A 1,133,782-nucleotide genomic window follows, 5' to 3' on the forward strand; every position below is an offset into this window, starting at 1 on the left:
GGACCTCCGGCATCGCCAGGGCCAGAGGAGCCCGCGGGGCCCGCACGCTGCGGGAGGGGGGGGGGGGGGGGCGCCGCCCGCAGCTGCAGACCAGGCGAGGCTCTGGAGAAGTCCTGCCCGTGCGCGGGCGACGGAGGAGCGCTGGAGGCTTGGAACCTGAGCCTCGGCCGCGTCCCCGCCGTCGGCACACCCCGCGGCCCGCGCCCGGGAGCAAGGGGCCAGGACTCCGCGACGGCGGCCGAGGAGGCCCACGCGCGGGGCCCGGGCGGATCAGCGCCCCGCCCCCCCCCCCCCGACGGCTGTGCGCGTGCGCGCCTCGGGACGCCGAGGCCGGAAGCCGCGTGTGGTGCGCGGTCCGCGGGCCTGCGGTGCGGGGCGAAGCCGGGCTGCGGGGCCGACTCAGCCCCTGCCGTGGCGCACCCGCGCCGGGGCCAGCTGCGAGCGCCCCGCGGAGAAAGTGGGCCGGCAGGACCGCGTCGGGCCGAGTGACTGGCTGCCGACTTGGCCTCTGGCGCGCCCCTCGCCTGTACGCGCGCGCTGCCGGCGCTTCCGTCACCGAGGGGTGCAGGGGTGGCGAGGGCGGGACGAAGAGCGAGAGGGGAGGATGTCCTTCCCCATCACCCGCGACTGCGAAGAGCAACCCCTGCGCTCCGGTGGCAGCTCCGGTTGTTGTGCTTGTGCTCCCTCCTCCTCTCCCTCTGGAGGATCAGCTTCTGGAAGGCTGTGCTGGGGACAGCTTTACTTGCCCAGAGACCGGTCATTTACGACATTTGCGCTGTTCTTTTAAGCTACACGTTGCAAAACATTTTAAAATTTATTTATTCATAGAGAGAGAAATAGAGAGGCAGGGACACAGGCAGAGGGAGAAGCAGGCTCCCTGCAGGGAGCCCGACGTGGGACTCGATCCCGGGTCTACCAGGACCACGCTCCGAGCCAAAGGCAGGTGGTAAACCACTGTGCCACCTGGGGATCCCGCAAAACGTTTCTTGATACGGCTGTATATTCCTTATATTGTATTATATTCACTAGTTCCCCTGCTAGAGGAAAGAAAATAGTCTAAGGTATATGTATGAAGAGACTCTTCGGAGAAGTATTAAATGGTTGGGGAGAAGGCAACTCACCAGACAGCCAGCATTATTGCATGAAGAACCGTGGGAGCAAACATTAGACTCTTAGGGATCATGGTTGGGTTGTCAGGCTTTTTCTGTTAAGTTATGGTAAAGATGTATTTGTGAATAGAGGGGCCCATTTTACATCTTAGGAAGAAGACTGATGGACTACCCAGTTATGTTTTAGGAAGTATGAGCCCATTGTAGTAGGCTGAAAATGTACCAACCCCCAATATACCCACATCCTAAGTCCTGGAACCTGTGAATGTCACCTCAATTGGAAAAAAAAAAAGTGAGTTTGCAGCTGTGATTAAATAAGGATCTCTAGATGGAGAGTTTATCTTGGAGTAGCAGAGTGGGCCCTAAATGCAATCACAGGTGTCCTTAAATAGAGAGAGGCAAAGGGAGATTGGACACAGGAAATAGAGAAGGAGGCCATGTGAAGATGAAAGCAGAGATTGGAGTTTTATGGCCACAAGCCAAGGAATGTTGGCAGCCATCAGAAGCTGGATGGGCTGAGGACTAGATTCTTCATCAGAGCCTCCAAAGGGAGCAAAGCGGTGCTTTGCGGATACCTTGATTTTTTTTTTTCTTTTTAAAAATTTTAGTTATGTTACAGTGTAAGAGTGTGCAGGTGGGGGCCGAGGGGGGAGGGGCAGAGGGAGAGAAAGAATCTCAAGCAGACTCCCTGCTGAGCAGGGAGCCAGTGGTTCCAGGGCGGGATCCTAGAACCCCGAGATTATGACCTGAGCCAAAATCAAGACTCGGCTGCTTAACCTACTGAGCCACCCAGGCACCCCGATACATTATAATTTCTTATTTAATTTCTCATTTAGTGCAAGTTCTTTTCCTTATGGAAATTGCGGTCTAGTGGGGTATCACATGCTAGAGTTTATAGGCAAGGAAATGACTTTTGAGTGTGTAGGGATCTGGAAATTATTCAGTGTTCAATGTAATTGGAACATAGAGGGTGAGGGACTAGACTAAGTAACCAGGGGTCAGGTAATAGAACACTCTTGTTAAGGAGCTTTGGCTCCATTTTGAGGGCAGTTGTGTTTTTAAGCAGAGAGTGACATCATCATATTTGTATTTTGGAAAGAAATAAGCATTGTAGAGTAGACATAACTAGAGGCAGGAGGATCTTGCAACAGTGCAGGTGAGAAACAAGTGGCTAACTTCTGGCAATGGTGGTGGAGGGGGAAGGTATTTAAGTGGAGGTTGCTTTTTAGTTGGATGTGGAAAGTCAGAGAGTAAGCTGAAGGGTTTTAGTTAAGTTTCTGGCAGCAGGATAGATTGTACAACTATTTCTCAACTTATAGAAAATGTAAGATGGAATGGGTTTGGGGTGACTTGAATTTGGGCCTTTCATAGTTATGATTATCACCTGGGTGTTGAAGAATGAATAGACTTTCACACGGACAGGGCTTCAAACAAGAAAAGATTAGAGTTCTACTGCCCACTGATGTTTAGGAGGTAGGCAGAGGAAGAGGATGCTGCCAGGAAGTGACACGGGGGTCTAAGAAGAATCTGTTGGAGCTGTTGACAAACAGGACATTGGTGATCTTTGTGAGTAGTTTCCATGGAGTGGTAGTAGCCAGATTTCATTAAGTTGAGTGGTTAATGGGAGTTGATGAAGCAGGGTCAGCTGGCATAGACATTACTTCCAAGAGGTTTGTCTTTGTATCAGCTCCTTAGAACTGCTGTATCCAGAAGTTTTGTGTCAGTTTCTGAGAGCACAACAAACCAGGTGGCTTAAAACAACAGAAGTGTATTCTCACAGTCTCAGATCAAGGTTATCTATGAAGCTATGCTCTATCTCAGATCTTGAGTAGAAATCCTATCTTGCCTCTTCCTTTTTTTTTTTTAAAGATTTATTTATTCATTCATGAGAGACACACACACATACACACACAGAGAGAGAGAGAGAGAGAGAGAGAGGCAGAGACACAGGCAGAGAGAGAAGCAGGCTCCATGCAGGGAGCCCGATGTGGGACTTGATCCCAGGTCTCCAGGATCACGCCCCGGCTGAAGGCAGGCGCTAAACCACTGAGCCACCCAGGGATCCCCTATCTTGCCTCTTCCTAGTTTTTGGCAGTGGCTGTCAATTCTTGGTGTTTCCTTGCTGGTAGACACATCACTCCAATCTCTCTCTGTCCATCATCCCATGGCATTCTCTTTGTGTGTTTCTGTCTTCACATGGCATTTTCTTCTTATAAGGACACCAGTCCTGTTGGATTAGGATCTACTCAACGATATCTTCTCAACTTGGTTACGTCTGCAAAGACCCTACTTCCAAATAAGAGCATGTTCTTAAATATTATAGGTTAGGATATCAACATATCTTTTTAGGGGGCACAGTCTAATCCATAGCAGTCTTTAAAGGGAGGCAGGGAAGAGTGTGCTTAAAGTAAAAATATAGACTAGATAATCCAGGAAATGAACTGAAGACAAATTTCCCTATATAACAATAGCCAGTCTTTTTTTTTTTATTTTAAATTATTTTTAGAGAGGGAGAGAGGGGTGGGGGGTGAGAGATGGGGCAGAGGGAGAGGGAGAGGGGGAGAGAGAATCCCAAGCAGGCTCCATGCCCAGTGCAAAGCCCAACATGGGGCTTGATCTCACGACCCTGAGATCATGATCTGAGCCTAAATCAACATTCAGGAGCTTTACTGACTGAGACACTCAGGTGCCCCAACAATGGCCTGTCTTGACCAGAAAGGTGGAATTTCAGTTCAGGGTTTATCAGCCAACCCTTCTTTCTGTTTCACATCAGGCCTCACAACCCAGACAACCATCATTGCCGTTCAGTGATTTCACCTCCTCTTGGTCAGATCTAAGGTTTCACTTCTTAGAACACAAAGTGTTAGGTTTGTCCAGAGAAAGTCCACTGCTGGCTTTCCCTGGAATGTGAGAATACTGTGTTCTACCTTTCCCTGATCAAACACATAGCCACTGTGCCTTGAGTATCATAAGTTTTAAATAAGTATGAGAGAACCATAAGAAATCTAGCATTTTTGTTTTCCTTGCACATTTTCAAATAGAAATTGTGTTGCATCTTGCTATAACTTGGAAGTGCATGCTTCTGTACAGGGACATCACTGCAAAAGTGAAGGGGTGGTCACTGCAAAAGTGAAGGGGTGATGGTTTATTTTCTGGCCCACCCTCTCTGACTCCCTGGCACTTTATTCTGGTTCTCCCGCCCTCCCCAGTGTTCCTCACTTTCAGGCTGCTCATGACCTGCAAACAAGGTACATCCGTACAATATTTCTTAGGATGCCAGGAGCTGTTATGGTAACCAGGCACCAAAGACTAATAAGCCAAGCTTTATCTTAGGGAGGGCAATGTGATAAGCCCTAAGGATATCCCACAGTTACTCACTAGGGGTTATCTTAGAGAAGAGGGGATGATGAATGTGCCTGAGGACTTGGGGGCTGGAGAAGGAAGCTCCTTATTCTTTGGGTTAGGGTATTCTCTTAAAAATACACCTGATTTAGAAAATGAACACCTTGGTTAATACTGAACTCCTTGGCTACTAAAGCATCAAGAGGCACCTCATTGTGAGCAAGACTCTTTGGAAATTGTTATGGATTGAATTATGTCCCCTCAAAAAATTCATATGAATCCCTAGTGCCTCAGGATGTGACTGTATTTGGAAATAGGGCCTTTAAAGAGGTAATTATGTGAAAATGGGGCCTTTAGAGTGGACCTTAATCCAGTATGATTGGTATCCTTACAAGAAGAGATTAGAATCCACAGAGAGCCTCCAGGGATATGTTTTCATACAGGAAAGACCACATGAGAACACAGCAAGAAGGTGGCCATCTGCAAGGCAAGGAAAGAGGTCTCAGGAAATCTAACCTGCCGGCACCTTGCTCTTCTAACCTCCAGAACTATGAAAAAATGGATTTATATCATGTCGTCATGTAGTTTGTGGCATTTTGTTATGGCAGTCCTACCAAACTGATATGAGAATGGGTGTTATTAAGTCTCCTGGTGGACAGTCTAGAAGCATGGCCTGCCCCACAGTTTCCCTAGACTGTAACCCATCATATGGTCATAGCATCCTATGGAAAGCTGATAAGGGGCTCTAAGCTGGGTATGATATGGAGAAACATAGAAAGTTGAGCAGATTTAGTTCTTGGTCTCTGCTACCTGGGTTTATGTTACTATTCATCCAGTTAACATATTTGCCACAAGTGATGCTTCACTTTAAAAATAGAAATAGGGGAAGAAGGCTAACTCTGGTTCATGTGCTGATTTCCAAGTGCAATTGAACTCATGAAATGTTCCCTTTTCAGATTCATCCAGGGAAGCAAACCTACAGTTGAGAGGATGATAGTGAATCAGAAACAAGCTGTTTCATGGCACATGAAGCATGGGCATCACTTCACCAACTGATACTCTAATAACTTAAATGCTGTGGTAAGAAGACATGAAAAGTGTACATGCACATGTGTGGAATTTACCTGGAAATGATGGGGCACAGGAAGAGGATGAAACCTAAATCACCTTTTTTAAAAAAATAAATAAATAAAAGAGCTATAAAACTTCTCCTGTCCATCTATGGCAGATAGCTTTACCGAGTAATCTGTCTTTTGATTTTTTTTTCCTCTCATGAGTAATTTTTCTTCATCTCCTGACTGCATGTCCATACTCCTCACTTGCTTGTATATTTAATGTTTGTCCCCTACCCCCAAGCCATCTTCAGCATTTCCAATATATTTCCTTGAAAAACTACATATTGGAATTTATTTTGTATACATTTTAATTTTTTTTATGTGAAGGATATTGTGCTATGAATCTCATTCTGCTAACTTTTATAAAATGTTAGGTCTTCAGGACCTATTCATGTTACTTTATAGAATATGCTTCTGACTGGTGTATATTCTATTGCATTCACATACCATAGCTCATCTTTCCCTCTACTCATACTTAGCAGCCTTGGTGAGTCAGAAGGACAAGAAGTGCCACAGCTCAGCATTGTCTCAGGAGCACCGTGCAAGGGCAGTGCTGAGCCAACTGTCAGAATTTCCAGAGGCAAGCTGGGAAGGTTACAGCTCATTCTGGGCCAAGACTGGGGCCAGGTCCGTCAGGATTAGGGCTGTTGGTGCTAAGTGAAGACATTCAGGATATTAACCCTAAAAGGCCAGTTTTCTGGTCAAAGGTGGTGTCGCCAGCCTGACTGGTGAGTAACTAGGAAGCCCTCTATTTCAGGGTGTGGCCCCTTTAAGCAGCAGCTGTGCAACTGTTCCAGTAACTGAACTCAGCTCCATTCTCGGATGTCCCAGGCTCATCCAGGGAGCTGTTCCTTCCCTTTCATTCTAGGGTCTTGCCCTTGAAATTTTGTGGAACAGGTGTCCCATACCCTAAATGGCCAGAGAGGCAGTAAACTGAGATGATAGATTCATATGTCATTTACTTATTGCTTAAAAACGCTCTAGTGGTTTGGACTGTCACTGTTTGGCAGATGCCAATGCAGTCAGGCTGTGTGATGTATGTCAATGCACGTGAATGAAATTCAACAAACGTGTATTTTCACCACACAAAATAAACAAACCTATATATTTATATCATATATATATATTATATAACTATACATAGCATATACTGTATAACTATATATAGTATATAAACAACCTTATATATATAGTAATTTTTGTTTTTAAATTTAAATTTTTAAAGAAATCATTGGAGATAAGGCAAAGCAAAAATCACCTTTAACCATTATCTCAAGGCTCAGTCCTCCTGTTCTCTTCCCTCTGCCTCTGCTCCAGGCAATTATTATTCTATGTTGTGTATGATTTCAGTGGCTTAAAAATACATTTATATACTTACATTTATAATACATTTACATTTACAAATATAGAGCCATAAGCAAGATACAATATTGTAGTTATGTTTCTGAAAAGTTTACATAAATGATTTAATAGAGTACATATATCATTTTCACATCATTCTTAGATTTCTGAGCTCTATCTATCATATTGATCACCTAGCCATAGTCACTCTTTTAAATGTCTCCACAATATTTCATCATATGATTAAGATGGGTTTTATTTAATTGTTCCTCTACTGATAAGTATTTAGGTTTATCCTTTTTTTTTTTCATGGTTACAAACAGTGGAAATGCACATTCTTGTTCACACCTCCTTGTATACATGCACGAGATTTTTTTAAAAGCTATAATTAGAAGCAGAAGTACAGTAGTCCACTATTAACCACGGTTTTGCTCTCCACAGTCTCAGTCACCCCCGGGGAGTCACTCACGGTCCAGAAGCAGGTGATCCTCCTTCTGGCATATGGTCAGAAGGCCAATAGTAGCCTAACACTAGCTCACAATGCCCACATCATTCACTACACTTTGTCTTCTCACACAGGCATTTTATCATCTCACATCATCACAAGAGGGTGAATTACAATACTGTCAAGATATTTTGAGAAAGCAACCACATTCACATAACTTCTGTTACAGTATATTGTTATAATTGGCCTATTTTATTATTATTGCTGTTGTTCTCTTAGCATGACTAATTTATATATATTAAACTTCATCATAAATGTGTAGGTATAGGAAATAACATAGTGTTCATAAGGCTCGGTACTCTCTGTGTTTCCATACATTGACTGGGGGTCTTGGAATATATCACCCATGGATGAGGAATGACTACTGTACTGGATTGTGGGACACTGAAGTCTAAACTTAGACTCCGAAATGGTTGAATTAATTTGTACTCCCACCTGTCCTCTACTAGTTTCTAATTCCCCATGTCCTCACCAGCCTTGGCTTTGTCATACTCTTTAGTATTTAGCTTTAGCTTGATTGAACTTGAGCATATTTTCATGTATTGATAGGCCATTTTGCTTTTTTCTTTCTATAAGTTAATCACCAATTTGTATATTGATCATGTTTTTATATTTTTTATTGATTTGTAGGAATTCTTTAAATCATCTGGGTAGAAAACCTGTGTCAGTTATATACATTAAAATATATTCTGGAGGTATGTAGTTTTTTTTTTTATGTAGTTTGTTTTTAATTCTATTTCACTTTTTAATGTACCAAAGGTTCTTTATTTTCATGAGGTAAGTCAGATTAATTAGTATTTTCCTTTATGATTTGTGCTTTTGAACCTTTTTTTTAAAATTTTTTATTTATTTATGATAGGCACAGAGTGAGAGAGAGAGAGGCAGAGACACAGGCAGAGGGAGAAGCAGGCTCCATGCACTGGGAGCCCGAGGTGGGATTCGATCCCGGGTCTCCAGGATCACGCCCTGGGCCAAAGGCAGGCGCTAAACCGCTGCGCCACCCAGGGATCCCTGAACCTTTTTGAAGTAATCTTTTCCATACCTTGATATCACACTGATTTAATTAATATTTTCTTTTGAATATTTGAAATTTTACTTTTCATACTTAGACATTTAGCCTATCTGAAATGTGTTATTTTATTTTATTTATTTATTTGAGAGAGGGAGAAAGAGAGAGAGAGAGAATGTGAGCAGGGAGGGGGGTGGCAGAGAGGGAGACAGAGAGAGAGAAAGAGAGAGAGAGAGAGATAGGCAGAGACACAGGCAGAGGGAGAAGCAGACTCCATGCAGGGAGCCTGACTTGGGACTCGATTCCGGGTCCCCAGGATCACACCCTGGGCTGAAGGCGGTGCTAATTCTCTGAGCCACCTGGGCTGCCCTCTACTTCACTTTAATCCTGAGATGAATCTGTGTGACTATGGGGTTTTCTCAGAGTCTCCTCCACTTTGGGCACAACCTGAGCTTTGACTTACATTCCCCCCATTTCCTCACAGCTAACTTTAGTATTAATTGGCAGATTTCTTCAGGAGGAAAGTGCCTTTTGAATTTTTTGCTTACTTCTCTTGGTTTTTGTTTTTGATTAAAATTTGACTTGATAATAACTATCTTGCCTAATGAATTTAAAAAGCTTTTCTTCATCCTTTAAAGTCAGCATTTGAAGCTGTTTCAACAGAAAGTTTGGTCACAATACGATGGCGTACCATTATCTAAAGCCTTGTTTATATATACAAATAAATCACTGGTTTCTACATCTTGTTTATCAGCTTTTCATTCATTTCTTGACAGGATATCTGAGTCTCCTGCTTCTAGCTTGAATGTTTCAATGGTGATGTCTGAGTATGGCCCCAATATTCCCTCTCTTTCCAACCTTCATAAATGATTTGATTTGTCTTATAATGATTTTTTTCATCATGGTTAAAGTCTAATAAACTTTGCCAAGAAGTGTCTTGGCATTTATTTTGTGTCAGATCTTTCTTAGTTATGTTCTCATTAAAGAAAGGTCTATTTCACCAATATTTTTGTTTTATTTTTTATTTCTTGTTTAAGGATATGCATACATTAAATATCCATTGTCCCACATCTATAATTTCTCTTCAGTTCTTTATCTTCTGTGCTCTTTTTCATTTCATTTTGCTTAGTTTTCTGTGGTCTGGGCAGGACATCCCTCTTTCCAGCTGTTTGTTATTGTAGTTGCTTCTAATGTGGCTTTCTTTTTTCTTAAGATATTTCTCTTTCATTTCTCTTCTGAGCTCTTTCAGGTCACGTTAAAAATTCTTCTGCAGTTTCATTATCACTTTAAAAAATAATTTTGTATTTCTTTTTTTGACCTCTTGTTTCATAATGGACATATTTAATATCTTTTACAGGAAATGCATTTTCTGTGAGTTTTGTAAGAATTCTTTTGATGTGCAAACAAGAATTTCCTTTGTCTTTTGTTCCTTATACTTTGTCTTTTTTTTTTTTTTTTTTTTTTTTGGCAAATGGCAGCATTATTTTTTCATAGATTCTATGCTGGCTCATTTTTTACTATTACTAAATTTAAAGGGGCCACTCTAACAGACCAGTTATTTGTTGAAGAGACATGTTAGTGTGGCAAAAAGCACTGAGTATTTGAGCTGGGACATCAGCTTAGGCCTTTCAACTAGGATACTTGGCCACCAGCATCCTTCTCTCAGGTAGCAGGTCAGCAGATAGCCTTGAAGATTCTAGGTCTTTAGTGAGGTGATTTGAGCATTATATTCATCAGCATCTCCTTAGTTAACTAACACTCACCTTTTGTTTCTTCACCCTCACACATGGATGTGTTGTTAGGGAGGTGCTTGAAGAGAAAATAGCTAAGCTAAACATACAATAATGGTCAGAAAGTTCTTTTACTCAAGGATCTGAGGAAATTTGAGCACATGGACTCTAGCACAAAGATGCTTTTTACTGTTGAGGACATACTAGCCTCTATTTCTCATCAAAAACAAATGAGACTTTCCTTGGCCCCTTGGTCAAAAATCTCATTCAATTTTGTCTTAAGAGATATCAAAGTAAACATTGCCTGGGCAAAGTTAACCAGACAAGGAAGACTTTATTCAAGCCTATTGCAATAGGGGAGAGAAAATGAATTCACCTCAGCTGAAACAAAAGATGGGAGAATTTATAAGATATGGGGTGGGGAAGATGGGGATTGTCATTGGCCCCTTGTGTCTGATAACTGACTTCACCCAAAGAATAAGTACATTTTCTCTTATCTTCATGACAGGAGGGGGTTTTACACTTAGAGCAAGGCACCCCCTGAAGTTAGGCTCCCACCTTACCATGGAGATCTTTGATGATTACATTTCAGAGATATCCCAGGTCCTTGAGAAAGGCATTCCCTGGATCTTAAAGCTGGCAAGGGGCTTTTAAGGATGTTTATATACATTCCAAAGAGAGTAGAGTAAAAATTTACAATTATGTTTTATAAAGTAAATGTTTTATGTTAGCAAAAAAGTAGGGAATTTAAGGGTCTATAGATAAGACCTCTGTTTAAAATTTAGTCAAAGTGAGGGGAATGTTAAGGCCATCATGGCCTGGGGGCTGCTTTCTGGTCAGGGAACTATTGCTCTTCAGCCAAGATACTCTCCCCAGCCCCTCCCCTCCCCCAGCCCTCTCTACTTTCTCCCCTCCTCTCTCTTCTTTCTGAACCCAGCTGCTGGGACCTATATCACTGTTTGGTCCACTGTCTCCTCCTGGGGCAGAATGTCCATGCCTACCCAGAGCCTCTGGGGCTGGGGAGAGTGGGGGTGTGGGAACTGTGAAGGAACTGGAACTGCCCCTCCAATGCAGGGTGGCAGTGGAGACCTAGGGTGTGTGATTTCTGGAGAAGTGGATCCGGCAGATGAGGGCCTGGGGCTAGGAAGCAATCTGACTCCAGGGGACTCACAGAGACTAAAGTGCTGAACCAGAACACACAGTGCATTTCCTACTTTCCCTGGAGCCTGGCTTCATTTGCATTTCTGTGTAACATCCCAGTGCCTTCTTGCTGCAGGACCTGCTGATTTCTCTGTGGGCTGTCAGAAGGTGGAGGAAAAGATGGGCTGGCAAAAGTCTCTGCAAGGATCAGAAGTGTCCAAAGCCCGCACCATTTACCTCAATGAACCCCTTAAGAACAATTTCTGCAAAAACTCGATCAGGTGAGAAGTGTGTGTAGCTGGGAGGAGAGAAGGAGGAAGAAGATGTGGTCCTCACTTGCAAAAAACACTTGTGGATGTGGATGTTTCAGGCTATAATAATTGTCTCAAACCTTGAGAAACTGAATTCTCAAGTTCACTACCAAGAATAGGCTGTGTTTTCACCTCACCTTCAAGGTTTCTGTCTCTGAGTTGGTTTCTCCTCTCACTGGTTCCTGCTCATAGCAATATTATGCAGCCCTCTGCCATTTGAGAGCTTTGTTTAGTAATACCTACCTATGAGGGAAAGTGCTTTCCAGTGGAACCTCACAGATCTGCTGAGCTCCCACCAATATCCTATATTGGAGAATTGAGCATTAGGCTTTTTTTAAATTGAAGTATAAATAAAACTGTGTTATATTAATTTCAGAATTAAAATGCGATGATTCAACAGTTCTATACATTATTCAGTGCTCATCAAGATAACTGTAACTCTTAATCCCCTTTACCTATTTCACCTGTCCCCCCACTCGTGCCTCTCTGATAGCCACCAGTTCATTCTCTGTATTTGAGTCTGTTTGTCTCTTTTTTTCTTTGTTTCTTAAATCCCTATATGACTACAATCATATAGTATTTGTCTTTCTTTGACTGACTTATTTTACTTAGCATTATACCCTCTAGTTCTATCCATGCTTTTGCAAATAGCAAGATTTTATTCTTTTTTATGACTGTGTAATAATCTGTTGTATTTATACACCACATCTTTACCCATTCAACTATGGATGGACACTTGGCTTGCTTCTATATCTGGACTATTATAAATAATGCTGCAGTAAATATAAGGGTGCATATATCTTTGTGTATTTGTGTTTTTGCTTTCTTTGGGTAAATATCCGGTAGTGAATTATTAGATCATATGGTATTTGTATTTTTAATTTTTCAAGGAACCTCCATGCTGTTTTCCATAGTGGCTGCACCAATCTGCATTTCTACCAACTGGGTACCCAGGTTCTTTTTTCTCCACATTTTTATTATTTCTTGTGTTTTATATTTTAGCTATTCTGACAGGTGTAAAGTGGTATTTCATTGTGGCTTTAATTTGCATTTCCCTGATGATGAGTGATGTTGAGCACTTTTCATGTGTCTGTTGGCCGTCTGTATGTCTTCTTTGGAAAAGTGTCTATTTAGGTCCTCTGCCTATTTTTAATCAGATTAATTTGGGGGAGGTGTTAAGTTAAATAAGTTCTTTATATATTCTGGATGTTAACTTCTTATTGGATATGTCATTTGCAAATATCTTCTCCCATTCAGTGGGGTGCCTATTTGTTTTGTTTATGGTTTCCCTCACTGTGCAAAAGCTTGTTATTTTGGTGTAGTCCTGATACTTTAATTTTACTTTTGTTTCTCTTGCTAGAGAAGACATTTCTAGAAAGATGTTTCTACATCCGGTGCCAAAGAAATTACTGCTTATGTGTTCTTTTAGGAGTTTTATGATTTCAGGTCTCAGGCTTACATCTTTAATCAATTTTGAGTTTATTTTTGTGTATGGTGTAAGAAAGTGGCTCAGTTCCATTCTTTTGCATTTAGCTGTCCAGTTTACCCAGTACCATTTACTAAAGGAACTGTCTTTTTCCCATGGTGTATTCTTGCCTCCTATGTCATAGATTAAATGACCATTTAAGTGTGAATTTATTCCTGGGCTCTCTGTTATGTTCTTTAATCTGTTTTTGTGCCAGTACCATACTGTTTTGATTACTATAGCTTTATTGTAAATCTTGAAATCTGGGACCGTGACATGTCTAGCTTTGTTCTTCCTTCTCAAGATTGCTTTGGCTATTTGGGATCTTTTGCGGTGGCTTCATACAAATCTAAAAACTATTTGTTCTAGTTCTGTGGAAAATGTTGGTATTGTGATAGGGATTGCACTAAATCTGTAAATTACTTTGGGTAGTAGGGACATTTAAGAAATATTGATTCTTCCAATCCATAAACATGAAATATCATGCCATTTGTTTCAGTTTCTTTCATCAGTGTTTTATAGTGTTCAGAGTAAGCTCTTTCACCTCCTTGGTTAAGTTTATTCCCAGGTATTTAATTATTTTCAGTAACTGGGATTTTTTTCTTGACTTCTCTTTCTGTAACTCTGTTATTAGTGTGTAGAAATAACAGATTTCTATATGTTAATTGTGTATTCTGCGACTTTACTAAATTCATTTCTCAATTCTAGTAATGGGCTTTAAGAGTGGAGCTTTAAGAGGTTTTTCATATATGGTATGTCATCTGCTAATAGTGACAGCTTTACTTTTTCCTTACCAATTTGTATGCCTTTTCTTTTTCTTTTTTTGTCTGATTGCTGTGACTAAGACTTGCAGTACTATTTTGAATAAAATTCATGAGAATGGACAGCTTTTCTTGTTCTTTATCTTAGAGGGAAAGCTGTCAGTTTTTCACTGTTGAATATGTTAGCTGTGGGTTTTTCATATAAAACCGTTAGTATGTTGAGGTATGTTTCCTCTAAACCTATTTTATTTAGCGTTTTTTTTTATCAAGAATGGATATTATATTTTATCAACTGCTTTTTCTGCATCTGTTGGGATGATCATATGGCTTTTATCCTTATACTTATGAATGTGATGTATCATACTAATTTGCAAATATTGAACCACAGTTGTTTCTCTAGAATAAATCTTACTTGATCATGGTGAATGATTCTTTTAATGTATTGTTGGATTCAGTTTGGTAATACTTTGTTGAGGATTTGTGAATCTATTCTCATCAGGGATATTGGTCTGTCATTTTCTTTTTTAGCAATGTTTGCCTGGTTTTAGCTTTAGGGTAATGTTGGCCTTGTAGAATGAATTTGGAAGCTTTCCTTTTTCTATTTCTTGGAATAGTTTGAGAAGACAATGTATTAACTTTTTTCAAAAGTTTGGCAGAATTCACCTGTGAAGCTATCTGGCCCTGGACTTTTGTTTCTTTGGAGTGTTTTGGTTACCAATTCAATTTTAATACTAGCAATCTATGTGTTCAAATTTTCTATTTCTTCCTGCTTCAATTTTGGAAGGTTATATGTTTCTAGGAATTTATCCATTTCTTCTAGGTTGTCTAGTTTTTGGCATATAATTTTTTTTAAAGATTTATTTATTATTTATTTATTTATTTATTTATTTATTTATTTATTTATGATAGACAGAGAGAGAGAGAGAGAGAGAGAGAGGCAGGCAGAGAGAGGCAGAGACACAGACAGAGGGAGAAGCAGGCTCCATGCCGGGAGCCCGATGCGGGACTCGATCCCGGGACTCCAGGACCGCGCCCTGGGCCAAAGGCAGGCGCCAAACCGCTGAGCCGCCCAGGGATCCCGGCATATAATTTTTTATAATATTATCTTATAATCCTTTTATTTCCATGGTGTTGGTTATTTCTCCTCCTTCTTTCTGATTTTATTTATTTGAGTCATTTTTTTCCTTGATGACTCTGGTAAGCATTTATCAATTTTATCTTTTTTTTTTCAATTTCATCTTTTTAAAGAATCAGTTCTTGGTTTCATTTATCTTTTTCTAATGTTTTAGTCTCATTTTATTTATTTTTCACTCTAATCTTTATTGTCTCTTTCCTTCTACTAGCTTTGGGCTTTATTCATTCTTCTTTTTCTAGCTCTGTTAAGTGTAAGGTTGTTTATTTGGGATTTCTTTTTTTTTTAAATTTTGTGAAGTAGATCTATATCACTATAAACTTCCTTCTTAGAACAGATTTTACTTTGTTCCAAAGATTTTTGGATCATTGTGTTTTCAATTGCATTTGTCTCCATGTATGTTTTGATTTCTTCATTGATTCATTGGTTGTTTAGGTGCACTTTATTTAGCCTCCATGTGTTTGTATTTTTTCCAGGTGTTTTTTTTTGTTTGTTTGTTTTGTTTTGTTTTGTTTTTGTAATTGATTTCTAATTTCCTATCATTTTGGTCAGAAAAGATGCTTGATATTTTAATCTTCTAAATTTATCAAGACTTGTTTATGTGGCCTAACATGGTCTATTCTAGAGAATATTCTATGTGTACTTGAAAAGAATGTATATTTTGCTGTTTTGGATGGAATATTTTGTTTATATCTGTTAGGTCCACCTGGTCCAGCAGCTGCCATTCACAGCTGCTGTTTCCTTGCTGATTTTCTGTCTAGATCATCCAACCATTGATGTAGGTGGAGTGCTAAAGTCCCCTACTATTAACTGTATTACTGTCAGTTTCTTCCTTTATTACTGCTAATGTTTGCTTTTTGTGTTTAGGTGCTCCTATGTTGGATGCATAGATATTTACAATTGTTCTATCCTCTTGTTGGATTAATCCCTTTATTATTATGTAGTGACCTTCTTTGTGTCTTGCTACAGTCTTTGTTTTAAGGTCTATTTAGTTTTATATAAGTATTGGTACCCATGCTTTTATTATTATTATTATTATTACTACTACTATTATTATTATTTTGGTTTCCATTTGCTTGGTATATTTTTTCTTCTCTTCACTTTCAGTCTGTATATGTTCTCAGATCTGAAATGAGTCTCTTAAAAGCAGCTTATAGATAAGTCTTATTTTATTTTTATCTATTCAGTACCCTATGTATTTTGATTTGAGCATTTAATCCATTTACGTTTAATTGTTGATAGGTATTTACTTACTGCCATTTTGTCAGTTTCTGATTGTTTTTGTACTTCTCTGTTAGCTTTCTTTTCTTACTCTCTTTCCTTGTGGTTTGATGGCTTCCTTTAGTGTTATGCTTGCATTTCTTTCTCTTTATTTTTTGTGTAACTATTATAGGTTTTTGATGTATGGTTACCATCAGGAACCTATATATGACATCTTATGTATGTAGCACTCTATGTTAAGTTGATAGTTGCTTAAGTTCAAATACATTCTAAAAGCACCACATTTTTACTTTTCTCTCTATGTTTTATGCCTATGATGTCATATTTTATGTCTTTTTATTTTGACTACTTTTTTGTAGGTAATCTTACTACTTTTGTCTTTTTTTTTTTTTTTTTTTTTTTTACTTTTGTCTTTTTTTAATAAAGATTTTATTTATTTGAGAGACACACAGAGAGAGAGAGACAGAGACAGAGACAGAGAGAGCAGAAGAGGGAGAAGGAGAAGCAGGCTCCCCCTGACTGGGGAGCCTGATGCAGGGCTTGATCTCAGGACCCAGAGTTCATGATCTGAGCCTAAGTCTGACACTTAACCAACTGAGCCACCCAGGCACCCCACTACTTTGGTCTTTTAATCTTCATACTCACTATAAGTCATTAATCTACTACCTCTACTATATGTTTGTATTTTCCTGTGAAATTTTTTCCTTTCATAATATTCATACTTCCAATTACGGCCTTTTCTTTCCATTTAAAGAATTTCCTTACACATTTCCTATAGGACTGCTTTAGTGGTGACGAATTCCTTTAACTTTTGTCTGGGAAACTCCTTACCCCTTTTTCTATTCTGAATGGTAATCTTGCTGGATAGAATATTCTTAATTGTAGGCTTTCTTTTATATATACATATATATATATATATATATATATATATTTTTTTTTTTTTTTAAGATTTATTTCTTCATGAGAGAGAGAGAGAGAGAGAGAGAGAGAGAGAGGCAGAGACACAGGCAGAGGAAGAAGCAGGCTCCATGAAGGGAGGCTGATGCGGGACTCAATCCCAGGACTCCAGGATCACGCCCTGGGCCGAAGAAGGCAGGTGCTAAACTGCTGAGCCACCCAGGGTTTTGTATTCTGAATATATCATATTTCCTTTTGGTCTACAGTTTCTGCTGAAAAATCACCTGATAGCTTTATGGGAGTTTTCCTTGTATGAACTCTCTGCTTGTCTCTTGCTTTTTAAAAAATTCTATCTTTATCATTACTCTTTGCCATTTTATTTTATATGTCTTGGTGTCGATATCATTGGGTTCATCTTGTTAGGGACTATATCTGCTTCCTGTATCTTGATGTCTATTTCCTTCCCCAGATTAGAGACATTTTCAGCTATTATTTCTTCAAATAAATTTTTTGCCCTCTTCTCTTTTTCTTCTTCTAGGATCTCTATAATGTGAATGTTATTATACTTGATGATGTCACGAGTTCCCTTAACCTATTCTCATTTTTCATTATTGGGTTTTCTTTTTGCTGTTCCGCTTGGTTGCTTTCTACTACCCTGTATTTGGGATTGCTAATCTGTTCTTCTGCATCCTCTAATCTGCTTGTTGTTTCCTCTAGTGTATTTATTTCTGTTATTGAATTCTTCAAATCCCACTGTTTTTTTTAGATTTTTTGTCTCTTTGTTGAAGTTCTCATTGAGTTCATCCACTCTTTCCTCAAGTTCCATGAGTATCTTTATGACAATTATTTTGAAAATTTTTAAAAAAGGTTTATTTATTTATTCATGAGAGACATACAGAGAGAGGTAGGGAGAGAAATGGGCTCCCCATGGGGAGCCTGATGTTGGACTTGATCCCAGCACTGCGGGATCACTCCCTGAGCCAAAGGCAGACACTTAACCCCTGAGCCACCTAGGCATCCCTGAAATTTTTTTTTTATTGGGCATATTATTTTGTTTCATTTTGTTTTTTTTTCCTGTGATTTCATCTTGTTCTTTCATTTGTGACATATTCTTCTGTCTCCATTTTGTCTAGCTCTCTGTGTCTAATTTTGTGTACTAGGTAGGCTACTTATGTCTCCTAGACTTAAATATAATGGCCTTCTGTAGAAGAGTTGCCCTATAGTGCAATCTCCCTTGGTCACCAGAGCCATATCCTCCAGGAGTGTCTCCTGACTGGGCTGCTTGCACCCTCCTCTTATGGTTGGGCCTCAATTACCCTTAATTCAGCCAGCTGCAATGACCCACTTTTCCTTCTGTTTGTGTACTGGATAGGATTTGCTCCCTGCACTGTGGAGAGGCCTATCTGTGGCTACTGTGGGCTTGTTGGTGAGCGAGGCCAGAAGTCAGCCTAGCTGTCTGCAAATAGCCTCTTTGCCACAGCTGCAGATGTACAGTACATCTTTCTGTGTAACCAACTAAGAGGCCTGACTGCAGAAACTGTGGGTATGTTAGTATGTGGGGTTATCTCTCCCTCTCTCCAGGGTAGGAGTCACTTTGAAGTGTTGCTGTTCCCTGTGGGAGTTGCTTGCAGAGTGTGGTGGGGCAGGAGTTGTTTTGGTGGGATGCCTGCTGAGGAATCAGGCTGGCTGGATAGGGTGGGTTCACAGGGGAATGCTGGGTTGGGGCACCAAATGCTAGTAAGGTAGACGAACAGTATTTCTGGCTCCCACAAACATCTGGCTACCTAGGCTAGAAAGAGAAATGGCCTCCTCCAGCACTCTTATTCCCAGAAAACTCTCATGCAGATTCCTGTTCCTGCAGCATACCTTCTAACATTAGTAAATAAGTATCCTTCCTGTATACTCCCTGTGCTTTTGAAACTGATGCTTCTGTGTTAGGTCTTGGACTGAGTTTTTTAGTATACTGGCTCTTTAAGGGCAGGGACTCCGTTTTTTCTCACTCTCTGGCTCTCCCACAGTTTTGTCTGCTGAGTTTTACAGCCCTTGGATTGAAGCCCTCCTGGTTTTCAAAGCCAGATTTTTGGGGACTCATCAGTGTGGGTCCCTAGGTCTGGGGGTGCCCTGTGTAGGGTCAGACTCCCTCACTTCTTGGGGCTTATGCTGTCTCTCCTGTTTGTGGCTACTTGTGCAGGGAATTTGGTTTCCAATTACAACTCTGCCCTTCCTGCCCTTTTTGGTGTGGCTTCTCTGGGATGGAGCTGTTATCTCAGTGTCTTTGTGGGACAAGTTGAATTCAAGATCCTCCTATTCTGCTGGCTTCCCAAAACTCCTGGTCTTTCTGATTTAAAAATATAGTAGATTAATTAGAAAACACGAAACACACTGGTGATGATTTTCTTTGTCCATGACATGGCTTAGGCATTTAAGATAACTTTTAGTGATAACGAGCCCATGAGGGAGAGAAAGGAGAAAAATTGGTGGCTCTTACCATCCTTGAACTATAAGAGAAATGTTACTTAGAAGTTTTGTTACAAGAATTATAGACCACTCAGGACACCTGGGTGGCTCAGTGTTGAGCATCTACCTTCGGCTCAGGGTGTGATCCCGGGATCCCAGATTGAGTCCCTCATTAGGCTCCTTGTGAGGAGCCCGCTTCTCCCTCTGCCTATATCTCTGCCTCTCCCTCTCCCTCTCTCTCTCTCGGTCTTTCGTGAATAAAATCTTAAAAAAAAAAAGAATTATAGGCCATTAGAAAATGTGGAATACATCTTGCTTATCTACTGTATCTACTGTTTCTGAAATGGGGAAAATTCTTTATCCTAACATTGTTTTCAGATAACAATGAATGTTTTTAAAAATGAAAAAAAATCTTTAGAAAAGAGTCAGTATTTTACAACAATATTTTATCCACTTCTGGGTTTTTCTTTGATGTTTTTAGAGTTCACAGTGTTAATTGACAGTGGTATTTTTCTTTTTATCTACAGCACAGCCAAGTACAACATGTGGTCATTCCTCCCTCGATATTTGTATCTGCAGTTTAGCAAAGCTGCTAATGCTTTCTTCCTGTTCATTACTATATTACAGGTAATATTTCTGAACACATTACTAGAATAAGCTTTCTAAAAAAGAAAATATAAAAAGCTCACTTAGCTGAAATAAGAATTTGATATAGAGAATAAATTCAAACACTGTAAGAAGAGAACTCTCTTCTTACAATTATTAAGTTATTCAGTAAGACAACCAAACTCCCATTTTTGGCCTGAAAAACATGTTGATGCCCAATATATGAACTGGTCCACAGTTCTTCCTGATTTATATCACTAATTAATTATTATTGGACTGACTTTTATAATTTATGCCACCTCCATGATAGGACAATTTTAATATTTTTAAAGGAATAGTTTGAAGAAAGTCCAAATGCCAGTTGAAAATAACTAATTTTGTTTTCTATCTCTTTTTTTTTGTATTTCAGTAAGAATACTTAATGTGAGATTTACCTCCTTAACAATTTTAACTGTATAATACAGCAATGTTAACCATGGACATCTGTTGTCCAGCAGATCTCTAGGATTTATTAATCATGTATAACTGAAACTTTATGCTTGTTGAATAACAACTCCTCATCTCTCCCTCTCTCCATCCCCTGACATCACCATTTTACTCTCTGATTCCATGAATCTATATTAGATGTGTCATAGAAGTGGACTTATGCAGATTTATCAATCTGTGGCTAGCTTATTTCACTTAGCATAATGTCCTCAAGGTTTATCCATGTTGTTACGTGTGGCAAGACTTCCATCTTTTTAAAGTCTGAATAATATTCTATTATATGTATGCCACATTTTCTTTATCCAGTCCATCCATTGATAGACATTAAGATTGTTCCCATATCTTGGCTATGGTGAAAAATGCTGCTATGAATATGGGAGTGCTGCTATCTCTCCAAGATCCTGATTTCAACTCTTTTGGATAAATACCCAGAAGTAGGATTGCTGAACCATATGGTAGTTCTATTTTTAAGTTTTTGAAAAAGCTTCATATTATTTTCTGTAATTTCAGCACCATTTTCTATTCCCACCAGAAGTGTACAAGGGTTCCAATCTTTTCACATCCTCACCAGCACTCGTTAATTTTTCGTGTTTTGCTAATAGCCATCCTGACATGCATGTATGAGGTGATATCTCAATGTGGTCTTGAATTTCATTTGCTTGATGTGTGATACTGAGCACCTTTTCATACATTTCAAAATGTACCTCTTGGCCATTTACATGTTGTCTTTGGAGAAATTCTATTCAGGTCCTTTGCCCATTTTGATTGGATTATTATTATTTTTTTCCTGTTGGGTTGGAGTACCTTAAATATCCTTATCAGATGGAGGATTTTCATATATTTTCTCCTATTATGTAGGTTGCCTTTTCATTTTGTTGATGGTTCCTCTTGCTGTGCAGAAGCTTTTCAGTTTGATGTAGTCCCACTTGTCTATTTTTGCTTTTGTTGCCTGTGCTTTTGGCGTCATATCCAGGAAATCATTGCCAAGACCAATGTCTAGAAGCTTTCCCTCTATGTTTTCTTTTAGGAATAACATCTTTTCAAAACAGTTAAATTCAAGGCTTTCTATAATTTATTTTTTTCCTGTTTATTCAACCTTATTTTCATCATGAACCCTACAATCCAATGCAATCCAAGAGGCAAGTCCTCTCACAATTCTCTAATTTTCTTCCTATCTCTAGACCTTGGTTCATTCTATTACCTAACCTAGAAGGCACTCATCTGGCTATACTTTACACATTTTCTTAAAAGCACAACTCAAAATCACCCTCCTCTCAACTTCACCAAATGCCATACTCCATGCTGATTTCCCCCATCTTTCTCTTCTGTAGCAGTGATCTATTCTATACATTATAATTGGCTTTATTTTTCCTGGCAAACTCTAAGTTCCTAGAGAATAGAAAAAATGCCTTCAAAACGGCCAACTTTTGAGATAAGAATTTAATATATTGGTTGAATTGAACTTAAACAGAAGATGGCATTAGTAAACATTTATAGAGGTCCCATAGTATGTACCAAAGTCTGTGCATGGAATTAAGAATTCAAGGATGAATTATCAGACATAGTTCCTACCTTTGGAGAGCTGGTAGTCTTAACATACAAGTACTTTAAGACCTATTTATAAAATGCTAGAGAAACAGAGACTACTTTGGGTTTGAGGGTGAATGGTTCAGGAAAAGCTGCTGAAAATGAAGATGACATTTGAGCCAAAGAATAGAGGAGGAGGAGTTTAACAGTAAGCAGAGGGGCAGTGGAAGAAGAGAAGGTCTTTTGGGCTCAGGAGACTGTGAATATAGCCACAGAAATGGGAAACACTGGTTGACCAAGGGGGGAAAGGAAAGAGGTAAAAATTTCTCTGGGAAGCTTTTATAGATTTTGAATTGTGAAAATTTAAAGTATTAAATTTTTTTTCTAGTGTCTGAAATGTTCTGGAAATAGGAAAAAATTTGTTTGGAGCATAAAGTAGAAAAGAGGCTGAAGATGTCATCTGAGATCAGGTTATAAGAAACTTAGCATGTTACATTCAGAAGCTCAGACTGTATTCTAGGGACAGTGAGAAGGTAATGACAGGAGCGAAAGTGAAGTGACCAGCTCTGGCTAGGCTTAACTGAGGGAAAGACAGAGAGAGGCCTGTGAGCAGCAAGACTGGCTTGGAGGTGCATTGCAGAGAGATAGAGAAGAGGGACAGATAGAAGTTATTTGAAAGACAGATTTAATTGATAGCCTAAGTGATCTTAAAATTTCTCCTCTTCTTCCTCTGGTTCTCAGATTGCTTTAAAAGTAGTTGCAAGAATTATCAAGAACTTCACAATAGACACTGTTTTGCTTCACATAGAAATAATAAGCCAGCAGGAAATAAGGCAGCATAGAGAGTACACACAGGCCCACGCCTGGAAATACAAGCCTAAAAACTGGTCTAAATCTGGAAAACTTAAAGGGTCCAATCTAGGACCTTACCTACCCTTCCATCCATCAGGAAACTGCCACAGCCTGTTTACCACTTTATTTCTCTTAATTAATTAATTAATTATTGAGTGTGAGCAGGGTGGGGAGGAGTTGGAAGGGGCAGAGGGAGAGATAGAGAATCTTAGGCAGGCTCCCACACAGAGCTTGATCTCACAACCTCAAGATCATGACCTGAGAAAAAAATCAAGAGTCGGACACTTAACTGACTGAGCTACCCAGGCACCCCACTGTATTTCTCATATTTTAAGGAGTGGCAGGTAGACCTATAGCAAGCACTCTCCACAGGTAATTTGTTATTACAACAAATGTTGTTCTCATGTGCCCCCAAAAAATTTCTCTTCTGCCTCAAAAAAGAAGTAAGTTTCAGTTAACTGACCTTCTGGATTTAACTCCTTTGAAAGGATGCTATTTTAGACACTTAAGTTCTGAACTAGTCTCTTCGAAATGTAATAAAAGTATTCTATTGGAAAGGTGACATAAGGACTGAAGTGTTAAGCAGTCACACTGGTGACTTTTCCATAATGTGATGTTTAGTATCATGCTTAAGGGTGGATTTTGATGTTCTAAGAGTCTCATTTAACACCGTGTGTTGTTCTTATGTCCTGAGTATGTCACTAGCTGCCTGACTTTTAGTGTTAGCAAAATGTAAGAAAGATTTATCATAAGATTCATAGTGTAACTCTTTTTGCAGCAAATTCCAGATGTGTCTCCAACAGGAAAATATACAACTCTCTTGCCTTTGATGATTATTCTTACAATTTCAGGCATCAAAGAGATTGTAGAAGATTACGTAAGTTTACTGTTAGTGAAATGTTCTCAAAACTACTGTCATGAGTAGAAGGGGTATGTTTTTTGTTTTTTGTTTTTTTTCTTTCAAGCTTCTAGTTGGAGTTGGTATAATTCTTTAAATCTGTAGTTGATGTGAAAAGCACATTAAGGTTTTAAGGTTTCAGATTTTAAATTTTGTGTGTGTGTGTGTGTGTGTGTGTGTGTATGTTTGAGAAATCAGTGGCACTTAATAGTGACCATAAGATGTATCTTGGAGGATATAATGCAATTAGAAAGTCCTAACTGGCTAGAAAGTTCAGAAATTGTGCAGTGACTTCATTTCTTCTTTAACCTTATCACAGATACAGTTTCACATGAGCCTACAGATTTTAGCAGTGAAGGAAAAGAAGAGAGATATAATTTATTTTTTTCCTGTTTATTCAACCTTATTTGTTTTCTGTTTGTTCTGACCCTCCCAGATATAGCTGAGGTCACTCTAATAGAGTCCCCTTCCTCCTCACTCACAATCCTAATGCTCATTTTCCAAAAATTGCTTGCTATTGTTGTTCCTATGTTTCTGCCTCATTCCTATTTTATAAAGATAGATCATCAGTATAATCTCTTTGGTTGCTGGTCTTTTGATTGGTTTATAATATGAAAGAAAATTTTCAAACTTAATCAAAAGCCCTGGGCTGAATTGGGGCAAAATTCAAGATTGCTAATTAGTGTTTAAAGCAGCATATAATATACTGGCATTTCAAGTAGCGCTTCAGTATGTAGGAGACCCTGTATTTTCTGTATTTATATGTCTGTATGTTTTGTGTGTGTGTGTGTGTGTGTGTGCGTGTATCCATTTAAACTGAGGCTCAGACAGGTTAGTGACCTGACACGGCTGTATTCGTAAGAGGCAGAGCTGGAATGTCAACCAAGGAAGCTATTGCCATAGGCCACACACTTAACCACTTTGCTATACTCCCTCCCTTAGATCACATTTCAGTGTAGAAAGTCAGATAAGGGCAAAACAAAATTGTAATCAATTATAGTAAACAAAACAAAACAAAACAAAACAAAAAACCCACCCTTTACAAGTAGGTTTGCTGCCTCTATTCTTTAAACCTATGACTTGTATTATGATGTGAATTATTCACTTTGAACTTTTGACATAATGGATTTTTTTTTCTATAACAGAAACGACATATAGCAGACAAATTAGTTAACACAAAGGATATAATAGGTAAGATACTAGATTAAGTTTTTATCCCTCTTTACTATTAAAAAAAAATGCCCAAATTGACCAAATAGATACATGTACTTTGTTTCATAATGTTTTATTAAAGAAATATAGGAACAAAGAACAACAACCATAAGGAAACTGTTTCTTATATGTGAAAATTGTCAGTTTTGCTAATTAGAATAAAAGAAAAGAAAAAAGATGGGAAGCTGGAATATTTGGGATATGAGCAATTCTTATATTGATAAAAACAATCTGGGTGTTACATAGTCTCTCTCAGTCCTAGCTTTGAAATGTGCTATTCTTTGTAATTGATTAGAAATGTATAATGTTGCTTTTCAGGCTATCAGCCAGTATTTTAGCATGTAATAGCAAATGGTTTTCTCTTTAGAATCAGAAGTAACTTAATGTAGGGTCACTTGGGTAGCTCAGTTGATTAAGCATCTACCTTTGGCTCAGGTCTTGATTCCAGAGTCCTGGTATTGAGTCTGCTTTGAGCTCCCTGCTCAGTGGGAAGTATGCTTCTCCTACTACTTGCCACCGTGCCTCCTTGTGCTCTCTCTCTCTCTCGCTCTCTCTCAGTCTGTCAAATCAATAAATAAAATATTTTTTAAAAAAGAAGTAATTTAATGTAGCTTTACCTATGGGTCATCTCTCTATCATTAAGTTAGTTTAGGTTGCATTGTATGATGCATATCACTCTATTTTGGTGCAGTGCATGTGAACAGAGTTTCCATATTTTTCCAGTTTATATCAAAGTTAAATTAATAAAGACAGTACTTTATAAAGAAACACTTTTGGGTTTTTTTGGAAAAGTATCTTTTATGATTTTGGACTTTACCTAATGCAATTGTTACAGTTAATACGTAGCTATATGTTTTCCAGTGTTAAGAGAGAATGTGTGGAAAATCATTATGTGGAAAGAGGTAAGAATGTATTATAAGTTTTCACTTAGTAATAAACACCTACCATATTTAAACAGATTTTTATCCATGAAACATGCCTTTAAGAACTGTCATATTATCCTGTTTTGTAGATGAGTAAGGAAGTAGAGGATCAAAGAGAATAAGTATTTTGCTTAAAGTTACACAGCGTGAAAGTACTGAAAGGCTTTGAATTTAAGTCTATTTGGTTGGAAGACTACATCCTTTCTAATGTGCTTCTGTGTTAACCTCTGTGTCATTGTCTGGAATTTTTAAGGATGATGCTTCACAAACTGTTGATCAGGGTACAAGACAATCGTTATATGGAGACTACATCAGGGAATGTTTTCATAAATATTTGCCCTATGATAGAAGTTAAAGGCATAGTGGGGCTAGATACTTTGTCTTCCTCAATAATTCATTGCTGACCAGTGTAAAATTCCTTTGAGGACTAATTATAAAAGTGTTTTCATTTCTAAGTATTGTCAGCATTTCTTGCCCTGAGAGAGATAAAACAGATGAGTCAGTCATGATTGCAATTTTGCTCCTCTCATTGGACCAAGAGAAAGAAGTCCCTGAGAGATCCACTCCATCCCTGGTGGCAGAGTCTCAGGGGAGAGGGTTGGTGAGAGACAAGGGGAGAGGAGTGAGGTTGCAGGAGGTTGGGGGATGGCAGGCTTCTTTCTGAGCAGAGGTAATTGTATGATTGAGTTTAATTTACCTCCAGTGCCTTCCACTGAAAGAACAAGTGAAACAACTAGAGCCAAGGACCAGGAATTCTTATCCTTCTTGACTCCTTTTACACCTGTCTAACCAAATGGAGCACTTTACACAGGTGCTTACAAAAGGAAAAGGGAGCTGATTTGGGGTCCTGTGGGCAAAATAGAAATAAGAGTTTGTAAGAGACGTGCTTTTCATGACCTCCCTTAGGGTGATGACTGCTTACTGTCAGTTCCTTGGGTACATAATCTTCTGCCTTAATATTGTTTCTGGGGGGAAATCTAGTTTTAATCACAAAGTCTCAGCTTGTCTCATTCTAGCCATTGCTAGATTGTGCTGTAAGTTAGTTGTTTATATAAGCTACAAATGCCTTGTTCACTGCACTGTGAACTTGATATAAGTTGTGAATGTTTAATTAACAATTCTTTTTTCTTCCCTACTATTACATGTGTTCTCAGCATTTATAGACACAGCTTTTAAGATTCTCTTCTCACTTTGATTTGAAATATTTAATTAATCTTTGCTCAATTAATGAAGATAGAAATGATCTATATAATCATACTATAAAAAGAAAAATAGAGTCTCCTTGTTCTTTTCCTCTTCAGAAAGAAATTATTATTTTTTTCAGTATAGGTCCAGAATTAGTTTAGGATAGAATTTCAATCCTCCCTCCTCCCTCAGCTTTTCTAGCTGCCCAGGAAGGGCCTGTGAATTTTGAGAGTTGTGTCCTCAATAGCTTAGCACAGTGTAAATGCTTAAGGCGTTTGTTCAAGAAAAGCACACAGGAAGGAAGCATCGAAAACTCATACTGCTTTCTTCATGTATTGTTCCTAGTATTTAGATCTCTCTTTCTTACAAGTTAGAATTCACTCATACATTCAGTAAACAAATATTGATTGATTGATTGATTGATTGATTGATTGAGATGGGCTTTTTTTTCTGTTCTACGTGAAGCTCCAGACCAGCAGAGAGAAACCGCACCATTAGGCAAGCAATTACAGTGTGATAGTGTATGAACTGCACATCACTGCAAAAACAGTTGCTTGAATTTCTCAACTTTGGCACTATTTACATTTTGGGTCAGAAAATCATTTGTTGAGGTGGGGGGCTGTCCCTGGCTTCTATCCCCTTGATGCCAATAGCATCATCTCCTAAAACCCCTAAAGTTGTGTCAACTCAAAATGTCTCCAGACATTTCCATCCAGACACTTCCATCCCTGATGGAAGAGCAGGGCAAATAGCTCCTGGTTAAGAACAACTGTGTTAGAGGAATGAATCCCTCAAAGAATAAAATTGTTCTAAAATATCTAGAGTTTCTTAGCATGGTTCCAGAATTTTCAGATCATACTTTTTTCTTAAAAATATTTGATACATTTTGACTCTGTGTTTGCTTTTAAAATTGATGCATCTGTGATTTCTCTCATGGTTTCAAAGGTAATTGTGGGCGATATTGTGAAGGCCTCAAATGGACAGTTCCTTCCTGCAGACATGGTTCTGATTTCTTCCAGGTTGGTTATGATAGTGGGCATTGAAGGAACCTTTTTTTTTTTTAAGATTTATTTACTTATTATTTTGGAGGGGAAGGGGCAGACTGGGAAAGAGAATTTCAAGCAAACTCTGTGCTGAGCATGGAGCCTGACACAAGGCTTGATCTCACGACCCTGAGATCAAAATCTGAGCCAAACCCAAGAGCCACATTCTTAACAGACTGAGCCACCTAGGCACCCCCATTTAAGGAATTCTTATTCTGAATTAGAAATTTTAAGAAAACCAAAGGCCTTCCCTTTCACCCCTTTCTCCATCTCTTTCTATATGATAGACCAGCAAAGTCTTACTGCAAAGTCAAGTTGCAAAACCTTTTACTGTGAAAGGACTGATAGTAAATATTTTCAGCTTTGAGGGCCATGCAAACTCTGTTGTAGCATCAGAAGCAGCCATAGGCAATATGTAAACAAATAGGTGTGGCCGTGTTCCTATAAAACTTTATTTATAAAAAGAGTCAGAACCTCTTTATAGCCTGTGGGCCATAGTTTGCTGACTGCTTTTCTATCCTTTTATTATCTTTTCTTTAATTCCCTGGACATATATTCTTCCATCCTAATTTTTAGATTAATTCCATCCTTTCTGTAATTTTTACAGACATTCAGAAAACTTTAAAATATTTACACTTATTATCATATTTTAATCTCATGCTAATACTGAGATGTTTCTATTCTATCAACAGTGACTCACGCGAGAGTAAGTGATTTTTCAGTACCACCATTTAGTGGGCTCGTGTGAGGCTCAAATTTAAAAACATAGTCTCTGTTCTTTATGTAGAACTATTCATTGGCTGTTTTGGAGGAAACATACAGAGACTCCCTACAATCAGTATTTCCTTCCCATTAGGTCATGTCTGACCACCTCCTCATCTGTTTCTATATTGGGCCCCTTGGAGAGCTCAGCTCTGTCCTCGTGTTCCCTCTAAGGAGAACATAGTTTGGAGCATCTCTAGGTAAGAGTGGCTATAGTTATGAACACAGCTGCATTTGATATGTTGGGTAAAATGTTTCCCTAGATCAAGTCATAATCATCTCAAAGTGATAAAAACATGTTCCTCGCCTTCTAGACACAGATCATCTTGCAGCATGGAGAGATTTATTAGGAAGAGAGATTTGTTCCACAGCCATTATCAAAGCTTCTGGAAAAGCAGAAATACCAATGCTAACTCTTATTCCTACCAGATGTAATTTGTTTTTGCCACCAGTGCTTTAACCTATTGGACAAAAGAGCTTACTGTTATTTCTTAGAAAAAGACTAATAAAATTCTGGTAAGATTAATCAGGGAAGAAAAAAAGGCACAAGTACACAATATGAAAAAATTGAGAAGTTGATATAATTAAAAATGCATCAGAGATTAAAGAGAGGATCTTATGAAAGTTTATAATCATGTTTTAGCATTTAAATAAAATGCATAAATCCATAGAAAAATATAACTTACCAAAAGTTGTTTTAGAAAGGATATGGAACCTGAATGGTCATATAATCATTAAAAATACTATGAAAGTAGTAAAAAAAAAAAAAAAAAACCCACAGAGACTCTCAGGACCAGACATTGTAATCGTAAAATTCTGTCACATGATCAATGTAGAGGAAATACCAATCTTCCAATAAACTGTTCAAAGAGATAGAAAGAAAGAATACTCTCTAGTTAATTTTCTGAGGCTGATATATATAACCTTCATACAAAAAATGAACAAAGATGGGATGATAAAGTAAATTTACAGGTGTGTTTTGTTAATTATAATATAAAAATACTAAAACTTGACAATATTAAAGATGGTAATATGTAATGATCAGATGGGGTTCATCACAGGAATGCAATTTATTTTTATAATGAGTCTGATTCCATTTTTGGATGTTTGCTGACAACTTTTAAGCCTCTCTTCCTCTTCCCCTTCGTGCACGTCTGGGCTGCCTAACAGGAAAGCCTGTGTGCACCCTCCTTTGGCACCTTATAAATAATAACCTTCCCACCATTTTGGTATGTTTGTGGCATTATCAGTTTTGACACTCAAACCAAATCTTGGGTAGGGGCTTGATCCTACTACTGAAGAGTGACCACAGCAGTTTCATTATTAGGAAACCAAATAACGCACTTTAATGCATTTTCATTTTAGTAGATTAAAAGGTAAAAAACATGATTATATCAATAGGAGCATTTCAAAATATGCAACATTCATTTGTGATAAAAACTCCTAGAAAACTACCAATAAAAGGAAACTATTTTAACCCAATCAAAGGAAAAAACTGGTATATATGGAGTAGAATAAAAGAACAAGATTCTCATTATTTGTAGATGATATTATTGTGTACATAACCCCCCCAAATTGTTATAGATAATAAGTTACCAATATATTGCTTAATGATACACACAAATGTAGTAATAAAATTATAAAGAAAAGGAAATAATTATCACAAATATTAATATAGTAGCTATCTCTAGGAGAAAGAGAGGAAAATGCAATTGGGAGGCCTTTCTGGTCAATTTCTTATCTGGCAATATATATAGCAATAAAACAGTATTTTGTTGTTCTCACACTGTAAACATTCTATAAACTTTTGGATGTATGATATATTTCACACAAAAAATAAAATTTAATTTTTTCTATCTTTCAAATTTGTAAGAGATACATATAAAAATTTGCTAAAATTCACTTTCTTTGAAACATTTGTCTTCTGTATTAAAAATATTTTAAAAGCAGGTACCACTTTATTGGCCATAGATATGCATATCTCATGATCAAATTTAGAGACAAAATTTTTTTTAAATAAGGGCTATTGGTCTAATGGAAAAGCTTTATCATTTGGAACAGATCTTTTCTATTTGTATTCTTGGTTCTCACTTCTCTCAGAAAAAAGAATAGTTTGTTTTATGTTTTCCATGTGGGAGTTGTAAAAATAGAAAGATAATAAGACATTTATTAGCAATGGATTTGAAAGGAGAAACACCAATACAATGCTCTAAGCCAGTCAGGGCTTGAACAAAATCATGGTTATATGATTGCTAGACTGAGTACATTAGAGTATTTCAAATTTGAAAGAGGAGTTTCAAGGGGCTTTTAAATGTTTTAATTTTTTAGAATAGCTAATTCACACATGTGTTTCAAGTTTTAAAAGTTAGGAAAAGACATCCAGTGATGTCTCCCTCCCTTCTGTTTCCCTGCCATCAGATACGCAATGCTATTATGTTCCTGTGTATACTTCCAGGGATCTTTTATGTTTATAGACAAATACATCTATATACATCCCCCCCTTGTATTTTGCAAGCTTTATGTTTTCATTTATAAATGTATCTAAAATATCTTCTTTTTTTTTAGTTTTTTTAAGGTGTCAAGGTTATTAATTTGAGATTTTTCTTTTTAACTTTTTAAAATGTAGTCATTTACAGGTATAAATTTAACTCTCATTCACTTCAAAGTATTTTTTTAACTTCCTTTTTGATCTCTCTTTGACCCATTGGTTATTTAGTAGTGTGTTCTTTAAATTCCACTTATTTGGGAATTCCCCAAATTTATTTCCCTATTAATTTCCAACTTCATCCTATTGTGATCTAAGAATGTACTTTGTATGATTTCAACCCTTTAAATTTATTGAGGCTTGTTGTATGGTCTAGCATGTGATCAATCTTGGAGAATATTCAAAGAATGTGTATTTTTTTTCACTGCTTTGAATATGTCATCCTAGTGCCTTCTATCCTCCAAGGTTTGTTTGTTTGTTTCTTTCTTTCTTTCAGATTTATTAATATGAAAGAGAGACAGAGAGAGGGGGAGGGGCAGGGAGAGGGAGAGAGAATCTCAAGCAGACTCTATGCTGAGTGCAAAACCCAATGAAAGGCTAGATCTTATGACCCTGAGTTCATGATCTTAGCCAAAGCCAAGAGTTGGATGCTTAACCGACAGTGCCACCCAGGTGCCCCAATCCTCCAAAGTTTCTGCTGAGAAATGATTTATAGCCTTATTTGGCATCTCTTGAAAGTGGTGAGTAGCTTTCCCCTTGTTACTTTCAAGATTTTCTCTTTGGCTTTAACTTTTAACAGTGTGATTATTATTTGTCTAGGTGTGGTTTCTTTGAGAATATTTTACTTGAAGGCTTATTTTGTTGAGCTTCTTGGATGTATAGATTAATGCTCTTCATCAACTTTGGGAGGTTTTGGAACAGCATTTCTTTAATATTTTTTTCTGTCCCTTAGTTTTCTCCTTTTGGGACTCCCATTATGCATTTGTTGGTATGTTTGTTTGTATTCCACATGTTTCTGAGGCTTTGTTTATTTTTCTTTATTCTTTAAAATTTTTGTTTCTTAGACTGAGTTATCTCAATTGATCTATCTTCAGGTTTGAGTCTTTTTCTGCTTGCTCAAATCTAAGCAATGAATTTTTCACTTCACTTATTTTACTTTTCAACTTAGAATTTTTATTTGGTCTCATTTTTATCATTTTTCTTTCTTTCTTGATAATCTTTATTTGATGGGACATATTCTAATATGTTATTTCTTTCAACATAATTTCTTTTAGCTATTTGAACATATTTAGCATGTCTGATTTACATCTTTGTGTAGTAAGTTCAATGTCTGGTTTTGCTCAGGGACGCTTTCTATTGATTGCTTTTTAATCTGTGTATGGATCATACTTACTTCTCATGGTTTTCATGTCTCGTGGTTTTTTATTGAAAGTGGGACATTTTAAGTAATATAATGTGGCATCTCTGGCAATCAGATTCTTTCTCTTACCTAGGATTTATTTTAAAAAAAAATTTTAAGGGATCCCTGCCCAGTGTGGAGCCCAAAGCAGGCTTGAATTCATGACCTTGAGATGAAGACCTGAGCTGAGATCAAGATTTGGATACCTAACCGACTAAGCCACCCAGTCACCCCACCCAGGATTTATTTGTGTTGCTTCTTAGTACAAATTTTTCTTATAGGCCCTTTGATTAGTCTATTGTTTCCCCTGTTATATATCACCTCAGACACTGCAATATTAAAACACTTTCATGATGTTCTCAACAAATGTTTTCCCCATCCCCGCCACTGTTTACCCAGGATTTTAGCACTGGGTAAACTCTGGGTCAGGTCAAATAAAAACAAGCCCTTCAAGGGGAACCTTTCAGAGATCCATCATATAGGTAAAATAATGACTTTATGGGAGCATACTTTAAAAGAAGTCTTGCTGTTTTATGCTCCCTCATTACCAGGAATGTGGACTATTATATTTAAAGCAGTCAAAAGGAAGAAGTGGAACTTTTTCAAAACCAATATTTGGCTTTTTTTTTTTTTCTTGAGTAAAATCTCCCTGGGTTGATTTAAGTATTTAATTAATTTTCCAAGTTCTAAGAAAGTTGATTCTCATAGTTTTTGTCAGTTATCTCACTGTTTTATAGAAGAGAAAATTTTTAGAAGTTCTTACTTTGTTATATCACTGATATCTTTAATAAAGATATATTTTTATTTTGGAGGTATATGGTCTTATCGGGCAAAATTGATACAGATTGTTTTACTTTAAACTTGATAATCAGTAAGTGAAATACAGTCAAAAGAGTTAAGACTGAAATCAAAACTAAGTAAACTTTAATGACAGTTTTTGTTATTCTTTGTGGCATTTCCCCCCAAAACAATTAATTTTCATGAATGAATTGCATTTGACATGGAGTAGAATCTGGCAAGGCAAATGTTCGTTACTTTAGTGTCTTGACTTCTTAAATGATGAGGTTAGGTAGAAATAGAGAAGCCCAAGTGTAGTGTTTGAGAGCCTCTGCTCTGTCCAGAGTTATCCTAAAGATTTTACCCTCATTATATAAAGACCATAGAGCCTGAGCCATTGGGAACTACAATGGACCTATTTTAGAAAACAACAGAATTTTAGATTTGACCTTAGCTGTGACACTGGTCTGTTCTGAGCTATATAACCTCTTCTGTTCACCCTCAGCCATTTCTCTTTTTGGGATTAAAGGGCTTTGTAGGGGTAGAAAGTTTTCTACATAAGATGAATTTTAGACTTGTAGTATCAGACTGCTAATGTCTCCTGAAAAAGTAATTGTAATTCTTTCAGCTTTATTATTTTTTAAAATATTTTATTTATTTATTAATGAGAGACACAGAAAGAGAGGCAGAGACACAGACAGAGGGAGAAGCAGGCTCTATGCAGGGAGCCCGATGTGGGACTTGATCCTGCAACTGCAGGATCATGCCCTGGGCTGAAGGCAGGTGCTAAACTGCTGAGCCACCCAGGTGTCCCATTCTTTCAGCTTTCAACAGTCCTTTCAGCTGTTGATGTAGGTCTTATTTCATTGTTAACATTATTGGGAAATTAATTTTTAGAGAGATATTAATTCAATGTTATTTGCTTTATCCTCCTTAGTGAACCTCAAGTAACATGCTATGTTGCAACATCTAATCTGGATGGGGAGACAAACCTAAAATTACGGCAGGTAAAGACACTTTTTTTTTTTAAGATTTATTTATTTATCCATAAGAGACACACACAGAGAGAGAGAGAGAGAGAGAGGGAGAGACATAGGCAGAGGGAGAAGCAGGCTCTTCACAGGGAGCTCAATGTGGGACTCAATCCCAGATCCTGAGATCACACCCTGAACTGAAGTCAGATGCTCAACCGCTGAGCCACCCAGGCATCCCAAGACACCTTTTTAAATCCTAATTCTGTGTCTAAGCTCACAATGCCAATTTTTTCCAGGTACCAGTTATTATTTTTCTCATGAAGAAAAGTATTTCTCTGCTGTTGTATAGAGGTAATTCATTCTTACTAATTATTTAGAGGGGTTCTTTTAAAAAGTTAAGTAGGAACTAGGTGATATGTCACTAGTGCAAGAAAAAAAATGTCCTATAAAATTCAGATCATATAAAGGATGACATGCCTTTGTGCATATTATTTTGAGGATATTTTTGTTAATGCTTTGGTGATAAAACAACCGTCATGATAAACATCATAACTAGATTAAAGGGGTATAAATGAGCTCTGAGCATATAACCACTGCTTTTTAAACTATTATTTGCATTTCAGAGTAACTTGTGATTATAAAAGAGATAGTTTTCCAATTAACTTCCTATTAATGGAAAGAGACAATCTTTAAGATAATTGAGTCTGCTTTATCACTTTGCTTCAGCAAGGAAGTCCCTGAATTTACATTTGACTATTTACATGTCTGCTAATCTTTTATGCAAACTTTAACTTGATTTAATGAAAAAAATGAAAAATGAAAGAAACATATTTAGAATTTATTAAAGTAATATATCATCTTTGTAAAAATAATATAAATAATATAGAAACTTTGGCTGTCTGTTAAACTTTATCTCCTCCTTCCAAATCCCATCTTTATTCCCAGTACTAATTATTGTAATAGTTTAGTGGTACCTTCCTGATTTTTAAAAATGCAATTACAGATTTCTGTTTCAGGGGAAATGAAGTTAACATAGTTTCTTTTATTTTTCCTGCTGAGGACAACTAAAGCCTTTGGACATTATATAGAAAGCAAATATGAGAAAACACTGAAAGAGTGGTTGAAGACAACATATTATGGGACCATGGAACCCAGGGAACAACAGAGTGGCGAGTTCCCTGGGTTTTCTTTTTGCCTCGTATATACCAAGCTTAGAACTGAAGAAACCAAAAACCCAGAAAAACCAATGGCACAGACAAAAAACAAAACAAAATAAAACCTCCATTCTTTAGTCAAAGGACCAGAAAAGGGGCAGCCAGCAGGATAGAAGTTTTGAGACAATGACCACTCTACTCCAGCAAAACACCAGAGTATTTGGCCCCACTCCCACCTATGCCAGCAAAAGTTAAGTGTGGAGCCTTAGACCTTCACCCTTACCCAGCTGTAATAAGGCACCCAACTCCCCCACAAGAATGTGTCAGAAAAACCAAGTAGGAAGCCAGTACATTTATGGCATGAGATTCTGGAAGGTGAAGAGAGGGTAGAGCTGAAAAACTACTAGAAGAAACGATGACTAAAACTTCACAAATTTGCCAAAAGACATAAACTACAAATTTAAGAAGCTGAGCAAGCCGAAAAGGATAGACCCAAAGAATCTATACAACTAAAAACTTTTGGAAACAAAGAAAAAATATTTTAAAGCAGTGAGAGAAAAAGGATCCTACCTATAGGGAAAAGACCCCTCATATAGCAGAAAATTTCTCTTTAAAACCCGTGGAGATCAGAAAAAAAATGGCATAACATTTTTAAAATGGTGATAGGGAAGAACTGTCAGCCCAGAATCATGTATCCAGCAAAAATACTTTTCAAGAATGAAGAGAGAATTAATACACTCCCGATCGAAGGAAAAATAACAGAATTTGTTGCTACAAGACTCACTGTAAAAGAATGGCTAAAGGAAGGTTTTGAAACAGAAAGGAAACCATAAAAAAGGAACATAAGGAAGAAGGAAGAAAGAACATGATAAGCAAAAATAAAGCTAAATACAATAAGCTTTTTTTTCCCTCTTGAGTTTTCTAAATTATGTTTGATGGTTGAAGCAAAAATCATAAAATTATCTGATATGGTTCTAAATGTGTGGGAGAAATTTAAGATATATAATGATGAGGGTAAAGAGACAAAAGGAAGCAAGGCTTCTATATTTAAACTTGTAAAATGATGATACAAATAAACTATGAGAAGTTGCTTATTAATAACATAATTCCTGGAGCAACCACTGCAATAGTTATATCAAAGGAACATATTTTAAAACAAATAAACCAAAATGGAATTCTAAAAAATGTTCAAGTAATCCAAAGGAAGGCAGGAAAAAGCAAAAAGCAAAACCAGAAAGGAAAAATAAAAATATCGATAATTATATTGAATATAAATGGTATTAATATGCCATTAAGTATTGAGTTAAAGTATCATCTAATGGGTTAGAAACATGATCCAACTATATGCTATTTATTAAAAAAACATTTTTATTTATAATGGTGTAGTCAGGTTAAAAGTAAAAAAATGGAAAAGATATATCATGTAAAGATTAATTAAAAGAAATCAGGAATAGCTAGATTAATATCAGGTCAAATAAACATCAGAGCAGATGAAATTGCTAGAGACAGAAAGGAACATTTTTTATCATTATACAATGATAAGGGAGTCAATCCACCAATAAGACATAGCAATGCTGATGTGTGTATACATCAAAAAACAGAACTGCAAATATGTGAAGCTAAGAGTGATAGAATTTAAAGGATGAATATACAAATCCACATTTACACTTGGAGACTTCAGCTACCCTCATTAATTGACAGAACAACTGGATTGAACATTGTCAAAGATACAGAACAATGTGCCATTAATCCACAGGATCTGTTGATTTATATTTATATAACATTCAACAATACCCAACAAAAGAAAGACACACAGTCTTTTCAGTGTACAAGGAATATACACCAAGATAGACAATACCTTTGTCATAAAACAAACCTCATAAAATTAAAAAAATTGAAACCATGGAGGACGTGTTCTCCAACCACAATGGAATAAAGCTGGAAATCAGTGATGAAGATAACAGAACCTACAAATGCTAGAGAAAGGTAAATTGAATAGCCCAATAACTACTAAGGAAATTGAATTTATAATTTAAAAACTCCCCCAAAAGAAATCTCAAGACCTACATGGTTTCACTGGAGAATTCTAACAACATACAAAGAAAAATTAACATCAATTATACACAGTCTTCTCCAGAAAACAGAAGAGGAGGGAGCACTTCCCAACTCATTTCATGAAGCTGTTATTTTTACCCTGATACTCAAATCAGACAGAGACTGGAAAAAAAGAAAACAGTCCAATATCCTTTGTGGGAATAAACACTCAGACTCTTTAAAAATATTAGTAAGTAGAATTCAGCAATATATGGAAAGAATTATAAAGGTTAATTCCATGTAGTCACGGCTTGTTTAATAATTGAAAATCAATTCATGTAATCCACCATTTTAGGCTAAAGAAGAAAAATCACATAATAATATCAATACATGCAGGAAAAGCATCTGACAAAATTCAGTGTCAATTCATGATAAAAACTTAGAGAATGTAGAAATAAAGGAGAATATTCTCTACTTGGTAAAGAACATCTACAAAAAAACTTAAAGCTAATATTAAAAATAAGTGGTAAAATATAAGTGGTAGAGACTAAATGCATCCCCCCGGATGGGAAACAGGCAAGGATATCTGCTCTCACTACTTTTGTTCACATAGCATTGGAAGAGGTAGGAAGTACAATAAGAAGAAAACAGGCCTACAGATTGGAAGGGAAGTAATAAAACTGTCTATTTGATTTGACATAGTTGTCTACATAGGAAAGTTGTTTACTTAGATTCCTGAGAGATCTAAAATAAAATGAAATAATGTGTTTTTGGCAAGGATGCAGGATACCAGATAAACATACAAAAACCACTTTATTTCTTATAGTGGCAATAAACATGTGGACCCTGAAATTAGAAATACAGGGTCAGGGCGCATGGGTGGCTCAGCTGGTTAAGCATCTGCCTTCCGCTCAGGTCGAGATCCCAGGGTCCTGGGGTTGAGCCCCTGACTCCCTGCTCAGTGGGGAATCTGCCTCCCTCTCTCCCTGCCCCTCCCCGACTCATTCTCTCTCAAATAAGTAAATACAATCTTGAAAATATAGTTTCATTTATAAGTGCTCAAAATATAAATTAGATATAAATCTAACAATACTGACAGGACCTGAATGCCAAAAATTTCATTACAATGTTGATGAGAGAAATGAAAGAAGATCTAGATAAATGGAGAGATAAACAGTGTTCATGGATTGAAAGACTCAACACAGTAAGGATGTTAATTCTCCCCAAATTGACATATAGGTTTAATGCAGCTCCTATGAAAATACCAGCAAGACTTTTTGTAGAGACAGATAAATTTATCCTAAAATATGTACATAAAGGCAAAAAAACTTTAGCTAAAACAACTTTGAAAGAGCAGCATAAAATGGAAGGACTAACTCTATCTGACTTCAAGACATTCTGTGACTACAGTAATCAAGAGTGTATAGTTTTGGTAAAAGGATGGTCACATAGCTCAAAGCCACAGATAGAAAACCCAGAAACAAATCTACACAAATGTGCCCAAATGATTTTGTCAAAAGAGGAAAAGCAGTTCACTGGAGAAAAGATCATCCTTTCAACAAATGGTGCTGGAGTAATTGTACATTCATAGGCAAAATAAATAAACTGTTGACCTAAGTCTCATACTTTATATAAAAGCTAAATAATAATTTATCATGACTTAAATATAAAATATAAAACTTTTAGGAAAAAAAATTGGAAAAAAAAATCTTCAGAATTTAGAGTAAGTAGGCCAAGATTTCTCAAAATCGATACTAAAAATATGGTCCAGAAAAGGAAAAATTGAGAAGTTGGACCTTATCAAAATGAAAGGCTTTCACTTTTGAAGAGGATGAAAAGACAAGCTGAAAACTGGGAGAAAATATTTGCAAACCACATGTTTGACAAAGGACTGGTATCTGGAATATGTAAAGAACTCTCCAACTCTACAGAAAAAAAAAAAAAAAAGGCCAAACAAAACAATTCAATTAGAAATTGAGCACAAGCGATATTTCATAGAACAGGGTATAAAAATGGCAAATAAGCACACGAAGACATTTTCTACATCATTAGCCATTTGGGAAATGCAAATTAAAATCAAAGTGAAATGTCACTACACACCTATCAGAATGGCCAAAGTTGAAAATAGTTCCAACACTGAATGTAGGTAAGGATGTGGAGAAACTGAATCATTCAAACACTATGGGTTTGAATATAAATATATATTTATATTCAATATATAAATGACATATATATAATACGGGAATATAAATGACACAGCCACTTGGGGAAACATTTTGGCAGTTTTGTGTAAAATTAAACATGCAACTATCATATAACCTGTAATTGTACTATCCCAGAGAGATGAAAACCTAGGTTCACGTGACAACAATAAACATGCAAATGTTCATAGCAGCTTTCCTAGAGGACACTCTAGTGGGTGAATGTTTAACTGTGATACATCTACTTATTTTTGTTTATTGATCTTGAAGCCAACCACCTTCCATTCTATTACACATGTTTATGATTTTTAAGTCAAGGAGATAGGATTTTTTTGGGTAAAAGAATCCCCCCTATCTTTTGACATTACCCAGAAATTCCTGAGCAGTTGCAGATATTTGGTGATAGAACCTAGTCTCTTCTTGATCCTAACGAACATGGAAATGCTTTAACATTTTATAGCTAAGTGTGAATAGTTGCTTTTTGTTTGCTTTTTATCAAATTTGTGAAGTTTTGCTAAGAGTTTTATTTTTCCAGAATACATCTTACGCCTTTTACTAATTTTTTCAGCCTCTACCGACGTAATAATGCTTTTTCTTTTTAAATTCATTAATATATCACTTGAACATCTGTTTTTGAGCTTACTGGCAATACAAATTTTCTTTAGGAAGTACTTGTTCATGTGGTTTGTTCACTTATATATTGAGATATTTGTAATTTTTATTGGTTTATATAATTTCTTTACATATTTTTCATACCAATTCTTTGTCAGTTATATGTGTTACAAACGTCTAGAAGACACTTACCCAGTTGGTAACTTGCTCTTATGTTTTCTTTAAGGCATCTTTTGATTAACAGAAGTTCATCCCAGACTGTTTCAATGTTGGTTTCTGAGCATCGAAACCTCTAAGACATTGTTTGCATGCCTGAGAATATTTGCATTATATATTCGCCTTTGTTTGATATTTGGGAAGATATAACATTTAAATTTAAAGGGTCTTTTATTTAGATAATTAAAAATAAAAATTCACTGTCTTCCTGTATCTCATATTGCTGTTAAAAAGACTGATGACAATTTGATTCTTGTTTTCCCAAAGATGATCTACTTTTTCTCTCTGGAAAGTTGGGATCATCTTATTGCAATGAGAAATTCCTTAGGTCAGTGTTTCTCCAAGTGATCCCTGGACCAGCAGCATCACCATCCTTTTGGAAATGTGAATTCTAGTGCCCTGCCCCAGACCTACTGAATAAAAACCTTGGGTGTACATCTCAGCAATCTGTATTTTAACAAGACTTCCAGGTGAATCTGATGCATGCAAAAATCTGGAATCGCTATTCTAGATCCTTGCTGCTCTTAGCGTGGTCCAGAGTTCAGCATCATCAACTAAAGGCATAAATGTATCAAATGTGATATGATGTTTGGTTATAGTGACTTCACTTTCAAAAGTGTTATTTTCATACAGAGGTGATGAAAACTTAACTTTTCTACTCCTTTCAACCTTATTAAAGTTATTTGCAAAATTCTGGTATGGCAGTTTTCTAACAAAGTTTATGTTAAAGTTTGATATACATTATTTATTATCTGTTAAGTGCAATACATTTTTAGATCCTGATTTTCATAATTTTATTTTATTAACTACTAGAGACATTGAAATTTGCCATTAAATTTTTATTTTCATTTTTTTAACTTTGACTTTATTTTACAGGCTTTGTTAGAAACAGCTCAAATGCAAACAGAAAGGCAATTGTCAAGCCTATCTGGAAAAATAGAATGTGAAGGACCTAATCGTCATTTCAATACCTTCATTGGAACCTTGTATCTAAATGATGAAAGGTATCATCTTTCTCTCCTCAAACATTTTATTTTAAGATTTTATTTATTTATTCATGAGAGACACACACACACAGAGAGAGAGAGAGAGAGGTAGAGACACAGGCAGAGGGAGAAGCAGGCTCCATGCAGGGAGTCCGACATGGGACTCGATCCTGGGCCCCCAGGATCAGGCCCTGGGCTGAAGGTGGTGCTAAACCACTGAACCACTCAGGCTGCCCCAAACATTTTTTTTTTAATGGAACAGAAAATATGGAAGTTTTTGTTCTCTTGGTTGGTAACATTCTAAACCTTTATACTTTTTCATTTTTTTTTTACTTGAGGCATCAGTATATTGATATAAAAAGAAAAAAAAGGAGTTCTTAAGTGGAAGAGGAAAATGTATGGCATTTTCTTAATCAGTGTACCTGCAAATGGAAGGGCTTGAGAAGTCTGGTCCAAGTTCCTTTTGTATACAAGCACTTAGCACATCTCTTGGGGTCAATTAGTGGGAAGAATAAGGTTTTGAAAGTCATCTAAGAAGAGAACCCACTAAGGATTCAGTTTGACAATGATGAAGGATTTTTCCTAATTTCTGCTCCACTTCTACTTAGCTTCCACCTAAGACTTTTATAGAAACATCTTTTATATAATGAGTCAGCCTGTGCGGGAGCAGAGGAGGACAGGTAAATATGGCAGACTGAGCTTGTTTTGTGTGCTCTGAATGACCACGTGTAATCTTTTCTATAGGTTACCAAGTTGGCACACAGGTGTTTATTCTTCTTCTTACTTGACAATAAGTTTTGTAGTCTCTCTAGGTATAAGAGATATTTTCTTTCTCAAATTTTAATCGACATAACTTTGGGTTAGTGAGAAATGGATGATAACACAATTTTTTCCATCCTCTTTTATAAGGAGGTACTTTCTATGAAAACACATTTGTTTTATTGCTACTTCCCCTTACAGTTGGACTTGACAAAAGGAAATATATATAAGATGAAAGCTTAGGCTTGCTATGCATTGTGAAAAAAAAAAAAGGAAAAAAACTATTTTTGGTAATTTATAAATGTTCTTCTTTATTTTTAGCCCTGTTCCAATTGGGCCTGATCAGGTCTTGCTAAGAGGTACACAACTTAAAAATACTCAGTGGGTCCTTGGCATAGTTGTTTACACTGGATTTGAAACCAAATTCATGCAGGTAAAATAATTTGTGATGACAGTATTACCTCTACATTTTTTCTTTTTTCATGAAGTGAGGGGTTTAGCATTTATCTCTTAAATTTAGGAAGCTTATTTCTGTTTACTAACCTGAAGTTTGAAGGGAGATCCATATTTCATTTCAGTCTATATGCCTCCCATTTGTGATAAGATTATTTTGGCCAAAATGACATTAGAAGTTCTGTGTAAATTCTTAACACATGGCCATCCTCTCAATGTCTTAGTGGCGGTGCGTTAGGGAGGGAGGGAGGAGGGAGGGAGAGGGAGGGAGGGAGGGATGGGGGAGGGTAGGAAGGAATGAGGAGTCACGAAAAGCCTTACATACTTCATATGCTATGGAGTTCGGCCGTCTTTTTCTTCTTTCTTCTTTCGTTCTTTATGTCTTTCTTCTTCTTCTTTTTGTTTTCTTTCTTTTTTCTTTATTCTTCTTTCTTTCTTTCTTTCTTTCTTTTTCTTTCTTTTTCTCTCTCTCTCTCTTTCTTTCTTTTTTATTGCATAATGAACAAATATTTAATAATATGTATATAGACACATAAATGTATGGAAAACATTTTGTGTTGGCAAAAATAGTATCATCAATCTGTACAGAATATTATGTGAATTGCTATTGAAGACTTAAAATTACATTCTATATAAACATGTGGAGGGACACCTGGGTGGCTCAGTTGGTTGAGCTTCTGACTCTTGATTTTGGTTCAGGTCATGATCACAGGGTAGTAGGATCGAGCTCCACACCTGGCTTCATTCTCAGAGCAGAGTTTGCTTGAGATTCTCTCTCTCTATCCCTTTGCCCCTCTCCCTGCTCATGTGCATGCATGCACTCTCTCTCTTCCTCTCTCTCTCTGAAATCAATAATCAACCAATCTTTAATGTTGGAAATGACATAGGTACATTAAAAAGTCTAGGGGAGAGAAACTATTATAAATATCGCTGCAGTGAACATGGATAGCTGCTTTTTTTAATACAAGATATATCTCTAGCATTGACAGTATTGAAAATAAAAAAGGCAGCATATTTTTTTCAAGTTTTTATTTAAAGTCCCGTTAGGGAGAGATGGGTGAGGGGATGGATTAAATAGATGATGGGGATTAAAGAGTGTACTTGTTGTGATGTATTCCAGGTGTTGTATGGAAGTGTTGAATCACTAAATTGTGTGCCTAAAAATCAATCATTGTGTTTCAAGAATCCCTTAAGACAACTTTGTTTTGGAGTAGGAACTTTTTTGCATGTTTATTGTTAATGAGAAGTAACTTGACAATAAGTCTACCCATTATGCCATCCACTAAAATAAAACATTTGGTTTGGACTGTTCATTCTACAAATATCTCTTTAGTACCTATATAATGCCAGACACTGTACTAAGAACTTGGGGGTATAGTTGGCTCAAGGGCACTTGCCTGCCCTTGAGTTACTTGCAGTGTGTGAAGAAAGATAGTCAAGATAATAATAGCAAGAGGTCACTCAGGAGGGGTAAGTATAAGATGCTCTGTGTCTACATAGGAGCTCCATCTGACCTGATGTTGAGGCTCTTGTGGGGAAGTAACATGTAAAGCAAGACCTGAAGGCTGAATAGAATACATGGAAGTGTCAAGGGCATGGTGAGGTTCAGAAAAAAAAGGGAGGCAGATAGGAGAGCAGTAGACCAAGAATTGGCATGTATCCAATTGAGGAATGCAATTTAGTGTGACTGTCTTGTAAATGGCAGAGAAAAAGGTATGGAATGGTGACAGACTAGTCTGGGAAAAGTTGGGGAGCTGCATGACTGAGGACCTGGATACATTTTCTTGCAAAACTATGACCAGTCAGTGACATCCCACTCTGTTTGCTTCCTGATTTCTTGTCTCACTTTTCTTTTTCCTCCATTCTTCCTGCCCTGGATTGTACCCCACAATGATGCATTAACATGTACATTTTCCTTGTCCTCTGTATACTGAGAACCCCAGACTAAGAAATGATATAAACACTATCTACAAACAGAAGTTTGTATTTGGACAGGGAACCAAGGGCAACATAGAACCCACATAATCATGACCCATGATTCAGTTGTAAAATGGACAACCCTCCAACAGTACACTTCAAATTATTATGCTGTATTACTTAATTGTACACCTGGTTATACAACATTGCATCTTAGGTTTCAATGTCCTCCTGTTAATTTAAGAAGACCGCTCCATTATCCTCCCAGTGTGGCTTGTCTGTGCTGCAGCTCGTGAGAAAGTGCATCCTTCTCTAACACATTATTCTATGGGTGTAAATCATTGCAAATGTGTATTATACATGTTGATTGTGTCATTTCAGAATAGCGGAAATCTCAAAGAGGGCTTTTTCATGACTTTAGGAAAGAAAGAACTAGTAAATGTCAATATTTCCTTACTGAAAGATTTTAAGTAGAACCCACTTAGCTGGAATCTGTTCTATATTGTGTAACATTTGAAGACATTACTTATATAGGTTAACAAAAGAGGAGGAATGACATGATTGCTTTGGAGATGATATACATAAGTATATATATTTTAAATTATGTGCACACACATGCACAGACATTCACTAATAATATGCTTAATGAAGTTAAACCTAGGATCATAAAAATCTTATTCCTATGCTTTGTAAAAAAAAGTTGAGTAATTTAGATTACTAACTCATATTTTCATAGCTTGTAGATTTTGAAGATTTATGCTTCTACCTTAAAAAAATGTAGAAATGGCAAACAATCTGGCAAAGTGCGTTTGAAAAGTTAAATATCTCTTTATCTGTATATATCTATATGCTTGCCAATTATGTGTTATATATTAAAAAACTAAATGTACATTTATTTGCCAACATTTCAGTAGACTTCTACAGGCAGTTATCAGGAATTTATGGGCAAACTTGAAATGGTAATAGAAAATTATTATTTGAAACCCTCAATGCAGCCCTAACCCAAAGCTTTGGTTTCCCTAAAATATGCGTGTGTCAGAGCAATTATTGTACTGGTAAAATCTCGAATATTTTGAAAGGTATCTTTCTATGCTTTTTAAACCAGAAATAATTCAAAAACTATAAATACCAAAGCCAATAAATTAGTACTGTCTTTTTTTTTTTTTTTTTTTTTGGTGGGGGGGTTCTGTACCAAAGATCACCTAGACTGTCTGATTTAATACATTTGATTTTTTTTTTTTATATCCTAGAACTCTCAGTTGATAGATTGCTTGCATGAATATGTTCTTTGTGAATTAGTAACAGATGCTTTAAGGACTGAATGTGGAGAAGCCATGTCATTCAACGCTGTGGCACACTTTTAGTCGTGGCAGTTATTTGGCAAAATATATGTTCTCCTTTTCACCTGTTGGGATTTTTTACTTCTTCCTGCCACCAAAATATTCATGCATGATAATTCCTCTGATGGCTTTTCATTCTCTTTGGTGCATGTGCATGTGTTATTTTGCAGAATTCTATCAAATCGCCTCTCAAGAAATCACGTGTTGAGAAGGTGACCAATGTGCAGATCCTGGTGTTGTTCGTGCTGCTTCTGGCCATGTCCCTGGTGAGCTGCGTGGGAGCCATACTCTGGAATGTAGAAGGCACTTGGTACTTCGGGACAAAAGGTAAGTGTCTGGGGGTGGTAAGGAGCTACCATTTGGGGAGTTGTAATGCTTCTAAAATGACTTTAAACACTTGTTTCCATGTTTTTATTTGAAAGGGAAGGCCCTTGTTTTAACTGGTGGTGGTTTTTTGTTGTTATTGTTGTTGTTATTGTTATTGTTTGTTTTCTGAGATGCTGAGGATTAATGAATTTAGAAACCGAGTGTTTCCTTCTTGACATTGTTCTGCCAGTTCCACATAATCTTGGCTTTCCAGAATAAAGGAGAGGGAGGATACAGGCAGAGGAAAGAGATGGGAGCCAGACAGACAAGGCCCACTTCTTCATCAACAGGAGAACTTGGACAAAGCTTTTTATTTCTTTGAGCTTGGCTTCCCTCATTCGAAAATGGGGATAATACCCACCTCACTGGGTTAGTACAGTGCTCTGCATACAATGAATGATGCCAAGAAAATGAGGACAAGGGGCCCCACAGGGGATTCAGTGGTTAAATTGACCAGAAGGTCAGCAAAAGACTTAAAGGTAAACTGATACTTGGCATTCAAAGTTGTCTTTTTTTTTTTTTTTTTCCACTTCTGTCTTTCCATGTTTTCAGAATTAACCATCATGCATCTTTCTGCCTTTTCTCATCTATCAACTGGAGATTTTATTGTTCTAACTTCCCTTGAGAGGATCTGTCTGGGAGCATCTTAAAAATAAAGAAGCTAAGATAAATACTTTGTAGGTTGGATAAAAAAAATAAAAGATTCATTCTTATGCAGTTTGGGTTTCTAAATGGTACCTGTTCAGTTTCTATCTCAAGCTTTTAGATTTTCAGTGATTCCAAAAAAGTAATCTCAATTTAAATATGCTTATTTAATTTGCCCTAGCCCAGGGCTGTGAATATTATCTTATTTAGAAACAGATATAAATTCTTACAAAAGTCTTACAAAAATAAAGTTTTATTGAAACACAGCCATACTGATATTTTGATGTCGATAAAATGTGTCAAGTTCTGCATACCCTACAAATGACCTGTACTTACCTTCTGATCAGACTTCTTGAAAGAAGACACAACCCTCACTGTTTCTATTTTCTTACATCCTGGTCACTCTTGTGTCCATTTCCATCTGCAAGCCACTTCAATCAGTCTACCGGAATTGTGGCTCAAGGGTAGGAATCAATTTGTAATTGCCAAACCCAATGGTCATTTTTTAAGTGGAATCCATTTGGACCTACGCCACCGTCTTTTTTTTTTAAAAAAAAAAAAACCACTCTTCTCTATTTGATTCGTAGAAACATTGATCCACCTTTTAAATACTAGTGCTTTTCAGGATCCTAGGTTAACCAAGAATGTCTCAACTTGGGTCCATAAATCTTGAGAATTTTGTGAAAATTTCATTCATTTATGTATGTTTGCATTGTTTTTTTCCTGCAGAAGGACCTTCACCAGCTTCTTAGGGATTATCTTGTCCAACTAGATCCTTCTAACAGAGCTCACTCGCTCTAATAATCTCAACTGCCATCCATCAGTTGATGTCTTCTACCTGTTTGCCTCCAGCTCAGATCACTCTATGAATTACTAACTTATTGTTTCCTGGATATTGCTTTCCAGGTATCATGTAGACTTCTTAACTCAGCATGTACAAAACTAAATTCATCTTTTTCCCCCCAAACCAGTGTCTATTTTCAGTATTCTCTATGTAAATTGTAGGTACTGCTATCCAACCATCATCCAAGCTGAAACATAAAGGTCACTCTTACCCCTCCTTCTCAGCTTCCTCCTCTTTTCTCCACTCATACCCCCGTGGTCTTCATCATCCAATCAGTCCCAAAGTCTTGTTCATTTCATCTTTTCAATATTTTCTCTGTGTGCACCCTCTTTTTCATCCCTGGACTACTGCTACAATTCTCCAACTGGTTTTCCAGCCCTCAGTCAAATTCCACTCAAATTCATTCTTCATACAGTTTCTAGAAAGATGTAGATAAAAAGTAGTTAAGAATACATGCAGTAGCTTCAGTGTATCCTATTGTCTATAATGGCTTGGTAGACTACTGCCTGATGCCCCACTGCTTGCTTTTGTAAATAAAGTTTTATTGGAACATGGCTGTACTTATTCATTTATGTATTATCTGTGATTGCTTTTAACGCTACAATAGCAAGGTTGAGTAGTTAAAAACAGAGACTGTATGTCCTGAAAAACCTAAAATATTTACACTCTGGCTGTAGATTCCTGGCCTACAGGGTCAAGATAAATCTACATAGCATGGCACTCAGGACTTTTATAACCTGGTCCTAACTCTATCACCTGATATCCTACCACCCCTTCCTGAATACTTAGTCTCTATTCACAGAAGACTAACTTTTGTTCTCTTTCATGATCCTTCCATCTACCAGTTGCTTCAGCATCTCTACGCCTTTTATCATGTGTTCCTTCCTTCTGCCTCAAAAGTGTCTCTGGTCCCTTCTTGACTGGATACCTGTCATTTCTCATTTCAGTCCAAGATGAGATATTACCTTCTCCTGTAGCATTTCCCATATCTTATCTTTCTCTCTTAATTTAATTAGGAACCCTCTTGGCTTCTGTAATATCCTTAATAGATATCATTCCATTTCCATGTTTTATTATTATTGCTTGTGTCTCCTGCCCCCAGCTAGATTGTGAATTTTTGAAGACAGGAAGCATTGTAATCTTTAACTCCAAGAACAGTGCCGTTTCATAATAGAAACTCAGTAATTTTTTGGCTAAAATAAATAATTTTATATTTAGAAGCAGAACTGTATAGTTTTCTAGTCCAGTCCCTTGTTTTGTGAAAGTAAAATAGACTCTGTATTTTTACCAAAAAGTATAGAGGAACTTAGTGGTTTGTTTGGAATGAGAACCCGTAATTGGCTCTGGACTATATTTCTCTACCCAGGATATTCTAATCCAAAAGAAGAAAATGGTATTGGGTAACTAAAGTATAACCTTATTTTCAGTAATTAATAAAATGTAGGAAAGCACTAAAGATCTCCTGTCTGCTTCTCTGTCTCATGACTGTTTATTATTAAAACAGTCATAATAATATCTGCCTCTAGTATGCCTAGAAGAATAATTCATGATCTTAAAATTATACAGTAAGTATAAAAGTATAATCATGGCAAGTAAGGGAAAGCTAGAAAACTCACAGTGATAACAATTTGAATAGAAATTGTAGTGAATTAAATTCGACTTTTAAATTGATGGAATTTAGAAATCTGTATTTAACTACTGTTGTTCTAAATCACAAGTGTGCCCCCTTTTTAGGAAAAATGAATATAAAATTTTAACTTAAATTATTACTTAATTTTGTCCCCATATGTACACATTTGTGTTTAATTAATTAACTTTTACAAATCAATTTGTGTTTTTATAACTGGAATCTTTTCAGTTATTACTCCTTCTCCCATAACTCAACATATAAATTTAATATTTACGATTGAGATGTAAGTTTTCAGAATGACATATATAAAGCAGTAGGTATATGTCCCCTGAATACCTTCTAGGTATTTTTCAGTAAATTTCTGTGAAGTTAGAATGAATTTTTATTGAAAAACTACTCTCTCAAACATATTTATCTCTTTAAAATCCAACCTTAATGAAGAGCTTTTATCACTAGGTTTTACAAAGTATATTCTTTTTTTTTTTTTTCTTTTCCTTTTGGTTTCATTTTCCTTCATTCCCTGAGTTTTCAAAATCATTAATTATTTCTGTCTTCAAGCTACATAGTTCCAGCTAAATAAAAGATCTTCATAATTCTCTTCACTTCATTGTCTCCATTTAACAAACTCCCTTCTTCAAAACTTTGCTGTGCCCTCTCTCTTGGCCCTCCACTTTGTGTTATTGTTGCTACTCTCCATGTTCAAGGCTATTGTGGAATTCATTGTGCCGTAATTATTGACTCATCTTACTTTCTCAAGCTGCATCCAGTGCTCCTTGAGGGCAGGGTCTACTCTTATTAGATCTTGTATGTTGATACGTGTCAAACATCCTTTACATAGTTGGTGCTTAACTGATACTTTAAAAACCATTTTGATGTATCCATTTAATTACGCTTCTAATAATTTTCATGGAGAAATTTTCACAATTTTAAAAAGTAATAATGCAAACAAAGATGAATAAAGATATTGCCTGAAGCTGTGACATGTTTCCTCTGATCTTCTCCCACAGATTACAGCTCCCACAGCTTAGGGTTTGACTTATTGGTGTTCATCATCCTATACCACAATCTCATTCCCATTAGTCTACTGGTCACTCTGGAAATTGTGAAATATGTTCAGGCCATGTTTATAAACTGGGTGAGTATTGAAATCGGAAAGTTTAACAAACAGTTCTCTCTTGTTGGTCTGTGGCTTCGGTTTTAAAAATCAGTATAATCTTACCACGATGCTAGTCCTTGGGACAGTTGTGCTTTTGACAGGAAAGCCAAACATTGGCGTCAGCCTAACTCAGCCATGCCTTGTACCTCTCTCTGTCACTCTTGAAGACACCATTTTTTAAAATATATTTTTCTAGCTGAGAGGAAAGATTTAAGAACTAGTGGCTTAGCAGCAACTGTAAAGAGATAGCTCCTTAAAATTTAAGATACTCTAGAGGAGGAGGGTCCAGTAGACTTATAATAGATTTATTTATCTTGGCAAGAGTGACAGAAACAGCTATTCCAGAATCATTTCAAATTAAGGAAAAGATTTCTTAAGTGAAAACCATGCATTCACTTAATACTTAGTAACATGTGACTGAATTTTCCAATTTGAATGTATGTTTGCAATTTTGTTATATTTTAAAAGACTTTTCTTGGAAATAAAATTTTTCTAGATGTCTCATTAAAATGATCTCCATATGTCAATGAATTACCATCACTTGAAGGGTACTGTTATTTTTAACAACCGCAAAATGAGACAGAGTGCTTTTAAGTGTATTCTCATTCAATTTTCACGGTAGTGCTATGAGATCTGTGCTATTGCTCTGATTTTGTAGATGTAGTAGCTGCAAATCACACTCAGGATCCCACAGAGTATCTGAGTTAGAGCCAGGATTTGGAAGCCAAGTCTTCTAATACCAAACCAACAACATACTGACATTTGTTTTTACATAGCATTGTCTCTCTGAATTAGCTCTGCCAGTGTATATGAGAAACTAGCACCCAAGACTCTCTAGGTATTCTAGACTTGCCATTTTGAATTTTCTTGTGTCAGTCATGTCAGAAAACCAGTGGTAGTACAGTCCACCTGAAGAAATTTTGAACCTTGTTCTGACTGTGGCTTTGCTATTTTGTTTCATTTCTTGCAGGATGAAGATATGCATTACAAAGAAAATAATATCTATGCCATTGCTAGAACATCCAACCTTAATGAAGAGCTTGGGCAGGTGAGGGTCTCTTCAGGGACTGAGTATGTGACAAGAACTTTGAAGAAGGTGGATCTAGGAAGAGCATGTGCAAGGTCAAAGTGCTGAATTCAGCCATAGGCTATAGTTAATATGATATCCATATGGAGCTTCAAAAGTGTGGTTTGTTAAAAACATTGATAATGCAACATGGGTTGCAAGTAGAATGGAAGTAATGCAGATTATTCATGTACTTATGAAAGAATAGAGGAGCTGGAGAGGCAGGCAGGGAAGCCTTCAGTTGGCTCTCAAATTTTCAGTTAGCTTTCAGGAGTCACAGGAGCTTGGGGACCTGGCACTGGTGGCCATGCTCCTGGAGGATTTCATGACATAATATATTTGTGATACACTCAGCACAGTACCTGGTATGAAGAAGGGGTTTAATTAATACTAATAAGTATAACCAGTAATTTGCATATATGATTTCTAACTTATGATTACATTGTGTAGTATCATTTGAATAGTGAGTTTTCAGGAAATATTTATTTTAGAAGGTTTCTGACACCTGGAAATAACTGATCTGAGAACATGAACAGCCTTTTTACCTTGGACAACTAAAGATGAAGGAGGATGGAACCATCAGCTTTCTAGCAACTTTTCTGCTCATGAAAATCTGATTATTTACTAATTCTATAGAACATATGATTTCTGTTGACAGTTGGAAAAAGATCACTTTATCCACCTTGCCTAGTCAGTTGACTCTAGCCTTTTTAGGGTAGTAATTAAATATAATAAAACTGCCTGTGGAACTCAAGCTTTAAAAATTAATTATGTTGTGTATGTAGGTAATATACAAAGGTAAGAGCAGAAATCAGTGATATTGAAAACAGAAGACAATAGAGTTTAATATTCAGAATATATTTAAAATCACCTACAATTCAACAGCAAAACCACAAATAACCCAATTCAAGAATTGGCAAGGGATTTTAAAAGACATTTCTCTAAAGAATATATGTAAATGGACAATAAGCACATGAAAAGATGGTCAACATCACTAATCTTTAAGGAAATGCAAATGAAAACCACTCTGAGACACCACTTCATGCCCAAAAGGATGGCTACTATAAAACAATTAAAAAAAAAAAAAACAAAAACCCAATAATAACAACAGAGAACAAAAAGTGTTCAAGAGGACATGGAGAAAGCAGAACCCTTGTGTAAAACTGGTGAAAATGTAGAATGATGCAGTCACTGTGGAAAACAGTATGGTGAAACCTCAAAAAATTAAACCAAGGACTCCACATGTTACAACAATTCTACTTTTGGATATTTTCATGAAAGAATTGAACGTAGGGACTCAAACAGGTATTGTACACAAACGTTCTTAGCAGCATTATTCACAATAGCTAAAAGGTGGAAACAACCAAGATGTCCATCAATAGATAAATGAGTAAACAAAATATGTTAAATACATACCAATAGAATATTATTCAGCCCTGAAAATGAATGAAATTCAGAAACATGCTACAACATAGATAGACTGTGCCTATCACACTAAATGAAACATGCCAGACACAAAAGGACAAACAGTATATGATTCCACTTATATGTACCTGAAATAGACTTATAGAGTCAGGAAGCAGTATAGTGGTTACCTGGGGCTATGGGGACAGGAGAGAATGGAGAGTTACTGTATTGTTGAGTTGGTAGGAGGTTTCAGTTTGGGATGATGAAAAAGTTCTGGAGATGGATGGTGGTGATGATTGTATGTGAATGTGCTCAATAACACTTAAACAATGGTTAAAATGGTAAATTCTATCCAAGTACATTTTTCTACAATAATAAAAAATGCTTTAACACTGCCTCTTTTCCTTTTTTATTGAGGTATAATTGACATTTATGATTATATTAGTTTCAGGTATACAACATAATGGTTTGAAGAAGACAAAAGAAAATGTAATGGTTTGATATTTATAAATATTGGAAAATAACCATCATGATACATCTGATTAACATCCATCACCATACATTACTTACAGAGTTCTAGTGATGAGAACTTTTGAATATGCAATATAGTATTTTTTTTTGAACTTGCAATATAGTATTATTAACTATAATCACCATGCTATACGTTAGATCCTCAGGATTTCCATATTTTATAACTGGAAATTTGTACCTTTTGACCCCCCCTCACCCATTTTGCTTATCTACCACTCCTTGCCTGTGATAACCACCAATTTGTTCTCTGTAATTATGAGTTTAGTTATTTTTCTTTTTCAGATCACACATGTGGTATTTGTCTTTCTTTGTCTGATTTATTTCAGGTAGCATAATGCCCTCAAAGTCTTTTTTCTGTTATACAAATGGCAAGATTTCTTTTTTTCTCATGGCTAAATTTTTGTGTAAGTGTGTATGTGTGTATATAATTATGTATCATATATATACCATTTTCTTTATCCATTCATCCATCGACAGACATCTTGCTATTGTACATATGCTGCCATGAACATGGGGGTGCATATATCTTTTTGAGTTAGTGTTTTCATTTTCTTCCGATAAATACCCAGAAGTGGAATTGCTGGATCATATGGTAGTTCTATTTTTAATTTTTTGAGGAGTCTCCAAGCTGTTTTCCATGGTGGTTGCCCCAATTTACATTCCCACCAACAGTATATAAGTGTTCTTTTTTTCTCTACATCCTTGCCAATACTTGTTATTTTTTGTCTTTTTTTTTTTTTAAAGGTTGTATTTATTTATTTGAGAGAGAGAGAGAGAGCAAGCAAGAGAGCACAAGTGAGGTAGGGGTGGTGCAGAGAGAGAAGGACAAGCAGGCTCCATGCTGAGACTCTGGGATCATGACCTGAGCTGAAGACAGATGCTTAACTGAATGAGCCACCCAGGTGCTCCTTGTTATTTTTTGTCTTTTGGTTAATAACCATTCTAATAGGTGTGAAGTGATGTCTCATTATGGTTCTGATGGTTATCTGTTCTGATTTGCATTTCCCTGATGATTAGTGATGCTGAGCATCTTTTCATGTGTCTGTTGGCTATTTGTATGTCTTCTTTGGAAAAATGTCTATTGACGTTCTCTTATTTTTTAAATTGGATTGTTATTTTGTAGTGGAGTTGTAGAAGTTCTTATATATTTTGAATATTAACCCCTCTCATCAAATATATGATTTGCAAATATTTTCTTTTCCATTCATTGTGTTACCTTGTCATTTTGTTGGTGGTTTGCTTTGCAGAAGCTTTTTATTTATTAAAGATTTTATTTACTTATTTGAGAGAGAGAGCAGAGCAACAGAGAGTACACGAACTGGGGGGAGAGGTAGAGGCAGAGGAAGAGGGAAATAATGGGCTCCTAGCTGAGCAGGGAGCACAAGGTGCGGGGCTCAATTCCAGAACCCTAGGATCATGACCTGAGCTGAAGGCAGTTGCCTAACCAACTGAACCACCTAGGCGCTCCATATTGCCTTAGTTTTTAGTGTCAAATCCAAGACATCATCACCAATACTGATGTCGAAGAGCTACTACCTGTGTTTTCTTCTAGTTTCATGGTTTCAGGTTCTTCTGTTCAAGTCTTTCATCAATTTTGAGTTAATTTGTATATTGTGTAAGAAAGTTGTCCAGTTTTATTCTTTTGCATATGGTTGCCTAGTTTATTTAAGAGACTGTCATTTATTTATTGAAAACCATTTATTGAAGAAACTGTACTGTCCCTATCATTTATTTTAAATTAATTGATAAGAGGTGCATTGCTTATTTCTGAGTTCTTTATTCTGTTCCATTGATCTATGTGTCTGTTCTCATGCCAATAGCATACATTTGGATTTCTATAGTTTTGTAATGTAGTTTGAAATTAAGAAGCATGATGCCTCCAGCTTAGTTCTTCTTTCTCAAGACTGCCTTGGTTATTTGGGGTCTTTCATGATTCCATATACATTTTGTTCTAAATCTGTGAAAAATACCATTGGAATCTTGATAGGGATTACATTGAATCTGTAGTTTGCTTTGGGTAGTATGGATATTTTAACAATGTTAATTCCTCCAATGCATGAATGTGGAATATCTTTCCATTTATTTGTGTCTTTCTCACTTTCTCTCATCAGTGTATAGGTCTTTCATTTTCTTGATTAAATTTATTCTTAGGTTTTTTGTTCTTTTTGATGTAACTGTCAATGAAATTGTTAATTCATTTTTTCTGGTATTCATTATTAATGTATAGAAATGCAATATTATGCTATATGTTGACTGACTAGAATTTAAATAAAATTTGAAAAATAAATAAAAGTAAAAATTGAAATAAAAATAGAGTTAACCATAATGTAAACTATCGACTTCAGTAATAATGATAAGGCAGTGTAAGTTCATTCATTATAACAGATGTACCACTCTGGGGCAGGATATCAATAGTAAGGGAGGCTGTGCATGTGTGGGTGCAGAAGATAACTCTGTATTTTCTACTCAATTTTAGTATGAACCTAAAACTGCTATAAAAAAGTCTATTTAAAAAATTCATAAATAATTTTTAAAAAAGAAAACAAAATACAATAGATTTCTCTATGTTGACTTTATATCCTGCAACTTTATTATTTTTTTAAAAGATTTTATTTATTTATTCATGACAGACACAGAGAGAGAGAGGCAGAGACACAAGCAGAGGGAGAAGCAGGCTCCATGCAGGGAGCCTGATGTGGGACTTGATCCTGGGTCTCCAGGATCACACCCCGGGCTGAAGGTGGCACTAAATCGCTGGGCCACCGGGGCTGCCCCCTGCAACTTTATTGAATCCATTAATTCAAATGGGGTTTTGTTGCAATCTTTAAGATTTTCTTTTTCTTTTTCTTTTTTTAAGATTTTATTTATTTATTCATAAGAGACACACACAGAGAGAGGCAGAGACACAGGCAGAGCGAGAAGCAGGCTCCATGCAGGGAGCCCAACATGGGACTTGATCCCGAGTCTCCAGAATCACGCTCTGGGCTGACGGCGCTGCTAAACCGCTGAGCCACCCGGGCTGCCCTCTTTAAGATTTTCTATATGTAAAATGTCATCCGTAGATAGTGACAGTTTTACTTCTTCCTTTTAAATTTGAATGCCTTTTTAATTTGGAAGAAATTAAATTTCTTGCCTAATTGCTCTGGACAGGCTATGTTGAACAAAGTGGTGAGAGTAGATGATCTTTCTTGTTTCTAATCTTAGAGCAAAAGCTTTCAGCTTTTCGCCATTGACCTTTAGTGTTAGCTGCAAGCTTGTTATACTGGCCTTTATTATGCTGAGGTTTGTTTCCCTTAGTCCCACTTCATTGTGAGTTTTTGTTGAATATTGTGAAGTGCTTTTTCTGTGCCTATTGATATGGTCATATGATTTATATTCTTTATTTTGTTAATGTGGTATATCCCATTGACTGATTTATTGAACTGTTCTTGTATCCCTGGAATGAATTCTACTTGATTATGTTGTGTGACCCTTTCAATGTACTGTTGAATTTGATTGGCTAATATTTCGTCAAGTATTTTTGCATCTATGTTCATCAGGGATATTGGCTTGTAATTTTTTTCTTATGGTGTCTTTGGTTTTGGGGTGTGGATGTGTGTATCTGTCTGTCTATAAATCTCAATTTTTTCAAGAGACATTTGATGAAATTTCTTGTGGCAAAAAAAATGAACTTGAACTTCTGATTTTCTTAGGTTTGATGGCTTGAAATTTACTTTGCATATTAACATAGAATTTCACCTGTAGTATAAAACAGAGAATAGAATCTCTAAAAGAAGTGTAATTCTTAAAGGTAGAATTCTTATAGATTGAACTTCTTGTTTCCTTAAAGTTCAAATATTTTGAGGATTTCAAGAGAAAGAACTTAGTTTTGTCTTTGCTCTCTAAATATATTTTATATTTATGTTGTTTATCATGTTTATTTTTTCCTTATTTAGGTAAAATACTTATTTTCTGATAAAACAGGAACCCTCACTTGCAATATTATGAAATTTAAGAAATGTTCCATTGCAGGTATAATATATGGGTAAGTGTTTTTATTGCCATGCTCATGTTGAAAATTCTCATTTTTTCTTAACAAATTAATTAGCCTTTATTTACTTCAAAACTTATATGAATTTCTAATAACATAGCTATAACTGAATGAAATTAAAACTTAAACCTAAATGAAAATTTGCAGTTGTTAAAAATATATGGCTTATATCTGCTTTTATATGTGGCTAGGATCCCTAAGGCATTTTATAGCTACAGTCTTAAAACCATTATATTTCCTCTTTCATTTTTCCTCAGGAATCAGTCAGACAAAAGTGATATCGATACAAAAAAATTAAGGTAACTAGACAACATTCTTTTCTACTTTGCCCATGTTCCTTTCCCCCCCACAATGGACTTTTTAAAAAAATCAGTACTAGAGTTCTGATGTATAACACAGCTGTCCCTTGTCCCAGACCTCCAAAGGCAGTTCCCAGAAATCTCCCCATGTGATATTCAAAGAACCCAAAATTCAGACTTTGATTTATTGCTTTTTTAGTTACTCTGTCTTAAACTCTGTGTCTTAAACTACATGATATTCAACACAGATTTAGACATTTTCTTTTTTTTTTAATTTAGGCATTTTCTAGTGCCATTTTGCAACTTGAGGCCTGAGAGGATTATAAATGGACAGAACTTAAAATATTTATTATACAGTTCACCCCTGAATAACACACAGGTTAGGGATACTGACTTTTCCCATGCAGTTGAAAAATCTATGTATAGCTTTTAACTCCACAATTAACTACTAAGAGGCTACCTGTTGGACCAGAAGCCTTACTGATTATAATATAAACAGTTGATTAACACATATTTTGTGTGTATATATATATATTATACTGTCTCTTACAATAAAGCTAGAGAAAAGGAAATGTTATTAAGACAATTACAAAGAAGACAAAATACATTTACTGTACAAGAAAAATCTGTATTAGTGGACCCACCCAGTTCCTACCCATGTTGTTCAAGGGTCAGCAGTAGCTCTATATACTGTGTAGTGTAACTTACTGAAAACAGGACAAGGGGCTGTGTGTTTGCTTAAGATCCATGTGATTGCCGACTGGTACCATCAGGAACTTTTATTTACAGCAAATCTTCTCTGTTCTTCCTCAGTCTGTCACCCTCTGTCCTCACAGAGTCCTACGAATTTAATGACCCAACATTACTGCAGAACTTTGAGAATGGTCATGTAAGTCTGCTATTTTCACTCAAAGTTGACACGGTAATGGTAATGCTGCACAACTTTAACACATCTATATGGTTTATCATAAGGTATAATTTTCTGAGCCAGGAAGGAGTCTTGAAAAATTTTTTTGATGTTAATATCATAAACATCGGATTTTGTACTGCTATCATGGGGGTGGGGGGCGTGCGTTGCTAAACTTAGTGGGAATGAATCCAAACATTATACAAGAACATTTTATTTTACCATGTAGCAATCTCTGTAAGAAAGTCTCTAAATGTTTCTAAGCTATTGGGTACTATTGTATGTCACCAAGATCTTCACTTAACCAATTTTAAGATACTTATCCACTTGATTTGAAATCTTCTCAAAAATAGAAGTGATCTTTTAAAACATAAAGGTGTACATGTCCTCCCTTTGCTTAAAAACCTTCAGAGAACTGGCACCCCCACCCCCTACAGATTAAATCCTATCTCATTACTGTGACTTTCTCTCCAACCTCATTCTGTGTCATTGTTCCTTTGCTCAAGATGCTGGAGTCACACTTGTCTTGAAGCTCACAAACCCATGACTCAGTTTTCTTGCCTTGGGGCCTTTGAAGTGCTCTTCCCTTTGACTGTGTGTGCCACAGTCACATGTCAATGAACACTGCCAACTAACCTTTCCATTTAGGTCTGAAGTTAAATATGATCTCTTCGATGTGTTGTTTTTTGTTTTCCTGGTCACCTACCTCAAATATGCCCCTCTTTTCTCTGTGACAAGCCCTCTTTGTTTCTTTCAGTTTTGAGAAAACCCATTGCCCCAGTGAGCACAGAGGCTCCAAGAGAGCAGGATCATCTTATTCACTGAGGCCTCCCCAGCCCTGCACTGTCCCTGCCTTGGTGGCCACTCTACAAACACATTTTGAATGCATGACATGGTTTTTAGTCATTGCCTGATTCTGTGGGTGCCTGAAGTGAAAACCCACTGTCGATACTAATCGCAGACTATATATAACGCTTATGTCACTGGTGTTGGCAGAGACTCATTAGCTTTGTGCCTTTTTTGTAGCCCACAAAAGATTATATAAAGGAATTTCTTACCCTATTATGCGTGTGCCACACTGTTATTCCTGAGAGAGATGAAGATAAAATAATCTACCAGGCTTCCTCCCCAGGTAGGTAGGTACTGTGTGTTCCTAAAGCACCCGGCCTGTGGTGCACCCTGAGAAGAGGTGATGCTGCCCCTGATCTCTGGATTGTTTCTGTGTTGCTCCTTCCCTAGAGTTCTCATGGGTCAGGGCTATTCATGGTACTGTGCAGTTTTGAGCTGCTCTGTAGCTCTGGGGCTCCTGCTTCCTATACCCTCAAAGGCTGCCATAAGGAGGCTGGTGGGGGGCACTCTCTGAGCTGGGGTTCAATAGAACATTTAGTTAAAACCAGTCACTAAGCAGGAGTAAGGTTAAGGCATTGCAACATCTTGTGATGATTCTATTAATGGCTAATAGAACAAAATTATAATGAGTACTAAGAAAGGATTTTAAACTGGTAAATATATCTTATTCCTGATGAAAGAGGCCTATTAGCCAAATTTCCTCTTTCATGAATATTTTCTGGTCCCTAGATAAGGGCATTGGAATTAAAATTAAAAAAAAAAAGCCAAATTAAAAAAAAAAAAGTCATGGTATTTTAGTGCTGGAGAATGGAAATCTGTTTTAAATTAAATTTGGTGTTAATGTATTTGGTCAATCTCCATTAATACAGACTTTTTATTCACAGATGAAGCAGCTTTAGTGAAATGGGTGAAGAAACTTGGTTTTGTTTTTACTACAAGAACACCAACCTCTGTCACCATAGAAGCTGTAAGTAGTATCTTAAACACTTTCTCATGGTTTACACACCCCTTCCAGAGAGACACAAATAGAGTAGTTGAATGGGGGAGCTCTAGAATCACAGTACCTGGGATTCCCTCACCTTCTCAACCATTGTTCTCAGGCATATTCCTTAACTTCTCTGCTTGCCCCAGTTTTCTTAACATGCATGTCATAGGGTTTATGTGAGGATTAAAGGAGTTAATATATGTAAAGTAATCAGAATTAGTGCTTTGAGCAGAGAAAGTACTCAATAAAAGTGAGCTATTCCAAAGAATTACAATCAACAGGTCATCAAGAGAGATACTATTTTTAATGAAAAATTAAAAATTTTCAAGCTATTTTTTGGTGAGTTGTTATTATGTTAAATTTTTCATTTCATGTAATGTAATGTATATTATGTATATATTTTTCTTGTTTTGTCTTGATGACCATTTATCACAGCTTTTGATATTATGGGGAAGAAGTGAAGCAATGTAAACATGATGCCCAACATACTAATTTTTTTCTAGTAATAATGCAGTCATTAAGGATGTTTACTGGACAGTCAGTCCTGAGCAGAATGGACTGATTGATTCATCTTTTTTTTTTTAGGTTTTTTAAAATAAATTTATTTTTTATTGGTGTTCAATTTACTAACATACAGAATAACACCCACTGCTCATCCCGTCAAGTGCCCCCCTCAGTGCCCATCACCCATTCACCCCCACCCCCCGCCCTCCTCCCCTTCCACCACCCCTAGTTCGTTTCCCAGAGTTAGGAGTCTTTATGTTCTGTCTCCCTTTCTGATATTTCCCACACATTTCTTCTCCCTTCCCTTATATTCCCTTTCACTATTATTCATCCTTATAGCCATAGTATATGCCACATGGAGAACTCTCAAATTATTTGAAATTCTGCATTACCTTATTAGTGAATTGATCCTGGCTATAGGAAGTCAAGAGGCTGTAGCTGGAACAATTTAGAAAGGAATGCAAGTTTTATTGATATAACATTTTACAGCATGTCATCTCTTTATGTACACCTCTTCAAATTCTCTAAGGGTTAAGGATTTTTTTTGATTGGTACGATCTTATGAAAAGATTTATTTTCCAATTTCTGTCTGTTGACTGTTTCATTGGCTCCATATGCCCTTGCAACATTAGAGTTCATAAAATGTTGAAAAGAGTGTTTTAGTTTTAAATTTGTACTGTGAGAAGCATCTTTGCATATTCCAGTTTGCAAACAATGTTCTTGCCAGAAGAGGGCACCATTATCTCATCAGGTTTGCAAGAAAATTTCTATTTTGAAAAAGATGTGTAGTTGTAGGGTAAAATTTGTTTCTGACTGGGAGAGTGAACTATTTTGCAGGATGAGTAGTTTTTTCCTTGGGTAAGAAGACGTTGTCTTATCTTCCTGTAGATGGGAGAAAACTTCACATTTGAAATTCTTAATATTCTGGAATTTTCTAGGTAAGATACCTTTTCGTTCTGTTCACATATCCTCCAGGGTTCCTTCTGTGGCTCTTCAGTTGAGATTTGATAATGCAAATCAAAACTTGAATACAGAATCACAAAAATTCTAGTTAGCTTTCCTCCACCCTTTATCTGAGCGTGGTGCTTGCTCATCATTAGGCCAAATCCCTTTTTGTAACTGAGAAGGGTTCCCACGCCTCTCCTTCCTAGCACTTGTCAGAGTCACACTTGAGATTTTACATCTGGGTTACTACTTATTGACTATGTTGCCAACTAGATCCTAAGTTCCAGGAGGGCCAGAGTCACCTTCTATGGAATCTGGTATCTAGTAAGTGCTTGATAAACATTTGGTGAATGGATGAATAGTGAACATTATTTTAACCAATAAACCCAAAACTATTTCTTTAAAAATAGTGTATTAATTCATTTTTTCCCCCAAAGGAAACAATGTATGTCCAAATCCTTCTTTTCCCTGAGACTTCAGAAGGCCTCCTGGTTCAGCCACTATGGCCTGATCCCCAAAGCCTATTGTGAGGATATTGGCGATGATTTTATTTTCTTTGTACTGTTTTGAATACTCAGGAAGTCTTATCGCTTAGACTATCTGAGCATTTCTAATGTGGAATCTGAAAAATTAGAAAAGGAAATTCTAGAAAATTAGAAAAAGAATAATTCATTCTTTTCAAGGCCAGATGATTTTTTAAAATCATATTTTTTAAAAGGCTTGTTAGCCAATGACATCTTTTTAAAAAAAGCTTTAAATCTCAGAAAAGTTGTTACCAATTTTTCCTCTCTCTAGGAAAGGTTTTTCTAAAAACTTTATTTTAAGAAAATGTATTTTGATGTTCATTCTAGCTTTCCCCTTACTTAATATCTGATTATCACTATTATTGGAGCACTCATTTCCTGTCCTTAAAAGATAAGCTTCTGGCTAGGTGACACTTAAATGACTCAGTTGTCTTTAGTAGTATTCTGACAGCTAAGTAGTTAAAGCAATTGCTAGTCCCTATCTTTTTGACAAGTACTTTCTAGCTCACATGTTCAGCTGTAGAACTACTCACTGGAACCCTCCTTGGATTGTGTAATACTTAGGGTCGCGAGATATGATAAATACCTGAGAAGGTGCTGAGTTGCTGGTAGTTTGTTTGGGTCTCTTGAAAAGTGGTTATAGGCTATGGAGAGCCATCCAGGGTGATGGTCAGGGAATGACAAGATGAGGAAGAAGGAAAAAAAACAACAACCAATTTTGACCAGTTTACTTTGGCAGTGTGTGGGGTAAGGTGGAGAGGGTAGATCTTCAAGCCTATCTGGCCTGCTAAATCAGGAATAAAATCCATGAGTTTAGGTTCTACCATCAGAAAAAAAACAAGAACAAAACGAAAAAAATCCAAAGGACTTTGAGACAGAACTATACATAAAAATAACTATACATAAAGTTACAAGCCAGCAGGTTAATATCTCTATGCAGCAGGGTGAGGACAGGAAGGTCTACCTGATAGAGACAAATGTATTGTGCCAATACATTTCCCTGGAGGAAAAGGAGAGTCACTGGGAAATAGTAGTAGAAGGTGGACATTTGTATTAGAATCTCAGTTTGAGAAAGTAGGTAGAAAGTCGGTAGAAAGTAGTTTAAGAAACGGAGACTAGCAAGAAACACATTGACCTTTTCACTAATGGTCAGCTGAGGACTTTGAGAATTCTTGTAACTTTGATTTTGAGTGTGTGTGTGAGCACCATGTACTGAGGAACATAGAAGTTAATAATACATTTCATATTGTTTTAGTAATAGAAAAAGGATGTCTGTAATTGTGCGAACTCCTACAGGAAATCTCCGGCTCTACTGTAAAGGGGCTGTAAGTATAGGGATTCATTATTCATCTTAACTCCTTCCCACTGTTTCAACAACTTGTAGGAAGCCTTTTATGACTTCAGAATATTTTAAAATGTTGTTACTTTGTGTCTGCTGTTGCCACTGGTTGTTGACAGCATCATCCAAGAGTGAAATAGAGTAGCCTCAAAGCTTCCCTAAGAGTCAAGTGCATTGAAATTTATGGTGGTTCACACCAGAGTTTTTTTTTTTTTTTAAGATTTTATTTATTTATTCATGAGAGACAGAGAGAGGAAGAGACACAGGCAGAGGGGAGAAACAGGCTCTATGCAGGGAGCCCATCGTGGGACTGGATCCCGGGTCTCCAGAATCAGGCCCTGGGCTGATTGCAGTGCTAAACCGCTGAGCCACCCAGGCTGCCCCCACACCAGAGTGTTTATTAAGCTTTAATGTTAGTGAAATATTTGTTATTAAGTTGCTTTGTGGAAAACAAATGATTAACTTGTTGATGCTAAGGGTTTAAAACAGGAATTTTGATCCCAGTTTCAAGCCCAAAGTGCTTAGATTTGGTGAATCTCAGGAAATGGCTTTACCTGTATAAATCCTTTTTTCTTTTTTTTAAGACTTGTGTATATGTTCACAGACATAAGTACTTAAAAGAAAAACAGCTTTATTCAGGTAAAAGGGACATAAAATAGACTGCACATATTTGAAATGTACAGTTTGGTAAGTTTTGACACCAATCTGCTTTTTGTCACTATACATTTATTTGCATTTACTAAATTTTATATAAAGTCATATAGGTTGTATGGCTTTTTCTCTGGCTTCTTCTACTCATAATTACTTTAAAATTCATAAACATTGTAGTTCATTTCTTCATTTTGCTGAGTGGTGTTCCATTGTGTGGATATAGCAGTTTGTTCATCCATCACCTGTTAATGGAATTTTTGTTTGCAGTTTTGTCTACTACAAACAATGTTCCTATAAACATTTGTGTACAGTCCTTGTATGAACATATAGTTTCCTTTCTCTTTGGTAAATATCTAGCAGTAAAATGGCTAGGTCAATGGAAGGTGTATTTTAACTTTTAAGAAACCACCAAACTGTGGTCACATTCCTACCAGCAGTTGTCACCAACACTTGACATGGTTATTCTCTTTAATTTTAGCCATTATAATAGGTGTGTATATCATTGTGAATTTAATTTACATTTCCATGCCATGACTGATGACAGTGAGCATCTTTTCATGTGCTTGTTTTCTATCTGTGCTGGGGTTCCCAAGACTACCCATATCTTTTTAGTGAATCTCTAAAAGGATGCATGATTATATGCATGGCTAAGATGTATTACAGTAATGTAGCAAGGATACACAACCAGATTATTAGGGAAAAGTCATAAGCAGAGTCTGGAGGAATCCATGTGCAGGCTTCACATGGGAAGTTCATATCTGTTCAGAGAATTGAATACAAGCCAAATTCCTTAGACACCAGCCAAGAGCCAACCTTATAAGTAGGTCTTTCTAAGGATAGCCTTCTCTGACCTATGATGATAACTCTTTTCTGCACATTACCCAATTATTTTCTTTGGTGAAACATCTGTTTAAATATTTGGCCCTATTTTTATAACTGTTTGCTTTTCTTTTTATTGAGTTTTGAGAATTCTTTTTTAACTTTTGGATATAGGTCCCTTATCAAATACATGATCTGCAAATATCTGTGGCTTATCTTTTCATTCTCTTAACAGCATCTTTGAAGAACAGACATTTGTAATTTTGATGAAGTCCAATTCAACAGTTTGTTCCTTTATGGGTCATGCTTTTAGCAACCCATCTAACAAATCTTTGTCTAATTAAAGGTCACAAAGATTTCTGCTTGTTTTCTCCTCCTTTTATAGTTTTAGGGTTTATGTTTACCTCTGGAAACCAACTTGAGTGATTTGTGGATATAGTATGAGATATAAGTTCATGTTTTACAGATGAATATTTAATTTTCCAGCACCATTTTTTTATTTTTAAAAGATTTTATTTACTTATTCATGAGAAAGGAGAGAGAGAGGCAGAGACACAGGCAGAGGGAGAAGCAGACTGCATTTAGGGAGCCTGACATGGGACTCGATCCCAGGTCTTCAGGATCACGCCCCGGGCCGAAGGCAGCGCTAAACCGCTGAGCCACCCAGGCTGCCCTCCAGCACCATTTATTAAACTGTTTATTCTTTCTTCACTTCTAGCCCTGTAAAATTAATGGGGAGTACTCTTTCCATTTCAGTTTTCTGGAAAAGTGTGTGTGGAATTGATAATATTTGTTCTTAAAATCTTTGCTAAAATTTACCAGAAAGCCACCTGAACCTGAGGGCAGGCTAGCTAGACAGTTATTGGTTTTATTTATTCATTTTTTCAGTTATTTGGTTTAATTGATCTTCCTGAAGAAATTGCTTTCAGATTTGATTTTTCTGAATGTTTCCCTGTTTTCTGTTTCATCTGTTTCTACTCTCTATTATTTCCATTCTTTGCTTACTTGTGGTTTGATTTCCTCCTCTTTCTCTAGCTTCATAAGGCAAAACTTGATTTATTTTTTATTTTTATTTTTTTTGATTTATTTTTAATACCAATGTTTAGTGCTATAAATATCCTCCAAATTATTGCTTTAGTAGCATGCCACAAATTTTGATTTGTGCTGCATTTTCATCTTCAGTCAGTTCAAAATATTCTAATATTCTAAGTTTTCTTTTGATTTCTTGACTCATGAGTTATTTTGAAGTGGGTCAGTTTTGAAATATTTAGGAATTTTCCAGAAATATTCCTTTAATTGACTTATGACATAATTCCATTTTATTACAGAACATACTTTATATGACTTGACTCCTTTTAATTTTGTTGGAACTTGTTTTATGGCTCAGACTGACCTATCTAATGGGAAATGTTTTGTATGCACTTAAAAAACCTGAGTATTCTGCTGTTTTGGGGTAAAGTAGTTTATTAACTATCAGTTAAGTCAAGTTTATTGATAGTGTTATTCAAATCTTCCATATCCTTAATGATTTTTTGTCTACTTGTTCTATCAATTATTGAAAGGGGGATATTGAAACCCCCAACTGTCATTGTTGATTTGTGTTTTTCATCTTGAAGTTCTGTTAGTTTTTACTTCATTGCATTTGCTTCTATTTTATCTTCACTTTAAAACGATGTTATTAGATGCATAAACATTCAGAATTGCTAATTCCTCTTGATAAATCAACCCTTTTGTCATTGCAAAATGATTTTCCTTATCCCTGGCAATTTTCTTTACTCTGAAATCTCTATTGTCATTATAATATAGCCATTCCACGCTTCTTTTGATTAGTGTTGGTAGGGAGTATCTTTTTCTTTCTTTTTAATCCATTTGTGTCTGTATATTTAAAGTGTGATTTCTAGAGGGCATGTAGTTGGTTCATGCACTTCATACTTATCCTGGAAATCTCTCCCTTTTAACTACATGTTTAGACCATTTACCTGTGTGCTTATGGATATAGCTAGTTTAAATACATCATCTTGCCATTTATTTTCTATGTGTCCCAGTTCTTTTTTTCTTTATTCCAATAATTACTTGAGTATTTTTAATTCCAATTTATTTCCTTTATAAAAAAAATTTAGTGGTTGTTTTAGGTCTTATAATAGACATTTTCAATTTATTACATTCTATTTTCAAGTGATAATATATTATTTCATGTGTAATATAAGAATTACAATTCTGAACTTCAATCTCTCTCTTCCCCATCTTTGCATTCTCGTCAGACATTTTAATTTTACAAATGTTATCAACTTCACACTGTTCAAGCAATTATATATATTTTAATATTTAATATTAAATTTATATTAAATAAAATATAAATATATATGTTTATATAAGTATATAAAATAAAAATAATTTATTTTAAATAAAATATATAAGAAAAATATTATATATATATATACACACATATAGAGAGAGCCACATTCATTCACACACTACACAGACTACTCATTATCATTTTTCAGGGCTCTTCAGACTCATATTTCCATTAACTATAATCTGTCTGATAGATTCCCTTTACCATATCGTATAGCATGGATCTGTTGGTGATATGTTCATGTCTGAAAAGATTTTTATTTCATCTTTATTTTCTCTCACCTTCATTTTGAAATAAATTTTTGCTCAATATAGGATGCTAGGTTGACAATTTTTTCTTTCAGTTCTCTAGAGATTGTGCTTTACTGGCTTATTTTGATTGTCTCAGTGAGAAATCTGTTATCTCTGTTGCTCTGTTATGTAATGTATCATTTTTGGAATTAAGCCTTCTGTGGGGCTGCTTGTGTTCCTTCACATGTATTAGATATAAATATAAAATTATAACACAGTATTTAGAAGTTAGATTTTCAGGCTTAGGTAAGATGTTGGTCATGATAATTTTTTTTTTTTTTGATAGGATACAGTGATTTATGAGAGACTTTCAGAAGATTCTCTCTTTATGAAGGAGACATTAACCCATCTGGAACATTTTGCCAAAGGAGGTAAATGACAATAGTTCAGAATCTTGTTTCCTTTTGAAATGCTGTTCTTAAATATTGAAATTAAACCTGAACGCATGCCACTGATGCATGGCCCATATGTGGGAACCCATTTCTATATGTGACTTTGTAATGCCTTCTGTCTGCTTAAAAATAAATAGTTCGGGGATCCCTGGGTGGCGCAGTGGTTTGGCGCCTGCCTTTGGCCCAGGGCGCGATCCTGGAGACCCGGGATCGAATCCCACGTCGAGCTCCTGGTGCATGGAGCCTGCTTCTCCCTCTGCCTGTGTCTCTGCCTCTCTCTCTCTCTCTCTCTCTCTCTCTGTGACTATCATAAATAAATAAAAATTAAAAAAAATAGTTCTTCAAACAAACCCTGTTGAGATATTATTTTTCCTTTCTTCCTCTCTCCACCAGTGTTTTATGTTTATGAGCAAACACTGAAAAATACATTTTTACTGTGCAGTTCTTCCTTTACTCCAAAAGCAGTGTATTCAAAGACCTCTGCCATCTCTATTTGTTGTACTAGGAACTTGGCCCATAATGGAAATGACCTGTTATATATTTCGAAGTTAATTACTTTGTTTATATAACTCAGAAACCTGACAGTTGATGTTTTCCTGCCATTCTCTTATTATCCTCCTGATTTTGACTTGTCATCTATCTCTCAAGAAATAAAATTCCATGAGTGAGTTTTGAATAAGAACAATACTCACTAAAAGGTTTACAGAACTTTTGAAGAAGTGAGGTGTAATAGTAAAGTAAAAGTAAAAAAGCTAATGTAAAAGTAAAGCTAATAATACCTGGAAGCTGTATCTCACTTTGTCCTTCTATTTATAAACTACTGCTTCCTATAGTTATGTGTGTCTTGCCTGAAAGTGTCGATATTTTGCAAGGTTACACTTTGGGCCTTTTGCTGCCATCTTAAAATATGTGAGATATAGGCAGGTTAAAACAGGTAGAAGCATATAGGAACTGTATTATAATGGAGCTCAAAACAGGATAACAACTTCTATAGCTTATCTGTGGAGAGTTAATTTCTAGGGGATCCTCAACTATCTGAATGTTTTGTAGAAGTCAGCCTAAAATATTAAAGTACCATATGATTTCTAAAGTCTTTTCTTTGCAAAATGAGATCCAGATTAATTTTTTGTTATTTTAACAATTATTTGGCTTCCTTTGAAATTGGAAAACTAGAGCCACATTCATTCTTTCCTTCCTTCAACAAATAGTTACTGATTATTTATTGAATTCTGTGCACTGTTCTAAGCTTCCAGTACAGAAGTGAACAAAACATAGCTCATCCCCTGAAGGAATTAGCCAATAGATAATGTCAGGGGGTGGTAAGTGCTATGGAAAAAAATTACACAGGGTCCGTGGAACAGAGTGTGGGGTGCTATCTCTATAGGGTGAGTTAGGTAGAGACTGAAGGAAGGGAAAGAGAACCACATGGCTCTCTTGGGGAGGGTATTCCAGGTCAAGGGTGGAACAAGTTCAAGTGTCCAGAGTGAGAGGATCAGCAGGGATAGGACCATAGGCAATGAGGAGAGGAGGAAATAAGATCAGCAAGGTAGCCAGGGACAGATCAGGTAAGGCCATGTGAAGGAGTTCCCATGACCTCTAAAATACTTTTGGATTTTGTTTTCGATTTCTGTACTCCTCCCCGATCTCCCTGATTGTTGGTGGCTTGATCTGTTTATAATTTCATTCTCTCTTACAGGGCTGAGAACTCTCTGTGTTGCCTATACAGATTTAACTGAGGAAGAATATCAGCAGTGGTTGACAGAGTATAAAAAAGCTAGTTCAGTTATACAAGACAGGATGCAAAGTTTGGAAGAATGTTATGATAAAATTGAAAAGGTAACATACCTGATATGTACTCTACTTGCCCAGTGAAATATGTGAAAATATAGACTTACTAGTGTTTTCATATCCTGATGAAATTATAAAAGCTCAGTTAAATATTTTTTTCCTTCAGAAGTATAAATTTGGGGCATCTGAGTGGCTCATTGGTTAAGTGGCTGCCTATGGCTCAGGTCATGACCTGAGATCCAGCCCCACATTGAGCTCCTTGCTCAACGGGGAACCTGCTTCTCCCTCTCCCTCTGCTGCTCCCCCTGCCTGTGCTGCTCTCTCTGTAAAAGAAATAAATAATCTTGACAAAAGAAAATCTTTAAAAAAGAATAAATCTGTCTTATACTGAAAATTTATAAAATACATCTTTTAAAATATTCGAAGTATTTCTTTCATTTCTGAATTATATCCTAATCCCTTCAATTTTGTTACACCTTTTTATAATTTTTCCCATCTAAAAGAAATACATGTTTATCACAGAAAATTAAGCTAAATAGTATAATAATCATCTTTAATGTTGGACTAATGACTAAGTTCTGGTGTATAATCCTCCAATGTCTTTCTTCACATACGTAGTATTCCACTGTAGGTTTTTAATACACATACATGAATTTTTCCCATAGAAGTTAAATGTAAAGATCTCCCCCATCCAAAATCTCTGTCAAATTTTCCCCAAAAAATGTAGTTCAGGGATGCCTTGGTGGCTCAGTGGTTGTCTGCCTTTGGCTCAGGATGTGATCCTGAGGTCCTGGGATCAAGTCTCCTTCTGCCTATGTCTCTGCCTCTCTCTCTGTTTCTCTCATGAATAAATAAATAAAATCTTTTAAAAATATTGCTCAAATCATGAAATTTTTCACGTAATAAACTGGAAATATTTTTCCATAGCACTGATTATTCTTCTGTTATTTTCTTAGATTAATCCATGGTATTCTATTACATGGAAGAGTACACTTCTATTGTGCTATTCTTTGGTGGTTACTGTTCAGAGGGATCTCATGCACCTTGGACTCCTGAGCGTCACCAGAGGGTCATTGTGAATTTGCTTGTTGGGGCCTCAGGCTCTGTAGCTCCTGAACCAATTGCTATCTTAGTTTCTTGGCTTGAGTTCTTTTGTCATTGGGTTCCATGAACTCCGCATTTCGTTCCTGCAGGAGCCAGAACAGATTTAGACTGGAGGATTTTTTTTTTTTTTACATCATTGGGTCCATCTTCTTTTCAAAGTCATGTATTGAAAAATTAGGAACCTAACCTTGCTTCACACCAAGTGCATGAATGTGCTGCAGCAGCCCTCGTGGATAATTATTCAGCATCTGTTGACACAGCACATGAAGAGACTAACCGATTTATGTAACCCTCCTATTCCTTATGTTCCCACCAGGTTGTCTATTGCTCTCCCATACTAGGAAGAAATCTGGGCAATTGAAAATTGACCTCTAGGAGCGCCTGGGTGGCTCAGTGGGTTAAGATTCTGACTCTTGGTTTCAGCTCAGGTAATGATCTCAGGGTTCTGAGATCGAGCTCCACATAAGGCTCCATGCTCAGTGGCAAGCCTGATTGTACCCTTCCCCCTGGTCTCCCCTGCCCCCAACCCTATGCCACATGCACTCTGTCTCTCATAAATAAAATCTTTAAAAAAAAATGGAAAATTGGCTTCTTGAACTTGAAAGATTGTACAATTCTTTTTCAATTAAACTGATATATTTTATATTTTAATTTTAAGTTTTAACCTGGAAGTCATGGTAACAAAGTCAAAGAGTAAGGAAGTCAGAGGAAAAGAAAAAGAATAAGTAAGTTTGCCTTGGCCAGGTATGTGAGATGGGTGGTGAGTGTCATGGCCTTATATTGACTGGTTCATTCATCAGTTGAATGCTAGTCTCCAGTGTACACAGTGCACACTACACAGTGAATGGCACGTAGTCAGTATTCAACGAATATTAGTTGAATAAACGAATGAAATATTGGGAGTTGAATATTTTAAGTTTCTCTGCTTTCCCAGTAAGGTAGATAACTATGTATAATTGGTAGGGCTTGGTGTTAACGGCTTTTATTCTTTTCTTTAAACTTCAAAGGGCAGTAATAAATGGCCCAGTTTTTCCTTTCTGATCTTGGTGGTTTTTGACCTAGGTGAGTGTCATATTACATTTTAAAGATTGTCTGTATACTCAGAGCTAGCAATGAGTAGCATGCAGTGCTTGGAAGGTCTGAATGGAGATCTAATCAGTTTTAGAGACTTTAACAAAACAATGTCATACTCTTTAAGAAAACACTGAATTTTCTCTCCACGACTGAGGCTAAAAAGTACAAGAGTCAGAATACTCAATGTCTGTGTTTAGTATGACTGGGATATCTCTTTAGCCTGAGTCACTTATACAAATGACAGGCTCTGAGATGCTAAAATCACAGTGAAAATTGTCAAATGTATTCATTTGTGTTTTACTATCATCCCTTCCCTTTTGCACACAGGATGTTTTCCAGTTCACCCAGGAGCAATGAGCTCCTGGGGATTGAGTAACATGGACCAAACTTCTGGGGGACTGGGGACTAGACCTTGTTCTTCATTACATCTCTGTCCAGAGAGACCTGTCTTGGGAACTAGGTCGCCCACTGAAGGGTACTTCATGAAAAATGGACACATTAGGAGAGCAAATGACTCATGAGAGGATTGTCAAGTGTACATAGATTTTGATCAGAGAAAATTGGATTTTTTAAAAAAGATATATCTTTCAAGATGTAATGGCCTAAAAGAATTTTTATTCTTGATCTTTCTTTCTTTCTTTCTTTCTTTCTTTCTTTCTTTCTTTCTTTCTTTCTTTCTTCTTTCTTTCTTTCTTTCTCTCTTTCTTTCTAATTTCTTTCGAAATCTATGTCATCAGTTCTAGTACTCTGGGCTTGCAACAACTGTATGCCATCTAGAAAAACTTGTCCTTCAATTGTCATTTTTCTTATTTTTTATTAGCCACCAGAGCATCTAATCTTCTGCCTTATGACTTGTGTTAATTTCCACAGTTCTGATCTTGCGTTAGTTACAGTTATATGGCTATTCTCTGCAGATTTTTAGGTAAGTGTTGGAATCTGGCACCAAAGACTTATCAGGGTGAAATTGATGAAAATTGATGAAATTGATTCTTATAGATAATTCCATGTACATTATTATGATCCTCATTGTTTTCAGTTATAGGGAGTTATTTTCTGATCTTCCTAGCTCTTGAGACTAGTTGCACTTCTTTGCCTCCTGAGTATTTTTCCTTTGGACACTTATAAGATTTAAATTTCTTGACGCTTTCGTCCTCTTCAGCTCAAGATGGTGCCCTCCTGAGCTATAGGCAGCCTCAGCTGCACCACTGCCTCCCGGATGTTCCGCTGCCCAGGTTATGTATGCTGCAACTTTACAGGGTCCTCTGCTCTGTGATCTAGAACCCATATTAACTATGGAGTCAATAACCCATATTAACTTTGTGGTGGTTGTTCGAATTAACTCGCCCAATTCAAAGGTAAATACACTGAATAAAGAACTAAACAGAATTTGTGGAAGTAATGAATGAAATCTGGGCTAGTGATAAAATCAGAAGTGCTGTCCTTATCTCTATGAAGCCAGGCTGCTTTATTGCAGGTGCTGACATCAACATGTTAGCTTCTTGTAAGACCCATGAAGAGATAACACAAATATCACAGGAAGGACAGAGAATGTTTGAGAAACCTGAGAAGTCCACAAAGCCTATTGTGGCTGCCATCAGTGGAGCCTGTTTAGGAGGAGGACTTGAGCTTGCCATTTCCTGCCAATATAGAATAGCAACCAAAGATAGAAAAACAGTATTAGGTGCCCCTGAAGTCTTGCTGGAGATCTTAGCAGGAGCATGAGGCACACAAAGGCTGCCCAAAATGGTGGGTCTGCCTTCTGCTTTTGACATGATGTTGACTGCAGACAGAGCAAAGAAAATGGATCTGGTTGACCAATTAGTGGAACTCCTGAGACCAGGATTAAAACCTCCAGAGGGATGGACAATTGAATACTCAGAAGAAGTTGCAGTTAATTTTGCCAAAGGACTATCTGATAAGAAAATCTCTATAAAAAGAAACAAGGGATTAGTAAAAAAAATTGACATCATATGCCCTGAGTATTCCATTTGTCAGACAATAGGTTTACAAAAAGGTGGAAGAAAAAGTATGAAAACAGACCAAAGGCCTTTATCCTGCACCTCTGAAAATAATCGATGTGGTGAAGATTGGAATTGAGCAAGGGAACGATGCTGGCTATCTCTCTGAATCTCAGAAATTTGGAGAGCTTGCAATGACCAAAGAATCAAAGGTGTTGATGGGACTATCACGGTCAGGTCCTGTGTAAGAAGAATAAATTTGGAGCTCTGCAGAAAGAAGTAAAGGACCTAGCCATTCTTGATGCAGGGCTGATGGGAGCTGGTGTTGCCCAGGTCTCCGTGGATAAGGGCCTGAAGACCATACTTAAAGATGCTATGCCAACTGGGCTGGGCTGAAGACAGCAGCAGGTGTTCAAAGGATTGAATGATACAGTGAAGAAGAAAGCTCTAACATCATTTGAAAGGGACTCCATTTTTAGCAACTTGACTAGGCAGCTTGATTACCAGGGTTTTGAAAAGGCTGACATGGTGATTGAAGCTGTTTTTGAGGACCTGAGTCTTAAGCATAGAGTGTTAAAAGAAGTAGAGGTGGTGATTCCAGATCACTGTCTTTGCCAGTAACACATCTACTCTCCCAATCAATGAAATTACTGCTGCCAGCAAAAGATCTGAGAAGGTGATTGGCATGCACTACTTCTCTCCTGTGGACAAGATGCTGCTGCTGGAGATTATTACAACAGATAAAACGTCTAAGAACACCACTGCTTCAGTGGTAGCTGTTGGGCTCAAGCAGGGGAAGGTCATCACTGTGGTGAAAGATGGACCTGGCTTTTACACCACCAGGTGCCTTGCACCCATGATGTCTGAAGTCCTCAGAATCCTCCAGGAAGGAGTTGAGCCTAAGAAGCTGGATTCCCTTACCACAAGCTTTGGCTTTCCTGTGGGTGCTGCCACACTGGTCAATGAAGTTGGTGTGGATGTAGCAAAATATGTATCAGAAGATCTGGGCAAAGCCTTTGGGGAACGGTTTGAAGGTGGAAACATAGAACTGCTGAAGGAGATGGTGTCCAGGGATTTCCTGCGTCACAAATCTGGGAAGGGCTTTTACATCTACCAGGAGGGTGTGAAGACTAAGAATGTGAATTCTGACATGGATGGTATTTTGGCAAGTCTGAAGGTGCGCCCTAAGTATGGCGTCTCCTTGGATGAAGACATCCAGTACCACCTGGTGACAAGATTTGTGAATGAGGCCATCATGTGCCTGTAGGAAGGGATCTTGGCCACACCCACAGAGGGAGACATCAGAGCAGTGTTTGGACTTGGCTTTCCCCCATGTCTTGGAGGGTGGGCCCTTCTGCTTTGTGGATCTGTATGGTGCTCAGAAGATAGTGGACCGGCTCAGGAAGTATAAGGCTGCCTATGGAAAACAGTTCACCCCATGCCAGCTGCTCATTGACCACGCGAACAGTGCTAACAAGAAGTTCTACTAGTGAGCAGGCCCTCACCTTGCTCACTAGACTAACACACTAACCCAGCTGCCTGTGGTGCTGGTTCTCCAGCAGAGTGGCATTTAGATTTGTCAGAGTAACCAGAAGGAAAACAAACTCTGGCATTGGGTGTGCACCCTGATTAAAGTGCCTTCAGCTATGACAGTTGCTCCCTTCTGCTGAAGTCTGGCTGTGAATTAGTTTGCACTTCAATAGAAGGAAGAACCACTGTGCTCATGAACCTGTAAGTCCTGACACCCAAATTGGCAGTATCTCCAGAACCATCTTGCTGCCTGCTCCTCTAGGGCCAGTGGTGACGAAGGCAGTTCCTTCACCCAGTCAAATACATAACAATAAAAACCAAATACTTTTCAGCCTCAAAAATAAATAAATAAATAAATAAATAAATAAATAAATAAATAAATTTCTTTCCTCTTGGGTAAGAGTAAGAAAGACAATGTCTATATTTGTATCAATAGACCATAACTGCTAAAGTAATTAATTTTAATGTTGCCAGTGACAACTTTAATGTTGTCACTCTGTTGGTAAAATATGATTTTGACATATTGGCTGATTGAATTAGACTTTGAAGCATTCCTTGTCTTTTTTTTTTTTTTAAGTACAACAGTTTTACAGAGATATAATTCAGATACCATACAATTCCCCCCATTTAAAGTATATAATCTACAGTTTTTAGATTATTCACAGAATTGTGAGACCATTACCACAAGAACACAAATCTTCAACAACGCCCCCCCCCCCCTCCGCAAGTCCCATATCCATTAGAATTCACTCTTTGTTACCCTTCTTTACCCTTCTACTCTCTCCCCCAGCCCAATGCAGCCACTAATTTAATATTTACTTTTAGTGTCTATAGATTCACTCCCTCTGGATATTTCATGTAAACAAAAATCATAAAATATGTGGTCTTTAATGATTTGCTTCTTTTACTTAGCTTAACATTTTCAGGATTCAACTATATTATAGCATGTATCAGTATTTCATTCCTTTTCAATGCCAAATTGTTACAATTAATTGTTGTTACAATTAAGGAACCAATATCGATATATTATTATTAGCTAAACTATCTATGGTTTACATTAAAGTTCACTATTGTACAGTCCTATGGGCTTTGACAAATGCATGTCACTCTCCACTACTACAGTACCATATAGAATAGTTTCACTGCCCTCAAAATCTCCTGTGTTCACCTATTTATTCTCTCTTTCCTCCTGAACTGATCACTGGCAACCACTGATTTTTTTGCACTGTCTCTATAGTTTCGCCTTTTCCAGCATGTCATAGAGTTGTAATCTTAAGTATGTAGCCTTTTCAGATTGGCTACTTTTGCTTAGGAATATGCATTTAAATTCCTTCATGTCTTTTAATGACTTGGAGCTCATTTCTTTTTAAATATTTTTCAAATAATATTTTATTGTCTGTTTATTCATTCACCTATTGAAAGGCATCTTGGTTGCTTCCAAGTTCTGTTGATTCTGAAAAAAGCTGGTATAAATATTCAAGTCTATATTTATTTTGTGGACATAAGTCTTCAACTCATTAGGGTAAATATGAAGAAGCATAATTGCCTAAGCATGTGGTAAAACATGTTTAGCTTTATAAGAAACTGCTGGACTGTTTTCCAAAATGGGTGTGCATTCCCACAAGCCATGAGTAAGAGTGCTTGTTTCTCCACATCCCTTGCCAGCATTTGGTGCTATCAGTGTTTTGGATTTTGGACATCCTAATAGGCACATGTAGTATCTCACTGTTGTTTTAGTGTGCATTTCTCTGATGACATATGATCTTTTCATATGCTTGGTGACATGTGTACATCTTCTTTGGTGAGGTGTCTGCTTAGACCTTTTGCCCATTTTTAAAATCAGGTTGTTTTATTTTCTTACTGTTGAGTTTTAAGTGTTCCTTGTATATTTGGTTATAAGTCCTTTGCCAGATATGTGTTTTGAAACTATTTTCTCCTTGTTTGTAACTTGTCTTCTTATTAACTTCACAGTATTTTTCACAGAACATGTTTCTAATTTTAATGAAGTCTAAATATCAATTTTTTTCTTTCATGGTTCATGCTTTTGGTATCTAAGAAATAACCAACAAACCCAAAGTTACCTAGATTTTCTTATCTTCTCATAGTTTTATAGTTTTGCATTTTATATTCAGGTATCTGGATTCATTTTATTTTATTTTATTTTTAAATTTAAATTCAACTAATTAAAATAAATATTATTGGTTTCAGAGGTAGAGTTTAGTGACTCATCAGTCTTATATAATACCCAGTGCTCATTACATCACATGTCCTCTTTAATGTCCATCCCCAGTAACCCCATCCTTCCATCTCCCTCCCCTCCAGTGACCCTCAGCTTTTTTCCTATACTTAAGAGTCTCTCATGGTTTGTCTCCCTCTTTAATTTTGTCTTGTTTTATTTTTTCCTCTCTTCCCCTATGATCCTGCTTTGTTTCTTAAATTCCACATGAGAGATCATATGATAATTGCTTTTATCTGATTGACTTATTTTATTTAGCATAATATCCTTCAGTTCCATTCATATCATTGCAAATGGCAAGATTTCAGTTTTTGATGTCTGAGTAGTATTCCATTGTGTGTGTGTGTGTGTGTGTGTGTGTGTATATATATATATATATATATATATATATATATATATATATACCATCTCTTCTTTATCCATTCATCTGTTAATAGACATCTAGGCTCTTTGCATAATTTGGCTCTTGTGGACATTATTGCTATAAACATTGGGGTGCAAGTGCCCCTTTGGATCACTACATTTGTAGCTTTGAGGTAAATACCCAGTAGTGCAATTACTAGGTCATAGGGTAGCTCTATTTTCAACTTTTTGAGGAAACTGTTTTCCAGAGTGGTTACGCCAGCTTGTATTCCCACCAGCAGTGTAGAGGGTTCCTCTTTCTCCAAATTCTCAACAACATCTATTGTTTCCTGTCTTGTTAGTTTTTGCCATTCTCGCTGGTGGAGGTAGTATCTCATTGTGGTTTTGGTTTGTATTTCCTGGATGCCGAGTGATGTGGAGCTTTATTTCACATGTCTGTTGGCCATTTGTATGGGTTCTTTGGAGAAATGTCTGTTCATATCTTTTGGGTGGTGAGTTTGATCAGTTCTTTATAGATTTTGGATACAGGCCCTTTTTCTGATATGTCATTTGTAAATGTTTTCTCCCATTCCATAAGTTGTCCTTTGGTTTTTTCAACTGTTCCTTTGCTGTGCAAAAGCTTTTTATCTTGATGAAGTCCCAATAGTTCATTTTTGCCTTTGAAGACATAACTAATAAGAAGCTGCTGTGGCTGAGGTCACAAAGGTTCCTGCCTAGGTTCTCCTCCAGAATTTTGATGGATTTCTGTCTCACATAGGTCTTTCATCCATTTTGAGTCTATTTTTGTGTACAGGGTGAGGAAATGGTCCAGTTTCATTCTTCTGCATATGGCTGTCCAATTTTCACACCACCATTTGTTGAAGAGACTATCTTTTTTTTCATTAGATACTCCTTCCTACTTTGTCGAAGATTAGTTGACCATAAAGTTGAGCATCCATTTCTGGGTTCTCTGTTCTGTTCCATTGATCTATGTGTCTGTTTTTGTACCAGTACCGTACTGTCTTGATGATTATGGTTTGTAATAGAGCTTGAAGTCTGGAATTATGATGCCAACAGCATTGGTTTTCTTTTCCAACATTCCTTTGGCTACTTGGGATCTTTTCTGGTTCCACGCAAATTTTAAGATTATTTGTTCCAACTATGTGAAATAAGTTGATGGTATTTTGATAGGGATTGCATTGAATGTATAGATTACTTTAGGTAGCATAGACATTTTAACAATATTTGTTCTTCCAGTCTATGAGCATAGAACATTTTACCATTTCTTTGTGTCTTCCTTAATTTCTTTCATGAGTGTTCTATAGTTTTCTGAGTACAGATCCTTTACCTCTTTGGTTAGGTTTATTCCTAGGTATCTTACAGGTTTTGCTGTAAACAGGATTGACTCCTTAATTTCTCTTTCTTCTGTCTCATTCTTTGTGTATAGATATTCAACTGATTTCTTGCATTGATTTTTTATATCCTGCCACTTTGCTGAATTCCTGTATGAGTTCTAGCAATTTTGAGGTGGGGTCTTTTTGGGTTTTCCACATAGGGTATCAGTGTTCTCTGCAAAGAGTGAGAATTTGACTTCTTTTTTGCTGATTCAGATGCCTTTTATTTCTTTTTGTTGTCTGATTGCTGAGGCTAGGACTTCTAGTACTATGCTGAACAACAATGGTGGTAATGGACATCCCTGCCACGTTCCTAACCTTAGGGGAAAAACTCAGTTTTCCCCATTGAGAATGACATTTGCTGTAGGCTTTTTCTAGATGGCTTTTGTGATATTGAGATATGTTCCCTCTATTCCTGCATTGTGAAGTGTTTTAATCAAGAAAGGATGCTATACTTTGTCAAATGCTTTTCCTGCATCTATTGATTGAGAGGATCATACGGTTTTTGTCTTTTGTTTTATTAATGTAGTGTATCACATTGATTGATTTGTGAATGTTGAACAGCCTTTGCAGCCCAGGAATAAATCCCACTTGGTCATGGTGAATAACCCTTTTAATGTACTGTTGGATCCTATTAGCTAGTATTTTGGTGGGAATTTTTGCATCCATGTTCATCAGAGATATTGGTCTGTAATTCTTTTTTTGTGCTGGGGTCTTTGGTTTTGGGATCAAGGTAATACTGGCCTCATAAAAAGAGTTTGGAAGTTTTCCTTCCATTCGTATTTTTTGAAGCAGCTTCAGAAAAATAGATATTAATTCTTCTTTAAATATTTGGTAGATAACTCTGGGAAACAAACAAGGGGTGGTTGAAAGGGAGGTGGGCGGGGGGTTGGGGTGACTGGGTGATGGGTACTGAGGGGGGCACTTGATGGGATGAGCACTGGGTGTTATGCTATATTTTGGCAAATTGAACTCCAATTAAAAAAAATTTATATATATATATATATTTGGTAGAATTCCCCTGGGAAGCCATCTGGCCCTGGATTCTTGTTTTTTGGGTGATTTTTGATTATTGATTCACTTTCCTTGCTTGTTATAGGTCTGTTCAGATCTTCTATTTCTTCCCGTTTCCAGTTTGGTAGCTTATACATCTCTAGGAATGCATCCATTTCTTCCAGATCACCTAATTTGTTGGCATATAGTTGCTCATAATATGTTCTTATAATTGTTTATATTTCTTTGGTGTTGGTGGTAATCTCTACTATTTCATTCATGATTTTATTTATTTGGGTCCTTTCTCTTTTCTTTTTGATAAATCTGGCCAGGGATTTATCAACCTTATTAATTATCTTAGTTTCGTTGATCTGTTCTACTGTTCTTTTGGTTTCTATTTCATTGGTTTCTGCTCTAATCTCTATAATTTCTCTTTTCCTGCTGGGTTTAAGCTTTATTTGCTGTTCTTTCTCCAGCTTCTTTAGGTGTAAGGTTAGGTTTTGTATTTGAGACCTTTCTTATTTCTTGAGAAAGGCTTATATATTGCTATATACTTCCCTCTTAGGACTGCCTTTGCTGCATCCCAAAGATTTTGAACAGTTATGTTTTCATTTCCATTTGTTTCCATGAATTTTTTAAAATTTCTTTTTGATTTCCTTGTTGACCCATTCATTGTTTAGTAGGATGCACTTTAGCCTCCATGTATTTGGGTTCTTTCCAAATTTCCTCTTTTTACTGAGTTCAAGTTTCAAAGCATTGTGGTCTGAAAATATGCTGGGAATGATCTCCATCTTTCGGTACCAGTTGAGACCTGATGTATGTCCCAATGTGTGATCTATTCTGGAGAATGTTCCATGTGCACTTGAGAAGAATGTGTATTTTTTTTGCTTTAGGATAGAATATTCTGAATATATCTGTAAAGTCTATCTGGTCATTCAAAGCCCTTGTTTTCTCATTAATCTTCTACTTAGATGATCTGTCCATTGCTGTGACTGGGGGGTATTAAAGTCCCCTACTATTATTGCATTATTATCAAAGTTTCTTTAATTTTGTTATTAATTGGCTTATATAATTGGCTGCTCCCATGTTAGAGGCATAAATATTTACCATTGTTAGATCTTGTTGGATAGACCCTTTAATTATGATATAGTGTCTTTCCTCATTTCTTATTACAGTCTTTGGTTTAAAATCTAATTTGTCTGATATAAGGATTGCTACCCCAGATTTTTTTTGATGTCTATTAGCATGATAAATGGCTTTCCACCCCCTCACTTTAAATCTGGAAGTGTCTTTGGATATAAAATGAATCTCTTGCAGACAGCATATCAATAGTTCTTGCTTTTTTAAATCCAGGCTGATAATCTATGTCTTTTGATTGGGGCATTTAGCCCATTAATATTCAGAGTAACTATTGAAAGATACAAATTTTATGCCATTGTATTTTCTGTAAAATCACTGTTTCTATATATTGTCTTTGTTCATTTCTAGTCTATGTTACTTTTGGGCTCCCTCTTCACTTAAAGTGTCTCTTTTAATATTTCTTGCAGGGCTTGTTTAGTGATTAAGAATTCTTTTAGTTTCTGTTTGTTCTTGGATATTTTTATCTCTCCTTCTATTATGAGTGACATGCTAGTTGGAAAAGTATTCTTGGCTGCATATTTTTCTCATTTAGCACCCTGAATATATCATGCCAATTCTTTCTGCCCTGCCAGGTCTCTGTGGATACGTCTGCTGCCAGTCTAATGTTTCTACTCACTTGGGTTGTGGATCTCTGGTCCTGAGATGCTTTCAGGATTTTCTCTTTGTCTCTGAGATTTGCAAGTTTCACTATTATATATTGGGCTATTGATCCATTCTTAATTATTTTAAGGGGTGCTTCTCTGTGCCTCCTAGACTTGGATAACTGTTTCCTTCCCCAGATTAGGGAAGTTCTCTGCTATAATTTGCTCCAACATACCTTATGCCCCTCTCTTTCCTCTTTCTCTGGGATCCCAATTATTCTAATATTGTTTTGCTTAATGGTATCACTTATCTCTTGAATTCTCCCCTTTTGATCTAGTAGTTATCTCTCTTTTTCTCAGCTTCTTTATTCTCTATCATTTTGTCTTCTCTATCACTAACTCTCTCTTTTGCCTCATTTATCCATTTTTTGTTGCATCTTATTAATGGCCTTTTTGATTTCCATTTGATTAGATTTTAGTTCTTTTAATTCTCCAGAAAGGGATTCTCTAGTGTCTTCTATGCTTTTTTCAAGCCTAGCTAAAATCTTTATAGTCATTATTCTGAATTCTAGTTCTGATATCTTACTTATGTCCATACTGATTAGGTCCCTGGCAGTCAGTACCTCCTGTTCTCTTTTTGGAGGTGAATTTTTCCATCTTGTCTTTCTGTTCAGAGAAGAATATATGAATGAGACGATAAACTACTAAGATGGCAACAATGACCCCGGAGAAATATACACTAAACAAATTAGAAGAGACCTGAAACAAACAAACAAAAAAGAATATCAGACATGTGAACAGATTAGAGCAATACACTGGATCCTGGGTGTATTTTGGCCTGTTTGTTAGAAAACTAGATCCCAAAATTGTAACAAAAGAAAAACTTAGATATATATAAAAAATTAAATATAATGAAAGGATAGAATGTAACTGTAAAAATGAAAATTGAAAGACAATAAAAAAGAGAGAAGAAATGTAACTAGACAGGTGGACAGAACAGAGCAATACCATATTCTGAGTGTAATTTGGTCAGTTTGTTAGAAGAAACTACATCTCAGAATTATAAAGAAAGAAAAAAAATATAATATACAAAAATAAAATTAAATACATTGAAAGGCTAGAATGTAATAAGATGAAAATTTAAAAAGATTTTAACAAAATAGAAAAAAAACAAAAAAAAGGGGGGTTGAAGAAGAAAAGAAAGTGAATATGATCAGACAGGTGAAGAGAACAGAGCCATACACTATATTCTGGGTATATTTGGTCTGTTAGAAGAAACGACATCCCAAAATTGTAAAGAAAGAAGAGCTTATATATATACAAAAGTAAAACTAAATACAATGAATGGGTAGAATGTAACTTGCAGAAAGTGGTTGCTTTTCTATTTGTAGTGTTGTAGCTATTCTTTTCTCAGATCTTTGGTTGAGTTCACAAGCGTTCAGAATGATTTAATAGCTGTCTAGCTGAATTCCTGGGACCAGGTGAAACTAAGGTTTCCTACTCCTCCACCATCTTGGACTCTCCTGGATTAATTTTATATTTTAAATGTGCATGCCCAGCTGTTTTTTCCATGCTCAGCTATTTTTTCCATTGACTTGCCTTTGCTCCTTTGTCAAAGATTGGTTATATTTGTAGAGGTCTATTTCTGTCTGGATTTTCTATTTTAGGTTCTAATGACCTATTTGTCTATACTTTCACCAATACTACAGTATTTTGATTACTATTATTTTATAGTAACTCTTGAAGTTGGGTAATATCAGTTGCCTGATTTTGTTCTTTTCTTCAGTATTGTCTTGGCTAAACTGAGTCTTTTAACTTTCAATAAAAACTTTAGAATCAGTTTGTTGATATCCACAAAATAACTTTCTGTGATTGTTAAGACTGATATGGACTGACATCGTAATAATACTAAGTCTTCTTATCTATGAACATGATGTATCTTCCCATTCATTTAGGTCCTCTTGATTTTTTTCATCAGAGTTTTGTAGTTGTCTTCATATATAACTTGTAAATATTTTGTTAGATTTATACTTATAAACCCCCTTTGGATGCTAAAGTAAATTGTATTGTTTTTAATTTCAAATTCCAATTGTTCATTGATGTTTGTATATTAACCACATATCCTATAACATTGCTATAATCACTTGTTACATTTTATTCTTTAGAATTTTCTACATAAACAATCATGTCATCTGCAAACAAAGTCATTTTTCTTCCTTCCCAATCCTTTTACCTTTTATTTCCTTATTTTATCATACTAGCTAGAACTTCCAGTGTGATGTTGAATTGGAGTGTTAAGAAGGACATCATTTCCTTGTTCCCTGTCTTAAGGAGGAAAAGCCTCTAGTTTCTCACCATTAAGTATATTAGGTATAGGTTTTTTAGTAAGTGTTATTTATCAAGTTGAGGAAGTCTCCCCCTGTTCTAGGTTTCCTGAGGGTTTTTTTTTTTTTTTTTTTTTTAGGAACTTTAAAACTTAATGAGTGTTAGGTTCCCACAAATTTTGATAAATTGCATTCTAATTTTATTTTAGTTCATATTTTTAAATTTCTTTGGAGACTTCATCTTTGACTCATGTGTTATTTAGAAATAGTTTTGCTTAATCTCCAGATATTTTGGGACTCTTTCAGCTATCTTTCTATTATTGATTTCTAGTTTAATTCCATTGTGACCTGATAGCATACTTTGATCAATTCTATTTTTCAAAAAACTTGCTAATGTGTGCTTTATGGCCTAGAACGTGGTCTATCTTGGTGTCTCATGTGAGCTTGAGTTAAAAGTGTATTCTGCTGTTGAACAAACATTCTCTTAATGTCAATTACATGTAATGAATTGATGGCTCTGATCTGTTCAATTATATCCTTACAGATTATGTCTGTTGGATCTGTTGATTATTGACAGAGAGGTATTGGAGTCTTCACCTATAAGAGTACATTCATCTCTTTGCTGTTCCATGAGTTCTTGTCTAATATACTTTGAAGCTCTGTTGTTAGGTGCACTGAGGATTACTATGTCTTCTTAGAGAACTGACTCCTTTATTATTAGGCCGTGCCTCTTTTTATTCCTGACAATTTTCCTATTCTGAAGTCAGCTTTGTCTGAAATTAATATAGCTCCTTCAGCTTCTTTTATTAGTGTTAGTATAGTGTATCTTTCTCCATCCCTTTATTATTAATCTATTTGTCTCTTCATGTTTAATGTGCGTTTCTTACAGAGAACAGTCTTTTTTTTTTTTTTTAATTTTTATTTATTTATGATAGTCAGAGAGAGAGAGAGAGGCAGAGGGAGAAGCAGGCTCCATGCACCAGGAGCCCGACGTGGGATTCGATTCTAGGTCTCCAGGATCGCGCCCTGGGCCAAAGGCAGGCGCCAAACCGCTGCGCCACCCAGGGATCCCGAGAACAGTCTTTTTTTAAATCCACTCACACAGTTCTGTCTTTTAATTAGTGTATTTAGGCCATACATTTTTACAGTGATTACTAGTTAATATATTTCATATTCATAACTATTTTCTATTTATAACACTTTCTTACTCTTTCTTTGTCTTCACTTTTTTTTTTTTTTTTTGCCTTCTCTGGTTTTAATGATCTACTTTCTCCCCTTTCTTAGCATTTCAATTATATATTTTTTAAATGTTTTTAATGGTTGGCTTAGAGTTCACAATTTACTTTTACAACTAAATTGTCCACTTTTACATAATACTATACCATGTCATGGGAAGGGCAGGTACCTTATGATAGTTTTTCCAATTCCTCCCTCCTATCTCTTTAAAAATTTTTTTTAACTTTTATTTATTTATGATAGTCACAGAGAGAGAGAGAGAGAGAGGCAGAGACACAGGCAGAGGGAGAAGCAGGCTCCATGCACTGGGAGCCCGACGTGGGATTTGATCCCGGGTCTCCAGGATCGTGCCCCGGGCCAAAGGCAGGCGCCAAACCGCTGCGCCACCCAGGGATCCCCTCCCTCCTATCTCTTATATTGCTTTCATACATTGCATTTGTTCATAACCCTAATCACCTAATACATTGTTACATTATATTTTAAACCATATATGTTAAGCCAATAAGAAAAAAAGGATATTACTTAATCTTTACCAATTCCCTCTTTGATGTTATGGCTTTCTTTATGAATATCTGAATTTTTGACCTACATTATTTTACTTCTCCCTGGAGAGTTTTTTTTAAAATTTTTATTTATTTATGATAGTCACAGAGAGAGAGAGAGGAGAGAGAGAGAGGCAGAGACATAGGTAGAGGGAGAAGCAGGCTCCATGCACCGGGAGCCCGACGTAGGATTCAATCCCGGGTCTCCAGGATCGTGCCCTGGGCCAAAGGCAGGCGCTAAACCGCTGCGCCATCCAGGGATCCCTCCCTGGAGAGTTTTTTAACATTTCTTGCAAGGCAGGTGTGTGAGCAACAAATTTCTTCAATTTTTGTTTGTCTGAGAAAGTATATATTTCTCTTTTACACTTGAATAATTTCACTGGACACAAGTTCTAGCTTGGTGTATTTTTCCTTTTAACACTTTAAGTATTTTACTCCACTCTGTCCTTGCTTTCATAGTTTTGAAAGAGAAGTCCAATGTAGTCACTATTCTTGTTCCTGTATAGGTAAGGCTTGTTTTTTCCCCCCTTCTCTGGCTTCTTTCAAGATTTTCTTTGGAAAACAGTTTGCACATGAAATATGTAGATGCCAATTTTTAGTATTTACCATAATTGGTGTTCTCTGAGGTCTGGGTCTAAGGATTTATAAATGTCATTAATTTTGGAAAATTCTCACCAATAATTATTTCAAGGATTTTCTGTTCCTTTCTCTCTTTCTTCTACTTCTGGTATTCCTGTTACATATATGTTATACCTCTTATAATTGCCCCACAGTTCTTTTTTTTTAAGATTTTGTTTTTATTATTTATTTATTTGTGAGACACACACACACACATACAGAGAGAGAGAGAGAGAAGCAGGCAGAGGCATAGGCAGAGGGAGAAGCAGGCTCCATGCAGGAAGCCTGACGTGGTACTTGATCCCGGGTCTCGGGATCCCTTGATCCCGGTCTTGATCCCGGGCTGAAGGTGGTTCTAAACCATTGAGCCACCAGGGCTGCTCTGCCCCACAGTTCTTGGCATTTTATTTTATTTTTTCATTCTTTTATCTATTTGTTTTTCAGTTTGGGAAGTTTTTATTGACAAATATTCATGTCTACTATTTCCTTACAGTTGTTCAGGCAACTGATGAGCCCATCAGAGGCATTCCTTATTTATGATACAGTGTTTTTTTTATTGCTAACATTTCCTTTAGATTTTTTTATTAGCATTTTTATCTTTCTGCTTATATTATCCATCTGTTCTTGCATGTTGTTCACTTTTACCATTAGAGTCCTTAGTATATTAATCATAGTTATTTCAAATTTCTAGTCTGGTAATTTCCAAATATCTGTCCTATCTAAGTCTGGTTCTGACACTTGCTCTGTCTGTTCAGACTGTGATTTTTGTCTTGAGCTGCCCTGTTATTTTTTTGTTGAAAGCCACACATGATGTATTGGGTAAAAGGAATGAGGCAAATAGGGCTTTTGGGTGAAGTTTCATGTTTCTCTGACTAGAAATAGTCTGTTTACTGTTTGTTGGAGCTGTGGTAGTAGAGGTTAAATTTGTATCTAGTGTCCTTGTTTTCATCTTCCTGCTGTCTTTAGGTTTCCCTAGAGACTCCTTCTTAAATAGAGTCTGAGTCTTACACTTCTTTCATTGGCAGTCCCACATATTCATGAAAGAGACAGTGATGTGGTAAGGTGAAGGAGAGGAGAATTATTTTGTAGTATTAAGATTAGATCTCAGACTTCTGTGAACCTGAGTTATGTTATTTCTCTTCCCCCACATCAAAAACTAGAAGGTGCTAGAGATGAGTATTTCCCCTACATTAGCTTGGAAGGCTCTGGTAAGCCCAAGGTGATAAGCCTCTGATAAGATAGTTTCCTTTGAGTAAAGGCCTTTGTGAAGAGAGCAGAATAATCTGGGAGTATCTCAAAATGTTTGCTTCCCCCTCCAACATAATCAGGAAGGGGATCCCTTTTATTCCTAATTAGCCATGTATTTTTATCATGAAAATGTTTAAAGCATTCTTTTAAAAATCCATATTTCATACATGGAAACATAAATCATTACTAAAAATACTTTTTTGCTAGCTATGGAAAATTTTACATTAAAATCTAAAGTTTTAATACAGAAATAACTTGGAAGTGTTATAGTAGAAATGGCCCCAAATAGAATAATAAAATTAAAAAATATCTAATAGGATTGGTATACTTGGATATTTATCACTTAAAAATTCAGTTGGTCATTGGGAAGACTAAAAATTTTATAGTTATTTTAAAATTTAATTTATAGTTTATATATGATAGTATCTCAAATTATTTCAATTCTAATTATCAGCACAGAATCAGCTTGTTTTATTTCTTAATTTCATTTTTAAGGACAAATAGCAATGTAAAAAACCCTTGAACCTTTAGTTTGTGTTGGCTTCTGGGAAACAAATTATGCTTTATATACACTTCTTTATCTACCATAGAGCTTCTGCTGGAATATCTATAGTGATAGGGAAATAATTTAAAATAGGAACAAAAACTATAAACTTTCTGGTGCTAAGAAGCTTATGGAGAGAATATGAATTTTTTTGTAAGGACTTATATAAATGCATAGGTTTATACAATATAAATATATAGAAAACCCCAGTATAATAAATGTGGCAATTCTCCCCAAAGTCATTTTTAAATTCAATGTAATACAGGAAATAATTTGGAGATACATATAATTCCCAACAGGATTTTTATAGAACTTGAGCAGTTTGTTTCAAAATTCATACAGAAGTAGAAGGAGGCAGAGAATTATGATACTTTTTGAAGACTAATAAAGGAAAGAGGCTTACCTCTCTAGACCTAATTGTCTAATTATAATCTGTTAGACATTATTCTTTTTCTTTTTAAGGTTTTATTTATTTGAGAGAGAGAGAGCACAAGTGGGGAGGAGAGATAGAGGCCATTGGAGAAGTAGGCTCCCACTGAGCAGGGAGCCTGATGTGGGGCTGGATCCCAGGACCCTGAGATCATGACCCAGGCCAAAAGCAGACGCTAAACTGAGCCACCTAGGTGCTCCCATGAGTCTACTCTGTCATGTTATACTGCTTCATGTTGTAGCAGAATAGGGACAAATAGACCAATGGAAGAGACTAGGAAAAAAAGGTGTGTGTGGGTAACATGTATGGGATTTCACATAAGAAGTAGACCACATATCATTTGTCAAAATTTGCCCTATTTATTCCATGCTAAAATATTTTTTAATCTTAACTAGTATTAAAAATATCTTTTTCAAAAAAATATCTAGAAATTTCTGCTGCTTGGAGCCACAGCCATTGAAGATCGTCTTCAAGCACGTGTTCCAGAAACGATAGTGACTTTACTGAAAGCAAACATAAGAATATGGGTCTTGACAGGAGATAAACAAGAAACTGCAATTAACATAGGTAATTGATACAAAGTTTTAGAAAATCTGATTGGACAGGTATATATATCCTAGTATCAAGAAGGAATTATTGAGCTTCCTTCAAGTAATTGTTTCATATGTCTTTGGCAAAACGGAGTGCAATGGAATCTTGCACTTTTTACATGGCAGGAAAATTGAACAAACTAAGCAAAGCAAACAGTTCTGTCTCCTTCACATTGTTGAAATAGAAACTGGAGAATGCTTACATGAGTAATATGTAGTTTCTTGTTGCTTTCCTTTGAAGAAGGTAGGGCATATTTCCCCCTATAACATATATACTTATCTTTGTATTATATGTGTTTATTCATAAAAATTTTGATTATTAGTGAGAATATTTGGCTGTTTTTTTCCAAGCTCCAGTGTCACTTTTTGGTTTGTTTTTTTTTTTTGTTTTTTTTTGGTTTTTTTTTTTGGTTTTTTTCCCCTGTAACTTTACTGTATGATTGTATCTTAGGGTTGAGATGTGCAGAATAAGAGTTGAAAAATCAGTTGTTAGCTGCAAATATTCAAATTTTGGTAGTGAGAAGGAATTGAAATTATTATTTTCTTAATAATCATCATGGTAGCAGCTCCAGTTAGATTAATGTATATGATAAAATGATGCACCAGACACCCCCTTTAAATGTCACCACCTATTTAGTTTACTTTCATTCACTTAATAAATATTGAATGAATACTTGCCAGGTACCAGGAAAATCTAGGAGCTGGGAATGAAAACTTGAGTAATAATCTCTGTCCTCATGAAATTTATATCCATGGGGAAAAGATAAAATTAATAAGCCAATCACTGTGTTTTGTAATATTGCAGTCAGTGCTAAGAATAAAAACACAGTAAGACATAGCAAGAGGTAGACAAGGTAATCAAATAGAACACCTGTTAAGACGATGACTTTTGAACCTGACACCCAAGTGGAAAGAGGGAGCAAGCGCTGGGAAGATCTCTGGTACAAGTGTTCCAGCCAAAGAGTATAATGAACATAATGGCCCTGGTGTGGGGATGTGCATACTAGAGTAACAAATGAAAAACCAGAGTAATTGGATTACAGGGAGCAAGGCAGAGAAGATAGGAGATGAGAGCTTGTCAGGTCACAATAAGAAATGTACACAGCTTTAAGCAGGAGAGTAATAGGATCTAATTTATGTTTTAAAAATAGGGCAGCCCCGGTGGTGCAGTGGTTTAGCACCACCTGCAGCCTAGGGCGTGATCCTGGAGACCCTGGATCAAGTCCCACGTCAGGCTCTCTACATGGAGCCTGCTTCTTCCTCTGCCTGTGTCTCTGCCTCCCTCTCTCTGAAGAGATAAATAAAATCTTTTTAAAAAAATAAATAAAAAAATATATTTGTTGGCTATTTTATGAAGACTGGACTAAATGGAAGTCAGGAGATGAGGTAGGAAGCCTTCATCAAAGTCTAGAGAAGAGATGATGGTGACTTGTACTAGCATGTAATGGGAAGTGTGAGGGAGGGACTAAATTTGGGGTACATTTGGTAGATTGATCTCTCAGGCCTCACTGATGAGGGAGTGTGGTGAGTCAGAGTTTTGTTGTGAAGAGGAGCAGAGAAATAGGGTATAGCTGGAAGAGAACACATAGTCAATGAAGGTTGGCTATTTTTGAAGGATCTACTTACCCTCTGTAAGCATCAATTTTCATGTCTGTAGAATGGGGATAAAATAATAGTTTTAACCTCATAGGGTTATTCTGAGGATGCCTTGAGGTCATCCCTATGAAGAGCTTAGCTTGGTGTGAAGCACTTACAAGTCCTTCATGAATGCTAGATATTAACATAATTATTAAGGACTCACAAAAAGGAATGCAACCATGAGGTAGTCATTCATTTAACCACCTGGCCAATTTTTGAGAACATACCACACATACTCTCCTTTCGCCAGCTCTCCCATATTTTGGCTTTAGTGTGACTTGCTGTTTCTTGGTAACTATGAACTCAGTGACCACAGTAACATGATGTATATTCTCAGAGTATATCCTGTGAAGGGACTTAGCTGACAGCCCCACAGGAGAGGACAACTGCTCTCTCACCACCTTCCTAAATTGCACCTAGTCACTTTTTCCAGATCTACAACCTGAGGATTGTTTATTTTCCCTAAGCCTTTGACTGTCTCCTCAGCTCAGGACTGAATCCCAATATTGATGAGACACAGTCATTGTTGGTAGGGGAATTTTTAATCCTTATTGAATGAGACTTATTTTTGTTAGCAGAAGTCTATAATTCACTTGAAGGATTCTTTGCTCAAAATAACTGGATTCTTAGATAACTGCTATATTGAACTGCAGTCATTTCCAAAAGTAATTATTTAGTAACTGTGGTGGACTTAAAGGAAGAAAGGAAACAATCTCTCTAGTTTCCTAAAGCAGAACTTGGAAATACCTGGAAGAACCAGGCAGGACAAGAGTGAAGGGCAATGCACATGTGTGGAGGAAGGGCAATATATACATGTTGGAGGGGGAGGACACAGGGGGAGGACTGTCCCCTGAAGGGGCAGCCAGTGCATCCTTGCCTTTTGGAAATGAGTGTCTGCTAACTAAAAAGTTATTTTTAAAAAATTTTTAATTACAAAAAAATTTTTAGGGGGTGGAGGGGCAGAGAGAGGGAGAGAGGGAATCCTAAACAGGCTCCACAATCGGCATGGAGCCTGATGTGGGGTTCCATCTCACAACCCTGAGCCAAAATTGTGAGTCAGACACTTAACTGAATGAGTCCCAGGTGACCTAGGTTTTTAGTTTTTTAAAGACAGTTGAGAATTCTGTCTTCTGATGTGAAATGTCCTGATGCAGAGATGTTGCCTCGAATGTGTAAAACTTTGCAAGAGCAAAGCAAAACACGTCTGTTAGTGGAAAGCAGTCTACAATCCCCTGACCTCTTTGGAGTCCTGGGTCCCAGATCGAATTTTATTATCATCCCTGTAGAGACCAGCTAGAAGATGGAATCAGTGAACCTTGGTAAAAACCGAAGACCGTGCTGACATAATTTGTTTCTAAGGGGCTTTCTGAGCTCTAGCTTTTTCCAAGAAAAGCAATAGCCTTTGGTTAGAGAGCTCTCGTGTTACATTCATGGTTTGAATGTCTGGGAAATGAATTCAAAAATAAAAAGATTGAGCTATGTCTGAGAGCTGACATCTTTACACCTTTAGAAGAGAATGTAGAACATAGTGGTTGAAAATCACAGACTTTGGAGTTAACTAGGACCGGGTTTTGAACCTGAATCTTTTGCCTCTATATTTATGAGCTTGTACTTTTGTAGAGTTTTCTCAGCTTTAATTTTCTGATTAGTAAAATTGAGATAACCATGATATCTCTGGTGGTTGTGATGATTAAATGAGATGTGTATGTCAAGTTTTTTCCAAAGTATTGGGCACAGTGAGGGCTTTGAAAATGTTGGCTGCTGCCTTTATGAATGTTGTGACAGTTCTAATTACCATCACCTCTCATGGAGCTCAAGTTGGCTAATGTTTTTGCAGTTAAAAGACTAAAGATAGTCTTGATTCTGGTTACAAACAAAATTTGACTAAGGATTTGGCAGGAGGGTAACTTTTAGGAATCAGTGTGTCAAGACTGGTTTTTGACAATAGCCACAAGTGATTATATAAGGACTGCTGTCTCATTTTGGCCTATTTTCTAAGACTGCTAGTTCTATTAACTTCTGAAAGCTTTCTGATAATATGATTCAACATAATCTGCTGTTTCCTAAACTCAGCAGCATTTATGTTAATGTATTTCACTTACCAATATGCTATTTTTTTCTTTTGTATTAGCTTTGATTCTTTAGGTTTTAAGAGGCTTATCATATATCTATTGTAAATCTTCCTTTGCGCCCACCATGATGCTGGGTACAAGTAAGCACTCAGCACTTGCATACTGATTGAATTTCATCATAATATATAGAGACTTTTAGCCTTTGTCTATATAGAGCCAGCAACAGCAACAGATTCAGGAGAGAAGAAGATTCCTCGTCGGGGCTGCACCAGAACCCACAGTGGTCAGTGGGAGGCTGGTTTGTCAGTGTCAGGCACAAATATTAACTCTCCAACCGGGGTGCTGCTACAGAAACTGTCAGCATTAGGCAGTTAACTTTGTCAGTAACTTATTACAAAATAAAAGTGGACACATGAACATTGCAATAAAATGTATCAGGAAATCTTTAGAATTCTTTGAAAAGTTTAGAATCTCTGGTTTTGAAATATTGCTGCAATAAGGCAAAACAAATATCCACAGATTTTGAAATAGAAATCAAATTTAAAGATCATTACATTCTGTGGGGGGAAAACACTGTCTACATAGGAAGCATCAGATGAACAAATAATTGATGAAGAAGACCATTTAAAAAATGATTGTTTCCTGTAATTGGATAGGCTTTCAATAGAATACATAAGTAGGCATTTTGAATTAAGTAAAAATCATGAAGCTACTTTTGCTTTTCTGTATGATGTCCACAAGTTTCAGGAAACTTCAAAGGAAATGTTAAAATGATATTGTATAAATTTAGGTTTAAATTCCAATTTAATGAAACTGATTTATATGAATAGTTTTAGAAAATTTGACCCATAGAAATCATTAGTTACAAATGTATAAAAATTTAATTTTCAAAATAATTTATCAGAAATTTATCACAGTGTCCTCACAGTCTAAAAAAAATCTTAATAGCTCCAGTAATAGTTACATCAGAAAGATCTTGTTCAAAATTTGAAATGGTCAAAAATTACTGACAATCTTGCATTTTCCAAGAGTGATTTACATTGCTTTTAATTACATATGTTGTTTGAAAATAAAGTTGCTAAAAGTGTAAGTTTTGACAATCGAATAAATGAATTTGCAGAAATGTAAGGCAGAAAAATCTTATGATCAAACAAGATATCACATTAATAGTTTTATTTTTATCACATTATCTAAGATTATGGCACCAAAACTATATATTTTTTGCAATTTGTAATTTTTTTTGTATCACCATTACCCCTGTTATGTTTCACAATTACAAAATATTTTTAAAGAAAAGCTTTATATTTTAGAATATGCAGTGGCATTGTGTTCTCCCCCGTTTTTGAACAAGAGAGATCCCATACTTTCACTTTGCCGAGAGGACCATTCTGGTGGGAGAGGAGGGTACTCTGGAGATTGGGGGCGAGGGGGTGTCTCCCAGATTTGTTTATAGCTGCTGAATTAAACACCTGCACACCATCTCTTTAGGACAGCCCTTAGTTCCCAGGGACAAAAACTGAATCTATAAGAAGAGAAATATTGTCCTAACTTGCTCAATATTTGCAGGGTTCTCTTCTTATACTCACTCAAATCACTACTTCCCATGATTTTCACAGCAAGGGTAATTCCTTTCATTTATCCAGCAGCTTTCTTCTTTCTTTTTTCTTTCTTTTTTTTTTTTTTTGAATTTAAAGATTTTATTTATTTATTCATGAGAGACACACGGAGAAAGGCAGAGACCTGTGAGGAGCCTGATGCAGGACTTGATCCCAAGACCTTGAGCCAAAGGCAGATGCTCAACCACTGAGCCACCCAGGCATTCCTCTCTAGCAGCTTTCAAATTGCCCCTGTGAGCCTATGGGACGAAAGGAAAGCAACTATTTTTGGATGATTTGTTATTCGTTAGTGGATGTTTCCTCAGAAACACAGTTTCTGCTTCACAGAACTTTAAAATGACTGCTTTTACAAAGACTCAAACTTTTTTTTGATAAGGGCTCATCTATCTCAGAGATAGTTTCATTCTTGTAGATACAGATATAATTTTGTATATTTGGGTCCTCATAGGCTAAATCCTCTATTTACAAAAATATTCTTAGTCTAATTTCTAAAGTGAGAATGACTTAAAGTTTTAAAATTGGAAAATGCTTCCTGAGGTGTCTAACTTGATCATTACATCGAACGTTATTATGAGCATTGGGTGAATTTATTTCCTTTAATTGTACCTAGGATTCTATTAGCATAGTAGGCATAATACTGTTGATATAGTGGCTTGATACAACAAAACTTGGCTTCTCAAGACTTGGAATTGTTATAAAGCAAACTGAATCTCCTGTCATAGAAAGATAATAAAAATAAGAATCCACAGATATTTGAAAGTACAGATTTAGGCATTAGTTATATGCACCTTCCCAACCATTTCTATTTAGGTTGCCAATTAAGATTTAAATGAACTAGTGTTTCAATTTTTTCCCTCTATAATCTCTTGCTCAGTATTTGTGGTGAGCTACTGGGCTTTGACCTAGTCATAAGGCATAGAGTATGATGAAGAAAGAATATAAGTAGATTTTTTTTTAATTTAAAAAAATGAACTCATAGAAGGCATTGAGTCTTCAAATATGTGACATCTTTATTTTTTTTTTTGGTAGCATATTCCTGTAAATTGATATCAGCTCAAATGCCTCGTATTCGATTGAATACACACTCACTTGAGGTAAGTGATTTTTTAAAATTTGATTTAATATGAATATAATCAACTTTACTAGAGTGTTTCCCCCACATCCTAAAATCTACATAAGTTGCCTTGAACTCCCACTCAGGTCCATTAGAACATTACCTCTGGTCCCCACTTCTTGTCTCAGTCTTAGGCTAATCCTTTAACACCTCTGCTTCTGGCATTATGCCAAATCCAGTTCTCAGATTTTTTATTTTAAAAATGTAAAAAAAGAAGAATGAGGAGAAGAAGAAGAAGAGAAGAGAGAGAGAGAAAAAATATATGCATATAGCAATCTTTATCAAAAGTTTGAGTTGATCAGTGGCATTTACATTGAAGGAATATAATCTAATATTGGACCTCTTTGCCCTTAAAAATTAAATGGCTATAGCCATTTATTTTATGTTAAATATTTTTTTACTGTGTAATTTACTTACACGTATTTTAAAAAATATAAACAGATTTCATCTATTCCTTTTCAGTCTTCTTTTTTAAAATGTAGATCTGAGTTTCTGACACATATAATAATTATTCTCCTTGAAAAATTTTAAAAATATTTCTTATGGGGCAGATCAGTTGGCAATGAATTTCCTCAGTTTTTGTCTGAGAAAGTCTTTATTTCTCTTTCACATTTGAAGGATAATTACACTGGATATAGAATTCTTGGTTGTTGTCTCTTGTTCTTTTAACACTTTCTTCTTGACTGCATGGTTTCTGATGAGAACCTGATATTTCTTATTTATTCTTCCCTTTGGCTTTTTTTAAACATTTCTTCTTTGCCTTTGATTTTGTGGTTTGAATGTGGTATGCCTAGATATAAATTTTTTGGTATTTATCCTGCTTGGTGTTTTCTAAGTTTCCTGGGTCTATACTTATGTGTTAGCCATTAATTTGGGAACATTCTTAGTCATTAGTACTTAAAATTTTCTTTCTGTTCTGTTTTCTTTCCCTTCTCCTTCAGGTATTCCCATTAGCTATATGTTAGACCTTTTAAATTATCCCACAGTTCTTAGATATTCCATTCTATTTTTTTCCTAATTCTTATTTTCCTTTATATTTCAGTTTGGGAAATTTCTGTTGACATATCTTCAAGCTCATTAATTTTTAGACTTTGCACACTCTATCATTGAACCCAACAAGGGCATTCTTCATTTCTATTATAGTGATTTTTATTTCATTTTTATTCTTTCTTAGGCATTTCCATCTCTCTGGTTATCTTCCCATTTGTTCTTTTATGTTGTCTATTTTTCCATTAGAGACCTTAATATGTTAATCATAGTTTATTTTAAATTCACTGATACTTCCAAAATCTGTTTTCTTTGAATCTGGTTCTGATGCTTGCTTTAGTTCTTCAGACAGTGCTTTTTTTGCCATTTAGCAGGCCTTGAAATTTTTGTTGAAAGCTGGATATGATGAATCTGGTAAGAGAAATTGTTGTAGAGGCCTGTAATATGAAGTTTTATGGTAATCTCACTGTATTTAATGTTTGCTGCAGCTATATACATGAGATGCTCCACATTCCTCTAGTGTTCTTATTTATTCCCCTTTGTTGTCTTTGGGTTTTCCCAAGAACTCCTCCTTAGGTAGATCTGTGCCTCACAGTTCTTTTATGTTTAATGCACTGTTACTATACTGGGGCCCTGTTGGTGTGTGGTTAGGTGTGTGGGAAGGGAAATGTTCTTAAGATTAAATCTCAGTCATTTAGTGAACCTGTGCTACTTTGTCTACTTAAGTATTAAGCATATTTCTTCCCTTGGGTGAGACTGGGAGGTTAGAGGGGGCTAGAATTGGGCAAACACCCTTCCATTTGGATAGGATAAAACTCTGGTAGTCTTTAACTTTGGAGATGAGGCTTTTGTTATGGAGAATGCTCTGGGCATATATCAAATGATCACTTTTCCCCTCCTGCCTGAACCATGAAGGAAGGTTTTTTTGTTTTGTTTTTTGTTTTTTTTGTTTTGTTTTATTTTGTTTTGTTGGCTTTTCACCATGAGAACCTGGTGAGGTTTCTAGAATAAATCCACAAAAATGTGAGTCTTTGCCCATCAGGACTGCAACTCAAGAAGTTTCACTTTTGTGGTAATCCATACTCAGCCTCAGTTCCTCAAAATTACCAATTAAGTGTTCCTATCAGTTTGTGACTCAGTTCCTTCTGCTCCAGTGAAACAGCTGTGATTCTCTGTATTCACTTGTCTCTTTAGATTTCTGGGTGGACGTTTGTCCTGTGATCTCACCTGTCTCTGATAGGCCTAAAGAAGATTGGTTTTCACTTTGTTCAGCTTTTTTTCTATAAGGATGGCAGTGGTGAATTCAAGCTCTTTCTGTGTCATTGTTGAAATTTCAGTGCCTTAGACTAACTTCTGACCTTCAATTTAAGTTTGTACAGTGGACTGCATTCAAGTTTTTAAGAGGAATAAAGTTGCCTAAGTAATTAGATGAATGAGTTAGAATTTTCCAGAAGCAAATCTTGTTAATGAAGTTTGCTATGGAAAACTCTATGCCACTTAAACGTTATGATTTACATAGTGACCTTGGTACATTGTTTCTCCAAGATTTTCTCTTATATTTTAATTTCCTGTAAACTTTAGTGTTATGTCATTTTCAAAACTCATTATTCTTAAATAATTATTACTTAGCTACTGATAGACTTGCTTTATAGATGAAGCATATAGTGCAATTTCCTCATATAATGTACTGTAGGTTGTGCTGTAGGATTTTACATAATTAATGTTAGGAAATGAGCAGGTAGTCATGTTCTAGAGTGAATCATGTGGGTGGAATTACCTTAACACTGTTAACATTGGCAACAGAAGAATGGTAAAGAGAAACAATTTAGGAATGGAAGAAAAAAAAGAAGACATTAAAACTAATAGCTTTAGCTCCAAGCATTTACGTATTCTAAGAAGCTGTAAAATTAAAAACGATATATTAATTAGATAGAAAAGCACCAAGTTTTGTGTTCACTAATTAAAAGAAATGTGAGAAGAATGATTAAAATAGAAGAAAAATTCAATTTGGCAGATTATTTTGAGGGCAACAAAACAATTACAGTCACTTGAGATCATTGATGGGATATACAGTCCATTGTGTGGAAAAAGCAGAAGTAGAAATGTTTAGTATGATACATATATCATACATCATAGTTCCTATACAGTGTGAAATCAAATTTCAAGTGCCTGAATCCCATCTATTATTAGACCTTCAGGTTTATATAAAGCCCTCAGTAATTCACGGATTATTAAATACCTTTTCTTTCAGGAAAGCCAATTATTTCATTTGAGTAATGAGTAATGAAGGCCTTCTGAGAAAAATAGGGAGGAATATTTTTTTCATTAAAGCTTTTGGTGCTTGATACTAGTCATGCTTTAAAATTTCTCCCCAGGTGGCAAATTTGTTAAAATTTCATTTATTAGTATGTTTAGGGGAGATCATAAAAAAATCCGATTTCTATAGATCACTGAATATAACTGAAAATTATAGTTAAATAGAATAAATAATAAGTTTTAAAATATGATTTAGTATTTTATGGCATTCATTTCACATAGTCATAGAAATGAAACAGTTGGCAAGAATCAAATATTTTGACACACTTATTAGTTCACTAATCTTTCAATAGAAAGTGGTAACAGATATATTTTTTAAGTTCCACTTGTATTTGATGAAAGAATTGTCTTTAGCATTAATCTGTATGACTTAAAATTTTATTACATATTTTTCTTAAAATACTCTGCTACATGAGTTTTCCACTCTGACACTGGCATGGGGAGTCATTTCTCTAAAATTTTGAGCTTTCAATGGTTTATGTGAATTATGAAGGAAAAAATGGTTGGGATGAGGAAAATAAGCTAAGGGAGTGCCTCCCACACATCTTCTATTGAGTGATGAGTCTCTACAACTTTTATATTTCTCCCTTAGAAGCCTGAGACTCAGTTTTATAGAGTTCATACCATTATTTTGTCCCCACCTTTGACATTTTCCTCATAAATTCTCTGAGCTTTCTGGTATGCTATTAGCATCCACTTGTATTTTCCAACTGATATGAATTCACTCTTACTCATATACCATTTAAAAAACAGCTTTATTGAGACATAATCCACATCACATAAAATTTACATTTGGGGTACCTGGGTGGCTCAGTCAGTTAAGTGTCTGTCTGTCGGCTCAGGTCATGATCCCAGTCCTGGGATTGAGTCCCACATGGGGTCCCTATTCAGCAGGGAACCTGCTTCTCCCCCTCCTCCCTGCTCATGCTCTCTCTCACTATCTGTCATTTTCTCTCTCTCTCTCTCAAATAAATACAATCTTTAAAAAAATGTTTTAATGTGTACAATTCAATCTGTTTTAATATATTCACATATAAATGCAACCATCCCCACAGTCAACTTTTGGAACACTTCCTTTGGAAGTTGGAAGTTCCAACTTTTGGAACACTTCCTTCACTTCTAAAAGAATCCTATACTCTTTAGTTATCTCTCTCATCCTCCTGCCCCCACTCTAAACAACCACTAATCTATTTTCTGTCTCTATGGGTTTGTTTATTCTCGACTTTCATGTGAGTAGAATAATAATAGTATACAGTCTTTTGTGACTGGCTTCTTTCAGTTACCATATTTTCAAGGTTTGTCCATGTCATAGCATGCATTCATACCTCAAAACCTTTTTATGGCTCAAGAATATTATATGTATATGCCATATTTTGTTTATCCATTCATCCAGTTCTTTTCACTTTTAGGCAATTGTGAATAGTGCTGCTATAAACATTCAAGTACAAGTTTTGTGTAGACACATGTTTTCATTTGTCAAAAAAAAATACATATATATATATATTTATATGAGTGGAATTGCTGAGTCATCTGGTAAACTCCATGTTTATCCATCTGTGGAATTGTCAGACTATTTTCCAAAGTGGCTACACCATTTTACATTCCCAGCAGCATTCTATGAGAATTTTAGGTTTCTCTAATATCCTGGTCAATACTTATTATCTGACTTAATCTGATTCTAGTCATGCTAATTGGTATGAAGTAGTATCTCATTGTGGTTTCAATTATCATTTCTCTGATAACCAATAATGTCAATTTTCTTTTCATGTTATTTACTTTTTATTTCAGTGAGCTATTTGAAGGGAAGAATGAGGTAAAAATGTGCCTCAGTCTACTATATTGATTCAGAAAGTCTTTTCATTTATATTAAAATGGGAAAAAATACGGGGATCCCTGGGTGACTCAATGATTTAGCACCTGCCTTCGGCCCAGGGCATGATCCTGGAGTTCAGGGATGGAGTCCCACATCGGGCTCCCTGCATGGAGCCTGCTTCTCCCTCTGCCTGTGTCTCTGCCTCTCTCTCTCTCTCTCTCTCTGTATGTCTCTCATGAATAAAAAAATAAAATCTTTTAAAAAAATAAAAATAAATAAAATTAGAAAACATAAAGTGATTTCTGCCCCCTTGCTTTGTTTTAGGCAACACAACAAGCAGTTACTCAAAACTGTGAAGCTCTTGGAACTCTGATAGGTAAAGAAAATGACCTGGCCCTCATCATTGATGGTGAAACATTGAAGTATGCCCTCAATTTTGAAGTTGAAAGGAGTTTCCTCAATTTGGCCCTCTCATGTAGAGCAGTATTATGTTGTAGGTAAGGAAATAGTCACTGTTCTTTTTCTCTTCTCTGCTATCTTTAACACTGTATATATAAAGAAAATGTAGATATGGAAATACAAGTTTTCATAGAAGCAAAGTTCCTTATTGGTAAAATATATGCTCAAATTGAGAAATGTCCGAATTTAATTCTAATTGTCAGGCTTAAGATGTACTAGAAAGCAGATTATAATTTTTCAGTGATAAATTGTTTATTGATGTATTGACCAGATAAAAGACATTGTCAGTAAGAACAAAGGCCCTGTATTATTGTGAAGAGCAAATCTGAAAAAAAAAAAATCCATTTTCCACTAGAAGAGTTTCAAGCCATAAGTCTCTAAGCATGATTTAATTACATTTTGCAAATTTTAATATGTTGTGTTTTCATTATCATTCAGTTCAAAGGACAGTATTTTCTCATTTCTCTTGATTTCTTTTTTTATCTCATGGGCAATTTAAAAATGTGTTATTTAATTCTCACACATTTGGGTATTTCCTATATCCCTTTCTGTTACTGATTTCTAACTTAAAGCTATTGTCAGAGAAAATACTTGGCTGATTTTTTCCCCTTAATACTTTGTTATTCTGCTGTCTTCTGGCTCCCTTGTTTATGATGACAAGTTTTCACTGTTGTTATTCGGTATGTGATGTATCATTTCCCTCTTCCTGCCTTCCAGCTTTTTTGTTGTTGTTGAAATTGGGTTTCAGTTGTTTGGCTATGTTGGCTATAAATGTGGTTCTTATTGTTATTTATTCTATTTTGGATTCATGGGATCCCTAAATTAATGTATTGTTTTTACCAGATTGGAAAGTTTCAATCATTATTTTTTTCAAGGGCTTTTTTTCCCCCTTATTTTTGATTTCCGTTACTTTTGGGACTCCAGTCACATATATGAGTGAATGCTTGATATTGACTATAGACTTGTGGAACTGCCACTGCATTTTCCTTTAATTTCCCCTCCTTTCTTTTTGAATTGCATATTTTCTATTGATGTAACTTCAAATTGACTGCTTCTTTCCACTATCTCAGATCTGATATTAAGTTCATGAAGTATATTTTTCACTTCATCCCTAGATTTTTATTTTTTAATAGTTTCAATTCTTCTGTTGGGATATGCATTTGCTAACTCATAATTGTCACAATTTTCTTTGATTCTTTGAATGTATTTTAATTCTATGAACATTTTTATAATGCTGTTTTGAAATCTTTGCTAAATCCTACATCAGTTTGATTCTCAGCTTCTATTGACTGATTTGTTTACTTTGTATGGAAACAATGCTCTCAAGCTTCTTGGCACATCTAGTGATTTTGTTTTACTTTAAGTAAAAGTGGATATTGTGGAAAAATACAATAGTAATTCTTCTGATTCTAGTTTATTCTTCTGCATTTTACTGGTTCAGTATTTTAGTAACTTGACTGTGAAATCTGTTTCCCTGTTCATTTGCAGTTACTGATATCTTTCCTCAGCTATTGTTTTTGTTTTTTTAAAGCCTGCTTTCCCAGAGCTTTCTCCTGTGCCTGCCAACTTTAGTCATCACCCAATGTCTATGGGTGACTATGACTTGGACAAGTTTGTCCTCAGCAATTCAAACCCTAAGGCTTCTGCTTCTGCTACTAGTGCTATATGTGGTTGAAGGAATGCTTTCAGAGGTATAACAAGTTGCACATATCTTTAATTTAGTGATCCACTAGAGGAATATGTGGGAAGTTTATTATCTCAGTCCTCCCATGATTATTCTGTTGCAAAATGTCCCTGTTAAATTTCTAGCTGATTGCTGCCCTCCCTGAACTGGGAGGGCCACTCCAGTTGGTAAAGATGTGGGTGTTCATTATCTGCTCCAAACCATATCCTTACAGTAAATCTGCAGATTCTTGCCCCACTCCCAGGTTAGGAGAATATGAACACCTCCAGGAAAGAAGGTCACAAACTTGCTGCACTTACCTGATACAGTAACAGGTTTTCATGAATGAACATGTCTCTAGTTCTTTTCCACTTTTGGTCATTTTCTGGTGAGCTGAAATGTTTGTTTTTAATCATTTTTTTCCAGTTTTATACTTGTTTTCTCGCTGAAGGAAATTTCCCAATGTCCTTATAACCATTAAAAGGTATAGAAAGTTTTCTTAAAATTTTGACGACAATTTGGATGTCATTTAGAAATAAAAGTTTAGATACTTGGAGAGTGTCATAGTATTTGTTATAATTGCTTAATCATTGGTACTTGGGGGAACATAATTAAAAGAGAAAAATTAATTTTTAAAAGTCAATTATGAAGTTGTAGACTTTTTTCCCCAAAGTTCTTATCACTGTATGCCATAATTTTTGTTTTACTTACTCAGTTTATTGTCTGTCTCCTCTCTACTGCAATGTAAACTTCATGAAGGCAGGGATGTTTATATATTTTATCTTCTGCTCTATCGTCTGTTTCAAGAATTGTGCCTAGCTCATTTTAGGGACATAAATATTTCTTGAATGAAGAATAATACATGAATATGAGATTACCTTTAAGTAGCTTACTCAGCAAATTCAAAACACAAACATAGCAAGAAAGCTTGCTTATAAATCCAAGAATATATCGATGCCATACTATATGTTGAACTTATTTTATAATTTTTAAAAAGCTTTTATTTAAATTCTAGTTTGTTAACATACAGGGTAATATTAGTTTCAGATGTACAACATAGTGATTCAACAGTCCTGTACATCACCTGGTGATCATCACAAGTACACTCTCTAATATTCATCACCTATGTAACCCAAATTTTGAGTGGAAACCATTTTATTTTTTATTCCTCACACTGATTATATTGATAAGGAAGTCAATAGTATGTGCCCATGGAAAAACTGTGACATTATTCCAGTCAATTGGTTTACTTATCTTTGTGTGTTACTTATCCTTGTATATTTTTAATCCATGAAAATAAATGACAAGAGTACTGCAATTTTTACATTAAGTCAAATGTGACTCAATAATTAGTTTTAAGGATTATAATATATTATGTATTCTTTCTAAATTATTATTGAATTTGTTATTTGGTTCCATGTTATAGATTATAAATCACAATGAGAGTTGACATGTGAAATACTATTTTTGGAAGGTAAAAATGTCTATTTGGATGAGAAGAATAGAAATTAGCTGTTTAATGTCTGTTTTGAATTCCTAAAACTGTGTTTTAGGGCTGTGTTTTCTTATCAGTTTTATGCTTTGAAAGAGCATATTTATTTTTTTCCTACCCTAAGTAGACTTCTCCCCTTTCAATTTTAGTGAATAGATGGCTATGGGACTTCTGTGTTGTTTCAGCCAATAAAATGAAATGATGAACTTTGCCAGACATGAATGTAAATACTATCAATTGGGTATAACCCTAAAATTCCAGGATTAGGGAAATCTGGCTTAATGCCTACACATGGACACATGACGTAAAGTGTTTTATTAATTGAAGCTCAGTTAACAGATGGTTATAAAAGACTAATATTTTAGGATTTATTTTCAGATATGGGTGGGGAGGATCCAAAATCAGTATAGTGATGATCCATTTCTATTATTAACTGGTCAGAACTGATTTGGAGCTTTGGTGAAAGGCCCAGAACCACATTTACCAAAGGACAGAAGCACCCAAGGATGTTTAGCAAGGGGAGAAAAAGGTTTAGTGGGCACCTGATAGTTCTCTTCTCATATTTGGAGAGCTTGTTTCGCCCAGAGGATAGAATTAAGATTTGAAAGTATGAAGAGTCTAATTTGGGATTAATATGAGATGGTTTTTCATTTTTCCACAAATATCATAGTCTGAATTTAAAAGTAGTTGCCAGACTAAATGGTGAAGTTATTGTCATTGGGGGCATTCCAGCAAAACAACCAACATCTCTTGATTGAAATGAAATTACAAATAGTTTCTGGAACATCCTCTATTGCAATGACTTTTCATACTATAACTAAAATATAGTAATGTTAACTCATTATATTTTCTTCACTATGAAGCAAAAGTTTTTCTATCTGTGCTTCTGTTTTAAAATTTGGAGTGTGTCAAGGAAACCTCTCCAGTTTCTAATAATCTCACCTAAAATTTGAAAGGCTTAAATTTAGTTTTTAGGATCTGTTTTGTGGGAAGGGGATGATCATTTGATCTAGAAAATAAAACCTTTGTGTGTCCCTTGTCATTTTGGATAGAAGTGTGTATTCAATTATTTAGTGAATGACTGCTTCATTAGTAAATGATGAGTAAGAGATAAAACTTTTGGTTCTTTTTCCTTAGTATATCTGTAAATATTTTGTGTAGACAGGGTTGGCTAGCCTGAAATATTTAAAAATTTGCTTTTGTAGCTTATCTGAGGGAAAATAAGGATCAACAGTATCCTCATCTGTGTTGGACACATACCACAGAAAGAAACAAGCATTTGTTATGTTACATCACTTAGCTTTTGTTTGTTGTTACCACAGACTCTCCTGACTGATATCTTCATGGTTTTATATATCTTGGCATTTTTCAAGTTCACTTGAGGGTAGTTAGATTTTCATAGGCTACTCTACAGGCTATCCTTTGGATAAATGCCTTCATATAGTTTCAAAAATCTTCACTTCTTGCTCTCATTTAGGTAGATGATAAAAATTAATATAGCAGGTCAGTGTTAGACAACAGGAAGTGATGGAGAGAAAGGCAAATTGAAGAGTTTATCTCCATGTAAACTGGGCAACTGATATTGTATATTTCTTTTGGGATGTTTAAGAAGTTACTTCATGGTTTCTTTGCTTTTCTTTTTATTTTGGGTGAGGGTGGGAGGGAACATTTTTTAAAAAATTGAGTACAGTTGACACATAACATCAGTTTCAGAAATATAAAATAGTGATTGGACATCTCTATATGTTATGCTATGCTCACTGCAAGTGTAGCTCCCATCTGTCACCATACAACACTATTATAATAGCATTGACTATATTCCCTATGTAGTACCTTTTATTCCCATGTTTTATTCACTCCATAACTGGAAGCCTGTATCTCCAAGTCCTCTTCTCCCATTTTGTGCATCCCTCCATCCTCTTCCCCTCCAACATCCATCAGTTTGTTCTTCATATTTATAGTTCTGATTCTGCTTTTTGCTTGTTTATTCATCTGTTCTTTCAGATTAGTGGGTGGAATGTTTTTATGTATGTAAAAAGTGTAAATAGTGCATTGGGAAATTTACTAGTAACTACCATTTAAAGGTGGTTATGTGTAGATTAAAGGTGAAGTAAAATGAACAAAAACAAAACACTAAAAAAGTGGTGGTTTCTGTCTTCTTTTTCAGGTTATCTCCCCTCCAGAAGGCAGAAATTGTGTACCTAGTTAAGAAGCATGTAGGGGCTATCACCCTCGCCATTGGGGATGGTGCCAACGATGTTGGAATGATCCAGATGGCCCACGTGGGTGTGGGAATCAGTGGGAATGAAGGCATGCAGGCCACTAACAACTCAGATTATTCCATTGCACAGGTCAGTAGTGCAGGCATGAGCATTGAATACCGCGAGTCCATCCCTGAGACCTACCCCACTTGTTTGTTTTCATATGAAACTACCAGCATGTTGGCCATTTTCTTTAGTTTTGTCCCCATGCACTTTATAGCAAAAGTTTTCCTTGAGCAGTTATGGAGTTGGTCATACTGATGCCATCAAGAATCTATAGCTCTGCTAATATAATCTCTAAATCTCCAGTCTCATCAAACTGTAATATGTACTTTGCTTTATGGTGTCTCTCAATGAAGATTTATTTCCTGGACTTGTAATCTCCCCATTTCCGTGTTTTTGTTTTTGTTTTTGTTTTTGTTTTTTTGTTTTTTAAGTAGGCATTGCCTCTTGGCATGCATTTTAAAAAATATACTGTATATTTTAGAGCAGTTATAGCTTCACAACAAAATTGAGCAGAAAATATATAGAGTTCTGATATATTCCCTGCCCTCCCCCCAAAACTCCCCCATTATCAACATCCCCTACCAGAGCAGTATATTTGTTATAACTGATGAACCCACATTGACACATTATCATCATCACCCAAAGTCCACAGTTTACATTAGGGGATTATACATTCTAAGGGTTTGGAGAAATGTGTAATGACAAGTATCCACCATCATAGTATCATATAGAGTAGTTTCACTGCCTTAAAAATTCTTTGTACTCTGCCTATTCATCATTCCCTCCAATCACAAAGCCTTGGAAACCACTAATTTTTGTACTATCTCCTTAGTTTTGCCTTTTCCAGAATGTCCTATTCATACAGTATGTAGACTTTTCAAACTGGCTTCCTTCACTTAGCAATAGGCATCTAAGTGTCCTCCATGTCTTTTATGGCCGGGCAACTCATTTCTATTTAGTGATGAAAAATATTCCACTTTCTGGATGTACAATACTTTATCCATTCACCTACTGAAAAACATCTTGGTTATTTCCAAGTGTGGGCAATTATTAATAAAGCTGCTATAAATATCCACGTGCAGGTTTTTTGTGTGGACATCAGCTTTCAACTCCTTTGGGTTTATACCAAGGAGTGTAATCACTAGATCATATAGTGAAAGCATAAAAATATGTTCAGTTTTGTAAGAAACTTCCAAACTGCCTTCCACAGTGGCTGTACCATTTATTGGAAGGTATTTAAGTAGAGTGTGTGGCCTGTGATTTACATCCTCTGCATATTTATATAATATCCTAGGATGTTTAACAAGAATACCTCCTCCTTCTACATATTGACAGTTTGACTTTTGAAGAATATAGTATTTTAATCAATAATTTAAGATCAGCTCTTAATGGATATAGTATTTTCATCACAGTTGAGAAACTAACAATAACACTTTTCACTCTTGCTGAATTCAGGAGCCACTTGTAATTCTTGAACAGCTCCTGAGGTATAATCCCATACTCTGAATAGGTCATTCCTGCTGGGGCTATTCTTATGGTGGCTGTCTCTGAGAGGATAGGTGATTTAGTACCCTGTCCACATGTAAACAGATGCCTGAAGCTAGAGTGGTAACAAAATGGATTCCTAGGATTCTACAGCATAGATGAAGAGCATATGATTCAAGTGTTTGAATCAGATCCATTCTGAAAACCTTGTTCTCACTCATAGATGAACTGTTCTGGTTTTATAGCAGGGAAAACTAAGGATGCTAGAGTATCTGGGTTGGGGTGTCAGTAAACTATGAACAAAGCACCTGTGTCTGTAAACAAGGAAATGACCACACCAAATTCACCTGATCCTGTCCTAAACTGCTACATGCTATTGGGACACATGCTTCCAGTGATCTCAGCAGTTTTATGTGACATAAGTCTTGAACTATTAAACATTATAGACACATCACCCTGGCCAGTATCAGGTGTTCTGGGGATCCAGGGAAATATTTCTGGGGTTTTATTTTTTGGTCTAGTTTTTTAGATTCCATATTATAAGTGAAATCATATGGCATTTACCTTTTTCTTTTGGGCTTATTTTACTTTGCACAATACCTATTAGGTCCATTTATGTTTTCACAAATGGCAAGATTTCATCCTTTTTTTATGGCTAATATTCCATTATATATCCCCCTTCCACCACATCTTCTTTATCCATTCATCTATTGATGGACACTGAAGTTGCTTGCGTGTCTTGGCTATTGTCAGTAATGCCTCAGTAAACATAAAGGTGCATATATATATATCTTTTCAAGTTAGTGTTTTTGTTTTCTTTGGGTAAATACACAGCAGTGGAATTACAAGATTATTTGGTATTTTTATTTTTAATATCTCAAGGAACCTCCACACTGTTTTCCTCAGTGGCTGCACCAGTTTGCATTCCCACAAAAGTGTAAAAGGGTTCCTTTTTTCTACAGCCTCACCAACATGTGGTATCTATCTTTTTGATTCTAGCCATTCTGACAGGTGTGAGGTGATATCTCATTGTGGTTTTTATCTGCATTTCCCTGATTAGTGATGCTGAGAATCTTTTTATATGAGGCGCCTGGGTGGCTCAGTTGCTTGATGTCTGCCTTTGGCTTAGCCCCACATTGGGCTCCCTCAGGGAGCCTCATTCTCCCTCTCTCTCTGCCTACCTCTTCCCCTGCTTGCTTGTTCACTCTCTCTGTCAAATAAATAAAATCTTTACTAAAAGAGAGAGAGAGAGAGAGAGAGAGAGAGAGAGAAAGAATCTTTTCATATTTTTGCTTGCTATCTATGTATCTTCTTTGGAAAAATATCTATTCATGTCCTCTCCTCATTTTTAAAAGTTTTTATTTTTTTATTTTTTATTATTTTTATTTTTTTTAAGTTTTTATTTAACTTCCAGTTAGTTAATATTAGTATAATATTAGTCTCAGGTGTACAATATAGTAATTCAACACTTCCATACAATACCCAGTGTTCATCACAAGTGTACTCCCTAATCCCGATCACCCATTAAACTCATCCTTCTCACCTCTGCCCATTTTTAATTGGATTACTTGCAGTTTTCAGGCACTTAGTTGAATAGCTTCATTATATATTTTGAATATTAACCCCTTATCAAATGTGTCACTTTCAAATGTCTTCTCTGCCTTTTCATTTTATTGATGGTTTCCTTTGCTGTGTAAAAGATTTTTTTTTCTCTCTCTCTGTGCTTCCTGAATCTGGGTATGTTTCCCTTCCTATGTTAGGGAAGCTTTCAGTTATTATTTCTTCAGATAAACTTACCTGCCCCTTACTCTCTTCTCCCTCTGAGACCTGTATAATGTGAATGTTACTGTTGTGCCCAAGATTGCGAATCCGAGAAACCACCAAGGAGCCAACACTAATGCAAACACACGAGGGTTTATTTACAAGCTTGAGCTTGGGTCCAAGTATACCCGACACAGGGGAGCAGGGGCTTGGACCCCGAAGTGGGTTACAGCTGGGTTTTTTATAAGCTGGTCGAGGGGATTTTCAGAAGGGGTGGAGGAATTTCTCAAGTTCTGTTTACATTCTGATATGGGGCTTAAGGGCATTGAGCTCTGTTCTCATTCTAAAATGGGACTTTCTACCACAGGCGGGCTGCATGGGCTCTGTTGTCTTTCTGATATGGGATTCCCCGCCAAGGACATTGAGGACATTCTGCAGTTTTTTCCTGTAAAGTTCAGCTCTTTTTTTTTTTTTTTAAATTTTTATTTATTTATGATAGTCAGAGAGAGAGAGAGAGAGAGAGAGAGGCAGAGACACAGGCAGAGGGAGAAGCAGGCTCCATGCACCGGGAGCCCGACGTGGGATTCGATCCCGGGTCTCCAGGATCGCGCCCTGGGCCAAAGGCAGGCGCCAAACCGCTGTGCCACCCAGGGATCCCTAAAGTTCAGCTCTTATTCACAGGGGCCTAAGAGGGCTGTACTTGTGCTAATGCTAAACTTTAGGTGGAATGGCCTTAATTTTTCTCGGCCTCCACAGTTACTTCCTTTGATATTGTCTAAGAGATCCCTTAACCCATCTTCATTTTAAAATCCGGTGGCCCAAAGTGTCTGGGGCTACTCTAGGCTAGGTGCCCAGGACTCACTTAGGTGGCAGGTTGGCTAGGTGGCTAGGGCACCTGAACTCTGCTCCTGTTTGTGTCATCAAGGGGGAGAGGAGTGCAAACAGTGGTGCTTGCCAGCTCCTTCAACCTAAATGAGTTCCAGCAGCTGCCCTGCCATTTGGTGGAATTCCAGGGTTGGATTCTTTTATATTCTAGTTGCTCTTTTAAACTGTGGGGTTTTTGCTTGTTTGTTTGTTTGTTTGTTTGCGTTTTGTTCATTTGGGGGGATTTTTTTGGTATCTGGGGCTGGAATGGGCCAGTGGCCTAGGGCTTGCTGAGGTGGCAGGCTGCCTATGCCACCCAGACCTTGTTCCTGTTGGTAACTATCAAGGTAGAGGGAGAACACAAACCATAGCTCCTCCAACCTGGAGAGAGTTCTAGGGCATTCCTCTGCTATTTGGGAATGTTCTAGGGTTGGTTCTTTTATATTCTAGTTGCCCTTTCAGACTGTGCCTTTTTTTCTGTGCCCCAAGGCAAAGGAATCTACTCATTGTCCCTAAGAACTCCTGTTCCTCCCTACCGCAGTTTGCAGTGTCCTGGGTGGGGAATCTTTCTGTTACTGAGTCTCCATCTTTTGTTGTGCAGTAGCTATTCAGTCAGCCCTCAGGAGGAATTCCTATGTAAATAAGTGTAAATATGGTGTGTCTATGAAGCAGGTCAGTTGAAGGCCTTCCTGTGACACCATCTTGGATCGGACCTTCCAAGTTTTCTTTTCTTCCTTCCACCCAACCCTAAAGTGCCACACCAAGACTAATGCAGGAGATTGATTTGATTCATGCTCAGGCCCCCATTAAAAGGCTATTTCATGTCAATGATAATACTTGGAGCCACATTGGGTTTTTTTGTTTTTCCCTCCATCTTACTTTGACCCAAGAGCAGCTTTGACCACAGAGAGGGCAGAGGTATTCTGACATGATGCGTGCCATTTTATACTTTTTCCAGAACGAATCTTATCCCCAGAACTGTAAGTGGAAATTTGCCCATTGCAGCCCCACGTACTACCAGTCTTTTGTACGCATTCTGCAGCAGTGGTCAAACAGATGTCTTTTACTTTTGCTCTTCCTGGGCAATGCACAACTTCACCTTCTCAGAGGATATCAGTATGACATTCTACCTATAATGTTTATTATGGATCACTTTATTCTCTGAAAAGTGCAAATTATTCACATCCTTCTTCCCAAATTTCTTAATAGTTTAGAATCATCCCAAGAAATGGAACTCTGACTTTAAACTGCTACAAAGCTAAAACTGAGGCAAGAGGAATGTTGTCTTTAGTGACTCCTTTCTTTAATTCACTTGTTTTTTTGTTTAGCTCTGCATTTTATGATTGAGCATCTTCTTCCACATTCTGCTCCCTCATGGTCCAAAATCTTAAATGCTCCTTTTTTGAAAGTTGAAAATTTTTTCATATTATCAATTTGTGTCATTTTCAAGTGAGTACTAAATTCTAGGAGTCTTTCAATGACTGAATTACTTCATTTTGTGGGATGACACTCCTAAATAGCCACTTATTCAAAAAAATGTTCATTGAGTGAATATCAAATTCTATTCATGTTTCTGGGTGTTTAGGATTCATCATAAATAATGAGACCTACTCCCATGGAGTTTTCATTGTGGGAAACAAAAATATACAGTAATGTCTATCATTTGTTACATGATAACTGCTATGAAAGTATGTATGTAGATGAGGGTAAGAAGGCTCATCTACACTGCAGAGGCTGCATGTAACGTTCACTTTTAACTATTTATTATAGGAAGTGGGGAACTGATACCTATAAGACATAATTACTTATACTTGATCAGAAATTAAAAAAAAAAAGATGAAGATGAGTGATTTAGCCTGAGTTCTTGTTGTTTTTTTTTGTTTTTTTTTTTTAAGATTTTATTTATTTATTCATGAGAGACACACAGAGAGAGAGAGAGAGAGAGAGAGAGGCAGAGACACAGGCAGAGGTAGAAGCAGGCTCCATGCAGGGAGCCTGATGTGGGACTTGATTCTGGGTCTCCAGGATCACGCCCTGGGAGGAAGGTGGCACTAAACCTCTGAGCCACCCAGCACCCAGGCTGCCCTGGGTTTTTGTTTTTAATAGGATGTTCCTGTCATTAAATAATTCTGTCCCATTACTATGATTAAAGTCCTAGGTGACTATCAGATTAAAAGCCTTGAATATTCCAAGTGAAAATCCAAGCAGTATTTACTGGGCAAAAAAAAAAAATGTAATGTTAAAAAAGGGGTTTTTTTAGTGATAAGAGAAGTTAATTTCATAAAGCTTTTTAAAAATTTTCTTTATAGAGAACTGCTATGTCAGGTTGTCTGCAAAACTGGTTTTATTCTGCTTCCTTCTGTGTTGTATTATTCTAGAGTGGGAACTCTAAGGTGTGAAATGCAGAGAAAATGATGTTTTGTGGGTTTTGTTACTAAATGGTAGGTTCGTTTGAACTTGCACTGACTGTTGTTTCTTTTAGTTTAGCTACTTGGAGAAGCTTCTGTTGGTTCATGGAGCTTGGAATTATTTTCGAGTAACAAAATGCATATTGTATTGTTTCTACAAAAATGTAGTGTTATACATTATTGAGGTAAGAAAAGAGATACACTTTCTTTCATGGAAAAGTTAGGTCTTTCTTTGACATCAGGCTTGGTGGTCTAGGGGGTTTTTTGGCCATCTTTGTGTCATTTAAATTAAAATTACATAATACTGCTTTAGGTATTCACCCAAAGTTATTCAGTAAATTTGAATCTTCTAACTACCAGCCTGACTTAAAAAATACCTGTGTAAACCTTTAATTTGGCTATGGAAATATATGTTTAAATATTTTACTTTGAAATAATTATAGATTCACAGGAAGTTACAACAAATATTTTTAGGAGGTCCCATGAAACATTCACCCAATTTTACCAAAACTCCACCTTGAATAATCCAGGACAATATCAACAGCAGGATATAACCAGCAGAGCTTATTCATATTTCACCAGCTTTACACATACTTGTGTGTGTGATTCTATGTACTTTTATCCAAGTGTAGGTTGATATAAACACCACAGAAATGGAGACAGAGCCCGGTTTCCCTCCCCAATCCTTCCCCAATGATACAGATCTGTTCCATCACAAGGATCCCACTCATGCTGCCCCTTACATCCACATCCACATCCACATCCACACTTAATCCCTGACTGACTAATCTGTTCCCTATCCTTATAATTTTGTTCTTTCAGGAATGTTATAAAAGTAGAATCGTCTAGTATATAACCGTTTGAGATTGCATTTTTTCGGTCAGAATAATTCCCTTGAGATTGATACAAGTTGTTCCCTGGATCATTTGTTCCCTTACCATAACCTTTAGCATCAACCTGTTTAAGAGCATTTGTATATAGGTTTTGTGCAAACACAAGTTTTCACTTATTTAGGACAACTGTCCAAGAGTACAATTGCTGGATCATATGGTAAATGCGTGTTTAGTTTTAAAAGAAACTCCCAACTATTTTCCAGAATGACTTTACCATTTTCAATTCCCATCAGCAAAGCATCTGTTAATCTTGTTTCTGTGGGTCTTTACCAGCATTTGATGTTATCACTATGTTTTTAGCCATTCTGACAGATGGGTAGTGATATGTCATTGTGGTTTTAAATGCATTTCTATGGGAGCTAATGAACATCTTCTAATGTACCTATTCGCTATCTTCATATCTTCTTCATTGAAATGTGTCTTCATATTTTTTTGTCCATTTTCTAATTGAATTGTTTTTGAGAGTTCACATATTTTAGATGTTAGTCCTCTGGCAGAAATGTAGTTTGCAAATATTTTCTTCCAGTCTGTATCATGTTGTTTTGTCATCTTAATAGAGTCTTTCAGAGTACAAAAGTTTTTAATTTTGATGTGGTCCAATTTATAAATTTTCCTTTTGTGGATTATGCTTTTGGTTCTATGTCAAAAAACTCTTTTCCTAGCTCTAGATTCCAAAGATTTTCCTCCATGTAGTTTTCTAAAAGTCTTGTACTTTACACTTAATGTCATGATCCATTTTCAGTTAATTTTTGTGTACAGTAGAGGGTTTAGACTATCTAGTTATTTTGTCCATGGCAATTTGATTACTTCAGTACTATTTGTTGAAAAAGTTATCCTTCCATTAAATTGATTTTCCACATTTGTCAAAAATCAATTGGGTAAATAAGAAATAGAAAATATGAACAGACTATAAATAGGAAAGAAATTAGATCAGTAATCAACACCTCCCTGTCAAATTATACCAATCGTTCAAGGAAGAATTAACACTAATCTTTCTCAAACTCTTCCCAAAAAGTTACATAACACAAACTCACATCAAAGAGGAATATCCTCTAAATCCATCCATGTTGTTACAAATGGCGAAATCACATGCTTTTTTATGGTTGAGCAATATTTCATTGGATATATATACCACCTCTTCTTTATCCATTCATCTATTCTGAACACTTGGGTTGCTTCCACATTTTTGCTATTGTAAATAATCTTACAATAAACATAGAGGAGCATAGGTCTTTTTGAATTAGGAGTTCTCCTTTTTTTGGCTGGGTCAGTTACAACTGTTATTAGTTGCAGATGGTACAATTTGCTGAAGCCATGGACAAAATCATTCTGAACCTTTACAATTCAATATCATTCTTTACGATACAATGCATTATTGGACAATTAGATCTAAATATTTCATTGAAATTATTTTTTGATAGAGAATGAAATAAAAATTCTAAAATAAACAGATGGCTTTCTGCTAAGCTCAAATACTCAAGCTTGATTTTATTTACAGTTTGGCAAAATCCCATTTGATGACATAAAAAAAGAATGATAAAGTACAATATTTTAAGTACTTCAGTGAATGGAAACATTTAGGTCAATATTGATATAAAACTTCTTGAACTTTCTTTTCTTTCAGCTTTGGTTTGCCTTTGTTAATGGATTTTCTGGCCAGATTATATTTGAACATTGGTGCATTAGCTTGTACAATGTGGTAAGCATTCTCCGTCTCTATCTGATAGCATACAGAACTTCAGTGACATTTCTTTATTATTTATGTCTGGGACGTGTATCTAAGTCAATCATCTGTATACACAGCAGGCAGCACAGATACATCTTTAGAGCCTTTGTTGCTATGACACATCTTGCAGAAGCCCATACTCTCCACACATGGTTTCAATCATAGGAGATCATTCTACAGCAACTACAATAAATTTGTATGCAGTGTATTTTGATAATACATCCAAAATCTCCTTACTATATGCCTGTACAATGTTTTCAGGCTTTTAAGCCAAGTAATTATTATTGAACTCTACCTCTATGCAGTCCATTTAATACACATAATTAATATTTATCTACCTCTGTAAATGTGGGTAATTTCCTGGCCTTTTAAACCTCCTGGTGGAAAATTTGTCCTTTTGTAAATATTTCACCCTATGTTTGTAGGAAATGATGAATTTTGGTATGAAGTCCTATAATAAATAATAAATATAATAAATAAATAAACAGAATTTTCTGAAACTAAACAATCCCAAACTATCACTTAACTCATTTTAAATTAAAAAACTAAAAATAACAGTATTGTTAAGTGGCCTTTTAGATTTTTGTTTTGTTTTTCTTGTTTATTATTCTACCTTAAAAATGAGAGGTTAGGGAAAACTAGCATAAAAATTAGGCTCCCAGTGAGTATTTCATGGCCTTTCTTTTGTACTCCATTATCATAGCATATTACAATCTAGATACCCTGTGCTTTAATCTCTAAAATTCTGTCTTCTAGGAGCTTGAATTCTGAAACAGCATAGACAGAAGTCCTCAGACAGAAGTCATTGACTGTCCAATAATACAAAAATGTCTAGTGCTATGAATAGTTATAGTTGTGTGCAAGTCAATTCTAAACATATTTGGCTAGAGCATTATACCAGTGAACTTGAGGTCATATCCATATTTGTCTCTACCAGGCTTTTGGTCACAGATGACAATACTCAATTTTTTTTTAGAGTTTCATTACAGACTAGGGTGGCAGAGTCTCTCCTCTGTGTGAGAAAATTCACTGTGAATGGATAGACCACAGATATTGGTCAATGGAATCCTTTTTTTTTTTTTTCTTTTAAATAAAGGAGAGCACCTGGGTGGCTCAGTGGTTGAGCATCTGCCTTCAGTTCAGGGTGTGATCCCGGAGTCCTGGGATCGAGTTCTGTATCAGGCTTCCTGCAGGGATCCTGCTTCTCCCTCTGCCTATGTCTCTGCCTCTCTCTGTGTGTCTCTCATGAATAGATAAATGAAATCTTTGAAAATTATAATAAAGGGGAGCTCAGAGACTAGCTTTTTAAAATAAGCAGTAAATGAGGGCTAGTGGGAAACTTAAAATTGTGGATATTTTAGGACAGTATATGATGACATTAATATCCATTGACTTATTAAATCTTATCTCATTATGTATATATTTTACAGATGGGAAAAAGATAGAGCCTAGGACATTTCAAATAGTTACTGGCAATAAGAGAGCTAGATTGCTTATTTAATAACTACATTTACTCAGCCATTAGAAACGACAAATACCCACCATTTGCTTCAACGTGGATGGAACTGGAGGGTATTATGCTGAGTGAAATAAGTCAATCGGAGAAGGACAAAAATTATATGGTCTCATTCATTTGGGGAATATAAAAATAGTGAAAGGGAATAAAGGGAAAAGGAGAAAAAATAAGTGGGAAATATCAGAAAGGGAGACAGAACATGAAAGACTCCTAACTCTGGGAAACGAACTAGGGGTGGTGGAAGGGGAGGGGGGCGGGGGGTAGGGGTGACTGGGTGGTGGGCACTGAGGTGGGCACTTGACGGGATGAGCACTGGGTGTTATTCTGTATGTTGACAAATTTAACACCAATACAAAATAAATTTATTAAAAAAATAACTCATTTAAATAGGTTGTCATACTGTTTCTGGAGGTTATATATTATTTCTGCTCTACCCACGGATAACTAACTGCTACAGGAATTACCCTCCTACCAGAAATACCTACAATGTCAGACAAAATATATAGTATAATAGTTTTCAAACATTAAGCAACAGGCTGCCCATGGCGGTGATCCTTGAGAGAAGTCCTATTTCCAGGCCACAGTTATAGGAAGATGGATCCAAGAGAAAGCCCAGGTGTCTTAATGAATTAAAGATACAGAAGTTGGAGTTCAGTGGGCCATGGTAGCTAGAATGTCAAAGAAGGAACCATACTGAGAGAGAGAATGAATGAGTGACTCTGGAGATCTATAGGTTCTGGTCTGTATACACATGAGAAAAATCTACCCAAAGCTAGGGAAAGAACTACCAGAATGCAGTAGGATGAATTATTGGAGCTTACTCAGGGCTAGGGATAACTAGTTACACATAATATTGGGAAAACTTAAGTCACACTTTTTTTTTTTTTTAAGTCACACTTTTAAAAACAGGGATAAATTAGACCTATAATAAACACTATTCTGTGCCCATCATAACAAAACTTAAAAGCAGCTCTAAAAAAAAAAAATCAAACTAATTTGCAAGTTAGTTACCTGCAAATCAGGACACAGGCAAACTATTTAAAGAACAAAATTAAGTATTCAACAACACAGAATTCCAAGTTGTACATCCAACAAAAGTTCTCAGTCATGCAAATATAGGAAAATAAGATCCATAATGTGAAAAATAAGTCAATGAGAGTAGATATATAAATTATAAAGATGATCGAATTATTAGATAAGGACTTAAAACAGGTATTTTAAATCTTATAAATGTGCAAGAATATAAAGGAACATAATGAGGGGAGAAACAGAAGATATAGAAAAGAACCAAATAAAACCTTATGATGAAAAATACAAATAGGAAATGGACGTTTTTCTGGATGGGATTAAGAGCAAATTAGAAACTTCAGAAATAGTATCAGTAAATATGAAAACAGCAATTACAGAAGCACAGAGAAAAATCAGAAAAACACACAACCAAATGGCTGAAAATCAGTGACCAAGAGAATAATCTTGAAATCAATCAAATAAATATTATGTATGGAAAATAAATGTAGGAATAAAAGCAGATTCCTCATTCAAAACCTTGCAGGACAGAAGACAATGGAATGTCTTTAAAGATCTGAAAGAAAAAAGTCCATTAACCCAAAACTCTATGTCCAGCAAAAATGTCTTTTGGAAAATAAACCAAGAAAATAGAAAATTCATCACCAGAAGACATGTAATACCTGAAATGTTAAAGGAAGCTCCTCAAACAAAAGAAAAAAATATACCGGGATAATATTTGGATCTATCCAAAGAAATAAAGAAGAGAAATGTTAACTGTGTGGGAATTAATAATTAATTAATTAATAAGAGACTTACCCTCTTCTCCTCGTATTCAATCATGATGACAAATAACTGTTTAAAGCAAAATTAATAATGTATTCTGGGATTTGTCATTAATTTAGAATTAAAATGTATGATATAGAAATGTATGATAACTATAGCACAAAGAATGAGAGGAGGGATTTGGGGGTGTCCAATTTAATTTTGTGATACATTGCATATGTATACTATAAACCTTAAAGAACAACTAAAACCCTGAAAGTTATGGCTAATGAACCAATAATGGAGATAAAATCTTAATAATAAGTTACTTCAAAAGAAGTCAGGAAATAAGGTAAAAAGTAAGACTAACTGCAACAAATAGGAAACAAATAGGAAGATGGGAGATTTAAATCCAACCACATTTATAATTACACCGAAATGCAAGTTGTCTAAATATTTCCAATTAAAAGGCAGATATTGTCAGCTTGGATTAACAAAATCAAAACCTACTTCAAATATAAAGGCACAGATAGGTAAAAAGGAAAAGGATGGAAAAAGATTTACAATGTAAACAGTAATTTTTAAAAAAGGCGAAGTGGCTATATCAGTAACAGAAATAATAGCCTTCAGAAAAATAAATATGGCTAGTGATGAAGATAAATATTTCTTAATTACAAAGCATTAACTTATTAATAACACATTAGAATCCTAACTATTTAAGAACAACATAGCTTATTAGAAACTAATTAGAAATGAAGCAGGGGGCAAGCAGCCCGGGTGGCTCAGCGGTTTAGTGCTGCCTTCTGCCCAGGGTGTGGTCCCGGAGACCTGGGATTGAGTCTCACGTCAGGCTCCCTGCAGGAAATGGAGCCTGCTTCTCCCTCTACTTCTGCCTGTGTCTGTCCTCTCTCTGTCTCTCATGAATTAAAAAAAAAAAAAAAAAAAAAAAAAATCAGTGTTGCTACTCCATAGCCATTCTAATGGAAGGGTTTGATAGAAGATAATACTGAAGGATATAAAATAATATGTTTTAAAAAAAATGAAATGAAGCAGAGATGCCTGGTGGCTCAGTGGTTGAGCCCCTGCCTCTGGCCCCGGGGCGTGGTCCTGGAGTCCTGGGATTGAGTCCTGCATCAGGCTCCCTGCATGGAGCCTGCTACTCTCTCTTCCTGAGGCTTTCATGAATAAATAAATAAAATATTAAAAAAAAAAAAAGAAAAGAAATGAAGCAGACATTGATGTAACTAAATGGCAACAAGTTAAGTAAATTGACTCTTACATTCAGAGACTTAAACTCTCCTTCATGAATAGCATCTGGGTGCCCTAGCCAGCCTACCACCTGCATGAGCCCTGGGACCCTAGTCTACACCAGCACCAGCCATTTATTTCTGATGAACAGTGAGAAAGTGCTTCAGTGAAAAACCTACAGTTAACATCATACCTGATGGCAAAGCCTGTTACCCTAAGATCAAGAACAGGAGAAGAATGTATGTTCTTACCACTTCAATTCAACATCATCTGTAGGTCCTAGCCAGTACAATAAGAAAAAAGGAAAGAAAAAAAAAAAAAAAAAAGGATTGACAAAGTATAATGCCTGCTTTAGTTGTCAATATTCTGTATAAAATTCTAGAAAATCTACGTAAGTCATGTGTTGTGTTACGTTGTATAATAAAAGTCCCCCAATTTGTTCATGCCCTCTGTATCCACAACTTTTGGTTTACCCACCCACACTGACTCTGGGTTTGGTCATGTGATTGATTTGGCCAATGAGACAAAAGCAGACATAAGAAGAGCAGAGGTGTGAAAAATAATTGCTCACTGAAGCTTGCACCATCTCGTTGCTCTTTGTGATCAGTCCCAGCCATAGGAACATAAACCAAATGGAACAGAAATATGTCACTTTATTCTCCTGCTATTTTCCTCTCCTCTCATTTTCTTTTCCCTTTTTTCCTTCCTTCTCTTTTTTAAACTTCTCCCTTTAAACTTTTTCTCATATTATTATATCCACTGTACAAGGTTTTCTCCTTGACAAGGTCCAGAACTTTTTAAAGGATAGTGTATTTTTTATATAATATGGTTGCTACCATAATGATTGTTAACAAAATATTTGAAGAGTAAGGGAATAGGAAACATCTCTTTGTTTCTGATAATGATCAAGATAGAGAATTTTTATATAATGTATTTTTGTTTAATCTAATATTCACAACACTATTTACTGCGTAACTACTACATGCCAAGTCCTGGCAAGTGAACTAGCTTATAAAACAGTTGGTTCTTATGAGGAATACAGATGTCATTGTTGGTAGATACATTGATGAGTATTATGCCTATTATTTAAATATCTAGATATTCAATTTATTTTTATGGTCATTAAACAGAAGAAAATATTATTCATTTTAAGCTCATAAAGGAATATTCACATAGTTATAACCCATTGAATCAAATCAATTAGAAAAATGAAGCCATGATTTGTTAAATATTTGAATCTATGTGACTGATTTAAATCTTCTTTGTAAATAATTTTTATTTTTAAATAGCTTAAGACTTACCAGAAGATGCAAAAATAGTTCTGTTTATCCTTCAACCAGCTTCTCCCATAATGATATCTTAATAGTTGCAATACATTATCAAAGTCATGAAATTGACATTGCTACAATTTTATTTAACTCAGTTATAGACTAAAAGTTCTTTTTAATAAATCCTTGTTTTCTATGTAGATTTTCACTTCATTACCACCTTTTACTCTGGGGATCTTTGAACAGTGTTGCAGTCAGAAGAGCCTGCTTACATATCCACAACTCTACACAGTTTCTCAGACAGGGAAAACTTTCAACACAAAGGTAAACAGAAGACTTATTGCAGGTCTTTCATCTCAGCTCAATGCCAGAGTTACCTTTGGTCTTTTCTTTTTTTGATGCTTAAACAAATAATTAACAAACCGAGGGATGCAGCCCTGTGCAATCATTTACCTTGTAGTTTAGTTTATCCAGGGAATTGAGGGGTAAATAACAGTATGTGGGGAAGAGAAGCCTTAAGGAAAAGAAGCAAGGCACCATGTATGGTCCAACCAACTGCACTGAGCAGCTTCAAGAGGCATGTTGTGTAATGGGCAGTCCTGGAAAAATACAAAAGAGGAACATAAGCCTATTTTTACATGAGACGAGTGATTCTTTTGGAATGATTTCTTTCTGGGATCATGGAGTTGAGATTTAACAGGGGAATTAAAGGGATTTTACAGGTCCTAAGAGTAAACCTAACTGTATCTCAATCATTAGTGAAGCTTTAAAATAAATATAGACAGATACTGCAAGTATCTTTTCAAATTAGTGTTTTTGTTTTCTTTGGGCAAATACCCAGTAGTACCATACTAGATCAATGATAATTGTGTTTTTAATTTTTTGAGGAACTTCCATATTGTTTTCCACCATGGGTGTAGCAATTTGCATTCCTACCAATAGTACACAAGGGTTCCTTTATCTCTATATTTTCATCAACACTTGTTAATTCTTGTATTTTTAATTTCAGTCATTTTAGCAGGTATAAATGGACATAACATTGTGTTTTTAATTTGCATTTCCATCATGATTAGTGATGTTGAGCATCTTTTGATGTGTTAGCCATCTGTTATGTCTTCTTTGGAAAAATGTCTACTCAGGTCCTCTGTGCATTTTAAATCATATTATTATTATTATTATTATTTTGGTGTTGAGTTGTAGAAGCTCTTTACATAGGTTACATATTAATCCCTGTGCACTCCTATATTTATTGCAGCATGATCTGAAATAGTCAAAATAGAGAAGCAACCCAGGTGTCCATCAAAGATGAATGGACAAAGAAGATGTGATTTATATATATTAAAATGGAATATTACTTAGCCATAAAAAGAATGAGATCTTACCATTTGCAACAATGGATGGACCTAGAGGACATAATGCTAAGTGAAATAAGTTAGAGAAAGACAAATACCATATGATTTCACTTATACATAGAATTTAAGAAGCAAATAACAAAAACAAGAGTCAAAAAAATAGACTCTTAAAAACAGAACAAACTGGTGATTGCTAGATGAGAGTTGGGTAGGAGAATAGTGAAATAGACAAAGAGAATCAAGAGTATGCTTATGATAAGCACTGAGTAATGTTTAGAATTATTGAATCTTTACATTGTATACCTGAAACAAATATAACATTGTATGTTAATTATACTTCAATAAAAAAATATAGACATTTGGAAAAAACATAGGCCTTTTAAATATATTGCTTCACAGCTCAGAATATGGTCTATCTTATAAATATTTCATGTTTACTTGAACAGAATGTTTAAATTAGGTCAAGTTCATAGTGTTCAAATTTCTACATTCTTATTAATTTTGTTTGTTATCCTATCAATTATGGAGAGGAACTAAAATTTTCAACTGAAAGTATGGATTCATCTATATCCCTTTAAAGTTCTATCAGTTTTGCTTCATGTATTTTGAAGTACTGTTATTAGGTATGTAAATGTTTAAGATTTTTATGGATTTTTGGAAGATTTTTTTCTTTATTACCAAATTTGAGCAATTTGATTGTGATGTCTCATTTCTTCATCGTTTTTGTGGTTGGGGTTCTTTGAGCTTCTTGGATCTGTAGATTTATAGTAAGAAGATCAGCAAACCATGGTCTATAGGCCAAATCTAGTCTCCTGCCTGCTTTTATAAAGTTTTATTGGGAAATAGCCAGACCCATTCATTTACAAATTCCCTGTAATTACCTTACAGTCACAATAGCAGAATTGAGTAATTATAATGGAGATCATGTGGACCCCAAAAATATAAAATATTTTCCATTTTGTACAAGAAAAGTTTCCTAGTTTATAGTCTACATCATATACAGAAAATTTTCAGCCATTATTTTTTCAAATATTTTTTTCTGGCTTATCTTCTCTCCTCTTGCTTCCAATTATACATATATTAAAATACTTGAAGTTGTCCAAAACCTTATTGAATCTATATCTTTGTTTCATATATTCTCCTCTCTGCTGAATTTTGAGTATTTTTAAAAATTATTTTGTCTTCAATTTACTTGTGTAATATCTATGCCATTAATTTTTCTTTCTGCAGTGTTGAATCTGCATTACTGCTATCTAGTGAATTTATTATCTCAAAAAGTGTAGCTTTTAATCTGTAGAATTTCTACCTGGAAATTTTTTATATGTCTTCTATTTCCCTATTTGCCATTTGAACATGAAGAATAGAGTTATACTTTTTCAGCATCCTTGCCTGCAAATTCTAACATCTATTTTGGCTGTGGGTTAGATTTAATTCATTTATTTACTTCCTTATTTTAGGTAGTATTTTTCTGATTTTTGGCATGCCTGGTAATTCTGAATTGGATGCCTGCATTAGATACCTAGGTATTGGATATTTTTGTATAACTATGAATAGTTTTTCTTTATTTTAGAAAAAATTTTAGTGAAGTATAGTTGGAACATGATGCTATATTAGTTTCAAGTGTAAAATATAGTGATTCACAAGTCTGTACATTACACTATGCTCACAAGTGTAGCTACTATCAGTCACCATACAATACCATTATAATACCATATTCCCTATGTTATATCTTTTATCCCCATAATTTATTCATTCCACAACTGGAAGCCTGTATCTTTCACACCCCTTCACCCATTTAGCCACCCCATCCCACCGTCACTTCCTCCACTTCTCTGGCAACCTTCAGTATGTTGTCTGTATTGATGAGTCTGTTTCTACTTTTTGTTTGTCTTTGTATTTTTTAAATTCCATATATAAATGAAATCATGGTATTTGTCATTCTATGCCTGATTTATTTCACTTAGCATAATACCCTCTAGGTCCCTCCATATTGTTGCCAATGGTGGGATCACATTTTTTTTTAATGGCTGAGTAATATCCCATTGTATATATATTACCACATCTTCTTTATCCATTCATCTATGAATGGACACTTGGGTTGCTTCCATGTCTTGGCTATTGTAAATAATGCAGTAAACATAGAGTTGCATATATTTCTTTGAATTAGTGTGTTTGTTTTCTGTGGGTAAATACTGAGTAGTGGAATTACTAGATCATGGTATTTCAATGTTTAATTTTTTTAGAAATCTCCATACTGTTTTCTACAGTGGCTGTACCACTTCACATTGCCACCAACAGTGCACAAGGGTTCATTTTTCTTCACATCCTCTCCAACACTTGTTGTTTCTTGTGTTTTTTATTTTAGCCATTCTGACAGATATAAGGTGATATTATGGTTTTAATTTGTATTTCCATGGTGATTAGTGATGTTGAGCATCTTCTCATGTGTTAGTTGGCCACCTGTATGTCTTCTTTAGAAAAATGTCTTCCCATTTTTTAATCAGATTATTTGGTTTGTTGGTGTTGACTTGTAGAAGTTTTTTTTTTTTTTTTTTTTTTTTTTATTTATGATAGTCACACAGAGAGAGAGAGAGAGAGAGAGAGAGGCAGAGACACAGGCAGAGGGGGAAGCAGGCTCCATGCACCGGGAGCCCGATGTGGGATTCAATCCCGGGTCTCCAGGATCGAGCCCTGGGCCAAAGGCAGGCGCTAAACCACTGCGTCACCCAGGGATCCCGTAGAAGTTTTTTGATGTACTTTGGATATTTGCTCCAAATAGGATGTATCATTTGCAAATATCTTCTCCCATTCATAGGTTACTTTTTTGTATTGTTGATGGCTTCCTTTGCTGTGTGCAAAAACTTTTTATTTTGTATTACCATGACTATTCTTGACTTTTTTTTTCTGGAAAACAAGAAAGTTAACTGGAAACAATTAATCCTTTTGGATCTGCATTTTAATATTTATTAGGAAGGACAGGAGTTGTGCTAAGTCCAAGGATAATTTTTCTCCACTACCAAGACAAAAACTTCTATGTATTCTACCCAATGTTCCATGAGTCTTGAGGTTTTCCAATTTGGCATTAGCTCTGTTTTTAAACCAGTTTCTAACATTCTTTCCTAAAAACAGCTTTGCTCCAAGAAATTTAGGTCACAGGACAAAGTATGTTTTTTTTCCACATTTTTTTCTTCTCTAGTCCTTTATCTGTAAGTCTTCCTGGCAAGCATAAAAATAAGTGATATATTTAGAATCAAAAGAACAAAGATTTGTTTTTGTTGTTGTTCGACCATCTCCTAATCCAACGTGCACTTTTTTTTGACCCTAGAGATTTTATATTAAGATTTCCTCTAAGAAAATTGTATGTGGTTTATTAAAATGTATTTTGACCAGAGTCTGGATGTAGATGTAAAGGTGCAGAATGTATCATATAAAATACAGTATGGAATTATATTTAAAATACCACATCTTAAGTATTGAAAATATTTTTTTAAATTACTTCCGGTTCTTTTTCATTGGATAATTTAGATCTCTATAATTTTTTATAACACGTATGCTATATTTGAGTTTTCTTTTCAAATAATATCTCATATTTTCACAGTCATTTCTCTTAGAAGTAGAAGAAATGGAGTTTTTCCATATCCAGGAAAACATTTTGGCTTTATAACTATTTCAAGCATATTTCATAATGTCGCGTTTTAGATTTAGACCAATGCACTATCATAATTTTCTTGCTTTCCTTTCTTTTAGGTGTTTTGGTTTCAATGTATTAATGCTTTGGTCCACTCCTTTATTCTGTTCTGGATGCCCATGAAAATGTTGGAGCATGGTAATGGCTTCATTGTTTCATATATTCAACAAAGCATGTTCTTCTCACTGGAGCCAGTATTTCTGTGTGTGTGTGTGTGTGTGTGTGTGTCCTCATAGATAGAACTGAAGGCAAAAAAAATGGAATTTAAAGATATTCCCCTATAAGTAATATTACAATCTGGTTGACATTTAAGAGTTGATCTTTACAACCCATCTTCTTTGTCTTTGACATATATAAATTGAGAATTAGTGCTTTTATTGTTAATTTGTAATAAATATTTGAGTCAGCAGGTCCAATAGAAAGCACAACAGTTCTAATGAATTATAGACACCTTCTGTTAGTAAGTTTGAAATTTATGTCTATTTTTTGTTTCACTTCCAAACTTCATGCTTTAGTTTAGACTTTAACGCAAGTTCAATATATTGGACCAATATATTGGACCAAGTCTTCTTTTCCTGATGTACATTTTCAAAACAAACATTATTGGACCAAGTCTCCTTTTCCTGATGTAAAACATTTTTTACATCCTGATGTAAAAAATGTTGTAAACAAACATTATGTGTGAAGTTTTTCTACAGACTGACCTGGGTTCAGTACATCTAAATGTAGGAGATACATTTATGAAGTAGGCTATTGCTGTATAATGGGTTCACAGCCACAAATTAAGGTGTAAAATGTAATTACTTTTCTTTAACAAGATTTAATTTTCATTGGGTATTACTAGCAATATGTCCTTTATTGTGGATATATTTTTTAAACATTGAGTTTGAGTTGCATGTGTTTGTGTTTGTTGGTATTTAAATGAATGGATCTGCCATTAATATAGCTAAAGGCCTTCCTTGTAAAAACAAAATAGACAAAACTTTTAAATGATAACAAATATAGCAAAGTCACAAGCTTACAAAAAGTTCCTTTTGGGATGGAAGTGTGAGGGGCTCTTTGGGTCTACTCTCCACTCAAATATGCTAAACTGGTCAAAACTATAAAAAAAAAAAAACAGCTCTGCAAATTTTCTGGATATTATCCCAAAGACAAATGAAGAAATATGTATTCAAGCAAGTCTACTGCAACTCAGTAAGAATATCAAGAGTCTGTGGAATTGTAGCTATGATCTACTCCTTCCCTCTCTTATTCACACCCTAGCTTGGTGGAAGCTCCACTGCAAGCAGATGTGGTCAAGAGTGTAGTACTACTAGTCTTCTCAATTACCCATCAGGGTTACTATATTTCACAGGAAAGGCAGCCACCAGCATTTCTCATCCCCCACAATTTTGAGTTACAGAGGCAAAATTCCTGATGAGTATGAACAAGAGGTTAGAGGTCCCCTTTTCCAATCAATTTATATCCATAGGACAGAGTCTCTACTACAGGCATGACAGGCTAAGATTATTGGGTCCCTGATCACTCTCACCAAAGCTTGCTTGTAGGACAGAGAATCTCTAAAAGATTGTCGGGAAGGCAAGCCAAGAAGACCAGTGACTACAACCTCACTATCCTCAAGAGTAGTAGCAATAAGATTTTGCCTATGATGAGAGGTAGTACTTAAGAAAAGAGGACTCCAAAACTCTTCCCAAAGGAAGTGACTATTTGAAACAGACTAGGGGAAGAGTTCAAGTCTAGGGATGTTCCTAATTGAGACCAATAAACTAAATCATAGGCCTACTAATTTACCGAAGAAAACCAGGGACAGAAACAGATAAAAATAGCTCTCCTGAGGTAAGAACAAACCTCAAAGATTTGTCTCAAAATTTTCTCAGCCTAAATTTAATTGGATCAGACTGCTGTACAATTTATGTCCCATAACTTTCTCAAAAACAATAGACTAATCCATGGGTAATTAGTGAAGCCTAAAAAACTGGTGTAATACCAAATGAGTCAGATAGTTTAATGGAGAAATTAGAGAAAAAGACAGTCAAGACAGACAAGATAAAACCAAGGTAACTCTGTGCTTTCCCAGAGCTGCACCTTCTAAGTGATATCAAGGTTTGACACTGGGGAAATAGACCACTAAAATAGCCAGCCAAATTCAAAACAAATAACAAGCATCAAAACAAATATAAATCTTGAAGGGAGGGGGGAATTAGTATCCAGAGTATATTATGTAGAATTTCCAATTTTCAACAATAAACAAAAAGTATAATACACAAAAAGATAGGACTGCATGACCCATACACCAAGAAATAAGTAGGTAACAAAAACTGCCTGTGAGAGGGCCTACACACCAGATTTAACAAAGTGTTCAAATTAGCCCATATAAACATGTTCAAAGAACCAAAAAAAATGCTTAAAGGTTTGAAGGTATGAAGGTACATCAAACAGATGTCAATAATGAGATAGAAATTATAATAAAGAACCAAATAAAAATTCAGGAGTTGAAAACTTTTAATAAAGAATAAAGAACAATTCATTAGAGTGGCTTAATGGTAGAGTTGAGTTGGAAGAAGAAAGAATTATGAAACCTGATCTTATATTAATAGAAAGTATACAATTTGAAGACCAGTGAGAAAGTAGAATGAGGAAAAATGAACACAGACTCAGAAATGTAAGAAGCTTTTAGACACACCAATATAGGCATATGGGAATATTAGAACAACAGCAGAAAAAGAATGAAGTAGAAAAAATATTCAAGGAAATGATAGCTAAAGAACTTCAAATTAGCTTAACAACATTAATATGCACATCCAGGGGGCTCAGTGAACTTTAAGTGAGATAACTGCAAAGAGATCTATATCTGGACACATTGGAGCAAATATGTTGAAAGCCAAAAACCATGGGATAATAATAATAATAATAATAATAATAATAATAATAATAATATTGAAATCACAAAAGAAAAATTACTCATGTACAAGGGGTAAGATTATAGATGACTTTCATCACACACACAAAAATAGAGGCCAGAAGGCACTAGGATGACAAATTCAAAGTGCTGAAAAAAACCTTTCAACCAAGAGTGTTATGCTGAGCAAAATAATCTTTCAAAAATGAAGGCAAAATAAAGACATTACCATATAAACAGGAAAAGAGATGATTTTTTTACTCAACTACATATTTTTCAAGAAATAATAAAGGAAATTCTTCAGATTAAAAATAAGTTAACTCAATCCACAAAGAGCCTTGGTAAAGGTAATTATGTAATCAGGTATGATAGTGTAAATCTATATTTTTTCTTCTTTTCTTTTCATAAGTGATTTAAAAAGAAATGTCATAAAATAGTATAGATGCAAAATCTTCATCCAAATTTCCACATACCAAAACTAGAAATATATATAAGGTTATACATAAACACCAAATGGGATTTATCCCAAGAATGTAAAGCTGACTTAACATCCCACAATAAATTAATCTAATACATCATAACAATAAAGGACAAAAACTACATGATCATCTCAATAAATTCAGAAAATGCATTTGATAAAAGCCAATACATCTTCAGGATAAAAACAGTCAACAATGCAACAACAAAAAAACCCCAAAACAATCAACAAAGTAGAAATAGAATGGATCTTCCTCAACTTACAAAAAACATCTACAAAAACCCCATAGTTAACATTTTGCCTCATGGTGAAAGACAGAATGCTTTCCCCTAAAATCAAGAACTGGACAAAGATATTTCTAACATTTCTATTCACTATTGTAGTGGAAATTTTAAGCAGTACAGTTGGGCAAGAAAATGCAATAAAAATTACCCAGATCAGAAAAGTAAAAGTAAAATGATCTCTATTTGCATATTATATAATTTTATATATAAAATTCATATATATATGCTAAAATTATATGTTATTTTGATAAAATGCTAAAATTAAAATACTATTATAAGCGATAAATTAAAGTTTCAGAGTGCAAGATTAATATACAAAAATCCATTTTATTTCTATACAACAGAAATAAGGAAACAGAAAATGACATTAAGAAAACAACTCTATTAACTACTGAATAAAAATGAAAACTCTTAGAAATAAATTTAACAGAAGTGCAAAATTTATACTTTAAAAATTGCAAAACTTTGCTGAAAGACTTTAAAGAAGGCTTAAGTGAATGTAAAGATAGCCCATGCTTGTGGATTAGAAGATGTAATACTGATAAGCTGGCAGTACTTCCCAAATCAGTCTAAAGACCCAATTAAATCCTTTTTGAAGTACCAGCTGACTTTGCAGAAATGGATAAGCTGATTGTAAAATGTGTATGAAAATATAAGTGACTCAGAATAGCCAAAACGAACTTTAAAAAGAAAAACAAAGTTGGAGAACTCATACTTCTTGATTTCAAAACTTACTCCAAAGCTACTAATCAAGACAATGCAATATTGACATAAGCATAGATATATATAGCTCAATGAATAAAATTGAGAAATAAGCCCTCATATTTATTATTAAGTGATTATTTAACAAGTGTGCCAATGCAATTCAGTGAAGGGTGGGAAAGAACACTCTTTTTGACAAATAGTTCTGAGGCAAGTGGATATTCATATACAAAAGTATAAATCTGGACATATACCACACACAAAATATACAAGTGAACTCAAAATAGAACTAAATGAAAGTGTTAAAGTATAAATAATTAGCAGAATTTATAGGGATAAATATTTTTTACTTTGGTTAGGCAAAGGTTCTTAGATGTATGACACCACAACAGAAACAATACAAAAATAAATAAATTGGATTTAATCAAAATTTAAAAATTGTGTATCAGAAGACACCATTAAGAAAGTAAAAATATAGAAAAGATCAATGAAACCAAGAGCTGCTTTTTTGAAAAGATAAACAAAATGGATAAACCTTTAGCCACTCTTTAAGAAAAAAAGAAAGGACTCAAAGTCCAAAAGGAAGGGGGAGATAAAACAACTACCATCATACAAATACAAATACAAATATTATTATATATGTATAATAATATTATACATATATAATAATATATATTATATATAATAATATAAAATATTACATGCCAACAAATTTGACAATCTAGAATAAATGGATAAATTCCTAGAAATATACAATCTTCCAAACTGAATCAAGAAGAAATAGAAAACTTAAACGGACCAATTACTAGTAATGAAATTAAATTAGTAATCAAAAATCACCCTCCAAAAACGTCCGGGACCAGACAGCTTCACAAGTGAATTGTACCCAATATTTAAAGAAGAGTTAATAACTATTTTTCTCAAACTAGTCTAAAAAAATAGAGGAATAAAACTTCCAAATTCATTCTATGAGGCTAGCATTACCCTGATACCAAAACCAGCACTATAAAAAATGAAAACTATGGGCCTCTGATGAACGTGAATGCAAATATCCTCAACACAATGTTAGTAAGCTAAATTCAACAATGCATTAAAAAAGTCATTCATCATGATCAGGTGGGATTCATTCTAGGGATGCAAGTGTCTTTCAATATTTACAAATCAATCAATGTGTGATAAATCACACTAACAAGAGGATGAATAAAAACCAAATGCCTCAACTAATATTCGATAAAGGAGGAAAGACTATCCACTGGAAGAAAGACAGTCTCTTCAATAAATGGTGCTGGGAAAATTGGACATCCACATGCAGAAGAATGAAACTAGACCACTCTCTTTCACCATACACAAAGATAAACTCAAATGGATGAAAGATCTAAATGTGAGACAAGATTCCATCAAAATCCTAGAGGAGAACACCCTTTTTGAACTCGGCCACAGTAACTTCTTGCAAGATACATCCACGAAGGCAAAAGAAACAAAAGCAAAAATGAACTATTGGGACTTCACCAAGATAAGAAGCTTTTGCACAGCAAAGGACACAGTCAACAAAACTAAAAGACAACCTACAGAATGGGAGAAGATATTTGCAAATGACATATCAGATAAAGGGCTAGTTTCCAAGATCTATAAAGAACTTATTAAACTCAACAGCAAAGAAACAAACAATCCAATCATGAAATGGGCAAAAGACATGAAGAGAAATCTCACAGAGGAAGACATAGACATGGCCAACACGCACATGAGAAAATGCTCTGCATCACTTGCCATCAGGGAAATACAAATTAAAACCACAATGAGATACCACCTCACACCAGGGAGAATGGGGAAAATTTACAAGGCAGGAAACCACAAATGTTGGAGAGGATGTGGAGAAAGGGGAACCCTCTTACACTGTTGGTGGGAATGTGAACTGGTGCAGCCACTCTGGAAAACTGTGTGGAGGTTCCTCAAAGAGTTAAAAATAGACCTGCCTTACGACCCAGCAATTGCACTGTTGGGGATTTACCCCAAAGATACAGATGCAATGAAACGCCAGGACACCTGCACCCCGATGTTTCTAGCAGCAATGTCCACAATAGCCAAACTGTGGAAGGAGCCTCGGTGTCCATCGAAAGATGAATGGATAAAGAAGATGTGGTCTATGTATACAATGGAATATTACTCAGCCATTAGAAATGACAAATACCCACCATTTGCTTCAACGTGGATGGAACTGGAGGGTATTATGCTGAGTGAAATAAGTCAATAGGAGAAGGACAAACATTATATGTTTTCATTCATTTGGGGAATATAAATAATAGTGAAAGGGAATAGAAGGGAAGGGAGAAGAAATGGGTAGGAAATATCAGAAAAGGAGACAGAACATAAAGACTCCTAACTCTGTCAAACGAACTAGGAGTGGTGGAAGGGGAGGAGGGCAGGGGGTGGGGGTGAATGGGTGACGGGCACTGAGGGGGGCACTTGACAGGATGAGCACTGGGTGTTATTCTGTATGTTGGCAAATTGAACACCAATAAAAAATAAATTTATTATTAAAAAATAAAATAAATCAAAACAAAACAACAACAAAAAAACCAAATGCCTGATCACTTAGTAGATATAGAAAAAGCATATGACAAAATACAACAGCATTCATAGTAAAAATTCAACAAAGTATGGTTAGAAGAAATAAACCTCAACATAACAAAGTCCATATGTAACAAAACCAGCAGCTAACATCATACTCAATGGTGAAAAACTGGAAGCTTTTCCTCTAAGGAACATGACAAAGATGTCCACTCTCACCACTTTTGTTCAACATAGTCCTGGAAGTCCCAGCCATGGCAATCAGACAAGAAAAAAGAAATAAAGAAATAAAAGACATCCAAAGTGGTAAAGAAGAAGTAAGATTGTCACTATTTGTGGATGACATGGTACTATACACAGAAAACCCTAAAGATGCCATCAAAAAACTATTAGAAGTATTAAATGAATTCAATACAGTTGCAGGATACAAAAGTAATATAAAGAAATCTGTTTGGGGGCATCTGGGTGGCTCAGTGGTTGAGCATCTGCCTTTGGCCCAGGTCATGATCCCAGGGTCCTGGAATTGAGTTCCACATCAGGCTCCCCACAGGGGGTCTGCTTCTCTCTCTGCCTATGTCTCTGCCTCTGTCTCTGTTTCTCTCATGAATAAATAAATAAAAATTTAAAAAAATATGTTGCATTTCTAAACAATAATGAAAAAGAAATTTAAAAAGCAATCTCATTTACAATTGTGCAAAAAAGCATAAAATATCTAGAAATAAAATTAATTGAGATAAAAGACCTATACTCCAAAGACTATAAGACATTGATGAAAGATATTGAAGACAACACAAATGGAAAGACATACAATGCTCATGGATTGAAAAAATTAATATTGTTAATATGTCCAAAATATCCAAAGCAATCTACAGATTCAATGTAGTACTGATCAAAATACCAAATAGCATTTTTCACAGAACTAGAACAAATAGTCCTCAAACTTGTATGGAACCACAATAGATCCTGAACAGCCAGAGTAATCTTAAAAAAGAACAAACCTGGAGATAGGTATCACAATCCTAGATTCAAGATGCTATACAGCTATAATAAAATAATACAGCATTGGCACAAAAATAGACACACAGAACAATAGATTAGAATACAGACTCCAGAAATAAACTCATGCCTCTATGGTTAATTTACAACAAAGGAGGCAAGAATATATAATAGGAAAAAGACAACCTCTTCAATAATTGGTGTTGGGAAAACTGGACAGCTATATGCAAATGAATGAAACTGGGCCACTTTCTTACACCATACATAAAAATAAACTCAAAATGGATTAAAGACTTAAATGTGAGACTTGAAACCATGGAACTCTTAAAAGAACATATAGCAGTAATCTTTGGACATCAGGCTTAGCAACATGTTTATCAATAGGTCGCCTCAGGCAAAGGAAACATGCAAAAATAAACTATTGAGACTATACCAAAATAAATAAAATTTTAAAAATAAAAAGCTTTTACATAACAATAATAACCATCAACAAAACAAATGGCAACCTATGAATGAGAGCAGATATTTGCAAATGATGTATCTGGTAAGTGATTAATATCCAAAAACTATAAACAACTTTAAGTAACTCAACATAAAAAAAAGCAATCCAATTAAAAAATGGGAAGAGGAACTAAATAGACATTTTTCCAAAGAAGACATACAAATAGCCAACTGACACATTAAAAGATACTCAACGTCACGAATCATCAGGGAAATGTAAATCAGAACCACAATGAGACATACCAATCAGAATGTCTAATCTGAAAAAGACAAAAAAGTAAGTGTTGGTGTGGATATGGTAAAAAGGGAGCCCTCATGCACTGTTGATGGGAATGTAAATTAGTGCAGACATTGTAGAAAGCACATGGAGGTTTCTTAAAAATTAAACATATAAATACCATATGATCCAGTTATTCCATTACTGGGTATTTACCCAGAGAAAACAAAAACACTAATTTGAAAAGATATATGTACCCATTTGATTATTACAGCATTACTTATAATACCCAAGATGTAGAAGCAACCCAAGTGTCCACCCATAGATGAATAGATAAAGAAGACGTGGTACACATACACACACACAATGGAATATTACTTAGCCATAAAAAGAATGAGATCTTGCCATTTGTGACCACATGGATGGACCTAGAAAGTGTTATGCTAGGTGAAATAAGACAGAAAAAGACAAATTCTAGGGAATTTCACTTACATGGAGAATCTAAAAACAAAACTATTGAACAAAGAAACAAAAAGCAGACAAATACAGAGAATAAACTGGTGGTTACCAGATGGGAGGTATACAGGGGATGCATGAAATAGATAAAGGGGATTAAGAGGCATAAACTTTTATTTATAAAATAAGTTATAGGGCAGCCCCAGTGGCTCAGCGGTTTAGCGCCGCCTTCAGCCCAAGGTGTGATCCTGGAGACCCTGGATCGAGTCCCACCTCGGGCTGTCTGCATGGAGCCTGCTTCTCCCTCTGCCTGTGTCTCTGCCTCTCTCTATATCTCTCATGCATAAATAAATAAAATCTTAAAAAAAATAAGTTATAAAGATTAAATATACAGCATAGAGAATGTAGCCAATAGTATTGTAATAACCTACTATTGTGACAGATGGTGACTAACATTTCCATGGTGAGCAATGAGTAATAGAATTGTCTCATCAATATGTTCTACATCTGAAACTAATATAACATTGTATGTCAATTATACTTCAATAAAAAATGATAATACAGCACATGGAATGGAAAAAAAGCATTTGCACATTATAACACAGATTTCTATCTGGTATATATAAAGAATGCTTACAACTCAACAGTAAAAAGACAGAAAGACCCAATTATTTAAATATACAAAATATTTGAATAAATATTTCCCCTGAAAGGACATACAAATAACTAATAAATACATGAAAAATTCTCAACATCACTAATCATTAAACAAATACAAATTAAAACCACAATGAGGTACTACCTCATGTCTATTAGGATGCTATAATCAAAATGACAGATAGCAATGAATATTGGCAAGAACGTGAAGATTGGAACTCTCATCATACACAGCTGGCAGGAATGTTAATATGGTGCAGCTGCTTGGGAAACAGTCTGGAATTTCCTGTAGCGGTTAAGCATTGAGTTACCATACCATCCAGCAATTACACTGCTAGGTATTTGCCCAAGAGAAAGTAAAATCTATACCCACAGAAAAATGTGTACACATAGCATTATTTATAACAGCCTAAATGTTCATTGATCAATGAATGAATGTATAATGGATATGTGCTACATCCATACAATGGAATAATGTTAGTTAATAAAAAGGAATGAAGTACTGGTCATACTACAACAGTGATGAATTTTGAAGACATTATACTAAATGAAAGAAGCTAGTCACAAGGACCACATATTGTGTGAGTCTATTTACATGAAATGTCCAGAACTGGAAAATACATAGAAACAGAAAGTAGATTAGTGTTCACCTAAGGCTGAGGGGATGGAGGAATGAACAGTGACAACTGAGGGGTCTAGGATTTCTTTTTGAGAGAAATGAAAGTGTTCCAAAATTGATTATGCTGATAGTTGCAAGACTCTGTTAATAAACTGAAAGCCACTGAACTGTACACTTTAAGTGTGTTGATGTATGGTATGTAAAGTATATCTAAATAAATCTGATAAAAAAAAGTTAATGAAGACTTAACTTCATAATATATCAAGTAGCCCAGAGAAAATAATGCTAACTATACAATACATAGAATATATTTGAAGGATCATAGATCATTCTTAAAATATAGAAAGGGATCTGAACCACTGTGGTAATGACGAATGCAAACCCAGAACCAGAAATACCACAGTTATTAAATTCGTATTTTACAGAAGTTATGTTGTTAATGTCAAGTATTAAATAAGCTAATTTTAAAAATTAATGAATTTTTTTAAAATTCATTTTTTGTCATTTTTCTCTTAGATTCACTAAAATTTTCAACTCATAACTTTTAAAATGGGGCACACACACGCAGAGACAACACCCTCACATTCTTTATAAGGAATAAACAATTACTAATTATTTGTGCTTTCTGGGTGGGACAGAGGACTAACTTAAATAAACTAATCTTTGCAAATTTACTTAAAAGTTAATGGGACTGAATTATTTAACAGGCAAGCAAACTACATAATCACAAACTCTCACTCACCATGGCAAAGATACGTGAAATGACAACCAGTTTTTTCTAGGTTCCTACTTTATAAATTCAGCCTAAATTTGTCATACTAAATGTAACTGACCAGGTTTACATTATCTACATAGTGTTCTTTATGTTTTAACTTGTATCACATGAAATCTGTTAATGGAAGACATTAAAAATAATTAGAGAGAGAGACGATCATCATCCCTACCATTTTCTAGAAGAGACAGCAGTTCCCAAACTAGTATGTTAGAATCAGTGGAAGATTTAAAAAAAAAAAAATCCAAAGCCCAGACCACCCCCAAACCAACGGAATCACAATCTCTGGTTAGGCTACAGGCATCAGTAGCTTATGAAGCTCACCAGAAGATTCCGAAATACAAAGTTTGGGAATTATTACTCTAGTACAAGTGCAAACAGGCAAGGAATGGTGATTTTCCATATTCTAAAAATGTTTGCATTGTGTTTAAGGCTTTAATGTGCTTGTATTCTATAATATTAATTATATTTCTGATGATTTACAACTAATGAAAATTTTATATTCTAAAAGGTCATTAAAAATTATTTAGAATTTGGGACATATTTTCCCTTTTTAATTTACTTACAGTGGTGTTACTGACCTGCTCAGATATCATGATATTTTTCCTTCTTGGGAGTTCTCAGAGATTGAGGTAGTCTTGTGCAAGCTGCAGCTGGGTATCTCCAACAGCAGCGGTAATATAGGCTCTTAGGGCAGGAAGGTCGGAGTGGTGACAGGGCAAGGATCAAGACCTGGGCCTGAGATCCTCACAGAAAGGTCTTGGAGAGGTTTTGTGACCATAGAAGCCCATTGTATGGGAGGCCATTTGCAACCGGGATATGTATAAATCAGGGACTGTAATTTTACTTGTATGATGGTTTCTTATCAAACAATCTTAATTTAGAAATTCAGTGTGAATAAGTTCACCCCAAACATTTTACCATGTATCACTGACTGTTTGCAACATCACTGAAATATTCTACACTAGCTCTTTGTGATTTTATTTTGCATTTTTCTGATGACTAATGATATAGACCATCTCCTCATATGATTGTTTGCCATTTATATACCTTTTCTGAGGGAGTTTTTTTCAAGTTCTTTGCCCATTTTTTAATTGAATTGTCAACATTTTATAGAGTTGCAAGAGTTCTTTCTGGATAAGAATCCTTTTAAATGTATACATTGTAATTTTTTCCCTTAATCAATTTTTCTTAACATTATTAAAATGAGAAGTTTTCAATTTTAAGTCCAATTTATTTAAACATTTTTAAGGTCTGTGCTTTTCTTTCTGTCCTAAGAAATCTTTTCCCACCCCAAGGTTATAAAGACTTAATTCTGTTTTCTTGTAGAAGTTTTCTCTTTTTAGGTTTCATGTTTAGTTTTCTAGTCTAATTTTTGTTTATGATTTGATAGGAGTTGAGATTTAGTTTTGCATATTGACATCCAATTTTCTAATACCATTTGTTGACAAGATTATGCTTTTCCCATGAAAAGTGGCATCTTTGAAACTATATGTATGGATCTGTATCTGAAATCTGTTTCATTGATCTACATGTCTGTTCTTGGACCATATTGTCTTAATAACTATGCTTCATATTTAAATCCTGAACCAGGTAGTATAGCTTATCTGAAAAAATTTTGGCTATTTTAGGTCCTTTGAATTTCAATATAAATTATTGAAAATCAGCTTTTCAAATTTTAATGAAAAATACTGGCATTTGGATTGTAATTGCATTTTATCTATAGATTAACTTCAGGAGAATTGGAGAATTGACATTTTAACCTTATCGAGTCTTCCAATCCATAAACATCTCTCTTGAATAACTTGTCTTTCATTTCTCTCCGGCATGTTTTGTGTCTTTGCACATCTTTTGTTAAACTTATCCATCAGTATTCAAATTTGAATGGTATTCTAAGTAGTATTTTTAGATCTTATTTTCCAAATTTCATTGTTACTATATAGAAATACATTTTATTTCTTACAATAACTTGCGTCCTGTGTCTTTGCTAAATTTGCTAATTCTTCTAGTAGCTATTTTTTGCTTTATTAGGATTTTTTATATATACGACCACGTTGTCTATGAATAGAGATTTGCTTTTTCCTTTTTTCCTTTCTTCCTTTTCTTTCCTTTTCCTTTCCTCTTGCACTGATGCAGAGTCTACAATCTCTAGAACTATGTTAAATAGAAATGATGAGTGTAGACATGTTTGCTTTTTTTCCTCTTGAGAGGAAAAATTCTTTTTACCATAAATTATGATATTAGCACAGATGTCCATTAGCATATCGAGGAAGTTTTCTCTTTCTTTCTTCTTTCTTTCTTTCTTTCTTTCTTTCTTTCTTTCTTTCTTTCTTTCTTTCTTTCTTTCTTTCTTTCTTTCTCTTTCTTTCTTTAAGATTCTATTTATTTATTCATGAGAGACACAGAGAGAGGCAGAGACCTAGGCTGAGGGAGAAGCCAATGTGGGACTCTGTCCCAGGACCCCAGGATCATGACCTGAAAAGAAGGCAGATGCTCCACCACTGAGCCACCCAGACATCGCGAGGAAGTTTCTTTTTATTTCTAGTTTGCTAGTTTATTGTGAATAGATTTGTGATTTGATGAAATTATTTTTAAATGCATCTATTAAGATCATATTTTTCTCCTTTATTGCTAATATGACTAATTATATTCACTGATATTTGAATATTAAGCCAATATTGCATTCTTGGAATAAGCCTATGTTGGTCATGATTTATTATCCTTTTTACACATTGCTAGATTTGATTTGTTTATATTTGCTAAAGATTTTGCACCTATATTTGTAAGAGATATTTGTCTGAGTTTACCTATAATATTCTTGGTCTGGATTTTGAATCATGGTAGTACTTGCTTGTTAAATTGACTTGGACAGTGTTTCCCTCTGTTTTATGAAAAAGATTAAGATTAGTATTATTTCTTCCATAAATATTTGATAAACTTTACTGATGAAGTCATTTGGGTATTGAGTCTTCTTCATGGGAAAGTTTTTAATTATGACTTTAATCTTATTACTAGATATAAGGATATTCAGTTTTTTAATTGAATCGATTTTGTTAATTTGTATCTTTCAGGGAATTTTTAATTTTGACCCAAGTTGTCACATTTATTTGCATACATTTATTTATAATGCTCCCTTATTATCTGTGATACTCATACTGATAACTTATTGATATTCTCTCTTTCATTTACTGATACTGGTAATTTTGAATTATCTTTTTTGTGGTGATCAGTGCAGCTGAATAACTTTATTGATAGTTTCGAAAAACCAACTCTGGTTTCATTGATTTTATATACCATTTTTTTAATATTTTATTAATTTCTACCCTTATTATTTCTTTCCCTTCTACTTAACTGAGATTTAATTCGCTCTTCTTTTCCAACTTGTTGAAGTTGGAAGATTAGGTCACTGATTTTATAGACTCCTACTCTAACATAAGCATTTAAAGCTAATCTAAATTCTTTTTAAATTTAAAGCAAATTAATATTCTTTCAAATTTTATTTGTCAAGATTTTTTCCTTCAATTTTGAAAAAAAAGTTTTGCTGTATATAGAATTTTAGGTTGATAGTTCATTTTCTTCAACACTTGGAAAATGCTTGGTATCTTCTGGTTTGTATTATTTTGTTGAGAAGTCTGATATTTCTTCTATTTGTTTCTCTTTATTATGTTTTCTATTTTTGTATGATTTGTAGTTTTTTCTCTTTATCGCTGATTTTCAACAATTCGATTTTGATATGCCTTGGTCTGGTTTTATTTGCATTTATGCTTCTTGAGATCACTCAGTTTGGGGTTTATAGTTTCTCAAATATGGAAAAATTTACTCATCATTTCTTTTTATATTTTTTCTCTCACTCTTTTTCCTCTTCTTCTGGGATTCCAGCTACACACCTGTTAGAACTCTTGATATTTTCCCACCTCTTTATTTATACCATCTTTTTCTCTTTTGATTCATTTTTAGTTTCTTTTGCCCTGTCTTTAAGTTCACTGATCTTTTATTTAGCCGTCTCTCTGAAGTTAATAACAACCCAGTGATGTTTTCCTTCCATGTATTAATATTCTTCATCTCTAGAAATTCAAATTAGTTCTTCTTTACATCTTTCCTTTCTCTCATTGCTTTCTTTCAAATGTCTGAGTGTAATCGTAAAACTTACAATAGCTATCTTAGAAATTTTCCTGCTAATTCCAATATGTATGTTATTTCTGTGTTGGTTCTATTGCCAATTTTCTCCTGCTTACGGGTCATAATTTTGCTTCTTCATATATCATAATTTTATAATGGGTGCTGGACATTGTGAATTTTATACTGCTGAATGTTTTTTGTTGTATACATTTAAATACTTGGATTTTGTTTTGGCAGGTAGTTACATTCCCTATGAACAGTTTGATCCTTCTAAAATCTGTTTCTCTTCTTCAAGTTGAATCTAGAGTATCTTTTACTATAGAAATAATTTAGTTCCTATACAAAGGTTATCTCTTCTTGGGTGTCTACTGAATGCTTCATATTGAATGATGTCTGTTTATTTTGGCCCATGGAAATTTGAGTAAATCCCAGCTTTATATTCGATCTGGCAATTTTCAATTTGCAGGTCTGTGGTAATTTGCTTTTCCATGCTAATTGCTCATTGATGGCCTTGTGAAATTTCTTAGTAACACATATGCAGATTGGCATTCAGCCAAAGACCTAGGAGGACCCCCATGTAGCTTTCTGGAGCTCATTCTCTGCATTGTTCCTTCATTTCCAGCATTCACTTCTGCAAATTCCAGCCATCTTGGCCTCTCTAAAGTCCAATCTCTGTCTCATCATCTCAGCCAAGATGTTGACCTTTGGCCTTTTCCTCTCTGCACAGACCAGAAATTGCCTCCAGGTATGAAGCCAGGGCAGTGGTAGGTCTCACCTAATTGTTTGCCCCTCTCTCAGGGATTACAGTCCTGTGGTGCTTTCTATCCAGTGTCTGAAAAAATTTATTTCATGTTTTGTTCAATATTCTAATTAATTATAGCAAGAGGGAGAGTACTGTTACTTCTTCATAGGTCAGAAAGGAAAAGTCCTGGTTTTGCTAATTTTTTTTTTGTCACTAGTTTGTTATGTACTGAGAAATATCACTGAAAGTCTCCTACTACTAACATACTTGTTTTTCTTTTAATTTCTCATAATTTACGGTTTACAAATGTTTGTTGTTGCACCAGTACTTCTAGCTGTTTCATACTCATTGCAACTTGTGCTGTTTGGCATTACAAGGTGCTCTTCTTTTTCTTGTTTAGTTGTCAGCCTCAATTTCTTCTTAATACCATTTTTGTGCTTTTAATTTGTATTTTCCTTGCCTGTAATTTATTTTTCAACTTTGTGACTTACTTACTATTTAGGTCTGTTGCTTGTATATAGCATAGAATTGGGTTTTGTTTTTGAACACAATTGGAGAGTCATTCTTTAAAAAAAAAAAAAAAAGGTTTTGTTTACAAGATCTCGTTTGAAAGACACCTGGGTGGCTCAGCGGTTGAGCATCTGCCTTCAGCTCAGGTCATGATCCTGGGGTCCTGGGATGCAGTCCCGCATCCGGCTCCCTGCAGGCAGCCTGCTTCTCCCTCAGCTTATGTCTCTGCCCCTTTCTCTGTATTTCTCATGAACAAATAAAATTTTTAAAAATTTTTTTCATTTGACCTTGCATTTCTGTTTTAATAGATTTTTCTAATCTTTATATATTTGGCTTTCTTTGTGGTTTTCTGTGTGTTATCTTCTGGTATTCAGGAAGGTTTGAATTTTTGTTCTTATGATTACTTTTATTATAAGTTTACATAGTGCTCTGTTTCTTTGGACAAATCCACTGGTTTCCAAGTATGATAAAATTATGTTTCCCTGGGACACCTGGATGGCTCAGTGGTAGAGCATCTGCCTTTGGCTCAGGGCATGATCCCAGAGTCCCCAGGACCAAGTCCCACATCAGGCTTCCTGCATGGAGCCTGCTTCTCCCCTGCCTATGTCTCTGCCTCTCTCTCTCTCTCTCTGTGTGTGTGTGTGTGTGTGTGTGTTTATTGTGAATAAATAAATAAGTGAGCTTCTCTCTTATTTGGGGTGGGGGGCCTGCAGCAGCAAGCACCTTCGACAGGTGTGAGAGATCCTTAGAGCAGCAAACCCTGAAGCAAAATTAGGGATCAGTAGCCTAAGCCTCCCCAGGCTGCACACAGACAGGGAAGAGCTTTGTGTGTCTCAAATAAAAGGAAATTGAGGTGTGTTTTCTCTCCCACAACTGACCTCAGGGCTTATTCATTGCCTTTCCACCAAGGGAATGATTTCTAATCCCTGACGGCCCCTATTCCCACCCCTACAGATTTGTGGGGCATCCATTCTTTTTCTTCTTTAGTCTCCCGGCCAACTTTTTTTTTTAGAAATGGTTTTGATCCCCCAGCCTTTTCAGGAGCTCTTCTGGGCACCGGTGTCTCACTGGCCCACTGAGGCCCAGATCATAGGACAGGTTTGCTGGTACAGCCCAGGGAAACAGGTGACAAGTCCTGCCACCCTTGCCAGTACCACGGACCACACCCATCTGGATTGTAAGAAGAGCTTCCCTTTAAAGCTCCTACGTCAGCAGATGATATTTTCCTGCCTTTTTTTTAGGACTGTGGTGGGTACTGCCTCATGGGGCAGGGGGAGGGGCTGCCCTACTGCCTTTCCCACTTCCCTCCAACATGTGTTCACTCGTGTGTATGATAATCTTGTGCATCATCATTTCTGTTGTTTTCATTTTTATAGTAAAGTTTGAATTAACATAAAAAATGTTTCTTGTGAATAAATAAATAAAATCTTTAAAAAAAAGAATTATGTTTCCCATCCTTCCATCTCCCTTCCTTCTCCTCTAGCAACCCATTATCTTGCATATGGCATGCCTTTACACTTGATATAAACTTATAATTCCATCATTTGTTAACTTTGAATATTCTTTATTAACTCCCAATTTTAGATGAGACAGTCTGCAAACCTACTGTACTTTCCATCGAATTCACCTATCCTCAGATATTATATAAATTTCATCATCCCCACATTGTCTAGGCCATTGAATAATTACAATCGGATTGATCATTCTAGCACTATGTTTTTAATTTTGCTTTATTTTAATTCTATGGTCAAATATATCAAATTCGCACAACAAGTCTTTTTGCTCTGGCTTCTCTGAATCATTTCTTTGTTGGCTGGTTATAATAGGTGTTTTTGTTTTTAATTCCTTGGTGAGTATACTTTAATAAGTTTTGGTGCCCTTCTATTCATTTGCCTTCAAACCTTTTTTTAGAATTTAAAAAAACACTTTTTTTGGTTTAAAGATTTTATTTATTAGAAAGAGTGAGCATGAGGGGAAGGGCAGAGGGAGAGGGAGAGAGAGAATCTCAAGCAGGCTCCACATTGAGAGCAGAGCCCAATGTGGGGCTCCATCTCATGACCCTGAGATCATGACCTGAGCTGAAATCAAGAGTGGGACACTTAACCACCTGAGCTACCCAGGTACCTCTGCTTTCAAACCATTTTCAAACATATTTTATACATTAGACACATTTCTAGTATAGTGAATGGTAACCACACAAATAACATAGAATAGAATACCATGCCTTTTTTCCTATAGTCTCTTTTTATGGATGTTGTGCCTGCTTCTTTTTATATCATTCCTCAAGAAATTAGATTTTTTCTTTCCCAGCTAATGGAAGAAGATTCTTTTAAGGAGAGTATTTTTGCTGATATTTCTGAGGCCTGCTGCCCTTGGCCAGCTTGATATTTACTTTGCTCTGGTGCTTTTACTATCACCAAGTATAGCTTCTGTGCTCATCATAGCTGCTTAAAAACCCTCATTAAGCTTTCTGAGACTGGATTTTTTTGTCTCACGGTTTTCCTCACATAGATTCTGTGGAAATTTTCTGTTTGCATCATTGATTTTGTACAATATCAAGAAAGAAAAGAATTTCTGTATGACATCACCATGTGCAAACTGCAAGTTTCCCTTTTGTCCCAACAAATCTTATAATTTCTCTCTTCCCTTTGTGAATATGCATCTAGACAACATAACTCAATATGGCCATTCTATTCAGTTTTCTCATCTATACTATCACCCCATTCCCATTAAAACTCACCAACTTAGGTCTATACACAATCCAGACTCGATTGTCACTTCTCTAACTGTTCTAAACTGGCCCGAATATTTACCTATAGCTTCTGTCAATGAGATGCCTTAATACTCCACTTTAGATAATTTTAAGAAAGGGTTATGAGCCTTGTGTATTTTAGTGGGTTATAAATCAGGAGAAAATAGAATAAGTGAGCTTCTGACTCAGTGTTGGGATCAGGAACTTACATCCCCAAATTTCTATATCAACCAGGGCCAAAGGACAATTATATATTTGAGAATTTTTATAAGTGAAAAAATCACCCTAATCTTGAGATAGCTTTAACCCTTCATACAGAATGACATTCATAAGTTCTAGCAGACTTAGCAATGAGAGAATATGAAATTCCATTATAAATTTAAATTATCTGTTAGGTTTATTATTTTAGTAATCCTGGGAAAGAAATAAAGTGAAAAGTATGATTTTAAAATGCTTAAAATCCTAGCCTTGTGTCCTGACATCACTCATGAGATGGTTTGGATTTTCAATTTGCCAGATGGTCTTTATGCATCTGAAACTAGTTTTCATAATCACATTCATGTATTCCTTGCAATTTATTTACCCATTTTTTGCTTAATATATCTTTGGAGAGAATAAGAAATGGAAAAATGTTACAATTGTGACAGGCAACAATGGAAACATTGTTGTCACTTTTGAAATATGACCAATAATTGAGAAACATTTTTGGTGGCTAGTATGGGTTCCTTTGGTAAAAATAAATTCAAATCTATGTTTCAGACTCTATAAGAGATTTTTAAAAATGACTTTTTCATTTTTCAGATATGGTCTTACAAGGGGGTCACACTACAGACTATTTGTTTCTTGGAAATTTTATTTATACGGTAAGATCCCCCATATAATTAAATTGCCTTTTCTAGTTTTTAATTGAAAAATTCAAGCATTATAAGAATTTCATAAGTTTTATGCTTCAGTACCTTTTCCAAGAACGAACTATTATAATGGTTGCATATGCATGTGTATATATGTGTGGGTGTATATATACGCACGCATATATAATTTCTATAAATTTGAAATACATATAACAAACATATATATCCTCCCCTTTTTTGTACGGGTAGAGAGGTGCCCTTCTATATCTTGTTTTTTCACTATACAGTATGCCTTGGTGATGACTTCAAATAAGCCCATAAATATCTACTTCATTCTTTCAGGGCTGCTTATATGACTATCTCATCATTATTTATTTAGTCACTCTTCTATTAGTGGACACTAAAATTGTTTTGGGTCGTCATTGTAAGCAATGCTGCAAGTATTATCCTTTATACCCATGAGTAAGTATGTCTGTAGGACAAATCTCTAGAAGTGTAATTGCTGGATCAGAGGGTTCTGTGAATTTTTAAAATCATTACTAAATTATACCCCAAAGAGGTTGCACACATTTAGTTACAAGAATATCAGTTTCCTGGGCAAAAGACATGAACAGAGATCTCACAGAGGAAGACATGGACATGGCCAACAAGCACATGAGAAAATGCTCTGCATCACTTGCCATCATGGAAATACAAATCAAAACCACAATGAGATACCACCTCACACCAGTGAGAATGGGGAAAAGTAACAAGGCAGGAAACCACAAATGTTGGAGAGGATGTGGAGAAAGGGGAACCCTCTTGCACTGTTGGTGGGAATGTGTACTGATGCAGCCACTCTGGAAAACTGTGTGGAGATTCCTCAAAGAGTTAAAAATAGATCTACCCTATGACTCAGCAATTGCACTGCTGGGGATTTACCCCAAAGATACAGATGCAATGAAACGCCAGGACACCTGCACCCCAATGTTTCTAGCAGCAATGTCCACAATAGCCAAACTGTGGAAGGAGCCTCGGTGTCCATCGAAAGATGAATGGATAAAAAAGATGTGGTCTATGTATACAATGGAATATTCCTCAGCCATTAGAAACGGCAAATACCCACCATTTGCTTCGATGTGGATGGAACTGGAGGGTATTATGCTGAGTGAAATAAGTCAATCAGAGAAGGACAAACATTATATGGTCTCATTCATTTGGGGAATATAAAAATAGTGAAAGGGAATGAAAAGGAAAGGAGAAAAAAATGAGTGGGAAATATCAGAAAGGGAGACAGAACATGAGAGACTCCTAACTCTGGGAAACGAACTAGGGGTGGTGGAAAGGGAGGTGGGCGGGGAGTGGAGGTGTCTGGGTGACAGGCACTGAGGGGGGGCACTTGATGGGATGAGCACTGGGTGTTATGCTATACGTTAGCAAATTGAACTTGAATAAAAAATAATAATAATAAAATAATTTAAAAAAAGAATATCAGTTTCCCTAAGCCACTATGGGCAGTAGTCTTATCATACTTTTGATCTCGTAGGTAAAACGTATTCTATTGCAGTTATTGCCTTTGCCTAAGCAAAGATAAGCATATTTGCTTGAAGTAAAAATACACTTCTGTTTCTTCTTTTATGAAGGCTTGTTGAATTACCTTACTAGTTCCATTAGTTTGTTGGTTTTTTTATTATTATTAGCAGATTTTTATGTGGTAAGGATGTTAATTTTTTTCCTCATATTTGTTACAAAAATATACTCCCAGTTTTACATTTTCACTTTTCATGGCATTTTGATCATGGCATATATTCTGCATATTAGTTTTATGTAGTTAAATTTATTGATATTTTTGCTTTATGGCTTCTGAGTTTTGTGTCTGCCACTAATTTCTTACTCGTGATTCTAAAAATCAAAGGTGTGTATTTAATTGTATGTTATCCTGTTGGTATGCAAGTAGAAACATACTCCTCTGCATGTTTTTCCTTTTCATTTAGCAACACATGTTGCTTTCTTCTGTGTAAGAAGCAGTTTATGGGCATATTATCTCTTTTCACTTTAGCTGGTTGTCTATTATTTCATGTTATTGGTTGTGGCTTTTAATTCTGTATTATATAGTCCTAAACACCAAATGTGGTTAGGTAGTAGTTTCTTACTTATTTGGACATATGCATACAGCAAGTTACCTTCTTTTCAGACCTTACCACACACAGGCATGTGTGTATATATGCAAACATATAAAATAATCCTTGTTAAGATGCCAGAGTAAATTGATCTCATGGAATCTCAATCTCCCAAGGGGAAAAAAAAAAAAAAAGAAAGAAAAAGAAAAAAGTATAGTAAAACCACCACCAATAAACAATAGCAAAATAAATTTAGCATAGCAATTGAAGAAGTAAAGGGGACTAGATCCATGCTAAATACCTCAAAATGACATGCCAAAGAAAAAATTGTAGAGTTAGTAGGGTCAGCATGGTGAGATCATTAAGTCGGCTTTCCTGATATGCTCTTCCCAGTGCCAGGGGGTTGGAGGAAGTAATAGGCCCAAAGATAGTGCTTGGAGGAATGCAGTAAACCTCCAGGGAGGTAGAGTCCACCCTAATGCTTTCAGGGAATTAAAGAAGCCCAATGGAACTAGAGCACGGTGTGAACTGCATGTTGGGCAAGGGAGGTTCAGGATGATGGCAAAGGTGAACTTGCTGCAGTAGCAGAGGCTAGTGGCTTGGCACCTTTAAGATTTTGTAATAGTTTAGATGAGATGATGGATGCTAGCTGGAATGCTGAGTCTAGAGCGAGAGAGTGGACATAAAGTCTGCTTCAAAAGTAGGACGTTACACACCTGGTGTATACCACACATCTGTTGTTGCACAGGAAACCACACTGACAGAATCATACTCCATGACACACTGACAGCTTTTTTTTTTTAGCTTTTTTTTTTTGAGATTAAGAATAAGATGAAAAATAAAGCTGCTCAGTATTATCACTTCTCTCTAACGTTGTGCAGGAGTTACTAACTAACATAACAAGAGGATAAAAAAAGGAGGAGCACAAGCCTTGGAAAAGGAGAAAAATTGGTATTAAATCATACATGATATAATTGTGTATACAGAAAATACAAAAAATTCTACAAATATTATAATTAATAAAAGAGGTTGGCAGTTTGCTGGATATTGGCCAATGTTTAAAAACCAATTATATGGGATCCCTGGGTGGCACAGCGGTTTGGCGCCTGCCTTTGGCCCAGGGCGCGATCCTGGAGACCCGGGACTGAATCCCATGTTGGGCTCCCGGTGCATGGAGCCTGATTCTCTCTCTGCTTGTGTCCCTGCCTCTCTCTCTCTCTGTGTGTGACTATCAAAAAAAAAAAAAAAAATATATATATATATATATATATTTCAACATAATAGCAATAAATATTTAGAAAATAAAGAATTTTTTTAGAAAATAATTTCTATACTATTTTACCATAATATCAAAGGAAAAACATGAACAAATCTTTTTTTTTTTTTTTTAAGATTTTATTTATTTATTCATGAGAGGCAGAGACATAGGCAGAGGGAGAAGTAGGCTCCATGCAGGGAGCCTGACGTGGGACTCGATCCCGGAACCCCAGGATCACGCCCTGAGCCAAAGACAGACACTCAACTGCTGAGCCACCCAGGTGTCCCAAATCTTTTTGTTTTTAACATGAACAAATCTAATGAATAATGTTCAAGACCTCAGAGGAAAATTATAAGACTATATTGGAGACATTAAGAACATCTAAATGGAGAAATATACCATGCTCATTAATTGGAATACTCAATACTAAAAGGAAGTCTGCTCTCCTCAAAATGATTTATAGATTTATTTTAATCCCAATCAAAAGCCCCAGATACCTGATGGGCTATTTCTAAAGTATGTATATATCAAAATGCAAAAGGACAAGAATAGCCAAAATGTTCTTTATGACGATTTCAATTTACCCTGTTCAACTGTGCTTTTTATCAATAGCAGTTGGATTTCTAATCAGAAAGAAATCTTTCTGATTTATAAAGAATGTAAATATAAGCATGATTTTTGTCATGTTAAAGGGCTTCTACATATGAAAACATTTATTGAAAAGTACTACATTCTCTCCTCAATTAAAACCTACCAAAACAGTGACCTGTGACACCAGAGTTCACTGGATGTGGAGAACAGGGACTGGGTGGGGGAATCAGGGAGGGAGTGAGATGACGTGTATGATAATGGAAATTTTAATACATTTTTTCCAATCTATTTCCCCTTCTCATCTCCTTGCATAGTACGTGGTTGTTACTGTCTGTCTAAAAGCTGGTTTGGACACACTCTCTTGGACTAAAGTGAGTATTCTTTAGGGTACTTCCTCAATCCTGTACAGTTGTTTGCATGTTGGTTAACTTTTTAAGCTTTCAAAAAGTAATAAGCATTTTTTTTCTGGTCTTCATATTTTATCTTCTTTTGTTTTGCATATTCAACTGTTGATTTAAACTGGGTGGCATGTTAGCTAGCTAATGTCTTTAAAAGATTCATTTCCCTGCCTTATATCTTAGAAATAGATTCAATTTATCATGACATTGAGATCCTTAATTCATTATTATTATCAATGCACAGAATTATAATGGAAAATTTAGCAAATACAGAAAAAGAAAGAAATACAAATAGCCCATACCTTTCAATATCAATGATATGGATATTTTGATTTATGTTCTATTTTTTCAGTCTTTGTTTTATGTGATTGGTTTTGTTTTGTTTTTCATAAAAATAGAATTCTAAGGTAACTAATATTTTATAATTTGCTTTTTTCACTTAATAGTAGGTCCTTAACATTTTCCTATGTCTTTAATATTTATATTTTATTTAATGACTGTATTATAATATTTTATCACCTAGATGCTTATTATTTACATTATTTTTAGAAAAATTGTGTTAACTTCTGTTGCTATAAATAATATATAATCAGTACTGTTATGAACACAGATGTACTTGTATACTTAGACATTAGTAATAATTTCCCTAGAATATTATTAAAGGTAGAACTTCTGATAAGTAGAATGTTTTTTATGAACTGATCCATAATTTAAGTGAATATGTACGTATGTACATATACACACTTATAAGTTTTTTTCCAAGTTGTACTCAAAAATTTATGAGAGAAAATGAATTTTTATCAGCCTGTCACCTTTGGAGAGCTAAAATTACTTAGCATATCATGTATTTCTTCTCTAATGCAAACAACATAGAGTTCTCACTGCTACTGTCCCCAGCAGGGAGCATCAACACAAAGTTGGGACTGCAGTGTTCTGAACAAAGATGTTTTATTAGTAATTCAAATGGCACACCAATTGTGTGGTATTGTACCACATTAAGGTAACATATAAATAAACGATTATTTTCCATTCCTCCTTTTAATTATTGTTAAATTCTCTTCAGTAAGAGTATTTCTTAAATGTACAACCACCTACACTATCTGCATGTGGTGAATCTCATTTATGAATAAGGCAGTATTTCAGAGCCAAAGTGGACTTAACAAAACTCTTCTGGCCTACGAGCTACCAGATGCCTGTCCTCCAGCTCACATGTTGGTTAGGAAGGAGCCGGCAGGCTGGGGCAAGAAAAAGGGACTGGTTCTCACTTTTGGTTATAGGCTACTCTGCCCCGTTGGTAGGGTTGAGGAGGACGCCTAGGCTTCTTCATTGAGGTAGAGGATGCTGGCAGCCACTGTTTAGGTACAGAGAGTGAGCCCAGCAGGGAGAGAGAAGGAAATATATCTCAGAGCAGCAATGGAAGTTTGCTGCTGCCCCCAAGGGGATGATCCCAACAGAAACCCACCTGAAAATACTCTTTAAGCCACAAAGAAAGCCTTGCATTGCCACTCCTGTGTTAATGCCAACTAAACGTGAATGGTTACATGAAAATACACTAAAGTGTTTGAAAAGTTTAAAGCTCACAGTCTTGAGCTGATTCTTTTCTCCATCATCTCCTGCGTGATCCCTTAGGGGACCAGTTCTATTAAATCAGAGAGAGAAATCCTCTGAGTAAGAGATTACTTCTAAAGAGTTTAAAAAACTGCCTTTGAAAAGGACTCATAAAGAAGAAACAAATAGTTGAAGAAATAGCAAATTAGGGTTTTTTCCTCCATATTTTTGTTGTTCAGGTGGGATTAAGTAATGAGAAGTACCTACCTAATAGGATGAGAGCACTCGACCCTTAAGAAATCACCTCATCTCACAAATCACTGATATATACATAGATGGTAACTCTGAGGTACCCAGCACAGTTTAGAACGCAGGTCTCCTACTCATCTTCCTTATGATTGCTCTGCTAACACAAATCATACAAGGCAACAGGTCAGATCAACAGAAGGACCTACCTTCTTAGCATTTACCATTAAGAATTTGGCACAGTTTCCAGCCCCATGCACAGACAGTGATCCTTCAGCCAACATCCTCAATCTAATAACATCCATACTTGATATGCACAGAAAACCCCTCCAGTTTCAATCTAAGAGTCACAACGTCTGCTGTTGTACCAAAATTATTCATCCGGAACAGATATGACAGGGTCACATTTTTACCCTTTTGAATGATTTCTGTTCAATTTTTTTTTTTTTCTGAAGAGAGCTTTGGCTTAATAAGTAGGCAGAAGCAGAAGTCTCATTGAATAACCTATCAATTGTATGAACCATTTCTGATTGAGAATTAACAATTTCACTGAAGACACTGAATATCATTTGGCTTGGGTGACAAGGTACAGTTGTTTTGGATCCTTTAAACAATGGCTCCTTGAGTTTGCAGCAAAATATTTGGAGAAGGATGTTAGAAAGGAAGTCTCAAGAAATCAAAAGATTATAATTTTCCTCATATGAGAACACATGGCCTAGACAAATGATTTTGTCAGTTCATAAAGAATTTTTTTTCGTTTAAATGGAAAAGGCAAAAATAAATAAATAGAAAAGGCTGAAGTGCCTCTGTAATATTTTTCTTTCTGCAGTTTAGTCATTTGGCCATTTGGGGAAGCATAATTATATGGATGGTGTTTTTTGCAATTTACTCTTTCGTATGGCCCACCATTCCCGTTGCTCCTGAAATGACAGGACAGGTTAGTTTTATTAATTGTCATTGGTGAGTATACTTTACACTCCTCTTGAAAACCAATGTTCGTTAATAAGAAAAGCTTATGTTATCTACTTTCAAAGGAATTTGGAAAGATAAATTCAATGCAGTTAGATAGTTGGTGATCCAACTAAATTATGGTTGATGTTGTAGTTATAATATTTTAATCTAAAATCTCATTACTTTAAAATATATATGTTAACCAGGGTTTCCAAAGTTTTTATCTTTTGTGCATCACTGATGAAAGCTATAATCACCTCAGAATCATCTAAAATAGCTAATACTATAATTATATTTTTCATGTAATGTGCTATGTGCTATTTGGTATTTGGTAAGGCATGCATGGCAACTAAGAAAACATTTTTATTTGAAATGTTTAACCAGAAGAGACATTCCTTGAAGCTCCAGAAGCTCCAGCTTCTAAATATTTTAAAGTTTCATGAAACTGATATTTCACTTATGTTAAATCTCAGAGGTGATATAGTTTTTAAACTTTTACAATTATTTACATATTTCTAAATTCTACTTTGTCTATACTTATAATGGGGAATTAGGCCTATGATGCTTACAAAATGGATCACAGAATTACATGATTATAGAACTAGAAATAGCCTTGGCCCAAAGTTAGTTACCAAATGGTTAAAGACAGGTCCAGAGTTGCCCAGTTCAATCCCTGTCTATCTATCACATAGTCATCCTTCATCCTTCATATTCTCTTTCTCTGTGGAAATGGGAGATGACTCCTGTACCCCTGGCCCATGTCAACCCAGTTCTCAGGAAAACAAGACTTTTAAGAGACTTCCTGTTTCAGCCACAATTAAGCGGCCAGTACTAGAGGCGCCTGACAAAAACAACTCTAAAAACTGAAGAAGATATAAGAATTGTTTGAAGACACTGGCTAGAAATCAAGAGAGATAACACTTGAGGGTACGATTCTTGAAAGAAGGGAAGCTGTTTCCTTCCTTATCCTGGCATCTTCCTTAGCCTCTGTTCATTTTTCTTCAGTCTTTTTTCCTTCTGGTCCTCAGTCTCAGTAATTTCCATTTCTTATCTTCAACCTCACTGGTTTGTTCTTCTGAATACTCAAGTCTGCCTTTAGTTCACTTTACTGAATTTTAAATTTCAGATATTCTACTTTTAAGCCCCAGAATTTCTTGTTGATTTCTTTTTAGGTTTTCTATCTCTTTACTGATATTTGTTCACACATCATTTTATTGACTTTATACTTTCCTTTATTTCTTTGAACATCTTGAAGATAATTGTTTTAAAGTCTCTTTGATGAGCACTGGGTTTTGAATTAAGTGATGAATCACTAAGTTCTACACCTGAAACTAATATTACACTGTATGCTAACTGGAATTTTTTTTAATTTATTTTTTATTGGTGTTCAATGTACTAACATACAGAATAACCCCCAGTGCCCGTCACCCATTCACTCCCACCCCCCGCCCTCCTCCCCTTCTACCACCCCTAGTTCGTTTCCCAGAGCTAACCGGAATTTAAATAATGAATTTGAAAAAGAAAAAAAAAAAAAGAAAGTCTTTGTCTTATATATCTGCCATTAGATTTTTTTTTTTTAGATTTTATTTATTTATTCCTGAGAGACACAGAGAGAAGCAGAGACATAGACAGAGGGAGAAGCAAGCTTCTCACAGGGAGCCCGATATGGGACTCGATCCCCGGACGGGGATCACGCCCTGAGCCAAAGGCAGACACTCAACCACTGAGCCACCCAAGCATTCCAAAGCCTTTTTCTTCGGCAATTTGTTGATTTGTGTTTTTCCTTTGAGTAGGCCATACTTTCCTATTTCTTTGTATGTCTTGTGAATTTTTTGCTGAACACTGGAAATTTAAATCTAATAATGTGGCAACTCTGGAAATAAGATTTTCCCTCTTCTCCAGGGTTTGCTGGGTTTTATTGATTGATTGATTGATTGATTGATTGATTGTTGCAGGTTGCCTCTGTGCTGAGGATGAGGCATACACTTAATATCTTCTTAGGTCTTTTCTGGACCTCCTCCTGGGCACATGTGGTCACTTTATAATTTTACTTATATATACAGCTATTTTTTAATTTATTAGTTTTAAATATGTCTGGATCCTAAAAAGGGAAAAGTAAGGGGAAAAATGGAGTGGAAAAAGAGTTCTGGTGGTGCTTTAAGGCACCTTGAAGTCACTTCAGCCAGAGGGGAGAGCTTGGAACAATGGGGGAATGCATAACAATACTAACTTCCTGCCTCTTTGCACCTCTGTGATCAAAAGCAGCAATCAGTGATCAGAGCAAAGACCTCTAATATTTGGACAACAGGTTTCTTTCCCCCAGTCAGTTTTCCCTAACTGGTATGCAGGATGCTCCAGAAATATGCGCCACTTGACAGCAAGTACGTGATGGGTAGCTGCTACTGTGCTGAGAGCTGTAATTGACCAAAATTCAACACAATTTATCATGCAAGTCATCCCCTGGGTATGTAAGCCTTCAACAGTTTTCAGAGTTCAAGAACAGTTACATCAGATATTATTCCATGAGTGCAATTGCATTGTGTAGTGGGGAGACAGATCCCTGTTGCTTCTTTTTCTGCCATCATCTTAAAATCCTGTTCTAATCTTTATTATTTCCTTCCTTTTGGCTGTGGGCTTGGTTGTTCTTGTTTTTCTAGTTCCTTAGGTTGTTAGATTGAGGGTTTTTTCTTTTTTAAAAAAGATTTTATTTATTTATTCATGAGAGACACAGAGAAAGAGGGAGAGACATAGGCAGAGGGAGAAGCAGGCTCCCTGTGGGGAGCCTGATGTGGGACTCGATCCCAGGACCCCGGGATCACAACCTGAGCCAAAGGCAGACACTCAACCACTGAGCCACCCAGGTGCCCCGAAATTATTTTTTCTTGATATAAACATTTATTGATATAAACTTCCTTCTTAAAATTGCTTTTGCCGCACCCCATAAGTTTTGGTATATTGTGTTTTCATTTTTGTTTGTCTAAAGATACTTTCCAATTTCCCTTTTTGTTTCTGAACTATTTTTGTTGAGCTTTGTTTTTTTTTAAAGTATAATTAACCTATGGTGTTATATTAATTTCAAGTGTATAGCATAGTGATTCAACAACTCTATACGTATGCTCACTTCAAGTGTAACTACCATCTATCACCATACAATGCTATTATGATAACCTTGACTATATTCACTGTGCTCTACCTTTAATACCATGACTTATTCATTCCATAACTGGAAGCCTTTACCTTTCATTGCTCTTTACCCATTTCACCAATCCTCCCACCCCCAACCCCTGGCATCTACCAGATTGTTCTCTGTATTTATGGGTCTGTTTCTTTTGTTTATTCATTTGATTTTGTTTTTATATTCCATATGTAAGTCAAATCACATATTTGTCTTTCTCTTTCTGATGTGTTTCACTTATAATACCCTCTAGGTCTACCTGTGATGTCATAAATGGCAAGATATCATTCTTTTTATGGCTGAGTAATAGTTCATTGCATGTATACACCCTTCTTTGTCCATCCTTTATTGATGGACACTAAAATTGCATCCATATCTTGGCTATTGTAAACAATGCTGCAATAAATATAGGGGTGTATATATCTTTTTGAATTAGTGTTTTCTTTTTCTTAGGGTAAATACCCAGTAGTGGAATTACTAGATCATACAGTATATCTTTTTTTTTTTTTAAGATTTTATTTATTTATTCATGAGAGACCAAGAGGGAGGCAGAAACATAGGCAGAGGGAGGGGCAGGCTCCCTACAGGGAACCTAATGCAAGACTCAATCCCAGGACCCTGGGATCACTCCCTGAGCCAAAGGCAGATGCTTAACAACTGAGCCACCCAGGTGTCCCTACACTATGTCTTTTTATTTTGGAAGGATCTTCATACCGTTTTCTACAGATACTATACCAATTTACACTCCTAACAATGCATGAGGATTCCTTTTTCTTCACATTCTTACCAACATTTGTTATTTTTAAAATTTTAATTCTAGCTATCCTGACAAGTATAAGGTGTGGCTTTGATTCGCGTTTCTCTGATGATTAGTGATGTTGGGCATCCTTTCATGTCTATTGGCCATCTGTAAATCTTCTTTGGAAAACTGTCTGTTCAGGTCCTCTGCCCATTTTTAGTTGAAATCTTTTTTTTTTTTTTTTTTTTTACTTCTTTCTTATCCAAAATATTTTGGGTGTTTACTTCTGATTGGATATATGATTTGAAAATATCTCCCATTTAGTAGGTTGTCTCTTTGCTTTGTGCCCCAACTTGTGATCAATCATGTAGTGTTCCATGTGTACTGGAAAGGAACGTGTATTCTGGTGCTGTTGGATTGAATGCTCTGTATATGTCTATAAGGTCCATTTTGTCTATTGTTTTATTCAGGTAAGCTATTTCCTTATTGATTTTCTCCAAATGATCTATCCAATGTTGAAAGTGGAGTATTGAATTCCCTACTATTATTATATTGCCATGACTTTCCCTCTTCAGTTTTGTGAATATTGTTTAAATATTTAGGTGCTCCAATGCGGGGTGCAAATAAATTTACAATTTTTCTATCTTCTTAATGAATTAAGCCCCACAATATTTTGACCTCCTTTGTCTCTTATGACTGATTTGGCAGAATGTCTATTTAATAGAAGTATAACCACTCCTGCTCTCTTTTGGTTACCATACTTGTAATATCTTTTTCAATATCTTTACTTTGTGCCTTTGTTTTCTTAAAGCTGAAGTGAGTCTCTTAGCAGCAGCATATTGGATTTTTTTATCCAGTCTGTGTCTTTTGATTGGATAATTTAATCTATCTACACTTAAATTACTGATAGGTAACAACTCACTATTGCCATTTTAACAAAATTTATTATTCTCACAGGTCCTAAAGATAAAGCACAGAATACCATATAGGGCCACATGGGAAAGATACCAGGGTGGTCAGTGGGCAGAACACAGGAGCTGGGGAGCACTAAGACCTTGCCTTTATTGGGACTTCCCTGGGGAAAGCATGGCAGGGAAGGGCAAATAGCCCAGGAATGGCTAGTCTGAATGATTTTTGCAGGCTTTGGGATAGAGGTGGTTTCTAGTTGCCTGGTACCTGATTCTGGGATGACTACAGCAGAGGAATATTGTCTCCTGGGCCAGTTAGAGAAGATGGGGCTGTGGATTTAGCCCTTTAGTTTCCAGATCAAAGGCATCGTCCCAGTTGAGATCTTACTATCTCTAAGAACAGACTAGCCCTGGGAGGGGCAGTCTTCAGATAGAAATTTTTTTAAGATGTTGAAATGTTGGAATATACAGAAAATTAAAAATATATTCAATACAGAGCCTAACCTAATCTCAAGTCAGTACAGTCTAGATTGAATTAAAGTGATCAGTTAGCTACCAATTAATCTGTCAGACAGAGAGGAGTGAATTTTTCCAGGGACTATAATGCCATAATTGCCTTACAATGTCTGGAAGTTAAAGTTGTATTGCTAGGTAATATAAGGTTGAACCATTCTTGCATTCCTGAAATAAAACTTATTTGATCAAAATATTTATTTGATTGGTTGTTTATAGCTAATATTATTAGTTAGGTTTTACATACTTACATTGATTTAGTGGTTCTAGACTATGCCTGCATCTCCAGGTTTTTGTGGAGGAAAAAAGGAAACTGAAAGTTGCACTTGGTACCCAATACTGACAAACTAAAAGATTCCTATGCAAATACTCTTTATCTCTGTTTATTTGCAGGTCAATATGATCCTGGTTTGTCCATACTTCTGGCTGGGTTTTCTCATAGTCCCCATTGTGTGCCTGATTCTAAATTTAATATGGAAATCGTAAGTTGAAAAATGAAGTAGTTACCAAAAGATATGTTGTCATGGTTAATTGTCCTTTGCTAATTATATGGTTTTCGAAATAAATTTGGAAATTTCCCATTTTATGAACATTAAAAGTCATGGGACTTTTAGGGGAAGTAAATGCCCACTGCCTTTGCCACTGGAGATTTACCAGCAATTGATTTAGGGGGGAAAAAGATGGCATCAAGATTTATGAGAGGCTGAATTTGTAGTGATATTAGCTAGTCTGTGATTTTTTTTCTAAAAGGTCATCTGTTTATTCTTTAGAAGTGGGACTTATATAACTTCTATCCACTTTAGAGGAACCAAAACTTGATACAGAGGATCACAGATTAAAAGCTAAAAATAAAATAAGAAATAGGAAGGAGATGTTCAAATTAGACATTCTTCACTTTTTAAAAAAATGGGAGTAAGAATCTGTCCAATATAGTTCTCCCAGAATATGTAAGTATTAGATTCCCCCCCTTTTCGTTTTTTACCAACTCCAACATGGTGGGGGGGGGAGAGCTTTAAACTAAGGTGCTACAACTCCCTGAAATCTCTAATATGGGATAAAGAATCCATGAAATTACAAGCTTTCAAAACCAGAAATAACTTACATAGTATCATTGTACATAATCTGCAATGTAAACAACAGAGCCCTAAACTATTATAAACTTCAAACTAAAAAGTAAAGAAAGGACTATTCTAGAAGGAATAATATTATTTTGCTTTTTAATGTCTAATTCTTCTATGTATCAAGGCAAACATAATTATTTGAGAAAATGTGCCTTTAGATCCAAGGAGATGTGCAAATGAGTATTTGGAACATAATTTGTTTGGAATTTGGGTACCACCTACATACATTTAATGAATTCCTGTGGAAGTGAGGGTTGAGATGCATCTGTCTCTACTGTTTTCCAGGAAACTTCGCCTAGTAAATTCCATAGTTATGTAAGGATACCAAATTCTTTCTTGATAATGTGTAACTGCAAGAGGGCTAAAATTTAATATTAGTGGTTTGAAAATTTTTTGGGAAGTGATCCATGATATTGAATGTAGGTCTTAATTTGGATTTTTTAAAACCTCTGGCTTCTGTGAATTGATTTCCCAGTGATGTCTTTATCCAGGTGTAGATTCCAGATTGCCAAAAAGAGATAAGGGTACATGGGTACTGAGGGGCTTATGTTAAAATCATCTTATCCTGGCGTCTGGGTGGCTCAGTCAGTTAAACGTCTGCTTCTGGCTCAGGTCATGATTCCAGGATCCTAGGATCTGGTCTTGCATCTCAGGATCCCTGCTCAGCAGGAAGTCTGCTTCTCCCTCTACCTCTCCCCCCTGCTTGTACCCTCTCTTTCATGTTCACTCTGTCAAATAAAATCTTTTAAAAAAATCATTTTATCAGTATGTTAGCATCTTCTATATAACTAAGTATGGCCAAGGTTGTCTGCAAGTTCCTAACTGCATTTTCAAGGCAAGTAATAGTTATCCTGAATTTTTTGTTGTCTTTTTAATTACTTGAGGCCACTTTTATCCTGTAAGTAAAGATAATTTAGCACACCACTTTTGTTTTTGTTAGATGATAAATAGAAGTGTGAAAATCCGTAATTCAAAAGGGGACTATGAAATCTTTGAAATTTATACTTTAGTGTAAGTGCTACGTAGCTAAAAAAAAAAAGTATTTTAATAGTACATATAGTCTTTTAAAATATAACTATATATACATTTGAATTATTTCATGTTTTTGCTAAATTTTCATTTAAGTGTCTTCCTGGGATTGTACCAAGATTTTTAAATCATTCTGGATCATAGAATATTTTATAAGCAGAAAACATAAATAGATTAGTAAAGGAAATGATATGTTGAAACTGAAAATAAAACAGAGCCAAAAGAACTGCCCCTAAAAGCTCAGTGGCTTTAGTGGCAGCATTTTACAGGAACCTTAACAAATGAACTTGGTTGTGCTATGAGTATATGGCAGTTCATTTAAAAATGTCATCTCACATAAACAGTTCAACATTACTTTGGCTATGTGAGGTCTTTTCTGGTTCTATATAAATTTTAGGATTGTTCTAGCTCTGTGAAAAAAATGATATTTTGATAGGGATTGCATTAAATGTGTAAGTTGCTTTGGGTAGTATAGACATTTTATCAATATTTGTTCTTCCAATCCGTGAGCATGGAATGTTTTTCCATTTCTTTGTGTCGGTTTTTTTTTCTTAAATATTTTATTTATTTATTATCATGAGAGACACAGAGAGAGAGGCAGAGATATAGGCAGAGGGAGAAGCAGGCTCCATGCAGGGAGTCTGATGTGGGACTTGATCCAAGGACCCCAGGATCACGACCTGAGCCAAGGCAGACACTCAACCACTGAGCCACTCAGGCGCCCCTCTTTGTGTCATTTTCAATTTCTTTTTTAAGTGTTCTATAGTTCACAGAGTACAGATCTTTTATCTCTTTGGTTAGGTTTACTCCTGAGTATCTTATGTTTTTTGGTGCAATTGTAAATGAATCAATTCCTTGATTTCTCTTTCTGCTGCTTCATTATTGGTGTATAGAAATGCAACAGATTTCTGTACATTGAATTTATATGTTGGACTTTGCTGAATTTGTGTATTGGTTCTAGCAATTTTTCAGTGGAGTCTTTCAGATTTTCGACATAGAGTATCCTGTCTTCTTCCATGACAATTAGGATGCCTCTTATTTTATTTTTTTATTAATTTTTATTTATTTATGATAGTCACACACACACAGAGAGGGCAGAGACACAGGCAGAGGGAGAAGCAGGCTCCATGCAAGGAGCCCGACGCGGGACTCCATCCCGGGACTCCAGGATCGCGCCCTGGGCCAAAGGCAGGCCCTAAACTGCTGCGCCACCCAGGGATCCCTGCCTTTTATTTTTTAAAAAAGATTTTATTTATTTGAGTGAGCAAGAGAGAGAATACAAGGAGGGGCAGAGTGAGAGGGAGAAGCAGACTCCCCTACTGAACAAGGAGCCCAATATGGGGCTTGATCCCAGGACCCTGAGATCATGACCTGAGCCAAAGGCAGACATCTAACCAACCAAGCCACCCAGGCGCCCCACCTTTTATTTCTTTTTGCTGTCTGGTTGCTGAGGCTAGGACTTCTATCTAGTACTGTGTTAGAAACAATGCTGTGAGTAGACATCCCTGTCTTGTTCCTGACAGTAGAGGAAAAGCTCTTGGTTTTTTCCCCTTTGAGGATATTAGCTGTGGTTCTTTCATATATATATATGTATATATATATATATATATACATATATATATATATATAGGCTTTATAATGTTGAAGTATATTTCACCTAGTCCTACTTCATTGAGGATTTTTGTCAGGAATGGCTGCTGTATTTTGCCAAATATTTTTTTCTGCATCTATTGAGGAGATCATATGGTTCTTATCCTTTCTTTTGTTAATGTGGTGTATCATACTGATTGATTTGTGAATATTGAATTACCTCTATTGCCCAGGAAAAAAATCCCACTTAATCATGGTAAATAATTCTTGTAAGGTACTGTTGGATTCAATATGCTAGTATCTTGTTGAGAACTAATGCATCCATGTTCATCAGGGATATTGACCTGTAATTCTCTTTTTTAGTGAGGTCTTTGGTTTTAGAATCAAAGTAATGCTGGTCTCATAAAATGAGTTTGGAAGTTTTCCTTCCATTTCTATTTTTTGGAACAATTTGAGAAGAATAAGTATTAATTCTTCTTTACTTTGTCTGGTAGAATTCCGCTGGCCCTAGTTTGTTGGGAGATTTTTTATTACTGATTCAATTTCTTTGATGGTTATGGGTCTGTTCAAATTTTCTATTTTATCCTGTTTCTGTTTTGGTAGTTTGAATGTTTCTAGGAACTTATCCATTTCTTCTAGATTGCCCAATTTGTTGGCATATAATTATTTATAATATTCTCTTATAATTGTTTCTATTTCTCTGGTGTTGGTTGTGATCTCTCCTTTTTCATCTGTGATTTTATTTATTTGGGTCCTTTCTCTTTTCTTTTTGATAAGTCTGGCTAGAGGTTTATCAATTTGATTAATTCTTTCAAAGAACCAGCTCTTAGTTTCATTGGTCTGTTTTACTGGGGTTTTTTGTTTGTTTGTTTGTTTCTATATCATTTATTTCTGCTCTAATCTTTCTTATTTCCCTTCTTCTGCTGGCTTTAGGCTTTATTTGCTCTTCCTTTTCTAGTTCCTTTAGGTGTAAGGTTGGGTTGTGTCTTTGAGACTTTTCTTGCTTCCTGAAGTAGACCTGTATTACTATGTACTTCCCTCTTATGACCACATTTGCTGCATCCCAAAGGTTCTGGATTATTGTATTTTCATTTGCTTCCATGTATTTTTTAATTTCTTTAATGTTCTAGTTAACCAATTCATTCTTTAGTAGGATGTTCTTTAATCTCATGTATTTGTGGTCTTCCCAAATTTTTTCTTGTGGTTAACTTCAAGTTTCATAGTGTCATGTCATGGTCTGAAAATATGCATGGTATGATCTCAATCTTTTTGTACTTGTTCACAGCTGCTTTATGACTCAGTATGTGATCTACTCTGGAGAAGGTTCCATGTGTATTCTGCTTTGGAATGAAATGTTGAATATATCTGTTAAGTCCATCTAGTCCAATGTATCATTCAAAGCCATTATTTCCTTGTTGATTTTATGCTTAGATTATCTGTCCATTGCTATAAGTGGGGTGTTAAAGTCCCCTACTATTATTGTATTATTATCAATGGTTTCTTTATGTTTGTTATTAATGGATTTCTATATTTGGGTGTTCCCAAGTTGGGGGCATAAATATTTACAGTTGTTAGATCTTCTTTTTGGATAGACCCCTTTATTATGATAGAGTTCCCTTCTACATCTCTTGTTACAGTCTTTGGTTTAACATCTAGTTTGTCTGATACAAGTATGGCTATGTTGGCTTTCTTTTGACGTCCATTAGCATGAAAGGACCCAATGAAAACAAGCTGCCACAGAAACGGAGAGCATCTTGTCTAGGCTGCCTTGCATATGTCAAGTGAAATATGTATACCTGATGCATGAAGCTCTGACACATCCACTCTGCCATTATAACTCATAAATGGCAAAGTTAGTCCCAGGTCTCTCTGACTGAAGTAAGGATTAGAGGTATCACACAGCTGAAAATTTGAGAATCAAGATTATAGAATACTGACCATGCTAGAAAAAGTCATACAGAATTATGTTAGTCCTGTGAATCTTCAATTGTCTGGATGCATTCATACAGATTGACTCCTCCAGAGTCAGGGCCCTCAATGGCATAGACACACACTGAGATCTACAGACTTGCATGAAAAGTCAGCAGTGTTTGGGGTGGCTGGCTGCTAATGGGCACTATCCAGCTCTGTCCAGTATGCCTCTGGTAATGTTTCATAGCTACTAGGAAAATAAAGTCTAGTTTCATATGGAGAGTGGGACTGCTACATTGCATCCCATCATATGGCCCATAGGCAATGGATGTCCAGTATTATCCAAGAAGGGAGAAATTGTTGCTTAGAGTGTGTAAAGCTTATGTGTTATGTTTTATCTTTCCCACATAAAACAGGATTAAAAATACCTGCAACAGAACATTACTAGAGGAGGTTCGGGAGATGGAAAGTAACAGAGTTCAAGAACTTAATCCTACAATGTTTAAAATGAGGTGAGACTGTTTTCTTTATCCTGATTTTTGTTAAAAACCTGTTCTCCTGTTTCATTTTTTAAAATATTTATTTATTTATTCCAGAGAGAGAAAGTGAGTGAGCAAGCATGTGCAAGTGGGGGGAGGGTAGAAGGAGAGAATCCCCAAGCAGAACACCCCACCCCTGCTGAGCATGGAGCCCAATGCTAGACTTGATCCCACAATCCATGAGATCATGACCTTGGCCAAGATCAAGAGTCAGATGCTTCATCAACTAAGCCACCTAGGCACCCCTGTTCTCCTTGTTCCTCCCAGTTTTCCTTCCCAGGTACTTCCATATTTTCCATGATTTCCTCAAGCTTATTAGGTGCATATCAAACAGGTATCTTGAACTTCATATCCCCACAGGCCCCTATTCTGTCACACTAGCTTCCCCTAAGGTCCTCCTTTCAGTGGATGGCAAGTTCATTATTCCAGTTTCTCAGACCAGAAATCTTGAGGTCATTCTCATTTCCTCTTTCTACTATCCCACACCCATTGTGTCAGAAAACTCTATTGCTCTTACCTCAAAGTAAACTGAGAATTAGATCACTGCTAACAATCTATACTATCTTGCCCTAGTCCAGCCCATATCATCTTTCTTCTGGATTATTTCAGTAGCCTCTAAACAGATATCCCACTGCTATCTATATTAAAAAAAAAAAAAAAAAAAAGTCAGCAGAACTTTAAAAAAAATTGTTTCATTTTACCCCACATGTTTTTTTTTTTTAAATATTTTATTTATTCATGAGAGACAGAGAGAGACAGAGAGAGAGAGAGAGAGAGGCAGAGACACAAGCAGAGGGAGACGCAGGCTCCATGCAGGGAGGCTGTTGCGGGACTCAATCCCGGGACTCCAGGATCATGCCCTGGGCTGAAGGCAGGCACTAAACCTCTGAGCCACTCAGGGATCCCCTACCCCACATGTTTTTAAAGAAAACTTTGCCCTTTTCACAACCTTCCTTGCTAACTTTATTTTAACTTCTAGTAATTGGTGGACAGACATCCAGATATCTGTGTTGGGCCAGAGAATCTGCTAATTTCTGCCACTTTCCCCTGCAGATTCTTGCAAATAGGTTTAGACATGCAAGGGAAAGAAGCTCCTCTCTCTGCATCCTCCCTACTAGATGAAGCTGTGGCTACAGGAAGTCAGGAGAGTGCACTGAAGGAGAAAAGGACCAGGGCTTCTTTTGGAATTGCTCCCTTTCTCCCACTGCCTGGGAAGAAGACAACATGTTACAGTGTTGGCTTTCACAGTTGCTGCCTTGTTCCCACTGGTCTTGATCTGATGGCCTTGAGAGAAGAACAGGCCAATTGCTAGAAAATAATGTGTATTAACATTTTTAATCTCTATACCCGAACTATCTCCAGGGAGAGATCAGTACCAATTGTTTGCCATAACCTGGGTATTATTCTGAGTGAAAGTGCCATGCTCCTTCTCAGTAACAACAGACTTCTATTTCAGACACTTATATGAAGCCTGGCATATCCTGGGGTTTTAAGTGGGCTCTCCCTGGATCTGGAATATTTATACAGGAATTATAAGGCAAAGAATCAGTCTTTAACTATGTTGAATGCCTACTATATTTGGAGTACTTTGTTAACCATGAAGGAAAGGGTCAAAAGCAATGGATAGTATGACCTGGGTAAAGAGATCCAAAGGTACTCTTTTGTTTTTAATTTAGGAAGAAGTAAAATTGGAAGTATGGGCAAATCTAAATTAAATGAATGGGGTGATTAGTTAACATCCACATATTTAGTACCTACTGAGTACTCAGCACTGACAGTACCAAGTGTTAGCAATGATGAAGAACAATTGTAACTCTTGAATAATCAGTCTGAACAACTGGCCATTTCTAATCAGTTTAAAGAAATGCTTATCCCCATGACCCAACAATTCCATTTCTAGGTATCTATCCAAAAGACTTTAAAATATGTTTCCACACATCCAGTTACATGATGTTAAAAGATTCCCTGGTCAGTACAACCCAAAGAAGACCTTACCAAGATATATTATAATGAAACTGTCAAAAATCAAAAACAATCTTGAAAGCAACAAAAGAAAAGAAACTAACCACACACAAAAGAATGCTATGAACAGATTTCTCAGAACAAACCTCATGGGCCAAGAAAGGGTAAGATGCTATATTAAAAATGCTGAAGGGAAAACAACGACCAACCATGAATACAGTATCCAACAAAGCTAGAATTGAAAGTTTTTCAGACCAACAAAAACTAAAGAAGTTCATCACCACTGACCTGCCCTTATAAGAAATGTTAAAGAGACTTCTTTAAACTGAAATGAAAGGGCACTCATCAGTAACAGAGAAATGTGAAAGTATAAATCTCATTGGTAAAGGTAAATACATAATAAAATTCAGCATAATCTAATATTGTAAAGGTGGTGGATAAATTACTAATTAATATGAAGGTTAAAAGACAAAAGTTGTAAAAATAACTATAGTTGCAATCATTTGTAAATAGATACACAAGACAAAAAATGTAAATTATGACATCGAAAACAAAGAGTGGTAAGGAGGGTAAAAATGCAGACCTTTAGCATTCATTTGGATTTAAGTTGTTATCAACTTAAAATAAACCTAAAAATATAAGCAGTAGGGGTACTTGGGTGGTTCAGCAGTTGAGCATCTGCCTTCAGCTCAGGTCGTGATCCCAGAGTTCTGGGATCAAGTTCCGCATCGGGCTCCCCATAGGAAGCCTATTTCTCCCTCTACCTATGTCTCTACTTCTCTCTGTGTGTCTCTCATGAATAAATAAATAAAATATTTTTTAAATATATAAATAATTTTATGTAACCTTCATGGTAACTGCAGAGCAAAAACCTATAGTAAACACACACACACATAAATAAATAAATAGAAAGGAATCTAAACATACCACTAGAGAAAATCATCCAATCACAAAGAAACAGAATAAGAAATGAAAGAACAAAGGAATTACTGAACAGGCAAACACAATGGCAATAAGTACACCTAGGCATATCTTGTTTTGTGCTTTTCTTTACGGCACTTCACAAATAGTGCTTTCTCGTTTCCTCCCTTTTCTTTTCTTTTTTAGAAATTGAAGGTTTGTGTCATACTGTATCTACAAGTCTGTTGGTATCATTTTTCCAACAGCATTTGCTCATTTCATATCTCTGTCACAATTTGGCAATTTGGTAAACTTTTTCATTATTATGTTTTTATGGTGATCTGTGAACAGTGATTGTGACTTGCTAAAAGTTCAGGTGACGGTGAGCATACATTAAAAATCTATTATTTTTAATTAAGATATGTATGGTTTTTTTAGACATAATGCGATGACATACTTAAGAGACACTATAGTATAGTGTAATCATAACTTTTATTAAAGAATTAGGGGGAGAAAAAGAACAAATTAAGCCTCAAGTTAGCAGAAGGAAGGAAATAACTAAGATCAGAGCAGAAATAGATACTAAAACAGTAGAAAAGATCAATTAACAGCTGTATTTAAAAAAAATAGACAAAGTAAACACTTTTGGTTAGACTAATGAAAAAAAAAGAGAGAGAACTCAAATCAGAAATGAAAGAGGAGACATTACAACCAATACCACAGATAAACAAAGGATCATAAAGCACTACTCTGAACAATTATACACCAACAATTGGACAATCTAGAAGATATGGATAAATTCTGAGAAACACATAAATCTACCAAGATGAATCATGAAGAAATAGAAAATATGAACAGACCAACTACCAGTATGAAAATTGAATAAGCAATCCAAAACCTCCCAACAAACAAAAGCCCAGGACCATGGCTTTACTGGTGAATTCTATCAAATGTTTAAAGAAGAATTAATACCAATCCTTATCAAACTCACTCAAAAAATAGAACACTTCTAAACTCATTTTACAAGGTCAACACTGCTTTGATACAAAACCAGATAAGGGTAGTATAAGAAATGAAAATTATAGGCCAATATCCCTGATGAACATACATGCAGAAATCCTCAACAAAATATTAGCAAACCAAATTCAACAATAACTAAAAAGGATCATACACCACAGGCAGGTAGGATTCATTTCAGGGATGTAATAATGGTCCAACATCCACAATCAATGCCATACATCGCATTAGCAAAATGAAGAATAAAAATTATATGATTATCTCAACAGATATGGAAAAAGCACTTGACAAAATTCAACATCCTTTCAAATGATAAAAACTCAATAAATTGGGTGTAAGGAGAATGTACCTCAACAGAATAAAGGTTATATATGACAAGCTCACAGGTAACATCATACTCAACAGTGAAAATCTGAAACCTTTTCCCCCAAGATTAGGAGCAAGATAAGGAAGCCCATTATCACTGCTTTTATTCAATATAATATTGTATGTCCTAACCAGAGCAATTAAGCCAAAAAAAAAAAAAAAGGGGGGGGGAATTCACTCAAATTGGAAAGGAAGAAGTAGAACTTATTATTTGCAGATGACATATTACACACAGAAAACCATAATGTCTCCATCAAAAAACTGTTGGAACTAATAAATGAATTCAGTAAAGGCATAGGATACAAAATCAATATACGAAAAAAAATGGGTTGTGTCTGATTCAGTTGTATCTGAAAGGGAAATTAAGAAAATAATCCCATTCACAATTGCACTGAAAAAAGTTACTGCATAAAATAATTATATAAGAGTACCTAAGAAAAATTTAACCAAGTAGGTAAAGAACTATACACTGAAAACTATAAGACACTGGTGAAAGAAACTGAAGATAATACAGCAAATGGAAAACTGTTCTGTGCTTATGGATTGGAAGAATTAATATTGTTAAAATGTCCACACCACTAAAAGCAAACTACAGATTCAATACAATCCTTATCAAAATACCAATGGCATTTTTCACAGAATTAGAACAATCCAAAATTTGTATGGTATGACAAAAAACCCTGAAGAGCCAAAGCAATCTTGAAAAAGAAAAAGCTACAGGCATCACACTCCCTGATTTCAAATTATGTTTCAAAGCTATAATAATCAAAACACTATGATATGGCATAAAAATATATAGATCAATAAAAAATAATAGAGAATCCAGAAGTAACTCACACATAGATGGTCAATTAGTTACAACAAAGGCACCAGAAATATATAACATTTTCTTTAATAAATGGTGTTGGGAAACCTGGACAACCATATGCAAAATAATAAAATGGGACCACTGTCTTCCACCACACACAAAAACTAACTCGAAATGGATTAAAGATTGGATGTAAGGCCTGCAACCATAAAACTCCTAGAAGGAAACGTAGGGGGTAAGTTCGTTGATATTGGTCTTAGTGATGATTTTTTGGATTTGACAGCAAAAGCAAAGGCAACAACAAAAACAAAAATAAACAAGTAGGACTATGTCAAACTAAAAACCTCCTGCAGAGCAAAGGAAACCATCAACAAAATGAAAAAGCAACCTACAGAATGGAAGAAGATATTTGCAAATCATATCTGATAAAGGGGGAATATCCAAAATATATAAAGAACTCCTACAACTCAATATGGTAAAAAACCAAACGTTCCATTTAAAAAATGATCAGAAGATCTGAGATGTTTTCCAAAGACATAGGGATGACCAACAGGTACATGGAAAGGTGTTCAACATCACTAATCATCAGGGAAATAAAAATCAAAACCACACTAATATATCACTTCACACCTGTTAGAACAGCTATTACCAAAAAGGCAAGAAATAAAGGATGTTGCCAAGGATGTGGAAAAAAGGAAACCTTTGTGCGGTTGTTAGGAATGAAAATTGACATAGCCACTATGGAAAACAGTATGTAGTTTTCTAAAAATTAATTAGAAATGCTGAAGGAAACAAAACCACTATGTTAAAGAGATATCTGCACCCCCATGTTCACTGCAGCATTATTTACAATAGCCAAGATATGAAAACAGCTTAAATGTCCATCAGTGGATGAATGGATACAGAAAATGTATATGTGTGTATATATTTATATATTATATATATATATATATTTATATATTATATATATATATATTATGGAATACTAATCAAACATAATAAACAAGGAAATCCTTCCATTAGTGACAACATAAATGGACCCTGTGGGCATTATGTTAAATGAAATAAACCACATAGAGAAAGACAAATACTGTATGATTTCGCTTATATGTGGAATCTAAACAAAACAAAACACCAAACTCATAGATACAGAGACCAGACTAGTGGTTGCCAGAGCTAGGGATGGGATGGGGTGAAATTGGTGAAGGATGTCAAAGATGAAAACTACCAGCTATAATTAAGTCATAAGGATGTAATGTACAGCATGGTGACTATAGTTAATAGTACCGCATTATAGATTTTAAAATATTAAGACAGTAGAACTTAATTCTCATCACCAGAAAAAAATATTATACTATGTGTGGTGATGGGTGCTAACTAGATTAGTGGTGATCATTTTGTATACACACATACACACACACACAATCATTATTTTGTACACTTGAAACTAATGTTATAAGTCAATTTTATCTCAATTTTTTAAAAAATGAAGAAAATCTGAACAGACCAAAACAAGTAAGAAAATTTAATCAGTAATGAAAAACCTCCCACAAATTAAAGTCCAGAACCAGATAGCTTCACTGGTGAAATCTACTGAACATTTACCAGTCCGTCTCAAACTTCCAAAAAACAGAAATGGAAGGAGCACTTTCAAACTCCTTTTACCAAGCCATCATGACTCCGATACCAAAGCCAGGTAATGATACTACAAGAAAATATCCCTGTTGAATATAAATGCAAAAATTCTCAAAAAATACTATCTAATCTAAATTCAATAGCACATTAAAATGACCACACAATCATTATCAAGTGGAATGTACTCAGGAATGCAAAAATGGTTCAACATCCACAAACCAACAATGTGACATACCACATTACCAGAATGAAAGACAAAAATCATGATGATTTCAATATATGCAGAAAAAGCATTTGACAAAATTCATTCTTTCATGATAAAAATTCTCAACAAACTGGGTACAGAAGAAACATGCCTCAACATAATAAAGGCCATATATGACAAACCCACATGTAATATCACACTTCATGGTAAAAGGTTGAAAGCTTTTCCTTTAAAATCACCAAAAGGCAAAGGTGCCCACTCTCACGACTCCTATTCAACACTGTCCTAAAAGTCCTAAACAAAGCAATTAGGCAAGGGAAAAGAAAAAGGAATGCAAACTGGAAAGGAAGAGGTAAAATAGTGTCTGCTGATGATGCGATCTTGTAGATAGAAAATCCTTGGGATCCCTGGGTGGCTCAGCAGTTTAGCACCTGCCTTCGGCCCAGGGCGTGATCCTGGGGTCCTGAGATTGAGTCCCGCATCGGGTTCCTTGCATGGAGCCTGCTTCTCCCTCTATGTCTATGCCTCTCTCTCTCTGTGGCGCTCATGAATAAATAAATAAAGTCCTAAAAAAAAAAGACCAAAAAAGAAAAGAAAATCCTTAAGACTCCACCAAAAAACTTGTTAGACCTAATAAATTAAGGAAAGTTTTAAGATACAAAATCAACATGCAAAAATCAGTTGCATTCCTATACACTAACAATGAACTATCTGAAAGGAAATAAAGAAGATAATCCTATTAATAATAGCATCAAAACCAATAAAATACCTAGGAATAAACTTAACCAAGGAAGTGAAAGACCTATACAACAAAAACTATAATACATTGATGAAAGATATTAAAGAGAACACAAATAAATGGAAAGATATCCTGCATTCATGGATCAGAAGAGTCAATGTTAAAATGTGCATACCACCCAATGCCATCTATAGATTCAATGTACTCCCTATCAAAATTCTAATGTCAGTTTTCACAGAAATAGGAAAAAAATCCTAAAATTTATATGGAATCACAAAACACCCCACAGAACCAAAGCAATCTGGAAGAAGAAAAAAGCTGGAGGCATCACAATTTCTGATTTCAAACTGTTATGAAGCTATCATAATAAAGTAAATTATTATTATTATAAGTATTATTGTATATTGCTATAGCAGTCAAAACAATATGCTACTGGTACAAAAAACAGATCTGGGAGATGGATTCATAGGTAAATAGCTTTGTTAAAATTCATTACTCTGTACTTTTAAGATCTATCCATTTATCACATGCAAAATGAACCTCAGTAATAAAGAAACCAAACCAAAAATATAAACACAATGTAAATGTACAAAAAGAAAGCTCATGTAACAAAGGACTAACATCCCAAATAGATAAATTATTTCCAGAAATCAGCAAGACCACACCCAAGCAATAGAAAAATAGGCAAAGTAGGGATGTCTGGGTGGCTCAGTGGTTGAGCGTCTGCCTTCGGCTCAGGTCATGATCCTGGAGTCCCAGGATCGAGTTCCACGTCGGGCTCTCTGCATGGAGCCTGCTTCTCCCCCTGCCTATGTCTCTGCCTCTTTCTCTGTGTGTCTCTCATGAATAAATAAATAAAATCCTAAAAAAAAAAAAAAAAGAAAAAGAAAAAGAAAAATAGGCAAAGTATAAACAGTTCACAGAAAAGGAAATACTAAAGATTCTTAAACATATGAAAAGATTCTCAACTTCACTTACAGTAAGAAGTGAAAAATGCTAAGTACACAGAATATTTTTCATCATCTATCATTGTTGGCCACCCTTGGTTGGTGAAAATATGAGAAAGGAAAGAATTATGATAGTTAATTTGGCAGTATGTATCAGAAATACATTTGCATTTGGCCTTTGACTCAGTAATTTCATTTCTGGGAATGTACCGCCCCCCTACATCCCCCAAATACTCACATATGTCCCAGTGTTAGGGACAGCAGCTGTATTTGGAACAGCAAACATTTAGGAATAACCATATCTGTGTGGTACATTCACATGCTTAAAACACTCTCTAGCTGTGAAAAGGAGTCAGGAAGCTCTCTTTGAACTGAGATGCCAGTGGTTCCAGGATGTATTAATAGAAAAAGTCAAATGTCAAGCGCTGTGTACAATATGCATCCTTTGGTGTAAAAGGGGAGGTATAATAATATATGAACGCTTTTTCTTATAAAATAGCTAAGAAACCACTATGAATGATTACCAGTAAGGAAAAGAGGAAAACAGGAAGATGGGAAAAGACAGTAGAATAATTATTATCTATTTTCTCTTTAAAAATTTAACCAGGTAAATGCTTTATCTGTGACAAATTTAACAGAGATAGGAAGGGAAGGAGCAGGAGAGAGAAAGAGAGAGGAGAGAATGCAAATGAGTAAGTGGATTCTGAAAAGCCCAGAGCCAAATGTTCTTCAGCTCCTAGATATACAAGCAAAAGTAAAATCCTACTCTGAGTCAACTACTTTGGAAATTTCAACCTTTTTTATGATTAATTTTTAAAAATCTCATTCAGAACATTATCGAGAGGTCACTTTCATTCTAGAGTGGAATTCAGAGGGGCAAGTCAATAGCCAACTATTCCAAAGGCCCCTCCATTGTGTGATAACCTTTGAGCTACACCACCCCAATAGATGCTACTTCAGGCAGCTCTTAGAAACTTTCTTCTGAGCCATGAAAGGGAAGCTGGCTCTAGAGAAGGCTCTCTTCCCACAGGAGGCATGGCATAGGTGCTTGTTGAAAGAAGCTGCAATTTGTTACACAGGCTTAGAGCCCCTCAAATCTCTAGAAATACCAGGATACATGACAAATGCCAAAACAGCAAAAGACTCTTATGGTTTGGTGACATCTCAGAAGCGAGAAGACAGAGAAATTTAGGCTGCATGGGTATTTTGCTTTTATCCCATTTTTCAGGCTTATAGAGAAAAAGAAAAGAAACTATGGACTTCCCTAATTACACTGCTATATTTACACACAATGACCTCACTCTTTGGAATTTAGAAAGTATTGAACTTGGGGCTTCCAGTGTGGTCCCACAAAAAGCCTTGGGATCTAGAGAAGCAACCTCTCATGCCTAGAGCTGATCCTTGCTGATACGCGTTGTTCAGAGTCTTGAACCAGGAAGTTGTGACAAAGATTTTTAAAATACACACCATAAAATCTGTAAGGTGCTCTGGGAGGCCAGAAGACTGACAGGACATGCATCATTCCTTTCGATTACTGGGGAGAGTCAGGAGAGCTGTATATAAGAAATGCTCACAAGTAAAACCCCTATTTCAGAAGCACCTTGCTGAGTGTCTGGATAATATAAATTTTTTACTTTAGATATATGAACACTCTCTAAAATACGAGGAAGACTCTTTTCTTTTACTTTGTAACGTTATTTCCCCCAATAAAGTTCTTTGAAATCTGTTCCAATTAACTAAAGCGAGGCTATGATTGATTTACCCACAGGGTGGAGGCAAAAAATGTCCAAATGTCCCTAGCCAGCCAACCACACAAGATTGTCTTCCGGCATGAATCTGTTGACCAAAGCACCCCATGTAAGTAACCTGCCCTAATGTAGGCCACAAGCAGAGACTACAGACATGAAGGATGAGTCATTAAATGTCAGGTGCTTCTTGAGATTAGGCCAAGTGAAATGAGCCAGACACAAAACAAGTACTGTATGACTCCACTGATATGAGGTACTTAGAGTAATCAAATTCATAGAGACAGAAAGGGGGTGGGGGTTTCCAAGGGCGGGGGGTGATGTGGGAGAATGGGGACTCCGTGTTTAATCAGTATGGAGTTTCAGTTTGGTAAGATGGCAAGAGGTGTGCAGGTGGCTGCTAGTCATGTGTCCACAGCACTGTGAATGCCCCGGAATCGTATAGTTAAATATCACTAAGATGGTAAACTTTTTTTAAAGATTTTATTTACTTGAGAGAGTAAGAGCAGAGCAAATGAGAGAGCATGAGTTGGGGCAAGGGGCAGAGGCAGAGGGAGAAGCAGGCTCCCAGCTGAGCAGAGGACTTGACCCCAGGATTATGATCTGAGCCAAAGGCAGACACTTAACTTATTGAACCACCCAGACACCCCAAGGTGGTAAATCGTATGTTACATGTGTTTTACCACAATTTTTTTTTAAAAAACAAAACTACCTGTAGTATTAAACATTTTTTTAAGAGGTAAAGTAGTTCTCATAGGGCAGGAGGGCTCAACTGGATTCATGAAATTAATGATCTTGAAAGCAAGTGCAATTTCAAAGAACATAATTCCTGATTTTTCATTCTTGAATGATAACATCCTTAAGCCTAACATCCTCATGTTTTCAAGATCCTTTGACAGACTCCCAACATCCCATTTAAAATGGAAAAGTGGTATCTGGTGCCGAGTAATTTTTACTCATAGGAAGCTTATGTACCCTTTCTGGGAGTGTGATGTTAACATCGCCCACGTTGGGCACAAAAACCTTTAAAAGTCATTTCATTTTCCCTTCCTTCAATAAGAAATGCATCCAAGAAGTGCCTGGTTGAAAGATTTAGTTCCTATGTGACTCATGTCTGATAATGTGAGTGCTGAATACTATTCTGAGAAAGGAAACAAGTCAAACAAAAAGGTACTACAAAGGAATGTGGGGTATTTGTGGGGAATGAAAACCAACTGTCCCTCTTTTCTGACCAAGGTGTTCACTGAGAGTTGTAGGATTTTAAAATTCTAGATTTTTTTATTTTCTTTGTTTTTCTTATCTCTGAGGTTTGTCTGTCTCTGGATTGATCACTCTTTCTCTTTTGCACACATGCACTCTTACTTCCTCTTCTCCTGTGCCCAGCACTTTTCTTCCCCCTCTCTTGCTAGATGAGTTAATATCCCTCTGATCCTCTTTCCCAAACGATGACCTTGATCCCTACACCCCCGAGAAAAATGGGCCAGAAATGAACTTCCAGGGGCTCTCACCACCACCTCACCTGCCAGCTACTCCCATCCACATGCACTGCCTTCCCACTTGTTTCCACAGATGGCTCTCATGCCAGTGCATGGCCACTGACTCCATTTGCTCATGTTCACCCAGGAACCCCACTCTGGTCATTCTTTCCTCTGTCTCCTAACATCACCACTTTTTTACTCTGCTCTATTAGATCATTCTCATGAGCACACAAAAGGTTGTCTTAAAAAGTAGAACTATATCTGGACCACACATTACCCATTAGAGCATACTTCATTTTGTTGCTCTCCTTTGCAGCAACAGTTCTTGGTCAAATTGTCTGTATCCATTTTCTCCAAATCCCCTTTTCCCCATCTCTCTTAAACCCACTCCATTAAACCTTCATTCTCACCACTTAACTGACATTCCTCCAGTCAAGGCCACCAGTGATTTCCAAAATTGAGCACCTGGTTTCCTCTCTCACCGAGCCTGTTCCATTGGCAGCCTTCACTTAAAGACAACTACATGCCTCCAATTGCTCACGTCAAAATCCTTGGAGTCCTTCTAATTCCTCTAACATATAGATGGCTCTGCCATCACATTGTGTTCAGAGTCTGACCACTTCTCAGTCATACCTCTGTTGGCACCCTTGTCAGGACCACCATCACCTGTCTGCACTACTGCAACAATCTCTTAACAAGTCTCCTGCTTCTACCCTTGATTTTCATATGGCAGCCAAAGTGATGCATTTAAAATCATGTCAGCACAAGCACCTCAAATTTCTGTTCAAAATTCTTCAATACTATCTCTCACATTCTATATAAAAGCCTTACAATGGCCAAGAAAAACTTACTTGATCTGGATCCTGACTTTCCTGGTGTCATCTGATCTTCCTTCTTCATTCCGCTTCATTCTCTGTGATCTTCTGTAATATATAAGGACTGCTCTTGCCCTAGGGCTTTTGCATTGGCTGACACTTCTAGCCTGAAGTCAGCCTACAAAGCAAATCCCTCATATATCTGTGTTGTCCATTCTCACTTCCTTCAAGTCTTTGCCCAAATATCATGTTCTCAATAAAGTCTACCTTGACCAGTCTATTGCTATACAACTGCATCCCTGATTTCAGTTTACTTTTTCTTTCAATCTTAGCTCTTTAATACACTCCTGGGTACTATATGATTAACTTTTTGTTATGTGATTGTTGTCTTCATGTACTTATATATTATTGCTAGAACATAAGCTCTATAAGAACAAGTATTTTGCTTCACTAATTTACTCCAAGAATGCATGTACATAGTAGACACTCAACACAAATCTTACTGAACTAATTGACTAATAAAGAATCCAAACAGAATTACATATACTAACAAATAGTCATTCCTTCTTCCATCTGTCCAATATCAACTCTAAACACAGACAAAATGGAACCAGTATTTACTGAGCACATACTGTGATCTTGACCAATGTTAGACACGTGGCCTTTATTACACTGAATATTTGGAGCCATCATGTGGAGAAAGTTATGAAATAATTGTTGAATGACAAGTTAACTGAATGAATCCTCATTTTGCAGAGAACAAAATGGTGGTTCAGCAAATTTAGTCACTTGCCTTAGATTATATAACTAGAAATGGGTGGAAGCCAGACTGGAACTTCAGTCTGTCTCATTCTAAAGTGCCACATTGTTCAGCTCCAGAGCAGACACATAGGAATCAGACAGATGGGCAATTGTCTCCCAGGTCTGCCTCTTGACTTGCTATGGAACTCTGCGCATGTTAGTTACCATCTTTGAGCTGTACTTTTCTACCTTTTCGGTATTTCATGCTATTGGGGTTACCATAAGCAAAATGGAGTGTTAAAGGACCCATATATGTAGATTCAAATAGAGGGATAAGTGCCTTACACAAGAATCAGATGGTCCTAAAACCACTACAAAACCTTTAATAATATATGAGAACATGAATGACTTTAAAACATTATTGGCTATATATGAGAAATAGAAAAAATATATTTCAATTACTTTTAAAAATGCTGTATAAGGAGAAATTATTTTCATGACTCACTTTGTAAAAATATTAAAATAGGGAATCCTATTGGAGGATTAGAAATCTTATAGGAATACAAGAGGTTCTAAGTTGTTTTCTCTACGACATCATCTTTTGTTGCTTGAGGTGAAATTCCTCAGCCAGTTTGTAGGTTTTTAGGTTCTGTGTGTTTTTCTGCTGTACACCACAATATTAATTTGTAAAGTGCTCTGAGCTCTTCAAATAAGAAATAAGCGGGTAGGTTCTCTATTAATTGCAATTAACAACTCTTTCTTGAGCCAGAAAATTCTGACTTTAAGATTTTATCAGACTCCTAAATTTATAATAAAGTGAATTAAATGAGACAATTATGCCAAAATAATGAGAAATGACATGGTTGATTCTGAAATCTGTTAAATGTTTTACCAGGTTGAAGAAAAAAAGTGACTTAAAAATTCCCTCATACTTCATTCTAGCCTCCAGTCCCCTTCCCTGCCTCTCTCCCCCATCCCCCTGATTCTGGCTGCTGCTGAGCATGTAGGAAGCAGATGCACTGGGAAGTCAGCCCGGGGAAGTTCAGAAGTTGGGTCCATCCAGGGCTTTCCCTAGTCCCCATCACTACTTTGTGGCTGCCAGGACTTCCTGAAAGACAAATGAAAGTGGGATAGGCTAATTGCTGGAGGCTTCCTCTGAGTTCCCCATTTGGATGCAAATACGGGCTAAATGTCCACCTGGTAGAAGCTGGTGACCTGAGGGTGTGTCTTTGTCAGGCTGAGGGGTGCAGGCTGGACAAGCTGAGGGTCATGGGTCCAGTTGTCGCTTTTCAGCTATCATTCCTCCCTGGGAACAGTTTGGAAAGGAAAACCAGCCCAGATTTCCAGAAGATACCATTTAATCTCTAAGTAGCCACAGATTCTGGTTTTCTGAGGCCAAATCTTTGTACAACTGGGGGGACCTTTTTTAGGAAAATTAGGTTTAAATGCAAATATTTAGAATGGGTAAAAAAAAAATCACAACATATCACTAGAGTACAAAAGAAAAATTTAAAACATCACCCAGAGCCTTTAATGAGGGTAATGTGGCTGATATTTCATCAGCTCACAAAAGATCTTTCTCTGTGTATGTGTCTTGTAAGAATCAGGGAGAAATATTCTTTTCAGACCCACTTGCTCTCTGGAAGTCTTAGGTCAAGAATTAAAAACAGGAAAGAGGGATCCCTGGGTGGCACAGCGGTTTAGCGCCTGCCTTTGGCCCAGGGCGCGATCCTGGAGACCTGGGATCGAGTCCCACGTCAGGCTCCCAGTGCATGGAGCCTGCTTCTCCCTCTGCCTGTGTCTCTGCCTCTCTCTCTCTCTCTCTGTGTGACTATCATAAATAAATAAAAGTTAAAAAAAAAAAAAAACAGGAAAGAAAGGTTTGAGGTCTCCATTTGAGTGGGGAGGAGACAATTTAAAATGCTAACATGTCTTCTGTGTAAAAAGGGCAGGGGGATAAGTAAGAGAAGGGGGATGTTTCATTCATTTTTGTAGCCCTCCTTGTTGTTATGATTAGAACATTTGATATAAAAATGAAGGGACAGCTGTTTTTCTACCTTTGGTCGTCTATGGCTGACATGAAGTGGGCCCACACTCAGAAAGAGGCAGCCCCTGAATGCTCAGAAATCCTGCCTGTGGGTTTTCCTGCCAAACCTGTAGGCCCTGTCCTGCGGTATCTTGTCCTTCATAGCCACTAAGAACATCCCATGGATACACACGGGAAACACTTGGGTGGTTCTAAAAAATGCCAAAGTTTCACCTTGAGATTATGATCGAGTTCCTCTGAGTGGGAAGGAAAGAGGAGGAAGGACGCCCCCGGGGTTGGAAGCTATTGATTCCAGCATCCACCTGACAGTTGTGGTTCAATTGCCCTAAACAGTGGTTCTCCATACCTTGCACTCAGGCCAGCAGCTGGTGCATCAGCTGGGAAGCTGTTAGAAATATCAGCTCTAACACAGCAGGCTCACTAAACCAGAAATTCTGGAGGTAGGGCCAGTGGTCGCCAAGTGAATCCTGGCACACACTCAAGTGTGAGAACCACTGGTCCAGTGTTAGTGCTGGATCCCAGGATTTTACCAGCTTTCAGGTGATTCTACTGAGGAGAGAATTCTGGGACCACTCGTCTTTCCTTCCACACAGAAGCACTGCAGTTAATCCAATAATTCAGTATATGCCACATGGATATAAGTTACTTTTCTTCTTTCAATGATGACTCCAGAAATGGGTATGTTTAAAGGGCTCCTCTAAGTAGTTCTTTAATATGGCCAAACCTGCAAGCTGCTCCATTACTGTTCTCTCACCACACCTCGCCATTCTCCTTGCCTCTGTTACTAGCCTGGCTAATGTGGCCAATGTGTGCCAGTTAGGTAGGGGTCTTGCTTTCTGTCAGAATGTTCCTTGTACATTAGTGCTCCTAACAGATTCCCCTGTGCTTTACTCTTTCAGATGGGTACGCATTTTCTCAAGTAGAACAAGCTGTGATTACTCAGGAAGAACTAATCTGTTCTTATGACACTACTAAAAGCCAAGGCTGTAAGAGCTTAAATAAGGCCTCTTCTGGCCCCAACTATGAGTGAGGTTTGGACCACAACATCCTGTGTTCTTATGTCCTTCCCCCAAACCGCAGAACATGCCAACACCCCCGAACACTCTTTTCTTGTGGCTCTGGCCAGTTATTTATGTATTGGTTTATGTATGGATCACAATCCCTTGATATAAATAATGGGGGAAGCCTATTTGCTTTTCCTTAATTTGTCTTCAATGTTTCACCTGACCTGTTTACTTTTCTGTAGTTGTGAGAATTTATCAGTTGTCTTAAGTATAAAATTAAAAGCATTTTGTTTCACCAAAATTTAAGCTTTAGTACAAGTTATTTTGGGAGAAAAGGTAGAGAAGGTCATGATGCTTAACAACCCTATCTTAATTGAAAAGGAGTCACACAGAAACTTTGTATCTTGAAAACTCAACAGATTAAGGCTGGCATATGAAGGCAGCATATAAAGTATTTTTCTTAAGTAGAATGTCCTGTCACTTTGAATCACATTTGTATAATTTGCACAGTATTCTTGATTTCGATGAATTCATATAATAGGTGTAATATACTGGTAATCTCAGGTTTCAAAATTATTGTGCAAAAATCAACATATCTCCTTATTTTCTGGACATCAATGTACTCTCTATTCTGATTCCCCTATGCATTAGGACTTAGTAGGAAATTCAACTGCAATTATTCTTGGGACTGTGCCTCAGGCTTATACTAATTTTCCAGGGTTTCACACAGTGCACGGCATCGGGGCACCCTCTTCTTCTGTCATCTTCCCACATTAAGTCACCACTAAAGCTAATGGTTTATTTTGGTCACTTCACGAGGTTTCTGTGCCAAGTGAAACTGGAACCTTTGTGGAGGTTGGAAATCCCCAGACCTATGAATGATTCTGGGTCACTAATTCTGATGTGTGGGAGGGTTTATTCCCTATACATCCAAATAATTCTCAGACACCATCTGGGTATCCTATAGTTCAACTCAATTCTGACGTTATCTACCTAAAGATAGCATCAGAGCCCAAAGGTTAAGGACTGAGTCTCACAAGTCTGCCCCTCATCCCCACAAACACACTTCAGATGCCAATCCCAGGTTCAGATTGTCACCTATGCTTCTGATCAACTGTTTATAAGTCAAAGGTTCCCATGACACCCTCCTTGGGTCCAATTAATTAGCTAGAGCAGCTCATAGAACTCGGGAAACCCATTTACTCATTAGATACCAATTATTTACAAAAGATATTAAATAATATGAAAGAATATGATTCAACAGCCAGATGAAGAGATACATAGGGCAAAGGTCACAAAGCAGCTTTTGGGGGTGCTTGGGTGGCTCAGTTGGTGGAGCATCTGTTTTGGGCTCAGGTCATGATCTTACAGTTATAGGATCGAGCCCCACATCAGGCTCTGCCCTTGGTGTGGAGCCTACTTCAGATTCTCTCTCCTGCTTTCTCTCTCCCTCTCTCTCAAATAAAAAAATCTTTAAACACACACACACACAACTAAAACAAAAGACAAAAAACAAACAAAAACAAAACAAAAAAAAACAAACCCAAAGCAACTTCTGTCCCAGTGGAGTTTGGGCCTACACAGTAATACATGGAAAATTCTGGTTCACCAACCCAGAAACTCCCTAAAACCCTTCCTTTTGGTTTTTTATGGAGGCTTCATTGCATAGGCCTTACTGATGAAATCATTGGCCATTGGTGATTGATCCAACCACTCCTTCATCTTCTCCAGAAAGGAGTGGGTGGGGCTCAAAGTTCCAACCCTCTATTTAGTGTTGGTTCCCCCTCCTAAGGTGCGTTCCAAAAGCTACCTTATTAACATAAACCCAGTTGCCTTAGAAAGGAACTTTTTAGGGATAAAAAGATAGCATTTCACCTTTATGCATCTGAGGCATTTTCAGGAATTGATGACAAGAGACCAAATATAACAAAAGATGTTCTCATTGCTCTTATCACTCAGGAAATTCCAAGGGTGTTTGTTGCTGTGAGTGGACAAAGACCAAATATATATGAGAAATATGTTTTGGTCATTCAGATGACCATCTTGACCAAATATATATTCCTTATAAATCATAATGTTGCACCTGTGGTCTAACATCACCAGCAAAACCATTCCTCTCTTGGAACACATCATCATTCCAGTGCACACTGAGGGAATGAGGAGATAGCTTTCAAATTTCCCATGTAGTCTAAAGTCCTATTTCTCAAACCCATTCTAGTTAGTTTTTAAAAGCAAAAGCCAGGAATTCTTGAAGGCAAAACCCTCTTTTCTGTTCTTCTATCCAAATGTTTTTTTTTCTGAGGAAATAACCCCAAAGTCTAATAACTATTTGAATAGAGATAAAGCAATAAGAAAAACATTAGGGAGGGGGAGGAGAGGGAGAAAAACCTAACCAGTATCTCAAAAATGTATTCATGAGTGGAAAAACAAAATATGGCATATCCACACGATGGAATATCATCTGACTATAACAAGTAATGAAATACTGATACACACACAACATGGATGAAACTTAGAAACATTATGCTAAGTAAAAAAAAAGCCAGTCGTTAAAGGCCACATATAGTATGATTCTATTGGGAAGTTCGTAAGCAGAACTATAGAAATATAAAGGAGATTAGTAATTGCTTAGGTCTACTGGGAAGATGAAGAGGGAAAGGGTTACTATCTAAAGGGTAACAGGGTTTCTTTTTGAGCTGATGAATATGTTCTAAAATTGACTGCAGTAATAGTTGCACGTATTTGTGAATATATTTTAAAAAGCCATTGAGTTGTATACTTTAAATGGATGAATTGGTGATTTAAATCTCAGTAAAGCTATTTTCAAAAATTATCCAGGAGAATTCTCCTTCTAATTATAATGTACTATAATGTACTTTGCCCTCCTGCTTAAAACTATTAGAAAACGATATGAAAAATGTATTTTCAGACATTGGACAAATGACAGCACAGGAACATAATCCCTAAGAGAAAAGAATTAAAGTAAGCCATACTGTTTCCCAGGCTTTCTTCCTAGAGGCACTTTCCAGACCATGGTACAGAAAAGTAGTACCCAAGCAAAGCACAGTACTCTCAGTGAATTGGGGAGACTAAGCTAAAAGTTTGGGGAGGCTGAGGCAGCTGATATTTGCTGGGTATAGTACTATTGAAAAAGAAACTGAATTCAGAAAGAGCTCTAGACATTTCCTTAGGGATATTACAGAGTGAACAGCTAGATGACAACCTATATATATGTGGAGTGAAACTCAGCAAAGTTGGGCAAAGACAACTACCAGAGACAGTTGCCTCTATTGTCCAGTTGTAGGGTGGACAATTCCCAGAACTTCACATGACACAATATTCAAGCAAATAGGGTGGAAGGGCTTGATGAATATTTGAGATATTCATAGAGACCCCAAAAGAGCCAGACCTGAATAATAAGGCTAAGCTAGCACTAGAGGAAGAACTACTCTAGACCTATAATCTTATTTTAACAAAGCTTATCTTAGCAAAGCTTGAAAAGAAGCACCCAAAGCATCAGGTGGATCCATAGTTAACTAAGCTGCCTGGAAGAAAAAACAACCAACCCATCTAAGAGAAGAAAACAAATCCAGACACTTCAGTATAATAGTAACAATGTTCAACATCTAGTATGAAATAAATAGATTTTCAAAGCAGGAAAACCTAATCCATAAGCAAAATAAAAGTCAATGGAATGATCCAGAACTGACAGAGATGATGGAATGAACAGACAAGAACTTTAAAACACTATTACAAATATGTTTAAGGATTTAGGACAACATGAACACAATGAGGGAAGAAATGAAAACCATAAACAAAGAAACAAATAAAACTTCTAGGGCTGAAAAAAACATAAACAATGAAAATGTTATTGAATCAGTTTAGCAGATCAGACACTGCAGAATAAAAAAATAAAAATAAAAACTTGAGCAAAGCAGTAGAAATGATCCAAACTGAAACACAAAGAAAAAGGCTGAACAAAAACTGAAAAGAGCATCAATTACCTGGGAGACAATACTAAACAATTTTATATGCATTCTTTAGAGTTACAGATAGAGAAAGTGATAGAAAAATAATCATTGAAGAAATAAAGGCAGTACATTTTTCAAGCTTGATCTGAGAAGCCAACCCATGGCAGGCTAAACACACACAAAGCATAATCAATTTGCTGCAAATCAAGGATAAGGAGAAAAATCTTTAAAGTAGCCAGACACACACTCTAAAGTTAAGGAAAAGCACATTGAAAATGACCACTGACTTTTCAGAAAAGCCAAAAGGAAATTTGCTGAAAAAAGAAAAACTATTGTCAAACTGGATTCTATAGCTAATGACAATATTGTTCAAAATGAAAGGGGAAGATAAGGCATTTTCAGACAAAAATTGAGACAGTTTACCACTAACAATCCTCAACTAAAAGAAGATGTATAAAAGGAATTTGGTTACACTGAAAGAACATGTTAAGAGATGGGGAATGTGATTTACAAAAATTTCAAAAAGGGTAATTCTTGGATGAATAAAAATTTTATTTTCTAATTAAAAATTTGTTTCTATTTAATGCAAAATTAGTAATAATGTATTGCAGGGTTTATAACATATGTAGAATAAAATATTTTGTCAACAGTAGCACAGAGAAAGAGAGGAAGTATACTATTATACAGTTTTTGTACTATATGTACATGATTTAATGTTATTTAAATGTAGTCTGTGGTGAATTTTAAAAGTATACTGTAAATTGTAGGAAACCACTAAATAAAATGGTATGTCTAATAAAACAGCTTATAGAAGATAAGGGAATACCAAAAATAATAAAGGGGAAGGCAAACCTTAAGAGACTCTTAAATATAGAGAACAAACTGAGGGTCACTGGAAGGGAGGTGGGTTGGGGGATGGGCTAAATGGGGGATGAGCATTAAGGAGAGCACCTACTGGGATGAGCACTGGGTGTTATATGTAAGTGATGAATCACTAAATTCTACTCCCGAAACCAAACCAAACCAAACCAAACCAAACCAAACCAAAATAATACAATATGTAAACTCACTTGAATTTAAAAACAAAAACAAAACAAAAAACAAAGTCATGAAAAGTGGGGAAAAAGAATAAAAGATAAATAGAAAGCTGGTAGATTTAAACCCAACTACACTGACGATTACATTATGGTTTAAATACTCTAAATAAAATCAAAGATTACCAGACTCAGTGAAAAAGCAAGATCAACAATCTGGTGTTGCCTGCACCCCGATGTTTCTAGCAGCAATGTCCACAATAGCCAAACTGTGGAAGGAGCCTCGGTGTCCATCGAAAGATGAATGGATAAAGAAGATGTGGTCTATGTATACAATGGAATATTCCTCAGCCATTAGAAACGACAAATACCCACCATTTGCTTCGAGGTGGATGGAACTGGAGGGTATTATGCTGAGTGAAATAAGTCAATCGGAGAAGGACAAACGTTATATGTTCTCATTCATTTGGGGAATATAAAAAATAGTGACAGGGAATAAAGGGGAAAGGAGAAAAATGAGTGGGAAATATCAGAAAGGGAGACAGAACATGAAAGACTCCTAACTCTGGGAAACGAACTAAGGGTGGTAGAAGGGGGAGGTGGGCGGGGGGTGGGGGTGATTGGGTGACGGGCACTGAGGTGGGCACTTGATGGGATGAACACTGGGTGTTATGCTATATGCTGGCAAATTGAACTCCAATAAAAAATTAAAAATTAAAAAAAAAACAATCTGGTGTTGGCAAGAAATGCACTTTAAATACAATATATAAGATGAAAAATTTCTAGAGGTTTGTTGAATATGAACATATTTAACACTGCTGAACTGTACACTTAAAAATGGTAAATTTGGGGCACCTGGATGGCTCAGCCAGTTGAGTGTCTGACTTTTGCCTCAGATCATGATCTTGGGGTCATGAGATTGAGCCCCACATCGGGCTCTGTGCTAAGCACAAAGCTTGCTTGGCATTTTCTCTTTCCCTATCCCTCTCTGCCCCCACCTACCCACCCCCACTCACACATTCTCTCTCTCAAAAAAAAAAAAAAAAAAGTAAATTTAATGTTATGTGGGGTTTTTTTTTACCACAATAAGAAATACATATATTAAATAGTTTAAAAGGATAGAAACCACAGATAAACCATGGAAACACTAATAATAGAAAAGGTAGACTACCTACATTAATATCAGAAAATTTAGGGTTAAATTGACATTAATCAACCTTATCAAAAAAGTGTAACAATCCTACATGTATATGCACATAATTACAAGTCTTCAAGATACATAAATTAAAAACTGATAAAACTTAAAGGAGAAATACACAAATCCACAGTTATAGTTGAAAACTTCAACACTACTCTCAGTTATGGATAAAATAAGTAAAAAGTTAGGAAGAATATAGAGGATTTGAACAACACTACCAGTTAAAGTTGATCTAATTAAAGTTCATAGAACACTATTCACACCAACAATAGGACACATATTCTTTTCAAGTGCACATGGAATATTCACCAATATAAAATATATACTAAGTTGTAAAATAAGCCTCTATAAATTTAAAAGCTTGAAATTATATAGGATATATTCTCTGGACATAATGGTATTAAATTAGCAATCTCAGTTGAAAGACAGTTAAGCTAGCTGTAATACCCCTAGATATTTGGAGGTTAAATACACATTCGTATTACTTATTCATTAGTTAAACAAGAAATGAAAAAAAATATGTAGTTTTAATAAGATGATTGTTAAAAGACAACACATCAAAATTTTGTGCGAAGCAGCCTAAGCGGTGCTTAGAAGGAAACTTAGAGCTTTAAACTTAAACTTATAGCTTTTCTTATCTAGATAAATAAGATAGATAAGAAAAGTTCAAAATCATGAATGAAGTTTCCTAGGAAAAAAAGAGCAAATTAAATTTAAATTGAGGGATGCCTAGGTTGCTCAGCAGTTAAGCATCTGCCTTTGGCTCAGGGCATGATCCTGGGGGTCTGAGATCAAGTCCCGCATCAGGCTACTTGCAGGAAGCCTGCTTCTTCCTCTGCCTATGTCTCTGTGTCTCTTGTCTCTCATGAATAAATAAATAAAATCTTTAAATAAATAAATAAATAAATTTAAATTTATTAGAAAGTAGTTCAAATTGGGGATCCCTGGGTGGCTCAGCGGTTTAGTGCGCCTGCCTTTGGCCCAGGGCGTGATCCTGGAGTCCCAGAATCCAGTCCCACATCCGGCTCCCTGCGTGGAACCTGCTTCTCCCTCTGCCTATGTCTCTGCCTCTCTCTCTCTCTCTCTCTCTCTCTCAATCATGAATAAATAAAATCTTAAAAAAAACGAAGGTAGTTAAAATAGAAAATGGAAAAATGTACTATAAGTGCCTGACATTAAGATTTAGATTGACAAGGCATCCATTTCAAAAGACATTCATCTTGAGTAAGCATATTGTCAGCTACTAGCAAAACAACCAGAAAAAGAATTAGGCTGTCCATGAAGGTCCCTGTTTCAGAAAGCCCAGGTAACCTACACAACTGACTACTTGAGTGATTCCGCTTCTCACTTCCTGTGCTCTAATTCCCACTCTTATGCTTTATTTTATTTTATTTTATTTTATTTTCACTCTTATGCTTTAAATTAGTCAACAAAGACTGAACCTTCTGGGACACCTGGGTGGCTCAGTGGTTGAGTGTCTGCCTTTGACTCAGGGCGTGATCCTGGAGTCCCTGGATCGAGTCCCACATTGAGCTCCTTGCATGGAGACTGCTTCTCCCTCTGCCTGTGTCTCTGCCTCTCTGTGTATGTCTCTCATGAATAAATAAATAAAATCTTAAAAAAAAAAAAAAAAAAAAAAAGACCAAACCTTCAAAAACTAGACAAGCCACCTAGAGCATCAGGTCTTTTACCTTTGTCTATCTCTAACCCTCTCTTAACATGACTGCAATGTATAGCCCTCAGCCATGATGTGTGCCCTCTAGGACTTGTGAGTCATAAATCTTGTTCCTCAAAGTTCCCTGATGGTTTTTGCTGTTGTGCATCCCACATCACAATAAGAACCCAAGGGCTGATCCAGCCACAATACTGGCCGGATTGGGGAAATATCTGTGGGGGTCACTGTGAGTCTTCCAGGCCAGGCAAGTGCCTCAGGCATTCCTAGCTGATAGCATCACTACCAATAGGCCGGACACAACAAGAAAACAATAGAAAAAATAAATCAAACTAAAAACCTAGATCATTGGAAACGTCAATAAAATTAATGTATGTCTAGATCAATCAAGAAAAGAAAGTGAAAACACTAATTATCAGTATCAGGAATGAAGGAGGGAACATCAATACAGATCCTACAAACTTTATAATAAAGAAATAGTATTGGGATCCCTGGGTGGCGCAGCGGTTTAGGCGCCTGCCTTTGGCCCAGGGCGCTATCCTGGAGACCCAGGATCGAATCCCACGTCGGGCTCCTGGTTCATGGAGCCTGCTTCTCCCTCTGCCTGTGTCTCTGCCTCTCTCTCTCTCTCTATGTGACTATCAAAAAAAATAAAAATAAAAATAAAAAAAATAAAAAAATAATAAAAAAAAAGAAATAGTATTAACAACATTAAGCTGGTAAATCTGAAAACCTAGATGAATTGGATAAATTCTTGAATAAAACATTACCAAAACTCGCACAAAAGAAACAAAAATCCTAATAGTCTTTCACCTATTAAAGAACTTGAAATTGAATATATAGTTTGAAATCTTCGCCTATAGAAAATTTCAAATCCAAGCAGTTTTATTGATGAAATATATAAAATATTTAAGGAAAAATATCAATTCTACCCAAACCCTTTCCAAAAATAAAAGAGAAGGGGCACCTGAGTGGCCCAGTCAGTTAAGCATCTGCTTTCGGCTTAGGTTGTGATCTCAGGGTCCTGGATTGAGCCCCACATCTGGATCCCTGCTCAGTGTGGAGTCTGTTTCTGCCCCTCTCCACCACTCATGCTCTCTCTTAATCTCTCAAATACATAGAATCTTTAAAAAAATAAAAATAAAAGAGAAAGGAACATTTCCCAACTTATTTTATGAGGACAGTATTTTCCTGATGCTCAAACCAAAGAAAGACATTATAATAAAACTATAGGCTATTATCCCTCAAGATTATAAATACAAAAATCCTTGACAAAATATTTACAGATTAAATTCAGCAATATATAAAAAGTATAATACATCACGAGCAACTGAAATTTAATCCAGTAAGGCAAACTTGAAAATCAATACTCTAGTTCATCATTTTAACAGACTCAAGGAGAAAAAGCATATGAACATCTAAAAATGCAGAAAAGGCTGTTAACAAAATTCAAGAACATTTGTGACCCCCTCAAACTCTAAGAAACAAAGAAAAAAAAACCTTCTCAAAATGATTGAGTGTCTATAAAAACCTCACAGCTAACATATTATTATTTTTTTAAAGATTTTCTTTATTTATTCATGAGAGACACAGAGAGAGAGAGAGAGAGGCAGAGACACAGGCAGAGGGAAAAGCAGGCTCCATGCAGGGAGCCTGATGTGGGGCTCAATCCCAGGACTCCAGGATCAGGTCCTGGGCTGAAGACAGGCGCTAAACCGCTGAGCCACTGGGATTCCAATTTGCACACTTTAAAAGGGTGAGTTTTATGGTATGTGAATTATATCTCAATAAACCTAAGTTTTAAAAAAGCACTTACTAAAATTTAATAAGGGAATTCAGAAAATTTGAAGCTACAGGGTCCATATACAAAAATCAATTGTATTTTTACAGTAGCAATAATTAGAAAATGAAATTTATTTTAAGATAACATATTACAATAGCACCAAATGACAGGAAATAAATAGAAATCTAAAAAATGTGCAAGATCTGTATGCTGAAAGTTTTAAAGATGCTCATGAGAAAATATTAAGAAGACAATAAATGAAGAAATATATCCTGTTCACAGATTGGAAAGCTTACTACTGTTAAGATGTTAATCACCCCAACTCATCAACAGATTCGACACAATCTGAATCAAAATAATAAATAACAATACCACTTACAATCAAGATTTATCTTTAGGAATAAATTCTACAAAGTGCTACTGAATATTGCGTATTATATTGCTAAGAGAATTTCGAGATGATCTAAATAGATATATCATGTTTATGAACTGGGTAATTCTTATTAAAAATCATTAAGATATCATTTCTTTCCAAATTTATCTATAGGCACTATAATTCTAAATAATACTCCAGCTGGCTTTTTCTAGGAAAAGTTGATGGCTAATTCTAAAATTTTTGTGGACTATCAAAGACTCAGAACAGTGAAAAAATTTGGGGAAAAAAGAATAAATCTGGAGAACGTACATGACCTAATTTCAAGACTTATTCTAAAGAAAATACAGTAATCAAATATAGATAGTGTATATGGTTAGATGTATAGGATCGATGGAACAGAAGAGTCCAAATATAGACCCACATATATATATAAGGTCAATTGAAATTAGACAAACATTTTGAGGTACTGCCATACAAAAAAATGAGTGAAACTTTAAGGATAACCTTTATTTTTTTTTAATTTATTTTTTATTGGTGTTCAATTTACTAACATACAGAATAACCCCCAGTGCCCGTCACCCATTCACTCCCACCCCCCGCCCTCCTCCCCTTCTACCACCCCTAGTTCGTTTCCCAGAGTTATCAGTCTTTACGTTCTGTCTCCCTTTCTGATATTTCCCACACATTTCTTCTCCCTTCCCTTATATTCCCTTTCACTATTATTTATATTCCCCAAATGAATGAGAACATATAATGTTTGTCCTTCTCCGACTGACTTACTTCACTCAGCATAATACCCTCCAGTTCCATCCACGTTGAAGCAAATGGTGGGTATTTGTCATTTCTAATAGCTGAGTAATATTCCATTGTATACATAAACCACATCTTCTTCATCCATTCATCTTTCGTTGGACACCGAGGCTCCTTCCACAGTTTGGCTATCGTGGCCATTGCTGCTATAAACATCGGGGTGCAGGTGTCCCGGCATTTCATTGCATTTGTATCTTTGGGGTAAATCCCCAACAGTGCAATTGCTGGGTCGTAGGGCAGGTCTATTTTTAACTCTTTGAGGAACCTCCACACAGTTTTCCAGAGTGGCTGCACCAGTTCACATTCCCACCAACAGTGTAAGAGGGTTCCCTTTTCTCCGCATCCTCTCCAACATTTGTTGTTTCCTGCCTTGTTAATTTGCCCCAAACTCTCCCTCTTCGCCGATGACATGATACTCTACATAGAAAACCCAAAAGTCTCCACCCCAAGATTGCTAGAACTCATACAGCAATTCGGTAGCGTGGCAGGATACAAAATCAATGCCCAGAAATCAGTGGCATTTCTATACACTAACAATGAGACTGAAGAAAGAGAAATTAAGGAGTCAATCCCATTTACAATTGCACCCAAAAGCATAAGATACCTAGGAATAAACCTAACCAAAGATGTAAAGGATCTATACCCTCAAAACTATAGAACACTTCTGAAAGAAATTGAGGAAGACACAAAGAGATGGAAAAATATTCCATGCTCATGGATTGGCAGAATTAATATTGTGAAAATGTCAATGTTACCCAGGGCAATATACACGTTTAATGCAATCCCTATCAAAATACCATGGACTTTCTTCAGAGAGTTAGAACAAATTATTTTAAGATTTGTGTGGAATCAGAAAAGACCCCGAATAGCCAGGGGAATTTTAAAAAAGAAAACCATAGCTGGGGGCATCACAATGCCAGATTTCAGGTTGTACTACAAAGCTGTGGTAATCAAGACAGTGTGGTCCTGGCACAAAAACAGACACATAGATCAATGGAACAGAATAGAGAACCCAGAAGTGGACCCTGAACTTTATGGTCAACTAATATTCGATAAAGGAGGAAAGACTATCCACTGGAAGAAAGACAGTCTCTTCAATAAATGGTGCTGGGAAAATTGGACATCCACATGCAGAAGAATGAAACTAGACCACTCTCTTGCCCCATACACAAAGATAAACTCAAAATGGATGAAAGATCTAAATGTGAGACAAGATTCCATCAAAATCCTAGAGAAGAACACAGGCAACACCCTTTTTGAACTCGGCCACAGTAACTTCTTGCAAGATACATCCACGAAGGCAAAAGAAACAAAAGCAAAATGAACTATTGGGACTTCATCAAGATAAGAAGCTTTTGCACAGCAAAGGATACAGTCCACAAAACTCAAAGACAACCTACAGAATGGGAGAAGATATTTGCAAATGACATATCAGATAAAGGGCTAGTTTCCAAGATCTATAAAGAACTTATTAAACTCAACAGCAAAGAAACAAACAATCCAATCATGAAATGGGCAAAAGACATGAAGAGAAATCTCACAGAGGAAGACATAGACATGGCCAACATGCACATGAGAAAATGCTCTGCATCACTTGCCATCAAGGATAACCTTTAAATGTTTTCAGTAAATCTTGCGGAGACAACTGAATACCCATATGTAAAAAAAATTGAACTTCAACCTCTGCCTCATCAAATGTGAAATTAATTTGAAAAGGTAGACAGACGTAAAGGCCAAAGGCTGATCTACAAAATTTCTAGAAGAAATTTTAAGAAGGAAGAACACATGATTTATAGTAATATTTGCAATTAACAAGGAAAAGATACCTTAAACTCTTCAAGAAAATTAGATTCGGATTTGAAGAGACACCAGAGGAAAGCAGAGAAATGAAATGAATGAGTAAGGCTGAAGAAATTTTCCCTCCTTTTCACCCTATCCTAGAAAAAAAGAGTTTGGTCTATTGGTTGGTTTTAATGCTAAATTATTATTATTATTATTATTTTTTATGATAGTCACAGAGAGAGAGAGAGAGAGAGGCAGAGACACAGGCAGAGGGAGAAGCAGGCTCCATGCACCGGGAGCCTGATGTGGGATTCGATCCCAGGTCTCCAGGATCACGCCCTGGGCCAAAGGCAGGCGCCAAGCCGCTGCGCCACCCAGGGATCCCTTAATGCTAAATTATTAAGAGCAGTTGGGTCAAGCAAAGTGCTGATCATTTAGAAACACCTGTTAACTCTTTTGTGGAGAAATTATAATATATTCATGGTCAACCCCATAAATCAACATGTTAGTATTCATATTCTGGAGCTGTCTGTGAGCATATTTATGGGAGAAAACAAAATTGTAACAAAGATCTTAAAAGTCTACTTTTGACGATATTTTTAGCACTGTAAATATTTTATTTTGCTTGTGGATCCAAACCATTTGAAAATTGAGCCAAAATTCAATTCTTTTTCAAATACTCGGCTATTTTCAGAACTTGATTCTGACCAAGATAAATCCATAAATCAAACTTTTGATAATCCTTACTGCAGTTCATTTTTCCTTCCTTATTTTCTTTTTTTTTTTTTAAATGATCTTTCCTTCCTTATTTTCAAGGGTTGTACCCACCTGTTAGAGTGAGTTCCAGCACCTGCTGTGATGAAATTCCATAGTCACTGGGCCAATAAAAAGCTAAAGACTGATTTTGTGTCTATTTTTCCTCCACAACATTTGATTGATGTCATTTTCTGACAAGGTCTTATTTCCTATTAATGCAAAATGAAAACAAATTTGTGGGAGACCATAAATTAAAAGGCAAATTAAAGTTGGTTATAAGATTTATAACAGTTATGATAAACAATTAGAAAAGAAATACCTAATAGATAAAAGGGAGGGGGACAAAGAACCATTTACAGATGCAGGAAGACACAAAAATGACCCTTAAAAATGAAAAATTAAAAAGTTAACTTCACTTGTAATCAATGGGAAAACAAGTGAGAAAGACTGAGCTACTACTTTTCATCTAACTAGAAATGGCTGGGAAAGGAAAACCAGTGTTTATGAGTGTGGTAAACCAAATCCTTTTATTGACTGCTCATGAAACATTCAGCAGAGCAAAATGTCTAAATATATCAGAACTTTCAAAGATGTACTTTCCCTTTTAACAATTTAATGTTAGACGTTTATTCTGAGCATATAGCCTAAGTTGCAGGTAAAAATCCAAGTACGAGGATGTTCAGTTGAAAATATTGTAAAGAAACAGAAACTGGAGAAAGATCTAATTCCCACAATAGATCCCTGGTTTAAAAAATTATATATAATCTTATTTTAAATACTCAGAAATCTTTCAAAATCATGTTATAAAAGAATGCTTACCCACATGAGAAGGTGTTCATACTTTATAAGGTAGGGGAAGAAAATAAGCTTCCAAATAGCATGTTTACTATGATCCTGTTTATATGTATGTAAGTATACATACACATCTATAGGTACATCTGACAAAACTGGAATCATAATGCCCCATATGTTAACTTTGAAATGTTAGCAATAATTATCTTTGGGATGTTGAAAATACAAGCAAATCTTGCATTGTCCATTATTTCTACACGTTCAATGTGATTCACGTTAGTAAGACATTTTATTTTTTTTATTTTATTTTTTTTTAATAAGACATTTTAATATGAGCATTTCAGTAGTGGTGTGTAACTATAGTTCTTATATATATAATATATATACACACACATAAGCCATGAAAAGAATGAAATCTTGCCATTTGCAATGATGTGAATGGAGCTAAATATTATTAAGCTAAGCAAAGAAGTCAGTCAAAGACAAATACCATGTGATTTCATTCATATGTGGAATTTAAGAAACAAAACAAACAAGCAAAGGAAAAAGAGAGAGGAAGAGACAAACCAAGAAACAGACTCTTAACTATAGAGAACTGATGGTCACCAGAGGGGAGGTGGGTAAGGCAATAGATTAAACAGGTGATGAGGATTAAGGAACGCACTTGTGACAAGCACCAAGTGTTGTTTGGAAGTATTGAATCACTAAACTCTACACCTGAAGTTAATATTACACTATATATTAACTAACTGGAATTTAAATAAAAGCTTTAAAAAATTGACAAGAAAGAGGGGTTATTTTTAATTGAAGAAGAAATCATGTTTTTTAGAGGGGTGTAAATGCTCCCACCTATCATAAATTTTATGACATTGTGTCAAATGATACATTAAGTAGTGATCATTATGAAAAATGCAAAACTACTTGTTTGCCATCTGGAATGGCATTATTTTTATATAAGTGGCTACCATATCAGTCCCTTTTGTATTTCTACAAATTACTTTTGGAAAAAAGATTATTTTACTCAAAACTTACTGAATTTTATAGGTGATTAAAAAAAGACCAATCTCATAAAAAAGTCCTGGGGGTATAATGTACAACATGATATACTTAACATTATATATATTTAAAAGTTGCTAAGAGAGTAGATCTTAAGAGTTCTTATCCCACACAAAAAAATTGTAGCCGTGTAGTGATGGATATTAACTAGATCAATAAGTCACAATAATGGTGATCATTCTACAATATATATAAATATTGAGTCATTACGTTGTACACTTGAAACTAATACGTTATGTCAATTATGTCTCAACTTTGAAAAAGGAATAGGATTAAGAAGTCTCCAGTTAAAAAAAAAAGAAGTCTCCAGTTATTTGAATATCTATATTTTCACATTACAGAAAAGTTTATTGGACTTCCAAGTTGAAAATAAGAACAACCTTACTCTAACCAGTTTATGCCTCTAAAACAGAATTATAAACTTAGACCCAGAAAGGACACCCTGATAAGTCAACTTAGTCACTATTTTATTTGTTTGCCATTGGATGAAACAACACCAAAACCTGCTTAGAAAAAAGGAGTTATCTCCCATTTTTATGTGTCCTTTATCTTTAGAAAATTGTAATTTTTCTTTGTTAAGGAGAACAAGTGGAGTGTAAACTCCCTTGCTGAGCCAGGTAGGGAAACTGCTCAGATGCTGGTTCACCTGACCTTGACTTTCCAAATCTGCCCTGGGCATGAGCAACAGGGACTCCTCGAAGCCCATGCATCTGCAATGCATCCAGGAGGGGACCACCCCCGTTAGGGATATCAATCTTTTCTGCTAACCAGAGGTCCATGTCTGTAGCCATGGCCATGGGAGTCCCCTACTCATGGACCTCGGGTGAGTGTTTGAAATGTGGAGTAAAAATGGAGAAGAAAAGAAGAAAGGGAATTACATTTGCACAAATGGTAGGATGACCAACTATCCCAGTTTACCTGAGGGGTTTTTCCTTGGGAGAGTTTTGGGGGAAGTAGGATGAAGTGGTCATCCAAAGTTTGACTGCTAAAGAGACAGGACTCAACATGACAATGCATTCCCATTTACAATTTATTGCAGGAAAAGGATATAGTCTAGCAACAGCAGTAAAGTAAGGTGATACGTGAGGGTCAGAGGCTGCCCCATAGCAATAGGGCCACCGAGGTCAGGCACCTGCTCCCAGAATCCTCCCTCTATGAGGGCCCACACAGACCCCTTTCTCTATCTCAGATCAAGAACCACTGACTTGTGCATGGAATTCCTCAGAACCAGAGTCCAAAATGTAATCTCAGCTGTTCCTTATATCCTCCAGGCATTTTCTTGTTAGATAACCAATCTAGATGGCAAGGCTCTCTAGGGACAAGGAGACCTCATTGGGACAAGGTGTAGATCATCATTCTTACTGTTATCGATAAACAATGCTGACAAGTTGGTACCAACTTAGCAGACCCATAGTTACAAAGAAACGCTATCACTCGGTACATTACATACACTGACCAGCGGTTAATGCCCTGCATGGACTTTAGTAACACAGATCAGGTCAAGTTCCAGGCCTGCTGGAGTTAACCCTCACTGCTCATATTAGATCAACAAGACCAGAGGCTTAAAATAGAATGGTACGTGCTTTAATCATAAGTCTTTTGGCTTTTCCTGTCAAAGGAAGCTTCCATTTGGCCTCTGCTTGGACTCTTGCTTCCTTACTGAAATCTCAGCCCAGTTTCTGTCTTTATTTCTTATTTCCAACATAGCTTTCTTGTTTTCCTAGCCTTTTTATTCCTCAGCATGCTGCACAAACTAAAAATTCTTCATATTTTACTTTGTAAAGCAATTTGATTCACTTTGCTCTACTCCAAGTTCTCACAAGCAGTGTCCCACCTCTTCATCCTCCTCCTCCTCTTCACATTATAATTACTATAACATCAACAGGAATGGCAGTAGCAATGCTTACTATAGGCCTTATTCTGCCCCAGGCCCTGAGCTCCTTACACATATTTTCATACTTAATCACCACAACAGTGTTACAAAGTAGGTAGTATTAATATCCCCATTTTACAAACAAAGAAAGTAAAACAAAGAAGTTCAGTCATTTTCCCAAGTTCACTCAAGTTGGACTTGGAAGTCAGAATTCCAAGCTGTGCTTTACACATTTCACTGTACTCTCCAAAATGGCCCATCAGGCTATTTCACAAGCACTTCTCTCCAGAGGCATCCTGCCACTTGTAAATAGTATTTTGGAAAATCAACAGCATAGAATACAAAGTTGGTATATATATATATATACACACATAGATGTATATATATATAATCACTTCAAAAAATATAGAAAAACATTGCAAAAGAAAACAGTTTTTTAAACAAAAAAACTGGTAATTATATATTCAGATATTTTTGAGAAAACATCCATAAAACAAGGAAAGAGTGGCATGAAAAGGACAAATCAAAGAACATGAAAGGGTCCTTAACAATTAAAAATATTGCTAACATAAAATACATTCCTCCAAGAGGGGGTTTGGAGGATAAAGTTTGGGCAAGTTCCTAGGATGTAGAGAAAAAGGAAGAAACAAACTATGAAAGAAGAGAAAGGAAATATAGAGAATCAATATGGAATGTCCAACATCCAACTAAGAGGAGTACTAGAAGGGGGAGGGAGGACAATGAAGATAGCAATCTAGGGAGAGCATCTGGAAGAGTATCAAAGCTGAAGAAAGGCACAGTCTTCACAGAAAACAACTTAATAGGGACCAAGATGAAAGAGAAAAAAAGACAGTTGTATACACTACCTCACCCACCAAAAGATAAAGAAAAGATGCTGAAAGCACCCAGAGAGGAAAAAGAGGTCATCCAGAAATAACTGTTAGAATGGCACCATCATGTGACCTAGGCTAGTTAACTTCATCTCTCTGTGCCTCAGTCTCCTGATTTGTAAAAGGAGGATAAAATAGTATCTACCTCCAAAAAGTGTTGTGAATATTAGCATGAATTTTGGGAAGATGACCAAGTAGAAGGATCCTCCCCCCATCCCATGAACAATACCAAAATAATAGCTACAAATAGGTGACTAACTCTGAAGACTGTCAAAACAGACCTTCCGCACTAATCATAGAGAGGGGGGCACATCCCAAAGGGTAGGAGGGGCAGGGACATGGGTAGGACTTAACCCCCCTCCGGCCCCCGGGAGACTAAACAGAAATGGGAGGGACATTACAAGCATGAAGATTTGAGAGTGCGGGTCTCAGCACTGGACACCTGCACTGGAAAGACAGGTCCCCATAATGTCTGGCTTTGAAAACACCAAGACTTAACTCAGGGAGATTTTAAATCAGCAGGGCTTAACTCTGGGTATTGTAATATCAGTGGGCTTAACTCTGGGAAAGCCAGAGGGCAACAGGAAATGGAATCCCAACCCTGAAAGAGCCAGGATACTAAATAACTCAGCCTGAGACACAGCACAGAAGCACTAGTTTAAAAATGCCTGGAGTATACATGAAAGATTTATTGAACATGTGCTGGAGAGGCAAGTAATCTTATAACATCTATGGGATATTGCTCCAGAAGCAAACGTGCTAGTGAGTGCCATTTCTCTTCCCCACCTCCCAGCCTAGGTAGCTGGACATCTGTGGGAGACAACACTGTGCTCTCCATCTACCCTGCTAGCACTACGTGCCTGCCAGACTTTCCCCTATGGACCTGCTCCATCATTCCCACCGGACTCCAGATGTGTCCTTCCAAAACAGCTTCTGCCCTGCCACACCCTGCAAGAGCCACTGTCAGAACGAGTGCCTCTCCAAAGAGACTCCTGCCTTAAGATGGGGGAGGGATACAACTCCACATGCCAGCATGCCTGCAGTTTCCGCAACTAGGCCTCTTGGCTGGCTATCCAAGGGGTGAGCCTTGACCTTCAGTGCACTGGCAGCTATGGCAGAGAGGCTAATTGCAGACAGCTAGGCTGACCAGATTGAGGACTAGTAATGAAATTAAATCAGTAATCAAAAACCTCCCAAGAAACAAAAGTCTGGAACCAGATAGCTTCAGAAGTGGATTCTACCAAACATTTAAAGAAGAATTAATACCTATTCTTCTCAAACTATTCCAAATAGAAGAGGAAGAAAACTCCCAAATTCATTATATAAGGCCAGCATTACTCTGATGCCAAAAGGGGATAAAAACCCTACAAAAAATAAAAGATACAGGCCAATAGCTCTGATGAACATGGATGCAAAAATCCTCAACATAATATTAGCAAACTGAATTCAACAATGCCTAAAAAAAAACAAAAACAAAAAACAAAAAAGCAAACAAAAACCATTCACCATAATCAAGTGGGATTTATACCAGGGATGGAAAAGTGGTTTAACATTCACAAATCAACATGATACATCACATTAAGAAGAGAAGGAATAAAAACTGATCATCTCAATAGATGTAGATAAAACACTAAAATATTCAATATCCATTCATGATAAAGGCTCTCAACAAAGTGAGGTTAGAGAGAATATAGCTCAACATAATAAGCCATATGGGGAAACCCCATAATTAACATACTCAGTGGTGAAAAATTGGAAGCTTTTCTTCTATGATCAGGAATAAGACAAGGATGTCCACTCTCACCACTTTTATTTAACATAGTACTGGAAGTCCTAATCACAGCAATCAGACAAGAAAAAGAAATAAAAGGCATCCAAAGCAATAAGGAAAAAGTAGAACTTTCACAATAAGTAGATGACATGATACTATATAAAGAAAACCCCAAAGACTACACCAAAACATGACTAGAACTGATAAATGAATTCAGTAAAGTTGCAGGATACAAAATTAATATATAGAAATCTGTTACATTTCTATATACTAATAATGAAGTAGAAAGAGGAAGCGAGGAAACACCAAAAAGAATACCTAGGAATAAATTTAACCAAGGAGGTGAAAGACCTGTACTATGAAAACTATAAGATATTGATGAAAGCAATTGAATACGACACAAACAAATGGAAAGATATTTCATGCTCATGGGCTGGAAGAACAAATACTGTTAAAATGTCCATACTAGAAAAAAAAATGTCCATACTACCCAAAGTGATGTACAGATTTAATGTAATCCCTATCAAAATGTCAACAATTTTTTCACAGAACTAAAACAAATAATCCCAAAATTTGTATGGAACCACAAAACACCCTGAACAGCCAAAACAACCTTAAGAAGAACAAAGCTGGAGATATTGTAATCACAGATTTTAAGACATACTACAAAGCTATAGTAATCAAAACAGTATAGTACTAGCACATAGATAAATACATAGGTCATAGAATAGAATAGACCAAAGCATAAATACAAGCTTATATGGTCAATTAATCTACAACAAAAGAGATAGGAATATACAATGGGGAAAGGACAGTCTCTCTCTTTAACAAATGATGCTGGGACAACTGGACAGCTACATGCAAAAGAATGAAACTGGATCACTTTCTTAGACCATACACAAAAATAAGCTCAAAGTAGATTAAAGACCTAAGTGAGAGACCTAAAATCATAAAACTCTTAGAAGAAACATAAGCAGTGATTTCTTTGACATCAACCGCAACAACATTTTTCTAGATATGTCTTCTAAGGCAAGGGAAACATACAAAAACAAACTATTGGGACTACACCAAAATTAAAAGCTTTGTGTAGCAAAGGATACCATTGACAAAACAAAAGGCAACCTAGTGAATGGGAGATGATATTTGCAAATAATATATCTAAGATGTTAATATCTAAAACATAAAACTTATACAACTCTACACCAAAAAATAATAATCCTATTAAAAATGGCAGAGGACCTGAATAGACATTTTTCCAAAAACAGCATATAGATGGTCAACAGACCCATCACTATTCATCAGCAAAAATGCAAACCAATACCATAATGAGTTATCACCTTACATCTGGCAGAATGAGTATAATTAAAACCAAGAAGGGCACCTGGGTGGCTCAGTTGGTTAAGTATCTGCCTTTGGCTCAGGTCATGATCTCAGGGTCCTGGGATCAGGCTCCCTGCTCAGCTCCCTTCTCCGTCTCCCCTACCCCCACTCCTCCTTCCTCTAGCTAGCTATTTCACTCTCTCAATAAATAAATAAACAACAAATAAATGACATCTTTTAAAAAGGCAACTAAAAAAATAAAATACAAGTCAAAACAAGTGTTGGCAAAAATGTGGAGAAAAACAAATTCTTGTGCACTGTTGGTGGGAAAGCAAACTGGTGCAACCACTGTGGAAAACAGTACAGAGATTCCTCAAAAAATTAAAAATAGGATTACCATATAATCCAGTAATTCCACTGCATATTTATGCAAAGAAAATAAAAACACTAACTGAAAAAGATCTATGGATCACTACATTTATTGCAGCATTATTTACAATAGCCAAGATATGGAAGCAATCCAACTATCTATAGATATATGAATGGATAAAGAAGATGTGGTATATGTGTGCAGTGGGATACTACCCAGCCACAAAAAAGAATGAGATTTTGCCATTTGCGTGAATGCATGTAGAAGGTGTAATGCTAAGTGAGAGAGTCAAATATAGACAAATACCATATGTTTTCACTCATATGTGGAATTTAAGTAACAAAACAAAAAAATGAACAAAAAGACAAAAAAAAAAATAGACTCTTATATATAGAGAAGAAACTGGTGTTTTCCAGAGGGAAGGTACGTTGGGAATGGGTAAAACAAAGAGAATTAAGAGTACTACTATCTTGGGGCACCTGGTGGCTCAGTGGTTGAGCATCTGCCTTCAGCTCAGGTTGTGATCCCAGGGTCCTGGGATTGAGTCCTGGATCAGGTTCCCTATGGGGAGCCTGCTTCTCCCTCTGCCTTTGTCTCTCCCTTTCTGTGTGTCTCTCATGAATAAATAAAATCTTAAAAAAAAAAAAAAGAGTACACCTATCTTATTAAATAGTGTTGTATGGTGACGTGGTAGCTACACTTGTAATGAGCATAACATAATGCGTAAACTTGTCAAATCACTATGTTGCACATCTGAAACTAAGGTAATATTAGAATCAACTGTACTCAAGTAAAAAAAAAAATCAATTAAAGGGGAAAAAAGAGTACACTTATCTTCATGAGCCCTGAATAGTGTATAGAATTATTGAATCATATTGTGAAACTGAAACTAATATAATGTTGTATTTTAATTTTACTTCAATGAAAAAAGAAAAAACAACTGGTTAAGTATATCGAAAGCACAACAAAAATGTGAATGAGGCAAATATGACAAATCAGAAACCATGGAGTCCTAAGTGAAGCAGCACAGTATTTTTTGAGAGCTGAAAGAAAATTGTCAACACAAAGCCTACAATCCATGAAAATACTTTTCAGGGGTAAAGGTGAAATAAAGTCCAATGTGCATGCTTCTAGTCAGAGCTCTTACAGATTGATTTTCTCTAAGTAGGGACCCAAAGATCCAGGATCCTTCCATCTAATGAAACCATCTTCACCCGTGTCCTTGAAGGAGGAGGATATGGGGATATTTTTGTGATCCAGCCCTGGAAATGGGATATACTCTTACTACTCAAAATGCATGGTCTACAGACCAGGAGCATTAACTTACCTGGGAGCCTGTTAGAAATGCCTGTTATAGGGACACCTGGGTGGCTCAGCGGTTAAGCGTCTGCCTTCGCCTTAGGGCCTGATCCTGGAGTTCCAGCATGGAGTCCCACATCAGGCTGACTCTATGGAGCCTGCTTCTCTGTCTGCCTGTGTCTCTGCCTCTCTCTGTGTGTCTCTCATGAATAAATAAATAAAATCTTAAAAAAAAAAAAGAAATGTCCATTAATTATAAATCTCAGGCCCCACCCATACCTACTGAATCTGAACTTGATTATTAAAATCTCCAGGACAGGAATGCCTGGATGGCTCAGTGGTTGAGCCTCTGCCTTTGGCTCAGGACAGATCCCGGAGTCCCAGGATCAAGTCCCACATTGGGTTCCTTGCACAGAGTCTGCTTCTCCTCCCTTTGCCTGTGTCTCTCATGAATAAACAAATAAAACCTTAAAAAAAAAGATCTCAAAAAAAAAAAAAAAGATCTCCAGGGCATTTATGTGCATACATCATTCAGAAGCACTGCTATGTATCAGTTTATCACCTCTGTCATCGTTCAATTTTGCCATTACCGAAATGGAAATTTCGTGCACAATAAACTATGTAGTTTATTGAAATGTAGTCTTTGTCAATGGTTAGAAGGAAAACAAAAGAGTTTTGTGGACATACACTGTTTAACTATTTTATTCTTTTCCCTATACAGAGAATACATTTGCCTATCCCCAGAGGAGATAATCCAAAGTTTCTTCCAAGCACTGCATCCCCTGATACTAGTTTTTCAAAGTGTCTACTTACTACAATAAGTATTGTAGACAATGTTCAGTTTTCTGCATCAGTTCCAAACATGGCCCATCCTACTACAGTCACCTGTGATCTAAGAGACCAGTTATCTACCCTCCCCACCAAACACACAGAATGGAGTGGGGCAACATTGACAAGAAAGCTGCAATATAATCTCCCATTTAAAAAAAAAAAAAAAAGGAGGGATATCTGGGTGGCTCAGTGGTTGAGCATCTGCCTTTGGCTCAGGGCATGATCCTGGGATCAAGGGGGGTTGGGGAATAAGTCCTTCTTATGGGCGACACAACTTTCATAACCTGCTTCCTACAGGAACAAGCTTCTTTTAGGTCTCAGCCAGTAATCTGTGGACAATTCTGCTTCAAAGTTTCTTTGACAATATAACTCCATCAAAATTTTAGGAGGTTCCTAATACACTTGCCTTTAGTCAGTGCCATGTCTTAACACCCAAATTTTTTGCTAGATACAGTCCTCAGATCTGCTTTTTTTCATTCCTGACCTTGTCTCTCTTAATACTAGGGAACTTGAAGTTATTAGTTTAAGTGGGAAAACCACACTGTTAATTGGATCTTTGCCATGAGGCTCCATCACTCCGTACAGCTGCAAAATCTAAGTATATGCCAATTGAAGCCTTTTAAATCCTATGTCTCACTACTTAAGGTTAGCTTTTCCATCCTTTCAGATCCTTAATCTTGGCATTCTCCCTTCTCTCACCTATCTGCTTGCAAAATAGCCAATTTACTTGGAGCTCCTCACTTTCCGGCAACACCTTGCCAAATGCACCTGCTGATAATATTATTCTTTCCTGTCACATCCTCTGGAGCCATTGGCTCCCTGAGCACATGACCTGCTTGCAAAGTTATTACAGGTGACACTTTTGTCAGGCACACACAACATGAGCCTCCCTCTTCTCACAGCCTGGTATCCGTTTTCTTGCAGCCCACAACTTCACCACTGAGCCAGGGTTGCTGCATGTTTTAGCCTGGACTACAATTTGCAGCACCAATTTCTAAATTAGTCAGGATTGGCCAACTGCTGTATCCAACAATTTCCTAAAACTGTAACATTCATTTCTCAGTCACACAAAGGTCATGATCCTGGGTAGCTTTTGTACAACTTGCTTCTTGAAGCTCAAAAATTTAGATCTCTTATATATTGTGACCCACCTTCAACACAGGGCTTCCAAGGCTGTTTTGGAAGAAGACCATGTGTAGGAATTCCATTTGGACTATAGGTGCAAATAGTGCATATTGCATTTGCTCACATTTTACAAAAACTAATCATACTAGCCAAAACTAGATTCAAAAACGTTAGGCATAAACAGCTACAAAAAGCCCGGGAAATTTAAAAAGCAGCAGCAGCTTGGAAAATATCATCTTCCTATATGACAAGGATGAAACTGAAACAGTTTGGTGGACCCATAGCTTTGGCTTTCCCAAAGCAGTTACAGATTGGAGCAGGAGGTCATATCGTTCTGAAAATTAAGACTTAAAGAATTAAGAGGACTTTTTTTTCAATTAATAGCTTTATTTTTCCTCAATATACACTTAGAAAATAGGTCTAAGAAAAGGTTTCATGAAATAGACCAGAGGACTATATACAAAGTGAAGAGTTCCAAATCAGCAAGACAAAGTGCACGGATGAAGCATTCTCCCCTCAGGGCCACGGCAGCCTAGGACCGGTCCCATCAGAGGTGAGGCAAGCTCTTGGTTGGCTTTTGAGTTCAGCTGAGGAATTGTGCTGATCTTCAGGAGTTTGCTGCTTACATACTTATTCTTGATGAATTTCATTAAGTTTTCATTAACTTTCACTACATTTTTGGCCATGTGCTTGCTGCATGACTTCCAATAGTTCATTCTCTGTGTATCCAGTATAATACTGCTGCTCTAAGTTCCATTTTCCTTGGCCCAGAATCTTTTGGGACAGGCAGGAAGCAGCCGCTGCCACCTTTGAAGGGTGATAATGCACCATGTCGTAGTCAATGAGAGTCAGCTCCGTGAGATATTTGGCTAAAGTGTGCTGTTCCACATCAACCTCCCCAGCTTTTGATGCCTGTTTTAAGAAATGCAGTGTGGCAAAGGTCATCCCAGCTCAAATTTCAGTTCTTTCAAAATCAATGTTTCCATTTCTTGGATCTGGGAACTGGTATAAGCATTGTCTGTGATGTAAATGAAGTCTTCAATATTTGGAGAAAACATCTCCTCATACTTGGAAGCCAAGAGCAGAGCTGTAATCCCAACCGCCTGAAGCTTCCTACGAGAAACCAGCTAAACCTGTAAAACTCGGTCCATGGTGGCGATGCACATATAGAGTCTCCTGCAGCAGCCTAAACTTGGAGTGGACTTGCACCAGCCAGCCCACCAGGATGGCGCGCATGCATCTGTTTATCTCTCTTCCATCTAAGAAGTGTGGATTTATGGACTGCAGAACCTCAAGCTGCCGTAGATACTGGTAGATATCCTTAACATAGTCACTGCAGAGCTGAAGGCTCTCCCAGTCCTCATTATCAATGTCCTCAGTTTTGCAGAGCAAGGCATCAGAGAAAGCTTGGCAGTAGATACTATGATTGAGAAGTGGGATTACACTGAAGACATGAATAAGGCATGCATTTCTTCTATTAAACAAAAAAGAAAGGCAATCAGAAGTCTCCAGAAAACCCAAAAGCTATAGAAAAAAATTATGCTCTGGGATGCCTGGGTGGCTCAGCAGTTGAGCATCTGCCTTTGGCTCGGGGCATGATCCCAGAGTCCCAGGATCAAGTCCCACATCGAGCTTCCTGCATGGAACCTGCTTCTCCCTCTGCCTATGTCTCTGCTTCTCTCTCTCTCTCTCTCATAAATAAATAAAATCTTTTAAAAAAGAAAATTATGTGCTGAATATGAAGGAAAATAAAAAGTTGCATGACATTGAACAGTTGATGGAATATAAAGAGATGGAAAGAGGAATAGAAAGAAACCATCTGTCCTCAAAGCCTGTCATAGTTTCATTAAGCAAGATCCAAGGCCAGTGAAGTTGAACAGAGAACTGTAGAGAAGGAAAGTTAATCCTAGAGTATTACTTGACTCAGCAGGATAAAAGAAATGTAAATACTGTTCATTGGCTTTCAATGCATAGACTCAACATGCAATGAAGCACACAATGCTTAGAATACAAATATTAACAGCTATGAAAATATAAAGCAAAAGTGTAGTTAATAGAAGAGTAGACAGGTATAGCTAGGTATAGGTAAAGGTATAGTTAACAGAAGGAGGAAAATAAAGAAGCATCCATTTATATAACAGAGTTGCTATGGACTGAATTTTTTCTCTCGAATACATGTGTTGAATCTCTAACCCCTGATGTGACTGTATCTGGATAAGGTTTTTAGGGAGATAATGTTAAAGGAGTTCAGAAGGGTGAGGTCTTCCTCTACTAGGACTGGTGTCCCCATAAGTAGAGGAAGAGATCTCTGTGCAGAAGTCATGGGAGGACACAGTGAGGAAGTGAGCCAGAAGGAAAATCTTCACCAAACACCAAACCTGACAGAACCGTGATTGTGGACTCCCAGAATCCGCAACTGAGTGAGAAAATTAGTCTGTTGTTTGAGCCTCCCCAGCTGTGGTATTTGGTTATGGTGGCTCAAGCCAACTAACACAGGAGTCAAGAGACTAAAGTTGATGGTAGAAGGGTAGAGATTTAAAAATATAAAGGTATGATGAACCCACTAAATTCTACTCATAAAATAAATATAACATATATTATCTAACTAGAATTTCAAATAAAATTTTGGGATAGAAAGCAAAAATAAAAATATAAAGTTATGAAGGTCAATAACTAAAAGAAAAATTTTAAATTATCAAAAATTGAGACAAAAAAGAGGAATAAGTATGTATGTGTATGCTCTCAAAATGACTGCTTATCTCAAGTAGGCAGAAGAAAAGGCATCAGGAGGGAGGAGAATAAATGGGTCTTGTTCTTGGGCAACATCCTCAGAGATCTGCAAGGAAATGGGGTCTGTGCACCCATGCCCAAGACAGACATGGTGATTGGCAGCTTTAAGGTATTAGGCAGTGGTCCCTGCCTCCTGTATTCGAGCACTTGTGTAGATTTATCCCCTTGAGTATAGGCTGCACCTGGCACCTTGCTTCTAATAAATAGAATATGGTCAAAGGCATGTGAGATGTCATGAGGTTAAGTGACAGAAAGACTCCAAATTTCATCTGGCCATCTTTCTGGTTCTCTTTTGCTTGCTCAGGTGAATGCCAGCTGCCAAGTTGTGAGCCACCCAGAGGGAAAGGTCACCCAGAAAAATGCTAAGGGAGGCCTCTGGCCAACTGCCAGCAAGGACTTCTGGCCTTAAGTCTGACGGCACGTGAAGAATTGAATCCAGACAACAAGCACATGAGCGAGCTTGGCGACATCCTCCAATTGAGCCTTCAGATGGGATGCAACCCTAGAAGACACTCATCTTGATTGCAACCTCATGAGAGACCTTTTTTTTTTTAATTTATTTTTTATTGGTGTACAATTTACTAACATACAGAATAACCCCCAGTGCCTGTCACCCATTCACTCCCACCCCCCGCCCTCCTCCCCTTCTACCACCCCTAGTTCGTTTCTCAGAGTTAGCAGTCTTTACGTTCTGTCTCCCTTTCTGATATTTCCCACACATTTCTTCTCCCTTCCCTTATATTCCCTTTCACTATTATTTATATTCCCCAAATGAATGAGAACATATAATGTTTGTCCTTCTCCGACTGACTTACTTCACTCAGCATAATACCCTCCAGTTCCATCCACGTTGAAGCAAATGGTGGGTATTTGTCATTTCTAATAGCTGAGTAATATTCCATTGTATACATAAACCACATCTTCTTTATCCATTCATCTTTCGATGGACACCGAGGCTCCTTCCACAGTTTGGCTATCGTGGCCATTGCTGCTATAAACATCGGGGTGCAGGTGTCCCGGCGTTTCATTGCATTTGTATCTTTGGGGTAAATCCCCAACAGTGCAATTGCTGGGTCGTAGGGCAGGTCTATTTTTAACTCTTTGAGGAACCTCCACACAGTTTTCCAGAGTGGCTGCACCAGTTCACATTCCCACCAACAGTGTAAGAGGGTTCCCTTTTCTCCACATCCTCTCCAACATTTGTGGTTTCCTGCCTTGTTAATTGTCCCCATTCTCACTGGTGTGAGGTGGTATCTCATTGTGGTTTTGATTTGTATTTCCCTGATGGCAAGTGATGCAGAGCATTTTCTTCATGAGAGACCTTAATATGGCTAACGCACATCTGAATTCTTGCCCCACAGATTCTGTGAGATAATAAATGTTTGCTGTTTTTAAGTCTAATGTTTGAGGTAAATTGTTTCACAGCAATAGGAAATAATTTTTTATTTGTAAAAAAAATTATGATTTACTTTTCTCATTCAGAGTTGTGGCCAAAGTCACTGCACCATCCTTCTCACATCTGGGGTATGAGAGAGACTGCCACGTGTCTACCAATAATCATTCTCCTCATCTTCCCCATTAACACAGTCTGCTCATATTTACCACCTTACCTCACTTCCTTTGATGATGCTCATGTCATATACTTTAGGCTAAACAATCTAAAAGCAGTTTGGGGGAAGGGGCATCCAGGAAAGACCCTGAAAAAAGGACCACACCTAGCTGGCACATGTGCTTTACTGCTCGTCCTTTCTTGCTTCATTCCCACATGGGCCCAGTGCTGGAGCCACAGCAGCCACGATGTACTGTGAGGCAACAAGCACATGCTATAAAAGCATGAGCAGAAAGACAGGAGTCCAATCTGCAATGGCCTCCTGGAAATGTATACTAGCCCTGATCTAACTACCATAGAGCCACTAATTTGGTTAAGCCATTGTTTGTCTGCTTTGAGTTACTTGCAGCCACACTTAGTTCCTAAGTCATACACAGGTTCTTGGCATGGCTGCTGAGACATAGGTAATGCCACCTGAGCTCACCATTTAAAAGCATTCCTTGTGCCATACATAATGGATCCATGGTATCTACTGATATCTCCTATGAAAGAGGATTTATCTCAGAAGAAACCTATTTTCTATTTTACACAAATTCCTGTTTATAATAAAAAGCATGGGGATCCCTGGGTGGCGCAGCGGTTTGGCGCCTGCCTTTGGCCCAGGGCACGATCCTGGAGACCTGGGATCGAATCCCACGTCGGGCTCCCGATGCATGGAGCCTGCTTCTCCCTCTGCCTGTGTCTCTGCCTCTCTCTCTCTCTCTCTGTGTGACTATCATAAATAAAAATTTTAAAAAAAGCATGATGTTTCTAGGGCATTTAGTATAAGAGAAAATAGACTCAGCATACTGTAGCAAGATATGACACCCATTATGGTCCTTAGCCAATAATTTAATAAAGGATTAAAATATTTCAATAAATTATTCAATACATATCTTATGCTTTAAGTATATATAGCATATATATAACCTTCAGCACGGCAACTCCACTTCCACTCTCAACTTAGGTTTCCTTAGGGAAATAATTTGATAAGTAGGAAATACAGATGCTATCAGGGAAGTTTTCAGATAAGCCGTGGGAATTCCAAAAGACCTTTTACATTTATTTTTTAAGATTGTACTTATTTGAGAGAGATCGTGCACAAAGAAGGTAGGGGCAGGGACAGAGGGAGAAGCAGACTCCCCACTGAGCAAGGAGCTTGGCAAGAAGCAGGGCTTGATCCCAGGATCCTGGGATCATGACCTGAACTGAAGGCAGACACTTGACTGAGCCATCCACGTGTCCCAAGACCTTTTAAATTTCTATTTGACTTAGATTAGCCCTGATTAAGAGCCCAGATTAAGCTCTGCTTAAAATCTTTGACGACTTCTATTGCATATAGGATTAAATACAAATCCCTATGTGGGTTTCCAGTCACAGCCACAGGGTCCAGTCCCTCCTTCCTTTCTCCCCACTTCCCTCTGTACTCTTCCACGCTCAAAAGTTCCTATTCACTTATGCAGAGCAGAACCATCTCCTTGTTTATAGTCTCTTCCCACCTAAACCATCAAATCTTCACCATCTACACCAAGTTGTTAAGATATTATTTGCCTCCTTTTTTATGGGTGCTAGCTCTTCAGTTTTTGTCCCACTGAATTTCCTCAGCTAACCCTGTTGGTAGATGTATTGTGTCATTCTTTCTCTTTTTTTAAGATTTTATTTATTTATTCATGAGAGACACAGGAAGAGGCAGAGACACAGGAAGAGGGAGAAGCAGGCTCCATGCAGGGAGCCCGATGTGGGACTCGATCCTGGGTCCCCAGGATCACACCCTGGGCCAAAGGCAGTGCTAGACCGCAGAGCCATCCGGGTTGCCCTGTGTCATTCTCTCTTACTCAGAAATACTTAGTCCAAGCTCTTCAGGGTGGTATTCAAGTTCTTTCTCCAACTGACCCACCTCACCTTTCTAGGTAGGCTCATGGCTGTTGTTAAATTGAACTTAACGTAAGCAGTTTGAAGCCATGATCTCTAGGTGCCTTTTCTAATTGTAAAGATGAAAACTAGGAACAAGTGGTGTGTTGGGAAATGTGATTACTGACTAACCCATGGGATGGACCTGGGCACTCAGAGTCTCCCCACTCATCCCCTGTCCTTGGAACATGGGTTCTACGTCTTTCCCACTGCCAAAGGCTGCTTCATGAGCAGAGCCTCGAGATGGTGATGTGATATTGAAAACACCTGCACAGTATATGTGACTGAGCCCAGTTAGGGCCTCTTTAAGAGCTTTTAAGATCTGGAGGGCAGGTGTGGGGATCCATTCGTCTTGCTGCCACCAAAGACAGGCCTCAAATGTTTGTTCCTTTTGCTATGATTAAAACTGCTACCTACCACGCTGGAGTGGCCTGCCTCTTTGGTATCTCCCGCTCTCTGTGTGTGGGGGCAGGTCTCAGATTACACCAGGAAAGCTCCCAAGAGGGCCGGGAAGCCACAGATGCAAAACCCTCATGGGCACATCATGCCAATGTGCCTGAGCACACAAATCATCTTCAGGTTAAGAAGGCCTATCATTCAACTCCATCCACGATCATTCTTGGTAACTCCTCAGAGTTGTATTCACCATTAACATAGACAACAAATCTAACCAATATTGATCACCCCCCCCCCCCGTATATGTGTGTTTTTTTTTCCTGGAAAATGCTATAAAAACAATGCGTATGAAGTGAGCCAAGTAGAAACCAAGAAATTGCAGAACATATTGAAAAGGGATTCACCTTTTGTCACAACTGACTGAACTCCCTCAATGGTTGCCACATCACACAGCAGCCAGAGCCTGCAAGGGTCTGGGCACATTCCAGCAATTAACTCTACTATTTTGCGTTTTGCCAAAAATGCACTAAGTACCCTACAAGGTGCCTTTTACAACAACCAAATGGAGCTATAAGGGAAGCAGCTGAGCACACAGAAGGATCACTGGGAAAAGGAACTTCAGATGGAGATCTAATCTGGGCCATGGTCTCCAGGTGCGTGGAGGACCTTGCTTAGAGGACAGCTGAGTGAAATGAGAAGGAAGCCGAGCTGTGCACCCCTAGGGAGGTCTTAACTCACTTGATGTCTTAACCCCCAAATCTTGAGAAAATGTCCAAAACACACTATTACTTTACCAGCATCAGATGCTGGTAAAGGGGGAATCAGATGAAAATACCTGGATTCTGTCTTGGGGTTGGCACACACAGTGTCTTAAGTGAAAAGAACTTTTTCAAGATCAGTAGGAACACCTCCCTGACATCTCTGAAAGGGGGTTGTGCTCCCAGCAGGAGGTAGGGGGGGTGGGAGAGGACCGAGTCAATGTGAACTCAATGCCAACGAAGAAGGAAGGTGCCCCTGGCTGCCTTGCAGGTTACACGAGGGGATTTTCAGGAATGCTGGACTCATTCTATGATTCATCGATGCTTTTCCATGCCTTTGTAGTAAATATTTATCATGCAGCCACAACCGGACACACATTTTGCTAGGCCTTAGGGTGACAGCATGAAACACGAAAAACTAATTACCTGGACAGCACACAGGTTACTATCTGGTTAGGGGAAAAAAGATTAAATACAATTTACTTTGACAGAGTCTTGCCTATTCCCTAAAAACTGGCATTTCCCAGCCATTGAGGCTCATTGAGAAAAGATTTCCTGACACACAAACTAGCCCAGCTGTGGACCACCCTATGGAAATCATTTGGGAAGATTTCTTGTCCCAAAGCTCCCTGTTAAAAATCTCATTTCCACTCAGGAAATCTTTCCTCATGGAAAGGAACTTATGAAAAACATCTGCTGTCCCTTGCCAGACTGCATCTCTCAAGGCCGATTGCTCAGACTTTCTGTCTGTGGTTGTTTGGTTTCTTAAGAAACAGGACACTAGGTGGAACCTGTGTTCTGTCCATGTCCTCTCTAAACAGGCCAGCCACAGCCTCACGTGGCCTCCACTGTTCCATCCATTTCTCTGACTTCTGCTCTCGGGCCACTACTGGCCCCTAATCTAGACAGAATGAAATGCAAAATTCACCAAAAAGTAGATGATCACACATAAATAAGGTTTTCCCTGCATTCATTTTATCCCTTAAGTCAGGATTTTTGTCCCGTTATCCTAAAGATTCTATTTATGCACTTTGTCCAGAGAGACCAGCCACCCGTAATGCTTTGAAAAGTAAAAATAGGGCCACCTGGGTGGCTCAGTGGTTGAATCTCTGCCTTTCACTCAGGGCGTAATCCCAAGGTTCTGGGATCAAGTCCCGCGTCGGGTTCCCCACAGGGAGCCTGCTTCTCCCTCTGCCTGCGTCTGCCTCTCTCTGTGTCTCTCATGAATAATAAATAAATAAATAAAATCCTAAAAGAAAAACTAAAAACAAGCTCACCTGGCTAGCTCGGTGGGAAGGGTGTGCCACTCTATGGGGGGAGGAGGGAGGTCGTGAGTTCGAGTCTTCTGTTGGGCGTAGGGATTACACAAAACTTTAAAAAAGTACTAAAAGCAACTAAAAATTGATGACGATACCCTTGGACGAGTCTCGTTTCGAGAATTTTGTCTCTGCAGAAGAAGGAGGCCGCCCCTAGGGTGTCTTGGAGTTTTAACATCTAGGAATCTTCATTTCTGTGCTGACGGGGGGGGGGATCTGGAGAGACACCGGACCTCTGAACCTGGGGACACAGCCAGGCGCCCGCGCAGCACCTCCCAGGGTGTGTGTGTGTGTGCGTGTGAGAGAGAGAGAGAGAGAGAGAGAGCTGGGCCGAGGGAGAAGGGAGGGGGTCCTGTGAGTACCTGGAGCCCAGGACCATTCCCTCCGTGCTGAAGCATCCTTCACGATGTCTTCCACTCATCCCACCTGCCAAACAGCCACAGACGCCGAACACCACACACGGGAAGGAACAAGCCTCCTGAGGCGCCCCGGCAGGTAGACGTTACTCCAGCTGCCGCCAGGCCGCCAGAATTCGTGGGTCCCACTCCGCCTTTCTTTCTTTTTTTTTTTTTTTTTTAAAGATTTATTTATTTAGTTATGATAGAGAGAGAGAGAGAGCGCCACTCCGCCTTCCAACCACCCTGGGCTCCGCTCCCGCCCTCCCGGGACCACAGGTCGCAGTGCCCGCCCACCTGCGCAGCGCTGAGCGGGGCTCGGGCCGAGGCGGCGGCGCGCAGGTGGGACGCGGCGCAGGTGGGGCGGTGGGGGCGGGGCTGGGGGCGGGGCTTGGACGGGGCGGGGCACCAGGGCGTGGGCGGGCGCCCTGGCTGGGCGTCTCCTGGCATCTCGGGTGGCAGGTGCACAGTAGGGCGCAGGGGTGAGCGGAGGAGTTTGCGCCTGGGTGTGCTTAGGGCTGTGAGCCGCGCCTGCCCAAGCATTTTAATCCGCGAAAGGAAGGAGCGTGCCCCCCAGAAACCCCGAGGCGCACTGTTTGTGCCAGACGGCCTGGGGATGGGTCGGCTCTGTGTAGAGGGTTCCCTCGGAGCTCAAAGGAGGATGAAGCGTCATGGGGAATGTTCTGGACACATGCAGCCTTCTCCTTCCTCACCCACCCGACCAGCCGCTCATGAACCTCCCCTGGGGCAGTGGTTCTCAGCGCGGCGCCAGCGTCGCTGGGGAACTTGCTAGAAACGCAGGTTCTCGGCCCCACCTCCCCATCCCTGGAGGCAGCCTCTGGGCGGTTGACTCTCCCCCACCTGATCTGGTTCCTCAAGGTCTCCAGGTGGCTCCCAGCAGGCTAGGAGCGCCCACTGGCGCCCACAGGGACCCTCCGTTGGGTTTTATCGCTGAATGCGGGGAGCACACACGCAGGACCTTCAAACACACCCACACACTGGTCACACCTTCATGTGTTTCGCTTTTTACCAGTTTAACCAGCTGTTCAGATAGAAGCCCAGATCCCGCGGAGGGCTGACTGTGGATAGCCATGCCCTGGAAATTCTTTTCCCAGACACTTGGATGATGAAAAACTCGACAAGAGCACATTACACTGTACGGGGGATTTGGCTTTCAAGCCACAGGTAAACCAGTAGAGTCACTGAGCCATGTGTTTCTTTCCTCTTCCCGCCCAAACTCACGTGCATAAAAAATATTTTTCCAGAGTCCGTTGTCTGGTCTTTATTTTGTTCATGTTTTTTTTTTTTTAGATATTTAAACTTTTATTTTTTTATTTTCTAAAAAGATTTTATTTATTTATTCATGAGAGACACCGAGATAGGCAGAGGGTCCCTATGGGGGAGATAGGCTCCCTATGGGGAGCCTGCTGTGGGACTCAATCCTGGATTTTGGGATCATGCCCTGAGCCAAAGGCAGATTCTCAACAACTGAGCCACCCAGGCGTCCCAAACTAGGGCGTTTTTTATTTTATTTTATTTTATTTTATTTTATTTTATTTTATTTTATTTTATTTTATTTTATTTATTCGAGAGAGAGAGAGGCAGAGACACAGGCAGAGGGAGAAGCAGGCTCCATGCAGGGAGCCTGACATGGGACTCGATCCTGGGATTCCAGGATCAGGCCCTGGGCTGAAGGCGGCGCTAAACCGCTGAGCCACCTGGGCTGCCCCGATATTTAAACTTTTAAAATAAATTTCTGAAGCTTCTAGTAAAACTGGTATGAGCAAATGTATATAAACCACTTTCTTCATTTGTTTGATCACATTATTTTGATTATTTCTCTGAAATGAGATTTCTTCCCCTCCCCCCCCAAATTCCCTCTTTTTGTTTTGATAGATGCTTATTTGATTGTCTATCTTAGATCTAAACTATATTGGAGCAACATTTAAAATTCCAGTCCAAGGGAGAGACCCCGGGTGGCTCAGCAGTTAAAGCCTCTGCCTTCAGCTCAGGGCATGATCCTGGAGACCTGGGATCAAGTCCCACATCCGGCTTCCTGCATGAAGCCTGTTTCTCCCTCTGCCTGTGTCTCTGCCTCTCTCTCTTTCTGTCTCTCATGAATAAATAATTAAAATCTTCCAAAAAAATAAAATAAAATAAAATTCCAATCCAGGGCACCCGGGTAGTTCAGTGGTTGAGCATCTGCCTTCGGTTCATGATTATCCTGATCCTGGGGTCCTGGGACCAGCTACAGGTCGGGCTTCCCATGGGAAGCCTGCTTCTCCCTCTGCCTATGTCTCTGCCTCTCTCTGTGTGTCCGTTATGAATAAATAAATAAAATCTTTAAAAACTCCAATCCATTAATGTTTTTTTCTTCCTCCCATGGTCAAGTCTATGTATTTCCCAGAAATTCCTACCTCTGGTTCTTCTCCTGTCCTCTTGATTTTCCTCCTTGGCTGTGGTTCCTTTGCTTACCAAACTACTGCTTTCTATAGGCACTGAGTCTTTGTCCCTGTCTCCTCCTAGTAATTATTTCAGATATGTGTTCAGCTGATGGCAGCCATCTGGTCAGGACCTCATGCTCTAACCATTCTTGATTAGCCCCATTTTACAGCTAAAGTTAACTCAGTGATAGTCATCAGCAAACACCGGGCCTTCCTGTCTCTCATATTTAGATAGATATTTGAATTATTTTATAATTAATAAAATCTCTCATAAATAAGAACAGGGAATTCAAATTCATTCACTGTGATGTGAATTGTTCTGAGTTAGGAAGAAATCTACAGGGATCTTTTCTCCTGAAATACTGATTCAAGTATTTGGAACGCTACAAGTCCAAGGAGAAGACACCAGGGGGCGTGAGAGACTTTTTCCCCCCTCTGGCCAGCCCAATCACCTAGTTGATGAAGAAAACACTTCCCTCCAATGGTATGTTTGTGACCTTTCCACCTTGGAGACCTCTGTTTTTTTCATAGTTTATATATTTTCCTATTATGAATCTTGTTTTTTCCCCCATCCGCCTGCCCAGTGTACAAATCTAACTAGTTACATATTACCTAAAAATAAAATATCTGGGCCAGGAGATTAATATTTGTCTGCTTCACATAATTTACTCCCAAAAGCAGTAGCTGAAGCCTGGACATACATTCTCTCCTGTATCAAACAGCATCCTTTTACTTCAGAATATTAGGATGTTCAAAAGGTGCTTTATGGGGAAAAAAAATATGGTAGTCTTAGCATGGAGTAGGAAGTATTTCCTAGAAAATACTTACTGGGAAAATAATCCCACCAGTAACCCAAACAAAATGTAAATGACAGGCATGATATGGTTTTCAATAAATATTAGTTAACCTGGATGCATTTATAAGAGGTGCTTTAGGATCAGTAATATTCGACACTTTGAACCACATATACCCTAGGATTAAAAATAATTTTTCTGTCCTTTATTGAATAATATTGGAGAATTTCAAAAGCAATTTGTTTCATTTTCCAAATTGTCAGTGTTCTTATAACAATGAATTTTATACCTGCCTCCTTAGAGATTCTGAGGGTCTGTCTGTTTTGGTTGGGGAAGTAATCAGCTTAGGTACTGAGAGCAGCAGGACTCTATCACGTTACTGACAGGAGACAAATGACAAATGTGGAGTTTGCTTCTGTTGTCATCTCAGATCAAACTCCCTGCCCTTTTTATCCACCTGCCCAGGCCGTCTTCAGACTTCTGGTAGAGTTATCTATCATCCAACTACGTAACCTTGGCAAACTACGGGGGTGACCGTTGAATTCCATCCCCCCACCTGCAGAATCCATCTGGCCTGACTTCTCCTCCCAGCCTCAGTCCCCTGCACCCCCTCCCATGCTCTTCTAGTCACAAGGCCTTCTCACCGGCCCTTTTCAGGTGGGTTTGCTCTCTCAGAGTCTCCTCTCCCTGCCTGAAATGCCCACCGCCTCTTCTTCACTCTGCTTAGAAGCCTCCTCTCCACTCCCTTCATTGGCTTTCTCTTTTGAGCTCAGTTGAACCAGATCTGTTTTAGCGCTCATCACAACTTATCTTCATCCTATAGACTGCCTTTTACTCCTCTGTTCCCACTGCTTAATGCAGGTCTTCCACATAGTAGAAAATCAACGATTACTAGGTAAATAAAATTATGGCTAGGTTAATGGAATCATCTGTGGCTGAACTTTTCTGCACGTTTAGTATCCTTACATCCCATGAGTGATTCGAAGAGTTTAACCAGGCCTTCAAAATCCATTCTTATGGAAAGCAATGGATTTAAAGGAGAGAATTCCAGATCTGACTAATCATTTCAATCTATCATGTCTACTATATAAGGTGCTTTTGATTTCTGTTCCATATTTCAGACACTGTTCCTGAGTACACACAGGCGGCTCACTCTAGCCACTCGTCATTCCCCAAGGAGCACACCTTCCTAGAATCTTCACCGGCTAATTTTCGTCTCCTAATTCCACTATCTCTCAAATACCTACAAGCTAAATTTCTTGATGCTGCTTCCAGAAGTAGCTTTGGAACAATTAACTAAAAATTAGGCTAATCCAACAAAAAACTCCAGTACAGGAAGTAGGATTATGTTGCATTTCTTCTACTGGGTAAATCGTTCCTTAACTTTCAAGAGAAAAAGATACTTTAAAACTTTTTTCTTGTACATAATAGGTAATCTCATCCTGAGCCACAGTCTTTTCTGCTCCAGTTTCAAAATAGCAACTACAGCTGCCAGGAGAGACCCTTCCCCAGGAATTTTGAGGCCACTAATCATTTTCACAGCTGTAGGCAAAGCACTTGGCTGGGAAATGTTTTCTGCAAGACAGACAAGGTGCTTTGACCTTGTGGGGCAGCCAGAGGGTTAAGCCAAAGGAGTAAGGGTAGCTGGAACAGAGAGAGGCCATAGGTGGGCTGGGCTCCTCTGCTCAGTACCTTTCCCTTCCCCACTTGCCTTGTTCACAAACTGAGCCAGGGAACAAGGAGACTCCAAGTCCTCCACCGGCCCCTGGGAGCAGAGATCTGGGAGGGTCAGAGCTGCTGCTTGGTTCCACCTCCTGGAAAGGTGCGCAAGACCCAACTTAAAGTGTCTAAGGAAGAAAGATTCTCCTTTTGAATGACATTTCCTCTTCTCTGGTGGTTTTCACCTTTGGTGGACATCAGAACCACCTAAATGGTTTGTTGAAACACTTCAGGGCTCTGATTCCATGGGACTGAGGAAAGACCCAAGGATGGGCACTTCTAACACTTCCTCCCATGATGCTGAGGCTGCTGACCCTGGAGCCAGCCACCCTGAGAGCCACTGCTCTTCTCTGCCCAGTCTACTGTCTTTCCCTCGAATATTTACTCACAAGAGTTTTCTGCTGTGTCTCTCCTACAAACACACTGCTTCACTCCCAACACATTTCTTCAAATGTCAGTTTGGACTAATCAGAGGAGGGTGGTAGACTAACAAGCATGTGGTCAAATAATCATTCTTGCCTAATTTCAGAGTAAATGTGTCAGGAGAATAACAGAAAGGACTGTAATAAAGAATCATAATTTTAACAGATTTCCTCTCCTTAGGCTGCAGAACATATTTCATTGATAAGTTTCATGAACACTGTACATTTTTGCCGAGCATCTGTGGCTGGTCTGTGGTGGGATTACAGCATTTCCTGTGACCCAGACTCTCTTTACCCAGAAAATCAAGATCAATTTCATGCACAAAGAGCAGTGTCCAAATGGAAGGTGACTTCTTCATTTCCTACCCATTGTCCATCAGGCCATAGGGTGACTTCTTGTAAGTGAACATCTCCATTCTTGCTGGAGCCCATCCCAGAGACTGTGTAGCTCAGTGGTTAAGAACCTGGTTCTGGAAAAACAACAACAACAACAAAAAACCTGGATCTGGAGGCAGACAGATCTGACTTGGACCTGAGAAATCTTCTGAACCCTCTGTTCTGTGCATGTGGATGCATTTTAAGTTATAAATTGGAGATAACAACTCTTAACTCATGGAGAAGTACCAAATCCATGCCTTGGTTGAATTCTTCATGGTCGAGTGGTAATCACCGAAGCCAAAGCCAAATATCACCATCATAACATAGATTTCTAGAATGAAAGAATAAGCCTGAATTGTTCTAAAAATGTAACCATTAACTGTATCAGTTATGTATTGTCACAATACTGCAGTGCAACCACAAACTAAAGTGGCATACAATCATAAACATTCATCTTTCACCATTCTCTTAGTCAGCTGGGTGGTTGTGCTGCTCTGGGTCAGAGCTAGAGGATCTCAACTAGGTTCGAGTCTGCTCATGCACACGGCTGTAGTCACCTGGCAGGTCAGCTGGGGGATGACTGGTCAAGGCTGCCATCCCCTCTGACACCCAGTCTCTGCTCTGAGTGGCCTCTCCTACCTATTCCAGGAGACAGTTGAGCTTGTTCTCAGGGCTCAACATGAGTTCAAAGAGTGAGAGCAGAAGCATACAAACCAGTGAGGTCTCTAGAGATTAGGCTTAGACCTGGCATAGAAGTCACTCCTGCTGCATTCTGTTGGCTAAAGTAAATCACAAAGCTGCCTAGATTCAGAGTGGGAAAATAGACTCCACCTCTTCAAGGGAGGGTCTTCAAAGTCACATTGCAAAGGCTATGAATAAACGTTGGGGCAGAGAATGAGTCATTTTTTTTCAGTCAACATACTATATTAATAAGGTTTATTTTTAAGATTTTATCAGTCAAATGTAATAAACCATTTTTAAAGATTTTCTTTATCAGGGCACCTGGGTGGCTCAGTGATTGGGCATCTGCCTTTGGCTCAGGTCGTGATCCCAGGGTCCTGAGATTGAGTCTGCATCAGGCTCCCCTTGGGGGTGGAGCCTCCCTCTGCCTATGTCTCTGCCACACTCTGTGTTTCCAATGAATAAATAAATAAAATCTTTTTTTAAAAAATTAAAGAAAAAAAGACTTTATTTATCTAGAGAGAGAGAGAGAGAGAGAGCATGTGCAAGTAGAGGGAGGGCCAGAAGGAGATGGAAAGAGAATTTCAAGCAGACTCTCTGCTGAGGTTGAAGGAGGGCTCAATCTCATGACCTTGTGATCATAACCTGAGCTGAAACCAAAAGTTGGATGCTTGACCCACTGAGCCACCCAGGCACTCCAAATGTTACAAATTTAACATTATGGAAAAGAAACAATTTCTTCACTGTCAGCTTCTAGATTACTAGTAGCTACCTTCATTTTTACAATACTAGCTAGAATTCATTTTCACCTGTGATTGGTAGAGAAGCAGGGATTTGAGCAGCTCATTTCTAAGTAAATATTCTGTTTTTCTTCCTTTAGTCCTTATTATGGCTGGAGCAGAGATATTTATCCTGGATGTTGCCGTAGAGTAATGTGGGAGGTTTTCCTGTGAAATTTTTAGTGGTAAGGTTAACATGCTATTTTAAAGCAAACATACAAAAAATTGAAGAATTCCTAAATAGTTTTCTTCCTTAAAAGGGCCATGGCTGGGATCCCTGGGTGGCGCAGCGGTTTGGCGCCTGCCTTTGGCCCAGGGCGCGATCCTGGAGACCCGGGATCGAATCCCACATCGGGCTCCCGGTGCATGGAGCCTGCTTCTCCCTCTGCCTGTGTCTCTGCCTCTCTCTCTCTCTCTCTGTGACTATCATAAATAAATAAAAATTAAAATAAATAAATAAATAAATTGCTTTCAGAAAAAAAAAAAAAAAAAAAGGGCCATGGCTTACATAGAATTTTTTTTTAAAAAAGAAAAAATAAATACAATTCTTATTTAATGTTAAGAGTGCTACTGCACAAAGACAATTCTACAAAATCTACAATTATAATAAATTGATAATCATTATTCTGCCTCATATTATCATTTCAAAATGCATGAAATGAACATTTGTCGATTCAAAAAAGGATATATCTTGAAGCAGACACACTTTATTTTACATAAGCTTAATGATTTCCATACTTAGCATAGTCTTACTAAAATAAATATAGATTTAAACTTCAACTGATAGACTGATAGAATTCCAAACTCCAAATGCACAAAAGTGATTTTCAGTCAAGTTTCACATAGAAGCACTTACCTATATTTGAAAGCAAATGCTGTATTTCACTATTAACAACTAATGCAAGTGTCACACCATGTTTGTATTTAAGATTTTATTTATTTATTCATGAGAGACACAGAGAGAGAGGCAGAGGCACAGGCAGAGGGAGAAGCAGGCTCCCTATCGGGAGCCTGATACGGAACTCGATCCCAGGACCCCGGGATCACGACCTGAGCCGAAGGCAAATGCTCAACCACTGAGCCACCCAGATGCCCCTATTTTGCCTGTTTTAAGGATATGTTGCAAATATGATTAAACCCAGAATAAGCTTTCAAAGAGTATGGAATCTGTATAATTACTTATGATAATGTTTCAAAACCAAATGGATAACTGATTGATCTTTGAATTAAAGTATATACTTCTTAGAGCCCATTCCAAGTCTAGAATCTTGGGATTCTAAGTAGATAATTAGTTTCTGCAAATAGGTTGGATTGATATTGAAAATGTGACTATAAATAGGCATGTATAACTTTGGCTACGGGAAAGGTATTAATTCCTAGAGATTTTGCTATTGTATACTATAATAATTTATTTCTTTAATATTTGTATTTCAGGTTCAAATACCTGCATGTGTTAAACAAAAGCAAAGACATTAGTTTCTCATTCTTCCCTCCTTCAACAAGAAAGTCTACAGTCTATGGATGACGCAAAGGTAAATTGGACACAGTCCTTGCCTTCAAAGGCTTAGATGTCAGAGCAGTGACTTGGAGAAAACTTACCTAAAATTCAAAGTAAAATCATGATGACCAGCTGATTGCTCCCCATACCTGGCCTCCCAGACTTTATTTGCACTTCATTCTCTCCCACCTTCATCATCCACTGAATCATCAGCACCTGGAGTAGGTTTATGGGATTGACATTCCAGGTAAGCAGCAGAGCTGTTTCAGCCTTTGGTCATCTTCTTTCTTGTATATTGCTCTTTTTCCTGTGGATTTAGTACATTTTTTCTGGCATAATGTCAATGCTTTTTTCTGTTTAAATCTAGTGCCTCTGAGGCTCCGTTAGGCAATGGTTTGTAACGGTTGGGTGTTCAACTCAACTGTCTCACAGCCAACTTTTAGCCAGAAGATGGAGTCCAAGAGCCAAAGACAGGAAATCTTGGGCCGTTTATGGCTGTCATAGACTTTCCTCTATATTGAAAGGTTTGAAATTATATTCTTTGCTGTGACACTTAGAGCCCAAAGTTTAGCATCATAATACATGTAAATTAGGCAAGCTGTTAGGAGCGGGCTACCCAAACAAGTGAGTTTTAACAAGCATATCATTTAGATTTAATAATTTGTTGACAAGGAGGAAAATGTGTAAATCAAAGACCCGCATAAGAGACACGTTTTGGTTTTGTTCTAACAAGCAAGGTACAATTAGTCCTGTTGATACTTTTGTCTACATGTCTGTAGGACAGATAGTCTCAAATCAGAAGGAGCAAGGTTAAGCCATTTTTATGAGTCATTGTTTGGACATAAAACAGATATCTCAAATGTTAACAAATGACAAATATGGTGAAGGAGTACACAGTTCTCTACATGATACTTATCCTCACGACCTTTTCTCCAAGTTTGAAATTACTTGCCAGTCAAAAGTAAAAACAAAAACCTCCCAGATTTCACAGTTTATTCAGTCAACCGAACATGGCATGATTTTATCATTTGGTTAAAAACAACAACTCATAGATTGCCCTGATCCTACCTCTTTGGGAAAAAAACAAATACCGGAGTTTGTGGACACCTACAGCCAATTGAAATTAAACACACTGAACATTAATTAAGGGAGTTGGAAGATTTGGTGTGTCGATTATCAGAATTCCAAGTTTTTATTATCCGAGGAATCTTGGAATCTCCAGTCAGCCAGAGACATGGTAAATAGTGTCAAAATACTTCCATGAAGAGGCAATGTTCACTTTCTGTGACACGTGGAAAGGGTGAGGAGACCTCTATGAGGCTTCTCTCCTGGTGGTTCAGGAGGAATCTTCCGTTTAGTGAGCTTGCTCTGGATTCAGGACTCAGCCCCTGTAATTTCAGTGTGTGTCGGAGCTCTCTGCTCCTCGCACCGAACTCAACAAGTGGGGGGCTGTGCTCCTTATATTTGGGAGGCTAAACCCATCCCAACACCCAGACTTCAAAGTAGACCAAGCCCTGATCTTCAGCATCACCTCCAACACTACCAAAACAGGACCCACCATAATGAAGAAAACAGCCGTGAGTGCTGTTTCTTGGAACCAGTTACCAATCTTTTTATTACTTGGAGGCTGGCTTAATCCTTCTCTTCCTATCAAGCAACATATGGATTATATTTTCCCCCAAATTAGGCAGGGTTTGGCAGCCTCAGGTAGATTCTGGAAATGTATCAATGAGTTTAAAAGGAACTGTTTTTTGTTTGTTTTGTTTTGTTTTTGCTTGTTTGTTCAGTTGTATTATTTGTTTAATTTGTCTTGTATCTTAGCACTTATTATTCATTCCCTACCAGGGGGATATTGAATATTCAAGTGCATCTGAAATAGTACTAGAGAAGTTGAAAGTTCGATTTAAAGGGCTGAGTTCACCTCTCCTGTGGTTTTAGCACTCAATATCATGACCACGCATTCAATCCAGTTGGCAGGATTTCTCCAAGTGCAGTGAGGAGATACGGGTTTTACTGCACTCTATAAATATGACCATTTATTGGCCCCAACATATTTATGTTCCCATTCATTTGGTGCTCACTTAAACTGTCGAATTTGCTTGACCCAGTCTATAAATGTAAATTGCCTACATCTGAAACTCACCCCGGATGGCTTTTGAGTGTGCGGGAGCTAGAACTGTGTGACTGCCACAGACCAGACCAGGTCTCAAGGTACCCCATAGGCAGCAAGTCACCTCCCACTCTCCCCTTGCTGCTGCTCTCAGAAGCACTAAAAAGCGCATTATTGCAGAACCTTAAAATATTATTGGAAGTGGATACCAGATGCATTAATAGAGGCAATAATCTTGTCTTGTTTTAAAATATTTTATGTGCTTGAGGAAGTCAGGGAGTTTGATCAATGTCAAAAGAACAAATATGAACCTTGTTTGCTGTTTCCTTTATTATAAGCCTAAAAGTTTTATGTGGCACAGTAACATTCAAGGACTACTAGTGAGGAATCTCAAGAATTTAACTAGTCCTGGCTATGTCCATTGGCCCAGTTATCCTGAGACACCCCTCCTCCTACCAAGGCTACAGTTTATTGAACAGGTTTCTAAGGAGATAGGAGTTGGGGGTTTCCATTTTTCCTTCATCATCCACACTGGCTAGAGAGTGCTCTTTAAATATCACTTTCTATAATGTAACTCCACTTCCCTCCGTCTCTCTTCTCTGTACTGGAGGGCTAAGCACCCTCCTGAAATAATCTGTCATACTGAAGCATTTTTGAAACAACCTCCTTCATCTTACTTTCTTTAGGCATAATATCCTCATCATCTTAGACCTTCCTGCACTTTTCTACTTTCTATTTTTCTGATATTTTCTTCCCAGCCTTGTATCTCCAAAGGAAACTGACCTACTTCCAGAAATAAAATAACTAAAAATATGTGCACCTTATAAAATCAAGCCACCATGTGCCAAAAAGGAAATTGGTAACAAATTAAGAATGCCAGTCATTTGTGTATTTTTTCTAAGACATTTCATCTCATTTGTGTAACATTAGAAACGGGTTCATTGAGAAGAAAAGCTGGGAAAGGAGTACTAACAATGCTTGTATTAAAATTAATTGGATGACATTTTGCATAGGCTTTCTTTTTTTTTAACTCATTAGGAAATTTAGAAAAGTGGATGAATTTCAACCGTGTTTAGCTTATTAATAACATATTCATTAGAAGAGACACTATAATGATATCAAAGAATTCAGCACAATACCTGGCACATACCAGACGCTCAATAAATAGTAGTTATTAACTGATTGGACTTCAGTCTTAGAGCTATTCAAGCATATTTCCTAACATGAAAACATTAAAAAAAAAGAATTTCCTTTTAATTAAGTAATGAAAGCTAGTAAATTGGAGACTCTCCAGATAATAGTTACATTGTATAGAATTCACAATATCAAGCAACACTGTAAAGCTGGGAAGTGGCCTGAAATACTTAACAAGTCTTAAGGTGTTATCAGGACGCTAACATTTTTAGGATATGGAACTCATTACACATTTTTCTGCTCATTTGAATACTACGCAATGCAGAACCTTCTTTCTTTATTCTTTCGGTAGAGACGTTTTGAGGAAATGCAGATGTGAGGCACTACCCAAGGACTTTTAAACAAATATGAAGTTTAATTCAATTGTTTCCTGAGAGATTGACTTCTTGCAAAAGCCAAAGAAAATCTCTTACTAATCCAAAAGGTACAAAAAGAAGGTTGAAACCATAAAACGGGGGAGGGCTCGGTTTAGAAAAGTTAAAGTCTTTGGACAGGGATAATTACTGGGAGGCTGCGCTGTGAATTCCAGCATTCCGCTTCTGCTAAAATAAGCAGCACAATGGTCCTTTTATCTTTTTATGTTTTTACCAGGAGACTGGTGAGGCAGCTTTGATGAAGGAAATTCCTATTTACATCAAATCTAAACACCCAGGATAAATGGGCTTTTCCCCCCCTCTGACCAGGTCATAAAAATGATGATCTTAATAATGTGAAATCCCAAGGAACCTGTGATCTAAAGTGTCTTCTGAATTATTTTCATAAATAATATGAAATAATATTCAAGGAACCTAGGTTTGTAGCCTGGATGTGAAACCATGTAACTCCTTACTGCATGATAAGATGAGCCACTTCTCCACCCTCTCTTGCTCTGCAGGGAGAAGCCCCACCCCATCCAGCAGTTCCTCTTAGTTGTGGGAATCCCTCTAGAGTGTCCCCTTGGCAAACTCCTTCTTCCTTCCAGTGACCACAGGCTGGTGTGGTTTCCTTGTAGCGCCTCTAGCTTTTGGCAGCGCCACCTCACATGCTGAGGACAGAAGTGATACCCCTCGTGCCTGCAGAAGGTGCTGGTGGTGACACTGCCCCAACCAAACCAGACACTGAAGCAAAGTCAAGACCACCAATGGTGGCACAGTGGAGCTTCTCCTACCACGTATGAAAGCTGCTGGCACGTTTCTGTGGATGGCTGGTGTGTTGATTTTTACATGGTGACATCCAGAAACAGCCTGTTCCTCTCTTGCATCTACCCACATTGTGGAGCACCTCTCACCTTAAGTCTCAAGTAAGGGTCTGTGCAGGTGGGGCCATGGGAGTCTCTGGTGAGGAATTCCCTTTCTCTGAACTCATTGTCCAAGGATTCTTTCCTAAGCACCACTTTTTTTTTTTAATGTATTTATTTATTCATGAGAGACACACAGAGACATGCAGAGACACAGGCAGAAGGAGAAGCAGGCTTTCTGCAAAGAGCCTGATGTGGGACTCGATCCCAGGACCCTGGGATCATGACCTGAGCCCAAGGCAGATGCTCAACCACTGAGCCACCCAGATGCCCTGCCTCACTTTTTAAAAGCCTAAGCCTACCAGATATTTTATATTCAAGCTTTGATACTCAGAGTGGCTTAAATATTTAGGTAAGTTTTACTGGTTTCAAATTCCTTACAATTAACACTTCAGTTCAATATTGAGTGTTTTTCTGCCTGCCACATACACATGCTCAGTGCATGTTTATTGACTGGGCAGACTAAGCTCACTCCATGTCCCATACTGAGGGGACTCAAAGATGAGTAAGATTTGATTTCTGCCTTCAGGGATTTATTTCTAGAAAAGAAGACAAAAGGAATCATAATGTCAGTTATATCAACAGAGACAGGAATAAAATGTTTGGTGGTTAAGTCAAACATGGATCTGTGGGATAGTCCACTTTGAGCAATCAGTTAGCCATACTCTATCTGCCAACCATTTTGAATCAGCACACATTTACCGTATCTTATTCCACATGGACATGCAATTTTCTCAAACTGTTTTTAGCACATATCCCTGTCATCTCAAGTCATCCCTCTATGGTCCATAGATAGAGCTCTGACCCGGGCTGCCTTGCATTTTAAAGAAGACCTCACAGTTGTCTTAGGGCATTCCTGATGGTTAGTCAGTTGGAGGGAGTAGGGGGAGCAGGGTATATGAGGCTGCTCTGGATGCCATAACAGCATACCACAGACTGGGAGGCTTAAACAACAGAAATTTCTCACAGTTCTGGGGGCTGGAAGCTTGAAATCAAGTGCTTGAAATCTCCTTGGCTTGCAGATGGCCACCTTCTTGCTATGTCTTCACAGGATCATGCCTCTGTCTCACCTATCCCTGCTGTCTCTTCCTCTTATGAGGACAACAGTCCTATTGGATTAGGGCCCCCCTCTTGTGAACTTTCATCATCTTCCTAGAGGCCCTATCTTTAAGTATAGGGATTAGGACTTCAACCTATGAACCTGGGGGTGTGGGGAGTAGGGATGCAATTCAGTCGGTAACAGAAGATTCGCAGCATTAATTTAGGGGCTTGGAATTATACTCAGAAGTACCTGGATGTGGCATAGGACTTCTTAACTGATTGTCCCTCCTTACTATTCATTTCTAAGAGAATAGAGACTTGACATCGGTAAACCTGCTTCAGAACCTTCGTGGGACACCATGGGCAGATGACTAGTTTCACAGGAGCAGTCTTCTCCTTTCAGTTCCAGATTCTTTCTTATTGTGGTAAAACACACATAAATTTTGCCACTAGTGACATTTGGCACATTCACAGTGTTGTGCAACTATAGCTAATATCTAGTTCCAGAACATCTTCAAACCTGGAAGAAACCTCATACCCATGAAGCAGTCACTCCCTTTCTTCCCCCACTCCACCTAACCCCTGGTAACCACATATCTACTTTCCATCTCTATGGATTTCCCTATTCTGGATATTTCCTATAAAGGGAATAATGCGATAGGTGCCTTTTGTGTCTGGCTTCTTTCACTTAGTATAATACTTTCCAGATTCATTCATGTTGTAGCACGTAGCAGTTCCTCCTACCTTTTTGTGGCTGAATAATATTCCAATTGTATGGATATACTACATGTTGTTTATCTGTTCATCAGTTGATGGACATTGGATTGTTTCCAATTTTTGGCTATTATGAGCATTTGTGTACAAATATATACAGGGACATAGGCTTTCATTTTTTAAGATTTTATTTATTTATTTGAGAGAGAGAGAGTGTGTGTGTGTGTGCACTAGTGGGAGTAGGAGCAGAGGGAGAGGGAGAGGGAGAGGGAGAGGGAGAGGGAGAGGGAGAGTCTCAAGCCAACTCTGTTCTGAGTGTGGAGACTGACATGGGGCTCGATCCCACAACTCTGAGATCATGACCTGAGCCAAAATCAAGAGTTGGACGCCTAATTGACTGAGCCATATAGGTGCCCCCAGGATCATATGTATTCAATTCTTTTGAGTACATATACATAGGAGTGGAATTGCAGGCTCATATGGTAATTCTATGTCTAACTTTTTAAGGAAATGTCAAACTGTTTTGCACAGTGGTTGCAACATTTTCTATTCCCACTGGCAATGTGTAAGGGTTCCCATTTCTCCATATCCTCTCCAATCCTTGTTGTTTTCTGATTATCATTATTTTTATTATTGCCATCCTAGCAGGTGTGACATGGCATCTCATTGTGATTTTGATGTTCATTTCCTAATGACTAACAATGTTGAGTATCTCTTCATGTGTTTGTTAGTTGTTGGAGAAATATGTATTCAAGCCCTTTGCCTGCTATTTGAGTGATTTGTCTTTTTGTTATTGATTTGTATATACATACTCTGGATACTAGACTCTTACCAGGTATGCAATTGGCAAATATTTGCTGTAGGCTTTTGATGCCAGGTTGATTTTGTTTATGCCACCCTTTTAGATATTCCTGCATTACTGGAAGACATCCTGGCTGGCTTGTAACTCTGTTTTCCCCCGAAATAATAATAACAATAGTAAACATCAAAATCAATATGAAAATGGTTCATTAAAACTCTGGAGTTAGGGGTAAGGGTGTGGTAGGGAAAGAAGAATGTCAAATGTTTAAAGTCAATGGTAGATGAGAAAAAAAAGATTTTTTTTAAGATTTATTTATTTATTTGTTTGAGAGAGAGAGCACACTGGCATGAGCAGGGGGACAGGTGGAGGGAGAGGGAGAAGCAGACTCACTGCTGTGTGTCCAGCTGGACTAGGGTCTGGAGACGGGGCTCAACCTCACAACCCTGAGATCATGACCCAAGCCGAAATCAAGAGTCTGTCACTTAACTGACTGAGCCACCCAGGCATCCAGAGGAAAAAAAAGAATTTAAAATATAGGAATTACTTTGCGAAAGTCAGTATATTAATTACAAGGGAAAAAAATAGGAGGATGAAAGATGAGAAGTTTAAAAGCAGCAAGAAAGAATTTAAAAAAAAAGAATTTTTTTTCAAAATTTAATGACCATTTTTATTTTCAGATGAGGTTAGGTAACCATGAGGCAAAATTAAAAGAAATGTAAATTAGCATATTTGTTTGGGTTTGAGGTCTCATTTGTTAACACAAACACTTTAACTTAAAAGAACTTCTGGCAAACCAAATGTGAATTTTCAATACTACTCGTATTTATAAAAGAGAAAGGAAAAAAATGAATGAACCCAGTGAAAGCCATTCTTCCTAAACAGACTGCTGACTGGTGTACAGATGGTAAGAACCTTCTGCTCTTGCTGAAACTTCCAGAACAACACTGTAGCTCTTGCAGCATTTAGAACTGCCAGCCAAATGAAATATGATTACCTCCATATGATTTGTGTCAACTCCAGTTAGCAAAGGTATAAGTAATCATTTCTTTAGTTATAGGACTTTCTACTTGTACTTTTGAAGATATGTCAGCAGTTTGCATTTAAATCAATTGCATTTTATTCATATATAAAGGCACAGACTGAAAGACAAAGTTACCTGAAAAGATACTTCTGCAGTGAACGTCTATAGAATTAAACTTTTTGAAAAGGAAGAGGGCACTCTCTCATATGTGTTTAAATATATTTTGGCAGTCGGCCTGACATTTAGTTTTGATTATAATAAATTATTATTACAACTACCTATATGTTATGTTTTCTAGTTATAGTTTCTCAGAAGAGACTAGTAAAATTAGTTTAGGCTCTCTGTTAAGGACAGTGAGGGAATTTCTTTTTATTTCTTATGGAAGGAGCAAGACCAACTTAATATCTCCCAGTAGCACCTCCCAGACAGAAGCACAATAAGTATTTGACAACTTATTTTATACAATTTTAATACAACATACTGGAGACACAAATTAAAAGTAAAAACAAGCCAGAGGGAGGAACAGGTGATTTAAAGGATCCAAGCCTTGAAGACAATCAACACCACATAAAGTAACTATGAAACAGGCCTTAGAGGCACCTAGGTGGCACAGTGGTTCAGCATCTGCCTTTGGCTCAGGGCGTGATCCCGGGGTCCTGGAATCGAGTCCTGCATCAGGCTACCTGTGTGGAGCCTGCTTCTCCCTCTGCCTCTGTCTCTACCTCTCTGTGTGTGTCTCTCATGAATAATCTTAAAAACAAACAAAAAAAAGAAACCGGCCTTAATTTTTTTTAAAGATTTTTTTTTTTTTTTTTTTTTTTATGATAGTCATACAGAGAGAGAGAGGGGCAGAGACAGAGACAGAGGGGCAGAGGGAGAAGCAGGCTCCATGCACCGGGAGCCCAATGTGGGATTCAGTCCCGGTCTCCAGGATCGCACCCTGGGCCAAAGGCAGGCACCGAACCGCTGCGCCACCCAGGGATCTCCTATTTTATTTTTTTAGAGAGAGAGAGTGAGCGCGATTGGGGGGGGGGGAGGGAGAAAGAATCTCAAACAGACTGCTGACTGAGCGCAGAGCCTGACACAGGACTGGATCTCAGGACTCTGAGATGATGATCTGAGCCAAAACCAAGAGTTGGAAGCTCAACCAACTGAGTCACCTAGGTGCTCCAGGTCTCTTTAATTTTCAAGGAACAAAGGAACATATCAATAAAAAGGACAATGAATTTGTTCATAGCTCTGCACTTTGAAGCTTACCGGTGACCAAACTGTGAACTGTTTGGGAAAAATATATTGTGTTGAAACTGTGGCACTACTAGGTCACCGAATCAATTCCAACATGAAAATGTTCAATGTTGCTTTCTTCATAAATAAATGCTGACAAACTGTCATGTTTTGGACAAGAGGATAATGGATAGTGGAAGAAGAGTACGGTATAGGCACTGGCTAGAGAAATGTACAATTGTTTTGCATTCACTTTTTTTTTCCCCAAAGGAAGAAAATGGTAAGGGTATTAACCCTCTGAACTCCACCCAAATCAATTTATGGTGCCATAGGAAAATAATGATACCTAAGCATCTGGAGATTGGCATAGAGTTCATAGTTAATCCAGGGTTTACTGTGGTGGAGACTGCGGAGACTAGCAGTGAGGCGGACTGGGCTAGAACTCTGATGCAGTCCAGGCAAATGGGCAATTTCTATGTGCATGGGTTGGGCCAGTTATCCTCACTAGGAAAATGAGGATAGTGACTATGTCTTCATAGGTGTGTTGGCCAGATTACATGAGGCTATGCAGGTAAGCCTCAGCTCAGTGTCTGGTGCAGAATAAGCCCTCAGTAAACTTAGCTAATAGGATCTATGAAGAAAATGACTCAGTCTGAAATAATTGGGTCTTCCCTCACTTTCTTCTGGTCTAATTTTTTTTTTTAAGATTTTATTTATGAGAGAGAGAGAGAGAGCACAAGCGTTGGAGAGGGAGAAGCAGACCGCCCATCCAGCGGGGAGGCAATGCTGCGCTGGATCCCAGGGCCCTGGGACCATGACCTGAACCAACATCAGCTGCTAAACCAACTGAGCCACCCGGGCGCTCCTCTTATGGTCTAACTTAATGCCATTCCTCTGATAATTTTTCTGACCTTCCCACCCTGGTCACGCCCAGGTTATATGCTTAAATTGACCCTGTACACTATCAGTCACAGCCTTTATCATACATTATCTTTGTTTATTCAACTCTTTTGTCTCTCTATCCAATTTGTTTTGCCCCAGGGACTTGGAGCTCTGTTTGAAGGGAATATCCATGATGCCTGGATTCTAATCCCTAGTACACAACAGAGTATACTTACTGGAAGACTTTAACATGTGTTTGTTGGATGAATAATTTGTCACTGAAGTTTTGTCAACATATGGGGTTAAGAAAAGTTGGTGGCGGGTGCGTTTAAAATACGTAATTTTACAAAGCTAAAAATGCCCCCTCCCCCCCAACAATGAAATCAAGTGCAATCCTTGGAGAGAGGCTTAGTGAAAAGAATGCGGTATTCTCTGGGGGTGAGTAAGAGGGTAGGTTTTTTTCCTTTGGTTTGATTTTGCTGGGCCGAGGAGGAGAGCACCAAGCACGGCTGCGTCGGTGCCTGGAGCCGGCCCGCACAGTGCCCAGGGGCTGTTTGCACAGCGGTGTCTCTAGCCGAACGCAAGCTGCCTTGGGACTTGGACGGGGCCTTCGTGGTCACCGCATCCCAGGCTCCGCTTTAAGGGCGAGGCCGACAGGGAGCGGTGCTTCCCTCCTGGTGGGGCTGGGCCGAAGTATCAGGTCCGCTGACTCTCCAGACCGTGTCGGAAGGGCCGCTCGTTCTTTAAAGAATAGTCGCTGCTGCGTTAATAGCATCAGCACCTGTTGGTTCAGCTTCCGCAAGGGAGAAGCTATTAATTCCTCCTTCATCACAGCCGCATCTCGGGTGGCGTGGACCCCGTTTTCCTCCTCGCTGCAGCTGTCTGCTCCCGTAAGGCACGCGTCGAACGGACGCGCCTCCCGGCCTCACCCCAGCAGTAAGCGGCCGCGGCCGAAGGAGGGAGGGGAGAATCCGACCAGACCCGCCAGGGGGGGCCACGTTGGCGGCGTTGACCCTGGAGGCCCCTCGTTGCCCTGGCGCAGGCCCGGGGCGCGCCCTGCACACCTCCCCGAGGGCGGCCTGGGGCGCGCCGAGCCCGCACGAGCCGCGGGAGGCGGCGGAGACGCTGGGCCTGAAACGGAAGCGATTCTAATCCTTCCTTTAGGGGAAGTTTTGAGGATCGGACCGAAAGCCGGGGCCCTTCCCCAGCCCGGTGCGGCCGGCGCCCCTGCCCCGGCGGCTCCTCCGCGCCCTCCCGCGGCCCCGCGGGCGTCGGAAGGCCCGGGGCTCGCGGCGTCTCGGCGCGGCCGGCGGCGGAGGAAGGAGGGCGGCCCGCGCAGGCGCATGCGCAGCCCCCGCCGCCGGCCCCTCTTAAGAGCGCCGCGCAGCGCCCGGGCGAGCGCAGTGGGAGCTGGCGCGGAGCCGGGAGCCGGGCGCCGGGGCTGTGCGGGCGGCCGCCGCGCTCCGCTTCCCGCTTCCCGCTTCCCGCTTCCCGCTTCCCGCTTCCCGCTTCCCCGCGGCCGCGAGGGCCGAGACCTCGTGGGAGGCTCCGGCCCGTGCGCCCCTCCCGAGGGAAGCGGCGGCCCGGGCGGGCGGGCCGGACGGAGGCTGCCGGGCTCCCACGGGAGCGAGCTGCCGCCGGAGAGGCGGGGCCGAGGGCCGGGGGCCGGGGGCCGGGGGCGAGCCGCCCGCCTGGACCCGCGCCCAGCAGCAGCCGCCCGGCCGGCTCCCGGGGCTGCGCCGAGGGCACTGGCCCGCCGCCCCGCGGACGCCCCGCGGACGGGAGCGCTGCCCCGGCGGCGCGGCCGGAGCCATGCGGACCGAGCTCGGGGCTGGGCGGGCTGAGCGCCGCCGGCCGCTGCACTTGCTGCCCGGAGCCCTGCGCGCGCTGCCCGCCTCCGCGGCCCCGTCTCGCCGCCCGAGGGGGGCGTAAAGCGGGGGAGGCGCTCCCCGACTCGACTCGGGCGCGGGACCCCGAGGCCTCCGCTCCGCGGCAGCGCCCCGGCTTCGGGTGGGCAGCGGGAGGGAGCGTCCCCTCGGGGATGCGCGGGGAGGCTCCGGCCGCGGGTGACGCCTCCCGGGGCTGCGGCACGGCCGCTCCGGGGCCGCTCTGACCGCGCGCCCCGACAGCCCCAGCAGCGCCCGCCGCCCGCCCGCCCTCCAGGCAGCGCCCCCGGCCGAGGGAGGGATGGCTTAGGACTCGGGCGTCCTCCGCTCCGGACTCGGCGGCAGGGGCAGGGGCCGGGGCCGGGTCGGCGCCGCCGGGAGCCGGGTCGCGGGGACCGCGCCGCCGCGGAGCCCGCCGCGCGCCCCCTGGAGCCGCGCCGCCCGCGCCCGGGGTGGTGCCATGTGGGGCGGACGCGGCTCGCCCGCCGCCGCGCCCCGGGGCGCCGCCTCGCTGCTGCAGCTGCTGCTGGCCGCGCTGCTGGCGGCGGGGGCGCGGGCGAGCGGCGAGTACTGCCACGGCTGGCTGGACGCGCAGGGCGTCTGGCGCCTCGGCTTCCAGTGCCCCGAGCGCTTCGACGGCGGCGACGCCACCATCTGCTGCGGCAGCTGCGCGCTGCGCTACTGCTGCTCCAGCGCCGAGGCGCGCCTGGACCAGGGCGGCTGCGACAACGACCGGCAGCAGGGCGCGGGCGAGCCGGGCCGGGCGGACAAGGACGGCCCGGACGGCGCGGCAGGTAGGGCGCGCGGCGGGGAGCGCGGCGGGGGCGGCGGCGGGGGCACCCCGGCCCAGCTGTTAACCCGTGCTGAGCGGCGCCCCGAGCCTCAGTTTCCCCATCTGTCACCCATAGACTGGCTGGGCTTGGACTTTGCGAAGAAAACTACGCACCCACGTAAGGCAGCGTGGAGGTGCAGACGGCCCCGCAGGCCTCCTGGCCGGGGACCTCGGTTTCCCCTGCCACCCCTCCTGCCTTCGTGGGTCTAACTCCTAGTAGGGGTGAGCGTCGTGGTGGTACCTGGGGAAATGGCGAGGGCGCCTCGTCCATGGCAGGCAGCTCCTCAGGACCTTCCCGTGGGATGCTGCGCTGTGCCAGACCCCGGGGCATTCCCATCCCCTGGAGCGCTTGGCTGCAGGGCCCCCGGCCTCTCTGGTTTCTGGGCAGTTCTCCTGACCGCTCAGACTTAGTAGGTGTGACATTAGAGCCATGCCCAAGCTTGCTCTTTGTGGTTTTAGTTGTTTTTTTTTTTTTCTTTTTAAAATTCTTTATTTTTTCAAGTTGCCAAAGCCAGAGCTGGAAACCTAAACAAATCCACGAACGAATTTGATAGATTGCACTTCCTTCATTCTTCAGAAACCTCACAGACCGTGTCCCTCGAGGGTCTGCACTAGTGTGTGCTTGAGGACAGAAGGGAGGATTTAGCATCGGGCTAGAGGTAGAGGTCAAATGGCGGACGCGTCATGGATGGATGCCTCCTTCTGCAGCTGGTTATGCTAAGGAGAGGACTTCTTATCAGTGCGCTGAGCCAGGGTTTAAGCTGCCTGAGCTTTGGCACTGCGTGGCCCCGTGTTTACAGAACTGTCTCCTGGGCCTGGTAAGAGGCCACTCTCTTCAGTGCTGTTCCCTTTGCAGTCAGGCTTTTTATGAGCAAGTTACTCCTATTGTCCCCCAGCCTTGACTCTGAAGAGTACAGAACTGAGAGTAGTAATTCCAGAACAGGTGGCATCTTAAAGCTCGAGCTCGTTGTTGCAGGGTGTGTGGTGGTGGGATAGAACCTTGAGAAATGAGCCAGAGTCAGAACTGCTCCCTTGATGGATCTGCTAAGTTGGGCTCATCAGCAGTCTCTAAAAAGTTGGGGTTGACTTTGGACAAAGCAGGAGGCAGCTGACGTTTCATGAGGCACATTTCATGATGTGCGTGGGTGCCTTCTTCACTCTAGTTTTAAATCTTTTTCCTGAAAATTCTGTTATTCTCACTTCTCTCCTACAGTCCAGAAGGACAACATGCCTAATCAAGTGGTGCAGAGAGTTTATGGGGAGCACTGCATTCTTCACCTCTGTGCAGTTATTTACTTTCCTCGTTAAAAATCCTGGAAGGAGAAATAGTTCTTTCTGCCCCAAACTCATTCTGTGAACTTACGCTGCTTTCAGCTAGTTTCTGCTATGTTTGGAGCATTTTTTTTTTTTTTACTTTTATTTGTTTACATCCTAATAAGGTATTTGGAGAATGAAATATTTATCACCTGCGTCCCCTGCTCCAGTGTGTTACTGCTAGCCTGTTAGAACGGTACCATGGTCTGAACACCTGCTGTGCTGCGAGCTCTGGAGCAAGTGTTTCTCCCTGTTAAGGGGAGGGGGGGGGGGGCATTGTGTAAATGCAGTGTTTATTCCTCAGCAGTGAAGGTTTAGGAAATCGTCAAATGCCAGCCTTTGGTGAAATACCTTTGGTGAAATACCAAGCAGAGTTTTACTTCATGAGGCATTATTCTCCCAGGACTCCGTGTGGCCCTATGTTCTCAAAACCCCGCCGTCAGGAATATCAGAGTGCTGATAATTAGAAAGGCCACTGCTCTAGGACATGGTTCAAGGGTTCTTGATGAATTTGACCTCAGAGGTGCAGGAGAAATGGGCCTTTCCCCCAAGTGCTGGCTGTCCTGTACACTGCGCTGGCCCTGTGCTTTGCTGGGACTCGGGAGCCTGGTTCCTGTCCTTATGTATTTTCCGATCAAATAGTCAAGGCAGTGGGCGGGAGCACACCCCAAACACCGGCGCCTGGGTGGCTCATAGGGCTAAGCGTCTGCCTTCGGCTTGGGTCATGATCCCGGGGTCCTGGGATCAAGCCCGGCATCAGGCTCCCTGCTCAGCAAGGAGTCTGCTTCTCCCTCTGCCTCGTCCTTCTCCCTCAAATAAATAGAATCTTTTAAAAACCCTGATTCTTTGTAACATAGGGTGGAAGCCTGCAGCAGTGGCCCTGAGGCATTCTGCAGCCTCCTCTCTGCCCCCATCAGCCAGTGTGTCTGGCTTCTGGAAGCCCTAGAGTGCTAGCCCTATGGCTTCCAAAAGCATGTTTTAAGTAAAAGTGGAGCTACCAACTAAGGAAAGATGTTATTTTCATCTTTCACATTGTTTTTGCAGAATAAACCTCACTTGTTAAATATAATGCCTACTGCTCTATGGTCTGCACGCTTTCCCTGTGGCTCTTCACACACAACCCAATGCTGTTAAGTCCAGGTGTCACCAGTCCACCTCGGCCACCCTGGTCCCACCTGGGTGCCTTCTTGATCACTGGGGGCGGCTCTTCCTGGAACAAAGGTCTCATTGCTCCCAACATTTGTTATCCTTGGTCTATTGTTTCGTGCTGACCTGTAGCCTGGAATAACTTCCCTCTTGGGAATTCACTTCCCCTTTCCACCATGCAGCGTGTGTGGTAGGCCCAAGGACCAGTCCTCAGAGGCAAGTGAGTGTAGAGGGTGCTTTGTTTTTTTTTGTTTTTTACCCTTTGACCTCTTGCCTTACATTACAGGTTTGGTCAAAATTTAGGTCATGGCTAGACCTAAATTTTTTATTTATTTATTTTTTAAAGATTTTATTTATTTGGGAGAGAGAAAACATGAGCAGGGGGAGTGGGAGAGGGAGAAGCAGGCTCCCCGCTGAACAGGGAGCCCAATGTGGGGCTCGATCCCAGGACCCCAGGATCATGACCTGAGCCGAAGGCAGACGCTTAACTGACTGAGCCACCCAGGTGCCCCTAAAAGAACAGCTCAAAAGTGCCAACAGAGGTTTGTAAAGAATGTAATTTTCTGGGGGGGAAAAAAAAGACTCTTAAACAATGTAATTCATTTCTATGCAGGTCCTACAGCTATTTGTGAGGGCAGACTTAAGTTTGAGCAGTTTAGTTATTGTAGGAATCTTAGAAGTCTCGGGACATAAAATTCATATTTTTGCTAAATTGGACATCTGTCTCAGCCGTGTTGGGTGGGCCAGCCTAGCTGCAAATGTTAACCATTTTGCTCTGGGTGGTGCCGAGGGGGCCCTAGCACCTGCCCTGAGTGCCTGACAAAGGGACAAGGGCGTCCCATGGGCTGCTAAGAAGCACACAGACCGGCCCAGCCAAGGAGGCCCAGCTCTGGTCCTTCAGTGCCGGGTGTGGGTGTTGCTCATTTATGTATCTCTGCTGCCAAGCACCTATTTTTACTGCATTCTTAGAATAAATCATGATGATGTGTTTTTATCCTTTAGTCCCCATCTACGTGCCATTCCTCATTGTTGGGTCCGTCTTTGTCGCCTTCATCATCTTGGGGTCCCTGGTGGCCGCTTGTTGCTGCAGATGTCTCCGGCCTAAGCAGGAGCCCCAGCAGAGCCGCGCCCCCGGAGGGAACCGCCTGATGGAGACCATCCCCATGATCCCCAGTGCCAGCACTTCAAGGGGCTCGTCCTCCCGCCAGTCCAGCACAGCTGCCAGCTCCAGTTCTAGTGCCAACTCGGGGGCCAGGGCACCCCCAACAAGGTCACAGACCAACTGCTGCTTGCCCGAGGGGACCATGAACAACGTGTATGTCAACATGCCCACAAATTTCTCTGTGCTGAACTGTCAGCAGGCCACCCAGATTGTGCCCCATCAAGGGCAGTACCTACATCCCCCATATGTGGGGTACACGGTACAGCATGACTCGGTGCCTATGACTCCTGTGCCCCCTTTCCTGGACAGCCTGCAGACGGGCTACAGGCAGATCCAGGCGCCCTTCCCTCACACTAACAGCGAACAGAAGATGTACCCGGCTGTGACTGTGTAACCCGGGGCGCGACCAGGCTCCTAATGAGACAGGAGCATGGAGAAGCTATGCACTTGGACCAAAGGATCTAAGTGGAGGTCTGCCCATGTTGCTGGTGCGGACAGCCCCCTTCTCCTCGATGGCTTCGTTTGCCCCCAAGTGTATGAAACATTTCTTTCCAAGTTAGCCTTTCTGGATGTTTCCTCCCAGCGCATGATTGATTTCCAATGGAAAAAAGCATCATCTGGAGATGCCCATGTTGTTGCCAGTGGTTGTGTGACAGATGCTTGGGCCTTATATGCTCCTGAGGTCTGGCTGTCAGAAGAATTTTGTGATGGGATAGACTAAGGGTTCTCACTGTATCCTTATTATTGTCTCTTTTTGTTTTTTCCTGTACAAGATCAGAATACTTGTTCCCTCCCTTTTACCTGGGTAAGATTTTTATAAGCATCCAAGTTTCAGGGGAAGATGTAAAGAACAAAACTATTATAAAGGGAAATCCAGTAGGAACTCCCTGAGATTAGTCCTCGATCTCAGTGTTTCACAGGCACATCTTCATTTCATTGTAAAAAGATATATATATTTTGTCTATTTTTGTGCTTTTGGGGGGGGGTCTATTTTGTGCTTTTTTACCTTGTGTAGAGATCTTATTACAAAGTGATTTTCTACATTAAAAAGAGACTGAAAGAAATTGTATAGTTACTTAACTAAGGACATTTCAGAACTCTGGGATTATTTCAGTCTTGGAAGTAGCCAGTGGCGTAGTAATACAACCATTCATCTCACTCTTGATCATATCATCTAATTTTCTGGCATTAGAGTGACATCTGATAAGTAATTAGATGTTTTTTTTTTGTTTTTTTTTTTTTTATTGAAATCCTAAACAGTCACCTGCTACTTCTCCAAGTTACTTTGAATTTTACCGTGTGGTATGGCTTGTCATTCATTCTATTTGGCTTCAGGATCCCCATGTCTGTATGGTACTGTGTGCAGGTAATTCCTGTTATAAATGAAGATCAGCATTTCTGCCTAGATCTGATAAAAAACATTCTCGTTTTCCTATAAAAATTCAAAGAAATGGTTTACAAAGATACTTCATATAGCTTCTCAGCCATAACCTGAGACTTGGGATGAAATTTAAACCACAAATAGAATTTACTTTGCAAATCATAAGGCTTTTTATAGTCTTATTATCAAAATGGCTTATTTTTCAGGCAGTGAGGACTGTTAAGTCAAGAGAACAGCTTTTCAAAGAGATACTGCCTTTCTTCCCTCTCGAGGTTAGTTTTTGTTTTCCTCTCCTAGTTCTCAACAAGCACTATATTCATTACTAGTGTTCTGAATTATGAAATTTAAGTGAGTCTCTGTATTGTTTACTTGAAAGAAGTAAATCTAAGTATGTGCAAGCAAATTTCCAACTGCTGGCAAAACCGAGATTTGCAATTAAACAAAAACGTTGTAAGGTATGGTCTTACACACATTTATATCTATCGTTTATTTATCTACCCGTCCATCCGTTCATTATCTACCCTATTCTCTCCTCTCTATCATCCCCCTCTCTCATGACTGAATGATGTAAAACCATTGTTGGCAAGTGGTATCAATGAAGATGCTCAAAATTTTTTAAGCAACAAAGGCAGGGGAAATCATTTTACTTACTAATAAATATTTTATGGTATGAATTCCAAGGGAGTTGGGTTTTTTTCATTTTTGTTTTACTTGGTAACTTTTCAGATGGTTTATTAAAACTAGTAACGTAATAAAATGGCTAAAGAATGATAAATATTGCTTTCTAGAACCAAGAGCCTACCTTTAAAAGTAATCAATATCAGCAAAATTTATATGTATATTCTAGTAGTATTATTTCACGTATTCCATGGGAAGTGTTGACAACACAAAAGATTCAGTCTTTTGGGATTACTGTAGTATGTGGCTAATGCATGTTCTAAACCTTGTCCTTGATGGAGGATTCTGGGTTATTAAAGTAAAATTCCTAGAAATGTGGAGACGAAAAGGATCTCAGGGATCACTCAGCCTAGAGATTGGCAAACTGTTTTTTTTTTTTTCTGGGCAGGAGCCAGAGAGTAAATATTTTAGGTTTTGCAGGCCAGATGGTCTCTACCAACTATTTGACTTTGCCATCGTCACACAAAAGCAGCCATGGGGATACATAAACATATGAGTATGGCCGTGTTCCAATTAACACCTTACTGATGGACACTGATGTTTGAATTCCATACAATTTTCAAATGTCACAAAATACTTGTTTTGTTTTTTTCTCAACAATTTCAAAATGTAAAAACCATTCTAAACTCTCGGGCCATAAAAACTAGGCAGTGGACCAGATTTGGCCATTGGTCTTTGTTCATCAATTCGTAGTCTAGTCCACCCTTTGCTGACGCGGGAGTTGCTCTGTGACATCTTTGACAGGCCTTTCTTAACATAGAGGGACGGGGAGTGCTGGCTTCTCTGCGACTATTTCTTTCCTATGTGGTATTAAATATGCTGAAAGCAAAAGTGCATTTTAACGAGTTCTTCACCTAGTGAGTGAGGGCAACCAGGTCTTTCCAAAAGTATAGATAACATCATTGGAAGAACCCTCAGGCCTTTTCAGTTTTGGTAAAAACACTCAAGAAGTTGAGCTTTCAAAGTAAAAGGTCAAACAGTTGGTTTAAGGATACCTTCCATCCTATCATGAAATCAGAATCTGTAAAGTATAGTTTGCACCCAGGAGAAGTATTTCAATGTCGGGGGCTGGGGGTGGGGGGAGGAGCAGTTACAAATAGAATAGTTTGTTACTGTACATTTCTTTCTTGGATCATGATGGTTCTGGGGATTTCTGTATTCCTCTGTGTGGGACAGAAAGACCCTCTGGTTGAAAGAAGAAATTAGCCAGCTCTTTCCATTTAAGGGCCTCGGGGAAGCTGCTTATCTCCTATCCTTCCTGCTGTGGCTGAAAAAGTTACAATTTAACAATAATATCAACATTCAAAGTGGCAAAAAGACCATTAAGACAAATGCACGTAGGTCTGGCGTGTTTACTCTGCAATACTCCTAGTTTCAGGCTAGAGTTCCACTTCTGATTATGTTCCTAGCTGCTTGGCTAATATTTCCCATATTAAATTTACCACGAGCTCATTTTTCTCAAGACTGCACAGTTTTATTTCATGAATTCTATGACTGATCTTTTCTCCTTGTTTTATACAAATTAGGGTTTAAGTTGCCTTCAGAAGTGCCTTCTGCCTGAAGAAACCGTGACAATCAGAACCCAGTTGGCGAGGAAAGTTAGGGCAGATGTCCGCAAATGGACTGGACACGGGAGAAAAGTTTCAGTGGTGCGAACCCCAGGGAAGGGTCTGGCCCCTGCCTGGTAACAGCACTCGCACGTACTCCCTGTCTGCGTCAGAGGCCCCGTTTCCTGCAAATTCACATTCTGTCTCTACCACGCACACCCTCAGTGATTCAGTAAAAGCCATTTAAATGGAAGAGCAGCCTACTTGCCTTTGATTGCTTATGCTTTTTAAATGCTTGAATACGTTTGTTTCTGTTGAAGGGACTTCAGAACCCAGACTTCTCACTAATTTAGCCTGGGCTTCTTCTGTCAGAACTGGCGCAAATGTGTACTCTGTATTTTCCTACACTGTCCACTGCAGACCTCTGCTGGAGGTATGTGCTTGGCGAAGCTTGTTGGAATTTGGGGAGAAGGCTTATGACGTGCAGACAGAGAAAGTCCACTAACCCGCCTGTCATTAGGATGGACAAGGAGCAGCCCAGGAACTTGCCCGCCCTTCTGGACCTGCTGAGTGACTGCTAAGCCAAGAATTTATGAGCAGTAACAGCGAAGGGAACTTTCTAGGATTCTTAAAACCTGTGATCGCTTCCCCATTCTGCTTATTTTCCTTGCCTCTGGAGCAGGAGACAAAGCGTCCGAGCAAGCTGTATGATCTTGAGTGGAGGAAGCTCAGGGAGGAGGTGGTGGCAGTGGCTTTCACAACCCAGGGAAGTGCGTGGGCTCCCCGGGGGGCCGGCAGTAGGTCTGGACCTGGCCACTGGGGAAGGTGCACCCTTTGTGTTCAACTTTGAGCCCCTTTCATTTTTAAAAGGAGCAGCCTAAATATTGCAAGGAGGAATAAATCATGCATACAAATGAGAACACCATTCCTCATCACTCAACGTTAATCCTCCTTTTCTTTTCCTTCTTAGATGCTAGAGCCTTGAGGACATTTCCACCCTGCTACCCCTCGCCCTTTCTCTCTGTTTTTTTAAGAGCCAGAGATCAGCTATTTTCATTCAGCCTATTCATTCCAAAATACTTATATAGAAAATTTCTTTTGCCTTCTGAAATGTTTTTCTTAATTGAAAACATGAATGTTACTGGGCTTCAAGTGCCTTGGAGGGGTTGAGTCGGTGAGAGATGACAAAGAGTTAGAAATTATTAACTCTTTAACCAAAAATTAGAGGTATGCTAGGTAAGCATTTTTTAGTGTGTGATTTGCATTTGCTTTTCTTTGCCCTCTGTTCTTCCGGATAGAATCCTTTATCGGTGAGAGATGGAAGAATTAAAAACCCTAGAGAAACAGTTACTCCTGTCCAAGAAGTTCAGTGTTTTTGATTGTTGACTATAACCCCACAGCACCATGACAGCATAACTCTGAGATAACGTTACAGTTTTACGCAGGGAGTTGGCAGTGAGGGTCACTGTGCTGTTCACAGTTTAAATCTTTAGCATGCCTTCAACATTTCTACACCAAATTGAAGGAACTAGACTCAAATCAAGAACAAGAAATTTAAAATTAATGCTTTAAAAAAAAAGCTTTTAAATGAGGGATGATAAAAGGGGTAAAGTTTATGGTGGCAGCCTTAAGATTGATTTTAAACAGAAACCTTGCATCCCAGTTTCAACTATCTTGAAGTGTAGGTCTTTTCATTTAGAAAAATCATAGGTTACACAAGACATTATTTACTCAGACATAATAACTGCAGAAGACTGATTGCCATCTGCAACATGTATATAAAATTACCACATGTGTATACATATGTGTACAGAATGATCACAGGAAAATTTGAAACAGAAGTAACTTCTTCTATGAGGCTATCTCATTCAACTCTGGTCTCAATTCTTGACTGATTTTTTAAAACTGGAGCTGGTCTGCAGCGCTCATCTCTCCCTGTCTCAGCTGTAACTGGTTTTGTCGCACTTCCTCTGGAGATGAATGGACCCTAGTTAGAACCCATCTCCACCACCGGCCGTGTGCCTTCAACATAGGCTTTCCTGTCTCTGGAAAAGGGGATCTGCAACACCTACCTCCTCGGGTTGGTGTGGAGACAAAGGACATAGCGTAGCACGATGCTAGTGGCATCTGATAGGCTTTTATAATTTTTATAATACACATATAATTTCTTTTCAGATAATTTTAACCTGCTCAATACAAAGAAATACATAATTTATATTGACAAAATATGTCACAGATGAATAGATAGATCCTTAGAACTGCATTAGGAGGTTTTCCTTATTTTTCTTTCAATAACCAGTTTTACCTGCGTTAGTATTTCTAGCGTTGCCTAAGAGATTTGCACAGAAGTGGCTTCCTGTGACCCTCAAATCAATACCACTTTTTGTGATGCCCGAAATGGCCTTATTTCTCTGTGCTGTTGCTGTGTAAATTCACAGGATCTCTCTCCTCCCTGTACCTCCACTAGCTCTGGCTGTACCTATGGAACCTTTCTAGACTGCCAGTTGGCATCCCTCTGAACCAGCTGGGGCTCAGTCAGGAACATTCACTGCATCATTTTCTACACACAGTAAAGCACACAGTCTTCAGCGTACAGCTCAATAAACCATCATCAAGGTCAAGAGGCAGAAAGAATTCTGTTGACAGTTTGCTTCAAAGACAAGGGCTCTGCCGCAGTCTCTCACCATAGGTGAGCTTTGCCTGGTTTTGAACTTCATGCATATGGGATCATACAACACATACTTTTCCATGTCCAGCCTCTTTTGCTCTGTGTTGTGACTGACGTTGGAGGGAGCCGCAGTGCCTTTTCACTGCCGTGTAGTATTCTAGCATAAAAAATGCCATCGATATACTAAATTGTCCTCTCTACTGTTGATGGACATTTGGGTTACTCCCAGTTTTGGGCTGTTACAAACATTTTTAAACACGTGTTTTGGTGAACACAAGCACTCAGCTCTCTTGGGTGGAACTCCAGGAGAGGAACTGCTGTGTCGGGGTATATGAATGTTTGCCTTTAGTAGATGTGGCCATTGTCACACCAGTTATTTGCGACAGAGAATTTGTAAAAAGAGATGGTTAGACAGGTGTTAAGGAACTGAAACAGCAAAAGGGGAAACTGAGGCAATGCAGAGCTAGTGATGACTTGAGGCAGTTACTACCTCTAGGGCCAAAGGAACAAAGGGAAGAAGTGAGGTGTGGGGCAGGCGGGGTCTTAGAATCCAGGTGCTTGAAGGAAAGGCCCTGTCATGCTGAGAGGGGGCACCTGCTGACTGGGACACCGCATGGTTGGCTCTGGGAATGCAAATTTTTTTCAAAGCTGGACACTGGTGCCAACTGCCGCCAAGGTGAAGGCTGTGTCTGTGGACCCGGATAGGTCAGGAGACAGGCAGGACCTTGCCCTTGTGTTCCCTCAGTCTCTCTCCCTCTAGTGCCCCCTGTTGGCAGAGCCTAGATGGCCAGCGGGGGCTCAGCTGCCCCACCGCAGTCCCACACAGTAGGGTGGGAAGGGTGGGGGTGGAAGTCAGTAACTGGAGTCCTTCTAGCTGACACTAGGCTTTGTGACCCGAATGGGTCTTAGGATTTTCCTCCTCTTTCTGATGTACATGTTGCAAATATATTAATCTACTTATGACAGCTGTGTATCAAGTCAGTGACTGGGAGAACTCAGTGTGTCTCATTTCAAGGCAAAAATAAAAACTCAATGTTCCATCAGAACTGGGTTTAATAGCATTCCTTGGGCAGCTGCACTGGTCGGGACTTTGCAGGCATCTTTTTGAGGGCCCCGCTTGAGCATAGTCCTTTGTTTTATTTATAAAGCACGGACTTGGGAGGAGGTGGGAGTTGGATCCAAGTTCTTCTTCCATCCCTGAAGTGTGTGGCAAGCCAGGACGCCTCTTGTATCTTCAGTTGGTCAAAATGGGACTCAGCATCACGTCTGCTCAGGGGGCAGTTATGTGGGTTGACATAATATGGCAGTGCTGGCTACCTCAGTTTTCTCCATCGTGGTACTGGTTCTGTAGGCTGCCTTTCGGCAGCTCTGCTTTTATGTAAGTGGGGGTCTTTTGGCTGAATTTTAAACTATCTTTAAAACCTCACCTCGCCGTATTCTTTGTTGATCCTTTGTTGTTCTTCTGTCTTCATGTTATCCAGTAAACCTTAGAGATTGGGCTTTGGGAACTAAGGGAGGTAGAGACCGGGGAGGGCACAGTGCTGCTCTCTGCTCCTTTCACACACACTGGGTGTGATTCCCCTTTGTTCTCTACAGCACTTGTGTCACGCTGCTTGGTGCCACATTGAATTATGTAGGTGTCCCCTGAGATGGCGAGTTTCTTAAGGATGGAGACTAACACTTCAACTGTAAATGACGCCTCTGCACCCAGCACAATACCTGCGTCCAGTGCACATGTGGAGGTAGAGGTAGAAAATGTATTTGGACATAGAGATTTTAAGCATTTCAAAAGGAATTTATTGAGACATCCTTAGGCCAAGGCAATGCCATATTTATTGAAAAGTAGCATCCAATATAACTTGACATTATGGACTGGAACACAGATTTTTCTCTGCTCACAAAAATTTTCAAATAGCCATTCAGTTAACAATGCCTGAGACAGAAGAGAACTTTAGTCCTGTTTTAGATCCTTCTCGTGGCAAACTCTATAAGAATACTTGCTGCTCCCATCTAGATTTTTGTGACAGGTTGACTCCCAACATTTGGTCCAACAGAACTATGTGAGGATGGCAAAAGTTTGAAGCCACTACAGCCATCTTAAAACAATTTCTCCTGATAATAAATTGGAGGACTAAGAGTGATCTGTAGTGATGTATTAATCACTCTTACTAAGTTTTCATTTTCTTCTTTTTTTTTAATCAGTACAATATTTCTGCATTCATTTTAAGAAATTTGTTTTCAAAGATTTTATTTATTTATTCATGAGAGACACAAAGAGAGAGGCAGAGACATGAACAGAGGGAGAAGCAGGCTCCTGTGAGGAGCCTTGTTGCAGGACTCGATCCTAGGACCCCAGGATCACGACCTGAGCCAAAAGCAAACACTCAACCACTGAGCCACCCAGATGCCCCAAGAAATTTTATATCTAATGAAAGGTGTTTTAGAACAGGACTCCTTTGTTGACTATCTAAGGATCAATATGCATTCAGGAATCCTTTACTGAGAAGTATGAGGAATTCATGTAGTTCAATGACTGCTGTTTTTCACAGTATAGTTATAAGAAAACACTGTGCTCAGCAAACAGTAGTCCAGCCCACATCCAGCCTATGATTAATAGAAAGTGAGTTAGAACTATGTGAGAACCTCATGGCTACAATTCACTTTGGAGCACTGCCCGTGTGGTGTTCAGTGCACCCAGTGGCCTGGATTTGCCGTAGAGTAGAATGCAGAATGAGGAGCCCCCTTGACATCATCCACAGGGCGTGTGCTTCCCGAAACACGTGCGCACCTCCCCACATGTTGCTGCAATCATTTCCAGGTTAGCAGCCCAGGCCCCTTAAGGAACCAAGAATAGGGCTCTTCCCAGACCCAATCTGCAGGCACCCTGATCACAGTCTTCCAGCCTCTAGATGGTGTTTGTTGCTTATTAGCCAAATAAAGGTTCGCTGTTTGTCAGCCACCCAGTCAACGGCATTTTTGCTCTAGCAGCCCCAGCTAAGACGCCATCTGTCCTGCACAACATGGTATCGGCTTATATATTCTTTTGGGGGTTTTTTGTTTTTTTAAAGATTTTATTTATTTATTTATTAGTGACACAGAGAGAGGCAGAGACACAGGCAGAGGGAGAAGCAGGCTCCATGCAGGGCGCCCGATGCGGGACTCGATCCCGGGTCCCCAGGATCACGCCCTGGGCTGAAGGCGGCGCTAAACCGCTGAGCCACCCGGGCTGCCCTATACTTTTGTTTATTGTCTGCCTCTCCCTCTAGAATAGAAGCTGCGTGTGGCCAGGACTTTGGCTCAGCTCTACATCTCAACACATCTTCCATCTGTGTTGGAGGACAGCTTGTGTTCCAAAGGGCGGCGAGAAGGGGTGTCTGATACCCTCCCAGCCCGGGCCCTGGGGCGGGCAGAGTTCGAGCCCAGCGCAGGAGCGCACACGGGTGGCACCACCCATGCTCTCCCCCATCAGCATCTTACCGTGAAGGCCCCGGGTTCTCAAACTTCCTGCTGTCTGCTCAGTGGACTGACAGAGCCCTGCAACTTTCCCTTCAGCATATGGTGGCAGGGAGTGGCTTTTCTCTTGTCTCCTGACACAGGGACCGTGGTAAGCCTTTCCACCCTTTCCACGGCATTGTCCAACCTGCTTCGCAAAGTTCTCCAGAAGAAATTTTTTCTGTTGTGTTTTTGAACATTTGCGTCTGCTTCATTTTCTCCACAGAGCTGGTGTGTATGTGTGATTACACACACATGCCCCCACACACACACAGTTTCACGGGCCTCCTGCATGTGTGACTGAATCTCCCTCACGCACCAGGGTAGGTGCCTTGGGGGGCACCCTTAGCGCCCAGCCCCTCAGTGCCTGTCAGCAGGCCTGTCACCGCGTTGACAGGAAAGTGGGATCCCATTAAAACATTTGCCCAGGGGTGTCTGGGTGGCTCCGTGGCTGAGCATCTGCCTTCGGCCCAGGGTGTGATCCTGGGGTCCTGGGATCGAGTCCCGCATCGGGCTCCCTGCATGGAGCCTGCTTCTCCCTCTGCCTGTGTCTCTGCCTCTCTCTCTGTGCCTCTCGTGAATAAATTTTTTAAAAACCCCACATATTCCCAGCTGAAGTATTCAAGAAATTTGCTCAGAGGTGGATTCTTTTATAGCCGAGGAAGGGTCTCCCCCAGCCCCACTCATCCCACCCCCATCTGACTTTAAACGTATCCGTGGAACGCATCCCAGGCCCTTTCCTGCAGCTGTCTTTGTAAGTAATTGCAGGCAGCTTCTCTTGACACGGGAAGGGGAAAAAGTGGCACGAACAGCTTTGTCGGTGGCTAAGGGCTGTTCTAGTTCGGCTCGCAGCAGCTACCACAGCCTCCATCCAAGGCCCTTTGGAAAGCGACAGCGACAACCATGGGTGCCCCTGAGCCACGGGCAAGGTGTGTTAGGTCAGCAGAGGAGCTTTAAATCAAATGAAACTTAATATAGGCACGGCTGCTATTTTGAAAGTCGGGAGAAAATCAGGAAATTTCTAGGCAATTAGAGTATTTCAAATCAAAACATGTTTTCTCCAAAGGAGAGGAAAGAGTACAGGTAGTATTCAACGTCAACAACTCTAACAGCAATTACACAGAAGCCCCTGAGACGGACCCTGCCAATTCTCGGCTCAGGCCAAGGCTGTGGCTCTGAGTCCCCACGCACCGTTCCTTAAACTTCCATCGCTCTGCAATCGAAAGCCAAGGACGAGTGCAGTTGCCAGAAGAGGCCAATAGTTGAAGGTGGAACTTTGGGGCCCCCCACCAAGAAACATAAGTCATTTTATTTATGCGTCTGGCCTGCTTCGGATAAATGAAAGCTTAATGTTTGTGAGCTGGACTATGCATGTCTGGTACTTTTAGCATTGGTGGGTGGAGGGATTTTATTTTGTCCTCTTTGGGGAAAAACATAAAGTCCCAGACTTCATCCATAGTTCCAGTTACAGCAGTGGCTGGTCTTTTCAACAATTGCTGGAAAGTTCCCTTGAAAGAGTCATACGTGGAACGGAACGTAGGCAGAAGATCAGAGGCTGAGGTGGGCGCCTGTCCTGTGCCCTGTGGCTTTGATAGACATTTTCAATCCCTCACATTCTATGTGTCTCTTACACAAACATGTGGAAAATAAATAGAATCTGAATGATTTTTCAAAGTAGCTGGAGTCTTTTTCACAGGGAAAGCTATTCTAAAGAGTATTGCTGTGGGCAGAAATGGAGGGTCTGACAAGTGTCTTCAGCTGCTAGCAGCCTCTCGAAGATGCAAGTTCATTCTGGTGAGCACAAGTGAGGGATGGCATTTCGAAAAAAAGCAGTGTAGCAGCAAAGGCAGATACTGTAGATATGACCGAGAAGTGGCAAAGATTTGGAATATAACACTTTGCTATTGATTGTATCCAATCATTTTCAGTTTTGCACAATTTATGAAAAATAAGGCTGGGCCTGTGGAGAGCAGAACAAGGTCCTTCCCCGTTCTGCCCCAAGCTGCAGAGCTCTGCCTGGGGAGGGGCCCCGCCTCCCGTCCCTGCCCGTGCCCAGGATGTGGCCACCAAGGTCGTGACTGCCCTAGACCAGCCAAATTCAGCGATAATAAGACCGTCTGGGAGGAATGAGAGTCCGCTCTGGGAATCTGTAGTGGATCTGAAGTGGGCTGTTAAGAGGTTTGGGGGTTGCAGGCTCAGTCCGTGCAGGGAACCATCTCTCACAGGCTTTCATTCTTTTCTGTCCTTCACCCCTAGCCTCTGACCTCACTGCAGCGGCTGAAGTGTAGAACTGCCCACACAAAGCCAGGCAAGCAGGTGATACGCCGAGCCAGCCCGAGGTGGACTGCAGGGTGGAAGGCTCCTGCATCCTCACTTCCCAGGCCAACGTCTGGGCCCCCAGATCCCCCTTTACCCAAGGTTCAGTGTGGCCTCAGCCATGTGATTTGTGTATCCCAGGGAACTTCAAGGCAGTGGATGATTTTCTAAATGTGGCTCAGGGTGTCTACAGGGAATAGGCAGGTGTCTCCTTACTCTTTATTTTTAAAGATTTTATTATGTGTGAGAGTGAGAAGGGAGTGCATGAGCAGAGGGGAGGGGCAGAGGTTGAGGGAGAAGCAGACTCCCCACTGAGCTGGAGCCTGATGCAGGACTGGATCCCAGGACCTTGAGATCATGACCTGAGCTGAAGGCACATGCTTAACTGACTGAGCCACCCAGGTGCCCCTCCTTGCTCTCTATAAAATAATGTAAGGGAGAACTTCTTTCCTTCTATCCTCTTGGGTTCTGTGATGGCCTAAGAATTTAACTGACACAAGACAGACTAGCAGGAGAAAAGCATACAAGTACATTTTTACATGTACATGGGAATCTTCAGCAGGAAGATGAAGACCCCAAGAAGCCATTAGGTCCAGAAGCTTACACACAGTTTTACACAAAGATAAGCTGGGGATGGGACCTGACAGAGGGGCTTGGGCTGGGGCAGTAAACCGTAGGACAGTCCTTGGGAGAGATCCGGGGTAATTTAATGGAAGGTCGGGTTATCTTAGTAGGTTTGTTCGTACAGATCCATTCCAGCGTGGATGCCCCAGTCTTCAGTGATAAGAATGTTCTTCTCTTCCCCATGCAGGGAGGGTACCTTTCTCGGTGGCAGTGCTGGGACCTGCATTATGTAGAAGGGGGAGGTGAGAGAGCTCTCTCCCTGCATCTGCTGCTCCTCATTGGCCTCCAGTTCAAAAGAATCAGTATGTCAGAGTGGCACCGTTGGGGGGCCGTGTTCTGTGCCCCTTCAGTGACGGTCTTGTAATTTCATGCTTGACGATAGAATTTGAACTTTTCACATCTGCGTCTGCAGGGAAGCTGAGATAAACCAAGGGGAGGCCACTCATCAGTGGGAGAAGCCCTTCTCTGTACAGTTCTTTCCATCGTGTGATGAATCCAATTCAGTGTGGCCTCTCGGACTCTGCTCTCATAAAGGGGACCGGGGCTTGCACAGCTCATGTTAATCTACAATTCAGATTCTCCTGCGCTCCTGCCATTGAACTGCGTTTCCTGGGCCATCAGCTCTTGGGGCAGAGCGTATACATGGCCTGTACCTGCTGACAAAACCTCTGTGTTATTGTCCCGAGTCCCAATGGCAGTGACGGCTTATTAGTGCAAGACAAAACTCCAAAATAAATCACGGTCCAATCATTTACTTTAACAAAAGATTTATTTGAAACAGATTTGTGCAGACATATACCAGTCAACAGGATTGATCAAAGCCACAAATCACTACGTTTTTCCAAAACCTCTAAAAATACAAGTAAATGCCCTTCATTTGTATTCACTCCAGGAGGGAACCCAGCTCCGCTATAATGTGCTGCTGTAATTTAACAACCAGAGGACATTAATAGGACGTGAAAATGGTAACACTTCGAGAGAGAGGGAACAAAAAAACCCCACACTCCATAGACGCGCTCACTACTCTGCTGGGAGCCAATTAAACGTGCCCCCACAGCCCCGCTTCCCTCTGCATAACCAGATTAAAACCTCCCTGTCGCAAACAATATTTAAGCAATCTGAGCACAGATGTGACAGCAGACAGGAGGGCACATGGCTTTGCTTGCATGGGAAAGACACCACAAAGATGCTGCATTCAAACAGCAATTCGGTGACCTGCAGGAAGGATGAGGCACCCGGCTGCTGACCTGGGCTGCAGACCTGGCTGCTCCTGGCAGAGCCCTGTGCGCCCCACCCCTGCAGCTGGCCGGGCTGCAGCTGGTAGCGGGGCCCTTCAGAGGGAGGCTCCTGGGAAGCAGCAGGCACACTTCCGAACTCAGCAGTCACTGGCAACGTGGGAGAAGGACAGCGGAGGAATGCACGTGTCAGCACACACACTGATTTCATTAATGAAAAACCCGAAAAGCATCTATTTGTGCAGGGATCTTGTGGGAAGCAGAGAAACCCTATGACAGGGCAGATTTTCTTTTTTCCACGTTTTAATTGGTGTTTACTGATCCACCCGCAGGTGCATGGCTGTCCTTAGGGATGACTGGGTCCAGTGCCATTGGAAGTGAGTTCACAGCCTCATCTCCAGGCTGTCCCCCTCCTTCTGGCCCCTTCTCTGCCATACGGAAGAGCTTGCCTACAAAAGGCTCTTGATAAGCCCTCTCGACCCCTTGGGTTCCTGGGCAGGGTTATTTGGATAGCGCTATTACCTCAACTTTCTTCTTCCTATTTCTGTCATAAATCAAAGCCACCTGACACTTTGTTCCTGACTTTTAAAAGGAACAGGTCTCCTTTCTTTCTTTAGCCAGGTCAGAAGAAATGCCGATGGGCTAATCTTGTGAGCATGTTTTTCTTGGTCTGGAGCCTGAGAGAAAGAGCAGAGTGGTTGTCTCTAAGGCAACTAGGGCAAGAGATTGTCATTGAAAACGAGCCAGCCCGGGTGTAAAAGAATCACTCTTTTGTCTCCCCTCAGTCAGGGGAGCAGAGGTGTTTGTCAGAGTTAACAGCTCTGGATTATGCTTGGGGTGGGGTAACAGGGTGAGCTCGCCCTTCTTTTCTGCCCCCTTTTGTTTCACAGCTTCTCAACCCTGTGTTGGCTCCATATAGCCTTTTCTTCCCGTTGAAGACGGCATGCCGGTTTGCCACACTCAGACCCAACAAGCTAAGAGAGAGCTTTCAACAGACTGCTAGTGGAGGCTTGGCAGTCAATGCAGCTCTTGTAATGTCAAAGGAAATGTGTACTGTGGGACAATGTGGGATGCCGAGAAAAAAATAAACAGAGAGTATGACACATTAAGGTAGAGTATTTCATGTCTATTCCTTTTGGGGATACTTATTAATATCTTCTGGGGACCTCAAACTCTCACCTCTACAACCCACTAGAAACCCTTGTCACCATCCTCGTTGCCTCTGAGGATGGGAAAGTGGCCAGGATGAGGCTAAATAATCTCCCCCAAGGCTATACTGAGACCAGCAACTGTCTTGGGCCAATGGAGAACCAGCAACAAAGCCAAGTGATGTATATGCTTTCCCTTTGAGGAGGGAGCGCTTTCTTTCACTATCCATCCCCATCACTACTAAATTTGCTAATACAAGATTTGGTATGGAGAAAGCATTCCACGAATGTGATAGGGGATGCCATCCTTTACCTTGACCTGATAAACTCCTTTGTTTGCCAGGTTATTATTTCAGGCTCTACTTAACCACAGTTTCCCCGTTCCCATTTTTTATGGACCCCAGGAGATGAAGTCTACATTTCAAATGCTGAGGCTGAATCACTCCTTGAATTACCTTGGGACAATGACTCTTGGTAGTAAGCCAAACGCCAGCTGGAATGTGTGCACTTCCTTCACATGTTCAAGACGAAAGACTACCTTGCCCTCTGGCAGAGTTTTGCAAACATCCTATTCAACTTATGGTCTAAAACATAAACCTCTAGAAACGGAAACAGGATAGAAAATTCTCTTTAAAAAATGAGATAAAGGGTCATTGTTATAACAAATGGAGATTACAGACTCTAGCTTTCTTTTAAAAATTCAATTGTTAAGCCTATAATATATATGTCTATATGCATTTTCAGACATTAGTTACTCATACTCACTTTTTTTTTTTTTTTTTTTGCATTTCACTGCTTCTTGACAAGTTATCACTGATTTTCACTGCCAGCTCCCTACAGCAAGACCTGCAGCCTTGTCAAGGAAAAGAAAACTTCAACAGAGTTCCCAGCCATGCTCTGCCAAAACTCAGGTTCATATTTTAGGATATTACTCCACGAATATTAAAGCAACAGCATCTCCCTTCTCCAAAGAACGGGTTTTGTATGCTCTACCGATCCCCTCCCTAGATGATCACACGTGTGCTGGGAGATGGGTGAACATAACACTGGTCAAGAAGTCCTGAACATTCTGCAGAGACAAAAGGTGGACACATCAGCCACACCCCCAAATTATGATCACGCCCATTCTGGTTAGCAATGAAGTGCTAATCTGGGCAACCAGGCAGAAATGGTTGGTCCATTCTGTTTCCCTACCCTGCCTTTTTAACATGCACTTTTCACGGCCATCCTTGCTGGGGTGCCAGGACGTAGGGGAACTCAGAGAGAAGTGCATGCGATGGCTGCTCTCTTCCTTCTGCAGACTCAGCCAGAACGGAGCACACATTCAAGAATCGGCAATCTGTGTATGACACCAGGCCGAGGCTGGGCCTCTGTGGATCCTGCTGCTTTAGCCCAATCCAGAGGCCGGCTCTAGAGTGCTGACCAAGTATGACCTGCCAGCCTGCATGTCACTTACCATGTGGCAGAGTGACAAGTCCCATGTGGCGTTTCCACTGAACTGACAGCTAGAGTACGCAACTTACTCCAGTCCACCCTGCTCCCTGGGGAGGGGCTTGTGTGACACTCTGACCTCAATTTGAAGACAGGACAAATGACACAGCCCCCGAGTTGGCCACAGCTAACTGTCATACATCGCACAGATTGACAGCTGCTCCTCCTTGAAGCCCAATTTAGTCATTTACCAGATAGCTTAATCATATACGAGAATTAATAGAAAGGTATCCCATCTAATGCTTCCTTCTGTGTACATATTTCAGTATTGCAAACACTGTTTAGTCTGGTTCTCAAAAGAATTGGAATATAGACTCCAGTCTCAGAAAATGTGACTGCATTTAACATAAAAAACACATTTAACATAAAAAAAAAACAAAATAAAAAACAAAAAGCCCAAAACAAAACATATACATGCTGTAATCTGAAAATCTAAATCAGAAGGTTTTAAATTTAAGAAAGAGCTAAGTGTCAGACAAAGATTGAGTTTTAGTTCCCCTTTCCAGAAGGCTTAGTTCCAAATGAAAAGTTCCAAATGAAACCATTTAGTCGGGATGCCTACCACACAGTTGATTCAAATTTTTGTTTCTCCTCTGTATTTAGGACATCATCTCTCTGGGTGTCCAATAAAGACCTAAACCTCTGTGTATTGTAATTCCAGGCACATTTTTTTTAGGGGAGGGGGTTGTAATTCCTGCATGACAGTCTCAGGGATTCATTTTGTTGAGTGCTCTAGTATTTAAAAATGGCTTACCACCTCGGGCAGGAAGGAATGGCAATTTTCTAAGCCTCACCTGTTCAATTCATTGTTCTGCTTCCCCGTAAGCCCTCCCTGGATCGTGGTCACTTTATAAGTAAAGGATTAGTTTTCTCAGTCAATGCAAATCATACTTTAAGTTATTACAATGCCAAATAAGATGTGGATGCTCCAAAAAATGAAGGATGAGGAAGCAAAGTGCACTATTGTTTTATTTCCCAATTTAGCACAGCCATCCCCAGAAGAACTGTGCCATTTTAAGTAGTAACAGCTGCCCAGAAGTATTTATGTTAAGCCATCCAAAAATCTGGTTTGGCAACCAAAGCGGAGAGGAGAGAATGTGCCTCCAGGCTGGCCATTTATTAAGGGCTCCAGGTGCTCACATTCATGCCTGAGGGCACACAAGTTCTATCCAAATTTAGAAGGTGGGACTCCACAGTTTGGAAAGTCAGTGACGCAGCACTTCTCCTCCTGTCTTAGACTCGGGACACTTTATTTGCAGAGGTACTCGTATCTACCACTGACGATAAGGAAGGACACCTCATCCATATAGAAACGTTTGGAATTCTTTCCAATTAAAACTGCATGTCAATGTCTTGCCTAGCCTCCTGCACGTATGATCACAACTGCCTGGGCTTCATTTCCGTTTCTACCGAGGAGATGTGGCTAAGGCGTCCTCTGTGTCCTCCTCCCGCGGTCTCCGTGTTCCTTGCCTCTTGCCTTCCCCTTTGATGGTCATCTTCCTCCACCAGCCTCAAGGGCCCCTACTCTCCCTCCGGGTTCACTCCTCCTCCTCTCTGACTATAGAGTCACAGAGAGACAGACGTGTCCCTTCGCTGGGGAGACACACTAAACTAATTCACTGGTTTCCCCACAGTGAAGATCCAAAATGGGCTCTGAATTCCCGAGAAAACAAGTGTGGTCTGACTTAAGCGATGCCCAAGGTCCAGTGGTCTGGAGGTCGGGAAATGCGAACTGAGAGCCTGATCAGAGCAGGAGTGCACTGTCCTGCAGGCTTCCCTGTCCTCGGGAAGAGGCAGGTAAACACTTGAGTCTAGGCGGGATAGCTATGCTTCTTCTCTTTAGTAATTGGAGGGGAAAGGGCGGTGGCAGAAGCGATTGCTCGCATCCACATGTGAATCTGTGCTAGGACAAGACGTGGAGCACATCTGGGCAGGTTGCCCACCGGCTGCCATGCACGGAGCACAGCGTCCGCCACGCGCAAGGTCTGCGATGAGGGCAGCCCGGACAGCCCCGGAGGCACCTGCGCGCTGGGGATGGGGCCACGGGGTTCAAATAGGCGCTCTCACCCCGATGACAGACAGGGCTGTGATTTCACCGCAATCAAGAGATTTATGCCAACTTCAGACAAACAAAACAGGAATCAAAGTGAGACATCAAGCTGCCTGCCGTGAGGTCCATGTGCTGCCTGGCGGACTCCATCGGCGAGTCAGCAGCACAGGAAGCGAGCGCCCCTGCTCCGAGTCCGCAAGGCGGGTTTCTCATGCAACATAAAACTCTTACCTTTCTCCCAGACCAACTAGTACTGATGTTAAATATTGGTGAAACGTAACGCTTTTAATTTCACACCTCACAGAGCAGAGCTGAATGCTTCATAATAACATACACAGCAGTTAGGCCAAGCACTGCCGACGAACTGGGAGGGGTCGGAATGGCCTCCCCTGCGGAATCTACTCCAGGTTCGCGAGGGAAGGGGCATCTAACAAACCGGTTGGCTAAGGCCACAGAAATGTGTTTCGTGGTGTTTTGGCTGCTGACACCAGTCTCTTCCGACAGAGATGTGTTAACACTGGGTGCAACAAACTGCATCTCTTTCCTGGGACCCATCAGGACAATTCATGTCTCATTTCTTCCTCAATTTCTTTTTGGTGGTGTCATAAGCACGGACTATCTCTTCCTGAGTAACGGCTCCATGCTCCTCTTGAGAGAAGGCATACCCATCTGCAAGAGGAGCACACACAGGGCTTGGTTAAGAGGACCATCGAGGAGCACGCTGCACTTAGAAAAAACGTTTTTGTGGGAGACAGGCAGCTGACCTTTGCCGTGCGCTGGGCTCACCAGCCTCGGGGAGGTGGGGACCGGGACAGACAGACCTGTGGCTCAGAAGGGAAACATGGGCAGAGTGTGGGGTCGGGCAGGACAAGGCCTGACCAGACAGGGCCTGACTGGTTCTGGCTGCTGATGCCCGATGCTGGGGTGGGAGGGATTCAGGGGGCAGCCTCCCTGCAGCTGAGCTCAGCCCGGGAAGCATAAACAGTGGGTCACTGGTCTGTGTCTGCACTTTCCCAGCACCAATCAAGAGGAGAGGCGACTTGCTCTGCTGCAGAAGTGTCCCAAGCTGCCTGAAGCTACAGGCTGGCTGGGTAATTTATGAAGCCGTAAACATGCCAGGGAACACACACACAACACTAGTGGTGAAAACTGGCAATGTGCACGTGATGCTTGGAGCATTCCTGCTTTTAAGCTGGACTGATTTGGACTGCTAATAAGAAATTACAGTGGGTTTATTCTTGTGTAAATAAAGAAAAGATCGCAAGATAAAGTCAAGAGGCTACAGGGCCGCAGAAAGACTGGCTCTTACAATCAGTTCCAATAATAATAAGAATAATACTAGCAGCAGCTGCCAACGATTAGTAAAAGCTATGTGTATCAGGCCTGTTCTATGTACTATACACAAACAGCTCATTCATTCCCCACAATGGCCCTATGAGACAGCTGATGGTATTCTTCCCATTTCACAGATGGGGAAACTGAGGCACTGGGTCACAGACCTAGTGAGTCGCAGAACTGAGAGCCAAATCCAGGCAGTGCTTTTGTAGGACCAACATTCTTTCTGCATCTCTAGTTCTAAGAGAGGTTTAGCATTCAAAAGCCCAAGGGTCCTTCCCACCAAAGGAGCATTTACAAGACTGTCTCTCTGTTGGCAAATCTTTCTGGGCCAGGGCTAAGAAAACGTCCTACAGCTGGATTAGACGTTCTGACCAAAAGACCACACAGTAAAATGCCTGAAAAGGGTGAATCCCATCCAGGTGTATACATGACTTGTCAATGGATGTGTTAGTCCACTGTCACATTCTTTAAAGGAGAACAAGAAATCAGAAATTGTGTCCACGTATCACCTCCTGGATTGCTAATTATTTTACTCGGACACTTGGCTTACAAAGGAAAGTTTCGGAACTATAAAGACATCTAACAGCAATGTATAACACAGCTGTGGTGGGGCTGGAAGAGGAAGAGGCTCCGACAGAGGATGTGCAGGGTGATTTTGTACTCTGCATATGCTCGTAAACCAGAGTGTCTGACCCTGGGCTGGCTTCCCAGCTCTCCCGGCCACCGCCTGAGAAAACCCCATAGCTCAGGAGGGCCACCCCGGGAGGTGAGGGCTTGTCAGCACAGGTGGCCTGCAAGGCAACTGAAGACACGGGCTAGGTAGCAGGGGTGGGTGGGAGTGTAGGAAGAACTAGGGAAGGATAAGCACAGAAAGGAATCTTCCCCAGAGATCTTCATCTACTGGCTCACCTCCATCTCTACCAGAACCAAATCCACAAACCAAAAGATGGCACCATGTGGCAGCCATGGCGCAGCAGCCCCTGGCCAGGGTGAGCCCCATCTGGCGGAGGCCGATGTCCTGGGGCTGGAATGCGGGGCACAGGCCTATAGAGGGGGGCCCTGGGGGTGCTGGGTGCAGGGCCCTTGAACGTCTTTTGATGGCTTTCCGACACCACGAGGCTTCAGAGGCTTCGAGGGATCCGAAGAGGAAATGCCTCTTCTCTCCTTTGTTCCTCTGACAGCTTTTAGATTTCCCTGTGCCTGATCAGGGAAGCCCAGGGAGAGGGGGAGACGAGCAGACGTCCTGTGTCCGCCTTCTGAGGTGGGTGCCCCTCTAGCACAAAGTGTTTTTTTTTTACTGTAGTCCTAGGCCAGACGCCTTTCCCTGGCATGTCTCAAAGCACAATCTAGCAAACAATACTGGCTCCTCCAGTCGCAGGCTGTGCTCTGTGGTCACTGTGGATAGTCTTTATTCTGCGCTCTTCTAAAGGGAACATTTCCAGTAAACACCTGATGTTTTCCTGTGGGGGCCACGCGGCAGTCCGTGGCCCACCGTGCCACCCCGGGTGGACACTCCTCAGCCCGGCAGAAGTGGCTCTGGCCCAGTGGGGGTGCCCTCCAAGCGCTCTTCATGAGCCTTTCTGGTGGCAGACCCATGACTATTGAGCTCTCCACCCTGCAGGCGGCTTTCTCTATCTGCTCTGCTTTCATCTTGGATCCTGGCACCCAGGGCCTGAGGCAAGAAAGGTGGTTCTAATCCTTGCTTGGCAGTGACTTGGCCATGGGACCATGGATTTTTTAATTTCTCTGAGTGTCCTTAGTTCACTGTTCTGTAATATAAAGGGCCTGGACCAGGTGAGGTCGAAGTTCCCTCAGAGCTCCAACCCCCTAAATGGGTGCCCAGCTTTTCCAAGGCTAACTATACCCAGGCCACAGAACCCTCTCCTTCATTCAGGGCCAATTCACACTCAGCACCAAGGGAGGAAGCCTCTACCTTCATACCAGTGAAGAAGGGAAATTGGTGCAACAACCCATCCAAACAGAACAACTGCTACCTGTCTTTTTTGATGGGTTTTTTGGAGGGAGGGTCCTGGTGGAGAGGAAGAAATGCAGGGGACTTGTTGAGACACACAAAAAAACACGTTTGGGAGTGTCCTTTGGGGAAAGGTATCTTAGCATTTGGAACAGTCTACTCCTTGTTCAAGTAGAAGGAGCAAAAGTCGTTTTCATTCACATCCTGCCTCTGCCTACTGGGACAGATAGAGCATGTAGCTGTAAGGCTTCTGTGGCTTGTATTTGTCTCACTGGTACAAGGGCCTTCTGGTAGGATTCCTCAGCCACTCCAGACTGGGAAGAGCTTGCAGGTGTCCATCTGAGAGGACCTTCCAAATAGCAGTTTCTTCTCCTGGGATAAGCTGAACACCCAGAAGTTACTACCAAAAGGCTTGTGCCAGCAGTTCCCATTGGTTGCATCTACCATCATGTTTCCAGAATGTTATGCACTAAGACTTTCTTCACTAGACTTTCTTAGCCACAGCAGAGACTTAAAGTGAACTCTGCAACTCAAGACGAAAAGGAGGATAGCTTGGTGGGGTTATCCTGGGGCAGGGTATCTCACTGGTTCAGATACAGTATTTTCCTTTCAGAAAGCAGGCCTGCTAGAAGTTAGGGCTGTAATGGGAAAACTTTAGTGCAACAACAGACTATAACCACTCAAATAGCCTCCTCCTGTCCAGCCAGCACTCCTCAGCCTGACAAAGACAACCACCATCAGGTCATCAGCTTCTACCTGGTGAACATTTAGATACCATTTGTATCCAAATGGGGAACTCAGAGGAAGCCTCCAGCTCTTAGCCTTTCCCACTTTCATTTGTCTTTCAGGAAGTCCTGGCAGCCACAAAGTAGTGATGGGGCCTAGGGAAAGCCCTGGATGGACCCAACTTCTGAACTTCCCCGGGCTGACTTCCCAGTGTATCTGCTTCCTACATGCTCAGCAGTAGCCAGAATCCTGGAGCAGAGTGAGGTAGGTGAAAGGACGCAGAGGGGTAGCTGAGTGTCTTAGTTGTTTTGTTCTCCCCAGAGAACACTTGGTGAAGTCCATAAAATCATGTCATTTTCCCCCCATTATTTTGGAATAACACTCCTCTTTTTTTTTTTTTTTGTTTTTAATAAAACTCCTCTTAAGTAGCTCTGATAACATCTTCATGAGAGTAGAAGTTTCCTGTGAAAAAGATTCCTAAAAGCAACAGAAATGATGGGGCGACCATGAGGAAAACAAGGAAATGAGACTATAGGAAATGCTGATCTCAGTTATAAATACTGTGTGTTGGTGGCCTGTAAGGAACTCAAAAATGCTGCCAAGATGAAAGTTTTCCTTCCAGTTTCCTAGGAAGACAGGCCCAGGACAGCGGAGGACAGACCCGGGAGGGATAGCTAGGCAGAGGCTGAGAGGAGAACACAGAACATCTCATAGGCCAGGGCCACTTCTCATTGCTCCATGGCCTTCTCTAGTTATTTCTGACAGAATGTTTGGTTAGTGATTGGTTTTTTACTATTAGTTGGTGGGTGTTTTTAAAATGTGGTGAGGGACTCCTGGGTGACTCGGTTAAGCATTTGCCTTCAGACCAGGTCATGATCTCAGGGTCCTGGGATCGAGTTCCAGGGCTCGCTGTTCAGCCAGGAGTCTGCTTCTCCCTCTCCCTCTGCCTCTGTGCTTTCCCTTCCCTCTCTCTCTTGCTGTCAGATAAATAAGTGAAATCTTAAAAAAAATAAAATGTGGTGTGACTTTAGAGGCTTTTTATTTCTTATACTCCTTCATTATCAATTTCTTTTGTCCTTCAAAATCCTAAGAGTTAAGAAAAAATTTTTAGTAGTTGTTTCAAGACATTTTATGACTCTCTCACAAAAGTTCTTATTCAGTCTTTGATCTCAATATATGTACCTTATATATTCTTTCTAGGGTTATTCTGAAATATTTGTTAGGGAAGCAGCAGGGCTCCATGGTATGAACCCCACCGTTTACAGAATCGGTACTCATTTTCTCTGTGCCTGCTATAGAGAAGGTGCTTTACACACACCATCCTGAAGCCTCACAAAGACTGTGTAAGATGTGTATCATTTTTTTTCCTTTTAGATGTATATTATTAGATTTCCTTTTTCCCGCACTGGAGGAAAGTTTAGAGAAATATGTATGTCACCCAAAGTTACTCAACTAGTGGCAAAAAAACCCACCAGTAATACCTCACATTTATTGGACTCTATATTGTCAGGTACTATTCTAGGCACTTGGTCTAAATGTTCTAATTTAATTCTCTCAAAAAACTCAGTTCTTACATCTTCTCCATTTTACAGATATAGAAACAGAGAGGTTAACTTACCTAAGTTCACAAAAAAGTGACAGAGCTGAGGCAAGACCCCCAGGCAGCCCTGCTCCAGAAGCAGGCCCCACAGACTTACTCCCTGGACACTGGATCAGAGAGATCATGGCTATGACCCAGATTGCTGGGCCTTGTGGGGCCAGTTACTATGCTGACCTGAGTCTCTGCCAGGTGCTCTCAGCACTGATACCACCTACTCCCTGGGACGGGAAACAAAGCACGTGGGATGCCATATGGAGTTGGTCTCTGTCATGTTGATATTCCACGTGGGAAAGTGAGGAGAGGGAATCCATCCCTTTCCTTCCTCTGTGAGAAAGTCTGTGAAGATCTATTGATGGGTAGAGCTCAACTGAGCCTGATATAGACCCCTCAGTACTTGTACTATGGATAAATGATTCTTCACTTCTCCTAAACCATCCCTGTTTCCTTCTGAACACCTCAGGAAAAGAAGAGAAAACAGGAAGCAGTGTTGTTGAAGAGAAGAGATGCAATGTGAGAGAGGGGGGGCGCTGGAAAAAGAAGCAGGAGTTGGAGGGGCAGAAGCAGGTGACAGACGTTGTGCCAACAGGCCTCACCTTAAGGAAGGTAGGTGACTGCCTCCCAAAGGACACCTGTGCTAACAACACCCCTCTGCAGGGAGCCAAGTGGCTGAATTGCTGAAATGGCCCCACAATCCCCCTGAGCTCTGCCACCCATCTCTTTTCATGGCCTCCTGCCCCCTCCCCTGGGGTCTGGTGCATTCCCACTGTCCCTGGCTTGGGTCTGAACCCTTCAGCAGAAATCAGGCCTGGCCTCCACTGTCAAGTGGGGGCACCAATGCTGGACTCAGCCTTCCTGGGAAATGTACAGAGATTTTTCCCCAGTGTTTGTCATTGTTTTAATTAATAAGCTAATATTAAGTAAGACAGTGCATATTGCTATCTTTGGGGCCAATAATTCAAAAGTAAGATCACTTTGGCCCTAGTTCAAAATCCTAGGCTGACAGAAGGATCTCGACCACATCAAGATTTTAAGTTTCAGGATTTTGTCATTCAGGCATTTGATCGGGTCTTAGGGAATTACCTACACTCAAGCCGCACTTGCCTTGGGCCAAACACACAAATTCCACCTCCAAGTGTGGGGCTCTGGCTGGACAGCGGTCTCCATCCCTATCAGCACCAGCAAGCCTTAACGAAGCCATCGCCTTCCCTGAGTGGCTGGGGTCAGGCTAACCAGAATGTGGCGCAGGTACTTACGGGGAACACACTGCTGGATGGAGCCTCCCCGGAAGAGAGTGGGGGGTGTCTTCCTGCTGAGCCTCTTCAGGAGGCGGTCACGTTCATTCATCCTGTGGGTAGATCAAACACAGTGAGTCCCGGCTCACGTGAACACCTCTCAAAGGGCCTCACCCAGTGACTTTAGTTTGCAAAATAAATCAGGGGGAGAAAGGCTTCCTCATGTCAAGGAAAATGTCCAGTTTGGTGAACAGCTCTATTATTTACGGTAGATGCTATCTTGACACCTTGAGTGCACTACTCCCTCTTCTAAGAGGCGCTCTGTTTCCAGTCTGTCCTGTACGTAACGCCTCTCCACACTGCCTTCCTCTTAATTGAAGTGCACTACAAGTGCACTTTTATACCAGGCACACCCTTGGCTTTCCAGAACACTTCTGTGAGCAGTGATCTCTTTCTATGGTCAATGTCTTAATGCCTCTGTTTCACCTGCAGCTGCCTCTTCCCAAGCCAACAGCTGTACCAGGGTGAGAGCCTTGGGTCCCCAGCAAGAGACTTTTTTCTGCACAACCTGATTGTTAATTTTGAAACAGTGAAAATCAAGGTGAGTCTTTTTTGAAAACACAAGGATTAGGAGCTCTTCTTGCCTTTCCTGAAATGATTCCCTGCAAGTTTGCTGTCCCTGTAAGAACTATGGAGCACAGCTGTTGTTTATTCCTATATAGCAAAAGGGGGGGGGGGGGAGTGTACTTTAAAATTGCCCAGGTAGGCCACAGGTCTTTGTTTTCTTATCATTACAATGTCACTTGTTCCAGGAGATTCCTGGAGTGTGGGAGTTTGCCAATGCCTTCTGATAAGGGCTAAAGTGTATTCCCCCCCAATTCATACGTTGAAGTCTTAACCCTCAGTTAGTTACCTAGAATGGGACTGTATTTGGAGATGGGATCTTTATTTTTTAAAAAATATTTTATTTATTTATTTATTTTATTTGTTTGTTTGTTTGTTTGTTTGTTTGTTTGTTTATTTATTTATTTATTTGAGAGAGAGAGAGAGAGAGAAGACAAGTAGGGAGAAGAGGAAGAAGCAGGTTCCCCATGAGCAGAGAGATCAATGTGGGGCTTGATCCCAGGACCCCGGGATCATGACCTGACCTGAAGGCAGAAGCTTAACCAACTGAGCCACCCAGGCACCCCAAGAGATGAAATCTTTAATAAGGTGATTAAGTTAAATGAGGTCACTAGGGCGGGTCTTCATCTAATAGGACTGGTACCCTCTTAGGGAGAGGAGATTAGGACACAGACACCCACAGAAGGAAGACCATATGAAGACAAAGCAGGCAGCCATCTACTGGGGGAGGAGCCTCAGAAGGAACCAACACTGCCAACACCTTGATCTTAGAATGCCAGTCTCCAGAAGAGTGAGAAAAGAAACTCCTGCTAAGCCATTCAGTCTGTGGTGCTTTGCGATGGCAGCCTTAGCAGACAAATCCACCCCTGACGGGTTGTTTGCCCGTGAAAGCACAGAAGCTGTGGTTGTCTGCTGACCTGAGCACCTGTCTTATGGGCTTTGAGCCTGAGAAGGATGGTCCCCTGACCGGAGTCCACTTCACAGCAACCTCAAGGGCCTTGAAAGAAGAACAGGGCCCAAGGTATTCTCAATAGTTTTGGAGCTAAAGTTCATTTTGCACTTGCGTTGCCAGAAGAGAGCATTTTTCTGATTATGCTGGTTGAAAGGACAACATTTAATTCATCACCAATTAGAGGTAAGCCTCAACTAGCTAAGCTTGGCAAAATGTTTGATGGCTGATGAGGAAAAACACTTTTTTCTATCCATTCACACTGGCTTTCCCTTCTCTCTCATGCCTTTTCTTCCATGGGCCGATTAATCTCACTGGGCCCTGCTGAGCAACTGCCCCAGACAGCAGGCAGAGAGGAGCAGATGAACAAGGACAAGCCCGTTAGCGTGCCCTGTGCTGACCCTCTGTGAGCTCACTGCCCCCCAACAGGCTGGTGCCCCCTGCACTGGCTACTTTTAGGACATGGGGGAGGGTAATGAAGGGCTGTCCTCCCTGTCTGACCCAGCTCTGGCCAGGATTCCTCAATGGCAGGCACTGCCAAGGCTCTACCCAGGGCATGAAGTGGGGGCTCCTGAGGGCTGAGCCGCAGCTCTGGAGGGCACACTTCCCAGCCAGGTTGTGGTAAGGGAAAGGAATTCCCTCCCCAGGAACCTAGTGCACAGACGCAGCCTAGGCTCTGTTCTCATACCCCTCCTCTGCCCTGGCCATCCTCATCCCTCCATGCTTAGGTCCAGAAGCTCTGCCTTGCTGTGGGGCGAATGAGAACTTCACAGGACCACACAAGTGGGAAGTCACACATCTTGGTCCCTCAGTGGGCAGGTGAGGAAACAGAGACTGAGCTGTACCAAATACAAAGGTCACAGGATGCTTTGCTGGCTGTGTTCTTGCCCCTGCCTCTGTGCTAGGCAGATGTCCCTAATTCCCATGTGATATACTATATGCTTTTCTCTCTTTTTTATAATGAAACACTCCAAACACAGAAACTAATACAGCAAAGGTCCACCGACCTGGTCCATTTAGCAAATGGTAGTTCCACTGCTTGACCCCTTGTTTTAAAGGGACCCACTCTTTCCTCCAGCCCTTCCTTCCATGTGGCAAAGGGTCCATAGGGTCAAGGAGACATGTTCACCAAGCCCATGCCTGTCACCTGGCCCAGGTATTTGGGACATCAGAAGTCTCTGTGGAGTGATGCCTCTCCAAGTTAGTTATCTAAGGCCAACCTGACCTCCTCACTAGCTCTATCCTCATAAGAGCAGATCCTATAGCCAGTGTACACACTCCTCAGCTTGTGGGTGGCCAATGAGTGTTTTTTTGCATGGGGTGTGTATGGATGGAGATGTCCAAACACATGTGCGCAAACCCCTCTCAGTGCAGGACAGAGCTGGGGTTGGAAGAGAGGGTGGGGGGAGCAGCACAGCTAACTATTCTCCATGCCACCACTTTCTGGCTCCAGTCCCAAAGGATCTGGGAATCACAAAGCACCACCCTCTTTATGAAGGTATATTGATCAAGGTATATGGCTATTTGTTAGCTTGACTTGTAACTTTCACACACTCAGACACAGACATGGTACTTGGTCTCTATTTGCACTCTTGCACCAAGTCCTGTCCTGGTTGTGGGAACTACTTCACATTTTTTTCTAAGTGTATTTATTTTGTTAGTAATCTCTACACCCAATGTGTAGCTTGAACTCATGACCTTGAGATCAAGAGTCACAGACTCCTCCGACCGAGCCAGCCAGGCACCCCTACTTCAAATTTTAACAAAAATAAAATATCAAATATGAAGTCCCTTATATTCCTCCCAGATCCCATTCTTTTCCCTTCTATTATAATATGGTTAGAAATAATATTCTGTGTTTCATACTTTTGTTTTACATATATATGCTACACAACTAATACTTATGTTCTAAAATACGTCTAACTGGTGTCATTTATTTTATGCTTCTCGTGTATCATTTTTCTTTGTGCCTTCTTTTTTCCTATCTTATATTCTTTTTAATTATCTCCTCATTTACAGAACTAGTTCTTTGCAGGTAATCTTTTTCCTTCTAGATAATTTTCTAATTACTCTGTCTTTGGTGTTTTGCAGTTTCATTACAACATTTAGTGTGACTAGGTGTAGATTTGTTTTTATATCCTGCTCAGCTGCTCAGACCTGGAAAGCCACTATAACTCAAAAGTTATCTTCATGTATGCAAAACACTCCCAATACTGACTGTGCCCCATTTCTCTGTTTTTTCTTATGCAGGAGCTTCTTACATATAGAATTCTATCTTCCACATCACTGTATCTCCTCTACATTATCCATTTCCTTTCTTTCTTTAACTTTATTGAAACTATTATTCAGCTGACTGGCATGCTTTAATTTAGATTAATACCCTTTTCATGTTTATTTTCCAGACCCACCTGTTCTTACATACGGTCTTACTCTTGCTTTTTGATTTCTGTATCTTCTTTCTTCAGTATTTTATAGATTCTTTCAGACATTCCTTGCATCTCCAATGCTTTGGTGGAGAGGGGAAGCTAATAAATGTCTGCAGTATTCCATGACTCTCCTTCACTGTAGTTCATTTACTATATGTGTTCTAGTTATGAAATCATTCTTCAGAATGATTTTCTTTTGCCTCTGCCAGGATCCTATGGGTTACATCAATTTTTATATTAGCTTAGTTCCTATAGCATTGGGAATAGTCTAAAATTGGACCTCATACATAAGCATAGGCTTCCAGTTACTAGTGGATAAATCTTTCCTCCACATTGCTGCATTGTCAATCTAATAGGTTAATTGTTCCTAGTCTCTATTTCATTAAAATAACAGCCCTGTCAAATCTGCAGCTTTATGCATAGAGCTATGTGAATTCTATCACAATTTTTAAAAAAGAAAATTCAATTAAATGGAAAAGAGAAGGAATGAGTCCTGAACTGAAGTAAATTCCCTCCCATACCATGAACTGTTGCTAATGATGTGGGGGATGCTGGAGCTAATGTGTTTTCTTTGATTGTGTTCTATCCTAGCTGAAGTGTGCATGCCAACTGTGACTTATGGATACAAAAGCTGTATATTATGTACTTTCACCAAACGTATATGCAATCTTGGTGCCTCCCCAGTAATGATGGTGAAACCCAACCTCATGCAACTCCATCCAGACAGGCTCTGTTTAGAAGCCGACATATCCTAGAGGTGGTAGTGTCCTCCTGTTTCACAAAATGAGCAGTTTAGGAAGAAGCAGGGAGCTAAGAAGCATTATGTCAGGGAATAATAAACTCTTAATATCACATTTCTGTCAGAAGGCTATTCCTGCAAAAATCACACGTGCATAACTGCCAAAGAGCAGGAACACGGAGAATATAGCAAATAATTGCAAATCTGTTTTTAGATCTTGTCAGGAGTTACAGCTGCTAGGAATCACAGCTGACATACAAAACCAAAAACAAATAAGTATTTTTAGAAACTTATTTTTAAGTTACTGGACCATATTCAAAACAAATCTGACAGGTTCCTCAAGAAAAAAGCTAGTCTCCAAAGTTCCTTTTCCTTCAGGTGAGGCTAAACATCTACCAATCTATCAGACTACTGAAATTTTAACCTATTTTTAAGGATCCCTAGAGAATGAGATTTCATAGCCTTAATTGGTAACTTATTTTACGCCTTATAATCTGAACATCAAAAACTAAGAACCTTAAAGGCTCATGTACATTCCAGACCTACAAACGTTACCTTAGTAAGAATAATGTAATGAGGGAAATAACAAGAATAAAAACAAAATAGGTTTTCTAGCTTAAGATTCCAATAAGATAGGAGTTATGACCCTGGAGCTAGGGGGCTTTTATAAATTCTGTTCCATTAGGTGGTAGTAAATCATTCTCCTTCTTTCTGCCAGTCCATATACATCTGCCTTTAAAACATGACTTCCTTTCATTTAGCAATTATGGTGCAATTATGCTGCACCTGTTATGTGTGAGATCCAGTGCTGTCCCTGAAGCTCATAGTCTCTAAAGTGACCTTGCCATGTAGACGTATATTATGGCAAAGGTGATGAGTGCCGTAATGGAGATTATATGGGCCTCAAAAGTGGTAAAACTGAGGAGTGATAACTCAGAGAAAGTTCAGGAAGGCTTCAAGAAGAATCAACACTGAAGCTGCATCCTGAACAATGGACAACTCCTTGTCGGTCATCCAGATGGAAACACAGAAGAACAGATTTAGTGGGAAAGACAATGAGTCCAGTTTTGGATGTCAGGCTTCAAATTACCTCTGACACATTCAGGAGGCCATGGAATATTGGGATCTAGAGAGATCCAAGCCAGAGATGCCATTTTGGATTCCTCAGCCTGTAGAAACCCACAAAGACTAGGCAGGGTGAGGAGGTACCATAAGGGGTGATTCCTAGAAGCACCAACATGCCATCTGAGTGTTCAGCCAGAGGGTCTGTTCTCTCAGGGACCAAGTCATACTGTCTTGGTATTCTTCACAGTACCCACGCTGGGCTGAGAACAGTGTGGTTACATACATAAAGTTGCATTTGTGCTCTGTATTTACTGATTTGGGATGTCTTATTCTGTCTTTATTACCTTGTGTCTCCACAGCCTGATCCTGCCATCATTTGTCTCTCCATCTGTCACAATGCCCAACATTGGGTTAGCACACAGTGGGCTTTCCAGTAGCAGCCAAGATGAATTCCTCTATATTATTCTTTACAATTAACAGAATAGGGACATCGTCCCAATTCTCTTCCAGAAGAGGAAAGCCCCTTCTAAACTCTAGACTGTGAGAAACAAAGCCTAACAAAACAACTCCATGGCCTTTACAGAGATAGGACATTGTGTTTTGTTAAGAATTCAGATTACATGGAACAGTTGAAAGACAGTCTGGCTGAGGACTCAAGGTTAACTAACTTAATACAAATTCCGTTAAAAAAATAAAAGGATAGATCCGTCTTGTCTTCCCTGGTCTCAAGTCTCCTCTGACCACCACAATGAGGAACTAGAGGAAAGAAAGGCTTATACTAGCAAGGAACTTATTTTCTTCTGTTCAAAGTTTTGGAAACGGGGTATGGGATAAGGGGTAAGTGGACTATTCCAGGTGTTAGAAGAAATGTCACTCTCTTACAATGTAAGTTAGATGATTTCCTATCAAAAAGACAAGTTTGTCCTCAAAGGAGTTGTAGTACCAAATTAAGCAGTGAATTTGCAAGAGGAAACAGTAGATTTGCAGCCTCAAGATAGATGGGATCAGTCTGTTGACAACCACTCTGGGTCAGAACACAGGTGTTGCACGTAAGTCAACCCTGCTGCTGGACAGAACTGTCTGGGAAGCCTTTAACAAAAAGAGGAGCAGAGGACATTGAAAAGATTTAAAAGCAAAAACAGGTAACGTGATCTTTTCTAATGTGTCTGCTAGCAGGAGTAATAACTTAAATAAACCAATGCAGTTGGGAGGAAAGATCAAGAAGAAATAGAAACTAGCAGCTGGCAACCATATTGTCCTTTTACCTGAAACAGCAACTTGGATGACACTGGTGAAAATGGGTTCTCCTGAGAATTAGTACTATATTACCATATCCCACTGCCATTCAATTAGTGTAAAAAAGGCCATTTAAATGACATTTCTATCCAGAGAGACTTCTACTTTCAGGAAGATGGAATAGCTGTATCTTCCCCATTCCTCTTGCTAAGGACAGCTGACAACCCTGCCATTATATATAAAACAAATAGAAGAAGACATTAAAAAGTGAATAGAAGAAGGAACCTCAGAGTATGAGAAGCCTCAGTTTTCTTTTGGTGTCACAGATCCCAGACTTGGAGCTGAAAAGCCTGGCAACCCAGAAATGCCATGGGTACCACCAAGAAAGTCCAGAAAAAAGCCTATTTTCTCTAGCCAAAGGAGCAGGAAAGAGGCATTCTAGCAAGACAAAAATACCCTTTTAGAACATAATCATTCTATTCCAGCCTAACACCCCCCCCCCAAAAAAAAACCATGGCTCTTCTCCCACTCATGCCAGCAAAGACCAAGTGATAAGCCTAGACTTCCACCCTTACAAGGCTAAAAGGCACCTTATGGCCCTACTGAGGTGGTGATAGAGGAGGCCAAGTAGGGACCTGGGATTTTCAACCTTGCCAGCTGATAATGAGGTTTCAGGCCCACTGTGGTGTCTGCAGAGAGAACATGGGAAGAATGTTCTTCCCAGAGAAAGGAGGCATTCCTTCTCCTCCTCACTGGGGTGATATGAGAAGAGGTCTAAAAGAGAATTAGTACTTTCATCACTGCCCAGTAGTAACAGGAGCAGACCCCTGCCTCTTCCCCTGTCTCCCACCTACCTACCCATAGCAGTGTCAGTGGAGATCATGTGGACAACAGAAACTCACATCCCCACCTAGTAGGTTTCGATGGAGGTCAAACAGAGGATCTGGATGACTTCTACTTGGCAGGATCCAGAGTCAGATAACACAACACCTAAGATATCCATGTTTCATTTGAAAGTGACTTGTCATAAGAAGAACTAGGAAGATGTCCAAATGAATGTAAAAGAAAAATCAACTGAAGCCAACAAGATGACAGAGATGGTGGTATCATCTGGCAAGATGTTAAAGTAGCTGTGATTAAAAATGCTTCAATGTGCAGTTAGGAATATGCTTAAAACAAATGAAAATAAAAGAAGAAAGCTTCAAAAAGAAATATAAGATATGAAGAAGAACGAATTATAAATTTTAGAACTAAATAATATAATAACAAATAAAAAGATTAGTGGATGGGCTCGATAGCAAGATGGAGAGGTCAGAAGAAACAATCAGTAAATAGAAAGACAGAACAGTTCAATGATTGAGAAACAGACAAAATAGACTGAGGAAAAAACTAACAGAGTCTCAAGGGACTTGCAGGAATAAAAGATATAATATTCACATCTTCAGAGTTCCAGAAGGAGAGGAGAAAGAGAAAGAGGTTGAAAAAGCACTCAAAGAACTAAAGGCTGAAAACTTTCCAAATTTGGTGAGAGACATAAACCTACAGATTCAAGAAGCAGCACAAATTCTAAATATGATAAGCCCAAAGAAATTCAACCCAAGATAGATTATAATTAAATTTCTGGAAACTAAAGACAAAGAAAACATCTCAAAAGCAGCCAAAGATAAATGATGCTTTACCCATAGGGAAAACCAAATGGAATGATGGTGGGTTTCTCATCAGAAACTACTGAGGCGGGCAGCCCAGGTGGCTCAGCGGTTTAGCACTGCCTTCAGCCCAGGGTCTGATCCTGGAGACCTGGGATCAAGTCCCACATCAGGCTCCCTGCGTGGAGCCTGCTTCTCCCTCTACCTGTGTCTCTCATGAATAAATAAATAAAAATCTTAAAAAAAAAAAAAAAGAAACTACTGAGGCAAGAAGTGGCCTAATATTTTTCAAGTGCTGAAAGAACTGTCCACTCAGTGAAAAGCTCTTTTAGGAATGAAGAAATCAAAACATTTTCGAATGGAAGGGACTAAGAGAATTTGTCACCATCGGAACTACCCTGTAAGAATAGCTAAACAAAAGGGAAATGATAAAAGAAGGAATCTTTTGGGACATCAAGAAGAAAGAAAGAACATGGTAAGCAAAAATATGGGTAATACAATGGGCTTTACCTTTCCTCTCAATTTCCCCAAATTATGTTTGACTAAGTTAGAGCAAAAATTATATACTGTCTGATGTGGTTCTAAATGTATATAGAGAAAATATTGAAGAACAGCATATTATAAGTGGGGGTGGGTAAAGAAATGTAAAAGGAAGTAAGGTTTCTGTACTGCACTCAGACTGGTAAAATAACACCACCAGTAGATTATGATTAGTTATGTAAATATAATACACAGAACAACAATAAAAAAAAGCTACATTGGGAAGCATATTCAAAACTACGATTGGTTAAAATGGAATTCTAAAACATGTTCACATAGCCCACAAAAAGGAAGAAAAAACAAAACAGAGAAATGAAAACCAGAACAGAGAACAAAAGATAAAATGGAGAATTTACTGGATTCTACTCTCACTGCAGAATTCTACCAAATATATTTAAATAAGATTTTTTTAAAATTTTTTATTTATTTATGATAGTCACAGAGAGAGAGAGAGAGAGAGAGAGAGAGAGAGAGAGAGAGAGAGAGAGAAAGAGAGAGAGGCAGAGACATAGGCAGAGGGAGAGCAGTCTCCATGCACCGGGAGCCCGACGTGGGATTCGATCCCGGTCTCCAGGATAGGCCCTGGGCCAAAGGCAGGCGCCAAACCGCTGTGCCACCCAGGGATCCCATATATATTTAAATAAGATTTAACACCAATTCTACACAATCTTTTCCAGAAAATCGAAAAAGGACATTTTCCAAATCACTTATGAAACCAATATTATTCTGATACCAAAATCATTTAATGATATAAAAAAAGAAAGAAAAAATGAAACCACAGCTAATACTCCTCATTAATATAGATGTAAACTTCTGAACAAAATATTAGTAAACATAATTCAGCAATATATAATAAGAATAACACCACATAAACAAGTGGGTTTTAATCCAGGGATGCAGCACTGGTTCAATATGCAAAAATCAATCAGTGTAATTCACCATATTAATAAGCTAAAAAGGGAAAAAAACACATGAGCATACCAGTTGCCACAGATAACAACATTTTTTAAGATTCAACACCCATTCATGATTTAAAAAACAAAACAAAACCTCCTAGCAAATTAGGAATAAAGGGGAACTTTTTCAGCCTGACAAATAACATCTACGAAAACCCCATAGCTAACACCATACTTGCTGATGAAAGATACTGATACTGATACTTTCCCCCTAAGGCAGGAAGCAAGGCAAGGTTGTCCCTTCTCACCACTCTTACTCAGCATAGTGCTGAAAGTTATATCCAGTGCAATGCGGCAATAAAAGGAAATAATAGAAATATGGATCAGAAATAAAGTAATAAAAGTGTTTCCATTTGCAGATGATGGATGATGTGATGGTCTAGAAAATCCCAAGAAATATAAATAAGAAAATACAGACACACAGATACACATGCATATAAAACTCCCAGAACGAATAAGTGAGCTTGGCAAGGTTATAAGATGCATAAAAAAATCCGCTATAAGATAGCATACAAAAGTCAGTTGTATTTCTATGTACTAGCAATGAACACATGAATCCTGAAAGGAAACACATGATGTGATTTATGACTGCTAAAAAATATGAAATACTTAGGTGTAAATCTAGCAAAATACATATAGGACTTACACACCAAAAACTACACAATGTTGACAAAAGAAAGGTCTAAATAAATGGAGAGGCATGTCATTTTCATGGATTGGAAGAATCAATATAATAAAAATACTAATGCTTCCTAAATCGATATATAGGTTTAATACAATTCCTATCAAAATCCCAACAAGATATTTTGTAGGTATAGAAAGGATTACTCTAAAAAGTATACAGAAAAGCAAAGGAGCTAAAACAATTTTGAGGGGTGCCTCGGTGGCTCAGTGGTTGAGCATCTACCTTTGGCTCAGGTTGTGATCCCGGGGTTCTGGGATCAAGTCCCACATCAGGCTCCCTGCAAGGAACCTGCTTCTCTTTCTGCTTATTTCTGTGCTCCTCTCTCCGTGTCTCTCATGAATAAATAAACAAAAATCTTAAAAAAAAAAAAGAAAGGATACACAGATGGCAAATGAACACATGAAAAGATGTTTAGCATTATTAGCAATTAGGGAAATGCAAATTAAAGCCACAATACACTTTTACTACACACTTACCACAATAGCTAACATAAAAAAAATAGTGACAACAAATGCTGGCAAGGATGTGGAAAAACTGGATCATTCACATATTGCTGGTGGAAATATAAAATGGTATGGCCACTCTGAAAAAGTCTGTCATTTACTTAAAAAACACATCACAACTTTGTGAATAAACTAAAAGCCATTGAACTATATATTTTCAAAAGGTAAAGTTTACATATTTGAATTGTATGTAAAAAGAAAAAAAGATCAGATAAACCTGAGCTAATGTGCAGTCCAAATTACCAACCCACAGATGGAAGCTAAAAAATGGTTCTTATTCTACAAAAGAAAAAAAAAAAAACATCTAAATATGCAACTACCACAAACCCAGCATTTGCACTCCTGGACATTTATCCTAGAAATACAAGGACTTATGTTCACACAGAAACCTGTACTCATAATAGCCCCAAGCTGGAACCTGCCCCCCCACCAGATATCCTTTAACAGGTGAATGGTTTCATACCATGAAATACTACTCAGCAAGAAAGAGGAAGAAAGCACTGATAATATACAATATATGTAATGTATATAATATACACTGATAATATACAATATACTCAACCTCAATATACAGGTTGAGTCCCTAGAGAATTATGCTGAGAAAAGGTCACTATATTTTGTATGACTCATTTACATAACATTCTTGAAATGACAAAATTATGGAAATGGAGTAGATTCAAGGCTGCCAGGAGCTATCTAGAAGGTAGATGTGGCTATAAAAAGACATGAAGATCCTCAAGGTGACTAAATGTTTCCTATTTTAACTGCATCAATGTCAATTCCCCGGCCATGATACTGTTCTAGTTTTGCAGGATGTCCCCATCAGGGGAAACTGAGTAAAGGCTACATGGGTTCTCTCTTTATTCTTTCTTACAACCACATGTTGAGGCTGCAATGATCTCAAAACAAAAAGTTCAAACAAACCAAAGTATGCATTTCCTTCTATTTTGTGTTTCTTTGCAGGGTGAAGAAATACTGCATTGCTGAGCTCCTCGAGAGGGGGTAGGAGAGTCTCATCCATCTCCTGCAGCCGCCTACCCCAGGGAGAGGCCGTCCACCCCAGCAGAGCCGTCTGACCTCATTAGCAGAGCAGGCAAAGTCCAATTTGAATGACAGGCCCGGCACATATGGAAACCATTACCTCATTCTGGGACTGGTAACGAGGTGGTGAGGCACCCCTTACACAAGGCTGAGTTCCGTGGTCCAGTCAGAAAGCCTATGAAAAGGTCAGGTTGGAGTCACGGGGCTGTTAGGAACAGATAAATTAGCAGGGCACCTGGCTGACCCAGAGAGGCCTCGGACAAATGCTGTGCGGTAGCCCCTGGTATGCTAGAGTGAGTAAGGAATAGTTTAGGCTCTGTGCATTTCCTGATGGGGCATCTGGGAAACAACAAGGCCAAAGAACTCAGGGGTACACCCTCATGCTGACCAGGAAGATGCAGCTTTCCTGGCATAAAGTTCTATTCAAGTTCTATTTCTACACACTGGACTATGCCATGTCCCTGCTCCAAATCATACACTAAATGTAAGACCCTGGCTTCCTCTCAAACCCAGTCCCCTACTATATACTTCCCCTCCCTCCCTCTGCTCCAGCCACATGGCCTACCTTGCCATTCCCAGAACACCAAACAGTTTCCCACATCAGGGTCTTCGCATGTGGCTGTTTCTCTGTCCGGGATATTCTTCCCACAGTGGCTCTCTCTTTCAGAGCAGCCTCCTCAAAGCAGATTGCTGTAAAACCTCCCCGCCTCCTCACTTCCTACACCAAAACCTTGCTTTATTTCTCTTTATCTCCCTTATCATGCTAGAGTTTGTGCTTATTTTCAGTTCCCCACCAGAAGGTGTGTTCTCGGAGGGTAAGTTCTATGGCTTTAGTTCACCACAACCAGTGCCCAGCACGGGAAAATGCTTAAGCACTCTTTGTGGAAGGATTGGAAAGATTAAGAGATGAAGAAGTGCAGGTGGGCCAAAGTACAAAAGCAAAGACAAAGATGAAAACCGCCAGGCCACAGGGCCCTCTGTCTTTCTCCTTCCCTTTTTTTTTTTTTTAAGATTTATTTATTTATTCATTCAGAGAGAGAGAGAGAGGCAGAGACACAGGCAGAGGGAGAAGCAGGCCCCATGCAGGAAGCCCGATGAGGGACTCGATCCCAGGTCTCTAGGATCACACCCCAGGCTGTAGGCAGCACTAAACCACTGCACCACCAGGGCTGCCCTGTCTTTCTCCTTCCAAAGGCCATACTAGCACATCGTCCTGGAAGAAGAGGGGAGCCGGTGTGACCTGCCGGGATCTTGTCACAAGGAGCTTCTTTGTAAAGAAGAGTGTTTCCAGGGCCACAGGACTATGAAGTCTACATTCGAATGTTGCCAAAGAAAGATCAACGCTTCTCAGACAGACGCACAGACCAGCTAAGAGTTTCTTTCTTGGACAATGGAAACCAAGCATTTTAGCACAGGTCCAAAGTTCTTCCTCACGTGAAGTCAGGAAACAATGGCCTCATTTAAGGATGTTAAATTAATGAAACAAGGAGGCCCTTAGACTGATGTGGTTTTAACTCCATCGTGGCCTATGTAGGCGAACCAAAATCTAAGCTTGTAAATACCTCAAAGTTATGAAATTGAAACCTAAGGACAACCAATCACAAACCCAACTGGGCTTAGGGGATAGCCAATCCTTCATTTCCTTCATTTGCAGCTGACTCTTCTGTATAAAACTCTCTCCCTGGACAGCCCAGGTGGCTCACTGGTTTAGCGCCACCTTCAGCCCAGGGTGTGATCCTGGAGACCTGAGATGGAGTCCCACATCGGGCTCCCTGCATGGAGCCTGCTTTGCCCTCTGCCTGTGTCTCTGCCTCTCTCTCTCTCTCTCTCTCTTTCTCTCTGTGTCTCTCATGAATAAATAAATAAAATCTTTTAAAAAAATAAATAAAAGTCTCTCCCTGAGCTCCTTCCTGTTGGTGGAGCGCTCCTAAACCCACTTCAGGTCTGCTGCTTCTGATTCAAATTGATTTTTGCTCAAACTCTTCCCATTTTTAGTATGCCTCAGTTTAGCTTTTAACAAGGGGCAAGTATGTGAATGTGGCCAAGGAGGGAAGATGCACACTTGGGAGGGTGGAAAGAATATTTATAAAAAGTTAATGATGATTTTTAAAGGGCTTGGTGCTTATAGAGAGTATCTGGAGAGAAATAGCACAGGGTGCTGGAAACAAGCAGAGGGAAATTTTAGCCAGGTATTAAGGACAGTTTTTGAACAATGAAGCCTATTGGGCGAGAATATAGTTAGCAGCTTTATCACGTAAAAGATTGAAAATCAGCTGTGACTTGACAGAGCATCTAATATATGAAGGAAAAGACACGGGGGTAACAACTTAATAATAGTATTTTAATCAATTAAATTCCTTGAATGTGAACTTGCCTTTATATGTAAAATGAAACAAATATGCCTACTTCAGCTTAAAAAGATTTGGGTCAAGTTTGAAACCATTGAGAGTGTTCATGAATGTTAATTTCTTTTAAAATAGCAAACTTTTTAGCAGGCCTGTTAAGCTGCAAATTAATTACAGTAAAAATTGCTGTCCCATATGATTGGTCCTCTTCTCCTAGCACCCCTTCAACACACACACAGTCTGGGGCTGGACAGTAAACATGTGACTTTACAAATTCAAGTAAGAATCCAAACAAACAATTCAAAGTTGGCCCCAACGTCCCTGACTCAATTGTTGAAATAAGGAAAGGTAAGCTTCACTACCAATTAACCTTCTAAGCACTAATTAAAGATAATGAGGGATCAAGGTACGTGGCACAGCCTGACCTCTGTGTCCTCCCAGAATTCACCAGAGTCTGACGGCCCATGTAAGACTCAGCAGAGAGGGAAAGGATAAAGTGGATGCAGGTGCCTGCATCATACGGTTTCCCTGGGAAACACACACAGCCCAATGGGGGGAATACAATAAAGTCTCTTTATGAGAATTACATGGAGAAAAATGTGTAGATCTCAGCCTAGGGTATTTGTTTATAGGACTTCAGACCACAAGTCACTCAAAGTGGGGCACAGCCCTTGGACAGAACTAGAGGGCTTCAACAAATTATCTTTTAAACTATAACAACTGATTCATGTTTTTGAGCGGCTTAAAGTCCATTCTGGAACAAGGTGGGGTCTTGTGTGTAAGTAAGATGTTATAAAGGGCAAATGAATTCAAGATTGTGAGTACTCTGGAGTCCAGCCATGCCACCACCAACCTTTGGAAGTATTTTCCTCTATCCTTCTACCTCATCGCTCATGCAGCAATATAATATTATCAATTAAGTCCTAGGTAGACTCAGACAAAGCTTTTGGAAAAAGGAATTTGTGTGCATCTGAATTTCCTTCCCTTTTCCAATGAATATATTGTAACTAGGATGTAGCACGGAGCCTAACCCTTCCTACATGTGTGTGGCTGCCATTCTCATCACTTGTGAGTCAAGGCCTTTTCTTAGCTTCACATGCAAGCGCTGGAGTCCAGTTTCTTCTTTCTCAGGGCAGAGAAGGCATCTGAGGCATAGGACATGGCAGGACAAGCAGCAAACACAGCCCCCTGAGGCAGACACCCACACTTAGTTAGCCAGGGCTGGACATGCAGGAGAGTCAGCTGGGCCCTCTGCAGGCACTAACCTGAGTTAGGTCTCCATTAACCAGCTGAGTTGCTTTGGAGTTGGAGCTAAAAGTCTCATTTTCCATAATCCTGTATGGATACTCACAATTTTGTTTCTTGTGGTCAAGCAGTTGGCCTAGTATCTGAAAGTATCTCTTGAAAAATGTCTGTTTCATCCAAAAAAACAAAACAAAACCCACACTCTTCAGCAGAACGTGACTATAAGCAGTGGGTTTTCAAATCAGCAATTTGAAGAGAACAGGGGTGCAGTAAGTGTTCCAGTGAAGTCACACCTGCTGAAAAATTCTGTGTGCAACAAGCAGGAACCATACTGCAGCTGCCTTTTCAAATCTGTGTGTTGACTGTTAAGGTAAACAGAAAAGGAAAATTAACATTCAGTTATCTGGTGCCCTTTGAAGACTGTCCAGATTGAGAACCAGACCTACAGCCTGGGTTGCAGAGGGCTGGGAAATGTGACTCCCCGACTCCACTTGGCTGGTGGCCACAGATAGTCTTGGCAACCCATTGAATCCTCTCTGGGTCTCCTCTTTAAAGAAGCATCTTCAGGGAGAATGTGGGGAGTGAGGCAACACCACACTTTGCCAGGGCCTTCTTTCACTACTTTTAAAGCGAGATTTACTGAAAACTGATAAGCACATGGATAGACAAGGCTGAAGGGGCTCTCCAGAGGTTAGGTCCTTGCCTTCTCCCAGGTAAAATAGCTACTAAACCTGCCTGGCATTTCTGGCAAACCATTTCTTTTCAAATTTCAAAATAAGATGATTGTCCACATCATTGCTTGCTCATGTTTTCCAGTTTAGAGAAGAGCACTCACTGAAAAGGTTCACCTGGATCCCACAGTGTGTGGCTGTCCTGACAGGTCTGGCCAGATTACCTTATTCTTGGTTCCTAGCAGTCTGTGGAAAGATGCATGGCAAATAGTGTTGGGATAACATTAGGAAAGATGTGGTAGAAAATAAAACTACGTGGGGCACAGGACAGGGAAAATGTGTTTGCCTTTTCTTTCCCAGTAGAAAAAAAACCTCTGGATTGTGAATTTTTTAAAAAATGAATTGGATGTTTGCAATTAATTATTCATGTGTTATTACTTGGCCTCTCTCTGAGTCATCCATAAGAATTGGGAAATTGTGAATTATAACCATAACGTATCTCCAGTGTCAGATGGTGTATTTCCAGGATAGAGAAAGAGGACAAGACAATGCTAAAAGCTAAGAAGGTGCATCTGGAAGTGACATAGTTTTTCTGAAATGAAGAACAATAGTCTTCAGAAGGTTAGCAAATCCCCTAAAAATCTAATGCAAAATTGCCATGTAGAGGGATGGGACAGAACTTTCATTAGATTATCAGAGACCTGAAGTGGACATGTTACTGTTTCCACCAATATCCACGTCTTTCCTCCCCTGCAGAGGGGCATGCCTTCTCAGAGTGATACCCTGCTACCCCAACACTCCCCTATGGATGGATTGGGGTAATCCAAACTTAAACCAAGCCACCATGGCATTTCCCTGACCATAGGATATGCACAGGATGGCCCCATCCCCTTCCAGAAAAACAGAAACTTGGCAGCCCGTGTGGCTCAGCGGTTTAGCACCTGCCTTTGGCCTGGGGAGTGATCCTGGAGACCAGGGATCAAATCCCGCATTGGGCTCCCTGCGTGGAGCCTGCTTCTCCCTCTGCCTGTGTCTCTGCCTCTCTCTGTGTGTGTCTCTCATGAATAAATAAATAAAATCTTAAAAAAAAAAGAAAAACCGAAACTTGTGAACTGCTTTTCAGGGGCAAACTCTCCTTCCAATGGTTGTGAACAAGTTTCATGTAGGATGACCTCCCTGTGACCATGACAGGGGCTGGAGCAGATTTTGTATAAAGTGTTGGAGCAAAAAGATGGAAAGATTCTGGGTCCTGGTGACATTCCTGGCCAGGGATCCATCAACCATGACTGCCCTCCAGCAGGATATTCAAATTGTACAAGCTGGGACCTCTCATGACCTGAAGGGTGGTTTGAAATGGGGTCTCTCTGATTTGCAACTGGAAGCAGCCTCTAGTGATAGATTTCTTGTTCCAAAACAATTGTGAGCCACTGGCCCAAGGATAGACTTTAAGGAACCAAGAGTGTATGCCCAGGACAGTGACTAGGAGAGTAAATTGAAAGGGTACGGAGAGGAGATGGGACTTGGCTATATATTCTTGGCTTTGTGACCTCGAGGTGCATCTTGTGGTTATTTTTGGAATCTATAGGTTTTACCATCTTTTTCATTCTTATAACAGCATATGTTATTTCTAGCTGTTAAGGACATATAAAACATGTATGTTTTATAAACAGCCACCCATTAGGTCTTGTGTGAGAAAAAACATTCCCCACATCAGCAGTGCCAGAAAGTTCCCAGGGCTGGAGATCAGCCTAAGGGGGCATTATCCTAAATTTGCTTATTTGGTTGCTTAGTGCTTATCTGCCAGGGGGCTAGTAACCTACAATTTCCTTTTCTCCTCAAAATGGTGTGAAACCACTATATGAAAGCCTTCTTGTAATGTAAATCATTCAAGAGCAGGGGATCCAATGTGCATGTCCTGACACAACTTTGTATGACAGAGGAATTCTGAGGACAGCTATACCTCGTTTTTGCATGGACAAACTGTAGAGACCTTGGTGAAGAAAGGCCAAATGGTTCTTTTTAATATTCCTTACTCATGAGATCTTATGCCACAGCTATTTCTAATTAGTGAGGCTTTTAATGGCTCCCTGTGGTTCACAGAATAAAACCTCAGCCTCATCACGGGTCATATGATTTGGTCCTTCCCTACTTGTCCAACCTAACCTTTCACCACCATGCTGGACTCCCGGCCCGTCATATTGAGCTTTTCATTGTGTTGGGAGAACTCTGCAGAGTTATTCCCTGCAGCCAGAATCCCCTTCCCCTGCTTTGCTCCCTGCTAACAAATTCTAATTTGCACTGGGCTCTCCCCTCCCTACAGTGTCTCTGTCATTCTTTTAAACCACTTTTCACACTGTATTCCCATTCTGTATCTGCTCATCTGACATCATCACTTTACTCTTTTCCTATTTCTTCATCAGCTAGCATGATCTCTGGCCAAATGCAAGACTTAATACATGCTCTTGCCTGGATTAGCATCACCACAAAGGATGACAACATTGGTATCTCTGGGTGAGTGACTATGAATGAGCAACCATGTGTGGAAAATTCTCAGAAACTCCACTTTTATCTAGGCTGACCCCTGAAGCTTAGAAGAGAACACACCAAGGTTCTGTCAGAGGAATCTACTGTTATAAGGAGACATTCAACAACAGGATATGCCCACTCACAGACATTTAAAAAAGTCATGATACTACTTGTTAGCAGGAGTTTTGTACAAAATGTTTTAAGAGTTTGGATACAAATGGGGAATGGTTTATAGAAGAGAAGAAACCAGAAGCGCTTGGGTGGCTCAGTCAGTTAAGCATCTGACTCTTGGTTTCAGCTCAGGTCATGATCTCAAGGGTCACAGGATCAGGCCCTGTTTTGGACTCTGTGCTCAGTGGGGAGTCTGCTTAAAGGTTCTCCCTCTCTCTCTCCTCTGCTCCTTTTCCTACTAGTAAGCACGGATATGCACGTGTACTCTCCCTCTCTAAAATAATCTTTTTAAAAAAAGAAGGAAAAAAAAAAAGAAAGGAGCACCATGTCCTGTCCTTCTCACAGATGGGTAGACAGTTTTGGGAGAACAAATGATAAACTTCACTATGAATTAATTCAATGATCAGATTTTTCTTTTGTTGCAACTTCATTTTCTTTTGTCATTTTTATAAATGGTAGATGTTCTTTTGTTGTAAATGGTAGAAGCAGGTGAGAAATTCTGTATACACACATTATATACACACATCTCAGTTGTTAGAAAGATGAAAATATTTGCTGTGGACACTAACATGAACAGCAGCACAGAAAATCAAGATGGGTAAACCGAAGGTGCATCTCAGAGCCTGTGCAGCATTTCTAATGATGTCATAAGTTGGACATGCTCCAACAGAGCTATAAAAGAACAAACGTTGGAAAATACAAAATCTACGTGTGGTTTGAGTATAAGCTGCTGTGTTCAAGAAAGAAATTAGTGCAAGGAATCCAGCAGTGACAGAACAATGAAGTAAACTTGATGGAATGATGTGGTTATGTCCTTTGAGAATACTACATACAAAGGAAGAAGAAAAAGTTGCCTAAAGGAATAAGAAGCAAGCATCTAAAATACATAAATGAGGACGTATGCTGGGCCTCATGGAAGAAATCCCTAAGGAGCCTCAAGAAAGCTCTTTATCTGGAATCAGACGGTGCACTTTTCCCAGAGACATTCCTCACAAAACAGCACAGATACAAATCAACTGTTTTGAGGCTCTAAGTGGATTTTCATTTCCCTGTACTGAAGAAGCTAAAGTGAAAAACTTTGAGGGACAGCAGCAATGTAGTCTTCAGCCAGTTGACCTAGGATCACATGGTTTATGGGTGTAAAAAAGAGAAGGCCAAAATGGAACAGAAACACGTGGCTGCAGCATTTCTCCGGGTTATCAAACAAAAAGCTCACTTGGCTTTTACTCTGAAAAGTCATCGTGTCTCCAGTGCTCCTGCATACGGGGTATCTGTGGATGGTTGGTCAAAGAATACAACCAATTTGTCCAGCAATATGGCAGCAACCAGACTTGCTCACAATCTGGCCCCATGCCTTTTTGCTCTATCTGAGCACTTCAGGGTCTTTGATCTTCTGCAGCCAGTGAAAGACACTGCATGAACTGAAAACATGCAAAGAACTTTGTCTTCAGCCTGTGGCAATTTGGATATATTTTCAGTTTTCAATAGATGTGTGAGCCGGGCAAAAAGATGATAACAGCATGGACAATGATCCAAAAGTTGCACACGGCAAAAGTGCTATCAGCAAGTTCCTGTCCTTAGCTCTTTTCACAAAAGCAAATGCTTTCTGGACAGGTAGGATATAGTCGAGATGACAGAAGGTCTGGGTGACATACCAACACTTTGATAAACAAAACAACTATCATTCTTAGAAATACATAAAAAAAAAGAAAAATACATAAAAAATCTAAAATTTTTTCCACCTGAAATCTTGACTATTTGTGATGAACTGGAAAAAATAAATATATGGCAGAATTGAAAATATTTTATTCCATTCCTGAAGAGTTATATTTATCCATAAATTCAAAGAGTGCATGTGAAACTCTTGTCATACTTTTTCATTGAAATGCCAGAAGTTTGTTATTCATTTTATATTCCTTAAACTAGATGTGTAAGTGATATAAAATAACTACCTGTGTTTTACTTTTTCTAAAGTATATGTTCTTACCAAAGTCTTCAAATGTTTTGATGAATGTATGCATGTGGATATTGTGACTAACTTGAAATACAGGGGTAATGTATGCTTTTAAGGTTATGGCACTGTTTACTATTTTCAACCTCTATTTTTAAAATTATTTATTTATTCATTCATTCATTCATTCATTCATTCATTTGAAAGAGAGTGAGCATGTGTGTGAGTTAGGGGAGGAGCAGAGGGAGAGGGACAAGCAGACTCCCTGCTGAGCACAGAGCCCAGTGGCTGGCTAGATCCAAGGATCCTGAGATCATGACCTGAGCTGAAACCAAGAGTTGGACATTCAACTGACCAAGCTACCCAGGTGCTCCTCAACCATTAGTTTTTAAAATGTTTTCTGTATGCATTAAATATTTTTAAAATTGTTTAAGAGCCTTTAAATATTTCATGTAATGCACATCAAACCTTAATATATTAAAAGTCACAAATGTTTTCAAGTTAACCTGTTTCTATAAAGATTTCAGATTAAAGTTTTTTTATCTTTAATCTTATAAATATGTTACTTCTTAGAAAAGTGGTAATTATATATTGTTATTTTTAAAAAAGCATTATATGTCTGTTGTATGTAAAATAATACACAATTAATCTATTCTGTTCCAAGTGCATTGCTTGACCATATTCCTGTCTGCATAAGTCAGTCATATAACAAGAGATCAATATCAGATGACATTATTCTGGAGAATTTTAATGCTTGTACAAACCATTGGCTGCTTCTTTATGTGACTGGGACATTTATAAGATACATAGACAAATTTATATTATTGATACAAATTATTTCTATATTATTTGTAGTTATATTTAATAATTGCACAATTATTTAACACTACTTATATATTATTATTTATGTTGTTTTATATATTAAGCAAATATATTATTACATTAAGTAAAAACCAAAGAAAATAGTCTGAGGTCACAAGGTGAACCCAGAAATACTTTTTAAAAAACTTTTATTTTTATTTATTTGAGAGAGAACAAGTGAGAGAGCACAAGTAGAGGGAGAAGGACAGAGGGAGAGGGAGAAGCAGACCCCCCCCCCCCCCCGGGCAGGAAATCTGACTCACAGCTGCATCCCAGGACCCTAGGATCATGACCTGAGCCAAAGACAGATGCTTAACTGACTGAGCTACCCAGGGGCCCCATGAAACACTATTAATATGGCAACTGATCTTCGTACATCAGGGCTTTTCTCAATACAGTCAAAAGAAAATAGAAAAAATTTGGATAAGACATCTGTCCTCTATAACACTTAGTTCAAATTTCTGTCATTTAAAAAATCATCTAGGAGCACAGAAAAAAAATAAAAATAAAAAAATAAAAAATAAAAAGTAATCTCACTGTTACTACTAATTAGCTTTAAAACAAATGTGTTGATTTTAACTGTTATAATAAATTCATGGGCAGCCTGGGTGGCTCAGCGGTTTAGCGCCACCTGTAGCCCAGGGCATGATCCTGGAGACCCCAGATCGAGTCCCACGTCAGGCTCCCAGCATAGAGCCTGTTTCTCCCTCTGCCCCTGTCTCTGCCTCTCTCTCTCTCTCTCTCTCTCATGAATAAATAAATAAAATCTTTAAAAAAAATAAATTCATACTAAAAATACTTTCTTTTTTACTTTTTTTGTACTTTCATATATATATATATATTTTACTTAACATTTTAAGAATGGGACTCTTTGGCTTGAAAACGGTATGACAATCATGTATTTTACAATATTGGGTCATGCATTTCTCTTGCTTAAGCCTTCTCTATGGCTTGTGGTGGCTGAAATCCTGATCCCCTAACCTTACCTGCAAATTCTCATGTGAGCTGGCCTCTCAGGTGACTTTGCCCTGTACTTTGTGGGCACCAGCCAGACAACCACCTCTTCTGCCATTTGCAATGCATCTTCCCCAGATCTTTGTTGGGTTGGCTATATGTTTTATTTAGGTCTCTAAGTGACATCTTGAGAGGCTTTCCTGACATGCAAACCCATTCATCCCCCCATGACAAACTTCTGTTCCATGTTCCTCACAGCAGTTATCACTGATTCTCTTGTTATTCGCTGTTTGTTCAATGTCTGTTACCCTCACTGGAATGGGAGCTCTAACATGATGGGGACCTGTCTGTCTCATCCTACGCCATGCCCTGGCACATCCTTGGTTTTCAATAAATATCTGTTGCATGATGAGTAAATGACTTGTCCCGTATTAAGCCAATCACTGATTCTATTTGCTATGAAGCCAACATGTTTACTCATTAGCAAGTGTGAATTCCCAATTACCACCACCTAAGGTGCCTTGAGCCAATCCTAATTGCTAGGGCAGGAGAATAAACACTGAATAACTATATTATCACTGCCTTGTTAGCAAGGGACGACATAATTGCACCTCACTGAATGGCTAAACCACCAAGGCTCTAAGATAAGCAGGCATTCCTATGTCCTGTCCTACAGAGGGATTTACTCTTCTGTGCTCTAGAGAGACACATTCACTTTTTTTTCTGCTCTTATTAGTAGAGAAAATCTTCCCCAAATTTCAACAAATCTATTGCTAAATGCAGCAATTCCCACTACAAGGATCATCTCTGAGCACTAACTTTTACAAATTCTCTGAGTTCTCAACTCCAAGGTCAGTGATGTCATATTCACCTGTGGCCAAATGACCCTTAATGGGCTTCCCAGGTGCCAGGCATAGAGATGGCAACTACCGCGCCCTACCACAAACACCACACCTGGCACCTGTGTGGGCTGACTGAGGAAAAAAACCCACCAAAAATAAACAAAAAATGTCCAACCCTGCCTCTCAAGTTCTTTTTTCCTCTAAAAGTCCAATAGATCCAGGAGATCCAGTAATTCTCTTAAATGTACTCCAAGAGCAAATTTGTACCTGTTCCTCCAGGGTGCTAGAAGGTCTACACTTCTTTCCTCAGCCTCCCTAAGGATTTAGAAGTGGCCCCACTGAGAAGCAAGTGGAGGAATCTGGCTGTTCCTGGATTATGTTTAAATTGTTACTGGATTTCAGGATGGATGCTTCTGGTCATCTGTTTTCTGCTGGCTGGAATGCTTCACCATCACAGTTGGAGGCAGGGAGGAAAAGGGAGCCAAAGTGAAAGGCAGACACTCACTGATAATGAAGTAGAAAAGCGATTAGCCAAGATCTGCTAAAAAAAACTCCTGAAGAACTAATCTCTGCTTGGAATGTGAAATATCGCTATTCAAATGATAAGACCTACACCACACTGTGAAAAAAATTTTTTTATTTAAAAATTCACCTCTGCATGTTTCTATTGTTGTTCAAATGGGTTAAATAAAATGACTTTCAAAAAAAAAAAGGGGGATTAGAGTTTTTCATACTGCTTTCCAGGGCATGTGATGAGCCATCAGCACTAGTTACTGACATTAAGCTCTCAAGTAAAAATAATTTTTGAAAAGGGGTCTTGTTGGCAAATAGAGAAAGCTGACATTAAACTAATGGAAGCCACGATGGGAAAAACAAATTTGCTCAAGTCATTCTGGAAACGGAGTCTAAGGATGCACTGCCAGCACACCAGAGCTGGACACTAACCTGCCTCCACGCCTATCAGCTAACCTAACTGCAACACAAATTAGACCATGATTTCTTCATCCTCTTTCAGAGATTGCATAAAGATTCAGTAATCCTATCATTACAGCAATGGCCAGGGGCTCAGCTCCTGGGATGTCCAGCATGGCTAACGAGCCACTAAAAGGGGAACTGGAAGTCCTTTTCCTTTTCTTGCTTCATAACAAATATAAAAGGTATTTATAAAAGTATTCTTAAATTATTAAATACAAAAGCTATTTATAAAAAAAACCCCACCACCACCACCATCAAGGCACTCAGGATTTACCACCCACAAAAATAACAGAGAACCAATGATTTTCTGTTGACACAGGAGGATTAGGTATTAGGTAAATGCTAATTAGGCGTTTTATTTCCTTAGGAGTTGCTTTTCTTCATCCTCTCTCTTTCCTGTGTCCAGGATGCAAACAATCACCAGAAATCCCCATTTGGGTAATCCAGTGAGCCTTTTGGTAATTTCCTGGACCGTTTACTCCCTTTCTTCTACTAATGCATTTCCTCACCTGTACTGAGTGTTTGTCAGCAATGGGGCAGGATTCACTGGGCTTGCATGGGGGTGCGATAGACTCTGCACTGCTCTAACACACTCTCCCTGTGGTCTCAACTGTGTGTGCCCTCTAAGGCCTCACCGTGGGTTCTTCCCTACACAGGATTAAATCCACTCAATTAATTTCTTTGATAGACCATCTTAGTCTCCATTAAGGTGATTCTAGCTGGAAATCATCTTCCTCAATAAGGCTTTTCTTTTCTGAATCGGATCAAAACAGCTGGGGGCCTTTGTGAACTCTTGTTCTTCTTTCTCTGAAGTCGACAGACTATTTGGCTTCTGTATTCTTGTAGGGGAGGGCAGAGTCTCCATGTGGGTTCCATGTTCTCTATGTTAAGAGATGCATAAGGCACCAACATCCAGCTATTATTTTCTGGTTTCCTTGGAGTTCTGCAAGTGACTTTATCATACTGGCAGGCTTTGAGTTTCTCCTGAGGCCTCCAGTCAGATTCCTGCTCTCAGGTGGCCACCCCTCCTGGTCTCTCTGGGGGCTCCACTGCTTTCCACATGTTCTGGGATGCAATTGGAAATGGAAGCATTTGGGTGGCTCTCAATACCTTGCCTTTGTAAAAGGAAGCCTGGAGTCAAAGATGAGGGTCTGGCCTCTGACTTTGCTTAGGTGATGCTGGGGGTGCTGGTGACACCATCACCTTGAGGCTGAGTTCCCTCTTCTGCAGAGGAGCAATTCATTCACAGCATGTGGTGATAATCATGGTGAGAAAAAGAAAATGGGGCATAACTCCTATTAAGTCCATGGCATTAAAAACAAGGCAGGGTGGGGGTAAGGGGACATGCTTCTTGAGATTAAAAGAAACTTAAAAACATAGCAACCAACAGTTACCTGTGGCCCTTACCTAGATCCTCATATAAACCTAATAAATCTCTAAAAAGAAAGGTTGGGAGGACCCAGAAAATCTGTTTGTGGACTGGGTATCAACTAAAACCAAGGAATTATTATTTTTTTACCTGATAACAGGCATGAGTTACCATGTTTATATGCAATAGCACAAACAAGTATAACATGTATTAATGATAATACATGTTAAAATGGAGGATGTGATATTTAGAATTATATCCTGAAGTACATGAGGGTGAAATATGATGTCGAAGATTTGCTTTATATGCTTCAGCAAAACCAAAATGGGGCCAGGAAGGAGTCAGATGAAGCAGTTGTGGCAAAACGTTGGTAAATGTTAAAAATCCGGGCAGTGAGGATATGGGAGTTCTTCATCCTAGCTGCTCTACTGTTGTGTATGTTGAACATTTGAATAACTGAAAAAACTTGTCCAAATTAATATATTCAGGGCAGCCCAGGCTGATGTGATCACAGTGGTGAGAAGTCAGAGACAACTTAGTAATGTCATGGGGTGTGTCTGGGGGTGGCAGCATTTGTCCTCAGGGCTGCAGGTCCCTCCAGGACAACAGTCTCTCTGCCTCATTTGTCCTGAGCACCCAGAGCTTGACCCAGTACGACACTGTTGTCTAAAACCAACTAACCGAGAAGGGCCAAGAGGCAGCAGCAGCTGCAGAAAGGTATGACCAAGTTCGGGGAGGAGGAGCCTGGGAGGGCAAGGGGAGAGATGGGAAGCTAAGATCCATGCAGGTGAAAAGAGGGAGAGAAGGCAGAAATCATGGTGTGGCTCTGGTCTGCACTTACCTGGACAAGCTAATAGGAAAGATTCTAGACCAGGGAGCAGCATGAGTAGGGCTGTGCTTTGGAAATAGTCTTGGCTGTGTGTAGGGTGGAGCGAGGCAGGAAGACACCCCAGCCGGGAGACCAGCCAGGGAGACAGAGTGGCAAAGAAGCTACTGCCATTGACCTCGGGAAGGATGCTAATCCAGGGGCTGGAAAGATGGTCTATTTAGGAGTCCTGGCACCCTGCCACATGTGGCAGCAAAGAGGGGACAGGATGATGCCAGCATTGTGTGTGAAGTACTGCAGCAACCTGTCACTGATGAGGGCAGGGAACTCTGAAGGAAGGGCTAGTCCTCAGGAGAGATGGCGCACTCAGGTATAGACGTGCTGCGAGCAGACAGTCTGGACTGGGCACGCAGCCTGGCTGGGAACACACTCTTCTTTGCAAAGTGGAGTTAGGTAAAACAAAAATCCAAGGTTGGCTTGGGAAACTGTCAGGACTGTGAACTCTCCCCCATGCTCCTGACCCAAGAGTCACCACTGCTTCCTTACACTGCTCTCATGTGCCTGGGGCCCAGCCAGCTCCTTGTCCTTCCCCCCCAGTCACGGGAGTGTACCCTGATGACACAAACCGAAGAGTACGCTGTGCTCACACTCTAAGAGCTCTGGGAAAAACCCACGCGTGTTATAAATGGCCAGAGAAACCTGTTACTCAGCTTCTACACTGGGGGACAACATGGGTGTTCACACTTGCCGAACGTCTCCATGTGCTTTAATATGTATTATTTCACTTAAACCTCCAAGTAACTTGAGAAAGCTGAAGTCCAGAGAAGTTAATAACCCAGCAAAGGTCACACAGCTGAGCGAGTGGCGGGGCTAAGAGCCCAACTCCAGTCTGTCTGCCTCTCTGCTCTGTGCTCTTTCCTCTGCTTCATGACACAGTGATGGAAAAAATGCAGCTGGAAGTGAAATAAATCTTAACCAGGTGTTGGAAGCAGATATTTGCCACCTGGCCTGGAGAGATTTGCTAAAATGATGCCATAATTTCCTATCCTTCTAGCTAATAAAAACCTAGTAGATACTGTAGGGAGGACAAGTGTAGAAAGGGGAAACAAAGGAAAATGGAGAGGATGTGCTGCCAACGGCCACTATGAAGAGGAAAAAGGAGTTCTCCTGAAATGATAGAATGATGTATTAGGGAAATGATATGCAATCAAGCTGGAGTATCTCCTATTTTGAGGCTTGCTTACACTCATTTTTGACTCAGCAGTTGTACAATTTTAACTTGGAGGTGTGACAACACCAAATAGTTTTTACACATTAAAGATCAAAGAATCTCTGTTTAAAGCCCAAAGTATAATGGATATTTTTTGAGTTGTGTACTCACCTCAAAATGTACTGGGGAGTTGTGTTTTGGTATAGTTGGTTTTTTAAAAGAGCATCAGGTGAGTGCTGCCTGGAGTGGAGGAATCATCTTTGGCGTGTTTGAAAATCGGGCTGATCTGTCTCAGGCTCTGGCCCCTATTTTTCCACTGATAAGACTCCATTCGGATTCCCAGATGGCGAGGTTGGACCAGTGCCCCACCTATCTGCACAGAGGTAGGCCCCAATGACATGGGAGCTGGTGAGCACAAGCTGCAGCACCCCGACTTGGGAGAGAATCACATTTCCCTCCTGGATTCCCGAAAGGCAGAGCAGCTGTCTAGATTACCCTGTGCACGCTGGCTCGGCCCCGGGGTCACACAGCCTGTGTATCAGCATTCACGAGGACAGAAAACCAAGTAAGAGATTCAGTGATCGCTCACCATAAGGCGAAGACCAGTCACCTGGCTACCTTTACCAAGGGCACAGAGTAAACTGTACTCCAGGGAGGCACTTAAGTGAAAGAGAATCCCACCGCTGTGCTGGTGAAAGAGAGGAGCAGCAACCAGAACTCCCTGACCTTGCAAGAGGAGAAAATCAGCCCAGGGCCTACCCTGCACCCCCTCCCCCACCCACTGCGATGAACAGAAAGAAGTTCTCAAACAAAACAAGGGTCTCCTTGTGGTTTATTCAGATTAAGCAGAACTGGGAAACTAGATGTTTTCATCAAATACATTCACCTCTCGACTGCTCTAATACCCAAACATCAGAACACCCTCTGCCTTGCACCAAAGGAGAAAACAATTTAGTCTGCCACTCCTACGTGACATCTTAGGCCTATTAGAAATTATATTTGTAAGGTAAGTGGCCACCGGTAGATCTTCTTCCACCAGAGAAAAGCAAAAATTGCCTGAGTTACCCTTTAGGAATAAAGAGGGAGCAAATACTCCCAAAAGATTGAAAGAAAGAATTCTTCCCTTTAGCTAATGTTCAAGACACGTGCAGAGTATTGTCGTGCTATCCTACACACAGAACAGCAGGGATATCTCGTGGTCAAGACTTCTGGGGAAGATGGTTTGGGGAAAGGTATTCTGAACAATACAAATATTAACAAGTGTCTGGTGTTTGTGAGGTACACAGACAATACATCAAGGAAAAGACAAAACATACATTAGGAAAAGAAAAAATAAAAACATTTCTGTTTGCCAGTTGAAGCATTTTCTTACTTCCCTGTAGTTTCTGGGCATCTTATTCTCAGATCTCATCTTTTCTCCTTCTCAGCTTGTTTTCTCTAAGTCATGAGCACAGGCTTAATTATGCATAAATAACACAGCTTCATTTCAGAAGACAAGACTTCCTAATGCAAAAGTGCAGAAGCATGCTAATGAGATTATCATAACATTATTGTGTTTACCAAAATAATAGAGAGTTTGGGGCTTGGAAAAAAAAAGAGTTTGGGGCTTGGACAAGATCAATAAAACGGTAAGTTGAAGTATTTTATTGAACAGAGAAAGAGCATAGAGGGACACTCAGAATTCGTAGCTACCGTTTCAAATTTTTAATTGTAAATTTGGCAGCAAAGTGCTTTTTTTTTTCGATTACTGCATAAAAATTTTTGTTCTATTTCTTCTGAGCACATTCCTGAGAAAACCTGCTAGAATATTTGCCAATGACTTGGACCCAGGTTTTATGACTTGGCAGGATGTCCTGGAGGAAGGCTTTCAGAGTGGAGCAGCGGGGCTCTCCTGCGGCTGGGGATGTTGAGGACACCTGGTGTGCAGAGGCCCTGCCAGCAGGGGAAGGCAGGGTGGGTGGGAGGACGGGCTCCCAGCCTACTCCTCTTCGCGGGGTAGGGCGATGCTAATAGGCCACGTGTCTGTCCGTCTGTGAGTCTGCTGGCTCTACTCTGAAGCCCTGAGGTAGGTGGCCACTCACTGCAGGCCTAGCAGCGGCCTGCCCCTCTCCCAGTATCTCTCTGTGGCCACTCTCAACAGGAGCCAACGCAACAGGCACCACAGGTCTCCACAGACAATGCAGGCTCACCCTCCCTTTGTCACCAGCAACTCACCGGGCTTTTGCATTTGTAGTCAGTCAACAAATATTTACAGAGCTTTTATTACGTCCAGCCTAACAACTGAAGCAAGATGCACAAGCACACTTTAATACTAGACGGGGTGGGGTGGGGGGGCTGGGATTAAGGACCTGGGAGCTGCAAGGAGAGGGGAGAGGACTCGGGTCCCTCAGGAGGGTGTCCCTAAATCTTTACAAGGAAGCACCTAGCTGAAAAAAACCCCGCCCCACCACCCACACCCGAACCCTGGGCTTCCCCCTCGCGCCCCCCCCCCCCACTCCTCACGAGCACCAGAGGCTCACAGGAATCCGGGCAGGTGTGAAAGAAGCACACAAAGGTGATAAAGGAACAGTTGTGAGGCCAAGCAGAACAAAAATCTGAGTGGCCCAGTCGCCACTATCTAGTTTGCAAATAGACCACCCAGAAAATCTGGGAGCAATTAGGAGACAGAAAAACAAATGGTGGTGGTGGTGAGGAGGGTGCTCTGAGGATCTGAGGATGGTGGGAGGCAGGGATCACCAAGCGGAGATGGAGGCGAGACCAGGCCTGGAGGAGACTGGAGTGGGGGCGGCGCACTTACATTCACGCGCAATCCCCGCAACTACAGAAGTTGGAACATGGACAAGGCGATCAGAAAACAGATTTTCAAATGCAGACGGGAGGAAACCACATCTAAACTCTAATCATCTTCCCATACACATGTGAATGTTGAAAAGTGAACTTTGAACAGGATAAGTGAATTTTAAAAATGTCATTCTTTTTATCAATGGTCAGGAGGGCTCACACCCCTCCTGGGGCCAAACTGAAGACTAGCAGCTGACATTCCACATTCCTGCTGGGGGGTAGGGGGAGTGGGGGTGGGGGGTGTCAGGCACCAGGCCTGGGTGTACAGACTGCTGCAGGAGCCCCGGCTCCAGCTCCACCCCCACCCCTACGTATTAGTCTTCCCTTACACAGGAAGGGACCAGCTCACTGTACGAAATGGAATGTCCAAGGTCATGTGGCTGAGCAGCAGCTGAGCCAGAATTCAAACCCAGGCTCCCGATCCCCATGGGCTGCATGACCGCAGGCAATCCCAATGGTGCCTCTGCACGGGCTGCTCCCTCTGCTGGAAATACACACGCATCATTTCCATCATTTCCGTCTACTCCCTGCCTCCACACCCTTGTCTCCCATGTGAAGCTGTTGGTCTCTCAAGCCAGATGGCCTCCTGGATTGCTGCCTCCTCTGAATGCCTCCACGCTATGGACCCCAGACCTGGCCCTGTTGTAACCTCACGGGCCAGAACAAGACCCTGACCCGCATCAGATCAAACATGGTAAAGAGCATTCTTAGGCCACCCTAGACACAAGGTTTTCCTTTCAAGTGCTGGAGAAGAGTTTGATAGTTTGGCTTTCAAATTCTCCTTTTATGGGACACCTGGTTGGCTCATTAGGTGAGCATCTGCCTTTGGCTCAGGTCATTATCCTGGGGTCCCAGGATTGAACCCCACATCAGGCTCCCCACAGGTTGTTGGCTTCTCCCTCCGCTGCCTGTGTCTCTGCCTCTGTATCTCATGAATAAAGTCTTGCAAAAAAAAAAAAAAAAAAAGGAAACTCTCGTTTTACTTAGAAACTACCTGTGATCTCTCAGCAGTTACTGTGTATATGTGAGTATTCTTGAGATCTAGGATGCCTTGGGAATTGTTTTCAGTGGTGCTAAAACTTGGTGTGCTTTTTAAGCTGAGCAGTTATTATGACTGATAGGCATTTTGTAGAGTTTTAAGTGTTTATTTATTTCAATTTGTAGTGGTTTCTCCCTATTTTTAGAATCTATGAACATGTTTTTTTCAGGTCTTAAGAATTTTGTAAGTCCTTGAAAATCTAGTAGGTGCTAAGCACTGTGCCTAAAGCATCTAACGGACAGAGCAGGCCTTAGCCATGTGCTGCCTTGTGTAACAGTTATATATAGATCTGCTTTAAGCCCTGCTGCTGTCCCCACAAACTCATGGCTTTCAGCTTACTGAAGACAGTGATTTTTGTCTTGTTGACAGATTATTTTTAGAGTGATGAGCACAACTGCCATGTAATGGATGCTAATGGACTCACTTGTTAAAAAATGTCATAAACACAAAAACCACAACTTCAACTGCGTACTCTACAACCCCTTCCCTAAAACATACGCAGTTATTTGAAGTTATATTCCTAATACTTCTCACAATCTGGATTCTCTTTCCTTCAAAAAAATGCTTTGTCTTCATTGCTTTGAAAGATGGTATGAATAAACAGAACATAAACAAGACACATAGTAGCAATGTCTAAAAGTATTCAAATTGTAGATTTCTGTTGCCCTGGCATTTAGCTACAGATTTCCTTGAAGCATTTATAGAAGAGTTATACTCATAATTTTCCAGACATTCCATGTGTCTAAGACAGCAATTTGTTCTTGGGTCCAGGTAGACTTCTTTTGGTAGTATATGGGCTTTAACTAGATGCAATCTAGTAACATTATAACATGCACGATTAATCAAAAGCTTTTCATATGCCAAACTTTTAGGTATGGGGAAGAGGCAGCTCATGCTCTACCACAAATAATGAGAGGGAACAGCAGCATATGTTTCTGTGAACTAGCCTGCACGTGACATGAGTTTTCTCGGCACCAATAGAAAATCATAATTCATTAAAAGGAAAACAAAAAACCCCATGTATACTTGCTGTGAACTGTAACAAGATTTACATGAATAACATGTATTATTTAGCATGCAAACCTTCATGGTAGATGCTCATCCTTTAGTATAATATTGGCCCTGCTATCAAAAGGCCTAGCTTTTAAAAATTCTTTGGTAATGTTACTAAAACAGAACATTTCCACCTTAGGCTAGTGTTGCTACTATTTCCAGTTTCTACATGTGGGTTGTTTTTTACCCATGCCTGGACCCAATAGAAACCCCTGGGGACAGGCCAGATTTCATGCGGCCACTGACAAAATGTCATTTAAATCTCCTTTTGACTGTATTCTTAGAGAATAACCCAAACACGTAAAACTAAGTGGTCCTTGCTTGCATAGAATGTTGAGAAGAGAAAACAGGGAAGGGAAAGGTAGGGAGATGGGCCGGGAGAACTGGCCCCCACTCCCCACATTTGGCTGGAGATGGCCCACCTTTTTCCATTACTGTCCCGAAGCATCGCCTTCCCCATCACTCTGGACTTCGTCTCCAGCTCTTGTACCTCCTCCAGTAGCGTTTTTTTGCAGGTATGCTTGGCCCTGTGTCACAAGGAAAAGATAAAGAACACATGACACATGAACTTTCCATGGCGGTAGAGACTGATTGCTCCCTTTCAGGCCATATCTGGATGCCCTTTGAGGCTGTGGCTGTAGCTTCAGACATCATAAACATTCACAGTCCCTGTGTACAGCCAGGGCTCCACTCTCATAAACAAGGAAGCAGGACATAAACAAGTCCTGTAGAACACATTGGGGCCAGGAAGTTACCTGGCATCTCCTCCAAAGAACACTGCTTGTTCCCGAAAGCCTGGGGATCTAACTGAGGACCCCAGCCATTCAGACCAAAGACTGGGGTTAGTGGATATTCTGGGGTCTATCTCTAAAGCTTTTCACTGTCGGACCTAAGAACCCAAAAGATGCTTAAATCCTTACGTTAGTGGATGTGTACAGGTCCCTTGGCCCCTGCTGCTGCTGTGATCACAGAGCCCTGGGTGAGCAATGTGTTCTCTGTTTAGTATGAAAAGAGCCACTGTCACAGCAGGAATGGGATTTATAATGCTGGAGTTCATGCTTTCAAGTCAAATCCTAGACCTGAATTTTAGGGTCAACACAAATATTCAGACACAGCTTTTCCACCCTTCTCTTGCACAGACTTCTCATCAGGGCCCATAATCGTGGGCCTCCACAGGTGTAAAACAACTGATAGAAGAACAAAAACATGCTGGACTCTCCACTGCAGTTTAAACCGTCAGCCTGGTTGGGTCACTCCCCTTGAACTCTAGGAAGAGCTGCCTGCACCCGTTTTCCGGTTCAACTAAGAATACCTTACAACGTTCAAATACACAGTTGATCTCAGGGTCTTCCTAAAATTGAGACTAAACACAGAGCTACCGGCTGGAAATGATATAGTTGAAGAGAGGCATTTAACTAGACACAGGAATGAAATGGGAAGAGAAAAACAGAAAAAAAGAAAGAAAAAAGGCTCTGAGCTTAGCAATCAATCCAGGGCAGTTTTCCTTATTATGAAAAGCTTTTTCATTAGTTTCAAGAGTAAACAAATGTGAAGATCCTGCTAAGTACCAGGACTCAAAGACAGAAGAACAAAAAGGGAGCATCTCTGCAAGGAAGTGAAAAACAATGTAACAGGACTCAAGCTGTTTTAGTGGAATCACATAGTCCCACCCCCCCACCCCCCACCATCAAGGGAAGAAAGTCTGTTAAGATAATGCATCCCCTAACACTCCAAGTTAATCTATAATGGAGTATTAGTCCTAAAACACCGTATATGTGCCTGCCATTCCTTTCCCCCAAAGTAAACAGGAGAACTTAGCCACACAGGTTTTAACACATAATACCTTAATTACATCAAGCCGAGTCCCAGGACTCGGTAGAGATAACATGCTGCAGTTCAAAGCAGAGGCTGTGGAATTTTATTTTAAACAAGAAATAAGAAAACATTTAACATTTTGCTGGAGACAGTCAAAAAGGATGTTAAAATTTACACTGTCCCATATTATTGAATATGGTGGGCCTCCAGCTTTCATCCCATGGGCTTACAGGGCTAGAATGATAACAAGACAACTGAGCAGCAAGGAGAACTTGTTCTCCCCAGGAGAATCTGTCTGCGCATCCTGAGGATGAGTGTGTGTTCTGTTTCAGGACCCTCTTCCCTCCACCATCCTCCTCCTCTCCTTCTTCTGACTTCCTCCCCACACAGAGCAAGCAGAGCTCACCAACCTCTAGAACAGCCCTTGAAGTAGGCTAAGAACAGGAAGGGCTGGACTAGTGGGTGCAGGACACTGGAAGTCTATACCTTAGGCCAAGGGAGAATGTGACCCACTGCATCAAAGCTGCTGGTTTGGGCTCATTCATAAAATCACTGCAGAAGGAAATCATCTGAGTATGCTGATGCTACCAGGCACTGTACATGTTCTCAGTGGATTAAACTCCTATGTCTAAGAGTTATTTGGCAATTTTTCAGTCTTTCCACTAGGCTAACTCCCATGGGCTAGCCTGGGGACTTAACCACTATTTGGGAACACCGGGTGGCAACACCCAGTGTTGGGGGTGATTCTGTGAGTCTTTCTGAATGTGGCACTGGGGTAGAATGATAGCAATGGAAAACTGCTTTCTCAAGAGACCTTAACTAATAAAGCCTTAATTAGATAAAGGATCCCTCCCCCATCAAAGTCCACCTGTGAAAAGCCAATCTTTAAGCATTAGCCACCGGCATGCAATTTAGGTCTCACCAGGAGCTGAGGTTTGGCTTGCTTGGAGTCACAGCTGACGGAGTGAGCTCCATTATCCATGAGTGGCTTATGCCTGGTGGTCCAGGGCTGCTCCATCTAACCCCGCATCCAGAGACCAGATGATTACAGAAGGGATAACATAGGGATGCTTAGCCACTGTCAGAGTGTTAAGAATCATCTGTGAGCCTCCAGGTATAGTTGTGGGTAACTCCAGGTTATTAGGGACTTAGCTTAGAATCTTGAAATTTTCATCCTTTTTTTCCCTGGAAACTTTTTTCCTCAATTCTTTCTTTTGCATGGAAAAGTAGCAAGTCGAAAGGAAACATGAAATTCTAAATATGGATGAAAACGTAAATACAATGTGCTTCACGTGAACTTAGTTTCATTAGAAAGTTTTTCTTTTTCAAAAAAAATCAAGACTCATTTGTATACAGAAATTTCTTATTACCTTTTATTTCCTTTTAACTGCCTATCTGGGATTATAATAAGGAAATGAAGTCATTCTGGAATTGCTGAACGTATTGTGTGCTGACTGGTAAAGAATAAGAGATACAGTTAGATAAAAAGAGACTGGTTCCTGTGTTCAGTGGCCTTGAGCTTTATATTATTTTTATAAAGCAACTAGTGGATTTCTCCTAAATGAGAATAAGTATGTGGCAGCTTACCTAAGAATGCTGTCATGGGTAAACATTTTGGAAGTGTGTAAGCTAAAGGATATTAAAATAGTTCTGGGCAATTTAAACTTCATGCTTCTAATAAAAATACTCATTAGCCAGGTATCACATATAATCAATCAATTATTTTAGTAAAAGATGTGTTAGTTTGTCCCTCATGAAAATTGTGGTTAACAGGATAACAGAGTAGGTACTTTATGGCATCCAAATCTGACTTAAGATAGTCGAGTAATGGATCTTCAAGCAGAAAGCTGACAGACTTCATGGAAAAAATGACTAAATGACCTCATGCTGGTTTTTTTTTTTTTTTCCCTCTGACTCTGAACGGTCTAGGTCCTAAAATGGGTGAGAGGGACTGTAAGTAAGTGGGGGAAAATGCAGAAAGAGCAGCTCACTTTCTTAAGTACTCATAGAGATACACATGAAAACACGGGCCTGCCTTCTGCTGTGATTTAAAAGCTCTTTGAAAATAGAGTTAACCACTAAAATGCAAAACAAAGCAAAAGGTCTGTAAGATCGGTCCTAGGCAAGATGAGAGAATGCAACTGCACCATGGAAGACTCCAAACATTGCCCATGTCACCGTCACGGCACAGGCTTTTCACATGCTCCAGGAATCCGGTTCACTTTATTCAAAACTCTCCTTGGAAGTCCAAGGAGAGCCACAGCACATCATGTTTCAATAAATCGTTGACAATTGGAACCAAATGACAATTGGTGGTTGTGGACAGTCAGGATTCATGTTTTTTGTTCAGGGTGCAGGAAGGGGAAAACAGAACACATTCTGGAAAGCTGAAGCTCAGAAAGAGAAATCACAGTCCCGTACTATGGCAACTCTTAGTCTGCTTTCACTTCCTGAAGAAGCCTCTGAATTTACTGGACTCAACAACATCTCTTTCAGGCTAGGAGTATAACAGAAGATAAAACATGGGCCCCATAATCTCAGGGAGATCAAATCAGCTTGCAAAATGCTTGTCTTTGAGGAGAGAGGTGACTGTTATTTAGACTTTAACCGTGTATTATAAATTGAGCCTATACTTTGGGCAAATACTGCAGGGGAGAGCCAATATATACAATCCTCCCTGGTTTCCCCAAATAAAAAGAGGCAAAAGTACATTTCTCTAAGTGCCTCTGGAATTCAGTAGCGGCCTTTCCAGCTCAGCCCAGAGCTGAGGCACCATCTGCTCCTGGGAAGGGCTGTTTTCTGGGCCTATCTGGGGCAGGGGGCAGCAGGTAGGGCCAGCACCTTCTTCTTAGCTCATGGTCCCTTCTCCCACCTGGCTGCCAAGTTTCTTGGAAACAAGTGACTTTAACTCTTTCCATATGGTGGAGCTGGAGGCAGTGTCCTTTGATTTATCCTTGCTAAAAATGTAAATGGTGCTAATTTTACAGTGTCAGGAGAAACCAGAAACAAGTCCTGTTTGAAGGAATAATTTGCTTCATTGGTGACTGCTAACTTTTACTTGGCATGGATTGGGAGAGATCCAGAAGACTGATGAGGAGGTAGAGACATTGTAATCTGTAGACACTTTTTGAAATGGTAGAAAGATAAGATACTTCTGCTCAAGTCTTGCTTGGCAAATACACAGGCTCAATAAAATTTTTTTTCATGACATTAATCAAAATAGTTGAATTAAAATAGGCTGAGATTAATTTATAATCACATTCCTATTCTCAATCACTATAAATTGTAAAGTGATCTGATATAGCCAGTATCATGTTGTATTTACCCGAAACTAACCTGATTGGTACATAAAATTAAAGAAATTTAGCAAGGTAATACAGTGAGCCACAACTGGGCTCTGTGCTTTAAGAACAAATAATAGAACTAGCATTTTGTTTCAGAGCATTTATTAGATTAAGAAGACATCTTTCCGGGCTATAATAATTTTATTTCCCAGGATTCTAGCTATTTACAGAACACAATTTTAGCAGATAAAGGGAAGTAGTGGTAAATCAAGCCATTTAATAAATTAGAATTGTTTAATTTTTACTAATAGTTGCAAAACTTAGTTAAGAGAAAAAAAAAACACCCAAAATATGTGCTATACAATTCTCTCTCTTCCTCTCTCTCTATTAGGCATCACCAGTTGTCAAGATAATGCCAAAATGAAGACTTTTTCAAAAGGCATCCTTAACTGTCAGGCAAGAACAGTTCACATTGACTGTGGGAGGAAGGGGGAAAGATAAAAATGAAATCTGATGTCTTTTCCTGGAAGGTTTGGATTAAAGTTGCAATTCTCTACCTCAGGGCCCCAAAATAATTATGCTTTGCCCAAAGTAAAACCAATCCAGGAGTCTCAATTTTCAGGGAAGTTGGCAACTATTTGTAGGAGTAATCAGCCTACCCCAAACAAAAATCATTATTATCTCATTTGGAGTATTCCATGTCTTTCTCATGGATGAAATTAAAATTAACATTACCTTAGAACTTAGTCGCTTAGCTAACCTTGTGTACAAGATATTTCAGAAACAGTATATTATTGTATTTTGAAACATATAAGCAAAAATTGAGCATGAATTATTTCCTATTTAACCTATATGATCCTAATTATTTCCTCTTTAACCTACATTATAATTTCATCTTTGTGATTAATCTTCTCATAGATCTGTACAGTGACACTCTAAATTATATTTGAAAGATTCCTACTATAAATTACATATATACAATTTACATTTAAATATGGGATTTAAAGCCAGGTTTTATTTGTGATCGCTTAGGTATTGATTTTTAGATATAAGGGGAAATGAATTTTGAGTTATGCTTCTTAAACCTGATGGAATGAATCTGTACCTAGAAACCCTCCTTAAAAATCATGTACAAGAAGCACCATACCTATTGACCTACACAGCCTGTCTCAGGACTCCTTTTTGTCTATATTCTCATATCAAGGTGAAACACAGGTTAAAATTAACACACACACACACACACACACACACACACACACACACACGGGAAACCCAAACCCCCAACATTCTTTACATCTGTTGCTGGCAGGAAGCAGGATACCTGTTCCTTCAGAACTCCCACAGCATCATGAAATAACCCTGTGGCGAGGGTTCACGAAAGGTGATTGCAAGGACGGCTGAGCAAGACTTAGGGTGACTATTTCACTTTTCACTTACGCTCTCCATGCTACATCTTCGATCAAACATGCTGTGGGCACCAGAAATAATCCCAACCAGAAGTGTGCGGAGCTCAGGACCATAGTTGCCTGCAAGAAACAGAAGTGACACCTGTATGAATACTTGTTCTTTCAAACACAGATGTAATTTAATCTCCCAGAATTGATTAAATAGAATGTGAAACATTCTATGACACAAAACCAACAGAAAAGCATTAAAATCAATCACAGTGAAAACATACACCCAGGAAGAATGTCAAGGGGACCTGACATGGTGAATGCCTCTTTCTTGATCTCCATCAGCATTGGCCTCCTTTTATTTTAACAAGTGTTGTCTCCCTCTGTCTATAAAGTGCTTTTAAGCCCCCTTCTGATCAGAATGGTGACCCTAAAGCCCTCCTTTGGAGAAAGCTAGAGCCAGACTCCTATCAAATGAACTTTTCTCTACTAGGCTTTTTATGTCCACTTTCCCTAGCCATGAGTTCATGTTCCTTCACTGCTCATTCATTCTTGGAACCGGTGCCTTGGTCCAAGGCATGGTGATTCAGAGGAAAATGTATGGTTATAGTCTTTGCCTTTAAGGAGCTTAAAATTATAAGTACAAACATACATGCATACACACCATTGTACAATACAATCTACAGGTCTTCCATGACTTATGATGGGGTCACATCCCAATATGCCCATAATAAATTGAAAATATCCTAAGCCAAAAATGTGTTTAATACACCTAACCTACTGAACATCATAGACAGTTGGGCAAAACCATCTATTATAAAATAGGCTTTTGCTTTTGCCTATTTTATAATATAGTACCAATGTGAAAGATTGCATGGAGTTTCCTCAAAAAGTTAAAAATAGGAATACCATATGATCCAGTAATTTCACTACTGGGTATTTACCCAAAGAAAACAAAACATTAATTTGAAAGGTATATGCACCCTTATGTTTATTATAGCATTGTTTACAATAGTTAAGAAATGGAAGCAACCTAAGTATCTGTCCATAGATGAATGGTCGAAGAAGATACGGTGTGTATGTGTGCACGCGTGTATATATACAAAGTCATGCACACATAATGGAATATTACTCAGCCATAAAAAAACAATGAGATCTTGCCATTTCTGACAACATGGATGGACCTAGAACGTATGCCAAGTGAAATAAGCCAGACAAAGACAAATAGCCTAAGTGAAAACTTACCAGTAAGATCTAAAAAACAAAGAAATGAACAAACAAAAACACCAGTTATGGAATGACTAAGTCATGGGGAATTAAATGCACAGCATGGGGAATATCGTCAATAGTATAGTAAATGTTGTACAATGACATGTGGTAGCTACACTATGAATAGACTTGTCAAATCACTATGCTGTACACCTGAAAATAATGTAACATGTATCATCTATGCTTCAATAAAAAGGAAATAAGAAGATTAAAAATATAATAAAGTTGTTGAATATCTTGTGTAATGTATTAAATACTGTACTAAAAGTGACAAATGGCTGTCTTGGTGTAGAATGGTTGTCAGGGGATCCCCGAGTGGCTCAGCGGTTTAGTGTCTGCCTTCGGCCCAGGGTGTGATCCTGGAGACCCAGGATCGAGTCCCACGTCGGGCTCCCTGCGTGGAGCCTGCTTCTCCCTCTGCCTGTGTCTCTGCCTCTCTCTCTCTTTCTGTGTCTCTCATGAATAAATAAATAAAATCTTAAAAAAAAAAAAAAGAATGGTTGTCAGTGTGTTGTTTATTTACCCTCACAGCACTATGGCTGGCTGGGAGCAGCCACTGCCCAGCCTCATGAGAGAGAATCATGGCACATACTGCTGGCCGGGGACAAGATCCAAACTCAAAACTCAAAGTACGGTTTTTACTGAATGTATATCACTCTGACGCCATCACAAAGTTGAAAAATCGTTAAGTTGAAAGTCCATCTGAAGTCAGGGACCATCTGTACACAAGACAGAGGAGTATGATATGTATCATGGTCATATTCTACGGGGTTTCACAAGGCTAGAAGGCTAGTAAGACTTCTTAAAGACGTCAGAATGTGAGATGTGGCTGGAAAGATAAATGGGATTTCCACAGCTGAAGAGGGGTCGAGGGAGAGCTTTCCAAGGGTCAGAATGAATGATGGGGATAGGTAGTGAGGAGCACAGCTTTTGATGAGATTTACTCGATCCTGGCATTCTGAGTCACGGGCAGAGGATTTTAAGGAATAGAGTTGCACAGCCAACTACAATGTCAGGTGAGGAACTGAAAAGAGAATTTAGGGCCAAAGCAGAGGGAGGGACAAGTTTGCTCTGAACAAAAACAGGGGCTGGGGAGTATAGAGTCCTTAGAGTTCAGTTTTAGTGAGCAAGGCCTGGAGCATGGAGCTGGCTGGCAAGTGGCAGGCCGGCCTGGAAGGGTGGGCTACTTTCAAAAAGGACCAAAGTGACAGAACCCTTTACATCCGTTGGTTTGCTTTTCTGGAGGCCTCACCAGGTGATTCCACTGGAATAGATCTGTTTTGCCACAAAAACTCATTACAAAGCAGCATGAGGCTTTCCAAGGGCAGGTGGGCAGTGGGGCTGGGGCACTTGTAAGGTGAGGACACCTGCAGGGACTTGGTAGGGCTGAGAACATGGGTGGCTCAGGGCAGCTCTCTTCAAGTGTGAGAGGGTGGGGTTCACCCTGACCCCAGGGTGGCAGTGGCACGCAAGGATCCACTCACTCTCTGGTTTCTACCTTCTCTTCTGGGAGCAGGCCACACCCACTGGGGCCCTGCTCTGTCCATCTGCTTGTACCTGAGCATGGCTTCTGTCTCTGCCATCTCGGCTTCTCTGTCTGCACCCCCAATCCCCAGCGGCCCTGGCAAAGCCCACAACTGCCCACACTGGTCTTGCCTCTGAAGTCCGTCACATATCTCTGCGTGGTACTCAGAACTTCATGACAATGAATCTGAGAAGCAGTGAGGTCTGGGGTAAGGCTGGACTCCACCCTGGCATTGGAGGACTGGCTTTCATTTTCTAAAACAAGAGAGCCAGCCTCCTAAAAGAACAGTTTTAAACCTCAAAACCATTTGAGTACATTGTGCCCTGTCAATTCATCCTCAGGAAGGAAGAGAATGTCAAAAGAGGTAAGTATGAGAATTTCCATTTAGTGCGGCCACCAAAGAAAGAAAGAAGTGTCCAAGAACAGGACTTAGCTGTAGAGGGGTGCCTACACACAGTGGGCCTCCGAGCAGCAATTCAAGTGATAGAGCATTACATCCGCTAACAGAGAGAAATGTCAGGGTATACTGCTATGGAAAGCTCCAGGTCCTGACACCTCTTACAGCAGACCTACCGTGGCAATGGGGAGGGGTGGGGGAGAGGTGGGAAAAGTGACATAATTAGGCCAAATCTCAAAACTGAACTTGAGACACCATGTCTCAAGTCTCAAGTCAAGTCATGTCATTAAATGTTGAGCATTATACATATGTCTGTAGATGTCAATACAGACTCTAATTTTTGTTAAGTCCTGCTTTAGGACTTCCTCACCTTTCACAGACACATTCTGGGACTTCAAAAACTGTCTGTGGTCCCCGCCTTCTGACTTGGGACCACCACCCCCTTTCACAGGTGCATGCTGACACGTTCAGGAATAATCAGGGGGAGGATGATGGCTGATTGTTGTTTGCATATCTCTTTGAGGCTATCTCCATTTCCTGTTTTTTTTTTTTTTTCTGCACAAAACATGTCTTCCTCACATGGAAGAAACCTTTAACTCAAGCCCACCATCCCCCAAGCACACCATGGGAAGGAGCTGATTGGCCAGCTCCCTCTGCAAACCCAACCTTCCACCAACCTCCCTCCACCCCCAGCCCCCTACCCTGGGGTCAGTCCAGTGGCAGCTGAGCTGGCATCTTAGGTTTGGCTCTCCTATGCACACACGGCTAGGGTGGTGCGCCAGTGGCCCATGGAAGGTGGACTCCTTCGAGCTATACTTATGGGGATACATCCTGGATCATCCACCAGGTATATTTATTAAGAAGTAGGGTCATTTGAAAATTACACTTTATAACAAGGTACTACTTAAAACAGATTATGAAACTCCATGAACTTTGAACTGCCCTGTTGGCAATATGAAGCCCCTTCCTAAATGAACAAAAGTTACAAAGAGGTTTGGAAATATTGTTTTGTTGTTGGTTTTCAAAGCTTGGAGCTGGGAAGATTTCATGTATGTGAACCTAAAGCTGTGTCTCCAGGAAGGTTTCTACAGATTTTTACAGAATGACTGAGGCCCAAAGTCCTGAGAGTTTCCCTAAGGCCACAGCTTTGGTTATTCAAATTTAATTACATTTTTCTTGTTCTCTTAGCATAACAAAAAAAATGTTTATTGAGCTGGGCTGGGTAACAAATGGCATTTAAATTACCCTCTGCCCTCACCCCTCCTAAATACTACTGAGTAGGGTTTTAAAAGCATCCTTTTGATGTGCTGACCCTCTATTGGGAAGAGTGCACCCCTCAGTTAACACATCTTTACTGGCACTGACCTGAACCATTCAGATGCCAAGTGCAGAGGAACCCAAATGCAGGTAAACGGAGGCTCGGGTAGGTGAAACGGGTTGACACATTAGGGCATGAAGAGGTGAGAGCCCCGACAGGACTGGAGGTTTGTTTGTCTGACTGCAATGAGCTGCCCAGGGCAGCCTTGAGTTAAACCAGAAGTATTAATCATGGGCACCCACTACGCGAGTGATCAGGGATTAGCGCATTCCTCTCCTGCAGTGTGCTACTAATCACACACACACTCACACACGCACACACAAAACACACACCCCCAGGTCCAGCCACCCAAGAACGTGATGATAGACGAGAAGTTTAAAACCGGAAGCAGAAGTAACCAGAGCCAGTTAAGGGAAGTCTGTGCTCCCAGTGTGGGGCGCAGGGGAAACAATGAATGGAAAGTGGAGAAGCCAACAAACAGCTCACCTGCCAGAAGAAGGAACTAGGCTTTCTTTGCACACCCCTAAGTGACAGGGTTTCTCATTTGATCCTTCACAGTTCCCATTTCATAGAAGAAAAGTGAAGTCTGCAATCTTGCCCCCTGCCCAGGACCTGCTGCTAGATTCAAACACACTGGTTGGCCCCAAATTCCACTTCCTCTCCTCAGCATGAGGTACGATGAGCTTTCTTCTTCCCCGACCCCTCACTCCAACCCGTCCCTGAGCAGGAGAGAACATCTCCAAGTACAGATGTGACACCACGCTCCGGGCAGGAGTCTGACTTCGATTCAACATCAGAGACACAGAACACTAAATTCAAAAAGTGAGTAAAAAAATCTGGACACTTGCAATGTCACAACAACAGAAACAAGGAAAAACTACCCTGAGCCCTTCACCCTCAACTGGCCACAACTACAACAAAATTTAACCAAACTTTAAGGACCTGGTAGGAACAGGTTTGTAATCCCTAGCTCCTCTTTCGACTCTGGCTTACCCCTCACCTTTCCTAATTTGTTTTTTCCATTCAAAGTCAAGGGAGCCCTAGTTTTGTTTGTGAGCTCTGGCTTTTTGAAAACCTTGTTTTCCATGAATGTACATGAAGGAAGTTCAATCCAGTCTTCTCTTCACAGGAGCCCTTTTCAGAAGGGCAGCAGTGTACCTTCTAACATCATTCGCTCTGGGTGACCATGCAACAGGTGATATGTTTGGGAGCGGTTCACCCCTCCCAAGCCTGGGCTGAGAGGCAGGTGTGCTGCACACATCCAGCCTCCATGGGGAATTCTTGGAGCACGTGAACACAGACAGGTGTGGATTCTGTGGTGCAGAAGGAAAGAATTTCCCGTGGCCCCATAAAGGACAGAGCGAGACCTCATTCACTTGCCACAGGAGGGAGGATGCAATTTCAGGGTGAAATCGGGTTCCTTTCCTGTAATTTTGCATGCCCATTCTTCCCCTGTACAAAACGCCTATGGCCTGGTGCCAATTTTAAGCTTGGATTTACTGAGAAGGGGAAGAGATCTCTCAGGTGTCTTCCATGGAAAACATTCTTTTAAGATTACCCTACTGAGCACTCTGTGAATGCAAATGAATTTTTAGAAAAACAACCAAGTGATCCCAGAAGCACCTCCATGCCTGTGCTAACTCAGAAACTACCCCACACGCCTAATTCTGATAGTTAAATGCCAATCCAGGGGCACCTGGGTGGCTCAGTCGGTTAAGCATGTGCCTTCAGCTCAGTCATCTCAGGGTCCTGGTATTGAGCTCTCTCCTGCTACTGCTCTCCCTGCTTGTTCTATTTCTCTCTAATAAATAAATGAAATCTTTTTAAAAAAATGCCAATCCGTGGCATGTCTAGGTCCACCTGCACTAAAGGGGATTTGAAACCATAACCTCCAGCACAAAAATCTGCTGCCTCAGCCTCCCTCTGATCTGTACCTGATGGTAGGAGAGAATAGGCAGCCACCTAAATTTATCATTCCTACAATTGTATGGTCATTAAAAACAAAATGTATAACAAATCCTCTCTGACAGTGGACTTCATTAACTTTTTTTTTTTTTTTTTTTTTTCTGTCATCAAAGCATAAGGTAGCCTTATCAGTGGACACTACTATTTTGAGATCCTGAAAAGTGACTGCTGGATGATTAACATATAGTCACATGAAACGGATTTTTTTTAAAAGCATCCCCTTTTGCTCTCAAAAAAGTGTATTCACCCTCCAGGAGGATAAAAGAATGCTTTCATGATGGGGTTATAACTTCAAGAAACTCAAAAACACAAATCTTATGGATTTAGTTCAAAGAATTTTAACAATTATCTACAACTGTATAACTACATCTGTATGTGCAAAAGGAATATGCAATCCCTGCCCTGATTCTTCACTATAGCTAAGTTTTTGCCTACTTTAGAATTTCATATAAGGGGAAAGTATTCATATTTTTGATTCTAGCTTCCTTTACCCAACATGATGCCTTTGAGATTCATCCATGTTCTTTTTTTTTTTTTTAAGATTTTATTTATTTATTCATGAGAGACACAGAGAGAGAGAGAGAGGCAGAGACACAGGCAGAGGGAGAAGCAGGCTCCATGCAGGGAGCCCAATGTGGGACTCGATCCCGGGTCTCCAGGATCACACCCTGGGCCGAAGGCAGGCGCTAAACCATTGAGTCACCCAGGCTGCCCCTCATCCATGTTCTTGTATGTATCTATAACTCACTCTTTTTAAATATTTTGAATAGTATTGTGCCATGTGAATATATCACAATTTGTTTAACTAGTCTCCTATGAATAGGCATTTGTGCTATTTCTAGTTTGGGCCTATATTTAAGAATAAGGCTGCTCTCCACATGTTTGTACAAGTCATTTTTGTGTGCATATGTCTCTTTCTTTGGGGTAAACACTTGGGAGTGGGGTTTCTCTGTCATATGGAAAGTGCAGGCAGACCTCAGAGGTATTATGGGTTAGGTTCCAGAACACCACAATAAAGTGAATATTACAATAAAGCAAATTACATATTGCTTTATTGTAATAAATGCATTTTTTGGTTTCGCAGTGTATATAAAAGTTAGGTGTATACTATATTGTAGTCTGTTAAGTGAGCAATAGCATTACACATACTTTAATTTAAAATTACCATATTGCTAAGAAATGCTAACCATCATCTGAGCTTTCAGCAAGTTGTAATCTTTTTCTGGTGGAGGGTCCCACCTTGATATTGATCTGCTGACTGACCAGGGTGGTGGCTGCTGAAGGCCGGGTGGCTGCGGCAGTTTCTTAGAAGACAACAGTGAAGTTTGCTGCACTGAGTGACTCTTCCTTTCATGAAGGATTTCTCTGTAGCATGTGATGCTGTTTGATAGCATTTCACTCACAATAGAACTTTCAAAATGAGTCAAGAGTCAATCCTGTCAAACCTTGCTGCTGCTTTATGAGCTAAGTTGATATAATATCCTAAATCTTTTGTTGTCATTGCAACAGTCTTTACAGCATCCTCACCAAGAGTAGATTCCATCTCAAGAAACAACTTTGTTTGTTCATCCATAAGAAGCAGCTCCTCATCTGTTCAAGTTTGATCATGAGATGGCAGCAATGTGGTCCCATCTTCAAGCCCCACTTCTAGTTCTCTTGCTGTTTCCACCATCTCTGCAGTGACTGCCTCCACTGACATCCTGAACTCTTCCAAGTCCTCCCTGAGGGTGGGTACTAACTTCTTTCAAACTCCTGTGGATGTAGATAATTTGACCTCTTCCCATGAATCATGAATGTTCTTACTGGCATCTAGAATGATGAATCCTTTCCAGAAGGTTTTCAATTGATTTTGCCCAGATCCATCAGAGGAATTCCTTTCTATGGCAGCTAGAGCCTCTCAAAATGTATTTCTTCAATAAGACTTGAAAGTTGAAATTATTATTTGATCTGTGAGTTCCAAGTATCAATATTATGTCAGCAAGCATGAAAACAACACTCATCTTGTGTATCATTGGAGTTCTTAGGTGACCAGGCACATTGTCAATGAGCAGCAATATTTTGATAGAATTTTTTTTTTCTGAGCAGTAGATCTCAACTATGGGCTTCAAATATTCAGTACACCATGTTGTAAACAGATGTGCTGTAAAAAGATGCATCATCCAGGCTTTGTTTTCCATTTATAAAGCATGGGCACAGTATATTGAGCATCATTCCAAAGGGCCCTAAGATTTTCAGAATGGTCAGTGAGCACTTTACTGACTTTAAGTCACCAGCTATATTAGTCCCTAACAAGAGAGTCAGTCTGTCCTTTGGAGCTAAGAAGCCAAGCACTGGCTTCTCTGTTGCTCTAAAAGACCTCAATGGCATCTTCTTCCAATAGAAGGCCTTCTCATCTACATAGAAGATCTGTTTATCAGTGTAGCCACTTTCATTACTATCTTAGCTGGACTTTCTGGGTAACTTGCTGCAGCTTCTATACCAGCCCTTGCTGCTTCACCTTCCACTATTATGTTATACAGCTGGCTTCTTTTCTTAAACCTCATGAACCAACCTCTCCTAAATTCAAATTTCTCTTCGGCAGCTTCCTTACCTCTCTCAGCCTTCATAAATTGAAGAGAATTAGGGGCTTGCTCTGGATTAGCCTCTGCCTTGAGAATGTTGTGGCTGGTTTAATCTTCTGCCCAGACCACTTGAAATTTCTCCATATCTACAATAAGGCTGTTTCACTTTCTTATCAGTTGTGTGTTCACTGGAGTTATACTTTTAACTTCCTTCCAGAACATTTTTTTTGCATCCACAGCTTGGTTGTTTGGTGCAAAAGGGCTACCTTTTGGCTTGGTTCAGCTGTTGGCCTGCCTTCCTCACAAAGTTTAATTACTTCTAGGTTTTGATTTAAAGTGAGAGATGTACCAATCTTCCTTTCACTTGAACACTTAGAGACCATTGTAGGGTTATTCATTTACCTAATTTTAATACTGTGTCTCGGGAAATAGGGAGACACCCAAGGAGAGGGAGAGAGAGAGAGGGGAACATTTGGTTGACAGTGCAGTCAGAACACATACATTTATGGATGAAGTTCATGGTCTTACACGGTTGCGGTTTGTGGTGCCCCCAAACAATTACAATAGTAACATTAAAGATCACTGATCACAGATTCCCATAACAAGTATAATAATGATGAAAAACTTTGAAATATTGCAAGAATTGTGAACATGTGACACAGATGCAAAGTAAGTGAATGCTGCTGGAAAAATGGCACCAGTAGATTTGCTCAAGGCAAGGGTGCCACAGACCTTCAATTTGTAAAGACACAGTAAAAGCACAACAAAACAAGGTGGGGTTATATGATTAACTTATAAGAAATGGCCCACATAGGGGTACCTGGGTGGCTCAGTAAGTTGGGTGGCTGCCTTTGGCTCAGGTTATGATCCCCATGTCCTGGGATCGAGCCCAGAGTGGGAAGGTGGTGGTGGTGGTGTCCCTGCTCAGCGGGGAGTCTGCTTCTCCGTCTGCCTCTCCCCTTGCTTATGCTCTCTCTCTCTCTCAAATAAATGAATATAATCTTAAAAAAGAAATAGTCCAAGTGTTCACTGAAGCAGTTGTAGGAGTGAAGTGAATGTATGAGCATTTCTATTGTTTCACATCTTCACCACACTTAGTATTGTCAGTATTTGAGCTGTTCTAGTGGCTCAGGGTGGTAATGACATTCATTTTGCTTGCGGGGTCTACTCTGATATTATCATCACTTGAACTACTTATGACAGAAGCACAGGACTTGGGGGCCTATCCCCACTGAATGGCAGGGCAGTTGTGACAAAGTTAAAAGTTCCAGAAAGAAAACTCTGAAGCCAACACAGATGTCCCTCACCACACTCCACTTCCATTCAAGGGAAGGAAGTCTTATTTCAGGGCAGGTAGAACAGGGTGATTTTTTTTTTTTTTTAATTTTGTGGTGAAATTTAAACTCTTATTTATTCCCCAGCCAGTGATGAGACAACAGCTCCAAATTTTCCCAAACTCACTGAAAACAGGCAGTGTTGTTCCTGTAGTTCGCTTACTTAGAAAGCTGAGGTTTGACGTCCCTTGGATTATTAACTTATCCTTTTCCAGGTAGGGGTCATTTTTATTTCTCATTTTGCTCTTTAGCACCCCAGTTTAGAGACCACTAATTTCCTGAGATGGGTTTTTGGATGAGAAGACAGTTCTTACCACTCTGCAAGGGCCTGGTGTGTGAAATTAAGGGCAGGAAATCGGCTATTCTTCTCAGAAATGTGGGACTCATGTCCAAGGTGAAAAGAGGTCAGGTTTAAAACTGGTTCTGTATAATTTTTAAAATATGTAATCTGTACTCTTCTACCTTCAAGAACAAAAGAAGTGACATTCACTGAAGACATTCATGTAGCCTCTGTCTTCTGTGTCTTGGGGCAGTTGTCCTGCAGGGTGGATGAAGAGGGCCGCAGGGATTCCACGGTACCAGCTCTGACTCTCCTTCCATAGAGGTGGGCCTGCTGGCTTCCAGAAATTATGCTGTGGTTCTGAGTGTCTGCAGCACAGTGTTTCTTTCATGTTAAACAATTTCAACAATCACTATTTCTAGATTGAGATTCTCAGGTGGTTGCACATAAAGCCAAAAGAGTTGTGCTGTCACAGAAAGTTATCCATTTTCCTGAGAGAAAAATCAGATGCCTCACAGTTGCAACCACTATGGTAATTTAGAATATTAGCAAAGTATTTAGGACAGATATCAATAAAGATGGCTCATCTCACCTATTCACCATCTGAGTAATGAACTCCTAGAAGAGAGGTAAGTTTCCCTCATCATAATTATGACTAGCTGGGCCCTGAATCTAGAAGATCACAGATAAAGACACAGAGACTGGCTCCAGGTATAGCTAAAACTGCCCTCTTGCCTCCACAGAGCCCAGGGCTCTGGAACAGACAGGTGCTGCTTTCACTGCATTCATTCATTGGCTGCTATGGTGCCAATGGAATATATACCTTTGTGACACAACCTATGGGGCACATGCTCTTCCTATGGTAGAATAAAGAGGTTTTTCACTCACTCCTCTTCCCACAGAGGTGGATAAAATCAAGGTCTTGAATCAAGAGTTTGGTGGAGCCACTGCTGAGGAAAGGCATCAGAAGGACCAAAGAAAGTGACCAGCAGGTGTTTCTTGAAAGGGAGAGGGGCTGTGGGAGGCTGGATTGCACAGTCTTTTCTTTTTTTTTTTTTTTTTTTTAAGATTTTATTTATTTATTCATGAAAGACAAAAAGAGAGGCAGAGACATAGGCAGAGGGAGAAGCAGGCTCTCTGTGGGGAGCCCGATATGGGACTCAATCCTAGGACCCCGGGGTCACGCCCTGAGCCGAAGGCAGACACTCAGCCACTGAGCCACCCAGGCACATCTGGATTGCAGAGTTTTGAAGAGCATTGTTTGTCAGCTTGAGCTGCCATAACAGCATGCCTGCGGCCGTGGGTGTAGGCCACAGACATTTATCCTCATAGTTCTGGAGGCTGGATATCCGCCCTCAGAGTCCCAATATGGCTGGTTTCTCATGAAAGTACTCTCTCTGGCTCATAGAAGGCTGCTATGTTCACATGAGCTGTGTGTGTGTGCATGAGCATGCACGCATGCAAAGACGGGGAGGAAGAGGGAAAGAGAGGCAGCAAGATCTCTAATGCCTCCTCTTACAAAGGCTTTACTCCCATCATAAGGGCCCCCATCCCTACCACATGACCTCATCTAAACCTAATCACCTCTCAAAGATCCCATCTCCAAATATCACTATATTAGGGCTTAGGGCTTTAATATATGAATTTTGGGAGGACACAAACATTCAGTCCATAACAAGCACAGACAGCCTGCCCAGACACCAATCCCAGTTCTGCCAGTTACTCTTATTTAACCACCATGCCTGAGTTTCTTCCTCTGTAAAATGGTAAAAATGTAATACCTTATTAGGGATACCATGAGGCCTAAATGAATTAATAAATGTAAAGTACTACAAAAAGTGCCTGGCACATGGTAAGTACTATACACATTCCTTTAACTGATTTTTTTTAATGCTATTGCTATAAGCCCAAATCTCACTTGGACATCCTTAAAGTGGACAATAGTGATGCAGAGTGATTCTTGAATGAGCTTTGAGGGTGAGCTGGGTAATGATGTTCTGCTCTGTTAGGAGGTTTACCCACCACTATCCTCGGGTGGGTGGACAGGTTGAGCTGAATGATGCAGAATTCCCAAATTATATTGCAAATAGGTTGCTTAATGGTGACAGGCAGCAAGTGTTAACAGTGGGAACAGCTAAATAGTGAAATAGCCAAACTCTATTCTTTATGCTCAGGTACAAGCATTGCTCACTTGTGCTTACTGCTGATAGGGTGCCTTCTATTTTTAACTGATCAAGGTGAGCTTCCTATCATTATACCAGGCCAAGCACTCCTCTTATCTCTATAGAAAACCACTCAGTGCGTAGACTCAGCTGTCATTCTACAATGATAAAAGATGTCCACTGATAACTTTATGCCTGAGTAGAAAACAGAATGGCTGCTAATTGTTCAGGAAAAATGTTCTCCATATGGGTGCATGTCAGAATGCTAACTATCGTGCCTGTTTGAGCCTTGGCCCAGGAAGCTGGGGGAAATTCTCAACCCAGACTGTGTCAAAGAGCCTAAGCTGCTTCCAAAGGGCCGAGGAGTGAGTGAGGTCTCCCCAGTGATACAGAATTGAACTGCTGTAGAATAATCAGCCAACAACTATCTTTATCCTTAGCATAAATGGAAAGGAATTCAGAGCTGGAAGATCCTGGAGATCCTGTCAGCCTTTAGGTTTTTCTGTAGGCCCCTTGGTGGCAGGAACCACAAACTAAAAACACAAAATCACTGTTTCGGGTGATGATAAAAACTTCTACCCCAGGAGATGGCCTTATGAGTACATAAGGCCAGCAGCCACTCACATGGCCTGACGGGAATGATCCTAGGAAAGACTGTCTCTCTAGCTTTTGTACTTGAAATTAATGAAGAGGTAGACAATGGGAACTGCATAATTAATAGAATGTATACACTCTCACACACATATCCTAAATGTGAGAAATTTTATCTCACTAAAAAGTCCTCATTAATCACTCCTTTGTGCATTTAGAATACCTTTAAAAATGCTAATATGAGCTGAAAGATTTGTGTGGTCTAAATTATAGTAAAAACCACAGATAAACAAGACACATCATCCTAGATCTTTAATCTCACCCAAAGATTTGAAAAATAGATCACTTCATGTTAAAACCAAGAAAAGAGGATAAGAGGTCGATGGTGGCAGAGTAGGAGGACCCTGGGCTTGTCTCATCTCACAAACACAACTAAATAACTATGAAATCATCCTCAATACCCCAGAAATTAACCTAAAGGTTGACAGGACAAACTCCACAACTAAAGCTAGAGAAGAGGCCAAATTGAAGAAGGTAGGAAGCGAGGAGACCTAGCTTAGGAGAGAAACAGATTGTGGCCACTATGGTGGGGAGGGAGCCATAGTTGCAGGGAAGGTCAAGAGAAAGACTACCCCTCCGGGGAGCGGGGAGCGAGTGCATGGTGAAAAAGAATCCCCCTTGGCAACTGGCTTGGAGAGTGAGAGGGCCTGAACTTCATGAGTTCTTGTACCCAGCAAGGCTTAAAGCTTGAGGTTTTAAAGGTCAGCAAGATTGGTCCTGGGAGAGCTCAGAGGGCACTGCACTGCTCTTGGACAGAAGGCAGGGCAAACAGCCCACAGACAAACAGCGTGGAAACATGGATCTGAAGAGCCCCTGGAGCACACAGTTGGGAGATTATTTGCTCATCTCAGACCACATCTCAGAGGACAGCATTAATGAAAGACTGCTCAGAGAACAAAGGAACTGGCCAGTGCAATTTCCTCCCCCCACCCCAGGGCCACCTGCGGGAACCAGCAGAGTGCTGACACTCACTAACTTGCTTACACTAAGCCCCGCCCCCAATGTTCTCTTGGAAAACCTCCTTTCAATCACGATTGCCTCAGTCCCAGCATGGTGGGGGGCCCTCCCCCAGAAGACTGGTCCAAACCCCTGCCAACACATCTGCTGACCAGGGAGTTTTGCAAGGTCTCAGTTCCAGTGGCAGTGACAACAGGTCTTACTTCCCAAGCAGACCAGAGCACACCTAGTTAAAGTGTATTACATTCAGGCCAGGGACCAAATACTGCCCACAGTAGGCAGGGAGAGACTCTGGAAATGGCTAGCTTGAAGGATAAAGTGGTCAAGACACAATAGCAGAATGTACACAGCATACACTGGAGACACTTCCAGAAGTACCAGGCCCTGGGGAACAGGGGACACTACATGGCAGGGCACTATAAGACCTCTTCCTCATAAAACTACTACCCTCAAAAATAAGAGACTTTCCTTTTTATTTATTTATTTTTTTAAAAGATTTTATTTATTCATGATAGAGAGAGAGAGACAGACAGACAGACACAGAAACACAGGCAGAAGGAGAAGCAGGCTCCATGCCAGGAGCCCGATGTGGGACTCGATCCCGGGACTCCAGAATCACGCCCTGGGCCAAAGGCAGGCGCTAAACCGCTGAGCCACCCAGGAATCCCCAATAAGAGACTTTCCTAACACAGAAATAGGAAAGAGGAATTTGTCTCAAATGAAAGAACAGGACAAGGCCATGGGTGGAGACCTAAGTGAAACAGATATTAGTAACATGCTTGATAGAGAACTTAAAGCACCGGACTTGAGAAAAAAGTGGAGGACATCAGTGAAACAATTAACACAGAGATAAGGAATAACATAGCAGAGAAGATAAAGGGCTTAATAATGAAATGAGAAACACACTTGATGGAATGAACAGCAGGCTGGAAGAAGCAGAACAATTAATGACCTAGAAGACAGAGTAGTGGAAAGTAAGCAAGCTGAACCAAAGAGAAAAAAAATAGAATTATGGAAATGAGAATAGACTTACAGAAGTGACTGACTCCACCAAATGTATTAACATTCATATTATAGGAGTCCCAGAAGAAGAAGAAGAAAGAAAAGGGGCCAGAGAATTTATTTGGAGAAATAATAACTGAAAACTTTCTTAATCTATAGAAGGAAACAAATCCAGATCCAGGAGGCACAGAGAACCACCAACAGAATCAATGAAAGCAGACCTCCAACAAGACCTATTGTACTTAAAATGGCAAAATATAGTGACAAAAAATACTAAAAGCAGCAAGAAGACAGTTACATACAAAGGAAACCCCATAAGACTATTAGCAGATTTTTCAACATAAACTTCGCAAGCTAGACATGGCATGATGTATTCAGAGTGCTAAATGGGAAAAGCTTGCAGCCAAGAGCAATCAATCCAGCCAGGTTATTATTCAGAATAGAAGGAGAGATAAATGGGCAGCCTGGGTGGCTCAGTGGTTTAGCACTGCCTTCAGCCCAGGGCCTGATCCTGGAGACCTGGGATTGAGTCCCACGTCAGGCTCCCTGCATGGAGCCTGCTTCTCCCTTTGCCTACATCTCTGCCTCTCTCTCTCTCTCTCTCTCTCTCTCTCTCTCTCTAAAAAGGAGAGATAAAGAGTTTCCCAGACAAACAGAAACTAAAGGAGTTCATGACCAGTAAACCAGCCCTGCATGAAATACTAAAAGGGGATTCTGAGTAGAAAGGAAAGACCAAAAATGACAGTATGAATGTAGGAAACACAAAAGTAGTAAAAATGAATATTTCCATAAAAAATCAGTCAAGGAACTCACAAAATAAAAGATATAAAACATGACATCATATACCTAAAGTGCAGGAAGGACAGAAGCAAAGAATGGATTCAAACTCAAATGACCATCAACTCAATATAGCCTGCTATATGTAGAAGATGCTGTATATAAACCTAATGGTAACCACAAATCAAAACCACTAATAAATATGCAAAGAATAAACAGAAAGAAATCTAAATATGTCACTAAAGAAAATTGGCAAATCATGAAAGAGAGAAAGGATCAGAGAAAATCTTCAGAAACACCAACAAAACAAGTAATAAAATGGCAATAAATACATATCTATCAATAATTACTCTAATGTAATTGGACTAAATTCTCCAATAAAAAGACATAGGATGTCAGAATGGATAAAAAAAAAAAAAAGAATGCATCTATGTGCTGCCTACAAGAGATTCATTTTAGGCCTAAAGACACTTGCAGATTGAGTTAGGGAATGGAGAAACACCAATCATGTGAGCAATTATAATAAGGAATAAGAGTAGCAATACTTATATCGGACAAAATAGACTTTTTTTTTAAATTTTTTAAATTTTTATTTATTTATGATAGTCACAGAGAGAGAGAGAGAGAGAGAGGCAGAGACACAGGCAGAGGGAGAAGCAGGCTCCATGCACCAGGAGCCCGACGTGGGACTCGATCCCGGATCTCCAGGATCGCGCCCTGGGCCAAAGGCAGGCGCTAAACCGCTGCGCCACCCAGGGATCCTGGACAAAATAGACTTTAAAATAAAGACTGTAGGGGTGCCTGGGTGGCTCAGTTGGTTAAGCATCTACCTTCGGCTCAGATCATGATCCCAGTGCTCTGGGATCGAGCCCTGAATCGGGCTCCCTGCTCAGTGGGAGTTTCTTCTCCCTCTCTCTCTGCCCCTCCCTTTGCTCATGCTCTCTTTCTCTCTATCAAATAAATAAAATATTTTTAAAAACAGCACAAAACAAGACTGTAACAAGAGATAAAGAGGGACACTATATAATAATAAAGGGAACAATCCAACAAGGAGATGTAACAATTGTAAATATTTACACTCCCAATATAGGAGCACCCAAATCTATAAGATAATTAAAAACAAACATAAAGGAGCTAATCAATACAGTATTAGTAGGAGACTTTAACCACCACTTGCATTGATAGATTATTTAAACAGAAAATCACCAAGGAAATTACGACTTTGAATGACACACTGGACCAAATGAATTTAACAGATATATTCAGAACATTCCATCCCCAAACAGCAGATTACACATTATTTTCAAATACACATGGAACATTCTCTAGAACAGATCATGTATTAGCCCACAAAACAATTCTTAACAAATTCAGGAAGATTGAAATCATACCATGCATCTTTTCTGACTACAATGCTATGAAACTAGAAGCCAACCATAAGAAAAGCCCTGGAATGACCACAAATACATGGAGGTTAAATAGTATGCTACTAAACAATGAATGGTCAACCAGAAAATAAAAGAAGAAATTAAAAAGTACATGGAAGCAAATGAAAATGGAAAATGAAAACTTAATGGTGCAAAACCTTTGGGATGCAGGAAAAGCAGTTCTAAGAGGGAAGTTTATAGCAATGCAGGCCTACCTCAAGAAGCAAGAAAAATTTCAAGTAACCTAACTTTATGCTTAAAAGAACTAGGAAGGGATCCCTGGGTGGCGCAGCGGTTTAGCGCCTGCCTTTGGCCCAGGGCGCGATCCTGGAGACCCGGGATAGAGTCCCATGTCAGGCTCCTGGTGCATGGAGCCTGCTTCTCCCTCTGCCTGTGTCTCTGCCTCTCTCTCTCTCTCTCTCTCTGTGACTATCATAAATAAATAAAAAAAAATTAAAAAAGAAAAAAAGAACTAGGAAAAGGGATGCCTGGGTGGCTCAGCGGTTGAGCATCTGCCTTTAGCTCGGGGCATGGTCCTGGAGTCCTGGGATCGAGTCCCACATCAGGCTTCCTGCATGGAGCCTGCTTTTGTCTCTGCCTGTGTCTCTGCCTCTCTCTCTCTCTTTCTCTGTGTCTCTCATGAATAAATAAATAAAATCTTAAAAAACAAAACAAAACAGAACACAGAGCTAGGAAAAGAACAACAACAAATGAAGCTTTCAACCAGCGGAAGGAAGGAAATAATTAAGATTAGAGCAGAAATAAATGATATAGAAAATAAAACCAAGAACATTTTTACAATAGATTTGAAAGATTTTCTCCCTAAAACCAGAGTCTTCAAATCAGTATCATATTTGAGATGCAATGCCAGAGGATATAGCCCCAGGCTTCCCTGAGGGATGCATGTCTCCTCTCTCCTCCACTGTCAGGGGTGTTCCATGAACAAGTTTAAGGAAAAGTGTAATTAGCAGTTACTAAAACATATCTGGGTTTGAAAATAATTTGTACATTAGAAGGCCAATCAGCAGGCATAGGACATTTCCAGAAGTTGTAAGCAGGAGCTTACCGGGGATGGGAGCAGAGGTGGGGGCAGACATGGAAAGCCCTTAAATCATTAAGCTTTCACTACATCACACTTTTGCTCAGATCCAGTGAATCTTGATCTCTGCTGTGGATCAAGGTTTCTCTGTTCCCTACCCTATTGGGATAGTCGTTGAGGTGCTTCTCCTTTTTTTAAAAAAATCTTTTTTTAAAAAAAAAAATCTTTTTTTTTTTTAAATCTTTTTTTAAAAAAGAGTTTAATTATTTTTTTAAATATTCTATTTATTTATTCATGAGAGACACAGAAAGAGAGAGAGGGCAGCCCCCGTGGCTCAGCAGTTTAGCACCACCTTCAGTCCAGGGCGTGATTCTGGAAACCTGGGATAGAGTCCCACATCGGGCTCCCTGCATGGAGCCTGCTTCTCCCTCTGCATCTGCCTGTGTCTGTGCCTCTCTCTCTGTCTGTCTCATGAATAAATAAAATCTTTGAAAAAAAAAAGAAAGAAAGAGAGAGAGAGAGAGAGAGAGAGAGAGGCAGAAACATGGCCCATCCATGCAGGGAGCCTGATCACGCCCTAGGCCGAAGGTAGGTGCTCAACCGCTGAGCCACCCAGGCGTCCTGAGTTTAATTATTTTTATGTGTGTGTGAGAGAGAGCACAATGAGCATGAGCAGGGGGAGGGGCAGAGGGAGAAGCAAACTCCCCGCTAAGCAAGGAGCCTGATGTACGACCTAACGTCCCTGGGATCATGACCTGAGTTCAAGGCAGATGAGCCACCCAAGTGCCTCCTTGAGGAGTGCTTCTCAATCTATATTCCAGAATGGAGATCCACAATCAGAAGGATTCTCACAGAAAGAGCGATGTCTTCTTGGGGATACAGATGCTGTGCTCCATTGCCTCACAAAGTCACAATGCACAGTTACTGAGGCAGCAGAGTTCTAGAACCCAGTGCAGCAGCCTTGGGCTAACTCCTAACTGCTTCTGCGGGGTCCTTCCCGGCAGCTGAGTACAGAGGTGAAGAATGAGGACTTTAGATTCAGATGGACCTAGGATGGAACTGTGCCTCTAAGCTTCAGACCAAGACACTGAAATGGGGTTAATTAACCTCTCCTTGCCTCAATTTCCTACATTGTAGATCAAAAGAGCAGCAGCACCTCCCTCCCAGGGCAATTGTGCCCAGCATCTAGTTAGCTGTGTTCATCCACATTTCATTTCACCTGAATCCCCAAGGAGGCCTGGGTTCACCCTTCAGAACTAAGTATGTATTCTTCCTTTCTTAAACTCTGCCTTGTTTCCCCCACCCCCAAACATGTGCACAGTGCCTCATGCTGATCTTGAAGTGGCTCCATGACTAAAAATGACTGAGGTGGAGCAAATGAGCTCAGTGGCTGGTGTGTGGCACCCAGTCTTCTGAGCCCCTGCCAGCTGGCCTTGGGCCACCCCTCAGCTGGCCTCCTCACAGCAGAACAATCCAGTGACCCCTCGATGAGACATTTTCTCCAATGTTTTCTTTAACTCTGACAACTGCAACTGAAATTTAGCAGCAGCATGTAGCCCCCCAGGGACGCCTTCTGCATATTTCTCTCTCTCTCTTTCTCTTGTTCACTCTTGCTGTTACTTTTCACTGCTCCTCCACACCAAAGTTCAGATTTCCTTTTTTTAATAGAAAAAAATGTTCTTGGGGGGAGGGGTTTGGTGGGGGAGGGACTCAGTTTAATCAAGCTTTCATGATAAGCAAATGAGTATTGCAAAATACCCATCCTGAGTACCAAATTAAGAAATTAAAATAATGCTTTCTACTACTCTTCAAGTGGATTTCTTTCTTTCACAAAACTACAAGCTTCACAGCAGCAACCAACCTGCCTTCCTTCCTCCAGTAGTTTTTGAGCACTCATTAGTGTCAACCTTTGCACTGGTCATGGCTACATCCACAGGCATCTTATGCACACTGACAGAATGCAGAGCATTGGTTCAGCTACGTATTCTTCTCTATGTATACGCTACTGGATGCCCTTGTGGATTCACAAGCATAACCTGCAATAACTCCAGCCTCCCAGCGAGGGTATCCCAAGCAATAGAAATGTACATTATTACTCTAAAACCAACCCTCACTTCTTCCCAACCCTTCCCTATCATTTTCTATCTTCCTTAAAGACACCACTGGCCTTGGTCAAAAGTGGGTGAGTATGACTTTATTTGAGCTTTTACTCTGTTTGATGGAACACCTCTTCCTGGGTACCCCCATGTATATTATTTCCAAGCCCCACAAAAACACTGCAAGTGAGAAACTAATTGTTCCCATTTTACGGATGATGCAGCTAAGACTTGGTGGTTAAGCAACCAACTCCAGGTCACATGGTGAGGGTCTAAGTCAGAATTTGAACCCAGGTCTCTCTGACTCCAGAGCCAGGGCCTGGCTGTCCCATGGTATGAGAGCCATATTCCTGACAAACACTGGCTGTGCTATCTACTCATAATTGACTAGTATCCTGCGACGATCTGTTCACATTTCAATAACTTTCCTTTTAATAAATTGTAAGCCTTTATGTTTGTATAATCCAGCTTCCATTTTTAGCTCAGAAACCCTACTTTAACTTTACAGTACATAAATTAATTCTTTTTCACATTTTGGACCCTTATCTTTTTCTATTTTGCTTGAAATGTGACATTTTAAAATAATACATTTAAATAATTTACATAATTGACCTATTTCATGGGAATTTGTCATTTCCCTGGCACAGTGCAGTTGTGCTGAGCAAGCAGTTATGTACCTTCACTCAATAAAGTAAAAGCTGCCATGTGTTGCTGCACCAAACAACATGCTGCAAGTAATGTCTGTTAATGAATGGCCCACAATCTAAATAGGCTGCAGGAGCTTGGCTGGCTCAGTCAGTGCAGCATGTGACTCTTGATCTCAGGGTTGTGAGTCAGAGCCCCACCTTGAGTGTAGAGATTACTTAAACAAACAATAAGTAGGCTTCAGGATCTGTTGGGGTTTCATGGTTCCTCATTATTCCTCAGTAGGACAAGTCTTATTAAAGTTGATATCTATGAAGCAAAAATAATATCTTGGCCTTCAAAGCATGCCAGAGGGCATTAAAAGATTAGAAAATAATCATTTTTATATAACGGAAGTGATGTCAGTGAAGAGAGGAGGCTTCCAGGCCTCTAGCTGATGGCCCAGCAGTTCTCCAAAAATAACTATATTTATATAGTATATATTATACTATATGTACTATTTTTGGCTTAACTATACTAGAGGTCTTATTACTCTGAGGCTCTCTAGAGAGAGTCTCCTGTGCAGGGATAATGGAGCATCTCAGATGCTCTCTAGGTTCAAACCCATTTGCCTGGAGGCACATGCTCATGTTCCTCTAAGTGTGGCTAGCAGGGTATCACCAGCCCCACTCTGCTCAGATCCTGCCCCTGAGAGGCAACACAAGAGAGGCGGGCCATGTAGAATCCCATATGAAAATACTAGAAACCTAGCCGTCGGGTGTCCTGTGCATTAGCAGGGGAAGGAGGGCTCACTAGTGCATGGCCCTGTTTGTCTGGTTGCCAAACTTCCAATTGTACCTGCTTCATATCAAGGCACACGTCACTTTCAAGTGGTGAAAAAGCAAAACTTTAAAACTTGTGGAAGAAAATGTGGAAGAATACTTTTATGACCTTGACTAGCTTTTAGAAAATTTGATACAAGACAGTAGAAACCATGAAGGAAAGAGATAAGTTTGTCTGCATTACAATGAAAACCTCTGCATTAAAAGACACAAGTTTCAAGAAAAGCCACAGGGTGAGAGATTCCCAGTACACCATTCCATTCCTGGGTATACACTCCAGGGAAACTTATACATGTCCACAGATATGGTCAGGAAAGTTTGCTGACGTATTTTTGATAATGGCAAAGTGTTTATCAATAGGAGAATAAATAAATTTTGGCATATTTATGTAACTGTAAACAGCATTAAAATGAATGGACTACAATTATGTCACTGTGGATAAACATCAAAAGTAATTTTGAAAGAAACCCCAAAACAACCCAGTGTTGATGAGAAGGGTATATACGATACAATATATCTAAAGTTTCAAAACCCTGAAAAATGCAACACCATGGATTGTTTATATTTCCTATAGGTTTATACATACATAATACATGCATGAAAATAGTAAACATTAAAGTCATGAGAGTATTTCTAGCTCAATATGAATGAGATTGGGAGAGCCACCAGGGGCACTCAACAATATGGATAACATTTTGTTTCTTTTCAGAAAGAGATGAAGCGAGTGCCATATTAATATTTAAGTAGGCTGGGTATTTATTCCATGTCCTTTGTCTCTATGTGGGAAAGTTGTCACAAGGTTGAAAATTCCATTTTTTTAGGCTGTGGTGGCAGCAGCATATGGTGCAGCTATGTGTGGCTTGTACAAATCACTAGACTTAAAGATGGGGGTGGGTAGTATCCAGGTATGAATTCACAAAGTTCATTTCAGTGTTTGATGCTGCGTGGACCACATGGGGAGCAAGAGGGAACGGGCCTGTCATCTAGCAGCTTCTGGTTGGCAGAGCAGGAGAGGATATCCATATCTAAGGCAAAGTAGAGTAGTTTATAAGAGGGAAGTTTGTGTTAGGTTCAATAAATAGGTTCTATTTAGTTTCAAGTAATGAGAACCCTTCATCCAGAAAAGTTGGAACAAAATGTCAAGCTGGGAGTGATAGGAGTATATTCTGCAACAGAAAAATGTGCGTGGGTTTGGGCCATGTGTAGCGAGGGAGGCCTGCATGTTGGCCTGAGGGGTTTAGATCTAATTCAGGAGACAAGAAAAAGCCACAAGAGGGTGCTTGGAACAGGGGACGTTAATCACAGCAAACTCTGATGGCTCCCTATAAACTAGGATTATAGGAGCCATCGGAGTGAGGGCAGAAGCTGGAAGACCAAAACAGGGCCTCAGAAGTAGCTGAGGAGACAAAGAGAACCTCCAGGGGTAGGAGGCACAACAGAGGAGGTGGAAGCTTCTGGAGTGTGGAGAAGCAGCAGGAGCCAGCAATGAAGGGGAAGGTAGGACCAAAGGTTCTGAGGCTGACTGACTCTAGTTGGTTTTGGAGGGAGGCTGAGAAATGAGGCTGTGGAGCTTTTAGTAAGATGAACACAGGGCCACTGATGAGGATGGCCATGACAAAGAGAGAAGAACTACACTTATTCTGTGCTTGCCCTGTGCCGGGCAGTGTTCTCAGCCCTCTCCACAGAGTGGCGCGTTCCATCCTCCCGGCCATCCTGCAGGGGGCGCATTGTTGTTCATTCCTGTCTTATACACAGGTGAACTAATTCAGGTGAGAACGGTCACGAGACTCAGCCAGGGTCCCACAGCTGGCATGTGGCACAGCCAGGGTTTGAACCCAGCTGCCTGACCCCAGAGCCCAGGCTCTGTCACAAGAGAGGTGGGAAAGTCTTATGTATTTAGGTGTCCCTTGTACCACCGTGAGAGGTGAACCCCATGATTTCTGGGTGGCAAGAAGATTGAAGAAACTGGTAGGAAATGACCTCAATGTCTGTAAGTAGAAGGTGGAGTCATACATATAGAACAAAGCAGTCTGTGGCCACAGAGAGGCAAGAAACCTTAGAAAATGCTGCTTGGAGAATGCAATTCAGATAAACAGATCTTGCAGTACCAATGAGAGTCAACTATAAACATAAACAGAGGAATCTAATGAGGATACAAACCATCTGACTTTCTTTAAAACTGTTGACAAGCCGAAGAGCACAGAGCTGAGCAAGCAGATGGTGGGAAGAGACAGGTGGAACTCTCAGAACAAAAGAGGGCATAGGAATTAAGGACAAGAAGGTACAAATCACTTAAATAATTGATTTTGGAGTCCAGCTGAGAAAAAGAAAGATGAAGGCTGGGAGAATGGGGAAGAGAGCATTCATAGAGTATTTACTGGACATTGGCTACAAGGTTAAGAGACTGGTAATGACAGTGACAGTGGACAACAGGGTCAGTGGGAATGATTCAGGCATCTAGAGGCAGTAGAAGAACAAGGGCTTGCATAAGTCCAGGGCAATCAGACACTAAGATCTTGTAGAAAACACAGATTTCAGTGACCAAGTCATGGAGGTGGAGCAAGGCCAAGGAATGGGAAGGTGGCCACAGAGAACCTCACAGGCATTGAGGAGGTAGATAAAAGGATTACGAAGACCAGATAAACAGAAGAATCATCTTTGTAGGTAGAAAACTTACTAATAATGGAGCCAAAGTCAGGAGTGAAAAATCAGTGTGTGGCTATGATGAGGGCAGAAGATGGTAGAAGGAGACACATGAGGTTGAAGAGAAATGGCCTGTACAACGTTGCAAGAAGAAGAGTGTGGATTCCTCCCTCCTGGTCCTATGTCTGAAGAGAGATATATTGGGATATACAGCATATAAGTTGATTGCACTTTTTTAAAAAAGCAAATAGCAACAATAACATATCAAATGACAACCTAGGTCAGTAGGTTGGTTGGATACATTAAAAGGAAAACATTTCATTTTAGCTCCTGTAATGAGCCCAGCAAGAGAAGAGGTATACAGAGGGGAGAAGTGGATGGTAATTGCGCAAGAAATAGGGATAAAAGGAGCAAGGAGCTTATTAGAGAGATATAAAGTAGTTTGCATGGGGCGAGTGAAAGGAAAGGAGAAATCAGAGTGGAGACACATTTAAATCCAATGTGTTGTCTTGGGAACGTCCTATAGACTTCCTTCCATGTACCCAGGACACTCATGACTTCTTTACAGCTGTTAAGAAATGCACGAATCTTCCCAATGCCTTTGGCGAACAACTGGCCTTTGAATCAAAGCCTGACTCCTCCTCCACTTGACTCCAAGATGCTAGACTGGCCTGGGCTCCAGTGCTCCTGGGTGACTTGTGAAAGGAGCAGGCAATCCATTACGTGTCCTGTTTGCACCTTTGTTCCCATTACAACCGTAATTCAGACGAAACACACACACACGCCCGCATGTTCAGGCGTGAAAGTTAACACCATATACAGTAATATGAAATACTACATATGTGCACTGGGGTTAATTTACAGTTATTGTGGGATCCATAACTTTGTAATTTCCTGGCTTTGGTCTGTATAGTTTTTCAGACTCGACATTTTATTAACTTTTTCTTTAAACCAGCTATCTGTCTTTTGGCTGGTATCCCCCAGCGTATTAGCTTGCATATTTCCAAGCTGAATATCATGTTGTAAAAGTCTGTCTATTTCCCCTCATCTCTCTCAGTCCATCTGTATTTTTTTACATCTAACCTCCTGGGTCTTTGCCTTTTTTGGCTCTGTAAATTTAATTAATGTACTTTGACTTTCTTTACCAGGTCACTGTTGAAAATTTACATAAAACAGATCCAATTTTTTTCACCATACCCTAATAGAAGCACTTCAGCTACATTTTCCTTTCCCATAGATCTCAATTTATCTTTTCAGTACAGCTTCCTTCATTTAAAAATTCTTAGACGCAATCAAACATGAATACTTTTGACTGTACTTTCTACAGAGAGTCTGGTACATTTGAGACATTCTCCCATGTTAAAAACGGGTTAATATGTAAACAACATTTGATGTCATAATGCTCTTCATAAAATTATTCAGACCTTCTTTTTGTCTTTGTTCTTCTTAATCTTGAAGCGTCTGAGGGATTTCTTTGCTTTTATAGAATTGTTTTCTTATATTTCTCTTGATTTGGGAGAAATGAAGATGTTTTTCAGAGGAGAAACAAAATCTAGGTATTAGCCTTCTCCTCCATTTTCTTGAAAACAAAACCAATGAGGTTACCTTGAGCTGCTATTAAAAAAACAAACACAAAAGCCCTCCTAACTGAACAAATTCGAATGCATTTGAGATTTTGAATCTTAGAATATTAATTGCAAGGATCCATTAAGTTTTTCCTCATATTTTGCTTGCTTATGGTATTTAAAGCCAGTGATACACAAATTTATGTCTCTTTTATCTCTTTTTTATTTAAAAATATTCACTAGTAACCTATTTTCAGTTTCTCTGTTCTCCCTTTTAACAATGTGCTTTCTTGTTAGCAGAAACATTTTTATGTTTATACCCAGAGAAAGTAACATATATACTACATTCTTGGAAAAAAACAAAAAACTCAAATCAAGTCTAAGGCAGTAAGAGCTGAACTTCCATTTTGTCTGTAATTATTACTACTGATATCCTTAACAGGTTATAAATAAGTTGGCAATGAAACCAATAAAAGAGACAATGCTGAATTCTATTATTATTAGAAACCCTATTTAAACACTTCACCTGATTTCTACATTTTTCTTTGATGATCCCTACAGGTTGAAACAGTTCTTTTTTTTAAAGATTTTATTTATTGAGAGAGAGAGAGAGGGAAAGAGAGAGAGAGAGAGAGAGAGAGAATGAATGAGCAAGGAGAGCAGCAGATGGAAAGAGAGAAACCGGCTCCCCACTGAGCAGGGAGCCGGAAGCAGGGCTCCATCCCAGGACCCTTGGATCAGGACTTGAGCCCAAGGCAGATGCTGAACCGATTGAGCCACCCAGGTGCCCTGGATGAAACAGTTCTAATTGTATCATGCCTTTCTTTTTGGGTCTTGAAATAATGTGATTTTTAACCAATAGCATGCTTACCAACGAATACAATGTACCAACGAATACAGCTGGATTGCTATGAGAGGGATCAGGCTAAAGTTCACTAAATCTACGGAATGCTATCTGGAAACACTTAAGAAAAAAGGAAGTTACCTTCTGGTTAGCTTTCCGCAGAGCACTGCTAGAGTAAGAGCTGAGGATCACAGTACTCTGCAGAGCAGACACATGAACTGTCATAACCCACAGCCTTCTACAGTTTGGACCTCTGACTCCGAAGGTCTTGGACAGTGAGCTGAGCATTGGGCAGACAGTACCATCGGTGGGTTGGCTAGACAAAGAAACTCCAGGACAGCCAAAAACAACCAGGAAGAAATAGCTTCATGTTATATGGGGGTAAATTGAGTCCAGCCTTGAAGGAATTTTGCTGGAAGGTGGGGTCGGATGGGGGTGGAGGGAACAGCCAACCTTGGAGCATTCTACAAATGGTCTTCCACTGCTTTCCCGTGGGACCCATTAGAGGATTCTGCTCTGACACTTCAGTGTCATGATACCACTAGTAATCATAGATGAGAACTTCAATGGAAATTTGTGGGATTAGGCTCCCACCGTTCTACATTTAAAGATGATTTATTATTTTTCTTTTAATTAAAGGACACCAGGAAAACATTTGTTTTCAGTCCTGATATGCAGGCCCACCGAGGCTTATTTCATAGAACTTCTCACTGAAGGTTCAGCAGGTCCTGTCTGCGTTTCCACAATGAATTACTTCCGTGGACACTCAGGCCCACAGCCTCCCCAAATCCTTGCTCATAATCCCCAACATCTGTTCTATGTCCAGTACTGACCAACGTGGGAATCGGCAAGTATTGGCTGTCAGCATCGACACAGATGAGCAAACATGCTCACAGAGCGTCAGCTGGCCCTGTGATTTCAGCTGAACATGCTGGACATAAGCTCGGCTCTAGTTTAAACCATTTGTGACACAGAGGAAACACCTGTTTAGAAGTCATCCCAAATAAATGGTGTTGAGTCATTGGAGAGGTTGGGGTTGATAGCAAGAGTTCAGATTGCAGAGCTCTGGGTACTTGGGTGCATTATGTACCTCAGATCCCTAGGGTTGATGTTAACATGTATTTCTCCAATATTTGGAGTGAGGATGGTCCATCTAAAGTTAGGATGAATCTTACTCCTTTTTTGGTAACACAAAATTTCATGAAATCCATAGCATCAACCTCAAACAAATATCCCATATTACCTTATTTTGGACTCAAGTCTAACATCTATCATTTAAAAAAATTAAAATATAGTGTGCTGTTCTTAATAGAATGCTTGATTTATGTGGGGAGAACAATATGACCCAAAGGAAAACTGGATCTTTGTATATTAGTGAATTACACTGTATGATGAACCATGTCTCTGTTTCTGCCCAGTCCCATCAACTGCCCAGTTGGGAAAAGTGACCAAATTCACTCAAGTCTGACGATCAGTAGAGGCATTCTACCTATTTGTGGTGTTGCTTTGTTCCAGACATATGCAGAAGAGAATAATAAAGAATAATGGAACAGAAAGAAAAATAAGGCAACACAATTTAACATGAAATATTAAATGAGACCACACATCCTTCACATATACAAACTACCTAACTTACTGGAAGCTAATATGGTGAGTTGAATGATTAAGTAACAATCTCCTTGAATCTGAGTTTGCTCCTACAAAATGTTGCTATCTACAAAATGGGGCTATCTTATTCTTGCAAGGTGTTTGCTGGGCATCCAATAACATATATAAGTATCCTGGTACTTGGCACTGGAATTTTTAGTACACTGCAAACTGGCAAAATCTAACTCTGGCATGGAATGTGAGGTTACTCATGGTCCAGCCCCTCCTGTCTATCACCAAGACTCTGCTCTTGGCCCTTCATCACCAGAAGCCTGCACTCTAGCCATGTTGAACCATCTGCATGTCTCCAAATCCTCAACAGTCCTTTTTTCTCGGCCTTTGCTCATCTTGTTCTTTGCCCAGCTGACAATGCCCCATTCTGCCATTGCTCTGACTTTGAAAATTCCTCTTCCTCCCCTCAAGACTCAGTTCAAATATCCCTTCCTCATTTTCTCCAGAAGGATTATATACTTCCTCCCCTGCGTACCTCTATGATGATAACAATCTTATTACCACCACTTTTTACATGGCTACTACTTGTCAGGCACTGTACTAGTAACTTGCCCTCCCCTCATTTAATACACATGGATGGCCCTAGAAAATTCACATTATTGTGAACTGCCATCTATTGAATTTATTCAATTTATTGAACACTCCATTTATTGAACACTCCTCCATCTTATAGATGTGAAAGTTTGGTTCAGAGAGGTCACACGATCTTTTTAAGGTCATGCTGCTGGCCAAAGGTAAGAATCACTGTTTGCTTCAGGTCCATCAACCCCAGAGTGCCTGCTCTTTCCACTGTACCCTGTGATATTGCATTATGTTCAACATTATGCTTATTTGCTTATCCATCTTCATTAGACTGAAAGCCTCTTAATGGTAGGGATGTGTTCTATACATTCCTGTATCTGGGCAGTTGGTTTGTCACAGGCAGCCAGTTATTAACAGACTCACTAGAGACAGTGAAGGGGAACCTTTTTTCTGCACAGGCTATCCATGTATACTATATATTTGATACTGCCTGCTTTGTTGGGGTATAAACACCTGGAAAGGAAGTTAAAGCCTAGCACATGAGTACCATCCAGGGAACACCTGTTTTTAAATCTTTACCAACTGACACTAAATATTTTTGTCTGGATTCTTATGAGTTCTTCGATCAACACCAGGTAACCTTCCCTCCTGGGTGGCTTTCTAACAGTTAGGGATTAGAGCTGGCTCTCAGCACATGGGTCTATTTTAAGCTAATTAGCTAGAAGCATACACTCTATGAGGTGCAGCATGCCCACAATCAGGCCGGCCTGCCTCAGCCCTCGGAGATAGGGCTGCTTGCCTTTATTGCCACCACCAGGATCCTGGCAATACATTCCCCCAGAGACCTGACTTTGAATGGTAACTTCAGAGCAAAAGTCCCATAGTGTAGACAAAGTGGCTCCGGTTTAACTTACTGTAGTAGTTCTTGTCACTTCAATGACTGCTGGGAAAGCTGGTCACATGACAGACGTTCCACTGACCTCAGCAAGGTATGCAATCTCTCACGTGACCCGAGGCTTCTCAGAGCAGGCTTGTTCCTAGCATAGAAGCTGAGTCTATCTATTGCATGTTTCTGGGAGTAGCTGACACGCACAAAGCTTCCAGTCTTCCCTCACCTGTTGGCTGCAGCTAATGGAGACATGTCTACCTATGTCCTGGGAGAACCATGATAATCGTTGCCATTTATTGAACACTCCTCCTGAGCCCGGCACAGTACTAAGTGCATTACCATGAATTATTTTATCGAATTAACACAGTGTACAGTAAACACAGCAGTTTCCACCACCCTGATCTCCTTTTTGTAAATGATATAAAAACAGAGGAAGAGATTTCAGTGACTTGTCTAAGGCCACATAGACAGGAAGTGGTCTAGTGGGGAGGCCCTGTGCTCTGCACTGCCTCTTGGGCAACCCTGGGTCTTATTAAAGCAAAGACCATCAGTGAAAGGCAGGAAAGGGATCCAAGAGCATGACTGCCAGCCAAACCAGGCAGGAAGATCTGGCTGGCCCTGCCGTGTAATCTGGTATCAGGGGAAGAAGCTGAGTAAACGGGAGTAAGAATAGTTCTTGTACAGCTCACAATTACGCACTGGTAATGGGAAACCCAAATAAGATAAAAAGTGAAATTTGGGGGGCATTAAATATGGTTCTTTTCAGGTCTAAACCCCATGACTGACTTCCCCAGCAGGCTTTGAGCAATCAAAACACCCAAGACAAATCCCATAAGCATACCTAATTGAATAATCCAGATTCTGTTTGCTTGGGTTTTGAAGCATCAAAACAGTTCCTTTATATGCTGACTTTGGCTCCCCTGCAGTTTTAATTAAGCCTCCCAAGGCTCACAAGCATATTAAAATGAGGCGGAAAGAAAAACCTGCGGCCTTTGATGCCAATGACCACAAGGTGCAAGTATTCTGGTTTGATCTGTGCTAGAGCAGCTACAACTGATGTTCAGAGCCGGCCCAAAGGGAGAATTTTCTGTTTATTTTTCTTTGTGGGGAGGGGGCGGTGATTACTCAAGTGATGAAAAGGTTTCTTTCTTGTGGGAAGTTGCAACAAAACAGGCACCAGGGAATCCCCAGGCAGACGGGTGTTTCTTCTTTGACCAATCCCAAGAGACTGGGGATGGGTGCTCTTCTTTCAATGAACACAGTGGACTCTTCCCTCTTTGTTCCTCTCTGAGATCCGTATGCAGTACATCTACTCAGCCAGCTGAGCCAAGATACTTAATGCTTTTTTCTTACTTTAGAGGAATGAAGTTACATCATGCCCACACCTTAAGGGTAAGTTTATTAGAAAACCCTAAGCTCTCTGGCTCTATCCTAGCTTGAATGACACCTGGGGCTTCTTATCAAGTATCTTCTCTGTGGTTGGCCAAGAACTTCAAGATGATTCCCCAATTTTACCCCAGTTAGGGATCTGTGTTTCAAACAGATAGCCTGGCTTGCTCTCCCAGCCTCGATAGTAGGCATAGCACCACTGCTCCAGCCCACCTGTTTACCCAGCAGTCTGACCACCCAGGCCCTGTGTTTAGCAGAGTGCTGGGTGCAGAGACCAATGGGTCACATTCTTCTCTAGCACCTTTGAGAGAAAAAAACATAGACCATTTCCTTTATCCTATAAGGATAACATAGCAATGTACTGTGGGACAGCAAGAGTGGCAGAGATCACTTCTAGTTGGGGACAAATAAAAAAATCCCTCATAAAGTGGCACGTAATCCCTCATAAAGTAAAGGATGGGTAGGGTTATGATGTAAAAAATGGCAGTGGGAGGGACGTCCAGGTGGAGGGCTGGGAGAAACAAAGGATGCAGGTGGTGGTGAAGAGCTCCATTTGCTCAATCACACATCATGTATGGGTGTTGTGAGGGAAGAGGTGGGAAAGGTTGGTGGAAGTCAGCCTCTAGAGGCCCTGGAGCAGGAGCCTGAAGAACTGAGATTTCATTTCATAGACAGTGAGACCACCTTCATTTGTTATTCATGCAAAGAGTATTTTTAAGGCCAGGTTATGAGTAAGACACTGAGCTAGCTGCCGGGCACACAATGAAGGAAAAAAAAAAAAAACCCACGTAAGTTTCTTCATCTCAAGGTGCTGACATTCTAGGTGGGAGGGATAAAATGTTACACAAATAGCACAACTGACTTTCTTGTCATTCATGGCAATGAAGGAACGTGTTCTGATGTGATTACAAAGAATAATGAGGGGGCCTAGGGCTTCTCTTAAGAAGTACCATTTGAGCTGAGCCCAAACAAGGGGGTGGAAATTTCTAGGAGAGTTTGGGCAATGAGGTTTGGAGTACTGTACATGGAAAGAACAGCACATGCAAGGGCCCTGTGGTAGGGGGAGGGGGAGGGGGAGGAGGAAGCTTGTCAATGTAAAGCACTGAAAGATGAGCGGTACAACCAGACAGTGTGTTACGCTGAAGCTGACAAGATGCACAGGGCTAGGTCAGGCTGGGCCTTGTCTGCCATGTAAAAGATTTTGGTTCTACATAAAATTCTAAATCATCAAAGGATTTTTAAGAGGGGAGGAGCACAATTTTATACTGTTGAGTGAACATTCCAGATCTGGTGCAGAAAATAGGGAGGAACAAGACAAGAAGCAAAGGGCCAGCCCAAAGGTGGTGTCCTGCGCCAGGGTGATGGCATGGAAATGAGGATAAAGGGGAGGACTAGGAAGATATTTGGATAGGACTAATGATGGATTAAGTGTGAGTTGGGGTGAGGGAGGTGCCAAGGTGGTGGTCTATACTAGGACAGACTCACACAGAAAAGCCAACTAGGATATTCCTACACTTAGAGGCTACCATCAGCAGATAGCACTGGAAATATAAACTGCAGCAAAGGTGTGAGAAATTTTTGCTGAGGGAAAATGCGCAAGATTTGATGTTTCAATGCAGAGGTTGTGGGAAGAGGATGAGGGAGATGCTAGGGTGACTTGAAGTAAAGATCTATATATAATCTAGCAGTTGGAAACAGAGACCACTTTCAACACTGGGCCAAAGTGGGACAGACTGGAGACACAGTTACAGAAATAATGATCACAACTGGGTTTAGAATAGATGAGACTGGCAGAGAAAAAGGGGAGAGAGGGCAGCCCAGGTGGCTTAGCGGTTTAGCGCTGCCTTCAGCCCAGGGCATGATCCTGGAGACTGGGGATCGAGTCCCAACTCGGGGTCCCTGCATGGAGCCTGTTTCTCCTTCTGCCTGTGTCTCTGCCTTTCTCTCTCTCTCTCTCTCTCTCTCTCTCTCTGTCTCTCATGAATAAATAAGTAAAATCTTAAAAAAAAAAAAAGTGGGGGGAGAGAGAAGAGAAACATGTCAGAAACTTGAGGTACCCATACATTTCAGGGAACAAAGAAAGACAACAGGAAGACTAGAGGATCAGAAGAGAGCTTCAATATGGCGGGAGAAGACAGCAGTATCAAATGTTGCAGAAAGCCTGGGGAAGAGCAAGACTAAGACCCATAGTTCCAGAGACTAGAAAGGCATTTATGACCTATGAGAGAAAAGGTTAAGGGGTGAGGGCTTAAGTCCACTGCCAGGACTAAAGGAATGTGAGGGACATAGGAGGACAAGTATAGGTCACTCTTCCACCACGCTTGGGAATGAAATAGAGCACAGAGTACTGTAAGGGGAAAACCAAGGATGGGGAAGGTGTTTGGCGAGCTCACGTTAGGGAAATAGCTAGTAAACATAGAAAAATTAGAAATGTACATGAAGTCCCGGGATTAGGCCAGGTTTTTATACTTGCTTTGTTTTGAGGAGAAGGGGGTACCCGCTAAGTTGTACTTATCCATGCATAACTAAAAATTCCACAAACAGTGCTCAAACAACAAAAACAGTTGCGACTATTCTCCCAAAATAATTCTGGAAGTAGGTACTTGCTCCTTTGTGCTGTCAGGTTCCCAGGCTTTTTCCACCCTGTAGTAGTACCACCCTTAGTGTTGGCTTTCTGTCCTCTTGCTTTTGGTTTCACTGTCCCAATGTGGCTGCTGTGGCAAGACTTTCTAGCTGCCTTCAAGGAAGGAAGAGAAGGTAGCCCCACCCAGCTCCACTCTCACGAAGGAAGCCTGTGGTCAAGTCACCCTAGTGCTTGCTGGCCATTTCTGGCTCACGTGGCCATGTAGCAGTATAAAGGAGGCTTGGGACTCAAACATTTGTCTTTTCAGCACCGTTAGTGGGAAGTGGTAGAAATGAAAGGTTTGTTAATGGCATCTGAAATTACCAAGAGAGATGCAGAATATGATCTGGGCAAGAGGTAGTTATCCTACACACAAAGAGAAAGTGTAGTTCCCGAGAAGGAAGGAGAAGACAGGGGATACAGAGGTGTCCTGAGACAGGGAACAATGCACCTGGCGTGGGTGAGATGGGTGGGTCATCACCGTGGGACATGGGACTGTCCTGTCAGCGAGCACGAGGGAGGGAGGAAGAGTAGGGTTACACAGTTGGAAGAGAACTGCTGACATGAGAATCTCACCTGTGGTAAAAAAACAGAGAGTTGGCCAAATGGGGAATCCCCAGGAGCTGCCCAGCTCTAGCACACAAAGCCTAGAACAATGTTGTCTCACCGAAACGCGGCTGCTGGATATCAGTTTTCTTTTTATTATTAAGAACAATCACTTTGTTTTTTCTTAAAAGGTTGGCTCTTAACTTTGTGGGCAGTTCTTGCCCTGTTTGCAAGAATTTAAAATTCCTGAAAATATTTAAGGGACTGGTTGAGCCCCTTTACTAGAGAAGGAAATAAATACCAATCAGTATGGGCCTAATGTAAAGTAGGGAGAGAAAACAGAGGAAAACGGTCAATGTTTTCATTTGAACAGAGAAGTAGATGGAATAAATAATTCTTTTACATTCTTTAAAGACGGAAATGATGTAATTTTGAGTCAATTGAAAGGATTCTAATATCTCCTATTCCAAAGGGAACCTTTAAATAATGCACGTCTGCTGACTCTTTGCCTCATCTTTCAAGCAGGCCCCCGGGCCATCTGCTCTGGGAAGCCCGGAAGTGTTGGGCAGGTTGTTACCTCCGCCAAGCTGGAGCTCCTTTCTAACTGACGCAGAGAAAATGTGGCCTTGTAGAACTCACCAATTGTTTTCTCTGGGGTTTGAAACCATAACATTTCCATTCAGAGGAAATAGCTTAGGATGTTTATTTTTTCAAGACTTCATGAATATTAAAAGCACCATAAGTGAAGCCAAAATGTAAGAAAAACGAATGCAGTGATACCAAATGTGGGTGTTCTGCCTTCAAAGTCGTCTTCATCCACGTAAAAGGTCTGAAGCAAAAGAAGAGACATGGTGTACATATAAAGCTAGATTGAAATATAGTTCTGGAGACGAAGTGATCACAATTTTATCTGGGCTCTTGCCACACTCCGTGATGGAAGGCAGCCGGAGTAAGAGGAGCTGTTACGTGAAGGCACCACCCAGAAGAGTGAACAGACGCCTCCTGGAAACTCCATGCGCTGTTTCGTTCTCAAAGGTTCAGATTTATTCAGCCCGGATATACCATGAGGATTTACATATCTTCAATTTAATGTGAAGCACTAATAACCAGTGAGTGGCTTAGATAAGAAGCCTTATGAATATTCAAGCCTTTTAAATCTTCCAGTGCCAAGATACACATTTCTCAACATGAACCCGTGTACCACAGTGTGCAGGATATTATTTCTTTCCCGATTCTGCTGGCACAAGAGCAGCCCCACAGTTGGAGAGATACTAACTGGCATTATGACAAAAACAGTTGAGAACGCTGACAGAGACAGCTACCAGCCTATTTTGGGATTGAGAATGATTCAGGTTCTGCAAAAGTCAAGATTTCTGTTTTGTTTTGTCTTTGTTTTTTAAAGAGAAAAACCAAACACTAAGTCATTTCTGAAATGGAACCATTAAAATTCATCCAACAAAGGTGATAAAATGCAGAATTCTAACCTTTTTTTTTTTTTTTAATTAAATGCTTTTCCCAATGTGTTGAGTAGTACAGGGGGCCTATAGGATTCCCCAGCACAAGGACCACCACACATTTGGGGTGGTGGAAGTAATACTGAAGTGGGGTTTATGCACGTGCATGAGAACAAACTGTGTAGCGGACCCCCAGGAAAGGGAAGAGGATGAAAGAGTGGAGAGAGAGCAGGAGGAAGAGAAAATACAAAATATGCACACAGAGGAGAGATGGGAGAGGAGAAGAAAGAAGCCTGGAGAGTCTAGGGAGCACACATCTGCTGCTATTCTGTGGTCCTCTATGGCTTCCTGGCTTCAAGGCAGGTGCAGACCACCTCATCTTTCAGCTTACTGGTTTACTCTTTCAAATATTTCTGAGAGTTAACTAAATACGAACTGTATCAGTTTTTTTAAAAAAGATTTTATTTATTTATTCATGAGAGACAGAGAGAGAGGCAGAGACACAGGCAGAGGGAGAAGTAGGCTCCCTGTAAGGAACCTGATGTGGGACTCAATCGCAGGACCCCGGGATCATGACCTGAGCCAAAGGCAGACACTCAACCACTGAGCCACCCAGGCATTCTCAAACTGCATTAGTTTTGCAAGAATTTAAAATTTAACTTTTTTTTTTTTTTTTGTGACTGGTAATAAATATTTTTATTTTCTAACTTTGAACTTGTTTCTGAGACATGATCCATCAATTACATGTTTCTCATTCATTCATTTAGCAAAACACTCACTGAACACCTGCCATATGCCAGACATAGTATTGTATGCCAGAAATATTGTAGACTATAAGGGAGACACAGTTTATGCCCTCCAGAGCCTCCTGTCTATTGAAAAAGAAAGATATTCAGGAAATAAGTGCCACAGAAGGAACAGAGTAGACAACAGCATGCGCTGTGGGGTGATGGCAGCTGCGGCAGGAGTAGGGAGCCCTCAGAAACTACCTCACCCCCCAACCTCCCACCCCCACCCCGAATGACCCACTTTTTGGAAAAGCTTGAAGGAGGAGGAATGGATCAGGTAACAGGCCGGTGGTGGGGCATGCCACTGGAAGGAACAGACGGCCCTGTTCCAGGCCTGGGCAGAGGCCCAGATGCTGGAGAAAGCTGGAACATTCCAGGAGCTAATATGGCGGAGCAGAAAGAGCAAGGGAGAGCTGACGCAAAGAGAAATTAGATTGTGGAGGGTCTTTAAATCTTGTTAAGTATCCTGGACTATATCAAAATGTCAAGATGAAGCTATTACGGGGTTTTAAGCAGCAAAATGACACACTCCAATTTACATTTAAGAAAGATGATTTAACCATGGAAATTTCCTGTAACAATGGAACATTTTAGCTTGAAATCTTCAACTCTAAATCTTTTTTACACTGTTAAATGTATCTGTAACCACACCCATATTAACTATTTTCATTTTAATCTTAGATACAAGGTATTTCTCTTCTTGTCCTAAGCCACTGTTTTGTCCCAAGCTCAATTCCACATTTTTCTTTTTGAGTCCATTCGTTATCTTGCTATAAGCCACTCCTTCCCATATCTTATCAGAACAGTTCTTTCCCACTGAAATGCTTTCCCACTTCTTAAATGGTGGTTGAGTGTGGGGGTGTGGGGTGTGGGAGGGGTGGGGGTAAGGGGTCAGGGGTGGGAGGGATCTCTATTTTTCTTCAGGAACATGTTGAGGGGAGTCATGATTATCCCTAAGGAGTCCCCACAGTTTTTTTTTTTTTTTTGACTCCACCTCAAAGCTGATCTTGTCCTTTTGTAGCTTGAGTCCATACATCATTCATTACACAGAACATATTGTACTAGTTGCTTTCTTCACTAAACCTTTGAGGACAATAGCCACACATTTTTATATTCTCAGCACCAAGCTCAAAGCCTGACAGAAATGAGACCTGTTATTTTTTTCCACCTGAATTTAGTAAAAACAGCAAGCATTTGAAAGTCCTTGTGACTCCCCAAATCTAGATGATAGATGATTCTCCTGTCATCTGGGCTACAGAAAGCTAAACAATTTACAAAACAAGTGCAATCCAGTCTTTACCTGCTTAGCTCTTAGTGAGAATTATATATCATAGGAACCCAAAATACTTCAATGAAAGATCAATTTATGATACTGTTATAGGTTGAGTTATCTCCCTCCCCAAATTCTTAAGTTAAAGTCCTAAAACCTACTACCTCAGAATGTGACTTTATTTGGAAATAGGTTCACTGCAGATATAATTACTTAGGATGAGGTCATTAAGGTGAGCCCTTAATCCAGTGACTGGTCACAAAAGGAAAAATTTGGTCACAGACATGAATACAGGGAGAACACCATGTGAACATGAAGGCAGGGATCAGGGTGATGCTTGGGCAAGCCAAGGAAAATCAAAGATTGTCAGATACTGCTAGGAGGCAGACACATGGAAATATTCTCTTTCACAGCTCTCAGAAGGAACCCACCCACCCAACATCTTTATCTCAGACTTCCAGACTCCAGCTCTGGGAGACAAATTTTGTTAAGCTATCCAGTTTTTGGTATTTTCTTAGAGCAGCCCTACGAAACGAGTACAGATATTAATAGATGGTCAATTGTTCAGAGTTTAATGGCTTTTACCAGGCCTTCAGTCACTGTGTTCTGGATGGGAGGAAAGGCACAGCAAACAGGGAAGAGAGGGTAGATAGAAACTATTTTATGGGATGTACATATTATCAGCATTATCACCTGAGTCTTGCAAAGACAAGGGAAAGTAAGTTAAAGGGCACCTTACTAGCTAGTATTTATTTCTCCTGTCCATGTCAGCTATTTGGAAAAGAAGTACCCTTTGACAGTGACACAAATCCATCAATTAAAAAGCCAGACACTGAAACTATACCAACAATTTCTATAGTGTTTTACGCAGCCAGAGAACAACTTCACGGTAAATGCTAAAATTACATAATCATGACTAGATGATATTTTTAGAGAAAGAAAACCAGAGGGGATTTACACCGTCCAACCCTCTGTGTACAGAAAAACGAAGATTAAAGCCCTCAGGAAATACTCTATCGTGGTTGTGGGCAGCGCCATTAATGAGAGTACAGCACAGGAACACCATCGTCATTAGTATGGTAGCTTCTAGGGACCAGGGGACTTAGGATCATCCCCTGAAGGAAAGTTCAGGCTAGAGGTTGTGTTATCTCAGGCTACCATATTAGCAGATGGTAGGATGGAATCTGGACCTGATCACTGGGACTTCAGTCTCAATCATTTTCCTAAAATAAACGTTGTCTGGACGTACATCAACATTGAGAGTCCTTTTTCTTAACTTAAAAATGGTAATGGTAAAAAGCAGAAAAAGATTTCATGCATTGTGCATTCCATGCTCTTTAGGGCTTGGACTAGCCCCCAGTGGCTGCAGACCATGGCTTACCCTTGCTGCCTGCAGCACCTAGCGAAGCTCTGGCTTATAGTAGGCAAACAGAATAAACGTTCACAGCAAGTGAAATAAAAGACTTTAATAAAATACTATTTTAGAAGACTCCATGAGCTGGCAAGAACACCACTGCTTCTCTTGGCAGGGCTGTGCTGGTGGATCTGGTTATGGGAAAACTTTACTATACTATTCAGCCAAATATGATAACTGCTCAACCTTTTCTGATGTAAGGAGGGGCATTACTTTTTACTCTGTGTTCCTACCAAGACATGTGTTTCTAGGTTGTTCCCTTGCTTTCTAAAGTAAACAGGGTAGTTGAGTCTGGATCTGTTTAACCCCACCTGTCCTTTCCCTTCAAGTTGATAATAAAACGAAGAGATTCCAGTTCAGATCTAGACCAACACGGCATAGAGCCCAAGACTGGTTCCCTATAAAAGAAGGCGTTCCCGGAGCTTTCTAACAGGCAAGGCTCTGTGTACAATTATGGGAATGAGGTTACAAGGATTAGAATTAGTGCATGTCACAGTCGGAAAGTGCGGCTGGCGGGCAGTTGCCTATGATGCGAACAGATGAGCAGCAAATGTGTGTAGCAGACCAAACCTCCCCCTTTTTGGGAAACCACACCCCAGTCAGGGATATTTGGACACATGCAGGCATATTAGACGTGGCATATCAATTCTAATAGCAGGCCAAAAAAAGAATATGAGGAGTTGCTAACCTTCTTAATGCTTTCTGAAGGGGCTCCAATAATTGCTTATTTATAACCTCTGAACACTTGGTGGCCTTCCATGGACAGAGCAAGCAGCTGCCTACAGGAAACCAACTGCCCTGCCCACTGACTGGAAACACATGCTCCTTTCTGTCACCTTTGGGAATAGTTGCAATTCCATAATGTGATAGTTGTCAACTTATTTCCTTCTATTGGTGGTTCACTGAAACTTCAGAATCTAAAGATCTCATCATCCTGTCATCCTGTCACCAGCCGCTATTAGTGCCTGAAACAATGCTGCAATAATAAGACCAATCAGACTTATTCTTGTAAAATTATCCCTTTATTCTAAACTCCTACAAATCACTTGGCGACCCTTCTCAGGCTCGCTTGAGATACCCAGATTCTGAATGCTAGAATAAAATTCTTTTTTTTTTTTTTTTTTAAGATTTTATTTATTTATTCATGAGAGACACACAGAGACACAGGCTCCTGCATGGAGCCTGACACAGGACTCGATCCTGGGTCTCCAGGATCATGCCCTAGGTGGCGCTAAACCGCTGAGCCACCGGGGCTGCCCCTAGAATAACATTCTTAATGCTTAGAATAAAAACTCTTAAGGAGCACAATGAATTGAGATTTTAAAAAAATTGCATGTTACTGATTAGGATGATGGACCCATTAGAATTTTAGAGTTGAAGAACTCTTATTGATCATGTGGCACACTTCTACTTTCCTGTTTTATATCATATATGCAATTGCTGTGCCAGGATTTTCCTAGTATATTCTACAACTCTGAAAATGCAACTAATTCCTACTCTTCAAAATTAAATGTAGTTGATTCTTACTCTCCGAACTTGACAAGTGTCACTCTTCTTAGATTTCAAAAGCATTAAGAAATTAAATTGCAGAAGGAAATATATTCTTTCCTCAATAAATTATTTAATTTATTAGGGCACTTGGGTGGCCAATTGGTTGGGTGTCCAACTCTTGGTTTTGGCTCAAGTCATGATCTCAGGGTCATGAGCCTAAGCCCAGCATCACAGTCTATACTCAGTATAGTCTGCTTGGTAATTCTCTCCCTCTGCTCCTCCCTCCATTCATGCATTCTCTCTCTCAAATAAATAAATAAATCCTTTAAAAATTATTTAATTTATTAACTTATTTCTAGCTTAGAAGTGTTACAATATACTTTTTGCTTTTACACACATTTGATCAAATAAACACCAAAACTATACTTCGAACTGTAAATATTATACTGTTCTTTGATATATAATCAATCAAAATAGCATATCTTGGCTTTTAGGCTTAAATCTTTCACACCAAGGGTGCCTGGGTGGCTCAGTGGTTGAGCATCTACGTTTGGTTTGGGTCATGATCCTGGGTCCTGGGATCAAGTCGCACATCGGGTTCCCTGCAAGGAGCCTGTTTCTCCCTCTGCCTATGTCTCTACACCTTTCTGTCTCTCATGAATAAATAAATAAAATCTTTCATGCCAGCACAAGATTTTACAGGTAAATAAATTAAACGGAACACATAAATATGAAATTGCCTTCAGTTCAGTTTTTTTCAAATATCTGATAATCTTTTACACATTTTAAAGGGGAAAAAAGCTCAAAGCATGAAAAAGCTCACACTAGCTTATTCTGTTGGAGTCAAAGTCTTTTAGCCTTTCTGTTAAGTTTTGTTAGATCTTATTCATTAGATATTGCTTTTAGGTGTATGTGGAGAGTGAAAACAGGATAGAGTTACTTCTTGGAATATAAGAGAAAGACACAGAGTTTCTGTCCTCTGGATCCTTATAGTTTTGTTCTGAGCAGAAATAAGTAGAAGTAAAATAAGAAAATGTTGGGAATATTCAGGAATATTCAGAAGAGCCAGTGACCAAGCTGTAGAACGGGGACTCCTATGGCCAAATTGGCCAGAGATGGTGAGATTCCAATGAGGCCATGCAGAATAGAATGCAGGGAGACTTGGCCAAGTTTCAGAAGTGGAATTACCATACTTGGTGATTGAGGAGCCTGACAAAAGGGAGGATTCTGGTCTCTAGCTATGTGAGCTGGTAGATGGTGGTGCCATTTACAGAGACAGAAACACAGACAGGTGAGGGGGTGTGCAGGGGAACATGAAGATGTCTCATACATGCGAAACTCAGGATGTATGGGTGTGTCATCCAAGTTGGGAAGTCTGGAAGACTCTGGGTCCCAGAGTCTGGCACTTAGATCAGTGATTTAACCTTTCAGAGATTTAGACTTGGAGCTCCTAAACACATAAGTATTATGTGAGATGTTCGAGGAAATGAGATGAGTAGATAAGACCATTTAAGAATGAGCCAGTGGCTAAGGACAGAACTTTGGGGAACTTTAGCACATAAGTTACCAAGGGGGAAAGGAAGTCTAGAATGAAGAAGCAAAGGCTTAGCTGAAGTATAGACAGAGTTCCAGAGAAAATGGTTCTAAAGGAAAAAAAAAAGTGAATTTTATTTTATTTTAATATTTTATTCTATTATTTATTATTATTATTATTATTATTTTGAGAGAGAGAGCATGTGTGCACACACATAAGTGTGGGGAGGGGGCAGACAGGAGGGGCAGAGGGAGAGTGAGTGAGAGAATCTTAAGCAGGCTTCATGATCAGCATGGGCCTGACACCGGGGCTTGATCTCACAACCCTGAGATCATAACCTGAGTTGAAATCAAGAGTCAGATGCTTAACCAACTGAGCCACCCAGGCAGCCCAAAAGAAAGGAGTTTTAAAAAGAAAACCCAACAAACTATAGAGAGGTCTATAAGAAAGGGAAAATGTTCTTTGAAATTGTAATTAAGAACTGGCTCCAAACTTTGGTGAGAATAGTTTCACAGGAATGATGAGAGGAGTAGGCTGATGTGACAGGTTAAGGGCTAAATTGAAAGTTGAATAAGGCGAATTTCCTCTAACAGCATGGGGTCTATTAGGACTATAGCAGGGGTAGGGATAGAGAATCCAGAGGGCTGGCTACCCATTTTACTGCACTTTCTAACTTAGAGCTTAGAGAATGCACCTCTCTACTGGACCATTTTTCTCAGTACAGAAATATATTATTATTTTTTATATCCTAAAACAAAAATAAAATCTAAATATCTCAAATCTCCTGGGTATAATGATCAGAATATAGTTAAAAAGGAGGTGGTACACCCAATCACGCCAACCTCAAATGTTAAAAGTTGTTATTCCTGGCCAATGGCTTTAGGTAATTTTTATAATATGTGATATACATATTATAACAAGTACATTTAAGTATTTGAAAGAAAAATATTTTAAAACTGAAATTTAAAGCATACTAAGAAGTTTGTGATCAAGATAATAGTCACAATAATAACCAAATAAAGTTTTACATTTAAAAATTAACCCTTGGTCAGTTAAATTGTAAGCACAGAGCTTTGCAAATAGTAGATATGCAATAAATGTTTATTAAAGTGCATTCTAGGGGATCCCTGGGTGGCTCAGTGGTTTGGCGCCTGCCTTTGGCCTGGGGCCTGATCCTGGAGTCCCGGGATCAAGTCCCATGTTGGGCTCCCTGCATGGAGCCTGCTTCTCCCTCTGCCTGTGTCTCTGTCTCTCATGAATAAATAAATAAAATCTTAAAAAAAAATAAATAAAGTGCATTTTAGGACATCATTTTAATTGTGGGCAAAGGTCTAAGTCCTCAAGCTATTTCTAGTGTCAGACCAACAGGCAAGACTTCCTGGGGATACAGGAAGCCAATCTCATGGGGATGGCTGCCTTTTATGAATACCTGTAAAGATATTAATACTCTCAAGAAATGGACCAGCTCTAGCTTTCCTGTCCTTTACTAAAGGGTGTGTGTATGTACAGCGTTCATCAAATATTACTTTCAGAGTATTTAGCAAGAGCTAGATGTCATGATGTGCCTATAGTCTCAGATCCTATAGTTTACTCTTGAAAAGTATTCACAAGCTCTTTTTGTCTACCCCTTAGCTCAAGGATCAAATACAAGGAATCAAAAAAAGGAGAATGAGTCATTTGCCATAATGCTGAATGCCTTAGCCAAGATCTTTTTGTGTGTTGTTTTTTGTCCCTACATCTAAGTCCTGACTATGAGCTCACCTGAACATTTCCAGTAAAAAGGACAATGTATAGTTTTGGAAGAGAATACTTTAAAACACGAATGGCTTCATTATCTGGAAAAATATACATTTCTTTAAATGTGAATTTCATTTACTTTCCAGGCAGCACTTAGTCCAGTTTTAAAAAGCAAAATCATTATTTCCGATCTTAACCAGCTCTGTCCTCCAATTCAATAAAGTCTCAATCAACACAGGTACCCATACTGACTTTCAGGATTCATATGTATTAATATCCCTGCCTAAAAGGAATAGTATTTTAAATCTCTTCTTCCTGCTGCTTAACTTCCTTTCTAGTGCCAAACCCTAGATAGCAATTTGCTTTCTTAAATAATTCTTTTAAGATGATAACAGGAGAAGTTAATTTAAAATCATCTCAGTAACAAATACAGTAGCCCCTAACATCAGGTTACAAGTGGGATCCAAAGTGAAATGAAATGTCCAGCGACAGGCTGCTGGAATTAATAGGAAACAAGTGCCAATCGTGATATAGGAATTCATGCTATCCTTGCTTTCACTGTGCCCAAATCTTCTCGGTACTGATTCATCAATTTTAGGGGAGTTGAGGACTCAAACTTCCACAAATTAGAACAAATCTTTAAAATACGCCATTGTAATATTTTATCATGTAAACGTTTCCTTCTGATATGAGAGGAGGTTCTTTTTAGGTTTCCCTTTGATGCCACAGACAGAGTTTTCACTCTGTTGAAGGGTCTACACAACCTTGGTCTTTTTCTCCAGTGGATCTTGCTCTTTGTGCAACAATGTAGTCACCCACAAAGTAACTTTGTAATTGGAACATCACATAGCTGGAAGGATACATAGTCCAATCAACAAATATAACATTTTGGCTTCTTCATTTCCTGTTACAAATTTCTCTCCCTCCTATTTTAGTGATTGATGTTCTTCCCAAGAAAACCTCTTATCTATCACTCATGTACCTCTAGCATCTTGAAGTATTTTGTTTTTATCGGAATGTATTGGGAAACCTATCCTTCAGGCTCTACCAGTGACTTTTCATTTCTAAAACGCTCCTTATCTGGCAGTCAGTTCAACTTCATTTATGTGGTTTGGCCAGGATTTCCACTTCATAAAAGATGAATTCACTGAATCTAAAAACATATGTCCTTCTACAGATAATTATTCTCTTTAAACATCCGCCTTTTCTTATTTTCTCTCATCTTCTTTCTTCATGGTCCACAATTTTTGGGGGGCCTCTAATACTCAAAGATTAAAAATGTATCCTGTGATATTTAAGAGATTTTAGAATTAAATAAGTTATCTTATTCTGTTACAGTCCATTGTTATGAAATATCAACTAACATTTTACAAAAATACACTCCATTATGAAGAAATTATTTTTATACTTATGGGGTGGGGTGTGGGGCGGAATACAGGTTTCTTTAAATACTTGCCAGCACAGTAGAAGCCATGCTGTTTTTAAGCTTTGCCAAGATAGAATTTTCTAGCAAATAATTGATGTCAACATTAATTAGGGATTGTTCCTGAAATTATGGTGATTTATATGAATTCTGATTGGTATAGTTACCAGTTAATCATATGTATCATAACACTGTATAGTGATAACATAGTGTGGTCATGAGCAGGTCTGAAGTCAGTCAGATCTGGGACTGAACCAGAGCTGTGCATCTAACATCTCTGTGATACTGGGTAAATTACTTAATCACTCTCTCAATTTCTTCATAAAGTCCAGAAATTAAAACTGGCACTTCAGGGTTACTGTAAGGAACAGATACAATCAATGTAAAACAACTAGTATAGTATTTGGCTTGAATTAGACATCTACTAATGTAACCTGTAGAATTAAAGTTGTTTCTCGGCAGGTTTAGAAATCTTTACATGGGGAAGAAAGGAAAGGAGGGGAAGAAACTGGAAGGAAGAAAATAAGGATATTATAATGTCGTCATGTTAAACATTTGGGCTCAGCTTTGGTGAATTCCACCCATACTGCTCCTGGGACAGAGGAGACCACTGCTCTTGGCCAAGAGTTGAATTGGATGACAATCTCAAAGACACACAAATTCCACCTACATGTAGAGGTTGCTACCAGGCAGGGTGGCTAGATGCAACCCTTCTGAGCTTAGTAGCCTGTTCGTGCAGTAAGGAGTCAGAGGGAGTGTGGGATTTAAGGAATTGGGGATGAGAGCAACTGGACTGAAAGGGAAGGACATGGTGCTGGGAAAAACAAAACAAAACAAAACAAAACAAAACAAAACAGGAAACACAGACACAGAACATTGGAGCCCAGCAAGTGTTCAATATATGGTCTCAGAGTCCAAAACTAAAATAAGCTAATAAAAGGGACAGAAAACAACTCGATTAGAAATAAGGGGAGACACATACAAAGGAGAAAAGCAAATTAATTCACTAACATGGACAGTGACAACACTGCAACATTCTGTTCAAGGTGAGGGTTTCACACAACTTCTGAAGCTTGTGTGGCAAAAGAAAAACAACCATGGGCAAGGTATGGCATGAGCTCTCTTCCAGGCCTGGTATGCTGCATCAAGTTATGGGCTGTGAGTAACCCTCACCTCTCCTGAGCTTCCATTTCCTCCTGTGGAAACAAAGGGCTTGGGATGTTCACTAAGATGTCCTCTGACCCTGCTTGGCCATATGCCTCGAATATTCGATCCTGCAACACATTTGAAGTTCTAACCCTATGTCCAGCCCATCCAATCAATAGGATTTTGTAGCAGGCAGGAGTCACCAGAAGAGTAACACTGGAAGCTGCTTCTTAAGCAGGAGTGTGACCTCTGAAGGCACATGCGTCTGAATGCCACAGCCACAGGTGCTGTGGTGATGGCCTTTCTTCTTTGGAATGACTCTCTGAGGGAAAGCAAGACAACTTAAAAAGGGACGCTGGGACTGGCCAGCCAGCCTTCCACCTCCCTCCGTGAGGATGCTACACTCCTTTTGAAGCTCTATCCTGAGGGGTACAGGGGAGCCTGGCCATAGACCAGTGTAGGAGCCTGTTCAAAGGCATATTTAGGATGAGTTATGTGAAAATTGCCCACAACAACATTTTTTTCTTTTTCTCTCACATTGTTAGCATTTATTAAATCAATGTCTCCATTTCCCTTCCTGTATTTTAATCTGACTCACAGTTGGTGGAAAAGTTTTCAGAACCAACCCAGAGCTGATAAATAGCATGGGCTTAATGTTAATAAAGGAACAGAGTTGAGATTGAACTAAAGCCTGGGTTTAAGTAAATAATTACACAAAACCTATGATTTTATAAAGAAAAATTTCATGGAAATATTTCATGTTTTTGTTTCAACATTATGATAAATGGAGGTAATACACTGGTAGTGAAAGCATAATTTTAGTCTTGGAAGGAAACTGTAGAGTTCACTTTGATTCACTAAATATTTATTAAACCTTTCTTCGTGCTAGGCACTAGGGTTACAAAAGCAAGTCAACTGAAATCTGTTTTTAAGCAACTTTATATATGTTAAGGAGACAAAATACAACCTGTGCCTGTGTTTGGTCTCTCCTGTACTTAAACCCCTCTGCACAGCCTTGCTTTGCTGTCTTTCACAGGCCTGACCCCTGCAGGCTGCAAGTTCTGGTAGCTCCAACTGGGTTCTGCAATGGGAGCTTCTGGCAAGAGATCGGAGAGTGGGAAGAAGGGATAGATAAGTCAGGGTTTCTCTTCTCTGCCTGAAGGTCTCCAGAAGTGGCCATGCTTCCACTGGGAATATGGCTCCAGCTGGACAGACCCATCAGGAATCCCCCTCTGCAGAGTGACCCAGCTCCTAAGCTGATACTAATGGCCTCTTCCCTTTGGTCTTCCAGCCTACGGTGGTAGGGACTTTCTATTGTGGTTCACCTCTGGGTTCTCTCTCAGACCCTATATTACTTCCACAATCAATTCTTTGAATTAAAATATGCTATTTTAAATAATTAGCCTGGCTTCTGTATTCCTGGTTAGACCCTGATACACAACCTCTTAATGATAACAACGCATAACAGACATTCTTCCAGCAAAAACACTTACGAGCTATGGGTTGGCATAGAGAAAAAGCTGAATTTTGCTGGGAAGTCTGGAAAACTCCACCCAGGTAGAAATTCCTGTCATGGTAAAACACTAATGATAAGGGTTTGGACCTTGAAAGGTGAGCCAAACCTTAGCAATTGAGGGAAGAGGAAGACAGGCACTCCATAGGGAAAATAGCATAATCCAAAGCTTGGAAATGCATAGCATGTTTCTACACAGGGTATAGTGAGAAAAAGAGGTAGTAAACAGGGTACAGAAGGGCTCCACTGTGAGGCTCCTGGAAATCCTTCCAAGGAGTCTTAGATCAACCTGTAGATAACTGTGACCCTTATTAACAAGTTTCTAAGCAGTGACAAGTTTGCATTCCAGGGTAAAGCATGGAGTAAAGGAGGTTATGACATGGGGATCATCCTGAGTAACTGCTAGAGTTGAACAGAAGGTGATGAGGGGGACAATCATCATGATAGTAGTTGAGAATGTGAAGAGAGGTGGATTTGCAAGACATGTTGGTGAAGAGAAGCATGGGATTGGGAAAAGATGGATGTGTAGGTCAGGGAGTAGCAAGAGTATATGAAAAATCCCATGTTCCATGTTTAAACACAGAGATGAATAATGATGTGTTAAGCACAGAGGTTGTAAGCCATGAGTTTGATTTTTGAGTATGTTGAATCTTAGGTGACCATATGAACACATAGAGGGCAAGTGTGAGAAGTCCTTAAAAATGTAAGCCTGGTACCCATGAAGAGGTAAGGGTTGGGGATTTACATTTGCAATGTAAATATTTATATTTGGTTGGAGCACAGCAATTGAAGAAATGGTCACAGGAAGTGATAAGAAGCCCATGAAGGATGCAACTGAACTAAAACACCACACATAATGGCCAGAAAGGAAAAGAAGAACCAGCAAATGAGGTGGAAAGACATGGATAGGAAGTTAGGCAAGAGACATAACTTGGGTGTCAAGAGAAAAGAGTTTTAAGAAGTAGAAGGTGACCATGAATATATACTAGCATAAATGTCAAGTGAGATGATGACTGGAATGTCTTTTGGTCTGGTGCTGTGATATTTACTTTATACATCAACTTGAGTTTTAGGAGGTCATCTTGTTCTATCCCTTCATTTTACAGTTGAGGAAACAGAGCCTGGGTGACTGGCTAAACTGCCCAAGGACTCAGAACTGCTGAATAAAGCTGGACCAGAACTTTGGATTTTGCTGAACAGTCAGAATGTTTTCCACCCAAGAGTCTGCTCTCCATGAGAAAAACCAAGGTTTCTCATAGAGAATCTCAGAAAGACTTGGTACTCTACATCATCTCCCCAACTCAAGTCACTTCAAGAAATTCAGGTGCTTTTGTTGTTGTTAGTCATTTTTTATATTTATCCACAGAACCTAAGAAAACTTAATTCTTAAAGACTGAACCTATTAACCTGAAGATCAAACATCCAAATGAATACAAATATCAACCTCTAATTGAGGCATTTGAAATTAAAAGATCCTTTCTATCATGTTCAGGCATTAGCATATGCCTATGCAATCTCTTCAAAAATTGTACCTTTTCTTCATGGGAAACATACAGCTACCTTGAGAACCAGCAATTAATACTCTGCTTCAATGTTTTCCTTTCCCTGATAGAAACTTGCTAGAGATGGAGCATTTGGGTGGCTCAGTGGTTGAGCATCTGCCTTTGGCTCAGGTCATGGATCCTGGAGTCCTGGGATTGAGTCCCACATCAGGCTCCCTGCAGGGAGCCTGCTTCTCCCTCTGCCTCTGTCTCTGTCTCTTTCTATGTCTCTCATGAATAAATAAAATCTTAAAAAAAAAAGAAAGAAAGAAACTTGTTAGAAATAAATGAATTTCCAGTTTTATGAAAGGAAAATAATTTCCTGACCAAGATGAGAATGTACTTTTGAATTTTTAATTATATTTGACATTTTTTCTCTTCTTCTGTTTTTACTTATTTATTTTAAAAGATTATTTATTTATTTATGAGAGAGAGAGAGAGAGAGAGAGAGAGAGAGAGAGGCAGAGACACAGGCAGAGGGAGAAGCAGGCTCCATGCAGGGAGCCTGACGTGGGACTCTATTCCGGGTCTCCAGGACCAGGCCCTGGGCTGAAGGAGGCACTAAACTGCTGAGCCACCTGGGCTGCCCTCTTCTCCTGTTTTTAAAGATGAAAGTAAGCATTACTATTTTATTTTTCACCATTTTTGAAGTATTGTCAAATTTTCTCTGAAACTTTAGGGATGGCTTAACAAACAATGGAGCATCCTGGAAAAGCTTAGGCTTAAAGAGTCAAATAGCAGCAGTACAGTCATACAGTCTGTATCTCCATCACTTCCTGGCGTTGCAATCCTGGGACAATAATTATAACAGATGGCGCAGGGTGTGCTACTACTTACCTGATGCCATATTGAATAAAATAATAGATGAGCTCATTTATGAGGTAGGCATTTTACTTCCTTTTTAAGGCTGAAACTTAAGTTTTAGGAACTTCTTTATTTTTTTTATTTTTAAAAAATTTTTAAAAAGACTTTATTTATTTATCCATAAGACACAGAGAGAGAGAGAGAGAGAGAGAGAGAGAGAGGCAGAGACACATGCAGAGGGAGAAGCAGGCTCCATGCAGGGAGCCCAATGTGAGAATAGATCCCAGGACTCCGGGATCAAGCCCTGGGCCAAAGGCAGGTGCTAAACCACTGAGCCACCCAGGGATCCCATAGGAACTTCTTTAAAGGTCACATTGGTTGACTGTAACTCAGGTAAGATGAGGACCTGGTTCTGACTGACCTCACAGGTGAAAGGACCCAGCTATAGCCTTTCAGGGGTCTCACAAACACTCATGCTTAGATTGAGCTGTTACAATCACTACACAGAAGCTCCATGTGAAATACCAAGCACAAGGTAGTGTCCGGTGGGCATTTATGATGGGGATAAAGGGCTGCTAGTTTAAAATATAACCTTGATTAAAATTTGGACATAAACTGCAAAGTAGATTTTACGAGGTAGTATATACCTTGCCATTCCATCCCATCCCATCCCATCCCAACAGTTAATTTTTTAAAAAAAGAAAACACTTCTCTAACAACCTCAGTACCATACAAAATTACCTGTAAGATAGCTTATGATTTATGATAAGAGAGAAGGAGGTGACACCGAGTTTTGGGACTCATTTGACCCAACATTTGAAGTCAAATGTCCCTTTTTCTAAAGAGGGGGAGGGGAGGACTGAAGTATGGGCTGGAAATGAACCTTCATGTGTAGAAGCTTTGGAACGTTTCTACCTGGGCCAGGTGGGGGGGCCTTTTGCCCCAGATCTTCTCACTGACCACATGAGTCCTAAACTGCCAAGCTACTAACTAGTTTCTTTCAAATTCCTAACTCATTCCTTTATGTGTTCCTTTCTGTTTCTGAGGATAGATTCTAATGGCTCTCAGCACATTTCCTCCTGGGTAAGCCCAAATTAGTCCCGTCTCAGACTCCCACTGGGCTGTCTTGGTACATCACAGAACGCTGGCTGAGAAAATCCCTTTTCAGTCCCTACAAATCACCCTAGTACCTGCTACTCTGACGAGGCCTGTGCCATTATTTATTACAGAATAAGCACTAGCTGTTGAGGGTCAATTATTCCATTGACCAGGCATTACAATAATTCCTGGTAATTAAAAGAGGTACTTAATGTGAATCTGGGTGCATATTGAAAGAAACATTAGTCCTTTTGTCATCTTGGCAAGTCTATTGTTCAGAGCCAGGCCCAACCAATTAACATCTTTTGCCAATCCCTGTCAGCTGGAGCTTAAAAAAAAGGAGAGTTGGGGGGGAGGGTCAGTCAGATGCTAATTTAGATACAATTGTGTCAGGGCTGTTTGGAAGGGACTGGCTCCAAGGAAGCCACCAGGGTTTAATGAAGCAAACAGCTTGGGTCCCAGTGACCCTGCAGGGGTAATTTTAAAAAGACCCCTCTGTGTTCCTGTGCCAAATAGCGGAGGGGCATCACAAGAAGCCCTTCCTTTAAAAAAAAAAAAAAAATGAAGAGAGGGATAATCATCCGTTTAATCTGCTCATTAAACAAATCTCTCAGGCGGACTTAACATGAATTAGCACTTCTCTAGAAAGGTAAAATGTGACATACAGCAGACAGTCCAGATAATTTGAAAGGTCACAATTCTTTATTATAAGCTCAGTTGTTATTACTGTATTAATATTCGATGATATTGAGTAAAGACCCCCACCTTCATTCAGCCTTGGGAGCAAAACAGTATGTTTCCCTGACTGGAAGACAACACCAAAAACACATTCATCAGGCCCCAGTACAGACCTAATCACAAGCTAAGGCCAGACAACATGTTTTATTCCATGTTTTTCAAACACAGGAATTAAGAGGGAGAGAAATCTGAGGCTGCCAACTCCTTCTACTAGCTTTCCACTTAACTCAGGCTTGGCTCACACGTGTGGCTGGGAATGTGATAGTCGGGCCTCAAGAAGACTGAATTTCTGCACAGAACCTCAGAAGCCCAGGGCATGCGTTTTGGCGGCCACATGGTCTACAGCATCACAGCCTGGACACAGTGATTCAAGGGGCCCAGGCCCCGGGACGATTCAGGATTGACAGTGCCTGGGAGGCAAACTTCCCAGAAAACAGGGGAATCTTTTATCCACAAGCAAGACACCACATTGACATAAACACCTCCTTCACAAATCTCCCAGTGTTATCTAAGGGGGATAATTAGTCTGCTCTTCGTATTTACTTACTCATTCCTGGGTGCCGAGAATGGTCCTGTGATCATGTTGAGATGGTGTTTACAATGAGGCCCGAAGACACAGTTCTCTTAACTAGTCAACCTAAACCCTCAGATAGGAAGCTTAGGCCCACTGAATGATGATTTCATTTGAAAAGAACAAAAAGGCTAATACTGGACCACTTTAGAAATCTTTAGTATTTCCTATCATAAGGGAAAGAGTAAAGCACATTTCAAAATAAATTGACACTAAAACAGAAACTTGCACACCAGTGTTCATGGCAGTATTATTCACCATGGCCCCAAAGTGGAAACAACACCAATGTTCATCTACAGATGAGTTAATAAACAAAATGTGGCATACAGTCATGGGGTTCAAGAAATGCTGGCTGGAAAATACGGCATCTAGGCATAGTAAATATTTTAAGCTGAAGGAGATTGAGAAAATGGTAGAAGAGAGGTTCTTTCTGACCTCCTTCTACCCTTCTCCCCTGAAGCAGGTCATAGGACTCTCATGTGAGAAGTGTCCTCCCTAGGTCCAGAGTAAAGGAACATGGACACGCTGCAAAGATTTCAAACACACAGCCTTGTTAAACACCCCCCAGTTTACTACACTTGGCTCATACTCTGGGCCCTATCATATCTTTCTAATCTTTCACTCTTCCCCAAACCTAGCAGAGAAACACTCAGGTTGAACCATTTCTTTGGGTCTTTATGGCCTTATGATTGCTCCCATGTGACATGAAACTTACATAAATGAATTTGTATGCTTCTATCCTGTTAATCAGTTTAATTTTCAGACCTAGCCAGGGACCCTAAGAAGATCAAGGAAAACTTGTTTCCTCTTTTACAAACCATTCAGTAGAGTAATGTTATTCAGTCTTAAAAAGGAAAGGAATTCTGACACGTCCTACAACATGGATGGACATGTTAAGTGAAATCATCAGTAAGACACAAAGGACCAGTATTGTAAAATTCTACTTTATATATGAGGTGCCTAGTCTAGGCAAATTCTGAGAGACACAAAGTATAATAGGATCTGGGGACAAGGTGGAATAAAGAATTATTATTTAATATGTACAGATTTTCTGATTGGGATGGTGAGAAAATTCTGGAGATGGACAGTGGTGATGGTTGTACAACATGATGAATATACCTAATGTCAATGAATTGTATACTTACAAATGGAAATGATTAGAATATAAACTAAAATATGACATGGATAGTCATAATTATATTTTTTATTAGCTACATTATTCTGGGAACTCACATCATTAAACTTGTGAAACTACTTACCTGGAATAATTATTACTATCATAACATCAACATGTATTTAGAGTTTTCTTTTACATAAACTAAATAAATGAGAAGATAAATAAGTCAACAGCTCTAATGTACATTTGCAAAGCTTTCATACTCAGCTAAAATGTATCAGATTTAAATAAAGATTTAATCTATGGATATTACTGGTAAAGAAATATCTTCAAGTTCAAGGCAAGCCCTGAATAAGATATTTAGTTTTTAAAACACTCCTTAACACTGTTTGCTCCTTTTATCATCCAAATAATATTTTCTACTTTATTGCTTGTTATTTAAAAGTTAACCATCACACACACACAAAATCAAAATCATTGAGCCAAATGTCCCCACTATGAAAGGGCCAGGAAACTAAAATGCTGTTCAAGTAAATGGAACTAAGATTGTGACTGCCTGGAAGAGCTGTTCCTCTAAAGTCCGTTTCTTCAGAAGAAAGCAGCAGTCAGTTGGCATTTGAAATGTTTTCTCTCTTTGGAAATTGTTGCCTGAACAGTAAGTCATGTCAGCTTTGACTCAGTTCCCTTGAGGCCTGAACCAAGTGAAGCCCGAAGCTAACCATTAAGCAACTGCAGCAGCCATGGGGTGTCTGGAATTTGTTGAGTGTGCTCAGCCTTAAAACAGAACAGCTGTTGTGGAATGCTGTTACAAGACACCTACGGGGGACTTGAGGCCTCAGGGACACCCTTGTCTATTCTGCATAGGGAGGCAGATCACTGCTTCATTACTTCCTCATGAGAAAAGAAGTTGTAGAGATGAAAGTACCCATGCGCAGGTCTGGACAAGACAACGTGATGAGTGAAACTATGCTCAACATACCTAAGTCACTGTTACCACAGCCCAACGTGCTCAGAACAGAGTTGCACACATTGCCAGTGCACAGCAGTGGCTGACTTTCAGAAATCATCAGAACCATGACATTAGAAGATCTGCTGCAACAGACACAGGAACAAATATGGTGTATTTCAGTAGGCAGCCGTTAGGCATTGAGGGGTTATTTCTCAATGAGATTTCAAAGGTTGATCTCAAATCACGATATTTATATAAATTACTTTAATTATGAGAGTCTGTTAGGGGAGATACTAGACCATAGAGCTGATCTGTTATCACAAAATCTTATCTGAAAAAAAAATCTGCCAGGGATATAGAAATAAAGTCAAAGGCTTAGACTAAAAAAGCAATGCAATAGGATAGTTTAACTCCTGGAAAGAACAGGTGAGATCCTACTTCTACTTGAAGAGCTGGCTCTATCATATCATGCTTTGGACTATCACAGAACTCAGACAAAATCTACACTGGCTCTATATTCTACGGTGGTTATCTAGGAGTATAGTACGATATATGATGGCTGAAAGCACAGATCTATCCTTGGATTGGACATAAAGTAAGGATTAAAAAAAGTCATGAAGGGTGGATAAAGAAAGACTATAATGGCAAAAAGAAAATTGGAAAAAAAAAATCTCTGAGAGGCCTGCTAATCAAGTAATGTCTTTGTGGTAAGAAAATGTCATCACTACTGTGCAGCTGAAAGGGTCCTTAGAGATCAACACGTCCCCATCCCAGGGATTCATGAAATGATTGCTTGATTGGCTGAGTCAATAAGTCCTTAAACAAAAGAAAAAGCAAGAGATAGGGACACCTGGGTGGCTCAGTCTGCCTTTGGCTCAGGGTGTGATCCTGGAGTCTCGGGACCAAGTCCCACGTTGGGCTCCCTGCATGGAGCCTGCTTCTCCCTCTGACTACATCTCTACCTCTCTCTCTGTGTCTCTCATGAATAAATAAATAAAATCTTAAACAAAAAAAAAAAAGCAAGAGATAGAAATCTAAGACCTCTGTCATGGAGAAACCCATGGAGACGGCCAGGATTCCAAATGATTGTTAGTAAATGGTTATCAAACTGGCAGACTGATTGTAATTTACCTCCTTTTTAAAGTTATCATTTGTTGGAAATGCAACAATACCAGTCCCTTGGATGTTTCCTGCCCTATTTAGATTGCTCATCAACAAAACATATTTATTAAGGACCCTGTGGGAGAAACAGACGAAGGTCTGAGGCCAGGTCAGGAAAGTGTACAGGACTGTCAAGTTGCAGAAGAGAGCCTGTCCTAAGACTCTCATCTCGTCATCTCAATAATGAAGTAGAAATAGCACCAGAAAAGCAAAAACCTGTGGAGAAAGTACTCACAAAGGAACATGAACCAGAAGAAAGGAGGGGAGAAGGAGGGAGAGCATTTTATACCAGAAGAACAAAAGCATTCATAGGAAGGCAGAGAAGAAAGGCCAGGAAGGAGACCCCACTGCTGGGGCAGCAGGGTTCTGGGGGAGTCCCTAAAGTGGGACAGGCTGTAGAGAGCCTAAAACTGGGTAGAGTTACTAGAAGAAAAATAAGGGAGTCTCTGCAACTGAGTGACAATGGGATCTTAGAAAAGGCATGGCTGTCGTTGTGCGCACCAGCAAAGGAGAGATTGAAAGCAGGAAGATGGCAGCACTAAAGGATCTGAAGGTTACAGTGCAGGGAGGGAAGGAAAGTCAACGAGGTGCAGAGACCGATCAACTGTGAAGGGCAAAGAGGGGAGGGGGCCAGCGACATGATCAGAGGCTTGGGACAGTGACAGGAGTCAGGAGAGGAAGGACAGAAGCAGAGACATTAGGAAGGATGTTATCTGGAAGGGGGTGAGGGATAGAGAAGAAAAGGTGTAGACATGCAAAGCTGAGAGTTAGGGACATCAGGCACACAATTGGAAAGTACAGACAGAAAGCTGGGGTAACTGTCATCTTATAAGAGACAGGTTTTCCTGAGGTGGGGCAACAAGGAACAAAGGGAGGAGAGGAGCAAGATTTGGGAACAAGACACAGGAGTGTGTTGAATGCTTAGGTGGCCGCAGGCTTTCTTGCCAGTTCTGTCATTCGTCGTCCAGCAGCCTGGCAGGGCTGGGAGGGCTGGCAGAGGGAACGTGATGGAAGAGGTGGGAAGGGGAACCAGGGCCTCCCAGGTGCCCTCTGGGGAAGCAGAAGGCAAGAGGCTGAGGCTGTGTGCCAGTGGACAGGGGAGAATCAGGATGGGGATGGGTGTGGAGTCTGGGTTGCGATGGCAGCTGGTGACCTCCACATTCAGGGTCATGAGGAAGTAGAGGCAGCAAGCAGAAGCTCACCAGCTGATGAGGGTGAAGTGGCAAAGGGAAGAAACAGGCCAAGCTCAGCGAGAGGATCAGGCAGGCCGTTTTTTTTTTTTTTTTTCTTAACTGTTCTTATTGTTTAAATGGTAGAAGAGACCAAAATATTAAAAGACAAAAGGAGAGAGAGAGACAGACATGAGAGAGACAGAGATACGAGAGAAGGTGAGTGGGCATTAAAACAGAATCAAGGCCTACCAAGAAGTGATGGACAACAGAATCAGAGAACAGGAAGAAAGCAAATCTGGAGAAGAGAAAATCTTATCTGTTTAGAAAGGAGTACAGACTTAGGCACTCTTCCTTTAGAAAACTTTTTAAAGTGGGGTACTTGGGTGGCTCAATTGGTTAAGTGTCTTACTCTTGATTTCAGCTTGAGTCTCAATCTCAGGGTCATGGGTTCAAGCCCGCATTGGGCTCCATGCTGGGTGTGGAGCCTACTTAAAAAAAAAACTGAATGAATGAATGAATGAATGAATGAATAAATAAATAATGAATAAAATAAAAATGTTAAGTGCCTAAGGAAGTCATCTGCTGAAAGAAAGAGTAGAGATTAAATTAGGGGCAAGAGAAGGTGGAAAATTGGCAGTAACAGAACAGGACCAAGAGACCAGGGCTGGACACGCAGAGATCTGTCTAGATATCTCTGTGTATCTGTTCAAGTATCTAGCTACTGAATAACCAAGAAAACCCAAAATAGATATCTCACATCATTAAGATTATTTTTGTTTGGGTACATAAAAGAACTGTATCTAATAATTTGTCAGATATTGAAGATAAAGCAAAGGATATCCCTGTAATCTTTTAGGAGTTTAGAGTCTAACGAGGAGCAGTCCAGTTTTTTTTTTTTTTTAACTTTAATTCATTTAAGTAATCTCTATACCTAATGTGGGGCTTGAACTCATGACCCTGAGACCAAGAGTCATGCCTTCCTCCAACTGAGCCAGCCAGGTGCCCCAAGAAGCTGTCCAATTCTAACAGAGTAAGATACGGATAGGGTGGACAATGAGCTACAAAAGTGACCCATAGTTATTGGGATGGTTGTAGAGAAGTGAGTGTGTAAGGGAATATTATACTTAACCACTGACATTTGAATCAAAATGTTAACCAGAAGCAATTCACTCAAAGAGAGTGTGAAAAAAAAACACTTCAGCAGAGAAAATATTCATGAAGCATGTAACATGCTAGGGAAGATACAAATGTCTCCACTTGAAAAGTCCCCCAGGGGTTTGATTGGCACAGGGTCTTGACTGGCACCTTAAGGAGTTTGGGCAGGCGTCCATAGGAAAATGGAGAGCTGTGGAGGGTTTGAAGCTGGGGCCATCTATGGTTTAAGAAATTTCTCTGGCAGCAATGGCTTCCAATCTAGGCTGGGGATGGGGTCACCTGAGGACCTGGTACAAATATTAATTTCTGGACTTCCTATCCTGAAGTTCTGATTCAATATGACAGAGGTAGAATTTGCACAAGAGTGTTTTTAAATGCTTCCCAGATGACACTCATTCATTGATTTTGAAACTATTTAATTCCTAATATTTTAAGCTGAGAACCCAATAGCAAATAAAACAGACAAAAATTGCAGACTCATAGAGCTTATATATATAGGAAGTCAAGTCAAAGACATATGTAAATTGTAAGGTATATCAGAAGGTGAGCAGAGCCATGAATAGGAATTAAGCATGGGAAGAATAAGGTGGGTGTGTAGCACAACATGTATACTGTGTTGTTGAGGAGGGCATTGGTGAGAATTTGAGTAATGACCTAGAAGGGGTGACAGTACCAGGACACTAATTTCTGAGGAAGAGGGCTGTTGGCAAAGGGACCAGCTAGTTCATAAACCTTAAGCTGGAATTTATCTTGGATAGTTGAATGACAAGACCAGCATAGTAGAGAAGAATGTGTGAGGTGGACAGTAGCAAAGGATGATCATGAATGGCCTTATAGACCATGATGAGGACTTACTCTGAATGAGGTGAGAAGCCACCAGAGGCTTCTGAAGAGAGGAATAACATGAGTGATTTAGGTTCTTAAAGGATCATTTGGGTTGCCGTGTTGAGAATAGATGGAAGTAGGGAGACCAAGTGGGTAGCGGTGGAATTGGTGGGAAGCGATGGAGACTGGATACATACTGCAGGGAGGGCTGAGATGAGGAAGGAAGAGAGAAGCATCAACCAGACCAGTCATGAGGTCAATGCTATGGTTGAGGAGGAAAGAGACAAGGGTTGTAGGCTGGGGAAGACTAGTCAGAAAGCTGTGTCACAGTTAACACTGCCATGCTTAAGGATCACTTGTACAGAGGTCAAGAATGAGTGTTGGGTTCCTGGTTTGATTTACTTGAAACCAAGAACAGATTTATAGCAGGAGAAACAAGTTTCAGTTCTGCTCTGACCAACTCCTCCCCTTCCCCCACCTCTGGTGCTCACATGAATACGCAAACCGCAAACCTCCTCTATTTGGGAGGTGCATTGAGTTAGCCAGTGATTGGATATGTTGCTTTTGAGAGGCCTAGAGACCAAGAGACATTTAGGAGGAAATGGTCAAAAAGATGGAAATTTATCCTGTAAATGTGGGCTTGAGGCTTGCGGGGTGGGGGGGGTCTGAGCTGGACATGGGATTAGGGTCACTAAGAACCCTGGTTGAAAGCACGGGAAAAGGGATCTCTGGGTGGCGCAGCGGTTTGGCGCCTGCCTTTGGCCCAGGGCGCGATCCTGGAGACCCAGGATCGAATCCCACATCAGGCTCCCGGTGCATAGAGCCTGCTTCTCCCTCTGCCTGTGTCTCTGCCTCTCTCTCTCTCTATCATAAATAAAAAAAAAATTAAAAAAAAATTAAAAAAAAAAAAAAAAGAAAGCACGGGAAAAGCAGAGGGACAGAAGAAATTGAAGACCAGCACCTGGGACTTCAACATTCAAGGGAAAATGGAGGAAGAGGACCTTTTATTAGCCTGATGCAAAATGCCTACAGAGATGTGTGTGCGCGTGTGCACACACACACACACACACTTTGGAGAATCTTTTTTTTTTTAATGGATACTTCATATAGTTATGGTTGTGATGTGCCAAGCATGTCAAACAGTTACGAATGATTATTTTAAATACAAATGATCCAAAATGTAAGTATCCATACGTAGTATTTATTCTTTGCCCACCAGATATGGGGATTCCTATGGGTGGAAGCTGGGTTTTCTATTTTGAAAATGCTGGTGATTCAAACAAATAATCCAATCTGCTTGTACAATGTCCAATATCCCCCAAAGCTTTGGGGAAGGGAGTAAGGATATTACTGAAGCTTTGCTGCAAGTAAAAAAAAAAAAAAAAAAAAAAAAAAAGCCAGATAAGACTATTAGCATCTGACTTTACAGTCAGATGATGTCTTCTGGCTAGAATCATGTTTGCCTTTTGAAATGCAGAGATGATGGTGGGAAAAATGGTTTCCTGCAGATCTGTTGAGCAAGCTTTCCTTCCTGCTAAGTGAACTTTTTCATTATCCTTTTTTCAAACCCCATGCTCTTGTTTCATTTGATTGCCCAGAATGTTTTATTTTGTTATCCTTTTCCATAAATACTAGTCTGGTTACTGAATTAGATCCCTAATCTACATTATTATAACTAAATTATTGTGAATTATCCTTATTTGGGAATCATCCAATTTGGTAGATCAGCTGGTGTTTATAGGCTCTGTACATATGCTATTTTCATTCAAATTGTCTTTATATGCATGTTTAAAAGGAGTGGTTCCCCTGAGCACCCAGTGATGAGCTATTGTCAGCAGAGCAATGATCATTAACAAATAATCATCATATCCTGTTGGAGATAGTTTGCCAGCTAACAGGCTATGGAATGACTATAGTTTAGCTAATAAGCTCAAGAGTGAAATCTAATCTAATTTTGAAACCTCAGCCCTCCTTGCCAGGTATCTTTGGTATTAGTGGCAAATTTAAAGCATGCCTATTTACACCTAGAAACTGACTTCTGAAACTGCCCTGTTCTTGCTTCTAAGATTTATATATGAAAATAATGGAAAAATAATGAAAATTTAAAATTTGTCCTTTCTAGTTTAGTTTCTTCTAAAAAGCACACTTTAAATTATGTGCATATAATATACCTATGAGTTTGTATTCATAGCCATGATCAATTTTTACATTAAAGTATGCCATCTACTGAATATAAAATTTAACTCTAAAGGCATACACATCATGTAACACTTCTCAACCCCAAGAACTGAGGGATTTTTTTTTTTTTCTTTTGCACATACACAGATGCTGCTGGAGCTCCCTACTTAAAAATTCTCCAATCCCAGGAAACTCACAAGACCCTTTCAGTTTGGGCCATTTCCTTTTTCTTCTTCAAACCAACTCCCAGGCTCCCTTACCCCAAGTCTACTTATGAAATCCCTTGGCCCAGGGCCATTCATCAGCCATTTCCAGAACTACCCGGGCTGGCAGAATCATGCCTAAGAGTTTCTTCTCTCAGGGCTGGTGTTTCCAGTACAGCTCCTCAGACAGTTGTGTGCATTCCCAGCCCTGTCCCCACTTCTCTGTCTCCCTTCACTTCTCTGCTTCTCCTTCACTACATGCGGGGCCGCCTCCGAACGCAACACTAGCCGTACTACTCATCTGACTCTATGACGGGTCATGCTTCCACACAATGCTGTATCAAACAGGGAGTTAGCCCTTTCTCCCATCCAGATCCACACTCCAGGAAGACTCCCAGATTCTCTTGCTTCTTCTGTAGACCTCCTGTCTTAGCAGCTAACCTGGACACAAGAGAAGAGTCGATTTCTCCCATAAACCCCCTCCTCTCACAATGTTTCCTGTTTTGCTAAACAGCACCACACTGTCTCCTCCTTGTTCAGATGAAATACCTAGAGGGTATCTTGGATTCTTCCCTTTCTCTAAGCCCCTCATCCAATCCCTGTGCAAGTTCTATGTGTCCTGAATACATTTCTCTCACCTCCACCCTCCACCCTACTCCAAGTTTTTCCTATTGATCCTGGGCCTTCTTGCTTCCACTCTTTCCATTGAACCACCTACATCCTACGTAGCAACAAGCTGACCTTTTAAAATGTATATCAGACCATCCAATTTTCCTGCTTAAAACTCTTGAAAGACTTTTCATTCCATTTAGACTAAGATCCAAGTTTCTTATTTTGTCCTTTATAAAGACCCCCATGGTCTGGTCACTACTCACACCATGCTTTCCTTTCCTGCCACCCTCCTCTATTCCCACTCCAGCCAAACTGACTGCTGTTCTGTATTTAGAACATACCACTTTCTGCACCTTCTAATCGGCACCTCTCTCCCAACCTTAGGCACCATGGGCTTCTGCTTCCCACTCGGATCCCAGGCAAGATGGTGGCTCCCCTGAGATGTCTCCATTTCTACCCTATCTGAAGGAAGTACACAGTCACTTGCTGTAATTCTCTATAGAACTATGATACAGTTTTTCCTCCTGTTTATATATTATTCATTAGTTTCTGCCTGACATCACCAGAATGGAAGCTCCATGAGAACAGAGGCACTTGTCTTCATCCTGGTTGTATCTACAGGTCCTACAACAGTAACTGGTACATCATAGGCATAAATGAATTTGTGCTGAATGGCTACATACAGAGTTTTTGATGAAAAATTACTCCCAAACCATTTCTGACAGGTTGATATTGTGAAGACAGAAGAATCTCATAATAAATGCCATGTACCAAGAAACTATCATAGGGACTTTACCAGACACTTTCATGTGTTATCTCATAATATCCATAATAGCTTGGGTTCTAAATCCTCTATTTGTCAGACATGCTCAGGAGGTTAAGTAAGTTGTGGCATGTCACACAGCAAGGGGCAGCTTCCTGAGCAGGGTTGAAATGGCCCCTCCTTACACAGGCTCACAGTGGCACGTTAGTGGGCCATCCCAGAGGTGTTGTGGCTCTATGGAGCTCCAGCATTCACATCACGAACTGAGGAAAATGAGCATCATGCTTGCCAGTAATAAGCTTCCCCAGACCTGTATGAAGTCAATATCTGATTAAGATGTCCAACAAGCTTGATGGAAATAGTCCCAAACCTGGGCCAATCTAATATTAACTACCACTTAATACTTAGTGTTTAATACTGAATGCTTTCAGCCCTGGGTAGTGTTTGAAGAATACTTTCAATTAGGGGTCACTTAATGATCTAGTCCTCATTTCTATGCCAAAAAACAACCGGCACACAAAACACCTATTTGCTTCACACAGAGGCAACTTAGCCTGTGACGCTGTACAAATCTCCTGTAGCACTGAACACACCATTGCAGAGGAGAAGTGAGCTTCTAGGCCTTAAGAAGAGAGATCTCTGCACCAGACATGCACAGAATTTGCCTGAGTATCTCAGTAACGCAGGTGGAAGAAATAAGAGGAGTCACTAAGGGGTACGTGTGTGAAAACAAAGTTTTCTGTCGTTGTTTCCATTGCCTTTAACTTATTTTCCACAGGCATCAAGAAAATTCCACCCCTAAAGCCAAAATGAGTATCACATAACCAAGGAGATGCTGTACCATGCCAAGATAGGCTCTGCATGGTAGGCTACCCAAACCAACACACCCTACTAATAAAAATAAGAGAAAGATTTTAAAAGGCCACACACCTCCGTTTTTCAAAAGGATGTGAAGCCTCAAAATCAAGCAAACAACAATAAAATGCCAGATCAAAATCTATGTTAGAGAGGTTACCTTGGGATTTTTTTTTTTTTTTAACTTTTGTCTTCTTGCTTTTTTTGTCCTTTTGCCAGCATGGAACACTTTGGTTCTACCCGGAGAAACACTTCTACACTTAAGTACAGAGCTGGAGACTACAGTGTGTCCTCTCCACAGTTAGAACCCACCAGAGAGTCCCAAATGTAAATTATATTCATGTATAATTTTTAACTCATAAGGGTAATGGCGGGTAGTGGCAGGAATAAAATGGTTCAGATCTAAGAAGCAACCCAATTCCACTCCATTCTGAATTCTGTAGGCTTGAACATGACCATTTTAGAGTGATACAGCTTTGCCCTAAAGAAACTTCAAACACACTTTGAAGAAAACCACAGGTTTTCTTGAGTGACAGCAATATACAAGATCTTTTAAGACACATTTTTCATTAAATGAAAGTAAATCTCAAAGACAACACTGCTTGCATTTTCAGCATCGCTCTTTGGCTTTACTAAATTGACTCAGGAAGAGAAGCAGGCTACTTCTCAAGCAATGGGAGTCCATTTCCGCTTCCCCAGCCCATTGCACAATGCCAGCACTCTCAATCACTGCAGACCCTCAACCAAGGAGCTCTGCTGAGTTGTCAAAATGGGTTCCAGGCTATAACTTGGCAAACATGACTTAACCTGAGAGAAATGCTTTAAAACAAATTTTCATAACATCTGCCATGTCATTTTTAAGCAATACCTTCTGTTTCCACAGAACTTAAACACAGCTTTGTTTTTAAAAGCTAACTTTCGTAGGACTTTCTTCAGCTCTATGGGATATGCACTTCTGGCAATAAAAGGCTCCCACTAGGGGAAAAAAAAAAGATTCTCAAATGTTTTAGCATTTCTGCTCCATGGACTTAAGTTCAAAATCAGTCTGTCCCAAAAGAATCAGGGGGAAAAAATGCAGCAAAGTGTCATCTCAGTCCCTAAAATACACTTCCACAAGAAGTCTGATAGGCAGAATCTTTTGCTAAAAATGCACCAATGGTGATGGTGGCCTGCTGATCACCATGACAGAAGTATCAGGGAAAGGAAATATCTATATTCATTCTGCTGGTAAACCCTTGTTTGAGGGTTATTTTCCTTAGAAGGAAATCACAAAACTGAACACAGAAATTTAGAAACTTTATTGTTATGAGCATGCTTTTCATCCATCTACTATGTATTATGTACCAGGTAGTCTATTAGTATTTAAAAAGATACAGAAGATGAAAAGATCTGTCTTCATTTTCAAAGTAAATTGAGTTGTAGGCCACAATAAAGTATTGGTCTAAAGATATATAGTTGGAAGTTGATTATTTTTAGCTAGAAATGAAAGCCTTCGGTGCATATGATGTAACAGAGGGATAAAGTTAAAAAAAAAAGAAAAAGGTGAGTAAATAATCCTTCAGACTAATTACATTTAAGGGATAGGACATGGAGTAGGACAGACCAATGAAATATATTAAGGTCACAGTCAGGAGAGATAGGAAAAGATTATGTTTCAGAAGCCAAAAGATAGAATTTCTAGAAGCAATGAGTGTCAAGTGTTGCCAGAAGATCAACCACTATGAAAATGAAGAAGAGGTTACTGCATTAGGGAGGAAGGATGTGAAAGTGGTATTGATAATATCCAATAGGAAAAGAGCTAAGGTTTCATGCTGAGCCTAAAATAATAGTTCTTCTTAAAGAATATTTTATTAATCTGCCATTGAGCTTTAAGCAAGTGTGAAGAGAGTTATGATCAGACCACATCTCAGAGTTTTTTCTTTTTTAAGAGAAGTGAAGTCATTTCTGTAGTCCTGTAGCCAAGATGGGGTAGGGGGTAGGGGGATCGTGATTTAAACAAAACTTATTCATACAATGTTCTAGCCAGGGGATTCTCAACTTCCTGAAATCTTTTTCTTTTTAAAAGAGCTTATTTATTTATTTGCGAGAGAGAGCATAAGTGGGAGAGGGGCAGAGGGAGAAAGAGAAGCAGACTCCCCGCTAAGCACGGAGCCTGATGTGGGGCTCCACCCCAGGACCCTGGGATCATGACCTGAGCTGATGGCAGATGCTTAACTGACCAAGTCACCCAGGTGCCCCTGACTTCCTGAAATCATGAGACCTTTTGTTATTATTATTTTTTAAAGATTTTATTTACTTATTCATGAGAGACAGGGAGAGAGGCAGAGACACAGGCAGAGAGAGAAGCAGTCTCCATGCAAGGAGCCTGATGTGGGACTCAATCCCAGGACCCCAGGATCACACTCTGAGCTGAAGGCAGATGCTCAACCACTGAGCCACCAAGGCATCCCCCCCTCTTTTTTAAATAATTTAATTTATATATATGCCAATGATGATAAAACAAATTTAACAGCAACAAATAGACATTGGTCTTAGCAGGGAAATGAGAAAGAAGAAAGAATTGAAGCAACAATAAGACAAAAATAACAAAACAATAAAACAATTGTCTGAAGATGGTCTACAAATAACAATTATTTATAAAAAGGAAGTTTTTATATGTTGGAAGGAAGTTATTATGTAGTGGAACTTGAAGTGTTTGCTTCCTGGCAATAATCCTTGAGAGGTCATAGAAAAAAATGCCATGTTAAAGTGGATGGAAAAAAAGCTTCAGAAATAGTATTTTCACATAAACATGTGGAAAGAAACACACCCGTTGCAACAGAATTTTTATCCAAAAGAAAGAGCCGGTGAGCCTGTACTCTATACATGCCCTGTGTGAACAGGTAGCAACACTTGAATGCACTGTGTTCGCCAAGCAGTGATCCTTTCGATTATGTGCTGCACACAGAGCCCATATGTGGTTGCCTTCCCTTTTGTTTTTAGCTTTTTCTGAGCTTGATAAAGAAAACAAAGAGACATTTTTTTTGTCAGTTTCATGAAGTTTATATAAAATATCTATGGGCACATTATAAAAGTCCGTTCATGAGGAAAACTGAAATGGTACTAAATTGTTAGTCGGGGTACTATTTTGGTTCTGACCTAAAATTTCAGACAAGGAATTTTATAGCAGCCCAAAGCTATTTCACTTTGAATTATTTTTTTATGAGAGAGAGAGAGAGACAGAGAGAGAGAAAACACAAGGAAGGTGCTGAGGGAGACAGAGAGAAACATACTCCCCACTATCCGGGAACCCAGCTTAGGTCTCAATAGATCCCAGGACCTTGAGATCATGACCGGAACCAAAGTCAGATGTTTCACTGACTGAGCCATCCAGGCACCCCAAAGTTATTTCACTTTTTACAGAGAAAACAAGATTGAATTATTTAGGCAGTCTTTATAGAGTAATCACTGTACACTGTGTACTTAACTTGTGCTACCTCTGGTGAGCAGAAGGCTATTTACCTACCCTATAGATGCCAGCATTCCCGGGGGCTTGGAGCTCTGTTCTGGGTTTTTTTTTTTTTTTTTAATCTCTTTGCCCATCTACCGTGGGCAGTACCATCTACTCCTGTGACTCTAACTACCATCCAAATAGTGGTAATTTCCAACTCAGTATACTAAAATAATTTTTTTTACATTTTTTTAGATTTATTCAATGCATAAGCAGCAATGGAAACACTTTTCAAAAGCATTCTTCTGAGATTCAAAAACACAGTGATATATTTTATTTATCATTATCCTGTTAAAAAAAAAGCAAGCTAAAAAAAGCAAACTGGGAAACCCAATAGACAAAGCAAAACTTGAGAAGAGTTATTAAAAGCAAAGACCCACTTGGCTGGCTGAGTTGGTTGGGTGTGCAACTCTTGATTTTAGGGTTGTGAATTTGTGCCCCCACGTCAGGCATAGAGATTACTTAAAACTAAAATCTTAAGGGCAGCTCCGGTGGCTCAGCGGTTTAGCGCCGCCTTCAGCCCCAGGTGTGATCCTAGGGACCCGGGACCGAGTCCCACGTTGAGCTCCCTGCATGGAGCCTGCTTCTCCCTCTGCCTGTGTCTCTGCCTCTCTCTCTTTCTCTGTGCCTCTCATGAATAAATAAATAAAATATTTTTAGAAAATCTTAAAAAGGGGGCTGCCCATGGAAACACCCACTTTGATTTGTGGCTGCCTTCTCATTCATTTCGACGGAATTTATTAATTAATGAAAGCTAGATTGAAGAAGGAAGTTTTCCTTATGTGCTTGTCATATTTTTAAGTGTAAACTTTAATCAAAGTAAAATATATATACAACAAAAAGGTGCACACGTTATTAGTGTACATCTCAAATGATTTTTCATTTCATACAGTCAGTACCTGCACACAGCACTCAGATGAAAACCTAAACCCAAATCTAAACCAAACTACCCAGAAGCTTAGCAGAAATCTCCTCATGCCATTTCCACTTCCTGATTATCCTTCCTGTACTCAGGAACTACTATCCTGACCTCTAAACAGCATAAATCAGTTTTGCAAGTTTTTGAACTTTCTAAGATGTAATCATACAGTATGGACATTTATAGGGATCACTTAGACATTATGGATAGTTGACTAGCATATGGAAAAATGTTCTGTGTCTGATCATTGACTAGATGTTCTCAATGTGTGTAATTCCCTTTCTCTTTGATTCCCCTTTTCATTGATTCCCTTTTTCTTTGTAAATGTGATTCTAGAATGAATAACCAGCAATACCACATACACAAGGTCTGGGAAACACTAAGGGGTTAGAAACTGGAAGCTTCATCATATTTTTCTCATAATTTTCTGCTCTCTCAGCAGTAACTCTGACAGTCCCTCTGGAGAAGGTCCCGAGTCTCAGAACGCCCTCAACAGCTACCAGATGGCACACAGGCTCTGGGCTGCTGCTTGGCATGGAGTTCCCTGGAGTGGCCCAAGGAGGCACCCTGCCCCTTGAGGGTGAGCCCTTGGGGCCTTCCCTCTCTCACTATTGGCATTCAGCACCTGTGGAGCATATAAGGCCATGTGTGACGTCAGCTGTATTTCACGCCACTAGTCTGGAATTAGTGACCTGTTTACAAAAGTCAGACTGCGCTTGCAGATGTGACAAAAAATAGGGAGGCCAAAAGGGTAGGCAACATATGACAGGCACTATATATAAACCAGAAGCACAGAATCCCCTTCTAATTATAAAAACACACAAAACATGTGCAGTCAAATCCAGCTTGAGCCAAATGCCACCATTTCCACACTCAGAATCTTCCAGAAAAAGAGCTAATTTAGATTTATGACTAAATCCCAGTGAGAAATGCTTTATTCCTCCATCAGCACCCCCACATCCCAACTTCTGTTGTAGGGGAGTGAGTGCCATATTAGGTAATTTGGAAACCTCAGTGTCATTACTGATTAGTTACAGGTACATAAAAACATACCCCTTACCTAAGAGATGATATAACTTTGCCAGCCAATTTCAGAACTAGCTACTGTGGTATTTTCAGACTTAAAAACTTCCTTCAGACCAAGGGTAACTTTAAAACAATGGTGAGTGAGCAGAGATAGTGCTGCTACCTTGGAAGACTACCCTCTTAATTTAGTTCTTTTCCCACATCATCTTTGGTAGGGTTTTATTCAGAGTTACTCTCAGGAATTTTGAACCTGCAATTCACTTGGCTTTTCTTTGAAACATCCTTTCCTTCAACAGGCATCCTGGTTATTACAAGTTAATACTGGATTATTATAGGGCAAGAGTGAATTGTGTGGGTCGAGGTAAATAAACATATCATTAAGGAGTAATGCATGGAAACAATCCCTGTGACTCAGTAAAAGGTCAATTTTAAAAGAGAAAAACAATGCCTTGACTCGACAAATACCCTGCTCTGATTGAATTCCCCTCCTATCAGATTGTGACTGCTTTACTGTAAGAGAAACCAGACTAATAGAACTAATCGGAAGATAATGGCATCATGGGAAACAGCAGGCCACTAAGATGGCTCTGGGTCAGGGCTGCTCTCTTCAGGCTGTAGGTGACTCTACCACCAGCCACCACCATCTATTCTGTTCCTCAGACCATTACCAGAGACAGTATGAGCCTTTCCATTACCTGCTTTTTTTTTTTTTTAAGATTTTATTTATTTATTCATGAGAGACACAGAAAGAGGCAGAGACACAGCAGAGGGAGAAGCAGGCTCTATGCAGGGAGCCCTATGTGGGACTCAATCCCAGGACTCAAGGATCACGCCCAGGGCCAAATGCAGGTGCTAAACCACTGAGCCACCCAGGGATCCCCTCCATTCCCCTCTTGAAGGATCATGCCTCTCATGCAGGGTGGAAGGATGGAAGGAGGGAAGATAAAAGGATGGAAGGACAGAAGGATGGAAGGATGGAAGAGCAGGGTCCAGGAAAGAGACACAGGAGAAAACATGACGATGAAAGGAAGCCGGCTATAGGCTGGGGTGGGGAAGGCAGTCCTGGGAGAAGCAGGAGCGGGACAGCCTGACCTTCTCTGATGTCCTTGCTGCAAAGACCAGGGCCTGGGAGAGACAGGCAAATGCCACACAGTGCTAAGTCCCCTTCCTCTCCTCAGAAAGTTCTCTTGGTCTCAATGGAGTAAACAGCCAGCAGGACAGGGAAAAAGGGATGAGGAGACATAAGAGGAGATGAAGAAGGGGCCCGGGGACTTGAGAAGGCTCAAGGGTGGTGGTCAACAGGTGACACAGAAGCAGAGGCCTTAGGGCAATTGAGTTCTGTTGACCCGACTGCTCTGATTGACTTGGGCCTCATTCCTCAAACATCAGACTTCTCAAAGCATGCTCAGGACTTTCTCAGGCCAAGGTAAGGAGCAAGAGCTTGCGAGTGGGAGTAGCCATATCACCAGAGGAAACAACAACAGACAGGAGAGGCTCACCACGGACCCAGCTCAGGTGAGCAGGACACAAGATCCCACTACCTTCCCAAGGAAGATGGCTTGAAGTGCGAGCCAGCACAGCCACTGACTTTAGAATCATCTTCTTGCTTCCTCCCATAGCCTGCTTTCTGAGATTCTGCTAATGAGCAGGAAAGACTGGAAGAGACAGGCAGGCAAAGAGAGTGGGAACAGGAGCAGGGGAATGGCACTTCTCCACAAAGAAATCAGTCCTTGAATATTGGGTAGCTGGGCGTGTGGGTGGTGAGTGACAGAGAGTGAAATCCTGAGATGATTTTTTTTTCCTCCAACACTGTTCAACTGCCATCCCCAAACCCCAAGGACAGAGGCAATCTGTGGAGTCCCTCTGTAATACTGCTGTGATGGCCAAGGGAGCAGAGGCCAACTCGACTTCAATTTGTACCGTTTGCTGAAGGCCACCCACCTTCTCAGAGGTGGCTACTCACAGCAGGGCAGAGCAAGATGCCCACTGTCCTTTCACTAACCAGCCTCCCACAATCTTGTGGAAGTGAGAACACAGAGAGTGGGCGAGACAGATGGGCCCAAAGAACTTGATTTCTCATCTTTTTTTGCCTCCACTCTCCCCTCCCCCAAGAGAAAGGCCAGTGTATGAAAGCGAGGAAATAACCAGAAATAAAAACTCCTTGCATTACTTCCTGTCCCTCTCAGAGTTTAAATCCATCCTGAGCTAAAAGCAGTATGTCTGCCAAGACTGTCAATCAAGGCCTCAATGACTTGCCAGATTTTTCTGTGTGTCCCCTTGACTTACACCTGCAGCCTGCATCCATCCGAGTTAATGGGAGTTCCATGTGGGTGCTGCAGCCCACACGGTGGTCTCCGGTTTTACCCACCATGGCCTATAGGGGGAGGACTTTTCTCAAGCCTTTTAAAGAAGGGATAAAGCTGAGAGGCAAGGGCTCTCCTCCACTTTTCCCCAGAATGCCACTCAGAGTTGGTAAAGCCCAATTACCTGTGAGTCCCCCTGCAGGACCAGAACAAGGCACAGGGTGGAAGACACTGCTTGTCATTCAGGAGGAATTAATTCTCATTCACTGAGAGCCTTGTCTAGGCCAGTCGCTTCTAAAATTCCTAACAATCGAGTGCATGAGAGACTTGCGTACACATTGGTTTGTAATAATAATAATAAAAATGTTTTTTTCATAACAAAATTATGCAGAAGGCTCTAAGCGCAGAGGAAACACACAGCACTTGGGGGACAGCATGTAGGGGGGATGGCGATTCAAAGAGTGCATTGGGTGGGTGCATTGGATGAATGGCTGTTAGGAGCCCCCCCTTGCAGCCTAAGGTCAAATCTCTGGTACCCTTCTGATCATATGACCATGGTAGGTAGGTTCCTTAACTTCGCCAGGACTTGGTTTTACATCTCTAAAATAGGAATTGGACTGACAATTAAATATATAAAGCATTCGATAAAGCGCCCAGCACTTGGTTAGCCTTTTTTTTTTTTTCTTAAGATTTTATTTATTCCTGAGAGACACAGAGGCAGAGACATAGGCAGAGGGAGAAACAGGCTCGCTGCGGGGAGCCCAATACGGGTCTCGATCCCAGGACCCCGGAATCACGACCAGAAAGAAGAGGACTCTTCTCAATATTGCCATTCCTTCAGAGAATAGGGACGAGGAACTTGCGGCTGATTTTTTAAGCTGTAAAGCAGATGTTTCTTCGGAATAAATAACATTGAATGAGTTCCTAAAAGTGACAGTATGCAAACCATCTTTTAATGATTAGGCAAGCATCTTTGCCTAGCATGCCACATGGGGTTTAATAAATATTAACTAGAGATGATTGCTCAGCCTCCGAAACAGTTAACAAGCACAAAGTGCCAAAAATCAAACCTATGAACATTTTACAGATTTAGGGTACATAGGAGTTGCTCTCGCCCTAGAAAACTCAATTTTCTCTGCCCTGTTTCGCACGGACTCGGTTTTATAGGGAAAAGGTGGACTTGAATAGGTTATTTATTTGGAAACTCGGACCGGCTGCATAGGACTGTGGCACTGTCCTTCTCATTTAACCCCTTTGGAAATCTGATCTGTACTGATTTTAAAAAAGGAGGGAACAGTCAGGCATGCTTAATCTTTTCAAATAATTAAGATTTTATCTATGCCTCGCACAGCCTCTCCTGTTCCCCTTGGTTTGGCACTTAACTCTGCGTTTAAAACCTCCCTAATACGATAATGATAATGCCATCTTCTCCGTCATTATCTCGTGGTTGCAGGGCTATCTGACTGATCCCCAGTCAGGTTTTGGCGGCCACTGGCCCCTGCATTCCTGCCTGAGCCCTGCAGGAAACAGAGCCTCCGCAGCTGCCAGCGTTTATTTACACACATTCCTGCCTCAAATTGAATTAATGAGCATAATTTAACTCAGGCGATGTCCTCCCTGGCTCTCCTTCCTCTTTGCTCCACTGGCCAGCCTGTTTTCTCCCTCACACCCTCCCATGGAGATCTTACTGGAATGGATTCAGGCACTCTGCTAGCATGGACAAAACTCCAGACTTCTCCTTTAACGTCCTACGAACCACGTGGGGCACTGGTTAGAATGTAGATCCTAGTCTGGCAGCTCCACGTTGGGGATTGAGATTCAGCATTTGAACAAAGCCTCTCTCTAGTGATACTGAGGCTGCCTGTCTGGGGGCCACACCTGGAGTAGCAGGGTTACTGAAGGCCTCACCTGCACTGAATATAACAAGCCATGTCCTCAATGAGTCATCGAAAGGCAAATGCTAACTTCTGATCTTTCCCATCAGTCTGATGTCAGGGAAGGTTTACCAAAAGATTCCCCATAGGGGATCTGTTTACCTTGTCTACTTTTCCCATGTGTGTACAGAGAAAACAGAGTAAGTCAAACCACAAGTCCCATGAACTCCTAAACACAGCCCTACACAAATTCCAAACTTAGGAGCTAAAGAAAGTGCAGAATTGGAATCCTGGGACCTTTAACTTTTACCCAAAAAGCAAAAGTAACCCCACCTAAGAAACTTCAGTGTGGATGTGGTTAGATGCAGGAGGTCTGTTTATTGCATTGGGCAGACCAATAAGGAATTTCCTGCATGCTATGCCAAAGTCAGAGCGCAAGGAACTTTCTCTGAAGTCTGTGCAGTGAAACCAGCAGATCTCCTGTGTATTCACACATTGTATACCTTCGCTAGTTATCCCTGGCAAAAATCCTTCCAAATTCTACCAAGTGTGGAAAAGGATTAAAAGGGAAAAGAGAAAAACATCCCCCTAAAACAAAAGAAGGTAAATGAATATATTTGAAAACCTCTGTTGATGGGTTGGATTTTATTCTTCCTGGAAACGAATGCATGTAATACCTCCAGCAATAAATATCCTTAACCTTGGACCTCAGACTGTTTGTCCAGGTCCACACAACTCCATATCTGGCTGCTTCAATAGAGAAAGGCTTTCACGTCGAATTTTGCACAGAAAAGTAGATTTGGGGAATTTTCTTTTCTGAGGAAAGATTGAATTTATCATGAAACATTTTTCACTGAGAAACCAGTAAAATGAACCACCTTTTTACCCAAACCACAACGACTGCAAATTCCTTTGCTAGAAAAGCTGGCTGCTGCTGTTGAAAAGATTAACTTATGCTGACTAGCTTTGGGGGCATGCAAGGGTACATGTGGTTGTGTTTTCAGTGTACATGTAATGACAAATAGTAGCTACTGCAAGGGGGAAGAATGGTAGCTTATCAATACTATTTCCTGACTGTAAAGGTTCTTCCAGCAGATGCATATGTATTCACCTGAATGTATTCCAGAAGAATCTTCAAAATGCCTAAATTCTGCAAAAACAAAGTTCATCTGAAACTTAACTTCGTTACCACTTACAGCCTCACTGTCAGGATTATAAATGGGGTAGCAACTTCCCTTGGTTTTAGTAACTAAGTCTCTCAAGCTGAACCTGCCACAGTGTTTTAATTAATATGACGGAGCAATGCTAATCACATTTTTTTCTCTTCTCTCTCTCTCTCTCTCTCTCTTTTTTTTTTTGGTTGCTCCTGACTTGATAGTAACTGAGAAAACAAAGAAATTACACTTTTTAATCTGATGGAAGGTTTAGCTCTTGTGACAAGGGGCAACCCTCCTATGGATCGGCTACTGGATATTCTTGATGCGCTAGGAAGAGGAAAATTGTTATTTGAATAGTTATAGATAAGTTTTAGGTAATTATCTATCTACAGATCATTAATTTCTGATTTTAGGATTATCTGAGATTTGATTATCCATCACAGGCCTCTGTTCCAAACAGGCCACACCATGGACAGTCCCTGCAGCTTCTGTCCTGGATGCCACCCCCTCTTTACCATCTGCATTTAAAAAAATATTTATTATTTGTGTGTGTGTGTGTGTGTGTGTGTGTGGTGTCTCAGAGAGAGAGAGAGAGAGAGAGAGAGAGAACACATAGAGGGAGAAGGAGAAGCATTTTTCCCACTGAGCAGGGACCCCGACCTGGGGCTCGATCCCAGGACCTCAAGATCATGATCTGAGCCAAAGGCAGATACTTAACTGACTGAGCCCCCCAGGTGCTCCTACCATCTACATTTTTAAGCATGCTAAGCTCAGGTCTGCCTTTCCCCAAACTCTAGTCTTCTTACAGGGAGGACTCTTGCGTTGTCTCTGCTCATTACTGAGTATGATGTAGTGTGACTGTACTTCTCAGAAATACTCCAATTACCTGTTAAGTTAAGCAAATTTTCTTCTCACTAAGAGAAGCTGTGCCAGAAAAGGTCTAGGATTCTTCTCACTTCTTTCCCATATGGAAGCCCAATGGAAAAGATGTTTTTCCCTCCTGTTATTTGCAGGAGAATGTGGGCACTGCCAGGATCATTATAAAATACATTTGGGTCAGCTGATAATAAATCTGCTAGAAAAACCATCCACAGAAAGGAAATGGCTGGTGCACAGCAGCAGACTGGGGTGGTCCATCACATGTTCCTGCCTGCACTTCAGGTATCTCAAGGATTGTTTGGAGAAGTTGAGTCCCAAGCCCATCACTAGAAGAGGTACATAGCTAATGGCCATGGTGCCAGGTGGTGTCCTGACCACATGGTCCCAGGGTGGCTTCCGTAGGTTCTACCAGCCTTCTTAGCCTAGTTCTTAAGCCTTTCCGTACATTCTGTGGGTTGCATCACTTCCTTCCACATATTCCTTTTCTGTTTATCATGTCAAAGTCAGTTTTCTTTTCCTTTGTTCACTGCAACCAAGGACCCTGACTGGTGTAATTAACAACAACAACAACAACAAAACAACAACAACAAAGTGAAGCATGTTTGGTTTATAGCCCCAAATAGGCAAGGTCAAGTCTATTGGCCAATGGAATAGCCTGCTCTCCCTCAGAAGACTTCATTCAGTGCCGCTACTGGAGATATTTTCCTGGGTGTTCAGTGAAAAGAATTTTGAAGAAAGAGACACTAGCAAGGAATAAGAAATTTAAATTTTAAGATTTCTTTTCCCATGGAAATAAAGCCACAACAAAAGATAATATCTAGAGTCCTGATTCTTTGAGTTTACTTAAAATCTTGTCCTCAATGCCAAATACCTTTTCCTCCTTTGCCACTTCAACATGGCCTATAGATCAAGTATGTGTGCAGACCACTTGTGTCCTATTGGAGAAAATAACATAAAATATCTGTCACGAGACTGGTGGGACAATGCTATAAATGCTATAATGCAAGCCCACCAGCACAAGTGAAAATTAATGATGCTAGGTGCATCTCTGGATGTGTTGGGTGGAACTCTGGTGATGAGTGGGAGTGAAGGGAAGGTAGCTTCAAGGTTGAAGCCTGTGTGACTGTGGAGGGTGGTGATACCCCTGCAGAGGAGGAACCAGGGAAGGCATGAGAGCCAGAGAAAGACAATGAAGATTTCAGAGGCTAAGCAAGTGGCTGACACAGAACTGGTCAAAATTATTTAGATTAACCATATGGTTGGTACCATCCTATAATATTACTCGTTGGTTTTTATACGATTGTACAACAAATAACAACCCAAAATGTCTGAGATTGCCTGATTGGCAATGATTTGGGGAGGATGAATATAATCATTTGGCTTATATTCTAGCCCTTTCCTCCCATCTCAGTCATTGGTTCTTTCAACGCTTACTGAAATGTCTTCTACATGCCAATGACTGTGTTTTCCTCAAAAGTTTTCCAAACCACGGGAAGAACTGAAAACCTCGTTTTCTCCAATGTTGAGTGGATGTGAGTGGCTCAACTATCAACCTTTTGCTTATAATCTATTTACCAAATTATTTTCTTATGTAATCTTCTAAGATTGACATGTATTTCAGGTTTTGAAGGCTGTCTTTCCACGTACAGTATGGGCTCTGTTAGGAAGCCATTAGAAAAGGAGCATTTTCCCCTTTGATAGCAACTGCACGCAATGAGTAATGTCCTCATGAGCTCTTAATGAACAAAACTACTTTCCAAGCCATGTCTGAAGGGTTGAAGGGCTTGTAAAAATGGTTTGAGAATTCATGGAAACAGCATGAGAAGGGCTTTCTCGGCAAAACTGTGATCAATAAACTACAATGTAAACTTAAGCCATTATAGTGGTGGACAAAAGCTTAGAAAAACCCTTGTGCTAAAGAACACGAGAGAAGTGGGCAGCCTGGGTGGCTCAGCGGTTTAGTGCCTGCCTTCAGCCCAGAGCATGATCCTGGAGATCTGGGATCGAGTCCCACGTCAGGCTCCACGCATGGAGCCTGCTTCTCTCTCTGCCTGTGTCTGTGCCTCTCTCTCTCTGTGTGTGTCTCTCATGAATAAATAAATAAAATCTTAAAAAAAAAAAAGATATCCTGGAGGAAACTACTACTGAAAGGGATCTTGAGTTAAGAGAAAGTGAAGAGCAGGGGGTGGAAATAACAGAACATCAGAGGGAAAAAGAGTCAAGAACTAGCTTCAAAGAAGGCAAAATACATATAAAACTAAGGAAGACAAGCAACTTTCTATGAAACTGAAAGCAAAATGACATGGAAAATTCCGAAATAATACATCTTCAAACACATCATATTATTAGTGAGATGTTCAATGTTTAGAGCTTTGAGTTTTGGAAGCTCATCTCACCCCATCCAGTTTAGAGAATGAAGAGGTGGGCTCTGGAGACCACCCGAACCCAAACTGCAACTTTCTAGAACAACTACCCAGTATTTCAGGTACATAAACAACATTGAGAAATAAAGGAGTAATTCCATTTCTCTAAGAGAAAAAAAGGTTGTTTTGGGGAGAAAGTAGCCCTAAAATGGCATCTATCTGGTAGGTGGCAGCCTATCACTAAGACCTATGTTAGAAGGACTTCAGCTTGAGCAGAATTCACATTCATGCTGTATATGAGAATACTGCCTTCATTAGGTTATTCCACTATGTTTGAACCATCAAAAACACTGGGGAAGAAAAGGATTAGTTTTTCTTTTAACAAAATGAACAAATCCCCAAGTAGACAATTTGCTAGTTTTCTAAAATTGCTTCTTGATTTTATATTTCCTGTTCAAAACAAACTATTCTGACATAATAAGTTGCTTTCTAAAATCATGGTCATCTCATATTTTAAAAAATCGCATTTAGAATCAACAAGTTTATATTACAGAAAACTACCATAATGCCCTAATGCAATTCTCTTTGAACGATGGAAGAATTTAATGTGTACATGTGTGTATGTGTTTTACCACCCAGGCAAGGGCTTTTTTTTTTTTTTTTTTTTTTCACTTTAAATGATTTAGTAGTCAGGTAAGTTAACACAAAATAACTCATATGTCCTCTATTTTCTTTTGTTTCTAAGAATTAATTTTCCCACATTAATCATAAAAAGGGAAGATCCTGACTTCCTGTCTTATAGGACTTTTATGCATGGTCAATTTTTCTCTTTCTAGATACTATAACTGGGAAACTCAACAACTCTGCAATTTCCTTCAGTGAAATGTGAAAACCTTCCCTCTCCAGATTGCCTTGTCCCACCTGGCCTTCTCTGTCACATTAAGACTTCTGGTGCTCCCTGTTATCAATCACATTTCCCTCCCTCATTTTCTTCCTCTCTTCTTCTGCTTCTGGTTTTACTGGATACAGAATCACTTTACTTACTGCTTTTCTTTCCTTTACTTATGATGCTCTGTTAGAGACAAAAAGTTTCAAATCATAAACTTTTCCTTTTCTTGTAATATCACTTTACTTGACACTAAAATTCTATGCCCCAACTTGGCTCTTGGTTCCAGATCTACTCATGCTTTAAATCTCTTTTCTAAGGCAATAAAGGAGCCTGGAATGCTCCACCATCTGGCTGAGGTCCAGTCCCCACAGAGAAGGTCTAATTTCTTCCATGAAATCATCCCAGATTTATCAGAGGCCAGCTGTCACCTAAATTCTCCCTAACCTTGACCTTTTTTTGACCAAAACCTAACTATGAACTTATATTTATTACTCCAAATATATATTTGTCCCTTCAATATAATAAGGAAAATGCCATCCACTGATACAGTGGGTTAGAGAACTTACATTTCTGCCAAATGCACTATCTTCAGCTTTATCTCCCATATTGAGACCACTGGATAATGATTAGCTTAGCACTTTCTCCACTTGTGTACTCAAGAATTCGTCTTTATCCATTCTTGCTGTTCCTTTACTAGCAGTTCCAAAACAAACACTTGCCATGAAATAATTTAACCTTACTATCAATCCTTTACAAATACCAGTATCAATAAATACTATATCCCAGATATCACCCATGTAGCTAAAGTAGCCTGGCTACAATTTTATTATTTTATTTTATTTTATTTATTTATTAATTATTATTTTTAAGATTTTATTTATTTATTCATGATAGTCACAGAGAGAGAGAGAAAGAGAGAGAGAGAGAGAGAGAGAGAGAGAGAGGCAGAGACACAGGCAGAGGGAGAAGCAGGCTCCATGCAGGGAGCCCGACGTGGGATTTGATCCCGGGTCTCCAGGATCACGCCCTGGGCTGAAGGCAGGCGCTTAACCGCTGAGCCACCCAGGGATTCCTGGCTACAATTTTAAATGGAGATGTTCTAGAGATCTTTTTTTGAAAAGATTTTATTTATTTATTTGAGAAAGAGAGCAAGCATGAGCAGTGGGGAGGGACAGAGGGAGAGGGAGAAGCAGACTCCCCGCTGAGCAGGGAGCCCGATGACGTGGGGCTTGATCCCAGGACCCCAAGATCACAACCTGAGTCAAAGGCAGACACTGAACTGACTGAGTCACCTGGGCACCCTGTTCTAAAAATCTAATAATCTGGAAATTATTCTTTGGGTGGGAAAAATGCATTTTTTTAGCTACTGCTTTTTTAGCACACTTAAGGAAAAATGTTAAATTCATTAAACTATCCATCACTCATTACGCACAGATCCTTTCTAGGCTATTTCCAAATGTTTGAATGTGTGGCATCTGTTTTCATTATCAATTCAGCATATGGATATTAAGAACCTATTGCACAAAGCCAAATCCATTCCCCAATTCGATATGAGAGGTGTTTCATTTAATTTTGTTAATTCACTCATTTAAATATTTACTGAATGCTAGGAAAGACAGGAGACAGGTTTCAAGGCTATATTGAAGAGCACTCACTTTCCTCTTATAGCTTCCAGTTTAGAGGGAAAAAACTGATATAAACTATGAAATCACATCAATGTATTTAAAACATATTTTTAAAAACTGTGGCAAAAAAACACATAACAAAATTTATCATCTTAACCCTTTTTCAGTATGTAGTTTAGCAGCATTAACTGTGTTCACACTGTTGGGCAATATATCTCAAATATATTGAGATATATTTAATATATTGCAAAACTGATATATTTAATATATATCAGATATTTAAAATATCAGATATATTTAATATATCAGATATATTTAATATATTGCAAAACTGACACTCTGTTATACCCATTAAACACTACCTCATCTCTCCCCTGGCCTTCTAGCCCCTGGCAACCGCCATTCTACCTTCTATTTCTATAAACTTGACTTTTTTAGGTAGTTCATATGAGTGGAATCATAATGGATTATCCCTTTTGTGCCTGGCTTATTTCATTTAGCATCATAATGTCAAGGCTCATATGTATTACAGCACATGACAGGACTTCTTTCTTTTTGAAGGCTGCATAATATTCCTTTGTATACATAGATTGCCTTTTGGTTACCTATTCACCTGTCAGCAGACATTTGGGTTGTTCCTCTTTCTTAGCTGTTGTGAATACTACTGCTATGAACAAGGTTGTACAAATATCTCTCCAAGAGCCTACTTCCAATTCTTTTGGGTATATACCCAGAAGTGGAATTGCTGGGTCATATGGCAATTATGTGTTTAATTTTTTAAAGTTTATTTATTTAAACAATTTCTACACCCAATGTGGGGCTTGAACTCACAACCCTGAGATCAAGAACTGCATGCTCTACCTACTAAGCTGCCAGGTGCCTCTCTGTGTTTAATTTTTTTGAAGAACTTCCATACTACCTACTGTACCTGGTGTACAGTGATACACCATTTTACAGTCCTACCAACTGTGTACAAGGATTTCACTTTTCTACATTTTCATAACACTTATTATTTTTTTTAATAGTGGTCATCCTAATGGGTATAAGGTATTATTTTGTGTACACGTGTAAATTTTTCATTGTGGTTAAGTGCAACAAAAGGAGAGGTAAGTAATGTTAAGGGCACATGTGCTAAGAGGATTTAATTCTGGTCAGGAATGCAAGGAAGGGCACCCTCATGAGGTAATGACTCATGTGGTCTGAAAAGTATATAAACATTAGCTAGGTGGAAGGCAGAGACCAGGCTATTCAGAAGGAGAGAAGTAGGTGCAAAAGCACTGTGAAAGCACTCCAGGAAGTGAGAGACCGGCGGGGATGGAGTGAGGAGTGAGGAACCGTAGGACAGGAGCGGGTCAGGGCTTCACAGGGCCTTGGGAACCAGGTAAACAATCTAGAACTTTATCCTGAAGGCAACAAGAAGCAGAGGAACAACCACATCAGATTTGTGTCCTGAAAGCCTGTTTTGACTATAAGTAGAGCAATGGATCCAGACAGACTGGATGCTAGATAGCTAGTCAGAAGGCTACTGCAATAGTCTAGGCAAAAAATGCTATAGCACCAACTAACTGGATGGGCTAAAAATGGAGAGAGAAAGATATATGTAAGAGATATTTAGGAGGTTAAAATGACAGAGGGCTTGTATTAAGTATCATGATGGAGAAAAGGGGCTTGGAACTCTATAAGGAAAAAAGGACACAGGATTCACATGATCTTAGAAATGACACAATAATCTGGGGTGCCTGGGTGGGTCAGTCAGTAAAGTGGCTGCCTCTGGCTCAAGTCATGATCTCAGGGTCTTCGGATAGAGCCCCACAACAGGTCCTCTGCTTGGTGGGGTCCTGCTTCTCCCTCTGCCACCACTCTGTGTACTTGTGTGTGCTCTTTCTGTCAAATAAATAAATAAAATCTTAAAAAAAAAAAAAGAAATGACATACTAATCCTACTTAGAAATTGCCACGTATTGAACAAATTAACCATTTATTAGTAACAGAGCTAATTTATTTTTGGTGCCATAGATTATTATTGCTCAGCTGGTTGCAGTGTGACATAAATGTGACCAGAGTCCTGGATCCTGACCCCTTTTCTCCCACATTCAGGAGGAAATGTCTGGCCAACACTTTGGAAAAACTACTTAAAATCAGACCCACACTTTATAAATCATGGTTTATAAACCCTGCTTAAAGCAATTAATAAGCATAGATTAAGAGCTTGGTTGTCTGAGATTTAATTTTTAGGGAAAGCATTATGTAAGAGCCAAGACCCTTTTAAGAGCAAGCAGCTACAATGAAAGTTAGGTAGTCCCTACCCTGCATGTAGGGAAGGGACTTGATGGACCAAGCTTCTCCCAGGTCCCAATCTTATCTGAGGCTGGGTTTCCTTACATCTTAATCTTACTTGCACTAAAATTGAACTTTGGAAAATAAAGCTGTATTTCCAATTCTTAGTTGGTCAAGAGCTGTGCCGTCCAGTACAGTGGCCACTGGACAGAGGTGGCTCCAGGTCTGATCTGACTTGAGATGTACCATACGTCTAACACACACAGGGGATTTCAAAGATTTAGTACAAAAAAAGAACATAAATTATCTCATTAATAATTTCTTTCAATGTTGGGCTAAGTATATTAATAAAACTAATTTAACTTATGATTTTTTACTTTTTTAATGGAGCCACTAGAAAACTGAATGTTATACATATGTCTCCCATTATGTTTCTATTGGATGGCAGTGCTCAGGACCATTCGACTCTGACATTTTGAATTATTGGCTGTCAAGGGGAAAAGACCTCTCTCAGAAAAACTTCCATTTCTTAACATCTCTGTCTCAAACAATTAGTTCTACCCAAGGCTGTCTTCTTGTTTTTGGTGGGGAAGGAGGTGAGGGAAGCTACACGTAGGCAATATCCCTTGGTGCTCAATGTAGAGACAAAGTAGAAAAGTTCACGAGCTGCTTTTCTGCATCATATGCAGAATGACTGCCGATTTTCCAGAAGGATATGAGAGTTTCATCTTAACTTGACTCAGTCAGTTTTACCTTTTGTGTCTGTGACTTAGCAATTTCTTCATTTTCAGAAGTACCAGAAATCAAACTTCAATGATCTTGAGCAAAAATGGGAATATATCAATTTATACAGCTTCAAGCAGAGCTAGATTCAGCAGTGCACTCAGTGCCATGCTCTCTCAGTTCAGCTTTCCTCTGTGCCCTGTTCATCCCCAGCCAGGCTTTCTTTCTGTGGTGGCCACTGGCAGTTCCAGCCTGACATCATCCCTGTATAACAAACCCAGCAGCAAGGGTGCTTTCCTTTTCCCTTACTAGTTTCTGTAGAATAAAACCCCCAGTGTGGGTCATCATGCCCATTCCTGGATCAGTCACCGTGGTCCATGATATGAATATCCTGGTTGGCTCGTCCTCGGTGGCAGATTCAGACCCCGAGGTGGAGCAGAGGCAGAACCAGCATTGTCTAAACAACACATTCTGGAAAAGGGGGAAGGGATTTAGGGGCCAGAAAAATAGGAAGCGGATGTAGGGCAGGGGATTGGTGGCAAGATGCTCTGGCACCTAGGATGCAAAAGGCATGTTTGCTGCTGCTGAGTCGAGTGGGTGGGACTTGCTCAGAAGTCTACATATTTAAACATGTCCTTCTTTCAGTTTCTATCCTATATTACAATCAGGTTGTGGTAATCAAAAAACTAAAGCAAAACTCATGAATGAATGTGCACTATAGGCACAGACACAGGAAACTTATGTTTCTCTTTTCTCATCTTTAGCCAAAGGAATGCCAAGCACTTAGTATAGCTGGTTAATCTTGGTTCAAAAAGCATATAATCTTGATGGATTCTGATTTTTTTTAAAGATTTTATTCATTTATTCATGATACACACACAGAGGCAGAGACATAGGCAGAGGGAGAAGCAGGCTCCCTGCAGGGAGTTCGATGTAGGACTCCATCCCAGGACCCCGGGATCGCAACCTGAGCTGAAGGCAGACGCTTAACTACTGAGCCACCCAGGTGCCCCGAATTCTGATATTTTGTGATGTCAGTGGCCACAAGCGTAATTGAAGATCTCGCCTACTTTAAATCTTTTCACTATTTTCATCTTCTTAGGTTCTGTCAACAGCAGCTTTATATCACTGTTTATACAAAAGAGGAAAGTCCTGGCCTGCGCTTAATAGCGCGTGGTGATTCTATGGAGTCTAACCTTTCTTGCAAGGTTATCTTTCCTTGCACAAATCCATTATGTCAGGCAGCTCTCCACCTCCTAAATAGAACAAACCTAAAGAACCCTGTTGTCTCTGGGCGGGAGGACAACGCACCCCCAGGATGGTCACCCAGACAAAGCTATTTTCCTCTGCAGATGTCAGGGTAAGTCAACCCCTGCATAGAATCTCTCAACTCCAGTGCCCCACATACACATTTCCACATGTTTGGAGAAAGGAAAAGTTCAAAACCACATCAAATGTACTCTGTGACCACAGAGTATAAATATTACAAACAAACAAAATCAGCATGTAATGTGTACTTTAATTTGCTGACAGATATTTAAAAAAATTAACATCCGAATGAATGGCAAATGCTAACACCACAACAAAACCTTTCACTGAAGAGAAAAATAACTCACAATCAAAGCCGCCTGGTCTCTAATTAGCACACAGCATCCTTGAAACAAGAGGCCAAAATAAAATAAACTGCCAAAAGAAAGAGAACAGTTGTGGTGGGTGGATGTGTGTGTGTGTGTGGGGGGGGGGGGGGGGAAGGAGGCAGGAACTAAAACATTAGGCTTTCCATGAAGTACTTAAAAAAAAGACATTGTCTGAAACCTTCTTTCCTGGGGTTCAAGGCCAGAAGATTGCAGCTCAAACTCAGTGTACGTGTATGCTTCTGACTCTATGATCATGTTTTAAAAATTCTACTACACTGCAGGGCAAGTGATTTCAGATGCAACTGAATAAAAGTAAAATTTTAAGGGGATTCAACTGACACCTGGCTTGGACCATGCATCACCCTGGGTGCTCTCTATGGTGACCACGTGTGGGCATCTATACCCCGGAGTCTAGCAGACTTGGCAAGACTCAGCTACTCCATTCCATAGCTTGACCAAAGTGCTGCTGCTTTCTTCCCAAGCCTCTGTACTCTCCTAGGGCTGCTAGGTTATCCGATGAGCTAACACGTGATTCACTGTGTAATTGCCAATGTATAGCAATTTATTCCTGTATTTACAGGAAGGTACATCTGTCTGAGACATAGTTCTCAGTAAACATCACCGACCATTATTCACCTGCCTTGGTTTCTTCAATCTCCCTATTTGTTTAAAAGATTTTATTTATTTGACAGAGCACAAGCAGCTTCAGGCAGAGAAGGAGAGGGAGGAGGCTCCCCGCTGAGCAAGAAGCCCCATGTGGGCTCCATCCCAGGGCTCTGGGATCATGATCCAAGCCTAAGGCAGATGCCTAACCAGCTGAGCCATCCAGGTGCCCTTCAATCTCCCTATTAACTCCAAAGTAGATACTATCTACTCCATATACTTGATGAAAAGGAGGCTCAAAATAACACAGTTGCAGACAGTACAAACAATGGACTCAACTTTATGTATTCTTAGGCGTTAGGTTAACAGGGTTCAAATCCCACTTTCAATGTCAGGATTTGAACTGAAGAGAGAGGTTTGATTCTGGTGACCCCAAAACTCAGACTACTTCTGCAGATCCCGTCAGGCTTGGCACAGAAGTAACCAGGAGAAAGTGGTGCTGGCCCCATTCCTGCCTGTGGAAAGGATCTTTAAAAATATACTTTCCCCCTTGTTCAGAAATCAGGGAAAGGCAAACAAAAACAACTTGGCATGACATGAAACAAATACAAAGGCCATGTTCGGATGGAACTGTTATTCGATGCCTGAATTTTCTGATTTTAGAGCCCAAATATTTATAGGCCTGGGAGAACTCATCTTGATATCTCTGATCAAGGGAAGGTTTGTTTTTCTTTTCATTATCGATAAAGAATTTTTGGTTTTAGTTTCAATTTTTTCCCGGTGTAGAGATTGTCTCTGACAGGAATTAGTGTGTGGTGCCTTTAAGGAAGGCAAACATGAGAGGAGGGGCGGGGGGCCCTGGTCATCACAGGTGATAAGAGTTAACAGATAACAGGAGAAACCAGAGTTTTTCATTTTGCTCATTTTGTTATTTATTCAGATAAAAACGGCATCCAGAAACACAGCAAGTCAATCTTATCATTACACAAAATGTATGAGTTTAAAAGCCAGAATGAAAATCAGGCTTTAGCAAATAATTTGGCCAAATTCAATAAACAAGAAAGCTTGCACAAAGAAGATGCCAGAAAGTTATTTCAAGCCAAGAGGCAAGTCTCTACTGATGGGACTTTCTACCTTATCAGGCTGACCACTTTTCACACAAGCTAGGCCATAGGCCTGTGTACATTATTTGAGGAAAACAGGACCTGCTCTATTCAATGTTGCTGTGTTATTCCAATAAGACAATTCCTACAAGCTTGTGGTATTCATGTTAGATGTTTCTGGGATGTTATTACCTAAAATACTAGTAACTGTGACATTAAAAGTAATTCTTTACCAAATATTTATTTATTTATTTATAATTTAAATTTTACTTAGTTAACATACAGGGCAATATTGGTTTCAGTAGTAGAATTCAGTGATTCATCACTTACATAGAACTCTCAGTGCTCATCACAGCAAGTGCCCTCCTTAATCCCCATCTACCTTCCCCCATCAGCCTTCAATTTGTTCTTTATCGTTAATGTCTTATGGTTTATTTCCCTCTCTACCCCTCTCTACCACTGTGGCAATCCAGTGGTTCCCTTCTCCTATGTTCATCTGTTTTCTTTCTTAAATCTTATATATGAGTGAGATCATAGAATAACTGTCTTTCTCTATCTTATTACACTTGGTATAATACTCTCTAGCTCCATCCACACCATTGCAAATGGCAAGGTTTCATTCTTTTTGATGCTCAAGTAGTATTCCATTGCATATATATATATATATATATATATATATATATATATATATATATATATAAACCACAGCTTCCTATCCATTCATTAGTCAGTGGACATTTGGGCTCTCTCCCAAGTTTGGCTATTGTTGATAATGATGCTATAAACACCAGGGTGCGTGTATCCCTTCAAATCTGCATTTTTATATCCTTTGGGTCTAAATACATAGTAGTGCAATTGCTGGGTCACAGGGTAGTTCTATTTTTAACTGTTTGAGGAACCTCCACACTGTTTTCCACAATGACTGCACCAGTTTGCATTCCCACCAGCAGTGCGTGAGGGTTCCCCTTTTTCTGCACCCTCACCAGCATGTTGTTTCCTGGGTTAATTTTAGCCACTCTTACAGGTGAGGTGGTATCTCATTGTGGTTTTCATTTGCATTTCCCTGATGATGAGTGATGCTGAAGATCTTCTCATATGTCTGTGAGCCATCTGTATGTCTTCTTTGGGAAAATGTCTGTTTATAACTTCTGCCTATTTCTTAACTGGGCTATTTGTTTTTTTTTGGGGGGGGGGTGTTGGGTTTGATAAGTTCTTTACAGATTTTGGATACTAACCCTTTATCTAATATGTCATTTGCAAATATCTTCTCCCATTCCATAGGCTGCCTTTTAGTTTTGTTGATTATTTCCTTCACTGTGTAGAGTTTTTATTTTGATATAGTCCCAAAAGTTCATTTTTGCTTTTGTTTCCCTTGCCTGGGATGATGTATCTAGTAAGAAGTTGCTACAGCCAAGGTCAAGGAGGTTTCTGCTTATGTTCTCCTCTAGGATTTTGATGGTTTCCTATCTCAAATTTATGTCTTTCATCCATTTTGAATTTATTTTTGTGTATGGTGTAAGAAAGTGGTCCAGTTTCATCCTTTTGCATGTGGCAATCCAGTTTTCTCAGCACCATTTGTTGAAGAGACTGTCTTTTTCCCATTGAATACTCTTTCCTACCTTGTCAAAGATTAGTTGACCATAGAGTTGCGGGTCTGATTCTGGATTATCTCTTCTGTTCTGATTTATGTGTCTTTTTCTGTGCATTACCATACTGTTGATGACTACAGCTTTGTAATATAGCTTGAAATCTGGAATCATGATGCCTCAAGTTTTGTTTCTTTTTCAGGATTGCTTTGGCTACTCAGGGTCTTTTGTGGTTCCCTACAAATTTTAGGATTGTTTTTTCTAGCTCTGTTAAGAATGCTGGTGGTATTTTGATAGGGACTGCATTAAATGTGTAGGTTGCTTTGGGTCGTATAGACATTTTAATGATATACGTCCTTCCAATCCATGAGCATGGAATGTTTTTCCATTTCTTTGTGTCCTCTTTAATTTCTTTCACAAGTGTTCTAAAGTTTTTGGAGATCTTTTACCTCTTTGGTTAGGTTTATTGCTGGGTATCTAACTTTTTTTTTTAACCATATCTTTAAATAAATCTGTAAGTTCCCAACTTTGAATATAGTATAATATAATACTATAGTATAATATAATGTTAACCCTTAAGCTTGTTTTTTTTAAAAGCACCTGTTTCCTTGATTGACTATATGCTGATGACTATAAAAGAAACATCTTAACATCTATGTGTGGGTGGCATATCTTTCCTATGTACTTGCTACTCAGACGACAGGCAGCAAGAAGCATGGGTGTGGGGTCGGGGGGGACTTGAGGCTATTTTCTTTTGGTGGTTCAACAATCACATAAGAGACTTTGGTTGTTTTTTGTTTTTAGATCACATCTTTCATGGCAGCAGCAAGACACTGGAGGTAGCTTCCCTCCATGTAATTGAACAGCTCTGGGCAGCACAGTAGCAACTACATTACACATAAGAGAAGCCCATCTCTTTGATGGACTTCTTTCAGGAGCAAATGGACTTCTGACATAGAAGCCAGTGAATGTCTCCTGTGTCTCCTGAAAGGTTTCTGAATCACTTACTACAGAATCACTGGGATCAAGCTCTCCCCTGGAGTCAGAGATGAAAATGACTTCCCCAAAGGTGCTGGGTCTCTTATACAAGGTCTGGTATTTGACTACATCCTAGGCCCCTTCAGAAAGGGTGGTAGAGGATGGATGTTGGGGGCGAAACAACCATATCTCACACCAGGAAGGTTAACCTGGGCACAAGTCCTCTCCTAACCCTGGTCAGACTTAATCCTACAGAGATGTCCTGGAACCCCCGCTGAGCAAAGATGGTGATCCATGGGGCCATTACTCTCCTCTCTCATCTCCCAGAGCATATGCCACCTGGAAACAAAAACTGCTCTTTTTACATTTGGTGTGGAAAATATCTGGGCCTGAGATCTTACCAAGCTATAAATTCCAGGAGCAAGGAGTCACTTAGGGAAGAAAAGTAGTGGATCCTTTTGACCAACGATGGCCAAGCAGCAACCACTCCTCTTTCTGTGTACTTTTAGTCCATTGGGATTTGTACTGTATACACAAGGGTGAGTATAAAATTCAAATGTAAACCCATTCCTGTCTTTAGGATTAAAAAAAAAAAAAAAGCCTGTCATATGCCAGAAACTGGCTGGAGCCTAGAGCTTGGCACTGCAGACTGAGTTAGCAGTTTGTAGGCTTTGAAGTGAAAGTTTTTTCCTCTCTTTTTTACTAGCAATGAAAAGAACGTTAAAGGAAAAACACCAAAGTTGATGAGGAATATTTTTCCATGGTGAACGATGTAATGTCTTTCAGTAGAATTCTCTATTTAGAAAGCTAGGTGCCTTCAAGCAGTCACTGGTGTAGATACCTGCCATGTCTTACATAACCACTGCCCAGAGGACATAAATCATCTGTGAATATTTTCAATATACCATCTTCTCCTAGAACACCCTGCATGACTCAAACACTGCGATAGGGTAATATTTTAGGTGTTTTGGAGCAGTGGTTCTCAAACATTAAAGGGAGGAATAGCTTGGAGGTTTATTAAACTTTCAGAGGCTGGGGCTATGTACCCAGGGACTGTGGTTCTGTGTGTGTGTGTGTGTGTGTGTGTGTGTGTATTGCAAGAATATATTCTCTGGGTGGGGAGAAGGTTGTTTTCTAACAAGCAACCCAGATGACTCAGATGCAGGTAGGTCACTGGACCTTACTGAGAAACAGCATATCTAGAACCTATACAATGTTAAAATTCTTGGCCAAAAGAATTAGGAATTGAAGTCACAATATTTCTATTTGTAAAAGTTCAAAAATAATTGGTTACTCCACGAAAAAGATCAGGCGTGTTTTCTATTTCCCTCAGGTTTTCTTATTATATCTGAAACACATCCTCTGAGATAATTGGGGGGGGGGTAATATTATCCTGACTTTGCTGATAAGGAAATTAACATAGGTTAAGCAATTTACCAAAGGTTACAAAGCTAGTTGGGTCAGGTCTCTAGACTTTTACACAGACTTCAAATGAGATGGCATCCCTTCAGATACTCAAGTCAAAAAGCCTTGAGAAATATGTGAAGAAAATATAAATATGTTTCCCGATCTAGGTTTAGATAGTTTTCCTCATCTCTCTAATTGAAAGCTCTCCTTCAGCAGGCAACTCTAAGCTAAATGAAGTTTCTAATTTTCTACCTTCAAGCATTGGCTCTGGGGACCCATTATGGAGATCCTTGTAACCCATGGTTATGCTATTGGGAGAAAGAAAAATATATGGTCCCCTATGGAAAAACATCAGCACATATTTTCCCTGGTAGGGGACTTTGGCATTAACCAGGATTGACACAACTTGAGTTTTTAATTCACTTTAGATCTAGCTTGGACCTAGAAAAATGAAAAAACAGGTGTCCCTTAAAATCCCACCAATGTTGCATACTTTCAGGAGAGGAAGTACACAGACTTCTTTGATTTCAGAAACTTCCATTGGGACATCTTGGCTCACTGTCTGGTTGGGTTTTGTGTATCATATCATGAGGTGTTGGAGGGAAGATAAAGACTCTTTGACAGTGGAAAATCACTCTCATCTAGAGCCTTCTCCTCCTGTGCCCTGGAGGGAAAACCTGCCTTCTCCTTCTTGAGAAAGAGTCCAGATATAATGGATGAGACAAAAAAAGACATATTTAACCAAATCCGTTAAGAAACCCTAGCAGAAACAATGCATCTTTTTAACAGTTGAAGATGTTATGAATAGACAGAATGTTTTGTGTGGGGAGTCTGTCTCGGGCTCCCAAGTGAGAAATGCCGTTTGCCATTAGACACTAGTTTAATTCTAAAGCTCCTAAGGACTGTGTTCATTTGCCAACATCCTACTGCTCTGTGAACTACAAAAAATGATTTATATGAATCACTGGAAACATCCAATAACAACAACAACAACAAGAAAAATAGTCTTTTCCCAGAGTACCCCTCACTCCTAAGCATTCACCAACTGTCTCAGCTTGGGCTGCTGTAGCAAAATGCCATAGACTGGGTGGCTTATCAGTCACGGACATTCATTTCTCATGGTTCTGGAGGCTGGGCATCTGAGATCAGGGTGCTGCCATGGTCTGGTAATGGCAAGGACCCTCTTTCAGGTGCAGACATCTAACTTTTCATTGTTATCTTCAACATGGCAAAAAATGAGGGAGCCAGCTCTCTAGCCCCTTCTTATAAGGGCACAAATCCTCTTGATGACCTAATTACTTCCCAAAGGCCCTACTTCCAAATACCATCACACTGGGGCTTAGGGATTCAACACATGAATTTGAGGTGAGGACATAAACACTGAGTTCATAATGCCAACCTAAACCAAAGGGATGACCATGGCTTGGGCAGGTTTTCAACAGTATCCCAAGAAGCCCTGTTATTGCCTGTACCTGAGCCCAGCTCCCATCTTTCTTTACAATAGCCTGTAATTCCTCCTAAGGCAGAAGGAAGTCTTTGGGAGACCTCAGGCTAGTTTTGGCCATTCTCCATGTAAGGACTTCTTCAAAAATGTTTAAAGAATGAATGAACCACTGGGCCGCAGACACCGGGTGAAAGAATGTTCGGTTGGTTCTGACATTGTTTTCTGATATCCTGTCCCCACTAAGAGGTCTCCTTTGGAGGAAGACTAGTGATAATAAACAGCTCTTTACACGGAGACAGCAGAATACCCACTTGGAAGTCCTGGGAGTATTAACTATATTAATCATCTCATTCAACGTCTAATGAGAACCTCAGTCTCAGTCAGCTATTTTCGATTTCAAAACACCATTTGCCTCGTGCAAACCAACCAACCAAACAAAAAAGTCAGAATGACAGGGAATATGTAAAAAATAAAAAAATTTTATACCAAAGTGAAATATGACTTGATATTACCATTTCTTTGCTTTGGGATGGGATGGTAGGAATACCTTGTTAAATGTGTTCAAAAAGTCCCCAACCACAGAAACTTCACCATTAAGCTGAACCCTAACACCCCACGGACCGGCATCCAACCTGGATAGTGAATATGTGGCACCTTAGTAGTGTCTGCCTTGCAGATGTGGCCTGTCTGCACTTGGCAAGTGACTTCTCACTTGGAGTGAGAGTCAGAGACCTGCCTCGCTCGCGCACCATTGAATTAGAGCTGCTGCTGCTGCTGCAAATGCACACAGAGGGTGCACACTAGAGCATCTCTCTATTGAGGGCCCCAGGAGGGGTCCTGTTGGCCAGTCACACAGGGACTGATTCCATTCTGCCGGCTGTCACTCTCCTCTCATGTAAAAAACTGACTGCAGTAGGATTTTTTTTTTTCTTTTCCGGGCAAAGTGAGCTCGGTAGCTCGCTGGGAAGCCCCGGGGCCCTCGGACAAGAGCAGCTCTGGCTCTGGCTCATCCAGGCAAGGAGGCAGGAGGTGCTGTTTCCTTCAAGACTGGCTCACCTCCCTCCCTCCGTGTTTAATCACGAGCATTTCCGAGATGCACTGGGTAGCCTGCTGTAGGACCTCTTGGGCCTTGGAGTGGGAGAGTGGGACAAGCCCTCCCAGAAATGAGACGATTCCTCTTTGATGGACAACACGATGAGGGCCACTCTTCCAAGGGCAGGCTCTCCACTTTGATGGGAATCACTATTGCTTTAAAATAGAACTGATTTCTTTAAATGCTCCACAATCTTCTCAACTCATTCAGTGCACTGTAATCTCCTCTATCACCTGCGTTTAGAAAGGAACTGCAAAGTGTGTTATGGGTTTGTCCTCATTCCTTCCAGACAGTGTAGATGCATCAGGGGACACACCTGTCTGCTTCTGCAGACATGGGTGTGTCTGTCCTGCCCAGCACCCATGCTTGAGGAGGTCCAGGACACCCTGGGCTATGTCAGCTACTGATTTGCCAAGGGAAAAAGGCAAGAAGTGCCACCCCTGGATTGTCTCACATGACACAGCTGCTGCACATATATTTAGAGTTGGGAAGGCCCAGAAGTTTGGGCTTATTTCTGCAGAGTAAGTGAGGCTAAGGTGATAGCCAGATGTGCCATACACAGGCCCATCCCCCCAAAAATACGCATTTCTAGAGCAACAACACCAGAGGAAGCCCCTGACCCATAGACCTTCTCTTCTTATTTTTTGGTTCTGTTCCATAGTATGAGTGTCCTCATGCAAATGGGGGTGGGTATATAGATACAAACATACAATTGGCCCAATGCATGTCCTTGCAACTAGCTGCCCTTTGGGCCAAGGGTGCTCACAAAGGCCTGAATCTGGGGCAGAGGACCAGGAAGGCCTGGGAAATGGGCTTTTGTGGCTATTGGGGAAGGAAATTTAAGATCCTAAGAATCCAGCAAAGGGACTAGAAGGAGGGTTCTGGCTCTTTGTACCATGGGCTTCTCATCTTGTGAAGAGAAACATACCCAGCCAAGGATGGCCAGCTCAGGGGCCTCCAAAGCACAGAGCCTGGGGCAGCCACTTCCCAGGTTCTTAGGACAGTGCTGGCTATGGGCAGACCCCAAAATAGGGGTCTTTGGGGTAGGCCTACAGTGTTTGGGCCTGCATAGCTTCATTTGTAAATTGAGATGGTTTGGAACCTGGGACTGTCAAACTCCTCCCCAGATTCAATAGGGGTTTCAAAGATCCAGTTTGTCACTATTGATAGCTCAGTCTCAAGCACTGGATAAAGATAATACAAAAGAAAAGAAAATACTAAAAAAATTCAAATGAGTATATCGGTCTTCAGTCTCAGCCTCTCTAGCTCAAGTGATGAATAATGAGATAGTCTGGTTAATTAATGATCTGGTTAATAGAGTTGTTAGATTTATCTTTCATAGGTGACTAATTATCAGAGCATAATAATACACTTAACCTCACAACCACCATCAACAGTCAACAGTCATTGGACTGTGAAAAATTCAAACATCTCCAGTTTTCCAAGGGCCATGAAACCACCTGTATGCAACAGAACTGTGTGTAATTAACATTTAATTCATTATGGAAATATGGATGTACCAGGTAGGTCAGACGATTTAAATTGATAATATCCAATAGTTAAAATTTCAAATGCCATGTCTGAGGACAAGACAACCTCTTCCAGGTGTTTTGATTTGGTCTGTTTCCCTCCTGATGAATTTTGATGGAAGCAGGCCACACCAACCACTACTGAAGTTCATTTGGTGTCATGAGACAGGGAAAGCCCACTCACAGTTAGTAGCACTGACCTGTCCTTTCATATCTGGAGCAATGGGAATGGTGGGCCAGATGGTTGAGTAGACGCCAAAAAACACCAGCCAGATCAGCATGCTTCCCCAGACAGCCAGATGACTGAACTGCAAAGGAAACACACACTCAGGTGGGGCTTCTCTGCTAGTACAGGAGAGCCACCTGAACTCCACCTGCAGCAGAATCCCTGTGGCCAGGCCACTTTTCTTTATGGGAATATTTTGACTAGTCACCAGCCATTGGAAGGTTCCATCTTGTAATTATCTTGTCTCAAAATGTTACACGATGAATTCAAAGAACTGGTGGCTGCAAACTACCCTGAAGATCCAGGTGCTTTCACCACAGCTGACCTTCTAGATCCACCCCACAGTTTTAGCCAGCCCCTTGCTGTTCCTCACCAGTGTTTGCTCTAACCTGGAGCTATGTTTCCTGAAAGCAGTAAGAATGCACTGAATGGACAGAAAGAACAAGATGTTCTTACTTATTGAGACTTTAATTATTACTTTCATTTTCCAAAGAACTTTTTTTTTACAAATCTGGGCTGGATATTACATCTTAACAATCCTTTAAAAATCTGCTGAATTGCTGGCTTTTTCTTCTTTGCCCTCTTAATATGATGACCTTTGACTTCTTCCTTTCTTTCGCACTCTATGATATAATCTATCATCAAGGTCTTTTAGCTTTTTAAAAATAATACCTCTGGGTTCTGACCATTTCTCACTACCTCCTCCTGTAACAGTCCAGGCCAAGCCACCATCACCTCTCCTCTGGATTAATTGCCATTGTCACTTAATGGATTCCCTATTTCCACATTCATCTCCAGCCTTCTCCCTCACCTTCCCTACATAGATTTAGGATCCTATTTAAGCAGCAGTGATAGACAAAAACGAAACATGGGTTATGACCCTGAAATGTGGCAAATCACCAAAATGTCTAAAATTGGGGAATAATTAAATGATGGGATACTGGTCAAACTTAATACTCCTTCATCATGAACAAAGATTTTGTAGTTGTATACTTTAAGGTATGGAAAAATGGGAAAATGTTCATGATATATTTTTTTGTTGTTGTTCATGATATATTTTTAACTGAAAAAAGGATCACAAAACTATATGTTCTGAAATGCACTATCTTCTTAAAAATACACACATGGAGCAAAGTCTGTAATGTTAAAAGCATTAACGGTAACTGTCTCTTGTCTATCAAGTTATGGAAATTAAATATTCTCCCTTTTGTCCTTCTGTATTTTCCGTGTGTATGTGTGTGTATGTGAGTGTTTTACAACATGTGTATACATTTGAAATGAGAGGACTGTTAATAGCTTAGAGCTGTTAGTAAGTGCCAAGCAAATGAATCATCAGAAAGTTTTGGATTGCAAATTTGCCCTGATGAAGATCAAATGACAATTTTTACATGCAAAATTTAAATGAGATAGCTACATAGTGCTGATTGGTTTCCCAAGGCTGAAAAAGATTCATGCTATCAAAATATCTATAGTGGATAAAGAAACGATTCCAGAGAAAACTTACTTTAGTCCAAGCTGTGGTCTCCAAACCAGCTTTCAGACACACAGTGACAACAACATACTGTGAAAACAAACAGGAATTGGGGAAAATGTATTATCCTTGGTGACTTATTTTTACTTTCCAGGAGAAATCATAAGTCTCCCTCCAGAGGCAGTGGGAGTTACTTTTGTGCTTTTCTTAGCTTGGAAAGAATTGGGGAAAATCACCTTCTTCAGTGTTGCTTTTTTCACAGGTAGATGTGAAACTGTCATTTGAAGAATGGGGTGATCTATCTGGTAATCAATCACCTGTCCAGAGATCTGGACTCTGCAAAATCTCTGCTAGGGAATGAGGGTAAGCATTTCACAACCATTTTGAGCTTTAAGGTATCTACACTATATAGTTTAAAGATTTAAAACAAATAATATGAAGGAAGACCTTATATAAAAGGTTTCCAGAGGCAGAGCCCACACATATGCCACTTAAGAATGGTTCCGTAAAAAGAGAGATAAACTTACCGTGTAAACAATATTTCCAACAAATAAATAGTCTGTGGCATGGCCACTGGCCAACGGAGTATCTGAAAAACAAAGAAGTTATTACTAACTTCTGGGGAAGAGCACTGTAACCTGTTTTGTTCAGAACATGAAAGCAGAACTTTAGAAACATTTATCAAATTGTAGGGGAATTTCAAAAATTGCATTATCTGTCATTCTAATGCCTCTTCTTTCTAACTGAATTTTTTCATCTTATATTTTCTCTAAATGAAGCAAACAAACAAAATCAGGTTTCCAACAAACTGAACCAAACACTTAAACTGTATTGAAATTTACATTTTTATAAAGATTAGTTTAAACAAAGAGAAGAGTAAGAACATAATAATCTATCCTTATTAATAACAATATTAGACTTTTTCTGAGTGTTCTTTTACTATTTACTATTTATTTTGCAAACTGGAACTACAGGCTAATAAAAGAAGGTAACTACATGAATACAAATCAATTCATAATTATTGAACTCAAAATACGGGGGGATATTCATTATTCACGTTCTCATATGCAACTGCAAGAACTTCTGAAGTCTACAAATTGAGAGAATGCAAACAATCTAATGTGAGACATCTAGAAAATACAAACTAGGATTTTGAAGCTTTAATTTTATCTTTTCCACTTTTTTCTTTTTAAGGATGATTATTACAATGTATAAAACAATCACTAAGGCTGAGCTTTAATAGAATTGCCTAACTTCCATCAACTAGCCTGCTGTGAAAAGTCTGATTATTATCTTGAGGGATCAGAGCCTGTTTTGATATCAGGAATGGTTTCTTTAGATGACACTGCTAATCTCCTTTTATAATCAAATTTAGATTTGTGGCCTACAGGCCAAGAATTATATGGATTTTTGTGTTCGAATTTCCAACCCAGTAGCTGCCATACATACATATTTGGCCTGACTGATTTACCCATTTGCTTGTTGAAGAATCTGACTCTTAACTAAAGATTCAAGATCTGTTTAGTTTTCTAAAACACCAAAATGACCATGTAGCATGATAGGCAGAATCTGGTCATTGTTGGGCCATAGACTGAGCTCCAGGGCATGGCCTTTCTCCTGATTCTAGTAGGTAAATTTGTGACTATAAGGAAAGATGAACTGCAAAGGAAGGAACATTACAGGCTGTATTAGTTATATACCTAATGGGACTGCTGTTGGGGAACATAAGAGTTATCCAAGGAGAACAGAGAGAGATGGCCACTGACTTACAAAGGAATGATCTCGAAGCATAGGGAAGAGACTTGAAAATCCGGCAGAATGTCATTAAACGGGAAGGAGGGAAAAAGTTCAAAACGCCTATTATTCTATTCTTGAGCAATAAAGAAGAATTAAATATTGAAACATGCTATAACATGGGTGCACCTTGAGAAACTTGGGCTAAATGAAACAAGTCAATCACAAAAGCCCATCTTTTGTGATTCCCATTGTAGAATTCTACTTCTTGAGCTGTTCAGAATAGGCAAACCTACAGAGGAAGAAAGTAGACTTGTGATGGTCAGGAACTGGGAAATTTTTTTGGTGGGGGGGAAATGGGAAGTAACTGCTCATAGTTATGGGGTTTCTTTTGGGGGGCAATGAAAATGCTCAAACACTGATTAAGGTGACAGTTGCACAATTACATGAATATATTAAAAACCACAGAATCATACCTTTTAAATGAGTGCATTGTAGGGTATGTGAATTATGTATTGATAAAACTGCTATAAAAAAATTCAGTTCCTCAGTCACACTTAGTCACATTTCAAATGTTCAATGGCTACAGGTGGCTAGCGACTACTGTATGGGACAGCACCAATACAGAACATCTCCACTGTCACAGAAAGTTCTACTGGACATTGCAGGCCAGAGTGGCTATGTTGGAAGTGGAAAGAAGTGATAGGAATTGGCACATATTTTGAAGGTAGAGATGATAGGATTTAGGATTTGGATGTGGGGTGGAAAAGAACATGAGGAATCAATGGTAATTTAAAGTTTTTTCCTGAGTACCTACCTAGGTCAACAGTGATAGCATTTACCTGATTCTGGTCATATTAATACAGGAATACTGATTAAAAGAGTGACACTAAAACTTGGTACTGAGTGGTCAACACTTTAAATTCACAATTGGAAAAACAGATAAGGAAGAAGCATGATGCTATTAAGAGAGGAACAAAAGTATACTGAGAAAAATTAGGTGGTAAGAAGGACTCAAGTTGGTGGGGAAAAAATCCCAGCAATGAGCGTTAGAAGACTGTATTCCAGCCCTGTCCTCTGGTTCCAGCTCTGCCATTATTTAGTTCCTTAAAATGTTTGGTTCTAAGTCTTTTCCCACATCTATAAGATGGGGATTTTATTAGGTAAAATGACTAAATTATCACCAAAGTTCCTCTAAGACAGAAAATTCTAAGACTACAAGGTCTGCTCTCTTCACTGCTACATCAGGGTGTGTAGTGGTAGAAATCAGAAAGTTTCAGATCTTTTTTTTGTTCACTTTAGCTCAGGGTGGATTTCCTAGTCTCAGCCCATGTTCACAGATGAAGAACAATGAGCTGAGTGCCCTGAAGTTCTATGTACACTAAGCCCCAACAGAGTCTAGAGTCAGTGCTGACCAGATGTTAGAGTTAGAAGGGGTATGAGATCAAACTGAAAATCAAAGTTTACAATCATGACCTGACAATTTTTGAATATCTTTTTAGTACTAATATTTCTAATGTTGGCTGATGCACATACAAAAACATACCTGCATACTTTAGATAAGAAAACTAGGGCAGGGATCCCTGGGTGGCGCAGCGGTTTAGTGCCTGCCTTTGGCCCAGGGCGAGATCCTGGAGACCCGGGATCGAATCCCACGTCGGGCTCCTGGTGCATGGAGCCTGCTTCTCCCTCTGCCTATGTCTCTGTCTCTCTCTCTCTGTGTCTCTCATGAATAAATAAAATCTTAAAAAAAAAAAAAAAGGTACTCCTTTGAAATGTCAAAACCTAATGAGGTGAGAGTTATGGAGGTCAGAAAATTAGATTTCTGTGACCACAGAGGAAATAAGTACAGTGCACAGACCTGAGAAACAGTAGCAACCTCCATAACCTGAGTTAGGGTGGGCACTTCATCAGTCCTGAGGATCTCAACTTAGTCACTACTGACACTTTTCCTGATTATTCTTTGTTGTGAGGGACTGTCCTGCGGATTGTCAGATGCTTGGCGCACCCCTGCCTCCACCCAGCAGATGCTAGGACTACCCACTCTCCAGGTGTGACAACGAAAACCTTCTCCAGACATGGCCAAATGTCTCCCAGGGGTCAAATTGCCTGGTGTGAGAACCAAAGCAATGATAGAAAGACAAAAGAGGAACTGGAAATATATAAGTATACAGAAAACACCCTGAAGGGAAAGTGTCTAACATACCAGGGAACCCTCTTCTCTCTGGTCAGACTAGGAGAGGACGAGGCAACACCTAGCTGTCCCACCATGGACACATGGAACAGCACCAGGCTTTAGCACAAAGTGAGGCAACCCCCAAGGCCAGATGGCCTTTAGAAGTGGGCCAACTCTGGGATTACCTGTGGGCCTCTGAGAGCTCACCCAGGACGACAGGACCTCCATAGGGACCCTTAAGACTGCTGAACACTCTGCAGGCAACTTGGCGTGGAGAGAAAGCAGAGAAGACTAAAAGACATTTTCCAACTGTAGCTTCTAGGGTTTTCTAATGCATTAATTTCCACCTTGTCAAGAGAGTAAAATTAAAATGCTCACTGGCATTTTACTCTGGTATTTAATATATGATGATTACACTTGTGGTCATCTGAATTCGCTTAAAATAACTTTTAGAGAAGACAGGATCAACCTTTTATTTCTGTTCATCGTTTTGGAAGGATAACTCAGACTGCATTCTTGTTTTCTGCTGAGGAAAGAGTACCTCCTGCCCCACTCCAAACTAATACCATCAGGAAAGAAATTATTCCATGAAGGAGAAATCCCTAAACCAACTTGGGACCGCCAAAAGCCTCAAAAAGATAGCATCCCTTATACAAGTCACAAATCCTCACTCTGCACGCCTTGTTGGGGAAATACCCATGGAGTGGATTGCTCTCTTGCGGGTTATATTTCATCTGTGTTAAAAGCGAATACTTGTGGGCATCGTCTTTGTTAAATCTTGCCAATAACATACTACTGAAGAAAAGATGAGAAAGTCCTAAGAAAACATTTGTGAATGAATGTATCAATGGGCTATAGCTTGCTGGTAGTTCAAATATGGAAAAGCCCATTTAGACTGTCCAGTGTTTTCCTGAAGCATGCTGCTGACAAATGACTTCTTCCCACTTTGCCTAAACTTACTAGCACTGTTAGGAATCCAACAACCCACTAAGGAAAACCTATAGTTGAGCTGTTTTTATTTTAATCAGATATTTAAAATTGCAAGTGATTTTTTAATTTTTTTTTGAAAGGGAAAAAGTAACCCTCAAACCCAGATGATTGGTCGAGTTCCCTCAGCCAGCTTTCAGAATATTATTTGATCACCATCTGTCTAAATGAGAGTGAGAACATTGCTACACACAAAGCAGTATGGGGTGGTATAGACAGCTATTTGGGAGGAACGGAAAGAGGAAATCAGCTTGCATAAAGGCATGGAGGGGGACCCCCGCCCAGCCAGGTGGAGGGGTGAGCAAGGTGGAGTGGGACCATGGTGGTGTATGCTAGAATGGTGAGGGGGCAGGGGCCAAACCAGGCAAGGCTCTCTAAAGGTCCTTCATAAGAGAGAACCGTCAAAAATGCAGGTGGAGAGATATGATCTCACCAAACCTTTGTTTTCCTATCTTAACCAGCATGATGCTGAGCACTTCCTAACAGCAACCCGTCATTAGCACACAAAGGCTTAAATAAGCAAGGAGAGAGGTAAGGATTAAGCTGCCTATTGCACTAGAACAGCTGGCCCTTAACTGAACTAGGACCAGTCAGCCTTTTGCAAATTGAGAATCAGATTCACCCAGATGAAAGATGAGATGAGAGAGGAGGGCATGCATCTTCCCAAAGTCTACAGGAAGGTTTCCATAGAGTGAAGAACCTAAAAGAGTAGGAAATATTCCCCATCTACTTTGATAAAACAGAGTCACATTTAGAATGATTTTACTGTGGCTTCATGTGATGTAAAACCCAATATAATGATGGTGTTTACTATATCATCAAAAGTGTTAAATTGACTGTCCCAGGTCATCAGCTCATTCTTTTAGAGGCCCACGTAACGCTAGGGTTTCAGAATCCACTGACCCACAGCAGCGGATGACACTGTTCTTCCAGACTTAAATTATTTGCAAGATCTGGTTGGATACAGGGGCCAGCACAAAGCAGGATTAGCCAAATGTGGTTTAAAAATAGTCACTAAAACAGATGATTGTGAACAACTGGGACAAAACCACACGGACCCTCCACATTAGTAGTGACAGTCCAAAAATGCTGCATGAAAAAAACCTCTCTGAAAATATTTGTGGGAAAACCCACGATTTGTAAGGAAAGTATGTCTCATTTTCTGAGCAGACGGAATGATCAAGGAACTTACTTCAGAATATTCCAACGGGCTAGGTTGGTGACATTTTATAAAGATGCCATTTCAATTAAATGCTCATTAAAAGCATTACATCATGACCCAGCTAAACCACATAAATGCATCCAGAAATGGCTCTGACAGAAAGCAAAATCTGAAGAAAAAGATATAGCATGGTATGGTACAGTCAGAGAAGACAGGATTTAATAATCAAGAAAACAGATGGGGTGAACTTATGTGGGCATTTTTAATGAAGTAAAAATCCATGGAACACCTGAATTACAAATCACAGGCACCTCACTCACATATGACTCAGTAGGGAGCAATGAGGTGGAGGGGTACCATTCCCTTGACATCCAGGCACCTGCCAAGAATTTTGGCTGGAGAGCATATGCCAAATTTCTCCTGCTTTCCCTTTCCCTCCCTTTGGCCTCAAAATGCTCAGCTGCTTTGGTTCAGAGTGGCCCTTATTCCAGAATATGAACAGGGTGTCTCTTCCCCGTCTTGCTCTCTGGGCCTCTCAAGACTGCAGACATTTGAAGGAGGTACTACACCAACTGGGTACTATTAGATTAACATCAAGAGTGAAGATGTATTCCAAGTTTCAAGTAACTAATTTACAAACAAATTTTTACAACTCAAATGCCTGGACTGTAACTGAAACAATTCTTTCTGCTTCCAAAGCTATGTATGCACGTAGAGAAAATTTATTTTTTCCTTTCTGTGTTAAGGAGTAGTATAAAATACTGGAAAGAGTTTATAGAAGGTAGAGTTTATACAAGTGTTAGTGATTATAATTACATTCATAACCAGTGCTGGGTTAAGTTCCTGGTTATATAAGCCTTTTGCTGGATTTTCTCCTCTCTACTCCCATTACTGTTGGAGAAAGTCAAGGGTATGAAACTTAAACTTCCATCTGTTTTTTTTTTTTCACTTTTGTTTACTAAAAATGGATCTTAGAAAGGTAATTTTAAAAAAAGGTGGTAAAAATGATGAAAAGTGAACTTGAATGTTAAAGTCAAACAGCCACCTGTGTGGCTCTTGTATCCCTAGCTCCCTGTTCCTGGGTAGGGCCCTGTGACCAGTCCTTGCCAATCAGACATGAGCAGAAGTGAGGGATCACTTCCTGCCAGAGATGGTTAAGAGCAACCACTCCTTCTCCTGGCTCTTCCCCTACTAATGTTAAGGCTGAATATACATTCAGGGGTCATGCATGAAATGGATGTGGAATGTGGTATGTGGTAAGATAGGCAGACGTGGAAATAGTTGTCATGAAGGAAGAAGTTTATACTTATAGATCCCTAGAAACAGGAGGCATGAATGTCATGCAGGGCTACAAGGGGAAGCACCAGGGTCAGTAAGGAGGCAAAAGAGACAAAGGGAGAACACAATCCAGAGCCTTTACTGGGGTTTTCAGGGGATGGAATGGACAAATCAGAGAAGGTATGGATTGGATGGTGTGAATAATTTCAGCAGGCTCTGGGTTATAGAGGTGATCCCTAGTTGTCTGGTATCTGGCCCCAAGGTGATTTAGGACAGGGAGAACATTGTATTGGTGTTTGAGTTAACAGGAGAGACACACAGAGAGAGGCAGAGACATAGGCAGAGGGAGAAGCAGGCTCCTCACAGGGAGCTCAATGTGGGACTCAATTCCAGGACCCTGGGATCATGACCTGAGCCAAAGGCAGATGCTCAACCATGGAGCCACCCAGGTGTTCCCGGTGTGTGAGTTAACAGAGGAGATGGTTGAGGTGTGGTCTCTATTGGTCAATAGGAGTATCAGAGACATTCTTGCAGGGGAGTCCTTTGCTCTCTCTAGGAATTAGGTAGCTCCGGGAAAACATTTCCAAAGTATTTTGTCTTTCTAACTTTTGGTGAGCACGTCCTATTTACCTCACTGGGATGCTTCAGGGTCTTGTGAAGATGTTCCACTAGGCTCTCCTTTCAGAAAGAGTTCCAGATGGTGGAGGCCACATGGCCTTACCACTCCCCTTTCTGTCCCATTCAGCATTTAATGTTCATCCCTACATCTTTTAATTTTCGATCTTTTAAAATCTGTGCGGGATGCCTGGGTGGCTCAGTGGTTGAGTGTCTGCCTTTGGCTCAGGGCATGGTCCCGAAGTCCCAGGATTGAGTCCCACATCGGGTTCCTTGCATGGAGCCTGCTTCTCCCTCTGCCTATGTCTCTGCCTCTCTCTCTCTCTGTCTCTCTCTCTGCCTCTCTCTGTGTCTCTCATGAATAAATAAATAAAATTGTTTGGGCAGCCCAGGTGACTCAGTGGTTTAGTGCTGCCTTCAGCCCAGGGCTGGATCCTGGAGTCCTGGGATTGAGCCCCGCATCAGGCTCCCTGCATGGAGCCTGCTTCTCCCTCTGCCTATGTCTCTGCCTCTCTCTCTGTCTGTAAATCTGTGCAGTGTGGTAGCGACTTTTAAAGTGGAACAAAACGTTGGCTTATTGTTTCACATACCTTCCTTGAAAATACAGCATTTTGGTTGGGAAATGTTGTGACTACAATAGCACATTCTCCTGGTGGGTCCAGGCTGTCACACCATCAGGCAGGTTAGGGAAATATTCACTAATGCAATATTGGGCTCCTACTGGATGCCCAGAAGCCAGTGTTGGCCTGGCACAGAGAATAGACTCACTTAGCTTTTCCTTTTTAAAGAATAAATAACTGAGCTTAAGAAGTTGCAATCTCAGAGAACAATGGCAGCCTTGCCCAAACTTAGCCGAATGTGTAGCAAGACAAGTCATCAGGATTTACATGATATAAAATAGCTAAATTTGCAGGACCAGGTACAGATCAGAAATAGCTCAAGTTAAAACGATCCAGTAATTCCATAAGCAGAGAAGAATAGGCTACATTTTATACATGTGCACAGTTTATGAAACTGATCTTTTTTTAAATTTATTTTTTATTGGTGTTCAATTTGCCAACATATAGAATAACACCCAGTGCTCATCCCGTCAAGTGACCACCTCAGTCCCCTCAGCCAGTCACCTCCACCCCTGCCCCCCTCCCCTTCCACCACCCCTAGTTCGTTTCCCAGAGTTAGGAGTCTTTCGTGTTCTGTCTCCCTTTCTGATATTTCCCACTCATTTTTTTTCTCCTTTCCCGTTTATTCCTTTTCACTATTTTTTACATTCCCCAAATGAGTGAGACCATATCTTATGGCAGCACATTTATTAAAAAGTATAAAATGGCCTTTTCCAGAACTCTCCAAAGCCCTTGCTGCTTAATTAGTGCCCACAGAATGAGTATCCATATCCTTCTGAAAAGGGGTGGGAATGATTTCCAGGGTGTGGACTGTGAAGAATTGAGAAACAAATGTTTTAGGAATTTTTCTCTGCTGGTAAGTATATTTTCTTTCTCATCACCCTCCTCTTAAATTTCATCAAGAAAAATCTGAAAATTTCCTTTTTTTTTTTTTTTAAAGTCAAAATTGATTTTACTTTCTTTTGCCAATAACCACATTCCACTTCAAGGAGGATTACTCAAATATGCAGATTGGATCCACTAGTGGAAAACCCGAGTGTGGCCTGACACCAAGGGTCTTGATGAATTTTGGTCCCCGCAACAGTGGCATCTCTGGTTTTAACCTGGAATCACTTTCAGATCAAAGGGTGAGAGCTGTAGACAGGCCACGGGACTGAGCATAAGGTTGTGATGGTTGGAAGAAATCTGATTTGCTGAATTGCTTGAGTGGAAAAATTTATTTTGAAACTTGAAATGAATCATCACAAACTCCATCAGCAAAGGAGTGCTTTGAAAGGTCTATCCAAAACCACGCAAAAATAAGCAAAGCAGAATTCTTGGAACCTTTCTAAGGAATGAATGACAGGCTCACACCTTCTCAAAAGTGTTTCTTCCCAGCCATTATGTGCCCAAAGTGAACAACACTGGTATGTATCAAAGCCTCTCTTCGTGGATAGTGGAGAGAGAACCAACTAGTAAAATTCACCATCTTTGTGACATAACCCACAAAGTGTGGAAAAATGAAATGAAGTACTCTAGGGTCTGTAGCACATCAGGCAAAACTCCTGTAGGGCCCTGGGTGTGGGGTGGAGTCTGGGGGACAGCTTCAGGTGGGACTTAGGGGCAGACAGCCTGAAGTCTGTCACACATCAGTACCATGTTCCAATGTTTCTTTGAGGGTGGGGTGATACATCATTCTAAGTGGTAATTCAAAGTGTAATAAGAACTCATTTATAGGTAAGACAGTAAATCAGCACACATAAACAAGTAATCCAATCTGCTATCATATCCCTGTCTTCTCAAACTTGCAATCTTTCTTGATTTCCACCACTAACTTACTTCCTCCTCCCACCCCACCCCCTCACAAAATAACTCATGCTCTTACCAAACATTATGTGTTTTTCTACACAGTAGTCTTCCTACCTCCAACCCCTTCCCGAGAAAAAAGTCCACACCTAGGTTTTCCTGATCTGACCCTCACCTAAACCTAACCTCTCTGCCCTTTTTTCCAGCTACTCCTCTCGCTTCTATGCTGTAGCTGTCTCACCTAGGGGTGCCATTGCTGACCTCAGAGGGGATGATGGGAATATGTGAAGACATATTTAGATTGATCACAGTGCACAAGAATAGGGAAAGGAGGAGGGAAGGTTACTGACATTTACTGTCCAGGATCCTGAAAGGCTCATCAGCGGTTGAACAAAGTCTGGAATCCAGGTCCCCTTGGCCCTATATTGGGAAATACTGCCTGTGACCTCTTCGGATTCTTGTGTGCTTGCCTTGTTGGGCCAGAAATGCTCTCTCTCCCCCTTTTCCCACACCTCCCCTGCCCTGCTTGATCATACCCTCCTCCTCTTTCAAGAACATACATGTCATTTCCTCAGAGAAGCCTCTTCCTTAGCCCACTAGACTAGACTGTGTCCTTGCAGCACAGAGTACACTGGCCATGAAGCAGTGATATATGCACCCCTTGATCATCAGCTCTGACCTTCTGTAAGCTTCCAGGGGGTGAGAGAGAGAATCTATTATATGTGTGCACTCTCAGGGTCTGGCACATCACCAACACGCCATGATTCTGCTGAATCAAGAAGTTCTCCAAACATGTTCCCTCCTATCTAAGCACTTTCCCATTTCCTGAATGTAACTCTCCTTACACACTCCCTGAAATACCTGGAGACACATTTAATGTTCTTGCCACTAGTTCTCCTTCTACCATTCACTTTACCGGACATGATACAATTGTTCCCCCAAATTGCTCTGATCATGATACTCTTCTTGATCTAAAGTCTAGGCTGGGGATCCCTGGGTGGCTCAGCGGTTTAGCGCCTGCCTTTGGCTCAGGGTGTGATCCTGGAGACCTGGGATCGAGTCCCACGTCAGGCTCCCGGCATGGAGCCTGCTTCTCCCTCTGCCTGTGTCTCTGCCTCTCTCTCTCTCTATGTCTATCATAAATAAATAAATCTTTTTTTAAAAAATAAAGTCTAGGTTGACTCCACTGAACATCTAAGTCCTGACTTCTTAACCTCACATTCAAAAGCTTGTGCTGTCCAGCTTTCACTCACCTTATCAAACCTTTTCTTGTCTTCCACCCTTGAAGGCATCAATTCCTCACAGCTTTCCACATCTGCCCTGAAATTCCCCACTTTGTTCAGCTCTTGATTCCATTCCTATACATCTCGATCCTACTTGGACTTCCACACTAAGCTTAGATGTTATCTCTTCTAACCAGTCATTAATAATCCCAAATGAAAGGCATTTCTCTCTCAGCCCTTTGAAATCCCATAGTATATTATCTGTATTTTACTTGAGGCGATTATTTTCTACTTTGTACTAGAAGTTTCCATGCACGAATCTGGTCTCCCTTACCAAACTATAAACTCTTTGATGCTAAGACCCATATTGATTCATTCACCTAATACCCTTAGAATCCACCATAGTTTCTTAGACATAAATATTACACAAAAAAGGTTAATGGGCAATGATGCAATCATTTTTGCTATGCCTTAATAGTGAGAATTTAGAAATTAATTCTAAAATATTTATTTGTTAGAGGACATAGACTAATGAACAAGAACACAAATTAATTCTCTGCCAAATATACTTAATATTTGCAATTTATTTCATTTATATAGTTTCACTTAAGAGGCTAATGTTTACAACACAATTAAAAGAAAATCTCTATCCTGAAAGCTTAGTAAATAATGGCATCGATGATGATAGTGATGATAATACAAACTGGAAAAACTCATCTTATAGGCTGGGTACTAGGCAAATTGCTAAGTTTGAGGGAAGCAGATAAGGGTGGAAGAAATGAACTTGAAATTCACTTGGGGCTATCTCTCAGCTAAATTAGTAACTTTTGGGAGTCTATCTGCTTTTAAGCATAGGCTATTCTAGGTGAATGAAGATTTACATAATGACATCTAGTAGACTATATAGCAATTCCACCATAAACAGCAAGCTATAATTCTGGAGTGCAGAATCCTGACTCTAGGATTGGAAAACCATCACCTCTACTGTAAAATGGGCCACATTAGTGTTTTTTGAAGCACGCAAGAAATGACCATTTAATAAATCATCTGAGAGTCCAAACGCAAGCACTTCAGAGTTAGGAACAGAGTGCAATGTCTAGATAAGAAGGGTAAGGGGCCTGGAGAGAGTACTTGTCATCAGTCCATGCTATTCCCTGTGTCTTCCTAAGTATGAGAGCAGGGACAAGAGGACAACTGCCCAAATTGTTCTTACTCATCAGACAAATTGCTTCCCATCACCAGTCCATCGTAATGCCATGATGGCTGCTTCTATCACTGAACTGGCAGAGCTTCTAAAACAAACTACATTCAACATTCTTCTGTTTGTAGACCCTACTCCGTCAAAATACAGAAAAATCCACACTGAGTAAAGATGAATCACAGAAAAGCTTTAGAGTTCAAAGAACACGATTTTGCTAGAATGCCCTTTGTAGGGGTGGGGTTAGAAGCAGAAAATTTTATTTCCTGATCTAGAGACTTAGGGACCCTCAAAGGAAAAGGAGGTCAGATGAAACTCGAAGAACAGATCATAGGGTATAATAAATTGGCTATGCATGCATTTTCTCTGTCAGTATTTAATAGGTTAAAGAATATCAGTAAGGATGAATCATTCTGTTTGAAGCACAAAACACATTGACACAGAAACAAAGAGGCTTGGAAGCTTTATATTCTTCGGTTCTCTGAACAATAAAAGGCCTTGTCTAGTCAACATTTAGAGTAATTTTTCCCAGGGGGATTATTACTATTTGAGAGGGATGAAAGAGTAGCATTCTCATGATACATTTTCCTTTTCTAAGACTCAAAGATGTGTCTCTTTAGGAGGCAACCTTTTGGATGTACTATGGAGTGTGAGCAAATACAGACAGTCACATTTCACACACATTGTCTTTCAGCTGGAGGAGAGTCCAGCTCTCAGTGGAATCAGTCCTCCAACTTTAAGTTTTCTTGAAAAGTGTATGTCAAATAAGGGTGACTCTTTCAAGAACTAGGCGTAAGTTTAGACACTCACAAGATTTGAGTTATTCTGCATATAGGGGTGTGAGGTTGGAAAACGAAAGCCCAAGTAATTAACAGAAAATGTCAAGCTCGTGGACAAGTGGCATCGACGTTCCATTGCAGTACAGTGCTTTGCTTCAAGTTCCAAGATTCAAACAGTTATTAAAAATAAAGTTTAGAATTCCTAGCATTTAAACTCTCCAGGCAACTGGAAAGAAAATAGGCTCTCAGAGCCAGAATGGATGAAACCTACAAGCTATAAACCTGAGCCCTAGCTCTCATTAGATTTTAGGTATGTTTTCCTTCTAAAATGTGTTCTTGTGATCTCTCAGTCTGCAGAACTGGGAAAAAAAAAATTGTGAACAACTGGCACCAGAGGGACTACTTGCTGACAGTTGAAATCATGAAGCCGTTACCATGCTCCAGCGCTTTCATGGGAAACCAGAAGAGGATGAGGGAGTGGACCAAGGCGTTGATGCAGTGACCCCAGAAAACCTAAGGGAAAACAAACCAAGGGAGTCAGGAGCTGCCCACAACTCTTGACCTCTGTGCAACTCAACAAACGCCTCATTGTGAAGGATACTGGCAGTGTGCTGCGTAGCTCCAGAAGTAACGTATTATTCTTGAAGTTAAAAAAATACTTATTTCCTCATTTTTACATACAAATGACTGGACTATATCCAGATAATATTACCTTGCAGCAAAGACCTAAACGTATATGCACTTATACACAGACCAGTATGTAATCTGTCCACATCCAAAAAATGAATTATAAAATTTTTTTTAGAATCATAAAAAGAGACAACAAACTTTTACAATCATCTAGAAACAGAAAGGTATTAGGTCAAAGTTGTTAACAAGAGACAGAAACTGTGGACTTTTTGAAAGCATTAAAAACACTTTAAGTGTAGATTCCCTACAGGGCGCTCTCTCTCTGTTTTGCTTTTTAAAATCCCTCCCGAGCAACTTGTTAATTTCTAGAAGTTTGGTTAATATCATGCACATTTAAAAATTCTCTTTAACACTTGAAAGGTCAAACAAAAGAGTACAAGTTTAGTTTCTTCTAAATTATAGTTTCATAAATGCATTTCAATTATCTTTTTAAATACTAAGATGACAGAACTACGATACTAAAGCCAGCTTGAATTTATTTAAAAAATCTACAGATTGTTCTGGGATTGTCATATAGTTTGATCTTAAAGTAGTGGTGGGGAAATGGAAAGTAATGAAAAAAATTATAAGACAATGGGATTTTCCCATTTTAAATGTTCATGTTTTTCTTCCTTCTCCCTGACCTCCTAACTCCCCCACCCCCACCCCCCCAAAAAAAGAAAAGAAAATCTCCAAGGTATCTGTAAATAAGTCTTGGAGCATTCTTGCCTCTACTACCTTTTAGGTGGGTCCATTCCCTACTTCCCATCTTACAGGGCTTTTGAATTCAAGCTCTGTAAAAAATGGATTTATGTAAAGAATGCAGAACCAACAGGCCATACTTCCCACTGATAAAATAATAGTAAACAAGGACTGATACAATTATTCATCCGAGTCTTCCCTGGTATGGAAGACACTAGAACCAAGAGGATCCATTTTGTTTTTTCCTGTCTTGGATGTGCCTAACGCTTTCCTCAAAATAAGGCAGCTCTGAAGGGAGACTAGCTGGCTCAAAACAATGGCTTCATAGATTGTTCTCTTACTGAGGACTTCCTTTGTCATCCTTACCAAGGCTACGGTGGCTAACCAAGCAAATCTTGCACACAACCCATGCCCAGTAATTTAATTGACCTCTCTCAAAATGTTAAAATATTTAAATGAACCTGTTTCAACTTCCTAATCCCCTCCTGCACAAAAATCTAAGACAGAAACATGGCAATACAGGCATGTTGCACCAAGCCAGGCACATGTCTTCCCTTCTGGCCAGTGGCCCTCAACCAACTCCGCCACTTAGCTATGACTGGCAGACCCTGTGAGATTCCCCTTCACCAGTCCTGACTGCGGAATCCTGGTAACACCTAACCCAGCTTCTGCTTGGCCCTTTGTAGGATTGCTTATACCTTTTAGGTCTAGAGGATTTCTCTCTGCTGGTTCTCCAGTCTGAAAAAGAAAATACCTATGACTGACTTGATTCCTGTGTTGACATCTGGCCAATTTTACTCGCTAGCTAAAGAAATGTTTTCTTTTCAATGAAAAACCAAGCCATGGTGGTGAGAAGGCTCTGTTAGGCAAGCTTCCAGCCCGCCTCATGTAGGGCTTTCTGAAGGGTAAGGGGAGTTTCTGACAGCTGATCCTAAGGTACATGGGCCCATGGGTACTTCTGGCCAGACTAGTGTCAGAGGTACATGTGGATAAGAGGAAAGGAGTCCACACACAGGAATTGAACGTGCAACACGGAAGCTTCCTTTCCAAGTGGGCATCTTGAATTCACCAGCTTGGTCTACTGGGAGAGGGCTGGGGTTTCACCTCTTCTCAAACGTTCTCTCTAATGCATTAGCTCTCTCACAGGAGGTGCACTTGAGCTGGAAGACATCAAGCAGTGCCTATGCCCTTCTCAGGGGACAATTTTGCAATAACACCATATACCTTTGTATTGAAGCCTTCTGCATTCTGGGTGATTTTGTAGAGCTGTGGGAACCTGAGCATGCTCTCCTGGGTGCAAGACCTCTCGAAGATTCCCAGAGTGAAGGGTGGTAGTGCGGTGAAAATCTGTGTGGAGAACAATGAGCCATTAAAAGAGGACTTCCCGATTCATGCAAGTTTAGGTGTTTCCGTTCTATGGAGTGATGACTTAATTTTCGGTCAAGTCCGAACATGAGATTCAATGATTCACAATTCCCCAGACACCCTTCACACAAAGCAAGTACATGAAAGACTGTTTTTAATTGTTACTTCATCAGCATAAAATGAATCCATTGACCATGAAAAACACCACCGTAAATATTCGATTAGCTAATGAATCACGTTTAATTAACAAGTACCTTCCTTTGTCAAACAAGCGGTGATTTAGGTGGCTTTAGCGGTGATTTAGGTGGTTTTGTGAAGCAACCTGCTTTCCCTTAGCATTGCTGTGGCACAGTTTTACACCTTCTCATTCTGATTTTATACTCAAATTTCAGGAAGCACGAGGTACTTTTTCCATTTCTTCATTTGACAGACATTTATTGGGAATGAACTACGCGCCAGACGCTGCGATAAGCACCAAGAACACGCACGGAGATTTAAAGACAGAAGAAGAAGGAAAAGAAGCAGGTCTCTGACCTCCAGGAACTCGGTCTACTGCAGAGGTGGAGACGGGCAGCCGGCAGCAGCCGTATAAATAAACACATAAAACATAGAGCTCTGCAAAACTACTCCTGGGGGAGAGGATGGAGAAGGGGAAGGGAGGGTCAGGAAAGGCTTCTGGGACCAAAGAGGGCCTGGCCTGTAAGGGACTGGATAACAAGGGACTTTGGGGAGAGGGGTGCAGCGGGAAGCACTCCTGGGAAACAAGCATCCCCTAACAAAGCTTCAGGTATAAACACCCGTGGGACGTTTAGGGGTGGGGGTTGCACCTCTAAGACATCCAGGATGGTGGCTGGCTGAGCCATGGAACAAGACAAGACTGGGAAGGAGACAGAGCAACCTGCCATGACCACGAGTTTCTTGACTATCCAAGATGCTGGCTTCTGAGACTTTTACCTTTACCTGTAATCTACAGGGACTGACACGCTTATATTTGTGTTTTGGAAAAAGAAAGCTAGATCCTGGAGAAGAGGTTTAGAATAAGCCCATTAGTTCAGGGTGCAGCCGTCCTGCAGGTCATTCTCTTACTTGGTTCTGGGAATGGGTCAGAGATTGGGTCACTCACTTTTTAGCATGTGATGCTTCGGGAAAATCCCTACCCACAAACCCAGCAAGCCCTCAAGCCCGTGGGAACTGGATGTGTGCCTCTGAGAACTCTGTGTACACCAGTTACAGAGAGCCTGAGTCCAGATAAATAAGCCTCTTCTAAATCTCTTAGGATAAAGCAATCAGAGATGTGGTGGAGAAAGGCCAATAAAACTTGCAGGCTCCTCTTTCACCCAAGAGCAGAAAGGAAAACAGCCCTGGGATTTCAGCCTTCTCTTGATTTCCAGGATAAAAGGATCAAGAGTGGTGGCACTTGTCTCTCTCATAGGAATACAAGTCACCTGTTTAAAGGAAGTGCTCCTAACAAACAACTCAGAAGCTTTGCACACTCAGTATATCAACTCACCCTTGTGGTTTTGCTTAAAGGTGCTATAATGCATACTTTATACTGCTATCCTTACTTTTTTTTTTTCCTTTTCCACTTGACTTTCTACCCACTTCAAATCTTCTCACCCTTTACCAGTGGCCAACCAATCAGTAGGATCTACCATATTTTCACCCTGCTTACAACATATCATGTACACATAGAGTTTGGGGATCGTTCTTTGTTTTTACAGAAACAAGACATTATATACATTTTTCTTCATCATATTTTTCTCACAAAACAATACATTATGGGATGTGCTTCAAGTCCCTTGGGATTACACTAATGCAATCTTTTTCAGGCCCACATAAGAATTGATGCACTGTATTTTTTCAGCCATTCACCTATAGATAGGCATTCGTTTGTTTCCACAAACATTATATTAAACATCCACAATATATTATAACATATATACTTTATCTTTTATTTCTATGGGAAGGATTCTCAGAAACAGGGTTGTGGAGTTAAAAGATACATTTATTTTAAATTTTAAAAGATGCTGCTTGGTTGCTTTCAAAAAAGGTTTACCTTTCTCTTCACAAAAGACAACAATCATCTTGTCCCTGCTTCCCTATCAGCAATGGGTGTTATATTTAATATTCTCCAGACTAAAAAAAAAAATCAAAGATATTAACTCTTAGTTTAAAAAATTTACATTCCTGGGGCACCTGAGTGGCACAGTTGGTTGAACGTCTGATTTTTGGTTTTTAGCTCAGGTCATGATCTCAGGGTCCTGGGATTAAACCCCAAGTTGGGCTCTGTGCTCAGTGTGGAGTCTGCTTAAGAGTTTCTCTATTTCATTCCCCCTCTGCCTCTTGACCCTCTGCACTTGCTCATACACACACACACACACACACACACACACACATTCTCTCTCTCTCTGTCTTTCCCTCTAAAATAAATGAATAAATCTTTTAAAAAATTTACATTTCCCTGACTACCAGTGTGTTCAGGCATGTTTTTATTTATTTGTTGGACATTTGGATTTGTAATTTTGCGAACATTTATTAAATTCTCACATATTACAGATCTGGAATCCAAAACTAGAATTTACTTCTGGATTTTCTAACTTATTAGTCCAATTTCCTGTCAGCACCACATTAACTTGGTTACTACAGGTTTGTAGTATAGTCTGATGCTTCAGAAAGAGAAGTTGATCCTTAAAATTGTTCTTTTTTGTACTTTACATATTTATTCACAGGTACATGTTAATTCCCTTTATACTTTGATATCATTTTATGCAACTCCCCTTCCCTCTACCAATACTGGGATTCTATTTGGAATACATAAATTTATATATCAATTTAGAGGAGTTTTTTTTAATGATACTATCTTCTCATATAAAAGGATAATATGCCTTTCTATTTATTCAACTCTATTTTGTATACTTCAATAAAATTTTGGACTTTTTTCTATTTGGTACTATAAAAATTATTCCTATGTGATGTATATGAAAGGAATTATTACACCTTTGCATTTATAAGTGCTCACAACTAGAGTTAAAAAAATAAGCTATTGATTGCTAGGATAGAAAAAAGCTATTGATTCTTACATATCTATTGTGTATCTAGTCACCTTATAAATTCTCTTATAATTCTAGTATTTCTTTACAGGTATCTTTTGGGTTTTCTAGGTATCCAGTCATATATGAACACATTTAAAAGGCCACTTTTTGTGTGCATATTTATATAAGCACAGATATCATTTTTTTCTAGTATTTGTAATAGTTAAATTTTCTTGAGAGTTGCTGAAAATTCCAAAAACAATGCTGAATTATATAGTGATTTCAGGCATTCCTGACTAATTTCTTATTTAAAATGAAATTGTTTAAGAATTTTACCATTTATGGCAATATGCCATTTTTTAAAATATAAAAATAGTCAGGATTATAGTTAATTGGCTTCTTTCTTTCCTAATTTACTTAGAGTTCTTATTTTGGGAATGGCAGCCGACTTGCCTCAAATACTTTCTCAGCATCCACTGATGAGATGAGGTTTTTCTTTTCTCTTCTGTTGATATGATGATATTTAGAAAGGTTTAAAAATAAAAAAAGTTTAAAAATTTTAAACCTCCTATATTCCTGAAAAAAACCTACTTGGTCAAATATTTTACTCTTTTGATACACTGATGAACTCTATTTGCTGCTATTTTTAGAATTTTTATAATTTTGTTTATGAGTGAGGTTGGCTCACAGTTTTCTTCAAATTATGCTGGCTTGATAAGATTAAATGGGATAAAATTTTGAAACAGCTTAAAACACATTAAGAATTATCTCTTAATAAAATAAGAGCTTAAATCTTACTGAAATCTATCTGATCATTATGATTCTTGTAGCCATTAAATAAAATGATGGAGAAATCTGACTATGGATACAATGAGAATCCAATGGGATGGCATTCATTCATTATTCTGAGAGATTTAAGAGTTTCAAGTCAGTTTTTTTTTTTAAGGTTTTATTTATTTATTCGAGAAACAGAGAGAGGCAGAGACACAGGCAGAGGGAGAAGCAGGCTCCATGTCAGAAGCCTGACATGGGACTCGATCCCGGATCCCCAGGATCACACCCTGGGCTGAAGGCGGCACTAAACTGCTGAGCCACATGGGCTGCCCTCAAGTCAGTTTTAATGCCATTTAATCTGCTGTGAGAAATGATGACTTGCTACTTTAGTGGGCCTGGGGAATCAAATATAAAGAGCAAGCACAGGAGAAGACAAAGCAAGACTGAAAAATTGTCTGGAGAAAATGGCAAGAGGAAATCCAGCCCAGAAGAGGTAGGCTCTAGTGAACGTCTTGGATGTCCCAAACTGTCTCTTGTACCGTGAGGTTGGAGTGCGAAAAACTTACTAAATAGGTATTATTGGAACAGCAATGGCAAAAATGGAATATGGACTAATGTGGATCAGACAATAGTACTTTATCCATGCTAAATTTTAGATTTCCATCAGTCTACTGTGGTTATATAGGTAAATGGTCTTAGCATCTACGCACCAAAGTATTAAGCAGTAAAAGGGCCTGATGTCTTGTTAGTTTCAAGAGTTCAGAAATCACGGTGTTGGTGTGTGTGCACCATGAGTGCCCGTGGGGCATGCCTATGTGTGCACGCACATGCATGTCTATGGGTGTATGCATATTTGCCCATGAGAGGTGTGCACACACATGTTCATGCGTGGATAGACAATTCAAATGAGGACAAAATGCTAATAACTGAAGAATATAATATAGTTCTTCGTACTCTTTTGGCAGTATTTTTGAGTTTCAAATAAAAGTTACCAAACCATTTCTGTGGGGATAAGCTTCCATGTTCTCAAAGGGTTCGGCCCTTTCAGCATGACTAACTTCTGAAGGCTAACACCTTTCTGACATCACTTTACAGATCCTTGATCATGCCAACTCTGCCACCACTTGCTGGCAGCTCACTCCAACACCTGTACTGTGGACTGGAGTGACAGAGGGTCATTTCACCTTGAAATTCACTTCTCTACCACAATATTGTCTGTTCTAAAGTCTGGGGGACACAAAGAACATGTAACACATTCCCAACTTCAGGGATCAAAAATCATTGCAGGTCCTAAATTTTCACATGCACAATCATTACTAAAAAAATGTGTTTAAAATGTTGTTTCTCGCTATCTCTGAGAAACTCTGATGGGGCTTAGGAATCTGCATCCTCAAACAAATCCTGGTTATTCTAATGTAAGTGGTGTGTGGACCATATTTTGACCAACACTGTTTTATAGCCTATCAGCGCCTTATGCAGAGCAGGTCCTCAATACAAGTTTGTTGGATTTATTTGAATTGCCCAAGGCTGCACAGAGCTAAGAAAAGAATCTAGCTCTCATGGCTGAGCATCAAAGTAGGGCTAACCTCCATGCATCGTGTGACCAGGTGATTTGTATTTCATTCCTGAGCTCTAAAGCACAGTCTCACAGGTCTCAGCTTTCTATCTATAAATATGTTTATGAGCATGGATTTGACCCTTTCTGGCACTAAATCATTATGGAGCAGTGAGCATAATTTTAATCTACTAAAACAGTTAAGTTCTGCAAAGTGAACAATCGGTTTGAGGGAAGGTCCTGGAGCCTCTATCCATGTGGCAGGTGAGTCAGGGTTGCTGTTCCAGCACAGGTGATGAATGGGCATTGATTCAGCCCTGCTCTCACCATGGTCAGCTTTGCCTTTTGAGCCTAAGTATTAGCAACAGACTCACTAATGCTTGGTCGTAGCACACTTATTAACTGACCAACACTGTCTAAATTCAGGCTGCTTAAAATCTGAACTCAGGCTCAGTGGCAGCTTAGTCTATTCATTTGGCCCTCTTAACTTGTCAAACTCCACAGGGCTGGGGAACCTATCACATGCAGCATCTTATACACAGCATCTTAGCCTTGTAGCTACCAAAAAAAAAAAGAAAAAAAAAGGATTGAGTGGATAGATGACTCGCACATCCAGCCACAAATGTCTACACAAGCTGTAAATATTTATAGCGTCACTATGTGTACTGTATGTCTGGTAACTTCTGTCTACTTCTACCTATAATAGCTGCTTCTGACTATAAACTCCCCCAGGGCAGGCAATGTCAGAATTAGTGTCCAAAACACATGAGAAAGTACAACTTGAAATGTTGCATGCTGGGGTCTCTAAAGCACCAAGCTGTGAGTCCCTCAGTTAGTTCTCCCTGCCAAACAAGAAGCTAAGTAGCTATACTTCATCATTTTGGCTTACCGTTTATGTTTGTTTCCAGTTTTTGAATTCATGATAGTGAAGCAATGAAAAAAGAACTGTGAAATCATGAAAAATACCTAATAAGCTGATTACCATTCACCATGGGAGCTGGGAGTCAGCATTCATTATTTTAGCACTAGCTGTGGAAGAAAACATTCCTCCACAAGGACAGATACTCTTTTAAGAAGGACAGAAAGGACACTAGATTACATACTATATATGTGTATCTATGTTTAAGAGTTCAGAAATAAAATTATGAAGTGAAATAGGTTTAGATGTAGCTCAGAAGTTTCTACTTGAGCTAAAAACATGGAAATGTTGTGCAGGCATTTAGTAAGGAGGTAACAAGGGTCTATTATCAAGATATATGGGTTAATAATTTCATGGGGTTATTCAAGAATGATCTGCTATGATTGAAACCATGTGTGGAGAGCACGGGCTTCTGCAGGATGTGTCGCAGCAACAAAGGCTCTAAAGATATATTTGTGCTGCCTGCTATGTATACAGATGATTGACTTAGATACACTTCCCAGACATAAACAGTAAAGGAATGTCACTGAAGTTCTGCATGCTATCTGATAGAGATGGAGAATGCTTACCACATTGTACAAGCCGATGCACCAACGTTCAAATAAAATCTGCCCAGAAAATCCATTAACAAAGGCGAACCAAAGCTGAAAGAGAAGAAAGTTCAAGAAGTTTTATATCAATATTGACCTAAATGTTTCCATTCACTGAAGAAGTAGCAGGGGGAATGAGGACCACCAGCTGGACACAGCTGCTGAGGGATAAAGAGCCACAGGACGTGGTGGTCGTTCTTTCATAAAATATAAGTTCCCAATATCACATGTACCGATATTTTAAGGGAAATGTATCTTAAGGCATATGTCAATTTGTTAATGTGCACACATTTACGGAAAAGCAACTTATGTTTAATTTATTTTGAATATGTTTTGTGGCGACACTTTCTCATTGATTGGAAAAGTCTCAAATTCATGCTCTTTTTCCCTATAAAGTTGACTTGATAAATATGATTTATCTTTGTTGGACTTTCAAACAGATAAAAACTATAAATAAAAAACAACAAAAACTCCTTTGTTGGTCATTTGTGTGTTTAGCTCATAAAATATCGACCCTCCTTAATCGAATGTCCACCACTTCAGCAAAGGTCAAAAGGTGGTAATATTGAAGAAACATGCTCAAATCATCTGGAGTAACATGGGATGTATAAATAAATAAAATGTAGACGATTATTTATGTCTTCAAGTGGACTATAATTCTAATTGATTAAGCAAGACCAACATAAAAACAACTGCAGAGCAAAATGCCAGGGAATAAAAATATTTTAGAGAAGGAGCCATCAGGCAGGCATAATTAGGAGAAGACGTGGAGCAGTAAGAGTGCAACAGAAGAGGGGCGAGCCATCATGAGGATGAACGAAAACGTGATTTAGAAGGCAGTGAATATGGAAAAATGGAATACAAAATGCTTCTGTTTAAAAGTCATCTAAATTTATGGGATACAACAGGATTCCAGTGATTTGGGGGTAGACTTTAAAGCATCCCATGTGAATTACAGAATCCACCTTAGTGGTAAAAAGCATGACAGACTGAATCTGTTACTATAGTAGAACTACAATTACAACACAGAGGAGCTACACCATGATAGTAAGAGTTGAGATCAACTCTGCTACTGCAATGTTACTGAGTCAGAATTTTTCAAATCAGCTTCTTGAACCCACCAGACTAAGTTCCTTCTTGCAAGTTCCTTCTTGCAAGAGGAACTGTTCCCTACACTGTACAACTGTACTGAGTGTGATACCTAACATAAAGGACTCACCGAGTTCCAGTGGGATCAAATGAAATACACCTCAATTCAAATGCCAGATGAAGTTCTCGTAAGCACAGCTTTCAGGATCTTGTACCCTGGTTCAAAATACTACTACAGTTCTCCCCTAAACCTAAGATAAGCTTGCTGACCTTACTGACCTTCAAAAATCTGTCCACATGCCAACTCACTCTTAAATCCAACTCTCTCCCAAGAGGTCCCCATGAGGCATGGCCGTTCTCAGTCAAAAAATACTGATGGGGAACTAAGAATCAGAAGTCTGTGCTGTATTCTGCATTCAGAATATTTTTACAACATCTGTTCAAATATTAGCTGTCCCCTAAAACAACATTTCCAATCACACAGCTTTCTAACCACTTGAGGCCTTGACAATCAACACTTCAACCAAACTTTTGGTGCAATGAGAACCTGAATCTACATCTGACTCAAGCATATTTGTAAATTGTTTCAAGAGTTTTAACCTTATTTCCTCACAATTACGTTTTACCTCTATATTCTCCTATTCAAACAAGTGAGCAAACACTAATAAATGTCTAGTGAACACCAAACTATTTTATTGCTTAATTCAGTTAATTCATCTTTTGTTGAAGGTAGAGTAGTGATATTTCTATAGCTCTCCTCTTCCCCTACTATCGATTGAAAAAAGCAAAAATAATTGAAAATAGAAAATAGCTATTTTCAATGAAACTATGGGACAGTCTTTATTAAAATACAGGTGACACAGAACGGAAATAATAAACACAAGATTACCTCAAACAAGGGGGACTGCCAATAGACAAAGCCTACAGAGTAAAAAGTTTTCCAGGAAATAGGAAACAATCCAAGAAACAGCTGAACCAACTCTTATTTAAAGGTGAAATCTAGAAGCAGGGACAAGTCATGGCCTAGGTCCCTTGCCCTATTCAGCACAGCAAGCAAAATGAAGGTGAAGGGCTATGGACACGCAAACACCGTTTCCCCCCAAGAAGCAAGTGAGGAGGATGGTAGGTAAAGTACGGAGCCTAAATGACCATCAACTGGGTGGTGACTGACCGAGGGAACCTGGAAATAAATAAATGCAAATTCATCCAACAGAAAACCCATAACATACAGGCATTCACTCTGAGATACGGGGCCCTCCAACTCGCCAAAGGAGAAGAAATGGTGGTGAGGGAGGTACTTATTGCAGCAAAGTGACAGCTGCCCAGGGTGGAAGAGGCAAATATTTGATGAGAAAGTGTTCTGAGACAATTCTGCAGCCCCTCTTCCCTCGACATCATCAGAAAATAAGAAGGAAAACAAATATATATGTATATGAAATAGTATGATAGATAGATAAATGACAATAATATGAAATGATCTCTACAGAAGGAACTAGGTCATAGGGCAGAAGAATATCTTGAATGCTCCTGAGAAACACAGAAGAGCTAAAGAAAACGTGACTTTTCATGAAACGAGCTAAAATAAGATGTATAAGATATCAAAGAAGGAAACAAATAAGTCTAACAAATTATGGTTCATCCTTAACAATGCAACACTGGGCAGACATTTCAAAAAGTAATATAAAACTCATAGATATGTTAAAATGAAAAATATCAAGGTATATGTTAAATGGGTCATGACTGTGCAGAATAGCTGTACATACTTTTACATGGCAACTTTCCGGAAGACATAAAAGAAACATAATATTCATTATTTTTAGGCAGAAGTGTTCTTCAGGAGGTAGTATGGACTCTCATACTTCTTGTACAGTTCTAAACCTTTCAAAACATGTTCATATTTTATTTACATAACTATTTCAAGCAATAATTCTCAACTAGGATTGATTTTTCCTCTGAAGGCAATGACAATGGCTGGACACCTTCGTGAGGGTACTATTAGCATCCCATGGGTAGAGGCCGAAGATTTTGCTAAATATCCTCCAATGCCCAGCATAGCTCCCTACAACAAAGAATCATCTGGCCTCAAATGTCAATAGTGCTGCCACTGGGTGAAAAATAAATTTATTAAGTCAACCTGATAAAGTTAGAAATCTCAGTGTAACACGTTTATTATAAGCAAAATAATGGTATGTGACGGATTACACAAAGGCACACTTATATTTGTGTTTACAGGCTGTGGGTTGAGAAAGCTTCATTTCCTGCCCCCCTGGACGGATCTCATACATAGAACCATAGGCTCTTTTCTGTAGAGGCCATGGTAGCACCAGATACGAATCTAGAACTTCACACATTGAGATCCTTATACCAGAAACATATCTTTATAAATTGTTAATGAGAAATTATTCTAAAGACTGAGTGAACTCCATGTAACTAAGACACTCATGTTGTGGAAATAGACAATAAGGGAAAAAAATCCTAGGAAATCAACCATTTCTTTCTCAGCATTAACCTTTGCTCCAAGCAATCCTGAACCATGTAAAACATTTTAATCTTTACTTTGGATTAACATCTTGATTAGTTGAATGTTGGGATATTTCCTCTAAGCAGCCAGTGCTCTGATTCTGTCCAAGTTGGCACTGGCTTGGCCACATGTCTCTCTAAAGATTTTTGATATGTTTGTACTAATTTTTATCAGTTGCAGGTGGTGCTGCAGCTTTTTGAGAAGTATAAACATGCTTGTTCTCAACATTTCCAATTCAATTTCAATCTCCATTCAAATAATCCATCATTAGACGATCAGACCTGTTTATTTCATCAGAAATATTTGCAGAGAAAAAAGAAATTAAAACCAAAATAAATGAAACAAACAAACAAAAAATCCATCTCTTAATTTCAAAATCCACAAACTGGTTTTCTCTTACATTGTAAACACTCAAACTTGATTTCATTTTGGCAAGAGTTCCATAGGTGAAATGGAAAAAGGAAAGAGAACACACTGTATTTTTAAATAATTCATACAAATGTACTTAGTTTTTATTTATTTATTCATGAGACAGGTATCAGTGGCTCCCTGACACACTATAAAATCAGACTTTCACACTGGGTAGCCATATCCAAATGTTAATTCATATATAAAAAAGAAACCACTGCCTGATTCCTAAACATTAATGTCATTTTTGGTGGACCACAACCTCCAAGCTGCATACATCCAACAGTGCATACACCCCACAAGGCAAACAGACAGCCTGTTTCCCTGCTGATGGAGTTACTTGGATTGTGCTTAGAGCCACTACATTTTGCTCTTCTGGATTAATGGGGAGAAAGATTCCTGCCTTCACTTTCTTGTTAACTAGGAATGCTATTAAATGAATACAGTCAAAGCAGAGGGAGCCAAGTTCTGCCTGGCCGGCCTCAGACTTGGTGAGTTGGTGGGAAGACCTGCCAAGCACTGACTTGCCAAGCTCCTGGGGTTTCTGGTCCTCAAATGTAGGGCTGTTATGAGCAAACTGACTCAAACTTATTAAATGGCTTTTCCTTCTTGGAAAAAGATCCTTCTTTGCTTTAACTGCTGCTTCACTGCCAAAAACGCAGTAACCGTCTTGGCTAATTGCACAGACTCCCGTCTAGAGGTCCGGGCCGCATTGCACAATCTCAGTGGGCTGTACCTGCTGCCACTCAGGTTCTCAACTAACAGTCGACATACTTAGATGATTGCCTCATTTGGGAAAGGGAGGACCTGTTCCTCGATTTACTCTGTTCTTCCAAGACCCAGGGTAGAAGACTGAGGTGGGAAAGTACCCTACAGGGAATAATTAAATAAATTAGCCATATGGTTTCTTGCTAAAGTGGCAATAACATCATGATCTACTGATTTGCACGTCAGGGTCTGAGCTGATTAACTGGCATTAAAGATACCTGTTTAAAAGTCAAAGGGCCACAGTCTTTCTGGAATTTGATCTGGCAACGTGTAGTAGGATAAAGAATAAGCATATACTTCATCTAAAAGTTCCTAGTTTTAGAAATTCATTCTCATAAATAAAAGCTCTTCCATATAAAAACCTTTCTTGTTTTTCAGTATTATTAATAGTGGAAAGCAAAAAATAAAACAAAGCAAATAGCGCAGGGAAAAAAGTCCTGAAAGTTCTTTATTAGGGAGTGAATGTAGCAAGTCTGTAAAATATTAAGCACTTATCTTTTAAAATTTTAAATCTATAGGTATGTAAGTGAGGGAATGTATGACAAAGAAATAGTATTAGATTGACAAAAGAAAAGGCAAAATAAATAGGTAAGTTGGTAGGTAGGTATGTAGAAAGGAAATTAAAAGAAAAAATTCAAGGATGCTATTCTAGAGCAAGGGTTGTCAGAAATAATAATGGTAATAATAATAACAGTAGTAACAGCAAGATACTCTAAAAACTTCCCCCTCAAGTGTTTCAGTCCAATGAATTATGGGATGGAGTGGTCCCCATTAAATAGTGACTACTGGGCAGCCTGTGTGTCTCAGTGGTTTAGTGCTGCTTTCGGCCCATGGCCTGATCCTGGAGACACGGGATCGAGTCCCACGTCAGGCTCTCTGCGTGGAGCCTGCTTCTCCCTCTGCCTCTGTGTGTGTGTGTGTGTGTGTGTGTGTGTGTGTCTGTCTCATGAATAAATAAATAAAATCTTTAAAAAAATAAATAGTAACTACTGTAATAAATGGGCAGGGCTTCAGCTCTAAAATCTTTGGGGAGTTTTCTCTGAGTCGATCCTGGACATGTACAATGCTAACAGCCAACACTATATACTTATAAAACTCATAAGGACTTTTTAAGGCAAGCAAACAAAAAGAAAGTCTTAATGTGTACAGGATCCATTTTTTAAAATTGTTTTTTTAAGTAAGCTCCATGCCCAATGTGGCACTTGAACTCACAACCATGAGATCAAAAGTAACATGCTCTGTGAACTGAGCCAGTGTATAAAATCCATTTTTTTTGTAGAATCACAAGAAAGATGCCATAAATTTAATGTCTTTGTATGAGTGCAAAGGAAGGTAGCCTAGTTAAACTGTTCCTATTGAGTACCTGGACAGGAATGGAGGCAGATGAGAAATTATTTTTCTTTATACATCTCTATGATTATTAAACAAATCAGTATTACATTAAAGAATTATGTAGGAAAAAAGACCTTGTTAATGTCTATCACTGTACCATGCACATTTCTCTGTTAGCTTGTCACATCTATAATTTTTGTCACACTGCTTGCTGTCTGTCTGGTCTGTCCCACCATGTGTAAGATGTATGAGGTCAGAAATTATAAAAATTCTGCTTACTATTATGTACTCAGAATCTGTACAGTCCAGGAGTTCATTAAACGAATACATGCAGAATATTAGCATTTAACATTAAAAAGGTAAGGTCACTCAAACAGAGCACAGGACAGATCATGAAATCGGCCAGGGATATTTCATCCTAGTTTGAGCATTTAATTGCTACATGAGCACAGGCAACTTCCTTAATCCCCTAGCTTTATTTTTTTGATGAACAAATGGAAAGGCCACAAACTGCAGAATGGTCAGTTTGGTATTTTTGATGATGATAAAAGCTAACATACGTTCTGTGCCAAGAATTTTCACAACATTCCAAATGAATATCTCATTTAAATCTCATAGCAATTTTCTTAAAAGATATTATTTCTTTATTCATGAGAGACACACAGAGAGAGAGGCAGAGACACAGGCAGAGGGAGAAGCAAGCAAGCCTGATGGGGGACTCAATCCTGGGACCCCAGGATCACACCCTGGGCCAAAGGCAGGTGCTAAAACGCTGAGCCACCCAGGGATCCCCTCTCATAGAAATCTTAACAAGTAAGTATTGTCTGTATTTCACAAATGAGGAAATCAGGGCACAGGGAAGAGATATTAGGGCTGGTACCAAATAGGTAGTTGTTAATACCAGACCCTGTATAACATGTGATTTAAAAAAAAAAAAACAAAAACATTGAAGTTAAGGCAATTTAGAATTGAGCAAACATTTATGGCTACTAATTTACAACATTGATGTTTTAAGATTGTAACATGAACACAATATTTCACAACTATAAGCATATAAGCAAATCAAAAAACTTGAGAAAATTATCCAAATCTTAAGCCTCTAATGCCATGTAAGGAAGCTAAAGGATCCTTTTTACATTAGGGTATGTATATATATATACACACACTATATGTATAAACACTATATATATATAGTGTTTTTGAAAAAAGGGCTGCAAAATCTTCCCCATTTTGCATAATAAAATGCAGTCACTCTGGTTTGAAACATTTTCCTGCAATATTGTGAGCTAAAATATTGTGATCCTTTGTTATTATTGAAACCAAGCTAGTAGACAATCAAAAGCAAACTTCTTGCACTTCATTATTCAGTCTTTGAATAAAAAGACAACACAAATACTAATGTGACGATCTAAGTTTTGTTTAATTGAACTAGAGTTTCAAAAATCAAAGACAGAAACTATTCATGAAAATAAATTTAGCATATGATGTACACATACACATTTCTTACTTTATTTTCCATTAAAATCCTAAATGATACAAAATATTAAATCTTACAACCCAAAAGTCACAAGAGTTAGTGAAGGAAAATCTAGTAAACACTTTTAAAGTTTCTTTAATCATTAACTTTTCAGTGCTACAAAATTCCCCCCCCCTTTTTTTAAACTCCCCCCTTTTTATGAAATGATGTGCTTATCCAATAGAGCACCAGGTAAATACAAAATCATGGTTCTCTCCCATAAAAGACCATAATACCGACCAGATGGTATAGGCACAATTAAATTGATTTTTAATAAGGAATTCTTGGCACAATAGAATGTAATCACTCCAAATTATGTCAAGGACTACTTACTTTTTTTTTTTTTTTAATAGTTCAAGGCTTAAACTCTTCAGTCTAAATTCTGTGCTACAGTGTTAGGGAACAAAATAGCTCTGGAGACCAGTAATGAAATAATGAGCCTTTCATCTGGAGGTCATTGGTTAGGATCTGGTATCGTTCATTAATGACACAGTTGTTTCCAAACCGTGGTGTTGGAACAGCGGCGGGGGGTTTATTATGGAAGGAGTAGCAGGAATATGTATAAGATCATTTCATTTATGGACAAAACCTATGGCAAAAATTCAAAAACATGTGTTTTATAACCAATAAAGTAATGCTCTTAACATATTGGCGATAAGATTTAATGCCTGGCTCCACAGACCTGGGTTGTAAGAAAGCAGATTTTTGATGCTGTGTCTCCACCCCCATCAGCCACCTGACGTCTGTAGCCTGAGCAAGGTGTGACATTTTCTTACTTTCTTGTTCTGGAAAGTAGGGAAAAGGTGTGCCTTCTCTCTCAGGGAATTATGAGGAAATAATCTCATGTACTTTTAAAAATTCCGTTATTGACCTATTTACTAAGATCTTGCTTCAAATTACACTCTGTGCCATTCATCGGGAGTAACAAAGATGAAGCATATATCATCCTTGCCATTAAAGAATTCAGCTTGGTTGAGGACAGGTTTGGGGTGAATCAGAGGCACGAAAATGCTCTTTGGGGACACTACAGAGGGAGCACTCCTTTAGGAGTCACCACAGCTTTTCCAAAGGTGGTGGGTACTTGGAGTATCAGATTCCATTAATCAATTTGGTGGGGGTAGGGGTGAATGGGTTACAGGTAGAGGGAACAACTTGTGCATAATTATAGCAGATGTGAATTTCCAGGTGGCTAGAACAAAGAAAATGAAGTGAGAGGAGAGGGCTGGTCCACACTGTGAAGGACACTGGACACCAGGTGTTCTTCAAGTATGTGAACAGCTATGCATGTATTGCCAAAATGTACTTCCAAACCTGAACAACTCTCTTAATAGATTTTTGTTTACTTTATTGTAACAAAATATATATAACTTAAAATTTATAGTTAATATAGTTAATATATATAACTTAAAATTTATCATTTAAACCATTTTTAAGTGTAAAATTCAGTGGCATTAGGTAACGTTCACATTGTTGTAAAACCATCACCACTATCTCTAGAGTTTTTTCATCATCCCAAACAAAATCTGTTCCCATAAACAACTGCCCATTTTCCCTCCCTCTTACCTCTGGTAACCACTCTTCTACTTTTTTTTTCTGTGAATTTAGCTGTTCTAGTCATTTCATATAAGTGGAATTGTGCAGTATTTGTCCTTTGTGTTTGTCTTTTATCTCTCAACATAATGTTCTCAAGACTTATTCATATTGTAGCAATTATTAGAATTTCTAAGGCCACATAATACTTCATTGCACATATTAACCACATTTTGCTTAGCTATTTATTCATTGATGGCTACTTAAGTTGTTTCTGCCCTTTGGCTACTGTAAATAATGTACCTATGAACCCTGGTGTCCATATATTTGAATCCTTGTTTTCAATTCTTTTGGATATATATCCAGAGGTAGAATTGCTGGACTATAACACAGTTCTATGCTTAACTTTTTGAGGAAGCTCCATATTATCTTCCACAGAGGCTGTATCTTTCCCGCCTGCAAGGCATAAATATTCAATTTCTCTACATCCTCACTAACATTTGTTATTTTGTTTATTTCTTTTTAATAGTAGACATACTAGTGGGTATGAATTGACATCTCATTGTGGTTCTGATTTGCATTTCCTTAGTGGATAGAAATGGTGAACATGTTTTCATGCTTCTCGGCCATTTGTATACTTTCTTTGGAAAAAATGCCTATTCAAGTCCTTTACTGATTTTTTAATTGGGTATTCTTGTTGTTGAGTTGTAGCAGTTCTTTATATATTCTGGATATTAATCCCTTATCAGACACATGATTTACAAATACTTTCTCCCATCCTGTGGGCTGTCTTTTCACTCTATTGGTAGTATTTTTTGATGCACAAAAATTTTAGTTTTCAGTAAGTCCAATTTATCTGTATTTTCTTCTGTTGTCCTGCTCTTGGTGCCACATTTAAGAAAACATAGCTGAATCCAATTTCATGCTCCCCTCTATGTTTTCTTCTAAGAGTTTTAGAGTTTTAACTCTCATATTTAGGTCTTTGATCCAGTTCGAGTTAATGTTCCTATATAGTATAAAGTAAGGGTCTATTTTTATTTTGCATATGGATATTCATTTTCCCAGCACCATTTGTTGAAGAGACAACCCTTTCCTCATTGAAAGGTTTTGGCATCCTTATAAAAAATCACTTGGTCATACACATAAGGGTTTATTTCTGGGCTCTCTAGTCCATTGCTCTATACATCTGTCTTTATGCCAGTACCACACTATTTTGATTACTGTAGCTTTATAGCAAGGTATGGAATCAGGAAGTGTGATTCCTCCAACTTTGTCTTTCTTTTTCAAGGTTGCTTTGGCTATTTGAGGTCCTTTTAGATTCCATAACAATTTTAGGATGGGTTTTTCTGCTTCTGTAAAAACTGTCATTAGGATTTTGATAGAGATTGCATTGACTCTGCAGAGTGCTTTGGTCTCAATATATTTTTAAGGTAATGTAATTTTTAATGATAAGGACAAGCAGTTGAAAAATAATTTATGGCATAATGTAAATATTGACATTTTAAAACAAATTTCATCATTCTTTTAATGTATCCAATGGATTCTAAGTACTACATACAAGTGGATGCCCATTATAACTCACTTTAAGAAAGCCATGAACAAAGACCTAACAATCAGAAAGTTTACATCATTCTTTTCGTCTTGAACTTGTTTTCCATTCCACTTGACTCAGATATAATTTAATCCTAATTTAATGTATTTTTGTTTTAAAATCTTACATTGATCACCCTATAATATTACACAAGAATAGAAATTAGAATCAATTTTCTTTTAATTTCTTGTGGCTATATAGCTCTAAGTGCTCTAAGTGTTCTTCTGGATTCAGTTTTCATTACAAGTACTAGAGTATACAATTGATAAAAATATACATTTGATAATCATTAAATAGTAAAAAAATTTTGTTGGAAATACATCTTTTAATGAGATAGATGGAGCCAAGTACCCTCTCTGCCCATTAGTATATTTAACTGTGGAAGGGTATCACCTATTGCTAGACTGAGACAGGGTTCAGCATCATTTGTATTTTATAGATTTAAGTCCTGAGAAATCTAATTCACATAATAAATGAGAATGTAAAGTTTTATTAGAGCAATATCCATCAATACGTTGGATCTCTGAGCCATTTGCTAAAAAATAACACAATGCTCTAATACTAAAGTTATTGGAAATAATCTATGTGCTGACATTTTGATTAGGTCCTTTTTTAAAGTTTTCTGAGAGCAAAGAGACAAAACACATTGATTTGCCCAAGATTTTGTTAACTATTCATCACAATAATTTACTTTATCTTAATTTCTAGGAAGTATACCTAAAGACTATACCAAGAATTTTCAAGTAACTTTTAATATTCTTGCTATGTTTTCATTTAGATACAATATTTTATTTTGGGGAAAAATAAAATATTTTTAATTTTTAATACACTATTGCTATTATATTATTGTTTGATAAAATAGTTTTCTTTTATCACATGGGGCTACCTTATATTGCATTTTCTGTGCATGAGGTCCTCTGAGCACATGACACAGTCACTCTTTATCACATCCTTTAAGTATTTTCCAAACCTCAGAGTTGGAAATTTAGCTGATTCAAGGTTTGGAAGATTTTTGCCATAAAACCTAACTGGCAACACCTATCTTCATTTTTTAACTAATTAACTAACTCAGAAAAAATTCTAGCTTTGATATTCAGTTAAAATGTACATTTTAAAAAAAGATTTTATTTATTTATTCATGAGAGACACAGAGAGAGAGAGAGAGAGAGAGGCAGAGACACAGCCAGAGAGCAGGGAGTCCAACATGGGACTTGATACTGGGTCTCCAGGCTCACACCCTGGGCTGAAGGCAGTGCTGCTGAGCCACCCGGGTTGCCCTAAAATATACATGTTAATATTCATATCTCCATGATGAGCATGTCACTTCTGAGCTTCCAGGCACAGATACGTATCAATGGGATGAACAGAGCCTTGCCATGAATATGGTATCCACATGAAATATGGGACAGTTGCCTTCTATGTTTCACACTGAGATTCTCTCTGGACAGTTCCTCAGGAGCTATGTGCCACTGACCACTGTGTGGGGGGTAGAAGAAGGTAGGGTTTTACTTTTTCAATAAATGCTGTCTCGTTGGTTTGTGTCTGAAATCTTTTTGTACCTTGGTGGATGCCCCACAGTGAAAATCAGAAGAGATGAGATGTATGTTTTTCTTTCATAAACTAGGAAATGTTAACTATGGACAGGGAGGTGGGGAAGGAGAGTGCCCTGGAAGTGACCTCTGGGAATGGACTCCCATGGGAAGTCTTCATATGCTCCCAGAGTACTTTCTGCTCTAGAACATGCTTTCTCAGGTCAACTAGGAAGCTTGGCAACTGCAATCAGGCAGGAATGTGGCATAAGCCACTCACCTTTCTAAAAGTTTACCTAATAGAAAACTGTAGACTGGAGAGTCATGAAGGGAAGGAATCAGTTGGGAACAATCTTAGAGATCCTGAGAGGTCCTGTTTGATGGAATTTATATGGAGTGGCAGCCACAGAGGATTCTGAGAGTCCCCTGAAGGGAGACTGGAGCCACAGTCATGATCATGATTAGAGGTAAAGCTTGCTGATGAGAGGGCAGTAGATGAGGTCATTTTGGGGGCATGTGAAATGTGCATTACCTGTGGGCTTTCCAGGAAGAAATTCAAAGTCCAAGGCTGATGTTCAGGGGAGAGTTTTAGATAAGAGAAATGTATGTAATATTAGTAAATAGACAATAATCACATCAACAAGAATAGAAGTTATACAGTGAGAGAACCATGCAGGAGGACAGAAGAAATCCATGGATGGGCTTCTGCATGACAGCAACATTTATAGGTCAGGGGACACAGACAGAAGCAAAAAAGGGCACTTCGCATTAAATTTTATAAATGATACTTGAAGTTTATAGTTCATTTACTTTAACCCTAAATAAATATCTCCTCATGGGCCAGGCACTTCTGCAAGTCCCACCCAGAGACTTCCATTTATACATGATGACCAGAACCAGGTCACACAGCCACCTCCGGAATAATCACTGAGAGTGGCTACAGGAAATGAGGTGACATTCAAGGTCAAGCTAGTCCAACAACCCTGTCTGTCCCATCAGAGCAAAACTACATGACACAATAAAAGCTAAAACCATGCCATACTTTGAAAAACTCCCACTCACTCTGCCCTTCTTTCTAGATGTTACACATAATGCTTCTGGCCATGAACTTCTGGTCCTTAGAAATGGCAGCATCTTCAAAGGCCTCAGATTGTGAGCTGCTTCAGTAGGCTTAACTATACAATCCCTGAATGAATTAAAATGGGAGACAATGTCAGGAGTGACACTTCTCTCCACTAGTACCACCAGTCTGTCCCAGGCTTACAAATTTGCCAATATAAGGCAGAATGATGCTGGTCAATTAAACTTAGAGGTTCATGTGGAAAACCATCCTTGAACACATTTTCCCTTCTTTTCTCCCTTTTCTTTGCACTCAGCTTTTATTTCAAAATGAACAAGTAGCATTTCCTTAATAAATTCATAGCAATCAAGCTACTGCAATGGCCATTTTATTGCCTTATGCCCAATTATGGCATTATTAATATTTAGAATAAAACATTATTTATTTCATGTAATTTTAAGGTATTGATACAGCTAACTTGTCCATTTTAAGTGTATATATTTATGGTTTCAGAGTAATAGTTTAACTACTGGCAGAAATATATTTTCAATCTTGCCAAAAGCCCTAGAATACTAATATAGACAGTACACCAGTGGTTGCTGAAGGCACTAATTACTGCATGGTACATGTTTTACGAGGAGTTAAGTTCTCAAAATATACTTTCTTGTTACAGATACTTGTCAATCTCAGACTTCTACTAAATAAGCTAATACATAATTTAACCTGAATGGTATATACAACACAATTAATTATTAACATCTGGGAAAAATTCCAGAATTCATCTCAGAGAAGGTCCTCTTAGTTATTATACAAGTCTGTCTGAACATATATAGTATTAATGATGTGTTCTTTATATTTGGATGGTGTAAAGCTCTTTTTTACAATAGAATCTGAAGAAGCAAGCATAGTACCTGTCATTATCTAGATGTGCTCAGAAATTTTCTATTATTTTCACAAATTTTTTTTGGAAATTTTTCTAGGAGAGGAAAAGAAAATGTGATAAACAATGGGAGAAATTGTCACCTTTTATCACTTGGCCAAATTATTATAAGCACATATTAATTTTATTAAAATCTGAAATGTATTAACTATTCAGCATTTCAATGTTCGCATTATTAGTTGAATGTTAAAACATGTAAATAAGAAATAAAACCTAATTACAGAAGGACTAAAAGCATATACTGGAGAATTTAAAAAGAACTTTCAAAAAAAGAAACCCAGAGAAAATGGAGATAAATATGGAGAAAAAAAGAAAATTTCAAATCAATTTTATTTTGTATCCTCATGGAGATCTAATAAGCTATTACATCTATAAACTAAGATCAGAATGTTATAAGAATAGGAAGAAAAAAATAAAGGACTTGTGAATTTAAAAGAAAAAACATTAGAAAATTCCCTGAAGTTTCAACAGTGACGGGCTAGAGGACTCTCCAAGAGGGCAAAAAAGTTAAATTACAGAAAATATAAGGAGACTGGGAGATAAACCCAGAAAGTTCAATACATGACTTAGTTTAGAAAGACAAAATGCAGAAAATTAAAAGGAGGATATTATATAATTTCCCTGACTAAAGAAAACCAGTCTTTAGGTTGAAAAGGCACATAAAAGGAAAGGACAGCCACAGCCACACGCACACACACACACACACACACACACACACACCTTTGCAAATTTTGGAACACTAAACAAAGAGAAGACAGAATAATATTCTGGAGTATAAATACAAAGGGTTGAGAATCAGAATTGCACTGAGTTTGTCTTTAGCCAGCCAAAAGGAGGGTAAAGGACAGAGAACATTTGGAGAGAAAAAAAGAATTTCAGCCTAGAATTTTATACCCAGCCAATCTACCAATCAAATATAATCATAAAATAAAGATATCCAATGTCTCAAATATACTTCTTATGTAACACTTCAAGGATCCACCAACATATGTGGTACAGGAACATGAGTGAAGAAGTCAAGAATAATGATAACAAGGAATCCAAGAGGCAAACTTCAGTAGCAGGCAGAAGGCCTAGGGAATAGGCAGTCCAGATGGGGTCAGAGGGAGAGGAGGCTTCAGCGGGGAGGTGGTAGGTGAATAGTTTAAGAAAATACATAATATAATGAAACTTCTGGAGAGTATTAAAGGTACATGGAATTCAGTTAGGGTAAGAGACAAAAAGAAAGGAGAAATTGAAACCTGAGTAAGGAAGGAAAAATTATCATAGCATAATTTTGGCTCTTCAGTGAACATTATTTACATATTGTTAAAGAGGTTAATTCCTGAATTAATCTATTAATCCCTGAATTGCTTAATTAACATAATAGCTATAAGCTATAGCTTAAGCTATACTGTAAGGGAATAGGAGGGGAGGTTAAACAGTAATGTACAGGAGGGAAATCCTTACTTGTCAAAACAGGAAGTTGAAAGAACGTCTGAAGCAGAGAAATAGAAAAATAACAGATAGCACAAGGATATTACTCTTTAGAGATAAGAAGGTAACTTCCAGAAGAAACATCTAAAAAAGGTTTTCTTTTGGGATTATAACTAGAGGTAAAGTAGGGATGAGGATCACTACTTTTAATGATATGAAATATATACATACATATAAGGTATAAACATATGTACACACACACACATACAATGCCTCCACGTCCTATAACTTTTTTTTTTGGTCCTATAACTTTTAAATAAACTACATATTTTGTTTTGATTAAAAAATTTAAATGTCATTCAACTGTATTTCCCCAAAACATTTTATCAAATTATCAACTATCTGGTCCTGGTTTTATTTCTGCACTGACATTTGGATTATATTTATATTTTCCTATTGCCAAAGTTATGCCACTGATACGGCTCTGTATTTCACTGCCAAATGCCTTCCACACACTAATTATCAATTTAAAATCATGTTATTACATCCCACTCAGCGTAGCTTATATAATTAAAAGGGAAAAAAAAAAACAGGAAAAGAGCTGCCTCTTAATTAAGATGACAGAGTCTTTTAATATAGTATGGATATTTTTTCTTTTAGGGGAAGTAAATGGCAAAAATTTTGTGTAACTCTCTATTAAATTCATCCCTTAAGATCCTTAATTATAACATCATGCACAAAATTTATAGGACAAGCTGAAAACAAAATGATGAAATAAAATGTAAACATGATCATAATTCTCTCCTTTAATATTTACTTTCCAAAGATTTGGCAAAGTTCATCAACAATTTAATGGTATTAATATACCATAATCACTTCAGTAATTGTTTTCAAAAAATCAAATGGTCAACCCAGGAAACAAATGACCTGCCTGGAATTCTGCAATTAAGGTTAAATCTGGCTTCTCCGGCAAGTGTGCATTATCCTGTTCCTCTCATTGAGCCTTTCATTCACCCCTGTATTTGAGGTTTCTGGAAATTTACTTAATATTACAAAGTCACATATTACTGCTGCTGAAAAATAGATTCATGGATCAGAGATATCAGCATTTTAAAGCTGGAAAAATTAATTGATTCAACTTATTCTATTGAATGCTTTCTAGAGATACAGGTGTTTAAAAAAAGGCTGACATGTTCTCTGGCCTCAAAGAACTTTTTAGACTAGGCCTGGGCCTAACAGAATGTACCGTTAACTTTGTCATCTGGAATGTGATAAATGCTGTTAAGGACAGTAAAGGCTGATAATGACCTCAAACAAAGCTTCCTTGAGGAAAGACCGCTTGAGCTGAGGTTTGAGTGGTAAGGTAGTAGTCAGCTGCAAGGATCAGTAGATAGGGTCAGCACCCTCCATTCACACTGCTATTTTTAACTTGCTATCTAAAGAAACAGAATCTTGTGTAAATTCATTAGCAATAAGATAAAAAATAGGGGTGAATTCAGAAACAACAGGAAGCCTCATTCAGAGAAAGTGCTTTTCCTACAACAGTCCATGCAGAATGAAGGCCACAACCTATAGGAGTGGAACAAAAGCTGTTACAATTACTTTTCTGGGGTTCAAAGCATAGTGAAAATGCAACTAAAGAAAATGAAAACAACTTTTTCCTTTACTGCATTCAAATGGTCAAAGATGCTGTGAAGTGGACTCCCCTTATGAAGTGAGTTCAGAGAGCCCACTCTGTGGCAATATACTAATTATGGCTCTATACATATGCATGTCCTCTCTGATTCTCCAGGGTTTTGATTCTGGGCTATAACTCACTACTATTTGATCATTTATTGGACACATATTTATGGGGAACCACCTGTGCTCTAGGCACAGGTACTGGATATTTAGGGGAAAAGATAGATCTTTGCCTCCAAGGCAATTATGGACAAGTGAGGGACACAGGTAATGTAGAAGAATCCCACAAATCAGAACATCAGGGCTCTGAGGAAAATAAGCAGGGTGATGTGAGCTGGAGGTAAGGACAACAAGCTTTTCTTTCAAAGGGCAATGGAATGGCTCAGAGAGAAAGGAGAGTTTGGTCTATTCACATAACAGTAATGAGGGCACTTGGGCTGAAGCTTAGTAAGTAACCAGCAGAGCAGCACAAACAGGTTGAAACATTTTTAAGGTCAGATCACAAGGGAAGGGCATGTGGGGGACAAGAATAGGTTCTGAGAAGAAAGAATCAACAGCTGTCTTTGGACATGTCAGGTTTGAGAAGGTAAGATAATGTAGATTTTAAATAGATGATGGAGATTAAGGAGAGCACTTGTGATGAGCGCTGGGTGATATACGGAAGTGTTGAATCACAACATTGTACACCTGAAACTAATATTACTAATATTACTAACTGGAATTTAATTAATTAATTAATTAATTAATTGTTTTATTTCTTATGAGAGACAACAGAGAGAGAATGGCAGAGACATAAGCAGAGGGAGAAGTGGACTCCATGCAGGGAGCCCCACCTGGGACTCAATCCCAGGACTCCAGGATCATGCCCTGAGCCAGAGGGCAGACGCTTAACCCCTAAGCTACCCAGGTGTCCCACTAACTGGAATTTAAATAAAAACTTAAAAAAGAAAAAAAGTAGTTTTATTTTATTTTTTAATTTTAAGAAATATATTATTTAATTATTTGAGAGAGACAGAGTGTGAGAGAGGATGAGCGGGGAGGAGAGGGAGGAGCTGGGAGTCTGATGCAGGGCTCCATCCCAGGATCATGGGATCATGACTTGAGGTGAGGGCAGATGCTAAACTGACTGAGCCATCCAGGTGCTGCCCCCCCCTCAAAAATATTCTTAAATAAGAAACTTCATTTTAAAAAGCAGTATTTCACAGTCTAATAATTTTTAAGACTTTAATTCCAGTATAGTTAACATACAGTATTATATTAGCTTCAGGTGTATAATACAGTGATTCAACATTCTATACATTACTCAGTGCTCATCATGATAAGTGTATTCTTAATCCCCATCACCTATTGCATCCATTCCCCTCTGGTAACCATCAGCTTGTGCTCTATAGTTAAGAGTCTGGGTTTTTTGTCTCATCCACTGTCTAATACTTTTTAAGCTAATATTATTTCATATACAAGCCAAGTCATTGTCAAATCTGATAATTTATAATGTAGCATGTGAATATTCACTGGAACCATAAATTTTTGAAATATTACATGTTTTTCATGACTACCTTTTACCTAGGACACAGTCCTTCCTTCTGAGATTTCAATTCCTTAGATCTCTTTCAACTTTTTGGAAAATCTCTGGGTTCTCTGAATATATGGATTCCCAGTTTGGTTCTCAGGAGATCTCTTTGTTTATAAGGTCACAGAGGTTTTTAAAAGTTAAATCATGGGAATTAAAGGACAGATATCTGTAGGATTTTAAAAAAATATATGTTTCAAGTAGAAATATGCTTTAAATAGATATTTCAGGTATAAAAAAGTCTTTGGGGAGCAAAAAAACCAGTGTGAACTTGGGTTCAAAAAAGGTTTATGTTTTGTTCAGAATGTTCTTTTCTTGCTCTTAAATTAAGGTAACTTGTTATTCAAAGTTCTCATGAAAGTATTTATAAAAGGGCACTCATGTGCACAGCTGGTGTAGAGCCTCAGAACCACACTCAGTAAATCAGTGGCTTATGATAGAAACAGGAACAACAAAATACAAAATATTAAAAGGAAATTTAACCTCTACCCCTTCCTCTGTGCGTGTGTGTAAAGTGATTTTAGGGATCCTGCAGCTTTGTCCATTCCTTCTGTCTTCTGCCTTCTACAGTATATGGAAAAAGAAATGAGCACTGTGAGCAGAGGGTTGTTTTTTTGGGGGGTGGGGGGAAAGAATAACAACTATACAGGAATTAAATGGTCTAAGTCTCGCTTGAGGGAAATATGGCAAAACATTTATAGTGAGAGGTTATAGATACTTTTCCATTCTCTGTTTTCCACATGGATTTATTAATATGACTAAATTAATTGTCTCACTATTTATTTTTAAAGAGTTTTTACTTTAAGCATATAGATCAATAGAATAGAATTGAAAGTCCAGAAATAAACCATCTCACTTATGTTCAATTAATTTTCAACAAAGGTACCAAGATAATTCAATGATGGAGAGTTTTTTCAATAAATCATGGTGATGCAACTGGATATCTACATGCAAAAGAATAAAGTTGGACATCTATCTTACACCATATAAAAAATTAACTCAAAATGGACAACAGTCCTAAATTTAAGAGCTAAACCTACAGAATACCTAGAAGAAAACAAACATAGGAATACATTTTGGGGACCTTGGGTTAGGTAACAGTTTTTAGATAGGACCTCAAAAACATAAAAGACAAAAGAAGAAAAAGTTGGACTACATGAAAATTAGAAACTAAGCTTCAAAGGATACCATCAAGAAAGTAAAAAGACAACTCACAGAAAGGAAGAAATAATTGAAAATCACAGAGCTTGTAAGGGATTTGTATTCAGAATACATAAAGAACCCTTACAACACAAGAATAAAAGAACCCCAAATAATCCAATTGGCAAAGGAAAATGAGGCAAAGGATCTAAATAGACATTGCTCTAAACAGACATATAGATAAATGGGTAACAAGCACATGCTCAACATTAATTATTAGAAAAATGTAAACCCAAATCACAATGAGGTACTACTTCACACTCATGAGGATGGCTATAGACCAAAAGAAGGATAGTAAGTGTTGGTGAGGATATGGAGAAATTGGAAACCTTGTACATTGCTGGTAAGAGTGTAGAATAGTGCAGTTAGAGCTCATCTACTCCTTAAGCCCCCAAAGTCCCTCTATATTGAGGTCTTTCAAACTGTGTTTCTACAGCAACTCTTACCACCCCCAGGCTGCTGCCCATCTTCTTATATCACTGTATTTTTAAAAAATAATTAATAGACTTATGATGTAGAAAAACTGAGATTACAGAAAATTGCAGAAAAACAGAGCAGGAGGCACAAAAGGCCCATACTACCCACAAAACGGCACACACACATCCACACAGTTTCTCTAATTATCTTGTATCACTGTGGTACATCTGTCCCAATTGATGAGTCAATACTGATGTATAATTATTAACTACAGTCCGCAGTTTATACTAAAGCTCACTCTTTGTATTACATGGTTCTGTGGGTTTTGACAAATCCAAGATACCACATGACATTCCAGTCTCATGCAGAATACTTTCATTGCCCTGGAAATCTTGGGCTCTACCTCTTCATTACATCCCAATTCCCAACCCAACACTGCAATTTTATCTTGGTACTTTTTATCTAACCAGATTTCTCTCTAGATGTCCCCACTGGAAGGCTTAAAATCTTGAGTTCAAGATGTCTCTCCTTCTTGCTCCCTTCTCATTTCTCTTTTGTGGTGTATCTTTTGTTTCCTCTACCTACAGTTTTCTTTGTTGTTCTATTCTACTGTAAATTATAAGATTTGATTCAAGCAGGGAATTTGCTCTGCCTGTTTGTAGAGCAGGTATCTCTAGAGTCTGAAATAAACTCAGTTTTCAAACAAATGAAAAATGACCTCCCATGGCATTCACTAGGAGTTTGATCTTGTGATCTGTTCTCCAAAGTAGCAAGTGCTATATTACATTAAGAGTGTATTGTTTCTGCTTTTTGCAATTTTTTAAGTATTAAGATATATATGCATGGATTAAGTAGTCCAGAAAAATGAATCCTTATATTCCCAATCACTTAGTATCTATGAATGCCTTCAAATCAACATTAAGAACTTAGGGTTGTAAAAGCTGTAGCCTTCATAAAGACAGTAACTTAATAATTCCACAGTTTCCAAATTAAGTGCCACATGCCATTTTATAAACATACTTGTACTTAATTTCTGAAATGCCAGTTAAGGTTTTCACTGTGGAATACCTGTGGAGACTTTAACTACATGCTTAAGTTAAGACTTCAAGTAAGTGGAAAAGAAAAAAAGATTTCGAGCATGCGGAAATTTCAAAAGCAACCTGGCTTTTGAATAAATTATACATATTACAGTTTTTTAATAACAAAATAAAAGGCATGACCTCATTATCCTTAAATAAGGGTAAATAAGAAAAACATAAGCTATCTCTAACGCAAAATTGGAATTTGCAGAAAAATGAACTCAAACAAAACAAAAAAGATATTTAACAAAATCCTTAGTCAAACACCTAAAACATATGGACTGAAAATTAACAATCAAGAAAACAGAAGCTGGCAACTGAATGTTTAATGTCTGTGAGTTGGATAACTGTTACATTCTGGACCTAAGACCTGAATACTTTGGAACTATTAATCAATGTGAAAAATCTGATGGCAGTGTCTAACTGTTTAACACCTCATTTTTCTCCTAAATAAACATCTTAAACCTCAGCTAACTTCTGCTTTTTCTTTATGCTGGAAGTTCCCTTGGGTAAAGACTCTGATTTTAAGGTCGTGGAATCCATTTTTCTACACACAAAGTAAGGAAGTCATTTAACAGGGCCACCAAATCCAGACTGTGGCAGCTTGGTGGTAAGGCCACATTCCATTCAGAGTATTTCTCCCTAAGGAGCCTCCCCTTTATAGTAAAGAAAAATGTGGGCCAACTGAAATTTTGCCTTAAAGGAAAAAGGGAAAAGTTCATTTTTAAAGATATTGTTAGTTTTAGAATGTGTTTACGGGAAGTTCTTGGTAGTTTGGGGACCCAGTAATAATGGAGAAGCTAGCCACATACAGTCCTATAAATGGAGACACAAGCATTTCTATTTCACTGTTAGATCAATACAGTTACAAAGCTACAAAACACACCATGTGAAATTGGTTAATATCATAGAAAAATAACCCCCAAACACATGTTAAAATTAGTGTCTCCATCCCTTGTTAGATCAGGTCGTTTCTGAATTTTATAGCTTCCCAAGTAGGTACCACTTATTTCTATCTTCACACTTTTAGTATAAATTGCAATTGTTACTAACACTTCTTCCGAAACAAAAATCTTCTCCATGGTAATATTCTTCAAGTGACCATTCCTCATGCTTCCCAGGAAATAATCATAAGTTAAGATAAGCATTTTTGAATATCCTAACAAAATCTGAAAGGTGCTCTAAGTTTAAACAGAACATTTTGCCAAAGCACGTAGTGCACCATATGTAGAGGCAGTCACTTCCAAGAGAATATTAGTAATGTATTTTTTTCCCCTCAGAAAAATGTCTGTTTATGTTTGCTGTGATAATTAACTGTTATCTCTTCTGATACATAAATGGAAGTTCTTGGGGCTCTTCACAGTATTCCAATGTGTGTGCTCTTACCTAAGTTAGGCAAAGTATCAACGACTGTGTTCGGAACAAGAGGAGATGCTGTACTGCACACAGACAAACACACACACAGTACGAGTACATCATCACTAAATAAGATTCCAAAAATCATAGTACCTGGACCAATTCTAAGGAAAATAGTAGGCAGTACTACAATGTATTATGAACAAACACGTTTCAGGAGTCTAATGCGGCTTCACATAGAGAACGCTTTTTGGTAGGAAACGCTTTTTTAGGAAAGCTTTTTGGTAAAAGGTAATAATGGAGCTGGTTTCTGAAAGATGGTAAAATTTCAATACTAAGATAGAAGAGGTAAGTAGCATTTTGGTTCCAGGTGCTGATATAGACAAAAGCATGAGCAAAATAGCATATATAATCTGTGTGATAATTATTTAGTAAAGGACTGACGCTAAAGAAAACTTATATCTGGGCCAAATCTTCATAAATATATTATTTAGTAAATACATATACAAATTCATATAGTACAGGATATCCCATAAAATGACAGCATGAATCTCTATTAAATTACTATGCCGGGATGCCCGGGTGGCTCAGTGGTTGGCCATCTGCCTTCAGCCCAGCGCATGATCCTGAGGTTTCAGGATTGAGTCCCACATCGGGCTCCTTGCATGGTGCCTGCTTCTCTCTCTGCCTGTGTCTCTGCCTCTCTCTCTGTCTCTCATGAATAAATAAATAATAAAAATCTTTAAAAAAAATTACTATGCCATGTATTTACTTGTACCCCAAACACTGAAGTGTAATTTTGAAAAATAAAATGTATTGGGCAGCCCTGGTGGCCCAGTAGTTTAGCACCGCCTTCAGCCCAGGGTGTGATCCTGGAGACCTGGGATCAAGTCCCACGTCAGGCTCCCTTCATGGAGCCTGCTTCTCCCTTCTGCTTGTGTCTCTGCCTCTCTCTATGTGTGTGTCTCTTGTGAATAAATAAATAAAATCCTAAAAAAAAAAATCTTATTTATTTATTTATTTTAGAGAGATCAAGAATGAGCCAGAGAGAGAGTGTGTGGGGGAGGAGCAGAGGGAGAGGGGAACCCAATGCAGGGCTGGATCCCATGACCATGAGATCATGACCTGAGCTGAAATCAAGAGATACTTAACTAACTGAGCCACCCAGGTACCCCTGAAGTGTAATTCTGATATTTAGTTTCAATTACATTATGAAGCTCATTTCAGCAATCTATTACAATCCCCTCATCTGATTTAGCCGAGGTTTGCAGGAAGTAGGTTAATTAAAAAAGTAGTCAAATCTTATCAATAAATATTTTACTTTGAATATATAAATGTAAATTCCTTCACCAAAACTTGATTCCACAGTCATGATGGCTCTCCTGGTTCAAAGTTCCATTTTTTCCATCACATTTTAATGTCACAAACTATCAATAATATTCAATTACAAAATGCCAAGTTTTAGGGGTTTTTTTAGTAAAGGGGAAGACTTGAGAGACAATTTGAATGTAAATCATTCATGATATAAAAAAAAAAATTTGCAAGTTTTTCATTTGTCTTACTAACTGGCTTTCAAAACAAAACAAAACCCCTCACCTGTGAGTCTTTCCAAAACATACAAATTAGTTTTCATTAAAACAACACACCTCCCTGACTTTCTGCATATGTATCTCATCACTTCCTGTAATAGTTTATAGCCGTATGATGATAACAACTTTCTCCTGGAGAAAGGTACCACTGAAGGGGCACATGGAACGAAAGGGAAACAGAACGTCATTTTTCTTTCTCATAATAGGAAGAGAAACAATTTCCATGTGGAAGATTAGAGGTTTATCTTTATGTCAAAATTAAAAACAAACCAAGTTTGGGGTGGCTGGGTGGATCAGTCGGTTAAGCATTTGCCTGGGCTCCGCACTTAGCAGGGATCCTGCTTCTCCCTCTGCTCCCCGCTCCCCACTTGTTCTATCTCAAATAAATGAATAAAATCTTTAAAAAGTCCAAAGAAACCAAGTTTCAGATTCATCTATTGCTAAGTTAAAATCTAGCATGTAAGCCTATTTAACGAATAAAATTACTACTGGCATGCACTGGATAACAGAATTCCAGTGGTGAGGAGGGGGCAAGATGGCAGAAGAATAGGGTCCCCAAGTCACCTGTCCCCACCAAATTACCAAATAACTTTCAAATCATCCTGAAAACCTACGAATTCGGCCTGAGATTTAAAGAGAGAACAGCTTGAATGCTACAGTGAGAAGAGTTCGCACTTCTATCAAGTACAACTTGTTTTTGGCCACTCTGCACTGAGCAAAATGACTAGAAGGAAAAACTCACCTCAAAAGAATCAGAAACAGTCCTCTCTCCCACAGAGTTACAAAATTTGGATTACAATTCAATGTCAGAAAGCCAATTCAGAAGAACTATTATACAGCTACTGGTGGCTCTAGAAAAAAGCATAAAGGATTCAAGAGACTTCATGACTGCAGAATTTAGATCTAATCAGGCAGAAATTAAAAATCAACTGAATGAGATGCAATCCAAACTAGAGGTCCTAATGATGAGGGTTAACGAGGTAGAAGAACGAGTGAGTGACACAGAAGACAAGTTGACGGCAAGGAGGGAAACTGAGGAAAAAAGAAAAAAACAATTAAAAGATCATGAGGATAGGTTAAGAGAAATAAATGACAGCCTCAGAAGGAAAAAAATCTACATTTAATTGGGGTTCCCAAGGGCGCTGAAAGGGACAGAGGTCCAGAATATGTATTTTAACAAATCATAGCTGAGAACTTCCCTAATTTGGGGAGGGAAACAGGCATTCAGATCCAGGAGATAGAGAGATCCCCCCCCAAAATCAATAAAAATCGCTCAACACCTGGACATTTAATAGTGAAACTTGCAAATTCCAAAGATAAAGAGAAGATCCTTAAAGCAGCAAGAGACAAGAAATCCCTAACTTTTATGGGGAGAGCATTAGGATAACAGCAGACCTCTCCATAGAGACCTGGCAGGCCAGAAAGGGCTGGCAGGATATAGTCAGGGTCCTAAATGAGAAGAACATGCAGCCAAGAATACTTTATCCAGCAAGGCTCTCATTCAGAATAGAAGGAGAGATAAAGAGCTTCCAAGATAGGCAGAAACTGAAAGAATATGTGACCATGAAGCTAGCTCTGCAAGAAATACTAAGGGGGATTCTGTAATAGAGGAAGTCCAAGGGAACATTCCACAAAAACAGGGACTGAATAGGTATCATGATGACACTAAATTCATATCTCTCAATAGTAACTCTGAACGTGAATGGGCTTAATGACCCCATCAAAAGGCACAGGGTTTCGGACTGGATAAAAAAAGCAAGACCCATCTATTTGCTGTCTACAAGAGACTCATTTTAGACATAAGGACACCTACAGCCTGAAAATAAAAGGTTGGAGAACCATGTACCATTCAAATGGTCCTCAAAAGAAAGCAGGGGTAGCCATTCTTATATCAGATAAACTAAAGTTTATTTATTTTATTTTATTTTTTTTAAAATATTTATTTATTTTTTTTTTTTATGATAGTTACAGAGAGAGAGAGAGAGGCAGAGACACAGGCAGAGGGAGAAGCAGGCTCCATGCACCGGGAGCCTGATGTGGGATTCGATCCCGGGCCTCCAGGATCACGCCCTGGGCCAAAGGCAGGCGCCAAACCGCTGCGCCACCCAGGGATCCCTAAACTAAAGTTTATCCTGAAGACTGTAGTAAGAGATGAAGAAGGAGACTATACATACTTAAAGGATCTATCCAACAAGAGGACCTAACAATCATCAATATTTATGCCCTGAATGTGGGAGCTACCAAGTATATCAATCAATTAACAACCAAAGTTAAGACATACTTAGATAATAATACACTTATACTTGGTGACTTGAATGTAGTGCTTTCTACAATCGACAGGTATTTTAAGCACAACATCTCCAAAGAAACAAGAGCTTTAAATGATACACTGGACCAGACGGATTTCACAGATATTTATAGAACTTTACATCCAAACACAACTGAATACACATTCTTCTCAAGTGCACATGGAACTTTCTCCAGAATAGACCACATACTGGGTCACAAATCAGGTCTTAACCGATACCAAAAGATTGGGATCGTCCCCTGCATATTTTTGGACCATAATGCTTTGAAATTAGAACTAAATCACGAGGAGAAGTTTGGAAGGATTTCAAACATGTGGAGGTTAAGGACCATCCTGCTAAAAGATGAAAGGGTCAACCAGGAAATTAGAGAAGAATTAAAGAGATTCATGGAAACAAATGAAAATGAAGATACAACCATTCAAAATCTTTGGGATACAGCAAAAGCAGTCCTGAGGGGGAAATACATCGCAATACAAGCATCCATCCAAAAACTGGAAGGAACTCAAATACAAAAGCTAACGTTGCACCTTAAGGAGCTGGAGAAAAAAACAGCAAATAGATCCTATACCTAGCAGAAGAGAATTAATAAAGATTCGAGCAGAACTCAATGAAATAGAGACCAGAAGAACTGTGGAACAGATTAACAAAAGCAGGAGTTGGTTCTTTGAAAGAATTAATAAGATAGATAAACCATGAGCCAGCCTTATTAAAAAGAAGAGAGAAAAGACTCAAATTAATAAAATAATGAATGAGAAAGCAGAATTCCAGTGGTTACATTTTCTATTCTCAGTCCGCTGTTTTCAGTCTGACTTGAGAAAGTTATCAAGTACAATTAGTCCTCCTGTGCCTCTCCCTACTCCTGAGGAAGAAGATCAACACGGGAGCTACTGGTCTGCAAGGTCTCAGGCAAGTGGCTGCTAATGGTGCTCAAGTACTTTGGTTGATCCCTTGTTTGTTTTCACTGCAACTATTCATCATGTATATTTGTAAAGACAAGTTCTAAGATGATGTATGCTTATTTTTAATAACAGGAAGTGTCTCTAGTTTCAAAAGTTCTATTATCTAAATAATTCATCTGTCATTAATGTAGGTCACAATGGGGATTGCACTACTAATAGTCAAGTAACATTTGTGTCCAGGTACTTAATTATCTTAAGTTTCAAGGCTTTTTTTTTTTTTTTTTTTTTTTTTTTATCCCAACTACTCTGGCAAGGGGAAGGAAGAATATCCAGAAGCAATTCCTCTCTGATTGATCTGAAACTCTTTGCCATCTTCATGAGAGTCTCACCCACAGGCAGGGACGTGGGAGGTAGATTTTAAGAGGAGCACTGGGTAAAGTTTACCTGTATGAGCTTCCAAAAGAGTTATGTGTTTGGCCAATAGATTAGAAGGATGGAGCAATACTGAAGCCTTAAAGAATTTGGCTTGAAACTGAGAAACAAGGGGATTTCTATTCGGGTCAAGACACTAACCCATTCTAGGTAAGCATGTCTGGACAGCCTACCAGACACAGAGGACATCTTAGAGAGAGATACTCTGGGCTCCTCAGCCATCCCAGAAGAGAGAGCACAGATTCCACAAGAACCTAGAAAAATCCCCATCCAACAAATTGTAATTCTCCTTCCATAAGGCAGATCCCTTTTCTGGTTGTAACTATATGTGCCTTATGAAACAATTGCCCAATATGCTCCTATAGAAAGACATCGGAAAATAATGCAAGATTAGGGCTCAGACTTAGGTTCCATGGCTGAATGGGAGTATAGTTTCACCCAGGGTCAAAATCTCAACAATTTCTGGACCTTGAAAGATGCTTTTTTGCTGCTTTTGCTCAGGATTAATACAGATTTGGGCAATTTACAGTTTTTATGAAAACTCTTAGAATCCTGAGTCCCTGTGCTGCTGAAACAATGGTCCAATCACACTCTATGGTTATTCTTGCTGCTGCTTTATGAGAATTTTACAAAGGTTAAGTTTTTCCAGCGTCAATGGAGATGGGGAGGCAGGCAGAGCATGGCTTAGAGACAGAAAAACACAAAACAACAGTCACAGTTGGGGCACTATTGCTTGGCACTGAGACACATACACATTCTTTGTGAAATGCTCAATTTCACAACTGAGCAATCTTCTCCCTGGGGACAAGTTTTTAAGGGAGAAAATCCATATAGTGTCTCCAGGTGATCAGAAACCTTCTACACAACCTCAAAAGTCAAAATAAGTAGCTGTACCATAAATCATATGCAAGATTTTTGAAAATCACTGGAAAGAAGATTATGTTAGATACTGGGCCTGATTCAGGTGACTATGTGGTAATTTCCAGTATATCTTTTGCTTGACTTCTTAGGATGGACCTGTGATCCAATTTGAGATTTTATTATCATGTGCCTGTGTTTGGTAACTGTGCTTATTACCCTTCCCTTTAGTAAACAATTAACCTGAGTTTTTCTCTGACCAAGTCAGTGCAGATGTCCAGTCCTCATTCCCATTGTGTTGAGAAATATATGGTATAGATAGAAGCTGGTGCCCTAGAATCAGAATGCCTGGTTTAAAATGTTGGCTTGGCCACTGTTTGATCATGAGCAAGTTACTTAACCTGTGCATGCCTTGGTTTCCCCATGGAAAATGGGCACAATGGCAGTAAACATCTAATAGGCATTGGTGGGTATTAAATAATATGTGTAAAGCACTTAAAACAGTGGGTGGTACATGAAAAGGTTCAGTACATGTTAGCTACTATTTTGACTATAATTACTATAGAATACAGTACAGTCATCAGATAATATTTCACCTTTTTAACTTCCTTTAGAAAATGTATTACATTTTCCTGAAGATCTGGGTTCTCTATCGGAAATGTCCAAATTTTGTTTTCATGAAGAAGGGCCACTCAAAAGAGGAGTGGTAATCTCCCATTAAGAACATTCTTGTGCCCTAAATTGGCTTCATCTGGCATCAGTAAGAGCAGCTGGAATCCTTAACTGGAGAGCTTGCATTGAAAGGAGTCCTTAAAAATACATTCAGAGAGAAAGTTCCCTGTTCTTCTGCATATAGTTGCGGTTGGGAGCAACTCACATGGATTCCTCTGTGCAGGCACCCTTTTGTCCACATCTTTCCTCCAAGGAGGCAGACTGGTTTAAAATCATTTTCAAGTGATGAACATCCATCATACCCAATATAATCATCCACTAATAGGACTCTGTTTAGGAGAGGGGTGCATTTAGTACTTAGACTCTGGAAAGAGCTGTTACAATTGAACTTCCACAACTGTCCTAAGAGGTTGGTTAAGTCCCATTTTATAATTAGGACACCAAAGGGCAGAGAGATTACATACACAATTGGCACTTGAGTCAGAAGTTACGCTTCCCAGTCTCTTCCTTCTAACAACTAGCTTTTATAATACTCCTAAATCCTGTCTTAATGCACAGACATTTGATATTATTTTCTAAGCATTTAAAGCTGCTTGAATACTCCTTCTCCACTGAGGATTGGACATTCAGTCTTTAAAAAAAAAATCTACAAAAAGAATCCTCTACCTTCTGTGGGCCAAGTAGACAAAAGTCACATCGAAGTACAAGACTACTTCACGGCTGTGTGTACCAAATCACAATGTGTAGATACCTTCCATCATGTTCCTGTGCCTCACCCCAAAACATACAGAGAAAGCTGAAGAAGTTCTTAGAAAACCAGGTGACATTTTCCACAAATAATAGATGTTTCCTGGAGGGAGTTTCAGAGTTATGTGAATTGCTGATCATTCTGTGATAAGTGTCTTCACAAGAGAATGACTACTATTGAAACAAACAAGATCTGAAATTAATCTGAAAGCTCATTCCATGAGCCAGACATGGTGGCCAGCAGTCATGTGCGTCAACTGGAGATCCTCAAGGGTAAAAGTACCTTGTACTGAGGGTAACGTAGTCTCGGCAAAATTAAACAGGAAAAATAACACAGGTGCTAGGGAATTCTTGAAATAAAATTAACCATGGAACACGAAAAGGGATCTGTTATTATTGGATATAGATCCAATCTGCATAAATTAGGCATCTACAACTCACTCATCTGGGTCAGATTTACCAAGGCACCCTTCCCATGGACAACCATTTGCAGTTCAACAGGATCAGTTTGCCAAGGCTATACTGTTTTCCCCGTTTGAATACACTTAAGTATCAAGACCTTTACTTTCTCATGAATGCAGCATGGGATGTTACAAAACTTTAACACTTCAAAAGTGTGCCATTATGAGTGGCACTGAAACACCTAGTGGCCCTTGGAAACTGCACCCATGAACAGTCATGTCAGCAAATAAAACTAGTCTAGCCCCTCCAAAACTTAGAGATATAGTAGAAAGTAGAACATAAATAAAACCTACAGCAATAAGGCAACCTATACAACAAATTCCTTTTAAAAAAGTGCATGTGTACTTGATAGAAGAGTCTATATACGTTATAGATTAAATAGTTCCTTTCAGGTTAGTTAATGCAAAGTGTTATTTGGATTAAAGCTTTTTTTCACGCCAATTATGATGATCAATTACCACTCAAGTAGAAATTTTTCAGTACACATTTTTAAACCAGAAAGGAACAAATTAATATAGAACTCTGACTGCAATGGGAACTAAGCTGTTTTGGGTGCGATGTCCGTATCTGATGAGCACTGTACCTGAAGTTCAGAGAGAGCAATATGAAATTTGTGACTGAAACAGATTTTACTACAGCGCTATTTTGTTTCTCCTGCATCATGGTAAGTTTGTATTATTATTTGGGTGTGTTCTGAACTCACAAAGACTCTCCAAGACATAGTTCAGGAAGCCCTGCTAAGTGAGTGGCATTTTGGAAAACTATTATTTATCTTTCAGGGAGAACTATTTGTAATAAATACGTCATGTTGACTGCAAAAGGTATTATGTTATAATAATGTAAGATTCCATAAGTGATGCTTTTCCCATAATATCCTGATTTTTTGTTGCAAAGGCCTAACTTTTGTTTCTGTGGGTTTTCTGGGTGATTTTGTTTTTTAATATTCATGTCAACTCTAACTTCCAATTGTCTTTTTCCTAAGCCCCATCATTTATGGCATCTACTCACATGTGTATAAATTGACATTTTCTGCATATAAAATCAACATACTCCTTTTGGAACATTTAAAAATATCTATAAAACATAGAAAAAATCATCCATACATTTACTGACTCAAATATAAGTATGAATATATTGGGTTTGTCCTTCTGGTCTGTTTTATATGCCCATATATTTGCATAGCTGAGTTTATGTGGTATAAAACATTGTCTCTATTTATCTCAACAAAGCTTTTTCTTGGTAATTAAACATGTTTGGTAATTAGATTTTTAAATACAGATTTATAGTGGCCCAGTAACTGCAAATCAAGTTTCTAAATGTGTCCTACCCATATTACTCGCCATCCTAAAAAGGATTCAACGCAGGCTACGACCAAAGGCATAATCTGGCCAAGGGGTCCACTTCTAGGGTCTGAGTGAAGCTATGAATGGAACTTGTATCTGCAAGTATGTTTTAGTAGTTTTATTTATGTATTCTTCTTGGATTTGCTATTATCATCTTTATTTATATTACCATACTATCCCTGCAGCAGGTTGTGGTAATAATGCCCTGGGGCCTCCTTCCATCAAGAGTAGGAAAAAGCCTCCTGGTTTGACAGCCAGGTGAGGCTCAGGATGGCGCAGGACAGGACAAAGAAACCTGAAATCTCATGGGTGCACCTCAGCCACCCAGGGCTAGGGTTCTACAGAACCAGATTTATCTTCCCACAGGACATTTATGGATTCACTTGAAAAGACTCCGCTAATGATCACACCAAGAAAACAGTACTCTTTGTAGGCACTGGAAGGACTGAGGGTTCCTTAGCAGCTGTTAATTATTTTCAGAGAAAAATTAAAACTGCTTTCTTTTATAATAAAATTTATTTTCTTCAGTAATTTTATAGTGTTTTCTCCTCCCTGGCTCCAGGTTCTTAAAGATTTCTACTTGAAAATCTTCCCAGTTTAAAAGGAATCAAGTTAAGGCAGGCCAGTTTTTGTGTGGTACAATGGCCAAAGTGAGTATGAAGAAATACATTGCTTTGGGCCAATGCTGAAGATTTAAGAGAGATAGTTACTTAGGAAGCCAGGCCTATTCTATTACCCATTAAGTCCTTGACTAATTTTATCCCCTGGGAACCGATGTGGGCATTCCTTACATTAAAAGTGATTTAACATGTATCCCACTCTCCTATCTCAAGTCCTCAGGGCTCATATATGGTAAAGAGATGGTCCCAAATGTTCAGAGTCAGAAAGCAACACACAGCCTCCTTACTGAATGATTTCCAGTACCTGCAGGTAGCAGCTAGGTCATAAGCACACAATTTAGCCTCTGATCCCAATAAAGTACTCATAAGAAACCAGGATCTCATTAAGTGATCATAGTTCTTAGATATGTTAGGGAAATACTATTCTGTGAACTCCAGATTTTAGTTCACTTTCACAAATAAATGTAGAGAAATGCCCTATCTACCAAGTTTTCATCAGTCTCTTTTCCCAAACATTATCTAAGTAATAAAACATGATTAAGAACCAGGAGCAATTCTAAAGTACTTTAAATTATTTTTTTCTCTATCTTGAGCCAAGAAGATGGAGATAATTTCCTTTCCTATTTATTAACATGTCTATTTTCATAGATGTTAGAATATTTTTAGTGAACTCCAATTTTCCTCTTTGTTTTATAAAATACTTGTTAATAATTACAAAGTAGGTTGACCACTAACCAACAACATTCTATAGGTTTGACACATGGAATAAGAGTTCTCCCTATTATATTTCTGAGAAAAGCTCAGCTAAAAATCATTCATTCTCACTAAAAATATACATCTAACACAATCTGTGTCAATCTGCTGACAATCTGTCATCTCAAAGCAATTCTGTCAGCTGTCATTGAGTGGATACGGAAAAGAAACTGGCTAAATATACTAAATGTGGGCACAGAAAGGGTTTGCATTTTTGAATTGTGGTTTATGATTTACTCTAATATTCATATTTGAAGGTTAAGGAAAGGTACAGAAACACAAGCATTTTAATTATACTCTTACAATTCAGAAATAATGAGGAATAGGAGGCTCTGACAGCCCAGTGATCCATAACTAAAGTCCCGCCCCCACACATTTGAGCCACCTAACCTCACAGGAATGAGAAAACCAAGTGGGAGAAGACTCCTTGCTGTTGTTCACATATGCACACATAAAGTGCCTGTGTGACTTTTCCAGGCTGGAGTGTCTCGAGGGAGACTAAGTTTAGTTTTGTCAAATGTTCCCCAAGTCTCTACAGTAGAGAACCAATATTTTGATCACAGCTCTATTCGTTGAATCCCAACTTGGGCATAGATGTATGAATCACCTTTAGCAGGCCTACCCCAAAACCAAGTTACAAAAAACTGTGAGATTGTGAGAGAGAGGATGTGTGTGTGTGTGTGGGGGGGGGGGGCAGTTAGAGAAGGGAAGGAAAGGGGAGAAGTTCAATATAAACAAGACTCTTTTGATAGATGTGGCACTAGGCCTGATTCAAATATCTAAGAGCAATGATCAGAATCTCTCTCTGCCTATTAAGATATAAATTAAGATATAAGTAGCATACAGGGGATCCCTGGGTGGCACAGCGGTTTGGCGCCTGCCTTTGGCCCAGGGCACGATCCTGGAGACCCGGGATCGAATCCCACATCAGGCTCCTGGTGCATGGAGCCTGCTTCTCCCTCTGCCTGTGTCTCTGCCTTTCTCTCTCTCTATGTGACTATCATAAATAAAAAAAAAAAAATAAATAAAATAAAATAAAATAAAATAAAATAATAAATAAAATAAAATAAAATAAAATAAGTAGCATACAGTTAAGTTCACCCTTTTTAGTGTACAGTTCTAGGAGTTTTGACAACTGCATATACTTGCATGGCAACAGCAAAATCTGATATTTCTCTCTCACCAGAAAATTAATAGTTTTGGTGTCATGGTCAGGTGGGGAAAAAGATACCAGTGTAGGGAGAGTGGATTGTGCTCACAGCATTGAGCAGTGTGCCTGGTGCCTGATCATTAAACCTCATGGTGACAAGGTCCTTGAAACTAGGTTTCCTTTCAATGACTTTATCATCTGTACAAAGAAAGCATGAAAAAAAAAAAAAAAACAAAAGCAAAAACAAAAAACAAAGAAAGCATGGCTCAAAGGTACATGACCCAAAAGATAAAGAAACTTGTCAGCCTGATGGGACAGTAATTAATTTACTTGAATCAAAATTGGTATAACCAAATGTTCTAGGGATTATGATGACTTACAAGTTATTTCCCCCACCCCCAAACTTAGTGATTCTAAACAATGACATGAATGATTCTGCTCACAGATCTAGAACTGGGCAGGGCTCAACAGGGATCATGCATCTTTCATCCATCAGTATCAGCTAGAAGACCGGAGCTGGAGTCCTTTGAAGTTTGCACACTCACACAGCTGGCAGCTGAGACCTTAGAGAGAGAACCTGTTGGCCACAAAGTTTCATGTGGCTTCTGCGTGTGGCCTGGTCTTCCTACAACAGGTCAGCTGGGTTCCAAGGGAACCTACTCATTGGAAGTCATCTGGTGTCTACTGCTTGAGGCTGTTACAAAGGTCCACCTAGACACAAAAAATGGGAACACAGACTCTCTGTTCAGTAGAAAAGTGTCAGAAGAACTTTGTGTGATGAGCATGGGACTAAAAAGGTATATTGGTGTAGCCATCTTTGGAAGATATAATCTGCTGCTCTGTAATGAGCTGCCAAGATGAAAAGCTACAGGAATGATCTTTCAGAAGTACAAGTATCATCACATCACTACTACTGTGCTTAAAATGCTATGACTTACACATCCCCAAGGCTTAGCTGATGTCACCCCAATTTTCTCTCCTACACTTCCCATATCCAACCTTCAAGCATTCGGAGCTACTTGCAATTCTGCAGACTCACTTGTATACCCTCTTCCTAGGAAAAACTTCCTTCCATGCTTGTCTTTGTTTGCTCTCACTCATTTCTTTAGAAACCACTTATCCTGAGCCATGGTCTTCTTAGGATGCTCTCTTTGAAAGAAGCAGCCTGTAACTGTGCTAATGCCAAGAGGAGGAACCTGTGTTCTCACCCTGGCTTTGGCCCAAGGCCAGTCATCTGACCTAGGATTTCATTCATTTACCTGAGCCAGTTACTCCATGCTTCTATGTGTTCCCCTTGGTACACATTGATCTCAAGGGCACTCCTTAACAAAATCCCTCATGCTAAACTCCATCTAAGTCTCCTTCCCAGGCTGTGATGAACAGTCCAGAACTATTTCAGACTTTTACTACAAGGAAAAGTAAAATACTTGCAACTCATGCCACTAACAATGGGCTGATCTCCTCCAATATACAAAGAACTCCAAGAAATTTAAAGAAAAGAGGGAAAATGCTAGCACTAATCAAAATTATTAATGCATTTACCCTTTGACATGGAAGTCCCACTTCTGGGAATTTATCCAACAGTGCAGCAGAATTTGTTGAAGGAAAATGTTGAAGTTGGAAATATCCCAAGTGTCCATCAATAAGGGACTGGTTAAATAAACTATTTACCTAACTGAACACTCTACAGTTGCAAGAAGAACAAGGAGGCCCTCTAGCATTGATGTGGAAAGACCCTGGGATATACTGTTAGGGCACAAAAGGAAAGGGAAGAACAGGTGTCTAGACTGCAGCCTTTTGTGTGCGAAAGAGGCCCATGATGAATAATCACACAAGCTGGTGTCTGCATGAACAAATGTAGAAAGGATGTATCAGGGGCACCTCTAGAGAGAAGGGGGCAATGATGTGGATGGGGCTAGAGACAGGAGATTTTATGATGTTTAATTTTCACTGGGTTTTATAGTATAGAACCATGTGAATCCATTACCTTTTTACAACATGGAGGGTTGTTTTTGTTTTTTTAAGAAAAAAACATCCAAATAAAAACAAACCTCAAATCCATTTGTAGTTAATTTTGGTGGAAAGAGTAAAGCAAGAATTAGGAATCCAAAGTAATATCTTCTCCAAATGACTTTCACCATTTATGTAAAATATCTTTTACTCACTTACTTCAAATACCAGTTTAATCATGAACCAAAGAGCCAGCTGTATTTGGACTGGTTTTTGTATTCTCTACTTGTTTCTATTGGTCTGTCCATGTACAGCCCCAAACTGCTTTTATTGTTACACCTTGTACTATGTGTAACATCTGGCATGACAAATCCTATTAATACATTTATTTTCAAGATTTCCAGGCTATCTTCTCATATACTTCCTTAGGATCTTCAGCATTTCCTTGCTTAAATAATCACTCTGATGCTTGTACGTGTACATATTTCTTCCTATCCCAGAGTGGGGTAGGTCTTTCTATTTATTCACACTTTTACAATAGGGCTTTTCTTATAATAATTCTAATATGATTAAGTTCATTTTAAGTATTTTATACTTTTGATTAATATTCAAATTAAATCATTTCTGACTTATGGAAGGCAGAAAAGCTTGATTTTAATTATTATTTTTATTGTTCTGAAATGATTCTACCAACTTAATTAGCAACAATAAAGACTTGATTGTTTTAAGTAGAATTTAGGGTTTTCTCCCCCCATTTATGCTTATTGTTTTGAAACCACGGATTAGCATTTCTTGATATGGGCAGTTATCACTTGTGAGATTAATGTTGTGACAGATGCTATAGAAGCAGGAAGGAGAAGCAGCAGAAAGATTAATCATGACTCCTACTTGTGTGGACTCCAGCTAGAGGCAAGTGAACCATGGGGCTGGCTATAGTTATAAGAGTAGCCGACAAGGAGAGGGAGGCAGGCAGAGGCATCCTTTGAGAGCTTCCTTGGGAGGCACCCCAGGTATTACCATCACAGACAGATTTCTATCGAACCACACGAACAGAGGAAAACAAAACAAAACCCCAAAAGCATGTATATATACATGGTTCCTGTAAGTATTCAGCAGTGCTTAATCCAGGAAGCACTACTAGAAAGATAGGCCCAGGAGATGAGGGTAAAAACAAAGGCCATCTGCTTGGTGTCATTCAGGTGGGAAGAAAAATCCAGAGCTCCTCTAGAACTTCCCTGTAGTGAGTATTACTTACACCAATCCTTTCAGATGCATTTAGGGTTAATGCAATAATGTGTTAGGAACACTTAATGTGAGCTTTCAAAATTTCCAGCAAGAAGGACCAAGCCAAATGTATATTTTGCATCAGCTAATGATACTATGAACAAATCAAGAACAAGAGAGATACCAGTAGCCTTTACTGTGACCTATCAAATAGCAAAGAAATTTTTCACAGCATTGCCTTTTTGGGTAAGTTTCTCTGGCAAGACTTTCCTCATAAAAAAAAAAAAAAGGCAGCATTTATTAAATGCACCCAGCTTTTACAGATTCAAATAACCTCAGGAACAGAAACAGCAGTGAGTCCAGGAAAACTCATTTTCCACTTTCATATCAACACATGCTAGTGGCCTGGATATATTTCACTGTTGTTTGTTCTTATGGTGGAGTGTTCCAAAGCAGGTGGATTTCAAAGCACCCTGAAGGCTGGTGTAATTGATAGAACTCTTGGATACTTTAAGGCTATACTTGGCCCAGGTAAAAAATATCCAAGATCAGCACAGCACTTTACCTACCCTCTATAGTACTGACATTTTCTTTGTGGACAGCACAGTTCCCACCTTGTTTGTACACATGGAGAGAGGGACTTGTGTTTTCAGGTAACCAGCAGGCATCTGGAGAAAGTGCTCTCTGGACACTAACACGGGCATGTGTCTCAGTCCACCGCAGTCTGGAGGACTAGTTTCAGTTAACATGAGATGGCTTGGCTTTGAAAGAAATTGGTGAAATTCTTATTCTGGTAGCAGAGGATACTCTCTCACGTGACTTCTTCCAGCAAACTCCAAGAGAGTGTACTGTTTAGGGGGAGTTTTAAGGGACAAGTACATCAGTTTCAGTGTTTCCTTTAAATGTTCTTGATAGAACTCAGGTAAAGTGTGAGAGCATCAAGGATTCTAGGCTAATTAATGAAATCCATAAGGCCACTCTGGGGTCAGGGGAGAATATCCGGCCACAGATGATGTTAGAAAAATTTACTCCTCAGTTATGAACAGATGACCACATGACTGGAATACAATCACTTATTAACACCTGAATTGTTAGCAATACACAGACAAGAGGCAAGCAAACTTTATTAATCTACCAGATTGAATCATGGTTATTTTGCTCTACAATGATTATAGACAGTCACAGCATAGAAGAGGGGCTACATTTAAGGTAGAACTGTCTAAGGAGGTGGCAAAAGTGAGACTTACCTCATCCTGAAAGGTTCCTGGTACAGGGTAGACTGGATGACTGTCTGCTATTGTAGGATATCCTATTCTGGGATGAAGGATGAATTAGAAAAGCCTCAAACCTATAACACTATAGTCAAAAGATTGGTCAAATATTAAATACCTTAAAATAATGCTAAAGGATTAATTTGACTCTATGGTTTGGCGCCATGCTAAAGGCTTTCCTGTATGGTTTGACTTTATCCTCACAAACTTTTTGATGTATGTACTTTATTGTCCTTGCTTTACAGAGAAGTGGACACTGAGAAGGCATGTGCAGAGTTGCAGGAGAGGAAAAGCCCCCAGGTGGCCTGACTGCCGAGCCTCACCCCACCCTAACCCTGCTGCTGTCTATTCATGGCTACTGCCAGTGAGACAGCAGATGGAAGAGTGGTTGTAAGAAAACAAGTCTGTGAGTGCCTGGCCCTTCTCCTCCCCAGAAAGGTTAGCAGAAAGTATTCAGCAGGCCAACTCACTCCTCCACCACCATCATCTTGCCTTATTATGATCAGTATTATTCCAGTCAAATTTTACTCAAGTTATTCCTTAAACTATATTATCTGCAGTCCAATGACATCCTGGTCCCTGGTTCACAACCCCTGGGACTAGGCTTCCAGAAACTCCCCAACCATGGGAATCCCTATTTCCAGAATGGAATACTACTTGGCACTAAAAAGAATAAACACTGATACTCATAGCAATGTGGACAATTGCAAATGTGTTACACTGAAGACCACATACTGGTATGATTCTACTCACAGAGCCTTCTAAGAAAGGCAGAACTGTACAGTCAGAAAACAGGCCAGTCATTGCTAGGGACAGGATGTAGAGCTAGGGTCAGGACTACAAAAGGGGCTGAGGGAGTTTTTTGGAGTACTGGCACTGCTCTGTATGTGACTGTAGTGGCAATGATGCTATTGTATGTATGCATCTGTTGAGATTCAGACTGTACACTAGAAAGGGATTATTTTATTACAGTAATTATACCTAACAAAAAAAGGAAGTGGTATACCAGTATACTGTACTAATAAAAACCTTCAAAGGAATAAAGGAAACCAATAAGGCAAGGCTAACGAGGAGGTAAAAGTTTCTTGTTAGTACTTAATATTACAAAGAAGTAAGTTGCAGATTGACAAGTGATTGACAAAAAGGTCATCAAAACAACATGCAACATGCAGCTTAGTTAAAGGAGCAATAATAAACCTTATCCTATAATCCCTGGATAAAAGAGGTCAACATTTTAATCAATATTCTTTTATCGGTATGCTCCAGAGGTATAAGCAGTATGTAATAACACTAACCTACTTTGCCTCTCCTCACTTTGAAAGATGAGGCAAGAAAGCACATACATCACTTCCTGAGCCTTCTTTAAATAGTTCACTTAATCTGCCAGGGCACTGCAACTAAGGAATGAAGGGCACTCTAAACTCCCAGAACACCTGTTGGAAAACCAGTATGTTGGCTCAGATGAAAACCAATATACTGGCTCCAGTGAGTTGTCAGAAGGCAATGAAGATTATTTACCACTTAAAAGTACAGGCATTTACTAGTGGAGAGATGAGCTCTCTGATGTGATACTTATTCACAGAAGCTATTTTAACTGAAGATCAAATCCAAAAGACTCCTAAATCCAAGAAAAAGAAGGATGAATTTCATGATCACAAACACATTTTACTTGCTTGCCAAAAAGTATTTTAGAACTATGGGCTAGAATCTATTTCTCTTCTTAAGTTAGGCTTGACCAATTTAGAAAAAAAAAGGAGAAGATAAGGCACCTGCTCCCGATCCTCTCAAAGCAAATGCAGGATTGTCCAAAAAATGTGATTATTTTCCATCATTGGAGCACTACGTTATGAATTCGTAGTGGGAGGGTAGTAAGAGGTGCCTCTTCCCACTACCTTCCTCTTATCTGCTACAGAAGGTATTCTTTCTGTTGTCACCTTATCTTTTCCACAGCCTATAACTGAAGTCTCTGTTCTTGATTTTGGACTTTCAACCACCCTTAATCAAATGTTGCTGATATTTACCTGCTCAGAAGAGTGCTCATGGCTGTACATGGAGATCAAAATGGATAGATAGGCATGATCAGGGGATTTGTGCTTAGACACTTTCACAAAATTAATTTTAAGAATTAAAGGACAACTGATTTCAAAAGTCTTAGGAAAGCTAGTCTCTAGTAGCAGAAGAAAGGGCAAGAAGAAATATAGAAGAGCAACACAAATGGAGCAAAATGGCAAGAAAAACCTAGTTGGTAAAATCAACTTCACCAGAGTGAAAATCTACAAGTTTCACCTACATAAAAGGTAGTCTAAGGTAGGAATGCAATCAAAATTATCTTTCATTCTTTCTCAAAGGATGAGGTTAAACAATTCTAAATATAAATAATTAATCTCCTAATACTTAGAGGGTATAGTTCTTTGTATGAAAATTCCACCAGGAATGATTTAAGTTAGACCAGAAAGGTATTTCCTAAAAAGAAAGCAGAAATACAATATGCTACTTAAATAATCTTCTCTTGTATTCTAAACACACACACACAGACACACACACAGACACAATCCAATAGATTCTGACATGTCAGCCTCTACTGAAATGTGTTCAACTAATTATCTCCTTATTGAGCATTGTGCATTTAGTCCTGTCTGGGGGCAAAGTCAGAAAGAAAGGGTTCCTGCCCTTAGGGAAGTCAGAAGAAATTTGGTAAATAGAAATAACATTCACCATGACAAGCACACATGCTAAATTATGCAGGTGCAATGTCTGAATGAAATAGAACTTAATGGAAAGGAATAAGTGAGGGCTTTAATGCACATGGTGATGAGCTGACCCCCCCCACCGCCCTTGCTAGGGTTGCTTCGTTTCTGCCACAGCATTAGGAGGGGAGGAAAGACTGGACACCCTAGAATAAGACACAATAGACCTCTCAAAATTCACATTACCCCGAGTTCTTTGCATTGATTTGTTTTTGGACTTGCACTTTTTCTCCCCACTCAGGGAGGTTTTATGGAGTTAGAGACTCAATTTTTAAAACATCAATGCCTAAATACATTTTTTTAGAATGTTGGATCTTTATAATGATCCTTTCAGGTAAAACAGCTGCAAAAACATCATTAAAAAAGCATATATTGTCATATGTAAAAAGGGAGCAAGCAAGAGTCTATTTTTATAAAGTTCAAAGTGATGGTATATCTTGTAGGGGACTCCCTCCAGACTGAATATTTCTCTGGCTTTGTAACAACTCCTCCCTGTCACCCCTCCCTCCCCATTTGCTGATAAACTTCCAGCTCCATAAATGGGCAGCAACCAAGTCAGCTTTGAGAGAACATTCCTAAGCCCATGTGCAGCCAGTTTTGCAGCCATCTTCCTACTGAAACATAAACCCCAGCAACGACACTTCTTCCCTCTTGTTTACCAAGGGCCTGGTGACTTCTGACATTTATCTCGGAGCTGGAATAAACAGAGAGGGTTAAGTGGGGCAGAGAGGTGTGGGCCTCTCTCTGGCTCACCAACCTGCTCTCCTCCAGTCCCCCTCACTTAATCAGCTCCTATTCATCCTTCAGGTCTTAGCTCAGTTCATCCTGGAAAGCTGAGGCTCCCACGGCTGTAAAACACCACTTTGGAGAGCTCTCACTGTGTACTACATGCGGTCTTCCTGTGAGCCAGCACCCAGCAAGCTGTACTGTAACGGAGTCTTATCTGTATCCCCTCCTTGCTTCCAAGGGCAAGGGATTGGTCTGGTTCCTTTATCTGGATCCTATGACCCCAGAGCACTTGACCTGGAGAATGAGGATGCACGAGAAGGGGAAAGTACTCTTCAGAATATTCCTACTTCTAGTTAATTCCCATTTGCAAACTGCCCACTGGAAAGATGTTCTAAAAATGGTTTCCCTTCCAATGTATTAAATTGTAATTATTGCTCAACAACTATCAGCCCCAAATAGGAACCCCCTAGGTAATTACTAACTCTACGTGCTGGGATGTTCTTGGAAAGGGTTTGGCACAGACTTGTGCATACAACCACTGGGGTTGTGCATACCACCACCACCCACATCAACTGGGGAACTTTGCAGAACTTATCCCAGGGCTCCTGGCCCTCGTGTTTCACCTGCCACAGAAGAGGTGGGTCGAACATCTGCTTAAAGCTTTCACTAAAAAACAGATGGTTTCATGTTTGAAACCATCTCTACAGATAGCTTCATATGTTGACTGTGCTTTTCAACTCACCTTCACTTATTAACATGCTACCATTAGCCTTATAACTCCAATCTAGCCCCTCAAATAAGGACTCCTTATCAGGAAACATAAAGCCAACTCTGGCTAGGAAGACAAAAGAAAGAAAGAAGCCTACCTATCAGGAGCTTTGTCTTCAACCATAAAGAGATCTTTTGCGTATTAAGAATGAAACATTTTTTGAGATGTATTTAAGTTGTACATTATAAGCAAAAAAGGGGAAAAGCTATCGGGTAATATTTTAAAGTTTTAAAACATCTATTCTTTATGGAGTCTAACACTTAAAGCAAAATCTACCCAAGGCCAGTGCTTTCTGCCCTCCATTTACAATGCAGTCTGGGTTATTCTCAAGGGGGTGGGGTGGGGTGTGGGGGAAAGCCAGTTTGGAACACAGCTGAGCAAATCCACAGCATCTTTGCACATTTACATATTTAAATTAAGCCTCCACAAATAAGAAGCTGGTCAGACAGTAAAGACAGAAATTACTGCCTACAAGTAATTTAGATATAATTATTTTCAAACAATAGTGATCTGAAAAATGGAGAAAAAAACCTCAAAACCACTCAGAGGTCCAACAACAAAAAACTGTAATACAACTGAAAAGACTGCATATGTGTTTTCAGAAAACTAGATTCAAAATTCTTTTCTGAGAACACTTTGGATTAGAATGACAGTTTATATGCAAACCATAGTTCATTTTACTGTTTTAGTTTTAAGACAGAAAACGAAATGCTGGTGAACGTTTTGGAGTCCAGAGTGCAGGATTTTTGTTTGTTTGTTTTAGGCTTGTCAGGTGTTGAGAAGTCTTAAGCAGCTTTCAACAAAATTCTGTTGTTTGGGTTGCATTTGGTCTCAAATTGCTGTGGCTTAAAGCACTGTCTCATTCAGTGATAATATTTCTAGCCCTCCGTGCTAAATATGCATCCCAGTTCCTGGCCAGCATCCCATACCAGTTTAATGGCCCCATGAAAACAGTAGAATTTCTTATATATGTTGCCAAAAATAAGTAGACACCCTACATAGTATAAAGTTCTCAGGTTTTCACATTAATACCTATATGTTACAATTATTTTACAATTATTCTCTTTATTAGGATGGCCACCAACTAATCATCATAATTTCAAAGTCTCATCTCTATTTCACAGATGATTTGGCATCTTTTTACATTTCTTAAGACGTTAAAACCAAAGTTTTAAGGGGTCTGTATCACAATTTTTTAAAATACAGGTTAAAATCAAGTAACTTCCTTATTGTTTTCCTATTTGTGTTATCATCACTAAAAATTTTCTCCATTCCAAATAACCTTTTCCTAGGGGTTCAGAAAGTCTGAGCTGGACAAATGCACACCTAGACAATGCTTAACATGCTGAGGCTGTTATGCTTTGAAACTCCTTGTTATGTTCTGTATGCTATTCAGGAAATTCTGAATAACAAACTCCTAGTTTGTTAAATAGCATAGGAACTTTATTTTTTTAATGAGCTTGTTATTTTATTTTATTTTATTTGTATATTTTTTTTACTGGAGTTCGATTTGCCAATATACAGTGTAACACCCAGTGCTCATCCCATCAAGTGCCCCCCCCCTAGTGCCTGTCACCCAGTCACCCCCACCCCCCGCCCACCTTCTTTTCCACCACCCCTTATTTGTTTCCCAGAGTTAGGAGTCTCTCATGTTCTGTCACCCTTGCTGATATTTCCCACTCATTTTCTCTCCTTTCCCCTAAAATCCCTTTCACTATTTTTTTATATTCCCCATGTGAGTGAACCCATATAATGTTTGTCCTTCTCTGACTGACTTACTTCACTCAGCATAATACCCTCCAGTTCTGTCCACGTCGAAGCAAATGGTGGGTATTTGTCGTTTCTAATGGCTGAGGAATATTCCATTGTGTACATAGACCACAGCTTCTTTATCCATTCATCTTTCGATGGACACTGAGGCTCATTCCACCGTTTGGCTATTGTGGACATTAGCATAGGAACTTTAAGGAATTTAAGCGACCCTTCTCTCTTTGGGAATTATCACAGAGCAGTCAAATGAGGACCTCAAAAATATATAGAAATATTTCTCCAATCTTTACATTTAAGATAAATTCCTCCCATTGTCAAAATCAGAGTTTTAAAAATCAGTCATTCCTCTCTGCTTATGAATTATTCTGTGAAATAATTAAAGGTTAAAACTACAAAATTACATTAAAGGTCTCTGCTTACCATCTGCCCTACATATTGACATACACATTTTCTGAAATTGCTTTTACTGTGTCACTTGCTTATTTCAGAATGAAAAAGGAATTCCAGCTTCCAATAGCAAGAAAACTCTTGTCTAGTTATTTAGATCCCCATCCCTAGCCATTTATATATCCCACCCAGCCCTATCTCCTTACCTTTGCTAATTTCATTCCTTTACCTGCCCCCCACCTCAGACACACAGGGAACCCCATCAGCTCCACAAGACTTGGAGATTCTGCATGGTCTAGCCCACAACAGAATTTTACCTTCTGAGAAATATGGTCCATCTAGTCACAGCCACAAAACTTAGCATTTAATTGCTGTGACAAAACAAAACTACATGTCAAGTTTGTTTTTCAAACCTTCAGGGAGCTCTCCAAAGCATGTGGTCTGGCTACTCATTTTTGTTTCCCTCCAGTGATTCAAGTCCAAGGTACTTATGATACTCTTTTAAAAACTGTTTCAGCATTTTTTTTATTGTGGTAAAATACACATAACATAAAGTTTACCATTCTCATCATTTTTAAGTGTACATTCATACTGTTGGGCAACCCTATTTGTGATCCATCTCCAGAAACACTTTGTGCCTCCTACCGGAGGCAAACAGACAACTGCCAGTTAGTTTCTAATGATAAAATCCAGTTTTAATTTACAGAACTGTATAATTAATAAAGGTGTATCTAATTGCATATTAGTGGCACTTCCAGAGCACTGGTTGAAAACAGAATAAGGGATGGAGTGGGAGATGAGGCTGATGGCAGTTGGGATCCATGATGGGCAGGGGTACATGGGGATTTCATCAGAGGCCATAGGAACTTGGAGAGTTGAAGAGGACAGTGGCACTCATTCACTCCCTGCCATCAGGTCTGAGCACTTCAGTTCTAGAAGCTGTGCCAGCCACTGAAGTCACTCATGTATTTGTTCAGGAACCTCATCCTGGGTGCATTATAGATGATGGTCAGTGTGAAGCCAGCAGTCTTTGCTATCATGCAGGTAAGAAGTACTAAATTAAGGCAGCAGTGGAAGGAAATGGAGAGTCAAGGTTTATGCATTTTTCATTTTGCCTACTGATAGGGTGACCTGAAATCACCAATTCCATCATTTTGTTCCTATTTTAATCACTTGAACCAACAGTTATTTCAGTCTGAACAAATTTTATGACATATCAAATAGCACTGAGGTCTGTCAGCAACAAGGAACCAGGGGTACAAATGATAATGCATAACCCTGATCATGTGTTATGTTCAAGGTGCTGAAGGTGCTGTGGTGGTAATGCTTGAATTAGATCACTGTCATTCTGGTAGAAGAGTTATGGTCTACTGAGAGGGAAAGCTGTTATTCCACACGGCTTTTAGTGGGTAAGAAGGGAGATGACTTGAACATCTGTCAATATAGGAATGGTTAAATAGATTGTAGGAAACCATACTGTGAAACATCACACAATGAATCTATATGTAGTCATGGGAATGATCCCCCAAATACAATGGTAGGTATATCATGAATGGCAGAACATATTACAAAGCATGAGGACATTTATGTAAAAGCAACGATTTGTTTGTATATGTAAACAGCTCCATAAACACAGGAAAAGGTCATAAAGGAATATACCTAAGGGAGCTAGGGATGAGAGTGGAGAGAACTTTCAGATGGTGTTCCATATTGCAGTGAGGATAGAGCCATGTATTCCTTCTGCAGAAAAATCAAGTTTCATAGGTCAGTGAACCAAGCAAGTAGATTATATTACAGGCTCATAGGTCTTCCATACAATCTTTCTTGGTAATTCAAATCATACTGATCCTCATAACTGCCAAGACTATTGGTATGTGCACATACCCATTTGTGCATCTTTTTTTAATCTGCCAAACTGCTTTTAGACTACATCTATAAGTGACTGACAGTTACATATATCAGAGGACCTCTGAGATGAGAACATCCTGGGTTTCTCCCTGAGTTACAAGAAAACCGTTTAAGAATAAAAACCATTTAAGAATAATATATAATACAATTTATTCTCCAAAAAAAATACAATTTATTCTCAATTAGTTACAAGGTAACCTTTAGATTGCAAAATATTCACTGCAGAGGAGCAAATTAAATGACAAAAATCTTTGATCTTTTGGTTCAAAACACAATAAGATACCATGCAAGTGTACTTTCCTGTTTTTAAAATTATATTTGGAGTACATCTTGATGCCACAGAGGTTGGATAGACACTGAGTCAGTGCTCTGTCTGGGCTCAGTTGAGGATTTTGTTTTCTTGGTTTCCAAATTAAATCTCCTAGCAACACTAAGTAGAAAACTGAGACCACAGTGGTGGGGACTTTATTTAATTTTTAAATTTTATCAAGAATGTTTTTAAAGGCTGTTTACAAAGGACCGTTTACAACTATGGCTCAACTACAATTGAAAAATTAATTTAATTAATTTAAGGAACTCACATGGCATTTTCAGGGCCTCATTCCAAATAGAATTTTCCAGACAGACAAAAATTGTACTCTTCTCATCCTTAGCCCTCTTGAAGTTAAAAAAAAAGGCAAGATAGGAGGTGTAAATGACTAAGAAGGGCCCCAGAGGAAGCTCTGGGAAGCTAGAGGGTTGGGAGCTTCATGTAAAATGTCTTGATAAAGAAGTCTAGACTATCTGTAATTTGCTGCTTTTGAGGAAAACCAGATTATTAAGAAACCTTGTGAAGCCAACTGCTACAGGAGCTGAAAATGCATGTGTAACATGGAATGGCACGTGGAAGCATGGATTCCCACACTCCTTTAGTCCACAGCCCTAATTATCTATGACCCCAAGTGACATTCAGGAGTGACTGCTATCATGGAGACCAAAAAAAGTCACAAAAACAGAAAGACAAACATATTTAAGTGCCAAAAAAGACTCTAAAAAATGTAGACAGGAGGAAAGTAGAAACTATAAAATCCTTTACAAATAACATCTAGAAGTTCTTACTCAGAGTGGACTGAGCTGAGTATTACAGCACAAGACAAGCAGACAAGGCAAGTAGGCTACTCTTTGTGTAAATTGGAATAATATATATCTTCTTCTGGGTTTTCCTACATTTCTGTCCCATTTACCCTTTTGGCTGGGCAGCTTTGTGCAGTAAACAACCTGCACAACTCAGGAAAACATTCATTAGTAGTTTGGTTACAGATTGAATGATGTGAACCTTTATGTTTCACCTGAATATTTGATAGGAAAGAGTAGACAATTTGAACATAAAGAAATGTTTAGTCACAGTCACATTAGCAAACCACTTGCTAAATTCCCTAAGCTGTGTATTTTAAAGGATCACATCAGATAAAGATGATCTATGTCTTGGTTATTATTTCTGCCAAAACTTCAGAAATCAGACACAAAATAATGTGTAACAGAATGAGATATTAACCCCATATGCAATTATCCCTGCTTTTCTATTTCTCCACAGAGTGACTGCCTGCTTCCTCTTTTCTAAACACACATGGAAATCTAATAGCTACCTTGGCCTCAAAAGCTACACCTTTGTGGCAGAGTGGTCCCTAAAGGGGAGCAGAAAGGTGGCTGGCACTTCTACTGAGTTCAAACAGCAAGTACCCATTCCACTTTTTCCTGGGCCCGCCCCCTCTCCTTCTAAGGAGAGGTGTGTATAAATCCCTTCTAATCCCTCTAATAAGTAAAATAAATGTGCTTGTAATTGAATCAACATCTTGAAAACCAGCTTGACGACCCAATAAGTTCACCGAGATATTTTTAATTACCTTATTTGTTTACTCCCCACTTACTCCCACATCTTCCCCATTTAAAGAGTATCATCCAAATATCCCAGAGGCAACGAATCAATGCTTGGGTAACTTGCAGATTCCATGGGAAATATAGCAAGAAATGAGGACCTTTCATTCTAGGACAGAAAAGAATGACTGGGTTGCCTGGAAACATCTCAGTGCCCACAAGAAAGGTACAAACGTCAGCTGCCCAGGCTCTGACCTCCCAAGGATGAGCAGGGTGTAAATGACAACATTATACCCGGTCCAAGGACGCAAAGGCTCCCTGAGTGGTTACTTGGCCTGAGGCCTTGATCTGCAAGTGTCTCTCGCTTCGCAGAGGTCATGTGTGTCTGTCCCAGCAGCAGCACCTTTTAATTTTACAGGACAAAATCCTTTCTCGAAATTACCTTAAATATGTGAAGATGCCCTCTTCCCCCTCAAGGAAGAAGTTGGTCTTGCTCACCTCTATAATGTAGAGGACCACATTCTTGTAGAAACAGTACAGTATGCACTTGGTCACCCGATTATAGCTCCAAGCACCGTGGACCAACAGGAGCTTCTCCAAGTAGGAAAACTGAAGGGGAAAAAATGGCAAAGTTCAGGATTGCCCATCATTTAGGAGCCAAAGTCACATAATCTCCTCTGGATACAGATAAGGTCATTGAGGAAACCAGATTCTGCAGATAATTCAAGAAAACCATTCACTTCTGGAAACTAAAGGCAGAGAGAGTCCTTAGGTCCAGGGAGGACAGCTAAAATCTCCTCTTACATCGATGTACTTAATATTTTTCCCAAATGCAAGTGTGAGCTTCTCATTGCTATTCTCACGAATTCTGTTTACACAAATACTTTTTTAGGGCCTTAATTCTTAGGAGAAGGTGGTCGCTTGAACTGCAAGAAAAGAAAAGCACAGTGGCCCCCAGATACTTCTATTCAATCAGCTTTGATGATGACTTCACAAACAAGGGACAGGAACACTTATGCACTAGTACCCCTTTTTAAAACAGGAATGCACATATGTACACGGCCTATTTCCACTGTCAGTCCTCAGGTTAAAAGCAACTGCACATGCACAGAGATGCACAGACACTCAGGCACAAATACACAGCATTACCTGATACACCAATTTTGTTCTCCTTTTTTTGCTTCCAGCTAGTACAGAGTACCTCTTACTAGAGTGCTATGCAGTCAAGGAAAACAAAACAAAAAAACAACAAGCAGCTAACTGATACTAAGTGACAGTGATGGAACAGCTCTTGCAGTTTGAAATAGTGAGCCATATTCAATAAAATCCCTGAATCCTCTTGGGGCTTTCTGTGTCCTACTTCAACAAAGGACCCCACAAAGTGTGAACATGAGCTGGATGGAAGGAAATGAGGGGATTTGGTTGTGGTTCATTCTATGGACGGTGTTGCACTCCGGTATGAAGGCCAATCATGTTTAAATTCATGATTTCTACTCATTGATTAGCCTTGTACCTGCACTGACATCCCCCTGGGTTTCCTTGAACTAAAACATAACTTTCCCAGTTTCAAGTCACAGGACAGTCCTCGGGCTCATTCTCTTAGAAGAGATCATTGGGCCCGATGGAGAACATCCATAAACTTTAGAAATTCTGCTGTTGCAAACTTCCTATTAATTTCTGATTACTTTTGAAATTACATTTATCAGTAGAAAGAAGGACTCTGATTGGAAATGCAATATTTAAAAAATTTCTTTTTTCAAGAGGCAGCCACATAATAATTTTCATTAGCCCTGAAGAAGGGAGCTTGATCTGACATGACATCACGTTTCATGAGTTCTTCCAGATAATGGTAAGGCAGGTCACTCAACTACATAGTCCAAAAGCTGAATGGCCACTTCAACATGGCAGGAGTAGGTGCATATGGAAAAATAAAACTCCCCATAAAAGCTCATTAAGGATTCCAAAGGGGAATGGGGAATCATAAAATAACTGACTAAACAAATAAAAAGGAAGTTTACGTTTGACCCGGACCCCCTGACGTTAGACTTCAGTGGGCACACAGAACATCTGCTGGAGTCATCCAGAATGACTCAACTGTAGCGCTACAATGATTTGTTTTCAGGAAAAAAAAATACATATTACCCTAAATCAAAATGCTATTTTCATGACGTCGTTCAAAAAAACGTTAAGAAGGTAGGGGGCGGGAATGATGGCCTCCTGAGGAGAACAGGCAGCTGGGGTTGCAGGCACAGGGTCATATGGCCCCAGGCACGGGCTGCCCATAGGCAAGGCAGCAGATCAGGGGGCGGCTGGCAGTCCCAGGGCTGCCCTGCTGGATAAAAGCACACGCAGGCAGGAAAGAAGCAGAACCGGAGCTTTGCCTATTTCATCATTTTCCCCAAGGACTGTGAGCTCAATTGTTTTCTTCTGTATATAACCTTCGAGGGCACTTCCTCAACAATCCAATCAAAAGTGTATTCATCCACAGGAAACAAGGCAACAAAAGCACAAGATGTTGACTTCAAGCAGAGACGTTTATCATTTCACTGGGGCAGAGGGACTCAGGAAAGTGTGGCATCTCTCGCTTCTCACTGAAGTAGGGGAGGCATAGTGTCGGGGAAGAAAAGGTGTAAGGCAGGAAGCAATGCTACCTGAAACAGCAGGGCCCCTGCGTAATCATAGGCGGGACCACAGACAGGAGAAACGAAGAACCACAGACACACGCGGCCATTCATCACTCCTTTTGGCAGTGGAGACGATTCCACTGGAGGGGCGAGAAAATCCTTAACTCTAACTCTCTCTTCCCTACATTTCTTTGATGCTTTTAATTTGAAGAGAGCAATTGCTCCAGATTCTACAGCCTATTAGTATGCAGTTTCAATAAAGCAGGTCATGGAATCTCCCTTCCCCAGACATTTTAAAGAAAAAGACAGACAAATATTTGCCTGGAACTCCTAGGAAACCTCTAAAGATCCCTTCCAGCCACATGATGCTATAACTCAAGTATTTAATAATGCTGGGGTGTATAACATCTACAGTTGCTGACAGACTACAGGAAGCATGAGTCCCACAGGCCTCGAAGTGGTTGACTTGGGAAAGTGAATGGGCAGGTGTGTGTGGCTGGTCCCCGAGGTCACGTACAGGTCTGGCGTTCTCTGATCCTGGATGCTCGGAACCGAGGCAGGTCACCTAATGTGAAGGAGCCCCAGCGTTCCCGCCTGTAAAATCAGAATTCCTTCCCCTACCTACTTTATCAATTATCTCGAGGATTTATTTATTTGAAATTAACAGAGAAACAAGATTGATTTCACGTACTTTCCAGAGCCATGAGGATTTTTGTAATTCTTCCCTGTGTTTGCAGAACCATGAGCTGTGAGGGAATTTGAGAGGTGATCTAATGCAGAACCCCCCTCTGGGGAGGCAGAGCCCCAAAGTCGCACAGCACCAGCTTGTAGCCCTGGGGTTGTTGGAAGCTCTTTCACATTTTATACACAGCCCCTGATTTCAGCTTGAAGGGATAAAAAGCCATTGTTACCTGTGCTTATGTGATTAGGGTTAACACATTCTTCAAATGATGAAACACTGGAAGAGCATGATGGGGGGACCCTAGCTAGCCACCAAATGAGCAGGCATTTTATCAACACATACTGCAATCTGTAGACAGGAGGAAATGATTGGTGTCCATTGTGAGGTCTAGATTTTATGGATGATCAAGCAGGCCAAGTGATTTAGATATGTCACCTAAGGTCAGGAGGTTGGCTATTTTCCTTCACTCTTTGGCCATCATTGAGGAGTAGGCAATTCTTTCATCCTCAGGCCATCTGTTCAGTAACTACAAAGCACATCAGGAGCCTCTGCATGCAACATCTGATCCAGAGAGGAGTAGGTTGAACCTGACCCAATAGCAGGACACTGTTTCCTACTGACTGTGGGTTATAGCTACAGAGAAGGTGGCAGTTGTAAGCCCACTGCTTTCCCCTAACCTTAAATGCCTGATGAGAGAATGTTCCAGCACCTTCTTCAAAGAGGACAGATTCTGGGCTGGGGATGGTAGAGAATGGATGTAATGAGCACAGCCACTCTTTAGCATGGGATGGCACCAGGAAAAGCACATGCAGCAGATGTGGGAGTTGAAAGTGAGAGACTATTATTAGCAGGATCAGAGACCTATCTGTCAGGCATGATGCCCTGCCTAAAGGACAGAAAGCTTGGCCAACTCACAGCCGGCAAAAAAACCCCACAACCACCATGACAACCAGCACCACAGGGCCTTCAAAATGCACAGCATCAAGGCCACAGAGAAATCTGAATACTCTGACGATTGTGTTTACACACAACATCAAAAGGGGTGGCAGAGTTCATAGGGCTGGACTGAAGGTCAAGCATTAATCAGGACTTCATGCCCAATGGACATCTCTGTCAACAGGATAGGACAGCTGGTCAACCACACCTCTGACCTGTGCAATGGCATAATCCGAGTTATTGGTCGCCTGCATGCCTTCATTTCCACTGATTCCTACACCCACATGAGCTGTCTGGATCATCCCAACGTCATTGGCACCGTCTCCAATGGCAAGGGTGATGGCCTTTACCCGCTTCTTAACCACGTCCACTATCTCTGATTTCTGCAGAGGAGACACCCTGTAAGAGAAGAAAGAAATGATAACTCTATGCATCTTTCCAGAGGAAACAGCTGTAATCTACATTTAGATGCATTAAAAGGGCAGTTATTGGACAATTTCCAAATCCAATACATACATTTTATGCTCATGTGCAAAGAAGTTTTCAGAAAACAGTAGCTTGTGGCTTTCAAGTATTTGCCAACTTCACAGATGAAATACCCAAGTCAAAACTAACTTAAAACACAGCCTGTTTGTAATCGCTCTGCCCAGTGGGAACCATTCATGTAAACTCCTCAGGGGCATGTGTGCCCCACCACCCCCCTTAATGATAAAGGAGGGAAGCTGGTTACAGAGGTCTTAGGAAGTGTCTTCCAAATAAATCAAAAAATGAGCAGAGACCTTATTGTTGCTTTGCTGTACATCACACACAACCTAGGGCTGGCAAGGGAATTTTCTGTAAAATCTGCTTTCACAAAAGGGAAAGAAAATTGGCAGGGCTTGAGAAATACAGAAAGAGGACCAGAGGGAGAGAGAAGAAGAAAGCCTTCCCATTCTCCACAGAAATGGAGGCAGCGTCTGAAGGCAGCCAAGGCAGAAGGAATTAAGAATTGGGCCGGAGAGGGTCACAGGGACAGAAAGTCTACCCAAGCTCCACTGTGCAAAAGCACAGTCCAAAAGGGGAAGATAAGATTGCTTTTGCTGAAAAGGGGTTGTTTCTGCAAGGAATCAAAGAATGTGGGTTATTTTTCATAAGTCCTCCAGTCATCTGGAAAGAAGGCCCAATATATCTATGGGGTCTAAAGCACAGTAACATTAATTATTTCTTTTTAAAGATTTTATTTATTTATTTATGAGAGACACACAAAGAAAGGCAGAGACACAGGCAGAGGGAGAAGCAGGCTCCCTGCAGGGAACCCAATGCCGGACTGGATCCCAGGACCCCCTTGGCTCAAGGCAGATGCTCAACCACTGAGCCACCCAGGTGTCCTAGCAATGTTAATTAATTATAATGAAGTGTCTGCTTAGAGTGTAAGATGATAATACAATGACTTGAGAAAACTATTAGTACCTCAGGACTGATTTGTTTTAAATTCTGAACCAGTGAGCTGACAGTCACTTTGGGAAATTTATAGGTAAATTCTTTTTTTTTTTTTTTTTAAAGATTGTATTTATTTATTCATGAGAGGCACAGAGAGAGAGAGAGAGATAGAGACACAGGCAGAGGAGAAGCAGGCTCCATTCAGGGAGCCCGACGTGGGACTCAATCCCTGGACTCCAGGATCACACCCTGGGCTGAAGGTAGGCGCTAAACCACTGAGCCACCCAGGGATCCCTATAGGTAAATTCTTGAAGAACTAAAACACACTCATGCACATACACATACACCACATGTGTGTACATGTGCACTCTCATAGTAAAAGGCCTGTCCAGGCTTCCCAGAGGTATACTGGCTGCACCCATATAGATACTGTACTTGTAAACTAGAAGAGAGACATTCAAAGACTCAGTACAACTATGACCTCTTATATGACCTCTGACCTTCAAAATACTGGTTTCCAACAAAAAAACTGAAAATTTACCTTAATTTTTACCTATTTAATTTTACCAACCTACAGACGTATCTGTTTGGTGAGATGGCAAACTGAATTTAAAGCACAGGTACCCTGGAAGCCTTTGCTCAAAGAAATAAAAATTAGCAAGTTAGAAAAACAGAATCTACAGGTTGAAAGGCCTTTACGATAGATGTTGAATGATCTATCTCTTTTTATCCTTTTCACAGTGATATTCAATAATGGGAATTTACTGCCTCCTGGGGCAATTGCAACCACTAAAAATTATTATTATTACTTTTTTGTGGTTGATAGACTAAGCATACTTCTAAGTACTAATTCCGTCCTCTGGGTTAGGCTAGAACAAGTATAACTCTTCTTTTCAAACTCTTGGAAAGGCTGAAATAGAAAGATACCTAGGGGCACCTGGTGCGTCAGTTGGTTAAGCATCTGCCTTCAGCTCAGGTCATGATCTCAGGGTCCTGGGACAGAGTCCTGCATTGAGCTTTCTGCTCAGCAGGGAGTCTGTTTGTCTCTTTCTTTGCCCCTCCCCACCACTTGTTCTCTTTCTCTCTCTTGCTCTCAAATAAATAAAGAAAATCTTAAAAAGAAAGGAAGGAAGGAAGAAAGACACTTACCACATCCTTCCTCTAAAAATTCAGTGTCTGCTAGCTAAATAGTCCCAGGTCTTTCACCCATGATTTAACAGGCATGCTTCAGAACTTACAAATAACTTCCAAGTATGATCTTCCAGACAGCTACAAGCAGAGCAGAATAGAACAGAATCCCCATCTCCCTGGAACAGATTACTACACCTATTGTAATGTATCCTAACATGAAATCACTGAAAGCTTTACTCTGTCCATCACTGACCTTCCAGGCACCTAAACATACACTGCTGTAGCTCTTCCTTCCACATTTGTACCAGGGCTACTTGTACCAGAGCCAAGGGCTGACCTTGACACTCTGCTCTCATTAAACTTCTGATTGGCAGACACAGCTCTCACAATTCTAATCTGCTACACAAATGTGATTTCCCATTTCATCTCTAAGCTCAACAGAAGCAGAGGCCAAATATGGTGTGGAGAAGACATAACTGAGCATGACCTTCTCCTGTTCCCTCTGCTATTTAAACAGAGGAAATAATTCTGAGTTCTTGTCTTTCCATGAATAAAACTGGAAAAATGAGAACCACCAATCTCATGAGATGGTTGATGTATTTATGTGAAATCATTGTTAACTTGCCAGTATGAGACACATGTTATCTCCTGCCCTACCTGCAAAACTTCGATTACTGGAAAAAAAATTTGGACACATTTGAAAATTGCATAACATCTAACCCCTGCATCCCAGCAATCCAGTAAGTACCCTGGGGTGCTGCAAGGGGAAATTATTGATATTCAAGCAAAATACAGCAACATTTCTCAGCTAGGAGTACAACATATTAGCTCAAAGTAGCTCATAGTTTTAATGTTAAATCATGCTACATTTCTTTTTTTTTTTAAGATTTTATTATTTATTCATTAGAGACACAGAAAGACAGGCAGAGGCACAGGCAGACACAGGCAGGCTCCCCGCCGGGAGCATGATATGGGACTTGATCCCAGGACCCCAGGATCATGACCTGAGCCAAAGGCAGATGCTCAATCACTGAGCCACCCAGGTGCCCCTACATTCCTCTTTTTTTTTTTTTAAGAGTTATTTATTTATTCATGATAGACATAGAGAGAGAGAGAGAGGCAGAGACACAGGAGGAGGAAGAAGCAGGCTCCATGCCGGGAGCCCGACGCGGGACTCGATCCCGGGACTCCAGGATTGCGCCCTGGGCCAAAGGCAGGCGCTAAACTGCTGAGCCACCCAGGGATTCCCCTACATTTCTTTTTTAAAAGAGATTTAATTAATTAATTTATTTGAGAAAGAGAGTGAGCAGAGGGAGGGGCAGAGAGAAAGAGAATCTCAAGCAGACTCCCTGCTGAACATGGAGCCTGGAAAAAGGGCTCGATCTCATGACCATGAGATCATGACCTGAGCTGAAACGAAGAGTCAGACGCTTAACTGATTGTGCCACCCAGGCACCCAACTACATTCCTTTTTATGACACATCTTTGTGACACTGAGTTTTCACGGCTGCTATGATAAAAAGCAAATAACTTGTGAAAAATCATCGTGGAATAGGAAATGAGGGATGCAGCATTCATGCTTACTCCAAGGTTTGAGAAGGTGTGCAAAGCTCAACAGGTGCACATACCATAGCACTGGCAAGTTATAATGGCTATTTAAGGATGAAAGAAAGTATTATTTCTTTCCAGCTACGTGCATTATTGTTTCAAATGTCTGCTAAGTTGTTAGGACATAAATAATTCTTAAATTGTTTGACCTCCCCTTCCTAACAGAAACTATTCCATATTATTTCTTGGCCTGGGGGCTTTGCAAAGGAATTACTGAGACACTGGGGTACTGTGAATGCTGAGGATCTGGGAACCTCTGCGTTGATCACTTCTCTCCCTGGTTACATTGCTCAGTCTTCAGGTACAATCATTCATGTGCTGAAGTAGAACTTCACCACCATTTAATCTTGAACTCTTATTCTGCGTCCACTGACATATCACAGGGCATAGTAGACTGACACTTAAATAGCACTGGGTAGCCTGTGGCTGTGACTTCTTGAGATCCCACATGCCACCTCAGTAATTGAGGAAGCTGGTCTCTGTATCAGGTGGCCTGAGGTGATGTAGAGCAACAGGAGGTCTACAGGGCAAGAGGGGAGTCCACAGGACAGAAAGTTCAACCATGGGAACATGGTGCTATGGGAGGTTGGAAGAGCTGTGGTGGTAGAATGGAGAAGCTGCTGAACAAATCCATGGTTTTCTCTGAGGTTAAAGATGTTGCTATTTTGTCAAGGGGTTTAGCAATAAGCTAAACCAACAAGCAAGTAGCAAGTCAAATATGCTCAATACATCTACCACTCTGGGCTTTGAATCTCTGGCAAATCGAGTCATGGTTCTGATGGCTTGCTGCAGCAAAATCTCTGAAAGTCCAACAGCTGCCTTTTCCCAAAAAGCAAGACTAAAGAGAGAACCTGACTGGGGTATATAAACTGAGTCATATCCTAGCATTTTAGAAGCATGAAATTCTCATCAAGGATTTATTATGCCCTCGGCTGTGATGCCTTGAGAAAATATAATTCTAGCACACACGAGGGGTTCAAAAACAGATGTCCAACAGCTAATTTCTACAGAACTGAATAGGCATCATTACGCTTCAACCATACATAGTATTTTAGTATGCCAAGTTGCCATGAAGCACAAACCAGCTCTTTTTTAATCTTAATTTGTAACCTGGAATCACATGCCACACTTAAATATTCCCAGCATATAATACATTCACCCTATAAAATAAGAATTCCAGACCACATCTGAGTTAAGCTAGGCACTTGGGACAGTTCTATAACCTGTTTTAGTGCTTTATGAATAAAAACACAAAATCAAAGATCTCTAATCAACTGGAGAGATATTCTACCTACTTTTTTGGCTTACAATAGATTCTAACACAAAAAAATAAGTTTTCCTCTTGAGACTTGAAAAAATTCAGAGTCCTGGAGAATCTAATTTTATGGGATAAGTGTACCTGAAATTTTTTAAAGATTTACTTGTTTATTCGAGAGAGAAAGAAAGAGACACCAAGCATGGAGGATGGGGGAGCTGAGGGAAAGACAGAGAGAATCTTAAGTAGGCTCCACAATGAGAGCAGAGCACCACGTGGGGCTTGATCTCACAACCCCGAGATCATGACCTGAGCTGAAACCAAGAATTGGACACTTAACTGACTGAGCTACTCAGGAACCCCTGTGTTCCTGAAATTTTAAAACTTATTTTCTAAAATTATTTCAAGTATAATGCTGAAGTAGGACCTTTGGTAACTACTCTTCTAGAATTAACGATCATGCATTAATTTATCTGATCTACAAAAGCCCTAGTCTCAGAATAAGTTTCTAAATTCTAATTTGCAATATCATGTGAGCAAACTTAAGTAAATCCCTTCCCGTCTCAGAGCTCTCATTTGTCAAAGAGGGGTAGACTTCTATTACTGATTTGTAGACTAAACTCAGTTCAGTCAAGGGAGTCATAAGAAACTCCACCCAGGGCTATCCAAGAGAACTTCAACTAGAGCCACAACACTTACTCATTAACCAGATTCACTAAATACTTCTACTAATTGGACTCTCAAACTTCTCTATTCCATATAGAAAGTCTTTATGACAGAAAAGGAAGTATGAAGACCATTCGCCTAAATCAGTAAGTCTCGAATTTTAAGTGAGCAGAGAACTTGTAAAAATATAGCTTCTGATTCAGAAGTGCACATTTAACAATGCTGCTTGCCTATGGACAACGCTGAAGTAGTCAACATTGACTTGGACAAGATCACAAGATCTCTCTTGTTCAAATGTTTTAATTAGCTAGGCTTACATTTATTATAGCACAAGGTACATGCAAAATTTTCATAAAGCGACATCAAACAATTAGCAGGAACACTGAATCTCATCCCCTTCTTTCAAGCTTTGTATATACAGGTTATTTTTTGCTTTTAACTCCCATCTAGGAAGTACAAAATAAGGTTGGAATTTCACTTAAAATAATCTTCCAGGGGTGGCTGGGTGGCTCAGTTGGTTAAGTGTCTGCCTCCAGCTCAGGTCATGATCCCAGAGTCCTGGGATCCAGTGACAGGGTGGGCTCTCTGCTTAGCAGGGAGTCTGCTTCTCCCTCTCCCTCTGCCTGTTGCTCCCCCTGCTTGTGCACTGTATGTGTGTGTGTGTGTGTGTGTGTGTGTGTGTGTCTGCGTGTGTCAGATGAATACAATCCTTCAAAAAATAAAATAAGGGGCAGCCCCAGTGGTGCAGCGGTTTAGCACCGCCTTCAGTCCGGGGTGTGATCCTGGAGACCTGGGATCGAGTCCCATGTCGGGCTTCCAGCATGGAGCCTGCTTCTACCTCTGCCTGTGTCTCTGCCTCTCTCTCGCTCTCTCTGTGTCTCTCATGAATAAATAAAATCTTTTAAAAAATAAAAATAAAAATAAAATAAAATAAAATAAAATAAAATAAAATAAAATAAAAGTCTTCCAATCTAAGTGTTCCACATAAGAGGGTGAAAGTACTAACCAAAATATGGTCTACAGGATTTTGTAAGTTTATTTATTTATTTATATTTTTTATTTTTTTAATGATACAGAAACCAATACCTATGATTTAATTTATGAAAATTTCCATTTTCCCATTAACTTAAAGAAAGCATCCTTATGAAAGAGATTCTTTCATTAAAAAATTAAAATATACTTTTTCATAGCAGTAAATAATCCTAGATGTTTCAAAGATTGCAACATCTTAAAAAATCTTAGTTTATAGATATATGAACACCTAATATAGAGGTATAAAATCTAAAAACAATTAAACTTCCTACATATTTGTTTAATAAGTGCTTCTGTAACTGACCAACACCTACTCCGACCCTATGTTCTTTCCTTAGACGCATTTAGTGCATTGATGCAGGGCCAGTTGTCCAGGCCTCCTGGATAGTTTGCCCTTCAGGAACATTCAATCCCTGTGCTCTGACCCAAAATATGTGACTCTCAAATTTAATCTCATGTCTCAGTCTCACTGAATCTTACCATAGGCCTTAGCTCCAAAAGCAGATCATGTTGGCAGCTTGGGACAGTCCCTAGAGCAGAGTGGCAGATGCGAGGTTGCAGGGGAGAGGGGGTGGCAGAAGGGTGTGTCTGGGCAAACCCAATAGGTACCTGAGGCTAGCTAATCCACAGGCACAAAGAAGTGAAATTTAAACTCACTCACTCAGTGGTTCTCAAGTAGACTCAAGGGCTCCTTCATAAAAATGTACACATAGCAAGGAGCTATCTTATATGTGAAGAAGCCATAAAAGATAGTGTCTCAATGCCTCACAAAGATGTAACTGAAGATGTGGTTCAGGTTTTATTTTAAAAATTCAGTTCCTGACCAAGAGGCGGCCTCATTGGGTTGTGGCTGGAGCAGAACACCTTCTCAAAAACAGACTGAGTGCTTACTGAGAAAAAAATCACCCATGAGATAAATGGGTTTGAGAGGGTAGCACCATACACCTAGTTGCTAAATGAGCAACATATAGACTCTCAGGGATGAGCGTCTCTGGCTTTGGTTGCTTCAGCAGTGAAGGGTTCTATCCCACCCCAGCTTTTCCTACAAAATTTCAGATGTTGTGGAGGCTCTCCTGTGGAAGGATTTCTTTCCATCCTTGAAAAGTTTAAACCACATTTGTTGGTAATATAAAAGTTGAGGTTTCCTACAAAATGCTTCATGACTGATGTTACCATTCTTTCCACTACCTTATTAAAAAAAGCTGCCTCATAAAAGAGCAGACAGATGACAGACCATAAGCAGGAATATCATGGACACCAACGTTTCAGGAATTGATCCCAGAATTATTTAGCAGGTACATCTCTTTCAATAAACTCAATGTGTCCAGTGTGATGATTATACCCACTATGGGGGATGTGCTTGTTTCCCTCCCCATCTACATCCCCTCCTTTCCCAACTGGTTTAGCATGCTAAACCTAAATGCTAAACCAGTCAATTTATATGGCAAATGTTCAATAAATGGTGACTAACTCCCAAAGTCATGATTCTAAGACTAATTATATCTCTAATGATAATTAGGAAGAATAGGAAAAAATATAATTCTACTTAAAAATACATTAACTTTGGGACACCTGGGTGGCCCAGCAGTTGAGTGTCTGCTTTAGGCCCAGGACGTGATCCCGGGGACCTGGATGGAGTCCCGCACTGGGCTCCCTAAGGGGAGTCTGCTTCTCCCTCTGCCTGTCTCTCTCTCTGTCTTTCTCTCTCTCTGTGTCTCTCCTGAATAAATAAACAAAATCTTAAAAAAAAAAAAAAAACATTAACTTTCATATAAAAGGGAACAATGCTATTGGTGTGTAATTCTGAGAGATCTCTTCAGTTCACAGATGGAAACAATGAAAGCAATATAAAAACAATATGCGCCTCTGTGAGATCTAAAGTTATCATCCATGGAAAGGAGTTAGAAACAGCCCACTATTCCCGTGGTCTGGGGATGGACACTGCAAACTTCCTAATCAAATATGCCAGTGGTCTTGATTCTGTTTTCTAATATCCTTAAAAACATTATAGGCTTATTATAGGCTTTTTGTGACAGCTCTTAATGACATGTAGCAGGCAACAATCCTTGGCTTCATATAGGGCTCTCTTGGGAAGGGCTACTACATAAGCCTGGACTTTTTTCCCCCTGCCTCTTTCGATCCTAATGCTTTGACTACAATAAGCCAACAGCCCCTGAATATCGTCTTGCATAAGTACTTTGAGAGCTTAACACATACTGGCTTACCAAGTCTTTTCAAATGGACTCAGGGATGTCCGGCGATGCAAATCATCCAAACAAAGTCTTTATATTTAAGCACCTCACCACATATTTGCTTCTTGCACAGGCAACTCAGTCTAAAATTATCTTCTATCACAATCTTGAATACCTATATACCTTTGTACTATTAATAACTTTTCAACATAGTGCCTAGGAGAATAGGCATTTAACTCGCTGGCTGAGTAAAATGATGGACTTATATCTCATTATTGGTGATAGAAATCTGCATGAAATAACTATGAACTCTGATACAATCCAACCATCCTAGAGAAATACAGGCCAATATGCCACAAGATCTGCTGAGTAACTGAAGAGCCCAGATGTACTGAAGGTTGAATACATGTTGCTGGCACAATGTCACAAGTCTGACTGTGCCAGGTGAGGTGACAAATAGGTAGCTGTGTCATCATCTTGCTTTATATCTTGGTGGTGTAATTCCACAGTCATTTTAGAATTTAACATGTATATTTGGGCATCTATTAAATTCAAATTGCAGAAAGCTTAAAATTTCCATAGCGTCCTAAAAGTATAAAGATTATTTTCAATATGGTATAAGAATTCACTTAAAAAAATACTAAGGTTAAATGTTTCCACACTCCAGAAGAGACCTCAACTTTCAGAAACAAGAGATGAGCTCTCCTTCACACTCTATCACAAAGGGGGAGGAAAAAGGAGGGGTAGCCAGACAGGCTGGGAGTGGGATAGAATGTGAGAGCTCCTTAAAAGTATGATTTATATAAAATTACCACTATACCAATATATTAACAATTACTAGTAATAATTTCCTTGTTGTTTAAAAGGTTTGCTTGACTCCTACAGTATTTAACAATACTATAATCTTAAGGGGTCACTAATTATCTGTGTTACACACACTCATACACACACAGATTGCACAAAATATGGTCTTGATTTTCCTATCTTTTAGTATCGAGCCTTGAAAAACAACCTTGCCAATGTCTTACTCAAAGTATTCCACACTTTCATGTTGGATGCATTACCCAGAGTTTAAATATGAATGATTTTATGATTAGATATTCTAGTCACCTGAAGTCACCTTTATATGGCCCCTAAATCTTGATTTCAAAATCTAGAAAACATCTCAACAAACAAGAATTTTCAAGGGGGTAAAACCCTAATGACGGATTTGAAGATGAGGCAATATATTTATCACTGATCTTAATTACTATTTGACTGCTGACTGCCTCCACTGTCCTGTGAGCATTCTCTTCTATCCAACCTAGGAGGTAGAGATCAACCATCATACTGTTGTGAGCTGTGAGGGAACTTGATATTCTTTATTCACTGAACAAAAACCTTATAACCTGATCCTGCCTGCGCTTTGGCCATAAATGCTGCCCGCGCAGCTGAGGCTTTCAGAGTGGCTCTCTGAGAAAGGGAGGACACCCTGTCTGCCCAAGATCAGTTTACTCCACAACTAGAAAGGGCTCACTTTGAAATAAGTATCCCCTGCTTGGGGGTTCAGAATTTATGCATCTGTACTTGTGTCCATGACAATTTTATTGCATGTCCAGGAAACAGAACAATTAAAGTGGCGCTCAGACAGGAGTCTAGCTTCTGAAAATCTAACATCTCCACTAAATGATATAGAATATATTAAGATCAGGGCAACCGCATTTGATGTAAAAATTTAATAGGTCGTATGTTGTGAATTACATACGGGTTTATATTCACTGAAGTCAACTGGCTATAGTCGGTTTCTTCCTGTACTAGGCTGAAAAGAAGGGCCCAGACTAGGAAGGCTGGGATTTAAATAAAAGATATTAGATCCTTCTGTTCCCAGGCTGAAACAGGGATTAGAATAACACATTTAAATACCTTAATGTTTTTAGCACAAAAAGCATTAATTCGATACTCTGCTTCCTTGAAATGCTTTATTAAAGCCCCCAACAACTCTCTCAGGAGTGTCTGCCTTCCTTGGAGTTAACATACATTTATTGTTCTCCACTGCAAATTTCACTAGTATTTCAAAACAGCGTGCCTGGCCTCTGCTGTGGGGATGGTGGGAATAGGAAATAGAACAAGATGAAACCTGAGAAGGCTTTGAGTTTTGACATTTCAGAGCAAGCTTATGGCTCCTTCAGGACCAAGCATCATGAGCTCATGCACCACTGAAAGTAAATGACGACCAAGATGCTTAATAGAATGATTTTAATTAGACCTGCCCTTCACCTGTCACAAAGGTCATCTGGTTACCAATCCAATAAATAAGCAAAATTGTAACTACCTGTACTCCAGAAAAAGTGGGGCAGCCTGTCTGCCTCTTGACTTTTACCCCAGGCCTAATCCAAGCAACCAAGAACCTTAAAAGCCACAGGGATGGCAGTGACAAACACCATGTGCCCCACTCTCTCAAACTGGAAAATCTGAGAGTGGAATTTGTTGAGTGGAAATGCAGAGAAGTTAGACAAAGCTCCTTCTTCTAAGAATCATATATTCCTACTCAAACCTAGAGCCTGTACTTAATAAGCTGCTAATTCTTGATCTCAAGAGCAGGAAATGAGAATGCTTTTCTGGGGGTACATTTGTCCAAACCCATAGAATATACACCAAGAGTGAACTCTAATATAAACTATGGACTCTGGGTGATAAGGATATGTCAATGTAGGTTCGCTGATTGTAACAAATGTACCACTGTACGGGGGGATGTTGATAGTGGGGGAAGCTCTGTGCATGTTGTAAAAATCTCTGTACCTTCCACTCAGTTTTGCTGTGAACCTAAAACTGTTCTAAAAAATAAAGTCTATTGGGGGTGGGGGAAGCATCAGCATTCTACCATTGCCACAGAAGAACACGCAAATGACTCCTACTGGTTCTATACATCAGCTATAGATGTATATATTTTCCAGAAGTCCTGGAAAGTGACAGAGAAATATCTACAGACATCAGGTGGATGGGATAGTGGGGCCTGGGTGAGGAAGGGGTGAGTATAGGCACAGTGACCAATCACATGAAGGTCTATGTTAGGAGAGAACACGAGCCCCAAGACACTCTACCCACAGGAGAAATTAATGATAACAGCTAAGTATAGGAGTAGTCAACTTAATCTATTGCAAGCTTAATTTGTAACTTGCTCTTCTAATTGATTAAGACTACCATAGTAACACTTCTTTGGATAAAGTCTGGTCTGAAATGTGGTTGGCTGTGTATTTCTGTCTCCATAATTAGGCTATTAGCTACCTGGCTTTAGGGATTTCTATTACTCATCTTTAAAACCTATAGCATCAAATATGGTAGGTAACAAACAAATGTCTGTTGAATTACCAATTTTTCAATGATTGTTTTGGACTTCAAACATAGCTCTCCTTGTCTTCCTTCTTAATTTTAATTGTTTGTATTTCATGTTCAAGAATATACTTATCATACTAAATGAATAATGATCATCTTTCAGTTTTGATCAAAGAAAAAGAAAGGTTAAAGTATTTGTTCATTACAATGCCTGTTCAGAGAAGCCCAAATCTCAACCTTCAAGTTCACCTGGTAGCTACACTTTTCAGAGTCAATTAGTACACTAACTACCACCTTTACCATGTTACCACCTCCTATAAGCAACAGCCACCACCTAAAAATCAAGTTTGCCGGGGATCCCTGGGTGGCGCAGAGGTTTGGCGCCTGCCTTTGGCCCAGGGCGCGATCCTGGAGACCCGGGATCGAATCCCACATCGGGCTCCCGGTGTATGGAGCCTGCTTCTCCCTCTGCCTGTGTCTCTGCCTCTCTCTCTCTCTCTCTCTCTCTCTATCATAAATAAAAAAAAAATAAAAATCAAGTTTGCCAATTATGTGGTTTGGTAGGTGGGGTCAGTGCTACCAACACCTGCCCCATTCACCTTGAATGGCATGCAGTGGTCAAGAGAGCAAGGTCACACTGCTGTCAGGGCAGAGAGCCCAATCCTGAGCTTGTAGAGGAGCTCAAGACCAGAGCTAGCTACACACATGCCTGCTTGGATTAGATCTACAACCAGAGGGGAGTTTAGAATGAAGAAAGTTCCAGCCAAGAAACCGGAGAAGTCAAGGGGACATTTCAGGAACACTTTTAGCAGGGGTTCCCAGCTTTATACAGAAGGCATAAAAGTCTAGAAATGCAATGCAGAAGGTGAGAAATACTTAAATCTTGCAATTATACCCACACTCAAGTTGAGAATAGGAGTCATCAACAAACTGAGCCTCAACTAAGGGAATATGATAGGAAAGGCTAAAGCAGTGTCATAGCAGACAAAGTTAGGGTGAATATCCTCTTTTCCTTTTATTTCTCACACACGAATGCATAGTACATCATTAAATTGCATTGGTATATACTATAGAAAGAATCTAAAGTAGCGATACCCTTGGTGTCATAATTTTTTAAACAATATAACAAAATGACCTATCACCCACTTAGAGTAACCCAGTTTCCAAGGCAAAGTGACAAAGGCATGCCAGGCCTTCCTTTGGGCTCCAGGGACATACTGGTGATAAAAGTATGTACTGTGCCCAATAAAGCTTGCTTCCCGCCCCCCAATCATACAGCCCACTCCCAGATTCTGTGGCCTGTGGTCCAAGGTGATACTAACCTACACGTGGGGAAAGCTTTTATGATCCTGTGGGTTGCTAAGAAAATTCTACCCTTCTTAAAATAATAGTTCTCATCTTCCCCTTCCCTGAGTTAGTTCTATTTCAGGTTTTCGGTGTGCTCCAAGTTTGAGCTGTGGAGAAGGGAGGACATAATTCAGGTGATGACCACTTGTGATCAGAGGAACAATGACCACGTGTGATCAGAGGGATGGTGGAGAATGCTCGAATTCCTCAAGTGAGAGGAACCCACAGATAGGGCAGAACTGGCATCCTTGCCTCTGCTCACCCTCCCTGGTTCTGTTTTCTCTCCTCTGTGACCAACAATGAAGATTTCTAATGTTTCTTAAGCTCTAAATATACTGCTTTTTCTTTTTTTAAATGGAATGCCTCACAAATTTATGTATCATCCTTATGCAGGGACCATGCTAATCTCTGTATTTTTCCAATTTTAGTCTATGTGCTGCCAAAGCAAGCATTAAAACCTATACTTTCTGGGATGCCTGGGGGGCTCAGCAGTTGAGTGTCTGCCTTTGGCTCAGGTCGTGATCCTGGGATCCAGAATCAAGTCCTGCATCGGCTCCCTGTGGAGAGGGAAACCCTCTGCCTGTGTTTCTCATGAATAAATAAATAAATCTTAAAAAAAAAAAAACCTATACTTTTAGGCTGAAAGCAAAATATTTTCTTTTTTATTATTATTATTAATAAAAATAAAATAGTAAATATAATATATAATAAAGTAATATATATAATAAATAATATATAAAATAAAATAATAAATATAATAAATAATAATAACAACAATAATAATAATAAAGGAGCAGCAGCAACAAGTGCTGATTTAACACACATTACCTATTCATCAGTAACCGAGGTAAGCACCCTTCATGCACTAGCTAATTTAATTCTCACTTTGAGAAATCAGTGGTGTCATCCTGACCAACTCAAGGGCAAGAAAACTAGGCTCAAAGAGGTTGACACAGTGTGCCCAAGGTCAAAGAACCCAACAAGTGGCCAAGACAGTGCCTAACCGCAGCTCTCTCACCCAGGGTCTCTCTGCTCAGCCACTCTGCTACTGTACAAACATCACTAGAGAAGCTCACAGAGTTCTGCTGAGGCACTGGGCCAGGCCAGGCTGGGGAACACAGCACAGGCAAGGGATCATCTACACCCAGCACTCAAGAGCCCCACAAAGTTACCTGAAGGATCAGGTTCTTGCTTTTAGCTTGAAGGTCTTGCCACTGCCACATGCCTCACATGATAGTCATGAAGACCAAATAAATGCTGAAGGTGAGGAAGCATTTTGAAAGATGGGGAAAAAAAAAAAAACCCCATCTTAGCTTCTACCTGACTCTTGGCTAAATGCCAACCAGCCTTCATCACCTCTCCCATTGAGGACACCATCCAGGCTTCATGCCTGTGCTGGCTAGTAAGGTCCTCCCCTAAGTTACTGGCTTCAGAGTCTCCCAGGATTTCTGGATGGAGGTGGGATGAGAAACAGCAGAGAAGAACATTTTGGCTCATATGTCCCTATTTGAATTTACCACCAACTCCCTTAAAGTCCTGTATCAGATTGTTTTCACATATAATTTTACATAATTTCTTTATATCCAAAACTGTTAAATTGCATACTGATTCACACTAATATTCATACATACTGAATATGAATGTGTGTAAACAAAATGAGACTGTGAGTTCTTGCAGGGTAAGATTACGTCTTCAGTTTTTACTTGTCCATACATCCAACAAAGTGCTCAGTGCACAATGGCTACTGCTAAGTTTACCTCCACGGATCACATTGCAGAAATAATAGAAGCAGTTCTGCTAGATGCTGGGAGGGAAATGGAGCACACAGGGGCTTAGAGCAGCAAGCAAATGGGAACAGAGAACAATGGTCAACACATCATTCTCAGAAGCTTTGTCCCTAGGTAAAGTTGGGAGTTAAACTGGGGAAAGCCTACCTCTGAAGATGGAGTTGTAAAAATATTAGAGGGTTTTTTTGAATAATTAGAACTGTGTAATTAGCTTAGTCTGCCCTCATACCGTAAAATCATGTCAGCTGTTTATCAGAACATGTTACAAACACCACCACCACAAGCATGATCCCCCCTAAAACAGTACCAAACATGGAAGTATGATTCTCATTCATGGGCTAGAAACAGTTTTTCCTCTTCCTCTTGTCTCTCGAAGTGAAACAAAACAGAAAACAACCCAATAGGGATAAAATTAATAAAATGGAAGTCTATAATCCATTTTACTCTTCCCAAAGAAAAGGTATAGAAATTGATAGAAGACAAATTTCAAACAAGCCTACCCATGTAAAATAACACCAATGAATAAGTCAAAAACAGAACTAGCCCTTCCAACAGATGACCATTTTCAGTCAGCATCACATCACAGATGATCTGTTGTTATAGTAAAAAAATAAAATCTAAAAAGCACTTTATCTCTCAAATGATAATATTACAAAATAATTAAATTAAAATTTGAACTTGTTTATATTTCATCTGCACAAAATTTAAAGCTATGATTTCTCTGCCTACTTTTTGACATCAGCCAATTCTTTGAGACATTCACTTACCTAGGGCTTTATGTGAGCTCCAAACCTCTAGGTAAAGTTCTTTTAAAATTGTACATATTAATTTTTACTCAAAGAAAAGTATTTCTCAACATTATTGAAAAGATAGTTTTGGCTGATTTTTTGTTGTTGTTGTTGTTTTGGCTGATTTTTAAGAAGCTAGCTGTAAGCCCATTCAATCAGATTAGTAAAAGCTAAAAAAAAAAAAAAAAAAAAAAAATCACATAGAGTTTTTTCCATTTGAAATGTTTAAAGTTGAAACTTGCCTAAGAAGCAAATAGAAGGCCACTGCTCCCTGAAAAGATAATGGTCTGATGGGTCTGGGCAGCGAGCATGGCAATGAGCATGTTCTGTTTGACTTATTCTCTGATAATCTGAGCAGTAGTAAAGCGATAAGAGGTCAGGGCCAGTTAGTTTAATAAGCCACCAATACTCTTTGTCAGCTTTCTTTGTATATTCTGGAACTCTTTATTGGCAGGTAATGAAGTCCAGGTCATTAATAGAACAAAGAAAAATATATTAAATAATCCAGCCACATAGACTGCAGCATACTAGTTAACCAATATAAATGCATTGGCAATTAAATTAGATTTGTAACACTAGCCTAATGCTTTTTAGGTGCTACAGTGATAAACTGGAGGCTCTCAATCTTGATGGAGTCAAATGGTATCGGCAGTATGTCTAATGGTTCTTGGAGTAAGTCATATACACGTGATGCTGACTGCAAGGGAAGCAATTTCTTTTTTCAAGTCCTTGAGTGACTGAAGGAGAGAAAAGTATGCACGAAGGCTGGCTTAATACACTTTAATGGTAATTAAAAAATAGCCATTCCCTATTTCTTCTAGATGCTATGTTAACTAAGGAAACAGACTTTTCTTTAACTTTGAGAGCTAAGTGTTGATGCAGGTGGTTCTTTTCTGTTCTTTTCTCTTTTCTTTTCTTTTCTTTTCTTTTCTCTTCCTTCCTTTTCCCTTCCCTTCCCTTCCCTTCCCTTCCCTTCCCTTCCCTTCCCTTCTCCTTCTCCTTCTCCTTCTCCTTCTCCTTCTCCTCTCCTTCTCTTCTCACCCAGCTACCAAGCACAGTGGCAAAGGAGACCCTTCACACAGTCAGGGAGATGCTTCACTCCAGAATGTTACTGTGTGAGTCTTGCAGGGCTGCCGGTTCTTGTGACAGCATGTCTCTGAGACAGAAGCTGGGAAACATCATCACAGAGGCCATCCCTCCTCCACGCAGAGGATAATTTTTCCTCTGTGATCCCCCCACGAAGGTCAGCACACCACATTCGTTGATTTGCAACATACCCCAATGTTCACCTCAAGACCTGGCACATGGCTGGCACTCAGACAATATTTGTGGAAACTCTTTCCTCATTAGAATGAGTCTCCAAATTTATAGCTAACACAGTGCTCTAAAAGGCAGAGCACTGTATTCATTAAGGATAAGAGGAAGTGTCTGGCTCATATTCATATGAATCAGTACTGAGCTGGGTGGCTGAATAAGCTAAAAATGGTTTTCTACATGTGGATGGGTGGAGCCAAAGACAGTCAAGGGGCCATGCCCCTGGGTGTCATCACTCAGTCTGCAAGTCCCAATGTGCATCATCCACGTCTGTTTATGATGCCACTTCCCAGATTTACCTGCTTTGTTGCTCACACAGTGTTCTTACACATGCTGTGACTGGTACTGTGTGCTCCCATAAGAGCACTAAGACCTATTTATGCACCACTCCAACCAGCTGCACATTACATGAAGACAGCTGGAACCTAAGCAAGCAGCCAATGACACAGTGAAAGGTGGTGAGTCAGAAAAACAAAACAAAACAAAAACCATAGATATCTTTCTCTGAGCTAGTTCGAAGAGAATGGAAGGAGATGGTGGGTCAACCAGACAAAAGAGCATTCAGGAGAAAGGAACAGCTTGAACAGAGTTTGTCAAAAACTAAATATACCAAAAAACAAAACAAAACAACAACAACAACAAAAAACCAACAACAACTAAATACACCAAATATACACATCTTGATGTGTGAGTAAATGAGCACCCTAATCTACTGTGCACATATATATGACTATATATAACTTCTGAATAGGCAATTTAACAGAGAGAATTTATGCTAAGAAAGTAAGCAGATCCGCAGATGAACTGCCAGACCTAAGGCAGCCCCAAGAGCACCATCCATAAGTACAATGCCTCTAAGAATGCCATAGATCTAAAATATGTCCCCATGGACCATGGACGCATATCCACTGTATACTGCTGAACGAAGACAGCAAGCTGAGAGATTGCACGTACAGTGGTGTCCATGTGGGACACGCACTAAATAGACGTGGGCATGCAGAGATAAAAGTGCAGGAGAAAATGATTCAAAGTAGTTTTCTCTGACAAGAACGGATTTAGAATTAGTCTTTCATTTTTATTCTGTTTCACATTGAAAATAGGTACTGCTATTATACCGAGAAAGCAAATAAATTCTTAAAAACAAAAGCTGATTAAATACCCTTTGAGACCTTACGTTGCTACTACATTACTCCACCAGACTGCCAATATAATCCCAAAAGGACTTCTATGGTTCTCCAGGGTAACTGTTTCAAAAAAGAAATTCTATATATATGAGGAGGAGCCCTTTTTACACATCAATAATTATTTTAAAAGTAAACTTAGATGTCACTGATCAGAAACGAAAGAGACAATATCACAGTTACCTTAAGTAATTCATTCTTTTCAGTAATGATCAGAACTGTCTTAATTTCCTTTTCATTATTAAAGAAAATCTGAAGAAATACCATGGGTTTGTTGGTCTCCACTCCTGTCCACACTGTAGCCTTGCCCTACTCATAAGGCCACTCTTCCTACTGCACTTTCTTGAATTCCTCAGGGTCCTCCCTTCAGGAACAAGCCTAAGCTTAGTAGATACCATTCCAGAGGCTTCCTGATCACACTTTAGGAGGTTATGGGTATATGTCCATTATTTTTACCGTGGTGATGGTTTCATGGGTGTTTGCATTTGTCCAAACATCAAATTGTATACATTAAGTATGTGCCATTTTAGAATATGCATCATACCTCAACAAAGCTGCTAAAAACACTTAATAGTAATGGACTCTGAGGGGAGCACTATGTCCATATCTAGAATTGTCTGTTTTCCTGTGTATGCCTAAACTTTATTTTCTGGTTTTCTGAGCCTCTTCCACATTTGGGCTGCAAAGTAAACTAATAATTCAAACACATAATTTCCTCTTTATTTCTCCAAACTCATTTCTTTAAAAAAGAGGTTTCCTGAGCACCCTGTGCCTAACGAGGCTCCTTTCCAGACTCTGCCTTTCTGACAATGCCCATGCCCCATCCCCTAACCATTCATGGTCCTACAGCCCTGCCTTTCCTCCTGACAAATACTCCTCCAACTCTTTATCTCTCCCCTCCGCTAACTTCTACTCCATTTTGAAGACTGGCTTCAAAGTCACTTTCTTCTTGGGAGAGGTCTCTCCTAACCCCACCAACTAACTTAGCCAGTCTCCCCTATGTTCTGGAGCCCCCTGGTTAATCCCTTAAGCAGCACACTCACCTCATCATCCTGAAATGACCATTTATGTGTCAAGGGACTAATTCCTGGAAACCAAAGACTATCTTCTTGTGTATTCTTGGTGCCTAGTACAATGCACAGCACAAATAGTCCCAATGATAATAACAGTGTCAACATCTAATGGAAACAAAAACCCAACGACACTTTTCTGTTGATAAGAACTGCTCTTAGAACCTCTTAGTTGGCATTATAAGTTCATTGTCCTCTAATGACAAACAATGGTTCTCCTTCATGTATTTCAGATTTCAAACTTCATAGAAACTTTGGCATAGGACCAAACTGGCTTTCCCCATTTTGATTTCCATATTTCCATATATTGAGATGGAAATGCCTGTGGTGTGCATGTGCAGTAATGTTGGTAGGGGTGGCTCTTTGCGAATGCTAAAAACATTATAATAAAGAGGAGAAAAAAACATTTTGAAAATGCTACAACCCAAACCAGCATAGCTGCTAATACAAACAGGCCCCTTCCCAAATGTAAGCGGGTCACAAGTAATGGCTCACCTCAAAGCAGCCGCAATGCGACTGTTTACTCTCCATTTGGGTCTTAAAAGCATTTTCGTTGATGAACAGGCCCTAAAGCAGAAACATCTAAACCCATGCTAATGCCCAGCAGAGCAGTAACTTCTTTTGATTAATTTACCAGTACTGAAAGCACAAGAAAGAGATCAAACCACGTTCTGTACTAAACAATTAAACAAGCAGACGATGCCTCCAGGATGGTGTATGTCACGATGAAAGCTCGTTGGGGTCGAATGAAAAAGCAACAAATATCTTACATTGATTAATGCTTATAGGATTTTTTTCCCCTTAAATGTCATAACATTTCATTCAATGATCAAACTGAAGAGTTTATATAACATTTAAGACAGAAAAAAAGTTCCAAAAGCTTAAGAAAATTTAGTTGTGTAGTGAGGAGAAAAATCAGGTCAGTCCTTAAGAACCCTCAACACAGTTTGGTGGAACTCTGACCAGTCTGTTGAAAAATCTTCCACATGGAATATAGCACAGGGAAAAATCTTAACAACTCCTTTCATCGAAAAATACCTTCTCTGAGATTTGCTTAATTATTTAGCCCATTCACAATGTTCAATAATATCTATACAGACTGTTTTGAAAACAGAGTCAAAATATAATATGAATGTATCTTTACTTGATTTTTTTAACTGGAATTTAAAACTTGACTCTCAAATCAGAATGAACCACAAATATGTTAGTAGTTAACCTTCAGATTTTCTGAATCAGTTTTTTAAAAACCCAATGAATGTATTTGTAAGAAACTATTTTAGTTTGTAAAAAAAAAACAAAAAACTTAATTTATATATGCTTGTAGAAAAATAACTGAATCAACCCAGCTAAAAATGTCATCTTGCTGAAAAGTCACAATTTTCTAATTTTAGATCCCCAAGGAACATTTCTTAGGTAATTCAATATTATCTTAATGAATTTACTGGTGTGTTTGGGGCTATTCCCTACTACCCTTTCCTAATCTATAAAATGGGGATGATGGTGCATGCCTTGTAGGATTTTAAGACTAAATGGTGTAGTATATATAAAGGATAAATCTTTAAACACTACCACCATATTACCTCCCTCTCTAGTCTATGCTGGATTTTTTGCAGAGCATTCCCTCTGTGTAGAATGCAACCCTACGTGGTGAATTCCCCCTCCATGTTTGGGGCTCATCTCCTCTATTTTCATACTGATCTCCCTGTATCTTAAGGGCTCCTTCACAAGCAGCCTTAAGGGCAAATATTGTTCAGCAAAGGTTCTCTGGTATGTGGAAGACATTATGATACCCTTTACTACCTCTGCCAAAAAATGAAAATTGAATCCCTTCAATGTTTTTAAAACTTGTATGTGAAAACACCACAAAAATTGGGAAATACAAACCTGAGAGCCAACTCTTCTACTGACCTTCCCACAATTCTTTCCCTCTTATGAGGACAGATGAGCCCAAAGAACACAGACATATAGGTATATTTTCCTACTCACTCTGGCTCTAATAGGCTCTGATCCCTTATTACTGCTAATAGAGAGGATAAATGGGTTGTAGTTGAAGTGAGTATGTTTCGACTGATCCCCATTTCTGATCTCTTCTGTACATACAGAAACACAAAAATCACAATTCTAAGTCCTCTCAAAGATGGTAACACCTTCCCTTGTTAAAAAAAATACTTGAAAGACTCCTGGGTAGGATCAGAAAACACAAGGAAGGAGGGTCTCATTTTACAGGGGAAGTAAAGGACCATAGTGAAAGTGAACACGAGCCTCAGTGGGCTCTGGGATCCCCCAGCTGGAACCAGACATCCTATCTAGGAAGCTCTGGTCACAGGGGTATTTTGAAAGCACAGGCAGAAAAGCTGGAGATGATACCACAACATCAAAATGTAGAATTAAAAAATGCTTATGAATTGCTCCACAGTGATTTTGACTCTGGTTGTTAAAAAAAAAAAACGCTTTCACTCCGACCTGTTTATACAGCTCAGTGTTAAATGTACTTCTCTCTAAACACTCTTCAGCTGGAATATTCGGTCAGATTTTTAGCTATTGAGGAAATGTTATGGAGGCATATATAACATCTGTCCAGGAGAGAGATCGTGCTGGTAAAGTTCCCTTTCAGTACCTGATCATCAGATCCCCCAACAAATGAGCCGGGTACATTATCGCCTCAACCTGGGTTAATTTTTTCTTTCTGACTACAATGAAATTTCACAGATACTTGTGTTACTCTAGTATACAAAGTAACCTCAAATAGTTTCCTTAAAAAAGAGATCATTACATGTAAAAAAAGGGACCGTAAAAAGCCCTACTTCAAATTCGAATTCTTTTAAAAGCTTCATTACTTATTTCCCTGTGTGCTACCCCCTTCCCATTTCCCAGGTTAAATAACCAAGAAAGTTGCCCAAGCCCCATCATCCGTTCTGCACTGTTTCTTTCAGTATGTAAATTCCAACCGCCTGAATGCTCTGCACAAGCCCTTCTTGTTATCATTGGGGTTTTTGTTTGTTTTTAGGTTTTTAGTCTTGAGTGGGCTTTTACTATTAGCTCATTGAGAATGTTATTGAGCATGCCAATTTCAGCTGGAAAAATAAGGAATACAAATTCATTATCTGGATTTCAAAGTCTTTTCCAGAGTATTTGCAAGGGAGGATCCTTGTGGGTATGGAATGCCATTTTTATAAAGGTTCATAGGAGAAGGATGAGAAGTCACCCCCTAAAGTATCCAGAGCATGGTGAAGACAATATAGGGCACAAATGTAGGATTTAGTCAGCCATATATTTAGCATTCTGTCAAACCCAGGGAAATCTATTCTAACACTATTTCTCTTTTAATAAAATACCATTTTTGGCATGTGCACATACACACACACACACACACACAGACACACACGATAACCCTAGAAAACTAAACTAGAGGATGAAACGTAGGTGTGTATCTGCTTAAAAATCATCTTATTTTTAAAAAGCATAAATAATAAAGTTCTACTAGCATTAGCATAATCCTGACACTTATTTCATTCATGTGATATTAATTTCATTCTTTAAATATGACCACATTATGCTATTTTTGTATCGACTGTATCTTGGCTGAATTCATATTTACTCCTATATGTATACTCCCCAGAATATCCCTAGTCCCCAGGAAAATTCTACACTCAGTCACAGGGCAGATATGGAGTTCAGAGCAGAGATGGACTAAAGCAAATGAGATATTCTAAGTGCTCATGAGATAGTTCTGAAAATGATGCCATATCAAATGCCAACATCTTGTATAGGGTTTTTAGAACCAGAACAGAATATAAAGAAAGACAAGTTAATTGTACAGTTTACTTTAAATTCTAGGCTGGCTTCTCTGTCACCTGAGTATGACACTTCCCACTGACATCAATCAGCTTGCAGCATAAGGCACATGGCTTGTCATTCGCCTCAGGAAAACAAGTAGGGAAGTGAATTATGTACTATCAATACTCCCACCTAATACCTACAATTCCAAAGCCAAATCAGAGCAGGTGGGTCCCTTACTCTAGTGCTCTCCTACATATACTCCTCTCAATCATATAATACAACCAGAAATCATTATACTTTTCTCCAAAGTATAAGAACACTTCAGTATTTCCCTCTGGAGGAACTCACTTTTAGTTTTACGGCATGCCTTGTAAGAAGCGTGTTATTACAAATACTGTCTAGGACCAGTTGCTGTCACCACAGTGGCTTTTGAGATTTCTCCAAAGGTGTTAATTTCCCTTTCCTTCACCTAGGTTTACTGAGATATAATGGACATATAACACTGAGTAAGTTTAAGGGACACAACATGCTGATTCGGTACAGATAGATTGCAAAATAATTACCGCCAGTGTGTTAGCTAACAATTGTATGAGTCACATGATTGCTATTTTCTGTGGAGAGAATATTTAAGATCTACTCTCTCAGCAACCTCCAAGTACATAACACAGTATTGTTAACTCTAATGATCATGCTGTACATTAGATCCCTACAATTTATTCATCTTACAACTGCCAGTTTATACTCTCTGACCAATATCTCCTCTTTTCCCTACTTCTCAGCTGCTGGTTATCACCATTTTCATCTCTCTTTCTAGGAGTTCAACTTCCTTAGATTCAATATATAAGTGATATCATACAGTATTTGTCTTTCTCTGACTTCATGATTTCCCTTTGTGTTGTCCGCAGGACATGGGACCGTATTCTTCAAAAATACATCTAAGGTTCTTTCCTCTGAAAAATCAACGTAGCAAAGATAAGAACGCTCCAGTATTTCCCTCTGGAGGAACTCACTTTTAGTTTTACGGCATGTCTTGTAAGAAGCGTGTTATTACAAATACTGTCTGGGACCGGTTACTGTCACCACAGTGGCTTTTGAGTTTTCTAACCAAGGTCACATAATAAGGACACAGCTGAGCTGGATTCACATCTGGATTCTCAGTGTAATTATCAGCCTGCTATTATTTCCTAATTGTTAATATCACCGACGGAACTGAAATGATCTCATACTCTCAAAATATGAAACCATGTGTATAAAATGAAGCTCTGCCCGTTCTCCATCTTAGTCCTTTCAAAAGAACCAAGGAAAGTGCATTCTAAATGAAATGTCCCAAACCTCATTTGTATGTACAACATGCATTTCCCACTAGCATCTCTGACCCCACAAACCTGCATATTTGGCTGATGCACACATGGAGCGGAGGCAGGAAAGAGCAAGCAGGAGGGCGAATGCAAGTATCACCATCTATTTTACTATGGGTAAAGACAGATGAGAATGAAAAAAAAAAATCTACCTCCAGCTTCAGGGCTAAATAACATCTACTGCCTTCATAGCACTTTATAAGCTGAGGAACCAGAAAGAATTGGGCAATTGCCCGAGAAAATTCATACTTGGGGTGAATGGACTGCAGTCTTTACCCACTCCCAGGATCAAGGCACATACTGGAGGATGGTGGTTTATAAAAATTACTAAACCAGAGCCATAATAGAAGATAATTAATGACTTTAAAAGTTTCTCCTATATTAAAAGATAACGTATACTTTTTCTTTCATAAGTAATAGATGTAGTCACAGGATTAACTTACATCCTACAACATTTCAAAAACTTCCCTCATAACCTGCAATATGCTTTCCAAGGACATTCCACCAACGAATAAATCAACTGTTAACTGATGGTGTACACGTTCCTCAAAGGACCTTCACCTCATTCATCAATATAGGTTTTCATAACTAATTAGCATTCTTGCTAAGGTTCAGAAAAACTCAGCAACAGGTGAAGTGGATGAAATTGATCAACTTGTTGAAAGCTTCAGAACAAATCACCGCAGAACTCTTTCAGTGGTGCTGCTTGACACCTCAAGACACAATTGTCTGATGTTTCTCTAAGCCTTTCCAGTCCCACATCTGCCAAAACCTGATGCAACTTCCACCATTACAAATGAAAAATGTGACTGGTAAATTCCATATGTAAAAGCAAAGCAATGTTCCCAGACTTTGTGGCCACCCACAATGGGAGCAAGTCCTGTTATCTCCTCTACATCGAGCTTATTCCCTGTGCTTCCTTCCTTTCCTGTGACCTGACCATCTACCACTCTGTTAGAATCCTATAAGAATTTCTCCTTTGTGACAGCATCTTCTTTTGTATTAATCTCCTAGGGCTACCACCACAAAATGCCATAAATTGGTTGGCTTAAAACAGGAAAATTTATTGTCTCACAGTTCTGGAGGCTAGAAGTCTTAGATCAAGGGCTTGGCAGGCTCCTTTTGAGGACTGTGAGGGAGAACCTGTTCCATGCTTCTCTCTCAGCTCCTGGTGGTTTGGTAGCAATCTTTGGCATTCCTTGGCTTGTGGAAACATTACCCCAACTTCTGCCTCCACCTTTACTGGAGTGTTTTTGCTGTGTATCTGGGTTCAAGCTTCCCCTTTATATAAGGGGAGTCCTACTGGATGAGAGACACAATTCAACCCATAATACCCCTAGAACTTCCACCTCTTCAAAAATCCTCCACCTCCCAAAGGAACTTGACTCTCCCAGGAAAGCCCCCCCTACAACTCTTGGGTGCACTACACATTGCCCCACATTCCATATACTTGAGACAGAGAAAGTGAGCAATGGCCTTCTCTTAAAAAGGTCATTTCCAAACCACTGCTTATTCCACCTGCTCTAAAAAACCCAGGTTATGAGGTCCCAATGCATATTCCTCAGGATAATTGTCCAAAGATTCATCACCAATAAGAAAAGTAGGGGGTACTTAAATAAGTCAAAGCCTTGGTTCCTAATTAGTCCCTACCTTGTCATACAACTTATCTGGTGACAAAACACATGTGTCCCTCCTTGTTATAGGCTTTGGCCACATGGTCAGTCATTGCTGACATTAACAATGTACTTTACATATGTACCTCATCTTATATAGCTCATATGCACGTTGAGCAATTTGACTCTTAGAAATATCTCTAAGAAAGATTGCTGAGATTTCCATCAATAATCATCTACATCTCTTGAATATTTACAACAAAGAATGAAATGAAGGCGGGTACCTGTCCTCAGGTATGGTGGACTCGGGTTCAGGCATCTCCAGAGCCTTGTCAGAGTCACACATCCAAGGGGGCAGATCCAGCCTCAGAAAACAATTCTCCTGATTCCTGGGTCCAGTGCCCTTCCTGCACATGTCACAACATTGAGCTGGCATTTCACAGAAGTTGCATTTTAGTTGAATCAATAATTAAACTTTTCTAAGCTTTTAAATTTAAGAACTAAAATTTTGCCTGAGTGTATGATTCAGCTATCTTGGGGACACTCCTATTCTCGATACTCTGCTCATTAACTGCTAAGTACTACCAAGGGAGACCATCACTCCCAATATTTTGAGACACTAAGCAACAATCTATTTCAACTTCACACTTCATCAGCAGTCTTAGAACGTTAAAATTATATCTAATACTCATCCAAATTTCCATGGTTTTCTAGAATTAGTTGATTTTTAAACTTTTTTCAGAAAAACTAAAATATGAGAACTCATTTTATCCTTAAGAAGTTATTTTATTATGTAGTTTTGAAAAACTATGTGTTATAAATGTCTGATTTTTAAAATAGATTTACTATAGTTATAAGACAGGTGAATAAGTACAGACTTATGGACAAAAAGGAATTCTTAAAGATTGGCTTTCTTGTTTTGGCAAGGTGTCTGAGATTCTCACATTCTTCAGCCTTCTAGAATAAAATCTAAAGGTCTACATGATATATTGACATTTTATATCAACCACTGACACAGCAAATTAGCTTACAGATTAATCCAGTTGGACTAAACATCTATTTGTATACTAGAAACTCCTTTAGTTGAGTATCTCTTTAGCTTCTACAAATCAACAAATAGGAGATTCATTGTCTCTCCTGTCAACTTGGACTTGCTTGCTATAATCCCTCTTGTGGGTATTACAATGACCATCCACTCTGCCAAGCTCCAGTGATGAAGCAATCTACAACTTCTCTTGCCTCCCCCTTGGATCTTCAACCTGATTTTGCCTCCTAGGTTTCCTTGTGGTCCATCTATTTTGATCAACCTCACTATCATAGTCTCATTTTAGATTTTCCTCACTTCTGCTGTTATATTCCTATCCTCCCTGGTGTTATGTCACTTTCTACCAATGACCGCCTTCTAGTCTCCTTAGCTCTTCAACAGGGAAAATTATGGAAACCAAAATAAACACTGCTGGTTATCTTTTCTACAAAACAAGCCAACTCTTTATTGAGGATGAGCAACGTAGGTGGCCCCTAATGGCCCATCCACCGTAGTATATTGTGGGGGTCCAGTGGATACTTCCAAAGATTGCTATTCTTTGGCATTTTAGTACACATTTCTTCTATTCACTTGGATTCTGCATTTCACATTATTTTTCCCCAGTTGTATGAGTATGCATTTTCCAAGCTGTATCTCATTTTGTTATTTCCTGCCCATATTTTTAATCTCCTAAAGGTATAATTATAATATTTCTGTCTTTCCAGGTTTTTGAAATCTCCTCTGATTTGGGATCATCTGCCAACTTCATTAATATGAAGTTTATTTCTCCTTAAATAAAATGGGATACAGCATACAATCCCAGTAACATCAAGCTACAAGTGGTAACCTTGCCATTTATATTTTATTTACTGTCTCTCTACTATTTTCCATCTGTGGGGCTCTGCTCCAAGCCAAGTTGGACTTATTTTGCAGTGGAACAAGGTCAAAATATATTGTAAAGAAAATAAGAAAAAGAAAACCTCCTTCCACACTATACAAAGGCTGTTTTCATCTCTCAGTTTACCCAGAGAGAGAGAGTAAGAAGGTTAACAGCCATAGGTTTCACTCTTTAAACCTTTCTGTTCCCATTTTAATATAGTTTGACTGAAAGAGAAAAGAATTTCTCTTGCAAGTAAGAGCATAAGGCCAAGAAGCTCCATTCAGGGTAAAGGAGGAGTCAGGTGGGATGTGGTGAAAGCCTCTGATGGGTAAGCAGCAGCTGCTCCCATTGCCTCCCTAACACATGACCAAGATGCCCAGAGGCCCGGGCTTACAAGCACCGTGGAGGGCTGGCACTCCAGCATTCAGGCCCTGACCAGGAAGGGATCATTCAGACATCTGAGAGAACTCCAGACAATTCTCTTCCCCTCCTTGAATGAACGACGTGACTCTCCTGCTCCAGAAGTTCAAGAGAAAAGGGAGAGTTTTTACTCACCAATTTCACGTGTCAATCTCTCTTTCCCTCCCACACTCACCAGCCAGGTAAAAGACTTTTACTTGAGATTAGTCCAATTACCAGCTCACTAATTTACACTATTTTGGATTTTGAAAGTTTTATGTTTTTATGTTTCTTTCTAAAAAAGAAACCAATATTCACATATCCTGTGCTGAACAGCTGTAACAGATGCAGCCTTATCTTGCCACCTCATTAGGAGAAACAAACAACTATAAATCTTGTATTACATCCAGAAAGTTGTCAGCTTGAAATAAAAGCTGGCAGGGATCCAAGTGGCATGCCTTCTTGATTCCAGTCTTTTTGCCTGTAGTTCTTACATATGTAAATTGAGAAACTGTTAGCAGAAGCAAGCCAGCTAAAAACAGATGTGTTTAGGGTACACAGACACATTCGAGGGGCCCTCCAGGCCTGGCCCCCTCCCCACCCTTCACCACAAATCCCTGCTCCTTCCTATTCTGGGTTCTCCCCCCACACCCACACCCTTTGCCTCCCCACCTTCCTCCCATCACAACACGTTTTTATCATTTACTACTGGCTAAATTCTCATGTCCAGCCATGGTGGTAGACCTCAGAATGAAAATACAGGATATAAAAAAATTCCACAGCCCTGCAACCTTTCTAAAGATTAAATCATAGTAACTATCAGAGAAAGAGATGGGGGAGAGGGGCAGAGACCCTAGGATTAGAGACTATAGGGACATCACACCTGTGTTTCAGATTTGCAGTCAGTGCCCCTCTGCTTGTGAGAAGTCTCTGGGATAGGGGTGTTTAAATCCCAGCCCACCACTTCCTCTGGGCGGGGATGGGGGAGTCATCTTGGACTCTACTAGGGTTTTCTCATGGGTAAGATGGAAATAATACTTCTGAAATCAGAGGGCTGATACACAGGTTAAATGAGCTAGCACACCTGATGCTCTCAGCCCAGGGTAGGAGACAGTCCTCAGACTCAGCAAGTGGTATCCTTACTGATTGAAAGTGTTGTCTGGTCTCTGCGAGTGAACGTGATAGTCCCTGGGGGCAGAGTCGGCTGTGGGTTACTTCTAGAAGGGAGGTTCTACTACCTGCATACTGGTAGACCAACAGGTAACTCCTTGGTCAAACCAGAAAGGATTCTCTTAACTTGAGATTTTACAAAATAACCAAGAGAATTACCTCAGGCCCCAGTGGGGATAGTTTTTAGAAACTGCACACAGGAACAAGATGCAAATTCCTGAGTGTGTGTGTTGGGTTAGGCCTGAGTAATCTGCTTTACCTTTGTGAGAGTCTGTTCCCTCATATTTAAACTTGGGATAAAACCCCACACCCTTACTTACTCACCCTCTGTTTACTCTTCAAAGTGCTTCTGTCCCTACGATGCCACCCTCCTGCCGGATGGATACCATGACATCACTACTCCAGCACTTAGGTCATCTCAGTGGACTCTGACCCACACCCCCTAAACACTGAAAACCTCTCTCCTTGACAGGCATCTCATTTGATGGTTTGTCTTCCTTTACGCTTGCTGGTCTGCATTCCCTGGAGCTCTAGATCAGGCATATCTACACAGCATACACTCTGATCCACTCCTACGATCAACTACAGTCTCCCTGTTGAGAACTATCTAGACCAGGGGTCAGAAGACACATGGTTCTAATCCAGCTCACTGCCCATTCCTGCTACTAAGTTGTACTGGAACCCAGCCACTGGCATTGTCCACAGCTGCTTCTGTGCGACAACAGAATTGAGTGCAGGGAGACCATGAAGTCTGGGGTATTTACAAGCTAGCCCTTCCAGGACACATTTGCCAGCCCTTGGTGCAGGTTGTATCCTCAGTCACACTTGTATCTATGGCTCCGGCTCAGCCTGCAGACCATGTCTCACGTCTCATAGGTCTTGTGTTGCACTCAGGGCTCACAGAAACACAACTCACATCTGGAAATATGACTGCACATCCCTAAAAGGGCCATCTTTAAATCACATCCATTTGTGATAGTTAGGTCATCCTTACTCCTGCTCTCAAAATCCCTGTCCTGGCCCCAGCCCACTATTGTCAGCCATCTCCTGGGCTACCATCTATTCTCCCTTGGAAGGCTAAAAACGTTTCCTGGTATCCTTACTTTCCTGATTCACCTATCCTCTCATTCATCCTTCCTCTCCTGTCAGTTATTTTTCTCACTTAAAAATTTCTGACTTTTATTTCTCACTCAGTGTCCTCTAAGACACAGCCCCTAACTCTTCAGATATATCTAAACTTATGTCTCCTTTCACATCCAATACTCTAGCTAGCCAGCAACCAGCAACCCAGGATTTCCAAGAGGGAAGATCTAATACCCAGCTTCTAGTGGGGGAATTGAACCACGGAATTCAACAAATGAAGTTATACTTTAGGTGTCGTGCTAGAACCCAGGTCAACCACCTTTTCTTGGGTCTCCCTTGACCATCAGAAAGAACTAATCACATGTTCCTTTCTGCCACCACTACACCTTTATCTTACCTCTGTTAGAAAGCTTATCACAATGGCTCATGATGATCTGTTACATTCTGTCCCTTCTATGGGTCTGTGAACTCTCTGAAGGTAAGAGCTGCTTTAAACAACCCTGAAGCTCCAGTATCTCATCCATTGGTAAAGGGTCACCAATGGGAGGTGCTCACTAAATGCTTGCAAAGATCCTATGTGTTTATAAATGGCAAAGTACTACATGAACATCAGTTGCAGAAGAGATAAACCACTGTTCCCTAATGTTTTATGTTCAGTTTACTCCCCACTTCCAATACTACAGGCATAGACTAGAGATGAGGAAAAGCCTTTAGCTAAGAACTTCAAGTCCTTACAGACAGGCTTTCCAAGTGTTATCTCAGCAATGGGCCTGGTTCCTATTCCCAGTTGGACACAGAGGCCTTTCCAAGTAGTACTAACCAGGAACAGAAATGGGGACCAGGATGGGAAGGGTTTAGAAAGGAAGGCAATGCTTCATGTATACAGCAACTCACAATCAATACTGAAGTTTATCCAATTAAACTTCATTTCTGAACATGCACCACATGTTGGGTGCTGTTTGCAGTCTTCATAGCAAACTTGTTGTGGTAAAAGAGGACTCAGAAGAAATTTAACGTGAAAAGAAAGTTAGAGGGTAACTTGATCTTGTTTGTTCATTGGGAAAAGGCAATGTTACAAAAGAGGTAACCAGCTGCTCCTCATCTCCAATGGAGAAAAATCAAAAGAGAAAGGGGTTAAGCTGTGCCATAAGGTATTGAAATTAGGTAGAAGAAATAATTTGCTGACATCAAAGGGTATTAAACACTATTTGTGGTTTACAATTTTATTGTTAGGAGGTCCTTAAATAGAGAGCATCTGGGCAGTTGTAGCTGAAGAAAGGAGATAGAATGGATAAATTCTCAAGCTACCTCTTTGGACCACAGCTGATTTTTTTTTTTTTAAGTAGGCCCATGGATAAAATAGATTAAGTGACTCAACACTCACAAGTACTGTACAGCATACCTTTGAAAAATAACCATTAAAATCCAGTAAGTGAGAGGGTAAACAGAGTATGAAGAACAGAACAAATAACTATTAAATTAGCATGAATTAAAAGGCAGAGATTCCTCATGAAAAGAATATAAGTTTGGAGTTCTCTTGCCCTAGGTTTCTAATCTCCACTTGCCATTTCTGACCTAGTAGACTTTGTGAAAAATGCATAATACACAAAGTACACCATGAAAAATAAAACATGTGCACTCACATGCAGGTACATGCAAACAAGAAGAGTTACAAGGAAATAACAGTAGTTGTCTGAGAATGGTGACACCATTAGTGACTTTTATTTCCTTCTTTTTTTCTTCAAAATCAACAATATTTATTACTTTTACAGGGGCAGGAAGGAAAAAATTCCCCCCTCCCCAATCTGTCTTGGTTTTCTGGGCAATATAATCCCTCATGCCATTCTTTATTATGCTATAAACTAACTTCTCTGTTAATTAAAACACCTGCTGTTAGTCCGATTATTTCCTTATTAGGCACTGAAGCCTTTCATGACACACATCTCCCACTGTCTATATTTCATCATAAAGGCATGTATTATTATTCTTAGATCCAACCCATTCACTTTTCTCACATGCAGGGAAATCACACCTCTGAGATAGAAGAAAAACCATAGCCAACTACAATAATTCTACATTTGGGATGGGAACAAAGGAAGGATGGAAGTTTTGTACTCCATTTTCAATAAATTTTCAATAACTTCCAAATGTTTATGCTTTCCAGGTTTCTTTACACCTGTGGGATGAATCAGCATAATACAGTAATACAGGGTATATTTTTTCAGCCATAAGTTACTTCTTTTACTGGAATAAATCATGTATTTTTTTTCACAATTTTTATCCCTTTGAGACTTGACTGATTGATTTGATAAAACATAATATCCATTCTGTTATCACTTAGTTTGTTAGACCAACTCAGCTCATAGACGCATTGGAATCCACTGAAAGGACACAATGAAAAATAAAACATTTCAAGTAAAATAGTCTCACAGGAAATAAAATAACACTTCTTTAAATGATTAATTTACATCAGTGAATATTTTTGGCCACAAACAATATATTAAAAATAAATTCAGGAGACATTTCATTTATTTATCTTAGGTATTAAAATTTAAATAGTATCTAGACTTTTGGAACAACAACAAATAATACCTTAGAGATCATGTAGCCTATCCCTCTGATTTCACAATCAGGAAGTGGAGGCCTGAAGTGTGAACAGTTTGCTCAAGGCACTGGAGGTGGCTAGTGATGGGATCACTGTGTGGCCACCACCACATCTTCTGAGTTCTGGTACAGATACTTTCCCATAGTGCAATGCTGCTCACCTCTGCCGTGACACTGGAAGGAACAACTGGCAAGGGACCATCAGTATTTCCACTTCCAAACACTATTTTTTGGGGAAAAAGTTGCTTCTTTCCTCTAATCCCAATGATTGGGAGTAAGGATTTCTTTCCTCTTGGAAAATCCCAGCTCTTTGGGCTGGGGAGAGAAAAGCTTGGTTTTATCCTGACCTGAGGGAGATAGAGCAATATGTCTGAGGAACGTTAGAGGATAGGCAAGGGAAGAGGCTGGAAGGTGAAAAGTCAGTAGCGCAGAGAAGCGGAATACAGCGCTAGGGATGTCTCAGGGACACCAGAACTGGGAGGATACTCTGCCCACCAATGAAGGAAGACATTTTCCTGTTTTATGTTGTCAATTACAAATCAATCGCTTTTATCTCTGAGCCTAAGTTTTTCACAGCCTTTCATATAAATGAAATCAAGTTTCAGATGTAGTTGCTCACAGTTTTGTGTAGAAAGAACAAGTTTGCTGTACATGAAACAAAGTGTTTTCCCAGTTCTAAGTGACACCTTCATATGAGTCACCTAGTGAGCCCCATTTCTCGTGTTCATGTGTGTCATGTGTTAGATTCTGCTACACATCCCTCCACTTTTTAAAAAAGCTGAATAAAAAAAAAAAGCCGACTGGAGCATTATACTTTTGTGAATTTGATTATACCAACAGAGATGTTCCACTTACCATCTGGGTGATGCTAAATATCTTACATTGGCTCTCAAGGACTTAGTAACTTAGTAACTTAGTACAGGGGTCCCTCCAAATAAAAAACACCCTATGGCCAAAAACGTCTGGGAAGAGGATGCGGAAAACCGCAGGCACAGGAATCTAACTGGACAATATTTTAACTATTATGGCTTTAACAATTATCTGTAGTCCTTTCTTTAACCAATTAAACCATAAAAACCCAAGAACTCCTTGTCAAATCCCACCTTATGTAGTAAGCTTTTCCCAGATCAGAAAATTGAGCAGGGAGTCCACAGTTGGCCTTCTTTATGGCATTCATGTTAGGTCTATTAAACCTGAAAAAACTGCAAAGTAAGAATACAGAGCAAAGTGAAAAAGCTCAGCCCATAAAGAGAAAGGAGCACTGGGTAGTACTTGTGAGTCTGTGAAGTAGCGTACCACCAGAGGCTATAAATTCTGAGAAGGGCAGAAGCTACCACGTGAGCCCTTTTTCACACGTTTACTACATTTTAAACACCAGCAGTAAAAGCAGAGAACACCAATATAATAGCAGGTAATCCTGACACACAGCTGACACTTGCAAGCCTACCTGACTTGCAAACCACTATTCCCTTTTGTTCTTCCAAACTAGAAGCAATTTGATGGACTTGAAGACAAATCTGCCTTAATCTGATGTTTGCTTTCTACTAAATTGAGATATGGACAGACAAAAATAAATTCGAGAAGTGTCTATATACTGCATTTCCTTTTGACACAAGGCATGTGAGCATACTAAACACTCAGGGTCTTGGAAGAGCCACCAAATTTAACACTTTCTTTCACAGTGCCATTATTAGCACTTTGTACAATCTTCCCTTAATTGTAATTTATGAAATGCTTAAGGAGGATGAGTTCCTAAGTCTCTTATAGATCTTTTATCACCAATTCTAACTTTTTTAGTTAAACAAAATCATCTAAAAGTGAAGGAGAAGAAACAAATCAGACAAAAGAAGCCAAATAAGTATAGGACAGGACCAACTTCATCCAAGCCTTGCTAGGGCAATAATGCTAATAATAGTAATAATAATACCAAGCCAAGAAAAAGATCCAGGTGTCACAACAGACTCCAAGTAATGATGTAGTAAGTTGGACTCAGACCCGAATTCTGATCCTAAACTGCCTACTTGTAAAACAGCAGACAAAGTACTTACTCCAGCTCAGTGGGAATGTCAAGGGGGTGATAATTAGGGTCAAATGAGAATACCTGAAAGCACCTGCACAGCATCTGGTCTGGCCACACTGCGGGTGGCATCTCACCCTTCCCTTCCCAGTACTCTGTAGGACAGAAGCGCCAAGAGGCACAGGGAAAGTGAGAGAGTGGGAATCAAAGCAAGGTCACCTTGATCCTGCCTTATGTGGTAATAAGTGAATATGCTTAGATTAGAGTCCTAAAACAGAGGAGAAAATGAGGAAGAGCACAGTGGAACCAGTAGAGGCAATTCAAGGGCGTAGTCTTGTGTAAGGGTAACTGAATAAACCCACTAAAATCTTGTGTAGGGTCAGCACTGAGGGTATATGGACACAACAGGAAGGGCACCCATGTGACAGGATCTGAGATGAAGTGACATTTGCATTCTGAAAGAGTTCTCCGAGGCAGTATTAACAGCTGTCACCTCCCAGGGAGAATGCAATTGCAACTAACTGGACAACAGTTTCAGGCACACCATTCTCTGCCCACATTTATGTGCTAATTACACAGTTTCCCCACATTTGTTGCAGTGGATGTGGTGAGGACGTCTACCTGAAAGCCCACAGTTGTGGAGACAGCACAAGAGGGAAGACAGGACAGAAGTGGCTCTGTTCACACAAAGCCTTAGGGCCTGCGACACAGGAGACCCCTTCTTGGAGGCTCAGATGCTGCACCCACAATTTCCAGATGAGCATCTCACATGTCTGCTAGCAATAGTGTGATGCAGTCTTGGACCACATAAAATGTCTATTTTCTCCCTCAGGCAGAGACATTTTATCTATCCATCTCATGGATCAAAGAAATATCCTAAGTTATCCTGAAAAGCAATATGACTTTTACATATTGGTGGCTTCTGCTCAAGATGCAAGGCCCAGCATAGATGAAATAGCGGGCAAGAACTCGATGCTACTTTTACTGCCATTATTAAACAGGTAATGTTATCAGCCAACTACTATACTAAGGACCATTTGTATGGATGTGTCCTTGAGGTAGATGTCCCCACTTCATACCATTTAAAAGGCATGATTCTAGCCAACTCCTGGATGAAGGCCACAGCTGGTAGATGGTAGAGGCCAGATTGAAAGCCAGGAGTGTTTCACTTCAAAATCTTGTTTTTGTTTTTTTTTTTTATCGCTATGGTTTCAAAGTCAATTCACAGCAGGAATTTAGATATTATTAAATTCTCCATAAGAAATTATTAGTAATTTGTTTATTAATAAACAGATTAAATAAAATAGGAACTAAGGACTATTATTCCAAGTCTTGACGTTTCATAAAGACTATAAAAACAGGTTTTGGCTTTAACTAAAGCCAGCATGTGGTTCTTTGAAGCCAAGCCGTATGTGAGCTAAAAGCAGGAAAGAGCCTTGTGGATGACCTGGCCCTCACCACACCCTGGGGACAGAACTGCAAGGTAGGGGAAGCTGTGCTTGGTGAGCAGCCCACGTACCACGGGTGGGCCTCAATGCTAGGACCGCAGCACAGAGCCCTCAACTCCAGAGTCAGGGTCTGGCCAATTTAAGATTTCCGTCTGGGGTAGTTTCCCATATGCAGACTTTGCAGAGTTAATGTTCTATCCATAACTGGGGCAAATCGGTAGGAAATTACAAAGGGGAGCATATTCCCAGTGCTTTGTCATACTTGAGGAAATGAAAGGATTTAAGCATATCTGGCTTGGGTAAATATTTTCTCTATAAAAGTTAATCTACAATTACACTTAATGTGAAATATTATATAGAAAAACATCCCACGTGTTTTTGTTGCTGGAGGACACTTTCTAGTTTGTGTTTTATTAGTGGTCCCCACGTAAGTCTGAACAATTCCCTCTGGGGAAGTTTATTCCGGATGATGGCTGACTTTAGCCATGAGCATTTCCAATCAGCCAGGACACAAGTTCTCAAGTTGTCCAAAGACCTGTGCTATTTGCATTTCAGTATTGCAAATACAGCTCTTACCGTCTGGTGGATGCTGTGGCTTTGACAAGAGAGAATACAAATAATGACAATGACAAGATCGCCTCCCTGGTTGTCCATAGCACTGTGTGGTGACTAATGTTCCTGTGAAACTAAACACCACCAAAAAACAAAAAACAAAAAAAAACCCAAAAGCTCCAAACTTCTTTCTGTAATGTTCCAGTAAACAATGTTTCGCAGATTACCAAAGTTTGTTCACGGGTTGAGCTTGAATATTTTTCAAGGTTAATGATTTATCTTGAAAATTCCAGTGACCTCTACATTCTCTATCACACCACAGACTTAGGCTGATCTACATATAAAAAGCTTTACTCTGAGATCTGGGGGGGGAAATGTGCCCCAGATTTTGTGGTTTTGTTTACCTCAGCTCTGCACAGAGGTATGTGCACACTGTGCCCCAGCAGGAGGAGGATGGGGATGATAAAGATACCAGATTACTACACTGAAAATCAACAAAGAAAAAGAAAATCAAGATAGCCACATGAAGCCATTGCACCCTCTTCTCAGGGCCATTCTCTAAGCTTTTCCCTGTAGAGCCCCCCAGCACTCCTGCCTAGTGGCTGGGATTTCCTCCAGACCCCTGAAGCTCTTGCCTTCCCATGAAAAGGACTCCTTGCAAGTGATCAATTGCCATGTGCTCCCAAGCTGAAGAACAACCTCCTAAATATGTCCACGTCTGAACCCTCAGAACCTGTAAATGTTACCTTATCCAGTGAAAAGGAATTTTGTGGATAAAGTTAGGGATTTCGAGATGAAGAGATTTTCTGGGGTTATCTGAGTGGCTCTAAATGTCATCACAAGTGTCCACAGAGGGCGATTTTACTTCAGAAGAGGAGGAGGTGACGTGATGACAGAAGCAGAGAGTGGAATGATTTATTGCGAGGGTGGAGGAATGGGCCACAAGTCAAGGAATTTATTATTTAAAGAAATCCTTTAGAATTCAGCATCTATGGGAACCTGCAAAAGGCAAGGAAACAGATTCTCCCTTGGAGCCTCCAGGACTGTAAGAGAATAGATTCGTGTCGTTTTCAGCTACTGGGCTTGTGGCAATTGGCAGCTAGGACCCTCACCTCCCAGGCATCGCCCTGCCTACCCCTGCCCCCAGCCCCACCACGTTTCTTACATCTAGTTACAGAGACACGCTCTGCTGCTCTCATCTGCCTTCTCAAGCACAAGGGTACTTCGGCTCATGTACACAAAACATTATAGTTTATTTTATACAAATCAGAAAAATATTCTCTTTGGAAAATAATGCTCATTAAAGGATTTCTTTAACTGAAAAACACCACTGATGACTTTGAGATAAATAAGTCTACACTATTTTACCTTTAGCTTTCTAGTAAGTGTATTTCTCTCTATACCCCAAGGGGAAACATATGTTTAGCAACAGTATTTGCTTGTCAAGTTACTTATTCTTCCTACACTTCAGTTTTCTTACCAGAAAATTGGTGTTGCCATGTGAATGAAATAAACCCCACATATAAAACTCCTAGTATAAACTCCTGGCGCATAATAAGTGCTCAATATGTACTGGTACCAGTACCGCCACAGCAGGTGACATTCAGCCACAAGGTCCTCAGACTGATCTTCTGTGTTCCTTATGGAGATAGGACTTAAGTCAGAAAGAAAATCAGTCTGATTTCTTTCTAGTCTTACCACATGTGGACTCGGGCTCTTTTTCCCCTTGGGCTTATTATAATTAATTCTTTTTGCATGAGAAACAAAAATGTCATTTACAATGCAGGAACCCAAACAAGAATGAGGACCTATGGGTATTGTGGACATTAGGAGCAAAACTGGGGTAGAGTCAACAATATAGAGAAAGAAAGTAAAAGCAAGGTTGGGAGCAGTGTCCAGAAGTAAACCGAGCAAAAGTGCAACGTCCCAGTAATAAAGTCAGAAAAGCATTCAGTGAGGCAGGCTCAGAGTGTACACAGCTAGGGTTGGCTAATGCACCAAGGTGTTTGATAGTTCTGGTCAAGCAGAGGGTCACCAGGCTGGTCTACCCAGATTTGTTTTGTTTTGTTTTTTAAAGTTTTTATTTTTATTTTTATTTATTCATGAGAGACAGAGAGAGAGAGAGAGAGAGAGAGAGAGACAGAGACAGGCAGAGGGAGAAGCAGGTTCCATGCAGGGAGCCCGATGTGGGACTCCATCTGGGGTCTCCAGGATCACATCCCGGGCTGCAGGCAGCGCTAAACCACTGCACAACCGGGGGCTGCCCTGGTCTACCCAGATTTGTCTGGGAGTCACACTCAGGAGCCTGGCTACCTCAGGCAGACTCTCAATTATCTACCCACAGCACAAAGTGACAAGAGGGGTTCAGAAGACCTGGCTCACTTTTTCCACCCTCCACCCTCACATCCATGTGAGAGAAAGTTTGCTGGTATCCTTCCTGCTGGTCTTTGGTCCTTCAGGTCTAGGAAGGTCCACCTTGGAGGGCCAGCATCAGCACAGATTGAACACTGGCCTGTAAAGGACCTAAGATCCCACCCTGGTCAACTGTCATTGCTTCTAACCCTGGTGTGCAAGATCAGCATGTAGCTCTATACTCAGAGTTTACTGCAGACATCTAAGTCCATCCTCCTTGGCAACAGGTGGGGGGGATCCCTGTGGTCTGATGTACCAGACATGACTGTGGAAGACAAGTAAAGCATAAAATATTTAAGAAAAATTGTGGGTTTAAGGGAAAGTTTTTTAGTTCCAGGCTAGTTTTGTTCCTGTGTTTTTTCCTATTGGTAGAGGAGGATTGTTTCTCCAGGTGAGCAATGGTCCTCAAAGGTGATGTAACAGAAAAGCCAGCACACTGCAAGGCCTCTATACGGTACTGGCATGCTTGCTGCCCAGCCAGATGGATGGGGGTTGGGGGAGGGCAGGGAAACACCTATATTGGGTGACATCTAATATCCAGGTGCTAGCACAAAGGTTGCTGAATAATTAGTACTTCAATCACTTGTTCATTCTGAGAACACCTGTTTATTTAAGACACCTGGAAACCAGGATGGTCAATCATTTCCTGGGCTTGGTATAGGATGAAATTCATCTGAACCTTACATCCACTCTCCTTATGTTGGTTACCTGACCATCCTGACCCTTTGCACACTCGCCCTCCAGTTACCATCCTAGGACATCAACAGATACGGGTCTGCTTTTCTTCATTTTTTCCACTCCTAACATAAGGTATTCCTACCAAAAGGGAGATCAATAGACATTTGTTTCTCTTCCCTACCCCCCAGGAAACGACCTGTGGACAAGGCAGCAGTCTGTATATGCTGGTGAGTTTTCTCACCAAAGTCACCAGAAAATGTGAATTTTCTAAATGGAGAAAAAACAGTGAGACCACTGTGTATTTCTGAAAGTGGTTAGTACATAACCTGTGCTCAGCTCATAAGGCAGTGACAATTTGCCATTGAGATAAAGCTTAGACAGTTTTTGTAACTTACATTGCTCTGAGCTCTACCTCTTTGCCCATCAGACCCTTCTTCACAATTCCACGGTTGGAAATGGGGGTGCTGTTCAAGTGCTCTGTTTAGATGCTCTTCACCTATTTGCTTTCTGATTCACCTTGTTTGTCCTCACGTTTCTATAGCAACAGTTGTAAATCTATCCCAGACTAGATCTTCCTCTCAAATAGAGGTGTTTTTTTCCCAATTACCTTCTGAAAATGCCTGAACAGTGTCCCGAAGCTCTCTCAACTGCAACGTGATTGTATTAGTTTTTTACTGTTGTATAACAAATCCTTCCTACCCTGGAGGTCGGAAGTCCAGGCCCAGGATAACTGGATTCTCTTTGCAGCATTTCCTAGACTAAAATCAAGGGATAGGCCAGGCTGGGTTCTCCTCTGGAGCTCAGGATCTCTTCTAAGCTCATATGTCTGTGGCAAACTCAGTTCCTTGAAGTTGTGGGAATGGGTCCACATCTCCCCACTGGCTGCATGTGGGGACACTCCCAGCTCTGATGGTTACCTATATTCCTTGCTCTGTGGTTCCCCTCCAGCTACAAAGAAGCAACTGCCCATCAAATCCTCATCACATTTTAAATTTCTTCAACTGCCCCATCTCTGACCTTTCGAACCAGATTTAAAATGCTCATGTGATAGGTCAGGCCCACTTAGATAATTTCTCTTTCTTAAAGTTGACTGTGCCATAAAGGATAACCTAATCATGGAAGTAAAACCATTATATTCTCAGTCCTGGGGATTATGTAGGGAGTATCCATCAGAGGGGCAGAGAATCCTAGGATCATCCTGGAATGCTGCCTAGTACTATGGCCACATGCAAACTCATTTCTCCCATTATTCATGAATCCCAAACAACAATCAATCACTAGAGTCTCTGTAGTAATGGACAAAATTCTCCAGCTTCACAGAAACCTCCGACTGGAATTAGAAACAAAAAACTAACAAAATCCAGCTAGGATGTTTAAAAAGAATACAGAAAAGCCAAAAGTAAAAAGACACGAAAAGATGTGCTAGGAGGATGCTAACTAAAAGAAAAGTCATCATAGGCAAGTTAATTCAGATATGAGACTAAGGCAAAAAAGGATGGCTAATAATAAAGTCCCCTTATGAACAAGTGAGAAAATATAAAATTGAAACCAGGAGATAAGCCGTTTCACACTTGCAAGGTTGGTAAGATTAAAATACTTAAAAAATACAGGTCTTGGCCAAGATGTGGATTAGGGAAAACTTTTATAAATTGTTGGCAGTCCACTTAAGAATATAATTTTGCATTATTAGTAAAGTTGAAAATGCACATTCCCCACTACCAAGCAATTCTACTCCCAAGTATTATACCCTAGAAAAATATTCGCACATATGCACAAGTAGACATTTACTATTTTCTCAGCCATGTTGTGTGTAATAATAAAAATCTGGCAACAAGCCAAATACCTACTGACAAGAGAATAATAAAGTAAGTTGTGGTAACATTCACACCATGGAACTTCATGTAGCAGAGAGAATGAACACACTAAGGCCACATGAATTAACATGGATTAAAACTAAACCACCTTGAACAAACTAAATGAGACTGCAGTGCAATTCCATTTCCTCTATATCCAAATACATGTAAGGAAAACAATATGAATCATAGATGGGTAGAAACTACGAAAGAAAGCAAGTGAAAGACCAAAAAAATTGATGAGAATAGTCACCTCTGTGGGATAAAAGGGGTGATGTGATCCTAGGTACAAAGCAGTCTTCGACAGCATTGGTAAGGCCTGGCTTCTTAACCAGGGAGTGACAAATAGTGGCCTTTATTGTGGCTGTTCTATGTGATATGCATTTTTGGTATGTACACACAAAAGCCCAAATAGATAACAAACGCCAAGCAAAAAATTGGTGCCAAGTGAGTGTTGGTAATAATAAACACTGAAGGAACATGGAAGAAATCCATTCCATCTGGCAGAGGCAGAAAGGGTCTCATGGAACAGAAGAATTGCAGGAACAAAGGTCCAGAAGTATGAACATACTCAGCACAAGCAGGTTATAATAAATATACCAGTCTCATTAGTTAGACAGTCTCTACTCTGCCTAAAAGAAGACTGGAATGCAAGGCCGAGGTCAACAGCAGTGTGTTTGTAACCCCAAAGAAGTATACACAGCACCCTGCAGGAAATGGGGATGCCCCTGAGCATCCTGCTCTGGGAAGCTCTTGGGACCACACAGTATGTCAGTAAGGCTCTGAGAGGGCGATCTTGATGCAGTGCTGGGAAGCCATGCGGACTCCCATGACTGTGGAAGAGGAAGGGGAAGGCACATAGAGGCGGAGGGAGCGCTGTGGGGGTTCAGAGCCCACAGCCCCCATGGGGCCATACCACTCACACTCGCCAGGATGGCTGCAGTGACCATGTCCCATAATAACAGGTGTGGGGGAGGACGTGGAGTAAGTGGGACCCTTGCCCACTGCTGGCAGGGGTGTCAAACGGTGTGGCCACTGTGGAAAGCATTCTGATGGGTACTCAAAGAGGGAAGCATACAGTGATTCCACATTCTAGAGAAGTGACAACATATGCCCACATAAGAGCCTGAACATGGGTGTTTACAGCAGCATTATTTGTCATAGCAAAAAGGTGGAAATAGTTCAAATATCCATCAACCAATGAATAAACAAACAGGGTTGTCTCCATACAATGGAATATGACTTCACCATACCTAGTGACAGTGACATGGATAAACCTGGAAAACATTTTAGGTGAGAGAAGCTAGTCACAAAAGATTGTTTCATGATTTCATCTACATGAAACGTCTGGAATAGACAAATCTAGAGAGACAGAGAGTAGATTCCGGGCTGCTTAGGCTAACGGCTGGGATTTTAGGTATACAGGATCTCTTTTTGAGGGTATGGAAATGTTTGCCAATTGGCTGTGATGGTAGTTGTTCATATCTGTGAATACACAAAAATCCACTGAACAGTACACCTAAAAAGGCAGAATTGTTTGGTACAGAAGACACAGCTGAGCTTCTGCTCTCCAGCCCTGGGACACGCTGTTCCATACTTGCCTCCACGGGGTTAGGACAAGGACTTAGTAAGAGAATGTACATACACTTCTTAGAGGAGGCTATAGCACATTTACTGAAGACTGAATGGATAGGAAAAGTTAGATCTAAAAGAAAAAAAAAAACAAGAATCAAGAACTGCTAATGGAATAAGAAAAAGGAGTAACACAAAACACTGAGGACTCATATGATGGGGGGTGGGCAGGTAAAATGAGACTGTCGTCAGCAACATCTTAAAATTACAACAGCTAAAATCAGTGAGGTAGTAAATGTTCTTGGAATGCTTTCCTGGGAATCATTCATCTGTCCATCCCTGTACCTACATAATCTATCAGTTTTTCCCATTTAAGAGGCAATGTTCACTTCACTCTCAGAGCTGATAGGCCAGTGGCTCTCACTGACTGTCCACATAAATCCAGGCAGGCTGGGGCCCCCTAAAGAAACTCATTCCCTGGGTTTGAGAAAGTCAATCATGCCAAAAAACAGTTAATCTGATTTTCCCTCTCCTTCGTGAATGGACTAATTAAAATGTTTTTGGCAATCTCTGAAGGAGAACGAGCAGCTGCCCAACAGGCACAGGGGTGTGATGCTGTGGAACTGCTTTATTTTGCAAGAAATGAAATGGGAAGACATTCAAAATTAAAGCCTAGAGCCAAATCATGAAGCTTTTCCCTGGCACTGAATCGGATTCATGAAATCTAAGTGCTTAGCTGAGGAAGTCCATGTGGAAAAGCATTCACAGAAATTGACCTATGAGCTTCACACACAAGTTCAAATTCAAAAAGGCAGAACAAGGCAAAAGTCTTTTGAAACCCTGCAATCCACAGAACATGTCACTGGGTATCCACTGCATGCAGGTACGTTTTGTATGAATGATGGCCCATTCTCTTTGAGTCCCTCTGCCATTTTGCACCAACTTTGTCCATCTGCCCATTCATTCATTCTGACCGATGCCAAAAGCCAGTTACAACAGAAGAATCCCAAATTTCGTTTGTTACTATATAAAATGGTACATATTTGTAAGCCTTTACTCTTAAACAACTTTTAAAAATAGCTTAAAGCTATTTGCTGATGTTTTAATGTTTCATTGTTAATTTTTGGCTTAATAAAAACAAACTGCTCAACTCCATCTTCGTGGTAGCTGCTGCGGTGTCCGTGGTTGTCGCCGACATGCAGCTCTTTGTCTGCGCCCAGGAGCTACACACCCTCGAGGTGATCGGCCAGGAGACAGTCGCCCAGATCAAGGCAAGGCTCATGTAGCCTCGCTGGAGGGCATCACCCTGGAAGATCAAGTCCTGCTCCTGGCAGGCTCACCTCTAGAGGATGAGGCTACCCTAGTCAGTGCGGAGTGGAGGCTCTGACCACCCTGGAGGTAGCTGGCCACATGCTTGGAGGTGAAGTCCATGGTTCCCTGGCCCGTGCTGGGAAAGTAAGAGGGCAGACTCCCAAGGTGGCTAAACAGGAGAAAAAGAAGAAGACAGGCCGAGCCAAGCGACAAATGCAGTACAACTGACGCTTTGTCAACGTTGTGCCCACCTTTGGCAAGAAGAAGGGCCCCAATGCCAACTCTTAGGTCCGTTGTAATCCTGGCTCTCCCCAATAAAGCCACTTGGTTCAGTAAAAAAAACAAACAAAAAAACAAAACAAAAAAACAACCTAGTTTTCTTTTCCTGATTCATATTCTGTCTCAGGAGGCTGAGTCTATGTATTGGTGTTCTTGGCAGATGTTTCCTAGATGGCTGCTAGACTTTTAGCAGCATCTCTCTCTCTGTCTCTCTCTTTTTTAGTACATATTGATTTTCATAGCTCATTGCGCAAAAAAAAAAAAAAAAAAAAATCTATATTCCTCCAGACACAACAGATTGGCATAAAGATAACAAAAAGGCTCTCAGTTTTGTATACCAGCTGGCAACCACAACCACGAAAGTGATAAACAGATAAGAACCAAAAGATTAATCAAAACCACAATGAGATACCACCTCACACTGGTGAGAATGGGGCAAATTAACAAGGCAGGAAACAACAAATGTTGGAGAGGATGCGGAGAAAAGGGAACCCTCTTACACTGTTGGTGGGAATGTGAACTGGTGCAGCCACTCTGGAAAACTGTGTGGAGGTTCCTCAAAGAGTTAAAAATATACCTGCCCTACGACCCAGCAATTGCACTATTGGGGATTTACCCCAAAGATACAGATGTAGTGAAACGCCGGGACACCTGCACCCCGATGTTTCTAGCAGCAATGGCCACGATAGCCAAACTGTGGAAGGAGCCTCGGTGTCCAACGAAAGATGAATGGATAAAGAAGATGTGGTTTATGTATACAATGGAATATTACTCAGCTATTAGAAATGACAAATACCCACCATTTGCTTCAACGTGGATGGAACTGGAGGGTATTATGCTGAGTGAAGTCAGTCAGTCGGAGAAGGACAAACATTATATGTTCTCATTCATTTGGGGAATATAAATAATAGTGAAAGGGAATATAAGGGAAGGGAGAAGAAATGTGTGGGAAATATCAGAAAGGGAGACAGAACGTAAAACTGCTAACTCCGGGAAACGAACTAGGGGTGGTAGAAGGGGAGGAGGGCGGGGAGTGGGAGTGAATGGGTGACGGGTACTGGGGGTTATTCTGTATGTTAGTAAATTGAACACCAATAAAAAATTAAAAAAAAAAAAAGAACCAAAAGATTAAGAAAAATATGGCAATAAAAAGGAAACAAAAGTCAACAAATAGTAAATGAAAGACTTTTATATTTCTAGTCATTTGTATTTTTTCTGCTCCTAGTCTCAGAGATTTAAAATGTTCCTTAAAACATTTTATAATTAGAGAATGGCTCCAACTTAAGGAATTATACAAATGTCAGTTTTAAAATAGTTGCTGTACTTCATTAATATGACAAAAGAGTGATCTCAATCCAACTTTCCTATGTCATTACCTGCTCTAAAAAAAGTACACCACTACACAAATTAAAATCTGATGACCTAACCAGTTCCAACATCGAGGGAGTAAAGTGCCAGGATGAATGTGACATAATTTATGAACAGGCAGCATGCACCACACCCCAGAGTCCTCCTGTCACCTCTCCCACCTAACCCCAGGTATTACTGATAATATCGCGTCTTTTTTTCATTAGCCTAGACTTTTAAGCACTGTAATAAAAAGCATACATCATGTAGTAAGAGAAAGAAATTAAAATGCCAAAGATAAGCAAGGTTAAGCTCATTTCTTAAATTCAACTTGTATGCATGAGGCACTCACCACACCATAAGGACCTGTCCATCGAGCACACCCTATAAGACTAGAATCGAGGGCAGCCCCGGTGGCTCAGCGGTTTAGTGCCACCTTCAGCTCGGGGTGTGGTCCTGGAGACCCGGGATCGAGTCCCACATCGGGCTTCTGGCATGGAGCCTGCTTCTCCTTCTGCCTGTGTCTCTGCCTCTCTCCCTCTCTGTGTCTCTCATGAATAAATAAATAAAATATTAAAAAAAAAGACTAGGATCGATTACACAAAGTGTGTTCAGAAGAGGGTTTCTCTCTCAAAAAGGAAGCATATCCACCAATAGATAGTCACTTGTTATATAGAGTCAGTGAGATTATGGGAAATTTAAGTGCTTTGATCAGTTTTCCCTTGGAATTTTCTTTGTTAACTATTTAATTAGAACTATTATATACTTTTTCTTTCAATATTCAGATACTTTTTGAAAAAAGCTTGACAAAGTAAAAGCATTATGACAGTAGTAAAAGGCACTGTTATTTATTAAATTTCACAGTTTTGTGATCAAGGGCAAGTCTACAGTGGCAGTGGTGGTACCTACTTTCAGAGGAATTTTTTGAGCACTGCATGGCACAATGCCTGGAAAGTGCTCAACAGAGAGACCACACTCAGCATTAAGTAGCTATCATCACCATGAAAATACTGAATCCCTGATCCCATTCTTGACAATTCCCTGTTCTTCACTCTTATCTTTCATAATTGATTACAAAGTCCTCTCCATATTATATCTAGACCTTCCTCAAATCTGTTTCTTTTCACCTCCTTAATCTAATATACATGAATGAATGAAAGAGTGGTCATTCTTTCAATCTGTCAGTTTGGCAATGCTGCCAGCAGTTGGATACACACATTAAGTAAAACTCAGAGGGGAAAGTAGCACACAGGGCGCAACGACACTAAAGACATCTTTCTTTCCATAGTCACCCAACTCATGTGACTTGGCATGTTCAACCAAAGTATAGAGACATATCTGAAATTAAAAGGAAAAAAAACTCGAAAAGTTTACATTTTACCAATTCAATAGCCACATCATTTCTGTGTACAACATCCCTGCTTCTTCTTTCACAATTTAGAATCATCTCATTTCCTTTGGTCTTTTTCCTGTTAGATTTGCACCCTTGTCCTCAGTACCAGCACGAGGTTGGGCTACCTCTGACCATATTGTTTATCACCACAGTTCCAGTACCTGTTTAACACAGGATAAAAGCTAAACAAGTATTTGTCCAATTGACCTCCCTTTCTCTACTCTTACCATCTTTTAAGCCACATTGCTGCCATTTTGAGTACACTTCTAAAAATAGAAATCTGGCCCAGACCATTCAGTAGGGAATAGTCTGTTCAACATGTGGTACTGGAACAACTGGATAGCTACATGAGAAAGAAAGAAACTGGACCTTACCTCACACCATATACAAAAATTAACTCAAATGGATCAAAGACTTAAATGTAATAGCTAAACTGTAACTCTTATTAGACAACATAGGTGTAAATATTCACGATCCTGGATCAGGCCATAGCTTCTCAGACATGATCAAAAGCATAAGGGACAAAAGATAAAGTGGAAAAATGGGGTTTTATCAAATTTATAAACTTTTATTTTGTGAACAATGCCATCAAGAAAGTGAACAGACAATCTACAGAGTGGTAGAAAATATCTGCAAATCATGTATCTCATAAAATACTTGTATCCAAACTATATCAAGAACACTTACAACTCAATAATAAAAAGACAACCCAATTTAAAAATGAGCAAAGGATTTAAGTAGATATTTCTCAAGGAAGACATAAAAATGGTCAGTAAGCACATAAAACGATGTTCAACATCACTAATCATTTCGGAAATGCAAAGAAAAACCACAATGAGATGCCACTTCACAACTGCTGGGATGGCTATAATAAAAACGACTGATAGGTTTGGGCAAAAATGTGGTGAAATTAAAGCCTCAGACATTGTTAGTGGGAATATAAAATGATATAGTTACTTTAGAAAACAATCTGGCAGTTCCTTTATTTTTAGAAAACAGATTTACCAAATGACCCAGTAATTCCACTCTTAGGTACGTACTCCTAACTACTGGAAATATACATTCATACAAACATCAATGTCCATATAAGCATTATTCATAACAGTCAAAATGTGTCAATAACCCAAATGTCCACCAGCTAATGAATGGATAAACAACATGTGATCTATCCATCCTAAGAAGTAAAATGACACAGTATGGATGACTCTTGAAAACATTATGCTTAGTGATAGAAACCAGCCACAAAAGACCACATATTATATAATTCCATTTATATGGAACATCCAGAATAGGTAAATATATAGAGACAGAAAGTGGACCAGCAGTTGCCTAAGGCTGAGGGTGGAGGGGAACTGAGATTGACTAACAGGTGATGAAAATTTGGGGGGTGATGAGAATATTCTAAAATGGATTCTGGTGATAGCTGCACAACTCTGAATATTCCAAGAAGGACTGAATTGTACACTTCAAATGTGTGAATTGTACCACATGTGAATTATTTCTCAGTAGAACATTATTAAAAAGTACCTATTGGGGCACCTGGTTGGCTTAGTTGGTTAAGCGTCCAATTCCTGATTTCAGCTTAGGTCATGATCTCGGTGTGAGATCAAGCCCCATTTCAGGCTCCACGCTGGGCTCGGAACCTGCTTAAGATTCTCTCTCTCCCTCTCCCTCTGCCTCTTTCTCACTCTCTCTCTCTAAAAAAAATATATGCATCTGATCACATCATTCTTTGGTTAAAATTTTTTAAGGCTGTACACTGTGCTGAGGATCAAATCCCACTGTGATTGACAGATCCATGTGACTGTGCCCCAGCCTGCTTCTCCAGCCTCATCTTGCCTCACTCTCCTCAACACAGTGCAGGCACCTAGCAGCTGCTTCATAAACTTTAGCTTAATGAACCAATTTTATGGTAGCATTCAGTGGTACCAGCTGTCATTGAAGTTAACTTTACCCTTAGGAAGGGATGTGTACATGAGGAAGGGAAAAATAATAATGTAACTTCAAAGAAGCATTTATTCATGTCCAGTCAATGCTTTTTTTTCCTATTTCTAGTGCCCAAGTGGAGATCCCATAAGCATGCTGAACTCAGAACCACATGCTAATTCAGATATAAAAGGCTATGTTTTCTCCAAGAGCTTTTATATTCTCTTACACTGATGTCTATTTTCTATATGCAGGTAGGTGAACCAGCTAAGCAGGTGCCCTGAATTGGAAAATTAATGGAAGGAGAAAAGAGTTGACTGTGATACCATAAATATTTTCTTTTCATTGTTACATCATCAATGTTCTCAGCATTAACTTCAGCAATTGTCACAAAAAGGGAGTCAGCTGCCTCCCAGAAAATAAAGGTTTAGGGAGGCTATCACACCATTCAATCATTTACAAATATTTATTGAGTACTCACTTATGTGCTGGGCATCATTTTAGGCACTGTTGATGGAGCAGGGGGAAAAAGACAAAATAAAATCCCTGCTTTAATGGAACTTACATTCTGTTGGGGGGGAGAGAGAGTATTGATAATTAAAAGTAGAGTAAGTCAGGTAGCGATAAATGCTATCTAGCAAAATAAAGCTAAGTTTTGAAAAAGGAAGGGGCACTAATCCAACCAGGAATTCAAGGACACTCTTACTGAAAAGCTAGTATTTGACTAGACACCTCAATCAGGGAGTGTGTTTGCCATGTGGCATCTGGGGTAAGGGCTTTACAGACAAAGAGAATGATCCCGTATTGGTCCTGAGCTGGTGGCCTGTCTAGATTGCAGAGGTAGAGAGAGAGTCTAATGTGGCTGGGGCATGGGAAGCAAGGGGGAAGCAATATCCTGTTAAGGCCTTTTAATTTTATTCTCAGAGAGATGAGGAGCCTCTAGAAGAGTTTTTGTTTTGTTTAGCAGAAGCATATAGCTTTTTTCTTTTTAGCCAAACTTTGGACCAATCAAAGCTGATCATTAAGGGTAGCCACAGAACCGACATGGGCCTACAGCATTAGAGAAGCTGGTGTAGTTAAGAATTCTATCTACCAGAGATCAAAAGCTTCTATATGCTGAAATACTAGAGACTAAGTAGTAAATTCAGAATTATATAATCCACATAGTTTTTATGGTTGGCCCTTCCTTCTCCAGACCATGAGTACCATAGAGACAGGGGCTATGCTGATCTTGGTCCCCACAGGATAATTATCTCCCCGGGACAAACCAGGAGCCCATAGAAGTATCTGGGAGGAAACATTTTTGTAACACATACCTTTAATTCATTTAGCATATATGCAGATCTCATTTTGATTTTCATTTCAAGAAGCACAGTGTGACCTACATTTGAAATAATCCTTAGGAGACTTTTCCATTTGCTGGAATAGCAGCAGAGAATGTACTAAGGTCTAAACAGGAAAATTAACAAATCGCTAACAGCTACTGGGTTCAAGTTGGGCTTTTCTAGAATTGGGACTGAGAATCTCTGTTCAGGGAAATGAGGACCTTTTAAAATTTTTCTATAGAATATCCAAATAAAAGCTGTAGCACTCATTATAACACTGGTTAACTTAAGGATTTTCAGAAGCGGGCTAATACACATGTTCTAAATCACTCTCCTTCCATACAGAAAGACCTGCTTAAACAGTATGATGCATGAAAACCAGCAAACATTTCTAAGCCAATAAAACTTGCCTCTTCCTCCTATCTGAAACAACAGACTTAGTGAGAATGATGAAATTTGTTACATGCCATTGTAAAAAAAAAATGCTTTTCAAGTTGGAAAAAGAAGCAATGTCTGCTTTTTAAAACTTACATCAAAACTGAGATATGGAATGAACAAAGTTGGGAACTTAATGAAAGAGAAACAGACATAATTTTGGGAAAAGGGGATTTTGTACAATGGTCACCATCTATATTTTTTAGGGATTAAGTTGCTAAACTTATTTTAAAACAAAATCAACCAGGCTAATCCTAGGATAGTTTTAAGGGAAAATGGGTGTAGTAAACTAAATATAATATTAAAGATTTTAGCCCCATAAAGATATTCCTTACTTTTGCTTTTATCATGTAAAAGGACTTAACCTTTATTGGAATGGCACAATTTTAAATACAAAGCATTCCCAGGCTTATTCTGCAAGGAAATATTCTTAAGGCTATCATCTGCTCATGCAATTCTTCCCACCTGTCACTCACTGCCCCCTTTCCAATCCTTCCAGATTCACAAACTCAGAATTCATTAAGGTAATTCCAGCTGATTAAAAAGAAGTGAGGATTTTATTAATTAGATTAGGCAATGTAGAAACAAACCCAAGCTTGTGTATTAGTCAGCACAGGCAGGCATAACAAAGCACCATAGACTGGGAGGCTTATATAACAGAAATTTATTTTTTCAGCTCTGGAGGCTGGGGGTCCAAGGATCAAAAACCAATTTGGTTTCTGGTTTCTCCTTCTTGGCTTTCAGATGGCTGCCTTCTTAACTGTGTATTCACATGGCAGGGAGCTCTCCTGTGTCTCTTAGTATAAGGACACTGATCCTATAGGATCGGGACCCCATCACTAAGACCGGATTTTACCTTAATTACCTCCTAAAGGCTCTATTTCTGAATACAGTCACATTAGGGATTAAGACTGCATAGAAATATGGGGGGAACACAATTAAGTCCATAACACTTTTTTTAAAAGATTTTATTTATTTATTCATGAGAAACACACAGAGAAAGGCAGAGACATAGGCAGAGGGAGAAGCAGGCTCCCTGCAGGGAGCACAATGTGGGACTTAATCCCAGGACCCCGGGATCACGACCTGAGCCAAAGGTAGAGATGCTCAACCACTGAGCCACCCAGGTGCCTCAAGTTCACAGCACTTAGTATCAGATTTACTTTCACTGTGTTTTTTGTCTTGGGCAAGCACTAGGGGAGTCACTTAGATCCTTTTTAGTATCATCTAGACCCTTTGAGCCCTCAGAGCTTTGGCAAACAAACATGATTGGCCTTGCTATGGCAGCATATGGATTCTACCCTGAGTGGGCTTCTTATTCAAGCAAGTCTGACCTCACCTAAAGCCCTGCCTCTCAGCCACCTTGACAGAGGGTCTGAGTTATGTGAAAACCTTCTCTTTCCTCAACTTTTTTTCCTGTTCTGAATGTGTCCCTAGAAAGAGGGATTTCCTACAAAGCCATTGCTTGGGCTCTGGAGTCCTAGAGGCCACAGCACTAACCAGTGAAGATCATCTTAACACTTCAAAGGTGAAGACCTACACAGTCTGTGCAAACTAAGGGGGGTTCAAGAATCTTTTTCTAATGGGAGAACTGCTCACACAGCCCTGGCTCAGAACCTAAAGTCAAACATCAAAATAAGTTGATAGAGGAGAGCATGTATTTTGAGTGACTGCATATAGGTGCTATTTCACATCACAAGAAAATTAACATGGGAAAGGAAATGCCTCCTCAAAATCAACTACAAAACATTCAGATTTCCGTTGCCTGTAAAAAAAAAAAAAAAAAGGGTAACAAATATGTTCTATGAATGAAGATGATCACTTCGTCTAGTGCCCCCAAAAGACACGTCATCCAGGCTCCTAGATTGCTCCAATTGTGACAGTTATATTCCTTCTAAAGGCTTGCCCTTCTCAAATCCAGCCTGGTTCATCCAGCCTGGTTCAGAGGCAAGTGTGGGCCTCTCCCCATGTTTGAAAACTTCCATCACCATCTGCAAGAGGCAGAAAGCTCACCTGCATTTGGAAAACTTTCCCTGATTGGACAAATTCCAATAATAAGTACTAGAACTTACAGCTTTATAGTAAATTTTCAATCATTGTCTTCTACATGTGTGGTTTTATGTATTTTCTAAAGGCATATTACTTTCTTCCACAAGAACCACAGGCTAAGGGAAACCATATCTCTGACTCTTTCTCATTTTTCTTCCATAGCAGCACAGACTATAGGGACTGATCCAAAATGGTCTTTCTATAAATGCTAGCTAAAAGCAAATAGCCAAAAAGGCATTTTCTATAGCTTCATACAGATCAAGAGCCTGTCACTGGAGGAATCTGGACTTGGCAGTCACCCACCTGTACCAGATCTGAACCCTTGGCAGCTGCTAGAGATTATACAGCACCTAGAAAGGCTGGAAATAAATTAATTCCTCTTCTAGTATCCCCTCTGACATGGCCTATCTTACAGTGGGTCTTAACGTCTCCCCCATCCTACCAGCTCCAACTACATTCACTCACTCACTAGGAGTTATTGATTCTAACTCCTTAATGGCTGCTAAGTTGGATCACAGTCCACTCCAGAAAATCTGGAAATTCAGTCCAACAGTTGGATGAATACCTACTTTGTGTCAGAGACTCAGGCTACCACCACCCTATTTGATGTCCCCACTGTTGCGAAGTTGAAGAATTGAAAGGCCCTCATGCCTCACATACACAGTCTATGCTGACCTTCATATTGTTGTCTTCCCTAAACACGTGTGAGCTCTGCTCATCTGGATAAAACACTGCAGCTCCTCCCCATTATCTTTAGAGTTGTTTTCCACCATCAACTCTGGAGTTAGGTTACCAGGGTTCACACCTCGGACCTACTCATTACAGCTAAGGGACTCAGGGTAATGTCCTTAGCCTTCTGTGTCTGTGCTCCCCAAACCATAAGGTAAGGATCCTAAGTTTCCTCTCTGTGGGACTACTTTAAGGATTCTCCAAAGTAATAGATATTAAATGCTTCTAGACAGTCTGGACACAAAGACAAGTTGAGTGTTACTGCCAATAACATCAGTATTTCCCACCAGAAAGCCAGCCCTTGTGCTAATGATACCCCTCGTCTTCCTAGATTTGACTTTTACAGCACCTCACACTATGATCTGTGCTACCATTTGTCTTTGATGGGTTGCCTGGCCTTCCTATTACTCTGAATCCTCTTGGAAGGAAAAGTTTGTGCCATTTGCATTCACTCATCCACCTTTATCAGTAGATACATCCTCCGCCAGGCCACAGCACAGAGCCTGGGCAGGCTAATGAGCTGACCTGGGGTGGTGCCGTTATGTGGTCCATCACACAGATACCGGCTTATTCCCAAATAATAACAGGATCAAATACAGCAAAAGAGATCTAAAAATAGGCCTGTAAGATGTGGGGAAAGTCCTGTTTTTCTCCACACTTTAAACACACTCAATACTTAATATAAAGAAATCTTTGACTTGAGACAGTCTTGAGTATAAATGTAGAAATGCAAGATCCCCAACAATTGAATCATACCCGAGACTCTTTGAAGTGGTTTTCAAACAAAGGAAATACAAGCAGAACCCCAGCAAACTTCTACCTTATTTCTTTCACTTCTATGATTATAAATATTTTCAGACTTGATGAGATGTTGGTATTAGCACTAAAGCATCCATCATTTATTACTCTTTATGTAGCTATGTTTATACTTACATGTGTTAACATACAATTACAGCTACACAACAATATAAATTCAGACCCCAAGTGTTGTTCAAGTAAATGAACATCACTCAGCACTTATTTGTTTTTCATTTTTAAAAGGCTTCACTACCTTCTATGATATTCTTATATTTGTTTCCAGATTTGATCATTCAAAATTCATAGTTCGATGTGAGTACAGAGTTTGAAAAACCATTGAATATGTCTCTATATCCATATACTCAAATAATCTACAAATAAGCAGCAATCCCTGTGAGGAAAAAAATTCAATGTGTATTCGTCATGATTTCACAAAGAGAAAACACGAACTCAAGGTTCAGTTATCTGTGAACTGGCAAAATACTGTGATAACATGGGACTGCTAATTTCTCAAGCTCCAGTATTTTCAAACAACACCTACCCACTAAAACAAATAAAAGTAAGGAAAAAAATGCACAAATGATTGACAGATGGTTTTAACTTGGCACTTGTATATTTGAGAAAGGATTATCTTCAAACTGGTATATTTACTCTGGTCTTTAATGGCTGGTATGTCCAAGTGGTGAAAGGACACTGCTATGAATACTTGCTTAGCAGGAGAAAAATGCTGGCTCTGTTTTTCTCAAATGACCCAAGTGTCAAGATTTTGATGGAATAGTGGGAGAGAGGTTGGCTGTCCTTTTGTCCATCCATCTGTCTGCCTACCTCTTTTGCATTTGCTGGCCTATCAGGAACTAAGCCACGAAAGCCAGCATGGCCCTGGAACTCCAACAGAGCTCAGTTACCTGATTAACAAGAAACAACAGAAACCAAATCTTTCAGCAGATGCTCTTGGTCTCTGCTGACCCAGCAAAGCTGTGCAGATGACAATGAAATAAAGCTCAAGAATCACCAACCATAAAACTCAAACCAAGTCCAGCTTCCAAAATTTGGCAACTTAAGTTAGCTCCATCAATGTGACATACTTCCTGTTGACAATTTACCTGTTGCCCAAAATGGGGCTAAATGTATTATTTAAAAACTCTGACAAACCAAAGATGGAAACATTCCTTTCTTGTCATTTGTTTCTTCTTGAAAGTTAAATAAGTAAGAGACTGAATCAGAGACACTTCAAGCAGATGGGCCTTCCTACCATTGTGATGGCACGGGAGGACCTGGAAGATATTATGCTAAGTGACATGAGTCAGTCATGCAAGGACAAATACTGCATGATTCTATTTATTTATTTATTTATTTATTTATTTATTTATTTATTTATTTATTTTAAAGATTTTATTTATTTATTCATAGAGACAGAGAGAGAGAGAGGCAGAGACACAGGCAGAGGGAGAAGCAGGCATCATACAGAGAGCCTGACGTGGGACTTGATCCAGGGTCTCCAGGATCACGCCCTGGGCTGCAGGCGGTGCTAAACCGCTGTGCCACCGGGTCTGCCCTGCATGATTCCATTTACATGAAACATCTAAAATATAAAATAGTCAAAGGTATACAAGTAGACAAATGGTCTTCAGGGGGTAGGGGAGAGGGATCTGGGGAGTTGCTACTCAATGGGTAGAAAGGTACAGTTACACAAGAGCAAGTTCCAGAGATCTGCTGTACAACATAGGGCCGGTGGCTGACACTAAGGTGTTGTGCACCTAAAAAGTTAGGAGGGTAGGGGGCAGTCTGGGTGGCTCAGCGGTTTAGCGCCACCTTTGGTCCAGGGCCTGATCCTGGAGACCCAGGATGGAGTCCCACATCAGGCTCCCTGCATGAAGCCTGCTTCTCCCTCTGCCTGTGTCTCTGCCTCTCTCTCAATCTCTCTCTCTCTCTCTCCCTCTCTCCAATCTCTGTGTGTGTGTGTGTCTCTCATGAATAAATAAATAAAATCTTAAAAAAAAAAAGTTAGGAGGGTAGATTTCATGCATCTTACTGCATCCGAAAACAAACAGAACAAAACCAAACAAAAAAAGGCAAACACTACCCAAACCAAAGGGACACAAGGGAACTTTCGGAGGTGATGGCTATGGTCATTACTTGGACCCATCACCTGGACTGTGGTGATGGTAACAAGAGTGTGTGTGTGTGTGTGTGTGTGTGTGTGTGTATTCAAACTCAAATTGTATATGTTGATCATGTGCAATATTTTTGTATACCAATTATACCTCAGTAAAGCTAGAAAAACAAACAAACAAAGCCAGAGAAGGCTTCAGTCTATGTGTAGTTGCTAACTATAATCCTGCTGCTTCCTGTTCACACTAGAGGACAGCAGGGCTTCTAGAGCTTCCTCATGGTTCTCAAAGTCATAGGAGGAATACTAGCTGTCAAAATCAGGAAAGGGAAAGCATCCATAATTCAGCAAGTACTAAATGAGGGAAAGTGTCAGATGTATAGACAGGAAACTGGAAAACATAATTTTCTTTGGGACCAATTAACATAAGAGCTACTTTGCATACTCTCCATCGGAAAGGTGTCAATGTTGTCAGAAGAAGTGAATTTTTTCCTAATGAAAGTTAACACGGCACTTGTACTAATGAAACACATTCTGAACTACTTCACAGGAAAAAGAAAAAAGGCACCTTAAATACAAATACTATCACAAGGCAAGACATGGCGATATAAATATTCATGACATATTCCACATGTTTAGTTAGGCTCTATTCTTGACTTTTTTTTCACGGTTTGTTTTTTTAGTAGGAAAGATGCCAAATATTATGAGCTTCTACTTCAGAATTTTGGACCTCGGTTTGACCTAACATCACCTTGTTTCATTTGGCAGGCACTGATGTCAAACATGACACGCACTGATGAGTTAATCATTCATGAAAAGAGGAAGAGGAAGAAACACAGGAAAAAACTTGAAAAGTGATGTGTCTACGAGCTCTTCTGGCATCTCCTGTGGCTTCCAATGTGTTGAGAGCATCTGAGTGGATAGATGGGAGATCACACAGATCTTATTACCATAATCCTTAGACTACTGCCTTAGAAGAAGAGAGGGTCTTGCTACTTCCGAAGTCCATTTTGTATCTGGGTGTCTGTACCGACCACCCACTAGTGTGAGGATGGCCAACCAAAGGGAACTTCTAGCACAGAAATCACTTCTCAGAACTCTTAGGAAGGATAGCTCTCCTATAGAAGAAAAGTGGTATGATAAGACCAGTTTTATAACCAAAAAAAAAAAAAGGGGGGTTTCCTAAGAAATGTGCTCCCAGTTATACAGCATATCATCATTTATCAAATCATATTACTAAATGCCCCCTGGTAGAGATTTCTGTCATGTTAACATGCCACAAACAAGTGCTAGCTTTTAATGTGGATTACTTAACAGAAGATTTTCTTAAAGAAGAGCTTTCTGTATTCTCAATCTTATTAAAATGTGTGCCTGCATTTCATAACATGTACGGTATCTCCCCACCAAAGTATTTGGCTAGTTCAGGATGCAAGCAACAAAGGTGACGGGTTAATTTATTTTTCTATTTCTCACCTGAAGGAGTTTTATATAAATTGTGATAATATGTAACTTTCTAAAGGCTGGAGAAAGATCAAAACTGTCAGAAATTCTTAATAGTCAAGCATTGATATTATAGAGTGATTGGTATAAATTATTTCCTACAAGAGTTATTTAAGATGAAAATAGTCCTCCATTTGTAAACATAAGTAATCATCAAAATTGGCTTTGATTCCAAAAAGTTTAATAAATGTTTCTTTCTAAGCTAGAAAGAATTACTTAGGGATTCCTTGTTCTACTTTGTATTAATACTGCAAAGTCTCCAAATACGCCAGTCTATACAATGATTTAGTAAGCTATTTCTACATAGCACGGAATTTACATCATTATAATTTTCATTCTGAATAAATAATGGCCAAACCTGTGGATGGAAGAACATTTTTTAAACTGTGGGCTCTTGGATATTGTTTTTATTCAACATGATGCTAAGGAGCTGTTACATCTGAGCACACTCACCTTTAGCAGTGCAACATTAGGGCCAGTTAGTATCAAATGAAATCACTGCAATCATTCAAATAATAGCATTCATTTTAGAGCTAAACGGGTAAAAAAAAGAAAACAACCCTTAGAATTCGTCTAAGAACAAATTCTTCCTTAATTGCATGTAATCAACAAATGGGCAAACATGCTAAGCTGTAATCCAAACAATCCAAGGATAGGCTTACAACCTCGACAAGTTAATAATGTTCTCTGGAATAAAGTGTCAAAGGAGGAAGCTGACTTATAACTAAAACATGTATGATGCTGAGAAATCGTATCATGAAAGAAACTAAAGAAAAGTTTTATTTTTGCAAGGATATGCCTGGACCCCTTACCAATGTGGAGGCCAACCAAAACACAATCGGTGGTACAATTCTAATTAGTGTGTCTGAACTCTGTTTTGATATCATTCTTGTGTGTGGTTCACAGGCTGAAAGATACCACACACAAAATGCACAATGTTCTACGATTTCTTATTATCCATCAAGCCTCATTAATGTAAAAAGCTAAGCTGGAGTGAAGAACAAATTGGAAGAGCCAGTTCTTTTCTACCCTACGTAGTTTGAAGGTAAGACAGATGTGCAGGTTTTTGGACACAGAAGAAGTGAGTCACAGGCTTAAGAGAGTCCAGAAAATGAGTGTAAGATTGAGCCAGCTATGGAAATGATATACCATCAGTGTATAAAAATGCTGTGTTGGTTTCTTTTCGGATTCTACTCCTATACATATCCTGTCACAAGGTAATCTCTTAACTGCTCCTCTTTCTTAGTGAGGATAATAAACCCCAGCCTTTGCTGACTAAATGGAGGAGAACACATTTGTCCCAGCAGGGAGTGAGCTACTGACCACAGCTCTCTCAGTCCAAATCAAACAACTTCACTTTCTCAGGTGAAGGATACAAACCCTTCTGCCAATTTCTCTGTGGCTTGCTCTTGAATCCATTATTATTTTATGGAAATCATCAAATGTCTTTGCAAAGAATAAGTTATAAAAATCATATTGCCGTGATATTTATACTAGTAAAAAATTACTTGTTAACCTGAATATCCAAAAACTAGGAAGAGATTAATTGATTGTGTTTTCATATAGCAGAAGAGTAGCAAGCTTTTTAAAAACATTTTATAATGCTATTTGACACAGGAATTAAACCTTTATAACCTATTTTAAAAGATTTATTTATTTGAGAGAGAGAGAGAGGAAAGCATGAGCATGAAGGGGAGGGGTAGAGGAAGAGAGAATTCTCAAGCAGACTCCCTGTTGAGCATGGAGCCTGTTGTGAGGCTCAATCCCACAACCCTAGACCCTAAGATCATGACCTGAGCCAAAATCAAGAGTCAAATGCTTAACTGACTGAGCTATCCAGGCTCCCCTATAACCTTTTGCATTTCGTATATTGTGAATAATCTAACCTATTTCCAAAAAAAAGTATTTTAACTGAAAGAGATCTAAATTAAAATATAAATTGCTAACAGTGATGAACTCTGGTTGATAGGATTTGTGAATTTTTTTCCTTCTTCTTATCTGAATTTTCTAGTTTTTTCTATAATAGAAATTACTATTAAAGTTAGAAAAATAAACCCCAAAAGAGAAACATTCATTGTGCCCACTCTTTTTTCTTCTCTTGACTATTTCTATGGTATCACAGAAGGTTCATACATTTATCTATGAATCTACCCTGAAAGACAGAAGTTGAAATATATCCAAGAAAATAAATGATGTCTTCTGAAACCCTTCATTTGCACATCCAGTGGAAATCCCTGCTGTGGTGTTTTCCTCCTACTCCATCTCCTGCCCAGAGACATACAGCCATAAATCATGTCTGTTAATATGGCGGCACTGGGGACAATGAGCATCACCTGTGTTTGCAGGGAACTGTGACGGAGCCGTGAACCAACTTCCTCAAAAGGGGAACCCTGATGATGCTTTCATGACTCTTTTCCTGACAATACACATTGACTTTTAAGATTTCTGAACGTTCTCAAGAGGTCAAAGACTGCCTCCCAACCCCACCATCCTAAGTCTGTGCCTATAAAATTTATCTCCATTTTAATAAAACTAAAGAACTTCAAAGAAAAAGGAAAAATGAGAAAACATGAAAGACGGTATTTCCAAGGACACAAGGAAGACAGAACAGAGAACCCCTTCTTGAACACATAAAAAATGGTTTACACATTTTCTACATGACTTCTTGTAGAAAGACAGATCCTATAAGACTTTTTTTAATAATAAATTTATTTTTTATTGGTGTTCAATTTGCCAACATACAGAATAACACCCAGTGTTCATCCAGTCAAGTGCCCCCCTCAGCGCCCATCAGCCATTCACCCCCACCCCCCGCCTTCCTCCCCTTCCACCACCCCTAGTTCATTTCCCAGAGTTAGGAGTCTTGGGAAGTTCTGTCTCCCTTTCTGATACTATAAGACTTTATGCTAAAACACATTCAAACAAATTCTACAGTTTGAAAAATATGTTAAAAGCAAAAACTTCATATAAAACTCAAGTACTAACAGTAATAAACACATATTTATATAAATTAGCTGCCGCAGCCAGCTACATAATATAAGAACACAGGCCCTCATACTATTCATACCTAGGATAAATTGACAATGCCTCCATTACTACTCGGTGAAGCCATGGGTGAGACAATGTAATTTTTCTGAGGCCTCTATTTATTCATTTATAAAAAACAAAAACAAATTTTTACCAAGGATCAACAAATTAAGAGAGTATAATTTCTGACTCAATATTATAATTTGCTTATATGATTTAGTCTCTGATAGGTTCCTTAAATACAAAATCAAGCTACCAAAAGGCTCTGGCAGCTGAGAGGTGCATGGTACCATCACCTGAGACAGTAAACTAGTAAACTAGTGGAAAAGATCAGAAAGAATGGGGAGATGCACAGATGAGGGCATTGTGACTAATTCAGTTTATACATTTTGAATTTAAGATGTAAAAAGAACGTCAGTGTGAAAAAGTCTCAGATACAGGTGAAGCTCAAGACAGGGGTCATGCTAGACATGCCAATGAACTAGGGAAGCCATCTATTCACAACCCTGAATATCAATACCCATTAGAATCAGCCAGGACTATTGTATAATCCCTAGAGTTCTGATTTAATTGTCCTGGGTACAATGTTCATAGCAGCAATGTCCACAATAGCCAAACTGTGGAAGGAGCCACAATGTCCTTCGACAGATGAATGGATAAAGATGTGAGATATATCTATATATCTATATCTATATCTATATATATCTCCATTGTGTATATATATATATCTCCATTGTGTGTGTATATATATATCTCCATTGTATATATATATTCCATTGTGTGTGTGTGTGTATATATATATATATACACACACACACATACATACATATATATATATATACACAATGGAATATTACTCAGTCATCAGAAAAGATGAATACCTACCATTTACATCAATGTGGATGGAACTAGAGGATTTATGTTGAGTGAAAGAACTCAATCGGAGAAAGACAATTATCATATGGTTTCATTCATATATGGAATATAAGAAATAGCGCAGAGGACCATAGGGGAAAGGAGGAAAACTGCATGCGGAAAAATTAGAGAGGAAGACAAACCAAGAGAGACTTCTGACTCTGAGAAACAAATATAGGGTTGCAGAAGGGGAGATGGGTGGGGGGATGGGTAACTGGGTGATGGGCATAAAGGAGGGCACGTGACAAGATGAGCACTGGGTGTTATACTATATATTGGCAAACTGAATTTAAATAAAATGTAAAAAAATAAATTTAATTAAAAAAATAATTGTCCTGGGGTAGGGCCTGGGAATCAGTGTCTTTTTTATTTCTTTCTACCCAGATTTCATTCAACATTCTGTTTTGTTCATTCAACAAATATTTCGTTTACATGGATGAATTCTTTTATTAATTTTTTTTCTTTTATTCATTTTTTAAGATAAAGTTCACATAATATAAAACTAGCCATTTTAAAGTGTTTATCAGCTCAATGGCATCTAGTATATTCACAATGTTGTACAATCATCACCTTTATCTACTTTTTTTTTTAAGATTTTATTTATTCATGAGAGACGCACAGAGAGAGAGAGAGAGAGAGGGAAAGAGGCAGAGACACAGACAGAGGGAGAAGCAGGCTCCACGCAGGGAGCCTGACGCGGGACTCGGTCCTGGGACACCAGGATCACTCCCTGAGCCGAAGGCAGGCACTAAACTGCTGAGCCACCCAGGGATCCCCTCCTTTATCTACTTCTAAAACATTTCCATCATCCCAGAAGGAAACCCTGTGCCCATTAAACAGTCATTCCCCATTCCTCATCCCTTAGGCCCTGGAAACCACTAATCTGCTTTCTGTCTGGATGGATTTACTTATTGTGAAATATTTTATGAATGGAATATGTGATCACACATAATCTGTGATCTTTTCTGACAGCTTCTTTCACTGTGTATATGTTTGAGGTCCATCCATATTGTAGCATGTGTACCTGTGCTTTTTCCTCTTTATGTCCAAATAACATTCCACTGTATGAATATACTACACTTTGTTTATCCATTCATCTACTAGTGGACACTTGGGTTGTTTCCGCTTTTAGACTACTGTGAATAGTGCTGTTATGAACATGAAATACAAATATTTGTTTGATTACCCAATTTTAATTCTGTGGGTTGCATACCTCAGCAGTGGGATTGCTGTGTCATATGATAATCCCACATTTAAATTTTTGAGGAAAAAATTGTTTAAGTTCTCTAGATGATTAAGTGTAAATCTGGTGTTGAGAATCATTAATGTTGAAGATGAATGAAGCCATGAAAATAAATGGAATGCACCAAGGAGAAGATATGGGTGGGAATATGAAAAGGCCAAAGGCAAAAAACCTTGGAAATACATTTCAAAGGCTGCTGAGAAGATCCCATAAGAAAGATACATAGGAGGAAAAAGAGGTGCCATGGAAATAAATGAGAATCCAGTGGGGGGAGCCATTGACATCAGCTGCTAAGGAGGAATCAAGAATATGTTTGTTGCATATGGCAAGATGGAGGTCACTAGAGTCTGGGGATCTGCTAGCTTTACTGAGGCCCTGCTTTCAAGGAGTTGAGGCCTATATGAGATGCAAAGTAGAAGAGAGGTGAGAACTGTAATATACTCTTATTCACTATCTCATGACACTCAGGAACATACAGTACAGATACCAAGCTTACCACAAAAATGTTATTAGACCAACCGGTTTATACCTCAACAAATCATGTGGCAATGTTCCTGACAGCTACAATAGTAAACCACACTAAAGTATTGACCAGTACCTGTTTTGCTGACCATATTATGACCTTTCTAGGATTTTAACTACATGGAAAATATTTGGGTATAATAATATATAATTAGCTAAATTGTCTGAGTCTAATGTCAGCAAAATATTTAACAAATTCTTACATTATTTCCTCTATTTTCTGCCTAAAATAGTTTTAGCTTACAAGTATTTTTCAGTTTTTATAAAACATTCACCAGTCTCTGAATCAATATTGATGGCAGACAGTGCTTCATGATTTCACTGATTTATTTCCCAAAAGAAATTATTTTCTTCTATTATTAAAGAAAAGGGTAACCTTAACAACGACTGAGTTTTAAAGATGAAAAGTGAGAATTAAGGTCAACCTTATGTTTGAAGTCATATTAAATTTAACTTAGGTTTAAATTCTCAATGAATAGTAAGCAACATCTGAAGTACACGAGTGCTTTTATTAAAAAAAAAAAAAAAAGTATGTGTTGATTTTTTTTTTTTTTAAATCTTGAGTGTGAGACCAGCCAAGAAATGTCTCCTGGAGCAGTAAAGTAGTACACTATCCTAGATTCCTTTTTTCAATTAGCGCTTCTATTTTGTAGACAGTAACAGTATTTAATTTGAAATTTCCTCTTTCTGTGCCAATTCCAGTTTGAACTCCTTCCTGTGAAGTCTTTGAGTGTACAGCTTTATGTGACACACAAAGCCCTCTGAAAGCAGCCAAAGAAAGAAGGGGGAAAAAGATGTTTTTCTTTAGTATCAAGCACCTGGCAAGCAAAGAGAGTGTTCCTGTAAAGCCTTGAAGGCATTCCTGCTCTCCCCTGAGAATCCAAACGGCCTCGTTTTGATTTCCCTTTGAAAAACCATGAAGTTGGAGCACGTTTGCTTTGATTTACAGTTTACCAGACTTTTCCATGTTGTTTCTTGTTGCTTATTTCTGCTCACCAAGTCAGGGTGACGGCCTCTTGACCAACTGGCAGTTGGCAGGAAGAGGGACTCCCTCACCCATGACTTCTGGCTCTGAGTGAGACAACCTCTTGTGCTGAGGACCTCACAGAAATCAGGTACCTACTCAGCAGCTTCACAACACAGACACAAAGAGGAAATTAGGAGAAAAGTGCATTTCACTACAGTTCCTCCCCTTCTTGCCATTTGCATGTCCCTGAGCTAACCTGTCCAAATGGAACACAGCAAAGAAAGCACAGTATCAGCTACTTAAAAAAGGGAGCCATTAGACAGGACAACAAAGGAGAGTGAAAGAATAAACAGATAAAATGGACTTCATCAAAATTAGGATCTTTTGTGCGGCCAATAATACTTTCAAGAAGATGGAAAGACAGCCAACAGAACAGGAGAAAATATTTGTAAACCATGTTTCTGATGAGATACTTGTATCCAGCATATATAAAGAACTCTTAAAACTCAATAATAAAAGACAAGCAATCCAATTTAAAAATGAACTTGAATAGACATTTCTCCAAAGAATATATACAAATGGCCAATAAGCACATGAAAAGACATTCAACATCATTAACTATTAGGGAAATGCAATCAAAACTATGAGATACCACTTCACACCCACTAGGCTAAACAATGAAAAGACAGATAATAACAAGTAGATGGATGTGGACAAGCTAGAACACTCACAAACTGCTGGTGGGAATATAAAAGGGTGTGGCTACTTTGGAAACCAGTCTGGTGGTTCTTCAAAACATTAAACATAGACTTACTAGCTGACCCAGCATTTTTCTCCTCAGTATATACCCAAGAGAATTGAAAACAGATGGCCATACAAAAACTTGTACATGAATCCTCATAGCAGCATTACTCATAATGGTCAAAAATTATAAACAATCCAAATGCTAATCAATATGGATGAATAACAGTGGTATATCCATACAATGGAATATTATTTACTTGTGAAAAGGAATGAAGTACTGATATATTCTACAACATGGATGAACCTTGGCAACATACTAAGTGAAAGAAATCATAAAAAGACCACATCTTATATAACTGCATTCATAAGAAATGCCCCAAATAGGCAAATCTGTACAGACAAGAAAGCAAATTTGTGGTTGTTTAGTACTGAGGGACACTGTGGGAGGGTAGAGGAGGATGGGGATTGATTAATAATAGATAAGAGGGTTTCTTTTGGGGGTGAATAAAATATTCTAAAATTGGTTGTGGTGATGGTTACAAAACTCTAAATATACTAAAAACCATTGAACTACACATTCTACATGGGTTAATTGTATGATATGTAAATTATATCTCAATAAAATTGTTTTAAAAAGAGAGAGAGAGAATGAGAGAAAACCAGGAAACATGGTCTTTCATTTCTAGTTGCTCTGGTCATTCCTCACTATCCCAGGTCCCATTTAGTTGTACTAAGTTTCCTGATTTAGAAGAAACACAAAGTTCTTATTCATTGTTTCAAACACATTTGAATTTGTTCCTCACCCTGAGGTCCTCGAACAACCTACAACCAAGCACAACAGCTACACTCCTTATACTCCTTTTGACCATGAGGGCACCACCAGCCACCATTCCAGCTCTCGTTGGCCTTTGATGAGGCCAAATTATGGAAAGGGATCAAGAGAGCAGCATAAAATGATAGAGAACTATCATCATGTGAACAGTTTCAGGGCTCTGAGTAGGGAGGTGTATTGATGGAAAAATGGCAACAAATTGTTTGCTCTAAAATAAGAACAACTGGGAGTGGGAAGCAAGGTTAGAGAGACAAGGAGAGACTTTCCTGTTAGCTCTCCCCTAGACTTATTGGTCATCCCAAACAAGCAGTGTCATGAGAGGTCTGGGTAGAGTAGCATGGCAGATGATGTGCCAAGGGACTTTTAGTAAAGCAGAAAGAGCAAGACCATCTTGTCAATGTAATAACCATTATTCTGAATAGACCATGATTGAATCCGAAAGAGGAGTTCTAAAAGGATTAATGCCCAAGTGAGGAATTTAAAAGCATCCTGATAACTGACTTCTGACAAAATATCCAAGAAAACAAGGTACGAAAAAATGTATAACTATAACATAAAAAAGCAAGCACAAATGAGATTATTAATCCAACGATACGGATTGTGTATTTAATCACATACCAGGTACCACCTAAGCACAGCATTTTCAGAAATGGACAGAGCTCTTCTCACCTTTCAAGTTGTTTGCTGCATAATCGGGGTCATGCTGCTCATTGCTCTAGTAGTTTATTTTCTTTATAATTCTGACTCAAATCTCTATGAGAACTGGACCTCGCATAGCCAGTAGTCAATGGAATGTTGCAATGTCCACCCTCAAAAACCTTCCCAGATTTCATGAAAAAAAAAAAAAAAAAAAAAAGAACAACAAAGTCCTTCACCTGAAACGAATATAACACCATATGTCAAGTAGCTGGAATTAAAATAAAACATTAAAAAAAATTCAACAAAGTTGTCTGGGTAGGTCCTAAAACAAAAATTGCCAACCAAAGCTCCTTATTGACTGAATAGAAATATCCACTGTATATCCCATAAATCTTGGAATTTGAGCTCAGATATACAGAGTCAAGGAACCAAGTATGCAGGGCTCTTCTAACTTTCCACACTTGCTCGTGGCAGACTTATTCTAGTTAACCTCCCTGGAGAGAGGCCCTGGCTCTTCTTTTCTCAGATGACAATAAACAAAACTGCAAAAATCACTAACTGCTTCTTCCCCCCAAATCTGTGGACGGTTAAATTAGTATTTTTATTTTGCTTTTTAAATTTTATTTACTTATTTATTTAAAAGATTTTATTTATTTATTCATGAAAGATAGAAAGAGAGAGAGAGAGAGAGAGGCAGAGACACAGGCAGAGGGAGAAGCAGGCTCCATGCAAGGAGCCCAACACGGGACTTGATCCCAGGACTCCAGGATCATGCCCTGGGCCCAAGGCAGGAGCCAAACCGCAGAGCCACCCAAGGATCCCCTATTTTGGTTTTTTTAAATGAAACTTTATCCCTATACTTTTAATGCACTATTTTTTTAAAAAATAAAAACACAGGATACAGCCACATTGGAACATGAACCACGAAAAGCCTGTGCATGCCTACCTGCAGCATATGACAGCTTTACACGAAAGCGCCAAATCCAGGAAGCTTCTCCTGACTTCAAAGGAGAGAGCATACTTCAGGGTGTGGCCATCGATGATGAGGGCCACATCGTTCTCCTTGCCCAACAGATTCCCGAGGTCAGTGCAGTGCTGGGTAATGGCTGCCCTTGTCGCCTGAAACAAGAGTGGAAGGGGGGAGGCGGTCATGTTTTTATGTGTTTGATATATCAAAAACAGAACTTAAGAAAAAAATCACAAGTTCCTTAAAGTGAGAACATGCCCATTCTAATGTAAAACACACAGCGTTCAACTTGTTGTGAGTATATATAAATGCACATTAAAATTCCATTGAACTGCCTGCTAGGTCTGTTTTATTTTTTTTATTTATTTATTTTATTTTATTTATTTATTTATTTATTTATTTATTTATTTATTATTTATTTTTTTTATTGGTGTTCAATTTACCAACATACAGAATAACCCCCAGTGCCCGTCACCCAATCACTCCCACCCCCTGCCCTCCTCCCCTTCCACCACCCCTAGTTCGTTTCCCAGAGTTAGCAGTCTTTACGTTCTGTCTCCCTTTCTGATATTTCCCACACATTTCTTCTCCCTTCCCTTATATTCCCTTTCACTATTATTTATATTCCCCACATGAATGAGAACATATAATGTTTGTCCTTCTCTGACTGACTGACTTACTTCACTCAGCTAGGTCTGTTTTATGGAAGAAAACATCCCCTTTAATGATATTTACATTTGATATTTACAATAACCTAGTCTGGTTACAGTTCTAGGCTGAACTAGAGCATCCAAATTCTTCTCCTTTGGAACTTTAATTGCTAAGGTTCTTATGACTCTTTTTCTCCCTTCATGGTGTCTCTGGAACAGGAAACTCCATATAAACAAATGTGTGATGTTATTTTTTTTCCAAAAGATAAAGTTGCTAAAAAAATGGCAAACATTTCTCAGTTTGCTAAAGATAATCTTTAAAAGCCCCCAAGAAGTATTAGGGGATATAAAATTAACACAAAAAATTAATTTCTGTCCTCTGCTGAGATGCACAGATTAAACCACTTCTCCCCATGGGTCACCAGAAGAAGACCCAAATTGATCATTTTTTCCATGTTACAGAAAATATCTAATAAAATTAAACATTTTAAAACAGTACTTTTTAAGACATTACTACCAGCCTAAGTAAGTATGTTGGTATGATGTCTCTTATGCAATTAAAGCACAGAATCATTGGATTTTAAAAAAAAAAGTATGTCTGATTTCCCAGTGAATTTATGACTATGAATAGGATATCTGGTTCAAATATAAGAATTAAATTTTTGGATCATAATAAAAAATATGGTTTAAGCTAATCTGAGAAGCACAAAAGTCTGCTGAAATTATTCTGTTTGGACAACTGTCCTTTGACTATTAAGCTACATTTACAAATAATTTATCCACCCGATAACATGAATTACTGTCTTAAAGAAATATGTTGAATGAACAGGAATCTTTCTATTCCTAGTTAAGCTGAGGATCTGCTACCATCACAACGTGAGGCACAGATTCTTTTGTCTTACTGCTCAGTTTCCATTCTCAACAAGAGACTTGAGACAACACTTATCGGAAAGATGTATTTCAGGCATAACTGTGGTTTAGAGCCCTGTTCTGTGGTCAGATGGCCCAGGATCTGGTCCTAACTCTGTACTTATTACCTCTGTGACCTTGGGCAAGTTACTTCACCTCTTTAAACAGCAATTCTTAAGTGTAAAACAGAGCTAAGAATAGGTACCTCACAGCACTTTTGTCTCTAACAAATGAGCTAATCAGTGCCACCTGCTTAACACTGGTCTCGGGACATAATAAGCACTCAATGAAGCTCATTCTTCCTCTGGTTACTATTTATTCACTAAGAATTTCCTACATCTAGGAAAATACACAGTTGTGCTACTTCAGGCAGTGAATAAATGCTATCACTGACAATGCCTTCTTTGTCAATGTAATAACAGAAGCATAATTGATAGAATACTGTCCTAAGAATAAAAGTTGACTTTTAGTAAAACTACAGGTAACTTTATACTTTTTGAATTCTTAATTAGTTGCCTAATTCTGAATCTCAAACAAAACATCTATGTTTACCTTATCTGTGCAAACAGCCTGCCCTTTAGAATCTGGGTAGATAGAAGAAAATCCCACCCACCCAGGGAAATCCCGGTGTGGCATCCTGGGTGTACTCACGGGGGAACTCAGACAAGTCTGGGCAATTCTGAAGAGTGTACTTGCCAGGGGTCAAGTCATGGTAGACAGAAAAACCCCCTGGGAAATATTTTACTGAAAGAGATGAGGCAAGCTATGCAGACGTGGTCTGTGGACAACATGCCAATATTGTCATGGAAGCACAATCTAGCCTACTGTCCGAAGGACACTTCCATTGCCACCCCCTCCCCCATGGACTTATGGAGGAAAAGGTTAAAGAATACAAATCCCTGAGATGAGGAGACCCCTGCCTGTGGCTTTTTTTGTAATGGGGCACAGTACAAATGAAGATATGCAGCAGTAGTAATATTATGAAGGGTACTTTCTCCACTTAGGGTTATTTCTGGCCCAATCATGAAGACAGACTGGACCCTTCTTCCTCAGCCCAAGTGCTGGCAGCTCACCACCTATGAGGCTCTGAGGCAGGAGCAGAGAGGGTGCCCAGTACTGGGAATGTGAATGGCAGAAATGTAGCTACTGAGGAAACCAAGTTCCTGAGACATATACAATCTTCCCTGTCCCTCTACGATTGGTCAACCAACAAATTGTGCAGGGAAGGACCTCAAGAGGGAACTGGAGTTTCAACTGTGGGAGGCAGGACACAGAGTTGCACACATGGCCCCTCTTCTTGAGAGACTCATATGCAAAGGCCAACAGTGGTCTGGGGAACATGGAGGATACTAAGTTGAAATATTTTCAGGGTGAACCACAAAAAATGCTATAGACTGAATGTTTGTATCCTCCAAATTCCTATATTGAAACCCTAATCCCTGGTGTGGTGGTATTTGGAGGTGTGGCCTTTGGAAGGTAACTGGGTCACAAGGGGGAAGCACTCACCTGAGATTAGTGCCCTTACAAGAAGCTACCAGATGCAGAGAAACCACCAGACATTACTAGGTTACTATGTGGGCCATTCAGCCTTCCTGGTACATTTTGCATTACATTTTCCTCCCCTCCTCAAGTTTTTATTTAAATTCCAGTTAGTTAACATACAGTATAATATTAATTTCAGGGGTACAGCCCAGTGATTCATCACTTACAACAGCGGGTGCTCATCACAAGTATCCTCCTTAATCCCCATCACCTATTTCCTCTATCCCGCAACCCCACCCGCCTCCCCTCCAGTAACCTTCAGCTTCTTCTCTACCATTAAGAGTCTGTTTCCTGGTCGATCCTTCCTGTTCCTCATATCTCATTCCTCTTGCCTGCAATGTTTTCTGCTCCTCACCTCCTACCTGAACCATCCTGTTCTCCTCTCACTTCGTCTGTGCAGAATCACACCTTTGCCTGTGAGATTGGAAACCTCCCCTACCACCAGAACCTCTCCAGATCCATCCTCTTGCTCCACCCTTGACTTTTCTCCAGCCCCTGCTTTGGTTTTCATTCCAGTGCCCGCTCGGCAATAATCTTTGATCAAACCCAGACTAGCTGGGTTCCCTGCACATGTGTGGTAGAATATAGGTCCCTTCTGTGCAGTTCTCAAGCAAGCCAATCGAAGGAATTACTATCACAAACAGTTCCTTATTCTCAAATGGACTATGATTCAAAAGTCTATTTGTAAGTTAGTTATTGGGCACTTAGAATCTATTTTCCCAGAGGAACGATGTTACAAATTGTGGTTGGATCCCAGGACCTGTTAATGCCTACTTAGCCTAGTCGCTAAAATTTATACTGCAGTCTCTTATTTTAATAAAAAACCAATTACTGAAAGTTACAATGGACTTAGCTGTTACGAGGGGCATAGGGAGTTGGGACCGGGAGTTTCGTTCCCAGAAAGATACAGAGCATTCCAAAATCCTTCATTAGAATGTGCCTATTAGGCATAAATATTAAAAAATCTATTTCCAGGTTTTCATACGTGTTCTACAATTTTATTTTCCTTCACGATTAAAAACACACATGACTTAAAGCCAAAATGAGCAAGTGCAATGACAGACTGTTCCCAAAGCCACACCGAACACTCACCTCTCCCTTGCTTGTACCGTACTGGGAACCCTACATTTTTTAGCAGCAAGCTCAGTATTTGCCTTTGCATTTCCAGTTTTTTAAACAAGGTCACATAAACACCACAGATAGTGCCACACTTAAGTTCAGGAAACAGCTGTCTGTCTGCTCAGAGATAAGAGATTTACTGGAAGTTCAGCCTGCCCAACTTATGTGTGGATGGGACCCGAAAGGTAGCTCTACTGTCAGTCATTCTGGATTTAATAAACTGGAAAGATGGAGATTTCTAGAATCTGGATGCATGTCTACCAGTTTGCAGGTAGCAGGAATCTTTCCTCAAAATGAAACCATTCCAGCAACACTGAAATCTGTCGAGGCAGGTGACCCTCTCCCTCCACGAGCTTGGCAGTGTCATAAGGAATTTCTTAGACGCTGAGCTAGCAGCAGCTGCCTCAGACCTCACTTTGATGTTCTGCAAATTCCAACGGGCTCAGAGCTGACGATGCTGAAAGCCAGGATGGTTCAAGTTTCATGAGCAGCAATTCAGCCAAGTCTTACTTCGCCTTGGAGAGCAAACTCCTTTCTCCTGAATTAACCTTAGGCTAATGAGTATCTAACCATAATGCTCACCCTCTAGACCATGGATTCAAAATGGTTTTGTTGTTTTTTTCCATTCCAATCATCCATTTTTCTTGTCCCTGGCCAACTGTTAGGTGTGCCTTCTCTCACCACTGCATTCTATTCTACTACTACTCCTGTCATTCCCACCGTCCAGCCTCCCAGATGGGCCACAGTGGCAATCTCCTTATTCTTGCCACTTCCATTTTTTTTTTAACTATCATTTCCATTTCCAATATAATCACACCTGTTTCCTGACAGCATTAACAGTCTCAATACTTTTGCATTTATAAACCCTAATGGGCACAGAATTTTGTAAAGCTAAAGACAAAGCACGAGTCTAGCAAACCCATTATAGGAAAATAAAGAAGGTGAAGGCTGAAAACAAGCAAATTACTCATGGCCCCTACTGGCAGCTGTTGCCGACCTTTTCGCTTTAGATATTGCTTTGTTCTAATCAATGAATATCTCTAAACTTAAAGTTCATTAGGAAGTAAGAGGAATCTCTGTTAAGTTTGTAATATTTCAAGATTTCCTACAATACTAATAATTTCAAGGAAGATGGGATGCTATGTCACAGGCATTGAGCAAACATTCTTAAAAGATAATCTGGCCTCTTGTCACCAAGCACCCACATAGCTAGCTGGTACCCTCAGGTCACCTTTAACCCCCCTCTCCCTCAATCAGGCATTCTCTACATGGGCTGCCTCCACCCCCCCACAAAATGTTTCTATTTCTGATAAAAGAAAATTGTTTATCTTCTTAGATTACTGATATTACCCAATTTACTGAATTCTCAGTAATATATATAAGCCTCTATAGAAGTTATGCTTTGGTTAATCACCTTCATTGAGTTATAATTAAACATACGATAAAGTTGAGCCATTTTAAGCATATAATTCAATGAGTTTTGGCAAAGGTGTGCAGTCACGTCACCTCCTCCATAACCAAGACACAGAACATTTCCAACACCTCAAAACGTTCCCTCTTGCCATCCTGCAGGCAATCCCATTCCCCTACCCGGCCCCTGGCAATCACCTATCCACTCTGTCACTACAGTTTTGCCTTTTCTAGAATGCCATATAAATAGAATCAGACTTTACAGTCTTTTCTGCCTGGCCTATTCATTTAGCCTAAGGCTCTGAGATCTGTCCAGTGTTTCTGTGCTTATCAATTCCTTTTTGTTTCTGAGTCCACTGTATAAATATACCACAAATTATTTCATTCACTTGCCATTAACCATCTGTGTTGTTTCCAGTTTTAGAATATTGTGAATAATTCTATAAATATGAGTATACTAGCCTTTGTGTGGACATATGCTCCTATTTCTCCTGAGTAGACACCTAAGACTGGAATTACTCTGTTACGCCACCTCTACAGACACACAGAGCAAGTGTATGTCTAACTTTATAGAGATGGTGAGGCTGTTTCTAACTTTAAAAGATGTGGTTATGGCATTTTGCTTTCTTACCAGTCCTGCGTGTGTGCTTTGGTTGTTCCTCATCTTTGTCAACACTGGCACATTGGTCTTTTCAATTCTAGACATTCCCATGGGTATGCAATTAATAGCTTGTATTTGCATTTCCCAAATGATGAATGGTGTGGAATATTTTTCTAATGCTTACAAATTAAATGATTTTGTTTGCTGAGATTTTAAGACATACAAGTAAGCAAAGTGGAATAATGCAGGTAGTATAATGGGGGTCATCCTTGTGCAGAGTGATAACCGCTGTGAACTCACAAACAAGCCCCAATAACCTCTCTTCAGGGGAGCTGGGATACCCTATGTTGCAACTTCTTTTTACATCTCACATCTCTAAAAGATCTACACATTTCCCTGGAAAGGTGTCTTAGGCAGTATGAGAAGAGTGAGTCAGGAGGTGGGGGATATGGAAGAAAACTGGCAGCAGCTGTTAGTGAGCAAGTATCATTTATTGGAAGAAAGAGAGAAAGAGAGAGACTTTTTATTCACATAATCTTCAAAGCCTAGAGAAAGTCTGAAAACCTGAAATCACTGCTATTTATTGAAAGACAATGTGACTAACAGTTGTGACTGAGCTCAAGTCATTGACGTCATAAAAATCCCTGAAAATATGTATTTTCCTTTTCACAAAGAAGATTAAATAGCAAACCTACTAGGCTTACTTTATTTTCTTTCAAGAAACTAGATTTTGATTTTAGTACTAGGAATCCTTTTATATGCTGAACAAATATATTCTTGAATAAAAAATAATTTATATGCTTTAAGAAGCATTCTTATTCCAATCTTGACTATGAATCTTTTTTTTGCAATTTTTTAAAAAAATGTGGAATTCTTCTTAAAGGAGATAACCCTTTTCCTATAAGAAAACAATTTTGAAGTGTGACCCTCCTGTGAGAAGAATGCAAAATCAGCATTTGTAAGTGATCAGTCAGCTGTTGTATAAAATGGCCCTCCATAATTTCATGGAATAGATGCTTGTCACACATTTGTCCAGACTGGATCTTTGGGAGTCACTGTATACTTCAGAGACAACAATGAATCAATGCCACGGTTGATATCACACTAACTAGGAATAATTCTACTATGAACATAACCACTTTACCTTAATTAATTTCCTGACTTTGGGGATTTAAATTTTTAACTTTCGATGTATCAATGTTATAGTCACTGCACTATTTTTAAAATCTTCTTGATTCTTGGGGTTATTATAAAGTGCCCAGACCAAACACAATGGTGATCGAGTTTATAAATTAAAAAAGAAATGACTACAGAAAATAATCTCTAGACAATTAAAATTTGCAGTGTTTTTAATGAACTATGTGATTACATATGTCAGATAAACTTTAGCAAAGGAATATGGAGCGCTATTGGTCTCACACAGAAAGATAAAACTACCAGTTGCAAACCAGAGATCTACATTTGGCTTACAGTGACAAACACTGGAATCTGTTATGTCACCCTAGAAAGCACAGCATAAGCAATGCAAAGTAATTTCAATTCCTGAACTACTTATTTGCTTTATGATAAAACCAGTTTCTTAAAAAAAAACATATGCTCACTTTCTGAACAATCCTTACAGATGCCATAAAAAAATGAATATAATAATCTTAATTAGTTAATTTCCTGCCCTTAAGGACTTAAAGTTTTAACTTTAATATTTCAATAATACAGTCACTGCACTTTCTAAAGTCTTCTTGACTCTGAGAGGAATTACAATGTGCCCAGACTGTGTTCAACTTGTGCAAACAACAAATGAGAACTGGAAGAAAAATTCTGAAAGAGACAGTGAAGGCAGGTCATTAAAAAAAATTTCCCAAATCCATGTGTGGCAGCTGTCAGCTGTTGGAGGGAATAAAAGAATATCTTGAAGGCTGTAGCCACATGAAGAAAACGCGATCTTGGGCTCTTGGGCTCACCACTAGTACCTATCAAATCAAAAAGATTGCACACACAGGGCTGAGACTGGCCACCACCCACAGCTCCCCAGGCTACAGCTAAGCCACCATGGGCAGGTTCCAAGAAGCACCTGCCAGTGTGACTTCTTCTATTTTCCTTGAATCAGTAGGAGTTAGGGGTACAGAGAGAGTTATGTGAGAGGAAAGAACAGCTGTATACAAATCCTCTGCTGTGTTAGGAAATATTTCATGTTTATGTGGAACACTGTTAGCACATTTAAAACTGGGAGTACTTTCTAAATGATAGTTTCCAGTGGGAAAAGCCAGTGGCATACATTATATATATATATATATACACACACACACACACACACACATACACACACACACACACACACACACACAGATTTTCAAAATGAAACCAAATAAGCCAGAAAGTGCAGAGAAAGTCCCATTTTCACTGGAGACCACCACAATGATGAATGAGCAAGGAAGGAACTTGCAACACATGGACCTGGCCAGAAGGTTCCCCTAATTGTGCAGACTCCATAGCCAAACAGGGTAGGTGAGGGCAGGCTCAGAGTCAGGCTGGAATACACCTTACCATTCTCTTCTCTACATATCCAGGCAAAGATTCAAGGCTACAGAGGTAGACAGAAGTTTACATTGAAATATAGAGCAAAGAAAAAAAAAATCCTTCACTTAACCTTTAGCTATGAGAGCCTATAATGTGCACAGACTTCTAGGAGTGGAGAGGCCCACAGGCAAGGAAGGAGCGACTCCTCCGAGGAGGGCACCCAATAGCCAAAGACTGCTGTGTGCCCAGGACATCCGTGAATACCTTAGCAGGTACTGATGTGGCCTGTAAGGCATGAGGAAACAGGCACAGTGAGGAAAGTGCTGGGGGTGGGCAGGCTGGGAAGACACGAGACAGGACAGGAAGCATTTGCACATCCTGTCAGAGCCCATAGGGAGCCAGTAGAGGCTTCTACATATGAAAATACCACACTCGGACGTTCCTATGTGGAAGCTCCCCACCAACGGTAGAGATGATGGATTGGAATAGGAAACAGACCAGCAAGGAGCCTTCAGATGATGAGTCTCAGCTTTGACTGGGATAATAGAGACCAACACCAAGAAATGCATTTCAGAAGGAGACACAGTGCCTGGTGAGTGGTCAGAGGGCGGAGAGAGGGTATGGGGATAAGCAGTGTCTGGCCTGGTAGGTAAAAGAGGTCAGTTGCTGGGAAGGGGACATAACAGGATTGGGGAAGGTGGGAGACTATGACTGGGGGGTCAGAAGATAATTCATTTTGACTTCATGTACAGAGTTGGCTCTTTTGTTCAAGAGCAAGCTATTAGTCCATGCAAAACTGGTGAGAAGGCCTGCAGGGACAGTAGGGGATTATGGAGCCTCTCCGGCCCTGGACCACCCAACACTGCTCTCTAGGGACACTGCTACTCAGAAGTCCCTCCAACTTCTGCACCCCCATCAATGTCTGCAGAGCTCTGAGCGAACATCCGGCAGCCATCACTTGTCCTTTGTGGATCATATAACCTCTCAATCAATGCTGGTTGAAGAATGGAAAAAGAAACCATTTGGGTAGTTTCCTTACCACTCCCTCTGGGTGAAAAAAGCAAACAAACAAATCACTCAGCATACAGCAGGTGCTGAGAAAATGCTTGCCACCCCTTGTTTGGGAGATATTTGCTGCTTCCTGAACTCCTGACCCTGACCAGAACAATCGCTCACTGTCTGTTGTGAATCATCTCTTCTCTGCTTCTGCTGGTCCCTTTTGCACATCACTGCATTTGCCTTGTGACAATGGCCTTCTATTCATATTTTTTAAAAGTATTTGAGACCTTAGCTTGTTGGACCACTCACATGGTAAGTAGCTATGCATGCCAATTTCGAGGACACAGCCATGCATGGAACTATGAAGACCCCCCTCTCAAGCAGCTTACATGTTGGTGAGGAAACAGGTATGAAGCAAATAGACAACTAATACATGCCATGTTGTACATGCCGTGGAAGAAAGTCAGGTAGGGTTTAGGAAGCAGGAGTCCATCAGGAATTCGGGAGGATGGGTCTCAAGAAGGCCAAGACTGGATTATAGGCAGAACTACAACAGTTTATGCTTAACTGGACAAAAGGTCTCAACGGTCAATCTGAATGGCCAGGAAATAAAATCAATAGGTTGAGTTTAGGTTAGTTATTCATCTCCTATTTTTTTTTTTAAAAAAAACTTTTTTAGCCAAAATTTAAAAGCCAGGTGATTTCACATGAAAACTCTGATACTCAACTTCTCTTGAAAAATTACAGTACCTGGGACCCTTGGCCCATGTTCCTACAAAGCAGTACCCAGCTATATTCAACAAGTACACCCTGGCCATAGTGCCCCAGTCCCTATTGCCTTGCCAGTACTGGAATGCCAAGTGTCACTGGTCACCGGGCATGTGCTACTCTGTTGCTCTGACCCACACCTCCATCAAAAGTGGAAATAAGAAGTGCAAGGGCATGCCAGAGCTTCCTGGTGAGGGGTCACAGAGCTCCATTAGCATTCCTACCATGTCTCTGGCCCTGTGGGCCTGTGCCATAGCCTCCCAAGTTTGTGAGCACTTGTTCTTTAATTTCTAATGGAACGTAACTTTGGATCCCACCATGGCTCTGTGCAGATTCTCATTAGGGTTGTCATGGACAGTTGCTAATACAGGCATGGTGCTGGAGCCTTTATTCTATCCAGTTGATAAAGGTTCAGTCCCTAAAATTAAACAAATAATACTGAGAGAACATACAAATTCCCAGATTTAAAACCCAAAAGCTATCAGGAGGAATGAGGATTTCCTGAAGCTTCTTAAATTGCTTTCTGCAGAGATTTCACCTTTAACACATAAAGGCACACATGCACACACACAATTTTCCAGATGACTAGCATTTCTATAGGGAAAAACAAAGTGTCAGTTTTAGTACTGAAAATTTTAGTAAGATGGCATATTGCATGGAGTTAATAACTTTGACTCTGCCTATGAGAACTTCTTCATTCATATATACATTTTTGGGCTCCTAAGTCTTAGTCCTAAATGTTTGAGAGAAGAGATGAAAGTTATTGAGAAAAAAAAATACATATGAATACACACACATGCACATATATACCCATATACATACATACACTATGTATTTGATATACTGTGGAAAAGGCATAAAATATATAAAATCTTCATTATAAAATATATATTATCTACCCTACCAAATATATGTGTATATATGTATATATGCGTATATATTACATACATATGTGTGTGTGTACGTATAATATAAAGCAGAAACCACTTTTGTGAATCTTAAGAAGTTAAACTCAATTCTACAAACTCTATGCTGTGACATACAGGTGATAGTGAAAGTACGGGACAAAAAGATGGAGAACCACCTCACCTCCCACCAGGGACATGAATGAAAAACCAGGCTAAGTACTATATTATGTAAGACTGAAGAAAAGAATGAGAATGTACATGACAAAGACATAGATTCTAATAGGGGAAGGGTAAGAGCAGGGAAAACTGGACAAAAGGGACTCTGTCAAGGAAAACAATTCTGCAAAAGAACTGCAGCTTGATAACTGACCTCACCTGTCAGTGTATCTAAGAGGAACAGCTAGAGACACTCAAGAAAGCTGGGCTTGGGACAAGGAGGAAACCCTGCAGTAAGAAAGCTGAATTTCTGAATTCTATAAGATAAACAATTCAGGGCTCATGAGGTCCAAGGACCTTTCCTACTTGTCATCTTTGGGGATCTCAGCTGGTCTTATGTCCTTAAATATGTTAGACTCACACATTTCTCTTTTTTTATTTAAGATTTTATTTATTTATTCATGAGAGACACAAAGAGAGAGAGAGGCAGATGCATAGGCAGAGGGAGAACCAGGCTCCCTGAGAGAAGCCTGATGTGGGACTCGATCCCAGGACCCCGGGATTACGACCTGAGCTGAAGGCAGATGCTCAACCACTGAGCCACCCAGGTGCCCCTAGACTTACAAATTTATATCTTCAGGTGGAACCTCTCCCCCAAATTCCAGACCTGAATATCTACCACCTAAGTTGGTATCTCTAGTTGGTTGTCTTATGAGGCCCTGCAAAACAGATCATGCCCAGGCTGAGCTCCTGATTCTCTCCTTCCCGAGCCTGCATTAACTCTTTTGAGAATATAAAAAATGGGGACAGAGCGGGGACAACTCCAACTTTCTAGGCACCCAAGCCAAAAATATGGGGGTTATTCTTGTTTCTTTTTTGCACACCCTAAATAATCAATCCATCAGCCAACACACCACCTGTGTCTTTGAAACACATGTAGAACCTGGCCCCATCCCACTAGGGCCTGGCTAACATCACCCCCAGACCATCAGAGCAGGCTCCTGAACTGCCTCCCCTCTGCTGTCCACCCCCCACGCACACCCTGCACTCTCTTCCTAATGTAACAGAGTCCTGGTAACAAGGCAGATCCTGTCACTCTGTTCCATCTTTGGAAGCTTCTGAAAAGCCAGGGGCTTTACCATGCCCCACAGGGCAAAGCACCCCCTCTCACCATGGCTCAGGCCACAGCACCTACTGATAACTTGGTGTTACTCAATATGCCCTGCTGCTACCTTCCAGCCCTTAATACTGGAAAGCTTAGCAGAAGCAAGAGCTTTCCAGTGGCCCCTCCCCTCTTCCCGATGAGATCCTTCTTAAAGACCCTACTTTAAGTTACACTCTCCTGGGCACACACATTTCTTTCTCCTGCTTTGTTTCCCTCAGGGCACTTATTTGTCCAAATCTTTGAGTAAAAGGCCATGGGAAACTGGGGGACAAGTTTAGACACCATGCCAACACCTACACCTACGGTGAGGCCTGGACTGAGGAAGTGACAGGATTGAGGACCTTTCAGGAGTAGAATGTACAGGGTTTGGTAATAGTGTGAGGGGTGTGGGTGGGAGTCAGTAACATGGGCAAAGCTTGACAACCTTCATGGAGATGGACAAGGCCAGAGGGATGAGGGAAGGAGAAGGGAGAGGAAGGGTGGGCACAGCAGTTCAATTTCTGAGCATGTTAATTAAGGCACGTTAACATATGTACTAATATATCCTTCTTAGAAACAGCTCAGAGCCTAATAAACTCCTCCAAAGTAACTGCTAAAGTTTAAGTTACTCCTAAATTTCACAAGCCCAAAGACTCACAGGGGCTCAAATTCCCTAGGCATAAAGGTTACAGGTAACACTCTATCATCCAGAACAACAACAACAAAATTACAAACACCAGAAAAATGTGGGAAATGATGATTTGCAGAAGACCAGAGTGTCCCTAGTGCTTGAAACTATGTAGAGAATAAAAAAGAAGTGGCTCTGTTCTCCAGACTTATATTTAATAGGCTCTAAATCCAGCACAGATTTGACCTTTGCTTTAAATAGATTTTCTTGGAGAGGAGGGAAGAAAACATTGATTCATCGGAGACTCCTGAACGACCTACTGTTCACATTACTTGAAATAAAGTCTGCTTTAAATCAGAATTCTTGAGACACAGAAATAAATATACCAAGAGGTTTCTAATTCTATGCTTTCGCCAGCTGATTATTTTCATTCACAACAGTGGACGAACTCGATATGGTCTTTCCAGAAGAAGGCCCATGGCCACAGAGAGAGCACACAGAGGAATCAATCAGATCAATGCCATCCAGGCTCAGACTTCAGCTTGTCTTGTGATCAACACTTTCAATAGAACAAATATGAGAAGTATGTGAAATGGAGATGACTCTTCGGGGGTTTCTAAAGCCCATGTTAATTTAGCAACGTTTGAGGAGTAAGGGAGACCTAGGAGCAAAAATGTTTCCAGTCCGATTGAAAAAGGTTAAACCAGAATTGTTCAATACCAGGACTGTTCACTCAGGAAATGGGAAACACACAAGCTTTCCCACTCTGCTAAATGCAGTCATTAAGATCAATGCCACAGATTTAAGGGCTAATTAGGCAGTTAATATATAATCCTGGCCCTAAACCTTCTTAATCTATTTCTTAGCAATTTTGAGTGTTTCACTGCTCATTTTAAACCATTGTCAGAAGACAGAGAGACAAAACACAAATATATATCAAACAGATGTATGCCTTACAAGCTATTTGCTTCTGTTTGAGGAAGAATTTGAAAATGCGCTTTGGGTACCAGGTAGATAAAGGACCTCAGGGCACCAAACAGGTAATAAAGGAACAGCTACAACGTTAAGAAGTAGTGGGGTCTATAGCCAACTGGGAAATGTCTGTCCCACCCACCAATATTCACAGTGCTATCCAAACAGAACACTACTACATGCTGCATTTGGCCCACTATCAATTTGACACAAAAATCAAGCATGATCAGAGACTCACAACTAAAAAAAAGGAAATGATGATTCATACAGCATTTTTCCAAAATGATGAAAGTTTCTTTTTTCTTTTTTTCCTATGCAAGCTAGTGTATCTTATTTATTTTTTACTAAGTTTTAAATAATAGGGACGCCTGGGTGGCTCAGTGGTTGAGCACCTGCCTTCGGCTTAGGGCATGATCCTGGAGTCCCAGGATCGAGTCCCACGTTGGGCTCCCTGTATGGGGCCTGCTTCTCCCTCTGCTTATGCCTCTGCCTCTCTCTCTCTGTGTTGCTCATGAATAAATAAATAAAATCTTTTAAAAAGTTTTAAATAATAATTCTAGTAAAGTTAACACACAGAGTTATATTAGTTTCAGGTGTACAGTACAATGATTCAACGATTCCACATGCTACTTAGTGCTCATCATGATAAGTGTACTCAATTTTTCTGAACAACAAACATTACAACATGCTTTCCCAGATGCCACCACTTATGATGGAACATCACCCTCTTAGTGGTTATAGGAAAGGAATGGTTTCTGGACAATTCAGTTGAGATGAGGACTCATACCTACAATCATTTCAGAGCTCTAATGATAAGAATCAAATACAAATCTGTAGACTTAGGAATGCCTGGGTGGCTCAGCAGTTGAGCATCTGCCTTTGGCTCAGGGCATTCTCCCAGAGTCCTAGGATCCAGTCCCACATTGGGCTTCCTGCAAAGAGCCTGCTTCTCTCTATATGTATCCGCCTCTGTGTGTGTGTGTGTGTGTGTGTGTGTGTTTCTAATGAATAAATAAAATCTTTAAAAAATAATCTAAAAATAAAAAATCTGTCGACTGAAACAAAGAGTAAACATATGAACTAACATACACACACCCACAAAAGTACACACTGAATCCAATAGAAGAATATTACTCTCCACCAATTCAAGCATTTTGAGAACCTTATGTATATAGAAGACAACAAGCAAAAGGACCAACTGTAGCCCATACACCCAGGCCTGATGTAGAGACGGAGTAAAAACCACTCACCTACACTATCAACCAGAGCCTCACCTTGGACATTGCTATGCTCACAAGCTTCATGCCTCAGGGCAATGTGTTTACATAGAGTTTTCCTCCTAATCTTTTTGTCTACTTTATCCCACACACATTACTAAAATAACCTCCAATTGCACTATTAGCTCATCATTTTTCTGTTTGTGGTCTTTTGGTGTCAATTTATGTCCTATCAAATGCAATATTTGGAGATCAATTTAATGTTTCCTCTTCTTGTTTTATGGTTTACCGTATTAGAGCTTCCAACCTTTTACAGCAAACAACCACAGAATCTCTCTCATTGCATTAAGAATTTTTCCTTCAAATCCAAGGAAAGACTATTAGATATAAAAGAAAGTCATAAATGCATATGAAACCAGTCAGAAGGGACCTAGCCTGTACCACAGGCCAACCCTGAGCTCCTGGCCCCAGGAGAGCACTACCTCATATTCCCTAAGTAACTTAGCCATCTATGGTGGGGAGAAAGCTTTAATGTTGCTGTAAACCAATACACACATGTGAATCCTCAAAGCGGGCTTCGCAGTACAAGAACTTTTGGGAAAGACATACTGCAGCTGAGAACCAGGTTCCACATTCCTTAGGGTGTAACTCAATCAGTCAGCCTGCACAAACTCACAAACGACTGCTTTCTGAAGAAAGCTAGCAGAGGAGTGTACCAGAGGGTGCGGGCCTAATCACCAGCAGTATGCCCCACGGAGAGAAAAGAGCCCGCAATAAAGAAGGTGGGGAAAATGACTCTCGTGTGAGTTTTAAGAGTTTTCATGACAGATGAAGAGAACTGTGGCCAATTAAAGCAGCAATACAACTAAGAAAAACAACTGTGGGCCAGTGCGCCAGGCTGCTCCAGTCACTCAGTCTGGAAGGTGATGAGGGTCCCAGAGCCAGACCACGGGAAAGGATTTTGTGCCTGATTACCACCTCTCAAAACTATACGGTGATTGGAGAGGAATACAGAGGGAGGATCCAACTAACAATAGGAACCCATGGGAAGGTTGAGAAGACATACTTTGGAAATGGAGTGTGGCTGATACAAACTCTTCACTAAATCTTCTAGCATCTTCGCTAATACTCCATGGTACTTCTTACTAATAGGGTCTAAATTACAAGGAGTGGCAATCATTTTTTTTCCAAACTTCACTTTGCTTCAGCTATAGTTACACACATATAGTTACACATGGAAACTGATATGCAGTAATTTTGCTTCATTTTGACGTTTTTCTTCTACATGCTAGCCAAAGACCAGAGTGTTTTTTTGGCCTGGATTATATCCAAACACAGTCACTGGTAAAGACTCATTCTTCTATCAGAAGGTGAAGCAGATCACATCCCAAGCAGTCAGTCCAAAGTTTTCCTCTTTTCCCATCTGTTTTAAAAGGTACACAAGAGGGATCCCTGGGTGGCGCAGCGGTTTGGTGCCTGCCTTTGGCCCAGGGCGTGATCCTGGAGACCCGGAATCGAATTCCACATCGGGCTCCTGGTGCATGGAGCCTGCTTCTCCCTCTGCCTATGTCTCTGCCTCTCTCTCTCTCTCTCTCTGTGACTATCATAAATAAAAAAATTAAATTAAAAAAAAAAGATACACAAAATGCAACCACTGAGGTTTCTTTTTTCCAATCTCTTAGATCACGGTTTTCACATATCTTCAGCAAATAAATCATTTTGAGGTGTCCTCAAAGATGTGTTTGCTTTGTTTTAATAAGGGGCAGGAGGGAGGTAAAAAGCAAAAAATTAAATACTTGTATCTAAGGAGGAGAAGGAAACAAACCTGTCCACAAGTTCACACTGGCACTATTTCTCTTTTCCACCAGGAGCCACCATTCCTATAAGTACACTGGAAATTGCACGAAGGGCTCCCTGCAGCTTTACTTCCCTGGCAATGGACTGAGCAACAGGAACCACTATCTTGAACCCCACAGCAGTCAGGACTGGAGGAATACACACAGGTCATGCCATTACCTAAAATCATGTACCTGTCAATCTGCAAAAATTAGGAGTGTGGAAATACCAAAATAAGCACTAAGTGAGGGGCATACAAACATTTCATTCTGCCTCCAACATGGGAAATATATTCTAAAACATTAGCACTAATCCCAAGTTCATTTTCTGATACAAGAACTCTAGGGTAACAGATCAAAGACATTCATTTTCTTCATACCCACACTGTCTGGAGTGTTGAAAGCACAGGCAATGGAACCCCGTAGGGCCTTTTGCCACTGCTCTGCTCTTAATATTGGTTACGTTGGGCATAGCTTTTTCTTTCTTTTTAAAATTTTCCCGTTTCCCAATCTTCAAAGACTCTTTTCTCTAGAAAGCAGTCTAGAATTCCCAGTTTTCGTGGATACCCTTGCAAGAGGAATCAGTCACTTGAATACCAACTGTTTTCCTCTCTTCAGAATATGTACTAGGGCGTACTGCTAGATTGCGTTCTCTGCAAGGAGAACTTAGGCAGGGAGTGATTGGCACCTTGAACCCATTCAACCTGAAGACTTCAGTCCTATTTAGATGCATAGAGCCCCTTTCATAATACCTTCAAAGAAACCAAATGTCCATACTGAGTGCAACCCAAACTCAAATAGCCAGGAACTGACAAACCTAGACTGAGATGAATAAAACTTGAAATGTAGAAGGAACTTCATGAGGATGGCGAAAGTTCATTGCTTTATTAAAAAAAAAAAAAAAAAAAAAAAAAACTGAGGTAGGAAGAGCTCATGATGGCATGGCCAGTTAGCTATGGAGGCCACAGAATACTTCCCTCATCTAGAGGCTTTTAGCACTCAACACTGTTTTCTTCGCTCCATCTCTCGCCACTATTCTCCAAATATTGAACACTGCAACCATAACTCATACCACCCTGGTTTCCATGACCTTCATTTTAAATTCCCTTTAGTCACTATAAGTCTCCCAGGGCTGCCATAACTGACCATAAATGAGGTGACTGAAAACAACAACAACAAAATTATCTCAGTTCTCAGGGCTAGAAGTCTGAATGCAAGGTGTCAGCACAGCCATGTTCTCTCTAAAACATGTAGGAGAGAATACTTCTTAGCCCCTAGGTCCTTCCTATCTTCTAGTGGGTTGCCAGAAATTTCAGCCTTGTAGCTGCAGTGACTTCTGTCTCTGCCATGGCTCCCTTTCTTGTATGCATTCATCTCTTCTCTTCTTATAAGGACACCAGTCATTGCACAGGACCTGCTTAACTCTAACATGACCTCATTTTAACTAATTACATCTGCAATGAACCTATTTACAAACAAGGTCACATTCTGAGGCCCTGAGGATTAAGATTTCAACATATCTTTTGGGGTAGACACACCTCAACCCATTAAAGCCACACAATTAGCACAGCCACACCCAAGAAACTATAACATGAAATTTCCCTTTCCTTCCCTCTTACTCAATTTCTTCTACCCACCTCAACACTGCCTGCCTTGTTTTTAACATGTGTTTTGTTCCATAAGCCCCTGAAGACTTCCTCTTAGGCCTTTCTTGGCTTGGGTCGTTCTCCAGTTAACCTGGATTTCACAAATATTGATGCTGTCCCAATCCCCTTGACCTTCATATTTCTACATTTCCTAATCCACCATCAACAATCTATATTCTCAACTCATTCTCAATCTACAGACCATCAAAGGAGAAAGACACTAGCAATACCAACTGGTCCCACTTAATATCACTTGACCTGGAATAGGCCCAGTATGGTAACCTTGAGCCAGGCCTCTCTTGATCTTCCATCATCATGCCTTAGTTTCAGAGCATTCATTCATTCAAAAGAATATTTACAAATACTGCATGCATCTAGGCATTTAAGCTTATGTTCAAGATCAATAGTACACAAGATTAATATACTCTCCCTCCCAGAATTAAGTGTGTATCAGGAATATGAACAAGTAAACATGTAGTGTTAAGTGCCTCAGGCATGTAGGGAAGACCCACATCAAAGGAACTTAAATTATCTCCCCCAAGAGTCTGACCCTGGCCTTCTTTTGATTCTTCTGCCTTAGTGATAGCATTCAATTCCAAAACTGCCAACGCTGTTTCCAATGGTTGGCACTCAACCCTAGCCTCCATTTTCCCTCTGTGCTTTCAAACTAGATTTCTCCTGGCTATTTCTAGCAGGATGTTCTAGCAGTACCTGGAATTCATGTAAGCCCAACACAAAGACCATCCCCTCAATTGCCAGTCTTTCCCTGCACTACTGTCCTCACTACCACTATGCTTTCAGTCATTCAAACTCAGAATCCTGGTATCCTCCTTCTCTTTCATCTGGCTGCCTTGACCCAGTGCTTAACTGGCTTCCAAGTTCAAGTTTTAAATTCTTATTAGAAAAATTTATATTCATTGTTTGTTTGTTTCTTTTTTTTTTTATCTCCATAGACTGGATCCATGTTCTCATTAATTCACTGTGATTATTATAAAGATATCTTCACCAAATTTCCTTTGCTCAGATCTCTACTACTGCAATACAATTTATAACTAACTTAAATTTTTATAGCATGTTATTAGAGCTTATAAAATACTTTCACAAAAATTTCTTTCATCCCCACATCAGCCTACATTGATTGACAGAGTAAGAATTAGTCTTCTCAGAAATGACCTGAGACATTAAGTGCCAAGCAAGTAGCAGCAGAGCAACCATTCATTCAATACTAATTTCAACTGCAGAGACCACCAGCCCCATTGCTGCCAAAGTCATCTTCCCAAAGAGTTTTTCTGATTCTCTTCATAAAACATGAGCTCACAAGCCAGCCACCCTCTAGGAGATGTCTTCCAGAGATGGCTACAGCAGCTGTCACCTCTACTCAGTTCCACCAGTCCTGCCCTCCTGCCTCAGAAGAACCCCATCCACTGGAGCTGCTCTCAGGCCAGAGCCAGGGCTGGGAGGGAAATGCCTGTAGCTGAACCAGCAACATTTACTTTGGCACCTTGGGTCTAGGTAATGCAATAAACTCAGCAACTCTCCAATGGGTCCTTTTAAATCCATAAACTCAGCAATACTCCCAGCCACATACTCCACCTGCTACCAGACCCATCACTAAAGACCTTTACTCTTCTCCCACCTCCATATTTCACAACTGCAATTGCCACCCCAGGTATGGATATGTGTTTGACACCATACTCCATGACTACTCAGTTTGGCAACAGGCAACAAACATTTAATAGCAATCCAGTAATCATCAAGTGCTTTGCAGGTCCTTGGGACACAAAGTTAAGGGCCAACCATGAACTACCTGTACCTCCATTTCCCTATCCATTGCAACCTATGTGGTCTGAGCTACCATGGATAATCTTCCATTCATCTTAAACTTCTTAAATCCCTTCATTGTGGTCATGATTAGAATCTGACTTTCCCTCAAGATATCACTTTGCCTCATACTCCTGTAACATTTTCTGTCTCTCCTGCACTTCTTATCCCCTTTGCACCACATCAGCCAGTGATTTCTCCAGAACCTTTGGACCTCTAAACTCCCACCATCATCTTTCCTTCCTTTCAAGTACATGTTTATCCACCAACACCCTTGTCCCCATATTCTTTGCAAATATTGAATCATCTTTTTCATGTTCTCTTTTCGATGACAGAAGAAATTAAAGATCATTAAAGATGGTTCACTTCAAACATTGGCAAAAGACCATGTGGAGGCACTTTCCTATATAAACCCCTAATAGAAGATACTGGCCACCTGTCTCTCACCTGCTTCCCTTTATTCACTTTATACTTCACCAAGACAGAGATCCTCTACACTCTCCAAATGATCTTCACATTCATATATTTTCCCAAAACCTTCTTCTACCACCTCCTGCCTGTTGGAAGACCATTCATTCTTCCAAAAGGATTAAAATGCCTCTCCTTTTGCACCAATGCTTCCCTGATCACAAGGATTTTTGTGACAACCTTCCAATCAGTTATATTCAATCTGTACACACATAAGCAAGATTTTGGGAAGCTTGGAAGCCAGGCTGAGGGTCTTAAAAAGGAGGAAACTCTTAGGGGTATTAGACCAGCATTGCCCAATAGAACTTTCTATAATGATACAAATATTCTTCTGTACTGTCCACATGTGGCCCCTGAGAACCTGAAATGTGGCTTGGACAATGAAGAAACAAATACTTCAATTTAACTTAAATAGTCACGTGTGGCTAGTGGCAACCATAGTGAGCAGACTTCTAGATTAAGTTGATGCCATGGTAGAAGAGTTTAAAAAGGTGAGTCTGATGCAGTAGCAAGGAAGACAGTGTGCTGGGTGCACAGCAAGGGAAACTATCTAGCTAGGAATCCCTGGAAGTGATCTGGGTGGGATACTTTCCTTTCTCTAGAAAGGAGAAGAAATACATGACTCTGCCCTATCACCAAAGCACTAGGAAAAGAAAAGCACATACACAAAAAAGGAGTAAGAGGCTTCTAAATCCCATTTAAAAAAAACTACAGAAGACATCTTTTTGTTTGCAAGTTTTAACTTGTCAAATTGAGTTTCCTATTGAATATCTATCTACCAATGAGAAGTTCATAGTTTCATCAAGTCTAATTATTTTCTGGAGAAAAATGCATAAAATGAAAAATCATTTAATATGCTATCTACTTTTTCCTTTTCACTCTGGCAAAATTAAAACTTTTTGTTCAGGCACATATAAAACAATAGATATCTGATGAAGCATGGTGAGGCTGGGGAGAGATAGTAGGGTGTTACGATATGCTCACAAAAAATAAACCTGTTGCCAGGGAAATGATTAGAATGTCCTAGGGGAGAATTCACGTGTGGTCTCCGAACCAGATTACATCTCAGACTTCTCGACAGAGCCCTGAAATGACTTGCTTATTTCCTTTCTATCCTCCACCTCACACAGTGGTCTGTACCTTTCCAATGCAATTCAACTCAGAGGGAGAGCTACTGAATAGAGCCAATTTAGAAATATCTAAGCCAGATGGGAAAAAGAACAATCTAGCTCATCCTTCCTCAGATATCTGTGAAATGTAAGGACATTTGAAGATATGTTTAAAGCTCTCAAATTAGAAACATATTCCTTAATTTGAAATTTCAATCCTCTGATCTGTACTGCCAATCAGATTATCTGATAATCACTACCTACTTGTCAGATTACTTATCCTCCAAGGCACTACTGATTTTTTAAACAAATAGATAAGTTAATTAATCATATCAATTTGATTTATATAATATAAATCAAAAGGAAAAAACACTAATCAGGGAATTTCCATTTAAAATGTTCTTTTTTTGATGAAAGGTTCAGCACAGGGAGTAGAGTCCATGGTATTTCAATAGTGTTGTATGATGACACATGGTAGCTATGCTTGCAGTGAGTGTAGCATAATGTGTAGACTTCTCCAGTTACTATACTGTACACTTGAAACTAATGTAAAGTTGTGTGTCAACTGCACTTCAATAAAATAAAATAAATGACAAAATAAAATAAAATGTTCTTTTTTGTGGCCTCTGTATCAACCCATTGGAAGCAATCTGGCCCACCTGCCTTCTAAAGGTGAGCTCATCCAGCTCATGAACTCCAGCAGAGCCTGAGGAACTACTTTCAAACACCTTCACTCTCTCAAATATATTCATCAAAACAAAATTATTTGCCCACATCTTCTAAAACTTGTGTGTATGATATTCTTTCATAATTCTTCCCTATTTATAGTGGAATGTTTTCACTTTCTATCAGAAACACAGAAGATATTAACTAGAAAATGTTGTCTCATCACATTTCCCAAAATATAAAAATGAGAAAGCTACTTCAGAAAGCACATAATTTCCACAGAGTTGCCAGCATCTGAAAATAATTGGAGGTATTTCCCAAGGTACTGCTCTGCACCTGGCCTGATTTGTTTCTGTCTGTCCTGTTCTACAACTCTTCTATCGACCAGGCTTTATTTCAACAGCATAAATGTGTAAACACAGGATGCCCTCTGGAAAAGAAGAATGTTAGACATTTTTAAGCATTTGAGTTTGACAACTGCAGGACAGTGGCCCCAGAGAAATTTAACTTGGCTCCTGCTCAGCCACCCGGCATTACAGGTCACACGATGCAAATCCTAAGGACAAAGCCAACATGACAGACGTACACATTGTTGCCATTCCCAAAATTCTGTCCCAGTAGGGCCTCTCTGTCACCTCAAGAGGGCTGTGTTTATTTCATATGTTCACCTTTATTATAAAACCTGAATGCTAACAAGCTAGAAGGCACACTTCGGTGAAGTGATCAGAATTTAGGGACAGAGGAGTAAGAAAAAACAGGATTATTCCATCTAGTTACAGAATACTCCCATAAAAACAGAGAAGTAAAGAGAAAAGAGAAAAAAATAAAGCATCCTTTAAGGCTGTCTTATATTCACTTGGTGACTACAGTTTGCTTTTAAATTACTCAGAAGAATAATTAGTGAACCTGGTATGTTCAAGAGCTTGTTAGTGGGGCACCTGGGCGGCTCAGTTGGTTAAGCATCCAGCTCTTGATTTTTGCTCGGGTCATGATTTCAGGGTTTTGGGACTGGGCCTGGAATCAAGTTCCATGCTCAGCATAGAGTCTGCTTGAGATTCTCTCTCTCTCCCCCCCTCTGCCCCTGCCTACCCCCCTTGCTCTCATGTGTGCACGCATACACACAAACACACGTTCCCAAATCAATCAAGCAAGCAATCAAATATTAAAAAAAAACCCACCTCAAAAATAAGATCAACTTCTGGAGACCAGAGGGAAACAATGATGACATGGTTAAAGCCCACAATCAACTGTTAGCTTCACCATGTCTCCCAGTTCAATTCTATTTGCTATTGTAGTCATATTGCAATTTTGAAAAATTACTCAAGTTCTACTTTCTTGATAGCCAAGACATGGAAAGAAATGTACTGGTCAGGACTTGAAAGTGAGGAAGAACAGTCAATCAACACTCTTTCTCACGAAATTTTACTCTCATTTTACTCTCCAAGTCTGATGGGAGTTTCATAGTCTAGAGACAGAATAAATAAGAAACTCAAGTCTGTTGCAGGGATTGTAAAGCAACAATTTACTAACTATTCAGAGAAAGAAATGGGAGGACAAGTGTGGCAGGGAGCCCATTCTAACCCTCATGTGCTGAAAAATGTGGGACAACAGGAATCGGAGACATTTCAATACCAATTTCTTTCAAATAATTCAAGGCCTAATACCTTGATTTGGGAGCCTAAAACTAATTGGAATGGAAACAACATACTATTTGCGGGGCATAATTTATAAAAATGCTGAATTTGCATGCTTTATCCCATGCACAACTGAAGACAGAAGAAAGTGCCCTAGATCCTCACAAACAGTTTCTTGGGGGCAAGCATCTGAACCCTCACTGGGAACCCAGAAAAGACACCATGAGCAGGATGAACTGTTCACAATAACCCAAAAAGAGACAGAGGTCTGATGGCTTCTCTGAGTGCTGAAACATTACTTTGGGAAGAAAATGGAGATCCTCTAATGGTTGGGCATCAACATTAGACATCAACATCATGAAAACTGCTAAACCATTCCACAGATTCATTCTATTGGGGGGATGTAGCTGCAGTGGAATCAAATTGATTCCACACTGCAGTCAAGCTCTTGACTATGATCTGCTAAACTGCAACAACAACAACAACAAACAAACCACAATGTGTTTCAGAAACATAAGCTTAATGATGACACAATAGCACATTGACTATATAATTTTCAACTAAACGTTCTGTACCATCTTTCATTTTTTCCCCTAAAATCCTTTTCATCTTTTTCTCCTGTCCCTATGTGAAACCCAATATAACTAGGACCACACAAGCAAATAAATACACATTTTGGATAATGGGGTTTTTCTTATACATTAGCTCAGTAGCTATTTTTCAGTTTTTTTTTTTTAAAGATCTTTATTTACTTATTCATTCATGAGAGACAGAGAGAGGCAAAGACATAGGCAGAGGGAGGAGAAGCAGACTCCATGCAGGGACCCGGATGTGGGACTCGATCCTGGGACTCCAGGATCATGCCCTGAGCCTAAGGCAGATGCTCAACGACTAAGTCACCCAGGTGTTTAAACTCCATTGTCATGAGTCATCCTTTACCAGACTAAACCATTCTCTCTACTCACTGATAGCTGTTTTGATGAGATAGATGGAGAGGCACAATTAAATTAGTGTCTGGGGTAAGAAGTGAACTTACTAGAGGAACCAGCAGGGTAGACTGGGAGCAATAAATGCTAATTTGTAAAATATCACGAAATTAGGGTAAATTAGTAAGGTTGCAGGACTTCTGGTATCACATTTGTTGGGATTTTTTTTTTCTTCTAGCTCTATAATTACATCGGTTTTATGTAGGACAGGATTACAGTAATGAGACTCGATTTCCTGTGTGGAATATAGAAACCAGAGTCATTGCTTTGCAGCTACAGCAATTGGTCTCATTTGCCACATCATGGTGATCTTGTAACCCATCCAGAATCTGTGTGAAGTTAAGCAATAATTATCACGTACAGTCCCATACAAATATATAGAAGGCCATCAGTGGGCAACTGGGAATAGCTCCTATAGAACTCTGCCAACAGTGCAATCTAGAAGCCACAGGGCAACCAGAGGTAAAGAAGAATGTATTCTGCTCCTTCCTCTCCTTGCCTCTTCCATCCTGGTGGGAAAGAGGCAGGGCTGGAATGGAAAGGCAGTGCTAATGCAGGAATTCTGGGCTTTTTCAAGCTAAAACACACTTCATATTTTCATTCTGAAGAAGGAACCTGCAAAAATTATTTTCAGGGAATACTGATCATAAAACCTACCAGATGAACAAATATTTTTGTCTCTGTCCTGCTCCTTTCATCTTTTCCAGCAATGCCTTATATTATCTCTGTCTCCCAGAGTCTCCCAAACCACTCAAGTCTGTCCACTCCTACTCTGTAATTGCCTCCTTCTTCCTCTGTGACCTGGGCTTTTCCGGTCTTAAATAAGCATGTTCACAGTCTTGAAATGTTTTAATAGCTATCATATGCAAGGGAAATTAGATTGAATATATTAGTGCAAAACAGCAGAACTGAGACGTACTGGAACAGAGTTTGACCCTGTCCTAGAGTCAACTTTATCTTTACTCTAAGAGGAATAAAACCAGTGCCTGCCAACCAGTATAGGCAGCTCCAGAATTTCTACAAAACAAACTTAGAAAATGAAGAAAATAAATGGGAGTTAGAATTAAAAGTTAGGAAAGAGGAAAAGTTAGTGCTTTTGTTTTTTTTAAAAAAAAGGTATACATTTAAAAAATGAATTTCTTGGGCAGACCAGATGGCTCAGTGGTTTAGTGCCACTTTTGGCCCAGGGTGTGATCCTGGAGACCCAGGATCGAGTCCCACGTCCAGCTCCCTGCATGGAGCCTGCTTCTCCCTTTGCCTGTGTCTCTGCCTCTCTCTCTGTGTGTCTCTCATGAATAAATAAATAAATAAACCTCAAAAAATGAATTTCTTATAGTTTTGGATTTAACTTCCCTTGCTTAATGTGCTAGAAAAAAAACGATCTTCCCACCCTCAATTCCATCCTCAAAGAGAAATGGGAAGACTTTGCTAGCACACCAACACATAAAAATGATGCCATAGGAGGTATCCAATACTTAAGAAAAAAGTTTATGATGCTACAGTCTGAAAAAACAAAGACTTGGGATGCCTTTTTAGGGTACCTTATAAGAACAGCTGAAATGGAATCAGTATCCCTGGATATCTTGTGTTTCCCTTCTAGGAAAAAACTAAAATCCTCAAACAAGACAAAACCACGCAAAGCAGCAAAGAAAGAGATGAGAGACAGAAAAACAGGCAGACACTAACTCCTAGTAGATGCCCATATAAGATGGGTGCTATGGCCAACAAAGTCCCCTGTTGAACAAAACTGCACCATGCTCCTTGGTACCTCCCCAGAGGCTGAGGCACAACTAAGGCATGACATACAATAGAATATGAATAAGAAGTGAAGTAAAAAACCAAACAAACAAACAAACAAACAAAACCCAACTTTCAGTAATGAAATGGACAAGGTAAGAGCACTATGATTTCACATATGGTCCAAGCCATCAGTGTTAGGGACCTAATGCAAGTTGGAAAACCATCAGGTTGTGAATCCAGGTGAAGCACTTGAATAAAATAATGCATCTAAGCACACAGACTGCAAGGAAATCTATAAGCTTCTCATTAAAGTATAAGTAGGAACACATACATCCTTAAAGACACTGAGAGTTGCTAGTTACCAGGTTTTCCCCTCAGGAAGTCAAACTAAGAGCTCTCCCAGTCAGGCTCAGCAAATTTATTTAAATTTAAAATCACACCATTGGCAATACGGAGTTGACAGCTAAAACATGGTAAAACATTCTTCCAAAAGTAGTTTCTTTTTATGTAGCTAAACTCAAATACTCATTTATTTGGCAAATAATAGTAAACATTTAAAACAGTAGGGCACCATGCCAAGATTTTCAGAGAATGTCAATTGAACCAGGGATGCCTGGGTGGCTCAGTGGTTGAGAGTCTGCCTTCAGCTTAGGGCATGATCCTTGGGTTCTGAGATAGGGTCCTGCATCAAGGTCCCTGTGGGGAGCCTGCTTCTCCCTCTGCCTATGTGTCTGTCTCTCTCTCTGTCTCTCAAGAATAAATAAAATCTTAAAAAAAAAAAAGAATGTCAACCAATATATGCTATCTTCATATATCTTAAAGTCTAAGAGATAGAATATATACCAAAAATAACTATAATACAAAGTACTAAAGTACTAAGAGCCAAAAAGAAGTAAAGTTAAGTAATAAGGATTTTTTAAAGTAGATATTAACTTAACAAAGCCTTTACATCTGGGCTACGTTTTATCAGAGTGGTAGATTATGAGCACAGGAAGAAAAGAAGATGAAAAAGAGGGAAATTGGAGTAAAAGAAACCACAAAATGGGCACCCTCAGTTTCTATACCAGAAATGGTCACTCTCTTCATTTAGTGGGAGTAGAAAGAAATATAATGGGAATTGGTGGGCAAATAAGACCAGGCTAGCTTATTGGAGCATCCTGAAGGTGAGCCCCAGAAGTTGAAGCTTCCTTCTAAAATTATTAAAAAGTATTTTAAAAGTCACCAGATCAAAGTAGCTTTAAAAATATTAGATGGGTTAAAACACTGAACAGTAAAGAATGGAAAAGTAAGGGGCCTGAAGCTATAGTGACAACACAGGAAGAAGGCTGAGGGAGAGTCAACTAAGAACACAGCAGCAAGAGAGAAGGAAAAGAACACATTTCCCCTCTGACTCAATCCACACAGCTGCAGGGCCTTGACAGTGGGGTGAGAGGCTGCTGTACAAAACAGCTTATTTAATAACTCCTAGGCAGGAAAAGATTCCCAGGCTCTGAAAGGCAGCTTTAATAACAGCATGTTTAGATAAAAATATTATTACTCAGATTTGTTTGAAGTGGGAATATCATCCTTCAAAAAGTAATTACCTGCACTTATTAGAATGGCCAAAATCTGGAATGCTGACAACATCAACTGCTGGTGAGGATTTAGAGCAACAGGAACTCTCATTTATTGCTGGTAGGAATACAAAACAGTGTAGCCAATTTGGAAGACAGTTTGGCAGTTTCTTACAAAACTAAACATACTTTTACATAAAATCCAGCAATTGCATTCCTGGGTATTTACCCAATGGAGTTGAAAACTTATGTCCACACAGAAACCTGCACCTGGATGTTTATAGTAGCTTTATTCATAACTGCTAAGATCTGGAAGAAACCAAGATGTCCTTCAGTAGGTAAATGGATAAACTGTGATATTTCAAGACAAAGGAATATTATTCAGTGATAAAAAGAAATTACTTATTGGCCATAAAGAGACAAGGAGGAACCTTAAATGTGTACTACCTAAGTGAAAGAAGCCAATCTGAGAATCCTACATACTGTGTGATTCCAACTATATGACATCTGGAAACATTGAAAACTACCGAGACAGAGATAAAAAAACCCACACTGGTTACCAGGGGTTGGGGAAGGCAGGGAAGAACAGATGATACACAAAGGATCTTTAGGGCAGTGACACTATATGACACTATAATAGCAGATACTTGATATTCTATATTGGTTCAAACCCATAGAACATGCACCAAGAATGAACCCTATAATAACCATGGGCTTTGGGTGACAAGGATGGGTCAATGTGGGTTCACTGACTGTAACAAATGCAAAATGCACCACTCTGGTGAAGGATAGTGATAGTAGGGGAGGCTCTGCATGTGAAGGGGTAGGGGATATATAGGAAATCTGTACCTTTCCTTCAATTCACCTGTGAACCACAAGCTGCTCTAAAAAAAATTTTAAGTATCAGCTTTTAAAAATGACCAAAGAAGAAAGTTATTCCCAAGTTATGTCCCAGAAAACCATGGAATAGGGTGCTCATAGAAATCGTTCCTCCACTGAAGCAAAGACTAAGACGAAAATACTGACATGGTCAAGTTTTTGGAACTCTAGGATTTAATTTAAAAACCTACAGTAACTAGGGAGTGCTTAGTGAAGATAAAGGTGGCTGAATTTCATTAATAGAGTACTGTGGCCTTTTTGCTTCCCTGCCTGCCAGTCCCCATTCCCTGGCACCACGCTGTGGCCATGAGGATGATAGCCCACATTCATAGTACACCTTGCTGATGTCAAGGGGCTCATGTGAATCTTATTCATATAATACTGCAGTTGTGCATTTTGACTGGTCCTGTGGTTCCCTGGAGGGACTGGTGTATAGGCTGACCTTTGTTTCATACCACCCTGTTCCCTTGGGCTGGAGTGGCTTTCCAGGTGGTGTTGGCATCTGTTGCAAGATTTAAAGATATACTCCCCATGTCTACCTAGGATAAGCAACAGCAGAGGGGGCAAGCAGCAGATAGATCCAATAGCCTGGGAAGCAAAGGGCCAATGAGGAAGTCTCTTGAATGAGTAAGGGCTTTAAAGGGCCACCCACGACAGATGCACAATCAGAAAAGATGTTAGAGGACCAAAGTGTGTACTTCTAGCAATTCTGTCAGTGCTTTACAAACAAGAGGTAAAGTTAGAGTTGTAGATGACCTAGTTTAACATTAAAGGACTACCCCAGCTCACAGCTAAGCTGCAAATACAGAGAAAATATTTATTTTCTTTTTGGATCCAGACATTTAAGGAAATCTGACAGGTCACTGGATGACCAATGAGAAAATAGAGTGGAGACTTAAATAACTACACATCAGCAGAAGAGACTTCAGTGATAACACATGACAAGGAACACAGTCTTTGCAAGATGGATTAGAAAACTCACTAAACAAATTGCAGCACTCAACAGTTGACAACTAACCCTAGTTATGCAGAGAAACTGATTTCCAGGTCTATCACATTACAATATTTAAAATAACCAGTTTTCAACAACAACAACAACAACAAATAACAAGGCACACAAGGAAACAAGAGAGAGTGTTACATTCAGAAGGAAAGAAATCATCCCAGAGGAGCCCAAACACTGAACTTACTAGACAAAGACTTTAATTCAACTGTCTTAAATATGCTCAAAATGCTAAAGGAAACATGGAGAAAGAAGTGGAGGAAATCAGGAAAAGGTATAACAAATGGAGAATATCAGCAAAGAGGTAGAAACTGTAATAAGAAAACCAAATACAAACTCTGGAGCTGAAAAGTATAGCTGCTGAAATTAAAAATTCACTGAGGGCAGCCCCGGTGGTGCAGTGGTTTAGCGCCGCCTGCAGCCCAGGGTGTGATCCTGGAGACCTGGGATCGAGTCCCATGTCAGGCTCCCTGCATGGAGCCTGCTTCTCCCTCTGCCTGTGTCTCTGCCCCTCTCTCTCTGTCTCTCATTAATAAATAAATAAAATCTGTTAAAAAAAAATTTTTTTAAATAAATAAAAATTCACTGAAAGGGTTTAATAGTCAATTTGAATAAGCCAGAGAAAGATTCAGCAATCCTGAAAACAGGACAATTGAAATTATATAGACTGAGGAACAGAAAAAAAATGAATAAAAATAAACAGAGCCAGAAGGACATGCAGGAAACCATCAAGCACAACAGCATATGCTTTTGAGAGTCTCGGGGCGGGGGCGGGGGGGTGGGTGTGGGTGGGAAGAGAGGAATAAAGGAGAAGAAAAAAATATTAGAAGAAATAATGGCTGAAAAATCCTAATGTCCATAGAGCTCAACAAACTCCAAGCAGGATAAATTCAAAGAGATCTACATTAACACACAGTATAATCAAACCGTCAAAGACAAAAACAAAGAGAATCTTGAAAACTGCAAAAGAGAAGCTACTCATCATGCATAAGGCATCTTTAATAAAACTAACTGCCTGGCAGCCTGGGTGGCTCAGTGGTTTAGTGCTGCCTTCAGCCCAGGGCGTGATCCTGGAGACCGGGGATCGAGTCCCACGTCTGGCTCCCTGCATGAATCCTGCTTCTCCCTCTGCCTGTGTCTCTGCCTCTCTCTCTCTCTCTCTCTCTCTCTCTCATAAATAAAATCTTAAAAAAAAACAAAACAAAACTAACTGCCAATTGTTCACTGGAAATCATGGATGCCAAAAGGCAGGAGGATAACTGTATTTAAAGTACTGAAAGAATAAAGCCTGACAAACCAAGAATCCTGTATTCGGCAAAACTATCATTGAAAAAATGAAGGAAAGAAAATGAAGGAAAGCGGAGCCTGGCTGGCTTAGTTGGTTGAGCATGCTACTCTTGATCTTGGGGTTGTGAGTATGAGCCCCACATTGGGTGTAGAGATTACTAAAAACCAAAAACTAAAAATTAAACCAGAAAAATGAAGACATGCCCAGAAAAACAAAATTCACAAAAGTGAATTAATCACTATACCTGCCCCACAAGAATTACTAAAGAGCCATGCTTCAGGCTGGCTCTAAAAGGACACTTGAGGCTTTATGAAGAAGGTCTCCAATAAAGGTTACCTGCACAGGTAGAACATAAAATCCAATATTAGCATATTTTTGATTTGTAGCTCTTCTTGTTTCCTATTAAAAGGTAAATCCAAAAAATAATTATTAATCTATATTAATGAGTATATAGTATCCAGAGATGAAATTTATGATAAGAACAATATAGACAGGATACAGAGCTGTCTAGGAGAAATTTTTATGTTATTGCTATCAATTTAAATTGGACTGTTACAAATTTATGATGTTGGTTGTAATCCCCACAGTAGTCACTAAGCAAATAATATATGGAAATGGAAAGGTAAATGAGACATATCTTAGTCTTCTCAGGTTGCTGTAAGAAAATTTCATAGACTGAGCAGCTTATAAAAAAGTAGAAATTTATTTCTCACAGTTCTGGGGGCGCCCACATGGTTGGCTGAGGGCCTCTGGGTCCAATGATGAGGACGCTACCCTCAGGACCAAATCATCTCCCAAAGGCCCACCTCATTATACCAATACATTGAGAATTAAGATTTCAACCTATGAATGGTGAGGAGGCCTGGGATGGGAGAAAGGAGGACACAAAATTTCAGACCAGAGCAGGGATGGCATCAAAAAGATACACTAGAAAAAAAAAAAAAAATTCAAGCACAAAAGAGGGCAGCACTGGTTACTAAGTAAAGAGAGACACAAAGTGGACTTCCCACAGGGCAGGGGATGAGGGAGAGTAGTAAATCCTTAATAAGCACAGGGTTTTATTTTGGGGTGATAAAAATAATTTGGATCTAGACAGAGGTTATGGTTGCACAACATGGTGAATGTACTAAACACAACTGAATTATTCATTTTAAAATTGTTAATTTTATGTGAATTTAACCTTGGTGGGGGGGGGGGGGAAGTCAGCTGGAAAAAGAAAAATACCTCTAATTTTGTTTTCATTCTGCTAGTAGTAAAAATCAACCAACCAAAGCTTATCCCTTTTAAGAACATACTGAACAAAATGGTCTTTCTAAAGAATGAGACACTAGTAGTAATTTTAGAATCATCTCAGCCTTGCCTCTATCCAGAAAACCTTAGATTAAGGTTAGTTGCAAATCCATTTGGAAGTTTTACACCTTTGCCCTCATCTTTCTGAAAGCAAAGTTAAAATGTATGTTCATTTGTCATATTGAAGCTTGGTGTCATCAAGCCAAGAGTTTCACATAAATAACAAGGAAAAGAGAGAAAATACCAAAAATACTTCCTTTTAAGCCTACAAATTCAAATAATTGTTATAATAAACCCCAATATCTCAGATAGCAAAGTTTAACCTGAAGTCATTAATTTAGAAACTAATGTTTTTAAGACTCAGTAATCAAAATGTGCCAAGAAAAAGCATCTTCCCATTAAGTTTAAAACCTATGCGATTCCATGCCAGTATTTGGAAACATAAAGGCAAAACAACCATGGCCAGGATAAACATTTTATAACTTTGGCTTGCAACTCACTGATGCCCTTCCCATTGGCCAATAAAAAGAAAAGGATAGAAACACCCATTAATAATCTTAAAGTCTCTGCCACACATTTTATTAATATATAAGCTTAAAAACCTAGCTCTGGATTAAAGAACCTAGCCAATGTAGTTATTGTATGCAATTTTAAAATCTATGATTTCTGGAATTCAAGATTGAATGACAGGAGGTATGAATGGATTCAGATTAAGCCCTTACCTGGCACCAGTAAGACTGTGCAAACACATTAGTGCTCTTCTCCATGAACCCCATAATGTGTCCACATTTCCCACATGCTGTTGAGGCCAGAATCAAAGTCACGCACCAGTGAATGAAAGTTTGCCTGTAGCATCTCTATGATTGATAAAAATAATAAACTGTTCCAACTCTGATCTATTTTTCCTAAAATCCTCAAAAGAGTTGAATGAATGAGCAGTCACAATTTCTGGGTATAATGACATAATCCTGAAGAGCTGGATATTAACTTGAGAAATCAATGCTAGGGATCCCTGGGTGGCTCAGTGGTTTAGTGCCTGCCTTTGGCCTGGGGCGCGATCCTGGAGACCCGGGATCGAGTCCCACATCGGGCTCCCGGCATGGAGCCTGCTTCTCCCTCCTCCTGTGTCTCTGCCTCTCTCTCTCTCTCTCTCTCTATCTATCTCTATGTCTATCATAAATAAATGAATAAATAAATCTTTAAAAAAAATAAAAATCAATGCTTACCCAAAAACAGTTGCCCTGTCCTGAGAGGGAAAACACCTCACAGAGCATAGAGACTTCCATCACCCAGGACTCTGCTGGACACAGCCTTTGAAGTTTCTACTGCTTTGGACAGCTGCGCTCTGGTTTTCAATCATGACCATGCTGCTCCCAGGATCTCAGACTTTGGTTATCTCTAATGCCACAAGAAATTATTTTCTTAATTCTCCAACATTCTAGACCAGAGTGTGGATCTTTTTCTTGAGTGCATGGAACAGATGTCTTTTTAAGTGTCATTCTCCTCACAATTAAGGCTGTCTCTACCATCCAAGAACATGTGGGTGCTGTCACATGTTCCCTCAAGGTAAAGGGTGTACAGTCACTAGATATGCAGGAGAAGATGAATGCCAAACCTCAGGAAGCCAATAACTAGAGGCAGCAACAGGCATGTGGACAAACCTTTCACAGCTTTTTGGTGATATTTTTGGGTCTCTCTATATCTACTTGATCAACTGGGGTTCCCTCTCCATGCCACCCCCCCCCCCCCAGTTTTGGCTTCACAGGACCCATCATAGCCAAACAGATCTAACCTTTATTTGGCTTTCCAACTCCACCAATCCCTGCCCCTGGCATTTGCACTTGGTTTTGAACAGTTTCTCTGGGCATTCTTTTTCTCTCCCAACTTTACTGAGAAATAATTGACAAATATAATTGTATATATTTAAAGTGCACAACATGATTTGATACCAAGATCAAGATAGCTAACATACCCATCACCTCACACAGTTAACTTTTTTATTTTTGTATGGTCAGAATGCTTACGATCTCAGCAACCTTCAAGTATACAACACCATCTTAACTACAGTTGTCATGCTGTACATTAGATCCTTAGGAAGTTACTCTTGTAACTGAAAGTCTGTATCTCTGGGCATTCTTTTTTCTTAATATTTTATTTATTTATTTGAGAGACAGAAAGGGAATAAGCAGTGGGAAGGGGCAGAGAAGGTGGGGGGGAGTGGGGGAGAGAAACAGGCTCCCTGCTGAGCAGGAAGTCCAATGTGGGGCTCAGGATCCCAGGACCCTGAGATCATGACCTGAGCAGAAGGCATGTGCTTAACCCACTGAGCCACCCAGGCACCCTCAGGGCACTCTTGATGGTATGGCTCATCTGAGTCACTCTACATCAGAACCCTTACAAGCAGGACTACAGACACTTCCTTACAGTGATTTCCATGATCCTGCTGGGACAGGAGTCATGTGATTCACTGTCACCCTGGAGAGGTGGGGGCGGGGAAGGCAACAAAACAATCTCAAGTATTAGCATCATTTTAATTTCAAGTTCTCCCCTACAACCTAATCAGCATTTCAGGCCTTTCACTCAGCATGCAAGAAAGTAAATTACTATTTTAATCATTCATCTTGTAACTTCTGTAGTTTCTAATTAAACTTCAGAATTTCCCTTCTCATCCTATGGTAATTCCTAAAAGTTTGAGGTTTGACGATGGTTTTCAAACATCTGTGGTTAGCAAAGATTCCTATTTAAAGAGACCTCCAAAAATGTCTTTGACCTTAAGCAAAGGGCTACAATAGAGGCAAAAGTCATATTAGTTCTGCACAGAATGGGTTGCAATAAGGTCCTACTGCCAGATGTGAACCAGGTCAAAGACGCTTTATCTCTTTACATTACCAAATAATGGGTCTAGACCAAGGAGGATTCTAGTCCTGAAAAAGAAGCTTGTCTGCAACCTTGAAATAGAGAATTTAGGACACAACTCTGGAGATTAAGGGATAAAAGCGAGTAGCCCAATTTATTTTCAGTGAAACATAAAAGAAAGTGGATTACAAGGCTATTTGAATATTACATCAGGTAATGAGGTTAAATTGAGACATTCTTACTCTAGTTACTCCATTTCTATTGCAAAGGTGACTGGAAGAATACCTCTCCCTAAACTCATAAATGAGACTTGCTTAGTAATGGAAAAAAAAAAAAAAAAACTTCAATCCAAATTTTATAATATAATGAAACTGAAATAATGCATAATAAAAAACTGAATTAATATTGATGTAAAAGTCCATCTGCACCAAATTAACTTTTAGAGGCATTAGTCGACTATTATTAAACCCATATATTCAGGAACTTCATCAACTCTGGAGTTGAATTTGAATCCTGACTCCGTCATTTACTGTTTGTGATCTTGGCCAAGGTATTTATCTCCCCTAAGTCTCGATTTCTTCAAAGGGCCAAATGAAGAAACCACGCCCTATTTTGGATGCCTATGCATGTTCACTGGGATGATCACCTAATGGCACCCAGCACAAAGCACAGGCCAGTGCAAGCAGTTAAATGTCCACTTCACTCCATGCCTGCTATTTAAGTTCATAGATTATCTCTTTTCCTTTGTATTTGGTCTGCTGCCCTCTGTTCACTGACAGGGCGCTTGGCAATAAGTTAATATTTGTGTCTAAGGATTTTCTTCTCCATAACGAAAGGATGTTGCATGCAAATATTACGTTGCACCTGGATACAACCTTAGCACAGACATAGGTTTCTTTAAGACTTTCAAGTGCACCTAGTTAGATCCACTAGCTAATAGTTTTAAGGGGACATTTGCAGTAGCCGAAGCCTAAAGACAACTACACATAAATACCCTGATGTGTAAGGTTTATTTGTTGCCAAGGGCTCATTTTCTTCTTCCAGATTAGATTAATCACTAATTCACTTTATATTGTGAAATGGTGTTTCCCAGAATAATTGTTTCAGTCTGAAGTGGCTCACTGCTAATTTCCAGTCAGGTGTTTGTCAGTTACACAGACTATCTCAAGAATGTTTTTATTTTTATACAGAAGAACCTAAAAATTGGTAAGACCTCTCTCCTACTCAATAAAAATTAGGGGAAAAATTCTATAGATAAAGCTAGAGAACAACGAAGTTAATTGGGGAATCAAAATCCCATTCAGGGGTGGTCTGAATTGAGGTTGAAGTCAATCACATGATTAGCCTTTAAAGTTTTTCTTTCTAAAACATGAGGAACCATCTTGGGGCACCTTCTAAACTTTGCCAAGAATGTAGCCCCAAAATAACTTCATCTCTGAGGCTGTGAGCCTCCTCTGTGTCCTAGTAAATTTCTGTCCATTAATCATAGCGAGTAATGGAAACCAACAACTATGGTTTTTACAATATGCTATGCATTCTTTTTAATGCACTTTACTCCTCACAATAATCCTATGAGGTAGGTGTTTCACAGTCAGGAAAGTCTAGGCACAAAATTTAAATGATTTGTCCCAGGTCACATTTAGAGGAAGCAACAGAACCAGGATTCAAATTAGAATGCTTGTGTTAACCACTCCCCTGTGCTGCCTCAAGAGTTCTGGAAACAATGCTCAAGGTAATAATCTTCATTGTTTGCACTTGTTCTCACCACCCATCAAATAAATGATTCCCTGCATGTAAATCACAGCTTCATACAATCACTCCAATTAGCATCTGATCCTTTCTTTTTACTTTAAAATCTGATGCCATATTTTTTAAATTATCTTTATACAAACAACAAAGTGACTCATCACCCCTAAAGAACGTGCTTACTCAAATCTCAAATTTCAGTGCCCATCAGGGTGTTAAAAATACCTAGAGGTAGGCCGTACAAGTCATGATTTAGATATTAGGTCTCACATCTTTTAAATTTCGCTTTACATAAGTAATACAAGGAAAGATAGTCTCTCCAGAACTATGCAAATTGATTTAATCCTGTTTAAGTTCCTAATCATTTCCCCACTGTTTTCTTAAGCAAATTTCACTTTACTTAGTATATAATTGATTTGTCACAAGCTAATGAGCAAGAGAGAAAAGATAAATCTTAGGTTCCACACAATGATGAGTAACTATAGTCAAAACCAAAAATTGTGCATCTATCCTAACCAGGACCAAAAGACTAATTAATGGAAATAAAACAAAACAAAACAAAAGACAGAAAAGCAAATCAGGAAACAGACTCTTAACTATAGAGAACAAACTAATGGTTACCAGAGGGGAGGTGGGATGGGGATGGGGGAAATAGGTGATGGGGATTAAGGAGGGCACTTGTGATGAGCACTGAGTGATGTATGGTAGTGCCGAATCACTGTATTGTACACCTGAGACTAATATAACAACATATGTTAACAAATTGGAATTTAAATAAAACTTTAAAAAATTATGAAATTTTAAAACACAAGAATATATATGAATTAAAAAAGAATGAATATCATCTGAATCATGAAAGGTACAAGTAAAAAATAAATTTGACCCTTACTGCCATGCATTCTTTTCAGTTTATATAGACATTTAAACTAGGTGGGGATAGCCTTAGGCAGCAGCACGTTTTTTCGGAAACAGAGTAAAACACATGATTCCTATAGACAACATCTGATAGGTAGGCCAGATTACACTCCTCTGTCAGAGAACCTGTGTACCATAATATTCTTAGATTTCCAGGAACTCACATTCCAGCAGAGGAATGCAAATACCATACACACATATAAAGTTAACTCTCCCCATATCCCCAGACCCACAAACTAGCTATCACTACAGATTTATTATTAACATATATTAAAAAATGCAATACATCTCATACATTTTCTGTGAGTAAAGATAATTCTTTTAAAAGCACCCAGCATGTTGTAAGCACTCAACAAATCATGTCCATTACTATAACAGGGCTGTTACCATTAAACTGAGAAATACATAGAAATACATACTTATTGCTGGGGTCAAAGACTTTCTATCAGCTAAAATGCATATATAATCATATATTAGAAGTCTACTATTTGCCCTGATTTGCTGAAAATATGCTAAAGGGATTTTCTTTAAAAGCACCCATAATGTAATCACCCTAGCTCATTTAAAAAAAAAATTGTACCTTTTCTTTACACCTACACAAACCAGTTCATACACTGCTACTTTCATTTATAGCATTCATTAACCTACCTTAGCAAAGGTGTGGGCTTTTACTAAGTGGCTGTGTTAGGTGCCAGAAATCAAAAGACAACCTGACAGGCTCAACTCTCAAAGAGGCCTTGTTGCAACAAGGGAATAATTCTGGATTTGTGACTTGACCTATTGCCTCAACCAGATCATGGTATCTTTTTTATTGTTCTACTATGTTTCCTACACTTTACGAATTTGTCATCTTTAGTCAATCTGGAGCATCCTCTTGGTTTGTATTAGGTTTATACTGTGGGATCCAAACTTTGGCTCCTAATTGCCATTTATCTATGCCAACATCATACGTGAACAATTCTTGGGTCTGGCTCAGAGTATTATTTGATAATAAAATAGACCAAATTTGCTAGCTGGTGATTCTCTACTGTTCTCTACTGTTCTCTGGGATTCTATTATTTTATGTCAGCCCCAGCACTTAAGGATTAATGTTTTACATTGAGTTCTAATATTTGATGGACACAATCCGTTCCCCAGATCTGTTGCTAGATGTTGGACTTCCTGTTCTACTTATTTTCTGCACAAATTTTAGAATCACAAAATTTCAATGAAAACTGTACATTTTACTTTGGGGAAGAAAACCCAAGCATGAAGCGGCATCTACATATAAAAGTGGAACATAATGGATTTTCCCAATCTACATGAAAAAAAAAAAAAACCACACAAAAAACTTGATACCTTGGAGAAGGCTTAAAATGCTAACATTCAGGACAATAAAACTGGCCTAAAATAAAGGGCCTGATAGTAAAAGATGGTGAGTTCCTTTCTTACTGCATACTGTGAAACAACTGGCTTCAACTTGTTCTAGTTCATTAAAAATAAAAGGGAAAAACTGGCTAATAGCAAATTCAAGAGGGTAGCTTGGCTCTCGGTAATTTAATTCTAAATGTAATAACATGCTTATTAAAAATGGAAGGTCACTCTTCCAAAAATTTCCCTAAAGGCACAGCTGCCAAATTGACTTCTGATCTAGTCTTTACAACATTATTAATTCAATGACATAATAAAGCTGGCAAGGGAAAGCTTCATGTCTGCTTCACAAAAGGAGAGAGCAGTGCCTGAGAACTTTGCATGTTTCCCAGAAGAGTGACCTGAAAAAATATGCTTACGTTATGTTTTTTTAACTGTCCTGATAAAGGACTGAAAATGCTTTTCTCTCACTTTTAGGAAAAACCTATTAAACTGGAACCCCTAACTTCTACGGCCTTATATGCTTTGTGTTGCCTTCATGCGTTAGCAGCAAAGCATTCTATCTATAACCAGTGGCACAGAGATAGCTTATCCCAGAGCAAAGCCCTGGGATTTGGTCTAATACAAAGCTGGCCTGGAGAAAAAGCAGAGCCTCCTTGTGGGTTCTCCACAGCTCAGACTGAAGACTGTCGAAAGGCACCTGGCTTGGAAGTTGGGCTCCAAACCATGACTTGGCAGCAAACTCTAATTAAATGAAACTTGACCGCAAAATGCTTGTTGATCTTAACTTGTCTAAAGTTCCAGACTCGGACAGCAGGTTGAAGCCTGCTAGGATCATAATCAGCACAATCTATAGCTTTTGGAAAGAGCTTATTCTAACTAGGTTTCAAAGGGTCATGTCCTCCTAATCTGCAACGTGAATCACATTATATCTGCCCATAGACACTGACAGGCTTTCCCACATGCCTTAGCAGTACCATATACCCAACTTGGAAAGGAATACAATTTGTGAAACAGCTTTGATTCCAATGGATCATTCAGTCTTTAACATTAGCCCCCCTTTATAAACTTTCCCATGTTTTCTGCTTTTAGTATCAAAAAGTAAATAACTGCATATTATCATGAAATCTTACATAGGTATTAATACCTTTCATCCACAGATCACCAGGACAGATTGTCAGAACCACGCTGGGCTTATTGGCTTGCTGCAATCAGGGAGCCAGGCTGTGAGGGCCTGTGGGGTGGCTTATTACCGATTTGGGTTCTGTTACGTGAGTTTAGGAAAAATTCACAGAAGCATCATTTGCTCTGGACTGGAACTATCAGAAAACAGGGTAATAAAACCTGTGATTGGGTGTTTGGTAATTTCATCTAGAAGATGGGAAGACCAAACAAAAACTAAATTGTTAATGAGTAAAGAAGTAGTAATCACTCATATCAGCTGGGAAACGAGAATGGTCATTTTTATGGTTGGGACACAGGTGATTCTAGATGTATACCTGCCTATATGGTAAACTCACAAATTCTTAGAACTTTTGCAAGTAATATGTTCAGCGGTTGAACTGACTCTCACTGATGCAGAAGAAAATAGGCACATCCATACCAGCAGGCTGGGGGCCAGTGATCCAACAGATTCAGCTACCTCCATTAGTTCCTAAAGTTTCCTGAACTCTAGACCCCCAAGCCATAAAACTAATGTTCTTTAGGAGATGACATTATCATCTGAATATGAAAGAACAGAAGAACCAGAAGTAATGTTTCATTTATCAAACGAATAGTACCTAAGAGGCAAAAGATAACCATTCCAAATATTTTACAGAATGATAACTTAGAGTTTCTGGGCCAAGTCTATTCCCTCCGAAGAACATGCTACCTATAGTAGGTAGTGATTCCTACAGTAGGTATGCCCTGAATCACTGAAACCAAGCATCATACAACAACCTTAACTAGTCCACCAGATATCTTTTTACTTAGAGATTCTAGCAAAATTCCCTACCACCTTCAATACTGGTGTGCTACATGTATCATAAACATTTTCTTCTCATTTCAGAGTCTGAAAGCTAGCAGCCTTAAGCCTAATCCAAAGACAGGACTTATTTGGACCACGCAGAACTCTTAAAACTTTGGTTTCCAACATGTCAAAATCTGAGATTTTATGTAAAAATCTGGATTTCAGTCTTCTCTTGTCCCAGACCACTGTAGTCATATACTTTGCCTGTCTTGCTCTGGAAGCTGTCTGAGCATGGGAACCCCCTCACTTTGCAGAAAAGGACACTGAGGCAAAAAGTCAGCTTCTAGGATGGGAGGGATAAGATTCTCCAGTGTTACTGTGTACTCTTTAAATCATGCTGCTTCTAGGACTTCCCTGTTCTCAGCACCCTGCACATCTCCAGACCAAGCCTCTGGAAGAGAAGCACTTTTTCTTGTGTCCACACCTTGCTTTCCTGACCCAAATGCCAATGATCAATTCTCAATTCACTTTATATGGCTCTCTAGGGTTAAAAAGCAATATAGCTCCTATGTCAAAGCTTTTTCCCAACCTCTCTGGACACTTAATATCCTGAATTAACTAATAAAACATACTTTAATAAGAGATTATGGATTTCAGTGATCTGAACCCAACAGGCCTTTTAATGAAACAAATAATCAAAATCTAAATAGTATAATTCACTAAGAATCACTTATTTTAAGTTAGCATTCTGGTCATTAAGTGAGAGCTACATTTTAGGAACGACTTCATAATAACATAAGCTGTAACATTTCAGCATTCATGCTTTGTCAGATACAATTCTTCAAGCTTTTCCATGAACCTGTTTAGTCCTCAGAGCTTCCCCAGAGTACCAATATTATTCCCATTTTACAAAAAAAAAAAAAAAAAAAAAAAAAAATGTTTACTGCGGCACAGAACATTGAAGTAATGGGTCCCAAGATACAGAACATGGAGTCACAATTTCAATCCAGGCACTGACTCTACCTTCTGTTTGTTATTTCATTTGTTGAAAGACTCTTAGAAATTAGTAAGTCGTGTTGCACCTGGAAAGAAAGGCCTGTTTATAACATTCCTTGAAATCAAGGGACCTAAGCAGTGACATCTGATGAGCTGGCACAACAGCTGGAACTCCCAGTTCATCCTGCACATTTGTACACAAGTAGTTCTAGAACAAAATATAAATCACATAGGGTGCATACCGCATTCACTATAATGAAGTTTGGCAAGGATTCATTTAAACTATAAAAAATGGGTAGTCAAATAATTACTAATATAGTTGGCAATTTCTATTAGTGATGTGTTTGGGGCCATGAGGTTGGGAAGCAACATACTGATGCTCCGGTTTAGCTCTAAGGAATCTAAGGGATCTCTTTCCAGTCAGAACTATTTGAGAGCTGCTCAGCCACTCCCCAGCTGTGTCTCACCTGTCTACCATGAGGGATCATTTCGGGGGAGGCAGGTAGGGAGGAGCGTGGATTTCACCAACTGCAGAACCTCACTATTTCCCACCATCTCTAGTCCTGCTGGTATCAACTGCAACAGTAATATTCTAATGACGTTGGGAACTCTGTTGAGGAAGCAAGGAAATGAGATGCATCACCAGTGATAGCGCATTTCACCAATGGAGAATATGAAGCTTTTCCAATTCTTCCCTCACCTCAGACATCACCTATAAAACATGTAGGTTCATTGAGCAGTTAATCCTAGTCTCCTTCCACCCATTTACATTACTGTTGATAAACCAGGCAATTCATGTAACCCTGAACTGGTGCCAATTCTGGGGACTTCTCTTGAACACAGTGGGGTGCCAAAAGGTACCCTAAATAGGGCAGATGTTCATTGAAAATTCCTCAGGGTCATAGGATCATCGAAACCGTTCCACTGATGAGGATTTCAATAAACCACCTGTACAACATCACTTGCAGAGAGACTTAAAAGTGGATCCCAGTGAGAAAGAAAATGAAAAGAAAAAGAGAGACATCCTTCTATGCCTACAATCCATGAGCACAGATGAGGGGCAGAAACAAACTCTTCCATTCAAAGATCTGTCCACCCAAGATGAAACCATACATTAGCGGGGGTCTGAAGATGGAATTCCACCATTTTCTATCTTAAGGCCAAAGGATAGCCTAATGATTTGGTGCAGTGGCTTAACATCATAAGAACTATTTTCAAAATGCTGTCAGTTTTTTTTTTTTAGATTTATTTATTTGAGAGGGAGTATATGGGGAGGGGCAGAGGGAGAAAGAGAAAATCCTCAAGCAGACTCCCTGCTGTGTGGGGAGCCCAACTCGGTGCTTAGTCCCAGGATCCTGAGATCATGACCTGAGCCAAATCAAGAGCTGGACACCCAACTGATTGAGCCACCCAGGCTTCCCAAACACTGTCATAGTCTTTAAAAGCAGTATGAGCAAAGCAGAACTACTCTCTTTTTGCACCTGAAAACCATTTTGTTAGATTTTGAGGTAGATACCAATTCCTAAAGTATGTTGCTTCATGCCTTATCTTCAGGGGATATGGGGGAAAAGCAAATATCACCACCTTTCTCCTATGGTCCCCCATGGCCAGTTCCTCTGCAGCTACCCTGATTCACTCAGCTCTCTCTCCTACACCTGCATCTAACTGGCACCAAAATGTCAATCACACCTCTTCACTCTGAAATCTAATCCTTACTCTCCATTCTAAGGAAGTCTACCTAATGTTCACACTCTCCTCTGCCTGGAAAACTGCAGCAGACCTTCCCAGGATTCCTGACATTCTCTCTCCTCTTCTATCACGGTCTCCACATTGCCAAATGGATGCTGCAAAGACACTGGCTCGTGCACTAATTTAACCAACGGATTGAGTGCCCACTGTGTGCTGGGCACTATGTGTTGAGAGATGGCAGCAAAGAGACCAGAATCTCCCTGGCCCTCAAGGAGCTACAGTCTAGCAGGAACGAGTGACACTGGATGAGTGTTTGCACTGAAATAAACCATCAGGATGGAACATAGGCTGTTAGGAAGTATACAGGCAGAAGACAGAACTTAGTGAAAAGCTCTAAGATGACATCTGAGGGAAAGTGACAGTGCAGCTGAAATCTAGAGCTTGAGGAATAATCAGGAATGAGAGTAGGGGAAGCAGTGGAGAGGACCACATATAAAAGGAGCATTAGCACAATTCAAGGACAAGTGACACAGATCAGGAACTGAAAGGACTCCAATGGAGCCAAAATGCAGCATGTACTTTCATCGTTCTACTAAAAGAGAATCGATGGCTTTCCTATGCACCAATAATAGACAGTTAAAATCAATAAAATGTCATTCTTTTCATAAACTCAAAGAGAAAATGAAAGAAAATTCCATGACAATGAAAGTCCACATGGAGAAGAAATAATCTTAACAAAAAAGGAATGAAAATTACACAAAAAAAGGTGATAATGTATAACAGACCCTGTCTTGAATGACATGTGTAAGTGGGAACACATACTACACTATTCTGAGTGGAGAAATGAGAAATGTTTTTTAAAAATAAGAGTGAGGAAAAGGGCAGTGCAGCCTCACCAAATAGGCAAATGTATTCTAAAGCTCTCCTCCTCTTTTAGTCTGTGATACTGGTATAAGATCACACTGTAAACAGAGCCTTATAATAGTCCCTAGATACCCTGGAGTTTAACACACATAGGAAGGGAGGAATCTTATACCAGCAATGAAGGAAAATACTGCTTCATAATTGTTGCTTGAACAACAAAATACATCTTTATCTAGAAATATACATTTAAGTCAGTCATCCCCATCCCTGGTTGCATATCACAACTATCTGTGATATTTTTAAGAAGCAAACATTCTAAGATCTTACCACCCCACCTTATCCCCAAATGTAGGATTCAGTAAGTCTAGAAAAGGACTGGGTGAAGTTCTTTATAGGAAGCTGGAACTTTGAATCACTATTTAGAGTCTTATTTCACATTATAGGTCAGATTAAAATTCAAAATAGAGTTTTATTAGAGATACAATAAATTAAGTTAGAAGAAATTTTTAAATCTTGAATTTCTAGATAGATTTTTCTAAGTTTAAAAACAATGAAAGAAAATACAAACAAAAGCTTTAACTAAAATAAAAATGAAAGATAACCAGAGAAAATCATTTATACCCAAGTTATCTATTAGATGATGAATATCTTCCATATATAAAGACATAACTTGTAAGAAATAAGAAAAATACTTATATCATAATTGGCAAAAGAGAAATAGACATGTATAATTTAGCCCCCAAACAGCTTTCAAATAAAGTCAAAAGTTTGTTCTTTAAAAAGTCTAACAAATTCTCTCAGTAATACTGTTCTAATAAACAAGATCTCAAATAAACAATAAATTGAAAGAAAATGAGAGGTGCTACCATCACAAAGCTGAGGATCATAGCTTCAAACAACTTCAAGTCACTAAAGTTGAAAATTTAATGATATAAACAAACCCAGAGGGGGTGGGGCAAGTATAGCCTAATAACCTGACTTCCAAAGAAAAAGAAACCTGAATAATCTTATAACGATTAAGAAAATTGACTCTAGTTTAAATCTTTCCACAAAGAAATTTCCAGGTGAGTTCTAGAAAGAAATAATCCCAGCTTTATCCAAAAGAAGTCAGAGCAGACAAAAACAGAAAACAAGTTCAAAGCCTTTGGGAGTTACAGAAGTCCAATGTCATAATCCAATAAGGATAACACAGGAAAACAAAAATTATAAACAAATTATACCCAGAGACAGGCATACAATTCTAAATAAATATTTACACACAGAAGTCAACAATGAATAAAAAAAGTAATTCATCGTGATCAAGGTGACCATTTCTGAAAATGCCAGATTGGTTCAATATTGGAAAACTAGTAAATGTAATTCAAATATCAAAAGATTTTTTAAACATTATATAGAAAATCTACAATAAGCATCATTTCTAAAAGTAAAACATAAGAAGAATTCAGATCAGAGAAAAGCAAAAGTAGCCCCATGACTGCTTGTACCTGGCAATGCACAGGAGAGCCCTAGTTGGCAAGATAAGTCAAGGAAGGAAAATAAACCACCAGGGCTGGAAAGATGTACCCAAATACCATTCAAAGGCTGTATTATTATTTACTTTTAAAATTCCAAAGGAATTTACATATTAAAATTGTTGAGTCTAGCAAGTTTCCTGGATTAGAAAATAATAGTAAAATTCCATTTAGAAATACCAGCAATGCACATGTAGAAAATAAAATTCTTGAAAAGTTATTATCTATCATAGCATATGAACAGCAAGTACTCAGAAAGAAATCTAAAACTAACAAAAAAAAAAAGAAATCTAAAACTATATGGGAGCTCTTTAAGGAGAAACCATATGACAGAACATGAGAGACACCTAACTCTGGAAAATGAACAAGGGGTAGTGGAAAGGGAGGTGGGTGGGGGGTTGGGGTGACTGGGTGACAGGCATTGAGTGGGGGTACTTGACAGGATGGGCACTGGGTGTTATGCTATATGTTGGCAAATTGAACTCCAATAAAAAAATTTTTAAAAAGGAGAAACCATAAAATTTTATTTGAAAGGCATTAAGGAAATACTAAATATTTAGATGAATGTCATGCACTATGTGACTTTAATATCAAAGATGTTCAGAAAATGATCTATAGACTAAGTGTAATTATATGTGAAATCTCAATAGAATACTTATATAAAAGAAGAGACAAGGGTCAATGAAAAGAACAGAAGTGTCAGAAACATATGCACACATATGGGCGCTTCACGGATAAGAAAGCTGGTGTTTAGGATAATCAGGGAAAGAACAAATAACTATTCAATTAATGGTGCTCATACAATTCCACACAATTGCTTGTGCCCATAGAATAAAATCAGACTGCATCTTCACATCCTGTGCAAAAATCAATTCAATATTTAGATGTGGAAAACAAAGCCAACAAAAACAACGTATAAAACTACCTTTAGGATCTCAAGGAAAGGGTTTCTTAAGAAACAGAAAGAACAAGCCATAAAAGGAAAAACCATTGATTATTCTGACTGCATCGAAATTACAAACTTTCCTCCATCAAAAGAAACCACAGAGTACAAGACAAGCCACAAGGATGGAAAAGGTGCCACATGCACAAATTAATAAAATTTTATATTCAAAATATATAAAAGAATCTCTACATATTGGTAAGAAAATTACAAACAACCCAAGAGAAAAACCAGAAAAAAACAGTAACAAGCACTTCACAAAGGACGCTGCCAAATGCAGACTGGCAAAAATTAAGTCATCTTACAATACCAAGGGCTGGAGAAAAGAAGCAACAGAAACTCTAATACAGGAAAACATATAAATTGCTACCGCTATTCTGAAAAGCCGTTGGCATCATCTCACAAAGTTGAATACACTCAAACATGATGACCCAGCAATTCCACTCATGGGTTTACGCTGAGAAACCTGTACACAGCAAGGACTGCATACAAGGATGTTCAAGGAAAACATTGCTCATAACAGCAAAAAACTGCAAGCACCCCAAATGTCCATCACAGGAGAAAGTGTGAAAACATTATCCTACAATGCAATAATAATATTCAGTAGGGAAAAGGAACTATACCTATTTTAAAACACAGATACATTTTTCAGCCTAACTTTGATAATGAGCCAAATCCAGAAGAGCCCATACAACTTATTTTGTAAAGGTCACACACAAGCAAAGCTAACAATATGTTACTTAGGAAGACATATATAATGTGGGTGAAACTATCATTCTCTGGCTTTTGAAAACAAACACAGAGTTCAGGATAGGGGTAGAAATACAGAGGAGATGGTGGTAGGGAACACCACGCAGGTGGATTCAGAAGGAGCCCTAGCTGGGTGCTGGGTTCAGGGCTGCTTAGACCTCACAACTTGCCATATCTACTTTGTGCCCACTGATACCATAATTTTAAAAAAACAGTAAGATGGAAAACTAAAAACATGAGGTAAAATCAACATGGCTACCTATAAGCGAGGTTAAATGTGGCTTGGTGGTAGCAACAATAATATTCACCATGAGACTTTCATGAGGTTTGCACAAGCATATCCATACACTGACATTACTCATGTGAACTGAAAGTAGTCATTAATATGAGGTAGCAAAATGTCCTTATACATTATAAAATATAATTTAATCAGTCAACTCATATTTCTTGATATCTATTTGGTGCCAGGCAAGCATCCAAGTAGAGACATGGCAGGGAGTTTCTAAAAAGGCCCTGCTCCAAGTAAGAATATTTGATACTAAGTTGTTCAAGACAAAAAGCTTTCAGAATTCCAAGACATTCCTTCTCTAGCCTCCAAATCCATTTCCCCAATCCTTCTACATCTTTCCCATCAGTCCTTGAGGCTTTAGCACTGGAGCTCCATCATCTGGTAATCCTGGTACCACCTGGTCCTCATCCTGCCTGCTCTGACCCAGCCTCCAGGCATATGCAAATCAGGACACGGAAGCTTCACCAAATCCCAGCAGAACATTAGGGAGCTCTCTTTTTGCTTAGAGAATCATGCAAAAGCTCCATTTACAACAAACAGACCCTAGTATCAAGATATCTTACATTGCTGACTCTCCATTAAGCTGGAAGTCCCTGGAGGGAATCAAGAGGCCAGCCACTTCCTTTTATGTCTCCCCAAAGCAGAGAGCCTCAGAGTAATTACAGCAATTCTCTTTCTGATAGGGGATGGGAAGACACTAACATTTTTACACAAAGGAAAAATTCAAACTTGGAGCATGGCCTATAAGACTTCCTATCGTCTGGCCTGGGCCAAGTTTTGCAGCCCCTCTTCCACCACCAGCAGACAGTACTTCCTGAGCCACTGAGCAGAAACCATTCCGTGGAATATTACAAGGATTCCATGTACAACTAAATTTAGAAAATGCTGGATTAAATCAACGTAAGCTGGTTTCTTGGCAAGCGGACACCTCAGAGACTTTAAAATGGTTATGTACTCTGAGCATCTCCAAAAAGGAACTCTGAGATGTTTCACCCTCAAGCTCACTTAACCACAGCCACCCTTTCACACAGAACACATATTTATAGCCTGCAGTCCAAATATCCAGCTAAACACCCCCCCAAACTACTCAATGTCCTTTAAGGAATGGCTTCTTGTTCCTCATTTTTCCCTGTGTGCTTCTCTCTCCAATTCATTTTGTCAGGTTTCACTTTCCCCAACTAAGGTTCCTGTCCTGAATTCCCCCTTTATTCCCGCAGCATTCTAAATATCTGGTTATGAGTTTTCATTTTTAAAATGTTATGTGCATCCTCCTCCCTTCAACTGAACTCTGTAAGTGGGCTAATTCTGGTTTTGCACCCCCAGCACAGAGCAAAGCTCCTGGCACATAGCACAAATTGTCAGACACTAGTGACATTGAAATAGCACACATACATTTGCATGATTCTTTAAACAAGGAGAATGCTCCCTAATGTTCTGTGGGGATTCACTTCTTCCCCCTAGTTTTGCTCCTGTACTTCTTTTAAATTAGAACATTCCTCAGAACAATTTCGGGAGATATTCTTCAGCCTTAAAAAAAAAAAAAAAAAAAAGTGCTCACTAATGATCTGATGATGGTTTTTATGGCTTCTAAACCAATTGCTAACCACTATGGTAAGCGTTAAGGCGATTAGCCTTCATGGCCGTAACCTTCTGGGAGGCCTATGCATGGTCAGAGACCAGAGAGTTACAAAGGCAATTCTAAATAAACTTAAACCAAATTAGAGGAGGAAAAAGGAAGAAATGTTTGGTACAGATCTTCTTTCAGATGTCTTTCACTAAAAACCAACCAACCAACCCCACCACCCCGGGAGGCAAGGGCAGAACAAGGATGCGTAGACTTATTACAAAGATGCGTAGACTTATCACAAAGGTGCATAGACTTATTTTCAACATCACCATTTGGCACAGGAAAATTTAAAAGAAAACTTCATCAGTTCACACTTCCTAGGGGAGTCTTAAGAGATCATTTCAGTCATATTTAAAAGCCTTAAGACAAACTATGACTCATTACATTTTGAATTTTTGTATCTTAGTTTTAGGATGAGTGTAGGGCTTGTTAGAACTTTACTTGCAAATGATCACTTTCTGGGCCTGATGAACACACACACTCTAACAGCACTTACAACAGAGCATAATGTTCCCATTTTAAAGGGCTAGTGATGCTGAGTTACTAGATACTTACTTTTAAGAAATCATTAATATTCATGGGTCTAATTTATTTGATGCCTCCTCCATCAGGAGCACAGTTCCTGATTGTAGCAAGAGTCCCTCGGGAGAACTTGACGGCTTTTCTGAGAACTCATTTTGAGATGCTGTCTCCTGAAACAACCCTAAACGTAGAGACAGCTCATGTGTGTGTCACGCTTGACTGAGTTAATTGACTTTAAATTCTTACATTTTTCCAGTGAAATTTTCAGTAGATTTGTAGATATAGCATTTAAGTTCATTTTTCCCCTACCCACTTTTAATATTTAGGTGGCTTTTCTATGAACAAAAAAAAAATATTTGCAAAGTGCTCTTGATTTCACTCCCATCTTGATTTAGTTGGCTATATTACATCCACCTTCTCTCACACCTAAATTCGCGGGATACGGAGATTTCCCACAGACTTGTCTGCATAAAGTGGCTGTTACATCATCATCATATTCATTGTCATCATGGTTATTTTATTGCTGTGGTTGAAAGGGCATAGTAAGAAATTAAGTTTGATGCCCACATGTAAGACTTCTAAAAAGACAAAGGGTTGATCTCATGCACACTCTCGGGTGCATTCTCTTTCTCTTTTTGGGGGAAAAAAAAGCAAAGCTGGAATTCAAATGAGGTATTCTGAGGCTGATGATGTATATTATTTACCCTTAGATTCTTAGAAATCATACTATAAGATGACTCCCCTTAAAAACATACTCCCAAACAGTGAATATGGAATATATAATGAATCCTCCAGGAAGGAAGGAATTTCTTTACATGCCATTCTTAAAGAGCAGTGATTACTTACTTGCTGGGTATACTCGAGAAGCAAAATCTTGATTCTGTAAAACAGAGCATATTTGGCCAGATCTACATCACTCTCTGAAGGTTACTATAAAGGCTATCACCAGGCTCAAGAGAAATCTAACTTCATTCTTCTTTGGTAATGGGAATAAGTAGAGGCTTGAAAACATCACCAGGATCTTCTTCAGTACTTTGGGAACCAGGGAAATATTCTTAGATAAGAACTATAGTCCCATGACTCAGTGCGGTTGAATTATAAACAGTTTATCGCTCAGACATAACAGCATAACCAAACTACCAGTAGTAATTAAGCTATGTGGTTCTGAGGGTGCCTTCCAGAGTCTTCTCACTGCGGAAGTGACAAAAAACTTGGAGAGGTGAGCAGAGCACAACCTCTTCCACAGACAAGAGCAGCTTCCCAGCTGAGGTGGAGAATTAATAAGGTGCCTCATCACAGAAGACACCAATTCCCACTCTTCCTCTGAATCTCTGTTAAATTAAAGATACCCCCCACCAGGTACCCCACATAGAGGCTCAGGATTCTACCTTTCATGTAACTCTCACCCTACCCAATGAGCTACTTTTGTGCTATGATTCATGCACAGCCTTCAGAAGCCAACCAGGCAAAACACAGCATGAGGTGAAGGATGGGAGCTTTAGGGCAAAAGCCAGGTTAGTTGAGAATATTACGTAAAGCTGAAAGTGGAGGAATGACTCCTATGTTGATGGTAGCAATATTTTAAAGATACCTTTAAAAACACTAAAAATAGGGCACCTGGGTGGCTCAGTTGGTTAAGCGTCTGGCTTTTGATTTCGGCTCAGGTCATGATCTCAGGGTCTTGGGATCAAGCCCCACATTGCAGGGGGCAAGGGGGGGAGGTCCTACACTCAGTGGGGAGTCTGCTTCAGGATTTCTCTCCCTCTACTTCTGCCCCTCTCTTCCCACTCATGTACTCTCTCTCTCTCTTTTCTCAAACAAATAAATAAATCTTTTTAAAAACACTGATAATGTCCCATGGGTCACTATAAGGTAAATTAGCATCAGCTGAGAAAGCATAATGCCTAACACAGGTATACATTTGTCCTCTTGACCTTGTAAATGAAGCCAGAGAACACCAAATTATTTCTCACATATAAGCAGCCAGCATTTTCTGTTAGGGTCAATGTAATCATCAACCAGCAACTGACAAAATGATGTTGCATCAATATAAAGTTTAGGTGACTTGGAAAACATAAGCTTCTTCTCAAAACAGCTTAAGACCACAAATATAAACTTATCCTGGAGAAGAGCTAAGTGCATTAAATTTATTCTGAACCACCAGGTAGAAAATACTCTAAATCTACACTGTCCAATATGGTAGCTGCTAGCCACATGAGACTAGTTATACTTAAATTTAAATTTAATAAAAAAAATAGGAGTTCCTCAGTTGTACCACCCACACTTGACCATAGGTTGCCATATTAAAGCACAAATGATCATTTCTACCACTGCAGAATGTCCTATTGGATAGCACTGTTGTTAAGTTCTGAAGACTAGTTCTCCTCACGCAGAAGACACAAGTAAAGTTTTCTTTTATCTAACAATTATTTGCTTAACTGGTAAAAGTTATGTGCTTGCTTGGTCAGAAACTGAAAACCAAAAGTCTCTCAAAGTCACAGAAACCCACAGTTAACAGTTCAAGATGCAAATAATGTAATTAAGCTATGACAATAGAGGCACCCTGGCATTTCACAGGTGAAGCCTATAGCCTCTGGCACAGCCAAAGGTCTTTGAATCAGACATAATCCCCAGAAAATACTCCAAAGTCAGTCCCAGAAGCAATCACTGTTTTTGTAAATTAAAATGAAGAATGAGAGATAGGACTCTAAGGACCTTTTCTTCAATAGATGATGCAGTTTGCTTTGGTATGTCCAGAGTACTAATAGAGAATAAACATCCTGTTCATTAGCCAATCACATTGCTCAAGTTATCAGTCAACACTCCATTTATCTGATTATCATGAACATGTATTATTAAGAAACATATTTTACATGTATCAACATAAGAGCTGTCTCAAGATTTCCTGTAGAACCATTCCCTCAAGGAAATATTTGGAAGATCTTTCTATTCATAAGCGAACATAAGCAGCAGCTAGCTGCATTTAGCAAACCACAGCTCCGTCACTTAAAATTGTTAGCCTGCAGCCAAGCTTCATCAATGAGGGGATGAACACTGATGCATGTGAAATGAGGATTAGGGCTGAGCATATTGGCAGGGAAAATTGACACTGTGAAATAAGTGTCACACCAAATAAATGTTGTCATATGAACAAGGGAACGAGCTTATTCTCAATTGATTAGTCATCTCTATGGAGATCAGTCACTTCTCTCGGATACATGACTGTACCTGGACTGGGCCTTTTTTGCCAATGGGTCTGTGTGAGTTATAAATTGTTCTATGAACACATTATTTTCCACTAATTGCAAGCAAAACTAGAAACATTTCAAGGCCACAAAATTAAATCTCTGAACCCCCTAGCTTTGGGTTTATATGCCCATATGGTCTCAATTCACTTAGAAATAAAACATTAGAAGCAAGCACAAAAAAAAAAAAACCCAGGCCTGGTTTTCCCTCCCTGTCCCCTGCCCAGGGAAGGTTAAAAAAAAAAAGTGTCTTTAACAGCATGAGGGTGGTGTGCACGTCTATGATAGAATAATAATTGCTTTCTTTGAAAGAAGTTGCCAACACAAAGCTTTCAGTATTATAAATACGTCACCATTTCTAAAGTCATTGATTTTGCCATAAAATTAAACTGTGGCTGCCATGTGAACTGCAATATTATATTACCCCATCTTCCCCACATCTTAAGTTCTCTCTCAATTGTCAAAATAAAAGTATTAATATAAAGTTGTCATAGAAAACAGACCAACTTATGCTGTGTTAATCTAGCATTTGTTCCTTTGAGGTCAGGGGCTTTATACGAGAAAATTGAAGCCACACCAGCATAAGCAGAGAGATAAAGCAGAGGGAAAATGGGTGGGTGAGTGGGAGAGGGGTTGGGTGATCATTGAGGAAAGGCAAGAACATAGGAGAACACTTGGATGGGCCCTCTTACTAGTTTATACCATCTCATTTACACTAGAACACTAGCAAACACTCTCCAAAACCCATTGTGGTCTTCAACATATTATATGGATCAAGTAGCCTAATACAAAATATTTGGCAGCTCTTAAAATATCAGATGAAATAAGATATTTTGAGTTATTTCAAAATGAAAAAATATTACTAAAGATTATAAGAAAGGTATTTCTGAAGACTATGTACAAGACTAAATAACAAGAAAAAGTAAAAGGATCCATATCAAAGAGGGAGAAGTGAAACTGTCACTATTTGCAGAGGATATGATGCTATATACAGAGAACCCTAAAGATTCCACCAAAAAAAAAGTTACAATAAATAAATTCAGAAAAGTTACAGAAAAATACAAAAACATACGATGTTTCTATGCAATAATAACAAACTATCAGAAAGAGAAAATAAGAAAATAATCCCATTTATAATTACATCAAAAAGAATAAAATATCTAGAAAAAAGTAACTAAGGAGAAGAAAGACCTGTACACTGAAAACTACAAGACAGTCATAAAGAAACTGAAGATGACACAAATAAAGGGAAAGATATCCCATGCTCATGGATTGGAAGAATACTGTTAAAATGTCCATACTACCCCAAACAGTGCACAGATTCAATGCAATCCCTACCAAAATTCCAATGGCATGTTTTGCAGAAATAGTACATTCCTAAAATTTGTATAGAACCATAAGAGACTCCCAAATAGTCAAAATAGTATTAAGAAACCAGAACAAAACTGGACAACAAACTGATTTCAAACTATACTACACAGCTACAGTAATCAAAATAGTATGGTACAGCACAAAAAAATAGACACATAGATCAATGGAACAGAATAGAGAACCTAGAAATAAACCCATGCACATATGCCAATTAATTTATGACAAAGGAGCCAAGGACACACAATGCAGAACAACAGAGTCTCTTCAATAAATAGTGTTGAGAAGACTGGATGGCCACATACAAAAGAACAAAAATGGACCACTTTCTTACACCATACATGAAAACTGACTATCCTTGTCTTGTTTCTGACTTTAAAGAAAAATCTCTCAGTTTTTCTCCACTGAGGATGTTAGCTGTGGGTTTTTCATATATGGCCTTTATTATGTTGAGATATGTTCCCTCTAAACCTACTTTATTGAGACTTTTTATCATGAATGGATGTTGTCAGATGCTTTCTGTCAGATGCTTTTTCTGTGTCTATTGAAATCCTTTCTCCTATTGATGTATCACATTGTTTGATTTGCAAATATTGAACCACCCTTGCAACCCAAGAATAAGTTCCACTTGATCCTGGAAAAGGTTTTTGGTTTTTTTTGTTTTTTTGTTTTTAATGTATTATTGGACTCAGTTTGCTAGTATTTTATTGAGGATTTCTGCATCTGTGTTCATCAGGGATATTGGTCTGTAGTTCTCTTTTTAGTGCTGCCTTTATCTGGTTTTGGTATCAGGGTAATGCTGGCCTCACAGAATGAATTTGGAAGTTAGCCCTCTCTTTGTATTTTTTTTTGAATAGTTTAAGAATAGGTATTAACTCTTCTTTGAATGTTTCGTAGAATTTACCTGTGAAGACATCTGGTCCTGGACTTTTATTTGTTCACTGATTCAATTTCCTTGCTCATCATTGGTCTGTTCAAATTTTCTATCTCTTTCTGTTTCAGTTTTGCTGGTTTATATGTTTCTAGGAACTCAACCATTTCTTCTAGGCTGTCCAATTTGTTGACGTAGTTTTTCATATTTTTCTCTTATAATTGTATTTCTGTGCTGTTGGATATTATTTCTCCCACTTTATTTGTGATTTTGAGTCCTTTCTCTCTTTTTCTTGATAAGTCTGGCCAGAGGTTTATCAATTTTACTGATTTTTTTCAAAGAATCAGCTCCTGGTTTCATTGATTTGTTCTCTTGTTTTTTTTTGTTTTTTGTTTTTTTTTTTTTTTTTTTTTATCACTACTCCAGTTTTATTCTGACATCTATTCGCATGATAAATGTTTCTCTATCCCTTTACTCTCAACCTGCAGGTTTAGGTCTAAAATGAGTCCTCAAGTCTAAATAACTAAAGGTCTAAAATGTGTCTCTTGTAGGCAGCATATAGATGGGTCTTGATTTTTATCTGTTCTGTCATCCTATGTCTTTTGATTAGAGCATTTAGTCCATTTACATTCAAAGTAACTATATTTTTTAAAGATTTTCTTTATTTATTCATGAGGGACACACACACACACACACACACAGAGAGGCAGAGACACAGGCAGAAAGAGAAGCAGGCTCCATGCAGGGAGTCCAACCTGGGACTCAATCCCAAGTCACCAGGATCACGCCCTGGACTGAAGGTGGCGCTAAAACGCTGAGCCACTAGGGCTGCCCCAAAGTCATTATTGATAGGTATGTATTTTATGTCATTTTACTATCTATTTTGTGTTATTTCTAAAGATTTTCTCCATCCTTTCTGTCTCTCCTTCATATTCTGCTGATTTTCTTTAGTGATATATTTGGATTTCTTTCTCTTCATTCCACAAAGAATTTTCACTTTCATCCTGGCTGGAAGAACTTGTGAGCCATGGCCGTGTCTGAACCCAACCAGAACACTGACATCTAGACATTCAGCCAGAGTGGCCAAAGGAGATTCACTCACCCCGGCAACTTCCTCATCTTACCCCAGCAACTTCCCCATCTGAGTACATGGCAGTACCCAACAATTAGAGGCCACACTGCATCTAGAATAGCCTCGTCTCCTTCCATGTCCTTTAGTCACCTGTATTATATGCTCTTCCCTCGCTTGCTTCTTGACCTCCTCCAGCACTAGGAGATCTTGCTCACTAGGCTCTGCTTCACCACTGCCTCTGGGTTCTACCCAGTGTGCTATCTGGAGAAGGGAGGGTTCACTGGCCATTTCTCTGTCTCGCAGCCTCCTCCCCTGCCCCATATCATCTCCACTAGTTCTCAGGCCAAAAGTCACCTCCTTACAGAGAGTCCTTGATCAGAAGGCACTCTCCTTTATCCCCAAACCACTCCTTAACACACCAGCCTTCAAGGCACTTACGCCATTCTTGTTAATTCATTCGTTTTTCGTCCACATGTATCCAACGAAACTTGGAGCTCCACTTAAAGGACTGTCTATGCCATTTTCAACCACTTACTCCCAGTTGCCTGTAGGTGTGCTTAGTACAGCAGGTGTTCAATACATTTGTTGAACCAAAGAATAAAACCTCCTGTTTAATGAGTGTCCAATCTTTATTCTTTGAGCTTGGAATGGCAAATCAAAATTGCTTCAGATACAATTTTGACTATAAAATATCTGAAACATCAGAACAGCTCAGATATAGTAAAAAACAAAAAAACAAACAAACAAAAAAACATTCGGAGCCAGCAGAGCTAGTCTCAGCAATTCTATTAATTTGTGTGACCTCTGATAAGTCACTTCTGAGCCCAACAGAGCTGTGTGTGCAACAGAGACAGAGCCAGTCATGTCATAAGCTGTGGTGAGCATTAGAAACAACTGAGTTATGTACCAATGAACATCTTCAGCTCATAAGTAATTTTACCTAATTTCTAGTTATTCGGAGATGAACACAAAACAATACTATCAAGTGATCCAAGAGATCTCTGCTTTTTTAAGCATCCTATAAAGTGCTAACAAAAATCTCCAGTAGGAGGGAGCGACAACCCATAAGAACTCTGCAGTAGCAAAGCTGTAATGAGACACCCATCGCCCCTGTTCCCCAAAGACCTTCACTACACACTGCTCAAATGCATTAATATGGGTTCCCACAAGAAGGTGTAATTTAATAATCTTTGAATTGCTGAGGCCTGTGTATTTTTAAACTTGAAGGCTCAATTAGTAGCTGCAGTTCAATCACTATAGTAGCACTTGTAATTTTAGACAATTACTTCACACTGTATAGAAAACTACAAATGTAAAGAGCATGTATTTTAAGTCACATTTGCACCACTGCATTTCTGCACCCTTTTCTGAACACTTGATGTTTTCAAAGACTGTCTTTGTCCTTCCTCAAAAAGGGATCTGATAGAATAAAAAGTTTTTTCTTATAGGACACGTCTCACATCTCTTGATTACTGTGTCCCTCCTGACGTACAGTGTCTCCAATTCTCTGCTTGTTGAAGCAAGAGCCATCTTTGGATTGAAAACCAATCTTTTGCCTTCCATCACTAAATGTCTATTGTCTCATTACCCACCTTGCTTACTTAGAGTTCTTATCCCTCCCAAATGTAAGACCTATAATAGGTTGCACACAACCCATTGTTGCTGTACATTTTCCTTGGGCCATTAAATAAAAACATAACCTTTTCATGTTTTTAGAAACAATTCCAACGCAAAAACCTTATGGATCTCAGCTGATTCAAGTATGCCATAAGCAGTACAAATAAGCAAATGGAAGGGATTTCTTTTTTAAATGATATCATTGTAAAACTTCCAGGAGCTGAAAAACACAGAGGTGGTCATCAGGAAAATTATACTCATCACTTTATTTGGGTAAATTGATTATTTCTGGAAAGCAGTTCACATTAGCAAGACCACCTCTGGGCAAGTATAATTCACACAGCTTGTACTTATCCAACTAATAGCCAATCAGCAACGTGATAAACACATAATTGCATACATACTCTAATTGCCTTTTGTGCATATAATTGGGGAAATATTGTAATTTGTGCTTGGAAAGTATGTCATTCAACCTTCATGCAATATTCCAGAATACAGGTGCCATTGAAAATACACTGAAAAACTAACATTCAGTATCTTGTTAAAGTTAACCAGGTCTAACAACAAAGTAAAACACAAACTGAGTTGAAATTTAAAAGGTAAAGCACCAGCCTACAGTTACAAAAATCAGAGGCTTAAGTTTATAACTCAATCAGCCTGAGGCAATTTCAATAATTAAATTTCCTCCAAATTTCTCTCCTTTTCCTTGTCTGTATTATTAAATCATGAGCTATAAATAGGTAGTAAAGGAAGTCTAGCCTCTTGGCCTAACCTGTGATCTCTTCCAAAGCCTTAAATGCCATATACTAGGGACTCACATGGACCAGCAGAAGAAAAAAACATGAAGGATATATGAACTACTCAAGTAGAGAAAGTTTGCCATTAGACAATATGTTTCTGGGATGCCTGGGTGGTTGGTTCAGCGGTTGAGTGTCTGCTTTTGGCTCAGGTGGTAATCCCAGGGTCCAGGATGGAGTCCCATATCAGGCTCCCTGTAGGGAGCCTGTTTCTCTCTCTGCCCATCTTTCTCTCTCTCTCTCTCTCTCTCTCTCATAAATAAATAAATAAATAAATAAATAAATAAATAAATAAATAAATAAAATCTTTAAAGAAAAAAGACAATATGCTTCTTAGGGATTTCAACTCAATGTGTGTCTTGAGCACCACTTATGTGCAAACTATTTTAAAGTTCTCTAATACAAAAAGAATGATGTCTTAAACAAGCTTTCAGCTCAGGGAAAGGAATGAAGCAAAACTCCACTGTATCATTAATAGAGGGTAGAATATACCCCCTAAGATAAGTACATGAAGATCTAAATCTAGTTGGAGAGATGGGTAGACAAAGCAAAATAAGTCAGAAAGAAATAATATTTCCCATGAGCAGGATTAGGGCTGGTGTTTTAGGGGAATTGGAAAACAGAACTTACAAAGTGTTAAATTCATGCTTTCAATCTATTGAGTACTTAACAGCATATTAGGTGGTGTGCTAGATGCTGAGGATGTAATGGTGAGGGGTCTGTTTAATGAACCATCTAAACAGAATTGTAGAGAAAAAGCAAGGGAAGATAGATTTAAACCATCTTTTGGTAAGTTTCCTACACTATGTGAATAGTTAGAGCAATATTATTTCAATCAAGGTAAAAACCACCAATGTCCAAAAATCCATGAAGGTGATGAATCCAAAACAAAGAAATTGGGATAATAACAGAATAACAGATAATAACATAATCAGAAAAATGAAACTAGTTAATTAGAAAAACTCTATAGCACAATATATATTTAGTGAATTTATACAATTTTTTCCTTTATCATTCAAATCCTTCCTTTAAAAGAAAAGCAAAAACAAATTAAGGAAAACAAAAACCAAAAAACTCTTTCATCACTTCTGATTTGACACTGAGAAGAACCTTCAAAAAAAAAAAAAAAATCATGGTCCCAGCTATTATGTTCAAGTTTAATTTGGGGGTGGGGAGGTGGGGAGGGAAGAACAGAGCATTTTAGAATATATTTATAATTCAGTTGCTCATAACTTAATTTTCACAAAACATTAAAGATACTTGCTTTAGATTTCTAATAGACTTAGATATCTAATTTTAAACGAGCACAACTTTGTAAGACAATTTTTCTCTTCAACCAGTATGATGACTTAGATCTGTAATGACTCTACAGTTAATATTTGTTTCAGATCATTTTACTCTTTCCTAAAGTACGGGAGGGGGAAGAAGGCAGGATAAGACAGGATTTGTTACTTTTCTAGGTTTCAAAACACAGCAATTTTATAACTCAACATTCCTACTTTCTTGTGATAGCCCTTCTCCTTGCTTCTGCTCATCATGGTGTTTATCTCATTCTATTCCCATTTCTTTCTTTCTTTTTCTTAAGAAACTAAACTTGCCAGTTGCCAAAAATCTGCTTTACTTACACACTTCCCACTTGGTATACAAGTTCCCTGAAGGTCTTAATTTATAAAAATAATGCATGTCTCAATGCGTGATTGCATTATATCCACAGGACAAAATTCAGGGCCCGTGGTAGAAATTAAAGATACCAAACTTTGGGATAAATTTGCTCAAGATTCAGGGCAAATTTGTTTTCTACCATATCTGATTTTGATTACAACCTTTCAATACTTCAAAACAAACAAACAAAAACAACCTCCACATTCCTACAAGGGAATCCACTGTCACATAAGCAAGCTACCTTCCCTCTACCACTGCCAATTTTCTTGGTGATATTAAGATTGGATCTGGTAAATATCAAGCTAGGATGAAGCCAGAATGAAGAAAAATGGGCTCACTCTAAAAAGGATGGTTTTTGACCACACACACACACACACACACACACACACACATTATGAAAATGTATAAATAACCCCTTGGGCTGGAAAAAACAGAGATAAGATATATACGATATTTTGGATCATTTACTCATTACTCTAATACAAACTCAGAATTAGAAATGCCTTGTGAGGTTCCTATAGGAAAGCACATGAAGCAAATATATTTTGCTCCATGAACTGAATTCATAGTTAATGAGTGTTTGCCACATGCATGCGATTGAAAACAAAATCTACAAGACTAGAGAAAGAATAATTGCCCTTTTTTGGGAACTTTTAAGCATAAAACTAAAATTCCAAATGCACATGTCTTATAATACAAGAATAAAAATGCATAATGGTAAATGTACTGTTTGTGAATTATATTTCAATAAAAATAAGAATGCATTAAATAAAGCCCAAGAAAAACTGTACTTAGAGAAAGGATCTGATCTGTCAGCTTGGTAAGGTACCTCAAGAACTTCCAAGATCAACATTTACAGACATTATCAGCCTCAGATAATACTTTAAGTATATCGAACTTTCACAAACCCAAATGATAAGAAAACACTAGGCAGCAGAAAAGGTTGAGGAAAATAAAAGTAGAGAAATGGACAGACAATAAAAAATAGGCCAAATCTCATGGCTAATTTATCCTCTGATGTCTCCACCAACACTTGGCCCAGTAAATAAAAAAATCTGACACTTGACATGCTTATGAAGATCTCATAGTTTTTAATGCATAAAAGTTATACAAAGAATATCTTTCCAAATTATGAGGTAAATATCTCCTGACACATCTCAAAGTACCTGCTTGTGCTCTGGAGAAGAGGATGGAAAAGGACCAGGGAAAAAGGACTTTCCTAGATGCTGAATCTAGTGGGGAGGACGCTGGGATCAAGAATTCTAACAGCAAGGCGACACTAACACAGATGCCAGACAGTGATGTCAACAACCCTTCTGTTCCCATTGGCAAGCACACTGCTCAATTCTCAACTCAATCTCCCTCAAACTAGCTTATGATCATCGTGACTTGTTGAGGTTTTTGCTATTAATTTTAGGTCTCTTTTCCTTCTATGGTTTCATACAACTTTATTGAAAGCAGTAAAAGACCACAACTGGTTCACTGATTTCCTTTTCTTTCCCCTTGATAATAGGAATCAAGCAATAGGCTTCACAGTGCTTATTTCTAACATTTTATTCTATTATTCTATTAAATATGGAGTAAATGGCTTTTAGCCTTACGATTCCTACCAACTGTAAAGCTGTTTGTGCTTGAAAGTTATTTCTAAACATGAGGATTTTAAACACCTATTTTCCACTCTTCTCCACTTGTAGGCTATAGTTATATTCCAAATTGACTTCACTTCCTCCTACAGATAGTGTTGAACACATTCAATTTTAATCTAGGTTTTATCACGTATTTGACACTTCCTTTGCTTTTTGTTTCTTTGCCTAACTCAGATGTTCCATCCAGAATCATTTTCTCTCTGTGTAAAACACAGCCTTTACAATTTCCTTTAGTAAGGGTCAGCTGGTAGCACACTCTCAGCTTTGTTTCTGTTTTGTTTTTAAATCATTCTTGAAATAATTTTTGCCTTTACAACTCTCAGTTGGCGGCTATTTCCTTCCAGCATTGAAAACACCATCCCACTATGCTCTAGCCCCACTGTTGCTGGTGGAAAGTCACCTGTTTCTCCTAAAGAAGTAATCTCTACCCTTCCCCTAACACCCTCTCCTGCTTTCAAAATCTTGCTTTGTGCTTGGTGTTTGGAAATACCAAATGGTGTTTGGTAGTTTCCCAATGATGTATCCTGGTGAGGATGTTTTCACTGATCTTGTTTAGGGTTTACTAGGCTTTTCAAATCTATGGAAAGAGGTTTTTATCACTTCTGGAAAATTCCTAGTTATTATTTCCTCAGACACTTCTTCTGGCCTGTTCTTTCTTTTCTTACCTTCTAGGACTAATTAAGCACATGGCAAACTTTCTCCTTCTGTCCTTTATCCCTCAGCCTCTTCTGTATTTTCTCTCGTTCCTCCTCTCTACACTGTAAGGAGAACCCAGGGGTCAAATCCACAGGAAGCCAGTTTTACTTGTGCCTCACTCTCATCCTGGGGCTGTAGCCCTCCAAGGGCCCCAACACAAAGCAGCTTCATTGTTCCAGTACTCCTCATGCCTCTCTGGGCTCCCATAATTCCTTCAGTTTTTCCTGAGAATCCCTTACTATCTTGTCTTCTCTTCAGTACTTTTTAAAATATATTTTTAAAATATTTTATCCAACAGTTTTACTTGTAGTAAACTGTTGGATTTTTTCAGTAGGAGAGCTGGTTATGGTAACCTCACCTACCATTACTGGAAAACAAACTGGAGTGCAAGTCTTTAATTACATGGCTTACATTTAGAGAATTGGGAGTTCTTTCCATTTTAATGTTAAGAGGCTGGTTAAGCAAGCTCCTTCTCATCATCCAAGAACCTAATAAAAATGCATGTTGGATGTAGTCCAGGAGAATGCTATTCCACATGTTCCTGCAAGGTCTTAAAGCACCTACTGACTACCACTAGGCATCAACTTTTTACCAGCATGAAATCTCTCTGCCTCACATAGGGAATCCTGCTAGAAAAAGGAAATTTTAACTATTAACAAAACCTTAAATCCTACAATCTCTAAAGAAGGACATGGTCTCCCTTTTGGACAAATTTTATTGTTATTAATGTAATTATTCATTGCTCTAGAGCTTAAAACAAACAAATTTCCTAACGAGATGGTTTTTCCAGTATCCTAAATGAGCATACTTACAAGATAAACATACAGCTAGCCAACATTTGCCAATCACATGCCACTTCCCCGCCTGATACCCATTCCAGCATACTCCCTCCCCCAAGATGACAAATCTTCCAGATAGCATCAAGGTCATCTCGGAAGCAGTATCAAATCTTGCATGAAGAACCATGTACTTCATGGGGCACCTGGGTGGCTCAGTGGTTGAGTGTCTGCCTTTGGCTCAGGTCATGATCCAGGGGTTCTGGGATCAAGTCCTGCATCAGGCTCCCTAACGGGAGCCTGCTTCTCCCTCTGCCTATGTCTCTGTGTCTCTCATGAATAAATAAAATCTTAAAAAAAAAAAAGGACCATCTACTCCAGTGTCTTCTAACATTTTCCCCCCTAGATTCCTCAGCTCACTGTGCAGAGGGAAGCTCACGTGATTACGCTCAAGATGTAAAAGCATATGCTCCTAACTAACCCTGGGCCAGGTACCAAAGTCACTTTCAACTCACCTGTTCTATTTTAACATTTAAAATTACTGAAGTCCTAGAGAGCAGGGCAGTGCCACTGATGCCCATGTACTGAGGGACAAAATCAGAAATCTAAGTGAAATTAAATATAGGGACTTATGCCATCCACATATTGAGTATGTTGAGAAATCTCCTTACAAAACTGTAAGTATCTATACATGCTCATGTGGTCTTTCAGCTTCTAAAGAGATTTTTATAGGGTCGGCACCTTGCCACAAATTCTAACACTGCTCTCATGAACTTAACATGCTTATTTGCTGAGGACTTGCACATAACTTACAAGCCAATAATAAATTTCTGTATGATTTAAGTTAACAATATAAACATGGCAACCCATAAATTAGCTAATACAAACAACGTGTCATGAGGAGTTGGTAGATTGAATGGATTAAAAAAAGGCTTGGCATATTAAATTCTAAACACACATATCACATCACCAATTGCTATCTTGCAAAAATGTAAGAAGACCTCTCTTCTCTTTCCCTCTAGGACTTGCTTATCTGTTGTGTGTATTTTAAGTGTAGATATTGAGACTGATGAAGGCAAGTCCAGAAGGAAGAATAAAAAAGGAAGAGTGTTTCTTAACATGCTCCTCAGGACTGCTCTGATCTTTCCAATTCTGCAGGAATGAAAGGAAACCATGGATAAATAGAAGCAATTCAGTAAGTTTCATAATGGAATTCTAAGAAAAATAAATTCAAGAAATTCTTAAGAAAACCACCATCAACAACAAAGTCAAGGTCATATTTTGACTAAGAATTGAGTCTGCAAGGTCAATATCTAAGTTCTCTTCTCTGTCCCTAAGTGTTTTTTTGTCAGATAAATCAGATTTTAGTTTTATTCTGCTAAACTTTTCAAATCATTTACCACACACAAAGCTATCCTGTCAATTCTCTAAAGAGAGAACTGAAATAACATAAACTATAACTCATGGATTCAATGGAACAGAAAATCCCAAATTTAAATAGAGATATAAAAATAATCAGCCCCTAAAACTAAAATCTATTATCTAAGTTCTGCAAATGCCACATAAATAACAAATAGAAGACCTTCAAACTCAGACAATGCTAAAGTAGTTGTATATAGCCATGAAATAAAAATTTACCATGTAATTATAATAAAAATTAGCTTTAATGAAATGAAACTGTTTTTACATTCAGTTTGGCATTATAGCTTTTGTTATTTCTACATAAATGCAGTAGGATTCTTAGTCCTACTTGAATCCCTTTGTGGAGATTTATCAATTCAGTCTTGTCTACTACTAAAACTATAATGAAACTGAACAGTAAGCTATTTATATGTCTGCAATGATTTCCTTTTCAAGATACACCAGACTTCAGTTTTATTCTGCAAAATCATTTTCAATTACATATTTAATCTCTATGTTATTGCTTAAATTACACATGCACCACCCTCCAGCTCAGATCCTGGCTGCAGACTCTGGCAGCGGCTGCCACACATGTCAAAGGGTTGGTTATTATGTTCAATAGGAGCCACATGTGCCAGTCGGCCACAACAATTTGTACCCTATGAGCTAATTCAATCTATCAGATTTTGCTAATGTTTTTTTCAAGGAACAAAGGGTGATTCCTAGTACTCATGATTCAGAAACAAAATAAATGTTATGGAAGTGAGGCATCCTAGAAGTAGCACTTTCTCTTGAAATCCCAAAACAGGTAACTATTTAGGGACTTGGGAGAATCTGACAAATAAGCTGTACCAAATATTACTGCTCTGAAAATTTATATTTCATTAAGTCATCACTAAAAAATAGAATACAAAACCAAACTGATGGTTACCAGAAGGGAGGTGGGTGGGGCTTGGGTGAAATAGGTGATGGGGATTAAGGAGGCACTTGTGATGAGCACCGGGTTATATATGGAAGTGCTGAATCACTAAATTGTACACCTAAAACTAATATTACACTATATATTAACTAACTGGAATTTAAATTAAAAAAAAAGAATAGAAAACAAGGAAAGGATTCACATTCATGTATTTGGGGAAAGAGGGTTGCTCTAGAACAATTTTACCCACAAAAAATGGAAGAGGGAAGGCCAACAAAAAGTTATGTCAGGCATCCTGGGCTCAAGACCCATAAGAAGAAAATAACATTTCAAACACTGATATCAATTCTTCATACAGATGCAAGTAAACTTCTGGTAAATCAGGGTGAAGTAACCTGCTTCAGATTTTTCTCCCAAGTAGCCAACAAGCAGTAGGAGTAAGTTTCATTAAAAACTCACCCTCGGTCCTTATACAGATAGCAGAGAAAATGGACATCTTTTTCTTCCTTTTGCATTAAGGACTGAGCACCTATGTTGACAGGGATATGGAGCAATAAAAATTTGTACACACTCCTGCAGAAAATAAAATTGGTAGAACCATCCTGGTGAAAAATTATGTAATACTGACTAGCCCAATTTCTGTTTCTAGGCACATACCTGAGAGATTCCTACACATGTATCTAAGAGACAAGTATATACAATGTTTTTGGCAGCATTTCTGATAATATAAAAAATGCAAAGCAATCCAAAATGTCTGCCACCAAGTTTTAAATCCCAAATAGCAACTAACTAGAACTAAATATATGAACGTGAGTGTCAAAAACATGAGTGAAAAAAGCAAACAGCACAAAGATACACATACAATAGGATTTCATTTACATAAACATGAAAAATGCCAGATAAATTTACATATAGCATATGGATATATACACAAGTATGGCAAATGTATGAAAAAATTCCAGAGGGTGGTTTCCTCTCAGGCAATTGGGATAAAGGAAGAGAACTAACAGCCCTTCAATTATCTGTAATGTTTTGTTTCTTTTAAAATCATTTTGGCAATCTCTCTTATCTCCTAGTTATGATTCATCTGCTGATTTCTTGCATCTTATATGTAGACAATCATTTTATATTATTAATGAAAGTTGTCTATTTTCATCCTTTGTTTCTTTATCCTGTCACATTGGAGATAGCACCTTTAATATAATGTTAAAAAGGACTGTTAGCAAGGAATGTGACTATCTCATCTTTATTTTTTTTTAAGATTTTTTTTATTTATTCATGAGAGACACAGAGAGAGAGAGAGAGAGGGAGAGAGAGAGAGAGGCAGAGACACAGGCAGAGGGAGAAACAGGCTCCATGCAGGGAGCCCAACGCGGGACTTGATCCCGGGTCTCAAGGATCATGCCCTGGGCCAAAGGTGGCGCTGAACCACTGGGCCACCAGGGCTGCCCTCATCTTTACTTTAAAAGGAATATTCTATCACCATTGGTTTTGGTAGATACATCTTATCAGTTTAAGAAAGGCTACTTCTATTTCAGGATGAAAAGTTTGTTGCTTACTGATAAATCCTCATTAAAATTTTTTTTCTGTATCTAATTAGATAATTGCATGGGTTTTTTTCTTTTATCTGTTAATGAGATGGAAGTATATTATCAGATTTTTTTTTAAGAAAACACATTTACATTTCTGGAATTAAACCCAGCTAGATCATAATGTACGGTTTTTTTTGTTTCTTTCTTTTTTTTTTTTTTTTTTTTTACATTCCTGGATTGGGTTTGCCATTGTTTTATTAAAGAATTTTACCTCTCAAGTTCACAGCTGAGATTGGCCTATAATTTTTCTTTACCATTCTGTGCCTACTGGTTTTGACTCAAAGGTTACATTAGCATCAAACTATGTTGAAAGGTAGTGAGACTTATTTTCTGGAAGATTTTTCTTTTTTTTTAATTTTTTTTATTTTTATAAATTTATTTTTTATTGGTGTTCAATTTGCCAACATATAGAATAACACCCAGTGCTCATCCTGTCAATGCCCACCTCAGTGCCCATCACCCAGTCACCCCCACCCCCCGCCCACCTCCCCTTCCACCACCCCTAGTTCGTTTCCCAGAATTAGGAGTCTTTCATGTTCTGTCTCCCTTTCTGAAATTTCCCACTCATTTTTTTCTCCTTTCCCCTTTATTCCCTTTCACTATTTTTTATATTCCCCAAATGAATGAGACCATATAATGTTTGTCCTTCTCCGATTGACTTATTTCACTCAGCATAATACCCTCCAGTTCCACCCACGTCGAAGCAAATGGTGGGTATTTGTCATTTCTAATGGCTGAGTAATATTCCATTGTATACATAAACCACATCTTCTTTATCTGGAGGATTTCTCTATAAAATTGCAACTGTTTCTTTTAATGCTTGATAAAACTAGACTATAAACATTGCAAGACTGTCTGGTGTTCTCTTCCTAGGGAAGATTCTAAGTAGTGATACCACATCTTTAATAGTTGTGGGGGTTTTCTATTTCCTTCAATCTGATGCTGACAGTTTTGTATTTTGCCTGCTGTCATTTATAACTATGTCTATAATAACAGCAATCTGGCCTATTAAAAGCACTCAAATATTTGTTGATATAAGTTTGGAAATTAAACATACATTTCTCTATTTTCTGAGCATTCTCTTTCATGTGGTTTTTATTTTTATATCAATGAAGAGGAAAACCCCCTATTTTTAAAAGCAGCATTTTTAAATCTGTGTTCCTGTCACAAGAGTTACTCAACAAAAAAGAAATTCAAATAAGTTTGGTTAACAAAATATTCTATATCTAATTCTTTAAGATTTACAGTACAATAAATTTATTAAAGATTGCATAAACTTATAGTAGAGAAATCTGTTATTTTAACTCTGTATCTCACCAAAATAGCCATAGATCCCATTTCTTCCATAATGCTTAACATTTCAAAACATGTTTTAGAAAATCAACAACAATCAGGAAACACGTATGTTGCATTGTAAATGAAAAGAACCAAAAATATAAATATCATAAATACATTAATATACAAATATGTGGATATAGTCTACCAATATATATAAACACACATATATAAGTATATATCTATACAGAGAAATAAATAAAAATTTATGTGGGTGTAAATATATGTGTATGCAGAAATAAAATAGATGTTCTACTTGCCTCAGAAAAGTTCTTAGACTCTTGACCAAATTTTTAATTGTAATTCTTTGGGTAGTGGGATTCCAAGCGATTTTTTTTGTTGTTGTTTATATTTATTTTTCTACATTTAATGGATTGATTCTAGAAAGGGAGTAAATGAGGTTTAAAACTATTAGATTACCATAAAATCTAAGTTAGCCTCAGAACAAAGGGTGATAAACACTCCCACTAATCAAGTGAACTTCATCAAAGGTTCTGTCTTAGATACACCTTGGAAGTCACTCCAAGCAAAACATGCTCAGGTCTATCTAAGTTACCTCATAATGGAACAACAATGCTTAGAAACCAGACACAGAATCAACTTCATTGATGGAGGAATTTGACAGACTTAAACCTCTGATGTAATTTTTCCTCCTATGATACTCTGGCTGCACTGTCACAGCAAAGAAAGTTGTTATCTCAGGCTAAGAATGCCATCATTAAGCAGTTGTCATGATATACCTTTATGATACACCATGCAATTACCGATTATCTCCACTTAGGCAGTCAGCAGTAGTTAAGAGTCATCAGGGACCTTGACAGGTTATGCCTTCCTGTTCTCTATGCTGTTGATGCTTTCAAGGATACCATTAGCAATAGAGGTGGACAAAGCCTTCTCATTCACTCCCATCAAGGCTGGATTGCATAGACATGGATCACCGTAAATAAACCCATTGGATGGGAATGATTTTTGACATAGCTACAGTAGAACAAAAGAGTACTACCAACTCTATTTTGTAAAAAAAAGTAGGTTTAAAGTTCTGATTGAATCAATTATTTCAAAACCATTTGTGACAAATACCCACCACTTTCACTTAAACAGAAAATGTTAAAAGAATATTCTTTTTGTTGATAATTTATTTTTTATATCACATTTTATGATAGATTAATAGAAGAATAAATTACCCATAAACTTGCTTATCAGAATAAGGAAAGAGGTCACCATACCAACCAGAGTTCTGTCAAAAGTTCCGTTAAAACTCACAGTAATCTCTATACATTCTTTCTCCCATTCTTCTCCACCCAACTCTTTGAACCCCCTCCAATCAGACATTTACCTCTATAACACCCCCCAAACAACTCTTTTTTTTTTTTTTTTTCCCAAACAACTCTTAAAAGGTCACTGCTGACCTCCACTTGCTGAATCCAGTAACAAATTCTCAGACCTCATATCACTGGATCTGTAAAGTAGCAACTGATACAGTTGTTTGTCCTTCTTAAAGCCCTAATTCTTTTTTTTTCCAAGATTTTATTTATTTATGATAGACATAGAGAGAGAGAGAGGCAGAGACACAGGCAGAGGGAGAGGCAGGCTCCATGCCAGGAGCCCGACGTGGGACTCAATCCTGGGGCTCCAGGATCGCGCCCTAGGCCAAAGGTAGGCGCTAAACCACTGAGCCACCCAGGGATCCCTTTAAAGCCCTAATTCTATATTTGGTTTCCAAGATACCAACCTCTTATTTCTCTTCCTACTTCAATGGCCACATCCGTCTGGCCTCCTTTGCTGGCTCTCATCTCCTAATCTGTTACACAATAAACTTCCCCAGAGCTAAATCCTTTTTTTTTTTTTTTTTAAGAATGAATGAATGTGGGATGCCTGGGTGGCTCAGCCGTTGAGCGTCTGCCTTTCGCTCAGGTCCTGATCCCGGGATCCAGGATCGAGTCCCATATCGGGCTCCTTGCGGGGAGCCTGCTTCTCCCTCTGCCTATGTCTCTGCCTCTCTCTGTGTCTCTTATGAATAAATAAAATATTAAAAAAAGAATGAATGAATGTAAAAAAAAAAGAATGAATGAATGTATTTATTTGTTTGCTTGTTTGAAAGAGACAGAGAAAGTGCATTAGATTGGTGAGGAGGAGCAGAAGGAGAAGGACAAGCAGACTCCCCGCTGAGTGTGGAGCCTCATGGGGGGCTTGATCCCACACTCTGAGATCATAACCTGAGCTGAAATAGAGTCAGATGCTTAACCAACTGAGCCACCCAGGCCTCCCTACAACCCCAGAGCTTAATTCTTAACCTCTCTGCCATCTCTAATCAATACTGAGGGTCCCATCAAGTCTTAGAGTTTAAAATGGTACATTGACTATTGACTACTCCCAAGAATCTCTTTCCATCCTGGACCTGTTCTCTGAATCCCAGACTTGTATGTTCAACTGCCTGGCAATATCTCATCACCATGCAATCCTAACATGCCCAGAAAAGACTTCTTTTTTTTTTTTTTTTTTTTTTTAATTTTTATTTCTTTATGATAGTCACACACAGAGAGAGAGAGAGAGAGGCAGAGACACAGGCAGAGGGAGAAGTAGGCTCCATGCACCGGGAGCCCAATGTGGGATTCGATCCCGGGTCTCCAGGATCACGCCCTGGGCCAAAGGCAGGCGCCAAACCGCTGCGCCACCCAGGGATCCCCAGAAAAGACTTCTGATTCCCCCAACTACACTTGCTCCTCCTACAGTCTTCATCTCAGAAATGGCAACTCTATCTTTCTAGTTGCTCAGAGTTAAACCCTTAGAGTCCTATCTTCTTAAATCCCAACATCAATATATTAACAAATCCTGTCAGTTTTACTGTGAAAATACTTTATGCCCAGAACCTCACCACCTCCCATCACCAACACTGCCAATGTTCTGATCCAACTTTCCCCATCACCTCCTACCTGGCTTGGCACAACAGCCTGCTAACTGGGCACTCTGTTCCTGCTTCCACCTCCCTTTAGGTCTACACCCATCCTAGCAGCCAGATACTGTCAAAAAGTAAATCACATCCTATCACTCTGTTGCTCGGACTCCACCAATGACCACCCATTTCATTCAGAATAAAATCCAAGTCATAATAACAACCTACAAAACTACAAGGTGAAGCTCCTGCCATTTCTCTGACTCCCTCACACACTCCACAGCTGAACTTGCTGCTCAAGAGAGTAGGAAGGCACCAGCCTTGGAACTTGGGTGAACCACCTTCCTGGGACACTAGTCCCTAGATATAGAATGATGATGATATGCCAGGACAACAGGTATAAACTGAAACTATCCCAGGCAAAGGGAGATGTGCAGTCCCCTGTCCAGACAAGCACCCAGGCTCCCACCCTCCACCTCTGCTCAAATACCATCCTATCAGAGAGAATTACCAACCAACCTATGTAACAGAGTAATGTCTGCTCTTTCTGCTTTTCATGTTCCCTTCATCCTGATTTATATTCCTCAAAAACTTAACAGTCTCTCTGCCCTTTATTTTTTTTAAATTTTATTTATTTATTCATGAGAGACACAGAGAGAGACAGAGGGAGAAGCAGGCTCCATGCAGGGAGCCCGATGTGGGACTTGATCCGGGGACTCCGGGATCAGGTCCTGTGCTGAAGGCAGATGCTCAACCACTGAGCCACCCAGGCATCCCTCTCTCTGCCCTTTAAATGTTAAGTACCTTTGGAGGATTAAAATAATTATTAATTTAACATGACTAAATTAAATCAGATAAAAACTTGCTCATGCAACATTTCTAGTATACCACAAAAAAGATGTTGAAGAAAAAATATAGTTATAAATGATCTTACCAAGTACATAAGTATTATTGGGATGGCAGGGGGAAAAAAGGGAGAGGAATTTTTAAAAAAATATCTTACTACCAGCCTTAGAAAGAAGAAAGTTTCACTACTTTTTTTTTTTTTATTTTTTATTTTTTTTTAGTTTCACTACTTTTAAGAATTGCTAGGAAGTTTGAGAGCGAGAACTCACACTGAGCATCTGGCACTCACAAAGAAGCATTCAACACACAGGAGCTTTAATTATTGGAGAAGCGGTTTTGTCCACAGCTTAAGATATACAACCCACATTTTCTGCAATGCAAGCATTTCTAAACATATCTTTCTCAAGTGTTTTCTTCCTACCAAAAAAAAAGCCATCATCATAGCGTGCATTAAAACATTACCTTCATCTTCTTTTTAATTATTGAAGTATAATTGACATATGATGTTGTGTTGGTTTCAAGTATGTAACACTGATTCAACAATACTATGCGTTACTCCAAGCTCACCATGATAAGTATAGTCAGCATCTGTCACTAAACAACATTATTACAATATTAACTGTATCCCCTATGCTATTTCTCAGACTTCTCATCTCTATGACTTATTTACAGATGGTCAACAGACATATGAAAAGGTGCTCAATATCACTAACCATCAGAGAAATGTACATCAAAATCACAAGGAGATATCACCGCACACCTGTCAGAATAGCTAGTATCAAAAAGACAGAGGTGTTTGTAAAGATATGGAGCAAAGCAAACCCCCGTGAACCATTGGTGGTGATGTAAATTGGTGCAATCACTGTACAAAACAGTATGGAGATTCCTCAAAAAAGTAAAAACTGAAATACCATATTATTCAATAAAACCACTACTAAGCATTTACCCAAAGAAAACAAAAACACTAACTCAAAGGATAAATGCATCCCTATGTTTATTGCAGCATTATTTATAATAGCCAAGACATGGAAACAACCCAGGTGTCCATCAACAGATAAATGGATAAAGAAGATGTGGTACATACACACACACACACACACACCAATATTTTGGCCATACTCGGCCAAAAAAAAAGAATGTAATTTCACCTTCATCTGGAAGCAGCAAATGACAGTATACCTGTGGGTATATACTGTGGGTACGAATGTGTGCTTACATATTGTAAACGTACTTTAGGTAACTTACGATGGAGCCACCTGTCACTAGAAAAGAGACCAAACTAGAAAAGTGGGTTTTTGTAAAAGAAAAATAGAAAATAAATAGTAACTATGACTTACTAGGAGAATTTGCTGTGAGTCAAAGACTTTTCTAAGCACAGACATCAATCAGGATTTGAACGAAGTCAGGCATTCCAGAACCTGCTTCCTTAACCACTATATGCTATTAAGTCTGACAACTGTTTTGTGCTTTGCCATGAGAACAACAGAAACAAACTTCTGAGTGGCACACAAAGTGTTCACGGTGACTCTACATGTCATTACAAAGTAAAGGATCTGTTGTATGTTAAAGACCTTTATAAAATCAACCACATCAGTGAGGTCCCATAGCATTCTGGGTACTCCTGACTCCCCCTTCTTGCCTACAAATTCGCCAGTACTAAATATTGTTTGCTGACGGATTTTCACGATCTATTTTTCCATCCTCTTCTATGTTTTTCTCTATATTGCAAGGACAGCAAAGCTAAAGACAGCATTTCCCAGACTCCCTTATTAACAGGATTCAGGGTGGATTCTATCAACAAGATACACTTGTGTAAGATTTGGAAGACAGAAAAAAGAGAGCTATTCCTTTTCACCAGGGGAAGTATACTACATTCTACCCCCGCAGTACCAGCTGCATGGGTGTGGTAAGCTGGAATATCAGTAGTGATTTCCTCACCTGCTTGGGTCTCAAGGCAGTGAAGGATCCTCAAGGAAGAAGATGATCTTACCACCAGTGGGAAAAAAATGCCAGTTATCTATGACAAGCAGCATCAAAGCAGTTATTTAAATTATCATCTATGATATTTTTTTCTCTGCTTTTCCAGCCATCCTCTTGCTTCTTCCCTAGAACACCCTACTCTTCTTTTCTTTTCTGAGCCAGCTGTTACCCTAGAGTTCTCAAAATCAGAGACAACTGGCCAAGTTCCAGGAGCAGCAAAGAAAAAGTCAAGTGGTGCAGACCTTCAAACTTGAAATTAGTATTTATTAAAGATGACCTGACAGAGGAGGAAGTGGGTTTATCAAATTCTGCTTCTAGACATCAAAAAGTAACTGCGACACCAGACTTGTAAACAGCTAGAAAGTTGGAAACAATAAATATGAAACACTGGATAGGAAACTCAGGACTAGGATCCTTTTAAGAAGTGAAGTAAATGAGATGAGCTTGCACTTATATGTGAGATGAAGTGAGAGAAGCTAGATCCAATGTTTCTAATTCTTGGGTCATTTCCTTTGTTTCTCTCTCATCTGCTTCAACCTCAGAGCTCTACAACCTAAAAAGCTCAACTTGGGAGCTTCACAAGGATCTACTATATACCTAATTTATTTCCCTAGTATTCTGCTTTTATTCCATTCCTACCAAATGAAATATTTTGAGAACAGGAATGCCTTCACCCTGACTAAAGAATGAGGTGCAGGGAACAAAATGAAAGGGGAGGAGGGGAAGGGGAAAGAAGCAAAGGACTCTAGTTAGAAATATGTAAAATGTAAGTATGGAACAGAAAAAAGTACATAGAAATTGTGCCTCTGTTCAACATATACTGAGTACATGAAAGTCATTATACAAAAAGATGATGTTTAACACTGGTTAGGAAGAAGAATTCTTAACAGGTTGTCAAGAGAAACCAGGCACATCCCAAGAAACTTATTTGGTTTCACAAATTACTCCTTGATCTAGGTCAACCAAAAGTCCAAATTTGAACCTATGGCCTTAGAGTGCTATGTAACATCAAAGTCCATCTCTTGGATTCCATAGAACCCCTGGCATGAAAGGAAACTATAGCCTCACTTCTGAGTTATGACCATATGAGACTTAATTTAAGATTGTGGATGCCTTGGAACTAGAGGATCATCAGCAAACAAGGGAGCTCCTGGCACAGATATTCTGGGTGTGCTCATAGGCTATGTAGATTCATTCAAGGGTGAAGCTCCCAAGCCATGGAGCAGTATCTTGCCAATGGTGCTTTGGAAAGTACACAGACTCACCCCCTGACTCCTGCCTTTGGAGTCCTGAAGAGGTAGAGCATGTGTTGGCCTTCACAGTTGGATTTGGGGCCTCCCAGATCTGCAAGTATAAATGTCCTGCACCATATCTCTTTCCTTTCACTAACCCTGTCATCTGCGCTTAGAAGAGGCTTTAAATATACTGCCTGAAGGGTGGTCCTGGGTTCCAAGAAGTAAAGCCCTTGTGACAAGTCCTGACAAATGGAATCTCATTGCTCAGATGGTTTCTCCATATCAAACTACTTCCCAGGTCACTGGTTAAACTCAAATCAGTTCCCACCCCTGGTCTCATCAGAGGCTTTAGGTCATGACTGGGCCTGTACAGGTCTATAAAATGCTCAGAGAACCATGCTGTTCAATCCTCCATGTGGCATTGGAATGTCAGGGGAATTAAGTGTATATGTAGCCTACTCCTATATAAATTCAAACAACCTGACACATGAGTATTACCTTTGTTAAAATGTGTGCTAGAAAGAAAATCCCACAAGTCTCCTTAGTAACCTATTCTGGAGTGAACCATCACCGTTTAGCCAATCAAAATAGGTCCCATTCACATTTTAAATGCACAATTCTAGATAAACAAAGGAAAGCATCATGAAGCAGTGTTCCAAATTTACTATTTTTGGTATTTAAAGATAGGAATTTATGACAACTATTCATAAATAACAAAAGAGAGTAAGTTTTATAATTGTTTTTTAGTTAAAAAAGAAAAACTCTCATTATCAGTTACAATAGAAATAAATAAACGAAGAGTTTAATACAGTAAAAACAAACACTACTTTTGAAAAACCACTTACATCCAAAGAATCTTCCTTCAACAGGATAAGGGCCATATTCTGTGATACCAACCGGCAGGAATATCCTAGAGTTGAATAAAGAGCAACACAAGTGAGTTAGTTTATCATTCCTTCCATGAATTCATCACTTTTCAATAGCTTTTTTTTTTTTAAGATTGTATTTATTTATTCATGAGAGACCAAGAGAGAGAGGCAGAGACACACAGAGAGAAGCAGGCTCCATGCAGGGCGCCCAATGTGGGACTTCATCCAGGAACTCCAGGATCACTCCCTGGGCCAAAGGCAGGTGCTCAACTGCTGAGCCACCCAAGCGTCCCTCAATAGCTATTTAAATTCAGCCTCCCTTCTTACAGCTTTCTTATTACCTTTTTAAGCCTGTTGGGGAAGACAAAGGAATTGGACAAGCGGCAGGGTAGGAAATATAAGTTCTTTAAGTAGATTTTGATTCTTGCAGACAGCTTGAATAGAGCTAGCTGGGGAAGTCTTCATAACTACTGGCTAAAACAAGTATTTGTCAATTTTCTGTGGATTTTTATTTATGCTTGTATAACATCAGTGTAAGTTTTGAATTATCTTTTAAAAACAGCTAACACTTTAGGAAGATACATGGAATCTAATGGTGCTTCCAAATCAGCATAAACAAGTCTACCCTACTATCAAGATTCATTTGTTTGTTTAAAAAGTAGGTAACTCTCACAACAGATTTCAAAGGAATACTACGTACATCAAGGGAATCACTTTTCCTACCCAAGTTCAAAGCAGTCCCTACTTCAAGAATTAAACCTTAGTTAAAAAAAAAAAAGCTTTAGAACAAAAGTACATATTCCAAAACTGATTCTTATCAATAATTTCCATCACATTTAAAAATAATTATCATTATAGGCTAAAGAAGATACTCTTCTACTTTTCCTCTCAGAAGGTGAACATATTTCCTCTGAACCACTTCCCTACTCAGGCTTTGCAATCCACTCCAAAATACCTAGAGACACTGTGTGATACCACAGACCAGGATGAGAGATCCGCCCCTCAAAGTAGCATACTAGAAAAGAGCAGGTCCAGCAAATCCTAAGACCTGGGATGTCTGTCAGGACTGGACTCTTTCTTTCCAGCTACCCTCGGTGTCCCTTGAGAGAGCTGGCACTTCTCACCAACCTCCAATCTCAATTTATATCGTTGAGAAAAAGCAAGAAAAGAATCCCTCCACCTAGAAAACTGGCACTCACAGGTTTTTTTTTTCCCCCTCAGCACCTGAAGATAAAAGATTAATGATTCTCAGAAACATGAAATGAATCATCAGCACAGAGAATTACAACCTCTGAGCAAGTATCTATCTGGGTGACAATCTCAAGGAAGGGGCTCAACTAGTGCTGTCCCAAGGCAAGTAGGACCCTGGATCCTCCTCCACATAACAGCTAAAATATCCATTCCCACAGATGGCATATTTAAGTGGAAAAGGAATCAGGCATTTAACTAATGGCAAGTCCCAGAGCTGCTGCATTTAAGTGACAATTCCACTCAATAGGGCTTTTCCTATGCTGAGGAAACCCTATTAAAAGGCACCAAATAGATTCAAGACACACAAAAATTAAGACCAAGAAAAAACTTGTTTTGCTGTTGTTGTTTAGGAAGGAGAGAGACAATAAATATTTGTTTATTTTGGAATGTACAAAGTATATTCTTCACTAACAACTGCCATTTCAGAAGAATACTTTGTAGATCACCTCAGAACACAAGTCTTTAAGCACAAACTTACGGTTTTTCATTCAAATATTTTTTAAAGCAATACCATAAAGATATAGTCCAGACCGTTAACAGTAGTTACCTCAAGGAAATGAGATTATTTTGCTTGTTAAAACCACTATACATTATCTTAAAAACTAAAACAAACTGAATGATTTAAAATCATAATGCCACATGGGCAAATGCCTGTTTAACCTCTAAGACAAAATAAAGGGAAGAAAGACAAAACAATTTTCTATACATCTTCAAACTTGTTCAAGTCCATATTTTAACAAAAATGATGAGTAAAAATGAGACTTTCCCACAATGCCATTCAAAGTTCTGCCTGATAGGACTGACATAATTGAAGTCTTTGTCTACCATTAAAATTTTACAAATGTATTCTTTTTTCCTATCAATTCTTAGATCAGGTCCAGAAGGGAGGTCTACACTTTATTTTCATTTACAATAGGGGATGTTGCACCTTTACTTATATCCCACTATGGGAGGACTACTCCTTCTTTATATTCCCAGAGACCTCAAGCAACTTCATGCAACATAGACTGTTACGAATTTAGTATAACTAATGCAAAAGGATTTGCCAGTAGTTTTAGATTTGAACAACAGCTGCAGAAGTGAGCTATAATTTTTAAACCCTAGCTTGTTGCTTTATTTTCTATTTTTCAGTTTCAGCAAAATGCTGCTTGACAACTGAAGCTGCACAAAGATATTATGGAAAAACTCTAAGTATTTTTCTAGTCATTGCAGGAGAGGCAAGAAATAAAACCACTGACACATCCATGAATTTAAAAACACAAAACTAAAGGTTTCTGGAAATAGGTTTTGTGTTTTTTTTTTTTTAATTTGGAAAATGAAGTGAGATTCTGCTTAGAGAATTATCACACAGAACACCTGCAGTGACAGAACATGGAAGTTAAACACAGTTAATTGTGACTTAGCTAATGTGGCAAATTAAATTATGTCAACCCCAGTTTGGTGTGCTTGATTTCTAATGTTTGTGGATAAAATGAGATCAACTCTTGGAGAAGAGCCAGGTATGAAATGTCAATCCACACTTGTAAATTGAGGTCTAGTTCTTTAATCTTGCAATCTAAAAAAACGACCATAAAAATCAATGAGAGAAGAACCTCTGGGATTTCACTTTTTACTGTAGCTGAAATTAACAGCATACTACAAAAGTGTTTAGTCTTTCTACTACCTGAGTATAACCAATATTCAAAGCAATCAAAACATTACAGACTTAATGGTACTTAGAACAGGACTTCGTTTTAAGAAAATAATCATCCATGCTAGAAAGTATCACCAAACCAAATCTCTCAGATCTTGCAGTCATTCTCTCTCTCTTTTGAGATAAATTCACATTGTCAAAGATACTCAAATCCAGACTTCTTTGGAGACATTTCTGGAAGGGTTAGGAACAGTTTGTCCTTACTAACCATGTATCTTAGGGTCAGTTTAAAAAAGCTACCAATTGCTAGGCTTCAGCATGGTTCTAAACCTTCAGTAAGTGTGTTGGTCCTAAATATTTTCAGAGACAGTCTGATCAATATTTGAGGATAAAGGTATGAAACACATTGCCAGACATCAGGAATGGGTAATAAAAGGTGGTATTCTTAATCTATTCCAGATGGGGTCAAAGAGGCTCAGTACAGAGTTCTCCATAATCCAGAGAGCCAGGAAGCTAAGGACTCATCCACAGAACCACATATCTAGGCAGCTTTCCCTCCAGATCCTTCTCAGTACAGCTGCATCACAGGTAAGAGCACATGTCCTCAGCCTTGCCTCACGAACCCTCTCCCCCCACCAAACTAGACTGTCCTGACCCATTCTATGCTCAGACTTTTTACTTCATTTTTTTTTCAATTTAAATTAAATTAGCCACCACATAGTACATCACTAGTTTCAGATGTAGAGTTCAATAATTTACCAGTTGCCTATAACACCCAGTGCTCATCACATCACATTTCCTCCTTAATGCCTTTTATTTTAAATAAATTCTTAAAGGCTCAAGTTTTAAACCTATGTTATCTATGAAGCTTCCCTGGTCTTTTTTGACTCATATATTTATCCTTCTGGGAAGTCGATATCAACTGTCACAGGTACATGCTCAGATGTTCAGCACTTTCATAGTCTTTGTGATCTAGGCTAAGTTGCTTGGTATTTCTGTGCCTCAGTTCTATCTTTAAAAAAGGGTTGATGGCTATCTCCAAGGAATCAAATATAAAACTGACAGAGAGAACTGAGCACAGTATTTGGCACATTATAGCCAACATTCACTATTATTAACACTAGTCATACTTAATATCTATCCTGCACAATTAGTACTGTCTCATCTACTTGACTCTCTGCTTTGTCTCAGAATTAATTCCTGCCCCAATTAGGGAATGTGAGTTCCCTGAGCCTAGAGTACAGCATCTGGCAACAATGCCCCAGCTGCAGGTAATCAAGAAATAACGGGGCTGACTTTTTTGTGAAAAGCAACACTCAGATTGAGACCACCACCAATGTCCCAGCTTCACTGAAAACAGAAATTTGTCTTCCTTTCAGTGGGCAAGGCAAGCTACAGGCAATAATAGGAGGAGCAGGCACCATATTTATTCACTTTTTAAAAAATTAAACTTCTAAGACTGTAAGATGTGGTTTAAAAGTATTAAATGAGTAACAACAATTTAGAAATGGTTTATAATAAAAGCTCTTTCCTACTTAATGACTTCAAAATGAAATACACACTAGGATTTTGTTCTCATTCATCCTACATCCATTAGAAAAAAATTAGAGATTCCATAGACTTCACATCTATTGTATACCTATTTAATAGATGTTTTATTCAGTGGTAATAAGGAAATGACACGATTCACAAAGGCTACATCTGAAATTTCACTTTAGACTAACGGATGCCAAATTTTTAAGCTAAAAAAGAAAATTGCCAACTCCTTGAAACACAGCTAGTTAGCATACATTCAAGCCCAGCACAGCAGGATTCTGGCATCATGCCAGTTCCAAACTACCTAAAACCCACAGGCAAGAGGACTGTCTACATAGTATTCATTGGCTCCTAAGAGACACACAAATACCCTGGAACTTAATTTGACTAAATATTTCCAAGCTACAACTAAAAGTTACATTTTATAAATGTCTCTTAAACTGTGATAGATAAATGCAATGCTGAAGACAGTCAACAACCCCAAACAACAAACATACTGTCACCTCTAAAGGTGAACTCTTACTATACATACACTAAGAAAATGTGATTAAGTTGTAAGAGTCAACAGTCATAAGACATTTCTATCTCAGGGACGTTGACATATGATAACAATGTGCATCCTGGAAGGGCTGAAACACAAGACCATTGTCTCCCAGTCTTCAAATTTCAGAGAACAGTTATATGAAAGCCATGTGATTCTGTTTAAAATGAGCCCTGCAGCAGAAGTGAAGAGTCCTGAGACCTCATACCAACTTGGTCATTAAATAGAATATAACCTTCATAAACACTGAATTTCCCCCCTTGAGCTGTAAGACCATTCGTATGTAGACTGAAGATGGAATTCAGAAGGCACTCCTAGCAGAGTGCTGGCACTCAGCAGACATCCCATGAATTTGCTCTCTTGTCCTCCTTTCATGGAGAAGTAGAACTGCCAGACACTTGATCTTTCTCCCAAGTATCTTCTGAGTGCTCAAAACTGCAGATAGAATGCACTACAATGTACAGAATATCCAGTATTATGGAAGACAGATCAATAATGGCTCATATTACCCAGGATATGGGAACATGATTAGTAAACAGGCATACAATCCATACTGTATCTGGAGCATGACCTCATGCTGCTTATAGCTGTCACCTGTGGTCTGGCATGGACAAGTCTAACACAACGTCTGGATGTCTACACTTTGCTGAGCCTTCGGCATCATTTGCAGGCTCAACAGATATCCTAAATCAGAAAATGACATTTAATTCCTCGACACTGCCCAGGATTACCAATGAATTCTGAATACAAAGGGAAAAAGTAATTCAGGCAAAGCTCTTTCAAAGAATATCAGTTCCCTGGCTGTTGGCTGCATACTTAGTAACACCAAAGATATGTCTGAATCCTGATACACTAGAAAAAAAATGGGAGTAGAAAAAAGCCTTCAGAATACAAGACTTCAGCAAAGTCATCAGCTTTATTATATTTATATAATATAAAGCTTTATATTATTATATATAAGCAGGAAGCATCAACTTCTTGTGGTCTTGCACAGAGTATTTGCTAAGAAAGCTCAATTTTAAAATATCCAATGGCCATGAATGCTTCCAGTACTCAAACTACAAATGTTGCTATACTCTCTTTGAAAAAAAAGTACAGAATAATATAACCATTATTTTTACAAAGTCTTTGGTTGGGTATCAATTATCTTGTAAGGCTCAGAGAAGCCTTATGGCATTCGAGTCAAGCTTTCCTTTATGAATTATAAACCCATGAATTCATTTGCTTTCATTTGTGTCCATTCCAAACTCCTCCAGACTCTGATACACTCAGGTATGACAAAAAGAACAAACAAGAAAAGGGATGTGTGTGCTGCCCCAGGGCAGAGAGGTCATGAGACAGACAGTGGCCTTTTTCCAGCTAGTACAATGCCAGTGCACTCACATTCGCCTTTTTTTTAAAAAGATTTTTAAACAATTTATTTGGTAGAGGGGCAAGAACAGGGTGAGAGGCAGAGGGAGAAATAGCTCTCTGCTGCACAGGCTGCTTAATGCAGGGCTCGATCCAAGGACTTTGAGATCATGACCTGAGCCGAAGGCAGCCGCTTAACCAACTGAGCCACCCAGGCGCCCCTCACATTTGCTTCTTACAACAAACACAAGAAAGCACTTAAGGAAGGCATCTGGGGCTAGATGCATAAAAAGGTTAGTCCAGCAGGAACACTCAAGCTCTGTTTTCCAGATCTTATCATTACAGTGCAATTTTAACTCAAGGCATTACTCACTTCTTTGATATTGTTCTCAGAAAGCAGAAAGCACTCCCCTAAATTTCCAGCATTTCAGGGCAGCGGCCAACTTTATGTACCCTATATGAACAACAGGAGCCACATATCAGTAGCAGGTGTTTTAGCCCAAATTTATATGGGAAATCATACCTGAAGAGACAACATATATACATAGAGAGGGGGCCATTATACAAAAAGCAGGTGTTCACCTTCATTTTACAAAACATCACTGACATCACCAAAGGGCTACACACTCTGGGTTTTTATTTTCTAGTAGTAGTGAGGGATCTGCACAGAAACATGGACTTTTGTCCAGAAACATGCATTTGAAAGACAATACAAATCAATAGACAAAGTCTGTACCTGAAGCTTCAGAGACTGTTTATGAATCACATAACACTTGCCTATGACTTTAATTTTGGTTGTATGGGAGCCCAACTGCATGAGCCCAACCTTGCGAAGAAATGACTAAATGACTCTTGTCTACTAAACAAACAACAAAAAAATTCACTTCAGAGGGTAGGGTCCTTACATACTCATTTTATCACATATGCACCAGGGCTTGTCATGCCATGATGGTGCTAGAAGTACCAGATAACTTTTGAGTAACTTAAATAACAAAAATGAGATCTTTTCAAATTAGTCATTTTAACTCCTTTCACGCTGAAAATGTGCCTCTTTAACATCAATGAAGTTATCTGGTCTTAAAATTCCCTTTCTTCAATTCTCATTTCTGTGATGTTTAGCAAGCAAAGAGGTTACCAATCCAGACAGGGAAGGGAAGGAAAGATACAACATTCTTGGAAGACCCATTAGCTGGTAAAATAATTCAAGTGCTTATAATTATTTAAAATTATAATGCATATTACACTTAGCAAAAACATGATCTCAGTCTCAGACTAGAATTTTGTGAAGAAAGCGGTAAGAAAAACTCATCAAATCTTGAATTCTGTATCCTATATAAATAAATTTGTTTAATACATTTCAGGGAGATACAATAGTTTTAATGTTACAGGCAGATAATGCTCACTAAAACATCTTCATTTGATTTAGGTAAACTTTTCTTGGCCTTAAAACATCATCTGTCAATGCATTTGAGGAAACCTTAGGCACTTTTAAAGATGTTTTCAAAACAATATGAAACCAGCATCAGGAAATTTTAAAATTAATTACCTATATTAATTGCAGTTTCTTGTTTATCTCCTGTCAACACCCAGATTTTAATTTCTGCCTTCAACAGCGTTGCTATGGTTTCTGGAACACCTGCCTGAAGGCGATCTTCTATGGCTGTGGCTCCAAGTAACAGTAAATTCTAGATAGAAAAAGAACTTCAATTAATGACTGGTCCATACTTAAGAGCAACATGAATGACAAAACTGATGCCAAAAGGCAGTCAAAATATTCTAACAGTTCTCTTATTTCTTCTATATTAATACTTTGTTTGCAGATAATTAATTTGCTGATTAATTGCTGATAACTTCATGTGTGGCATTTCAAAACTATTTGCAATGTTAGAACCACTCGAGACACATAGGCAACCCAGCATTCATCATGTATTTCTTGGTCCCTGGGCATGTTAGAAGAGAAATCACCTAGCAGTAAAGACTATGGGCCAGTCATCCCAAGGACATTCATAGTAGGTAAGCCCTTCCCTCTCACTCCACTAATGAGTAACATACATATTATATTCTGGTTGACACAGGAGAAAAACTGATTCTAGATGATAATACTTATCTGACAATACAAGCCTAAGAGACAGGTGATGCTAACAATTTAACAGCAGAGAAGAAAATATCAAATTATCTTAAGATTGAAGAGCCATCAAATGTGGCCCCTGTTACACTTCTTCCAGGCCCATGGAGGGCCAGTTCACAGCGAGGATGGGTGTGGATTCACAAGGATATGGAGATGCATCAGCAGCCCTGACCTTGCCTGCTGCTCTGACAGGTTGCAGAGCCCCTGCACAGAGGGCTGTTAAGCACTCACCTACCTCCCGAGTCCTCCTCTGATAGGGCACCATCGCTTGATTTCCCAACTGTGGGTAAAGAGTACCTCCCGAGCAGCCACCACAGGCTTGGTGCCGCACGGGACCATCACCTAAGCAATCGTTTTCTGATTCTAAAAGTAATTTTGGTTATTTCCAGTGAAGTGGAGCAAACGAACACTTGAATCCAGCTCTACTCCTACCAAATTCCATTAAAGTGACAAACAAGTAAATATAAAACTTAAAAATGTAGTATAAAAAAGGTCAAGAGTAATTTTAAAAAACACAAGGAATAAGAAAAGCTAATGACTTCAGAGTTCTAGAAACTGGAAGGAAGATGAATGGGCCAGTGGTTGCTGATATGAAACAGGAAAAGGTAAAATCCAGCTGCCAGATTTGAGGGAATCTGATACCTAGAAAGCTACCTAATGCCTTGGGATAAACTGCAAAGAGCAGCAACAACAAGGAAATTCAAAGTAAGCAATGTGGAGTAGCTATGGCAAAGGTGGCTATTATTAGAGTAAGTGTGAAAATGCTTAGAACGAACAATGTCCAACCAGCCTACACATTCTGAAGGCTCCTGTAACTCAATAGGGTGAGCAATCTCATTAAGCCTAACCTGAGGTAAGCCCTGAAAGTCACTGACACTGTTTTTGACCTGATACTTCTTAAGACACCATTAACGCTTAGCTAAAGGTGCTTCGACCTCTCAGGTAGCCCATAAAAACTAAGTGTTTCTTAAAGCAAGAAAGACATCATTAAAAGCCAATGGTTAAGATCTGCACAGGAAAAGGGAGTGTGGCCATATGGCAAAATGATTCCTGTCCAAAGACTTTGTTCAGTCCTTGACGGAGCCCCTCACTGGGCATGCAATGACTGTATCGCATGTAATTACCTTCTCTATGATCTCATAGCACTCTTCCAACCGTTGAGCTCTGTCTTTCAATATGGTGCTGGCTTCTTGATAGACTTTCAGCCACTCTTCATACTCATGCTCAGAGAGGTCGGCGTAAGCTACACAGAGGGTCCTCAAGCCTGCAAAAACAGCCACAGTGTATCCAGCAATGGAAGCAAGCAGTATACTTTCCCTCTTAGGTGACATCATGAGGCTCCATTTTATACCAGCATGCTCAAAAAAATTGAAGAAACTATCTGCTTTTTTAGGTCACTCTAATTCAACTTTCACACATCTAAAAAGGGAGTTGAAAAGAGCTCTACTTCATTTTGTTATAAAGCCCCTCGTGCATAAATTTGAGAGTATGTGAGAAGCCACAGAGTGAATTCCCCACAGCAGAGAAGTACAGGAGCTGGGCATAAGCCTTATTCACATGCACCCTTACATGCAGTGGGCAGGTAGCAGCAAGTAGAGGAGGCAGGAGGTACATTTCAAGACAGTAATAAAAGCTCAGTGTGCCATTATGTGAAAGATCCAGGCTTTCAAGCATATATACATGTGCACGCACACACACATGCACACACACACGCACATAGCCGCAGGACTGCACGAAGTTGAGAAAGCGGCCGTCAGCACTTAGGCAAGGCTCCAGCTTTCATCATATTCACTTGCTGGAAACCCTGACATCAGTGTTATTTGAGGCCTTTCACAGAACTCCCTTCCTGTTCTCTATGGGCTCAATGAATTATTGTTTCCTCAAGTCATGGATAAGCCAGTGTCATAAGGATAACATGAGGAGGACAGGGAAATAAGCACATGAGTTTTCTGAGAACAGGAATAACTACAAAGTGATTCTACCCATCGTGAGCTGGGCTGCCCGTTCCTTTCATACTTCTGATGAAGAGTTAGCAGAGTCACATATAGGTAGCTGAGTGTAGACTCTGGTGCACATCTTGTCACTGTCATAGAGCATGGGGGGGGCACTAGAAAAGTATACTCCTACGAAGCAAACCAAGTACTGCAAAAAAGGGACATATCCATTCAGAACATGACTGCTCACCCCAAGCATCAGCTACAAACACGTGAAAGTACAATTTCGATGGAAAAACATTTCCAAATTTCACTTACCTTCTGTGGCAAAATATTCCAGGTGGCACAGTGTTTCCTCCATGTATTTTGAGTCTTTTGAAAGTCTGTCAAAAATGACATTATCCTATAAAATAGAGAAACATTGTGACTGGCAATCCCTTAAGTAAGCCTTCCAGTCAGTATTCTAAACCTAGCTTTGTTTTAATGGAGCTTATACAGTGTGCATGAGAATACTTGAGTGGGCAAGTAGAAATATAGCCTTGACCAGACTCAGTCGAGTTTTGGAAAACAAACTGGATAGGGATGTATCCAAACAAAAACTTTTTGGGGAGAACCTTAAGTGTCAAGAGAATTATCGGGGACATAATGGTGCCTACATTTACCTAAATTTGCATAATACATGCCTATGTTTATAACATCTTTATGCAGAAATGGGAAGAGTAACATGCACATCCTAAATTGCTCAAATATACTCTTGCTTCCTGACACTGCAGGAGCTCATAACCAGGGAGTACACAACCCACTAGCCACTGAACACAATTCAGCTAAGGAACACAGCTCAGGATGAAAAACCAAACCACAACTAAGAAGAGCTGCTAGAGAACACACACACACACACGCATGTACACACACATATACGTAAAATCTCAAAGTACTTGAAGATTATCACAGGTCAATATGAATTATTCTATCTTTCCAAAGTCATAACACACTGGTGATGAAACTAGAATCAGAAGTCATGACCCAAGGATTTCTCACAACACAGAAAACTGCTATTTCTGAAACCAACTATTGGCTAAAAGCAAGCTTTTCATGGGCCATCGTCGCTACACTGGCCTGAACACCACTACTACTACCCTTCAATGGGCTTTTACTTCAGGTCAATTTTATGGCCAATCTGAAAGAGTCTTTCAACTTTGGGCAAAGTCTCAGGGCGTAATGAGGACAGCGGTCAGGAGAAGTAGCAGATAAACAAAGTAGCCAACAGGGGTGTCCTGCTATGTGAGCTGGTACTTACAGCCCCCTTACAATAAACACTGAGCTGGTACTTACAGCTCCCTTACAATAGAGTCGAAGTTGGCCTGAAGGAGTTCGAACAATTACAGACATTCTTTTTCTGTCACTGTAAGGGTTAAAAAGAAAAGAGAGAGAGAGAGAGACAGAGAGAGAGAGAATAGTTGTCATTGGTCTGTATTATAGGACCCATGCCCTATGATTAAGCACCAGACAAATCTAAAGATGATCTGGCCATCCTAAAAATGGCAAAACTCCATTTTCCTTACCTTTTCCTTCAAAGTTGAACTTTAAGTGTATATCTACTACTCTTTTTATTTCTATATAATGGACATAAACCTATTTTTTTCCCTGCCATGAAAACTTGCTAGTATGGTTATTTATAGCAGAAGAGCAGAAACGGAAAATGTGACCATTTACTATGCACATCTAATTTACTTCTGATAATACTCTATACAGGTATTATTTTACAGCTCAAAATGTTAGTAATCTGCCCAGTAAGTAGTGGAGTGGAAGCTTCAATATAAATCCACTTAGTTCAAAAGTCCCTTGTGTCTTCTTTTAACTGGAGTAGAAAAAAAATTAGAAATGCATAGAACACTCCTGATTCAGCGCCGAGGTGTGCCTTATTACTGCCCTCCCTACTCCAACACGGACACTCCTGCACTCTTCTTTCACTGTGACCCATGCTCACTCATGGAGCCTTCGATGGCTCCCCACTGCCTACAGATTCCAACTCTTGCTGGCCTCCACTCACCTCTTCAGCCTGGCCTCAACCCCCACCCACTTACCCTCCCATTCATCTGCAGGCTTCCAGCACACCAGGACACACACCACACTCCTCCTCTACATCCTGTCCCTGCCTTTTGCAGACGTTTCATCCCCCTGAGACACATCCCAACCACAGTGGGACCCAGACCAACCACCCCAGTCACAGGATTTCCAATGGACTCTTCGCTCCCAAGACTGAACGATTCTCTCTCCAGCTTTGTATAAATTCCCACATCCTAACCCATAGCACTCTGTCTGGCCTGGCTTTGAATTCCTCCCTCAGCTAGCTAGTAGCCAGGTACTCTCAAACACAGTTGTTCACCTGGCATCTCAGTTCCTGAATCTATAAAGCAAGGCTGCCACTAAGTACTGTGAAGGAGTGCTGTCAGCATGAGGTTGCATCTGGAAAAAGTGGAGTTAACTAAAAAGAAGTAGAACCACAGCTATAACTACCAATGACCTTTCTACTTCCTCATATTCTCCCAGAAGTTTTTAATACATCCTCATGTTTTTACCTGGATTCACCTGTTTTCATCTACCTCCTTCTCCCTGTAATAACTGCTGGCCCCAGCTGCCACAGCCACATAACAGCACAGTCATCAGGACATCAACAAGAGATGGAGCACAAGTCTGGAAAAATGTCTAGAATGTCCCTTACCTATACACACAGGGACAGTGGCCCTACTCCCCTACAGGAACCACTACTGTTACCAACCATCATGTTTTCCGTCTCAACACCCATCCTCAAGGGCTCTTGACCCACCAAAGCTTCAAGTTTTCAGTCCTACAACCAATGACTAGGGCTGGAAAGCATTTCCCACAAGAGGGTTAAAAGTTGATCTTTTTCAGATAGTTTATAAAGCAGATGGCAAAAATAATGTGTGAATTGTTTAACAATGGTTATTGGAAAAACCGATTTTAATCAAGGGGAAACATGCCTTTGAGGTAGCAACAGAACCTTGCTCTAGTATTGACAGTTCAATGATAAGAAGGAAAGAAACAAAACATTAAGATTTTTTTGATGACAAGGGAAACAAATAATCCAACAAATATTCCTGGGCCTTAAATAAACCACATTGGGGGAGAACAAGCTTGAATATATACAGGAGAACTGCCCAACTTGGACAAAGCCTCTGGTGGGATGGACTGATCTTATCGGCCTCTGCTGGTCAGTTTCCCAGGCCTGGCATGAGAGCGCTCAAATGGAGCACGAGCACAACCTCATGGGACATGGGAAAAAACAACAGAAATAAGGCCCTCATCACATACTCCAAACTATGCAGAGGTGTCTGTAGCTGCTGATGTCAGAGGGTCTGGAAACCTAAGGAAAGGGAGGATATGGATGCGGAACGTTTCGAAAGAAAGAAAGAAAGAAGAAAGAAAGAAAGAAAAAGAAAGAAAGAAAGAAAGAAAGAAAGAAAGAAAGAAAGAAAGAAAGAAAGAAAGAAAAGAAAGAAAGAAAGAAAGAAAAGAGGGAGGGAGGGAGGGAGGGAGGGAGGGAGGGAGGAAGGAAGAAAAAGAAAAAAAGAAAGAAAGAAAGAAAGAAAGAAAGAAAGAAAGAAAGAAGAAAGAAAAAAGAAAGATGACCCACTTTACTTTCTTTTTTTTTTTTTTTTTTTTTTTTTTTTTTTTTTTTTTCCCCACTTTACTTTCTTTAATGAAAGTCACAAATTCCAGAGAGGAAATGGCTTGTGGAGATATATTTACTAAATTGAATACTTAGGTACTATATTTAACCATATTATACAATCTTGCAAACACGGTGATGACATTGTTAAATATATATGGAAGTATTTTATTTCAAGTGCACAAAAGAGAAACATACCTAGAAAATTCCAGGACGTTAAGGATTCCAAATGTCTGTTCCTGTCCCATCTAAAGGAAGAAAAGCAGGCTCTTACCTGAGGTGCAAAGGATTAAAATCTCAAAACAACAGTTTCCCCAGTCATAAACCTCTCTATACATACATCTCCCTGCCCCCCTCTCCTTCCAGCACTTTCTTTCTCTGTATATGATACATGTATATAACTCTCTCCCTATCCAATATATACACATATATTCTCTCTCCTGCTCTCCCTCTCCACCTCATTCTCTCTGCATCTTCTTTCCCTCTGCAAAGGCCTTTGTAACAGGTATGGTTTTCCCACAAGCCAGTCTGTGGGGTCATAGCTCCCCCTTCTGGTAGAAGCTTCTCATTTTTCTCCAGACCGTCACAACAGCTGGCTGACACAGTCCCTTCCAGGACAGGAAAACTCAGGACACAAGCTACACAGGTCCACCTGAAACCTTGGGACAGGTCATGCTTCTAAATTCCAAATTTTACACATTTTATAAAAATATATGCATACATCATGTGCCATAATTATCCAGAGGGGTCTGGGGCAACACTGAGATTCCTAAGACCACAAACGGCCTCATGTCATTTACATTTTGCTGCAAAAAGCCTAATTCCCCAAATATGGGGGGGGAAATTTTTAGAATTCAAAGCTTCTTGGATTTTGGATTTAGAAATAAAGATGATGGATCTGCATAAGATTCTAGGGCAATTAATCTAATGTTACATCAGGTTCTTCAAAGTTGGAACCTCATCATCCTCAATTTTTCCATTAGGTTCCAGACTATGTGTGTATCATTTTCAAACTCCTTGATCAAATCTGCTCTCTATTTCCCCAGTACATCACCGTGGAAAGAATATGGGCTTTGGAGTTCCATATGAGTTCGAATTCTGTATCTGCCACTAAGCATGTGCCTTCCTTATGAATGGTGGTAGCCCTGTCCCGTGGGTTTGAGAGAAGTAATGAATGAAGCAACACGCAAATTACCAAGTGCACTACTGACACCCAGCGGCACCAGGTCACCATTACTGCTCTGTCAACAACTCCCCACCCCTTCTCCTCACATCCTGAAATACACTCAGGGAACCACCTCATCCAACCTTCATAGGCTTCTGTTCCTCTCTTTCTGCAATCATCAGTTCTTTCTCCTCAGCCTGGCTCAACTTGGTCAGACGCTCATTCAGAAATGTGCCCACTGACACCCCACAAATGGGCACGAGTGCTGTGACTGCCAGGAGCCAACCCCTCTTTGCCATCCCATCAACCACCAGGCAACCACATGCAGCCCACAGACTCAGCCATTAGGATGACCAAGAGGGCCACACCGTGTAAACAGCTGGTAACCAACTCAAGAATGCATAGTTTGAGGATACTCTGGTATTAATGATTAAATAGGATTTTAAAGTTATTATTATGAACCTTAACTAGTCAGGTAGTCTTATTTACTCCCAGAAACATGGCCTTAATAAGTTAATAAAATGACAAAAAGGGATGCCAATTCGCTTTTTGTCAGCATTTACTGCCATAATGACACCAGTGGGCTCTCTCCCTAGCTCTCCATATTTGTCTGGTACTGTGAGCAAAGCAGAAACAGCCATGTTCTCCTCATCTCGGACTCTCCTGTGGCCTGTCAGTCCACACCCACCCCCAGTCCCTATCACTGCAATGCAGAGAAAACAGTAGCACCCATACAACAGAAAATCCCAGAGCAAATGTTAATGAGTCTCCTCATACTGAAGGGGGGTAAAGACTTCATTTGTGAAAAGCTTCTGAGAGGGAGATTCGATGCTCAGTTACTTTCTTTCACTTTAAAATCAAGTAAAAACAATTATGATTTGATTTTTGTTCTCCAGAAGACAAGAACCTGAAAGTGCCAAGAAATGGGCACACTGTATAAGGCCTGATATTTTCCAGGTTTTGCAAATACGTACAAGAAAAATGGAGCACTGTGCCGAGTCAGAAACAGTAACAACTTTTACATAAGTTAGAAGTGAATTTCAAATGCATCACCAAGGCCTAGAGACACAAGGATGCATGAACGTAAAAACTGTTAAAATCCATGAATCCTCCCCAAATTGAGAGGTAGAGGAAGGCAGGAGTGAGGGAAGGCAGTAACAGCCTCCAGGCCCTCATCAACCCATCCTATAGCAAAATGCAGCCCCTCTAACTGGCCAGCACGAAACACGCCAACACCTTGCCAGTCCTAACCCAGCAATTTCCCCCACTTCCCACCTCAGTGGTTCTTACTGGATGTTATTCTTGATTTACATTTTTTCCAATCACCACATTTCTCTCTCAGGCTTCCTGAGCAGGGAAACTCAAAAATCAATTATAAGATAAATAAACCCTTTGACCTTAGGGAAAAGAAAAACTCCTACAGATAACAAAGATCTTCAGTGCCACCTCACCTCTCCCCCAGCTGGGGACACTGAAGCCAAAGCATTGAGGGCTTCACTGAGCAAGTGCTCCAGGTGCTAAGGCTGCAAAGACAGAGCTGCAGATCCTGCCCTCAAGACAAGTGGGCCATGTGGTTATTCCCATGTCCTGTTACAGAACAAAGAGCAGGCTTGCTAGGCCCTTTACTACAAGTCACACCAGCATATGAAAGCCTCATGGAGAAGCATCTCTGAGAGAGAGAGAAAACTGCCTGCAACACAAACACAACATGAATAAGCTGATATAATCATGTGATACCTGCAGCTTTGCAATGGATCTGGTTTCCCACAGGAAAAAAAAAAAAAAACAAACACAGAAATATGGCTATTGTATTTACATCGGACACGCTATTTCAAACACAGAAGTCTTCAAAAGGCAGGTGATGTACCACATCAAGAGGTGCCCAGGCTTGTCACTTACGGCTTCTATGATGACGGAGTACGGTGTTCTGGCTGTGAAGACAAAGCCCAGCTTCCTAGCTCCCTTCACCAAAGCAGCTTCATCTGTCAATAGAGTTGATGAAGCATTAACTAATCACAGGTAACAGTAGAATCCTGTTGAGCATGTATTATTATTATTTTCAAATCAACCAGATCTGCAGCAGCTGGAGTGGCCTGGCCTAAATGCACAATGGTAAGGATTCAGGATTTAGGAGGCACTCACTCACTCCCACCACCAGGGTCCTGAGGGCAGCACCTCTGTTAGGTGGGAAGACAGGACCTAAAACTAAGTCATCTGGACAAGAGTGATGGCATACCTACTATTCTCGGTTGGGGTCAAGTTCTCCCTAAGGAATATCAGTAACATTCCCATGACTTGCTGACTAAACATCTTCTCTGAGTGAACAAAGAAGCCAGTCCACCCTCCCCTGAGAGTTTTGTCTAGAACAGTGTCTTCTGCTAGGAGATGCAAGCTGGCCTGGGGTCTCCTCCTGTGGTCCCAGTGTTACAGAGTCAGGAGGGCTCATCATCACCTTTCTGTGGGTTTATCATTTGGAAACTGTATGAGGCCAAAGGTAAACAGTGGGGTCTTTGTGGGGCATGCCTCCCCAGCACACCTGACAAGTAACTGCAAACATCCAAGTCTCCAGAGAAGGGGACAGCAGGGCACACGCAGCCCAGAGCCCTCACCTGGGGAGGAGGCCTGGTAGATGATGTTATCTCCATCCTTCTCAGGGACGACCGTGTGGCACACAGCCAGAAGGGTGAGGAACTCCTGTATGCATGGAGCCGTGGGCTACAGACAAAAGGGCAAGATCATCTGTTAAAACATGGCTGACATAAACCAGAGTTAGATTCAGCCACCATCTGCTTAGAACCCTGTGCTGGCTTCCCCCTCCCTTTAGAACAAAGGTCGAGATCCTAGCACACACTCCACGTTCCCCATGATTGGCAGCTGCTCACCACACAGTTCCAGCTCTCCTGCCTCTTCCCTCCTGCATGCTCCACCAGCCACTCTGCTCTGTAGTTCCTCAAACAAGGCTCGACCTGTCCCACTGCTCCATCACCACCCTCCACCTGCGTGCAGTCAATTCTTACTCATCCTCCAGGCTTCAATTCAACGGTTGCTTCCTCTGAGAAGTCCACTATCACCCCTATCTTGGAATACTGTTCTTGACCTGCTAACCCTGGGGTCATGTGAGAACAAAGAGGCATGTGCCCTTCCCAGGGTTCCTCCAGCACCGGCCTCACTTGTTCCAACATTTCAGTCTTGCTGCTCACATGCTTCTTCCCATGTCTGTGAGTTCCAGGAGTGCCAGCAGGTCATCTGCCTTCCTCACCAGAGTAACCCCAGGCCCCACAGACAGAAGGCACCCAGATCTATGTTGGATCAATATACCGAGAACGGATTCACCAAAAGCCAGGTGAGTCTCTGGCTTTCTCTTCCATTGTCCTGGCACTTACTCTACATCATGTCTGTCCTTTAACTTGATAATAGCTTAAAACCTATAAGGCAGTGCATCCCTCACTTATTACTTAAAAAGAATCATCCTGGATATGTATTTAATAAATTTCTCCCATCTCCACACACATTCCTTGTAAGTTTTCATTGGGATCAGAATATGACATCTTAATACTGTTTCCCCATCTAAGAATACAGAATGCCTTCCTATTTATTAAAAGCTTTTAATACTTCTAAATATAGGTCATGGCATATTTTCTTAATCTTTTATTAAAAAAATATTTACATGCCTACCATACGTGAGGCTTTTTATCTATCATACTAGGCTTTTTATCTATTGCTTTTCATATCATGAACAGAATCTTATTTCTATTATATTTCACAAGAGTCTATTCAGATGTAAGTAAAAATACTGAATTTTATAAATGAATTTCATATCCAATTGTAATTAACCTCTTACTGGTTTCCCAAGTTTAGCTGACTCTCTGGGGTTTTAAGGCAGCCAATTATTGTATCATCCACAGATGAGGATGTTTTTCCTTTTCTTTTCTAATATATACACTTGAGTTCTCACTTGTCCACTTGGTCTAATGCTTTCAGGATGATGTTCAAAGCCAAGGGTGACACCATGCTTTCTTGTCCTCAGGTTATCTTAACACCAAAGTCTTTAACAGTTCACTTTTCAACAGGCAACTGGCTATGCATTGGAGATCGATTTTGTATTTGCACATTCAGGAAGCAATTCTGTGTTTTCCAATTTTTGCAGAGTTTTTGTCTTTGCTTTTTAGTCACAAATGGATGGTGACTAATATTTACAACATTCTAGTTTCTCCTCTGACCTATTAATGTGATTTAAGAGCAGCTGTATGGAAGCAAATACAGCTGCTCATGTGGCCACTTCTCATCAGCTTTCAGGAAAAGGAAATACACAATTACAGTTCAGTGAAATCAAGTAAGTTTATTTATAAGTTCCCCAAGGTCTACACTACAAAATGCCAAGGAATTTTATCCAAAAGCACTGTGGCACCTGGGCTTTGATTCCAGAGAGCCTTCCCCACCTGCAAGCCTCTCCTCATATCTCATTGGACAAAACTGTGTCAACGTCCACACCCCTGACCTAAGCACTGGTGCTGGAGTCAACTCCCCAAGTCTCTTCCAACAGGGTACTGGAGAATCAGCCACGGTGACCCTGACATTGTGTAGTAGAATCTTTTGCTAAAGTTAAAAGTGACAGTCTCCAGGAATATTAGTTATTAGTGTTTGGGGGACATATTTACAACAGAATGCTAATTTCTTGAGAAGGCAGGATAAAAAAAAAAACTTTATATGCCGTATGATCTCAATATGTGTAGTGTGTTTTTTTGTGAGTGTTCACATGTATATGGAAAGGGACAGATTGAAATGTTAACAGTACTTTGCAGCAAAGGATAAAAAGAGATTTACAGGATTAAAAAGTATATTTCTCTTCATTCTCAGAGCTTCCTACAATGAAACTAAATTGCTTTTTATGTAGAGGCAACCACTCCTTCCAAGTTTCTGAGAGTTATCACAGCAGCCTAGAGAACTGGCTCTAGAAGAGGGGACATTCTGTTGACTGCCAATAAGAGAAGAATTCTACCTTCGACAAACTCTCCCTTGTGTAGCTATCACACCCCTTTCTCAGGCACACTCTCCCAGTCCTTGCTGGTATGAATTACCAGGACCTGCAGCTCCTTCAGTGAATAATCCCTCTTCCAAACTGGCCATCCTCACCCTAGTCTCCATGCTGAATGTGCCCTAGGCTTGATCTAGTGGCTAAGGTGGAGACAGACCCTGAAGGAGATGAGCAGTTTCTGGCCAGACATCTGCTTTAGATGAGACCTGGTCATGGGAGCAAGGAAAGCTACCATCTTCTATGAAGGGCAGTAGACCATACCCACTGGCTCCAAAGTTCCAGAAGAAACTGAGGTTCTCAGGTTTTTGAGTGCATCTACCAGGAGACCCCAACCCTAGTCCCAATGTCTCCTTCCTACTAGACTTTGGTGCAGATGATTTCATGAGGCTGCCACTTCAGCCTTTTAAGAAGTTCTGCCAATTTTACAATTAGATCTTGGGCCTGGTCTTTGGCTGTATTGGCCTCAGTAGCAGGAGCTGAAGGAAATCTTTAAAGGCTGCCAAAGATGACTCTGGCTTCCATACTGTGCCTTACATAGGCAATTAATTGACCTGGGCTTATTGTTTTATTTCTTTGACATAAATGGTAATTAGTAACAACCAGTTCCACAGACAATTCAATGAAATAAAACACATATATAAAAATGTAGTATGTGAGGGGGTGGGGAATTGCTTCCTCCTGCATCTGAGAGCTATGGAGCTAGCACATCACCTCATCCCACAGTGAAACATGAAAGAGAGTCTTTGATTTCATAGCAAATAGTAAAATATTTCTGAGAGTTATAAAGAAGAGTTGCACACACTCTCAAATTAAGTTTCCACTTTGAGTAGTAGGCCAGACAACATTCTTTAAAGATTAAAAAAAGTCCCTCAGACAAAAACATTCTAACTTTGGTTCTCTAGTTAATCTGACATTCTATAATAAATTACAGAAAGGAGACAAATTCCATTTGCAGCCTATGGATGTTTGTAATCTATTTTAAACAAGTGCTCCATGTTTGAAAATAAGCTTTGTTTTCTATAACTTACAAGAAAAACCTTTTATAACTTGAAAGAACTGATTGTTGGAGAATGTATATAAATTAAAGCTTTTATGTGCAGAAAAATATACATACACTATTTTATCATTTAACCATCTCTAAGTGCATGACTCAGGGGTATTAAAAACATTCACATTGCTTTGTACCCACCACTATATCTATACCCAAAATTTCCATCTTCCCAACAAATCTGTATCAATCAAACAGTAACTCCCTGTTCTCAGCTTCCCCTAGCCCTTAATAACTTCTATTCTGTTCTGTTTCTATGAATTTGCCTATTTTACTATTTTAGGTACCTCATAATCATAAAATATTTGTCTTCCATTTAATAGATTTTAATCTACACAAAATGCTTTATATATCTAGAAAAAAAGTACTTTTTATGTGATGAATGTAAAAAAATAGAAAACTAGGCATGTATAAAATTGGCAACCAAATTACACCTATAAAGTATTTATATATACATATACAAATAATTATTCTTGAAGACTCATCAGAAGTTCCAGACATAACGATTAAAAAAAGAAAAAGGTTGTATGTTCTTCCTTGGTAAATCTTTGGGAACTTATCCCACAAATAGGAAGTCATGGGTTAGCAATGTAACCAAAGGACCACGTGAACTGTTCCTTGAAATTTTCCATAGGTTGATTCTTTAATAGGCAAATTCCATCTTGGCTATCGGCTCACACAAAACTTAAAACATAGTCCTAAAGAGCCCAGAGTATCAAAAATGATGACCCATGAAAAACAAAAATTCTGTAGCAGATGGAAGTACTCCCTTGGGAGGAAAGTAAAGATTTTCTTGGTCCAAATGCTTTAATTTCAGTCAATGGTCCCAAGACAGTTTAGATAAGAATGTGGGATATCCATAGGCTAAAATCCAGAAATGCTTCTTCCCTTTCCTCAAGCATATTTTGGCAAAATAACCATGTGATCTAACAAGCTCTGTATTTAAAGTGTTTTAAAAATCTATTAGGTACACTTAATCCAATCTCACATTTTCTGAAAGAAAAATATTAGAGCCTATAGTCTTCATTATTTATAGTTGAGCTAAATGCTAAATGTCAATGGGATCATTCACATAGTAGCCAAGATGAAGACCACCTTAGAAAGCTTCAAGCATAGCTTAAAAAATGTTGAACGTAGGCAAGCAGGCTTTTACTAAAAAATTAGAAAATAAGTTCTCCAATCCATAGCCACATTATGCATTTAATGAACCGTGAGTGTCCAGATGATCAAAATATCCTTTAAAGTTTCCATGTTTTCATCAATACTTATGATAACCTAAGTCAGGGCTTCCTTTTCATAATGGCTGCATCTGCCCCTACTCCTGATAGCCTTCCCACTGGAATAAAAGGAAATTTGGCTCAGTAGGGTAGTAGGTGAAAAGGAAAAGGAAGAAAGGAGCTCACTAACTTCTCTAAAGGTGACATTCCTTCCTAAAATGCCTGCCATTGGCCATAGGCAAGAAATGCTCATTAGAAGATCCTCTCCATTCAAAGGTTAAAAGAGGACAGGCTCGAGAAGAGCATGTGAACAGTGGTCAAAAACCCAGCACACACTCATGGGTACAGCTTTGAAGAGAACATCTGTATGTGTATATAAATTAACTGTAAATCAGTATTTCAAGATTTCAAAAATGGAGATCCCAGGAGCAAATAGTGTATCTCTCAAAGATCTCTACTCCAAATGAGATTTGCCCCCTGTCCACTGATTTTCTATACCCGAATTTTAGGTGAATGCAAATACCATTCAGTGCAGTGCCCACAATGCCCACATTTCAACAATTATGTTAGCCCTAACACCCACAAAAGAGATCAGACTCCTCTATCTACACAAAACAAAATCGCCTTCTCAGGGTGTGGTATCATACCTATCCCTATGATGCAAAGGTATACCATGGCTCCTAATGATTTTACATCTGTTTTGCAAATTAGTAGAAATCCCTTGAGTATTTTTTATTCATCTCTTCCCCTACTTCCTAGCAAGGTGATTGATATAAACTAGGCCCTTAAACTGTTTACTAAATGAATGAGTAGATAAATGAGTCTCTTATTTAAACAAGGATCCACTTGTATACACTGTTCCTGAGCTTACACTGGGATTCTGAGGCTCTAGGCTGTGCACTAGGCTCACCTCACTTCCTCTGCTGCTTTCTCACCTACTGATCTGGGCCAAAAAAACAAAATTCATGAAAGGAGACTAAGAGCAGTTTCCTAAGCCTCTAGGATGCCTTTCCACCTTCTTTCCTATTCACCACCCCAACCTCAACGGACACATTTAGTCAACCTGAACACTATCTAAATACTATTTGAGAATACCTAAGTCCTCTTTTCAAAAAGCAAATTGTCACAAGGTCCAAGTATCTTCTGACATCCTTGGTTAAAGCTACCCTCCTCCACAGAAGTTTCTTCTCAGATACCACTCTTCTGTTTGAAGAACCTCTAGCCTCATAGCTGAACCTACCTCTAACATTGAAATTCGAAAAAAAAAAAAAAAGACCACATCGATGCCTGTAACTGCAACACAAAACAATGACTTCAGCAGCACCTACTGTGTGGTCTGGGACCACATCAGCAGCATCCCCAGGGGCTGAGACAGAATGTCCGGATCCTGGCCTGTGGATATAGGTACCTTACATGCTCACATTTGAGAACCATGGCTGGGAAGGTTCTAGCATCAACAAATGGGTAACTGCAGTAGAAAACAGGAAATTTCCTTGCTGAGAATTCAGAGAAATCCTTATATATATTTGTATCTTAATGAAATTTTGGAATGATTAAGTTTTAGTTTTGCTCAAGTGTACCTAACTTTAAATTTTTTTCAGAAAAAAATATTAGATCTAATTTATACTGATTAAACTGGTTGCAAAACATTTTGATCATTAAATACTCTTCTAAGTCAATATTTTTCAAAGTACCCTTTAAAATGAATTTAGGCAATCCTACAATTAATCCTGGTTTGTTAGAATAGTTGAGATAATGTGATGTCCTAGTTAAGAATCCAACAGATGAAGGTTCTGAGTCTCATTTCTAGATTTGTCTGCTGGTAATTCTTGGCCAAGTCAGTATTTCCACGCAGCTTCCTATCACCTCTCTGGCATGACCCAAGTGTTAAAGGAAATACACATCAAATTTCTGGCACACAATAGAATGCTATAAATGCTACATGTCCTGCCATATTTTTCTTCCCTAAATTATCCTGATCCAAGCACACTGTGATTGTTTTTCAAAATGCATGACCTCTTAAATTCACAACTGTGAAGAAATAGTACTTCAGAAATCTTAAAGAGCTAGAGAATTCACAATGTTAGAGAATTCCATGGTAAGACTCATCTTAATCTTGAGTTGAGACTTTCAATCTTCACCACATATTTAATTCAGCTTTTCATTAACTTACACTGAGCATTAACCACACAGCATTTATTTAAGATCACCTCCCTGAATATTAACGCTAGAAAAGTAAAACTGCACATCTTCCCTAAGGTCCCAAATTGCAAATTTCAAGACACTGCATGTACACATAAATAAAAGTGCATTATAAGCTATGTAATGTCCTAGAAGCAAAATGATGGCCTTACGTGATGATCTTCGATGTTCTTCAAGAGCCTGGGATCATCAAAGTCACAGGAGTCACTGGGGGGAGGAGGTATCCGGCTGTGAAAGAACAGGAAATACGAATTCAGTTCAGAAGGTCCTTTAAAATTAGCCCAAACCTTGTAAGAATCTGTCTTTAAGAAGAAGTAAACCTAAAAAGCCCATCAATTTATATTAAACTTTTAAAGATTTGGAATACTCTATATTCTTTCAAACCATGAGACAGAAAAATTTAGCCCTACTATAAGCAAAATATTTTATAAGTTATTATAAACAACAACATGGTTACAAGGAGAAGAAACATTCAGGAGTCAACACTTTGTCACTTTGGTTGGTCTCTGTGTAACTCCTACCAGGGAAAATTTCTGAGTATCTGCTCAAAGCAGGAAAAAATTGAGGAATGATTGCATCACATCTGCGCAATGATTTATGGCCAGAGTTCATACGCAGGAGAGAAAAGGAGGCAAATAACTGTGAAAAGGAAACTTGATATGATTGCTGTGAGCTATCAAACTGGAGAAAATGTGAACAGTTAAGTATATTCCTATATTTCCACTCCTTCTTCAGAACAAAGACAATGGAAGAAATGACCACAGTCAAGGTGATATCAATCTGAACTCTGGATGTCAGAGTTTGGTGCAGCAGAAATCAGCAGTTTACGAGAGGAAGCACCTAGAACACAAGCTGATGTCCCCAGCCGAACTTTGAGAATGCTGAGGAAATGGCAGCCTGAGGTACCTGTCTGATAAGGGGAAAGTGGGAAGCAGGAGGGGTCTAGATTCATCTGAGAAAGATTCAGCCCGCAGAAACCTTCCCTCATCTCTTGTAGCCAGGTAACCGAAACTTTTGCACCCAGGAAGCCATAGAAGGTTTATCGTTTAGAGAAGTTAAATTAGAGTAACCTTGGACCCAGCAACACTGGGCATACGAGTAGGTTTAGGGTAGGGAATTCTCCCAAGATAGGAGTTTTATGTGAAATCTTTATACTCTGATAAGTATGATCACCAGCCCTCTGCCTCCATTCAGCTCCCATAACAGCTACAGCCAGATGTATAGCCTGGAGAGTTCTTCTCATGAGAAGAAGACTTATCAGTTCACAAAGAAAGACAGATGCTGACATCTAAGGATCCATTAATAAAACAGTAGGTCCTGGCTGATCATCCCATAGGGAATCCAGTCAGTCATCAATACACTGTCTTCCCTACACACACAGCCCTACCAATCAGCTTTGTTAGTATATAAATCTTAAAACATGAACACACAACATCACTAATCCCAAGAGAAATGTGAATCCAAACCACAATGAGATACCACTTCACACCCACTGGGATGGCTATTAAAAAAAAAAAAAAAAAAAAAAACAGAAATTAACAAGTGTCATGAGGATACGGGAAAATTGTGTGTTATTGACAGGGATGTAAATGGTACAGCTACTGTGAAAAACAATGTGGTGGTTCCTCAAAAAGTTAAACATAAAATTACCACACAACACATCAATCCCACTTCTAGGTATATACCCATAAGAACTGAAAGCAGAGACTCAGATACTTATGTTTGCAGAGACTCAGATACTTAGGTTTACAACAGCCGTATTCACACTAGAAAAAGTAAAAAAGTGCAAACGCCCATCACCAGATGAACGGATATACAAAATATGGTATACACATAAAATGAAATATTAATCAGCCTTTAATGAGGATAAAATTTTGATATATGCTACAATACATACAATACAACTTTGAAGATATTATGCTAAGAAATGGGAAGTGAGCAGGAAGTAATAAACCAAGGACTGGCTATTTTTAGTTCTTGTAGTTCCACTATGCTTTTAAAACCACATTCATATTAAAAATTTTAATTTGATTCTCTTTTAGAATAACAAATGAAATTTTATTTACAAAATATTCAGGTAAAAATGCCAATACAGAATCGTTCTTTTCCACTAAAACATCAAGAAGTGCTAGAATCTACTTACCAAAAATCATCTGAGGATGGTTCTCTTGTCAATTCTGGAAAATGACTGCCAGAAAGAGGGAAATAGAGTGGTCACAAAACTGTGATCAAAAGAGGCACTCACATAAAAACATTCTCCAGGATTGATCATAGGCCATGAAACAGTCTGCATAATTTTAAGAAAAGTGAAGTCCTATCAAGCGTCATTTCCAACTATAATAGTATAACTAGAAATCAACCAGAATGAAACCAAAAATTCACAAATATGTGGGATTAAATAATATGCTACTGAACAACCAATCGGTCAAAGAAGAAATCAAAAGGAAAATCAGAAAATATGTTGAGACAAAGGAAATAGAAATATGACATAGTAAATCTTATGGGATGAGGCAAAAGCAGTTCTAAGAAGGAAATTCATAGTGACAAATGCCTACACCAAAAATCAAGAAAAATATCAACCTAATTTTACACCTAAAAAATTAGAAAAGAAGAACAAATGAAACCCAAAGTTAGTAAAGGGGAAAAGTAGCAAATATTAGAGTAGAAATAAATGAAAAAGAGAAAAAAACAATAGAAAAGATTAATGAAACTAAGAGCTGGTTCTTGGAAAAGATAAAATTGGTAAACCTTTAACTAGATCCACAAATAAGAAAAAAAAAGGGAACTCAAAATTAGAAATGAAAAAAGAGATATTAAAACTGATAACACAGAAATACCTGGAACATAAGGCACTACTATGAACAATTATATACCAACAAATTGGACAACCTATAAGAAATGGATAAATTCCTAGAAATATGCAACAAACACCGTATCATGATGATGAAACAGAAAATCTTAGATTGATTACTAGTAAGAAGATTAATTTAGTAATCAATAACCTCCAAACAATCAAAAGTCAGGTCCAGACAGCTTCATTTGGGTGACATTTTCCCAAACAGTCAAAGAAGGATACCAATCCTTATCAAACTCTTCCCAACAATAGGAGAGAAACTTCAAATCTGTTTTACAAGGTCAGCATTACCCTGATACCAAAATCAGACAAGGATACCACAAGAAAAGAAAATTACAGGCCAATACCCTTGCTGAACATAGGTGCAAAAATTCTCAGCAAAGTATTAGCAAACTGAATTCAACAATACATTTAAAAAATCATACACCATGATCAACTGAAATTTACTCCAGGGATACAGGGATGGTTCAACACCTGCAGCCAATCAATGTAACACACCACATTAACAAAATAAAAGATAAAAATCATATGATCACTACACTAGCTGCAGAAAAAGTATTTGACAAAATTCAACATCCATTTATGATAAAAACTCTCAACAAAATGGGTACAGGGGGAACATACTTCAACATAATAAAGGCTATATACGACAAGCCCACAGTTAACATCATACTCATTAGTGAAAAGCTAAAAGCTTTTCCTCTAAGATCAGGAACAAAACAAAGATGCTCACTCTTGCCACTTTTATTCAACACAGTACTGGATGTCCTAGCCACAGCAATCAGGCAGGAAAAATAAAAGGCACCCAAACTAGTGAGAAGTAAAACTACCTCTATTTGTAGATAACATGATACTATATGTAGAAAACCTTAAAGAATCCACCAAATAACTCTTAGAATAAGTGAATTCAGTAAAGCTGCAGGATACAAACTCCATACATAAAGGTCTGTTGTATTTCTATACATTAATACTGAACTATTAGAAAAGAAATGTTTAAAATCCCAATTACAGTTGTATAAAAAAAATACCTAGAATAAATTCAACCAAGAAAGTGAAAAACCTGTATACTGAAAACTGTAAGACATGAAAGAAATTGAAGATGCAAATAAATGGAAACATACTCCATGCTTTTAGACTAAAAGAATTTATATTGTTAAAATGTCCATACTACCCAAAGCAATCTACAGAGTCAATCCAATCCCTTCCAAAATTCCAACAGCATTTTTTACAGAAATAGAATAAATAACTCTAATTTGTATGGAACTACGTAAGACCCAAATTGCCAAAGCAACCTTGGGAAACAAAAGCAAAGCTAGGGGCATCACATAGTCTGATTTCAGACTATTATTACAAAGCTATAGTTATCAAAACCAGACAGTATTGGCATAAAAACAGACTCACATAGATCAGCAGAACAGAAAAGAGAGTCCAAAATCAAATCCATGTACTTACGGTCAAATAATTTCTGACAAAAGTCTCAAGAATATTTTAATGGGAAAATCATGAACTCTTCAATAAATGAGAAAACTGGACAGCTACATGCAAAATAACCAAACTGAACCACTATCTTTAACCATATACAAAAATTAACTCAAAATGGACTAAAGATTTGAATGTTAGACCTGAAACCTAAAACTCCTAGAAGAAAACATAGGTTGTAAACTTAAACTCCCAGACACTGTAATGATTTTTTGGATCTGACACCAAAAGCAAAGGCAGCAAAAGCAAATATAAACAAGTGAGACTACATCAAATTAAAAAGCTTCTGCACAGCAAAGGAAATCATCAACAAAATGAAAAGGCAACCTACCTATAGGAGAAAACACCTGCAAATCCTATACCTGATAACATGATAAGGGATTAATATGCAAAATATATATATAAAAAACTCATAGTACTCAATAGCAAAAAAAAAAAAAGAAAGAAAGAAAGAAAGAAAAAGAAAACAAAACAAAAGAAAAAGAAAGAAAAGCCAATCTGATTAAAAATGAGTAGAAGATCTGAGTAGGCATTTTTCCAAAGAAGACATACAGATGGCCAACAGGTACACTAAGATGTGTTCAACATCACTAATCATCAGGGAAATGAAAATCAAAAGCATAATGAGATATCAACTCCTACCTGTTAAAATGTTAGAAGAATTAACAAGTGTTGGCAAAGATGTGGAGAAAAGGAAACTTTTGTGTGCTGTTGATGGGAATGTAAACTGGTGCAGCTGGTATGGAAAACCATATAGAGTTTTTTTCTTTTTTTCTCAAAAAATTGTAAATAGAACTACCATATGACCCAGGAATCCTAATTCTGGGTATTTATCCAGAGAAAATGAAAACACTAACTCAATGTGATATACTCACCTCATGTTCACTGCAGCATTATTTACAATAGTCAAGATATAGAAACAACCTCAATCTCTAATCAATGGATGAATGGATAAAGAAAACATGGTACATGCACACAATGGAATATTATTATTCAGCCATAAAAAGGAAACTTTGCCATTTGTGACAATATCCATAATAGGATATTATGCTAAGTGAAATAAGTCAGACAGAGAAAGACAAATACCATACAATCTTACTTAATACATGACTCAAAAAAGAAAAAAAAGGCAGCAGCAGCTCATAGCCACAGAGCATAGGTTAGTGGTTGCCAGAAGCAGAGGGTAGGAAGTGGTCAAATAGGGAGAAAGGGGCAAAAGGTACAAACTTTCACTTATAAAATAAGTAAGTTGCAAGGATTTAACAAACAACATTGAGACTGTAGTTAATAATAAATACTATTGCATATTTGAAAGTTGCTAAAAGAACAGACCTTAAAAGCTGCACTGCAAGAAAAAATAAATTTTGTAACTGTATGCGGTGACAGATACTAACTAGACTTATTGTGGTGACCATTTTACAGTATATACCAACACTGAATCATTATGTTGTACATCTGAAACTAATAATGTTACATATCAATTAAACATCAATAAAAAAGACAGGCATTCAGATCAAAATATGAGTAAGGCATTTATAATTATTAGATTATAAATATAAATATATAGAAGATAAATTAATAGAATTAAGGTTTTAAAATTAAATTTATAGCATTAAATCCAAGGATTTCTCACTAGGCAAATATTTGCAGAATAAACTGGCTAACTGTTCAAAGTTGGGGCCAATTAAATTTTATTTATTTTTTAAATTTTTAAAAAATATTTTATTTATTCATTCATGAGGGATACAGTAAGAGAGGCAGAGACACAGGCAGAGGGAGAAGCAGGCTCCATGCAGAGAGCCCAATGTGGGACTCGATTCCAGAACTCCAGGACCATGCCCTGGGCCAAAGGCAGATGCCCAACTGCTGAGCCACCCAGGCATCCCCAGGACCCATTAAATTTTAAATACATTGAGTAGTAATTACATATCTAAACCTCTTATAAATATCCTTCGAAAATATCAAAAAGGCATTTGGCTAGCAACTAAAAATAAACTCATTTTGTTAGAAGAATACAAATCAAATTTTTAGTAAGTGATAAATATACTTACCCATAGGTTACCCCAGCAATGCTACACTTCTTGAAGTTCATGATATTGCATGTAAGCGTTCCAGTTTTATCAGAAAATAGGTATTTTACCTACATCAAAGAATGGAAGAAACATGCATCAAAAATGTAGTTAAAAAGAAAAAAAAAGTAGTTAAGATGCAGAGACCAATAGACAGTCTTTCCTTCTATATTTTTCAAAATTTCTATTAATTTTAAAAGGCAAATTTCTTTAAAGTAAAATAAATTTTATAATTATATATGTTACAATTTTATGTTATTATAAAATTAATATATTTTAATGCTTAGACCACTTAAAAATCTTTTCCACTAACCAAGCCTAGAATCGAATTGTGTGGAAATGTGCAAAGGAGGCTCCAGAAACAGCCCTGGAGCCATGTCGACCTATAAGCATAAGCACTAAGTTCTGCCACAAGGTAGCTCAAAGACACAGATCAGTCTCCAAGCTATTCCCACCATCTCATACCTCACTCTTAGTGTTCAATATATCAAGACAACAAGCTCAGGCTTTGGCAACTCTTAAAATATTTTTTATCACTACACTCCTAGTTGGATTAAGAAAGCATATCCTAAAACAACACAGAGCAAACAAAGCTCTCCCGTCACAATAACATTTAAGATTACATGAAGACAACATAGGACTGCTATAGATTATATATAACTTTCTGAAACTCAAAGGTTTACAAATTTAATACACAAAGCTCTCAATATACAAAGATGAAAAGACAAAATTTCTAGAGGTCAACAATCTAAGCATTTTGACATAATTAACTGAATGCAAAAGAAATGAAATCTAAATGCTTATGTGCTGTGTGAATTAAGTTCTCTCCAGTGGATCATGTGACAGGGAAGAAGGAGAAGAGTTCAAGATCACAAGAGGGTAGGTTCCGAATACTAAGGCATCATACGGACGGACTCTAGAAAAGTCACCTCATCCTTCTTGGCTCCAATTTCCTCATCTAGGAAATAAAGAATTTTGCCAGAAGATACAGAACATAATTTTATGTGTAACATCCTGGAAAAATATGTCCAGTTTCTTCACAGTTTTCTAAAGAGAGCCCATGATTGCTGCTGGATGTACTCCACAAATCACAAATGGAAGCTATGCTTTACTGTTTTATGGAAGAGGGATTAATACTGTGAATTATTTATTCTGTACTTTTTTTTAATGAGACAATATAGGCAAATATACTATGAAGTATTTTAAAGCAATCAAAGGGCTGTCAGGTAAAGGAAAATTATTAATGTTCCTAAAGAAGTCAAATAATACATAGATATAAAAAGTATGGGTCATTAATGCTCCAACTATAAATAAGTTTTTATATGAATTTTAAATGAAGTAAGTCTAGGGATACAAAAAAATTCAATAGATTCAGCTTTCCAATAAACAATGTCTTTCTGCCCCTTTTTAGAAAAATTATAAGATTGTATCAAATGTTTAAAAATGCAAAATTTCCAATACAGAATTATCCAGATTTGCTCTCATTCTCCTATTGAATTTTAACTTATCCTTAAGTTCCAATTCAAAACTTTTGGAGCAAGCAAAGTTTTCCCATATTCCCAATTAGGATGAATTATTATCCTGGGTAGAACAGGAGCACTTTTTGTTTTGTTTTGTTTTGTTTTGTTTTTTGAACTGGAGCACTTTTAATCCTTTAATTACTGGAATCTAGTTGAATGGGTCCTGAGAACAATAGTATACTGAGCACTATGCTAGACTGACCAAGGCAGCCAAAGACCTTATCCCAGGCACAACCACACCCAAAATGGGCTCAAAAGGCTCCAGGAGAAAATAGACACCACATCACTATCATGTCTCTCATTTTACAGTATTCATATTTGGGGATACTGGTACGGGGACCTAGAAGAAAGATAAATTTACTCTACCCGAAAAACTGAAAAAGGGTTCAAAGAGAAGAGAAATTTAGTCTGACATATATAGCACCCACCCCTGTAGGGCTGTTGGGAGGTTTAAATAAGATGTATAAAATGAAATTATCATCTCTAATTGCAGTACATTCAAAAGGATAGTCCTTACAGTAATTTCAACAGAAGATGAAGATATAATGCAAAACAACTCATTAAAGGACACATGGTTTCAAGGGTGATGACAAAAAAGAAACTTATTCCCTGGGATTTTCCAGAAACAAAATCTAAAACATGTGAGAAATTTAGTAGATTTATGTCCTTCAAATTAGCTCCTCCATGTTTTGTAAGATTACCTAATACCTACAGATCTGAACCACTGTTTTCCCTATCATTTACTCCTGATAAACAATTTTAATGTCTAAAATAATATTATACTTTATTTTTCGTATTTTTTTGCAGGCACCTTCTAGATAATAAAACACATCAATGCCTCAAAAAGCAGGTCAAAGCCAACTAACATTTCTATTTCACAAAACTTTCAAATGCTATATATAAAGCTCTTTAGACATCAAAACTACATAGAGAACTATTTTTCCAAAATGTTTTGTGGTTCTAACACTGGGCTCCCCTGATGCTAGAGTCACCCACCACTGCCACAGGTCCCAAAGAGGCTCTCACCTGCCCAAGCTCTTCATTAAGGTTTGAGGTCCTGGCCATTGCGGGAGTGTCATTTCCTAGATAATACATGTCTGTGTCCTGAGAGAGAGAAGGGGTGAGGGAGCTTCAGAAAATATATACAATTAATCCTTCATTTAGACTAACACAGAAAAGAAGCTACAACAGATAACTTAATATTAATGCTCATTTTTAATTTGGGGGTGATAGTACAGTGGCTATTAGTATAGAGAAATGCCGTAATAGAAGAAAACATGTAATTTACATACAGAAGATTTGGTTTCTAGATGATTATTGCATGACCTACACTAACCCATACTTCTGAGCTCAATATCTCCCTCATGGGATTGTTGCAAGGATCAAATAAAAATGCACATGAAAGTGCCCAGTCTACCAATATTGGCTGCTGAGGTCCAGTGCTTAATGGCCAGGGCAGTTCCCTTAAAATTCCACCTCCACTCTTGCAACCAAATCCAAGTCTATGGTCCTCATAACCTTTGATATATAATGCACACTGAAACAGACAACGCCTATGAGACCTCTTGTGCAGCACTAATCAGACTGTAAAAGCAGGAGAAGCATTTGCAGTCATTTTATCCCCACTCACCAGAAGGCATGCATCTGCTAAGCACTCTGCCTCCATCATCTCACTTAATCCTCATAAGAACCCCATGAATAAACAGGCACCAATATCCTCTTGTCTCACTGACCAGGAAGCTGAGGTGACAGGTAACTAGTCATTGCCATCACCAGCTCAATGATAGCTTTGCCAGAGATCCCTTGCCAGTTCTCTGGCTAGTTCAAGTCCTAGACCCAATCATAAATTATCCATATTCCTCCTTTTCTGGGGGCTCAGCTGTAGGACTGATGCTCTGAGAGAATATGAGAAAACGTGGTTGGCATTGTTCCGGCAGCTCAGCTTTGAAGCTCTGCTGAGATACTCACCCAGTTTATAAAAAGAGCTTGAGTGTATTTCACAACCTCAAGAGTCACCAACAGACTAATGGGAATAAGATTGTTGTATAGGATGATGAATGTCAACAAGTTATATCCGAAATTATCCGAGGTTGTGTCTGTGGACAAAAACCAGAGTAACTGTATAGCTTCAGTTTGTCTCATTCGGTTTCCTTTTACTTTATTATTGGGAACTTTTTCTAAAAGATGTTCACAAAAAAAGTCTACTGGCTTACATAGAAATTTTAGAGATTTGAGTTGCTTATGTAGAAATTTAGAGATTTGAATTAAACCAGTTATTGACTATTTACTATATGGAATGACCTGTGAATACAATGACTATTAATACAATCTCTCCTAATAAAGAGTTGGCTTCAAACAGGAGGTTGTAGGGGAGGGGAGTAAGCAGGAGCAAGCCTGCCCCTCACTGACCATGCAGCAGCATACATCTACTGAAGAGAAGTTCATAGGGCATTGCTGAAACCAGGACAGGAGGGTTTTTTTAATGGGAAAGCATGGTCACCAAAGGCCAGCCAGAAGAACAGAGGCTTTAGTCTAGTTTTAGCAGAAAAAGACAGCTAACTAAAAAAAAAAAAAAAAAAAAAAAAGCATAAAAAGAATACAGGCATTTCAAATGGCTGTGAGGAATATCTACAACCTCACTAAGGTCAGAGTCTATCTGGGATACTCCCAAAAGTCTCAATGGTAGCAGGAGAGGGAGGCAGGAAGACTGAAGCCTATTTATTGAAGATAACAGAAGAAAATCTTAATATAAGAGGATCCCTAAGGATGGATCAAGACCCCTAGGGGGCAGAATCCAAAACAGAAGTGGGTCAGCTTAGACAGGAACAGGAACCAGGAGAGGGAAAAGAGGCACAAGGTCTATATCGAAAGAGAAAAGTTATTTTCCTGATGATCATGACACACTAGTTGAGGGAAAAAGTAGTAGGATCTTGGCAGGAGGAGGGGGGGACTGCAGAAGACTAAAGGTTTGACTGGTATTAACGATGCCTCTTGAGGGAAACTGGTATTTCAAGATAGTGAAAGGCAAGGATTGGAAATTAGTAATTTCAAACCGCAATTGAGTTTTTCAAACCACAGTTGAGTTTTTCCCCCAGGAAATTAGTCAAATGGTGGTTGTTTGACAGCCTGAGAGTTCTGGAGGGTAGTTGTGATGGCAAGATAAGAGGCTGGGAAAGTAAAATAGGCAAAAACTAGTCAGTAGTTTTATTTTCCTACCATCCTTTCATTTACTTTTCATCTACTAAGGCTTCCTGCTGATTGCTTCTTTTCTTTCTGACATGCTACTTTGCTATCTTGTTCTTTTGAATTAAGTGGTTGCTAAATAGGATCTCTAAGTACCACAGTTAACAAATGTCCCTGAGGTATAATCTGCTTAGGAACAAGTATCTGCCAATTAGAATTATGTATTAAGAAATTTAAAATTTCAGGTTTGAATACAGGCCCAAAATAGCTTTGTGCCATCATACAGGTGATCAATAAGCAAAGCATATTCAGGAAAGACCCTATGTATATAAGTTCATTCAGCTAAACAAGAACAATCAAGTAGAGATGAGTGAGGACACAATATGATAGAAATTGAAGTCAAAGCTCCAACAGTGACAATGAGAACGTGAAGTCTGATGGCTTTATAACAGAGCGACTCCAAATTTTCCATGAGAAAACAAAGCAGACAGCATGATGGGTGGGACAAAAAGACCATTCTTTCATCATGAATCATGCAGTTCATACTGGAGTTTGAAATTGCCTAATGTCAAAACTATGAAACTATATATGTACACGAAGTATTAGTCTGCATATCTGAAGCTAGACATATAACATGGTCCAAATCCAAATTTTAAGGACCAAAACCAAAGGTTTTGATCCAACCTATGAGTCCCAGACATATTTGTAAAGTGGCAACAATAGTTCTCCCAGGCAATTAAAAGTGTTTGATTTTTCTGCATGAAATAAATAGAAAAGGGAAAAACTGTTTTGATCGATTTAACCAAAATATACTTAAAGAGTAACAGAAACCTCAAAGATTCCAAAGTTTTAAAATTCAAATTTATTTCTCAAAATATTTTGTCATTAAATAAATTCCATTAAATGGAATTGCTGTGTAAGGAGATTGGCAAATCTCTCCAAAAAAGGAAGAAATAAAGCTGAACAAAATTATCAAAAACTAGCAGTTAAGGTGCTTGAGAGTTGATCACAGTGCGTACAAAAAAATTCAAAAGCATGTATTCAAAAAAATCTACTTAATGTAAGTGGAAACCTTTGGCATTTATGTCAGAAGCTATTTTTCTCTCCTTTCCCCTTGAGCCATGATGCTTAAGTTCTGTTCTGGATGGGTGGTTGTGACTGGCAGCTCGCATCCCCCACCCCATCAACCCCTGCTCCATATTGCAGAAATTCTATCCCAAGGTGAGGCAGGCTGCTGCTCCAGAGTAAGGCAGGTTGTTAGGACAGGAACAGACTGAGGAAGATGACATTATTTGGAACATAGCATGAAAAAAAGACATGCCGGGGGCACTGTCAAAAATAATAGAGATCTCAGTGGCTAATAATCAGAGAAGACAAATATCTTACAAAATCAGTAGGAGCAAACAAAGGAGGAGACTAGCCAGAAATTAAACAGGGATATCCATGGAAAGAAATGGTCAAAGAAACCTTGGTAAGATCACACCGAATCCTGGTAGTCCCAAAGGTCATGTCCATGCACAAGGCTGTAGCTGCTTAGGAGAGACCAGACAGGGTACTTATGAACTACTACTCCCTGAATGAATGTGAGCAGACTTTAAATTCCCCGAAAGCTGAAGGCATTACACAAGCCATGCATACATAGATCAAACAACCTCTGACCAATCACTGGCTAACCTCTAAGCTATGCTTACCCCTAGGAATCCAGACTTAAAAAATAAAATCAAGAAGAATGCTAATGAGGACAGGGTTTCTTTCTACAGCGCTGAAAATGTTCTAAAGTATGTAAGGGGTAAAGGTTGCACATCTGTGAAAATACTAAAACCCACTCTATACTTTAAACTATACATTTTAAAGGCATTAAAAAGTCAAAACATGGAAATAAAACTGAGCAGTAACAGCAGAGGCTATACACTGCAGGAGAAAACAGACTTCATAGAATTTTTCCAGGCAAGTCACTAAATAGATAAACAAAAACAGCAACAAGCCCAAGGAAGAGGAAACAGAATCCAGAATTGCCAGAACATATTATCCAAAGCGCCCAGTTTTCAAGAACAAAAAAAAAAAAAAAAAAAAAAAAGGAAAAAATCTGAAACATACAAAGAACCAGGAAAAAACAAGCAATAGAAACTGCCCTTGAGGGGGACCCAAATGATGGACCAGAGACTTCAAAGAAGCTATTATAAATATATTTAAAGAACTAAAAGAGGGGATCCCTGGGTGGCTCAGGGGTTTAGCGCCTGCCTTTGGCCCAGGGCGCGATCCTGGAGTCCCGGGATCGAGTCCCGCATTGGGCTCCTGGCATGGAGCCTGCTTCTCCCTCCTCCTGTGTCTTTGCCTCTCTCTCTCTCTCAGAAATAAATAAATAAATAAATAAATAAATAAATAAATAAATAAATAAATAAATAAATCCTAAAAAAAAAAGAACTAAAAGGAACTTTTATGGAATTAAAAGAAATTATGATGACAATGACTGATCAGAGAACACTGATAAAGAGATGAAAGAAAGAGCCTAGCAGAAATTCTGAAATTGAAAAGAAAAAGAAAATCACTAGTGGAACTGAAGAGTAGATGTGAGCTAGCAGGAGAGAGAAACAGACAAACTTCAATATAGATCAAAAGAGATTACTCAATCTCAAGAACAGAAAAAAAAAAAAACAGAATAAGGAAAAATTAACACAAACTAAGGTTACATCACGTGGACCAAAGTGTACATAATGGAATTACCAGAAAGAGAAGGGAGTTTGAAAACGTGGCAGGAACAATATTTGAATAAATAATTGCTGAAAACTTCCCAAATTTGGTGAAAAATACTAATGTACATATCCAAAAAGCTCAACTAAACTCTAAACAAACTCAAAATTACTGAAAACTGAGGACAAGTTTGAAAGCAGCAATAGAAAAACGACTTACATACAAGGGTAAAAACTTAGTAAGATTAACAGCTGACTTCTCATCAGTAAAATGGAGGCCAGAAGGCAGTAGGATGGCATATGCAAAGTACCAAAAGGAAAAGAACATCAACCAAGAATTCTACAATTCTTGAGAACACTGTCTTAGCAAAACTGTGCTTCAAAAAAAAGGAGAAACTAATACATCCCAAGATAAAAATAGAGGATTTGTTGCTATCTGATCTGCCTTACAAGAAATACTAATGGAAATTTTGCAGGATGAAAGGAAATGACACTAGATGGGAATTAAATCCACATAAACAAAGGATATCAGTAAAGGTAATAATACAATCACCTATAAAAGACAATTACATATTTTTATCCTTTCCTTTGAATTTAAAAAATATGGCAAAAATGAATATAAAAGTACATCATTGGACTTTATACAGATGTAATATATATGACAGCAATGACAGCACAAACGAATGAGAGGACAAAGCTACATGAAACAAAGAAATGACACAAGCTGGTATCTTAAATTTACAGAAAGAAATGAAAAATACTAGAAATGATAAGTATGTTCATATAAAATAACTCTGTAAGGATATTTTTTCTTTTTGCTTAAATAGACATTATAAAATATAAGGCAATAATTATAACATGTATACTGGAGTAGTAACATATATGTAATAGATATGACAATAACATAAAGCAAGGGAAGAAATGAATCTATACTGGAGTAAATTTTCTGTATTTTACTGTAATTAAGTTAGTATTCATCTGAAGCAAATGCTGATAAATTAAGACATTTATTGCAACCCCAAGAGCAACTACGAAGAAAATAATTTTAAAAATTGTTAAAAATACAATCATCTGAATATAAAACAACTCCATATGTCCATCTTCATTTCATCCCACAACTCCTAATCTTTCAGGAGGCTGGCCTTTTATACAGTAGCCAAAATAATGAAGGATGGCATGGCCACCACACATAAACCATACTTTTCCAAAAGTGGTCCTATTTTTATCCTACATCAACAGTCACTCGATCCTCACACTTACCCATCTTCTTGATGTACCAGTTCTTTCCACCTTGAGATCCATTCCAGTACAGGGCCCCCACTGAGCTCACCAAGGCCATGACCAAGAGGATGCCAAACAATACCAGGATCTGCACATTAGTCACTTTCTCAACATTCGATCTTTTGAGAGGTGCCTTTGTGGAATTCTGTACAATAGCATTGAAAGTGAATAAGAGTCATAGAACAGGCTTGAGTTAAAGAGTTGAGAGAAAAGGAGGTAAGTTAACCAAATTCAACAAATAAAAAGTGAAAGAATGTACTTTTGCCAAATAACCAATGAAATTAAAACATGCACCATACTCCTGAATGAACAGCTAGTTTTGAATAAAGAACACATTTTGACTCCTCATGATTCAATCTGTACTTATTTACATTTTAGTTTAAAATTAGCTACTTTTGCAATCATAGAAAACAAGTTCTAAATTACTTAAAATCAGTTTAAAAGATATCAGAATGTTATTAATTCAAGAGACACTAGAAACTTAAAGATTCTGTACCATAAAAATCTAGACTGAATCTTCAAAATAATATAATTCTATAATTAATATACAAAGAACTATTTTTGCAGTATAGTTTCCTCTTAAAGTTGAGAAAAAAGACATACACAAACACATACACATAAAAAATGCAAAATAGGTGTTGACATCAATAGGTATCAAAATAAATGAATGGACAAAGTTCATTTGGAAAAATGTGTGTGAACAGGAAACAAGCAGGAAAGCTCTAGTGGATGTGAGAAACATGAGTGCATTCTTGAACTATAAACAGAATGTTGACAGGAAAGTAAAACAAAAATGGAAGACAGCCTAACCATCTATAAAAATACATGCTGATTTCTCATGGCAGATGAGGAGATAATCCCGGCTGGAAGAGAATCCAGTATTGGCAAGTGAAATCAGAAAGATTCATTAAAGCCAGATTCGAGGACCTCTGCACATAGGTGGAAAATCTGAAACTATATCCTCTCAGTGTTGGAAAAGTCAATGGAACTAGTTTCACTAAACAGTTATGCACCTGAAGTCACTTTACTAAAAATTTTCTGATTGTCGTGGTGGGAAAAATAATGGTTCCCCAAATGATGGCCATGCCCTAATACCTGGATCCTGTAAATACATTATTTTACGTGATAAAAGGGGTTTTGCATATGTGATTAAATTAAGGATACAACTGGGGCACCTGGGTGGCTCAGGTTGAGCATCTGACTCTTGGTTTTGGCTCAGGTCATGATCTCAGGGTCCTGGGATCAAGCCATGTGTCAGGCTCCACACTCAGCATGGAGTTTGCTTGTTCCTCTCCCTCTGTTCCTCCCTCCCAGTCACTTTTTCTCTCATTAAAAAAAAAAAAAGAAAAAGAAAGTTTAAATTAACAAAATTAAGGATATGACTTAGGGAAATTATCTTGGATTATGCAAGTGGGTCCAATTTAACCCACATAGACCTTTAAAAACAGAAAATGAAGAGATTCTTTCCTGGCTACAGTCAGAGGGAAATGTGGTTACACAAGAACAGCCCAAGAAATGCAATATGCCAGCTTTGGCAATAGAAAAAGACAGTCATGTGCCAAAAAATTTGGGCACGGTTCAAGAAGGCTGGAAGAGGCAAGGAACAGATTCTCCTCTAGAACCTCCTAGAGTATCCTAGAAAGGAATGCTGCCCTATGGGCATCGTGATATGGATGAGACCCCTATCAGACTTCTGACCTACAGAACTGATAGCATGACAACTTCGTGCTATTTTAAGCTATCAATTTGTATAATTTGTTATGGCAGCAATAGGAAACTAACACAGTAACCCAGAAGATGGTAATAATCCACTCCTACAGGTGAACAGAGCCTGGATTAGATCAGAAGCCAAGAACTGGATAGGGGAAGATGGACACAGGAGCTTCAGTCTGCAGGAATCACAAACCGATCTCTCTACTACTAACACCGATTTGCAAAAATCAGGTGATTTGGAAGCTCGAAAGGCACTAACTAGCCATACAAATGGTGCCTTGGGCAAAATTTAAGTCAGCACACTTCACTGTTCTCAACTTGTCTGATCGTTAAAAGAGCTAGGATGAAAATTGTCTCCAAAAATTAAGAATATGAATAAAGTCACAACATGAAAATAAAATCAAATAAAAAGAGAGTGGAGATCCCTGGGTGGCTCAGAGGTTTAGTGCCTGCCTTCGGCCCAGGGCATGATCCTGGAGTCCTGGGATCAAGTCCCACGTTGGGCTCCTTGCCTGGAGCCTGCTTCTCCCTCTGCCTGTGTCTCTGTCTCTATCTCTCTCTCTATCTCTCTGTGTGTGCGTGTGTGTGTGTGTGTCTCTCTCATGAGTGAATAAATAAAATCTTTAAATAAATAAATAAATAAAATAAAAAAAAGAAAGAGAGCAATTCATCCCTAAGTTCCTTCAAGAAGCTCATACCACATCACTGAAACAGTTATCTGAATTCTATCCCCAAACCCACAAATACTACAATCTTGGCCTAGTTTTCTGCAGGGGCAGAGACATGTAAGAACCCGTTTAATGGCAGTTTTGAAATGTTTCAACATTTAAACAGAACAACAGTATCTTTCTTTATATTCACTTTTCTCCCTTTCACTTCAGTTCTTTGAATTATTTGTCCTTTACAGACTTTTTTAAAAAGTCCTTTAAACTTCTAAATGGAAATCTACTAGTGAAGGCTGATCCATCAATCAAATCCCATCTACAGGCTGATGGGGACAACACACTACCTCTGCTCTCACCGAAGAAACCAACAGACCAGTTCCAAGAGTGCCTATCCCAAGCTTTTAAAACACATGATCTTATCATTTTTAACACACATTCACTGTAGGCACAGGCAGAAAAAAAATTATAATAAGCATCATTTCTATGACTCCATTAGTTCACTGGCTTCTGATCTTTTCCAGTGGTTGAGTTCTGGCCAGTTAACAAGGTTAGGACTCCTCCAATGTAAGAGCCCAAAACTTTATCACATGCACTTTGTAGAAAGTCAACCTCTGCCTACTTACTCCCATTCCCTGAACATTTCAACATGCAATGATGAGCAGGTAATGTTAAATTCAGACTAGCATTTTAAATTCTTCTATACAATTCTTAGAAAATATTGCTGCTTTTGAGTAATGGAGTTCTTAATAGAAATAAGCATCTTTCAAATAACATCTTTCATGAATATGTTAGTAATTATGTGAATCTATACACATGTTAAAACACATACAGTTATATAGCCAAAAAAAGTTTTGATTATTTTTATCACTATTAAAATTCATGGTTTGTTAATTTAACAAAATTTTAATAGTGATAAAAGTAATCAAAACTTGAATTAATTGGCTATATATAATTCCAGAATCATCCCTATTGTCATTTAGGTTTCCTAGAATGTTTTGCTATTACAAACAGCCATTAAACCAGTGCTTATAAGTGTATTTAATTAAAACTTTACTCATAGTTACAAAAAAAAAAAGAAAAGCCAAAAATGTTAGAGTCTGAAAAGTTTATAACAGATCTGAATTCTATACACTTTTGCCCTCCTAAGAAAGTAGTCAGTAGAGTAACTAGTGAGAACGTGTACTCAAGAGTCAGACTGCCTAGGTTTGAATCCCAAATCACTCTTACTGGGTAGGTGTATAACTTCATTAACTTACTTAGACACCTGGTCTCATTGTCCTCATCTAAAAAGGAACACAATAATAGCATCTTCCTCACAGGGCCACTATGAAGAATAAATGAGTTAATATATGCAGATTACTTAGAACTAGGTATGTGGGCACTAAATATTTGCTATAATTAAGGTGATGATACCTTTTCCCCATTAAATCAACCAGTAGAAACAGTAATATTAAAAATATTTCCAAGTGTAACTACAGTGAACTTGAAATAAGGGAACTTTGAAGAGTAGAAGACAGGTAAGAGTTTATAGAACAAACAAAAAAAGTAGAAGAACCCTAAAGTAATGGTGCTTCCTCTCTGTGGTCGAACAGAACAAGTACAGACAAAAAAATATTATTTCACAAACAGGATAGCTTCCAGCTCTACATGTTCTATTATATTCCTCTTGAAAGCTCATTATTTTTACTTCGTGTTTCAGTTCTAAAGGCACAGCAAGTTTAGCGCAGATGTTTCTGGGGCTTTCCGTCATTCTATATACTATTGATTCTATACATATAAGCCTTGCACAGGTTTATCACATGCAGGTGCAAAGAGAAGTGCCTATCTCACTCACGAGATATAAACTTCCATGAGGTAATTTTGTGCATGCCTTGCTCACTGAAAAGATGATGGGATCATTTTTAGGTGTGACTTAATTATCTCTTACACCTTAGCTAAAAAGCTGCACTTCCAGTGTCATCCTGAAAAAAACAACTGGTATACAAGGAACCTTGGAGAGTGGTTAAATTTGTAATATGCACAATCTCAAAACAGGTCTTGTGGCCCACTTAAATGTAAGCCAAGTCTTTGCCGGACACTTCATCATAAAAACTGAAGTGACATGTGAGTGGACCTCCAACTATCAGACATAGCTGCTGGCACTGGCCTGGGAAGTCAGAGAATTCTTACTAGATGGAGAGCACTAAACCATTCAAGATAAAGCCTCCATATACAAGCTACTCAGAACCAACAAACTTTAAACTTTCCAATCAGTTCTGAACCAGTGAGGATCTAGCAGGAAGGACAGATGAGACACATTTCAGATATACTCAATCATCCTGATCCAACCAAGAGGGGCCTGAGCATTCACCAACAATTTGTTCTCCCAGATGCAATGGATCTCCACCCTGGCGCACAGACTCCCTCTGCAGCAACACACCCTCCCATCCCAGGACCGAAAATTCTCCATGTCCTCATCCTCCTTCCGGAGCTTTTCATCCTGCTGAGGGCACTCTTTCCCTGAAGCCCCTTGAGCAGAAGATGCTCCAGTGAAGACTCACATGTCTTGGAATCTGAAGCTGGTAGTACTTCTGACACTTTATGCCTCTGATGCTGTGTTAAAACATTCACTCATGAAATTCATGCCATTTGGCTACACTGCCTTCTGACTCTTCCCTCAATAAAGCTACCAACCTCTCAGCCACAACCCTCACCCTCTGAAGAGGTGAGCAGTTAGCTTATGGTATCCATCTTGGCCTTGGCTCTGCCATTATCCATCTTCAAAATCTCAGCACTGAGCACAGATGCATTGTCTTCTCAGTCCTTTACTTCCCAGCATGAAATGGCCTCCTAGCATTAGCTCTACCATTAGCTTCTACTCCCATGGCTCACTCCCTGGTCTTTTCACCCCCAGAAACTCCAAGACAAGCACCTTACACACTGATCAACCTGTCGTGAGGCAACTCCAACAGTCTAAATGTCACAGGTCTCTGAAGCTTTCTCATGCCCACCATCTCCCACACTCCCCACCACCCACCACCCTGTCTATATTGCATTTCCCAGCTGGGGTAAACATAGGGTCTATCACCTCATCTAAAATAATGAACATTTAACTCTCTCCTCCTCCATCATCTTACCTCAAACAGTGTACCAACACAGAACCTCCCTCTATAACACTCCATCTAAAATGGGTTTTGAGCATCTAGTCAACTAACAGCCCCAACCCTGGGTTGTTTGGCCCTTCTGTAAACATCTACAGCACTTTGTCATGACACATACTGCAGTAATCATTCTACATGGCAATTCCTTAGTCTGCGTGGCTCCCAGAAGTTGAGAGCTGAGCCTTTCACTACTGTATCCACACAGCCTACTTCAAGACTTGGTTCAACACAGTCAAATACATGCTTTGGAAGTGATAAAAAAAAAAAAAAAAAAAAAAAAAAAAAAAAGAGCAGACAAGCTCAAAAGCTGATTCTCATGAATAGCAACCATTAGCAAAATAAGATCCAAAAGATACCAAAGAAATATAAGAAATGACACATTGGGACACTGATTTATACAGAATTTCAAAAGTTGTCTGGCAAAATATATCATAATACAAATGAGGGCTGCTATAAATTCACAAATCATTTAAAAATCATTAACAGGGAGAAAGAGCAAAATCATTTTAACTTAATTTTTTTTGTGTGTATGAACAATAAACATTAGTTCAAAAATAACTGATTTTAAATTGCCGATGATTCAATTAAAAGAACAATGTACTATAAAATCCTAATTTGTGGAGTGAGGAAGAGAAGCAGAGAAATAAAGAAGTTAGAATGAATCCCCACTTAAGTCCAGAGGATAAGCTAGAACTGATTGTCCCCCTAAATCTGGAAAATTAAGACCATTGATATTTCAAGCAAGAGGTAACAAACATCTGATACAATAATGGAAATCCAGGAAAAACTACCCCAGCATCAGAAATAATAGGTACTTCCTTTCTAAATTTAGGTTCACAGACAAAGTTGAACTCCCTAAATGCAGTTTCTGTATTTGCACGCTCTACTCCATAAAAATGGAAAGAAAAAAATAAAGACTGAAATCAGCATTGTTTTTCAGCATAGAAATGTTTTACCTGCATGAGTTTGGTGTCGTGTCCAGTATAAACAACTATGCCAAAGACCCACTGAGTATTTCTAAGCTGTGTACCTCTTAATAAGATCTGGTCAGGCCCAAGGGGAACAGGGCTAAAAATAAGAAACAACATTTATATTTAATGATAGTTTGATAAATGAGCATGAGCTTTCCCCCTTAAACATAAACCCACAATTAACCAATTAATTCGATCATTTCTTTTAGTCAAATTTGAACTGTTTCACTGAGACACAGGAGCAATAAAGGTTACCACTGCCTTCATCTACCAAAAAAAAAAAAAAAAAGACCCAAAAAAATATTTTATCCTATCAATTCATCACTACAAGAAAAAAATATATGTATATATTATTATCATATATTGTTTTCTTAGAAAATGTTAGAGGGATTTGTATTCTTTTATAACCCAGTTATAGAACTCCACACCCAAAAAAGAAATTGCTAAAATAACCAGAAGCTTATTCATTTAGAAAACTCAGTTTAGTTTTTAGACTATAAAGCTAGAATATCAAATTTGTCAAGGATGACTTAATGGTTAAATAAAGGGCTGAGTGATAATTTAGAAATTCAAAATGGCTCTGCATGCTAAATGAAAACCAAGAAACCAGTCACAACTGCCATAGTTATTTTGGGTTGATTCCCACAGTCAGGTCCTTCCCTTTGGGTCTGTTCAAAATATAAAGGTGGGAAGAATCGGTAAGGAGCATACAGATTAAAGACAGGCAGAAGGAAGAAACTGCACCCCAACATAATGACAAAAATGACTCTCCAACAATCAAACAAATGCCAAGAGGACGAAGACAACAGAATAGAGACCACAGGGCAGTGAATATTCCAAAGGAAGAGTAATTGCTGTTCCTTCCACTCAATAAAAACAAATGCTCTTAGAAGAATGCTAGCCAAAGGAAAAAAAAAAAGATATTTCTCTAATAAACAGATTAGCTCTTATAGACCTGACATGCTTCTCTTCTGCTTTTCTAGAAAGTTTTATGCAGCCCAAACCACCTCTCCTTCCTGGTAGGTAAATACACACAGAAAAACAGTCAGTGCCGATAATCTCATTACAGACCCAGGCTGTTTTTATTGACAAAAATCAGTTTTTTCCTTAAATTTAAGGGAAAGAAGGTTTATATTGATGGAAATTGTGCTTCAGGAAAAGCTCAGTCTCTCATATCTAAGCTAAACCAAGAAATTTCACGGTTTTAAAATATTATGAAATCAAAAAAACAAACTGATATTTTACCTAGGTTCCAGTAATTCCTGGTCCCATTTAAGAACTAACTAACTAACTAACTAACTAACTAACTAAATAAATAAATAAATAAATAAAACGAAGAAAAACTAAAGTGTTACCTTTTCCCATCAACATGCAGGTTTCCAGTGAAGTCATAGAGGTGGCGGTTGGGTCCCTCACATTCTATAGTTCCAGATAACTTCATCAATACTTCCCTTGTTTGCATGTCAGCAGTGTGACTTAAACCCTAAGACATTAAACCAAAAGAGGAAACTGAATACAATCTTCCAGGGTCAAAGACAACATTCAGCATCCCCATTGCTAATCCAAAGGAAATAATGTATCATCTAAAACAGGAGTAACTGGGAAAGGTAACAAATCAAGCTCCCAGAGCCTCAATATAGACTTCCAGGCAGCCTTTGCCACAGCACCTAATGCAAAAGTTTACAAAGAATTTAATGAAGTGCAAAGATTCTCCCACTATGTTGGGAACATCCATGTTCAAGGAACCACGTACTCAAGCACCTTGCACAGAGCACTCTATTAGCTCTACTTTAATACAAACGCAAAAACATTCATAAAAACAGAATAAAGCATTCTTTTAATATAGTATTTTATTCGTACCAGTATTATTTCTAATACTTAGCAATTCTTTAAACAAACAAACAAAATCTACCTAAATCAAGTATCTAAGGTAGAAAAGAAAGACAGGTGGACAGAACTATCAAATTCAACTTTATGTAACAGAAAATTTAAATGCCAAATGCTTAAAATTCATATTATAGTAAAGAACATTTTTCATTCTAGAATTAAAATATATAGTAAGAACAGCTTTAAGGCTGTACTTCTATATAGAAATTTTGTGTCTAATATATTACTCTCTAGAATTAAAGTCTCAGTTACAACAACAATGTAAAGTAAGGTGTCCAGAACTTGTCTAGAGCATCTCTCCATATAGCTGATGCCTTTTTCACCACATGGCTCAACCTAGATGATGGGATCTCTTCCCCCCTGCACTAACAGACACAGATCTAAGACATAAATTAAGGCAAGATACCCTTTGTAATCCATACATGAGTGAAGCTCACTTTTTCTAACTCTGCTGTCCCTCTCAAGGGGTTCCCTTCATACTAAAGGCACATGTTTCCCATGGGTTCTATTATGGTGAAGGCATAACTCTAACAGACCATTTTTCTCTAGAAAAAGACTAACTAGTACAGCAGACCAAATTCACAGTTTGGACCTCCATAACAACGCAAGTCATAAAAGATTACTTTACCTGACGTATTTTAAGGTTCGTCTCTCCATCTAGATTAGCTGTTTCAACATAACACATTGCCTGAGGTTCACTATGGAGAGAGAAATTTAAAAAGTCAAAGTTTAGTCATGTCTCCTCCACAAATTCATAGCTCACAAAGTCTCTACCATGGAAATTGTGTCTGCTGACTGGCCTTCAACAACCTTTGTAGTAAGTGACCAGAAAGACACTCGTCTCTGAGGCTCAACACCAACACAAAGTTATTTGCCCCATGATCCACCTTTATGGCCCCCATATAATGGCTACTTGAACTTAGGTAGCAGAAATAACTGAAAAAGAATGAGAAGAGGACTGGTGGGTTAAGGGAAACACAGTATGTGCCAACTCAGACCCCACTACTGTGTTTGAGTGACCCTTAGAGTCTGAGACTTGGCCTGCTCCTGACCAAAATAGCTACCCTAGACACAGCTGGTACAAACACATCCTTTGAAAAACATTACAGCCAGAGTTCAGGAATGAAGACACAGGCTTGACAGGCTTTGTCTTCCTGGCACCTTCTACTATGTCAACAGGTAACTTTTTAATCAAAACGCCTAATTTTAAGGACAGAACACTTGAAGAATAACAATAAACATGGCAGGGGTGCCTGGGTGGCTCAGTTGGTTAAGTGTCTGCCTTAGGCTCAGGTCATGATCTCAGGGTCCTGGAATAGAGCCTTGTTGTCAGGCTCTCTGCTCATCGAGGAGTCTGCTTCTCTCTCTCCCTCTGCCACTTCCTCTGCTCATGCTTTCTTTCTCTCTCAAATAAATAAACAAAATCATTTTTTTTAAAGAAAAGCAATAATAATGGCAGATACTGTGTATTGCTACCTCCAATCATCGAGGTTAGATGCAGAGTTAGTGGTTAAGAGAATGGAGTCTGCAACCCACTGGCTAAGTTAAAAATCCCCTACTGCTACCTTTATAGGCTGTATGGACTTGGAAGTTGTTTAATCTCTATTTTCTTGTGCATAAAGTAGGGATGGCAAGGGTTTGGAGGAAGATTAGATGGGATGATGTACTCAGCAGAGTGCTTAGCACAATGTACAGACTCAAACACTAATAAGCATCCTGAAAACACCCTATCCACTCAAACAAACTCATATTAGAACTAGGTTTTCTGAGGGTTACAGTGAAAACTCATACACCAAACTGTCAAGTGATCCACATTTCACTATTTCTGTTGTTACCAATCAATAGGGATAAATATGAGTCCTGCTGTATGTATATGGTGCTTTTCCTTCTTCATAGGCCTGGGATCCTATTTTTAAACCTTTTATCTCGAGCAGAAAATTCATGCTAAGGCATAAAAAAAATGTAAAATCAAATCCAATGAAAGAAACACTGTCTGCATTCAAAGAAAATGCCAACAGTATGAGTATCTAGGATTCCCAGCAGCATATAAACACAGAAGTTTTAGTCTTAGCATAAAATTTAATTTTGAACTCATAAAAGAAGTTTATTCATGTCATAATTGTAGCATACCCTCTTTGATATATACTTTTATATATCAAGCCAAGGAAAAGTCAAGGACTGCATGGTCCATTATTCATGTCACTTAGTGATTGGTGATACCTTTCCAGCACAAAATTACCTGGAGAACATAGCAATAGCCCTTGGGCATAAAGGGGGACACAGAGTGGACGAATGAAGGGAGAACACCAACTGCAGGTCATGTCTAGCCTGCAAACATGGCCCGGATCTCTGAGCAGTTAGTAAAGGAGTCCCTGGCTCCATGGGAAGTCTCCTAGCTGGACTCACCAGGAGACTGGTTCTCAAGCCTCAGAAAAGCTGCATGCAATCTCGTGTTACTGATGGACTCACGCCACTGCTCTGGAGCATCACATGAATGAAGAATAGCCTAGAAGCCCTATGAGACTAAAATAAATCAATAAATCTAAGTGTTCTACCAAAGCACAAGGGGATGAATGGGAGAAAGAAAGGTGGGAACAAAAAGGCAAATGACAAGTAACAGAAGAACCCTCCAGAGAGAGAAAACTGTTGCCTGGGGGTTGGAAAGAAAAGAGGTGCTTGTGATTCCTGTAGTCACCATCTAATGCTTAATTGTTCTTCACATTTATTTCAAACACTGTGGCCGCTCGCACACCTGACCTGGAGGAGAGCAGGGCCATGTCTGCTGGGAGGTACTGTCCATTGATGACCTTCACAATGTCTCCCACGGCCACCTAGAAAACCAGGGACAAGGACAGAGGAGCATGAAAAACAAGAATGCACAGTGATTAAGGGGGCTAAATATTTGAAGAAAAAATTTCTATATAATTATGTCATGAAGCTTAAGACAGAAGCCCAAAATATTTTCCTTGACAAGAACAGAAGGAAAATATTTCAGTACAAATGGTAACACTGCCTTTCCACTATGACACTGAATGAAAAAGAAAAAAAAAAAAAAAAAAACAGAAAAGGAGAGCAAGAAAAGAGGAGAATCAGAACAACTATTAAGGTTTCATTTTGTTACGGTTATTCCATCCACTTGCAAATTCCACTCTGGAACTCTGGAACAATCCTACAGCTGTCCACAGTAGGGGAGAGTGGTTAAGTGCACAGCTCCAGAGCCAGCTTGAATACTGGGCTCAAGTACCCCGGCTGGACTCTTTGCTAGTCCTGTGTAACCCAGAGCAAGTTATGTAAACTCTGTGTGCATCAGTTTTCTCATCTATATATAAAAAAAGGTTGACATCACATATTTCATGCAGTGATTGCAAGGATCAACTGAGTTAACACATATATTTTCTCCATTTTACAAATGGGGAGACTGAGACTCAAAGAGAAAGAATTTGATCAAGGTCACACAGCCAATGAGTGTTAGGCCCAAGATTCAAAACCAAGCAACTAGCCAGTGGTCGATTATACGGCAATACTAAATTCATCCAACAACAGTGCATTTAAGAGGTCCCCTGGAAATATGCCTCTTAAAACAGAGAAGATTTGTACAGCATCAAGAACTTGCCTAAAAAAAGAGTCACAGCCAAAATCAGAGACCACCTAGGGAAACAGCATAGGTGCTTAAAAAAAAAAATAAATAAAAAAAAAATAAAAAGCCTTAACCTGCTGAACATGAACACTGTGCCCAAGGGTTTGTAAATGCTTTAAATGACATCACAGAAGCACCCAGTTAGGTAGAATATGAGCTTTCAAGTCAGGCAGGCTTAGGTTCAAATCCAAGCTTCATGGACACACTAGCCTTGGGATCTTGGCAAGCCCTTCACCTCCCTGAGCTCCAGCATCCTCACTTATAAAATGGAGAAATATCAATACTTACCTGTAGGCCTGGTGCAGTGATAAAGGAAGCATATGCAAGCACCGGGAATGAAACAGGCATGTGCTAACTGCTAGTCTCTACCAGCAGGAGTGTAACCAAATGGACACTAGGAGTGTGAAAGAGAGGCCATGATTCTCAGCACAAGAATAAAGGCTGTTCTCACCACACATGAGTAAGTTCAAAACTCAAAATGGGCATCTAGGCCTTGCTTCTTATTCTAACACAAGTTACTATTCTCTCAGAAATCAAGAATTTCAAACAGAATACTTACGAAATACTTATGAAAGTAATATCTATGAAAGACTACTGGATCTTGTAAGGTAGGAGAATGGGCCTGGCAGGTGCCTATATTTAACTTTTTATTAGGAAAAAGGAAGGTTTACTAAAAATATCTCCTGCTAGTGCTCTGAATCGTTTATCAAAGCATGTATGTAGGGAAGTCAGGAATTAGGCTCGATATTAGAAGGGGGGGGGTGTTAAATTCCAGATCCACTGTACATTTGAACTTAGTATCAACTTAAAGGCAAAAAGAAGGTACATAAGTATATTCCATATTCTACAATAAAGAGAATATCAGGGAATAGAAGCTACAGAGCTATCTTAACAACCACCAGTACAAAAGCAAGGAATGCTTAGGAAAATTGAAAATGTTTTTAAATGTAGAAATATTTTATGTGAATAGTTTAATTACATAGAAAAAATCAGAAGAAGCAGTTAATTAAAAACTAGAAAGGAAAATTGGTCATGTTTTCCAAAGAAAAAGGGCAGTGGATTTTTTGCTAATTCAGTGGGAGGACAACGGAAATTATGGCTTTCTCCCATCTTAGTTATTTGAATAAAGAAATATTCATATCCCAGTAACAAAGTACTAAGAAGTTTCATGTGCATAAAAAACTACTTAGCTGGAAACATTTTTGAAAATGATTTTCTATTTGGCGTTCTTGGGCATGGTTGTCCCTTGAGTGTGTGAACTTTCTTGAGTGAGAATTCTTAAAGGTGAGAAGGAGCCCCTTGTAGATCCCTGAATCCACTCTAGCCTCAGAGGATTTCTCAAGCTTCTTCATTTTGAAAAATAAGCTCAAAGGTCTTCTCAAAGTCAAGCAAAGCTATCGAGCTGCACCAAAGAACTGCCTCCCAGCATTCACTAACTATCCGGCTATAGCCCAGGGGATTGCCAACTCAAGCTTTAGCATTTCAGATTAGAGCTGTATCACTTTAGGAAGCTTAAAGATAGCCAGGTCCACCTTGCCTGACATCTCTGGTGTTTGATATCTCTCATCGCCTGTCTTCTCCCATATTCTCATCCTTGTTTCAAGCCACACTGCAGATGTGCCTGGCTTTCCTTCCCAAACACTTCAGACTTTCACCCACTTCCCTCTGTTTTGAATAGCATTTCCCTTAAGATAGTTACCCCTCATTCATCCTTCAAAAGAACACCAGAACATCACACAAGGGAAGCCTTTGCTCATCTGAACTGATGGATCTAGGCTGGTCATCTTTCCCATATGTTCCAGAAGCACCTGAAGCATGCCCCTACACAGAGCTCAGCACCTGCACTGCATTCTCTCCAGCCGCCTGCCACCCCCACTGCATCAGTGGTTTAGGGGTGTAATCCCTGGACCAGCAACATCGGCTTCACCTGGGAACTTGTTACAAATGCAAATTTTAGGGCCCAATGGAACTCCCAAAATCAGCCCACACAGCATTCATTGTTAGACCGGCTAGTCAAGCAGATGGGATGCCCAGCGAAGGCTGAGAACCACGGTAGGCAGCTTCTGAAGGGCAGGGGCCATGCTTTATTTAGTTATGCTTTACTGCATCTCCAGTACTTAACACCATCTCTAGGACATACTAACAGTTCTATTTAAATGAACAAAAGCATTTTAGTTGAAATAAAAATATACATGACGAAGCATATAACAGGTATTGAGTTTGGGATTTTTTTAACTTCAAATGTGTGTGGGAAGTGGTAATGAGCCTTAGGAGTCTGTGAGGCCATCGACTCCTCAACCCAGAATTCAGAGATTATCACTCCATTTTCTACTCTTTCAAAGAGTGCAAACATCCCAAATCTAAATCATTCTTTACTCTTACTCATTCTGAGGCATGAGGGTGGCAGGAAGAACTTAGAGAAACAGAAGCCATTCCTAAATGCAGTGGGAATCCTTGAACCCTCATAGCACTGGGAGCATTTCTAACTTCTGTGAGGTCAAGAATTTCCAACCACCTGACCAGGAACCGGAGACTTCCAAGTAAGAGGAAGGTCAATAAGTATTTGCCTTATAGGACTTCAAGACTGCTATCAAGGTTAAGGTGTTATCATGAAACACTATAAAGAGACTTCATAATTCTCTTAAACAAAACAAAAACTAAACCAAGAGCTGTAGTTAATGTATCACAGGCATTTTGCAGAGTAAAAGATCATAGAAGCATTTTTAATTGCTGCTTATTAAATGGTTAGCAAGAGAAACTATTGTTAAGTGAGGCTTCAAAAAGTAATTTGTTTTCAAAATTACGTTAATCAGCTTCAAATACTGAAGTCATTAGAGTCACTCTCCAAAAAAACCTTGTGACCATTAAGAAAGTCCAGGTAAAACAGAGGCTCACTTAAAAAGCTAACTTTATCAGATACAAGACACCCAGATGTCACAAGCATATTTCTTCCACCTTTTCTACTCATCACTATAAACAACCAAAAAAAACCTCAAAATAAAACAAAAAAACCCTCATCCATCCCCAAGCCCTCCAAAACCTCATGTTTCCAGGGACGTGGAGGCAAACCCTTCTCACTACTGTAAAGAGCAGTGACAGCTGGTCATGACAACCAATTTCAGGTTCCACACAGGATGGTTTCCAAGCCTATTTCACCCCTGCTTACATTTCACAGTAATCTTAAACCCAAAACTCTTCCCACCAAAAACATTAGAAGTGAGGTTCTGGGCAGCCTGGGTGGCTCAGTGGTATCAGCGCCGCCTTCAGCCCAGGGCCTGATCCTGGAGACCCAGGATCAAGTCCCTCATCGGGCTTCCTGCATGGAGCCTGGTTCTCCCTCTGCCTGTGTCTCTGCCCCTCTTTCTCTCTGTGTGTGTCTCTCATGAATAAATGAATAAAATCTTTAAATTAAAAAAAAAGTGAGGTTCTCCAAAGTTAGAAAATCTTTTAAAAACTTGATTTAGATTAGTCTAAGAGAAGACCAGGGAAAAGATTTCTTGGACTGGAATTGGAAACTAGAGAATGCTTTGATATTTCAGAAATATCCATCAAGGAGCAACAAATTTCACAACTGAAAACGGAAACAGTAAGCACTTTCCAGAAGAAGCAGGGAAACTAAGTCAACATGTAGTGGTTCTACCTAAATCTCGTGGGAAACTCCACAATGTAAAATTTACATTAGGGATGACCAATGTCTTAACTCGAGCTTTATCTATTGCAGTCAATACTAGCAATTAATTACAAGTCCCCAAACCTGTACTTTCTGCAGATCTTTAAAATTAATTTTTACCTCTTTCCACATAATGGTATGCCACATACCATTTCTTAACACTGAAAAAGAAAAAACAATGTACCAGTTAATATTGGTAACAATCAAAATAAATCAGCTTTCCAAAATCTAAAAGGCTCCTTTCAAAATTCCACTTATTAATTCCAACATACCATATCTTGAGACATAAAGGCACATCACAGCAGTCCCCAAAATGGAGCCCCAAGCCATGTACCATATATACATTAATGCATACACATAAATATAGGTATATGCATATAAGTTAAATCTAGCTATATTTATCCCAGAAGAAAAATATCACCCTATTGTTACAAGATTAAATACATACACACAACACAGACCTAAAAATCAATACAATAAAAAATAGAGGTAAGGAGCAATTATAGACCAAGGATGTGAATGCATGGACTTTTTATAGACCTAAAATAGGCCTGAAAATTCCACCTTTTCCAAACTTCTAAAAGACACAAATTCTATTCAAAGCTTCACAGCCAGGACTCACATTTTGTTGGACTGGTTTGTAATTTTTGCTATTTCTTTAAAATATTTTATAGATCATTTCCCTCAACTTACCTCAATATCATTAGCTACTTATTTAAAATGCCTTAAGTTTTCTAGCAGAAAAAGTGATTCAGCCTGGTGTCTTACCTATCGTTTTCTTTTTGTTCACTGCATTGTCTGCCTTATGCCGCTTCTGTTATGAAAAAAAAAAGAAAGAAAGTTCTTAGATTCAAAAGTTCCAAATGAATAATTGAAATAGCAACAACAGATCAGGAAAGAAACAGGACTCAAGGAAACGGACTAGCAGCAATGGTAAGGCTGCAAGACTCAGCTTAGAGGTCTGTGACCCAACAGCCTCACTAATCCACAAACAAATGTAGCAAACATGGATGCAGTCTATGCTAGTGTCAACCATGACATTTTGGCTCCAACAAGGAACAAGCACTCTGAAGTATGAAACTTTTCACTCCTTATTTGTTTAAGATGAGACTAAAAGAATTATTCAGGATAATAAACCCAGCAACAACTGAATTCATTTTATTGGTAAAGAATTTTGGACGTAAAGTACCTTTGAATTGCATTCCATTTATTCACCTATTCCCAGAAAAATGTAAGTGTGTGAGTGTATGTGTGTGCGTGAGAAAGAGAGACACAGGGGTGGGGGAGGGAGAAAGAGAGAGAAAGAGGGAGAGAGAAAGGGTGGAAAGAGGGAGGGGTAGGGAGGAAGAGAAAGACCCTGCAGACAAGACCACAGATAGGAAAAAGGGAAGAAAGCACGAATATGGTTGTAGCCAATGAGCCTGGAAATACACCAAGATAAGTCTGAGGGGAGACAGGACTCATAAAATGACCTCAGGCACAGCCAGCCCAATGCTGTGATACTAGGCAGCAATACCATCCTTTTGCTACCCAAATTAGCAAGCTGTAAAGAAGGATATAAGGAACATCAGTAATAAAAACCAAAGAGGGTTCACAGAGCTAACATTTGAAAACACAGTCTGAACTACTGAAATACTATCTAAGTATTTAAGACACTGTGTGTACATGTCCCTTCCCCTAAAATGCCATCAAGAGCCTTGAGAAGTCAGTTAAGCTATTGACCAATTTCTTAACTTCAATGAAAAAACCAAAGCAACAAATAAGTTACAAGTTATGTTCAATACAATGTTTTTATTATATGAAAGCAAAAACTTACAAAATCTTCTACAATCTCTTTGATGCCTGCAATTGTTAAAATAATGATCAATGGCACCAGGGTGGTATATCTTCCTGTTGGAGATACATCTGGAATTTGCTGTAAGACAAGAGACCAAAAGAGGGAAGTTGACAAATTAAAATTTTTCAATCAAAATCCTCCCTACAAAAAAATATATGACACCACTCACTTTTTGGAAATTCTGTTACATTTCTCTTATACCAAAGTAATTATCTTCTTTTTAAAAACTAGCTACACATTTTACATATCTTAAAAATTTTATCTAACATTGTATATCTGTTTAGAACTGAAAAGGGGTTAAAATTATGACCGTATGGTAATTTTTCAATGCCTCTTTTAGTAACTGCAATTATCCTTATGGCAAGATCTAAAGAAGTCAGCCTTTATGCAGAGATACTGTCTGTGCACGAAAACGATGTTTGGATAAGGGGACAAATTACATTTAAGTATTATGACGCTTTTTCAGTTAAGCGACCTTTTAGCAAAATCTCATTTTGCATGTAATTAACCTTATGAATTTTAAATAACTTCTTTAAAAACATTACCTGTAATAAGGCAATGAAGAGGAAGAAGGCATTAGCAGCTCTTCTAATCTGCTCATACAAGAATCGAGGTAGAAACGTCAACACACTGTACTTGGCCGTACTAGAAGTATAAAGGAAAATACTACTATCAGCTACAGATGTAAATTCTTAAAAGAAAATGAAAAGTTTCAAGAGTTTTACAAGTGGTTTTAAGAATAAAATATTTCAGAATCATGACAAGAAAATTGCTATGCTGGCCCTGTCCCTCAAAGATTTAGTAAAAGGACACACCTGACAAGAAAATCTTCTAAGTTTTCAAACTTAGATATATTTACTATTCACACAGTATAAGCAGAGAGATTTACCCGCCTTCCAGGAGCTACAGTACGCATATCAAGAATATTTGTTAGGGTGCCTGGGTGGCTCAGTCGGTTGAGCGTCCGACTCTTGTTTTGGCTCAGATCATGATCTCATGGGTTGTGAGATCAAGCCCCATGTGGGGCTTTGTGATCAGCAGGAGCCTAATTGACATTTTTTTCTCTCTCCTCCCTCTGCCCTTCCCCCTGCACCTGCTCTCTTTATCTCGCTAAAATAAATAAATAAATCTTTTTTAAAAAAGAATATTTGTTAAAGGAAGATATGCTTCAAGAATCCCAAAACAGAAAGAGGTACACATTCCAAATATAGCAAAAGACACGAACACTGAAATAGAGTGAGATAGAAACACCAATTAAGTGATTCACACAAGCAAGTAGAATTATTCTAGGGTTTGTGATGTGTAACAATTCTTAATATAAAGCCACTGATTCCATATAGCAAGTCAACTCCATAAAGGATGCCCTGGGTCCCAGGCATATGTATAACAGGTCAATGTGTCCCTCCAGATACCTACCAGGGGTGTTTTTTTTGTTCAACCACACCCGAATAAACTCTATTCCTATCACACCCTTTGCTCATGCTTGTTCGGAATTTTTTTCCAGTCTTATTGAGAAATAATTGACATACATCATTGCATAATTTCAGGTGTAGAGCAGGATGATCTGATTTACATAACTGTGAAATGATTACCACAGTAGGTTCAGCTAATATCCATCTTCTCACATGGGTACAAAAAAAAAGGGGGGGGAATTTAACTTTCATATATATCATACAGTAGGGGCAGCTACTGCATCATATTGTATATTACATTCCTTGTACGTATTTATCTTACAACTCAAAGCTGTACTTTGTATCACCTTCCCACCCCCCACCCCACCTCCCACTTCTGGGAATCAGAAGTCTTATCTTTTTCTATGAATTTGGGTTTGTTTTGTTTTGTTTCTTTAGATTCCATGTGTGAGACAGGTCTTGCCATTCTGATTTCCTTAGTATGTCTTCAAGGTCTGCCCATGTTGAAAATGATAGGATTCCCTCATCTTCTATGGCTGAGTATTATTCCACTTTATGAATATATTACAACCTCTCCAATCCATCAATGGACACTTAGGCTGTTTCCATGTCTTGGCTATTGTAAACAATGCTGCTATGAACATGGTGGTGGAGATATCTTTTTAAGTTTGTGTTTTCATTTCCTTTGAATATATTCCCAAAAATTGAACCGCTAAATCATAGGGTGGTTCTATGTAATTTTTTGAGGAAACTGCTTACTGTTTCCCATAGTGGCTGTACCAGTTTACAGTCCCACAAACAGTGTTCCCTTTTCTCTACATCAATGCCAGCATTTGTTATCTCTTATCTTTTTGATGATGACTATCTCAACTGGTGTGATGTGATAGATCCTACGGTTTTAATTTGTATTTCTCTAATGACTAATGATGCTGGGCATCTTTTCATTTGCCTCTTGACTTTTCATATATCTTCTTTGGACAAATGTCTATGCAAGTACTTTGCCCATTTTTTAAATAGATTGTTGTTATTGCCATTGAGCTGTATGAGTTCTTTATATATATTACATATTAGCCCTCTATCACATATATGGTTTGCAGATACTTTTTCCCATTCCAAAGGTTTTCTTTTCATTTTATTGATGGTTTCTTTTGCTGGGCAGAAGCTTTCTAGTTGTATGTAGTCCCACTTTTTATTTTGTTGCTCGTGCTTTAGATGTCACATCCAAAAAATCATCACCAAAACCCATTGAAGGAGCTTTGTTCCTATGTTTTTTCCTAAGAGTCTCATGGCTTTGAGTCCTCTGTTTTAGTCTTTAATCTACTTCAAATTAATTTTTGTAAATGGTGTAAAATAAGGATCCAGTTTCATGCTTTTACACGTGAAAATCCAATTATCCCAGCACCATTTATTGAAGAGACTGTCTTTTCTCCCTTGAGGATTCTTGGCTCCCTCTCCAAGTATCAGGGGACCATATAAGCTTGGGTTCATTTCTGGGCTCTTGATTCTGTTTTGTTGGCCTATTTGTCTGTTTTTTTTATGCCAATACCATACTGTTGTGATGACTATGGCTTTATAGTATTTGAAATCAGGAAGTGTAATACCTCCCACTTTGTTCTTCTTTCTCAGAATTTCTTTAGCTATTTGGGGTCTTTAGTGGTTCCACATAATTTTAGCAGTGTTTTTTCTACCTCTGTAAAAAAATGCTGTTAGAATCTTGATAGAGCTTATGTTGAATTATAGATGTTCACATTTTTGCTTGGGGACATCCTCTCTCACCTACATGGTCTCTCCATAACTAAACTGCCCTTCCCATTTTACTCTCCCATTCAAACATATCTTCCATTAAGTTTGATAAAATCACAAAGACTCTTCTTCCTCTAAGTCCACAGGGTGGTATTTACGACCAGACATTAACTGGTCTCTGCTTTGTTTTATATTTTATTTATCTATCCCCAGAATAGATTCTGGGAACATTAAGAATGCTTACTTCAACTTTGTATGTTCCCACCACACATCAGATAATCAACGAACAATGAAATAATCCAAAGGCATAAACTGAGAATCTGAAGGGGCAAAATAAATCATTGGTCTTTTGGCTGCTCAAAGATTTATCCATAAAAATACCTGCTTGACTCCTAGCTTGCCTTCTGAGGACATGATTCTGAGCCAAGCCTTAACTGAAATAGATGGTAGCAAGATTACCTAGCAGGTTTCAAATACACAACAAATTAGAAGCACCAAAATAGAAGAGCAAAGGGTCTTCTTTTGCTTAAGGTATTAAATATATATATTAAAAAATATATTAAAACCACTGTTAAGACAGTTTAAACTTAAAGATTCTGACACTTGAAAGGATATCACTAACTAGCTAGAAAATGTGCTTGCATGGAGCCCCTACTCACTTAGGAAGCCTTTGGGGTATAAGATGTCAGTAGAAAAAAATTTTTTAAAGATTTTATTTATTTATTCATGAGAGACACACAGAGGGAAAGGCAGAGACACAGGCATAGGGAGAAGCAGGCTTCCTGTAGGGAGCCCAATGCGGGACTCAATCCCAGGACCCCGGGATCATGACCTGACCTGAAGGTAGATGCTCAACCACTGAGCCCTCCAGGAGTCCCAACACTGTAAAATTTTGCCAGACAGAAGAAACTGGCTCAAATCAAGCTTATTAAAGTGTAGGGAAAATATATCAAATTCATGTACATAATAAGCTCATGGTACAAAGTTCTATGCATTCCTTTATGGTGTACTGACCATTGAAATAAAGCAAACAACATTTATCATAAAGAAAACATGAAAATTCACACACTCTAAGACTAGAAAGCATTTTATATGGCAGTTTGACTATAATATTTGAACCCTACATTCCATCTGTACAAAACAGACACGCACACATACAGTTGGCACATGACCCCATCTATGTGTGAACATTTCTGACTTGAGTAAAGTACTAAGTGTGCTTAAGTGTGTTTAATGGGACCCACATGTCTCTGAAATGCCATAAAATTAAAGGTTTGGAGCAGAAAGAGATCCCATTTATGTGAGAAAACCAAAGATGGGGAAGGAAAGCATACTAACTTTTATTCTAGTTGAAATAGAAAAATGAGTCTAAAATATTTTCAAACTGAAATAGAATGAGCATAATCAATAATTTAGAGAAACTGGCATTCATCCAAGAGATGGCTACTGTATAGTAAAATAATAATCTTGATATACAACCTGATGTGTCCTGTTTAAAACACACAAAACTACAATCAGCTAAAGGCAGCACCCATCATTCTACCAGAAGAGTTTAGGATAGTGCTTCTCAAACTTAAAGATGCATACAAGTCACCTGGGGATCTTGTTAAAATTTATTAGAGTTCTTCAGATAAACAGGACCAACAAGAATGTATACACGCAGAGAGAGAGAGAGAGAGAGACTGAGAGAGAGAGAGAGAGATTTTAAGGAGTTGGTTTACACGATTATGGAGGCCTGACAAGTATAAAATCTTCAGGGTGGGCTGGCAGACTGGAGACCCATGGGAAGATCTAGTGTTGCCTTTCATATGTCAGCAAAGCTGCCTGATGACAAAATTCCTTCTTGTCTAGGACAGTCAGACTTTGTTCTATTCAGGCTTTTCAACTGACTGGATGAGGTCCGCCCACATCAGAGGGTCACCTGCTGCATTCAAGGTCTAACAATTTAAATGTTAATCTCATTCAAAAACACCTTCCCAGAAACATCTACAATAATGTTTGACCAACATCCAGGCACCATGACCAGTCAAGTTGCATATGAAATTAGCCATTAAATCTATATTCAGGCCCATTCTGAGTGGGCCTGAGATTTTTATTAGATTTCTAAAAAGTTCCAAGTGAAGCCAATGCTGCTGGCCCAAGGTTCACACTCTGACCATCCTTGAACAGGTAAATCTGTCCAAATCTCCTATTTGAAGTCAATCCAGCTGAACACTATTAAGACATAAAAGGATAAGAGCCATTTACCATCCACTGTATCAGGGGAAAGAAATATTCACAGGGAATGAGTCACCCTCAAAAGATTCCCACTCAAACCACATATGTCAGCAAGCCTGCCGGCATGGCTGTTAACAACAAGGACAGGCTCTGGGTGCAAGCAGTCCTTGGTATTTAGCACATCTTAGAGCCTGGGAAAGGGGAACAAATGATCAGGAGAAAACAAGCATTTCCTGTGGTTCACTCAGGTTCCCTCTAAACATGTTAGACCAGTGTTTCCTGAAATTGAGTGACATGAGGAATGGCCATGGGTTTGTCAAAATCCACCCCTCCTGCCTTTAACAGATATTTACTGAGCCCCATCTATATACTAGGCACTGTGCCAGACACTGCAGAGAACCAACCAGTCAAGAATATATATCCTCAAGGGAATTACATTCTAGAGGAAAAATAGGTTTGGAAAAAATATACTAGAGGATAGATGTGATAAATAGTGTGGAAGAAAATAAATCAGAGAAGGAGGATACAGAGGGCTCCAGGGGTGGGGGTATGGGGCTGGGGGAAGGAGCACAATTCTCAATGGCATGATCAGGGAATGTTCCACTGAGAAGGTGATGGGTGTGCTAAGAACTGAAGGAGGTGAATCATCAGGAACCTCCACGTGGGGACACAGGGGAAGAGCGTCACAGAGTAAGAGAACAGCAACCGTAAAGTGCGCAGTGGGAGAGCTTGAGTTGTTCCTTCTGTGGGAGGGATAGGAAAGGGACAATGTGGATGGAGCTATGTGGAGAAGTATGAAGAGACCAGCATGGTCACATGCTGGCCATTTCTTCTCAGGAACGAGAAGCCTCCAGATTCTAAGAAGACAAAACCTGACAACAGCAGCAACCAGTAAACTCCCTCCTCTGGGGAACTTGGTTCAGCAGGGGTGGAACTCAGTTATATGTATGGTAGGCATGCTCCTCTTGGATACTCTAAAGATCTGGTGAATATGGGAAACAATCTATGTAGAAAATAGGGACTGGCAAAAATGTGGGTCTGGGGCTCCGCATGCTACAAATCACGAAACAATGTGGAAGTCTGATCTCCAGGATGCAGCACAAAGCAAGAACCCAGACATGTTGCTTGTGCTTGACTTTCTTGTAGTGAGAAAAACTGAAGTTGACAAGTGTTCTCCAAAGGCAAACCTAAAATGCAGTAACTGCTCAAAGTGTAACCTCCCCCTAAAACAAGCCTCCCGTAACCCAGAACTTAAACTAGCTTAACATCATCTTTGAAATGTAAGCGGAAAATCCACCTGACGTATACATATAGCCAAAAAGCAAGCATTGTTTTTATTCTCCTACATTACACGAGCAAATACTTTTCTTGCGTGCCCAATGCACAGTAAGTGTTCAATACTGACTGAAAGAATCAAGGGCTCTTTTAAATAACTCTCCATGGAAGGCGGACTATGAGCTAAGCCAGTCCTCCATGATCATGTTCTGGAAATTTCCATTCCACTCAGGCCCTGTAAGATGCCATCCACCTTTCTCCTCTCAAAGTATTCACTCAGCAAGGAGTTCTGGGTTATTGCACAGAAGACAAGAAAACACAGTGTCCTAAGAAGGTTGGTCATGTCTGCATAAATAGCTTCATTCATTTATCACTTAGTGTATTAAACTAATTCACAGCAAAGAGCAAGAGTGAGTGAGACACTAAATGCAAAGGCCAGCAGAGCCCCAGCCACGCCTGCTGACAATGGACATCAGTGAACACCTGGGAGTCACCCAGGAGGACGTGCCAATGGACAGCAAAGCCTGTGGCCCTCCCTGTCTATCTAGCATGGACTCCCAAATTATATTCTGGAAATCCTCTCCAATATAGAAATTCCTGCGGATAAAAAGGGATACGACCGCTTCGCTAGAAATTTTCACGTTGTTTGCCTGAACTACTGCAATTTAACCAGTTGCAAATAAAGGTTAAGAAGCTCATTTGAAAACAATGATACTTCTATTTTCAACACTTTTCCTACTTCTTAGTCTATAGCTGGTGAAAAATACTGCCTTATCTAATAGCCTATTCCCAGAATGTAATAATTGGACCAGACCAGTGCTATTAGTAATATACTTCTTTATAGCATTTTATTATAGCTTACGCAGACTTTTTTAGCATATTCTTTATAATACACATCCAATGAGAAAAAACAAGCTGAGTTCTAATCAATCAACTTATAAATACACCTGTGAACATAACTGCATCAATTAAAGATTCTCTATAATTCCTACTAAATAGTGTGAGTGTCCTGTTCCTATCATATTTTCCAATCTGTTCTATTACAGATAATGTATTATTCAATAAATACCCTGGACATCAAGCATTTATTTCAATGCTTTCATGGAAATGAGGACAGAGGGACGCCTGGGTGGCTCATCGATTGTGCACCTGCCTTCAGCTCAGGTCGTGGTCCCAGGATCCGGGATCAAGTCCTGCACCAGGCTCCCTGTGGGGAGCCTGCTTCTCCCTCTGCCTATGTTTCTGCCTGTCTCTCTCTGTCTCTCATGAATAAATAAATGAAATCATTAAAAAAATGCAGACAAGGAATAAGAGAATAAAGATACAATAACATTTTGAGTGCAAGGCATGCTGCCAGGGAAATCTTCCATCATGCATAACTCTTAGATAAGAAGTTCTAAAATGCAAGACATTGGACTTTTATAGCTACTATCTTTAAATATGGCACCACTGAAAAGCAGATTTTGTTCAATTGCTTTATTAAGAAAACTTGTGAATTCAAGGATATAAAATCAAATGAAAATGAGTTGTGAGACTCTCATTCAAAATAAGCAAAAAGGACCATTTTTGATGAGATTCTATCTTCAATAAAAAGAAACAATATTATGAAAATGCCTGGGCTAAAGGCACAGGTATAAGAGTCACAAATGAAGCCCGATCCTGCTACTGCCCCCAGGAGAAGCAAAACAGGTCAAAATCTATTGCATTTAATTATACTTCTGGTCCTTTACTCAGAATTCAATATATTCTTTCCGTACACAGGAAGTAAACCCAATCAAAAGGAAAGTTTAAGGCTGTCTTGGAGGCTAACAGACTACAAGTCAAACAAAGTGTGACAGGACTCTGAAATAGAGACATCAAAGTAGAAGTGCCTACATCCTGCTCATGCGCCACAGTGGCTGCTGCTCTTATACAGCTGGTTGCAAGCAGAGGTTGAAACTAGTCAAAAAAAAAAACCTCACTTCCCAAGCAGGCAGAGCCTGATGATGAACACCACTGATGAACCAGATCTACATGGGATGCTAGCCAAAGCAGACAAACTGGGAAACTAGCAGGAGGTACAGAGTTCTCTACTGTGAAATGCACAGAAATTCCATTCAGGTCTGGATATAAAGCAAAATCTGTGAGTCCCGTGTGCTATATAGAGTCCAAGGAGTTTATAGATATCAAAACCCAAGATAAGCAGTGTCATTTTTATAATCACATGTAATTGCCAAGCTTTATTCAAATGTTTAATTTAATTTTTAAAAGATTTTATTTATTTGAGACAGGGAGCACAAACGGAAAGGAAAGTCAGAGGGAGAGGGAGAAGCAGACTCCCCACTGAGCAGGGAGCCCCAATGTGAGGCTCAATCTGAGGACCCTGAGATCATGACCTGAGCTAAAGCAAACATTTAACTGACTGAGCCACCCAGGCACCCCCAAATTTTTAATTTATTTTTTTACCAGTTTTTATTCTTTTTTAAATAAATTTTACTTAAATTCAATTTGCCAACATATAGTGTAACACCTAGTGCTCTTCCCATCAAGTGTCCTCCTGCCCATCACCCAGTCACCCCATCCTCCCACCCTCCTCTCCTTCTGAAACTCTTTGTTTCCCAGAGTTAGGAATCTCTCATGGTTTGTCTTCCTCTTAATTTTTCCCCACTCAGTCCCCCCTTCCCTTATGGTCCTTTTCACTATTTCTTATATTCCATGTATAAGTGAGACCATATGATGATTGTCCTTCTCTGATTGACTTACTTCATTCAGCATAATACCCTCCAGTTCTATCCACGTCGAAGCAAATGGTGGGTATTTATCCTTTCTGATGGCTGAGTAATATTCCATTATATGTTATATATATAGTAATATATATGTAATATAATATATATGTAATATAATATATATGTAATATAATATATATATGTAATATATAGTACATCTTTTTTTTTTTTAAAGATTTTATTTATTTATTCATGATAGTCACAGAGAGAGAGAGAGATGCAGAGACACAGGCAGAGGGAGAAGCAGGCTCCATGCACCGGGAGCCCGATGTGGGATTCAATCCCGGGTCTCCAGGATTGCACCCTGGGCCAAAGGCAGGCGCCAAACCGCTGCGCCACCCAGGGATCCCTATATAGTACATCTTTATCCATTCATCTGCCAAAGGACTCCTTCCACAGTTTGGCTATTGTGGACATTGCTGCTATGAACATTGGGGTGCAGGTGTCCCATCATTTCACTACATCTGTATCTTTAGAGTAGTAGTAGTACAATTGCTGGGTCATAGGGTAACTCTATCTTTAACTTCCTGAGGAACCTCCACAGTTTTCCAGAGTGGCTGCACTGGCTTTCATTCCCACCAACAGTGCAAGACAGTTCCCCTTTCTCCACATCCTCACCAACACAAATTTTTAATTTTAATTCAAGTTTTTCTGCTAGGTTTTCTGCCCTTTCCCATATGCATGAGGAACTAAGCATATAGCTTAAATTTTCATAAAGTGAACATAAAGTGAAAGATTTCATATAGAGACATGTAGTTGTCTACTTGGAATTTCACATAGAGACATGAGGAAGATAAGACTTTATGCATGGGGCTCTAATAGCATCTAATAGCAATAGAGGACCAACCTAAAAAGTACCTGGCATCGGACCCACAATTGTAAGATGGACACACACATTTATCATCTTCATCCACTCAGGGACTATAAATTAGCAGAAAGTAATAAAAAAATATACAATCACGGTTTTATAAACAAGGAATGGAATCATCAGCAAAGGAGATTTTCCCCCCTAAAATAGACACCGTTCTGCTTTTGGCAAGATAGTTGAGCACATGCCCCTAAGACACCCTCTGAACAGGACCTGCAGTGAGAGGAAATCTCCAGAGGGGACTCCCACTTCCTCACTTGGGGAAAGGCTGAGAGAAGAATAGGGTCTAAATTCAGAACAGAAAGACAATACCTTTCTGAAGAGATAAGTCAATCCATTTTTTAATCCAGAGTAATTCAGTACAAGTAAGAGCATCTCTGCAATTGTCAGGATTCTCCAGAGAACCAGAACTAACAGAATGTATATGTAAAGAGACAGTAAGATTATAAATTGTTCAAACAATTATAGATTTTGACGAGTCCCAAGATTCGTGGTCAGCGAGCTGGAGACCCGGTAGTATAGTTCCAGACCAAAGTCAGGAGAAAGGACCCTGTCCCAGTTCAAAGGCTGTGAGGGCAGGTTCCCTCTCACTTAGCCTTTTTTTCTTATGTAGGTCTTCAACTGACTAGATGAAGCCGACCCACACTGGAGAGGGAAACCTGCTTTACTCTATGATTCAAATGTTAATATAACCCAAAATCATCTTCACAGAAACCCCCAGAATAATATTTGACCAAATATCTGGGCATTCCGTGGCATATACATAAAATAAGCAATCGTCATCACTTAGCAGGCAGGGCAGAGGTATGCATATCCCGGTGTGTCAGAGAGGCCTGTGGACAGGAAGAGAGAGGCATTCGCCTACAAAACAGAGGTGGCTCAGGAGGTGGAAACACCAACAATCGATAAAGAATGGAGGCCGGAGGGAAAATAAGGTGAGCCAAGCCAGGAGATCAAGGTTAAGAATCGGAAAATTCAGGAGATAAACTATGAAGGGCTAAAAGCAAAGGCATAAGAAAAGCAGCACTGTTCTTCTCTCATAAGCCCCCCTTCTTCTGGCTGCACAGAAACTTCACATGGCCAAACTTTCTACACTTGTGGCCAGAGAGCCAAAAATCATGCCCTGGGCAAATGCTGAAACCTCACAAGAAGACAGGAAAAAAATCCTCCCCATACTGACATTCAAAGTCCTTCACCTAAAATCGAACTTGCTATCTGACCCATGCTCAGAGAGCTCCCTTTGGTTTTCTATGCTCTGTGGAAAACTATCAGATAAGTGCAGAAAGTTCTCGTAATGAAAAAGAGATTCAAAAATGAAAACAGGGAAAAAAGAAGAGGAAACACAATGCATCAAACTTTAAAAATAACATTTCCTAAAATGCTCACATCTTCAGAGTTATCAGGGGTTAATACATTCATACAAAACCAGGACGAGATGCTATTTTTAAAATATAAAAGAATAAAAGAGCTATTAGGAACTAGAAGTGTGATAGCCTCAGATAATCCAACCATAGAAGTGAAAAATAAAAATAAATAAAATAAAAAATAAAATAAACCTCCCCAAAAAAGTAGAACAAAAAAAACAAGATGAAAAGTGAAGACCTAATAATATTGATATGAAAGTCAATATCCAACCATTAAGAGCTCTACAAAAGTCAGAGAAAGAAAACATTTTTTAAAAACATACAAGAAAACTCCTCAGATTTTTTTCTGACTGAAAAGTTTCCCCAAGAACATAAAACAACAGACTTATACCAAAATCGGAAATTACAGAATACCAAATATTTCTTTAAAAAAACACAAGATTATAAAAAGAACTTCTTTATAAAGGGGGAAAATATCATGTTGAACTTAACAAACAGCTAGAGAAATACTTTATATTTCTATACCTAGCCAAACTATCAGATCCTTAAATTTAATTTTCATGTAAGCTTTCTTAGGAAACTGCTTACTGCAAGATGGGCTTCAACAATACTAGAGATTAATCAATAAATAAAACACACTCTCACATGGTATCCAAAAAAACAGGAATTCAACTCAACAAAAGAATAAGACAGTTCTAGTATGATAGCTTTGCAACACATCCACACAAGAGCCACTTTACCTGGGAAGGATGTCTCCAGGGAAAAAAAAGTAGAACTGACACACTCTTTTGAGAGCTTCTTTTCATATATATATATATAGAGAGAGAGAGAGAGAGATTATATAATAGACAGTGATCTGAGAGGAGAAACAAGGATATGTGAAAAAGTGTTCTAGTAGAAAAATGAAGCAGAAAAAGCACATTCTACCAGGAAAGAAACAAACACGATATACCATGTCACTACTTGGCACCAAAGCCCAGAAGTTCACCTTTAGAATTCATTTCTAAACCTCATTTAGAAATATGGTGGAAACCATAAAAGAATTAAAAACAGAATGAGTTCAAAGTGGTTGCTTTTGGCAGAACAGAACCAGAATGGCAGCAATGGGGAGGGAGGCTACAGCTTTTCATGGTAAACTTCCACACTAATTCAACCTTTAACAACTTACATGTATTACTTTACTAATAACTAAATATTTTAAATAAAAATTAGTAGCATCTAGATGTAACTGCCAAGCGACCATTAGTTCTTTTGTTTTTAGCTAATTTCAGGAATGGCACACATAAGGAGCTGTTTATTTAGAACATGAAATTAGGCATAAGCCCTAATTTATTTTTACAGTGCTTCCTGCCACAAATGTTGTAGTAACCACCCATATCTGATATTAATCCCTACGGTCATTTTCTTCTGCCAGCCATAGCCAGGCCCTACGATACGCAAGGAAATTCTAATCCATCCTACTTGAATCTAACAAGAAACAAACATCAGTGTGACACTCAGAGTATAACCTTTCTACACAGTTGTTCCTTTGGAAAGAGCAGTCTGGCTTTCAGCACGCGAGTCTTTACCCTGCAACTCAGCCCACCAGAAAAATGAGAGTAAAGTTCCTCCCCACATTAAATAGGAATCACTTTATGGTGAAGACTATTCGCTTTTTAAGCTCTCCTGCCTCCTTTAGTCCCCTGCCAAATTCCTACAACATCTTTCTTTCCTCTTTTCATCAAACCACACACTTCTCCACTTCTAAGCCAACAGCCCAAGGGGTCATCTTCTCCAGCAAGCTTTTCCCTGATCATGTCTACCCAATGCACGATCTGTAATACATGCGCTTTAACACTCAGTGTGTGTGCATGAGAAAGAGAGAGAAAGCAGGAGCAGGGGAGGGAAGAGAAAGCCATTTCTTCTCCTCTTACACAAGCACACAGAGCTCTGGAGATTCCCATCAAATATTTATTCTCTTAAACACTTCAATGGGCCTGGCAGGCAGAGCTCACAGCACACCTAGACTGGCAGCATGGTGCCCCCTGCTGGCCAGGCCTCATAGCAATGTTTTTTGCAATGAAAACCACTGGAGCTGCACCTCGGGGCCAGAGAAAAATCAAGTCCCTCGGCAATTTTCCAAGGCAAACCGTCAGAGAAGCAATGATTAAGGAAGAATATTAAAGCTGTATTTCATTCTTAACAATTGGTCCTTGGGATCCCTGGGTGGCGCAGCGGTTTGGCGCCTGCCTTTGGCCCAGGATGTGATCCTGGAGACCCGGAATCGAGTCCCATGTTAGGCTCCCTGCATGGAGTCTGCTTCTCCCTCTGCCTGTATCTCTGTCTCTGTCTCTCTCTAGCTCTCTCTCTCTCCTAAATTAAAAAAAAAAAAAAAAAGAATATTTAGAATGAGGGAAAAATCACAACATAATTCATAAAACCTGAAATATACTATATTGCAACATCCAGAAAACACAGTACTTTTATTATCTGTCTGGCATTCTATAATACTTTTTTGCTTGTATTTCTTTTATTTCTTTTGGCTCAGATAATTTCTTACAGGACAATTTTGAAATAGTTTTTGTAGAAAGATAATTCATTCTTTCCTCTATGGCTTAGAAGTTATTTTTCACTGATCTTTTGATAATGTTTCTTTCTATTTCACTATTCATGAATAATAGTAATATCGCAAAATGTGTATGATTGTTGTCAAATTCAAAGAAACTTCTATCAAACTTATTTTGCGAATGAAATTTAAAATCTGGAAGCTATATATACAGACCAGCTTCTGGCCCTGTACATTTCAAACATTGTTCCTGCACTATGACCCACACACTTTTGTGTAATTTGATACTTCTAACTTTACACTGTCCTCCCACAACCCCAGGTGAGGTGGTGGCAGTAGGAACACTTCTGATACTTCTCCTATGCTAGGACAGTTGATAATTTATTCACGAAAATGACCGCACACCACATAAATGTATCTCTAAACCCACACAAAATGTTATTTCCTACTTTTCCTTACCCAGATCCCTACAATGCCGCTCCAATGCCATCTAACAAAAGAAGTGTCATAAAGGGTGATGTCCAAATAAAAAGAGATAGTGGTCTTATCTGATCAGAGTTCAAATCTATTTTTTTAAAGATTTTATTTATTTATTGGAGAGAGAGAGCAAGTGAGCAACCACAATTGTGCAGGGGGAGCAGCAGAAGGAGTGGGAGAAGAGGTTCCCCACTGAGCAGGGACCCTGATGTGGGGCTTGATCCCAAGACCTTGAGCTCATGACCTGAGCTGAAGGCAGACGTTTAACCGACTAAGCTACCCAGGTGCCCCCAAATCCATGTCTTATACAAAAGTCACTGGCCATGTAAACATGTGGTATGCTCCCTCCCCAGGCCTGGGAATGAGCAGATGTCCTGAAGCTTAAACTCCATTAGCTTAAGTAAATCTGCCTCTGAGGATATATACATAATACAATACAAATACATAAGCAATCTACACTTGGTTACTTAAATAACAACCTATATGCCCTTTCATAATTTTCTCCAAGTTTATAAAATCCTATACAGACATGGACACATAGCCACACATGTACAGTTGCCCATGTTCCACAAAAATGGAACAATATACCATTTTCTGAATTTTGCTTTTCTCAAAATGGCAAAATCCCTGAAAGTCAAAGGTACAACTCTAATTCTATTTTTTAAGATTGATTTATTTATTTTAGAGAAAGAGAGCTCCTGAGCAGGGGGAGGGAAAATCCCGAGCTAACTCTGTGGAACACAGAGCCAGACACAGGACTTGATCCCATAACCCTGAGACCACAACTGGAGCTGAAACCAAGAGTCAGACACTTAACCAACTAGCCACCAGGCACCCCTGCTCTAATTCATTTTTAATGACTATAAAATATTCTTTGATTTACTTAATCATTCTATGATGAGCATTTACTTTATTTCTTGACTTTCATGCCCTAAAACTGTCATGGTAAATAGCCATGTTTGCATACCCATGATTGCTGGTGAGTTTACTGCTAGGAGATAGGTTACCTTAAGAGAGATCAAGAATCTAAGGATCATGTACCTCTTAAAATTATTAACCAAAGCCCACACTTCAGATTTCCTAAGTTGCTCCTAATGTGCCTTTTCTGTTCCAAGAGAATCATAAATTTTTAATTTCAATAGATGGCAAATTATCTCCCAAAAGCATTTTAAAAGTTCATTATTTCTACCAGCAATATATAGTAATATTCTTTATCTTCATATCCCTGCCAATAATAGGTATCAACAGTCAATTTTTACAGCATCGGTCTTCTGTCAAATAACATATCGTTGTTAGAATTACATGCACTTCCTCGATTATAATAAAGTTGAACATATTTTCATACATTGTGGGCCATGGGGCTTTGCTCCACTATCATTTCCTCACAGACTTTGCCAATTTTCCTATCAGCCTGGTAGTATTTTCAGTGTCCATTTGAAATAATTCTTGGTACAAATTAAGTCTAATTTATATAAAATAGATTTCCAGACAACTCATTTATATGGTGAGTTTTTTAAAGGAATCTCTAACATATGAAGAGGTACTGGACAATGCAAATGTTCCCCCAAAATTTATAGCATCTTGGTTTAGTATTGGGAAATTCTTCAAGAAAGAAAGAAAGAAAAAAGAAAAGAAATTAAATTATTTTAATGTCAATCTTTTTGTAATCAGAATTTATTTTTACATATGATACAGCAAGGAGCTCAATTTTGTCTTTATCCCTATAGATGGGCATATTATTTAATAAATGACACCAGCACAATTATTTATTCCACCTAATGGAAATATCACTTTGTAATACACTGGCATGTATTTAGTTCTCCAGATATATTTATCGGTTCCAAACCAATACCATTTTGATTCACAGTAGTTTTGTATATGTTCCAATATTTGCTAAGGTAACTCCTCCTTGATATTCTTCTTTCCCAAAATTGTCTTGCTGTCCTTGGGAAATTAACACCACAAATAGAAATGCATTAGGAAAGATGCAAAAGGAAGAGCATTAGTTTTCCTGTTTTATTTTTTAAATTTTTAAAAATATTTTATTTATTTATTTGAGAGAGAGCTAGAGTGAGAGAGATCACTGAGGGAGAGGTAGAAGGAGAAGCAGACTCTCTGCAGAGCAGGAAGCCAGATGTGGGGCTTGATCCCAGGACCCTGAGATCATGACCTGAGCCAAAGGCAGACACTTAACTAACTGAGCCACTTAGGTGCCCCTCCCAATCTATTTTTTTTTTAAATGGTTATTGCAGATTTGAACATGATCACTTGATGAAATAATACAGAGAAAGTGATTCCATCTTAAGTGCCTTTTATTATTTTTTTCAAGTCATACAAACATATGCATTGTGCTGTAGTACAAATTCCCAGGTGGGGATTTGGTTCCTTGATCTTTTAAGTCATCATTTAAGGAAATACACCTGCATTTCTCTAGAATTTTTTTGCATGATTAATAATTCTACTTAGTAGTAATGTTTTGATAAATAGAATATATTTTGGAGAATGGAAGTTATTATGAGCAAATGGCAAAATAGTCACATGGTCATGGTCATAAAACAAAAAGTCAATCTAAGACCGATCCACAATATTTATACAATAATATGGCCAATTTCTCAATCTTGCAAATTTTCAAATGTAAGCCACATTATATACCATTACTAAGAAAATTCTTTGTATTGAAAATGAAGGAAAATAGAAGAAAAACTGCCAAAAAAAAGTTTTTTAAAAGGCAAACCATGAATGCATGTGAATTCTTAGAAAAGGAACAGATACTTTGGTTGGAATAAAAAATATTCTTAATTAGAAACTGAATTCTCCTTATAGCAAAGATTTATCCAAAGCCACCTAAGTCACCTGGGGGGAGGGAGTTCCTCTCAGAACAGAAATTTCAGAGGTAAGCAATCCAGTAGGGGTGCAGCAGTTCCACAAATGTCAACGTCCTGGGTATCCTCTCACATTTTGCCACCCTATTGTCACAAAATAGCTACTCCCCCTTCAGATTCATATCTGTGTTCCACACAGAAGACTCTGCACCTCTATGGAGAAGTAGAACATCCCTAGGCACCCTCAGTCCATGTCTTATTGGCCAGAGCTGCATCTCACAACCATTCCTACCTCCAAGTATTTTTACACACCTGGAACAAAACTGGCAGGTGGTATCCATCTTAATGCCATTTTCTGAGGAAAGCAAAAGTCTGAGACATTTCGTAGCCTCTTGGTTTTATAAATGGCAGGTTAGCCAGGTGGCACATGTCCCCAGTCCAAGCCCAATAAGAGAGTCAGGATGGACTGAGGTTTGGAATTGAACTGAGACTGTTCAATATAATGATTAGATTAACAAAGAGTAGAAATATTAGTGGTTTGGGTTTGGGGAATGACAAAAATCATATGCCCATATCCATACAATGAAATCAGGGGTGAAAATAATATGTCTGATCCCCTCAAATGAGCACTGAGCTAGAAAATAACCAACTTTCTGTGATGAAAGCAGGAAAAGCTCTGGACATAATAATTAGGTATTATCTATGATAAGCACAGAATTAGAGATTTAAAAAAACTAAAAGCCATTGTCCTTTATTTTGAAAAGTCATCAAGCATTTATTTGTTAGATCTAGTTTCCTCTGAATAATAAAGGAGGAAAAGTCCCATTCAGGGAGTATGGAAAGCTGGTTTCTAAGCCCATCTCCAGCCAGGAAAAGCCACTTGACCTTTCTACACCTGTAAGCACAGACTACTTTTATGAGGGTGCCTGGGTGGCTCAGTCAGTTAAGCATCTGTCTTTGGCTCAGGTCATGGTCCCGAGGTCCTGGGATCAAGTCTCATATCAGGCTCCTTCCTTGCTCAGCGAGGAATCTGCTTCTCCCTCTCCCTCTATAGCTCTATCTCTCTCTGTGTCAAATAAATAAATAAAATCTTTAAAACAAAAATAAAGACTATTGTTTTCCCTTTCTATGTCACAGGCCTTAGGAAGGTATGGCTAATTTTATAATTCTAGGGCAAGAAAGAATACCTGTATAGGAAAAGAGAAAGAAAAATAAGAGTTTTATGTAGTATATGTCATATAAAATAAGATGTGTAGAACAAGAACAATGGAAGCTGGCTGGCTTCCATTGGGATATAGATGGACAAGCTCTCATCATGAACAAGGTTCACCAGACCTGAGGAGCTAAGAGCCAGAAAAGCATATATTGCAGATAAAGTATCTCTAGGTTAGATATACTGAAAGTAAGAAATATAAAGAGCGGAGAATGAACTAAAAAGGTAAAAAATTCATAGTAGGTTGTATTTTAAGAAGCCTGAGGTACAATCAGATGTGAGAGAGGGTCTTTGACACACATTACTAGCTGTACAGTGCAAGGTGGTTTTACTATTCTGACTTTATAACTAACTCCAGACATTAACGTTATGTGCTGGAAAACAATGGTCTTATGAGGAAATGTAAATCAATGTTTTGGCTTTAACAAAAGAAACTGAAAAAAAGAGAGAGGGAGAGAGAGAAATCCTGCTAAACTAAAGAAAACAAGTCTTATTGGCTGCAAGCTTGAGACCAAGGCCTGAAACAAGACAGTCTCAGACACAATCAATCTGATCATCCTAAAACTGACACACACTATTCTTGGTGAAGTGACTACCATCAGGATATTACCCCACATGGGAAGACAGAGAAGTGTTTTTAATAACTAACCATCAGTCCTCAATCACAGTGTGATTCTAAGAACATAGGCCAAAGTTAATAGCTTCAGAGGGCCTCATGGCTGCCGACCAAAGCAAAGATTTTAGAAGTAATGAGAACAGCTGAATTTATGAGCATGCACTTACTAACAAGGGGGTTATAAATTACACGTGGCCTTTCTCATCATATCACAAAGTGACAGTCTGAATAGCAAATATTTTTTTAAAGCACAGGAAAATAAAATGTACACTTAATTAACAAGAGATTTCCTGTAACTACAACTTTAAAAAAAAAAAACATATAGATGTCAGATGAAGAAGAATTTTTAAAGAGTAGGGTACCAATTCAGTCATGCCCTTTCAAAATCTTACACCAATCTTTGAAAAATTCTACCAATACTGAATCCTCATACCTTTCATATATACAATATGGAATAGTGACAATATTCAGTCCAAAACCTGACTATGGGGGAGGTGGTTAGGCACACAAAATATACCACTGAACAACATTCCATTGGCATGAAGTAGAGGAATGTGACCACAAATCCACATCAGATGCTCCTAACATGCTTTCCAGTATAGAGGTATACCTGTGTGCACTATGGAGTCGTCTTCTCTTATAGCACAACAAATCCATGATCTCAATATCATATTTGAGAAGATATTTTTAAAAGACCTACACACCTTGTTTGGCCATGAGCTATTCTATTGTGCCCAGTATGCATATACCTGCTCATCTTCATGCCATTATTTGCTGAGTCCTAGCAACAGGCTCATAGCTACATGGCACCCTAAATTAGTTAAGTATTCAGTCTTGATCCTTGTGACTTGTTTTTTGACCTGAGGTCTTAAATTTTCTTCAAAATTTACTGCATGACTATCCATTTCAGCATTATAGGGTGGGTGGCAAGCATTCAAACTCTGAAAGATCCACAAGAGAAGGTAGCCAGAGTGTTTAATTATTTTTCTGAACATCTTACTACTTCCAAGAGGAAGTTATGTCTTTCTACTGAGCAAATGAAACCTTGCCCTGGCTCCATGTGTAAAAAGATGCTGAGTTCTCATGTATTTGGGTCCAATTGTCTAAGGACAGAATCAATGCCAAGTATTTCACCCAAAAAGCCAACGTCCACTTCAACACAACTCCTAAACCTGGAAAGCTCTTTATGAGTACTATTCCATAGCTCATTTGTTATTAATATGCTGACCTCCTTCTCCAACCTTACACTTGGTAAGATTATTTCCCTTTTTATTCAGCTCTCTAGGGGACTATCCCACTTGGATATATGACCAATCTGACCTCAACCAGTACCCCGTTCCAGGGACACTACACAGAGCAACCAGACTGTCACAAGAATGACATCGGTGTTTCCTTGTGTGGCCCCGCATGGCACACCCCATCTCTTGCTTCTTGAGAGCTGTGAGCACAAACATCTTCCTTCTCACATCATTTCTGTGTCTGCCTGTCTCACCATACCTGACTAAAACACATAAACTGTGTCGCTTTACGGACTTCCCCTTCCCACCCAAACATACAACTAAAAGTGTCAGAGGGGGAGTCAAATATGTCAAAGGAATACAAACACGGATTGGGGCAAAAAGATCTGAAGGTTTAAGTTTTCAGATGTGAACATATACCTAAAGGATACAAATCAAGGATGACATGGAATATATCTATGCCTCAAAAGAATCAAAATATAAAGATTTCAAGCCAATATTTTATATTGGACCTCAAGTACCTTGTGTTAGTCTCAGAGTCTATTTCTGCTTTAATTCCACTCTAGTTTTCTTCTCTAGAGCCGCACGAGCCCTCTGCAGAAACAATCTCTCAGAGCTGATCTATGCACCCAGTGTAACACCAAGGAATTTTTTTTGTTTGTTTGAGCCATTTAAATCTCTTTGGCAAGTCTAAGAGTGTTTTTTTTAAAATGATATAAAACTTCTATGCGTGTCCTCTCATGTTACACCTAAGTATTTCAATTACACCTTCAGGAAAGCTCTATCATAATATAATTGAGTTCATTTGGCTTCTCTACAGGAATAAGGGGCTTGGACACTCCAGTAACTTTTAATAACTCATCTCATTCACTATGCTGTGTCTTCTTTTCAAGTTCAAAGAAAAGGAAATCTTATCTTTACCATACTGCAAAGTAATATAGCATTAGGAAAAGCACTTTTGGAGGGCACTTGGATATCTTTAAAAGGATAGGTTTGTAAGGAAATAATTTACTCTTCCCCACCAGGATACATACATGTTGGTGGACCAAGGGGTGGTCATACTCGGGAGTGCTGGCTCTCCTGCACTAGGACCATGGGGGCAAGAACACATTGCTGTGAACAGCTGGGGTAACCCTGAAGGTGACAGAGGCTGCCCAGTTTCCTGCCCTTCACCCACTCTCACCATGCTCAGTTATTTCATTTTCTGTTCCTACCCTCTGATCAGTATCCTCCCCACCCCTCTTCTCTAGGTGGTTGGTCCTTTCTCTTCCTGGTATGTTGACAAACACTTTGCCTCCAGAGAGACACTGGTTGATCATCCCCCACCCTATCCTCACTGTTCCTTACGTTCCCTTATTTTCCTGATAGCCTCTGTTTCAATCTGAAGCTTACCACTTACTGTATATTTCTAACCAAATCAGACACTTAAGTATTCAGCAAATATTAAAGAATACCCCAGAGAGGAGAATGGGTGCCTTTTCTGGCAGGGTGAGAAAGTAGCTATGTAGTTCCTGAATAATAGAAGACAATGCCCATATGAGAAATTGTTGCCATCAGTAATTAACATATGCCAAGTAATTAACCTTTAGAACAAATCTATTCTCTGGGTGCTAACTTTTAAGATAGAAATACTCTCAAAGAAGGTACTGGCCTTGCCTGAGATCACATAGCTAGTCAACACCTAAGATTCAAACCAAGTATGTTTAGTTCCAAATCTCATATTCTGAAACAATACATAGACAAGGATTAAAAAGTAGGAACTACAGGGGTGCCTGGGTGGCTCAGTCAGTTAAACATCTGACTCTTGGTTGCAGCTCAGGTCATGATCTCATGAGGTCATGGAACTGATCACAGCACCAGGCTCCACACCGAATGGGAAGTCTACTTGAGATTCTCTCCCTCTCCCTTTCCCTTTGCCCCTGCTCATGCACACGCTCTCTCTCTCTCTCTCTCTCTCTCTCTCATGAAAAAATAAATAAATCTTTAAAAAAAAAAAAAAAAAAGAACTAGGAACTACGTCTGTAGTAGGGTCGAAAACCTACACCTTCTCAAGCCACAACCAAGGTCCATATTCCTTTGTGGGTTTTTTGTTTGTTTGTTTGTTTTTGCTGTATTGTAATACACTGGCCTTTGCACCAAGACTTCCTTAAACATTATGGAAGCAATTCAGTGATGCAACACTATCGTATTCCACTTAGGCTGCTGTAACAAAAATACCACAGACTCAGATGCTCACAGATCCATTGTCTGAAGACAGCCAGATTCCTAGTTCATAGATAGCTATCTTCCAGCTATATCTGCACAGGGCACAAGGGATGAGGGAGCTCTCTGGGGCCACTTTTATAAGGTGGCACAAATCCCTAAGGCCCTCATGACTTCCCAAAGGCCCCACCCCCAAATGCCATCACATTGGGGATTAGGTTTCAACATGTAAATTTTGAAGGAAATAAGCATTTAATCTATGGCAGTTACTATATTTTAGGGTCTGTGTTCCTAGCTGGACTGAGTAATACCACCTACCTAGGCCAAATATGGGAGCTGCAGTTAGCATGGGGATGAGCAATGATGAATGGATCTTGAGGTACATTTATCCCCTCCCATGTGGTACTATTATTTTATTCCTGATTTTCCTTAAACAAAGTGTCCATGTTCTCATGTTCTGATTTGAATGAAATATCAGCATTGCCTATATATGAATTATCTCTGGATACAGGACTCAGTATTATTCTAGTAATGGATCCAGCATAGTGGCTAAAAGCATGAGCTCTGGAGCCAGACAGCTGGGTTTGCTGTGAAGGAAAGCAGAAGATATGAACCCAAAATATGCCATTTGGGCATACAGATTATTTTGAGCTGAAACCAATCAAACCTTTCTCTCTCCCTTAACTAAAAGAACTTAGGTAGGGGGCCTGGCTCAGAGAGAGAACTATTACTAGAGATAATTTTTATCTGAATGACCTATTTGTATGCAGGGCAAATATCTAATTACCGAACATCTGCTCTTATTGTCCTATGGATTACCCTCTTTTCCTTTGAAGCCCCAAGCCCCTATCCCATTCCTCACCTCAGGATGGGATATAAGCCTCAATTGCCTGACTTACACTTGGACACCATATTTTATGGGTATTCGATAAGTACAAAATTAAATTTGTTTTTTTTTCCTGTTAATCTAATTATGTCAACTTAACTAGACCAGCCAAAGTATCTAAGAGAGCAGAAGAAAATTTTTTCCTCCACAACACTAAAAGAACCATGAGCCCATCATTTGATCACTCTGTGCCTCAGTTTCATCATCTATAAAATAGCATAGTTAAATATGGATTCAATAGAAATCATGTTTGGCATGCAGTAAGTTCTCAACAAATGTTAACTATTATTACTATTATTCTCCAAAACCTCTACCTTCAAATTTTGACTCAAACACACCTAGAGGGAAAGAAAAAAAAAAACCTTTTGAAACTAGCTTCATTTACCTAACATCATCTTCTGAGCTTGGCTAAGGTATATTATTGACAAAGCCACCATTATCCACATAGCTAATCCCATAACCAAAAAGGAAAGTTTTATAGAGAAGCTTAACTGTCAAGCACATCATCAATACGAGAAAAACGTAGAGCCCATGTCTGAGAGAGTGAATCTGTAGTATCATTTGAGAATTTGTGATTACCAGAAACACTCATGTGTATAAAAAGAACATCTTTTTGAGAAGGATGATTATTGAAGAAAGAGAGTCTTTTACAAATTATGAAGCTTACTGATTTCTATGATGGGAAATTCTAAAGATAAAATTTCAAATTCTATTAATGAAAGTCTGCCATCTAAAATTCCAGTCAGGCATACAAATATCACTGCTAAGTTTGCTGACTCCTACTGACACTCTTCTCACAAGCATCCATCACACCATGGCTGAAGCTTCTGCTTCTCCCTCCTATCATGCCAGTCTCAACCTATTGACCTTTGGATCCCCAGTGCAGAGCACGATGCTTGGCCATAGTGGGCACCCACCATGTTCAACTTGTATTCACCGTGCATATTTGTGTGTGTGGGTATACAGCTTTACTCAGGTAAAATAGGAAACAATTATGAAGAACAAGTACCAGAGAATGAAAGTTTTATTTTTATATCACTATCATCAAGAGGGAGAGTAGACCAGGAAAAACCAATATCTAAACTACAGATACTCATTTTCATTGGCTTAGCACACCCACAAGTTCTCCCATTAAAGGAAAAAATATAATAAAATTAAAAACATTCCTAAGAATTTATCTGGAAAGAAAAGTTTATTCTTCCCTTAAATCTGAATAAACATTTGTCCAAACCAAATTAGGCATTATAAATTCAATTTTCATTCAGCTGTTAAAACTTCTTTCCCTAGGCAGAAATTGAGTAGGCAATGATTCATCTTAACACTAACCATTATTTTGAATGGCTAAACCAAACCTAGAAAGTGGTAACTTTAGTTACTCTATGTTTAATTCAATCTAAATAGGTGTTACATTGAAATGTGAAGCCTGTACTCTTCACAAGAAATAAAAGATCATTCAATGTCTCTAATCACCACATAATATTCCCTCCATCTTTTTCTGATACTAATGGTCTGCCTTGGAGTTCAAAGAATTTCTCAAAGCAGGCAATTAATCTGGGTTGGTTTATCTCTAACATCTAATAAAAGCTGACCCTCCCTTTGTCTCTTGCCTATGGTTTGCTTGTCCCGAATTGCAATTCCTCTGCTATTCCCAAATAAACTCATTTTGCTAATAGAATAACTATTTTGTCTTAAAGGTTGACAGAAACATCTCTCAAAAATGGAATTTTGTTCAAAGGACTGTCAGAGATCCTATCACATGGCAATTATCAAGCTCCCATCACCTTCCATTTTACTAGTAACAACAGCATTGACAGAAGATTCCAAGTGTCCCAGGGACTATTCTCTGTGCATGTTTGCATGTGTATGTTTTTTACATCATGTATTTAGTCTTTAAAAATCCCTTCACAAATGAAATCAACTTCATTTTCTCTAGTGAGGAAGTCCATTCAGATTAAGCTGCCTTTATTTTTTTTTTCAAATTTCTTTAACTAAAAACTGTTCCTGTCAGGGGCTAACTAATGTGAGAACAAAATATTTTTTCCTTTTTAATACAGATTTCATGCAGGGATTTGTTTTGTGTTTTTTTTTTTTTAAGATTTATTTATTTATTTATTTATTTATTTATTTATTTATGATAGACGTAGAGAGAGAGAGAGAGAGAGAGGCAGAGACACAGGAGGAAGGAGAAGCAGGCTCCATGCCGGGAGCCCGATGTGGGACTCGATCCCAGGGACTCCAGGATCGCGCCCTGGGCCAAAGGCAGGCACTAAACCGCTGAGCGACTCAGGGATCCCCCCATGCAGGGATTTGAAATAAGTCAGAATCAATAGAAAAACTATTCATTTGTCTAACAATCAAGTGGGAGATGGCAAAGAATTAGCAGGTCCAGAGAAACAGAGGTCAACTGGACTGCATAACATATTCAAGGTGGTTCCATGTTCAAAGATACCCTCAATTTTTTCCCCCATATAGTCTTCTCTTCAACAACTTTTCATTTGGAGGACATCATGCAATTGCATTGTCTTTAATTGTAGAATTAGCCTTTTACAATAAAACTTAAAACTTTTTTTAAGAAAAAGTCTAGTTTTTTTAAGAAAAAAAAAGCTGAAATTTTCATTGAAGCAATATTTACAATAAGCAAGATATGGAGATAAGTGTCCATCGATAAGTGAATGGATTAAAAAGATGTGAGATATATATATATATTTCATATATATATATATTTATTTATTTATCATGGAGTTTTACTCAGTCATAAAAAAGGAAATCCTGCCATTTGCAACAACATGGATGATCCTAGAGGATATATTATGCTAAGTGAAATAGGTCGGAGAAAAACAAATACCATATGGTTTCACTGCTATTTGGAATCTTAAAACAAAATCAAGACTCAGATGCTTTTATTCTCCTCAGAATAAATTGGTAGTTGCCAGAGATGGCGGGGAAGGCGATGGCAAAATAAGTAAAAGGGATCAAGAGGTACAAACTTCCAGTTATTAAATAAATAAGTCATGAGGATGCCAGGCACAGCATAGAGAATATAAACAATAATATTTCATTAACATGTAGGCCCACATTGGTGTTACATGTGGATGACAGTTAGCTCAAGAGACATCTGAGGAAACACCTAACTCACTTTGTAAAAGAAAACAGTAAACAGATAGGAGAGGTAAAGCTCTGAAGAAAAGGAAGACTGACCCCAGGGATGCCACTTAGCAAAGACCCATTAGGGGACTGGTAGAACATGGTAGCACTTACGGCTAAACCCATAGGTCTGTGTGTTTGCTGACATCACTATCGAAATTATCATCGTCAACCTTACTGCTAGAAGGATTCAGGCAGAAGACGTCTGAGAAGATAATAGGATAAAAGTGAACTGCGCTTAAGAACAATTATAAAAGTGTCAGAAACTTGAGATCAATTTTTAGCCTTAAGTTTTCAGTTTTTTAAACACAGATGAAGGACCAGTGAGTCCCAGAACAGCTCTTCTAAAAACCAGCAGATACCAAGCATTCCTGCCCCTTATTTTTTTTTCATTCCTGCCCCTTAAAAACAAAACAGAAAAATTAAAAACAAATAATAAAAAAAAAACAATCGGCTGTGTTCCCTACATTCTCCCCCTCTTATCATAAATCCATCCTGTATTCATCTCTGCCAAACAAGCTTTTATACCCTTTGCAGCGTGGTTTTGCTCCTAGGAAACCTAGTAAAATATTTATAAATGATTCAATATTGGCAGCAAGAATTCTCTTCAATGGCAGAAAGGTCAAAGCTTTCACTCATACCCCAATATACACAAAGTCCCCATTTGGAGATTATACCTACAATACACAAAAAAGCAACAGATTCCAACTGATTACATTTGGTATTTTCCTCCCACCAAAAGATTAAAAACTAAAGTATATTATTCAACAAAGCAAAATTAAGTGGGCCCCTTCACATAGAGTAACCTATGTGTATTTTCCAACATCACCTAAGTTTTCTGTGCCAAAGAGCCTGGATAGCTCCCTCTCTCAATCACTAATCACTGATCCAACCCTTCCACCTCCTCAAACTCTTCACCCTACCCTCACCCCCTCACTTAGAGTCTGTACCCCCTCCCATGTCTGGTGTATACAGAAACCTGTCAATTGAACTTGATCCACCTGGATCCCCATAATATATGCAACCTGCCTGCATGTCCCGCCTTAGCCCCTTCCATCTTATCTTTTTTTTTTTTTTTAAGTTTTATTCATTTATTCATGAGAGACACACAGAGAGAGGCAGAGACATAGACAGAAGGAGAAGCAGGCTCCCTGCAGGAAGCCCAATGTGGGACTTGATCCCAGGATCCTGGGATTGTGACCTGAGCCCAAGGCAGACGTTCAACCACTGAGCCACTCAGGTGCCCCCCCTTTTTTTAAGATTTCATTTATTTTATTTGAGAGAGAGAAAAAGCACAAGCAAGGGTGAGGGACAGAGGGAAAGAATCACAAGCAGACTTCACACTGAGTGCGGAGCTCTCTCCAACATGGAGCTCAATTTCACAACCCTGAGATCATGACCTGAACCAAAACCAAGAGTTGGATGCTTGACCCACTGAGCCACCCAGGAGCCCTTCTCCTATCTTTGAAAGGGAACAAATCCACTCTGTACCCAAGCTCTGGATCTGACATCCCAGGCCCAATATCCTTAGTCCATCCTACCTCCCTTCTCCACCACTCTCAGCAAGACAGTTCTTTTTTTAAAAAGACAGTTCTTAAAATATCTCCCTTTCTCTGCTTCTTTCAGCTTTTCCACATCTCCCTTTATTACCAACTTCATCCAAGAAGACAATTCTACCTTGCCATCTCTCCACTTAGCATTTAACCTTTAACCTACCACGACCTGGCTTCTGACACTCTTGTTAACAGAAATCACTCAATGACCAGAATGTCACAATGGAGGGATTCTTGCCCACATCTGACACCATTACTTCCCATCTTGAGGGGCCATCCTGGGCTTCTGCAGCCCTCTTTTTCTCCATCTCCATCCTGGATGGCTCCTTTTCTTTCACTGCTGGATCCCTGAACAGGGATCTTCCCTAAGGCTCTGCCCTTGGCTTTATTCAACATCCCAACCCATCTTTTCCACTTCCACAGTTCAAATTACCACTATTATGCCCACGGTCACTGAATCCACTTCCAATCTCAACCTCTACCACAAGGCCTCTCTGGACACAGCTGCCTGAGTCCTAGCTCACAGACTGCAAGGTCAATGTGGCCAAAATGGATGGCTCTGCCCCCAGTTTCTTGGTTTAGTAATCCCACAATGAATTCCATCAACCAAGCCCAAGAGTCAAGGAAAAAGTAAGCAAACAAAAATAACAGAATGGTCAAGAAGTTATGAAAATAAGTCAAGTGCCCCTCCTGAATGGAAAAAGGATCTCTGAAGGGATTCTGTTATTCAATACAGAAATATTTATTAGCAAAACCATACAACACAAATGTGAAAAAAAAGCAAGCAAAGGCTACAATAGTAATATTAACATACAATCAAATTTAAGACCAAAATAACAAGCAAAGGCCAAAATACTAATTATAGCCATGTTACCACCAGCAGGACAAATTCTATGTATTAAATTATGCAGCAGGAAAAGCATGTAAAACAAAAATGATAAGCAAATTGACCAAAAACCTTGTAACGAGAGACTAATGTTATTACTAGACTAATTGAATAGACTAAGAATATAGACTTGGAAAATGTAATTAAGAAGCCTCGACAAATGAACTTTGGATCCTATAGAGAATACATCTTCCTGCCAAGTGCAGAGGGAAACCTAGAATAACTCCCTCATGCTTAGTCTCAGAGATTAAAGCAGCAGAGAAGAGATGACCACATCCATGAACTAAGTTGAACTTTTGCCAACGGGCAAGAGAAACTGGCTGCCACTGCATTGGACACTGGGGATCAGCAGGAGTGGAAGGTGTCATAGCAAGAGCTGGCCAACAGGTCAACCTAAACACTGTTCCACTCATGCCACGTCCCCCAGCTTAGGATCCATTCAGCCACAGGATTTCAAAACTGGAAGAGGCCTTGAAGAGGTCTGGAGGAAACCAAGGCCTGGAAGATAGGGTGCTACATCTAAATATACATACACAGGGGCAGGGGGAATTGCAGCTCCATGGTTAATGAAAGTCCAGAGCCAGGTCAAGGCTCAAGGCTGGCTCACCATGATGTCAGCTGCAGGCAGTGATCCACCTACCAATGTGTCTGACACCTGGAGGAGAATGGTTTGGTTTGTTTTTCTTTGAAAACACTCCCTTCCTTAATACACAAAATTACTTTCAGTAACAATCATGAAATAAAAACAAAACTTTACCAGGAAAAAAAACAGATATCACACATTGTCTATATTAAATTTTATGTAATCATATCAATAAATTTTTATTGTAGCACAAAAAAAAAGCAAAACTATTTATTAGATCTTTTTTCTACCATAAATGTTCAAACTTTAATCCTTTGGTCATAGGCTACTGGGATATTTATGTCAATAACTATCAAGAAAAATGAAATTTAACAAAACCAAAATGTCTACAAAAGGTGTAATTTAGACAACTACTATATAATACCACTAATGTTACATTTTACTGCCCTTGTTGAGTTTTTTATTTTAAAACCATGAATAGGGCTGCTTGGTAGTTAAGCATCCGACTCTTGATTTCAGCTCAGATCTTGATTTCAGGATTGGGAGACTGAGCCCTGCATCAGGCTCTACACTGAGCATGGAGCCTGCTTGAGATTCTCTCTTCCCCTGCCCCACTTCCCCTCTCTAAAAAAATAAAAATGAAATGAAACAAAACCATGAACAATTACGAAAAAAAGTTCAATTTTAAGATTTTTTTTAAAAGACTTTATTTATTTGAGAGAGAAACAGAGCACAAGACTGGGTATGGGGAGGGGCAGAGGGAAAGCAGACTCTCCACTGAGCAGGGAGCCTGACATGGAGTTTGATCTTAGGACCCCAGGATCGTGACCTCAGCTGAAGGCAGACACTTAACTGACTGAGCCACCCAAGTGCCCCAATTTTAAGATTATTACACATAGTCTAGGTATACTGGGGGCCAGAGGGTTACCTGGATTTGCTAAATGACTTCTATCTAGAGTACAAAACCTATTTAAAATAAAAATATACTCATTTGAAGCATATATATGTATATACTATACATCCTACATATAAAATCTTCCAGATTAACAGTAACCAGGGAAATTGGGGCACCTGGGTGGGTCAGTGGTTGAGTGTCTCTGTCTTTGGCTTAGGTAGTGATCCAAGGTCCCAGAATTGAGTCCTACATCGGGCTCCTCACAGGGAGTCTGCTTCTCCCTCTGCCTATGTCTCTATCTCTCCCTGTGTCTCTCATAAATAAATAAATAAAATCTGTAAAAAACAAAAAACAAAAACAAAAAAAACAGGGCAATGGTTTAGAACTCAGTTCAACTGAAGACGTTTTGAGGGAGAGTATTTTTAATGCCAACCTTGCTTACAGTACCTGGTGCACAAGGATAATAAAAGGCATGCTGACTTTCAGGCAGTTTCATTGTTTACACTTCAGGTAGGTCACTCCCAAGTCCTGGGCAGCCTGTGGGGTCTTGGGCAAGTCATGTAACCTCTTCTTCTTAGTTTCCCCAGCTGTGAGGTGAGAACACCAGCTGGCAAGAGTAGCTCAGCCTAGCCCACTCCTCCCTTCTGACCTATTGTTAGGGGGGTGCAGGTTCAGGTGCGGGAGCCCTGTCTCTCTAGCCTGGGATCTGTCTGCATCTCAAAGTGAGCCTAAGAGAAAGTGCCATGGGAATGAAAGTACAAACAGGGCAAGCCCTTGAGGAATGGCACACCCCACCTATGGCTGAGGAGAACATGCCTGAACATTGCTCTGACTTTCTGTCCTGTAACTCCTCTTTTAAGAGGCTAAGGGCCTGGGCTCAAAAGCGGGGGAGGGGGGGGGGGGCGGCTACACATGTATTCTCTAAGTTCTCTTTCTCAAACCTACCCAAAAAGCTAAAGAGAACTATGGGGAAAGAGGAGAAAAAATAGTAACAAGAGAATTAGGATCATAAATACAGCTGCCTTGCATTCCCGCTACCATATCCCCAAGACCAAACACAGTGACTGGTGTGTACTAGGTACTAAAAATAAATTTGATGAATGAACAAATCTTAAACTTCAACTGATACAAATGACTAAGGATGCCAGCAATCACATTAAGTCCCAAAGGCACCTGCATTTGAGGGCAGACATCAATCTGTTAAATCTGAAGAAATGACATTAAAAGCATTTAACTCAGCAGCCCCCTTGCAAGAGTACTTTATTTATAAAAGCACATCCAAACCACACAATACATCAATTTTTTGAGGCTTAAGTAACTGCTTTGGGGGTTCTGCTTTGTTCAATAAGCAATTAAGTGTGAAGGGAAATCTTAGAACAACACATTAAGCCAAGTCCTATTTTCTGTGCAATTCTGACCTTCACCTATAGGGCAAAGTCATTTAGCCAAGATTTTCCATTTCCTATTGGCCAGAACTGTGCTCAGTGCTGGGAGAACACAACATAAAACAGACAGACTTTGCCATCAAGGATGATACAGCAGAGCTGGCGAGTCAGAGACATAAAAATAGATACAATGCACCTTGCTAAGTTCCACAACAAGAGTCTGTGCAAAGCTGTGTGCAGCTGTATAGGAGCTGCTCAACCTGTAAAGGATCTGGACACAGGGCAAGAAGAAAATGCTTACAAGATAGGAGACCTGAGCCTTAAAAGACAGATCTTACTAGGTGGAAAAGCTTTGTAGAAGAAGACAGCACTCTAGGGAAATTACTGTGAGTCAAGGCCCAGGAGTACTCCCTGCTGCCAGAATGCCAGGATGAGCAGGGATATGGGGACATGGGACAGTCAATGTGGATAGAAGGAGAACAGCCTCACATGCCTTTTTTTAAAATAAAGATTTTATTTATTTATTCATAAGAGACACAGAGAGAGAGAGGCAGAGACATAGGCAGAGGGAGAAGCAGGCTCCATGCAGAGAGCCCAATACGGGACTCGATCCCTGGATGCTGGGATCATGACCTGAGCCAAAGGCAGACATTCAACCACTGAGCCACCCAGGCATCCCAGCCTCATGTGTCTTACCAAAGACAAAAGAATAAGTAGCAATGGTCACTGAACAGGGACAAGCATAGCACCTTGACCACTTGCAGACCCGTAACCTCCAACAATCTAGATGGAAGGGAAAAGGGTGTGGAGGCCAGTGATCATGGTAGGAGTGAAGAAGTCAGAGCCTGAAGCAGTGCCATAGAAATCACCTACTTGACAAAGCAGATCTGGCTTAAAACCCCATGCCAACCCCCTGCCCATCCCTACCACCACGTTCCCTCCTCAGCCCTCTGGTTCTCCTGGTCCCAGAATCTCTCACCTTTCCCAGGAGGGTGGGAAGGATGGGCATGATAAAATCAACCACACTGCTGAAGTGGAGAGGGAAAAAAATAATATGAATTTCCATTAAACCTTTAGATCTGTCTTTTTAATGGTGTTTACTGTGGTACACAGCAAGCAAGGAGATAAATCAAACAAGAATTAAAGGACAGAAACTGACCACTTGCTAGAGAACCAGAACTCCCCATAGTGGTGGAGAATTGCGATCTTAAAAAGCAACAGGACTACTGCATGAGGTACCCAGAGTATCAGGTTCATAGAAACCAAAAGGAGAATGGTGGTCACCAGCAGCTAGCTAAATGGGGGAATGGGGACTTGTTTCAAGGACATTAAGTCTCACTGTGAGAAGATGAAGAGGGTTCTGAAGATTGGTAACTCAACAGTGCGAATGTCCTTAATACTATTGAGCTCTATACTCATAAATGGTTAAGATAGTAACTTTCATGTCGTATGTATTTACCACCATTAAAAAGAGCAATAAGCCTATCTGCCAGGTTATGGAAGATGGGATATACAATATCCGTGGTACAGTACATTCTAGACATTTTCACATTTATAACCTCATTTCACTACATGACAAGCCATCAAAGAAAGTCTGCTTCCCACTCAACAGGTGAGAAAACACAGCTCAGAGAAATTACAAGTGAAAAGTCATTCAGCTAGTCACCGGTAGAGTTAAGACTTCTACACCAATTTTCCTTTACCCTTTTACTTAACCCAATTACCTTCCCCCTCTGGCAATTAAAAAAAAGAAACAAACAAAACAGTTTACACTGCTAGTTTATTCCATTGCTGTTTTTCCAGTAAATACTGAACAATTTAAAATTATCCATGATAACCTCAGGCAAATACTAAAGTTAATCCGGCTGCTGCAAAAAGAGAATGTGTTTGTTCCTTAAATACACTCCTTCTACTCAATTTGCACATTATTTTTTAATCCCTATGAATGCAATTCAAAACCTGGTTGTTTTTAACTCAAGTGATATGTAACAAGTTTGGTGAGAGAGTTATTGCCAAACATGTAATCTAAAATACAAATGACAGTAACTTCAAAAGCTACAGAGCACTCAGCCAGGCACTGTTTAAAGTGCTTTATACATATTAACTCACTTAACTAATCTTCACAATAATCCTATGAAATATGCACTGTAGGACGGAGATGACTAGAAATGAGGACCATCTTTAACAAAATCTCCTAGAGTGTTAATTTCCCCTAGAAATCAGCCTTGCCCCAGACCAAATAAACTTAGATTTTTCTTATGCAATGCAAGGTTTAGAAAAAGTGAACCATCAATTGGGGTCTCACCAACTGAGTGACTTTTACATTCATGCAACAGGAAAGGAGAAGCACAGCACAGCCTGTGGCGTGCAAACATGACAAGAATGACAAATTGAGGGCAAAAGTGAATAATCAGCACGGATAGTATTTTATGAGGATTCCACAAAAATACACTTGATAGTTTTTAGGTACATAAACCTTGGCAAAAAGATTTTAAGACAATGCACTTTTTATCAGATACTATCTTTAACCTCAACAAGCAGAGAGTACATCTTAGAAGTTACTACATAGCTACAGCACTCTTATAGAACTCAACCACAGCCCTATTATCTCATAAAAATTATTCCATGAATGTATATGGACTCACTTGTAGGCTGTTCTAATTTTTTTAAATACTCAGTGTATTTTCAGAAAATAAATAGCATAGGAGTTTCTTTAAAAGGCCAGATATTATATATTTTAAAGATCTTAGTAATCACAATACCCAACATGGGACTCAAACTCACAACCCCAAGATCAAGATTGCACACTCCACCAACTGGGCGAGCCAAGTACCCCAGTTATTATATTTTTTTTCTACTGGTAATATCTCAAAATATCAAAAATCGTGAGGTCCCTTGGCACAATAGTTCAAAAACCAACTTATCTTCAACTGCTGTGTGAGAAAACATTGGACTGTGAAGAATGTTAAATCAATATTTTCCAACTATTTATGTAAGTATTAGGATTTAAAATCAAAGTCTGTTAAGTTCCTTCTAAAGCAGTCTACTATTCCAAAATCCTTAAATATGATGGGCTGATTTCTATATGACACTTACTTTACTCTCAAGCAAATGCTAACACTGTATTAAAAACAGCTTGTCTAATTAAGTATATGACATATGATAAAGTATTTTTTGAAACATTGTGCTGTGCCCTTGTACCACCCAAAGAAAATACTAGCAAATGGACCCAAAACTAGAAATACGAGGTCCTGAGAAACTAGAAGAGAAACACATGAAAATACTGTCAGTTGCTGACTGACCATATCCAGCTGTCTCAGCATTTTCCCAAAATTCAAACGATACTAAAAACCTTATCTCTACAGATGAGTCTATGACTATTAACTAAACATTAAGGGCACTATTAAATGCATGACAGTTCATCAATACTAATTCAGATGTAATATTAGAATATTTTATTATAGTGACTAAAACTATTTATGGCTGCTTATGGGCCAGTTGCTGCTTTTTACACGTGGGAATCACAAGAAGCCTCACTGTAAAGGAAGAACTTCCCCATCAGCTGAGCATGATCTAGACTGGTTTACCAGGTGAATTAATGCATTCCCAAAATAGACACATGTTCATGTTGCAGGACAAATGAATTATGAGCATTAAGAATTTCAGGGTATGTATATGTGGGAATACATTTAAACAAAGTGGTGGAAGAAAACTGGTCAAAGAATTAGTAGGAACCTCTCATTAGTTTATTTTTGCTTTGTAGTTCTACGACTTTATAATCTCTACAATGCTTGGTTTACAAATATGGTTAACCCAGGTCAAGATCTCCATATCGAGAATACCAGTGATATGGTACACACACTCCATCCTGTATTTAAAATTATTTCTCTCATAATGTCTCGGCTTATGTAGTAAACAAAACTTTATAAAAATATAAATGGCAATGAAACCGACAACTGGTAGCAGGCAAAACAGTAATACTGAGAGATGTGAATGTCTCTGTCTGCCCTTGGCATAGTCATTATATGAAATAATTAAACTGATACATCAACAATAGAGTGATTAAGGAACTCTAATTTATAAAGGTAACATTAAAAATTAATATGAGGCAGTTTTAACAAAGACAGAATACTAGGTAAGTAATTGCAATACTACTCAGCAAACAACCTTACTGTCTCAAAATAAAGAGCTCTATTTTTAAATTGTCAGGGCTTTGGAAACGCATTTCATATGTGAGACAGTAATACTTTCAAGACCTCCACCTTTCCTGGAATACAAACAAAGGAGTAATATTTTTGATTGGATAAGAATACTCCTTTATATAATTGAATAACAATGAAGTGTTCAAATTAAATATGATACACAGCATTCCTTAGGGAGACTCGAAGCAGAGTCCAAATGGCTGAAAAGCTGACTGTCCAGAACAAGGAAGGAAAGAAGGAAGGAAAGGGAGGGAGAGAAAGATACAGACTCTATGTTCATAACTCCATAACATTCTAGTTCTCCATTTGGACCAGGAATATGATTTTCGCCATTCTGTGGTCACCAATCTTCATTGGTGTTTGGTTGCAGGTGGATGCTTCAATGAGTTTAGTGAGAACCTGACTCTGTTCTCTCCATACAGCCAAAAGCAGCTGTCATTTCTTAATGTAATGATGATATACACGCGCACGCACATGCACATACACACGAATACATCTCAGCCCTGTCTTATGCTCTCAGTACAGCATGCCTGCCTTAGAAGTTGCAGACCAGGAAACATATACAGAAGCCCCTCACACCCCAAATCCACCTTGTTATTCTTTAACTTGCATGTTCACTCCTCAAGTACCCTTAGTCCCTTACGTAGGGTAGTACTCAAGTACACCTTCCTTCCCCTTCCCCCCCAGTTATGTTCTGGCTCTCAAATAATTGGATAGTGAGCAACGTAAGTTGTATAAAAGAACATTAGTGATAACTAAGATTTTCAGCTACTCTTTGCACACAGTATACCTAATACCACCTTGGTTACCACCACAGTATATCTATATACACTTTGGGTTTTACACACACACACACACACACACACACACACATATTCTCATCAAATTCCTACCAGTCTATGAGGTACAGCACTATACTTTCTGGTTACTGAGTCAAATATCTTGGAATCAAACATTATCTCAAGGTAGAGAAAGATCTGTCAGAAGCTGAAGTGACTCTGTTAGAGCTGATGCCACTCCCACCTTGCTGAAAGAGGGAGACAAAATGATAGCTCTATGCCTTGATGACTCAGCTAACAGAGGTCACCACATATACCTCTGATCCCCTGGAGTGGAGTAACTAAGCAAAAGGGAAGTTTGTGCTATTTTGAAGTCACTGACCTTGTCCTAACTCAGTTCAGTAGAGTTTAGAAAAAAAAAAAAAAAACCCTCAGGAATATGAGAAACATTGTTAGCACTTTCTCTGTTGCCAAACCGGAACCCTGAGGACCATGCCTATCTATTCCTCCACACACTCATGACCTCCCATCTGACCACCCCTAGTGACTTGTGCTTCTAAAACACTACAGCCCCACACCTCACCTCGGACAATTACAACACTAAACTCTGCTCTAAATACCACAGCGTGCTAGAAGGTTCTCAAACACAAACACAATACTTTACTGTGCTTTTCAAAGCTTTTCCTGGCTACACCTAACCCATCTCTAGTAGCCAGGCTTCTCAAAGCATATCATCCATCATCTCTGACTGCTTCCACATCCTTGCTGGAAAGACACACACTCGGCTTTTCTACTTCTCTGCACCTTCACATGTGCTGTGCCCCATGCCAAGGACGCCCTCCCCACATGAACCACACCTTGTCTTTCAGGCTGACCTCAAACTTCTCTTCCAGCCCAGCTCACCAATCACCCACCTGCAAGCTTCCCCCAATTCTGCTTCCTGCCTCTCCCTGCAGCACAGCCAGGCACCCAGCCCCAATTAAGTATGCTTGGTAAAAGGGACTGAGGTGCATTTCTAGTATATATCAAATGCAGGGCCAGATATGGTGCTAAGTCTCACTGCTGTGACCAGTCTCAGTGCTGCTGGGGTCTGAAGTCAAAACCAGAATGGGTCAGACCAGATAGACTATCTTCTTTGGAGATAACCTAAAACTGGTGGTTCCTAAGTAGAAGGCAGGAAGAGGTCATCAGCTTTATGTGTATATGCACTTCCAAACAAGTAAGATTTAACGTTTATTGAAGGGATTGGCACTGGTGCCCCAACATGGTCCTATGTAATGTGGTTTGAGAGAAAGCTCTCAAAGGAGGAGAGAGGGAGTTGGTGGTGCAATGAACTAAACTGTGTCCCTTGAAAATTGATATGTTGAAGCCCTGCCCCCCAATGTGATAGAACTTGGAGATGGGGTCTCTGTGAGGTGATGAAGTGGAGCTGAGGTCATGAGCATGGGGCCCCATGATGCGCTTCATGCACTTATCAGAAGGGACACCAGAGAGCCAGGTCTCTCACTTCACCACATGAGCACATGGCAAGGCAGCAGCTATCTACAAACCAGGAAGAGGGCATGCACCAGAACCTGGCCATGTTGCCACTCATGGTCTTGGACTTCAAGCTTCTAGAACTGCAGGGAAAACAGTGCTTATTATCATGAGAGAATGTTGTTCAAGCCACCTAGGCTATGTATACTCACGGCAACCTCAGAAGACATTCTCACGGCAACCTCAGAGGACTAACGAGGGAGTGACAGTGGTACCCTCTCCTGTCTGTTCGCTCCACTTATTACTACATAGTTCCATTTCTGTGTCCAGTTAGGTGTGTATATGGAGTAATTTAGCTAACTTCAGCTCAACTAACCCTCGCAAGGACAAGTGGCTTAAGAATCATGCAATGAAACTAACCACAGATTGAAAATAAGCAAATGACAAACAAACAAAAACACAAAAACTGACCTGATAGTCCCCTTTCTAATAAAAGCTCTTCAAATCCATTCTACCAGGTTAAATATTGGGACAATTTAATGAAATCTGATTAAGTCACCCAAAAGTATTCAAAATAATCAAAATTATTAACATAGATTTACATCTAATTCTTAACTGAGAACCTTCGTAAATACATGTTAAGTCTTGAGATAAAAACTAATGATAGTAATATATGTACAGATACTTAATATACATATTAAAGTTTCATGGTAAGTGTTTTACTAATGGGACATGTGATCGAAACAGTCTGGAGACCATGGACCTAAACCTAGAACTTCGATGAGAACACTAAGCCCACTCTCAAGTGGATGTCTTTTCTCAGGCAGTCCTGAAACTAAAACTGGCCAACACTCCTTTGGAGTGATAGTTTATGTAACAAATACCAAAGATATATAGAATAATTCTCAAAATGACCAGCAACATCCCAAATTCAACCCCAAATCCTTTTTTAACTGTATGTAATATAAATCAGTAAGGGTAGCTAAAAATATAGAATTCAAGAGCTGCTTTAAGAGAAAAGGTTCAATCAGCATTTATTTTTTTTTCCGATCAGCATTTAAATGATCAAACCCAACCTCATGGATTTCAGGAAATTTCTTTGTAAAACAGCCCTGCATGTCTGACCCCAACAATGGTCAGACCTCTCCTTTTGTTCTCTGTAAGCATTGTCCCTCTTGAAAGGGATGCTGATTAGCATTTCTGAGTAAGCTTTTGCTGTCTGTTGAGTGACTCAGCCACTAAGTGGAATAAGCACTTAGATGCTACTTTCTAGAGAACTATACAAAGGCTCACGTGACTAAACTCTGACCACAGACTTTTCTGCATTTACTTTGCTGTAAATTTCAACTTCTGTACAAGTAGGTCAGATGCTATGCAAACAGACTCTCAGTGTTGTCATCTAAGGAATGTTGTTTGACACCCAAGGAGTAAGTATTCTCCCATCTAATTAGCATAACAAACATGTCAAGAGATGGGTCCAGTATACATGACCATCAACCCTTCAAAGCTATGTCTGTCTCCAATAGAGGACCCAAACATGTCCCAAAGCACCAACACAAAGACAGGACTATAGTATTCAGTTCCTATTCCCCCAGACACTTCTGGTTAGTTTTTCAAATATTTTGAGGTAACTGTCTTTACAGAAGAGTCACAAAAATAATAAAAGAGTTGCCATATATCCTTCACCCAGGTTCCCCACAAGGTTAATATGACCATAAGCATAAGGATCAAAACTAATAACACTGGATGTCACCTACCTCAAAAAAATTACTAAGACAAATATGAAAATAACACTGGCACAATACTAATCCAGCTACACCATTTATTCAAAGTTCAGTTTCTCCACTAATGTACTTCTTCTGCTCCAAGATCTGATTCAGAACTCACACTACATTTAGTTGCCCTAGGTCCTTAGTCTCCTCTACTTCTGGTTCAATTTTAACTTGTTTTTTTTTCACAAATTCTGATATTCAATTCTTTGTATTGGTAAGAATCAGAAATGCTCACAAGCTCACAGAAGGCAGTAAGACTTAATAAAATTTGAGAGTAGAGGATAAGGGAAATAAGTTACTAACTGAAACTCTCAAGCCAAATGCCTTTACCTACTTTCATCAATAAGAATGGCATAGACGTGTCTTGGACCGAATTCAAGGTATGCTCCCGATCCATCCATACAAGGGTCAGCTTGATAAAGAAATTATCACTTGAGTCTGTTTTCCTAGACACGTGCTGCTTCTGTACAAACATCAAATACAAAACTGGCCCAAGGCTGACACGCATTTCTGTCTCTAAAAATACACTTCAGGAAAGCCCATGCTTTCAATGGTTACCTGAAATACAGTGCTAAAGTTTCCTCAATTTGAATATTTTTATCTGTACCATGCCTCAAAAGCCTCGTCCAAGGGTGTAAACTTGATAACGTTCTAATAGCAAGAATCTTCTACGGCATTAGTTGCTGCTGGTATGTACAAATTAAGAACTCCCAACATGCAGTGACATTCATGTGCAGAAAATACACCGCCTGGTTTGGAGATTAACCAAGTGTATCTACCTCTAAACTAAAAAGTGAAGAAATGAGTAAATGGTCACTAAGTGAGGAGATGAGATTAGCTTGACTAAACATCTCACTATGTATACACACATCAAATCATGTTGTACATTTTCAATATATACAAATTAAAAATACATAAATATGTCAATAAAAACAGTGTACATAAACAGTGTACATAGAACACCTTGAAGCTGTTTTGAGGCAGGTAACAAGAATGCTCTCAACAGAAATTACTCTTTTTTTAAAGAGATTTTATTTATTTATTTGAGAGAGAACATGAGTCGGGAGAGGGGCAAAGGGGGAGGGAGAAGCAGACACCCCGCCAAGCAGGGAGCTTGATATGGGGCTTGATCCCAGGACCCCGAGATCATGACCTGAGCCAAAGGCAGATGCTTAACCGACTGAGCCCCCAGGTGCCCCACAAATTACTCTTGATGAATATTTTACATATTTTATTTTTGCCAAGCTTAAGTGTTGCAACCAGATGCTACCTAAATTCTTCAAGCTTTGGAAGAGAATCCTCCATCCTTTCAGCACTCAGTAATATTAGATCTAGAATAATGTATGTCATCTATCATGGCTATTCCAGCACAAACTGGCATCTCAAGATTCTGTGCCCCTCATTCCTTTGACAAACACGCACCCTCAAACATTAGGATCCCAGCACAATACCATAAAACTTTGATACTCTCAAACCTACCACACAATGCTCAATTCCTTTTTCTAGAAAGGCAAAATTCCATTTTAAACTTATCTTAGCAAAAACAATATTAAGCAATTTTCCTTTAAGACAAACCAAGAAGAGGGATCCCTGGGTGGCACAGTGGTTTAGCGCCTGCCTTTGGCTCAGGGCGCGATCCTGGAGACCCGGGATCGAATCCCACGTTGGGCTCCCGGTGCATGGAGCCTGCTTCTCTCTCTGCCTGTGTCTCTGCCTCTCTCTCTCTCTCTCGGAGTGTGACTATCATAAATAAATAAATTAAAAAAAAAAAAAAGACAAACCAAGAAGAAATGCAAAGCTTGACAAAGCTCAAATTATTGCTTTAATGAAGATTTTTGTTAGCTAGAACTCCCACCTTAAATGATTCATTTGAAATAGAGTATCTGTAAACATTCCTAACTTGCTATGAAGACCTCACTTCAAACTGCCTCACAGCCTTGGAACTATTTCAAATGACATGCTGATAGTCACATAAAAGGACTGCATACACCTGATCTTGATTGAAACAATTTTCAATCCTTGTTTCTTGATCAGTAAGTTTCAAGGTATTTTCCAGAAAAAAAATTAATTTTAATCATTATTTAAAATTTAGATATACGAAATTAAAGATTCACCACCAGGTTGCTCTAAATAATAAGCTTTCCATAAGCATTTAATATTTAAGTTAAAACACTTAAGATGAAATAATAGCATTCATATGAAATGTCCAGAATAGAGAAATCTACAGATATAGAAAGGAAATGAGTGGTTGCTCAGGGCTGGAAGAAGAGGTAGGAAGAGGGCAGCTAAAGGGTATGGGATTTCTTCTGGAAGTGATGAGAATGTTCTAAAATTGACTGTAGTGATGGTTGTATAACTCTGAAAAACACTAAAAAGCAATGAACCATATACTTTAGTAAATTAATTATATGGTATGTAAACCATATCTCAATAAAGCTATTATAAATATTTATAAGGAGATTGTACACCAGAAAAAAAAAGAGATCTTGTTAGGTGGGTATATACAGAATCTTACACATGTTTGTATGTACATTATAATATTCCATTAATTACTACTCATAATTAAGGCCCTAGAAAAATCAATGCTTAGGAGAAAAAGACCTATTTTCTCATGATTACAATAATCAAAATTCACTGGCTTCAATAATTCTAAAATTGACTTACACCTACCACAGCTTTAAATCAATCACTAGTGTTATTATTTTCAGTGTCAAAAACAAGAACAGGGTTTAAAGAGACATTTACTGACATAGGGCAGATCCTCCTGGAATTTCAAGGAATTGCTTGGGATTTGGAGTTACCATGTCTGATATTCCCCCAGGGGGCCAAGGCCACAGTCAACTCCAGCAGTGACCTTACTCCTCCTCACCAGACCCAGCCTCTTTATTGGATACATTAGTTGAAACAACAGCCCAAATTTTCACTGCCTGTCCTAAATTGTACCATTCAGCCCCTCACCAACCTTCCCCCAATGCTGGACAACCACATCCCTCCTTAGCAAACTCTGATCTCTTTTCTGAAGTCAAAGTGCCAGGTGCCCGTAAATGCAGTCACAGAGCAACTGCCATGATCCAAGGCTCTGAGCCATAAAGGGCCTGGAGTGCGGAAGTAAGAACACCAGCCTCCTGAGGTGTAGAGCAGCCACAAAGTCAGCACCCTTGACTCCTCGACTAGAATGAATCTAATCTGTCCCCCTGTTCCCTTCTTTTCAAAAACTGATTTAGAAGCAAAAAATCCAGGATACATACTCCATGTCCCTGCCTCAAAAACAAAAAACAAAAAACAAAACCTTAACCCTTTCTCAAGAAAAATTAAGAAAAAAAATAATTTATCAACTTCCTTTTATGAAAATAGTCCTTTGTATAGCTTTATCAACTTTTAGCAAATTTTCATGGCCAAGACTAAAAGTGGTTTTTTGTTTGTTTGTTTGTTTGTTTTTTTAAGATCTTATTCATTCATTCATGAGAGACACAGAGAGAGGCAGAGACATAGGCAGAGGGAGAAGCAGGCTCCCTGCAGGGAGCGCGACTCAGACCAGGCCTCCAGGATCACGCCCCGGGGCCGAAGGCAGGTGCTAAACCCCTGAGCCACCCAGGGATCCCTAAAAGTGTTATTAAAAGAATTAATGTTTTGGGGTGTCTGGGTGGCTGAGCCTTAGGCTCCGGTCATGATCTCAGGATCCTGGGATTGAGCCCCCACATTGGGCTCCCTGCTCAGCAGAGAGTCCACTTCTCCCTCTGCTTCTGCTGCTCCCTCTGCTGTGCTCTCTTACTCTTTCTGTCAAATAAATAAATAAATTTTTTTTAAGAAGACAATATTTTTATAAGACTTGACCTCAGCAATATTAAAGTACAAAAATAATGTGGCTCAACATTTTGCAAAATCCTTAAGCTTTAATGTCAAGAAGTTTTATAATCAGTTCCTTAATGAACTAGAATTCACATTACCATTAGTAATTCCCCTAAATATAGAGTTGAGGTGAAGTGAATACTCAAAAGCCATTTTACAAAATAGCAAGGGCCACATTTTAATTTTGTAGACCCTATTCAGTGGGTCTGAGTATGTCATGTTCACATTATAAGCCAAGAACTTAGAAACTATATGAATTTTAATATTTAATGATATATTTTAACTAATGGAATTATATTCCTATACAAGACTTTAAATAGAATAGTTGGTGTCTACCTATTTTACTCGTGGCCAACCCCACTGTATGTCTATTTCCATACTTATTCCTCCCCTGACTCCAAAAAAGTACAACTGAAACTATACAACAGGTAGCCAGTTGAAAAATTCAGATAATAAAATCAGCCTCAAAAGTCAGCTTTGCACTAGTATAGTGCAGCCACATTATCAAGACTTTTAAAAATCTTTATCTTCCATATAATTCAAACAAAACAAAGACCCTTATTTTCCCAACTTTAAGCATGCTTAAATGAATACCAAAGTCAAAGACATTAAGAACTAAGATAAAGTACTACTTGAAAATATCCTAAGATTTTTAAAAAATCTTCAATTCTATATCCTTCTTATGTAGTGTGTACATAAATACATATATGCATACATATATATATTGGCCTAATACATTTACTGTTTATAAAGCACATAATATAGTGAAAAAGGCAGTACTACATATAAATCTCTTGAATCCCAAAATCGAGCAAAAAAGAGACAAGATCAGATCCTTTTTAAAGTAACCTTTCCATCTTTTTAAAAGTAATTGAAACATATATAAGGTATGAAGAAATGGAACTGTATTGGCAATGCAGGATTCCAAATGGTTTTAAGTGTATTCACAGAGTTGTGCAATCACCAGCCCAGAATGAAACCCCATGTACATTAGCAGTCACTCCCATTTCTCAACCTCTTCCCACTTTCCTAGCCCTAAAAGTCACTAATATATGTCTCAATGGATTTGCCTCTAGACATTTCCCGTAGGTGGAATGAGTGAGGCCTTCTATGACTGGCTTCTTTCATTTTATAAATGTTTAAGTCTCACCCCTATTGTAGCATGTATCTGTATTTCATTCCTTTTTATGGCCAATAGTATTTCATTGCATGGATAGGCCACATTTTATTTATTCATTCATCAGTTGATAGATATTTGGGTTGTTCCACTTCAGGACTATTGTGAATAATGTTGCTCTGATCATTTGTGTACATGTTTTTGTATGCACATAGGTTCTCCTTGATCTTGGGTTGGTGGGTCACATGGTAATTTTACATTTAACCTTTTGAGAAACTGCCAAACTGTGTTCCAAAGCAGCTGCACCATTATCCATTCCCATTATCAAGATATGGAGGGCTCCAATTTCTCCATATCTTCGCCAACACCCAATGCCTGTTATCTTTTTTTATTAGAGCCATGTGAGTGTGTGAAGTAGTAACTCATTGTGGGTGCTGCTCTGTATTTTAAACCAAGCCCACACATTCTTGAATGGGACCTCAGCTACTCTTCTAGGCTACACTTTTAGGTGAAGAATGTGCCCTAATGGTCATTCCTAAAACCCAAAATAAAGCCAAGATAATCTAATACTCCCTTAATAAATGAAGGTATCATCTCCATATAAAATGCATCATTATTCTACCATAAATTCTGTCAAGCTACAGTCATGCCCAGTAGCCAATCCTTTTTCAATAAAGATATCAGCCTAAGCAGCCTATGTAAGCGCTAATGCTGTAGTGCAATACTTAAACATGCAATGAAGTTTTAATCAGGGCTTTCAAGAAACACTGGATTGAAATTCAAGCCTGTCAATAATCTATGTGTAACCTGATCATTTAACTTCTTTACACCTGAGCATGATGCTCTGAGCCACTCACAGAAGTATATCCTCTGAAGTCACTCACATAAAGTTGTCTAAGTCAGAAAGTTTAATGAAATTTGAAAAAGCACTAACACCCATGCCTAAAGATCTAGCTTTGCACAGCAGAAAGAATTTTAGCTATAGTAGTCAGAAAAGGTGGTTGCTACTCACAGCTTGCTAGTTAGTAGCCACATGACCACATGACCAGTACATTATTGAACATCTTTCTACCTCAGTTTCCTGATCTGAAGGTAATGCCTTCGAGAGGTTACGAGGATTCCTTGATCTAGTAAAACTAAAGCATTGGACACAGTAGCCAGCAAAAAGCAGACACTTGCATGTTAACAGAAAGATGGATGGAAGGTAACTCTGGGCAAAGTTTCCCAGCAAACAGAGACCTCATAACCAATGTTGGGGACCATTTAGGGCTGAATGCGAGTCCCCGTGACCTATGGGATTCCTTTATAAAGCATTCCCCACCACCACCACCACCACCACCACCAAAAAAATAATAAATAAAAATAAAGCATTCCCCCATATTATGGTCTGCAAATTGATAAGGAGAGCTATCATCTGGCTTAAAACAGGTCTAGGAGAAATTCTTGGAAGGGAGCCCAGGGATGAAAAGATAAGGAGAGACCTCATTTTTTGTCAGGAACACGAGAATAAAAACTTCCTCGGGGCTCACGGCGAGCCCGAGCCCAGAAGGGATCCCACGGAGACCAGATAAAGGCTGTACCCGCCCGACCCCACCGGGGCGCAGGCAGAGGGACCGCGGGCGCCAGAGGGCGGGGGAGGGGAGGGGCTGCGGGCAGGGGCGCGGGGCCGCGCGGCGGGGGAGGGCCACGGCCACCTGCCGGCCACCTGCCCGCCACCTGCCCCGCGTCTACCTGATCTGGTTGTCACGGAATTTGTTGAGATGCGGTTGGTTGAGGTAAATGGTGCGGGCCGGCGCCTCCAGCTGGTCTCCAACAGACGTGGCCCGGGACATCTCATCCTCTGCCTTCCTGTAGCCCGAAGAAGGACGAACAGGTCCTGCAGAGACGGGGCGCGGGCAGAGAACCAAACACAAAGAAGTCAGGCCGGGCGGGAGCGGCGAACGCGGGCGACGGGCTAGCGGGCGGGGCCCCGGGGAAGGATGCTCCGCGCGAGGCCGGGCCGCCTCTGTACCGTGGCTCCCCCTGGAGACCCGCCGCCGCAGCTGCTCGCGGCTCGCCCCGCCCCCGCCCGGGTCCCCGGGGCGCCGAGCCGGGAGCGCTCCCGCCGCCGACTCCGCCCCGCACCCCCCCGCCCGGCTGCGGCGCGAGGCCCGGCTGGGGGCGGGGGGGCGGCGGGGCCGCGGGCTGGGGCCTCCCCCCACGCCCCACCTGCCCGGGCGGGCTCCCCCCTTTGGGTCCAGGGGCTGCGCTCCGGGGCCCGGTTCTCGGGCGGCTTCGACTGCGCTTAGGACAAAGATACCAGCAGAGGGGATGCGCCCTGCATTTCAGTCGCCGCATAAAAGGATGGAGAAAGCACATCGCCGCGCCCCACAAACGAGAGCTGCCCGACCCTCAGGGTGATGGGCTCGGCTCCACCGCGGCCGGAGCGCCCAGCTCCTCCCTCCCCAGGGGCGCGCGGCCACCTGCGAGCGAGCGGTAGCGCTACCAATCCCAGCTCTGGGGGCGATGCGGGATCTTTCACTTATGGCTCCGGTGAGGCGTCTGTGGTTAAGATACAAGCAAGTCTGTCTCCTTAAGAGTTGATTTCAGTTCTATAGTCAAGGCTTTCTGTGAGCTCAACCTCCCCACAACCTTCAGGTAGGGAGGTGTCTGCATGGAGAATAATGACACACCCATTACTCACACTACCACACCGGAGGACACACATGCTTCAGCTACAACGTCTCTCCCTCCTCACAAGAGGCAACCCACCTCTAGAAGGGACCTTGGGGCGGGGGGGGGGGGGGGGGGGTGTCTGAAGTACAGGATCACAGAAAAATAAATCGCCTGCAGAGGCAGCCTTCTCTCCTTTTCCTTGCGTGTATTTTCACTCTGATATTGGACATCTCATTTCAATAAACATCTACTTCACAGCTACAAGGAATATTCACTGACAGAGAAAAATCTTGGAATAGAATGTCTTGGCTACTTAAGTATGTCATCGTTTTAAAGAGATTATAATCCTATTATAATCCTTATCACAAGAGAGGGACAACCAAAACATGAAATCGGTTGAGAGCTGACATAGTAGCCTGGAGAGTATTCATAGCTAGGTCCCTGGTCACAGCACCCTGGCTGTTCTCCATTTAGGGACTCCAACCTCAGATCCTCACTCCCTTCCTCCAGCCTCCACTCTCCCAGGCTCCTCTGGCTCCACAGGGGACTACTCTGCCCTCTGCTTAGTGACAAGGGGCAGCAGGGAGCAGAAGTCCTCACTTCAAGACTGGCTGGCCTGAGAGCTCACTTCAGTCAGAGAAGGTTAGGTTTTTGTTTTTGTTTTTGTTTTTAAGGTTAGGTTTTAAAGCATTTTCTGATTTAAGGCAGATAGGCTAGTTTCAAAATATTCCTTATATAAAAATATTGCTCTTCTCCCTGCCCACTTATCCCTCTTTGTTTATCTCCAGCATTTATCATCATTACTTGACATTATTTATTTACGGTCTGTCTTCCCATGGCTCCAGGACAACAGGACATGTTTTGTTCACTACAGTCATATCGGCACCTACAACAGTGCCTGACACATAATGGGCATTTATGTTTGCTAGTTGAATAAACCATTTGCACCCAAGTCTTATCAAGGGTCACTTTGAATTCTCCAGGCAGAGATGCAGTGATATGCACAGAGGGCTCAAATGCCACATACTCGTATGGGTCAGAAGAGTTCATTGCTTAGACTGTGTTCACTCAGTGGCTCTCGATCCTGGCTGCACATTATCACCACCAAGAGAGCTCCCATAATGAATAGATCCTGGGCCCAACCCCCACAGATTCCGACTTTTTTTACTCTGTTTTATAGTAACCTAAGGGATGCCTGGGTGGCTCAGTGGTTGAGCACCTCCCTTGGGCCCACGGTGTGATCTTGGGCTCCCTGCATGGAGCCTGCTTCTCTCTCTACCTATGTCTCTGCCTCTCTCTGTGTGTGTCTCTCATGAATAAATACATAAAATCTTTTAAAAAATAATAAAATAAAATAAAGTAACTTAAGAGGTGGGGGCCTGGGTCACTCCCTCGGTTTAGCTGACTCTTAGTCTCAACGCAGGTCTTGATCTCAGGGTTGCAAGTTCAAGCCCCACACTGGAGCCTACTTAAAAGCATGGAGCCTACTTAAAAATAGTAATAATAATAATAATAATAATAATAATAATAATGTTACTTAAGGCTTATAAGTGGGCAGCCACAGTTGAGAATCACTTGTTAAATGCTGCTGGGAACGCAAAAAAAAATTAATTAATTAATTAATTAAAATAAAATAAAATAAAATAAAATAAAATAAAATAAAATAAAATAAAATACCTGGCTCCTGCTCTCAAAAACTTTAAGGTGCTAAAGTATAACCATGGTTACCAGTAAGCCACGGTTTATGATAAGTGACTAAGATCAGGCTTGAAGACGCTAAGGAGGGTCAGGAGTCAGCAGCCTGTTTGTGCTTGAGGGGAGCTGATCAGAACAGAGTTTGAGGATGGATATAAAAGCCTTAATGTATGGGTAAGGTTTCTATTAGGAAAGAGGAGGACAAAGACAGTTGGGGTGAGAACAAGAAAGAGCTTCAGCAAAATCCCAAGTAGACAAGATGTATAAGAAGCCAATTAAAATAAACAAACTTAAAATCAGCACTGAAGGTCCAGAGTGGGAAATAGAAGGAAAGCTCAGGTTGGCAGGGAGGAGAGGGGAGGGCCATTGAGGGACAGGGAGGGGGGAAAGACTGGGAAGGACTTCAATGCCAGGCAAAGAAGCTTCAACTCCATCCTGAAGGTCATATGAAGCCCCAGACAGTCTCCAAGCAGGGAACAAGTGCACCTGGCAGGGATATACAAGTAGGAGCAGAAAGAGGGGAGAATTTGCAGATAAGGAGATCCAGGTAGGAAATTAATTCTACATCTAGAAGCAAGACATTAAAAAGCAAAAATTAAATGGAGAATGGGTAAAAAGAAAAAGAAAATAGACAGGAGAACCATCTCAAAAGAAAACCCTGCAAGACTTTTTTTGGATTGAATGTGTGGGCCAGAAAAAAACAAACAAACAAAAAAAAAAACCATTGGGTAATTGGGATTTGAATAAAAGAAGATTGGGACAAAAAAAAAAAAAAAGCATTTCTGATAGAAATGAGAATGGAAACAGTTTTCCCAAACAAGAATTTAAGTGTTGGATAACAAATATTGGGGTGCAAAATAATTACACAATTAGTGATAGAATTACATGAAATGATATCTCCCAAGCACCTACCATGCATGAGGCCAGCTCACCTTTCTACACTACAACAGGGCCAGCCCTAGAGTTTTATTCTAGGTAGCAATTGTTATAGTTCCCCCCTCCCTAAGACTGTGATAACTGTCTTCTACCTCAGTGGCCTCATCTTGACCCAATCCTGCTTTGGAGAAAAACATTAATCTTTTCAAAATATCACACATCTGTTGAAAATGTATCGCCTAAAGAAAACACTATACCATATATAGTGAAGCACGTTATGACTAAGGTTTCAAATTCAGACTCATGAGATGAATTCTGAGCTAATGCATTTTGAAAATACCACCATGCAAAATTAGAGGAGATGCTTACAACTCCCCCATATAAACAAGCACAGTGTCAGCAGACAGTGGGAGTTCAATAAATATCTGTCGAGAAAGAAACCAAAGAAAAAAGGATAAAGAGAAACAAGAGTAGGCAAATGGACAAGCACTAAGCTTGCCTATTACAAAATAGAAATGCAGACAAGACAGCTGCTGGCCAAGGGCACGAGGGCAGGAATATTGCCTTGCTCATGGTTCTAGCACCATCATCCTGAATAAAATACCAGGCACACAGTAGGCAGTCTGTAAACACAGATAAATAAAGGGCTAATGTAGCAGGTGCCTTTTGAGGTTGCCTACCCAGCTAATGAACCTCAGACTCCCTTGTCTGGTCACTGAACCTTTACCCTCCTACATACAGGCCAGGGAGCCCCCAGACAGGTCTAAAAATGCAGTCCCTTTCATCCATTCACAGCTCTTTGCACGGGGGACAATTATTTGGCCCAAGCTAGACCATTAGGAGTCTTCTGGAAACTTTGAAGGGGGACTTAAGGAAGATGGTTTCTACATGTGGCTGCTCTATTAATATATACACTCTGGGTCTCTAATTGCCATCTTCTACCCATGGAGTAGGCAGGGAAATAAAGGCCTTCTTTTGGAATAAAGATGAAGCAATTTCATGGAGAGCAACAGAAACTATCCCAACAACTCCCTGGGTTCTGGGTAAAGTCCCCTCCTAGACCCTAGCCAGGGGTTCCATGACTCACCCCTGAATAACCATAAATGCCAACCAATACTGTAAGGGAGCTCACAGAGAACCTATGTTTTCCCTTTAAGACAGATGAGTGAGTAAGGTTAAAGAGGAAGAATAAATATGTATTCACTTATAGATCACCCTGGGTTTTAGGTGCCTCTAGCACAGGTGCCATTAGATGCCACAACCCACACTCAGGGAAGCCAGACCCAACAGTGGAACATCTTCATGGCAACATTTAAGTTGGTTGGTTTGGAGAAGGCCCAGAAATTGTTGGAAGGTGACTGGATAAATAAAGAAGACCCTCCTCCCTTCAGACTTTCTGCCAAGATAGGAGAAACAATTCTAAGAAACAGACATAGATGACAGGCATGTCTCCTGGTGGAGGGCATTCTCAAGGAGGATGGATAAAGAATAGGGAAGGGAAAGAGAAAACCAGACTAGTTCTAATACATAGGCCACTGACACCAACAACTCTTGCACAGGCCCCAGCCACACTGTGGCTCTAGCTTGCCTATTAATCTCTTCCTACTCACTCTGTTCATGTCCTTAGAGTATTTTCATTTTACTAAATGGCCCAAATTTCTCATTTCATTCACATAACATAGGGATGGGCAGTCACTAGCTAGGAAGGAGGGCAATGCTAGGCCTCCCACGGGCAGGCAGCAGACAAAAGTGAGGACAATGCCTCATGTCTACTCATTACATAAATTAATTCCATGGAGAGCGTTCTGGAAAGAGAAGGAAAAATCTTAACAGGTTTCTGAAATTTGTTCCTATCTAATTAATTATATGTTATTTTATGATTATTTATATATTATACATATTAGTGTGAATGAAATTGGTCCAGGGAGTTAAGAACCTCAGAGGGTCAAACACAAAAGGGGAGTTAATATAAGGTCAATTTTTACTAAGCATTTCATTGCCTTAAGCAACATAGAAATAAAATCCTTTACTCTGAGCTGCCATATTTTTCTCTAACTCAGAATATACTGGTGACTTATCTAGTCCACATCCCTTGCAAAGAAGTCTCACTATCTCACAGTAGAAACTCTTGGGAAAGAAATGCTCTAGGCTTCCTAAATGAGAAACCCATTAAAGTGTGGAGGCTTTCCCCAGAACTTCTATAACTAGCTCTGTGGGAAGTCAGACCTTGGCTAGACATTGTTGTAGAATAGAGAATTTGGCTGGTCTCTGTCCTGCTTTCTGGGGAGGCTTCTAAACCCTTAGAAATGCCCCAGTGACAAGAGTGTCTTTGTTATTTGTGGTGAGGCCCTGGGACCACACTCAGTTTTATGCTAATAAGGTGACCCTGGTGGGCCCCTAGACCATTTTAGAATGGGGGGTGACCATGCCGTGGAAAAACCAACCATGTGATTAGAGGGTTGGGGTCTGACCTCCCAATTCTGTGTAGAAGGAGGGCTGGAGACTGGAATTCAACCATGTGGCCAATGATCTGATTAATAATGCTATGTAATGAAACCCCAATAAAAACTATGGACACCAAAGCTCAGGTGAGATGCTCTAAGGACACAGAAGCTTCCTATGTGGGATCCTCCCAGACCTCATCCTGCGTGTCTCTCTTCATCTGGCTGGTCCTGATTTGTATCCTTAGGATAAAGACTGTAATCCTGAATATAGTGCTTTTCTGAGTTCTCAGTTATTCTAGCTTATTATTCAAACTGAAGAGGTAATGGGAATCCTTGAATTTGTAACTATTTGGCCACAAGTACAAAAAGTCTAGGCATCCCAGAGCTTGAAGCTGCTGTCCGAAGTGAAGGAGGTCTTCTAGAAAATTATGCCCTTAACCTGTGAAGTCTGAGCTAACTCTGGGTACTTAGTATTACAACTGAACTGCAGACATTACTCTGTGAACTCTAGAATGACAGAACCAAAAGGGAAACTTTACGAATAATCACAGAAGTATATCAGGTCAAACACAAGATAGGATTAAAAGCCAGATCTGCAGAAACTTGAATCCAATGCTCCTTCCATTAGGACACGCTGCCTCTATGAGCTTTGGCAAGTCAGGACACCATCTGAGCCCTGGCTTCTTCATCCATAAACAGAAATCAATGATATAAATCAAGGGTTGGTAAATTTTCTATAAAGGGTCAGACAGTAAATATTTTAGGCTTTGAGCTACATACAGCCTCTCTTTTTTAGACACAAAAATCTTAAAAATATAAAAACCATTCTTCACTCACAGGCCAGACTTGGCCCACAGGCCATAGTTTGCTGAACCTTCACATAAACTAAGTTCTTCACAGTTAACAACACGATTATATCCTAACTGCTACCTTAAGGAAATATTAAATATCTCCCCTATCAACAAAACAGAGCATAAAGCTCCTAGTAAACAGGTTCTTCGGACTTTGGTTACTGGAGTTAAGTTGATTATGCATTATCTCCTAATTTTGCATGTACTTTAAAAGTATGTAAAAGGTTATTCTCTTTGCCTCCAGAAAAATTTCCAGAAAAACAGTACGATCATCATAGAGCTTCATAACAAGAAGCATGTGTGTGTGCACAGGTGTGCGTGTATGCACACACACACACACACACACACACACCTCCTTTTCCCAAAAGGGTTTCAAGTTCAACTCTGGCCTCTACTCTATATTTACAAAGATGCTTCATAATCCTTCAGAACACAGACACAAAGCAGTCCAGCAGCTGGGGAAGCACTTGAGCTGGTTATTTCTCCTAATCAAACGAACAAAATGAAAATGCAGTGCAAAGGCAAGATGTGATTATTCTAGCCCTGGCGGACACATTTCAAAGGTCTTTTCTAGACACCACTTTGAACAAACTACATCTCTCCAAATATAGCATCTGTGATCCATTTCCACCCAAGAATTGAAAAGAAAAACAAAGAGAGAGGGACACTTTTTACTGCCAATACTTATTGGCTTCTCTTTTCTCTTTTTCAGGGATAAAGAAAGTGAGAGAGGGAAGTAACTGGCCCTGAATTACTTAGGATTTGAAATATTGTTGGCTGCTACATTTATGTAAGCACATATTGGGCCCTTCCTAGATCTAGGGCATTTTGCCAGGTAGTGGGAGGGAAAGGTGCACAGCATAGCCATGGACTTACACTTTGGTAGAAGCAAAAGAAACAAGAGAGACCAAGAAATAGGAGAATCCAGGGGACAGAGATGACTGCCAGTCCCATCTAGGGCCAAAGAACTGGGTGACTTCATGGATGAAGCACTTGAACTAGGCTTACAAAAACGAGTATGATGGTATAATTTGGTTGTGTGGAAAAAGAGTGTTCCAGGAATAATGGCATGTGAGCAAAAACACGTGCCAGCGATACTTTATTTACAACCTCATTGGCTTCAGCACCATGGGTGAAAGTGGAGCCACAGTAATTTGAGGTTTTGTTTCCAGTAAGTACAGGAGAACAAATCAGCCTTCTGTTCCTCAAAACCCATTCTATACCTTAGATAATTCACAAATGAGGAATTTTAATGTAGTGAAGGCAAATGTGTTTTTAAGGAAATATCTTTAATATCTAAAAGCATAAACAACCCACAAGACATCCTAGGTTTTACAATACTCAATTCAGAGGATTTTTCTGTATGGACTGGATTGGCTACGGCTTAAAAATACAAGCCCAGTGGGTTCTCTGTAGCAGCATCCTGTGTTGCTAGGATAGATATTCGTTACTCCTGGGGCCAGGAAATAGGGTGCAAATTAAGGACACCAACCTTAAAAATCACAATTCAGTATGCATGAATGCAGATTTTGAACAGTGAATCCTAGGAGAGGTGCAGTTTTCTCTGAAGTTGCTTCGCCTCTCCACAGCATTTGGAAGACACACAACACCTTGGCCAGGGGTGTTTAGATTCACTGAACATTGTCTCACAGCCAGCTCACCTGTCCGGTGTCATCAGTGACCAACCTCTTTCTTGCTTGAGGTCATCAGCCACCTCAGAAGCCCTGACAGGATCAGCCCCTGGAAGGCCCAATGGCTTTTAAATCTGCTCCCAGACCACATGAGAAGTATAGGTGGCCAATTCAGGAAAATGAGAGCTCGTATTACTCCTGTTTTATCCTCATGAATGTCATATGTCTCCCCTTTGATTGGGGGAAACTTCCCTCAGAGAGGAAAAAATTAAGAAGTTTCTTCTCGGATTGATTTCTTCTCTCTCCACCTTTCGTCCTTTCACCTCCTAAAGATCAAAAGGACAGGCAAGCTTTTTAGTGTACATCTCTGACATCATTCTCTTTCTGGATTCTAAACAATCCTTTACAAACCCACTGAGATAGCTCTTCTTCAATGAAGAAAATGCTGAAAGTCAAGCCCTCTAAGTTCTATTTTAAATACTATAAAAGGAGGAAAAATTAATCTACAAAACCTCAAGAATTTAAAAATAGAGCTACCCTATGACCCAGCAATTGCACTGCTGAGTATTTGCCCCAAAGATACAGATGCAGAAAAACTATGGGACACCTGCGCCCCAGTGTTCATAGCAGCAATGTCCACAATAGGCAAACTGTGAAAGCAGCCATGATGTCCTTAGACAAATGAATAGATAAAGAAGATGTGGTCTAAATACACAATGGAATATTACTCAGCCATCAGAAAGGATGAATACCCACCATTTACACCAACGTGGATGGAACTGGAGGGTATTATGCTGAGTGAAATAAGCCAATCAGAGAAAGACAATTATCATATGGTTTCACTCTTGTGGAATATAAGAAATAGTGAAAGGGACTATAAGGAAAAGGAGGGAAATTGAGTGGGGAAAAACTACAGAGGAAGACAAACCATGAGAGACTCCTAACTCTAGGAAACAAGCAAAGGGTTGCAGAGGGGAGGAGGTTGGGTGGATGGGGTAACTGGGTGATGTGTACTAAGGAGGGCACTTGACGGGATGGGCACTGGGTGTTATAAGTTGGCAAATTGAATTTAAATAAAATATTTTTTTAAAAATGTGTTTAGTCTCTATAAACAAAAGGCTAGCTTGCTTATCACTGCCATTTCTGAAAGGCACAAAGTGAAGACACCTTGATATTTCTCTTGGTGGTGGAGGCTCCAAATGCATGGAAATCAAATGTCAAGAACAAGAGAAAGGCACATTCATTTGCTCCAACTATTATCCTGCTTCACATGTATAACTGCCTGTCATGTTGCTTCTCTCCACTGGTCATGTGAACCCCACACCTTTTACTTCTATCAACAATCTTAATGTAACCTTCAAAATTACACGCAATCAGATTTGGAAGAGCCAACAAAGAGGGCAACTTAATTCCTATTTCCACTAAAACAACATTCTTTTCCAGTGTGATGGCTTTTCCTGACTTTCTTATTGATGTGACATTTTGTGTATCACGTTTCTTCTCAGACACAGAAGTGAGAAAGTTCCAAATACAGAAAAATCTTTAAAAAGGAGGAGTAATGCCAAAGAAATGCAGATGGAGTCCGTTAAATCCCCAGCATCCTCCACCAATTTGTGTTGCCAAACCAATCAGCTGTCTTTGCCATGTCACTGAGAGGTCATAAATAGTTATGGTAAGAAGCACAACAATATCTTGTTGAGCCTGGTCTAAGCACTCCGTATGTATTAACCCATATAATTCTCAAAACAATCATGAGGAGCATGTTTCTTTTGGAAATAATGAGAATGAGGTAATTTACCAACTAGCTCAGTATCTATGAGTTGAATTTTGTTCCCTACTATACGAGTCATTTATAGGACCTACCTTGTAAATAATTTGGGGGGGGAGGGCTTCAAGGAGTTTCCTAAAATAGACAAATATTTGTTGACTGTCTTTTACCCTGAATAGATTTTGGTTTATTATTTTTTTTATTTAACTGAAAGTACATCCCCAGAGTCTATGCATAAAACAAAGCAAAACAAAACTCCCCCAAATGCCAAGTTCACAGGTAGCATGGAGGTGACAATAGTGATTATGAGATTGGGTGCTTAAACTAGGAAAGCCAAGTCTCTAGAGATTCAAGTGCCCCAAAGGCAGGAACATATATACAAGAAAGCAGTAAATCAAGCAGGCAAGCAAAAAAGATTGAGGCAGACAGGAAGTCATTCATACATCCAAGGTTCAGAATATTCTATGTGCACAATGCCAATGTCAAAACTCTCTCCCTGCATTCAGAGAACTTGTAATCTGATGAAAACAAATGGATGCAGAGTAACACAGTGCACGATGTGAACGGTTTCCTTTCTCCTGGATTTTCTTCCTTTTGGGGTGTTCTCCACCTGCCAACAACTCATCCTTAAGCTGTAGCTCAGGGTCTCTCTCCTCTGAGAAGTCTTTGCTCTTCACACATCCCCAGGTTGGATAAGATGCCCCTCCTCAGATACAGACAGGCAGTGAATTCAGTTCCTCCAGGAGGGCATTTTTCTGTTTTACACAACCTATATAACGATATGCAACTGTTTAGTTTGTGCATTTTCCATGTTATAGTCACTGTTTATGGATCTTTCTGATTGAAAGGTCTCCAATTGGAAAAGTATAGGCTGTGCCTTGTTGATATTACTATCCTCAGCATCTTTGGGAGGGAAAGAAGGAACAGTGAACACTATGGGTATGTGGGGCCTAAGAGAAAGACTAGTACTTCCAAGTGGAGTAGAAAGGGGGGTGGTATTGGTTGGAGAGATTTAGGAGGTCTCTCACTGAAAAGCCAGCAACTGAGCTCTATATAAAGGACTCTAAAGGGTAAAACAATGGAGAAGGACGTCCACAGAGTAAGACAAAGCCATGGGTAAATATGTGATGTGAGCAGCTCTCATGCAGCCTTCTGGGATGTCCTCTTAGGAATATGTTCTACTCCCCTCCATACCTGGACAGATACAGAAGAACAACAATAGCATTTAGTTTTGCTTCCCTATACAACACTGTCTCTGAAGACCAGAGCAAAGAGTAGGGAATGGAAAGACCATTTTGGGGGGAGGAGCAAGATGGCGGAAGAGTAGGGTCTCCAAATCACCTGTCTCCACCAAACTACCTAGAAAACCTTCAAATTATCCTGAAAATCTATGAATTCGGCCTGAGATTTAAAGAGAGACCAGCTGGAATGCTACAGTGAGAAGAGTTCGCGCATCTATCAAGGTAGGAAGACGGGGAAAAAGAAATAAAGGAACAAAGGCCTCCAAGGGGGAGGGGCCCCGCGAGGAGCCGGGCTGAGGCCGGGGCGAGTGTCCCCAGGACAGGAGAGCCCCGTCCCGGAGACGCAGGAGCTGCACCGACCTTCCCGGGCGGAAAGGGGCTCGCGGGGAGGTGGAGCAGGACCCAGGAGGGCGGGGAGGCCCTCGGGCTCCCGGGGACAGTAACAGCAACTGCGCGCCCAGGAGAGTGCGCCGAGCTCCCTAAGGGCTGCAGCGCGCACGGCGGGACCCGGAGCAGCTCGGGGGGCTCGGGGGCGGCTCCGCGGAGGGGGCTGCGCGGCCCCGGGAGCAGCTCGGAGGGGCTCGGGCAGAGGAAGAGGCTCCGTGCAGAGGGGCCTGCGCGGTTCCAGGAACAGCTCAGGGGGCTCGGGTGGCAGCTCCGCGGAGGGGGCTGCGCGGCCCGGGAGCGCGAATCCAACAGCGCAGGCTCCGGAGCACAGGGCGCCGGGACACAGCCCAGGATCCCGCCTCCCCCGGGACAGGCAGAGGCCGGGAGGGCCCAGGACAGCGAGGACGCTCCTGCCCCAGCTGAGCAGATCAGCGGCCCCGCCCCGGAGCCTCCAGGCCCTGCAGACGGAGTTCCTGCCGGAGCTGAATCCAGGTTTCCAGAGCTGCCCCGCCACTGGGGCTGTTCCTCCTGCGGCCTCACGGGGTAAACAACCCCTACTGAGCCCTGCACCAGGCAGGGGCACAGCAGCTCCCCCAACTGCTAACACCTGAAAATCAGCACAACAGGCCCCTCCCCCAGAAGATCAGCTAGACTGACAACTTCCAGGAGAAGCCAAGGGACTTAAAGAACACAGAATCAGAAGATACTCCCCGGTGGTTCTTTTTTTGTTTGTTTTTGTTTTTGTTTTTGTTTTTGTTTTGTTTTGCTTTTTGATTTGTTTCCTTCCCCCACCCCCTTTTTTTCTCCTTTCTTTTTCTTTCTCTTTTTCTTCTTTTTTTTTTTTTTCGTTTTTTTTTCTTTTTCTTCCCTTTTTTTTTCTCTTTCTCTTTTCTTTCCTTCTTTCTCTCCTCTCTTTTTCTCTTTTTCCCAATACAACTTGCTTTTGGCCACTCTGCACTGAGCAAAATGACTAGAAGGAAAACCTCACCTCAAAAGAAAGAATCAGAAACAGTCCTCTCTCCCACAGAGTTACAAAATCTGGATTACAATTCAATGTCAGAAAGCCAATTCAGAAGCACTATTATACAGCTACTGGTGGCTCTAGAAAAAAGCATAAAGGACTCAAGAGACTTCATGACTGCAGAATTTAGAGCTAATCAGGCAGAAATTAAAAACCAATTGAATGAGATGCAATCCAAACTAGAAGTCCTAACGACGAGGGTTAACGAGGTGGAAGAACGAGTGAGTGACCTAGAAGACAAGTTGACAGCAAAGAGGGAAACTGAGGAAAAAAGAGACAAACAATTAAAAGACCATGAAGATAGATTAAGGGAAATAAACGACAGCCTGAGGAAGAAAAACCTACGTTTAATTGGGGTTCCCGAGGGCGCCGAAAGGGACAGAGGGCCAGAATATGTATTTGAACAAATTCTAGCTGAAAACTTTCCTAATCTGGGAAGGGAAACAGGCATTCAGATCCAGGAAATAGAGAGATCCCCCCCTAAAATCAATAAAAACCGTTCAACACCTCGACATTTAATTGTGAAGCTTGCAAATTCCAAAGATAAAGAGAAGATCCTTAAAGCAGCAAGAGACAAGAAATCCCTGACTTTTATGGGGAGGAGTATTAGGGTAACAGCAGACCTCTCCACAGAGACCTGGCAGGCCAGAAAGGGCTGGCAGGATATATTCAGGGTCCTAAATGAAAAGAACATGCAACCAAGAATACTTTATCCAGCAAGGCTCTCATTCAAAATGGAAGGAGAGATAAAGAGCTTCCAAGACAGGCAGCAACTAAAAGAATATGTGACCACCAAACCAGCTCTGCAAGAAATTTTAAGGGGGCCTCTTAAAATTCCCCTTTAAGAAGAAGTTCAGTGGAACAGTCCACAAAAACAAAGACTGAATAGATATCATGATGACACTAAACTCATATCTCTCAATAGTAACTCTGAATGTGAACGGGCTTAATGACCCCATCAAAAGGCGCAGGGTTTCAGACTGGATAAAAAAGCAGGACCCATCTATTTGCTGTCTACAAGAGACTCATTTTAGACAGAAGGACACCTACAGCCTGAAAATAAAAGGTTGGAGAACCATTTACCATTCGAATGGTCCTCAAAAGAAAGCAGGGGTAGCCATCCTTATATCAGATAAACTAAAATTTACCCCAAAGACTGTAGTGAGAGATGAAGAGGGACACTATATCATACTTAAAGGATCTATTCAACAAGAGGACTTAACAATCCTCAATATATATGCTCCAAATGTGGGAGCTGCCAAATATATAAATCAATTATTAACCAAAGTGAAGAAATACTTAGATAATAATACACTTATACTTGGTGACTTCAATCTAGCTCTTTCTATACTCGATAGGTCTTCTAAACAAAACATCTCCAAAGAAACGAGAGCTTTAAATGATACACTGGACCAGATGGATTTCACAGATATCTACAGAACTTTACATCCAAACTCAACTGAATACACATTCTTCTCAAGCGCACATGGAACTTTCCCCAGAATAGACCACATATTGGGTCACAAATCGGGTCTGAACCGATACCAAAAGATTGGGATTGTCCCCTGCATATTCTCGGACCATAATGCCTTGAAATTAGAACTAAATCACAACAAGAAGTTTGGAAGGACCTCAAACACATGGAGGTTAAGGACCATCCTGCTAAAAGATAAAAGGGTCAACCAGGAAATTAAGGAAGAATTAAAAAGATTCATGGAAACTAATGAGGATGAAGATACAACCGTTCAAAATCTTTGGGATGCAGCAAAAGCAGTCCTAAGGGGGAAATACATCGCAATACAAGCATCCATTCAAAAACTGGAAAGAACTCAAATACAAAAGCTAACCTTACACATAAAGGAGCTAGAGAAAAAACAGCAAATAGATCCTACACCCAAGAGAAGAAGGGAGCTAATAAAGATTCGAGCAGAACTCAACGAAATCGAGACCAGAAGAACTGTGGAACAGATCAACAGAACCAGGAGTCGGTTCTTTGAAAGAATTAATAAGATAGATAAACCATTAGCCAGCCTTATTAAAAAGAAGAGAGAGAAGACTCAAATTAATAAAATCATGAATGAGAAAGGAGAGATCACTACCAACACCAAGGAAATACAAACGATTTTAAAAACATATTATGAACAGCTATACGCCAATAAATTAGGCAATCTAGAAGAAATGGACGCATTCCTGGAAAGCCACAAACTACCAAAACTGGAACAGGAAGAAATAGAAAACCTGAACAGGCCAATAACCAGGGAGGAAATTGAAGCAGTCATCAAAAACCTCCCAAGACACAAGAGTCCAGGGCCAGATGGCTTCCCAGGAGAATTTTATCAAACGTTTAAAGAAGAAATCATACCTATTCTCCTAAAGCTGTTTGGAAAGATAGAAAGAGATGGAGTACTTCCAAATTCGTTCTATGAAGCCAGCATCACCTTAATTCCAAAGCCAGACAAAGACCCCGCCAAAAAGGAGAATTACAGACCAATATCCCTGATGAACATGGATGCAAAAATTCTCAACAAGATACTGGCCAATAGGATCCAACAGTACATTAAGAAAATTATTCACCATGACCAAGTAGGATTTATCCCTGGGACACAAGGCTGGTTCAACACCCGTAAAACAATCAATGTGATTCATCATATCAGCAAGAGAAAAACCAAGAACCATATGATCCTCTCATTGGATGCAGAGAAAGCATTTGACAAAATACAGCATCCATTCCTGATCAAAACTCTTCAGAGTGTAGGGATAGAGGGAACATTCCTCGACATCTTAAAAGCCATCTATGAAAAGCCCACAGCAAATATCATTCTCAATGGGGAAGCACTAGGAGCCTTTCCCCTAAGATCAGGAACAAGACAGGGATGTCCACTCTCACCACTGCTATTCAACATAGTACTGGAAGTCCTAGCCTCAGCAATCAGACAACAAAAAGACATTAAAGGCATTCAAATTGGCAAAGAAGAAGTCAAACTCTCCCTCTTCGCCGATGACATGATACTCTACATAGAAAACCCAAAAGTCTCCACCCCAAGATTGCTAGAACTCATACAGCAATTCGGTAGCGTGGCAGGATACAAAATCAATGCCCAGAAGTCAGTGGCATTTCTATACACTAACAATGAGACTGAAGAAAGAGAAATTAAGGAGTCAATCCCATTTACAATTGCACCCAAAAGCATAAGATACCTAGGAATAAACCTCACCAAAGAGGTAAAGGATCTATACCCTCAAAACTATAGAACACTTCTGAAAGAAATTGAGGAAGACACAAAGAGATGGAAAAATATTCCATGCTCATGGATTGGCAGAATTAATATTGTGAAAATGTCAATGTTACCCAGGGCAATATACACGTTTAATGCAATCCCTATCAAAATACCATGGACTTTCTTCAGAGAGTTAGAACAAATTATTTTAAGATTTGTGTGGAATCAGAAAAGACCCCGAATAGCCAGGGGAATTTTAAAAAAGAAAACCATATCTGGGGGCATCACAATGCCAGATTTCAGGTTGTACTACAAAGCTGTGGTCATCAAGACAGTGTGGTACTGGCACAAAAACAGACACATAGATCAGTGGAACAGAATGGAGAATCCAGAAGTGGACCCTGAACTTTATGGGCAACTAATATTCGATAAAGGAGGAAAGACTATCCATTGGAAGAAAGACAGTCTCTTCAATAGATGGTGCTGGGAAAATTGGACATCCACATGCAGAAGAATGAAACTAGACCACTCTCTTTCACCATACACAAAGATAAACTCAAAATGGATGAAAGATCTAAATGTGAGACAAGATTCCATCAAAATCCTAGAGAAGAACACAGGCAACACCCTTTTTGAACTCGGCCATAGTAACTTCTTGCAAGATACATCCACGAAGGCAAAAGAAACAAAAGCAGAAATGAACTATTGGGACTTCATCAAGATAAGAAGCTTTTGCACAGCAAAGGATACAGTCAACAAAACTCAAAGACAACCTACAGAATGGGAGAAGATATTTGCAAATGACATATCAGATAAAGGGCTAGTTTCCAAGATCTATAAAGAACTTATTAAACTCAACACCAAAGAAACAAACAATCCAATCATGAAATGGGCAAAAGACATGAACAGAAATCTCACAGAAGAAGACATAGACATGGCCAACATGCACATGAGAAAATGCTCTGCATCACTTGCCATCAGGGAAATACAAATCAAAACCACAATGAGATACCACCTCACACCAGTGAGAATGGGAAAAATTAACAAGGCAGGAAACAACAAATGTTGGAGAGGATGTGGAGAAAAGGGAACCCTCTTACACTGTTGGTGGGAATGTGAACTGGTGCAGCCACTTTGGAAAACCGTGTGGAGGTTCCTCAAACAGTTAAAAATATACCTGCCCTACGACCCAGCAATTGCACTGTTGGGGATTTACCCCAAAGATACAAATGCAATGAAACGCCGGGACACCTGCACCCCGATGTTTCTAGCAGCAATGGCCACGATAGCCAAACTGTGGAAGGAGCCTCGGTGTCCAACGAAAGATGAATGGATAAAGAAGATGTGGTTTATGTATACAATGGAATATTACTCAGCTATTAGAAATGACAAATACCCACCATTTGCTTCAACGTGGATGGAACTGGAGGGTATTATGCTGAGTGAAGTAAGTCAGTCGGAGAAGGACAAACATTATATGTTCTCATTCATTTGGGGAATATAAATAATAGTGAAAGGGAAAATAAGGGAAGGGAGAAGAAATGTGTGGGAAATATCAGAAAGGGAGACAGAACATAAAGACTGCTAACTCTGGGAAACAAACTAGGGGTGGTAGAAGGGGAGGAGGGCGGGGGGTGGGAGTGAATGGGTGACGGGCACTGGGTGTTATTCTGTATGTTAGTAAATTGAACACCAATAAAAAAAAAAAATCTTAAAAAAAAAAAAAAAAAAAAAGGAAAGACCATTTTGTTTTTTGGGGTTTTTTTTTTAAAGATTTTATTTATTTCTTCATGAGAGACACACACACACACAGAGAAGCAGAGACGCAGGCAGAGGGAGAAGCAGGCTCCATGCCCAGAGCCTGATGAGGGACTTGACCCCGGGACTCCAGGATCATGCCCTGGGCCGAAGGCAAGGCTAAACCGCTGAGCCACCTAGGGATCCCCGGAAAGACCATTTTGATAGACAAGGTGTAAGAGGCTCAATGACCAAGTGGTGAAAACATGTACAAAAGTACACAGGTGGAGAGTAAAAAATGCTGTAATAGAGCTACACATTGGGGAAGGTATTCACACAGAGGAAGGGTCTCTAGCTGTCAGTTAGTGAGCCTTGGGCACCAGAAGGACAACAGCTGATTTTAGAAGCAGATTAAATAAATTAATAACAAAGCCTTGTAAGTGACTGGATGACAGAAGAAGGAAAGAGCAGAGGCTTGCCAATTTCTGATGCTCTTCCTTTTTACCTATGGATTTCTGACCATTTAAGCAATTAGTTTCCCCTTGAATGAAAAGATTTTCACAATTGACTATTAAATTGTAAAGTTAATGCAATCAAATACACTACCTTTGTAGTAGGATATCCTTATGACCAATAAATCTATAAAGATGAGAATTTGAGGCCCAAGTAATAAAAGCATTACATACCACTCTTGGACAAGAGTTCAACCTACCAAAAGCATTATTTAAATAGACTGAGTATTACAAAAACCTGCCAGAATTATCCCAAGTTCTCACTAACATCTGACATACAATCCTGGATCATAACTGTTTCTGTGGCATACTCCGCTTGCAAATCCTTTGCCGATGCATTAGCAGCAAAGGTGGTCACAACCAGAATCCTATATTGTTTCCAGGGCTTTCCTTTTATTACCTTTTACTCTGCTGACAATCCAACTCAGTTCTATATATACCTGTGGCTGAAGACGTTGGGGAGAGGGAGAGAACACTATTCAAGGGACCATACCACTAAAGAATTTAGGGACCTCCTCTGAAATAGACCTCTTGGAAGGAGATAAGTGGACTTATAAAATGGGAGGAAAGGCCCACACACACACAAAAAAATAGCTCTCCAAAAGATCAGTAAATATGATGTGACTAAGACCTGAATAGCTCTTAAAATTCTGCAATTAGTCCAAGCCAGTAAGATGGTGACAGGCCCACAGGCTGGAACTTGCCAAGCCTAGTTCTAGAGGTTCCCACTGGACCAGCATCACAGCTCAAGGCTCTTCCATACCAACTCTGCTGCCTTCCTTCTTTTCTGTGACAGGCAGCAGATCAACACTGCTGTAAGAAGGCTCTCTCAGCTCAATCCCATGCAACCCCACCTCTACTTTCATCTTTCAGAGGCATTGCCCCTTAGAAACCTCTTCTACTCCTAACCCCATCTCAGTGTCCATGGTCCCTAGATCTAGTGTGCCCTAGTTGCAACTTCCATTTTTCCATTCACAGAAAGAGCAGTTTCTACTTTCATGTGAATAATCACAGCAATGGTTGAACTGCTATATAGTGGATTGACAGATGTACCAACAGCAAAGTGAAACACACAGTACTTGCAAAGAGATAGCCAGGCAACAAAGGATCGAGCACCAGTAATAAAAAGACCATCCCATTTACCCTAGAGAGGCACAATCCAGAGGATCCAGGAATAGAAAGACAAATCACCAGTGAAGCTCTCCAAGTGTTTAACGAGGCCAATATCAGAAGTACACATTCCGTGAGGAAATAATTCAATTTCGATCTTCAGCCCTGACACACATGGAAGGCCCTCAAAGCTAGCTGGCAGAGCAAGGGATAAGGTTATTGGAACTTATTTTCTTAAGACATATTTCTCTTTTTTTTAGGATTTTATTTATTTACTCATGAGCGACACACAGAGGCAGAGACATAGGCAGAGGGAGAAGCAGGCTCTCCGCTGGGAACCCAATGCAGGACTTGATCCCAGGCCACCAGGATCACAACCTGAGCGGAAGGCAGATGCTCAACCACTGAGCCACCCAGGTGCCCCATAAGACATATTTCTTAAGAAAAATGCAAATAAAGCACAAATGCTTTTCAAGTGCATGGTTTGAAATGTATTGCCTCAAATCTTTGTAAGTAGAGATGCTTTATTTAAACCTCATTCCCCAGAATATATCAGGTGTTGCTTAGATTCAAACATCCCCTTGTCCAGCCTCATCTCTCACTGCTGCAGCGATCACTCAATCTTGGGACTTCTTGGACCATTAGCAGCAGCTGAATGAGGTCAGTTCTCTTTATCACAGTGTGACGCCCGTGGCTCCTAATTCTTTCTTCACTTGGGAAGCGACATATAGGACACAGTAGCCACAGAAGGGCCCGTGCTGGGACCCTGCCTCCCCATGTTTCCCCAGCTCCTGCATTTGTAGCACACCTTCCTATGCACCTTTACCCTTCCCACTCTTGCTTCTCTTCCCCGCTGGTTGCATTAATCTCTCAACAGATTGCTAGGTCCACCTTGATCTGTGCTTTCAGAAGACAGACAAATCTTGACCCAGAGACTTCCAGGCATTGAGGCAGAGTGCACAGAAGATGTCAGGGGGCCAAGCAGTTGACTGGAGGCATCATCCTGGCCACAGCATATATACTGAAATTCTATTATGGCTGGTAATACCTTTCTCTCTATTGAAAACCTATTTTAGGGCGATCATGGCCTTACGTAGTCCAGGGCTAAGGTGGAAGCAGTGCAGTAACCTCAGCACACAAGCAGCCAGCCAGATACCAAAACAATGTATCATACTCATGTACTGAATAAAAAGAAACCTGATCATTTTATTCCTGATTAGATTTTTACCACTTTCTGCTGAAACAATATAGTATGAAATCCAAGGGGGAAAGCTTGATTTACTTTAAATAGTGTGAACTTTAATGATGTGGAAAATATTTCTCAACTTTAATTTTCTGAAATATTATTTATGTAAATTCCTTCTTTTTGTACATTTCATAGGACATGCATCTCTAAGCTTTATCATTGCCAATGTGTACAGAGAACAAAAATATAAGCATATGATGTAAAAAAGAAGCCACATAATTCAAACATGTAATGTTTGACAAAGATGATAAAAAGTAACTTTAGTCTTCACTCCATGGATTATAGGGGAACACATTCATAAAAGCCAATGGCACCCATGGTGTTTCCTATTCCTCTCCATTCTCAAACCATACCTCCCCCTGGATATTTTCTCTGCCAGAACTTTCTCCTCTGTTGGCTTTAATTCTCTCTTCCTCCTAGAGGACTACTTGAACTTTCAGGGAAAGTCTTGCTTTGGGGTCCTTAAAGTCAAGGACTGTCTTATTTCCCTAGAACTCTCTGGCATTTACCATGTGCTCAAATTGAATAAATGGATTGTCTTTATATTGTGGAGGGCAGGAAATCCCTCCAGGAATGACTGGCCTGAATTAGAAGTAGTTCAGCATCCTCCCTTGCAATTACTTCCCAAATATTTTGGTTTATCTTTCAATCCCACATCCAGGCAGTCAGGAAATACCATCAGTTCTACCCCCACTCCTAACCTGAAAGGATCCTGAATTAAGACTACTTCTCTTCCCGTAGGCTCCTGCTGCCCCAGATCATCCTGTCACCATTCCTCACCTGGGCACTGCAGTAACTTCTTAACCCATCCTCCTCCTGCCTTCCACACAGGAGGCAGACTCATATTTTTAAATGCAACCCCAGATCTGGTGAACCAGTTTTCCACTACGTTTTGAGTAGCAAGCAAACTCCCCACCATGGGCTAGCAAGGCTCTATCCCAGACACACAGTTCCAGAGGTGGGACTCCCTTCTTCTACAACTTCACTTCTCTGGTTTCTTATTGCTTGGGTCTCTGCTCAAATGTCACATCTTTAAAGAATTCTTCTTTAATCATGCTGTCTACAGTAGTTCTCTCCTTTGGTCATTTGTTATCCAGGCTTTCTTTAGAGTAGTGATAACCCTTATAAGTATCATTTATCCACGTGTCATCTGTCTACCCCTCTAGAATTTAAGCTGCATTAGCTGAGCTTTTCTTGTTCTCTGCTCTCCCTCTGGTGCCTGATACATGTGTTTGGTACTTGCCTTTTGAATGATTCGATGAATTCAGTCTGCTTTGAACAAGTCTTAGCAAATCTACCCAACTCTGTTGCTAAGGTTCATCAATCACCTGGCATATATCAACATTACCCCTATCATCACTTCTTTTCACTATCACCGTAAGTAGACATATTGTCACTTGGTAGGCCAGGCTTTGGGCCTTGCTTTACTAGTTTCCCAAACCCATAATGTTTTATCTATAATTTAAAGCTTAATATATAAGATTTGACCCCTTTATCTGAGTGATGAAAATAATACCTACTTTGCCTAATAATTGTATAATGCTAAGGCTGAGACCTTGAGTTTGAAAAAGGTAAGTAAACTACAAAGTTCTGTAATAAAATAAGGAAGTTATTATAAAATCGCAGAATACAGTCATTAGTGACTGTGTGCTAATAATTAAACTTCCATTTCCTAAGACCTCCCTACCAACTGCCAGATGCTGCCCATATAAATCCATATTTAATTCACAACCACCCTCTGAGAGTTATCGTCACCCTTTAACAGATGAGAAAATTGAGGACCTGTGAGGTTTAAGAGCTGATCAAGGTCATTTAACTCATAGGTGATAATATCCAAAGTTCAGATCTAGTTCTGCCTGATTTCATTGATCAGGCTTTGAAATTAGACAATATTGTTTTATAAAGATGTTACATAATAATAAAAAAGTCATCCAAGAATCTATATAATATTATTGGCAGGAGCAAATGGAAGAATTTTTAATGTAAACACAATGACACAGTGAGAGAGTGATCAAGTCACACAAGGCAGCCAGGGGAGTTCTTCTGGTGTTCCGAGTGTCCCCGTGGTGCCCACCTGCATTTCTGAAATAGGCAGAAGCCCATGCATTACCCATCAACGCCATGGAGAACATAAAACAAACACCTGTGTCCAAATGTGGTCCAAATGTAAGAATAAAGGGCAACAAAAAGTTCTGGCAACATGAAGAAATATGCTAAATAAGAAGACAGGGTTTGAAAAAGCAGCCACATTGAGACAAAGCTGCACATGTTTCAAGTTACTTGGTCAGTTATGTCAAACAATTTACCCAAACATAATTTCTGAAAATAAACGTGCTAGAACAGTTCTTTTTGGCTTCTTAGTTGGCCTATGTAACGTTCAAAATGAGGCTTATTTACTTCCCATTTTGAATTTTGTGATTACCTTGAGGACAACTTGAAATCAGAGATTTGAAGAAACATTAAGCAAAAGTTCAAAGTCAAAAGCTAATGATCTAATAAGCAAATTAGACTGCTTTATAGGAAAATAAAAAATACTATAGCCAACCCCAAAAGAGAATTCTTTGAAGAAGATATAGAATTACATTTTATACATGAAACATACAATGACTCATCGTCACAAAGGCCTCGCTCCACATATGTGTTTGCCCGAGTCAGTGCTCTTTCTCTTTCTCACTGTCCCTACTATTGTGTGGAGCACTCATCTGCCAAGTGGCTGCTCCCGTAGGTTAGAAACACAGTCTTTTTTTTTTTTAAATTTTATTTATTCACAAGAGACCCAGAAAGAGAGGGAGAAGCAGGATCCATGCAGGGAACCCAATGTGGGACTTAATACCGGGACCCCAGGATCACACCCCGGGCCGAAGGCAGGTGCTAAACCACTGAGCCACCCAAGGATCCCCAGAAGCACAGTCTTACAGTAAATACAAAGCTACTCAACTCTACAGAAAGCCCACACACCTGACACTGATGTTGTTAATACAACAATCTCATCACAACAGCCATACACAGCAGATTTTGATTATTTTTATGTTTAAAAAGGAAGTAAAATGTCTCAATTTTTCATATTGACTACACACTGAAATAACATTTGGGATATATGGACTTAAAAGAAATACACTGTTAAAGTACAAATTGCTCATATTAGATTTTTATTTCACAACACTGGCTTGGCAGTTGTAACTTCATTATTATCTTACCTGTCAACACAGTGCATAGCCCGCCTCACCCCTCAAACTCACAACATGTATCTAAAGGAGGAAAAGTAATTTTACTTATTTTTTTCTTAAAGATTTTATTTATTTATGAGAGACACAGAGAGAGAGACAGACATAGGCAGAAGGAGAAGCAGGCTCCCCAATGGGGTATTCGATCCCAGGACCCTGAGATCACACCCTCAGCTGAAGGCAGACGCTCAACCACTGAGCCACCCAGGCACCCCGGAAAAGTAATTTTAATACCAGCTTCAGGAAAACTTAACAGGGAAGATAGATCTATACCCAGAATCACTGCCTAATGCTGAGTACCAGCACTTTCTCTAGCTACAACTTAGCCTACTGGTAAATACCCCGCTAGCGGTGATTCAGACACCAAAATGCCTGTCTGTGGAGAAACCCAAGTTGATGTAAGAGTTTTTAACTAATATCAAAACAGGTTTTTTTTTCTTTTCCTTTTTTTTTTTTTAACAGTTTTCTTATACAAAAACTTTAGTTCTGCCTTAGAGGTAAGCCCATATTTTGTTTATTCTTGTTTCTAGGAAGATTAACAAATTAGACGTTCCCTATAACTCAGATTAGAGACAATTAGAGGAAAAAAGATCATTATAGTCAACCACACATCAGTTAGAAGTGACTGTCCACAGCGAGGAAGGGCACAGAACTTCACAGGCCCCACAGGTGTACCACACACAGCAATCCTTAGGCCATACGTTAGAGAGAGTATGTAGCCCTAAAACCCCAGCCACAAAGACAACCCCTAAGTAAACACCCAATAAACACTTATTTTCACAATGACCATTTGAGTCCTTAAGAAAAGTCTGTGTAGGGGATCCCTGGGTGGTTCAGTGGTTTAGCGCCTGCTTTCCGTCCAGGGCCTGATCCTGGAGACCCGCGATCAAGTCCCACATAGGGCTCCCTGCATGGAGCCTGCTTCTCTCTCTCTCTCTCTCTTTCTCTCTCTCTCTCTCTCTCTCTCTCTTTCAGGAATAAATAAATAAAATCTTTAAAAAAAAAAAAAAGAAAAGAAAAGTCTGTGCAACACTTTCCTAGGAGTCCTGATGCTTTGCCCAAAGTTATTTTTAATTCAAAAGCTTCCTATTACGTGTGGATAATATTTTTTCAAAACAATGTTAATTTATCAAAACTACATTTTTTAAAAGATATTATTTATTTCCTTAACAGAGAGAGAAAGAGCACAAGCGGGGAAGCAGCAGGCAGAGGGAGACAGAAAAGCAGGCTCCCCACCAAGCAAGGAGCCAGATGAGGGACTTGATCCCAGACATTCAACCACTGAGCCACCCAGGTGCCCCAAAACTACATTTTTAAACAACTTTAAAAACTTAATTTAGTATCTCTGGTAAAGCTAAAGAAAATATTTGCTGTTTTAAATATTTAAGATCTTCCTAAAAATATAAAGTTTTTAAAACAATATACAATAGTATACCTTATAAAGACATCCATGTCTATAAATACATTTATAGCCAGTGAATTACTACTTAGTACTTATACAAACTTAAGTAGCATATCAATCTTCAATACCTCTTATCTTTAATAATTAATAAGTATTTATTTAATTATTTAATAATTAGCATCTTTAATACCTCAAGCATACTATATGGATATTTGATTTATACAAAAAGTCATAGTGGACATAAAAACCAGTCATAAGATTATAAGGGAAGAAAAGCACCTAAATAAAATTTAGTAGAAAAAAATCAAGATAATATTCTATGGCATACAAAGAATAGAATGTAACATCCTTTTTCTACCTTCAAAAGGGACGATGCCAGAGCTAAGTGTGCAGCAGTCACCTACTTTTCCAAACCTTGTGTCACAGCTGTCACTTGTGTGACTACCACTTGAGCTAGGCTGTGTGCTTCCACTAAGTTCTCTAAAACTTGTGGACTTCTTAAATTCATGAAGATGTATTTGCTTACAGAAGAGGACAGCTCTTCCTTTTTTAAACTCTATATTGAGATTTTAAAACCTGAACCCAGCATGATGTCTGTGTTTTGGGTAGTGTGTGACTTCCTGCTACTGTAAGAACCATCCAGTGAGATGATGGCCAAGCAACTGGCTCCCTCAAACTATTCCATGGTAAGTCGAAGAAGTGTAAGCTAATTTAGAAGACAACAAATATACATCAACAATGAAATATAAGTTAAAATGAAATCTTATCTCACAAATTGATAGTTTAAAATACACCAATTGGATTTCTGTTTCTGACTCTTAGGAGTATAAGAAGGTCCAGACTAGCACCCTTCCACTAATGATTAGAAAACTAGAGAAAACATAGGAAACAACTATTTTCTGATATCAAGTGACAGGTGGGTGGTATAAGTAATCCTTGAGAGAAGAGAAACAAACAAGGTGAGCACTATGATCATAGCTTTCTACCTAAAAACAATTTCCAGGCGAAAGTGCAGTGAGCAGAGAACCCCAAAAAAACCTTACAGTTTTGGGACACGTGGGTGGCTCAGAGGTTGAGTGTCTGCCTTTGGCTCAGGGCATGATCTGGGTCTGGAGATCAAGTCCTCCATAGGGCTTCCCAGGGAGCCTGCTTCTCCTTCTGCCTATGTCTCTGCCTCTCTCTCTTTCTCTGTCTCTCATGAATAAATAAATAAAATCTTTAAAAAAAAAAAAAAGGTTCATCTTGAATCTTCAGCTAAATTCCAATCTGGACATACATATGGCAGAACTCATCAAGGCCAGGGAAAGAATAATTACCAAGGAACTGTCAGAAGAATAATTTTAAGAGGTCACACAAAGCCAGGAAATTGTTAGAGGTGCCAGGAACCACGGTGGAGAGGCCTCATTGACTACACTGGGAATCATGTTTGAACTGTGAGACTAGAATATGCCTCTAAGAAAAGCTACCCTAGGCCCATTGTATATAGCTTAAAAACTAGCTTAAATAGGATCAAATTAATCTACAAATAACTAAGCAGAACAAAGTCCAAAAGTCCTGATAGGAACTAAAATCTAGCACTCACTTCATCATGTATGGTATTTTTTTTCATGTATGGTATTAAATCAAAATTACTAGACATGCAAAGAAACAGAAAACCCATATGAAACAAATGATTCATAATCAAAAGATAATTCAGTCACAGAAACAGGCCCGTAAGTGAGAACAATGTGGAATTACAACACAAAGACATTAAAACAACTCATATAAGTAGATGCAATATGCTCAAGGATTTTTTTTCAAGATTGTATTTATTTATTCATGAGAGACACACAGAGAGAGGCAGAGACATAGGCAGAAGGAGAAGCAGACTCCATGCAGGGAGCCCGATGTGGGACTCGATCCAGGCATTCTGGGATCACGCCCTGAGCTGAAAGCCGATGCTCAACCACTGAGCCACCCAGGCATTCCATGTTCAAGGATTTAAAGGGAAAAAAGAATATGAGATAAGAAATGAGATATAATAAACAGAACTTCTAGAGATGAAAACTAGAATATCTGAAATGAGATGATGCTGGGTAGGGTTAAAATCCAAAAAAAAATTCGTGAATTTGAGGACATAGCCACGGACCTATCCAAACTGAAGCACTGAGAAAAATATATCAACAGAATATCGACGACATGTGAGGCAGTAACAGGGGTCTACAGTATATACAGATGGAGTTCCAGGCACAAAAAAGGGTCAGGGGGTGGCAAGGAAGGAAAGGACAGAAACAGGTGAAGACATAATTTGGAAAAATATTTCAGATTTAATAAAAACTATAAACCCAAAGGTCCAGAATCTCAATGAACCCCAAGCAGGATAAACTAAAACACAACAAGGCATATCATATTAAAATAACAAAACCAGAAATAAAGAGAAATATCTTAGCCAAGAAAGTGCATACTGAAGAACAGAAGAACTTTCTCATACTTCTCATCAGAAACTATGAAAGTCTAAAGAAAATGGAGTATTTCAGTTTTTTTAAATGTTAATTTTGAATTTCCTATCAATCAATATCTTTCAATAATGAAGGTGAAATAAAGATTTTTTTTTCACACAAGCGAAAGCTTATAGAACTTAGGTACTACGAGTTAAAGGAAATCCTGTAGTCTAAAGAAGTCTATCAGATGGAAATTGATCCCATACAAAAACAAGGAAGGCCTAAAGCTGGAAATATAGGTAAGTGAAATATTTCCTCTACAAATTTCTAAAAATTATTTGAGAGTATAATAGTGTATTGCGGGAATTATACTTAGAACTAAAATGGAGGAAGCCCGGGTGGCTCAGCAGTTTAGCACCACCTTCAGCCCAGGGCGTGATCCTGGAGACCCAGGATCAAGTCCCACGTCAAGCTCCCTGCATGGAGCCTACTTCTCCCTCTGCCTGTGTCTCTGCCTCTCTCTTTCCTCTCTGCGTCTCTCATGAATAAATAAATAAAATCTTAAAAAAAAAAAAAGAACTAAAAAGGATAGTGCAACAGATAAAGGGGGAGTGAATAAAAACATAGTATAATAAGGCATTTATAGACATAAAACACTATTGTTATTTAATAGAAAGCAACAAGTGAAAAGATACACATAGGAAATCCTGGAGCAACCCCTAAAAATATAAAACAAAAAGCTACAGTTAATAAGCCTAGAGTGAAGATAAATAGAACACCTAAAATGCACAATTAATACTGTTTTAAAAAGCAGTAGAAAAGTAAAGAGCAAAGAAGAGACTGGATACAAGTAGCAAGATGACAGACTTAAATCTAACCACAATGATAGCTACATTAATTATAAATGTTCGACATACTCCAATTTATTCAATTGTCAGATTGAATAAAAAGATCTAACTGTAGGCAATCTGCAAGAAATCCACCTTAAATATAAAACAGGTTAAATGGGAATTGGAAAAAGTCATCACACAGACCATCAAAAGAAAGCTACAGTATCACAGCATCAGACAAAACAGATTTTTCAGGGTAAAAAAGTACATTTCATAATTATAAAAATGGCAATATACCAAGAGGATTTAATCCTAAACACTCATGTATCTAATAACAGATCTATGAAGCAAAACCATTAGATCTGCAAGGAGAAATAGGCAAAGCCACAGGTATACTTGAGAGACTACAATACTTCTCAGTAGTTGATACAACAAAGAAAGAAATCAATAGTGAAAAACAAGATGTGAACAACACTATAAAGCAACCTGACAACACTTCTAGAACACTCTACCCAACATATGAGAAACACACACAGGCCATTCAACAAAATGAACTACAATCTATACAAGTCTCAACACATTTAAAAGAGCTGAAATGATATAAAATGTGTCCTGACCACAATTAAAAATAAGAGAGCTCTCTAAAAATGTTTGAAAATTAAACACACTTCTAAATTGTAGGTAAAAGAATATTTTAAAAGAGAAATCAGGAAATATTTTGAACTGAATAAAAATACAGCTCTAGTTTGGGGCCAGGAGGCAAGGCAGCAGTCTGAGAAGTAGACACATGAAAATATTTAAAATGACAACGTTCTTTGCTTTTCTTGGGATTATTTAGGAGAGAGGTAAGTGAGATATATAAAAATACATTCTGGGTCGTGTTGCAAGCACCAAGAGTTATGAAGAATGCCTTCAGCAGTTGTACACCCTGGCCTTCTGCACGTGTCAGGACCAGACGAGGCAGCCGTGGACATGTGGATAAGGGAAGAAACAGGCAGAGGAGGCAGTCCAGCAAGACAGAAGTGAAACCAAAGTATAAGCAATACCAACACTGACATCTGGAGCACATATTGTGCTTTATATTCATATCCTCTCATTTATAGCAACTCCAGGAGGTAGACATTAACTTCATTTTCTATATAGGAATCTTGTAAGCTGGTTACCTTGTTCAAGTTCACAGTAGCTGTAAGAGCTGGGAAAAGAGTCAGAATCCAAGTGCCTCATCACTGCCTACTTGAGAACCCACAGATGGTTCTTCTATGAATGTACATCTCCGGGCATCCCACAGTCTTGTCCCATCAAGTTCACTTGGTCTTCCCACAAATCCACCAGCCACACTCACGCTTTTGCTCCTGCTCTGCCCAAATGCTTCCCTCCCAAGCCGTGCTCTACATGAGCCTTCCTCACTGAGACCAAAGAGTCCTCCTCTATAACCTTTTCATGGCCTGTTTAGAATTTAAATTGTCTTTCTCTTATACTGTCTCTATCTAAGGAGCATAGTGAGAATATATCAATATGTGAAGATGATATAAAAGATATTTTAGGTCAAAGAAATTTTGTAAATGCTTGACTAAAGTCAGCATACCTCAATTCCATCAATATAACCAGTGTCCACTTGTGCTCAGGATAATGTGGCGCAAAGACGGAGATGACACTGCCCTTCATGGATACCCCAGTGCAGGGGTAAAGGAACTCTATAAACAAGTGGTTTCCAAAGAGAATATCAAGTGCTACAAGGAACTCAAGTACCAGGGTCCCTGGAAACACGCCAGGTGGCCTCCTAACCAAGTCAAAGGAGTTCTCAAAGGGGGTAAATAGCTAGGCCCATATTTAAAGACAGGGTGCAACAGGACATTCTGGATAAAAGCAGCAATATGTGTAATTTCTCCAACGTGATAACAAATATGCAACATTATGTTCTGGAGGCTGCAAGAAGATCCACATGGCTAGAACACAAAGTATGTGTCATGCATTGATGGGAGAGAAGAGCAGAAAGTAGAAACCCAAATCTGAAGGGCCTCGAAATCCATATGAGGTCATCTAGATATCATAAGCCACCTGAGAGGTAAAAATTGAAGAGGGGAAAAAAGATGTAATCAGCTTGTCAGTACTGAGCAAAGTCACCCTGCTCAGTCAGAGAGGGAGAAGAATAAAGCCTGTGGAGGATGAGGAGGATGATAGACAGGTTAAATCATCACAGTGGTCAACCATGGAAGAGACAGTGGAAGAACTGAAGGCAGCAGAGAATTCTGGAAAATCACTAAGTCACTAGACTCAATAGGGTTACCATCTGAAAGAGAAAAAGCAGCGCCAGGAAGGACACTGGTTTGGGGCCTGAGCAATCGATGGGGAGACCATCAACCACAGTGGAAAGAATAATGTTGGGGTGTCTGAATGGGTGAAAGGATGCCAAGGGAGGAAAGCGTGAAAGAAACAGAAAGAGGGAGTTTGTTGTTTAGACATGTTAAGTTTGTGGTTTCTACCTTCAAGCGGAAATATTCAGTATACATTTAGGCATTTGTGCACAGAGGCTGAAGTCGATCTGAACTAGAGCTTCAGGAATCCTGAGCATGGATAAAGGATCCGAAGCCTGGCAGTGGTGGCCACCAGGGTAGAAGGAGAGACTAGTAAATGAGAAAAACAAGACCGGCATTGGATGCATAGAGTGCTGTGGCTTAGAGGGAATGCAAGCTTTAAATGCTTATATTAAAAAAGAAAAAATGTCTAAAATAAATGAGCTAATAAAGCTTTTACCCTCAGAACCTAGAAAGAGCAAATTAAACACAAAGTAGAGAAATATGGAAGGGGGGAAAAAACAGGAACAAAATAAATCCTAACAACTGACTGACAAAAGATTTATAATACATACATCTGCAATTGTGAATAGAGTAAAAATGCTTACAAAGTAATAACAAAAAGAAAATGTTTACATTGAGGCACTTTGTATATCTTTGCATATACCTGAATTCAAGTGAATTACCTGGTACAATGTCTTTTTGAAGGGGTGGCTGGGGAAAGGTTTCTATTTTCCTAGGTCATATTTAATTTTATCTTTCTTATATTCAGGTATATACAAAGATTTTGTTCTCAGGTATATACAGCAACCTCAAATTTTGCCAGCCATTAATCTTGCACCCAGGTGCTACATTCCAACACCCTGATGGGCTCTGGCATGAAGGCCACAGCTGCTGCCTCCTTTGGATGCTGGGTTAGCACAATTAGAAAAACAAAATAATTAAAGCTGATAGAAAAAAGTTCACTAGGGGATCCCTGGGTGGCTCAGGTTTAGTGCCTGCCTCTGGCCCAGGGTGTGATCCTGGAGTCCTGGGATCGAGTCCCACATCGGGCTCCCTGCATGGAGCCTGCTTCTCCCTCTGCCTGTGTCTCTGTGTCTCTGTCTCTCTCTGTGTCTCTCATGAATAAATAAATAAAATCTTAAAAAAAAAAGTACACAAGGGAAAGGGGAGGGGCAAACAGGAAAAGTTATGCCCAAAATTTGTGAAGGAGACAGAAGACAACGTTTCCAAGTCCAAGTTCAACAACTTACTCCCAAATCACTGTCCCCTTACTGGGGCCAACAGACCATCTTCTCTTAACATTAGGCAATACAGAGTTCAATTTAAAAAAGTCTGTGTATGCAAAAGGCTGTATAAAAAGAGGCCTTGTGTCTTGGTCTCACCCTTAAAAGAGATATTTGGATTCTGCACTTGTTTAAACTTAATTCTTTGCCCCGTTTCAAATGAGTCTCTAATTTGAGCTCACTTTATTGTGCTAACTGTATTAATGGCTTTAAATCATTCCAGATAGGCAACATTTTTCTAAACAGAACACAAACAATAATCTTTGAAGTAACCTTGATCAATTTGACTTCATTAAAATTAAGAACTTTGATTCATTAAAAGATAGTACAAAATGGAAGAGGCAAGACACAGACTGGAAAAGGATATTTGCAATATGTATATCTGACAACAGACTTTTGCCCAAAATAAAGAATGCATACAAAACAACAAGAAGTAAAGACAAGATGAGCTAAAGACTTATTCACAGAGAATACCCAAATGGCCAATAAGCACACGAGCAGATGCTCAATCTCACTTATTAGAGGAATGCAAATTAAAACCACAGAGGATGCACTAGACATCCACACGTGTGGATTAAAAAGAGAGGCGGGGTGCCTGGGTGGCTCAGTTGGTTAAGGTCTGACTCTTGATTTCAGCTTGGGTCATGGTCTCATGGGTCATGAGATCCAACCCTGAGTCGGGCTCCATGCTCAGCATGGATTCTCTCTTCCTCTCTCTCTGTCCTTCCCCATGCGCACGCGCTCGCTCTCTCTCAAATAAATAAATAAAATATTTTTAAAAAGAGAGAGATACACTCCTCATGTTCACAGGACAAGAGTAAATTGCTAGGAGAATATAAATCACTTTCACCACCCTAGAAAAGTATTTGGCAGCTTCTAAAGTATGTATCTATTCCATGAGTTACTCTTGTGTATTTTATCCAAGTTATAGCCACAGAAAATACATACAAGAATCTTATTCATAGTAACAAAAACAAAACAAACAAACAAACAAAAAACCTTCAGGGGGATCCCTGAGTGGCTCATCAGTTTAGTGCCTGCTTTCGGCCCAGAGTGTGATCCTGGAGTCCAGGGATCAAGTCCCACATCAGGCTCCCTGCATGGAGCCTGCTTCTCCCTCTGCCTATGTCTCTGCCTCTCTCTCTCTCTCTCTGGGTCTCTCATGAATAAATAAATAACATCTTAAAAAAAAACCCTCAGATGTCCATAAGCAAGGAAGCAGATAAACAAATGGTGATCTATCATACAGTAAAACACTCACATTACTAAATCTCACAGACATTACTCTGGCTGAAAGAAGCCAGACAAAAGAGTATATCCTATAAAATTTCATTTAATTGAAGTTTGAAGGCAAATAAATCTATGGGTCATAAAAATTAGAACAGTGATTACATCTGGCAGGGAGAGGACTGTCTGCAGAGGGGCACAAGGGATCTTCTAAGGTGGAAATAGTCTACATTTTTATTTGGTTATGGACCACAAGCATGTAGATACATAAGTATTCACTGAATTATATACTCTAGATTTGTATGCTTTATGTTAAATCTCAAAAAGCCATTAACATAAAATATCCCAAATGCATTTATCCTTCAAGTGACTTATTTTACTTATAATATTTTATCACTCCACAGATATTTGCTGATCTGATCACCTACTATATGCCAGTCACCCTTCTTGGCACTAGAGCAATGAGCAAAACAAACAGAAGTTCATGCCCTCGTGGAGCTTACACTCTAGAGGGAAAGGAGACAACAAAGAAAAAAAGTTGTATAGTATTTATAAGTAAATAGCAAAAAAAATTCTAAAAGGGGATGAGGATAGGGAATGGGGGCAAGCAGATTACAGTCTAGGCATTGACCTCACTAAAGTGCTGTTTAAATCAAACCATGAAGGACAGGCACATGCAATAACTTACACGTATAGTTTCTTAATTATGGTAAACATTTATCTTAATCATTTGTAAGTGTATAGTTCAGCAACATTAAGGACATCCACACTGTTGTACAGCCATATTGCAGAACTGGAACCCTGTACCCATTATTTTTTTTGAAGATTATTTATTTATTTATTCATGAGAGACACACAGAGAGAGGCAGAGACATAAGCAGAGGGAGAAGCAGGCTCTTTGAAGGAAGCCCGATGTGGGACTCGATCCCAGGACTCCAGGATCATGCCCTGAGCCAAAGGCAGACACTCAACTGCTGAGCCACCCAGGTGCCCCCTGTACCCATTAAATACTAAGTCCCAGTCCCCTTCCCAAGCCCCTGGCCACCACCCTTCTACTGTCTGTCTCTACGAATTTGACTGCAGGCACCTCTTACAAACAGAATCCCTATAGTGCTTGTCTTTTGTGACTGCCTATTTCACTTAGTACAATGTCCTCAAGGTTCATCCAGGCTGCAGGCTGTCAGAATTCCCTTCCTTTTTGAGGCTGAATAACATCCCATTATGGAAATACCACATTTGTTTATCCACAGATGGACACCTTGGTTGTTTCCACCTTTTGGCTATTGTCAATGTGTGTGCAAGCATCTCAAAGGCCCTGCTTTTAATTCTTTGGGGTCTATACCCAGATGCAGAATCGGTGGCTCATGTGATAATTTCACATTTAAAACCATGAGGAACAGGCACCTGGATGGCTCAGTGGTTGAGCGTCTGCCTTTGGCTCTCAAGTCATGACCTTGGAGTCCCAGGATGGAGTCCCACATCAGGCTCCCCACAGGGAGCCTGCTTCTCCCTCTGCCTGTGTCTCTGCCTCTCTCTCTCTCTCTGTGTCTCATGAATAAATAAATAAACAAATTGTGAGGAAGCTCAGCCTGCTTTCCACACAGCAGTGTGCTTTTACCCTCCTACCAACAGTTCATGTGGGCTCCAATTTCTCCACATCCTTGCCAACATTTGTTCTTTTCTGGGTTTTTTAAAAAAAATATGTTATAGTAGCCATCTTAAAGGATGTGAGGCACTTTTTTTCTTTAATTGCATTTCCACGCCATCGTTGTGAAGTACAGACTCACATTTCTGGAAATGGCAGCAGTCTGTCCTCCCAAGTTAGCTTACCTGAAATTTACTATCCCTCTGACTTTTATTAGAGTTTCTATTGTCTGCAAAGGTTTCAAGGGGGGAAAAATCCAATAAAGGTCCTATTGCCCTTCAACGGATCTCAAGGAAATGACAATATTTCTGCTCAAGATAATTTTAATGTAAAAATAAATATCCACCTGCATTTAGAATTAATCCTGGTCTTTGTAGCTTGAAATTTTTCATTTCTACTCAGTAGGTTTCATTTGTTATGCATAATAGTACAAGAAAAATATCTACCTCAGAGTTATAAGGGGAAAATAAAACTGAAAAAATTAATCTAACCATTGAAAAAAATTATACCTACGGGCATTTTCTAGTGTTGAGTATTTGTTGACTATGGCAATTTTCCCATCATCCAATACTATTTATATAAAGTAAGTATGAGAGGATCATAATTGGTGTCGAAGTTGCAAAACCCTGAGTCCCCATGTTGTAGCCAGGTTGAAAACATGAATGAGGAGACGGGTCATGAATGAGAAGACCAGACAAGTTAAGCAGCAAAGCTCCCAGAATACTTTGAAGCACAGCCCGCATGGACTTCCTCATCACACACACTTGGCATCCAGAGGTCAGTTCTGTACTCCGGGCCCTACCACCGTTGTTCCAATTGTCAGGTTGGGACAAAACCATTCAATTGCCAAAAGCAACAGATCTTGGCAAACAATGCTTTGGATTCTTCTCCCTACTATAGTTTTCAGCAGCTGCAACTTTTACCAGTGAAAAGAAGTGGTCTAAAAAGTCCAAATCCAATCCATGTTCTCTGGATTTATGTATTTCAGTAGCCATTACATCACTATTCTAGGGTTGCAAAAGCAAATTAAATACCTGGCCATTTGGGATGATATTTAAAACTCCTAGACCAAGAACAAATTAAGAAAAAGTAATTTTAAAATAATGTTAATATCATGATACACACACATCCCAGTCAGAAGCTAATTAGTTTTGAGCTCATGGTTTTCCTTTTTGGTGCCCAGTGAGGTAAACAACCTATTCTAAGATGGAATATTATTAGACCATTCTCACGTGTAACTTCTGGGCTTCTGGCTTCCTATATACCATCTAATTCATCTTAAGGTTTCACCTAAATATTTTTATTGCAAAAAAAACTATTTTAAGGTCCTGAACATATTTAAAATATATTTGGCTAACATTTACAAAGAGAAAAAAAGAATTCCTTGAATCGCCTAGGCTGTTTTTACTTCTTTTTAAGCTATAGGACGAATAATCCTTATCTTCAAGGCAGAGAATTGAAGAAATGCTAGCTACAGGCTAACCATCTGCTCAAAGCATTGCTGCTCCATTCGTTGTCCTCTGTCACTCATGCCTTGGGGAGGCTGCATCTACATTAGAACAGCTTTGTAGATGGAATGTGTTACCTATGGCACAGCATCTCTTCCAGCCGCAGGTCAGGGGCATGGCGTTCAGTCCTTACATGGGGTGCACGAAGACAAAAGCAGCCGTAACTGTTCGTATGTGTCTAGGTATTAAGAGCTCAAAGCTGATCCCCAAGATAATCTGAGAGAATTATATTATGCCCTGCAAATGTCCTGTTCTAATTCACCTGGCATGAAATATCGCTCTGGAGCACAAGAAATTTAGGAGGGATAGCAGAAAGTTAGAGATGGGAGCAATTTTTAATGAAAAAAATTTTCTTGGGAAGCCCAGGTGGTTCAGCAGTTTAGTGCCACCTTCAGCCCAGGGCGTGATCCTGGAGTCCCAGGATCGAGTCCCACGTCAGGCTCCCTACATGGAGCCTGCTTCTCCCTCTGCCTGTGTCTCTGCCTCTCTCTCTCTCTCTCTCTCTCTCTCATGAATAAATAAATAAAATCTTAAAAAAAAATTTTCGTAACATGTGGCCTACCAAATTAGCAAAAGAAAATACTGAAGAACACTCATCAGTCTATCTTGCTAGATTGCAGTAAAACTTCTAGATGAATAGAAGCTTCTTGGCTTGCTTTAATTCTTGCTTTAAGTCACATCTGAGGATTCATCTTTGAGCCTGGGAGCAAGTTATGAGGAGAACCACAACCAAGACCCAGGCTGCCCCAGCACCATGCCAGAGCTCCTTCCAGTTCACTCCATCTCCACCCAGAACTCAGCTCCACCAAGGCAAACAGCATCATCACATCATTTAAGAAGGGGCAGATGGGTGACCCAAGCACCTCACAAAACTTTTCCCTGGTTACCACCGCTCATAACATGGCTCTTGGATTTTAATTCTGAAACTCCAGACTGCAAAGATTTCTCAACATGATGGCTTTGGGTGGATATTTGTATGGAAGAAAATGTATGCAAGACCCAAAACTCAGTACACATAACAAAACCCTCTGCAGGATAGTAAAAATCTAAAAATAGGTGGGGGAAGAAAAGTTAAAATCTTTTTTAAAAAAAAATTTTAATTGGAGTTCAATTTGCCAACATATATCATAACACCCAGTGTTTATCCCGCCAAGTGCCCCCCTCAGTGCCCATCAGCCAGTCACCCGAACCCCCGCCCACCTCCCTTTCCACTACCCCTTGTTCGTTTCCCAGAGTTAGGTGTCTCTCTGTTTTGTCACCCTCACTGATAAAAGTTAAAATTTTATGATTTTGTATGTATGTATGTATGTATGTATTTGAGAATCGTGTGACATTTGAAAAGCCTACCAAGTAGCAAAGGATGGGCAGAGGCAATGGCAAGGTTATCCTTGAGTGGATGGCAAAATAAGACTTTCTTCTATAAAATGCCCTGACCAGATTCTAGAGCCCCACATGGATAACACTTACAGAAATCAACAAGACTGTGAGTAGAGTTCCATTTTGTAATTTTTTTCCATCCTGAAGCAACTTCCACCTCCTTGGAAGATTTAACACTGTCTCCCCCATTAGAGAGACCCTGTAGCAGTGCCCAGGCCTGCTAACAGTGCCCAGACTGTTTGCCAGAATTGCCCTTGCTCTGTCCCAGCTCACAGCTGGTGCTGGGAGAGCTCAGACTGACTGGTGCACCCTCAGGCAACACATCATTACATTTTCTTTAGAGATGGTGTAAAGGCTGTGGTCCCTTATCACAGCACCTTTTGGGATTCCTAAGAGAAATCCAAACCTGGACTCTTTATTGGAAATAGCTCAGTGTCTCCAGAGCAGAATTTCTCCTCCAATGGACACTAATTCTCATGACTGAGCATGCCTCCTGTTTGCTTTGGCCACTTTGAGGATGAGAACCAAATATATTTTTACTTCTGATTTTGTCTTTTTCTTACTCCTATTTCCTTTTATCCCCCATTTTCGCACTTATTTCCAATTGTGGAATTATTTCCAATAATATACCAAGCTATGTTGCTTTGTGGGATAAATAAGTCTTCCATAAAAGGTCTAATGAAATATAATTAGCAACAGAGAAATAAAAGCCCATCATAAATGAGTCTGAGTTTGTTAACAAATTTGGTTCAAAACTGGGAGACTATATTTTCTAATTCATCTCTTATGGTCTTAGATTATTTATAAAAGATAAAAATCCCTCTATAGAAGTCATCCAAAAAAGTTGATAACACCTTTAAAAGCTCTTGAAAATATGGTATTTTAGAGATGGATGGACATCTTTCTTAAAGATTTCCTGAACTCTGCTAGGTTGCAAATCTCCAACCCAGAACCTCCTTTATTTCTCATCTGTCCTCAGAGTTGAACTGTCTCACAGGTAAAAATCCACTAAGGATCACAGAATGCCTTAGAGACATTCACAGATTTAAGATTTTAAAATTGTGAGTCTGAAAAATAACAAATATAACAAACTGGGAAAAGAATTAAGACTCTTCATATTTCCTAAGAGGATATACACCAAAATGTTAATAGCAGTTCTCTTCTTTGGACTTTAAGAATATACAGGACTTGTTTCTTCTTTATTTCTGTTTTGTATTTTGTTTTTAAGTAGGCTCCAAGCTCAGCATGGCACCCAACTCAGGGCTTGAACTCACGACCCTGAGATCGACATCTGAGCTAAGATCAAGAATCAGATGCTTAACTGACTGAGCCACCCAGGTGCCTCTTCTTTATTCCTGTTCTTAGTCTCATTTTCTAAAATGAAAATATTTTATAATCAGAAAAAGATTAAAACAGGAAGGTTGTTTTCCTTATGATTTTCTTATTTTTTAAAAACTGCCTTCTTCACATTGGATTGATAAATCAAGGCTGTCTTATCTTATCAACATATAGTATTCTGTATCTAAATTGGAGGTTGCCCAATGGCAAAGAATCCTTTTGGGAATTTTGAAGACCTGAGTGTCCACTTGTTTAAAATTTGTCTCACTTTCCCTGTAAATCAGAGTAAACACTCCTTCAACACCTTCTCTCCTATCCATTCTTTGAGACTTCAGATAAAGTAGGAGCTTCCTTTATAAAATGTACTTTCTTCAAATTCCATTTGTAATCCTGACTGAAAAATATGTATTTTAGAGCTATGTAGCTCTCTAATTCTGTTTAATGGTGAGGCTTTCACCCTCAAGAAACTGTTAGAGGGATGCCTGGGTGGCTCAGCAGTTGAGTGTCTGCCTTTGGCTTGGGGCATGATCCCGGGATCGAGTCCCACATTGGGCTCCCTGCATGGAGCCTGCTTCTCCCTCTGCCTATGTCTCTGCCTCTCTCTCTCTCTCTCTCTCTGTGTGTGTGTGTGTGTGTGTTTTTGTCATGAATAAATAAGTAAAATCTTTAAAAAAAAAAAACAAAAAAGAAAGAAACTGTTAGAAATGCTAAATACAAATCCCCAGTATACCAGGAAAAGCTTTATTTAAAAAAGAGTGCTATTGATTTTACTTACACTATTTCCTGAAATATCACAGCTTCTAAAGCTTTGAAGACTAATTTTATAGGGCTTTGATCTGTTGAAAAGCCATCAAATTTCTTAGCATAAACATATCCCTGGGAGGAAAAAAAAATACCAAAATATGTAAACATCTGAGTTTTAAAGTTAAAGCAGTTATTAGCAATGATGTCTAGATGGTCAAAATATTACTCTGAATCGAAATGACTAATTCTGATCCTCATTGGAAGGTTATGAACACACCTTCTAAGTCGAATTATTGCACCGTGACTGAAGGTAAATTTGAAACCTCCAGTGCTAAGGTTTATGGCCTTGAACCAATAAAAAAGATAGCCAACAGCTTAAATTTAGTCAGAAAAAGCATGTGAACACACATACATGCACAGAGTATTTTTTTAACTGTGCAAAAATTTTCATGAGATTAGTGTAGCCTGTAATTTAAGATAAAATTAGGGGAAGAATAAATAAGATTCTGGCCAAATGGTGTTCCAAAAATTAGTGGTTTACACTGTATTTCCCATTTCTAATGCATGAGCATTCTGTGTGCAAATAAGCACTGCAGCCAAAACTCAAGGATCAAGCATACGCACTGTACTGTCATATATATAAGGAACATTTTAAGAACAGGCTAGAAACAATGTGAACCGCAGGACATACCTGAGATTGTCAGAGGAAGTCCACACCACTCCTTCCTCCTTTCCCTAGCCATACACACCCAAATCCAGGAATAAACATATTACAAAATGCTTTTCCACATAATCACAGAAAGGCATGGGGCCAAGGCTTAGGTAGGAACTCAGACCTTGCAACAACTCACAGATTAAAAACAAAAGGAAAGAAGAATTAGAAGACATTCTCCAGACTAGTTTAGATTTCTCCTGAATTGAGGAAGAACACAAGGAGCTTCACTACAGCGGCTACACCCCACTCCACATAGTACCATGAAAATCCAATGGTTGGCTGTACCTCTTTACGTAACATGACTACTGGAGGACTCTGATCACCGACTGTCCCTCACTGAGGGACATTCACTGAGAAGTAAAATGTGTGTGTTTAGGGAAAAAAGATATAAAATCAAGAGTGTTAAGCTCTATGAAAGAACATTTACCCATGTAAGAACACATATATACCTAGAAGCCCTCCTGGTTATGAATCTTAAAGGAATTTCTGGGAGAGCTCCCTTTTGAGAAAGGCAAACATGGTTGGTCATGTCATCCACAGAAAAAGTGGACAGGAAGAAAATGAGCAGGTTCTACTTGTGCAAACCCCAGGAACATGACCTTGGTTGACAGAAGCCTGGCTCCTAGTTGAAGTATCCCTGGCCAGGAGGCTTCACCACACCTCCAAGAGCCCCTCCCCGATCAGGTCACCTACATGAGATCAGATACAGCCCCAAGATTTTGCTAGGAATCATGAAAGCTCCCAAACTAGTCAATATTCACACCAGCAGGAAAAAAAGCTCACTTCATGTTTATGCAAATCTAAAGATCCCCAATGATGAAAGTCAACTGACACTTTGCTGGGGTTTCTTCTCCATCCTAGGGACCCCATAAACACCCCAGCCTGGGATCCACTGCAGATAAAACCCCAAGCTGTCCCAGGCTATAAGCACACAAGTGTGCAGACACATAAGGGCCTCAGAAATCCATCAGCAAAGGAACCTCAAGTGCCAAGTGATGTGGGCAAAGCTGATAGCATAGCTTCTGTGCAGGCCCCTATGTGGCCCTTCATGCACAGAGCAAATGCCAAAGCTTCAAAAATTAAAACATTAAAAATCAGGGGCACATGGGTGGCTCAGCGGTTGATGGTCCACCTTTGGCTCAGGTGTGATCGTGGGGTCCTGGGATCGAGTCCCGCATCGAGCTTCCCACAGGGAGCCTGCTTCTCCCTCTGCCTATATCTTTTCCTCCCTCTGTGTCTCTCATGAATAAATAAATAAAATATTTTTAAAAAGTCAATCACATGCATGGATAAACAAAACGTGGTATATCCATACAATGGAATATTATTTGACCATAAGTAAGTAACAATCTAATTTATGCTACAACACGGATAATCCTTGAAGACATCATGCCAAGTAAAACAAGTCAGATACACAAAACACCACATATTAGATGATTCTACTTATAGGAAATTTCCACAATAGGCAAATCCATAGACACAGAAAATAGGTTAGTGATTGCTCTGGAAAAGTCAGGAATCAGCAGTAACTGCTAATGGGTATAGGGGTGCTTTGGAGCAGGGGCAAAATGCTCTGTTATTAGTGGGTGTAGCTGCTTTGGGAAAGTATTAAAAACTCACTGAAGTGTACATTTTAAAGGAGTACATTTGATGTATGATTGATAGCTCAGTAAAAAACAATCGTGCACTTCTCAGTATGTAGGTTATAACTCAATGAAGAATTAAACTTTAAAAAATGCTACAGGTTCACATTTCACTAAGAAGCACCTCATACTAAAGCAAGATTTTTGCTTAATTAGAAGAAATCAAGTTAGTACTAAAAACTAGATCTCAAATAACCTCAGGTTGTCTTCTGGAGCTGGGGGCTTGGGGGTAGAGGATGGAATCACTTCCCATTGCACTGTGACTACACAGGATTTCCCTGCACTGAAGTAAAAAAAAATAAATAAATAAAATAAAATAAAATTAAGTCTGAGGTTTTCCAGTCCATTCAAATACTTTTTTTTAAATCAAAAGAGTCAGGAGACAGGTTACATGTATATGCATACATCATATGTGTAATTTATATGTTATAAATGTGTATATAAATAAATATATATATGTATTACATGTGTATTACATATACAATGAATGCCTATTTGTAAAATACATTTTAGGAGAGAATATACACTTACACAAGGAGACACACTACCAACTATTCCATTCCTGTTAAACATGCTCCAGTCTATACCATAACCTTCTGTCTTATTCATCTCTCAGAACATCCCAAACAATCCTCATGTCTAACCACCATTCCTCAATCCACTATAGTGGCTTCCGGCTACCACCTTTCTTGAATCACTCTTCTAAGGTCAAGGGCAGCCCCTTACCTACCAAATCCAGCTGTCCACATGCTCGTTCCCACAAACCCCTCTGCAGCATTCAGTCTTATAAAGCACTCCCTGCCCCCTACCCCATGTGGCAACAATCCCTGTTTGGGCTTCTAGGAATCTATGTGCTCAACTATCCTTAAAAGTCCCGCCCCAATGATCCTCCACATGTGAGGTTCCACACAGCTCCCTCCCGTGCTGCAGATTCACCTGAGGTTATGGCCTCCTTTTCCAAGCTGGTCTAGGTGCCAGACCACTCCCGCGGACATGAGCCCACATTTCCAGCTGCTGATCAGACGTCTCTACCTAGAGGTCCCACATACTTCTCCAACTCTCTAAAACCAACTCTAAAACCTCATTAAATGTGTTGTTTATCCAAGCTCTCAAACCGCACACATCAGAACCATCACTGATTTCCTGCCTGGGAGGCGACTCAATGGTTTTATCTCCAAGCCCTGTTCCTCCTCACAGACCTTGAGGTCATTCATCCCCAGGGTCTCATCCTCCCAGTCTGGGCCATCACACACCTGCTGAGTCCTGCTCAGACCGCATCCCTGGTCACAAACACCTGACCCTTCACTCCAGGCTTGTGATCGAACCTCCCACCTACCTGGGTCCTCCTGGGCTACAGGAGGAACCTGAACACTGGTGTGAAACACATAAGGCAAAGTGACGTCTCCTGCCTCGGCTGCCATTCCACCTGGCACGTAAGCAGTGAGTGAATCCTGAAGGCACCAAGTTCCTACATGACCCCAGCTTTTCACACAACATCTGGCAGTTTGTTACGTTTACCAATTTCTTCAATAATTAATACACTTAAAATGGAAACACTCAAGGGGTACAAATGGCTGCAGCATAGAGAATAGCCCAACCATTCAACCATCTGGTTTTCCTCCTTGCCAACAACAACCAAGTTTGGAGGAATCCTTCCAAAGAATGAACACGCTTGATGTCTTCTCTAGATTCTAACTGCCTACTTCCGCTGGAACCTAAACAAATTAAAAATAGAAATACTATATGACCCAGTATTTCTACTTCTGGACATTTACCCAAAGAAAATGAAAATGCTAATTCGAAAAGAAATATGCACCCCCATGTTTATTGCAGCATTATTTACAAGAGCTAAGACAAGGAAGTAACCCAAGTATTCACTGATGGATACATGGATAAAGATGATGTCACATGCGCATGCACACACACACACACAAACACACACGATTATGTAGCCACGAAAAAGAATGAAATCTTCTCATTCATGACAACATGGGTGGACCTAGAACATTATTATGCTAAGTAAAATAAGTCACAGAAAAAAAAATACCATGGAATTTTGCGTATATGTGCAAACAAACTAGACTCAAATACAGAGAACAAACTGGTGGTTGCCAGTACCATTTCAAATGTCCCATACTCCATCAAACACTTGCCTTCCAAGGAAATCTGAAGAGTAAATTCTCACTAATATCTCCAATAAGAAGGACGACCTTTGGGGGTCAGGGAAGCAACAAGCAAAAAAGAGTCAAGTTATATCCTCTACACACACCCCAAATTTAAGACATACAGGAGATTTCTTAGTAAAAGATTAAAAACAACAAGAGATCCATTTTATTCAGGTTCAGTAATAAAGCTCAAAAAGGGAGACACCTGGGTGGCTCAGTCAGTTAAGCATCTGCCTTTGGCTCACGTCATGATCTCAGGGTCCTGGGATTGCGCCCTGCATTGGGCTCCCCAGCCAACAGGGGCTCGACTGCACTCTTCTCTCTGCTCATGCTCTCTCTCTCTCTGTCTCTCTCTCTCTCTCTTTCAAATAAAAAAATAAAATCTTTAAAAAGAAAAATAATGCTCAAATAGGGTGGGGCTGGGGGTACAATAACAAAACACTATTAACTTTGACTTCGGTCCTAGGAGTCTGTCCAGCTTCTCACCCTCTATTAAACCACATCTCAATAGATCTCAGCAGGAAAGCACTCTGTGTGTCCTCCACAGACTTTTTTTTTTTTTCTTTTTGGAAGTTTCTAGCTTTAAAGCAGAAAGATCATCTTGGGCAAGAATGTAAGGAAAAGCAAATGGGAAAAATGTATATTCAAAATACAGCAGTAATGGTACACATACATGAATGTGCTAATGGTAGCGGAAGCAAAGAGAAGCCCATTTGCAGAGACTTTCACAGAGCATGTGCTTCAGGGCGTATGCTTTAGTCAGGCCCTTAATTTAAGAGATGGGTTGTATTTGAAACTATCAAAAACCATCCATAGCTAGAAAACAAGCTACAGGGCAACGATCATCACTGAAATGCACAAGGTCTACAAGTAAAAAACTCAGGATGCATTTTTAAATACATAAGCCACTCAACAAAATGACTTGGTTTAAGTGAACTTGTTTCCCAAAAAGAGCTTTCACTGAGTATTTTACAATTAAGTTTCAAAGAAATCCTGTAAGCTCTTTAATCTGCTTTGCTATACACTTTACATTAAGAGAAGTAGCAGTTAAACCTAAGTGTGTGCATACGACTGGAACATTCTGCCCAGAAGTTCCTGCGGGGACCCAGCAGTGTACAGGGGACAGAAGAAGGTCACCACCAATCAAGTCACTCCTAAATCGGAACATCGCTAAAATCAAACACCACCTTGTTTGATGATGTGGTTATAGAGACCGTAAGATTCAAACTGCTTTTAGAACCACTGGCTTCAAGGACACCTGGGTGGCACAGTGGTTGAGCGTCTGCCTTTGGCTCAGGTCATGATCCTGGGGTCCTGGGATCAAGTCCTGCATCAGGCTCCCCAAAGGGAGCCTGCTTCTCTCTCTGCCTATGTCTCTGTATCTCTCATCAATAAATAACATCTTTTAAAAAAATAAAAAACCATCAACTATAGAAGAAATACCACAAATATAGGAAGAGGGAATGGCAGGTGAGGCTAGTGACCAAAGACAGAATCACATAGTCAACACATATTATTACAAGATAAAAATTACTTCTAGGAGAACAGATTTGCTGGGCCTCTCAGAAGAAGCCTCTTCTCCCAGGCCTGGGACAGGTGACCCCCAACGCCTTCCTGCTGCATTTCCCACCCCTCCCCACTCCTGAGCTTTCCCAAGTGCCACAGGACAAAGCACCTTTCTGAGGCCCCATGTGATGACAATGTCCTGCCGTTAGGGGGGCCCTGCCCATGGCCCTACTGTTTCCCACCTGAGAAGTCTTCACACTCTCCTGACACCCCTGTCCATGCTTCCCCTCCTGCCAACTTCACTCACACCTCTGTCCCCATCTGGAGGGCCAATGAGCATGGACTTCCGCACTCTGGTTCTGGGAGAGGGGAGTGCCTTGGGTGGGCTGAGCTTTGTTTTTAGGGCTTTTTCTATGGTGTTTCAAAAATACTAAGCCCTTTTTTTTAACATGAATCAGGTCAGGTTCTACATATTTGCAACTGAATTTATCCTTGATATCTTCACTTATTTGTATGTCTAGTCTATTTTTAAAAAATATTTTATTTTTATTTATTTGAGAGAGGGAGAGAACAAGCAGTAAAGGGGCAGAGGAAGAGTAAGAAGCAGACTCCCCGCTGAGCAGGGAGCCCGACTTGGGGCTCCATCCCAGGACCCTGAGATCATGACCTTAGCTGAAGGCAGACACTTCAGTGACTGAGCCACCTAGTGATCCTGTCTTGTCTATTTTTTAATGGCGTTTTTATATATGCCATGGTATGTGTGGGCCAAGATAACTAAATGATCCCTCCCCCATTGATAAACTCAGTCAGTTAAGCATCTGCCTTTGGCTCAGCTAGTGATCCCAGGGTCCTGGGATTGAGTCTCATGTTGAGCTCCCTATCCAGCGGGGAGTCTCCTTCTCCTTTTACCTCTGCCCCTGCTTTAGGGACAACTCTCTAGGTGGAGTGTATAGCTGACCACACATATGCACTCTCAAACCTCGGCTCTGCCCTCACGTGAGGCATGAAAAACAAGTCAATGCTTTTCAAATAAGCATCTCAGTCTACAGAGCAAATGCTTTTGCCAAAATATGCAGATAAACAGTACACACCTTCAAAGAGCCTTTGTAGGTATTTCTTAAGTCCTTAAGGAATTCTTTATATTGTTCTTGATTCTCAGAAGTATTTTGTCTCTTTAATACTATAGAATTAAGGAATAAGCCAGAAAATGAACAGTTACACTTTCCTAAGAACCAGAAAGCAAAGTTTGAGCCCTACACCTGCAGGCCTGTTTCAATAACTTGCCAATAATTGCTCATTATCACCATTTTACGACTGGTAGGAATGTGTATGGGGACGTCACAAGAGGACTGCCACTGCGCCTAGCTGGGGCCCTGCCCATGCTGACCCTCTTCCAGCCAGTTAATTCTAAAGTGGCTCTTCACAAATGGCTCTAAACACAAAGCAAAAATAAACAAATTACACAAAGAAAGAGACTGGGCCTGAAAGGAAGAGTCCCATTCAGCCCTCCGCCACCCTGAAGATGAAATTCTGAGATGTTCTCGAAGCTTTGGTTGAAAGGCTGTTCCTGTGGCTGGGTTTTCCAGAGGCTCTTTAATAAAAAAGCTGAGGGTTGCCTGGGTGACTCAGTCGGTTAAGCATCTGCCTTTGGCTCAGCTAGTGATCCCAGGGTCCTGGGATTGAGTCCCATGTTGGGCTCCCTACCCAGCGGGGAGTCTGCTTCTCCTTTTCCCTCTGCCCCTGCTCTCTCACTCACTCATGTGCTCTCTCGCTCACTTGCTCTCTCAAATATTTATCAAATAAATAAAATCTTTTTTTAAAAAAAAGCTGAGACCTCGGAGATGACGTGATTCACTCAGTCGATGCACCTGCGCACATGCCCGCACGCACTGGCGCACTTGTCCATGAGTAATCTACGATAGTCCTTTCTAGAAATGGCATTTATCATTTACTGACACTGGTTCACAGCACTGGATCCTGCTTTACTTTTGTACTATTTCCTACCTGTTAAGCTTATGTTTCCAGTTAAATATAATAAATGTAAGTTTCGTAAAGCATGGGATCATGTGTTAATAGTTCTGTAGAGGTCTGCACGGGATCAGTGTTTGTACTAAATACACTGTAGCTGGTGGGGAAAAAACCAAACTTACCAACAGTTCCCGTTACTCTTCCCTATTTGAATCCCAGCACTTCCTCTATTATTGCAAACTCAGGGAGCCTAGTGAGAGAGCACCCAGGGTGTTGGTTAAATTTTCTGGTAGTTTTGTGATTTAGATGATGTCAGGTTCACACCTCTTCTTTAGCCCCCACCCCTTGGTGGTTGAGGAGGATAAAGTCAGTGGATCCAGAACAGGCAGCAGAATTGGCAGCAAACTCACCTTTGGAGAGCACCTGCTAAGTGCCAGGTACTTTCCACGTCATTTCATTTAAACTCTCTGAGATCCTAGGAGGAAAGACTTATTATCTCTTGAAAGAGGAGACATCTAGGGCTCAGAGAAGTGCAGCAACCTGTCAGTCCTACAAGCAAGGAGAGCTAGAAGGGTCTGACTCTAGACCTTTGCTCTGTCTGCTCTCAGTAGTGAAGGACCAAAACCAACAGCAAGGACTGAGGAATAACCCACAAAATCATGAGCAGAAGAACAGTCACGCTGCATATTATCACATGTAGAATGTTCCAGCATGTGTTACATGAGCCGATCCTCAAACATTGTACAACATGCACATCGCATTTCCCCACATTTTAGATTAAGGTATCTAAAGTTAAGTGATTGGTCCAAAGCCCCCAAGGGGTGTAAGTAATTCAGTAGGACTAGACTTTGGGTCTCTAGGGCCAGGCCATGAGTCATTGCTTTGATTGATCAGAATTGATGGGGACCTAAAGCGTTAAAGCAGTCCTGTATCTCAACAAGGTAGCGGAGAGCTTTTCCAACACACACACACACACACACACACACACACACACACGCATGCACAAACGCTCACATACGCAGCCCTATAGGTGATTCTGATACAGCCATCTCCCACTTGCATTCTCCTCCTCCCCCTCCCTGCCAAGTCAGCTACCTCAAGGACCCCTCCTTCCGTTAGCTGACTTGCTCCTGTTTTAACACAAGGGCTTAGGTGAGGAATCTGAGAGCAGCCCAATTTAGCTGAAATTCTCTTCTGCAAATTGACTGTTCAACATAAGCAAATAAAGCCAAAGTAGGCACCATTTGTGCTTCGACAGAAAACTATGAACTGTTGAGCTCATGTCCTTCAAGGTTATTTGATTTTCCCTTTTCATTGTCTTTGAGTTCTGTAAATTGTAGATAACTGAAGGCAATTCAAGGTAATTCTTGTCTGCAGGCACGAAAATGCTGCCAGGAGGCAGGGAGTTCAGCAGGCCGTTCCCTGCTCCCCACTTCTGCAGAAAATCCTCCTTTTGCCTCTATGCAAAACGTATCCCTCCCTACATACATTTCTATATTCCCGATCTATAAATGTGTCTTTGTTGGATTAGGCTTTGAATGGACTGTAATGTCTTCCCTGTTCCCTCTTTAACACTATCTGCATGAGAGTCATGATTTCATTTAAAAGCAAACAAAAATCCTTTAATACAGCAAAGTAATAGGTGAGGAGGCAGGCAGAGCAGCCTTGTCCCCAGGAGAGGAGAGCTCCCAAGTGGAGGGCTGGCAGCTGGAAGGCAACAGCCCTGATCATTAACTGCTATAGAGCTGCCATTCCTGCAGAGGCTTTTAAAAGACTGCTGACCCCTCTGCAACACAGAGCTTCCCCTGGTTCTATGCAAATGTGAGATATATTGGGATCTCTTTATACAGTTCCCCTTCTTCCACATTTGAGGGTCTGTCTCCATATGCCACCAGCAGGGAGATACTGGTGGCTTCCTACACCAGGCCATCAGAGGAAAAAGAGGGTTAGAAATAGCTGTTCATTAACCAGGGAAATGACAGCTTATTAGGAGTGTGGGTGGCATGAAAGGTGTGCAGTAAAAATCTGAAAGCACTGGGAGGGCAGGAGGAGGGAGTCCTGGGAGCACGGTGCACAGAGCACCAGCTAATTTTACTTTCAGGTAGATAACTGAGTCCACTGGAAAACCAAGTTTCCCGCTGTATCAGTGGGTAGGCTGCCACCTGGTTACCTATGCTGGCAAGCTTTCATTCTATTTTTGCTGGTTACTCTGGACAGTTGTGTTGTCCACAGACTGAGCCAACGAACATCCGATGACCATCTACACTGTGTGAGCACTGTTACTGTGTCGGCGCAGCAGGCAGTGCCCCTCCAAGTGCAGTCAGAAGATCCCCGATCAGAAATGCTGCCATACCTTGTGAGAAATGAAGATTCTTGGGATCAGTGAGTCAGAAAACTCCACTTTGGATAAACTTACTTGTACACACTCAAGTCTGAGAATCACTGAAACAGAATACTTATACACTAACTAGCTTAAGCTAAGGAATCATTGTGCCTAAGGAATCGTGGATTTGAAACCTCAGAAACTTCCCAGACGAAATCTGAAACTGGCCCCCATACAAGAAAGGCAAAGAGACACAGGAGGAGGAGGCAGACCTTGCAGATTGGGAGGCAGCAGGCCTCGTGAGCAAGAGAACCTACACACAAAGCTTGTTAGGACAAATAGATCCCTGCACCTGCCCAACAAATCTTCAGATTATGTAAAGGCCTCAATGCAGTCCCATCGGTGTACAGTGCAAATGTTCTCAACATCATGTCACTATCTCAAGGCGAGGTCCTTGGGGCACCTTCTGGGAGCAGGGAAGGCAAGTGGCAGCCATATTCCAAGGACAGGGGAGGAGGAGTGAGGAGCCCCTGAGTGCCCAGGCCCAGCTCACTGGTCCACCAGTGGTCGTGTCCTCCTGATGCCCCTTTTGCAACAATCATCAAATCTGGATTGCTGGAAGGGTCTTTCATCCCATCTGTACCACGGAGCTATACTACCTGCCTCACAGGACTATTACAATAATCAAACGGGTAATATATGTGAAGGTGCTCTGTATGCTATGAAAGCAAAGATTATTACTCCACTTCCTTCAATTCATTCTGAAACAAGTAGAATATCAGTCAATGAGTAAGTGAATTAATCAGCACAAAATTCTCCAGTATCTGAGAAGATGGTAGAAGATAGAATATTTGTTGATAAATGAATTCACTTACAGAATTCACTTACCATCTCATAGAAGAAGAAACTGAGTGCCAAAGTATCAAAGTAACTTGGCCGAGACCACAGAGTTAGACCATGACAAAATCCTGCATAGGCCAAAAAGACAGGATACAGAGGCCATGCATCTGGAGAAATGGAAGAAAAGAGAGTAAAATAAAGTAAAGGTTACTGTGTATTTAGGACACAGCTTCATAGAAGGTGAAGACTCCGTTATACCAACAGGCTAAATAAAGATGGAACAAAATGTTTGCTTCAACCTACACTGGGAAAAACTGGATCATACCTGCCTTTAGAAACAGCTGCAAATTTATGGAAAACTGGGGACAAAAGGTCCCAAGGGATAAAGGCATGCTTTCAGACAACGAGAAATAAACTGGATATCCTAACACTTCATAATTAAAGTACCGATTAATGTTATCACTTAATCTGGAATCTAGTTCCCACACTGCCCCCCAAGGTGGTCTACATTCTAAGCCACAAGGCAATCCCAAGCAGCAAAGATGTACAAGACCTCACATCACATTTCTGGGACACAGTCTGTGAGTACACACCATGAGTGTGCCTACTGTTTCATTCAAATGACTTTAATTCACATATGCCTCAATATTTATAACCTGAAAATCATAAAGAAAAACTAAAAGAAACCATTCAGAGATTAAATATTAAATAATATTAATAAAGTTGGTCATTCTGGAAGAACTATTGACAATTTATGCTTCTCCCTGGCAGTTTACGAAGTCTTGTGATATATCAAATGAAATAAATAATGACAGTAATGGTCTACAGCTAATGCTTCCAGAGGGGTTTCTAATCTCTTCATCTTGAGAGGAGTCCGGAAGAGTGATACAGACTCTAAAATTTCTGTAAAGGAGGTAAACACATAGACATGAAAGCTGCCCAGAATCAATGCACACTGTCTAGGCTTGCTGTTGATAGATGCTGGAACACAAGAGAATACCCACAAGGCTCTCACCTTCTAACTCATGCCAGAACTTCCAAGAGACTTTCATATAAAATCTAGAGATAAACTTATATAAAATAAATGGGGGTAGGGTGGGATGCAACAGCAGCACAAATAAACCCAATGACAGTGAGGGAAAAAAAACAAAAACAGTATTTTCCCATTTGCATGTTGCCAGTGCCCTTTCAGTCCTAACCCACAGGAAAGCTCTTGGCTTTAGTAGGACAAGAGCTGATAACTGTCATATAGTTCTCAGATGGTCCCAATTATTCATTTAACAAATATTTGTATTCTGCAAAAAACAAAAAACAAAACAAAACAAAAAAACAAACAAACAAACTCAATGAACAAAACCCAAACCCTATCTCATAGATCCTGCAATGTATTTGGGGGTGGGGGTGTAGATAACAAACACATACATATATAATATAGGCAATAAAGCAAAATAAAAGGTAAGGGCAGAGACAGTGACCAAGGAGTTCAAGTTCAAATGTAGGAAATGAGAAGTCCAGTGAGAAAAGCACACCCACAATGAAGAAAAGAGCAAGTGCAAAGGCCCAAGACAAGGACTTGTTTCCTGTATTTGAAAAACAGCAGCAAACGCAGTACATCTGGAGTGCAGGTCAAGACGGGGAGATTGGTAAGAGCAGGCCTAGGGTCTGGTCATGAGGACCCCTCCTCTGGTACATTTTACACTATATTCTAAGTAGGACTAGAAAACACCTTCCTATTCGAGCAGGAACATGATATGATCTTATTTTTTTTAAGATTTTATTTATTATTCATGAGAGACACAGAGAGAGAGGCAGAGACACAGGCAGAGGGAGAAGCTCCCATGGGGAGCCTGATGCAGGACTCGATTCCAGGACTGAGATCATGACCTGAGCTGAAGGCAGATGCTCAATTACTGAGCCACCCAGGCATCCCAGAACGTGGTATGATCTGATTCGATCATAGAAGGATGTCGGTCAGAGGATACGTGGCTGGGAAAGGGAGCGAGTCAGGAGACAAGTGCAGACTCCACTTGAATGATGCTGCCTTGGACAGAACTTTATCCTTAGTCGTAGAGATGGTGAGAAGTGGCTCTATTTGGGACAATATTTCTAAAGTAGAAACCACAGGACTTGAGGATGGGTTTGATGGGGGTGTGAGAGAGAGCAGTCAAAGAATGCTCCAAGAATTTGTGCCCCATAACTGGATAAATGGTGGTGCCATTTGTCAGGAAGGAGAGCACATGCAGAAGTGGGAAGCACTCCATTTAATATATACACAAGACTTCCAATGAGTTCATCATGTTCACGGGTAAACGTGACTATGAATAACATCCTGTGGTATAAGATCTATGATGGTGGAAATGTGAATCTACTGAAAAAGCTTATAAACTGTTACAGCTGCTATATTCTGTTTGCTTAGAGCATCAGCTTTCCCAGCAGCTGTCCATCTTGAGCATCTCCTTGATGTGCAGAAGCACCACACTCTTTTGCTTCTTCCCTGGCAAATTTCAAGTAGGTGCACTCTCCTGGTTAATTATTTATGCAGTACCTGCTTGCCACGACCCTGTGCCGCCAGGAGCTGATGAGATGGGACAACAGCTGGGTAGTGGCGAGGGCACAAAAGGAGGGAACAGACAAAAGGAACGAAGGGCAGCGCTCAGAACAAAAGGTACATTAGGTAATTAGCCACAAACCAGGCAATGAAATTCCGCACCATGTATGGTTCTGGGGCACGGAATTAGTATTACAACTAGGGTTATTAATATGTAGGAAGCCTTAGTTACCTAGATGGAAGCACTCGATTTATGGAAAAGAGGCATACATAAGATGATCCAGGGACTGGCAAGGACATTTCACATTATGTCCTTGGCCAAAGACCAGGCAGCTTCATCTCCTAAAACTTATTCTATTTAGCTCTAAAGTTTAATACAATTGATACTTCTGTTTAGAGACACAGTCCTTGTGATAAAAATCATAGAGTCAAGAGTCTCAGGTGCCAGTCGAGGTCTGGTTTGGTCTTTATGGGTCTCCGTTTCCCACTCTGAAACTGAAAGTCAGGCCCAGTGATCACCAAGGCTCCTCTGGTTCTAACCATCCATGGTTCCACTGGCTGCTGTGATCACCCCACATAGACAGCCCTGAACTCATCCTCTTGCTCACATCACTGTGTCAACAAGGAAGAGCCACCCGCTTTTAAAAAGATTTTTGATCAACTTGTGGGAAAATGATAAACTTCATCAGTGATCAAGGAAATACCAATTAAAATACACAGATATTGAGGAATAAAAACAGAGCATCCTTCAGGGACATGAAGAGACTTTATTCTGAAATGGTGACGAGTTCTTTGGTTAGTGAAGGACAAGGAAGACATTCCTAGGTGAGAAGTTTTTTAATCCAATCCTATCAGCCTCCATACCACTGCTGATTCTGGGCCAGTCACAGAACACTTCTGGGCTCCATTTCCTCAATTAAAAAAAAAAAAAAAAAAGAGTGAGTTGAACTCCATGCAAGTTTAGCTTAAATCAGAATCAGAAATAGTAACCAGGCTCACTTAATTTTGAACTGAGATTATCACATTACCAAATCAGTTTGTAAATCTTTTGAAAAATAAATCTGACTACAGGTGTAGAAGATATTCTCACAAGAACTATGTGATTGATGTACTCAAGTACTTCACATTAAATCAAGCATAAAGTTAGATTTTGTCTTCGCTTACTGAATGAACAAATAGATCCGTCTGACATTCTGAGGGTATACCCACGTTATGTCCTGCCCTAGCACTATGGGGGTCCAAGAGAGGACAGGCTGGTGGGTGACCGGTCAGCTCTGCTGGTCCCCTGGGGGTCTAGAGGCCTCATTCTCCAGACCTCTGGCTCCTTCTTGCTGGTATAACTAGATACACGACACCTGAAGTGGACCATCTCTGTCTTTTGCTCAAGTCCCAAGGCCTCAAGAAGCCATGGAGGCTGCTCTCACCTGGCCAGTAGTGAATATGCACAGTAAGAAGTTTGGGTCTTTGCTTCCCTTAAGTGGATTACTTTGGCACCTAATACATGTTGAGCACAGCCTGCGGCTGTGGAAGGCAGATGGTCTCTAAACAATCAAATCATGTCTCCATGGGAAATAAAGACATTGCTTGATAGATAGATCCTTTTAGCTACCAGTCCCCAAACATTGTGGCTTAAGCTATAGTTCTTGGATAGTAAACAGTTTCTTCATCTTCAGTATTGCTTTATGCATACTAACTGTCCTACAAGAGCTGTCAGGTAGACTACCGCCACCATGAAACAGCCCCGGCGCTACAGCCCTGAAGTTGTCCTTCCTCATGTTCCAAGCAGCTCCACCTGACCCACACCTGTACCTGCCCTGCAGGTGGCCATCTGTCTGTGGGAGGGGCACCCCCGCCCCCAACCCTGCTAATGTGCATTTTCGGTTTCCAAAGTTGCCTCTATTTTAAGCTTCCCAACATTCCCTGCAAATTTTGCTAAAAAAGGTATCTGTATGGTATTTTGGCCTAACCCAAGAAAAGAAAAAATTGCAGACAGACAAAAAGCGAATTTTATTTATATAGCATGAGGAGGACAAGAGTTTAGGTGGGAAGATTTAGAGTCCGTTTTATCCATTTGTTTTAAGTGCTGCAAAAGAGAAAGCAAAAGTCACCCAGAATCCCAGCATTTTGCAGAAATGTGATATGGGATATGATATGATACCAAAATGATATGAAATGATACCAAGCCTCCATCCTCATGCTGTACTCACAGCATCGTACCCCCTTCCAGGGCCTGCCCCACTTTACAGATGTGTGTATATACACAGGTGCATGTGTACAGACACATACATGCTTCTTTGACGTAAAATAGAATAATAGGGTAACTTTTTATTTTTTTAAAAGATTTTATTTATTCATGAGGGACACACAGAGAAAAAGGCAAAGACACAGGCAGAGAGAGAAGCAGGCTCCCTTCAGGAAGCACGATGTGGGACTCCATCCCAGAACACTGGAATCACGCCCTGCGCCAAAAGCAAACACTCAACCACTGAGCCACCCAGGCGCTGAGGTAACTCTTTTTAGCATCCTCACTGAGCCATAACTATAAAGCTACAACTTGAAACCTTATTATGTGGATACACATAATTTGTTAAATTAGTTTCTCCCCGGTCTCCTAACAATGGTAAAAGACATTTTTGCTGACAAATAGATGACACCTTCTGAGGGAGACAAGGACCATTAGCCCTGCTTTATGTGTCAGAAAACTAGGGCTGAAGTGGTTAAGTGACTTGTCAGAAGTCACAAATCACACGGCTGCACAGGGCACCGACATAAGATGCTCCCTGTTAATCCAGGCCTCCTCCTATAGTCCTGGCTCCTCTCACTAACCACTTGCCATGTGGAAACATGCATCTGACATTTTCCTTCCAACCAGGACTCCTCATCAGCTGCATCAGGGAAAACCTCAGTCTTTGCAAAAACAGTCTCCCTCCTTAAAATGTATGAGTAGTATGAAGCCAGTAAGAGGATTTTTTTTTAATTTATAAGCTTGACAGCATTATAAAGAAGCCCCTGTTTTTGGTTAACATTGTCCTAATGGACAGCGCTGATGACAAATGGTAAGGGAATAATCTAGCTCAGGCGGTCGGGAGCCCAGAACACCAGGAAGATAGTCACTAGAAGAACCAGGGATGTTAAGAACAGAGCAGAACTGGCTGAGCCTTGCAGGATCATGGGTGTATATATGAGAGTGCTAACAGCAAGAACAAGGATAATGATCAAAGGAGTGATCATGAAACCTTGGAACAGCTGCAAGTCCAGAAGGAAGCCAAAGCCAGTTCAGGAAACTTCCCAAAGTGGAATTCCTGGAATGGTGTTAGGTCAGTGGACGCCAAGGGGAAGGGCCTGCAGTATGGCCCATTGGTGGTAAAACACTTCTCGTCTTTACTGCAAGGCTGAGCAGAACACATGACCCTCACACAGTGTCTTCTTCACAAGGGGTAGTAAAAATCTATGTGTTATTTAGTAAATACACAGTGATGTATTTAAGAGTATAAAGGAATATGATGTATGCAACTTCCTCTCAAATTGTTTAGAAAAATATTGTGTGTGGGACGCCTGGGTGGCTCAGTGGTTGTGAGCGTCTGCCTTCAGCTCAGGCCAGATCCTGGGGTTTGTGATCGACTCCTGGATTGGGTTCCCTGTAGGGAGCCTGCTCCTCCCTCTGCCTATGTCTCTGCCTCTGTCTGTGTCTCTCATGAATAAATAAAACCTTTTAAAAAAAAATAAAAATATGTGTATTTATGTGTACAGATGCATATATATATATATGCCCATAATATATACATAGATAGGCTGAGAAAATGAATACATAAACTGTTAAAAGTTGGTGAACATGAATAAAGCATTCTGAATTCCCTGCACCATTCTTGCAAAACACACACACACACACACACACACACATACACACAAGATAATCTATGTTTTGATTTAACATGATCTGCTCCACCTAGGTATTAAGACTTTACATCATTTAAAATTAATTTATTTCTCTAGCAAACACTCTCTGAGGGCCCAGTAGGTGCCTTATGGTGTGTAGATCATTGAGGATACAAATAAGAACAAGATACACTCTTTGAGTTCAGGTAAGTTAAAATCCAATGGGAGAGACAGGTATATAAGTGAAAATACATGACAGTGACTTTGACTTCTGCATAGAAACAGACAACAGTGCAGCAGGACTTTTAGGAAGAGTTAAATCCTTTCTGACAAGACAAAGAGAAACAGCTCCACAGAGGAAATAGCATTTGACCAAGGTCTTGAACACAAACGTGAATTCAATAACCAGAAACTGGAAGGAGAAACCTACCCTTCAGCCCTGTCTGTATAAATCCACTCACCCTTGTAAGCGTTGTGCCTGATTTTCGAAGCCAGGAGTGTTTGTGTTGTGAACTTAACCACGGCAGCAGGAGCCACCCGCAAGACTGACTACACTTCGTATTTCATTAATTTTGGAAAAGCACTGTGCTAATGGGGTCAGCCTCTTTGGCCATTTAGAGTCAGAAAGTGCCCTAACCTCTGTGACTTGCTGTAAAAATAACCAGGTGTCAGCACAATATGAAAATTCTATTATCTCTACTGGCAAAACCTAAGAGCCTATCACTCTTCCTTTTTTTTTTTTTTTAAGATTTTTATTTATTTATTCATGAGAGACACACAGAGAGAGGGAGAGACACAGGCAGAGGGAGAAGCAGGCTCAATGCAGGGAGCCTGATGCAGGACTCAATCCTGGGTCTCCGGGATCACGCCCTGAGCCAAAGGCAGGCGCTCAACCACTGAGCCACCCAGGCATCCCCCTATAGCATCCTAACCGTCAGGCAATACATCCTGTTTTGTGGCCATATGTTAGTGGGGGTTTTTTTCTACTTTTTCCATCTTTTTCCCTGGTTATCCTAGCTGATTCAAAGGCAATACCACATTTGACCCAAATTTCATGGGGCCTGGCTTAGTGCTTTGTCTCTTTGAAGGTCATGATTCTTCCTTAAAAGAACCTGAAATAAAACCTGATCATTCTTTTGAGTCACTTTTTCCATGTACTCTTCCAGGTTATCAATTTTACCATCTCTGTCCCAGTTCAGCTTACCTATTTGCTATGGCATTTGGATTCTTTAATCTTAGATTCTGAGCCCCGGGTGTCCAAGATCTTATCTTTTTGTTTTACGTTGTCATGCTTCATAAAAATCATGCTGAGAGTGATATACAAATGTCCATAACCATCTCCTTCCTCCCTGAAAGGAAATGAAGCCCCAGCAAATTCCTTTTCTTTAAATAGACACAATAGACATTATTACCAAGCCTACAGACTTTAAGTCAATACTTCAGTAGACAGAGCCTATCATGGCAGAAAAGGGATGAAAGCCAACCTGCTGGGCTAGCCAGTAGTGACGTTTCCAGAAACTGTTTACATAAAAAGAGAGCTTTACAGGAAGATCAAAATAGAAAAGGGCATATATTATACCAGTAGAGTCTAGGAGCAGAAAAATAAAGAAGAAAGAGTTTTGAATAACAATTCCATGAGCTGGTCTGTGAATCTGCAAACTATAACTGAGGGTACTAAAATCCAGCATCAAGATGATGCTTTATTTCTCCAAGTGTTGTTATAATTCTTTGCATGTTTGCAGAAAACCCATTAATTCTATATTTGAGCCGCTCCATTTGCAATAGTCCAAGAGAATCACAGTATCGTTCTGCATTTATAATCAGAAATTAAAATTATTAGATGTAAAATTATTTTCCTTGAACTATCAAAGCAAGGAGCCATGCAGGCTGTCCCAAAACATAAGAGATAGGAGGATTCCCTAATTAAACAGTCTTTTAAAATAAGGCCAAGATTATTTTGGGAGAGACAAGAGCTTAAGGTAATGGCTTAGTCTAGATAACCCATAAGTAGAAGTCATTAATAAGACACTAATATACTTTTTAAATTTTTTATTTAAATTTAATTTAATTAACATATACTATATTATTAGTTTCAGAGGTAGTGATTCTTCAGTTGCATGTAACACCCAGCGCTCCTTCTATCAAGTGCCCTCCTTAATGCCTATCACCCATTACCCCATCCCTCCACCCACCACCCCTCCAGTGACCCTGTTTGTTTCCTATGATTAAGAGTCTCTGGTGGTTTGCTTCCCTCTGTTTTCATCTTATTTTATTTTTCCTTCTCTTGCCCAAGGTTCATCTGTTTTATCTCTTAAATTCCTGCACAGCAAAGGAAACAGTCAACAAAACTAAAAGGCAGCCTATGGAGTAGAAGAAGATATTTGCAAATGCCTCTTTAGATAAAGGGCTAGTATCCAAAATCTACAAAGAACTCTTCAAACTCAACACCCAAAAAAACAAAAAATCCAGTCAAGAAATGGGTAGAAGACATGAATAGACACTGCTCCAAAGGAAGATATACAAATGGCCAACAGACACATGAAAAAATGCTCCACATCTCTCACCATCAGGAAAATACAGATCAAAACCATAATGAGATACCTCATTCATACCTCACACTGGGCAGAATGGCTAAAATTAACAACTCAAGACATCAACAGTATACTTTGAAAATTTTTACCTGCTATTCTACAAACCTAGTACCGAGTAGATATCCACTGACTGCAGACTAGGAAAAAATGTCTTTTACCAAGATTACATAGCACATGGTGATCCTGTCACAGGAAACAGCATCTTCACAGCAAGCATCTCCAGAGCCCCCTATCCTGTCCCATTAGCACACCAGAGGGCAGGGCCAACTTATTCTGGGAACTTGATCAACCATTTTAACACCAGAGAAGAGAGGGCCCTCTCTGACTCCAGTGGGAGTATCTTTGGCCACAAGAGACACGAGCTCTACAACAGTCAAATTAGACAAGTTACACCAATTGTGTGACAGCAAAACCAGAGTGCATCCAGGCCAGCTCACGTCATCTGCTGCAACAGCTCATCTCCTGGAACAGAGGCCACAAAGTGGCAGCGTGGTACCCAACAGCAGCAGAAACAAAGGTGGGATCTGAGCAGCCAACACGGAAAGCAGGGCCGAGGAGGGAGGAGTCTGAATGGGGGAGGCAGGAGTGGGAATGAGTTCCAGGCATTCTGCTCGTGGGCACTCAGAGCCTGAAACCAGGGAGAACTGTGCCAGGCTGCTACGAAGGTAGGATGATATGGCCCTCCAGTTAACAGGAAATTCACCTGTCCATTCAAACAGGATTTGAAAAATCCAAAAATTTCATAATGGGTGGAGCTTTAAAGGGATGAAGCTTTTCTCCAGGAGTGACTATCAAATTGAGGATCCAGAAGACACTGACTCCCTCAATGTCCCTCTCTCCTTCACTTCTCACTCTGGGCCTCGAGGCAGCTTGAGGGAGCTCAGAAGGGTCTGAAAAAGAAGCTGAGATACTACTTAGCCATAAAAAGAAATGAGCTATCAGGCCATGGAAAAGACATGCTGAACTTTACACACATATCACTAAATGAAAGAAGCCAATCTGAAAAGGCTGCACGATGTCTTAATCCAACTATATGACATTCTGGAACAGGTAAGACTGCAGAGAATAAAAACATGGGTGGGTACCAGGGTTGGGAGGCGGGAGGAATGAATAGGAAGCACACAGGGATTTTAGGGCAGGGACACTATTTTTTTTAAGATTTCATTTACTTATTCATGAAAAACACAGAGAGAGAGAGAGAGAGAGGCAGAGACACAGGCAGAGGGAGAAGCAGGCTTCCTGTGGAGAGCCCAATGTGGGACTCGATCCCAGGACCCCGGGATTATGACCTGAGCCAAAGGCCAATGCTTAACCACTGAGTCACCCAGGCGTCTCCTGGGACACTACTCTTTTTCTTTTTTTTAAAATTTTTATTTATTTATGATAGTCACACAGAGAGAGAGAGAGGCAGGGACACAGGCAGAGGGAGAAGCAGGCTCCATGCACCGGGAGCCTGACGTGAGATTCGATCCCGGGTCTCCAGGATCGCGCCCTGGGCCAAAGGCAGGCGCCAAACCGCTGCACCACCCAGGGATCCCCCTGGGACACTATTCTATTGATACCATAATGGGAGATATATATCACTACATGTTTGTCAAAATCCACAGAATGTACACCACAAAGAACCCTAATGTAACTAACCTGGGGACTTTGGCCAAATACTCAGGTGTCAGTGCTGGGTCACTGACTGTAAAACACATACTACTATGGTGTAAGAGGTTGATGGTGGGGATGGCTGGGCAGGGGCTGGGGCAAGGAACTCTATACTGGTGACCAATTTTGTTGTAAACTTGAAAAATAAAGTCTACTGACAGAGATAGAGAAGTGGGATCGGGCCAGATCCAGAGCCCAGAGAATACAGGAAAAGGTTATGCAGACAGCTGGAGGGAAGAGAGACTGGTGTGGTTAATGTTAGCTGGGCCAACTACAAACCATGTAGTCAAAGTGTTCCTTGCCGTATTGATTTTTGAAAACTGTTTTATATAAGAGTAACTCCTCTCGACTGAATGGCATTGAGAGAGGATTAGTCTATGCCCCTCGACTCAAGCCATTCCACACGGCATGCTTTTGTGGTTCCCACAGGTCAGAGACCCTGCCTATGGTCGCCCCACAGCACTGGCATGATGCCGTCCACCAAATATGTATCCACATTATTTGCAGAAGGAGAGACAGCCAATTTTCTTGGAAACCCACCTGGAGCCTCCCAGGGGTTGCAAAGGCAGGAAGCCTTCCCAAACATCCTCTTTGATTTCAATCTGCTTTCTTCAAGCCTTTTGGTTGTTTTTGGTTGTTCCCTGCTGTGAAATTTCTTAAGATCTGCTTATTATTTTCCTCTTAATGCACCTGTCTGTTCCTCCCCTGAATCAAATCATCCACACTTTCCAATCCCACACCCATTTCCCTGGACCTCAATATGAGGTAGAGGTGAAGGTAAAGATGCCTTTTCCCTCACTCCTCACTAACTTCATGGGATATTTGGAGTACAAGTTGCTGACTCAGATGACATTTCGGTATTACCATCACTAGCTCTAATTGCATTTTCCAAAACAGGCAAAGTTGGAAGAGTCTGGTTCCTTAAATTTGTTCCTCATTAGGTGGACTTTAACACTTAATAATGAGTAAGGGTCCTTACAGGAAACACAAAAGTCAACTAGCCTTCTACTCGAGCATCGGGGCACAGGGGAGAGAAGCAAAGCCCTGAGGCCTTGGCCTGCCCCAGACAGCACAGCTTCCCTCCTTCCCTGCGGCCCACGTGCCGTATAGCATCTTATGAGCTGAACGTCAGTGATGGTTATTTATCTATGGTCTGTTACTTCAATGAAGAAGTAACATGTTTATGTCCTGTTTATGCACCTGTTTATGTCCCCTTTTTCCAAGACCAAGCTGAGGTGAAGAAAGGACACGCAAGGCAGTTCATAAGATACCTGAAGGAGCGTAAGAGTAAAGTCTGCCTTCCAGTGGTTAAGAGGCTTGACAAAGAGTACTGGGGAACGAACGTGCAAGCTATAGTGATGGCTCTGGAGTTGGAAAATGGGTTACACAAGCTCCTGCAAGACCTGCAGAACTTGGCTTCTCAGAAGAATGAAACTGATCTCTTAGAATTCCTGAAAAGGTTCGTGGGTAAACAGAAGAGGAACATAAAATATCTGGAATACCAGCATAGCTATCAGAAGGAATTAGAAAGGCTGACTTCGAAGGAAGGCATCTCGGAACAGTTTGGTGAAGCATCAGGCAGTCAGGCTTAACATCTGAAGGCAACACAGCAAGTCTTCCATCGTAGTAGTTTCCAAAAGCAGCTACTTGAAAATCTGGATCTCTATTTGTTTTTTTGTTTTGTTTTGTTTTGTTTTTTCTTTTTTTTTTTTTTTTTTTTTTTTTTTTTGGATCTCTATTTGACAGAAGACTGCTCTACTTTCATTCCCGCACCTTCCTCTTAGGGCATCTCTGCTAAATGGGGACTCTTTCCAGGTGTTTACGTTTCATAGGGGACCTCAGATCTAAAAGAATGATGAGATGAACCATAGTCTCTCCTCTACCCACACCTACCACCTGATCATGACATCAGCCATGTCTGGACATCAGGGCTCCCCAAAGCTTCTGGGGAAGAAGATTATTTGTTACCTCCTTACACAAGGACCAGTTCCTAAACCACCAGGGTGCAACCAGACAAATAAAGCCTGCAAGAAAGAGCCAGAAAATGCCAGAAGAGAAAGATATCATGGACTTCTCACCACACACTGTCTTGCAATTACTTGAGGATGTATGATTTCCAGAGAGTTCCAGGTAGCAGAAACTAATTTAAGTCTCCCCATAAAGACAGATTTGGCCAAGTCCTAAGATGAAAAGACTCAGCTCTGAAGAAGAGAGGAAACCAGCTGCACCCACTCTGCTTACTGATAGTACGTCTGTAGGTACTAACTAGAGACAGAGTCTGGGGTTAATGAAAAGCAGAAAAGTGCTACCTTCAACTTTCAGGACAGTCTGACCACCCCAATCAGAGGAAACTCCCTTCACTCATTCTCTCATTTGCTTAACAAAGGTTTATCATGAGTCTGCTATATCCCAGAATGTGTAGCCTTACACATTATCCTTTGCAAAGTCCGGTTTCCTATCTCACTGAGACCAATTTGTCTGAAGTAGTCTAGAAACAATTCCAGAAACCTTGCATCAGAATTCAAAGACATTCTTCTTTTTATCTAAGAAGACTGCCCAGAAAGGATCCCAAGGTTTTTTCTTGTAAATTACCCTTTAAATTATCTCACCAACAGGCGCCTGGGTAGCTCAGCGAGTTAAGCATCGGACTCATGGTTTCAGCTCAGGTCAAGATCTTGGGGTCGTGAGATCGAACCCCACATCAGGCTCCATTGCTAGCTGTAGAGCCTACTTAGAAGTCTCTCCCTCTCCCTCCACCTCCACCCCACTTGCACACATACTCCCTCTCCCCCCAAAAAATAAAAGTAAACAATCACACAAAAAAAAATATCATGCAGTCAGGATTATGGGACATCAATTATCTTCTAAAGTTATCAATTTCCCCACTTTGATTAGATTTAAAGATAGCAGCTTTTCTGTAGCGAAACTGAATTGACAGAATGTTAGCATTACACTTGAGACACTCTTCTGTGGTTCTGAATTCAACCCAGTCACGGGGTCTATAAGGGCCCTTACAGATCTCTGCTACCAGGCAAATGGTCCCTTCTCAATAATGCCATCGCTTTGGCCACAATCTGGCAGCAGGAGTAACAGGCTGAGACCAATCAAGAGGGTGCCTCTGCCTGTGGCATGACCTTCTGAGAGGCACGACTACCTGGCAGCCTGAAAACACAACCCCTGTTATAGCCACTGCTTAGATGGAGGCATTAGCCATACAGCAGCATTGTTAAAATAAAAATATCTTACCTGGAGGATATAACACAGTTTCTAGGAAGGGGGACAAAACCGTCTCATCAACTCCATAACCTAGAATCTGACCATCCAAGGATGAAATGGGTGCAGAGCAGAGAGATGGATTTGGAAAGGCAGAAGGGGATTCCAAGCACGGGCTCAGCTCAAACCACCTGGAGAAATTCAACTTTCCTCTCCAGGCTAGACTCAAACTTTGCCTCCTCCGAGAGGCCATCCCTGACCTTTGTGTGCTCCCAGGCCTCCTAGCAGGTTCCCACTGAAGTATGTGCTTGGTCTCCTTAGAGGATTCGTCACATTGCCCTCACGGGGCAAAAGTCCCATTTTGTTCATCTTTGAATCCTTAGCGCTAATCACCACCAGGCACACAGATCCTTAAAATACTTTTTGTTGAAGGAGAGAATGAATGAATGAATGAATGAATGAATGAGTCATGACCCAATAGGCCAGGAGCCGGCTGAGAGAAGCTAGGGCAAAAAAGAAGCTAGGTCAGGGGAATCAGAGTGTGGCTAAAGGACAGAGGGAAGGAAGGCTGTGTACCTGTATCTAACTCATCTTTTCAGTTTCCCCAGAATCTTCCCCACACAGAATGTGCACTTGGAAGTACACGTAGCTACCAAACCTAAAAAATACAACAAAACAGTGCACAGAACATTATATCCTGAGTCTGTTTTAGTATATGATGTTTAGGATTCTGTCCATGTATTCAAAACTCATGATCCAGAAGGTGTGGCCCTGAACCAGCCCTATCTGTGGGCATGCCAGGCTCTCCAGGAAAAAGCGGTGCAATGTGAGGCCTGGGCAGGGCCTCAGTGCAGAGAGTCCCACTCAGACCCCAAAGGCCCGGGGGAGCAGCTCAAGAGTGGGGTGTGCAGGGATGGGAAGCAGAGGCTGCGGGCTGCCAGAGCTCTGAGCTAAGGGGACCTTCTGGAAGAAAGCTCAGAAGTGGGCTGAGGGAGAATGAAAGAGGCACACGGATTTTACGAAGGTCTGTATTCTAACTTGGCCTACAAGACATGACCAGTCTTGTGTGGCAGGCAGCGCTCCTCTTTGAGACTCCATTTTCTGTACTTTGACTCATTTTTCAACAGCTTCTTCTCCGCCCCCCCCCCGCCCCCCGGAAAGTGAGTTTCTGAAAGCTCTGGCTATGCTGGGCCGCTGGCTTCTCCCCTCTCCCCGGCCCCTGAGCCCCGCTATCCAGCTCCACACAGCAGCTCCCCTCATGGCCTCCGGGCCTCGGGCGGCGGAAACCAACCTTCTCGGCCCCTGTCTTCCTCGGCCCTGGCCGCACCCGGCCCTGCTGACTGCTCCCCTCCGGAGCATCCCTCCCTGTGCCTCTGGGAGACCACACCGCCGCTTTCCCTCAACGTCCCTGGTCACTTCTCTGCGCATTTATAGCTTTCTCCTCCCTTGCCTGTTCCTGCCATGCTGTGGTTCAGGAAAGTTCTCTCCGGGACACATTTTTGTCACCTCCCAGGGGCTCCTCATCTTTCGCTGAAGCCGCAGGTCCCATGAGCACCAGTCAATGACGTGCATCTGTCACATCCCAGGGCCACATGCTCAGATCCAACTGCCCACTGGACACCTGCCCTTTATTGTCTCAAAGCCACGTCAAACCAATGTGGCCAACAAACAAAAGCACTTATCTCTCCCCTCCCCTATTCCTCATCCACCCAGTTGCCCAACAAGGAGGCTGAGCAACACGCTGGCCTTTCTTTCTCCCTCAGTGTCACCTTCCGTCAAGTTTCCCCCGTGAGAGCCACCTCCCTCACCCTTTCTGCCACCCTCCTGCGTTCCCCTCCACTCTTCTCCCATCGATGTTTCTTTGGTAATCACTCTCCTCTCCAAGCCACTCTCCACGGCGAAACCGGAGTCAAAGCTCTCTAGTGCAGATCTCACTGCAGCACTTCAGAATGCTGGAGAGGACTCTCCACCATCTTGTCATGAAGTTCAAATTACTTAACAAGGCCAGGCTTTCCAGCACATTCTGTCTCCCTTCTCCAGTGCCAGCCAGTGTGGAATGCCCCATGCCCTCCTTGCAGGCTTCAGTCCTCTCCTGGCTTCTGCCCACACAGTCCCCTTTGCCCCAAACACCCTGACGCCCCCAGCACCCTTGTATGCATGACTCAGACTTCATTTGGTCCCGGACACCGCTCCCTCCAGGAAGCCTTCTCTGTCTTCCTGGTCTGGGGTTGGGGGGGTGGCAGTTCGCATGTGTTCTACCTTCCCTGTGGTAATCTTTCCCACTGTTCCAGAAAAGCCTATCTACCTGTCTGTGTCTTCCACTGGGCCAGAAGTTCACCACACCCACCCCCGCCCCCACCCCGCCCCAGTCAGGACATTACCGGCACCTAACTCAGTGCCTTGCACATTCCAAGTAACCAGTAAACAAACATTCAAACAGATGGATAAATAAATGGATTCCTTTCAGCAGCCCCCCCCCCATCCCTCATGCTGTTAGGATGTCTTACCTGTGACAAATAAAGCACACTGATAACTTTCATGCCGATGAGAGCAATCATACCACAGGATTTTTCTTGACCAACTCAATTTCAAGCTCTCCACTCTTCTAAACCCTTAAACTTCAAAGTGTGGCTGCAACTAGCAACCAAATGAATCAAATCAGGAGACCATACTCAATTCAAAAGAAATCGAGGCGAGAAAAAAACAATTTCCAGACCCACGTTCCTATTGGGTTCTGGGGAAATGTGGTTGCCACACATACAGAGCTAGCTCTCCAATCTCTCTGTACAAAAAAGGCTGGCTCGGACTGAAAACTCTGGATGCAGAGTAGCTGAAAACTTATTTGAGATCACCCAGTGAGTTCCTGGCAAAGGTAGAGATAGAATTTACAAACCAGCCTGAATTCTGTTTAGAGGTTTCTGCCCATATATTCTCTCATGCAACTGATGCTCTACTTTCATAGCTGCATTCAACCAGTGTCTTCTACTCAATATTACCAGCCAAGATGGACCACTCCACAGAGCAAGAACCAGCTCACCAAGGAAGCCCCTCTATTGTCCTTCTAACTGGTGCCCAGCCTGATTCAGTTACACCCTCCTGAAAGGCAAAGAAAATATGAGATTAGACCATAAACCACATGCTTGCTGGGACAAAGACCCAGGACCCAGCACCATAGCAAAGCAGCACAGAAAAAAGGCTATTTTTATTTTTTAAATTACTTTATTTATTTATTTGAGAGAGAGTACACAAGAGAGGGCACAAGCAGGGCAGAGGGGCAGAAGGGGAGGAAGAAGCAGGCTCCCCACTGAGCAGGACTCCAGGATCATGACCTGAGCTGAAAGCAGATGCTTAACCAACTGAGCCACTCTGGCGCCCCAGAAAAGCTATTTTTAAAGGACACTTTTAAGTTAATCCTGTCCTGGGGCACCTGGCTGGCTCAGTTGGAAGAGCATGCAAGTCTTGGTCTCAGGGTCATGATTTTGAGCCCTACAGTGGGTGCAGGAATTACTTAAATAAAACTTTTAAATATATATATTATATTTAAATACATATATTAAATATAACATATATGCATATATATATATATGTAAGATATATATATTTTAGAGAAAGATATCAATCCTGTCCTTTCGCCCATGCAGAAAGACACACTGACTGTCACATACAGAGGACCAGTGGCCATGAAGGCCAGTTTGTGGCTGATATACCTTGCCCTCATATCCACCCCCAACCAAAAAGCACTTATCTTTGTCACTCACAATCTAGCCTAAACTGTATTCATCACTAAATAAAGAACAGCTGGAAGCAAGAGAATAGCAATGAAAAAGTGGTTATTTTGGGAGAATAAAGCTTTTGGCTGCCACTTAGAGAAAACAAGAGCCCTCTTATGACATCTTGAGCAAGCGTTTATTAATAATATTGCTTCTGGTCCTTCATTTTATAGCTTGATAAATAAGAGCATTTGCTATAGGGCACCAGGCTGAACATTTTTGAGAAAGTGCCACTTCCATGACAGCATGATGCCACTGATCTGGACTTCCTATTTTTAACGCATCCAATACCAAAAAAAAAAAAAAAAGATATTTTTCATTTGTATCATACTTAACCATTTTAAAGAGCTTTTGCAGGGCACCTGGGTGGCTCAGTCAGTTAAGCATCTGACTCAATTTCCACTCAGGTTATGATCTCAGAGTCATGAGATCAAGCCCCGAGTCAGGCTCCATGTTTATTGGGAGTCTCTTGAGACCCTCTCTCTCCCTCTCTCTCCACTCCTTCCCCTGCTCACACACTCTAAAAAATATAAATCCTTAAAAATAAAAAGCACTTTTGCATATATTTTTCGTTTTATCCTCACTACTCTGGAATATCAGAAGGCCAAGAACACAACCAAATTTTGCCATGAAAACACTGAGTCTCAGAGAAGTGGTGGGCCCGGAGCAATTTCCCAGCTGAGCAGCACACTCACTATATGCCCAATTCATCTTTGTATGAACCCAAAGTGCTTGGCAGTTGTTTAATGAATGAATCAAAGTTAACAATTAATGATAGCTAAGGATTTGCCTAATAAGAAGAAAACACTAAATAAAACCTGCCCAGTATTGAGCTGGGCAGTCACAGAACCGATGTGTTCAGGGTTGCTATGTGTAATACAACACTACTGTTGTTAAAATATGGAAATGTTCCCATACCAACAGTAAAATGCCACCATCCCAACCTCCTGAGGGGGCCTCTGAGCCCTGGTCTCCTCTGACACTCTCGGGACCCCAGGGCCACCCCATGGACCAGGACTGCAAGATAAGTGCCTGCCAAAATGCAGGCCTCCAGGATGCATCTCCACTGGAAGACAGGATCTTGTGCTGACCAGCAGGGCGTCTGCTGTTTTGTTAATCGGTTCAAATATCACCCCTTTGCGTTACTGAACAGAACCAGGATAAATGTTCATGATGATAATCCGGAGTCATCCAGACAGAGTCCAGTGGTGTTCAGAAACCATTCATTAAGGAAATAAAGGAATGCAGAATTCATTTTGGAAAGTGTTCTCCTAACATGACTAAAAAAAATTAAGGATTGGCATTTGGAGGGATAAGTTTTCATTACCTGGGTAAGTCGTTCCTGTGGACCACTCCTGTGGAGACCAATCACTCTGTTCCTCAGAAGAGCCATAAATCAGGGGGGATCTTACACACCAGTGATTCTCCAAGTGGGTCACAGACCACCACCAGCAGCAGCAGCATCACCTGGGATTTGTTAGAAATATAACTTCTTAACCCTACCCCAGACCTGCCGAATCAGAACTTTTTGTGGGGGAGGGAGCAGCCATGTGCATTTCGACAAACTCCCAAGTGATTCTGGTGCCTGCTTCAGTTTGAGGATCACTGCTCATCCCCAGCAGTCCCCATCCTTGGCCGTATGTCAGATCCCCCAGGGAGCCCATCAAAAGTGCAGATTAACTACCCAGCTTCCATCTCCTGGGACTGTGACTCAGCCAGTCTTCAAACTGGCATTTGGAGGACTCCTGGTGGCTCAGTGGTTGAGCATCTGCCTCAGCTCAGGTCGTGACCCTGGGTCCTGGGATCAAGTCCCACATCGGGCTCCCCACAGACAGCCTGCTTCTCCCTCTGGCTATGTCTCTGCCTCTCTTTGTGTCTCTCATGAATAAATAAAAATCTTAAAAAAGAAATTGGCATTTGGTGGTCACTGCTGTAAACTGCAGCAAACTTTTCAAGCAGAGGTAAAGACTTCTAAAGTAATGATATCTTATTATACATATTTATACAAATCCACAGAGCCTTAGGCGTATAATGTCTGTCCCCTGCCTTCTTTCCACATTCATTACTTCAGTTACATGAGGACACTTTATAATAGTATCACTTTCTCTTGCGAAGTTTTCTTGATCTCTCCCACTCCCGGCAGAATGAACACTCTTCTCTTCCCTGTCACCCCTCAAAATCACACATATCTTTTAATAAAATTTATCACATTGTATGGAAAGTACTCTAGAAAGATCTTCCTCCTCTTGTTCTCGAGAACAACTCAATTGTTCTTGACTTGAACAAGTCAATTTAAATTGGTATTTCCACAGCTTTCAGCACAGGGCTTTCGGTCAATGATGTTTACTGAGCATCTACCAAGCACCAGGGACACAACGGTGAGGCAGAGGAGACACAGGCTGTTCTCGTGGACCTACGGCCTGTAGTGGTGGCAATCAGAAATCCTACACATGGAGTGGCTAATTATAAAGAAAATTCCAGCAGGTTATAAAAAAGATTCCGGATTGTTATGGATTGAAATGTCTGTGTCCCCCCAGTATCCATATCCTGAAGCCCTACCTTCCATTACAATGGTATTTGAAAGTGAGACCTTTGGGGTGATTAGGTTTAAGGAGGTCTTAAGGATGGTGCTTTTGTGATAGGACTAGTATCCTTATAAGAAGAGGAAGAGGGGGCATAGGGTAGAAGGGGGATAAGGTGAAGGGGGGTGTGAATTTAAAAGAAAGACCGGAGCTCGCTCTCTCTCCACCTATGTAAAGACACTGCAAGAAGACAGTTGTCTGCCAATCAAGAAGCAGATCCTCACTGGAGAACCAAGTCAGTCAGTACCAAGTACCTTGATCTTGGACTTCTCAGCTCCCAGAACTGAGAGAAATACATACCTATTGCACTTCATCCATCCAATCTATGATATTTTGTTATAGCAGTCCAAACTGAAGAATGAATACCAGTGAAGAGAGATATTGATTCCCAGAAGTGCAATATTATAAGTTGCTAGTCCGAGGAGTGCTGGGTGGTGCTGTCGGTCGAGCATCCACCTCTTGGGTTTCAGCTCAGGTCGTGATCTCAGGCTCATGATCTGGAGCTGTGCATAGGGCTCCATGCTCAGCCAGGAGGTCTGCTCAAGACTCTCTCACCCCCTCTCCCTCGGCCCCTCCCCCGTGCATGAGCAATTTCTCTCTTCCTAAAATAAATAAATAAATCTTTTTTAAAAAATAAGCTGCCAGTCCTAAAGTGTGAGCCATGAGTTGAGCCAAGGAGAAGTGAGGACCCCCCCTTCTCCAATGCCCAATCAGGAAATTGCAATCATCCTGAACGGCAGCAAAGCAAGCAGGTTGAAAGGTCCCTGTGCATCTCTGGATTTCTACCACCTGTCCAGAGAGGTTGGCGCTTTAAGACTCGGGGAAAAAAAAAGTATCAGGATGTTAGTGGTGTTGGAATCCTTTAGCAGATTTCAGGAAGGTCCTATAAGCAACAGACAAGCTTTTTTCTCAGTTTCCTGGTCTGAAAGTAGAAAGGAAAGGAAATGCACACTTGCTAGAAGCAGGCTTTCCAACGATAGCTGGGGCTCAGTGTTAAAAACCATGGTAATATTACTACTGTTAGGAGTTAGTGGGACAGTTAGGTAGTCAAGGCCAGGGTCCCCAACAAGAAAATATGGAGTCAGGAGGGCTAAGATCAAACAGCACTGACATCCTGTTTTGCAGCTCAGACAGGGCCCACCAGCATTCTGTTTTGCAGCCTTTGCAGAAATGAGTTCTGTAAAACATCCCAAAATAAAGCAATTAACCACAAAGTATTTGTCACTATCACAAGTTAGGGGCAGTTAAGACATAAGCCCCCCAGATGTCAGCTCCAGAAGACCATCTGAATATAAATATTAACCTTAAAGCTAGACAAATGCGTGGTCAAAGCCCTGATTGGCAGGCACGACTCAGCACACCCTGGTTGCTTAAGATTGTTCCGAAAAAGAGCTCATAAAAACCCCTAAACTTAGAAACTCCAAGGGCAATCTTCTTAGGTCCCCTCTGTCCCGGGGAGCTTTGTACTATTGATCAATGGTTCTGCTTTGCTGCCCACCAATCTTCATCTGGTCTACTTCTTCATTCTTTGAAGCAGCATGACCAAGAACCACAGGCACGAAAAGATTAGAAATCCTGCGCTAGTATGAACACGAAGACATTAATGCATCTGAGAGCACTCACACTGTCACAGGCTATCTGAGGTCAAGGACACATTAGCTCACGTTACTAGATGTCCAGGCCAAGACAGAAGCCACAGAGCCAAGGGTGAGGATGACAAGCGGAACCCTGTGGCCTTCCTCTAAAAGAGAGATTCCCTCAGGCTGGAGATAAGATTTTTGGCTTTGGTACCTAGCTTCTGGGGTGGACACACTGTGGAGGGGACCAGTGGTCTACTGAGAGGTGGCTCGAAGAAATGTCAAGCCTATGAAGCCTAGATCTTACCTGTGTCATCACCTGGCCAGCAACTGGTCTGTGCAATCTCCTGCTTTCTGCTGACCTGCTTCCACCTGGGTCTGCCCCTCAGGCTGCTGGGGGCTGGGGTGGGGGCAGGGGCACAGGGTAAGCCTGCTGCAGGTCGGTCAGACTTGCAGTCTTCTTTTGTCTTGCCTTTTTCAGTTTTCTTTTTTCTTTTGTTCCTTTATATTTCTTTTCTTTTCTTTTCTTTCTTTCTTTTTTTTTTTTTTTTTTTTTGGCTTTTGTTTTCTATTGTAACATAAAACACAGATACCAAAAACCACACAAAGCAAATGGATGGCTTAGTGACTTATCTGAAAGCAACGCCCTTGTTGATGTCTGCCTGAAGTCCAGTTCCCTACATCATCACAAATTTCTAATGAGCTAGGAGCCCCCATCCCCCAGACTGTCCCCCCTTCTCTCAAGCCTACTTGTGGCCAGATTAGGCCATGACTAATCACAGTGCAGAGGACACACCCACCCACCTGCAGCCCAGAAAGGAGACCCAGAAAACCAAAACCACCCACACTAGAATCTTTCCAACCTGTTAAGATATAACTTACAAAGTGATGACAACTATACTGATCACTTGCTGAACTAGTTGACAACAACCAAAACAATAAAAGCAGTTATTTATGGAGTAACTACCAAAAGCCAGGTGCTGTGCAGATAGCCTAGTTGCTCTCACTGATCTTGAGACAGTATTCACATGTTTTAAGTTGGTGGCCTGAGTGTGAAAAGTTTCATAGTTTTCCCAAGGTCTCATGACCAGACTCTGGGATCTCAGGCTCAGTCCGCCAGATATGGAAGCTTAGACTCTTCCTGTTTAACTCCACTGCCTTGCTAGTGAAGGGCAGCAGAATACGCCACCCCAGAATATGCCTTGTTGGCATAAGAATTATTTTGAGTTGATTATTTTGAGAAACTGCAGAGACAGGAAAATCTCTGAAAACAGAATAGCAGTGACCCTTTTGGAAGGGAAACTTACATTAGAAATTGGGTGGTGCCAGGAAGAGAGCTACCACCAGAAATAACTTCATCACCTGAGGGGTAACCTCTGTTTGTCAAATATTTCCTCTTCTCACCTTCCTGTGAACTGGCTCCCCTCTTTGAAGCCCTAGATCTTTCCTTAGTTTAGGAACTAGTCATCTGGCTGCCTTCTGAGTCTCCCATCTCTGTGGACTTCCTGTGTACACATGCACATGTAATTAAAATTCATTATTTACTTCTGTTATTTGATCTTTTATCACAAGGGGAGGAACCTAAAAGGGTGGAGGGGAAATTATTTTCTTGTAGATGAGATTTTTCTTTGAAAAAAAAAAATTGGTTGATTTGAGAGACAGAGAGAATGTGAACAGAGGAAGTGGCAGAGGCAGAGCGATAGAAGCAGACTGTGCTGAGCATGGAGCCCAACATGGGGCTTGATCTCATGACCTTGAGATCATGACCCTGAGATCACGATCCAAGCCAAAATCAAGAGTTGAACGCTCAAGCAACTGAGACATCCAGGCACTCCAAGATGAGACTTTTATTTTTATTTTTTCAAGATGAGATTTTTAATAAATGTGTACTGAGCACCTATTGTAGTCAGGGCCCATACAAAATGTAATGAATCCCAGATGAACTCCTTCAAGATGATGAAGTCAAACAGCAAGCTCAAAACGTATCAGATAAAGACAAACACATGATTTCACTTACATGTGGAATCTAAAACACAAACAAACAAACAAAAAAAACAGAAACAGACTCCTAAAAGCAGAGAACTGATGGTTGCCAGAGGGTTGAGGATGGGTGAAATAGATCAAGGGGATTAAGAGGTACAAATTTCCAGTTACAAAATAAATTAAGTCATGAGATGAAAAGTACAGCATGGGGAATACAGACCATTGTATTGCAACAACATCGTATGGTGACAGATGGTGACTACACTTATCATGGTGAGCACTGAGTAATGTACGGAATTACTGAATCAATATGTTGTACACATGAAACTAATATATATCAACCATGTTCCAATTTAAAAAAACTGAAGAAAACAAATGACCCAATTTAAAAATGGGCCAAAAATCTAAAAAGACACCCCAGCAAATAAGGTATATGGATGACAAATAAGCCTATGAAAAGATGCTTAATATCATTTGTCATTAGAAAAACGCAAGTCAAATGCACAAGGAGGTACCACTGCTCACCTACTGGAATGGCTCAAGTCAACAACAAAACCGAGTACAACAGGAACTCTCACTGCTGGTGGAAATGCAAAATGCTAATACCAGTCACACTGGAAGACAGTTTGGCAGTTTCTGATCATGGGAAAACAACAGACAAACTCAAATAGAAGGACACTGTATAAAATAACTAATTAGTACTCTTCAAACGTGCTAAGGTCATTACAAAATAAGGAAAGACAGGGAATCCCTGGGTCACTCAGCAGTTTAGCGCCGCCTTCAGCCCAAGGCGTGATCCTGGAGTCCCGGGATCGAGACCCACATCAGGCTCCCTGCATGGAGCCTGCTTCTCCCTCTGCCTGTGTCTCTGCCTCTCTCTCTCTGTGTCTTTCATGAATAAATAAATAAATAAAATCTTAAAAAAAAATAAGGAAAGACAGAAATTGTCACAGATGAGAGATGATGAAAGAGCGACAGTCACTAAACACAACATGGGATCCTGGGCAAGATCCTGGGGCAGAAAAAGGACATTAGGGAAAAAAACTGGTGAAATCCAAATAAAATGTGTAGTTTAATTAATTAGTATTTTGTCGAATGCATCACAGTTACGTAAGATACTAAAATAAGGGAAGCTGGGGGAAGAACACACCCACTGCAGCAGGTGACTGCTGTCAGCCTCCTGTGACCGTCTCCAGTGACCTCAAGGAGAAACCAAAAACAAGAAGAATCAGAAAATCAGTTGAGGGGAGGCAAGCAGGCAATATTTTTGAACAATCGGATATGGCAGAAAGGTACTGTTACGACGGCCTAAGAGTCTTCCACATGTCTAGGTGGAAATCAGTAAGTCTTAATTTTACAACCCAACACACCTTGTGCGGGGTAACTACACTCTGGAGAACCGCTGGCAAGCACGCACACCCCTTCCCCGTTTTGCATACAATCCACTGTAAATCAACAAGCGTTGGAGCAGTTCTTGCAGAGCGATCCAACATACTGTCTCCTGGGCTACTGTCCTCACTAAGATAGCGGATATAGCATTTTCTAACCTACTTTGAGGTTGACTTTTTTTTTCCTGTGGACATACCAAAACCCTCTTTATCTTTGCAACTTTTCTGTAATTCCAGAATTATTCAAAGGAAATAATTTATTAAGAAACCCCGGAGGCACCTGGCTGGCTCAGTCAGTAGAACGTGCAGCTCTTGATCTCAGGTCGGGGTTGTAAATTCAAGCCCCCTTTTTAGGTGTAGAGATTACGCAAAAATTTTTTAAAATCTTTAAAAAGAGAAAAAAAGAAAAGAAACCCTGCAGTTAGAAATACACCCATGAAGGTGTCTAATATAAAAAACAGTATGTAGGGGGGCACCTGGGTGGCTCAGTTGGTTGAGTATCTGCCTCCAGCTCAGGTCTTGATCCCGGGTGTCCTGAGACTGAGCCCCGTATGGGGCTCCCTGCTCAGGGGGAGGCCTACTTCCCTCTCTCCCCACCCCGCCCCCCTGGCTCGTGCTCTCACTAACTCTCTCTCTCCCCTCTCTCTCCCTCTCTCATAAATAGATAAAATCTTAAAAATAATATATATATATATAAAGTATGTAAATAATTCTGAGAAGGTTAAAAATATATATACAAAAATTCAAAAGTAGGGCAGCGCGGGTGGCTCAGCGGTTTAGCGCCACCTTCAGCTCAGGGTGTGATCCTGGAGTCCCAATATCGAGTCCCACATCAGGCTCCCTGCATGGACCCTGCTTCTCCCTCTGCCTGTGTCTCTGCCTCTCTCTGTGTGTGTGTCTCTCACGAGTAAATAAAAGAAAAAAAAAAAAAGAATTCAAAAGTAGTGCAAATAAAATGCCAGGGTGGCTCAGGGAAAGAAAAGCTCATTAATTTTGATCAGCCATGAAGGGCTCCATGGAGGAGACATTGGCATCTGGATGGACCTGTGCAGATATGGAAAGGAAAAGCACAGTATGTGTAAAAGGAAGAGAATTTTCTTTCAATTGGAGTGTCAGACACTTGCCAGTATAGGACTCACCATCAATCACTAGTGCCACACCAACTTTCACCATGGCAGGGGCCTAAGCCTGACCACACTTCACATCGCCTTGGCTCAGCACTAAACATGTGACCCAAGGGCATCTTGGTCGCCTTTGTCCAATGCCTTGTATAATGGAATTTGATAGTTTTATTTTTTTTTTAATTCATGGACTTAACTATTGTACATTACGATAGACTGGCTTATTGGCATTTTCAAACGGTTTTCTCAACCACAGATAGGTATCAAGTAAAATGTAACTGCTACAAGCTGTGACTTTCCCTGAGCCCCACACCTGCTAAAATAGCCTGCTCAAAGGTCCCCATCTTGACCAAAGTTTCTTCTGTAATGCACCTACAGGGCAAAAACATAAACATTGATACAAGTAGGTTTCATCTCTTTCCCAAAGACCAAAAGTAATCTAAACAGCCTCAACCATCCTTTTTTTTTTTTTTTTCTCAACCACCTTTTATACTTGAGAGATATCAGGACATTCAAGGCACCAAAATGGAGGGTAAGGTGATCTTCCTGCCCTAAGGGGACCCAGATTGGAAGTTAAGTAACAATTCAAATTATTATGTGATAAGTGTTTTTGCTAACTGTTGATGTTCCTGTTATGTCCTCCACTAGATTAAGAACTTCTTGGGGGCAGAGAGTATGATTTTTAATTTGTTTAACCTGATCAAAACTCAGTGCCTAGCACTTAGAAGGCTCGGTGATGAATGAACAGAATAAGTAAACAGATGATAGAAGAATGGATAGATAAAATGATAGATGGATGATGGATGGATGGACAAATAGATGAGCAAAGAATGGATAAAATAATGGGAGTCCAGGGTAGGGAGAAATTACTGCTAGTTGGTAATGAAGATGGAGGAAAGACTTAAGCCGGACTTATAATAAAAATGCAGATAAAGCCTCTCTGATTTACTGGTTATATCTCAGAAATTCATCCTATTCTAACTTGTGCCACTCTACCTCTGAGTCTCCCCATCTCCTCCCCATCACCACACCTCCACTTAGATCTGTCCATCCTTGAAATCTAACTCAAGGAAATGAATAAAAGGATAAACAAATTGTGGTACCTCCGTACAAAAAGCACTCATCAGCCATACAAAAGACATGGATAAAGCTCAAAAGCAGAATGCAAAAGAAGCCAAACATAAAAGAAAGCAATACAAATGATTCCATTTGTCTGACATTCTGGAAAAAACAAAACTGTGGGAACAGAAATCGGACGAGTGTTATCAGGAGCTGGTAGAGGGGAGGGAACTGGCCACAAAAGGACAGAGGGGGAAACCCAGGGGTGATGAAATTGGTCTGTGTCGAGATGGTATGCAGCTGTATTAATCTGTCAAAATCATCAAGCCATACTACCCACATAAAAAGGGTGAATTTCACTGTAGGGAAATTATACCTTAATTACCCTGACTTTTTAAAAAGCCAAAAAACAAAAATCTCACACAAGTCCAACTCTGAAAAGCATCCCATGACCAGGCTCTGCTTCAAGTGTTCATTTATCATCCTTGTAACTCACTCAGCAATTAATCATGCCCTGTGGGCACCTCTTCTGTTATCATCTTGAAATACTTTTTATTTTTATTACCTCCTCTTTACATGTCTAGGTCTTATCTCCCCAACCAGATGGCAAATCCCTTGGAAACAAGAACCTGGTAGTATTGTGCCTCCTTTAGCCACAAAGTATCCAGGTCACTGCTTGACACATTACACAAGTGAAAGGTTGAATAATTATTTTTTTTATTTTAAAGATTTTTATTTATTTATTCATGAGAGACACACACACAGACACACACAGAGAGAGAGAGAGAGAGAGAGAGAGAGAGAGGCAGAGACACAGGCAGAGGGAGAAGCAGGCCCCATGCAGGGAGCCCGACGTGGGACTCGATCCTGGACTCCAGGATCACGCTCTGAGCCGAAGGCAGGTGCTAAACCGCTGAGCCACCCAGGGATTCCCAAGGTTGAATAATAATTCGTTGATTTCAGCAAAAACCAGCAAAAACCATACATTCCAGAATCTGGAATGTATGAAGTTATTTTGCATACATCTTCAATTCAAACTTGACCATGATAAACAGGCTGCACAGTGTCTTTCTCTGCTAATTACCAAACACACTTTTTCCTGCAGCCTCCTGGATTCTCTACATCATTCATATGTTTCACCCCCAGGAGCTCTCTGGTTGATCCATCACTGGTATAAGATATGACACCAAAGATTTCCAAATGAACCTGAATCAAGGTGAGGACGCTTCCCAGAAAGTGCTTAGACTAAGTGCTGCTACCTCCTTTCCCAAGATTATTGACCTCAATTAAGCCCAGAGCTTATCAGACACAACAGAATCACATTCCTGTTTGAACATTACAAAATCCAACAATTTCTATTTCATTCTCCTTACGTCTAAAATGCTGAGATTTCCAATTTCCAAACGTGCCTATTGTCAGTTCCTGAAAATAAAACAATGGCCACTTCTCTCCCTATATTCCCTCAAATTTCATGAAGAGACACTATCCTAATTAAATTGCTGTCTTACCACATCATTTTAAAAGGAAATTTAATCTTCATTAGTCTGGGGCGAGGGGAGAAGGAGAGTAGTTTTTCCTGTGCTCATTAACCCCATGTTAGCAGCAGAATGCTGTTCTTTGACATTGCAGGGCTTTGACCTCACCTTTAATGGGTTTCCTCTCAGATCTTTCCTGGCCACCTTGGTGAATCTGTTTTCCATTAAACAGGTAGAGCAACATTTCCTTTAGGCACAAACAACCGTGACCACAAAAATACTTTAAAATATTAATAAAGAGAAAAAAATCAATGTATAGAAATATTTACATTGCATTTTATATATAAAAATACTGGGACACCTAGGTAGCTCAGTGACTGAGTGTCTGACTTTGGCTCAGGTCATGATCCTGGGGTCCTGAGATCGAGTCCATGTCAGGCTCCCCACAGGGAGTCTGCTTCTCCCTCTGCCTATGTCTCTGCCTCTCTCTGTGTCTCTCATGAATAAATAAATAAAATCTTTAAATATATACGTATATACACATATATATAAATACTTTCAGGTTAAAGAAAAGAAACACCTATTTTTCTCATTTACAGAAACTCTTATAATTACAAAATTACTGTTCGAGTTTTAGGAAGTTACAGCTCAAAGTAATGTTTCAGGTACTTCAATAGTAACTTGGTGAAAAGGTTTTTATTTATTCCCATTTCAGAGAGCAGTGAAGTGAGGTTGTGCAAGTCTGCTTGAAGGAGCCTGCATAAACACCCAGTGCCCACCAACCTGAAGCATGGACTCTACGAGGTGAACACCTCCAGGGCTTGGCCCAAGGTCTCTCTCCAGCTGCTCAGAGCTTCACCTCCCAGGCAGAAAAGTGCTAAAGCCAATGTACAATGTGCATCTGACCCACAGCCCACCTCAGTGTGACCTACAAAAGCAGCAGAAGCAAGTATTTAGAAATAAGTACATATAAACATATAAAATTTTCCATAAAAAGGGAAAAGTTTAAGATGTGGAAACAACATGTTTGTTTAAGACCCTGTCACACAGAACCGTCTGCACAGTTTGAATTCCTGCTAAAACACACAGATGGAGGTTCGTGGCTGCTCATGCTGCCCTGAGAAATTCTCAATGGCTCTCAAGGTTCTGACCACCTCAGCAATGTCTTCTTGGGGTACTTAGTGCCTTCGGTCCAAGCACAGAATGAGCCTGTTCTTTATATTTCTGATGCTAAAAGAGTAGGAACATTTCTCCCTGAGGGTCCAGAGAAAGTGATTTAATCCTGCGTTTATACAATCAGCTGAGAAGCCAGAAGGCCCCTGAAATATGTGCTCTGTGGTGGAAATCAAAACTGAAAAAAAAAAAAAAAAGAGAGAGAGAGAGAGAGAGACGCCATTAGATTGTTTCAGAATCTGGAATGTATGAAGTGGTCACACCTTACATGTTTAGTGGTGAGAGGAAATGACAATTTGGATTCCAAGAGGGAAAAAAACCCCATCCCTATTAATGCTCAAACTACTATTTGGCTTAACATAGTTTCGATTAAAAAGTGCAAGTCTGCAATGGTGCCAGTGAGGCGTGCCCCATATCCCTCCCGGTGGCCGGCGTGGGCACAGGGAGGTTGGGTAGCAGGGCTCTGCAGGGTCACGGTATTCCTCTAAAAGCACCCTCATCAGGCAAAAAACTGGCTTGTTTTCTCAAGAAGAGACAGATTCCCCCATGCATTTGCTGATACAAGGAGAAACTGTCATGCTCTTTAAAAATTAAGCTCACTACAGGGGAGCCGGGGTGGCTCAGTCGGTTAGGCATCTGACTGTTGATTTCAGCCCAACTCGTGATCTCAGGGTCATGGGACTGAGCCCCACATCAGGCTCTGGGCTTATCAGGGAGTCTGCTTGAGGCGCTCTCTCTCCCTCTCCCTCTGCCCCTCCCCATGCTCACCCTCTTTCTCTCTCTAAAAGAAATAAATCTTTGAAAAGAAAAAAATTAAGCCCATTACAATTGTCATTTGACTTTCCAGACAGACTTTGGTATCTATATGAAATTGACATTAAATGGAGAAAAGTTAACAGTCGACCTATGGACAAAAGAAAATGGGAGAAGGTCAGAGCCCTATATCCCTAGCATATTACTCTTGAAATAATTACAGTAGCATTTTATGCCTTAATGTTTTTAATTATTAATTTTATAATAATTAATGAATAACATGAAGTTTCTGGTAGCAGTAGGTGCTCCATATGGTATCCTGTGTAAGAACTCTCAGCAATCAGCGAGGTAGGATATTATCAACTCTAAAGCAGCTCTGATTGGAGTCATCTGGGCTGTATCCCTGCCTGAAGTCAGGACTTTGAGTTCAGCCTAAACCACAGCACAGATCAAATGAAAATAGAGAACTGTGGGTGGCTTCCCTCTGCAGCCAGCAGGCATGCAGTTAAGCAAAAGAAAGAGCAATAGGAACACCTTGCATGGCTACTGTGGTCCCACAGGACACCTGGCAAGGGTTAAACCACAGCCACACTGGCCCTTTGGAAAGTGACCAGCCCTTTTCCTTTGGAGACAGCTTCCCTGTTCATGGGACCCAGAGCTGGTCGTGTGGAAGGAATGAGAAGCCAACAGGCTCAGCAGACTATCAGTGGAGGCAGCCCACCTGGTAGCATGTCCTGACCACCACCCTCACCCACCCACCCCACCCCCACTCCCACCCCCACCCCCGTGTGCTCACTGAAGACGGTGCAGACACTCCTGCAGCTCTACTCTGCCCTCTCCGGGGACCCTCAACTGAGGGGAAAAAAAATGATTTCTGGAATCACAAGGTACTTAAAGTACATGAACAGCATGCAAAGGAGAAAACAAACAGAACTCAATGCTCAGATGATGAAACCATCAGAAAAAGACTTTGAAACGTGAAATTCACACCCCCCAGGAAAGGAGAGTGTCCCATACCTTAGGCAACTCTAGACTGCTCTGAAAAAAGAATCCAAGACCATGGAAAGAAATCACATAGCTGTTGAAATAACAACTCAACAGATATTTCAAACTAAGGAGGAAAAAAGAAAAGAAAGCCAAAGCTGAAGAGTGCATTAGTGAACTGAAAGGTAACACCAAGCAATGACACCAAAATGGAGCATTAGGGGATAACGAGTATAAAACCAATTAAGGAACCTTCAGGGAGAGACAGACGTGCCAACAGCCATGTGGAGGAGGTTGCAGGCAGGAAGGCGGAGAAAAGATGAAAAATTCCCCCAAAAGTAAAGACCGTATTCTCAGATTTGAAAGGGCCCTCCAGCACTGAGCATTTGATGGGGAAAAGAAAATACTTAGACCATCAATCACGTTGGAACTCAAGAACATCAAGGACACATTTATCATTAAAAACTGATCAAAACGGGGGATCCCTGGGTGGCTCACCGGTTTTAGCGCCTGCCTCCCATATCGGGCTCCCTGCATGGAGCCTGCTTCTCCTTCTGCCTGTGTCTCTGCCTCTCTTTCTCTCTGTGTCTCTCAGGAATAAATAAGTAAAATCTTTAAAAAAAAATTTAAAAACTGATCAAAAAAGAAAACAGTTTTGTGGCAAAGGAACAAGAATCAGATGGACATAGATTCTCATCAGCAAATCTGGGTATGGGAAAATAATGAAGCAATCTCCTTAAAGTGCTTAAGGAAAAGAGTTTTTGAGTCTAGAATTCTGTATTCAGCAAAACTATTGCTTAATGGGGAGGATGACATAAAAACATTTTCAGGGACATGAAGAATCAGTTTTTAGTCACAGATGGTCACTGGGCGATCCTGAGGGATCCACTCCAACAAGAGGAATGACACATAAGCACTGCACTCTGGGGATTTCAGCAGAGAAGAGAACAGGGAGGGAGGCAAACGGCCAACGTTTTTGTCTTCTTTTTGTCTGCAGGGCTCAGTTGTGGAGAGGAAAATGATACACATACTGATTAATTCTCGCCTCTGTTAGCAGAAAAAAATATATGTAATTTGCAATTTAAAAGTGCCCTCTAGAATAAGAAGTTTACACATAAAAGGTTCAAAAAGCTAAGGAAAAATATTATGATAGAAAAACTTGAAATAACTTGAAATAGCATAATCCATGAAAGTAAATGTTGGTAAGTTGGATTTTGTTAAAAATTAAAAACATGCTCTGGGAGAGACACTCAGAGAATGAAAGACAAGCCACAGACTGGGAGAAGATATTTGCAAAACATATCTGGTAAAGAACTTGTCTCTAAAATATAGAAAGAATTCTTCAAACAATAATAAAACACCTAACCTGATTTACAAATGAGCAAAAGATTTGAATAGGGGCTTCACCAAAGAAAACACACAGAGAGTCAGATCAGCATGTGCAAAGGTGCTCCATATCAAGTGTCATTAAGGAACTGCAAGTTAAAACAACTATTAGAATGGCTAAAATCCAAAACACCGAGGACACCAAGTGCTGGTGAGGATGCGGGGCAACAGCCATTCTTACTCACTGTTGGTAAAAATGTAAAATGCTACCGCCACTCTGGGAGACAGTTTGGTAGTTTCTTACAAAATTAAATATACTCTATACAATCTAGTTTACTCAAAGGAGTTGAAAACTTATGTCCACACACAAACGTGCACACAGATGTTTATAGCATATTTATTCATAATTGCCAAAACTTGGAAACAACTAAGATGTCCTTCAGTAGCTTAATGGATAAATAATCTGTAGTACATCCAGACAACAGAATATTATTCAGGGACTAAAAAAAATAGTCCATGAAAAGGTATCACACCATGAAAAGGTATGGATGAACCTTACACGCATTATCACTAAGTGAAAGAAGCCAATCTGAAAAGGCTACACCCTGTAGGATTCCAATCAAATGATATTCTGGAAAAGGTAAAATATGATGACACTAAAAATGTAGCCAGGGGTTGGGGACAGAGGAGGTGAATAGGTAAAGCCCAGAGGATTTGCAAAGCAGTGAAAATACTGTGTGATACTCTAATGTTGGATGCATGTCATGATACATTTGTCACGGTGCAACACTGCAGTGCCAGCCTCAGGGTATGACACCACAGCACTGAGTTCAGTGTTGACAGAGACGTCACCACATCCACGATGGCATCTTCCCTGCCTAGGCACGATACTGCTGGCATTGCCCTGGTATATCCTGTCAACATACCATTCTGCATAAAAGAGCCTGGATGGTAGACTGCAACTATGGACTGTCTCCCCTACCCTGGGTATCTTCAGCCATTCTCTACAGCCATGCTCATAAAGCCAAGACCTCTACTGAAATATATCCTAGACAACAGACAACACAGCTCTCCATTATACAGACTCACAGACTGAGTCAAATCATATCCCTAAAGCAAACCAACTCCATGCCACTGATACAAGATATCAGACTGCTAACAACAACACAAGTATCATCTCGGTTGCCAAGCCTGTATTGAGTACCACAGCCCATAATCTCACCAATGTTAAAAGGAATTCCTAAAAACTTAAAGTACAGGAACAGTCTAAAAAGCCCAGCTTCATCCCCTGGTAATATAATTTTTTTTTTTTTTTTTTTTTTTTTTTTTTATTCATGATAGTCACAGAGAGAGAGAGAGAGGCAGAGACACAGGCAGAGGGAGAAGCAGGCTCCATGCACCGGGAGCCCGATGTGGGATTCGATCCCGGGTCTCCAGGATCGCGCCCTGGGCCAAAGGCAGGCGCCAAACCGCTGCACCACCCAGGGATCCCCATCCCCTGGTAATAAAACCTACTTGTCTTCTCAATAAAATGCCAGGCTGCCACTGACACAGTCTGAACACAGCCCTTGGATTATTTTCTCTTTTTTGTTTACTTTCTCCATTTCTGGGGGATATACTTTTGAGAAAGTTGTGAAGAAAATATTCACTAAGAGGGAATTATTTTTAAAATGTGTTTCTTTAAAAAACTCAACTCCAATTACTGACTGGCCTTTGGGAAGACGAGATCTATATACCAAGATGCCTGCTGGTTATAAAGGAGATTCTCATCTAGGTGGCTAAGATTTGCCAGCTGCTTGCTCTAGACTGTGCAGCACGTGGTCAAAAGTTTGTTTAATCATAAATTGCAGGTGCATAATATTTGAAGATCCTCTCTGCAAATATTGACTGATAAACTCAGATTACAAACACTCAAGTAGGTCTTATTAGATGTTAGGTTCAAAGAAATATAATAGTCAGTAGCCCCCCACTTCTCCACAAAGACATGTTCCAACACCCCCATTGGATAGTACCGAGCCCCATAAATCCTATGTTTTTCCTATACATACGTACTTATGATAAAGTCAAATTTATAAATTAGGTACAGTAAGAGATTAATAACTACTAATAAACAGACCAAATATAACAATATATGATAATAAAAATGATATGAATGTGGCCTCTCCGTCAAAATATCTTATTACACTGCACTCACCCTTCTTCTTGTGATGTGAGATGATAAAATGCCCATGTGATGAGATGACATGAGGTCAGTGACACGGGCATTGTGATGTATTCTTAGGCTACTATGGATCCTCTGCTGATTGTCCAGAAAGAGGATCACCTGGTTCCAGATGGCATTTTGACTGCGGTGACTGAAATTGTGGAAAGCAAAACTGAAGACATGGGAAGGGCACTACTGTACCACGAACCAATTAATTTTCAGAATAAACTTAAGATGGATTGCCTAGATGGTGCCCAAGAAAGATTTTCACTCCATGTAAGAGAAAGACAAAGTAACCCTGAAAAGAATATTGGAGGAGTGGAAAGACATGGGCTCCAGGCTGTCACTACCCCTGGAATGCTGGGCAAATTCCAGAATGTAACCCTCCATAGCCTGGTTTCCTCCCCAAGGAAGGAGGGTGTTGGGCTCCCAGACAATTTTATTTCTGAAAGTCTGCAATTCCACGAACAGCAAATCACAAATGTTGGCACAAGACCATTCATGACAGTGTTGTCCAAGTTACATAGAGCATCTTAAATTTTTTAGTAAGCACACTGAAAAAAGTAAAAAGAAACAAAATAATCAGAATATTTTAGGGCTGTCTGAGTGGCTCAGTGGTTGAGTGTCTACCTTCAGCTCAGGGCGTGATCCCCCATGGGGAGCCTGTTTCTCCCTCTGCCTGTCTCTCTCTCTCTCTCTCTCTCTCTCTCTCTGTGTGTGTGTGTGTGTGTGTGTCTCTCATGAATAAATAAATCTTTTTTTAAAAAATTGGAATATTTTATTTAACTTGACCTATCCAAAATATTACTTCAATATGTAGTAAATATAAAACATACTAATGAGATGGCTTAGATTCTTTTCCCATAGTAAGTATTCAAACTCCATGATACTTTCAATACTTTGAGCACAGCTCAATTCTGACTCACTCCTCAAGTGTTCAGTAGCCACTGTGGCTAGTGGCCACCATCTGGGACCGCACAGATCTAGAAAGTCACCTTTGACTTTGATAATGTCTGACTCTCCAAGTACTGCTGATGCTCTGCAAAGTACGCTCTCAAAGGACAAATAAAGATCAGGCAAGGATGGACAGATTTTTCTATCTGCCTGGTTCCATCTCTACACCTTGTTGATTACAACTCAGCCTTGCTTCCCACAGTTACTCCCCTCTTTGCATCTCTGGTGTTGCCCTGGACCAGGCCCTCATTATTTCTCACCTGGAATACTGTAATAGCCCCTTACCGTGCACTTCATTTGCGATCTTTACTGATCCCTTGTGTTTACACCCAGCCCAATTTATTTTTACCTGGGGCCCCCTCAATCACTTGCCCACACTGGTGTCTTCCCTCCCAGAACATTTGCCTACACCCTAACATCTGAAACCCAGTCAGTAGAAGAGTCAAACAGAGTTGAATAGACGTATTTTCAAGCATCAGGGTCAACAGGAACATGAATGTGGGGTGGATCCAGAGAGCAGTATCTGTAATTTTCTTGCCAGCACCAATGAACAGCGCAGGGAATCTGGGGGAAGGACTGTGGGGACTGAGGACAGAACAGAAACACCGCACACCACCTCACACTCTTAGCAATTCGGTCAGTTAAATTCAGCTGCTGAGCCAGGCTCCCAAGATCCCAGAGGACAAAAGATCCATTTGTGTGTTTGCTAGATAAACAGTAACTACCTCTTTGGGGGTCCAAAGATAAAAACTGTGTAGTTTCAAAACCAAAGTTCTGTCGCCTCGGTGCATTGGAATAAAGAAAACAGAAAGAAAATGGAAACGAGTCTTAAATAAGGATAATCGTTATGTAGCTAAAAATAGTTCATAAGAGGCTGATCCCATGGAGCACGAAGCTGAACAGCTCACCAGCAGGCCACGGTTTTCTCCCTCTGAATGTGAATGAGCTTCTCCATGATATGCATGCATCATTTAAGGCTGGTGAAAAAAGCAATGCTCCCTGAACTTAAGATCTGGAATGAGATTCTAAATGTCAGAGTAGAGAGGTCCTTGCTCTATGTAGTATTCACTTAGCCCCATTTCCCATATGACCAATCTCAGTAATGTACTTAAAATGTTTACAGTAATCCTGGGAGCCTCAGCGCTGATTGCAGCTAACACAGTATCTCTAGAGACAGAAGAGGGAGAAGCAGCCCCCAAACACTTCACCAAAATGTGTGAAATGTAACATTTGCTTATTATTTGGCATAAGATTATAAAAGACTGGAAAGCTTACTTGCAAATGTAAAACCTCTACATCAAAATTAATCAGGATTAGATCACTTTTTAGGGTGAAATGTGATGTTATATCAGATTCTGATTCTTACAGACAGGCAGTGAGCAAGGTAAGACATGTAGTGTCTGAGCAAGAGACATACATAAATAGCACGTGTGCACATACACACACACATACACCACCTACGGTAATGTGTTGACATAGTGAGCCCTCCACAATCCCTGCTGATGAATGAACAATATTATTCATGCACTCTTATGAACACAGCTTTGCAGGCAGACCCAGCATCCACGCGTGACTGCGTCCCCATGGGCTGTCAAGGTATTCTGCATGGGTGACTGGCCATCCCCATGGCCTCTGTGCTCTGTCCTGGCAAGGGCTCTCTCCCAGGTCTCGTTCCTGAGTTTGCCCTTAATGATGGAGAAAAACTCCCTGGGCATAGATATGAGGTCACTTTTATTTTTAGTCTTAATGGTTATTAACATTCGTCCCGAGCACTTTTATTGGCCTAAATGGATGTAAATAATATCTTATGTCCAGGATGGTATTGACCAGAGGTTATATTTGGTAAACGCAAAGATCTGAGGAGGAAAGGCAGAAACTCATCTTTAAAGGTGTTCTGTAGACATCCTCCCATAATGTCTGAAAACTTTTTTTAGAATAATTTAATTTAACCCTTTGATCTAGCTGGCACCTCTGTCAGAGAAGGGTTTAAGATAAAATATCCGCTGTGAAAGGAAAATCAATTATTAAGCAACTTAAGCCATCAACTGAGGTGCTTATTGGCCACTGTAGGGTGAAAAGAATGGCCTTGAAGCCAGGACAAGTGGACAGAAGGTGAAAGCCTCCAGAGACACTGGTGGATGAATTATGTATCCCTAATCTGAGTGCTTAGTGGGTGATCACACACACCTAGACAATGGCACACGAAGGATACCTAAATGCTCCAACAGTGACTCCTTGTCAGGCCTCCATGGTGAGATTTAGAGGGGGAATAATGACAGGTGAAGTTTCCTCCCATCCTGATGGCATGAAGGGTAAGTATCTGGGTGCAGGAGTTTACCTTGAATAGTGATGGGCAGCCTGAGTAAGATCTGACATGCTGCCAATATAAACTTGATTATATCACAAAGTTCTCTAAATGCATCAAATAATTACCGTGCGTACTTTTATCCACATTGCTCACTCATCACAACTACCCTGTGGGGTACAAAATTTATTTTCATCTGCATCTGTAATCGAAATAAAGGAAGCTTTCCAATATCATACAGAACTGAATCCAATTCTCTCCAATCCCAAAGCGAGGTGTTTTAACCCTGATATATGACTGCCATAAAGAACCCTCCAAACATAATCTAGACCGTTAGGCCAACTTCGAAAATTAATCCATGACAGAGCTCAGTCAGAGCATTTTTTATTGAGTACTCACAGGGTAGACAGTACAGAAAACCGAAGCAGAGCCAATTAGGCCCAGCTCTTTATGTGTTTCCATTTGAGGAACAGAACACAGAAACAGAACTTGTTCTGTTCAACCTGGGTGTCATATTGAACCAGGCGCACTGGAGGAGTCGACAGTGCGCTGGGTTTGGGGATTACCTGGTCCTGCTGGAAACTAACCAACAAGCAAGGAGTGTCTCTGAATTATTTTTTTCCTCTGTGAAACCAGAGGATGAAGCCATTTCTGAGATGCCATCCAGCCCTTTACGATGAAAGACCACATCTGTGTTTCAGAGTCACCACTTAAGTATTTTACAGTCTGACAACCCGACTCATAGCTGAGGTCTGGGCAGGTGGATACAGGCCTGAGTTTAGGAGGGCACTACTAAATTTTGCTTTTCCCCAGGTGCCTTTTAAAATAAGCGCTTAGAGTTAAGGTTGGGGAAAAGTTAGTATCCTCTGCCCGATGGCCTTTTAAGTAATAGGTGCCTGCTACCCTGTTCTCTCTCCTGTTCACTCCTGACCTGGGCTGGAGGGCTGCCCTTCCTGCAGCTCACTGCACCCCCATCCCATTTCTGGGCTTTGTAAGTAATAAGTCTTGTGACCACTTCCCTGGTTAAGTGTACTGAAACTGCACCTTCGATCAAAATGAGCCTGAGGGTCTTCGCTTTCCCAAAGCGGGCGCTCGAGTGTTGAGCAGCTGCCTGCCGACCGCAGGTGGGCACCTTGGGCCTCTCTCAGCAGGTCATGAGCTGCATACTCTAGACCCAATAGACCAGCTCTAGCTTCCAACACACCCTCATGTTCTAGTATCAGAGCTCTTTCTACTTTCATCCACCCTAATTTTCCAACACCCCCTTGAAACTTGGGGCAGGTTGTTATGGGAAAACTAAGTCCAGGTGGGAACACTTTTTAAATAAAACACAGCAAAAAAGCACCTTTGCTGACCAGGAGAGGACAGAAGAGATGGATAGGTCCAACACGGGATTTGGACGAGGACACTAGGGGCAGCTTCTGGAAGATCCATACTCCTCCAGGTTCTGTATTTGGCCTGTATGCTTACTGCCCACTAGCTCTTCATTGCTAATAGGTGTCATTTAAGCCAAATCCCTAAACCTAATAAAATAGGGAGGAAGCTTCTTCCCTAGAAACTGCTGACATCATATCTCTAAAAAACAACTCCTCTTCCTTTCTGTCCTCACCGTTCACCTCCACCCCCCTCCGCACACCCATACACACACACCCCCACTTCACTATTCAACTGTGTGCACCATCCATGAGTGTCACTGTTCATGAGTGTCACAGCAAGTCAGGATAGGAGTTGAGAGCACTGAACCCGTGGGTTGTAACCATCCACAGTGCGACAAGCTTCATGAGAGCACACCTGTTCTGCTCACCACTCCATCTCTAGCCCCAAGAGTAGTACCCAGCACATAGTAGGCACTCAACATTCGTTTGTTCAAATCAATAATTCCAATTCCAACTGTCTCCCTTACCGGACCAAAAGGCTCAATCTTGAGCCAACTGTAAGCTTCATATGGGCAGGGGGACCACCCCTTATTAGCCTTTGTATTCCCATCATCTGGTAAAATGACTGAGACACACTAACACAAAGTATCTAACTGGAGAAAAGTAGAATTGGCAAATGTGCCCCTGAATACCCAGATTAAGGAAGGAGTCAAAGATATCTCATAAGCAAAAAATAATAATCTCAGAATTATTTTAATAAACAGTATGCAGCTCAGCACATAATCTTGAGGCAAATTTCACCGTGAGTTTATTTTTTAAAAATGAAAATAAATGTAAGGTAGTACACCAAGGTCTGAGTTCACCCCTACCCTAGACCCTACCAAGATACATCAAGCAGGCGCTAATGTGCCGAGCACGAAGCTTCTCAAACACAGAGGTTCTGCTGTGGACAAAAACAGGTGGTTTACAATTTAATTGCCCTGAGGGAACAGCCTATCAATGAAATTACAATGATATCATTCAAATGTCTTGAATTGAGAGTGTATTTCCAGACCTGAAACGTGACGACTATTTTCTTTTGATAAAAATTACTATAGTTTACCTTTCTTCCACTAAACTTTTTATCTTGGTATCATTCTAGATCCACATGCAGTTGTAAGAAAATAAAGAGATTCTGTGTGCCCTTTACCTAGCTTTCCCCTCATGGAAACATCTTGCAAAACTATAGCACAATATCACAACCAGGACACTGATAGCAGATAAGTCAGGATATGAAACATTTCTATCACCACAAGGATCCCTGAGGTCACCCTTTTATCCTTCCCATCACCACACCTTCCTTCACTCCTGGCAACCACTCATCTGTTCTCTATTTTTGTAATTTTGCAATTTCATGAATGTCATATAAATAAGATAACATGTAGCCTTTGGGATTGAAATTTTTGTTACTCAGCACAACTCCTGGAAACCCATCCAAGTGGTTGGCTCCTTTTCAGTGCTCAAAAGTATTCCATGCTGTGAATATACCAAAGCTTGTTTATCCTTTCAGCCATCGACAACATCCAAATTTTGGCTATTATGAATAGAGCCGCTATGGATACTCATGTGTAAGTCTGGAAAAGAACGATGTTTTAATGAACAATGGAATGCCAAAATCAGGACAACAAGGTTACTGACAAGAAAGTCTGCATTCAAAATAAGCATCAGCTACTAGGATGCTAGTCATGGTGCAAATTAAGTTAACTGAATTAAAGATAAATGCGGGAGTCTGACTCCAAAGGGGAATTGTGAATTTTAGAGTTGCAAAGGATCTTAGAGATCACCTCATCAAAATTCCCTTAGAAAGATGAACAGAATTGCTACCTGCACCCAGACCCTTTCTTTGGACATCTGGTTTAATGTTCTCCCTTATTAACACAGCCCCTATGCTCCCAGTTCACAGCCCATGATAATACATATATGAATGTAAAAAAAAAAATAAAGAAGGAAATAAAGGTTTCCATTTCTCCATAATCAATGCCCAAGATTACAACTGCTATATCAAAGGACACCTGCATGTTCAGCTTTATAAGAAACTACTATACCCAAAATACATAAAGAGTTTATACAACTCAACACCAAAAAAAAAAATCCAATTAAAAATGGGTGGAAGATCTGAATAGACATTTTTCCAAAGAAGACATCCAGATGGCCAACAGACACATGAAAAGATGCTCAACATTACTCATCATCAGGGAAATGAAAATCAAAACCACAATAAGATACCACCTCACACTTGTCAGAATGGCTAAAACAAAAAAGACAAGAACTAACAAGTGTTGGTGAGGATATGGAAAAAAAAAAAAGGAGCCCTTGTGCACTATTGGAAGAAATGAAGACTGGTACAGGCACTGTAAAAAAAATATGGATGGTCCTCAAAAAATTAAAAATATAAATACCATATGATCCGGTAATTTCACTACTGCATATTTACCCAAAGAAAATAAAATTACTAATTCAAAAAGATATAAGCACCTCTATGTTCACTGCAGCATTATTTACAATAGCCAAGAAATGGAAGCAACCTAATTGTCCATTGATAATTGTGCACTGATCATTGAAATGGATAAAGAAGATGTGATATATATACACACAATGCAATATACTCAACTATAAAATGAATGAAATCTTGCCATTTGCTACCATATGGATTGGCCTAGAGGGTATTATGCTCAGTAGAAGCAGTCAGATAAAGACCAATATATTATTTTACCTACATGTGAAATCTAAAAAACAAAACAAACAAAAACAGCAGAAACAGACCCATAAATCCAGAGAACAAACTGGTAGGTTGCCAGAGGGGAGGGGAGTGGGAGATGGACAAAACGGATGAGGTAGAGGCTTCCCGTGATGGAATGTCTGTCATCCCATAATCACGGGGATGAAAAGCACAGCATGGAGAGTAGAGTGCACAGCGCTGAATGGTGACAGTTGGTAGCGACACCTGGGGTGAGCACAGCGTAACATACAGAGATGTCGAATCACTATGCTGTACACCCGAAGCCAATGTAACCCCGTGTGTCAACATTACTTCAATTTTTAAAAAGCAAGCAAGCAAAGAAGTCGCCAAATCTTGTCCCTGAGTGGCTGTGCCATTTTCTGCCCCCAGCAACAACGGAGGAGTGATCCAGTTTTCTGCATCCTTGCCAGGATTTGCTGATGTCATTATTTTTTATTATAGCCATTCTGATATGTGGGCTGCGATTCACTTTTAATGAACACAAAGATCCAGAGAGGAAAAGGAAAGGCCTCACAACCACCCAGGTATCTTTAAGTATTTTGCTGATCCCTTGTGATTACCTTAATAGGCATAATAAATCCTCCTCTGCCCTAAATGAAGTGCTGGGTAGGAAGAGCAGGGTGCTTCCTTCGAGTAACACAGAGCAGCTACCAACAGCAAACATCATCCTCACCATGAAATTCTGGAAGCATTCCCTTTAATGTTCTAAGAGCAAAGCAAGAATAGCACTTCCGGTCAAAGTTTTTATTGGCAGTACTAGCAAATATAATCAAATAAGAAAAATATTACGACTTACAACTATAAAGGAATAAATGAAATTATTTGCAGATAATGCAAATGTCTACACAAAAAAATTAAACGAATCCTAAACTTTCAAAATTTATGATAGTTCACTAGGTTGTTGATACACAATCACCAAAAAATTTCAATAGGCTTTCCTAACATCAGCAATAATCCAATTAAAAATGTAATTTTTGAATAACCCCATTTTTTTCTAGTAACAAGTATCTCTGAATAAACCTTTTAAAATGCATAGGAATCTAGGGAAAAAATTATACCAGTTTAACAAAAGACTTAAAGGACACATTTAAATAGTGAGAAATACCACGTTTATGGTTAAAAGGACATTGTTTTAAACGTCTACTCTCTCCAGATTAATCTATAAATTTAATGCAAATTTAACCCAAATTCTATCAGGATGTTGTTTTATTTCACTTCATTTTAGAAAAGGTTCTTTTAAAAATACACATGGAGGGAAGCCTGGGTGGTTCAGCGGTTGAGCACCTGCCTTTGGCCCAGGGTGTGATCCTGGAGTACCAGGATCGAGTCCCATGCTGGGCTCCCTGCATGGAGCCTGCTTCTCCTTCTGCCTATGTCTCTGCCTCTGTGTGTGTGTGTGTGTTTCTCATGAATAAATAAATAAAAATATTTTTAAAATAAATAAAAAAATACACATGGAGGAGTAAAGGACCCAAAGGAGACAGAACATAAGGACTCCTAACTCTGGGAAACGAACTAGGGGTGGTGGAAGGGGAGGAGGGAGGGGGAGGGGGGTGAATGGGTGACGGGCACTGAGGGGGGCACTTGACGGGATGAACCCTGGGTGTTATTCTGTATGTCGGTAAATTGAACACCAATAAAAAATAAATTTATTTAAAAAAAAGAAGTCAAGACATTCTGCAGAATGGGTGACAAAGGGACCCAAAGCTCTGAGTGCTAGCTGTGCTGATGCCAATGTCCCATTCATGGCAGGCACACTTCTGTCAATGGAAAGAAGTGGTTTCAGAGCTCAGGACACTCCTAGACCAACCTCCCAGCACCCCCAGCCCTAGCACTTCTGCTTGCCCTGGTCATCATCCAAACTCAGTCTATCAGGCCCTTCACCCTCTTCTATAGGAGTGTCCCCACAGAGCCCACACAATCCAAGGGCCCCCTTCTTCCTCACACTATATGCAGATTCTTCACAAAGACACCACCTCTTAGAACCTTCCCGTCTTCTGGAACTTGCAGCCTTTCATCAGCAAATATCCTATCTCCCCTACCTCTGGACTTCTTGCCTTCACTGCTCTGCTTTGATGACCCTGCTCCTCATTGTTGATTTCAGATCACTGTCCCTCCTTACTTCCTAAAAACCGCCTTACTTTGACACTCCATCCAACTGTATGACTGTAATACTAGCCTTCAAATAAAACAGTCTGAAACACATCTTCCCGACTCCAGCTACCACTCAACTTAACCTCTGCCCCTTTGCTACAAAATCCACCCAAAAGAGTATTCTGCACTTGCTGTTTCCTTTTTCCCCCCCAAAGATTTTATTTATTTATTCATGAGAGACACAGGCAGAGGGAGAAGCAGGCTCTCCGCAGGGAGCCCGATGTAGGACTTGATCCCAGGACCTGGGAATCACACCTGAGCAGAAGGCAGACGCTCGACTGCTGAGCCATCCAGGTGCGCCTGGACTTGCTGTTTTCAGTATCTGTCCTCTTACGTCTCTCTCTCTCTCTCTCTCAGGCTGTTCTGTAGACATTCTCGCCCACGCTTACACAAACACAGCTTTTGCAAGGTCACCTGTACTCTGTGATGGACTGTTCTCAGGCCTCGCCTTTCCTGAGCTCCCAGCAGCACTGGGCACAGCTGAGCATCCCCTGCCTTCTGAACAGTTGGCTCACTGAGCTCCAGAGCGCCACTCTGGGCTTTGCCTGGGACCTCGCTGGCCATCCTCTAAGCCCCTTGGCTATTGTCTTAACCTCCCTGAACTTGTCTGTGTACCCAGGCCTCTGTCCAAGGATCTTTCTCTTCTGGGCCACATGTATACACACTGGTTACATCATATGCAGGGCCCAGGACAATATGAAAAAGCAGGCCCCTCACTCAAAAATTAGTAAGGCTTCCAACACCACAACAGCTCAGCACAGCATTAGAACAAACGCAGGATTCGTCCAGAAGTGGGGCTCTGTGCAACTCTTCTGTCACACAGCTAGGGAGCTGGTCCTGCCGAGGACCCCAATCTACATCTCTGGTCTAGACCACTCCCCTGAACTCCAGGCTCATAAATCAGAGAAGCTCATAGACTCCTTTTAAACATCTCCACTCTGCTCTCTCTAGCAGGCACTTCAAAACCAAAGTCATGGACCTCCCCCTCCACAAATAAGTACCCTGTTCTTTCTGGACTTTCCCCCCCTCTCAGTGAGTGGCATGTTCTTCCACTTTCTTTTTCCTTCTAGCCATCCCTTGGTTCTCCTTTTACTGAAGCGTCACATCCAAATCATGAACAAATGTTGTGGGCTCTCCCTTCAGACATATGGAGGATGTGCCCACTTCCCCCCCCCCCCCCCCAGCACTGCCACAGGTACCATCTGGCACCTGGATTACTGCTGTCGCCTCCCAGCTGGTCTCTGGCTTCAGCCTGCACTCCCTGCAATCTAGCCTCAACCCCATGGTCCTCTCACACCGGGGTTCTCCTCAGGTGGATGTGAAGGTGCCCCGACGTTCCTCAGGAGCACAGGTCTGAACTACCAGATAGCGCTTTCCATGTCGCATGACTCAGCTGCAGAAATCGGCAAGTCGTTAATTTTCATATGCCTATTCCTCTCAGAACAACAAAAGCCTCACGGAGACTACAAATGCCCCAGCCCCACACTGCAAACCCTGTTCCCTCCTCCTACCAAAGAGCCGCCTGCAAATCTGCGGGGAGTCCTAAGACAGTCGGAAAGCTGGTCCCCTCTGAAGCTCTCTTTCAACTGTTCACCATGTAAGGGAGGGATCTGGGTAACGCAGCGTGGATCATAATCAGGGAGCATCCAGCTTAACACGCTCGGGGTTCTAAATATGTTCGCAATCAACGAAATGCACGAGTCCAGCCGTGAGCGGCCGGGGCCGTGCTGCGAGGCCAGGACTGCGGGCTCCAGAGGAGCAGCAGGCGTCGGGACGCGGACGCGCGAGCGCGGGGCGTGCGGGGACCGAGCCTGTGCGCCGAGGCTCCCCGGGGCTCTGCCGCAGCAGCGCGCGCGCGCGGGCGGGGCGGGGCGGGGCGCGGGCAGGGGCGGGGCGGGGCGGGCAGGGCAGGGGCAGGGCAGGGCAGGGCAGACGCCCCGCGCTCTGAGCGCCCCCCGAGCCGCGGCCCGGCACCCCCGCGCAGGGCGGCAGGGCATGCGCGCGGCGGCTGGCGCGCGCACACACACACCCACACACACACACACCCACACACACACACGCGCGCGCGCACACACACACACACGCACACACACCGAGCGCGCACACGCACCCCGGGCCCGCGGGCGGACGGGGGTCTCTGGCGCCCCCGCCCCTCCCGGCGGCGCAGGTGTCGGGCAGCCCCGCGCTCCAGGGGCCGAGAGCGCCGCGCCGCGGGGGCCCCGCGCAGGGAGGCGGGCGGAGGGCGGGGCGGGGGCGGGGGCGGCTCCCCCCGCCCGCGGCGCCCCCGCCCGGCCGACCCTCCCCGCGCGCGCCCCTCCCCGCTCACCAACGGACGAGCGGATCCGCGACCTTCGGGGCAGGGACATCTTAAGAGCTGCGTCCAGGCCGGAGGCGTTGGGCATCGCGCCCCGGGCGGGGGCGAGGCGGCCCCGGGCGCTCGGCGGGGGCTGCGCGCTGGGCGGGGCGCAGGGGCGGCGGCCCGAGGGCCATGGGTGGGCGCGCTCCCGGGCCGGACGGCGGGGCGCGGGGGGCAAGGGGGCCCGGGCCGCGCCTGTGCCGCCGCCGAGGACGCCGCGCCGGCCGTGCCGCAGCCTCGGGCCAATGCGGCGGCGCCGGCGGACGCCACGGCTGCGGGCCGGCGGGCCCGGGAGGGGGGCGCGGGGCGGGGCGGGGCGCGGAGGGGCCCGGCGGCGGGAGGCGCGGGCCGCGGGGGCCGTGGGGCGTCCCTCGGGGCGGGGGCTCTGCCCGGACCCGACGCGCCTCCCGGCCCTTCTCGGCCTGTGCCCGTCCGCTGCGCCCTTTACCTGTCACTCGTCCTGCGGTGCAGGTGTCCCGTGCGAGCCCTTCAGGGCTCAGAGCGTCCTTCCTGTTCTCGGTTTCTGCCCCGGGTCCATTTTGGTGCGCTCGGTCTCCGTTCTTCAAGGGACAGGTATTTCGAAGACGCAGGGCCTGGAACTAAAAGAAATCCTGAGCCCCCGGACTCCTAACCCCCAACCCGCTTAGAATTCTAATTTGGTGGCATGTTAAAACTGTAAGGAGCCCTTAGGAATGCTGCTCAGCTCGCGCCACACACACGCACACGCACACACACACCCCGACACACCTTCCGTAGGAAACAAAGTCCATGAGAGGTGAGGTGAATTGTCCAAGGTCACTTGATCCATTTTTTGTTTTTACTCATCAGTGTTTATACCGCGTTTGGTCCTTCTGGGCACAGTTCCATAAAAAGGGGGGGGGGAGGCTGAATCTGTTTAATATCTGATGAAATTCTGACCTCAGAATGAAAACAAAGATGATTCAAGAAGAGTCCGACCTTACATTTATTGATGTGCTCATCACATTAAATTTAACATAAACATGGAGGGCTGATGAGAAGGACAGAGTTCCGCAGAAAGAATTGGTGCCCCATGAGAAAACACCTATGCAGCCCCTCAACCTCCTACTGGCTATCTCTGCTCCGAGCTTTCTTAGGAAAAAATAGCAGAAGGGATGGACAGTAGGCTGGCAACTTTAGCTTCCAAGTAGGATTCCCTGCTTGTGTCTTCTGGGCTCTCAAAACAAACAAAACAAAACAAAGTGGTTCTAATAAGAAATGAGTTTTCAGTAGGATGTTGAAGAAGAAAATTTTCTAAATTGTTGAGCTGAACTTCAGGATGGGGAGATGTTTTCTCAGTGGGTCCTCATAGCTGCTGAAGGTAAACTTCAAGCCGCTTGATCCTGGCAGTGACTTTGTCAAAAACTTTGTCTCTAATAATTCAGTCAATTTTCTATTGATGATAACCCTTTGAAGGCTAAGCAGAACTGAAAAGGACTTGAGTGAAAAATGGAGTTTTTTCAACCCCAAATTTTAGGATGAAAAATGTTCCTATCATAACCAGATGGAAAAAGAAAGAGTAGATAGAAGTTATTTTTCATTTTTGAGAAGCTGAATATGTTAAATATAGAACATTGCTTTGACCACCACAGATTGACCCAGTGCCTTGCCCTGATTTTGTGCATCCTTATCATGAAATGAATAGGGGCACTTCTGTTTCTGTAGCTTCTCAGAACCAAAACTTCCCTAACAACTTGGTAGAGCATTGAGATTCAGTGGGCCCACTTTGAAGATGACATGGTAGGTGCAAGGAGCAATAAATGGGTAATTCATTTGAATTTGTGTTCTCTCATTGACTGCCATGGTTAATTTCCCTGATCTGACTAGCTGGCATCTCTCTTGGGAACTTAAGGATGGCATTTCACTATGGAATCCAGACCAAACTCCTATCTTTGAGATCTTCTACAGACATACACGCACAAAGAACAAAAGCTAGCAGATGACCAGTATTTACTATTAGTCTTAGAATCCAAATGCCAATATGGATCATTCAGGAACTGGTATGTGACCTCTGGGAGAAATACATCCATCTGCGTCAGAGGCAGCCTAGGCTAGAACCAAAGGAGATGCAAGAAACTTGTAAAAAAAAAAAAAAAAAAAAAAGGCAATGCAAAATCAGAGCAATAGGGATAGAGAAATTTATTTTTTGTCTCTATCCTATAGAAGCAAGAACTTCTCAAGAAAGAGCATTTGCCTCAATTCTCTAGAGTCACCACCTCCAGCATTTACAAGTCAGGTGACAGAAGCAGCATGGAGAAGAAAATCCCTCCAAAGACAGGCCAACCAGGATACACCAAGCCCCTAGCACTGTGGGTTGATAAATATCACTGAGCTAAGTCAGAGTAGCTCTTTTCGTCGTAATGTATGATGTCGAATAAAAGGAGGAATTGGAGTTTCTCCATCCTCTCTATACTCTCTGCCCCCTCGCTAAGCAATGAGATGGGCCAAGACACACCCATCTCCCAGAGAGAGAACCCCCCCCCACCAACATACACACATACACACCGTGGTGTGACTGCAGAAAGGCTGAGCATGTTTTCAAGATTCCAAGGAAGGAAATCTGCACAACTTTTCTTGGCAGCACAGTCTGATGCTAAGGAGCTAGGGCTTTCAAGCAGTTCTTCCTATGACCATCTTAAATTCTATTTTAACTTAAGCCCATTCTTATTTAATCTTCATGGTTCTAGAGAGCAATCAGCTTGCATCCTTCTCGAGTTCTTTCATATAAATTAAGATTTTGAGCCATTCCTTAAGCTCCTTTCTTCAAACTAAAACCCTATTTCTTTTTAAAGTGTTTACACATGAAAAAATATTCATACATGTATACATATATGTATATCCCTTTTATGTGTGTACATATATGTCTATACAGAGGTAAACATTTTTAAAAAGGAAATTGCATATCTATGCCATATAAAAAGGTACAGAGATGCATATAGCATTCATCCGTGTACCTACGTCCCCAGTTTAGGTAACAATATAGACAGAGCGGAAGGCACTACTAATCTCTAACGCCTTCCCTTTCCCTCTGTCCCCATATCAATTTCCTTTTAGGCTTTCTTCATAGGGCCTCTTTCCTCTTTCCCTGTTGTTATTTACAAACAGGCTACAAAGCAACCCTGATAGTATTGGGCAAAGAATCCAGGAAGGAAGATTATTTAATAAAAAACTTTATTCTTCTATGGCAGGCTTCTACAACATCCTGTAAATGTGTTCTGATGACTCCAGATTCCTTTCGCTTTACACCATATCCCAAATTGAAGCAAAGAAGAAATATTCAGTAGAACAGTCAATAAGGACTGAAAGGGCAAGTGCCCTAGAACCCTTCCCCCTCAATGACTTATTAGCATTCATGTCTGGCTTTTGATGCTGGCTGCAGCTGGAATCTTTGCTGGGGCTGTCATCTGGTATACTTCACCGTGTCGTCTCCAGGTAGCCTGGGCTTCCTCACAGCATGGTGGCTGCTTCCAAGAGTCCCAGGAGACAGCCAGGTGGAGGCTATGGCATCTTTTCTAACCTAGCTTGGGAAATCATGCAGTATCACCCCTACCACAACCTGTGAAGGCAGTCACAAAGGCCCAGTCACTTCAAGAGGACAGGAAATAGACTCTAGCTCTTGATGGAAAAGGGGCAAGATTCTGCTAGACGGTAAGGATTGGAAACACTGTTGCAGCCATTTTTGAAAGTACAATCTATCAAAACTAGCAACAAATAATTTTAATAAAATATAATTGCACCAAAATAATAAAATTTTTATGGAAATTAATGAAAGACACGCAAGACATTGAAAATAAGGGACCCAAAAACAAAATTGAAGGACATACATTACCTGTTTTCAAATCTTAACTGTAGTGTGAATTCTGGTCAACATAGTGTAGTGTAGACACATGAATAGACAGATCACTAAAATAGAGTCCAGAAATAGATCCATGTATATATGGTTAAATAATTTTGACAAAGACACCAAAACAACTCAATAGGGAAAATATAGTATCTTCAATAAATAGTGCTATTACAGAGATGCCTGGGTGGCTCAGTCAGTTAAGCATCTGCCTTTGGCTCAGGTCATGTTCTCCAGGTCCTGGGATTGATCCCCACATTGGGCTCCCTGCTCAGCAGGGAGTCTGCTTCTCCCTCTTCCTCTGCCCCTCTTCCTACTTGTGCTTTCTCTCTCTCTCAAATAAATAAAAGCTTTAAAAAAATAGTTCTATAACAACTTGATGTTCTTATGAAAAAAAATAAGCCTTGATCCCTTAACCATACCAAATAATTAATTCAAAATGGATCATAAACTTAAAGTCTAAAAAAACTAACTTTCTCTTCTAGGAGAAAATATGTCTTACACAAGACATAGAAAGCACTAACCATAAAAGAAAAAACTTATAAATTGGACATTATCAAAAATAAAATTTCTGGGGACACCTGGGTGGCTTAGCGGTTGAGCGTCTGCCTTCAGCTCAGGGTGTGATCCCAGGATCTAGGATCAAGTCCCATATCAGGCTCCTTTCGGGAAGCCTGCTTCTTCCTATCCCTGTGTCTCTGCCTCTCTCTCTCTCTCTCTCTCTCTCTTACTCTGTCTCTGTCTCTCATGAATAAATAAAATCTTTTAAAAAATAAAATAAAACTTCTGTTCATCAAAAAACATCACCAAGAAAACAAATAGGTAACCCACAGACCAGGAGAAAACATTCACAATGCATACATCTGACAAAAGGCCTGTTTCTAGAATATATGTCACTACTACAACTCAATACTAAAAAGACAAATTGAATTTGTTAATGATCAGGAAAATGCAAGTTAAAACACAATAACATTCCACTACACACCAGGATGCTGAAATCAAGATTAACAACTCTGAATACTGTAGAAAGATGGTGAACAACCAGAATCCATACTTGCTGGTGGGAGCGTAAAATGTTATAACCACTTTGAAAAACTTGTAATTTCCTATGCAGTTGAATGTACACCTTCCCTATGACCCAGAAATTCTACTTCGAGGTACTTGCCCAAGAGAAATGTACACATATTTACAAAAAGACTTTAAAAATATTAATAGCAGCTTTATTCATAATAGCCTCAAACTGGAAATAACTGAAATATCCATCACCAGGTAAATGGATAAATTGTCATATAGCCATATAATGGACTATGACTCAGAAATAAAAGGGAATAAATTACCAATGTATATAACACCATACATGAATCTAAAAAACATTATGCTGAGAGAAAGCAAGACACAAAAGGGGGGAGACGGTCTGATTCCATTAGAGTAACTAGATTAGGTCCAACTTGAAATTCCTCCTGCTAAGCCCTACATAAGCAACCCAAAACTTAACTATGTTTCTATGCTCTGTGCTTGGCTTCCCCAGAAAAGAAAGGTCCAGGACAAATTACCTAATGTTGTTCCAAGATGTTCCTTTGCTCCATACAAGGAAAGTAACCCTGCTTTAACCAATCAGCAAATGCCCAGTACAACCTCCTTGTTCCTGCTCACCTCGACCTATAAAATTTTTTTGCCAGGTGCTCAACATCACTAGTGATCCGAGAAATGTAAATCAAAACCACAGTGTGATAGCACCTCCCACCTTTTAGAACGGCTATTATCAAAAAGACCAGAAACAATGAGTGTTGGTGAGGATGCGCAGAAAAGGGAACCCCTGTACACTGTTGGTGGGAATGTAAATTGGTGCAGCTACTATTGAAAATGGTATGGAGGTTCCTCAAAAAATTAAAAATAGAAATACTAGGGGCTTGGGGTTGGCTCAGTCAGTTAAGTGTCCAACTCTTGATTTCAGCTTAGGTCATGACCTCAGGGTTGTGAGATGAGCCCCCATATAGGGCTCCATGCTCAGTGGGGAGTTTGCTTATCCTTCCCCACTCACGCTCTCTCTCAAATAAATAAATAATTTTAAAAAATAGGAATACCATATGATCCAGCAATTCCACTTCTGGGTATTCATCTGAAAGAAATAAAAACACTTACTCAAAAAGATATCTGACCAAGTTAATTGCAGTGTTATTTACAATAGTCAAGATGTGGAAACAACCATTATATATATATATATATATATATATATATATATATATATATATATATATACATACACATATACATATACTGGAATATTACCAAGCCATAATAAAGAAGGAAATCTTGCTGTTTTAGGCATGGATGGACCTTGATGGCAGTATGCTAAATGAAATAAGTCAGACAGAGAAAGACCATATGATCTCACTCATACTAGCATACATCAGAGATATTGCAGGATTGGTTCCAGATCACCATAATAAAGCAAATATCACAATAAAGTGATTCCAGTGAAATTTTAGATTCCCCAGTACATATAAAAGTTGTTTATTCTGTAGTCTGCTGCATGTGCAGTCACATTATGTCTAAAAAAAATGTGTGTACCTTAGTTAAAAAACACTTGCTAAAAAATGCTAACCATCATCTGAGCTTTCAGCAAATAGTAATTGTTGATTACAGATCACTGTAACAAATGTAATAATAATGAAAAAGTCTGAAACATTGCAAGAATTACCAAATGTGACACAAAGACCTGAAGGGAGCAAATGCTGTTGGGAAAATGGTGCCAATGGACTTGCTCCACTTTTCATTTGTAAGAAACATGATTATCTGTGGAGGACAGAGTAAAGGCCAATAGACAAGGTAAACCTATATATGGGGGTGTGGAGTGGGGAATGGTATGAGTAGAGGTGGTCAAGAGGCACATACTTAACAGTTATACAATAAATAAGTCCTAGGGATGTCATGTACAACCTAGTAACTATAGTTAATAATACTATATTGTACATTTGGAAGTTGCTAAAAGAGTAGATCTTAAAAGATTTTATCAAAGAAAAAATATTTGTAACTGTATGGTGACAGATGTTAGACTTCTTTTAATCATTTCACAATGTATTCAAATATTGACTCATTGTGTTGTACACCTGAAACAAATATAATGCCATATACCAACTATACCTCAATAAAAACAATCTCTTGCCTTGTACAGCTCTTTAAAGCTGCCTTTTAACCTGCTAGACAGAACGCTCCTTAATTCATGAATTGCTGGATAAAAGCCTACTTGATCTAGTAAGTGGATTGTAAATCATCTGTGGGAAACTTTCTTTTTCACAATTCCCTTTAAATGAAGCTTAAGAAAAGGCAAAAAAAAAAATTTCTAAGGGTCAGGTTGTAGAGATTCACTGAAAAGGGACTCAAGGGAACTTCCTGGAGTAATAAAAAGGTTGTTTTGGGGGTTTTTTTGTTTGTTTGTTTTCTTTTTGACAAAGGAGTGGACATTGGGTGTGTGCATTTTCCAAAGTTCACCAAACTATACAGTTAAGATCTACACTTTTCACTATAAACTATACCTCAACTTTTATAATACTAATAAAAGGAAGTGAGTTTTTAAATGCTTGCACTGGGATACTCATAATGATGTCTTTTATAATAGTAAGAACTTGGGAAACAAGCCCAATGACAAAAGAATGAGAAAGTAAATTAAAATTCTTTAAAAAAACTAATTCTCTTTAAAAATAAAATTTTCAAAAAATATGTAATGGCTTGAGAAACTTTTGAGAAACTATTTAGAATATGATGTTAAATGAACAAAGGAGAGATGAAAAACTGTATATATGTTGTGATCTCTCTATATACATATGTACATGTATATACATTTATATATACAAGTATATTTGGATATTTATATTTGTATAGCTTTCTAGAGAGAGAAGTATTAAAATATTAACTGTAACTATCTCTGGATGATGATTTTTAATTTCCATCTTATACTCTCTCAAATTTTGTACAAATCATTCTCCTTAAAGTGTAGGAATATAGTGAGTCCATTGGCCTAAAATTGTTGCTTTGCTACAATTTCAGTTGGCTGAACATGTGCAAAGGATGAATGTCAGAGTGATTAAAGCAAGTGTTTGCTGCCAAGCAGAGCTGGGGGCCAGAGGGGATGTCAGAATAACAGAATAAAGCATATCTAGGAAATGCGACACAGCTGCAGAGTATTGGGGAATTCAACAGCCAACACAGTGAGTCCATAACAAGTGAACAAGTCAAAAAGCAGATGAACTAGTTTTATCATAATGATAAAAACAGCTAGCATTTTTAAGTGCTTATTCTGCACCAGGCAATAAGCTAAATGCTTGACTTACATTTTACCATGTAATTTCCAAAACAATATGGAGAAAAAACTACATGATTCTCCCCATTTTATGGATGAGAAAACTCAGGGTTAGAATAGTGCAGTAATTTCCGCAAGGTCACATAGGTAGGTAGTAAGTGCAGTTAGAAGGCAAGCGGTTGTCAGTTCTGTGTCTAGGCCACATTCATAATTATTGTACCCTCCAAAGAGGTCTTTCAACAGAGAAGTCAAAATATAAAATAAATAAATAAATAAATAGACAATAATAATAATAATAAATAAATAAGAAGAAAAGAAACAAAGTGTTTCAGGATCCCTGGGTGGCTCAGCAGTTAAAGCATCTGCCTCTGGCTCAAGGCATGATCCTGGAATCATGGGATCAAGTCCTGCATCGGGTTCCCTGCATGGAACCTGTTTCTCCCTCTGTCTCTCTCTCTCTGTCCCTCATGAATAAATAAATAATCTTTTTAAAATGTTTTAAAAAAAGAAACAAAGTGTTTCTAGACAGTCATAATAACAGGAACCAAAAGCATACTTTTATATAAACAGAATGAAAGGCTTTAATCGAGTATCTAGATTTTCTTCCACAGCTGCTGGCCAAAGACCACCAAAGGTAGCCACAGCTTCAAACACATGCCCTTTCATATACAATATGAGTAAAAACTCACTTTTACTAAATTCTGAAGTTCATCAGACGAACATCTGTTGCTTTGTCATCTTTTATGACCTGCTCTCTGTCCATGACAAGTGATTGGGAAAGAGCTAACAGTATCATAGCCCACACCTGCTACCACCGGAGTGGCCTGAGGAACCACACAGACAAATCAGGCTAAGTCTACCTGGAAACGAGGCTTACTCTCCAGGTAGAGAGGTGATTCTGAGTAGGAAGAACCAGAAGGCTATCCCTTTAGCAGTTCCTTAAAAAGGTAAAGATAAATTTATAATCCCAGCAATTTTGCTCCTAGGAATCCACCAAGAAAATGAAAACATTCATCCATACAAAAACTTGTGCCCCAATGTTTATAGCAGCATTATTCATAATAGCCTCAAATCGGAAAAAAATGAAATGTCCATTGACAGCTGAAAAGATGAATAAAAAGTGGTGTGTCCATACCTGGAACACTATTTGGCAATGAAAAGGAAATAAGTATTTTTTAAAAGGATTTTATTTATTTATTTGAGACAGAGAGCGCCCCTGTCCTCAAGGGGAGGAGAAGGAGGGGGAGGGAGAAGCAGACTCCTCGCTGAGCAGGGAGCCCACGCCCGGCTCCTTGCAGGGCTCTACACTGGCCTGGATCCCAGGACCCTGAGACTGGGACCTGAGCCAAAGGCAGACACTTAACTGATTGAGCCACACAGGCTCCCCGAAAAGGAAATAAGTATTAACACAGCTATGATATAGACGGATCTCACTGACATGATCAGAGTCAAAAACACCCTCTTGGCAAATGGGCTCCAGAATCCTGGAGAATTAGTTGCTTGAGCATAACTCAAAAACAATGTTTTGGGAGGCTAACATTGAATACTTGGCTTGCTATCTTATCTGCTTTATCACCTCTGTGGGCTGAAGATACTTTAGAAACATTGATGCTAAAGAAAAGAAAGAAGAAAGAAAGAAAGAGAAAGAAAGAAAGAAAGAAAGAAAGAAAGAAAGAAAGAAAGAAAGAAAGAAAGAAAGAAAGAAAGAAAGAAAGGAAGGAAGGAAGGAAGGAAGGAAGGAAGGAAGGTAAGGAAAGGAAGTAATGCCCCAACGCCTCTAACGAACTACAGCATACCGACCGAAAGACCGAAAGAAAGAAAGAAAGAAAGAAAAGAAAAGAAAGAAAGAAAGAAAGAAAGAAAGAAAGAAAGAAAGAAAGAAACATTAATGCTCACATCACATTCAACGTTTTTCTCCTGCTTTCTACTTTCTTGCTCTGCATTTAACAGGAGGGGCAAAGATAGATGGACGTTTTCTGAATTATTTAACAGCCAGAATGCTTTAGGTTGCATTTTGGCAGAAGCGCAAGGGAAGGCGAGGAGCCAGCGTCTGGGGGTCTGCTCCAGGCAGGAGGCAGAGGGCAAGGCTGGGACCGACAGAAGAGCGCCCTTGTGGGCTCTGGAGGGTCAGGAGTGGCGGGCGGCAGGCGGCCTCCGCCGCAGGTGTCAGAGGCGTCCGTCCCTACCGCGCTGCGGCCCCGCCGTGCCCCCTCCCGTGATGACCGCCGAGCACTGTCTGCACAGCAGATGCAGCGTGGGCCCGCGAGCGTCCTAGACGGCGGCAGGCACACCAGGTGGTTTGGGGCTGAACCTTGAAGAACCAGTCTATGAGATACCCCCTGGTGACGGAGAGCGCGGTGCGTGTGCGGGAGGGCAGGCCCTCTGCGGTAAGAGAAACCAGAACACGGGGGGCCCGCAGAGGCCCCGGCGGGAGCAGCTCGGAGCCCGGGCTCAGGGGTGAGCGTCTGCCGTGGCCCAGGGCGTGATCCCGGGGTCCTGGGATGAGTCCGCCTGGGCTCCCTGCAGGGGGCCTGTTCCCCCTCTGCCTCTGTCTGCCTGTGTCTCTTACGAGTAAATAGGTAAGTAAGTAAGTAAGTAAGTAAGTAAGTAAGTAAGTAAGTAAGTAAATCAATAAATCAATAAATCAATAAATAAATAAATAAGCAAGCCTTTTTAAAAAGGAAGAAAGGAATGGGCGCAGCTCTAGCCTGTGGCAAAGGCCCATTCCTCCTGCCATCCGTCGGTGCTGAAAACAGGTGATGGTGGTGATGGCGGGTGGCGGGGCCCAGGGGGTCGGTCCCCCGCCTGCGCCCTCACGTGATCACTGTCTTGCGTGGTTGTTCCTTCCTTGCTTCCACCTACTTTACATTCCGCGGCAATGAAACCGAGCCCCCCCGCCCCCCGCCCGCCTGCCGGACCCGGGGCTTCATCCCGCACCTGCTCATCTTCTGGGCCCGACGGTGGAGACCCCCCTCCCCGCCCCCCGGCCCCGGACTCGGGGTTCAGGTCGCACCTGCACCTGTTGGCGGGGCCCGCCCGCCCGTGGAGCCCCTCCGGGCCTCTCTTTGCTCCGAGATACGGGACTCGGAGGCGTCGTTTCGTCTCCCATCGGAAGACCCCCCGCGGCAAGTGCGGACCCCGACATCCCCCTCCAGGCCTGGGCAGGGAACGGGTACCGCTTGGCATCCCGGTGAGGCGTGGAGGGCCTATGCCAAGGTCACGGTAGACTGTTCAGCCCGAGGCTTCTTTTTTCCCCACTGTCTTCTTGGCTAACTTTTCTCCGCATCTCCTCTTCTTTGCAGCCCTTTCCTCCGCCGGAATGCGCGGCTCTCTTTTTCATGGGGATAAACAACATAAATCGCAATTGCTTAGTCCGCTGAAGGCAGCGGGATGTAAAGTCTCTGGTCAACAAGTGACTGAATTAGTGAAGTTGTCAGACGGCAGTGCCCCCAGCACCCAGAGAGGGAAAACACGCTCGGCAGCCCCGGGGCAGCATCAGCCGTGGGCGTCGCCGAGCTCCAGGGCCCGGGAAGGTTTCACATCTCCGGGTTTGGAGCCTATGGATGCAGAACAGCCTTGAGGCCCGTCCAAGGACCAGAGAAGAACCGCTCTGCAGAGTAGAGACACCAGCTCTGTTCCCGCCGCCTCCTCCGCCTCCAGAGACCCCCTCTTGCCACCCCTCCCTCTCTCGCCCCTGAGTCATCACCTTCCAACCCTAATGCCTCGTGCTTAGACAAAGACTCTGAGGTCTCGTGTCCCCCCTTCCGGGCCCTCCGCCCCCGGCCGCAGAGCACCGCCTATGAACCTGTCCTGGAATGGTGCCTTCCGGAGGGACTGCAAACCCAAGGTGAGGTATTGCGAGCCTTCCCCATAGTAAGGGGAGGAAAGCAAGGCCCCAGACATGAGATCCTACCCTTTGCAGTGTTTATGGAATTTAGGAAGAGCAGAGCTGATGATGGGATGCCCAGCTCACTTACCAAGGGGATGATAGAAGGCATGGGGCAAGGTTATGAGATGACTGCCTGGGACTGGAAGACTTTGGTCCACACAGTTTTAACCACAGCCTAATACAGTGTTTGGTTACAAAAACTTAAAAGATGTAGCTACCGCTATCTCTGGAAAAATCTGGAGAATGCAATTCCTATAGGGTTTGATATGATCACTGGGTCTGGCCCCTTATGTTGATCCTCATGCCCAGGCCCAGTTACAAAGGCAAATTTTTAGTCAGACATCTCAGGAAGCCATAAGAGCCTGGAATAAGATTCCTGAAGTCAATATACCCACCAGGTCCTTCACCACAATCAGGCGAAATCCCACAGACCCTTAAATTGACTTTACTAATAGACTACAAAATGCTGCCATAAGGCAAGCCGATACCCCAAGTAGCTGAGGTCCCGGGGCTGCAGTTGACTTATGAGAATGCCAATCATGATTGCCAAAAGGTCCTTGCCCTACTTTGAGGCAACCATCATAACATTGCGGAAATGATAAAGGCCTATGAAATTGTTGGTATGGAGACTTTTAAGGCACAAGTCCTGCAGCAGCTCTCCAGCCTCAGAGATGCTACATTTGTGTTCAGGAAGGACATTTGCAAAAAGAATGTAAAAAGAAAATAGAAAGCGCCCCTAAACCCAAACAAAAATGGCCTAAATGAAAGAAGGGTTTTCACTGGGCCAATCAATGTCATTCAAAGTTTGACTCAGAGGGGAACAACATTTCAGGAAACAGGAAGTGGGGTGCCAGCTTCCGAGCACCAATAAAATCTGGGAGTCAGGCCTGCAACGTGCATGCCCCTTCGTGGGACCCAGAGACCCTTCAAACAGGGTCACCCTCTCTGGTCACAAATAGCTGAACTACAAACAGAAACCTCTGGCAGTGCTGGTTTGGACGTATCTCTTGCAGAGGACCTTCTTTAGATGATGCTAATCAAGTAAAAGTAGTTCCTAGCACAATATGAGGCCCCCTAAAAGGCTGTGCTGGCCTCATATTGGGAAGATCAAATGTCATCTGTCAGGGCATTCCAGTCCCTCCAGGACTAATAGATTGTGATTGTACTGGTCAATTCAAAGTCATGATCACAAGCACTTTCATTTCTTCGCCACTGCGACACGATTGACACAACCCCATTGCTTCCTTTTCTAGTGCCTGCCCATAAAGAGAAAACAAAAGGCCCCAAGGAATTTGGGGGCACTGGGGCTTTCTGGGTAACCAAACTCTTTCATGGGAGGCCTCTTCTAACTCTTACTGTCGAACAGAGATCTACATTGGACTCCTAGACTCAGGAGCTGATATGACCATCACTGCTTCCAAAGACTTGGTTTCCTTTATGGAAGGAAGTTACTCTTTTATGACTGTTGCAGAGTTGGGTGGAGCACAAACAACCCACCACCACCACGACCACCAAAGTAAAAAAAAACACTCAAATAGACCGGACCAGAAGGTCAGATTGCCATGACTGTGCCGTATGTCTTAGACCTTCCCATAACTCCATGGTGCTGAGACCTAGCGAAATGTTTGTATTAGCACTCCTTCAAATTTATCCTAAGGGCCACTGTAATTCTCCCACCAGCTGAGTGAAGTAAGTCAGTCGGAGAAGGACAAACATTATATGTTCTCATTCATTTGGGGAATATAAATAATAGTGAAAGGGAATATAAGGGAAGGGAGAAGAAATGTGTGGGAAATATCAGAAAGGGAGACAGAACGTAAAGACTCCTAACTCTGGGAAACGAACTAGGGGTGGTAGAAGGGGAGGAGGGCGGGGGGTGGGAGTGAATGGGTGACGGGCACTGGGGGTTATTCTGTATGTTAGTTAATTGAACACCAATAAAAAATAAATTAAAAAAAAATTCTCCCACCACTCCGCCTACAATGGGTCCCTGGCCCACCAGTTTGAGTGGAACAGTGGCCTTTAAAAGGGAAAAAAAAAATGCAACAAGCAACATTCTTAGTTCAAGAGTAATTTAAAAAAAAAAAAGAGTAATTTAAAAAGGCCACAGAGAGCCCTCACATAGTGCCTGGAACACATCCATTTTCTGTATCCTTAAAAAGTTGGGAATGATCTCCACCAAATAAATGCCCATATAGTCCACATGGGCACACTATAACCAGGTCTTCCAAACCCAGCATGGATTCCCAAAGGTCATCACCTCCTCATAATCGATTTAAAGGACTGCTTCTTCACTATTCCTCTGCACCAGGATGATAGAGAAAAATTTGCTTTCTTTTTGCCTTGTATCAATTCAGGAGCCCCACTAAAAAGGTACCAATGGAAGGTCCTAGCTCAAGGAATGGTTAACAGCCTCAGTATTTGTCAGTATTCATGGGACCGTGCTCTATGGCCCACCCATGCTACATTCCTTAAAGCTCTGATATATCACCATATGGATAATATTCTCTTGGTGCACCAGACACCATCTCCTTGGCTAAGATATACGCCCATCTGGTAGATCATACCAGCCGGTAGGCTTACAAATCACCCTTGAAAAGGTACAGAAGATGGATCCATGGAAATATTTGGGTTATATTATTACTTAAAGACACATCTGATCACAGGGAGTCACTTTGGCAATTAAGGAGACTATGACTCTTAACAACCTTCAAAAATTGCTAGGGACTATTAGTTGGCTTCAGCCCCTCTATGGGCATTCCCACCTATAGCCTGCAGCATCTCTTCGACACCTTAAAGGGGGACCTCGACCTCCTTTCTCCTGGAGTCCTCTCAAGCAAAGGAGGAGTTAAAGAAAATAACTAAATGGCTCAGTACTCGTCACTTAGTACGAGTCACCCTTGATAGTCTGATACATTTAATAATCTTAAACATGCCTCACAGTCCCACAGGCTTCCTCTGTCAACTTCCCCCACATCTTGGGATCCTAGAATGGATATTTCAAGCCCATCACCCCAAAAAGAAATTATGTACTCAATTTGAACAACAGGCTTACTAATTAAACAGGGCTGGCACCAATGTCAAATACTGGGCAAGACCCAGATATAATTAATCCAGGAATCAATAAGACGGATTTTTAGGCAGTGCCCTGCCAATCTGAAATCTTTCAAATAGTATTAGCTGATTATCATGGAAACATTGATTTTTCTTTGCTTTGAGACAAAATCTTGCAAGGCTTTCAAATCCTTCCCCTTGACCCTTTTACTTGTCCCATCTGCCACTCCTATTCCTGATGCCTTAATAGTCTTTGTCAAAGGTCAAAAAAATCGGGTAAGGGCTCTGTCACTTGGCTCAAACAAAATACTTGGAGACATTTTCTTACTATACACTGCAGCTCCACTCATTGGGCAGAACTTAGTGCTGTCATTGCAGCTTTTCAACATTTTCATGACCACCCTTTAAATATTGTTGCAGACTCTGCTTATGTAGTTGGTACTATTCAGGTCATTGAGACAGCCCTTATCTGTGACAGTAACGATGAGATATGTCTAGACACCTTCCACATCTGATACAGACCAGGACAGAGTGAGTCTATCTCACTCATATCAGATCTCATTCTGGCCGGCCAGGTCCTTTAGGAGAAGGTAAGGATAGAGCTGACAAATTAGTGATGTTTTCTACAACTATTCAGGAGGCACTCGCTTCTCATCAATTTTTCCACACAGACACCAGAGCTTTGGCCCTAACCTATAAGATACCTTTATGGCAGCCTTAAGAAATCATTAAAACCTGTCCTGTCTGTCAACGATACTCCAAAATTGCTCCACAAGGAGGGATTAATCCACAAAGATTAACAAAAAGTGAGATCTGGCAAATGATGTCACCCATTAGGAGTCCTTTGGTACCTTAAATACCTCAGTGTCACTATTGATACTTTCTCTGGCCTACTCCATGCCACAGCCCAATCAGGAGAAACTAGTAAACATGTTAAAAAACATATCCTATCTACAACTGCTGCAACTGGGCCTTCCTGAACAGATTAAAATTGACAATTGCCCTTGCAATCTTTTTCAAAACATGGAACATTAAGTATGTAACCAATATCTCATATAACCCAACCAGACAAGCCATTGTTGAATGGGCCAATGGCCTTATAAAAGCACAGCTATGTAGACAAAAAAGGGGGGATATGGAGAGATACACTTCCCCTCAGGAACAACTTTATAAATCCCTATATCCTCTAAATTTTAAAAATTCCAAGGCATCAGGTCTTACAGCCATAGAATGACATTTTGTTACGGCTCAGGAAACGCCCAAGCCTCTAGTCCTGTATCGGCATCTCCGACAAGGACCCCAATGGCAGGCACTGGTGGGATTGTTAATGTGGGGAAGAGGGTATGCTTCTCTGTTGTCTCCTTCAGGACCCCTTTGGATTCAGACTAAAGCCCCCCCCCCTTTTTTTGAGGGGCATCAGAAAGGCTTTATTGTGGATTTAGGGCAGCAGCCCCAAGGGCCCACGCCATCTAGTGCTCCCCAGGGGTACGCGTGGGGCGTGGGCAACAAAGGAGAACCTGGGTGAGCACCTGGAGAGACACCGGCCTGCGCTAAAGCAGATCCCCGACGAAAAAAAATGGAACCCTCCCATGGCATCTACAGGTATAGAACCCAGTCCCAGAACTTTGGCAGTTTGCAGTCCAGCCACCTCTGGGGATGGTGACCAAAAAAGGAGGGTGGAATCTGTAACCTCCACGATGCAGTCCTCTGGGCCAATGTGGGGTGACCTGAAAAAACTCACCACATAAATAGAAAAAAACTTTAGAAATCGTGGAAATACCTATGACCCCTGAAAATTTACTCTTTTCCATGTTTGCAAACATAACCATTAACTCCCAAGTTCCCAAGATATCTGTGCTGTTCATGTTATGGGGATTCCTTGGCTTCCTATCTCTATAGGAAATCACACCTATTGGACACATATCTTGAACCCCCCAGTCTTTGACCTCCTTTCCTGGGGGACCCTAAACTCCCCATTTCCACCAATAACACCACTTACACAGGGGGTAACTGGCCTCCGCCTTCCCGCCCCCTTTAGGGCTGTGGAAAATTCTGCAACAAACTTGGGTACCACAGTGGATGGCATAAACTCACTCATGATTTTTTCTTTTTTACTGAACAGTTACTTTCTGTGCTGTAGTGTACAATACAGCCAGTAATTATTGTATTCCTTTTCAACCACGATGGTTTATAAACTGCATCTTTACAGGAACGGACTGTATAAGGATGGTAAAATATCCAATATTCATCAGGACTTCCCGGGTAGGGGGTAAAATCAAATTGGGAAAAAATTATTCTAAACCTAACTTTCCTGTATGTTCCCATCCTTGTGTACAAATTGGAAAAGGCTTTGATTTGATCTGGGGCACCAGCTTTACTGAAAATCCATTATTTGAGGGACCAGTGCTAGAAAATTGGGGCCCAATTGGTCTCCTGGTTCAAAACTCTAGCATTACAAGGCATTGTAGCCTTCCTTACAACTATTCTGGACAATCTTTATCTTGGAACCGGAGACTGGGGAGGCACCTGCTACCTGTGCGCCAGCGCTCTCACTGGTTGTTGTTGACAAAATACATCTGGTGTCTGGCAATTGTCTTTTTTTCCTTGCACGATGCGTCAAGGAGATTATCTAAGACCTAGGGGTAAGAAGATCACTTGGGTTGCCAATGATCACTTGGGTTTGCATCTCTCTCCCCTACATACTTGCTCTGTCTTTCCATGAGCCTTCTATCTCTCAAACAAATTCTTCATCTTCTCATTATCCCTGGATGAAAAACTCTAATGTAACACTAGCTGCCAATTCACATGGCTCACTCCCCTGTATTACACATTTGACACATATTTGCAAATCAATCAACATGATATAAAACACAAACAAAAGAAAGGATTAAAAAAACATGATCATTTCAGTAGATGCAAAAAAAAGCATCTGACAAAGTACATCCATTCATGATAAAAACTCTCAACAAAATAGGTTTAGAGGGAATGTACCTCACCATAATAAAGGCCATATATGAAAAGAAAAAAACAGCTAACATCATACTCAATGGTGAAAAACTGAGAGCTTTTCCTCTAAGATTAGGAACAAGACAAGGATGTCCAGTCTTACCACTTTTATTCAACATAGTACCAGAAGTCCTAGCCACAGCCATCAGACAAGAAAAAGATAAAAAAAAAAAAAAAAAGGCATCCAGGGCAGTCCTGGTGGCCCAGCGGTTTAGTGCTGCCTTCAGCCCGGGGTGTGATCCTGGATACCTGGGATCCAGTCCCACATCCGGCTCCCTGCGTGGAGCCAGCTTCTCCCTCTGCCTGTGTCTCTGCCTCTCTCTCTCTGTGCCTCTCATGAATAAATAAAGAAAAGAAAAACTACAGAAAAAAAAACTATAGAACAATCTCATCCATGATATTAATGGATATTCTAGCAAAATATTAGCAAATAGAATTTAGTAGAATATTAATAAATGGTACCACTTGAGTAGATGGAGCTATTCTAAGAAGATGAGGATTATTCATTATTAGGAAATCTGTTTAAAAACCTTGCCACAGGGACACCTGGGTGGCTCAGTGGTTGAGCATCTGCCTTCAGCCCAGGGTGTGATCCTGGAGTCCCCGGATCGAGTCCCACGTTGGGCTCCCTGCATAGAGCCTCCTTCTCCCTCTGCCTGTGTCTCTGCCTCTCTCTGTGTCTCTCATGAATAAATAAATAAAATATTTTAAAAAATAAAAAATAAAAACCTTGCCACACTAATGTCAAAGGGGTAAAAATATAAATGATATTGGTTACTTAAAAAAATTATTCAAATATAGGTCTTTGATTTATTTTCCTTACCATTATACTCTCTAGCTCCATTCATGTCATTACAAATGGCAAGATTTCATTCTTTTTAACGGCTGAGTAATATTCTATTTATATGTATGTGTGTGTGTGTATATATATATATACGTATTCCATATATTTTTATTTAAGTTTTTCTTTTATATATATACATTCTATATATGTATATATGTATAGATACACATAAATATGTATATATATTCCACATCTATTCCATATATATTCCATGTATATATTCTATATATATGTATAGTCTACATCTTTTTATTTAAATTTTTATTTTCATTCTAGTTAGTTAATGTACAGTGTTATATTAGTTTCAGTTGTACAATATAGTAATTCAACAGTTCCACACATCATCACCCTGTGCTCATCACAAGTACACTCCTTAATCCCCATCATCTGTTTAACCCATCTCCCCCACACCCCTACCATAACCATCAGTTTGAAAGGCAAATACCATATTATTTCACTCATATGTGGAATTAAGAAACAAAACAGACAAGCAAAGGGAAAAAAAGTAAGAGACACACACACATACAAATTAGAAACAAACTCAGGTTTGTTCACCATAATGATTGCCCATACTTTATATCTCGTTGACTGGATTATGTCCATGAGTAGAGTTTTCAAGAGGAGAACATGCGCAATTTACTCCTCTCAACTCTGGAGACATTCCTGAGGTGAAGTGGCAGCTGGCTGTACCCTCCCCAGAGGTCTGAGCACCAACTTGGTGGGTCTCCCTTTCAAATTTCTGTTTTCTATCTCTTCAACTCCCTCAATTTAGGCATGGTAGCTCCTTCCTGGAGATTTTACTGTCTTCAGTTTTTGCTCCTTTTGCTCCCAGCACCTCTGTAACCAATTCCTCACATTAAATCCCTTCTGTTGATATGCCTTCTGTGTTGTTATGTGTTTTCTGACTCTACTGTGGTCATGAACTGAAGAAATATTGGTTGGATCCACATCATCTTCCAATATGACCAAATTATATTTTGTCTGATTTAACATTCTTTGGGATTGATAGCACAAATTTGAAGACTCTTTACATTTTAACATAAAACTTTAACATAAAGCTGTAACATTTTCCTTTCTGTTTCTTTTTAAAATGTATTTTAGCAAGTGGGTTCTTTCCACAAAAAAAAAAAAAAGGATAAAAGAAAATATGATGAAATTTTAAACAGTATTATTTCTGAGTGTTGGGCTTTCGTGTGTGTTTTTAAATTGTTCACAATAGGCATGTATTAATTCTATAAGTAGCAGCTAAGAGATATTAAACTTTTTTGAATATTTTTTGGTAAAAGTTATTCCCAAAAATAATGATGGGGGCTAGCAACCAATTCTTGATTTCAGCTCAGGTCACAACCTCAGGGTCGGGGATTGAGTCTCGAGTCCGGCTCAGTGGGAGTCTGCTGGAGATTCTCTCTCTCCCTTTCTCTCTCCCCTCCCCCTTACTCTTTCTCTCAAATAAATAAATATTTTCAAAAAATAAAAGTAATGATTATATTCTGGAACTTGATCACTTAATGTACAAATTTTGTAGGTCAATTTTCTTCATGTATTCACTTAATCCATCTGCAAAAAAATGTTGTCCCTTTCTCCCAGGGATGTTGGGGTTACTAATTAAACCAAATAAAGAAAAAATAAATAAATAAATAAACCAAATAAAGATAAAAGATGCCCGGAAATGTTATGAACTCTGCAAAAGAAACATGATGGTATTTTTTTTAAGATCTTCTTTATTTATTTGAGAAGAGGGAGGGGCAAAAGGAGAGGGAGAGAGAGAGAATCTCAAGCAGACTCTGCTGAGCACAGAACCTGACACGGGTCTCGATCTCACAATGCTGAGATCATGATCTGAACTGAAATCCAGAGTGGGGTGCTCAACCACCTGAGCCATCCAGGCACCCCTGTGATGGTTTTGTAAGGCAGAAACATAGAGACCATTCTTGGTATTTTAAAGATTTTGTCCTTAAATAACATCCTATTTTCAGAGAATAATTAAGGAGCCCCCAAATTAACACAAGGGCAGAGTTCTTCAGAATGTAAGGGTACTCTTCCACTAAAAATAGCTCACAGAAAAGTCACATCTTTCTCTAAAACTTGGAAACACAATCGCCACTGACAATCATTATCTTGTCTTTTGGAAACTGGATGTTTGGCATTTTCAGAGACCTGATGTGTCTGACCTTCTTGGAAAACAATCTAGCACACACAGCCCTGCTCCTTGTTTTTCAATGTTAAACCAAGATTGAAGAGGACCCTCAACAAGGCAGCTGCCACCGCCAAGTGAATTATAGCAACTCCCTCCACACGGAGTGCTATTTCTACACAAATGGGCCCTCCTCCTGCTGGAGATCACTCAAGCAGAAAAGGTGGGCAGCGCTCATTAAATGTTGGCCTGGGGGTCGAATGCGTGAAGGTGCACAATAGGCAGCTTAAAGATTCTGATTCTGCATTTTCAGTCTGTCTCTTTTATGGAAACATCTCTATGGTACAGAATCTGATTTGTGTTTTACAAGATTCTCTCCCCTCTTCCCCTGTACCATCGAAAGGATTCTTTTTTTTTTTTTCCGAAAGGATTCTTTATGGAAATTTTCAGAGTCAGTCTAAAGACATAGATCAGCCAATTTACCTTCAGTGAAAGATCTTTAGGGAAAAGCAGATTTACATAAAAAGGATCTGGGCAGCCCCAGTGGCTCGGTGGTTTAGCGCCTGTCTTCAGCCTAGGGCATGACCCTGGAGACCCGGGATCGAGTCCCATGTCGGGCTCCCTACATGGAGCCTGCTTCTCCCTCTGTGTCTCTGCCTCTCTCTTGCTCTCTCATGAATAAATAAATAAAATTTAATAAAAATAAAAAAGACCCTTTCCCAACCCATTTGAGGCATTTCTCTTACTTTTCCAGTGTAGCCATGCAATGAGCCCAACTAGTAAAGTATTGTCAGAGATTTGTTTAGCTGTGCTACATCCCAGCTTGTGAACTGAGACTAGTAACAAATTTCTCTCTCTCTCTCAGCACAGGACATTAATCATCCTATCCTGAAGGGAAATTGGAAGGTTCAAATTTTGAATGTAATGTTAAGTATTAAAAGGCAAATTATATAAACAAAAGGGTGAATAAAACTGGAAATCAAGGACAGTGTGAGGCTCCTGCGTGGCTCAGTCAGTTAAGCGTCTGCCTTCAGCTCAGATCATGATCTTGGGGTCCTGGGATTGAGACCCCGGGGCTCTGTGCTCAGTGGGGAAACTGCGACTCCCTCTCCCTCTGCCTGCCACTCCCTCTGCTTGTGCTCCCTCTCTCTCTCTATTAAATAAATAATATCTTTATTTAAAAAAAAAAGGACAATGGAAACAAGGATTAGTTCAAGTCTACATAAGACAAAATGTCTGTGATTTGGAAACGTGGAGAGTCAGAGGTAGATAGTTAAGACCCAAGACTGAAAGATTATAAATTTAACCCAGCAAAATGCCTACAACCCAGTGAATAGGCTCTTAGAACCTAAGGTGAGGCTCAAAGGAAGAATTTAAAATATCTTCCCTTATGGGTCAAAGTAAATAAAGTCACAATCATTGCTAGGTAGAAATATAAATAGATGATGAGCCTCTGTATTTGTCATCAAGCTTGTTTATTGGGAAAGCAAATGAACATATCAAGGATAACTCCCCCTTATTCCCAAATGGGATTCTGATGTAAAAAATTAATTAAGTTTTGCTGCCACTTTCACAGAGACATCTCATACTATGCATATTCTAGATCTGCATTCATGTAATCCCTATCTGGTCTCTCTCATGTCACAGGTTAATACTCACATAAACACTCATATAAAGAGTTAAAATCTACTACAATTAACTGAGCACTTTAGGACCTTCAGCTGGAAGCATGTAGACACTGCCATCATCATACCTTTTAAAGTATTACTGAGTTCACAAGTAAGCATCATGAGCTATCAAAAGAGGCACCTGGGTGGCTCAGTGGTTAAGCATATGCCTTTGGCTTAGGTCGTGATCCCCAGATTCTGGGATCAAGTCCTGCATCGGGCTCCCTGTAGGGAGGGAGCTGCTTCTCCCTCTGCCTGTCTCTGCCTCTTTCTGTCTATAAATAAATAAAATCTTTTTAAAAAGCTATCAAAAAAGGTAGTATTGGGGGAAGCCTGGGATAAAAACAACAACAACAACACAGGGAGCTGAAATGAGAATAGTAGGCAACAAGCAAACAAACTTGACCAGTTTTGCCCTGGAAGCAGCATTACCTCCTGAAGCCCACCACAAAGTTAAAGAGTTGAACCTTAAACCCTGCCCTCCCTACCCTATTAGCTGAGGCCATCAAAGGGAAAAATTAAACTTGAAGCTGAAATGACAATTTAAACTGAGAAAAGCAATTAATGAACAAATTAAAAAAAAAATTATCCAGAATTACAGCATAGAGAGCAAGGAGATGGAACAAATTAATCATTAAGAATCACAGCAAGAGCAAACTTCTGGGTCACTGAGGTCATGGTGGTCATCTATGCTGAATATTCCCACACATACTCCAGTAAAGTAAACAGCATGAAGACAAAATAGCCTGAATCCCATGCTGTCAGCATAACTAGAAGATAGAGATTACAAACTTTAAATCACTTGTGTGTGAAAAAATAAACAATGGTTTCCAGAGAGATATACCTCAAATTCTCAACTCAAGATACTGTGGAGAGGAAGGAAGGTCTCCACTAAAGAGAAACTAATGGAACAAAGGGCTTACTATTCACCTAAAAGCTCCCCAAGGCACAAAAACTCCACCTCAAGAATGAAAATATTGAAAAAAGTATCCTAGCACATCAGAGTATTAACCACAGGGATGGAACTTAAAAGTACATTAGGCTCAAGGTGGCAGTCACATAAAAACACCACTTCTGCTGGAAAAAATGCTTTAAAAGATAAGCAAGGCCCCTTTGGAGACTTAGCAGTGAAGGAAAAAATAAACGAGAGGGGGAATTTTAGGATCCTCAAAGATAAAAGTGAACTAACAGTTGAGGGACACACACCCTCAGCCTCCTTTGTTCTTCTCAAAAAAAAAATTCATTAAAAAACAGTAGTTTCTCACATATTCACTTACATAGAAGAGGTTTCTCTTGGAATTAGTGATTTTCTGTAGAGATTATTCACAAAAATTGATGCAATAATTCCTCTTATCCATCTGTATGTGCCCTTTGCAGAGATTTAGCACTCTATTTCCCCTCTGCCTTGAATCTGGGCTAAGCTCATGATTTGCTTCGATTAGTAGGATGCAACTGAAGTGACACTCTGTGGTGTCTGAGCCCAGGCCTTGAGTCCTTGCAGCTCCCATGCTTACCCATATAGAATACTGCCTTCAGGATAAAAGACTCCAGAAGAGTCCCAGTGGTCCACCCCAGCTGATCCCACCCCAGCCAGCCCATCAGCTAAATGTGACTGCATAAATGAGCCCAGGTGAGACAACTGAAGAATCACCAGTAGCCAATACACACCTGCAAACCACTAAAGTTACTATTTGAGGCCTGTAAGCATTATAGTCATTTGTTCTACAGCAAAAGATAACTGGCAATACACACACACACACACACACACACACACACACACACACAACTTGCCCCTAAAATGAATAGATGTAAGCTGTCTTCTTCTATACAAAACTATCATAATGGGGAAAAAAATAATCAGAAGGTAAGAATTAAAGGATTCAATTAGTGAGCCCAATGAACTGTTTTTCCTTGGCAAAAGCAAACAGCTAACACAGTGCTCTAGACAGAATTAAATAATCTCAAAACCATTAAGGAAAATGAAAAAAATACCCTTGAGAAATTTTTGTTAAAAGAAAGGAATTAAATGGATTCAAAACCAAAGAAGGAAAAGGAAAATTTGATGAAAATGAGGAAAGAAATGAAAGCAAAAGACAAAATCATATCAGAAATGAAGACTAAATTACAGTGCTTCAGAGAATAGACTCAAAAGAAAGTCTACTTTCTTTTGCATTAAAGAAGTGCATTAAAGAAGTATAAAAAGTGTAAAAAAAAAATGAGATGAGATTTTAAAAGGAGAAAATGGTTTACACAGCATACAGGAGAAGATCCAACATGGTTATAAGTAGAGCCCCTCACAGAGGAAAGTAGGAAAATAAACCCTGGAACAGAAAGAGGACACGTGGGAGTAAAGAGGACAGAGAAGAAGAGAAAGTTGTTGGTGGAGGAGGGATAAGGAAGAAGAGGAAAAAGAGGGCACTCTCACAGAACTCATACAGAAGATTGTTCTCTAAGAGAACTCTCATGAGGCAGAAGAAAAGCTAAATATACTTACTGAGAGGATCAATCAGATACCTGGGAAAATTAAGAGAACCTTATAAAACTGTTAGAACTTTAAAGATAAAGAGAAAAAAATCCTCAGGGCCTCCAGGCAAAAAAATAACTTAGAGGGGCAAGAGAATTAGACTGCTATCAGGGGACGGACAATGAGGAAGGCACTTGATGGGATGAGCACTGGGTGTTATACTATATGTTGGCAAATTGAATTTAAATTTTTAAAAATGTTAAAAATATTAAATAAATAAATAAATAAATAAATAAATAAATAAATAAATAAATAAGTAAATAAATGGAAACAATATACAGGGGGAAACCACACAGCCACAGGCAAAAGAATGAAAGCGGACCACTTTCTTAAACCAGACACAAAATTTAACTCAAAATGGATGAAAGACCTAAATATGAGACCTGAAAACATAAAACTCCTGAAAAACAAACAAACAAAAACAAATAACACAGGAAGTATCTCTTGGTCATTGGCCTCAGCAACATGTTTCTAGATATGTCTCCTCCTCGGGTAAGGGAAAGAAAGGCAAACATAAACTATTAGGACACACCAAAATAGAAAGCTTCTGCAGAGCAAAAGAAAACATCAACAAAACAAAAAAGGCAATCTACTGAATGGAAGAAGATATTTGCAAATGACACCTCTGATAAAAGCTAATATCCAAAATATATAAAGAACTTCTACAACTATGATACCAAAAAAAATAAACAATCCAAATTTAAAAAATGGGTAGAGGGGCAGCCCCACTGGCACAGCAGTTTAGCGCCACCTGCAGCCCAGGGTGTGATCCTGGAGACCAGTGATGGAGTCCCACATCCGGCTCCTTGCATGGAGCCTGCTTCTCCCTCTGCCTGTGTCTCTACCTCTGTGTGTGTGTGTGTGTGTGTGTGTGTGTGTGTTTCTCATGAATAAATAAAAATAAATAAATAAAAAATAAAAATAAAAAATGGGTAGAGGACCTGAATACATATTTTTCTAAACAAGACATGGAGAGGTCCAAGGGACACATGAAAAGATGTTCAGTATCACTCATCCTCAGGGAAATGCAAATCAAAACCATAAGGAGATACCACTTGACACCTGTCAGAGTGGCTTATATCAAACAGGTAAGAAATAACAAGTGTTGGTGAGGATGTGGAGAAAAGGAAACCCTCAAGTAAAATCATATGGTATTTGTCTTTTCCTGACTGACATAGTTTGTTTAGCATTATACCTTCTAGATCCTTCCATCTTGCTGCAAATGACAGGATCTCATCCTTTTATATGGCTGAGTAATAGTCCACTATATGTACATGCCACATCCTCTTTATCCATTCATCTGTCAATAGACACTTGAGTTGCTCCCATATCTTGGCTATTGTAAATAATGCTGTAATAAACATAGGGGTGCATGTATCTTTTCAAATTCGTGTTTTCATTTTGTTTGGGTCAATGTCCAGTAGTGAAATTACTGGATCATATGGTGATTCTATTTTTAATTTTTTGAGGAACTTCCATACTATTTTCCACAGTGGCTGCACCAATTTTCATTCCCATCCACAGTGTACAAGGATTCCTTTTACTCCACATATTTACCAACACCTGCTGTTTCTTGTATTTTTTATTTTAGCCATTCTGACAAGTGTGAGGTAACATAAACATGAGAGCAACATTTTAGAGAAATTCAAGGAAAAACACTGTGAATCAAAGTATATAAAGAAAATGTAAACCAAAAGTGATATAGCCAAACTCTTTGAAGCTAAAGGGTTACAGAAAAAACAACTTTAAACATACAAGGTACAGGAGATGCAAGAAAAAATAGATACAAATACATTAATAATAGGAGATTTTAAGATCCTGCTGTTATTACAAATTAGATCAAGTGGATAAAAAGCTAAAAATAATGAAGACTTAACAATATCACCAATAAAGTAGAACTTCTGGGATATATGTAGAACCTCATACACTAATACGAGAGAATATATCTTCTTCTCAACTGTTCGTGGAACAATCACAAAAGTTTATCTTATGTTAGGTAATAAAGAAACATCAAGAACTTCCATAAAAGAGAAATAACATAAAGGATACTCTGGTTACAGTGTAATAAAACTGTTAATTAGTAACAAACTTTTTTTGAGAAATATCACCATTTAATTGTGATATTAAATATGGCTATGAAAACTAATATATACAAACAGAATTTTTAAAAGATTTTATTTATTTATTCATGAGAGACACAGAGAGAGAGGCAGAGACACAGGCAGAGGGAGAAGCAGGCTCCATGCAGGGAGACTGATGTGGGACTTGTTCCTGGTACCTCAGGATCATGCCCCGAGCCAAAGGCAGACGCTCAACTGCTGAGCCACCCAGGTGTCCCAAACAGAAGATTTTCATTATTCAAGATAGTAAATGCACAGAGGTTAAGAGCATAAGCTCTGCCATGTATCAGCTCAATGAGCTTAAGCAATTGTTCAATTGTGATAACTTTCCTTTCCCTCATCTGTAATACAAAATTAAAGAGAATTAAATTAAGTACATCACTGAGTTTACTTCCTGCATACTGTGAGCACTCAGTGATTAATTGTAAGCTCTAGCCATTATAAGGGGTTGATAGTGCTCTGTAAATCTCAATAATTGAAAATTATAGATCTGATAATATCAGGACTTTAACAAATCTTTTTAAGCATAGGGAAATACAGAACTCAGTCTAAAGCCCTGAAAAACAGAACTCAGTCTAAAGTCTAGGAATTTTAGAATTTACACTGTGGCTAGCAGAGTTCTACTTCATAGTGAAAAATGGATGTGCCCCCAGGGAAACTGAAAACTACCATGAGATATCACCTCATACCTGTCAGAATGGCTAAAATCAAAAACACAAGCAACATGTTGGTAAGGATGTAGAGAAAAAGGAACCCCTGTGCACTGTTGGTGGGAATACAAATTGGTACAGTTACTGTGGGTAACAGTATGGAGGTTCCTCAATAAAGTAAATACAGAATTACTATGTGATCCAGTAATTCCACTACTAGATATTTACCAAAAGAATACAAAAACACTAATTTGAAGGGGTACATGCACGCTTATGTTTACAGCATTATTTACAATACCCAAATTATGGAAGCAGCCCAAGTGTCCATCAACTGATGAATGGATAAAGATATATATAATGGAATATATATATAATGGAATATATATATAATGGAATATTATAAAACCATAAAAAAGAGCGAAATTTTGTGATCTGCAATGACATGGATGAAACTACAGAGTATTATGCTAAGGGAAATAAGCCAGTGAGAGAAAGACAATACCATATGATCTCATTCATATGCAGAATTTAAGAAACAAAACAAATGAGGAAAGGAAAAACAAGGTGGGGAGAGAAGGAGACAAACCAAGAAACAGGGTCTTAAATAAGGAGAACAAACAGGTTATCAATGAAACTGGTGAGGTGATATTTTACAGAGCCTGGTAGGATCAACGTACAAATTTTTTTCCTCTGAAAATTCTATTGGGAGATTTGATGAAACTTAACCAAATGTAGCATACCCAATAAATTAAAGTCAGATAGTGGGCTTGAGTGTATACCTGCATGTTTCTTCATCTTTAAAAGTCTTGGCACAACAAACATATTTTAAAAGTTTTCTTCCGTGGAAATTTGAAACCTTGTATTTAACAACTCTCAGGTGAAAGGGGAATTTTTTAAATTACAAAATTCCTACCAAATAAAGTTATTGAAATGCCCTTAGTATCAGAATTTATGAGATACTTTTAAAGATAATGATAAAATTTTCACTTTCAATTATTAAGCTAAGTGGTATTTATAAGAGACATGCCAAAAATATAAGGACACTGAAACTTTGAAAGCAAAAGAAGGGAAAGGTTACATTGTTCATATTAACAAAAAGAAAGCAAGAGGGACTGTTAATGAGACAAAACAGATAATAGTAATATTGCTAAAGGTAAAAAGGTTCTGCCTAAAGATAAAAGATTCAATTCACCTAATATAATAGCCTTAATGTGTATAATGAAAACTTGCTAGAACATCAGTGTGAAATCGACAGATACGTCAGGCCTGGAGGAGATTTCAATTCCCTGAGTTATTGACATGTCATATCATATAGCAGTTAAGAACATGCATCCTGCAAGCAGAGTGTCATGTGTGATTCCTTACTCGGGTACCGACTAGCTGTGTGATCTGACAAATTACTTAATTCCTGCCAGTTTCCTCATCAGTAAAATGAAGGTGATGATAGTACTCACTTTAAAGGATGGACAGCTAGAATTATGGGTTAATAAGAAAATGATAACCCAATAGAAAAACAAGGGGCAAAAGATATCACTGATATTTAATTGGAAAGAAAAATATGAATGGTCCATATACATGAAAATATTCTCAACCCTATTAGTCAGTTAGTAATTAAATTCTAAAACCACCAGGAGATACCATTTAATACTAATTAGATTGGCAAAAATTAAGGAATTTCTCATTATTATTGCTAATGAGGACTCAGAAAAAGATAGTCACAAACTGCTGGTAGGAATGTAAATTTAAACAACTCATGTGAAAGACTATTTGAATATTTGCATACTCAAATACTCTATAGAAGAATGACTTTAAATCTGTGACTGTGAGCTGCAATCATGTATTTTATATCCCAAACCAGTATAACAACACAAGTGAAAATAGTGTAAGAAAGCAATAATTGCTCTACCTAATATACTGATATTTTCTATTTTTTCATACAAAAGTCTTCATTTCTTTTATACTAATCCTGTCATGAATTTATTTTTTTAAGATTTTATTCATTTATTCATGAGAGACACAGAGAGAGTGGCAGAGACATAGGCAGAAGGAGAAGCAGGCTCCCTCTGGGGAGCCCAATGCAGGACTCGATCCCAGGACCCGGGATCACGACCTGAACCAGAGGCAGACACTCAACCACTGAGCCACCCCGGTGCCCCTGCCATGAGTTTATATAATCAGTCCCAGCAGTTTAAACCTCTGACCTTGGGCCTTCATAAAAGCATTATTTTTACATAGATCAAGCTGGTGTCCCAGTTAAACCCCACGCTTTTTTCTGTTGACTTCCATTTTTGTCTGAGCATTTTTCTTCACATTTCAGTAAACTCCCTCAGTTCATTAGAGTGCTTATAATATGCACACATCACATTAGTTTTGGCAAGTATCTTCTTTGATCCAATAATTTCAGAGTGTGGTATTTGACATTCTAGATTCTTTCCAGGTTTGTCACAATAACATTTGCAGGGCCTTCCTTTTAGAATAAGCTCTATCCCCTTCATGTCTACAATATAAACGTTCTCATGGATTCCCATGTATGCAGCCAAAGGAGCAACTCCATGTTTTTAACAAAGGCCGGGGAACTTGTACAAAGTCCCTCCTCTTTTCCCCTATTCACCATTCTGGGAACCCCTAAAAGATATATCGCACCTCTGGTTGAAATCTGTAGATGCTGGTGGCATTCTAAAAATTTGTTTTCATGACTTACTAATGAATTGTAACCCACTTTTTGAAAAACACTGCCTTAGAGGACTTCTTATTTGGTGTGTCAGGAAACACATGCAGAAGTACACATCACAACCATTTGTTCATAGTAGAAAACAATGTAGAAAGTGCCCACTCTCAGGAGAAGGGATATTTAATTTTACACAATGAGTGTTTGTGTAGTCGGGAACATTCATGAGCCTAGATACACCTAGATACAACACGGATAAATCTTGGAAATATGTTAAGTGAAAATAAGCAGTTTGCAGACTACATATAAATACCATTTTTGTAATATTCAAAACAAGCAAAATACAATGCTTAGGGAAATGTACATACGTGATAAAAAAACTATTTTTAAAACATCAAGGGAAAATTTAGAAATTTTAGAAAATTTAGAGTAGTAGTTACTTCTACAGGGAGCCAGGAAGATGGGATTGGGTAAGAAGAACACATAGGTAACTTCATTATTGATCATGTTCTGATTCTAAATTGGATGATTTGGGATCCCTGGGTGGCGCAGTGGTTTGGCGCCTGCCTTTGGCCCAGGGCCGATCCCGGAGACCCGGGATCGAATCCCACATCGGGCTCCCGGTGCATGGAGCCTGCTTCTCCCTCTGCCTGTGTCTCTGCCTCTCTCTCTCTCTCTCTGTGACTATCATGAATAAATAAATAAAATCTTAAAAAAAAAAAAATAAAAATAAAAATAAATTGGATGATTTCATGAGGGTTTATCATTACTACTCATAATGTATATCTATATTAATATACTTATTTGTTTTATTATGTGCTTGTTATATTATGCCTTATCTTGTTATCCCACATAACTCATACTTCCTTTTTTAATATGTATCAGATAGCATATAATGCACTTTTGAAATGAAAAAACCCTGTGGGTTTGGTCCAAGTTGCCCTGTACAAGAGTCAAGAGTGTGTACCATATGCTCAGAGTAAGAACAGCTTTGCCCCAGGCCCCAAATCTCCACTAACAGTCCCTAAGAGGGGCACTGGAACTCTGCATGCTCCAGGCAAGATTCCCAGTTCATCTAACACTCAACCCCACAGCTTTGACACCATCAGAACTAGGTTTATAATGCCCTAGGATCCACACAATCCTAGGATTTCCCATTTACCTCTCAATTCCCACATTCAAACTCTATATAACTTTGCATAAAGTTGCAATCTCATCACCCTCCTTTCCTCAATTCTTAGATCCCATGTCGTCTGCAAGGCTAGGTCAATCATCAGCAAAATCCCTTATGGCCTCAAACTCTGAATATTCCTGTCAGGAATATTCATCTCTCTCCTGGGGATACTTCTTCCCAGCAGCCTTCATGTAGGGTTGCTGCCTTCTCTCACATCCCCCATACACCTGGCCAGGAGATGGTGAAAGTGTCCTTTCTTCATTGCTGTTTCCAGGCCATTCTCTCTCCTTCTCCAAAAAATCCCTGAACTTCAAAACTCAGGCCGTTTGACTATACCACTGGCTACCTTAGATCATTCCTCTTTACCTTTCTTTGAAGACTTTAGCTCCTGATTCCCTACTCTCTCCAGTGCTACTCCTGCTGTGATTCTTAGTGACTCCAATGTCCATGTAGATGATCTATCCAGTACGCTAGCCTCAGGGTTCCTTAACTTCCTTTCCTCCAGTGATGTTTATCTTCACCAACATTAATTAGCATTCATCCTCATGGTCACAAGCCCAGCACCACCCAGTACATCTGTCTGTGATGACAGAAATTTCTGTATCTGTACAGTTTAATATGGTGGTCCTCTGTCTCATGTGGCTTTTCAAATGGGGCTAGCATGACTGAAGAATTGAATTTTTAACTTTGTTTACTTTTAGTTATTTTAAATTTAAATAGCCAGCCAAGCCTATTTGAAAGCACAGCTCTAGACTGTCAATACCAGTAACTGGAAAGCTACTCTACAACTTTAATTTCAATCATCACATTTTCCTACCAGCTATTTTCCAGCACATTTTTTTGAACATCATCTATGATAATTTTTTCATCACCATAGGAGCTAAAAACCTACTGACTCTACAATTATTTCATTGCATAATTTCCCTCTTTACACAATTGGAATTCTATAATCCTAAATGCCTTATGATTCCCCAGCTTCATTTTACCTGATTCAATCCAAGTCTCTGCGTTCTACACATCAAAATTTGACTATCTGAATGTGGAAAAGAAAAATGCCCAACTTTCCAGACTGGGCTTGTTGAATGCCAACTTCAAAAGGGTACTCAGTAAGTATTGTCTTGCAATCTAATTTATTCACTTTCTATCACAGGGTAAATATTTTATATCTTCTTTCTTCTCAAACCTCTCCACCTTACCTGCATCAGCACACTCAGCTTTCACAAGTTCTACCATGACACCCCATTCTACATCTACTCCCCTTAGCTCTGCATTCGTTTGAGTTATAATGGATCATCTGCTCTTGAGACAGGTCCCATCTCCCCTCACTTAACTAAGGACCTCATTCCAGCATTCTCTCCTCTATCCCTGGCATCACCAATTTTTCCCTGTCCATTGGGTTTTCTGTCAGCATACCTACATACCATTATTTCTGACATCTTAGAGAATTCTTGATTCTAATTTTCCCTTGAATTCTTACCCTGCTTTTCAACAGTCTCCTCCAAAGTGTTGCCTTTACTTGCTGAAATTCTGAATGTCTGAGTCTCTCTCTTCCTATACTCTTTTACTTTTTTGAAGTAAAATTGGTGTACTATAAATCACATATACTTAAAGTGCACAATTTGAAAAAGCTGGGCATATGTATTCACTTGTGCACAACCAAATTAATATTTTCTTCAATCCCATAAGCTTTGTTCTGTTCCCCTTGTGTAACTTCTCTTAAATATTTGAGCATATTTAGCATTCTATTTTAATTCATCTATTGACATTTTGGTTATATCTCTGTATTTTTGTTGTTGGTTGTGGTGGTTGCTCTAGGGATTACAATTTACATACTTAAACTTTCAAATCTATTAATTGTAGAAATCTTGCAACTATAGAGATCCTGTTATTCTCCCCACAATGCACTTTGTGTTACAGTTATTATAAGTATTACATCTCCATATATTTTCTTTAGACTGTTTAAGGCTGTTCTTCCAGTGAATGTTGGCATCCTTGGTTTCTGATGAGAAATTCATGATTATTTAAACTGTCATTCTTCTGTAGTTACTTTAAACCTTTCTTTATCCTTAATCATATGCAGTTTAATTATGATATACCTAGGCATAGCATATTTTAACTTGTTCTGCTTGGAGTTTGGTGAGCCTTTTGAGTCTATGAATGTATGCTTTTCATCAAAGTTAGAAAGTTCCTATTATTTCTTTAAATGTTATCTCTACTCTACCATTTATCTTCTCTCCTTCTGGGACTCTTGTCCCAGACAAGACATATATTAAATTTTTTTAAGATAGTGCCACATGTTCCTAAGCTCTGTTCATCTTTTTTTTTTAATTGTTTTTCTCTGTTCTTCACATTTGATCATTTTTATTGATCTCTGAGTTCACTGTCTTTCCTTTATCATTTTATTTTATTGTTAATTTCAACAGTGAATTTTTTACTTCAAATGTATTTTTTAGTTATAAATTTTCATTTGGTTTTTCATTATAGTTTTTGTTTCTCTATTGAGGTTTCTTATCTTTTAATCATCTCAAGTGAATTTTCTTTTACTCTGTGAAGCATCTCAGTATTGTCTCTTCCATTAGGAATGAGTCACATTTTCTTGGTTCTTTGAATGTCATGTAATTTTGTATTGTGTCTTGGACAGTGTCAATATTAATGCATACAGCTTCTGAGTTCTGTTCTAATGCTCTAGAGAATGTTGATGTTTTTATTTTTTACTTTATTTCTGTACTGGTTAACCTCAGACCATAGCTCCATTTTGCCTTCAGTGATTTCAGTCTGAGTTCTGTTATCTAAGTGTTTGGAACCCTGACTTGGGTCTGCCCTGCACACGTGTGGTTCAGGGTTGATCTGAGACTTATGCAGGTTCATATACAGAGTTAAGGAATCTCCTTCTCTACTTTTTTCCTTCTCAGATCTGTCCAACCCTCCACCACCACCACCCCTCAACAGACTACACACATACTCTTTCCAGTTCATGGGGCTCCTTTACATGAATCCTCTGGCCAGAAAGACTGGGGAGTTTTGCCTGGAATGTCAGCTTCCTAAAATGCACTGATATGCTACTATGGCCTGCCCCTGGAGGCAAAACATTGAGGGGAAAAAAAAGGAAACTGGCCTCTGTTCAACAATCTGCCTTCTGTTGCATATTTTTCAACATCCTTGTGTAGTGTTTTTGTGTTCTGTACAGAGTTTATATGTGTAGTCAGCATGAGGAATGTGCTATCAGGGGAAAGAACATAGTAACCAGAATAGGAATCTCCCACTTCCCTTTGACCCCACCTCAGGCAGGTCTTCCTCCTCACCACTGCACCCAACTGTGCTGCTAAAGGTGACCAGAGATTGCCTCTTACTTGACAGCTAACTCCTTTTTCCTTCTACCTCACCAGGCATTTTTTTCTAGTCTCCTTGACTGGTTCCTGCTCATTACTCTGACTTTTTTATGTTGGAAAGCCCATAGCTTGTCCCCTTTCTAACTCACTCTTTTGTTAATCACCTGGCCTAGTAAAATCCCAAAATTTAGGGGCACCTGGTGGTTAAGTTGGCTAAGCATCTGACTCTTGGTTTTAGCTCAGGTCATGATCTCAGGGTCCTGGGAACCAGCTCCACATTGGGTCCTCTGCTCAGAGGGGAGTCTGCTTATCCCCTTCTCTCTCTACCCCAAACCCGGCTCATATTTCATGCTCTTTATCTCTCTAAAATAAATAAATCTTTTAAAGAAAAAACTTCCAAAATTTATATCACCCCTCAAGATTCTTTTTAAATGCAGACTTACCAACTGCCTACTTACCGTGTCCACTTGTATGTCTGAAGGCATCTCAAACTTAAAATATCTGGCTGTACCCATAATTCAGCTCCCCTTCCCCTCCTCCTCCTCAGTCGGACCCTCCCAGTGAAAGCTAACTTCACTTTTTCCAAAATCCTTGAAGTCACCTTCGATTCTTCTCTTAATTTTACCTCATATTCCATCTGTCAGCAAGTCCTGTCAACTCCAACTTCAAAATACATTCGAAATCATCGAGCTTATCACTCACACTGCCTCAGCCTGATTTAAGTCACCCTCATTACTTAATTATATTGCAGGAATAGTCTCTCCACTAACCTCCTGTTTCTTTGCACCAGTGTTTTCTAGCACTGCTCCTATTGACATTTAGTGCATTGCAATGTTTAGTCCCTCTGGTCCCCAGTCACTGTGACAACTAATACCCTCTCACCCAAGGATGCATGCACAAATGCATCTCTAAACATCCTGTTAAGATGGAGGTCAAAGAAAGATATTTCACACTCATGAATTGCAAGAATTAATATTGTTAAAATGTCCATATTTCCCAAAGCTATCTATAGATTCAATGCAATCTCTATCAAAACTTCAATGGCATTTTTCATAGAAATAGAAAAAACAATTCTAAAATTTGTATGGAACCACAGAAGATCCTGAATAGCCAAAGTTACCTTGAGAAACAAGAACAAAGCTGAAGGCATCATGATTCCTGATTTCAAACTCTATTACCAAGCTATAGTAATCAAAACAGTATAATATTGGCATAGAATAGATACATAGCTCAATGGAACAGAAACGAAATAAACCTATACATATATGATGAATTAATATATGACAAAAAAGCCAAAAATATACAATAGGGAAAGGATGGTCTCTTCATTAAATGGTATTGGGAAAACTGGACAACCACGTGCAAAAAAACAAAATTAGATCACTATCTTATATCACACACAAAAATTAAATCAAAGTGGATTAAACATTGAAATGTAAGACCTGAAAACATAAAACTCCTAGAATGAAGCACAGGTAGCAAGCTCCTTGACGTTGGTCTTGGTGATGAATTGTTTTGAATTCAACATGCAAAGGCAAAGGCAGCAAAAAGCAAAAAAATAAAAAATAAACAGGTGAGACTACCTCAAACCAAAAAGCTTCTGCACAACAAAGAAACCCACTAACAAAGTGAAAAGGTAATCTACTGATTGAGAGAAAATATTTGCAAATCATATATCTGTTAAGGGATTAATATCCAAAATGTATTTTAAAAAGATCATACTACTCAATAGCAAGCAAACAAATCAACTTAAAAACGGGCAGAGAATCTGAATAGATATTTTTCAGAGAAGACAAGGAGATGACCAACAGGTATATGAAAATGTGTTCAAGGTCACTCACCATCAGGGAAATGAAAATCAAAACCACAAGGAGATATTAACTTATACCTGTTAGAATGGCTAGTATCAAAAAGACAAGAAATAACAAGTGTTGGTGAGGATGTGGAGAGAAAGGAACTCTTATGCACTGTTGGTGGGAATATAAATTGATGCAGCCACTATGGAAATTTTTGAGATTTTTAAGAAATTAAATATAGAAATACCAGATGACCTGGCAATCCCACTTGGGTATTTATCCAAAGGAAATGAAAACAGTAATTTGAAATGATATGCGACAACCCATGTTCATTGCAGCATTATTTACAATAGCCAAGAGATGAAAGCAACTTTAGTGTCCATCAATGAAGAAGAAAATGTGTATATGTTTGTAATCGAATGTTATTCATCCACAAAGAAAGAAGCAAATTTTGCCATTTGTGATAATATGGATGTAAGTTGAGGGCATTATGCTAAGTGAAATTAAGTCAGAGAAAGGCAAATGCTATTTTCTACATGAAATTTTTTAAATGAACAAACAAAACCTGATGGATACAGAGAACAGAGTAGTTTTTCCCAAAAGTGGGTGTGGGAGGGTAGACAAAATTAGTGTAGTTGATCAAAAAGCACAGACTTTCAGTTATAAAATAAATGAGTCATGGAAATGTAATGTGCAACATTAATGTGAAAATTGGTAAGGATAGATCTTTAAGGTTCTCATCACAAGAAAAAAGTTGTAACTATATGTAGTGATGGATGCTAACTACATTTACTGTGGTGATCAATTCACAACATATACTGCTACTAAATCATTACATTGTACACCAAAAATTAATATGTGAACTATATCTCAATTAAAAAAACTATTGATCCTTGAACTTACTAAAGTTTTCTGATAAATAAGGAAATCTCTCAAATTTATCTTCTTCCTGTAAATTGCTAAATGTTTTACATATTTCATGCTTTATGACATGCAGCTATATCTCACAGCCAAATTTTATGCTTCCAAGCTTTATGTTCTTTTTAAATTTAAGTCAAATAAACTTCAGTGTTATTTTTTCCCAAGACCAAAAGTATAACTATTAAACATTTCTGATTTTATCAGTGTTCTCTAAATATTATAAAATCAATATTTAAAAAAAGATAGAGATCAGATCATATACTCCTCTGTACAAATCCTCCAAAGACTTACCATCTCACTCAGACTGACAGCCAAAGCCAGTATCACGGCCTACAGAGCCCTACACAATCTGATGGCTTTTTACCTCTGATTTTCCCATAGGTTTCTACTCTCCTCCCTCTCTTCATCCCTGCCATACCGATGCTCTTTGAGTGAGCCACTGAACCCTCCTGCCTTTGATACATTCATGCTTTTTCCCCAGCCTGTTTTTGCCCATGTCTCCGCATGGCCCCCAACCATCATCTCTTAGGTTTACTTAGACCCCATCTTCTAGGTGAGGCCTTCTGCAGCTACTTCATCTAGCATCATAAGCCTTACCCCCAGAACTATCTCTCTTTCCCTCTTTATTTCTTCCATGTACTTATCACCACCTCACATTCTACATATTTACCTTATTATTATTTACATAGTCTGTATCTTCCAACTAGAATATATATGTTCCACGAGGGCTGGATATTTTGTTTGATGTATTCATTTACCTATTCTGACATTTAGAAAGGTGTCCAGCACATAATAGTTGCTCAACAAATATTTGTTAATAGAATGAACATGGGAACGGTGTATGCTTCATAAGAATGAAGTGCATAGGGCAGCCCAGGTGGTTCAGTGGTTTAGCACCTGCCTTCGGCCCAGGGCCTGATTCAGGAGACCCGGGATCAAGTCCCATGTCGGGCTCCCTGCATGGAGCCTGCTTCTCCCTCTGCCTGTGTCTCTGCCTTTCTGTCTCTCTCTTTCCATGTCTCTCATGAATAACTAAATAAAATCTTAAAAAAAAAAAAGAATGAAGTGCATAATATACAAATGGCCAATAAGTATATGAAAAGATGGTCAGTGTTATCTGTCATTAGGGAAATTCAAATCAAACCCACAATGAGAGGTGCCTGGGTGGCTCAGTTGATTAAGTGTCTGCCTTTGGCTCAGGTCATGATCCTAGGGTCCTGGGATTGAGTCCTGCATCAGGCTCCCTGCTCATCAGGGAGCCTGCCTTTCCCTCTCCCTCTGCCTGCCTGTTCCCCCTGCTTGTGCTCTCTCTCTGTCAAATAAATAAATAAATAAAATATTTTTCAAAAAATAAAACCCACAATGAGATAACTACTTCACACCCACCAGGATGGCTATAATTTTTTCAAGACAATAACTGGATATAAAGAAATTGAAACCTTCATATATTGCTGGTGAGAATGTAAAATGTTTGGAAAAGTTTGGTAATACCTCAAAATGTTAGCATCACCATGTGACCCACCAATTCCTTTCCTAGGTACATGTCCATGAGAATTGAAAACATACATCCACACAAAAACCTGTACATAAATGTTCATAGTAGCATTATTCATAATAGCCAAATAGTGGAAACAACTCAAATTCCATTAATTAATGAGTGAATAAGCAAAATGTGTTATATCCATGCAAAAGAATACTGTTCAGCAGTAAAAAAGGAATGAAGTACTGATATATCCGACAATACAGTTGATCCTTGAACACATTATGCTAAGTGAAAGATCCCAGTCACATTTACATGAAATGTCCAGAATAGGCAAGTGTGTATATATACATACACATATACAGGAAGGAAATTAAAGTTTCCCTAGGACTTGGGGCGGAAGGAAGGTGAGGAGGAAGAAGGAGTGAGTTCTCATATGTAAGGGGTTTCCTTTTGAGGGGTCAAAAATATTCAAAAATTAAATTGTTGTATTGCATAACTTTGTGAATACACTAAAAACCATTGAATGTATTCTTCAAATGGGTGAATTGTATGGTATATAAATTATATTTCAGTAAAGCTGTTTTTTTAAAAAAATGAGTTGCATAATTAAAGTTGATAAATATTTAATTCACTATACTTGGTCAGCTCCTTCTGTAAATTTTCCACAGTTCCTTATATACACTGAATTAGTGGCCAACTTCCTAGTTTTTAAAAACATTCTCAGTAGCTGGTATATGATCCATTAGATCATCCTTAAACATCAAAGGGCAAGTTTTCTTTACTGAATTCAAAACATCTTGACCACACTCACCCTAAGCCTTATAGTTCTATTCTTAAATAGTGAGACTCATAGAATAATAATCAGAAGTTCCTTGCAAAGTAGATATTTGTCGATTCAAAGACTGCTCAGAACTGGATTTTTCTTCCTACTTCATTGGTTTCTGTAACACTGGGTTTTCGAAATCCAGTTAAAACCTGTGATTTGTTGCCTGAGAGAAAAAGAAAAATAGTTTAGACTGTATTGTGACACTTAAAATTGTTAATATTTATTGCACGCTTCACACTGAAGCATCTTATGTGTGTTAGATCATCTTAATCCTTACAGTCAACCTATAAGATAGGTATTATTGTCTCTATTTCATTAATGGGATACTTAAAAGACAGGAAATAACTTGGCCACGATCATATACCTACTAAGTGGTAGAGCAGAGATTCTAACCCTGGCAGCATGGTTCCAACACCTATACAGAGAAAGATCAGCAGTGGGTCACTGACTTAACCATTTTCCTATGGCAGTAATCACTCAATTCATAAATATTTATGGAGTCCGATCAAATGAAGGTACAAAAACAAACCAAAATAAAACAGGGCTCTTGTTCTGGAATTACATAATCTAATGTGGGAGACAAATATATTCTTGAGCAACAAAAATATAATGTGGTAAGCCTGTATCATAAGGTCCAAAGTCCAACCAGAGTGAAGAGGTGCATATTAATTTTGCTGGAGGATATGGGGACGGATGAGGAAAGATAGCATTAAGAGGCCATTTATTCCAAAGGAAGTACAGGATGCAAATGCAAAGTGGTATGAAAGAACATAGTGTCCTGGAATGGCCTTGGTATGTGAGAGCCCCAGTAGAGTGCTGGTAAAGTAGACGCCCGAGTGTGAGGAACCATGTGTGTTAGACTAACGTGTTTGAGTTAGTCTTTTGGCACACATGCACCAAAGTGTATGGGGTTTACATAACCCTATTTGCATTTTGAGGAGGTAACTAAGAATTCCAATTACTGGGATGCCTAGGTTGCTCAGTGGTTGAGTGTCTGCCTTTGACTCAGGTCATTATCCCTGGTTCCTGGGATCGAGTCCCACATCATACTCCCCTCAGGGAGCCTGATTCTCCCTCTGCCTGCATCTCTGCCTCTCTGTGTATGTCTTTCATGAATAAATAAAATCTTAAAAAAAAAAAAAAAAGAATTCCGATCACTTTCAAAGGTACAGACAATGAAACAGGTGGCAGTTGGGAGGCCTTATAGCAATAGACATAGATTTTTTTTAAAGAAACACATTAAAATTTTGCAATTTATTTCTCTTTTTAGGTCTATGATAAGCCATTTGTGGTCCCAGGACCATGATGAGTACTATCTCAAGCAGTACTGTCCAAGAAATATAATGCAAGTCAAGTCACATATATAATTTAAAATTTAAATTAAATTAAATTAAAACTTAGGAGCTCCATTAAAACAAGTAAGACAAACACATGAAATTAATGTTTTATTTAACCCAATATATTATCATCTCAACATGAAGTTGACATAAAAATTTTAATGAAGTATTTTATTCTTTTTTCATGCCAAGACTTCAAAATCCAGTGTTGATTTTACAACTAAAAGCTTCTCAAGTGCTAAATTTGCTTGGAACTACTTGATCTGCATGTAGATTAAATAAAATTTACAATCAAAAAGTAGACTCGTGTATCCAGGTTGCTCCAAACACACTTATAATGTTGCCCAATATTTAAATTAAATGTCCATTTCAAATTTAAATTGATTCAAATGAAATTTTTAAAAAATATTTACTTAATTTATTTTTTAGAGAGAGAGAGAACACAAACAGGAGGGCCAGAGGGAGAAGGAGAAAGAATCTCAAGCTGATGGAGCCTGACACTGGGCAAGATCTCATGGCCCTCAGATCACAACCTGAGCCAAAACCAAGAATCCAAGGCTTAACTGACTGTTCAAACTCAGGTGCTCCCCAAATGAAATTTTTAAATTCAATTTTTCACAATTTTTCAATCACACTAGCCATATTTCAAGTGCTCAGTACTCACATATGGTGAGTGGCTACCATTTTATACAGAGCAGATTGAAGTACTAATTCTGAATGAAGGCAGGATGACTTTCCACATACTCCTGCTTGGCTTACCATAGGTGTTCACTAAATGTGTTTGTTACTATCAGGAAGCATATGGTTAAAAAAAATAGAGAATCACTAATTCTAAATCAAATACAAATAAAACAGTGTATGAGAGGAATTCTTTTGGAAACCAAAAGGAATAATGCTCAGCACGTTATTGATTTTGCCTATTATTTAAAAGAACTTTTCTTCAGACCAATCTTTTGTTCAGCTACATAGAAAATGTAAACAATGATTAGAAAGAATTATTCTTTGTTATTAATTACCTACAAAATAGTAAAAGACAAAAAACAATTCTCACAGGCCAGGAAACACACTGTGCCTTGAATAATAGTACATGAAATATCTAACTAGCTCTCCTCCGGCAGAAGGAAAATCATTTCCCCTGCCCCGTGCTGTCAGCTGCCCTGCACTGCAGAGCTCCAGTTTTGGATTCACTGCATTCAGTGATGATGGATGGCCTGGGGCTTTCCACAGCTCTGAGAAATTTGCCAGGTGGTGAATACATTTTCCTTCCTAAGGATTATTTGAGAAAAGGCTAACCATCATCACTCTCACATCTCTCTGAATAGGGAAGGCTGGGGCATGGATCTCTGTGAGTTAATTTCCCCACCAGTCATGGCACTAGTGAAGGAGAATGTAGAGAAGACTCCTATGATAGTTAAAGGAGACAGAAGAGTGGACAAAGCCAGTGTACAACAGAGCAAATGATTATATTGGTACAGCAGGTGATTCAACAAGTGATGTGAATGCAGGAGATAGCAGGGAGCAGGGAGACTGGGGTAAATTGGAAGGTCAATGACAGCTCTGAAAGGTGCAGCTCCCTGAGTAGGTGGGGTGGCCAGTCACTGCTGCCAAATCTGTCCACAGTCTGTTTACAAGAAAGAGATGTGGGATTTCATGTAAAGTCTGATTTTTAAAAGTCAGCAAACATTCTGTGGACCAAACAGATCAAGTTACATGTCTCTAGTTTGCACCCTCTGAACATAAAGTTACAGAAGGTCAAAATAGGGTGCCTGGGTGACTCAGTCAGTTGAGTGTTGAACTCTTGATTTCAGCTCAGGTCATGATCTCAAGGTTGTGGAATTGGTCCCGTGTTGGGCTCCATGGTCAGTGGGAAGTCTGCTTTTCTCTGTCTCCCTTTACCCCTCCCCCTGCTCATGCTTTTTCTCTGAATCAATCAATCAATCTTTAAAAAAAAAAAAAAAAAGGTCAAAATAAAGAGCAACACCAGAAACAGAGTTAAAGTAAAAGCTAGTCAAGAATAGTTATTTTGAAGAAAGGATAATACAAACTAGATCATAGACAAAAAAGTAAAATCACTGCTGGGATAGATGCAATGTAGGTCAGCTTACATCCATATCAGGAATAAGATAGATTCAATAGAATATGTACCTGTAACAATTAAGTAAAGGGCCTCTCTTTAGAACTCTATTTGGGAGTGCCTAGGTAGCGCAGTTGGCTAAGTGTTTGACTCTTAGTTTTGGCTCAGGTCGTGATCTCAGGGTTGTGAGATCAAGCCCTACACATGGGGCTCTATGCTCTGTGCCATGCCTGCTTGAGATTCTTTCTCCCTCTCCCTGTGCCTCTCCCGTTCATGCTCTCTCTCTCTCAAATAAGTGAATAAATCTTAAAAAAAAAAAAAAAGGAACTATATTTGGATTAGATCTCCTAAAATATACTCCCACTACAAAACAACTGAAAATGATGGGTAGAATTTTTTAACACTTTTTTTAAAAGTAGGCTATATGCTTAATGTAGAGCTTGAACTCACAACACCCAAGATAAAGAGTTTCATGCTCTACTGACTGAGCCCACCAGGTGCCCCTAAAAACACCTTGTAGACTCATAGCTGAACTAGCTAGGAAAGGCAAAGTCTTAGAAGTCAAACAATTGAAGTGAAAGTTTGAGGAAGGAGAAGCACAGAGTCTGGCAGCTACCAATGATCTAAAGGTTTTAGCAGCTGTTCAGGAGATAGGCCAAGGCCCAGGACCCCGTGCAGTCTAACAGTTTTCCCCCAGAAAACATTGTCCCCTTCTTCTTTACCAATGGGCATGATCCTGGAGACCCGGGATCAAGCCCCACATCAGGCTCCCTGCATGGAGCCTGCTTCTCCCTCTGCCTGTGTCTCTGCCTCTCTCTCTGTCTCTCATGAATAAAAAATAAAATCTTAAAAAAACAAAACAAAACAAAAAACAGACTGCAAGTCCTCTTAAATCTTAAAAAAAAAAAAGAAAAAGACATATCCCAGCCTCACTTGTAGCTATGTGGCCTCATTCTGGCCACTGTGATGTGAGCAGAAGTGACATGTGCAACTTCCAGATCACACTCTTAAAAGGAAAAGAGGTGTTCTCGCCACATTTTCCCTCTTCTCATGAGCTGGAATGCAAATATATTCCATTGTGTAGACAAGAACATTACTGTCCAAATAGCAAACAACACTATTAGGAGTCTGGACCTCTGAGTCTGCTGAGCAGCCAAATCACCCTGGACTGCTACTTGGACCATATGAAAGAGAAATAAGCTATCTTGTTCAAGCCACTGCATTTTGAGGTCTCTTAATTAAGCAGTTTTGCCTATATCCAAATTAATATGAGCCATGCAAATTAAGGAGTAAGAGGAACCCCTCCCCCCTCAACACAAACACATCTGTAGAACAGGGACACCAAATGTCCATACTAGGAGCCATCCTTTTTATCTAATGGACCAGAAGACAGTGATTATTTTAGGCTTTTTTTAGCCTCTGTCCCAATGAGTTAATTCTGCTATTGCATACCAGAAGCAGCCATAGACAATAAGTAAACAAATGGCTATGGTTGCTTTTTTTAAAATAAATGTACAAAAACAGGAAGTGAGCTTGATTTGGCCCACAGGCTATAGTTTGCCAACCCCTTGTCAACATACTACTATATAAATAATAAGAAAGTGTCTGATAAATAAATTTGCCTGTTGTAGCCTTGGCTCTCTGAAATGAAAGAAAATTCTGCTGAGAATTCATTACTTAGAGCTGACTCTCAGAAGGGACTATGGTTTCAATTTACACTATATATGTCACCTAAAAAATCCTGAGTGAGATGTTATTTTGAAGTGGACCTGGGTCAGGTGCCTAACAGAAGCAAATGCAAATCCTCTTTGGAGGAACACATAATTCCCAAAGATAAGTTCCTATCAAGGATAAAAATTATGGGATCCCTGGGTGGCGCAGCGGTTTGGCGCCTGCCTCTGGCCCAGGGCGCGATCCTGGAGACCCGGGATCAAATCCCACATCGGGCTCCCGGTGCATGGAGCCTGCTTCTCCCTCTGCCTGTGTCTCTGCCTCTCTCTCTCTCTCTGTGACTATCATAAATAAATAAAAATTAAAAAAAAAAGGATAAAAATTATAAAACACACAAGGAGAAAGACAAGTCATGTTGAACAAATCAACAGAAAAAAAATCAGATTCTATTGACTTTAGATATTGGACTTGTCAATGACAAATATAAAATGAGTATATTAAATGCATAAAGAAAAGAAAGTTTAAGTAAGGATAAGAGATTATCAAATGACCAGGCATAGTTTTTAAAGGACTAGTGAGAATTTCCACAAAATAAAATCAAAATGTAAAATTAAATGAATTTTCAATAAAATTACCAAAAAGGATCAACATTTTTAAAAGGTAGTCTAAAACCACAAAGACAATGAGAATAGGAAAAAAGCTAATAGCAAAGAAATTCTAGGAACTGGAGTGGAAAATGAACTGACTTAGCAGATCAAGAAGGCTAATTTTCTTTTTTTTTTTCTTTTTTCTTTTTTTTTAGAGAAGAAGGGAGGGGTAAAGGGAGAGGGAAAATTGTAAGCAGGCTCCAGGCCCAGCATGGAGCCCCAGCTCAATCTCACAACCTGAGGTCATGACTGGGCCGAAATCAAGAGTTGGATGCTGGAGCCACCCAAGTGCCCTGAGAAAGCTTTTACTTATGGTGGGGAAAGCTGAGCAGGAAGCTACTGATACTTTTTTGTAAGTAGGGGTGAAGGTGGGACTAAAAACAGAATTGACTAAAAGCTTTAAGGGGTCACTTAATTTCATTAGTCACTTCCAAATGGAGAAAAGGGAGACTGCTGCTTTTGTAACAAGGCTATCTAAACAGTTGTCTCTTTAAACTGTGTAATGTGATTTTGATAAAAAATAAGGATTATTAAAATTAAAAAATAAAATTCTGTTTTCAAGAGTAAGAAATTCACTAAACTATTAAGTCAGAAGGGCATAATATTGATATACAAAAATATATTAAAATATATCTTTGAATGTTTATATGTCATCAAAAACAGGGATAACTTTCAATGATATATTTTCCATCTTATATACAAATGATTTTAATTATATTTGTATACACACAGACACAGATACATGCACCTCACACACAATTACAGTTTTAGGGAAAAAAATACAAATAAGATCACATAGGCTCAACACTACATAAGGAATCTAAAAGTGGCAGTTTTTAGAAACCTAATAGATTATTTCAAAAATATGATAAAATCATTACATCAAACAAGGGCTCAGTCTAGAAGGTCCAATTAAAAGATAGTTTATTTCAGTTTTCATAGTGGCATCTATACAGTTTGCAAGAGAAAAAAAAATAGAACTTGTCACTCGTGTTAAGAGTTGATGTCCTTCAATTAAGTTCTCATGTCCATTTAGGAGAAAAATTTTTTAGAAGAAAAATGCATTGGCCACAACATTTAACTTTTCTTCTGCCTTCTCAATATATAACAATATAGAAGGCATTATCTTTGGAAATGACACTGAGCTGGAAGTGCCATTATTTGATAATCGATTTCTAAAAGACTTCATTAGAATAGCACCTGTGATACTAGAGTTTGAGTTTTTAGAATCCTCACTTAGGACTTTAGGACTTTGAGCAAATTCCTTAGGTTCGTCTCTCATCTCTAAAGAGAAATAAATGATATCACCTACCTTAGTGTTACTGCAATGCTCAAAAACTCCATTACTGTCAATGCACTCTGGAAAGTGGTGTGCATGAAGTCTCCTTTCAGTTCTGCCATCCTCTAATTACAACCTGGCACCAGCCAGCTAGCTGAATCTTCTAAAGACCACTTCATACAATTATGAAGTTGTAGTGGTAAAAAAAAGACTATAAATTGTAGAAGTTAAAATGTCTTAATCTCTTTTGTCTTCTCATTGACCTCTCACTCATTCCCAGAAGTCATTAAAAAAAGACTAGTAAATTTTGGTAAAATTAAATTTTTACACAGCAAAAAGAATAACCATAAACAGGTGAAAAGGTTAGCTGCAAAACATTTGCAATATATGAGAAATAATATAAAATATTAAAAAAGTTTGAGGGATCCCTAGATGGCTCAGCGGTTTAGCGCCTGCCTTTGGCCCAGGGCGCGATCCTGGAGTGTCGGGATCGAGTCCCACGTCGGGCTCCCGGTGCATGGATCCTGCTTCTCCCTCTGCCTGTGTCTCTGCCTCTCTCTCTCTCTCTCTCTCTGTCTATCATAAATAAATAAATAAATCTTTAAAAAAAAAAAAGAAAGTTTGAAAGCAATATGAAGAGATGATGATATAATTTTCATTTTTAAAAGTAACATGGATCCAAGACTAAAGGTTTAAAATTATTAATTTTTCCAAAATTAATTATCTTGACATCTCGACAAAAAGTGATTCCATCCAAAGAGCTCTTACAAATAATTTTTTTTAAAGATGGCTAATAATACACAAAAATGTTCAAACCCCCTCATAATTAAGGAAATGTCAATAAAACTGGATACCATTTTTACCTATCCTACTAGAATTATTTCTAATATAGAAAAAAAAAAAAAAGGAAAAGGAAAAGAGACAAACAATCTAAATATTCACCCAAACACATAGGTTATCAAACACAGTGTGGACATACATGCTATGCAGCTATGAAGAAAAACAGTAGGTATTAGAATAAAAAGAGATTTAACAGAAACTTATTCTGGGAAGTATTAGTTGCCTTTATTCCTTTATGTTGCTCAAATGCAAAATTTATCTTTAATTAAACAATGTGGTTCTTTAAATTCAAATTGCTAATACTTCATTGAAAATAAATCATAATTTGGGGCCCCAGAATTGGCTCAGTTGTTAAGTGTCCAACTCCTGGTTTCTCCTCTGGTCATCTCAGGGTCAGGAGATCCAGCCTTAAGTAGGGCTCCACGCTCGGCACGGAGTCTGCCCCAAGGTTCTTCCTCCCTTTGCTGCCTTCCCCACCACCACCACCCTGCTCTCATGCTCTCTCTCAAGTAAATAAATAAAATCTTATATTTATGCATTGCTCAAAACCACCTATTATAATTTGGGAGGTGGGCTTCCTCAAGCCAGTTAACATCTCTGTGCTCTCAACAATTTTCTTTGTACCTTTATCCTATCACTTAGTAAGAAGTTCAAATTGTATTATACTACTTACATATAGTCAGAATTAGGATCTTAGACTCTAGAAAAATAGCCTGGCCTAAAATGCTGGCCCATCTACTTACTAGTGACCATTAGAAGTTATTGAACTCTTTTGTGCCTGTTTGCTCATTTGTAAAAAGGAAATAATAATATCCATCTCAAGAGGACTGAGGAATAAGTTCATACGTGTAAAGCTCTCAAAGGTAGACCATAGCCTCCACTTAGCACTGGATGTCAGCTGGTATTATTGAGCATAGAAAATACCCTATTCATAGTAATATTCCTCTAAACTCCCAGCAGTGACTGAAATATGGCAAATAGTAACAAATGTTTGCTGAATTAAATGAAATGAATTAAAATGACTTGCTATCAAGGGATTCAGAGGGGTGAGGATGACAAAGACAAGGTCTCTGGGCAGCCTAGGTGGCTCAGCGGTTTAGTGCCACCTTCAGCCCAGGGCCGGATCCCCGAGTCCCACGTTGGGCCCCCTGCATGGAGCCTGCTTTTCCCTCTATCTGTGTGTCTGCCTCTCTCTCTCTGGGCTCTCATGAATAAATAAAATCTTAAAAAAAAAAAAAAAAAAAAGGTCTCTGCAAGTTAAACTTACAGCCTACTCTTCAGCATGGCAGCCTTTGTGAACTGGGTATTTGTTGCACTTAATTGGCAGATTACATAGAGAGAAAACGTGTGTTAGATTGAGTAGGAAAAGGCAAACAACTTGGACCGTGACCAATTCTTCCAGTAATTCCTACTCCTTCCTCTATGTGCTCTTAGCACCTGAGCTTCTTGCCTATTTTCATGGTCTCCTTGGGCCAGATGAGGTTCATCGCTCTTTAAGGCAGGAAAAGGATCTAGTCTCATGCCATCTGAGCACGCAGTGCTCTCTGGGGGAACAGGAGTCAGGGAAGCCTTCTTGGAAAGGCTTTCTTGTTAAACTTACCTTCCTAGGATCCCAATAGCCCAAATTACTCCCCCTTACCATTTTCAGGATGAGCAGAGCACCCCTCATGCTGGAATGACTGGCTCCGCTCTGAGCCTCTTCATAGGGAAGCAGCGGGGAATAGTGGCTAATAGTAGCCCTGCTTTTTCCTCCTTCCACCATGATAGGGTTATTCACCTTCAAGTCCCATAGCCCTTTGTACTTACCTTGCCTTCATCTATACTTTATTGTATACTTGGAATGTCCCTCATGTAAATCATGCAATATCATTACCTTTGGTGCCTTTGAGAGGCTAGCCATGAAAATCAGTGTGCTATTCCTGTTATCACAAATAAACCTAGCTCTATGACTTGACAGCCACACGACCTCCAGTAAACAAAGTTCAACTGCAGTTTCTTCATCTAGAAACTGGAGTTTTCTGCTTTATAGGATGATAGTGAGATTAAACATCATCAAGTATATAAAGTTGTGAGTGTGGTGCCCAGAACAGACTATACACTCAATAAATGGAGGTCCCCATAGGCAAAGGGGGCTTTGTGAAAGAGATTTAAATTAGCCCCTCCAGGGCAGCCCGGGTGGCTCAGCGGTTTAGCTCCGACTTTGGCCCAGGTTGTGGTCCTGGAGAACCGGGATCGAGTCCCGTGTCGGGCTCCCTGCGTGGAGCCTGCTTCTCCCTCTGCCTCTCTCTCTCTCTCTCTCTCTCTCTCGCTGTGTCTCTCATGAATAAATAAAATCTAAAAATTAAATAAACAAATTAGCCCCTCCAGCTCAGACTTTCAGGACACTGACCCTGGGTTACAGAGTCCTAAGGACGCATCCTCTAATAACTTGGTGGTGTAAGCCCCCAAAACTACAGTGCAGTCAGGTTTACAAACGGTGAGACTGGAACAAGGCACGGAGGGGATGCTGAAGTAAATGTGATAAATCATTCAAACCCAAATATTTCATATGTAAAAAAACCCATTACAGTATTTCTAAAGGGACTATTCAAATTCCCTTGTAGTCAAAAAACACTATCTGAGACTAGTAAGACATTAACTTAGGTTTACTGTACCAACACAAAAGAACAGTTAATCTGCTTCTGTAATAATGTGAATGACCTTGTACCAAGTGCAGGATAAAAATCCACTCAGAAATAAAATCAAGATGCTGTTAGGAAAAGCAATTAACCAAATATCAAATAAACACTGTAAAACCTTGCTGAAAGAATGAGACCTAATATACGCATACATCATGCTGTGTATATTGTCAACTCTCCCCAGATCATAATGTATTTTACTTGTATAAACCCAATCAAAATCCCAATAACATCTTTTAAAGGAAAATATAGGTATCAAGTTTATCTTAAAGAATAGGTGTCTTAAAATAGCCACCCTACACACACACACACACACACACGAGTAAAAACAGGTATCTTCCCTATCACGTACCAAAATAAAGCTCCCAGTTATACTGATTAACAGCAGTGAGGTACTGGTGTGGTGCAACACTGATGCTTAAGAAGTATCAGGAGTTCATGCCATTCAAGTGCTTTAATAGATTAATAATAGATTCTATAATTAATAGGACTACCCATCTTTATCATCCCCACTTTTCAGATGATAAAGCTTAATTAAGGTCTAGAAAAGTGGTTAATTTGCCCAAGATCACATAGGCTCAAGGCAAGGGTCTGAACCCAGCTGAGGAGTCCAAACTACCTCACAAGAAAAATATTAATGTCCACTACCTACAGAGATCAAGAAAAAAACACTACTAAATAAACTGGTATAAAAATGGACAAAGGATATCAACATACAATTACAATAACATGCAAATGGCTAACTATATATTAAAAAGCTCAACCTCACTACTACTTATTATTAGGATTGATCATATATAGGGTGACAGAGAATACTAGGAAATGGGTACTCATACACGCTGCAGAAGTGCATTACTTACACAGCAATTTTAGAAGGCAATCCAACATTAAGAAATACAATTTGTATGCCTTTTCAGCAATTCCTCTTCAAGGATCAATTCCAAAGAAACATTAAACATAAGCACAAAGAGCCAAGTACAAGGATATTCACTGCTTTTTCTGTAAAACTGAAATACTGGAAAGAATCGAATTGCCCAACCACAGAAAATATGCTATGGGATGGCACATAAAAGCAAATTTCATGGACTGACATGGAAAAACATTGGCGATCTATCATTAAAGGGGAAAAAAGGCAAATCAGAGTATACAGATTTTTAACTCATTTGTTAGAAAAAGAAGGATCTGAGAATGATAAAATGTGAGAAAGAGAAAAAAAGAAAAAATGAACATATGTACACGTATGTGGAAAACTGCATTTTTTAAAGGGGTTCAAAAGGATACACACCAAACTATGACGAGTAGATACTCAGGGAAAGAAAGTAGAATCAGGGCTTGGGAATTGAAGGGGACTTTCACATTCTACTCAATATTCTTCTATATAACTATGTTTTTGTAACCTTGAAAGGACAAAAGCAAGGGACAACTTACTATCTTGTGTTCACTCTACAAAAAGAAGCAAGATACATAAACTGGTAAAAAGAAAACACTAAAAACTGACCAAAGAGAATAAAAGACCAATAAAAAGAAACTTACATATTAAGAACAACTATTGACACCTATAAGATTCAAAGCAACTGACACAATAAATTTTATTGTTTACATAATGATAGGCTCTGGACAGAGTGAAGACAATGGCGACAATGACAACACATTTAAACTCCTATCACAAATTGATCTGTAACAAATTTCCAGTGGTTCAACATATTAAAATGTAAAATATATAAAGAAAAAAATAAGAAATATAAATATTTAGATTTTTGCAGCACAATGCAACGTCCTTTTAAAAAAAAAGTTTGCTGTAATTGGGTATTTAATTCTGACAGTAATTCAAAACACAAAACCTCGCATTTTCCTACCCTTCCCCAAAATCTGGATCTGGGGATAGCAGTATTAGAGAAGTATGCAAAAATAAAAACAACTTCAGTGCTCAGAAACAAAGCATTTTCCTTATTTTAATGCATCAAGGCGCAAAAGTTTCAATCCCAAAAAGCCAATCAGTGCTATATGCAGATAAATAAAAGATTTAACAACACTTTAATAAATCAAACCCAACTAACATTATACTAAAAATATATATGTGTGTGTGTGTGCGCATGTGTGTGTATATATATATATATGCAATACCTATTTTAGAAAAAAAGGTGCCTTGGTGAAAATGATTCTGAAAATATTCACTTGATGCACATTATGTACAAAACCTTCTATATAAAAAATTAAACTATTTTCGATGAAATTCCATGTTCATATCCCATTTAAAACTGTACTTGAAAGATAAGTAGGTCTACCTAACGGTTTCTGACTGAAATCATGGCTAAGGCAGTTCTCTTTCCAAGGGCCCTCTTTTTCACCCACTCTGTCACTAATACTAATATAGACAAATATTACACAGATGCAATCTGACATGCCTATGTGTCACTACCTGGAGTTCTGTTCACTGTTAAAATGGGATAGTTTATAGTTGCTACAAAGAATACTTTTTTTCTTAAAATATATTGTTTCTCTATTCCAAATTAAGCATTAAGCACTTACTTAAGACATTTAAGAGGCTGATAAACCACTCCATTTGGTGTCAATATCAATAGCCCTGTAAGAAAGAACTCTGTATTGAACAGCTAGAAAAGTTTCCACTAAGGTAATAGTGCATCCTTCACCTGCATAGAATCAATTTGGCTTTATAGCTCTTTGCCTCCAGACACTAGTCTGGAGTTCAAATATGCTCTTGAAGGTTCAGCTCAATATGAGAAAACATCTCATATAGGTGTAATGAGGGTATATGGATAATAAAAGTTGTTAAAGTCTATTTGATGATTCTTACAGCACTCTTCCTTCAGAGTAGCTGCTAAAGGTTAAGGTGGAAACAAAAATGAAAAAGACTGGGGGCAATGAAGCAGAGTTGGTCAAATATTTACACCAGTAATTATTTCATTAAGTCTTTAAGCAAATAACTGCAATGACCTGATACCTCTAGCTCATCATTCTACAAGCACTGAGGATTTGAAGCTTAAAAGGTGAAAAATAGAATACCCTTAGAAAAGGGAAAAAATTCTGAGGCAAAAGTTGTAGGTCTGTAAATATATATTTTATATGAACACACAACTGTGTGTATTATTCTGTATATATTTACATATGTATTCACAAGATGCCCTGCAGTGTAGTTCAAAAGGCCTTTATCAAGGAACAAACTGATTCTAGTATAGGACTTAAAGTTTATACCATCTGTATAAGAAACAAATGTGCATATAATTCACATCATGTAAACCTTATCAACAAAAACATTGCTATGACACTAGGTTAAATAGGTTTTACTAATTAGTGATGTAATCAGAACAATTCTTACACTGACAATCAAAATAATGAAAAATACACAACTGGGTTTCAAATTCACAAGAAAAAAGATGTTTAGCATGGCAAATAAGAACAAAGTTCAGATTCCAGAGTAGGGAAAAATATCAAAACTTTATAAATCTCCTGGGATGCAATTTAATTACTGCATCGATTTTAGAAAAATAGACTCATAGAATGAACGATGCTGCTATGAATTCTCTCAACCACATCCACCCATATGTTTATCTTTTTCCTCTTTTGTTTCCAGCTGGAGGTTTCTTCAACTGAAGGAGTTGTCCTCCTGTTCCAAAACCTGCAGAGGCAGGATTGGACACCCCAAATGTCAAACCAGCTGACGCCGTGATGCCAGGATTGCTGAAGTTAAACCCAGATGTACTTGAGCTGCCAAAGCCTTATGTTTAGGGAAGAAAATATTCATATCAGAAATTAAATCACAAAAACAAATATAAAAAATGGGAAGAGAGGTAAATTTCTAGCTAAAAGAATATATAATTTATAAAAATAGCAAATATCTTAGAACCCTAAATTTGTAACATGGAATTTTACAGGAAAATAATTTAGCGAACAACTAAGAGGCACCTTTAAAGACAGAAGTTTAGTGATCCAGGCCCAAAGAGCCTGAGCACAAATATCTGAACTCTACAGAAAAATTCAAGTTGCCAGATACTTTCCTGTTAATTAAATATGTCACGGTGCCTTCCTCCTTCAGCCCCTCTAAAACATATTATTAACAGTTAGAAGAGAGACTTCACAACCTTTGGACCCATTCCTATAATCCTAAATCCTCTAAGAAGGCCTTAACCCACAATTTTCAGGTCAATGAACACATGAAAGAGTAGTACCAATTGTTCTGATTTTGTAAGAACCCCTGCATCACTAAGATCAAGTACTATCACTGCCTACTTCCTCATACCAGTGAATGCTCTTATCTTACTCTTTTGGAACTGTTGATTTTAAATACCACTTAATATTAAATGGAATTTCCTTAAAACTCCCTCAATTTAAACATAATTTTAAATGTATTATATGTCATTATTTTAGACATGCTATTTATCCCTAAGCACTGCATGTTAAAAAAAAAAAAGCCATTATTTATACATATAGAGAAAAATGGAGAAGAAATTTAGAATTTTCTACTAGAACAAAAGATTACATATCTATTCCAAATGAACAAAGAATCCAATCAATCATCATCTCTAATACTGGCATTCTTAAAAACCAAAGGAACTGATAACTAAAGAACATCTCTTTGGGAGAGAAATTATTTTCCTAAATAAAAAACGATAAAGGCTGGGTTAAAACCTTTATGATGGGTTCATTTTTGTAATAATGAAGAGACTTGTTTAACCATGACACTAGTCTGGGTTTAAAAGAATCTCTACTTAAATGATAACTTATTATATCAAACTAATAAGTCTTGTTAGAAATATTTCACAAATCTGACTTTTTAGTTTATAAGAGAGAGAAAACTGTATGATTTGTTAGGCTTGCATGCTTCATTCAGGGGATAGAAACTGAATCAGGGATTGTTTTTGGATACTGGAAATAACAATACTTATATTTTTAAATTAAATAATTTGCATCTTTAAATTTGCCTGAAATTCAGGCCAAAAACACACAAACCTGCACTAAGACTTCCTGAGGGTTTATTTGTTGTTCCAAATCCAAATGTGGAGGCCCCTGTGGTGCTGCATCCAAAACCAGAGCTAGTTCCAAATCCTAGTGGAAGGGTAATAGAGAAATATACAATGGTATGTAAAACACAGGTTAAAGGATACTGACAAGTAAAACCTAAAATTATCAAAGGTCTAATAAATATAGTGCTATTACAGAAATCTATTTACTCTTTCACAGACTTTTCGAAGAATCAGGTTAATCTGAAATAAACATTTTTATGTATTTAGACTAAATTTATGACCCATCAGCAATTTTTAAAGAACAAAGCCATAGAGAAACAAGATCATATTAGTATTTTCTCTCCCAAATGGACTAGAAATGTTAGTGATCATTCGAATATGATGTTAGTCAAACAGGTATAAACATATCTACTTAGGTATATTTCATTTTGGGGAAAAAAAAAGCTGACTAAATTTATAAAAAAAAGTATGACATGCACAACTTAAACACCAAGTACCATAAGGTAAAACTTTATTCTGCTTTTTACCAAAACATTTTCACTTACAAACCTTTACCATTGAAAAACTGCATCATTACAACACAATCATGTTAAATATACTCAGTTAACGGTAGACTTCTATCATATACCAGCTGATATTACAATTGAGAAAATTAGAGTGAGATCATCATGATTTTTCTAATACTATAGTCCACAATTTAAATAAATATATTTCATTATATAAAAGAGGTGATTCTAATAAGTAAAGACCTGTTTCCATTCTCTTAAAAGTCAGGTGCTCTAAAAATAAAATTCAACTCTTCTTAGGCTACTCTGCAACAGATTATCTAAAATAAGGAGTTTGATAGTATGATGGCCTATAAAGCTAAGATATGTAATAGCAAATTGGATTATAGATCATAGGAAATATGCTGTCTGCCATAATTCTAGTAATTCCAATAGAATTTACTACATTAAGTAATCTTGATTGCTCGCAGGCTTCTCTCTTATGATGATACATTTTAGTGGAAATAAAGGAACTTTAATTCATTATATGACAATACACTTGCCACAGTACACTCTTTCAAATACCCATAGCAGAGAATTGTGAATATGTTTTTACTTAACATGACGACTTACAGAACACTTACCTTACTAGTTAGAATTAACTTATAAAACTATTCATCACTATATATACAAGTATGCATAAAGGCAAATATGCCCAAAATGCTCAGGAAAAGACAGAAGCTGAGCTGTTCAATTATAATAAAATTATTTCCCCATTTAAAGTGTTCATTTACAGAAAAAGAAGATAATGATTAGGATGTATGTCCAGAAGTCATTTGGACTCCAAACTGATATTAAGACCACTGATTTTTTAAAGTTAATTAAATTTATTAAAACTAAGTAATTTTCAAGTTCACATTTTAGCATATTGCTCTGAAAATATGAACATCCCTACCGGTTAATCTTACTACTCTTTTATATTTACTATTCACCGAAGATGAAATGATTTTTTTTAAGTTCTAAATCTAATACTAGAAAGCATGGATTATGTTTGTAGAACTGCTTTTGTCAGGTGGAACCTTAACTTCCAAAGTAGCAGAGCTTCTTAGAAATTTTTTACAGGCTAGTATCAATTCAAATGTATAATAGTCCAATGCAATATTAGAAAAATGAAAGTGTACCTCCAAGGTTTGAAGAACCTAAGCCACTTGATTGCAAGCCAGTGCCAATACCTGAGCCGAATGGCGTTCCAAAACTAACTCCCAGAGATGGCTGTGGCCCTGGTATAACAAAAAAACAAAACAAAACAAAACAAAAACAAAAACAAAACAAAACAAAACGGGGGGGAAAAAAAACAAATTTGCCTTACTCTTTCAAGATTAAAGTTTCTTTATGAAATTATTTTTTAAATAAACAGTGATTAATTTTGACAAATTCTATTTGCTAAAATTCAGTTTTCAGGATGTCTCCCCAGCCTGATTTATCTATCCCAATGGATTTACCTATCAAAAAAAAAAATTGTTTTTAAGTGACTTGTTCACGCCATACAATTAAGAGGCTTACCACATTGAAAAATGATTGTTAGTTTAACCTACTAAATAATTTGAAATCTTTAATGTATTGTAAATTATAATTCTTTTAATTTTATTTCTAGGATGGTTTTAGCTCTCCCCACTTGTTTTCTGATAAAATTACTTGGTGTAATTAGTAAAGGTTTTTTTTTTCTCTTTTTAAAACAAGCTCCTTACCGTTAGAGTCAAGTCTCAACTGATCAAAGAGACTGACACTAACATGGCAAAACTATCATGTTACTTCATAAGAGTAAGTACCAAAAAACTAGGCATCACTTTTTTATATGAAATATAAATGATATATACAATAAATAGATAAAAAACAAGACAATGTTTTATTTTATTAAATTTATTGTTCATTTTAAAGCAAATCAATTACACAGTAACATGACAATTCCAACTTGTTCACAAAAAGTGATAATTGAGTTCTATTATTAAGCTCTGCTACATTACACCACTTATCACCTGATTAAATAAGATAGATAATGAACATTTACAAAGGCACCGCTGTGTACCTTGACAGATTCAATACATTCAAGATTTCAATTCAGAAGTTTCTTTCCAACATTTTGGAAAACGTACTCAGATGCAGAACAATTAGTCATCCTTTTCCCGTTTGTTACTTTAAAGATTTTGGCTGAGTTTGTTTGGCAAGAATAGCATCAAACTTACTAGCCTCTCTTTTTAACTACTTTTTTTTCTTTAAGCAGAATACAAAAATCTAAAAATCTCTCATTTGATAAATAATTTATGAAAATTATTCAATAAATTTCATAGTACAATCTTCAGTCTTGTCTTTTTCAAGCACAGTGATCAGTGCATCTCAAAGTTGAGGGAACAGCCAAAGTAATATACAGATTGAAATTTAAACTTTTCAAAAAAAAAAAATCAAAGCCTTCAAGTTGTTTAATGATGAATGAGGTTTGTATATTCAAAAGGTAGTGTAAAATTATAAAGCATTAAAAAAAAAAAAGAAAACTGAGGAAACTGCATTTTGCTACACTGGGACAGAAACTGGACTTTTCAAATAGCTTCTACCCAGAAAATAAAGAATAAGAACTAATAGCAGCCGGAGTTCTTATACTATTATTAAAAAATAAATTAAAAAAGGATTTAAATTTTTACATCCAGTTTGAGATTAATTTGAGAATAAAATACCTGCCTAGCAGCTCTTTTGTAAAATGTTACTATAGGAAAAAGAAACTAAGCATATTACTCTCTTATTTTGAACAAAAATAATACATAGAAAACACACGTCCAGTTTCTTTAACACTGAGAGACTTAAGTGTCACATGTTAATAGGAGGCACTGCTGGTGGAAGACCCTAAAGAATAATGCACACCACAGCCCTCAACCCTACAAGTCGTAAGAGTTACTCAAATAACATGCTTTTTTTGTTGTGTGTGGGTCTGTTTTTAAGAGTAACCCTAATCATCAATATTCAGGATATAGGTAATCAAGAACTCTGACAATGACAAGACTTTCCATTGCACAACAGGTACATGATTACTTTGAGTTTTGTACCTTCACACAAACTCTGAAGGCAACATCATTTATAAAACTAGTAGGCAAATGTATAACATTTTTTAATATTAAAAACTCATGATAAATATCTCCCATGCCAAAGTATTAGCATATATTACACTCTGGCCACCATATAAATTAGTTTCACTATTAGAAAGCAGAATCTAAATCCTTCAGGCAAAAGTCACGTAAACAATTCAAGAAATCTGTTTCAGAATCTGAATAGTCATTCAATGAGAGGCTTAGTTCCATAAATAAAACCTAGTTAGTAGTAATATATCCCAATAATTGCCTAAAGTGAAATCTTCATGTAGAGTAACATTTTACAAAAGTTACCGTATAATATATTCACACACAACAAAATCAAGTTTAGCACTGTAATTCATATTTTCCAGAATAAATTCTACTTTCTTAAAAGTAAAACTGCATTCACAGGAAAAGGACTAAAGTGCTAAAATTTTTAAATAATTTTCAATAATTACTCAAAATACCTAATGTAATTAGTATGATTATTCCTAAGTCATATTTTAAAAATAATTTTTCTTAGAAACAAAAAATGCCTTTTTTCCCCAATTTGAAAATTTTTACTTACTGATTTAATGGGGAATGTTCCTTTGGTTGTTTAATACAACAAAACTACAAGAAACTAAAATGAAATACTTAAAATTTCCTACTTAACACTACATCTTAAATGTTCAAACCTACACTAAAAGCTAGAAATTAGAAATTCCTAACAAAATGTCTCAGCTCTCCTTAAAAATAGCAGCTAAGTCACATGAGAATAGTCTTATTATGTAAACATTAAGAACTTTTAAAAGTGTCAAAACACAACAGCAAAACTTAATCCCAGTACATTAGCTTAAAACAATCTATCCTAAGTTAAAATTATATTGATAATCCTAATGTAATTGTCTTAAGCTTTTTAAGAGGCTTCAAAAGCACTGATGGACAAGTATACTCAAGATCTACTAATATGTCATTTACCCATGTACTGATGCTTATTTGATATGTAATTAGCCTGCTGATTTTTCATCAATTCTCTTCAGCCTTCAGAAGCAATAATGATAAATCATGCAGGCCTAATCTCTATTATTTTTTTTTTTCATTAAAAAACACCAAAGAAAAGTTAAGAAGTCACTTCAATCCATACTTCCACCTTCAAGACTACGCAGAAACCACCTTCAGAAGGTAGCAGCCTAAGAAGCTATCTGCACTTTTTACATTAGTGAAGAACCCATACGCAACCTAAAGAAAAAACCCCTGACAACTCAAATCTTGCACAGATCAACAGCGATGTATAACAGCACATATGCTTTACCTAACTAAATCTAGATGGTCTTTAAAATTTGTTACTGACACTTAAAAAGAAAAAATGTCCTCAAAGTTGCAGGACCTAAACAATCACTGAGCACAATGCAGTAATTTCTCAACAGGCTGTAACTCATGAAATCAGAATGTATCTAAGAGACCTCATCCATCTCACTGTAGTGGTGGACATGACTGGAATAGCTAACATCCTATCAGATGCATAAAGGAATGCACTATGGAACTGGGGAGGACCTCAAAGAAATAAAAGGAAAAAGAGAAGACATAATACAAAACTGTTATTACTATTGTTTAGCTTCTCAGTTCTAAAAATCCACACAACACAAAATGAAAACACTGTAAGACTGTTTAGCCTGATAAATTATAATCCCTGCCAGCCAATCAGGAAGCCTTATTGTAGGCTTCAAAATTATGGGGAACATTAGAAAGCAGTCAAGTTTCCCTGGAGCCTGGCAAAAGTCACAAATAAAATTAAATGAACAAAGCCTCCTCAAGATGATTCCTCAAAATTAAGCTAACGTTCACCACCACCACAGAAAGCAAACACCATACTCCACTCGTATTGTTTACCTCTGTATCCTTGGAGCCTAGCACATAGTAAGCACTCACTTGTATTTATAGAATGAACATATATCTTCATATGTTCATGAGTCCAAAATGCATGACCTCTCAAAACTCTCTACATAAAAGAATTAAGAACAACCCTGACAAGTGGTTTGGCTTTAAATTTAGTTATACACCACAGAAGATAATTCATTTATACTATGACATTTTACGTAACTGACCTTTCTCAAGTTGTATTTATTAAAACGGAAATCTCTTAAGTTTTAAAGAACACACTACCAAAACCCATGCTTATTTGATCTATTTTAGGATTAATACTGGCTCCAGAAAGTAAATCAGTACTATGTTGGTTTCATTAGCTAAATAATCATGAGAACTGATAATCCTAATTATCACGGGGCTGATTCCTATACTGACTTGACAGCAATCAGCCACATACTGACTTTTTTCCCTCCATAACTTGAGAATGAATCCTACACTCCAGCCAGCTAGAGAACTATTATATAGTGCCACTGTGAGCCACTATTCACATGGGTCCAGCCATGGAATGTGGACGGTTTGGCATAAACCAATCATCAGCCATTCACTGATGGTAAGTCAATTCTGTCATCTCCAAATGTGAAGAACAATTTTTAAACTGCCAGTAATGAAAACCAGAGAATGCTTCCCTAGTAGAGGCAGCCTGAATACAATACTCTTTTTGTACTATAATTTACTATTGGACTATATGGAACTTTCAGAAAGACACATGCTATAGGATAATAATAAGCATTACTCAAAAATTATGAACGAGTAAAAAAAAAAAAGTCAATATCCATTAAGATTATATTTTCTACATCCTACTTCAAGCCTGACAAAAAAAGAGACTGGAGGAGTAAAGACAATAATCTTCAAAAGACATAGGACCAAACTCCACACTGCAGAACTAGACCATAAAAATGTTTCTCCCATTAGAAGTGGAATTAAACCAAGGACTGAAATTATCTGCTTTCCCATATCTCATTAATTATTTTCATCATCTGCCCAGCTTCCCAGTTCATACTTCTTAATATGCAATCCAGAACATCTCAAAACATCTTTTTCCTGCTCTTGCTACTGTTCTGTTCATTCTGAAAAGGTACAAAGAATTCTAGTATGTACTTTCTTCCAAATTTGGTTAAAAGGACCTGCCCTCTGATTTCAGTCATGATGCATAAAAACAACCAACTCATCTTCAACACGCCTTCAGTCATAACAATGTACTTCATCCTAGATGTGGGGTACTCTGTAATCACTATGTATGAGGAAAGGAGAATGCACCATCTATCAGTATTATATGAAAAATGCAATGTATGGCTGCATTATCTCTGACTTTTAAAACAATAAATGATACAATCACAATTTTAGAATCTAATATTCTTAAATGTAATTCGGTAGTGAAACACCATGTTCTAAAGGGCATTTATAGCAATACAGCAAATAACATTAAGTAATTCACAATATTCAGTATCTACTTGATGTATAATTATTGCTAAGACTACCCTGCATTTTTTATCAGGTATGTTTATAATTGTGTCCATCACAATTTTTAGATTGTATTGGAACAGCTACTCATAGAAATTTCTTTAGTGCTAACACAAAAGGAAGACTTTTAAAAATGCACATCAATGTTCTGCATTTGAACAGTAAGAAGCTATAACTTGAATGCATTCAGACCTGTAGCAGGCTGTTGCTGCTGTGTAAGTGTTGCAGCCATGGCAACGGCTGCTGCATTTGGCATGTTGCTGAAAGGGGTGGGCCCAGTAGTAACTCTGGGCGCATTCTGCCACTTCTTGGCTTCTGCTCGCCTGGCTTCAAATACATCTACAGCATCTCCTAAGAACATTTTCCTGTAGCCAAGGTACTGTTCCTTTAGCACCTAAAGGAGAGAAAAAAGAGGTTAAGAAGTTCTGTTGACTTTGGTAATATATGAATAATCTAACTAGGAAGTAAGGAGGTAAGCAGACAGATGAAAGACACTGCCAATATTGCCATATTAAACATTCTCCCTAAAGTGCAAATCAAAGTGCTAGTGATGCGTGGTGTGGGAAATGATGTGTGCAAGCTCTATTACTCTCTTTGAGTATTTTCTTCCCTATTTTTGTCATGTCTTTACAATAAATTGCCTAATATATTCTGGCTTCATGAGGCCCTCTTTATTTTTTTTTTTTAATAATAAATTTATCTTTTATTGGTGTTCAATTTGCCAACATACAGAATAACACCCAGTGCTCATCCCATCAAGTGCCCCACTCATGAGGCCCTCTTTAAAATGAGTTAGTTCAGCTTTTAATCAAGCAAAGTAGTATCTAAAATTCCAGTTTCAAAAAAAATAAAAAATAATAAATAATAAATAAAATTCCAGTTTCAATATTCCAGTTTTTCACATTTCCCCCTCCAGTATTCGACCTTTTGGAAACTTTCAGATTCAAAAAGCTGAAAACATGTACTAAATCTATATTTGTTAAATGTCTTCTTTAAAAGGCCTGGGTGACACAGGTTAAAACAAGAGGTTACCTTAGTAGAGAGGGCTTGGGGGGTATAAAGACAGCTTTTACTTTATCAATATGATCTGCCTATTTTACAACGAGAATGACTCATGTTGAGCTTGTGTAACCAAACCGGGGGGAGGGGGGGATATAGAGGGGAAGTGAGTGAGTTTATAATTTCAGAGTAAGAAAGAAAAAGTACCAAGTTCATAAGGTGGGCTGGTTCACCTAGTGCAACATCTGCCTTGATTAAGGCAATTAATAGGAATGATTCTACCTCATATCAGAATTACTAAATAACTTTCATTAAAGGTTTAATCTAATTTAGATCAGTTTTAAACAAATTTTTAAAGAGATGTAGAATTCTCAGACTCCCTACCATTCTCAACAGAAATTAATAAACATTAATCTTTTTGGTCTTAACAGGTAGAACATTTAGAAATCTTACTGTTATTTACAATATTTAAATGTTATCAACCCCTTTTGTGTGTATTTGATGTTCCGGTTCCAAACTTTCCTAACATATTGAAGCAGGCCTGCCAAGAACTGAAAACCGTGGGATATGCAGTCAGAAGTAGGGAATGTGATATCACAAGAATGAATTATATTAAAATTGATCTCCCCCTAATCCATCCTCCCTTTTCTCTGTACAATTAAATAAATGCACATACCCATGCAATGTGACATAACAGCCTATAAATATCCGTTCTACTTCGGATACTAGAAAATAATGACCTGCCCAAGAGACTTGAAACACAACTGGTTTAAGGGAAAACAAAACAAAACAAAAAACTGACCTCAGCCACAATTTGTATAATTACTGATAAAATGTCCAATTTTGTTAATGTCACTAAAGACAGGCTGGCTCAGGTAGTTTAAGCCAATTTTAGGAGATTATCTCATGAAAAACAATACACAAGAAACAAAAATAAAAAACCACCTCTTGTAAGATTTTTATTAGCGATTGAGTCCAGAAATTAGTCTGCTCACTAAAAGCAGCTGAAAATAATTGGCAACATAGTCAATCTGATCACAAAACATCCTTTGGTTCTCAGGAATGTAAATTCCAAAAAAAAAAAAAAAGAGTAGGTCAAATTGTCATGTAAAGCTTATCCAACATGATCAGAGGTGATTTTGTGTGAATCTGTCCCACTGTTTTATGGTCATGTTACTGAAAAAGGTAGTTTTCAAATCAGAGAGGAGAAACTGCCATTAAAAAAACATGTATAGGACGCCTGGGTGGCTCAGTAGTTGAGTGTCTGCCTTCGGCTCAGGGCATGATCCCGGGGATCAAGTCCTGCATCGGTCTACCACCTACCTCTTCTATGTCTCTGCCTCTCTCTCGGTCTCTCATGAATAAATAAATAAAGTCTTTAAAAAAAATTAAAAAATAGCATGGGTACTTACAAATGACATGTCTGGAATTTGCTTTAAGATATTCTAGCATCTCTGTGTAGAAGATGGATAAAGTTAAGACCAGCAGGGTCTTGATAATGGTTGAAGCTGAGTGATGAGTATGTGGGCATTCATTACAATAGTGCCCTACTTTTTTGTGAATGTATATTTGAAAATTTTCATAATAGTAATTGAGAAAAAAAATCTGTACAACGCAAGACTCATCTGTGAGTCTGTGAGACAACAGGGAATCATCTTTATCCCTTTAAAAAAATTAAAGTAATATTTATTATAGACCTTTACATTTCAGGAAAATTTGATAAAAATTCCTCCTTTAATACTAACTTATTTTAAAAATTTGGTTTAGAGTTTTAAACATATTAAAGCAAAAGGTCCAAACTATGCTCATTCCAAACACTGTATAATTTAAGTGGTCAACTTTTTAAAAAATGCATTACAATATGCCAGATTAAAATAAAATGAAGAGATGCCTGGGTGGCTCAGTGGTTGAGTGTCTGCCTTTGGCCCAATGCATGATCCCGAGATCTGGGATTGAGTCTCACACTGGGCTCCCTGCATGGAGCCTGCTTCACTACTGCCTGTGTCTCTGCCTCTCTCTCTCAGTCTCTCATGAATAAATAAATAAAATATTTTAAAAAATAAAAAATAAAATAAAATAAAAATGAAAGTAATAGTAATCTCAAACTCTATTCTATGCAATTAATAATTCACTTAGACTCAGGTTTGAACACTTTGAATTTTAAGTTTTTAAGACTATATAACTCCAAGAAAGCATTTAATTGTATTTGCCTGACTAGCTGGAAAAAGCATACTTACATTTAATATTTCACTTAAATTTTAAAAGCTTTAAATAAGGTTCAAAATGTTCAGTGACAAATTATTTTATTTATATTATTTAATAAACACAAATAGTTCCCTGTTATTTAGAAGGGATAAATGTGAGTCTATGAGACAACAGGGAATCATCTTTATCCCGTTAAAAAAACTAAAGTAATATTTATTATAGACCTTTACATTTCAGGAAAATTTGATAAAAATGCTTGTAAGCATTTGATGACTAATACGTATTTAAAACATATGTAAAATTAGAGGGATCCCTGGGTGGCGCAGCGGTTTGGCTCCTGCCTTTGGCCCAGGGCGTGATCCTGGAGACCCGGGATCGAATCCCACATCAGGCTCCCAGTGCATGGAGCCTGCTTCTCCCTCTGTCTGTGTCTCTGCCTCTCTCTCTCTCTCTCTCTCTGTGTGACTATCATAAATAAATAAATAAATAAATAAATAAATAAATAAATAAATAAATAAATAAATAAAAAATAAATAAATAAAACATATGTAAAATTAGAGCAGTGCAAAATGCTTTTGCTACTAAGAATGTTTATTTTCTGTAGTGCTGCTTACAGTGGTAGAGATGGAAACCTAAATGGCCAAAAAAAAGAGGATGGGTTAAATAAACTATCTATGCACATATACAATGAAATGCTACATTAACTACTAAAAATGTTGAAGAAACATGTGTATTAACACAGAAAACTATTTACAACAATAAACTGAAAAAAGTTAAAAGAGCCGAATGCATATAACACCTGGATCTTTAAAAAAAAAAAAAAAAAAAAAAAAATCTGTGATTGTGCCTGAGCATGATTGCAGATTATTTTACTTTTAGTCTTTTTCACTTATATGTAATTTCAGCTGTTCCATAATAAGCATGAATGCTGTGCCCCACAAATAAATACTTCACTTGGGTCTAGATATACAGATATGTGAACTGGTAATGAACTTACCTTTACATTTTCATGAATAGACTGAAGTTGTGCAGCTAAAGCTACAAATGTTTGATAAATTTTCTGCATAGCCATTGACAAATCTATAAAAGAAAATTATATTATCACACAAATATATATATGTAACAATCAGTATTATTTTTCTATTACTTGAGTCAAATTTTTGGTATAAAGTATAGGAGGAAAAAAACTAAATAAATATTTGCATGAATAAGAGAAGACAGAACAGTGAGCAGACGGAGAGCAGTGTGCCTGCATCAGTTATCAGGGAAAGGAAGGGAGAAGGCCCTGAGACTTCTGTAACAGTTCATAATAAAGCATTTTCTATTTACAGAGAATAAAGATCTATTCAAGGCCTTAAGGAAATTTTCTTATGGCAGCTTAAGACAACTAATAGTTATGTATAATATCTATTATTAATAACACCTTAACCTCTCTCACCAAAAAATAATGCTATCCAAAAAAAGAAAAAAAAAAATCACCACAGAAAGCACATTACCTTGAGGGGTTATATGTGAGTTATTTGCTTGAGTGGCAAGATGGTTTTCTAGTTCTTCAATCTGCTGTCTGTACTGCTGAAGCTGTACCTCAAACTGCTGAACCAAGATTCTGAAGTAGCTATACGAAAACATTTACAAAGTCAGATCAAAGTTTTAAAACTAGTATTTTCCTTACATTCCAAATACCAAAACGAAAACTTGTAAATTATCAAGGTATCAAAAAAAACGCACATCCTTATCTCAATTGCGAAAAATATCTATGAAGAGATAATCTACAAAGTAACTTGATACTCTTCAAGATATCAGGGTCATGAAAGACAAAGACCAAATAACTGTTAGAAACTGGGAGAGAAAAAAAAAAAAAAAAGAAACTGGGAGAGATAAAGGAGAAATAACAACTAAATGCAAAGTGAATAGGATTCTGGAATGGAAGAAGTACAGTAGTGGAAAAGATTGGATCCTGGAAAAGAAAAAGCACGTTAATGAAAAAAATCAATAAAATTCAAATAAGTTCTGTAACTTGGTTAATAATATCACACCTATGTTAATTTCCTATCTTTGATAATTATACTGTGGTTACACAGTTTGTTAACATTAAGGGAAGGGATATAAGGAAATTCTTTGTACTACAATTTTTCAAATTTCCTGTAAGTCTAAAATAAGTTCAAAATAAAAAGTATTTTTAAAAAGTGCAATTGTCAACCAGATTTTACAAGCAATTACTTACGGTTCTTATATTCTGAAAACACTATAGTGTCTATAGAAAGAGGATGCAATACTATTACACTATTCTGATAAATGTAACCAGAGAATGCCAGAAAGAAAAGAAACCTTGAATAGCATGCAAAGTATGCTGAATGTTATCCTATAAGAAATGGAGAACTATGAAAGCTTCTTGTAGTGGAAAATCAAACAATTCATCCCATTTCAAAACTAGCTCTGATGATAGCATGGAGAACAAGACAGAGGGATAAAATACTAGAGGAAGTCCAGTGAGGAAGCACAGACTGTGCTAATCTGAAAAAGATAAGAGTATCACTGTCCTTGTCAATGTCCTGATTTTGATCAACTGTGGTTATGTAACAGATTATTATATTTAAGAAATACACACTGAAGCACTTTAGCATAAAAGGCATCATGTCTGCAAATAACTCAAACTGTTTAGGGAGAAAATATGTATATACATATAGAGAGCAGAGAACAAAATAAGTATTGTAAAAATATTATTAACATGTAAGGAAACTGGATAAAAGATATACGGGAATTCTTTGTTTTATACTTTTTTTAAAAAAAATGTTTTATTTATTTATTCACGAGAGACAGAGAGAAAGGCAGAGACATAGGCAGAGGGAGAAGCAGGGTCGGTCCCTGCAGGGAGCCTGATGTGGGACTCCATCCTAGGACCCCAGGGTCACGACCTGAGCCAAAGGTAGACACTTAACCACTGAGCCACCCAGGTACCCCTTCTTTGTTTTATTCTCGAAACTTCTCTATAAAACTGAAATTATAGCATAATAAAAAAGTTATAAGAAAAAAGAACGTGAGGGACCAGGAGTCAGACCCGTATCACTCACAAGCTCAGAGTTTCACCTCTTCATGCCTCAGGCTCCTCATCTGTAAGACTGGAATAGTAACAGCTGTAGAGGTTTTGTGGAAAATGAGATAAAGCACATAAAGTGCTAAGCACATCGCTTGGCATATGGTAAGCATCTGATAAATATGAGCTATTATCAGCTCTAGCAACACAAAAAGGGTATAAAGAAAAGAGACAAGACAGAGATCACATGGCAACCGTACAAATACACAATCTAAGTGACAAGAATGCAGGTGGATTTTTTTAAATTTCAACTTACCTACATTTTCTTATTACTCTTTCTGAAAATTTATTATCTATGTGACTAAAACTATGCAATAAGTGTTAAACTATTTCTAGAACGCCCTATTTAAGAAAGAGACCATTATAAAAAAAATTTTCAATTAAAAAATCCTTATTGATAAAAACATAAGTTTCTACTACGTGCAGAATCTCATACAGTGGAATAGGCCCTGTACATAACAGGTAAATAAGGTACAACTGCATAATAGTGATTAAAAGCCCAAATTTTAGCTGTCACTTACCCTCCAATAAAATGAAGGTAATGAACTGTCTTCTTATGGTTATTATGAGAATTAAATGGAGGAATCCAGGTCAAGTGCTACTCAACCCAGGCTTGCTACAGAGTAAACTAAAAATTCTTAGCCAGTGTACTGTACTGTTTTGCTTTATTAAAGTGAGAAAATCCAGTAACTTACTCAGCAGGAGCTGTGTTTTCATGTTGGAGTCCAGGTGGTGTTTTCTGGGTTCTTAAAGCGATTTCAGCATTCTTTAACTCCTAATAGATCAGAGGTTTAAAAAAAAGAAGAAGGAAAAAAAAAAAAAGACGGGTTAAATATTAGTTTAAAAATACCAATTTTCTCTGGACTGAAACTTCAATGCCACTCTTATGCTATTAGAAGAACATGCTATATTTAACCTGCTTTACAAGTTGCTAAAATCTCTCTCCAAGAAGACAAAGCAAACCTTTAACAAACTTTATGATAAATTTATAATGAGCTGATCTATTGTAAGAACAATGGACTTCTGTGAAATTTATGAATTCATCTATAGCAAAAGATGCTATCATTTAAAAATCTTTAATACACAAATATAGAAAATGCTATTTTAAAAAAGCAATGCAGCAGCAGTTAACATTCTGTAACTCACTAGGTATCAAGCCTATACTTAAGGCATTATGTGTACTGTATCAAGGTTCATCTTCAATAGCAAACTTATAAGGTACATGTCTCCCTTTTAACCAATGAAGAGGGCATCTTACAAGGACATGAGGTAACTTGTCCAGACTCATGTAGCTGGAAGACCTGAGATTACACAGAATTTTAAAACTTACAAACTTAACCATTCTTATATTGCCTTCTACCATTCCTCAATGCCAACCCTATCTTTTAGACAGTGGTTTTTCAAGACCAATACTCTGGTTTTACTACCTTACATCCCACGTTCCTATTACCTCAGTGATTTTCAACCTCTGTTTAAGTTCTTTTATTTAGAGGGGGGAAAAAAAGTACCTTACTTTATATTTCCTGCAGCAACCTCTTACCTTCATTTTACTGCCAAACTAAGTCTCTAACAGTCTCTGTTTTTCCGCTTCCTTTTCATTCAGCATCTCAGTCTTCCAGCCTACCTGACTTCAGGACAAATGCCCCAAAAAGATCTGAACTATTAACTCTGAACTCTGCCTACCTCTTGCCAGGCCCACACTCATAAACAGTGTTCCCATGATACCAAACTGCTTATAGATCCTCAAACATGCCTATTTCACGGCTCCATGCCTCTGCTTGGTATTCTTTCTACCAGCCTGGTGAACACTCATTATGTTCAAGATTCAGCACAAAGGTATCCTACTATGGATGGATGATAAAAGTGCCCACTTAGCCCTTTGTGCCTCTATCATCATACCTTGTACCCGGGAACATGTTACCCAACCAATATAACTCTCTCTACGGTATATTTTAAGTCTTTTGATCCAAACACTTCTGTTCAAATGCTCTGTGTATAACAGATCCTTAAAAATGTTCACTGACTACAAGGACTCAGCAATATAACCTCAACAAACTACTGGCACCTGCCCTACCCAAAAAAAGAAGAAGTTTAAATGCCCTTCTTATTTAAACTCGAGTCATGTAACCAAAAAACGATTTAAAAGACTTTGCTTCCATAAAGTTCTGGTTTTTGCAGTCACAACACTGCTCCTCAGAATTGCCTGTATTTCCCAAAAAGAAGTTGTTTTTTAAAAAATTTTATTTATTTATTCATGAGAGACACAGAGAGAGGCAGAGACACAGGCAGAGAAAGAAGCAGACTCCCTATGGGTAGTCTAATATTGGACTCAATCCCAGGACCCCGGGGGGTCACTACCTGAGCCAAGGTAGATGATGCTCAACCACTGAGCCACCCAGGTGGCCCTAAAAGGTTTTCAAGATGAAAAGAAGACTGATAACTACTTCACTAAAGGAGTCAGAACTGATGATTCCCTAAACTGTGGGTAGAGCACTAATTCCTGGAATTAGAAATAAGAATAATCTTAGATCAAATTTCTTTGATATCACCTATAACATTTTCTAAACTGAGATGACTTTTTCTATTCTTTTTTTTTTTTTTTTTAAGATTTTATTTATTTATTCATGAGAGACACAGAGAGAGAGAGGCAGAGACACAGGCAAAGGGATAAGCAGGCTCCTCGCAGGGAGCCCAATGTGGAACTTGATCCCCAGACCTGGGATCACGCCCTGAGCCAAAGACAGACACTCAACCACTGAGCCACCCAGGTGTCCCTTGATGACTTCTTTCTTAAGGAAACTTTCTTTGACTCATCCTCTTCTTCATTTGCCATCTTTATACTACACTCAATCTTTTATTATTTCATTTGTACCCTAGTCTTTTAGTGTCTTTGGAGTTGGGTTTGTGTATCAAGTCTGATACACAAAAGTTATTCCACAAATATTTATAAATAGAATCATCCACCGCTAGTTATAGTGGACCACATTATAGCATACATTACTCTTTTTCTTGAATTTGCCTCCTCTATTAGTGTGCTAATGACCCTCCCCATATAATTTATATAATTCTGTGTAATGTTTAATCAGTCTTGGCATTCTTCACTGTCTAAAATCATAACATTTCCTTCCTCCGAAAAAGATGATACATACATATCTGATGATGCATACAGAAGAAATAAGTGGAAAAGAAACATGGGAGAATATCTTAATCATGTTTAACTAAAGAGTTCGTAGGCAACCAGGAAATCTGAGAGTAGACAATAAAGACTTTTAATTCCGTTGAAACATCAGAGTTTAGAATAGCTCCTTCAGTGAACATGTTTTTATTAAAAATATCACAAAGTGAAAAAAAAAAAAAAAAAAAAAAAAAAAAAAAAAAATATCACAAAGTGTTCTCTAATAGTTGACTTTTCATAAGCACAGGTAAATGTCTAATTTAAAATCAAGTAAGTCCTGGGGATGAAATGTATAGCATGGTGACTATGGTTAATAATACTGTATTGTGTATTTGCAAGTTGCTAAAACAGTAGATCTTTAAAGTTCTCATCTCAGGGGGAACCAAATAAGTATGGTGGTGGATGTTAACCAGATTAGTTGTGGTCATTTTCCAATATATACAAATATTGTATCATAACACTGCACATCTGAAACTAACATAGTTTTATATGTCATTCATATTTCAATAAAAAAGGACATATAAGCACCTTTAAAATTTTTATTTAAATTATTATCACTTCATTTATGAAGAGCATAGCACTCTCATAAGCCCATGTTTTAAAAAGGCATATATCATAGAAGTGCCTAGGTGGCACAGTTCGTTAAGTGCCCAACTCTTGGTTTTGGCTCAGGTCAAGACCTCAGAGTCAAGACAAAGAGCCCTGCATTGGGCTCCCTGCTGAGTGTGGAGTCTGCTGGAGATTCTCTCTCTGTCTCCCTCTGCCTCTGCCTCTTCTCTCCCACTGGTGCTATCTCTCTCTCTCTCTCTAAAATAAACAAATATATCTTTAATAAGGTATATCACAGGGACTCCTGGGTGGCTCAGTGGTTAAGTGTCTGCCTTCAGCTCAGGGTGTGATCCTGGAGTCCTGGGATCAAGTCCCACATCCGGCTCCCTGCATGGAACCTGCTTCTCCTTCTGCCTATGTCACTGCCTCTCTCTCTGTGACTCTCATGAATAAATAACTAAAACCTTTAAACAAGAAAAAGGTATATCACATAGTTCATTAACAGATGAAGGGAAACTTAAGGAAAGATTTCTAACCTGCCATGATCAGATCAAGTATATTTTATAATTGTGAAACACAAAACAAAAATAAATCTTCTACCATCATTCTTTCCCAACAATGTAGATTAAAACTATATATTATACATATATTATACCATAATGGAAACAAAAAAAAACAGACATAAGTGACAAAAAACATGAGCCTCATTAACATTTTTAACTAAGATCTAATACCAGCAAGTCATCAGAACTTAATATTTATAAAGCACAAAACAGTTTTTATTTAATTGCTGAGAGATTTTAAAAACCTCTTTTTCTGCCTAGCTTGTGTAATATAGCAATTTAGCCAACAAGCACTTTTAGGAAGCAAACCAGTTAAGAGCATCAACTCTAGAGCTGGATTACCAGGGTCTGAATCCAAGCTCTTCCATTTACTAACAAAGTTCTCTGCCCATTTTCTTATTTATATAACAAAGAAAAGAGTGCCTACTTCATAGAGCTGTTTTCAGGACAGCTATTAGTCTATTAACTGGACTAATAAATATAAATTGTTTAAAATACTGCCTCATAAATAGTAAGCACTCAATACAAACCAGTAACTATTACTATTACAGCAACTTAAAACTACACAAGCTATACAGTTTTCTTACAGCATTATCTGTATTGTCTTATAATTGACAAAAGACTGATTTCCACTTGAATAAAACAAAACAAAATGAAACTCTATGATAAAATTATTCTAAGTTAGTTTACCTGAGCAGTTTCTATTTTCAACTTGTCAATATTGAGGGTGTTTCTCTGTAATCCACTGGCAGCCAGTGACAGAAGCTGCTTCAGAGCTTTAATATCTTCTTGTACTTTAAGCATGGCTTTTGAAGACATTCTACTAATTTCTTCTTGTACCTGTTTTTGCTCCTTCACAAATTTCCTAAAAAGATACATAAAATTGAACTTTAAGAAAAAAATACACCATTGGTTTCCCACAGGAAAAAAGTACATTTATGATAGGTTGGTCAGAGTCCTAGTGTTTCAGAAGGAAATATTAAAAATCCATCTACGGTTCACATGCTTTTTTCAGAATGACAGTAACAAAATTTTAATTCCTGTTATTCTGTTTTCTCTTGAGTTTATAGGAATATTGAAATTTTTATCCAACTTAAAATATTTAAGAGGAAGAAGCGATTTTCCCCCTAAAATATATTCTACTATTCTTCAATATGACTTATCTAATTATATTTCACACTTACTGGAGATTTTCAACATCCTGGCAGATGACAGGAGGTAGATTTTCATCCTTCAGTGCTTTACTATCCCTAAGAAAAAAGCCACAGATGTATTAAAGGCATTAACAGTATAAAAAGCTGACAGCTGAGTTTCACTAGAGCATATGTTGAAAAGAAAATAAAGCAAATATTCCCCATGTATAGCTTTCTTAGGTGATTTCAAAGCTCTTTATTAGAAAACCCTCTATTTCCTGACCTTTAAAATAACTTTAACAATTCATCTGAGAGGGAGATGTTTTTCTAAAAGACTGGCATCTATCACAAGTACACATAAATGCATCTGACCAAATGTTTAAGGAAAAACTTAGAAAATACAGCACATTAGACTAATATTGAACTAAGTTCCCCCATCTCAAAAATTCTATGACTGACATATTTAGTTAAAAAAATCAAAGCATTCATTAAAGAAGGTCTATAAAATTTCTTGTAACAAGATGCTCACTATATTTTACTTTATTTTAATAAATTCAATTTGTTCAACAAAATGAAACCTAGGAATAGCTTAACAGAATCATAAATATTTAATGAGATAGGAATAAGTGAAACTTGACATGTTGTAATGTAATTATGAAATAAATTTCAGTCACAGATTTGCTACTTGGCAAACCTCAGTCTCTTCCAGCTTCCTCATTCATATAATAGAGTTAAACAAGTTGTTTTGGAGGTATGAACTGGATCATTTATTTATATATGTTGTATTTAATGTAATATAAATTAGGTGAGAAAATATAAGTAGTAGTAAAAATAGTGATCTTTACACATATGATGTATATGGAGGCTTTTTCTCCATCATCAGAAAATAAATGGTACTAGTATAGTTATTTATAAAAGGTATATATATGTAAAATTAGGTAGAAAACATTCTAGAAAGAACTGGTTATAAATTTTCCTAACGATTAAAAACTACAGATTTAACCTTCCAAAATCTTTCCAGAGCTTATGTTTATTTTAGTTTAGACAAAAACTGATTCAAATATTTTTTCTTCTAAATGACTATAAAGTTTCATTTACTTACAACCATACCATTTGCCTATAATTTAATATATAAAATTCTTCAATGAAAATGTTTTAAAAGTTAAATTGTAAACTTACTCTGGTCTTGTTCCTGTTTTATCACCTAGAAAATTTAAGAAGTTTCATGTAAAAACAGGTCATTTAACAATGTACTCCCAATTCAAGTTTTAATTTAATACAAACTAAGGTATAAATATAAAAACTGCTAAGTATTTCTTAGACTGCCTCTTACATATATGTGAGGTCATGATGTCATGGAGATATGTTTGTGTACATATAGATAATTACATAGCTGATTTGTATCTATTTCTTTCAAGGGCAAGAATCTTCCTCTTTCAACTCTCTGATGAAAAATATTCTTGTGTAGCGCAGTTTAACTGTTCAGAGTGAGGTTCTCTATCAGTTTAGAACACTAAAAGATGTCAGATTACTGGATGTCTCTAAATATTTAACAAAAGCAATTTTTTTAAAGTTGAAGTTTTTAATGTGTGTAGATATATCAACTTTCTAACATCTGTTTAATAGTTCATTAATAGTATATATCTAAAAGTAGAAAAGTAAAAATGCTCCATCAGCAAAATGCAGTGATTCACTTTCTGCTTTTCAAAAATGTATTTCATGTTACAAAATAAAACCTGCTTAATTAAGAAAATACAGGAACACACAAAATTTCATCCCACCAGAAAATTTCAATGATCCTCTTACAACCTATTTCTGCACTTATACACACATTTTTTTTAAGATTTTATTTATTTATTCATGAGAGACACAGAAAGAGAGGCAGAGACATAGGCAGAGGGAGAAGCAGACTCCCTGTGGGGGGCCCAATGCAGGACTCAATCCCAGGACCCCAGGATCACAACCTGAGCCAAAGGCACACACTCAACCACTGAGCTACCTAGGTGCCCCTATGCACACATTTTTAAAAGCAATCAGGATGACTGTAAGTTACGTTAACATATTTTCTCAGCATGCTGCATTAAGTCTTTTCCATGTCACTTAACATGATTTTAAGTGATCACAGGATACTGATAACATAGCTGTATCAGAACCTTTATGCACAACCTTCTTCTTAACATATGAGCATTCACTATATAAACAATAGTGCTAGAGTCAATGTCTTTAAATCTCCAAATACTTGTCATGACTTTATTTATATTCCAAAAAAGAGGAATTTATAGGTCAAAGATTATATCAGGGAAAGCCTTTGATATATTATCAAACTGATCCTTTAAAACAATTGTTCCAATTTATCTTCCCATCTACTATAAGTGTACCTTTTCCATCACACCCTCAACAATGAACATATTTTTTTAAAACAATTCCTGCCAGTATATAAATGAAAAATGCCACTTCATTATAACCTAAATTCACACTTCTGACAGCACTAAGCAAAACATTTCAAATGTTAGACAAGTCTATTTCTCCTTTAGTGAATGGCCAATCAGGGTATTTGTATATCTTTGAGATATGTTTCTTACTGACTTCTAAGAGCTATTTCAACATTAAGCATATGAATTGTCATACATATATATGAGATATATATCATATACATATCTCATATATATATGTATATTACGTGTCTATTTCTAGAATCAGACACTAATTTTAAGATACATCTCAATTTCAGATGTTAAAATGTAAAAAATTGAGCACCTAGAAATCAAGTATTTTACTTCTGATTTGCCATTTACCTTTTGCCTTTGTCCATCAGCTTTGTTTTGTTTGCCTCTTTAGTCCAACTACAATTTATTTTTCCGTATTTTGTATTTCACTGATTCTAAGATCTTTCTCACTCATAGTTAAACATTTCTGAAATTGGACCCATGTTCTATAGATGGGTGTCTTCGACTGGATAAGACACAGTTATATAAAGTAGGGATTTCATTTTTTTTTCCAAATAGTTCAACTTTTTTACTGATTAATGTACTATTTTGCTCTTTCTTTGATATTCTGTTTCATTGTATTTACAGAAGTTTATATACAGATAGACCTGAGTATATAAAATTTAGGCTTATTTTTAGCTTACCATGGGCCCTGACTAGTCTGTCTCGCTCTGTGTCTATAATACCTGGACTGCTATAAAAGCTCCGTAACAGCACTCCGTATCTGTTCTTGCTTTCCTGCACATTATCTTCCACATGGCTACCACAATGCTCTTCTTCAAATATGTATCTCATATCAAAACTCTAGTGGGTCTCAACTGTCCTCAGTGTAATTCCAAAACTGCTTAATGTGGCACACATGGCCCTACGGCCCTTTGCCGACCTCTGGAATCTGATCTTTCTGTTGTAGCTTGCTGGTCTTCCAGCAGTTCTTCAAAAGAGCAAAGATCATCCTCATTTCTAGGTCTTGCTCCATGCTGCCACTCACAGATCATTGTTTCCTACTACTCTTTATCTGATCAAACCCAATATTGCAGGTCAAGACTAACTGATATAGCTGCTAGAGAAACCAAGAAATCCTTGAGATTAAAAAAGAATCCCTTGATACACAGAGGAGGTTAAAGGGAACTGGACATAATACATCAGTTTCAAGTCACATGCACTTATTCTTCATATTCCTTTTGTTCAACTCTAAGCCACAACAGAAGAGGAAGACAATTGGGGAGGAGGCAGGGGGAAAAGAAGAGAAATTAACTCTTTCCATTTCTCTTACTCTTTTGCCTCAATTGGTTCTTTTAACATGAAGGTTAAAAGCGATTACAATAAAGAAACAGTTTCATAATTAAAATAAAAGTAGTTGGACAGTACCCAGACTGCTCCAGCAGAGTAACAAATAAGCTGCTAAAACACCTAAGATTATTCTTCTAATTTTGGAGTTGCTACAAAGAAAACTAAGTAAAACAAGAGAGAAACCCCTATGTTTAAAAATCAATTTCCAAAGAAAAATAATCCCAAATTTTCAAAATTTAAAAGGATTTTAGGATTGCTAACTTTTAAAACAGTACTTCACCCTAGAATAGTATCTCTATATAATAAAATCCACATCCAAATAAAAAAATTCTTACATAGATATATAAACACAGCATTTTTACACCTTCATCTATTACCTCATTCTAAGTTCTCCATAAGAGTTTAATACAATATGCATGAATATACCCTAGTGAAACAGGCTTTCATCAGAGGCAGAAGAGATATTGCAAAACAAAACAAAAAATCAAGCAGAGACTCAACAAAACTAAAAAACTTTTCAAAATGAACCTGGATTGATAATTTTTATTTTATTTATTTTATTTTTATTATTATTTTTTTAAGATTTATTTACTTATGATAGACATAGAGAGAGAGAGAGAGGCAGAGACACAGGAGGAGGGAGAAGCAGGCCCATGCTGGGAGCCTGATGTGGGACTCGATCTCGGGACTCCAGGATCGCGCCCTGGGCCAAAGGCAGATGCTAAACCACTGAGCCACCCAGGGATCCCCTGGATTGGTAATTTTTAAAAAGAATATTCAGCATGGCAAGAGCGCAACAAGAAGGGTATTTTCATACTGGTTGGTGGGAAATAAATTGGTAAAACATTTCTGGAAAGTAATTTGACAATATATGCCAAGAATCTCCAAGACCGTCCTTCTCTTTAAGCCAATGATTCAGTTTCTAGGTATTAAAAAAAAAAAAAAATCACCAAAAATATGAATGGAAATTTATAAGAAAAGCAAACACCTAGAGAGTATTTACTATGTGCCTGGCTCTGAGGTTTTATAAATAGTAATCCTCAGACCAACACTGAAGTAGGTACTGTTATTTTCTTGCACTTTACAGATAAAGAAACTAAACCAGAGGGATAAATAACAAGGTCACAGAGCTTGTAAATAGGATTTGAAGACTGGCGATTTCAGCTCAAGTCTACACCCTTAAACTACAATACCATGTTGCCTCTCCCTATAAAGATGCTCAATATGTTGATACTTGCTATAATTAAAAATGAAAATGAACACTAATAATAGAATGATGGTAGACTGAAATATCTATCCATTCACAGAGTTGACATTAAGCAGCAGTAAGGGATCCCTGGGTGGCGCAGCAGTTTGGCGCCTGCCTTTGGCGCAGGGCACGATCCTGAAGACCCAGGATCGAATCCCACATCAGGCTCCCGGTGCATGGAGCCTGCTTCTCCCTCTGCCTATGTCTCTGCCTCTCTCTCTCTCTCTCTCTCTCTCTGTGACTATCATAAATAAATAAAAAATTAAAAAAAAAAAGTTTAAGCAGCAGTAAAATATTTCTAAAGAATTACAGAATTGACAAATACTTAGGAAATAATGCTGTAACACATGAGAAAGAACAGGTTAAAAAGCAATACAGTTGACCTTTGAACAATGTAGGTATTAGGGGTCCCAATTCCCCAGGGAGCTGAAAATCCACACATAATTTTTGACCCCCCCAAATCTTAATAGTTGCTTACTGTTGACCAGAAATTTTACTGATAATATAAACAATTAACACACATTTTGTATATGTACTATATACTGTATTCTTACAATAAAATAAGATAGAGAAAAGAAAATATTAAGAAAATCATAAGGAAAACACATTTATAGTACTCCACTGTTATTTATTGGAAAAAATCCACATGCAACTGGATCTGCACAGTTCAAAGTGTGTTATTCAAGGGTCAACTTGTATACCGTATATTTGTGCATCTCAACTTAAGAATATATATTAATACACATATTAAGACAGCTATATAAGAGATGCACGTACAAAACTCAATTTTCTACAAAAATAAAATCTTAAACACACAAAATCTGTGGAATATAAAGCAAATTTAAAAGTAAAAACTTTATTAGTGAATATAACTAAAAATCTTCCTGACATAGGAATTTAAGTTACTGTTAGAACGTAACATTACTTACTTTTTTTATCTGATGAACTACTAAAATCAATACCACCAAGGCCTTCATTGCCTGTAGTTGAAGTAGCCGCTGTGGTTCCCAAAGTCAATCCTAACGCATTCTGTCCAAGTCCTACAAATAAGCCAAATATAATTTACAAAGTTCATTGGAAGTCTTTATATTGATTTTTCCTTAGAGACCAAAGCTCTCAAATAGTTTTAAGTTGGATCCTATTTTTCTTCTTACTGGATTTAAGCAAATAACAAGGAGTAAGTCTGGAGCTGGATTCAATAGTATATGTAGTTTGGATAATGTAATTTTAATTACTTTTTAGGTAATTTTTTTAAGTGTAGTAGATGCACAACGTCACATGAGTATAGAGCAGTGATTTGACAAGTCTATACACTATGCTATGTTCACCACGAGTGTCACTACCCCATACAACCTTTTTACAATACCACCAACTATATTCCCTAGGCTATACCTTTCATGCTTCTGACTTACTCCGTAACTGGAAACCTGTACCCCGTGCTCCCCACCCACTCACCTTTGCCCATTCTGCCTATCCTCCAAACCTACCCTATCTGGTAAACATCAGTTTGATCTATATATTGATGGGTCTATCAATTTTTCTTTACTAAAAAGGTCAGAGTGTATCTGTTAATTCAATATATGTGGACATGTTAATTTACTTGTTTTTTTAAACCCTCTCTTAAAAAAGCAGTTTTAGTTTGTTTATTTTCAGATGAATACTTCTTGTCTTCCAATCAGGCTTTGGAATTACATACTTTTAAAATAATCTAGAATTGGATGTGTTAATTCATTTGATGGGCATTTACAATGTGCATGTATATATGAAATCATCATGCTCTACACTTTATAATTTTCACTTCTCAATTATACCGCAATAAAGCTGGTGATGGATAAATTAAATAATATAATAATGATCTGTAAGACTTCAGTATAACATAAAGCAAATAGTTTTACTATTAAATTTTAAACTGATTGGTGGAAGCCTTACAGTTCAAATATCATCAAATTTCATACTCCAAGCATTTTTAACAAAACTTTAATGAACAAAGTAGACTTCATTTATTTAAATCCTACCTCACTGACAAAAGGAATTGAAGGCGCTAGACTATATAGTTAATCTTAAGTCAATAATGTATGTTTGTGAATCAAGTTGCAAAATTTTAAAAACCATGCATTGGTAAATCATCTAAGTCCATGCACACCCAAGCTGACACAACTGTGGCTCTTTTGGACAAGATGCTATCTACTTTTAAAACAGAGGAAGCAGTAGGATGTACTGGGTAAGAGCATCGGATAACTGAAAACTAGATTAAATACTGGCAATGTGTGAAAAAAATACAGCTTACCGTTAATTTTTTTAAAAAGTCAACGGCATCTTTAGGTTAGAAAAGCCATAAATTAAATACTGACGTGTGTCTAGAGCCTAACAAAAATTAGAACAGACCTAAAAACTCATTAGCAGAGCAAAAACAATCCTCTACCTCCCCTTTCTATTAATTTTATGTTCTGCTCTCATAGGAATCTTTGGGAAGGATGTTTAAGTACTTATCCTGCAAAGAAATGTATGTTACAGTCATCCAAAGATTTGGTTGTTAGGGACATTTTGAATACCTACAAGGTTAGACAATAGTGACAAAGATAAATATTTGAAAGATCAATGTAAACTTGAACACTACAAATTTTTACAGGTTATCTTCACCAACTTTTTTCCCCATTCACTGGCCCAGAGTTCCTTCATTAAATTTAGTATCTGAATAGAGCACCTGCAAGAACCCTATGTTTAAAACACCAGGCCATACTCCATTTCTCCCACACAACCAAGTATTAGACATCTATTAGGTGTTCAGTAAAACTTCTGAAAGTAAATAGCTGTTGCAAATAAACATATGTATTGGAAATTCTGTGATTTCAACATCTTACTAATTTTTCCTAACTAAATCGTTAAACAGAAATTCTTGATGTTATATTGCTATCTGAGATCATTACACAATGTTTTCATAGCAGAGGAAAGCTTTTCTCACTGCTACATTATATTATTGTATTACATTATATATATTCTATCATGTTTAATCTATTATTTATTTCCAATATTCAAAACATCTGGAGAATCCTTAACATGAAACTAATTTCAAAATAAGCATGAAATGAAAAATCAATCCAAGATAGAAAATATTAAAGATTCTCTGCCTAGAGAACTGATACTTTAGGCTTTTTTGCCTGACTGTAATGAATTTAATACAGGTGTTCTAAAACCTTGCCTTCAAAGCATGCTAATACCCTTTCAGTCTATCTGTAATGGAAAGCCATTCTTAAAACCAGGACTTACAAGGTCAAGTTGTTTTACAATGAACTTAGATACTCAATGATCCAAGACTATGCAACTGCCATTTTTAAAAAGACAAGTTTCTCTAGAATAGTTTACTACAGTCTCCTTCAACAGGCCCTTCTTTGCTTCTTTATCTAGTCAGTCAATATTGGGAAGCAGAAAAATTCAATTCTACAATGTGTAAGATGTCCAATTATGTATGGAAAACATTTTATAATTCAGTTTTCATACTAAACGAAAAACATACAGGTTAAAGAGACAAAGTGATCTGTTCAAAAGGTCAAAATACAAAGTAAATTTTAAAATAAATATTTACAATTTCGGAAAATGAATATCATCAATTACCTGATGTTGCTGTATTTGAACTCTGGAAAAGCGAACCTCCCAAACCAGCTAAGGCTCCACCTAAGGAAAGGCTTGTTGAGGAGCTAGTAGTTGTGGCTGTTGTTCCACCCAAATTATTTAGGGTAAATCCTGTAGATGCTATAAAAAGTGAAATTTTAAGGCTTTAGAAGGAAACAACATTTCTAAGAACACCAGAAAAACTACAAAACATGTCCAACAACAACAAAAAACCAAAAACAAACAAATCAGCCAACCTCATATCCATGATAAAATTCACACTTGGGAAAAACTACTCACTAAAGATAAAATTATATATACTTAAGAATAAAGAAAAATAGTACCTTCAAAGCAAAAGCTAGTGAAAGGAGTAAGAGTTCTGGGTAATACTAGAATGGTATCAGGTAACTGATTCTGGATTGTCATAAAGAGTTTTCAACCCAGGATACCAATTTCGCCTTCAAAATGGAATGAATCCTAAGCCAGGCAAGGTTTATACAGACTCCTTATCCTTTCTTGTCATCAAAATACTCCTTGAAAACAAAGTGGATATTAATAGTTTTACATTTTACCTCTCACCTGGTCCCTGCTTTGCTCTGTAAATAGAGACCAACTTCCAAGATGGCCCCAGCTGCCATTTAGTAGGTCAAAATTGCTGAATGATTGAAATAAAAACTTTCCAAAATCAGTTATCTTTAATAAAGGTGGATATCTATATACATGAGCCAAAAACAAAATAAAATTCAACCATAAAATGTCACTTTTTGCATTCTGCCTCACCTGATGGAGTTGATGTCAGAGCAGACGAAAGAGTAAGACCACTAGCTGAGGTAGAAGTAATAGGTAGAGCAAATGGTGTGGCAGATGCGGCAGGTTTAGTGAATCCTAAACTGAAACCTGTTGTAGACGTAGACGTAGTGGCTGGTGTTCCTAGGTCAAACAAACAGACAAATCCTATTTTACCATAACTGTGTATGTATTATACCAGTTTCGATTAGGATCCCTAAAAGTTTGTGATTCTACTTTTGTAGATAAAAGAAAGATTTATGTATTTGTATATGTATGAAAGAGGAAAACATAAAAGTTGGGACCAGATCATACTGAATACTTAAAACAGGACCCTGTGATTTAAGAAAGGCAAAAATCAGTCCAATCAATGTGGTAATATTAAAATCCAATTTTAGTTCTACCCCTGGATTTACCCAAAACAGCATTTATCCTTCCTTTCTCTATACTTAGCAGAAAGATATTCCTCCCCTCCAAAAATATTTGAACCATTCTCCACTGCTTCCTCTTCCTTCTGTTTCTGTCAGCTCCTGCTACCACACCTTTCAGACTGCTTTTGTCCATCTCCTTCTTCCATCCACTTCTTAAATGATACTGCCTACAGCTCCAGGCCTGCTCCCATACTTCCTAACTGCAGATTTCCAACTACAGGAACATGAGTCTAAATGTACACCTATCAGAGCCTCCATTGGTTAGCTTTACTTGGATATCTCTTCCCTCTGCACCTCTACATCTCTCTATACAAATACTTTCCTGAATCCCCTGCCATGGTCCACTCAGTTGCTCAAGCCAGAAACCATATGACCCCGAGGTCCCTTCCTCCTGTATTCTATTAGTCACAAATCGTGTCAATTCTACTGCAGAAATATCCCTGGAGTACAAGCATCCGCAAAAACACTAGCTCAGGGGCACCGGGATGCTCAGTGGTTGAGTATCTGCCTTTGGCTCAGGTCATGATCTGGGAGTCCTGGGATCAAGTGTCACACCAGGCTCCCTGTAGGGAGCCTGCTTCTCCCTCTGCCTGTGTCTCTGTCTCTCTCTGTATGTCTCTCATGAATAATAAAATCTTTAAAAACAAAAACAAAAATCCTTAGCTCAGGTCATCTCCCTCTCAAGAACTATTATAATAACCTCTTAATTTGTTTCTGTGCTATCAGCCTAACCTTTAATACATATGTTCTTGGAATTAGTTCAGTTACTTTGAAAACAAGAAAACACACACAAAAAAAATAATACCCTGGTGATTCTCCCTGACTGAAAGCTCTCACTAGCTCTATACTATCTCTACAGTAGCATCTAAAGGCCTGGCACACAACCACCTTTCCTATCTAGTCCTAACATACTCCTCACTTCCCCTCTCCCTACTATTCCCACTTCTGAATCCTAACTCCAAGAACCAAGTACTTTTCCTATTCCCCTGGATCCCTTTATGATTAGGCCTTTCCACTCCTCCATCAGCAATGTTTCCTGTCCCCAAAATAAATTCCTGCTTTTTTCTTCCTCTGCCTTCCTTGGTGCCTTTCATTTATCTGTTAGAGCATATAAGAACATATTACTATACCTGCAAATCACCTTCACCTCATAACCATGAACAATGCCTTGTTCATGCAACTCAGCAGTTCTTGACATTATCAGTACAATCCTCACCATCAGTACCATCACCACACCTACAGCTAATAGGAAATGTTCAAAGTATTATGTATACCTAAGGCAAGAATCAGGAAGTAGTAGCTGCTTAAAAGAATTATATATATATATATATATATATATATATATATATATATATATATATATATATATATATAATGACCTGCATTTTGGCTTCTCTTCAAAGCACTAAGCAGCTGCCAGAAATTAAAACTTCTGGATTGGGGATCCCTGGGTGGCGCAGCGGTTTGGCGCCTGCCTTTGGCCCAGGGCGCGATCCTGGAGACCCGGGATCGAATCCCACGTCGGGCTCCCGGTGCATGGAGCCTGCTTCTCCCTCTGCCTATGTCTCTGCCTCTCTCTCTCTCTCTCTCTCTGTGTGACTATCATAAAATAAAATAAAGAAAAAAATATTTAAAAAAAAAAAAAAAAAAAAAAAAAAACTTCTGGATTGCCCTTACCACAACCAGAAGTTCCTGCCAGGATACAGTGCTTTAAAATCCTGTAGAGGTTCTACAATCTCAGAAAAATAAGAGAATCCAAATGCTTCCCCCTGAAGCCAATCCTGTCCAAATCTCTAGTAGTAAATAGATGTGTTACGCTTTCTGCTAATAACAGGTGAGTATCATCCAAATGAAGAAAGGCTACCATCTTTAGTTTATTTAAATTTTTTACTTAATTTTACTTAATTGTAACTGAGTTTCCTCACTGTCCTTTCATTCATTCATTTCCTTTGACATTATTAACTGCCATCCTACTCACTCACATCCTCTTTGGCATATCACTACAGCGAACAATGATGTTTTGGGGCTGGAAGGGAATCCAAAAACTTTTTAGTCCAATACATTCATTTTATAGATAACTAAAAGCTGCCAGATACATGACTACCTAAGACCTCACAATGATTTGAGGTACAAGCAGGGTTTAATTCCAAGACTTCTGGCCCATAGTTTGTTGCTTCCCCCCCCCTCCCAAAAGGACGCAATGACTACAAAATACAATGTGAAATAAATCTCTACAGAAAAACCATTTCTGTATTTAAGGTTTCTTTCTGAATTAAAAAGTAATGGACTTTTTAAAAAAACTCCAATATCAAAAGGTTATGTGGTGAGTCAGTGTCTGTGATCTATACCCCAGCTCTGTGAGATTTAAGAGAAGAGTAGAAAACCCTGTGGTTTTCTGGGATCTTTCCTCAAAAATTCTTACCCAGAGTTAATCCTGTAGTTATAGTTGTTGCTATTCCTGGGGACAAAAAGAAATAAAATTTAATCGTCAATGGAAGATGGCATATTTTGGGGTTTATCACAATGGCAAGACTTGGAGTCATCCTCAGAGTGTAATAACACTACAACAACCAGTATCCTCCACCATAACCACTAATACAAATGTTCTTCCTATAGCACTGGCTTTCAATATTACAGGCTGTATATAATTTGATAAATTAGGGAATATTTATAAATGCAAACAACTCCTGCTTATAACAACATTAGGCAAGGAGGAAAAAAAGCTACTCCAAGCAAACACTGGCACACAGAATTGTATCAAGTAGTTCACTGGCTGGTCTATTTACTCCTGCAGTTCTTTCATTTTCTATGTGTGGCTGTGAAAAGTTGCAACTCAAAGCTAGAGGGTCAATGCAAAAAGCAGTAACAGAGACCAAGAGGCCCTGAGGGTAGAGAACAAAAGAGTAAACAAGGAAGTAAACTTTTTAAATGGCAGCACCAGTGAAAGGTATTTTTAGTAACAAAATATCTTCAAGTATTAAAAAACAAACAGGATTTTATTATTGAAACGTCTACCAGAAAACTTGACCTCTTGCCCTTTTCTCATTGAAACAATTGTTTTAATAATACAAAAACTTAACACATCTCTAAGGAAGGTAAATTATGTTATAGCAAGACAGGATCTGCTGGTCCTACATATGCAAATTAATCAATGTCCAAATTGGTAAACTTATCGTCACTAAGGTAAAACACCGCATTATATAATCTAACATAAAAATTAATTTACTATATTTAAAGAGGTATGTCTTTTGTCAAAGTATACTCCAAAAAAAAGTTATTAAACAAAGAGAGATCTTATTTCTTTAAATATATTTTCCTTTTTCAGATTTTTTTTTAAGATTTTATTTCTTTTTTCATGAGAGAAAGAGAGAGAAGCAGAAGCAGAGAGAGAGAAGCAGGCTCCCCGAGGACCCTGGGATCATGCCCAGAGAAGAAGGTAGATGTTTAACCAACTGAGCCACCTAGATACCCTATTTATTTATTTTAGAGGGAGAGCTTGAGTGTACAAGCGAGGAGGGCAGAGGTCTAGGAGAAGAGATAGAATCTAAGGAGACTTTCCACTGAGCCTGAACAGGGCTCATTCTAAGACCATGAGATCATGACCTGAGCAGAAATCAAGAGTTGGATGCTTAACCAACTGACCTACCCAGGCACCCCTAAATGTGTGCTTTCCTTCTTTACATTAAAATAGATTATAACCAATGTTAGGCCTATCACTGGCCCTTAATTCCACATCCCTCTATATTTTTTCATCGTACTATTTACCATTTTTTAGATCTGTCGCCAATGACAATCCTTGTAAAGGAAAGAGTTATAAAAGAGAACTTAAAAAAGAATACCCATACCAACTCCCTGCAAGTGGGACAATCCTCCTTACCTGTATTTGTTCCTCCTAGAGTGAACCCAGTGGTAGGTTTTGATCCAAAGAGCCCAGTTCCAAAACCACCTGAAGGAGCAGATGTAGTTGCAGGAGTTGCAGTGCTTCCAAGAGTTCCAAAATTGAGCCCCACAGAAGTGTTGCTTGTTTATAAAAAACACAAAAAAAGTCTACTAGAGCCATTAAGTACCTTCTTTCATTTAACATATTTAATATATCTCCATAGAATACAAAAGGGATTAACTATTTTTAAGCAATCAAATTCAAATATTTTCCTGTTCTCTTTTAAAATAAGTACACACAAAATTAGTCTCAAAAAATATGAGACTGGTCTTCAAAAAAAGCATAATCCATAACAATTAAGATTTCAGGTCCCAAATAATCATAAACAGTATCACACATATACTGCTTTCATAAGTTTTATTGAAAGCTAGCATACTTTAATATGGCCACAAGGAAATCCTATGAATGTAGGTCATTTTCCCCTTAAATGACTCATGTACAGTTTATATCTCTAAATTCACCTGTTCTTCCCCAACTACTAATGATATGAGGAAAAATAAAACATACTCAGAAATAGAAAAGTTATCCTAAATTCCCTTTGCCACCTCTCTGTTACTTATCACCATATTCATGGAGTAGGGTGGGGGAAGAGGGGGTTGCAGTTACTTTTCTTGCCACCAAAACAGCAATAAGAACTGGAGTAGGGGTGGGAAGAGGAAGACGACTAAACATAACCTGGCAAGAGTAAAATGCAAAGTAAGATTACCCTCTATCCAGATTATGTGTTCATCAGCAGAAATACACTTTAGAGTTTTTGAAAGCTTAAAAACAGCTGATAATAACAACTGATGTGAACAAAGTTCACAACTTTCAACTGTTCTCATCAAAACTCAGGGACTCATATTTGCTATCTACAGTGGGAGAGCAAATTATAAAAATAAAAATTCTTGACAATTTGACACTCCAAAAATTGTGTGGAAGAGTCAAGAGAGATTATAACAACACATAACATAATGGGAGATCCATTCATCCTACATAGGTTTCTTTATTAGGTCGGCCTGCTCTTCCATACAGACACAATCTCCATAAGAGAAGCCAAGATCAATTTTAAAAAGCTTAAAAGTCTGAGACATTTCAACTTAAGGAGGCAGCAGTGTTCCAGTACCAGCTCCCCAATGTCCTGGGTCCTGTGTTACATCACTTAGCCTTTTTCATCCTCTAATTCCTCGTGTGCAAAATGGGAATAATAGTGCCCACTTAACAGATGTTTTGCAATAGATTAAGAGATTATGCATGATGAATTCACTTAATAAATGTTGTTACTACTTTCGTCATTAGGAACACTTATAAATTCAATTAAACACATTATATACAAGGTATTATGCCAGCCAAGCACTGTGAGAACAGAACCTGAATCAGTCATCAAAACTGAGTAGGAGGGGAAAAAAGGGAGCATACCCTAAGTTTATCACTTATTTTAAAACAAGCTCTATGAGCATAATAGGTGTGTGAAGTACAGAGGGTTAGCAGGACAAGGCTACAAGGTCTCACCAACAAAGCACAAATCTTTAAACACTTAATCAACTGAATTAAAAGGGTATTTTAATAAACACTGGCAAATTCTGAAGACCCCAAATTAAGAAAATGTTTATTATGCTCTCCTTCCTCCCAAATAATTCACTGATCCCATTTGGTTTTACTGCTATTCCACAAATATACAAAAGATGTACAGTTAAATTATGTATTTTTAGACAATTAAAATACCTAAAATTTCTTGACAACTTAAGATAACTGAAGACACTATGAAGTGTTTCATAACTAAAGGTGAAAACATTACCAAAGAAATACATCAAAGTGGTATTAGAAAAGCAAAAGAGAACTTCCTCTGTGGCAGAGAAATTTACTTATTTTAACAAAAGGTACCCCCAGACAGGAACAATTTTTGCCTCAACCCACTATTATCTGCCAATAACTCATCAGAATGTGTTACAGAAAAGCCAAGTTGACTCCAGCAGGTCAGGAATAAGGTTTTAACTTCTCCAGCATACCCTAATGTGGACTTAAAAAGTAACATTTATTGAACACTTACCAAGTGCCAGATATGATGCTAAGTACTCTATACGCTTTACCTCATTCAACAACTCAGTGAGATAAATATATCCCTTTTCCAGATGTGGGAACTGAGGCATGGGGAGTAACTTCGCTAAAATGATTTACTTAAGAGACCAAATCACCAGATGGCACTTGGGGCAGTTAGGTCTCCAAACCAGTATTCCACCAGACAAGTGTTAGACTGTCTTTCCTTTCATTTATCTAAGCCCTTCTAAAATTTTTGTTTATTTATTTTTATTTTTTTATTTTTTAGATTTTTTATTTATTTATTCATGAGAGACACATAAAGAGAGAGAGAAGCAGAGACACAGGCAGAGGGAGAAGCAGGCTCCCTGCAAGGAGCCCGATGTGGAACTCGACCCCAGGTCCCCAGGATCACACCCTGAGCCGCAGACGGCACTAAACCGCTGCGCCATCAGGGCTGCCCAAATTTTTGTTTTTTAAATTTTATTTAAGTAACCTCTACACCCGGCATGGGGCTTGAACTCACCATCCAGAGATCAAGAGTTGCATGTTGTTCTGACTGAAGCAGGCACCCCTTATCTAAGCCCTTCCGAAGACTATGTACATGTTTATAGCTGATCACTAATAAATCTTTTACTCATTCAACAAATATTTATTAAAGTCCTCTCCACAGGAGCTGTCATAGGGATTGAGAATGGAGTGGTAAATAAGACTCAGATTCTGACGTCAGGAAGTTTCCAGTCAGAGAGAAAGAGATTAACCAATCATTCATTCTCTCAAAAAATGTGTACTGAGCTCCACTGTGTCTCCAGAAAAAAACAGTACGAAAAGGTATTCGCTGTCATGGAGCTTCCATTCTATCGCTGGGATCAGAAAGTAAGTCTACAAAAAACACAGTAAACTGATACAACTGTGATAGGTACTATGTTACAAGGTACAATGAGGATGGAAACCTCCTCTACATTTGCAGATCTAGAGACCTCTCTGGAGATGTCAACATGTGAGTCCCAGAAGTATACACCAGCTTGGTATATAAGGCAGGAGGTGGGAGGAGAATTCCAATCAGTGGGACCTGCCCCCAAATGGGAAGCGGTTTGGCCAAGCCCAGCTGAGAAACTGAGAAAATGCACTAGTTGCTACAGCAGCATTTTTCAACCTAAGATTAAGAGCCATTAGGAATATAAGATCAATGTAGCCAATCACAATCAGCATTTTAAAAAATAAAATGGAACAGAACAGGAAATATCAAGGTGCATCACATAAAGTAAGGGTAAATATCTTTCTTTGAAACTCTGTTTCAGTTATTTCTTTGTACTGGATAATGATGTAAACTTATTTTTTTCATAGAAGCTCTGTATTACTGAATTGGAGCAAACTGAAAGGAGGAGATGGGCTTAGAGTGAGTCTGAAGAGATTCCAGAATATTTGGGTTTTATGTGTAATGGTAAGATGTATTTTTACTTCATTCCAAGGATAATGAAAAATCATGAAAGGTAGGCAATGGGAATTTTAAAAAGTGACTCTGACTATAATGTGGTAAAAAAAAAAAAAAAAAAAAAAAGACTGACATCTCCACTGAATTAATCAAAGCAGGAGATGAGAAACAGTTGTCATCAAATACGAGAAGGGTTACTGGATGAAAACCTGGAAGATATCCTAAGTGTTTTCATAAGAATGTAAGCTTAAGGAGAGCAGGACCCTAATTTATCTCATCACCTAAGACAGAGTCTAGCACACAGGAGTGTGTTCAATAAATATCTGTCCATGAATGACACAAGCTTGAAACAGGGTGGTGGCCCTGGGAGCAAAACCAATGGGAAGTCAATTATCAGACCTTGTTAATTAGGGTGCAGAGGGATCCACAAGTGGATGTTAAAGGAAATCCCCAGATTTTTTACTTGACTATGTAGTCTCTGCCCCCCCGCCTTAAAACAACAAAGGTATTTTTGCCTTTTTAATCTGCAATCATATCCCTTAAGCTTCAGGCGATACCTTGAAACACTTTCTGTGCACACCTCTTGATTTAATGAGCTCCACCTCTATCTCTAAAAGACTGAATTCTAAAGATGCAATCTCTCACCACGAAGCTGACTTTCAGCTCTTCTCACGGACTCTTTCTGGACCTCCGCTAGCTGTACGTACGTCGGCACCGCCCGAAGCGGTGGTTCAGCAGGTTGCACAAAAACGATAAATATGCTACCGACATTTTTTTCGGTATCAGCAGAAGACCATGGGAGTCATCACGACACGGCTCTCACGTATGCTAATTTGCACAAAATGTCCAAAATTACCACCAGTGAATGCTGCAAGACTTACTTAAAACAGGAAAGAACAGCAAGAAAGGAACCTTCGTACCTTCGTGAGGTACGAAGGTTCGAGCTCGTTTAAAATACCACGAAATCATTAAAGCGCTGGGATGTCCAAGACCCTACCTACACCCCGCTACGGGAACTGAATCACCAGAGGTAAACTTCTAACTGCCCTCCTTGAAATGTTCTAGGAATCGTCGTGTGCCGCACGCCCCGAGTAAGCCAGGATGCCGTTCACACGCCTCTGCCTGAGACTGCCGGACCGCGCGGCGCGGGCTCGGCGGGAGACCCCAGGCCCTTCCCGCAGCCAGAGCCCGGGCGGTGGACACCGGGTGCGGATGCGGCGGGGACCCGCGGGGACGCGCGTGGACGCGGGGGCCTCCCAGCCCGGAGCCCGCCCGGGCCGCCGCAGGGAAGCCAGCGGGAGGGGAGAGGGACGGGCCCGCCCACCCCGGGCCGGGAAGCTGAGGAAGGGCGGTTACCTAGACGCCCCGGTCCCGAAGGAGAACCCGCCGCCTGCGCCGCTCCCGCCGGCGGCTACGGTACCGGAGCCCAGCGTGCCGGTCCCGAAGGAGAAGCCCGTGGACATGGCTGCGGAGGCTCGGCGCCGTCGGCGAGCGGCAAGGGGTGCGGGACGCTCCTCTCTCAAAGCCGAGGCCGGCCGGGCAGCATCGCTCTGGCCCAGGCGCGACCTGGCGGGAACTTCAAGCCCCGGCCGCGGACGAGACAAGGCCCAAGTGGGTGGGGCAACCACCCGAGAGCACGTTCGGCGCCCGCCGCGCGCGCGGAGCCCGCCGGGAGCGAGCCCGCCGCGCAAGGCACCCTGGGATGGGAGCGGGTGGGCGCGCCGCGCAGGGCGTTCTGGGAGGGCCGGCGCGCCGCGCGGGGCATCCCGGGACGCCGCCTTCCGGGCGCGCCGCCGGCTCCCGGCCAAGGTGGGCGCTCCGCGTTAGACACGAGCCCAGCCGTTTCCTTCAGCTCTGAATTGCATATGCGTTGGCGCAATCTGTACTTTATGGCTGCTGGACCTCTGTTGCCTCTGTCCTTACTGCTACCGGGGATGCGCGGAATCCCAGAGCGGGGAAGGCCCGATTGAGCAGTCCGAGCCCAGTCTCTTCCCGGAGAGGGACGGGGAGCTGTCTGCGCCCTGACGGTCCGGAAACCGATCGATAATCATTCATTCACGCGCTCCGCGGTGTTCGGAGCCCGTTAGGCACAGGAAGGCTCAAAGAGCGGCCCCTGGGGGGCGGGGTGCTGCGCAAACCCCTGGAAGTCCGAGGACGTGCTCAAGCTCGAGGTGCTGCGGCGTGTCCCGCGGGGTAGTGTTGGGGAGCCCGGCCGGTCGCGGGAGGTGTCCCCCCGCCCCCCGTCGTGGCTGTCTTCTGGCCTTGGGCTTGGCGTTGCTGACACCTCTCTGCTACCTGCTAGAGCAGCTGCAAGGTGGAAGGGAGAAGTACAGAAACAAGCACAGGATAGTGTGGAATTCAAGGGTTCCGTGAGCAACCCTTAAAGATAAGAAAAATGTAGATTTAAGGAAGAGATTCCCGTGTCAGTGGTGCACTTGAGGTACTGTGATAATGTGGGTCTTTGTTTTTCCTTCAGGGATTATTACATTTCTCCCGCAAATGGGTTTTCCGGTCTGTGATTTCTTCCAATAAAATTCATCCCCTAAGCAACCACCAGAGTTGCTTTCCTAAAACATAACTCTCACCATTGCACTGCCTTGATGGAACACTGTATTCTGGCACTCACCCTCCATATGGCAAACATTTCTAAGCTCACCTCTCACGACGCCTCGTAATGCAGCTCTTTCTCCGGCGTTGAGGTTGGACAGGCATTGCTGCCTCCGTAGGCTGAACTGTATCCCTCCAAAATGCCTGTGTTAAAGCCTTAACCGCCAATGTGATGGTATTTGAAAGTAGGGCCTGTGGGAGGTAAACAGGTTTAGATGAGGTCATGAGGGTGGGGTCCCCATGATGGGATTAATTCCCTTGTGAGAAGAGACATCAGAGAACTCTTTGTTTCTCCACTTCCGAGGAGACAGCTAAAAGGCATCCTTCTATTTATTTATTTATTTATTTATTTATTATTTATGATAGTCACAGAGAGAGAGAGAGAGAGAGGCAGAGACACAGGCAGAGGGAGAAGCAGGCTCCATGCACCGGAAGCCCAATGTGGGATTCGATCCCGGGTCTCCAGGATCGCGCCCTGGGCCAAAGGCAGGCGCCAAACCGCTGCGCCACCCAGGGATCCCAAAGGCATCCTTCTTAAGAAAAGAGCTGATGGGCACCTTGATCTCGAACTTCTTAGCTTCCAAAATCGTGAGAAGTAAATTTTTGTTGTTTAAGCCACCCGGTCTGTGGTATTTTGTTATGGCAGTCTAAGCACTTATACATCACCTCTGTATTAGTTTAATTAAGAAACTAATTAGCATTTTAAATATGGAGGTTACCATAAGAATAATTTAAAAGGAGACATTTGAACTATGGTAGAAAAAAATTTCATAATGATTGAACAGGAGGAGAAAAAAAATATTGAGGGTTTTAGATCTTCAATGATCTAGAGAATGCTATTAGTGATGACTAATAAGATGGTCAATAAGAGGACTAGAGAGGAAATCTAGGGTACTTTTGCCTGGGGGGAAAAAAAAGAACCAGATGAGTTTTGGAGGAAGGTAAAATATGGCTCCCTACATCTTTTAATTCCATTCTTTCCAAAACTTTTGAAGAATACCAGACCAGCATAAAATTTGTAAGATCAAAATGCCTGGCACGTGCAATTTATATATTATTAACAAAACGCGTAAGATTATCTGGATGGAAAGAGTGTGCAAAAATGTAGTAGGGACTACTTTTGTTCATAATAGGGGAAACTAGGGGCACCTGGGAGGCTCAGTTGGTTGGGTGGCTGCCTTTAGCTGGGGTCATGATCTCAGGGTTCTGGGGATCAAGCCTCACATTGGGCTCTCTGCTCAGTGGTGAGTGAGCTTCTGCCTCTCCCTCTGTGATCTCTCTAGTTCTCACTCTCTCAAATAAATAAATAAAATCTTTAAAAAAAAATAGGGGAAACTGATGTGGGCTATATAGGAATTATCTTTGTAATCATTCTGTAAATCTAAAACAGTTTTATTTATTTCGGGTGGGGAGATTTCTTTTTTTAATTTAAATTCAATTAATTAACGTGTAGTGTATTGTTTCAGAGGTAGAGTTGAGTGATTCATCAGTCTTATGTAACACCCAATGCTCATTACATCACCTGCCCTCCTTAATGCCCATCACCCAGTTACCTCATTCCCCACCACTTCCCCTCCAGAAACCCTCAGTTTGTTTCCTATGTTTAAGTCTCGTATGGTTTGTCTCTCTGATTTCATCTTGTTTTATTTTCCCCAGTCTCATTTTTTTTTCGTAACCAAGATCACGCTCTATGTTCTTTGATGTGTTTGTTGGAGATGTTCTCAGCCTAGAACACTCCTTTTATCTGTTATATATTCCACAGAATTAGTGTCACTATTCCAGTTGCTTCATTCTATACTGTCATCATTATGGCCACTTTTGTGGACAGATTTGAGCACCAGGGCTGGAATTTGAGGGAAAGAGTGTCAGTTTGAGTCCGTATTGATTTGAGGTGAAGATGTGTTGACTTGACATTGAGCAGGTAGCTAGCTGGCAGTGCATGCTGACTCAGGCAGGAGGGCAGCTGGACTGTGACTTTGGGACCCACAGACCAATGGCATCATGTGTGACCAGGATGTGGCTGTTTTTGTTCCTGATCATGAATCCCTTTAACTTTTGTTTTTCTGAGAAAGTTTATCTTTCTATTCTGAATGAAAACCTTACTGGATAGAGTATTCTTTGCTGCAGATTTTTTTCCTTTTAGCACTTTCAATATATCATGCCGCTCTCTTCTGGCCTATAAAGTTTCTGCTGAAAAATCCACTGATACTCTTATGGGGTTTCCCTTGTAAGTAACTGCTTTCCTTTCTCTTGCTGCTTTTAAAATTCTTTCTTTATCACTACTTTTTGCCATCTTATTTACTTTATGTCTTGGTGCAGACCTCTTTGATTTGGTTTTGTTTGTGGGCTCTCTGTGCCTCCTGGATCCAGATTTCTCTTTCCTTCCCCAGATTCAGGAAGTTTTCAGCTATTATTTATTCAAATAAATATTCTGCCCCCTTTACTTTCTCTCTCTCTCTCTCTCTCTCTCTCTCCCCCCCCCTTCTCTCTCTCCCTATCATGTGACTATTGTGTCTGACATTGTCACTGAGTTCCCTGGGTCTGTTCTCATTTTGCATATTTTTTCCCTCATCTGCTCAGCTTGATTACTTTCCATTACTCTGTCTTCCAGGTTGCTGATCCATTCTTCTACTTCCTCTAGTTCACTATTTATTCCAGGTAGTCTATTTTTAATTTCACTTAATGAGTTCATTATCTCTAATTGGTTCTTTTTTAGGTCTCCTATCTCTTTGTGGAGGGTCTCATGGAGATCCTGTATTCCTTTCTCAATTCTACCAAGTGTCTTTATGAGAATTACTTTAAATCCACTATCATAAATAAATAAATAAATAACTATCAGACTTATTACTTATCTCCATTTTGTTTAGATCTTTTGCTGTGATTTTGTTCTGCTCTTTCATTTGGGACATATTCCTCTGTCTCCTCATTTTGTCTGTTTCTGTGTCTCTATGTGTTAGGAAAGTCAGCTATGTCTCCTGCACTTGAAAGTAGTGGCTTTATGAAAAAGAGGTCCTGTAGTGCCCCACAGTGCAATGTCTCCTTTTTACCAGAAAATGGTGCTTTGGGGATGTCTCCTATGTATGTTGCTACAGGGGTGTCCTATTGTTGTGGCCAAGCTTTTTTTTGCTGTCCGTACAATCTGTGATGGCTCTCTGCCTATTGTGGGTGGAGTCCGGTGCCGTCTGGGGCTGCCTTGGATGAGTTAAGTCAGACCAGATGTTTGCCAGAGGTAAAGTAGCACCAAACTGCAGGGCACTTTCCCTGTGTTGTCCCCTGAGAAGCTTTTATTAGTAGATAGGGTGTGCAGTTAGAGTAGCTGCCTGCCCCTAACCCACTGCTGGGGTCGCAGAAAGACTGGTGTTTTGTTATCTTCCCTTCTCCCTAGAGCAAGACTCACTTTGGAGTGGTGTTGGCCTTTGTCTGGGATGCCTGCACACTGCCAGGCTTGTGGCACTGCTTTGATGGGATTTTGCCAAGAGTGTGTCAGAGGAGATGGATCTGTTTCTTGTGGCCTCTTGTCTGTGTCTGTGGAGAGTCTGTTCTTCCAGTCTTTGGGTTGCTTTCTGGGTCATTTGTGTCAATGCAGGTGTTCTCTAGGTGGCCATGCCACACTAGGTAAGCCCAAGATCCTCCTACTCTGACATCTTCCCAACAACCCCTGCTTAAAAAACAGTTTTAAAAATAAGTTTATATGGGACCCCTGACTGGCTTAGTTGGTAGAGCATGCAACTCTTGATCTCACAGTTTGAATTCAAGCCCCATGTTGGGTGTGGAGTCTACCTTCAAAAAACTAAGTGAATAAAATAAAAGTAAGTTTATAAAGGAAAATAGTGAGAAATATGATGTAGATAAAAGTTTAAGTTTTGGGGAAGCCACTCAAATTGACAAGCAAATCATTCTTTTAACTTTACAAAAGTTTTAGTACAGCGTTTCTTGTCTTGTATCTGGCAGATACAAGTTTGTTTATTTTAAAGATTTTATTTATTTATTCATGAGAGACACAGAGAGGGAGGCAGAGACATAGGCAGAGGGAGAAGCAGGTTCCCCATGGGGATCCTGTTGCAGGACTTAATCCTAAGACCCTGGGATCATGACCTGAGCCAAAGGCAGGCACTCAACCACTGAGCCACCTGGCAAATACAAGTTTAAATTATGCAGCAGTAACCTCCAAGATGCTACAGAGAGGAGCACTACTGAGATAGATAGTGGACCACTTAACAAATAGTAGTGTTACCATCTATTACATGGCCCTAGATACACTGAGTGCGAGACTGGACCTGAAAGACCTTTTTTCATATACCTTCTTCTGTTTGTCCTATTAGCAAAAAAGAAAACACTTTTCATCCTTTCTTCTACAGAAATAAATCTCCAAAGAAAGCAGTTTCTATAAGCCAGTTGTTTGTTTATTCAATGGGAAGCCTGATAGTAAAATGTCGATATAAGCTTCATGCCTATTTAAGCCGAAAGCCTATGCAGCCAGGCAAAACCATAGAGCACTGGAATTTGGCTTAACCATTCTTATTTAGCGTACATATCCTATTCTAAAGGATGTTTCAAATATTCCTCTTTGACATTGTGGGACCTGAACCCATGTATCAATTCTATGTGAATTACTGCTTTCCATAGATGAAGCAAATGATTCAGATTCTAAATTACATAGCAAATCATCTTGCTTCCCCTTGTTTTTTATATTACGAGAATCATGCTAAGAAACCCCATCTTTTGCTGATTTACTGGCTGTATGGTGACATTGTTGATGTCATAAACTGAATTATCTGAAAGGCAATAGCACTGTAAAAACTTTTTTTAAAAAGATTTTATTAATTTATTCATGAGAGAGACACAGAGAGAGAGAGGCAGAGACACAGGCAGAGGGAGAAGCAGGCTCCATGCAGGGAGCCTGACTTGGGACTCGATCCTGGGTGTCCAGGATCATGCCCTGGACTGAAGGAGGCACTAAACCTCTGAGCCACCGGGGCTGCCCTGTAAAAAACAATTTAATTTCGACTTGCATTAAAATGTCTAAAAAGGTTTGTTTCCATGGTATGTTCAGATCAGGATAACTCTTTGAGAAGTATCATTTGAGAGGCTCTAACATAGAAAGGAAGTTGGAATTGTAAGTCTGTTTAAGAGGATCTGCAATATTTATGGTCTGATCCTCTGAAATAACCAAGAGAGAATTTATAATTTAGAGCCTATGTATAAGCAGTTGACCTCTGTCTTGAATTTATAGATTCCTATCTTGAATAATAGATTCCTGGGAATCTATTAACTTTAAAGATTTAGGTAGTGTCCTTCCTTTTTAAAAATCCTATTAAATTTTCAAAAGATCTAATAACAACAAAATTTATGGAGAGATAGAGCAATGAAACTGTGACAAAATGTCAATAAATGGTGACTCTACAAGAAAGATATATGGGTGTTCATTGTACTGCTCTCTCAACTACTCTACAGGTTTGAAATTTTTCAAAATAAGTCGGAGTCCAAAGCTAAAACAAAAGTTTCCAACAGTAGATCAGAACAGCAATGATCTGTTTCCTGATATAGCTTTTACCTATCACCCAAAAAATCAAAAAAAAAAAAAAAAGCAATACAGGAAGTTTTACATGAAGCTAATTATATATGTATTTATTTTAAGGATTTTATTTTTTTAAAGATTTTATTTATTCATGAGAGATACAGAGAGAGGCAGAGACATAGGCAGAGGGAAGAGAAGCCGACTCCATGCAGGAGCCTGATGCAGGACCTGATCCCGGATTCTGGGATCACGTCCTGAGCCGAAAGCAGACGCTCAACCACTGAGCCACCCAGGTGTCCCAAGATTTTATTTTTTTTAAGTAATCTCTATACTGACATGGACCTCAACTCCCAAACCCAAGATCAAGAGTCACATGACCTATTTTTTTTTCCCACATGACCTATTATTGACTGAACTAATAACCAGGCAGCCTGAAGCTAATTATATTTAATTTTAAATATGGTCATTTGTTTTGAAATTATGTCCTTCCTTTTGGTGAGTGTGGGTTATGGGACTCGAAAAGGTTGTTTTCATGACCTGATAATGATATTGTATAAGAATAAGGTCAGGAAAAGAATCTTGGCAATGTCGGCATAAAATAAGGGAAGCTACCTTGTTGTCATTAATTTTCATGCTTCCCTTTTCCCTTAAAAAAAAAATCCCAATTTTGTTCAAAGTGGCATACATTTATTTACCTGTGGCCAGTTGAGTGTAGAGGAAGACTTGAGATTCACCCCAGGTATGAGTATGACTCATTTAAAGGAGTAGCTACCATATATCCCTTTTACCATTCTCCTCCTTCTTTCCTGCTGCCTGGGACTTAGACACATGGCTAGGTCATGGATAGCCATCCTGGTCTGTGAAGACCTTAAGAATGAAAGTCTTAGGAGGTGGGTGTTGGGTGTAGCAGAAGGGTGAGTGGGAAGGTATAGCAGAAAAATAGTATAGAGTCACCATACCAGCCATGGTTTGCTTGCCTTTAGACTTCTTTTAATTTTTTTAAAAGATTTTATTTATTTATTTATTTGAGAGACAAACAGACAGACTGAGCACAAGAGGAGGGAGGGGCAGGGGGAGAAGGAGAAGCAGATTCCACACTGAGCAGAGAGCCCACGTGGGGCTTCATCCCAGGACCCTAGGATCACAATCTGAGCTAAAGGCAGACGCTAAACCAACTAAGCCACCCAGGCGCCCCTTCAGACTTCTTTTAAATTAAAGAAAAATCATCTTCTGTGTTAAGTCATCATAGTTGGGTCTCTGTTATTCATAGCTAAATTTAATATACCAATTTAAGTAGGAACCCACACTAAAAGATAAATGTTATATGTGCTACTGAAGAAACAGGAAATATCCAAAATGAACCAAGACCAAAGGACTATCTATAGGACCAGAATATAGTGATAAAGGCAACAACAAAATAACTTGTTATCTAATCATTATTTAATTGATTAGATTAGCTGAGGGCACAGTCAGGTTCTAGTTTCAAAAACACGGGAGCCAAAGAGGGAGAATGTGACTGCACTTATTCTCATATTTTAAGGAAACAAGTCACTATATCTGAAGGACCCAGTGTCCACTGTTATGAAGCAGTAATACATTCATATGACTGTTCCATAACAAGGACAAAATTTCCCTCAACCTCTCCAATTCTGTTTGATCAGTTTTCCCATAGCCTGGTTAGACCTCTTTTGGTTACAAAGAATAGAAACCCTCTCAAAGTAGGTTAAGCACAAGTGTGTATGTATGTGGGGGAGACACGGGAAGACAGAGTTGGTAGTCTTGTTATTGAGACATGGGAGACAAGCCTGGAATACAGAGAAGTTTGAAGTAAGTCTAGAAGAAAAGGAATAGCCAGACCTCAAGTATATCAGAAAGCAACAGCTAGCTCATAAGAAATGAACTGGAGAGGGTTACACTTATTTCAGAGAACTGAGAAGATCTGGAAGTCCCAGAGGATGGAGGAATGGTTAACTCCCTGAGTGCCCAAGGGAGACAGAGGGGCATTTGGGAATCTGCCACACAAGAATCTGAGACCCGACTTCCAAGGAGCAAAGGCTAGTAAGCAAGCAGGGAGAAAGTGAAACAAACTTGGCAAAACAGATTCCCCTCACTTCTGTCCCCACCTCCAAACCCACTATTATCAAACCTGGGGGGTATGGGGAAAAAGAAGCTTTGAATAGGATTAAGGGGTAAATTTATGTGAGATTGAACTCAGATTCCTAAAAATCTTATTTTTCTAAAACCCAGAGTAATAGGTACAAAGTTGTCAAGAGGTAAAGGGAAAGCCAACAAAGCCACCTAGAAGGGTAACTGTGAAGAAAAAAGTGCTATCTATTTCACCTCATAAGAATCCAGTGTTCAATGAAGGGATTACAAAGAATAGAACACAACCGGGATCCCTGGGTGGCGCAGCGGTTTGGCGCCTGCCTTTGGCCCAGGGCGCGATCCTGGAGACCCGGGATCGAATCCCACATCGGGCATCCCGGTGCATGGAGCCTGCTTATCCCTCTGCCTGTGTCTCTGCCTCTCTCTCTCTCTCTCTCTCTCTCTCTCTCTCTCTCTCTCTCTCTCTCTCTCTCTGTCTCTCTATCATAAATAAATGAAAATTGAAAAAAAAATTAAAAAAAAAAAAGAATAGAACACAACCGACCATTGTATCAACCAGAGTGAATGGATAGAAAGACCAGACATGGATACAATTTGGGTAAATCATCAAGATTCACTTATGTAAAGGACTCAGAAAGTCACACAATCAGGATACACTGAAAAATGATGAGTACTTTTCTTTAAGATAGAATGAGGAGCAAGCCTCCAAATCCCCAACTCCTGAGGGAATGAGAACCACACTAACCTGCAAACATAGTATTTCACCCTCCCACCTAGTATGAGACGGAGGCATATTGGCTAACTTGGCTATGTGCACTTTGCTGGGCCAGGTACATGTCCTCAACTGCAGAGTTCTAGAATATATAATGTGATCACTTGCATACAGTGTATAATTCACTCAGATAAGAACAAATGTTTCATCTATCATCCATTCCCCTTAAATTTCTGAACTCAGTGATAAAGAGTTAGAATGAGGATAGCAGGTATGCAAACATCTTTAGGAATGCAGTCTTCTTTTTTTTAAAACAACTTTATTTTTTTATTTTTATTTATTTATGATAGGCACACAGTGAGAGAGAGAGGCAGAGACATAGGCAGAGGGAGAAACAGGCTCAATGCTCCGGGAGCCCGACGTGGGATTCGATCCCGGGTCTCCAGGATCGCACCCTGGGCCAAAGGCAGGTGCTAAACTGCTGCACCACCCAGGGATCCCAGGGATGCATTCTTCTTAAAACACACATGCACACACCTATTATTTTTTGAGCATTCATTGAGACCAGCTACAAGCTTGAACATTTCTTCTCATTACTTCACATAACTAACAAATAACTCAATGGAGAAGGTGATGGTAAGTACTACTACTTACAGATAGATAAACTAAGAGAGGAATTAAGTAATTTTACTAAACTCACACAGATAGTGAATAGCAAAAAGGAGATTTGAATTTACATAGCTTTGATTCCAGAAAGAATTCTGATCATAGATTTCATCTTCTGCAATAATATGCCTAAAAATAAAAGCTGAGAAAAATGAAAAGCTGTAGTCAAACGAAATATTCTTGCTCTATTAGTGGCTTATGTTTATTTAAGAAGCACCCAAATTAAGAAGTATAATTGCTTTTACAACATCCCATTAGATGGCAAATAGTAAACATAATTACAAAAGCAACAACATTTTAAAAATATGAAATGTTATCTCACATGACAAACATAGTATCAGACACCTCTTACACATTTTGTAGGGGAATTAAGTGTTTTCTTTTTAACAGTGTAAAAACAAACATTAAACATTAGGGAGAAATGAATCTAGGAGACTGATTCCTTATTATTTCAAAGCATCATGATTGTTTAATGCTTTTTGCATATTTGTTACTTTTAATGCAAAACCCACTTGGATGATGAAGTTATAGCTTTACACATCAAAACAAAACTAATCAAAGCACAAATACTTAAAGACTCCATAGAAAGACAGCATGGCTTCTACACCATGTCTTGATAGGAACTTAGTTGGCATAAAGAAACAACAGGGCCCTCATAAGGGGGCTTTTCCAGCAATAAAGCCTAAATTAGGGTTACTTGATATATTCCTATAATAATGAACCTTTAGGGCTGCCTCAAGGGGCTTCCCTGGCCCAGAAACACCACTATATTGGTACATCTCAATAGGATTTACAGATACATCAAGATTTTGCCTGAATGACGACAATCTATAACATTTTTTTCCTTGCTCTGAATTCATGCTAAGTAAACTTCTCAAATGTAAAATGTCTGCATAGCTTTATAGGAAGAGAACATGCAGATACTCATTACTGTTTACTTTAAACTTCTATTTCTCATTGTCAGTGATTAAGTTGATATTTTGATATTTACCAGCCTAACCCTAAGAAACAGATCTCTTGTTGGCTGTCTGGTCTTCCTTCAGACTAGCCTCAATGGGCCCCTTCATTGAAAACTACAACTATTATAAGACCCCTGTTTGCATAAGTGATGAGATGAAAACAGTAGGAAATACTTAGTCTGATTAATTTTATTGTGCTTCCACTTTTTAAAGAAGGAAAGGATTTAAGACCACTGGTACACATTGAAATTTTCTTAAACTGGACCATATGCTTGATGAACATTAATAAAAATAAAACACATCTAAATGAATGAAACTCTTCTTCTTTCTAGTGTCTCTTTATTTCCCTTGAGTGAACTGCCCTTTTGTAGTGACACAGGAACTGAGGCTCTTTGTTTCTTGCAGTAATCACCAGGGGTAGAACTACTGACAGAGAAGCTAATGGCCTGGATCCCTTGGATCTGTGTGTGCTGCCTAACCGGGGCTTGTACTCAATCTCTGCTGCTGCTAACAAGATATCTGTTCCCAGACTTCCTTGAGCCCATTTAAATGCACAATCCCCCTTTTTTGCAATGGGTTTGCCACCAGAACACAGGTGAAACCTAAACCAAACCTAAACCGCTAAACCTAAACCAAAATGGGAAAGGAAAAGACTCACATCAACATCATCGTCATTGGACACGTAGATTTGGGCAAGTCTACCACTACTGGCCATCTGATCTACAAATGTGGTGGGATCGACAAAAGAACTATTGAAAATTTTGAGAAGGAGGCTGCTGAGATGGGAAAAGACTCCTTCAAGTATGCCTGGATCTTGGATAAACTGAAAGCTGAACGTGAATGTGGTATCACCATTGATATCTCCTTGTGGAAATTCGAGACCAGCAAGTATTATGTGACCATCATTGATGCCCCAGGACACAGAGACTATATCAAAAACATGATTACAGGCACAACTCAGGCTGACTGTGCTGTCCTGATTGTTGCTGCTGGTGTTGGTGAATTTGAAGCAGGTATCTCCAAGAATGGACAGACCCGTGAGCATGCCCTTCTGGCTTACACACTGGGTGTAAAACAACTAATTGTTGGTGTTAACAGAATGGATTCCACTGAACCACCCTACAGCCAGAAGAGATACGAGGAAATTGTTAAGGAAGTCAGCACCTACATTAAGAAAATTGGCTACAACCTGACTCAGTAGCATTTGTGCCAATTTCTGGTTGGAATGGTGACAACATGCTGGAGCCAAGTGCTAACATGCCTTGGTTCAAGGGATGGAAAGTCACCCGTAAAGATGGGAATGCCAGCAGAACCACACTGCTTGAAGCCCTGTATTGCCTTCTGCCACCAACTCATCCAACTGATAAGCCCTTGCGTCTGCCTCTCCAAGACGTCTACAAAATTGGTGGTATTGGTACTATCCCAGTGCGTCGAGTGGAGACTGGTGTTCTTAAGCCTGGCATGGTGGTCACCTTTGCTGCAGTCAATGTTACAACTGAAGTAAAGTCTGTTGAAATGCACCATGAAGCTTTGAGTGAGGCTCTTCCTGGGGACAATGTGGGCTTCAATGTCAAGAACGTATCTGTCAAAGATGTTCGCCGTGGCAACGTGGCTGGTGAAAGCAAAAATGACCCACCAATGGAAGCAGCTGGCTTCACAGCTCAGGTGATTATCCTGAACCATCCAGGCAAAATCAGTGCTGGATATGCACCTGTGCTGGATTGTCACGCAGCTCACATTGCTTGCAAGTGTGCTGAGCTGAAGGAAAAGATAGATCGTCATTCTGGAAAGAAGCTGGAAGATGGCCCCAAGTTCTTAAAATCTGGGGATGCTTCCATTGTTGATATGGTTGCTGGCAAACCTATGTGTGTTGAGAGCTTCTCTGACTATCTTCCTCTGGGCCATTTTGCTGTTCGTGACATGAGACAGAAGGTTGCTGTGGGTGTCATCAAAGCAGTGGACAAGAAGGTAGCTGGAGCTGGCAAAGTCACCAAGTCTGCCCAGAAAGCTCAGAAGGCTAAATGAATATTATCCCCAATACCTGCCACCCCAGTCTTAATCAGTGGTGGAAGAACGGTCTCAGAACTGTTTGTGTCAATTGGCCATTTAAGTTTAATAGTAAAAGATGGTTAATGAGAGCAATGCATCGTAAAAACTTCAGAAGGAAAGGAGAATGTTTTCTGGACCATTTGTGGGGTTTGTTTGTTTGGTTTTTTTTTTTTTTTTTTGCGTGTGTGACAGTTTTAAGTTATTAGTTTTTTAAAATCAGTACTTTTTAATGGAAACAACTTGACCAGAAATCTGTCACAGAATTTTGAGACCCATTGAAACAAATTTTAATGAGAAAAAAAATTCAAAAAAAATTTCACAATCCCTTCAAATCGTGATACAAGGGATCCCCAACAAAATGCTTATCATCCTATAGTTTGGCTTGCCAATTGTCAAACTCTCCTACAAAGATTCCTCCTAATTGACATTTTATTTATTGAAAGGATGGTCAAAGACCATCAGATATTAGAGAACAGTTGTGACATGAAAGTTAGAAACCAAAACAACAAACCTAGAAGGAATCTAGAGGGAATAAAGATAATTTGAGGAACAAAAATAAATTAATACCTAGAGATATGAGATTCACAAAATCAGAACTAAGTGCTACCAAAAAAAAAAAAAAACAATGGAAAAAGAAAAATGTATGTAACCAAATGAACTCAGTCTGGAAGGAACAATGTTCCATAGCAGTAGGCACACCTAGTGCTCAGATCTTGGATTCTATTATTATTGCAATGAAAAGGACTGGATCTCCTTGGAGAAACTGTTAATTCTAAGAGCTGGGGTATAAAAGATGCAAGATGAGACTGGGACATATTTTAGTGCCAGAAAGTAAGGAAGTGCTAAAAATAAAAACAAAAAAAAGCCCCACCTATAAGGTATGTCAAAGGGACATAGGAGCCCAGGGAAAGGTTTCCTGATGGCCAAAGCTGGAACAACTCAAGCAAGAAAATAAGGAACTCTCAGATTATAACCAAAAGTATAAAATGAACATCCATGAGTCCATAATGATATAAACAAAAGATGGAATGAATGAATGAGAATAGAAAAGTATCTTGCGCGAAGAATTCTCAATAGTTTATATGTAGAAATACTGCCCTACAAGAGAAGAATTAACTCCCTACTCTGTAAAGTGTATAATGTGAATAGCAATCTCTTTCAAAAGAGGACACTACAGAAATAGGGGAAATAGTACCTTTATGGAGGAGAAACTTGACAAACATTACCTCAGTCAAATGATTAAGGTGAACATGAACAGTGATTAATTATGTTGGGGGTATGTACCCTTGATATGATGTAATAGAAATGACATTTTATCTCTGGGATCTTCCTCCCCCAAATCCTTAACCCTAGTTTAACTATGAGAAAAACATTAGGCAAATTCCAACACGAGGGCATTCTACAAAATACCTGACCAGTACTTTACAAAGCTGTTAAGGTTATAAAAAGACAAAGAAGGGGCAGCCCCGTGGCTCAGCGGTTTAATACCACCTTCGGCCCAAGGCCTGATCCTGGAGACCTGGAATCCAGTCCCGTGTCGGGCTCCTCGCATGGAGCCTGCTTCTCCCTCTGCCTGCATCTCTGCCTCTCTCTCTGCCTGCGTCTCTGCCTCTCTCTCACCCTCTCTCTGTGCGGCTCTCTTGAATAAATAAGTGAAATCTTTTTTAAAAAAATAAATTTAAAAATAAATAAATAAAAAGACAAAATAAAAAACTATGACAGTCAAGATAAACATGACTCCTAAAGTAATGTGGTATCCTGGATGGAATTCTGGCACAGAAATAGGACATTAGATAAAAACTAAAGAAATCTGAATAAAATATGAACTTTAGCTAACAATAACATCCATATTGGTTCAATAATTGTGACAAATACACATTATTCTAGTAATAGAAGAAATGCGATATGAAAGGATAAATGAGTGGGAACTGTCACCTTACCTTTTCAATTATTCTGTAAATCTGCAAGTGTTCTAAAAATAAGGCCTATTTAAAATTTAAAAAGAGGTCTTGGGCATTAAAAATATAACTGCAGCAATTAAAAAATATCAAAAACAATGGACTATAAAGTTGCAAAAATTTCCCTGAAAGTATATTAGAAAGACAAAGGCCTAGAGAATAGGAATAAAAGGATAATAAAATTAGAATCAGACCAGCAGTTTCAATATCTGATAAAAGAAAAAGAAAAATAGGAAGGAAGAGCAATGAGGAACAAAAGAAGGAAGAAGAAAAAAATACAGAAAAGGAAAAAGGAGTAATTATCTTAGAAATAATACAAGAAAATTTCCCAGAATCAAAGAAAATAGTGTTTTTAGATTAAAAGAGATAGCATGTGCGAAATACACTGGATGTAAATAAAAAAGAAAACCAAGTTTTCTTATTTTAAAATTTCAGACCAAAAAGCTTCCTGAGAAAATAAAGCAAGGACACCCAAAGGGACACCAGGAAATGATCAGATTTCCAAACAAGTACCTTGGGAGTTAGGATGTGTTTCTGGGAGCTCTCAAAGCTCAAATTTTCTCCTAAGAGAAAATTTTTTTTCAGCACAGGATCTTAGACTTAACTAAACTATCCATCAAAGATGCCCTTCACTTTATTTCAGGAAGTCAATAAAGAGTATACTCCACCAAAACAAAACATAGCAAAGTAAGCAAATAAAGAAGAATAAAACATAAGATCTAGGAATTCAACATAAATACTAATTAGGACATTTCCCTAGTGGAGGATGAAAGGGAGTCCCAAAGATAATACCCGTTTGGTAGGCCCAGAGAACTAGAGCAGACTGGAAGAAGAGAAGAGGCTCCTGGAGATATCTAGGTACCTCTGGAAGGATGTCTCAAGGAAACACAATGGAACTGAGATTACCGGCCAGTGTTAACCATGAGGAATACTGAATCTGGTGTGAGACTAGTTAATACAAGTGTCAAAGTAGGCTAAGTAAATGACTCCAAGAGGCAATTGAGCCAGGAAAAAAATTTTAATTATATAATAAAGGAAATGTGAGTACTTAATTTGTATTAACAGGGAGCAGTATAAAAGAATAATAATGACAACGTGAATGTGTATTTAATTTTTAATTTTTATTTTATTTTTTATATTTTATTTATTTATTCATGAGACACAGAGCAAGCAGCAGAGACATAGGCAGAGGGAGAAGCAGAGTCCCCTCAGGTAGCCCGATGTGGGACTCAATACCTGAACTCCAGAATCATGCTCTGACCCGAAAGCAGAGCTTAACCTCTGAGCCATCCAGGCATCCCACATTTAAATTTTTTAATGTGTTAAAACTCTAGGAGGACAAGAGGTGGGAGAAATGTGAGTCTGAGAGCAGGGAAGTTGCAAAATAGCGAAATTCTGACCTTCAGGGAAGGAAGTAAACAGAGATTGTCTAAATCTGAAAAAAATGTCAAGAAGGAGTCCCATAACTATGTTACTTAGACACATGGAGTTAAAAACAGGAAAAAGACAAAAATCAAAATGAATGCTTTAGGAAGTGGAAATGGTGATGAAGCATGGGATAACCAAATTTTGTTATAAGCTTATTGCTACTCTTGAACTTTTAAAACCCTTATATATTGTTTTGGAAAAAAGTTAAAATTTTCCACTTCATAGACTTTTCCCAATTGTCAAAATGTTATACTTAGAGAAGAATGCATAAAGTATGTAAGTACTGTTTATAAACTAAAAATTCTCATTTCTTTAAACACCAGACTGTAACTACCATTCATACCAAGAAACTGAGTTCTGCAAGCAACTTAGAAGTTCTTATGCCCTTCCAATAGTAACCATTATCCTATTATAGGAATATGTTCTTTATTTTTCTTTATAGTTTCAGCATCTACATGTTCACCCCTAAACATAGTTGAGTTTTGCCTATTTTTGAACTATAATACAAATGAAATCATACCATATGCATCATTTTGTGCCTTGTATCTTTTTTTTAAATTATTTTTTGAAGAACAAAAACCTAGTGTAGGGCCCAAAGCAGGGCTTGAACTCACTACCCTGAGATCCAGCATCAGATGATTAACTGACCCAGATGCAAGGCATCCCTTGCATCTTTTGCTCAAGCTTATGTTTGTGAGTTTCATCCTTGTTACATGTGACCGAAGATTATTCCTTTCCATTGCTGCATAGTATTCCATTTTATGACTATATCACCATTTACCCCTCTATTTTATTGTTGCTATTGTTTGTAGTTTTAGGCTATTAGAATGGAACTGCTATAAACATTATTATATGTGTATCCTATTTCTTATGCTTAAGGTTCTCTACAGTCCACATTTAGGAATGAGTTGATGATTCCTAGGCTATGTAATGTTCCACTGTATAAGGGGATGAAAAACTGTTTTCAAAAGGCTTTGTAACAAATTATATTCCCACAGCAACCATGGTCAGAGAGTCCATGCTGCTACATATCCTTGCCAAAACATGTCGCTGTCCACATTTTTTAATTTTCCTGATTAATAACAAAGTTAAATACTTTTACATATTTTTAAAAATATCTATTTATTTGAGAGACAGGGAATGAGCAAGTGAGAGAGAGCTTGAGCCGGAAGAGGAGCAGAGGGAGAGGTAGAAGCAGACTCCTTACTGAGCAGGGAGCCTGACATGGAGCTCGATCCAGGGACTTTGAGATCATGACCTGAGTCGAAGGCAGATGGCTAACCAACTGAGCCACACAGTTGCCCTCATATACTTATTGAACTTTCGGCTATCCTATTTTGTGAAGTCCTGTTCAAATGTTTTTCTCATTTTTCTGTGGAGCCTCTGTCTTTTTCTAATTTATTTGTAGGAATTCTTTATATTTTCTGAACATGATTCCTTTATATATTATGTGTTACACTCCAGTTGGTCTTTGTACTGCCTTATCATTTTTTTTAGGAATAGAAATGTGCATTTAAATATTGTTCAATTTACTATCTACAATGTTTTTATGGTCTATTTTAAATATTTTTCTCTAAAATAAAGTCATGAGAATATCCTTACCTACCCTCTGAAAGTTTATTATGCTGCTTTTCACATTTGGGTCTTGGCGTAAGGATCAAATTTCATCTTTTGACCCATATAGAAATCAAATTTTCCCAGCCCCATTTACTGAAAAGTCCCTTTTCCCACACTGTTCTGCAATATCACATTTTTCATAAGTATCTATATATATATATATGTGGCTTTATTTCTGGATTCTCATTCTGTTCCACAAGACTGCCTATTCTTGCAACATACCAATTTAATTACTATAAATTTAAAATGGCTTGAAAATTCCTTTGGGAAAATCTTGCCTTCTTGTTCTTCCCCAGAATTATTCTTAGTCCTTTACATTATCATATATGTTGTAGAGTCAGCTTATCACACATACGTACTGACAGTTCTCCCACGCTCCCACAATATATGCAATGCATATACCAAGCCTGTTAGGATAGTGATTGGGAGTGCATTGAATTTATAGATAGATTAGTTTGGAAAGAATTGAAATATTTTAAAATTGAGTCTCTTTTCCATTAACATAATGCATCTTTCCATTTATTTAGGTCTTCTTGTGTGTGTGTGTGTTGGAGGGAGAGAGAAATTGTGATTCATCTATCTCTGTATATCTATCCATCTCTCCATTTGTGGAGTTTATAACATTCCCTATAAATATCTTACATATATTTTGTTAATTTTTTCATTGACATTTAATATTCTTTTCATGCTGTGGCAAATATATCATTTTAAAATGCCATTTTCATCTTCTACTAAATTGGAACTTATATGCTGTTTCTATTATTGTATCAGTTACCCTAGCAATTAAAACATACAAACATAACTCTTTTTTTTTTTTTTTTTTTTTGAGACAGAGAGAGGGAGCGAGGAATGGAGGGTGTAAGGGGAAGGGGCAGAGGGAGTGAGAAAGAGAGAGAGAGAGAGAGAGAGAGAGAGAGAATCTTAAACAGGCTTGATCTCACAACCGTGCGAACATGACCTGAGCCAAAATCAAAAGTCAGATAGTTAACTGACTGAGCTACCCAGGCGCCCCTAAGCACAACTTGTTAAAGCTAAAGTTAACCAGCACTACTACTCTTTTCTAAGGTGATGCAAGGATTCTAAAATACTTTATTTCACTCCTCAGTCATATATTTGAATTGTTTTTCAACTTTACAAAACTTTATTATTGTTGTCTTATGCAGTTAGTGTTGATTTACATTTACTCATTTCTTTACATTTAAAAAAAACCCTTCATTTCTTTTGTGTCTTAGATCTTCCATCTGTGATCATATTCCTTATCCTGAAGTATTATTTAGAACTTGCTTTAATATGGGTCATGGCAAATTCAGTCTTTTTGTTTTTTGGAAGATGTCTGAGGGTTTTTTCCCCTTACTCTCATTTCTTGAAAGATTTTTTTCTCCTGGGAAAAGTGCTTTATTTTTTAAATTAATTTTTAAAATATTTTTTCTAAGTAATCTCTGCACCCAATATGGCACTCAAATTTACAATCCTGAGATCAAGTGTCACATTCTCTATTTGATAAGCCAGCCAAGTGCCCCAGGGACAAGTATTTTAGATTGCCAGCTGTTTCTTTCTGTATATGGGAGTTACCATTGCAATGTTACATGACTTCTACAATTACTAATAAGAAGTCAGCTGTAAATTTAATTGTTGATCTACTGGAGATAATTTGTACTTCTACTTTGGATGCTTTTAAGAGCCTCATTTTTGTCTTTGGTGTTGCCATAATGAATTCACCATAGTGAATCTATAGTTCACTATCACGTGTCTAGAGATGGATTTCTTTTTATTTATCATACTTGGAATTTGTTGGCTGCTTTATTCCGTGAATTGGTGTCTTCTATGCATTCTGAAAAAATCTTCAGGCATTATCTCTTCAAATATTATCTTTGCCCCACTCTCTTTCGCTCTGTCTCTTATTCTTATGAAACTATTAGGTTTATATTAGATTTTTATATTAGGTTTATATTAGATATTTAACTCTATCCTTCATTTTTCTTAACCTCTTTTATATAATCTTTTTGTCTCTTTGTATTCCTTTCGTTTGTCGATAATTTTCTTTTATTAATTTATGGTTTTCTAATCCTTTATTTTTTTATCCTTTGTTATTTTTAAAGATTTTATTTATTTATGAGATAGAGAGATAGATAGATAGATGATAGATAGATAGGTAGATAGATAGAGAAGCAGAGACATAGGCAGAGGGAGAAGCAGGCTCCCCACGGGGAACCCGATGTGGGACTTGATCCTGGATTCCATATCCCGGGATCATGCCCTGAGTCAAAGACAGGTGCTCAACCGGTGAGCCACCCAGGCATCTCTAATTCTTTCTTTTAACTTGTCTAATCCAATGGGCTTCCCATTCCAATTCTTGTATTTCATTTGTAGAAGTTACATTTGGTTCTTCTTCATATTTACTATATCATTAAAAAATCCCGTATATTGCAAGTAATTTAAATGTCTTTCATTTCTTTAAACAAAACAGTTGCTTTATAAACAAAGCCCGATAATTATAAAGCCATATTGCCATTGTGTTGTAACTGCCAATAATCTCTTGAGCACTGTTTCCTTGTGTGCAATTTTTTTTATTGTGATGAATTATTTTCCTTTGAAAACTAATTGTAAGAATTATTTGAAACCTATATCATACAGGTACGGTGCAACCAATGAGGATTTGTATTTGCTATAATAAGATTCCTAGGCACCGCTAATTGCAAACATTTTCAACTATATTCACAGCCTGGCATTTGGGGGAAGTTTTTTAGGTGGTATGAATCTAGGCTGTAAATCCATCTATTAACTTTTTTTTTGTGGTTGCAATATTTCCAAGACAGGCAATTATTACACGCCCTTCTTTTCTCAGGTCAATGCAAATTTCCTGAAATATTCTAGAGATTGGGTTGGTTGTGCTTCCATATGGCCCTGGCTTTATGTGGCAAGAGTACCTTATTAGACTCCCTACCTGGGGTGGGCCCTGGATTTTGACTTTTGAATTTTGTGCCCTGCAAGAAATGGAAATGGCCCTCTTGCCACAATATTAGTATCCTGCTTACCTCTCTGGGTATGCACTTTCCCTTATAGTTTGCATTGGTATGGTCTCACTAACTTGTCAGTTACCTGATGCTTTACAGAGCTTCATTTCTACTTTGCCTATTATTCTAAATTTTTTAAGGCAAGGTCATTTCCTAGCCTATTTTATTATCATAAATGGAACTTCTATATAGATTTTGAAAAACAAACCAGTATAGAATAGTTGTTAAGAGTACAGACTCTGAAGTCAGACTGGCTCGCTTTGCATCATGGATCTAGGCTTTACCTGCTCTGCAATATTGGGCAAGTTACTTAACTTCATGTATTTCACTTTCTTCATCTTTAAATTGAGGAAAGGAATAGTATTTTCCTCATAACACAGGTGAAACATTTGGTACACTTTCTGCCTCTTGATAATCACTATTAGTTATTGTTATTACCTCTCTATGAAAATTGGTGAGAGAGAAAAAGTGAGAAATGACAAGAAAAAAAAAGGAAAGGATAACCTGGTATGTGAGGGTTAAACAGTATGGGAACAGGAAGAGGGAGAAATGACAAAAATGTGGGAGAAACAGTATACAAAGAAGTTTTATTAAGGAAGTCTTGATGTTGCTATCCAATATAATTCACTCTCTTCTGTTTTCTCAAAAGATCTTCAGTAACGACCTACCTTAGTTTCATTTTTAAAAAAATATTTTATTTTTATTTATTTATTCATGGCTGGGCGGGGGGTGCAGAAACCTAGGCAGAGGGATGAAGCAGGTTCCATGCAAGGAGCCCAATGCAGGACTCGACCCCGAACCCTGGGATCATGCCTTGAGCCAAAGGCAGAAGCTCAACCGCTGATCCACCCAGGTGTCTCCCTATATTGGCTTTCAATATGGTTTCTGTTTTGTTTTGTTTTCTTGGAAGCAGGATTTGTGTTTCTTCTGGATGTATCAAGACTGTGCATCCTTGATACTGTATCAAGACTGGTTTGTAGGAGACTCTGTCTTATTCTCATTTCCTATTTACCTACAGGAGTCAGTAATTTCATCACAAAGACTGCTGTATTTAATAAGCCCTTGCTTTGGCAATCTGTCTGAAGCATAGCAGGCACTCAAAAAAACCAAACCAAAACAAACCAACAGCAAGACAAGTTGAATAAAATAAGTGAATGAAATGCTGGCAAAATTTTAATTAGAAAATAAAAGCTAGATGTTAGGCCTTTACAGCACCAAACACAGTGAGAGAGATGATGTAAAAATGATGATGATGTTTTACAAATAGCATTTTCTAGTTATAAGTGGAACTGCTAGGTGCAGAACACCTGGGAAACATAAAGCTGGGTTTTGCCACCTTTTCAAAATTGACATGTTGGTCTGGATAATTCTTTGAAAAGTGTGTTTGGTGCACTATAGGACGGACATTCAGCAGCAGACCTAGCCTCTACCCGCTAGATGCCAGTAGCACTCTCCACACATGCACCCGTTGTGACCACCAAAAACATCTCCAGATGTTGCCGAATATCCCCGAAGGGGCGAAATCACTTCAGATGGAGAACCACTGAAATAGAAGAATTACAAAAATTACAATCCTCCCATCTAGAAATGCAAACTTTTTGTTATATAAATAAAAATTATGAGAGTCACATTGATCTTATCATTCTATAGCCAGCTTAATTTTCACTCAGTAATACAGCATCAATATTTTTTTGCTATATTATATTCCTCTACAGCATAATTTTTTTGGTCGTGTGAGTACTTCATAACCAAATAATCCTAATTCCTCCTTCCTCCCTCCCATCCTTTGTCCTTCCCTTCATTTCACTTATACATAAGTGTGCACACTCATATATAATCAGATACATTATTGCTATTATTCTTTTAGACCAAATGTTTCTTACCAGATCAATTAAAAGTGAGGAAATGTTTTTATTTTACTTTCATTTACTTTCCTTTTCCAATGCACTTCCTTTCTTTGTGTAGATCCAAGTTTCCAACCTCTATCATTTTCCGTCTTTCTAAAGACTTAACATTTTTTTTCCAAGGCAGCTCTACTGGCAACGAATTTGCTCATTTTTTTTTTTTAATCTGAGAAAGTATTTCACTTTACTCTTTTCTTCCTTTTGCAGCCTCATCACATCTGAAAAGAAGTCAAACGTGATTCTTATCTTTGCTCCTCTATTGGTAGACGATTTTTTTTCCCTCTGGCTTTTTCAGAATTTTTTCTTTATCTTTGACTTTCTATAGTTTGAGAATGATATGCAGTTTTCCTCATATCTATTCTGCTCGGTGTTCTATGATCTTACTGGGTCTGACTTTGGTGTATGACATTAATTCGAGGGAATATTTCAACATTATTGTTCCAAATACTTGTGTGTTCCTTTATTCCTGGGATATACATTACATGTATATTACATCTTTTGTAGATCCTGGATATTCTGCTCTGTTTGTTTGTTTGTTTGTTTCAGTTTTTTGTTTTCCTTGTTCTCCAGTTTTGGAGATTTCTGTTGAGGTATCTTCAAGCTCTCTGAGGACAGAGATCTCTTTCTTCAGTTATGTCCCAATGACTAATAACCCCATCAAATACATTCTTCTTTTCTGTTGCAGTGTTTTTTTTATCTCTAGCATTTCTCTTCAGTTCTTTCTTAGGAGTCTCTGTTTATGTTGTCCATTGGTTCTTGCCTGTTGTTGCCTTTATCTGGATAAATTAGAGCCTTCAGCATATTAATCCAGTTTAAAATTTTCAATTTGATAATCCCAACATCCTTGTCATACCCATATGTGGTTTTGATGCTTGCTCTGTCTCTTCACAGTGTTTTATGCCCTTTAGTATGGCTTCTAAGTTTTTCTGGATTGTTGGAACTGATATACTGGGTAAAAGAAACTGCCCAGCACCGGTGCCCAATAAAGTTGCTGCTTGTGGGTTTGTATTCCCTTAAGTCGTGATTCTCTGTATTTGCCTGACTCCTCTCTAATTCTGGGGGTAGCAGTTTGCTCTGTGACCTCGGTTCTCTTGCAAATCTAGGAAAGGTTGATGATTTTTCCGTTTGCTCAGCTTTTACTTGTTAGGATCTACTGCATAAAAAAATGTTTTCCCATTGAACATTTATTTATCTATTTATTTATTTAAGATTTGCTCCATGATTTTTTTTTTAATGGATAACTAGTGTGTATGTAGTACTGGGAATTCTGATTGTTTCAAATAAGGCTGCAGGAAATGTATCTGATCATCCTTAGAAAAGATTCTTGCTGTGGGGGGAGAAGTGGTGATGGCGAGCCTCCACAAGCAGGGGGCGCTCTGGGATCGACGGCGGCCCGGGAAAAACTGGACGCCGCTCTCCCTCGCAGGACCCTCTGCCCCGCGGGTTTCCGCTCCCTCCGCGGCCGCCGGTTTGAGGAAGTGTTTCTAGGAGACGGCGCCTGCGCGGTCGACGCTGCCGGGCGGGGAGGGCGGGGAGGGCGGGCTAAGGGGCCGCGGCGCTGGCTGGCTGGCGGTGTCTGCTGTGCCCGGGTCGGTGTACCCGCCCCGGTTCTCCCGCTCCATGGTACGCCTGTGAGCCCCGTCGCCGGCGGACTCGTCCTGGGGATGGAGCACATCCGTACGACCAAGGTAGCCCGCCGCTCGCCGTGGCGTGACCCGGCAGGGCTGGGAGGCGACGGGAGCTCGGCTGGCTGGACCGGGGCTGCGGGCCTGCGGGGCCCTGTCCGGGAGGGCCGGGGCAGTTCGGGCCCGGGTGGGGACCTACGGGAGCCTGGGATGGCTGGGATGTGGGTGATTTGGGCTGCTGGAGGTCGAGTCCCATGAAACTGGTCGCTGCCCTCTGAGCGCTGCACCTTCTTGGGCAGAATTGGGGCTGCTTTAGCTCCGGCTGCTCTCAGGCTCCTCCGGCTGCTTTCGCCGCCCCAAGACCGGAAAACGGCCGAGCGCTCAGATTAGCACCTGATACTGTGTAAGCTTTTCCTTGTTCACGTTGCACTGTCCCGCGTGACAGCCTTGATGCGAGTTTTGGAGGCGCCGAGGTAGGTCAGCCTCGGTCTCGGCGCCCGGTGGTTTGAACGGGGCCCGCCGGCTCAGGGCTCAGCACTTCCTTGTCCGTGTCAGTAGTTGAGAGGGGTTAGGGACAAGGAGAGCGCGGCATCCCACACCGTAAAGTGTCTGACGCAACGCTTTTTCGCTTAATCTTGTTAAATCTCATGCTTAATTTTTGCCTGCAAAAGGCACTGATTTCTAAGGACGAACAAGCGTTCGTATAACTCCATTACAAATGTTGAAACCGAGGGAAGTGGCGTCAAAATATTGCCGAATTACGTTACCAACAGTTAAGTTCGGCCTCAAATTTGAGGGAGGGAGAAAAACATAAATCAAGAAGAATCGAATAACACGATGTTGGGATCGCCCGGAGCCTAGCAGACTCCGGAAGAGGACCCACTGTGAATCTTGACTCTTCAGGTCTTGCTGAAACCATCTCTCAGTTGCCACGAATCCTAAAGTCACCCTTAATTTAGAAAAGAAAAAAAAAAATAGCAGACATACGTTATCCCCATTTGTTCCATGGAGAATTTGAGGTCTACTCATTAAAATGTTTCACAAGCCTTTTTAAGGTGCCGCGGATTTTTTTGTTAGAACTTGTTTATGACACTGCACATACTATAATAAAATTGAAGATGCTAAAAACTAATCCTTGTTTTAAAAATGTCCTTTTTTTTTGTTTTTAAGAGAATGTTAAATTAACTGTATAATTCAAGCTGCTGACACTTTAAGTTTGAAAATGGAAGGGCAGTTAAGTAAATAACCCAACTAGTAGAAAATGCAGAGGTGGAAGAGTGGCCTAGAGGATGCATCAGACCAGATTTTTGTCCTGATTGGGAGGTTCCAAATGTGTATTACCATAGTAGCTTTTCACAATGGGCCTGTCCTGATGGTTTAGTAAGGTCCTTTTATGACTTTTTAAGGAGCAGGAAATTTCTGAATAATTTTCTATTAAAATTACTTTTCAAGTTGTGTACTTTGAGTTATTCTTCTAACATAGGACCACCAGTACTCTGGAATAATCCTAAGTGGCTGTAGGTAGGCTGCAATTAAACTGATACTTACTAGGTCCCAGTTATGTGCTAGGCACAGACCAGCACTGGCTATAGAGCAGTGAGCATAATAGACTTGGACTTCACTGTACGTTCTGATAATTGTGCGAACTATAATATTTTCTAAAATTATGACTTTTGGGCAGCCCCAGTGGCCCAGCGGTTTAGCGCCACCTTCAGCCCAGGGTGTGATCCTGGAGACCCGGGATCAAGTTCCGCGTCAGGCTCCCTGCATGGAGCCTGCTTCTCCCTCTGCCTGTGTCTGTATCTCTCTCTCTCTCTCTCCCTCTCTCTCTCTCTCTGTCATGAATGAATAAATAACATCTTTAAACAATAAAATTATGACTTTTTAAAAGATTAACATGAATATAGCCTATTGCATAATTATACTACTTTGCATAACCTAACTTGGATGTAGTTAATTTACTGCAAAGATGCTTGTATTTCAACACTAAAAATGAGTTGCTTTAACTTTACTTAGCTGTTGTGAACTATACAGTTTAGTCACTATGATAAAAAATTGACTGTAGAGTATCCTGTGTAACTATTGGTTTGTTCTGTGCTGAGACAGGTTTATTTGAAAAGTAATGATTATATTTCCTAAGAACTCTATGTCAGTGTAGCCAACTGTGCAGTATTACTTTACAATACTTAAAATTTCACAATTATGCTAATCTATACAAAATTGTCACTAATTTCTTAAATAACCTTGCAGTTGGGTATATTATCAGCATTTGCAGATGAGAAGGAAATAGGCTTGGAGAGCTGAAATAATCTGCAAATTATCTCATGAGGGGTGGATTGAAGTTTTTTTTTAATAAAAAAAAGTTTATTAATTTGAGATAGAGCGAGAAAATGAGTGAGCACACAGTGGGGAGAAGGGCAGAGAGAGAGGGAGAAGCAGACTTCCCACTGAGCAAGGGGCCCAACTGTGGGGGGGGGGGGGGTGGCGTTTGATCCCAGGACCCTGGCTGGGGTCATGACCTAACCCAAAGGCAGATGCTTAACTCACTAAGCCACCCAAGCGCCCTTAGAGTTAAGGTGTTTTTTTTTTTTTTTTTAAGATTTTATTTATTTATTCTTGAGAGACATGGAGAGAGAGAGGCAGAAACACAGGCAGAGTTCAGAGAAGCAGGCTCCATGCAGGGAGCCTGATGTGGGGTGCAACCTGGGACCCTGGGATCACGCCCTGAGCCAAAGGCAGATGCTCAACCACTGAGCCACCCAGGTGTCCCTAGAGTTAAGATTTAAACCAAGGTTTGTCATAATTTTTTTTCATTACTTCTCTGGTTTTAATCTAATTGTTAAAATGTATTAATATTCAGAAATGAATCCTAATAATAATTCTGAGAGCTTTTTTTCCAAACCTCTTCTTGACGTAAGTAAATATTTATGTGGCATTATTTTTGTATTGTTTATGATCATTGTGGGGTTTTTTTATTGTTTATGAACCTGAGGTTTATAAGATAAACTGTTTTAGCTGAGTACTGATTAAATGACTTTATAGTTATAAAATTCAGGAGCAGATACACCATCCTAATTGGTCATATTTGGTTTACTAACTGTATAGCATCGCCAAAGATGTCAAGACTGAATTTGAATTTCCAAAAGACTATTTCCAAGCTCTGCCTATCACTTTGAGCTCTAATTTTTCCATAATGAGGTAGTCTTGCCAAGAAACAATGGGAAATATGCAGAGACAGTTCTTCTTTATGCAGTCTTTCTCCTTTCCCTGCCAGGCTCTAGTGCTTTGGCTGACATCATCTGTTGATGTCGAATGATGTGCTGTTTGTGAATGGAACTTTACAGAATGTAATGGAAGAATGTTTTCCTAAACTATATATGGTAGACTGCTTTATAGAGTTTGTTAAAGAATGGAATGTCCCATGAAAATCTGACCCCATTGGGGCTCAAGTTGAATTATTGCAAAATGCCTAGCTGCTACTCATTTTTGTCATTAGGATGTGCGGTCATGTGTATGTATACAAGTATGTGTAATCAGTTACAAAGAGGGAAAGAGGTGCAAACTAAGAATAAGAGCCAGTAGATTGTGGGGAGTATCTGAGTGCTTTTCCTCACGTAAAGCACTATTTTGACTTATTAATATTATCCCATTATACAAGTGAGAAGACTGAAATTTGCAGAAACTAAATAATGTGTCCTGACTCAAACAGATAGTTCTATTAAGGAAGAGGTGGAGCTGGGAACTTGAATCCTGATCTTTCTGATACTAGTCTTATTCTCTTAACCATAACACTCCTCTCCTCAGAGTAATTGTCTAATCAAGAGATTTGAGTGGTGCCTGGGTGACTTAGCCAGTTAAGTGTCTGCCTTAAGCTCAGGTCATGATCCCAGGGTACTGGGATCGAACCCTGTGTGATCTGGGCTCCCTGTTCACTGGGGAGCTTGCTTCTCCCTCTCCTTCTGTGCCCCCTCCCTCTGCACACTCTTTTTTGCTCACATAAATAAATAAAATATTTTTAAAATAAAGAGATTTGAATAGTGAGGTAAGTCAGTGTTATTGGGACTGGAAGAAAGGCAGGGGATGGAGGAGAAGAACTGAGATGGTAGGATTTTGTCCAGTAGGTAGCTGATTAGGAAGGTGTAGGGTTAGGGAAAAGGTGTGGTCCAGAAGAATAGATTTGGGAGTAATCTATTGATGTAATCACGGTATTTTCTGGATGATTTTGTGCAAGGTACATGTAGAGGCTCTGTGGTGGAGAAGAGTGAATGTTAGAGCCCCAGGAGTACTTACAAGGGGCAAGCAGAGGAAGAGGAGTCAGAGAAAGAGTGTTAGGGATAAAATGGGAAGAGACGAATCACAAGAAAAGAAGGCTTCCCTATTCTAACTTCCTTCTTTGCTCCTTCTTCCTCTTCTCTCTCCTTTTTTAGGGCCTGGTATTATTCTAGGTACTGGGGAAATGGTAGTTTCCAGACAAAAGCCCCTGCCATTCCAAAACATCTTTTCTAGTTGAGGGAGACATGACAGTAAACAAAGTTAATAAGCCAAATACATAATACAGTAGATGGGAGTGCTATGGAGGGTGCCAGGGTGAGGTTGGGGGAGAACAGCTGTCAATGTGGTAGTTTGGGGAGCCCTTACTCATGATACTTGAGTAGAGAGTGAAAGTGGTGAGGGAGCAAGCCATCTTCACAGCAGTAGGGGTTGGGGAGGGGTGGCTGGGAGAGTCTCAACAGAAGGCACAGCAGGGGCAACATCCCTATGTTGGTCATACCTGGTTAGTAAAAACTAGCAAGAAGACCAGTGTGGCTAGAGGAGAGTGAGTGAAGGAGAGAGCACAGTAGGAAATGAAAAGTTGGAAACAGGGGCAAGCCTTTGCAGGCTAATGTGAAATCTTGGCTTTTACTGAGTGAGACAGGAAGCCATTCATGGAAAGTCACCTGTGCCAATGCTGCAGAAAAGCAAAGTGAGAGAAGACTGAAAAATGTCCTTGGATTTATGATCTGTTTTGTTTGATGATTTATGCAGCCAGACGCTGTTGTAGAACTTGGAAATACATGAACAAAGAAAGATTAAAATCTCTGCCCTTTTGAGGTTTACCTTCCCCTTCGCAAAGGCAACTTGATGCTCTTTCTTTTTGAAAGAGATCCATGCTATGGAGTGTGGAATAATGGTACTAAGAGTCCTGAATGGGTGTCTTGTTATAGGGGTTGCTCACAGCAAATCAGAGAAGCCCTGACCGTGTGTTTTCTGCTTCAGTAGCCCTTGTCATGTAGTTGTCAAATATAACTGTTAGCTGCAGAGCTTTGGTTGAGGATGGGGCATTGGTCCTTTCTTGTCCCAGAGTCTACTTGGTGTCTGAATTTTCTGGATATAAATGCTGAGTATGCGTGATTTCCTGTGTTTTTCATTTCTAGCTTTGTAATCAGCTGAAATATGAACTTCTGTTGAGAGACCATTAGGGTACCTTTAGTGCAGGCCCAAGGTTGGCAACAATTCAACTAAATGGCCCTCAAAGTAATATGTTGGCATTTCCCATCCTTACCATAGTGACCACACTGCAGTTCTGTTCTCCCTACTCTGTTTCTTCTTTTCCCGAAAACCTTTTACTTCTTCCCCATTCTTTTTTTTTCTGGGGCGGGGGGGGGGGCCCTCTGGTAATACCTAGAATTAAAGGGTCTTGACACTCTTTCTGTAATGCGTCAGTGTCCATGACCTGAAAGAGTTGTGATTGCTTTCTAAATACCTGCTTAAAACATTTCCAGGAACACATGGAAAAATCTGTAGCAACATCTGTAAAATACTCTATTCCTTGGTGTGAAAGGGAAATATGAGGCAGCAGTTGGCGCTTAGAAGTTGACTAAGTCTCTGGTTTGAAATTTGTATGCTGATAATTTTAGCAAAGAAAAAGACCTATTTTCCTTTGTTTTTTTTACATTTATCTTAGGATTTTCAGTTTAGAACAGAATAGTCAGTAAATTTTCTCAGAACCTAAAGTTTCTCCAGAACCTAAAGTGCTAAATAAATAAATGTTTTGGAATAATGTTCAGATTACTTTTATTATCAGTCATATCCATATAACAGTGGCATATTGAAGCAATCATGTAATGAGTTTTCTATTATGTTTTCTTGAATATGATTACTATGGTAATAATCCTCAATTTATTAAAGTCTTATATAGTCTCTTTTCTCTCAGACTTACATTTCCTTTTATACTTTATCCTACTGAATGGCAGCTAGCCTCTGTTTTTCCTTCCTTCTCACATAGGTTTTGTCATCTCAAGATGGGCTTGGTTTTGTCATCTCAAGATAGGCTTCCTCTTTAACCTGTCTATGGCAGCTTAATCCAGGCTCTTATCACATCTCTCCCAGGCACTCCTAGATTATTAGCTTTTTACCTGGTTACTCACCTCCTGTGTCTTCTTTACTCAACATTTTCTCCACATTATCATTGGAAAGATCTTCTTAAAAACCATATCTGGTCATGGGCTACTGTGCTTAAAAGTCCTCTGTATCCTTTTATCTACAATGCAGATGCTCTACCCTAGCAGGTGTTTCTTTTTCACCAAATGTTATTGCCTCTCCCCTTTTGTGTTCTAGCTCTTCTATTGGGAATTCTGTATTTTCTGTGTATTAAGAAAAATTTTGCTGAGCTTTGCTTCTAGTATTATATTAGAAAAAACAGGTTTTTCCAGCTCTATCACACATTAGAATATTGAATTTGCTTTTTTTTTTTTTAAGATTTTATTTATTTATTCATGAGAGACACACAGAGAGAGGCAGAGACACATAGGCGGAGGACGAAGCAGGCTTCCTGCGAGGAGCCCTCCCGGGACCCCAGGATCACAGTCTGAGCCAGAGGCGGATGCTCAACCACTGAGCCACCCAGACATTCCTTGAATTTGCTTTTAAAGTCCGTGTGCCTTCTCCTTCCTTTCTCCATTTGAACTTGGCATTAGTTTAATACAGAGGACTGTCAGGGCTCAACTTACCTCATCAGGTTACTAACTTACTAACAGTCATTTTTGCAAACATGAGCATTTTATTGCTTACTGTTTGTCAAGCAAACTTGGGGTAAAGTACCTACATGTCTTATCCAGTCTTACTGCAGCTTTCAAGGAAGAGATTGTTGTCCTTATTTCAGATAAAGAAAGTGAGACCCAGACAATTTGGTTAGTTGATAGCCAGTGAATTTTTATGGAGTGAATTAGTAAACTCTTTCTGAAAATGTATACTTATGTGGATGTTCTTCAAAGATGTGTGTGTGTGGGAGGGTGTATGCATATGCCAATAATGTGGTTGTATATTTTAAAGGGCCATAAGTTATAAGAAGCTCTTTTAAAAAGTGGGAGGATACAAGCTGGGACCTTAAATATTCAGGAAAAGAGCATAAAGATAGAGAAGGAACCTAGCCTGGTTAAGAGTTAAGAGCAAGAGGGGGACAGCCCGGGTGGCTCAGCGGTTTAGCGCCAGCTTCAGCCCAGGGTGTGATCCTGGAGACCCGGGATTGAGTCCTACATTGGGCTTCCTGCATGGAGCCTGCTTCTCCCTCTGCCTGTGTTTCTGCCTCTCTGTGTGTGTGTGTCTCTCTCATGAATAAATAAATAAAATCTTAAAAAAAAAAAAAAAGCAAGAGGGATTAATTTGGAATTTAATTAATTTTAATTAATTAAAGTTAGAAGGAATACTATTTGCATAAAAATGACCTGGTGAGCTTCTTAAAAATTCAGATTCTTGGTGTCCTGTCTGCTGAGACGACTGAGTGAAATTGAGTAGGGGCTTAAGATTTGTATTTATGCAGTTTCAGAGGTGATTCAGATGAACAGCTAGACTTTGGGACTTTTATGTAGGTAAGAAGAATTAAAGATTTAATAAATGGAATCTCAAGTTAATTTTGGATATAGAAATTAGGGAGAATCAAGGAATAGGGTTAGAGTGTTAGGGAGAGTATTTTTAACCTGAATTTCCAATCTTGATAGATGACAAGCCCAAAAGAACTGTGTAGTGTTAGGCAGTTCTAGAGGAAGAGTGACTTAATTGGGTGTTGGGGTGGGAATAGCAGACTGAGTGTCCACATGTGGCTTTAAAAACAAAAAAGCTGATCTATAACTGTACACTATTAGTAATTTTTCTACTTATTTTAAGTTCATCTATTTGTAAATTACTGAATGACTATTTACTGTTTACCCTTTATGTAAGGAAGAAGTGGCAGAGAGAAATGAAGGACAGTATAATGTTACAAAGTAGAATTTTATATAATAAATCTCTTGGGTGATGTCAGCAAAAGAGACCACTGGTAAACTGTGGGCATCTTCTGTTTTCACCCTGTGGAAAATGTGTCTATGGCTGATCACCCTAGTCCAACAAATACTTATTGTATCAGATGCTATACTAGTCATCAGGTAGTCAGACATAAATAAGAGACAGTTCTTGCCCTGGGGTATGTCATAGCTTTAGTGGGAGAGATGGACATGAACAGATGTTTTATAATGTAGAAACTACTCTAACAGTAGTGAAAGGTGCAGATTTTTAAAATATTTAGGCTATAAAATTGGTAGGAATTGGTGATTTAATTGAATATTGGGAGTTGGGACACCTGGGTAGCTCAGCAATTGAGCGTCTGCCTTTGGCTCAAGGTGTGATCCTGGGGTTCTGGGATCGAGTCCCACATCAGGCTCCCTGCATAGAGCCTGCTTCTCCCTCTGCCTGTGTCTCTGCCTCTCTTTGTGTCTCTCATGAATAAATAAATAAAATCTTTTTAAAAAAAGAATATTGGGAGTCAAGAGGAAGTCATAGGATGATTCCTGAATTTCTAATGTGGGTGACTAGATGAGGATGGAGTCCTATATTAATTCACATCAGAAATACAGGATTAGGAACCTATTTGTGAGGAGTGAGGAAAGATCCATTTCATTTTCAGTATGCTTAACATGAGTCTTAAGACATCCAAGTAGAGCAGTATAGCATGGTGGGAAGGAATCAGACCTATGACATAGGGTTATTACTCTGCTGTTCCACTTACTGTTTCTAGCTTTGGTGTTGGGACATTTAACTAACTTCTCTAAGTCTCAGTTTCTATGCAGAGATTAATAGTACTTAACTAGATAGGAATTGTGAAAATTAAAAGAAATACTGTATGTTAAGCACTTACCAAAGTACTCCGTATATAATGAGACTTGAGTACTATGTCAGGAATGATTGTAGTCATTATATGTATAGCAGGCAATATGAACTCAGGAGAGCTCAGAGTTGGGCATTTAGTTTGGAGAGTCATTCACATACAGGTTAAAATAATGACAGTGGATAAGCTGCCTATAGAGAATGGGGCCCCTGAGGAAGAAGGGTAACAAATAGGAGATGGACCGAAGAGAGTTAAAATCCAAATGAAAGTAGTGTGATTGTTTTGCATGTAGATAAGTGCATGTAGAGAATTTGTGCTTTGTCAAGAAATTATTTATGGGGCAGCCGCGGTAGCGCAGCGGTTTAGCGCCGCCTGCAGCCCAGGGCGTGATCCTGGAGACCCTGGATCGAGTCCCATGTCAGGCTCTCTGCATAGTGCCTGCTTCTCTCTCTGCCTGTGTCTGTGCCTCTCAATCTCTCTCTCTCTCTCTCTCTCTCTCTCTCTCTCTGTCTCTGTGGATAAATAAAGTCTTAAAAAAAGAAATTATTTATGATGATTAATACATAATATATGATTAATAAGAAATATTTATGATCTTTTGAAAGTCCACAGATTAAACTTCATATGGACTTAGAAATAAAAAAAAAACTGTTCAGTTAAATAAGTAGTAATGACATCAGCTCCTACTCCCTTTAAATTACTTACCAATATCCTTTTTTTTTTTTTTTAATTTTTTGAGTAGTATGTGAAGTGCTGCAAAATGATATTGGCATTAATTGCTTGAGTAGGGTTAATACTTTGTAGTAACCTTTATTTCTATATGTATTCATTAATTCTCTTTAGAAACATTAACACTTTGCTTTAATTGCTTTGGAGATAAGGCAGGTGAGGTTTATATTACGGTATTACTGTTGGTTGGCTGTAGTGTCCTTACAACTAAGTCTAGCACAATTGAAGGAGAGTAAACAGTAGTTGATTTCATTGTTTTAAAAATTTTAAATTTTAATTCAATGTGAGTTATATAATTGAGTTATGTTTTAAAAGGAAGAAATGGTCCTAAACAATGAAATAAATGCAGATCTCCAAGAGAAATCTTCATATAGTCTTTTCCTATTGTCTTAAAGGATAGTGTGTATAATTATCTGATAGCTTTTACATGTCAAATCAACTGTCAGATCTGAGCTGTATAAATTAGATCGTATCTAAGTTTCCAGAAGAAAATGTTAAAACTCAGTTCATTGCCTTACCCATACAAATAAAATTTTGTGTCAACAACAGGTATTTCAATTTTACAGTTAAATTTTAACTTATTTGAACAGCTGCTGTTAAAAGAAAAAAAACTTTTGGAATTAAATTTCTTCAAAGGGAGCTAATTAGCTTTTTACGTGGTAGTTATTATTGTGGAAATCATAATTTCATAATTAGGGGCATTTGTTTCTTCAATTTTAGTAAGGGAAAAGGAAATATATGTGGGGGAAAGTACAGAATTAGTGAGATAATTGTTAGACATAGAAGTTAAAGAACTATCTGCAACCTCCTGTTACGGCTATGGATTAAAAATTTTATTTATTTTTTTTAAGATTACTTATTTATTTATTCATAGAGACAGAGAAGCAGAGACACAGGCAGAGGGAGAAGCAGGCTCCATGCAGGGAGCCTGACGTGGGACTCAATCCAGGGTCTCCAGGATCACACCCTGGGCTGCAGGCAGCGCTAAACCGCTGCGCCACCGGGGCTGCCCAGGATTAAAATTTTTTAGTGGGAAATGGTTGTTTTACCTTTTTTCCCCCCTTCCAAAAAGAATGTACAGCAATAAATAACTATGTTTTCAAAACAGTAGTCTCCTACACAGTAGGAGTGACCAACTCAGTAGTAACCCCACAGTAGTAGTGGCCAACTCTAACCCCACTCTCCAGTGGCAGCTCTGTGTGTGTGTATGTGTGTTTATTAATAAAGGAGTACTAGGTACCTTACTGCCTCAGCCACTACAGGACACAGAGGCAACATGTGATATAATCTGTGATAGGGAATTCAGAGCCAGAAGGAACGATGAAACTGAGACTTTTTTTTTTTATTTATGATAGTCACACACATACACACACACACACACACACACACACACACAGAGGCAGAGACATAGGCAGAGGGAGAAGCAGGCTCCATGCACCAGGAGCCCGACGTGGGATTCGATCCCGGGTCTCCAGGATCGCGCCCTGGGCCAAAGGCAGGCGCCAAACCGCTGCGCCACCCAGGGATCCCAAAACTGAGACATTTAAGTAAGTCAGTCAGTTTTCTGAGAAAGGATTCCAGTTAGGAGATAGGGTATCAGTGAGCCCCAGAGAATGCTTACTTAGCACTTAGCTAAGCAGAAGAGACCATTTTAGGAAGGGAGAATGGTATGAGTAAAAGCATAGAGCAGACCACAAAACAATGTCTTGGGTGGAGTGGTGAGGAGAATATAGAGATTAAGTTGGAGTTTGCAACCATTTAACTGTTGATTTAATTTTTCTGGTAGTTTACTCCATGATGCTAGATAATAACCTTATATATTTATTACTTGTTTTGCCAACTTAAATGTATGGACTCTTGCATCTGTCAGCATGGCTAAAATTAACACAAGAAACAAGATTTGATGAGAATATGGAGAAAGGGGAATTCTCTCTTGCACATTGGTGGGAATGCAAATTGGTGTAGCCTGGAGAACAGTATGGAGGCTCCTCAAAAAACAGCATGCAAACTGATGCAGCCTGGAGAATAGGATGGAAAACAATATGGAGATTACTCAAAAAGTTAAAAATAGAACTACCCTATGATCCAGCAAATTCACTATTAGGTATTTACCCAAAGGATTAAAAAATACAGATTCAAAGGGGGTACAAGCATCCTAAATGTTTATAGCAGAATTATCAACAATAGCTAAACTATGGAGAGAACCCAAGTGTCCATCAACTGATGAATGGATAAAGAAGGTGATGTGTGTGAAATCTTGCCAATTGCAATGATGTGGATGGAGCTAGAGGGTATTATGCCAAGTGAAATAAGTCAGTCAGAGAAAGACAAATACCATATGACCTCACTCATATGTGGAATTTAAGAAAGAAAACAGATGGACATATGGGAAGGGGAAAAGAAAAGTAGAGAGAGAAACCAGCCATAAGAGACTCTTAACAATAGAGAATGAACAGGAGGGCGGTGGGTGGGGAATGGGGTAGATGGGTGGTGGATATTAAAGAAGGCACTTGTGATGAGCACTGGGTGTTAATAAGTAAGCGATCATTACAGAATTTTCTCCAGAAATCAATATTGTACTATATGTTAACTAAATAATATTGAAATAAAAAATATATATGGACTCTTGGATATGAAAACCATTTGTTTGTTTATACCGTGGGTCTCCTTCCCGTTCTCCTTAATATTTATGTTGTTTTTTTACAGAGTTCCTTTATTGGTTGTATTTATAACTCTAAATAGTACTTGTGTTACTTGTGGTTTATATACTCCCCAAGATACATGAACTTTAATGTTCAACATTAAATAAACTCATGTTTTTTAATAGAAAGAAGGAAAATGTTATCCCAGGATTTAAATGTACCATTTAAAAGAATAATAATAAAGAATTTGCATTACTTTTGAAATGAAAAATAACTTTTTTTTTTTTTTTTTAGGTTGAACAAGTGAAATTACTTGACCGATTCAGTACCAGCAACAAGTCACTAACAGGAACACTCTATCTTACGGCCACACATCTATTATTTATAGACTCTCATCAGAAAGAAACCTGGGTAAGAAGGGCATCTGCTATACTGCTTACCATACTTAGAATAATGGATTTGGCCTATTGCTGTATTTCATTTTGATCATGTAAAAAAAAATTAATCATTGGTTACCCGTTTCAACAAAAATTATTTCAGTCGCCTCATCACTTCTACCCTCCCTTTTAATAAAACAAGGATACCATGTGGAATGTGGAACTCTTTTATAGGTTATAGCAAGAATTTTTTATCTGCATTAATAATTATAAAATACCTACTTGTTCCTTTTAATTTTTAAAAATATAAATAGTATATGTACGTGTTTAATATTTAACAGTTTAAGTGACAGTCATGCTATTTTTTTAAAGATTTTATTTATTTATTTGAGAGAGAAAGCACACACATACACCCTATCCATGGTATTTTTATACCAACTTGCAATTATGGTATTTTTTAATTGATTGATTGTAGATCAAACAATACAGTAATGGATATTTTGTATATATTTCTTCCTGTATATGCACCAGAATTTCTCAGAGGTATCTGCCTGCGAGTAAAATTGCTAGGTCTTAGAAAAGTGCATATTTTCCTTCACTAAATGTGGCCCTTGCCAAAATAGTTGTTTCAAAATGTTTATTCTCAGTAGAGTGTGATGTGTTGTCTGCCATCATTAGCAACATTGATATTATCAGCTTTAAAATTTTTGCCTCTCTGGTGGATATGCAGTTGTGATTTTAATTTGCTGATTACAAGGAAATCATCCTTTCGGATATTTTGGCCTTTAGCTTTCTTTTTCTGTTGGGCTGTTTGTCCTTTTATTGGCTTTATGAGTCTGGTTTTTAATGTTTCGTCAGGTATGTGTGTTGTAGATAACTTCTCCCAGTGTGTGGCTTGTCTTGTGTGTATATACATCTTTGAATTAAAGTTTCAAATTTAGTGTATTAGAAATTTAATTTAGTGTATTAGATTTTTCATTTTTTCTTTTATGGTTTATGCTGTTTTCTTACTTAAGGGATTCTTAAAGTCATAAAGATTCTCCTGTATTTTTTTCTAAAAGCTTACATTTTGTATTTCAGGATAAGTTGTTAGTTAATACATATGGAAGATATTTTCTCGGATGATATAACTTAGGGATTCATTTTAACTTTTATCCTTTTCATTATTTTCATATGGATACTGGCATTGTTTATTGATGGTTTCAATGCATTAATGTGTAGTATCAACTCTGTCAAACAAAGTAAGGGTTTGTTTTTGAGCTCTCTATTCTGTTCTTTTGATATATTGATTCCACTGTATAATAGCACACTGTTTTATTGATTCTAGCTTTTTAATACAATCTCTCTTTTATTGTACTCTCTTGATTTTCCCAGGAAGGCCATCCAGTTGATATGTGATTGCAATAAGTAAGTCAAGATACTTACCTGAGATGTTGATCTCAGAGAATTTGTATTCCCTTGAGACACTGAAGCTTATCCCCATCTAGTGTTGGCCCGGAAACTGTTAAGGATTTCACCTAGCAGGGCCTTATAAAATGATTAGTCATATTATCATCCACTCTGTCCACCCTTCCTTTGTCCGTCTGCTTTAATATCTTCTCAGTATGTTTTTCATCTCCTGAGATACACAGGGAAGTTTCCCATAGATCTCTTCTTGCAGATGTTGGGAAAATAGTTTGAGGGGCAGTGGAAAAGCATCTATTTTATTCTCTCCTATTACTGTGTTTAAAATGCCTTTTTATCAGTATATTCCCATATGTCTCTCCTGAATTAAATGTTTAGTAACCTAGATCTATAGAAATAAATATTTTAGATCTAGTAGTGGACTTACTAACTTTATCTTTTTTCTCATTTTACAGATAATTATTTTTTCAAGATCACATAACTAGTTAGTGGCACAGTCAGGTCTCTTCAACATTTTCTTCTTATAAATAATTTTGGGTCTTAATTAGAATCATAATAGTGATATTATAGTAGCTTATTGTCTCTTACTCTCTTTAGATGTTACTATTAGATCATTTTGAGTAACTTGGCACAGGCCTGCTAATATAAATGTTAATAGTGCTAAATCTTGGCCATAAGTTTGGGCTATATATGTGCAATGTGTGTTAAATATCTGTGTAGTGTATACTTTTAATGTCTGTAGAACAAGTTCTAATTAGTCTTTTTAAAGTTTTTCTTGATTATTTTGTACATTTAATCTTACATGTGAACATTAGTCACTATATATAATTTATATGATTAGTATTAGCATTTAATATTATAATTGTATGATATATATGTATGATGTATGATATAAATAATCTCTTACCCTGCCACAGAAAAAGGCAAAAAGCAGTTTGGAACTTTTTATCAAACTTATGTTAAAGTTTTAGATTAATTTGGAATGAATTTCTTGCCATGATTCAGTTTTATTCAGGAACTCTAGGATCTTTTACTTTCTAGAAAAACTTTCCATAAATATTTTAAATTCATAGGAATGATACTGAGAAAAAAAACTTTTTTAGTAGCAAAGAGAATATCAGAACTGCTATGAATGATAATCATATATTTAAACTGCCATTATGGGTTGAGTTTTTAGTAGGACTTTCTTCATTCATTCAGTAAACATTTATTGTGATGGAGGTAGAAGCAATGACACCTGTATTATTGGTCTGGTCAAATTTTAAGTTTGGATTTATGAGATACAACATTTTAAACTTTTTTTTTTTTTTTTTTTGAGGAGGGTCATTATAATGCTTCAGATATTGTGTTAGGTGCTACAGATAGAATGATGCTCAACTTAGCTGTGGTATTGCTCCTTACAAAGTTCCCAACATCTGGCTGGAAAAATAGACATTCACTATACAAGGAATTATTCATGTTCTAAGTGCTGTGAAGGAAAAATATAGTTGATAAGGCATAAGAAAATGGAGGGGGACCTAACTTACTTGGGAAAGGCCATGAGAGTTGTCAGGGTGTTCTACTTGGTGATGAGGGTTAAATAAAGGCCAGACAGAAATAATAGAAGTTCCTAGGTGAAGAGGTAGATCTATAATTTCCTAGTTAGTAGGAAATGTCAGTATATGTAAAGGAGACTGGTGAATTTGCGGAGCCAAAAGAGAACTGTCACTTGCACTTGATGTGAAGAGGTACTTGAGATGAGTTTGAGCCTAGAGTCTGGGAAATGACATAAACTATATTGCTTTTTTAATCTTTATTTATTTTTTGAAAGATTTTATTTATTTATTCATGAGAGACACAGAGGCAGAGGCATAGGCAGAGGGAGAAGCAGGCTTCCTGAGGGAAACCTGTTGTAGGACTCGATCCCAGGACCTCGAGATCATCCCCAGAGCAGAAGGCAGATGCTCAACCACTGAGCCACCCAGGCATCCCTATATTGTTTTTTTTTTTTTTTATTGTTTTTTTAATAGTCACTCACCTGCCTTTTAGAAAATGGATTAGAGGGGGTCAAGGGTAGATACAGGGAGAGCTTTTGTAAGACTACTTACAATTAATTAGGTGAGAAACGATGGCAGCATTGCAGCTGGGGGAGTGACAGCGGACAAAGAGAGAAGTAGACAGGTTACAGATATGTAGGAGATGCAGTTCTTGGGGTTTGATGATGTAGTGAATATGTGGAGTGATGGAAGAGGTATCAGAGCATAGTTCTAATGTAGACAGGTTTTGAATACTTTATATGAAGAGGGCATTTCTAATATATGCTCTGGAAGAGAATACGATACTGAGCACTTTTTTATGATGATGATCACATGTTTTTTTCATGCTGTAGATATTGCACCACCATATTGCCTTAGTAGAGAAACTAGCTTTGACTACTTCTGGATGCCCACTTGTGATTCAGTGCAAAAACTTCAGGATTGTGCATTTCATTGTTCCCAGAGAAAGAGATTGCCATGATATTTACAATTCTTTGCTACAACTCTCAAAACAAGGTACTGTTTTTAGAGACAAACTTACTTAATTTTAAGATGGGTTATCTAAGATACTTAATATGCCATTGTTACTTTATACTTGAAGTAACCCTTAAGTTCTTATGCACTCTATTTCCAAAAATTTGGTTTGGAAATAATTAGATGCTTCTGATCTGAATTGTAAGAATGGTTAGAGTAAGGAGAAGGTTAATAAACATTCAGAGTACAGTTTTTAGAAACTATAGATTTATATTAATTTTTAAAAAATATTTATTTATTTATTCAGAGAGAGAGAGAGAGAGAGAAGCAGGCTCCATGCAGGAAGCCCGATGTGGGACTCGATCCCGGGTGTCCAGGATCACACCCCAGGCTGCAGGCGGCACTAAACCACTGCACCACTGGGGCTGCCCTATATTAATGTTTTTAAAGTTTGTTGGTAGCCAACAGCACAGCTTTTTATTTTTATTTTTTATTTTTTTCACATGGGTATCCACAAACCAGGGGGAATGACTTGGAAATTGATTGCTAAAAGAAAAGTTAAGGAAGGACAGGTTCCTCTGGTAGCAGTGAGACCAATGAATTTAATTGATCAGAGTGGAGCATAAGGGAGATGACCAGAGGGAAAGTAGAGGTTGAATCCTACTTGACTAGAGGTAGAAGTGAAAGTCGTGTAGTTCCGAAAAAGGAACCCATCATTATTTATGCCTTTGAGATCTGGAGACTTCCTTCCCCCAGCATGACTTGAAGTATGTAGATCTCTCCAGGAGACAAACCACACTGGTGACTGAATGTTACTTTTTTTTGTTGAACACCTAGACTGCAGTGGTCTAGGAGCAGGTGTATGTACACCCTTCTCTCCTAATACATAAAGCCTATAGCATTTACCACGTTGTTTCTGGAACTCTGTGCAACTATTGCCATTTTTGGTCAACACTGTCCTATAAGAATGTGTATGAAATTTCATGTTCTATATGCCACCTCTAGTTTTTTATCACAGCATTAGTATTTCCATTTTATATCTCATTTGGGAAGTGTGGTGGGGTGAGAAGTGTCTGTGTCTGTCTTTGTCATTAAAATTTACTTTTTAAGAAAAGGAATTATTACACTAGAGTATTTAATATAAAAGTATTGTTTATTAGCTTTTGCTGATTATATAGGTGAATCTCAGATTGATATGCATGCCTTTAGATACAATCATTTGAAATAACTGAGAAAATAAGTTCAAATATGTTCAGGTATTAGTTATCTCTGAAAATTTTAAAGAAATAATGGAGGGATAAAACTGAAAAGTTACTATTATTTGTAGAGTTTTAAGTCCTAGAAGTTGGATTGTAACATTTGTGTATTTTGTAAACTATAGCAAAATATGAAGATCTCTATGCATTCTCTTATAATCCCAAACAAAATGATTCGGAACGACTACAAGGTTGGCAGCTCATTGACCTTGCTGAGGAATATAAGAGGATGGGAGTGCCAAATTCAAACTGGCAGCTGTCTGATGCCAACCGAGAATACAAGGTAACTTAGCAGTCTTTTTTAAGTTTTTATTTAAATTCCAGTTAGCTACCATACAATATAATATTAATTTCAGGTGTACAATATAGTGATTCAGTACTTCTACACAGCACCCAGTCCTCATGACAGCAAGTGCATGCCCTCTTTAATCCCCATCACCTATTCCCCCCATCCTCCCACCCACTTCCCTTCTGGTCACCATCAGTTTATTCTTTACAGTTAAGAGTCTGTATCTTGGTTTGTCTCCCTATTTTTTCCAAACCCTTATTTGTTTTGTTTCTTCAGTTCCACATATGAATGAAATCATATGGTATTTGTGTTTGTATGACTGACATATTTTGAGTTAGCAACCTTTTGGAGAAATTCAGATATTAGTACTGAGATAGAGTGTCATAGTAGCATGTTGTCTCAATATTGCTATGTACTGTTGTTGCATTTAAGAAATTGTAAAGTTTTTTAAAGGTGATTTTTAACCTCATGATTTTTGAACTGTGGATAGAATGGCTATGTTTTATTTGATTTTTACAGATTTGTGAAACTTATCCCAGAGAACTTTATGTTCCCCGAATAGCAAGCAAACCAATAATTGTTGGTAGTTCCAAGTTCCGGAGCAAGGGAAGATTCCCGGTTCTTTCCTATTATCATCAAAATAAAGAGGTAAGAAAAGAAGGTTTCCTTTTTTCTTTTACAAATGTGGTATAACCTCTCTTCAGGTTTAAGTATCCAATTAAACACTCATTTTTATATAGGGAGGTCATTATTATAATATTGCTGATAGAGAGTGTTGGCTTTTCTCTTGAGTATGTTTTTGAAATTTTAAAATTACCCTGAAATGTAGAGATTCTCATACTTGTCCTGTTTGTTTCCTCCCTTACCCTCCTTCAGTCTTGTCCTGCTTCTGGTAGGGACTTGAAATACTGAGATTAGTGAACAGATATAGCTGCTTCTTTCCTGTGGTTCTCTTTTGATCCTGCTTGTATTTGGGAAAAACAGATAGACAAACCAACTACTGAGAAAAAGAAGAAAGCCAGCTATATTTCAGCTCTCGCTTTTTCTAGAAAGCTCTCTCAATCAGAAGGATTTTGCAATATGAAGAGGTGGAGGAGGAAGTATCTTTATACTGAGGTACTATAATAGGTATTACGACAGCAAAATTTTCCCTTGTAGTTTGTAACAATAGGCCACAAGTCAGTATGTTATAGATGCTTTATATGCATGTAATCTCATGTTAATTTTATAAGGTAGGCTTTGCCAATTACCTATAACTTTCAACTTGTGAAGAGAGGGTAAATCACTCTCCCTAAATCTAACAGCTAGTAGGTTATGGAGTTCCATGCCAGTTCTAACTCCCAGTGTTTTGTGACCTGATTTTTTTTCTCCTCAGGAAGCTTTTAGAATCTTTTTTCCCCAGAGTTCTGAAATTTCACAATGAAGTGCCTTGGTACGTTTTTTAAGATTCTGGGAATTCACTTTTGAGAAGTTACTTCTCTATTTCTGTGGTGACTTCCTCTCTTCTGTTACTTTGTTTTGCACTTTTGTGTGTTTTTGTGTGTGTTGGTTGGCAAATGGGCTTCTGTAAACCTCCATTTTTCTTAATTTTCTCTATTTTCCATCTCTTTCTAGTTTTTAGAAGATTACTTCAACTTTGTTCCCAGCCCATCTCTTTATTTTTTCTATATTGTTTTTAAAATCTAAGAACTCTCCCTACTTTCTGAACTTCTTAGACACTTTTGTATTCATGGTCGTGATGACTGGTTTCTCTGAAGATGTTAAGGACTTTTTAAAAAGAATTCTTTTGCTTTCCACATTAGTTGTCTATTGCTCAGAGTTTTTTCTTTTTGTTTTGTTTTTCATGTCTTTCAAATACCTGATTCTTGGGAACCCTGGGTGGCGCAGCGGTTTAGCGCCTGCCTTTGGCCCAGGGCGCGATCCTGGAGACCCAGGATCGAATCCCACATCGGGCTCCCGGTGCATGGAGCCTGCTTCTCCCTCTGCCTGTGTCTCTGCCTCTCTCTCTCTCTCTCTGTGTGACTATCATAAATAAATGAAAACAAACAAACAAACAAACAAAAAACACAGTGTTAAAAAAAAAAAAAAAACCTGATTCTTGGCTGGCCTCTCATACTTAACGAGTGAGGTACCACAAACTATTTAGAAGTTTGTGTGCATGAGTGATCTCTATCTTTGGATTCTTTCTGTTAATTTTCATCCCAATATGGTGTGTTAGTTCTGTCCAGGATTCAAGCGGGGGAAGGCAGATGGGAGGATCTCACATTTTGTTTTGTAGGCTTTACTTAATCCTCTTGTTCTGGGGGGTACAGGGCTTCCCTCCTACCCACAACTATGCATATTGTCCCCAGTCTTCAGGTTAATCCTTTTCATAGAGTAAACTTTGTCTTCAGGGCGAGGGAAGATCTGGGAGCCTTTACTAGTCCCTATATGGATATTCAACCAGTTCTATTTTCAGTTATACTCCAGCTCAGGCTTTCAGAGGTACCAAATCCTGAGTCTTTCTGGGATTTTGCTGCTCAAGATGCTTGCTTATTGTTGACTCATAACAACTTGGCACCTTTCTTTGTCCTGGTAAATTGGTCATTACTAACTTGTCTATTTGCTTTCATTTCCTAAAATTTTATTAAAATCTCTACTCTGGGGAAACGGCACAGGGTTTGAAAGATGGCGGACGACGTGGGCGAGCAACAAACTACCAACACCATAGAAGAGCCCCTGGATCTCATCAGGCTCAGCCTGGATGAGCGAATTTATGTGAAAATGAGAAATGACCGAGAGCTTCGAGGCAGATTACATGCATATGATCAGCATTTAAATATGATATTGGGAGATGTGGAAGAAACTGTGACTACTATAGAAATTGATGAAGAAACATATGAAGAGATAAATAAATCAACAAAACGGAATATTCCGATGCTTTTTGTCTGGGGAGATGGTGTTGTACTAGTTGCTCCTCCATTAAGAGTTGGCTGAAACAGAGTTTATCATGTATGGAATATAGGAGATTTTGTATGATTGCCTCTTTAAATGTAGAAGACATCCAAAAGAGAAACCTGCGTTCATTTTGATATTAAGAAATGACTAAGGATTCTTCCACTCCTGAAATGAGTTGATTTGCAGATAACTCAAAAATTCTTAAGCTAAAGGGCATTTTAATTTTTTTCCAACTCTTTCAATAAATGTGATCACCAGGATGCAAAAAAAATTTTTTTAATTTTAAAAAAATTTTAAAAAATCTCTACTCTATTTTTCTCTCCTTTTCCATCCTTTTTGATCTTCCAATTTTATACATTTTAGATGTCTTTATTAGAATTTTACTTGGTTTTTGGGAAACCAGAGGTGGAAAGTGAAACTTTGAACAGAAATTCCTAGTCTGTTCTTCGTAAAAAAGTCATAGGAAGGGAGGTAGTACTGGTTATGGCCTCGGTTTGACACACCCATATTTTTATACATTGTTTATTGGAATGTTGGGCTGAAAATAGATATTCAGTGCCCAATTTAAGAAATCAAAAAGTACATCTGAAAAGAATTTTATAAAGCAATCTTCATTTTCTTCTATCTTCTTAAATTTTCATGGTTTTATGTGTGAATTTATGTATACTTTTTTCCCTTTATGATACTATGGTTTGAATGATTGGGTAGGGTTAAGTTGGAGCTGGTATGAATGAGATTGTAAAAAAAGTATTTCGGTCTAAATCTTCTAATCTTTTTTTAAGACTTTGAACAATAGTAAATATCTAATCCAACAATCACTACTTCTTACAGATATTTTTGCACACTTAGATTTATATTTTAACTCAAATTTGAAGTTCACTTTTTTCATTGTAGTCTCATTTTATATAAAGATAGCTGATTTCTAAATAGAGATCTGAAAGCTAAAATAATACATTATAAGAACTCAAATGTTGCTATTTTTAAAAATCCTGTTCTATCTTTATTGATTAATCCCTTACTTGAATTTCAGTGGAAAGTATCTCATCTAGAACATAGCATGCGAGTATCTTAGTAGGTTATATGGTAGAGAATTTATCAAGTGTTGCTTCTTAGAACTTAAGATTTTTTTCATCAAACTACATAAGGAGGCATTTCAGTTTTTCAGAAGAGAATATTGGGAAAACTTATGTGACATCAGGATGTTCAAATAGTGTTTAATTCAAATAGGATTTCAGGGTTAATATCTTCTAATTGTCCTGCCAACTTTTAAACAGATTACATGTTTGATTTTAACTTTTGTTTTTCTTTTAAGCATTTTTTAGACATGTTTTAGACATCTTTGGATAATCTGTTTTCTGTCCTTTTAAAATTAGGCTGCCATTTGTCGATGTAGTCAACCACTATCAGGATTCAGTGCCAGATGCCTGGAGGATGAACATTTGCTTCAAGCCATTAGTAAAGCCAATCCGGTCAATCGCTATATGTATGTCATGGATACCAGGCCCAAAGTATGTGTCTTGAATGTAGTACAATCTGTTAGTTTAATTATCTTTGTTACTTTAATTAATGAGAGTTGATCAATTTGCCCGTATTTAACCTATCTGAATCCCAGTTTTAAATTAACTGAGGCTAATGATACTGAGGAGAGCAATCTTTTAAAGGATACCAACTTAGGAGACCAATTTCCCAGATGGTGATTTCTTATGTCTTCTGATTTATATGTAAATCTAGAAAAACAGAATTTTATATTGGGAACTCTTGATGATGTATAAGTCTTACATTATTGTCAAGAAATATTAAATAGTGTGTGTTGTGAAAAATTAGAAAATCTTAGTAATTTTTTTGGTAGAATTTTTAACTGTCAAAACACTTTGTATTAAAATAATGGGCCTCAATTTGAAATATTCAAGAAAATAAGGAAAATAGTGAGGTAGGAAGCATTGAACTAGAGAATTATAAATAGTGAACAAGAAATAGTTGTTCTGTTAGGCATCTGTAATGTTAGGTTCAGTTTTTATCATTGAGACCAATGTCAGAATCCCTTTTTCTTTTAATAAACATGGTTAAACAACTCATTCATATAGGATCCTGAAACTAAAGTAATTAAAATCCTCAATGGTAATAGCTAACATTACTTTTGATTTTTATTATAGCATCGAATGCAGAGCTGGTGGGCTACACAAAAGGACATTGGCAGAATTATAGTGAGGATTTCTTCAAAAATCTGGAATGATGAGAAAATAAGAGAAAGCGATGAGAAAAAGCGAGTGAGCGATATAGAGCACAATTTTAGGCAGCTTTGTTGAAAAGACTGATAACTGTTTTAGAAGTTATTCTCATCATTATGCATTCTCATAAAATATAATGGAGGAAACAGAAGAGGAGATTGAGTAAATTAAGCATTAAAAACTAGAAATTGATAATTTGATAATCTTTTATCTTGTTAACAAGAAAAGACTTTCTTAGAAGTCAGAAATGTTGATGATATCTCTTGTAAGACAAATTTTATTTTTCTTCCTTGTTCGATCTGGGTGAATTCAGTGGTCAGAACTACTGTTAGGTGATATTAGATATAAAAGATAATTGTAATCTGAGACTTTCTGAATATGAGGCCCTAAGGCGATCTGTTTCCCAGGACCTAGTATCTTTTATTTGTATAATTGATTTCTACACAGCAAATAGGCATTTCTTTGATTGTTTGTACTAGTTTAAACTTCAACCTAATTAGTAATATTGTAGAAGTATTTGAATATCTAACTCATCTTAGCCATCATAGGTGCTGAATTAACCAGTGAGACAGTAGGTAGAATTGAACTGTTCTTATTACCAACCTGGAACCCCATCTACTGAATAAAAAGCTATTTTTTCTTCCAATTTAGCTGTTGTTACATCCAGGTTCATAAGAATATTCTGTAAACTGTAGTAACGTGCAACATGAAATCCTATTTGAAAGAATTAAACATACCAAATCTTAAACGAACCTGTGATCTAGTAACCAAAGACCATGGGCCTACTGGCAGTCTGTTTTTCCCTTAGGGGCCAGTTTATATTGGCCCAAGTCTTGGAGCTGTATCAAGCTATTGGATGATATGCCACGGTATATACTATGTGGGCCTCCAGTAATCTCTAATATGGAGGACCTTGAATAATCTCACGTGTATTTCAGATGATTCCTCAGAGTCCCCATGGCTCTCTGAATGATCAGGTGTTCCACAGGCTTGCTCTGAAGTGAATCTAATAGGTTCATTATGTAACAGAAAAGCTTCCCTGCTTGGTTCACCTCTGAATTATTTAGGATTCAGATAAGAGATACTTCTTTCCTTTTTAACTTTTAACTTTTGAAATATTACAAACATTTGGAAAACTGTCTAAAACCATAAGTGAATTAGTTTCATAAATTATTTGTGGGAAACTTCTTGTCTGACCTTTCATTTTATAGCAGTCATGTTGTTATTTATATGAAGTGTCCTTCATTACTCTTAATAACATGTGACACTTTTACTTATTAAAAAATAGTAACATACTCAGTTTTGAAGAGTTCTTTAAATTCTACTAAAATGTGGTTTATTTAGTATTTATTTCCATTATGTTTTTGGTAAACTAAGAGATAAAAGCAATTTGTCCATAAATTTCTAAAATTTTAAATTTTAGCTGAATGCAATGGCCAACAGAGCAGCTGGAAAAGGTTATGAAAATGAAGACAACTATTCTAACATTCGATTTCAGTTTGTTGGAATTGAAAATATTCATGTCATGCGGTCCAGCCTTCAGAAATTATTGGAAGGTATGATTATTGTTTGCCTTTGAGGCAACTTTGTCTAATAGAAATATGTTAGTCACATTATAAAATTTAAAATTAGGTAATTTAAAAATTTTCCAGGGGGCAGCCCAGGTGGCTCAGCGGTTTAGTGCCTGCCTTCAGCCGAGGGCCTTGTCCTGGAGACCTGGGATCAAGTCCTACGTCAGGCTCCCTGCATGGAGCCTGCTTTTCCCTCTGCCTGTGTCTCTGCCTGTGTCTCTGCCCCTCTCTCTCTCTCTCTCTCATGAATAAATAAAATTTAAAAATCTTAAAAAAAAAAAATTTTTTTTCCAGGGACGCCTGGGTGGCTCAGCAGTTGAGTTCTGCCTTTGGCTCAGTGTGATCCCAGAGTCCCCACATTGTGCTCCCTGCGAGAAGCCTCATTCTCCTTCTGCCTATGTCTCTGCCTCTCTATCTGTGTCTCTCATGAATAAGTCAATAAAATCTTCAAAATAAATAAAAAGTAAAAATAAATAAACATTTTCCAGGATGCCTGGGTGGCTCAGTGGTTGAGCATCTGCCTTTGGCTTGGGGTGTGATCCCAGAGTCCTAGGATTGAATCCCCCATTGGGCTCCCCACAGGGAGCCTGCTTCTCCCTCTGCCGGTGTCTCTGCCTCTCTCTCTGTCTCTCTCATGAATAAATAAATAAAATCTTAAAAAAAAACTTTTTCCTATATTCACATTCATAAAAAGTAAAAAAAAAAAATTGAAATTAACATAATATATTTAACCTAATGCATTAAAAATATGTTAACATGTAATCAGATAAAAAATTAGTAATGATACATTTTAGGTCTTTTTTAAGTCTTGGAAATTGACTAGTGTGTACTTGATACTATTACACCATGTTTCAGTTTAGATTATTCACATGTCACTTTGGGTAGTGGCTGATGTATTAGTACATTTCTAATAGTTTTGCAAAAAAAAATTGTTATTATTATATAGATAGTCTTGCTTAGTCTGTACAATGAAGCTTAATTGATAATAATGCTCCATATAAGTATCAAGGTATCTTTCCAGTTGTAGTGTGGAATTTTAAAAATTAAAATATCAGACTTTTTTTTTAAGATTTTTATTTATTTTTTTCATGAGATACACAGAGAGAGAGAGAGAGAGAGAGAGGGCAGGGACATAGGCAGAAAGAGAAGCAGACTATGCAGGCAGCCCGATATGGGACTCGATCTTGGGACTCCAGGGTCACGCCCTGGGCCAAAGGCAGATGCTCAACTACTGAGCTACCCAGGTGTCCCAAAATATCAGACTTTGAAATTAAGTACTTTGTACTGTAGATTTTTCTTTTTTTAAAGAAGAGATTGGAGCTTTTTTTAAGCACAAGGAATGACCAAAAAAATGTACCCAGAAAATCCAGTATTGAGGTTCTAATAGCATCTTTTCATTTATAGAGTCTCGCATTTTATTTTGTGTTCTTCCCCCCAATTCACTCACTCAGGGAGCTTGAATAGGAGAAGTGGAGGCTCTGGCTGCATTCTAATCGAAATGTTTTTTTCCCCCTTTCAGTCAATGGTACCAAAGGGCTTTCTGTCAGTGATTTCTACTCTGGTTTGGAGAGCTCAGGATGGCTTCGCCACATCAAAGCTGTTATGGATGCTGCAATCTTCTTAGCCAAAGTAACTCTTCTTCACTCATTTTTGATTGGGGATTTTTAATGGTTGGGAAGGATTGCATTTATTCTGTTGGGTGCTGGTACCCTTTCCAGTCAGATAACTTTTATGTTTTACCTCTTTAATAAGGCTTATTTTAATTTGAGCTTTAAAAAATCATGTAGCACTTTAGGGACTTACGTGAGATCCCTAGACACTTGGAAATAGCAGTTTTGGTTTTGTTTTGGTTTTGCTTTGTGTTTTGTCTTGTTTTTTAAAAAATATACTGTGGCAGCATTATCATTGCAGTCCTTGCTCTTCCTTGTAATGCAATATTTGCTAGTATAGTTTTTGAGTAAGTAGAACTTAATTGATCTACCTAAAATGTATTCTGCTGTAATTGAAGTATGTGATCTTTCTTTGCAGGCGATAATGGTGGAAAATGCAAGTGTGCTGGTACATTGTTCTGATGGTTGGGATAGGACTTCCCAGGTTTGTTCCCTTGGCTCTCTTTTATTGGATTCCTACTACAGAACAATCAAAGGATTCATGGTAAGGAGTGATTTGGCTAGACCAGTGATTCTTAAATAGGAGTGATTTTTGTCCTTCCAGGAGACATTTGGCAATGTTAGGAGACAGTTTGGGTTGGTACAAAGAAAAGGACACAACTGGCACTTAGCTGGTAGTGGCCCAGCATGCTGCCAGTACTCTATATTGCATAGGTTAGCCTCCAACAAAGATATATCTGGCCCAAAATGTATATAGTGCTGAGGCTGAAAAACTCTGAGTCAGACTGATTTCCATTTCCACCTCTTTAGTTTTAAACGTTTTTTTCCCCCTAAAATGTTATAGTAGAAATATTCAGTATTTTCTCCTTCATTTTTATCCAATGCATGTGAGTGATATAAAACAAGGCACAAATAAGAATACTTAAAAATTTTACTCTAGAGTAAACTTTCTGTTTAAAACTCCTTCATTTGTTAATTGTAATTACACATTAGGAAGCATGTTTTATATCTGAAGATTAAATTTCTAGTTGAATAGATTTTCTGCTTTGTGAAGTTAAAGCCCTGGCTACTGTTTTTTTATTTGTCTTTTAATATACAATCAGATTAACTTATGTTTTCAAATTTTACATCTTAATTCATGGCAAGTAAAAGTTTCCATTAATTTAATTAAATGCAGTGCCATCTTAAAGCAGGGGAATATTTAATATCACTAGATGCCTTTCAGCACCATTATTTGGTGGCACTAGCATATTGAGTCTTGGACAGACGGAATGAAAGTGCTGCTAAATAAAATTACATACAGCTTACCTTAAGAATGTAAGACAAGGAATACTTTCTCTGCCATGTTTGGCTTTAATTGCTTGCTAGACATTCAGATGAAATCATGTAATAAGTGCCTAGGGACAATGTGAGAGCTTCCCAGGCAAAAGAAACAATGCAATCCAAAGCATAGCTCTGTAGGCTTACTGCAGGTGATGTGTGATGGCTGGAATTCAGGGTTTTAGAGCAAGGCTCTTAGGTGCAGAAGGATATGTTAGGATGAAGACTGGAATTTAGCCTTTACCCTCTTTGGGTAGTGAGAGCCATTAAAGAGCTTCAAATAAAAGAAATGGTAACTTGCTTAGATCTGCTTTGTAAAATGATGGCTTGCTATCTTCAAAGTGGAGGGGCATGGACATGAAGGCAGGAAGACCAGTGTAGAAACTGGTAGAATAGCTCTGGAGAGAAAAGAGGTCCCAGGAGTAAGGCAGTACCACACAAATGCAAGAGGAGGTAGTAGGTTCAGCCTCCAGGGATGCTGAGAAAGTAGAATCAGTAAGAATTGTTCTTGGATTGGATGTGGAGAAGAGAGGAGCTCTCTTCCAGGATGATTTCCTGTCTCTGGACTCAGTTGCTAGGATGGATTGTGCTGTTCTCTTGGTCACTACTGAGAGAAGTAGAAGTCTAAGTTGAGTGAGAAAGATACTGAGTTAGGTTTTAAATGTGGGTGTGTAGAGGAGCAGCAGAGGACCTTTGGTAAAACCTGGGGCTCCAGCCTGAGAACCACTTGCCTGAGGTCACACAGGTGGAAGTGGTGAAGCTAGGATTTGAGCTTAGGCAACATGGCCCCAGAAACTGAATCTTACCCTGTCACAATATGTGGCTTTCTGAAGAGATTTACAACAAAGAGAAGCTAAAGGTGGTTGTTTTTTTTAAATCCCTGGCAGTGGATACTACCTCCCTTCTTTCTTTTGGGGTAAATTTCTCTGTCTCATCATTTTAACTGGTAGGAATTTAACCTCCCTGTACCAGAGAGTGCTCAGCTGAAAGTAAGGATCATGTTGCCACTCAGTGCTTCTTCGATGAGGCTTCTTCTCTCCCCATAGTTGTAGAGTTTGTTCCATCAGTCTTTAGGCCAGTTTCTGGGGGTGTTAGGATGATTTGATAATTACCTGTGTTCAACTGACAAAACCAGCCTAGAGTCCTCCTATTCTGCTGCCATCTTAGCTCCCCTCTAAAGGTGGCAGTTTTGACACTGAAAAGAATGTGCTTGGTGATTATTTAATGAAATTACAAGATACATTAAATACTAAGAAGATACAATGTATAAATTAGACTGAAAAAAATTAGAAGCCTATTGTTATTCAGTAGAATTATATTCAGTAGCCTATTACTCAGAGAAAACAGATTAAGATAGTCCATTCAAGAGATTAGCTATCACCATCTGAATTTGAATATACACTTTTTATTGGTCTCTTTATCATTCTTTTTTTGGTAAGTATTATATAAGTAATGTACAAATAAACCAAAGGTTTAAAGCATACACTCCAGTTTATACTACCCCCAGTTAACACTGTGAACATTTTGATTTACATTTTCCTAGCCATTTTTCTATGCAGATATCATCATTAGATATGCAAAAATGTAATTGTGCTAGTGCTTTATAACATGTAGTTTTCACTTAAAAGGTAATAAACACAACCAAAATGATTTAAGTCCCAGGACTACCGTATTTTTCTTTTATGTGTCATTTTTACTCTTTGTTAAACCAACCTCTAATCCAGGTTCTTACTGTCTTTTACCTATAATTAAACAACAGTTTGTTTTGTTTTGTTTACAACCTTAAGTTAAAAGGATAAATGTTGTTAATAGAATTGAATCCATTTTAGACAAAAGAAATGGAAAGTAGTTGTAAATTGGATTTTACTTTTTGTCATTAAGGTTTTAATAGAAAAGGATTGGATCTCTTTTGGACATAAGTTTTCAGAAAGGTGAGTCATAGTTTTACATTTATGTATTTTGTAAAACTAATAAGACCATTTTAGAGTGCGAAGATATTTCTGTTCTTCATGAATTCGCATGTCCAGTGGCAGATGAGAGTGCCAATAGGTTTATTTTTTTTTTTTGGTATGAAAATTGATTTAATTTTTTTCTGTCATCTCTTTCAATTCTCATACCTTTGTTAATTTTCTTTTTTTTTTTTTCCTTTGTTAATTTTCATGGCAGCTTGTTACCTTTCTTTTTTGTCTGGATTGTGGTACTTAAAAGGTAATAGACCCTTTAATGTTGTGGTTGAAAACCTCCTAAATTTAAATTGTTTTAGTAAAAACATTATGCTTTTTTTTTTAGATAGAATGTTTTAGGTTCCTGTGTGTATGTTTAAATTTGATAATACCTGAACAAATTGACTTCTTCCAGAGGCATTTTTAAAAGCTTATACTTTCTGTGGGGCTAGGTGTGGCCATTTGGATGGTGACCCAAAGGAAGTCTCACCGGTGTTTACTCAGTTCTTGGAGTGTGTGTGGCATTTGACCGAACAGTTCCCACAAGCCTTTGAATTCAATGAAGCATTTCTTCTTCAGATCCATGAACATATTCATTCATGCCAATTTGGAAACTTCCTTGGAAATTGTCAGAAGGAAAGAGAAGAGCTCAAGTAAGATAGTTTGCATACAGTGGGCTCTTTTTTTCCTACTTAGTTGAGTTCTAACATAAATCATGGTTGAACATAAAATATCTTGACAGTATGTAATAAAACTGAATTTTAATGTAAAGATTTTATTGTATTTCTGAAGCTAAGTGCCCTCTTTCCCTCACATCCTCAGGTTGATAGTAAAAACACATTTTAAAAATTTGTTTTGAAATGTAGCACATACATACAGAAAAGTAATATAGCATAAGTATAAAGCTCAATAAATCTGAAACTCATTCATTTATGTAATCAGTACCTAGAACAAGAAACCTTTACCAACACCCTGGAAACCACCCTCCTACTCCTTGCTGGTCTGAATATATGTGTAAAACAGAAAAATCTTAACAGTATTTCATTTCCTAGAAAGTATTAATCACTAAGCTTTAATGTTTGGTAAAGGATTTAAAAACTGTAGGCTTTAAGGTAAGATGAGGCCAGTTCTCCTCACACTTCTAGGCAGGTTGAGGAACATAGATCTATCTATGTTGGCTGCAGTGTGTCCCTGAGTTGGGTCTTAAACCTCTTCTTTCCTAACCAGTCTTTGGGAGTAGGGGTTTCTCGCTAAATTTTGCTGCAAAGGAGATGCAGGATAAGACAGCGAAAAGTTCTTATATACTTTTTTTTTTAGGTTGGGTTTCTAACTTTTAGATTTCTTACAAGTCAATAAAGAACAGTTGTAGATTCTTTTTTCTTTTTTCTTTTTTTTTTTTCAGTTGTAGATTCTTAAATGTCCAAGTGACATATTAGAGAAGCTAAATCTGGTAGTGGTTTGAAGACAGCCACATACTCTCTCACTCTCAACAGAATTGAAGGCACCTGGGTGGCTCAGTGGTTGAGCCTCTGCCTTTGGCTCAGAGCATAATCCCGGGGTCCTGGAATTGAGTCCTGCATCTGGCTCCCCATGGGGAGCCTGCTTCTTCCTCTGCCTGTGTCTGTGCTTCTCTCTCTCTCTCTCTCTGTCTCTCATGAATGTATTTAAAAAAAAAAAAGAATTGAAGGCAGAAGTGAGAGCACTTGGAAGACTCTAAAGATGTGTAAAGGGAATTACAAGTGAAATAAGAGTATGACAGAGATGAACAAATCAAAGAGCGTTAAGACTTTAGCTCTGTGCTATAGTAATTCATAGTAGCTTATTATAATTTGGAGCAAGTGACTCTTAAAGTAGAGAGCTATTTTAGAAAAAAAAAAAAAACTATTCTTCTCAGTTAGTGCCAAACATCGTCTTACAAACGAAGATGATAATAAAAACATTTATTTCCTAATAGTCTTTCTCTAAGAATTTACTTATCGGTCATCTTAGGAGTCATAGAGAAATGAGCAGACTCCATTTTTCCCCTGGTCCCCTATCTATTTTATGGTTATTTGGCCTAATCCATTCTACCCTTTATCCACTTACTTCATGTAACTTTTAGAGTTGCAATATAATTGGCATCTTTTTACTGTTGAATAACATCCTGATTTTTCCTACTTCCTTTTTTTGCTATTCACTTGCACTTAAATTTGTCCCTGCTCTATAATACATGCTGCTACCACCCAGATACAGTGATTCAAGTGTCTTACTCAAAGCGTCTGCTGATTTGAAATAGGTATAACAGAGACCATGTCTATGAAATTATGTGAGCTGAAAGGAATCTCTTAACGTGTATGGTTGTGAGAGAAAATGGTAGACCTATGTTATGTCCAAAGAGACCTGGTTTTATTTATTTCATGATTATATGTGATAAAGGAGAAAAGGGAGAATACAGAATTCAGAGACAAGGTGAGGTCAGATTGCAAATAGAAGGAAAAATTAAAACTGAAATCTACTTGGGAAACAATTGCCTGTTTATAAAAATGAGTATTAGCATCTGTGGGAAACATCTTGGTTTTTCTCATTATGTTAAGGTTAAAGGAGAAGACTTACTCCCTGTGGCCATTTCTCCTGGATGACCAAAAGAAGTACTTAAATCCCCTCTATAGTTCCAAATCTCCAAAATTTGCCGTGTTGGAGCCAAATACAGTCTCCTTCAATTTTAAGTAAGTTGACATCATTGAGGTATCTATACCTTATTTTTCTCAAACACAATTTATTGAGTTGTTGTTTTTGTCTTTGTCATAAAGGTTTTGGAGAAACATGTACCACCAGTTTGATCGAACATTGCATCCTAGACAGTCCATGTTTAATATAATTATGAATATGAATGAGCAAAATGAACAGTTAGAGAACGATATTAAAGACTTAGAATCTGTAAGTATTCTGAAGTATCTAATATATTTGGAATACTAAATTAATGTGTTTCCTTACTTATATTCTTAGTGTAAATTAGTATATATGGAAACCTCAGAAGTATACATGATTGTTTCAAAGTAATCAGATCTCTGTTTTCAATAGGTTAGTTTGAATTGTTTTCCCTGAATTTTCAAATTGAAGTAGTTGAAGTACAGTTGACCCTTGAACAACATAGGTTTGAACTGCACAGGTCCACTTACAAGTGGATTTTTTTTCGATAATTACAATACTGTAAATGTATTTTCTCTTATGGTTTTCTTAGTAACTTTTTTCTTCTCTAGCTTTATTGTGAGAATATGGTATTAATATACCTTAAAGAATATGTGTCAATTGTGTCAATGTGTATGCTATTGGTAAGAAATCCAGTCAACAGTTATATTATTAATATTAATATAACTTAGAGAATATATGTCAATTGTATCAATGTGTATGCTATTGGTAAGAATTCCAGTCAAGAGTTATATTATTAATATAACTTAGAGAATATATGTCAATTGTATCAATGTGTATGCTATTGGTAAGAATTCCAGTCAACAGTAGCTATTAGTAGTTACGTTTTGGGGGAGTCAAAAGTTATATGTGGATTTTTTATTTCATGGAGAGTTGCTTCCCCCAACCCCTGTGTTGTTCAGGGGTCAGCTGTATATAGAAAAGTAGAGATAAGAACATAATAAATATCAGGGTATTTACCACCTAGCTTTGTGAGATTTTAACATTTATCATATTTGCTTCAGATTTTTCATGTTTTTGTTTTAAGAAATGAAACATGATAGATATATTTGAAGAAGTATACTCCTGCTCAGCCCTCCCCACCTACTTTGGGCTGAATTTGGTGTTAATTGGTCCTGTGCATATTTTTGTACTTCTATATATGTTTTTATCCACGATTTATAATATTATTTTGTGTGATTTAAAATATTTTTATTATATATTGAAAAAATACAAAAGAATATATTTTTTATAAGGTATAAAAGAGCAACAGACAACATGAATGCATATGTGCCCTTCACCCAGCTTTTAAGGAACTGCATGCTTTAAAAACTGTATAAAGGTTGTTATACCATGATGCTTTATTTTACTCAACATTGTTTTTAAAATTTATCCATGTTGATACATGTAGCTTTAATTTATATGTTTTATTAATATCTACTATATAATCTCTTACATGCATATTGTTTTCAGTTTTGGATTTCCTTGATAACAAAGGAAGTTGAATGACTTTTCATATATTTAGTTGGCCATTTGATTTTTCCTGTTCTCTGAATGGCCTATTCCAAATTCTATTCATTTCTCTGTTGGCATATCTGCCTTTTCTTTATTGATCTGTAAGAGTTCTTTGTATACCAGACATTAATTCTTTATTAGAGGTGTGTGTGTGTGTGTGTAACTCACAAGTGGCTCTGCTCAGTCTGTTCTCATCTTCTCCATTTTATTTGTGGTATGTTTTTTATAGATGTTTTGAATTTTAATGCAGTCAAGTTATGTTTTGTGCCTTTTGTATCTTGTGTAAGAAGTCTCTCTCCACTGTTAGACTTTCTTATAATCTTTTCTCTGTCATCATATATAAGCAAAGAGGATCAGTAAATACATACTTTAAAAATCCTAGACAGTTGTTGTAACTCAGACTGTCATGTCTGTCTCTCAAGCAGATAAGAAGGTAATTAATGACTGCTTGAAGAGAAGGTAGGAAAATATGTCAAAAGAGAGGCAAGCCCATGAGTGGCTAGAGATCAGTCCAAGGATTTGGAGAGTGTGATACTCTGCCAAAGAATACTTTTAAAATCTTATGTTTTAAAAAAGTTCTGTTGGGGCGCTGGGGTGGTCCACAGTCAGCTGAGTGGCCAACTCTTGCTTTTGGCACAGGTCATGATCTCACGCTTGTGAGATACAGCCCTTTGTCAGGCTCTGCACTCAGCAGAGAGTCTGCTTGAAATGCTTTCTCTTTCCCTCCCCTGCTCTCTCTTTCTCTCAAAAATGTATATATAAATATTTCAAAAAATAAAAATTTTTTAAAATTTTGTTGTATTCTACCTTTTTGTGTTTATCTAACAAGTCATTGTAGGGGAACCATGTAAGAAAGTTATTTAGGCAATAAAACCTTTAGGTAATAAATAAGTGTGTGCTTATTACATTATACAGTTATGATTCTAGGTGAAGTCTCATACATACTTCTTTTATTATAAGATATTTACTTTTTATACTTTCTAGGTAATGTGTGCTCTTTTCAGATATGAAAGCCTAATGATCTTTTGCAGTCAAGTGTAATAACCATTTTCCACTGTAAAAGTTGTACACAATTAGGATTCTCAACCATGTCTTATTCTTCTGCACTAGGTTTATTAATTTTTTTGAGATTTAACTTTGTATTGTTCATAAAGAGATCATTTTTTTTCTAACCTATATTGAATATGTGGTATGTATAATTAATTTTTTTCAAATTTGGATTTGTTCTAGAAAATTAAGCAACGTAAAAGTAAGCAAACAGATGGAATTCTTACCAAGGAGTTGTTACATTCAGTTCATCCTGAATCACCTACCCTCAAAACTTCCTTGTGTTTTAAGGAGCAAACTCTGTTACCTGTGAATCATGCTCTTCGAACTATAGAGGGCAGCAACCCAGCAGATAATCGTTACAGTGAATATGCTGAAGAGTATTCCAAATCAGAACCCGGTGTGGTCAGCCTAGAGTATGGTGTGGCAAGAATGACCTGTTAGATCCATAAAATCTGTTCTGGACTGACTGTGGTGCAAGAAATGGATTATTGCGAAGATGATCAGTGTGCATGACCAAAAGGAATTTGTCTGATAACGATCTTAGAGTTTAATAGTTGGAGAAATGGTAATAACTCCTCCTATGAGAGAAATAAGTCAGTTTAATTGCATTTCCAGCAAGGAATGACTTTCAGTTCTTTAAGAAACAAGTGGTACTGGCAGATTTATTCAAAACACAATTTGTACTATAAACTAGTGAATTGACATTTCTGTATGATTTATATGTTAATTACAGCCAAACATGAACAACTTTCCTTAACTATAACTTAATTGCCAGAAAACAAAACTTGACAAAGCTCTCCCTTACTTAATAATTGACATGGCATGTACTTTTGATTACATAACTATGTAACTATGAATATTTACATGTTTTGCCAATTGGTGATGTTTAATGTAGAAGTGCCATGAAAAATATTCTAAGAAAGCCTTAAAATCTCAATTCATCCTTTACTCTTAAGTTTTATAGCCAAGAGCGTTTTTGGATTTTTTGTTTTTTTCTTTTGGTCAGCCTTGTTTGATTTTTAAAGAAGTACACTGTCATTACTGCAGGGGCTGCATGCTACAATACTCCTGTGCAAACATGTAGAAGTGCACCATTAAGTTCATGGTTGGCTGGTCCCATGTCCATATTCAAAATTAATGAAACTGAACGTTTTATTCTGATGACAGTTTGTGCAGTGCTACATTTGATGACATTATTTACAGCTTAGAGTATTGATTTCTTGAATATGTGTAAACATGTTTGACTGTCTTTTATGCATAGATTACTGCATTCTTTTGATTCTTACTTGGTGGTGGCTTTATTCCCTTGATAACTGTGAAACTTTAAAAAGCGACTGTAACACTGTTCTTAAAAGACAATGAAGAGTATATATGTATATGGTTTTCTTTCAGTGAGTTACTCTTCCTAGGACAGACTTTCAGTTTCCCCCAATTTTGGGGGTTAAACAAAAGGGAAGTACAAATAGTTTAGATTTCGCTTGGTTGCATGAATTTTAAAGCAGCCATTTCTATGTGGAACATTTTTTCTTCTCTGTTAACATAGGGGAAAAAAAAGGGAAAATTAAGGATAGCCTAGTGCAAAGCTAATGTTTAGCAAAAACAACTTAAATGCTAGGAAAAGTTTCATTTTCCAATGTTATGTTAACCGTTCTGTGTGCTAGGAACATATCTTTAAATGACAAAAAAAAAAAAAAATTCACAGTATCATCCAGCTGACTTTAAAATTGAAGGTTGAAGTAACATGACTGGCAAGAGGTATGATGTAGGGGTAGTAGGAAACCTGGATAGGATCCCTAATGCTTCTCTTTACTATACTTATATCTATTACATTAGTTTTGAGCATAAGCAAATATCTTTTTCAAATGAAAAAAAAGCTTTATTGTATAAGAACTTATCCTGTTTATTTTTCCAATGCTTTTGTGTAATGCATTATGTAATAAGAAAAATACTCCTTTTTAAACAGTAACAGAAATGCACTATTAAATATAGTTTGTGATTTAGCCAAGCCTATTTCCATACTTAAGCACTGGGACAGGAAACTTAATCTTTGTGACCACAAAGGGAAGCTTTTGTGCCTTGTTATTTGGTTCCAGTTACTGATTGTGGTTTTAGAATCTTCCTTAGCAGATTTCTTATATTCACATGTTTTTGGTTTATTATCTTCAACTTCAGGCATATGTATATATATGTGTGTGTGTGTGTGTGTGTGTGTGTGTTTATGTGCTCACACATGGACTGAGAAATTAGTTAACATCTTAAGTGACCTACAGAGTATATGTTGGCAGAAAGCAGATTGTGTATATGTCATATAAAATTTACGTTCGGTGTGTTTGGGGATGTATAGCATGTAAATTATTAGATATATTATTTAAAGGTAATTAAATATTCATATTTTACTTTGGATATTTTTCTTTTGAGGAAAAAAACAAATGGAATCAAGTTGTGGTTGGTTTTTTCTTTGCTCAAGTAGGCAATTGGACCTGCACATTATACTAATCTAAACAGTATAGGGTTTGAGCAATTCCTTTTCCCAAAGTTCGATCTTGATAAATAATAACTTATATATAAAAATAATTTCCAAAATATTTAAAACAGGTATAGTGGGCTAAAAGTTTCAGCAGATAGAGTTGATAATGTCACAGTTTTGGTGGAAGGCAGTGTCTAGTGAGTATATACATTCAGAGTAAAAATGTCTCCCCAAAGGCAGATCTAGAGATCTGGAGATAAACACAAGGAAAATGACTTACAGGAAAAAGTTTATATGAGAGTGTTTTGAAAGGTTAGCTAGGCGAGAAGTAGCTCAGGGAATCTTGACTAAATAGCGATGGAGGGAAATCTTTTTTTTTTTTTTTTTTTTTTAAGTTCTCTTTATTTGGTAGAGTAGCAGGGCAGCAGGGGGTAGTATCAGGACCCCTCCCTTTTTTTTTTTAAAGACTATTTTTTTAAGAGTAGTTTTAGGTTCACAACAAAATTGAGAGGAAGGTCCAGAAATTTTTTATATACCCCACCAGAGTGCTACATTTGTTCAATTGATGAACCTGCATTGACATCATCATTACCCCAAGTCCATAGTTTACCTTAGTGTTCATCCTTACTGTTGTATATTCTGTGGGCTTTGGACAAATGTATGATGACCTTTATAGTATCATACAACGTATTTTTCATGGCCCAAAAAAATCCTCTGTTCTTCCTATCCGTCCCTCCTTATCCCCCTACCTCTGGCAACCACTGATCTTTCTATTGTCTCCATAGTTTTACCATTTCTAGAGTGTCACATAGTAGGGATTGTACAGTGTGTAGCCTTTCACATTGACTTCTTTCACTTAATGCATTTCAAGTTCTAAAACTTGAAGTTTTAGAAATTTGAAAAAGCTTCTGTGTTTTTTCATGTCTTGATAGCTCACTCACTTCTTTAGCACTGAATAATATTCTGTTGCCTGGATGTACCACAGTTTATAAATCCACCTATTGTAGGATGTCTGGCTTGCTTCCAAGTTACAGCAATTGTGAATAAAGTTTGCTTTAAACATCCGTGTGCAGGTTTTTGTATGGACAGAAGTTTTCAACTCCTTTGAGTGGATACCAAGGAGTGCACTTACTGGGTTGTATAGTAAGAGCATGTTTAATTTTGTAAGCAACTGCCAAACTGTCTTCCAAAGTGTCTGCACCATTTGCATCCCCACCAGTTGCCACACATCCTCACCAGTGTTCAGTGTTTCCAGTGTTCTGCATTTTGGCTATTCGAATAGCCTTTTCTACCTTTTTTCTTTTTTTCCCCAGGTCAGCTTTAGAGTACTGAAACATTTTCCATTGGCATTCTAAGTTGGGTGAAATCCTGTTCATTTACAAAACTGTTTAGAACAGTTGTAGACTTTTATCAGTGATATCGATCTATTTTCATTGGCCAAGTTTTAGCTATTTTGTTGGCTTTTCCATGCAGTAGTCTAATTGGCGTTCACATGTTTTAGTTAGTTAAAATGTAGAAGCTCTTTTTAAAAATACAGACTAAGCTTTAGAAATCTGTCTCTAGAAAAAGACTGTAATTTAAAATAATTGACTAAACAACAGGATATATACTATTCTAAGAAAATAAAACACTAATTTCTGCTATTTATATAAACAATATTAGTGCTACTGTAGTTATTTCTAAGCAAGTAAAATATCTCTGCACAGTGACTTTCGTAAGACAGTGGAATGTGTAACAAAGCTAATTTCAGATATGTTTGCATTAAATATGTTTTGGAGATTCTGCTGCCTAATGGTAGGAGAATCACACTCTAAACCATGACCCTGATCAGTAAGCATCTCTTATTCTTAAAGGAAATGCAGAATTACTCTTGGGTGAAGAGCAATAGCTTGGGGGCGTAACACCAAAATGCTACACGAGAGGGGTGAGAAATAAACTTGTGTTTGGGCTCATTGTTACTATAGCATCACCTAGTTTATCCTGAATGATGAAACCATTAGCACACCTAAGACGTTAATAATCCACTGATTTCATCTAAAATCCAGTCTTTCACTGACTCCATATGGCTTTTTCCTTAATTTTCAACTCCTGTCCAATGAAGGTTCATGCATGGCATTTCCTTGTAGCTCTTAAATCTCTTATCTTGAACAGTCCCTTACTTTCCTTTGCATTGATGTCTTGAACAGCAATAGAGTATCTTACCACTTGTAAAAAAAAAAAAAAAAAAAAAAGAAAATCTAAGCACAATAAAACAAGGTATGTCTGTACTAATTTGAAATACAACTGAGACATTTTGTTTTCAAACTTAAGATATACTAATTTTCTTTTTCATTTAGTGGATTTTTAAATAGATAAAGCATAGTTAAAAATTCAAACTTATGTATAAAGGTAAATGCAGCGGCACCTGGGTGGCTTAATGGTTGAGCATCTACCTTTGGCTCAGGGCATGATCCTGGGGTCCTGGGGTTGAGTTCTGCATCAGGCTCCCCACGGGGAATCTGCTTCTTCCTCTGCCTGTCTCTGCCTCTCTCTTTGTGTCTCTCATGAATAAATAATCTTTTTTTAAAAAGTGTATGCAGAAGTCTTATTTTATTACCATCCCTTCCACCCTGTTTTTTTTCCCTCTACCCTTCTATCCTTCCCACATAGGTAGCCATTTTTATTGGTTTCTATTGCTCTTTCAATGTTTCTTTTTGAAAATATGTATATATGTGCATACTTATGTATATACATATATATATTTATTCCCTTTTTTTCTTGAACAAAGGATAGATCATACTACATATACTATTCTATACTTTGCTTTTTTATTTTCACTTAACTGAATCTTGGAGATTACTTTGTATCATTACAAATAGAGCTTGCTCATTGCTTCTTTATGGCTGCATAGTACTTCATTGTATAGATTTTATTATACTAGTTAAGTCATTCCTATTTTTTTAAACTTTTAATCATGCAAATGTCCAAAAGTTCAAAATTAAGAGTAATATAATGAAACCATGTATCTCTGTAGAATCAATTATTAATGGCAGTTTGCTAATTATATTTGATACTCTTGTTTTTTGTTATTGACATATATTAAAACAGATTTCAGAAATGCCATTTTACCCAAATAATTCAAAATGTGTGTGTGTAGATAGATAGATAGATAGATAGGCATTGTAAAGATATGTAGGTGGTTGGATAAGGTATCAGTATATTTTTTTCTTTTTCATATATTTAAGGCCATTTGCACTTTTCCATGAATTGTCTATTTATCTCTTTTGCCCATTTTTTTCTGAACAGGTTCTGTTTTATCTTTATGAGCTTTTTATATTTTAGGGAGACTAACTCTTTCTCTATGATATAATGTGCTAAATATATTCTTATTTGTCATTTGCTTCTGGTGCTTTTTGCCATGCAACAGAGTTTTATATTTTGGAGATGGAATTATGTTAATCTTACATTGCTTCTCGTTTGAGTTATAGTTAGACTTTCTGATTCTAGGCTATAAAAGACTTCACCTATGCTCTTTTAGTACTTACAAGATTTTGTTTTTTCATTTGACTCTGATTTGAAGTTTGTTCTGGTATATAAAAAGAAATATGGCTCCAAATTTATCTTTTCCCAAATGGTTATCTGGTTATTTCAGTCATTTGTTAGTAAATTCACCTTCTTGTCAGTGATTTGAGATGTCATATTTATGTGCTTCTGGATTCTCTTCCTTAGCGTTCGTGTGTCTATTCATGTACTAAAGCCATACAGCTATATTTATCAAGGCTACATAATAAAGCTAACCCTGCCTTGTCACTTTTCTTTCTCAGGGTTTTCTTTACTAATATTTTTAGTATTTATTTTGAGACAATCTCAACTATTCAGAAAAGTTGCAAGGATAGAAGAAACTTTTTTTCCTGAACCCTGTTGATAGTAAGATGCTGACATGTTGCTCCATCTCCTTTAGGCACTTAAGTGTATTTTCCTTCCAAAGATATTTTCATATAACTGCAGTGCGGCCATCAAAACCAGAAAGTTAACCACGCTATAATCCTCAGACTAGCGTTCAAATTTTCCAGCTGTCCTTTCCATATCTTTAAAAAGTAAATAATAAAATATTTAATTAATAAATACCTTTACCTAATTAATAAATTAATAAATTACCTTTATTTTAAAAGGCAATCCAACTATTGAATCCACATGTTGAATTTGGTTCTCTCATTAGCTTCTTCAATCGGGAACCATTTCTCAGTGTTTCCTTGAATTTCATGACGAGTTCTTTTGTACTGTGAAATCATTTTATTCTGCTACTGGGTGGTATTTATTACGATCCTTTGATTAAAGTGGTATGTCCCAGGGTACCTGGATGGCTCAGTTGGTCGAGCCTCTAATTCTTGATTTTGGCTCAGGTCATGATCTTAGGGTTGTGAGATGGAGTCCCACGTTGGACTCCATACTGAGTGCGGTGTCTGTTTGAGATTCTCCCTCTCCCTCTCCCGTTGCTCTCCCCTGCTTGCTTTTACTCTCTCAATAAAATTTAAAAAAACAATTCTCTCCCTCTGTCCTCCCACTCTTTCTCTCTAAAAATAAATAAGTAAAAAAATTTTAAACGTGGTCTGTCCCAGATTTCTTCAGTGTAATATTACTTTTTCTCTTTAAAAGTAGTAATACTAGTATTTTGTGGAAAAGCAATTTGAGCCTATGTAAACAATCCTTTTTATCATCAAAATTTATTCATTTTCAATTTATTAATTTGTTTATATTAACAGACTCATCTTTGGTGTCAGCATTGTCATAATTTATTACTTTATTGTGTGTACATTTGCTACAATTTTTTTTGCTACAACTTTTTATATTTGCTGTGTTTTTACTATGTAGTCTTCTTTTAAAAAATAGTTTTAAACATTTCTTTTAGTAATTACACATTTGGACTTGTGTTCAAGTGGGTGCCTTTTTAGTGATACATTATATGATGCATCTAGTTCATTTTTTACCTTACTTAGGTTTCTAATTTTGCTATCTGTAATAACCTTTGGCTCCCATCTTACTTACATGTCAGTCAATGAGCCAATTCTACTCTTCCCTTCTCCTCCCTGGTTCAGCTGTGTTATTTCCACTTTGTCAGAGCATACAACATTACCTCCCACCTTTATCCTCAGTTATGTTGTACTCTAGAATGCTTCACTAAGTATCTTCGATGCTCAACACCAGACTTTTGCCAAAGTTCCCCCAGTGGAGCTTATCACCTATAAGATGCTTCAAAACGGCTTGCAGATACAATCTTTCTTTAGTTCTTGTGTGTTCAAATATTTTCTATAGATTTTATTCTTTAAGGGTAGCATGGCTGAATGGCTGAATATAAAATCCTTTGCTCAGACTTTCCTGAAGTTTCTTGAAAATGTTCTTTATTTTTTTTTTAAGATTTATTTATTTATTCATGAGAGACATAGAGAAAGAGGCAGGGGAAAAACAGGCTCCCTGCAAGAAGCCCGTTGTGGGACTTGATCCTAGAACTCCAGGATCACACCCTGAGCTGAAGGCAGATGCTCAACCACTGAGCCACCCAGGCATCCCTTTTGTTTCTTTATTATTGAGAAGTCTGGTGCCAGCCAGATTTCTTTTCTTTATGAGTGAGTTGGTCCTTTCATTTTATACATATGAAGGTCCAGTGCATTTTTTTCTACTTAAAGTCAAGTCATTTTACAAACATGTCTTGTAGTTACCTCCTCTAGATCAGTTTTTTCCAGGTATATTAGGGCCCAGCTCAACATACCAATGTAGATCTTCTATGACAGTGAAGTTTTCTTGAATTGTCTTTTAAATGTTAGTTTTATTGTTTGATTTTACTTCTTCAGTAAAGTGTTGGATCTTTTTAAGTTTTCTGTATCAGTTTCTCTTTTTTACCATTTTTGTTCATTTGTTTAATTTTTACATTTTTTTCTTTATGCTGCTTAATTATATTCTCCTTTTGGAAACTTACAATGTAATCTTTGTTTCTGGAAGTTTTTTCTTTTGCTTCAATTTCTTTTTTAAGTTCGTTAATTCTTTACATATTTTTGTCCATATCCATTCTGAGTTTTTGAATTTATGATCAGTGGTTGCTTATCATATCAGCACTTCCTTTAATTATATTTTGGTATTACTATAGTTTGCTTTTACTTGAGCAGCACTTTGGGCTCCTCATGCCTCTGAATATACAGACAAAGAAGGGAGTTGCTGTGCTGGCTGAGTGATTGATCCTAACTACCAAGAGGAAATTGGGTTGTTGTTACACAAGAGAGGTAAGGAAAAATATATCTAGAATATAGGAGATCCTCGGGGTGCCTGGGTGGCTCAGTGATTGAGCGTCTGCATTGGCCTCAGGGTGTGGCCCAGAGTCCCGGGATTGAATCCTGAATCAGGCTCCCTGCAGTGAGTCTGTGTCTCCTTCTGCCTGTGTCTCTGCCTCTCTGTGTGTCTCTCATGGGTAAATAAGTAAAATCTTAAAAAAAAAAAAAAAAAATAGGAGATCCTCAGGGATGTCTCAATATTACCATGGCCTGTGATTAAGATCATTGGAAAATTGCAACAAATCAATCCAGTGAGAATACTAACAGCCCAGACACTTCAGGAATATAGATAGGTCTGGGTCACTCCACCAGGTAAAGAACCATGACCATATGAAGTTCTGGCTGAAGGCAAAGGGACTACAGAATGAGTATTAGGTATACCAGTAGTGACCACGTGACCAGTTATAGATATAGGACTATAATTGTCATGAGTATTTCCTTATTTTGTTATGAATACATCTGTGTGTGAATACATATGAAGCAAATTTTTTGTTTTTTTCCCTGTCTTATTCCCTTATTATATAACATATAATGTGTTGACTGTATTTTAGTATCTAAGTACTGTTAATTTTATATCATAGTATTTAAGTTATAGGACATCAAAGTAAAGAGCAAACATCACTCAAGGATTTTATTTCCTTTTTTTGGGGAAGGAGTTAGTGCTTTTTTTTTTTTTTTTTTTTTTTAAGATTTTATTTATTTATTCATGAGAGGCAGAGACCCAGGCAGAGGGAGAAGCAGGCTCCATGGGACTCGATCTTGGGTCTCCAGAATCATGCCCTGGACCGAAGGTGGCACTAAACCGCTGAGCCACCCAGGGCTGCCCGGGTTAGTGCTTTTACAGTTGTATGTGGTAGCATTGTATCATGTGAGGCAGAATATGACCCGTTATTTCTCTATTTAGAGATTAAGGAGATGGGTATGGTGCCAAGTTGACAAGGGAGTGTGGTGGTTAGTTTCATATGTCAACTTGACTGGGTCATGGATACCCAGACATTTCACTGAATATTATTCTAAGTGTTCTGTGATGCTGTTTTGGGATGAGATTAGCATTTGAATTGGTGGACTTAGTAGAGCAGATTGCCCTCTCAACGTGGGTAGGGATCTTCCAATTCACTGAGGGCCTGAGTAGAATGAAAAGTGGGGGAAAAATTTACCTTCTTATTATGCCTGAGTGATTTAGCTAGGACACTGGTGTTCTCTGCCTCTGGACTGGGGTTTACACCATTGGGTCCCCCTGATTCTCAGGCCTTCAGATGTGGACTGACTCATATCACTGGCTTTCCTTGGGTCTCCAGTTTGCAGATGGCAGATCATGGGACTTCTCAGCCTCCATAATTATGTGAACTAATTTCTCATAATAAATCTCTTTCTCTGTATATATCCTATCGGTTCTGTTTCTAATTAGAGGTAGCTACAGTTAGCCCACGGGAACCCAGAAGTCCATTTCCTCTTTTTATGTTATTTTTGTGGTAAAATATACATAACATTGAATTTACCTTTCAGTTGTTTTTAAATGTACAATTCAGTGGCATTAAGTACATTCACAGTATAGTGAAATCATCAATCCTGTCCAAATGTACAATTCAGTGGCATTAAGTACATTCACAGTATTGTGAAATCATCACCCTGTCCATTTGTAGAAGTCTTTAATCATCCCAAACATGCCATTAAACAACAACTCCCCAATGCTCCTGGAAGCCATTCTTCTACTTTCTGTCTCTATAAATTTGACTATTTTAGTTACCTTGCGTAATTATAATCATGCAGTTTATGTCCTGTTATGTCTGGTATATTTCATTTAGCATAATTTCATTTTGATCCATTTTGAGTAAATTTTTGGTGAATTTTATGGTAGGATCAGTGTCCAACTTCATCCTTTTGCATGTGGTTACCCAGTTTTTCCAACATTGTTGAAAAAACTCTTTTCTTTGGCATACTTATTGAAAATCTACTGACCATATTTGTGAGGGTTTGTTTCTTTGTTCTTGGGCTCTATAATTTACCCCAGTAGTCCACATATTTGCCTTTATGCTAGTACCACACTGATTTGATTATTGGAAATAATTTTTGAGGGACGTCTGGGTGGCTCAATGGTTGAGTGCCTGCCTTGGGCTTGAGTTGTGATCCCAGGTCCAGCGATCAAGTCTGGCATCAGGCTCCCTTGGGCAGCCTGCTTCTCCCTCTGCCTGTCTCTCTGCCTCTCTCTATGTCTCTCAAGAATAAATAAAATCTTTAATAAATAAATAAATAAATAAATAAATAAATAAATAATTTTTGAAATCAGGGAGTGTGAGTCCTCTAACTTGGTTCTTTTTTCAAGGTTTTTTGGTTATTAGGATCCCTTGAAATTCCACATGAATTTTTGGATGTTCTTTTCTATTTCTCCAAAAATGCTGTGGGATTTTTGATAGGTGTTTTATTGAACCTATAGATTGCTTTTGATAGTATAAATGGCCTAACAGTAATAAGTCTTCTGATCCATGAACAAGGGGTATCTTTCCATTTATTTGAGTTTTATTTCTTTCAGCAATGTTTTATAGTTTTCAGTGACTTTCACCTGTTGGTTTAAGTTTATTCCTAAGTATTTTTGTCTCTTTGATACTATTATGAATGGAATTGTTTTCTTAATTTCCTTTTTAGACTGTTCATTGCCAGTATATAGAAACCTAACTGATTTTTGTGTGTTGATTTTACATCCTTCAACTTTGCTACATTCATTTATTAGCTCTAACAGTTGTGTGTGTGTGGAATCTTTAGGGTTTTATACATATAAGATCATGTTATCTGTGAGCAGAGATAATTTTACTTCTTTCTTTCCAATTTGGATACATTTTGTTTCTTTTTCTTGCCTAATTGCTCTGGCTAGAACTTCCAGTACTATGTTGCATAGAAATGGTGAAAAACGGCATCTTGCATTGTTCTTGATCTTAGGAGAAAAGCTTTCTTTCACCATCGAGTATGGTGTTAGCTATGGGTTTTGCATAAATGGCCTTTATCATATTGAGAAAATTTCCTTCTATTCCTAGTTTGTTTAGTGTTTTTATCATGAAAGGGACTTGAATTTTGTCAGTGAATTTTCTGCATTGAGATGATCATGTGGTTTTCTTCCCTTTTTGTTAATGTGGTGTATTATATTGATTGATTTTTGTATATTGAACCATCTTTGCATTCCAGGAATAAATCCCACTTGGTCATGGTCTATAATCTTTTTAATGTGTTGTTGAACTCAGTTTGCTAGTATTTTGCTGAGGACTTTTGAATCAATGCCCATAAAACATTTTGCTCTCTTGTTTTCTTTTCTTATGGTATATTTGGCTTTAGCCCAGCTATTCTCTAGTGCTGGCATGGTATAGGTTGAAAAACTAAAGGAAGAGTGACCACCATGAAAAGCTGATACTTCAGCAAGGAAAAAGAGAGAAAAGCATTTCTCAGCTGCATTAACTGAGCCATCATCCTTCAACTCATCTTAAATTTTTGTTTTGATATGGTTACCAAAAATATGAAAATTAAAATAAGAAACATGGCCAAAAGGATCAGGCAAAATGTATGAGAAATTCTAGACTCATAACTATATGAAAGCAAACACAGAATATCATAAAGTAAAGAAGTTGGAGACAAATTGAATAGCACAAATGAGTATGAAATTGGGTGAATGAGAAGCTGCTATTTAAGTTACAAGATCATCTGATGTTATTATCAGTGGTGAAGTCCTGAATGAGAAATAGTTGTGAGGAAAATCCAGATTAATACTCTTGTAGAGAGGGGCACCTTAGTGGCTCAGTTGGTTAAGCATCTGGCTCTTGATTTTGTCTTAGGTCTTGATCTCAGGTTTGGGGGATTGAATCCCAGGGTGAGCCCTGCATGGAGCTGCATGTCAAGCCCCAGGGTGGGCTCTGTGCTCAGTGGGGAATCTGCTTGAGATGCTCTTCTCTCTCTTCCTCTGCCCCTCCCCCTGCTCACACACACACTCTCTCTCTAAAATAAATAAATAAATAAATAAATATTTTAAAAAAATTTTTAGGGGACCCCTGGGTGGCACAGCAGTTTAGCTCCTGCCTTTGGCCCAGGGCACAATCCTGGAGACCAGGAATCGAGTCCCACATCGGGCTCCCTGCCTGGAGCCTGCTTCTCCCTCTGCCTGTGTCTCTGCCTCTCTCTCTCTCTCTCTCTCTCTCTCTCTGTGTCTATCGTGAATAAATAAATAAAATCTTAAAAAATAAATGAATAAATAAAATAAATAATAAATAAATAATAAAATTTTTAAATACTCTTCTATAGAAATATAGAAATATATGTATATATATATAATTATATATATATGTAATTTTAAAACTTTCTAGGAGCCACATTTAAAAAAGTAAAAAGAAACAGATGAAATTAACTTTAATGATATATTTCATTTAACCCAATACATCTAAAATATAATAATTTCAACAAGTAATTGATATAAAAATTTATGAATGTGATATTTAACATATTTTTGTACTAAGTCTTCCAAATCTGGTATATTTTAGATTTACAGCACATATGAACTTGGACTCACCACATTTTACATGCTCAGTAGCTACATGTGCCTGCCATATTGGGCAGTAAAAATCTAAGTGGAATTTCACTTGTCCAGAACTGCTCAACAGTTAATTTTCCAGAGCTTGACAGATGGAATTGTTAGCTTTTCTGCTCTCTGTTCTTAACAACTGTATACTCTTATACAAGGTAGTTCTATAGGAAGGTATAAATTCTGAAGTCTTTCTCTAATGACATATTCTTTAGAAATAGCCGACATTGGACAGATTGTCAAGAAACAAATCCTTGGCAAGCAATCTTGGCATTTGTGGAGGGGAAAGGAGGTCTGGTGGCTAAGTAGTTGTGGCAGGTGAGGGCCTAAGGGAATTTGTTGAGGATTTTAGGCTCACTGGATCCAGCAGGAGGTAGATTTTTTGAGCAGTTGGTAGATAGGGGAACAAAACATCAGGGAGATTGGGAACAAAAGTTGAGTGGGCAGAGAAGTTGGCCTTTCTTCCCTGCAGAACCATGGGTGTCTGGATTCCAGGTACACAGTAGCAACAGCAGCTCACATAAGTCCCTGTCTTGAGCTGTTTCCCTTTCACCTCACTTATATGCCACTCCCCAAAATATCCATTCAGTGTGTTTAATGTGTGTCATTCTTGTGCTTAAAATTTGTGTGTGCTTTACATTTATGTAAGTGTGTTGAGTATTTCTTCCTGCCTGTTCTTCTTACCTTTGTCTCACTCCTGCTGTCTTCTCATTATCTTTTCCTTTGATGCTTTTCCCACTTCAGTGCTTTTCCCCATTTTTTTTCTTTCAGGCATTTGGCATTAGCTGAGTGTCTAGTGCATGCCAGGTAGGATGCTGGGTATATCACATTGTTTCATTAAAGTCAGTAACCCTGCAAGGATGGTGCATTTCCTCATTTTGTGAAGGAACGAACTTTGAGCAGTTAGGTGGCATGCCCACTATCAGACAGCTAGCGATCCAATTCACACTTCACCTTTATGATTCCAAAATTCATGCTCTTTCTGCTATTCAAAAATTCTTCTTCTTTAGAAAAAAACATCCCCCTCTTAAAAGAAGAAATTACACAAGTCAACTTGGCCATCTCTTGGGATGTAGAGAAGCTAGTTATTTACAGATTTGGTAATAAGAGCAGCTAACATTTATTCAGTGCAATGGAAAGCAGTATAGAGCAGTGATTAAGTGCACAGACTTTGGAGCCTGGCTGATCCCAGCTCTGCCCCCAAGCCCTTAAGTATCTGTATACTTTGGGCTGGTTGTCAACCCTTCCCTGGAGGAAGAAGACAAATTCTATGCAGTAGAGAGAGTGCAGTAGAGAGTATAGTAAGAACATAGAGATTTGCATGTTTTTCATTCATTCATCCATTTGGCAAATATTTGACATGTACCATGTACCACAGATTACTCTAGGATTATTCTGGGACCTGGGGTTATAGAAGGCAACAAGGTATAAAAAGCCCCTGCCCTTGAGAAACTTACCTTTTAGTAGCAAGCAGGAAGTCTGACACTAAATGAAGGATGGAGACCTCAGCTGGAGGAGGAAACAGTAATAGGCAATAACTTCAATTTACTGCTGTCTGCTGTGTGCATGCCTCTGAACAAATTCCATTCCCTATGGATAAGATTTCATTGTTTAACAGCTTTATTGAGGCATAACTGACATACTCTAAAATTCAACCACTTTAAATGTACAATGATTTTCAATAAATATATAGACTTGTGTAACCCTTACCTTAATCCAGTTTTTAGAATACATTCATCACTCCATAAAAATCCTTCTTATTAAGAGCAAAGTGTTTTTGTGTCCTTGATAAATGAAAGGATGTGGAAGGAACACTGACCCAAGGGCCAGGAGAAGCCAGACCTAGTCCTAGCTTTGCCACTGTACCCCCAGGCAAGAGTCTTCCCCACAGAGTCTCACTTTCCTCACATGTAATGTAAAGGGCAACACTTATTGAATCTTCTCATAGTTCCAATATCTAACAATTTTATTTAAGAAAGATCTGAGTATCTGCAGCAGTTATAGAAGACATTAGAGAAGAGCTATAAAAATATAACAGGAGAGGGAATGTTGATTAGAAAATTATTAGAAGGCATTCATGTGGTGGGATTAAGTCGTTCATCCTTTTCTTTGAGCACTTTGTCCAGTGACATTAGGATCAATCACCAATGTTGTATGCCTTAGTTTCCCAAAAATGTTCCAAAGGTTATATACTGAATCATTTAGTGCCTTCTTATAATTGGTTAATCAGGAGATCTAACGCAGATGGTATTTTGCATCTTTCCATAGATGGTTCATAGCAGGGACTGTCAGTGAGCATTTGCTCACTTGGTGTCTATGGCTCACATTTTGGTAATTCTTGCAATGTCTCAAACTTTTTCACTATTATATTTGTTATGGTGATTTGTGACCGACCAGTGATTTTTGATGTTACTATTGTAATTTGTTTGGGGGGTGCCATGAACTGTGCCCATATAAGACAGCAAACTTAATTCATAAGTATGTATGTTCTGACTGCTTCACTTACTGACCCTTCCTCCATCTCTTTCCCTCTCCTTGGGCCTCCCTTTTGCCCAAGACACAGTAATATTGAAATTAGGCTAATTAATAGCCCTACAGTGGCCTCTAAGTGTTCAAGTTAAAGGAAGAGTAGCACACCTCTCCTTTAAATCAAAAGCTAGAAATGATAAAGCTTAGTGAGGAAGGCAGGTCAAAAGCCAAGGCAGGCCTAAAATGTGGCCTCTTGTGCCAAACAGTAAGCCAGGTTGTGAATGCAAAGGAAAAGGTTCTTGAGGGAAATGAAAAGTGCTACTCCAGTGAACACATGAGTGATAAGATAGTGACACAACTTTATCATTGATACAGAGAAAGTTTGAGTGGTCTGGCTAAAAGATCAAACCAGTCACAATGTTCCCTTAAGCCAAAGCCTAATCCAGAGCAAGACCCTAAGTCTCTGTAATTCTTTGAGGGCTGAGAGAAGTGAGGACACTATAGAAGAAAAGTTTGAAGCTAGCAGAGGTTGGTTCCTGAGGTTTAAGGAAAGAAGTCAGTTCCAGAACAGAAAGTGCGAAGTGGAGCAGATCGTGCTGGTATAGAAGCTGCTACGAGTTACCCAGAAGGTCTCGTTTAGATAGTAATGAAGGTGGCTACACTGAACAACAGATCTTCAATGTAGATGAAACAGCCTTCTGTTGGAAGAAAATGCCAATGAGGACCTTCATACCTAGACAGAAGAAGCCAATGCCTGATTTCAAAGTTTCAAAGGACAGGCTGCCTGTCTCATTAGGGACTAACGCAGCCGGTAATTTTGAGTTGAAGCCAAACTCATCAACAATTCCCAAAACCCTTGGGCCCTTAAGAATTATGCTCAATCTGCTCTGCCTGTGCTCTATAAATGGCACAATGAAACCTGGATGACAGCACATCTGTTTACAACATGGTTTGCTGAATATTTTAAGACCACTGTTGAAACCTACTTTCAAAATATTACTGCTCATTGATAATGCATCTGGTCACCCAAGAGCTCTGATGGAGATGTACAGTGAGATGAATGTGGTCTTTATGCCTGCTAACACAATATCCATCCTGCATTTCAAAATAAAATCATAAAAATAATGAACAAAATAATAAAAATATATTTCATAAGACTGTAGGTGTCATAGAGAGTGATTCCTCCAATGGATCTGGGCAAAATCAATTGAATCCCTCCTGGAATGGGATGCCATTAAGAACAATAGGAAGAGGTCAACATATCCACATTCACAGAAGTTTGGAAAAAGTTGTTTCCCACCCTCATGGAGGACTTGGAAGGGTTCAGGACATCAGTGGAGGCAGTCACTACAGATGGGGTGGAAACAGCAAGACAACTGGAATTAGAAGTGGGACCTGAAGATGGGACCACATTGTTGCCATCTCATGATCAAACCTGAATGGATGGGGGGCTGCTTCTCATGGATGAGCAAAGTGGTTTCTTGAGATGGAATCTACTCCTGGTGAACATTTTGTGAAGACTCTTGAGATGACAATAAAGGATTTAGAATATACACAAACTTAGCTGATAAAAGAACAGCCAAATTTGAGAGCATTGATTCCCATTTTGAAAGAAGTTTACTGTCGGTGAAATGCTGTCAAATAGCATTGCAAGCTCCAGGGAAATCATTCAGGAAAGGAAGAGTTACTCAATGTTGCAGACTCCATTGTTGTCTTCTAAGAAATTGCCACAACCACTTGAGCCTTCAGCAATCACCATCCTGATCAGTCAGCAGCCATCAACATAGAGGGAAGACCTTCCTCCAGCAAAAAGATTATGATTAGCTGAAAACTCAGATGATGGTTAACATTTTTTAGCAATATTTTCAAGCTAAGGTATGTACATTATTTTTTAAGATATAATGCTATTGTACACTTAAAAGACTATAATATAGTGTAAAGATAACTTTATATGCACTGAGAAACCAAAATATTCATTTGTCTTGCATTGTGATATTCACTTTAATACAGTACATCTGGAACTGAACCTGTAATATCTCTGAGATGTGTTTGTGTGTGTGTGTGTGTGTGTGTGTGTGTGTATAAAATATACATATATGGGACGCCTGGGTAGCTCAGCAGTTGAGCATCTGCCTTGTCTCAGGTCCATGGTCCCACAGTTCCGGAGACCAAGTCCCACATCAGGCTCCCTGCATGGAGCCTGCTTCTCCCTCTGTCTGTGTCTCTGCTTCTCTCTCTCTGTGTCTCTCGTGAATAAATAAATAAAATCTTTAAAAAATATATATATATACATAAAAATGTATATGGAATATGAAAATTTGTTATAGGAATCAGCTCATGCAGTAGAAGAAGACAGGAAGTCCCTCAGTCTGCTGTCTTCTAGCTGTTGAACTAGGAAAGCTGGTGCTGTAATTCATTCTGAGTCTAAAGATGTGAGAAAAAGGGAAAGGTAGGCTGATGATGTGACTCAGGTAAAAGTTCAACCTGATGTCCAAGAGCAGAAGAGAGATGTGTCAGGTCAAGAAGAGAGGGTAAATTCACCCTTCCTCTGCCTTTTTGTTCTATTTGGATCCTCAATGGACTGGATGATACCTACCCACATGAGGGAGGAACATCTTTACTCAGTCCATCAACTGAAATGCTAATTTTTTCTGGAAATACCCTTACAGATATACTCAGAAATAATGTTTTACTAGCTTTCTGGGCATCTCTTAGCTCAGTCAAGTTGGCACATAAAATTAGCCATCACAAGGGGCAGGACCCTTAAAGGCCTTCAAACCCAAGCCAAGGATTTAATTTAGTTGAATGGCATGGAGACATGATTGAAACTTTTGGTTATTGCTTTTGTATGTCAGTGAATGATTCAAGATATGATATCCTGGAACAAGACCCAAACTTAAATCCTATCATTCCTGTCTGTGAATTTGATCAAATTAATCTCCATATGCTTCTATTTCTTTATCTATATAGATAATACCAACCTCACTGAGCTTAACATAACTGACAGGTATATGTGAGGCACATAATTGTGTTTGGTGCCAAGTACTTGATGTTTTGAAATTATAAAAGATACTTTATGAATATTAATTTGGGAGCAATGTATTGACTCAATTGACAGGAAGCCAGTTTGATGTTAAGCACTTTTCAAAATATGGTTCCTAGATCAACTGTGTCAGAATCAGTTTGAATATTTTGTTAAAAATGTAGGTTCCTGATCCCAGTCCCAAATCTGATGAATCTGAATATTGGAATGAGCTTTGGAGACTATCATTTTAACATTCCCAGGTGATTCTAATACACATTTGGATTTGAGAACCACTGTGACTGGTTAGCCCTCAGTAAATATTAGTTGTTTTATTACTTTTGCTGCTGCTGTGAGTTATTACTATAATAATGTAGAGAAATCCTAGCCCAGCTTAGGGAGGGGCCATCAAAAGGTTGGTTTTAAATTGTTTGCACGAATGGGTAGGCTTGGGATGGATGTACAGGCTTTGGCCATGGAAGGAAAAGGGGAATATATTCTATTTAGAACAAAGGCACAGAAATAGGGGAGAACATGGCTTTTGCAGGGAACTCCAAATAGTTCAGAATATGATCACAGTGAAAAGTGTTACTAGAGAGTAGTAAGAGTTGATATTGGATGTTATGTTGAAGAAGATGGAAAGGCAGCTTGAAGTTTTGGTTTTAAACGAGAGTGGAATAAGGCCAGATTTGTATTTTGGAAGGACTGCTCTGGACCAGAGGGGGTCAAAAAGAGGTTGCTGAGATTACCCAAGAGAGAAGCTATGGAGGCCTGACATAAGATTTTAATGAAAGATAAGGTGCAACCTGAATAGGAAGAGAATTAGAATAGACTGGGTTTGCTGACCAATACATTGCTGAGTGCCTGAGTGTGTGCATAGGCACAAGTCAATGATGACTTCCAGATTTCTCTGGAAGGGTAACTGAGTTGGGTGGGACTACCATTCATCTAGGTGGGGAAGAGAAGGGGAGAATAAAGTATGTCGGGGGAAAGATGCCCTTGGGCTTAGTTATATTACACTAGAGATGTCTATGGAACATCCAAGCAAAGATATTTTTTAAAATATGGAAGCATGGAGCTGGTATTAAGAGGAGAGTCCTCAGTTATAAAAAGAAATTCTGGAAACCACCAGTTTCTAGTAGAGGATTAAGATATGGGCATGCATAAAATTTATTGGGAGTCCTTAGAATGAGAGATTGGAGACTGACATCTTAGGAAGGAAGCAGAAGAAGAGATACCCAAGAAAAAAATTGCAGGACAGAGAGAGCACTGGGAAACCAGAGTTAGAAGGTTCCAGGAAGGAAGAGTCTGAGAAAACTATTTATTGTGTCAAATGCTATAGAGATAATTTAATTTAAAGAAAAGAAATTAGATTGTAGAGGCAGAAATTAAATTTATGGCTGAATGGGAGGTGAGCAAATAGAGACCATGACTAGAGACTATACTTATAATTGGGAGAAAAGAATTTCTTAACTTACCTGTAAAACTCTTCTATTGAAAGAATTGAAGTATTATTAAAGATGACTGATTTAAAAAGTCCAAATGAACATATCCTATGGAATGTACATGGAAAAAGAAAAGAAAAAAAATGTCTCAAAGGGGATTTTGGTCCTGGATTGCAAGCCTTTTGATGGCAAGGAGTGTCTTCCTCGTTTTATCCACAACCTGTGAGCATGTTGCCGGGCATCCAGCAATTGTGCAGGATAGCTTTATGGATTGGGTGGGCGGTGGACACAAAGGCCCAGAATTAATTAATTTATTTATTTATTTATTTATTTATTTATTTATTTATTTATTTTACAGGCCTAGAATTTTTAAGGTTATTTTTTCTAATTTCAGATGGAGTTAAAAGAAAGGGAATTAAAAGGAACCATGTTAAAATATTGATACTTACCAAGAATGATGGTTTTAATTTTCAAATAGCCTCTTTTTTCCAGGATTTGCCAGGATTATTCTCTCTCTCTTCTAATAAGCTCTCTCTTCCCTTCCTCGTAATTCCATGCTAGTATTTAATCTAAATATTTTAGCATCTGATAGAGCTTGGAAGTAAGTTAGGATTTTAAAATTTGTATGTTGCTGTTGGACAGTGAGAACATCGGGGATGTATCTAACACTGCTTAGAGTCCTGTGCCCTTCGGCAGAGATTCCATTTAGAAGGCTTCTGTGCTCTGAAGTCAGCCTCCTAGCAGGTGGGGCTGGGACCACTGCTCCCAGAGTCAGGCCAGGTGGCTCTTGGCCAAATGGTTTCTGAAAATAGGCAATTTTAATAAATGTTTAATGCTCCTCCTTCCCATGCAGCTGCTACAAAATGCTGTCCTCTTTGTGAAGACCTTGTGTTTGGCACTGTATTCCCTGCTTGTTCCCACCGAATGTTTTAATCCAGTTACTTACTCTGCTGAGCCATTGTCTCCATTTGCACTTTTCCTGGGCTGTCTGTGAAGCCTCTGGTTCAGTGTCCATTTTCACGTTTCTGGGGATTCTGAACTAGTAATATTTACAGCAGTTGCTCTCACAGGACCATAGTTTAAAGTATCACAGATAAGAAGAAAGAGCAAGCTGCTGTCTATGGTAGAGAAGGTAAGCGGTAGAGGGATGGAACCGTCAGCTCTTCATTTGATCCTTTTTGGACCACATGATGGCAGAGTTTCAGGTGTACTTTATTTGGGCAAATTTTTGATTCCTCCATGAACTTACATGACACATGCATTAAATGCTTAGCAAAGTGTCTGTGTTGTAATTCGATAAATATCAAGTGAATGATCTTTGGGTCAAACACTGGTTAAGGCACTGAAAATACAAAATTAAATAGGGCCCTTGACCTCAAGAGTCTCACAAGACAACGAGGAAGGGGTGCAGACATGTAATACCAGAGGATAGGTGAAATTACAAAGTGTGTACATTATTCTCCCTATAACATTTCCTTGTAATTATCTATTTTTAAAGCAAAGGAGGGGAGCTTTAGTCTTTCTTTGTGGGCCGAGCTGGGGGTACATGGTAGGCATCAGGAAGGTTCTACAGGAGAAATGGTAGTTGGGTTGGGTTTTAGATGATAAGTAAGAATTCACCAGGAAGAGAACAACATTTAAGATGGAAGGATGAGAAAACATCACAGAGAAGTATCATGACTAGTCCAAGATGGTATGGCTGGAGCCCAGGGGCACTGGTAGGAATAGGTAGGTGGGAGGGGAGGTCAGGATTCCTCCTTTTTTTTTTAAAGATTTTATTTTATTTATTCATGAGAGACACACACACAGAGAGAGAGAGAGAGAGAGAGAGGCAGAGATACAGGCAGAGGGAGAAGCAGGCTCCATGCAGGGAGCCCGATGTGGGACTCGATCCCGGGTCTCCAGGATCACACCCTGGGCTGAAGGTAGCACTAAACCCCTGAGCCACCTGGGCTGCCCAGGATTCCTCCTTTTAATCTAGAACACAGTATGACAATATGAAACAAGAACCTTGTAGTTCATTTCACTTGGCCTATTTATTCTACTCTAATGAATGTAACTTAAGGCAATCATCACAAATTTCAGAAAATATGTATGTACACCACTCACAAAAATTAACTTGAAGTGGATTAAAGACTTAAATGTAAGACCCGACATTGTAAAACTCCTAGAAGAAAACATAGGAAAAAAGGCCCCTCACAGAGGTCTTTTTTTTTTTTTTTAAGATTCTATTTATTTATTCATGAGAGAGAGAGAGAGAGAGAGAGAGAGAGAGAGAGAGGCAGGCTCCATGCAGGGAGCCTAACGTGGGACTCGATCCCGGATCTCCAGGATCATGCCCTGGGCTGGAGGCAGCGCTAGACCGCTGAGCCACCTGGGCTGCCGCACAGTGGTCTTTCATGCAGGCTGTATACTGTGTTCTAATGGATATGGTGTTTTGTTGTAAGCTCACTGAACTGGAGGATTTTAAGCAGGGGGATTACATAATCAGATTCATATTCTAGAAAGACATTATAAAGAAAGGTGGGTTCAACAGGGCAGGTGTCAGATATCTCTGGTACCTGGCCCAATACCCTTTTACCTGGGCTCTCAAGTGTAGTCAATTTAACACCCTCATAGTAAGGACTAGGAGCCAGTGGGTAAATGCTTCTTCTGGTCTCTCTTCAGTGAATAATTCCAAGAGGAAATCTGTGTGTGCCTGTGAGTGAGATCAAGCCCTAGCTACCCACAGAGGTGGTCTTAGTTGCTCATCCTTGAGAGCTTGTTTGGAGGTTCTAGCAGGGGAGCGCAGCTACTCGTTTACCCTTGACCGAAGAACGGTCCTCCTCTATCGGGGATGGTCGTCCTCTTCGACCGAGCGCGCAGCTTCGGGAGGGACGCACATGGAGCGGTGAGGGAGGAAGGGGACACCCGCCTAGCCAGCCAGATCAGCCGAATCAACCCTGGCGATCAATGGGGTGACAGATGTCGCAGCCAGATCGCCCTCACATCCTTAGTTGCTCATCCTTATATTGGCTTTTGCTCCCATCACTCTCTCAGCTCCCTCATTCCCACTGCCTTGAGCAGGTTCTAATCAAGCTCTGCCTTAGGGGAGGAAGGAAAACACCAGGCTGTGACAGAAGGTACCAAAGAAGAAACTCTTGCAATAGTTCATGTAAAGATGATAAAGGACCAAAGCAAAATATTAATTGCCAGGATGTCAAATAGGGGAAGGAGTGGAGAGGGTTGTAGGAGTGAGAATGGAAAGATCTCGATGCCAGGTCAATGTGGGGGGTGGAGAAGAAGGAGGGATTTCTGATGTCTCTTGGACTGCTGAGAAGGATAATGTCATTCATTAATCAAGCTGAGAAATAAAGCTGTTAAGAGGAGTGTATGTGGGGGATAGTATAGGTTCTACTTCTCATTAGAAGAATTTGAGACACTGTGGAAAACATGGGCAAAGATGGTTAGGAGGAAGTTGGATTCAAGAGTCTGGAGCTCAGGAAAGAGGTCAGTTGTACCTGGCACTTTTGTGAATCATGAGCATATAGGAAGGAGAGGGCACCTACATTTATTGAGGGTCTAATATCAGTTGAATGTAGCTCTTTCCCCAGACTTTGAGAGGAAAAGGCAAGTGACCTGAAAGTACCCCCTATTTCCTTCACCGTTTTGCTTTTGGTTTTTGTTTTTGTTTTTACTAAGACAGTGTTCATTTGTTAAAAGTTATGTCATCATAGTTTTCTATTTAAATTTTGTCTTCCGGGATCCCTGGGTGGCGCAGCAGTTTGGCGCCTGCCTTTGGTCCAGGGTGCGATCCTGGAGACCCAGGATCGAATCCCACTTCGGGCTCCCGGTGCATGGAGCCTGCTTCTCCCTCTGCCTGTGTCTCTGCCTCTCTCTCTCTCTGTGTGTGACTATCATAAATAAATAAAAATTAATAAATAAATTTTGTCTTCCTAAGGAGGGGACTTATGGCAAAGTCCCTGGATCACATTTGAGAGCAGTGCAGAAGGGAAATGAGGGCAGACAGGCAGGCTCACAGGTTAGGTGCTTGGGTTTTATTTCGGGTGTGCGAGGAAGTTATTGGAGAATGCCGCCATCCAAAGATGGTGTGTGCTGCATTGCAGAGACCTGCCTGGAAGTGGGGCCGCTTATTTGCTCTGTCAGTGTAACCCTTGTTTTTACTCCCCCTTGTTTTTCTTCTTGGCTAACTTCTCATCCTTCAAACTTCCTCTGAGGCCAGTGAATCCTTGAACTCATGATCAAACAGGAGTGGTTTACCTGGGAACCCCCAGCAATTTAGATAAATTCGTGTATATCTTCAGCATAGCATCATGAAAATGTTCACAAGTGTGTTATATGCCTCAAGTGTATTATAAGCTCCTTGAGGACAGGGACCAAGGCTTATTTCAGCTTTATATCCTCAATGCCCACATATCTAACATATCACAGGCACTAAATCATTGTTGAAGAGAAGTAAGTGTGACACCCAAGGGAATATGTAAGGAACAAGTAGGACAAGAGATACTGGAACAGACTCAGAAGGGGCTGCTAGGAAGGAAGGAGGCTGTTGATAAACTATAACCCCTGCAAGTGATTTAGATGGTATGGTAGAAACTGGAAGTATTATGGAAAAAAAAAAAAAAAGAGGGCTTAGGAGGAAGGGAAGGCTGTGGGTGGCGTAGGGTGATAATGGTGGAAGGAGGAGATGGCATGGGAGCAAAGATGGACAGGGAATGAGGAGTTGGCCATCAAATAGAAAGGCCCCACAGCAGGAGCTGCCTGGCAGGCCTGAGGAACAAGGGTGAGAGTGGGTGAGAGCAGACACTGGCTTCCCTGCACCCCCATTTATGCCCATCCTTTTGATCCAGTTGCAGCATAGCCCTCTTAAACTCTCAGGTAGCTCCCTTGAACATATCTGCTCCAAGAGACAAAGGTGTTCATGACATAACCCAGGGGCTTAGTGTAAAGTGGGCACTCTGGGATTGGTAAAATGACAGTGAATATAGGAAGTCAAGAGGCATCAAGGTTTGGAAAGGAGAGTGGATCACCATGTGAAGTGCAACAGAACAGTGAAAGAAAATATGCCCTGAAAAGAACCTTTGACTTTGGTAACCTCTCCATGATGATGGTTGCTATAAAGAAACTTCTGAGTATAAGGCAAATTTTCCATGTGATTCTAAAATTAAACCATCTTCATCCTCCTCTGGCCACCTTATTTACTTGTGAAAGTCTATCTCTTCTGGCTTCTGTCTCTTGGGCACTGTTAAAATTAAAGCTATGAAGAATTTTTTCTTATTTATTTGAATTATCTATTTTTGTCATCTTCTATTTATAGTCTCAAGGTCTGATGTGGAGAATGTTCCATTGTTCTCCACAAGGGTTTTACGAGTGTGTTTGGAAAATAGATGGGAATAAGCTATTTAAGGAATTATCTTTAAGAGTCCCATCCCAGAGCTCAAATGCAGCATTGCAAACATCCCCACTTGATGGTGTGGCTTCAGATCCAAAGTTAAATACAGTAGTTCACTCTTGGAATACGGACTTCTTGTGTCTGTTTTATCATAGTGTACAACTCACAGTTAACATTGACATGAAAATGAAAGAAGGTCAAATGTCCTTTCATAAATAGTAATGTGGTGAAACCCTTTAATCTAGAGTTCTAGTCTCTGGCACTCACTTTTTAGATTCAATTCATAACTAGGTATCTGTCATAGAGATTTGGCGTTACAGGAAATGTGCAAAAGGAAAATGTCTCACTCTTTCAAGAGTGACAGTCAGTCATCAGAAAGCCAAAGGAAAGGTTAGAGATGATGTCCGGGGCAAACAGGCTACAAGGAAGCCTTTTAAGTCCTGGGATTCACTTTTCGGTGGTAAAGTACAGTTGTTTTGACAAGGAAAGCTTGCTTTTAGCCATCTCAAATATTTATGTGCTTGACTTCTATTCAATTCATCCATAGAATAGGAGTACATTCAAAGATAAGCATTTAAACCACAGAGAAAGATAGAGGTCCCTGATGGGGAATGCTAAAAATGTGTGCTCAGGAAAGAAGAGGCATGTTTTATTCAGTAAAAGCATGTTTTATTCAGTAAAAGCAAAAGCAAGTATGTAAAATAGCCTTCACTAGGTTTTGCAATTTTAAGGATATTTATGAGAAAAAAATATTGGAGGTCCACATCAGTGAAATTTAAATAATTTCCAAACATATTAAGTCCATTTTCTTCATGGAAGATGAGGCCATGTCTAGGAGGATGGTTCTGCTTTGCTTAGGAAACTCAGGATTATGGTCCCTGCTGGGTGACCCACTGCCCAGCCTGCTCGACCTGTCTATCTGAGCAATCCCTTTATAGACTCTGGGCAGCTGGTAGACCACTCTAGCTACTTGGGGTTCTCTCTCAGTACCAGCTTTAGAGTGCAGTTTATCCAGCTTTCATTCTTACATCCTCTGAAATAAAACTACACACATGCTAGGAGGATTTACTGCTACAGAAACTCTGAAATGTTGAGGGAATTTCAAATGCTTAAGGAATCTCAAAAAGATGCCAACAACAGTAGGTGATGGTCCCCCTTTCAGTGTGGGCCCACACATTACCTTTCCTCCAACCTCCAACATTCCCTTCTGCCTCCTTCCTCCCAGATGATGGCCTGACCTCTCCACTCACTAAGGTGCCATCAGAAAGAGCTACCTTAGCTTCCAACTACCCCCAATCTCCCTGTTGCTGCCTTCCATGGCCAGCTTTCATTGCTCCCCTCATCTGGTTTTCTAGGAACATTGAATATGTTTAGTCATCCCTCCTTTTCATGGAACTTTTTCTGCTTCAGCTTCTGTTAAGTTCCTCTGTTACTGTGTGTGGTTGTGGCCCTTGTTGCCTCATTTCAGGAGGGCTCTCACAGCCACTGGTTCTTCCTGGCACTGGCTTCTAACTGAAAGCCTAGTGTCTGTGTCCTAATGCAAGGGGAGGTAGGAAAGTATCTGGGATTTCCATGTAATATAGGGTAGGCAGGTTGTGTTTCATACGGTAAGGAGTTCCTCACACATACTAGGTTTCAAAAAGAATGACAAATGTCCACATGGAACCTTGAAATTTGAGTCATTGATGTGATGCAATTAGTACTCCCAACTGGCAATGTCTGCTGAAACTAAGATTTTGCTTCCTCTCAGGTTTAGGGGGTATGCTGAAGTCTCTAAATGACTTTGATTTTAAAGAAAGCAACAAACCAATGAGCTAAGAATCAGAAAAGAGCAAAAGGACAAAAAGTAAAAAAGAAAAGTAGAAAAAGTCATACAGGTCAAAACACCATTAATGGAGAAGAAGAAAAAGAGAAAAGAAAGAAGAAGAAAAAAAACACCATTAATGAATTATTGACAAGAGAACATCAGAAGAGTAAGTCAGGAAACCCAAGAGTTGTTTCTTAGACAAAAGCAATCAAATTGGCAAACTTCCAGAATATCTCCTCAAGGGAGAAAAAGACAACTCAAACATACTGAAAAAAGGAATATGGCAACACTTTACACCACTTCCTGGGCAGACACAAAACCACCTAACTAGTCTCTCAGCTGCAGCTGCCACTCTTATTCCCTGCCCCAACACTCTCTATATCAGCCAAACAAATCTCCTGAAGATATGCATTGGATCATGCCCAACCATGATAAAAACCCTCTAGTATCTTCCCATGTGATGTGTGATGGTTGAGTGATTTCACATGTGCTTTCCTCTTTGGCCTCTTTTATTATTACCTACCTGCTTTTTCTTACTGTCCTATCTTTGCTCTTTATTCTGCTGTGCATATTCTGACTTTGGAGCCTTGGCAGTGCTGGCCCCCTGGCCTTTGGAAGCTTCTTCCCATGAAATCTCAGCTCCTCTGGCCACTGTGTTCCAGGCAGGGAGGCTGGCTGACATCCATCACATGGTCTTGTCTTACCATCTTTTTGCCACCGCAACCAATCTGTTTACTTTCATCTGTGGTTTCCCCCACTAGAATGTAAGCTCTCATCAGAAAGGACTTCTCTCGGCATATTCATGACTGTGTCACCAGCAGCTAAATCAGCACCAGGCACAGTGATTATATCCCTTAATTGTGAAGTCTCTGTGGCAGACATCTTATTATGAATAGAATCTATTAAGTCAGGTTCAATTTACTGAATGAAGCAAGAAATGACTAAGTATAGAGTAATATTGAAAGATTATTTAAAAACAGTAAATGCTAACAAAAAGAAAAATCTTTAACTGAACAAAATGGGAAACTTGGATAAGACCTATAATAAAAAATAAATTTTAAAAATTTGTTAAAAATGTATCTCCCCCAAATTCCAGAATAGAAAACTCACCTTTATTTTTTTTAAAGATTTATTCACTTCTCTGAGAGAGAGAGAGAGAGAGAGAGAGGGCACACTCAAGTGGAAGGAAGGCAGAGGGAGAGAAACTTCAAGCAGTCTCCCCGCCCAGCACAGAGCCCCATGCAGGGCTCAATATGATCCATGAGATCATGACCTGAGTGGAAACCAAGAGTCTAATACCCAACCGACTGAGCCCACCAGGCACCCCCAGACTCACCTTTTAAGGTAGATGTGAAATCCTACATCAAATGCTAATAAATTAAATTTGACAGCACATTTAAAGAACGATTTATTATGATCATATAGGATTTATTATAGAAATACAAGAATAACTACATTAAAATATATTAATAAACCAAATCAATAACTTAAAAAGGAAAAACTTTATCTTGTAAGATGCTGAAAAGATATTTGTGAAATTCAAGGCTCTTCTTGTCCTATTGAGATAAAAAAAATCTTCAAAACACTAGGGATATGAAGATGCACATTTGGGATAGAATATGTAACTCTGTTGAACCACAGCTCCCTTAAATATGAACTCCCAGAAGTATTTCTATTAAAATTGTGGAGGAACCTCAAAAATTCTACCATTACTATTATTCACCATTACCTGGAAGTTCTGGGCAATACAATTAATATCAAATAGAGGATATATAATTATTTAAAAGGAGGAAAAAACTGCAATCAATATTGTCTACTTAAGAAAGTGCCAGACAATCAATTAAAGAACATTTCATTTGATGAAGAATCAGCAAAGTGGCTGAATGCAAGATAAATATCAAAAAATTGATGGCTTGCTTCTATACCAGCATAATGTTGCTTTTTTTTTTTTTTTTTTTTTTTTTTTACCTGATCTGAAACAGATTAGTTTGTCATACATAATTCCAAAGTGTAACCAGGGTTGCCCTCACTAAGAGATATTATCATTCCTCATTGATTGTGGTTTTGTTTTCTTCCTCACTCTACCACATACCACTACCCTACAGAGAAGTTTGGAGGCTAAGGAAACAGCTCTAAATCTTAAAGGTAAGAGCTACTTACATAAAGTAGAGGTGTGTGTGTTGGGTGGGGTGGGGGTGGGGGCATGATCATACAACACAGTGTCCTCGTGCTGTGTAAAGGGTGGCTCGCAAAAAGAATTACCCAAGGGGTCAATATCAATTGGTGCAAGTTGAATAATTTAAGACCTTTAAGTGTTCCTTTTTGGAACAAGAAATCCAGAGCTAAATGATCTCTGGAAATGATGAACCCCATGAGGCAGTGAAATCGAATGGAAGGAAAGGGGTGGCACCCTCTTTCCAAGCAAAGGCATCAAGAGTCTATGAGTTTAGTAGTCTTGACCTTTTACTGTAGCAGACATTGCAAATCAGAGGCTTCAGCTTCCAAGAAAAGAGAAGCACACACATTTGGTGCAAATTTCTTTTGCTTTCTCATTGCGGTATCCCTCCTAGTCAGAGAGTTTCTGTCAGAAGGGTCATTTTCTGGCCTGGGGCCCCAAACACCAGCTAGCCTATGGGCTGCTGCTGGCTTCAGGACATGGTAAGGTTTTCCTGGTATTTGACAAGATGATTGAAGGACAGTGTGGTGTGTACATATGTGTTTGGATCAGGTTGTGAACTGTCCTTCTCCTGGGATGGATGATCTTTGTTTCTGAGAATATGTCATTTCCACGTTTTCAACTGTTATAATCTCTTTTCTTTGCTTTTGTTTGCTAATTGCTTAATGACCCTACTTGGAGTCATGGAATGCTACTTACCTGTCTGCCTAATGCTACTTTCCCTTTTACTTTTTCCAGTACATCTTATTTTATTTTTATTTTTATTTATTTTATTTCATTTTATTTTTGTTGGCTTATGTATTCATTTATTCCTTTATTCAACATATATTAATTGATCATGGAATTTAGTGGGTCTTAGGCCAAAACTAAAAAACAAAACAAAAACAAAAACAAAACACAGCTTTCTGGGATATCTGGGTGGCTTAGTTGGTTAAGCATCTGCCTTTGGCTCAGGTCATGATCTCAGGGTCCTGGGATAGAGCCCCACCCACATCGGGCTCCCTGCTCAGTGGGGAATCTGCTTCTCCCTCTGCCCTGTTCCCTCATCATGCAACTCAAAATTTAAATTTACTCATTTACTCTCAAGTAAATAAATAAAAATCTTTAAACAAACAACTTTGCCCCTATTGAAACACACTTTGAGCTTCATCACTTCCTTAAACTTCAGTGTGGGTAAGTTTTAGATTCTCTCCTGAAAGGCTGGAGTGGAGGGAGAGACAATGAGAGAGCTTGGAATTCTAAAGAGAGTAGAAAGGATATAGAAAAATGCACAGGAAATCACCGAATTAAAATTGGTCAGTGTCCCAACTTTCCAGGCATCTGAGTGGATGAGTGTTGACTTTGGTAAATTCACTATCATCAACCGAAAGAGTCATTCTTAAATTGCACAGACTTTAAACATGATTGAAGGAGACTTTCACACGTGAAAAGCTGCAGGATCTCAACACCAGAGAAAATTTGGGTATTAGTCTATAAGTGTTCTAACTTGGGGTGAGTCTATGAAACATATAAAAGCTAGATGAAATTAGAAGGAGTCTTTCCCAACCAGTACCCATTCCTGCCTCTCTCCAACACTAAGCTGTAGGCATCCTAAGGGCAGGGGCTGAGTCTTGATCATCATTATTCCTGGCGTTTAGCACAGCGCTCAGCACGTTGCTGGTACTGAATCAGTACTTACTAATTGATGAAATGAAAAAGTGCTGTATGATGGGGCCAGCGTGCCAAGATCCTTTTCTTGAATTAAGCCTTGATTCTGCCTTACAGTAGGATCCCATGAAAACAGCTTGCTTGTGGGGTAAACCTTTCAGGAAATCAAGACTTTAGGGAATTGTTTCCTTTGACCCCAATTTTCTAACACATCCTTAAAATTTACGAGGGAGAAGACAGAGCCAATAAACTTCCCCCCATTCCAGGCAGGTCTCTTAAGTTTGCCAGCACACACTGTCCTTGAACGGCAGCACCTTCTAGTGACTTCCCAGTGCACTTGGAATAAATCTAAACCCCTCACTGCATGTGTAGGCTTTTCCCCGCTGGCCTGTGCTGCGTGAGAATGTGATAAAAAGAACCTTTGTCCTCACCATGAATCCTTTCTTAGGAACACAAAATCAAATACACTGTCAAAACCATGATATTACCGCTGCTGGTGTATGAATGCTGGCTCATTGAAAAAGACAGCGATGGGAAATGGAACAGTGGGATGGCGGAAAGAAGGGGTACTTTCATAGTGCCCTTGGCCTGGCCTCTCCTCTCCTCCGAAGGCCTGGGAAAAGAGCTACATGTAAGGCTGAGCTGGCCAGGGAAGAGCAGGCCCTCCATTGTGCTGAGCTTGGTTCCCCACTGAGCTGCCACTCAATTGGCAGCGTGACTGGAAGTCAGTGACCCCGTTGCCATGGCCAGACAGGCCGTCTGGGTACCATCTCCACTGGGAAGCCAGTGTGGGAAAATGCTGTTGCTCTGGCCAGTGTCACCAGTATCATCTTCACCAGCACTTTCAGGGTTAAAGCTCTAAGACTGAATCCACTTTTCTGCTCCCATAACCTAGGATTAGTTGCTGTCCATGGTGAGTTTCATCGGGTAGCCTGAGGGCAGGAGAGAGGCCGAGGTATTGACTGGCCATCCTTTGCTGAACAGTAGTCATCTTAGGGAGGAAAACATTCTGATTCCCAATCCTTTGGTGTCATTGCAAATGCAATTCACAGTTCAGAGATGTATTCGACTGGGATTACCCGAAGAAAAAGGAGCACAATCTGCAACTCAAAATTTAAATTGAATCATAGCCTGGTTAATTTTTTATAATTAATTACTCCGTGTACTGTCACTGATAATTTAAAAATCATAAGTCCCACACATCTGAGGTAATTAGCGTTGGGTAATGCCATCATGCTCTTTTGATCCCGTTTGTGTTGCCTTCACTAGTTTTGGAGGTGCAGGATCCAGGTGTCGTGAGGCTTCCATTCCTTAGTCTCATTCATGACTTAATATTGCCATAACTTAGGCTCAGAAAACGTTTGATGTCAGAATAGTCTCAGGTTTATGGAAGAGGCGCAGAGATGGCACAAAGACTTCCATACCCTGAACCCACTGTCCCCTGTCGTTAACTTCTGTCATTACTTACAGCACCTCTGTCACAGCTGAGGCACTAACATTAGAGTATTACTATTTAACTGTACACTTTACTCAGATTTCACTAGTTTTTTCCTAATGCTCTTTTTCTGTTCAGGATCCTATCTAGATTACTAATATAGTAATTAAGACATTTCAGTGTCCTGTCTTTGTGACCTCCTTTGGTCCATGATGATTTCTCTATCTTTCCTTGGTTTTTGTGACCTTGATGGCTTTGAAGACTACCGGTCAGGTATTTTGTAGGATGTTCCTCTGTTGGGGTGTATGAAATCTGACTACCCTGAGACCACCCCAAGCCCAGGGAAGGGTCCCCCAAGGATGAGATGCCAGGTAGAGAGGGGGAGGCCTGGAAGCCTTGGTACTAGACGGGTGTGAAGAAGTTGCCTTGGAAGTGGCTCCTTCCATCTCCATCCCCCCACTTGATGCTCTGTGAATCAGAGACAGATTGCTCAGCTCTGCCTTCCCTGCCCTGTGAGCAAAATCAAATGGTAATTTCCGGAGAGGAAGTGTTGGGGTCGTCTTAGAACTATTAAACAGAAATTATTCTGACACATGTGAAAATGGCATAAAGAGTTTATTCAAAACAATTGCAAAAGGAGGGGACTATTGATTGCAGTAGGGGAGAGAGATTGAATGCAACTGGGAATACAATAGGAACAGGTGGGGGTTTCTGACCAATTGGCAGGATGAGGCAGCAGATGGGAAATTACTAGGGGGTTACATGGTTAGCTGTGGAGGTTGACAGGGTGAGGAAGAGGAGTTTGCTTGGATCTCAAGGATGGGGGGTTTTCAATAAACTGACTAAGCATCGTCAGTAAACCTGGACTCCCTAGACCAAGGACAGGGGCCACGGATGAAGCTGAGTAGAAGAGGACTGTGGAGCCTGATTGAAGTTTGGTCAAGGAGGTTGTCCTTGTCTTGTGCAGCAATGGAGACGGGAGGGCTGGAGTGAGGGTGGCTGGAAAGCGTGGCAGAGGGTGGTCTAGCTTCCCCTGAACCCTCCTGGCTCCTGACTTAGGAGTGACTGCAGGGGCTGGGCCCCTTACCTCTGCCCCAGGAGGACACCCGGCTCAAAAGATAATCATAACTTCAACACTTTACCGAATTCTAAAGAGGGATCAAGGAAAGGAAATTTGGGGTCATCACCAGGGAAGCCGGTGCCGTGGCCAAGGTGGTACTGTGTGTAGATGCTTGAGTGATGGTATTGGAAGAATGAGCCCTGTGCTGGAGGCCGGGCACGGGGAGGGAGCCCTCAGGTTCCCGCTGAGCCAGGACTGAGCCAGGGGAGAGCTCATCACTAGGATTTTCATCTTATTTTTCTTATTTTATCTTTTTGACAGTGACCTGCTTGCCCACCTCTCTCTGTGAGTGAAAGGGGCCCAAACCATGACCCCTTTGCTTGTTCTCCTTTGCATCACTATCCTTAATAAACCTTCTGCCGTAGGATATATGGCCTATAATAATGTCAATCTTCCCATCGCCATTGCTAAGAAACAGATGCATTTTCTATGAAGGTATCTTTGTAATTATTACTGGTCCCCTGTGGGAGCCCTTCTGGTATGGCATGAGGCCATGGCCCAGGACAGCCCCCCTGAGAGTGTGCTAATGCGAGCGAGTGCACTGACAGGTGGAAGCCTACTTAGTACCAGGGGCAGTAACAAGGACCCCTGTTGAGAGTGTTAGCACATCCCCACCCCATTCCCAATCCAGACAGGTCCTGGGATCCTAAGCAAATCTAGAATTGGCCACATTAGCCCCTCTTGGAGTCATGACCAGAAAGTCCCTGGAAGGTGCCAAGGAAGACAAGATTCCCCAGCACCACATACTATCATTAGCTACCCCCACCTCGCATTCACCATCTTGGAGGAGAGTGAGAAGAGGGGGAAATATCTGAGAGCCTCAGCATTTTACTTAAGGGACTGATATAGCAAAGGTAACACTTGATTGATTACGTCAGACTGAATTTACTGAGTCTGGGGAAATTCCGATCCCCACCTTCCCTCCCTGCAGTGCATGGGGCTCCTGAGGAAGAGCAGCTCAGAAATAGAGAAAGGCAGAGGCCAACTTTCTCTGCCTAACTGAGGGCAGGGGTACACATGGACCCTCCTACACCCCCGGTATAGTGTTCATCTCTGCCATGACTACTGGGGGGGAGGGGAGGAGGGAGGGATCCCAAAATCACGTTCTAAGTTTCATGTGCCCAGCACTCCCTTAAGCATCAACAGTCTAGATGGACTTCTGCGCTTCCTAGTTATAAATTTCATCTTTAATCATCATTCTTATGGAAGGGACTCACCACTGGTTTCAAGATAATCACCGAATAATGTGATGAATGGAGCTCAGAGCTATAGACATCCTTTATGTGACACGAGCACCGTGGCTTGCCTAATGAGATTAGATGATAGATTTATGACCTTCATGTTTCACTTTCAACCCAAAGCCTGGAAGATTTCATAAATATTATTTTATATCAAAGCCTGAAGAATCACTATTCCGGAAGTATATTATCATTCATATATTTTCTCTCTGAAATCTCTCTCATGAGATAGGAGTTATGCGTGTAGCCTTATGGGGTACACATGCAACAGGCAAGCCGGTGCACAGCCCTAGAGCTGTGGTATTGAGAGCCACCCTCAGAAAGGAAACACTGGTTTCCACTCTGTGCCATCAGCACCAGTATTGGGCACAGAAGAGATGAAGTCTGAAACAGAAATGGAAAAGACCTTCAGTGGGTCCAGTTCTCCCTCCTGCCTGGGAGCACGCAGCAAAGCAATTTCCCCATGGAAATTCCTTCCATGGAAGGAAGAAGAACAGAGCTGGGCTCCCCACCCCCAGAGCGAATGATGACATGAGATGTTTGGGTAGAGTATTAGGGTCACAGAGCTCCCCCAGGGAGGGGGTGTGGTGACTCCCATGGTGCAAATGAGGAGGAGGAGCCTGAGAGGTCCCGAGATTTGGATCAGGGTCCTATTGTGAGGCTGCTACGTGGGTACCAGGGTACATATTCACCATGTTCCTATAGATTTGGGATAGCAGGAAATATTATTCTCCTTTGAGTCACAGAATGGGAAGCTCAGAAAGACCAGTCTCCCAGTTTAAAGCTGGTGCTGACCCTTGATCCTGGCAGCCTTGTGGTGCCCAGTTCCTGGGAGAATGAAGTGCCACCTGGTCGTACCAAGGTTGGCTGAGGGGCTCCTGGTTCCAGAGTTTCATGCCCTACTCCGTCAATGGGGTTGTTTTCTCTTCTCTTTCCAGATCAGGGCAGTGATGTAGGATGGGGCTTAGCGGACTGATCGATCTCTGTGAGCATCCCAGTGTTAGCCCCACAATCTGCTGTGGTCAGGCTGGCTTCCTGAAAGGTGATTTTTTACCCCCACTCCCAAACCTCAGTTTCCTCCTTGGACGATGGGGATGTAATGAATAAATACACGTGTGCACGCCACACACACGTCTGCCCTGCGTTTGCTGTGAGGATGTGGTGAGATGGTTTGCTGAACAGTAACACCAGGTAACCCAGACCGAGAGCTTTCCCACAGGCTAAACATTTGACATGAATCCTGTCCTTTGGTCCTTACAACCCGGTGAGGGAGGTAGTTGTACAGTCTTCACTCTATGAAGGAGAAAGTGGGGGTGCAGGGGGCAAGGTCCCTTCCTGAGGTCACCGGTCAGCAAAGCGGGGAAAGGTGGTACTTGCCCTTTCACCGTGAGTCCTGCCTCTGGGGGTGCCCGGCATGTGGTGAGGCCAGCAGGGAGAGTAGTAGCGCCCACTTTTATAGCCCTCATCTGGGGTGCCTGGGTGGCTCGGCAGTTGAGTGTCTGCCTTCAGCTCAGGTTGTGATCCTGGGGTCCTGAGATCGAGTCCCAGCATGAGGCTCCCCTCAGGGAGTCTGCTTCTCCCTCTGCCTGTGTCTCTCTCTCTCTTTCTCTCTGTCTCTAATGAATTAAAAAAAAAAATCTTTTTTAGCTCTCATCTGTGACACAGAAGCAGGAGATCTGGAACATGCCTCCGCCGGTCCCATGGGGGTAAGGTAGCCTCTGGATGTAAATCTAGGAGAAAACAGGTTCCAACAGACCTCGTGTTGATTCTCTTGTCAGAGAATCTACATCATTATGCTCAGTATGTGGAAAGAATTTATTTTCTAGAAATGGCTTCTTTAAGAGGCTTCACACTGCTCTCCACATCAGGGCATTTTTCTGGTGGAGAGCCTTTGAGAATATTCATCTTTAATGACATGGACTAATATTAAAATGTAATTAATATGGTCAAACCAATAGTTTTATGAGAAAAATTCTTAAAATGACTATTTCCTTGTAGAGTATGAAATGAGTCACCTGCTGAAGACATCAGCTTGTTCCTGGCCCGTCCTTATGTCTGTAAGTCAGTGGGTAGGAGAGAGGGAGCTTCCGGCCTCCCCCCACCCACCCAACCCCATTCCTTGTGAGCCTGCTGGCGCCAGCTAGTGTGCTGGTTACTGGGGGTGAAGATGAGCGAGAAAGATGAGGTCATGCCTCACAAAACTTAGTCTAAAGAGGGACTGGGACGTCTGGGTGGCTCAGCGGTTGAGCTGCCTTTGGCTCAGGGCATGATCCTAGAGTCCCCAGATGGAGCCCCACATCAGGCTCCCTGCTTGGAGCCTGCTTCTCCCTCTGCCTGTGTCTCTGCTTCCCTCTCTGTGTCTCTCATGAATAAATTTTTTAAAAAATCTTAAAAAAAAAATAAAAGGAGAGACCATTATATCAATGAGCACATGTTTCCAGCAGAGGGACATGCTGTGAAGGTACAGGGTGCATGAGGGTTTTAGCAAGGGACCTTCTCTAGGAGGTTCTGGGGATTAACGAGCTGAGCCCCAAACTCACCTGGAGCAGGAAGTGGGGGGTGGGGTGGAAGGAGCTGGAGTATGGGGAGACTGAGGTAGGGGCGGGTGAGCACTTGGGGCCAGGTGGCTGGAGCCTTGGACAAGGGGACAGTGGCAGGAAGTTGGGTAGGATAGAAAACCAGGGGCTGTGTCAGCAGGGACTTGTGGGCTAGGTTAAGGATTTCAGACTTGGTCGTCCTAAGAAAACTGGGAAATGACTGGAAGGTTGTAATGGGGCGGGGAGGGCTTCATTTTCAGAATCTCACCATTCTGAAGAGGAGCCGCCTGTGGGGCTGTGTGGAGCTACTGTCACCCCTTCTGGCTTTGGAAGCCCGCCCGTCCTGTAGCACCACCAGCCCCCGGTACAGGTGATCTCACCTAGAGGGGCCCGGGCACAGCTAATGGGGCCGGGACAGTCATCTGTGAGGAACCCTGAGTCGTCCATTCGACAGAACTTACTGAGCCCCTTCTGCGGGTAATGACATAATGACAGTTGCTACTTGGTGAGATATAAGAGCTCTTTTTAAAGCAACGGTGATTTTGTGAGTTGTTGGGTATTTTTTTTCCCCATGTGTCATTCAGATAATTGGACACCCTCTGTTTCCTATTTGGGATGTGTCGGGGGGCTGGGTACCAAGTAGAGTTTCCGGAGAGACCAGTGGTGACTTTTGTCCTTGCAGACCAATGGCTGTTTCTGCTTGACAGAAATGTCCGGGGTGTCAACATACAAACTATAAGGGAAACTTATAGGCCAACTTCCCCTCATGGAACATCCCTCTCCAAGTGCATAGTACATTCTGGAAGGAAATGAAGCAGAGCTGAGGCCAGGTGAACTCAGCCAGAGTGGTGAGGAGAATTTTGTCATTGTGGAGAGTCAAAACTCTTCATAAAGTCTTTATCTAAATGCCTTATTTTTGTGCTCTATTTCCCCCCCCAGATGATTAGGATGATTTCTTCAAAGGCTCGTGAGTCTGAAGTTAAAGGCTTTGTTTCCTGTCAGGAGTTTTCCATCCTGGATCCACATTTCTTCATGAGGGATTTCGATCTGGGTATAATTCTTCTCACTTGTACCAAGAATGGGCTGTTGAGGGAGGTGTGGAAAAAGGTGTTGCACAGATGATAACAGTCGCCACTGTCTTTGGGTGGCTCCCATGCAGTGTGTAACAGTCCAGTGGTGATATAAAAATAGTAAATATGGCACATAATAATTCTTGGAGTGTAATGTCCAAAAGATAGGGCATAAAGTAGGAAACATCATCCCTCCTTTTGAAAGTGTGCTAAAAGCATATCTCTCACAACAGGGTTGAAGGATTCTGATGGAACTCATGCATCAATTAGATTCCAAATGATGCCACTTCCCCCAAAAAATAAGTGATGTCCCCCTGAACCCACCATCCAGTCTTTGATTTTGGCCATGAATCAGCTAGCCAATTAGCAGCAGCAGATCCTTCTTGATTATTCAAAATATAACCAGCAAATGCTTCGGCACAATCATTCATTCTAAAAAGTCCTGGCACCTTTCTAGAAGTCACATTTCCCTTCCTTGGAATGCATCTGAAACCCTGGCACACAAAATCCCTCACATCTACATGGCTCTTTTGGATTAATCATTTATGACCCTGTTATAGTCACACTTGGCCTCACACACCTTTATTATTTTTCAAATTTAAAAGGCAACACACAGCCACCAATGTCCAGAATGTAGGCTTTGTCCCGGCTGCCTGGGGCTTTCAACACCCCTGAGAGGAGCACACAGAGCTTGGTTCGGGTTGGCTTCCATGTGCTGGCAGCCCTGGGGCTGAGGGGTGGCTCTCCACTAGGGGTGCTGGCAGGAGAGTTTTGGGTGGTCCTGGGGCCAGGCTGCCTGTCTGGAGAAGACCTAGTGGCACTGAAGACGGGTGCTGTCATCTGCCCGGCAAAGACCCAAGGTGCATCCCTGGGTCATCCCTGGGTCATCCCTGCATTTCTCTGCCACCCCCACCAGGAAGTCGTCTCCATTCAGAAGGGCCTTGTGGTCCTTTCTTCTTCCATAAGGCAAGCGAACATTTTCGTTACCTTTCTTCCTCTATAATTCACTTGTTTTTGGTTTCAGTTTTTCTATACTATTTCCTAAGGTATAAAATATTCCAGATAGAACTGTGACACATTCATGCCATGTTGCTCATCCTGAAACTGCATAACCTGGCACCTAGTGAGATTAAATATATATGTTGAATGAATGAATGAATCTATACTTTGGCGACACAGGCACACACCATCTGTACCAGAGCCCTCACTCATGGCATTCATGTGCAGAGACCTGGGACATAGCTCACCATCAGAAAAATGTTCTTGGGGATCCCTGGGTGGCTCAGCAGTGTAGTGCCTGCCTTCAGTTCAGGGCATGATCCTGGGGTGCCAGGATCGAGTCCCACGTTAGGCTCCCTGCATGGAGCCTAGGATTAAAGCAACTGTGATTTTGTGAGTTGTTGGGTATTTTTTTCCCCCATGTGTCATTCAGATAATTGGACAGATTATCTCTCTCTCTTTCATGAATAAATAAATAAATAAAATTAAAAAAAAAAGAAAAATGTTCTTATTGATTTGGGGTCAAAATTAAGAAGCAATAATTGAAGAAGGTTAGAGAATAGTCAAGTACTAAACAATGATCCTAATGAGCTCTTTCAGTGCTATAAAAAGGTCCTCATCTGGTTACTTTGTGTAAGGAGGGCTTATGGAGGGGAGGTGTGAGGAAATAAAGGAGGTGTGTGTCCCATGGCAGGGGATTCAGAGGACAGGGTGGGAGGTGGACTTCCTCATTCTTTGGAAAAAACAGCTCTGGAAACAGGATAGCCCGCCCTGCCAGTGGGAGCATCCTGAGCTTGGATTCCCCTGCCCCGGCACCCAGGTGATCAGTTCCCAGTTTCTGATGCTAGCAGGCTCATCTCCATCACAGAACAACTTCTTCCAGCGATTCTTTTGGCCACTGCTCCCTCCCCGCCCTGTTTTGGCAGGCTCCCGGCCCTCTGATGGTCTCTGCGGCCTGCCTTCTGTCCTGCACTTTGCGTCCTCTTTCATCTGTTAACTCCATCCCTGTGTTCCCATTCAAACTTCCCAAGAGGGGAATTGGATTAATCTATGACAGTGGTGAAAATTAAATTAACCCCCAAACCCAGAGCACGGATATTCAAACTAATTAAAACCAGGCACACGCTAGCCTGCCAGAGTGTTCATCAGGAGGCAGCAGGAAAGAGAACTAGAGGTAAGGTCTGCAGCTCTCCCAGCACGCCGCCCGCCCCAGCTCTCCACCTCCTTCTCCTGCCGGCCTCCACTACTTAACCGGCTACAGGCTGTAAGGTGTCCCCGGGCTGGGCAGCCCCTGCCACATGCTGTCAGAACTCCGACACCCATGGGCAGCCGGGTGGCTCAGCGGTTCTGCTCCTGCCTTCAGCCCAGGGCATGATCCTGGAGACCCTGGTTCGAGTCCCACCTCGGGCTCCCTGCATGGAGCCTGCTTCTCCCTCTCCCTCTGTCTGTGTCTCTGCCTCTCTCTCTCTCTCTCTCTCTCTCTGTGTATCTCTCATGAATAAATAAATAAAATCTTAAAAAAAAAAACAAAAAAGATTAGAACTCCGACACCCCTCACGGTGCTTCTGGCTGGTTTTCCCAGCGTGGCCCAGCCCTCCTGCTTCCCCCTCTCTCCTGGGCTTACGCTAAACAGCACCTGTTTCTGTTACTACATCGCAGCGCCGAGTCCTCAGCAGCACCCACCCCAGAAAGTGGAAGAGAGAGTCAAGGGGGGGGCTGGCAGCGCTGCCCAGGGGAGGCACCTGGGAGGGCACCTGGGAGGATGGACCCCGAGGTGAGGTGGCCGACCCTGCAGCCCAGGGCATGCGTCTTGGTGTGGCACCTGCAGTGGCTCCCGCTCTCCGATTCAGGGACTTCAGAGGCACACTGCATGTAGGAACCAGCCTATTTGAACTGCAGAACACTCACTCATACATGTGATTGTTTTGTTTCTAAGAAGGACTGATATCTGCTGTCTCATGATTTGTCCCCCAGGCAGAGTCATGAAGCAGAAGGAGGTGGCATTCGTCTTTGGTGCCTGTAGTGACACTATGCTGGTCTACCAACACCCAGTCATTTCTTTCCCCTGCTAATGAAGTCTCAGTTGTGTTCTAGGATTGGCTGACTGGAGGAAGAGGGAACCAGCTCCAGAGGATGAATCACGACAAGTCTATGACTAACCCTATTCCTTTTGTTAGTGATTGGGTCTGGGCAATGGATGAATGAGGGCATGTGATCCTACTCTGGCCAATGAGTAAAGGAAAGCCTGTTGGAGAATTTGGGGCAACAGTTTCCATTCAGAAGAGAAGTACATGAAGTGAGTTTATCCTTCCCTTCCTGTCTTTGTTTGTTATGGTGGATGATGTGATGTATGGAACTGCGGCACCCATCTTGTGAACAAGAAGCTCACAAGAAAGATATCAAGAGAATGCAGAGAAGTTGACCTAGAGCCCTAATATAATCAAACCACCAGGTCAACATGGAACTTTCTACCTCTATACTTATTATACATAATAATAAACCCTTATTGCTCAAGCCACTCTTAGATATTTTGTTACTTGCTGCCAAAAGGTCTTTGACTGGTATATTAGGCACCAACATACCTTAGGACCTTCTGGGAGAGGCCCACAGTGGTGGATTTGGTCAGGAGAAGCTTGTTGCATACATGGCAGAGAGGAAGAATGATAGGAAAAGATGGAACAGGTTCCTTTTTGATCATTGTTAGCCAAGAAATAACAGTAGCCCTTGCCCCAAGAAATGTCACCATCCATTGTTGTCCCCACCCCATCCCCAGATTACCACCTCAGTCAAAAGTACCTACTTGCCTCTCTTGAGAGAATTTGGGAAAGAAACAAATAAAGGGACCGCAAAGTTAAGGAACACCCTCTATCTTGTTGCTAGGGCACCAGGCTAGAATGGGATGTGATCTACACAGAATAAAGAACTGGACTGGAGCCATCTTAAAGAGGACTTCATCTGAGTAAGCCACAGGCAAAAACATTGGGGCAGCAAGAGTCTGCATGTGTGCATGGGGGTTGCACTGCTGGGAGGTCGGAATCTGTGGGGCTGGGGGAGATAAGTGGCCAGCCTGAGGTGGCATTGCCCACACTAAGGGGCCTGTGGGTGAAAGAGCCCCAACAAAGAAGAGTGTCTAAAAATTAACATAAAGTTTATCCCTGCACCCCTCAAAATCAGCTTTGAATACCTGCCAGTCCAGAAAGCACCAACATTTGATCTAAGAGCTTGAGTTGAAGTTGTAGCTTCAATCTGAAGGCAAACCAGGCAGAATTCAGTCTTCTTCAGTGATCCTCTATTAGCTCCTTCAACTGACTGCACGAGGCCCACCATGTTACAGAGGGTATTCCACTTTACTCAAAGCTTATTGATTTAAAATGTTTATCTCATTTAAAATATGTCTTCACAGAAATATCCAGGCTGGTGTTTGATCGAATATTGGGGTACCATGGCCCAGATAAGCTGATACATAAAATTCACCACCACAGGCCTTACCTAGAATGAGAGAAGGCAGGGATCATCTTCACAACAGAGGTTGGCTGTACTGCCAGCTAGAACACCTGTAACAAATGCCAAGTCAGTGGCTCCTAGCCTGAAGACATGTTGAGCAGGAGACGACAACAGGTGGAACCGTTACTCACCTGAGAAGCAGGTGAGGGAGGAGGTGAGGGAGGAGGTGAGGGAGGAGGTGAGGAGTTCACTAGTAACTGAGGTGCTGGGATCTGCAAGGGCCTGTTTCATGAGCTTCCCTCAGGGTTCTTAACAGCTGTCACCACCTGGAGCACTCGTGCGGCCAGGTGGGGTGTCTGACAAGGACATATGCAGTGCTGGAGTGACAATCACTTGTTTGTCCTTCCCCCTGGGTTGCAAGTGTGAGGACAGGACTGTGACACGCTGGGCAGTTAAAGAGGGCCACCGCCTCTTTGACACTGTGCTTGCCTGGGGGTAGAGGCGACAGTCCTTGCTCACGAGTCTCTGCTGGCCTTAAAACTCACTTGGCTGATGGAACGCAGCTGATGTGTCACCATGTCCCTTCTTGGGGAACCCAAGAGCCTCACATTTGTGCTCTTGGAACCCAGCCACCATGCTGTGAGGAAGCCCAAGCTGGCCTGCTGGAGAGAGGCCACATGGGATGACCCTGGAACAGGAGACAGCACGTGTGTGGAGGGCGGGCTTGGGGGGGCTGTGAACTGAGGCACTAACAGACACTTGGTGCCAGCCCTCCATCATGCGACAGACCTTGTTGGGCCTCCCAGGCCAGCCCGTGCACCACACGGACACATAAGTGAGAAGTGAGATCTGCAGTGAGAAGAACTGACAGTCAGACCATGGAATCATGAGAAATAAAATGTTGTCTTCAGCCCCCATGCTTTGGGGCAATTTGTCATGCACCAACAGATCATCGAAACACACTAGGAACAGAAAGCGGCCAGAGGCCAGATTAAAGAGTTTTATTCAGGAAATATCCAGCCCTCATAAAAAAGGAAATTAAAGATTTCATGTAGAAAAATGATTCACTCACGACCTACTTGTTAGACATATGCAAAGGCTTGGCAAGGGTCTGATCATTGGAGCAACCACTGAGTGGGTAGCGCTGACATTCCGGACGCCAGGGAGAACCTCAGCTTGGCCATCACCAGCTGTGACACCTGGGGCTAATCATTTTCTGATTTGTGACTTAGAGAAACACCCCTGAAGTTGTAGCTTTCAGAGCTGCTAAAGGAAGGCTGTTTGTCACGCAGGAGAAATGGCCCTGGTGATGCTGACATGAGCGCCCAGGCCCCCAAGCTCCACAGGGGTAGCAGGAATTCTGATAGGATAGCGAGAGAGCACGGAGATGTCCTAAAGGCATTTCATGCTCCTGGTGGGATGATTTCGGGAACCAGGAGCCCAAGTATAAAGAACCGAGGAAGCAAACAAACTGAGGTCAATGGTGTACATTCCCAGGGGACCTGGGGCTTCCTGACTACCTCCTGACAGTCCTAAGGAGTTAAATCCAGAGAGATCAAGGCAAGTGAGAAGCAAGTGAAGTTATTAGCTGCCTACAATGGAAAGCTACACCTGTCTCTGTAATCCGGAATAAAAAATGCCCAGAAGCCGTGATGGAAAGCCCCTTCCAGGTGCTGGAGCCTCTCGCCTATAGAAAGAGAGCCCTGGAAGCAGCTCTAGAAGATAAAGCAGGGCCAGCAACAAGCACATGAGAAAATGCTCCGCATCACTGGCCATCAGGGAAATACAAATCAAAACCACAATGAGTGAGATACCACCTCACACCAGTGAGAATGGGGAACATTAACGAGGTAGGAAACCACAAATGTTGGAGAGGATGCGGAGAAAAGGGAACCCTCTTACACTGTTGGTGGGAATGTGAACTGGTGCAGCCGCTCTGGAAAACTGTGTGGAGGTTCCTCAAAGAGTTAAAAATAGACCTGCCCTATGACCCAGCAATTGCACCTCTGGGGATTTACCCCAAAGATACAGATGCAGTGAAACGCCGGGACACCTGCACCCCGATGTTTATAGCAGCAATGTCCACAATAGCCAAACTGTGGAAGGAGCCTCGGTGTCCATCGAAAGATGAATGGATAAAGAAGATGTGGTCTAGGTATACAATGGAATATTCCTCAGCCATTAGAAATGACAAATACCCACCATTTGCTTCGACGTGGAGGGACCTGGAAGGTATTGTGCTGAGTGAAATAAGTCAATCGGAGAAGGACAAACATTATATGGTCTCATTCATTTGGGGAATATAAAAATTAGTGAAACGGAATAAAGGGAAAGGGGAGAAAATGAGTGAAAATATCAGTGAGGGTGACAAAACATGAGAGACACCTAACTCTGGGAAATGAACAAGGGGTGGTGGAAGGGAAAGTGGGCGGGGGGTTGGGGTGACTGGGTGATGAGCACTGAGGGGGGTACTTGGCGGAATGAGCACTGGGTGCTATGCTATATGTTGGCAAATTGAACTCCAATTAAAAAAAAAAAGCAGGGCCAGGCTGGAGGGGAAAAGGGAACTCTTGATGGGTCTTTTCCATGACTGACGATCTGAATCTGTCTTCTTCCAGGACCCAGCCCATCAGTGCCCAGCCTGCCCTCCAGCAGCCCCACACAGCACCTATTACACAGGTCTGCTATGGCTCTGCCTCAGGGCAGGTGTTTGGGGGAAGGACATAGGAAGGAGAATAGCCATCACGACTCTACCTGAATTGTGTCCATGTGTCTATGTCAGTAGGAGCTTCTCCTCAGCTCTGGCACCCAGCAGTGGAAGCCAGTGTCCTTCCCAACACCCATGGATGGTCAAACACCTCCAACCTTGGAACTCAAATAATTGTGCCACATTCTGCTGCTCTGGTACCCCACTAAAATGCCAATCTGGTGCTCTTCCATTTGTTCCACACTTTCCTTCTGATCAGTTGTCATTTCCCTATATTCATTGTTCCTCTCAAATTCTCTTCCTCTTCTCTTCCCACTCACAGTTCTCCCCTCTCTCCTCCTTAGTCTCACCCTTTATCTCCTCCTCTGTCTCTCCCTCCTCTTCATAGCATTAAAAATCCTTTCAGATTCTAGTTAATAAAAGACTGGGGCACCTGGCCAACTCAGTCAGTTTTATGTTTGTTTCCTTTACCACAATTTAAGGGTGGAGATCCTGCCTCAATTGAACTATGTTCGTTCATTTGATTAATATTTATTGAGTGGCTACTATATGCTCTTGGGGCATTGTGGGAAGCATGAGAGATACAGACAGACGTGGCCCCTATTCTCATGAAATTTGCAGCCCAGCCATGAACACAGATGATTGGGGAGTAAAAATTAAATGGGGTGATTATTTTACTGGGAGAGTCACCCTTCCACAGGATTAATGTAGTACCTGACACTCAATTTTTATTGAGCCAAATACTCCTTCAATGCAAGTGATGATACTGATGTCATATTCCTACTAAGAGATTATAGGGAAATTAATATCATGCTTGTTTTCAACTGCTCCCATTTCAACCTCAAAGTTAAAATAGAAGTAAAAAACATTAGTCTAATGACACACTTGAACCGAGCTAATATGAATCTTAAATTGGCTTAAGTATTAATATGATTTGGGCATCTGTTGTCTCCTGGAGGACAGTGCTATGTGTCAAGCCTCAAGTACACATCCTTAGCTCAGCAAATGACTCAACAGCAGTAAAGTGTGGTTTCTTTCTGAAATTGGACTAAGTTCAGCGACCCAAATTTAACTGCCTTCTCCTCTCCCTAGAATCTTCTCTATTGAGGATTTTCAAACCTTGAGTGAAAAGCTCCCCATTTGGACTATAGCAAACAGCACAGAGCGTGCCACTGTTGCATGCTCAGCTGATGCCATATTCCTTCATTGCGTGGCCCCACCCAGACTCTGGCAGCACATCTGTGGTTGACAATAAGTCTGATTTCACATTTTGGCTCCGCCATAGGCATTGTCATAGGAACTGAATGCATGCCCAAAGGATTGTAAACAAGGAGCTATTCAGCAACAAATATCAAAAAGAAAAGAAAAAGAAAAAAGTCTGTGTCTTTCTCTTTTTTCTAGTTCCCCAGGATTCCTTCATAGGTCCTCATGAAAACCCTCCACCGTATTGGTTTCCACCTAAATGCTTAAAGGTTTCTTTGGAGAGAGACAGCAGCCTCTGTCTTGGAAGAAAATGTACTCCCTCCAGCATGTCGCCCTATTGAAAATGTCCAGCTGCCCCAACATGAGATAGCAGAGTGTGGGGAGATAGGCCAAGACTGCAAGAACAATGCTGCTGCGGTCATCAGCAGGAGAATGGGGAGCAGAAAGGGCACTGGAGTGGCCAAGCAGAGCGCTGGTACCTGCTGCCTGCTATTGAAAGAGTCAAGTGTCACTGGGGAGAATTAGGGGCTGGTAGAGGTGAGTCCAGAGACAGAAAAAGGTAAATGGTGCTCCTGGGGCAATCCTGCTCCTCCCAGAGCACTCCTGCCCATGCAGGCACCTCCATATTTTCCTCTTACTCCCATCCACAGGACTTCTGGAAGGTCCTCCCTTGAGCTTGTCTTTCCCTGAGTCTGACCATATTCACTTTAGGGTCCTTAGGGACTCACAATGTTCAAGATGTGAGACTTGAGCATACTGCTTACTGAAGTGGTTCACTCAGCCTCTGTGGTCTTGGGGTGTACACAAGTGTGTTCACATAGGATGCACACACAGGGGTGCATATATTTTTGTTTCAAAATACACATGATACTACTTACTCTTCTATTAGTGGAATGACCCATCATCCTGGGATGGCAAGGATTTTCCTGATTTTCAAATTGAAAGTCACACATATTTCAATCTCAGAAGAACTGAGATGGTTGGTTGCTATCTCTGTAAAGGAAATTTAGAAGATTTCCATATGTTCTGACCATCATGCTGGCTCAGCAGTGTTCTCAAATGGAAACCTTGCATATAATACATAACTGAGTGAGGGTAAATTGGAAGCCAGAGGACTGAGATCTTTCCTATGTAAAAGAATCTGAGGGGTGCCTCGAGCTCTGGAACCCCCTGGCTCAGATCCTCCCGCACTGGCCAGCTGGACCCACTGGACAAAGGCAGGGCCAATCTGTGCCTCAATTTCCTCAGGTCCAACAGTGGCTCCCTCTCTCTTGTGATTGTGAGAATTAAAAGTGATGATATAAACAAAGGACTCGGCTCTGCTCCTCCCCGTCCGACAGCCAGCCGCAACTTCTGGTGCAGGACCAGCTGTGTCCCCGAGACGCGATAGTGAAGGTCGGAGTGAATGGATTTGGCCGTATTGGGCGCCTGGTCACCAGGGCTGTTTTTAACTCTGGCAAAGTGGATATTGTCGCCATCAATGACCCCTTCATTGACCTCAACTACATGGTGTACATGTTCCAGTATGATTCTACCCACGGCAAATTCCACGGCACGGTCAAGGCTGAGAACGGAAACTTGTCATCAACGGGAAGTCCATCTCCATCTTCCAGGAGCCAGATCCCGCCAACATCAAATGGGGTGATGCTGGTGCTGAGTATGTTGTGGAGTCCACTGGAGTCTTCACCACCATGGGGAAGGCTGGGGCTCACTTGAAGGGTGGGGCCAAAAGGGTCATCATCTCTGTCCTTCTGCTGATGCCCCCATGTCTGTGATGGGCGTGAACCACGAGAAGTATGACCACTCCCTCAAGATTGTCAGCAATGCCTCCTGCACCACCAACTGCTTGGCTCCTCTAGCCAAAGTCATCCGTGACCACTTCGGCATCGTGGAGGGCCTCATGACCACCGTCCATGCCATCACTGCCACCCAGAAGACCGTGGACGGCCCCTCTGGGAAGCTGTGGCGTGACGCCCAAGGGGCTGCCCAGAACATCATCCCTGCTTCCATTGGTGCCACCAAGGCTATGGGCAAGGTCATCCCTGAGCTGAATGGGGAGCTCACTGGCATGGCCTTCCATGTCCCCACCCACAACGTGTCAGTTGTGGATCTGACCTGCCGCCTGGAGAAAGCTGCCAAATATGATGACATTAAGAAGGTAGTGAAGCAGGCATCAGAGGGCCCCCTCAAGGGCATCCTGGGCTACATTGAGGACCAGGTTGTCTCCTGTGACTTCAACAGTGACACCCACTCTTCCACCTTCCACACCTGGGTGGGCATTGCCCTCAATGACCACTTTCTCAAGCTCATTTTCTGGTATGACAATGAATTCGGCTACAGCAACTGGGTGGTGGACCTCATGGTCCACATGGCCTCCAAGGGGTAAGAGCCTCCTGGACCACCAGCCCCAGCAAGAACAAGAGGAAGAGAGAGGCCCTCAGCTGCTGGGGAGTCCCTGCCCCAACTTAATCTCCCAACACACTGAGAATTTCCTGAGCTCCAATTTACATCCCAGACCCCAAGGAAGGGAAAGGGCTTGGGGAGCCCTACCTTGTCATGTACCATCAATAAAGTATACTGTACCCCCCAAAAAATAAACAAACAAACAAATAAATAAATAAAGGACTCGGCATAGGGCTTGATGCACTGAGCAAGCATCTAACATTATCCCCTATCATTATTAGTGTTAGTGGTAACCAACCAGTCTATTTGTAAATGGGGCCTGTGTTTTCTAATGTGTTTAGAGGAAGTCAAATTCTGTGGGTGAAACAAAAAGCCCTCTGAAGAGGGGAATAGATGATACTTGAAAATAGCCTAAGATTTGGATTAATATTTAAAAGATTCAGTAAATGAATCCATAAACTCTAAAAGGGAAGAATGACTTTACTTCAGTTATTTGAAAAAGCAGTAGAAATACTTCATAAAGAACAATCTTGATTGGTGGAAGATGGACAGATTAAACAGAATGATCCCTTCAGTTTCTGGGTTTTAAAGGTTTTTCTACTGTTATGAAGATATATGTATCTACGGGAAATAATTTGATGTAGTTTATAGGTGAAATAGTGTATTTCCCTAGTTTATAGATTATGAGGCTAAATGAGAGAGATGGTTTGGTCCCCAGTTCACCAACTTCAGCCAGTCTCAGGAGACATCTGTATATGGTAACGTTTATTATTCATAAAACAAGAAAAATTTGAGGATCATATAGGATCTTTCAGGACTAAGGGGTAATTTGGACACCACTTATTTATAGTAGTCAGTAAAAGGTTGTAAAATGGGAGCACGATTGATTTATTTTAAAGGCATTGCAGTTTTGTCTCCTCTGAAGCATTCAATTTGGCTAAGAAAAATCAGTTCCTTTCCTAAAATTTTCAGAAAAAAATTATGGAAAGTTGTTGCTTGGCTCATCTATCATAAAATAGGGCACATATGCCACAAAGTCACAATTATCTATTTATTCTGGGATTAGACATAGGGCTAGACCAAGAACAGATTAAAATGATCTGACTTCATTAGCTTAATTAGGGAGTCCCAAATTAGATTTTTGCAGCTAAATTCTTCAGCCACTCAGGGTGAGCAGCTGTTGCCAGGCGCCGACCTCAAAGGTAGAGCTCCCAGCATGGCTGGTGAGCCCCAAAGCTGACCTCACTGTGGGAAGCCCATGGGGCCTCAGCCTTATAGTCCTGCGTTGCTTTGACCTAAAGAGCCATTTCAAACATTGTTTCCAGCAAAGACCCCACTGACCTTTTCCATTATTACTGAGACATGTGTTTAGCTCTGCAACAGAACTGGCCGCATAATCTGTGGGGCCCCACTGCAAAATAAAAATGCAAGGCTCCCTGTTCAAAAAATGTTAACAAAAAAAAAAAAATGTTAACAGTTTCAAGACGCAGCAGCAGGACATTAGCCCTGCACGGGCCCTGTGCAGCTGGACACGCCCAGAAGCTGGCTCTGCCCAGCAGCCTGAACTGTTCATAAACTTACCATCTAAGATGTGGTTCCTTCTCTCTGGCTCCAACATACCCTCTACACATAGGTCCCCACTTAGGATGGTTCAATTTAGGATTTTTTTACTTCACCATGGTATAAAATTGATATGCACTTAGTAGAAGGAAAACTTTGAATTTTTATCTTTTCCAGGGCTAGTGATAATGCAGCAAGAGCCTCTCTCCTGATGCTGGCCAGCAGCCGCAGCCCCTAGTTCAGTCACATCATCACTAAACAACCAATACACTGACAACCATTCTGAACCCAGACCACCACGCTATTTGACACTTTCAGTACAGAAGCCAATATATTACATGAGATTTTCAATACTTTATTATTAAATAGGCTTTGTGTTAGATGATTTTGCCCAACTGGAAGCTGATCTAAATGTACTGAGCACCTTTGTATAGGCTAGGCTAAGCTATGATGCTCAATATGTTAGGTGTATTAAATGCATTTTCAATTTATTGGGACATAATCCCATCATAAGTGAACGAAGGGCAGCGCGGGTGGCTCAGCAGTTTAGTGCCACCTTTGGCCCAGGGCCTGATCCTGGAGACCCGGGATCAAGTCTCATGCTGGGCTCCCTGCATGGAGCCTGCTTCTCCCTCTGCCTGTGTCTCTGCCTCTGTGTGTGTGTGTGTGTGTGTGTGTGTGTCTCATGAATAAATAAATAAAATCTTTTAGAAAATAAAATAAAATAAAATAAAAACATAAGTGAATGAAGATCCAAACTCAGGAAATGATGGCTGAGGTCCTTAATTTTGTACATAATGTGTACACGATTGGATTATTTACCAGGTGGGTACCATTTTTTAAATCTTGGTATACATAAATACAGCATGATACAATCCTAAAAGTGGTATTCATGAATGGCAATGCACTATCACAAATCAAAAAAAAAAAAAAAAAAAAAAAAACAGAAAGTACACCAGTCTAGAGTTTGAATATCATTGAATGACTTTGAGATAGCCTGGAAGACACAAATACTATTTATAGAGTTCTGGAAGCCTTAAACTGCAGAGTTATCATCTGATTTTGAAAACTTGAGGTTTAGCAAGCTCATAGACCAAATCGTACAACAGAAATTTTGTCAAAGACTTTTCTTAGCAACAGTAAATTCTATTCCTTGGGCATCATAGTGTCGAATGAAGTAGAGACAGACTACCCAGACAAGCAAGCCAGAGGTCACCTGGGACATTATCAAGCCAGCAATGTGCCCGGGTGGCATTAAGTTCCAAGCAAGTTAAAGGTCAGGGGCGCAAAGTGTCAACCAACTATCTTGATAACTGCTCTCCTTGTTGTTCCTTACCTGCGGCCTTTCTCAGTCCCTCCTCCTTGCTTCTACATTATCCTTTCTCAGCAATTTCATGTACCCCTTTGCTTTGAGTCTTACCTCCAAGGAGGAGGCTCAGGGAGGGACCCCAGCCCTGGTGTCCCTGGGCATTAGCTATGCACCTCCATCTGCCTGTGCAGTACCTCCACCCTTGCGTGCCAGGTGCACCTGAAATTCAGCTAGCTAGAAACCAATGGCAGCCCCACCCCTTCTGGTCACGAAACCATGCTTTAGTTCCCTTTTCTTTCTTCTTCTCTTCTTCATATTCAACCAGATAATGACAATCATAGCTCGACACCCAAGTATTTCTCCAATCTAGTTTCTTTTCCTGTCTAGAGTCAGACCCATCTGTGACCGACCTCCCAGTCCTGACTTTGCCTCCTTTAGCCACCTGCGATGGACAAAACAGTAAGCTCTCTCAAGCTGCAATACTCTTCTGCTCAAAACCTTCAGCCCGGGAGTAAATTCTTTCACTTGTCTTTATAGTTTCCTTAAACTGATCTTAATCTACCCTCAAACTTTCTCTTCCAGAAATGTGTCACACATGATCCTTTGTGTGGATCTTACCCTCCAGCCCAAACCACCGCTTAGGACTTTTGAATACACTTAATACCTTCCAGTCCCTGTGCTATTCCTATCCCATTTGCCAACACTGCCCAGAGAGGCTTCTTCCCCTCGTACAATCACTAAGACCCTCATCCTTCGCAATTCAACACATCTGGGCCTGCTCCATGGAAGCACTCCTAGATTGTCCCAGGCAGTGATCATGTCTCCCCGTTGGAGGATCTGAATTCCTCTATGTTGTACTTCTCAAGGCGCTCATCGCATCTGGTCAGATGCAGAACCTTCCATTCCAGCTTTTACAAGCAGCTTAAAGATAGGCCTTTTGTCTTATTTTCCTTTACCGGGCTCAATACATTACTGACGAAATAGTAGTGATTAAATGTAGAAATGGTTATCATAGACGGCACTTCCAGCTTTGCAATGGTTAATGTTTAACTTAGGAGGATTGTCACTAACATTGAGGGCTAAGAATGCATTGGTTAGCACATGTTGCAGCACACGTTGCCTCCCCCACTGCCTCTGCTGCCTCCACCTTAGTCCAAACTTGGATTGCCGAAGATCCCCTAACTGGCTTCCCCATGTCCTCCTTGTCCTGCAAATCTAACCTCTACCTATTGGCCAGGAGGTATTCTGAAAAATATGTTGGTTCTCATCACCCCCTTGTTTAGAATCCTCCAGACTTTCTATAGAGGAAGGGATTTGGTCCTAATCTGGTCAGAAAGGGAAACTAGAGAATTGTCTAGATGCTCCTATTTGAGCCCCAAGAACACTGCTTCTTTAGCAGTGTTGAGGCTGCTTCAGGATGGCTGACAGAGAAAGGTAGTGTTCCCCAAACCATATGGCTGCTGGGACCTGGTTCCCAACTGGAGTGTGTGAGGTGGGAAGAATTAAAATGGCTTGGAATCTACCAGAGGGTTCTTCCTCTTGCTCCCTCTCTCTTCTTTTATGTTTGTTCCCTTCCTGACTCTCAGTTGTGCTGGCCTTCCTCCCTCTTCCTTCTGGGGTAGCGTGTGGACCCTCGGTCCCTTTCTTTTCCAGTACTTCCCTCAGTCTGTACAAGAACAGAGACTTCTTGCCTGACTTCTTGCCTGCAAGGGGGAGTGGGGTGAAACGGAGGCAAGCTCAGGAGATCAGATCTATGTACAAAGTGAGAGGAGCCGAACTCTGTAAACACAATGTGTTACACATGAATGAGTGGAGTGACAGTGGGGTGACAGAGTGCTATCATTTTCACAGGTGCAAGAAGAAATCCTTCTCAGCTTATGCAGAGAACCCACCTCTCGTAATGATTTAAAGACATAAAAGAACAGTGTCTGCTCGCACCACCTACAAGCAATTTCATGCACATTATTAATGGGGAAAACATTCTCTTCTAGTGCTTCATGTTGTTGGAGGGAGGGAGAGAAGAGAGAAATGAATTGGAGTACCACCCACCCACAAGCTCACTGTCTATATCCTAGGACGAGCTGTGAATAGCTGTTGTGCTTCCCAGACATCCCCGGCAGCGAGATTGTGTGTGGCTGTGAGGTAGTTCTGTGAAAATTCAGAGAAATGACTTCAGATGGAAATACCAGTGGCCCTTCCCTATGCTCATGGATCCTCATGTTTCTTCCAGAAACAGGCCGGTGAGCTGTACAGAGCCTCCTTGTTTACATCCTGGGTGATGGTTGTGGATTAGTTAGAGGCTAAATGTTTAGCAGAGGCAAAAAAAAAAAAAAAAAAAAGAGGAGAGAGAGAATTTGCCCAGGTTAACTCCCGTAGTCTTGCAGGAAAATGGAAGCCGAGCAGCACCCCTGACCATGTAAGTCCGAGCGAGGAGGGAAGTTGCCACCTGAGTGCCACCAGGAGGAAACCGGCAGGTGCATCCTGGGCATCACAGCCACAGGTGTCCTTTGGTCCAGTGGGGAGGAAGCTCTGTTCCCCCCAGAAATCCTGCCTAAGTGCCAGGTGTCACAGAGGCAGTCTGGCAACAGGATGAGAAGAAGTCAGATAACTAATCAAGCTTTCACTCGGAGGCAAGGTGGCTATCTTCGAAGGGCAAGGAGGGCCGGGCATCCTTTAGGAGCGCACCGGCTGTGCCAGGGCAGGGGTGGTAGCCTGCCTTTCCTGTCCTGCCCTGGCTTTTCTTCACTTCCTGGCCTTCATTTTTCCAAATGGTGATATTTGGAAGTACTTGGGCTCCAAATATTTTCGTTATCTTTAAAGACTCGGAAAATATAGCAATGTAGGTATAGAAGAACAAAAATCTCAGATCCCCCTTACCAGAGGTGGCCACGGCTATTGTTAGATTAAATCTGCTCCTTAATGCATATAGTTTTACATGGTTGAGATTATACTGGGAATCGTTGTAGGATTGTATCTTGCTTTTTTCCTGCTTAGCTCGTGTTATCATAAGCATTTTCTCATGTCATAAAAAATTCTCGTACAGTAATGTGAGGGGGAAATGTATATTATTAGCAACTGATATGAGAATTCCTTTTAGGGAAAAATGTGCCTTTATTGAGAAGAAAGCTCTGGGGAGAAGCAGGGGGCATCCTTTGTCAGTTGCTCCAGGGAGCTGAGGGAGCAAGCCCGTGAGAGTGAGGGGGAGCTGGGTTGCTTAATCTGAGCCCCCTTGACGGCTCCTCACAACGACAATAAATCATCCAAATCACAGAATGCTTGTGGGGAGAATGGAAGCTGAATTAGGCAGCCCTGGACAGAGCGTTGACAGAAAAAAAAGTCCTTGGAAGGAAGGAAGCTCTCGTTAATCTAAATAATTAGTGGGAAAGAATTGCATTGTCATGAACTGTGGAGCGGAGAATCAGGGCATGGTAATCAGATATCTGTGAGACAAGGGGAGGGCCTCTTCAGTCCCTGAGCTGATATCAGGTTGACATTCTCAATCTTTTGATGGCTGTCTAGTGTTCCATTAAAGGGCACTATCACTTCAATCACATTTTGAATAACTTTGTGTTTGGGTTAATTCCTTGGACATTGAAAGCACTTGGTCAAATGATAGAAGCATCTTAAAGGAATCTGGTACACTACTACCTGGCTGTTTTCAAGAATGTCTGTGAACAGGCAATGTGAGAGCCACTTCTTGGCATCCTTGCCAGCATTCACCTGCTACTTAGGATCTACTCCACATGCCACTACCTCCAAGAAACTTTTTCCTGCCCAAGTAGAAATAATTTGTCTTATAAACCTTGTAATGCCTCACTTTCATCCCCTAAAGGCAGTGATCATGTTACTGTCATTAGCATACACACCTCCTCCTTGAACTATACTATAAGTGGTCTGAGGGTGTAGACTGTGCCTTCCTTATGCCTGCGGTGCAATCAATGTTGTAGGGAAGCAGAAGCCCGCATTTCTTGAAAACAATGGGCAGCACCTGACACTGACTTTGTGTCTGCTGACCCAGATTCATAAGAGGATCAGGTTCCAAGAGGTGTTGTGATTTAATTCTGTGACTACACCACTGAGGTGATCTCTGGGGGAATCTGGAAAACAGAGAAGTACCAGAAGGCTGCAAATGGGTGAACAGTGTGCTGGTGTTCAGAAACAGGCAGGGGTGGGGGTGGGGGTGCAGATTCTGGCACGGAGCGCAAGCAGAATGATTTCAGAAGGGGAGGCTGTGATCACCAGGAGTCAGCAGGGACTCGGTGAGAAAATTCGGACTGACCCAATTTCTTTTGCTGCCAGTATTATGCTTGTGGCACACTAGAGAAAGGCGAAGAGCTGGGAGTTTCCAGAACCCAGTGAAAGTGCTAGCAGTGGATCGTCCCACCCTCCTGAGGCCAACTGGGTGTAAAACAGTGGGCTGGATGAAAAGCAGGACAAGGTGTAAATCCACAGATGCCTGAACAAATCTGCCCTACCAGTTAGCAAACGTGCAGATCAATGGCTAGATGTCAATGTGGAGAGAGGTTTTTATTTTTTTATTTATTTAATTTAATTTAATTTAATTTAATTTTTTTTAAGTGGTATTTTTCAGAGTCTCCTTCTTGTCTCTGAGTGGGCCCGTAGTCTTGTCAGTGACTTGGAAGAAGATGTGGAAGGAAGAGGTAAGTCATGCATCACACATAGAAACCTGGAGAGGAGTGTGAAAACGGCGGGACACCAAATCAGGACCGAGGAAAGCCTGATGAATCAGGGTACCAGGCCACATTCCATAAAATGAAATGGAACTTGAGTCCCTTGAAACAATTGCACAGGTGTGGAGTGAGGGGCAACACATTTCAGGTGGCAGAATTTCTATGTGACGCTGTGTGGCAGTCATAAATTCCCATTTGGGGCAGCCCCGGTGGCTCAGCGGTTTAGAGCCGCCTTCAGCCCAGGGCATGATCCTGGAGTCCCAGGATCGAGTCCCACGTTGGGCTCCCTGCATGGAGCCTGCTTCTCCCTCTGCCTGTGTCTCTGCCTCTCTCTCTGTGTGTCTCATGAGTAAATAAATAAAATCTTTTTTAAAAATCCCATTTGATTCAATATCCATATCTAGAAGTCAGGAGGTGATGGTCATTCTGGTCTGTACCAGCCTAGGCACACCCTGGAATATGACACTAAGTTCTGGGGTACATCACGGGAAAAGGATACGATGATAAGGAACAGCTCAGGAGCAAAGAAGGCTAACCCAACAGACTGAAGTTGCAGAGCTCCTGGAGGCCGTTTCCAGAAGAGGTGTCATTTGGGAGTACGCATGAACCTATTTCCTAGAAAAAAAGAAATTGTGGTTTTGGTAGACGGTATTCTCTCTGATGGTCATCATCATCTTTCTCATTCACATGTCGTTTTATGCTATGATCTTGCACTCTCCAACAAAGACATAGAGTTTAGTTATCCTCCCCTTGAACCTAGGCAACCCTGGGACTTCCTTTGACCAGTAGAATTTGGTAGATGTGATGGTGTTTAACTTCTGAAGCTGGACCTTCGCTTATGCAGCTTTTACCTTTGCCAGTTGAAATGCTTGCTTCAGGGTCCAGTTCTAGCCGCCATTCCACGGCCATCCACAACAGATCCTCAGTTGATGCCAGTTGGAGTAGGAGGAGATCCACCTCGCTGAGCCCTGACAAAATACCCGATCCACAAAATTCTGAGTAAATAAAATGGTCATTGTTTGAAGCCACTGAGTGTTAGCGTGGCAGTGGTATGTTATTCAGCAACAGATAATCAAAATAATGATTAAGAAGGAAGACTACGGAACCAGACTATTTACTAGCTGTTAGATCTTGAGCAAATCATTTAACCTCTTTGCCCCAGTTTCCTTTTCTGTAAAATAGGGAAGACCAACCTCATGATTATTGTGAGGATTAAATACCGTGTGAGAATCCCTTGGAATAATACCTAGTCCATAAAGACTGATCAGTACTAGTGTAATAATAGGACTAAGGGGTTCCCACTATGAAGATACACAGTAATTCACAACTCTATTTTTAAAGAATTCTCTAATGGAATTGTCCAAACACGGTGTAAGCTGCTTCTGGATGTGGTGAAGCCCCCTTGGCTGGTGAATTCCAATCATAAATGGGAGGCTGTTTGTAGAATTTGGAAATTGATGACTCCTTCAACCTTAAGATTCTATATCCTGTCATGTTGGGGCCAAGTTTTTGATGGAGGAGGCACTCAGTGTGTTCAATATGCTTTTCTTGAATTGACTTGAGCTAGATATGTAAGAAAGGCCTGTTCATCTGGCTAGATCATTACAATTTTGAGATTACCAACATATTTTACTTGGCATAATGTTTTCTCATCAACCTTTAATGTTCCTGTACATATCCTTCTGAGGTTAGCAACACCATTCCTGTAAGATAAAGGACTTGAAGCAGAAGAGCTAAGTGGCTTATTAATTATTGAACAAACTGCTTAGAGCACCTTTATGCTTGTGAATTCAAGACTAGAACATGAGGCCCAAGCCATTCAGCTTCCTTGCCCGGCAAAGTGGTACAGAGACCACCCCGAGCTCCCCAAACACAGGGGTGAAAAGGCACAGAGACACAGTACAGATCTTAACTTCACTCCTCTCCAGCTCTGAAATCAAGAAGCACCCCGTGTAGCTCCTGAATTACAGAAATTCAAGAAAGGAGGAGTTGCTCATTCAGAAGTTAACAAAGAAAGAGAAGATCTGGAATGGAAACGTTATGAACTAAGAAACCGTCCCAGACCTGATCCCAAGGGCCCTGAGAGATAACAACCCCAAGTCACTTGCAATTCAGCTGACAGTTTCTTGCCAGGACATTCTAGGTCAGAGCACAAGCTAGGGAGAGAGAAACAGGAGCACAGAAGTTCCGGGTGATATGGGGGCAGGGGCCCCAGCTTGCTTCCTGTGCTCTTGAGTTTCTCCACCCACTGGCATCAAAGACAGCGATCTTAGGGCTCTAAATGAGGACAGACTGACCCAAGAAACAGGGACAGGTGGTCACTTTGCCACTCACTCTGAAACCCTACATGGGGTATTTTAATAGTGTTCTCCATCTGTCCAACCTCGGAGGCTAATCCCTTCCTAATCTGAGTTGTAATATAATAATTGGGTAATCAGACAAGACACTCCAAAAAGCTCAGGCCATAGTTTTGCTGTTCTTTTTGGCTAGATTCTCCCTTTATTAGAGCAAAGTATAGCTGACCTAGAAGTTTCCCTATTTGAGCTTCAGTCTTCGCTAAATACAAACAGACCCGCTGAAGAAGTACACATGTTTAGAAAGCACGGCCCTCCTTCTTGAGGGTAATTTCAGTCCCAGCTCCCTGTGCATATAGGAATGAGCTGCTAGGAGACCACATGATCTTGCTCTGTGCTGCAAACTGGGGGGAGAAAAAAAGAGGAAAGAGAAGAAAAGACAGGGAGAAAAGCCTCATGGTTAGCTTGGGCTAATGAGCTCACTGGTGTGTGTCCAGGAAACATCCCAGAATGAATACATCTGCTGAGATTTCTGTCTTTTGAAAGAAGTAACCTTGTTGGGATGGTTGGAAATGAAACATAAATGCAAGCCACATGAAGCCAGATCAGGGACTGAACCTAAAGCCCATGCAGAAAACCCAGTAGGTGGTTAGGCTCTGGGCTATTTGGGGATTAACCCATCATGGAGGAAAATGTAGATTTTTTTTTTTTTTTTTTTTTTTGCAAGGGAGAGAAAATGAACATTTAAGCTGCCGAGAGGCCTGATGACACTGGCCTAGCACCTGGAAGGAAACAAAGGTGCTGTCAGTCAGTCGGCTAGGGGTTTCACACTGAACCAAGGCTCACAGCGGGGCGTCTCCCGGTTGCCATTAAGGGCAGGGTCATAGCTTATTCATGCCATCCCCCAACACACAGTAGACACTCAATAAATGCTAACTGATGCAGCTCAGACAATATGGGAACCATCCTAAAACAGTCTGGATGCGGCAGTAGCCACAGTCAGGTATTCACTTGAGTCTATTTCAAACATTTGCGAAATGTATTTGCTTTAACCAAAAAATATTCTCTCCAAAGGAGAAGGCTAAAGGAAATGGAGAGAGCCAGGAGCGGATGATAGAGACCGGAATGTGGGGGTCTGGAGGTCTAATGCACGGTCTGTGGCAGGGGGAAGCATAGAGAGGAAAGTGAGCCCACTGGGGGATGTGGGATGTTTCCTTTCCCTGAATGGCTGTAGAGTGGGCTGATTTGCTAGCAAATTCCGCTAGCTGTCTGCTGTAATCTATTCTCTCCTTCCATAGTAATAGGGATGTGGCCAGGCACATGGTGAGACCATATTTCCCCCTTTCTTGTGGCTACATGTGGCCCTATGACTACTTGTCACCATTGCAATATGAGAGAAAGTGATACACACCATGTCTGAGTCAAAGCTTCTTCTAGGATCTCTTTCCAACAACTGACTAGATGTGGACGGAGACAAGACCCCAGGGGAGTTGTGAGGCATGAAGCCTGAGACCGTGGATGAACAAGGAAGAGACCCCTGCCCTATTGACTTAGATACCTTCCTAGAACTGGTAGGTGACCAAGAAATAGACTTCTATTGGTTTGAGTCATTATTTGGGGGGGATCTGTTACAAAAGCTAAGACAATCCTAAGTAATGCTTAGAATACCAAGGGAAGTAACGCCCTCATCCCGTGTAGCTCAAAAAGGGGAGAAGAGGCCCCAGAAAGTGAGTTATTAGCCTCTGACTGGGATGTCTGAGCAACTCACCTGCAGCTCTGCTGGTTGGCAGCTCTGCTTGTCACAGAGGGAAGAACTATGCTCTTCCTTGTCAACACAATTCTTAGCCCGTCCAAGCCAGAGTCAATTTATGAGAAGTGGGCCCTGGGGCACCACAATGATTGAGGTTGTACAGAAAACGCCTGATTGTGTGTGACGTATCATTGGAATCAGCCACACCTCCTAGAGCCACAGAGGAACCCGGCTTCCAGCCATGACATAGAGAACGCATGGGATACATTAGCTGCACAGGTGAAGCAAGAGTACTCCAAAGGATAGCTACAGTGTGGACCAGGCAGATGGACAGTGACACATTCAGGGAATTTGCTCAGGCTTGTTGGAATATAAACTATGAGAGCAAGTGTGTTTGTTTCTTGTGCATAGGGGTTTAAGGATGGGACAGAGCTGGGAAATTAGAGTAGAAAAAGTAGGCAGAGATGCAGAAAAAAGAAAACAAGAACAAGATAACTCTTTTTGAAGTTCAGAATAAACTTTTGAAGCCCATGGCAGTATCTTCAGGTATAAGGGTTTTTTTACTTGCATGAGGTAGCGTTATTTAAACTTTACGAGCCAAGGTTCCAACTTCAGTGATAAAAGAACATGTATATGTTTCGCTGGCCCAGACTACTCAAGACCCCAAGGCTTTGGGGAATGGAAGAGAAAGAAAGAGTGCTAGGGTCTTTAAGAAGAACGGGCTCTGCTCCATCCAAGTTAGCTCCAAAGAAGTGGGCATGAGACACACTTCCCCATGTCACCATGGGCTCAGGAGCTGAGACTAGGAAGGACCCTGCTACTATCAGTCTGGAGCTCTTATGTATGTCCCCTGTGCCATCATGCAGGGCCAGGGGAGCAGATGTTATGACGTGGAGCAGGGGCAGAACCAGAGTGGCATGGGAAAGCAAACAAACTCTTGATGTTTCAGAGATTGAGGTTGAAGTAGCTGAGAAAGGGAGCCAGCGATCCAGAAGGTGTGACGGTTGTGATGAGGAGATGCTGTGGTGGAGAGCAGCTTGCTCGTGTGACTGGAAACCAGGTGGGAAGGACAAACCTGGGCAGAGGGCCTTCCTTAGCTGCATGGACTGGTTCATGCTCACTCTCTGTCTGCTGAGAGGGCTGGACCAACCCTGTGTGTGATACTGCTCTATGTCGGAGAAGCAGACACAGTAGAATTTCTCTAAGGTGAGAGCAAGTACACCCAAGGAGGGGCAGGTGCTTGGGCTTTAATTCACTTTTGATAGCCTCTCTAGGCTCTCACTCTGGAATTCCTCTGCCTCATTAACACCTGCAGGCCTCATCTTGGACTCTGGTTTAGTTCACACCCTCTGTAGGATCAGATGCTTCCCACCACTGAGTTTGGCCGCTCCCTCGCATGCATTCATCCATGCCCCAAGCCCTGGCATCCTGTCCACATGGCCTCAGCTGTCTGACCTCATTCTGCCCAGTTTTGGCTTCCTTGCGCTCACCTTGGTGCTGACAGCTGGAAGGACCCCACGCCACTCTGCAATCTGAGACAGAATATTTTCTAAGAGTAGCTTTGGCCAAATACCAGGCCAGGGAAAAGGGGAATTATGGGGAGGAGCAGATTAATGGTTATGGTGTAATCTGCTTCTCAGGCTGCTCTGGCTCATGTGTAGGAAATCAGAGAACAAGAATAACCACAGTGTTTCTCTTATTCTATCCCATCCAGACAGCCATCTAGGTTCCTCTTGGACGGTCCCAACAGACCCCAGAAGCCTCATGTAGGTGTGCCAACAACTAGTTGGCAACCCTCTGAGTGCCCTCCATGACCTTGAAATGACTTTGAAATCTGCCAAGTGTCTACACTTGCTGGAGAAGCCCACATCCAATGTGAACCCCCCAAAGTGAGTCTAAGCACATTACTGTCTGTGTCAAGGGCACTAGCGGCTGCACTGAAGGGTAAAGGTGAGGTGGATGCCACCACCATCACTGGCGGTGATGCTTGTCATGGGTTGAATTGTGACCCCCCAAAGACACATCACAGTCTTAACCCTTTGATACCTGCGAATGTGACCTGATTTGGAAATAGGATCTTTGCAATTGTGACTAAGATATAAAATTAAGTTGAGGTGATGCTGGAGTGGGATGAGCCCTTAGTGCAACGTAACTGGTGCTCTCATAAAAGGAGAGGAGACACAGGCAGATGACACTTGAGGGAGAACACCCTGTGAAGATGGAGGTGTTTGGGAATGATGTGTCTAGAAGCCAAGGGATGCCAGTGATTACCAGCAAGAACCAGAAGGTATGAGAGAGGCCTAGGAGCTACCCCGATGCCAGCATTGACAGCTTCTGCATGGCCTGTGCTCCCTGAGATAGGAGAATATCATTTGACTTTGAGGGGGAAAAATCTTCTTAGGATATAGATTATAAATATCATAAAGGGAAAGATTAATGCATTTGACTACATGAATTTAAAAACACATCTATGTAAGATGCCACATACCAAACTGAAAGACAAACCATAGAGTAGGAGAACATAATTTCAACCCATGTATCTAATGTAACCCAAAAAAAATCTAATGATAAGGATGCTTGTTATCATGACTTTTATTCAAACCACCAAAGTTACAGACAAGTGCTCATTTTGCTTTTGTTTGGTCTTTTCTTCATACCCTCTTGCTCTACAATCCAGGTACAAACCCACAGGGGCTGGGCCAAGGTGACACCTTATGAGTGGTGACCCGTGGAACCCAGAACACCTCACTCCCTGAGCTTCTGGGCCATTCCAGAGCCAACATGGGATTCTCTCTCCTCTAGACATGAGCTCTCTCCCCTCTGCTGCCTCAGCTGTGCTCCAGGGTTAATATGGAAAATTGAGAGTTGGGGCGGTTTTTACATTGCATGTTACTAATTAGAAATGAATTTCTTCTCTGTGTAAGCATATACCCAGAACAGCTATTACCCCACATTAGGACAGATTAAAAATCAAAATATGCAAATGAGAACATAAGAACTTCAGTCTAGCCGCAGCCGACTGTGCTTAGACCTCTGTAGTCCTCTGCCAAGTGCTCACCTAGAGCCGTGTCTTCCGTGGAAAGGAGGGCACAGAAATATGTCAGTAGTGTGGACCCCTGGGCCAGGCTCACTAGCAAGGGGCATTCACACATTTCTCCCCTGGCCACTGTACATTTCACCTTGTAGTCTCAGCTTATGGAGGCCCGTGGCATCCCTTGTAGGGCAAGGAGGGACCTTGGTCACGTGGACAGAGTTAACTGCAGGACGAGGGTCAAGGTTGGCAAGGCTGGAGCTCCCCTCAATCATCCTCATAGCAAAGATGTTTGAGGATCTTCACTCTTCTGGCCTTCGAGGATAATCATGGTGGGCGGAGGTCGGGGGGTGGAGGTGGAGATGGCCAAGAGCAGGAAGGCGACATTGCCATTGGGCCGGGGTCCAGAGCAGGCTAAGTGGTCTGGAGACGGGAGGTGTTGATCCCAGTTCAAGTATCATTTCCGAATGTCATTGATGAAACTATCCTTTTAAAGACCTCAGGCAGACATACGGTGAAGCCAGCTGCCTCCTTAGCGGGAATGCCGTGATAAGGGGAGATCCACAGTATAGCCAGCCCGTGGCTTGAAGGGCAGCTCCGCCCCCAGCCTTTTCTGCAAAATGTTCTGGGTGTTTCCCCTCAGATAGAAAATTCCACCCAATAAGCTCAGGACACAGACTAGAGTTAGGCTGGTCAGAAGACTCCCTGAAGAGGGGATTGATGATGATGATGATGACGACGACGATGGTAAGCTCTCAAATGATTCCTCCTGGGCTTCTCTTACCTTTTTTTCTCTTCTTTTGATTAACCTCCTCCAAAGATGCTTGCTGCCCAGAGAAAAAAGCCCTGACTGAATAATAAACACTCCCTTGTGCCAAAAAAGAAAAGCATGCACATGTCTCCAGCAAAACCCGCTTGCTGTTCACATTTGTGAAGCATCTTATCATTCTGGAATAGCTTTTTTTCTGAAACATTTCTCCTCAGCTCCTTCCTACTGTAATTTTCTGTTTGCTCTCTCAGATGGCAGGTTTGGGGGGTGCGTGGGGGCACTGGTGAAGTAGGGGAGAGAGAATGAAAGAGGAAACTGTAACCCCAAACAGGCATACTTTTGGTAAAATCATCCTCACCGTCATGATCTGTCTTTCAGGGACAATAGTCGCCATTTTGTGCAAATACAGATTTTGCCTCCCCTACTCTTGACAGTGAAGAGTGATTTAAGGTGTCTGTAAACCTTTGCAATGATTCATAGCAATGGCCTTTGGCTTCAAAATGCACCCCCAGCAGTTGGGCTGGAACTCAACCATCTACCTCCCTCGCTGGCTCCTGGGCCCTAGAAAGGGGGTGCTCTCCCTCCATGTGCCTGATTCTTCTGGTAAGGTCCCCATAGGCTGGCCACACTCTCCTTTTTTTGATAGTCCCCATAGCAAGGACCTGGGGTTGGAGAATATTTGAAGGTCCCCATTCACACCATGGCTTCTAAAGCTCCCCTTGCCTAGGGCCTTCAGATGAGGATGAGTCTAACTGTCTTGCCTTCTCCTGCCTCAGGGCCAGGGACTGGCCACCACAGCATCTTCCTAGATTAAAGACTGCTTTGTCTCTTTCTCTTTGTTTTAAGTGTCTGTGTCTCAAAGGAATGATATCCATCCCAAAGTCCTGGCCATATTTTTCCTGGAGGGGGGTGGGGAGTGGGGGTGAGGGTGAGAGGCAAGGATTCTCATGTAAATGAGACTCACATTGGCCTGTCCTGGGAAGTCAGAGCTCTGCAGTGGATAAGCAGTCCACCTTCTCCCAACGTCAGCCTCAGGGATGGAGACGGGGAGATTTTTTTTATAGACTGCTTTATTTTTTCCTGACCCCAGTCATAAACTCTTTCAGACTGACACAGTTATGTAGTAACCTACCAATCAGAGCAATTGTATGGTGTGTGTGAAAGAACTGGAAAAGATTTTCAACTGCCTTCAAAAGCTTGTGAAGAAGTAACAAATGCATTTCTCTTTATAGTTTTTCACACCTCTTCCCTCCCCAGGGCAATGAGAACCCTGATTCACCGTGGCAAGTGGTCAGTTAAAACTAGCAGTGGCCTCTCTAGTCTCAGGTTTAAACCCTGTCCTGGAGGGATGTGTGGCATGAGTGGCAGAGACCTGGCCAGATTCAAATGCTGAGAATGGGGGCACCGGGTTGTTCAGTTGTTGAGCGTCTGACTCTTGGTTTCAGTTTAAGTTGTGATCTCAGGATCATGGTCTCAGGGTTGTGGGATGGAGCTCCCTGCCAGACTCCAAGCTCAGCAGGGAGTCTGCTCAAGATCCTCTTCCTCGGCCTCTGCCCCTCCCCCCCACTTGCATAAATGCTCTCTCTATAAAATAAGTGAATAAATAAATAAATCTTAAAAAACAAAAAGGGATGCCTGGGTGGCTCAGCGGTTGAGCATCTGCCTTTGGCTCTGGGCATGATCCGGGGGTCTTGGGATCTGGTCCCGTATTGGGCTCCCTGCATGGAGCCTGCTTCTCCCTCTGCCTATGTCTCTGCCTTTCTCCCTCTCTGTGTGTCTCTCATGAATAAATAAAATATTTAAAAAGCCCAAACAAACAAACAAAAAACAAATGCTGAGAATGAAAACCTCTCCTGAATCCAAAACGCTTATTTTAAAAATTTTATAAAACAATGTTCTTGATAAAAATCAACAGAAAAGGGCAAGTATACAGCTAACAACCCCAAGTCCTAAATTCGAACCAACTGTGTTCCATGCTACAGGAGCTGCAGTGGCTTAACACATTATTAGTAAAACTCTGACTTCAACCCATAGAGAATGGAGTTTCCAGGTATAATGCATGTAACTCATAAAAAAATGAAGCTCAAGATGATTAGGGAAAAGATGGATATTCACGTATACATAAATATCACATATTGCTAAACAATAATAATGAACAAAATAAATCATATATTAATATTATATCTTTATCACATATTATTAAATATTAGATATATATAAATTATATATATGTGTAGATGCTTTTCCAAATTTCTTCTTTCATGTATATATGACATGAATATATGTACATGCTTCTCCAAATTTCTTCTTCCATTGCTAATAAACCTTCAGTTAGGGTCAGGAAATTAGGTGTCAAGGTTATAATATTAGCAGTCACCATCGAAGTCAGATTACAGAAAAGATCCCCAGATCGGGCCATTCCCTGGGGCAAGGTTTCCCTTTTGCCCAGATGATGTGGGTCAGAGCAATTGCAGAGACTCCCCGGCACTCAGGGACCCTGCCAGGCTTTTCCCTGTCCCAGAGGGGGCTGCAGGAAGCCCTGGGGATGTGGAAGTGGGTAGGGGGTGGCAGCAGTAGGGATCGGGAGTAAAGCCCTTGTCCTGCCCAAGGGGAAAGAAGGCAGACCCTGAACTCCAAGGACCACCTGTGGAGTGGACCTGAGATTCTCAAACTGTGTCCTCTCTCCTCCACTCATCCATTGTGATCAAGTGCAGGCTAGGCCGTGGCTTCTGTGACCTGAGCCCCAGGACCTGGAGTGTGGGATAAAAGCCACAGTTGCCTCTGAGGACCAGTCACCTTCCACTTTACAGAACTAACTGCACTTCTTTGCTTGCGGAGAGTTGCTAATTGGTATTCGGCGGATGGCTGGTGTTTTTGCAGCAAGAATCTGGAACCGCAGTGCTAAGGATTCAACATCGACCTGGAGACTGTGGCTCAGCAGTGGACAAGCCACAGATGTCAACAAGACACGCTCCATGCCTGCTGGGCTTGGTGCCCAAGTGATAAGGACAGAGGTGAAAGGCTTGGGAAAGACACAAAGACTTGTGAAGTCCAGGAGAGGCGCTGAGAGCAATGACCATTTTGTGTTGGGGGTGAATTTCTTTGTCCTTTTCCTTTTTTATTTTTCATTCATTCATTCATTCATTCATTCATTCATTATTTTGGTGGTGGGGGGGGGGGGGGTGCTGGTGGTTTTTGCGATCCACCACCGGGCTTCTGGAGAGGAGGAGGGACCCGAAGGTGGGTGAGGCGGGCGGGAGTCTGCCTTCCATCATGACGGCTCTAATCTCTGCAGTCGCCTGGAGGCTCTGCCGCCTGCCCTGCCCCTGCCCCACGCGCGCAGACCGTGCAGCACAAAGCCGAGCCGGCTCCGAAGTGGGTTAGGGTATTATATAAGGCCTGGGCGGGAGGGGAGACGCTCTTTGATGCGCGCTTCTGCTGCGGCGGCGGCGGCGGCGGCGCGAGCGGCTCAGGTTGATGGAGGGCGCGGGTGACAGCGGGCTGGCGCGAGCCCGCGCTGACGAAAGCGGCTCAGCCCGCTCGGTTTCCATGGAGACGAGCGCGGGCCGCGGCGGCGGCGGCGGCGGCGGCGGCCAGGCTGTCAGCGAGCGCGGCGGCGGCGGCGCGTCCGCGGGGGGCTGCAGGAGGAAGGCGGAGGCGGAGGCGGAGGCCGGGGCCGGGGCCGGGGCCGGGACCCTCGCGGCAGACATGGACTCGCACTGTGACTGCGCCGCCGAGACGCCGCCGGCCGCCGAGCAGCCGTCGGGGAGGATTAACAAAGCCGCCTTCAAACTGTTCAAGAAGAGGAGATCGGGTGGCACCATGCCCAGCATTTTTGGGGTCCGAAACAAAGGGGACGGGAAAGGCTCGGGTCCGGCGGGGATGGTGCGCAGCCGGACGCACGACGGCCTGGCCGAGGTGCTGGTGCTGGAGAGCGGCAGGAAGGAGGAGCCGCGCGGCGGGGGGGGGGACCGCGGCGGCGGCGGCGGCGGCGGAGGCGGCGGAGGAGGCGGCGGCGGAGGCGGCGGCGGAGGCGGGGGGCGGCCGCACCCGGGGCCCCCCAGGCCGGCGGGGCCCGGCGCGGGCTCCCTGGGCGGCAGCTCGGTGGCCAAGTCCCACAGCTTCTTCTCCCTGCTGCGCAAGAACGGGCGGCCGGAGAGCGGCAGGGGCGAGCCGGCCGACGCGGGCAAGGCCGGCGGCAAACAAAAGCGAGGGCTCAAGGGGCTGTTCAGCAGCATGCGCTGGCACAGGAAGGACAAGCGCGCCAAGGCGGAGGCCAAGGGCGAGCGCGCGGGGGCCCCGGGCGGCCTCATCCTGCCCGGCTCGCTCACCGCCAGCCTGGAGTGCGTCCAGGAGGAGGCGCCCGCGCCCGCGCCCGCGCCCGCGCCCGCGCCCGCCCGCGCCAGCCCGCCGGAGCAGCCCAGCGGGGACGCGCCGCCGCGGCCAGCAGGTGAGCTCGCGGGGGGGCAGCCGGCGCCGGCCGGGGAAGCCCAGGAGCCCCGGGCCGCCCGGGAGCTGCGCCCTGGGGAGGGCCGGCCGGCCGACGACGCCCGCAGCCCCCGCAGCCCCGGGGACCGCCCCGGCGACTCGGAAGGCGGCGGCGGCGGCCGCGCCCCTGACCCCGGCTCCGTCGACCCGCCCTCAGACCCGTCGGCAGAGCCTATTTGTCTCATGTTTTCTGACGTGACTTCACTGAAAAGCTTTGACTCTCTTACAGGCTGCGGAGATATTATCGCAGACCCCGAGGACGAGGCAGGCCCCGGCCGCGCCCAGCATGGCCCCGGGCCCGGGCAGCCGGGCCCCCCTAGAAGGAGCGCCGGCGTGGTGGCCTACCAAGGAGGAGGGGAGGAGATGGCGAGCCCGGACGAGCTGGACCACACCTACCTCCAGGAGTTCTGGGACATGCTGGCCCAGGCCGAGGACCAGGGCCCGGCGGCCCAGGCGGCCCAGGCGGCCCAGGCGGCCCAGGCGGGGGCGGGGGCGGGGGCGGGGGCGGGCGGGGACGCCCGGGGCGCGGAAGGGGCCAGGGACGCGCCCCCGGGCAGGCACCCGAGGCTCGACCGCGGCGCCCCCGAGCCCCCGCCCCCGCCCCCGCCCCCGGACCAGCCCACGCAGCCGCGCCGCGAGCCCCCGGCGGCCGTCCCCAACGGCGACCAGGGCTGCTGGGCTTCCCCGCCCGGGCCCGGGCCCGAGGAGGACGGCCCGCGGGCCAGCGCCCCCCGGCAGAGCCCCAGCGGGGACGCGCCCCGCGACCCCCACGCCGACCCCGCCGCCCGCCCCGCCAGCGACGAGACGCCCGGCCCGGCCCGCTTGAAGCCTGTGTCTCCGGTCACCATCACCTGCCCGCTGCGAACACCTGGCACTTTGCCCAAGGACTCCAAAATCCCCATCAGCATCAAGCACCTGGCGGGCCTTCCGTCCAGCCATCCCGTGGTGCACCAGCAGCCAGTCCGGAGTGAGATGCCCAGAACCAAAATCCCAGTCTCCAAGGTGCTGGTCCGCAGGGTCAGCAGCCGGGGTTTGGCTGGGACCACCCTGCGGGCCGCGGCGTGCCACGACAGTGCCAAAAAGTTGTGAGGTCTCCGAAGCCCAGGTGGATGGACCACTGGTCAAGGAATACAACTCCCCCCCCGCCCCCCCCGCCCTGGAAACCACGAACAGAGGCCTTGCTTCCCCTAAAGAAAGGCTTGTAGGGCCATCCCTGCTCCAGAGCCCACACCGAGGAGGTCTCGGCGACGCCAGCAGGGCCCGGATACACCAGAGACGGGGTGCTACACATGGGATTCTCCGCTCAAATAAGCTACCCGAGAATGATTTCCAAGCACTTTTAATTTTTTGCCTTTTAAAAACATCTTTTTTTTTTCCTTTTTTCCTTTGATGCACTGAACACCTGGAAGTCACCTTTACTTGCCTTTGCAGAAAACAGGACTTAACCAAACCCAAGTGAGCATCATGCCATGATGTTTGGCTGTGCCAGCGTCCAGACAGGGCCTGGAGGAACCACTGCCAGCACCAGAGGAGCCCCCCTTCTTCCATGACACTTTCCTTCCTTCCTTCTTTTCCTTTTTCTTTCCAGGAAAAAGAGAAAGAGAGAAAGAGAGAGAAAAGAAAAAAGACTTTTTGCTGTATCACTGTGTGGGAAACACCTACAGAGCTGAAAGAGCCAGGTATTTTACCTGATGAGCAGAAGGGGTTGTTCATTGGCAGAAAACTTGCCTACTTTCAGTTGATGGGTATGCAAATAGGTCAATATCTACCACTAGGACAATAAAGGAGCATTTTGGTTTGGTTGGTGTAGACCATTTGTTAGGGGAGAAATAAAAAGCTCAGCAGAGCAGGTTTCTTCTTTTTCTTTTTCTTTCCCACCCAGTGAAGAAATAAGGATCAGGGAAAGATTCCACTAAAATGCCAATAGACACAGTATTCTAGCATTTATAAACTGTAACCTTTTCATGTGTAGATAATGCATATTTTACAGTTTATCCAGCTGTTAACATTTTATAATCTGTCAGTAACCTCGGATTTAAAATCTGGTTTTATAACTAGTTATGATAACTGTCCACGAACCACTGATGTTCTTTTATGTACTGTAACCTAAAGAAATTCTGTTTTTGTTTTATATGGGTTCTCTGGCTCTCAATGCAGGAGAAAAAAAAAAAAAAAAGAAAAGGGTCTATTGTGTTGATGTCCCAGAGAAATGGTTCTGTCTTGTCTTGGGTAAGAGACTATTTACTTCTCACCCCAATCCTGGTTTTCAGAGAATTTTTTTTTTTTTTACCTTGGTTATAAAAATTTTGGATTCAACCATTCTACAACATGGGGATTTCCAAATGAGGAACATATGGGAAAAAAAAGAAAAGAAAAATAGAGTTTCCCATGTTATTTGACTTTTGATTTATAGACTTATGATTGAGACAGGTATGTTCAGAATATGACACTGGCAAGCATACATATCGTCAACACTCTATGCCAAGATTTTCTTTTTTGAAAAGTGGTTTCCATATTGTATAGGTTTTCTATTCTTTTAGACGAAACATTTATTTCAGAACGGGTTACCATATGCCTGAATAGTTTGAGCGATTAACTGAAGCAGTTCCTAGAATGCTATTAGCATCTAATGATTATATAATATCCTCTTTGAAATGCACTTCAGTGTGCTTAATCAAAAGACCAGAGCTTCTACTAGGAGTTGATTCATGGTATCAGGAAGATTAGACATTTTCAAGCAACACTGCATGTATATGAATGGCACAAACACTTCTATATAACTCCCATTTTCCAGAGAGATTGCCTAAGTGATGAACTGATATTTTACATTTTCTAAGCTTGTTTTCTGTTTCATAAGGGAAAGAAAGAGGCAAGTTATGTATATGGAAATCTATTTTAAGAATACAAAAGAAACAAAATAAACGGACCTCAAAGACAAACAAATTTGAACCAGTAGCATAAATTGTTCTCCATTTTAAATTTGCAATGATTCAATTAGAAGAGGTGGTAGAGATTTGTTGGATCTTCTTATTAGTCAGATTATCGGCTTTTATTGCATTGTATCAGATCCCTGATGTTATTTCAAAGTACTGTTTTAATATTTAATTTCCTTATATAGATGAGGTCCTATAATCAGACATAGCCTTAAGCAAGCACTCTGAACCCACCACGAGGAATTCATAAAGCCACTCACACACGTGCTTATGCACTCAACTGTGCACAAACTAACAGACAAAGGCATCTACTGTATACTTGGAAATATTTTACAAATTATTTCTGTCTTGAGAAAGGGATTTAAATTTGATTTCACGCTGATAGTACTATTTAGACTCCGAATGCATTCATTTTCCCCTAGTGAATGTAAAGAACGTAAATTTTATTCCTAGCCCTAAAACAAAGGATCTTTATTTTCTTCTTGTTCATTTTCTTGTGAGGATTATATTCTCCTCTGTGTGACTCCACGACAAAGTTATATTTGTTCATCTGTTCAATTGTACAGGAAAGTTAAGGGTACCTGAAGTACTGATGGGAATATTATAACGGTAAAGGCAATCTATTGATAAATCTATTTTGTTAGCTGAGACAAACTATTTTTGCTTTCATGGCTTTGGGGACTTATTTCTGCAATTATACCACTAGGCTGTGTCTTCTTTTTGTAAGTAAAGGAAAATGACAGCAAAGCTTACCTTCATTTCCCCTTGCCTGTCAATTAACCCATTATACAAGATATAAAATATTTTCTTTTTATTCTTTTTTCCATATGCTTTCTATTTTCTAAAAAACTCTCTATCTTTAAGAATTCCACCCACACAAGTCAAATGAAAGATGCAGGCAATTAATTAAGTGGCGTCAGTAGCTAGATGGGAAATCAGGACCAATGCAGGAAGCCTGCAACTAAACCTTTTCCACCCACTAATAAGGCTTTGTGGTTGCTTTTTTTTTTTTTTTTTTTTTTTTTTGTGCCAAGGGCTACTTTCTCTCATTCGTATTCCTGGAGATTGCTGGGTTTGTTTGTGTTGTTTTTTTTTTTTTTTTGAGCATTTTAATATTTATATTCTAATTAGTATTAATGCATTTCCTAATTTGGCCATATTTGCTGATTTTTTTTAATGGGAAGGATTAAGTATGGGCTGGTGACCCCTTTGCTGTGTGTGTATATGATTCTGAGATATGGGGTTGATGAGGTCTCTTTAGTCAGAGAGCTGGACAAATTAGAGAGGAAAAAGTCAAATCAATCGTTGGCCCTGAATTTATCAGTGAGTTTAATAGCTCTGCACAAAGACAGCCTGACTTTAATATCTACATTACACAGACAATGTTACTTGAACTACTCTGGCGTCAGTACTAATGGCAGTTGGAGGCTTTTATTCTTCCATTAGCACTGACGGGGAGAAATTTTATGATAGCATTTTCAATAATTGCAAGAGAAAACAGATTCTTATTATTTTACCTAACAACAATGACATATGGGACGTTAAAGACTTTTATCCGTAAGATAAATTTTCTACTAATTATCTGCTTATTTAAATACAAAGTGTTTAATGTCTATGAGAGTGATAACTTACTGTAGGATTTCAAGGGTTTTGTCATTAGTCTCAGAAGTAGTTTTGAAGCATTTGCACATGGATGACTATTCAAATAACCCTTTGCTTACACAGTTATGAAGGTAAAAGACTATATTAGGTATCCAGATTTCTTCGACTGGTCTTTCTGAGTTTTCATTATTTACATCTTTGTCAGATTAGGTTTCAGAGGCTTTTTGCCACTAACTTTGCATGAAGAAACAGACTGAGGTAGTTTCTGTCCTGTCCCCACCATGTTTGCTTACTGAGATAGCAATAAGGGGACGCTTCTCATGATGGTGGCATCTTTTGACACTGGTGTAGTGGAACACATTTCTTGATTGTCATTCCAGATTTCTCTCCTGAACGATGATAATCTGGCACTGGTCCCCTGTGCTCGGTTTCTGTGGAGGCGTGTTCCAATTTAGCCACATAGACTTCGCTTCCCTTATCCTTCTTAAGAAATTAATTCAAGAGTTTTATACTCTTAAAAAGAGAAAGCACCACAATTGCCTCTTATCACCACTGGGAATGACCAGTTAGAAGTACTTGCATGAAATAAGAGGAGAAACCTGAATACCTTGGCGCTACCTGTTTTCCCTCCCTTTTCGCCAGATGGAGCAATGAACTGCAACACACATTCTTATTTGTGGAAACTGGGCCTAAGGAATTTCTGATTCCTTATGCACAAATATTCATGACAGTTTGGGACCAAAAGCTAGCATGGCAGATTGGTGGCTTATACACCCTGTGTGGGAAAGCAAGAGGCAAGCATTTACTTCATAAAAAGATGTGTCTGTAACATTGTCAGTAGCTCCCCCTCCCTAAGCGTGGCTTCCCCTCAAGGGCAGTCACCCGAGTGCCTCTGAGGATTTTGTGATGGCTGTCATAAATTGCTTCTTAAAGCCTTTGCCCTGTGCTAATGCTTTAGCGGAGATAGTTTGTTGCAACTATAGCTGCTTATAAGGAATGTTATCATCTCACTCCAGATAATGCTTTTTAAGGAGTGATTCAGAATGATGGTTTCATGATTATGGAAAGGCGTTCTTTCTCAAACTGAAAAAAAGCAAAGATTAAAATAGTCACAAAGCCTCCAGAATGGGAACTGGGCGCACTCTTATGACCAATGTTTACTGTAATTCGATGCAACCTGTATTTACGGGGCATACGCTATATAAAAACACGTGCAGTTTGGAGCTCACACATGGTCATACTGTGACTGGACCTTCTTAACAGTCATTAAAAACATCTTTTATTTTACCTACTTTTTTTTTTTTTTTTGCATTTGTTGCTTATGGTTTGTGGGATAGAGCAGAATGGGGTGAGCTTGAATATGAATGGAATGGATTAAGCCACACAAACTCCTCTCAAAACAATAATAGTAATTATAACAATGATGAGCATGTGTTGAGTACTTGCTAAATGCCAGTGACTGCTAGGAGCTTTACAAATATTTACTTGGTCCTCTTAGCAGCTGCGTGGGTTGAGGCAATATTATTTCCCCAGTGTGCCATCTTTAATTCATGCTTTTTGTTTCCGTCCCATCCCATCTCATCTCCACCCACCTCCCAACTCCCCTCTTTCTCTTTCTTTCTCTTTTCTTCTAGCCTCTGGGATGGAAATATAAAATCTTCAGTAACTTAGAGTGACACAAGAGCTAAGAACACAAGAGCTAAGCTCAATGTCATGACCAGCTCACTTCCAATAGGAACAAAGCTAACCCATGTCATGAAGCCGAACATTGGTTTTGTGTTGGAGACAATGGTGGTCATATCACTGGCAGAGAAACCAGGCACAGTTAATAGGCAAACACTCTGCTTTCTTTTGATGGTATCTTCTCCTCCTTGAGGTTAACATAAAACATATAGACAGGTTAACATAAAAAATATAGACAGAAATCTGTTGTCATGGTGATACTTCCCTATAGGATGTCAGTCATTCCAAGCACGTTGCACTTGTTTTTCCACAATAAGCCCAGTCTAGCCTTGCTCTGGGTGTTCCATGTGGTTTGTTTAAATATCTACTAGCTGAGTAGTAGATCCCTGCATTGATACAATTCTGAACTTCAGAGAGAAGCTCCTGGCTCTTTAAAAAGTAGTGCATCCTACATTCTGTCTATGGCCACTGCATCCTAGGTCATATTTTCTGATTCATTAATTCACTCAATATTTTTTGAAGACCTATTAAGTCAGTCATCGTAAATTTGAGTATTTTATATTAAAGTAAAATAACTGACATATACTGTGTGTTTGCCCTGCGCCGGGATGATGCTCTGTGCTTTCTTTTACACTATTATCACCACTGTTCACAGGGACCATGCAGGCTGGGTATTGGCTCCATCCTGCAGAGAAAGAAAATGATGCTCGCAAAGGTGAAATACCTTGTCCAAAGTCACCCATTTCATAAGTAACAGACAAAATTTGAATCAGAAACCTAACTATATACCTTATGCTTTAATTCTACATCTTTTTTTAAAGCCATATGATCAATTTCTGTAAAACTTGTTTTAATTAAGAAACTGATCAAAGTTCTTAACTGCAAGAGCCAAACCAAATTTTTATAATTGTGGGTACCATCCAACTGATGATTATTTTAGTTAAAAGGAACTTGTATTTTTTTTTTTTTTTTGATTCTTTGATGGCTTTTCAAAAGCAAGCCTAAAAGGTAGAGGTCAGAGACTAGCAGGTTTTCTTCCCACCTGGGCCAGTCAAAGTTGTGGACTATATTCATCAATTACTTTGGAGTTGCAAACAAACAGGTCTACATACAGATTTTGTGATCTGATATATGTTCTGTCAATAATAAAACCAAACACAGTTTTAGTAGTGAATCCAGCAGGTTGCAACCTGAATTTTCTCCCATTCTGATTCTGTTAGTACTCCCAGTATTTAGGGAAAATTCACTTGAAATTGCATCATGGTCACAATTAACGAGACTATTTCCCTAATATATGGCCTGCCTACACTTGGTAAAATGCTTTTAAAATTAATTTCAGACCTCATTTTAATGAGACTCGGTAGAAGATTTCAATAACAGGTGGTCATTCTACTGAAATGTAAACTGGGGTCATTTGTGGTAATTACTCAATAATTGGTGGATTGACTTTCTGCTTTGTGTGAGAACATAACATTTCTTTAAAAAAAAAATATTTTATTTATTTATTCATGAGAGACCCAGAGAGAGAGAGAGAGTCAGAGGCACAGACAGAGGGAGAAGCAGGCTCCATGCAGGGAGCCTGACAACGTGGGACTCGATCCTGTGTCTCCAGAATCAGGCCCTGGGCTGAAGGCAGTGCTAACCGCTGAGCCACCCAGGCTGCCTGAACATAACATTTCTAATAAAATATAGCTGAAGTGACTGGTTATCGGAGACATATTAAACTTTCTAGATACCTACCTGGAATGTCTAATAAGCTAAAGAAGAGATACTAAAAATATCTGGTCAGCCTGCATAAACAGAGTGGACAGAGAGTAAAAACTTATAACATGAAATGGTCCTAGGTAGCCTGAAGGAATTAGTGAACTTTTTCAAACATCTGCACTGCAACCATTTATCCTCCTATAGTTATTTCTAAAGAACGGAAGAGAAACTCTAACAAAGTTAGAGTTATTGCTTCTAGGACAAATTTAACTGAACATGAAGGATCGGAGAGTAGTTGTTTTATCAAGAACATCAGGGAAAATGGTTTTGATGTTCTAGGCAAAGTAAATTTTTGTCATTTTTACTTGACTCCAGCTCTCTACCAGGCTCATTACTAACTTCAGGTTTTGACCAAGTTATTTATATGAAATATCTCAGTATAATATAGGGAATTAATTGCAGGTTATTTGAAAATAATGACAAAGAAGACCCAAATGAAAAACTCCATTTCTATAATTAGTTTTTCTGAAAGTCAGGCATGTCTTTGAGGACAAGCTTCTGGCTGTATTATTTTTGTGCACAGGAGGAAAATTGTTAGTAGGTTTATAGATATTATTTTTATAATAGAATGTTAAATTCCCCCCAAACATCAAAAATCGTCTCCTAGAACTACTCTATGTTTTTAAAACTTGTTTTAAAAAAGGATTCTAAATAGCAATAGGATCTTTTCTCCTTTCTCCACTCCAATGATTTAATGGGATAAATGAACCAATGTTTATATTTTTAAACCTGTAAATATTTTTATTTTGGGTATTTTGTATATTTGTTGATATAACTCCATTTTGTGCATATGTATCATTGTGCATGTTGCTGTTTTTGATAGTCATTCTTTTAATGAATGTAAGAAGCTTGGACTAATAGCACTTTTCTCGTTTCATTCAAACATCTTAAAATGAAAATACAACACTGCCATTTTAACTGTTGTGTTTAATTCAGTTAATAAATTTTGTTGCTCCTTTACATTTAAAGTGAATTCTCTTGGTTATTATTTTTCCAGGATGAATTTTATTTCCAACCTTTTTAATTTTTAGAATTGATACTAATGATGGTGATAATGATAGTCTGATGTACGTGCATGAAATTGGTGGAAAAACCAATGGTGGCTTGTATTTCTTTTCACACTTTGTAAACAAGTGAAAAATTATTGTTCGGTTTGGGTAATTGCCTTTCAAAAGCCTTGTTATTCTGATGTGGATCTGATTTCTGAGCCTTTTACTCAGAAAATCTCCATTCCTCATAAGCACATGTGAGGCCAACTGATCTGTGATAGGAGCAGCCAACTGGAGTCTTTTTTTTTAAAGAATTGTTTTCTGGGTTTTATTCTATTTTATGGGGGGGGGGGATGTTAAAAAGCAAATTTAACCAAGTAAATTTGAAAATCGAATTGGCTTTATTAAACAATTCATGAATTGGGCAGCATCCCTTCTAGCAAGTAGAGAGATGCTCTGAAGGAATTGTATGAAATAGAGGGTTTTCAAAGGAAGGAGAGTGGGGCAAAGACCTATTAGTAAAAGAAATAAAAAAGATTATTTCATGCAAGGTCACCTCCCCTTAGGGGGAAGGGCTGTGGGTTTTAGTAGGTGGCTGACCCCATCTTCCTTTGGGAGATGGAGAGGACCCATGTGGCAGAAAACCTCTGATGCTGACGAGAAAATTTCCAACTGACCAGTTAAAACTTATAATTTCTGGGGGAGGCATAGGTTAGGTACTAAGTCCTGGTTTGGTGACTTGGCCTAGGTTGGCCATTTTGGACTGTGGCTTTCTTTTTAACAGGGCTATATTTTCACTTTATATGTCCAGCAGTTCAAATCCAGAGTATTTTGAAATTCAGTGTAAAGACTAATGAGGCTGTGCCCTTTTATGTTTTAAAAAACCTATCGATGACTGCATAATTTTTTTTTGAAATATACTTCCCTTAAAATAGGCTTGTTCACACTGCGCTGGCTTGTATTTCTCTTAAATAACAAGAAAATTTTATATCTGTCTGTAGAATGTGAGGGTAAACTTCCAAAGGGAGATCTGATTAGTCACAGGAAGCAGGGTAAATATACATAGATAGAACCACAAATAAGGGCAGAAGAAACTCACAAAGCTTCTACTCCCTTTGTGTTGTGCCTCCCCCTTTCTCACAGTCTCTTTTAATTCCCTTTCACTTCTTCTCTTATCCTAGAATCAACATAGAAGCACCTCAAAATAACTGAATTCAATTTCCCTTTAATGAGGCAATGAGGAGGCTAAAGCTCATAGATGCTAGACTTACCCTAAAGTCTTTGAAGGAGGAAGGTGTGGTAAAAAGAGGCCAAATTTGGAAACCAAACAGAATCTGGGTTTGAATTATGGTTTGGGCACTTATCTGTTCTTCAGGCAATTTCCTTAACTTCTGTGAGACTCATTTTCCTATTCTATAACATTAGAATGATAAGATTTAATTTAGAAGAGTGATTGTACCACTATTAACTTTCAGAAATGTAGGTGTCTAAGACATAGTATGTTTTTTGCTTATGTTCATTTAGTTCTTCTTGTTTTAAAAAAAAAAGCATTTATAAAGATTAAAACTTTATGGGCTGGAGTTGAAATTTCTTGAACAGAGAACTTGCTTTGATATACATAGAGATAAATAGGAACTTCTTGGATGGGGTGGAGGTGTAGAGTGGTGAAGTATGCTTATATACAAACAAGGAAACAAATGGGAGTCAAGGTGGTCTTAAGTGTCTTATTCTGAGACACATTATTTTGAAATGAAAAGCCTACATACAATTAGGAGAGACTAAGGGGGAAAGCCTAGTCTTTGTGGAAGAAGTCAAGGACAGTAGCTGAGCTGGTTGGAGAGTTGGCAGCTAAAACAACAATGACCAGACACAGTGGTGCTGAAATTGGAAAGGAGCTTACTCCCTGAGACACCAAACAACTGGCTGTAAGAAATAGCACAACCATAACTGAAGGTAGGTAGCTGAGGGGTTTAGTACACTCACTTAGTAGAGAGAGATCATTGATGTCCTTAACCTGAAAAAAAAAAAGTTACTGTATCGGTTTAAGAGATAGAAAATAATTTACGCAAGTGGACAATAGCTTCTACCATCTCAAGCCACAGACGAGCAAGGCCTGTGCTCTGAATCAGCCTCAGTTCCTAAGCACTTCTCACAGAATGAGCATCTCTCTGCCCTCAGGGGGATGTGGGATTCTGGGATTTAATGATAATAACATTTTCATTGACATGGCAGCCAAACTCAATCCGAGAAACTCATCTATTTCTGACAGGAAGAGAGTAGTTGGCCACACTGAACATACTGATAGACGTGGGTCTCCATTGTGACCCTTCACGGGAGAGTTTTAAGGGCATACACAATTTTCTCCTTTTATGCTGTTTTCACAGAACTTTAAGCCAAATGTATAGAATCCTGAGGAAGCAACTGCAAGCCAAAGGGGAGTTAAAAACATGTGTCTCAGAAGGAAGAGTTTAATGTCATAAATCGAAACTAAGAGAACAAAGCAATGGAAAACTGCCCTTGAATTTTCCTATCCACCTATGCTTTGTACTCACAAATTCCTGCACACTCCAGGATATGTCAGGTGCTCATGAACCAGCAGTAAGATGAAGAAAGGGACATTCCCAAGAACAAATAGAAGTCTGGGCAAAGACTAGGACCTAGGGCTGTAGACACATCCCCTTTTCCTTGTTCCCTGGGTGGAAGCAGCAAAATGTGTATTTGTGTTCCATCAAGAAGAGGGTTCCCACTTAAGATCATTTAAGATTTTATGCTTTTCTAGCTTCTAGGTGTGTAAGCTTAATGTCCTTCTCAGCTCCTGAGATCTCTAGATTCCCCATGCTCTGTGTAAAGTGGCCTTTCAGAAGTAACTGAGAATCCTTGATAGTTGTTCTCAGTACCAGAAGCTGCCTGCATGTTGGCTTGTTACCCAAGGGATGTAGGCACTTTCTAGAGGAGTCTTGTTCTCTCAGTCAGGGACAACTCTTACCAGGTGCTCCAGTGGTCCCATGTCCGATGTCACAGTCTAGTTGCAGCTCTCCATCCCATGAAACAGTTATACCCATTATATGTGCCAGAAAATAGATTCATGGGAGGCCTGGGTGGCTTGGCAGTTGAGCATCTATCTGTCCTCGGCTCGGGGTGTGATCCTGGAGTCCTGGGATCAGGTCCCACATCAGGCTCTCTGCATGGAGCCTGCTTCTCCCCCTGCCTGTGTCTCTGCCACTCTCTTTCTGTGTCTCTCATGAATAAATAAATAAAAAAAACTTTAAAAAGAAAATAGATTCATGCCATTTGGCTTAGCTCAAGAACCATCAACTACTTAATGTGTTCAGTTCATGCTCAACTTGATGGGTATGAGAGAGTGAGGTATAACACTCTCTGCTAAGGCCACTTACACTTCCCAACAAACTCCCTGAATACAAATCTCTGTCCTGGTGTCATTTCCTGGGGACCCTCAACCTCAGATATTATTATTTCCATTTTCCAATGAAAAAGTGAGGCTTAGAGATCTTACGTGTTTCTGGCAATATAAAAGTTTAAAAAATCTCCTGTACAGAACTCTTAAAGATGACAGACAAAGTTCATTTTTTTTCCTCTACATGGATTGTTGAGCTATTATTACAGGAGGGAGACCAGAAATCCTTGGATGTTATTACTGATTCCTGGAGGCCTAGAACTTTCAGTTCCATGGTCCAAGAATGGGCTGGGAACCATACAGGAGACAGTTAAATCCACAATCAGAGCAGAAGAGCAGTTTTGTGGGCCTTTTTGGTAATTGAAAGATCAAGCAGGCACAAAATCAGTAAGGATAAAGATTTGAGAAACACTTATATATTTGGATGCATATAATCCTGGATCAAACAATTAGAGAATCCACATTCTTTCAAGCACAAACAAAACATTTATGAAACTTGGCTACATCCTAAGCCATGAAGTAGGCCTTAAGCTTTAAAAAAAAATCAGTTACATGCAGAACATGTTCTTTTATTATAAATATGCTAGAAATTAGTAGAAATAAGATAACTAAAACCACACCATACATTTGGAAAAAGTTTTTTTTTTTTTAGTTTTAAATGTGCCTTTAAATAACTTATGGATCAAAGAATAAATGAGAATGGATACTAGATACTAGAAAACAATTAGGAGTGCATAATTATGAAAACATTATATATTAAAACATGGAATATAGCTAAAGGTTACTTAAAAGGAATTTTACAGCTTAAAATGCTTCGATCTGAAAAGATAAAAGGCTAGAATTAATGAGTTAATAATCCATTTTAATCAAATGTTAAGAAGTTAGAAAAAAGAATAACAGAATAAGCCCCTAGAAGGTATAAATAAGGATTTAAATTAGCAGAAAGTAATGAGATTGGAAACAAAGATACTCTAAAGTGGATCAACAAAGAAAAAATCAATTCTTTTGAAAAGCATCTAATAATATTTATTAAGAAAAAGAGATGATACAAGTAAGATTCAGAATGGGAAGAAACAGGCAGCCCCGGTGGCTCGGCGGTTTAGCGCCACCTGCAGCCCGGGGTGTGATCCTGGGGACTCAGGATCGAGTCCCGCGTCGGGCTCCCTGCATAGAGCCTGCTTCTCCCACCGCGTCTCTGCCTCTCTCTCTCTCTCTGTGTCTCTATGAATAAGTAAATAAAATTAAAAAAAAAAAAAAAAAGAATGGCAAGAGATGACTTCTGTGTGCCAAAGATAAAAAGATAAAGAGTGCTAGCTATAAAGCCATGCCAATAACTTTAAATTTTAGACAAAATATGTAAATTCCAAAAAATATATAAATTGCCAAAAGTGACTTGAGAAGAAATAGATAACGTAGAAAGTCCTAAAACTATTATAAAGACATGGAATTAGTAGGGAAAACTCTTCCTCCCAGTAAAACCAGGTGGCAGAACCAACGTTCTAACAAACAATTAATGATAAGATAATTCCAATGTAACACAATGTCTTTAAGAGAAAGAGGAACCATTCCTTGTTGCATATATCTGAGGAAAATTAAAGCCACATCTCTATTATGGAATTCAACATTTCCATATACGCTATTAGAAAATTGAATCTAGTAGTCTATAAAACCAATGCTCATCTTACCATATTGGGTTTACTCCAGAAATGGAAATATGGTTCAACATAAAAAAGTCTATTACTATAACTTAGCACATTAAGAGATTAAATGAGAAGCATATGATATCTTAAAGCTATAGATTTACATGCCCAAAGGTGCTTTTTAAGGTTCTTTAACAATTCTAGAATTTGGACAGCTAATTCCTGTCATGTTCTTAAAGCATTCAAGCTGTTCAAGACAATGGGGCTCTTTAAACTTTAAATGTTTTATCCAATAACATTATTTTAAGCAATTGCCCATATTTCATCCAATCTAAGTTTCTATAGATGCATATTCTCTTATGTATCATAAAGAAAAAATAATCCTTGCAATTATAATTGTGATATACCACTGATTCAAATAAGTACCCAGTTTTAGAGATGTAAAATCATGAAAATATGCACCTTAGAAAGGATGTAATATTGGTGTATTTGTTAAAAGTTTTAATAATAGTATTCTTCACTTATCAGGGAAGTGAAAGTTTCTGTGAAAAAATAGTTATCTAAACGTGGAGTCTACAGTATACCAAATGCCGTATGTTTGGAAGCAACTAATATTTAGTGAAGAACATATTAAACAGGTACAATTAAGGTCTCAATGTTTAGGAAAATTGTATATTCCTTTTTGTACAGACTTATGCACTTTTCATGAAATGAACATAAAAAAATCCACACTATATACAGGCTTAGTTTTCAAACTTCCCACTTTGAAGAAAATGAAGGCCTGTACATTTGACATCTTTGCCTCTAATCTTGCTTCACTTACCAGGCTGTCCAAGTTGTCAGGCAAGAATACAGTGACAATCTAAAAAGATCTTTCTCTGCTAGCACCTCAGTGTTTCCCACAAGACACCAATTTCACATAGATCTATGTCTTGTACTTACTTCCAGATGGTAATGTGTTTTTTAACAAGCTTCTAAATCTTTCTTTTGCCCATGGGACTACATTTCAGAAGATTCTTGTCACATCTTGTTTTCTCAATCTGGCAGATATGCACCAGCCTGATGCATGACCATAGCCATCAATTTGTGCCTGCCCGGTGGGTGTTAGGTAGATTTCTTCTTAAGTGGTTGGAGGAGAGCCCCATCAACTGGCAAGTCCACATCCTACATTTTGTTCAAAAGAATATTGGTCTTCCCATAGTGATACCTCTCAACCTATAGGTCTTTAAATAGTAATAAAAAGTGAAACCTTACTTGGCTCCATTCTTCCTGATGGTTTATAGTTTCCCCACCCCAAGCACTTGCATTTTTTAATCATTTATTTTATGACTGTGCATTTTGGTTTTGTTTTCCTTCTTCCTGCCATCTTTGTCTTTTATTCTCCTAACGACCTGCTCTCATACGACATTTAGCCCAGAATTATCTTCCCAACAGTTCATTTGTTCTCTTTTAGTGGAAAAATCCATAAAATACCTGCTTTTTCTGGGAGATTTATCCTGAGAGTCTTGTATCAATAAATTAATGTTGTTAGGGATTACAATAGAGTTTATCTGGTCTTGCTTCCTGAAAGATAACCTGGAAATCTTTGAAATTTCCTGAATGATAGGAATGTCTTTGTTATTCCTAGTGGGCTGCTCATCCACATGTGAGTTTATGCTATGGAGGTGTCTCAGAATGGGACTGGTCTTGCCAGAGAGACCAACCATGTGATTAGAAGCCTAGGGCCCCAAGCCTTGTGACTGCAGTCTGACCTTTCCATTCCCAGGGAAGAGAAGGGGGCTGGGGATTAATTGAGTTCAACTTTGAAGCCAATGGTTTAATCAATCATATCTAAGTAATGAAACCGCAATAAAATCTCTGGACACTGAGGCTTCTGAGGGTAGCTTCCTTGTTATGAGTACATTGTTATTCTGGGAGGGGTGACAACCCCAATTCCAATAGACAGGACACAGAAGCTCTGTGCCTAAGACTGTTCAGAACTTGCCCTATGTGACTCTTCACTTGGCTGGTCCTGACTTGTATCCTTTTTCATAATTTCTAAGTACAGTACAGTCCTGAGTTCTCTGAGTCATTCTAATGAGTTATCAATTAACTCTTTAACCCTGAAGAGGTCTTGGGAACCCCCCAAACTGGTAGCCATTTAGTCAGAAGTGCAGGTGACCAAACCTGTGGCAGGCATCTGAGATGAGGACAGCTGAGGACCATGCCCTTACTTAACCTGTGGAATCTTCTATGCTGACTCAGAGTGGCTAGCATCATAATTGGATTGCAGTATTTCAGGGATGCGGGGAAGGGGAGGGAGGTTAATTTTATCAGGCCCAACTAACACTTTTCAAAAGTTATTTTTGTTATAGTGTTTATAAGTAAAGAAATTAACAAATTGAACACCAATAAAAAATAAATTTATTATAAAAAAAGTAAAGAAATTAAAATTGATACTATAGTCTCATAACTTACATGCCCAATTGCTCTACCAGCTACACTTGTTTCTTATTTTATGAGGCTGTTTCTCTGAACCTTTAAAGAATTACTTTTCTACTCCCTGCTTGTGGCTTTAACTTGACATTCCTCAGAGGTATGCTTAGAGGAGCTGATCTCCTGCAGGGCCCAGAATGGTTGGCACTACCCTGGTCTGGAGTTCCAGAGAGTGGCTTGGGCAGAGGGTAGAGGGCCTATCCCACAGTATTCACTGTATTGAATCCCACAGTATTCATGGGCCTGAGAACAGAAAATAAAGCCTGGGACTCCCTGCAGTGCTAGAAAATGCAAGCAAGGTGATCCAGCCCCTGGAAATCCACCTCTACCACTGCTGCCCACTTGACAAAGAGTAGAGACATGAGTGGAGCCTGTGCTGGAAAGGTGCAAGGGGAGGGTTCCTCTGCCCCAGGCACAGCTGAGCATGGGCAGGGGAGGGCTTGGCTGGGCCCCAATTTCTGTCCTTCCGGGTAGCATGCTTCTGGCCAAGGGCACTTTTAGCAGACTCGCTGTCCTCTGAGTGACTGCTCTCATATATGAAAGCTACACAAAGGAGAGTTTCCACTTTTGGAGTCATTCGTGTCAAAAAGGCAAATTGGGTCCAACATCCACTTGCCCTGATCAAAGAAAAGAAGGAGCTGTTAGACTCTTTAAACTTAATTTCAACTGTTATAAATGTTTGAAAGGTTTGCAAAATGGCTTTCAATTTTTTATCACCCATTTGGGTGAACATGTTTCCTCCTCCATGGTAACTTTCAAGGTTTAGAAAAGGACTGCTAAGGCTTAAACCTGAGGGGCAAGCCATGTGCAAGGAGAGCTAGGTTGGGTTCCTCAGTAAAATTCTTTAAAAGGTTTTATTGGGGATGCCTGGGTGGTTCAGTCAGTTGCATGTCTGCCTTTGGCTCAGGTCATGATCTTGGGGTCCTGGGATCCAGCCCAGGGTCAGACTCCCTTCTCAGCGGGGAGTCTGCTCCTCCCCCTACCCCATCCTCTGCTCATGCTCTCTCTCTCTCTCTCACATGCTCTCTCTCAAATAAATAAAGATCTTTAAGAAAATTAAAAATTTCTATTAAATAGTCTTATGGAAAGTCAGTATTAAATATATATTTTTAAGATTTTATTTATTTATTCATGAGAGACACAGAGAGAGAGGCAGAGACACAGGCGGAGGGAGAAGCAGGCTCCCTGTGAGAAGCCTAATAAATCTCTGTGGATTCTAGTGTGATATGTAGTAGTGAACACAGGTCAGTACAGAGGCTTAATATATTTTTAATTTTAAAAAGCCAGAAAGCAATACAGTTGTGTTATGTTACTAACATAATGTAAGTGACAGCTGGGGTCACTTGGTCCTCTGAGCCTAAATGCCATCCTTCCAGGGCACCTGGGTGGCTCAGTGGTTGAACATCTGCCTTTGGCTCAGGGCGTGATCCTGGGGTCCTGGGATCGAGTCCCACATCAGATTCCCCGCAGAGAGCCTGCTTCTCCCTCTGCCTATGTCTCTGCCTCTCTGTGTCTCTCATGAATAAATAAATAAAATCTTAAAAAAAAATGCCATCCTTCCAATTGGAAATCTAGTTAAGCAAGGAGGTAGTTTCAGGAAAGTTCCCTCAGCCTGATCCCACAGGGAACTCAGGAGAATTTATTTCACTGCGAAGTCCATCCCACCTTGAGGCGAGCAGGGCTTCTGTATTCCTCACCAGTCAGCCATTTGCTGGGAATCCAAGCAGCTTTTTCTATATTTGCTGGCTGTTTGGGTTTCTTTTTCTCTCCACTACCTACTCCTATTTTCCCCTTGGCTTCCCCACCTCCTACATGAGCACGCTCCCTCACTGTCCCCCGACAGTCTGGTTCAGGGGTTGTCTTAAACAGGTGTCTCACTGGTAGAAATCTGGTGCTGCCTACTAAAACAATTTCCCTACCCCTGCTATCTAAGTAATTAAATAAGAGAAAACGATAAAGGAGTGAAGAGAAGGAGGCTGTGCCAGATGCTAGAAGAGCCCTGGCCCGGTCCCCTGGGAATCTGTTGCTCTAGTGCTGAGGCTAATAATGACTCAGACACACAACCTTCTCTGAAGTCCTGCCTGCCTGATTGGAACTAGCTCTCCAGACCTACCTGGAAGCTGTCCCCCAGTCCTTCCCAGGGACTAGAAATGGTTCCCAAAGCCCTACTCCCTGGACTGAATATATGTGACTATGCTTGAAATCTCTGACTTATGAGGCTTTAAATCTCTAGGGATAGGATTCATTACTATGAATTCATCAGTGTCACTTCCAACCGGCACTAAAAGTACAATAATTTTAATTTTCCCACTAATGTCGTGAGATAAATGGGGTGTGGACAGAGTTGTTGGAAGTAGAATTCCAAAACTTTTGAGCTGGAAGGACCTTGGAGATTATGTAGTCTAACCCTTTCATTTTACAGATGACACTGAGGAAAAATGATTTCCTCCTGGTGAGTCCGGTTCCATGGTGCGGGAGGAGACAGATTTAAAGCCAGAGCTAAAGTCAAATCCTTGTCTGGTTCTCCTTTCCAGCGATGGAAGGAATGGACACAAGCATTTCAGGCTTTTGCTATAAGTCCCAGAAAGTTGTCCACAATTCCTGGAAAGGGCCTTCTTAATTAAGGTAGGCACAGAGGAGGATGGAAAGATACAGATTTGAGAGAGATTCAGGAGGTAGTAACAACACTTGATGACCAATTGGATCTGAGAGAGAGATGACAGGCGACTGAGACATTTCTAATTTGTTGAAAGATTGATAGTAATTATAATAGGGAATATTGAACAAAAAATGAATATTAAGTAACTGGGTCTGGGTGGGGATAGTGCTTGGGAACATTTTTGGATACCACCAGATAACACTAGGTCATAATTCACTGTTTCCTCTATCTTGGGAACATGTTTTAAGAAGCTTGTTTTGGGATCCCTGGGTGGCGCAGCGGTTTGGCGCCTGCCTTTGGCCCAGGGCGCGATCCTGGAGACCCGGGATCGAATCCCACGTCGGGCTCCCGGTGCATGGAGCCTGCTTCTCCCTCTGCCTGTGTCTCTGCCTCTCTCTCTCTGTGTGACTATCATAAATAAATAAAAATTAAAAAAAAAAGAAGCTTGTTTTAAGGTAGTCACCTACTCAGACCTGTATGCCTCTTCCCCAGAAGATAAACTACACTAACAGAAGAGAAAATATAACCCTGATAGAATTGCTCAAAATCATGCTTGCTGGGAAATAAGATAATTGAGGTGAGATATGACCACTGAAACTTCCTTAGATGAGCTAAATTGGATATCTCAATTGATGAGCCCAAGGATCAAGAATTCTGTTCCTAAAGAAGAAGAATAAATAAATACATTTTTAAAAATATTCCTCAACAAAAATGTCTGTGTCCACCATGTTGACAAAATGACAGCAAACAATTCCATTTTCAGTAGAAGACCAGAAGGAGTGTGAGTCATTTCAGAATGTTGTTTAATATGTTTTTGGATCGGGAAGAAAAAGATAGTGCCCCTCCTCCTTCTAAAAAATCCCTTTAAAAATTTCCTTTCAGGGCAGCCCAAGGGGCTCAGTGGCTTAGCACCTGTCTTTGGCCCAGGGCATGATCCTGGGGTCCCAAGATTGAGTCCCACATCAGGCTCCCTGCATGGAGCCTGCTTCTCCCTGTCTTCTCCCTGTCTCTACCTCTCTTTCTCTGTGTCTCTCATGAATAAATAAATAAAATTTTATTTATTTATTTATTTATTTATTTATTTATTTATTCATGAGAGACACAGAGAGAGAGAGGCAGAGACACAGGCAGAGGGAGAAGCAGGCTCCATGCAGGGAGTCTGATGTAGGACTCGATCTCAGGACCCCAGGATCACGCCCTGGACCAAAGGCAGGTGCTAAACCGCTGAGCCACCCAGGGATCCCCAATAAAAATCTTTAAAAAAATTTCCTTTCAAGTGGGCTATATCTTTTATTGACTTGATCTTCCCATTTCATTGGATGAAAATAATCAAAGTAAGGTTTATTCCAGACACCAGGGTCCTAAGCCAAGGAAGTAGTTGAAGCCACAGAAGTAAGTGAGATTATCCAAAGGGAATCTGGAACAGAAGGCAGGAAGTAGAATTCTGGTGTAAGGGATAGCTCTTGAATTTGCCTTTCCAGCATCCATTCTCCCTCCTTTGGCAAACAATATACTATTTCCTCTGGGGAGCACCTCTATTCCAATCCCTCAGTTCAACTTGTTCATGTAGAGATGCACCTCCCATGCTGGACTCGGGACTGGGCACACCATTCAAACACGGTCCATCAGAGCTCTGCAACCCCAGGTCACAATGGTTGATTCAAGGAGAAGCACCTGACTCACTGGTCCAACGAGACATCACTCTAGATCTGCTAAAACTATTTGGGAAAAGAGGCTCTTTGTCTGCTGGGGTTGTTGTACTGGTAGGAATATGAATAGGCAATTGCTGTTGGCCAATCAGTGCAGGGAGATCTTGCCTAAGAGAGAAGCAGTGGGAACAGAACTAAGAGAATGAGAGAGATCCTAAGTGAGCAAATTCTGGTGCCCAAGATCATGAACACATTTTAACAAAGCTAGCTCTATTTTTGAACTTTTTGTCTGAGCCAATAAATTCCTTCTCCTATTAAAGGCAATTTCAACTGTGATCTGACACTTGTGACCAAAAAAAAAGACCGAAGACTTAACATTAACATTTAAAATGTGTTTCTTGGGATGCCTGGGTAGTTCTATTGGTTAAGTGTCTGCTTCGGGTCAGGACATGAACTCAGGGTCCTGGGATTGAGCCTCATATTGGGCTCTCCACTCGGTGGCAAGTCTGCTTTTCCTTCTCCCTCTGTGATCTCTCTCAAACAAATAAATAAAATATTTTTTTAAAAATGAAAGATAAAATTTAGTCTTTGAGTTTTACATTTACACACACAGCGATGCAGTAGATTGACTAGCCCAACACTATCCTGCTTCACCTCTTGTTACAGTGCAGAGCTGGAAATGTGGAAAAGACATTTCCCACTCCCTTTGAAGTCAGGATTCTGCATGAGACTTAGGCTCTGCCCAAGAAGATGGGCTTGGGAAAGACCTTGATTGGAAACTGGGTCAACTGAAGACAGTGGACCTGGTGAGGGACTCCCTCTGGATGGAGTTACACGAGGAGAGAAGTGCAGGGTGCAGGGCACCACTTTGCTGGCACAGTCCCTGCTAGAGCTGCTGTAGTTTTAGTGCCAGCAGCTCGGGTGGTGGCTTTTATTTTGAGAGCTTTCTCACCCGGCAGAGGAGTTCCATTGTGTGTTTAAAGTTCCTGGAAGTTTCTCATTCCCTAAACCTTTATGTGAACCACCGCAGATTTTAGGAAAGCCCTTTCTGGTTCTTCTAGCTGGAGTATATTCTCCAGTGTGTTACGAACAACCTTGATCGATACTATGCAAAAAAATACGTTTCTAGGGAAACAAACCATAGGCTTTGTCAATTTTTCAACAGGTTTTGTTATCCAGAAGAGGCAACACATTTGTTGACTGGAGGGGTGGAAAATGGAGAAGAACCACTGAAAAGGAGCTGTAAGATCTATGAGGGAAATGCTCAACGGGCCATTTAGAAGAGAATAAATCAGCAGAATAAACTGTTACAGAGGAGTGAAATGTTGAAATTAGGCCACTGCACTTGGCAGTTCCAGGAAAGTAGAGGGAAGGAATTCTAATTGCAGTAGTGAACTGAGAAGTGAATGAATGATAAGAAAGTACAGGGAGTAGAGAATATTTTTTGAAGCGAACACATTGTGAGGTCAAGAATGGTGATGATAGATTGATTTTCCGGAAGGAAAATTGTTTTTCTTCCTCTCTTTTCTTTCTTTTTTAGTTTGTCTGCTCAAGAGAAAGAGCCACTGGAGCAGAGAGATTGGAGATAAAATAGGGAGTGATTGGTAAAGCTAAGTCCCAGAGGAGGGCAGGGGGGAAGGGGGGACGGGATCCAGAGCAGGGGGAACCCAGCTCACTGTGGACAGGTGGAAGTATTCCTCTGAGGATATTCCAACAGTGATGGAGGTGAAGGTACATGAGAAGTCAGAGAGAAGCTGTGGACTTTGTGCAAGTTGGCTTCTCTTTCTCTATGGAGCAGGAGGCAGGCCACCTGCTAAGGGAGTGGGGTCGTGACCAGGTCTGCGTGGTGAACTGCAGAAGCTGCATGGAGCATGGGAAAGGACACTGGATGTGTCAGTCTTGACCAACAGCAGGCACAGAAAACCTGGCTCAAACAGACTGTAACTGAAAAGGAACACCTGGTTCATGTAGTGAAAAGTCCAGGGACAGGGCTGCATCTCAGAGTTCCAACAATGCCATCAGAATTTCATTTCTGGGCTCCTGGGTGGCTCAGTCGGTTAAGTGTCTGCCTTTGGCTCAGGTCATAGTCCCTGGGTCCTGGGATTGAGCCCACCTAGAGCTCCCTGATCCCTGAGGCACCTGCTCTCCCTCTGTCCCTGCCTCTCTCTCTCTCTGTATCTCTCTTAAGTAGAGCTGGGATCACACCCTGAGCCAAAGGCAGAGGCTTAACCACTAAGCCACCCAGACGTCCCTCTTCCTTCCTTTTTCTTTCTTCTTTCTTTCTTTCTTTCTTTCTTTCTTTCTTTCTTTCTTTCTTTCTTTCTTTCTTTCTTTTTCTTTCTTTTCTTTCTTTCCTTTCTTTCTTCTCCTTCCTTCCTTCCTTCCTTCCTTCCTTCCTTCCTTCCTTCCTTCCTTCCTTCCTTTCTCTTTCTTCTTTCTCTCTTTCTTTCTTTCCTCCTCTCCACTTGGTAGCCAGCCCTGCAGTCTAAGGAGAAGAAGCAGAGCTATTAATAGAAATACACGCATTACACAGTTATACCCATTGCAGACCTCTCTACATCAGCTACTGTGCATGTTTCATGGGAAATTCCTGGCTTAGCCTTGAAGGCATTCCTGTAGGACATACACAGACTCCAGGAGAGCAGCAGATGTGGCCTACAGCTTCCTGTGCAGGCAAAGTTACTCTCAGGGGTCGGGGAGGGGTGGGTAGGGGGAAATGTAATGACATGCATTGGAATGATCCCCAAACAAAGAGGAACAAGTAAAGGATTGTGACATGTGTGCCTTTTTGATTTGATGGGCTCCTCTTAATCACATGTAGTTAAGCCAGTACTTAAAATAGCTGGGCCACTAGGGAACTGGCGTGCCATTTGCATAAACTCTGCGTGTTAATTTTATGTTGCTCCCCTTAAGGTATTCCTAATAGCGGTGATGTTTCTTGATTCCTGAACTTATACCCACCCTTAGTCTCAATTTTTCTCATTCACTCCTTACAATAACCAGAATTTTCTCTACCACAGATCTATAGTTGAGTCAAGAAACATTGAGCCTACTGGTGAAATGGGACAGTGAGGATTCCCTAATAATCCCTGTGGGACAATTTTGAGAATAAACAGGGAATACATCAGAGTTTACGGATGGAGTTAAGTATGTATCATAGGAAGAGCAAGAAAGTAAAGTTATATGTGGCTGGTAATTTCTAGAGCACAGCTCAGACAAGTCTGCCTTCTACTCAGTCTTTTTTTTTTTTTTTTCAAATTAAGTTTGCACAAATATTCTTTTTAAAAAAGATTTTGGGCAGCTTAGGTAGCTCAGCGGTTTAGCACCGCCTTTAGCCCAGGGCGTGATCCTGGAGACCCAGGATCAAATCCCACGTTAGGCTCCCTGCATGGAGCCTGCTTCCCTCTGCCTGTATCTCTGCCTCTCTCTCTCTCTCTATGTGTATCTCTCATGAATGAATAAATAAAATCTTTTAAAAAGATAAATAAAAATAAAAAAGATTTCATTCATTTATTTATTTATTTATCTATTTATTTATTTATTTGAGAGAGAGAGAGAGAGAAGAATAGAGCATGAGTAGGGAGTAGAGGGAGAAGCAGACTCCTCATTGAGCAAGGAGCCCAACGAGGGGCTATGACAAAGGCAGATACTTAACTGACTGAGCCACCCAGGTGCCCCTGCACAAATGTTCTTAATGCCTAAACAATAAAGTTCAGAATCCTAGGCATGGTATTCTAGATCCTTCAACCTCTGCTCTCAAACTTTCATCATTTTAATTTTTTATGTTTAAATATTAAGGATTTCAATGCACAGAAAGTTCAGAGAGGATAATAGACACCCAATGCCCATGACAAAAATTAGACTGTTTGCTGGTTTGCCTTATTTGTTTCACATCTTTGTGTAAAGAAAGTCCTAAACAGGTAAGGTGATGGGAGCAGTGGGCGGGGCCCTTGGGCACCTTGTAGGTGGGCTGTGCTCGCTTGGTGGCTGCTCGCCGTGCACAGCTTGAACCCTCGTGGAGGCTGTCTGGCGATCTGCGCCCCTGGGCTGGGCACCAGAGGGTAGGCTGGAGGAGGGGCTACAGCTCTAAGATGAGGACGGGCAGTGAGTGCGGTAATTGGAGGAGGAGAACTGAGGAATAGTGGTGCTTGGAATAAATAGAGCTAATGCCAAAACTCATTCAGTAAAAATCTGATAAAAATGCTCTCAAAAGCTGTGGATGCTTTAAAATCTGATAAGAAACTGAGGTCAGTGGGCACCTGGGTGGCTCAGTTGGTTAAGTATCTGACTCTTGATTTCCCCGCAGGTCACGATCTCAGGGTTGTGAGATCAAGCCCTGCTTGGGGCACTGAGAGTGGATCCTGCTTAAAATTCTCTTTCTCCCTCTGCTCCAGTCCCCCCTTAAAAAGAAGGAGGGAAGGGAAGGGAAGAGAAAGAAAAAAAATGAAAGGAAAGGAAGGAAAAGGGAAAGTCAGGAATAATAGTCAGGAATGAAGTTCCAGGGATATTCTGTGCTGTGTGGATCTTATAGAGAATGAGAGCGTCAACATGAATCCCAGTGAAGTTGGTCCTTTTGTCTCCAAATTAAGAGCAGTGATTAATGAAATTAGTGGGGACCCAGTAACTCACCTGCTAACAGGATGTCTCTGGCCAAAGAACTTTTCTTCTCTGCACGTGTGTCCAGTGGCCAAGAAGCCAAAGCTGTGACCTTGATCAGTCATGTTCTAGAACAGAACCCGGAGGGGGATGCTGCCCACTGCAAGGCCTTGGGCCTGGCAAGAGTTTTTACCTCAGGGACGTGTTATGATGAGAGGCAAAATTAGCAATTAATCAAGGGATGGAGGTTGATTTAGTAACAGGATTAGCCATAGAAGAAGCTTGTCATGCTCAGACTGCTCCAATAAAAAACAGGCTTGAAGGTCTTCTTGCTTTTAAAGAGACAAAGTCTCCTCACTATAAAGCAAAGTAGAAGAAACAAAAATCCTTAAAATGCCTGTGTAACAAATATACTTCTGGAAGTATCTTTCAGATCCACATATGCTTCAACTCCTGGAATCCCAATGACCGAATGAAGAACGAGTTAGCCATGTAGTGAATTAGGCATCTAGAGTGCATCCATATGTATACTTTGTCCAAATGTGTATCATGTCATAGTCATTCAGATTTATAAAGTTCTTTATGTGTACTGTCAAAAAACAGATTCAAAATTAAGTACAAATTCTAATATCTCCTGCATACAAGGCTTCCTGTTGTTAATTTTTTAAAAAAGATTTTACTTATTTATTCATGAGAGACACAGAGAGAGAGAGAGAGAGGCAGAGACACGGGCAGAGGGAGAAGCAGGCTCCATGCAGGGAGCCCGACGTGGGACTCGATCCTGGGTCTCCAGGATCACACCCCAGGCTGTAGGAGGTACTAAACCGCTGAGCCACGGGGGCTGCCCCTGTTCTTAATTTTTTAATGTGAATAATTTATACATTTGTACATCCTAAGAAATAATATTGATTATATGTCTACTATGCTGCAATACAAAATAAAATTATTTCTATGCACCAAAAAAAAAAGAAAAAGAAAAAGAAAGAAGAAGGGAAGGAAGGAAGGAAGGAAGGAAGGAAGGAAGGAAGGAAGGAAGGAAGGAAGGAAGGAAGGAGGGAGGGAGGGAGGGAGGGAGGGAAGGAAGGAAGGAAGGAAGGAAGGAAGGAAGGAAGGAAGGAAGGAAAGTCTTAGAGATAGTGGAAGCTCCCTGACGCCCTGCATCCCATATGGTGTTCAAATAATGTCATGACCACCATATTCCTCTCTACTGTCCTAGAGAGAATCAGCATCCTGAAGTTGTTCTGTTATCTTGCCATCTATGTTTCTATGTTTTTGTTAATTATTTGTTTTTATAGTATTATTCAAGGAGATTTAAACATTTATGTCAATTAACACTATATGTATCATATTCCAACTTGCTTTTTAATTCTATGTTTTTGGGATTTATCCATCTCAATAGTGTAGATCTAATTCATCTATTTATTTCAACTGCTGTGCTGTATTCCCATGTATGGATATATCAAAATCTGTCCATTCTCTTAATGATGAACGTTTATTTTGTTTCTATATGACAGTGCTGCCCTTAGGCATACTTCCTTGGACACGTATGTGAGTTTCTCTATGGCAGTGATTTTGCAAAATTGTGTTCTAGTCCTTATTTTGGAAACACTACAATTAAGAAAACAAGAGTTTTACAATTGTTTAACCAATCCCTCCAGAAATTGCTATCACAAGGCACAAGAGAGAATATTCACTCAGGTTTTATAGTTAAGAAACACTGAACAAATGAAACACTCTTTTTCTTCTGTGAACCTTGTAATAATTGGGGTGTGCTTTTTGCTTGGGCTATTAAGAAGCCTGGCACCTGGGATCCCTGGGTGGCGCAGCGGTTTGGCGCCTGCCTTTGGCCCAGGGCGTGATCCTGGAGACCCGGGATCGAATCCCACGTCGGGCTCCCGGTGCATGGAGCCTGCTTCTCCCTCTGCCTGTGTCTCTGCCTCTCTCTCTCTGTCTCTGTGTGACTATCATAAATAAATAAAAAATTAAAAAAAAAAAAGAAGCCTGGCACCAAAGTTGTAGCCCACCCTGTGAACTCATAGCATTATGTGGCATGTATTCTATGTTCTAATTTTTCCCTAGCGGAATTATTTTTCCTTAGCTTTATTACCTCAAGTATTCTGTGTGTGTGTGTGTGTGTGTGTGTAGTATATGTATGCGTGTGCTTCCTGGAAACATTTGTGGAGTACAGCATAAATGAATCAATGAATAAATAAACAGATTATTACAGCAAGACTAGACAGGATGGAATGAGCAGATCAAGTAATCTGTACCCATTACAGAAGTCTGCCTGAAAGCTAATTTTTTGTCAAGACACATTCCTCTTTCATAAATAATGTAGTTTATAGTTTCATAACTTTGGCATTTTCTAGTAGGGAACTAAGCTCATTCTATCTCAACCATTTTAAAGATTAAAGGTTAGATTTTTCATGTTTCCTTGCATGGATCAGAGTGTTAATAAATAAATCAAAAGGATGATTTGTGACCTTGCAAATATCCAGTGGTTAGGGACAGAAACAACAAAAGCTGCCATAACTAACACATCTGAAAGAAGTCCATACTGTTAGCCAATGGATCTTTCTCTTTGAAAAAATAAAATAAAAAGTTCAGACTTGTGAATGCCATAATCTGCCTGCAAAAATGTTGTGTATGAATTACCTGCAAATTAGCCCCACTGGGCTGACAGTGACTAGGAGCAGTTATTGTGTCTCACATGCTCAGCTAACAAGAAATGCGGGCTGTAAAGTTCTTTAATGGTATTTTGGGAGCTAAGCCATCCTTTGGCCCTTACTGAATAGGGCTTTTCAATGTCTTGCCCTGATTAGCCTTTTGTGTTATGTGTTGGAGTCTTTTTCCACCTCAATTTAAGAAGGTCTTCTGATGTTCAGCCACTTCATTTCATTATAAATGTCCTATTTTTTTTTCTTTTGTCATCATGGAAACTATCTGTCCCATAATGTAGAAGGTACCCTAAGTGCTTGCTTCTTTCCCTCTGATCTGTTCTGCTTCGGTTCTGTTTTACACATAGATTGCTTTGGCAGTTTTTCATGACTTGGCAGGTCAAAATAGTTTCTGGAAAAAAAACAAAACTTAAAAAAGGAAAAGCCAGTCAAACTAGAAAATTTTTTGACCTAACCAGTCATGGCGATTGCTGTCATTTTCTGGTTTAGTGAACAATGAAGTAAAAATTAAATGAATATTAAAAACCCTACTTAAATTATTTTCACATGGATGGATTTTCTTGCCCCTCTAAATGCTGATTTCTCTTCGTGTGATTCTATCTCATGCATTTTCAAAGTGCATTGGCTGTGGACAAATTGGCCCACTGGGTGAATGGAGAGAGTTTGAAGGTCAGTGGGTTTCCAAGGGCTGGTTATCTTGTTTAAATTACTAGCTGAATCCTGTGCCACACTCTGGGACAATTCACTTCTTTCCTTTACTTATGGCCCCAACCACATTATAGGGAGATTTAAAATGCAAGAGAATTGTCTGAGATCATACGTTCAGTAGCATTTCTTGTTTTTCGTTTCAGAGAATTTGTCCACAAGAATACTTTTTACATTGTTGCCTCCCACAACTTTTTTTCCTCACTTAATTAAAAATACCATTTTATCTGTGAGCACATACACTCCAGAGACAGGGTCTATTTCAACATTTTCTACCTCAACACTATCAACATTCTGGGTTGGGTAATTCTTGGTTGTGGGGGCTGTCCTGTTGTCCATTGTGTGATGTTTAGCAGCATCCTTGGTCTCACCCAACAGATACAAGTTTCACCCCACCCACCCGTAGTTGTGACCAGCCAAAAATGTCTCCCAATATTGCCAAATGTCCCTGATGGGTGGGAGACTTCATAAGATTGCCCCAGTTGAGAACCACTGTCCTGTTTTTCTCATCTGAGGAAAGCAAAGTGTGTTGAGAATGAGATCCCATGTCCAGGCAGACAGGAAGGACTGTGGCTCCTGTGTGGTGGTGCCAGCCTCTGAGGAAGGCATGCAGGCCTTTTCAACTGACCCTCATAATAGAGCCAGTCAGATAGGTACAGGAACCCCCAATCCAGCTTTGCCCAAATCAGGATCAAATAATCACTCTTGGGAATGTGTGTTGTTTCAGGTACTGGCTTTTACCCATAGTCTTCTGAGGCAGGTAGTATTATCCAAGTTTTACAGGTAGGGAGACTGAGTCTCAGAGAGGTTAAGTAAACTTGCCCACTGGCAAGTTGGGGAATTCAAGATTCAGACGCTGAGCAGGGGGATGGTAAAGCTTGTAGTCCACCTCCTACCCTTACACAGAAAGGTGGTAGGTGTGATCAAGGCCTGCAGGGGATGGCTGGGGAAGTAAGCCAAAGAGGAGGTGGGGTCTGGGCTGGTCTGCCTAGAAACCACCCCTTTTGTTCATTGTAGAAAGTCAAGAGCCTCGTACTCTGGGGCCCTTTAGATCATGACTGATGGAGGGAGTTGGTTTGGGCATCTCCAATATTCTCCTCAAAATGTAGCAGTGCAGGATGGGAACAGAAAACCAATTGTCTGCTCAAAGCCCAGGGGAAAGGGAGAGGACTGAAAGGTGAGCCCCTAAAATCATAGGCCCACATGGGTAGCCCTGAACCCCTCAGCCATGCAAGCTTGAGCAGCCCTGGAAAAACTGTGAATGAAACTCGTCATGTCTCACTTTGGGGTTGCCTTGTATTTTTTCCTCCCATGAGGCCAGGAGAGAAGAGAATCCCAGAGAGAATTGATCAGGACCACAGCTGTGGAGCTTCAGAGCCACCCCAGCTGTTGGGTCAGGCAGGGATTTGCTGACTGCAGCCCTGTGTATGGCAGTATGATGCTGAGGGTAGGCCTGGATTGCTCAGGGTATCAGGTCAGGGCTTTGGAATCTGTGTTTCATCACTTCTTGGCCTTTTGGCTAGTGTAATCTGTGTTTCAAGAGAAGGAGAAGATGTGAAATTGATTACAGTCAAGGGAAACTTTTGAAGAAAGTACTGAGGTGTTTAATGGGGAATTTTATTGTTTCTGCTGTATGTTGGAGGCCAAGACCTCTCTACGAAATCCTGCTAAAATCGGGATCCCTGGGTGGCGCAGTGGTTTGGTGCCTGCCTTTGGCCCAGGGCACGATCCTGGAGACCCGGGATCGAATCCCACGTCGGACTCCCAGTGCATGGAGCCTGCTTCTCCCTCTGCCTGTGTCTCTGCCTCTCTCTCTCTCTGTGACTATCATAAATAAATAAAAATTAAAAAAAAAAAGAAATCCTGCTAAAATCCCCACTAAAATATGTGTTTCACATTTTGCACCATGGAATTGGATCAGCCGCTGGAGATGGGTCAAAGTACTAAGGTCAGCTCAGAGTGGGCAGGTGGAGTGAACAAAGGCAGCCCATGTGGCGCTGGTCCATCCAGTTGTTAGGATGATCATAACATTTTATAGGAGAACATGTTATAACACATCACAGAACAGTTGGGACAGAATTGCCTGGGGTTTCCTGTTGACCCCACACTCTATACTCGCTGGCAGCCAATCCTTATCAGAACCTTATGATGTAGGTGATTACTTTTGCCATTTTACAGTTACAGAAACTCAAACTCAGGGAAGTTAAAATGATGCAAGTAGTAAGTAGCAGAGGAGAGATGTTAATCCATCTGTGATGGGCTGCAAGCCAGTGCTTTTGCCTGCTCCATCATGCTATCTACTGAGGAAGAAGAGTAGGACTGGGAATTTTCTTTGTTCGTAGATTCCTTCACTAGGCAGAGGTGTCCTGGATACTCTACTGAGACAGAGACATGGGGTCTCCACAGGGACTCCACACCAGCCAAACTCTAGCCTCACTTTGTGGGAGACAGCCTGTATCCATAAAGCCCCTTGCTGTAATTCTTATATGAGTCTTTCACCTCTCTGCCCCAGCATTCAGGCAAACATGTGGCTGTACCCGGGCACTATTAATCCCAGGAACATATGTAATGCTTTTAAAGAGAAACGAATCAGGGTGTAGTGACTGCTATATCAGTCCCTTCAGCTGAGATCAACTTGGAGAGCTACAGTGTTGGTAAGCTTATCAATATAGCCAATCCAGGCTTCATGGAGTTTCATGGAGCTCATGCACTCAGAAAAAGAAAACACAAAGATCTATCAACAACTCTCTGAAATCAAAAGAAGAGAGTGGGAACCTTCATAGTCATTCATACCAGTATGTGTGTATGTGTGCATTTGAAGACAATGTTGGTATTAGAAGACTATATTTATATATAGTGGTTACTTCTTTTAACCTCTAATGTAAATATAGTCTTCTATGTGCTAGCACTTTTCCAGGTGGGATAAAACAATGGACAATATAAACCAAAAAAAAAAAAAAATCCTTGCTCACATGGAGATTACATTATATCTCTATTTCTGTGTATGTATGTATGTATAGAATGTATACATGTATGTATTTATTAAGTCTTACCCACTTGAGACCATACTAGTGGCTAATAAAGTATGGAAAACCACCATTCTTTCTTTAAAAAATAGATGATAAACATGAACATTTTAACTGACTTTGCACATTATGTCGCAAAACGCAAAAGCACTTGCTCTTTATAGATTATTATCTTGTTTCTACTACCAATTGATTTAGCGAGGTTTTATGAAGAAATTATGCTGCAGAAGGTACATTTCAGTTCATTATGTGTTCAAATATCATGACGGAAATCAGACTTTTCAACGATCGAGTTTTTACTGCAGCCATTTTCAGCAGAGCAGGGTGGGGCTTTGGGATTTGCTGAGTTTGGACTAGAGTTTATGAATGCATGGATTGCCTCAAGGTGTTGACATTCTTTAAATAGAACAAATTATGTATGACAATGGCTCATCCACTCAGTCAAAGTTTTTTTATGGAACTTAATCTAGTTTCCTATTTCAAGATTTGGGAAATAATCCACTGCAGTTGGAAGGGAAACTGCTGCCAGTTAGTAACCAGGCTTTCTTCTCTGAACTACTTTATTCCTTTCTTGTTACTAAGAAGCAACAGCATTGGACTGTAATATTACACAGTAGGACACGCTGCATTTTCCAAGACATTTTGCAAAAGCTGACCAGACTCTCACTCGTTGATGGTGGGAATGCAAAATAGTGCAACCACTTTGGAAGACAGTTTGGAAGCTTCTTACAAAACTAAATATACTCTTACCATACGATGCAGTTGGACTCCTTGGTTTTCACTTCAAGATCTCAAACACTTGTCCACCCAAAAACCTACACAGAGATAGATGTTTATAGCAGCTTTATGCGTAGTTGCCAGGCACTGAAAGCAACCAAGCTGTCCTTTGGTGAAAGACAAATAAGATGGTACATCTAGACAATGGAATATTATTTAGCACTAAATAGAAATGAGCTATCCGGCCATGAAAAGACATGGAGGACACTTAGATGCGTATTACTGAGTGAAAGAGGCCAGTCTGTAAAGGCTACATACTTATGGTTCCAACTATATGACATTCTGGAAGAAGCAAGCCTGTGGAGACCGTGAAGGGAGCAGAGGTTGCCAGGGGTTGGGGGAGTGGGGTTGGGGTAGAAAGAATACGCAGATCACAGGCAATTTTAGGGCAGTGAAAATACTCTGTGCACACGTGTCATTATACAGTTGCCCCAAACCTTAGAATGTACAACACGGAGGAGAGTGAACACTAATGTGAACTATGGCCCTGAGTGACAATGTGTCAGTGTAAGTTCACCAATTCTTTTCATAAGTGCATCAATTATAACAATGTAGTGCTCTGGTGGGGGATGTCATGGTGAGAGGGTTGTACAAATGTGGGAAGAGCGGGTATATTAGAAATCTCTGCTCTCTGCTCAGTTTTGTTGTGAGCTTCAAACTGGTGTAAAAAATAAGGTTTATTAATAAAAAATAATAAAAAACTTAAAAAAGACTTACCGTGGATTTAATGAACCAGAACTTGTTCATGCAAATATTATCAATCAGATAGGTCTTTTTCCAACAAACATTGTCCGAGTGACGGATAACAAATTTATATAGAAATATTAATTGGTGGGGCCTTCAGCTCTTCAACTCACTCTCTGAACATGAGTGTCTTCTTCTTCTTCTTTTTTTTTTTTTTTTTTTTTTGCCTCCAGCAAGATTTGCTGGTGCAGCAATGGTGCATCCCCTCTGTTTTTATGCCCTGAAAGCATTATTGTGTAAGTTCAGCCTCCGTGCCCGTTGGCAATTTTCACTAATTGTTTACAGTGCTCTAATTTTTACACTCTCTTTAAAGGATCTTTGTGTGTGCTGATTGCAGAAGGTAATATTTCGGGCATCAGTAACCATGGTAATGAATCATTCTCTCAGAATTGGTGCCAGCTGCACTAGCGTCTAGATAGTAGCACCCCGGTGTTTTGCTAATGAGCGACTTTTCATTTGCTGGAGGAGGACGTTTCCCCTTCTTCACGTGTCTGCTTGTGTTTTGTTAAAGGCTCTTCCTTGAGAACAACATTAGAAAAAATAAATCCCATTTGGTAAAACCTTGATCTCAAAAGGAAAACATTCCGAGTTCCAGAAAGCCGAGCATGCAGAATGAGAGCCTTTGAAGGTTCTATGGGGAGGTCATTCCCGCCTGCTCCAGGCTCCAGTCCTACCCCACCCCCCCAGACCCATCCCCCAGCATGGATCTGTCTCTTTGGGACATGCACAGAGAGCTTTCCATCAGCCTTCTCCTTTAACTACGGAGAAAGGAGTTTAAATATTTCAAAGATTTATGTTATGAATAATTTAAGGAAATAAAGAAAGCTCCTAAACTCTCTTTGAATTATGTAATGGAAGCTTTGAAATATGTTAGCATTTTACTTTATCAGATTAAACCGTTTTTTGTGTGTGTGGGAAGATGGAAGTGGAACTGTAAGCTATTGGCGCCCTTTATTTCACTGACTCATGATGATTCTAGGAGAGACAGAGAGCTTCTTAACCTTGCAAGAGATAAGAGCCCTGGGTAATGGACCCTCTTTCCATCTACTCTACATCCTATTTGCTCTTTCCATGAACAATTGACAGGATGCTCTCAGCAGCTTTTAAAACATTTGAATCCCATACCACTGCCACTTCTAGCCTGGGTGGCCTTTTGACGACAGCTGAGGAAAACTGATATCCAGGATACCTGCTATGCAGAATATTTCTTCCTTCCTAGTCACTTAGACATGGACACCTGATCATATGATTCTGGTGTGGACACTGACTTTTATGCTGAAACTTCACTCGCAGTGATAGGTTCACGAAAGGCAAACGCATGGTGCTTTCCACGCTGTCTTACGTGCTTTACATGTGTTAACTTATTTTATCCTTATAATGACTCTACCATGCAGACATTATTTTTATTTATTTTGTTTTATTTTATTTATTTTCTATTAATTTGGAAAGAGAGATCACGCACACGGCAGGGGGAGGAGCAGAGGGAGAGGGAAGGCCAGACTCCTCACTGAGCACAGCACCCCACGCAGGGCTTGATCTCACAACCCTGAGATCATGACTTGACCTGAAATCAGGAGTCAGACACTCAACTGACTGTGCCACCCAGGTGATGTAGACATCATAATTTCCATTTTACAGATGAGGAGGGAGGCACAAAGAGGTTGGGAAACTGGTCCAAGTCTACCTGGATGGTAAATGGCAGGGCCAGGATTCACATCCAGGAAGTCTGAGTGCAGAGCTTTTGGTATTATCCACATACTTGTGCATCCATGCACCCATCTCAATGCTACCATGCAAGGAAGCACACAGGAGGGCTCACCTGCCACTTGTCTCACATAAATTCCTTTCTCTTAAAAAAAAAAAATTCTTTTCTCTTCCTGCATCTCAGCTTCTTCAAGAAATGGAAATCACAGTACCTGCTTCACAGGGTTCTTGGACGATCACATGAGATAAAGCATCTGAAAGCTTTTTAGAAACTACAGGTGTTCGCAAGTGGGTGTGTAAGGATGGGGATAAAGAAGAAGAGAATGCTGATTGCTGGAAAGGCAAATCATAATGAAAAATGTATCCTTAAAGAATATTAAAATAAGTGATATTAAAATACTCTAATTTCTCAGAATTGTATGATTAAAAACTCACTTATCTCAAAATATCATTCCTGTTGAATTAACTTGAAAGTTTATAATACATGATTCCAGAACAAGTATGAGGACTAGGGACGCCTGGGTGGCTCAGTGGTTGAATGTCTGCCTTCAGCTCAGGGTGTGCTCCTAGGGTCCCGGGATTGAGGCTCACATCAGGCTCCCTGCATGGGGCCTGTTTCTCCCTCTGCCTGTCTCTCTGCCTCTCTCTGTGTGTCTCTCATGAATAAATAAAGAAAAATATTTTTTTAAAAAAAAGTATGAGGACTACTTAAAAACAGGGTAGTCTTGGGGTGCCTGAGTGGCTCAATCGTTAAGCATCTGCCTTTGGCTTGGTCATGATCTCAGGGTCCTGGGATCGAGCCACACGTCTGGCTCTGAGCTCAGTGGGGAGTCTGCTTCTTCTTCCGTCAGTCCTCTCCCAGCTAATGCTCTCTCTCTCTCTCTCAAATTAATAAATAAAATATTTTATAAAAGTGGGGTGGTCTGCAGCCATTATTATTTTAAAAAAATATATCCATCCTTTATGGAGAGATTAACATAATGTGTCACTTGAAAAAACAAAGAACAAATCCCTTGAAATGACTCAGAGTGTGAACAGAAGCAAGTGTCTCATGAGCGAGCCCCTGCTGGGAGCTCGTGAAGGCCAGAATTGCTGGGACTGTGAGATGGGGCCATCATGTCCAGGGTGACAGAGGAAGGAGCATGAGCACAGCTATAACAGAGGAACCCTAAAAAGGATAAAACTAAATGACATAAATGGTACCAGATACACAGTTTAAAGCTTAGTTAGCAAGATGTATTTGAGAGTGAGAGAGAGAGAGGAAAGAGCAAAAGGGAGAGAGCAAAGGAGAATCAGAGATGGAGAAAAATGATAGATTTCACGTCTAAGGCTCAATTGAGGTCTAAGTGTTCAACTATGGGAGGTTCAGTTTTCTTCCCTCCAGAAATGATAACCTGACTCTTAATTTTTCCCTTTAGACATTTTCCCAGTAGAAAAAAAAATGAACTGCAAGAATATTTACTTTTTTAAAAGATTTTATTTATTTATTCATGAGACAGAGAGAGAGGCAGAGACAGAGGCAGAGGCAGAGGGAGAAGCAGGCTCCATTCAGGGAGCCTGGGATCCTGCTCGACCCCAGGACCCCAGGATCACACCCTGAGCCAAAGGCAGATGCTCAACCACTGAGCCACCCAGGCGTCCCAAGAATATTTAATATACTTACAGAATTCTTTAAGTGGACTAAAATAATCACTTGCATTAAGGTGAAGATTTGTTTTTTGAACTTAGCTGTGAGTTACCAATCATGTTAAATCCTTTATTATTGTAACTATATTCCAGAATTGACAAGTGGGAGATCCAGAGGCTTTGGTCTTTCCAACAATAAACCACAGTGGAACCAGCTTTACTGGTATTTTCTTTAAAGAGAACACGACCCGGATCCCTGGGTGGCGCAGCGGTTTGGCGCCTGCCTTTGACCCAGGGCGCGATCCTGGAGACCCGGGATCGAGTCCCACGTCGGGCTCCCGGTGCATGGAGCCTGCTCCTCCCTCTGCCTGTGTCTCTGCCTCTCTCTCTATAACTATCATAAATAAATTAAAAAAATAAAAAAAAAAGACTTAAAGAGAACACGACCAAATTCCTTTAAGAAGTCAGTTGTGGTGTTGCACCCATGAGTCATGAATACTCACGCTTCTGAGAAGCAGCAATCAGGTACGAACATGTTTGCTGGCGCTGACGAGGGTGGGGAACAGAACAGCCCTCCTGGTAGCGGAGCGTTTTTTCGCGCATTTATCCTGCATCAAAACCTGTGAACGTCTTGGAAGGGCTCCGGGAAGGCACGCTCAAAGGCACAGATGGTGAATGAAGGAGCGAATGTTATAGTAGAAATGAATTCGCTTATTAAGAAATCAGCTACTTGGTATAACGTGGCAGGTTTCCATGGAGTGCTGCATGGGCTTTGACTCAAAGACGAGAGGGCTTTCCCAACAGCTTGCTCCAAAGTAAGGATTTGTTTTTGGATCACCAAGATTCACCGTCATTGCACAAAAGCCTCCCACACTAAGGCAAGGATTCCCGTGTGGGGTCTTCTGCTCTCCCCTCCCCGGTCATTCCTCGGGCGCCCCTGCTCCCCACTCCTCTCCATTCTGCTCCTGCCCAAGGGTGGCCCCGCTGAGAAGCATCGCTGACAGCTCCTACCACCCCAGGCGTGGCACTGGGCTCAGAAAGGAACACAGATGCCTAAACAAGACACACATTCTCATGGAGCTCCCAGTTGGAGGAGGGGACAAGATGGAGAAGATGGTTTCACAGGGGCACAGTGGGAAAGCTGAAGCAGCCAGGTATTAGACCTCGGGGACGAGTGGGTACTGTGGCCATCTGGAGAGAGCAATGGGGATATGCAGATTTTTGTGTGAAAATGTCTGAGTTTTAAAACACTTATGGCGAAGCAAAACATATTGAATTCAGCTTGGAGCCTGCCAATTTGTACGTGACAGTGACAGGTGGGAGGGCAAGAAGCCGGAGGATGAAGTGGCCCAGGACTCACCAGTCCCTTCCTTTATTTCTCCTTGGAATAGTACAGTTAGGATGGTTATCTTAAATAAGCAAAACAAAACAAAATACTCCAAGGAAAACAAGATGAACAAAAAGCAAATACAAACAGCTTAAGATCCTACGAGGCATAAGAGCATGGCAGTAAAAAAACCTACAAAGTCAGGAATGCTATAGCCTGAGTGTAAAGCCTGGTTCTGAGGCTTGCACCATGTGGGCTTGGGGGGGGGTCACTTCACCCCAACCCCTCAGTTTTCTCATCTGTGCAACTGGGAGAATATTCATCACCACCTTATGGGTTGTGAGGATAAAATTAGTCGATACATATAAAGTGCTTGGAAGCGTATCTGGCACCGTATAAATGTTAGCTATTATTATAGTTATTTAGATGGGTGATTTCAGCCTGTCAGGATCTCAGAAAATGCAGTGAAGAGGTTTACTCGACACAAGATGGCTTTGCTCTCCAGACAGTCCTTTATAGCAACATCTTCACATGTTCCACCCCCACCAACCCTTGTGTTTACCCTCTATCTTCTTCCCAGCTGTGTCCTGGATCATACTTTCTTTTCAGATCTAGACTTTCCAAATCTATCCTAGGCTGCATCTTCTTTTCAGATCTAGACCAGTACCATGGAAGCTGTGATGTGCATGTGAATCACCTGAAGATTTTACTAAAAATGCATATTCTAATCCTGTGCATCTAGAATGGGACCTGAGATGCTGCACTTCTAACAAGCTGGAGGGTTTTGTCAACTTTGAGAAGCTAGAAAACTAAACAACAGGCTGCCTCAACATCCTCTTCCAAACGAAGTTTCATATCAAAGCTTGCTTTTTATTCATTAATTTTTAAATATTTATTTATTTGGAGTGGGGCAGAAGGAGAGAGAGAACCTCAAGTAGACACCCCCTCCCCCACGATGCAGGGCTGATGTGGGGCTCTATCTCATGACCCTGGGATCAGGACCGGAGCCAAAATCAAGAGTTGGATGCTTAACTGATTGAGCCACCCAGGTGCCCCTCAAATCTTGCTTTTTAAAGTTTGAAGTATCCTTTAGTCCTGAGGTCTAGCCTATTCAAGGATACCTTCCCTCCCCACTTCACAGCTCTCTTACATGACAGCCATGGAAAATGGACCTGGTGCCCATAGAATATTCCAGCTCTTGCTATTAGCTCCATCTGCCTCTTCATGTTTTCTGTGACTCAGCAACGAACCTCCTCCTGTGGGAGTGTTCTAGTAGGTGTCTAGTATGAATAGAGTTTTCAAAATCATTCTCCAATCTCATGACATTCTGAGGAAAATCATTTCTTCCCAGAATAAACAGAACAAAACAGAAGCTTATGTTACAGGGTATTATATTTCCCTGTGGTTTCATCTTCTTTCAAGACAATAATTTCATGAAGGTGAGGACGTCTTGTTCACTTGACTTCTACCACCCTCGCTCTGTTAGATCCCTTGCATACAGTCAATCCTCAACGAATGTGTGGGGAGGATGTGAATGTATTTCCACACTGCATGTGCAGTTTCACCACATTCCATACCACACTTTGGTTCCAAGATGCCCATGCCACAGATATCCTATGAATTTATGAGGACATCCCAATTCTTTTGGCTCAAACTTCCCCTAAAACCCAGGAAAATGGAACCACCAGGCTTCTCTGTATATTGGTTTGTGTATATCCCAGACACAAAGTAACAGAAAAGAGTGTTATTAGAAGAAGGAAGGATCTATGAACATGTATTTTAAAATGGAAAAATGACAATTACTTAAAACATGGTAATACTACACAGTCTTCCCAAAGCTCAAACGCAACTAGCCCCTCCCTCCAGTGTCATTTCTTATTGCACTAGAATTGAGGGCACTCTAGGGGGAGTTTTATTTTAATTTTTATTTTTTTTAAGATTTTATTTATTCATGAGAGACACAGAGACAGAGGCAGAGAGTCAGACACTTAACCAACTGAGCCACCACTGAGGCACCCTAAGATGAGCGTCTCTTAAAAGGAACTCATTATTCATTCAGAACAACCTTTCAGTCTTTATCATTTGGTGTCTTAGAACCTGACCCTCCATCCATCTTTTACCCCAAAGTGAAGGGGGTTCATCAAACAAAGAATGTTTCACTATGTATTTGTAGTGAAACTCTTGTTTTACTTATGAGAGTGCACATTATATGTTGGACTGAGAGTCCTTCTCGCTCTTGATGTGGAGGAGGTGCCTTCGTGCAAGCCTCCACACCTACAGGGTGTCCTGACAGGGGAGGTGGGACGGGGCAGCCCAGCCTTCTCTCCTCCTCCCCTTGATTATTGGCTCCTTGGTGGGAGAGCACATTCCATGGGGTTCCTTGTGCTGTAGGTTCTAGCAGGGTCTGCCTTGGAGACGGACGAGGTGGGCCCAGCTCCCCCGTTCTGGGGTCAGGTATAAGGAAGCCCACTCTTCTATAGGCATAAGCCACATTCTCCAGTAATGGCTTTGTCTGTAATAAAGGTAACGTTCTGTTGTCCCATCAGTCTGACTCTCTGCTTGAATGGAATTACCCGTATTTGATTGAATTTCTGATTCTTTCCACTAAAAATTTTCCAGAGCTCAGAGGAAACAGAAGCTCGCCTCACTGAGTTATTTGCAAGAACCCCAAATGTGTCTGCTTTAATGGATATAGTTAAGGAATTTAGCTGGGCAAGACTTGTTCTTCTACATTATGTGCTGCTCCCAAGGCAGCAGAATTGTGGCAGCCCCAAGCCTCCCTCCTGTGTGCAGAGCACACAGCAACAGCCCTTATACAAAAATAATAATAATAAGTCCAAGAATTCAGGCCAAGAGACAACCACAGTTTGGATGATTTTTGTAAAGTGGGACATCTGTGGTGGCCCGGGAATGGTCTTCATTGCCTCTCCTTCCTCTTCCCTGCCTGTCTGTGACTTTTTTTTACTGGACATCAATCTAATAACTGATGTGGTCTCCCAATTTTGCTAACAAACTCACAACACTGGAGTATTGATACGATCGTGGTACCTGAAGAATGGCTGAGTCACTCACGCACTCGTAATCAAAGCAAATGCTATGTCCTAGTTTTCGAAGCATCAGACATCCTTATGTTGCTTTCCTGACTCTGGAGCTTTTGTCACTTTTGGCCTGAAGTCCCACTGGGGGGGCCAGAGACATCAAACGTAGGCCAGATGTGAGTTACCGGATTCTCAAAGACTGCCTCCTCCTTCAGTCTCAAAACTCCTAGAGGCTCCTGGCTGTCCAAATGTCCAGGAAAGTCATCCATTTAAACACATAGCTGAGTTTTTATGGCATATATTATGTGGGAGAGGTGTATACTCTAGTTAGGGAAATATAGTAGCACGTAAAGTATTAATAATAGCAGGAGGGACAGAGAGTGATTAGCAAGTTTTAAGGGTCAAAGGATAATTATGACAATAAATATTAGGGGGATTTGGGAATCAGGGGGAAGATCCTATCAAGCTGGAGGGTTCAGAGAAAAGTTTTAAGAACTGGCCTTGCAGAGTGGATCAAATGGAGACTTGCATATAGGAAAAGGAAGGCTGTCCTAAGCAGGGAAAGGCCAACCCCGGCCCCTGCCACCTGCCTCCCTGCTGCCAGCACTGGCCTAATAAATGTCTTCCAACGTTTCCAGCGTGGTGGGCACCAGCTCTGGTCAGGGTACTTTGACCGTTGCATCTTTGGTTGTAAGTCGTGAGGGGCCACAATCCACAGCTGCGATAAACCAGCCCAGGCGGATGGAAGCCCGTCTCCTCAGAGTGTCCAGGGTGGCCTTACTGTGTGGCTAGATGCTGTATGTGTGTGTCTGTGTGTGTCTGTATGCGTGTGTCTATGTGTTTGTGTGTGTGTGTGTCACATTGTGTATCTGTATGTTTATGCATGTGCCTGTGTGTGTCTGTGTGTTTGTGTGTGTATGCCTCTGTGCCTGTATGCACATGCCTGTGTGTTGGTGTGTGTCTCTGTATCTGTGTGTCTCTGTGTGTCTGTCTGTATATGTCTCTGTGTGTGTCTTTATGTGTCTGTGTGTCTGTCTCTACATGTGTGTGTCCATGTGTATTTGTCTGTATGTGTGTGTCTATGTGTGTCTGTGTGTATGTACCTCTGTGTCTGTGTGTGTATGTCTATATGTGTGCATCTGTGTGTGTCTGAGTATGTCTACATGTGTGTATGTGTCTATATGTCTAACTGTGTGGATCCCTGTATCTGTGCATGAGTGTGGGTCTCTGTATGTGTGTATCTGTGTGTGTGTCTGCGTGAGTGTGCACGTGCACACGCTTATCCACACGCTGGCAGCCGGCCTCCCACGCCCTGAGGAGCTTGCCTTCAGGCCCTGCCACCCCCGACTGGGGCCACCAGTTCTCCCTCGCCATGTTATTATCTGTGGTTTGAAAGAGTTCCATGGCCCCTTTTTTCTTATTCTCCTCAACCTGAGGACTGTCACCTCCTTCTCATTTATTATCTGGGAAAGAGTCCTTTTCTCTCCTTTTTTTATCCGTTCCTTCCGAGAGGTCCGACCCACACCAAACAGTTATGACTACCACTGTCTACCGACAACTCCAAGATCAATACCTCAAACTTCATTTTCATTTCTAAATTGAGCTCCAGTCACACTCTGTATGTCTTCTTCCTAAGGGACATCGTTAGGTATTTCAAATCGAACATGTTAAAAATGGAACTTGCTTTCTTCTTCCTAAAAATGTCCCTAATCTCTTTCATCTGTCACCTTCCTTATTCAACTCATTCCAAATTGTGTCAACCAAATCTCAGGTTTGTACCCAAACTGCCCCAACTTCTCATCCTGGGTCATTACCAGACCACCTCTCAGGAGGACAAAAGCCTTTAACTCAACTCACTGCTGCCCTCTCTCCCCTTGGATTTAGCTTTTACACTGCTACCGGAACAATTTTCCTAAAAATAAATTCTTTCTTTAAAAGGCTTTAGTTGGCATCTAACTTTTATAGAAAAAAGTTCCAATCTCTTACTGAAAACGTAACCTCAACATCACCTTCCTGCTGCTCCCAGCCCATATCTTAGGCCTCATCGTACCTAACTTCTCCCCAGTCTATAAACTATAAGCCAGTTCATGCTGTTCCTGTATCTGGAATGCCTTTCCCGTCATTATTCATCTGGTGGACTCCGATTCGTCCTTCAAGACCCGTGCTTTGATTAGAGCCTCTTCCATGAAAATGCAACCGGCATTGCTTCCCCTTCACGCCCGCAGAGCACTCTGCAGTCACCGTCACGGTGTAGCCAACATCCAGGTGGGGTTCTCTGGTCCTACTGGTCTCACATCCCCTTCATTTTCTTGCCAAGTCTTTCCCTACCATCGCCTCCATGTCTTCAGCTCATGGAATGGAGAAGGGAGATCTAGGACCCAGGAAGCACACGTTCTGTTCCCTGTCTTGTTCATCAACTTGATATTCTCTGAGATACTATCTCTGAGATGATATTCTTGGTTTGCATCAGGGCGGGGGGGGGGGGGGCGATGACAATGTGTTCAGATGGTCAGTACCTCCAGAGGCCTTCCTCCTGCCAGGCCCCTTCCAAACACCCCCTCCCTATGCCACCTCAGATTCGTGGTGATGATGCTGAGTTCAAGAGGCTGTTTCCTTCATCCCCCAGAAATGCCGGACCAAGGCTTGGAGAGATATAGGGTGTAGTGGGGTGCTATCAGAGGATGCTGATCCCAAACATGTGTCCTGGAGGGACACCTCTGGTTTGGTGAATGGAGCAGGCTCTTGCCTTCAGGTGCAGAACAGAGTGTGGACTGGCTAAGCCGGGTCAGTACCGTCACTGCATTGGGAGGGGGTCTGCACTGTCTTCCAGCTGACAGTGGACACGTTCATCAACCTCTTTATTCCCAAAGCCTGTGTTCAATGAATGAGTGTTTGTGGGATGAGAGAATGGGTCACTTTATTACAAGAGTTTCAGGGGTTTTTCTTGTTTTTACACTTTGAATAGTGTAAGAACAGGGCAGACTTTCTGAGGAATCTACTGCCCAAGTGGTTTGCCCACACTTGATGCAGGAGCCATGGGATACTGAGTTCCAGCCCTGACACACTGGGTTCCTCTCCCTTCTTTGACTCATGGACCCATGAAGGGGATCCAGCAGACGTGAGGGTTAAATAACAAAAATCCAACTGGGTAAATTTTCTTTTTTAGGATTTCATTTATTTATTCATGAGAGACACAGAGAACGGCAGAGACAAAGGCAGAGGGAGAAGCAGGCTCTCTGCAGGGAGGACCCTGGGATCATGACCTGAGCCAGAGGCCAGATGCTCAACCACTGAGCCACCCAGGTGCCCTCCAACTGGGTAAATTTTAAAGATCAAATTGGTTTTATAAAACAATTCACGAATCAGGCAGCATCCCAGATAGTAAGTAGAGGGAGTTATGAGGAGTCGTACAAATTAGAAGGTTTTTGGAAAGAGGATGTGGGGGATCCCTGGGTGGCTCAGTGGTTTGGCGCCTGCCTTCGGCCCAGGGTGTGATCCTGGGGTCCCGGGATCTAGTCCCACATCAGGCTCCTTGAGTGGAACCTGCTTCTCCCTCTGCCTGTGTCTCTGTCTCTCATGAATAAATAAATAAAAATCTTAAAAAAAAAAAAAAAAGAATGAATCCTCTTAAAAAAAAAAAAAAAAAAGGAAAGAGGATGTGGGGAGAAAGTTACTGGCAAAAGAAAAGGATGGTTCTAGCCAAAGCCTCCCTTCCTTTGGAGAGAGGGAGGCAAAGGGTTTTACTAAGCAGATTCCCCCGTCTTCCTCTGTGGGATGGAGAATGCCCAGTGGCATGACCAACAACTCCCCACTGACTAGTTATGCCTGAATCTTTAGGGGCGCTTGAAACTGCAACCCGATGAACCCCCAGTTTGGGATCTTGGTCTCAGTGACACCCACTGGGGGCCCATGGTTTCCTTTTTAACAGCATCATGCCAGGATCAGGACCACCTTTGCTCCTCAGAGAGTCGGAGTCAGTGTTAGACATGGCCCAAAGGACAAAGTTCACATTACCACTTCCTCCCTAGAAGGCATGAATTGAGTGAATTATAACCTCCTTTTCACCTCAGTTTTCTCCTCCATAAAATGGGTCAATAAATCCTCTAGAACTGCAGACTGTGGGAGCCAGGGGGGACCTGGGGCCAGTCTTCTGGGACCATTACGGTAACTTCTGCCCAGCAGTACCTGGTATACGTTGTCTACACATCTGTCTCCCCCACCATCACCAACTCTTCTGTCTCTGAGATCTCCATGTCTGACACCTAGGAAGGGCTCAGGTAAATGTCTGTTGAGTAAATAAATGAATATGAGAAGAAAAAGAGAAAGGAATAAAGGACGATACGACCTGAAGCAGTACCTGTGATGTACTTTGTTGTATTTTGTTGACGTTGTTCTCAGATACTATTCATCCATTGAATTGCTAGAGCCAAAATTCTGAGTATTTAGAAATTACACTGAAGAGGTGGAAATCCAACCTGTGGATTTTATTTCTTGACCTGGAGAAGGAGGTGCCTTCAGAGGAAGGGACATAGCTTTTAAAGGGTGGATGAGTGTCTCCATGGCACAGGAAGCAGGGGTGGTTCTAAAAGGAGAAGCTGCCCCAAATTGGGGAATGGGCGGGAAACAGAGGGAGAGGGTGATTGAGGCCTGAGCCCATTCTGAGAAAGCTCTTGGGTGTCAGAGTTGGGTCCAGGGGACAGCCCCGCTTGGGAACCAGGACTGCTGTGGGGAAGCTGCGGCCCAGCTCTGGACAACACTTGATCTAGAAGTCCCTGCTCATCATAGCAGAGACCCACCCTCAGGCCAACTGCTGCTTTTGAGCCAGGCTCAACCTCACAGCGGCACTGGGGACTCTGAATTGTGTGAGTCGGAGGCAGACACCCCCTGCCCTTGGTCCGGGATTCACTTAGAGGACTGCCTTTTCTTCCTCTTCTCCTTCTCCTTCTCCTTCTCCTTCTGTCTTCTTTTTCTTCATTCTCTTCTTTTTATTCATTTGAGAGAGAGACAGAGAGAACCCAAACGGGGGGAAAGGCAAAGGGAGCGAGAGAAGCAGGGTCCCAGCTGAGCAGGGAGCCCGACATGGGTTCATACCCCAGGACCCTGGGAAGCAACTGAACCGAAGGCAGTTGGTTAATCATCAGAGCCACCCAATTGCCCCTGCCTTTTATACTTCTTAAAAGTGCTTTTTCAAACTCTGCATAGACAGTCTGCTGGGGAAACAAGAAACACGGATTAAAAAAGATGCTAACTCAGAAGTGAGGCTAAGCCACTGTGGAGTTGACCACATTACCTTTGGCTAATAAATAAAAATAAAATTCTTCCAGAGTGAAATAAGAGGCCACGGTTGCACCTAGAACACCATGACCTTGCAAAAAGAGATGAAGCTATCTGCAGATGTTCCAGCAAAGCACTTCCTGCTTTGACATCTCCATAAAACACAAGATTATCTGCAAAGCTGATCTGAGGGGAATCAGTGTTCCCATTATTAACATCTCAAACAACAATGTCAAATAGGAGCTTGAGAGTTCTTAATTGCTAAACCATATCACATAAGAAGGTAAGCGATTAGAAAAAATCTCAGCGTGATAAAACTTAAAGGAACTTTAGTGAAAAATCTAGTTCAGCCCCCATATTTTCAGATGAAGCAGAGGTGTGGAAAGGCCCCAGGGCCTTGACTGGCAGAACTGGAATTAGAATCCTGAATCTGGGCTTCTTTCTGCCATATTAATGCTTCCCTGAATAAGTTGGATAGCAAAATACTTATTTTGTTATTTCTAAATGTGTATCTAGACATTCCCATAAACCTGTGGCTTTCTAAGTTTTACTTATAAGTTGCACCTAATAAATTTTGCTGAAATGAGATCACCAGAGTCCTTTATAGGAACAGTCTTTCCTGAAAGGGATTTAACCCTGACCTAAAACTTATGTTTGGGGAGAGTTCATCTGGAGCATTTAATCAAGAGTGGAAAACTCAGGTCACCTGGGTGGCTCAGCCAGTTGAGCATCTAACTTTTTTTTTTTTTTTTTAAGATTTTGTTTATTTATTCATGAGAGACACAGAGAGAGAGGCAGAGACACAGGCCGAGGGAGAAGCAGGCTCCATGCAGGGAGCCCGATGTGGGACTCGATCCCAGGTCTCCAGGATCAGGCCCTGGGCTGAAGGTGGCACTCAACCGCTGAGCCACTGGGGCTGCCCAGCATCTAACTCTTGATCTCAGTTCAGGTCTTGATCTCAGAGTCATGAGGTCAAGCCCCTCATTGGACTCCACACTAGGTGCAGAGCCTACTTAAAAAGAAATAATAAAAGAAAGAAAGAATGGAAGACTTTCCTGAGAAGTAATTGAGGCCAAGAAGCCTCATCAGGTGGTTTAAAGACAAATGCCCACTGGGGTGCAGGGGAGTGTGCATGGCCTGGTTCTCGAGGTGGCAGGAAGTGGGGTGAGCAGGGTGTGGCCACACTGAGCAAGGGGACCGAACAGCTCCAGCCAATTGGCTCCCAAGCATGCGGGGAGTGGAGGCCAAGTGTGCCACAGGGTGGCACCTCAAGTATAGCACAGAAGGCAGGTGACATCCGCAGAGATGCAGGCCTGCTGTCCCTTCTCACATGCTGAGATTGCTCCGGCATTCTGTGAGCACCGATGGCCTTGGATTGAACGAAAGATGCCACAACGAAGCCGGACCCTAGGGCAGCCTGGGGCAACAGGGAAGGGCCCAGCCGCTCAGCCGAGAGCACCAGACTCTTAAGGAAAATGAGAATCCTGGATGGCTGGAGGGGCTGGGATTTCCAGAAGGCAGATGGGGCTCTCGGTAGGGGCATTGGCAGGATGGAGGGTGCAGGGATGAATCTCATCCACTGAAGTCTTGATATGGCAATGAAAATACAGAAAGCTATTTTGGTGTCAAGAAATGTGCAACTGTGTCTCATGCGCTGAGTTATTCGTCCACTTGGGGGGGGCGCTGTAATGTTTTGGGTGCTTAGGGCCTTGGACCCCTCAAGGCCTGGGATGGGGCTCCCCAAAGACAAGGAAGCAAAGCCCCTCCTGAGCTGCGGCCAACTGTGGAGATGCCCAGCTCGTGTCAGGACTCCCCTCCCCACCTCTTCACATCACCTCCCCCCACCCAGCCTCATTGCTCAGGAGGAAGGATTTGGCTCAGCTCTACCTGAGGACACCCTTGGACCAAGAGTGTTTGGAGGAAATGACCTTTTCTACTTAATGAAATCACCGTACGTCCTTTCCTATCTCATGTTCCGCTGATCTGATTCCCCTTTCTCCAGATGGTTCCCAGACCCCGTCCATTGTGACCATTCACTCTTGACCCAAACCCAGTCCCTCGCATCTGAAGGTCTGCCTCGCAGGTACATTTACATCTCCCTGTCACTCCACCTCACTGCGTCCCCAAGGGCACCTGCCACCTTCCCCACCGGGCCAGCCATGCTGCCTTCTGTGTTTCCGTCATCGGCACCCTCAGCTCCTCATCATCTGGGTTTACAAGCGTAGATCATTTTGTATTCCATCTTCTCCCAATGTGGTGTTGTGCCCTGTAAATCTTCCTTTCCGCTGTCTTTTCACATTTGTATTCTCCTTCCCAGAAACAACATCGCCTGGAGAATTCAGGCCCGTGCATTCAGTTAGTTCACTTTCAGCGATTACCAGTGTCAGTCAGTAAATGTTAGCTGGGAGGAAGGATGCAAGGAAGAACTCAGAGTTTACCAGCCTCTGTGAGATGGGAGTCGCCAGAAGGCAGGAGCGAGGTCTGAATTACCCCAGTGTCTAGGAAGTTCCTGGCACAGTCGACCGGATGCTAGTTAGAGGAAAGACACAGACGATTCCTTGGGCTTTCTTCATCTCTGCTCCTGCTAATCCAGCCTGTTAAACTTTCATAAATAATTCATATTATTAGGGTTCTCCTCTCCTCAAAAATTTCAGTTTCCTATTAAAAACTTCCTTTGTGTGTCATTCAAGAGTTTGATGCGGGACGCCTGGGTGGCTCCGTGGTTGAGCATCTGCCTTCAGCCCAGGGCGTGATCCTGAAGACCCGGGATCGAGTCCCACATCAGGCTCCCTGCATGGAGCCTGCTTCTCCCTCTGCCTGTGTCTCTGCCTCTCTCTCTCTCTCTGTGTGTCTCTCATGAATAAATAATAAATCTTTAAAAAAAAAAAGAGTGTGCTGCATTTGGCTTCAAGCCGAGGAGAAAGAGGAGGGTAGGTGTGTGTCTGTATGTGTGTTTGTGTGTGTCATGTGTATACGTGTTTGTGTTTCTGTGTCTGTATGTGTTGGTGTGTACGCTTGTGTGTTTGCACTGTGCATGTGTGTATACTTTTGCATGTGTGTTTGTATGTGCTGTGTTTACATGTCTCTGCGTGTGCATTGTGCATATGCGTCTTTGTACGTGTGTGTCTGTATATGTTTGTGTTTCTGTGTCTGTGTTTGCATTGTGCATGTGTCTTTGCACTTGTGTGTGTATTTGTATGTGTTTGTGTGTTTTTGTAGTTGGGGGAAAGAAAAAGGTTGAGACTAGACTGTATGAGAAGGTGGAGGGAAGAAAGCAAATTATCCACCAATCCCACACCTGTCTCTCCCCGGAATGCAGGTCATTGAGGTTCTGAACCTTGAGGATGAGGACTTGACTGACCAGCAAGCATTTCCTCTTTATTTCCAGGGCAACTCCTCTCTTGAGCAACCTCCTACAGTGGGATTTTTACTCAATATTTACACTTGGTGGAGGATCCGCCTTCAGTGGATAGCAAGGCTTTACAAGGTGAGCTGGGAACTACAGCTGGGCCTCTGAGGACATCTCCTGCATTGTCAGCGAGTCAATACAGGCCAAACAGGAGGGCACAGCCACAGGCGACCCCTGGAACTGGCCACAGGGCGCTCTCCCCACTGTGCTCCCCTGAAATAGGCTGGAACCCACTCGGAGCCAGGAGGGGAGACACCACGGATGCTGAGCCTGCCGATGACCTTGACAAGAACCCCGTCAAGCAAGCTGACATCCCCAGGACTGTTCTCCACACCTGTACCTGGCAGACTGACTCGTGCCAGGAGCTCAGCAGCATCCCAGAGCAGAGGACATGGACAATGGTGGCTTCGGAGGCTGGAGGCCAAGAGATAAGTGGATGCAGGCGTGGGGGAGGGAATGCGCTGGATTTCTGGGCTCTGATCCTATTTATGAGTTAAATGGCCAAAGGGACCGGCAGGATGAGATGGTGTTTGACGTCGGGATGGGCTCTTCCCATCAGCTATCGCAGTCATTTCTAGGACAGCAGAAACGATGCCTTCATGCTTTTGCGGCATATATCAGAAAGTCCGTCTTTTCCCTCTGTAAACGCACCTGGAGCAGCAAATGTAGCAACAATCAAGAAGCGAGTATTGCAGAGACAGAAACCTCCAGCAGATGGCAGCACTAAGACAGCAGCGCCGCGTGGTCGCAGCCGCCAGTGTTCACTCTGAGCGGCCTCCCTCCTACCGGCACAGGTGTTACCTGTTCCACTCGCTGCCAGTGGAAATATTCACTAAATGGAGTAGAGTCATAATAGGATGACTGGTAAATCCCAGAACCAATTCATTCAATGTTACTGAATCATAAAATGAGAGAAATAGAAAAGACCATCTTTCCTGCAAGCTCTAAACCAAGAGCTGTGTGGTTCTATCCTAATTTCCAGAAAGTAAACATTGCAAATACTGTTGAAATTCATTGCTTCAACAAGGAATAAAAGATTTTATTTATTTATTTATGATAGTCACAGAGAGAGAGAGAGAGAGAGAGGCAGAGACACAGGCAGAGGGAGAAGCAGGCTCCATGCAGGGAGCCTGATGTGGGACTCGATCCCAAGACTCTGGGATCACACCCTGGGCCAAAGGCAGACACTGAACTGTTGAGCCATCCAGGCGACCCTCAACAAGGAGGGTCTATTGCTTGAAAATTTGCTTTTGCTACAAGATCTGGAAAAGTGATATTTTGGATTTCTCCTATCTAATATAGACTTGTGGTAAAATGGAGTCTCAGAAAGGATACTGGTCTTTTCCCTAGACAACAGAAGATTCAATTTGGTTTTTTAGTGAAAGTTTAGGAGTTAATTGTGTTGATAGAAAGACATCATTCAGTGGCATTGGATATGCTCTTTTTGTTAAAATAAGGAGACTGAAGTATAAACCTAATTATTACTCAAAAAGAAATGCAGAGCTTCTTAGATATGTCTATTATGAATCCATGTAGTTTGTAAGTGTATATATTTATAGTTTAGTATATTTTTCTTATTTAAGAGATATATGTCTGCCACGAATCTCTGATATATAGATATGGATCGTAATTCACGTCATAGGAAAATTCTTTTAGGTCTACTTTCATTTTATATTAAGGCTATAGATGGTTGCTGCCTTAGAGATCTGTACTTGAGCCAAGTGGTATTTTTAAAAGCAAGCCAGTCTATATCTAGCCCTTTGTAGTTGGTAAATCCCAGAGCCAATTGTGAAGCACAGAGCACCTTCCCTTAGTAGATTGTCCTAAGTGATGAAAATTGCATTTGGGACAAATACTAGTTCATCTGGATATACCTGAAATTCCTTAGAGGGCCATGGTGGGGAGAGAGTTAGCTGTTCTCTGAAAATGGGATATGCTGACTCCTGTTGTCCATAATCCTCTGTGCTATTCTGTAATCACACATCTATGAAAAATCATTTTTACATTTGCTTTGACTCTATGGCAGAGGACCCAAGTCCCAGTCCCACCAGCAAAACTTCCAGATATATTCTGTAAATGACACACAGGGCAGAAGGGCTGACAAAGGGTCTCGTAGATTTTTTTTTAAGGTTTTATTTATTTATTCATGAGAGACACACAAAGAGAGGCAGAGACACAGGCAGAGGGAGAAGCAGGCTCCTTGCAGGGAGCCCGACGTGGGACTCGATCCCAGGACCCTACAATCACAAACTGAGCCGAAGGCAGACACTCAACTACTGAGCCACCCAGGTGCTCCAAGGGTCTAGTAGCCTTAACAAAAACACATTCAACCTTTGTCTCAGTCTCCTTGTCTGTAAAATAAGGGCTGTGGATCACATGGCTTCTAAGAGCTGTTTCAACTTTAACATTTCAGTATTTCTTCTTCTAGAGATACTAGGAGAGGATTAAGGATTTACCTCCTCCCCTTACTGCTGTGCAACTCTGCCAGAAATAAGAGAGAACATTCTCTTTGTTTCAGCACATTCAGATAAGCTGGCTCAAAAGACAGTATTGAAGAAACATAGGCCTTCCATGATTCTCCAAAATCTAAGTCTTTATTTTTAACATACTACTTTTAGTACTATCTCCCTAAGCCTCAGATCCTTACAAAGATAAATATTGTGCTTTCTGGGACTACATTCAGAAAACCCATTCTCTCTATCTGTGTGTATTACCTCTTGGCAGGAAGCAAATGTCAGCTCATTCCTGTGTAATTGATCTGTGGCATCTTAGTTTCAAGGCTTAGCCAAAGTAGTTACTAATAGATTTTAGATGACAGATAGAGAATTTTCTTCTCTCATCTTTCAGTGGGAAAATCAGAAGGACAGACCTGTGATGGTAGGTTTTGATGCCTTTGTAGTAATTTGGGGAAAGCTTAAAACAGTGTTAAGAAAAAAATATTGGAATATGTATGTAACAGTGTTGTTTTAGTTATCTTTTTAATGAATGCAAATGTATTGATCTGGCAGGTGAACTCTATTTATTTACATTATTGTCAAATTTCATTAAACTGGGGACCGTGTATATAAAAGTACCAGAGCAGGGAACCTATCTGGGTGGCTTGGTGTTTGAGCATCTGCCTTCAGCTCAGGGTGTGATCCAGGGGTCCAGGAATCAAGTCCCGCATCAGGATCTACACAGGAAGCCTGCTTCTCCCTCTGCCTGTGTCTCTGCCTCTCTCCCTATATCCCTCATGAATAAATAAATAAAATATTTTTTTTAAAAGCACCAGAAAAAAAAAAAGCACCAGAATAATGCATGGAACGGTCCCTCAACAAATGGTAATACCATTTTGTACAGAGTGTACTTGGAGGGTTATTATTTGTAATCATCTCAGGAATACCTGAATTATTTACATGACAGTAGCTCACGTTAGGAGACTGAAGATAAATAAATATCCTAAATAAACGTTGGCTAGTTTTGCACAGTATTTTCTTAGACTTTAGTCTAAGACCTAAGTCTGATGAGGCCCAAGGACCTTGAAGATGAATTATCCTGAAATATCCAAGATATATGTGGCCCACGCAGCCCACTTTATGCCTCTGGTCTGCAATCCTTTAATTTCAACTACACACACTCAAAGATCAATGTCTCTAGGAGGTTCGGGTCTTAAGCTTTCCTCCTAAACTCCAGAAGTCATGGGAAACATTGCATAGGTACCAAGTGTTCACTAGATTTTCTAATGTCATAAAATCTCTAGAAGAAATAAAATTTCCGGGATCCCTGAATGGCTCTGCAGGTTAGAGCCTGCTTTTGGCTCAGGGCGTGATCCTAGAGTCCAAGGATTGAATCCCACATCAGGCTCCCTGCATGGAGCCTGCTTCTGCTCTCTCTCTCTCTCTCTCTCTCTCTCTCGTGTGTCTCTCATGAATAAATAAAGTCTTTAAAATAAAATAAAATTCTTAAAAAAAATAAATAAAATTTCCTACTGCAAGGGATGGACGTGCCTATCCCGGTGGCTAAGATACTTGCTGGAAGTTGTTATATTTTCACAGAATCTGCACCATAAGAGCTTATTTCTTGATTGATATTTGACACTTCCCTTGGTGATGCTATACAGCAGGGTCTCAGCGTTTATGAGGTGGCTGAAGAGACAGCAGAGATGCTGTATTTATTCTCAAGGTGCTTCAAGATGCAAATGATAGGAATGAACACCGGGCACAAAGATTGTCGGGACTGGGGTGCTCATCACTTACGACCAAAGGAAACAAATGTTTTTTTTGTTTGCAAGATTACTCTGACAAAGAACATGTCAGAGGAACGCAAGTCACAGCCTGCACTATCTTCTATCATTATAGTTACTGATTTACGGAGTCGTCTTACCTCTCTGAAGTATCAATATGGAATAACTTTATTTTTCCATTAACAGGCATTGGCTGTGCTCTGTTGAACACCGCCACTCCTTGCTCTCTGGCCAGGCCTAGCTTAATCAGTCCAATTATATAAACGTTTAGTATTTCCAGTTATTAGAACAGTCTCTTTCTACAAGCAATCAGTCCTGTTTATTTTCTTTAAAACCACATTTTTTTTAATTGAGGTAAGCTTTATGCAGTAAAATGCCTTGTATCTTACATGCAAGATTCAATGACTTTCAACAAATGTATATACCTATGAGGAATGCAAAATGAATACACATAGATCAATTGTATTTCTGCATAGTAACAGTTAAAAATCTGCAAATAAAATTAAGAAAATAATTCCATTACAGTGGAATTGTAGGAATACAAGAAGGAATAAAATATTTGAGAATCAGCTTAGAAAATAGTGGAATAAAATATTTAAGAATCAGTTTAGAAAATACTGTAAGACCGGTACCCTAAAAATGATACATTGCTGAAAAAATTTAAAGAAGACTAAGTAAAATGGAAGACATCCCATGGTAATAGATTGAATGGCTTATTACTGTCAATAATGGCAGTATACTACAAACGGACCCACAGAGTTAACACGACTCCTATCAAAATCCCAGCTACCTTTTTTGTTTTTTTGCAGTAACTGACAAGTTGGTCCTAAAATTCATATGGAAATGCAAGGAACCCAGCATAGCCCAAACAATCTTGAAAAAGAATAAGATTGGAGAACCCATACATCCCTGCCCATTTCCAAGCTTACTTTAAAGTTCCATTAATTGAGGCTCCTGGGGGGCTCAGTCAATTAAACAGCTGCTTCAGCTCAGGTCATGATCTCGGGGTCCTGGGATTGAGCCCCACACCAGACTCCCTGCTGGATGGGCAGCCTTCTCTTTTTTTTAATTTTTATTTGTTTATTAGTGAGAAACACAGAGAGAGAGAGAGAGAGAGACAGGCAGAGACACAGGCAGAGGGAGAAACAGGTTCCTCACAAAGAGTCCCATGCGGAACTTGATCCTGGATCCCTGAGCTGAGGGCAGATGCTCAATCACTGAGCCATCCAGGCGTCCCATGGATGGGCAGCCTTCTTCTCCCTCTCCACCACTTGTGATCTATTGTGGACTCTCTCTCCCCTAAGTAAATAAATAAAATCTTTAAACAAATAAAAAAAAAGTTCCATTAATCGAGACAGTCTGAGACTGGCATAAGATAGTCATAAAGGTCAATGTAATTAAATTCCACCCAGAGATAAAATGCTTACACGTATGGTCAATTAATTTTTGACAAGGGTGCCAAGACTATTTTATGGGGAAAGAACTATCTTTTCAACAAATGGTGTTTGGACAACTGAATATCTGCATTAAAATTAAATAAAGTTTGACTTCTACTCACACCACATACAAACTTAATTCAAAATACATCATAGACCTAACTCTAAGAAATAAAACTCAGGAGTAATCTTCATTAACTTGAATTAGGTAATGGTTTCTTAGATATGACACCAGAACACAAGCAACAACAACAACAAAAAAAAATAGAAAAACTGAACTTCATCAAAATCAAAAACTTCTGCACTTCAAAGAACCCCACCAAAAAAGAAGGAGAAAGACAGTCAATAGAATGGGAGAAAAAAAAATACACAAATCATGTCTTAAGAGACTTGTTATATAAAAACACAAGTCAAAATGAAGATTCAAATAGATGTTTCTCCCAAGAAGATATGTAAATGACCGATAAATGCATGAAAAGATGCTCAACATCATCAATTATTAAGGGAATGCAAATCAAAATCATAATGATGTGCACAGCAAAGGAATCTATCAACAAAGATAAGGCAAAAAAAGGCAACCTATGGAATGGGAGAAAAATACTTGCCAATCATATCTGACAAAAGACTAACATTTAAAATATATAAAGAGCCAAAAAAATATATATATATATATAAAGAGCCTATACAACTCAAGAGCCAACAAGTAAACATGTTAAAAAATGGGCAGAGAATCTGAATAGGCATTTTCCCAAAGAACACATATGTGTAGGAAACAGGTACATAGAAAGATGCTCAACATCACTCATCATCAGGGAAATGCAGATCAAAACCACAAGGAGAGGGATCCCTGGGTGGCGCAGCGGTTTAGCGCCTGCCTTTGGCCCAGGGCGCGATCCTGGAGACCCGGGATCGAATCCCACGTCGGGCTCCTGGTGCGTGGAGCCTGCTTCTCCCTCTGCCTGTGTCTCTGCCTCTCTCTCTCTCTCTCTCTCTCTCTCTGTGACTATCATAAATAAATAAAAAAAAATTAAAAAAAAACCCACAAGGAGATACTGCCTCCTATCTCTTAGAGCAGCTTGTATCAAAAAGATAAGAATAACAAGTGTTGGCAAGGATGTGGGGAAAGAGCAACCCTCGCGCACCATTGGTAGGAATGCAAACTGGTGCAGCCACTGTGGAAAACAAAAACTAGAACTGCCGTATAATCCAGCAATTCCACTTCTGGGAATTTATCCAAAGGAAACAAAAACACTAAGTGGAAAAGATATCTGCACTTTCAAGGGGCCATTGCAGCATTATTTACAAAAGCCTAGACATGGAAATGACCTACATGTCCACCAATGGCTGAATGGATAAAGAAAATATGGAACATATATACAGTGGAAATTACTCAGCCATAAAAAAGAAGAAAAACCGTTGCTATTTGTAACAACATGGATGGACCCGAGGACATTATGTTAAGTGAAATAAGTCAGAGAGAGAAAGACAAATACTGTATGATCTCTCTTATATGTGGAATAATTAATCAAACCAAGCTCTGACATAAGAGAACTGATAGATGGTTACCAGAGGAAGGGGACTAGGGGCTGAGAGAAATAGGTGAGCTATTTTTGGTTTTGTTTTAGTTTAAATAAATTGAATTTTAAAGTAATTTTTCCCTAAATTTTAGTCAGTCCTTCCTCCTCTACCTCAATCATATCTGCTGTGTCTGATAATTTCCCCTGCTATCCTCCTAGCTCAAAAACATATAAAACATACTGCATGATGGCAATAATCTCACTCAGTGATTCCCAACCCTAGTTTCACATTAGAATCACCTGGAAGGTTTTTAAATAATTCTTACGTCTGGTCCCAACCTCAGAGATTCTTGGCCAGGATGGGGCCCCAATATTGTCATTAAAAAAAAAAAAAAAAACTGTTCAGGAGGATCCCTGGGTGGCTCAGCGGTTTAGTGTCTGCCTTCTGCCCAGGGCGTGATCTTGGAGTTCTGGGATCGAGTCCCACATCGGGCTCCCTGCATGGAGCCTGCTTCTCCCTCTGCCTGTGTCTCTGCCCCTCTCTCTGTGTGTGTATGTCTCATGAACAAATAAATAAAATCTTTAAAAACAAAAAAAACTGTTCAGGTGATTCTAATATGCAGCTAGGTCTGAGGACTACTTGCTAACCTTCCATTTGTCCCCATCTTTAATCATTTTGCATGTTAGATTATGAACTTAAAGGATTCTTCTTTCATGTACACCCACTCAAAAGCTTTAATTCATTAACACCTTTGTGATAATGTGCAAACCCCATAATCCGACCCTGTCCCCTAAGCATGAATCTGTGATTTGCTAATACTTTGTCTCCTGAAACGGCCTTGCAATTTTCTGCCTTCGTGCATTGCTGACACTTTCTCTGTGCCTATTTATGCCTTGGAGAATATGTTCAACATTGCTATATTTCCAGCCCAAAGCCTTTCTCTATTTTGCCAGCTGATCATGTTTTTCCCTAAAATCCAAATCATTTCCAATTGATGACAGACTCCTGGCACTTTTTTCACCAGAGCCTAGTGGTTGAAAGTTCAAGCTCTTGCAATACACACAACAGGTTCTTTTTTTTTTTTTTTTTAAGATTTTATTTATTTATTCATAAGAGACACACACACAGAGAGGCAGAGACACAGGCAGAGGGAGAAGCAGGCTCCTTACCGGGAGCCTGATGCGGGACTTGATAACAGGACCCTGAGATCATGCCCTGAGCTAAAGGCAGACACTCAACCTCTGAGCCATCCAGGTGTCCCCATACAGCAGGTTCTAATCCTGGTTTCTCTGCTTCTTGCAGTGTGACTTTGGGATGTGGTGGGGTCTCTTGAGTTTTGTTTCTATGTCTGTTAAATGAGAGCACTCACCTCTTAGAGTTGTCTGAGAACTAGGTTAAGTGAAATAAGACATGAAAACTATATCTTACACAAGAAGTGCTAGATAAATGTTAACTATTTATTGGTTTTATTATTGTTATCACTGTGTACGTGTGCCATCACCCCAAATAGATTATAAGACATTGGAGTAAAAGTCTTACAAAACCTCTTACACTCACAATATCTATTATTGTTCTTTGAACATAGTAAGTGTTCAACGTGCTTATTCAATAAATAATTTTTATAGGTAATTCTAAATATATCAAAGGCAATTTAAGTGACCATGACCTCTAGCCTGGCTGTAATGCCCTTTGGTTGTGAACAGACTATATATAACATTCTGATTAAAAGCTTATCTTTTTGGGGAGGCCTGGCTGGCTCAGTCAGTAGGGCATGTGACTCTTGATCTCACATTGTAAGTTTGAGTTTGGGATTATAAGTTTGAGCTGCACATTGAGTGTGGAGATTACTTAAAAATAAAATCTTTAAAAAAAAAAAGCTTATCTTTTTATAATATAGTTTTAGAAAGAGATACAAAAATACCACAAAGCATTTTAAAATGTTTACAATTCCCTGGGTGTAGTTCTAATGTCACTCTTTCAAGATCTCTAAATATTCCAAGATTCTGCTAAATATATTTGGTGTATCCTCCCCAGAATGAGTATTCTTATATAATCCTAACAAAAACGGACCAGCAATATGAGGTGGAATTCTTTTGAGGCCTATTTCCTGATTTTGTTTGTTTGTTTGTTTGTTTTGTTTTTTGTATTTCTTGTCTAGGGCAGCATTGGTTTAAAAAAAAAAAAAGTGTATTATCATTGGGCTTTTTTTTTTTTTTTTTTTTTTTTTTTTAAGATCTTATTTTTGGGCAGCTCCGGTGGCCTAGCGGTTTAGCGCCGCCTTCAGTCCAAGATGTGACCCGGGATCCCACGTCAGACTCCCTGCATGGAGCCTGCTTCTCCCTCTGCCTGTGTCTCTGCCTCTCTCTGTGTGTGTCTCTCATGAATAAATAAATAAAATCTTTTTAAATAAATCTTATTTTTAGGAAATCTCTATACTCAAAGTGGGACTTGAACTCACAATCCTGAGATCAAGAGTTGCATGCTCTTCTAACTGAGCCACCAGGTGCCCCAGCATTGGTTTTGGGTTTTTTTTTTTTTTTTTTTTAAAGATTTTATTTATTTATTCATGAGAGACACACACAGAGAGAGAGAGGCAGAGACACAGACAGAGGGAGAAGCGGGCTCCATGCAGGGAACCTGATGTGGGACTCGAACCGGGTCTCCAGGATTACGCCCTGGGCTGAAGCCGTATTTAAATTTTACACTTCAATTGATTCTCACTAGTATCTAACAATACAACTGCGTTTTAGATATTCACCTTGAATTCAGTGGCCTCTTGAATACACTTGTTATTTCTATTTGTTTATGGATTCTTTTGGCTTTTCCATATATGCAACTTTGTCATCTATGAAAAGGACAGATTTACCTTTTCTTTCCTTTTTTTTTAAGATTTTATTTATTTATTCATAGAGACACAGAGAAAGGCAGAGACACAGGCAGAGGGAGAAGCAGGCTCCATGCAGGGAGCCCGACATGGGACTCGATTCCTGGTCCCCAGGATCACACCCCAGGCTGCAGGCGGCTCTAAACCGCTGCGCCACAGGGGCTGCCCTACTTTTTCTTTCCTATCTTTATACTTTAATTTCTATTTCTAGCCTCATACAGGTTAGGTCTTCCCATACAATGTTGAATAGAAATGGTGATAATGGATATCCTTGTCTTATTCCCCAGTGACAGGAAAAGCATTTAATATTTCATTAGTAAGTATGATATCTTAGATTCTTTGTAAATATACTGATTGTTTTTATGACTGGGTCTCAAATTTTATGGAATGCTCTTTCAGCGTATGCAAATATATGGCTTTTCTCTTTTATTCCTGTTAATATGATGAACTACACTGATTTTCAAATGTTAAACTAACTTTTCATTCCTTTTCTTTTTTTAAGATTTTATTTATTTATTCATGAGAGACACACACACAGAGAGGCAGAGACACAGGCAGAGGGAGAAGCTCCCCGCAGGGAGCCCGATGTGGGACTCGATCCCGGGACCCCAGAATCACGCCCTGAGTCGAAGGTAGACGCTCAACTGAGGCGCCACCCAGACATCCCGCATTTCTTGAATAAGCCCCAATACCACTTCATTTTGACAATATTCCTAGAAAAGAGGAGGTTTCCATATAAATGAAGTCTACTATCACCTTAGAAGGAAACTCTTCTTTAATACTTTATTGGGGAATGTGGGGGTATTTTAAAATTGTTTTGCTGGCTTTAATAATAATATATTGAACACAATTACATTTTTTTCCCTACTGACTGAGAGTTATCATTGTCCTTGACATTTATTCCACAAATGTTTCTTAGGTGCCTTTTATTCTTTGTTCTGGTTAATGAATTAATGACCATATTTAGAATGTGCTGTGATAGGGGCATCTGAGTGGCTCAGTTGGTTAAGCATCTGCCTTTGGCTCAGGCCAAAGATTCAGATTTCAGAATCCTGTGATTGAGCCTGCCCACCCCTGCCCCCTCAGCAGGAAGTCTGCCTCTCCCCCTGCCTCTGCCATTCCCTCTCCCTCTGCTCCTCCTGCCTCACCCCTGCTCATTCTCTCTTGCTTTCTATCTCAAATAAATAAAATCTTAAAGAAAAGAAAAAAAGAAGATGGCACCTGGGTGGCTCAGCGGTTGAGCGTCTGCCTTTGGCTCAGGTCATGGTCCTGGGATCGAGTCCCGCATCGGGCTCTCCACATGGAGCCTGCTTCTCTCTCTGCCTACATCTCTGTCTCTATCTTTCTGTCTCTCACGAATAAATAAATAAAATCTTTAAAAAAAAAAGTGTGCTGTGATATATAAAGGATATGAAGAGTAGTCAATATCTACTTGGTTTTTATTGTTGCTACTGATGTTATTTATGTTGAGTATTTATGCTGGTTTTTGCCTGTTACTATTTGACTATCGAGTACTATTTGCTGCTTTTTAATGTACTTGTTTCTGATATTCTGTCCCCCCCCCTTAATTTGTTTTTTTTTTAGTAGGAAGGAAATAGGAAATACGCAACATAAGAGTGACTTGTTTCTGAGTGTGTATCCACTGTTCTAGAAGAAACAAATTCCTAGTCTTTGTACTACTTTTTTCTGACTGCCTGAGAACTTGTTTGCTTATTTAGACATTCTGTTATTCCATTCTGTATTAAATACTTGAGATTGCTGAATACATGACTTATACTTGAATATACCACAGATGAAGCAGCATGGACTCAATTCAACTCTGAATAGTTAAAAGCAAGAATACTCAAGTCAAATATCAATAATATACACATTTTATAGAAATTATAAAAATTTGGGATGCCTGAGTGGCTCAGCGATTGAGCATCTGTCTGCCTTTGGCTCAGGGTGTGATCCTGGGGTCCCAGGATCCAGTCCCGCATCAGGTTCTCTCCATGGAGCCTGCTTCTCCTTCTATGTCTCTGCCTCTCTCTGTGTGTCTCTCATGAATAAATAAATAAAATCTTAAAAGAAAAAAAAGAAATGATAAAAATTTTATATGATATAAAATCAACATTTTGTCATTTTAAAATTATAGCTTATAAATTCAATTAATAAGTCCTACTTACTTGTAATACCAAACCTCATTAGTTAGAAAGATTTTTTTTAAAACACAACTCCCCAAGAATAAATTATATGCCCTTGTCACCAAAATTAACCATCACTTAGGGCTGGTTTCTTTATGTTTGTTTTCCTTTATGCTTTGGTTTACCTATAGCTCTGGGTCAGGTCTCCAACCTAATGATTCAAGTGTTTATTAGACACTGTTTTATTTTTGTTTTAGTCACCAGAAACACTAAATTGAAAACACTCCTCCAATTGTCCACAATCTAATGTGATGTGCACATCTGGGGTAATTTTCTGTGCTCCCTCCTGCCCTCAGGACATTTGACAATTTCCAGAAATCTTTTTTGTTTGGGTTATCACAAGTTTGGAAGGTATGGGCAATGCTCGCTCACAAGCTACTAGCATCTAGTACATAGGGGCCAGGGTTGCAGCTACATCTCCTATCAAGTGTGAGATAGGCCCCCACAACAATTATCTAGGCCCAAATGTCAGCAGAGCTGAGGCTGAGAAATTTTGCCCTCAAGTGACAGTAATCACACAAATAAGACAAAAGGAGATAAGTGGTAAACCAATGAAGGGCTGTTTTTGAAGACTTTTTTTTTTCTTTTATAGGTACATTAAAACTTTGTTTATTATGAGAATTTTAAACATACACAAAATAAAAGAGAATACATACCCCATGTATCAGCTTCAACTATTGTCAACGCTTTGTCAATCTTGTCTCAGATATACATGGCCCCTCTTCCTCTGACAGATTATTCTAAAGCAAACCCAGATGTCATATATTTGCATGTGTAAGTACTTCAGTACGTACCTCTAAAAGATAAGGGGATCTTTTTAAAAACATAACTTTTTATTTTTAATCACAGCAAAAAAAATCCTTAATACATAGATGCCATCTTCACACAAAAGAGACCCAACTCTACAGATTTTTTTTTGCCCAGAGTTATTAATAGATATCTGCACTCCCCATATTTTCCAGTTTTGAGGTAAACAGGAGAGTTGAAATCTCTCATTTTGTATGCCTTATTAATTTGCACAATCCATCAAGGGATTCTATGTTGGTGAATGCTATCAGAGCAATGATCTAACCTGCAAAGTTTGCCCTTTTTTTTTTACGTTGGCATGATCCATAGATCTGATGAAAATTCTACTATATATCCAAATTGTCTGGTTAAGACAAGATTAACAACGAACTGTGTCTTTATTCCAAGTTGATTATTCATGCATCAGAACAGGATGTGATTTCTCAATGTGCTTGGCTCTCTTCACTAGGAATAAATTAATCCTCACATAGAATTTCACTTGGCTCCTGCACTGGGGCGGGGGGGGGGGGGGTGTGAGTGGTGGGGTGACATTTGTATTTGGTGAGAGAAACCAACAAGGGAAATGCCACAATGGAGTTCATGAAAATGAGTCAGGAAAGGGCAAAGACATTAAAATATCTCCTGATTCCCTTTTTTGTGGAACGTATCTGGGGACTCTGAGTGTAGCAGAGAGCTCTGAGGGTGTCCCACAAGGTATGGCAACCATGGCTCTGGAGTGAGGGCTCTTGGATTTGAGATGTCTTTTTTCCTTGCTCAAGTAACTATCACTATCATGTCTACTTCCTTACCTCTAAAATATGCAAAGAAAATTACCTGGTGCTGAGTGAAATGAGAGAATTAGCAGAGCATGCTTATCATGGTGTCTGATAAAATAAATGCTTAATAAACAAAGTAGCCATCATTATCTACTGGAAGAAGACATTCAAGTTCATCCTAGAAAATGGGCGCGAGAAGGAGATATCTGGGCCTGTTGCCGTATGTGACGATGGAGCACTTGAAATATGGCCAGCCTGAACTGAGATGTACTGTGAGTGTTCAATTACCACCTGATTTTGAAGTCTTAGTTTGATTTTTTTTTTAAAAAGAACACAAAATACCTCATTAATAGTCTTTATATTGACTACATGTTAAAATAATGGTCTTGGATGTTTGACTTAAAGAAAACCGTTTTGTTTTTTTTTTAAGATTTTTATCTATTTATTCATGAGAGACGAGAGAGAGAGAGAGAGAGAGAGAGAGAGAGAGAGACAGGCAAAGGGAGAAGCAGGCTCCATGCAGGGAACCTGATGTGGGACTCGATCTCGGGACCCCAGGATCACGCCCTGGGCCAAAGGCAGACACTCAACAGCTGAGCCACCCTGATGTCCCAGAAAACCAACTGTTAAAATTAATTTTACCTCTTGTTATTTTTTAACGTGGCTCATAGAAAATTTAAAGTGAAACACGAGGCTTGCATCATAGTCTCGGCCACAGCTCTGCTTCAGGCAGTGCCTCTTTAGGGTTGAAGGCAGCTGCCTGGCTCTGTGCCATGTTTGCCTACAGGTGAATGTATTATGGAATAGGCAACACCTCTAAGTTGGGGTGCTCAGCTCTGGCACCACATGACCGTAAACATAAATATGTGTTCTTGCAGCCAGCAGTGTGCAGGCCCCAGAGAATCCATTTTTTACATCTTAATGCCATGAAGATGTGGAGGGTGCCTCAGCTGACCTTAGAGATGGACATTGCTCCAAAGTACCAGGAGGACTCTAGGGCACAGGGGCAGAGAGACTAAGTATTCTGATAAAAGACAAATTAACTAATTCATCAGAAGTTTCCTCTCAGCACACCGGTACTCAATGTTGGGTAACAAAGCATCACTTTCCAGTAGCGTGGCTCATCCAATGTCTTCCTTCTCTCTGCAGCAGGTCTGAGTGTGTTCATGACTTGCATAGATGCAGACTGGAGTGGAGGAACCGCAGATTTACCTTCCCAGCCAGCACAGCACTCTCCCATCCACCCTGCCCCGGGGGTGCTGCTGCTTAGGGCCTGTGACCATCCCCAGATACCTGTCCTCGGGAACCTGGAGGAGTCCTTGGATGTGGCCAAGACTGACTTGACCTTGTGCAACATTTTGCAATATTAAAATGTGCACACGCATGTGCGTGCGTGTGTGTGTGTGTGTGTGTGGAGGGGGTGTCTATACATAATGTGTGGAGCATTTATCCAACTCTTTCCACAAGCAACTATACGGGAATTGAACACTAGACTGAGATGTCTTTATATAGCTATAGTATATATATATAAATATATATATATGTCCTTGACAATAATATTTAATATTTAATGAAATTTTAGAAAAAAATGATTTTCAGCTTTACTTAATTGATTTTGAATTTAAAATTTTGATATTAATTTACTGTAAGTTGCATTTTGCCTTTACACTGAAATAGGTCATTTTACTATATTTTAATAAAACTAACCTTTTGGAAAATGTATATTAAAAATAATTTAATTTTGGAGGGCCCCTGGATGGCTCAGTCAGTCAAGTGTCTGCCTTCAGCTCAGGTCATGATCCCAAGACCCGCATTGGGCTCCCTGCTTATCAGGGAGTCTGTGTATTCCTCTTTCTCTCCCCCTGCCCCTCCTCCTGCTTGTGCTCTCTCTCTCTCAAATAAATAAATAAAATCTTTTTTAAATTTTAAATTTTTTCATTTACTCTACATTTTAATAATATATTGAAAGTTCTCATACTTTTAATACAATTAAATTTTCGTTTTCTTCCCATAGATTATTATTGTCAAATAACAGAATTTTATGTTAATGTCTTTTTTAAAGTAATCTCTATACCTACCAAGGGAGGCTTGAACTCATGATCCCAAGATCAAGAGTCTCATGCTCTTCCATCTGAGCCAGTCAGGCACCCCTATGTTAATGTCTTAATGATAAAAACCTAAACAGTGATTTTTTTTTTGACTTGAGTCATATAAAAATCATAGCTCTATACATACTTTCCTAGTCCTCTCTTATGAAGCTATATTTTAAGGTAATAGATCTATTTTATTTGACTGTTTGTTAAGTTGATCTATAATTTTTCTTACTTGGACATAGGTAGACCTCTGTTCTTTTGACTGTGGACCCATAAATATCAGCTGGACTAGTGCCAGTGTGGTGGGTTATGTCGACTTCTAGTGGCCTACTGATTTTTGAAGTCTGTTACATAAACTCTTTTATAAAATGCATCAGAAGGAAATAGCTCCTTTTAAAATGCTGTGATATATCCTTGGATGATTGGTGTGATTGTCCCCAACTTCTTGCTTAGATCCATCTGCCTGATGATTATAGTCAGACTCCTGGTCCTAGTTCACATGCATATCCTGGTGTTAGGTTAGAAATATCAAAGCCTATTTCAGTGTGTGCAGTGCCTAATCTTAGTGCCTATGTGATCTTTCTAATAAATTCCCCTGGAAGCTGCTTCCACTAGTAGGTTTCCCTGCCTACTGACTTCCTGGCCCTTAAAAGCACAGTTGTGTCCCTTCCTCGAATACTGTTGAGAGCAGCATGAGGTAGAAAGCCCACAATGCCTGTACTGATGCTGTTAGAGTACCTCATTTCACTTTGATCTAAATACATTCATGTAGGCATGGGCTGCCTATTTAGGTTAGAAAGTCACAATTGCCCTTGATCAAGACCCCAGATTTCTAGCTACCTGGTCCATAAAAGCTCATCCCCAACAGACACACAAATATTGTTCTGATACACACGGTTCCTTGCTTTTTATGAGAGAATGTTAGTCTCAAAATCCATGCACTCTTCTCCTTAAAAATGATACCCTTGATAGGTATTTTTAAAACGGTAAAGCCAATAATTCGTGAAAATACAGAATCTCATGGCAAATCATGGTTTAGGCAGAAATACTGATAAGCCCTTGGCAAAGTATATCCTGGTCTATTTCTCAATGCTTGTCTCCTTTAGGGTGACTGTTGGGTGGCAATCACCACCATTTTCCTCAGACTGGAAGTAAAAATCCAAGGGATGGGACAGATATCCAAATCTGAAGTGCTAACCAATGTGGCTCTTCACAAATCATTACAACAAGCATTATTTATTTATTTATTTATTTATTTATTTATTAGAACAGCTATCAATCCAGGTGAGATCCCAATTGCGTCTGAATTCTCATATATCCCTGGATGCTTTGTCTCAACACACATATTGGTGCAGGCCTCAGAATGGTGGGAATTATATAGATTTGTGTGCAGTTTTATGTGTAAGTCTTAACAGACATTTGATCTGGAAGTAGAATAGTCACTTTTTATTTAAAAGCTTCTTCTTGACTTGACTTATCCTTAAGGGCAATGGTTAAATGTTAACCGGCTAGTGTCAACTTACATCCAGTGATATGATCAGATTTGACATTTATTTTCTGATTGAATTTCAGTCCAATCTCTCAGAAGGCAAGCCAGTCACCTACATGGACTTTGGTCTCCTTCAGGAAGTCTAATTACTTCCCATCACCCATCAATTGCATTGCCCAGAAAGCCCCGAGGGCCTTGCACTGTTAGTACTGTCCACTAGGAGTGATGATCTGGGCAGGGGTTACCCACAGAGCTCTTGGAAATGGGGAGAGTTTTATGTAGCATTTAAATATCCACTATTTCTCAATGGTTCCTCTTTCCCTTGGAAAAAGAAGGATTGGAATCCCCAAAGGGATTGGAATCCTCTCTGTCTAGGAGATGGAGAAAGGGAAGATGAAAAATATACCTATTTCTCTAGTGCCTTGCTTCAAATGACACATGTCACTTCCCCTAACATTCTCTGGGGGAGAATCGATGGTATGCTGTATCTAGATGCAACAAGGAGCTGGGAAATCCAGACTTTGGAAGGAAAGGGATTGCAAAATCTGGTGAGTAGTCATCTACCTTTAATAAAATTCCCTTAGGATCCCTGGGTGGCACAGCAGTTTGGCGCCTGCCTTTGGCCCGGGGCGCGATCCTGGAGACCGGGGATCGAATCCCACATCGGGCTCCCTGCATGGAGCCTGCTTCTCCCTCTGCCTGTGTCTCTGCCTCTCTGTCTCTCTCTGTGTGACTATCATGAATAAATAAATAAAATCTTTTTTAAAAAAAATTAAAAATAAAAAAAAATAATAAAATTCCCTTAACCTGTTACACATATTCTCCTCTTTACTGTCTATCGAAATCCTATTCATCTTTAGCTTAGATACCACCTTATTCACAAAGTCCTCCAAAATCTCACTGTTGGAAAATAATTGTCCTTCTCCTATATACTTGCCCATGCCTCTATTATGGCACAAGAAGCCACTTGTTTCCCTGTCTGCCTCCGCAACTACAGAACGTGTTCCTTAAGACCGTAGACTGGAAGTCATTTCTTTCTATACTTCCCACATCACCTAGAATATCTCTACATACTCACATCAGTGTTCCCTCAGCCCTTCTGAGAAATGTTACTAGAATTTAAACATTAAGTATATAAAATTCTCAGGAAGTATGATACTGGCCAACCAATAAGCATTTCTTAATTACCTGCTATGAGAAACCCAGTTCCTGGATTTAAGATGCTTATAATCTAATAGAGATGTATAATCTAATTAGATGTATAATCTAATAGAGATGTCAGATATAAGCCCCTGAAAAAACAAGAAAAAAATATTTAAACTCTTGAGTTCTGCTAACAAGACCATCAGCCAGCAAACTGGTATTTAGCAACTCAGAAACTAGTGACACCTGAGGGTTGAAGTGTTGTTATACACAACATACACATCAAACATGATCTGTCAGTAGATAAATAATAAAACTCAAATCCTTTTTTATATTTTTAAAAATATGAATATTCTGATTTTATAAATTTTAAAAATCATTTAAGTATAGTTGTACCATATATATAGAACATATACAACCATAATGAAGTTCTCTGTGATTTACCTATAGATTGAATCCAAAAGTTAAAATCACTAAACTGCATTTATATTATTATGGTTACACATATATATATCTCAAATGTTACACTTTGTGCAAATGTTTCTATGTATATGCACACACGTCCATCGTACATATAGTGACTTATTTTTTTAAAGATTTTTATTTTTATTTATTCATGAGAGACAGAGAGAGGCAGAGACACAGGCAGAGGGAGAAGCAGACTCCATGCAGGGAGCCCTATGCGGGACTCGATCCCGGGTCTCCAGGATCACACCCCGGCCCAAGGCGGTGCTAAACTGCTGGGCCACCAGGGCTGTCCCATATAGTGACTTTTTATAAATGTTTGTATGCACATGCACACATGTAGTACATACAGTGACTCTCTCTCTCTCTCTCTCTCTATATATATATACTTATATACTTAGCAGATTGCTAAGTAATATGATTATACTTCTTTCTATGGTGCAATGTCATGTCCTCTGCTTGCGTTGAAGGAAAATGCTTAAGTAGGCTATCTTTTTTATATTTCACCAGATATAACATTGATTAATATAATTATAATATGAATGTTTATATCAGCTTTTAATACCAATTAAAGAATGAAAAATAGTGATGGTTTATATTAGGAGAAGGGGGAAGGATAAGTGGGAAGAAATAAATAAAACATATTCTCATCTGTCATAGCAAAAAAGTCAATAGTTATATTGCAAGTTTGATAAACCAAGAACTGACTGTATACAATTATTATTAATGAAAACCAACTACTAGAAACACTAAAAACAAATGGCTAAATATCTGATAAGTTAATATGCAGCATATATGATGAACTCCTACTAATCAATGCAAAAAATATATAACCATGAAGATATTCAACATCACTAATTATCAGGGGAAATGTAAATCAAAACCACAATAAGATATCACCTTACCCTGTTAGACTGGCTATTATCAAACAAACCAAAACAAGTGTTGGTGACTGAGGAGTAAAGGAACACTTCTATGCTTTGGTGGGAATGTAAATTGGTGCAGTCACTATGGAAAACAGTGACAAATGCAAAATCTTCCTTTGGAGGTTCCTCAAAAAGTTAAAAACAAAGTTACTGTGTGAGCCATCAGTCCCACTTAGGGGTATATATCCAAAGGAATTGAAGTCAGGATCTCAAAGAGCTACCTGTACTCCTGTGTTCATTGCAACATTATTTGTAGTATCCAAGAGATGGAAGCAAACTAAATGTCCATTGATGAATGAAAGGATAAAGAAAATGTGGTGTATACATATAATTGGATATTATTCAAACTTAAAAAATAAGGAAATCCTGCTAATTGAGACAGTGTGGCTAGACCTGGAGGACACTATGCTAAGTGAAATAAACCAGGCAGGGAAGGACAAACTCTTATGAGGAATGATCCCACTCTTATGAGGAATCTGAAATAGTCAAAGTCATGAAACCAGAAGGTAGAGTAGTAGTTACCAAGAGCTGGGAGGAGGGGGAAATGGGGAGATGTCAGTTAAAGGGTACAAACTTTCAATTTGCAAGATTAATAAATTGGAGATCTCTCCTGTGCAACATGAAGCCTATAGTTAACAGTACTGTGTTATATACTTAAAAATTTGGTAAGGGGGTAGACCTTATGTTAAATGCTCTTACCACAAAAGGAAAAAAATTAAAATAAATAAAAGAAGCAGAAGGAAACTTTGGGAGGTAGATGAATGAATTATGGCCTCAATTGTGATAGTTTTAGGGGTATATTCTTACCCCCAAATTCATCATGTTGTATACGTTAAGTATATATAGCTTTTTGTATGTCGATCCTACCTTAATTAAGTGGTTTCTAAAAAGCAAATGGTTGAGAGTGAATATCTTTGTGATCAGGAGCAGACATAGCCACCTATTTAAGTAGACTTTTAAAATTATGTGTGTTTGTGTGTTTGTATCTTTGATTAGCTATCTTAAAAAAAAACACAGAATTTAAAGTTAATTATGTTATAATTAATATAACATATAATATTGTTGAATTTATAATAGCTATTTTATTATATAATTTACATAATGACATCTAGTTTACATTTTATATAAATATGTAACTATGTGATAACATATAACTATATAAAATATATAATAAGTATATACTTAATATAATACTTATATATATATTCTCTTGAGGTCAAGCTGGACGTTCACATCTTAAGTATGAGTTTTATACTCAAAGGTACACAGTCTTAATCTTGGGACCTGATATAGCTATATATCTAAGTAATTGACAATCTGAAGTAATTCTGTTTAAAAAAAACCCTTCTAAAAAGGTCCAGTCCTGGGGCATCTGGGTGGCTCAGTCTGTTAAGCATCTATCTGCCTTTGGCTCAAGTCATGATCCCAGAGTCCTGGGACCCAGCCCCATATCAGGCTTCCTGCTCATCCCTCTCCCTCTGCCTGCCATTCTCCCTGCTTATGCTCTCTCTGTGTCAAATAAATAAATAAATAAATAAAATCTAAAAAAAAAAACTTTAAAAATAAAAATAAAAAGATCCAGCCCTACAAAGAAGATCAATTGGGAAGCTCTATTCATATTACAAAGAATTTACAACAGGGCTTCTGTAAATCATGGACTTCACTAATATAAGATTCATTAGAGGTTTAAAAATTAAATCAATACACAGCTTTTTAGGAACACAGTCCTCATTTCAAGAATGCAATCTTGTAAAAAAGCAAGTGCTAGGAAGGGTGTGATTACTTACAAATGTGTGGTGAATTTTCTGCCTCATTAACAAATGCAAAATGCTCTTTTCTTTCAAAGAAAGGCAGCACAGTAAAACCATTTCAATGTGTAAATGGATAGGAAAGCAGATTCACAAGGATGTGAATATAGACTAGCTTTTATTTCCTAAAGATGCTACTCATAGACTACCCACTGGGCAGAATAGAATTGGAATGGAATCACCAAAATCCTGGGCTGGAGACCCATTTTATAATTTCACTTTCAAATTTCTCCAGAAATTTTGAGGATTGTAGTCCCATGCCCAGTGACACTGACACATTTGAAACAAGGCTAGACCATGTATTATAAGGCCATTTCCTGGGATGCCTTCATGGCTCAGTGGTTGAGTGGCTGCCTTTAGCTCAGTGTGTGATCCTGGGGTCCTGGGATTGAGTCCTACATTGGGTTCCCTGCATGGAGCCTGCTTCTCCCTCTGCCTGTGTCTCTGCCTCTCTGTATGTGTGTCTCTCTCATGAATAAATAAATAAAATATTAAAAATAAATAAATAAAAGGCCATTTCCACTGGACAACCAATCTGTCCATTGTGGTATGGTTTATAGAAAAATCTTGATCATGGCTTGCAAGCAAATTAATTTCTGTAGGAAAATTTTGCCTGGTATGAAAAGGAGCTAAACAGATCAAAGGGATATATTCCTTCCAAGATGCTTCTGAGTCTATATAGGCATATTATGTGGTTTAATCAAATCTCTTGGTCACCATGGTTTCCAAAATAAGAGGGAGAATAAATTCACTTATTTAAATCCTATCCTTTTCTCTCTTTCCGATTGTGGAAGGTTTTTTTTTTTTTTTTTTTTTTTTTTTTTTTCCATTTTGTGATTTCCACCAATTACAGGTTTGAATGCTCATCTGCTAGAGAACCAATGATCTGTAGAGAACATCTAGTCTTAGATGCTTTTGTAGATAAAGATTAAGATTGTCTTATGCACAGATAAGTCAGAATGAACTAGGTTCCCATGTAAAAAAAAAAAAAGAAAAAGAAAAAATGAAAAGCATCAAGTATGTGCTGTCAGGCTAAACTAATGGCATATTATTATTGTCAATGGTGTTGAATTGTACGGTGGGGTTGCAAATGTTGCAACTGCATATATTAACTTGTCCAAATATAGAAGTATGAAATTATACTTTTGTACTTGTCCAAATAAGGAAGTGCATAAATGCACACTTTTGAGGCTATGAAATTCAGTGTATGTGGAGACTCAAAGCCAATGAGCAGAGAAAGAATCATCCTTAGGGCAATTCTCATGGGTCAGAGTCCTGCGAGGGGTTAGGAGCAGAATAAACGTATCTAATCACTTCTCATTAGCAAGGCTGGGAGGCAAAGGTTACAAGACTTGCTCTTGTGTGTTCTCTCTGAATGAGCACAGAAAATGCTCATTGTACAACATGGGGAACAGTGGGTGTGATGAGCCCATTGTAAGTTAAAGAGTATTTCTGAATTTGCAAACTAATATTCATCATTCTGAGATTTTACTTTTAAGAATACTAGGTCTTGGGACACCTGGGTGGCTCAACGGTTTGGTGCCTGCCTTCGGCCCAGGGCGTGATCCTGCAGTCCCGGGATGGAGTCAGTCCGACATGGGGCTCCCTGGGTGGAGCCTGCTCTCTCTGCTTGTGTCTGCCTCTGTGTGTGTGTGTGTGTGTGTGTATGTATGTGTGTCTTTCATGAATAAATAAATAAAAATCTAAAAAAAAAAAAAAAGAATACTAGGTCTTTATATTTTGAGAATTGTGAATAGTTACAGGGTTCAACACCTTTCCAAATAGAAGAAGGTAAAATGATGACAAGCCTCTTCCTACCTCTGTCCCTTATCCACCCAGCTGTCACCACCCGTAGGCTTTGTCTCTCAGGTGACCACTATGACTAGTTTCTTGCCTATTCTTTCAGTGTTCTTGTTTATAAACAAACAACTGCAAGTATATATATTATTTCTTTCCTTTCTTGTTGACACACTACGTCTTCAGAACCTTGCCTTTTTTCAATTTGCATTTCTAATTCTCTTTATTCCAATGAGTACACAGAGCACATTTCAGTGTTTGTTTAGGCTGCAAATTATTATACTGTATAGATACATCATAATTTATTCAACAGGTTCTCCATTGTTAGATATTTAGATTGGTTTTGGTTTTTGCTATTAAAAACAATAATGAGGTAGAAAGCTTATATAGACATAATTTCTCACTTGTGCAAATATATCTGCAGAGTAAATATACAGGAATAAGATAGCTAGATCAAAGAGTAATTGCATTTGGAATTCTAATACATATTGTCAACAGCCCTCTGTAGAGCTGATACTGATTTGTGCCCCTAAGAGCGGTGCATGATAAAGCCTGTTTGTCCACAGCCTCACCAGGAATACTTTTTCATATTTTTGCATTTTCTTACCTGAGAGAAGGACAGCGATTTCTCAGTGTTATTGTAATTTGCATTTCTTCTCTTCTGAGAAAAGTTGAGTATCTTTTCTCTGTTTAAAAATCAATAGCATGGGACGCCTGGGTGGCTCAGTGATTGAGCGTCTGCCTTTGGCTCAGGGTGTGATCCCAGAGTTCCTGGATGGAGTCCCTGCATGGGTCTCCCTGCAGGGGACCTGCTTCTCCCTCTGCCTGTGTCTCAAAACTCAATTGCATTTGTTTTTCTGTTAACTGTTCTGGTCATTTTTCTATTGGACTGTTGGTCTTTTTTTTTTTTTTTTTCTTATAGATCTCTAGAAGCATGTTGATCCCTCCCACTTCATGTGTTAGCATTACTTCCAGTGTTTTTTGTTTTGTTTTCTTTTTAAAAGATTTTATTTATTCATGAGAGAACGCTGAGAGAGAGAGAGAGAGAGAGAGGCAGACACACAGGCAGAGGGAGAAGCAAGCTCCATGCAGAGCGCCCTGATGTGGGACTCGATCCCGGGTCTCTAGGATCAGGCCCTGGGCTGAAGAAGGCGCTAAACCACTGAGCCACCCGGGCTGCCCCCAGTGTTTTTTTGTAATACGAAACTTTAAAAACATTTTTATGACTTCTGGATTTTAAGTCATAAATAGAAAGGCTTTTACCACTCTACAATTATAACAAATGCTCTCATATTTACTTCTAGTACTTTTTGACTCCACTTTTACACTAAAATTTTTTATTCATTTGGACTTTTTCTGGATGTATGTTAAACTGCATGGATTCAACTATACTTCCACCCCCCTGCCCCCAGAATGCTACCTGTTGTCTCCAAAACATTTATTAAATAGTCCTTTCCCCAACTGATTTGAGATGCAATTTTTTTTAAGTAGGCTCTACTCTTGTGATGCAATTTTTATTGTAATGTCTTATAAGGATTTGTATATATTTCTGGGCTTTCTGTTTAATTACATGGGTCTTTTCTGTTCATGTTCCAACACTATAGGTTTCTAAAACATTGATGACAACTTTATTTTTCAATGTTTGTTTTTCTTTTTCAGAGTTTTCCCAGTTATTCTGGTTTGCTTGTTTTTCAACATAAATATTAAAACTGATTTGTTTAATTAAAAATGAAATAATAACAGTAATAGCAACAAAACAATAGAAATATCTGTCGGTGTTTGATATACAAATTAACTACAGAAGAATTGACATCTTTAGAGTGTTGAATTTTTTTGTTCAAGTACGTCGATGTCCCTCCATTTGTTTAAGTGTTCTTTGGTTGTTGATTTTAAACTGTTTTTACATAGATCTTGCAATTTCTGGTTTGTGAATCCCAATGGAGTTTTTATTCTTTGTTGCTATTGTGAGCTCTGTATCAATAAAGTTTCTTTTTTTAAAAAAAAGATTTTATTTATTTATTCATAAGAGACACAGAGAGAAGGCAGAGACATAGGCAGAGGGAGAAGCAGGCTCTCCGCAGGGAGCCTGATGTGGGACTGGATCCTGGAACCCCCGGGTCATGCCTTGAACCAAAGGCAGACTCTCAACAGCTGAGCCACTCAGGCATCCCAGTAAGTGTTCTAATAAAGAAACAAATGACACCATTTAGGTTGGATAACTTGAGATAAATAAGAGAAAAGTGATATTTACAAATATCTCAACAAAGTATAGAAGAAGCAAGAGGACAGAGTAATACATTTAGGATAGTGACAACACTTCCAGGGTCTTTCATTTTCACACATAGGCTTGAATTATTAAGGGCAAGGAGTTGCTGTACCCCATATACACAGCTCCTATTGGAGATAGGAGTTATAACCTTGGTCCAGGAGTAGTACCACTAGCCTTCTGTGGTCCCAGCAGAGAGAACAGAAGTAGAGGAGAAGTAAATATGCTACCTCTCCCTAATCCCTCCCTTCAGATCTTCCACTGGGGCACTGGCTCAATCCAACCATAGGCAAGAGCCCATTGATAGAGTCAATAGGCAATATAATTAAGCCTATCTGGGTAGAGAACAGGGTAGGATTAGGTGAATGAATCTAGTAGAGAAGCAGAGGATGTCCAACACATTGTCCTTTCTTCCACTGAGTCTTTTACTGGTTGATTTTTTTTTTAAAGATTTTTAAATTTATTTATTCACGAGAGACACAGAAAAAGAGAGGCAGAGACATAGGCAGAGACATAGGCAGAGAGAGGGAAGCAGGCTCCCCACAGGGAGCCCAATGTGGGACTCAATCCCGGGACTCCAAGATCACACCCTGAGCCCAAGGCAGACCCGCTCAACCACTGAACCACCCAGGCATCCCTACTGGTTGATTTTGGGTTTTTTAAAATTATATATGAATTTTAAGTAATCTCTGTGCCCAGTGTGAGGCTCAAGCTCATGACCTCAAGATCAAGGGTAGCATGTTCTACCAACTGAGCCAGCCAGGCACCCCTGATTTTTTTTTTTTTTTAATATTTAAAACATACTGATATTTAGCAGATGGATTTTTGGCAATGTTTGAGATAATTTTCTATTCAGTAAAATTCATAGATTTTAGAAGTATAGTTGTATGAGTTTGCAAAATGTAGACAATGAATGCAAGCCTCACCAAAATCAAAATTCGTGTTCCCTGTCAATCTGTTCTTTTAGCTCTGGCCCAAGACAACCACTAATCTACTTTTTGTCACTCTGATTTTAACTTTTCTAAAATTTCTTATTTAAAAAAAAAAAAGATCTATTTATTTATTCAGAGAGAGAGAGAGAGAGAGAGGCAGAGGGAGAAGCAGGCTCCATGCAGGAAGCCCAACGTGGGACTCGATTCGAAGTCTCCAGGATCACACCCTGGGCTGCAGGCGGCGCTAAACCGCTGCGCCACCGGGGCTGCCCTAAAATTTTTTATGAGTAATGTGTGTCTCTTGTGTCTGGTTTCCTTCAGCGTGCATATTTTGGAGTTCTGCTTATGTGTCCTACATGTATCAGGGGTTCGTTCTGTGATTTCACCAAGCAGTGTTTTATTGTCTGGATATACAACAACTTGTTTGCCAATTTACTAGTTTATGAATATATTAGTTGTTTCCAGCTTGGGGCAATTAAGAATAATGTTGCTATGACCATTCACATACAATGTCTTTGTGTGGATGTATGTATTCATTCTTGGCTACCTAGCAAGGAGTGGAATTGCTGGGATGAATAGTAAGTGTGTATTTAACATTGTAAGAAAGTGTCAACTTGTTTTGCAAGTGGATAGATCATTAGAGTATCACTACTAGCATTAGGTGAGTATGCTGGTTGCTCCATCTCCATGCCCATACCGGGTATTGTGAGGCTTCTTAAATGTTAGCCTTTCCAGTGAGCATATAGCAGTATTTCTTTTTGTTTTAATTTGCATTTCTGGGCAGCCCCGGTGGCTCAGTGGTTTAGCGCCACCTTTAGCCCAGGGCGTGATTCTGGAGATCTTGGATCGAGTCCCACGTCGGGCTCCCTGCATGGAGCCTGCTTCTCCCTCTGCCTGTGTCTCTGCCTCTCTTTCTTTCTGTATCTCCCATGAATAAATACACAAAACCTTAAAAAATATATTAAAAAAAGATAATTTGCATTTCTTCAAAAACTAATGATGTTGGGCACCTTTTCATTCCCCCTTTTTATTTTTTTTTAAGATTTTATTTATTTATTCATGAGAGAGAGCCAGAGACACAGGCAGAGGGAGAAGCAGGCTCCCTGCAGGGAGCCCAATACAGAGCTCGATCCCAGGATCATGACCTGAGCTGAAGGCAGAGGCTCAACCACTGTGCCACCCAGGCGACCCGCACCTTTTTGTTCCTTATTGGGCTTTTACATATATTCCTTTATGAAATGTCTTTTTTAAATCTTCTGTCCATTTTCTGACTAAGCTGTGTGTCTTTTTATTGGCAAGTTGTAATAGTTCTGTATATATTCAGGACACAAGCCACTTGTTGGATGTATTGCCAATTTTTTTCCACTTTATTTTCTGAAGAGTCTTTTGAAGAGCAAAAGATTTTTGTTTTAATGAAATCCAATTTATCAATATTTTTCTTTTGTTTCATACCTTTATGTCTTTTAAAAATTTAATTAAGTGTAGAAAGAGAGTGCAGGAGTGTTGGGGGGAAGCGGTAGGGAGGAGAAAGAGAACCTCAAGCAGACTGTGTGCTGAGTGTGGAGCTCAGTGCTGTGCTTAATCTGACAAGCCTGAGATCATGACCTGAGCCAAAACCAAGTGTTGGATGCTTAACTGACTGAGCCACCCAGAAACCCCCATGCCTTTATGTCTTAATAAATTATTGCCTAATCTTGTGTTACATATATTTTCTCCCATGTTTTCTGCCTAAAACTTTTAAGATTTGAGCTTTTAAATTTAGGTCTATGATCCATTTTCACTTAATTTTTTTCATATGGTGAAAGTAAGAGTCAAGATTTTTTTTTTCCGATGTGGACAGTGTGGCATGGTTCCAATGCCATTTGCAGTCTTCCAATCATTTAATTACTCTGACACCTTAGTCAAAAATTAGTTGATTATATATGTATAGATCTATTCCTTGACTGTACTCTGTTGCACAGATTGGTGAGCCTTTCTTTACATGTATATTACACTTTCTGGATTACTGTAGTTTTACAATGTCTTCTTATCAGGTGGTTTAAGTCTTCCAACTTTTTTCTTCTTTTTTTTTTTTCTTTTTTCTTCTTTTTAAAATTGTTTGGTTATTTTAGGTCATTTGCAATTCCATGTCAATTTTAGAATCCACTTGTCAGTTCCTAAAAGAAAATGCCTGTTGGGACACCTGAGTGGCTCAGCGGTTGAGCATCTGCCTCTGGCTCAGGGTGTGATCCCAGGATCCAGGATCGAGACTCATATCAGGCTCCTTGCATGGAGCCTGCTTCTCCCCTCTGCCTATGTCTCTGCCTCTCTGTGTGTGTGTGTGTGTCTCCCATGAATAAATAAATACAATCTTAAAAACAAAATACTTTAAAAAAAAAAAGAAAATGCCTGCTGTGCTTTTGATTAAAATTGTATTAAATCTGGGTACCTGACTTAGTTGTTAGAGCAAGCATCTGACTCTTAATCTTTGGGCTGGGAGTTCAAGCCCCAATTGGAGATGGAAACTACTTAAAAAAAAAGAGAGATTGTGTTAAATCTATTGATTAGGGAAGAATTGCTGTTTTAATAGTAAATCTTTCAATGTATAAACATGGCATATCTCTCCATTTATTAAGGTCTTTTTTTAATTTCTCTCAACATTGTAAAAATCTTCTACACCTTTCATTATATTTATTTCTAAAGATATTTTGTGCTATTGTAAATTATTTTTAGATGCCATTTTGCTCTGTTAATGTGTAGAAATAAAATGAATATTGCATATTAATCTTTTATCTTGGAGTCTTGCTAAATCATTTATTAATTCTCATAGATTTTGTATATTCCCTTAGGATTTTTTATATATGTGATCGTGTGGACTGTAAATTCAGTTTTACTTCTTTCTTTACAAACTCTATGCTTTGGGATGCCTGGGTGGCTCAGCAGTTAAGCATCTGCCTTCCGGCTCAGCACATGATCCTGGAATCCCTGGATTGAGTCCCACATCGAGTTCCCTGCGGGGAGCCTGCTTCTCCCTCTGCCTGGGTCTCTGCCTCTCTCT

General features: G+C 39.7%; 7 protein-coding genes, 4 long non-coding RNA genes and 5 pseudogenes across 38 annotated transcripts; 9 read left to right on the forward strand and 7 right to left on the reverse strand.

Moving 5' to 3' along the window:
* Window positions 1–506: 506 nt before the first annotated feature.
* LOC486036 (ATPase, aminophospholipid transporter, class I, type 8A, member 2-like) lies at window positions 507–183,408 on the forward strand. 9 transcript variants are annotated; one of them, XM_038573428.1, is made up of 39 exons: window positions 507–526; window positions 5,408–5,531; window positions 8,043–8,107; window positions 11,428–11,572; window positions 20,063–20,162; window positions 23,785–23,883; window positions 25,050–25,095; window positions 25,978–26,018; window positions 28,170–28,243; window positions 34,628–34,697; window positions 41,758–41,885; window positions 42,948–43,059; window positions 46,507–46,663; window positions 50,829–50,956; window positions 51,948–52,025; window positions 57,917–58,005; window positions 58,269–58,310; window positions 59,124–59,199; window positions 60,244–60,349; window positions 60,951–61,033; window positions 62,444–62,493; window positions 64,280–64,349; window positions 68,766–68,850; window positions 70,568–70,707; window positions 90,382–90,520; window positions 96,899–96,963; window positions 102,424–102,596; window positions 107,881–108,064; window positions 114,573–114,683; window positions 117,016–117,090; window positions 123,121–123,243; window positions 128,019–128,097; window positions 148,033–148,094; window positions 152,345–152,401; window positions 155,052–155,159; window positions 160,902–160,990; window positions 166,576–166,671; window positions 177,046–177,134; window positions 183,003–183,408. In XM_038573428.1, the coding sequence occupies exons 2-39, from the start codon at window positions 5,524–5,526 to the stop codon at window positions 183,131–183,133; spliced, it is 3,573 nt and encodes a 1,190-aa protein (XP_038429356.1). In that variant the 5' UTR covers window positions 507–526; window positions 5,408–5,523; the 3' UTR covers window positions 183,134–183,408. The 9 variants fall into 9 exon arrangements, with proteins under 9 accessions (XP_038429356.1, XP_038429354.1, XP_038429355.1 ...); XM_038573426.1 differs by lacking the exon at window positions 507–526 and adding an exon at window positions 633–1,401; XM_038573427.1 differs by lacking the exon at window positions 507–526 and adding an exon at window positions 1,900–2,265.
* Window positions 74,003–76,285, forward strand: LOC100686941 (annotated as a pseudogene).
* Window positions 183,409–208,295: 24,887 nt separating the features above from the next.
* LOC100687985 lies at window positions 208,296–222,765 on the reverse strand (annotated as a pseudogene).
* Window positions 222,766–238,295: 15,530 nt separating this feature from the next.
* SHISA2 (shisa family member 2) lies at window positions 238,296–244,347 on the forward strand. The gene is made up of 2 exons (XM_038573444.1): window positions 238,296–238,629; window positions 242,130–244,347. The coding sequence occupies exons 1-2, from the start codon at window positions 238,296–238,298 to the stop codon at window positions 242,681–242,683; spliced, it is 888 nt and encodes a 295-aa protein (XP_038429372.1). The 3' UTR covers window positions 242,684–244,347.
* A 13,791-nt stretch (window positions 244,348–258,138) lies between these two features.
* On the reverse strand, window positions 258,139–832,641 carry ATP8A2 (ATPase phospholipid transporting 8A2). Of its 14 annotated transcripts, XM_038573447.1 has the most exons (42): window positions 832,431–832,641; window positions 828,033–828,177; window positions 820,050–820,209; window positions 814,403–814,547; window positions 803,762–803,901; window positions 801,702–801,760; window positions 733,668–733,812; window positions 687,198–687,297; window positions 686,632–686,730; window positions 685,584–685,629; window positions 684,936–684,976; window positions 680,266–680,339; window positions 678,137–678,206; window positions 676,977–677,104; window positions 675,607–675,718; window positions 669,112–669,277; window positions 663,947–664,074; window positions 663,005–663,082; window positions 660,441–660,529; window positions 656,200–656,244; window positions 654,209–654,284; window positions 647,164–647,269; window positions 646,454–646,536; window positions 643,588–643,637; window positions 641,031–641,100; window positions 640,017–640,101; window positions 638,889–639,028; window positions 637,183–637,321; window positions 629,302–629,366; window positions 551,021–551,193; window positions 481,654–481,837; window positions 477,695–477,805; window positions 427,731–427,805; window positions 420,741–420,863; window positions 418,580–418,658; window positions 405,116–405,177; window positions 404,622–404,678; window positions 403,092–403,199; window positions 307,613–307,701; window positions 301,499–301,603; window positions 267,809–267,900; window positions 258,139–261,588 (listed from the first exon to the last, which is right to left on the reverse strand). In XM_038573447.1, the coding sequence occupies exons 7-42, from the start codon at window positions 733,766–733,768 to the stop codon at window positions 261,491–261,493; spliced, it is 3,447 nt and encodes a 1,148-aa protein (XP_038429375.1). In that variant the 5' UTR covers window positions 733,769–733,812; window positions 801,702–801,760; window positions 803,762–803,901; window positions 814,403–814,547; window positions 820,050–820,209; window positions 828,033–828,177; window positions 832,431–832,641; the 3' UTR covers window positions 258,139–261,490. The 14 variants fall into 14 exon arrangements, with proteins under 14 accessions (XP_038429375.1, XP_038429376.1, XP_038429379.1 ...); XM_038573448.1 differs by lacking the exon at window positions 828,033–828,177; XM_038573451.1 differs by lacking the exon at window positions 820,050–820,209.
* LOC111092272 lies at window positions 326,934–371,127 on the forward strand. 2 transcript variants are annotated; one of them, XR_005378454.1, is made up of 4 exons: window positions 326,934–327,493; window positions 336,363–336,497; window positions 357,352–357,569; window positions 370,754–371,127. It is a non-coding gene; the product is annotated as an uncharacterized LOC111092272 (long non-coding RNA). The 2 variants fall into 2 exon arrangements; XR_005378453.1 differs by lacking the exon at window positions 370,754–371,127 and having other exon boundaries at window positions 357,352–357,778.
* LOC119866019 lies at window positions 495,749–495,848 on the reverse strand (annotated as a pseudogene).
* Window positions 527,177–527,648, forward strand: LOC102153694 (annotated as a pseudogene).
* Window positions 788,079–799,323, reverse strand: LOC119865915. The gene is made up of 3 exons (XR_005378452.1): window positions 799,241–799,323; window positions 792,412–792,556; window positions 788,079–788,242 (listed from the first exon to the last, which is right to left on the reverse strand). It is a non-coding gene; the product is annotated as an uncharacterized LOC119865915 (long non-coding RNA).
* Window positions 832,642–835,185: 2,544 nt separating the features above from the next.
* On the reverse strand, window positions 835,186–837,963 carry LOC111092273. The gene is made up of 3 exons (XR_005378455.1): window positions 837,926–837,963; window positions 835,830–835,903; window positions 835,186–835,556 (listed from the first exon to the last, which is right to left on the reverse strand). It is a non-coding gene; the product is annotated as an uncharacterized LOC111092273 (long non-coding RNA).
* Window positions 837,964–872,160: 34,197 nt separating this feature from the next.
* Window positions 872,161–925,313, reverse strand: NUP58 (nucleoporin 58). Of its 3 annotated transcripts, none has more exons than XM_038573461.1 (16): window positions 925,024–925,313; window positions 920,154–920,296; window positions 918,699–918,734; window positions 915,840–915,989; window positions 915,063–915,200; window positions 912,380–912,490; window positions 907,605–907,629; window positions 906,477–906,542; window positions 905,983–906,157; window positions 901,701–901,780; window positions 899,408–899,526; window positions 898,909–898,991; window positions 894,900–895,101; window positions 889,401–889,499; window positions 887,721–887,816; window positions 872,161–872,389 (listed from the first exon to the last, which is right to left on the reverse strand). In XM_038573461.1, the coding sequence occupies exons 1-16, from the start codon at window positions 925,128–925,130 to the stop codon at window positions 872,307–872,309; spliced, it is 1,713 nt and encodes a 570-aa protein (XP_038429389.1). In that variant the 5' UTR covers window positions 925,131–925,313; the 3' UTR covers window positions 872,161–872,306. The 3 variants fall into 3 exon arrangements, with proteins under 3 accessions (XP_038429389.1, XP_038429387.1, XP_038429388.1); XM_038573459.1 differs by lacking the exon at window positions 872,161–872,389 and adding an exon at window positions 884,312–886,488; XM_038573460.1 differs by lacking the exons at window positions 872,161–872,389; window positions 918,699–918,734 and adding an exon at window positions 884,312–886,488 and having other exon boundaries at window positions 925,024–925,312.
* A 24,424-nt stretch (window positions 925,314–949,737) lies between these two features.
* On the forward strand, window positions 949,738–988,506 carry MTMR6 (myotubularin related protein 6). 3 transcript variants are annotated; one of them, XM_038573462.1, is made up of 15 exons: window positions 949,738–949,893; window positions 962,614–962,730; window positions 966,469–966,631; window positions 967,971–968,128; window positions 968,654–968,782; window positions 972,445–972,579; window positions 973,225–973,338; window positions 974,723–974,855; window positions 976,390–976,499; window positions 976,899–977,024; window positions 979,682–979,731; window positions 980,196–980,396; window positions 982,317–982,448; window positions 982,533–982,659; window positions 985,156–988,506. In XM_038573462.1, the coding sequence occupies exons 1-15, from the start codon at window positions 949,870–949,872 to the stop codon at window positions 985,414–985,416; spliced, it is 1,980 nt and encodes a 659-aa protein (XP_038429390.1). In that variant the 5' UTR covers window positions 949,738–949,869; the 3' UTR covers window positions 985,417–988,506. The 3 variants fall into 3 exon arrangements, with proteins under 3 accessions (XP_038429390.1, XP_038429391.1, XP_038429392.1); XM_038573463.1 differs by lacking the exon at window positions 973,225–973,338; XM_038573464.1 differs by lacking the exons at window positions 949,738–949,893; window positions 962,614–962,730; window positions 966,469–966,631; window positions 967,971–968,128; window positions 968,654–968,782 and adding an exon at window positions 970,454–970,708.
* LOC119865916 (U6 snRNA-associated Sm-like protein LSm3) lies at window positions 970,787–972,424 on the forward strand. The gene has a single exon (XM_038573465.1). It carries the CDS (start codon window positions 970,802–970,804, stop codon window positions 971,108–971,110), a length of 309 nt encoding a protein of 102 aa, XP_038429393.1. The 5' UTR covers window positions 970,787–970,801; the 3' UTR covers window positions 971,111–972,424.
* A 64,863-nt stretch (window positions 988,507–1,053,369) lies between the features above and the next one.
* Window positions 1,053,370–1,063,258, forward strand: AMER2 (APC membrane recruitment protein 2). 2 transcript variants are annotated; one of them, XM_038573467.1, is made up of 3 exons: window positions 1,053,370–1,053,775; window positions 1,053,827–1,054,270; window positions 1,054,538–1,063,258. In XM_038573467.1, the coding sequence occupies exons 1-3, from the start codon at window positions 1,053,370–1,053,372 to the stop codon at window positions 1,055,395–1,055,397; spliced, it is 1,710 nt and encodes a 569-aa protein (XP_038429395.1). In that variant the 3' UTR covers window positions 1,055,398–1,063,258. The 2 variants fall into 2 exon arrangements, with proteins under 2 accessions (XP_038429395.1, XP_038429394.1); XM_038573466.1 differs by having other exon boundaries at window positions 1,053,827–1,063,258.
* A 4,610-nt stretch (window positions 1,063,259–1,067,868) lies between these two features.
* On the reverse strand, window positions 1,067,869–1,070,554 carry LOC119865833. Its single transcript, XR_005378202.1, has 3 exons — window positions 1,070,501–1,070,554; window positions 1,069,277–1,069,498; window positions 1,067,869–1,067,915 (listed from the first exon to the last, which is right to left on the reverse strand). It is a non-coding gene; the product is annotated as an uncharacterized LOC119865833 (long non-coding RNA).
* Window positions 1,070,555–1,079,302: 8,748 nt separating this feature from the next.
* LOC111092456 lies at window positions 1,079,303–1,080,205 on the forward strand (annotated as a pseudogene).
* The last annotated feature ends 53,577 nt before the right edge of the window (window positions 1,080,206–1,133,782 follow it).

The sequence above is a fragment of the Canis lupus genome, chromosome 25 (genome assembly GCF_011100685.1).
Source record: "Canis lupus familiaris isolate Mischka breed German Shepherd chromosome 25, alternate assembly UU_Cfam_GSD_1.0, whole genome shotgun sequence".
In the NCBI taxonomy this organism is placed as follows: domain Eukaryota; kingdom Metazoa; phylum Chordata; class Mammalia; order Carnivora; family Canidae; genus Canis; species Canis lupus.

Bases quoted from the DNA above. Each gene is read 5' to 3' on its own strand.
- LOC486036 (XM_038573428.1), top strand. The intron at 152,402-155,051 runs GTGAGTATTCTT...TTCTTTCTGCAG, and splicing joins ACACACTCTCTTGGACTAAA to TTTAGTCATTTGGCCATTTG. The intron at 160,991-166,575 runs GTAAGTTGAAAA...CACATAAAACAG, and splicing joins CTAAATTTAATATGGAAATC to GATTAAAAATACCTGCAACA.
- SHISA2 (XM_038573444.1), top strand. From the start codon at position 238,296: ATGTGGGGCGGACGCGGCTCGCCCGCCGCCGCGCCCCGGGGCGCCGCC. The intron at 238,630-242,129 runs GTAGGGCGCGCG...TTTATCCTTTAG, and splicing joins CGGCCCGGACGGCGCGGCAG to TCCCCATCTACGTGCCATTC.
- ATP8A2 (XM_038573445.1), bottom strand. From the start codon at position 832,028: ATGCCCAACGCCTCCGGCCTGGACGCAGCTCTTAAGATGTCCCTGCCC. The intron at 663,083-663,946 runs GTGAGTATCTCA...TCTCTCTCTCAG, and splicing joins AAGCTCTTTTTATAAACTGG to GACACAGACATGTATTATCT. The intron at 551,194-629,301 runs GTAAGTGGTTTT...CTCTTGTTTCAG, and splicing joins TGAAGGAAGATTCTTTGGAT to GCGACAAGGGCAGCCATTAC.
- NUP58 (XM_038573459.1), bottom strand. From the start codon at position 925,130: ATGTCCACGGGCTTCTCCTTCGGGACCGGCACGCTGGGCTCCGGTACC. The intron at 898,992-899,407 runs GTAATGTGCTTT...TTTCTTTTATAG, and splicing joins CTCACATATAACCCCTCAAG to ATTTGTCAATGGCTATGCAG. The intron at 895,102-898,908 runs GTAAGTTCATTA...TCTCTCCTTTAG, and splicing joins CTATTCATGAAAATGTAAAG to GTGCTAAAGGAACAGTACCT.
- MTMR6 (XM_038573462.1), top strand. From the start codon at position 949,870: ATGGAGCACATCCGTACGACCAAG. The intron at 968,129-968,653 runs GTAACTTAGCAG...TGATTTTTACAG, and splicing joins ATGCCAACCGAGAATACAAG to ATTTGTGAAACTTATCCCAG. The intron at 976,500-976,898 runs GTAACTCTTCTT...CTTTCTTTGCAG, and splicing joins CTGCAATCTTCTTAGCCAAA to GCGATAATGGTGGAAAATGC.
- LOC119865916 (XM_038573465.1), top strand. From the start codon at position 970,802: ATGGCGGACGACGTGGGCGAGCAACAAACTACCAACACCATAGAAGAG.
- AMER2 (XM_038573466.1), top strand. From the start codon at position 1,053,370: ATGGAGACGAGCGCGGGCCGCGGCGGCGGCGGCGGCGGCGGCGGCCAG. The intron at 1,053,776-1,053,826 runs GCGGCGGGGGGG...GAGGCGGCGGAG, and splicing joins CGGCAGGAAGGAGGAGCCGC to GAGGCGGCGGCGGAGGCGGC.